The sequence below is a fragment of the Lissotriton vulgaris genome, chromosome 10 (genome assembly GCF_964263255.1).
Source record: "Lissotriton vulgaris chromosome 10, aLisVul1.2, whole genome shotgun sequence".
In the NCBI taxonomy this organism is placed as follows: Eukaryota; Metazoa; Chordata; class Amphibia; order Caudata; family Salamandridae; genus Lissotriton; species Lissotriton vulgaris.
In genome coordinates, this window is record NC_141698.1 from 504144868 (window position 1) to 505298300 (window position 1153433).

At 45.4% G+C, this 1153433-nt stretch overlaps 2 protein-coding genes across 3 annotated transcripts; one reads left to right on the forward strand and one right to left on the reverse strand.

Annotated features, from left to right (window-relative positions):
• The first annotated feature begins 49433 nt into the window (after window positions 1-49433).
• On the forward strand, window positions 49434-954474 carry TEKT5 (tektin 5). Its single transcript, XM_086939788.1, has 7 exons — window positions 49434-50303; window positions 206883-206966; window positions 321010-321080; window positions 435215-435358; window positions 577539-577761; window positions 940013-940167; window positions 954258-954474. The coding sequence occupies exons 1-7, from the start codon at window positions 49434-49436 to the stop codon at window positions 954472-954474; spliced, it is 1764 nt and encodes a 587-aa protein (XP_086795914.1).
• Window positions 954475-1137837: 183363 nt separating this feature from the next.
• Window positions 1137838-1141542, reverse strand: LOC147685463 (uncharacterized). 2 transcript variants are annotated; one of them, XR_015300488.1, is made up of 3 exons: window positions 1141444-1141542; window positions 1140564-1140689; window positions 1137838-1138768 (listed from the first exon to the last, which is right to left on the reverse strand). XR_015300488.1 is itself a non-coding variant. In XM_086939796.1 (2 exons), the coding sequence occupies exons 1-2, from the start codon at window positions 1140700-1140702 to the stop codon at window positions 1138371-1138373; spliced, it is 537 nt and encodes a 178-aa protein (XP_086795922.1). In that variant the 5' UTR covers window positions 1140703-1140718; the 3' UTR covers window positions 1137838-1138370. The 2 variants fall into 2 exon arrangements, 1 of the variants encoding a protein (XP_086795922.1); XM_086939796.1 differs by lacking the exon at window positions 1141444-1141542 and having other exon boundaries at window positions 1140564-1140718.
• Window positions 1141543-1153433: the final 11891 nt, after the last annotated feature.

Below are 1153433 nucleotides of genomic sequence, written 5' to 3' on the forward strand. Positions count from 1 at the left end.
TATGTTAATGCGTATTTGTGTGAATAATGACGCATCTGAACAAAGAAGGGATCATTTTCTACCCTGTTTTAATTATAATTACATCTTTAAGTCATGAATTTGCAGCGGAAGACAAAAGCGATTCTCTCAGTACACCCGTTTGGGATGTTTACAGTACCTTGGCAAAATGGCCACTCCCCTGTCCCCTTAAACGCCTAAATACAAAAATAAACAGTAAAATGTGGTCCATTCTATTTTGCTAATCCTTATGAGAAGTATTGTGGCATATGTGCATATTTTTTAATAACTTTCGATCCTTTTTGATCCATTTGTGATGGAAACGTTTTTTTAAATCTGAAAGTTAAGCAGCAGCTGGTGTGCATTATGTAGCAAGTGGGACACATTTTAAGTGGAAAAGCTGCAGCTGTAAATTGACATTTACTTACTATATCCAGTTTCTTAATAGTGCGAAAACTTTCAATCAATTTGCCATCTATCGATTTTCCTTTTAATCATCTGTAACCCACGTAGAACAGCCACTGCTCGTCCTACCGATTTTAATGTCAATTTACACTGGAGCAGCCTGGGAAAAAAGAACGAATTTACCTAATTTTCTCCCCTTATATTATCCTATCTTAAATATTCAAACTTCCATTCTTGAACTGGCATTGTCTCTGTGTTGCCAAAGTCAGTCACCGAAGGCAAATAAATACATTTAAAAACTCAAGTTGGCTGTGACAGGCAAGCCCCAGATAATTATTGTGTTATTGCTGTCCAGTACGAGAGACAACTCACTCAGTCACAGTGGTCGGGACTCGGGACAGGACGGCTCAAGGTGCCACGTGCCCTCCGCACTCCACAGGGCCGGCCCAGAGAGATCGATGAGATAAGGACTGCAGTGTCGGAACTTGGTGCACTGCAGACTGAGTGACTGACAGTACTGGTGGTGACCGAGGAGGGAACAAATGACCCAATGACTGCATGGCTTAACAATAAAGCCACACAGTGATTGGGCATTGCTAGTGGACGCTGGGCGCACAGAACGAATTTACGTAATTTTCTCCCCTTATATTATTCTACCTTGAATAATCGAACTCAGAACTTCCATTCTTGAACTGGCATTGTCTCTGTGTTGCCAAAGTCAGTCACCGAAGGCAAATAAATACATTTAAAAACTCAAGTTGGCCATGATAGGCAAGCCCCACAAAATTATTGAGTTATTGCTGTACAGTACGAGAGACAACTCAGAACTCACTCAGTCACAGTGGTCGGGACTCGGGACGGGACGGCTCAAGGTGCCACATGCCCTCCGCACTCCACAGGGCCCAGAGAGATCGATGAGATCACAGTGTCGGAACTTGGTGCACTGCAGACTGAGTGACTGTTACAGTACTGGTGGTGACTGAGGAGGGAAGAAATGACCCAATCACTGCATGGCTTAACAATAAAGCCATACAGTGATTGGGCATTGCTAGTGGACGCTGGGCGGGGCCTCCCACGCGTTGCCAAGTCAATCATGCCTGCTACTGAGTGCAGACTAGACTGACAACCGCGGAACCGCCGCCCTGCACTGCCATGACGCTGCAGCACTGCATCCAATCCTGGCGCAGCTCTATTACAGAGAGAGGCTCTCTCTTAAAGACAGCAGCACCAGGTTTGGGGTGTGCTGAAAAAGTTGCCGCCCATTTCTGAACATTGGGGTCTGTGGTTTGCGCAACGCCCCCAGTTACCAGTATCTTCCTCATTAAGTGCAACTTGTGCATATGAGGGGGCTCTAGGTCGCGAAAGGCAGCGCCCGGCCAAACCAACCCGCCATGCGTACAGTGTGCTTGTGCCGCACAGTGCGCATGTGCGGGCCGCGGTATGAAGTGGTGCGAAGTCTGTGTACATGGAAAGCAAGCCAAGCCGGTGTGACGTGACGCCGCCACGTGCAAGCATTATTATTTATATTTATTGACAATACACATAATGTATTTTGTGGAGGCGGCATTTTGTGGCGGCAGTAGCGGTGGCTGTGGGGCAATGCCCCACCAACCAAATGGACAAGCCGCCACTGCCTAGGGGGAATTGTGGCAAAAAGAAACATTGCAAAATTGTGGGGAGCACAGGAGACACCAACAGTAAGGGAATGGGTGGAGGATATGGATTGGTGTATGTTCCGAGAGAAAACAGTGTATATGTCCAGGGGATGCCCCAAAAAGTCGATGCAAATATATGGTATGTGGAACTCTTACAGAGGAGATATATGTGCTCCGCCCAAGTTACCAGCTTGCACCTCCTTGGGTGACGTGGAGATGTAGGTGGGTGGGCCTTACCAAAATATTGTCGACCTAATGATTGTAAAGAAAGTAATGAAACGCTACCAAAGCCCAAGAATGCAATGACGACAATGCATGTAAATATGTATTGTTCATTGTTTGTCTTCAATAAAAAGATTTTTTTTTAAAAAGGTAAACTGGACAGTTGGCTATCAAAAGACTTTTGACACCCTGGAAGAGGCAATGTGCTTAGCACCAATTCTCAAAGCTCCAGACTATACCAAGCAGTTCATTGTGCAGACTGATGCCTCTGAGTTAGGGATATGATCGGTCCTATCCCAGACCAATGATGAAAGCCAAGACCAACCTGTTGCTTTTTTCAACAGGAGGTTAATCCACAGGGGGCAGCGTTGGAGTGCCATTGAGAGGGAGTCCTTTGATGTGGTTTGGTCCCTGAAGAAGTTGAGGCCATACTTGTTTGGTACTCACTTCACAGTTCAAACTGACCACAGACCTCTCAAATTGCTAATGCAAATGAAAGGTGATAATACCAAACATTTGAGGTGGTCCATCTCCCTACAGGGAATGGACTTTACAGTGGAAAATAGACCTGGTACTGTCCATGCCAATGCAGATGGACTTTCCAGGTTCTTCTTTCACTTAGAGAAAGAAGACTCTTTAGGGAAAGGATAGTCTCACCCTCTTTGGTTTGGGGGGTTGTGTAGGAAAGTTACCCTTTTGCAGGGCTGCCCCCACTTTTTGCATATTGTTGATGTACTTTGACTGAATGTGCCCTGGGACCCTGCCAACCAGGTACCCAGGGTCTATGTTCTTTCCCTAAAACTGCACTATTGCAAAACCCAATTGGCAACTCTCCAGCCACAAGTAAGTCCCTTGCAAAAATTACCATAGGTACCAAGGGCATTGTGCCCAGGGATGACCTCAAAGGGCTGCAGCACTTTTTGTGCCACCCTTAGAGGCCCTGCACCTCTACACACACACACTGCCATTGCAGGTTGTGTGTTTTGGTGCAGAACAAAGTGAAGAGTCGACATGGCACACATCCCTGTGTGCCATGCCTACAATCCACTGCCCTGGCCTAGGTAAGCCAGCACTCTAGCTGGGTGCACTATACCAGTAGTGAGGGTACAGGTGCATGAGCACTGTGCCTCAACAGTGTCTAAGTCACATTTTAGACATTGTAAGTGCAGTATTGTATTGCCATAAAGAGTACATGGTCCAGAAGTCTGTCATTACGAACTGAACAGCACCATAATGGCTATACTGAAAACTGGTAAGTTTGGTATCAAACTCCTTAGCACATTAAACCCACACTGATGCCAGTGTGGGATTTAATTAAAAATACACTCATAGGTCATCTTAGAGAGGCCCCCTAAAAAACAACCTAACTCTAGTATTCTGGCTGAGTGGCTGCTCGGCAGCTGCTACCACCAGATATTTTTCTGAAGCCCTGGGTCGAGAGCCTGCCACTCTTGCGTTCTTGAAACAAAGCACTTCCTGGGGCGAGGTGCCAAACCTCCTCTCCAGGATGGGCAGGGTCCACGAAGGGGAAGCTTCAAAGGGTTGCCGCCTTTGTGAGCCTACCCCAGCCATTTGCTGCTCACTGCACCTGGCCCCACCGGTTCTGAGCCCCAATTTGGGCGGGAGAATCGGCGGGAAAACCAAGTTAGGAGGAGAGTTTGCCCAATTTTGCCAACCCCATCCTTCAGATGGGGAAGCGAGGTGAAGCTCAACTCTCAGTCCCCGCCATCTTGCAGTTGAGGGGACCCAGCCAACCAGATTGAGGCTTATGCCCCCCTCCGACTGGAGGGTGGCTTAATAGGGGGTGTAATCACACCAAGGAATGGACTCATTGGTCCCAACCTGTACCTACCGGTAAATGCCCCAAAATTTAGTATTTAGGGGCAACCCTGAACCTTGCCTCCTCAGATTAGAGCCGAAATAAGAAGAAGAAGGAACAAACAGCCGTGTGGAGAGAAGTAGAGGAGGACACCAACTGACTTGGCCTCAGCCCTACCGACCTGTCCCAACCTCAAACTCCTCCAACAGAATTTCGGTGTGTCCTGCAGCCAGCAGACCTCAAAAACCTGGAGAACCTGCCCTGCCATGTGACTCAAAAAGGACCTTGTCTCCAGTGAGCACCGGACTTGCTCAAACATAACCGACTCTGACTTTGGTAGACTCCGTGAGTCTCCATCACTCCAACTCTGGTGCCCGAGCCCGAGTGAGCCAACATCTCAAGGCAGTCCCTCCAATGATTCTGGCCTGGATCCCAGTGACCATTCAGCCTCCATAACTTACTAAAACGAAACTCCAGCCAAACAATTTGAAGGTCCCCTCAACCACGACCGAAGGCGACACCCTTACCGGCTCCGTAACCGAAGCAGTCCAGAAGAAACAACTGCGACCGTCTGACCTACTCCGTCACTAAACGCTTGTGGTCACAGGACGACGAATCCCAAAGACCACATTAGCCTCAACAGCAGCTGTCTGAATCCGAGGGAACCACAACCAAATCTGCAGCATCAGCTAAGACCGCATCCTACACCCGCCGCCTCTGTGTCGCTGTGTTCTTGTGATGGCCATTGGGCCCTTTAGTGCTGACCTCGACCCCAGGAGCTTTTGTCCCCCCCCATCCTGTTGAAGTGCTCGCTGCAGCCCCCAAGCCCACGACTGTGCTAAGTCCATTGGCTGACGTGTGGTCCCTGCATTCTTCACCCAGCCGTCTCTGTGTCGCAGGTAGTGTGACTCAAGTTCCCATTTGACAGAATCTTTCTCACCGACCTGTAAACTCAGTTCTACATCCTCAGGAGTTAATGTGGCTTGTGAGTAACACTATAAACCTGTAATAAGTTTGCAAAACACGCTGTATCAATTTTCCTTCCCCAGGAAGTGCACTAGCCCTGCATTTAGAGATACCTGGCTGCATAAAAAATGTAATTGCAAAGTAATTCTATCTGCAAATACAAAGTACTTATATTGTAACTAATTCACTGCATTCAAACTGTATTAATACTGCATATGCTTGCAAAGTACTCTTATACTTACCTGTACTAGGCCTGGGTTGGTTCTAGAAAATAAATATAACTGAACAATATTTTTAAACAAACCAATTGGTCAGAGTTCAGTCCTTGAGTGTGTGTAATCATTTTCTTGACTAAGTTGGACAATAAATGCTTAGCACTACCCTCGGATAAGGCCTTACTGCTCGCCCACATTACCACAAATAGAGTAAGGTACTGTCTACTTTAACCTCAGCCTACGTTTGGGGACCCACTGGACTCTGTGCACATTATACCTTACTTTGGTATAGTATACACAGAGCAAGCTTCCTCCAGCTGGGAACCCATATTTTGTGCTCTTTGATCACTGCCTGAATCTCCCCTCATAAGAATCTCGGAAGGAAGGATGACGGGGAAGGGAAAGGGGTTATTCTTTTGTTTTTCTGCCTTGTTTTATAAAAAGTATTTCAAAAGTCAGTCTTGTTCCACTTCGCCTACCTATACTGCTGGAAGCGTTCTACAACACTAAGTAAATGTGGCCAGCACTAATGGGTTGCAGGCAGGATGCTCTGTCATCCTATATGTTGACTGTGTTAATAAACAGAATTGATACTTAAGGTTCACAGGGCAGAGTGTATTGTATTTAAAATGTATGGTGTGTTCTTGAGTTTTACATGTTCTGGTAGTGGACAACTGCTAAATTATTTTTTTCACTAATGTAAAACTTATGTCTTGCATTGGATAACATTGGGTTATCTAATTACATTTAATAAGTGCTAATTTTTGATTGGGAGCAAATAGGGATATGCTGTTTAGAATCAAATAAATTAATTGTAATTTATAGGTGATTGGCAGAATCATTTGGGGTTCCAGCCCTGAGGAACAGCAGTGTTTCGGACCAGCAGTGTTTGGGACCTTGTGAGCAGTGTCTGGAGGACCAAGGAAGAGCGTACTTTCCCTGCAAAGGAGTGCAGTTGGAGCAGCGCATTCCGGCTGGTGAGCCGTACTGGCCGACACTCTCAGTGCGAGAACTGTGGAAGACTCTTCACGTCCCTCACCCCAGCCCTGCCAGTCGTTCGATTCGGGACTGTCCGCCCAGAACCGCGGGCCCCGTGTGGGAGGCTCTCCGACGTTACAACAACCTGGAGCCTAGACTTGCCTGTCAGTCCGGTCTCCTCCTCACCAACAGTGCCTGCATCAGGTCAACAAAGGGTCCACGCCGACGACGCGCGGGAATCACCTCCCTGACTTTGCTTCCTCACCTGCAACTAGGAACTTTTCTTTCCCGGCCCGTGGCAGTGTTTTGGTGATTATTTTCTATGGACCCGAGCAGTCCCAAGCTGATTACCCAGTGCTCCTCACCGGTGGGGAAATCGTCCTCCCTCGTAGAGACCCAGGAAGTATAGCGCGACCGTTGGTTCTTGTGGGCTAAATAGCCTGCATCGATTTTTTTGATCAAAGTACCGTAACAGGCCTCACAAAAGTACAAGGCGCTGTAGCCTGAGTTTTCATCGTGATACAACTCCTGTCTTTTTACACCATGAACTGGTGCATTACGTGTCCTGATTCTGCAAACCTAGCCATCCGAGGACCTCCACCAAAGCTCACCTGCGTTTGCTGTGGCTGGCTGGGGTGCAACTCAATCCCCCAGCACTCTGTACGTAAAGGTGCCTCTTCCGTTTGCGCCCGTCCGAGGCCAAGCCACCCCATTGGTCCTGTTGTTTGGTCTAGTTCATCGGCGGGAGGGGTACCAATTCTACACCGAAAAAGCACCAAGATGGGTAAGAGGAAATTAGATGGGGGACAGAATACAGTATAAACACCCTCCACGCCCACCTCACTGGATAGGATGCTACAGCGTGCTATGACAGTAATTCCCAATACGATTATTCATACAGAGAGAAGGAGGCTATCCCTTACTCGGTGAGCATGTCCAGCTTTTCTGGTATACATACATATAACCGTTTTGATGCCCTTGCAGATGTAGATTGACTTTCCAGGGGAGAGAATGGTCTTCCTCAGCATGATCCCAGAGCGGAGATTAATTGTGTGTTAATGATATAATAGGGAGGACGACTGGGGAAGGAGTACTCTTAAACACTACAAAAAGTAATTTGTCAATACTTAGTTGGAACATTGCAGTGTTAAGCTCATTATTAGGGGATAAACGAGGGGTGAACTAATGCAAAACATATGAGATAGTGTGTTTTCAAGAAACTTGGGACGTAGAAGGGATTTTGTTTTTGGATGGGTTTAGTGCCTTTCAGGCTAAAGCCGAGGCCTCCCTGAGGAAGAGCAAAAGGGGGCCTGGAAATGTTCATAAGTTTAAGATTAGATTGCACTACAGAACTAATAACATTTGATTATTAAATTATCTTGGGAGTGCTACTATCTTTCCCCGTAATATATAGGGGCTGATAATCAACATTTATAATTCACCATCTACAGAGACAGTGCTGGACCTAGAGCTTAGCAAATTCTGCAAAAAAAACATTGCTAGAGTGTTCCTTCTCACCAATAGTGATGCTTGTTGGGGATTTTAACTTACATCCTCGTGAGACATGTGTTGAGAAAAGGAGCGATCAGGAGCATATGGAGGGTGCAGAGCAGACTAATTTCAGGCACTCAGGTCAGGGTGATAATCTTAATCTTATGGTCTCAGAGTTAAACCTTATTAATCTTTTATCTAAAGAAGAGTGTGACTCCCCCATCGCACGAATATGCCATTCTAGACTAATTTTCGACTATTTGTACTGAAGTTTAATGAACCCGTACTAAACATAACACCAAGACAATTAGCCTAGGTCCTAAATGATTTGATAAGAATTGTACAAGGGCCTATAAAAATCTAAAGATAGCCCTCAAATCAAAACCAAGGAAGAAATGCGCTGTTAAAGGAGCTAGGAGGACATATGCGTTAGCTCGCTGGAACAGGTTAAGCGCCCTGAAGAGAGTAGCTTGGGATAAGTTTAAAGAGGCTTGTAATACAAGATATAGTGCAGCCTTCTGGAAAGTTGTTAACCAGACAGTATTTAATGAGGGAACAGCACCAGATCTGAGGGTAGCTTTACCTGCGCAAAAGTGGGTAGATCACTTTGGTCGTATATATGCGGGTGACAGTGATTCTAATCATATTGCACGTGCGGCCAAAGTAACCATTGTCTATTTTGAATTAGAAGAGGTGAGGGAAATCATAATGGAATTGTCACCAGGGAAGGCTCTGTGACCAGATCTGGTTCCAGATGACCTTTTTAAAAAAAAGTGCAGTTCTGTGGGCCCCATTAATTACCTAACATCTGAATCTGGTAGCACGAGGCCACATTCCCTTCTCAAGGAAGCAATCAGTTATAGTACCCATTTTCAAAAAAGGAAATCGAGCAGATACAGCATGCTACCGTCCATTCTCTTTGATAGATGTGGAAGTAAAAGTGTTTGGTAGGGTCTTGCTGAAGCGAATAACAGACTGGGTATGAGGAGGAGCCGGCCTTCAACCCTGTTGTGACCCCTGACTTCATCAGCCCAAGCAGCGGGTCGCACATTGAAAGGACACCTTTGGTTTCGCAAGGGTTAACTTACTCGGACTCCTCTCCCATACAGGACGAGGAACAGCCCAGGAAGATAGAGAGCCAATGGGAAGAGGCCCCAGTAAGGAGAGAGGCGGGGCCACCCCCTCAAAGGAGGAAGTCGGAAAACGTTGAGGCGAGCGGAGCAAGAGGACCGGAAGAAGGAAGCCTGGAGCAGACCAAGACAGCAGAAGGAACGCCTTGCCTAACGGAACGAACGGACAGCGGATCCGGGACCAGCATCGCATACGAAGAAGAAGCGGAGCCTGACACTTGGACGGAGGACTGGTGGACGCCCCAGGAGGACCCCTTCGCGTCGCCATAACTCTGGAGAGTTATGGCTCCCGCGGTACGTGGACCGGCATAGGGGAGTGAAGGGGATCGAGAGGGATTGATTAAAGAGTATTGGGTTCCTTTTTCTTTTGTGTTTTGTTACGGGTGGGCTTTGATGTATGCGGACAACCGGGGAACTGCCATAGTGAACTTGGTTTTGGTACTTGATAATAGTGGGGGGGGGGCTGGGGAGAGCATAGGAAGAGTTTGACCAGGATGCATTGCGGGGCGGACCAACAGTTATTTTGACTTAAGGGCTTTCTGATAATGTGTTGGCCATTATTTACAAGAGAAACCTCTGTTGCCTTAATTTAAGGGGCAGACGTGTGGGGAAGTCCCACGTATATGATTTTCAAGACTTTTGAATTTAGTTTAAATTGCACTTTTTTGTCTATTCAAGCACATGGTGGGTTCTACCTTTCCCTTATCCTAGGTGATGGTGATCTTTCCCCTTCATCAACCTTCCATATTGAACAATAACACTTACCACCTAACATCTCTTCTTTCCTTCGGTACCCGGGGACGTTACCAACACTGGTCCGGAGGAGGAAAACCGGAAGAAAGAATAAAGAAGAACACCAACCACCCCAGTCTCTACAAATTTACCTCTTGTTGATTCTTGCTAAATGAAAATACGCCATCATTGATCCATGCATAAGACCTCCTCGATTCTTTTTCCGCTCATCCCTCTCACATCTGGTGTCAGAAGTGGGATCGGGAAAATGGAGGCCACATTTCAGAAGATAGAGGAGGGACAAGAGAAACTGGGACGCATAATGGTGAAGTTCTTATCTGTCGCAGAGGAAGATAGGGAAAAACTGCACCGAGCGCTATCCACTCAAAGTCAAGCCCAAGAAACGGTCATTGGGAAATTGGCGGAAAACCTCAGCCAACCTAGGGGACACACAGGACACCCCTCAGTGGTCCTCCAAAAGTACGCAGAAGGAGAAGAACCTGATTTTTTCCCCTCTAATTTCGAGCGAATGGCAAGTGCAGAAGGATGGAGCCTAGATAAATGGGGACAGTATCTGGGTACACTCCTTTCAGGGGACCTGCAAGCTGCATACCAGTCCATCAACCCTCAGGGCCTCACTCCTTATGATGAAGTGAATAGGAATATATTAGAGAGATTGGGGATTGATGACGATTCTTATCGGATTAAGCTGAGACAAATCAAGGAAGGGCCCCAAGAGACCCCCAGGGCCCTCGCATATCGCATCAGAGACATGGCAGACAGATGGTTGAAACCCCAAACAGCAACCAAGGATGAGATCATGTAGAAAATATATCTGGAGCAGTATCCGTCCTCTTTATATCCCCATGTACAAAAGTGGGTTCGGCAACACACATGGTAAAATCTAGATAGGGCCATTGACATAGCCAGTGCCTTCAAAAGGGCACAAGAACTCCAAAAGCGAAGAGAAGATCATCATTGGAAGCGTCCTGGTAATAACCAAGTCCAACCAACAGGACAACCTTCCCCTTCTAAATCTGAGACTGTCACCTTCATGCCCAGCCCATTACCGGTACCCGTTAAGGCACCTCTTCAGCAGGGACCCCAATGTTACAACTGTGGGGCCTACGGGCACATAGCCCGGGGATGTCCCCAAAAGGGGGAGCCCATGGAGGTTGGTTTAATTCATAACTATTACTGCAACCCTTCTGGTTCCAGCCTTCCATATCACAAAGACGTGTTGGTCAATGGAGAGAAACGACAGGCCTTAGTAGACACTGGATATCTTCAAAGAGTAATGCGACCCCTGGAAGTCCCCGTAGGAGTCACCCAGCCTAATGGGTTTGTTAACATACAATGCGTACACGGAGATGAACGACAGTATCCCACCACAGATGTTCAAGTACAACATTATCCTTCGTTTGATGCCCTTCCTCTGCGAGTCGGCCTTATTCCACGACTACCAGAGCCCTTAGTGTTAGGAAATAACTACCCCCATATGCCCAGATTGGTGAGGGAAACATGGACCGAGGGGGAGGAATTGACTGGCCCCCTTGCACAAGAACCCGAATCAGAATATCCTGAAAGCAAACCCAAGAAAACGGGAAAACAGAAAAACGGGAAAAAAGAAGTTGGAATAGAGTGGCCATAACTAAACGCACAGAGGTGCCTATCTGGCAATATGATAGGGGTTTCTTTTCCACACAAAGAGAGGATCCCACTTCATGTGAAACCTGGAACAGAGCTACTGAAGAGGAAGATCCCAACCAAGTAGGTCCCCATTTCATCATTAAAAAGGGGTTGTTGTACCGGAAAGGTAGGAGGGATATGCCGATCCAACTCCTAGTTCCCCGACAGTATAGGGAAAAAGTATTGTTCCTGGCACACAGCCATCGTTTGGGTGGTCATTTCGGGGAAGAGACAACCGAAGACACAATACTAGAGAAGTTCTGTTGGCCAGGAATATACCAGCAGGTCCGTCAGTACTTCAGGGAATGCTTAATATGTAAAACAAAACAGCACAGTCTTACCCAGGAGAGTCCCTCTACAACCCTTACCTCTCATTCAAGAACCCTTCTCCAGAGTAGGGATGGACATAATTGGACCCTTGCTTTCCTCCCGTAGTGGGTGCCGATTTGTTCTAGTTTTAGTGGATTACGCCACTTGCTTTCCAGAAGCTGTGGCACTACGCCAGCCAAATGCAGTACAGATTGCTAAAGCAATGATCAATATATTCTCCTGGGTGGGGTTTCCCCGGGAAATCATTACTGATCAGGGGACTCCCTTCCTTTCTCGCCTGAGGAAACAAGTATGTATGTTGCTGAACATTAAGCAAATCCGCACCGCCACCAATCACCCCCAGACTGATGGGTTGGTGGAAAGGTACAATGCTACCCTAATAAAACTGCTGGACCTGGAAACCCGTAAATGGGAAGACATGTTACCTCTGGCCCTCTTTGCTATACGATGTAAGATACAGCGAAGTACAGGGTATTCCCCCTTTGAGTTGTTGTACGGTAGACAGCCCCGTACCCTGCTTGTTATGTTAAAAGAAGAGTGGGAAGAGGAACCCGAAGGGGCGAAACCCTTACCCGAATATGTCCTCAACTTAAAAACTAATTTGGGACAAATTCGTAATATAGTCACCTCTCATATGGAACAAGCCCAAGCAGCACACAAAGCCCAGTATGACAGAAAGGCAAAAGATCGCAGTCTAGAAGTAAACAATTTTGTTCTGATGATGCCTTCTTCGGATCACAAATTGTTAGGACAGTGGCAGGGTCCATTTCGAGTCTTGGAAAAGGTCACTCCTGTGACCTATCGCCTAGAATTAGACCCCAAGAACAAGACAAATACACAGATTTACCATATCAATTTATTAAAAAAGTGGGAGGGAACTGTTCCCGCATTTTTAGGGATCCCTCAAGAACCGACTCCCTTAATCCATCAAAGTATAGACAGTGATCTCCCCGAAAAATAGAGACAAGAACTAGGAGTCTGACTACAGCCCTTACAAAAGGTCTTTTCTAAAGAGCCTGGGAAAACCACCCTAATAAAGCATGTAATTTCCACTCCCCCAGGAAAACAAGTAAAACTACGCCTCTATCATATCCCTGAATCCAGGAGGCAGGCAATAGAACAGGAAGTGCAACAAATGTTGGGCATGGGTATAATTGAGCCGTCCACTAGCGAATGGAACTCACCCATAGTACTGGTGCCCAAACCTGATGGGTCCATCAGGTTTTGCATCGACTTTCGGGAGTTAAAAAAGATCTCCCAATTTGACACGTATCACCCCCCGAGAGTCGATGAGATGGTAGAACGGCTGGGCACAGCTCGTTACATTAGCACTTTCACATCTCTGCAAAGGATACTGTCAGGTGCCCGTAAGGCTACAAGACCGCAAGAAAACCGCCCTTTCCACTCCTAGTGGCCTGTACCACTTTACTGTTCTGCCATTTGGTCTTCATGGGGCTCCTGCCATGTTCCAACAATTGATGAATCAGGTTTTAAGACCTTGTGCCACTTGGACCATCTGACCAAGGTCATACAAGCCCTAAAAGATAGTGGGCTTACCATAAACCCAGCTAAAAGCAGACTAGCAGCCCTATCCGTGAAATATTTAGGTAACCTCCTGGGAGAAGGATATATAAAACCACAGGAAGAAAAGATAGTAGCCATCACTTCAATCCCGTTTCCGCGGACAAAGAAAGAGCTAAGAGCATTCCTTGGGGTCCTGGGGTACTACAGAAGATTTATTCCCAATTTTTCACAAATGGCTGCCCCCTTGATGGACTTCTTCCAAAAGAACGTGAAAACCGAGAATGAGCTAAGACACCTGTCACCGTTCCTTAGACATGCATTCCTCAAGCTAAAACAAGCTCTTACTTCCAGGCCGGTTCTTATGAGTCCTGACTATTCTCTGCCTTTTATTCTGAAGACGGATGCATCAGATGCCGACCTTGGTGCCGTATTGTCTCAGACCGAACCCCAAGGAAATGAAAGACCCATTCTTTTCATAAGCAGGAAACTATTTCCACGGGAGAAAAGATATGCAGTCATTGAAAAAGAGGCCCTCGCTATCAAGTGGGCGTATAGTCACTTAGGTACTGCCTAGAGGGGCGGGAATGCACATTGTACACAGATCACGCCCCTCTAGAGTGGCTATCCAGAAACAAATGGAATAATGACAGAATATTAAGATGGTTCCTGACCCTACAATCTTATTGATTTCATACTCATCACAGAAAAGGGAAAGAACAAGCAAATGCCGATTACCTACCCCGATATCCGCTTGACCTTTTTCTTGCCGGCAAGATAGTTAGGGAAGGGGGATGTGAGGAGGAGCCCGCCTTCAACCTCGTTGTGACCCCTGACTTCGGCATCCCAGGCAGCGGGATGCGCATTGAAAGGAAACCCTCGGGTTTGCAAGGGTTAACAAACCCAGACTCCTCTCCTACACAGGACGAGGAACAGCCCAGGAAGAGGGAGAGCCAATGGGAAGAGGCCCCAGTAAAGAGAGAGGCGGGGCCACCCCCTCAAAGGAGGAAGCCGGAAAGCGCTGAGGCGAGCTGAGCAAGAGGACTGGAAGAAGGAAGCCTGGAGCAGACCAAGACAGCGTCAGGAACGCCTAGCCTAACGGAACGAACGGACGGCAGATCCGGGACCAGCTTCCGGGAGCCTGACACTTGGACAGGGGACGCCCCCGGAGGATGCCTTCACGCCGCCCTAACTCCAGAGAGTTACGGCTCCTGCGGTATGTGGACCAGGAAAGGGGAGTGAAGGGGAAGGGGAGGGATTGATTAAAGAGTATTGGGTTCCTTTTTCTTTTGTGTTTTATTATGGGTGGGGGTGGGCTTTGATGTATGCGGAGAACCGGGGAACTGCCATAGTGAACTTGGTTGGCTATTATTTACGAGAGAAACCTCTGTTGCCTGAATTTAAGGGGCAGGCATGTGGGGAAGTCCCACGTATATTATTTTCAAGACTTCTGCATTTAGTTTCAATTGCACTTTTTTGTCTATTCCGAGCACACGGTGGGTTCTACCTTTCCCTTATCCTGGGTGACGGTGATCTTTCCCCTTCATCAACCTTCCACATTGAACAATTACACTTACCACCTACCATCGCTTCTTTCGTTCGGTACCCAGAACGTTACCACCACTCGCCCGGAGGAGGAAAACCGGAAGAAGAACACCAACCACCCCAGTCTCTACAAATTTACCTCTTGTTGATTCTTGCTAAATAAAACTATGCCATCATTGATCCATGCAGAAGACCTTCTCAATTTTTTTTCCGCCCATCCCTCTCACACTGGGCTAATAATAAGAATATCTTGTCAGTAATTCAATACGGGTTCAGGCCAGGTTGAGGCACTCTAGAACTAAATTTTAATTCATACCTTTTAGTCGATAAACACGCTGTGGTTAAAAGAGAAAGTATACATTTACCCTTCATGGACCTAAGCATAGCTTTTGGCACAATGGTGAGATCTAAGATGTGGCCTGTGCTGAGGAACATGGGGCTGGCTGAGGCCTTACTGACCTTTTTGCATGATTTGCAAGCGGGGCGCAAAGCCTCAGTAAGATACAGCCCATCGGGGGAATGTACTGTGCACTTTAACTTAGGGAAGGGGGTCTGGCTGGGTTGTAGTTTAGCGACTATGCTTTTTATCTTTTATATTGATATATATATATATATATATATACATATATGTATGGATTAGATCAGTCTTTAAGGGAACATTGTAAAGATGTCCCGAAGGTACGACAAAGAATGGTCCCCGCCTTGCCGTACGTAAATGATTCAGTTCTTATCTCCCACAGCTAAAGGCTTGCAATTTCTATTATGCCGATTTTATGGAAAATCTGGCCCTAAAAATGAATTACTCTAAATCATATACTATGACCATGGAACCCAGAAATACAGAGACTAAAACTAATGTAGTAAAGGATCATAGTACAGGCAAAGTGGACAAGTTCTGCTATTTAGGCATCTTGCTGGATGATAAGTTGTCTTGGGACCCTTTATTGAAATCATATATTCAATATTTTAATAGGGTCGCCTTTAGTATTGATGCTTTTCTAGACATCAAGTGAACAGTCAGATAAAGTCAGTATTACACCTCTATATTGCTAAGTGTGTTCTAACCAAAGTCTTTGGAGCGGAGATCTGGGGCTATAAATCCTCCACTACTATACAAATGTCAGAAAATCGTTTTTTGTTAGAAAACTGTTACAAATTCTGCAGAATGTCCCTGCAGAAATAGTACACAATGAGATAGATGCAGGCTTTTTGTTGACTACATACTTTTGCGCTCAATACTTTTGTGGTGTTCGATATGGGCCAAAAATGAGTTCAAATTCAACAGATTGATATTGAGAGATTGTCTGAATATGCTGCGCGTACCTTGGTTGAGATATATAAAAACAGCCTGAAAAATTTGGGTACACCACATCTTTTTAACTCACCAGAGCTAATTTCTAAATCAGATATTGTATGGGTTGAGAGAGCATTTAAGTTGTATAACCAAGAAGTTAGAAACTTAGACCCACAGCGCAAACATTGCTGTACACACAATGTCATGGCGAATTCTATGCAAAAATTCAATCTTACTTAACATTGGATATGCAGGTTATTTACAGAAGATTTTTAACGTACTTTTGTCTGAACAAGTTCCCCCAATTACTTGCAGGTTGGCCTAAGACATCAGACCCTCCCATTTGCACATGTGATGCGTTCTCCGCATTAGACACTTTACGCATTGTTTTGATTTTCCCTGAATGGGCCAATCTGCAACATAAATATATTTGCCCATTACTCGTGCCTTTACATTTTAAGCAAGCAAGACAAGCTCTTTTATATTTGCAATTTTTAGACAATTTTACTGTTTGCTGGTATTTATCTATTTTTTTTTACATGAGTGTATTATGCTTACGCATGACACTGTATTTTTATTGAATTTTATACTATGGACTTGAAATCTATTGATGTTTTTATTGTACTTTTATGATTGCGGATGCTAATCGATATAAAGTAAAAACTGGCTGACTTGTAATTTAAAATCCTCTTAAATGGTAAAGCCTGACTTAAAGCCACAATTCTGTAAATGCTACTTTTAGAAAGTTGCTGGTTCTTGTCCTAACCATTTGTGCCTTCTGCCAGCATCCTGGGTCACATGACTGTGAACTGCTCAACTTTAGAGGTTTGTGTATTGCTGCTAGACAGTGAGACAAAAGTAACTAGAGCAACTAGGTGTAGACAGGGTGGGCCATCCTACCAGGATGGCAGAGCTGTGCCTTGCCCCACTTACACTTCAAAGGGCTCGCCTCCAGCCCACACAAAGGAACCTGATACTAGCCTTTTGTCAACCAGTCTTCTTGGAGACTTGACAAGGGAAGGGAAAAACTTTCCAGAACCAGGTGTAGGGTGGTATAGGAAATCCCCCCACGTCAAAGGCCTCCAATAGGAAAAAATAGTGAATCCTCAGAACCACTCTACAGCAGCGGCGGCCGGCACAGGTTAACATGGAAGGGCGGGTGGGAAGTCGACAGACGACTGAATAGGTATACTTAAATAAATAAATAATACCTAATACGTCATCTGTCAGCTTCCCCGGCCCACCACGCTTACCTTAGCCAGTCACTGCTGCTCCTCGGTACACTGCTGGAGGACTTCATAAGAACTGCCAGAGACGCCCAGGGGACTGCCCATGCTGGTTGATGCCTGCCTTGTACCTCAGAGTACTGCCTTGTAGCTGCCAGAGGACTGCCATGCTGCTTGAGGTTTGCCTTGCTCCCCAGAAGACTACCTAGCTGCTTGAGGCCAGCCTTGCTGCTTGAACCCCAGACTACAAGAGTGACTCCAAATGCAAGTTGGCTGGTCTCCTGTGTGATTTAAATGTCCCAGCATTGTCGAAGTCTTCACTGAGACTTTCTCCTCGACCGCAACCTACTGCCTTACCCCAATAAACTCTACCTTCTCCTGGACTTTTTCTCAGAATTTCTTCTAAGTCCAAAGGTAAGCCGAGACCCGCCCAATTCACTTTGTGCAGTTAAACCGTGCTCCATGATGGTTGGCCTTAACTTTTGATCAAGAAGAGTTGGGAATGAGAAGAATCACGCAAACACAAGGAGGTGATGGACGGAGTGCTGATACTTTTCAGACACTCACCGCCAGTAACAGATCTGGGTTGAATCCATCATCGTTCTTTAGCTCACTTCACCACCCCAGTTTGGACCCAGCCATATGCAAATCAGTCTTGACCATGCACCTAATAGGAACAGTCCAGCCTTAAATGCCAGGCTAGGTCCTCCCTGGACCGGAAACAAGCATCCTGGGACCGGTTTCCGGGTAACACCCTCATCAGTGAGGCTAGATTGAATCCAGTGGCAAAGTGAGCAATGGACTCAAATCTGGGGACACCCTGCCAACTTAGGGCGCACAAAGCAAACACAAGGAGATGATGGACGGAGTGCTGAAACTTCTCAGACACTCATCCCCAGTCACGGATCTGGGCTGAATCCATCATCGTTCTTTAGCTCACTTCACCACCCCAGTTTGGACCCAGGCATATGCAAATCAATCTTGACCTTGTGCCTCGTGGCATCAGTCCAGCCGAACTGCCAGGCCAGGTCCTCCCTGGATCGGAAACAAGCATCCTGGGACCGGTTTTAGGGTAACACTCCTCATCACCCAGGCTAGCTGGTATGCAACTGTTACCACGGATTTTTTACAACGCATACCATTACAACGGATACTATTACAACGCAGGTCATTTTACAACGGATACCTTTACATTGCATTACACTACAACGCACATACTATTACAACGCATACCATTACATCGTAAGTATAATTATAGGTAAGTTTATCTTTTTTTATATACATTGGGTTTTGGGGTACAGGGGTATTTTTAGGTTTTAGGGCTGGGTTTGGGTTTTGGGGTACAGGGGTATTTTTAGGTTTTAGGGCTGGGTTTGGGTTTTGGGGTACAGGGGTATTTTTAGGTTTTAGGGCTGGGTTTGGGTTTTGGGGTACAGGGGTATTTTTAGGTTTTAGGGCTGGGTTTGGGTTTTGGGGTACAGGGGTATTTTTAGGTTTTAGGGCTGGGTTTGGGTTTTGCGGTACAGGTGTATTTTTAGGTTTTAGGGTTGGGTTTGGGTTTTGGGGTACAGGGGTATTTTTAGGTTTTAGGGTTGGGATTGGGTTTTGGGGTACAGGGGTATTTTTAGGTTTTAGGGTTGGGTTAGGGTTTTGGGGTACAGGGGTATTTTTAGGTTTTAGGGCTGGGTTTGGGTTTTGGGGTACAGGGGTATTTTTAGGTTTTAGGGTTGGGTTTGGGTTTTGGGGTACAGGGGTATTTTTAGGTTTTAGGGTTGGGTTTGGGTTTTGGGGTACAGGGGTATTTTTAGGTTTTAGGGCTGGGTTTGGGTTTTGGGGTACAGGGGTATTTTTAGGTTTTAGAGTTGGGTTTGGGTTTTGGGGTACAGGGGTATTTTTAGGTTTTAGGGTTGAGTTTGGGTTTTGGGGTACAGGGGTATTTTTAGGTTTTAGGGGTGGGTTTGGGTTTTGGGGTACAGGGGTATTTTTAACCTATTTTTACAAATAAAAAAATTAAAATTAATTTAATTATACATTTACTAAAAATAATATATTACAAATAATTAAATTAAATAACACATTAAGAAATATTTACAACATATTTTAAAATTATAAATTATTATTATATACTTACCTATACTTGCGTTGTAATGGTATGCGTTGTAATAGTATGTGCGTTGTAGTGTTTTGCGTTGTAATGGTATGCGTTGTAAAATGACTTGCGTTGTAAAAAATCCGTTGTAATGGTATGCGTGCTAAAAGTACGCGTTGTAACATCATATATCCAGGCTAGCTTGAATCCATTGACAAAGTGAGCACGGGACTCAAGTCTGGGCATATCTTGCCAACTTAGGGGGAACAAAACAAACACAAGGAAATGATGAATTGAGTGCTGCAACTTTTTAGACACTTACCCCCAGTCCAGGGCTCGACAAATGTACTCAACGGCTCGCAAATGCGAGTGAATTTCTTCAAGGGCGAGCCAGTTTTCAGGCCTACTTAACCAGCCTGACAAGTGAAATCTGCAGCTGCAGTGCCAGGTGCCAATTTGTGGGTCAAGTGCAATTGATGTAAGGTCGAGTAGAAAAGTCTACTTACTCGATCTGCAGGTCAAGTAAGATTTTTTTTAGATTTGTCGAGCCCTGCAGTCACAGATTTGGGTTCAACCCATCATCGTTTTTTTGCTCACTATGCCACCCCAGTTTGGCACAGCCATATGCAAATAAGTCTTGACCCTGTGCCTCATGGGAACAGTCCAGCCCAAACTGCCAGGACAGGTCCACCCTGGACTAGAAACAAGCATCCTGGGACAAGTTTCACAACTCAGGGTGAGTAAAGGTGTTAGATGCAAAGCTCAAGGATTTTCAGTAACAAAACTCAGGGTGAGACTTGGTGTTCATAGATGCAAAGCTCTTGACATTATCAGAATTCGATGTCTGGTATTAACTGATCTAGTCTCCTTAGGAGTCAGGATAGTAGCACTGAAGAGATCGGTCTCAGTCTGGTTTAAACAGATACAAAGCTCTGTTTATCAGCAGGTCAAGAGTTCAAACTGAAAGATTAATATCATAGCGTAAGAGTAATATTACAATTATAGTTCTGAATACATTATGTTATTACATACCTCTTAATTAACCCTTCAAAATAGCAAAATGCATCACACAAACGATCATCCACCCTGAAAACTTTGCTCACACTCCTAAAATTATCTCACTTACAATGTTATTTCTTTAAGCAGAGCCCTTTAAGCATGAACCATTATGAATTGTGCTGAATAGCTGTAGATAGGTATGGTTAGATGATGTCATTTTTAGGTCGAGCCTGAGCCAGCACGCAAGCCCTGCCTGCTCTGGCGATCTGTTGTAGTGGAGTACTGGAGAGAAGCCCCGCCCACTCCCACACCCATATTTTTCATTGGCTTGTGTCTTTGTCCTTCATCAATGCTGACTTCTTATTCCTAAATGGGCGTATTAGTCCCTCCTTAGTACCGCCGTATCGCCATTTGTAACCTCCCATGCCTACTGGCCCCTTTACTTGGTTGTTACACAGTACGTGTACTATTTTCATTATTGAGTTTCTCCCACATTAGGCACGACGACATGCTTTGCTTACATTCAGCGGACCATGCCCGCTTTCACTTCAGAAGCAGCCAGGACAAGGGCAGCCATTTGCAATGCTATAGGTCTCTCATTTTTTTTAAACTTTAAGCTACATGTTTTTGCTTTCTTTTTTCTTTACTTTAAAGATCAGCATGGCGTCTGGACTCTAAGCGTTATGTTGCAGCTTTTTTTAAACTTTAAAGCTTAAGCGAGACTGCGCTTTGATCCAGGTTTTTTAAGAAAAAACTTTCAAGCTCAGTGTGGCGCCCACTTCGGGGACATCGCATTTTGTTTCACTTTTTTTTTTAACTCTAAAGCTCAGTGCGGTGCCCGCTTCAGGGACATCGTGCTTTATGTTTCTGTTTTTAACTTTAAAGTTAAGAGCAGCGCCCGCTACAGGGACACCACACTTTATGTTTTAGCTCTTTTGGCTTTGCCAAGGCTTTTTTATTCTGACGCCCTGCCAGCTTTGCTTTGCCTATGCACACACAGCTGGGCTATCAGTGAGTATTCCGGATAAACAAATAAGGCCGGGCGATGAATCATGCTCACCTAACGAAACAAAGGTGCCTACCGTGGTGGCCAGTGATATCTTCAGCCTAAATATATAACGCACATCTATGGCATGAACAATTTTCTCCTTACACAGTTCCTCATTACTAACGGAATCTCTTGGGAGTTGAGGCGCCTTATGCATGGGGCAAACTAAATCAACAGCGCCACGTTTTTCCATTGATTCTCGGGCAGCCCGCAGTTCAGGGTTGAAGATCATAGCATATTCTTAAATGAAAACAAAATGATTGTGTTTACAACATTTCCTCCTCATGTCTACCTCCAGAGACAATGAAAGTCCTACCAGACACAAATTCATGCCCAAAAATATTCAAGTTTATTCACAGCATGAAAATATTTAAAGTCAGTCACTGTTTCTTTCCCGTCTGCACCTCCCCGAATTATTCTGTACAATATAATTTTTATGCATTACTTTCTGAACTACGAACCTGTTGTGTACGACTGAAGGCCTGGTGAATTAAATTTTGTAAGCTGTATGTGCATGTATTGTTAGTTTAATCATACAGCACATGAACATACAAAAATCATTGATGTTTTAAAAATATCATTCATAGTGCGTCTTTTGTATATTTGTTTGATAAACAATTTTATTGATTTTTGATATGGTAACAAAAACCAGCACATTACAAGAGGAGCAACAATTCCCAGTCGGTTGGTTGGTTAACCTTGTTTCACTTGACACTGTGAAATCGTATATGATACAGACATTTTGACAGGCGGTTCAAAATTTAAGCCACAGTACCCAGCCATTTGCCCCACACCCTGCAATATTTCTTCGGACATCCCGCGCACCATACATAGGTTTTTCCTGTGTAGCACACCAGTTTACCCCCTCCAGCATTTCGTGAGGCTAGGCGGAGCTGGATGGTACCAGTTGGCGGCTATGTCTCAATTTGCTACAACCATAGCTGTGTTAAAAAACAGCTTCTCGTTTCTGGACCCATGCAGCCCGTCTGTGATCCTCAGGAGCATGTGCTGTGGGTCGTGGGGAACCTCCCAACCCAAAACTCCAGTGAGTTCCTATTCAATGCCCCCCACCCCCCTAGAATCGCGCTAGTTGAGGACATGCCCAGACCATATGAAAGAGGTCCACCTGATCGTGACCGCAGCATGTACAGGAGGCGGTGCATATAGGCCAGCCCAGTGAAGGCATGCAGGGGTAAAGTAAGAGCCATGTGAGTAGTACAGTTGAAACAGGCAGAGTCTTGCCGAAGCCGAGACCATCTTAGGTGTCATTAGTGCATCCCTCCAGTCCTCCTCCTCCAGTGGACCCACCCATTCCTCCCATTGGCTTCTGAGCCGGTCTAGTGTGGTTGGGGTGTTGTTGATTAGTGTACGGTACATGCGAGAGATGCCCCCCTTCCCCAAATTTCCCATCATAATCTGTGCCTCAGGTGGGTTGTATTCTGGAACTGCTGTGCCAATAGATATGTGCGAATGGAGAGCGTGACGCAGCTGCTTGTATATGTAAAATTGTGACGGGTGTAGGGAATACCTGGATTGTAAGTTCTGGAAAGATCGCATGTGGCCGCTGGCCCACACATCCCTGAGTTGTGAGATCCCTATAAGGTCCCAAGACAGAAATCCCTTCAGCCCACTAACCTCCCCAAGCCAGGTACCGTGCCAGAGAGGTGTATATTGAGTTCATCTATGTGTCCATTGGGTGTGGCACAGAGATGCCCGCCATGCCAGAAGCACGGTACTTGTCACCTCTAGTAAAATGTAAGGTATGGACCCTCCGTATATTATAGATTGAATTCAAAGTAGGCCCAGCTCATTCAACTCGAGCCTGTAGGTCGGATCGGACCATCCCCCGTTGAACCAATCGTGTATGGTGAGGAGGCGGGTCGCCAAGTAATATAAATATAAATCGGTCATCCCCATGCCCCATCAAAGGGTCAACGCTATGCGAGGCCTCCGCCCCCCCAAAGGAATTTGGTGGCTATGCTATCTAGCTCCCGAAACCAAGCCCGCAGGATACAGAAGGGGGTGTTCTGGATGACGTAGAGGAATATGGGGAGAATCATCATTTTAAACCGGGCGAACCTCCCCAAAAGATTGAGGGGGAGCGTCTGCCACTTGAGAGGTCTTCGTTCGCCTTTTTCACCAACTGAGTTATGTTGAGGGACCAGGCGAGGTCCGGGAGCAGGGCAACCCAGATCCCTAGGTATCTGAATGATTTCATTGGAGGGGTATTGTGGTTTGCCAAACATAGCAGTCCCTCGCTAAATGTAGGGGAACAGGGCCGAGTTACTGGGGTTAAGTCGTAGGCCGGAGGCCTGCCCGAAGGAGTGTAACACCCAGAGACCGTGAGGGCCAGACAGAGCCGGTTTTGCGAGGAAAATTAAGACATCGTCAGCATACAGGGAAATTTTGTCCACATCCAAGTTGGGCCATTCCCATCCCCGTCCTCCGACCGAATCAAACCTGCCATCACCAAGGCTAAGAGGAGGGGTGAAAGGGGGCACCCCTGCCTTGTTCCTCTATGAATGGAGAAGGCCTCTGACAATGCCCCGTTGTCTAGCACCCTTGTCTGGGGTTGGGCGTATAGAACCTTCACCAGGTTGCGAAAGCGCGGGCCGAAACCCATCTCCGCCAGCATGTCGGCAGGTATTGCATGCCTACGGAATCAAAGGCCTTCTCAAAATCAATGAGAAGAAGTGCTAAGTAAAGGGTGAGCAAGTGGCGGTGTGCCAAGGCCAGGTAGAGACAACAGAGGCAATGTCTAGTCCCTCGCATGGGCATGAACCCACAATGGTCAGGGTGAACCAGCTTGGTGAGGTAGGGCCTCATCCGTTGGGCAAGAATTTTAGCGAATATTTTAACCTCTTTATGTATGAGAGAAAATGGATGGTAGTCCGCACAGCGGGGAGACGGAGGCTGTGTTTTAGGGAGAACGGCAATAGTGGCCATGTCTGTCTCTGGTGGGAACGAGCCCTTCTCTAGGGCCTCGTCGAAGAGAGCTGTGAGGTGCAGGATGAGTTTCCTAGTAAGCAGCGTAGTATTCCTGCGGGAGCCAGTCCAGGCCTCGGGTCTTGCCCGACGAAGTATGTGTTATCGCTTAATTAATTTCCTCACAGGTGATGGGGAGGTCTAGATCCGCAGACTCAGTAAAGCTTAGGCGGGGGAGACAGATTTGACCCGCATCAAACAGCTCGGCGAGGGAAGTTTCGGGGTTCTGTGCTGAGTAGATCTGACGATAGTAGGAGGCAAAAGCTCGAGCCATTGTCGAAGGGGATCGATGCATTAGACCGTCTAGGTCTACTATCTCCGGAATAATGCGGATGGCCCTTGGGTAGGTGGCTAATCTATGGAGAATCTTCCCGTTCTTGTCCCCCCATCCGTACACCCTAGCTATGGATGATATCCAGAGGAGCTTGGCGGCAACCAGGGAGAGTTGCCTGATTTCTGCCCGGAGGCGTACGAGTTGCCTCTCATGGGTGATGGGACGGTCATCGGAAGGGGATTGCTCAAGGAGCAGCACTTGTGCCTCTCGCCGGGTAAGTTGGCCCTTGTCGAAGCCTCAGATGGTGGCTTTGGCTGCTTCCCAGAGAGTACCTGGAGAGGGGACTGAGCCGGTGTTGGCGCGGAAGTACTGCTGAAGCTCCATCCCCACCGCCTTTTTTAATTCTTTCTCCTGGAGGAACCAGGCGTTCATCCACCAGGTTGGGCGCATCGAGGGGGGAGGGTCCCCTATACTGAGAAGTGATGGTGAGTGGTCGGAGATGCCCCTGGGAAGTATACAGATGTCTTGGATCGTTTGGCAATCCATTGAGGGGACGAATACGGCATCTATACGTGCTTGAGTGTGGTGTGCTGCTGATGTGTGAGTAAACTGTCTGGTGTGAGGGTGCCAGATTCTCCTGGCGTCGCATAGGCCCAGAGAGTCAGCCAACGTAGTTAATTGTTTAGCATGAGTGATTCTGGAGGCGGCTGGTGAGCCTGTAGTGTTGAGGTGTGGGTTAGGGACCGCATTAAAATCACCCCGACTATTGTGGCACCCAGGGGCAGGGAGGTGAAGAGGTCGACAGTGCAGTCCAAGGTCGCTGTGAGCATCGAAGGGGGTGCGTAGATGGAAACAAGATTGAGAGGACTGCCGCCCAACGTTCTACACAGAGCCACATATCCTCCCTGTGAGTCGTGATTGGCCGGTGCGGACACAAAGGGAAGATTACTCCTTACCAGGATGGCTACCCCCGAGAAAACCCTGAATGCCAAACTCTATCAAACCCGTAGCACGCCAAGAAGGGGCAGTGGTTTCCCACCAGATGAGTCTCCTGGAGCAGGAATGCATCAACACACAGGCGCTGGGCGTAGCGCAGGACAGCTGTTTGTTTGATTCTGTCCAAGAGCCCGTTAACATTCCAGGGCAGTGTCCGGAGGAAAGTTCCCGGAATGGTTGGCCATTAGCTGGAGTGAAGGTACGCCGCACCTTGGCTAGCAGTGGGTACGTATGGGCTCGTGCGTGAGCTGGGGGTAACAAGTGTAACTGCGCATCGCTGGCGATACGTGGTAATATTGTAGTGTGCATTAAAAAGGCTGGTGAGGTAGTACATCAAAATAACGTCAATAACGGGACAATGATCCCAACCCCCCCACCCTATACTTCGAGAACCGAAGCATCTGTCGTCCCAACTGCATCAAAAAATTGGAACCAAACAAAAACGGTTGTGTTGCGTGAAGGACCCCTCCTTTTAGACGGATGTACAGTATCCCGGCAGAGAGACAAGCGGAGTGGAGCAATAACTCTGCCATGGTGCCTTACTTATAGGTTTAGTGAAGATATTTCCCTTGATGGGGCTGTGGAAGCCCAATTTCATCAGGGCGCCGCCGGACTGCTCGTTGGGAACAGCCATGCTACAGTTCCGTGCAGCTCGAAGAGACGGATCGTAGCGGAATGCAAGTGGTGTTCTGGAGCGTGAGGCCTCACCGGGCAGGCAGAGTCTCCGCCAGCATTGACGCAGAAGGCGCTTGTTTGCACCCTGAGTCCAATGTATAATAATATACCAACTTTACGGCAAACTGGGAGGCGGCGCCAACCTCACGGACCATGGTTTCCTCTCTTTGGGTTTTCAGATTGTCTGCCTACGGGACAAGTCCGAATCCGCTGCTGCCAAGCCCTGGTTGTCCAGTGGGAGGGGCGCCATGGACGAGCCGCTGGTATAATTTCTGAGGTGCGATGTGGCTCCTGGAGGGGTAGGAGAGCCTCTGAGCCCACGGGCTGCCAGGCTCGACGATCTGGGTGTCCCTCCATTAGATTAACGCCTCCTGCTGGACTGTGTACGCCTCGGGCGCTGCTGCCTGGGGGATCGAGGCCGCGTGGTTTGGAGGCCTGGAGGTTTGGGAGACGATTCCGCTGGGACCCAAGGGGACGTTCTTCATCTTTTGTATATTTAAAATGTTAATTTATTTTCATCCAGTTGTGAGATTTTTGAGGAAAGGTATTTCATTTTCTATTTGTTTCTGCAATGACAGAAATGTGGGCAAAAGATTACATTTCTATTGGTTTGAAGATGCAGGCATTTCACCTGAGCAACACATTCTACCAGTGCGCTTTACCCTCTGTAGTTCACCTTTTAGAGGGCAAAAGCACTATCCACATGACGGCGCCTTATGGTGTTTTTTCAAGACGCTTAATGCATCATTTACATGCTGAATATTTTCATGGCTCAGCTCGTACTTTGCCTTATGGCTAGAGCTGCCGACTTTATAGCTGGGGAACCAGGTACCAGTCTGGGCTCAGCATCCTGCGACCCTGGGCAAATCACTTCATCTCCCTGTGCCTACCAAAAATGAATGTGTCCTTCTATAACGTAACTGGTGCTCATGTAGAGTGCTCCTGTTCCTTCAGGTCGCATTTCTGCTATATAAATCTGCAACAACAAAAAAACAGACCCCTGGCTTTGCTAGGCGCTTTTCGTAGTCTTTAAATTATTTTTGTATTTTATATATGACAATTATTTATGTATAATGTATGTGTCAATTGTTCTCGGTTAGTGTGTTATATACAATTTATGTCTTTCTCAGTTGGTATGAGTATGGTATGACTGACGGTTGTGTGGTGCCAAATTGTTTTTGTATATCTTTTGTATTGTTCTTGTTTTGGGGTCTCTCTGCTTTTGAATCAAGTATGTTATTCTTTCTTTTTAAATGATTTTACATATATTTAAAAAAAATTATATCCTTTGATACAATGATAATTTTTTTTAAAAAACCTTTATAAATAGTTGCTCTGTGGGTCAATGATAATGTTTTCCTTTTTAGGATCTATGACCTATGTATCAATTAATGTCTAGGGAGAGGTTTTTGTTTTTTGTTTTTGCTCGGCCTTGCTTCTTCCTAGAAATTCAACAGCCTGTCCCCCTCTATACCACCCTTTGTTGTTACTTTTTAACACAGTTTGTTTATCAAAAATGTTAGATTGTTTTACCAAAAATAATCACATACAACTAGTCCATAAAAACACACAGATTAAGAATTTCAGGGATTATTAATGTGTGTGGTTAAAGAAATGTGTAACAGTTCAGAATCATTAGGTATAATAAACAAGTATTTGAAATGCAATAGGTCTCTTGTTACTGAATGTTTGAGCTATTGGCGTTGCTAATAATAAAGCAATGCCAATAGCTCAAACTTTAAGTAATGCAAGACCTATTATATTGCAAATGCTTGTTTGATATGTTAGTTTCTCCAATTATTATTTGAAACTTAGAAAAAACGACCTCTTTTTCATCACATCATGTTGGCAAGAATGAGCAAAGAAAGGTCAAGTTTGGAAGTAAACGATCAATTCAAAGAGTCCCTTTCCAACACTTTGCTATTTCACTATCAAATGCTCAAAACACAAAAATTAACAAATAAGCCCTAATTCCGAGCTTGTCAGAGTATTCCAAACCCTGCAGTAACCTGTTTACCCAGTGTGCAGAGTTCCTAGTTACATGTTATTTAATGTGTGCATTAAATACCTCACTCACTCTTAGTTATATTTTGGAAGGGCAAACCTGCCATAATTTAACATGGGAAAACGAGACGGTATTTTGTGTGACATGCAGATTTTGGTGCATAAGTCCCAAAATCATACATGCCAACATTTTAGAGCAGGAAAAGGAGAGATAAAAAAAAAAAATAGGGAGAATGTATTTTCCCCATTGACTACTATGGAAGCAGGGGCTATTTTATGTGGGAAAGATCTCAAATAAAGCCATTCTTGACATCAAAAATCACGAGTCTCCTGCCTGAATTGGGTCTCTATGGATGTAAGTCAAATCTGCTTATTATTCCCAAAAAACGTGGTAAAGGTGCTATTAGGACTGATAAATTCTGAATCCAGGGGGGTCTGATTTTTTCGGCTGCCATAAATAGCACCTACTCCTCTGATCAAGGCACTCATTACAAGTAGCCTGAGAATTGGTATGATATTTATCACACCTGATAAAATCAGACTCCACAATGTCAGAATTTACCGGGTGCAATAAATACCTCCCAATTATGATTATCACAACAAAGTCCACGGTATTTCCCAAAATGTGTCTGCGTTTATTGCACCCTATAAATCACAGCTCAGTGTTGTACGATGTTATCAGGTACAATCAATACACACACAAATTACAGAGCCACTTGTAAATCAAATCAAATCAAAAGTAGCTTTATTCGGTTTCAATTTAAGAATCCATAAAAGCACAGAATCAATTAAAAACATTTCATTTCTTACATTAATACAAAACATCATGACCTTTTAAAATCAAGATCCAAACCGAAATTCAGCTAATTCCAATACTAGTTAATATTCAGTTAATCGTCAGTATGAATCTCATCATACTTTTTAAACACATTGATACAGTGTGCAAAGTTAACTCATCCTCTAGCATTTGCAATCTTAGTAGGGCTGGTCTACATTGTCTCAGTCCTCACTTTTTAACCCCTTGTATGCTCATGACGAGCTGAGCTTGTCATGGCATACAGTGCTCGGGTGCTCATGACGAGCTCAGCTCGTCATGAGCCCCACCCGCGGGGGGAGCGCCAGCGCTCCCCCCGCGGGTGCCCGATCTATTTAGTTTGTACGGGGAGGAAGGGGAAGACCTTCCGCTGCCTCCCCCGCCCCCCCGCCTGCGTCATCAATGACGTCGGCGCACGAGGCGCGCTGACGTCATTGGAGGTTCCCTTTCTCCTCCAACGCGCAAGGAAGCCATTTGCTTCCTGCGGGTCAGAGGAGAAAGAGGTGCGTTTTGGGGCTGGGGAGGGGGGGATTGAAACGAAAGAGGCATTGGGGAAAAGGAAAGGATTTTCCTTTCCCTCGAGGTCTCTTTCTGTATTCCTGCTGCACGATCGTGCGATCGTGCAGCAGGAATGCCCACTAGACACCAGGGAATTTTTTGTTTTTTGTGATGTAGCCAAGGATTGTTTGCTGGGGGAGTGGCTCCTGGGGCAAGGGTCGCTCCCCCTTTTGGGGGCACTTAATTTGGCTTTGTCTGCCCCACTGTAGGGGGAGCAGATTAATATTTTAAATTATTAGTAGTCCAATTTTGGCAATGCGTAGGAGAGTGGCCCCTTGGGCAAGGGTCACTCTCATTTGGGGGCCATTTTGCGAGCCCTGGTATGTTTTGTTTGTTTTGGGGAGCGACCCCTTGAACAAGGGTCGCTCCCCTTTAGGGGGCAAGTAAAAAGGCTTTGCCTGGCCCCCGGGGGCCAAATGTAATTTTATTTTAGGATGTGCTGGGGAGTGGCCCCTTTGGCAAGGGTCACTCCCCTTGGGGGCCATTTTAGGAAGCCCAAATTTTTAGTTTTTGTTTTGGGGAGTGACCCCTTGGACAAGGGTCGCTCCCCTTTTGGGGGCAAATAAAAAGGCTTTGGGGGCCAAATTTAATTTTATTTTAGGATGTGCTGGGGAGTGGCCCCTTTGGCAAGGGTCACTCCCCTTTGGGGCCATTTTAGGAAGCCCAAATGTTTTGATTTTTGCTTTAGGGAGTGACCCCTTGGACAAGGGTCGTTCTCCTTTTGGGGGCAATTATGAAGGCCTTGTCTGCCCCCCTGGGGGGGGGTCAAATGTATTTAAAATTTTAGGATATGCTGAGGAGTGGCCCCTTGGGCAAGGGTTTCTCCCCTTGGTGGCCATTTTAGGACACCCACATTTTTTGTTTTTTTGTTTTGGGTAGTGACACCTTAGGTAAGGGTTGCTACCCTTTTGGGGGCCATCCTTTTAGCTTTGTTTGCCCCCCTAGGGGGCAGATTTTAATTTTTTTTAAATGTATGTGGCAGACTGTGCCAATTGAGTAAATCTAGTGGGGAGTGGCCCCTTGGGCAAGGGTCACTCCCCTTTTTTGGTGCATATATTTTGCCCATGATGTTAGGTTTTAGCTGGTGTAGCTCACTCCAGCACCCCAGTTCAGACATGGCCATATGCAAATCATTCATCAACATAGTGAAGTAGTGTGGCTCACTGGTTAGAGGCGGCAGACCCGAGAGCAGAGGACGGCCCGGGACCAGGGTTCGATTCCCGACGCGGCAGGTTTCTGGACCAGGGTCAGTGGACTCGATAATTCTCTCGCCTCGGTGCCCACTCTAATCAGCGATCACACTCGGCAACTCTGGGCACTAGCATGCCTCATCTTCACTAACGGCCCCACCAGACCGCCGGGGATGCCTGGTCTCACCCTGGAGATACCCATTAAGGGACCATCTCTCAGGGAAGCCAGGAAGGGTTTCGCAGCGGTCGAAGCGCGGAGGTACCCCTTCGGGAGTGATTCCAGCGCTATATAAGCACACAATTAATTAATTAATTAATTAATTCTGACCCTATGCTTCATGGGAGCAGTCCAGCCCGAACTGCCAAGCCATATATTACCAGGCCCGGAATCATCCATAATGGGACTGGTTTCTGGCTAATCAGCCGTTATCAGCCAGTTTAGCTTGAGTCCAGTGGCAAAGTGAGCAAGGGACCCACCTCTGCCAACTTAGGGCAATCAAAGTGCAAAGGGTCAGTCTGATTTGCATTTGGCCATGTGGAACCTGGGTTGGTGAATTGAGCTAAATAATGATGATGGATTAAACCAAGATCAGTTGACTGGGGGTGAGTGTTAGATTTGCTCAAGGGCTCCGTCCATCATCCCCCTTTTGGTGTTGTCTTGAAGGGCAGTTTTGCTGTTTTTTTTATGGGTCACTAGGGCCTTTACCGCCTCTTTGAGTGGTAGAGTAGCAGAAGGTGTTTAATCCCATCTGTCCCCAAGGGGGGCAGAAGCCACTAGACACCAGCGTTTTTTTAATTTTTGTTTTGGTGGGGGGTGGCCTCATGGGCAAGGGTTGCTCCCCTTTTGATTTTATACTGTTAGGCCCACCTAACCCTTAGCTTGGCAGGTTGACTGGTGTTTTTTTTTTAATATGTGAATCTAATTTTATTTTTCTTCTTTTTAAATCTAGTGTAAAGCTTTTGCTTCCTGTTTGCGGTTTTGACAGTGGTTGTTCTGCAGTTTTGTGTAGTTGCATTTTTTAGGTAAGAATTTTTTTTTTGTATGTACTCCAAATGAGTTATATTGTAATGTATGTAATTTGTTTTGTAAGTGGTGTCATAGTGGCATTTAGTTACTGTTTTGAGCGTGAAATTCTTTGTGATGTGTTTTGCATTTTCATATGTGTATTTTTGTTTTCTCTTTCTTTTTTAGTGGGATATTGTTGATCCATACTGTGTCTGTGCAGAGTAGGTGGTGTTGAGTTTAGCTGCTTCAGGAAAGTGAGTGGTTTTGTTTTGCAGTGTAAAGGTATTTTTGATAAAGGTGAATTTTGTTGTTTTGTTTATTTTACATAGTGATTGTTGTTGTTGACTTGTGTGACAATTTACTTTTATTAGTAATCATTATGGCTAGCCGTAGAATGACTGCTCAGCAGGTAGTAGGTATGCTTCTTGAATCTTCCTCCTAGCCGGATTATGACACTGACAGTACGTCTGAGGGAGAGGAGGGAGGGGAAGATTCTGGCAGTGAGTTTTCTCTCCGCATGGAATCATCGGATGATGAAGGTACTCTCAAGCGCAGATGAAGGGCCTGTGTTAGAGGAGGACACTGCTGTGCCGATGGTGCAAGAGCCAGCTGGATTGCAGCCTGAGGCTGCTAGTCTTCCTACTGGAAGTGTTGGACTCTGGGCTGATCCTAAAATGGTGCAGCCGGTGTTGCCTGCCTTTAGTGGTGATGCAGGGTGTAGAGTGGATTGTGAAAACTTTTTGCCTATACAGTATTTACAGTTATTTATGGATAATGTGTTTTTGGGTGAGATTGTTGAGCAGACTAATTTGTATGCTGAACAGTTTTTGAGGGTCAACAGTGACAAGCTTAGGCCCCACTCTAGAGCTACCCGGTGGACTCCCACAAATTTGGAAGAGCTGAAGAAGTTTTTGGGATTGACTTTATTGATGGGTTTGTTAAAGAAGCCGAACCTGGCTTCATATTGGTCTTCCAGTCCTTTGATGGCAACAGCCATATTTCCAGCTGTTATGACGCGTTACCGGTATTTACTTTTGCTACGCATGTTGCATTTTGTGGATAATTCTGAGGCGTTTCCACGTAGTCACCCTGACTGTGACCGTCTTTTTAAGATTCGACCTGTTCTTGATCACTTTGTTGATCGTTTTTCAGAGATTTACATTCCTGGGAAAGAAATTTCTATTGATGAGTCTTTGGTTTTGTTCAAGGGTCATTTGGTTTTTAGGCAGTACATCCCTAGCAAGAGGGCACGCTATGGAATTAAACTGTATATTTTGTCTGAGAGTAAGACAGGGTATGTTTTTCATTTTCGTGTGTACACTGGTAGAGATTCCACTATTGACCCCCCTGGTTGTCCGTCCACTTTTGGAGTGTCAGAGAAAATTGTGTGGGATCTTGCTAGAAGATTGTTCAACAGAGGCCACCATTTGTACCTTGATAACTTCTACACTGCTGTGCAATTGTTTAAGAAATTGTTTAAAGTGGACACTTTTCCATGTGGCACAATCCGCTCTAACCGCAAAGATTTTCCAAAGGAGCTTGTTTGCAAGAAACTTCAGAGGGGTCAGTGCAGTTCCTTACGTTGTGGCGAACTACTAGCTATGAATTTGTGGACAGGAGGGATGTGTACATGCTGAGTACCATCCATGATGAGAGTACTTCATCTCTGCCAGTTTGGGGTCAGGTTGCTGAAGTGCTCAAACCTGTGTGCATTCAGGACTACAATAAGCACATGGGTGGTGTTGACAGAGTAGATCAGAGGTTGGAACCTTACACTGCTATTCGGAAGGCTTATGCTTGGTATAAGAAGTTGGCCATCCATTTTTTCAACTTAGCAACTTTCAATGCTTTTATTGTGTTCAAGGTGTGTTCTCCTGGGTCAAAGTTGACCTTTCTTAAGTTTCAGCACTCTGTGATATCTAGCCCTGTTGTTGTGGAGCTAGTAAGAGTTCCTAGATTTGAAGTGGTGGAGGATTCTGCTTGATTGAAAGATCGCCACTTTCCTGATTACATTCCTCCCACATCTACAAAAGACTTTCCCACTAGGAGATGTAGAGTCTGTTGGCGAGGAGGTTTGAGGAAGGAGACTCGTCTTTACTGCCCTGGGTGTCCTTCTAACACTGGGCTGTGTGTGCCTGCTTGTTATAGAGCTTACCACACACAAAATATTTTTTGGGAGTATCCATGAGTGGTAAAACGTACTGCCTGGTCTGTGTTTTTTAAATAATTTGTATTCTTTTTTAAGGTTTGCATTTGTGCAATGTTTTTAGTTACAGATTTTGTGTTACTAGATTTTTATCTATTTGCAATAATTTTGTTTGTTTTGTTTAAAAAAATTCAAAATGTGATGGTGGTGTGCTTGGCTGGCGGTGTGGGCAGAGTGGTGCTTGGCTGGCGGTGTGTGTGGCGTGGTGCTTGGCTGTCGGTGAGAGGTGAGGTATCATTTTACTCGGGGGAACAAGGGAAACGCTGGGTGGTACGACATTTGTGCCGGCACGGAGATCCCACGCAAAAAATGTATGGAAAAGTGTTTTTTTAACCTAATTTTAAGGTTTGCAAGGAATTGTGGGTAGGAAAACGTTAGGGGACCCACGCATGCCATACCTCCCTGGACTCCCCCGGGTGTCTAGTTTTCAGAACTGTTTGGGTTTGGTAGTTTCCAAAGTTTGCCGCCGAGCCTCGGGCCAAAACCTCAGGTGCCCCACCCCCCCCCCCCCCCCCGAAAAATTAGGTACTTTTGCTATAGGTTACTTTTTAAGTCTCCACCTTACGATTTGGGCCTTTTCCTGTTGCAGCACCTACACCTACCCACGCAAGTGAGGTACCATTTTTCTCGGGAGACCTGGGGGAACGCTGGGTGGGTGGAAATGTGTTGATCCACGCAGATTCCAGAACTTTCCACCACAGAAATGTGAGGAAATGAGTTTTTTTGTCAATCTTTTAGGTTTGCAAGGGATTCTGGGTAACAGAACCTGGTGGGAGGCAGTCGAGTCACCCCCTTCTGAATTCCCCTGGGTGTCTAGTTTTCAAAAATGTATAGGATTGCTAGGTTTCCCTTGGTGCCGGCAGAGCTAGGATTCAAAAACGAAAGGTAGGCTCTTTGCCAAAAAAGGGCACGTTTTCACTGCTAACTTGAGGTGCAACCACGTTGCGTTTTGCGCTGTTTCCTGTCGCAGGCACTAGGCAGACCCAGACAAGTGAGTTACCATTTTTCTCGGGAGACCTGGGGGAACGCTGGGTGGGTGGAAATTTGTTGATCCACGCAGATTCCAGAACTTTCCACCACAGAAATGTGAGGAAATGCGTTTTTTGTCAATCTTTTAGGTTTGCAAGGGATTCTGGGTAACAGAACCTGGGGGGAGGCAGTCGAGTCACCCCATCCTGAATTCCCCTGGGTGTCTAGTTTTCAAAAATGTATAGGTTTGCTAGGTTTCCCTAGGTGTCGGCAGAGCTAGGATTCAAAAACGAAAGGTAGGCTGTTTGCCAAAAAAGGGCATGTTTTCACTGCGAAATTGAGGAGCGACCACGTTGCGTTTTGCGCTGTTTCCTGTCGCAGGCACTAGGCAGACCCAGACAAGTGAGTTACCATTTTTCTCGGGAGACCTGGGGGAACGCTGGGTAGGTGGAAATTTGTTGATCCACGCAGATTCCAGAACTTTTCACCACAGAAATGTGAGGAAAATGCGTATTTTCCCCCAATTATTTAGGTTTGCAAGGGATTCTGGGTAACAGAACCTGGTGGGAGGCAGTCGAGCCACCCCATCCTGAATTCCCCTGGGTGTCTACTTTTCGAAAATGTATAGGTTTGCTAGGTTTCCCTAGGTGCCAGCAGAGCTAGGGTTCAAAAACTACAGGTAGGCACTTAGCCATAAAAGGGTCAATTTTTAACTGCAAAATTGAGGTGTGACCACGTTGCATTTTGCGCCGTTTCCTGTCGCAGGCACAAGGCCGACCCACACAAGTGAGGTACCGTTTTTATCGGGAGACTTAGGGTAATTCAGATTTGTAAATCAACTGTTATTACCTTCTGAGTTTACATGCGTTTCTCCTTTCCCAATGAAAAACATTGTGTAAAAATTTTTGGGGGAAAAATGACCAATAATTCTCATGCTAGTATGAGTATTCCCAATTTTGAAAATGTGCAAATATATGCTGTTTCTAAACTCTATAATTTGTACCCAATTCAGAAATACATAGGTGTCTTTCATACCGATTTTTCCATGTATACATTTCCCAAGAATAAGTGCTCTATACCCAGTAAATAATAAAATACCATTGCAAGTTGCTGCTCAGTTTTTGGCTCTGGGTTCATCAGGTTCTTGATGAAACTACAAGTCCTATATATCCCCACAACCAGGAAGGTCGAACGGATGTAACTGTATATTTCTTTCAAAGAGCTGTCAAAATACAAGAAGTTATAGGTGAAAACGTTGAGACAAAAGGCTGTTTTTTTCAACTAATTTTCAATTATTCCAATATTTAACTGTTACTTTCTATAAAGAAACCTTCATGGATTTAGACAAATGACCCCTTTCTGAATTCAGAATGTTGTCTACTTTTCGAAAATGTATAGCTTTCCAGGATCCATTATTGCTTTCAAACTCATTTCTACCATTAACTGGAAGGAGGTTGAAAGCTCTAAAAATAGCAAAAATAGGCTATGTCCCAGAAAAATGCCAACACTGTGTAAAAAATGTTGGTTCTCTGACAAAAAACTGTCATTCCCTAAAAGCTGAGAAAATGGAGATTTCAGCCCCACAAACCCTTTTTTGATAACATTTGCAGGGAAAAACCCAGAGGCTTTCATTTACAGCCGGTTTTTCAAATTTCTCTGAAAAAAATAAAATTTCACTGTATTTTGCTTAATTTTTGGGACCCCTCAAAGGGAATCCATAAACCTTGGGCACCTTTATAATCCACATGATGTTGGAAGAAAAGGACGCAAATTTGGCGTGGATACCTTATGTGGTCAAAAACTTACAGGGGCCTAAGCGTGCACTACCCCACATCGCCAAAAAAATGCTTAGCACAGGAGAGGAAAAGGCCTAGCAGCGAAGGGGTTAAATAAAACAACTAAATACTCTCTCCTGATCCAGGTATAGAATTTACAAAACAAGATACAATGAAGCATTGATTGATGGGATACATCCTCACAGGGGCACAGAATCAAAGACTTCGACCAGTTGTTAACATCGGGGAAGGTCAATAGTCTAAAGAAGCTGCCTCCCCTAAAACGGGTTAGCAGCATCCGAGTGAAGCTACTCTGTATGAATACTAGATATTGCTGTAAACCGTAGCCCTCTAACATTAGTTGATTTTGCATTACTGAGGACTTCTTGCCCTCCAGCTGCCATCTTGTGTTTTCTAGGAAAAGAAGACATATTTCCTTCAACTTTTTCCTGGAAATTGCTTTAATGCTAGATGGGTTATCAAAGAATTCCCGATGACCAATATCTTTTAAAAAACGTTTCACATACATGAACCACTCTATTTTTGAGTTACCCTGAAGTTTCAGACAATCCTGAATAATGTCCCTGTTCAATTCTGTCTCTTGGGAAGTCCATACCTTATGCCACAACAGAATTGGGCTCACCTTGATAAGATCTGATACATAGGGTAAGCCCAGCTCTTTGTGGCAGACATATATAGAAGTTGACTTGGGAACCGCCAATAAATAACGAAGGAAAGCGTTTTCGCATACCTGGATCTCATTAGTGTCCGCGATCCCCCAAATCCCTGCACCGTATATCACGGTGGACACGCACTTTGCTTTATAAATGTCCAGCAGGATTTTAACCGGTCGACCCCCGAGCTCAAAAGTGAAATTACGCACAGCTCCAATGGCACGTGAAAAAGCTAATTTCCTCGTCTTAGCGGCTGTAGTCCAAGTCCCTTTGCTATCAAAGTTTATCCCTAAATAGGAGAAAGTCTTAGTGGGATCAATCTTAGTGTTGGACAAGAAAATATTACGGTGCACCTTGGTCTTTTTAGAACAGCACATGCTAAAGGTTTTGCTAATATTAATTTTTAGGCCTCTCGCATTCATATAGTCTGAAAAGGACTTGAGACATCTCTGAAGGCCCAATTGGGTCCGTGCCATGATTACCGGATCGTCCGCGTACAGCAGGATTGGTGCCGGGTCTCCAGCAATTTGTGGACAATCCTGTCTAGGTTGCAGTAAATGGGATGCTATGCTGTTAATATATAGGTTAAATAAAAAAGGCGCAAGTATGCATCCCTGGCGGACTCCTTTGTTTATGGGAAATTTGGAGGTACACTCTCCCTTAATGCCAAAGCGAACCTTGGCGCCTGCCCCTCGGTATAATTCTTTGATAAAATTAAGTAGGTTCAAGTCTATTCCTAAGTGGGAAAGTGTTTCCCAAAAATTTTTGTGGTTTAAGCAGTTGAACGCTGAACTTAAGTCCACGAATGTTAGGAGTAACTTGTCCCCTTTCGCAACCATATATTTGCCAATAATAATGGCTACGTTTAGGCCTTGTTCTACTGTGCCTAGCCCCGCTTTAAAGCCATATTGATATTTTGAAATGGCACCTGTGTCTTGTGCCCATACTTGGAGTCTATTTAAAATAATCCTTCCGACTACTTTCATAGAAGAATCTAATAATGATATTGGCCTATAACATTTAGGGTCGTTATGGTCGCCTTTTTTAAAGATAGGGATCACAATGACATCCTGCCACGTTGAAATGAATCCTGTTTTATTGGAGCAATTTAAAACATTTGTCAGAAGAGGGGCCCATAATTTAACATTAGATTTATAAATATCAACAGGTACCCCATCTGGTCCTGGGACCTTACCTTCCGAGCTCTCAGAAATAGCCACATCAACCTCAGATAATTCGAAGGTAATATCCAAAGGGAATAATCCCAGTGTGTTATTTACCTCCTCTCCCCCTATCTCAACATGGGGACTCCCCGGTAAAATATCCTTCTTGTATAATCCGGTGAAATAATTAATCCAAGTTGCTTCCTCTATTGCCATTTCTATACTATCTGATTTCCTGTCTGCAAAAAAAGGGGCATTCACCGCCTTCAGAAACCTATATTATCTTTCTGGAGGCAGGCTTGATGTAGGGTATCCCATGCCTCCTGCTTATATCCTTCTTTTTTTCTTTATTGCAGCATAATATCTAATTCTAGCATTTTTTATCTCTATAATACTTTTCGGGTCTCTTTTAAGTGCCAATTTTAGAGCTGCATGCGCTTTGCTACATTCCGAATCGAACCATCCCTCAACTTTATCTCTTTGACGTTTCCTTTCTGGTACTTCCAAAGATTTGTTGATCTCCTCAGTAATGTTAGTGAAAGCCAACGTAACAGTGGCCAAATTACTTGTTTCTGAGAGGCAGATCATAAAGTTATTCAACTTGTTTTTTATAAGGTTTCTTGAGGAAGAGGACAGGCTCTATTTTATTCCATTGTATAGTGTAGCCGTTTTTTCCCGCTAAATTTATCCTGTGGGAATACAAATTAGTAACAACTCCATGATTACCATGCTTATGTTTCTTGAGTATTAAGGAAAAGCTCTTGGGATAGTGATCGCTGATTGCAATTTCACCTATTTTAAAATGAAATAAGTTGTGGTAAATACTATTTGAGGCCACAACAAAGTCTATTAGTGAGTTACATCCACTACCGTTATATGTGGGTTTGAAATCGACCTGTGGTGTTAACAATTCATTTCCAAAACCTAGATCCAACTCATACAACAAATTATTTGCAAGGTTCCCAGTTGGTGTATGTGAAAAATGGGTACAGGGTTTGCCATTGATGTTGACTAGACCACATATGCCTGTGTGGCTATTTGGGCAAAGAGAGCAGTTAAAATCGCCCATCCATAGTACATGATTCCTCAAAAAATAGTCTCCGTCAGATTTCTGCATTATATTTAAAAGGCCCTCGAAAACGCTAACTATTTCACATTTAGGAATGTTATTGTAAAAATGTACCACATTAATAGTCTCATTACCTTCCACAGTGAGCTCCAGCATCTGGTAATATTTTGAGCCAGCATAACATTTTTTAACCGTGGCATTTGAGGTGTTTGAGATGAAAAAACACAAACCCCCTTTATTTCTACCTCTTATGGACAGCTCCGCAGGGATATGAAAGGCACGGTATCCATTTATATGAACTGCTTCCCTCTCTCAGGTCTCCTGGAGACAAACGATGGAGAATTCTTTTACAAAGGTCAGAAAAGTTGGGTCATTTAACTTATTTGAAAGACCAGCAACAGTCCAAGATAAAAAGGATAAAGACTTTCCCATCTCTCCTGCCTCATGATCAGTAAAAATGAAAGGTTGATTACGAGCACCATCTATCCCGGTATGCAGTATATTACGAGAGATTAATAAGTTTGGCTCCAAGATATCCATACCCCCCATTTTGATCTCTTCGTCTGACAAATTATTGCTTAATTGGCTACCTACATATGCAGTTATCAGAATGTTTGCAGTAGGATGACGCTCCAAATCGCTTGAATTTCCTTGCGTACGCAGGTCTAAATAATTTTTCCTACGCCGGCCCACATCACTGCACTTGGTGTTAACTGCGTTAATTTTTTGTCAATCGACCATTTCTAAGGTGCTAAACCTGTTTTGTAAGAGCAGGTGATTCTGAGTATTTGAGGGACCATGTCGATAGCTTCCCACCATATTCTGTCGATGATGCGCTACAAGTGTCCAATCTCCTCCATTGTCTGGTTGATTAGATGGAGGGAAGAAGAACGAGAGTGGTCTGGTTTCAATCACCGTCTCTAAGTTTTGGTTATGGTTGTTCCAAGAACAAATATAGTCCACCGTACAGGGGTCTCTAAAATTAACCAATACGCAGTCCCCTTCTACAGTTTTTGCTGTAGTACCCACCCACGATAACCTACGGACCATCATGATTTCACTCCTTATGTGCGGGGGTAGCGGTCTATTTATGTTAAGCCAGTGGGCTACTTTTTTTAAAGACATAAATGGCTCTTGATTGGTGTTCTTTAATTCTGGCACACCCGTTAGCACGATCACATATGGACTCGATTGTGGAGGTAAATTTATACAACGAGCCCTCCTGGATGCTTCCCCTAAAACCCCCCCTTCACTATCTTTCTGTTTTAATGCAGGTGATATAGATCCTTTTCCCGGTGTAGAGGGGATTTTTGACAAATCTGGCAGGCTTGCTGCTGTCTGAGCATTTAGGAATTTTGAGCAAGCTCGCTCCGAGGTTTGTAGGCATTGTTGGTTTGGCTGTACCTCAGACGCTAGGGTTGATTTGGGTAAACCCCGAAGGCTGTTTTGGGGCTTCCCGGTAACCTTAGTGCCCTTTACTGCCGTCTCTAGCTTAACCAGCTGTTGTTCAATTCCATGAAGTCTTGCTTCCAAAGGAGCACGAATGGACCTTAACAAAGTCCCCAGGTTATTAAGTAGGGAATCCTCATCTATCTCTGATCTACATAAAGTAGTAAAGTCATTAATGTTAACGCCATCTCCGAATGCCTCAGCCTCACTAGAGGCCAGCGGGGGCGGACCAATAATACCACTTGATTGATAAAATTCATCCCCTTTTTGTGTAACAGATATCTCATGATTGCCATGTCCCTTGGTGGATTTAGATTTTTTACTTCCTGCGGCAGCACTCATTGGCCGCTTCCTTTTTGGTAGCGCACCTTCCCTCCTTTCGCGTGCCTGTCTAGTGTTTGGTCTCTTTTTCGAACTATCCTCGACTACTGCCTGTGCATCCTCTATGGCCACTAGTGGTTGTGTATTAGGCACTGGCAAGGAACAAAATGAGCCCTGAGAGCTAGAGGGGCTGTGTATAAGCACCTCAATGTCTGTAGTGTTTGCTCTATTAATAACTTCAGGTATACGTGCGTTCGCGAGGTGGCCCATAGAGGATCTTTTGGCCAATGCCAAATCCTGCGAGACCCGCCTTTCCATCAAAGATATCCCTTCATCTATAACTGAATTAGTTCTAATATTAAAGTTATCTAATGTACCCAAAAGCAAAGACCCCTCAGCAGCCTTATTTCTTCTGTCCCGGGCAGACATTTCATTGATTGGTAAATATAAAACAATAAGCACTTGCTCAGGTTTCAAAGTCCAGTTTTTACAGAAAACACAGAATACCAGGAGTTATAGGGGGGCCCAGTCCAGTCTCGTCCGGGCTCGAACGGGCTATAACGGGCCCGGGCTTCGCCAGGCGCGCGCCCGCGCGCATCCCGCAAAACGCGATAATGTTATGTTATGTTAAAAATAATTTGTTAAGCGCACTGCCACCGATTGGTTTCCTGGCGCTGATAATAGACAGAGAGCGAAGCCTGAGGTCATGAAATATGCTGGGATTACTGGTATGCTTGTCTGAAGAGCCAGGTATTTAGTGCTTTCCTAAATGACATGAGATCTGGAAAAGTACGGATCTCAAGGGGAAAGGTATTCCACAGACGGGGTGCCAAAATAGCAAATCTGCAGCCTCCAGCACTCTTGCGTTTGAAGGCAGGTATCTGGAGGAGGGCCAGATGGGCTGAGCGCAGATTGCGGGACGGAATATGCCTGGCGATGAGTTTATCAATAAATTTAGGGCTTTTGCAGTGGAGGGACTTGAAAATCATGCAGCCGGTTTTGAAGGAGCAACGTTGGGCCATGGGGAGCCAATGGAGGTTCCTAAGCAAAAGAGTTGCTGATTGCCATCTAGGTTGCGCTGTAATCAGTCTAGCCGCATAGTTCTGCACCATCTGAAGGCGCCTCAGCAGATAGAGAGGTACGCCTAGGTAGATGGAGTTTGCATAATCCAGGTGGGAGAGCACAGTGGCGATCACCACCTGGATGATGGCATCTGGGGTGAAGAAGCGTCGCACCTTCCGAATTTTCCTGAGCAGGAAAAAGCACTCGGAGACCACCTGACCCACTTGCGCTTTTAGTGAGAGATCACTATTCAGGGTGACTCCGAGTGTCTTTGCTGAGGAGGAGGGGATTGGGGCTTGTCCCATATCTGATGGCCAATAATGTGGGCCCCAGTGTTTAGCACTGTCTCCTGTAAGCACCAGCTCAGTTTTTCCAGGGTTTAATTTTAAATGATTTTGGTTCATCCATGCTTGGATGAACCTCATAGTGGACTGAAAATGGGAGATAGAGGATTCAGAGTTGTCGATGGTAAAGAGCAATTGCAGGTCGTCTGCATAGTTGAACACCGTCACCTGTTTATCTCTTAAGGCCTGGATTAGAGGAAGAATATAGAGATTAAACAGGTGGGGTGACAACGAGGAGCCCTGTGGAACTCCGCAAGTGATGGTCTGTTTAGTTCCGGCCAGATCTCCAAGACGAACCACCTGGAATCGGTTCTCTAAGAAGGACTTCAGCCAGCAGGCAGCTAAGCCCCAATGCCGGCCCGGTTGACACGGTCGATCAAGATGTTATGTAATGGGCGTAACTAATAGGTGGAGATGGGGGCGGGAAGAGGCCCAGCTGCGGCAGATGGCACGCCGCTAGGAGAGCTGGTCCTCGCAGTCCGGCTCACAAGCCCAAAAATGCAGGAATCAGCCCACTGTCGGCGAAGCTCCAAAGCGTCCCTATTCTATTAATTCTATTATTCTATTAAAATTATTTGTACCGCGCACTATCACCATAGGTTTCTTGGCGCTCAAAAACAGTGAACGGAGACCTAGGAAAGGGAGTTAGTCGAAAGCAGCTTGGAAAAGCAAGGTTTTTAAAGATTTCCGAAACACATCATATTTAGGGCAGAGACGAAGAGAAGGCGGTAGGGAGTTCCAGGTCGATGGGGCCAGGACCGAGAAACTCAGACCGCCATGTTTTTTTCTATTAAAACGGGGGACATCCAAGAGATTGAGTGACGCAGAGCGAAGAGCTCGAGAGGGGATGTGACGAGACAGAGTTGAGGATATAAACAACGGGGCTGCGTTCGAGAGTGCCTTAAATGTAGTGCATGCCAGTTTGAAAATGCAGCGCTTCAAGACAGGAAGCCAGTGCAGAGTGCGGAGAAGGGGGGTGACATGTTCATATCTGGGCTGACAGAAAATCAGCCGGACAGCCTGATTCTGCACCAGCTGAAGTCGGTGAAGGTGACAGGCGGGGATTCCCGCGTACAGAATGTTGGCATAATCAAGCCTGGAAGTTATAAGCGCGATGACCACTTGGATTAATGCTTCTTTCGTAAGGAACCTACTAATCTTACGAATTCGCCTAAGATGAAAAAAACAGGCGGATGTCACCGCGTTAATATGCGGTTTCATGGACAGATCATCGGAGATGATTACCCCCAGGCTTTTGACAGAGCTCACCGGTGTGGGTGCTAGCCCCAGAGAAGTGGGCCAGAAGGAGGTATTCCAAGGATGCGAGGGTCCTCCTACAAGGACGAGCTCTGTTTTTGTTGGATTTAACTTTAAATGACTGTGATACATCCACTCCGCAATGGACAGCATAGTGGACTGAAAATCTAAACGGGAAGACGGATGAGAAGTGATGGGGAAAATTAACTGAAGATCGTCAGCATAATTAAAAATTGTGACTGGGGCATTCCGAAGGGAGGCTAACAGTGGTTGGAGATACAAATTAAATAGGAGAGGAGACAGTGCAGAGCCCTGGGGTACGCCGCAGGGAAGGGAAGTGTAAGAGGCAAAAAAGGTGGAAAGATGAACAGATTGACTACGTTGATGAAGGAAAGATCTGAGCCAGTCAAGGGCCACTCCCTGTATGCCAGCGTTATGGACACGGTCGATCAAAATAGTATGATCGACCGTGTCAAATGCCGCTGAAAGATCCAATAGGACAAGGGCTTGAGAGATGTTGTTATCTGCCCCTTTCCTGAGGGTGTCCATGACCGCGACTATGACTGCCTCGGTGGAGTGGAGGGGTCTAAATCCTGCTTGTTGAGGATCTAAGAAAGAGGATTTCTCTACAAACGAGCTCAAGCAGCGGGTGACATAAGTCTCCAAGATCTTTCCTAAATAAGGGGGGAGGGAGATGGGTCTGTAATTACTGAGTAAAGCAGGGTCAGCATTTGGTTTTTTTAGGATAGGTAGGACTGCAGCTTGCTTGAAAGAAGATGGAACTTCCCCAGTAGCAAGAGAGTTATTTAATAGTGCTAATGGGGGACCTGGGCATGCTAGAAAAGCTTCTTTTAAGACCTGCGGAGGACAGCAGTCGCTGGGGGCACCATAGCTGACTTTATGGAGAAGAGAGACAAACTCTTGGTGTGATATGGGTGGAAACTCCGACAAAGTACTAACGTTGGTGGGGGGAAGAGGAGGTGGAATGGGAGAAGCCGGAGTTGGTATGTTGTTTTTAATTGTTATTATTTTTTCTGAAAAATAGGCATTGAGCGAGTCACAGAGTATTTGGGTGGGTAAAGGTTGAGGGGTGACTCTGTCTGGGCAGGAAAGCTCATTCACAATTGAGAAGATATCCTTCGATTTATTATTGGACTTCAAAATTTTTTGAGAGAAAAATGCCGTCTTGGCTGCTAGGATAGATAATTTATAGGCTTTTAGAGTCTCCATGTATGCGAGCTTGAGCTGAGGATCATAATAGCGCCGCCAGCGGCGCTCCGATTGCCGAAGAGCGAGTTTGGCTGCTTTAAGTTGGTCAGAAAACCAACATTGGGCATCATGGGGGCGCTTGGTTTTTGTTTTCTTGAAAGGGGCGACTTTATCGCTGGCCTGACGCAGCCAGTCGGTTAAATTATCAGCCTGGTTCTCAAGTGAAGTTTGCGACTCCGGCGCAGTAGAAACCAGTAATTCGTGGAAGTCAAGCAGATTGGCCCTTTTCCAATTGCGTGCCGAAAGGTTTTTGATGCGAGGTGGAAGACACACAGTGTGAAGGGGTAGATGAAAAGAAATGGAATAATGGTCTGACCAGGAACAAGGAGCAACTGCAGGAAGGGAGATGTCTAAGTTTGAGGTCCAGACTTGGTCAAGGATATGACCCATCCGATGAGTGGGGGTATTGATGTGTTGGGAAAGATTCATGGTTTTCAGAAGTTCAGTGAATTTAACTGATGTGTTGCTTTCATGGGCATCGGATGGCCAATAATTAAAATCCCCGATAACCAAGATGTTGGCGTGGTTAATGACAAGCGGAGCGATAGCATCGCTGAATAGTTGGGGGAACAAAGGCATAGGGTGGGGGGGCCTATAAACTAACACACAAATAAAGGACGATTTAGGGGAGATAAATTTTATTGCCAAGTAGTCTATTTTAGGAATAGGGATGACCGTGATCTCGGAAAAAGTATACTCGGAGCGGATAATTGCCGCTACCCCACCACCCATCTTCCCCGCAGGGCGGTTGGCGTGTATGATGTAATATCCCGTAGGGATAGCTGCCAAAATGTCGGGGGTAGAATCATCATTGATCCAGGTTTCGGTTAACAAAAGAACATCAATTGAACTCTGGTGCAGTAATTGAAAGAGCTCCAGCTGATGACGAATAAGGGAGCGGGTATTGAGGTAATAAATCGATAGGGTCGAGGATATCTGGGGGGCAAGGGGAGGAGGGTCAAGGGAGCAAGCCAATTCCAAAGACTCCGAAGGAGCCAAAATGTCACAAGCCCGAGCCGCTTTTACGGCACGGGCAGGAATGGGTCCGGATGATTTGAGGCTCATAAGGTCATCCGAGGAATAAGAGTAAAAATGGGCGTTACGACGGGGCCCAGGACCCAGTCGGCCGCGGACGGGCGCAGACGGGCTTGACTTAAGCGCGACTTCGGCGCGAAGTCGGCGCTCCCGCTGCGCTCGTCCGCTGCGCTCGTCCGCTGCGCTTCCTCCATTCCATTGTTAAATACTGGAGGGGGAGGGAGTACTAGACCGCTAACCTGCGGGGCTTCTGTGCAGGGCGGAAGTGATGTAATGAACACGAACTGAATACTCCTCGGACTGACCCTCCGCACAAACGGCACAAGCCGGGGCGGAACGGGGCCACGAGGGGAGTAGGAACAGGTAAGAGTGACTGTGGCAAGCTACTAATGCAATGTGCAAAATACAATTTTTAAAAAGAAAGTCTGCGTGCTGTTAAATCAGCAACAGAGTCAAGGTACAAATACAGTTTTAAAATGCTAAAATGCGTGCTATTAAGTCAGCAGCAAGATTTACGACTGCCTGCTACCACAGCCTAGGTCGCCGTGTATGTCAATGAGGCTGGGAGCAAAGAGGAAGTTAAATAAACAGTGAGCTCGGCAGCACTAGACCGCTAACCTGCGGGGCTTCTGTGCAGGGCGGAAGTGATGTAATGAACACGAACTGAATACTCCTCGGACTGACCCTCCGCACAAACGGCACAAGCGGGGGCGGAACGGGGCCACGAGGGGAGTAGGAACAGGTAAGAGTGACTGTGGCAAGCTACTAATGCAATGTGCAAAATACAATTTTTAAAAAGAAAGTCTGCGTGCTGTTAAATCAGCAACAGAGTCAAGGTACAAATACAGTTTTAAAATGCGTGCTATTAAGTCAGCAGCAAGATTTACGACTGCCTGCTACCACAGCCTAGGTCGCCGTGTATGTCAATGAGGCTGGGAGCAAAGAGGAAGTTAAATAAACAGTGAGCTCGGCAGCACTAGACCGCTAACCTGCGGGGCTTCTGTGCAGGGCGGAAGTGATGTAATGAACACGAACTGAAAACTCCTCGGACTGACCCTCCGCACAAACGGCACAAGCCGGGGCGGAACGGGGCCACGAGGGGAGTAGGAACAGGTAAGAGTGACTGTGGCAAGCTACTAATGCAATGTGCAAAATACAATTTTTAAAAAGAAAGTCTGCGTGCTGTTAAATCAGCAACAGAGCCAAGGTACAAATACAGTTTTAAAATGCTAAAATGCGTGCTATTAAGTCAGCAGCAAGATTTACGACTGCCTGCTACCACAGCCTAGGTCGCCGTGTATGTCAATGGTAAAAATAAGGCAGAGTTTCCACAACCCAGAGTCCACGACTACGAGCGGCTCCCGCGGAGTGGGGGCTGCGAGTAATTTTAAGATGCAGGGAGGTGGGGGAGGGAAGAGGCCCCAGCTGCGGCAGATGACACGCCGCTAGGAGAGCTGGTCCTCCCAGTCCCGCTCACAAGCCCAAAAATGCAGGAATCAGCCCACTGTCGGCGAAGCTCCAAAGCGTCCTTGGTAAAAATAAGGCAGAGTTTTCACAGCCCAGAGTCCACGACTACGAGGGGTGCCCGCGGAGCGGGGGCCGCGAGTCGTTTTAAGATGCAGGGAGGTGGGGGCGGGAAGAGGCCCCAGCTGCGGCAGATGACACGCCGCTAGGAGAGCTGGTCCTCGCAGTCCCGCTCACAAGCCCAAAAATGCAGGAATCAGCCCACTGTCGGCGAAGCTCCAAAGAGTCCCTGGTAAAAATAAGGCAGAGTTTCCACACCCCAGAGTCCACGACTACGAGCGACTCCTGCGGAGCGGGGGCCGCAAGTCGTTTTAAGATGCAGGGAGGTGGGGGCGGGAAGAGGCCCCAGCTGCGGCAGATGACACGCCGCTAGGAGAGCTGGTCCTCGCAGTCCCGCTCACAAGCCCAAAAATGCAGGAATCAGCCCACTGTCGGCGAAGCTCCAAAGCGTCCCTGGTAAAAATAAGGCAGAGTTTCCACAGCCCAGAGTCCACGACTACGAGCGACTCCCGCGGAGCGGGGGCCGCGAGTCGTTTTAAGATGCAGGGAGGTGGGGGCGGGAAGAGGCCCCAGCTGCGGCAGATGACACGCCGCTAGGAGAGCTGGTCCTCGCAGTCCCGCTCACAAGCCCAAAAATGCAGGAATCAGCCCACTGTCGGCGAAGCTCCAAAGCGTCACTGGAAAAATAAGGCAGAGTTTCCACAGCCCAGAGTCCACGACTACGAGCGGCACCACTTGTAATTTGGGGGTCCTACTAATCAAGGCCATGATATAGTGTAATTGCGTCAGAGAAATATGGCTGACAAAGGGGAACATTAAGTAAACATCTTATTCCATACATATAATAGAATGAATGAGACACTTGCAGCACCAGTTGGTTGCCACCTTCCCCAGAGAAAAAATGCCGGCCATGTTCACGTTTCAACAGTCTGCACAGGCCCGGACATGAGTATTAAGCAGCAGAACTTATACGAAATTGTCTGTCTTTCATTGTTAACATGGCCTCTCTGTCTTTGTTTACTTTAATAATCAGTCAGGGGTCATTAGACCTGCTGTAGAATACATCTTAAAGTGTTTTCTTTTCACATATATTGGTTAATGTATTTACTGGTTATGTGAAAAATCCGGCTTCGGTGGTTGTTTTTAATTTTTACAGCGAGTGCGACTGTTATGTTTATACTCGTGCGACATCAAAATATCGGTCATGCCAGTATAAAACCAGCAAGGTGTTAACCGTAAACTCCAGGGGACACATTCACACAAATATTACGGACCTAATAACGTTTAAATCGTTTAAATCACTTTGGAGGTACCAAAAACATGGATGGGCCTGTGTTGTGTGCGACCCGCAGTGATGTGCCCAAGCGGCCTTGTGACACGTCGTTTCGGTCACGGCCCACCAAGCTCAGTCGGCCCTCACGCACCCCGATTCCGGTGCACCGCTGTACACAAACTGAGCGGTCATGGAGATCCAGGGAACCACCCAAACCTCGGTGTACACCCGACCCCGACAGATGGGCGGGAGGCTACAAGAGCCGACGCCCATGATGACCACCTACCAGGACAGTTACCGGAGCTACGTGAAGGATGCCAGCCCCGTCGCAACGAGCAAGGGCCGCTCACAGTTCCGCCAACAGTCGGTAGGCCCAACTCCCAGCCAGGCCGACAAAGGCCCCACCTGCTCCCTAGACAAGGGTCCGACTTACCCCCACGACAAGGCCCCCACATGCCCCCATGACAAAAGTCCGACATGCCCCCGCGACAGAGGCCCCACCTGCCCCCACGACAGAGGCCCCACCTGCCCCCTGGACAGGGGCCCCACCTCCCACCATGACAAGGGTCCCCCCAGCCCTCATGACACGGGTCCTACCTGCCAGGTGGAGGAAGGGCCCATCTGCCCGCCACCGTGCCCTTGCCGGGTCGATGTAGGCCCCTTATGCCCCCCGCCGGGGGTCGAGCAGTTCTGCTGCCTGGAGATGCCGCGGCAGCCCACGATGCTGCCCCCCGTGCGCACGCCGCTCTACGCTCGCTATAACACCTGCGACTGGCGCGCCGCCACCGAGGCGCAGTTCAAGGGCTCCGAGTGCTCGCTCAACAGCGCCGTCAACTACCGCTCCGACCTGTCACGCATCATGCAGGACAAGGACCAGCTAACTCGGGCTATGCAGGCCGACTGCCGCCGAAATATCGATCACCGTCTGACTGACATCCACTACTGGTACTCAGAGCTGTGCCAGGAGCTCGAGCAGCTCATCGCCGAGAATTGTCGGCTGAAGTGCGCCCTTGAGCGGCTGCAGAGGGCGCTGGCGGAGACCACGGAGGCACCTCAACAGGTAAGGGCACAGAACTGTTGTGAGAAGGGCGGGATGACACACCAGCAAGGTTAAGATAGAAGTATTTATTATACTTGTAATAAGGCCCCACAAAGAGCCAGCAGATAAGATAACACTATCAGCCAGGGATTTCAGCGTCTGGCGATAGAACCAGGTGACGTCACATAAGTAATCTCCGAGCGTTCGGAGATGGCGTTATGTGACGAGCCAACAACAGATATAGAAAACACACTATACATGGTGAATGCGACTCTATTCACAACATCTCCATTTTTTCCCAACAAAAACACAAAATAGCAACCACGTAAAACATGCACTATTCAATTACAAACTCCTCAAAGCGTTTAGGCATTCTGATTTCTCTTCCTGACCTAGTTTTAGCATGGCATATGATTGGTTGATTCTGGGACAGTGACCGCTTGTAGACTCTTTAGCCTCACTGGGACCCCCTGGGCTACCTACGCTAAGGTCAGACTCTACACTGTATTTCTCCGCTACATTCTCTTTTCTCCTAACACCATTCCCCTTGACCATGCTATGATTACCATCAATTTCAGGGTGACTTCGATCCTCATGTACATTCTCCCATTCCAGTATGCTGTCATCAAGACTTCCTTCTTGATCATCCTTCCCTCTCATTATAATCTTTTCTTGACCTTTTTTGAGTTTGATTACATCATCCTTGCTCCTCCAACCTTTTCCTTCCATGCATACAGCCCCCCGGGACGTTCCACACACCTGAACTGGGTTGCTATACACATACTCTCTTTTTGACACCTTAACAGGCTTCCTGACCAATACCCAGTCACCTTGTTCTATCTCTTTCTCTCCCACTTTATTGGACAATGTTCTCATTTGTTTGTCAACAATCCGCTCCTTGACCCTGAGCACGTTATCATCTATCACGTCTTGAGTGACCTCATCCCTATACCAGTCGTTGAATTTAGGAGAGAGTATGCTGTTACATTTCCTCCCCCTCATTAGGAAAAATGGTGTATGTCCTGTCGTGACATTTGGTGTTTTGTTGTATGTGTTTATTTGTTCACGAACAAAATTCTTCACATTTAATTTAGAAGCTACAGCCAATTGGATGCCTTCTTTTATGAACCTGTTCACCCTCTCCACCTGTCCATTACTCTTAGGGCTATATAAGGGTGTTTTCTCTTGTTTGATCCCAACCTGTTGTAAAAATTCCATCATCTGCCTGGACACTAACTGTGTTTCATTGTCGGAGACAATGATCTTTGGCTGTCCCTCTAATGCAAACACTTTTTTAAAGAATTTTATCACAACATTTGTGGTCACTGCATTTACAAACTTATAGTGTACCCACTTCGAATAGTAATCAGGCAGTAAAATTATATGTCTACATTCTTCATCTAACACATTAAATGGCCCTGCAAAGTCTATTGCTATTTTAGTCCATGGACCACTTGGAATCTCTACCATTTGCAATTCTCCCTTTCTCAACTTCCAGTGTTTATCTGCTTTTAAGCACTGTTCACATCTGTCAATGTACTTCTTCACCTCAGAGTCCATTGCTGGCCACCAGTAATGAGATCTCAAAATGTTCCTAGTAGCACTGCTACCTGGGTGTCCTTTGTGGACCAACTCTATTATTTTCCTCCTCAGCCCTTCCGTCGGAATGAATAGCTCTCCTCTTTTCAAAAATCCACTTTCTATGGTCAGTTCACTTTCTACCTGTTGGTAACGTTTCAGCTCACTCTCCAGATTTCTTATTGGAGGCCACTTTGTTCTTATATAGCTCATTGCTTTCTCCATTACTTTGTCCTTTTCTTGGTTTGTCATCCACTCTTCCTCCGTTATTGATCCACTGCACATTGAAGTGGCATCAACCCAAGCCACCACACATTCTGTGTCATCAAGCGTGCATTCAGGTTGTTTGCTTACCGGCAGGCGAGACAGACAGTCCGCCCTGCAGTTTTTACCACCTTTAATGTGCCGTATACTAAATGTGTGCTCTTGCAGTTTAGAGAGCAGTCTTATTAACCGGGAACTGGCTTTGCCATTCCCTCGTCCTTCACCATCCATCATATAGACCAGTGGTTTGTGATCTGTAACTATAGTGAATTTTCTTCCCCATAGGTAGTCTTTCAATTTGTGCACTGCCCAAACACATGCGAGTGTCTCGCGCTCAATTGTGCTATAATTTCTCTCTGTTTCGCTTAGCCTCCTTGATATAAATGCTATGGTATTTTCGCCCTTGCCCTGAACTTGGCAGAATACGGCGCCAATACCCTTAGCGCTGGCATCCACTGTGATGATGTTCTCTAGTTCAGGGTTATAAGGTTTCAAAGTAGGTGCTTTTGTGATTTCATCTTTTATAATTGCAAAGGCTTGCTCTTGTTCGCTTGACCATTTGTAGCTCACATTCTTCCTTAGCAATTTCCTTAACGGTTCAATCTTGCCTGCATATCCCTGGATGAATCTTGAATAGTATTCACTGAGCCAGAGGAATGACTTTAAGGTCTCTTTATCTTTGGGTTCTGGAGCTTCATTTATGGCTTCCACCAGATCATCTTTGGGTGTTATACCATCAGGTGTCAAAACATGACCCAGATACTCAATTTTGTAATGTCACGTGTGTTAATGGGCACACTCACAGCTGTTTATATTACTAAAATATAAACATAGGGCGTGTTACAGCAAATGATGTTGGTACAAACCAGTGCACATGCCAATTCCAGGGCACACCTGTTGCATGCCCACTCAATGAACACTATTTACAGACACAGAACGCGGTAAGTCCACGTTCTTATCAATGGTTACCCGTCTCTCTCTCACTCAAATGTCTCTTCATGATGGGGCCTTCACAGACCCATCAACACCCCGCAATGCTGCACCAGCATGTAATTTTTGCATGTAAAGTTAGCCGGGGTATACAGAGATATATATAGTTTTTTGATCATACCCTTCTTCTTCTTTCTCCTACCTAGTTCTGGGAAGGGCTTTGACGAAGGATTGTCCTACGACACACATCAGGTCGTATACTTGATTCCTCTGATCACTGAGGGATCCCCAGCAATTATATGAGCACTGTTTTTGGTCCTGACGAATTGCCTGTGTGGCAAGAAACATGTTGACCATACGTTCACTAAGGGTTGAATGAGGCTCAACTACCTTGATTGTCCCGCCTCAATACCCCTTATCTTTCGTTTTAATAAAGCAGTGAGCCATGCCATTAAAATTTCACTATATGGACTCTACTGACTTTTTTTAAACTACACTCACGCTCACTATTGCACAACCAAACCCCCTCCCCTTTTTTTAGGCCCCTCACACCCACACACCCTTTGGCTAAGGAATAGAAGATCCCCGCCAAAGTGCAGCATCCGCTGTTGCCCGACAGGCATTGCACCGCCAGTCTGTCGCAGGGGCAGGATACCGATGATGACGCTGGACGATCACCGGGTGGGATTACAAGTGTCGTCCAACCGGTGACCTGTGTGAGGTATCCCTAAATTCCGAAAAGGGTTCACAACATTCACTTTTTCTGCTGAACTCGATGAGAGAGAGGTTAACGCCAGTCATTTAGTTGACTTTGTCCGGGGAACTCTGTATTTTTTGTTGTTGGTTACTCAATTTTGTCTACCATGAACTTGCACTTCTCTCTTGAGACAGTCATCCCTTTACCTTCTAGCGTACTCAATACTTTATCTAGAATTTCCAGGTGTTCTTGTTCTGTTTTTGAATGTATGAGGATGTCGTCCTGTAATGCCTCGACTCCTTTCAACTCCCTAAATAAGATGTCCATCAGTTTTTGAAATACACCTGGTGAAGAGGCCAGACCAAAGGGTAACCTGATGTACCTGTATGCCCCATATGGTGTCACAAATGTGGTCAACTTTTTCGACTTCTCTGTTAACTGAACCTGGTGATAGGCAGCTTTTAAGTCTATGAGAGTAAAATACCTAGAACCCGAGACAGACTGCAGGATTTCTTGTATCCATCTATCACGTCTATCTACCTTAACCTTGCTGGTGTGTCATCCCATCCTCGTCGCCAATTGTTGTGAGAAGGACGGGATGACACACCAGCAAGGTTAAGATAGAAGTATTTATTATACTTGTAATAAGGGCCCACAGAGAGCCAGCAGATAAGATAACGCTATCAGCCAGGGATTACAGCGTCTGACGATAGAACCAGGTGACATCACATAAGTAATCTCCGAGCGTTCGGAGATGACGTTATGTGACGTGCCAACAACAGATATAGAAAACACACTATACATGGTGAATGCGACTCTATTCACAACAAGAACATTCTAGAACAAGACTTGCATACATATCAACATTTTACAACAGGAGAGTTGGAGATTTTGGGGAAAAAAACAGGTGCTAGATATAAAATGAAAGTCTTTGTTGTTGTTTCATCCAGAGCTGCAACAAAGGCTCACTGTAAACTTGGAAATGTCATCCCAAGCCTTTAAAACGTGGCAGCAATGAAACTGCGCCAAAAGTCTGAGATTTTATATCTGTTTCTGATCCTGGCAAGCTCCACCTTAGTTAAGAACATTTAGGGTGATTTAGTGTGTATCAATTGTTGCATACCTTGAATTACATTAGAGCTTTCTCGTAACTAGAGTTTAGTGGTGCACATGGCCGCAGACTGGCAGAAGTCTCGGGAAGGTCGAGAAGACTCAGGTGGTACAGGATGGGATTTAGGATGTGGTGAAATGTTGGCCAGCACCAATTACAGTGCATGACAGAGGTGGAGTTCAACAGAATCCATTTAGTATCTCTATACCTCTGGGGCTGAACACTCATCACACAAGAATTTTTTACACCCTTTGATTGTGCCAGCGCTGGAACCCTTTTCCTCCAAAATGTAGCCAATGGTTTTTATGTGCAGTATGAGTGGTAAGGAAAATGACCACTCTCCCAATGTCCAAAGGAAAACAAATACTTGTTAAACTCAGGTCGACAACTAAACTTAAATTAGTCTTTTTATTGCAAATTCTGAAACAGATTAAAATCTATCAAACTCAACATAATAGTATAAAAATGCAAAGTAAATAGGATGGTGCCAAATCTCCGGAACCAATTCACCCTATATAGCAGAAAGTAGACAACAAGCTCAGTCACAGCCAATATGTTATAAGGAAGCAAACATTTTAATTCGATTGCATCAGGCTCCATTAAGAAACCCTTCAAGTACCTGACTGTCCCTACACTTCTCTAAACGGTTTAAGGAAAAAATCAGAAATGATGGGAGAAAAGGTGTCAGCTATCATAGTCTTCCAATGAAGAAACTCCAACATGTGTCAGTAGCATAAAGCTACAGTAAACAGTGAGGTCTGTACCTCAAGGCATCCTAAAGCATGTGTCAGCTGTCCCTAACTACATTAGAACATAAGCAATCACTGAATACAGGCACCTCCCACAGCTCTACTAATATTTTTCCATTATTCTAGCATTTTCCATCGACCTTTCTCCGACTTCTATTCCTCTCAACTAATGAAGCCTAGCCCGCCTACAATGTGAACACAAAATACATGCAACATTTCATGGTGCAAGCAGAAATGCAAACTAAATCTTAGCTGGGGAGTGAATCAGAAATACATTTCAGACCTACAGTTAGGCTAAATTAGCATCGCACAAGTTACAGTATGTGCGCCCTTCTACATGAAATTAGACCATACGTTCGAATTATATACCAACATTTACGGATAATAAATCCTCGTGTATTATTGTCGCAAGTACAATGTTAAATCATATTCAAAAACATGTCTAGCTAGTTATCCTTTCATTTAAGCATCAGTGCAAATCCAAAATTTGGTCAGTTACATTTCCAAAGTACATGGATGATTTGTGTTAATCATGGGGCTTCTTTTAGTATTAAATCTTTTTATTGGTGTTAACTGAGCACAAAAAAAACAGACATCTTGCGCCTACAACCCTGTGGGCCGGCTCAGCAAGGCAATACTGTGCATGCATATCAGAGATTGTGATGAGGAACCAAGCATTAAACACAACAAGCCGCCTACAACCCTGAAGGGCCGGCCGCGTCATAAAATCTCGTAGTGACCCAAAGGGGCAGGCGGCTGAGGAACCCGACCTTAGCGGGTGAAGGCTGCAAAACAGATAATTTGAGGAAAAAGAAGGCCCATCCCGCCCCAACCATACCCCTCCCCATGTCCCCTCCCTAAAGCTCTCTCCCCCCCCCACCCCGTTTCCAGGTCCGAATTTCCCACTCTCACAGGGCAACCCCCTTTCGATTTCAGCGAGCCTCCGTTTGGGACAAACATAATATACGTAAATACCTGGGACATGTGACCTCTTTGAATTCTGTGGCCAAAAGAGACAGAAATGGTTGCCATAATTCCGCGTATTTCGCGCCCTCCCCTGCTTTGATTAAGGATAGTTTCTCCATAACCAGAACCGCCCACAGTCTAAAGAGCCATTCCTGGATTGAAGGAATAGGTGTGGTGCGCCAGAGGGACAGTATGTTTTGTAGTGCAGATCCAATAGCGATGGCAATCAGTCTGCCCCTGCGCGACCGTAAAGGGTATGTGATGGGGTTCGGAAGGCCTAGGAGGATATAGGAAGGAAACCTAGGGAGTTCAGTGTCAAAGTGGGCATCGATCTCATCTAAGACAGACTTCCAATAACCCCGGATGTGTGCACAGTCCCAAAGTAGATGTGTTAAGTACCCTGTTTCCCCGCAGCCGCGCCAGCATGTTGCCTCCCTACTATGGTCCATCTCATGTAATCTCTCTGGGGTGTAGTACCAATATGTTACTATCTTGGTGAATGTGTCAGTCAAGCCCATGTGATAGGCTGAGTGCCGCGCGCGGTAGTATATCCCCTCCCAATCTTTAGAGCCGAGTGTGCGTCCCAACTCCCGTTCAGATCTGGCTCTGCCCGAGTTATATACATGTGTGTGTAGCGGTCTAGCAACAGGCGATAGAGATCCGAGATAAGATGTTTATCCGTCTTCCTCGTGAGTAACCAGTACTCATAGGGACACAGGGTGAATTGAACTGATCTGGGGTTTTAAGAAAATTCAGATATCAAGGGCGCACTGCCTCAATTTCTACGTTACAGTGTGTTGAATGAATGGTCGATGTGTAGTGCGTAAAGAGCAGGCGGAAAAACACCCTTAACCGTCTGAAAAAGTCAAAGACTATACATAATTACAAAGCTATGCTCTCGCAACTACAATAAGGTGTCACAACATATAGTACAATGACCAATGTGATACGATGAACAGAAGCAGAATCTTTTGTGTGTTTCTTATCACAGCAAGGTGATGGTTTATTGTATCCAGACTTGAGGAATGTCACAGTAAGCCGACATGTGTTTCGTCGTGTACAGTTGAGTCAACACGACTCTTCAGGGCTGGTGGTACAAAAATAACGTATACATGTTCATTTATGCGTCATATCACTGTAATATACTGCATATGGTGACAAGAGTGCATCATACATGCAGTAGTGACGTGCGTGTCCATTCGCACATAGTGGATGTGATTAGTGATGACGCTCGAGATATTGGAAGTGTGTCACTACAAGGATGTGAGTGGTTGACCTTGAGTGGTAGTGCAATGGTGGTGAAGTTTGGTGATATAACGTCCGAGTGTGTGACAAGTGTTCACAAGCACACAGTAGTCCTGCAATCCGAAGGTTTATAGAAGTGATGAACACGTCCAGAAGAAAGCAATCTAAGGTGAATAAAAGTATAAAGTTGTGGGTGATAAGTTCAAACGGGAGCGTGTGAGTGTGTGTAAGAGTTAATAAATCGGCGCTGTCTGAAGTGAGCTAACGAAAAAACAAACTCTCTCCAAACGGTAAAGTAATTACCTTTAAACTCAACTCCAAATGTCTGGGTTGAGAATAGTCTGGACCTTGTAGTTGTGTTCTATGTAGGTGGATTTGGAGAGAGACTAGAGAAAGGAATGAAAAAAAGGAATGAAAAAACTCATCAGGAAGGCATTAAAATGGGGAATGTCCGAGGACATTTATTTGAATCACAAAAGATCGGAATAGTGATTTATAAAAAGGACAGAGTGGAAAGTGTCCTTACCACTGAGTCTTAGAAAGAAGTTAGTGACTGAGTAGGAATGGTATATCCAGTAGAGTCACGTGCAAGATGCAATTCTTGCCGTTAGATTCCGCCCTATTAGGTGGGTCAAATTCTTCGAGTATTAGCACTATGGTAAAGAAGAAAGCATAAATTGCAAGTGTTATCAGGCTTGAAATGACGTATATTGTGGCGCTCTAAATGACCTTAGTTTAAAAATGGGCGGAATTCATAGGTGGGTCGTGAATAAAGCTTTACCTGGATACGGGTACGTATCAGGCAGTAACCGGGAGGGGATCCTTCTGTAGAAGTGCTTCGGAAAACGGGTTCGTTTCCTCCTTAGCGTTGTGCTGTAGAAATTGAAAAAATTGTATGCGCCCGCATTAGACACGCGAGAGCCTGGTCGTATGAGCTTTTTAAGTCAATTGAAAGGGAATTTAGTTGTCAGGGATAAAGCAAAACAACTTACCCTTGGTGCGGTATCCCTCCTCTTTTGGTTCCCGGTCGGCGTCTCTCGTGTACGGACACGTGACCTGAGGGGAGGTATCGCTATATAGGAGTGTTGGACATAGAAGATGTCGAGTCATTTGCTATCAATACATGGACGCCATGTTTGAGAGGGGAGCTGAAGTATCGCTATGTAGGAGTTAGGAACATAGAAGATGTCGTTTCATTAGCTGTCAAAAGCATGGACGCCATGTTTGAGAAGGAAGCTGATAATGCAAGATGCTTAGTATTCAAGTATATTGTGTGTAGTAAATGAATGGAGGTGTGCAAACGTGCCATAAGAGCTAGACGGAGATAATGATGAGTACCAAAAAAAAGGGATATGTTGGCAAAATAAATCCAATTGTTGGTGGAAAGAAAATTGGTTCTAGCGAAGGTCATGCTTCTTTATCTCCCTCTATTTAGTGTGTAGTGAAATACGTGTGAATGCCAGCGGCTGGTGTGGCCCGGTGCCCATAGACGTGGTGTGGTATATAGAGAGTGATTAGATGAAATAGCTATACAAGGGTGAAGGGGCACCATCATCACTACACATTCCTGAGTTCACTCCTCATGTTCTCAGCAGTAATTCATTACTATTTGCTTTGGTAAAAGGTGTGGTTGATTACACGTGATAGACCACAGATACAGGTAACATATTAGAATATACAGTACATCTTTAAATTTTGACATTATAGGGCATGCAGTTGGTAGCATTACCATCCTTCCAAAAGTTATAAACATGTCTAGCATTGTCTATGTTTGTTATTATGCCTCAATGATTGTTATTAAAAACACTAATGCAGTGGATATCACAAATAGAGGATCCCAATGGGTAACTGCTAGTCACCCAGAAAGTATTGAAGCTCAGGATCGTAGTTTAGCCCATGTTCCACGCTTCGTAGACGCATGATCCATGTGGCTTCTCTACGTCTGAGTGTCAATTCGCGGTTGCCCCCTCTGATGTTGAGGGGAATCATGTCAATCCCAAAGACACGTACTTTGATGTCATCCTCCTGAGGTTGACATTCAGCTATATGTAGGGCTACTGGGTACCTGGGATCTCTTTTCTGAACGGCTCTCATGTGTTCTGCGATTCTATCTTTAAGAGCCCTTATCGTGCTGCCTACATAAATCTTGCCACATTGGCATTCGATTATGTACACTACGAATTTGGTCAGCAAGTAATGTTATGTTTAATTTTGTACACTGTCCCTTCCGGACCCTTGAAGGTTGTGGTCCCATGTTTCCCCCAAATGCACATTGAACAGAAACCACACTTGTGGAATCCAAGGCCTCGTGTGGTTAGCCAGTCATGTGCTGTAGTGTTTGGGGGAACTGTGGGGCTCAATTTGTTTCTCAGAGTGAAGCCCTTTCTGTATGTGATGGAAGGTTTGTCAGGAAGAAATTCCTTAAGCACAGGATCATCTGTTAAGAGTTTCCAGTGTTTGTTGAAGCTCTTCTTGGTGGTGTGATTGAGTGCATTGAATTCTGTTATAAGTCTGATTTTCTGGCCAGAGGACTCTACCTCCGTACGTGTCTTTAAACAATCTGGTCTCGGGATGATTCTGGTCCTGTGTTCTGCTTTCTTTAGGGATGAATCAGAATATCCTCTTTTACGAAATCTGTCTTTCATGTTGGAGATGCATTTATCGAACTCGCTGGATTCGCTACAGTTACGTTTGGCTCTTAGGAATTCTCCATATGGGATGGAACGTAACTGGTGCTCAGGGTGAAAGCTAGAGGCATGGAGTATAGAGTTGCAGGAAGTAGGTTTCCTGAACAATTTAGAGTGTAGTTGGTTGTCCTTTACGTAAAATTCTAAATCTAAAAACTCCATATTAGTAAGGCTGTGACGCATGGTGATCATTGAAAACAATGGGGTAAACCCAAGAAATCAATAGGACCTGGGTAACTGTATATATATAAAGAAAATGGTCCTAGATACAAATTTTAAACACAATTAATGATGTGAATATTATTTCTTCACAGTCAACACAAAGTCAGACTAAATCTGAACATACAAACACATGGAGATGTATTGTTAGCTTAATTCAGCTCAAAAATACAGGAGACCCAACACAACAGTGTATACAACAATTACTACTGCAGTTTATTTACAAATTCATAAAATTTCAACAAAAAGAGAAAAGAAAGGAAAAGGAAATGGTGCTCAAGTGAAGGAGGGTGTAAATATAGATTTGGAAGTAATTTAGTGCAACAGAGAGATTATTTGTACATTGCACATGTAAAGCCTACCCATTCACAATCTATATACAATATTATACAAGGGGACAGGAAGGGGCAGGTGTAGGCTTTAAGGGAGTAACGGGGGGGATCGTCGACGTTTCGACCCTGGCGCAATAAGGGAAAGTCACGACCTCTGCTGCGGGTCTTCTTCAGGACGGTAGTAGGGACAGGGGGCGGGGAAGCACCTGTAATGGTAAGTATAAATATTTTAACGATTTTTAAACTGGGATTCCAATCTGAAGGAAGTTAAAAGGAAGTGTTGGGTACATTACCAAATAAAATTGGAAGGGTGTCGCAATTCCAGATCAGTTGGGCGATGCACCTATCGGAGGTAAAGACAGACCGGAAAAACTGGAGATGGGCTAACAGTTTTTCCGGTCTGTCTTTACCTCCGATAGGTGCATCGCCCAACTGATCTGGAATTGCGACACCCTTCCAATTTTATTTGGTAATGTACCCAACACTTCCTTTTAACTTCCTTCAGATTGGAATCCCAGTTTAAAAATCGTTAAAATATTTATACTTACCATTATAGGTGCTTCCCCGCCCCCTGTCCCTACTACCGTCCTGAAGAAGACCCGCAGCAGAGGTCGTGACTTTCCCTTATTGCGCCAGGGTCGAAACGTCGACGATCCCCCCCGTTACTCCCTTAAAGCCTACACCTGCCCCTTCCTGTCCCCTTGTATAATATTGTATATAGATTGTGAATGGGTAGGCTTTACATGTGCAATGTACAAATAATCTCTCTGTTGCACTAAATTACTTCCAAATCTATATTTACACCCTCCTTCACTTGAGCACCATTTCCTTTTCCTTTCTTTTCTCTTTTTGTTGAAATTTTATGAATTTGTAAATAAACTGCAGTAGTAATTGTTGTATACACTGTTGTGTTGGGTCTCCTGTATTTTTGAGCTGAATTAAGCTAACAATACATCTCCATGTGTTTGTATGTTCAGATTTAGTCTGACTTTGTGTTGACTGTGAAGAAATAATATTCACATCATTAATTGTGTTTAAAATTTGTACCTAGGACCATTTTCTTTATATATATAGTGACGCATGGTGAAGCTTATTTCCCACGTGTTAGTGTTCAAATATTCAAAAAAGGAAAGAAGAAGTTCCTCAGAGCCCGACCATAAGAGAAAACAATCGTCGATGTATCGACCCCAAAAGACTATGGAGTCGACGTATTGAATTCCTTTGGTGCCCCAAATAAGGTCAGCCTCCAGAGCCCCCATAAAGAGATTAGCAAAGGAGGGTGAGAATTTGGAGCCCATGGCTACTCCCTTTTTTGTCGATACCATTTTCGATCGAAAATGAAGAAGTTGTTCTCTAGGATGATTTTCATCATATGTAGTAGCATGTTGGTGTGTGCCCAAAGTGAAGCTGGTCTGTTGGATAGAAGTTTGGAAATGGCTGATAGGCCTAGTTCGGGATTAATACTGGTGTAGAGAGACACCACATCCATGGTTACTAACATGGTGTCTCGTTGCCATTCCATGTCTGACATGATACTCAGTATGTGTTTGGAGTCTTGTATGTAAGACGGAAGGTTCTTAACTAAGGGTCCCAAGAAAAGATCCACATACTCTGCGATTCTTTCGGTGGGAGCCCCAATCCCCGATACTATCGGTCTTCCCGGAGGAAACGGTAGATTCTTGTCAACTTTGGGTAAAGTATACAGCCAAGGATACGTAGGTCTGAAGACTTTGAGGTACAGGTACTCATTGTCATCCAGAAGACCGGATTGTTTCCAGTTAAGTAAGAGTCCGTTAAGTAAAAGAGTTAATGGACCCATGGGGTTATGGTTAAGTAACTCATAACCTGAGTCGTCATTAAGTTGGCCATGAATCTCCTGGTTGTAGTCGGTAAGATCCATGACTACTACATTACCCCCTTTGTCTGCCTCCCTGATGATGATGTTGGGGTTATTGCTTAAAGTGGAAAGTGCTAGCCGTTCCCCTTTAGTCAAGTTGTCTTTGTATTTAAATTTGGTGTTTAGGTTCTTGGTGTTAGTTCTGTTTAGATCCTCAAGAATGTGTCTGTGGAAATTGTCAATCACATTACCTCTCCAAATCCACCTACATAGAACACAACTACAAGGTCCAGACTATTATCAACCCAGACATTTGGAGTTGAGTTTAAAGGTAATTACTTTACCGTTTGGAGAGAGTTTGTTTTTTTCGTTAGCTCACTTCAGACAGCGCCGATTTATTAACTCTTACACACACTCACACGCTCCCGTTTGAACTTATCACCCACAACTTTATACTTTTATTCACCTTAGATTGCTTTCTTCTGGACGTGTTCATCACTTCTATAAACCTTCGGATTGCAGGACTACTGTGTGCTTGTGAACACTTGTCACACACTCGGACGTTATATCACCAAACTTCACCACCATTGCACTACCACTCAAGGTCAACCACTCACATCCTTGTAGTGGCACACTTCCAATATCTCGAGCGTCATCACTAATCACATCCACTATGTGCGAATGGACACGCACGTCACCACTGCATGTATGATGCACTCTTGTCACCATATGCAGTATATTACAGTGATATGACGCATAAATGAACATGTATACGTTATTTTTGTACCACCAGCCCTGAAGAGTCGTGTTGACTCAACTGTACACGACGAAACACGTGTCGGCTTACTGTGACATTCCTCAAGTCTGGATACAATAAACCATCACCTTGCTGTGATAAGAAACACACAAAAGATTCTGCTTCTGTTCATCGTATCACATTGGTCATTGTACTATATGTTGTGACACCTTATTGTAGTTGCGAGAGCATAGCTTTGTAAACATAGGGACACAGGGGCCTAGTCGCCGATTCCCGTACCTGATCGTTAAGAGCCCAGTGTCGTGTTTGTAAGTATCAGAGAAGTTCCGTCTCTGGCAAGCTGTAGGTCTGCTTGAATGTCTCAAAGGGGATGATCCCGTCGCCGTCGAACATATGGAAAACAGACCTACATCCCACCGGGTGCCATCTCGCGTATGCGGCGACGTCCTGTCCAGGGGTAAACTCTGGGTTATCCATTAGAGGTGTGAGCGGGGAAGGGAAGGTGGTCAGTTCGTGCATCAGACTGGTGCTATCCCATACTTCTAGGGGTACTCTTGTGATGTAGGAGGCGTAGAGGTTGGAAGGTCTATGCTGTCTGCGGAGAAATGGTACTTCCTGGAGTGGTCGGCCTGCTATGGCCTGATCTTGGAAGAGCCAGTGTTTCTCTGACTCCCATCTGCTCCACTCGACTAAAGTCCTAAGTTCGGTGGCATGATAATATAACAGTAGATCCGGCAGACCCACACCTCCACTCTCAGGCGGCAGCATAGCCATTCTAAGTTTCATTCTAGGCTTCCTTCCATTCCAAATGAATTGCGCCAATTCGGCTTGTGTCTGGCGGAGCCAACCATCCGGTGGGCGAAGGGGGATGGCTCGAAACAGATATAGAATCTGTGGCTGGATCGTCATTTTGACGGCTGCTACCTTACCTAACCAGGACAGTGGCAGATGTTTCCATCGACTGAGCTCCTTGCGAATTAAAGAGCTCAAGCAAGCATAATTGACCCGGACTGTGTCCTGCAATGTGGCGGCGAGGTGGATCCCCCAGTATGGGCCGGCGGCTTGCGTCCATCGGAATGGGAAGGTGCTCTGGAGGTGGGAGTGGGTGTGTTTTCCTAGAGAGAAATCCAGGGCCTCAGGTTTGGCCATGTTAACCTTGAAGCCCGACACCCTAGAAAATGCATCAAGACTTTCCACGCAGGCAGGCAAGGAGGTCGCCGGGGAAGATAGCGACAGAAGGACGTCGTCGGCATAAAGGCTGATAATGTGTGTATAGGCTCCGAGTTTAATGCCGCGTACCTTCAGATTCAGTCGCAGCCTTTGCGCCAGCGGTTCCATATATAAAGCAAAGAGCAAGGGAGACAGCGGGCACCCCTGCCTCGTGCCGCGTTCGATGGGGAAGCGCGGCAAGGAGTGGCCATTGACTTTGACCGTCGCCGTAGGGCAAAAGTAGCAATTGAGGGCCCATGTGCGGAAACTGTCGCCCAATCCCACCTTCAGCAGCACCCGCTCAAGATAAGGCCAATGAACCCTGTCGAATGCCTTCTCAGCGTCAATCGCTAAAAACATATATTCTCCCGTCGTCCTTGTGGCTTTCTCCAGAAGATGCAGCGCTCTCTTTGTATTGTCTACTGTTTGGCGCCCAGGAATAAAGCCTGCCTGATCAGGGTCAATCAGATCGGGCATGAGGGGTGTGAGTTGCGTCGCTAGTAGGCTAGTGTAGAGTTTGAGATCTACATTGAATAGAGAGATAGGGCGGTGGGCCTCACAGCGCGTGCGGTCCTTTCCCGGTTTGGGGATGACCGAGATGGGCGCATCCAGCAGGTCCCCTGGGATTGCTCCCGGTTCAGCAAAGGAGTTATAGAGAGCGGTCAAGAGTGGGGCCACCTGCACGCAGAATGTCTTGTAAAAAAACGCGGAGAAGCCATCCGGACCCGGGGCCTTTGCAAGTTTGAGGTGTGATATAGCCGCAATGACCTCCTCCGGTCGGATAGGCTGGTCTAGCGACTCCGCTTGCTCGGAGGTCAAGGAGGGGAGGGGGACGGACTCCAAAAATCTCTCTCCCTCCGCCGGGTCCCAAGAGGATCCCGCGTACAAGGCGGTGTAAAAGTCGCTAAAGGCTGCTGCAATATCCGCATCTTCTGTGACCACTCTTTCATCCCGTGCCACAATTTCCTCGACCGGGTGTCTTTGCTGCACTTCTCTCAATGCGCGCCCTAACAACCTCCCGCAACGATCCCCCCCAGTATAATAAAGGTGGCGTACCCGCAATGCTGCATATTCCGCTCGGTCCTGATCGAGTGCCGCCAATTGCTGCCGAGACTGCCGTAGCTGTCTCCATATTCTAGGCGCCCCGGTGCGTTGGTGCATGTGCTCAAGTTCACGTGTCTTCCGTGACAGTTCCTCCCGTTTGCGTGCGCGCTCCGCATTTTCCGCCGTCGAGAGTGCGATCAGCTCCCCTCGCAGGACTGCCTTAAGTGCTCCCCAGCGGGTGGCCAAAGAGGTGTCTGTGGTGTTATTATGCTCTAAGAAATCTCTAATAGTCCCCTGAAGCTTCTTAACCACCTCAGCCCGGTGCAAGAGCGAGCCGCACAACTTCCAGGAACACTGTCTGCGGGCCAGTGGGGGGAGCGAGAATACTCCCACCATAGGGGAGTGGTCAGACAATGAAGCAGCAGCAATTTCAACTTCCGCAGCAAGCGCTCGCATAGGGATAGAGGCTAAGAAATGGTCAAGGCGCGCATAGGTTTTGTGTGCGTGTGAGTAGTACGTGTATCCTGTCTCACCTGGATGCAAACTGCACCACAAGTCCACCATCCCCATGTTCCCCAGTCTGGCCAATCCCTCCACTGAGAGGGCACCTGCCTGAGAGGATCGCTGCCCTGATCTATCTTGCAGAGTGTCCATCACCAAGTTCCGATCTCCACCCACCAAGACATGGCGATCAGGCAGGGCGGCTACCTCCGTGAGGGCTATGTGTAAAAATTTCTCCTGACCTTCTTTCGGAGCATAGATAGTGCACACCGAAAAGGTGGACCCTCCTAAGGAGAATCTGTATGAGAGCAACCGCCTATTATCTCTGCCCCCTTCTGCAGCACCTTCCCCCTGAATCGCTGGGCTACCAGTATTGCCACCCCAGCCCTCTTGGTGGGAGATGAGGAGTAGTATTGATGTGGGAAGCTTCGGGACCGCATCCTGGAGCAGTCTTTCGGCTGAAGGTGGGTCTCCTGCAGCAGACATATGTCTGCCTTAGAGGCCTCTAGAAGGGAGAGTATCGCCCTCCGTTTCACCGGATTATTGAGGCCTCTCACATTCAGCGTGAGGACCTTCAATTCCGTCGGGGGCATGGGACCTCAAACGGGGAACCAAAGTCTCCAAATCGCAGTGTCTCCCACCAGCCCAAACCCTCGTACATAAGTTTGCCCGCCCAGTGGGAAGCTGCCCGATCTGCACACCCTGCCCATTCGAATAGAGCTATCGCTGAGTACTCACTGAAAGATCTCCCGGACCTGGAACCTGTCCCTCCCCCCCCCCCCCAACAGAACCCCAAAAAAGGAAAACACATATGAACGAACAATTTTTAACATTCAAATTGTCCATCACCCAAAGGTGATTGGTGAAGAAAGCAGGGGTAACACTGGTAGGAGATACAGGTGACTCTCACCCGGTCCCAACCGGCACCCAGCTAACAGAACCCTTCGTGTAGGCCCAGATAATGCCATAAGGATTCAAGCAACCCCTGGGGCCTCCGTCACTGATGCCACCGAGGCTACCGCCTCCCCCCGCTCTTTAAAGCTAATGGATCGGTCAGGGCCGGATCCCGTTGTTTGTTTCCCCACCAGATGCCATTCTGCGGAGCGTTTGCGGCGTCGCTGAGACGGAGCATTGCCCTCAGGCTGGTTGGTCGATTCGTCCAAACCCACTATGGAAAGGGCCTCCTCCAGAGACCGAACCTGTATCAGCTTGGAGTTCCATTTGAAGATGAGTCGGAATGGGTGTCCCCAAGAATAGGGAATGCCTTGTTCCTTTAGGTGCGACGTGACGGGTTTGAAGCTTCTCCACTTAGTGAGGGTGGAGGCCGCTAGGTCCTGAAAAAGCACCGGATTGTGATTTCGAAACTGGAGTGGGTATCCGTCCCGCGCCTGCCGCAGAATTCTTTCCTTGAGTTGGAAGTCCTGAACGCACACGAGGATGTCCGGGAGGGCCTTCTGACCCCGAGAAAGACCCACTCAGTGCACCCTGTCCATCTTGATCTCTATGGGTTCCTCCTCCTGCAGTATATGCTTAAAAAGAGCTTCCATGTATTCTCGTAAGTCCGTTCCCTCCCCCTTCCACGGGACTGCTCTGATACGTATATTTTTCTGCCGGGACCTGTTCTCCAAGTCCTCAGCGTGGGCCTGAAAGTCAAGGTTCTGCTCCGTGAGGCGGATCACATCCTGCTGTAGTCTATGTATGTCCTCCGCGGCCCCCAGATCGTGTTCCTCCAATTTCGCAACCCTTTCTCCCACCCCATCCACGTCTCTCCTCAGCTCTCTCATGTCCGATGCAAGTTGTGAACGCAGCTCCGTGATATCTTCCTTAATTGCCGTGAATAACTCAAGCATAAACGCCTTTGTCGCTGGGGCATCCCCATCCTCCTGGCGCAGAGGTTTGGCAGCTCCCGGGGAGGCCAAATGTGTGGGGGTTTTCTGCCCAGTGACCTTCGCAGGCTTGTCTTTCTTAGGCCTGGTCAACGCCATTTTGTCGTGCGCGATGGGTCTCTCCAATGGATGTGACGAGGTTATTCTGCTTGCAGGGCCTCAGGCTCCAGTACCATCCCGCCTGGTCTCCTGGCGCTGCTGCACCTTATCTCTCGCCCCCTCAATGGTTTCTGCTGCGCTGCTCCCCGACGGGCTCACCACCCCTCTAGGGCTTTTCGCGGCCTAGCCGTGCCGCCGCTGCGAATCGATGTGGTAGGTCAGAAGGCTGAATGGATCGTGCCCCGTTATGGGGGTAAGCAACCACTCCTCCGGCAGGCAGGCGGGGACCGTAGGGCCAGGGGACCGCTATAAACAGGGCTTCCGGATGTGGGGGATGCGTCAGGCCTCGGCCACCCCCGCTCAGGGCAGAACGGCACCACAAACCAGCCCCGCAGCCCCGGCTCCCCGCGGCTCCCCCAAGCCAGCACCGTCTGCCGATGTGCGAACCGAAGCCCGGAGCCCCCGGAGGGTCGCCCCCGTTGCGCTCATCTGTTCCCGCAGTCCACAGCACCGCGGGGCCACGAGGGAGCACTCACCCGGCAACAGATTTCTAACCAGGGGCGTCACCCAGCCACCAGGTGGCCCGAGGCCGAGGCACCTCTCTCTCACCGCAGCGGCAGGACGCCCCTCTTCGGTCTCTGACCCCCAGCGATCGGGATCCCGCCTCCTGGAGTCCACTCCGCAACGCAGGACTCGATGAGCTCTCTCGGCAGGGCACGTCCTCGCTTCTCTAGCCGCACTCTCGGGACTCACTCTCCGCTTCTCTCCAGCCACTTAGGGAGCTTCAGGGCAGCCGTAGTCAGCCCGCTCTCACCTCCCCGGCGCCAACCGCTGTGGGGGTCAGCTCTACTCCACCGTGTCGCTCCGTTCCCAGTGCTCCGGGCAACAAAAGGGGGGCAGCAATCCCCACTCGCCAGCCTCTAGGGAGGCCCTAACAGCTTTGAGAATGTCGATGGGCACCAAACAGGGAGATAATTAAAGCTTTAAATTAAGAGGCGCCGGAGGGACCGAGAAACGCGTCCTACTCCGCCGCCATCTTAGCCACACCCCCATGGGGCTTCTTTTAACATCTCAAACCCCTCATTCTTTAGTCCTACAATAGTCACACAAAATATATGCAAGTGCAGACTACATGTGGTTATGATGCACTCCTACTGTCATTTGAAAGTGGGGACAAACTACTCCCCTCCAATCCCCCCTCTGATGACGTATCAAGCCACCACTAAATCTTTATCATCTTATCAGAGGATCTTTCAGATAGACCAATCTAAACCGCTGTTGTTGTAAGTCTTTTCCTTTTGAAATCTTCCAATGATTTCAAATCATGATAGTGTTCATCTTGTGCCCTTTCTAACCCCATCTCTCCCTGTTTCCAACCCTTCCCTTTCCCAATAACTCTTCTATCCTTTTAGCAAAATCACCAGGCCTAGTATACAAATGCTGATTATAAACAAAGGTTTTAAGATGAAATCAACTATACAACTCTCCAGGTTTCCAAACCATCTACTTATAGTATTAAATCAATTTCCAATTGAATACCAAACACCTTCTGCAGCCAATTCACTTAAGTCCTTGTGAATGTCATTGATGCTCTTCATGTAATTTTGCAAGTTCCCACTCTTATCCGGAATATAGGTACAACACTGTTGGACTTTTAATGTCTGACATACTCCACCTTCCTTTGCGAGCATTACTTCTAAACAAGGCAATTTTTCCTAATGAAAGACAATTCTGTAAAACCATGGCTCTATAGCAACCATTTCAGTATTCACAAGCACGAAAGATCCAGCTGAACTTGTAGATAATCTTATCACCACTGTAGACAATTTTCTAATCTTGATGTCATTTAGCATCACACCGATATTTGGTTTCGTAGCTCCAAAAATGTCTCCCACAATTTCTCCAGCACTAAACCCACATCTATGTCTCAACTTCTCCTCTCAAATAGGATGATCAAAATCTTCCACATGATAAATCTTTGAAAACACTGCACCTATATAACAAGTGCCATACTATTTATTAGGTAGCTTAAGGTAGGCATTTTCCCCACAGACAAAATAAACTTCATGAATCACTGGATCTGCTCCATCCACAAACAACTTCCACGACCCTTTCACTTTGAATGTGTGCTCTCATTCACTTTTTCCTACAAAAATGGAACTGTAGTTACTCCGGCAGCGGTGTACACCCAATCTCCCCTTATTCTGAAAGTGTAAGGCTAATGCGCCCTGCTTCCCTGCTGTCCGATGATCCTTTTACCTCTTGTAACCACTCCTGAGCATGGATCCTGTCTCAGCATCAGCTACCACTGCTCCAAATCTATCTTCTATTTGATTAATAAATTTCTTTTCAATTGCAGTCAGCGCACATGTTAAATCATGTTTATGTGCATAGGCAGTGTCAATTGTTTGGGATGATACAGAATATTGACCAGCATCCTCAGCCGTCTTGGCATAAGAATGCTTATTCAGGTGCTTAAACATTGGCAACTTAGAAAAGACCAAATCATAATTGGAAAATAAATACTCAAAATCACCTTTACTATAAAATATACTAATAAGCAGACTACAGCTTATGTCATAGGCTAAAGGAATGTGATAATATGTGATACCCTTTGGCCAGCTGTCTTCCATCTCCTCTCGTGGGTTCACATCACTAGCTCCCTGGTTAGAAACAGGACCTGACTCATTCACCACTCCAACTACAGTTTCGTTCAAGTCAGTTCTTTCTTCCTGTTTCTCTGGCTTTCCTTCAGTTGGTCACAGTGCTGTTTCATATTGTCAGTGCTCCCTTACTGTTTGGCTGACCCTCTCCCGTGGCCTCTCAGTCACTGCTGTCATTTTTTCTAGAAGAGGAGCTGTTTCATCAAGGGGACACGGAACCCAACGGGTGTGTGATGCATTCACCCAGTCCGGAAGGCCACCACACTTTACAGCAGTTGTCGTGACTAAAATCACCTAGAATGGGCCATCCCAATGAGGTGGAAGACAGCTCTTCCTCAGATGTTTCTTCACGATCACCCAGTCACTGGGTTTAAGGTCATGGCATTGCTCTTGATGAGGCAGTACAGTTGCTGTTTTGACCTGGTGAGGCACAGAACGAACCCCACCAGCCAGTCTCTTACAGTAGTCGAGCACCAGATCATCCAATATATTAACAAGTATGTTGACAGGCACAGCAGGCAACCTCATTGCTCGCCCATAAGGATCTCGTGTGGCGAGAGTCCAGTCCTCCTGTCTGGGATGCTACAAAGACTTATTAACACCAGAGGAACAGCACCTGGCCACTTCAGAGACTTTGAGGCACATACTTTAGCTAACCTGAATGTCAAAGTACCATTAACCTTTTCCGTGATACTGGAAGCCTCCGGCTGATAACTACAATGTAGTCTCTGTTCCACTTGTAAAGCTCCACCTAGCAATTTCATGATCTCATTATTGAAATGAGACCCTCGTCTGAAATCCAAAGTAGTTAGAAATCCGAATCTTGGTATAAGCTCTTTCAACAGTAACTTCACCACTGTCAGACTATCAAATCTCCTAGTAGAGTAGGCCTTCATCTAACATGAAAATATGCACCCCACCACCAAAATGTATCTCAGTCCATTACAGACAAGTATCTCAACAAAGTACAACTGCATCCAATTAAATGGCCCTCCTGACCTTCCAATGTGACTCAGAGTAACTGTTGTTCTCTTTCCCACATTTATCTGCTGAAACGTCACTAACCTGTTGCACAATACTTCAGCAATCACTCGAAAATTGGGATTGAACCATATCTGTCTGAACAACCTTACCACTGCATCTTTTCCTACATGTGTTGGACGATGGATATGCCTCGCCATCAGAAGTAACAAGCTGTTTGACAACACTTGTCTTCAATCATCTGAAACCCAAATGTCATCTTCCCTTTTTACACATCCAGCCCTGACCCAGCCTTTTTATTTCATTTATTTAGAAAGTTTTATATAGCCCATGCAAGTATCAGAGTGCTTTAAATGTGACAGAGGCACTGGAACTAGATGAAGTTCTCCGATACAAATAGATGCAGAGATAACAGTATAAAACAATAATTAAAAAACATAAAACAAGGACAGCCTTCATGCGAATAGTAGAAGAGAACAAATGGGGTACGGGGGCAGAGATCCTAGGAACCAGGGCAAAAATGTGTTCAAGAGTTAAGACTTTACTTCTTTCTTGAAGGCGACCGTTGAAGGATTCAGTCTGGTTTCTGGGTGCAGTGTGTTCCAGATCCTCAGTGCGATCCCAGAAAAGGCTTGATTATATGTTTTCTTTTTGGGGACTCTCTGTGGTTTATGCAGTAGAGTGTTCGAACTTCTGGAAGATCTGTTGCCACCTGAAAGCAGCAACTTCTGAGCCATATATCTGGGGGTATTGAAGTGAAGGGCTTTATGGGTCATGCAAGCGTTTTCAATTGAATTCTTGCTTCTTAGGGGGAGCCAGTTGAGAGTTTTAAGGTGGAGGGGGAGATATTGCAGTTTCTTTTTGATCCTGTGATAAGTCTAGCAGCGGAATTTAAGGAGGCTCTTAGAGTATCAGGGCTCACCTGAGATTTCCGCAGGAGCGAGAGTCTAGACACCGAACTTAATTCCCAACTTCCAGCCACAACTAATTTGCCCAACTTAGTCAAAGCGAGATCAGTACGTGGGGGAAGAGGGGAGAGAAGGGGAGAGAAGGGGAAGAGAAAACAGAAGATAATCCCTCAGCGCGGTCCGGCATCTAGGATTCGTCACTGGAGACTTCTGTGATCCTGTGAACAAAAACTGGGTCAACACACTGATCTGCAATGTAATGAACTAAGACATTTTACACCAATACGTGAACTATGTAATAATCTACCTGTCTTACTCCCCTCTTCCGTTTGTGTCCAAAAACGGAGGTAAATGTTGCAGAGATTGATAATCGTCCTAGAGGAATACAGAACAGATAAATAGTCAATTTGGTGCAGATATTATAGTTTCTAAATGTATAGTGAACGTGAATATGCTTACCAATGGAGTATATAGCCAGAGAACAAATGTCCCTCAGGGATAGAACCAGCTAATCAGTGCTGCTTATAATGAAAACAACAAGTGGGGCACCAATGTTTGGTACATGTGTGTACATGTGTGTACAAATCAATAATTCATGAAGGACTGAAATAAAACAAATAAAAATGTGAGCACAAATAGCAGATAGCCTCGACTCCTTCCACTAGGAGAATACAAGGCTAAATGTAAAGAGGTGGCAAGGAAATTATTGGACAATAGAAAAATGCAGGTGCTCATGCGTAACGCCCATTAATTAGTATACATATCATAGAGATGGGTATAAACGTACAGCCCAACTCAAGCATGTAATGCCAAGGAATCAAGGGTATAAACGTACAGCCCAACTCGAGCATGTGATGCCAAGGAATCAAGATAAACACAGAAAATATGTCACCAGCGCGAGCACGTACTGCTCAAGGATCAGGTGAGAGGCAGTGACAGAGAAACAGCGCAAGCGCGTTTCCGCCTCAAAATCAGGAGAAACGGTGGTAGGAGCAGCCAGCGATCCACAACGCGGGTCCGATGAAGAGTGGAGGCAGGGACGAACCCGATATGGAGCCAGCAGGAGAATCACTCGATTAGGAGCGGCATAGCGGGACCCGGAAGCTCTCGAAATGAACCGGAAGTGAGGAAAACCCAGACTCAAACACTAGAACGTGAAGCAACACTAGGGATTTTTGAAGGAGCGGAGCCCCGCCCTCCATGTGTGCTACCGCGGGGATCAAGCAGCTGTGACATAGAGGAGCCTTTGTACACCTGGGTAGACTGAAAATTGTAGCACTACCATAATCAAGCCTAGGAATTACTAGGGCTTGTACTGCAAATTCAAAGTCATTGGGGGGAAGGAAGGGTTTTAGTTTCCTTGAATTGTTCATTTGTAGGTTCCCTCATTTGGTTACTGCACTGATATGCTTCTGCATGTTCAGGCTTTTATCGAGAGTTATTCCTGGAGATCTCACAGAGTCTATAACTTTAGGCCGGCAGTTGAGTGTTATTTGTTTTAGCCATTCCTCAATGATGGGTGACTAGTTAGGTGGAGCAATTAGTAAGAATTTGGTCTAGAGTGTGTTTAGTCTGAGGTGGTTTACTGCAAGCCAAGATTATTTTTTGTATAATTAAATTAAGGGATCTGATGTTCCTGATTGTTCTTCCTGAGAAACCTCACATTGCAATCTTTTCACTTCATCCCAAGTATCAGCAATTTTTAACAACGGGTTGAGATCCGTCCCATTAATGTGTGTATTCCCAATTGAAAGTACAAGCATTCACAGCACAGTAACGTGCAACTGTATTGGAATATCTGTTTCCGAAAGTAACAATCATGTACTTTATAATGAGAGGGACAATGCAGAACCCCTTTTAAACTGTACGTCTTAAGAACAGACTGACTAATAGGCATTATTTGAGTGACGAATTGAACAAGATCTACTGCTTTATGATGGTGATGTATAATAGATCTGCAAACTATTTAAGGCTGTTGACATGCAGACTTCTGATCAGGTGTTCTTCTGTACGCTTGTTGTTGTGGAAAATTTAATACAAATACATAGTTTTTTTAAATGAGAGCGACATATAACCACTGCAACCTCCAGAGGCAATTGCAGACCCTCTAACAGCTTTCTCACAATTTCCCTTATCCCGATGAGTGAACAAGACAAGGTCATAAAACCCCTTTGAGACCATAATCATGCACCACACCGAACCCATACTGGCTGTTGGTAAAGTTTATCACCCTCAGTTGGTCTGAAACACAGCATGTTAGTGTTAGGGTAATCAATTCAGCCACCTGTGCGGAGAATACTCCTTGAAGACAAGCAGCTTCCACCACCCCAATGACAGTACAGACTGCATTGGCAGCCCTCAGATTCCCCTCATGATCCCTAAAACATGAGCCATCTACAAACAGACTCGGGTAATGGCTCATCAACATTGTCAGGAGAGGCTGGATCTATGTTGATACAACGCATGTTATTACAACGCATGCTTTTACAACGCATTTTTTACAACGCAAAAACTTTTACAACGCATGTATTTACAACGAATGTTTTTACAACGCAGGTACCTTTACAACGCATACCATTACAACGTAAGTATTGGTAAATATATATTAATTTTATAATCGTAAATTAATTAAAAAAAATATAATTTAATGTAATTTAATTTAAATTTAATTTTAATTTATTTTTACCCTGTACCCCTGTACCCCCAAAACCCAAAACTGACCCTGAACCCCAAAAATACCCCTTTACCCAAAAACTAAAAACTGACCCTGAACCCTAAAAATACCCCTTTACCCAAAAACTAAAAACTGACCCTGAACCCCAAAAATACCCCTTTACCCAAAAACTAAAAACTGACCCTAAACCCCAAAAATACCCCTTTACCCAAAAACTAAAAACTGACCCTGAACCCCAAAAATACCCCTTTACCCAAAAACTAAAAACTGACCCTGAACCCCAAAAATACCCCTTTACCCAAAAACTAAAAACTGACCCTGAACCCCAAAAATACCCCTTTACCTAAAAACTAAAAACTGACCCTGAACCCCAAAAATACCCCTTTACCCAAAAACCCAAAACTGACCCTGAACCCTAAAAATACCCCTTTACCCAAAAACCCAAAGCTGACCCTGAACCCTAAAAATACCCCTTTACCCCAAACATATAACATTTAAAATATAATTATATACTTACCAATACTTACGTTGTAATGGTATGCGTTGTAAAGGTACCTGCGTTGTAAAAACATTTGTTGTAAATACATGCGTTGTAAACGTTTTTGCGATGTAAAAGTTGCGTTGTAATGGTATGTCGTTGTAAAAGTTGCGTTGTAAGTGATGTTTCCCGGAGAGGCTTGGTGCATAGGTTGGTGACATCGAGACAATCATGCTCTCTTCTGTTTTCATTCCCATCACTAACAGGCAGTGGTTATAAAGTCACAGGATTGAGTATAGAACAGCGCTTTAAGGTGATGTTCTCAGCGGCCAAGATGGCCTGCTCGTAATGGGTAAGCCTACTGTTTGTGAGGTGTTGGGCGCATGTCCTGGTAAGCAACAGTGCTAGAGAATGAGGAACGTAAACTGTAAGTGGAAGACCCATTGTTGGACTTGGCCCTTTTATGCAGGGTCATCCCTGAACTTTTTGCCTTCCTCCTGGTATTTTTTCTGACCTGGTGTTGGTGGTTTTAGGACTTTGGGCAATTTATCACTGCTGTTCAGGGTTAACGTGCATGTGCTCTCTATGGTAAACTTGGTAAGATTGGTCTACACTTGTTTTGGCATATTTAATTTACCCATCAGTCCCTTGTACAGTTGTATCTCATATACCCAGGGCCAGTAAATTAAATGCTACTGGTGGGCTTGCAGCACTGCTTGCGCCACCCACCAAAGTAGCCTTTAAAAACTGTCTCAAGGCGCCACTGCCATTGCAGGGCCTGCACGCACAGTTTACTGCCGCTGTGATGTGGCACATAAAGTGGTTGCCACGTCTGTGACTCCCCTTTTACTACAAATCAGTCACCCCTAAGGTAGGCCCTAGCTAGCCCTGTGGCAGGGTGCAATGTATGTAAAAGGAAGGACATGTGCCTTAACTGTGTGGCTTGTTCTGGTAGTGACAAACAGCCTATTTGGTTTCTCACTACTGTGATGCTGCCCACTCATAGGAATGCATTGGGGATTCCCTGATATGTGTTTCAGTGGTAGTTCCTCATACGAGGGGGATGGCGTGATCAAGTTTGGTATGTTTGGAATAGTGGTAGTAAATGCTGCATAATGGTGTTCGCCGATTTATTTTCACTATTTTAGAAATGCAATTTTAGAAGAGGGCATTTCTATGTGCTATGTGTCTTTGTGCCTTACTGTATTGTATTGCATGTCTGACTCTGGATGTCGGGCTAGGGAGGTGCAGTGACTCCAGGGGGGCTGGGTGAGTTAGCGCTAGGCTGAATAGGCTGATATGTATTTGGAGAAGTGGGAGGAGTAGCACCTGACCTGAATAGGTCTGTGCCTGCCTTCCACAATGCTGACTCCGCCCCGCTGTAGTGTGTCTGGGGCCAGAGCCTACACTAACAATGGGGACTGTTGTGCACTTGTTAAGTGCCCCCCAGAACAGGGCAGAACAAAGACTGAAAGGGGTATAAATATTGGGGCTGTGACCCCATGTGATGGTGCTTACTTGGAATTGAGTAGGACTGCTGGGCGCCAGAAGGAACCGCCACAAAGGTCTTCCCCTCTGCTGGAGGGCCCTGTGAGCTGGACTGCCTGGGCCCAGCTCTGCACTGTGTGGCTTGAAATCCAGCGCATGGTGAGCCCTTGATTTATTTCCCTGCTTCAGTTTCCTGCCTCTGTACTAGAGAGAGATAGCGCAAGGGTAGCGCTGTGCTATTGTCTCCCCTCACTGATCGCGGTGTAGTGGCACGCTTTGGCCGGACCCAAGAACCAAGGGTGAGGAGGGGGCTGCCAATTGCCCCACATTGCTGTGCCCCCACCCGAAGAGCGTAGCGTGCGCTGCACCCGCTGCTTGTTGAGTCTGAGGAGAGGGCTCATGCGATGAGAACGGCGAGAGCCGCCGCACCACAAAGCGGAAGACAGGCAGAGGACTCCTGGACGCGGGCGGGGCTCCAGTGAGAAAGTGGAGAGCCCCGCATGCTGCCTCAGCCTGGTGGTGGGAGGAACCTACCACCGTGAAACCAAAGACAGGTGGCAGCTGCCTGGTTGTGGGTGGAGCTGCCTTCCACAGACGACACCGTAGACTCCGCTCCAGGTCCTGCTCAGGTCTTGCAGGAAGCAGCGGCTTAATGATTGTCATTGGAGGTATGGTGCCTCCACCGGAACCTCCTGGGCCCTGTGAAAACGCTCCAGTAACAGCGGGTGAGTGCCTTGAGATGGGTGAGTTCCTTGGGAGACGGGGTGTCCCTTGTCCCGGGCTGCGCTGTGGTGTTCCGCCCCAAGGGGCCATTGGCAAGTTTTTACTGGGGTGCTTAGGGAGCACTGACTTTTTTCCTAACTTTTTGACGTTGCACAGCTGAGCCGCAAGGCCGCGGGCAGCTGCACATTTGAGTGATATCTGGGGCAATTTTGCATTAAGAGGGGATTGCGGGCGAGCCCAGGACTGGGCCCCTTCTCTGCAATACTGCCTGGGGGACAACAACACTGAGTGGTAATATTCCTATTGATGGGCTGAGGCTCCCAGTAGCTGCAGGTATGTTTAGGCCTAAGGTGGGCCTGATGTAATTATGATGTATGCATAATATGCTGATTATGATCCCAATGTTCATGCCTCATGCTAGGTGCTAAGTGTACCCTCACCAGTAGTTACTGGTTGTCCTCCCTAGCGGTAATATATGTACTGATCATAACAGTGGCCCAATTGGCCCTGTAGTGTATAAAACCCCTGTAAAATCATACCAAGTGCCAGGTGGCACAGTGTATATGGGTGATTACACTCTAATGTGTTGTATGACTAATACAAAGGTTATTTTTTACATAACCTTGTTTGGAGTTTCTTTTTTGGTGTGCCTAGTGTGTCGCTGCTGTGTGAGTGTGTTGCGCAAACGCTTTTACACATTGCCTCTGGGATAAGCCTGACTGCTCTGCCAAGCTACCAAGGGGGTGAGCAGGGTTATTTTCAGAGTGTAACTCCCTTGCCCTGACTAGAATCCAATTTCTAACACCCATCGCAATGCCTTCACATCTCTTTAGGCTGACACCTGTTGCAGCAACAGACTTAGGACACCCGGGCAACACAGATGCTGCTGAATCTGTATAGCAGAGAAGTAGGCGACGGGTCTACTGGCATCTCCATGATTTTGAAGCAAGCTTGGGAGAGCACAGCCCTCCTTTTCATTTAAATTTTTTTTAATTTTATTATCATTTTTCCACAACATATACATGTTTATGCAAGACCATCCCCAGCATTGCATTACTCTTACAAGCAGGATTTTCTAGACAGTGACTCTCAGTTCGTACATACAAGCTTAGGATGGCCACCATGTATTCTGGTGACTCTTTAGCCACAGTTCCAGATAGAACTGCAATATATGTGTCACTGCAGCAGAGGTAAAGTCCACAATGCTGTCATATTGCAAGTCTGGAGGCATATTATGCAGAGTGTTACAGATCATACATCTTGTGTGAATGCACAGATGTTATAGAGTAAACAAACAGTAACTAAGGAAAGAAATCAACCACAGCAGCTAAGTTCAACTTCTAATTACACCTTTTCAACTTTACATTTAACCTTTAGTCACCTCACCTCCCCATTATAACAACATCCGTCAGCCCCTCTCCTCTCCATCCCTCGCTCCCTGGCTTGCAGAACTCCACAGCGCTGCTTCGTCCACCAACACACGTAGTGTCATCTCTGCTAAGTCGGTGGACAGTATAGATGCGCCTGTGTGGCAGGATAAGAGTGTACCCGACATATCGCCCATCTCAAGTTGCAGGGGTGCCTCCCTCAACAAGCGGCCGCTGCTCTAGGGTGTCCTCCTTTATGAGCATAAGAATCTGGAGCAGACCCTCCCATTGCGCTGCCTTGGGCGTCCTACGTAAGCCCAGTGTTTCCTCCCGTGTGATAGCAATTCCTTCTGCTTTAGCCCATGCTATGAGGGAATACCTCCATGCCCTTATGTGTGGTGGGGATTGCGACTTCCATCTTTTAGTTAAAAGGCGCTTGGCAATGACTAGCGCCAGGTCAAGAAAACGAGAAGTGACTTTTGTAGTCGCCGCTCTACTATATTGGTGTAATAAGGAAGTGGGCCACTCGAAAGGTATGCTGCGGCTAGTACATGTGCCCAGTGTCTCACTGATAGCCCGCCAATAAATGTGCAGCGTGTGACAGCCCCACAGCATGTACACTAGTCCAGCACCCACCTCTGTACAGCGGGGACAGGCTGTGTCCACACAGTGAAAGTACCTATTGATCTTTTCAGGAGTGAGGTACGCCCTGTGGACTATAAATAATTGAATTTGACGGAACCGCATGTTTCTGGGGATTCTCTTAGGACTTTTCAATATCTTTTCCCACCCCCTATCCTCCAGTTGCCTCCCCAAGTCTTGTTCCCACCTGCGTCGAAGTGAGTCTAACTTTATCGCCGCATGTGTGCGGAGGGATGCCGCAAACCACTGGATTAAATATTGGCATCGACCCATTAAGTGGAGGTATTGTATGGTGAGGTGTTGACTCGGATCCTCCGTCTTGTCCCCCCATCTAGAGGCCAGTGTAGTGATCAAGGAGCGGTGTCTTAAAAAATGGCAGCCCCAGCTCTTCAGCAAGTGATTCAAATGGCAGAAGCATGCCATCTCGATACAGATCTTCCAGAGTCTGCACATCGGCGTCGTGCCACTCCAGAAGCTTCAGGGACGTGAGCTCCCTAGGCCCGCTGGGGGAGCCCACTAGCGGTTTGGCAGGCGCATAAGGAATTAGGTCTTTGGTGATGTACAGGCAGCGGCGGAAGCATTTGTAAGCCACCGCCAGGAGGAGGGGAACCAGTGTGGGTAACTTAGCAGCCGGATGAAAAAGCCCAGTAATGCAATGCAAAGAGAGGGGAGGAGCTGTAGTCGCTGTATCCTTTCGACCTCTGTCCACTAGCTATCGGGCTATCCACTGCAGATGAGCAGCTAAATAGTAGTGCTCAAAACAGGGGACAGCTAGACCGCCTTGGTCCGTGGGCAAGTATAACTTCGCTAGCGCAATCCTATGACGCACATTACCCCAGAGGAAGTCTGGCCACTGCCAAAGGCTCGAATGGCAGCGCGAATAGGAGGGGCGATAGTGGGCACCCCTGCCTGGTTCCCCGGCAGATCGGGATGCTATCAGAAATGTATGGCCCTAGCCGCACCCAGATTGTGGGGTTGTGGTATAACAGGCCCACCATTTGTAGAAATCCCCAGCCTAGATCATAGCGTGACAACACCGCAGCAAGATAACTCCACTCCAAGTAGTCAGGCTGGAGGCGCCAGGTGGGTATGGGAGGGCGGCCAGGGTCCCAGTTCAGTCGAAGCCGTAAAGGATTATCATCAGAGTGTGTCCTACCTAGGTATTCCGCTACCTCAACCAAGGGGACCAGAGCCTGCGAACCCACAACCCGATCCAACCTCACATGTAACCCGTGAGCTGCAGAAAAATAAGAATAAATGCGGTCTGTGGGGTGCAATATACACCATACATCCAGTATTGCCCAGTGTGACAACCAGTCCGCAAGCACCTGTGCATTGGAAGTTACAGTCGTTGCCCGAAGGGGTGGGAAGGATCTGTCCATGTGTACATCAAGGACCGCATTGAAGTCCCCACCCAACAGCCAGGGCAACCCCGCGTAGGGAGATAGCACTGCCGACAGTCGTGCCAAGAACAAGGGTTGGTCTGTGTTTGGGGCATATATAGATCCTAAAAAAAACGCTGGCCATTAAGCGTCCCTGACACTAAGGTGTATGGGCCATCAGGGTCTGTCACAATATCCTCGCACACAAATGGAGTACCTGCCCTCACCCAAATTACAGTGCCCATCGCATGCGCCGAGTATGTGGTGCCGTAAATGTGGCACCTCCAGCGCCTGCTCAGCCGATCTTGCTCTGGCTGAGTCATGTGCGTTTCATGCAGCAGCACGATGGCGGCCGAGTGTCGCTGTAAATATGCAAATATGGAGTAACGGCGCCCAGGTGTGTACATACCACGTATATTCCATGTGATAATATCAGCTCGCTCCATTTCTGTTTGTAATGATCAATAGGGAGACCAGTGGCAAGGCATTGGGAGGGGCATCTCGCGGGCGAGGAGACTCGTGGACTGCATGAGTGTGTTGAACTGCTGCATCTGAGAGAACAATAGAAAACTAACCATAACCAATTGAACATCTGGGGCAGTCATTTCGTGATGGCCGTCCAAACTTCTGAAACACGGACAAGTCCGAAACGAAGGCAATGTGTTACCTATCAGGTTGCGTGCTAGTGATGCTATGGTATAACCAATCCAATCCAAACAAGCTTTATTCGACAGAAGTCATAAAAGCATTACAGAAAGACAAAAACTTCATTAATAAATACAAAAAACAGCTCGACGGTGGAAGAATATGTTAAAAAGAAAACCAGGTTAAAAATAACACAGACAGCTTCATACAAAATTAATTAAAATTGTAATTGTAAAACATTGGACACAAGTACAAAATTCCCACAGACCTGTACAAGTTAATGAGGCCAAGACCATCATTCTAGGTGAAACGTTTGAAGATCAAGACCAAAAAGAAAAGAAACAAATTACCCAGATACACTGTTTCGTCTTAAACTCAACACCCATCCTAAAAACTTTGCAACTCCCACTACAATAATAGACATGGTACTAGTACACAAAATCCTTTCAGCATCTGTACTTCGCCTGGTGCCAAGTAATTTACATACTGGGCTCAACCAGACCCGTCTTGGAACTGCATAAGCCGGGCAGGCAAAGAACATATGGGCAATCGTTTCAGTGTGGTTCATATAAACAGGGCATATATTATCACTTTGTCGGGCCCACCGGGAGGTAAAAGATCTTAGAGGCAGCGATTCTGCCCTCAACTGAAAATACAACTTCCTATCTTGTACCTTAGTAATGGAATCCCAAAAGGGTTTGAAACTGGGGATAGGTTTCACATTCAAAAAAATACCTGTCAGGGAAAGATAATCAATACTTCTGAAACTTTGGTTGTAACCATCTCCCAGTACTTACTTCTCCTTCAAAACTTTTTTGGACGGGAAAGAAGCACCTGCAGGATTCTCCCAGAGTTCATACATTCCCAAATCCGCTAGGATTTTTCTAACTTCTTTAAACCACCCAATTTTGTGGAAACCATCAGATTTTTTTACGTCAAGGAAACCTTCATCGTGCAATGACAATTCAATAGTGGTCCACAGAATGTGCCAATAAAGAATAGGCAGCAGTTTAGCTATTTCCGCTATGGGGTTCCTACCCAGATCATACCTTAGGGGTACTAGGGGCGTGCTCTGGGGAAGAGAAGTAATAGCACGCAAAAACTTATTTTCAGAATAAGTTAAATCGGACAAGTTCCCAAACCCCCATAATTCCGCGCCATACAGGGCAGAACTATGGTATAACCTTGTCCTTTGATGTCAATATGCGTAGTGGGCCAACTATCTGAGCTTCAGACATATTTTGTGGTGCCAGCGGCTCGTTATCCCATGAACCCAGATATTTATGTACGGGAACTCTAGCGGGCCATGTGTGCTCGGCGATAGATATCCCCCCAAGGCATCGTCTCAATGTGTGGAACGTGTGACTCGCAACCCAAATGAGCCTACCCCCTCTCTCCCTCCCCCAAATTCTACCAGCCAGCCAGGTTATGCAGTACAGTGAATAGCATTCTACTTGCCTGACCAGTTCGCATTAAAGTACATCAGTCCGTCATTTCATGCGATAATGTTGTCAGCCGTTTGCGGGGTGACCACTGGCAGACCAAGTTCTTCCGAGATTTCGGTGGATGGTGACGAGGAGCCACTGGACTCCAACACAATTTGTCTGTAACAGTCGGACCGTTCACGAGGTTGTGGGGATCCAAGGGTCGCGACTTCCTCCAGCACGTCCCGTCGCTGCTTCATATTGTCTTGGCCAACTTCATTTCCTCCCTCCGTCGTCGTCGCCTCGGTCTCCTGCTCGACATAGTGGGCCGCACAACTGTCCACAATCCCTGCTCCTCTAGCCAGTCCCACGCCTCCTCAAGGGAGTCAAAGAAGCAGGCCCCATCCTTAGTGACCACTCGTAGCCAGGCAGGGAACAGTAGTAAATAAGGTAGCTCCAGGGCTCGGAGCTGACGTTTCACCGCTGTGTAGACGTTTCACTGCTGTGTAGTTGTTCCTACGCCTCTGTACGAGAGCGGTGTAGTCTGGAAAAAACATAACTGTACTTCCGTTCACCTGCAGAGGGTCCATTTTCCTTGTTTCACAAAGCACTGCGTACCTGTCCCTGTAGTTGAGTAGTTTGAAAATGAAGGGACGCGGACTGGCCCAGGCTGTGGCTTCTGCGCCGGGATATGGTGAGCCCGCTCCACCACGAACTGCACAGACAAGGAACCCTGGGGCAGCAGATCTCGCAACCAGCGTTCTGTGTATTGCTCCGAGTTCCTACCTTCCTCGCCTTCTGGCAGGCCCACCACACGGATGTTGTTGTTACGGCATGAGCGCCTTTCCGCATCATCTGCCCGATCTGATCCGAGGTGACTTTGTCGATTCTGGTCTCCAGAGAGGTCCTAGTATGGTCCAGTGCGGCACCCAATTCGCTCCACCGCTGCGAGGACAGAGTCCATCTTGGCCGCTAGGGCTGTGGGCACTGGTTCCGACATCTCTTACGTAGTTCCCTGCATAGGGTCAAGGCTGGCGACCCTCAGGTGTCCCTGCTGTGTCGTGGCGCATATCCGGCCCATCACCAGTTGCTGCGCTGTGGGCATTAGCCAACTACTCTCTGCGCCTCCGGTGCGCTGTGAATGAAGCACTAGTCCCTGGGGCGCATGTATCGCTGCTGCCAGATCATCCCACCAGCAGAAGAGCAGGTCACGCTTGCCGAAAGCAGCACAACAACAGCAGCTTCCTGGTAATTGAAGAGCAAAGCGCTACTACAGTCTCTTTCGGGCAATGCCTCGCACTTGCGCTACGTCGCTGAAGTACCGCCTGCTCGCTCTCAAAACCCCCCTCAGTCTGGGGCAGCTCCAGAAGCCCTCGAGCCTAACCGCTTCCGACTACCACTTCCTTGATCACACCGCCACACTACTGCAAAGTCAGCGGCCTCTCAGGTGTTCCCACCAGAGCCAACTGCTCCTCCTGCCACTCGTCTCTGCCCTGTTGTGCTCCCACAGGCACCCACGAGGCTGCCTTACATCTGCTCAGGGGACTGTCTCCAGGATAATCCCCATGTCCCTCCGCTCACAGGGCCAGTGCAGCCTCATTGGGAATGTTCCTCGTTGTCCTCTGGGACCCCCAAGTGATTCTAAACCCCTTCTCACCGCGGCCGCCGCAGTTCTGGGCAACTTTACTCACAGCACCTCTTCACAAGGCCACAGTGTTGGGGTCCATAATTGAGGTACCTGTAGCGATTTCTAGCACCTGCATAAGATGGGCGCAAACAGAGATGCAAGGTCCACAGCCACTGGACCCGTACCCTTGGGCGTTACACCCTCCAACACCAGGTCTGCACTCCTTCGTAAGCCCCCAACACAGCCAATTGCATGCTGTCTTCCATTCGTCTCCCCTCCACCACGCACCCGCTGTAGACACAGGGGACACCACAGCAGGGCACCAGCTCTTCAAAACATCAGGGGGGGGAAACTCCCTCTTGCTTGCAGGTCACGTCAGTAGCCACCTGGGCCTCGCAGGCCCTGACCATACCACAGGCCTCCCTTCGTACCGTCTCACGGGTCCCCAAGGGGACACCAAGTCTGTTCTGTAAGCAACACCCCAGCTCCTCACAATGTCCATGTCATATTTTCACGAGCCCCACACAGCCTGCAGCTCCAGGAATCGCAGGGGGCGCGCCCTTAAATAATAACAATTACCGGCGCTTTTGGATGGGGCAAGAGCCCGCTGCCGCCTCGGCTGTGCTCAAGCGCCGGGGAGCCCAAGCGCCAACTCGGGGGGTCTGTCCTGTCGCTCAGTCACCACTGCCCCACGCGAGCACCCTCACGCAGGCAGCTGCGTCCCCTCACCTGCTTCTGTGATCTCGAGGGGCTCTGCAGCAGGACACCAGGACTTCAGGGGTGAGGGATCTCTTCCGCTGCCAGGCCTCACCATTCCAGGATGAACAGCTCTCAGCACGGCGCCATGTCATTATTCAAAATGCCTGCGCGCAGGCCGATATTCATCAGGGCCGCTCGCTTGTCTGCTGCAGTACCACACAACCAGCCGGCCAAACAGCACGGTTTAGCTCCCTGTGGATTCAGCACATCCTCCGGAATCCGGGAGTGGGCATCAGCATCGCAGCCAGCACCGCCAGGAGAAGTATACCGGATTATAGGGGATCAAGGTACGGGAGCACTAATCAGTTGAGTGCGCCATGTCGCCTGGTCGGCCACCCACAGCCATTTTCATAACAGAAGAGCATATATGCTTTGTTGTAATCCGGCATTCCCAGCGCTGGAGCACAGCAAATGTTCTCGCTCAACTCTAGGAACGCATTCAAACAGTTGTTGCTCCAGGGCACTGGCTCAGACGCATACTTGTGTGTCAACCTCTATAGAAGTTTAGCCACTAGGGAAAAGCTGGGTATCCCCGCACAACAGTAGCCCACCATTCCCAGAAACATCCTGACTTCCTTCTGAGTTCCATATGTTCTGTCATGAGACACCTTTCTGACATCTTTTGCAACCCTATCTCCTGCTTATAGGACTTCTGTCAGACAGTACTGTAACTTGCTCGGCGACACCGTGTGTCCATTCTCAGCCAGATGGTTCAACAAAGCAATGGTATCGGTTTGGAACACATCCTGAGTATTCGATGCAACCAGGAGGTCATCGATTTATTGCACCAGGACCAAATTGCAGGCCATGGGCAGAGCCTCAAGATTTTTCTTTAGAATTAATTTAAAGATAGAGGGACTCTCTGTGTTCCTTTGTGAGACACGGCAGCAAGTTAAAACACGGACACCCAGCTAAACATGAACAAAAACAGTCTGGTTTCATACAATGGGACCGAAGGAAAGGCCTGACAAAGATCAGTAACAGTGAACCATTTGGCCTTGCATGGAATCTGAAACAGTTTCACAGATGGATTTGGTACCACTGAACAACAAGGGACTAAGACATTGTTGATTTTGTGGGGTTCCTGTACTATGCAGTATTTACAGCTAGGCTTCTGTAAGCCCAGAATGGAAGAGTTACATGGACTCCCCAGGATCTCCTTCAAGATACCTTGCTCAATCATGTACTCGGATTACAGGCTTGATCCCAGCAATTGTTTCTGGTGTCAAATTGTATTGTGGTGTTCTCAGATATTCAGCATTGGGCTTAATTTGTATACAGACTGGGTCGACTCCTCTTATGAGTCGATTATTCTTTCCTGTAAAATCCCAAAATTCACTTGGCACTGTCTCTCTGAGGTCCAGGGGCAAGTCCTCTACCATCAATGAGGGGTACAATGGAACTCCCAAATTTTGATTGCCAATTTAAATGCCACATCCTCATCCTTTGAATCTCAATGCCCATTGGAGTTCAATATGTCGTACAGTTTAACTTGCATAGCAAATCCTATCCAAATAGGCTCACGGGGCTCCAATCACACACAACGAACTGATGGTTATACTCAAAGGTCCCTATATTCACAGGGACCTCTTCCGTCAAGGGATTTGACACTCTCTTATTTGCGACGCCGACAACTTGGATTGTTTTTCCAGAGAGGGGTAGGTAGGGAGCCTCTGCTGTTCTCAAGTAGAGCGGGTAGCACTAGTATTGATCAAAAAGGTGACATTGCGACCATCTACATCAGCATAGACATATGGTCCGCTCTGGTCTACCTCCAAGACTGTGCCAAGTGTACAGTCTTCCTCCTCTCTCAGACACCATCATAAGGACCAATCAGTGCCGCAGTCATTGAGAGACTTAAACATGTGTAACTGTTGGAATGGGGTATTACTATAAGAACCATTCTGCAAAGCGTGCAGTGGCATCGGAGGCTGGGTGTTAGAACTGGGATCTCTGGTTGGCTAAGGCTTGCGCCAAAGCCAGGCAGAGACCACCACTCTAGTCAGGGCAAGGGAGTTACACGCCAAAGATAACCCCTGCTCACCCCCTTGGTAGCTTGGCATGAGCAGTCAGGCTTATCCCGGAGGCAATGTGTAAAGCATTTGCACACGCACACAGCAACAACATCCCAGGCACACTACAAAAGGAACTCCACACAAGATTATATAAAAATAACTTTTGTATTCTCAAAACATATCAGATAGTAATCACACAACATACATTGTGCCAACTGGCACGGGCAATATTCACAAGGGATTATTTACACAGGACAGGGCCACGTGGGCCACTGTCAGGATCCACACTTAGCAGGAGTTGGCAGAAGTAAAATAGATCAAAAACTTCCAACCAGTAACTACTGGTAATCACTGTACTCCACCTCAACCTGTAACATAAACTACATTATGTACTCTTCCCCCTAGTCTAAACATGTTAGACCCTACCTCCTAAGTACAACTCACATTAGGGGCGTAAATCACAGTGAAGTGCAATCTCACTAACATAAACCTCCATAGGTAAAACAACCTCCTAGGCCTAAACAATATCTAGAGGTATCAAACACAGGGTGCGTAAAACATACTAAATGCAATACATTTCCTAGCACCACATTTAGAGCACATAAACCACATTAGGGCCTTGCGCCCTATACACATACCAGCCCCCCTGACCAACAGGCCATCAAGAAGGGGCTCAAATGCCCTGTGTCCAGAATGTCAGGGCGCGCTGCAATTGCAGCGCCAGTCAAGGGTGTGCCATCTGCGCAAACCTAAACGTTGCAGCTGTCCACTACTTGCTGGGCAGCTGAGAACAAGAACAGGGTCTAAATGCTGTAGCTGGCACTAAGTGCTGCGCAGCTGTGGAAGGCCAAGGTGGGGGCGAAGGAGTGCATCCCACTCCTGAGTTTAAAAGCACAGGTCCCCAGAAAAGAAAGAACCTAAACGGTGCAGCTGCCCACTACTTTCTGGGCAGCTGGGGATCAGCAAAACTGCGGCATGGACTCTCACTGGCCCTAGGAACAAACTGCCACACGTAGGAGCCTTTCTAGGCTCTGAGATCAACTGTCCCTGGGAAGCACATTGGCTCCATCAATACTAAGGCCCTTTGAAGGGAAAGAACTGGTCCTTGGGCAATAAGGCATGTGCCCTTCTGAGCCCTCTAAACAACAATGTGCCCATGTCGGAGCCCTCTAGACTCTCGAGATAACTCGACCGTTGTGGCGGCCCACTACCATCCGGGGCCGCCCTAAATGCCCCCCTAGCACAAGCAAGCACCCACGGGGTGCTTCATGGGCCTCTTCACTCACAGGAATGCCCAATCGCTCGAGCGTTAAAGGGATGCCCCTAGGAGCCACTCGGGCTCTAGAAATAACTTTGCCCCCACACTGGGGCACGGAACATGGGACCACGGGCCGCTCTGCCCAATAAAAACCTGGGCCCCTCTGAGCCCTCCCAACAATAAGGGGCCCACGGTGGAGCGGCCCGTTGCCAAACGGGGCTGCTCGGGTACTGCCTCGCCCCTCCCCGAACTCCCTCGTGAAACTCAGAGGGGGGGGGGGCAGAGGCAGGACTCTGATCCTGGTCAGTGCGGCCTGCGCGGGGCTCCCCCTTCAACTTGGGAGCCCCGCCGACCGGCGACAGCGCTTCTCTCTCCCGGCTGGCAGCCCCGGGGCTCTCCACAACTCACGGGAGCCCCAGGCCGCGGGAAACTTTCACTCGGCCGGCTTCTCATCTTCTCCATTCGGGCCGGGCGCAAGCTCTCTGAGGCGGGGGCGGCGGTGTGCGCGGGACTGCCTCGAGAAACCGGAAGTCCCGCATGCCGCCAGGCACAATGCTGCCTGACTTCCGGTTTCGCCGGAATCCTCCTTCCCGGTGCTGCGGCGGTGAGACTCAGGCACAAATGAGGGGTAGGCTCCCTCGTAAGGAAAAGCACAATGCAGGGTGGGCTCCTGCGATGAAAATAGGCGAACACCACGCAGGGTGGGCACCTGCTTAAATTAAAGCCAAAAACAGGCAGAATAAGCGGGGTGGGCACCCGCAAAAGTCCTGGTAATCTCAGGGGAATCCCTACGCCGGGGATTCCTCCTCGGAAGCACAGCGCTGCAAAGCCTGTGCGCTCCCTCAGCTGGGCAAGTTCCAAAAAGCAAAAATAGAGCTCTCCTCAGGCGCTGGAAGGCTGTAGCAAGCCTGGGCAAAATCAGGAGCAAGTGAAAGGGGTCCCAGCAATCCTGCAGGCAGAAAGGTGGAGCAAGGAAATGGAGCAACCAGCTCCTTAATAAAAGGAAATCCTCCAGACATGCAGGGGCTAGGCAGGGCCCAGGGAGGCAAGCCTTCCCCTGGGCCCGAGCAGCGGCACACCCCTGGTTTTTTCAAGTTGAACATAAGAACCCTTTTCATGAGGTCACATACCCTTTTTATACGCAGGAATCCTTTGTCTACAAAGGTGCAGGCAAGGGGCGAACCAGATGCAACTGGTTCTTGAGCACTTTGTTTTGCTCAGCCCCTCTGCCTATTCACAGGATGGGTCAGGGACATCATACACACCACAGGGGGTGGAGTCAGCATTGTGGAGGGAAGGCCCAGCCCTATTCAGGTCCCAGGTGCAATCCTCCCTCCCATCAACATGCAGATCTCTCCATTCACCACCGGGGCAGACCCATCCTGACTCCTGGAGCCAGGCACACCAGCCAGCTCCAGCAAATCACAAGCCAGACAGTCAATTCACATTCACTGCACAGACATGCCAACTTCTAGAATTGGCACTTCCAAACTAGACACAAGAAATCCGCGCACATCACCGTGCAGCATTTAATCTCACATATTCGCACATACCAAACTGGACCCTACACTCCCCACCCATCAGGAACTACCATGGACACACATATCCCCATGCATTCCTATGGGAGGGCAGGCCACTCTCACCACACATATACAGAGAGCGCACGCACTTTACACTTGACCACAGTGAAAGAGGGCACAGAGGCCTAAAATCACCAACACCAGGTTACAGAAACAGGCTAGGCAAATGCAAAAAGTTTTGGGGTGAACCTGCCAAAAGGGCCAAGTCCAACACAACTCCCTTCCAGCCAAAACGCAGGGTAGACCAATCACTCCCTTGATGGGGTTCCTTGCTTTGGGCGATAGAACACAGACGTGGGCCCGCACGGCAGGGACACCCTCCGGTTCTGCGCCACTCTGAACCCACATGGTTTCCTCTAAACAAGAACTCTCTGGCCCAGCTAGGATACCCCACTGGTACTCTCTAGTTGTCCACAGCCAGGACCAGGCCCTAGGCCATCCAGATGTCACAGGTCCTATCCCATCCACAGTGTGGGGGGCAGTAACCCCTGGCACACAATAGCCATTCTCCACTCTCCCTCTCAGTGTAGCTACAACTACCACTGATCCTTCAACCTAGGGCCCGCACCCTCAGGCTGACCAGAGGTCACGGGCAAGAATGCCACACCCTACCTCTACTTCTGGGGTTTCACACCCTCCCAGGAAAGCACCCTCCAGAACACAACTCTCCCACCAGTTCAGGAACTCTCTCCATCACTGGTCTACCGCCTGGGATCTAGAGACTATTTCACTTCGGAGGTACAAGGCACACAGCACAGTCTCTCTTCAAGCAGATGGGGGGACACACCACACAGCAAAGTCCCCTTTCCTCTTCCTCAGTGGAAACAACAAACTGCAGGTGGGCCCCAGAACACACAGCAAGGGCAGCCTCCTCAGTCTCTTCAGCTGATCTACTTTGGCAGAGATTCCTTCTTGACCTGGAAGTTTCCTAGTCTCCCATCCGAGGGTCTAAACCCTCAGGTTGCACTAGGGTCAGAGGTGAGGACGCCCTCCCTCTGCACCCTCCCACCTTCGAGCGGTACCCCTGGAAGACAAACCAGTCAGGACGCTGATTACAGATGCCCTTCTCTCCAGGTCAGGCTGAACCTGGCCTTCCCCTCCTCGGGGAACTACCTCCAGAGGCCCCACAAATGGATCAAGCACTATGGGCGGTCAGATGCCCAGCGAACCAGGACTTCCCGGGGAGCACGCATGCCCCCCCCCTTGAGGGTGACACATCACTAATGTGTCGTGCGACAGTCTGCCTGTCTCTCAGAACAGAAGTGGCGTCACCATGGTCACTCATGGATGGCTCAGCCCTTCTGGCTGGCCCCTGACCCACTGGCTTTTCCACTGGGGTTTTTGTCCCCCTCTCACCCCTCAACCAGGACTTCTGCACCCTCCACTTAGGAGCGGTACTGCCCAACACCAGGACCGCCGGAGTTCTCGTTACAGTAACTCCCCGTCCTCTAGACACAGGAAGATCCTCCTCAAATGACCTGTAAGTACAGCCTAGGCCCCCAACCTTGCGCTCTATTAGGGAACCCTCCAGGCCCTGAGACAGGGTTTCGGACACATGGAGACACGCAGTCCCTCCCACTCCTTCTCCTCAGAGACAGGACGTGGGCCCCTACAACCCTTCCCATTCTACTGGGACCTAGCTGGGCTACACATGAACCTCTTCTGCCCCACAGGACTAGAAGATACACACGTCAATCCTGTTGGAACCACACCCCAATGCCTCTGCAAGACCTCTAGCACACTGCCAGAGGTCCACCTTCTGTGCAAGCTTCTTATCAGACATAGAACTCACACTCACTCGTCCAGGGCCTCTGCCTGACCTCCTGCACACCACCAGAGGTACACCTCCTGTGCAAACTCCTTTTATCACCAAAAGAACTCACACCAACTCCTCTATTTCAACACACCACTCATCCACACACGCCCCTTCCAGACTGGTGAGACTGCCCCTGACTCTCAACCTGTACCCCTCTTACTGAGCACCAGGAACCATACTCCGGGAACTGGGAATGGGAATTCACGCACTGGACACACTTTTGTTGCCACCACTGGATCCTACCATACTGGGGAATCCAGACACACCCACTACACTCAGGGGATAACCACCCTCCCGAGCTAGCCATTTCTCCTCCACACCCCCTCTCTCCTATCTACCCACACCTCTGGGGTAAGCATGGGCGGAAAATCCGTTTCGCTCGCGGATTTTGCGGATTCTCTGTAAATTCGCAATCCGCGAGATTCGCGAATCTCCCGCAAAATCCGCAAATCCGCGAGCAGCGGATTTTATGGCTTGCTCGCACTGTTCGCGTGAGTTCGCGGCTTCCCAGTACAACTTCGCGCCCCGCGAATAAGCGCTAAATTGCAGAAATACGATCTTAGCAAAACTGAAACTACTTACCAGGTTCAAAAGTTCAGGCTTATCATTAGTAGCCATTTCCTGTAGTGCTTCCTGAGGGGCCCCTCCAGAGTTCAGTTGCCAGTTGCAACTATTAGTGACCCTGCTCTGAACCTCAGAATAGTTACACATATGCCACAAAGGTCCTGAATTACAGCTAAGGGAGACAAGCAGGAGCCAGGCTGGAAGTTCAAATCCATTAATCAGCCCCTAATTCATTATTGTCAGTTGGGGCAGGGCAGGTGTTGTAACTAATTTTGCAACAATGAAAGCACTTAGCAAGTGCAAAAGATCACTAATCAGGAAGCACTAAGGAAGCAGGTGCCAGCTAAAAAAATATTCTGTGACACATTAATCAGCCCCAAATTAATTCAGGTCACTTGAGGCAGGGAAGGTGTGCTTTGCTTTGCCACAATAATGTACACTGACTGGACAACCAGAGGGTGCTGTGATGAAACAGAGGGTGGCATGGGTGGGCCAGAGGGTGGCATGAGTAGTCAGAGAGTGGCAGTGGTGACAGAGATTGGCAAACACAAAAAAAATCCGCAAATTCGCGAGAATTCGTGGATTTTGCGGATTGCGAGTTCGCGAATCCGCAAAATTCGTGAACGCGAGATTCGCAAAATTCGCCCATGCTTACTCTGGGGACAGGAACAGGGATTGGGCACTGGACCCAGCAAGGGACTCCCTATCTATTGGAACATCCCCACCTACTGGCGTCCCACCCTGTCATTTTCTCTCTTCTGCCACTAAACATATAAAGCGCAGGAACACCATTTTAAAAATGACACTCGAGGAGAACACAAAATCATAAACAATAATCCCCAACATGTGACTAAAATGCAGAGTTTTGTAATGTAGCCAGTTGTCGCTATGGTACTGTGCAAACACAAGCCCTAATCCTCACCGCTGATCACCAATGTTAGAACTGAGATCTCTGGTTGACTAAGGCTTGCGTCAAAGCCAGGCAGAGACCACCACTTTAGTCAGGGCAAGGGAGTTACACGCCAAAGATAACCCCTGCTCACCCCCTTGGTAGCTTGCCACGAGCAGTTAAGCTTATCCTGGAGGCAATGTGTAAAGCATTTGCGCACGCACACAGCAACAACATCCCAGGCACACTACAAAAGGAATTCCACACAAGGTTATATAAAAATAACTTTTGTATTCTCAAAACACATCAGATAGTAATCACACAATATACATTGTGTCAACTGGCACAGGCAATATTCACAAGGGATTATTTACACAGGACAGGGCCAAGTGGGCCACTGTCAGGATCAACACTTAGCAAGAGTTGGTACAAGTAAAAATAACTCATACACCTACAACCAGTAACTACTGGTAATCACTGTACTCCTCCTCAACCTGTAACATAAACTACATTATGTACTCTTCCCCCTAGTCTAAACATGTTAGACCCTACCGCCTAAGTACAACTCACATTAGGGGCGTAAATCACAGTGAAGTACAATCTCACTAACACAAACCTCCATAGGTAAAACAACCTCCTAGGCCTAAACAATATCTAGAGGTATCAAACACAGGGTGCGTAAAACATACTAAATGCATTACATTTCCTAGCACCACATTTAGAGCACATAAACCACATTAGGGCCTTGCGCCCTATACACATACCAGCCACCCTGACAACAGGCCATCAAGAAGGGGCTCAAATGCCCTGTGTCCAGAATGTCAGGGCGCGCTGCAAATGCAGCGCCAGTCAAGGGTGCGCCATCTGCGCAAACCTAAACGTTGCAGCTGTCCACTACTTGCTGGGCAGCTGAGAACAAGAACAAGGTCTAAATGCTGTAGCTGGCACTAAGTACTGCGCGGCTGTGGAAGGCCAAGGTGGGGGCGAAGGAGTGCATCCCACTCCTGAGTTCAAAAGCACAGGTCCCCGGAAAAGAAAGAACCTAAACGGTGCAGCTGCCCACTACTTTCTGGGCAGCTGGGGATCAGCAAAACTGCGGCATGGACTCTCACTGGCCCTAGGAACAAACTGCCACACGTGGGAGCCTTTCTAGGCTCTGAGATCACCTGTCCCTGGGAAGCACATTGGCTCCATCAATACTAAGGCCCTTTGAAGGGAAAGAACTGGCCCTTGGGCAATAAGGCATGTGCCCCTCTGGGCCCTCTAAACAACAATGTGCCCATGTCGGAGCCCTCTAGACTCTCGAGATAACTCGACCGTTGTGCCGGCCCACTACCATCCGGGGCCGCCCTAAATGCCCCCCTAGCACAAGCAAGCACCCACGGGATGCTTCATGGGCCTCTTCACTCACAGGAATGCCCAATCGCTGGAGCGTTAAAGGGATGCCCCTAGGAGCCACTCGGGCTTGAGAAATAACTTTGCCCCCACACTGGGGCACGGAACATGGGACCACGGGCCGCTCTGCCCAATAAAAACCTGGGCCCCTCTGAGCCCTCCAAACAATAAGGGGCCCACGGTGGAGCGGCCCGCTGCCAAACGGGGCCGCTCGGGTACTGCCTCTCCCCTCCCCGAACTCCCTCGTGAAACTCAGAGGGGGGGGAACAGAGGCAGGACTCTGATCCTGGTCAGTGCAGTCTGCGCGGGGCTCCCCCTTCAACTTGGGAGCCCCGCCGACCGGCGACAGCGCTTCTCTCTCCCCGCTGGCAGCCCCGGGGCTCTCCACAACTCACGGGAGCCCCAGGCCGCGGGAAACCTTCACTCGGCCGGCTTCTCATCTTCTCCATTCGGGCCGGGCGCAAGCTCTCTGAGGCTGGGGCAGCGGTGTGTGCGGGACTGCCTCGAGAAACCGGAAGTCCCACACGCCGCCAGGCACAATGCTGCCTGACTTCCGGTTTCGCCAGAATCCTCCTTCCCGGTGCTGCGGCTGTGAGACTCGGGCACAAATGAGGGGTAGGCTCTCTCGTAAGGAAAAGCACAATGCAGGGTGGGTTCCTGCGATGAAAATAGGCGAACACCACGCAGGGTGGGCACCTGCTTAAATTAAAGCCAAAAACAGGCAGAATAAGCGGGGTGGGCACCCGCAAAAGTCCTGGTAATCTCGGGGGAATCCCTACGCCGGGGATTCCTCCTCGGAAGCACAGCGCTGCAAATCCCACGCTCTCCCTCAGCTAGGCAAGTTCCAAAAAGCAAAAATAGAGCACTCCTTAGGCGCTGGAAGGCTGTAGCAAGCCTGGGCAAAATCAGGAGCAAGTGAAAGGGGTCCCAGCAATCCTGGAGGCAGAAAGGTGGAGCAAGGAAATGGAGCAACCAGCTCCTTAATAAAAGGAAATCCTCCAGACATGCAGGGGCTAGGCAGGGCCCAGGGAGGCAAGCCTTCCCCTGGGCCCCAGCAGCGGCACACCCCTGTTTTTTTCAAGTTGAACATAAGAACCCTTTTCATGGGGTAACATACCCTTTTTATACACAGGAATCCTTTGTCTACAAAGGTGCAGGCAAGGGGCGAACCAGATGCAGCTGGTTCTTGAGCACTTTGTTTTGCTCAGCCCTTCTGCCTATTCACAGGATGGGTCAGGGACATCAGACACACCACAGGGGGTGGAGTCAGCATTGTGGAGGGAAGGTCCAGCCCTATTCAGGTCCCAGGTGCACTCCTCCCTCCCATCAACATGCAGATCTCTCCATTCACCACCGGGGCAGACCCATCCTGACTCCTGGAGCCAGGCACACCAGCCAGCTCCAGCAAATCACAAGCCAGACAGTCAATTCACATTCACTGCACAGACATGCCAACTTCTAGAAGTGGCACTTCCAAACTAGACACAAGAAATCCGCGCACATCATCGTGCAGCATTTAATCTCACATATTCGCACATACCAAACTGGACCCTGCACTCCCCACCCATCAGGAACTACCATGGACACACATATCCCCATGCATTCCTATGGGAGGGCAGGCCACTCTCACCACCCATATACAGAGAGCGCACGGACTTTACACTTGACCACAGTGAAAGAGGGCACAGAGGCCTAAAATCACCAACACCAGGTTACAGAAACAGGCTAGGCAAATGCAAAAAGTTTTGGGGTGAACCTGCCAAAAGGGCCAAGTCCAACACAACTCCCTTCCAGCCAAAACGCAGGGTAGACCAATCACTCCCTTGATGGGGTTCCCTGCTTTGGGCGATAGAACACAGACGTGGGCCCGCACGGCAGGGACACCCTCCGGTTCTACGCCACTCTAAACCCACATGGTTTCCTCTAAACAAGAACTCTCTGGCCCAGCTAGGATACCCCACTGGTACTCTCTAGTTGTCCACAGCCAGGACCAGGCCCTAGGCCATCCAGATGTCACAGGTCCTAGCCCATCCACAGTGTGGGGGGCAGTAACCCCTGGCACACAATAGCCATTTTCCACTCTCCCTCTCAGTGTAGCTACAACTACCACTGATCCTTCAACCTAGGGCCCGCACCCTCAGGCTGACCAGAGGTCACGGGCAAGAATGCCACACCCTACCTCCACTTCTGGGGTTTCACACCCTCCAGAACACAACTCTCCCACCAGTTCAGGAACTCTCTCCATCATTGGTCTACCGCCTGGGATCTAGAGACTATTTCACTTCGGAGGTACAAGGCACACAGCACAGTCTCTCTTCAAGCAGATGGGGGGACACACCACACAGCAAAGTCCCCTTTCCTCTTCCTCAGTGGAAACAACAAACTGCAGGTGGGCCCCAGAACACACAGCAAGGGCAGCCTCCTCAGTCTCTTCAGCTGATCTACTTTGGCAGAGATTCCTTCTTGACCTGGAAGTTTCCTAGTCTCCCATCCGAGGGTCTAAACCCTCAGGTTGCACTGGGGTCAGAGGCGAGGACGCCCTCCCTCTGCACCCTCCCACCTTCGAGCGGTACCCCTGGAAGACAAACCAGTCAGGACGCTGATTACAGATGCCCTTCTCTCCAGGTCAGGCTGAACCTGGCCTTCCCCTCCTCGGGGAACTACCTCCAGAGGCCCCATAAATGGATCAAGCACTATGGGCGGTCAGATGCCCAGCGAACCAGGACTTCACGGGGAGCACGCATGCCCCCCCCCCTTGAGGGTGACACATCACTAATGTGTCGTGCGACAGTCTGCCTGTCTCTCAGAACAGAAGTGGCGTCACCATGGTCACTCATGGATGGCTCAGCCCTTCTGGCTGGCCCCTGACCCACTGGATTTTCCACTGGGGTTTTTTTCCCCCTCTCACCCCTCAACCAGGACTTCTGCACCCTCCACTTAGGAGCGGTACTGCCCAACACCAGGACCGCCGGAGTTCTCGTTACAGAAACTCCCCGTCCTCTAGACACAGGAAGATCCTCCTCAAATGACCTGTAAGTACAGCCTAGGCCCCCAACCTTGCGCTCCCTTAGGGAACCCTCCAGGCCCTGAGACAGGGTTTCGGACACATGGAGACACGCAGTCCCTCCCACTCCTTCTCCTCAGAGACAGGACGTGGGCCCCTACAACCCTTCCCATTCTACTGGGACCTAGCTGGGCTACACATGAACCTCTTCTCCCCCACAGGACCAGAAGATACACACGTCAATCCTGTTGGAACCACACCCCAATGCCTCTGCAAGACCTCTAGCACACCGCCAGAGGTCCACCTTCTGTGCAAGCTTCTTATCAGACAAAGAACTCACACTCACTTGTCCAGGGCCTCTGCCGGACCTCCTGCACACCACCAGAGGTACACCTCCTGTGCAAACTCCTTTTATCACCAAAAGAACTCACACCAACTCCTCTATTTCAACACACCACTCATCCACACACGCCCCTTCCAGACTGGTGAGACAGTTCGTCACTGCCCCTGACTCTCAACCTGTACCCCTCTTACTTAGCACCAGGAACCATACTCCGGGAACTGGGAATGGGAATTCACGCACTGGACACACTTTTGCTGCCACCACTGGATCCTACCATACTGGGGAATCCAGACACACCCACTACAATCAGGGGATAACCACCCTACCGAGCTAGCCATTTCTCCTCCACACCCCCTCTCTCCTATCTACCCACACCTCTGGGGACAGGAACAGGGAATGGGCACTGGACCCAGCAAGGCACTCCCTATCTATTGGAACATCCCCACCTACTGGCGTCCCGCCCTGTCATGTTCTCTCGTCTGCCACTAAACATAAAAGCGCAGGAATACCATTTTAAAAATGACACTCGAGGAGAACACAAAATCATAAACAATAATCCCCAACATGTGACTAAAATGCAGAGTTTTGTAATGTAGCCAGTTGTCGCTGTGGTACTGCGCAAACACAAGTCCTAATCCTCACCACTGATCACCAATGTTAGAACTGAGATCTCCTGTTGACTAAGGCTTGCGTCAAAGCCAGGCAGAGACCACCACTTTAGTCAGGGCAAGGGAGTTACACGCCAAAGATAACCCCTGCTCACCCCCTTGGTAGCTTGGCACGAGCAGTCAGGCTTATCCTGGAGGCAATGTGCAAAGCATTTGCGCACGCACACAGCAACAACATCCCAGGCACACTACAAAAGGAATTCCACACAAGGTTATATAAAAATAACTTTTATATTCTCAAAACACATCAGATAGTAATCACAGAATATACATTGTGTCAACTGGCACAGGCAATATTCACAAGGGATTATTTACACAGGACAGGGCCAAGTGGGCCACTGTCAGGATCAACACTTAGCAGGAGTTGGTACAAGTAAAAATAGATCATACACCTACAACCAGTAACTACTGGTAATCACTGTACTCCACCTCAACCTGTAACATAAACTACATTATGTACTCTTCTCCCTAGCCTAAACATGTTAGACCCTACCTCCTAAGTACAACTCACATTAGGGGCGTAAATCACAGTGAAGTACAATCTCACTAACACAAACCTCCATAGGTAAAACGACCTCCTAGTCCTAAACCATATCTAGAGGTATCAAGTATAGGGTGCATAAAACATACTAAATGCATTACATTTCCTAGCACCACATTTAGAGCACATAAATTTCAGTCACTGAAAGAATGCACACACTTGCAAATGAAACCACAACCAGCGGGAAATCACCTGAATCCATGCAGTTTCCCTTCTGTGCGAAAGATCCACCACACTTTTCACAACTGTCCCAGGTCATTTGGCTCAAGTGTATCAATCCCACTGTACTGTTGTTTAAAAGCCTGCAATTATCTCGCCTGCTAAGCATGCACTGCCTACCTAAGCTCCTAGGTAGTTCTGTCAATCTCAACCCAAACAACATCTTGCAAAGCCACTGTGGCCTTCAACCATGTAATCACTTGATCATATTTCTTCATCACCACTGGTGATGAACATGAGTCACTGGATCTCTTTCAGGTTCACCATTATGCCATTCTATAGCTATTTTAAATGCCAACCACAAGTCGCTTGGAACCACAATTTCAAATAGCATGTTAATATCGATCCATAATACCTTAGAGATATTCACAAAACGATCCACCTGTTTGTACTCCTCCACAGTTTTTCTCTCAGTTTTGGGAAATCATTTGTAAATGCAGCTAGATCACCCCTGTACCAAGACATATGTGCATATCCTCCGCTTGGCACTTCTCGTAAAGGGAAAGCTTGAACACTCCCTCCCTTCTATTAAGGTACCTCCCTTTTCACTCATCTATCTTCCCACTTATCCAATGCGCTCCAAACTCAAATGCATAGTACAACTTCCGAATAAGTGTTTTAAGTCCTGGTACTCTCAGATTCTGTATGTCTTGATCACTGAACCCAAGTTAGTGATTATCCTGCAAAGCCTTTCTTTGTTCAATGCCAGCTTCAGAATTACTAGCCAGTTCAGGTAGTTTTCCGTGCCCTTCTCTTGCCCTTCTAGTATCTTTACTCATGAACAGTAATTCATTCTGATTCTGTTGGTAAGGATTTATTCGATAAAGTTCTAAAGTTCCACATATCTTGGCATCTAACTTAGTCTTTAACGTAAGCACATCCACCATATCCACCTTTACAGCTGACTTAAGAGTCCCCTTACTCGATTCTGTACTCTAGCTCGCGTTAGTGTTGTTACGTTCTTTCAACCATTTCTTCAAATCCAGAACATCAAGTATATTTTGACTCTGTATATTAGTGGGTTCTCAGCGTGTGCTGTTACGCACTCTCAGAAGTGTCTCCCACACAGGTGAATCTAAGCTCATTAATTTAGAAAGGGGCCTAATGGGTCTCAGCCCAATGTGGACTGCAGACATATCAGCAGTCGCTGCACAAGAGGTAATCACATTCATCTGCGTTAAGGGAACCAATCTTGTGTGATGGCTCTCTACTCTTTTCTGTGATGCTCCCCCTCTGTAACTTTGGGCGTCCCCTGGCCCCTATTCACAATGGTTATTCGGATTGTATAGGGGCACGATAGGCCCATAAGTAACCGGTACTTCAAGAGCATCTGGAATCCTTGAAACAGGACTAGGATCACAACATCCAGAGGCTTCTGGGACACCTATCCGCATTTCCTCCCTCCTCACAGCTTGGGACTGCCCTGTTAAGAGGATCCCTACAACATTCGGTTGGTAGCCACTGGAGCTGAAGCACTCACAATAATATTGCACTCACAATATTATTAGTGGCATCCAAACTCTCCGGGGTATGATTGACCATACGGGTGGACATTCTGCTAACAACCCATCCAACAAACTATCGCTAATGTCATTGTCACTGTCCTCTCTTTCTTTACCCTTTCATTCTCTCTTGTCTTCTTCCCCCCATATTGTCTCCATCAGTCACTAATGCAGGGTACAGTCTTGCTCCCTCGACCATGTCTACTGTCCACCTCTTTTGTAGATCATCGCACATGGCATCTTCCTATGCTCGCATCACGTTTGTCAATTTTCATTTACTTTGGTACCTCAGTCTAACATGTGCTGCTCTTTCCCAAGCATTGAGCGCTTCAAACTGTGTCGCCTAGGTAATGGTTTCTTTGGAAACAAAATAACTCTCAAATGATCAACTGTTCTCAGATTGAATGTGTCATAGCTCAGAAATGTCTGTGTGCTCTTCTTCTCAGTGATCTTACGCCAGTTTTTGAGCCAAATGATAATGTGAAGCCCTACATTCGTCACATATAACGAGCTGGCGTATCCTCCGGAGGTGCTTTTTTACCCATTTTAGTAGGAACATTCACATCTCCGCTAAACATGTCTCTAATCGCTTTAAAACACTTCATTTTATGCCTCCCTTTCGTAATATACAATTCAACCTAAAATGTAGAGTTTTCGGAGTTACACAAGACAATATCAAATATTTGATCCAACTTATCCCAGCGGGACACACCCTGACGCTACTCTCACTGCTCTCAGCGGCTCCCCCTTCAAAATCTCTTCACACATGGGCACACACACCTGAACACTTTTCCTTCAAATAACAAGTGTCTGCGTCTGTAAAAGAATCGAAAGAATTTCAGTCACTCAAAGAATGCACACACTTGCAAATGAAACCGCAACCAGCGGGAAATCACCTGAATCCATGCGGTTTCCCTTCTGTGCGAAAGATCCACCACACTTTTCACAATTGTCCCATAAACTCAAATTTCCCTATTTCAATTTTGGCTGTTGACATCATCTCATGAGAAACCCTCCACAAAATTCAGCAGATAAGTACAACACGTTGTCTTCACCTTACTATATATCCCAGGATATTAGGCCAAGACGGACCCGATAACAACTTCGACAGCAACTTATCACCACATCCACACGACTCTTAGAACATCTCTGTCAGACCTTTCACAAACAAACCCTCACCGCAATTTAACATACTGCTACGCACATCACCCTATTAATACTCACTTCTCCTCTGCCACTGGTTTCTCTGTACATCACCAAAACACTTTTGGTCCTCCAATTTTTGTGTTTGAGCACTACGCTAGGGACACTGTGGTTGTGCTCTAGAACTATTCTAGATTTGGTTCCTTACTTCAAGAGCACAACCATCCTCTATAGCTACTATCTGCTAGCACTGGAACCCATCTCCTCCAAAAATTTGATCAATGGTCTTGTTGCGTGGCATGAGAGATGAGGAAAATGACGACTATTCCAATGTCCAAAGAAAAACTACTATTTTATAATCTCCGGTCGATGACTGAAGTCAGGTTAGTCATTTTATTGCAAATTTTTAAACAGATTAATATATACCATTTTCAACATAATAGTACACTAATACAAAGTAAATAGGATGAAGGTATATCTCCGGAATCAATTCACCCTATACAACGGAAAGAAGACAACAAGCTCAGTTATAGCTACTTATGTTATAAGGAGCCAAAATTTTACATACAAGTGCATCAGGCTCCCTTAAGAAACCCTTCAAGTCCCTGACTGTCCCTACACTACTCTAAAGGGTCGTCCTAGACTAAGGCAGAATTCAGAAATGATGGGAAAAAAGGTTTCAGCTGTCATAGTCTTCCAAAGAAGAAACTCCAACCTGGTACCTGTAGCATAAAGCCACAATAGCCAAAGCGAGGTTTGCACCTGAAGGTGTCCTAAAGCATTGTGCCAGCTGTCCCTAACTACATTAGAACATAAGCAATCACTGAATACAGACCCCTCCTACAGCTCTACTGGTATTTTTCCATTATTCAAGCATCTTCCAGCTCCATGTCTCCGCCTCCTTCACACCGGTGATATTCCGTACGTTCTTGGTGCCCTCTCCTTCTCCCACAAAAACTCATCTCTCCTCCGTTATCGCATTCCTTCCCATGCCTCTCTATTTACTAAGGCAAAAACTCTCTCTCTCGACTAGTAAAGCTTTGTCCACCTGCATTGGGAACACAAAATACATGCAATATTTCACTGTGCAAGCAGAAATGCAAACTTAAATGTTAGCCGGGGAGTGAATCAGAAATACATTTCAGGCATATTTAAGCTAAATTAATATCGCACAAATTACAGTATGGGCACCCTTCTACGTGGAATTAGACCATACGTTCGAATAATATATCAACATCTGCAGATTATAAATCCAGCTATATTATTGTTGCAAGTACAATGTTAAATCATATTCAAAAACGAAAATGTGTGTAGCTTGATATCCTTTCACGTATGTATAAGTGCAAGTCCTAAATCTTGTCAGTTACATTTCTGAAGTACATGGATAATTTGTGCTAATCATGGGGCTACTTTTAACATTTCGCCCCCCTTTCTTTAGTCCTACATTAGTCACACAAAATATATGCGTGTGCTGACTACCTGCGGTTATGATGCACTCCTACTGTCATTTCAAATTAGTATACATTGAAGGCATTTATCTTTATCTCTGGTGATCAATATTCCCAGTTTTTGAAAGCCCCACTCTGCCCTCCTTCCCCCAATATCAGAAGTGAGCACCCAGAATTTGGATCAGAGACCCAATACACACTGAGTCAAGTACTTGGGTTTTTGGATTTATTATGGAGCTTGAGGTGCAGTCTTCCCTGGGTAAGTTTTAGTATTAACACTGTGGTAGCCATACATAGTGTAGTGTCTTGTGAATTACATTTTTATTGGATTCTCCCCCCCGGGGTCAACGCAAAAACTGCAATACATCTGCGGCATTGCCATACATTAAGAAACAGCATCATACAAGTAGAACATATAGGAAGCAAAAACATAAAGCAATCGGAAATTATGGAAGAGAAACCCATACAATACAGAGATTTGGATTTGGTTATAACAGACTTGGGTTAGATCTATGAATTTCCTGTTAAGTTATTAAAAAGCCATTGTAGCCCCCTAAAACCAATGTAGGTGAGACAAGATCTTTTCTCCTTTTTTAACTGATTGGGATCTTATGACCTTAGCGACTGCCATTTCACCTTCATAGATTTGACGGAGCGTAGCTTAAAATTCTGTTATTCTATGTGGTGATGGATCGATCCAAGCCACAGCGATACATAATCGTGAACACACTATTATGATTGAAAATAGGAAACTAATGTAGTCCGACCCTATCTTATGGCCCAATAGTATTTCTTTGCTGTTAAAGCAGATTTCAAACCCAAGCTATGCTGAAACCAGTTGAAACATGTGCCAAAATTCTTTGAGCAGAGGGCAATCAATTAACATTTGGACTATGTCTGCTGCCAAGACGCGGCATTTAGGGCAATATAGCTGCTCTGATGTGCCAGACAGTGCCCATTTAGAAATGCGCTCCGGCGTGTGGTAAAGCATGTAGACTGTCCTAAACTGTTGCAGCTTAAGGACTGATGACTGGTCTAGTGTTGCAAAATCATCTTGTATTTCAGTAGCCATGACTGTAGTCAAGAGTCGCTGAGTCCACCTTAATGCCTACTGTGTAATATCATTAAAGGCGTTACGCATAAGCCCCTGATACATAGTGCTTATTTTGTGTAGCCTGTCTCCTTAGTTGGCTGATAGAGATATGTGAGAATCTCAGGTATTTCATAATCACTATTATAATCACATTTTACGTAAGAGATAATCCCTAATCTACAAGTACTTAAAGAAATATTGTTGCACACGCCCGTATGCCTCCTGTAGAGAAGAGAAAGTCCGGGCCCGTGAGTGTCATACAGTTGTTCTAAATTTTATTAGTCCATACTTCCCAGGAGTCCACCATTCTGTCATGGAATATGTCTGGGAGTAGTGGGTTGCCCCATAACGGAGTATAAAAATGTACCAGTGGTAAAGAATATTTAGAACATATTTCACGCCATATCCGAACAACGTCTCTAATTACCTTAAATCTGATCCGCTTACAATATTTGGGTCCCATAGTTTATGTAACAAGTACCTAATTTAATGGCCGAGTGCAAGTTGATAGTCAAATGCAGTCGCTCTAGGCTTTTGCCTGAGCAGTAAGCTTTGAATCCGCCCAATAAATGAAGCGCAAAAATATAACTTAAAATCAGGAAGCTTAAATCCTCCCAGTATATAGGATAATTTTGTGAGGCGAACGGCTCGTCTTGCCTTTCTATAGCCTCATTTAAAACTGCTGATGGCCCCTTCAAGTCGTTTAAAAAAATAGTCAGGGACCCGGAGTGGTATAGATTGAAACAGATAGAGAAATGTAGGTGTTATGTTTATTTTAACAATGTTACATCGTCCCAAGATATTTAGTGGGAGCCAATGCCATTGCTGTATTCTAGTTACAACTATTTTTAAGAGGTGGGTCATAATTCAGCCTGACTATCTTTTCCACATTACTATTCAGCCGTATGCCGAGGTATGTAGCTGTATCAGTAACTTATTTAGTAAAGAAACAATAGCAAGCTTTCAATTAGATATGAAGTTAAAAAATTCTATGCCTCATGACATATGACATAAAGTGTAACCACACAGAAAGCCATTAATACCAACTGACTGAAACAACAGATTTATTATTATAAAAATATATTTTAATTTTGTTATTAAATCTATTTTTTGGATATGTTTTTATATAAATATATATTCTTAGTCAATTGCATAACTATGCATAGTCACCAAAATCATACACAGATATAATATGTACATAAAAGAAAGAGATCATTTCAATTGAAGCATTCAATAATGGTTTCTTTCTGGAAGGAATTGATGAAGGCTAGCGGTAGATGACAACTATGCGCGTTTCGGAACTTCTGCCTTTGTCAGGAAACCGTCTATAGCAAAAACAATTCCAATATTAAATGAAAATGGGCGACTGGGATGGAAGCCCCAAACTGCAAAGGCAATGAAGGCTCATAGTGATAATACAATATTATGTAGACATGACGTGCTTTTTGATAATATTGTCGCAACAGGTCAAGGCACTGAATTAGACCAAAGGTGGCACAATTATATGAAAATCCAGAGAGACACGATGACTCAAGGTATCTGAGTTTTCATTAAGTTCAATTTATTGCCAGAGAATATACCAAATCGATCAGCCTCCTTAGTTATAAGATTAACAGAGTCACTTGGATTAGAAACAAAAACCACAATATCGTCAGTGTAAGCTGCTATTTTAAGCTCTATGCTATTCATTCTTACTGGTTGGATGCCCTTGTTTAATGTTAGATGCCTTAAGTAAGGTTCAATATAAATGGCAAACAGCAGAGTGGAAAGCGGGCACCTCTGACACGTACCCCTATATATTGAGAATGGAGCAGAGGACTTACCCCCTGTCAGTACTTTGGCCATCACGTTTTTATATAACGTCCGCCCTCCATCCCAAATATATCCATAGTCAGCCATAGTGATTCCCAACTAACCCTATGAAAAGCTTTCTCTGTGTCTAGCATTATCATACCAATCTGGGTGTTAGTTTTCTTAGCAACATCAAATGCTGCAATTGCTGGGTTAGTGTGAGCCGTAGTGTCTCTACCCGGGACGAAGCCATGCTGCTGCTCTGAGACTAGTTTGTGCATGGGGGCATGAAGCATAGCTAGTATTTTGGATAAGTTCTGAATTAATCAGAGATATAGGTCAGTAGTAGTTCCTTTCCTTCGGTGGTGTATCTTTTTTTAGGAAGTCAACTATGTCGGTGGCCCTCCATGAAGCTGGGACATCTCCTCCGTTGCTGATATATGTTACCAAGACTTTAAATTCTAGCACTAAGATTCCCTTAAACCCTTTATAAAGTTCCTGGGGAATTGTATCCTCTCCTGCAGCTTTCCCAGACGGTAAAGCACTTATGGCTTAATCGACCGCCCCAGCTCAATATTCCCTTGTAGACAGAAACTCTGTTGGGGGGTCCAGTCTAGGCATCCCACTCTCCATGAGATAGACAGCGACCAGCTGCCTATCAATATTGTCCGGCCTGTTATAGACCCCTTAATAAAAGGAGGCAAATTGCTCTGCTACCACCTGTGAATAGGTATGTCCCCGCCCCACCCCTTCATCCCCCAACATACACCTTATAGCGCAGCTGGTCTTTTTATCGGATATCTGATGTGCAAGGCGGCAGCCAACTTTTCTCACCATACTCATTCTGAAATGCTTTATGTTTATGGTAGCTGGCAGCCACCTTCTCAGTTACCTTTCAATTGAGCTATTGCTGTATCTCATTTAGCCTCAGGGGTATGGTCTGTGCCCGAAGCTATCCGGATAGAATTGCCTGTGCCTGCTGTAATTCTAAAGTCATGCAGTTCTGCCAATATTGAACCAGTTCGAGGTGCCTACGTTTATTTTGTTTAAGGACAAGCTGCAATGTAACCCTCCTCATGTAGGTATTCATACAGTACAACCAAGTAGTGACACAGAGAGCTCTCCGTGGATGAGGACAAGTACCCATCAGTCACCATTCGGATCCGCCCTTCATCATTTGGGATTTTTATCCGTACCACCCGTCAGAGATTTATCGGAACTCTCCTAGGAGGTGGGGTGAGGCCATCTTACCATACATGTCTAGTGTTCTGCACAGACTGTAAGGACACCCAGAACGTCCAGGTGACTGTCTGCACTTGCTGTGTGTTCTGAGGGTGTTACTTTCTTTCACTTGGTGTAGTAGCTTTTATTGGTATTATTGGTCCTGAAGAAAGCAATTGACAAAATAAGTCGCTGAATTGCTGAAACTAGTCGACCACACTGTCCTGAGGCTGTCCACATAATTGGTCAGTCAGCAGGCGTTTTGCTTTTAACATTGGTACGGTAAGCACAATTGGAATAAATCATTAATGGGTGCTTAGCCTTAACCAATTTTAAATCCACTTCCTTTGGTTTTTTTGTTCCCTCACATCTTCTTTTGCACTACACACCCCAGTCCCATCTTGTTTACCACTCACTTACATCGAGTGGTACACCACACTGTCGTCATCTTATTCTAGTGAGGCTACCCCCTACCACCGGGTTGACCTCCTAGGAGAGTTCCGATAAATCTCTGACGGGTGGTACGGATAAAAATCCCAAATGATGAAGGGCGGATCCGAATGGTGACTGATGAGTACTTGTTCTCATCCACGGAGAGCTCTCTGTGTCACTACTTGGTTGTAGGGGTGAGTCCAGGTTTGGTTTCTTGTATGTGGGCATACTTATCTTAGACCCTCTGGTACTTGTGGTGTATATTGGTTCTGTTGGGGATAGTACCCAGAGCTTGGTCTCTAAATCTCCCCTAGGTCCTCCTCTACCATTGTTTGTTTGGTATTCATACAGTCCCAGACAATGGCAGCGGTAGAAGTACCCTTATTAATTCATATGAACTTAATCAATAAACAGTTTAGGTACCCCCGGTGTTCCAGATGTTCAAGAAGATGAGGAAATTTAAACGGGTGGCGCCTCCCCCCCACCCCCCTTGCAGATTTTGTGTAGTCAGTATGACAGCATTGAAATCTGAAGTTACCTTAGGGCAAATCTCCACTTTCTCCCCTTCTAACATTTGCTTCGTGACAAGTATATCGATTCATGAGTATTGCCTGTGGGGGGGAGACTAATAAGTATACAGGAAATAGTGTTCTCCATGCATCCACTAGCCCAGTGAGCCTCATTAGTTCCATAATTGAAGCTCGAGTTCTAGTCATCCGAGCAGTTGCTTGGTGATTATTGTATCCCGTTACATAATGAAAGTCCCCCATAACAATAAGATCTCGGGCCAATCTAGCAGTTCCATATTTAAGTGAACCAAAATGGCTGGATCATCAATATTAGGGCCGTAGACTTCACAGATAGTCTATTTCTGGCCATTTATTATTAAGTTGGCTATGGCCCACCTCCCCATGCCATCTGCAATGGACTTAATGTTTCTAACTGCCAAGTTTCTGGCTTTCGTTTTATTCATTATATCCCCCCCACATATAGAGATTGTTTGTAATGAACAAAAAATACTATTATACCCTATTTGTTTTAAAAGTTGCTAATCCTTATGTGCCAAGTGCTTTTCAGTTATTCCCAATACGTGTGGTTTATAAACAAACAATTTCTCCTGCAATAGATGCCGCTTTCTTGTTTGGTTTAACCCACCAACATTCCAGAACATAATTCTAAAACTAACCATCATGTTTTTCTAAAATTGTCAGCTCCTTCCCTATCTTCATGACAACAATGCTTCCCTTGCTCTAATTCCGTGCCATCATTTGTACACTGTTTCCACACACTTTGGCTCTTATAACCCCCCCCAATCCCTACCCCATATAAGAAATGTTGGTGCAATCCCCATAGCTGTGAACCCTCCCCCCTCCCCGTACCTAGAAAAGGAATCCTCTACCGTATTCGCTGTCAGCTGGTTTGACAGCACCATAGGAGCATACCATATGACCGCCACTCACCCCATTACCCATCACCCACCTACCTAAGTGTAAATTATTAAACAGTCCCACATATTGTGTGATTGGTGTCCCATGCATTCTCCAGCCCAATATCTACCTTATCCGTCTTCAACATAGGCTAGGTGAATAAATATTATCTGAAATGAGCAGATGGAGCTAACAACTTTATTTTTGACACTGATTCAAGACTAAGGAGGCTTCCGCCTCCTTAGTGGTATACTTGTGTCCATCCATCCTTTACAACCTTAAGTCGTGCTGGTTCTTGCAGAAACACCTGGGCCCCAACTGCCTTAAACGGGTCTATTAACTGACGCAACTTCCAGCGTTTGCTCATTGTATCCTTGCATAAATTTGATCAAACAGAAATAGACATGGAGTCTACTATTACCGGTGCAGCAGGACAGGTTTTAATATAAATGGCCTCTCTCAACAAGAAATTACCCACAGAGGTAAGACTAGGAAGAGGATGCAGGTATTTTGCCTGGGTTGGTTGATTTATGACTATATGCAGTCTGAGGGCTCGCTGAATCTGGGAATCCAGATAGTTCTGGGAATCATTTCTGAAACAGGTTGACCACAAAGGCTGGGGGTCACTTTCTTCTTTCCCCTCTGTTTTGTCATAGAGGCTTAGATTGTTACACCTTTGTCTGTTCTCCAAGTCCTCAATTTTACTCTGGACAGAGGCCAGGAGGCTCCCCTGCTCCTTGATTGTTTGGACCGCTGCCGACTCCACTTCTTCTTTCACTGCTACTCGTTGCTGAAGCTCGCGATTTCAGATGACAGTAAGGCAACTTTGCTAGTACCGTTCGTTAAAGCTTGATGCATAGCTAGGTTTCTGCCTTGATTTGCACATAATGGTCCAATGTGTCTGTCTGTTGAACTTGCAGGAACTGAAGAATTATAATCAGTTAGGGCTCTCAGCTTGATATAATGGGATGATGAATCTCATCCAAGGCGATGCTATCAGCATTAGCGGTAGCTTCTGGGGTCACCCAGGTAGATGGATTACTGGGCGAATCAATGTCTCCGCGTGGACCACTACCTGGCTCTGGGCTTCGGAAGGCATTCTCATTGGGACTGCCACAGCTTTAGAGCTGGGTGACATCCCCTATAGCTGAAGAGCGGGATTGGGGGAGAGGTTCTCTATCTGAAAGCCATGAGATCAAAACCTTGACCTCCCCCTTGGAAGGAACCCATTTACGAAAAGGACTGTTCTTAGGCCCTCCCTTGGATCGTATTGAAGGCACAGCGGGTGAATTGTCACTGGAATAGCAGCCATGAGCTTTGTTAAATCCACCACAGCCCTTCATAGTTTTAGTTTGCTCACACCTACAGCTTCCAATTTCCTGGCAACACTATCCCCAAGGAATGGAGTAGCCTGAGGCATCCCATTCTTTAGCCCATAGTCGGCTGCCAGTGCGGGGTCATATGTAGCCTCAAAACTCTCAGAATGGATCTATGTTATGTCTGCGCCTTCATCCAATGGACCCATATACGGGGGGGCCTTGAAACAGTATCCCCCCGACTCTTCTGTATTTCCTTTCGCCTGCTCAGTTAGCTCAGCATTACTTGGGCCTATCTGTTCAGAATTCCCACTTTTTCCCATTGATCCAGAACCCGTACAAGGACCAGGACCACAAGGTCCAGGAGCCCCCTGATTAGGAGCGTTGCAGGGCTTTGTCATCAGAGCTAGGGTCCCCTTGGACTATACTAAGACATTTTCGTAAAGTCCTATGTTTGTTATATCTGTTTTTATTTTGAGTGAGTCAATCTGATTATGCCTGTTACCTTGTACTTGGCCCAAGCATTCTGCTGCATCCGCTGCACGAGGTGGATCTACACCTAGAGGTCCGTTATAGCCTTGCACCAGGCTTAGTAAAGCATCCGCCATTGTGGAGTCTGTCCCATCCTCGCTGTAGGCATGTATCAGCCCTGTTGCATTACCCGATTGAAGAAACTTGAGTATGGGTCATCCGACCCACGAGTTACTTACTTTTTCTTTGTTAAGTTGACAGCCATCTGATCCTCCAACTGCCACTGCTGCAGGAACTGTGGTGGACGGCTCGCAGCTTGCAGCCGCAGCTGCTGCTTGAGCGTGACCCCCCATCCTCCTTTCTGACTGTTCACCTATGGAGGTGCCATCCCAGATTTTTGATGCTGCTGATTTCCGAGTGGCCGACTTTGCCACAGAGCTACTCTTCCTTACAGCAAAACGCCATGTAGAGACCTAAAGAGCAGTCGCTGCATCAGGGGTGCAAGCAACAGAATGCCCCGACTCCTGGAGGCTCCGTCATTAATGAAACAGGTTCTCGCTAAGTACAAGAGCATAACTGTGCCGGTCTCTGTGCCACCAAGAGGTGAGTGAAAAGCTAAAGACACGGGATATCATGAGCGTGTGCTCCCTGTGGCAGGCTCAACCCGCCATCTTCCTTTTCCAGTGTCTTGCGAATTAGAAATGATGGAACCCTTTTGCCTCCTGATAGACTCCGTAGAACTGTGACGTAAATGTTAGAGCGGAATACAATGAAGACTGGTATAGAATGTTGGGTTCGCTGTTACACACAGGCTAATAAAGACGTGTAATACTAAGCTCCTTGTGTGACATAGTCAAAGGTTCAAAGAAACTTTATTTCAGCACTATTGGGATAGGCTATAAAAGCACATAGTGAAAACAATAAAAACTATACATCAAGAGACTTTTAGTTATTAAAATAAACAATTTAGATGCATTCAAATTAATAATACAAATCTAGTAATCTTAAGAAGCATTATTTACGTAATACAGATTACTTTACAAATAAACACTATGATACAATGCATCAGGAGAGAGTTAGGTATTCAAATGAGCACTCCAAGCACATACAGATACAGCCCTCTCAACACATTCTCTTCCTAATACAGATCGTTTTACAAATAAATGATGCAACACTAAAACAGATAGCTGGAAATTCCTAAGTATTCAAGAAACGCATAGCAGCTTTGTGGCCTCTAACGTTGTTTGCAAAAAAAATGGGTTTTTAAAATTGCTTCCTTAAAGGTATATAAAATTGACAAAAAATCATAAAGTGTAAGGTGCTCTGTTTAGATTTTTCATCACATGGGCACAAGTCTATCATTGGATCCATTGATTAATGTTAGGAAACTAGACAAGGTAGTGTGCATTACTCAACCATAGTCTAGTCAGAACAAAGCGGTGTTTTTGACTTGTCACACAGGCTAGATAGGGTTGGAAGCCTAAAGGTAAAGTATAAACCACCTTTTGTGTAATATCATTGCCAGTGGCACTCATTCTAACCTTGCAGCAATCAGGACGGCTTTCATTTCAACATTTTTCCAATGTTAAAATCTTAACCGGGCCTTCAATCCTGGAAAAACTAAACACTGTTCTAATAGCGTTATTAATAAAAGAAAGCTACAGGATTGTAAGGGCTTGACCTAAAGTAAGGCAATCCTGTATGATTAACTTTGATAGTTCCATCTCCGGTTTGGCCCATATAGAGCACCTCACCTAAATTGGAAATAGGATTAGATGACAAAGTGTCTTCTAGAGGGTTGAACCCTACTTTCCCAATGCATAATAGTGGATGATGCCAGGGGAGCGGTACACAGCAGGCGCCTTAAAAATTGTTTCCCTCAACCTGTAAGGAGTTACTAGTCGCATGGCCCCACACACTCCTGCCGTATGTTGCAGCAGATAAAACCTCTGTTTTATAGATAGTAACAATCTTTTAAATGGGTCGGCTGCCAAGTTTGCTTGCAAATCTTAACACTGCCTCGCAGACTTTTTTCATTTAAGCCGAGTATTATGAGTATGAGCAGCCCAAGTACCATTTCCAAAAAACAGTAAACCTAAGTAGCAAAAGGACTTAACCGTAGCTAGCTCGGTGCCCTCATAATAGAATGATTTTACTTTCTTGGGGGTATCACCACAGGACATTATAAATGTCTTTGACTTATTATTTTTTAGTTTTCTGCAGGCCGTGAAGTGTGCAAAGGAGTCCATTAATCTCTGCAGCCCGACCGCGGTTCTAGACAAAAAGACCGCCTCAGCAGCATAAAGGAGCACGGGTACTGAGTGGCAGGCTATGATTGGCTCATCGGCCTTCAGGGACCGTAAAGGGTCACTGACCCAGTTTATAAATAAATAAAATGAAAAAGGGGCCAATGTGCACCCCTGTCAGACACCGTGCCTAATTCTAAAGGATTGTAACAGTTCACCATTGGGGCCAAACCAGACTCTTGCTGAGAAATTCTCATAACGCTGTGCAGGTATGCATACAATATCTGTGGCAGCCCTGTTAGAGTGCAGGTGTGACACAGTATAGAGTGATCAACTAAGTCAAAAATGCTAGTGAGGTCTGCAAAGCACAGATGGAGCGAACCTGGTTTCGCTCTAGTATACTTCCCTGTCAAGAGTTTGTGATTTAGACATTGTTCTATCATCCCAAGTGCCTTCCTAAATCCATACTGAGCCTCAGTCAGAATGGAGTTATTAGTTGCCTAATCCTCTAATCTCTTTAGGATGACCCTACCCTGAAGTTTTGTAGATCAGTCCAGAAGGGAGATGGGATGGTAGCATTTCGATCTGCCTTGTCGATTTTCTTGTTTATAGGTACTTTGACCGGCTTAGCCCAGGAAGAAGGTAAAATACCCTTACCTGCTGCTTTAAAGTCGCATGTTAGTACTGGGGCCCTCGGTTCTCCCATACCTATGAAAGCATCGTCCTGAACCCTATTGGGTCCGGGGGCTTTCCCTTTAGCACACTTAAGCATCTTTTGGGACCTTTCACTTGTTGCTTTAGTCGCAAAAAAGGATATGCTGAATGCTCTGTACTCCTTATATAAGACCGAGCGTGAGGCAGTAGAGGTCAGTAAAACTACTGTGCGTAACTATATGGCCAGTGAACATTATAGGCACCCACTCCACATCTATTTGTTACTACCGATGACTCGCTGGGAGACATGTTTATTGTTCCATTTAAGGGCCGGCACAATTTGTTTTGTACTCTCCTTCCCACTTGGTTATTGTTTTAATTTAAACTCAATCCCGTGTCCTTGCGATGGGAGGAGTGAGCAATCTGTAAAGCATTTTATATTCTCCTGCAAATTTTATATCAAATATTTTAAACAGTTTTTATGCTCGTATTTTAATAAGAGAAGGCCAATTAGTTTAGAGGCAGCATTTGATTCCATGTTAACTTTAGATGATGAGGACCTTATTTTTTGCACTTGCACTTTCCTAAAAACGGCAGTAAGGGCACGCAGATCCATGGTTGAAGTCTGAGAGTAATGTAAATAGTTTTGTTCTGTGATGATCCTAAATTTTGCACTAAATCACTTATGTTCTGTATAATGAATGTATTTAGGCTATTTGACCGGTTAAAATTTTAATATTTATGTAATGCATTTTATATTGTGCTTTTATGGGTACTGCGGTACCCGAATAAAGATTGACTGACTGACTGACTGATTTATGCATTACATCCCAGATTTCATTTAACATGAATACCAGAGGCAAGGTACAATGAGGAAAAGAACTAGAATTCTCAGCCAAGTTATTTAGAGCCAGTAGTGGGGGCCCTGATCGTTAGGAGATAGAGTATGAAAAATCTCCTCAAAATGGTCAACTCACGCCTAGGAGGGGACAAAGGATGTTAAGACAGAGCCAAAATCTTTCTTCAGGAAAGAAGTATTTATCGTTTTCCAGAACAGCAGAATATCGTATGTTTCAGCTGCATTAGATTTAGCCATGCCTTTTCCATCAAACAACTCCTTCCTGGCTTAGCAGGGCTTTATTATACTCCTTCCTTAGAAGCTTAACAAAGGTATTGCCTCTTGAGGCCTGATGTGAAGCAATTTTCAATTTTTTACAAAAAAAACCTGAGTACATTCCTGAGTGGACGATCCCTGTCCATTAGACAGCCCTGTTTTTACCAGACAAATCAGAAGGGAGTTAAGGTCCACATTAATCTACTCAAAAGCTGGGACCAAGATGTCATTATCCACCTCAGGGGCTCGGCATGTATCAAACTAATTCAGCACTTAGGACAGAAACGTCCGGACAATGCCCTCGGGGTCAATTCCCATCCATTTGATACAGACTCCATTTGGCCTACTCTGAGCGTTATGTGAAATCTTGGTTGGGGCTGGTGGGCAGTTATTTTATAAATGGACAGATAAGACTAATGGGTTATGATTGCAAGCTACTGTTTGTTTGAATCTAATACTAGTGACCATCTGATCAAAGGTGGAGCTAATCCTAATGTGATCAATCAAGGAGTAGTTTGTTCCTCCTACAAAGGTATATGTCTGTACAACCCCCAAGATCTTGGTTTCTTCCAGCAACAGCATGCTATTCAGACAGTCCCCATACTCAGTATGTTGAAAATGCAATGTGCCCTCACCAGCCCCGGTAGTGAAGCCACACACCTGTCTTGCTGAATGACTGTATCTTTATATGTTAAAATCCCCTCCAAAGACAATTGGACAGACAGGTTTGAATTGAAAAATAAATGTATCAAGTTTGGTTTCCAGAACTGTTACTACCTCCCCATGTATAGAGTCAAATACATTATTATATTAGTTAATAATGATTGCATCAAACCCCCCCTTAAAAATTAAACCTCAAAAATTGATAATAGGGAGAGGACCTGACAGAGCTTCTTGTCGCGACAGGTGGTAACTTGGAGATTAGCACCTGTAACCTGCTCTGCTCTCAGCCGCTCGGGACATGGTGGCTGGAGTAAACAAAGACGAAATGCCTTCGATTTGCAGGGGGGTCACCTGCCATGTTTCTCAGATGCAGATTATATGTCTGGTAAGAGTAATATAAAGCCACTCATACACAGCTAATTTATTTTTCAACCCTGTAGTACTTCATGACACAATATCACATACCCCATTAAAACCTTCTTGAAAACGAGGGATTCGTTGTGTTGGCCTGGCTGAGACTCCTGTCCGAGGGCCTAGTACAGCCCTTGAGGTGGATAGGTGAAGCTGAGTCTTCAACAGCTACTGGGAGTCAATTTATATCCTGTAGATCGTTCAGGGGATCATATCTGTTTGAAAGTGTAAGTGGGGAACCTGTTTTTCCAGTGGAGGAAGGACAAGAGGGTGGGGAGCCAAGCCTGCGCAGAATTTCGAAAGGGTTAGAAGTTATATATTTGCACCCGGCACAAATCTAAAAGAGATATCATGTAGAATCTTCCCAGCAAACCTAGGATGCCTAGCGTTTATGATGACGCAATCTCCAGCAAGTTATGTTTTGGACGGACCAATCCAGCACACCCTCCGTGTCAGCAGAATTTGATCTGCGGCTGATATTGGAACTATTGTCCTCGAGTGAAGCCTGTGCAGGACTTTGTTTCTTAAGTTGAAGGGCGACTTAGTTAAGGCCTCGGGTAGTGTTGGAACGTTTGTCATGATTACGACATAGGGGCACCATGCAGAGGGTAAACCAATCATATGTTGTTGGGACACCCTGCCCCTCTGTTATGCAGCCCTCCAGCCCCTACACCCCTTGACGAATTCCCTGTAGCTGAAGTGGCTTTCAGAAGTCTGTCTGCCGGGTTACCTATATTAGCGGCATCTTCTGGGGAGTATGTGGTATATCCAGCCTATGGTCAGGAGGTCCACGAGTGCCTTGAAAACCCTCATGGTAATCAGGTCACCCTCTCTCCTCCCCTCTGGTACTTCACCATGTGAACCTAGGTGTTATTGAGTGGTCTGCTTGGCAAATTGTTGATTATGCTGGGGAACCCTGCCTGAATGGGATTTACAAGGTCCTGAGATCTGTTGATCGGGGGAGGGATAAATGGCAAACAATGGGTGGCAGCCCCCTCCACCTCTTGCTGATGAATGGAAAGTGATGTAGTGGAGAGAGTAGCCACGTTTTGTTTTAAGATCCTTTAAATACTCTTTGATTAGACCCAGCCTAGACTGTTAGGTATAAACAGATTACATATCACATTGCGGACATTCTCCAGCAAGGTTCTCTGAAACAGGTCTAATTTTTGGTCAATAAACAAAGTGCAGTCCGTTGCATTGGCTTTTTTGGGACTTGTTGACTTCTCACTCTTTGTGTCCCTGGGAAACATAGGACAGGGCCTATTGCCTATTGCCAATGAACCTGAGGGGCGACGTCCCACATGCTCAATTTCTTTGTTCGATGCTCGTTTAAAGACTCTAACTAGGTATGATGACGAAGAACCAGGTTTAGTTGAAGGGGTTATTTTATGCTTCCCAATATTGGCTGGTGATCAAATACTTCATAGAAGGAAACACGAAACACTAAAGCTAAAGCTTCTAGATTACCAGTGCTTCTCTGCCTGTATATGATTCAAGAACCTATAACCTTGTCAGAAAGTGACACAAAAACATAAAAAACAAGGCAGCAACAGATACTTCTTGGGTCCAAGCCCAGCTGTGCAAATACAGTGTAAATTCTCACAGTACCTGAGGGTGTGATGATGGAAAGGCGATAAATGGTCTTCTCTTAATGTAAAAAACAGAGACCTAGTAGAGTCCAAAATGTAATTAATCAGCAAACTGAGGGGCCAAGGATGGTGGCCCTGCCCTGCCTCTTACCGGCACTGACAGGCTCAGAACGGGTCAACCCATGGCCCGTTGCAGTCCGTGCAGTGGGACAACAGAATGCCCTTTATAGCGCGTTTGTGGGAAGCCACACCCCCTTCCCTTACGATACTGCAGTAGCGCCTCCTGGCACTAGGAGAGGTGGGACATGGAGTCCCTAGCAATTAGGTAGGTCAGTGGAGGTCTCTGACTCCCTCACTAGCAGCTTCTTGGTCCCAGGCAGCGGGACAACAGAATGTGATTTATAGTGAGTTTGTGGGAGCTCATGCCCCCTTACCTTACGAAACTGCAGTGGCACCTCCTGGCATTAGGAGAGGTGGGACATGGAGTTCCCAGCATTAGGTAGGTCGGTGGAGGCCTGTGAACCCCGTCACCAGCAGCTTGCTGGTCTGTGTGGCGCAGTCATTGGCGGTTACCCAGACTGGGGAGGACGCTACAACTTGCAACGAGTTAGGGGATTATTTACCTGGAGGTCAATAGTGCTTTCCCAGAGAGTTTGCCGTAGTCCAAGCAAACTGTATGTGCCATGTGTGTTGCAGTCGGAGAATGGAACCAATGCTTAACACATGTGGAGTCAAAGCACAACTCCATCCGCTGTAGAGAAGTTGAAAACAACAAAAGCATCCCAAAGAAATCTACATATTGGTGACCAAGAACCTTCTGGTCAGACCATACATAAAGGTACAGCGCTGCTATGCAAAATACATTGATATGTAATCAGGAGTGTTTGTGCTGATGACAGAGTCAACCAGGTTTTCAGAGAGCAGCTATTGATAATCACAAATTGCAAGATAACGCTAGTAAGAAAGTGGTGAAGACAAGGAGCGCGGAAAGAGATTCCAAAGAACAAAACAGTTTTTTACTCGCCACCACCTGAGTGAAGTGAGCCGGCAGGACCTCAGCTCCAGGCGCCGCTGCCCATGCCTAAACACCAGGGTTGTGCTTACCTAGTTAGTGACAATATGAAGCGACCCAAAATATCTCCGTAACTGGGCAAGGTTGAGAGAATGAAGACAAAGACTGATGCCATCTTTCTAAAGTCATCAAGGATGATCCAGTTACCTGCACATCTCAATGCCTTACAGATTGCTCACATGAACAGGTTCACAACAAATAGCTGAGGGAGCCGGGAAGAAGTCCACCCTTAGTTTCAGCCACTCCCATTAATGGCTACAATGCTACTGCTTTCCTGAAACCCCACCACCGCCATTCAATACCACTAGAAAAGCTGATTATAGACGATAGATGGGCTGCTTGCATAGAGACATTTGATGATGTTGTTAATCACTTGCAGAGACTGATAACAAAAAGATTACCAAGTGTTAGACCTGGCAACATTGGCGTGGGTCTCCCTTCCATTTTTGCTGTTGCCTCATGTGTTTTTGCTGGCATTAGATGCTTTGGGCACTGTGCCACTGCTATCCAGTGCCACAGTGCAAGTGCTCCCTATTGTAAATTGATTTATTAATCAGTCGTTCCAAGTTTGACTATTTGGTTTACTTGTCAGACCCTAGTGCACTGAGTGTGCCCAGGGTGTGTAAATCCAAATGCTGCTGGTGGGCCTGCAGCACTGGTTGTGCCACCCACAGAAGCAGCCTTGTAAAATATGTCTAAGGCCTACCATTGCAGAGCCTGCGTGCAGTCTGGTACTGTCATGCTGACTAGGCAAGTGCACCCACTTGCCAGTCCCTAAACCTTCCCTTTTCTTCATATCAGTCACCCCATGGTAGGCCCACGGGCAGGGTGCATTGTAAGTATAAGGTAGGACAAACCCTGATGTGTGTGGCATGTCCTAATAGTGAATTACAGCCATTTTCGTTTTTCACTATTGCAAGGCTACTTGTTCCCCATAGGCCAGAATGGGCTGTTAGAGTTATTACATTTTATAATCCCAACTGTCTCAGAGAACATGGTAGAAATTCGAGTTTAGTATGCCTGAACTCAGAATAATAAAACACATCTTTTAGTGAAGTTGGTTTTAATATTCTGTGTTTGCAAATACCACTTTTAGAAAGTAAGTATTTGCTTGTCTAACCATTCAAACCTGCCTCTGCTATGTTGTGTATTCCTATGTCCGGTTTTGTGAGTGACAGGGCTAGGGAATTCCAGAAGACAGGCTGAGTCACCCGGTGGTAAATAGAGAGATCTGAATCTAGATGGGAGGGAGGAGTTGCACCTGAACCTTGAATAGGGCTGTGCCTGCCTTCCACAATGCTGGCTCCACCCCTGGGGAGCGGCTGTTGTCTTTGCCCTGCACACTGAAAGAAGAGAAGGAGTCCTGTAAAGAAAGTGCTCCAGGACTATACTTGCCTTCCACAATGCTGGCTCCACCTCCTGTGGGGCGTCTGATGTGCATGCCCTGCACTGTGAAAGGAAAGGAGAAGTCTGGTAAACAGAGTGCTTCAGAACTGGTTTGGACTGGGCAAAGGCCCCTCTCCCCTCAGAGAAGAAAGGATTTTGGGGTATAAATATTGGGATCTTGATCCCATGAAATTAGATCACTTTGGACTACAAGAAGAAACCTTTACTGAGGAGAGGAACCTGAAGAAACTGAGGAGAGACTATTCTCAAGCTGAAGTGCTGCTTGGGGTATTGGCCTGCAGTGGTTGCCTTACTGCCAAAGGAAGGAGAAAGGAACTTTGTGTACTTTGCATTCAACTTGTGAAGGATCTCCAAGGGCTTGAAAAAAAGCTTGCCTCCTGCTGAAGTTTCAGGGACAACAGACATCGCCCCCCAGCTCCCCAGAGTTCTTTGGAAGTGCCTGCTGCTGTTTTGGGCCTTCTGAGGGACTGCGTGTCGCATGGAGCTGGGAGCGCGACGCAACGAGAAGAAGCGTGTCGCCGTCGCTGTGCCTGCCGTTGCAACTCCGAAGGAGGGTGTCGCCGCTGGAACTGTCGCACTACACCGCATCGGAAAGAAGCGTGCCGCAATGAAGAGGAAGCGTGTCCCAGTCGCTGCTGCTGCCGTCACAACTCCGAAGCTGGGTGTCGCCGCTGTAGTTGTCGCACCTCACCGCATCAGGAGAAGAATCTCACAACGAGGTCAGAGCGTGTCACCGTGGCTGTGCTTGCCGTCGCAACTCCAAAGGAGGGTGTCACCGCTGGAACTGTCGCATTGCACCACGTCGACCAAGAGCAACTCGCATCCCGAGAAATGCGCCGCCGTCTTATCAACTGCCGTCAAATCTTGGATGCTGCTGCTATAGTTGTCGCATCGAGCGGAAGCTTCACGCATCGTGGGAGAAGAGCTCGCCGCTGGAGCTGTTGCCGTCGCATCGTAAGGGTGTCGCCGCTGCAGTCCACGCGTCGAACCGAGGACTTCTCGCATCCCCAAGAAGTGTGCCGCATCTGGAAGATCTTCACGTCTTTCTTTCTTTATTTCCCATTGCTGCAAAATTACTTGTCGTGGAAGCGCCACGTAACCTAAGGTACATTGACGCAGAGTGTCGCATCTAAGAACTGACCTGAACTAAGCTTAAATCTACCATCTTAAAGTAATCATAGTGTGTATTTTTGACGTTTATGGTCTTGTGGTAACTCAATATAAAGTCTACTTATTTTTTATATAAAACCTCTGTGGTGTCCATTTGTAGTGTTGTCACTGGGTTACTGTATGTGATCACAACTGCTTAACTTACAACGCCTTTGAAGTAAAGCCCTTCTGCTCGTGCCAAGCTACCAAGGGGGTAAGCAGGGGTTATTTTAGGAGTTTAATCCCTCTATCCTGACTAGAGGAGAGGGTCCCTATTTGTCACAAGTACCTACCTGTGCCAACTAGAGACCCCCAAATCTAACATTCAAGTATCTCAGAAATCTTGCTGGTGATGGTGTAAAAGAAGTAAGAAAGAAAATAATGCGAACTGATGAAGTTGCATATCGTCAGATTAAAGAAGTGTTGTATCTCAAGTGTAATCTAATTTCCAGTGTTGATTACGAGCAATACATGTTCAACCAAGAACGTCAGAAAGTTAGTGAAACCATTGATGAATTCCTGTAGAGACTCAACTCACTCATTCAACATTGTAAGTTCAATGAATTTAATGATGAAGAAGCTATGTGTCTGAGAGTTATTGACAGACACTTGTCAGATTTATTCATAAGATGTATGCTAAGAGAGCATGGTCAGGAGCGAGTATTAATGGCTGGCAGAGCTGAGGAGCGTGCTGCTAGAGAAGCTGCTGACATGAAGGCCGGAGGCTCCCAGAATGAATCTGTCATGTGTGTGATAAGTAAGCCGAAACAGCAGCCTAAAGGACACAAAGTGATGTCTACATGTAGAAAGAAGTTAGGTCTTAGATGTGGATTTTTCACACAAAGGTAAATGTCCCACTATTGGACAGATATGTAAAGGCTGTGGGAAGGAGAACCATTTTGTGGCAGTTTGCAAAGCGAAGAAAAAGTAAGTGCGTCACAGCATGAAGGCAAAATGGCCGCCAGAACGTTCCAGAAGCAATGTTTGACGCACACCCACAAGACTAAGCGGCTACATCAGTTAAGACAAATCAACAATGACTGAAGTTGATCATCATCTAAATCATCAACATACAGTTCTTCTGCATCAGTATCAAGTGAAAGTAAAGAAAGTTATTGTGCCATGTCAATGTTTACCCCTGAAAAGCGTGCACATGTTGGTTTGGTCATTTGTGAAGAAAAGTGTCAGTCAAAGAAAGATCGACATGCCAAAGCACCAAAGTCATTCAAACATTGTCCGAATAGTACAATGAAAGTAAATGGTTGTTTGATACCTTTAAATATAGACGGTGGTGCTTCGATAAACATTATGCCTAAGGAGCAGTACAACAAATTATATCCACTGCTGCAACATACGCTATCGAAAACCAAACTGTACACAAGGGCTGCATCGATGCCCTTAAAAAGCCATGGTTCGGTGCGCTTAGACGCACAATTGAAAGGCTTTGAATGGGAGGCTGGCCCTTCAGATAGAATCGCGCTGTACGCAGATAATGTCCTGTTTTTCATCTCTAATGTTAATAGGTCAGGACCGCGCATATTGGAGATAATGCAAATCTTTGGTGAAACATCTGGACTCTACTTGAATCCGCATAAATCCACCCTGTGGGTGCTGGGAGATCGCACGGGACTTGGATCATGGGCATCCGCTTTGCAAGTAGCGGTGGGGGGCCTCCAGTATTTAGGAGTGTTCCTGTCTGAATCCCCCGCGATCTCCTGGGAGCGCAACATAGTGCCGGTCTGGGACCGGGTTCGAACAGAGATAAAGACGTGGTCCCGAATGCCCCTGACGATCTATGGCCGATCGGCGATCTTTAAGATGGTCGCCCTCCCATGCCTGCTATACCAAATGTAGAACCACCCTTACTCGATTATACCTCAAAGGTTTAGGCAGGTTAACTCGGTGCTGGGGCGCTTTCTTTGGGCGGGAGGTGCAGTGCGGATTGCGCTGCGCACCTGCTTTTTATCGACATACTGTGGTGGGCTGCAACGTCCGATATCCTGTCCTACTATCAGGCCTCCAATCTTTTGATCCTGAATGAATGGTGGTATGGCGATAGGGGGGACCCTGCTTATGCTCTTGAGCGCTACCTTATGGGATCAGACACGCTGCACACAATTTTATATTCAGCCCGGATGAGGAGACAGTTGCCGCAGGCTACCCAGACTGTCTTTCAGGTCTGGAGGCCGGCGCTGCGTCGCATGGGATGGTGGGGCACGTTAACAGAGGAGAACTCCCTATGGCGTAATGGCCGCTTGCCTGCACTGGTGTCCCTGCAGGGATTTAGGGGCTGGGACTGCATAGGTATTTCCACACTGGGTAATGTTATATCTGGCACGACCCTTAAGTCATTTGAGGACCTTAGCAAGAAATATGGCATGCCTCGAACCCAATTCTTTAAATATTTACAGTTCCGTCACGCCATTGCACCTAGTCTAGAGGGACTTGACTCATTACCCGAATTTAGCCCTCTAGAGGCAAAGGTTTTTATGGGGATCTAGAGTATAAGAAAATATCCAGCATTTACCAGACTCTAGTTACACACTGTTCCTCCTCCCTACACAAATTGAGGGAATCCTGGGAAAGGGATGTCGGAACGCTGGAAGAGGAAGATTGGCGGGAAGCTCTTGAAGCTCCCTGAGGTGCAGCCATTGCCATGCGCTTACAAATATCTTCACAGAGCTTATTACACTAGGGAGAGGCTGTGGCGGGCGGGTCTGATTGCGTCTACAAATTGCTTGAGGTGTGGTCGAGAGGTGGGCACCCTACTCCACACGGTGTGGAGCTGTAGTGTCTTGGTTAGGTTCTGGAAAGGGGTGTGGGACCGCTTGTCTGAGGTATTGGGATGGGAAATTCCGCGTACCCCACAATTAGGTCTTCTGCATGTTCTAGAGGGGGTGGGGGGTAACATATATAAAAGACGTCTGCTGCTGTTGGGCCTCACCGTAGCCAAGAGAGATGTGGCCCAAGCTTGGAAAGATCCACGGGCACCTCCAGTAGTGGTGTGGAAAAAGGGGCTGGATTTTGTATGGGGTTGGAGCGTCCTGTTTTTGAGGCCTGGGGCTGTCCTAAGAAACACTACAAAATATGGAAGAGGTGAGCGGAATATAGAGGTATATGGTTAGAACCACCGGCAGAACGTGAGAATTCTTCAGAGATAGCGGAAGGGGGCCGCAACTGAGGATCTGTGTACACGACTTTACATACAACACGATTGAGAAAAGAGGCGTTACCGTGCAGAGGGCTGGGGAGGGATCCGGGGAGGGGGGGAGTTAGCAGTGTGGGGGTTGGGGACAGGGGAGGGGGGAGAGGGAAGCCGAAAATGTATGGATTGCCAATCATTTGCTACTGTTGATTTGTTTGCAGTTTCTCCTGAATGTGGAGGGCTGCACCTTGTGTGCAATTGATCAATAAAATTTGATTAAAAAAAAAAGCCATGGTTCATTTGTAGCAACAATTAAACATAAAAAAAATGGTGCAATCACCCCTCCATGTGCTTCAAATCACGGCTTCAAGTGCCTGTCTACTCAGTTTTAGCACAACCGCTAATATGGAACTGATTTCTGTGAATTACAACATGAATGCTCACCACGAAATAGTAAGTCAATTCCCTTAATTATTTCATGGTTTAGGAAATCTTAAAACTCTGAAAGTAAAGTTGTATATTAATGAGGATGTCCGCCCTGTTGCCCACAGACATAGGTGAATCGCTATTCATCTGCAGGAAGCTGTTGAGAAAGAACTTGAATCGTTACTCTCGAATTATATTTTTGAGCGTTCTGCTGGTCCAGCGCTATGGGTTTCTTCCATAGTCGTAGAACCTAAATAGGACAGTGAAGGAGCTGTACGCATATGCATCAACATGCGTCAGGCAAACGAGGCAATTGAACGAGAACGACATCCAGGCCCACACTTTGCTGGCATGATAACGCAACTAAATGGTGCAAAGTTTTGGTGTGTCATTCACTGCGGGGTTGTTTCAAGACATCATCCGGCGTATCATACAGTCTGTCACAAATGCATTCAATAACAGTGATGGCATATTGGTTTTTGGAGCTACACAAAAGGAACACGATAAAGCTCTTACATAAGTATGTCGTTTACTTGCCAAAGCACGTTTGACTTTGCATGCAGATAAGTGTGAGTAAGCTAAAATTCTGTGTTCATAATTTTTCCAATGGGGATATGACACGAGATCCTGCTAAAGTACAGGCGCTGTCAACTGTTGATTCCCTCACAAGTTGTTTCTACGGTACGTACATTACGTGGCATGGCCAGTTACCGTGTCCAGCTATATACAAGACTTTTCTGCTATAAGTGCTTTTTTAACAGACTTGACGAAAAAGAATGTTTAATTTCATTGGTCACATGAATGTGAGAAAAATTTTAAGAAAACCAAACGAGCATTAGGAAAGCTTTAGAAAAGGCATACTTCAATCCAAAGCTTCATACAGGGCTTGCTGTTGACGCTAGCCCAGTCAGGTTAGGCATATCCTTGGACAGCCCAGCTGACATCCGAATGCTTGAAGGTATATTGTGTTAAGTAGAAGTTTGTCCCAAACAGACCGTGCTTACTCATAGCCAGAAACAGAACATTTAGCTGTGGTATGGACTTGTGAACATTTCCATGTATTCCTATATGGAAAATCTTTTACACCGGTAAATGATCATCAATCTTTACAGACTATATTTGTCAATTCAAAGGCCAAAATGCCTCCTCGCATTGAACAAACGATGTCTGAGGCCTATATTAACTTCATTGTAAATTCAAACACACCATCTACCATTTCGTTAGTCCAGATTATCACTGCCACAAGCCGTGATAGTGACATGTTAAAGTTGAAAGATATCATTGCACATCAGTCATGGAAACAACACACTCGACCGCTCACCAGTGATGGTGAATATCAAAATTACAGAAATGTCAAGGATGAATTGTTCGTAACTCAGGACAGAGTTATACCAGGGGAGTCAAGAATTCTAATATGGGAGAGTCTGAGACTCTCTGACAGAAGATAATTGGAGTGGCACATGAAGGACATCCTGGAATCATTGCCAAAAAATGAGCTCTCCGAGACCGAGTTTTGTTTTCTTATCTTGATGACAAGGTTGAAAGGGAATTAATCATCTATGCAACTACCTATCTAAGCACCACACCTTGAACATGTCAGAACTCCCAAAGCATGCATAGGAGAGAATACCCATTGACTTTTTCGGTCCACTTGACAGAGGACATCACCTGCTGGTGATTTTGGATGAATGCTCAAGATTTCCATTAACTGAAGATTGTTCATCTACTACTCAAGAGCAATCCATGGAAAGACTAGATGGCATCTTTGAGACATGGGGTGTTCCAGCCATAGTGAAGTCTGACACTGGCCGGCCTTTCAACAGTCGCGAGTTTTAGGATTTCTTGGAGCATTTGAATATAATGCATCAGAAGAGCATACCTTTGTGACCGCAAGCCAGTGGACTTGTTGAACATTTTATGAGTACCCTAAAGAAAGCTGTTCAGCATGCTATTCTTGAGAAGCTCGGTTTGAAACTGTGTTGAATTCTACCTTGAGAGCTTATCGTTCAACACCCCACTTGACCACAGTTGAAAGTCCTGCCACATTGATATTAGGGAGAGCAATGAACACCAAGTTACCTCAATGGACCAATCAGAGAAAGAATAATGAGACAGCGACTCATGAGAAGGACTTGATTAACAAACAAAAGATGAAAGCGCATGCTGACAAAGAAAACATGCAAAAAACATTGGGGGCAATTCACAGTCTGCCTATAATACATATAGAAATACCATTCTCACTTAGTAATCCATTTTCCTATATACCTGTAAAAGAAAATAAACACACGTCTGGCAGTGACTTGGAGTAGGATGATCATACTCTTCCTAGCTGCTAAGCCTTTACAGCAGGCTGCACTGTGAATATAAACCAAGGAATTAAACTGAGATCAAGAAACAACATTTAAATTTATAAGACGACTTTCTCTTTCCAAGACTACCCACCAATGTTAGTGCTCAGTTCCTTTTCACAAGGGAGGAAGGATGTTTTCTATTTTCATCCTCTCACTGTTCCCTTGCTACATAGGATGAACAAAAACACACAACATATAACATAAATTATAGTTCATAAGGTTCAGATGAATGATTGTCTGTTGTGCATTATTTGATTCATAATGCAATGCCTCTTGGCCATAGGAATACTTCAGTGTCAAATATGGTATAGAATAACGAACAAGTAATTTACCACCTGGTACTTTCAAAGGTCTTAAGGTTTGGAGGTTATACTGTGTTGAACCACACTCTCACTGTTCTGCCAAAGTTAGCAGTAACGTGGATGTGTAACAAAAAACCCCTTCCAGCGGTTTCAGAAGAGACTAACAGGGTGTGTGGTGTCACAGACACCCTTGCCGCACCAGGCGCTGCACCTCAGCAAATACTTGAAGCAACGGTAATTCGGGAACCAGTCTCGAGTCTTTGGCGTATCAGGAACAAATAATCTGCTCTGAGCTCCTTCAACGCCGGACTTTCATAGCCCTCGGCGTTGTGAAGTAACGTCACTTCCTGTGCAAGCATGTGCCACGCCGCACAGGATTCTGGGGATTGTGGTTCGGTTAATTTGTCTTCTGGCTCCCTGTGTCCGCTTCTTACTGTCCACCATGTTCGGAGCTCTCAGTACGCTGTGGCGTACCTGTCCCAGATCTTCTTATGGCGATCCAGCCGATTTGGAGTTGCACCCGCCTCCCTCTGTGGTGAGTGTGCAACACAGAACTAATCTGAGATAAAATCCTAAACGTACTCCTTTTCGTATACACAGAAGGCATTTAGAAGTAGTAAAGTTAGGACTCCTACCTTTACTACTACTAAACTGAGACAAAATCCTAAATTTACGACTTTCGGTATTCACAAAAGGCATTTAGTAGTAGTTAATACCGAAAGTCGTAAAGTTAGGATTGTGTCTCAGTTTAGTAGTAGTAAAGCTAGGAGTCCTAACTTTACTACTACTAAATGCCTTCTGTGTATACCAAAAGTAGTAAGTTTAGGATTTTATTTCAGATTAAGTCTGTGAATCGGCCCCATTGTCTTTAAGAAAGGTTTTTCATGCTTGCGCGACAAATGCAGAGAAGAAAATCGGATGCTCCATTTGATGCAGAACCTTTTCAAGCGGTGTCTACTAAAGCACACCTGGTGACTGCCCAGCGCCCTGGGAAGTCTATTATCAGACACTCTTCTCATTTCAGGTACTTTTTACAAAAATATATTTTTATTAGCATTTGTCACTGTAAACTGTGCAACACAACAACAATGTAAGCTAAACAAGGGAAGGGAGTCAGGGGTGAAATGGGAAGAAAGAAATTGAGGAGGTCATTGAATGTAAGTGCAAAGGGTAACACCATGTTTAAACACTCAGCACATAAAATTCATATTACATGTCATGTTAGAAGACTAGTATTGGACATGGTGGCAGTATTAAGCTGATATAGCACTATAAGAAGATTGTGAGAAGTAGAGTATAATAATCACAGTGATGGCCAGGCGATCTTTCCACAGGTCATGTGGGGGGATAGTCATGTGGGGGGATAGATAAAAGCTGAACAGGACCTGGAGTTTATGGCACTGAGGTGGGTGCAGGTGAGGCCGAGTCTCTTTGCCGGAGCCAAGAAGTGGGCAGTTCCCGTCTACAGGACAAGAACGAAGATGCATGAGTTACCAAAAGTTAATCAGCTGCTCTTGGCAATATGTGATATCATGTAACCAAGCCTTGATGGTGGGAGCGGGTTTCCTGCCCTACTGTATGGCCACTTGGCTAGTAGGAGAAACTTGTCAGTAAGACGACACGACAATGCGCCTTGGGGATGTCTTTGACATAGCCCAATAGACCAATCAAGGGAGAATGAGGGACCACGTGACCGGTAATCATTTGTATATTTGAAAACACCTCCCCTCAAGGATGTCACATCCGGACACTGCCATGCAAGATGGATGAAGGAAGGTTGCGGTGTTCTGCAACTCAAGCAGCATGAGTCAGCAACTAATCCTATTCTGAATAGATGTTGAGGGGTGCAGTAGACGCAATGTAAGAATTTGAAATGAATTAATCTTAATCAGTAGTTCGGGGAAAGAAGTTTTAATCGTCCGCAACAATAGAACCATTGGGCTTCCGTGATGGTTATGTCAGTGTCTGTCTCCAACAGTTTTCGAGCCTTTGGAGTTACAATCAGGGAGGAATTTTGCATAGAAATAAATAGGTGTGTTACTATTGTACGTGGGGAAGGATTGGTGAGGATGTGCTCCAACACTGGGAGGGTTGGGGGCATAGCAGGGAATGTTTCATATATTGCACGATATATAGTGCAGTTGGTAATATAGTTGCGTATTAAGGATAGTGGGGGGCAATAAACCAGTGGACTGGAATGGTGGGAGATATTGTTCATCCGGGTAAAGGTCAGAGAATATCTTGATCTTATGGTTATGCGCATTAAAGAACAGCTCCCCTATTCCAAGTGGCGGCATTTGAGGGTTATTGACCAGTGGGATAGAAGGGGCATAATGATGCGTCAGCTTCGCTTTCTTCTTCAAACCTTCCCACACCCAGCAGGTACACTTAATAATGTTAATATCTTTTCTGAGAGTTCTGTACGGGCAATAGAGCACTGTCGATTGCAGGTCTGGGGTGGCGTGGTCTGTCTCAAGGGCTACATGTGGTTGGAAAGGGCTTGGGTATAGCCTGAAGTTAAAGTATTAGGCTTTGGCACATTAAGCATATAATGTTAAGTCTGGTGCACCCATGCCTCCTTGTTTAAGTGGAAGAGTGAGGAGTTCCCAGGAGACCATTGGTTGTTTACCCGCCCATAATAAAGGGATCATGTTGGATTTCAATCGTCTGAAGAAATGAATGGGGAGCAGGAGTGGGATATTGGCAAAAATGTACAAAAATATAGGAAGAATAATCATCTTTGCTATCGAAATTTGCTCAGCTAGGGACAGAGGGAGTTCAGCACAGATGGCTATTCTGTCTTCTAGCCAGGTCATGGCTCAGCCATAGTTTGCCCACCATAGCTCCTTCATGTTGCGACTTAGCCATAGTCCTGGCGGCAGCCCATTGTAAAGGGTAATCTGTCAGAAGTTAATGCGTGTTATCGGTCAGAGAGGATAGTATAAATGTGTCTCACTTAATTTGTATGCCCAAGTAACCACCTACTCAAAACACCTCTCACATCAAGGGAGACAGATTGTCCTCCAGGCTACTGGCATAAGGAGTCAGATCGTCAGCGTACATAACGACCACCAGTCCCCTAGTAGTAAAACCAATGCCCCTATTTGCATGTTGTTGTCTAAGCCTGGACACCAGTAGCTCCATCGCAATAGCAAATAGGAGCAGAGACAGTGTGCACCCCTTCCGCATTCCTCAAGTAATTGGGAGGGAGTCAGAGATAAAGCAATTCAGGTGCACCCTTGTTGTGGGAAGAGAATAAAGAAGTTGCAGTTGTTTGAGAAAGCCTGGGCTAAGACTGAGTCGATCCAGAAGGGGAAAAAGTTAAGTCCACTTTAGTGAATCAAAGGCCTTGGTGACATCCAATAGGGCAGCCACCACAGAAAATCTGAGGGTCTAGAAGGTGTATGACCGCCAAGATAATGCAGAGATTGTGGGATGTTGAACGGCCAGAGACAAAGCCTGATTGGTCAGGCTTTACTATTATGTGCTAGGAGAGGGGTTAGCCTACTTGCAAGGAGCTTGGAGTAAATTTTGTTGTCTACATTTATTAATAAGAGGGATCGGTAAGAATCACAAGGGTTAGCGGGTATCCCTGGCTTAAGGAGTGCAATAATAGCTGCCTCTCAACGAAGGAGGTAAGGTGCCTTTGTTCAGGGAGTCTTGGTACATAGCTAATAGGTGGGGGCTAGTAGGGAGGCATACTCTTTATAAAAGGCAGTGGTGAACCCGTCGAGTCCAGACGCCATCTGTCAGGCCTTTAATAACTTGCTCAATTTCCTCAGTGTGATGGGTGAATCTATGTAGGTGTGGTGAGCCTCATTTCAGGCACTTAATTAATCTTCCATCAGATCTAACTTCTAAAAGGAGAGACTGGGTCTGAAACATTAGTGACTGATGTTGCTTCTAAACCATTAACGCAGATCCTGGACAGTGGTGTGACAGTTCCCAGTTTCCAAGAAACATATCAGGTCGAACAATTAAAGTGCCAAAAAGATTGATTGAAGAGATTTAATTGTACATCCTTATATATGTCTATTTTGTAGAATTTAAAAAAAAAACATTTTTTTGCAGAGGGAGCTATGTACAAGGCGGACTTGTGAAACCCTAAAATCTGAAGCTCTCGTTTTAGAATCTGAATCTCTAGTTTTTTAATTCAGCTGCGCCTCATCCATGCTCACCTTTGTCCTGTTTGGAACCTGGTTCAATCCTTGACACCACACCTGCATAAGCATTAGGCAATGAATCTAAATTGAGACATTGTAGGCTGCATAAACATGCAAAGTCAGCACAAAAGCACAGCTGATGTCTGCACTGTGGGTTTCGTGGGTTTTTTAAACAATGGTAAAGCCTTAGATAAAGTTTGTTCAGATAGCTTATCTTGTCATGCAGCTTCAGGACAAGACAGTTACACAAGGCACCAAGGTTGTTGATTCTTAGCGATTGCCTCATTTGTGTGTGTTTCCCTGAGCTCTATTTACCTCTGGGCGTTCCTTGTCCATGTAATTGTAGGCAAAACCCTATGCAGTCAAACGGCTCATCACAACAACAATATTATAGACACTCAGTGCAGTAGCAAATTGGTTGTATCAAACATATATAAATTGTATTTAAATTATTATTATTTAAAGGATAAGTAGCACATTATATATAAAATGAAGCATGATTTGAAAATGACATAGAAAATAAATAACAAAAGTCACAGAAGCTAGTGGTTGATACCAGACACACGCGATAATACAGACATAAATACATATATACACAATGAAATAAGCTGGCTATGAGATGGATCTTCTCAACGCGCATTTCGATGCTAAAAGCGCCTTCATCAGGAGGGTCAATTTTGTTTTTCTGTATATAGGAAATTGACTGAATCAAGTCTGAGAGCTGATGTCAAGAATGTACAACAAAGCAACGCTTTATATATATGCTCCTCAGTCTGCAGCAGTATCAGTAAATGTTCACGACCCCAAAAGCGCTTACTATTGATAATGCATGACTCTGACTGTTTGTTGTTTCCAAGTCAGATTGTAATGCGGTAACAGTGGCCAGGTAGCTTGGTCTGTCTGTGTATTTAAGGGATCACTGACAGAATATCGACAGTCAAAATATCGACTTGCCAAAATATTGAGGTAAAAATATAGAATGCCAGAATATTGACTTCCTATCTACAAACAGGTAAGTACAAAAATATTGACTCCAAAATATCGATATGAAAAAATATAGACAGTCAAAATACCCAATTTTTTAAATATCTTAAAAGTAATTTAAAACTAATATAATAATAAATATAATTCATTTAAACATACTTAAAATACTTAAATACATTTAAAATTAATAAATAATTAATGTAATTAAAACATTTTTTTTTTAAACATATACAATATTTTTTCCGTAGGATAGCGAGAGGGTTACATTTACTATTCACACTCCAGAGAGTGCAACAGTAGGGAAAGCGTTGGATAGCGTAGGGGTAAAAATTACTATTCCTGCTCCAGAGAGTGCAACAGTAGGGAAAGTGTTGGATAGCGTAGGGATAAAAATTACTATCCCAACTCCAGAGAGTGCAACAGTAGGGAAAGCGTTGGATAGCGTAGGGGTAAAAATTACTATTGCTACTCCAGTGAGTGCAACAGTAGGTAAAGCGTTGGATAGCGTAGGGGTAAAAATTTCTATTCCCACTCCAGTGAGTGCAATAGTAGAGAAAGTAAATACTTCATATATACATATAAATAACATTATTATTATTAACAATTACAAAATAATCAAACTATTTTACAATTTTATAAAATATATTAATTAATCAATTAAAATTACAAATAAAAATTAATAATAAAAATTACCTACTGATACTAATTATTTACCAATTGCCAATAAATTAATTTACAATATAAAAATAAATAAAAATTAGACACAATTTTTTTTTTAAAATGTAAATAATTACAATTAAATTACTTCCCAAGCTATTCCCCTATAAACACACAACCCACTACAGAAAATAATGTAATAAAAGTAACATATTTATCAATTAATCAATTACAATAAATTACAAATTATATTTAAATTAATTACCAATTAATAATTAATTAACAATTAATTCTAAATAAATAACATTAAAAAAATAACATATTTAATTAATTATAATTAAATTACTTCCCACCCTATTCCCCTATAAACCCACAACCCGCTACAGAAAATAAATTACTAAAATTAACATATTGATCAATTAATCAATTAAAATAATTACCAAATATATTTTAATTAATTACCAATTAATAATTAATTAACAATTAATTCTAAATAAATACCAATAAATAAAATAACATCTTTAATGAATTATAATTAAATTACTTCCCACCCTATTCCCCTATAAACCCACAACCCGCTACTGAAAATAAATTACAAAAATTAACATATTGATCAATTAATCAATTCAAATTAATTACGATTATATTTTAATTAATTACCAATTAATAATTAATTACCAATTAATTTTAAATACATATCAATAAATAAAATAACATATTTAATTATTTATAATTAAATTACTTCCCACCCTATTCCCCTATAAACCCACAACCCGCTACAGAAAATAAATTCCTAAAATTAAAATATTTATCAATTAATCAATTAAAAATAATTACCAATTATATTTTAATTAATTACAATTAATAATTAACAATGAATTCTAAATAAATACCAATAAATAAAATAACATATTTATTTAATTATAATTAAATGACTTCCCACCCTATTCCCCTATAAACCCACAACCCGCTACAGAAAATAAATTCCTAAAATGAACATATTGATCAATTAATTAAAATTAAGTACCAATTATATTTTAATGAATTACAAATTACTAATTAATTACCAATTAATTCTAAATTAATACCAATAAATAAAATAACATATTTAATTAATTAAATTACTTCCCACCCTATTCCCCTATAAACCCACAACCCGCTACAGAAAATACATTCCTAAAATTAACATATTGATCAATTAATTAATTAAAATTAATTACCAATTATATTTTAATTAATTACCAATTAATAATTAATTAACAATTAATTCTAAATAAATACCAATAAATAAAATAACATATTTATTTAATTATAATTAAATTACTTCCCACCCTATTCCCCTATAAACCCACAACCCGCTACAGAAAATAAATTCCTAAAATTAACATATTGATCAATTAATCAATTAAAATTAATTACCAATTATATTTTAATTAATTACCAATTAATAATTAATTAACAATTAATTCTAAATATATACCAATGAATAAAATAGCATATTTAATTAATTATAATTAAATTACTACCCACCCTATTCCCCTATAAACCCACAACCCGCTACAGAAAATAAATTACTAAAATTAACATATTGATCAATTAATCAATTAAAATTAATTACCAATTACATTGTAATTAATTACCAATTAATAATGATTTAACAATTAATTCTAAATAAATACCAATAAATAAAATAACATATTTAATTAATTATAATTAAATCACTTCCCACCCTATTCCCCTATAAACCCACAACCCGCTACAGAATTATATTACACAAAAATTTTAAATTAATATTAACTTACCTTAAATTCGATATTTTTGTTGTCTATATTCTGTCTAATCGATATTATGTCCATTCTATATTTTTGATTCGTTATTATGTCCATTCTATTCAATATTAATATTTCTAGTCGATATTTTGGTAGTCTATATAATGTCTAGTCGATATTATGTCTATTCTATATTTTTTACTCAATATTATGTCTAGTCGATAATAACAACTCGATATTTTGCCTCTATACCGTATTTAAGTATTAAAAGCGTCGCGTTGCACACAGCATCCTAATAAGGCTCAATGTGGTATGTAGCTTGCGCGCACAGGACTTCTCTTGATCCGCCATAAACCGTTCCTTTTCTGTGATCTTCCCATATAAACCCATGCAACTATCGTTGAGGGTGCTCTCTCAGGTTGAGAATCTCTACGGTGCTCAGTAAATGGATACCCATTCATGAATGCTTAATAAATGACCTATGGTTTGACTTCGCTCCAGTGTCGTTTCCCCCTTACTTGATAAGAACCCGTGGCAAAGTGGTGTGGCCCTGCACCAGCAGATTATTATTAATGTGCTCCACAAATTGGAGCCCAACGTGGGACACCATCAAAGGCCTGCAGTCGGACTGGGGAGGAGATCGGGTCGGTAAGAAGAACTTCGCTGAGGGGCGCCTCACCTGAAGAGACTAGTGTTGCTCATGGTTTAAGATGATTTTTCAGCTCTCCGTTTCTGATCTTCCTGGTTGCTGCTTACTTTGACTGGGGCCTTCGGTCGGTGATTTCTTTGGATCGGGGAGGATCGACAGGTGGGAGTCAAAGACTACATAGGATGTACATCTGTATTGAACTGGTTCATTTGTTAAGGATTTGTTTGATATTTGCTTGATTTGGTATTCGTCTTGACCTGGTATTCGTTTGACAATCTGTTCGGAATTGGTAAACCATTCGGAATTTGTTTGGTACTTTGAAACCAAGGCTCTGTTCTGGGCCTTGCTATTTGTTTTTGCTAATATTTTTTCTTGCAGGTAATGTGAGAATATTTTTTATTTCTCTGTTTATAAGTTTTTATATCTTTTGATTTCAAAAGTTTTTATTGGAAATTTCAGAATTGCAGATATTCAAATTAAATATTCAAATTAAATATCCTGTGTACACATTACAGATGTATATGGGCGTACCTTTGTATATAGATATGAACATGTATTCAGAAGTTATTATTCAAAGGTAATAGAGTGGTACTCATGAATATTTGTGTTACAATCAAGTGAGTCTGGGAGATATATGAGTACTACACTCATACCTGAGGCCTTATAGCGAGTCCTTAGAGAATATATAGAGAGCGGAGGAGGAAGAGAGGATAAACATAGATAGGAGAAAGAGGAAAGGAAACAGAGAGGAGAGAGAGTAGGATGAGCTAGATAGGCTAAGGAGAAGTTAAGGAGAAGTTGAGGAGAAGTTGTACCACGATGCGGCGGCTCAGTTCTGACTTAACCGGTTTAGTCCGAGGGTTACGTGTTATGTATGTTGGAACGGGAATCTGTGAATTGTTGGAGATTTGGGGAGTTGGTAGGTTCACGGAGGTTTGTGGGTGTTAAAGTATATATCAAGTGCATGCCATATTTTTCTTTGTGAGGGTCGCCATAGAGTGTTTTGGAGAGTGATGTTGTCTGCCCCTCGGAGGTTAATCACCCAGTTTAACCAGCAAGCATAGCTAGCTTTTTTGGTGTCCTTCTAATTGTTTAGGACGACCTTAACAGCCGCCGTGAGTAGAAGGTCTAGAAGGGCCCTGTCCAATTCAGATATTTGGGTTTCCTTAATAAAACCAAAAACGAGGTAGGGTAGCTCTTTGGTAGGTGTGATATTAAATACTTTGTGGATGCAGTCAAACACTTTGTCCCAATAGGTTGAGACGCAGTCGCATTGGAGGATGATATGGTCTAGATCTCCTTCTGCACGTTTGCAATTCCAGCAGAATGCGTCAGGGCAGAGTTTGTGGGCATAAAGACGAGCGGACGTCTAGAAGACTCTGTGCAGAGCCAGAACTTGGTTTGTGATAATGTAGGGCTTATTTTGTGGCTCATACAAGATCTCCATGACGTGGACCACTCCGGCTCAGAGATGGTGAATGAGGCGAGAGACGACCAAAACTGAGTAGCTTTCGTGTTCAGTTTGGAGGACTGTGGACTCAGTAGTTTATATAGTCTTGAGACCTGGTGGCCTATTTTAGTTAGGGTGGAAAGAAACATTGGAAAGGCCGGGGGTGTGGGGGATAATCCCGCCTTTGTTATGGCTGTTTTCATGTTCAAGAATATATAAAAATCAGAAGCATCAATCCCAAATTTTGATTGGATTTCTGAGAAGGGTAGAGGGTAAGCACCATTGTAAAGTTGGTGGGGTAAAAAAAATTCCCCTTTTTATCCAGGATAAGTTGTATAATGGCTTACCTTTGTATGTGATTATGGGGTTCCTCCAGATCGATTCCCATCTAGATTTCCTTATTGACTTGTCAAGCAATTTGTCTACTTTGAGTAAAGCTAGCTTGGTGTTTATATCTTATATAACATGCCTGTATTTAGCACCCTTTGGAAGTTTTGTTGTTGCTGCTGTGATAAGCAGAGCATTTTGGAAGCAAGTCAGCTGGCGCCACCAGAAGCTACATCAAATTTTTGAGAAGTACATAAAATATGGTATTTGTCCCATCATATATAATACATTGTGGAACAAATATACGAAAGGAGATCCCCAGTTACAATGTCCATTAGAGGAAACCATGGACCCTCACAAACTCGAGTATTTAGAGAAACGATTGTTTTTAAAGAAAGTTAGGCCAGCTATGTTTGACAGTTTGCGTATGTGGAGGAAAGAAGTAAAGGAGCGGCAGCTCAAGGCGGAGAAGTTACAAAGGAAACAGGAAAGTAAAACAGAGTACCCGAAATATAAGGAATTGAAGGATAAGGAAGTTCAGTAGAAAAAGGAATGTTTATATAGAGAGCATACATTACTTACATCTAAAGAATATATAGTTAGACCAACCGTAGCAGTTCAGGTCCACCAAGAAGATGTGGACTCAGATAGACCAGAGGATTAAATTCAAGGTTTTATGCCTTGCCTTTAAAATCCTCAAGGGTTCAGCCCCCCAAATTTTGGAGAATTTGGTGGTACCATATGTACCCTTACGAACCCTTAGATCTCTGGGCCAAAACCTGGCTGCTGTTCCGCGTTTCAGGCTGAGCAGAGCCGGTGGCCGCTCTTTTCGGGTGTTAGCGGCGAAATGGTGGAACTCTCATCCCCCTCACATCCGGGCTATGGAAGACTTGCTGCAATTTAGACGTGCCATTAAAACCATCTTATTCGTCTAGCCCTGATCTTCTGTATCCTGCTCTCCCCTCTTTCTGGTTTTATTTATGTTGTGTTTTGTGTCCCTTGTCTAGCGCCGGGACGCCCCTTTGCTAGGGCAGCTGTGCACGGTATAAGCTCGAATAACATAACATAACATAACATATTGATGGGTTGTGATAGAACGACCCCTGCCCCCATATGTACCCTTAACACCTCTTCCCCCTGGACCCCCAAATGTTGCCCCCCTTGTAGCCCTGGCTCCCCCTCCTTTGCCCGCGGTTGTCCAGCTCCCTATTATTCAACCAGTACTGGTACATTCCTTACCCCCTCCAACCCAGACTACTGCACGCTCATCCCAGGCCTCTGCGCCTTCACCTCAGGCCACTGCAACTCAAATGACTGATGATCCAGTACTTCCTGCATCTGTTCTGACCCCTTGAGTTCTTCGCTCTACTGTGCCTCAGTTTCATAAGATAAGATTGATGGTATTAAATTGGTTGAGTGATCTAGAAATGGAGGTAGGAGAATTGATCAATCAGATACAGAATTTTTCTGAAGTCAAGCTTCTTTGTCTCATAAATAAGCTTTCTCATCAATTTATGGTTCAATGGGAGATGACTACAGGACAGAATGGCCCAGATGATTTTAGAGCTATTAATCGACAATGCCAGATAGGGCCCTTCCCTGTGGGTAGAGTTAATGCTGCCACACCAACGATAATTGGATATCGTAATGAACTCTCTTCCTCTTCCCGAATAAGACCTATGAGGGGAGCTGCGCCACAGTTCATTCCTGGTAGAGAGAATGCAGATGATGATGACCGAAAAAGTGCTGATGCTAGAGCCCATTTTTGGTATAATTGAATATATAAGCCCTGGAAAAGAACGTATGTACTCAATTTAAAAGCCTCCCTACCAGACATATGGAAAAATCCTAGAGGATTTTATGATGATGTGCAGACAGCCATTGATTCTTGCATCATGACTTAAGCGGATATTGATATGTTTTTTGGTATGATCCTGCCACCAGATATTTGACGACTTACCCGGAAACAGGATCATGCTGTTGATTTGGGAGGATATTGGGCTGCCATAATAGCGACTGATAGAGATAGAAAACCTGGCCGGAAACCTTGTCAGCTTATACTGGATCTTCCTGGTAACATACTTACTTACATAACAACGATGGTTACAGCTAGGGAAATAGATTGGGCACTCCTTACTGCTTGTAAACAAAAACAGGGAGAGGCTGGCCCTGATTTCTTTGCTCACTTTGAGGAAGTGTTCCATTATTTTAGTGAGCAAGATACATCAACACCTACAGGGTGCACATTTATTTGTAGATAGATTTGTAGGAAATTTGCTTCCTGAGATATTAGTTTGCTTAAAGAACTCTGAGAGCACATGGGCTTCAGTGACTCTGAAAGCTATATCAGATATGGCTTAGTTTTACCAGAATCAGGTTACCACTGAGCAAGAACGAAAAGAAGGAAAACTAAAAGAATTGAAAACTAAGGTGATGATGGTTCAGGCCTATGGACCCCGGGGTTGTGGCCGTGGCAAAAATTATGGTCAGAATAGACAAGTGCCTCCAGTAGGGCCACCGCGTTGAAAAACTCCATTAGGACTGGATCAGTGTGCTTAATGCAAAGAGAAAGTACATTGGCGTTCTGAATGTCCTGTTTTAGCTGCTGGTGGGAGAGGAAGGGGAAAAGTGAATAGTAATCGAGGAACTTCAGTTCCTTGACAGCAGGCACAGCAGGTTCAAGCTCCGGAGAGGAATAGGTCCGGAAACTATTCTGACCAGCAAAATAATCAATATTCTATGGAAGATTGGGAATCACATTTTCCCTAGGACAGCATAGGACAAGGAGGACCAGTTGAGATACCTGTATATAGGTCAGGGCCCTATATAACAGCACTATATTTGGACAGGATCAGAAATTTTTAGTGGATACAGGGGCAACACGTAGTGCGATATCTCAGAAACTGGTCCCTGGAACACTCTTGTCTGGCCAAGTGATCACATCAATAGGGTTTGATGGAACACCAACTCCTAGCCCTGTGACCCAGAAATTACCTTTGCTTGTTGAGAATTTCATTTCTACAAGCCCCTTTCTACTTCCCCCACATGCTCCAGATAATCTGATGAGACTTGATCTTTTGAAATATTTCCATGCAACTATGCATTGTTCCCCAACTGGAGTACGTGTTATTTTTGGGGAAAAGACATTGACTAAGCAATATAATTTTTCTTTATGTTTGGATCTTGATTCTGTTTCTTCATGTGCTTGGGCTACTGCTGACACAGATGTGGGAAAAATGGACATTTCCCCAGTGCATATATTTATTTATTTATATAGCGCCAGAATCGTCTCCCGAAGGAGTATCTGCGCTTCGAACAGGTAACATAGATATAATGCGATTGCTACTAAGATCAGCAACAGAAAAGGGTGGTCTTGAGCAGCTTCCTAAATTGTAAATGATTAGAGCGCTGTCGTAAGTGCAGAGGGAGCCCATTTCAATAACGCGGGCCCAGGTAGGAGAGGGCCTTTGCCCCTAGTCTTGCCCTCCTAACTCGGGGAACCCCTAAAAGATGTTTGGAGCATGAGCGGAGAGATCTAGAAGGACTGTAGGGTATGAATTTTTCCGCGAGATAGATCGGACCAAGATTGGAAAGTGCCTTATGAATGGTGCAACAAATTTTGAATTTTGCCCTTTGGCGTACAGGAAGCCAATGGAACTGTAAGAGAAGAGGGTGAGAGGCAGTCCTAGGGGGCATATTAAGAACTAGCCGTGCCGCCGTGTTCTGGACCAACTGTAATCAGTTATTACAGGTTCGGAAAGATGCTTCTTTACCAAGGGTGCCACAATATAAAATATCAAAAGAAGGTGAAGATGCATTGATATCTATCATTGATGACATGATACGTACAGGAGTTGTTGAGGAAGTTTCCTCTAATGTATGCAGTAGCCCCATTCTTCCCATTCTAAAATGGCGCGATGGAACAGGAGGCGAGATTTACAGATTTGTGATCGATTTGAGAGAGGTCATTAAAATAGTCATCCCTCAATATCCTGTCGCCTGTTTAATCCCACCTACAGCCACTGTATTCTCTGTTATCGACCTCAAAAATGCCTTTATGCCTTTTTCGCTATTCCCATACATGAAGACAGTAGATATCTTTTTGGGTTTCATTACGAAGTCGCTCAATTAGATTTTTTAGGGCTCCACAAGGCTATACAGAAAGCCTTAGCATTTATAGTCAGGCACTTTATCAACAGTTGGATGAACTTCTTTTGCCACCAGGAGTTACACGTGTGCAATATGTTGATGACATTTTGCTAGCTGCAGACACAGTTGAGCATTGTAAAGAGACCACTCTGCTGTTAAGGGACATAAAGTCTCCAAGAATAAGATACAAAGGGGGGTGTGGCCAAGCAGCGATCCAGTATGGCCGCGTAGAGCAGAGCTCCGCCGCCCAAACTTCCCTAAACATCTATCCGTCACACATACGTGTACCGCCTGAAGGTGGGACTCCTCGTCTGAGAATTTGTGGACACCATCCCTCCCGCTCCGGCCCGCATCCGACACCCGGGGCCAGTGGTATGAAGACCTGCGCAGCGAGGCCTATCTTTTGGCCTGTAGCCGGGACGCACAGTGTGACTAAGAGCCGAGGCGCGGCTCCACAGGGTTGGACGTTCCCCATGCCGGTGCGGAGCCTCGATCCGCTCGCCGCTTCTGGAGACAGCACGCAGCCACAGGAGTAGTGGCACCCCGCAGAGGTTTCTCTGATACTCTGAGCGGAGACGGCGGTGACAGACCTGGTGAGGCCTGTCTTCCAGCCTGAAGCAGGGACCCACAGTGTGGCAGGGAGCCGGGGCGCGGCTCCGAAGTACCTGGCAATCACTGTGCCCACTCGGGGCTTGGTCTGACTCGCTGCCCTGGGAGCTTGTGAGCCCTAACGAATGCCCAGCAGTGCCTCGGCGGTGGAGGAGGCCCAGTGAAAACGCTCCCTGTGGTGGGAGGGGCCCAGATGCAGCGTTACACATGAGAGTGGGGCTGCGATCTGGTGAGCAGTGGGACATCACTGTGGGGACGAGCGACAATTACATTTGCTCCCTCCCCACCCGCTGCAGTAATTTGTGATAGCATGCACTGAGGGTGGTGGAGGAAAGTCTGCTGCCTCATAACTAACCAGGGACCGCTGGCAGACATCTGAGAGGCGTAGTGCCCGTGTAGGGGGTAGTTCGGACTGGGGCACGGGCTCGCCTGTGTTTTATCATCACTGGGACAAGCGGATGCGGTGCACTCCCCTTGCATACGCTGAGACCCTAGCGCTAAGGGCCAGTTGCGGCCCATGAGGGGAAGTGCTCTGGATCTTGTGAGACCTGTATCTTGACCCTGGAGCCTGGACGCTTTGCTATCTTGAATTGGCTCCCCGTGGGAGACCTGGAACTGCGTTGACCCCTCCTGCACCTGTGCCGTAGGGGTGGGTGAGACAGCTAGCTCACTGGCCGGTGCTGTGCGACTTGTGGCCTGTTCAGACGCCTTCCCTGAGATAGACCGGACCATCAAGGATCACAGCAGAGCCGACTATCCGGAGGGGCCTCCCAGGGGGGTATGGGAGAGGTAGAACAGGTACTATCCCTGAAGGAAGTCATGGAGGCGATCACTGGAGTCAAAACCACCCTTGAACATAAAATGGACACCATGGCTATTGATGTGAATCTTATCAAGGCGGACTTAGGGAAGTTAAACGAAAAAGGTCAAGCAGGTAGAGATCATCGCTGCGAGTCTAGTCGGTGACTTCGCCCAGCTCCAGGGAGAGGTTTGTGATCTATAGGACTCCCGTAAACGAATAGACTTAAAACTTGGCGATTACGAAGGCCTCCTGCGACGTAACAATCTTCACATCTTGGGTGTTCCAGAGAAAGCAGAAGGTCAGACCCCTGACCTGTTTGTTGAGAACCTCATCTTCAGCCAAAGGTCTCAGTAAGTTCTTTGTCAACGAGCGGGCACATAGGATCCCTGGCGGCGGTCCCAGACCGGGCGCTCCCCCGCGGCCTATTTTTGCCAGGGTTCTGAACTTTAGGGACAGAGAGGTCATTCTTCATAACTCCAGGGCGGGGGGCTCCACTCCGTTTTGAAAATGTGGCCATAACCTTTTTCCCAGACTTCACGCAGAGGAAGCGCCAGGCCCCGGATGTCGTATTGCTTCAAGAAACCCATCTCATTGGTAATGCATGCAAAGCCCTACATAGAGGGGGCTGCACAATGTTGGGTCATGCGGGGTTTACCTCCAGTTCGAGGGGGGTGGAAGTTGTGGTGAGGAAATCCCTTCCCCTGGTGGTGCGGTCAACCTGGATAGACGATCGGGGATGGTATGTTGGGGTCTCGGGCACGTGGGAGGGACACCACATCACACTCCTATCAGTTTATGTGCCGCCTGGCCTACATGCCACCACCTTTAGGGATTTAGGGACCATATTGCTTACCATTCCAGAGAGTTTGTTGATACTGGCAGGGGACCTCAACTCAGTAGTCTTGGGTGAGTTGGATCGGCATCCCCTCCGAGTTCTGAGCCCTGCGGCATGTTGGCTTCCTGAATTTCTTGAGACCTTGGGGCTGGTAGTTGGATGGCGGATTTAAGATCCAAACTCAGTGCAGCAAACCTTCCACTCAGGGGCACACGGGAGCCTCTTGCGTATAGATTATTTTTTGGTCCCCAAATCTCAGGTAGCCCATATCCATAAGATTAAGCACCTAGCTAGGGGTATCTCCGATCACTCCCCAGTCTGGCTTCACATGGTTCTTAACTATAAACAGGTGGGATGGGTGGCCCCCATCAACTCGTGGTACTTTAGAGACCCCAGAATTCGCAAAGTGCTCCTAGCGGCAATATATAACTACTTTATGGATAATGAGGAGTCCGTTGACTCCGCGCAGGTGATGTGGGAAGCCTTCAAAATGGTGATTCGGGGTCAAGCCCTTTCCCTGATTTCGGGTAAGAAGAAATATCGCAATAGAGAGATGGTGGCCATTGAGGCACAAATTAGCCAACTAGAAGCTGACCTGGAATCGGAGGTCACCCCGGACAAACTCCACTATTTAAAACTCCGACAGCAGGAATACAGAGCACTAGCAACTGACCAGGTGAAGGCCTTGGGAAGAGCTGTTCAGGGGAGGATATATGAAGTGGGTGACAAGGCCGGAAAATTACTAACATGGTTGGATAAGAAGGAATGGGCAAGCTGTCTAGTGCAGAAACTTCGCGGGGAGGGAGGTGGCCCTATTACAGACCCACAAACCATTGTGGACAAATTTGCTGCACATTATTGCACTGTTTACGCATCGGCAGCTCCCTATTCAGTAGAGGATTCCCGCCTGATGCTAGCGGACATTACATTGCCCAAACTCCTGGCAGAAGACCGCGACTTTTTGGACAGTGATATGTCCAATGATGAAATAGCAAAAGCAATAAGGTCCATCAGATCGGGTAAGGCCACCGGCCCTAATGGGCTCCCGGTTGAATTATACAAACTTAAACCAGATAGGCTGGCCCCTTATCTTAGGGGTATGTATGAGGACTTTAGGGAAAAGGGTTCCTACCAGTATACCAGAGGACGGCCACCATTATCACCATTCACAAGGAGGGGAAGCCTAGAAATGTGACTGTGGGTCGTACAGACCGATCTCCCTCTTGAATGCGGAGCCCAAGTTTTTGGCTGAACTATTGGCCAACCGTCTTATCACAGTCATCAAGACTCTAGTCCATTCGGATCAATCTGGTTTATTCTGCATCGTAATACGGCGCTTAATTTGTGAAGGGTCCATGAGGTACTGGGCAGAGCGGCTTCCATCTTAGAACCGGCTGTAATAGTCTCCCTAGATGCCACCATGGCTTCTGATACCATTGAATGGCCATATCTTTGGGCAGTACTGGAAAAGTTTGGGTTTGGCCCAAACTTCATTAGAAGGGTACAGCTCCTATATGCTAAACCACTAGCGCAAGTAGTGGTCAACAACAAGAAATCCGCCACCTTTGAGTTGGGCCGGGGGACCTGGTAAGGATGTCCATTGTCCCCCCTCCTGTTTGCCCTATCCTTGGAACCTTTGGCGACGTGGATACGCAGAGACCCGATGATTCGGGGCATGCGCTGGTCCCCAGATTGGGAGGACCAAATCTTGCTCTACACCGATGATATCCTGCTTTACTTGACTTCTCCAAGACGGTCCTTGATTGTGGTTCTAGATATTCTTGCCATTTTTGGTAGGTTCTCTGGGTACTCTTTTAATTGAGGTAAATCTCTGTGGTTTGTTTTGGGTGGGGAGCCGTCTGTCCCACAGAGGGGATGCCAAATACAACTTAAGGATATAAGCAACTGGAAATCACTTCTGCTTTCCCTACTGGGAAAAGCGGCACTTTTTAAGATAATGTCTTTGCCTCGGTTCTTATATGCCCTGCAGAATTCCCTAGACCCGGTCCCAGCGTCCTACTACGTGGAGGTGGAGGGTCTCCAGCGGGACTTGCTGTGGAGTGGAAAGCCACGCATTGCCCTTAAAAAGCTCCCTTTGAATTGGTATGATGGGGCAACAGCCTCCCCGGTATTAAGAAGTATTATTGGGCCGCCCATCTGGTGGCCATAAACCATAGCACTTACACTTGCCCCGGGAACTCAGGTTATTTTATGGATAGGTGCCTCCTACCGTGTGGGAACTATAATAGACCCTTTTATTCCAGGCAGCGCCGTTTTGCTCTCACCGGTCCCACCACACACTCAGTCCATGTTTGGCACACAGCCACCAAATGTCTCAGTTGGAGTCGCAGGCTTACTCTTGCGGCACCACTGTGGGACTCCGAACAACTGGGTAGCCTGTGGAAAAGCAAAGGGTTCGACAAGTGGAACCTTACAGGAATTTCGAAAATAGGTGATCTTTAGGATAAAACTGATGTTAAACCATTCACCACTTGACAGCAGCAATTCGAATTAACAAATTCGGAATTTTTCGGTTACATACTGGTCAGGGCATGCTTTGCGTTCCCACCTGCAGCGCGGTAGCTTCCTTCCTGAGTCCTCTCCATTAGAGGACAGAGTTTTAGATGGTCTTGTCCCCGAAAACACAATATCAATAATATATAAGAAGTTAATAAACAACATGCCAGACCCCCTCCAGTTGCTTCCGGAGAAGTGGTCCAGTGATGGAATTGAGATGGATGCCGAGGAATGGCAGGAGGCTGTGTCCTCGCCCAGAGTCGTGGCAATACCTGCACGCCTCCGACTTGTTCAACTCAAAATACTCCATAGGGTGTATGTGACTGGTTCCCAACTGGTACGGATGGGGAGAATGGATGAGGGGAACTGCAGACGTGGATGTGGCAAAACAGGTACCTTTATGCACATAATTTGGGACTGTGATAGTATTCAATCTTACTGGCGTAAAGTACATGATATTATTAACACTGTCCTGTCTACACGACTCAGCCTCGTAGATGTCTATTGAATATTTGGGAGCCAAGTGATGTGAATGATTGGTTGCTACAGTGGACCACTTTGGGGCTTATGCTTGCCAAGAGAAATATTGCTCAGAGGTGGGGAGCGTCTCAGCCTCCGGAGGTGGGCGACTGGTGTGAAAGACTTAGACTGGTCAAAGTTCAGAGAAAAAAAGGTATATGTGGCCCGTGGTTGCCTTAAGAAGTGGGCTCGTGTGTGTGGCATGTGGAATTCTTATTGTGCAGATATATGTCAGCCACCTCTCTCCCCCATTGGAGAGGATCCCCCCGTGCCCTAGACCTTCCCAATGACATTTTTGTACTGATTGATGTAACTTATTGACAACTTGTGATCCCCTTATTACTCCTCTGTAATGTGATTGATATGCTGGTGCTGATTAATAAAAAGTTCTATAAAAAAAAGAATAAGCTACAATATTGTCAATCTGAGGGGTTTTATTTAGGTCGCCTCTTGTCTAAGGAAGGTCGCACTCTGACTAGAGACAGGATTTAAACTATCCTAAAAAATCCTATTCCAAGCACCCAAAAAGATATCAGGGCACTTATTGGAATGACTTCCTACTGTAGACATTGGATCCCAAATTTCTCCCTTATCATCAAACCTCTTTTGTCTCTTGTCTCCTCTACCATGGACATCTGGATGTTAGGAAGCAAATCAGCAGCTTCATGCATCCCTTTGTTCTGCTCCAGTGTTAGGCACTCCAGACTATGCAAAGCCTTTCATATTATATGTACACGAGAGAGAAGGATGTGCATTGTCAGTTTTGACACAGCCATATGGTAATAAGCATTGTCGCTGTGCTTATTTCTCAGCTGTATTAGACCCAGTGGCCAGAGGACTTCCAGGCTGTCTAGGAGCAGTTGTCGCCACATCGATTTCTATACGACAACCTGGGGGAATAGTGTTGAGTAACAAGCTTATGGTCATGGTACCATATTCTGTGGATGCACTCCTGAATCAGACTAAGACATAACACTTGACTAGCGCTAGACTAGCTGCTTGACATTGAACCCTGGTACATTGTTACCTTTGCCAGCAGAACAAGCTCATGATTTGCATGACTGTATTTTTCTCACAGAAGAAAAAACTAAGGGAAGAATAGATCTAAAGGATACACCTTTGTTAGACCCTGAAGGAGAACTATAGGTGGACTGTTCTTGTTTAAGACTATCTGATGGCACAACCTCTTCATCCTATGCCATAACTACATTACAGACTGTGGTGGAAATAGCCTGTATCCCACAAAAATCTGCTCAAGCAGCTGAACTCATTGCGCTCTTGAGGGTTTGCAAACTTAGTCAGGGATTAAGAGTAAACATTTATACAGATAGTCAGTATGCATTTGGTGTGGCCACAACTTTGGCAAGCTCTGGAAGCAACGGGGATTCCTAACCTCCAATGGCTCTAAAATACAACATGGTGAATTGGTAAATAGTCTTCTTACTGCTTTGACATTGCCAAAGAGTGTAACTATTATCGAATGTAGTGCCCACAAGAAAATTATAGACAAAGTGGGACAAGGAAATGCTTTTGCTGCCGAATTTGCATGAGAAACTGCAAGTACACTCGCTAGTAAAATGTATGTACTACGATCCCGAGCTGAAAGATGGAAAAACATGTATACAGAGATTAAGGATATACAGCAACCAGCCACTGAATAAGAAAGGGCAGAATGGCAAAAGGAAGGAGAGTAAGATGATGAAGGAGGTTGGAGATCAAAATATATGTCGAAATGGAAATTGCTCTATGCCTATGTATTGCCTTTTGTATCTATGGCTCATGGACCTGCTCACGTTAGTGCCAAGAACATTATTTCCCAATTCGATCCAGTCTGGGATAGTCCGTTTATTCGTAAAATGGCTCAACACATGGTTAAAAATTGTATGATCTGTTTACAGCACAATCCTGGGAAGGGAGTATCAACCCCTACTGGTGGATTTTCTCCACCTCAGGTTCCCTTTGAAGCACTCCAAATGGACTACATCCAATTGGAGCGCTGTAACAATCTGAAGTGCGTATTAGTTGAAGTCTGTTCTTTCAGTAAGTGGGTAAAAGCCTATCCCATCAAAGACATCACAGCCTTGAAAACAGCTAAATTTCTGTTAAAATAATTCTTTCCTCGTTTTGGGGTTTGTAGAATTTTATGGAGTGACAATGGGCCCCACTTTACTATCCAGATAATAGAGTACCCAATGAAAGGTTTTGGGGTAATACAGCAGTTTCATGCCTCTAATTATCCTCAGGCAGCGGGTTTGGTAGAAAGATACAATGCCACCCTGAAACTCAAACTAGCTAAAATCCAAGCAACAACGGGCCTTAAATGGCCAGATGCTTTGCCCCTAGCGTTATTATCTGTATGTTCGATCCCAGATAGTAAGGTTGGACTTTCTCCCTATGAGATAGTCTTTGGTAGGCCTATGAATGTATGGGGACCCCCAAGATCAAATATGATTAAAGTAATACTGTACCCTGTTTTGAGTGATTTTCTTAGAAACTTGACTGAAAAACCATATCTGATTCATCAGCAGGTGCTTGAAGCTATTCCTCTGAATGTAACGTAAAAAATTGTCCTGAATGAAGAGTTTCTATAGAGGTGCAATTTTGGAGGTTATTCGTTTAGGTTATAGTGTAAGTTTTTGATGTATGCAAGGGAGTGAATGCGAATAGTGTGTTTGACTATAATTTTGAGGCAACCGACGAACGTTAAGACTAAAGACTATGACTGAACAAGACACTTTCGCATACACCGAAGAACACATCCGCAAACTTCTAAGTAACCCGCCATCATTCGGCTCAGCTGCTTTGAGCACAACTGCGAAGATCAGTAACGAATCAGAAGAATTATTAAGATTCAAAAAGAAACAGATCAGAACAGATCTCCATGGTCATTTCCCCCTTCAACATCTGAGAGAAGGCACTATTCCAGGAGGCTTGATAATTAGAAATATTCCAGTCATTTTCACTGAAGACCCACTGTACAGAAAAAGTTACAGCTGAATAGAGACCAAATGCAGCAGGGACCTAATGGTCCTAACAGTAGAAACAGCACAGAGATTGTCCAGACAACAATTAGAGGAAATAGAGAGAAGAGATAGCTTTTCTATGTCTTTTATTTCTTTCTCTTTTTCTCCTGTATTTATATTTTATTTTGCCTTTGGGTGAAGCACATGAATTAGACTGGACGTCTGATTTTGCTAGTCTTTTTTTCTTTTGATGAGCTGGGGACTTCTTTATATCAGTTTCCGAAATCTGCTATGGGATTAATGAAAAATTCCCGTTATTATCACCGTCCTCACCGGTTAGGAGGCTGTCCTCTTTTAATTAGGTTAATTCTTACCTCTGTATTTTAAGTTTCTTGTGTAACGAGGGATAATGTGGTCTGGCGTTATTCCTAGTTCCGTGGTCCCACTTTTCTTGAACTGGATATGCTCTGTGGGTTGATATTCGTGTTAATAACATTGAAGGTGCCGCTGATTCTGCTTTATTTACACTATGCTTTTTTTACCGTGCTTATGGCGAGTGCCAATTATTTTTCCCACGTCGTTGCCGTTTTTTAAGGATGCATTCCCCCTTATTCCGCCACCCCCTTGATTATGCGATTGAGTCATCATCCCACCACTCGAAGGGTACATTCGCATATAAAGAAATACTTCTAATTAAACAAACAAGAGGCATGGTCAACAATCAGACAACTGCTCAAAACTTGTTTACTTCAGCCTTGCATACTAACTTTTTTGCATGCAAGAGGACTTGCTTTTCCCTCCGTTACATTTTAGTGTTGGTCTGTTTGCCTAGTTTGCCCACCATTCACTACCAACATTCACGCTATTCCACTTACTCGCCTTATTCTGGAATGAGGGTGATTACTATCCCAACCTGGGAGTGAATTCTTCTCCTATGGAGGATATTCGAGGATATTCACTTTCTGGTTAAAAGATGGACCTGGGTAAACAAGTGAGGGTATTCAGGTGTTTTCCTCTTATTTTTCACCATTGTACAAGTTACCCTAGTTGACATTTTCTAAAATAAGTTTACCTTTAGGTCAGATGTGTAGCCCAGGTTGATGTTCCTGTCTCACTTTTCTTTTGATCTGGTCGTTTTTTAATAAAGGATGAACCTAGACATATAAATAATAGCTTTTCTATGTCTTTTATTTCTTTCTCTTTTTCTCCTGTATTTATATTTTAATTTACCTTTGGGTGAAGCACATGAATCAGACCGGACGTCTTATTTTGCTAGTCTTTTTTTCTTTTGATGAGAGCTAGGGACTTCTTTATATCAGTTCCCGAAATCCCGAAATCTGCTATGGGATTAATGAAATATTCCTGTTATTATCACCGTCCTCACCGGTTAGGAGGCTGTCCTCTTTTAATTAGGTTAATTCTTACCTCTGTATTTTAAGTTTCTTGTGTAACGAGGGATAATGTGGTCTGGCGTTATTCCCAGTTCCGTGGTCCCACTTTTCTTGAACTGGATATGCTCTGTGGGTTGATATTCGTGTTAATAACATTGAAGGTGCAGCTGATTCTGCTTTATTTACACTATGCTTTTTTTACCGTGCTTATGGCGAGTGCCAATTATTTTTCCCACATCGTTGCCGTTTTTTAAGGATGCATTCACCCTAATTCCGCCATGCCCTTGGCTTAGATTCAGGTTCGGCTGCGTGAAAAAGCAGTAGCTTATTTTCACGTTGGGATTACTCAGCCCTTGCTTCTTGGTATCCTTTCCCGCGGTGAGGTCCCGTTGCTCCCCCCGTTTTGTTTGCAATATGTCGCATTTTTTATCGTACTTTTGGGAAATGCACATTATTTATCCCCATGTGGTTGCCGTTTTTTTTTTAAAGGATGCGTTAACCATTCTTCCGCCACCCCGCTAACTTGGTTTCAGATTCGGCTGCGTAAAAAAGCAGTAGCTTTCTTTCACCCTGGGACTGCTCCGCCCTCACTTCTAAATTTCCTTCACCACAGAGAGGTCCCGTTGCTACCCCGTTACAGTTTGCCCGCCCACAGGGTGCACTAACCTGATTTCTCGTGGGTCCGTACTTCTGCCTCGTTATCTCCTTTTGATACAGCTCTCCCTTTGCTGGTTTATATCGGGTGACTAATTGTTCATAATTTTCTACAGCTGTTTAAGCTCTTGCGCACATACACATGCGCATAGCCTTCCTCTATCGTGTTTCCTAACGCCGCCATCTTAGAATGGGGTCTATGCTTCGTTTTTATCCCTGCCTTTAGTCTAATATAATTTAGCCTTTTGATGATTATTACACTCTTCGTGTTTCGAGCAGTTGTCTGATTGTTGACCATGCCTCTTGTTTGTTTAATTAGAAGTATTTCTTTATATGCGAGTGTACCCTTTGAGTGGTGGGATGATGACTCAATCGCATAACCTATTTGTGGTCCGTATTTAATATTGCCCCATAGCTTTGGGATAATAGAGGTGGTCATGATAGCTAACAACAAAGGTTTTCAGACAATTCATCTTCTTCTAGTGGCAGTGAAGGAGACAATCCCAACTTCCGTCCAGGATTTCAAAAAAGAGGACATTTCCAGAAAAACTACCAACGGAATTATCCACAACAACAGAACTATCCTCAACAGCAACCACCTTTTTTAGGGAGAGGTCAGGAAAGACCACGTGCAAAATCACGCTACAACGACCAACCATGGGAAATGTCCACCAGGAGACACAATTACAAGAATTAAATGAGTCTCCTGTATACAATCTGTCTAACAAAAATGTAACAGAAATTGAGATGAGTGTCTTGGAAAAGGGTTTAACTTTTGTTCTGAATAAACCTACAAATTTTGTGCAAATGAAGGCAGAATTTATCGAATTCTACCGAAAAATTCACCTTACCACTTTCTTTACAGGTCAAGTAATGGAAAACCATTCAGAAACAACAGGACTTAGAAAGAAATCTGGATTCTGTCCGCCTTCTAGTAAAATCTCGAAAGAGGTGCTCACATTCGAAAGAACTGTGCTGTCCGCAATTTCGGACAAAGAGAAATGTAGACAAAGTTTTTTTAAATGCAATTTGTCAAAGGATCAGAAATTGGCTTTACTTAATCTCAAAAATGATAACACCATAACAATAAAGCAGGCCGATAAAGGCGGATCAATTGTAGTTTGGGGTGTCCCCCAATATACAGCTGAAGTCAATAAACAACTTTCAAATATCGAGTGGTACCGTAAAATATCCAAAGACCCTACGTGGGATTTACAAAAGCAATTGTTTGAAGTACTGAAATCAGGTTACGATTAAGGTTTCCTTGGCAAAAAAGAATACGAATTTCTTCAAAATAATCACCCGAGAACACCAATTTTTTATGTGCTACCAAAAGTTCATAAGGATGAGAAGCAGCCCCCAGGAAGACCTATAGTCTCGGGCTGCGAGTCCTTATTCGAACCAATCTCGAAATTCGTGGATTATTTTCTCAAACCCTTCATGTCAGAAGTAAAATCATTCTTACAGGACACAACAGACTTTTTAAATAAAATTGATCAGATGCCTTTTGATGAAAATAAACATTGGCTAGTGAGTATGGATGAGGTTTCCCCTTATACTCAAGTCCCACAAGGTGAAGGACTAGCAGTGTTAAGAATGTTTTTGGACAGTAGACAACAACCGGTGACAATCCCTACCAATTTTATATTGGAATTGGCGAAAATGGCGCTTAAAAAGAATTTCTTTAAATTCAACGAAGATTTTTACTTCCAAATAAAGGGAGTAGCCATGGGCTGTCCTTTTGCCCCTGAGCTTGCGGTACTTTTTATGAGTGCTTTCAAAGAGAAATTCGTATACACAGACAACCCCTTCAAACATTGGATTTGTGGGTGGCTACGTTATATTGATGACGTGTTTCTGATTTGGAAAGGCAAAGAACAGCAACTCCACGAGTTTCACGAGTGGTTAAATTCCAGGACAACTGATATCTAGTTCACATTGGCACACTAAAGATATAAAATGGCCTTTTTGGACGTTGAAATTTATCCTTCTGAAGAAGGATTAGCCACCACTTTATATAAGAAAAAATCGGACAGAAACAAGGCACTTCACTACACAAGCAACCATCCACGCAGCCTGAAGGAGAACCTGCCCTACGGGCAGTTTCTCAGAATCAGAAGAAATTGCACTTTCAAAGACGAGTATATCATAATGCAAATAATTTGAAGGAGAAACTAACATCACAAGGGTACCCGAAAAAACTCGTTAAACGTGCCTTAAAAAGAGCATGGTGGACCCCCGCAAAACTCTGCTAACTAAAAATGAAAAGAATCCATTAGAACGGATTGTTTGCGTATCCACCTTCTGACCTACGTCCAATTGGCAAAGAAATTGATCAACCAAAACTGGCATTTAGAAAAAAATCTGGATCTAAAACTACTTGAAGCACCACTATTTTCGTTTAGAAAAGACAAAAGTATTGTGAACCAAATTGTGAGAGCTGCTTTACCAAAACAAAACATTACCACCATGAGGGATTATGATGGGCTGCCGCCCATTACAGGCCATCACAAATGTGGCACCTGCATTTGTTGTCCACTGACAATAGAAGGAGACGTGTTTTCACACAATGGGATCCATTGGAGACATGTGCAATTTACAAATTGTAAATCTAAATATGTGGTATACGGTATATTGTGCCTGTGTAACAAACTTTATATCGGAAAAACTAATTAGGAAATTCGCCAGCGAATTACACAACACAAGTCAAGAATCAGAAGGAACATACAGACTGCTCCCCTTGATTGGAGCACGCAGGCCCATTTAGAAAAGGATTTGAGATGGACTATAATCTCAACAGTTGACTATGATGCCAGAGGAGGTGACTTGGAGACAAAACTGACAAAAAGAGAAGCTACGCTAATTATAAAATTTAATAAACGGTTGAAGGCCTCAATGAGCTATCAGAAATCTTCCATTTGTAAAATCTGACATATGAAAGCTTAAACCAGTAGAGGGCACTGTGTACATCATGAGGATTCTATCACAAAATGTTGTTATTTAATTTCAACATATGCAATAGAAACATGTCTTAGATCACATGTTTCCACAGGTAATCACAGTGTAATGTGGCTATTAAAATACCATTGGTGCTCTGCCATTCAGCACGAGTATGTAGTTTCCAGTTCCCTTCAGGAAGGAGGCAAATATTTCCTGGAATATATATGTGATCATGCAGCTAGGAGCATTCGAACATGCCTGTAATAACTTCATCAATCTGTTATCCACTCGTGATATGCTGCATTAATAGACCAAAACGAACATATTAAGCCATGGATAATCAATAGATTACAAGTTCCATCATTCTCTGAGCACGCCGACACATCCATTAACGCGCCGCGCTGCAATTGACTCACGAGATTCTAGCTGCGCCAACATTCTGAACCGACAAGGACTGAGTCGGGAGCCCCTCGTCTTCAAATAAGGTGAGAAATTCAATAAATCTTTTCAAGTCTGGCAACCAGTTTTCCAAAGGAGCAACCAAATGCACTCCGGATGCATTTCCCGAGTGTTCCCGCCTATCGAGCGTTTTGGGCAATAGCCGTTTTAGAAGGTTCAATTCAGGAGGGTCATTTCCAGTAGAGAATAAGATAGCTACAAGACAAATGCAAACCTCATCTAGCCAAGTGAGCTCACGCAAATACATACTTTTTTGTTCTAGATTGTTACAAACAACCGAAGTGCAACGACCCGTCCTCAAAGGACATAATGCCAAAAACGAGAGGATAGATTCGGAAGACAGCAGATACACCCCTCCCCTTTTTTTCTAAACATAGATTTTCTGCTCGCTAGTATATTTTCCAGCCCCAGGAAGGATTTATTAACACGCATGTTCCATTGCTCAACAGAAACAGCAAGACAACAGTCTTTGAACATTACAACCGTGAATTCCCCACAAGCAATTCATAAGTAAGAATCTTTTTCTGTTTTTCACACATATTCATTCGCGTAAGAAATACAGCTTCACAAGCCTTCTCATGACATCCTTTCTTGCCCACAGACTTTGACAGTTTTTGGATGTATAACGAGGTAAGAAGCCATTGTGTGCTGAGTTAAGGATGGCTTTAGGTTACTTGTTAATATGCGAAGTAAGACATGTTTTCCATCGTTTTTGTCTTTCAGAAAAACTCTTGGTCCTGAGGAGAATCCCCGCATTAGAGGCGATTCGAAACGCCTAGACCGTTTTTTCAGTTTAGGCCAATCTGCTTTTCAAAAAAAAAATGTTTAAAGTTTTAAAACGCAGGAAATTGTTGTGATGGCCTTCTTTTCATGTACATAGGATTTTCCTTGACTAGGTTGAATTGTTATATGCCTTACCTATAAAAAAAAGTGGTTTCTAGAAAGGGAATCCAGGGTGGGCAGTGTATGAGTGTTGTGAGATTGAGTGCATGTATGGATGTGAAGATAAGAAGATTAGGTGAATGATTCTGTCACAGTATGTTTGATGATTTTCTATTATAGTGATTTTAGAAAGTGAATGTGCTTGCAGCGTATAAAGGGGCTCCCTTTAAACAAAAAGGAAATACGTTTTTTTGATTATTAAAACAAATTCCAAAAAACACAAAATCTCAAAGTATAAAGAAAACATAGAAATACAAATAAAGTTTTTGATTTTTGTACGAAACGGAACAAGAGGTTTCTTGAGGGCAATTGTTCAGTCATTGCTTGTCATTATTTGTTGAAACAATTTCGCAGCATTGGCGATCGTTTTGTTTATTGAGGCTTTTCCAGACACATCATAGGGTCTGGGCCATAGTCTCCAACCTGAAAAGTTTGTGGTCCTAAGAAACTTCCAGGGTTCTAACAATCTGAACCTCACTGGAAGAACGTCGAGCAAGTGTTGTTGGCAAGCCGAACTGCTCTTCGTTTCACCAACAGACATCACTGGATGCATGGGATCCACTGCAAAAGAATCCCGGCAACTGCTCTCCAGCCAGAAGGCAGAAACGATCTGAAAGATATCTTACAAACTCAGTAAAGTGTTGCTCCTCTGAATTAAGATACTTTGTTTACTGATCAAACTATGCCTTCAGTAGCAAGGTACGATCTACGACCAAGGAAGGGAAAGAGCAGATAGATATACCGGAGGACCGATTTCAATTAGTGGAACTGGTCGGCTGCGGGCCGGTGCGATCACAGAATCGGCTGAACTAGGTTCAGAGGGGGTTGTGATACGTGTTCAGTGTTGCCTGGATCTCTCTCCGACCTTTGGGTGTATTGATACTGAGAAGGAGAAATGCAGAAATTGGGATCTAAGTTGCAGCTGCGAAACAAAGACAAGACTCTGTGTATGGTGACTCTGATCATACTATTGATAATATTGGCAGCAGTTTTTTGGACAATGGAGAAAATGATTCCGGCTCAAACCCTATTGCCCACTACTACTCCAGTCCCCACAGAACATTTTTATTTTTCCCTTCCCCACCATGAACTGAAAAATCGGATGTCTTACCTCAATAACACTTTCATACAAATGCTACATCATACCCACAATGCTACGAACATTACCAACTGTTGGGTATGTGGAATGATGCTAGCTCATCAGTAAAAGGGTGGAACACCTTTTATTCCCTTGCCATTACCCTTAGCTAAGGGTAATGGGATTTTGTGTGAGCAGTATTGGCAGTATTCCTGTGGGAAAAAGTGACTGTACCACCGTTTTAAATATTACTGGAACAAACAATAGCAATTTTCTGTCTTCCCACAGCACTTACTTCATTTGTGGAAATAACCAATTACCCGTCAGTTGGTCTGGGATTTGCTATGTGTCCTTTTTGCTTCCCCCAGTGTTCTTAGCACCTTACTCCTATCACAAAGACCAGAAATTGTTTAATGACATCTCTTTAAATAGATTCAAAAGGACTATAAATAGTGATGAAGTAGATCAGACTGATACAGCTTTGCAGCTATACATTGATTTTATTCTGGGACATGTATTCTTTGTTGGTGCAGCCCTAAATAGTAGAAAGATTAGACGCCTAACCCGAGTAGTAGAAGCAGTAACTAATCAGACAGCAATGGCTCTAGGAAATATTACAGAAGAGCTCCAAATTACAAGGAATGTAACTCTTCATAATAGAATGGTGCTTGATGTAGTGCTCGCCGATCGTTGTAGAGCATGCCACATCATCAGTAGTCGCTGTTGCGTGTTCATACCTGACCACTCCCCTACTGTCTATAACGTCATTTCCAAGTTGCATAAAATAGCTGCAGAAATACATCAAGCCCGAGGAACATGGTCCTGGTCTGAGTGGTTACAGGGATTTATCTCCACTTGGGGTTGGAAGTTATTAATGGGAATAGTAAACATAGGAGCCATCTTTCTCACTTGCTGCTGCTACATTCATTGTGCCCCTATGATATGCACCACTTGTATAAATGTCTGTAGTAGTATTAAACCCTCCCCAGTCAACGTTCATGAATTAAATAGAGAAATGATTATGCATACCGAAGTTAATGAACTAATGAATACTAATGTACACAATTAACACATGTAACATGTACCTTCTAGAATGTATTCAGCACAGCTGAAAAGGAAGGACCATGAAACCCTAAAATCTTAAGCTCTTGATTTAGAATCTGAATCTTTTGTTTTTTAATTCAGCTGTGCCTCATCCATGCTCACCTTTGTCCTGTTTTCAGCCTGGCTCTATCCTTGACACCACACCTGCATAAGCATTAGGTAACAAATCTAAATTGGGTCCGTGGCCAAGATGGCGGACACACTTCCATAGCGTCCTGCTCAGCAGCCCTTGACATTGGAAATAAAAACAGCCCTAAACCGCTGAAAATGCCAGACGAGACAGGTGGGAATGCTGCTCGCGGTATTCCAGAAGGCAGACGCGAGCTCCCACAGAGCCTGACTCTCACGCGCATGAGACCAGGCCGAGGGGATTCAGCGCCTACGCCCAGGGGGACAAACATATTGCATCACGACAACAGCGTGCCCAAGCAAGGCATCTTCCCCTGGCAAGGCGCCGGGCCTGAACCAACACTCACCACCCATGTGCTCCACTGTGCAAGAGCGGCTAGGGGACCCCAAAAGTGGCAATTCGACCATCATACAGGCCTTCCAAGCCTCGCAAGAGCGAATCCCAATGACACAGACTCCTAACACTACCACGTAGAGAACCCAATAACGGCAACCTCCCCCTCGCTCGGCGCTGGGGCCCGTGGTTCACGGCGGGAGGCAGAGACACATCGGTGGCCTGGACGGCAGGGGTGGTCCCCACAGGCTCATCACCGAAGACACTTGGAGCCGGCCTAAGGCTGAGGAGCGGCTGAGTAAGGTGCAGATCAGAAGGACTCTACACTGCAACACTCCCAAGTGACGTCCACTGCTCCCCTTGGGCCTCTCGAGGCACAAACACACCATCTCTGCCGGAAGACCCTCCGGGTGGCGGCGAGATTGAAGACGGCGGCGATCGGTATGCTGCTGGGCCCTGACTCTTTGCGGTAACCAAATTGGACCCCTCCGTTCGCGCGAAAAACTCCTGAGTCCAACCACACAGATGCAAGGTCGCGGTGGTAGATGAAAGCAGACAGGGGAGCATCCCTACCCCATCATATCGAGGCCTCTCCCTCCTCCCCGCCGATTACTGTCAGAACTGGAGGCGCTGAAATAAGAAGAGGCACACAGGGAAAATCATACTCTCCTATTTGCATCTTGGGGACATCTCTAACTGACAGAGACACTGCCAATCCATTTGATGCGGTCCCCGGGCAGGACAAGAGGTACTCCACACCAGTGGCTGGGCAGCTACTGAGAGGACTCACCTGGACGAGAAGGTCACAACTGACCGCAGGTCATCGGATATATAGAGGAAGAGTAGGAGCCCACTGGTGAACATCGGCGAGGGACGCAACCAGCATGGGGCATCAACGCGCAACGGGCACATCACAGGCCCCAGGGCCCCTAAAAATTGCCTCCCCGGACTCTAAAAACGTGCAATCGGAGGGGGAGGCCTCACGCTCAGAGTCCCTGTTGAACAAACTGGACAAGGTTGTTGCGGCAATAGAGAATTGGAGAGTCACCATGGAAAATACGTTTAGAGAACTGGCCACAGACCTCAACCTACTGCGGGACGACCACAGGAAATTGGCAGACAAAGTTAAACAAGGTGAGGAAACGTTGCCCACTCTAGAACCACAAGTGCAGCAACAATAAGATACCTTAAAAGACCTGCAATCACAGGTGAATATCCTGGAAAATATAACCGATGATTAAGAAGGATGCTCCCGCAGGAGCAACATCCACATCCTAAATCTGCCAGAAGCGGTGGAAGGGAATAACCCTCTCAGATATATCACAACGTGGATCGCGACATTCACGCCAGTGGGGGAGCTGACCCCCTTCTATTCCATAGAGAGCACCCCGGGTCCCGGCCCACAGGCCACCACCAGGATCACCGCCCGACCATTCCTCTTAAAACTGCTGCATTTCCAAGATAGAGACACTATTCTCCGAGCAGCAAGACAACAGGGAACACTTCGTTTGGAGGACAAACAAGTCATGCTATTTCCAGACTATTCACGAGCCGTTCAGCAACAGAGAGCCACCTTCCTAGCAGTTAAGCGCATCCTGTGCCAAAAGAATGCACAATATGCTCTACTGTTTTCAGCCCATCTTAAAATCATATATGACGGAACCACCTACTTTTTCACAGACCCTTCAGAGGCTAGTTCCATGGTGAAAAAGCGGTTATCAAACCTGGAAATTCCCAAGAGCGTGCAGACCCATCGACCGTTAGGCCATCAGAGACGACAACATAAGAAAGTCAACATTTACACAACTGAGCTCACGATCGGACTCAACTAATAAGAACTCTCCAGATCTCGAACAAATCATAACGAAACGCTGGAGGGCACTACAAGCGGCCACAGAGATGAGACTGACAGAGGAAAGTTCAGACGGAGAGAGAAGCCCGCACCTGTTCACCTCGGAGGAAGAAGGCAGCGACACAAACATTCCCCGTGATGGCTCGCTAACACCCCCAATAGTAACCCCCAAACGGCAGACACATTGATCTGATGCCCCCGATGCGGCACAACGAACAATGAAGAAGGCATTCTCCAAGACCTCAATACCCATAAAAAGAGACATTGCTCAGCACCAAAGAGGCGCGCAAGTAAAAGGTCCTAAACTAGGCGCATTTTACGACTGATTTGACCCTCAGCGGGTAGCAGAGGGAGGAAAAGACACCCTCGGGTGCCACTAACACTCAGTCAACTGGCGGGCAGCCACAGCAGTAGAGTCTTGTGGAGACAGAGGACAACTTCTCCCAAGCAACAAATTAAAGTTAGCACATGAAGTGCAGTTTGCACGAATCGCCTCAAGTGATAGGTTCCATTAGTTGGGAACATTTCCCATTGGTTCACCTTATTCCCCCCCCTCCCAGTATTCCCAAGGGAGCATATGTTCGGAAATGAAAAATATAGTACACACACAAGTGGCAGGCAGTTTGACACGGGAGGAGCACGGGAGACGGATGGGGCACTATGCCAGGAGTAGCACCACCTAGACACTAGGCGAAATGACTACCAAGATCCCTAACACAGATTTAAAAGTAATTACATTAAATGTCAGGGATATGCACACAGCAAACAAATGATACACAATCTACGCATACATTAAAAGGCAGCAAGCGCAGATAGCTCTCCTACAGGAGACGCACCTGACAATGATAGAGGTGGATCACCTACGAAAAAAATGGTCGGATATTATTTGTGCACGTCATACTCTGCATTTGCCAGGGGTGCCCTGATTTGGATTAGACCTGGGAACCCCTTTCAGGGAGCAATCACGAGTAGATAACAAAGAAGGCTGACACTTCCTGATAGCAGGATACTAGAGGGTAGACCAATACTGTTCGGAAGCATATATGCCCCCAATGTGGAGCAGGATCCATATTGGAACACCTTACCTGAGTGCTAGCACAATACACATCGATACCATGGCTGTTAGGGGCATTATAACTATACCCTAGACATCTGCCTGTATAGGTCTCACCCCCCTTCAGCGCAATCCCTCGTGCCGAAACAGACAGAACAATTTCTAAATTGGGTGAACCACTGGGCACTAGTAGACGCCTGGCGAGAGAAGAATCAAAACATTAAATTATACTCCTTTTACTAATCTCCACATAATCTACTGTTGTGTTCGATTTTAGATTCCGTATGCATTTCCTGATTCATGCCCTTATATAGGTATAATTCACATTGTCCTTATATAGGCATAGAAATCCAGTCCTTATTTAGGCGTAGCCCATGCTACCCAAATACAGGCATGGCTACTTACATCCGTTCATCTACGTCACAACGACTTCTTGGAAAACCAGACTCTTAACCCGTTAGGGACTTCCCCTTGCTTGGATATTGATTTCTCCAAGAACTCATTTATTGGGCATGAACATCTATTCCTTAGGAGTTCATTCATGACGTTCATATGCCCGACTTTTACACCAATACATTCATTCCTAAACACCTTTAAGGTATAAATATACCTTCACTTGCTATGGCAAAGCACGGTGCGGTTCAGTGCAGTTCGACTACCTACTTGCACAACGCAGCTTGCTACAGCAAGTGCCGAAGGAAGCCAACTCCCCAGCTGACGCACTGACTAGAAGCTGTCATCCTCCTGCCGAGAATCCAGCTCCAGTGTTTCTGACTCCCCTTGCGGGGTGTTGGGAAATCGAGTCCTGGGAAGGAGATACCAACCTCTCTCATTCTAAGGTATAGAGCTGATTAGTACCTAGAGAAACCTTTGGCAATTCTTGGCAACACTAAACCTATCCTAAACCAGTACCTACTTCTTCCCTCATACTAGACCTAGGTTAGGTACACTGGGGTAGGCGGATTTTAGAAGCACCTGTTGAGTATTTTAGCCTATGTTATTTATGTATGTATTTTTATCTATGTCATAGCAACAGACAATGCTATTACAGTATTATTTTATATTACTGTTTGCGCTGTACACATTATACTTCGTATTCTGTCTAACAATTGTAGCAGTTCATATCTCTTGCAAGAGAAAGAAGACTGTTCAATAAACCCTTTTTATTAAAACGCCTGTCTCTCTAGTTCTGTGCAACTCTGTAGGAACGAAGCATGCATGATTGACTGAGTGAAATAGTTATCTATTGATTCCACAACTCTGAATATATTTTTTCGACTCTAAGGGAAACAAAGTTGTCATGTTTATGCGGTTGTCAGAGACTAATCCCTTCTTGTTTATTCAAGAAAGTTTCTAGTGACCTCTGAGTTAGCTGGCACACACACACTTAAGTTTAATGTACTCGATAGAGACATACTGACCTCAGTTCTATGTCAAATCTATAGTGTATATTATTCCAATGCGCAGAGCCTATTAGGGATATAAGAACTACACTACATGGCGCCCAACATTTGGTAAGGCACTAATTTAATGCTAGATACTGACGTAACTCAGTTGTGCTTTTCTCAGAGAACCCCTACTCATAATACTCCAATAGACGTCAGAAGAGGGTAAGGGATAATATCCGCCATAGCTGAGTAGGACGAAAAATCCTATGTATTAGTCTTTGGTTTGTTCAACGTTGAAGGATACAGTGTTCCAAAATATTGTGCACCTTATCTTTGTTTCCTTGGAACTTGCTCTGCAAACTTTCATTGAAATGGCTGAAGGCCTCGAAGGCAGCTGCAGGTGGAGACGCCGTACCAGTTTTTAACCTAACTGGTTTCCAAGAAACCGATGAGAATGCTATAATCATTCCTCCAAATTTACGGAAAGACACCACTATAAAACTTATAAAACATGGCCTATCATCAAGAGGTGGTAGGGCAGTTTTTGTGATAGAGGCACAGGAATATCACCAGACAGAGGTATTCTATTCATGGATAGTCTTCCCTGAAGCAAATCCAGTAACTAAAATGTTTCACTTCTACAAAGAAGATGATCCACCAAATGAATATATTCCTTTCGAGGATATTGAAATTCCACTCACATACCAGGAGCATGAGCTCTGGTTTAACAGCGCTCTAAAACATTTGAATCACATTACCAGGCTCGGTCCACTAGGTAGACCAGGAGCAACATGGCCGGTTTTAGCTGGCTATACACCACATCCTGACATGGAAGAAATGTCAGATATAGAGTTACTAACTCAACTCAAAGAGTTAATCAAAATCTACAGACAATTGGTACAATATGTCATGCGGACTCCTACAGTCCAAGCTACAATAGTTATTCCACAACAAACCTCTCACCAGGAGAATACACAAAAAATTACACCACAGACTTTACACGCAGTCATGGGTAAATTACCAACAAAACATGAACAAATTCCGTTCTGGATAGCTCAAAAAATTACTCAAATCGAAGCAGTATTTCCTAATACTAGCCCTAATGAAAAACACAGAATTTGAACAATCTGTTTACCAATGGGGATCACACCACATCTGGAGGACTGCACCACTTGGGGTACAGTCTTTGCTGCAATCTACACTAAAACACATGGTGTTCCATCCTTGGCGGTAATACCGGATGTCCTGAAACAGATTCAAAACGAATACGGGGCAGAGTCTGCTCTGAATTTAGGTATGAAATTACTGAAAAATGTTAACCAGGTCTCATCAATAATATTAAAGGAGAAGCAGCATCAGTAGCGATCGGCCAAAAATTAAGGGAATTTGATGTAACAGAGCAACCACAAGAACTAGCTAGAATAATTGGGTGGAAAACCAGTGAAACTAAAACCACAAAGGAGAAACGGCCGCCCTCATCCTTCTGGACCTATCAGCAGCCTTCGACACGGTCTGCCACCGCACCCTAACAGCACGCCTCCATGACGCCGGAATCCAAGAGAAGGCCCTGGCCTGGACCACATCCTTCCTCTCCGGCAGAACCCAGAGAGTCTGCCTCCCACCCTTCCGCTCCGAAACCACCGAGATCATCTGCGGCGTTCCACAGGGATCATCCCTCAGCCCGACGCTGTTCAATATCTACATGGTACCACTCGCCCACGTCGCACGACAACGTAGCCTCAACACCATCTCCTACGCCGACGACACCCAGCTGATCATATCCCTCACCGAAGACCCCCACACCGCCAAAGCCAACCTCCACAGAGGAATGAAGGCCGTCGCTGAATGGATGAAGGACAGCAGGCTGAAGCCAAATTCAAACAAGACGGAGGTCCTCATCCTCGACTCCGCCCTCTCCATGACCAAGCAGGTCAACGCTGTCTCTGCTTCCTGCTTCAACACCCTCCGAATGCTCCGCAGGATCTTCAAATAGATCCCCTCCGACACGAGAAAAACTGTCACCCAGGCCCTCGTCACCAGCAGGCTGGATTACGGGAACACCCTCTACACAGGAACAACAACCAAGCTCCTGAGACGGCTACTACGCATCCAGAACGCCAAGGCACGACTGATCCTCGACGTTCCCTGACACAGCCACATCACATCCCACCTGAGAGACCTGCATTGTCTCCCCGTCAACAACAGGATCACTTTTAAACTCCTCATCCATGCACACAAAGCCCTACACAGCGCCGGATCAGCATACCTCAACAACCGACTCAGCTTCTACACCCCCACCCGCAGCCTCTGCTCTGCCAACCTCGCACCGGTTCCGCACGTCCCGAAAACCAACGCCGGCGGCAGATCCTTCTCCTACCTCTCCGCCAAGACCTGGAACACTCTCCCTACCAGCTTACGACAGACCCAGGACCTGCTGGCCTTCAGAAGACTTCTTAAGACCTGGCTTTTCGATCAGTAGCAGCCCCCTCCAGCGCCTTGAGACCCTCACAGGTATGTAGCGCACTTTACAAATGAGATGATTGATTGATTGATTGATTGATTGAAAGTCCTGAAAAGGTCTTTACTAAAACCACTCTAACCTCTTCTAAAAAGAAGTGGGAGAATAGCAAACAAACTTCAAAAGAGAAGCGTTCTCAATCCCGAGGTAGGTCTCCTCAAAATGAGCCCTCTCAAAAGAGGTATAACCTCAGGAATAGGGATAATTCAAGAAAAACTGAAAGATATCAAGATACTGATACACGTACTTCTCGAACCTTTCAGACTTCGTCACAGAAATCCGAAAGAAGAGGAGTGTCAGAAAACAAGGAAGAACGCGTGAAGTCCAAAGACGATCAACACGTTCAGAAAAACAAAAAACCTCAATTCACCAAAAAGAAGGTAGCAGGTTCTAAAAATCATACATGCCTAGGATCTTGAGGACACAACTCAGCAGCAGAAGTAACAATAGCTCACCAGAACCTGAAGGGACTTATGGAGACAGTGGACTTGAAAGAAGACATTGAAGTTGAAACTGCAGACACCAGGGTTAGTTCTCCACATAGGTTATATGAAATAAAACTCCGGATGGAGTCATACCAAGAAAAGTGAAAGCACTCTTTTGGTAGCGACTTTCTAAGCGTTATGATATACTTCTAGCAGAAAAAGAATGGCCACCAGAATTTGTCAGAGAGTGCCCACATGGTGAAGACATCATTATGCCAACCCTCTCTAATCACATTCCAATTCATTTAAACTATACTTATGCCAGGAAATGGGCAGTGCCAAAACCCCAGCATTATACAAAAATCATGTAGGATGGGATGTGGACTCTCCTCTCCATAAAATCCAGTTGAAAAGTCAACCAACCACGCAAAGGCAGTACCCAGTTAAGCAAGAAGCTAAAAAACAGGTCAGGGAGATCTTAGATCAACTTGAATATCAAGGGGTGATTGAAACATGCACCTCATCAATGAACAATCCTTTGTTTCCTGTATCCAAACCAGACAATACATATTATCTAGTATTGGATTACAGACATCTAAACTCCTGTTGCAAAACATTTGCAGTGCAAAATGCACACAGTACAGCATTAATAAATAACATTGCGCGTAAAAAATAAAAAAACACATTCGATATTTCTAATGGTTTCTTTTGTCAAAATATTTCCACAGAAAGTAGGTATTTGACCGCTTTCTCAATAATGGGGACACAGCATCAATTCTGTTGTCTCCCTCAGGGATTCAAGAATAGTCTGGGGTTATTCTCAGCATGGGTAACAGAGTTACTACAAACTTATGACGACGAGACATTGTCATATGTCGATGATATCTACATTACAGACGATGACCTGGATAGGCACTTGAACAGAGTGAACACCATTATACTTGGCTTCGCCTAAGAAGGGTATAAATTCTATTTAAATAAATCGAGAATTGCCCATCTCAACGTCCTCTTTCTAGGATACAAACTATCAAATGAAGGCAAAAGCCTGCAGCCAACTTTCTAGAATAGTGTGTGCTGCTCCAATCTCCAAAAACGCTGAAAAACTTACAGTCGATTCTAGGTTTCCTGAATTTTGGAAGAACTTACAGTCTAAACTACGCAGAAAGAGTAAAACCTCTCTACGAATTGATCAAACCTGATTTTAAAATCACACATTGGAAAAAAGAACACACAGAAATTTTGAGTTCACTCTAAACAGACATGTTAGCAACCAAACATTTACAAACACGCGTAAACGTACGCAATCTAGTGATCCGAATCATTCCGGGTCAATGTGGATTCACCTACTTAACTTTTAACAAAGGTGAAAAAGTACCAATAGCATACAAATCACATTTGTACACACAAGCAGAAGTGAAATTCACTTCTACAGAAAAATTCTGACAGCTGTTCAAACTGCTGTAGCAAGAGAAAGAGCTCTAGCACAAGGGAAACGCATTATAGTTGTAACTCCCGTACCTGCATTAGAAGCAGTGACAAAAGCGAGCATTCCAAATGCAAGAGCTTTACATCCAAGATGGATACAATGGGTTAATTCTCTTACTGCAACTTATGTTGAATACATTTTTGATCCTTATTTGAAAACACAAGCATTTCTACAATACGAACAAGAATGTCCTCTGCCTACTGAAATTCTGCCCCTAGACCAGTATGAATGTATAATTTATACTGACGGATCAGCATAACCCGCTACTGGGGGTAAACAAGCTTATAGTGCTGCATGCGCGATCGTTAAAGGTCATATGAGCGATGGCAAATTCAGACTGATAGTCACAAAAACGCAATGTCTAGGAGATTGTACAGCTCAGCAAGCTGAACTACAAGCTTTCAAAATGGCACTTGAAAATACGGATCGCGAATTCCCCACACTCATAGTGTGCGATTCTTTCTATTGTGTCCAATCTTACAATGAATATTTACAGAATTGGCTTCAAAACAGTTTCAAAGATGCAAAAGGTGGCACAATAAAGCATAAAACATTTTGGGAACAAGTAGTTCAGTTACGAGAAGGACTACAAAACACTCACGTGATACACACGCTGAGTCATCAACGTGATGATGTTCACGCTGAAGGGAATTCATTGGCTGATGAAGCTGCAAAGGGGGCTTTGCAATCGGCTTGAGTAGCTGCAATCACTCGGCAAAAACTAAAATAGACAGTGAAATAATGCTGGCTGTCAATGCTACATGCAAAGGCAGCGGTGCAGTGATACCTAAAGGGTTTCCACTCAAATACTCATATGTAACTGATACAAATGTTCTGTTTGCTCGAATCCCTGGAGTGGGGGATAGGGCAATTCTAAACATGAAACATTGATTAGGACTAATCATAGCAGCACATGAAGGGCTCGCCTCTGCTCATGCAGGTGTTTCCACCACAGTATCATTATTAAAACAACGGTACCGGTGGCCAGGCATTAGGAAACAAACCCAGAACAATGTTTTGGATTGTGAAATATGTCAAAAGATGAAAGTCTCTACTTTGAAACGTCCTTTTCAGACTTCTCTGTTAATCTCAGATAAAGCATTACCATGTGTTTACCTGAACCACTGTGGTCCCTTAAAAAGGGATGGTAACTATAAATATATCATGGTCACAGTGGATTTGTGTTCAAGGTTCATTTGGATGTGGCCTCAGCGCTCGGCTGACGCTCGGACTGTTATAAAAGATTTACAAGTCTTTATCGACACATACCCAATTGGCACGCTACATTCTGACCAGGGTCCTGGGTTTAGGTCTCGAGCTTAAAAAGAAGCCATGGACAGTTTGGGCGTTGCATTGCGGTACTCTTCTCCATTCCATCCTGAGGGAAATTCGGTTGTGGAAGAAAAAATTGGGACCTAAAGCAGTCTATAACAGCTAGGGTATTAGGTTCAGGTGACGGGTGGGTTAAACATCTAAAACGTGTCCAATGTAGTCTTAACAACTTGCCAAAAAGTTCTCTAGGGGGTATCAGTCCATAAGAATGTCGGACCTTGATTGTCACACATCAGTGGTGGAACAAAAGCATTTTGATATCAAAGATCGTTTGGCTGTTTTACAGGACTTAAAGGAACTAAGAACTAAACAAAGCAAAGTGTTCCTGAAGTCAACCACCACTGGGGAAAAACTAACCCTCCCAGCAAGGCCTGTCTGGATCCCGAAGCTTGGGGATCTAGTCCGAGAGAAGATCCTGGACAAGAAGGAATTTGGGTCTTCTTACAGACAACCAGTACCTGTCCTAGCAAACCACGGATCAAGAACAGTTTTGCTGCCGCCCCTTGCTGGTAAAAAGGAGAACAGGTTTGTGTCTATCGACCTGATCAAACCACACTGTGTGGCCAAGATTAAGCAGTAGGCCAAATGGACTCCGACCAAGTAGCAGACTCACTTCTCTAGCTACTATCTAAGAGGTTCAAACTGGGAGACTCATCATCATTGAAGAATCTGCAGTGAGAAAAAAAGGACTAAGCAATAAAGTCATGAAACTCGTTCCTCTTGGGACCCAAATAACGGTTCATCCTGATACACCTGTCTACAGCGAAGTAACAAGTGGTTTCAGCGATTTCAACAAATCCTGATGCTATTCCAACCATTGACAGAACTGCCTCTGGCTATTTCATTAACTTTGATACGTTTTCTAAGGATCCTAGCGAACCTGAAACAAAGCCAGCAAAAAGAACTTTCAAAGACCAAGCAACTGACTTTTTTCATCACCTGGAAAAGACTTATCTTGTTTAACCATGGATTGAACTTTGGATTGTGTTGGGAATATTTTTTCTTCTACTTTGGTTAGCTCTGGTAATAACTTGGGTATGCTGATAAATGTAAGCTATGTCAAAATTGGACACAGCAAGTAAGAACGTCAACTTACTCCTCAGACCCCACAAATCATCTCATCGTGACCAAAGAGACTTGTCAGCACTGAACATCGCAGCCATTCCTATACCTGATGGTATAGCTTGGGACAAAACTAAATATAAAATGTTTGGCCCGTCGGAGCTGTTGAGGATTCCACACAAATTCAAGATTTCATTAAGTGACTTTGTTTCATCTAGTACCTTTTCTGATGATTGAGACTGTTAATAATATGATGTCAGACTTATAAATGTCTGCAGTATTCAAAAATCATGAATATTTAGAAGGTTCTTCAGATTATGAACAAATGTATTGTTATAACCATTATGGTCATCATTTCTTGCACAAATCTGCAAGTCCTAGAAATGTATTTATGTATAACCAATGGGAATATTGTCCTAAGCCACAAAAGGGTAGCTCAAAAACATTTGCTATGAAATGTCCATACTTCTCAGGGTTCAATGTATTCAATCCAAAAACGTTTTACTTTAGGAATGTGACCAGAACAGGAAGGAAAGGTATGTTGACCAATACCAACCAGATTTATTCTGCAGCCTTTTTTGCCCAACTTTCTAGACTAGGTTTCGACTTTTGGAAAGACAACATTGAGACTAAAACTGTCTGGGTTACAAAAGAATGGAAAGTGCAGGGGTTAGAAGCTATGTTTAGAGCGTGTATCATCCCTGAGCAAATTATGTTTTTGAATGACACTGTCCAACAGACGTCTTGCCTTGGGTTAGCCAAGATCAAAGACATGACCAATCCGTCCATACCCACACCTACACCTGAGAGTAATAAGACTTCAGAGGGGGATGTTGATGTACATACCATTTTGCTTCACAACAGAACAGATCCAGATTGGAAAAAATTGTGAATCAGGCCCACAGACACAAACAATTGTCAAGATAGATTCCTGAACAAAACACAAGGGTTCAAAATAAATAGGCCAGACCCAAGATATATTCAAAGACAGCATCCTGGAATAGTAACAATATACAGTGTAGGGAAGCTCTGCCTTGATTGGCTACAAAGATCTACACTTAAGGATGTAAAGCAACACTTAACCTTACTTAAAGAAGGCGAAGACCTTAGGGAATTCTTGCTAGGACCAAGAAAACCGCGTCAAAAACATGGTCATGCTGCAAAATGTTCAGACGCAACTATGTACTCTCATGCCATTAGGCTTCAATCAAGCTATGTGCCTTGGCTTTTAATCAATACAACATCACTGTTTTCAGAATTCAATCTTACTGATAAACAGATCAAATTGGCACAAAGGGCAGCAGACTATACAGTGCTGAGTCATGAAAAACTGGAAAGTTTGCCATTTGTGGTAGCAGAAAAACAGGCTACTGAATGGATGATTCATGGAACAATTACTCTGCCTGTTACAATTTTTCATTTTCAGTATTGCCTAAAACACATACCATCAGGCACATATGAAAGGTTGTGTAAAGAATACATCAATACATCCTGGGATTTACCATACACACACAGATGTTGTAGTGGGGGCGTGAAGTGTTTCTTAGCGGTTCAAACTCTGACAACGCACTGAGCAGTTCTCTCCTTTGTCAGGATATTAATTTACACGGAGCCTGCGATGGTTCCTCTAACACCTTATTCTGTCACCTGCAAGGTTCACCAGCTCCATTGATTGATCCAATTTTTTGCAACTCTCGAATGGGAGTTACCTCATGTTGAGCGATCACAGCTGCTGTGGCATGTTGCCAGGTATACTGTATCTAGTAACTGTGGACCCGATTCACAGAATGAACTTAAGACTCAATCCTAAATTTACTACTATTTTGGTATTCACAGAATGCACTTACTACTTTTGGCATTCACAGAAGTTAGGATTTTGTCATAAGTTTGTCTTAAGTCTGTCCTAAGTCTGTCTTAAGAAAAACTTAAGACCAAATCCTAACTTCTGTGAATACCAAAAGTAGCAAGTGCATTCTGTGAATGCCAAAAGTAGTAAGTACATTCTGTGAATACCAAAATAGTAGTAAGTGTAGGCTTGAGTCTTAAGTTCATTCTGTGAATCGGGCCCAGTGTCATCCAGGGTCACTTGCTGTATGCAAGTATTGTTTCCACAAACCAAGACAATCAGGGAGTCGCCTCTATGGCCTTCACCGAACATCTCTTCTATACGAATTGATACTCTAAGCAGAATGAAAGCCATTCTTTTTAAAAAAAACTGTGCCACTGACCTCGGCCAAAGACACCTATGATCTACAAGTCGCAAGGACTTCTGCCGAGATACATGCCCTTTTGACTACAAAGTGCCCTATACATTTTTCAGAAATGTTACGTGGGTAGGAGCCAAGATGGCGATCGGGGCAGACGTGTAAGCCCTCGGCTCCGCCAGCCCTTGAGCCCCGCATCGATATCCTGTTAATTCTCCTGGCGTTTTTTGGCGGTGGCGTGTTCCGGAGGTTGCGCTGAATCTACCCATGTTTTCCCGGGATCTCTATCTGCCCGGTGACCGGAGTTACCCACTAGTCCGTCCCGCGGCTATGGCCCCTGCTTGAGCCGCTGTGCACCGCCGGACCGGGAAGAACAAAGAACGGCTGCGCGGATGGTTTGGTGCCGGCGGCTTGGAAGAGCCGTTCCTGCCTAGAATCGGACCAGACTACATCATTCTGCCGTGGTTTTCTCGAACTTTGTGCCTGCTGACGGCGAGGAAGGGATGTGCGCTACGTTTGGCTTCTTTGAGTGGTGCCGGAGACGAGGTGCCTAGCCTCCATTGCAGTCTCTGCCCTTCACCGGCGAGCGGACCCTGGTGTGTCCCGACCTCACAACGGAGCAACGTAAGCTCCCAGCTAAAGACGACCGACTGCAGCTCGCCCTGCAGGCTCAGTGAATCGGACTGCAGCTCCTTCCTACCGCGCCAGCCCCAACTTCATCGTCGGATTACCGAATGGAGGTGCCCCGCGTCTCCCATTGTGATAATGATCGTCTACCCTCATCCCCCGACCGCCGAAATCGGCCTGAGATGGGGCACGGATTCCGGGAACCCTCTCATGATCCTGAGACGGAGGTTCCGCTTCTCACTCCTACCTATGGAACCGTCCTCGCTGCCCTCCAGGACCTGCGAGCTGCGATGGACCTTGGCTCCCGCACACTGGGTGAGAAACTAGACGCCATTTTGCTTAACCTGGGGCGGGCACGGAGGATCGATACTTGGCACCGTATGGACTTGCCTTCACTGCCGGCTGATGGGGCTACAATGTCTGCACATGTTTCAAGCGATGAGGGGGTGACTACTGGCGGTACTGGCGCACGCACTCTGCCTTCCACCGGCACTACTCTTGCTACTTTGTTTCCCCCTCCTCCAATGACTGCAACTTTGTTTAGGTTACCACTGCACCGTATTTGGGTGCCGTCTGTGTGGCCTCCATCTCCCATGTCTAACGCTTTTCGGAGACCTCCGTTTATTAAACGTTGCAAGATGTGCCACCGGACTATTCTGGATTCGCTCCTTATTGCAGATGACGGATTTCGAGGGGACTGGAGACGTCCATTTTGGAACAACGGACCCTCCTTCTTCTATCCGGAGCCATTTTGTATCGTCGTTCTAGAGGGGGGCGGCTTCCTTCATGTGTATCGTTTTGGGGGCCATCCTAAATCGGGCCAGGGCTAGACGTCTATCCTTGCAGTAATGTTTCATTGGCATACGGGGACTGGGACTAGACGGGATTGTATTTGATTTGGATGCACGATAAGTGATGACTCCCCTCGCTGGGACCTGTGATTATTTACATTTTCTGATACCAATAAGTGGGGTGATGTGGGTGTATGGGACCGAAGTGACCGAGACTGTATTGAGTTGACCCTCCTCCTGGTGGCTGCTGCTGTCTATCCTGGTACTCTCGCACGTAGGTGGAGTAGTGCATATCCCGTTGTTCACCCTCCTAGATGGTGTGGTCATTTGTGTACTGCTTCGGGCACCGGGGTGCATCTGATTCAACTCACCTCTGGTATTGCTCTTTTTGCTGGTATTGTTTCGTCGATGTAGGGGCTACAAGTGGCTGGGGGACCGGGAGATTAAGTTATTGATAGGGCTCCTCCCCGCCCCTTTCTTCTTTTGGGAGTGGTAGAATGGCTTGTTCTTTTCTTCCTCCCTATAACTCAAGAGTGAGAATCCTTATTTCTTTTCGTTTCCTTCTTTTCTCGTCTCTATATTTCGGGTTCTTTAAAGGGCGACAGGCACTTTACCGGGGGGGGGGGGTAGGCCGTAGCCTCCGGATTGTTGTAGGGTGGGGGGATAGATTTAGTTTTTCTTCTTAGTTTCTATGGGCCTTACTTTTCTAAAATTTCTGCGCTTTCTTGTTCTGTTTTCTGATCTGGGTCTGACATGGGATTAGTAGGGAGTGGGTGGCGCTGTAGGTGGTGCGTAACTGTGTACTGATACTCCTGCTGTTTTGCATTATACTGCCATACGGGTGGGGTGTTTATCGCTACTGTTGTTCTTAATTATGCTGCCTACTCATGTTGTGAAGCTAATGTATGGACTCAGTTCTCCTCGAATCTATTCTTCACTGACTTATATTTAGATCAAAAATTTTAAAAAAACTAAACCTTCATTGCTCCTTTCCTTGGCGACATATTCCCATACAGTGTAACTGCTACTAATTGATGCTATATTGCCTGATGCCGCTGGGGAACCGCATTGCTTGCATTTGTGCCTACAGTATCATGGCCGGCCTGATGGTTGTAGGCCCGTATTTGTTCTCCTTCTCATGCACAATAAAGGTTTTCAAAAAATTAAAAAAAAAAAAAAAAAGAAATGTTACGTTGTATCTTAAACAAGTCTGATACGAGCGGTACATCTATTTAAGAACGTATGTTCCGGACTGTTAGCACCTTTTCAAGCAGTCCTCTGAATATTTCCAAATTTCGTGCACTCTGTGTTTGGCAGACTGCCCCTCCTTTTAGGACTAATTGCAGGGATACTATTTTTGCTCCTTCTGCTATGATATGGCAAGCCAAATCACCAGCGCCACTTATAGCACCATAGAGAGAGTTCTATTGGAGATGAAGTGTCGTGAGTGCATCATCCAAATTTTGGGGTTACCTCATCTATGAGAATTAAATACCACATGGTTTCTGTCGTTCAGACCAATCTGGCAAGATTGCATCTTACCTGTTCTATGCTGCCTGCTATGCGGAGAAGAATGCGTGCTAGACATTTGTCTGACACTTCAATCAGTCATGCCAATGGATGTTGATACTTTGCTTGAATCTGTAACGGCCCATGCTCTGTGTTGTCCCCAGCGGCTACAAATTCTGATGACGGCATTCATTGAGATCTCACAGACGCAAAATGCTGATGCCTAGGTACGAGAGGAAACAACAGGTGCGCAGGGACCATCCAATTTGAACATTGCAGATGGGACCAATGCTGAAGGCGATGCTTCACATCTATGTGCGGTTAATCTTCTAAACGAGGTAATCCAACTTTCGCCTACAATGATAGACGATTTTGTGACTACAGACATAGAAGATTTTATGTTTTCTCCAAGCCCTAACACTGACTTTTGATTTTGGCACACAGTGTTCTGAGAGACTTTGAATTTGACCTTCCTTTTTACACAACAAATAACTTTTTCCTATGATTAATTTTTTTTCTCTAAATTTGTATTTTTCCTTTTTGTCACAAAGTAATCTGCTTATAGTAGAACTATTCATAGAGAACAAGAATTCTTTGAATACTTCCAGAGACAATATATGATCTTGTCCACAAACAAACAGTTTTATGTAATCTGACGTGAAATGGTTTAGGCCTTTTTTTCTGTATTTACGAGCCATTTCATCAATGTATATTTTTATGATTCATTCATTTGCATTTGAAAATGTCGAAACTGTGCTATGAATGAAGACTTGCTTTAATGTGTACAGCACCAATGCAATAGTTTTGATACTTTTTTTACAATGTGTTTGAAACATGCTTTTAGCACTTCATGTGTAGATACCTTTTAGATATGGTATAATGTTTAGAATTTAGTAATGTCGTTCATACAAAAGTGGAGTGGGTGTTGTGTTCGATTTTAGATTCTGTATGCATTTCCCGATTCATGCCCTTATATAGGTATAATTCACATTGCCCTTATATAGGCATAGAAATCCAGCCCTTATTTAGGCACAGCCCATGCTACACAAATACAGGCATGGCTACTTACATCCGTTCATGTACGTCACAACACTTCTTAGAAAACCAGACTCTTTAGCCGTTAGGGACTTCCCCTTGCTTGGATATTGATTTCTCCAAGAACTCATTTATTATGCATGAACATCTATTAATTAGGGGTTCAATCATGACGTTCATATGCCCGACTTTTAAGTCAATACTGACATTCCTAAACACCTTCTAGGTATAAATATACCTTCACTTGCTATGGCAAAGCACGGTGTGGTTCGGTGCAGTCGACTACCTACTTGCACGACACAGCTCTCTACAGCAGGTGCCGAAGGAAGCCAACTCCCTAGCTGACGCACTGACTAGAAGCTGTCATCCACCTGCCGAAAATCCAGCTCCAGTGTTTCTGTCTCCCCTTGGACAGTGTTGGGAAATCGAGTCCCGGGAAAGAGATATCAACTTCTCATTCTAAGGTATGGAGCTGTTTAGAACCTAGAGAAACCTCTGCAAATTCTAAACCTATGCTAAACCAGCACCTACTTCTTCCTTTGTACTAGACCTAGGTTAAGTACACTGGGGTTAGAAGCACCAGTTGAGTATTTTAGCCTGTGTTATTTATGTATGTATTTTTATATATGTCATAGCAACAGACTATGCTATTACAGTATTATTTTATATTACTGTTTGCGCTGTACTCATTATACTTCTCATTCTGTCTAACGATTGTAGCAATTCATATCTCTTGCATGAGAAAGAAGACTGTTCAATAAACCCTTTTTATTGAAACGCCCGTATCTCTATTTCTGTGCAACTCTGTAGAAACGAAACATGCACGATTGACGCAGTAAAATAGTTATCTATTGTTTCCACGACTCTGAAGATATTATTCCGCCTCTAAGGGAAACAAAGTTGTCATGTTTATGCGGTTGTCAGAGACTAATCCCTTCTTGTTTATTCGAGAAAGTTTCTAGTGACCTCTGAGTTAGCTGGCACACTCACAATTAAGTTTAATGTACTCGATAGAGACATACTGACCTCAGTCCTATGTTAAATCTATAGTGTATATTATTCCAATGCACAGAGCCTATTAGGGATATAGGAACTACACTACACTACGGCTGAGGCTAGATAGATTCCTCTGCTCAACAACACTACTCCTCCAAATACAACACACTGAATACTTGGGAAGAGTCTTGTCAGACCATGACGCACACACAGTGATCCTCAGATGGAGACCGCCCCACCCCCGTACCTACATGGAATCTACAGAGGGAGTGTCTCACTGATCAGGCGTTCTGTCACAGACATGGGGGACCACATTCAAGAACACTTTGCACTAAATGCCGGCACAGCGACATCTAGATTAATAGAATGGGATGCGTTTAAGGTCGACGCCAGGGGACACTGTATCCAACAAATAGTAGGTGTGCGTCAAACACTAGAGCTATACTTAGAAAATGCAGAAACCAAATTGGCAGGCTTAACAAAAAGCATGGACAAAGAGGAAGCTACCCCACAGCAAGCGGTGGAAGCCAAGACATCTCATTCGGAAGCAATGAGAGACCTTCGTAAATATAACTTCAGGGTTTACGCCGCCAAGATGCATTGAGAGGAAAAAAGGGCGGGAACACTCCTGGCCTGGCTTACTGTACAAGACACGGACACAAAACCAATCATCGAATTGATAGATGTGACAGGCACCCCATAACAGTCACAAGTAGATATATTTCACACCTTTTACGACTACTATACGGGGATCTATCGGGCCCGACACCACAATACGTGCTGACTCAGTTCCTCCATTTCCTACCTCTACCCAGCATCCCATCCGCGGACAGGCAGGCGTTGGAGGCAAAGAATAAACCCCCGGAAGTAACCCACGCAATCAGAGCACTGGCACAACATAAAGCGCCAGGAATGGATGGCTTTCCCCTTGCATACTATAGCACCTTTTCAGCCCAGTTGACCCCTCGGATTGTATCCATGTACGAGACGCGCTGAAAAGAAGCGAGCTCCCGGGTTCACTCAGGGAATCTACCCTGGTGACATTCCTCAAGCCACATAGAGACCCCACGGTCATGTCCTCATAAAGGCCAATAACCTTGCTCAACGCAGACTGTAAAATATTAAGTAAAATATTAGCGGATCGGTATATCCAAATTCTCCCACAACTGATCCACCGAACCAAAGCAGTTTTGTCCCAGGGCGTACCCTTTCACAGAATATACGCAGGTTTGTCCATATACAAGACAGAGCAAAAGATCAATTCTCACGCATAGCGTGTCTGATCCTGGTCCTTGAAAAGGCCTTTGATACACTGCTGTGGCCATACCTATTCACGGTCCTCCGTAAAATACGCGTCGGACCGACCCTACTGCCTACCCCTATGTGAAGGACTTCCCATCTAGGGTGAGAATAGTGAAGTACATCCTGGCACCATTTCGGTGGAGCGAGGGACCAGGCAGGGGTACCCTCTGTCCCCCCTCCTGTTTGCTCTGGCAGTGGAGCTCCTGGCCTTAATCTTGCGGCAGGGGGGCGGGGCATGGGGTATCCCAATAGCAGACACAGTACACTGCGTATCACTATACGCAGATGACCTTCTGATCTATGTTCCAGATGTCACGAGCGACCTTACACCGATATGGACAATATTACAAGACTTCGTAGAGGCCTCCGGCCTTAAAGTCAATTGGGACAAATCCACGATCTTTCCGCTTAGCCCTCACTTAGCTCCCTTAGACATATCAATAGGAACCCAGTGACTCATTTGGAGTGTTACGGCACCCCGGTACCTAGGGGTGAGATTATATCACTCACCCGAGGAACTCTATGAGGGGAACCATGCGGCTCCGTGCGGCAGTCACCTTTTGGAAGACCTTACCACTGGCCTTCATTGGGAGCATAGCCATAGCAAAGATGAATATGGTTCCCAGACTACTTTACTCTTTCACCAATCTCCCTGTAATACCACCATGCTCCTTTTTTCGGGAGCTAGATACATTGCTCACAATATTAATATGGGGGAGTGGTAGACACAGGGTAGCCCTAAACACACTGTACTTACCCATAGCTCAGGGAGGACTGGGAGCTCCTTCCTTCGAAGAATATTTCTTGGCAGCTCAACTTCAGTGGTTGTCCCACTGGACGGCCGAATGCCACATAGGGGAGACGTTCCCCGACGACGGCCCAGTACCTCTCCCAGCCATCCGGATAATACTAATGCCGGGTACCAAACCAATCCACACACATCCCCTTCAGGTATCAATAGCCCGCATGTGCGTAATGCAAATACATCCATGGGAAAGCCCCTGTACTCCCCACTACTTCCACTGGTAGGAATTCTCCAACGGGAGAAATATTACATGTCCGGGGCCCTCCAGGTATGGACCGATCATGCAGTGACAGAGGTCGAGTCCCTGTTTGAGGATGGGCAGCTGCGAACATATGCCCAAATGACGGAATGCTATGACCACCCACCTGACAGCTCCTGATGCATAGACAAATAGTGACCGACACTGCTGGGATCTTAATGCGGGGGACCCACTGACGCACCCGGTACTGCACACTGTCCTACGCATGGGTACGGGGAGACACTTAGTCTCCTGGCACTACAAAGCGATCCAGGAACTGCTCACCGCTTCATTGCACAGGTTACGACAGAAATGGGAAGACGAGGTGGGACGGGTGGTCCATGACAGAAAATGGGAAAAGGCGCTGGAGTATCCCAAAAAGGTTTCTAGGAATGCACGCTTCAAAAACATTCAATTCAATATCTTGCACCGCACATAATAACACCACACCCGTTCCACCGTTTTTATCCCGATATGCATTTTGCATGCCCCAGAGGCCAGACTTTTGAGGCAAATTTGAAACATATGTTTTGGGACTGTCCCACAATCCACCAGTATTGGGGTGGATCACTGACAAAATATAGAATACTAAAAATATCGAAGTAAAAATATAGAAAGCAAAAATATCGAAGTCCTATTTACAAGCAGGTAAGTACAAAAATATCGAAAAAAAATATATAGTTAGTCAAAATATCGAATGTTTTAAAACGTCTTAAAAGTAATTTAAAATTAATGAAATATTAACTATAATTAACTAAAACATACTTAAAAATACTTAAATAACTTTATAAGTATTAAATAATTAATTTAAGTTAAAAAAATAAACATACAATTTAATTTTTTAACACATATATATATTAACATAATATTAATTAATAATATACAATATTTTTACTGTAGGATAGTGGGAGGGTAAAATTTACTATTACCACTCCAGCAACTGCAACATTAGGGTAAACGTTGGATAGCGTAGGGGTAAAAATTACTATTCCCATTCCAGTGAGTGCAACAGTAGTGAAAGCGTTGGATAGCGTAGGGGTAACAATTACTATTCCCACTCCAGAGAGTGCAACAGTAGGGAAAGCGTTGGATAGCGTAGGGGTACAAATTACTATTCTCACTCCAGTGAGTGCAATAGTAGGGAAAGTAAACACTTCATATATTAATAAAAATAAATTAAATATTAATACTAATGAAAAATTAATTAGACGTTATTAACAATTTCATATAATATAATAATTAATCAATTAAAAATACTAATACAAAATAACTATTACAATTAATTACCTATTAATATAAATTAATTAGCAATTAACACATGATTAATTAGCAATTACAAATTTACAATTAATTCAAAATAAATACCAATAAATACATTACAATATTTAATTAATTACAATTAAATTACTTCCCACCCTATTCCCCTATAAACCCACAACCCGTTATGGGAAATAAATTAATAAGATTAACATAATTATCAATTAAGTAAAATTAATTGCCAATACAATTTTAACTAATTACCAATTAAAAATTAATTAACAATTAATTCAAAATAAATACCAATAAATAAATTTCAATAATTAATTATAATTAAATTACTTCCCACCCTATTCCCCTATAAACCCACAACCCGCTACAGAATTAAACTACGCAAAAAGTAAATAACATAAAATTCATTACTTAAAGTAAATTATAAAATAAATATACACTTTTCACACATATACTAACATACAAAACACTTTAAAAAATTTGATATTATTAAAAATTATATATATTTAATACCTATATTATATACTTCGGTATTTAGACTTTCTATATTTATGAAAATCGATATTCAATTACTTACCTTAAATTCGATATTTTTGTTGACTATATTCTGTCCATTCGATATTTTGTCCATTCTATATTTTGACTTCGATATTAGTGCTATTCTATATTTATGATTCAATATTTTGTCTGTATACCATTGGGGTAGGGTGCACCAGACACTCCGAGCGACGGTCAACCTCATGGCTGTATCTGCATGGGAGGCATGTGCCCTGGGGTCTTCCGCAGGCGGAAGACAGAAAAGGTACAGTGCCAGTTTGTATCCCTAGCCATTCTCTTAGCAAAACGAGGAATAGCCATGCATTGGAGGGCCCCAGCAGGACCCCCCAGAAGCAGCCTGGATAGGTGCCATGAAAAAAGGGGGGGCAGCAGTGGAAGAAGCACTAAGGGACAAGGAAGTGAGAGGAATACTTAAACATCCCATATCTATAGAATGGGCGCAACTACTATTTCAATTTATACAGGAGGCAGCACTGGAGGAATCTCCCATGGCCACTCAATCTCAATCCCAAACTCCACCCCTATCCCTTATAGAACAAACAATAACCAACACGAGGCAGCCGTGTGACACATAAGATCAGCGATACACTTAGGCACTACCAGACAAGCCCCCCGCCCCCGAGGGAGGTGCCCCCCTCCCCCTCCCTCCCCCACCACAACCACCACAGCATACTAAAAGCAAATTAGAATTAGCCACGTGACTGACAGTTACCAAGATCCAATCCGATGGCTCCCCCGCCCCACAGTTAACAGTTTTATGTTTTCCTCCAGCGACACCCCCAAAAACGACCTACCCTAAATGGTAACACAGTCATGGACCCTATACAAGAAGATTCACGGAGATAGAGATGGGGACTAAACACCAACCCACACCTCTGGGAAATCCATATAAGCAGTCACCAAGAAAAGCACAAGTATAAGTATAAGTCCAACTGAAGGGTAATCCCCATTTAATCTCACTATATCCTACACGTGATATATGATATATGATGGGATTGTTGGTCCACACTGAAATCGAACCATCCAAATGCCTGCAATTGTCTGTCAGTTATGATGGGTGTACTTGCCCATCTAATCACGCACTGTTCACTTGGTGCTCCGCACCTTATCCACGCTTATTTGCTTATACAATCTAATCACCACTCTTTGCTGTTGCTGCAGATTATTTTAATTCAACATATAATTTTCACCTTTTCTCAGGATATATTCAATATTCAAACAATATACATTTACAGCAATTTCATTTCAAATGAAACATTATTTCTCAGATACTCATTTCAGCGTTACAATATAATGTGACCATAAAGCTTTTTGTTGAGCCCAATGCATTTCGGCACCTTACTGGTACCTTCATCAGGGACCAATCTGTAAAAAAATAAAAATTTCAAAATGTAAGTGTTCGTGTGTTGTTGTCCATGGGAGCTGTTGTTAATGTGTTTTTGTGTTTGATCCATACCTGAATGAAACAACCTCTCAAAATGATGTAACCACGTCAATATCATAGTAACCGCTATTCTTCTGTCAAAAAAATGAAAAGAACTTATTTGTAACAATTCCTTTTTTAGATAAGTGATAACTTCTCGTTATAACTACTCACTGCCAGAAACACAATAGTAAAACATACCTTTCTCTGATTCCCGAAATTATACCACTGCAAAAACAAATTACACGTACTTAGTTAACGTTTCCTTCGCTGCTATGTTACCTCCGAAACACTGCTTACTTATGTGCATACCTCGTTCTCTTGTCTTGAATCTCATCTGTAAATACACCAGAGAGATTTGTGTCATTATCTCAGACCCCCGCACTGAATCAGTATCACCACTATATAACAAATCGCCACTTTCTGTACCTGTATCCACGACCGTTGCTCGTTAAAAGAAAAAAACGCTACTCAGAGTCAGACGTTACCGATCTCCGCCTTACGCCGCCATCAGTGCACGTATTATGAAAACCCGACGAGGTTGTGTGAAATAAACATAGGACTATGACCATAGATACCTCTGCTGATGATCTCCACTACATTGGGCGCCATCTTGGTGTGGTAAATTATTTTGAAAACTTGTTTACGATCCCGTATCACTTCGCTGTCTCCTTCGTAGGGTACCTCAAAAACATGTAAGTAAACCAGTCCTCTTAGAAACTAAGCCTCGGTTAACCCATCATGCTTGCAAAACATGCTAATTTATTCTGCTTAGCAGGTCACAATAGGAATATACAACCGACTTCTCCGAGTTCTAAACTCCTCTTACCAATGTCCACTGACGACACTACCCGGTTAAACTGCTTGAATTATGAAGTGCATTTGCTACTGTGTATCTGGTACTGTGTGCAATGTGATGTACTGTGGTAAGATGTTCATGACATTATTGTATAAACCATACTAATATAAAAATGTAAAAATGTAAATACTTCAGAGACATCATGTGATACAAATGTTGATACAATCCTTATTAGTAGATTCTTAAGGTATATATAACCCTACCTAATGCTGGCATCTTAAGTTCTACCAGACTGGTTCTAAGTAGTCCCTGTGAGTGCCCATGATGTTATTAACTAGCTGCTACTCTGATTATTCCTGCTTCCTCCTGAGTGTTTACAGGAAACATGGTAAGTCATATTTATCATTGAGCCCCTTGGGGACATCGTGTTAAGGTACTTGATCCAATATAATTCTGGTTGTAACAATTTTTGGTGATTGTCAATGCCTGGCCTGATTGGTACTTGTTCTATTATGAAAAAACGTAGCTGGGAAATAGTGTGTTTTGCATCTCTCCAGTGGTAAGCTAATGGTGATGTTAAATTCACATTTCGGATCCTGCTCTTATGCTCCGTTATTCTTGTTTTCTCCTTGCGCGCTGTTTTTCCAACATACATTCTGCCGCACGGGCATTTAATACCATATACAAAATTCTGTGTATTACAGTCACTGGTATGTCTCAAGTTTATATGTTTTCCAGTAGTTGGGTGGGTACATGTGTTTCCAACGATGACGTTATTACAGTTCGTACAATTGTGACATCTAATCGCCCCTTTGTGTGTCATTATTGGTAATGCTAATTTAGTCCGTTTTAGTCTCTCCCTTAGATTTGGTCCTCTTGTGTAAGCATGTAAGGGTAGTTCCTTGAATAGTTCTTTAAAGTCAGATTCCGATGATAACAACTCCCACCTTGTGTTAATGATTCTCTTAATTTTTTTCGATTGGGTTGTGTATTTGGTTACAAAAAACATTCTTTCTTTTGATGTTTTGCTTCTTGGTTTAAGTAATTCCAGTCTATTAATTTTCATGACCTTCTCTATGTGCTCTTCCAATTCCAATGGTGGATATCCTCTTTCCTCATATTTTTGTGCCTGTTTCCGGATTGTGTTTTGACACGTTTGTGAATCAGAACAGATGCGTTTTATCCTTATGAATTGTGAAGCTGGAAGATTTTTAATTAAGCTCTTGGGATGAAAACTGGTGTAACTAAGAGCATTGTTACGATCTGTTGGCTTGGAGTCTAATTCTGTGATGAATCCACTCGCTGTTTTGATGATCCTCACATCCAAAAAATCCATGTTGTATCTGTCTATTTTATGGGTAAATTGTATTCTCGAATCTATCTGATTCATCGACCTGATGAGCTGCTCCAGTAATTCAGGTGTGTCATCCCAGATGAGAAAAATATCATCAATAAATCGACAATACATTTTTACATGTTGCCAGTGTTCTGAATTCATCAATATTCAATATTTTGTCTGTATACCATTGGGGTAGGGTGCACCAGACACTCCGAGGGACGGTCAACCTCATGGCTGTATCTGCATGGGAGGCGGGGGGTCTTCCGCAGGCGGAAGACAGAAAAGGTACAGTGCCGGTTTGTATCCCTAGCCATTCTCTTAGCAAAACGAGGAATAGCCATGCATTGGAGGGCCACAGCAGGACCCCTCAGAAGCAGCCTGGATAGGTGCCATGAAAAAATGGGAGGGCGGCAGTGGAAGAAGCACTAAGGGACGAGGAAGTGAGAGGAATACTTAAACATCCCATATCTATAGAATGGGCGCAACTACTATTTCAATTTATACAGGAGGCAGCACTGGAGGAATCTCCCATGGCCACTCAATCTCAATCCCAAACTCCACCCCTATCCCTTATAGAACAAACAATAACCAACACGAGGCAGCCGTGTGACACATAAGATCAGCGATACACTTAGGAACTACCAGACAAGCTCCCCGCCCCGAGGGAGGTGCCCCCCTTCCCCTCCCTCCCCCACCACAACCACCACACCATACTAAAAGCAAATTAGAATTAGCCACGTGACTGACAGTTACCAAGATCCAATCCGACGGCTCCCCCGCCCCCCACAGTTAACAGTTTTATGTTTTCCCCCGGCGACTCCCCCAAAAACGACCTACCCCAAATGGGAACACAGTCATGGACCCTATACAAGAAGATTCACGGAGATAGAGATGGGGACTAAACACCAACCCACACCTCTGGGAAATCCATATAAGCAGTCACCAAGAAAAGCACAAGTATAAGTTGAAGTCCAACTGAAGGGTAATCCCCATTTAATCTCACTATATCCTACACGTGATATATGATATATGATGGGATTGTTGGTCCACACTGAAATCGAACCATCCAAATGCCTGCAATTGTCTGTCAACATGTGTTAATGATGATGTATTTCATTTTCCAATCTTTATTTCGGCCATTTGGCCATAAAAGATACACAATACACATATACAATCACAGATAATCATTTTGTAAAAGAATAAAAACCATTGGAATACATGTGCTAAAAAATGCTATACAAACTATGCATCTAAAAGGATTTTTTAAGAGGGACCCAACACCTTTAAAATATGGTTACGCGTATGCCAAACATTGGTTAGAAATTTTGTTAAAGCAAAAACAGTTGGGCCAGAAATATCAGATTTTAAAATCCTGTACATATGTGCGTATTCCCTGCAGCCTATATTCCTTATCAACGGGAGAAGCCAGTATTTTCTTGCTACCTTGTAGGCTGGGCAGAAAAAAGCCACATGCAAGTCGGTTTCCTCCGTTGCATCACATACCGGACACTGCTTTGTGGTGGGAGCCGATGACCAGGCGCTTGTAAAGGACCGGAAGGGCAGTGTGCCGTATCTCCATTGGAGAAACAGCTTTCTGGCAAGTACAGGGGAAATAGGATCCAGTACCCTCTCAAACCTATACAGATCCTTGCTTTGCAGAAATACAGAGGATAAGGACCCTTCTTCCTGGGTAGCTTGGGCCCTGGCAAATTTGTGTTCGTGATATACATTAGCCAGGGACCTTTTGGAGATGTTTAGTGCGGCATTCGCCGGCTCAGTCCATAAGTCAGAGAGCCCTAATTCCATGCAAGTGACTTGGATGTTTTTGATCCAGGGGATATTGAGCGCTTTTGGGTGATTCAAAAGTTCGACCAGTTCCGCCCTGTATTCTGCAAGGTCATTGCTGCTCCACAGCCTGCGCCAAAAGGCTATGGGTCTCAGGCTTATTTCATCTGCTAACGGTCGTAAACCCAAGTCAAGTCTCAAGGGGAGGAGCGGGGTGCTGGTCGGGAGTGCGGCTATCTGTCTTATAAACTTATTTTCCGTTAGTGACAGACTCCGGCAAGGTGTGTGACCCCACAGTTCCGCCCCATACATAATCGCTCCCCTAGCCTGGGCCTTATATATCTGGATTAGTGCCCCCAATGGACGGTATGTTGAACCGGTCATCATCCGGGCGATACCTCCAGTGGTTTGGATGATATTGATGTTAGCCCTACTCTGATGGGATCCCCAAGTCATGGTTTCGTTAAGAGTCACACCAAGGTATTCAAAGGTGGCTACTCTCTCGAGCCGTACAGCTCCCAATTGCGGATTTGGCCGCAATTTTTGGCTCGGATTCAAGACCATGAATTTGGTTTTTGCCGCATTAATTTCTAGCCCCCTATCAGTACAGAAGGCCACAAAGGAATCCAAAATCCTCTGTATACCCATGGGGGTTTTAGATAGCAGCAGGGTGTCGTCCGCAAACATAATTGCGGGCACCCTGCTGCCATTTAATTTGGGGGCGTCAGTATAGTCAGTGGCGTTCAGGTGGGCGATTACCCCGTTGACGAAGAGACAAAACAGGGTCGGTGCCAGCACACAACCCTGCCTTACCCCCCGGCCAACGGGGAATCTATCGGTCAGTTCCCCCGACCTCCCGCACCTCACTCGGGCGTAATTATTGTGGTGCAGCCTCTGTAAGATCAATAGGATGTCCGGGGGAATGCCCATCTCTGCCAGGACGCTCCAAAGTTTCCCCCTGGGCACCAGGTCGAAGGCGGCCCGTAAGTCCACAAAAATTGTGTGCAGACTACCGCCCTCGAATTTTGCTGCCCTCCAATAGTTTAGGTTTAATCTGAAAACCTGGTCCACTGTGGATACCCCCTTCCTGAATCCAGCCTGGTAAGGACTAAGGGCACCCACTTCCTCCATCCAGTCCTGGAGCCGGTTCAGCAGAACCCTACCAAACAGTTTCTGTGCCACGTCTATTAAACTGATTGGTCTGTAGTTGGCTGGGAGGAGAGGCGAGCTCTTTTTAAAGATGGGGACCACCTCTGCCCCCAGCCAAGTACTAGGGATTTCCATGCCGCCGAGCACTCCATTGAAAAGTGCGGCAAGGTAAGGGGCCCAGACAATGGGCTCCTGTTTAAACATGTCCCCTAGTAAACCATCCAGTCCTGGCGCCTTTCCGGAGGCCAGACTTGAAATGGCAGCAGTGACCTCGCCCAACGTTATTGGCTCCCCTTCATAACCCGGCCAGCCCACCTCAGTGTCAACAGGAGATTCTCCCGGCTCAGAGCTGTATAGGGACTGGAAGTGAGCTTGCCACACCCCTGGGGCAATGTTGGGCTCTAGTGCCGATTGTAGATTCCCCGATCCCCCGTTCACTATCCTCCAAAACAGGCGTTGGTTTTGGATCGCTAGGGCCTTGGTGAGTTCTTCCCACTGGTTTTCCTCCCATTCGGCCTTAGCATGGGCAACGAGTTTCTTGTAAGCTCGCCTGCTTTGCTTAAGGCTATCCCCCCCTGAGCCCTCCTTGATTAATCTGAGGAGTTCTGTTTTTGCCCGTCTGCATGCTGGGTTATACCATGATGTTTTGCCTTGCCGCCCCCCTCTTGGCTTCCGTGAACTACAGGTGAAATGAGGTGCTGCAGCTTTTATGATGTCCTCATGCGCCTTGTACAGTTTGTCCTGGGAGTCTTTGTTATTTGCCTCGGTATCCAAGCTCCCCACCGTTTCCAAGATGGGAGTTATCCCTTCATAGAGCATGGGGAGTTTATTCTTGCTTGTAACCAAGTGCTCCCACCTGATTCTTCTCCTGCTATTATCCAGGAGAAGCGCAGGATTATTCCCTTCCGCGTTGGTCACAGGAGCTTGGGGGCCAGGGTGAGCAAGGTCAAGCTCAAGTGCATTGTGGTCACTGTCGGTCCTTTCCCTCACCCTAAAGTCCTGGATTGTCGGCCACTTCACCATTTGGGCCAAGACATAGTCCAGACGGGACTCTCTTCCCGGCCTATTGTAGGTGTTTTTACTAGGTATGTCGGATTTCATTCGCCCGTTTCAAGCTCTGATTCCGAACTTTAAGGTGAGGGCTGTAATTTGTAGTGCTAGTGGGGTCCAAGCCTTCGGGGGTGGAGCTTCCACTAGGGGCACTGCCCATCTGGCCTCTTCTTCCGATGATAACCCGTCCAGAAGGCCGGGGAGTGGCTCGAAATGAGAATTAAAATCCCCTCCCACTACATAGAAAGAATCACTTGGTAGATCAGATATATAGTTGGAGAGCTCATCTATAGTCAGTGATTCCTTTGCAATTCCCGTTGGCCTAGAATAGATGTTAATGAACAAAAGTTTGACTTGGTTGGGCCATAATAATGAAACCACAAGGATATCTTCAGAGTTAGCCGACAACCGTGTGGCCACGCAGCCCAGGTGAGATGCATCCCAAGTCGTAAGCCCCCCTGACGGACGGCCTTTGCCTTCCCACCTCGCTGGAATGAAGAATGACATGTAGCCTTGGTGACCATAGTCCTCTCTGGCCCAGGTTTCCTGGAACATACATACATCTCCAGTCTCGATATAATTTGCCCAGTCCGGATCACCCAGTTTATTGGCCAGTCCAGCAACATTCCAGCAGATTAGCCTCAAATGTTCAGGGGTGTCAGTTGCCACGCCAGGAGGGTTGGAAGAGATGGTTCCAGACTCTACTGCAGTCGGAAGTTTTGACACATTACCAACAGTAGGGGCAGATGGCTCAGAAAGTCTACAGGAGCCGTTCTCCACAGGTATTGTCATATTCAGTATTTCAGAGGCGTTGTCAACATTGTGGGCAGATAGATCAGAAAGTCTGCTGGTGCCATTATCCAGAAACACTGGATCATTCAGTGGGCCAAGGGTTTTACCAACAATCGGGGTAGATGGCTCAAAAAATCTGCAGGAACCGAAATCCCGGGTCACTGGCTTGTGAGTGGAAAGTCAATCGACCCCATCCAAGCCATTCAGGCAATTGAAACGGTTGAAATGAGAATAGGGTGTGTCCGGCAAATGAAGATTTGGGCGTTGTACATAATCCTTGTATCTGCATCCACGTTCCACCCTTGTCCATTCATCATGCGGTGGAGCATAATGCATGCGAGTAGGGGGGAAAAAGAAGGATACTGGAAGGGTCTGAATGGTGGAGTCCAGTGATCTATTTATTCCTTCACAGATGTGCAGAACAGTGCCCGGATCTTTAAAAGTTACCAAAATACAATCCCCTATTATTGTTTTTCTGGTCTTCCCTAACCAAGGGACCCTTCTAACCATAATAATCTCATTATTAAAATGGGATGGTAGGGGTCGATTCCAGTTTAGCCATTTAATGACCTTTTTCTTTAGGGATTGGTAGTCTTCATTTTCCCCTGATTTTAGATGGGGGGCACCTGCTAGGACCACCGTTAGACTGTTAGCTTCTGGGGGGAGATCTGGTCTCCGTGGTCTTTGGGCTGGTCGGCCCGGGGAGAGTAAAGGGGCGCTGCGAGCTTCTTGATGGCCATCGTTAATCCCTAGCTGGGAGCTTTGAGGGACAGGGTCTATTGGTTGTGAAGGCCTATTGGTTGAGTTACTGCGCGGTGCCTGGACTGAAATAGCCATTAATGGCTGCAGGGGGGGGGCAGTAGGCACACTCTGTGGGGGGACTTTGTTGGCACCCTGTGGGGCTCCTATTTTAGGAGGGTTTCCTGTGGGGGGGGTGAGGACCCACATTTTTGGATTGCTTACTAACTAAGGTGTTCAAGGTAGTAAGAGATGTCTCTAATAGAGTGAGCCTAATCTCAACTTTTTTGAGGCTATCGCTAATAGGCTGCAAAAGGGAACAAAGTAGGAATTTTATACTCCCTATAGATGTGAGAGGGGTAGTTGTATTGGATGTATTGGCTACTAGGTCGTTGTTGGTATCAGCCTTGTTGGAACTTGGGGCCTTAGAGGGAAGAGCGATAGTCACAATCTCCTTGTCCTTCCCAGGTTGGAGTGCGTTTATATGTTTTTTGCCAAAATCTAGAAGGGATACTTTGGTTTTCTCCCGCCCCCCCATTGACTTCCTACTCCGTTTGCTAGGTGGAGGTCTATGCAACTCCACCACAACACTTTGTTTTGGCTTACTTTTCTTAGTTACATGCAAAGGGGGAGTTTGGGTAACCAAATTAACGGGGGTGACATAAGTCATGGGAGGAGTTGTATCAATAGACTTTCCGGGCACCAACCCAGGGTAGCTAGGAATTTCCCGAAGTAAGAGGGGGAAATCCTCAAGGGTCGGGGGATTTAAACTATTGGGGGGCGTACCTTCCTCTTGGGAAATAGGATACAGGATGATCTCAGTCAAGGGTCTGCTCTTCATAGACTCAATGGAGCGCCGCCGCTCCGCCCTGCGTCTCTCTAGAGAGTTTTCTTTACCCGCATCTCCCTTGGCAGATTTAAAGTAATTGTCCAATGTCCCTGTGTTGCTGCCCCCATCCCTTAGTGGAGTTTCGCGTGGTGTCGGCGAGGGCATAGCCTAATCAGAGTGGTAGTTGGAAGTAAAAGGTAAGGGATATGGCCCAGCCCGGCCTCCTTCGGCCCCTGACGGCCACAGACGGTCCCGCCCTTGTCCCGGGCTTCTCCCGGCGCTCCCGCGCGCTACCGTGCAGCGGCATAGGCAGTATCAATTTATTAAGCACAGGGGAAGGGGAGGAGCAGACAAGGAGAGCGGCCCAGGTGTTGAGAGTTGGGTCTGGCAAGCGCTCCTGGGAACTGTAGTCCCGGTCCAGCGCCTGCTCTCACTCGCAGCCCCGCCTGTCACTCGCCTTCTCAGGGACACCGTCGTACTTCCCAGCAGTTCCTGATGGATCGCCCCACACGAAGCGGGACCCGCGCAGCGGGTTCCGCGAGAGGTAGGCAAGTCTTCGCTGGGTTTTCAGATGCTCCTTCCAGCAGGCTCCAACAAATGGCAGACTAAGGGTCCCAAGTGCTTCACAAGCGCCAGAGTCTTTAAGCGCAGGGGAAGGGGAGGAGCAGACAAGGAGAGCGTCCCAGGTGTTGAGAGTTGGGTCTGGCAAGAGCTCCTGGGAACTGTAGTCCCGGTCCAGCGCCTGCTCTCGCTCGCAGCCCCGCCTGTCACTCGCCTTCTCAGGGACACCGTCGTACTTCCCAGCAGTTCCTGATGGATCGCCCCACACGAAGCGGGACCCGCGCAGCGGGTTCCGCGAGAGGTAGGCAAGTCTTCGCTGGGTTTTCAGATGCTCCTTCCAGCAGGCTCCAACAAATGGCAGAATAAGGGATGATGTATAACTATGTACCATGAAATGTAAAATCCCAATAAACAAATTATAGCAAGAACAGTAAAAAAAAAGGGAATGAATCTAAATTGAGACATTGTAGGCTGCGTAAACATGCAAAGGCAGCACAAAAGAACAGCTGATGTCTGCACTGTGGTTTTTGTGTGTTTTTTAAACAATGGTAAAGCCTTAGATAAAGTTTGCTCAGTTTGTCATGCAGCTTCAGGACGCGACAGTTACACAAGGCACCAAGGTTGTTGATTCTTACTGATTGTCTCATTTGTGTTTTTTTCCCAGAGCTCAATTTACCTCTGGGTGTTCCTTGTCTGTGAGCTTCCCTATAAAACCCCATGTAACCATCGCTCAAGAAGCTCTCTCTGGTTGAGTATTTCTATGGTGCTTGGTGAATGGAGACCCATTCATGAATGCTTAATAAAATGACCTATGGTTTGACCTCACTCCAGTGTTGTTTCCTCCTTACTTGATAAGAACCTGTGTCAAAGCGGTGTGGCCCTGCACCAGCAGATTATTAATAATTTGCTACACATTCTGGGAACGCAAACCAGCCCTAGCAATAGACTCGGATCAGCCACGAGAGGGGGTGGGGGATGGCAAAAACTGCAGTCTCGTTTTTACAGGGGGCCTATATTGCAGCTATGCTGCAAAACCAGCCCCCGGTAGCAAAAACTGACCCCCAGGGTTCCAAAACCAGGCCCCACCCTGACAGCCCATCATGGAAATGCCCGGGCCCTCTACAGACAGTCCGGTCCTGGCAATGTACTGTCTTGCGATTTAGATATGTTGCAACTCTTCTGGCTCCTGATAGACTCCGTAGAACTGTGATGTAAGTGTTAGAGCGGAATGCAGTGAAGACTGGTTTAGAATGTTGAGTTCGCTTTCACACGCAAGATGAATAAAGACATGTCATACTAAGCTCCTTGTGTGCTGTTGTAATTGAGGGGTACCCAGACTGGGGAGGATTCTACCCATAGGCCTATAGGTAAACATTGCACATCTCTGGTCTCTGTGTACATGCTCAAAATTTGATCAGTTACTGTACTAGACACCTGGCAGAAAAATAGTGTCAGTTGGCCATTGAGACTAGGGACCTTCCTGACCTTCAATACGGAAATTGCTGCTGTGCTCTTGTCCACCTCCAAGTCCCTGGTGCGTTAAGCTTTGTCAATTGGTTGTAGTATGTGCCTGCCCAGTACAGTGCCAAACTCTTCTACCTCAATATCACTCTGAGATAGTCTCAACTCATTGGACAAACACTACAGAATAAGATGTATAAAGAGATTGAACAATAGTGTCCTTTTCAATGCATATTTGTCACTGTGATAACTCCCTAAGTTCATGAGGCACAAACACTCATGGACAGTTGCGGGCTCCAACACAGTGGGCGATCTCTACGAGGATGGCCTTCCAATTCTTTGGCAATGTGAGAGAGATGTATGGAAATGCTGGTCGCTCATTCCTAACATATAATGAGCTCACTGGAGTTCCAAAACTGACCTGGGTGTGTGACTGGGCTGAAAGATGACTATATGCAGGTGTTATTACCATATGGGTATGGTAAAAAAGCATTATCCTTATTATATAATGCAATCCAATCCTTATATTACTTAGAAGATAAAAGTTTAAAAATGAAGTGGGAGGCTACTGTAACCATAGAGATACCAGATAACAAATGGGCACATTCTTTAGAATACACAAAGATCCGGGAACTTCAGACTGAAAAATACACAATTTAACTATCTACATAAAACGTATCTCTTTCTTAAACATATTGGCCTTGCTTTTGAAAGAGAAAACAAAAGCTGTCCCAGATGTAAGACAGTAAATGCAGATTTCCGTCACATGGTGTAGGAATGCCCTGAAATTATACCATACAGGGAAGCAGCTGCAAAAACAATCCCAGAAATTGTAGAAAGGCAAATTAAGGCAATTTCTTTAGCATGCTATTCAGAGAAAACCACATGACTAAAATATCAAAATACTCCAGCAAGTTTTTTGATCTGGGACTTGTACTGGGAAAAATAGGACTTGCTTTGCCATGGAAGACCTCCACAGCTCCTTTGGTAAAAGTTTCGTTGAGGGGTCTAGAAAAGTGGACCATATCCAAAACTGACACCCTAATTAAAATATAAAGGCAAAGGGGAACTAGAAGAACATTGATCACATGGAATACGATTCTAACAGTACACACGTTCAGGGAGGACCTCAAGACTTGGCTCTTCGATTGATCCGTAGCCGCCCACCTCCCGCCCCCAAGCCCCTTTAGACCTTCATGGGTGAGTAGCACGCTTTATAAACCCCTGATTGATTGTGGAATCAAAAACAGAAGAGTGTCCCCTTTAGACAACAAACAAGGTAGTTATTATCTTAGGAGTACACAGTAAAACCCAGATAGATCCATGAGTAATGATGCAAGTGTCACATTTGCAGCACCACAGGCAAAACGCGCTACTCGTAATAGTCTGAAAGGGGGCTGCACAGGTGAGATTAAGCACACAGACATTAGACTGACAATATGCTAGTTACTGTAACAGAACGCATACATGTAGGAACACATACAGGGACACCTCACAGAAAACATGAAAAATCTCCTTTGGGGCGTTTAAACAATCATAGACAGCGCTTAACCATTTAATAATAATATATCAAATACAAGTTAGATTTGTTTTTGTTTTAGGTTTATTTTGCTATCTGAAGAACTGCCTTTCCTGTGAAAGCTTGTGAATGTATAATCCCAAGAGGGGGAAAGAACAGCAAATTGCATAAAGTCATGTATAAAATGTTATTTGAAAATCAATAAAGAATAATGGAAATAAAAAAGACAGTCTGGCTCAAAAACATCTAACAGAATTCAGCACAGTTGTCTACCATTTCCTTAACTTCCATGGCAGTGCAAACCTGATTTTTTTTCCAATTTTGTGGACATATTTGATGCTGCTGTCTCACTTGTCATGGCAGTTTAGGAGCTAGCCATTCTCACTCCTGCTATCTTTAAAATGGTCTGTTCCCAGATTACCACTTTATATGCTTGTATAATGTAATGGATGGGCTAGCTTGTCTTAATTTTTCCTTCTGGTTATCAGGGGTGTCAGATAAGGAGACCATTATCTCTAGGTTATGCAGCCCCCAAGTATCAAGCTTCCATAATGCTTTTGCCGTTGTGTGGATTTCAGTGTCATTACCACTGGTGAGGGGGGAAAAATACCCCTTTTCAGGAGTAAATATATCCTTGAAGATAGAGAGACTAGAACAGGGTGTAAAAACAGTCTAGCTCCCAGAGGGAGTCATGCATATTTGAATATCTGAAAGAAACCGTTAGTTATAGCTACCTTAGAATTACCTCCAGGCTTCAGACTGGATCCAGAGAATATTTATATTTGAAGTACCCCTGGGCATCGGTAGGTGGCGTTGGTCGACTCTGCGTTGGTTGTCGGCCTTGTGGTCGCCCGGGTGACGTCACAGTGTCCACTTAGATGCCGCCCCTGTGCGCTGATGTCAGTTCTTTATTTTTCCGTGCCAGCCAGCGCAGATCCGGAGAGAGCGTGCCCCTTAGTCACTTTTTGACTAAACCGTTTTCAACTTTTGTCGAGATCTTTTTAGAGTTCTTCAACTCCTTTTGCACGTAGGGATGTCCCATCTTCGGACCGGCTTCAAATCTTGTGACTCCTGTCACCAGCTGATGTCTGTCACGGATCCGCACCTCATGTGCCTCTGTCTGTTGGGCCATGAACCTTAAGTCTTTGCGGGAGCAGTCCCAAAAGCTTCTGGAGGCCCGGCAGTTAGCTCTGCGCTGCTCGCGGTCTCGGTCGAGAGGAAGGTCTCGGGACCGGTCGTGGAGTCATCACCACTCGTAATCGAAGTCTTCGCACTCCTCTGGTAAGTTAAAGCACAAGAAGAAGGCAAAGAAGCATTGTCGCTCTTTGCCTTCTCCCCGTGCGTCGACTGACGCAATGCGGGAACCGGAGCGTCTTGTTCTCTGGCTCCACCTTCGGAGCCCGCTTTTGGGACAACTCCGCGCTTTTCTCCCTTTCTGGGAGCCGGAGCATCAACTTCCCAGCTTCAAGCTTTCTATAAAGCGCTGCATAGCATCTTTGGGCAGCCCAACTCCGCTGGCATACCTTCGGGCCCCCAACTCTGCTGGGGGCCCTAGGCCTTCGAGGCCATCTGCTTTGGCTCCGGCGCTTGAGGGCCCCCAAGGATCCAGGCCTAGATCCGGATCGATGCCGGTTGACCTCACAGTACATTCCCCCGCACCGATTACAGTGACGACGCCCCGACGACGGTTGTGCCCCGAACCGGCGTCGACACCAGCCTCACCCCTGACTTGGGCATGGAGCCGAACCAGCAGCGACTGACGCCAGTACCGGCACTGACCGGTACTTTTGTACCACTGTTCTTTTTTTTGCCATTCCCTACCGCCCTGACTGGCAGCCAGAGGAGGGTGAGGAGTACTGGGAGGAGTCTGGTGACCCTCTAACAGACCAACTTGAGGAACTTGACTGGCGGGAGGAGTTGGGTGAGGCCAGTGGTCTGGATACCTCACCCGTCCTTGGTATGCTCCCCCCCCCCACTGTGACTACGGAGGAGGGCACCTCCTACGCTGTGGTGTTGAGTAGGGCAGCTGAGGCCTTGGGCCTTGAGCTTCCTACGGTGGTAGTCATGACTAACGTCCTGACTGAGTTGCTTCAGCCGGCAGTAGCCTCTTTGGAGCCCCTGCTACCTTTTAATAAGGCACCGTCCGGCCCGGGCGACCCACTTTTCCTCTCCCAACACCCTACCCCCGAGAGCTTGGTGGTCTAAGCCTCAACATCAAAAGGGAATACAAGAAGCTGGACCATCTTGGGAAGAAGATGTTTTCTTCCGCCAGCTTAGGACTGCAGTCAGTGAACACTGCATGTCTCTTGGGCCGTTACACACACTCTGTGTGAGACACGGTTGCGCAAGTGCTGCCGCTGTTTTCGGAGGAGGCCCGTGCCATGCTCACCTGCACTGTCGCAGAGGGTAGAGACGCAGCAAAGTTTGCCATCCTGTGTGTGCTGGATACTGCTTACTCGCTGGGTAGAACCATTTCAACGTCAGTAGCGCCTGGCTGAGGTCCTCTGGCTTCTCTGTGGGGATGTTCCCTTTTGACCCTTTTGAACATGCCCCTTGATGGCCGTCGCCTGTTTGGCGACAAGGCAGACAATGCTCTCAAGTGTTTCAAGGACTCTAGGGCTATAGCCAGGTCCTTGGGCCTCACTGCCACCTTTCGTCCCATGCAGTCTGCCTTTCACCCCTTTGGTGGCTATGGAAGGGGTGCCCTACCATGCTTCACCCAGAGCCACAGGCCTGCGCAAGCTACCGAGCTTCTGTGCGGCCTGGGACGTGAGACCCAATGTCGTGGGTCTCTGAGCCAGCGGGCGGGCCAGTCCACCAATGCCCCCCCCTGCAGCAGCCTCCAAACCTTCTTAGTCCGACTTTTCAGGGCCATCACTTGCCAGTGGTTGGCAGGATCCGCCATCACCTCCCACACTGGCACAACATCACGTCGGACAGGTGGGTTTTTCAGATAGTCAGAAGGAGCTACTCCGTCCCCTTCGAGACTACCCCTCCCTCCTTACCACCTACACTCCATCCCATGTTGGAGGATCATTTGGCCCTTCTCAGCCAGGAAGTTACAGCTCTCTTGGCCAAGGGAGCTATAGAACGCGTCCCAGTGCCAGAAGTAGGTCGTGGTTGCTACTCCTACTACTTCCTGATGCAAAAAAAGGACAAAGGCCTGCGTGCTATCTTAGACCTCAGGGACATCAACCGCTTCCTCCTGAAGGAGAAGTTGAAGCTGTTAACTTTGGCTCACGTCTTGTCTGCCCTCGACTCTGGAGACTGGATGATAGCGTTGGACTTGCAGGACTCTTACTTTCACAACCCTGTCTTGCCTGCCCATCGGCCTTACCTACAGTTCAAGGTAGGACTCGAGCATTTTTAGTTTACCGTGCTCCCCTTTGGCCTTACCAGTGCCCCCTCGGGTGTTAACGAAAGTGATGGCGCTGGTCGCAGCTTATCTACGCAGATCATGCTGCTGAACGCGGGCTCACCCCAGGCTGTCATTTCCCACCTCCAGACTACGGCGGACCTCCTGCTTTTGCACCTGATTCCTTCTCAGAAGCTCCTTTTCATCGGAGCGATTCTGGATACTGCACAGTTTTATGTCTATCTATCCGAGCAGCGAGTCCGGTATATTCGGGCTATGATACCGATGTTTCAGCCTCTATATCGGATTTCTGTGAGAATGACCCTGAGGCTTCAGGGCCTCATGGCCTCCTGCAGCCTGCTGGTAGTTCAAGCTAGATGGCATTCTGCAGTGGGACTTGCAGTTCTAGTGAGCACAGCATCAGGGGAACCTTTCAGATGTTTGAACTCACAGACACAACTGTGCCTCATGCAGGAATGCACTGTTCAAACTTGCTCAGGTGCAACGCGTTTTTTAACTCTCTTTCAAATCACGTATCAAAATGTGAACATATACAATTAAATCTTCATGAATTCCACTTTCTCAAATGTCATTATAATAACAAGACAACAATTCAACATACTGTAAAATTCATTGTTATCTGTTTACTGTGATTTATAACAGTACATGATTGTTCAGGTCTTGTATCTTGCAAACTTATTAACAATTAATTCTCATTGCAAATATGGTTCAAATATTCCTGACGAATGTCTAGTTAATACGAAAACAAAACAGCAATTTCATCTGTGCTTGCGTTGGTTCCCAATGCATTTCGATGCATCTGCATCTTCGTCAGGGGAATTACTGTGTGAAAAAATAATGATTTCAAAATTGTAGCCATTTATCCTTATGTAATCACTTATCATTTTGAACATCTATCTCATGAACATAAAAACACAGTGTTCCTCTAGGGATAAAGGACATATTCTGCTGTATCCAAACATACCAGCTGCCCAAGCAATAATGTAACAATTCCTACTGTGGTATCCCCTATACATGCCATTAAGTTCAAACAAGTGCAATCAACGTATGTGTTACGTAAGTACTAGAGTTAAAAACTACATGACTGAAAAAATGAATAAATGGACGTACCCTCCAATCGGGCACTGATGCTTATATCCAATGTCATGAAATGAACGGCCTGTCCTGCAAACCAAAAGCGAAGCTGACATGAGTAAGTAAAAAAAATAGCCTCAGCCATCTGCCATCATCATGGCTACATTAACTATTCACTTACTTCCTGCTTTCCGGGTGTTTGGCTCGAGCCTCCTGTTTACACTGTTCGGTTTAATAAAAACAACAACGGAAACCCGCTTTACTAAATAGGTGAGCGTGTATCTATTACTCACAAAACATTGCAGTCTAGTCTCAGTGATCCGGTCTATTCTGACAATTACCTTCTGAGTTCCTCCGCTCCGCTAACACTAGTTTCCTCGCTCACTCCAACAATAGTAGAATCGCCGCGTTGTAGCGTGTCATGCCGGGATAAAATTAAACCCGTCATCAACAACGGACCGGTGTCCCCGCCCCCTGCTCGTCTCAAACTTACATCGCAAACCAGCTACGGTGCTTCTATTTGAATGCTATTTGCAAAATATATTTGCAAAATATAATATAGAGAGAGGTGTAAATTTATTTAAGAGGCAAACAGCGTTGTATAAGTAAACACAGCGCCCATCAATAATCATAGAAAGAGGACTCTCCTGTTAGCTACTCCAACCCAATGCGGACCGCTATAGTTTCAGATCTCCCTTGACCCTGTTATTACAATGACATTTGAGAAAGTGGAATTCATGAGGATTTAATTGTATATGTTCACATTTTGATACGTGATTTGAAAGAGAGTTAAAAAACGTGTTGCACCTGAGCAAGTTTGAACAGTGCATTCCTGCATGAGGCACAGTTGTGTCTATGAGTTCAGTTATTTCAGAGACCTGACAGGGGTTAGTCAGGGAGCAGGTCTGCACCAATTTGTCAAATAGGAAACCGAATATAGGCTTCATAAACTGTGGTGTGCAGGTTACACACATACCCTTAACCTTTCAGATGTTGTCATGGTACCCCGAGCTCCTGAGCATGACCATCAATCCTCTGATTAGACTGCCTCTTCGGGAGGAATTTCTGTCGCAGCAGCAGGGGATGGTCCTCCACCCGGACCTGTCGAGCCTCCACCTCCTTGCGGGGAGATACGCTGATAGTTGACAGCTTTCAACCTTCCTCCTGAAGTCTGCAATGTCATCTTGGCAGCCAGACATCCCTCCACCAAAACGGTATACACCTGTAGAGGGAACACATTTGTGGCATGGTGCACATCAAAAGCTGTGGATCGCATTTCTGCCCCTCTTTCAGAGGTTCTCCTCTTTATTCTTTCCTTGGCCCAGTAGGGCTCTGCTCTGGGCACTCTTAAGGGGTATCTTTTGGCCATTTCGGCCTTTCTCCGCCTTCCTGATCAGTTTTCTCTATTCAAGTCCCCGATTGTTAACAGATTCCTGAAGGGTATCACTCATCTCTTTCCTCCTTCACCTTTCGTAATACCCCAGAGGGACTTGAACCTTGTGCTCACTTATCTTATGTGTGCTCCATTTGAGCTACTACATAATTGTCCTCTTCTTCTACTTACTTTGAATACTGCTTTCTTGCTTGCCATCACCTCTGCTCGCAGGGTGAGCGAGCTATAGGCTTCATCTTCTAAACCTCCCTTTCCTGCTGTCCATCCAGACAAAGTAGTCCTCTGCACTAGGCACTCTGCCCAAAGTGGTTATTTCCTCCCACATAGGTCAGAACTTTATATTGCCCACCTTCTTTCCACCCGCACCCTTCCAAAGAGGAGGAGAGACTCCACCTCCTGGACCCAAGTATAAGCTGTCATTCTACTTTGACTGCACAAAAGACTTCCTGGTAGACGATGTGGGCACCTAGAAGGGTCGGGCAGTAAACAAGGGTACCATCTCTCGATGGGTTGTCCTATGCATCAAGATCTGTTTTCTTTGGCTAAAAAGGAACCTCCAGTAGGACTCCTCGCCCACTCTATCAGGGTGACGGTAGCCACTACTGCTTTGAGACGTGGAGTTCCGTTGAATGACATCTGCCAGGCAGCCACCTGGGCATCCCTGCACACGTTTACCAAACATTACTGTCTGGACAGCCAAGTCCGGAGAGACAGCTTCTTTCGGCCGTTCTGTTCTCCAGGACTTCCTGGTATGAACTTGGTTTGCAACCCCACCCTGGGGTTGGTATTGCTGCGGTATCTATTCTAAGGTAAGGAATCTATAACTAATGGTCTCCTTCATATGAACAAGTTACTTACCTTTGGTAACGATGTATATGTAAGAGACATACATTAGTTATAGATTCCTTACTGCAGCACCCATCCTCCCCGTTCTGCAAACTGACTTCTAGGGATAGGGACCTAGTTTTGTGCACCAGTGGTCAGTCTCTTGCATGGCTCTGCGCTACTGGTCTGGAAAGTCTTGTCTGAACCGACGTCAGCGCTTAGGGGCGGTGTCTAAGTAGACAAGGCGACCACACCGCTGACGACCAACAAGGAGTCAACCAACACCACCAACCGACACGCAGCAGTACTGCTAAGAAAAAATGGCTCCATATATATATATATATATATATATATATATATATATATATATATATATATATATATATATATATATATATATCTATATATATATATATATATATATATATATATCACGAAAATCCTGTCGACTCAGCCACCGCGTTGTCATTAACGCACTGCCGCCAGCAACACAGGACACGGACCCAGTTTTGGAGCCTCAATTATTTATTGACCAAAAGGTCAGAGACGCGTTTCGCGGCTTTTGCCGCTAGTTCACTCGACAATTGTTAGTGCAGTTGGGAAACAACTTAAAGTGGCAGTGCATTATTTCAGTGTATCACGTGATCGACATTTGCAATTACAGTGGAAGAAATACTATCACATGGTTTCTTCACCGTGTGTTGTGCAAAACTTTACAATATTTATGTGCAAAACTCCGCAATATATAAATAAATACATAAATACATTTATATATAACAGTAAAATACCCTTTGACATTTTAACAGTTGAACCTTTGAGTTTAAAATATCCTCAGCTCTGTTGACATTCGTTATGACATCATTGCATTTACGATCGAGGTTATATTATTACTCAGTAAAATACTGATCTTGAGCTTTCCCACATTTATAATATTAACAATCTGTCGGATTGCTTTTATATTTGAATAATAAACTGTGATTTGGGTAATACATTGTTAAAATAAGTCGTGTAGTTATTGCACATATGTTGTTTTCGTAAAATACCTTATTCATTGATGATGGTGATTAACATCTACCATTGTACTTGAACAATAATTATATATGTATATATTTTTTTTTACCATAAGGAATGTATACATTTTATAAGCAGAACTGAAGAATAAATGTTTTTGAACCATATGTAGTATATATTTCTGTACGAATACACATGCCTATATACATACTTATTTTTTTAAACTTTATTTTTATTTTGCGTACAACCTTAAATCCCGACAAACATTACAATAAGTGCAGCAGCATACAGAGAAAACTGGTAGCATCATGAAAAGTATCGCTTTGTTGACCATTTCACTTGACAATTAAGGAGACATTACCCGACCTATATACACATATATATATATATATATAATCTATTTATGCATATTTACATGCATAGGCATAGGCTGAACATTTGTGTTTCAATGTGGTGGTCATGTAGGAAAGATCCAACTCTTCAGTAGTCTTCTGAAGATAAGATAGTTTACGTTGCTTCTATGTTTGTGGGTAATAAATTCCATAGCTTGACTGGTTGAAGAGAGAAAGATATACCGCCCATGCTTTTTTTCATGCATGCTGGTATTTTGACCTGAGGTGCCAGTCTTGAGTAGAGGTTTCCTTTGTTGTATGTATTTAGTGATTTTATTCCTGATAAAAAGTGGTTCTGTTCCATGTATTGCTATGTGAGTGATACAAACCAGCTTGAAGGTGGATCTTCTGGCAACTGGTAACCAATATAGGGCCCTCAAGGCAGGGGAGACGTGGGCTTGTGGCTTTACATGTTGGAGTAGTCTGGCAGCATAGTTCTATATTCATTGTAGTTGTTTCATTGTTAATAAAGATGATCCATAGTAGAGGCCATTGGCGTAATCGAGTTTAGACAGTACAAAAGAGATTGGAGCTCGTGTGGTAATCTTAGGTGGGGAAAATACATCGCAGAGTTTTCATAGAAATAAAGCTTGCTTTTGCTAACTTGTCCACTTGGCCATTCATTGATATTTGGAGTCTGGAGTCCATGGTAATTCTAAGGTTTTTTACTTCCTTAGATACTTAACGAGGTGGTCCCTGATTGTCAGGCTAATGTACCCTTATGTATAATAACCCTGACACACAACCTTACAAACCACTACCCCGTTCCATTTTGTGACAGGCTTCCAACTCCCAATGCTCTGTATCCCAAACTTTAGAACCATCAAAGTTTCCAAAAATCACTGAATGACCACAGGATTTGACAGGCCCTTGCACTGACACACCATGACTCTTATCCCCTCAACGAAAACAATAGTAGTCATTGTTCAAAATAATCAGGGAGCTATCCTAAATACTATTCATGCTTCCATAAACCACCACTTCAGTAACGATGTACGCCAGCGTTGTAACTCTCTCTACACATGTTCTTCTTCTTAAAGTCAACTCTGTGTGGGGCTAAAACAGAGGAGGGCATCTCTTCATCAACTATTCACTTAGTTGAGCTTCCATTGAGTTTGAAATCTCTTCTGCTAACTGCTCCTCCACCTGATTATCTAATGTAGGTTGGTTGTCCAAGTTCCTCAGAGGGATCAACACTTCATGTTCCCCAAAACAGAGTATTGGCAATTCTTAGAGGCCTTACTATCACTGTTTGCAGCTGTTCTGTTACTGTTATTTCCCCTGCACCTTTTCTGCTTTCATCTGACACTTCTCCATTTCTTCTGTACAGTCTTCCACCAGACACCTAACCTTTCCCTTGCATTTTCAGGGGACAGAAAATGCCAGGCCCTGGTTTACTGCCAGTCTGTGGTGGGTTGGGAACAGCATCTTATATATAAAATATATGTCTGTGTTGGGTTTTCAAAATATAACAACATCTACATTTTAACTTTCTATAGCATCCTATAACATCTATGAGAATGAGGATATGCCTTATTCTCATACTTTTTTAGCTGTCTCATTACATAGCGTCTGATTACAAGTTTTGCAGTCTTCCTGTGGGCCGCCACACCAGCTCCCTGCAGGAAGACCACCAAACCTGTAGTCCGACCGCATGCCTGATTACTGGCTTAATCCTGACAGGTGGTCCCTGCTTCTTAGACATCCACTGCCTTGAGGCCGCTGCAGTCAGTTCCTGCACACTATGTAAATGTACAATGTTGTTCAATCCATACTGTGCAGGAACTGGTGGTGCAATTGTAAAGGGGGCACAACATGTGCCCCCTGCATGTATCCCCTGACTCAGGAGTGGCAGGGGTCTATGTTAGGGCCCTTTCATTTCTTCACCGCCACCCTTTTCACGGCAGGCTAACCTCCAGTTGGGGGACTCGTAATATGCTTGCATGTGCTGCAGCAGCACCACTAGCATATTACTTCCTCTGATCGGTGCGCCAACGCCGCAGGATTGCGCTTCCCCGGCGGTATCAGCAGTCCAGTGGTGGTCCAACCTCCAAAGTCGTAATACAGCAGGTGGACCACCAGTCTGGGGGTCCGAAGGCTGCCACTGCAACTACGGGCGTCTAATGGACTGCCATAGTTGTGATCAGGCCCATAGTATATGCAGTCGCTTCCACATATACATACGTTCTTCACTCAGGCAAATTGATGGGTTGCTTTTATGAATCAACCGAAAACATGAAATATTTATATAACACCAATCATCAACATTTTACCTTTATCACGAGGTTTAGCAAACACTGTACCATACTTGCTTACAATGTGTGATTTTTAGGACCAGGAGGCAGAGGAAAAGAAGGTCCATCATCTTTGCATTTGTGGACCACATTGTTCCAGTATTCAATTAATACCTTCCATGTATTATTATTATTATTATTATTATTATTATTATTATTATTATTATTATTATTATTATTATTATTATTATTAGTAGTAGTAGTAGTAGTAGTAGTAGTAGTAGTAGTAGCAGTAGTAGTATTCAAAGTTTTGTAAAGCCATGCATTTTATTTCAGTTTTTGTCCCTCAGAACTATATGCATAAAGTAGCATAGGAAAGGCAAGAAATCACACATATAACGTTTCTGAGAAAACATTTTTTTTTGTCTGTTTCAGATAGCACAAGAATGTCTATTTCATCGTGAGAAGCGAATGGGCATTGATTTAGTGCACGATACGGTGGAAATAAAACTCCTTGAGGTACAGTATGCTTGATCCAGATATCTGATAAATGAAACACACTGTATTTGACTATATTTCTGTCTTCAGCTCTTTCTCCTAAAATGCTACGCCTAGGTTACATATAAAATGGCTCATAAGAATGTAGGCCCTCAGTATGATGTCTCTGATAATCTCGATTTGGGTGGAAATAGTGTAATCATCACGTACTCTCAAGGATTTTCGCTGACACATTTTTCCAGTACAAGGTAAGCAGTATATGCCTGTGGAAAAGTATCCAGAACGGTGGAAACGTGATAAATGAATGCGGGATTGCTAATTTCTGCAGAAATCACCCTTCCCTAGGTTAAAACACATAATGATGCTAAAATTCAGCACCCTGGAATTACCTTACCCGAAGTAAAAGTAGTACTGGGTGCAAAATTCTGTATTGAAATTATCTACGACGTCGTAAAGAAGGCCGATTATGAAAAGGGGCTATATAAACCATAACAGTGAACTTGTTGGGAATAAAAAGGCAAGTTGCAGAATGCAAAGTATACCAGTGAACCCATATTCATTTTCATTAGTCTGTATTCATAAGGTTGCAGTGGTGTATGTGTTGTGGAGTGGTGTGGCTCACTGGTTAGAGGCGGCAAACCCGGAAGCAGAGAACGGCCCGGGACCAGGGTTCAATCCCTGATGCGGCAGGGTGGTGAACCAGGGTCAGTTCTCGCCTCGGTGCCTATTCTAACCAGGGATCACACTCGGCAACTCTGGGCATTAGCTTGCCTCATTTTCTCAAAGGCCCCCCACAAATGCCGGGGATGCCTGGTTTCACCTTGGAGATACCCAGGAGGGAACATCTCACAGGGAAAGCCAGGATGGGTTCCCCAGCGGTCTATAGCGGTGCGCTTTACAAGACACACACATTTACATTTATTTACATTTGCTGAGCCTGATTTGATAAGAAGCTACAATTTTTTTGCAGATGGGCTGGGAGGTAAAGGCCCTCAGATGAGGTGATATCAAGTAAAGTACTGGAATCTGAGCCTGAGGGTTAGATGGTAGTGAAGCAGTGCTGGGCTAAGGACCATAACGTGGTGTGGGTGGATATTGAGGTATATTTAAAAATGTAAAATTTCAGTTTTTGATGATTATTGCAGCGCCCATTAACTCTTTTTAACTTCATGTTTGTTGATGAATTGCAGCTTCTGGCTGTAACAGAGGGATATGTTGGAGATAGCACCAGTAGAGTTAGATGTAAGGACAGGGATCCGTGAGTAGAGAAGGAGGTATGTTCTTCTAGAGAGCTGCAGGCATTGTAGATGTATAGCTTCATGTTTCTGTTATGTTATTTTCCTTCAGAGAGGAAAAGCGAGAGCCAAAATGGACAGCATTGAAGGAAGTCTTGTACATATGGATCTCATTAACAAAATGAGGAGATCATGGGTAGCTTTATTTGTAGATCAGAGTTGGACAATTTGGTTTGGAAGAGTAGTGTCTGCAGTCAAGAGTAGGTGGAATGGAAGCATGGTCGTCATAGATGTGGATGTGTGGGTATCAGGAGTGAGACAAGTATAGATATTGCTGCATGAGTTTTGTTTTTCATGGGCATTTATCTAGTGTTTTGGACCCCTGATGAGACACATAAAGGCATTAGCAGAGAAGTAGCAGTGCTTGGTTGAAAGAGTGTTGTATTGCAGTGAGTGCTATTTGAAAAGCCTGTTGGTGTTGCACGTGATGGATACAAGTGGGGCTCTCTCCTGACACAGCTTTCTGCTCTTGAATTGGTAATGGCATGGGGATATATGATGTATAGAGTATGAGCTTTAGCGTACGAGTAGCATTTTATTATTATTCAGTTAATGCATAGGATCTGTTGAGTCCATCAAGGGGAAGGAACAGCAAGCCGCAGACATGCACTGATTTCAATGAGCCTGAAGAGATATGAGCTGTGACTACCTAGAGACAATGTAACCCAGCAAAGGGAACTTGTGTTTTCAAGGGACAAAGAAGAGCAAGGGGAAAAGACTATGAGTAGGGCGCATTTAATTTGAGTGAATGTGTGGGTCTTTTGTCTTGATAGTCAATTGCCAGTGACAGGTAAGCAGATGCTAAGAAGTGGCTGGCATATGCTTGGGAAGACAGAATGTGAATTGAGTTCATGTTTGTGCTTAAATGGAACGTTAAGACAGCTAACAAATGCTTTTGGTGCCTCATCATTGAGGGGGCTGGTGACTCCTTGTAATCTCATGAAGACTTATACATTAACAACATTGAAAGTAGACTTGGGGTATCAAGCAAATTTACCTTTTCTGCATGGTCACCTCAGATTTTTCACCATTTTATGGGCCCTCTTTTTGCTGGTACTAAGGATCTGTGCACGGTGACACTGCTATATAGTCCCACTGTGCATGTGCACTGGTCCTAAAATGGTATTGGTAACATTGGTTTTACCCAACCGATCTGTTTAACTGTCTTGTAAGACCATTGTAGATGGCACAGAAAAGTAATCTTTGAGAAGGAAGTTAAATGCCATGTGGGGTTCACTGTGTTTTTATACCACTCAAATATATGACGAATATATATGTCTGCCATGAGCACCCCTGTGCTCTGGGTTTGCTGCAGTTTAAATGAACTACGGTTACACTTGCAAGGGAAAAGTTAAGTTGTCTTAATTCACAAGTCAGCCCTAAAGTGTTCCTTGTAAGCCCATATGAGAGGTTTCTAATATATAAAAAAATGTCAGATTATGTATTGGGGTCAGAGTGCTCTTAAAGGGAAATAACACACAAAAGATATTTCACTGTGCAGCCCTCACTAGACTTATCGTGGAAGAGGCTCTGATGGGATAACATTCTTTATTTCCTATCTCCTCCTAGGGAAATGGTAGAAAAATGCTCCAGAGATAATTCTCGCGTACCTTTTAAAATCAGATTAAATTAATTTTTTGGAGAAACCAGATGTTTGTTTCCATAAGCGGAAAAGGAACGTTATAAAACTTACTTTGTGTTGCCTGAGTCAAAACGGTCCCTAAATCAGTTTTGCCACTCAACCCCTCTAGGACTGGAATCTGAGTCCTTCCCTGAGAGAGTTAACAAATTAGGAGGGATTAGCAATAAGGTACTAGGTAGGATCAGTTTGCACAATAACTGACCTCTTTAGCACTACCCTTTTTTGTCTTGGTGATGCCATGGATGATTTCCCTCATTCATTCCCAGGGCTGTCCCATAATGGCAGTATGCAGTCGCATCAGAGGGAGACAGACAGTTCTGACCCTGTCTGTTGGAATTAGAGCTCTTCTAAATAGGATATTTGTCAAGGAGCTGGCTACAGACATGCCTGGTGGCAGAAGGATTCTGATTTATTGAAACAGAACTCATGGGTAATTTTATAGAATGCAAACAGGAAGAGCTTCAAAGGGAGGTGGTAGGACTGCAAGAAAGTGGTTGGGATTGGGTTGCAGAATTTCCCGTATCCCTGTCTAGTGCATCCGCTAAATCAGGCACTTCAGACATCACCGCGTCAGAACATTCCTGCACTTGAGACAAAGAAGGAAGCCTTGCTGGAGGAAAACACCAGACTCCTTCTGAAAGAAGAGGACTCAATAAAGGACTTCTGAATCCTGCTGGCACTGAGGGACTGGAACTGCCAACTGTTAGGTGATTGCCATCCAGTTTGCCTGCTTCAGGGAAACAAAAAACAGAAAGACTCTTGGCCCCAAGAGGTCCAAACTGACCTTAGAGTACTGGATTCCGCAGTAACCCTAGCTGAAAAGATACATGGTGCCTATAAGTCTAGGATATAGAGCACTGACTATTAAGAACCTTTCCAGCCATTGAGGAAGTTTGGAACGGAGTCATTTTTCCAACATTGAAGGGCTGGGACAAGTGCTGAGGCTTGATAAGTGAGGTTGCATCCAAATCAGACAAGAACACCAGGTCCGCCCCTTTTCATTGAAACTTGCTCAGCAGGCCTTCATTGAGAACTTTGCCCAGATACAGCTTCTAGCCTAGTCTTTCTGAAGGATTGTGACTTCCAAAAACGTGACTAAATTTAAAGGAACAACCTTGGACTGCTTTGAGCTTTTGGTATCAAAGCCAATGAGTTCAATTAGAGCTTGACGAATCTGACTTGGGGGACCCTTGGGGCCACAGCCTTACCTTACCCCACTGGACGATTGTGACTTCCATTTAAAAGTCTCAGTCAGACAGTAAAATATTTGACCAAGATGACATGGTTGGTGTATCTGACCACCCTCCTGGATGATCAACCTGAATTTGGATTGCCACTTTACTTTTTCTTGCAGATATGGGCCTTAAGTCTTTTACATTTCATGACTTTGGTTCCCCTATACCATTTAGATGATCTTGGTGTTTTTTGCTCACTTAATTTTTCTCAATATTTCTAAGTTGGTTTGCAAATTTTATTGTGTTTTGTTCTTGACTTAAAAATTGTTGATACTGCTTGAACTTACCACACACTTCTTTGGAATATTGCCTCTGTCTGTGCCATATCTACTAGGAGTTGAGAAAATGGGCCTCATTACGATGGCAGTGGGGCCACCACCGTCAGGCCGTCGGTGGCGATCCAACTGCTGTTGGTCCGTGCATGATCACATGCTACATTATGATGGCGGATGGATGGAGGGCCTGCGGAGGGACTGACCACCACATATCCGACATGCTCAAGGACCCCGTTGGTGCGTTGGAGAGACTGCAATCCCTACAAGAGTGGCGTTGTCTGCTCAGGCACCGCCGTAGGGATTACAATATCCTTTTACTATGGCCGTTTCATGGCATTAAACCCGCCATGAAAAGGCAGGCGGAAAGTGACTTGGGGGCCCATAAGGGGCCCCCTTTCCCCCTGGCCCTCCTGTTGTATATGAATTTAGGACCCTAGTGTAATTTTCCCGATTCATGTCCATATATAGGTATAAATCACGTTATCCTTATATAGGCATCATAACCATATTTAGACTTAGCCTATGCAGTCCAAATAGGGCATGGCTACTTCCACTAGTTCCGAGAATCCACAACGATTTCTTGGAAAAACCCACCTTCAGCAGTCAGGGACTTCCCCTTGCTTGAATATTGATTTATTCAAGAACTCATGGAGTTTTCAAAGAACTGAGTATTTGATGACGTTATTATGTCCAACCTTCAAGGTATAAATATGCCCACATTCGCCCAGGCAAACACACAGGGGTTTGAAGTTCGACTATCTACCTACACGACACTGCTCGTTGCAGCAAGTGCCTGACGAAACCGACCCTCCGCAAGACGCACTGAGAGAGACGCTGTCTTTTCTCTTGCCAAGAAATCCAGCTCCAGTGTTTCCAGGCTACCCTTGCGGGTTGCTGGGAAATCGAGTCCTGAGAGAGAGATACAAGACCTCCTTCATTCTAAACCAAGGTACGGAGCTGATTAGACCCATAGAGAATTCTTGGAATAGATTCTTGGCAAAGAATACTAAAACGTAAGTACGTTCCTTACGAGGACATTGAAATGCAATTAACTTACCAAGAGTATCAGCTCTGGTTTAAAGACGCCCTACAAAATCAAAATCACAGTCACAGAGGAGTCCAGAAGAATCTTAGATCGGGGACACAGAGTCACAGAGGAGTCCAGGAGAATCTTAGATCGGGGAGGATCGGTGGCAATCATCCTCCTCGATCTGAACGCTGCATTCGATACCGTCAACCACGGTATCCTCCTGCAGCGTCTCCTGGACACCGGAATATCTGACAGAGCTCTGGAGTGGTTCAGGTCCTACCTGAGTGACAGATCTTTCCAGGTGTATGAGGGCAATGTCACCTCCTCTAGCAAGCCTCTGGGATGCGGAGTCCCGCAGGGATCATCATTAAGCCCGACGTTATTTAACGTCTAGATGAGGCCACTGGCTGAGATCGTCCGCCCGTATGGTATTAAGACCGTTACCTACGCGGACGATACTCAGCTGGTGGTCTCCTTGGCACAGGCAGGCGGACCTTCGGCGAATGTAGATCTTGCTGGTTGCCTGGAGAGGGTCAAGAGCTGGGTGACCAAGTCTTGTCTCAAACTTAATGGAAACAAGACCAAGCTCAGGCTCCTGGGTCACACCGCACCATCTGCCATAGACACTCTCTGGCCTTCCAGTTTAGGTCCTGCCCCTGTTCCCAAAGACGCCATTAAGAGCCTTGGTGTCTGGCTCAACAGGTCCCTGTCTTTCGATCAACAGGCAATAAAACTTTCTGCCATTTGTTTCGGCATCCTGAGAGTCATCAGGATGATCTTGCCTCTACTCCCCTTTGAAGCAAGAAAAACCGTAGTTCTGGGCCTGATCCAATCACGGCTGGACTATGGAAATGCATTGTATCTCGGAGCCCCTGGCTTCACCTTACGCAAACTGCAACTAATACAGAACTGCGCAGCCAGAACGCTTTTACAAATCCCCCGCAGATCCTCAGTAAAGTCCGAACTGAGGAAACTGCACTGGCTTCCCGTAAAGGAAAGAGTAAACTTCAAATCACTCTGCATTGCACACCAGACCTTCTGGTCTCTAGGCCCAGCAATTAATCTCCCTCTCATCACACCCTATCTTCCCTCCAGACAGCTGCGCTCCACCTCTGCAAATCTAGCCATTGTGCCGCAAATAAAGAAATCAAGGTCCGGAGGCCGCTCCTTCTCTTACAATGTAGCCAAGAGGTGGAACGCCCTGCCTCAGCATCTAAGATCTAATCCCGATATTCTCTCCTTCCACAAACAGCTGAAAACGCTCTTGTTTACTACATAAACTGTGGAGCTGACACTGCCTTTTCCTAACTCGAACTTCAGTTGGTATGCTCAGCGCTTGGCCGCCTCAGGGCAGCTATGTGCGCTCTTGAAATCTAAATTCATTCATTCATTCATCATTACCAGGCTTGGTCCACTAAGTAGACTAGGAGCAACATGGCCGGTACTAGCCAGCTATACACCACATCCTGACATTAAAAAACATGACAGGTCCAGTACTGTTAGCACAGCTAAAACATTTAATTAAAATACATTGACAATTGGTTCAATGTGTCATGCGGACCTTAACAGTCCAACCTGGGGGGAGGAGCCAAGATGGCCGCGGAGACGGACGTGTAGTCTCCCGGCTCCCGGAGCCTTTGTCTCCCGCATAGCCATCCTGTCCACTATCCTGCTATTGCGTACCAGCGGGATGTTTGGAAACGTTTCCTGACTCTACTGGTGTTCCTCCGATGTACCTGCCTGTTTGCTAACCTGAGGTTTCGTCGAGATACACGCCGACTCCTCTCCCTGCCCTGGACCCGGGATCCGAGATACAGCGCACCGCCTGTGTCAGCTGCGGCTACGGGGGCTGATCGATCTGGAGCGGCGCTGACACCCTGTGTTGGTCGGATGGCTCTGTGGTCGTTTACACCGGGCGCCTGTGTGGAGGGCACTGCTGGCCAGCTGGGAGTCTACTTTACCGCCTCATCTGTGGGACTCTGAAGGTGAGCCGCGCTTTGCTCTCTCCGGAGTCGGATGTGCCCCCGGCTACCGGGGCTCCTTCCTTGCCTCGCCTCTGCCTGTGCCGAGCGAAGAGGGACGCCTTAATATGTGCCGTCCACGATTGCGGACTTGTCCTGTTCCGAAGGGATTTATTACTGCACCATAGCGCTGACCTCACCGGTGATCCTTTGTTGTCCCTGGAGGCAGGATCAAGACGGCTGGCTCCCCAACAACTATGGCGGACGGCGCCTCAGCTCCTGCCCGGTGCACCCAGCTCGTACCCGATTGGGAAGCGGACCTGTCTACTGCGCCTCGTACCGCGGGGGTAACGAATGCTCAACAGACATTTACCCACGCATCTGTGCTTCATGCTCTTACTCGACTGCGGGATGAGTGGAGTGCAAACTCGGGACTGTTGAGGGAGAAACTGGATCAGTTTGTGACTGGATCGTGCTATACTTTGCCTGTTATCTCTCCTCGCTATGTCTATCAGCCACCGCTGATCCCTGTCAGTGATACATTGTTGCCGCGGGAGCGTGTGACTAAACGGCAACTTCGCGATGATACAGAGTGTGAGCTGCGATCTAACCGCCCTGGCGCTGCTACAGTGTTTCTCTCCCCGGTGCGACACTCAACCTCGCCCACGGAGTCCACGGGGCTGCTGCTACACCATCCGACTATCCTTTCATATTGTGCCTATTCAATGGAGACACTGACACCTTCCACAATGCAAAGAGTGATTATATTGAAAATGCAGCTCCTTCTATGTGTCGGCTCTGTTTGGGACTGGCGACTCCATTTTGTCCCTGGACATTTCTTCTTCATCGAGTGCGGCCATTTTGCCTCTTTGTTCTCACTGGGACGGACTTCCTCCTTTTCTCCGACGGCTGTGGCTTCCCACGGGGGGTGGATACGTGGGGTCACCCAAGATCGGGCCAGGGCTAGGTGATTTCTTTAGTGTGATGGACGCATTGACGGGCGGGGACTAGAATGGGACTGCTCTTTGTCTGCTTTATTCGCACATTTGGAAATGACTCTCCCCACCTGCAGTTCTGCTTGCTACTTCTGTCGTGCTGATGGTAATTGGGGTGGGGGATGCTTACGGGGCCGGTGGTGACCGGGAGTATGTTGAACTTACCTCCTCCCGCCTTTCCTGAGAGTTGGAGATTGGGATGGTCTTTTCTCACTCTCTATACTCTCTTTCCCACTTGGGGGTTCTCTTGGGGCGACAGGCATGCCTATTGGGGGGGGGGGGGGGGGGGGCCGTGGCCTTCCGCTGGTATGCAGGGTGGGGGGGATGGGATGTGTTTTATGTTTTCTCTTTGTTTCTATGGCCCTCTTTCTTTTTCTTCTCTTCTTTTGTTTCTTTTTCTTCCACACCTTTTCGCTTCCTTTGGGGTCGGGGTTCAGTGTTATTAGGGAGTTTATTGTATCGTATCAATATGTGACATAGCGGTTGGTCCTAGTTCTTTGATGGTGGTCAATTGCTTTCTGACAAATGCCTTCCTCTATCACGCCTACTTCCAGGTGCTCCTTTAATGATGATAGCTATCCTGGTCAGTGACTAGCTTCGACTTTCTTCGTAGTTTTATAATTGTACTCGACAAAATCATAAAATTAAACCTTTTTCTATCCTCATGCTATGGTTCTATGTTCCACACGATACTTTTCGCTCAGAGACAGCTCTAACGGCGTTCTGTCCTATTGGTTCATTTTTATCCTTTTCCCATATGTCATAGCGGCCGGCCCCGAGGGGTTGTAGGCAGATGCTGTGTATTGTACATTTTACAAATAAAGGTTTAAAAAAAAAAAAAAAACAGTCCAACATACTGTAAGGATTGCACAGCACACCCCTCACCAGGCGAACACAAACATAATCACACCGCAGACTATACAATCAGTCATTCGTACATTGCCCGCAAAAAGGGAACAAATTCCGTTTTGGTTAGACCAAAAATTTACTCAGATAGAGGTAGTATTTCCTGATAGTACACCTCATGAGAAACACAGAAATCTGACAATCTGTTTACCAATGGGGATAGCACCACATGTGGAGGACTGTGACACTCGGGGTACAGTCTTTGCTTCAATCTACACAAAAACACATGGTGTTCCGTCCATGGCGGTGATACCAGACATCCTAAGACAGATTCAAAATGAATACGTACCAGAACCTGCTTTAAATCTTGGTATGAAATTACTAAAAGATTTCAAACAGGTCTCAGCTATATTATTAGCTAACATTAAAGGTGAAGCAGCATCCGTGGCAATCCGCCAAAAATGAAAAGAAACAGATATAACAGAGCAGTCATATGAACTTGCAAGAATTATTGAAAAATCATATGAAGAACTAGGTAGAGATAGTTTGGGTGGGAAACAGTTAAAACCCCAACTAACAGAAAATCCTGAAAAAGTTTTTATTAAAAATAATCTCACTACTCCTAAAAAGAAGTGGAAAAACACTAAACAGACACTTCCTAAAGAGAAGCGTTCCCAGTCCAGAGGAAGGTCTCCTCAACAGGAGCCCTGTGAAAAGAGGTATAACCTCAGAGATAGAGATAATTCTCGTACCTTTCAGACTTCCTCGCCGAAATCCGAAAGAAGAGGACGATCAGAACAGAAAGAAGAGCGCGTGAAGTCCAAGGATGAACAGCACGTTCCTAAAAATAAGAAAACTCAATTCACCAAAAAGAAGGTAGCAAGTGTAAAGATCAGACATGCCGAGGATCTTGAGGACACAACTCAAGAACGGGGAGTGGGCCCAGACAATGCTAGACAGCGCAGCAGAAGTCACCATAGCTCGCAAGATCTTGAAGGATCATCTGGAGACAGTGGACTTGAATTAATGCATTCAAGTTGAAACTGCCGACACTAGGGTTAGTGTACCCCATAAGTTATATGAAGTAACACTCTGGATGGAGGGGGACATACCTAGGAAAATAAAGGCACTCTTTTGGGAGAAGCTATCTAAGGGTTATGACATTCTTCTAGCTGAACAAAACTGGCCACATGAATTTGTGAGGGAGTGCCCACATGGCAAAGAGATAATTATGCCAGCCTTCTCAAATCACATTCCAATTTATAAAAAATACACATATGCCAGAAAATGGGCGGTAGCCCAGGCTCCAGCTTTATATAAAAATCATGTAGGATGGGATGAGGACTCTCCTCACCATAAAATACAGTTAAAAAATCAACCTACTGCACAAAGGCAGTATCCAGTTAAGCAAGAAGCTAAAAAACAAGTCAGGGAGATTTTAAATCAACTTGAATACAAAGGGGTGATTGAAACATGCACCTCATCTATGAACAATCCTTTGTTTCCTGTCTCCAAACCAGACAATTCATATCGTCTAGTTTTGGACTACAGACATTTAAACTCTTTTTTTTTTTTTTTTGAAAAAAGACCTTTATTGCGAATGTTGCCAACTGTCAGAATACAAATGTCATTGCAGTTCGACTGTACAGTGCATCAAAGTTTACATAAGTTCCAAAAGCAGATTCGCTGCACCTAATACACAGCCTGTGTGCCGGCATCCCGGAGGCCCAGCGGCGTAACTCAATGTCATAACTCAATCAAGAACAATGTGATCTTGCACTGTTGGCCCTCAGCGTAGCTTCAAGACAGTCAATAGGCAATAAATGGAGGCATAATAGTACGGTCTTTCATGAACCAGGAAAGGGCAGGAAACCAAAAGTAGAAAAGGGAAAAACTAACCCAAACTACCCCCAAACCCCCCCCAGGCCCACCCCTTTTGCTATTGAGTACCGTGAAGGAGTCCTAGTGACGCTTCCTGCCTGCGTGATGTCGTGTACGTACCGTGTATATTCTGCACCTGTCCCCCGCTAGCCCTGTCCCCTGAGCTATGACACACCAATCCCCCCGTCCCCGTCCCTCACCTACACCTTCCCTGTACCCACCTCCCCCCAGAGGAACACTAAAGCCCCCCCTGCGGTAATTGCCTCCGTTCCATAGCAGTATCTAACCCCTCATCCTGAGGGTCCACTTCCTCCGACATGTCACTGTCGTCCACCTCCCCCTTTTGTTGGTACTCCTTGTAGAGCCCCCAAAAGGACTTCAGTCTACTCTTGGGCGGCAGCAGCTCGCTGTACAATTCCGTCTGTGTGCAACAGTATTGGAGATCCCTGAGCCACCTCGTCTTGGTGGGGAGAGGACCGCGCATCCAGCACGCAGCCACCACCCTTCTGGCCAGTAGCAACGCTACGTCTACTAATCTGCGCAGCGCAGGAGCCAACGGCTTGGAGAAGCCCAGTAGCGCAAGCGATGGGGATCTCAACAGCGGTTCCCCTATAATCTGTCCCAACTCCGCGAAGACCTCCTCCCAGAACGCACTCACTCCCGGGCACAGCCATGCCAAATGAAGGAAATCAGCGGACCCAGTCCCGCAGCGCTCACACTCCGGGGAGCCACGTAGGCCGTAGCGGTGTAGCCGCTCTGGTGTATAGTATACTCTCTGTAGAAATTTGAAGTGCACCAAGCGGTGTCTGCCATTAAGCGAGACCCTGCGAGTGTTAGCGCAGCAGTAGCGCCACATAGCATCGTCTATGGGGGTTTGGAGATCTGCTTCCCACGCCGCTCTAGGGGCCGAAGTAGCTAATGCCTGATAAGAAGGCCCAAGCCTATTAACCGCAGAGATCAATTTGGCCGGTGTTTTCGTTCTGATGATGTGCGTCAGTTCTGGGACCTCTTCAGGCTCCTGTAGCGCGGGGCCCAGTATTACTCTGCAGGCCGACCGTATCCTGTGATACTGGAACTTCTGCAGCAGCGATGGAGCCGGGGCAACAGGGGGAAGTTGTTCCCAGGTTTTCAGCGCTCCGTCCAAGAACAAGTCCTCCATTGTGTGCACTTCCAGGGCCTTCAAGGCCTCTATCACCCCCCTCTCATTGAGCGGATCCAACCACAGGGCCCAGGCTACCGGCATCTGCGGGGAGTACAGTAAGGGGCACCCCCTTTCTCTCAGCAATGCTTGCCACGCATGGTTCGTCGCCTTAAGCGAGTCCATTCGCCCGATTACTCGGTCTGTTGTGAGACAAATCGTGGCGGGTAAGGGAAGTGGGTCAGCGAATAGTTTCTCCAGTATGAGATGCGGAATGCGGGCATCTCCATGGATCCAGGAGTGTAAGTGGGTCGCCTGTGCCACCCGGTAGTAGCGCTCCAGGTCCGGCGCCCCCAGGCCCCCCATCTCACATGGGAGCATCAGTGTCGTCCACTTAACACGAGGTTGCTTTCCGCCCCAGGCGAGCTTAATCAGGACTTGGTTCAAGCGCTTAAAGAACGATTTCGACAAGACCACCGGAATATTAACAAAGAGGAAGAGAAACCGGGGGAGCACCACCATCTTCATAAGGGCAATCCTGCCCATCAAGGAGAGGGGGAGCTTAATCCAGGCATCCACATCCTCCTCAAGCTTGGTGAATGCAACCCCATAGTTATCGGGGACCAGGATCTCTGGGTCCGTGTGGAGACGGATACCCAGGTATCTCACGGAGTCATCCGTCCACTGTAGGGGATACTCCATCTCAAACGGCCGCGTGACTGGGGTCAGGGGGAAAGCAATGGACTTATCCCAGTTCACTTTGAGTCCCGACAGCGCCCCAAAGCGTACCACCTCCCTGAGTATCGGTGCTAGATTAGTGACCGGGTCCCGGACGTACAGTAAGGTGTCATCTGCATAAGTAGAGATGCCAATCTTGTATGTGGGGAAGCTGACACCCTCCAGGCTGTGATATTCTCGCATGGCGCACGCTAGTGGCTCAGCCACCAATGCATATAACAGGGGGGACAAGGGGCATCCCTGTCGGGTGCCTCTACCGACGTGTATCGGTGCCGAGACCCTGTCGCCGATACGCAGGCGGGCCGAAGGGTTATGATAAAGAGCCCCTATTCTCTGAAGAAACGGCTCTCCCAGCCCCAGTTTGCGCAGGAGCCTGATCATGAATGGCCATTCGACAGAGTCGAACGCCTTCTCCATGTCTAAGAATATCGCCAAGGCGGGGTTCTCCTGCTTCACATGCTGTATCGTCCCCAGCACCGTGCGGATATTATAGGTTAGGTTCCTGCTGGGTACAAAGCCCGATTGTTCCGGCGCCACTAAGTCCGGGACCAGCAGCGCGAGTCTGTTGGCCAGGACCTTCGCGTAGAGCTTCGCGTCCACGTTCAGCAAGCTGAGCGGGCGGTACGACCCACATTGGTCCAGGGGCTTCCCTGGTTTCGGGATCGTGACCAGCAACGCTTCCCGCATTGAGGTCGGCATTTCGCCCTCTTCGCAGATTGCATCAAAGAGGGCAAGCAAATGTGGGAGTAATAGGTCCTTGAAGGCTTTGTAAAAGCCTGCCGTGAGCCTGTCAGAGCCCGGGGCGCTCCCCGAGCGCATGCCACTCAGTGCATCCAGGATCTCCTCCTCATGAAAGGGGGCCATCAGGAATTCCCTGTCTGAATTCTTAAGGAACGGCATCGAGATGTAATCTAAGTAATCATCTATCTCAGCTTCCACACCCCCCGCCCTAGCACGGTACAGGTCCGAATAATATCGGCGGAACGTCTCCAATATTTGGTCCTCCTCAACCACTCGGGTGCCCTCCGGAGTCTGCAATTCATCTACCACCAATGGTTTACGGGACCCCTTGGCCATACGCGCCAGCAGAGCCCCCGGCCTCTCCCCCTCTCCATAAGCCCGAGCCGTGGCATACTTCCCCATATAGAGAACTTCCCTATCCGCAAGCACGTGATATTCCGCTAACATGGGCGCTAGGTCTTGTCCCGCCTCTCCCTCCGGGTCCGTCAGTCGTTCCCTCTCCAGGGCGGCAATCTTGTTTTCGAGCGTAGAGAGATCCCTTCTAATGGAGCGTAGGACACTGGAGTGTTTGGACATGGCCATCCCCCTAATATAGACCTTGAAGGCCTCCCACACGGTAAAGAAGCTATCTACGGAGTTAGTATTGGTGGCGAAAAACCTTTCTATGTCTTCCGCTAGTTCCCCGCGGAAGGCGTCATCAAGGAGCGCGTAGGGCGGGAAACGCCAAGTATATGGCGGTATCCCCTTCCTAGCAGTGGAGAGACTGAGCAATACTGGGGAGTGGTCCGATAACGTGCGTGGAAGAACTGTACACGAGCTGACGCCACCCAGTACCGAGGAGGAGGCGAGCCAGTAGTCTATCCTAGTATGTATGTTGTGGTATGCGGAGTAGTGCGTGTAACCGCCCTGTGTAGGGTGCTTTTCCCGCCAAACATCCACCAGGTCCAGCTTCGTCATTTCCGCTCTCATGTAGACAGCAGACGCAACTGGCCGCCTAACAGGGCCCGCCGAACGGTCCCTGTCGGGGTCAAACACAAAGTTGAAGTCTCCCCCCCATAACATTTTAGTGTGTGTGTGTGACCTACAGGTAGCTGACAGTGCTGTATAAAACTCCGGGCTATCGTGGTTAGGGCCATAAACATTTACCAGGAGCAGGTCCAACCCCCTCCCCGTGCACTTAGCCACTACATATCTGCCCTCAGTGTCCACAGATAGTGGGGTAAGTTTTAGTCTCGAGGCAGGGTTAACCCAGGTGATTACACCGCGGGCGTGTGAGGTGAAACCCGCTACTGCTATATTTCCTGCCAACCCTCTGACCTGTAACATCTTACTGTGGACAGGCAGGTGTGTTTCTTGCAACAGGGCTACATCCACCTGGTGCCTATTTAGGAAGCTCATCACCTTCCTTAGCTTCCGGTGGTCATTCAGCCCTCGCACGTTCCAGGTTAGCAGGGACAGCGCGCGCATCGGCTGCGGGTGCTCAGACACTACAGCAGCAGACATCTTGAATCATAGCACATCATATTGACTACACCGGGAGATATCGGACTACCAAGCAGTACATCATCACACAAGTCAGGCAGACAGTCACCCCGCTCACTCTCACACATCACTCGCCAGTTATCCATAGCAAACCACAGGCCCTTCAATTCCCGAACAACAAACCCCTCAACTTTCGACCATCCACCCTCCCCCCTGACCCCGCCCCACCCACAGCTGACCACCCCCAACCCGGCCAGACAGCACCCCTCACATTTCCCCATCAACACAACTGCCCCAAAGTAGCGGGCGATACTAGTCCCAACTCCCTGGGGAGTTCCTCAGCCAAAAGCACAGGGGCAAAGCGTGCCGAAACTGCGTAGTAACCACCAGTGGTGCAAAAGTTCTCTTATCTCCAGTTCCGTCCCCCCGCACAGCCCCCCGTGTTGTAATACCTCAAACTGGATTCACTTGGTTCCCCCCCTGCCCCCCCACCCGTTTCCAATCATAACATAGTGATCACCTCACCAGCATACGTGAATGGGACCATGAACAACAATGCGGCATGAGTCATTGTGACGCGTCTCCATCCGTCTCTCGGCCATTGCCTCTAGTTGAGTCCAGGCCACAGCCCATAACAGGGAGACTCCGAGTGCATCCACAGTATCTTACTCAACAACTACACCATTACAGGGAATAAAGCAGGCGTGATGCCTCAGTCTTGTTCCTCCATCGGTGACGCCTCCTCCAAGTCCTCTCCGTGCCGCTGTCGGTGTTCCTTGCGTTCTTTGGCCCAAGTTTTCAGTGATTTCTGCAGTTCCTTCGGGTCCGTAAAGAAGTACGATTTCCCGCCGGTGTTAATACTCAATTTGGCCGGGTACAGCATCGCATAGTCTAGGCCCAGCTCGCGCAGCTGCTTCTTGTGCGGTATGAACTGGCGGCGTTCCTCCTGTACTTTGGCCGTGAAGTCGGGGTACAATGATATCTTCATACCTTCCACCTGTAGTTGTCCTTTCTCCCGAGCCAGTCGCAGGGCCGTGTCTCTGTCCCTGTAGTTTAGGAGCTTGGCAATTATGGGTCGGGGTGGCAGACCAGGTTGGGGTTGAGGGCCCAAAGCGCGATGCGCTCTCTCCACTATGAACATTGGAGAGAAGGCCTCCTCCCCAAGTAGCGTTTTCAGCAGGCGTTCCACGTAGAGCTCCATCTTGCCCGTCTGCGTTGATTCCGCCACTCCCGTTATGCGAATGTTCGATCTGCGGGAGCGCGCTTCCAAGTCCTCTGCCTTATCACGGATCACTTGGAGCAACCTGCCGAATTGTCGACGGTCTTTGTCCCACTCGGTCTGTGCCTCCTCCGCTTCCGTGAGGCGCCGTTCTGCCATGTTGAGGCGCTCGGCATGTTTGTCCACACGTTCCGCCATGCGGTCCATGCGGTACGATAAATCGTCGATCTTGGAGCCCACCGCTTCTATGCTGTTCTGGATTCCTTTCTCCATCGCCGCTAGCAGCTCTCTAAGGTCCGCAGGGGTCGAGGACGCTGCGGCACCTTTCGGGGAGGCCTCTGCCGCCTGCGACTCCGGCCCCCTCGTTTTCCGGCGGTCAAACGAGAGTTTCGCTTGCGTTGCATCGTTTTTCCCCATGGTGGGGGCCCAGCACCAGAGCGGATCTCACCCTGGAAATGTCCAGCAAAAGCCGCAAGCGTAGAGTACCGCACACTCCACAGTCCCCGCTACGGTGGCACTGGCGAGCCTAAAAATGGCGGCTGCGTCGCAGGAGTAACCTCCGGAGTGCTCCTCGTGTCGGGGTGCGCCAACCACCCAGCACAGTGTCTGGCCTCGACTGGCGTACTAATGATAGAGTCCCTGCAGACGTATCTTCCCTGCGCCTGGTCTTCCAAATGAGCCTTGGCGGGCATGCGAATCGTGCTCCGCCCCAGTATCTGCGGGCTGCACTCTCCGGCTCCTCCGGGTGTCAGGGCCGCACGTCAGGTGACGTCGTGCAGCCAGCGCCACAGGGCAGGCCGCGGCTTCAGGCCTGGTCCGCGCCTCTCTCCGTCGCCAATCTTGTGCGGGCCGTTACTCACAGCCACCGGCGCTCCGGGCCACTCAACCGGGTCAGGGGGCCACCGGGGGTCACCAGGCACCGAACCCAGTCAATTCGGCATTTAGCAGGATAGTTTTGCAGGATTTTTAAGGGGCTTAAGCGAGGAGCCGAAAGCTCACATGTCCGCCATCGACGCCGGCTAGCTCCGCCCCCCAGACATTTAAACTCTTGTTGCAAATCTTTTGCAGTACAAAATGCACACAGTGCAGCACTGATGAATAACATTGTGCGGAAAAATATAAAACCACATTAGATATTTCAAATGGTTTCTTCTGTCAAAACATAGCACCAGAAAGCAGGCACTTGACAGCTTTCTCAATAATGGGGACACAACGCCAATTTTGCAGTCTCCCCCCAGGCATTCAAGAATAGTCCAGGGTTATTTTCAGCCAGAGTAACAGAGTTACTACAAACGTATGGTGATGAGGCATTATCCTATGCCGATGACATCTATCTTACGGTTGATGATTTGGATGTGCACTTGAAAAGAGTGAACACCATAATACTTGGGTTCACTTCTGAAGGGTACAAATTCAATTTTAAGAAATCACGAATTGCCCACCTCAACGTCCTATTTTTAGGCTACGAGTTATAAAGTGAAGGCAAAAACCTGGCAGCTAACTTTCTAGAAAAATGTGCGCTGCTCCAACCTCTAAAAACGCTGAAAAACTTACAGTCAATTCTAGGTTTCCTGAATTTTGGAAGAACTTATGTTCTAAGTTACGCAGAAAGGGTTAAACCTCTCTACGAATTACTCAAACCTGATTTCAAACCAACAAATTGGACCCAAAAACACAGAGACATTTTGCGTTCAGTGCAAACAGACATGCTAACAAAAACACAGTTACAGACACGCGACAATGTGCGCAATCTTGTAATCCGAATCATCCCAGGGAGATGCGGATTCCCATACCTGACCTTTAATGAAGGTGAAAAGGTACCAATAGCATACAAATCACACTTGTACACACAAGCTGAAATGAAGTTCACTTTTACAGAAAAAATTCTGACCGGTTCAAACTGCAGTAGCAAGAGAGCTCTCGCGCAGGGAAAATGCATAATGATCGTTACACCTGTACCTGCCCTGAAGGCAGTGACGAAAGCAAGCATTCCAAATGCTAAAGCCCTACATCCGAGATGGATACTATGGGTTAATTCTCTTGCTGCAACAGACGAATACGTTTTTGACCCCTATTTGAAAACACAAGAATTCCTACAATACAAACACGAATGTCCTCTGCCGACCGAGATTCTGCCTCTAGAACATCACAGCTGTGTAATTTATACAGATGGATCAGCACAGCCCGCAATTGGGGGTAAACCAAGCCTATAGTGCTGCATGTGCGATCGTTAAAGCTCGCTGGCACGAAGGTAAATTCAGACCTATGGTCACTAAAACGCAATCACTCGGAGACTGTACAACTCAGCGAGCTGAACTACAGGCTTTTAAGATGGCGCTTGAAAATACCGATCGCGAATTCCCCACACTCATAGTGTGCGATTCTTATTACTGCGTCCAGTCTTACAACGAATATCTGCAGAACTGGGTTCAAAACGGTTTCAAAGACGCAAAAGGTGGCACAATTAAGCATAAAATGCTTTGGGAACAAGTAGTTCTATTCCAGAAAGAACTACAAAAGACTCACGGGATTCATACTCTGAGTCATCAACGTGATGACGTTCACGTTGCAGGGAATTCATTGGCTGATGAGGCCGCAAAGGCAGCTGTGCAAACGGCTTCCGTAGCTGCAATCACTAGTTCAAAAACAAAAATAGACGGTGAAATAATGCAGGCTGTCACCGCTTCATTAAAAGACAGTGGTAAAACACTCCCGAAAGGCTTTCCAGTAAAGTACTCATTTATAACTGATGCAAATAATGTTCCTTTTGCTCGAATCTCTGGAGTGGGGGATAGGGCAATTCCAAACATGGAACATAGGTTATGACTAATCTTAGCAGCACATGAAGGGCTAGCCTCTGCACATGCAGGAGTTTCCGCCACGGTATCACTATTAAAACAGAGATATTGGTGGCCGCGCATGAGGAACCAACCTGCACAGACGTCCCTTTTGATTTCAGATAAACCATTAGCGTGTGTTTACCTGGATCACTGCGGTCCCTTACAAAGGGATGGCAATTATAAATATATCATGGTCGCAGTGGATTCCTGCACAAGATTCGTTTGGATGTGGCCTCAGCGCTCGGCTGACGCTCGAACTGTTATAAAAGATTGGCGAGTCTTTATCGGCACATACTCAATCGGCACGCTACATTCTGACCAGGGTCCTGCGTTTAGCTCTCGGGCTTACAAGGAGGCCATGGTCTGCTTGGGCGTTGCATTGCAGTACTCAAGTCCATTCCATCCTGAGGGAAATGCGGTAGTGGAAAGAAAAAACCGTGACATAAAGCAATCTATAACAGCTAGGGTATTAGGTTTGGGTGATGGGTGGGTCAAACATCTAATAAGTGTCCAACGTAGTCTTAATAATCTGCCAAGAAATTCTGTGGGTGGAATCACTCCATATGAATTACTGTTTGGTACTAGAATGATTATCGAAGACCTTGATTGTCAAACTTCAGTGGTAGAACAAAAACCCTTTGATATCAAAGATCGTTTGGCTGTTTTACAGGACTTAAATGAAACAAGAAGAAGTCTAAGTAACACAATACAGAAGCAAACGAAGACTGAAGAAAAACCACCTGTCCCAGCAAGACCTGTCTGGATTCCAAAGATTGGGGATCTAGTCAGGAAAAAAATTGCGGTGAAGAAGGAATTTGGGCCTCCTTACAGAAAAGCAGTACCTGTCTTAGCTATCCTCAGAACAAGATCAGTGTTACTACCGTCCCTTACTGGTAAAAGGGAGAACAGAGTTGTATCAATCGACCTGGTCAAACCACATCATGTGGCCGATAATAAGTAGTAGGCCCAGTGGACTTCCAAGATGTAGCAGACAACCACATCTTGCTACAATCCAAGAGGTTCAAACTGAAAGACTTATCACCTTTCATAAACCTGCAGTGAGAAAAGAAGGACTATGCAACAATGCCATGGAACTTGGGCCTCTTGAGTCCCAAATTACAGTTCGTCAAGAAACTCCTGTCTACAATGATATAGGCTCGGACTATACAAATATGACAAAGGAAGAAGCAGCTACAGCAATTTCAAACAATCCTGATGCAATTCCAACAATTGATAGAACTGCCTCTGGCTATTTCATCAACTTTGATACGTTTTCTGAGGATCCTAGTGAACTTGAAACAACGCCAGCAAATAAAAATTTCAAAGAAAAGATAACAGAACTCTTTCATCAACTTGAAAATACATATCTGGTTTCACCATGGGTTGAATTTTGGATTGTGTTAGGCGTACTTTTTCTCCTACTTTGGCTCATTCTTGTTTTAAGTTTGGGAACAATGATAGGTGGAAAACACAGTAAAATGGACACAGCAAATAAGAACATCAACTTGCTCCTGAAACCTCACAAATCATCTCATCGTGAGCGAAGAGACCTGTCATCAGTGAACATCACAGCCATTCCTATACCTGGTGGTATAGCATGGGACAAAGCTGATTATGACATTTATGGCCTGGCGGAACTGTTGAAGATTCCACACCAGTTTAAGGTCTCTTTGAGTGACTTTGTTTCACCCAGCACATTTTCTGATGATTGGGACTTTGAAACTGTTAATAACATGATGACAGATTTAGAAATGTCAGCTAAATTCACGGGACATGAATACTTAGAAGGTTCATCAGATTATGAACAAATGTATTGTTTTAATCATTATGGTCACAATTATTTACACAAATCCGCAAACACCAGAAATGTTTTTACTTACAATCAATGGGAACATTGTCCTAAGCCACCAAAAGGCAGCTAAAAAACATTTTATGAAAAGTTTCCATACTTCTCAGGGTTTAATATCACAAATCCAGAAACGTTTTATTTCAAAAATATGAATAAAACAGGAATAAAAAACATGATGACCAATACTAAGCAAATTTATTCTGCAAACTTATATGCTTAGCTGTCTACATTAGGGTTTAACTTTTGGAAAGACAACATTGAGACGAAAACTGTCTGTGGCACAAAAGAGGGGCAGGTACAAGGTTCAGAAGCCTTATTCAGAGCCTGCATTATCCCAGAACAAATATTGTTTTTAAATTACACTGTTCAACAAACATCTTGTCTTGGCTTAGGTAAGATAAAAGATGTAAACAAACCGTCCATACCTAAAGCCACACCTGACAGTAATGGCACTGTAGATGAGGAGGTAGACGTAAAACAGATTTTACAACAGAACAGAACTAATCCTGATTGGAAAAAATGGTTAATCTGGCCCACAGACACGCATAACTGTCAAGATAGATTCCTGAACAAAACACAAGGGTTCACAGTGAATAGCCCAGACCCAAGATACTCCCAAAGACAACATCCAGGGATAGTAACAACTTACAGTGTAGGAAAACTATGCCTTGAGTGGCTACAGAAATCCACACTTCCAGAAATTAAACAACACTTAACTTTACTTAAAGAAGGCGTTGATTTACGAGACTTCTTACTTGGACCTCGTAAACAACGTCAAAAATGTTTCATATACGCCGGTATATATGCTGCTTACAATGAAGCATGGAAAGTGACGCAAATGGTAACTGTGGAAAGAATACGAAAAATTGATCGTATTAATTTAGAGAAAGCTCTCTCTGTAGTGGACAATGGGTTAACGACTCTGTCCTCCAGAATTTATTCTTTGGACAGCATTGTATCCTCTGCCATTGACATAATAGAGCAGGACTTGCTAATGGTACAACATGGACAGTCTCAATTACGCTCTATAATGCTGCTAGGCTGGACGTTACAAAATCTCAGTTCAGGCAACGTGCCATGGCGTCTAATGAACACCACTTCATTGTTTACTGTCTTTAACCTTACAGATAAACAAATCTTTTTGACACAAAGAGGAGCGGACTATACAGTGCTGAGCATTGAAAAACTGGAAAGATTACCATTAACTGTTTCTGAGAAACCTGTCGTGGAATGGATAATACATGGCACCATCACAATACCAGTGACGATTTTCCAATTTCGGTATTGTCTAAAGCACATACTAGCAGGTATGTATGAAAGGTTGGGTAAAGAATACATTAAGTCGACCTGGAATTTACCATACACACACAAATGTTGGAGTGGGGGAAAGGAAGTATTTCTTAGTGGTACAAATTGTAAGAACTCACTAAGCGGTACACTTTTGTGTCAAGGTAATAATTTACACGGTGCCTGCGAAAGTTCTTCAAATAACCTTTCTTGCCACCTGCACGGTTCACCAGCAGCAGTGATAGAATCAATTTTCAGGCAGCTTTCCAATGGCAGCTATGTTATGCTCAATGATCACAGCTGCTGTGGCATGTTGCCAGGAAAAGCGTATCTAGTTAGTGTGTCAGCCAGGGTCACTTGTTGTATGCAAGTATTGTATCCAAAAAGCAAGACAGACAGGGAGTCGGCGTTATGGCCTTCACTGAATATCTCTTCTATACGAATTGATACTTTAAGCAGAATGAAAGCCATTCTTTTGCAAAAAACTGTGCCACTGAATTCATTTAGAGAAACGTATGATCTGCAAGTTGCAAGGACTTCTGCAGAGATACATGCATTATTATCAACAAATTGCCCAGTGCATTTCGCAGAAATGTTAGGTCAACTCTTAAACATGTCTGATACCAGCGGCATCGCACTTGTATTTAAGATGATTTTTTCGGGACCGTTAGCACCATTTGAAGCAGTCCTTGGCATTTTTCCAAATTTCGTGCACTCTGTGTTCGGCAGCCTGCCTCTCATTTTGGGACTCGTAGCAGGAATTCTATTTTTGTTTATTCTGCTCCGATATGGCAAGTCCAGTCACCAACGATACCCAGACTACCATGGAACAAGCTCTCCTAGCCATGCAGTATTGTGACAGGATTACACAGAATCTTGGCTTGGCTCGTTTAAGAGATCTGAATACCACATGGTTCCTTTTATTCAGACCAATCTGGCAAGATTGCATCCTACCTGTTCTACGATGCCTGCTTTGCGGAGAAGAATGCATGTTGGACATTTGTCTTACACTTCCATCAGTACTGCCATCGGATGTTGACGCCTTGCTAGGTCAGTTAACGACTCATGCATCGTGTTGCCCCCAACCGCTACCAATCCTGATTACCGCATTCATTGAGGTCTCACCAGCAAGTCTAACTGAGGGTGAGATACATGGAACAACAGTCACACAGGTACCACCTACTGAGAACATTGCTAATGCAACTAACGATGACCGCGATGTTTCTCATCTGTGCACATTTGATCTACTTTATTAAATAGTTCCACTTTCGACCTACTATGGTAGACGGTTTCTTTGCCAGCCTAGACGATCTGATGTTTTCTCCTGACACGAGAACAACTTTTGAATCTTGAACACAGCGTTCAATGAACTCTGAAATCCGACCTTCGCTTTTTCAAAACAAACATTGTAACTTGGGAACTTTTTCCAAAATAGAACTTTTTATGTACGGAGTATTCTGCTTAAAGTAGAACTATTCGTAGAGAACAAGAATTCTTTTGGAAAAACTTCCTAGAGACAATATTTGGCCTTGTCCTCAAAACCAAAAAAGTTTATATATTATGCTATGGGATGGTCTAAAACATTTTTTCTGTACTTAAGAGCCATTTCATGAATGTAATTTAGTGATTCATTAGGTTAGCATTAATAATTTTCATGCTATATATCATACTAGCAGCCCGCCCCGGCGTTGCCCGGGCCAGAAGGCGGCTGGGGGCAGCATTTCCGGCTTTTGGGCGACATTGCCTAGACCGCCTCCCGCCCGCCTCCCACCCGCCTCCCGCCTGCCTCCCACCTCTGCCTTACCTGAGCCGCGCTCCGGACTTCACCGCCACTCCCGGGGCCCCGCCCGCCCTGAAATCCAGCTCCAGTGTTTCCAGGCTACCCTTGCGGGTTACTGGGAAATAGAGTCCTGAGAGAGAGATACAAGACCTCCTTCATTCTAAACCAAGATACAGAACTGATTAGATCCTTAGATAATACTTGGAATAGATTCTTGGCAAAGAATACTAAAACTTAAGCTACTCCTCACTTACTTCTTCCCTTGTACTAGACCTAGGTTAGGTACACCGGGGTAGGCATATTTTAGCAGCACCATTTGAGTACTTTTAGTCATTATTTATTAATGTATACATGTTATGTTATTTTATATGGCTTAGAAACCATACCATGCTTTTACAGTATTATTTTATAATATTCTTCGTACTGTACGCATTATACTTTACAACCAGTATTACGATTGTAGCAGTTCATTTCCTATGCTTGAGAAAGAAGACTGTTCAATAAATACTTTTATTAAAAACGCCTGTCTCTCTATTTCTCTGCACCTCTGGTGAAACAAAGCATGCAGGATTGACTGCGTGAAATAGCTATCCATTGTTTCCGCAACTCTAGAGATACTTTCTTATTCTTGGTAAACAAAGTTGTCATGTTTATGCGGTTGTCAGAAACTAATCCCTTCTTGTGAATTCGAGAAAGTTTCTAGTGACCTCTGAGCTAGCTGGCACTCACAATTAAGTCTAATATATTCGATAGAGACCAAGTCGACCTCAGTCCTACGTCTAAACTATAGTATACGTTATTCAAATGCGCAGAGCCTATTGGGAATATAGGAACTACTCTACACTCTGATATGGGACATGGGGTCTTTTCTTTAGGGGCCTTATGAAGACGGAGTCTTCCTGTTGCTATTTAAACGACAACAACCTCATAAATGGAAATCTCGTATTGTTCGTTAGAATACCCAGCGTTGGTCCTTAAACTGCGTCCGTTTACGTCCAACCTACTATATCTCTGGTACTTCGATTCCTTTACTTCACTGATTCCCCGCAACATGAATTATTCACTGAAGAAGGGACCCCGTGTCCTGAAATGTATAGGGCAACATATGGATAGAGATGGAGTTATGCCAAAGATACACTGATTTTTACTTGTACTGTGTATTATGATTATTTTGTTGTATACTTTGAACAAGTGATAAAATGGAAAATTCACACGAGATGATGTATATATGAAAATACATATGTGTAATATAACAAGAATGAAAACAAATGGTCCAATTGGTCCAATTACTTATTTGTAATTTTTTTGGACAAAATGTAAAGTGGTTATTTGATATTGTTGATACACACACAGCTGTGCACACAGTTACTCAGGTACACGTTTACTTGAACACTAGTTGCATTTCCTCTATGGAGGATTGGCAACCTACAAATTCTGTGTAGCACGCATATACTTTTGTGTATAGCTAGGTTGAGTCATAGAGAACACAGATAGACTGCAGAGTGCTCCACTGCAATCTATTTTATTTTGTTACTGCATGGTGCCTGCCACATAGTGCAGGAGTATGTGAAATGTGTTTATATTGGACTGTGGCAGGTGCTACAGCCCGCAGCACACAACGCAATACAAAATATACAGATTGTGACCTCCTTGAAGGCGGTTGCATCCTAAGCTCGATGGCCGGACCGCTGACAGCTATTCGGCAGGTTCGATCTACGAAAGGATGGCGGTCGAACGTTCATCTAACCGCCATCATAATCAGGCCCCATGTTCTCATAGTAGTTTGTTTTGACATAAACAGAGTGGATTTAAAAAAAAAGTTGGTTGGGGTACCTTCTTCCTAAATTAATAACATCCTTCCTGGCAGGAAAATAACTGAAATCCTACTTAAAGGTCCCCAAATACAAATGTGCTCTATTTCGCCTAGAATTAGAAACATTTGAAACAGAAATCACTGAAAAAAGTGCATGGCATGTAATTTGCACTGCAAAGGTTACATATTCACGTATTATTAATCTAGTCATTTACTTATGTTACAGTAAAAATCTTAATATATGAAGATCAGCCTAAAAACTATTTAATTCAAAATTTCAGACTTGTTTTTAATTCTTACTCCTTTAGAATTAACATTTGACATTTGCATTTTTAATAAAACCAAATAAGTGTAAATAACACGTTAAACGAAAGCCCAAAAAAATACAGATTTTGTTCCAATGAATGGATGTTTTAACAATGTAATTATTATTTAGAAATAATCAACAAATATCAAGGACACATGATATTACCGTAACGTAAATAAAATATAAAGCCTATTTGTAGACTAATGCAACACATATTTCACGTTGCAGGAGAGCCCTAAACAGATCCTCTTCATAAAATGAAAATGACTTTAAAATGTATGCTCTGCTAGAAGAGCACCTCTCAGTAACGTAGGAAACATTTTGCATGTCAGAGGTATTCTCAATTACATAAAACAGGCAACATAGTTGACCCTGCAGTACTCACCTGCAAGTGCGGTGATTGCATTTAACAGGTTCACTGACAGAATTTCGGAAACAATGATATCGAGATAAAGAAATATTGTATCAAAAATATCTGTTACAAAAATATAGTTTCCCTATACTTAAAAAGGTAAGTTAAAAAAATTGGGAAAATAAGTCGTTTCACACTAATATTGTAAATAAATACTGTTTTTAATATGATATGCATATGTGTGTATGTTTATATATACATATATAGATATATATATATAATGTAACACTATTATTATAAATGATATTAATTGGGTTATTTCTTTTAAATTTACTACTATTAAAAGCACACACACTATATATATATATCATGTGATCAAGGTACGTCAGTACCGAAACGCGTAATGGCCGACTGAGTTACAGCTCAATAAACCAGCAAATTTTAAAAACTTACTTGGGTCTGTGCTCCACGTTTCTTTTCGAGAGGAAAGAGCGCCTGCATCTTGCTTGTGGAGTGGAGTGGCAAAGATATATATATATATATATATATATATATATATATATATATATATATATATATATATATATATATATATATATATATATATATATATATATATATGTATATATATATATATTGTACAACGCTAAAACCCCCAAATCCCGGGTTTTCCCAAATGAGAGCACTCCAAGCCAATACGGCGTAGGTTCGTCACGTTTTTTATTAAACAAAACCTTCAGCAAATCAATCCACAAACGCGTTTCGGCGTTGCCGCCTTCGTCAGTGTAGATTGACACTGTTTTTGGATTGCATTTAAAACAGAAACCGTGATTAACTTTAGGTCACGTGTTCTCAGAAAAAATAAACATTGACATAGAAAACGGTACATCAAGTAATTCATTCATTACTTTCACGGCGGCCATCTTTGAACGGCTAATCGGCTCATTCCAATGTATGCATTCAAAGCTACTCTAGGAGAGCCTATATGTCCTCTCAACATAATCATACATGAAAATTCTTTTTTATACGTTTTTCTAGTGTCCTATGCTTATCCTATATGTATAGATGACAACAATGCCGAAAGTACCTGGTATGTGATTTTCACAACCAACTCTTGGTGAAAATCACTAGGTGTTCACAGTATTGCAGGTCACCAAAAATCAGAAACACAGTTAAATAAGGTATTTACAATCTAGCCCTGAATGGGCAAAATGATATGCTTACAAATATTCAAGAAATCATTATTTCAGATTGTCACTGTGATTCGTTAATAAGAAAAAAATGTGATGATAATAAGTAATGGAAATTACATTTCTGGTGACAGGTCAGACTTCTCTGTCTACATGAAGGGGGCTATATACATGTCTGTTATTCCAGGTTGTTCAGAAAGAGCATTGGGGGACAGGAAGGGATTACTTAGATGTGAGTCCACATCTCTTCTTCATTATTCATCCCTCCCGGGATCTTGGTCTGTAACTGGATAATAAATCTTGATTCTAGTGTTCTTAGTTTCTTTATCCAGTTGCCCCCTCTTTCTGTCCTGACTAGTTGGTCCAAGATAAAATAAGTCAGTAAATTGCTATTGCTGTCATGTACCTGCTCGAAATGACGAGCTACTGGGTAGTTTGGATCCTTTGAGGAGATAGCCCTCATATGTTCTAGGACCCTGAGTTTAGTGGGTTTCACTGTACTCCCTATATATCTCTTCCCACAGGGACATGTCAGACAATAGACAGTGTAGTCCGAGTTACAATTCACCAGCTTGGTTATTTTGCCTTTCTTCTTCCTTCCTGGAATGTAGTATTCCTTGACCTTTTGGGAATTTTTACAGGCCTTGCACTTCATGCAAGGGAAGAAGCCTGAAACAGTTACTTTTCTCTTTCTTTTCTTTTCGTAGTGGCTATTTACAAGGTGATCTTTGAAAGAATTCCCCTTCCTATAGGTGATTAGAGGATAATCAGATATTGACTTCCCGATTACGGAATCTGATTTCAGAATCTTCCAGTTCTTACGCATTATATTGAAGACTTCTGGAGATTTTTCCGAAAAATCGGTAATTAGTCTAATCTTAGTGTCTGAGGGCCTGAGTTTATCAATTAGCATGTCTTTCCTTTCTACTAGATCACTTCTGATTTCTGCTTGTTTTAAAATTCCTCTTCCATAGCCTCTCTGAGAGAATCTCTTTTTAGACTGTTCCTTGGCTCGCTCAAACTCCTGTGAGGTTGAGCAATTGCGTTTTATTCGCAAAAACTCTCCCAGGGGGATATTGTTAATGACACTGCGGGGATGGTAACTGCGTGAGTGCAACATTGTGTTGCCCGCCGTAGGTTTTCTATAGACAGCGGTTTGTATTCTGTCATTTTCCACATAGACCCGAAGGTCCAAGTAGAATACCTCACTTCTACTTACATTGCTCGTGAAGCTGAGATTCAGATTATTTTTATTTAATTCAGAGATGTATTTCTCAGCCTCCTTCTGTGGTCCCCGCCACACCAAAAACAAGTCATCGATGTAGCGGGTCCACAGAACAATGTTGCCCATGCACCGCTCATTTGCCCCCGCCCAGGCCACGTGCTTTCCCACCAGCCCACGAAAAGGCTCGCGTAGCTGAGGGCGAAGCACGTGCCCATCGCGGTCCCCTGCAGTTGTAAATACAGTTTGCCTGCAAACAAAAAAATGTTATTTCTCAAACAAAAGTCTGTGAGTTCCAATAACATTGCATTATGGCTTCGGTACTTGATGGGTCTAAGTTCTAGGAAGCTTTTCATTGCCATAAGACCGTCTTCGTGTTTAATAGATGTGTATAAGCTGGCAATGTCCAATGTTATTAGGATCATATCTAGTCATGGGCGAATTTTGCGAACCTCGCGTTCGCGAATTTTGCGGATTTGCAAACTCGCAATTCGCAAAATCCGCGAATTCTCGCGAATTTGCGGATTTCTTTTTTTTTTTGTGTTCGCGCGTGTTTCTGCCAGTTCGTGAGGGTTTTGTACAATTTCGCAAACCGCGAACTTACCTGTCGGGTCGCAAGTTTTGCGAACTTGTTGTTTCTACGTGTCCGGCCTGTTTGGGACACTCTCTGTCACCACTGCCACTCTCTGACTACTCATGCCACCCTCTGGCCCACCCATGCCACCCTCTGTTTCATCACAGCACCCTCTGGTTGTCCAGTTTTACATTATTGTGGCAAAGCAAAGCACACCTTCCCTGCCTCAAGTGACCTGAATTAATTTGGGGCTGATTAATGTGTCACAGAATATTTTTTTAGCTGGCACCTGCTTCCTTAGTGCTTCCTGATTAGTGATCTTTTGCACTTGCTAAGTGCTTTCATTGTTGCAAAATTAGTTACAACACCTGCCCTGCCCCAACTGACAATAATGAATTAGGGGCTGATTAATGGATTTGAACTTCCAGCCTGGCTCCTGCTTGTCTCCCTTAGCTGTAATTCAGGACCTTTGTGGCATATGTGTAACTATTCTGAGGTTCAGAGCAGGGTCACATAATAGTTGCAACTGGCAACTGAACTCTGGAGGGGCCCCTCAGGAAGCACTACAGGAAATGGCTACTAATGATGAGCCTGAACTTTTGAACCTGGTAAGTAGTTTCAGTTTTGCTAAGATCGTATTTCTGCGATTTAGCGCTTATTCGCGGGGCGCGAAGTTGTACTGGGAAGCCGCGAACTCACGCGAACAGTGCGAGCAAGCCATAAAATCCGCTGCTCGCGGATTTGCGGATTTTGCGGGAGATTCGCGAATCTCGCGGATTGCGAATTTACCGAAAATCCGCAAAATCCGCGAGCGAAACGGATTTTCCGCCCATGCTTAATCATATCCTCTTCCCATTTCACATCCTGTATTATTCTCAAAAAGTCCTTCGTATCCTTAAGATACGAACTTAGGTCCTTCACGAATGGGGCAATGAAGCTATCGATATAGCTCGAAGTCTTCTCCAATAAGCTGTCTTTGGCGGACACGATAGGTCTCCCAGGTGGCCAAATTTTACTCTTGTGCACCTTTGGTAGGTGATAGAATGTTGCAATTTGAGGGAAATCGCACTTCAGGTTTTTCCAGTCTCTAAAATCAAGGATCCCTTTATCTTTCCATTTCTCAAACAGGTCATTGAAGGCTTTGATGCTTTCCGTATATTTAATCCTCTTTATCTCCATATAGTGTTCTTTGTTGTTTAATTGGGACAGGGCCTCATCCTCATATTGGCTGCGTTTAAGGATGACAATATTTCCCCCTTTGTCACTGGGTTTTATGATGATATTCTCATCTTCTTTTAGGTTTTGAATCACAGCCCATTCCTCCTTGCTCAAGTTTTTTCTCTCGTGATTGAAGCTTCCCATTTGGAGATGTTTCAATTCTTCAATGACTATTTCCTGGAAGGTATCTATTCCATCATGCGGTGTCCTTGGATTTGTTTTGGATTTAATGATCATTCCACTTTTACAACCCTGTTGCACAATTCCACATTCCTCCAAAGTCTGTGTGGGTCGAATATCCCAATCTTGCGAGTGGCTTGTTCCAATCATCGTTTGTGCCACCGCAATTGCCTGAAGATCTTTGCTTGTTATTATCGCTAAGGGATCAGTCCCTTCAGTGTTGGTTCCATCACATTTTTCAAAAAAAAAATATATATATATATATATATATTCACTGAAAAAAACATAGGTTATAGACCATATATAGTTAGGGATTAGCATTTAAAAAACCTTATTTTATTTGCACAAAACCATTGAAATTCCATATATAGTTAGTTGCACTAACTATATATCGCGGACCCGCAATCCACTGCTAATGATGTCACATATTACATCATTCATGACATGGTCAGTGACATCACTGATGACATCACTGATGACATCTCAAATGACATCACTGATGACATCACTGATGACATCACTGATGACAACACCCAGTGACTGTATGTTTCTGTAAAGTTAAAATATGTCTTACATATTGAAGAATGAGTGGATGTATAAGTGTCTGGATGAAGGATTTAGTAGGTGCATGACTGACTGTATGAGAGAATGATTAAATGTGTCTCACTGAGTGTATGGGTTAGTGATTAAAGTGTCTTAATTTGGCAATCATTATTTATGTTGTTCTGTAAACTGCTGCATGTTTAAATCAGTAGCTATATCAGTAACTATATGGGTTATTGAATGGTTGCCCAAGTATTTGTATGGGAGACTGAGTATGTGTGTGGGTGGCTGGGAGGTGTATAACTCTGTGCATAGATGTGTGAGCAGTTGATTCCCTAGGTGTATGGGTTCAAAAGTGCATGTAGAAACAGCTGTATGGACAGTTGACTGTGTGCATGAGTATATTGGTGAGTGAATGGATATCTCAGTGCTACATGTCAAAGTAAGTACATATGTAAAACACACTCCATGTGAGAGTTGACATATATAAATAACTGAACATAAGAGCCAGTGAATGTGTGAGTGGCTGTATGAATCATTGTGAACTTGTATCAAGGATTGTATAAGAGAGTAAATATGTGTTACTATATGTTTGAATAAGTAAGGTGTGTATAACTGTATAGTTGAGGAAATGGAGATGTGATTGATTCTTTCCATGACTGACTAGGTGTGTGAGTAACTCCATGGATGTGTGACAGTCTGTGAGTGCCTGTTTACACTGAGTGTATCTAAGGTTATATTAGAGTCTGAAGATGTATTATCACATAAATGATATCATCAGTGATGTAATCAGTAATGTCAAATGAGATGTCAGTGATGTCATCAGTGATGTCATTTGAGATGTCATCAGTGATGTCATCAGTGATGTCATTTGAGATGTCATCAGTGATGTCATCAGTGATGTCACTGACCATGTCATGAATGATGTAATATGTGACATCATTAGCAGTGGATTGCGGGTCCGCGATATATAGTTAGTGCAATGGTTTTGTGCAAATAAAATAAGGTTTTTTAAATGCTAATCCCTAACTATATATGGTCTATAACCTATGGTTTTTTCAGTGAATTTTCAAGGTTTTGTAAATGCAAATTCCTAACTATATATGGTCTATAACCTATGGTTTTTTCTGTGAATTTCATTGGTTTTTTAAAAGCTAATATCTATAGCTGTAAAATATATTCTTTATTAAGTGACGTATCACGTAGCCCGTGAGACGCCTCATGATGCATCGCATAACCGTGACGTATCGTCTCTGCAGCGCAAACCAAACCCAAAACGTAAGCGCGCCAGAACACGCTTAAAGATATATATATATTTTTTTAACCTTAATTAGACAAAATCCACACGTGCACATATCACAAACGTTCAAAAAACACAATATGTCGGACTCCCGTTACGCTGCCGGTTAGCTGCCCGGTTAACGTACCAGGAAGCACCTTTACCGCGAAAAATCGCAATATTTTTTTTCTTTTGCCCCGCAGGGAACTTTAATAGCCCCCTCATCAATCCTAGGAGTTCAGGAGGGGTCTGCCTTACCCCTTTCATTCATTTACACCTTTTTTTTTCCACCTCTTGTCTCTCGATCCCACAGAGAGACAAGATGGCGGCCGCTCCAGACTGTTTACAATGATAACAGCCAATCAGCTTCTCCTCAGACTCCTGTTACACTGCCGGTTAGCTTCCCGGTTAGCTGCCCGGTTAGCTGCCCGGTTCGCGTACCAAGACGCGTCTCTACGGCAAAAAAATCGTTTTTTTTTTTGTTTTTTTTTGGCCCCGCGTGGCTTTATAATATCCCCCTCATCAATCCTATGGGGTCAGAAGGGGTCTACCTTGCCCTCTTTCCTTAATTTCCCTCTTTATTTTGGTCTCCTCTTGTCTCTCGATCCTACCGAGAGACAAGATGGCGGCCGCTCCGGACTGTTTACAATGTTGACAGCCAATCAGCTACTCCTCAGACTCCCGTTACACTGCCGGTTAGCTTTCCGGTTAGCTGCCCGGTTAGCTGCCCGGTTCGCGTACCAAGACGCGTCTCTACGGCGAAAAAATCTGATTTTTTTTTTTTTTTGGGGCCCCGCGTGGCTCTATAATATCCCCCTCATCAATCCTAGGGGGTCAGAAGGGGTCTACCTTGCCCCCTTTCCTTCATTTCCCCCTTTGTTTTGGCCTCCTCTTGTCTCTCGATCCTACCGAGAGACAAGATGGCGGCCGCTCCGGACTGTTTAGAATGTTGACAGACACCGGAGAGCCAATCAGCTTCGCTTCGCAAAGTTCCGATACGCGAAAAGTTCGCGAACCGGAGCGCTACCCGGAGCGCTGTTACAGATATATATCTTGTTTTAAACGTTAATTTCTCAAAATCCACTGAAGCACATATATTGAGACCTAGCAAAGGCACATCGGGCTAACAGTCCCTACAATTTTGCCAAGTTTCGTGGAAATCCATTCAGCCGTTCGGGCTAAAAGTGAGGCCAACCGCCCTATGGAAATTAACATGGGAAAAACGCGTTTTGGGACCCCCCTTTTTTCTCGGCCCCCCCTTGACGAACCCCCCCCAAATTTCCAGGAGCTGCTCAGAAACAAAATGTGCCATTTTCCTGAAAATTTCAGCCAATTCCGTCCACAAATGCCAAAGTTATTAGGCATAGAATTTTCAAAAGTTCCATAGAGAAAAAATCCTAACTATATATACCTACTGGCTATCGCCAGTAGGTAATATATATATATATATATATATATATATATATATATATATATATATATTCACTGAAAAAACCATAGGTTATAGACCATATATAGTTAGGAATTTGCATTTACAAAACCTTGAAAATTCACTGAAAAAACCATAGGTTAGAGACCATATATAGTTAGCTGGACATTTTATTGACATAAAACCAATGAAATTCCATATATAGTTAGTTGCACTAACTATATATCGCGCACCCGCAATCCACTGCTGATGATGTCACATATTACATCATTCATGACATGGTCAGTGACATCACTGATGACATCACTGATGACATCTCAAATGACATCACTGATGACATCACTGATGACATCTCAAACGACATCACTGATGACATCATCTAGTGTCTGTGTGTTTTTGTAAAGTTTAAATATGTTTTACATATTGAAGAATGAGTGGATGTATGGAAGACTGAGTGTGTGTGTGGCTGGCTGGGAGGCGTGTGACTCTGTGCATATCAATGTGTACTTGTATCAGTGATTGTATAAGAGAGTAAGTATGTGTTAGTATATGTGTGAAAAGTATGGTGTTCTGTGTTTAACTGTATAGATGAGGAAATCGAAGTGTGATTGATTCTTCACAGGACTGACTAGGTGTATGAGTGCATATGATAGTGTTGTAATAATGAGTGACTGTATGTATGAGTGATTGTATGGGTGAATGAGTGAATGTGTGTGTAGACGTAGGAATCAGTGAGTGCGTATGTAGTAACTGGTATTGGTGTGTCATGATGTCATCAGTGATGTCATTTGAGATGTCATCAGTGATGTCATTTGAGATGTCATCAGTGATGTCATCAGTGATGTCACTGAAGTATGGTGTTCTGTGTTTAACTGAATAGATGAGGAAATGGAAGTGTGATTGATTCTTTACAGGACTGACTAGGTGTGTGAGTAACTCCATGGATGAGTGGCAGTGTGTGAGTGTCTGCATAGGTGTATGAGTGCATATGATAGTGTTGTAATAATGAGTGACTGTATGTATGAGTGATTGTATGGGTGAATGAGTGAATGTTGGTGTAGACGTAGGAATCAGTGAGTGCGTATGTAGTAACTGGTATTGGTGTGTCATGATGTCATCACTGATGTCATTTGAGATGTCATCAGTGATGTCATCAGTGATGTCATTTGAGATGTCATCAGTGATGTCATCAGTGATGTCACTGACCATGTCATGAATGATGTAATATGTGACATCATCAGCAGTGGATTGCGGGTGCGCGATATATAGTTAGTGCAACTAACTATATATGGAATTTCATTGGTTTTATGTCAATAAAATGTCCAGCTAACTATATATGGTCTCTAACCTATGGTTTTTTCAGTGAATTTTCAAGGTTTTGTAAATGCAAATTCCTAACTATATATGGTCTATAACCTATGGTTTTTTCAGTGAATTTCATTGGTTTTTTAAAAGCTAATATCTATAGCTGTAAAATATATTCTTTATTACGTGACGTATCACGTAGCCACTTGAGATGCCTCATGACGCGTCGCATAACCGTGACGTATCGGTTCTGCAGCGCAAACAAAACCCGTAACGTAAGCGTGCCGGAGCACGCTTACAGATATATATATTTTTTTTAACCTTAATTAGACAAAATCCACACGTGCACATATCTTGAGGCCTTGCAAAGGCACATCAAACAAACAGTCCCTTCAATTTTGCCAAGTTTGCTGGAAATCTATTCCCTTCATTTTTTTTTTACTGTTTCTCTTGGTTTTCCCCTTGTTACGCTTACCGGGACGCTACCCGGTACGCGAACCGGACGCTCCAAAAACACAAGATGGCGGACTCCCGTTATGCTGCCGGTTAGCTGCCCGGTTCGCGTACCGGGAAGCGCCTCTACCGCGAAAAATCGCGGGGGACTTTAATATCCCCCTCATCAATCCTAGGGGGTCAGGAGGGGTTTACCTTGCCCCCTTTCCTTCATTTCCCCCTTCTTTTTTCACCACATCTTGTCTCTCGAACCTACCGAGAGACAAGATGGCGGCCGCTCCGGACTGTTTACAATGTTGACAGCTACGCTGCCGGTTAGCTGTCCGGTTAGCTGCCCGGTGAGCTGCCCGGTTCGCGTACCGGGACGCACCTCTACGGCGTAAAATCGCTAAATTTTTTGCCCCGCGGGGCACTTTAATATCCCCCTCATCAATCCTAGGGGGTCAGGAGTGGTCTACCTTGCCCCCTTTCCTTCATTTCCCCCTTCGTTTTTCACCACATCTTGTCTCTCGATCGTACCGAGAGACAAGATGGCGGCCGCTCCGGTTTGTTTAGAATGTTCACAGACACCAGAGACCCAATCAGATTCGCTTCACGAAGTTCCGTTACGCGTCAGGTACGCGAACCGGGGCGCTAACCGGAGCGCTGTCACAGATATATATATTTTTTTAAACGTTAATTTCTCAAAATCCACTGGAGCACATATATTGAGACATAGCAAAGGCACGTCGGGCAAACCATATCTACAATTTTGCCAAGTTTCATGTAAATCTATTCAGCCGTTCGAGCTAAAAGTGAGTCCAACCGCCCTATGGAAAAATGAATGGGAAAAACACGTTTTGGGACCCCCCTTTGTTCTCAGCCCCCCCTTGACGAAACCCCACCAAATTTTTAGGGGCTGCTCAGAAAAAAATGTGCCATTTTCCTGAAAATTTCAGCCAATTCCGTCCACAAACGCCAAAGTTATTAGACATAGAATTTTCAGAAATCCCATAGAGAAAAAATCCTAACTATATATACCCACTGGCTATCGCCAGTAGGTAATATACATATATAAACATATGTAATTTGCATATCTATATAAATATAAATGCATGCATACATATACATATATGCATACATATGCATGTTATTTACATGAAAGTTTTAAAAACACTAATAAAAGCAAAGCTAAAAAGTCACCTCATTACAAACAGAATGGCTTTAACTTAAACGAGGGCGAGATCTATTGCATTTTCAATGCTTGTTTACTTTGGTTCTATCAAGAAGGCATTCAGATGTGTCACACATTTGCCATAAATTCTGAATGTTAGCACTCTAGTTGCTCATTAGATCACTGTAGTAAAGCTAGTGCTCACCAGGGAAGTCTGCTGCTAATCATGGTTTGCAGCCATTTTCCCGCATTTTTTATCCCGCAGACTTTCAGTCCGCATACCATTATCCCGCAAGGTCATTGAGCTCGCATACCATTATCCCGCATTTTTTCAAAACGCATGTGCATTTATCGCGCATGCCTTTACAAAGAATTACGTTTTAAAGGCATGTATGGTAAATGCATTTGCGTTGTGAAAACCACGATGACGAGAGAGGTAAGTGGGTTTGTGTTAATTTTTTCGTGGGTTAGTGATTGTGTAGTGTAGTGTAGTGTTGTGTAGTGTAGTGTTGTGTTAGTGTAGTGTAGAGTTGTGGTGGTTGTTTAGTGTAGGGTCATGCTGGGGTAGTGTTTTAGGGTTTAGGGTTGTGTTGTAGTGTTTGCGTAGTGTAGGGTCATGCTGGGGGTAGTGTTTTAGGGTTCAGGGTAGTGTTGTAGTGTTTGCGTAGTGTAGGGTCATGCTGGGGGTAGTGTTTTAGGGTTTAGGGTTGTGTTGTAGTGTTTGCGTAGTGTAGGGTCATGCTGGGGCTAGTGTTTTAGGGTTTAGGATAGTGTTGTAGTGTTTGCGTAGTGTAGGGTCATGCTGGGGGTAGTGTTTTAGGGTTTTGGGTAGTGTTGTAGTGTTTGCGTAGTGTAGGGTCATGCTGGGGTGTAGTATTTTAGGGTTTTGGGTAGTGTTGTAGTGTTTGCGTAGTGTAGGGTCATGCTGGGGTGTAGTGTTTTAGGGTTTTGGGTAGTGTTGTAGTGTTTGCGTAGTATAGGGTCATGCTGGGGTGTAGTGTTTTAGGGTTTTGGGTAGTGTTGTAGTGTTTGCGTAGTGTAGGGTCATGCTGGGGTGTAGTGTTTTAGGGTTTTGGGTAGTGTTGTAGTGTTTGCGTAGTGTAGGGTCATGCTGGGGTGTAGTGTTTTAGGGTTTTGGGTAGTGTTGTAGTGTTTGCGTAGTGTAGGGTCATGCTGGGGGTAGTGTTTTAGGGTTTTGGGTAGTGTTGTAGTGTTGGCGTAGTGTAGGGTCATGCTGGGGGTAGTGTTTTAGGGTTTTGGGTAGTGTTGTAGTGTTGGCGTAGTGTAGGGTCATGCTGGGGGGTAGTGTTTTAGGGTTTTGGGTAGTGTTGTAGTGTTTGCGTAGTGTAGGGTCATGCTGGGGGTAGTGTTTTAGGGTTTTGGGTAGTGTTGTAGTGTTTGCGTAGTGTAGGGTCATGCTGGGGGTAGTGTTTTAGGGTTTTGGGTAGTGTTGTAGTGTTTGCGTAGTGTAGGGTCATGCTGAGGGTAGTGTTTTAGGGTTTAGGGTAGTGTTGTAGTGTTTGCGTAGTGTAGGGTCATGCTGGGGGTAGTGTTTTAGGGTTTAGGGTAGTGTTGTAGTGTTTGCGTAGTGTAGGGTCATGCTGGGGGTAGTGTTTTAGGGTTTAGGGTAGTGTTGTAGTGTTTGCGTAGTGTAGGGTCATGCTGGGGGTAGTGTTTTAGGGTTTAGGGTAGTGTTGTAGTGTTTGCGTAGTGTAGGGTCATGCTGGGGGTAGTGTTTTAGGGTTTAGGGTAGTGTTGTAGTGTTTGCGTAGTGTAGGGCCATGCTGGGGTGTAGTGTTTTAGGGTTTTGGGTAGTGTTGTAGTGTTTGCGTAGTGTAGGGTCATGCTGGGGGTAGTGTTTTAGGGTTTAGGGTAGTGTTGTAGTGTTTGCGTAGTGTAGGGTCATGCTGGGGTGTAGTGTTTTAGGGTTTTGGGTAGTGTTGTAGTGTTTGCGTAGTGTAGGGTCATGCTGGGGGTTAGTGTTTTAGGGTTTTGGGTAGTGTTGTAGTGTTTGCGTAGTGTAGGGTCATGCTGAGGGTAGTGTTTTAGGGTTTTGGGTAGTGTTGTAGTGTTTGCGTAGTGTAGGGTCATGCTGGGGGTAGCGTTTTAGGGTTTAGGGTAGTGTTGTAGTGTTTGCGTAGTGTAGGGTCATGCTGGGGGTAGCGTTTTAGGGTTTAGGGTAGTGTTGTAGTGTTTGCGTAGTGTAGGGTCATGCTGGGGTGTAGTGTTTTAGGGTTTAGGGTAGTGTTGTAGTGTTTGCGTAGTGTAGGGTCATGCTGGGGGTAGTGTTTTAGGGTTTAGGGTAGTGTTGTAGTGTTTGCGTAGTGTAGGGTCATGCTGGGGGTAGTGTTTTAGGGTTTAGGGTAGTGTTGTAGTGTTTGCGTAGTGTAGGGTCATGCTGGGGTGTAGTGTTTTAGGGTTTAGGGTAGTGTTGTAGTGTTTGCGTAGTGTAGGGTCATGCTGGGGGTAGTGTTTTAGGATTTAGGTTAGTGTTGTAGTGTTTGCGTAGTGTAGGGTCATGCTGGGGGTAGTGTTTTAGGGTTTAGGGTTGTGTTGTAGTGTTTGCGTAGTGTAGGGTCATGCTGGGGGTAGTGTTTTAGGGTTTAGGGTTGTGTTGTAGTGTTTGCGTAGTGTAGGGTCATGCTGGGGGTAGTGTTTTAGGGTTTAGGGTAGTGTTGTAGTGTTTGCGTAGTGTAGGGTCATGCTGGGGGTAGTGTTTTAGGGTTTAGGGTAGTGTTGTAGTGTTTGCGTAGTGGTGGGTCATGCTGGGGGTAGTGTTTTAGGGTTTAGGGTAGTGTTGTAGTGTTTGCGTAGTGTAGGGTCATGCTGGGGGTAGTGTTTTAGGGTTTAGGGTAGTGTTGTAGTGTTTGTGTAGTGTAGGGTCATGCTGGGGGTAGTGTTTTAGGGTTTAGGGTAGTTTAGTTGTTTAGTGTATGCTAAAGGCATATTCGTTCTAAAAGTTTTCGTTAATCTAATTTGCGGCCTAATAGTACATGCGGGATTTTTTTTGCGGACTGATGGTATGCGGGATTTCGTCATATATTCGCTAATCATACTTTCTATGGCAAAATGAACCCCCTCATTTTGTTCCTTTTTAAATTAAATGTTTTAAGAGTTACCACTTTATTCCAATCAAGATGGCTTCAGGTGTGCCATACCTTTGTAATAAGTAGGACTGTTAGCACTCTAGTTGTTCTTTAGAACACTCTGGGACAATCTGTCATTGGGCTATAGTTGGGCTACATCTGGTGATATTTGGGCTACATTTGGTTTTTTTTGTCTCTGGCGGCCATCTTTGGGCTACATTGGGCTACATTGGGCTACATTGGGCTACATTTGGGCTCCAACATATATATAGCCCAATGTAGCCCAATATATATTTTTCAAAGTTAATTTTCGTAAAAACCACTGGAGCCTATATCTTGAGACATAGCAAAGGCACATCGGGCTACCAGTCCCTACAATTTTGCCAAGTTTGGTGTAAATCCATTCAGCCGTTCAGGCTAAAAGTGAGGCCAACCGCCCTATGGAAAATTGCATGGGAAAAACACGTTTTGGGACCCCCCTTTTTTCTCGGCCCCCCCTTGACGAAACCCCCCCAAATTTTCAGGGGCTGCTCAGAAACAAAATGTTCCATTTTCCTAAAAATTTTAGCCAATTCTGTCCTCATAAGCCAAAGTTATTCGACATAGAATTTTCAAAAATCCCATAGGAAAAAAATCCTAACTATATATACCTACTGGCTATCGCCAGTAGGTAATATATATATATATATATATATATATATATATATATATATATATATATTACCTACTCGCGGTCGCCAGTAGGTATATATAGTTAGGACCTAGTTACCATAGGAAATTCCGAACATTCTATTGGGAATAACTTTGGCGCCGATTGAGGGATCTGCCTGTAATTTTCCTTAAGTCTGCCTCGCTGCGCTCTTGGGGGATTCGTCAAGCGGGGGCCGAGAAAAAAGGGGGTCCCAAAACGTGTTTTCCCATGTTAATTTCCATAGGGACATTCTGACAAGGCTACAGCTCGAACGGCTGAACGGAATTACACCAGATTTGTCAAATGGTAGGGACTGGTATGCAGCAGTGCCTTTTGTATGTTTGGTGTAAATCCCTCTAGTAGTTCTTGAGAAAATTGAATTTGAAATTTTTCAAATGGCAATTTCTATGGGACCTTTAGACACGGCTACAGCCCGTACGGCTGTACGGAATTACACCAAACTTGGAAAAATGGTAGGGACAGGTATGCAGTAGTGCCTTTTCTATATTTGGTGAAAATCCCTCCAGTAGTTGTTGAGAAAATTCATTTGAGCAAATTTAACTATCAATATGCGCTCAACATTCTATTGGGAATAACTTTGGCGCTGATTGAGGAATCGGTGTGTAATTTTCCAGAATTTTGGCCATCTCCGCTCCGCTCCTTCCCTGAAAGTTTCGGGGAGGATACGTCAATTGGGGGCCGAAAGGGGGGTCCCAAAACCTGTTTTTCCCATGTTAATTTCCATAGGAACCTTTAGACACGGCTATAGCCCGAACGGCTGAACGGAATGACACCAAACTTGGCAAAATGGTAGGGACAGGTATACAGTAGTGCCTTTTCTATATTTGGTGAAAATCCCTCCAGTAGTTGTTGAGAAAATTGAATTTGAGCAAATTATATATCTATATGCGCTCACCGCACGCGCACCGTTCGCGTACGGTACGCGTACTGTATGCGTACGTGCGCGTACCCTTACGTGCGCGAGCGAGTTTCTGATTGGCTGGCAGTCGACTGTCAACATTCCAAACTGTCCAAACCAGGAAGTGTTTTTCAGGCGAACTGAGGCACAAGAGAGCCCAAAAGAAGAGTGGAAAACATGAAAAGGGGGCAGGGTAGAGACCCCCAACCCTCTAGCCCTTCTCAGGGGGTCCCAAAAGGACCCACAAGGGCAAAAAAATGTTTTAAAAAATCGAGGGGTACGCGCACCGTACGTGTACCCCGCGATTTAAAAAAAAATAAAAAAAATGTTTGCACTTGGTGGTCCTTCTGGGACCCCCTGAGAAGGGCTAGGGGGTCAGGGGGTATCAGCCCTGCCCCCTTTTTGTATTTTCCACTCTTGTTTTGTGCTCTCTTGTGCCTCACTTCTCCTGAGAAACAAGATGGCTGCTCAGGTGGTCCCAGAAGGATAATAACATATATAAACGTTCTCCGCTAATAGAATTAGCATTTACAAAACCTTTGAAATTTATTGAAAACAAATATAGGTTTCACGCCTGATATAGTTAGGAATTAGCATTTAAAAAACCTTGCAAATTCACTGAAAAAACCATAGGTTTCAGGCCTTATATAGTTAGGAATTAGCATTAAAAAACCTTGCAAATTCACTGAAAAAAACATAGGTTTCAGGCCTTATATAGTTAGGAATTAGCATATAAAAAACCTTTGAAATTCACTGAAAAAACCATAGGTTTCAGGCCTTATATAGTTAGGAATCAGAATTTAAAAAACCATTGAAATTGCTCCTATATAGTTAGTTGTACTAACTATATTTCGCGCACATATTACATCATTCATGACATGGTCAGTGACATCACTGATGACATCTCAAATGACATCAATGATGACATCACTGATGACACCATCCACGTGACAATCGCATACACCTTTTCATACACTAGTAAAATCTTTCATCACTCTTAGTAAAATACAGAGTATCATATTTGAATCCATTGACACAGCAATACAAGTATTTAAAAACCCACTCATTGATTCCTAGATGTATACACACATCTAATCACTCACCTGTAGATTCACTCATACATGCTGTCAATGAAAAATAGAACACTATCAAAAATAATTATACACCTATATCGACATTACACACCAGCACACAACCTATTCACATATGAAGTTATCCTACTCACTTATGTAAACAATGGATCATACTTACATACTTAGTTAGCTACACACTTCTACAAACACCACTTCATCTATTCATTTAGATAGTAAGTCATATTTAGTATATTATAAAATCATTATTACAAGTATACAGTTATCCATACAGTAACTCACACATTCATTGAGTCTTATGTATACTTATTTATATGCAACAACTGACACATACACTGCCTTTTATTTTTCTAGTTTGTTGGACATGTACCATTGAGAAATATATTTGCTCATCACCACGCCCATAAAGATATTCACTCACCCAAACAACTGTTAAACCATGTAGTTTCAATTTCATATATCTACTGAATCAACTATTCACACATCTTTGGGCAGTCACACACCCTCCACCGAACCACACACACATTCACTCTCCCACACAAAATACTCAATTAACTAATCAATAACTAATATAGACTTTCACATAGCTAGTAACCAACAGGAGAACCAGTTTACACAACAACTGACAAAGTGATACAGATATTCACACAGTTTAGTCACTATCCACTATATTTAGTGAGACACTATACATTGTTAAAGTCCTCCATCCAAATATTTATTTTTATATATCCACTCATACTTCAATGCAAATTGCTATATATATAATGCATATTTAAATAACGAAGCAAACCACATTCACTGGATGATGTCATCAGTGACGTCATCATTGATGTCATTTGAGATGTCATCAGTGATGTCACTGACCATGTCATGAATGATGTAATATGTGACATCATCAGCAGTGGATTGCGGGTGCGCGAAATATAGTTAGTACAACTAACTATATAGGAGCAATTTCAATGTTTTTTTAAATGCTAATTCCTAACTATATAAGGCCTGAAACCTATGTTTTTTTCAGTGATATAGATATATATATATATCCAATTACCACTCCGGTGCTAGTACAACCCTTAGGATAAGAACACGAACACGAAGATTTCTTTAATCACTGCTGGCCACAGTGACTTTTTATTTTGCCAGGTGCGGGATTTCTTTAGTCAGGATAACTATATAAAGCCTGAAACCTATGTTTTTTTCAGTGATATATATATATATATATATATATATATATATATATATATATATATATATATATATATATATATATATATATTGTTCACCAGACATTGGTAATGCATTGTTCTAACTTGGATGGTTTTGTTCATTTCAAATTCGCTTTGTATAAATCCAATGCCACACATGTGTTGTTTATATTTCTATTTCAGTTCTGTGTTGACTATTTGTCATTAATGTCATATATGACTAGTCAGTCTATCATCTATGTCAACTATATGCCAGCAATGCGGGAGTAACCTAGTCATTTGCATACGACTTACCGCAAACGGACTATGGCCCATGAGGGTCATGTCGGAAATGTGGCGTAAAAGACACTCTTTCTGTAAACCATGTGTAATAATATAGAGAAAACACTACTCTGCCTATAAATTCTGTCACTTACCTGCAGCACGCCAGGGGATCAAGACCGCAGTCCGGTGGCCGAAACGTGTCTTCTGGACATGATTGGTGTAGCTCTAGCTGCCGGTAGAGCAGAGCCGGCGTTACAGTCGTAGAACCAAGTTAAACAATACGCGCTCTCAAAGTCCCATGTCAGGGTGGTTTATTCAAGGTTACGCATTTTGGAAGAGAACTTCCTTGATCACACAAGAACCGGGTGAGAAAACAGTGAATACATAGTCTCTGTACTGGACATGGAAAGAGGACAACATATTACTGTTCACTTGCATAGAAACAGTGGCAGCCATCTTGAAGTACCTGGTATAAGTGGCACAGTATGTTTTCATATGTTTACATGTATAACACATTTGCATAATGTTACCCCACACTTCTACATTATTATCATCATAATATAGAGTTAATTGAAAACAGAGAAAAGGCAAAGTAAGATAAAAGTAAAGGTAAAAGTCAAAGTGAAACATGTCTGTACAGCACAGACAGTTGTGCTGCTGCAGTCTGTATGGCATAGTTTTGTTGAAAAGTCTGTATAGATGGTTTGCAATTACCAAGGTTACCATGCTTTCATACAGCGTATACTCATGCTGAAGTTGCACCGTAACTCATTCAGCGGGAAAAGGTTTAAATACAGAACAGCGCTGCCATGTGCTTTCTTGATATATGAGGCTTTTTCCAGGATACTTTTGAGACGCGCCTTCAGGCGCTTGCAAAGATAGATGTCGAGCTCCGAGTGCGATAGAAAATTATGAAAGAAAAAGAAAGCGTTTCCACTCGGCTTTTACAATCGCGTCTTAGCGCAAAAGATTTCTTTGATGCCAGCGCGGCAAATGCGCGTCAAAAAAGGCGTTCACCACAGGAAAGGTTGCAGCGATCCCGGTGCGGTAATGCGCGATCAGGAAGGGCGTTGCTACAAAAAAGCACATTAAATCTGAAGGGGTCCCGGACTGGGAAGGAAGAACAAGTTTAGAAAGAAAAATGATGTGAATAATCAAAAGAGAAAATAGATAGTACGATGTTTTTATTCACAAGGTACAAGGCAACCGTAAAGTAGGTTATGCAAAACAATTTTTTGATATTACAATATTTTTTTTTTTCTTATTGCATTTGTGTGCCCACATGCACAACGTGAAGGGAAAGGGGAGTGATAGTGCTGTGAAGGGATTTCAGTGAAAGGTGAAAAAAGTGTACTTATTCATAACAAACAATTAAATTCAATTCTTCAAGTTGAATAAAACGGTACTCCACGTGGTTCCCCATCGCGGGGCCACAGATACCAGCATTAAGTCCAACTATTTCCAAACACCAGGCTTCTATTTTAGCTGTATCAATCTTGCTTGGGGATAGAAGCTGGTACGGGTAGGGTAAGTAGTCTACGTTTCGACCCTGGGTTGGGTAGGGGAAGTTTCCCTTACATAGCGGGTCTTCCTCAGGACGGAAGGTTGGAGTGGGCAGACTGCCTCCAGGTCCCGTGAAACGGGTAAGCCTGGGACTTCGTGTAGACTGGCTTTATCTTTCATCTGTGCTTTACAACCGGTGTCACAAATCGCGATGAAGTAGGGCAGGTGACGGTAGTCTCATTACTGGGAAAACATCTTGTTAAAACACGGGACTCAGCAGAAACCTTAGAACGGCTCAGAGTTCACCCGGACGGCAAAACATCTCGTGATGGTTTGCACTATCACTCCCCATTCCCTTCACGTTGTGCATGTGGGCACACAAATGCAATAAAAAAAATAAAAATATTGTAATATCAAAAAATTGTTTTGCATAACCTACTTTACCGTTGCCTTGTACCTTGTGAATAAAAACATTGTACTATCTATTTTCTCTTTTGATTATTCACATCATTTTTCTTTCTAAACTTGTTCTTCCTTTCCAGTCCGGGACCCCTTCAGATTTAACATTCTACTACCCAGGTCCCTTTGACTTTGTTTGGGTTAACCCTTTTTCACAACGCTACAAAGAAGCAGGCAAAAAGGATCGTTTCTCCAGGGCTTGAGACAGCGTCTCAGCGGGTCAGCGAGCACAAGAAAAAAGAGTCAGGAACAGGTACTCCGAAATCAGGCGACAAGCACCTGATAGCAATTAAGGAGGAGTTTAAGTAATCAGGGAAAGAAAAGAAAGAGAGGACACCATTTCCTCTGCATTCTGGGCAATGTAGTCGTGACATTCATTCCTCAATCATCCTTCGTGTGCCTATCGCGCCTAGGGTGAAATGTGACACCACTGAACTTCAATTTGAAGGATTAGATATTTACAGTTTTTTCAAAAAGTGATCGCAATTATAGGTTGGTCACAATCCCCAAACAGGTATTAATTTTGTGTATGAGCACAGCAACACAATACAGCAGTTAATGGTTACCCCTCACTTCAGATGTGTAAGCGTACTGTTGTTGTGCGAATACATGTGAGTATGTGCATCAAGATGGATTGAGGCTTTAAATGGCGTTTGCCAAAATCTTGAGTTGGAAATAAAGTTTTTTAGAAATAGCTGAGAAAAAAATCGGGATACAACAAGTACCCACGACAGGCAAGGGCCCAAAACGTATTGAGGAAACATTAAAATGACCTATCACAAAACAACCTTGTTGTGCAAGGGGAGTCACATGGGTTTTGGCCCCGGGTACGGCGGCCATCTTGGGAAACCTCCCAACCCCACACATTTCTGATGGAGTCAAGGAAGGTATGGCTTGCGTGGGTCCCTTAAAGTTTTCCTACCCAGAATCCCCTGCAAACCTCAAAGTTAGATGAAAAAATCACCTTTTCTTCAAATTTCTGTGTGGGAAAGTTCTGGAATCTACGTGGATCCACAAATGTCCTACCACCCAGCGTTCCCCCAGGACTCCCAATGAAAATGGTACCTCTCTCGCCTGGCCGGGTCAAGTACCCGCGACAAGTAGGGGTCCAAAACATATTGAGGAGACATCAAAATGATCAATCACAAAACAACCTGGTTTTGCTAGGGGGGGGTCACCTGGGTTTTTGGCCCTGGGCTCGGCGCCCATCTTGGGAAACCTACCAAACCCACACATTTCTGAAAACTAGACACCCGGGGGAGTCCAGCGAGGTATGGTATGCGTAGGTTCCCCAACGTTTTCCTACCCAGAATGCCATGCTTTCAGATTTCAGAACTTTGCACCACAGAAATGTGAGTAAAATTTGTTTTTTTGACAAATGCTTAGGTTTGCAAGGGATTCTGGGTAACAGAACCTGGTGAGAGCCAGTCAAGTCACCCCATCATAGATTCCCCTGGGTGTCTAGTTTTCAAAAATATATAGGTTTGCTAGGTTTCCCTAGGTGCTGGCAGAGTTAGGGTTCAAAATCCACAGCTAGGCACTGTGCAAAAAAACAGGGTCAGTTTTCACTGTGAAAATGTGGTGTATCCACATTGCGTTTTGGGTTAGTTTCCTATCGTGGGCACTAGGCATACCCACACAAGTGAGGTACCATTTTTCTCAGAAGACTTTGGGAGACGCAGGGTGGGTATAATTTTGTGGATTCACGCAGATTGAAGAACTTTCCACCACAGAAATATGAGGAAAATGTGTTTTTTTGGAGAGATTTTGAGGTTTGCAAGGGGATTCTGGGTAACAGACCCTGGTGCGAGCAAGTCAAGTCACCTCATCCTGGATTTCTCTGGTTGTCTAGTTTTCAAAAATGTATAGGTTTGCTAGGTTTCCATAGGTGCCGGCAGAGCTAGGGTTCAAAATCTACAGCTAGGCACTTTGCAAAAAAAAGGTCAGTTTTCACTGTGAAAATGTGGTGTGTCCACGTTGAGTTTTGGTCCGTTTCATGTAGCGGGCACTAGGCCTACCCATACAAGTGAGGTACCAATTTTTCTTGGAAGACTTTGGGGAACGTGGGGTGGGTTGAATTTTGTGGATCCACGCAGATTCCAGAACTTTCTACCACAGAAATGTGAGTAAAATGTGTTTTTCATACAAATGTTTAGGTTTGCAAGGGATTCTGTTTAATAGAACCTGATGAGAGCCAGTTAGGTCACCCCATCCTGGAGTTCCCTGGGTGTCTAGCTTTCAAAAATGAATAGGTTTGCTAGGTTTCCCTAGGTGCCGGCAGAGCAAGGGTTCAAAATCTACAGCTAGGCACTTTGCAAAAAAAGGGTCCATTTTCACTGTGAAAATGTTGTGTGTCCACGATGCATTAAGGGCCGTTTCCTGTTGCGGGCATTAGCCCTACTCACACAAGTGATGTACCATTTTTCTCAGAAGACTTTGGTTAACGCGGGGTAAGTGAAATTTTGTGGATCCACGCAGATTCCAGAACTTTCCACCACAGAAATGTGAGGAAAATGTGTTTTTTTACAAATTTTTAGGTTTGCAAGGGATTCTGGGTAATAGAACGGGGTGAGAGCCAGCCAAGTCACCCCATCATAGATTCCCCTGGGTGTCTAGATTTCAAAAATGTATAGGTTTGCTAGGTTTCCCTAGGTGCTGGCAGAGTTAGGGTTCAAAATTCACAGCTAGGCACTGTGCAAAAAAACAGGGTCAGTTTTCACTGTGAAAATGTGGTGTATCCACATTGCGTTTTGGGTAGTTTCCTATCGTGGGCACTAGGCATACCCACACAAGTGAGGTACCATTTTTCTCAGAAGACTTTGGGAGACGCAGGGTGGGTAGAATTTTGTGGATTCACGCAGATTGAAGAACTTTCCACCACAGAAATATGAGGAAAATGTGTTTTTTTGGAGAGATTTTGAGGTTTGCAAGGGGATTCTGGGTAACAGACCCTTGTGCGAGCAAGTCAAGTCACCTCATCCTGGATTTCTCTGGTTGTCTAGTTTTCAAAAATGTTTAGGTTTGCTAGGTTTCCATAGGTGCCGGCAGAGCTAGGGTTCAAAATCTACAGCTAGGCACTTTGCAAAAAAAAGGTCAGTTTTCACTGTGAAAATGTGGTGTGTCCACGTTGAGTTTTGGTCCGTTTCATGTAGCGGGCACTAGGCCTACCCATACAAGTGAGGTACCAATTTTTCTTGGAAGACTCTGGGGAACGTGGGGTGGGTTGAATTTTGTGGATCCACGCAGATTCCAGAACTTTCTACCACAGAAATGTGAGTAAAATGTGTTTTTCATACAAATGTTTAGGTTTGCAAGGGATTCTGTTTAATAGAACCTGATGAGAGCCAGTCAGGTCACCCCATCCTGGAGTTCCCTGGGTGTCTAGCTTTCAAAAATGAATAGGTTTGCTAGGTTTCCCTAGGTGCCGGCAGAGCAAGGGTTCAAAATCTACAGCTAGGCACTTTGCAAAAAAAGGGTCCATTTTCACTGTGAAAATGTTGTGTGTCCACGATGCATTAAGGGCCGTTTCCTGTTGCGGGCATTAGCCCTACTCACACAAGTGACGTACCATTTTTCTCAGAAGACTTTGGTTAACGCGGGGTAAGTGAAATTTTGTGGATCCACGCAGATTCCAGAACTTTCCACCACAGAAATGTGAGGAAAATGTGTTTTTTTACAAATGTTTAGGTTTGCAAGGGATTCTGGGTAATAGAACCTGGTTAGAGCCAGTCAAGTCACCCCATCCTGTAGTTCCCTGGGTGTCTTGTTTTCAAAAAGGTATAGGTTTGCTAGGTTTCCCTAGGTGCCGACAGTCTAGGGTTCAAAACCTACATCTAGGCACTTTTAAAAAAATTTTTTTTTTGTCCTCATTAGCCATAGACTCGATCCAACTGTGCTCTACTCCGCACAGACACGAGGTCCGACCCCCCTGTAGCCCTAGGAAGCCCGATACTAAGCTCCAGGTGCCCAGAGGGACCGCCCCAATGTCGCCGGCTGAGCTTGGACAGATGTTCTCCCTTCGGACCAGTTCGGCCAGTTGCCCAATATCTTTACGGTACCACCCTTTTGGACAGAGAGATTTTAGGCCTAATCATCGGACCCGGGGAAGAAAAAAAAAAAAAAAAAAAACCCCGGGTTGGCTAACTATCCCTTCTCCAATTGATCAGTCCCAAAATCTCAGAGATCGAGAACTGCATGTTCTAGATAAATCCAGTTTTGATATTGCATATAATGAAGATAGCCACTCTGCATGTGTTGGGGGGTTTATGTTAACCCAGTTTTTGCAGATCTCTCTTCTTGTCAGCAAGATGGCGTAAAACAGAAAATCCCTTTCTAATCCCTTGATGTTGTCATTTAGTCCGAAAATGATTAAAGACCATGAACACGGGATAGATAATCCGAGAATGGATTCAAGAGTTGTTCTGGCTTCGTGCCAAAAGTTGACAATGTTCGGGCATTCACAAAACATGTGCAGATCTGAGGCTGCTGGAAAAGAGCATTTGCCACAACACTTCGTGGGTTGAAATTTCGACAAGCGTTTAGGAGAGTAATACGCTCTGTGAAGTGTGTAAAAATGATTGCGCCTCAGCCATGCTGGCTTAATGATTTTGTAGAGGAGGGTAAAAGATTCCTCCCAGATGTCCTCTATGTGTGGTTCCCCCTCCGCTCCCCAAAGTTTTTTCGGGAGGTTAAGATCTTGCTCTCCATCCTCTATGATATGCCAGTAAAAAAGTGCGACTTCCTTTTTTCCCGCGGGTCTTCCAACTAGGATATTTTCTAATGAACTCTCCTCTCCCATCATTCCTTTCTTCTTAGCTTGGGTCCGAATCCAGCTACCTAATTGTAAATATATCCAGGAGAATGATGATGTTACCTTGAACTTAAATATATCCCAGTCCATGATTGCTCTTTCCACCAACAGATCGCCCCACTTTGTGATACCTGCGTCTAGAAGGACTCTTTTAGCTGTGTTGGCTTCTTGTGATGCTAGCCCAGGTAAGTCCCAGATCGGGGCATGTTCAGATAGGTATCCTATCCCGGCCTTGGCTTTTTTTTGAGACCATTCTTTTAAAGTGCCCAGTAATGTCTTCAATCTAATTTTTTTGAAAAACTTCTGGTGGCCGAACTTGAAAAGAAAGCCGTTCACTGGAAGTTCCGAACCCAATAACATAGCCTTGTACATAAGCCCATTTGCATTTTCCCAGGGGGCCTTTAGTAACATCCTGGAGTGGGACAAACTACATCTAGGCACTTTACAAAAAAAGGGTCAGTTTTTACTGTAAAAATAAAGTGTGTCCACTTTGGGTTTTGAGCTGTTTCCATTCACGGGCACTAGGCCTACCCATACAAGTGAGGTACCATTTTTATCGGGAGACTTAGGGTAACTCAGAATAGCAGAGCAACTGTTATTACCTATTGACTTTCGATGCATTTCTGCCTTCCAAATGAAAGACAATATGTAAAAAAGAAGTCATTTAAAAAAATTACCCATAATCCTCATGCTAGTATGGGCAATTTTAGAAATGTGCAAATATCTACGGTTTCTAAACTCTATATTTTGTTCCAATTTCAGAAATACATAGGTGTCTTTCATACCGATTTTTCCATGTATATATTTTCCCAAATTATTTGCTATATACCCGGTGCATAATGAAAAACCATTGCAAGATGCTGCTCAGGTATTGGCTCTGGGTTAATCGGGTTCTTGGTGAACCTACAAGTCCTATATAACTCCACAACCAAAAAGGTCCAGCGGATGTAATAGTATTTTGCTTTCAAACAACTGTCATAATTAGAAGAAGTTACATGTGAAAACGTTGACACAAATGGCTGTTTTTGTCAACTAATTTAAAATTTTATCTATATTCAACTGTTAGTTTCCATAAAGAAACCTTGAAGGATTTACACAAAGGACCCCTTGCTGAATTCAGAATTGTGTCAACGTTTTTAAAATGTATAGCTTTCCAGGATCCAATATTGTTTTTATACCCATTTCTGCCATTAACTGGAAATAGGCTGAAAGTACAAAAAATAGGAAAAATAGGCTATGTCCCAGAAAAATGTCAAAACTGTGTAAAAAATGTAGGTTTTCTGACAAAAGTCTGCTTGTCCCTGAAAGCTAGGAAGATGATGATTTCAGCACCAGAACCCCTTTGTTAATACCATATACAGGGAAAAAACCATATGCTTTCCTCTGTAGCCCTTTTTTAATTTTTCTTAACCTCATAGCTGCGTCGAACGTTCAGCACCCAGTGCTGAACGTTCGAATAACGAGCGAGGGCCCGTCGGCCAACGGTCGTGAGCAGCACTGGCAAGTTAGTGCTCGCGACGACCGTTGGCCGACGGCAGCGCTTAAGGGGCTAAAAAAACAAAATGAAGCTGTATTTTGGCTAATGTCTGGGTCCCCTCCAGGGGAATCCACAAATCCTGGGTAACTTTAGAACCCCCATGATGTTGGAAGAAAAGGACGCAAATTTGACCTGGATACCTTATGTGGTCCAAAAGTTACAGGGGCCTAAGTGCGATCTACCCAAATAGCCAAAAAAGGCTTAGCACAGCGTGGGAAAAGACCTAGCAGTGAAGGGTTTAATTATCTTTATGAGTTTTAGTTTATATATTGATTTTTTGGGTTATTTATATTATTGTTTATAATATTTTTAACATATAGTTTGTAATGCTAAGTAATTTATCATTTTTACTTTAAATAAAAAAGTAATTTATATTGTCGGAGCGGGTTGCTAGTTTTGTAGGGATGAAGGGTGGAAAATTCATTAAGTATAATTAATTAATGTTCAATTATTAATGTATTATTTATTTAATTTATTATTAATTATCCAAATTCTGAATCGATTAGACTTTTTGAATTATTTGTTAGGTGCAGGTTGCTGGGTTTGTTGAAGAATAGGGCGGGACGTTAATTAAGTAATGATTAATTAGCAATTAATTTATTAATGAATATTTAATTGATTAGCAATTATGTGAATTTTGCAATAATTATATTTTTAAAGTTATTTGTTAGGTGCAGGTTGGTTGCTTTGTAAGGGTATAGGATGGGAAGTTAATTATTAATTGCTAAATAATAAATAATTATTAATTGATTATTTAATTAATTGATTACTTAATTATTATTATTATTTTTTGTCCTCATTTTGCCAAAGATCTTGATGGGTTTATACTCTGGTCTCTCCATGTCTCATCGTGAAGGACCTGACCTAAGACCATAGAACAAGACCCTTGTATATCAGCCCACAAGTATACAACTGTTTCCAATTCCTTCTCCACACACTAACTGGGCATACACGAGAAATAAGTATATAATATGGTCAACAGAGTTGATGGCATAATCATCGGACTCACGTTTCCTTTTCTCTCCACTTTATCAACGGAGCCCATACTTTCTCTCAGCTTTTCTGGTCACACGCCATATCAGATTCACTAATATATACAACGCTCTTCAAACGTTCAGAAAAAATTGGAGGGTTCCCGGATTTCCATAATTTACAAATTTCCCGTCTTGCTAGTAAAACAACATAGAACAAAAAAATTGATTCTACAGCAGAAATGTGCATTTCTTGATCCACGCTAAGTCCAAAAAAGATTAAACTAATTGTTACTTTTAGCTGTATTCCAATAATTTCTTCCAGGAAAACATTAATCGCGTTCCAAAAAGGGGCGATTTTTGAACATGACAAGAACATATGTATATCGTCAGGCTCCATCTGCATACACCTGAGACATGTATACACCTTGCCAGTAGCCTTCAAGAGTATTTCAGGAGATCAATTCACCCGGTATGTGCTAAAAAAGTAGTTTCGTTTCAGTGGTGCTGATTTTACTACTTTTCGCAATGTAGCATATGAATTACTCCACATTTGCATCAAGTCTTGATTTTCAAACTCCTTGCCCCACAATTTAAAAATGTCATTCTCAATATTTCCGTCTGTCTTCACAAAAGCTTAGTACCACAACGATGTTTCCTTACGCCACTGTCCGGTTCTCATTACTTGATCTGATTTATCATCTTCAACCTCTACCCAATCTTGCATTACTCACCAAGAGCTAAGTTGATAATATTTAAACCTTTTCAGCAAACCATTAGTGCAATTGCTTAAAGCTTCCCAGCTCATCAAGTTACTACCAACCTTAATGTCTGCCCAGCGACAAATACCTCCAATTATTAAACGTTGACTTAGTTGGTCCCTCAAGCACTCCAGTGTACTGGGAGAATCCTAAATTGGTGCCCATGGTGAAAAATATGGAATTCTTAAGGTTTTTCGAACATATATCCAAGTGTTCAGTGCGGACTTTAAGGGCCATATGTATCAAGCAAATTCGCATTCGCAAAGGCCGAAATTCGCAGAATTTTGGCCTTTGCAAATGCGAATTTGCTAAATGGAATGTATTAAGAAAAATTTGGTGCAAAATAAGGAATCGCAAAATTTGCGATTCCTTATTTCGCAATTGCATTTAAGGAATCACAAATTTTGCGATTCCTTAAATGCAATGTATGTAGCAAAAAAAAAAATGCAAAATGCCCTTAAGGAATCGCAAATTACCACCAACTTCTGGTTGGTGGTAAGTTGCGAATTCCTTGAAAAATGCAAATTTTTTGCATTTTTCAAAGTGCCATGTGACACACAAACATGCCCTTAGGGCATGTATGTGAGCCACATGTGCACCCATGTATATTTCAGGGGTGCAACAGGGTGTTCTTTGGACACCCCTGCACCCTTGAAATTATTCTCAATTTGCGATTAGCAAATTGCGAATCGCAAATTGAGAATAACTTTCCCATTCATTTCTATGGGCCTCCTGGCCCATAGAAATGAATGGGAGAGTATTCCTTAATTGCGATTCGCAATTTGCTAATCGCAATTAAGGAATTTTAAGGAATTGCAAAAAAAATGCAATTTTATACATATATACCCATTTGCAATTCTCAAATAGCGATTTTCGAAAAAAATCGCTATTTGAGAATCGCAAATGGGTATCTTGATACATATGGCCCTAAGATCTTAAGCTGCACTTTAAAACATTTTTTAGGGTCCCCGTACTTGAAAAGAAAACCAATTTGACCTTGAGGTACGTCAGTCAATAATGCCTCAAAAAGTGCGCCTATCGATGATTTGTCAACTTTTTTGGCCAGCATACAGACATTCTTAAACTGAAAAGCATAACAAAATACAAGAATATCTGGTAATGCCAGTACCCCATTATCTAATCTCCTACGTAATTTTTTCCAGGAAATCCTGGGACCTTTTGATACCCAAATAAAACTTGTTATTCTTCCCTGAAGTTTTGCTATGTCTTTCTTTTGGAAAGTCAATGGGATAGAATTAAACAGGAATGTCACTTTGGCAAAATAATAATTTTTATAAGGTTAACCCTTCCGTAAATATTAAGTACTAGATTGGCCCATTTAGAAAGTAAGCCTATAACATTGTGGCTAACATTTTTCCAATTTACTTTTATAATATCTTCAATATTCTGGGTTATTTGGACTCCTAGATATCTTATTTAATTCTTTGCCCGCTGCTTACCACCCCCTGGTTCCAATCCATAATTTCCGTTTTCCCTGGGTTCACTTTATACCCTGAAATGTGACCGAAAACCTCCGCCTTCCTCGTCAGGTTTGGGATTGCTTCTTGTGTATTGCTTGTATAAAGCAGAAATTCACCTGCATAGAGCCCTAACTTAACTCCAAAAGTATGGGATTTAAAAGGAGAGATAGCCATATCAGACCTAATCCAATTAGCTAAAGACTCAATATATATATTAAAGAGGAGATGGGAAAGGGGACAACCATGCCTTCTCCCTCTGAAGATTTCAAACCAATCTGACAACCTCCCATTTATTAAGACTCTAGTTGTAGGGCCATGAAATAGAGTCTGGGTCGCCGTTATCATATTTGTTGGAAAGCCAAAGCTTCGCAAAACCTCCATAGGTAGGGTCAGTGTACCTGTTCAAAGGCCTTGGCTGCGTCCACTGCCACTATTGTCAGAGGTAATTTCCGAGCCTCTGACAAATCAATAACTCCTAATAACTGGAAAGTCAACTCATTTATTTGCCACCCGGGAATAAAGCCTCTTTGGTTAGGGTGAATAACCGCATGTATTACTCTGGCCACCCGGCTGCAAGAATACCAGAAAAGATATTGTAATCCGTATTCAGTAACAAGATCGGCCTATATGAGTCTATCATCCGTGGATCCTTATTAGGTTTCTGAATCATGGTAACTGTAGCTTCTAACCAGGATTTAGGAACCTCTTTCCACCCATGTATACCTTATTAAATAAGATTTGTAGATCAGGAGTTACAATATCTATGATACAGAGAAATACTTCTACAGTAAGACCGTACGGCCCAGCGGCCTTTCCCTTAACCATTTTTTTGCACTGGGCCCTTATCTCACCCTCCTTGATCTCTCGTTCTAGGATTTTTGATTGCTCTGAAGATAATCGAGGGAGGGTTGTTAACCTAAGCCACTCCTTTATATCTACTTGGCTGGGTGCTATATCTTCTTTATACAAATCTTTCATATATCTACAAGCTTCCTCACACATATCTGAGTTAACGTTTAGGAGATCACCTGATTCACCACTAATCAGCTTCCGTATTATATTTCTGGCCCTATCTGCTGTTACTTTCCAGGCTAATAGTGATCCACACTTATCACCATAAGCAAAATGTTAGAGTTTGCTTGCCTTCCACATATCTAATGATTTTTGTATCTATTTTTGCCCTGAATGCGGCTTGTAGCCCCTCCAGCTCCTTACGTGAAACACCCACTCTGTTTGAATCTTCCATGGATACCTTCTGTAACTCACCCTCTTTATTCTTAATACCTTGAATAGCCCTTTCTCTATCTTGTTTCTCCGCTCGATGTTTCCCTACCATATTAGGTTTTAGGGTCCCCCTTAAATATGCTTTGAAAGCATCCCAAACGATATCCTCTTCTACTTAACCATTAATTATACTAAACAAACTCTCAGATTTTTCCCTTAAGTCTTCGATTACCCTCTCATCTAAGAGAATTACCCTATCCGGAGTCTTCCTTCGACACTCCTCAATTTGATGATACCTTAGAGATAGTTCTACCGCAGAATGGTCTGATATTATTTCCGGAATATGGGTCACCTCAATCACCTCTTCACATAGTTCCTGATCAACTAAAAAATAATCTATGCGAGAGTGATGTCTATATTTTTTACGATAAAAAGTAAATTCTCTCTTATCCTTCTGTATTATCCACCATATATCTACTAAGTTAAATTCTCTCATTATGCTTGTTAATCTAGAGAGAGTTTTTGCGGGCTATTATATTTGGCTTTCGATGTCCTATCTAATCCTTTGTTTATAACCAGGTTAAAATCTCCCCCTAAAACAATTTGGGGCTGTTGTCTCCACTAGACAGGACACCAGTTTTTCCAAAGAATCTGGGTTGTCGTTGGCTGGCCCATAATAAATGGCACATACCAGGGGCCTACCATAAACTCAAAAAGTTGCCACTAACCAACTTCCCGAACAGTCTAACTCATATTTAAGTAATCTTATTTCATAGTTAGTTTTAACAATTATAGCAACTCCCCTGGAGCTACCACTGTGATCAGAACATACTACCTCCTCTATCCATCTCATCTAAATTTTGCAAAACACAACTTACACTCTATTCTTTCTAAATGAGTTTCTTGTAGTATTATTATTTGAGTCACACTGTCCTTATAAAATTTAGTGACCCGTGACACTTTTTTCCTAGATCCTATCCGTTTAGTTCAAGTTTCAAGTTTAAAATTTGTATAGCGCACTACTCACCCAGAGGGTCTCAAGGCGCTTGAGGGAGGGGGGGTACTTTACTTATCGAATATCCAAGTTTTTAGTTGTTTTCTGAAGGAGAGGTGGTTCTGTGTAAGGCGGAGGTAGGTAGGGAGAGAATTCCAGGTCTTGGCCGCTAAGTACCCATGGTGGATCTTTGGATGCGTGGAATTGCGGCGAGGGCTTGATTGGACGATCGTAGTTGGCGGGTGGGGGTGTAAAAGGACAGGCGTGTGTTGAGGTATTCGGGTCCTAGTTCGTAGAGGGCTTTGTGTGCGTGGGTGAGGAGACGGAACGTTATTCTCTTGTTGACCGGGAGCCAGTGGAGGTCTTTCAGGTGACCGGAAATGTGAGCTTGGCGGGTGATGTCTAGGGTGAGTCTGGCTGAGGCGTTTTGGATGCGTTGGAGTTTTTTCTGTAGTTTGGCTGTGGTTCCGGCGTAAAGGGTGTTTCCGTAGTCCAGTCGGCTTGTGACCAGTGCATGGGTGACCGTCTTTCTTGTTTCGGTGGGGATCCAACTGAAGATTTTTTTGAGCATACGTAGGATGTTGAAGCATGATGATAAGACGGCGTTGATTTGTCTGGTCATCGAGAGGGAGGAGTCCAGGATGAAGCCCAGGTTGCGTGCGTGGTCCGTTGGTATGGGCGCGTTTCCCAGGGCCGGTGGCCACCATGAGTCGTCCCAGGCGGAGGGGGATGATCCTAAGATGAGGACTTCCGTTTTGTCCGAGTTTAGTTTTAAACGGCTGTTCTTCATCCACTCGGCTACTTCTTTCATCCCTTCGTGTAGGTTGGTTTTGGCGGTGTTTGGGTCTTTGGTGAGGGAGAGGATCAGCTGGGTGACGTCTGCGTAGGAGATGATGTTGAGGTTGTGTTGGCGCGCGATGGATGCGAGGGGACTCATGTATACGTTGAAGAGGGTGGGACTGAGTGATGATCCTTGTGGTACGCCGCAGATGACTTCGGTGGCCTCTGATCTAAAAGGGGGGAGGCGGACTCTCTGGGTTCTTCCGGCGAGGAACAAGATGATCCAGTCCAATGCTTTTCCTTGTATTCCGACGTTGCTGAGGCGTTGTATAAGGGTGCTATGACAGACTGTGTCGAAGGCTGCGGAGAGGTCAAGTAGGATGAGGGCAGCTGTTTCTCCGTTGTCCAGTAGAGTGCGAATGTCGTCTGTTGCTGCGATGAGGGCGGTCTCGGTCCTGTGTTTGGCTCGGAAGCCGGACTGTGAAGGGTCGAGGGATTTGTTGGATTCTAGGAAGGCGCGAGCTGACTGTTGACGGTTTTCTCAATGACTTTGGCAGGGAATGGGAGGAGCGAAATGGGGCGGTAGTTCTTAAGTTCAGTGGGGTCTGCTGTGGGTTTCTTCAGGAGGGCGCTGAGTTCAGCATGTTTCCAGCTTTCCGGGAAGGTTGCGGAGTTGAGGGAGCAGTTGATGACGTCTCGGAGATGGGGCGCGATAATGGAGTCTGCTTTGTTGAAAATGCGGTGGGGACATGGGTCGGTTGGCGATCCTGAGTGGATGCAGTTCATCAGGCGGATGGTGTCTTCAGTGGTGATTGGGTTCCAGGCGCAAAGGTTGTTGGAGGGGGTTTTTAGTTCGGAGGTGGGTGGGGTGGACTGGCTTCCAAAGCTGTTATGTATGTCAGCGATTTTGTTGTGGAAGAACGAGGCTAGAGAGTCGCAGAGGTCTTGGGAGGGAGTGATGTCGTTGGTGCCGGCGGTGGGGTTGGTGAACTCTTTGACGATGTTGAATAGTTCTTTGCTGTTGTGGGCGTTCCATGTTAGTATATTAATTATTTTTGCTTTGTCTATACTCATTTCCCCATATGAAATAGATCCTGAATCCCCTTTGCGTCGACAACCCCATCTGGTTCTTCCTGAAAGGAAAAATTAAAACTTACATCAATGAGGACAATTTTTTTTGATTTTTCCTCCCACTGCACCCCACACCCAGTGACCCTCCCCTCTCCCCCAGGAACCCCCCATTCTACCTCTTGGGCGATACAATCTGCCCTTCGTGAGCCCCCATCTCCAGGACAGAGTCAGAGGAGGCAAGCTCAAAAATAATACAAAGCCCAGCTACCCTCTACTCCTTATGCTTTTTACCAGGCATTCAATAACTCATTTATCCATCTGTTGTATGAATGTATCAACTTCCTCTGGGTGGCTAATGTTGTGCATTTTATTCCGCCCCACATTATTTTCAACATAGCTGGAAATTTTAATTGCACCTATGCTCCCTTTTCTCAAAGGTCACTCATCCTTGTACCTAGCTCCTACTGCCTCTGGGCTGCTCTCTTGCTTAAATCCGATCTTAGCTGATACATAAAACCTTCATGTTTTAGGGAGCCTTAGCTAATTTCAGCTCTTTCAGAGTAAAGTTCAAAAAATTAATCAAGATTTTTCTTGGAGTTTTCCTCTCTGGATTTAGCCTAAAGGGATCCCGATGTGCCCTCTGAATCTCTCTCTCCCACTCAATATCCAGCCTATCAGGCATAATCTCTCTTAGTAAGGTACAAATAAAAGTTTTAACATCTCCCTTTTTAGCCCCCTCTGGGATTTTTAGGACCCTCAAATTGTTGCAACGCGTTTGTGTTTCTAGTCTTTCTAGGTCATCTTGTAACACTCTATTCTGTTTCCTTAACCATACAATATCTTTGCAGTTTTCCGAGACAATTACTTACAAAGTTTTGACTTCCCCCTCAAAGATACAGGTGCGTGTCATAATGTCGTCCAATTTTTCCTCTAATGCTTCACATTTGTCATGGATCCCCCTTTGGTTGGACTCGATATTTCAAATTTATCAAAAAGATCTTACCTTAAGTTAAAAAAAATTCCATAGGTTTTTCGTCACCCCCACCTCTTCGACCAGTTATGCACTCCTCACAATTCTCTCCCTGTATTGAGTTATCTGTTCCTCTATGTGGTGATTCTGAGCTTATGTGTACCGTAATGGGGGGACTGAAGCTGGTACCCAGGTTGGGACTAGTATTAGGGCTACTCTTCGGGCCAGGTGATATACCGGGCCAGAATTGGGCTCAACAGTGCCACTAGTTAGCGCCCTAACTTTTTAAACCTGTTGCCCTTCGTCATTGGAAGACAGTCCAGCTAATGCAGAAAATCTATTCTCCACAGGGAGAGGAGCGGGGTTTGCTTGCATCAAGGTTTTCTTCCCCTTAATTTGCGCAGTTTGTGCGCTTGTGACATGTTTCATGATTTTAAAATATGACTTCAAAGAGGGCGGTGGTTTCACTAGAATTGGCACCGCCTTCTGCCCACACCACCGGGATTTTCCAATGTCTTTTGAAGTTTTCTTTTTAGGGGAAACTGGAACAACAATAGCTCCCAAGTCGCCCCTCCTTTTCCCCCTCTATCTTTCATTCTCCCTTTGGGGAGTGATCTCAGCTGGTACCGACTCCTCACTTGACCCTTCAATGCTACTGGTTGGCTTTCTATTGCGTACTCCAATGAACCTTGCACCGGTCCCTGTTCGCTTAGAGGGGTGATAGAGTGGAATTCATTTCCCCTCCTGCATTCTGTCCAATGTAAACAGAACCTCTCCGCCCACAACTAAAGTCGTGATCTGAAAGAGACACGTTAGTGATAGATTCCTTACCTTAGAATATCCCCAGGCGTCAGACTGGATCCAGAAACTTTTGCGTAGCTGTACCCTTGCGCGTCGGTAGGCGTCTTCTGCGGCTCCGCGTCCGTCGTCGGCGTCGTGGGCGCCGTGATGATGTCGTCGGAGTACTTAGACGCCGCCTCCGCGTGCTGACGTCAGTTCTTCTTTTTTCCAGGCCAGCAGCGCAGATCCGGAAAAAGTGGTACCTAGTCACTTTTTGACTAACTCTTTTTGATCTTTTTGATCATCCTTTTCGAGTCTTCGACTCCGATCGGTGCCGATAGGGAAATGCCTGGTTTCAAACCCTGTGAAGATTGGGATCGGCTGATGTCGGTCACGGATCCTCACCGTCGGTGTCTCCACTGTCTCGGCGTCGACCACGACGACAAGGCCTGCCTCGCCTGTTGGGCCCTTACTTCGAAAGGTAGACGAGAGCGGTCCCGTAAGCGACTCGAACTCCGGCAGTCGGCCCGCGCCGAAAGAGGTCGCGGTCCGGACGGAGGTCGAGGGACCGGTCGCAGGAGCGGAGCCATCATAGCTCCGGGAGTCGACATCACTCCTCAGGGTCGAAGTCGTCAGGTAAGCACAAGAAGTCGAAGAGACGTCATCGCTCTTCCGACTCCCCCCGATGCTCGCACGACGCGGCCGGAGGTTCAGGTGGCACTGCCCACGCGGCTCCGTCGGAGTCGCAGGCGTCGCGTCCGGCTTCATACCCTCCGGTCCCTGGGCCTAACGCGATGCCGGGGGAGATCGAGCGGTTCCTCATGGCCATGAGGTCCCTCTCTCCCCCGACGGGTTCCGCGGCGCCTTCGGGCCCAGCGGCCCCGTCTAGGGGTCCTAGCCGGTCGGGGGCTTCGGCCCGGCGCCGTAGGGCCCCACTGGATCCGGTTCCGGATCTGGGTCGTCACCGGTGGATTTAACGACCTCCCCGGCACTGACCCCACAGGTGTCACCTCCGGCGCCGTTCTTGGGCGGCGCCATCCCCGACGCCTTCCTCAACCCGGTTCTGGCGCCGATTCAGACGCCGTTTGGTGAGTTCACTTTCCATGAACCGGCCCCATCCTTTACTGACCCTGAATACCAGGTGATGAGTGATGAGGAGGATTGGGAGGGGTCTGAGGACCCTCTGACACGTGAGTGCCAGTCTTACCAGCACTGGGCAGGTGAACTTGGGGAAGCCAGTGGTTTAGACACTTCGCCTGACACTGGCTTTGTCTCCCCTACTAGCGTGGCTACGGAGGATTGGGCAACCTATAGTGTGGTGTTGATGAGGGTGTTGATGAGGGCAGCCAAGGCCTTGGGCCTTGAGCTCCCCGTCGCGGCTGTGAGGACTAACCTCCTCACTGAGGTCCTTAAGCCGCAGTCATGCTCAGCCGAGCCTCTACTGCCGTTTAACGAGGCCTTAACTGACGTTCTTTTGGGCACTTGGTCCAAGCCCGCTACGGGTTCGCCCAAAGATAGGAACGTGGCCAAACGCCACCGCCCGGCTCCGGGTGACCCATGTTTCCTGTCCACCCACCCCCCGAGAGCCTGGTCATCCAGGCCTCCAATTCCCAAACGGCATTCCCGTCGGCTCCGCCGGACAGGGAATCCAAGAGGTATGAGCAGTATGGCAAAAAGATCGTCTCATCCCTTAGTCTGGGACTGCGGTCTTCCAACACCGCATGCCTCTTGGGCCGCTACACCCACTCTCTGTGGGATACGGTCGCAGAAGTGCTGCCAGAGTGTCCGTTGGAGGTACGGGCCAAACTCGGCCAAGCCCTTGTGGAAGGTCGGGATGCAGCCAGATATTCTATCCGGTGTGGACTGGATACCACCGACTCACTGGGTAGGGCGATGGCAATGACAGTGGCGGTAAGGCGCCATGCCTGGTTGAGGTCAGCCAACTTCTCGGCCGATGTCCAGAACACACTTATGGACATGCCGTTCGAAGACCGTCGCCTTTTTGGCGACAAGGCAGACCATGCGTTTGAGCGTTTTAAGGACTCCAGGGCTATGGCCAAGTCCTTGGACCTCTCAGCCCCACGCCAGCAATCGGCTGCCTTTCACTCCTTTCGTGGCCACGGAAGGGGTGCACCCAAACGTGCTGCCAGCCAGGCTCCGCAGGGTAATACCCAACGCGGTGGCGGCCGTGGAAACCGCTGTGGCGGCGGTCGGGGACAACGGCGAGGTCAGTCCACACCTTCCCCCGCAGCATCCGCCTCAAAACCCTCCTAGTCCGTGCTTTCAGGCCCATGTGACGCCAGTGGGTGGCAGGGTTCGCCATCACCACTCCCACTGGCGCACTGTCATGTTGGACAGGTGGGTGCTGCAGATCGTCCGAAGGGGCTACTCCCTCCCCTTCGAGGCGACTCCTCCAGCCATGCCACCGCAGAACCACTGTGTATCGGGGGATCATTTGCGACTTCTGCAGGAGGAAGTTACGGCCCTCTTGGCCAAGGGGGCCATCGAGCGCGTTCCTGGGCCAGAAGTAGGGTGTGGTTGCTACTCCCACTACTTTCTGGTACCCAAGAAGGGCAAAGAGGGCCTACGCCCTATCTTGGACCTAAGGTACATCAACGGCTTCAAAATACTGATACTGGCTCAGGTCCTAGCTGCCCTGGACCCAGGAGACTGGATGGTAGCGTTGGACTTGCAGGACGCTTATTTCCACATCCCCGTCCTGCCGGCCCACTGGCGCTACCTGCGGTTCACGGTTGGCCAAGAGCACTTTCAGTTCACCGTGCTCCCCTTCGGCCTTACCAGCACCCCACGGGTCTTCACAAAGGTGATGGCGGTGGTCGCAGCTCATCTGTGCAGGTTAGGGGTTTCAGTCTTCCCCTACGTCGACGACTGGTTGTTGAAGGCGGGCTTGCCCCAGACAGTCGTCAGCCACCTCCAGACGACGGCAGACCTCCTGCACCAGCTGGGGTTCTCCATCAATGTGCCGAAGTCACACCTGTGCCCCTCTCAGAAGCTCCTCTTCATCGGAGCGGTTCTAGACTCGGCGCAGTTTTGGGTTTACCCGCCCGAACAGCGGGTCCAGGGTATTCAGGCTCTGATTTCCATCTTTCAGCCGTTATCCCGGGTCTCGGTCAGGTTGACGCTGCGGCTTCTGGGGCTGATGGCCTCCTGCATCCTACTGGTGCATCACGCCAGGTGGCGGATGCGGGCTCTGCAGTGGGACCTGAAGTTTCAGTGGGCCCAGCATCAGGGCAACCTATCCGACCACGTCCTGATCTCGGAGGGCACTGCGAGACAGCTGCAGTGGTGGCTCATGGACCGCGATTGGGTCTGCGGCAGATCCCTCGCCCTTCCCCAACCGGAGCATGTAGTCGTGACGGACGCGTCCCTCCAGGGCTGGGGAGGCCACATGGGAGAGGCGAAGATCAGAGGCCTCTGGTCTCCGACGGAGTCCCGGCTCCATATCAACCTTTTGGAGCTGCGTGCGATTCGTCTAGCACTGAAGGCATTCCTCCCGTTTGTCCGGGGGAGTGTAGTTCAGGTGTTCACGGAAAACAACACCGCCATGTGGTACTGCAACAAACACGGCGGGGTTGGGTTGTGGACCCTCTGCCAGGAGGCTCTGCGCCTCTGGCAATGGCTGGAACATCAGGGCGTGACTCTGATGGTTCAACACCTGGCAGGTTCTCTCAACGCCAGGGCGGACGAACTCAGCCGCCGGTGCATGATGGATCACGAATGGCGTCTGAACTCGGACGTGGCGCAAGGTCTCTTTCTGCAGTGGGGAGAGCCTTGGTTAGATCTATTCGCCACCGAAGAGAACGTGCAATGTCATCAGTTCTGCGTGTTGGAATTTCCAAGGCGGCACTCGCTTTGAGACGTTTTTCGTCTCGAGTGGAGTTGCGGTCTGTTGTACGCCTTTCCGCCTATACCACTTCTGCCAAGAGCGCTGAAGAAGATCAAGCGCGACTGGGCCCAAGTCATTCTTGTGGCTCCGGACTGGGCACGAAGGTACTAGTATCCAGAGCTACTCAGTATGTCAGTCGATCCCCCGGTTTGTCTGCCTCTTCAGGAGGACCTTCTGTCGCAGCAGCAGGGGACGGTCCTCCACCCGAACCTGTCCAGTCTCCACCTCTATGCTTGGAGATTGAGCGGTGACAGTTGAGGCCATTTGACTTGCCTCCTGAAGTCTGTAACTTCATTCTGGCAGCCAGGCGTCCCTCCACAAAGTCGGTATACGCCTGCAGGTGGAACAGATTTGTGGCATGGTGCACAGCAAAGGCTGTGGATCCTCTCTCTGCCCCTCTTTCTGAGGTTCTTCTCTTCCTTCTTTCTCTTGCCCAGCTGGGCTCTGCTCTGGGCACTATCAAGGGCTATCTTTCTGCCCTTTCAGCCTTCTTAAGGCTGCCTGATCAACCATCTTTGTTCAAGTCCCCTATTGTAAATCGATTCCTGAAGGGCATCACACACTCTTTTCCACCTGTTCCATTTGTGATGCCTCAGTGGGACTTGAACTTTGTACTTACATTTCTGATGTGCGCTCCCTTTGAGCCACTTCACAACTGTCCTCTCCGCCTTCTTACCCTGAAGACTGCTTTCCTGGTTCCCATCACCTCTGCCAGGAGAGTGAGTGAGCTCCAGGCTCTTTCTTGTACTCCTCCTTTCCTTTCTGTCCATCCGGACAAGGTTGTGTTGCGTACTAAGCCATCTTTCCTGCCCAAGGTTGTCACAGCCTTCCACATCGGGCAGTCCATCACTTTGCCAACCTTCTTTCCACCACCGCACCCCTCTAAAGAGGAAGAGCGCTCCACCCTCTGGACCCAAAACGTGCGCTCTCATTCTACTTGGATCGCACATGCCAGTTCCGGGTGGATGACCAACTCTTTGTTAGCTACGTGGGCGCTAAGAAGGGGAAGGCGGTACATAAGAGGACCATCTCCCGATGGATCATCTTGTGTATCCAGGTATGCTACTCCTTGGCTAGAAAGGAGCCCCCTGTTGGATTGCGGGCTCACTCCACCAGAGCCACGGCGACAACTACTGCCCTGGGCCGGGGAGTGCCCTTGCAGGACATTTGCAGGCAGCTACGTGGGCCTCGCTGCCCACGTTTGCAAGACACTATTGCCTGGACAGTCAAGTCCGGAGGGATGGCTTCTTTGGCCGTTCCGTCCTCCAGGACTTTCTGGTGTGATAATTGGTTCGCAGACCCACCACCGGGGTTGGTATTGCTGGGGTATCTATTCTAAGGTAAGGAATCTATCACTAACGTGTCTCTTTCAGATGCACAAGTTACTACTTGTGTAACGATATATCTGTAAGAGACATTAGTTAGTGATAGATTCCTTACCGACCCACCCATCCTCCCCATTCTGCGAACCGATATCTAGGGTTAAGGTCATCCCCTTTCAGGGCCCTAGTTTCAATGGCACCAGTGTTGGTTTTTAACATGGCTCAGCGCTTCTGGAGCGGAAAAGCTGTGTCTAAGAACTGAGGTCAGCACGCGGAGGCGGCGTCTAAATACTCCGACGACGTCATCACGGCGCCCACGACGCCGACGACGGATGCGGAGCCGCAGACGACGCCTACCGATGCGCAAGAGTACTGCTACGCAAAAGTTTCCGGATCCAGTCTGATGCCTGGGGATATTCTAAGGTAAGGAATCTATCACTAACTAATGTCTCTTACAGATATATCGTTACACAAGTAGTAACTTATGCGCCGGCTTCTAAAGCAATAGCAGAAAACTCTTCCATCGACCTCTGCACTCTCAAAGCCCCCTCTGGTGCCTGTATGGTCTTCTCCCCTCTTTTCCCTATAACTTGCCACCATTGGGAGGTCCCTTGCGCACTTTGTATACTTTGAAATACAAAAATGGACTTAGCTTCGTCTCTGATGCTTTCTCCGCTGTGCTCTGCCAATATAGTATGGCGTGGCCTTGCTGCATTTAAGCCAAACCCTTGGTGTTTTTTCCTGCCAATATCTCAGCGTCTTTCCCCTCTCCTCGTAGTTTCGCCGCGCTGCCTCTGTTAACCTGGAAGCCAAGCGCCAGAATCACCGCTGTAATCATTCTCCATATCGCGGCCACCCGACGCCAGGCTCTGTATCCTTTCTCCACTGCTGTATTCATATGACTGGAGCTCGCTACTGTACAGGAAAATTATACTTTAAATCCTCATGCTTTGTTGCGGCGCTTCACGCCTAATGCAATCTGCGCAATTTTATCTTTTTATGTGTTTATCTGCCTCCTCTCCTCTCCGCCCCGTCCGGGAGCACCCACGACCGGCGTCATCCCGCCACCATGTTTCCTCAATCTCTGCAACTGTCAAACTCCAGGTTTGTAGGGGTGTAGAGTGGAAAATTCATTAAGTATAATTAATAAATGTTCAATTATTAATGTGATATTTATGTAGTTTATTATTAATTATCTAAATTGTGTAATGATTAGATTTTTGGAATTATTTGTTAGGTGCAGCTTGCTGGGTTTGTGGAAGAATAAGGTGGGACGTTAATTAAGTATTGATTAATTAGCAAATAATTTATTAATAAATATTTAATTGATTAGCAATTATGTACATTTTGCAATAATTATATTTTTCAAGTTGTTAGGTGCATGTTGGTGGTTTTGTAGGGGAATAGGATGGGAAGTTAATTATTAATTGCTAAACTAATAAATAATTATTAACTGATTTTTTAATTAATTGATTACTTAATTAATGATTAATGATTCATTAATTAATACTTAATTCATTATTAATTATGTTAATTGTGTTATATGTATTTATTTTAAATATATTTTAAGTGTGGGCTGCTAGGTTTGTGGAGTTATAGTGTGGAAAGTTATAAATAGGCAATTTTCAAAAAGTTGATAATTACTAAATTGTTGATATATACATATAAACTCACACACATTTTTTGTGTGTTAATAACGTTTACATTAGGAGTATTATATTTTTTTATAAATTAATAGGGTTATGCTTCACGTATGTTATGTGTTTGAAGTGAAGTACTTTCCCTACTGTTGTATAGACTGGAGTGGGAATGGTAAATTCGCCCTCCAAAGTTCATTGCTTTGCTTAAGGTTAAATAGACTGGAGAGGGAATGGTAAACTTTACCCCTTTGGAGTCCAACACTTTCCCTACTGTTGCACAGACAGGAGTGGGAATAGTAAATGTTACCCCTTCTGAAGTCCAAGCGTTTCCTACTGTTGCACAGACTGGAGTAGGAATAGTAAATTCTTCCCTCCCATCTCCTACCTCAAAGTCCAATGCTTTCCTTATTGCTAAATAGACTGGAGTGGAAATGGTAAACTTTACCCCTTTGGAGTCCAACGCTTTACCTACTGTTGTAGAGAATGGAGTGGTAATAGTAAACGTTACTCCAGCCTTTTCCCTACTGTTGCACAGAGTGGAGTGGGAATAGTAGATTTCACACCTGCGGAGTCCAACACTTTACTTACTGTTGCACAGAGTGGAGTGGGAATAGTATTTGAAATCCCTCTGGAATCCAAAGTTTTCCCTACTTTTGCACGGACTAGAGGGGGAATAGTAAGTTTTACCCTCCGCATTCCAACGCTTTCCCTACATTTGCCCAGACTGGAGTGGGAATAGTAAATGTTACCTCTTTGAAGTGCAATACTTCCCCTACTGTTGCACAGACTGGAGTGGGAATAGAAAATGGCACTCCTCTAGAGTCCAACGCTTGCCCTACTGTTGCATAGACTGGAGTAGGAACAACACATTTTACCCCTCTGGAGTGCAACACTTTTCCTACTATTGCACAGATTGGAATGGGAATAGTAAATGTTACCTCTCCGAAGTCCAGCACTTTCCCAATGGTCACACAGACAGGAGTGCAAATATTAAATGAAAAATCCTTTGGAGTTGCTTTCCCTACTGTTGCACAGACAGGAGTAGAAATAGTAAATCTTACCACTCTGGAGTCCAACACTTTCCCTACTGTTGCACTGACTGGAGTGGAAATAGTAGATTTAACCCCTCTGAAGTCCTGTGCTTTCCCTACTATTGCAAATACTTGAGTTGGATTAGTACATTTTTTTTCTGAAGCTCAGTACTTTCCCTACTGATGTACAGACTGGAGTGGGAATAGTAAATGTTACCCCTCCGAACTCCAACGCTTTCCCTACTGTTGCATAGACTGGAGTAGTTCTATTATATTTTTTATTGTGAGACTACATTATTTATTTATATTTAGTATTATTATTTGTATATTTGCTTAATTTTATATTTGTTTACATATATGTACATTTTTTATATCATCTTAAAAAATATTTTTAGTAAATGTCTTTTTTTTTGTTTTGTAAATGTAATTGGATAATTTATTTTAGAAAATTATTATATAATGTAAATTATATATTTTTAATAACAGTGTTATATTATTTATATGTATATGTAAACCTAGACAGATATATATATTTATGTGTGTATGTTTATATAAGTTTATATGTAGTAGTAAATGTTATATATATGAGGGGCGTGGCCAAAGATTCCAACATCCGGACCAGACTACATCATCTCCCTACCTGATGGCGGGTAGGGATCGGCGGCGGCACAGTGCTGCTTCCTGGGACACGTGTCCGGCATTTTGGAGTGCGGCTGGAGGCCTCCCGGCCGCGTGAAGGGGGGGGCGGACGACGGCAGGATTGCCAACGATACGAGTGGAGCCTGTGAAAGCTTGTCTGGACACCGCGACCGGTCTGTACCTCCTCTAGCGACCTGACGGGGCTGTGGAATGTGCCTGGGGGACCCAATAGTGGAGATTCACCTGCCCTTGCTGAAGCCCAGTCCCTGTACCCAGGCCAACGACTGCAGGACTGCTCAAAGGCTGGGCAGAGCCCAAGAAAGATTGTCTGGGCGTTGCTGAGGCCCCATCCTAGAACACTGGGCTGCCTTGACGAATCACCGGATACGACTGTGGTCACTGGGGGCCCCCTTCTGTGCAGCTGAGAATCGGGGGGGCTAGTAGTGTACAGACTGACCCAGAGCGGCATGGACCTCTGTGTCTCTGTGCTACGTGCAGTAAAGGGAACTTGAAACGGCCTGGTGGAGGAGATCTGTCCCCTCCCTCCCTGCCTGGACGAACGCAGCTGAGGGAGGGGCCCAACAGATCCAAAAGAGGAGCATATTCACCAGAGCCAGAAGGGCCCAATATCAAGGTACTGTTGAGGTATATGCTTTGGGTGGAGAGGGGGCCTGCCTTGGGCCTGAATGCAGGGACAGAGCCCCTGATCCTGCGGTCTAACCGACCGACCGGGGGTCACCTGAGCTGCCTGGGGCGAGGACTAAGTGGGGGCCCACCCCCTGCTTGGCTGTCGGGAGCCTGGAGGCCCAAGAGCTTTTGGCTCATCTCCACTCTACACGGGGAGGATTGCGTGACCCGTGGTGGTTGGCCTTCCGGACCCAGGACTGTGACTGACCGAGGCGGAAACCTGGATCTCGTCTGCAGATAATGATATCTCCACTCTACAAAAACAAGTCTCCACCATGCTCACTAGAACTGCAGACCTCCATGTATGAGCAGTAGACGCAGAAAACTGCTCCCGGCAGAATAATAGCCGCCTTATAGTCATACCGGAATGGGCAGAGGTAGATGACTCCAGACAGGTGGTGGACCGAGTAGAGAGTTGGAGAAGTCGTGGATGCCAGCTGAACATCTGTCCTCATGGTTCGCTACTGAAAGGGCACATCTGGGGATGACCCCCCTAGACATCACTAAGATCACCAAGTAATGCTCCTGGGGGCCCAGTGAAGGGCACTCACCGGAGCACACCACTGCTTGCTTACGACACAGATCTTCACCTCCAGAGCATATGCCCTTTCAGGTTATGTCATGGAATGTTAACAGTCTGCTAGATTGTATAAAACGGGCAGCTGTCTTTGCCTTTGCACATCGGCATCACACGGATGCCCTCCTGCTACAAGAGACCCACCTTTTAGGGTAACTTTGCCCCTTCTTTGCACGGAGGGGCTATGATAGGGTCTATCATGCGGGGTTCTCTTGTGGGGCCAAGGGGAGGTGGCCATACTGCTACACCTCTCCTTTCCACTGCGGGTCTCTCAGCTCACACAAGACTCACAGGATCGCTATATCTCTCTTGAGGGCCAAGTGGTGCTATTAATCTGCATCTATATACCGTCTGCAGCTCCGGCCACCGGGCTCCAATATCTCTCGTCTTCTTACCGGTCTCCCGCTGGGCCTCACGTTGAAAGGTGGCGATTTTAATGCCGCCCCTGGCTCCGAAACAGACTGCTCTGGTCCCCCCATGACTTCTTGCGAGCTCAGCACTCGCCGTCTCACTAACTGGGCAATGGCTTGGGGGCTCTTTGATGCCTGGAGGTCCTGGCACCTCCGACACCGGCAATTCACTCATACCTCTGCAGCTCACCACACTCACTCCCAGGTAGACTTGGTCTTCTTGCCTGCCCCCAACTGCCTGAAGCTGACTCAGATCCAGATTCTGGCCTGAGGTATTTCGGACCACTCTCCCCTATTGATGTGTCAGGGGCACCCCGTGGGAGGCCAGTGGCCTATGTGGCACATGAATGCCTGGCACCTCCAGGACAAGGATTTTCTTAGCAGCCTCCAGTCTGCAATTCAATCTTTTTTTACAACCAATTTAGGCTCCGTGACGAAGGCTGGTAGGCTATGGTCCGCCAGTAAGGCAACGCTACGCAGTTTAGCTAAGAAATATATCAGTGGCAAAGACTGAAGGCTCAGGCTCTCGGGTTGGGGCAGAAGCTAGGAACAAGTCTGCAAGTGGTGATCCCCCACTGATTACATTTGGTCAGGAAGGATATCCATCTGCACTCCCTTGAGGCGGCCAAACACCTCGGAAGGGCTTCAACGCCAAGTATTTACGGTTGGGAAGACAAAAATGGTAAGTTAATTTACTGGCTGACCTTGCACTCACAGCCTAACATGATCGTTCCGGAGGTTTATTACTCCCAAGGCCACCCCCAGCGCTCTCTCACAGAAATAGCGCAGTCCTTCGTAACTTAGTAACAAAACCAATGGCTAGGAACGAGGCGGCAGCACAGGTCTTCCTTGACTTACTTCCACTACACAGGTGGTCCCTCTCGGACCATTGTGCTCTAGACGAACCCCTCACAGCAGAGGTCAGGAGGCACTGTTTGGGGCAGTGCCTGGCAAAACACCAGGTCCTGACGGGTTCCCGATGGATTATTACAGCACTTTCCATGAGATTCTTTTCCCTTATCTCCTGCGATTCTACCAGGAGGTTTTCAAGCAAGGGTCCTTCCCAGTGGAAAGGGACTTCACAACCATAGTAGTGATCCCCAAGACGCAGCCCCCCTCCTCCTCTTGTGCAGATTACTGCCCGATTTCGCTCCTCAATGGAGAAGTTAAAATGTTCGCAGCAAATCGACTCCAGCACATCATTACGACTCTGACGCACCTGGACCAGTGCAGCTTTATGCCATTTCGGAGCATGAGGCACTGCATCAGACGACTGCATGTGGCTTTAGAGCACCAACAATGCCTACCCCGATCTCGCCTTGCTTCTCCTTGATTTTGAAAAGGCCTTCGACTCGGTTGACTGGGGCTAATTGCATTTGGTGCTTGTCCGATCTGGTATTGGGCCCCGATTTCAAGGCATGGTGAGCTGTAGAGTCCTCTCTACAGCTTTCCCATTGAGCGGGGAACCAGGCAGGGATGTCCCTTGTCCTCCCTCTTCTTCGCCTTAGTGATAGAGCCTCCCGCTGCACTTAACTGCCTGGCCTGCACCTCGCTCATTGGAGGAGGGGGGCAGGCCACGAAGACCGCATTGTGCTTTATGTGGACGACGTCCTGATATACCTGGCACAACCAGCAGTGAGTGGACCACGCTGCCTTCAATTGCTTGGGCGGTTTGAAGCAGCATCCAGCCTGCGCCAGAAATCTGCCAAATCAGTATTGGGTTCCCTTGCTCCGTCCCAGACTGCTTCGACTGGCAGGAGATGATCCACTACGCAGACTCAGCTTCAAGTATCTAGGTATATGGGTTGCTCTGCCCCCAGAACTCTCATGGGCCCTTAACCTCCAGCCACTGGTGCAGAAACCCAAATAAGACCTCATCAAGCGTCGGTCTCTCCCCCCTCAGTGTCTTAGGCCACATTTTTCTATACAAGATGACGATCCTTCCACAATTCTTGTACGTCTTTCAGAATTTACCTCTACAACTACCCTGCACCTGGTTCTTGGCTCTAGACAGGGCAACAACATCCTTCTTGTGGAAAAGCGCCAGGCCACATATCACCCTCACACATTGCACCGGGAACCGTGCGATGGGGGCCTGGGAATGTCCAACCTCTATCTTTATTACCTGTGCGCCCAACTGCTTGTCATCCAACTGCTCGTCATCCATGACTGGTTCAAGGGAGGGTGGGTAGACCCTGCTTACAAAGTGGAACTCACACAATTGGATTTTTTCCAGATCCAGAATATCCTCTATGAAACCCTGATCCCCCACACATTGCCTTTGGTAACCCTGACGGTCTTTCTGGTATGATGATCGGCCATGCAACACATGCGTTGGGGGTCCAGGCTCACGCAGCAAACTCCACTTTGGCGTGGCACCTGGTTGAGCGAAATGGCATCCCTTAGTGGCTTTCGGCCCTGGGATTGTATTGGCATCTCAAGGTTGGGGGATGTCTGGTCAGGAACACCTATAAGGTCCTTCCATGTTGCAGCAGACATACAACCTCACACATTCTCAGTTTTACAGGTATCTCCAGCTCAAACATGCACTTGCCACCCACTCTCTTTCATCGGACCCCCTGCCGGAGTTCAGCCTGCTGGAAGCCAAGCTGCAGGTGGGGCACTTAGGTAGAGGGGGGATCTTGCAGATCTGCTTCACACTCATTTTTAACTCGCCTCGGACACTGGACCACCTCAGGAACCGATGGGAGAAATGGATGGGACCTATGGAGGATGAGGACTGGAGAGATTTACTAATGGCCCCATGGGAACTAACTACATCAGCCAGGCTGCACGTCATCCAAACGTCATCTTTATTTTGTTTATCATTCCCCTTATCGCCTGCATAGGGCTGGCATGCACCTCACCCCCACCTGCCCCCGATGAGGCGCAGTGCCCACTGACTTTTAACACGTTGTATGGACCTGTGATTTTCTGTCCACCTACTGGACAAGAGTGATTGGGGAACTATCCAGGGTTTGGGGACATGAGATTCCCATTTCTCCCACATTGATCTTACTTGGGGCACTGGAGGGGATAGGGGTACAAGGGCAGAAGGTCCTTCTTGAGGACGGCCCTCCTGGTGGCTAAGCGTGACGTTGCCTCACAATGGTTTACTTGTAAACCCCCCAACCTGGCCAAATGGAGGAGGGGTGGGTTGGTGCGCACAGCAGGAAACGGGTGGTCTATGAAGCCCGTGGATGTCCCCGGAAACACACCAAGGTATGGGGAAATGGCTTGGGCAGCTTGCTTAACAGGATACACTCTCTGCTCAGCTGGTACATACCACCCATGCAAATTGTTTTATAATATATATATATATATATATATATATATATATATATATATATATATATATATATATATATATATATATATATATATATATATATATATATATATATATATATATTACCTACTGGCGGTCGCAAGTAGGTAGTTATAGTTAGGATTATTTTGTATAGGGAAATTGCAACATTCTATTGGGAATAACTTTGGCGCCGGTTGATGAATCTGCCTGAAATTTTCCTCAAATTTGCCTCGCGGCGCTCCACTCCTTCCCTGAAAGTTTGGGGGGGATTCGTCAAGCGGGGGGCGAGATAAAAGAGGGGTCCCAAAACGTGTTTTCCCCATGTTAATTTCCATAGGGCGGTCGAACTCACTTTTAGCCCGAACGGCTAAATGGATTTCCACCAAACTTGGCAAAATTGTAGGGACTGGTAGCCCGATGTGCCTTTGCTATGTCTCAAGATATGTGCTCCAGTGGATTTTGAGTGATTTATGTTCAAAAAAATATATATATCTATAAGCACGCCCCGGTACGCGCACCGGGGCGCGAACCAGCGCGCTACGCGAGTTCGAGCGCAGAAAGCTGATTGGCTCTCGGGTGTCTGTCAACATTCCAAACAGTCCGGAGCGGCCGCCATCTTGTGTCTCGGTAGATTCGAGACACAAGAGGTGGCAAAAACAAAGGGGGTAATGACCAAAAGGGGGCAGAGTAGACCCCCCTGACCCCCTAGGTTTGATGTGGGTGCCATAAAAGGGCCCCGCGGGCCAAACGTTTTTTTTTTTTTCGATTTGTGCGGGGGGAGCGCCCGGTACGCGCACCGGGTAGCGTACCGGGGAGCGTACCATGGGGAAAAAAGAAAGACAGAGTTTTAAAAAAAGTAGCCTTTTTTTATAAATTGGAGGTAGTTCTAAAAAGAACTGTTTTTTTTCTTCTTTTTGATGTTTTATATTTTTTTTAATGCTTTTTTGAACATTTTGTACTTTTTTTGACTTTTATGAACAATTTTATATATTTTTTGTTATTTTTATGGGGAGAAACCAAAAACAGGGAATTGTAAACGGCTCAACTGGAGCAAAAAAAAATCAGGAAAAAAGTATGGTTTTTTGGGGTATTGTGGTTGTCACCAGCACGGTTGATGAGCTTTATGCTTTGCTCACCATAGGTGATGGTTTTACCACAAAAAATACAACTGATTTTGTATTCCCCAAACTGGGGTTGTATGTTTGGGACCATCTCCCTTGCCTCTGGTCCCGATGGAGTGGGTTGCTTTCTTTTGGAGGTGCTGGGTGAAGATTGGGGAGGGTTTCTGGCCAGTTCTCGGACCTCTGCCGCAGCATAGTTGTTAGGATGCCTGCGCTGCATGTGGCAAATCATGGTGTTATTGCCAAATGAGTATTTCTTGTTAGTGTTCCCCCTTGAAAGTTCAATGCAACAGATTAGGCAAGTAACCCTTGGCGCATTCACTTTTTTGAGGCCACTTGGGATGGAAAAAACTCCCGTATAATGTGCTGCTTTGGCCTATATGGGGTATTATGTTCTGGCAGGAATGTCCTCCTCCCCTCCTCCTCCTCCTCCTCCTCCTCCTCCTCCTCTTCTTCATCTCCACCACTGTGGTGTTGTGGTGGTCCTCTTGGTGGTGGTGGTGGTGGTGGTGGCTGAGATGCTCCTGCTGCTGCTACTGCTGAAGCCATTTTTCAGTCCAAAAAGGTACAGAGAGGTCTTTCAACAAGTCTTCTTCACTCAAAGTACAAAGTGAGAATGAGGAAAAAAGGTGGGGGCTTTCATCATTAGGAAAAAAAACTGTCCTGAACCAATGAAAAGTGTTATTTTCAGGTCACATGACCAGGGCTTTCATCATTTGGAAACCAAAACTGTCCTGAACCAATAAAAAGTGTTATTTTTAGGTCACATGACCCGACGCGCTTAAGCTACGCACCCCCGGGCACACCCCGGGGCGCGTCGGATGCTTACGTTGCGCGATCGTATGCGCTCGAGTGCTTCCGGGTGCGTTTACGCTGTGCGTATCATGCGGACGCGGCTACGGGATACGTCACGATGATGTTTTCGTTCGCGCCAAAAGCACTAACCGGACGCTCACCGGTACCCGCCGCAACACTGCGCTTACCGGTGCGCTCACCAGGACGCGCACCGGGAGCGCTCAGGGCAAAAAAATAAATAAAAAAAAAACATGAACAATATACATAAAAAAAATAGTATTACATAAATATACAATATAGGATTCATTATAAAAAATATTACATTTCATAGCTATGGAAATTTGCTATTAAAAAACCTTTGAAATTCACTGAAAAAACCAAAGGTTTCACACCAGTTATAGTTAGGAATTAGCATTTAAAAAACCTATGAAATTCACTGAAAAAACCATAGGTTTCACACCAGTTATAGTTAGGAATTAGCATTTAAAAAACCTATTAAATTCACTGAAAAAACCATAGGTTTCACACCAGTTATAGTTAGCTGGAAATTTTACTAACATAAAACCATTGAAATTCCCACGTTATAGTTAGTTGGACTCACTATAACTTGCGCGCCTGCAATGCACTGCTGATGACGTCACATATTACATCACTCATGACATGGTCAGTGACATCACTCATGACATCACTGATGACACCATTAGAATATAAAGTGAGATTTATAGTATACTGTGCAACTTTTTTGTGTTACATAGTAAGTTTGCTCATAGTTACTTCCTTTCTCCCACTATATTATCTCCAATGTGTGTTTTACATCTCTTTTTCATCATAAGGGAGCAGGATAGACTGCCCATGATCCCCTAGGACTTCTCAGGGAGTGCTTAAAGTATCTGTTTCTGCTTTCCTGACAGACTATGGTATGCATTCCATATACCACAATAACTTCTGTAACAACATGCAAGATATCTACAGAGGAGACGGTGTACATTAAATTTTAGTCTCTACATTGGTACCTACATGTAGGTACTTAAATAAATAAAATAAAAAAACAACAAAAAGAACATTTTTTTTTTAAACAGCACCTTTTTTTTAAAACTCTCATTCTTTTTCCCCATGGTACGCTCCCCGGTACGCTACCGGGCGCTCCCCCGCGAAAATCGAAAAAAAATAAAAATGTTTTGCCCCGTGGGGCTCTTTTATGGCCCCCACATCAAACCTAGGGGGTCAGGGGGTGTCATGAGTGATGTCACTGACCATGTCATGAGTGATGCAATATGTGACGTCATCAGCAGTGCATTGCGGGCGCGCGAGTTATAGTTAGCTGAACTAACTATAACGGGGTAATTTCAATGGTTTTATATGAGTGAAATGTCCAGCTACCTATAACATGTATGAAACCTATGGTTTTTTCAGTGACTTTCTTTTAAATGCTAATTCCTAACTATAACGTGGCTGAAACCTATGTTTTTTTCAGTGAATTTCAAAGGTTTTTTAAATGATAAATTTTAAATGTATTAATTGTCATATTTTTATACTGATCTACTACATTATTTTAAATTATTTATTTTTAGATATTTTATTTTTTAAATTACATTACATATTTTTTATATAAATTGAAAAATAAATGTTTTTAAAATATTGAAATTGTAATATATATATATATATATATATTTTTTAATTTATATATATTTTATATAGCAGGCAATGATATCCTACGGAAGGAAATTCAAGTTACTGTAACTACGATTAGAGTTACTTTTCAGGATCAGTAGTGGGCTGAAAGATGCAGCACTGAGGTCTTTCCTGATAACAGGTGAGTAAATCGGAATTCGTAGTTCGGCTGATTTTTGAGGATTTTTTTAAAGATCCAAAACTCCACACTTCGAAAAATTTCCAAGTGAAGCCAGTCAATGTTAGCCTATGGAAGGAAATTCAAGTTACTGTAAGTATAGTTAGAATTACTTTTCAGGCTCAGTAGTGGGCTGAAAGATGCAGCACTGAGGTCTCTCCTGATAACAGGTGAGTAAATCGGAATTCGTAGTTTGGCTGATTTTACAGGAATGTTTTGCTCAATAGTGAAGGACGGGGCGGGGCCTGAGGTAACATGTGTGCACGTTTTAGGTTGGGGAATTAATTCCTCTTCAATCCTGAGGTCCCCTGTGAGCCAACTAACCCACCAGGTACCTCCAGTATGTGCCAGGGAGCTGCGTTGCAGACAGGTGTTCAGAGGGCACGTCCCCTTTTTACAACACTCTACAACGCTGCTCCGTGGTGCTTACTGGAGGTACCTGTTGGACTAGTTGGCCCCTAGGGGGCCTCTGGATTGAAGAAGAATTAATTCCCCAACTTAAAACGCGCCACAGGGCATGTTTGCACACATATCACCTCTACCCCCGCCCCTACCTTCACCACTGTGCAAACACCCCCCCCCGTACCGCGTTCTAAGTTGGGGGATTAAGTTGCAGAGAGGTGTAAAAAGGGGCAAGGCCTCATTACACCTCTCTGTAACGCAGCACCCTGACGCGTTTGCAGAGGGCGAACTAATTCCCCTTGCATACTGGGGGTCCCTGGGAGCCAACTAGCCCACCGAAAACCTCCAATATGCGCCAGGGGGCTGCGTTGCTGAGAGGTGTAATGAGGCCACGACCCTTTTTACACCTCTCTGCAATGCAGCCCCCTGGCACGTTTGCAGAGGGGGAACTAATTCCCCTTGCATACTGGGGGTCCCTAGAGGCCAACTAGCCCACCAGGAATCTCCAGTATGCGCCAGGGGGCTGCGTTGCAGAGAGGTGTAATGAGGCCATGCCCCTTTTTACACCTCTCTGCAACACTGCCCCCTGGTGCTTTTTCAGAGGGGGAACTAATTCCCCTCGCATACTAGAGTCCCTGGTGGCCAACTAGCCGACCAGCAACCTCCAGTATGGGCCAGGGGGCTGCGTTGCAGAGAGGTGTAAAAAGGGGCGTGGCCTCATTACACCTCTCTGCAAGGGAACCCCCTGGCCCATACTGGAGGCTCCTGACAGGCTAGTTGGCCCCCAGGGACCCCCAGTATGCAAGTGGAATTAGTTCCACCTCTGCAAACGCGCCAGGGGGCGCGTTTGCAGAGAGGTGCAGGGAGGGGGCATGGCCTCCTCCTGATCCAGTTAAAAAAAAAAACTTTAAGAAGGTGGGCTTTGTAGCTCCCCTTCTTTTTCTCTTTTTTTTCGCCCTGGGAACCCCATCCCCCAGGGCCTGTCCCCAATTCTTTTTATTTTATTGTTTTACGGAAAGGGGGCCGCGTCGCTCCCCTCCCGTGGCCAATTCCGGCCCCGGGGACCCCATCCCCTGGGCCATGGCCAACATTTAAGTGCATTTTTTTGTGGATGGGAGCCCCCCTCCTATGCCCGCTTAAGGCCCCGGGGACCCCATCACCCGGGGCCTGCCTTTTTTTTTATATATCCATGGTGTAGGTGGGCTGCGTGGCGCCAGGGACCCCATCCCCCAGAGCCTGCCCTCTCCATTGCGGACCGCGGGGGTTCCCCAAGCCCCCCACGGTCCCTGCCGGCTCCCCGCATTCTGCGGGAGCCGGCATTGCTTTTCTGCTTGGGGTGCAGCTAACATGCTGTTCCTCATGCAGAAAAGCAATATGCTTTGATTTTTGAAAGAGAGAGCAGGTTTCCTGCTCTCTCTTTCAAAAATCAAAGCAGTTTGCCATGGTAGGGCGGGAGCCGCGAGGCTCCCGCCCTACCATAGCAAACAGCAGTGTCCCGGGGGTAGGCACCCTGGGACACTGCAGGAGCCGGCCCTGGGGGGGTGGCGGTCCCCAGGGCCATCGAGGGCTCCAAGAGGGGGGCCGCAAGGCCCCCCTCCCACCTGTTAAAAGCCCCGGGGGTGGTGGGATCCGGGGCTGGGGGGTCTGTCACGGACCCCCCTATTTTACATATTAGAGCCCCGGGGAGGTGGCGGTCCCCGGGCCGTGTGGGGGGCTTGAGCCCCCCCCACACAGTTAAAAAAAAAAACTTTATTACTAACGAAGCCCTGGGGGGTGGCGGTTCCCGGGGCTGTGGGGGCCCTGAGCCCACCGCATATTTAATAATAAAGCCCCGGGGTGGTGGTCCCCGGGGCTTGGTGTGCCTTAGAGGCCCCCCACCATACATATCGAAGCCCCGAAGGTGGCGTTCCCCCGGGCTGTGGGGTAGCCATGAGCCCCCCTGCATACTTAATAATAAAGGCCAGGGGGTGGCGGTCCCCGGGGCTGTAGAGGGCTGTGTGCCCCCGCTATTATAATTACTTTGCCCGGGGGGGCGCTCCCCGGGGCAGTGTGGGGGGGTTCAGGGCTCCCCCACACTTCTTTTTCACTATGCCCCCGGGATTTGGTCCCCCGGGGGCTAATTTGAAACAAAGCAGACCAGGTTTTTTTTTTTCACGGGGTTCGCGTCCTTGTGGGACCCCCTGAGCAGGCCTAGGGGGTCAGGGTGTTTCTACCCTGCCCCCTTTTCCGTTCGACACGTTTGTTTTTCTGCTTTCTTGTGCCTCGGTTCTACCGAGGCACAAGATGGCTGCCAACACTTCCTGGTTTAGAGTGTTGACAGCCAATTAGCATTCAGCTCGTGCTCGGGAAGGTACGCGTACTGTACTCGCCTATAGATATATCTATGATTTTACTTTTGATTTTCTCAGAAACTACTGAACGGATTTACACCATGTAACAAAAAGGGTAATCTGCAAACCAAACTCTACCCTTTTGCCAAATTTGGTGTAATTCCGTTCAACTGTTCGGGCTGTAGCCCTGGCTAAAGGTCCTATGGAAAATTGCATGGGGAAAACACGTTTTGGGACCCCCCTTTTTTCTCGGCCCCCGCTTGACGAATCAACCCCAAACTTTCAGGGAAGGAGCGGAGCAGGCCATTTTCTTGGAGAATTTCGCGAAGATTCGTCCACTGTCGCCAAAGTTATTCCAAATAGAATGTTGTGTATTTCCTATGGAAACTAGGTCCTAACTATAACTACCTACTGGCAACCGCCAGTAGGTAATATATATTAAAAAACTGCATTTTTGTATGTTTTTTAACGATATTATGTGAAATTGTATGTACCTTTATAAGTATAGAAAAACAACATCTGTGTAATAACTGTTTTGATACCATATTTATGTATCACAATAATGTTATCGTCGATATTATGTCGGTGATCACTTTGAATAGGTATATACCTGAATGCATGCACATATATGTATGTGAACAATGAAAAAAATTAAATAATATATATATTTGCAGAAAGGACTTACTTTTCACACCTTCTAGCCAGAGCAACAATACACAACCTAGTGACAGCAACCCCAGACTCATCCTCACATACAACAAACAGAAGGACTATATGATGCAAATTGTAAAAAAGAACCAGCATCTAGTCCTTAGTGATCCGGTCGTGGGGGATACTTTACTGTTGTTACCTACTATAACGTACAGAAAAGCATTTTCCACAAGTGACCTTTTAGTAAATAGTAGCCCTGAGGGGAGAACAGGTGCAAGCTGGCCTGCAGGTCAAAAAGGTTTTATGCATTGCTTGGCATGTAAAGCGTGCAAACATGGCTTGAATAAAACATCGTTCAAAGTGCCATTTGGAGATAAGCCCAAAACAATAAGTAAACTGATCACCTGCAAAACGGAATTCGACATCTATGTGCTGCAATATGTGGGAAGTACGAAGCTGTTGGTCCACAAGAGAATCCTCCAGCACTTGAGGGCTATAACTAACTCTGACCCAAATTACCCAGTAGCTCGCCATTTCAGTGAAACGCATGGCACTAACCTGCAACACCTTAAATATTGTCCATAGATTCGGTGCCACCGCTCAGACAGGGTGGAGATAGGGAGGCAATATTGAGGAAACTCAGAACTATATACATATTAGAACTAGATAGTAACTGCCCCCACAGGCTTAACACCACTGAGGATCTGTACACTTGGTTGTAATATCTAATTAATTATCTCTTCTTAAAGGCCGATCTGTGAACAGATAGCAATCACTTGCATTTAGGTACATCAATTTGGTTAAATACACTGCTATCTTAAACCCGGTATTTTTGCTTTCCTAGCAAAAAGGAATAGTATAGAGGACCTTATGCTATTGGTTCTTTATTTTTAACTGTATGTAATTATAGTCACTAGCACTTTACAAGCTTTTACGGTAATTTGTTGGAGTAAAAGCTGTCTCACTAGGTACACATTTTAGTTTTCGTACACGGTTTGTAGAACATCTTAGCAATTTATATGTGGCATTACAAACAGTTTATGAGCCCATTTTTGCAATATATGTCAAACACGACATGAATCAGTGCAATCTACATTGGAAACATAACTCTCCTCCATGTCCTAAATATATACTAATGTATTATACAGTAGTTTTGGTTTATGGACATTTTAGGTGATTACCAATTACTTGAAGATTGAGAACAATGTAAGGGCAATGAACATTTAACAACAAATGTTTTTTAAATGTTGAATATTTAATATTTATTATATTTATATTCAGTTTGCAAAACGTATTTATACAGATATTTTATAATGGCACACATGTGACACTGCAATGATATCAGTATTTCACATTGTGATTTTGATGATTTTATGCCATGTAATGCTATTTTTTTTTTAAACAAATTTTATTTGTCTAGTTTCACATAAGTAGCAGAGGTCTGCACTCCAGAAGCTACTGCACACATCAATCTCATGGTAATAATGACTTTGACTTTTATGAAGAGTAGCAAACCGCATTATAACAAACCCCCCCCCCCCCCGATTCCCCCCTCCCCCCAGATTGCGCCCATGTCACATTAGTCCATCCAATTCGTAGCTGCTCACCCGGGAATCACAGCCTCTCCGGGTCATCCCGCCCCGCCACCATTGAAACATAAAAACAGTAAATAGATCAGTCCGGCAATGGTGCCTCCACCTGCTGTGGCGGATCCAAGTCCAGGGCCTGGTAATCCGCCCACCTCTTCCATATCTTGTAGTGCTTACCCGGGCACCCCCTGGCCAGGAAGACAGGTTGTTCAAGCCCCATACAGAAATCTAGCCCATTTTTCCAGGCGGCCACTGAGGGGGCCCGGAGCGCCTTCCAGGCCCTGGCAATATCTCTTTTAGCTAGCGTGAGGCCTAATAGCAGAAGGTGCCACTTGTAGAGATTGCCCCCCACTCCTTCCATCACATGCAACAGGACCAAGTGCGGTGATATAATGCTATTTTTAGGTGGAAGTATGTCTTCTATGTTTATGGTATGCACTAGCACTTTAAATTTGGGATAGCCTTTACACAGGTTAATGCTTCTTCATATGATATTACATATATCTTAGGGTGTGTAAAGAAAGCACTCCAAGGAACTGCAATTTCCTTTTGCTTTGAGCATTTCTGCATATGGGATTCTCCATTTGAGCATTCCTAAATGGATGCTCAAAGTGTGAAACAGACTGTTACCTGCAGTAGGTTTAATATTCCAATTTTTCACCTATTTACTACTGTCTATCTTTACTGGTACAACTAAAAATACTGTGTCTGATCAACTTTTTTTAGTAATTTTATTACTTCAGAGACAACGCAGTCAAGGCGTAAAACTCCGCTCATAACAAGATGGTCCTGTCCTATCTTTTCATGTGCATAATTCTTCACCCTGACTGTGGAGTCTTCCCATTTGTAAACATTATATTAAGTTGTAGTTGTGAAAACCAAAAAACCTGTAAACTTACACGAAGGTGTAAGTTTACCTTTGTGAATTAAGGTCCACTGTTTTTAATTATGGTCTGGTGGGAGGAACAGGAGTGCATGGGTCCACAGTTTGTTGAAGTAATGTATTATTCTATGGCTAAGGTTTGTAGATGACCTGTATATCAGTTGGCAAGGATCAGAAATGTTATCTAGAAAATTTGCCAAGAAGGTAGACAATAACTATTTTAATCTTAGATTCATTAGCAACTCTGTTAGAAATGGGGTTTCTGGTTGATTACGGTATACACCCAGGCAGAACCCACAACTCTAGTCAGGGTAAACTAGATACACAACAGAGATAACCTGTGCTCAACCTGTTGCAGCTTGGTACAGAGCAGGCAGGCTTATCAAAAGAGGCAATGTGTAAAGTATTTGTGCAACACGTACACACACACCCACACACACACTACAAAAAGACTCCGCACAGGTTTATAAAAATAGTTTGTTATATTACAAACACACTGAGGCCAAAACGACAAAAATCATTAGTTATGAGTGTTCTACAATCATTAAAGTAAAGACAGTGCTAACCTCACTTACGATCGTATGGTTACTTTCAAGTTGTGCTCAATCAGAAACCATGCAGAAGCTTTTCAGGAGTCATTAGGGACCGGAGGACTTGGAGGACTTAGACACTCTTGTCCGCCCACGTCAGGCAGATCTGCAACTAGAACCTAGCATCACACAGTACCTGGGCTGGCGGGTTGGAGTCAGAACAGACTTGGTGGCCCGAGTGAAATAAAGAACCCCAAATGCGGCGATCTCGCTGTCGGCTGTGCCTTCCTTTCAGGGGTTGAGGTGAACGCTGACGTCAGAGTGCAACGCAGTCTCTTCTGACGAGGGTGGGCTTGAACTATATGACGTTATAATGGAATCTCTGGTCACCATGGCACCGCTGGGGGCATGCGCTAGAAGGCTTCCCCAGCACAGCGGCTCCAGATACTACATAGCTTGAAATTTCAGGTCAAAAGCAAGTGTTGGACCTTTGTAGAGCGAAGCGCTCAATCTTTTGAATTAAAGTCTTTGATGGCCCTGAGACTTCAAGAACAGAGGGCAAGCCAGAAAACCCTTGGAAAACGCTTTAGGTCAGTACACAGGTAGCAGGAGCAGGCCAGCACAACAAGGCAGTTAGCAAAGTAGCAGTCCCTCCTGCAGCTCAACTAGCAGCAGGCCAACACAGCAGATCAGAGTGGTTGTTCCTCCTGGCAGCATAGCAGTCCTTCCGGCAATGTGCAGATGTATAGCCAGTATTTTCTGGTCACAGGTCCAGAAAGTGCCTGATTTGAAGGTGTCAGAGCCCAGTAATTATACCCAAAAGCACCTTTGATGTAGGGGTGACTTCAAAGGAGTCCTCTGAAGTGCACAAGGATCCCTTTCAATCCAGTCCTGTCTGCCAGGGTATCTGTGGGGGGTGATCAGCACTTTGTGTGTGGGCAGGACACTACCTATTCAAGTGTAGTGTGAGCCCCTCCCACTCCTCATTGCCCAGGAAGGCCCATCAGAATGCAGATGCAGTTAAGTGTCCTGTGTTGTGGCAGTCTAGAGGGAATGCACAGAGGTAGCTGTCACCCAACCATCCCAGACGTGCATTGGAGGCAGGCTGTCAAGCACATAGATCAGTAAGTGCAGAGAAAAGTCCACTTTCTAAAAGTGGCATTTCTAAAACAGTAATGTCAAATCCAACTTCACCAGTAAGGATGATTTAGCATTACCAATCCAAAGATATAAAACATGTAAAAAGCTACTCCTTTCTGGTCAGGAATTCACACTTAAACAGGTGTAAGAGAATTCCCAATGTTAACTTATGAGAAGGAAATGTCACACAATAGTGAAAAACGATACAGGCTGTTCGTCACTACCAGAACATGCAAATCACAACAGTACATGTCCTGCCTTTTATGTGCATAGCACCCTGCCTTAGAGCTACCAGGGTAGACATATGTAATAAAAGAGGAGTTTAAGGCTTGGCAAGTAGTTTTAAATGCCAAGTCGAAGTGGCAGTAAACTGTACACCCAGGCAATGCAGTGGCAGGCCTACATGTTGCAGTGAAGAAGCAGACTGATCCTCTAGCCCAGTTTCGGCCTCTAATGTACCCCATATACATATCAGTTCTTCGACTGTGCCTCCCACTACTACGAAACGTGGACGAGAGAAGTTTTAAATAATTTGAATCTCACTCGCGCCTATCATTTAGATTCCTCTTTATACATGACTCATAGAGGGAGATGGCTGACAAATTCCTTCCACTACACACAGGAGATATTTCTTTCTTGAAGAAGTGAGCGGCTACATAACTGCTGAACTGACAATCATTTTTGTTATTAACCTCACAGGTTGCTGAGATTTTCCCATGCAGCCAAGTCTGCCAGATCTTTAACTGTGGCTCCCTGTATCCCAATTCTCTGCTACCTGAAAAAATATTGCTGAGGTTTTCACACGCAACTAAGACTGACACATCTGCAGTTGAGGGTCTTGGTACCCCAGTCCACTGTAGTAACTGTACTCTCCTTTTATTATTTGTTCTTGATGATGACCCTGTTCTAAGTATTTGTGCCAAGGATTCAAAACGTTGACAACAACATATGTGGACTGATTCTAATTTCTGATTGGGGTTTTTGACACTCATACTTTCGGTGCCATGTACAACAACATATCATCCCAATCAGTCACATGTACATGCATCTATGTTTAGCACACACACATTTTTGTATCACATTATTCTCTTTTCCCTGATTCGTTACCTTGTAGGAGCACCTTGTTTTTTGACTGATGTAAATAATGTGACATATTGTCACAACTGTCTCTGCAGTATTTGAATGTGATTGGCAAAAATAAATGCATTTACTGCATAACTAACAAAACTTGCGGGAAAGTTTCTTTACAATTCTATTGCAGTGAAAATATAGGGCTACACTTCCCCTTTTTTTTTTTTTAAAAAAATTTTTGAAAACCTTTATTGTGCTCATTAAACAATACAGATACGGGCCTACAACCATCCGGCCGGCCACGACACCTCATGTAGCACTAGTGCACGCAATACGGCGCCAGGGAAATGCAGCACAGCAACAATTACGATGAAATGATAATGTGTAAAGCATCATTATTCCCAGGCACAGGAGCAATGTAGGTTAAATTTAAGATTCTTTTTTTGTGCAAACAGTAAGAACAGGTCAAAGTATTCCGTACAGTGACTACGAAAAGAGAGGAACAAGGACCATGTAGGTGGGACTTGACAAGAAACATCAGTGCCTGGCTAAGCGCTTCACAACATGTAAGTCCCGACCAGAGGATGGCTACAAAATAGTCAATCACCAGAAAGCTGCCTAAACAACCCGTCTGCATGTACACCGCCACCCATCCCCCAGTACTCCTAACACGGGCCCAAAAGGAAGAGAAAAATCATAAAAGAACTAAGAAAGGCACCATAGAAATAAAAACTCGAACTAAAAGTAACCCCCCACCCTACACACATGCAGAGGCTATGGCCTGCCCCCCCCCCCCCTAGCAGAGTGTCTGTCGCCCCAAAATCCCGAAATATAGCGAGTGAAGAGAAAAGAAGAGAAGAGGGAGAGAAAGCAATAGGGAAAGCAAAAAAGAAGAAGAGGTGTAATCCGAGAACTCGGGGAGTAGGAACAGAAACCCGTCCCTGGACTCCCCAACGAGTAGATCCGGGAGGAGGGTCAATTAAGCATATAGGCGAGCTCCACCGGCCCATTAAGCAATACCCGCCCCAACAGCAACATCAGATAGAGCAACAGCAAGCAATCATGTGGGGCGAGTCATTGCACAGTACGTGATAAAACCGGCCAAATTCAAGATCCACCCTACCTCCTCCCACCCGCCCGGGTGTTATACAATGAAAGTCACCTATCCCTGGCCCGATCTGGGACGTTGTCTCTCGCCCCCTCCGCTCGGCAATCCCTTGAATTGCAGGAGAAGAAGAGAAGATGGCCGCCCGGGGGAGGGGGGAGGTGCAGAAACTAGGAGCAAATGGCGTCCGGTCCCAATAGAGGATTCCGCCTCAGCATCAGTTCCCCCTGGCATGGTCCAGCCACGATATGCACCAAGCAAAGCGATCAAAGTCCATGGCAAACATGTTGGGAACGAAGCAGGGGAACAAAGCACTGGTTGCCAAATCCACGACATCTCAAGTGACTGCACACCAGCAAGCACGGGGCGGGAGGGAAACCATGTATCAATGACCGTAGTAGTAAGTGGCAACAGACCTCCGCCCGCCACAACAAAGGTTACAGTATCGTCCTCAGCTGCTTCTCGAGACAATGTTGCGGCGGCAGACAGCGGCAATCCCCGTCCGGAGTGATGTGGGTAACCCTCCTCCTGCTTCTGGGTGGAATTCCGGGCACAGGCATCCAGTCTCGCTCCCAGCGCGCTACAGCTGCACTGTACCATCGAGCGCAACTCATCCAGGGCTGCCAACACCTCTGCCAGCATCACATCAGACTGTGGGATCCCCATTGTCGCAATTCCTTGGAATGAATGTGCTCCGATCACATACACACCGGAGTGGCCGTCGTTCCGTCGGAGTGCCCTTCAGTGGCCAGCCGCAGGTATCGCCATCTTGTCTCCCTCCCGAGGCTGGAGCGCCGGGGGAGGATAGGGAAAAAGTAGCAGGACGCGACCCGGCAGCAGTGAAGAAACCCCGGCCAGTCGTATTCCGCCCGATGCAGGCAGCTGCTCAGAGCCGACAAGTACGTGGCGAGGTTTGCAAATCCGGGCAGAGTGCACCGCCTCGGTACGGAGGGATCCACAGGACAAAGCAAGTATGGCGGCCAGCCACAAAGAACTCGCCGGTCAGGCGCCTCTGCCCGCCGTCATCGTGTTGTCCGGGGAGTGTACTGCGGTCTCCGTCAGCAGGCAGCCCTCAGGTCGCGTCCCAGCCAGGACGTGCCGCTCAGTTCCACCATCCCGGCACCACGGTAGCTGCAGGAAGGGACGAGAGGTCCACAGAGCGGCTCGGATCAGGCTGGGTCCCGGGCCAGGGCACTTTTCCCCATAACTTCAGAATCCGGGCGGGTGGAGAGGCCGGCGGAGCACCGATGACATCAGCTCCGTGTCCCGCACCTATCAGGTAAGAAACTGGCGGACATTGCAAGCAGGTTCCAGGTGCGGGATTCCGGGGCCGGCGGAGCCGAAGGTTGTGCGTCCGCTCAGGTCGCCATCTTGGCTCCTCCCCTACACTTCCCCTTTTTGTTTATAATTGTCCAGCCAGGTCCCTGGGTCACTACGTTCCACCACTGTTTAAATATTAACCCCATATGTTGGGCCCCCACCTCCTGATATAGTGGCAGTCTTGGTAAAAAAATGATATATCTCGGTTCCAGTCAGCACGTAATATTCCCTCATATTCTACAACTGTTGAGGGTTATGGAATCAGATCTTTCATACATATTTGTTAATAAATATTGATGTTAATGTAAGCAATGATATGTGTATGCACAAAAAAACAAAATCAAATCACTGCTGTCAAAATCTCCCAATTTGACCTCTCCTTTAACCCCAAGTCAGAAATACATGGTCAGGCAGGCCCTGCACCCTAGGACTGAGGCTACTGATTGACCGATCACAGATTTACAGGTGGGGTGACACGTAACCAGCAGGACATATGAGTGAATAGGAAAAGCCCAGATTAGTCCCACAGATAGGCTGCGACACCTCAATGGTCTGAGGAGATTGACCCCAATAAAATGCACATGACCGGAGGGGCTTGTGTGCCCTAAACACCATAAAGTTAGATGCCACATGAAGTTAGGAACACTGAGCCAATCAGGACACAGCATACACTACACGTGCAGTGATCACGCGCTCCCCATGCAGATATCTGGACACGTTACTCACTGGTCCTCATTGTCCTCAAGGTTAAGACCCACCTGCATTTGTCATCAGTTGGGAGTCATTTATGGCTTCATGACATGACCCACATTCCACTCCCGAAACAGGATCTTTGACTTGTTTTATGATGCTTCACAAAATGTATAAAAAGACATTCAAAACTACTGTACTTTGAGTCAGTCCTCAGACCAGTTTCTGTATGCTGCACTCCCGGTCGTGGTGTTTGATTAAACCAGATGTTCCTGTTTTGCCAAATGCCTCTTGTCTTTGTTTTTTCAAGGTAAATGAAAAAATTTCCAAGCTTTCATACGGAAAGTTTCAATTCTATTAAGGACTTGTGGCGAGGATTAGGCAATTCTTTCTTCCATTTATTTAAACAGCAGCCATTTTAATATTTCAACATTCCTAGAAAAAACTTAATTTCCCATAACCACAGGGAACATGGAGTGTAAAGTTGTAACAACAGTCCACCAATCTGGAGTCAGCGGTACTGATAACCAATGCTGTCCGTCGTCGGAATCCCTCTGTCTTCCTGCAACCATGCAGACAGTCGAAGATACTTACTCTGGTTTCGCGATCCTGAATCAGAGAGACTTTTGTTTGCCAGGAAAGTGAGGATAAAATCCCTGAAAGTAATCACATCAACAGTATTTGCCAATACAGAAGGAAAACCAACTTCAAACTCAGTTACTTACATTCATACGACGATCCAATAACCCGGGTGAGTCATTCTTGATCTCAGGGTGGGCTAATTCTCGCCTCCAAGTCTTTAATAGAATTTAAACTTTCTGTTACGAAAGCTAGGAAATTTTTTATTCTATGTCAGGACCTAGAGGCGAGGATTAGGCAAGTTCTAAGCTTGTACACTACCAGAGCCGCAATGGAGGAGACTGGTTTGAAGTAGAACCTTTTGAAGGTTGAGTCAGATGACCAGTCTGCCGCATTTAGTATGTCCTTCAAGCGAGCTCCCAAGGCAAATGCTTTTGAAGCCATTACACCCCTTGTCGAGTGCACCCCAAAGACCTTGGTATCAATACCAGCCTCCTACATCAGCCATCATACCCCCCTGGCGATAGTCGGGGATGACAAAGCTCTGAAAGGTTTTCTCAGAGCGATTAACAACCGGTGTTCCTCGTGGGGATGTAATAAGCCTTTATATATCACACTACACACAATTTAGGCACCTCCGGGATGGCTGGGTAGAAAATCACTTGAGATTGACATTCAGTCCTGTGTGAAACATGGAAGGTGACTCCATCAGGTGTAAAGGAACGACCTGTGACACCCAGAGGCGGAACTTCAGAAATTCGTCCTTGTTCATGTCCCAAAGGCCCAAATATCCTGGCTCCAGTGGAAGCGATAACCTACTCCCCCAGAGTTTTCTGACTATCGGACGCTCACCCACCGGAAGGTTCGCCACATTGACGCGCAGAAATAGTGGAGTGAACGGTATTGATCGACCGATATGCCAGGCCGATCCTAAGTCGGATACGCCAGAAAATTCAACATATAGACAACTTCTTCCCCCACTGGATCCAGGTTCCGTTGCAGACACCAACCCATCCATCAGGCCCAGGCTGAACAATATCTCTTGATCGTTCTGTCTGACCACGCCCGAGAAAGGAGGTCTGCAGCGTTTTTTGAAAGGCCAGGGACTTGCCACTGAGTCCGGTAACCCTCCACACCATGAGAGGCAGTGAACCAGGCATCACCAGTGGGTAAGGATTGCCTGCTGGATTGCTCAGGAGATGAGGCAGCTGGGGTAGTCAGATTGGAAAACCCCAGGAAAGTTCCATCAGAACTGGAAACCACACTTGTGACTTCCAAACTGGGTGACCACCACTAGTTCTTCCTTTTGCCTGCGCTGAGTCGTCAATCATATGGCCATGGCGAAGGGGGGAAAGGCATACCCCAGTTCTGTGAGAAGGTGGCCTGATATATGTTTTCCACTAATTAAAGTGGGCACCCTGTACCAGTCCACACGACCCTTATGATGTATGAGGTCAAAGATAAGCTTTAGAAAGCTATCCTAGTGGTAGCAGTCGATAGCAGCTGTCAGGCTTGATCTCGAAGGAATTTAAAGCAGCTTGTTTGACCAGAATATCACCTCCTGAATGACCAAATGAAAGGAGAACCACACAGTAGTGATATAAAAATATGTATTTATTAATATAACACTCTCTACTAATCTCTACACGAAATTAGAACATAAAGCACACAATACTGAGTCAATAGAACATTTGTAGCACTGTACACAGCTGGCTCCAGGGGGAGACCGAACCATATACTAAAAAAATTAAATTGTATAACAATAATGATTTGACTAGACACATTGCTTAGAGCACGTAGAATTGCTGGGACCCCAAGGAACCACCCAAGGCAGTGACACAGGAAACCCACGGAGGACGGGTACAGTGAGGAAACATGACTGCATGCTCCGTACAACTCTACGGGAAAGTCGAGTTTCAAAGTTACAGTTTAAGGACACTTCTACGAGGACTTCAAGCAAACACTTTGAAACATAGGAGGTCCTAGAGCCAACCCACCAGTGAGTACCAAAGTACCCGTGGTACCTATCCCAGAGGAGCCGGGTGCATAGGGGTCAAGTGGTTTCAGAAACCTTTGTTGTTTTCAATGGAGAGCTGCAAAGAAGTACTGCTGCCAGGAAGGCGAAGTGTAGGAATCCATGCTTGCATCCAAGCCTGGATTATAGGTGAAAGGAACCTGAAAGCAGAGGGGAGAGAGACTGGATCACTTTAGGTGACCAGGGGCTTAGTAGTCGAATGCCCACCAATGTCGGGTGCTTCAGGTGTGAAGAAGGGATGCTTGACTCTGCAGCCACAGAGACCAGGAGATGTCGATGACAACCAGCATCCGGAGGTGAGCTGTCCCACAAAGGATGTTGAGCGATGTCCGGCTGGAGCACCAACAAGCCTTGGCAAATGCAACCAACGCAGGAAGGACAAACAGGTTACGGTGTGGACCACCAATGTCCAGGGGACTCTCCAAGCAATGGGGAGTCAAAGCACGTCTGGACCAACCAGGCAAGCCCAAGAACACACAAGGTGACCCATGCTAGGACCCACAGGCCAACAGACCAGGAGTCACGAGGAGACCTCAAGCAAATTTAAAAAGCACCAGCCCACAGAGCACTCAGTGCGAGGAGGCCGGATTTCTTCAGTGCAAATACTTCTCGGGGTCAGGACTACATGGAGTCCAATGCACAAGCTCGGGAATCGCTAACAAGCATATTCACCTGCAAACGTACGCGGTGCACATGGGTTCGGGTCACACGGTCCACACAAGGGATACTGGTCTCAGAATCACTGAGAGGTCAGACCTACCTCAGGGACCTTTGGAAACCCACCTCCTGTGTTGCTGAAATCTTCGGAGTCCTCAGGAGCTCTGGTCAGATGCGCTTAGGTGCCTGCTACTGCGGTGGAGTAACTCCTTTACTCCAAGGGAGCTTCTTCAGTCGTGCAGCGTCGTCCAGGCAGTCAAAGTACTTGGTTTCTTCTTAGTAGAATCTTGTCCAGGTAAAATCTAAACTCCTGCAGCCAGGTAACCCACCTCTGGGGTACCTATGCCCTGGGTACATGGTGTACCATATACTAGGAACTGAATAAGGGTACCCCAGAATCCAATCTGGAGTGTACCAAAAGTACTTACATAGCAATTTAAGGGAGAAAGCAGATAGACTGGGGTTCTGGATAGCAGGATCCCAGTCAGACTAGTCCAAAAACAGTGAGAAATCAGTAAAAAGTGGAGGTTACCATAAGAAGAAGATCCTATTTTCCTACAAGTTCCGACGCCTAATTCTGGAGGAAGGCATCTTTGGCCGTTGCCCCTGGATCCGGTCTTCAACGGAAGTATGTGGGGAGTTGGTGGTCGAGTCAAGACGTAAAGAGGTTGATCGAGAAAGGGCCCCAAAGCGCCGACAGGGCCTGAAAAACCAGGGGAAACAGTTTCCACAGACTGGAGTACCGCAGGTGATGGGAGTGCCAATCTGCCACGTGATTGTCCAGACCCGGGAGGTGTTCCGTCGTCACCGAGATCTGGTGTTCGAGACGGTTCTCCCAGAAGTTCTTGGCCAATTCGGCCAGAGCTTAGAAGCGCGTGCCTCCCAGGTTGTTGATATAGCGCACCGCCGCTACATTGTCCATCTTGAGAAGAACTCAGGCCTGCACACGGTCTCTGGTCTAACAACGAACCGCAAAAGAGCCTGCCATTATTCAATTCAAAGTTTATTATGTTTTGGCTCTCAATGAGGGCCACATAAAATAAACAAACAATATACAAAGTTTACATTCCATAAAATCACACAGAAGAGTACCAGTAAAGTAACACATCTTATCATTGGTTGAGCAATCATCAAACATCTCCCTATGTAATATTAATAAATATCTAAAAAACCTTTAAAAAAATTAAAAATTCTGTAGCAAAACATTTCATTTGGCGGACAATAAAGTGCATGGAAAAAGGTTTTTACATTTAAAATTCCTAATTGTAGACAGATTGGTTTTAACCATTTTAGGTGTAATGGGCGTAGTGCAGTGCAAACAAACAAGACATGGTTACGATCCTGTACAGCATTATGACAGAGATTACACATAGGAGATACACCATACCACTTTGCAAAGAGACAATTTAATGGGAGCAAATCTTGTCTTAAGAGGTACCATAACCTACGGACTCTGTGGGGAATATTCCAAGTGAGGTATTGTTATGCCTGCTTTGGTATATATGTATTTAGCAGGGATTGTCTTTCTTTTTTCTTTGGTTGGGCAAGCATATCCAATTTATAACACAGTTCCCAGGATGCACATTTTAGTTTCACCTTGAGCTCAGCGGGATCAAGTAAGAACAAGGTATTTGCATCCAGCTCTAACAAACTTACAGCTTTTCTAAAGTTTTTTACTAATAAGGAGAGCTCATTGAAGTCGCCCAAGAGTTCCCTTTTAATAGCTTCTCGTAGGGAACCGGTTTTACCTCTAACCAGACAAGCCAACCATCTTACAAGGGCAATCAACCCCTGGACCCAACCACTTCGCAGTCCGAATTCCAGCCTACATGAAGAAACAGAGCAGGCTGTATTAAGAGAAGAGATTTTTCTTAGTACCTTTCCTTCTATTTTTTGCAGGAATCCCCAGTGTTTTAACTCTACTAATTCAATTCCATATAGTAGAGTTGCAGGTATCTTTGCTTTAAATATGTCTAGGAATAGAGTAAAGTGTCTCTTCCCTGTAGCATTGTACAAGGAACACAGTCCCATGCCATTGGCAAGTGCTTTACGAGAATTGTGCTCTATATGGGGGTTCTCACTTAAATTTGCTGCGATTATTTTTCCTACGAAGGTGTAGGTTTTAACCACCTCTAGTTTCTGTCCACCTATTGTCCAATTATAATTTTCAGACCTACATTTTTTCTTTCCAAATATGCACATAATTTTGCTTTTTGAGGCATTGATCTTCATATAATGTGCTTCTGCAAATTGGTTTAATGCATGCAGGCGGTTAGACAGGCCCTTCGGGATTAGATCTAAAACAAGTATATCGTCCGCATACATTCGGACCGATATAGGTAACCCTCCAATTATAGGGGCTAGTCCCCCACCAGCTGCTATGCAAGATGGTAGGTCTGCCGTATATAGAGAAAACAATATAGGGGCCAGGATACACCCTTGTTTTAACCCATTCGGGGAAGGGATGGATTGAGAAAGACCCCTTTCACCGCCTTGTAGCACCTTACACCATGTGTTCGAGTGAAGAGATTTTACCAATTCAAGTAACCGTATTGGCATGCCCAATGCAGCAAGCTTTCTCCACAGCGTTGGACGATCTACCTTGTCAAATGCCGTGGAGAAGTCGATAAATGCTACATATATCCCACCACCACGGACACGTACATATTTGTCTACAATCACCTGTAGTGATGTCAAATTATCAAGAGTACCATGCTCTTTACGAAATCCTGTTTGCTGCATGGGTAAAATACCATTTGATTCTATCCATTTAATGATTAACAATAAAATACACTTTGCGAAAATTTTTCCTATAGAATCCAAAAGAGCTATTAAACGATAATTTTTAGGTTTGTCCTGCTCTCCCTTTTTAAATATGGGAATCAATATACTTCCCCTCCAAGAATTGGGTACTGATCTAGAAATAAAGCATGCTTGAAACACTGGTAGTAGGATCTTGCTCCACGAGGTGACATCCTGCTTAATTATTGACATGGGCAATTCATCCGGGCCCATAGCTCCGGAAGAGCGCATACTCTTTATCACGGAAGCTATGGATTTCTCGGTCGGGAGTTCTATGTTACTCTCTCCATTCGGGGCTGGATCCCAGTTATTATCCTCCACTCCATTAGAAGCATATAGGCTAGATATAAATGTTATCCAGACTTCTTCCGCAATAGAGACTGGGATGGGAGAAGTTCTTGCTCCACATCCCTTCCCTGTTATAGACCAAAATTCTCTAGATTTGTTAAATGTTGAGGCCTCTCTTAACCTTATCCAGAGAGAGTCTTCTTTTTCTCTTTTTTTTTTTTTTTTTTAGTCTATTCCTCCTTCTTTTTAGTAAGGCTAACTTACGCTCATTTTCCCTAGATCTATTAAGGTACTGTTGCCTCACAAGTTTATTTATTTCCTTATTTAAGGGTAATAATATAGTTGGAGGAAGTAGGGGATTCTTAGGATTTCTGATTTTCTTTGCTGTCATGGTAAGCTTCTGCAAAAGGATTTCAAAGTGAGAAAAATCTGTACCCTGCCATTCATCTAGTTCAAGTAAAGTTTGGGCAAGGATACTTTGTACATCCTTCATGGTGGTAAAGTCCCAGAAGCATCTTCCAGACTTACGATTAATAGAAACTCCTTTATTAACTAGAGACCAGGACTCAGTATCAGGAGGTTGTAATGAGATGGTTATATTAACCATATTATGGTCACTCAAGGGGGAATGAGTGATCAGTATGTCCCGAATAGAAGAAAACGTATCATAGTCAGTAATTACGTAATCTAAGATGGATTCACCCCTAAATGACCCATGTGCAAAATTGGCTGGGGTGTCAGAAGGCATTCTGCCGTTTACTATGAGCCCCTCTAAGGAGCTAAGTTCCTCAAGTAGTATCTTTCCTCTTTTATTAGTTTTTATTTTATTGGGAAAGACTGATTGAGGTATATTATATGCTTCTTCAGTCTGCCATTAGTTCCAGGCAGTTTATGTGCAGGGATTGTTCCACAGCGGACCAAGCGCTTTCGGTGGTGAATTCTCCACAGCGGGCTCCCCAACCAGAGCTGCTGGCTTCTGACTCTCTCATGAAATCCGGCTGGCAACCTAAGATGGCACGACCAGTCCATGCCTCCATGTGGGCTAGCCACAAATTGAGTACCTCCTTGGCCTCCTACGACAACGGTATTTGCTGGGCGTACAAGAGACCCCTCCGCAAGTGAGATGCCTTGAGCCTCTGAAGTGCTCGAAAGTGAAGGGGTCCTGGGAATATAGCCTGAATCGAGGCAGACAAGAGGCCAACTACTCTGGCAATCCTGTGCAGGGAGGCTCGAGGTTTCATTAGCCGTTGTCGAACCTTGTGTCGAGTCTTCGTTACCTTCCTGGATGGGAGACTCAACGTTGCCCTTTCCAAGTCTATGACAAAACCCAGGAATGTGATTGTGGAGGAAGGGGAGAGACTGGACTTGGTCTGGTTCATCACGAATCCCAGCGATTGGAGAAGAGACACGGCGGAGTGCACTTGCCGGCAGAGAGCCTGAGGACATTGATTCATGAACAGCATATTGTCTACATAGACGATCATCCGAATTCCCTGCTCTCTGAGATGTTCTACCACTGGATGCAGAACCTTGGTGAAGTATCAAGGAGTCGAGAAGAGACCAAAGGGCAGAGAAGTAAACTCAAAAGTCTCGTCCTTCCTTGAAACTGCAGGAAGTGACGATGGGGGGGAAAGATCGGAATCGTCAGGTACGCGTCCTTGAGATACAACCTGACCATCCAATCGTTGAGGCGAAGGTAGTCTCACAAGAGATGGATACCCTCCATCTTGAAGTGGCGATAAACCAGCCCCTTGTTGAATTCCTGAAGGTCTGTAATTGGGCGGTAGCCTCCATCGTGCTTCTGAACCAGGAACAGATTGCTCAAAAAACCTGCTGGATGAGGGGAAGACCTGCAAACTGCTCCTTTCCTCAGCAACTCATCTACCTCCAGCTGAATCAGGCAAGCCTCCTGCTCTGAGAAGCGAAGTTGCTCGGGAGATACACGTTGAACAGGTGACTATGTGGAAGCCCTGTACTGACTGTAAGATCCATGCGTCAGTGGTAAGGGACCGCCAACTGTCAAGGAACTGAGCCAACTAACCCCCCCCCAAGCAAACACATAGGAGAATTAAAGAACTCATTGTGGGGAGAGTTGTTGTTGCCGCCCCCACGGGGGCCGTTCCGCTGTCTCCCCTGTCAACCACGTCCCCTGGTCGGATAGAAGCCTCTGAATCGTGTTGAGTCCTGCCATTGCCGTCTCTGAGATTGTTGTCCTCTGCCAGAGGCACCTTAAAAGGAACGGCCAGCCGAGCGCCCCATAATGTGGCAGGCCCGGAGGAAAAACGCCTGTTAAAAATGCGCTTGACCGACGATTGGTCCTTATTTAAGGAATTAAACGTGGACACAAATCTACTTAGCTCCTTAACAAAAGGATCTCCAAAAAGTCCCTCCTGAGCTACCTGGCCTGCCTCCAAAGTAGCTAATTCACCCAATTTTGGGTCCAACTTAATGAGCAAGGACCTGCGCCTTTCAGTTGAAATCACGCAATTGGCGTTTCTCTGGGCCCATCTGGATAGGATGTCAGGCTGAATCAGGGCACCAGAGGCCTTGGCGTCTTCAGCCATGTCAAATATCTTGACTAACGGGCCTGTAATGTAAAGGAGCTTGTCTTGGCAAGCTCGCCAAGACCGGTCAATACCCTTCTTGAGATCTTTGATGTATTTAGTCAAGAAGGTCGCCATCCGGGCATCGATTTCCAGTGTCACTGCCGCATTGCCCTCCAAAGAGGGACAAGGATACTCCGCCCTCAACCTAGAAGGCACTTCCTGGTCTCAAGGCTTGCGCAGCCTACTAGCCATGTACTTCGCCACCTTATCAAAAGGGACCCACTCTGAAGAGCGGGGGCGCAGAAGTTCTTCTGGATCCAGAAGATCCAATTGGCCCTCACGGGGTTCTGGGGGAGTGGTAGAGGGGCTGCATGACCGCTGGTGGTCAGACTCTCCGTCCAACCCCTGAGGGGAGTCGTCGGAAGGTTGGGGGGAGGTTCCCTAGTCTATATTATCCAAAACAGAAGGCTCTGCCTGTATGTCCACCTGAGGGGAGGAGGGGTTCTTGTGTCAAGATACGGTTCTTAAGTCTGGCGAATGCGTCCAGAACAAACCCTTTGGAATGGGCTCGCTTGCTGGGTTTCTCTGGGGGAGCATCACGTTTGTGCCAGCTCAATGAGCAGCTTCTCATGGAGGGACACTGCCTCCAAAACTGCCCTCACTATAGCGGCGTCTACCGCATCACAGAAGTCATCTGTGACGGGGAATTACTGGACATCCTCCTCCTCGTAATAACCCTCCTACTCCACAGGCAGGTTATGCATAACTAAGGAGGGTAAGGCAAGGGTTGATAGCCACCAAGTAAGAAGGAGTCAGTAAACACTGGGCGAAGCCCAGCCAGTATGGGCATCCCAAGGGGTGAAGAAGGCTTTGCTGCAGATAGTGCAAAGGGGAGGCCTGTAGAACAAGGAAAAACCCCCAGGCCAATATGAGTCAGCAGAAGCAGACTAGCACCCTCAAAGTTAAAACGGGGTAGGAAACCAGCCTGGGGTGTCAGCCAACTAATGCAGCTTCCTCGCTGCAGTTTTACCCCGCAGGGTGCTAACTTCCAGGCCGGCAGGGACTCAAGAGAGAACGCGGGTGGATGCGCTCAGCTGCAGGCCATAACTGATGCGCTCTCCGCCCGTGTCTCTGAGGAATTTTGACAGCACGAAGGAGCACCCTCTAACGGTCGGCGGACCACCGCGCCTCGTGGTCCCTTCACAGAAAACACAACAGAGACGGCCGCGAAGGGATGACAAAGCGTTCCTGCTTCCTTTAAAACTTAGCCGATACTTCAATCACCCAAAACATAATGTTTCAACAGGAAAAAACACTGATTAAACTATAGTCATGAAAGAAACACGAGGAGCGAGCTTCACACTTAACGGAAGGCTGCAGCAGCGAAGAAAGTGGGATTCCGACGAGGGACAGCATTGGTTATCGGCACGGCTGATTGCTGATTGGTGGACTGTTGTTATGACTTTACACTCCTTTTCCCTGTGGTTATGGGAAATTACGTTTTTTCTTGGAATGCTGAAATATTAAAATGGCTGCTGTTTAAATAAATGGAGGAAAGAATGACCTAATCCTCGCCTCTGGGTCCTAACATAGAATTCATATTCGAGCAACATATTCATTGCAGTAAGTCGTACATTTGTCTACTGCAGTGGGACCAGACATATAATGCATGGTAACATGAATTGGCATAGTGCTGTACAGTACACATACAGGTGTACCTTTAAAGGACTACCTCTACCCAGAATCATCCGTATTGGTCTGTCTTTCTGAGGAGGGAGTCACCCTATCCTTGTCCCTAAATAGGAGCTCATATTAACATTTTTGGCCGTCTTTCGCCTTTTCTCTTTTGCATATTCTCTTTTTGTTGGCTGAGACTGAGTCTCAGCATTGTGGTTCATACCTTATCCCATTTCCTTGCTGTCTGCGTGCTTTCTGCTGAGTGTCCATGATGCTGAATTCAGTGTTTGCATCCATTGCATTTTGGGGTTTGTTTTCAGGGGGGGTACATTTGATTGGCTTTGTAAGTGATGCAAGGTGGGTAGGTGCTTCTTGATGGGTAGCATACATGACTGCCATCTTCTTGCTGTGTCTCCTTTCTGTGATTGAGCAGATCTTTGCCTTTGTGTGAGGGTGTGCTTTTGTCACTGTGGGTTTCTTTTGCAGTGTTTCTCTGTTGTTCATCTCCCACTGGGATTAGTTGCCTCTATCCTCGCCATCCCTTGGATTGGGCCCTGTTCTGCTGCCTTGCAAGTGACTGTGGCCTTTACTCTTGGGGTTTCCCCTTCCTTATATGGTCCTTTGAAATGTAGCTTAGGCTTCTCTGCTTTTGAATCCATTATTTTGGCCATGGTTTGGTGCATGCTTGTGGTTCTACGTCTGTGTTACCAGGGGTTGGTTGGGCTGGGTTTGTTTGGAGGCCCTTAGTCTCATTTCTCCGCCTTTATCTCAGATTTCTCTTTTGTGTCTCTGTCCTTGTACCACCCTATTCCTCCTCCACCCCACCCACCAATTTTGCTGGGCTGTAAATGATAGCCTGGCTTCTTCTTGGGGCTTACTGGCTTTCTTTCCCCATCAAGCTGGCTGTAAATGATGGTTACTTTGGTTGATGGCTTGTCTTGGCTTCTTTACTCTCCTGCTGTCTTGTGGGTGGGGTCAGCTATTGCCATTTCCCACTCTCTGGGGCTGATATTCTGGGTGCAGTTTTGATTTCTGACTTTTGGGGTTCCAATGCTTGCTGTCTTGCTTTCGATCCAGTGCTGTGTTTGTTTGTTTTTTCAGAGTTTGTTGTTTCCTCCGTTCCTGCCCGCTTTGCCGTTTCAGTTTACATGCCTGGTAGATGATCAATGCTGGATCTGCCTGGGTTGGTAGATCCTCACAATGTAATCACTGGGAAATTAAAGTCAAGAGGAGTTAATTCTTTGATTTCTTACTAGTTTTCTAATTACTCAGATTCATCTACCTTATCACAGTGCTTCGAAGCACTGCCCTCCCTTCTGTGTGTCTTAACTTCAGGTGTAAGACAACAGTGGTCCCTAGCAGGGAGACAAATAAATGAAAATAAATATAGACTCAGTCAGTTCTATATTAGTGAAGACATACCCAGCCGGGCAGAGGTCTTCAAGGTATATATTTCAATCAAAACATACAAAACAAAATAACACCTTCAGCAATTCACGTGCGTGGGGCACAAGCCTGTACCCAACCACGACCAACCACAGACAAAGACATACAAAAAGGGCTTACAAGGCAAAAATCAACAGTCTCTGTAAAATTCCAATTTTTGGACAGAGAATTACTTATTGGTACCATTACATAGTTTTCAATATCGAATGCCACAGGTATATGGTACACAGTGGGTCGACGACGTTTCGGACCCCCTTGTTAAATAATGGGGTCCATCATCAGGACAAAGCAATGGTTGCCTTTAAGGTTATTAGCCTCTTTAGCCAGGCCAGCGGTCCGCAATCTCATATAAGAGCGCGAGGGCGGTTGACTAGAGCAGGAACAGTTGAATAACTTGGTCCAGGATTTAACGGTATTTCAAAAATAGAACTTATGAGGGTCCAGAGGCGGAGAGGGGATTAGCAACTCGTGTCCGCTTGTACCTTAGAAACCGGATAATACCGGGAGCGCCGTGTCGCGCTGGGATCCTGGAACCAGGGGGCCGGATCAGTCGGCAAAACTTGGGAACCAGGAACCCAAGTTTTGCCGACTGATCCGGCCCCCTGGTTCCAGGACCCCAGCGCGACACGGCGCTCCCGGTATTATCCGGTTTCTAAGGTACAAGCGGACACGAGTTGCTAATCCCCTCTCCGCCTCTGGACCCTCATAAGTTCTATTTTTGAAATACCGTTAAATCCTGGACCAAGTTATTCAACTGTTCCTGCTCTAGTCAACCGCCCTCGCGCTCTTATATGAGATTGCGGACCGCTGGCCTGGCTAAAGAGGCTAATAACCTTAAAGGCAACCATTGCTTTGTCCTGATGATGGACCCCATTATTTAACAAGGGGGTCCGAAACGTCGTCGACCCACTGTGTACCATATACCTGTGGCATTCGATATTGAAAACTATGTAATGGTACCAATAAGTAATTCTCTGTCCAAAAATTGGAATTTTACAGAGACTGTTGATTTTTGCCTTGTAAGCCCTTTTTGTATGTCTTTGTCTGTGGTTGGTCGTGGTTGGGTACAGGCTTGTGCCCCACGCACGTGAATTGCTGAAGGTGTTATTTTGTTTTGTATGTTTTGATTGAAATATATACCTTGAAGACCTCTGCCCGGCTGGGTATGTCTTCACTAATATAGAACTGACTGAGTCTATATTTATTTTCATTTATTTGTCTCCCTGCTAGGGACCACTGTTGTCTTTATATGATTAAGCTCCCCGAGGTCCCTCGCTGATACCAATTGGGGTCCCCTTGTTGTTCAAAATAGTTAACTTCAGGTGTGCCCAGTTGGGCCGCTCTGGTAGCCAACTTGGAAGCATTCTGGGGAGAAGTGATACTTGGCCATTTATAGGAACATCTGGGAATTAAATATTTAAATTTTTTGTTTTAGTTAGGGGGTTGGGTGACTTTTTATGTCTCTTGATTAAGGACGGGATGAGAAGTGAAATCCAATTATTGACATTACTGGTAACTAATCAAATTAAACTCAATAGGCTTCTTGACTGGCAATATCCATGCAAGTGAAAGGCAGTTGACTGATACAGGATTATGTCTTTATTGTTGTGCTATTTCTTGGTTCTAGCTCATTTACTCAGTATGCAGTAAGGCCTTAGGCCTAGAAACTATGCCCAACCCGCAGAAACGTATCTCTTACACCCAAGATACACTGCTTGCCTGGAACACTAAAAAACACCCCTAGTGCAAATTCATCCTCAAGGAAGACACCCCTTTTTCAGGATGTATCCTTTGTAACACATCCAAGGAAACGGAACGCGGCCGAGTACTTCGGCTTGGCCTCCTGAATTGCAGATCCCTAGTAAAACACGCCAACGAAATAAACATCCTCACCCAAAACTCGATGCTAGACGCATTGTTTCTGACCGAAACATGGCTGACCCCCCACAGTGACTTCGACATGGTCAACGCAACCCCTCCCGGTTACCAAATCTGCTGCTTGAATAGACCAGTCGGCAGAGGTGGCGGTCTAGCCGTACTCTACAAAGACCATCTTAATTGTAGAATCGAATGTGGAACCGTCAAAGACTGTGAAAACTGCAACTTCACCATCCAGATCTCACCATCTATCTCACTCTCAGGACTTTTAGTGTACCGTCCACCAGGCTCGCTAGGAGAATTCTCCAGCACCCTGATGGATCACATCTCACTAAAGACAATTTCAGCCTCCAATTTTCTCCTCCTAGGGGACCTTAACCTGCACTTCCTTGATCCCGCGGACAATGCCGCAGCTAACCTACTTGCTGATCTCACAACAGCCGACCTCCACCTCCTGAACTCCAAAGCCACCCGTGAGAAAGGACAACTCCTGGATCCTATTTTCACTAATATCAAGAACCTGAAAACCCAAGATCCTACCCCCCTACCATGGACTGACCATATGCTGGTCCCTATGCACTGGTCCCTCCAAATCACCCCAGCATTTAAACAGAAAACCAGGATACGAACCAGACGGTGGCACAAGCTAGCACCAGAGGAATGGGAAGTGAAATTACGGGAAACCGTCGGCCCTCTCTCCACGGACCCTGACACCGCGGACAGAGAATTTAACGATTGGCTCACCCACCCCCTAGACAGCCTTATCCCTCTTACCAGCACTCTAAAACATGTAAAAAGGATCAACCCCGCTCCCTGGTACACACCCGCCCTTAACGCCTTAAAGAAGGAGTGTAAAAAGACAGAATGCACTTGGAGGAAAAACAAATCGGTGTCGGAGAAAGACGCCTATCTATCATCCATGAAAGCATATAAACGAGCCCTCCACAACGCGAAAAGTGCCTTCTACGAGGAAAAAATAAAGAGTTCCTCCTGTTCAGCCAAGGAGACTTTCTCTATCCTCAAAGAGCTCCTCCATGTCCCAGACCCCCCTCAAAAACCTATGGACCCCAAAGCAGCAGAGGAAAAATGCGTCAAGCTAGCCACCTTTTTTGACGAAAAAATTTAAAAAATCCTCGCCTCCCTCCCTGCTGCTAACCCCGACACCACAGAGAGAGCTAAGGAATCGCCGCCCTCACCCGATAAGCCTTATCTAGCGTTGTTCGGCCCAGTTACCGAAGAGGAAGTGGCGGCAACTTTTACATCAACTAAGAGTGGAGCCCCCAGTGACCCAGTTCCCATACGGTACGTCAAAAACATCACCCAGACCATAGTGCCCCAATTGACTGCCCTCATCAACATCTCGTTGGCACAAGGAGAAGTCCCTTCAAACTGGAAGGAGGCTGTCGTAAAAGGGCTCCTCAAAAAACCATCGCTAGACCCTGCAGATCTATCCAATTATAGACCTATATCACTCATCCCCTGATAGTTAAGGTCGCCGAAAAACTAGCGAACAAAAAATTGTCACACTTCCTGGAATCAAACCAACTCCTCAACAATTCACAGACAGGCTTTAGACCAGGTCAGGGCACGGACACTGCTCTCCTCGCAGCAGTAGAGAAGACCAGGGAAATCATCGATACAGGAGGATCAGTGGCAGTGGTCCTCCTAGACCTGAGCGCGGCCTTCGACACGGTCAGCCACCAGGTCCTAATCCAACGTCTTGATAACATCGGAGTAAAAGACAGGGCGTTGAAATGGCTCACGTCCTTTCTCTCCCGACGCTCCTTCCAAGTATGGGAAGGTGAAAGCCGTTCCCCCTCCATTCCCCTCCAGTGTGGTGTGCCACAGGGCTCATCTCTAAGCCCCACGTTGTTTAACGTGTACATGGCCCCACTGGAGGAACTGGTTTCACCTTCTGGAGTTACTATCGTCAGCTACGCTGACGATACACAGCTGGTGGTAACGCTGTCCCACCCCAAGCTAGAGCCCTCCAATCTCCACGACTGCCTCTCCAACGTCCATCGGTGGATGAGTGATTCCGCCCTTAAATTGAACGGATCCAAAACAGAGATCCTGCTCCTAGGACACAACACCACGAACCTTCCCCCTAACATCTGGCCCGCCTGCATGGGTGATCCCCCCACCCCCAAGACGGAGGTCAAGAGTCTGGGAGTGTGACTGGAGACAGATCTCACCTTCAGGACACAGGCGAGAAAGACAGCCGGCATTTGCTACGGTCTACTCAGATCGTGCAGGAAAGTAATTCCCCTACTGCCATTCCAGTCGCGTCTCTTGCTGATCCAAGGCCTAATTTTATCCAGGCTGGACTACAGCAACGCCATTTATCTGGGAGCTCCGGAATCCACTTTCCAAACTTTGCAAAAAGCCCAAAATGCCGCAGCCCGACTTCTGACGAACACCCCAGCCAGAACATCAGCCAAGCCTGCACTGAGGAAGCTGCACTGGCTCCCAATCAGGGAAAGGGTAACTTTCAAGGCCCTCTGTCTGGCCCACAAGGTACTGAACAACAGAGGCCCCCCAATCCTCAACAACTGGATCACACCCTACAGACCCACGAGAGCGCTTCGATCCGAACATGGAAACTTCATCATAATCCCCAGGGTGAAGAAGGCCCGTGCAGGTGGCCGCCGTTTCTCAGTCAATACGGGAAAAAAATGGAACGCACTCCCCTCGAACCCCAGAGCAGAACCTAATCTCCTACGGTTCAGGAAGTCTCTTAAAACCTTACTCTTCCCTTGAGCCGTCTTCATTCCCGACCTTCATCCCTTGGGAGCACTAGGTTCAGCGCTGGGATACCCGCTGGGTGACTACGCGCTCTAGAAAAATCTAAAATAAATAAATAATAAATGCATGGGAGCCCTATGGCTGTTCTCTACTTCTGTGTGATTCTAATCAGCAGTGTCCTCAGGTTTTGTTTAGGAGCATAAAATAGGCCTACACAGCTACTATGCTCTCCCACCATAAGGGTGGACCCTCTAAAAATCAATTTTTTTTTATATCTGTGATTTGCCAGGGTGAGTAGCACCTTATCAGTGCAGTGGTTCTTAACCTGGGCTCCGCGAACCCCTGGGGGTCCTTTATACCTACTCAAGGGTTACGCAACTGGTAAGAACATAAAAAAATGTAATAATATTACCAGATTAATAAAGTATATATATATATACATAAAAAAGAAAAATGCAAAACTGATAAAACTAAAAAGTGTTGTAGATGTGAAAGAAATTAAAATTGGAGGTTATACATTACGCTCTCCTGTGAGCCTTTGAAAGCCAGCGCCGTGGGCCAACCACCGCAGGACCGCCTGCCCAGATTATGGTGAAGTTTGGCAGCGTGGGAGTAGGGCATTGGCATGCCGCCCCCTCCCACACTGTTAAACTCCTAATCAGGCCCTAAGTATCAGAGTCCTAGTGGATCATGATGTGTATTAGTTTAGTACAATAAGTGCAAGCCAGAACATGACTCAATAGTTGGTTTCAGATCCTCTTTGCTAGCATACTGAAAGCAGCAGAAGTAAGGCAAACAGTATCGAGAACAGATGAGTGGTAGCCTTAATTGACGCACTGGTATGCAACCACAAAAAGAAAGCATGTACTAGGATCAAAAAAGACAAAATCATGTTCTAGAGTCTAGCATATCGCTTCGTCTTTGAGAAATAAAACCAGATTTCGAAAAGCTTCAACCTTCCCGCCAAAATAAAAATTTCAGTTTTTGTATTTATTTTTTTAGTTTGTGAAATAAATAACATATCTCAGAATTTGTGTATTTGTTTCTGTGTATTTTCTATTGGTTTGAGGTTTAAATTAGTGAGATTGCTTAGGATTCTGCGCTATTGCTATAGCCTTAAGGGCCCATATAGGAAGATGTCTATACCACCACTGGGGATAACATGAACAAAAATATAGGACCCTCACCTTTCAAATCGCAAACAGAGATTTCGTATGTGTTCTGTCTTTTAGACCTTTTCTGTAAAATGTCATAAAAATAAGCTTTCCCACTATTATGTAGGAATGTGTAGAATTCAGGGATTTCAAACACTGGTTGATCAATTCATTTTCCCCAGAGAAAGTAGAGTCTATCCTCATCTTAATGCTTCACCTATCATAATACCCCATACGTGTTACTATGGTGTAACCTAGTGATACTTTGGGTGCTTTTCAATCAATTTATCAGGTTTTCATGATCTAAAAAAAAAAAAAAATACAGCTTTGTACTTTAATATATGTTACATATGTTTTTAAAAAGCCCAAGTGTGTAAAATCTTTTGCTTGCATATGTGGATAATGAAGAGGAAATACTCTAGGAGGAGGAAGCGGGAGGCCCGGAGGACAATGGGCCCAGGACTGGCAGCACCTAGCCCGGAGAAGATGATGCAAGAGCGGCAGGAGGCACTCGAGGCGGTGGCGACGCTGGGAGTGGCGGACGCTACTGAGAGCACGGACTATAGGCTGCCGACTGAAATGATCGCAAGCGGATCGTCCTCGCCATCCACTGTGCTGTCAGACGACGTTACTCTGCCTACGGTGACGCCACAGACGACTGATTACATAGCCTGACTGATAATGGACATCTGATGGACTATTGCCCTGCCTATATTTCTCAGAATGCTCGCTATATCCTTTACATGTTGGCTGCGGCACGCTGCTGGGGCTAGAGATAGACTTTGGTGCCTTGCGCAAGCCTAGAATGCATAATCGATAAGAAACCATAGCTATGTCGCGGCGCGCTGACTGGGGAGGTGGTTAGGCGCCCGCTGCGTAGAGAGGCCCTTAGAGGGTGGGCCGAGCAGCCATGGCACATCGTAGTTCTTCAGCTGTACCGAACACATCTCAGTCGCTCTAAGGGCCCCGGATAGGGGAATACATTGGAGTAATTGCTGGCCTCGGGCTTTTGGGTCGTTGACAGTGCACCCAGCTAGACAGCCGCTACGCTGACCTCCCACCTCTACTGAGGGTGGATCCTATTACAGTTTGGACGTATGCTCCTTCTGGGATGCGCCCTTTTGGTTAGTTACGAGTTTCTTTTTCATTGTTTCCTGTTTAGTATGCAGCACATTTACTTTCTCCCCAGTAGCTGTCCGTTGCTCCCCCTTGAGGCGCCCTCCTGGCGATGTGCGGGCAAGACAAGCGTGATCACATGGCACACACTAATGTATTGACATGGGATATCCGCTGCATGCATATGCCGACACAACGCTACTCAGTAATTTCTTATCTGCAGCGCCATGGGGTGAGGATTGCCCTCCTTTAGGAGACACACATGACGCAGGTCGAACTAGACAGGCTCCGGCAGCGCTGGCGGGGGCAAATACATGGTACCACCTTCTCGGCGCATGCCCGAGGCACACTAATATGGGTTAGAGCGGGTGTTCCGTTCAGTTGTATAGACACGACAATAGACCCGGAGGGTAGATATTGCCTAGTGCGGGCAGACTAAATGGTCAGGACATCCTGCTAGGCTCACTTTATGTCCCCAACACGAACCAGGCCACCTTCCTAGAGTCCCTGAACCAGATCCTTCATCCATATGCTGGCCTCCCCTGGTTGTTAGGCGGGGACTTCAACATGGAGCTGTATGTCGGACTAGAACGCTCCTTCCCCCGCTCCGAGCTACGACGGCGATGTCCAATGCGCAAGCGTTCGGGGATTGGCTCGAACATTGGGGGGTGCAAGACCTATGGCGGGTTCAACATCCGATGATAAAGTGTATTCATATTACTCCCCAGTGCATGGCTTGCATGTCCGGCTAGACCGGATACTTGGTGCCCAGTCCCTGCTCCCCTTGCTCGCCGAATCGGAATACTTGGAGAGGACATACTCTGACCACAACCCCCTGCGGTTTAAGCTTGACTGCGGGGCAGACCGCCCACCCATGCCTACGTGGAGGCTGCAACCGGCTGCGCTTGACGACCCTGAGTTCCGCTCTTCATTGGGCGCGGCTGTTTTAGACTACTTTGAAAACAATGTGGGTTCTGCGAGCAGCGGCACAGTGGAGTGGGACGCACACAAATCGGTCATGAGGGGGCATTGTATGGGAACCTCATGGAACATACACAAGCAATGTCCAATTCTCTCACGCACTTGGAGAATGAGCTGCTACAGTACGAGAGGGGGGCGAAGGGGCAGTGCCGCACACACAAACCCTGAGTGATATGCGTGCTACTCATGCAACCTTCATAGAGCAGTTGAGGTGCCATAATTTTGCGGCGCATACAGCTAGGACACATGCCAGGGCAGATAGGGCCGGGCGACTCCTAGTCTGGTTGATACAAAAGGAGAGCAGGGGAGCCCCAATTGGAGCGCTCCGCATGCCGGAGGGAAGGGTGCTATATACGCAGCACGAGATTCACCGTGCCCTGGTTGTGCACTACACGCAGTTATACCGGGCCCGGGGCACTGGCCCTAGACACGCGTTAGAAAGCTTTCTGGACTCAGTCACCCTGCCGGTGGTTCCTGAGGAACACCAAGACGCTCTCAATGCACCCCTCACACTAGAAGAGGTGGGAGATGCGATCCAGGCCCTGGTGACTGGAAAGACGCTGGGGCCTGACGGACTGCCAGCTGAGTATTATAAGGCCTACCATGACAGCCTGGCTCCCATACTCCTAGGCATGTACAACACAGCGATTGACGAGGGCTCGCTTCCTGCATCCATGCGAGAGGCGTTTCTGGTCTCCTTGCCCAAACCTGATAGGGATCTGACGGCGCTGGGCCCCTACAGGCCGCTGGCAATGCTTAATATTGACTACAATATCCTAGCTAAGCTGTTGGCTGAACGGCTGGCGCCAGTTGTCCGGCACCTCGTACATACTGACCAAAATGGGTTTGTGCCGGCGCGGTCCACGTCCTTGAACCTCAGGAGATTCTTTAGGGTAGCGGATGGGGCATTGGAGAGGTGGCCCAGGGCGGGATGCCTAATGTTTGACCTGGAAAAGGCTTTTGACAGCCTGGAGTGGGGGTATTTGGCCGAGGTGTTGACACGCATTGCGTTCGATGTGGACTTCCTGCAAATGGTTGACCTCCTCTATAAGCGACCTGTGGCGAAGGTGCGGTTGGGCCCTTACGTCTCGGAGGCAGTGACGGTGGGCAGGGGCACCCGGCAGGGTTGCCCCCCTGTCTCCCCTACTGTTTGCACTAGCAATGGAGCCTTTGGCGGCAGCGCTGCAGCAGACTTTAGACGTAGGGATTCCTCTAGGGGACACCACACACCAGCTCTCGCTATATGCCTACGACCTGCTCGTATTCATTAGAGACATGCACTGTATACCGGGGCAGCTGGCCCAACGGCTCGACGAGTTTGCTACAATCTCGGGACTTCGGGTAAATGTGGCCAAGTCCTGCTTATACGCGTTTGACAGCGGGGTAGAGGATCCAGAGTACTGCCTGCGGGGCACAAGAGTCCTATGGAGGGCTGATACCTTTAAATACCTGGGGATCCAGATCTATCGCCAACCAGCTGACCTGTTCGACGGGAACCTGGGGCGAGCGGTGGCAGCGCTTAAGTCCCAGATAAGCTTTTGGTCCACGCTCCTGCTAACAATTACAGGTAGGGAGGCACTGGCCAAAATTATCATGCTCCCTAGACTTCTATATTATTTTGTTAATCTGCCCCTGTTCATAACTAGCCCCTTCTTCTCTAAACTTAATGTGGTCCTCCGCGACTTCATCTGGGGCACATCCGGCATCAGCTAGCGCTGCCGAAACTGTTCCTGCCAACGGACAGGGGGGTGTTGGCTGCCCCTTGCTTCGAACACTACTACCTTTCCGCGCAGCTACAGTGGATTGCCCGCTGGTTGGCAGACAGAGGAAGGGAAGACACTGCCACGCTTGAACCACCGTACTCCCTGAGCCCTCTTTCACCCACTGGCGCCACCTGAGAAGCCCAGTCCGCCGTTGCTGGCGGTCGCATACAAATGCTTTTGTAGAGCCCTATTCCTCACTCGTAAGGTATTCCCATATGCGCCTGCTATACCCTTGGTGGGCTCCCCACGGAGCGGGAGGGCTATCGCTCACCCTCTACTAGATCAGTGGGGAGAGGCAGATGTTCAGAGACTGGGGGACTTATACAGAGACAGAGAGCTGGTGGCCTACGAAATGTTGATAGCTGAAAACGGGTTACCGCCGGGGGGGGGGGGGGGGGGGTTCCTGCTGCACCGCTCGCTTGTGGCGAAAATGGCGGCTCGCTGGGGTGACATGGCGACGGAGCCCACGCAACATCCCACTATGCAGTACCTGCACGTCATGGGGAGGGGTAGACACCTGGTCCGCTGGTTCACCGCATCGATACGGGCGCACACAGAGATCAGCCTAACCCCACTCAGAGGCAAGTGGGAACGAGACTTAGACAGGGTACTAACTGATAAGGAGTGGGAGAGGCTGCTTAAGAGCCCGGTTTGCATACCCCGTAACATGCGCCTTTGCCAGATACAGCTCTTTATTGTCCATAGGGCCTACCTCTCCCTTGAGCTCATTAATAGATACTTCCACAGATCTGACTCATCCTGCCCCAGGTGCGATGAGGTGGATGCAGGGCTGGTCCACCTCTTATGGAACTGTCCTAGGCTGGGCACTTATTGGCACGAGATCTGTGGAGCGCTTAGGGCGTGCACGGACCGTGTCATTCCCTATGGCTGGGGAACGTGTGCTTAGTGCCCTGCGCTTGCCGGAGGGGACGGATGCACTGGATGCTGGAGTAGCTTAGGTAGCTGCCCTTGGTGGTCGGACACGCCGCGGGTACTTCACTGTTGAGACCTGGTGTCATACAAAGCCTTACCGCCTCTAGGCGTGCAAGCCTGTGCTGCACACAGGCCTACACAAGATGATGCGCGTTGGGGGGGCGGGACAGGGGGGGAGGGAGTTGCATGCACATGTGTATGTGCTTTTGCCGCTATAGTTTGAATGTTTGCATACTTGTTAGTTCAATGTCATCTCTATTTGTGGCTACATAGTAGCGGGATTCACCCCGTAATTATGTCATTCTGCCAGATTGGACTATAGGGCAGCGGTACTATGCCTCAGGACGTTTCGGACTACATTTTGGATGGGCATGCCAGGCCATATTGCACGTATCCCCACATGTGTTCATAAGTGTGATTACATGATTGTACACCGCTCCATTTTGCGATACCATAATGCTGTACAGACATGTTTGGTTTGCCAAGTTATGCTGACTGACTCTTGCATTGTACCCTGAAATATAAAATATAAAATGCTAATAAAATAGATTTGACAACAAAAAAGGAAGAGGAAATACTCTGAATTGTATTTTTATATAGTTTTTCTTTAATTTAACAGGAGATTGCAATGATACAGTGCGTGAAAGAAAAAATGAAAAGACTTATAGTAAAAGTTGAAGCCCAACTTCAGTAAGTAACCCTTTTCAGCCGTTTCCTCTTCATATGGCAAAGTTGTATAATTATTTTTAATTCACTGGTGTATCTTGCTTGTGGCGTGCAGTAGTTTCTATGTTTCTTTAATCCAGGTTGCCACTTATTTTTTTGTTGCAATAGTCAATGTGTTTAGAGGCAATTACATTTGTATTTTGATCAAATAATGTTCCAGTCAAGCAATGCATTTTTATAATTCATGTTGTGCATCATGAAATAATTATACTAAATTAATTATTACAATTGTTAAGACTATTATGTTATGTATCATAGCTCTAAATTAATTGCGTATCTTTTATCGAAATGTGTGGGAGAGAGCAACGTTGAACTGCTGGGGCTTTTGTCATTTTAATTTTAGTCCCAGGTGTAACGAATCCGACTTCCCACCATAATATGCGGGCCAGCTTAACAAAACCCTATATCTTTCTTTCAAGGAATAAAACATCTTTGCACACCGCACTGGTCTCTTGCACCATTCTAGATCTCTTCAGTATTTCAATACCGGTTTGCTTTTTTCGTCAGGAATTTATTTTCTAACCTTCTTTTGCTCATTCTCTATTTGTATGATGCCTGACAAAGGGTTCAAGGGATCTGGGAGAGACCATCACTCCACTCGAATGCTGTTGCCCTTAAGTATGGTTGACGTTCCTGGCTGCTCAGCATCGGATGCTTTGTATGACAGATTTTATTTTCTGTGAAACCTGTCAGCTGGTTCAAGGGTAATATTTGTCTCAGGGCTTCAGCTTCAAAGGAATGTAGTGGATTCTTAGCTCAGACTGACTGTTGACCTCGTTTCACAGAGGTCCCATATGTGGTGTTTCTACCAATATGATACCTGAAATTGCTGCAAGGCACATTGAGAAAGTGCCCTCACTGCCTACCAATGTACTCAGTCCTGAGAAGCTTAGGTGTCTTTTTTCCAATGTTTTCGACAAGGAAACCTAAAGGACTTACACAGGGGATCTGTACCACAATAGTTTAGATGATTTAGCTTTCTTCCAGTGCCAGGAAGCATTTGTTTGCAACTATCTTTGTCTGCAGTATGAAGCAAGGTAGGATGCTTTCTCCAAGTGCCATGTGGGTGGGTCAAGACAGAGTCTTCAGACTATGGATTTACTGATTTTAGGACAGTGGACAGTTAGGAATCCCTAATAGAGAGAAACATTGACTTCAACTGATCAGTAATAGCCCAAGCACCTTGTATGCCACCCTAGGAGGACATCTGCTGTTTCTGTCTTGTTAGCTTCGTAGTAAATATGTTGCTAATGTGGGATGTATGACGGTACAACGCGTGCTTTTACAACGCATACTGTTACGGCGCAGGTTTTACAACGCAAGTCGTTACAACGACTTGCATTGGGGGCGCTGGATAGTGAATAATTTAATTTACTATTCCAACTCCCTTCCCCGTGGATAGTAGGGAAGGTGTTGGATAGTAAATTAAACTATTACCTATCCTAGAGCGCCCTCCAGTGAAAGTCGTTGTAATGACTTTTGTTGTTAAATCTGTGTCGTAACGGTACTTCGTTGTAAAAGTTCCGTTGTGAAGGACGTTCCCCGTTAATGTGGGATAGAAACCAGGGACTTGAGTTGAAAGGTCGCGTTCACTTTCTTCGCGGTGTCCATCTTCCAACTATTCCTGTGTTTAGATTAAGGGCCTGATAATGAGTGTGGCTGCCTGATGGGCCACCAAAGCCACAGTGGCGGTACGGCAACTCCGCACTGGCGGTCCGACTGCTGTTATATGACTTTGGCTGTTGGAATGCCATAGGACGCTGCTACCACCAAATATCCTCTATCCCTGGCAGTCTTGCAGCGATCTGAATCCTCAGTATTGTCGCTCTGCAGCTGCAGCACCGTCAAGCATATGAGTTTCTTTACTGCCCTCCTTTTTTATGATGGTAATCCCGCCATGAAAAGGGTTGTGGCGAGAAAACTAGGGGGGCCCTACAGTTCCCCCTGGTACCTCTGTGCATGGGGTGCAAGAACGGGGGCTCATGGTGTACACCCTGTATTTCTGCACCCCCAGTTCCAGCACAGCATGGACTTTGCGGTCCATGCCATGCTGGAACGCGCTGTGGCAGTCCTACTGCTCTGCCTTTCTAAGGCTCTCTAATTAACCTTTGAAAGGCAGGGCAGTGGGAGGTGGAGTTTGGCGGAGTGGGAGAAAGTCTATGGCATGCGGCCCCATTCAAACACTACCAAACTCATAATCAGGCCCTAAGTTTCGGAGACTTTGTGGATTGTGGTGTGTATTAGTTTAGTACAATAAGTGCAAGCCAGACCATGACTCAATAGTTGGTTTCAGATCCTCCCGTCCCAGTGTCATCCCAAACAACATACATTTGTTTCTTTAGGGCAGCACTTGTCCCTTAACGGAATGCAAGTGCAGGAACTGAAGTCTGTCGTCCCATGCTGGCTTCATCCATGCTTTCGCAGTCAATAACACGTTTTACAAATTATGACCTGCCTCATTAATACTCATTAGCATGTCATGGCATGTTTTTTTGTGACCCGTTGCAAATGAACATTTTGTAATAACATAACGTGTATTTGTAAAGCGCACATGCACCCATAGGTCTCTTGGCACTGAATAACAGATGTTTATTGTTACCCAACTCAATGGTACTCATTTTATCGACCTCAGATGGATGAAAGGCTGAGTGGACCCACTGGGATTTGAATCTGTGACCATGAGATCGAACACAGGCCCCTGCAGTGGATGCATTCGTCCACCGAGCCATCAGACCCGACTGAGCCACCTGACCCCTGTGACGTTTTAATACAAAGGTTGCAGCACAAATTGCACACCCATTTGCAAACTGGTCAATATGCAAATTTCAAATCGTGTTGGTGCTTAATTCAGTGCGGTGAACTTATTTTTTTTATTCATATGTTAAACACAAGTTGTTTCTCTGTAGGCCTGGGGGAATGGAAAAACCTTTCTCACTGCAGTTGCTTGCAAAACGTTTATTATGCTGTGTGCCTAAAAAAGAAAACTTAAATAGGCAGAATATATTCAAGGAAAGACACAAAGTGGCTTTTTTTGACATTGGGGGAAAGTTGTGATTCTGATCGCCTGATGTGGTGAACTCTCTGTAAAGGAGGATTTGTAAATATTTTGCCTCACTTTTTCACTCCGCCTTTTAGGCAGTCTTTAGGAGCACAGGTTGTCATCACATCATAACACAATAAAAATCTACTGTACCCAAAAAAAACATTCTAAATTCGGGGTTTTGTGTGCAGGGATGGGAAAGGAAAATTCCCTTCTACTATTTAGAATCAATCATTTTTATTGTGTGGTAGTAAAATCACAATTACACAGCTGAGCTGCCTATATCAAGGTGCCGGCAGAGCGAAGATCATGGGGCATTACACAGCGTTCAGGTCCTCATCCCGTGGGGTGACCTCGCGATGAGCTAAAACCTCAGAGAAATCGTAAGGCACTTTAGCGAAGATACCACTTTTAAACACAATAATAGACAAACGAAAAATATCGCCACTTCCCTCCACCCCACCCTCGACCCACCCTCCGCATCAGTTCAAAACCGCATTTCGATTACTCCCTGGTGGTAACCAATAGTTGATAACTGTCAATTCAGTCAGCAGATGAACCAGGTGGATCTAATGGTATGAGCTGCAAGATCTGTAGATATTTCGGACATGTTGCTTCCCTCATGTCTTTGGAAGGAGCTGCAAGAAAGGGGCCCATAATTTTGCATATTCCTTGCCCTTCCCTTCTACGCTAAGTGAAAGACGCTCCATTGCTAATAGGTGTCAGAGCCTCTGAATTCAATCTCGAAGGTCCGGGACTGTCGAAGACCCCCACTGCACTAAGAGCACCTGACTTGCCGCTAGCAGTGCAAATGCTATCTGCTTACCCCTTAGTGAGTTCAATGGGAAGGACCCAGAGTGAGGAAGACCCAGAAGTGTATGTTCAGGAGCTCGTGGCAATGTGATCTGAAATGCTGCATCAATGTCATTGAGAATTGCTGCCCAGTAGCGCACCAGCTTCGGACAATGCCACAGCAAGTGTACTAGAGTACCAGTAAGGCCACACCCCGCCAGAAGAGGTCTGACTTGGATTTGTCCCAAGAGTTAATGCGCTCTGGAGTATAATACCAGTAAATGACCACTTTATACGCCGACTCCGCACCCGCTGTATTAGAAGCAGTATGGCTCGCACTGTAAAAAATGTGTTCCTTTTCCTGGTGCGTTAAGGGCCTCCCCAACTCAGTCTCCCACCTGGTCTGTGCCTTTGTGCAGTGTTTCTTAGGGTGCGTAGTGATCATAGAATAGAGTCCAGATATGAGTTTACGGTCATCTTTCTTACACACCAGCAATTTTTCAAAGGCTGTCAAGGACGGGACATGAGAGCGAAGTTCTCAGAGCGTGTGACCCAATGGGCGAGCTGTGAATAGTGAAAGCCGTCTGAGGCCGGTAGATCGTAATCATTGCACAGCTGAGAAAAGGGAATAAGGCCGTCAAGATCAAAAAGGGAACTTACCCTCCTCTCTCCACCGTTGAAATGTCGGGGACGCACAGCCTGGTTGAAAGTCGGGGTTGTCCACGATAGGGGACACAGGGGAGGGAAACGAGGTCCATCCTTTCTGACGTGCCAATTGATCCCATGTTTTGAGGGTCTGGGATGTGACCAGAGAAGAGTATAGCCCCCATGCTCTATGTTTGCGTGGAAGCCACAGTTCCCGCCATATGTTTTGTCCCGCTACCGTCTGGTCCATAAAGCTCCAGTGTTTGCTGACGTGAGCCGTGGTTTCTTATTATCCCTCAAAAACTTATTAAGGAGTCTTTGCAGTTTCCGAAGGACGCCTGGTGGTGGAGTCACAGATAACATCTGAAAGAGGTATAGGATGCGTGGGAGCACTTTCATTTTTAGCGCTGCCAATCGCTTGAACCACGCCAGTTTAAGGCATGTCCAGTCGGATAGCGCCTTGACCGTTTGCTCCATCAACAACGCATAATTGAAGGCGGTTGTCTTAGTGATGGACAAGGTCAGCCAAATGCCCAGATACGTGATGTACGTGTGGACCCATTGAAAGGCGAAATCTTGCTGTAGATCTTGGACCTCTGTCCCCAGGATAGAGATATTAAGAATTTGTGACTTCATAAAGTTGACTTTGAACCCCGCGACGGCTCCAAAGGTAGTAAGTTCCCTGGACAGATGTCGTAAAGTTGGCCGAGTCTGCGTGAGGGAGAGGATGACATCATCGGCATGCATACTAATTTTATGCGTATCAGCTCCAAATTTGATGCCTGCTATATTAGGGTTGGACCGAATACGTTGGGCAAACGGCTCCATGTAGAGCGCAAATAAAAGTGGGGATAGGGGACAGCCTTGCCGCGTACCCAGGGCAATGGGGAAGAGGGTCGATTTACAACCATTAACCCGCACCGCGGCTGTGGGGCTGTTGGGATAAGAGTATAAGTAACGAACCCACCATATGAAGTTATGCCTGAAACCAAAGGCTCGTAGAACCGCAAAGAGATACTCCCACTCGACGCCAGGGCCGGACTGACTAGCGGGCAGTTTGGGAAGCTGTTGAGCTGGGGGCTGATTTCACTGCAGTGGGGGCTGATTTTGTTCATGGAGACCTGCGTGTGCTTCGAAATAATTAAAGCAAAACAAATTTTGTTTAGCACACACAGGTCTCCATGAACTAAATCAGCCCCCAGCTCAGCAGCATTCCACACTGCCCGGTAGCCAGTCCGGCTTGCTCGACGCGGTTAAAGGCCTTCTCCGCGTCAATCGAGAGCAAGAAGGCCTGAGTGCGAGATCGGTGTACCAAGTCTATGGGGTGTTGGAGCCGCTTCTTTCTTCTATTTAGGAGACCCTGACCCACTTGTGTGGCATGCTTCATCATTGGGTCACATGTTCATCCAGGGTGGGCTGAACCTCTAATGAGATAATGCTTAAGAATGTATGTAAGAATTAAAAAAAAATTAATTGTCTAGCAGAATAATCCTATAATTATTTGTTTAGGACTTTTGCATCCATTCATCTTCAACATGTTTCAGCCAAACTGATCTGCAGTGTAAGTCCATGACTATCGTTGGGATGTGAATCCCTACATAATGATATGCTATTCACAAACTTAAGTGGTGCAAATCATTCATCTCCTTAAACTTTACATGTGTCAAGCATACAAGATACTTGTTTATTTCGAGAGCAAATTGGTAATCTTGTTGGGATAGGCAAACAGTTGTCGAAAAATATAGTATGTCATATTAGAGTCTTCAGTGTTTGCACCACACAGCACCCAGTGATGCACAGCAAAAAGTGCCTCTATGAAGCACTCTCCATCACATCACTTATCTTTTTGATCTTCACGGAGCTTCTTTATCCCTATTGCTTCGCTTCAGGTTAATTTCACTTTGGGAAGTTGATTCCAGTCACCCTTTGTTCGGCTTTTTCTATGATTACACCTCTATTTTAATTAAGTTTTCTCAAGCTTTGTGTCGGTAATCTGCAAGAACAGCTTTGAGACCTGTATATGTTTTAGGAATGATGTCCAGTACCGGTCCAGAATGTATTTAACGTTTGATGTTGGATTATTTGTACCTATTTTGAGTGTAGTACTTAACTCCACTACTAATCTTTTTTTGTCTGTGGGCAAATAGTTGTCATGGTTACTTGCATGGCAGTAGGTTAAATCGACCCAGGAAGCCATGTAATCACGACACCTACATGTAAGGTCACTACTAAGTAAATGTGTGTGTATTGTTGCTGCACTGGACATCTATTCTGGAAATCTATGAAACCTCCATGTTGTTATCCTGCATCCTATGTTGATGAATGGAGGGAAGAGGAAATGCCTTTAATCACTGTTGAGTACTCCTTCTAAGATCAACCTGTACTGGACTGTGCCTAGTTACACGTGGGTTAAAGGAAGACTGGTGCTTTGTTATGCTTAGCCTCCCGGATAAAGATTACAGTAGATTTCATTGGCCACAGCATCTTTCTACACAAAGCACTGCTATCTTCAGGCAAAACCAAAACGCAGATCCAAGCATTGTGTACCTTTTACAGTAGTCCAGTGTATATTTCCCAGTTGCTGTGTGGACAAGTGGGAAATGCAGAAGGACAACAGCAAGTCTGGGGATTATGACACAATTGTTTGTGGCCTAATGAAGAATGCTTCTCCCAGAGCCTTATAGACAAATGACCCTGTGCCTCATGGGAACAGTCCAGCCTGAACTGCCAAGCCAGGTCTTCCCTGAACCGGAAACAAGCATCCTGGGACCGGTTTTGGGGTAACATTATTAAGACAATCAGGAAGCCGAAATGATAAATGCAATGTGGGGCATTCCATAACTTGCCATTTAATGGTTATTTGTTGTGTGCCAAAGTAAGATGGTTTGGGTGCGACAGACACATAAATATTTAAACTGCGGTTGGTTTTTGTATATCTTTTCACAGGAACACAGACAAATATTTGAAATAACAGGGGGAGTAGACTCGTTGTTTGCATGATATAAGATTAACGTCGTACCTCCTGACAGAAATAGACACAATACTGAATTATCTTTAAAATAATAATATAGATTCCGGGGCGTTAATTTCAGTGTTGATATCACATTTACTACACCAGTAATTATTGTAAAAGGACATTGACTCTTCTAATCTGTGTCTTAGATGACACACAGAGGAAGGGGACCTCTTCCAAGAAGTATGGATTGCAGAATTATCATGGTATTTTGTTTGGCAGTAGAAGGAATACTTTGGGAATTCCTGAATCTCCTAATCACCCTCAACTCCTTTATCGCTTTGTGAAATACCTTGGGTGATTAAGAGTTTAGTAGGTAAGAGAGGAGATTCCTTGGTCTGGGACTTGTGTAGAAGCCCCAAACATGGTCAAGTGGAAAGGTGTTTTGGACAATGGCAATTCATGTAGCCTGGCAATGCTCCCTAAAACATCAGAAGATATAGGGACAATGGGTACAATGTCGTGGGTAACACGGAGGAGAGGGACCATGCTAAGGACACTTATACAGCGATATCAAGATGGATTATTAAATGTGCACAGAATTCTTGGTAAAATATGCCGTGCATAATAGCAACATCACTCTTGTGGAAAGTGGTACTCTTGATTGCTTTCTAAATGTATATAGCAATAAAAACGTGTTATGAAAATAAAACAAAGAAACTCTTCCCCTGACAAAATGCTACACTTAACCAAAAAAATGTGCACTTGCTTTTATATTTTTTAAGGCAATAATTACATTGTTTAACCTTCTTCGTTCATGTACAACGGGTTACAGTTGCAATATGAAAGTGTGCCATTGTATTGCATGTGTCTGGTCGGTGCTCTTTCCCTCATTGTGTGATATCTCACTCAAAACTCAGAAATGTTTCACTTCTCCTTTCTGAGCAATATTATATAGCCAACACTGAATTTACCTTATGATTGCTGAACATTAAGAGGTAATGTCTGCAAAAACAGAGGTGATAAAAGCTCTTCTTAGACAAAATTAGTTTAGTACGATATTGAAATCCTTCCCTTTTTAGCCAATCCAGCATCCATCACAAACAGATTCCTCTTTTGCTAAACAGAAGGCAGGATGCCTACCAGCATTAATAGTAGAGTGAACAGAGATAGAGTTCAGGGAAAAAACAGGGTTATCTCCCCTATTGTCCAGGAAGCCTTTAAAGTTTGAGAGAAGCAAAGTCTTCCTTGGAGGGAGTCCTTTATGCATAGCTTTTCTTATTTCTCATCCAGCCTTACGATGTATATGACTTTGTCTGGATAAAGTAAAAATATTTGAGCCTTTCATAACTTTGACACCGATTACAAAACTTTAAATGTATTTTGTTTTAAATAAATATTATGACCTATACTATTACAGCTAAATTATTAAGCGCTATTTTTTTTTGTAATTTCCCATTTTAAGACTACTGACGTGACGAAAATTCAGGCTAGGACCATGGCAATAGACAGTTACTCCAAAAATATTTCCATGTATGGGAAGTCTGTATCTTTCCGACCAGGAATTGAGGTAGCTCTAGCTCGTGGTTACCATCTTAAAGCTAAAGGCGAAACAAAACATCAAAATCACGTATCATCAGAGTCCGCCGAGATCTCCCATGAACATAACCTTACCTCGGTCTGGGATCGTGCGCGTGAGGACATGAAGGTATGGTCCCGCATGCCGCTGACCATCCATGGCAGATCGGCCATCTTTAAGATGGTGGCGCTCCCGCGTCTCGTGTACTAGCTCCAAAATCATCCGTATTGGATTCTGCTGCGTTGGTTCCAACAAGTCAACTCGGCGCTGAGTGGGTTCTTGTGGGAGGGGGGGACTGCGCTTGTGGCCTTGCGGACCTGCTTCCGTTCTACCTACACTGGGGGTTTGGCCACTTCTGACGTCCTCTCGTATTACCAGATGGCCCATCTACTGGTCCTGAATGACTGGTGGTATGGGGACAGGGGAGACCCTGCCTACGCGGTAGAACGCTTTTCATGGGTTCGGCATCAGTCCACACGCTACAATATTCAGCTGCGCTTCGGCGCCGCCTTCCCTCGGCCACGCAGGTAGTGTTTTTTCTATGGAGACAGACGCTATGTAGAATGGGATGGTGGAACGTGCTTACTCGAGAGACCCCTCTATGGCACAATGGTCGCCTGCCCCACTTGTCCGCGCTCGTGGGATTTCGGGGATGGGACGCAATAGGTATCTCCTCGTTGGGGAATGTCATGACGGGCTGCTCCCTGAGGTTGTTCCAGGATGTCCGAGAGGAGTTCGGGATGCCCCACTCCCAATTCTTTAAATATCTTCAACTTCGTTATGCCCTAACGCCCCATCTGACGGCCCTGGAGCAGCTCCCTGACTTTAGTCCTCTTGAGGCCAAACTGTTTATGGGTGAGATGCCGGACAAGAAACTCTTGCGCATCTATCAGACACTGGTCCAGCATTGCTCATCCGTCTCAGTTAAACGCAAGGCTGCATGGGAGGGGAACATTGGGGTCCTGGTAGAGGAGGACTGGAATGAAGCCCCGGCAAGCCCACGGACTGCAGCGATCTCCACTCGCCTGCGCCTCATACAATTCAAATATCTACATCGCACATACTTTACGCGGCAGCGCCTGTGGCGGGCGGGCATGGTGGTCTCCCGGAATGCCTTACATGTGGCGCAGAAGTGGGTACGCTCTTACATACTGTCTGGGACTGTTCAGCGCTGCAAAGGTTCTGAGGGGGGGTATTTCGGGGGTTTGTCGGAGGTGTTGGCTTGGGTGCTTCCCCGTGATCCCAAACTAGCTTTGTTGCATGTCATGGAGGTTATCGGGGGCAACAGGTATAAGCGGCACCTGTTACTATTGGGCCTCGCGCTGGCCAAACAAGATATTGCTAAGGCCTGGAAGGCGCCCCAGCCATCGCCTCTGGCTGCCTGGAGGAATGGTATGGACGTTTGCAAGGGATTGGAGCAACCTATATTCCTAACCAGGGATTGTCCGGGCAAACATTTCAAGATTTGGAAGAGGTGGGCTGATTACCGTGGGCTGGACTTAGACCCTCCACCTGATGGGCCTGCAATCCCGTCGCCTTGACGTCCGGACATTTGACAACATTGTGCTGTGTCTTGGTATGCTTCTGCACATTGTCTTTACGCATGTGTTATTTGGGTTTAGAGCAGCTGTGCGGGTGGGGGGAGGGATGGGAGGGGGGATGGGGTTCTGTTCTCGCAAAAGTCTGTATCTTATATTTTTGATATGCTATTGCTTGCAGTAGTCTCCGGTGGCCGGAGCAGTGCATCATATTTGAGTCCAGACAAAATAAAATCTGTTTTTAAAAAAAAGTCACGTATCATAGCATTAGCCTGTTTTGCATTGTGTTTAGTCATTGCTAGAGTGGTCTCTTTTGTGAAACCCTGCATACGAGGTCACCCCCCAAAGGGTTGAACCGAATTGCCAGAGTAAAAGAAATGTATTTTCAATGAAAATATCATTATTCTTCCGTGCATGGACTGTACCTGCCGTGTGGGCATAGATTTTATGGAGGAGGCTTGTCTCCCTTCCCCAAGGCTTAAAATGTGCTAATAGGGCATGCTGTGATGGAGTACGGAGGAGGACATATGATGCTCTCCTTTCACTCAGGCCCAATATATCAGTAATGGCTGTGACTGTGACCCATCGTTTTCAGGTAGAGGTTTTTGGTGAAGGATCAAACAAATTCTTTGCTTTGAGTGGAAGGTAGAGAACCTTCTCTGAGCCTAAGGTCAAACGTCCACTGGATTCTGGCCTGCACACTGGAAAATCAAAGTTAATGGTTCTGGAGTGGTGTTAATGAAGACCCAGGACATCAGCAGTCCCCTTATTTTTTGGTTGGCTTTCAATATATTAGAAAGCATAAAGCAAATTATATGTATTGGCACTCAAACATCTGGAACATTGATTAGAGGTATTCTGATTTTGTTTGTGTAGAAATTCTGGATTATAGTGGAGGAGCAATTGAGTGAATAGTTGTGTCTTTTTAATTTGCCTCTCTCACAGCGTTGCTGGTATGTCGAGATACCCCCTTCCAATTTGCAAGATTCACACAATGGTCAATTTGATTTTCTTCCATTTATTTAACATTGTTAATTATTTGACCTTATATGCTATTGATATTAGACATATATCTAACCCATTGTTCAATACCTAAATATTTCAGTTAGTTAGAGGATACGTTTCTACAATGCCATTGAAATTTTCAAACTCATTAATTGGTAGATTGTGTAGCACTGCATTAATTTGCATGTAAGAAAATCTATACCACCTCTTCTGAGTTTCTATTTTGATACAAATTTGGACGTACCAAACAAGGCAACCTTTCAAAAACCATTTGCCAATTTTCTCCATGTCATAACGACTCCAATTGTTTGTTTCCCCTATACCAAAATTGTTACAGACATGTATAGGTGTTTCTTGCATGTACTTATACTGTGTATTCAAACACTTCAGTGTACGATAACAAACTCATTTTGGGTTATGCGGTTACATTTTAGAAACAGGCAGAATGTGATTTTTTACATGTCATTTGGTTTAAAAAATAGTTCACATAACTTGCCTCTGAGAATCAGGACAGATTTTTAATACTAGAAGCCATATAGTAGTTGGGAAAATCCATAAGTACTGATCCTTCCTTGTCAGATGGGAAGATAGTTTATTAGTGCTCATTCTTGGTTGTGTTTTTACTCCACAAAAAATAGTAATTAGACTCTAATTTTTCAAATAATATTTCTTAAAGGATACATGGCAGATTGGATAAATAAACAAACAACAAGGTAATATATTCATCTATATCAATGATAACCTTCCAATAAGAATAATTGGGAGCAAGTTCCAAGTCTCGAATAGGCCTTCAATTTGTTTTAGCAAAGGTACATAGTTCAGCTCAAAATAATGTCGATAATTTTCAGTTACATATACCAAAATGTACCTTTGGGTTTTAAATATAATTACTTTGTAAAGGGATGGGTGATACTTCCAATGAGCATGTAATATTAATACATCAGTTTGTGCTGGGTTTATTTTGTAGCCCGTGAATTTTGCTATTATATAGAATGCTTAGTTATATTATCCTGTTGAGCTTTGAACATCAGCAACATGTCATCTGCATATACCTCAAAAAGAATTGGAGTAGTGGAACAAGAGTAAAAGTTACATATTTCACTCTTTCCTTGTTAAGTAGCAGACGCCCTACAGAATCTTTATATACAGAGAAGCTATGAACCTTGTCATCTTGGACGATAATCCAATATTTTCTAGCACTTTAAGCAAAAATGTTCATGTGACAAAGTCAAAGGCCTTTTTAATAATATGATAGCAGCTGGAATATTTTTTGATGAAAGATAACCAATTTCCTCTACTAAAAAAGGCATATAAGTGGACAACTGCCTAGTAGGACATGAATTAGTGCCCGTGATATGAGGCATTGCTTGAGAATTGTGTTAAATATTTTATAATCACTACTTAAATATGTAATAAATTTATACAAATTTCCATCCGGGGTTATTTCCTTTTTTTCCAAAAACATATCAGAACACCCTTGTGAACAAAATTGGGACTCTTTCTACCTGCCAAAATATGTTTCGACAATTTGGTAAGTGGTTTATTACCCTTGTTAATAAAGAGAATATATCTCTCAGCAGGAAAGACATCAGCACCAAGACCAGTACAATTATAAAACTAGTCACTGCTGTTTCCACTTCCTCCTGTGTAATTGGTGCAGGAAACATTTAAACATTTCCAAAGTCTCCATAGTGGGCAAAGGAATTTTTAACTCTTGCAAATGTGCTTGTATTTTTGCAGAGGGAATGGTATGTGAGATTTGATATGTGTTTTTGGAATGAGCTAAAAAGATCTGACCTGTCTCTCTAATCACAAGTAATCCTTTTTTTAATTAGGTAGCATAATAATACATCAAATTAAGAAGAAAAATGGACACAATTCCTCTAGAATCTAGAATAAATAGCATTGATAAATAACATCAAGACATAACTTCCATATAAATAGTTTTGGAAAAAGAACACTGCTAAAAGATGAATCATTCATAATTCATAAAGCTACGCAAATTATTTTAAACCAATATATACATATAGGAATATGTCAAAAACAGATATTATTTCTGTCATTGGGAAAAATGGGCAAATTAGTTGAAATTTAGAAAATTGTTTATTTCTTCTGACATAATCGAGTTATAGCAATTTCACCCATTTTATTTTTGCCTGCAAGTGCATGAAAGATGGAACCTTTGCTGATTTATGAAATTGGAGCATTAGTGAAGGCGTAATAGAGATTGAAATAAGTATAAATGTGCACTCTGTCGTGCAGTTCCCACTAATCCATAGTACCTGCGCGTTTGTGGACAACATAAACTTTGAGTGAGGTCCCCAGACTGATTCAAAGCAGCCCTACAGGATATACAAAGAGACTTTCCTCCCTGAGCAACAAAAAAGTTAGTGTAAATAATCATTACTTGCAAAAAATTCACATTTAGAACTCAGATACAACTGGTAGATAAACTGAGTCAACACAAATCAAAAGTTTTCAAAATTTCAGTTAATCAGTCCATGGTTGGTGTTGTCCAAAAGTAAGAATCTTCCCATAAGTCTTGTCCAGAGCAGTCATTTATTTCAAATCAAATATTTATTACATCCAATCCGTAGCAGCACAGCTACGGATTGGATGTAATAAATATTTGATTTGAAATAAATGACTACTCTGGACAAGACTTATGGGAAGATTCTTACTTTTGGACAACACCAACCATGGACTGATTAACTGAAATTTTGAAAACTTTTGATTTGCGTTGACTCAGTTTATCTACCAGTTGTATCTGCGTTCTAAATGTGAATGTTTTACAATTAATGATTATTTACACTAACTGATACTTTTTTGTTGCTAAGGGAGGAAATTCTCTTTGTATATTGCTCACCCACACAGTGGGTATTGTGGGGTTTCCTGGTAGCCAACCTCTTTTCCACCCTTTTGAAGCACTGTATGAATATATTTACTTTATCACTAGACCTTGAATTATGGTAGTGCGCCCCCTCTAAACCTGATTACCAGAAGAGTTTGTGCAGCCCTACAGGATATTTTGGCCTAGAGACCATGTAGCTCACAGTGCCACCATAAGCTCCCCCTAACCGTACCAGGGAGCAAATGGTTTCTGGCAACCACTGAACATAACAACCCTGACCCCTCAGGGATCTTGGAAACAGATCAGAACCTTTCACTCAATTGCTCGTGCTTACTTGTCCTAAGAGAAATATACAGAGAATACACAGTGGGACATTTTCAATATATCTATTGACCCAACGTTATTGTGGCATATAATACTTGTGCTGCGACAATCAGTAGACATAAGCAGATGAAAGTGATTACCGGCACCAAAAGAGTAAATAGAAGATATAGTTCAACTGTGGTGCTAAAACAGTGTATATATGCAGGCATATAAACAACGCAGTAATCGGGCGTACTCCTCCTGTGCAAACCCTACTCAGCGTGTACCTAGAGTGTGTGTAGATGTGAAGCCAATTACCTGGCCGGAGAGAATGTAGGAGCCCGTCTTGAACATAAGCTGTACACCCCTCATAGAGATGTCAGACCGCTTTGTGGTGAAGTCTCAGCATGCAGGAACCCTCAGTGTCAGCTGATGTGCCTCCTCTGCTAATCTTTTGGGATGTTCATTATTTATAACAGAAAGCATCCTTGTGATGTATATATAGATTAGTAATGTTAGCCCTGTCGCACCATGGATGAAGATAGACCAACATTTGTACATTATGCATAAAAAAGGCCTTGTACATGGTGTTTGAGGCTCATGATAATGTTATGCAAAGCTAGATGTGTAAACAGAAGAAATTTCAGAGAAACTAATCCAGCATTGTCACACACGCAAATATGTGCAAAAGGTCACAGCAGAAATGTTATTGTGCAAAATTAGGACAATGTAAGAAAATGTGCAGCTTCTTCACTAGGGCCTAACCCAAGCCCATAACACCCACTCTTCATACTAAGGGTCGATATATAAAGCTATCTAAAAACAGGCAGCATGCCATAATGAAATGCAAACTAAAAAAGTTCTAAAACCACTTTTTTTAAAGAAATAATCTAAAAGCAAGCTGCTCTATAAAATATTCATAAAAAGCTGAGGGTGTGTGGCCATATCCACAACCAAGATGGCAGCACTATTTTGAAGCGCCGGCGGCCTGTACCTGACTGTAATCACCGCCATAATCGCCCACTGAACGAGATGTGTGCCCTGCTGTGCCTACTGGGGGCCTGACGGATTGAGAGAGCCACTTCTTTGGGTAGTGGGAGCCTGCATCGCACGGTTCGGGCTGTGGCAGTTCAGCATGGTCGACACTACCTTGGGTGCCCAGCGCTGACAGGTGCCGGGGGTTGGGCTTGAGGCTGGGATCATCCAATTCCGTTGGCGCTGTGTGTGAGCTGCAACCCCCTTCCCACTGTACATATCACCGAAGCGGTGACCAGATCCAGCAATTGAGAAAATTGGTCGCCTGGAGGCTTCTCTGGTGCGGACGACTACCGCCTGCGACATCCTGTAGGGGCCTACACAGCACGTGCGGCCGTGCCTGTCGGCTGGGTGTCGATCCCCGCCTGGCTGTGCTGTGGCCGTATCGTGGTCCTTTCTGGGGCTGCTAAGGTTCGTGGTAGGCATGTATGTGCCTGTCAGTGCGGCTGCTGTGACTGGAGACTCAGAGCCAGGCCTGGGACAAGGAGGTGGGTGTTGGCCCCCACATGGAATCCCTTTCCTGGCATTAATGTTGGACCCTCAGCATACGGGATGCCTGCCCTCACAACCCACTAGCATACAATGAACCTCACAGCGGAGACCTGTTGCCACTTGAGGGGCACCTACCAGAGCCTCCCTATTGACTGGAGATTCCTACAATCATGTAGGCATAATGCTAGGCTGCTATCTCACTAGATGGCCTCCCTGGGGACTATTCCGCCACCGGCCTGCTTCAGAACACTCTGCCTTGCTAGCTCTGCACTGACTAAGACCACAAGACTTTCCAACCCCCCTCTTGAGGTGCAGGGATTTTTTATGTACTGTTGAGCTGATCACCTTTTCCTCACAGACAAATGCAGAAGCCACACTACTGGCCCATGGAGGGCCAATCAGGACTGGTCTCCCCATATGGGTCAGTGGCCCCATTGCGCTGCCATCACTACAAGACTGGATACTTTGTCTCCTACTGCTCCCACCACTGTGCACCACTGTCGCAGTACAGGCTGCACTGACCCCAAGAAACGGCGCCTTACATTCAGCCGCACTTAAACGATTGGGGGCCGTAGCGCCCACTCAGACACAGATGAGCTGGATTGGACGCGGCTACCCCTAGTAATATGTCAACTATAATGACCAAACTCAGAGCGGGCTTCCACGCAATGGATGCACACATCTACGCCCTTGCAGGCCGTATGGATAAGCTGGGAGAGCGGCTGGATCGACAGGGGGCCAGGATAGAGGGCATAGAGGAGAAGATCTCCGGTTTGGAGAACACCACTACCACAATGCAGAAGCAACTGGACAAGCTAGAACATATACTACAAAAATAGGTAAGCATAAAAAATGAGGACCTCGAAGCTCAGTCCTGTAGGAATAATATACTCAAATCTGGAATAGCAGAGACTACCAACATGGGGCGCCCCGATGGGTGGGTGAAACAACTCCTGCCAGATCTTTTCCATCGCTCCAGCTTCTCTTCTACATTTTCTGTAGAGCGGGCACATCAGTCTCTAGGCCCTCAACCTCCGGAGAGTGCCCCTCCACGATACCTGATAGCTTTCCTCTTCAACTATAGGGACATAGATGTCGCTCTTTGCTCAAAACTTGAAAATTACCCACTTTAACACCAAGGTGCTAGCATCTCACTGTTCCCGGACTTTACTCCTAAGGTGCAGGTGGCCAGGAGGAAATTTAACGATGTTAAAAATACTCTTCGTAAGCTGGGCATCCAATACGCTATGCCCTATCCCGCCTGCCTGCGGGTAGAACATAATGGACATGCTACAGTTTTGGACACCCCTGCAAACATGGCTGCTTTCTGTAAAAATATGCGTGCAGTGTCACCCACATCTTGGCGGACATCAGCTGCTCATTCTGGGCCGGAGCATTTCGGGAAGTTGCCTTCACCTCCCCTTGATGATTCCACATGATGGTAATCTGCTTAAATGTTTAGGAATATTCCTGTCTGTATGGCCGGGACCTCTGCTGTTGTACACTAATGTTCACAGCCCCACATATAATTCCTGTTACTGTTTGTTATCTTCTTGCAGTTGAATAATATATGTATTACCTACTTGTTCTATTGATGGGCCGTGGGTGGCCGAGTTGTCATTACGCTCCCATAGTGATCACCAACTCTTACGTATTGGGGTTTTCTTTTTTTCTTGCTTTACTACCTGGGATCCGCTAGATGTTTTCTAATCTGGAGTGGTTGGGGGAGGGAGACTTGCAGGGTTGATTTTTGGTAATGTTAAATTGTCTTTTGCTGCTTTATACTACACCACACTTTAACACGTATTGTCATATAGTTACTGCTTACCTATATACCGTGTTAAGTTAGCATGAGCTTATTAAATGTTTAAACGCATTTTACCTTTTTTTTTTTTTGTTCCAAGACCTTTATTGTCGGTATGCGCATAGGGTACACAGCTTAGTGCCCACAACCTTAAATAGGCCCGCAGCGTGTTGTTACGTTCAAGAAAACAAGAAAAAAAGAACCAGTATTACAAACGACAGTTGTTGGAGTACACAGCAAGTCGCCTACAACCACTGTGGGCCGGCCGCGTTTACAATATTCTTTGGTCTCAGTTTTTACAGTTTTCTTTAAATTACATTTATATAACATAACCAGATCAGCCCACTACCGCATTCCACACCCAAACGCACAAATCAGTGCTGTGCTGTAGTCGAAACCTCTGCTCATCGACAAATATGTTATTTTACAATTTAAGTCATGTGTACCATGTGCCCCTCAATCCTCTAATTGTGCATTTAAATAATTCGTGAAATATGCCCAGTAGTCCCTGGGTCTACATCTAGTGGGAAGTGACTCCTGGTATGTCCTAAGGGTATCTTGGCAATATGACATGTCCGTCATCCACTGCTTGACCAGGGGTGTGTTTAGGCTGTCCCAGCATATAGAGCGTTTGGCTAATAATAATGCTATAACTCAGAATTTACGTTTTGCTGCTTTTACATTATGTAGTACTCCCAGGAGACAGTTTGTAACCGTGCATGCCAGTGGTACTCCTACCATTTTGGTTAGCCTCTCCACTACTTCCGCCCAATAGGCCTGTATCTTCGCACAGTTCCAGGCCAGGTGGATAAAATCCGCTTGGTCATGACCGCATCTTTTGCATCGTGTCTCCTCACGTAAGCCGTATCTATATAGCTGGGCTGGTGTGTAGTATACCTGGTGTAGGTATTTGAAGTGGATTATTCGTAGATTGCCATTTGGCGTGAGCATTTTCGTGAGTGTGCATGTTATTTCCCATTCTTTTTCCGTAAGAGGGGTGTCAAGTATTTCGTTCCACCTGTTGTGTGTCTTAGTCGCCCTATGGTCTAATTCCGCCTGTGCTTGAACATATAGACGTGAGACCAAATGTGATGTGTTCGGGGAGGTAATCAACAGTTGCAGGGTATCCATAGTTGGTGGTTTGTCTGGGAAGGTCGGGAAGTGCTGTTTTAACGCCCCCTTAAGTCTGTGGAATGTAAAGCGTAAAAGCATTGTCGGGTTTTGAATAAAGGCTAAGTCTTGTTCCGTAATAATGGCACCGTCTTTATAGATATCACCCATTGTACGTAGGCCTACCTGTTTTAAAATGTTCATGCCCACTTCTTCACTTGTGACAGACAGATTTGGGTGGTGGTGAAGGGGTAGTGCCGGAGCATAGAGTGGCAGTTTGTGCATCATTTGGCCCAGAGTTCTCCAAGCTGAGTTCGTAGTGTCAATTGTGTTTATGTCATTATTATGAAGTGGGGGTCTGATATGCGTGATTATGGCATCCAGTGGGACCGGAGCAGCGTCACCCTCCTCCACCGCCACATGGGTTAGATATGGAGTTCTGTGGTACCAGTGTGTGGCATATTGGGCTTGAGCGCATAGATAATATAACCAAAAGTCTGGCACGCCCCAACCCCCTTTGTGAATGGGCAGTGTTAATGTGTCTAATTTTATGCGCGCTTTCTTGCCTGCCCATATCAGCTTCAGGACCGTGGTTGTAATGCGTTTGAATACCTCTCTTGGAGGCTGGATCGGAATATTATTAAAAAGGTAGAGGAGTTTAGGGAGCATCACCATTTTTACGACCGCCATCCTATCAGCTAGTGACAGTGGGAGTTGGATCCATCTTTTGACTTTGTCTTCGAGAGCGTCATTCGCCCTGCCATAGTTGGTTCCGATAACCACCTCGGGTCGCAGTGAAACCAAATGCCCAGATATCTTATAGGGTCTGTCTGCCATTCTAGCAGATATTCAGTTGTGTGTTGTCGCGTGGAGTCAGTCAGTGGAAATATAGAGGACTTGTCCCAATTGATTTGTAGGCCCCAAAACCCCCCAAATTTGATGTATACTCTTAGGAGTGGGTCCAGGTTAACAGCTGGGTCTTTGACGTATAAGAGCATGTCATCTGCATACAGCGAGATGTGCAATGGTCTGCTTGGGAATTGAATTGCTAGGTGGTGATGTTTCTGTCTCACTATGCAGGCTAGAGGTTCCAGTGCCAGTGCGAACAGCAGAGGAGACAGGGGCAACCCTGCCTTGTCCCTCTTTCTATGTTAATGGCCTCTGACACGTACCCGTTTATTTTAATTCTAGCTAATGGTCTGGTGTAAAGTAATTGTACCCATTGAATAAATATCCTAGGAAAGCCCATTCTGTGCAGAATCGTTATCAAATATGACCATTCAATGGAGTCGAACGCTTTCGCAGCGTCTAGCATAATCGCTGCTGCTTTTGTGGTCGGTGTGAGATAATGCGCTGTGGCAAAGAGCGTTCTTGTATTGTGTGTGGTGTTTCTAGATGGGATGAATCCCGACTGGTCTGGAAGGACTAGTGAGGTCATGAGTGGTTGCAAACGTGTGGCAAGAACTTTAGCCAATATTTTTGAATCTACATTTATCAGAGATAAAGGGCGATAGGAGTTGCAGGCGTCAGGATCTTTACCTGGTTTAAGTAATGCTATTATCATCGCTTCTCGCAGTGTGGCTGGAAGTATCTGCGCTTCGAGCGCCTCCCCGAACATGTCAACCAGGCACGGCGATAGTGAGTCACTGAATGTTTTGTAGAATTCACACGTGAATCTATCTGGACCCGGCGCTTTACCGTTCGGCAGTGATTTTATGACTTCCGTTAATTCCTCTACCGTTAATGGCTGGGCTAGATACTGCCGCTGATTATCAGACAACCAGGCGATAGCAATATCATCTAAGTATTGTAGTGTTTCTTGTTGTGTGGCAACTGGGCGTGATGTGTATAAGTCCTGGTAGGTGTGCACAAAGCTTTTTAGTATGCCCGCCTGATCAGTGTGTGTTATTTCGTCTGCCCCAACAGTCTTTGTGATTATGTGTTGCTTGCGTCCAGTGCATATTTTAATAGCTAGAGCTCTGCCTGGTCGACCGCCCTCTCCGTATGATCTAGCCACATGTCTTTTGCTTAAATACTTGATTTCGTCTGTTGCAAATTTTTGATGTTCCGTGAGCGTGTTTCTAATGTCACTCAGTATGGCTGGAGTTGGGGTCAGTTCATATTGACGCTCAAAGGTGCGGAGTGAGGATTCGCAACGTGAGATTTGCGTTCTGATGTCTTTTAGAATACCAGCAGTTGTGCTTATGCAAACCCCCCGTATTGTTGCCTTGAATGCTTCCCATAGGAGCCCTGTGTCTTCCGTGGTTTCAGCATTAAGTCGGAAGTATTCTTTAATCGCTTTACCAATGGTGTCTACATATAGGGGGTCAGTGAGTGCAGTGGTATTGAAACGCCAACTGTATGGCGGAGGTATATAATCCGGGATGTTTAATGACAGTTTGACGGGGTTGTGGTCTGATAGTGTTTTGGGCATGTGTGTTATTGCGGGTGTCCATAGTAAAACGTCTTCTGACCCCAACCAGTAATCTATTCTTGACCAGCTACCGTGTTGCACAGATGTATGAGTTGCTTCTCTGATCCCCGGGTATCGTACTCTCCAGATATCTTTCAGGGACAAGTCACGCATGATATCTAGTAGTTTGGTTCTTGCACGCATGTGATGTTCTGTCGTGTTCCCTGATCTGACAACTGTGAGGTCCAGTGCAATATTAAAATCGCCTCCCCATAACAGTATTTGATCAGCACCAGTGCTTAGGTGTTGCCAGACGTCCTGGAAGAACTCTGGTGTATCTGTATTTGGTCCGTATATGTTCACCGTTGTTATCTGCCTGCCTCGGATTTTGCCCTTCACTATCACATATCTTCCATTAGTGTCCAGTGTTGTTGAGTCTACTCTGAAATTCGTACCCTTTTGAACCAATATAGAAACTCCCCTAGCATAGGATGAATATTTAGAACAATGCATCAATTCAGCCCACTGTCTCCCCACTTGTGCATATGAGTGTGGGGATTCATGTGTTTCCTGAAACATGACAATGTCAATGTGCCATCTGTCTAGACAAGCAGAAATGTGACACATTTTTTTAGGGTTTGTGAAACCTCTAATGTTCCATGACAGGACATTCAATGTTCGGTTTGGAAGTACAGGACTAGCCATAGATAGTGCCACAAACAGGTAGAAGTGTCACCACACCCAGACAGGGGAGGATCCACGGTACATTGCGGTAACAGTGCAGTAGGTTTCTGTTTACATTTTGATAGGAGTGTCTTGATTGGATGTAGGCAATGCATCTCAAGTAGTCTGATCTATAAATAACAGTAACAATCCCCGCTTCCCCCCACCCCACAACAGCAGCCCAATCCTGCTGATGCCATACCCTCAGTGAACCTCCCAGTTGCATTGAAACTGTGTCGGGGAACACCCATTACGGGGTCCGCCTGGACTGCACATCACCATCCGAACTAGTGGATGTGGACGGCCATATTGTCTTATACAGCTACTAAATTCCAGCCATGTATATTCCTTCTGTGTATAGTGATTGCACAAACTCTGAAGGACAGTGATGTCGTAGGACAAATTGTACTATACCCGCTCTCAACAGTGGTTTTGTTCGCAACTGTAACTTAAAACAGTAGACATGTGCCTGTGCAGACATTTATAATGAAATAACAATAGTGTGTAGTGCGCTTAACTCCACCCCCTGGGATATACATGTAAATCTTGAAGCAGACTCATTACTCAATAAGAAGAGGAGTATGCCCCTTCGAAAACTATAAGGTTGTAGTGTCCAACACACTGTGCCTCGGCTATAACACAAATAGTACAAGGAGCCGTTATTATGAAACAATCACCCGGGTGCATTGTTTAGAAACAGTCCGTAATGTTGATAGGTGTGTATCACAGTTAGTCTACATCAACCTTTTTCTCCCCTTTATCGACCATTGAGCATTGATTTTTGGCGATGTCTTATTAGGTAGGTAAATGCCATTGACCTTGATATATACTATTCGCATCACATATCATAACAGCTCACTTTAGAGTATTTGGACAATTTGCCCCTACTTTGCCAAAGGTCTGACATTGTGGTTGGATCTTAACATGAGCTTGATCCATAACAGGTTGCGTGTACTAGCTAGTTCGAGCATCCCATTTATCTCAGTAGTGGGGTTGTCCCGCTTAGTAATAGCCAATATGGAAAGACAGCCAAGACTTACCCACAGGGAAATTGTCCGTGTCTCTCCACGCAGAGTGGGAAGGGGTGTTGGCGATACCTAGTCAGTACCTTTCTTACCCCAGATGCCACTAGAGGTGGAATTTACATACCACCTATTGTTCGTCTTCCTCTCGGGCTTGCTGTTGACGTTGACAGTCTTTGCGATGATTTATAATTTTCTTTATGAAGTCGTTCGCTGCTTTAGGAGTGGTGAGTAGTGTGGATTTACCTTCCCAGGACACTTTCAGTCTTGCCGGGTAGAGCATGGCATACTCCACTTGCAGTTCTCGTAGTTTTGCCTTTGCTCCGTTGAATTCCCTACGAGCTTGCTGGACTGCTTGTGTGTAGTCGGGATAGAATTCAAGCTTGCTGTTCTGGAATTGAAGATCCTTCTGCTCCCTCGCCATTCGTAATATCGCATCTCTGTCTCTGTAATTTAATATGCGGCACCTATCGGTCTTGGTGGCGTTCCCGGTGGCGGACGTGGTGCTAGTGTTTTATGTGCTCTTTCCACAATGAATATGTGGGACAGTTTGTCTTTGCCAAATAGGGTGAGGCACATTTCCTCCACATATCCTTCCATGTTCCCTATGTTCGTCGACTCCGGTACGCCCGCTATGCGTACGTTGTTGCTTCGTGATCTCGCTTCCAAATCTTCAGACTTAGACTTTATTACCTCTAGAATCTTCTCGAAGCCCGTGCATTTAGATGTGCTTGCACGTGATTCATTTTCTACTGCAGATATCCGGGTCTCTGCCTCGTCTAGGCATTCGCCATGTCGATCCACTTTCACCGCCACGGTGTCCATGCGTGTCGTTAAATGGTCCATTTTGCCATGCATATCCTGCAGACTATCCTGTATTGCCTTCAGCATAGCTTCCATGCCTTTGGGTGGTGTATGCTCAGTCTCGGTTTCGGTATCCGAATGTGGGTGCAACCCTCTAGTTGGGCGTCTTTGCTCAAAGTTAGGTTTTGGTTGTTGCTTGTCAGGTTTCCCCATGTTGTTGGAGCTCTGCCTCTTACAGTGCTGTGTCGGTCGTGTCTGTTAGTACTCCCTGACTGCAATTTTGGTGTATATATCGTGCCTTGCGGGTATATAGTAGTGCTCGGTGTCCTGATAACCACAGGGTCTATGGCACCCAATGTTGTGATCGACCTGTGCGGTCAGTGCTTGGAAGACATTTCACAATTGTGACCGTTAGGTTGCGCCTCACATAGGTTGCATTCGTTACTATGGGGATTGGGTGTTTAGTGCGTGGGTTGTCACTGCAATGTATGTTCCTTTGATGAACTGATAGTGCACACAATAGTTGTTGTCACACGACTCTTCAGTGTCTTCCCCCTGTTACATGCATGATCCGTGCACATCAAAATGCCCGCCACTGCCTGTTGGCCGTGCAAGTTTCGAGTCACAGCAACGTCGTGCGCTATAGTGGCAGGATCCAATGACACAGTTCAGTCTCCTATTCCATGCTACAGCGATCCTCCAGGCATAGCATGTGCTCCTGTCATGGCAGAACGCTACTTGCATTAGTAGTGGCAAATAGATATTGCCGCCATACCCACGCGTAGTCGCAGGATATACGTTGTGCCGCGTGGTCTTGATCCAACACAGTCACAGTGGTGGAAGGGGTTGTATAGGTAATACTGCCTCGAGGTGGATGAGATATAGCCTTAAATGGTAGTGACACCGCATGGATACGTCTGTATCGCAGTTAGCTTGAATTTCGTCTAACAGACAACCTCCTGTGCCCATCCAGCGTTGATTTACAGCTCACAACAGACCCGCAATGGGAGTCGGGGGCGTCCAAAAAGCACATACCATTCCAGTTATCATCAGCAGGCACTTCTGTGGCGAGTTTGCATGTCTCGCACTCAGTTCGGTCTCACAGTCACTGATACGGCGCCAGCCAGGTACTGCACAGTTCTGAGCGCCACCATCTTAGTGACACTTCTTCGCGCCCTTATTCATATATTTTCGCTTTCAGCCAAAACTGTTCTGCGCCAGCACCGCCGCCAATATAGCTTCTCCAACACATTTTGTATGTCTAATCACCGTCTCACAGTGACCGCTAATCAATCACCTGGAAGCTCACGCCGAGGCAGGTCGTGCACAAACAAACCGCGAGGAAGCTGCCATTAACTTACTGCGCCCATGCGACTATCTCTCTCGGCGTAGTCCGGTCCGTTCCGTCTGTTTTGGCATTTGCTCTCGCATTGCAGCACCGCATTCACTTACAGGTCTGCGTCCGTGCATCTGGGTGTCTCTGTTGGGAGCCGTCAAGGATATCTAATCGCCTCCTACTCCGACAGGTCCCGGGTAGTCGCCATCTTGCCTGCTCTGGACGCGATCATCGGCAGTCGTTGCGAGTCAGAATTCCTCCGTTTCGCTTTACTGACGGTGCAGAGAATTATATAATTGTGTGCTGTTTACCTTCCGCTGCCGTAATTTCTGCTTTGGCATTAGAATCTGTAGCCGTATGTTCGTTAATTTGTGTAAATAAAGGAGCCGTCCAGCGGAGCTGCCTAGTTAGCCAGCCATTCCGCAGTGCGCCCTCTAGCGCCCCAGCCATTTTACCTTTTGCTGCTTCTGCACACGACACATAATTGTTGTTTTAGCTTTCAGCCCAGAAGAGCGTTGTGATTTACACGAGAATAATATGTTATTGCTCTGATATCAACTTTGCTTAGTAAACAGTGTCTGTACAGTGAGTGCTGAAGTCTTCAAGGATAACTAAACACAGTCTTGTTGTAAGGTCTGATCTTCGCACTTTCCTATACATAACATAAATGCAGCTTCTGCCAAATCTGTCTTTAGGCGCGTTTTATATTGCTTTGCTAAGAGCACACAAAAACACACTTGATGGTGCTTCGCATGCAGAGAGCTGGTGGAAGATGATGTGATCCCTATCCACTAGGATCTTGTGGTATGGGGACGCCCTGCTAAAAACCCAAAGAGACCTTCTTAGATATAATATAATATTCTAGTTAGGGAGGGGGAGATTTAGGTGTTGTTAACTCCTATTCATTTCAACATTATAGCATGTTGTCACCTTTTGCTTTTTATGGACTAGTAACTATGCTGATAACTTTGCTTTTTATAATATATTTGCTTGTATTATCTAAGATACTGCGTTTGAGAACCCTGCATTAGTAAATAAATATTTCAAATATGTACGCGTCCTCATTTACTCCACGTTCTGGTTTGAAGTGAAGTAGTGTGGCTCACTGGTTAGAGGCGGCAGACCCGAGAGCAGAGGACGGCCCGGGACCAGGGTTCGATTCCCGGCACGGCAGGTTTCTGGACCAGGGTCAGCGGACTTGATAATTCTCTCGCCTCTGTGCCCACTCTGATCAGCGATCACACTCGGCAACTCTGGGCATTAGCTTGCCTCATCTTCACTAACGGCCCCACCAGACCGCCGGGGATGCCTGGTCTCACCCTGGAGATACCCATTAAGGGACCATCTCTCAGGGAAGCCAGGAAGGGTTTCGCATCGGTCGAAGCGCCTTGGGACCCTACGGGTAAGTAGTGCGCTATATAAATGCCTATACAAATGATTGTATAACGAAAGAGTGTTCATGTGTCCCACGCGACCTGAGGTATTCTAAGATCATGTTCTGGTTTGTCTAAACATTGGGAGTTTGTTATGACCAATGAGACACTGTAGCTAGCTCGGTAAGGGGATTTTAGGTACTAAGGTGAGTTTTGGGCCATCCTAATTCACTGAGGTTCCAAATCTCTATGCACAGTTCTGTAGGAGAACGGAATCCCTGCTACATGGCGCCCAATCGTTGGTGGTCTTATATCATGACACTTGAGTAGTATATCATTCATGCCTTAACCCCTTCGCTGTCGTTTCCGGAAAACAGTGGTGTCGGAAATAACCTACCTATTTGTGAAATAGGTCTTTTCAAGCTTGAATCTTTCTAAACGGTTTCCTTGAATTACTACCCGGTTGTGCTACAAAGTTTACTTTGTCCTTTTACGTTTCTGTGTCGTCATGGCCGTTGCGGTGGACATTCTGCAGCATAGTCGCATTGCGGTGCGCAATCATTTGCAGAATTACAATGTCCCCGTAGAAGGCATGGCCGTGATAATGGTGGTGAGTGCGGAAACAGCTGACTCATACGAAATCTTTTATTCGTGGGTGACTTTGCTGGCTGTTGACGGGACTTCAGGTGTGTTCCACACTTACACGCCCTCTCCTGTACCGAATGAGTATACGCCGTACAGGGCACAGGAAGTTCCTATAGATGTTTGGCAGCATCATGTTTGGTTTGGTGGCGCCCTCCCACATACTTTACAAGCCCCGAGGTTAGGTCCTTTGTCCATTCCAGGCGCTAATTGGCCTGTTTTGGCTGGGTTTACCCCTCATCCTCTACACAGAAATTGCTCTGTGGTTGAACTACGTAGACTACACGTAGTCTCCATTAGCGTTATTCGAGCTTTGGTACAGTACATTACCCGTAATCTTCCGGTGGGCCCCCGGGTGGTGCGGCGCTTCAGGCTGGACAGGGCGGTATGAATCTCAGTCCCGTGATGGTCAATGCTGTAATGGGCAAGCGTCCCCAGGATAAGGATGACTTTCCTTTCTGGCTTGCCGAGAAATTTGACCAGCTGGAAGCTGTATTTCCCAACACGTCTCCCGGTGAAAAACACCGGATTTTGACGATTAGTATGCCTAAAGATTTGTCCCCTGAAATCGGTGACTGTGAGTCCTGGGGTAAAACATTTGCGGCGGTCTATGCGAGGTGTTACGACTGGGGTAAAACATTTGCGGCGGTCTATGCGAGGTGTTACGGCACTCCGTCAATGGCTGTCCTGCCCACGGTCCTTAAGCGTGTTCAAGATGAGCATGGACCTGAGGCTGCGGTTGAATTGGGTATGCGCCTGTGTGGCACCTTTGATGTGGTTTGCGATCTCATTCTTGCTAATGTCAAGGGGGATGCAGTGAACTTTCAGGTGGCTAATGCTTTGGCGGCAATTCCCAATGCCGAGAAACCCAGGCAGTTGGCGAGAATTATTGTGGCAGCTTATAAAACCGTAGGTCGCAATAGTAAGGGTCTTAAAACCTTTTGCTACTAAAGATAAAACGCAAGCCCAAGGGCAGAAGTCTGAAACGGACGTTCAGCCCAAGTCCAAGAAACAAAATTGGCCTAAGAAACAAAAGCAGGGGAAACAACAGCAACAGAAACAGGAGTCTCGTCCTGCGTCTCCGTTACCTGCGCCCACAGAACGTATTTATGACTTGCGCGATCGCGCACTGATTAAATCAGGTTTCTGATCAACGCTCTCCTCATTCCTTTCAGGACTCATCGGCCTCGGCGACCGGTGGTGGAGGTGGCGGAAGGGGTCGGGGTGGCCAGCAAGGAAGTGATCAGCCGGACGGCTCTATGCCGAAAAGACCTCAATTTCAAAAGAAGAGAGTCACCGCTTTAACAGCGAAATATGCCACAGATAGTGAGAACGCGGCTTCGGAATCTGGCTTGGGCTCTGACCTTGCTGGACAGCGCGGCGGAGATTACCATAGTGAGAGAGGCCCTGCGTCCACTACTGAAGGTGACAGCGACTGACCGTTATGTTGTAATAGAAACAGCTGATACTTGAGTTGCTCCCCCTGACAGACTTTATGAAATTGTCCTGTTAATTGAAGGTGACATGCAACGTACCATAAAAGGGGTATTTTGGGAGAATCTTTCATCTACGTATGACATTTTGCTTTCGGAGGCTGACTGGCCCCCACCTTTTGTTCTCGCAGCTCCACGAGGGGAGGAGGTGATCCTCCCCAGTTTCGCGCACACGGTCTCGAAAGAGCATGCGCTGAATTTTGCAGAAGAGTGGGCTAAGGCTTTAGCGCCGGCTCTGTACCGTACACATTGTGGTTGGGATAAATTTTCCCCGAACCACGAGATTCCTTTACGGTCTCAGCCTCAACCACAATATCCCATTCAACGAGAAGCCAAAGCTTCCGTCGTGGCGATTCTTGACCAATTGAAATATCAAGGTGCGATCGAAACATGTGTGTCACCTATGAATAACCCTCTTTTTACTGTGACAAAGCCAGACGGTTCTTATCGTTTGGTATTAGACTACCGGCATTTAAACTTGCATTGCCGTGCCTGTGCAGTACACAATACTCACGGCTCTGCCTTAGTGGATAGTCTTGTACGTAAGCATTTTAAGACCACGTTTGACATATCCAACGGTTTTTATGCCCATCGTTTGGATGGTCTGAGTTCCCAGTGGACTTCCTTTACTTGTGGCGGTGTCAAAAAACAATTTCGACGTTTACCTATGGGCTATAAGAATAGTCCGGGGATTTTCACTGCCCGCATAGCCTCTCTTCTGGAGAGAGTCGACCTGGATGCATGCTCGTCTGTGGATGACATTTATCTCACAGACGACGAACTTTGGGAGCATCTGTGTCGCGTTGACCGACTAATTTGTAGCTTTGCAGACATGGGTTACAAATTCAATTTTGCAAAATCGCACATTGCAGAATATACAGTGTTGTTCTTGGGCTACGAGCTCAACGATGAAGGTAGAGGTTTGGCTCCTCACTTCCTGGAGAAATGCGCACAACTGCGCGCTCCGACAACTCTGAAAAAATTACAATCTTTGCTGGGGTTTTTATATTTTGGGAGAACATACATTCCGGAATATGCCCAGCGGATCAAGCCTTTGTATGCTTTGATACAACCAACCTTTTCCAAATCATGCTAGCTGCCTGAGCACTCAGCTATTCTGCAATCTTTGCAGGCTGATTTGCTAGCTTCAAAGTTCTTACTGACTCGTGATAACCACACCAACCTGGTGATAAGAATCATCCCTGGGAGGGTGGGTTTCACGTACCTCTCTTTTAATGAAGGAGACACAGTACCTATTGCTTACAAGTCACACTTGTACACTTCGGCTGAAATGCGATTTTCCACTGTGGAGAAAGTTTTAACAGCTGTACAGATGGCGATTCTTAAGGAACGTGCTCTGTCACAGGGAAAACGCATGTTGGTGGTTACCCCGTGTCCTGCCTTGGAGGCAGTTACGAAAGCCAGTGTACCGAATTCGAAAGCTTTGCACCCTTGGTGGATACAATGGGCTGCTTCCTTGACGTCCCCGGATGTCACGTTTATTTTTGACACCTCATTACGGTCGCAGGAGTATTTACAGTATGAATTCGTTCATCCAGCTCCTTTAGCTATCCAGCCTTTGGAGGATTTCCATTGCATCATTTACACTGATGGTTCGGCGCAGGTTGCGCATGGCTCTAAACATGCCTACATTTCCGCATGCGCCATTGTGGTCGGTGACATGGTGAACGATGAGTTCAAGTCCAGAGTCGTACACACTTAGACTCTAGGGTACTGCACAGCACAATTGGAAGAACTTCGGGCTCTATTGCTTGCATTGGAGTACGCGGATCCTAGTGTGACGACTCTTATTGTGAGTGATTCCTATTACTGTGTCAAGTCTTACAATGAAAACTGGTTCTTTTGGATTCAAAATGTCTTTCGTGATTCCAAGGGTAGCACAATAAAACATAAAATGATCTGGGTTCGAGTGGCTGAGCTTAAAGAGCGGTTGCCACTGGTGTTTGTAATTCATACTCTTGGCCACCAGCGTGTTGGAGTTCACGCTGTGGGTAACTCGCTTGCTGATGAAGCAGCGAAATCAGCGGTATCTACATATTTAGTTGCAGCAGTTACACGGTCCAAAAGTAAGATAGATGATGACATCTTGGAGGCTGTTGCTGCCACTGAGAAGGGAGGTAAATCCTTCGAAGTACACATACCACTTAAGTCCCAATAAGGAAACTTCCTGGGGTGGGGATAGGTTGATTCCCACCTCGGACCGCAGGAATACATTGATTACAGCGGCGCATGAAGGTGTGACGTCTGCGCATGCGGGCGTCTTGGCCACTGTATCACAGTTACAACAACGTTTCTGGTGGCGGGGACTGTACAAACAGACACGCGATTATGTCCTTCAATGTGACATTTGCCAGCAGATTAAGCCTTCCACTGCTGCGCGTCTGCCACAGACACAGTTGTACATATCTAATAAACCACTAGGATGCGTTTATTTAGATCACTGCGGTCCTTTTTCTTCTGATACTGCGTATAAGTACATCTTAGTAGCAGTTGATTCATGCACACGCTTTGTGTGGGTCTGGCCCCATCCCAGCGCTGATTCACGGACTGTCATAAGAGATTTGCGTGTCTTTGTAGGGATTTTTGCCTGTGGTACCTTCCATTCGGATCAGGGTCTGGCTTTCGCCTCTAAGGCGTACAAGGATGCCATGATTTCAATGGGGGTCCAAGTCAAGTTTTCGTCTCCATACAGACCTGAGGGTAATAGTGTAGTGGAACGAATGAACCGTGACTTAAAGCAATCATTGACAGCTCGAGTATTAGGCACTGGCAGGAACTGGCTGGCCCATCTCAATGGCGTGCAGCGTGCTCTTAATAATCTCCCTAGAAGGTCTCTGGTTGGGCGGACCCCATACGAGATGCTCTTTGGTATCAAGATGTATGTCCAGGACCTTGGCGGTCTAGACTGCGTGGCCCAAGCCACAGCCTTTGACGTAGATGAACATTGCAATGTTTTACAGGATCTACAAAAGACGAGAGACAGTCTTGCAAAGGAACATTTGCCCTCCACATCGGATGATGCGTTGCAGATCCCGGTAGTTGGCTGGCTACCCCAAGTTGGAGAACTGGTTCGAGAAAAGATCGATAACAAGAAAGAATTTGGTCCTTCCTATCGAGCTCCGGTTCCTGTGCTTGGAGTGAAGGGCACAAGAACAGTCATTTTACCACCAATTCCAGGTCGTAAGGAAAACAGGTTAATCTCAATTGACAATGTCAAGATACACAGAGTGGCCAATTCTTCTTAGTATGACACCGGCGGTCTCCTGTCCTTCGATTGTGAGAAATTCTGTTTTGGCCACTGCTTCTAATCCTGAGCCAGAGGTGGCCATCGAGATGCCTACAATTTCCAGTCCTTTATTGAGTACTTTGCCTGGTACTACCGTTGACGGACTTGATTATACTAACCCAACTGACTTATCTATGCCTGATTTGCAAACACGTTTGGCCACAGAATCCAGATTTTCTTTTGACACTATATCGCATAACTCAAAAAAGACCTCACGTTTTGCAAATTATGCCAGTTTATTTCAAAAACATTTTTTGATACCTCCTTGGACATATATTTGGCTGGTACTTTTTTCAATTTACCTTTTTATGTCAATTGGTTTTGTATTTTATTTTTTTCGAATTGTCAATGGACACTATGTTGAGGAGAGAACATGCATTCGGCATCTAAATGGAACTTTGGCCCCCCTTTCCTCATCGCATTCAGCACACAGACTGAAGAGAGACTTAACTTTTGTTAACATCACTGCTTGGCCTGTCCTTGATGGGATTGTGTGGGATGCGGTTAAATTTCAAATCCATTTCCCAACTGAAGTTGTTAATGTTCCTAATGTGCTCAGAGTAAACATGGGGGATGTAGTGAAACAAAACATACGTTCTGATGATTGGGATATTCAGGCCGTAGAGGCATTGTTTTCTGATTTGAAATATTATGCTGCTTTTGATGCTGAAGATTTGTACTAAGAATCTACTAATTATGGTGATTTATTTTGCTTCCAACATTTTGGCAACCATTATTTGCATAAAACAAGTTCCCTAAGAGGTTCTGTTAATTATACACAGTGGGAGCATTGCCCGGCTCCTTTAAAAGGCAGTTCGGGTACTTTTTTGAAAAAGTACACTTATTTTACTGACTTTAATCAGTCCACTCCCGAGTCTTTTTATTTTAAAATGACACAGAAGTCCATGTCCAAGGTTAGACTTACCGATACTAAATTGTTGTATTCAAAGTCCTTTCTAGACAAGTTGGCTGTAGAAGGCTACGAGTTATGGAAGGAAACAATTGACCTTAAATCCGTTTGGTGTTCTAAAAGTTGGCAGGTACAAGGCACTGAGGCTTTGCACCGTACATGTCTCATCCCAAATCATATGTTGTTTTTAAATTCTACCATTTTTCAAACCACATGCTTTGGATTGGCTACTTCTAAAAAGTTAAATTCTCCTGCCCTACCTGATTTGGAAGAATATTCTGGTTGGAGTAATACTACCAACTTTTCAATTAGAGAGTTACAAACTTTTTTGCAAAATTCGTCATATAATATATCCACTTTAAATCCAAAGGGTTGGCTAGTGTGGCACAGAAGTGCAGATTCCTGCCAACGTCGTTTTCTGGGTTTAGCTGATAGCTTTTCTCAGGTTAGGCCCGATCCTCTTTTTGAAACTGACAATTCTGTCAACACTTATTCAGTAGGCAAATTATGTCAGAACTGGCTCAAACATTCTACTTTGGCATCAGTTAAACTGCATCTATCCAGGCTGACAGATGATGTAGATTTGAATGATTTCATAAAAGGTCCGGCTAGTGGTAGATCAAAAAGAGGGATATATGCGATTATAATGAAATCTGGAAAACTTCACAGATTGAGGAGGCAAAACGCCTTAGGGCCATTGTTATGTTATGTTATGTTACGTGAATTTGTACTGCGCACAGCTGCCCCAGCTAAGGGGCGTCCTGGCGCATGGCAAGGTAACACGCAACAGCCACAGGAAACACAACAGCTAAAGAAAAGGAACCAAGTTAAAATAAGAAGGTTTTAATAGCCTTACGGAAGGAGAAAAGATCCTCCAACAGCCGAATCTGCACCGGGAGGGAGTTCCACAGTTCGGCTGCTTTGACCCGGAAGGAACGACCACCAACACGGCACAACTTATATCGAGGGGTGATAGTAAGAGCTTGGCCCAAAGATCTCAAAGGCCGAGTGGGGACGTACCTGGACAGGAGGCCCGTAAGAATTTGAGGGGCCCTACCCTTTAGAATCTTAAAGGCCAGGCACAGTACCTTGAATTGAATTCTGGCCCTGACTGGCAGCCAGTGCAATGCTTTCAAAGTACTGGAAACGGGGCAGGATCTAGGAAGACCAACGATTGCTCTAGCGGCAGCATTCTGCACGCGTTGGAGGCGGGTGACTTCAGCCAGGTTAGCCCCCACCAGGAGAGAGCTGGCATAATCCAGGCGCGATATAACAGTCGCCTGTATTACCAACTGCCGGGTGCGGGGGTCGAAGAACTTCAGGACTGGTCGCAGAGCCCGGAGGATTCCAAAACAACAGGCAGCCGTTTTCTTCGTGTGCCCCACAAAACTGAGAGTGGGATCCATCCACACTCCCAGGTTTTTTAATTCCGTCACCGGAAGAGGGGACGACCCAAGCTCCGAAGGCCACCACCTGTCCCCCCAGAGATCCGCCCTTCTACCGACAATCATGATCTCGGTCTTCTTCGCGTTGAGCTGGAGACAGTTGGCCTTCATCCAGCTTGCCACAGCCCTAAGTCCACTCTGAAACCTGGGGGCATCCTGCTCCGCATCCCCGCTGATCGTAACCGCTAGCTGGGTGTCATCGGCATATGACACCATGGTCATGCCCCACTGCCTGACCACCTCAGCCAGCGGTCTCACATATAGATTGAACAACGTGGGACTCAGCGAGGATCCCTGCGGCACTCCCTGTTTCAGAGGATGGAACTTGGACTGGAACGGTGGCACCGCAACGCTGAAGAAGCGACCATCGAGGAAGGACCGGAACCACTGGAGGGCGGACCCACCCACCCCAATCTCCTCCAGGCGATGCAACAGGATGGGATGAGAGACAGTATCAAAGGCGGCGCTTAGATCTAATAATACAAGCGCCGCCGTCTGTCCTGCATCCATCACTGTGCGAAGGTGTTCAGCCATGGTGAGAAGGGCGGTGTCCGTGCTGTGACCAGCACAGAACCCGTTCTGGGTGGGGTCTAAGATGTTAGCTCGAGTGAGATGGTCGGAAAGAACCTTGTTCATATGGGCCTCCACGACTTTAGTCGGCCAGGGGAGCAGGGAAATAGGCCGATAATTTTCCGGCTTTTCCGGGTCCAGGGAGGGTTTCTTCAAAATAGGAGAAACCACAGCCCGCTTCCAACTGGCTGGAACCGTACCCGAAGCCAGCGAGATGTTAATCAGGGAGAGTACCGAGGTACGACCCACAAACAGCTGGTCTCTAAAAAAGGCTGGCTTAAGCGGATCAGCGGGCGACCCGGATTTCACCTGCTGAGCCAAGATGTCAAATCCCTCAGATGTCAACAGGGGCAACACATGAAGCAGAGAATCTCCATAGATGTTACATAGAGTACCTGCCGGTGGCCTAGTGACAGGGAATGTTAGGTACATGTTCTGAACTTTTTCTAAGAAGTACAGGGCAAGAGCCTCACAATGCGCCGTGGAGCTCGTTGTTATAGCCGAGGCCCGCTTTGCCACAAGGTCCTTCACCACTTTGAAGATGGTTTTTGATGGATTTGGGCTATTGCCGAACTCCGCAGCGTAAAAAGCTGCCCGGGCCCGGCATATAGTACGATGGTAAATTTTAACGGCAGCGAGGTAAACAACCTTCTTCCCGCTGTCGTACATCTTCCGCCACTCCCTCTCTGCTCGCCTACAACTGCCCTTGAGTGCGCGTAAAGCACTGTCATACCAAGGGCTTGACTCCCTGGAGCTGATTTTCCTAGCCGAGATGGGAATCAGGGAATCAAGTGCCTTAGTAACCCAAGAGCAGAACCGATCGTAACCTGCATCTACGTCCTCCAAAGGTCCCAACGGCTCTGCCGCGAGGACTCGATGAAGGTCCTCAAGTCTCAATTTACTCCAGTGCCGTGTGGAGACCATCCTTACGGGAGCAGAAGAAGAAATTCCCGGCAAGGGGACATAGATGGCCACCGAATAATGGTCCGTCCAGTCGAGCGGAGTAACGGCCGTAACTGTGGCCTCTGTCAAGTTCGTAAAAAACGGATCTAACGTATGGCCGCCTAAGTGTGTGGGGTGCAGCACTATTTGTTGGAGTTGAATAGCCTCCAGATCGGCTAGAAAACTGCACACCGTAGGGATATTCTGATTCTCAAAGTGCAAATTGAGGTCCCCCAAGATAGAAAAGTTAGCACACCCCAACGCCAGAGAACTTACAGCGTCAGGAAAGGCAGCCCTAAATGCCACATCGCTTCCCGGAGGGCGATAGACTACCATCCCTGAAAAGGAGAACTGAGGGTTAACCAAGATTTTAAAGACAGCACTCTTGCAGCCTGCGATGTTAAGGGCAGACCAACAGCAAGAGAGACTAGATCTCACTGCGAGAGCGATGCCCCCTCCCCTAGTCAATCGATTCAGGGTGAAAACCGAAAAATCAGAGGGGAATGCCAGATTAATAATGGCCGTATCGTCATCCTTCAGCCAAGTTTCCGTAATAGCCACAATTCCAGGGGCCTCATCTCGTATCAGGTCCCTAACGGCTTGGTGGTGTTGAACTAGAGACCTCACATTAAGGCTGAGGATGCGCAGAGCATGAGCCTGACGGCTGCTGCACGGAGCGACCGATGGAGCCTCCTGACAGACCTTAACCGGAGAGTCCACCGCCCACTGGCCACAGGCGCACTGATAAGGGCCACTGAGCGGGTGTATAGGTGCATGTATACATCTCGGGACAGAGCGTCTTAAGACCCGCAGCGTGGCGGCAGAATATACAATCATAGCCCAATCCCATGTAGCCGAACCTGAGGACGTGGAAATACTTAAAGGCCGCCGCGCCCGGCGCGTACTTGGCTCGGACAGGCGCAGACGGGCAGGACTCAGGCACGACTCCGGCTTACCGACGGCGTCCCACTGCGTGATCCCGTTGCACGGGAGAGGACGACTTTAAGTAGGCGAGGCGATTAGCATACCGAGCGTAGAGACGCTCCAAGATGGCGCCCGTGGAGGATCTGGACAGCCCAAGGCAAGATGGCGCCCACCGAACCAACCCCGGGACCCGGACCCGCCAAACGGCGGTGCGTTTTTCACTTTTATATGCAGGTGAGAGGGCAGGAGGATATTCCCAAGCAGAGCGCCTAAAAACAGGGGAAAACGAAAATCAAAATAACACAGATGTAAAACGGGCAGTTAAAATAGACAGCGCAGCAGCAGCGCGACCTGCAACAAAGCCAGTACCTTGACCAGGCTACTGGTGTCGAGTCCGCCTTAAGAAGGCGAGGCGATTAGCATACCGAGCGTAGAGACGCTCCAAGATGGCGCCCGTGGAAGATCTGGACAGCCCAAGGCAAGATGGCGCCCACCGAACCAACCCCGGGACCCGGACCCGCCAAACGACGGTGCGTTTTTCACTTTTATATGCAGGTGAGAGGGCAGGAGGATATTCCCAAGCAAAGCGCCTAAAAACAGGGGAAAACGAAAATCAAAATAACACAGATGTAAAACGGGCAGTTAAAATAGACAGCGCGCAGGAGGATATTCCCAAGCAAAGCGCCTAAAAACAGGGGAAAACGAAAATCAAAATAACACAGATGTAAAACGGGCAGTTAAAATAGACAGCCCAGCAGCAGCGCGACCTGCAACAAAGCCAGTACCTTGACCAGGCTACTGGTGTCGAGTCCGCCTTAAGTAGGCGAGGCGATTAGCATACCGAGCGTAGAGACGCTCCAAGATGGCGCCCGTGGAAGATCTGGACAGCCCAAGGCAAGATGGCGCCCACCGAACCAACCCCGGGACCCGGACCCGCCAAACGGCTGTGCGTTTTTCACTTTTATATGCAGGTGAGAGGGCAGGAGGATATTCCCAAGCAAAGCGCCTAATAACAGGGGAAAACGAAAATCAAAATAACACAGATGTAAAACGGGCAGTTAAAATAGACAGCGCAGCAGCAGCGCGACCTGCAACAAAGCCAGTACCTTGATTGATCAGGCTAATTTAGAAAAAGTGCTTGCAGTTGTAGATAATAGCATTAACATGCTTTCTTCCCGCATTTACACGTTAGATAATATTGTGTCTTCTGTTGTTAATTTTGTGCAAGATGAATTGTCTGTGTTATACTATGGTCAAAATCAATTGCGTTCCATTATGCAATTTGCGTGGACCCTGCAGACACTTAAGCCTGGAAAAGTGCCTTGGAATCACATGAACGTTTCCTCCCTCTTTGCCCCTTTTAATTTAACTGAAAAGCAACGCTTACTTTCAATGAGGGATGCATCTTTTTCTATGTTACACATTGAAAGGCTGGAGTCCTTATCGTTTTCTGTGGAAGAGCCACTGCAACAACGTGGCTTATCCACGGGTTAATCACACTACCATTTGCTTTATTTAAATTTACAAATTGTATGCGATATATTGCGACAGGCCGATACTAACCCCTTGGTAGTGCATTTCTGCACGAAGCCTGGTCGCTTCCCTTTATATACAGATGTCTAAAAGATGGGAAAGAAGTTTATCTTAAAGGTGAGGAGTGCACCGAAACACCAGATCACTCATTAATGTGTAGACATATCCAATTACATGGTTCCTGTAACCAAGAACGTCCAAATTTGGCCTGTGTTTTGAAAGGTACCCCAGTTCCCGCAATCGTCCCAACTTTCACATTACTGGCAAACGGTAGTCATTTACTTTTAAATAATGAAGATTGTTGTGGGTTAATTCGAGGCATTGCTTATGTGGTAACTGTATCTGAACGTGTGGTTTGTTGCAAAAACGTTCTGTATCCTCCTCCACATGGGAATTCAGATGTTTCCATCTGGCCGCAAATCCCAACCTTGAAGGCAGAGTTCAATGGAATGAGTAGAATAAGAGCCCTTTTGTCTCAAAAACAAGTGGCCCTGAGTTCGGCTCGTGAAACATTTGTCCTTCACGTCGCCAACACCCGCACAGAGGTGCAGGCACTATTAAACACCGACTTGCCATTGCATTTCAGCGAGTTGATTCATTCAATCTTTAATGCGTCCTCCACTTCTGGCCTCGCACACTTTTTAAAAATAGTCAGCAGTGGTCTTGTGACTTCATTTGAAAAGATATTTGGAGTCATTCCTGGTTTCTTTCATTCAATATTCTCAAGCTTATTTGGTGGATTTCCTGTTTTGCTGGCGCTGGCTGCAGGCGTTCTGGTTATATTTTGTTTTATTAAAAATGGATGCACGTCCTGTGTTACTCGCCGCACAGCCCCACCTGGCGCTGTTCCGCAACAGGATGCTTGAATACTATGGCACGCTGCCGCTTGCGACCTTAAGCACGGCATATGGATTATCTTTTCGATTTTCCTATTTCACATGTGTCCAGCCTGTGTTTCATTTCCTGAGCTGCGATTTCGACTGGGCCCTTGATTTGTGTCTCTGCAAGACGGTTTCTCCTGACGTCGATTTTAATCATCTGATGAGTCCCATAGTTACTCACGAGCTCGTTTGTTCTGGCGGAAGGATTATGGCCTTGGCAGCTATGCATGGACTAATGTGTCGTTGGAACATACTCGCAGCAGCGCAAGATTTCTTGGCACAGAGCTATATTGAGAACCCGCCGAGTTGTCCTCTGATGATGCTAGAGGCTCCGGTGCTGGAAGAGCACGTATGTTCTTTCCCACTATTGAATTGGATGGCTGAATTGTTTTCGGATGATGACAGTGACTTCATGCTGGAGGCGGTTGCTGCATATTTTGCATATTCAGTCCTGTCCTAAAGGCTTTCGACGCTTTTTGATAATAACCCGTTCTTAATTACATACATTTTTTTGTTTGAAATTATGCGTGAATTTTTCTCTACCCAGACCTATTGACTTGAGTAAACGTGAACAATGGATTGGCGAGTTGGATTTTTATAAATTAACTTACAAATACGTTTTTTCGACCAATTTTATAATTTGACTTGGCTCATCATTCTTGAACTCTGCTTTCATGATGTGCCCCGTGCCTTATCTTAGCTTATCTTAACCGTGCTCGGATCATGGGGGGATGTCATATAGTTACTGCTTACCTATATACTGTGTTAAGTTAGCATGAGCTTTTTAAATGTTTAAACGCCATTTTACCTTTTGCTGCTTCTGCACACAACACATAATTGTTGTTTTAGCTTTCAGCCCAGAAGAGCGTTGTGATTTACACGAGAATAATATGTTATTGCTCTGATATCAACTTTGCTTAGTAAACGGTGTCTGTATAGTGAGTGCTGAAGCCTTCAAGGATAACTAAACACAGTGTTGTTGTAAGGTCTGATCTTTGCACTTTCCTAGACATAACATAAATGCAGCCGCTGCCAAATCTGTCTTTAGGCGCGTTTTATATTGCTTTGCTAAGAGCACACAAAAACACACTTGATGGTGCTTCGCATGCAGAGAGCTGGTGGAAGATGATGTGATCCCTATCCACTGGGATCTTGAGGTATGGGGACGCCCTGCTAAAAACCCAAAGAGACCTTCTTAGATATATTATAATATTCTAGTTAGGGAGGGTGAGAATTAGGTGTTGTTAACTCCTATTCATTTCAACATTATAGCATGTTGTCACCTTTCGCTTTTTATGGACTAGTAACTATGCTGATAACTTTGCTTTTTATAATATGTTTGCTTGTATTATCTAAGATACTGCGTTTGAGAACCCTGCATTAGTAAATAAATATTTCAAATATGCATGCGCCCTCATTTGCTCTACGTTCTGGTTTGAAATGATTGTATAACGACAGAGTGTTCATGTGTCCCACGCGACCTGAGATATTCTAAGATCATGTTCTGGTTTGTCTAAACATTGGGAGTTTGTTATGACCAATGAGACACTGTAGCTAGCTCGATAAGGGGATTTTGGGTACTAAGGTGAGTTTTGGGCCATCCTAATTCACTAAGGTACCAAATCTCTATGCACAGTTCTGTAGGAGAACGGAATCCCTGCTACAGTATATTTCATCCCATGCTAACTGTCCTCCAGGAATGCATTTTTGCAGTATGTCCTCATTCTTCACTATGGTCAAAATGGTTGACCTCTCCACCATTTTGTGGAATATACGCTCTATTAACAATCTGAGGAAAGGGAAGCACGTGCTATCGTTCCCAAGTAGACATGATGTTAAAATCGCTTTCCTCAAGAGGCACACTTTTCCTCCTGCACTGACCATGCTTTTGCCAAGACCTGGGGCCAGCATCGCTATTTCTCGTGTTATAGCTCATATTCATGTGGCACCTGTATCTTGATTCATAAAAGTGTCCAGTTCCACTGTCGCACATGTCATTCTGTCCCGAATAGCCAATACATACTTCTCCATGGTTCCCTAGCAGACAAAAATATGTTATTAATAAACATATATGCTCCAAACATAGACAACCCTGACTTCTATCAGGACTTATACTCTCGCCTGGATGGCTTGAAGATAGACCATTTAATTCTAATAAAGTCCGGACATATTGCTCTATGCAAATTCAACAAATCTATATTAGCCACAGACACAAGCTACTGCTGCTACCTCTCCGCACTAGATATTGTCATATTCAGTCACACCAGATCTGATCGATGTATGAAGTGCCATGTTCCAAGGGTGGATTTTGCACACCTGACGTGGCCACCTACCGGGTAGCAGTGCTTGTGCACATATCTGCCTTGATTGAAGCAGAGCTGTCTCCTTACTCAGTAGTTGGCCTCTTGGGCTACACCCAAAACATACCCCGCCCTACCCGCTGCCTCCCCTCTCTGGCACTATTGTTGCAAAAGCAGGAAATTGCACTTCACGGGGGAAGCGCAGATCGCCTAGCCCCTCCTAGTGCAATTAATGCTGATCCAAACTCAGGCTCACTGTTCCCAATTCTGATGCAACTCTTGCGTCCCTCTTGGACCATTTTTTGGCTACATACGAGCCATTGTTCTCAAAAACATCCCTGAGATTCATCAACAAGAGGCATTCCAACAAGCCCTTCCGGAAACTTAGGCCCTAGGATGTAGAGAGCAAGTCCAGAGCTTCTCACTCCCAGGCTAGAAGCAGCAGGTCAGCACAGCAAAGCTGTTCAGCAAAATGGCAGTCCTTTTTTTCTGGTAGAATGTCCTCAGTTCCAGAAGTATTCTGAGATCACTGTGTCAAAGGTCTAGTACTTATACCTAGTTGAGCCTTTGAATTAGGGAGACTTCAAAGAGATTCTTTGAAATGCACAAGGCCCTGCCTTTTCTGCCCTGGCTCCAGACTCACTTCAGGGGGCTATGCAACCCTTTGTGTGGGGATAGGACACCATCCTTTCAGGTGCAGAGTTTCAGCTCCTCCCTCTCGTCCTGCTCGGGAAGACCCATCAACATGCAGATGACTCTTCAGTCACACCTATCATTCCTTTGTGTGTGGCTGTCTAAAGGGAATGCAGGAAGCCAAGCCATCTGTCACCAGAAGGCGTCAAATGGTTTAAGTAAGAAAATGCAAAATTTCTAAAAATGGCATTTTCAGAGCTGCAATCTAAAAACCAACTTCACTATCAACTGTGTTTTTAAATTGTGAGTTCAGCGACACCAAATTGGGTTTTCCTATCTTTTCCCAATGGAAACTACACTTATAAAATGTAATAAGGCAATACCTATGTTATCCTATGGGAGAGAATGGCCTTGCTGTAGTGAAAAACACATTAAAGAGTATTTCACTAACATGACATGTAAAACATAAAAGAATATGTCCTACTTTTTAAATACATTGCACCCTGCCCATGGGCTTTCCAGAGTCTTCCTTAGGGGTGGACTGTATGTATTAAAAGGAATGTTTTGGGCCTGGCAAGTAGGTTAACTTATAGATCCACCCCAAAAATGTTTTCCAAGAAGAGTGTACTCACAGGTCATGTGTGTTTCCTACAGTGGTTGGAAGCACATAGTGACAATAACGCCCACAACAGCAAGGAACTATTCAACATCGTCAAAGAATTCACCAACCCATCAGCCAACTCCAACAACATCACCCCTTCCCAAGCCCTATGCGACTCCCTAGCTTCCTTCTTCCACAACAAAATCGCAGACATCCACAACAGCTTCGACAATCGACCCGGAGACCAACCCACCCAACCTTCTGCAGGACCTTCACCCCCCCTGAACACCCTCAACGACTGGAACCCAATCTCCACTGAGTACACCATCCCCCTGATGAACTCCATCCACTCAGGATCCCCAACTGACCCATGCCCTCATCACATCTTCAACAAAGCAGACTCCATCATAGCACCACACCTCCGAGATGTCATCAACTGCTCCCTCAACTCCGCCACCTTCCCGGAAAGCTGGAAACACGCAGAACTCAGCGCCCTTCTGAAAAAACCCACAGCTGACCCCACCGAACTCAAAAACTACCGCCCCATCTCGCTTCTTCCATTCCCGGCCAAAGTCATCGAGAAAGCTGTCAACAACCAACTCGCCGCCTTCCTCGAAACCAACAAATCCCTTGACTCCTCACAGTCCGGCTTCCGAGCCAAACACAGCACTGAGACCGCACTCATCGCTGCAACTGACGACATTCGAACTCTACTGGACAACGGAGACACAGTCGCCCTCATCCTCCTCGACCTCTCCGCTGCCTTCGACACAGTCTGTCATAGCACCCTTCTACAGCGCCTCAGAAACGTCGGAATCCAAGGAAAAGCACTGGAATGGATCACTTCATTCCTCACCGGAAGAACCCAGAGAGTCCGCCTCCCACCATTCAAGTCAGAGGCCACTGAAGTCATTTGTGGCGTGCCACATGGATCTTCTCTCAGCCCCACCCTCTTCAACGTATACATGAGCCCCCTTGCGACCATCGCTCGCCAACACAACCTCAACATCATCTCCTACGGTGACGACACTCAACTGATCCTCTCACTCACCAAAGACCCTAACACCGCCAAAACCAACTTACACGAAGGAATGAAAGAAGTAGCCGAGTGGATGAAGCACAGCCGTCTGAAACTGAACTCCGACAAAACAGAAGTCCTCATCCTAGGCACCTCCCCCTCCGCCTGGGACGACTCTTGGTGGCCAGAGGCCCTTGGAAAGGCACCCATCCCGACAGACCACGCACGGAACCTGGGCGTCATCCTGGACTCCTCACTCTCGATGACCAAACAAGTCAACGCCGTTTCATCATCTTGTTTCAACATTCTTCGCATGCTCAAAAAAACATTTCGCTGGATCCCCACCGAAACTTGTAAAACGGTCACCCACGCACTGGTCACTAGCCGCCTGGACTACGGTAACACCCTCTACGCCGGTACCACCGCAAAACTCCAGAAAAAACTCCAACGCATCCAGAACGCTTCTGCCAGGCTCATACTAGACATCCCGCGTAAAGAACACATCTCTGGTCACCTGAAAAACCTACACTAGCTCCCCGTAAATAAGAGGATTACTTTCCGCCTCCTAACCCACGCACACAAAGCACTTTACGAACTTGGACCTGAATGCCTCAACACACGACTGTCCTTCTACACACACTCCCGTCAGCTACGATCCTCCAACCAAGCTCTTGCCACTGTACCTCGCATCAACAAAACCACCATGGGAGGCAGATCCTTCTCCTACCTGGCAGCTAAAACTTGGAACTCTCTTCCTACTCACCTCCGCCTTACTCAGAACCACCTAGCATTCAGAAAGCAACTTAAAACTTGGATATTCGACAAGTAACTCCTCACCCCTCCTCAAGCGCCTTGAGACCCTATGGGTTAGTAGCGCGCTATATAAATCTTTTGACTTGACTTGACTTGACTTGTTTAAATACCCCTCACACACCAAAAGGGCCCTGATGTCATGCTTCATCATGAGGGTCTTCCCGCCCCGCTGCAGGACGGGGCATGCCACTACCTAAGACTACGTGGGAGCACTGATGTTCAGTACTATGTGAGGTGTAGAGAATTGTGAGTGGAAGGGTAAGGGGTGAGTGAAAACTGTGTGTTAAAAGGTACCTGGCTCTTAAGGTCAAATTCTTTTGTAATATACCTTCGGAGCTGGTACTATTAAAAAGGTGGGTCGGAGGTGTCCTGCTTTAATGAGCGATCCCTCCTGTGTTTGTCAACATGTTTCGAAGCTCACAGGCTTCTTTTAATAACAAAAAACAGATCACTTATATTCTCACTACGCTATCGAGATAATGTCGGTATTGTAGGTAGGAAAATCTGTGAAGTGATAAATATATACAAGTGGTTATACTGAGTGAAAAAGGCACTAAATCATGCACAAGATACAGTACTCACTGGGTATTCTATGTGATCATTTGTTTTTGTGGAGACATTACCCCATGAGCCTTTAGAACGGGTGGGAAGGGTGCCTACAATCAGATTTAACACCAGGATATTCCCTCGCTTCGATATCACCATCCCGCAGCTCCGTCGATTGAAGGTACTATGTGCTTCCAACCACTGTAGGAAACGAGCATGACCTGTGAGTACACTCTTCTTGGAACATTTTTTGTGGGTGGATCTATATTTTTATGGAACAATTCTAGAGGAGGACGTATTCACCTCCAGTGCCCTCTACGGACACTACCTCTTCACTCCCTCCCTTGTTTATATAACTAAGTAGGTTAACTTGACAGGTCAACATGGCACTTTAAAACTGCACATACACACTGCAGTGGCCGGCCTGAGACATGTTTAAACGACTACTTAAGTGGGTGGCGCAATCAGTGCTGCAGTCCCACTAGTGTCATTTGATTTCTAGGCCCTGGGCACATGTAGTGCATTTAACTAGGGACTTATAAGTAAATCAAATATGCCAATTGTGTATAAGCCAATGTTACCATGTTTTAGTTAAAGAGCACAAGTACTTTAGGTCTGGTTAGCAGTGAAAAAGTGCAAAGAGTCCTAAAACCAGCAAAAAACAAAGTCAGCAAACACAGTCAAAAACATGAGGTCAGAAGGCAAAATGTTTGGGAAGTCATGGCAAGGACGCCATGTCTAACAATATACTGATTCTCCTATCTAATCCTACCTATACTATCGAGAGCATAGTGAGAATGCGTTCCACCAGATCGCTTGGAGCAAACCTAACTCCACATACCTGTGTGAAATTTATCAGTATGCCAATCAGGTATAGAACAGGCTGCCATCCTTTGCAGGATAGGGATTGGAGTCAGGAGGGCAGAATCTCAGTCACAGGCAAACCTTACAGGATAATCCATCAAAGTACTCCTCTGAGAAACTTGGATCAGAGGCTGTTTATATAATAAAAGCCTTTTTTCCATGTGCAGTGTGTCAGAGGTGCAACATGGATGTTGTTCTTTTTCTTTCCGATTCAGAGATATCTCCAACCGAAAAACAAAGTGCAAGGGCAGCGTGCTCCGTGTTCTTGTAGCCTTGAACAAAGTGCACAAGTGCTGTAATAAAATGCCTATGAAGAAATGTGCTTTCAAGCAGAACACTTCCTGAGTATGTTATCATGTACTTGCAAAGCATGTAAAAAGTCAGCATCTAAAAAGATGTCAAATTAAACGTGCATTTGGAAAACAGAAGCTTTTGTGCAGGGGCCCTGTTGAACCCTACAACAGGTCTATAGTGATTGAGAAAGACCATTTAAAAACACCTGTTTGATTGACAAGCAAGTTTGTATCTGGATCAAGAATTTCTATAATTACATTATTAGTGGATTTGACTTCAACAGAGCAAACTATTAGCTTGCTTTATGTTCATTTTTGTCATAAGATTTTTGTTGAAGGGATTTCTGATTTAAATGTTCCCCAACAGAACAAATTTAAGTTCTGCCTATCCTAGGCCAGTGTTTTACTTTCAGAAGGCAAGTTTGATATAAGGCTTATCTGGGTTGCTTTATCAAGAGCTTACTCCAACACTTACCTTCTGTTTACACCTTTTATTTATATCGTCTTATAGGCAATGACCTATCCCCTATAGCATTTTTAGGTTTTCCAAACTAGAAAGAGGGGAGCTGTATTAGGATTTATTTGGAAAAAATTGTCTTTAAAGATCTGGACAGCTTCTTTCCATCTTGGATCTAAAAGAAGAGTTCTATAGAAAATGCATCTGGAGGTTGGAATTGGAATATAGTCACCTTGTATTTCTTCTGTGATTAAAGAATGGTCTGTAACATCATTCACCACAATTGAAGAGATTTTTCTTTGGAAAGATGAAGAAATTAGAAAGAAATCTAGCCAGGGGCAGAACTAAATTGCCTGGAAATTAATGTATATTGTTCGGAGATGAGATTGTCAAACCACCAACTATCTAGAAGACCATAATCCTGTTTTAAAATGGAAATGAATGATGGTGGCCTGGTTTTGACTGTTTCTTCCTCTTGCGTGAAGCATCAAGCTCTGGGATTATACCAAATTAAAATCGCCACCCATTAATTGGACCTGTGGAATTCATGCTAAATTATGAATCTGCTAAAGCAGTATTATATGATCTTCGATAGGGCCATAGTAGTTGACAAAATTAAACTGTTATGTATCGACAGTAGTAGTAATTCTTTTTTTTTCTTTCTTTTTTGTTTTTTAGTTTTCAAAACCTTTATTGAGTATTGCAATTGGCATACATATCTGATACATTATAGTGCATAGCATTATAGGGCCATTCAGTATCGATCAAAGCAAAAATACTCCATAAACATACAACCAACAAATTCCCTCTTTCCAATCAACCCCTCCCCCCCCCCCCCCCCCCCCCCCCCCACCCCACCAAATACAAAAAGTGTGACTGGACAGAATTCTGCACATTTCGGAGCTTCGTGTGTTTATGGACTTTCCATCTGCCCCACCCTCTTAATATCAGAGCCCTCCTTCATGTCAAAAAAGGAATGCGCATGGCCCACTTCCATTTCCGAGGAACTGCCAGCAATGAACCCACCTAGCTTATTCTCACGCCACATCTCCCTGTGGTCTCCCAGTGCGATCAGTTCAGATGTCCTCCCCCTGCTCAGGGACCCCTTCGGTCCATCCTTCCTCCCCAGTCCCCCGTGTGACTTCATTGTTTATATGCTGTGCAAGGAGATATGACACCCCATATGTCTTTGGGGCGGGATTTGAGTGGTAGCTGTTCCGCATAGCTATGTAAGTGCTCCTGCCAAGTAGTCAAGTCTCTTACCCATTCTTTAAATTTAGGGGCTCTCCCTCGTCCCCACCTGCATGCCACCCTCCTTTTGGCTATCAGGAGTCCCATTGCAAGGAATTTCTTGTGTACAGTCTGTACCGTGTAAGTTAGCCCTAAGAGGCCTACAAGTGGGGTCGCCGCAATCCGTACCACCAACATCTCGGACATCCCCTCAAATACCTCTGTCCAATACGCTTCCACCCTGGGGAACTGCCACGCCAAGTGTATGAAGTCTGCTCCTTCCCTGCAGCATCTATCACATCGATCATGCTCCCATAATCTGAAGCGGTGGAGTTTAGCTGAGGTGTGATACAGACGATGGAGGAATTTGTAATGTATTAGCCGCAAGCGACTGTTGCCGGTTACCGCCACCGTTTACAGGCAGCTCGGCTCCCATTGGTCATCGGTCAATGCTACCTCCAAGTCCTTGTCCCATTCCGCCCTCGCACGCAGGGGGGCCCTAATGGGTGATCCTCTTTCACTTGCTTATACAGTAGGAAATTAACGTGTGTGGGTGCATCAACCTGCAATAGCGTGTGTAGTGGCATGAATATGTTAGGTTCTGCTGGGAATGTTAGGGTAACCGCTCTGATGTTTTGTCGAAGTCGAGTATACAAAAACATGTCCATGCTAGTGGGAGTGTGATCTCAGCGGTACGAAATTGGCCTCCTATGTATAGGTTGCCCCAGGTAGTATATTTCCGCGTGCGCAACAGTTTCCTGCCTAATCCTTCACACGTGACCTGCAACAGTGGGCTGCGCAGCAGCGGCAGTCTAGGGGAGTACATAAGGGAAGTCTCCATCTGACACGCTATCCATTTCCAGGCCGTCACAGTGCAATCCACCGTAGATGGGTCTCTACCCCGCTTCTTAACTTGTACATATAAGTACCCCTCAGGGGGGACCGGAGCAATATACCCATCTTCCACCGCCAGGTGCGCCATGAACGGAGGTGGGTGCAGCCAGTACACAGCAAAATGTGCCTGTGCACAGTAGTAGTACTGCTTAAAATTGGGGACTTCGTATCCACCCTGGTGGAAAGGCAGCATGAGAGTCGCTAGGATAAACCGAGCCTGCTTCCCTCCCCAGATAAGTCTAAGCAGCTGTGTTTTAAGGGTACAGAAAAAGAAACTGCCCGGATTATATGGTATATTGATGAATAAATAGAGAAATTTAGGTAGGATTGTCATTTTGATGAGAGATATCCGACCCGCCATCGAGAGGGGTAGCTTCAACCAATGGGTGATGCTGTCGGTGATCCTGTCGATGGCCCTACCATAGTTTACACGCATTAGCTTGTCCTTGTTTCTGGTTACATGTATGCCCAAATACTTAAAATCCTCCGCTTCCCACTGCAGCGGGAAATCTAGCTGATGTTGTTCCGTCTTACCGGTCAGTGGGAATATAGCTGATTTAGTCCAGTTGATCTGGACCCCCGAAATGGCATCAAACTTCGTAATTTCCCTCAGCACTGGGTTGAGATTTTCTTGAGGTTTGTGTATATACAACGTTATGTCATCCGCATAAAGGGATATTAACAATTGCCTAGCGGGATATACCAGAGCCCTATGCTTGTGGTGCTGTCTTATCTTCGCCACTAGGGGCTCGATCACCAGCGCAAAGAGGACAGGGGACAGAGGGCACCCCTGCCTCGTGCCTCTGGAGATGGGGAAGCTATCAGATCTGGTCCTGTTCAACAGCACTGAGGCCCGTGGATTTGAGTATAGCAGCTTCACCCAGTTAAGAAAGGAATACGGCATGCCCATATGACCGAGCGTGCCAATGAGATAATCCCATTCAAGGGAGTCAAAAGCTTTGGTGGTGTCAAGGAAGACTGCCACCGCAGCGCTGTTAGGGTCAATGTCTTGTATAACTGACAACAGACAGTAGTAGTAACTCAAAGCCATGTCCTTAAATTGTCTCTGTGGATTAACTTCTAATTAAATGCCCATGAAAAAAATAACTACACCCCTATAAGCAACGTGTGCTGATACAAAAACCGTGCGAAGAAGAATGAGAAATAAAAAACTTCAGACTATTTGGTTTGAGATGCACCTCTTGCCAGAAACTTACGTTAGGATTAAGAGTTTTCATCCAATTAAGGGCGGCACAGCATTTTTGCCTATTAGAGAAACCATTTGTATTGCACAACATGAATTTAAGGCCCGATTCAGAGTTTCACGGAGAAGGTACTCTGTCGAAATGGCAATAAGAGTACCCTCTCCGCCAAACTGAAGGTCTGCCCAGCTCATTTTGAGTCGGACGGACTTTCAGTATGTCAGTGATGGAGACTACTCTTTCACCTCCGATGGCTTGATAGATTAATGGCTGTCCAAGTTTTTGCCATTTGTCTGCCCTCTCCATTGTCCATCACAGCCAGGTAAAATCTGGCAGTAAGGGACAGTGATAGCTGCAAAATGACCACCACTGTATGGGAGAAAAGTCACATGGCGAGAGGGGTCATTGCTTTTTTTTCAAAAACAAAATTCTGCTTTAAGATATTGTTTTGGAAAAAAACAAAAGTTTAAATTTTGACGGGTGGCACTGTCTTGTTGGTGATGCCGTCTATCAAAATTTCAATGCATTTATAGAAACTGCCATGACAGCAGTTCCTGGAAATGCAAGAGATGTGTGCTGGGCCAGCAGACATCTCTAAAGTTAGTGGGTGAAGTACTCTCGCCATGGCTAAAGTCCTGGCAATGATGTTTACTCCGTCTAACAAAATATGAATGAGGCCATTAATTTCCCCAAATAGTAATGACAGATGCATCAGCCATTTCCAAAAACCAACTATAGAAAATGTTTAGTGAGAGACAACCTTTTTTGCATTAACACTTTGCGGCCATCCTACCCATTTTCCCTGAAAATTATCATCCCCTTTGCGTGTGGCTATTAGAATGGAATTACCCGTTATTACATTAGGCCACAATTAAAGCTCATATTAGAAGGTACCATGTACTAGCAGCTACAGTTTCTACCTCCAAAAAGGAGGAACTTCGACCCCTCATGAGCCCAGCGAACCGCGTAAGAACATTAGAATTTTATAAATGCGCATACAGAAATTAATACATCAACTAATGTATATGAAAAATAAATTATTTTTCTCCCCTAATTGGAGCAGTTCCTTACTGCATCTTTTTTAAAAAGTCCTGTGCTTTTCCTATAGATGTAATAGCCTGAAAGTTGCCTTTGTAAAGAACCTTTAACTCTTACTGCTCGCACAGAGATACCTGACTAGCACGAGCTACGCGGGGGTCACTCATTGCCCGATATTCGTTCCTCTGTCGGGCTGTGGCAATACACATATCAGAGTACATTTGAGACCTAAAATCTTAAGAAGAACCAAATGATTTTGTCTGATAGCTTTTGAAAGGATTTTTTCTTTAATCCGATAGTCATCAAAATTATTCATATTATTTTTTGGGGTCTTTTTTTTCGAAACCTTAATTGTTTATTTATTTATTTATTTGTTTTAGAGGTTTCTATAGCGCTAGCCAGACCCGAGGGTATCGGAGCGCTTTACAACATGTTGGAGAGGAGACAAAAATACAGGACAAAGGCATGGTAGGAAAAGAAAATACAGAAGAAGTGTAAAAAAAAGGAAGCTTTACAGTTCTGATGAGTGTCGGCGGTGTGCCGTTGAGGTAGAAAAAGTTCAAAAAGAAGCTTTGCAGTTCTGCTGAGTGCCAGAGGCGTGCCGTTGAGGTAGAGTGGTCGAGGAGGCCGAGGTGTGGCATTGAGGAAGAGGGGTCGAAAGGTAGTCTCAAATCCTAGGGAAAGGCAAGACTAATGCTGGAAAAGTTCTCTTCGCAGTGCTTACCCAGGGGATGAGAGTTCGGAGAGAGGGTAGGAGGTAGGTAGTGGTTATGCGATGACTGAAGGCTGCCCGTTGGGGGCGCGCTGTCAGGTGACAGCCTGGTGAGGTGAGAGCGTCACGTAATTGCGTTCGGGAAGGCGCGGTTGAGGTAGAGGGTTTTTAGGAGGCCTATGACTTTTGGAAAGGAGGGGGTGGTTCTGATGTTGACTGGGATGGCATTCCAGATTTTCGGAGCGTTTCCTGCAAAAGAGCGGGCAGCAGTCTTTTGTTTACGCGTTTTTAGGGGAATGAGTAGGAGGGAGTTGGAACTCCTGAGGCTTCTTGCTTTCTTGAGTTTGGAGGCTAAGTATTCCGGTTTCCCTGTGTGCAGGGCTTTGTGTGTGAGGCAGGCAGTTCTGAAACTGGCCCGCATTTCGACTGGGAGCCATTTTAGATCTCTGAGTGCAGGAGAAATGTGGTCAAATTTCTTGATTTCGGTGACCATTCTGGCTGCAGCATTGAGGGTAGTTTTGAGCAGGGATAGGTGAGAGCGAGCTGTGCCGGAGAGAATTGCGTTCCCATAGTCCGGTCTGGACAACACCAGGGATTGGGTGGCTTGCTTGAGGTCGGAGGGAGGGATGTGGGGTTTGATTTTTTTGAGGAGCTTCAGATGAGGAGTCGCTCTTGGCGGAATTCTTGATGTGATTGGACATGGATAGTTTGTGGTCAAGGGTGATTCCCAGTGATTTGACCGAGGTAGCCAGGGTGAGATTTCCGTTGAGGGCATCAATAGCTTTCAGCCATTCAACAATATGCGGGTTTTCCTCCTTGTTGGAGACGAGGAGGATCTCGGTTTTTCCCTGATTGAGTTTGAGGTGGCTCGTTGATAGCCGTTCTTGGACTTCTTTGAGGGTATTGTTGAGTCTTTGAATGTCGATAAAGGAGGAGGTTTTCAAGTAGATCTGTGTATCATCTGCTTATAGATGAAAGGGGATATTCACTTTTTTCAGAATGGAGTTGAGAGGTTCCATGTATATGTTGAACAGTTGATGGGAGAGAATGGAGCCTTGAGGGACGCCTCTGTTTACGGGGACAAGTTCGGAGGCAAAGGATTTGATTTTCACTCTTTGGAAGTGGTTTTGGAAGAAGGAGGAGAACCACTGGAGGACCACTTCATCTGCACCTACCCGCTCTTTGAGAGCTTTGATGAGAAGACTGTGGTCTACAGTGTCAAAAGCAGCTGACAAGTCTAGGAGGATGAGGAGACAGCAGTGGCCTGCGTCGAGGGAGTTGAAGTTTGCAGCAGGCGCCATAAAGGTGAGTCCTGCTCGCGCGCTTGTAAGGACTTCAGAGGTGATTACGACCTCTGTGCAACGCGCTGAGCGGGAGCCTTTACTTGTCCTGCCGGAACTCACTACAAGGACGCAGGCAGCATTCATCTGTGACTGTGATCACTTTTAAAAAAATCGCCGTATATTTGGAAATCAACGCTTTTTATCAGGCTCACATCCCCCACTTACCTGCACTGTACAATTTGATTTGGTACCCGCCGCTTGAGCGGGAACACTCACTCCCCCCACACAGCAGCTCCATCTTGGCTGGTGAGGCAGGCCTTACAACAGTGGCCGCCATAGGCTGGGAGGCGCTCTAGTCTTTGGGCCGGGTTTGCAGCAGGCGCCATAAAGGTGAGTCCTGCTTGCGCGCTTGTAAGGACTTTAGAGGTGATTACGACCTCTGTGCAACGCGCTGAGCGGGAGCCTTTACTTGTCCTGCTGGAACTCACTACAAGGACGCAGGCAGCATTCATCTGTGACTGTGATCACTTTAAAAAAATCGCCGTATATTTGGAAATCAACGCTTTTTATCAGGCTCACATCCCCCACTTACCTGCACTGTACAATTTGATTTGGGCACCCGCCGCTTGAGCGGGAACACTCACTCCCCCCACACAGCAGCTCCATCTTGGCTGGTGAGGCAGGCCTTACAACAGTGGCCGCCATAGGCTGGGAGGCGCTCTAGTCTTTGGGCCGGGTTTGCAGCAGGCGCCATAAAGGTGAGTCCTGCTTGCGCGCTTGTAAGGACTTCAGAGGTGATTACGACCTCTGTGCAACGCGCTGAGCGGGAGCCTTTACTTGTCCTGCTGGAACTCACTACAAGGACGCAGGCAGCATTCATCTGTGACTGTGATCACTTTTAAAAAAATCGCCGTATATTTGGAAATCAACGCTTTTTATCAGGCTCACATCCCCCACTTACCTGCACTGTACAATTTGATTTGGGCACCCGCCGCTTGAGCGGGAACACTCACTCCCCCCACACAGCAGCTCCATCTTGGCTGGTGAGGCAGGCCTTACAACAGTGGCCGCCATAGGCTGGGAGGCGCTCTAGTCTTTGGGCCGGGTTTGCAGCAGGCGCCATAAAGGTGATTCCTGCTTGCGCGCTTGTAAGGACGTCAGAGGTGATTACGACCTCTGTGCAACGCGCTGAGCGGGAGCCTTTACTTGTCCTGCTGGAACTCACTACAAGGACGCAGGCAGCATTCATCTGTGACTGTGATCACTTTTTAAAAAATCGCCGTATATTTGGAAATCAACGTTTTTTATCAGGCTCACATCCCCCACTTACCTGCACTGTACAATTTGATTTGGGCACCCGCCGCTTGAGCGGGAACACTCACTCCCCCCACACAGCAGCTCCATCTTGGCTGGTGAGGCAGGCCTTACAACAGCGGCCGCCATAGGCTGGGAGGCGCTCTAGTCTTTGGGCCGGGTTTGCAGCAGGCGCCATAAAGGTGAGTCCTGCTCGCGCGCTTGTAAGGACTTCAGAGGTGATTACGACCTCTGTGCAACGCGCTGAGCGGGAGCCTTTACTTATCCTGCCGGAACTCACTACAAGGACGCAGGCAGCATTCATCTGTGACTGTGAACACTTTTAGAAAAATCGCCGTATATTTGGAAATCGCCGCTTTTTATCAGGCTCACATCCCCCACTTACCTGCACTGTAAAATTTGATTTGGGCACCCGCCGCTTGAGCGGGAACACTCACTCCCCCCACACAGCAGCTCCATCTTGGCTGGTGAACCAGGCCTTACAACAGTGGCCGCCATAGGCTGGGAGGCGCTCTAGTCTTTGGGCCAGGTGTTCACCTCCTATATATTTTATTGGCCATGCTGGCGCGCAGCGGGCGCACCGATGGCGCACCGGAGGTGCGCCAGAGGTAAGCCCGTTTGCGCCCGTTAGCGCACGGTCGGGCCCAGGGACCAGGACCTCTGTCCCACTAACCGCCCCCCTACAAACATACTCCCGCTCGACACTTCTTGCCCTAAAGGGGGTAACTCCATCTGCTTGCAGCCATTCTGTGGACCTTGCGCTCCGCCGCTTCTCATGTCAACATTGTCCTTTTAGGGCGACGGAGGTGGTCGATAACACAAGGAAAATAGAGGTAGATCTGAAAATGGCATTGGTAAACTGCCGTTCATTACCGAAACATGCAATCGAAATCTCCCTTTTAATTCAAGATCTGGACCTTGACATCCTTTTTTTAACAGAAACGTGGCTTGGATCCAATTCTGACCCAGATATCATTCAGGCTCTCCCTCCTGGATACCTGATCCAACATAGGGACAGAGTGTCCAAGGTTGGAGGAGGGACCGCCATTCTTTATAGGGATCATCTAATCTGTCGTATGACTGGTAGTTCTACTCCAGATTGTGAGAGTGCGCAATTTTCTATCACATTATCTCCAGAACTGTCATTCTCAGGTCTTTTGATCTATCGTCCACCTGGCCCGATAGGACAATTTCAGGAAGGACTAATTGAAACTACTCTAGATTTAGCTAGTACGGTTTCTAATTTTATAGTGCTGGTAGACCTGAATCTCCATTTTAATAACCTTTCAGATCTCACCGCAATGGAACTGATCAAGGATTTTGCCTCTTGTGAATTGAGCTTAATAGTCTCACATCCCACTCACTCCAAAGGGAACCCTTTAGATCCCATATTTTCAAACATTGCTGAGTTAATTTCAGCTCAGCCATATTCGATCCCTTGGTCAGACCATATGGTTATTCCCTTCAGATGGAAGGCACACAGATCCAGTCCAACTATACCTTCCCACAAAGCCTTAGGTAGGCGTTGGACGAAATTAGAGCTAAATGATTGGCTAGAAATACTGCAGAAGAGCGAGCCTCTGGGTAATCAGGACATAGATAGGGCAAACAAAGACTTCAATCAATGGATTGAACAGTCGTTGGATACCGTGCTCCCAAAAAAATTTATTACAAACAAGAAAGGCCCTACTAAACAACCCTGGTTTAATTCAGACCTAAGGTCCCTTAAACAGGAATGTAAACAGGAAGAGAGGCAGTGGCGGAAACATTTTGATGAGGAGAAGAAAAATAAATACAGATCCACCATAAAGAAATATAAATCTGCCCTTAACATGGCCAAATCCACCTTTTATGCAGAAAAAATTGAGGCTTCCGCCAACGCCCCTAGAGAGATGTTTAAGATAGTCAAATCTTTGTTAAAAGCCCCGGACCCGCCATCATCATCATTATCTTCTGATGAATCTGGTGTTCGCTGCGACAAATTAGCAAATTTTTTTGCCGCCAAAATTCAAAAGATCCTCCTCTCCCTTCCCCCCCTACCCATGGCTGAATTAACTTCCCCTCTGGTAGGTGGCACTGACTCCATCTCGCCTCACCTTTCTCTCTTCTCCCCCCTCAGTGCAGAACTTTTCCCCCCTCTCATTAATTCCATAAAGAGCGGCTCCCCGCTCGATCCTGCCCCTATGACCATCTTAAACTGGGCTTTGCCCCACATCAGTACGCACATTATCAACTTCGTCAACACTTCGATTGAGTCAGGCACTGTGCCACGAGGTTGGAAGCTGGCCATGGTCAGGGCTTTGTTAAAAAAAACAGACCCTGACAATTTTTCCAACTATCGCCCCATTTCCCTCCTCCCTGGCATCAGTAAGCTGACCGAAAAATGGGTGAACAAACAGTTGGCGTCTTTTTTAGAGACCCACGACTTGCTCCACCCAACTCAAACAGGGTTCCGGAGAGGACAGGGAACTGAGACAGCACTGTTGAGGGTGGTCGAGGACTCCAGGAGGGTTCTGGACGCTGGTGGCAGCACGGCCATTATCCTCCTGGACCTCAGTGCCACCTTCGACACGGTTAACCACCGTGTCCTCCTATCTCACCTTGGAAAGATCGGAGTCACGGGCAAGACCCTTATGTGGCTCGAGTCTTTTCTTGGAGATAGATTTTTTAAGGTCTTTTCGGAGAACAGCTGTTCCCTTCCAGTACCATTACAGTGTGGGGTGCCACAGGACTCCTCCCTTATCCCCAAACTGTTCAATGTGTACATGGTGCCTCTGGCAGAGGTAGTGGCCCCCTTTGGAATCCAATTAGTAAGCTACGCTGATGACAGCCAGCTAGTTGTCTCCTTGAATCAGGTAGAGCCCCTTCCGACCAATCTTTGCAACTGCCTGGAGGCAGTTGCAAAATGGATGGACTCATCCCACCTTAAGTTGAATGGGGGAAAAACTGAGCTGATGCTATTGGGGAAACGAGCCACATTTAACAACTTGACACTTTGGCCTTCCTGCATGGGGCCTGGGCCCACTCCAAAGACCGAGATTAAGAGCCTTTGATTTTGGCTGGATGCGGAGTTGTCATTCAAAACCCAGGCAAGAAAGACAGTGGCTACTTGCTTTGGATTGAAGACAATCCGCAAAATCCTTCCTCAGCTACCCGATAAAGCCAAGAAAACCATAGTCCAGTCCCTTATTCTATCTAGGCTGGACTATGGAAACGCGCTTTATCTAGGAGCCCCTGTTTTGGTTATTCGGCAACTCCAGGTCGCCCAGAACTCTGCAGCGAGGCTACTTACGGGTCTTAGCTATCGCGCATCAGCTAGACCCGTGTTGAGCACTTTGCATTAGCTTCCGATAAGGCAGCGGGTTCATTTCAAGACCCTCTGTACGGTCCATAAAGTACTCTATGGGAGAGGCCCCCCCATCCTGGATGACATGATTAGGCCTTATAAACCATCTAGGAACCTTCGCTCCAATCAGCAAAATCTTTGAGCAATTCCCAGGATTAATAGGGCCCGCACAGGGGGCCGTCTTTTCTCGTATAATGCGGCTAAGTTATGGAAACCTTAGCACCATAGCGGTTGTGTTTGCTGTGGGTCGTGGACTTTGTTTGGACCCTTCTCTTCCCACTACCGGATTTACAACTTGCGGAACCCGCTTCGCGGGTCCCGCTGCGCATCAGCACGACAGGGGAGTCTTGCTGCACCAGTGCGTGAAGGTCCAGGGCTGCGAGCGTGCGGGGCAGGACTTCAAATCCCAGAAGTCCCTGCACACCACGCCTCCCGTCACCTGGCCGCTCTCCCTGGACACACGCCCCGCCTGTAACCATCAAAAGGCTTGTGAGGACAGCAGAAGGCGGGAAACCTTAGCACCATAGCGGTTGTGTTTGCTGTGGGTCGTGGACTTTGTTTGGACCCTTCTCTTCCCGCTACCGGATTTACAACTTGCGGAACCCGCTTCGCGGGTCCCGCTGCGCATCAGCACGACAGGGGAGTCTTGCTGCACCAGTGCGTGAAGGTCCAGGGCTGCGAGCGTGCGGGGCAGGACTTCAAATCCCAGAAGTCCCTGCACACCACGCCTCCCGTCACCTGGCCGCTCTCCCTGGACACACGCCCCGCCTGTAACCATCAAAAGGCTTGTGAGGACAGCAGAAGGCGGGAAACCTTAGCACCATAGCGGTTGTGTTTGCTGTGGGTCGTGGACTTTGTTTGGACCCTTCTCTTCCCGCTACCGGATTTACAACTTGCGGAACCCGCTTCGCGGGTCCCGCTGCGCATCAGCACGACAGGGGAGTCTTGCTGCACCAGTGCGTGAAGGTCCAGGGCTGCGAGCGTGCGGGGCAGGACTTCAAATCCCAGAAGTCCCTGCACACCACACCTCCCGTCACCTGGCCGCTCTCCCTGGACACACGCCCCGCCTGTAACCATCAAAAGGCTTGTGAGGACAGCAGAAGGCGGGAAACCTTAGCACCATAGCGGTTGTGTTTGCTGTGGGTCGTGGACTTTGTTTGGACCCTTCTCTTCCCGCTACCGGATTTACAACTTGCGGAACCCGCTTTGCGGGTCCCGCTGCGCATCAGCACGACAGGGGAGTCTTGCTGCACCAGTGCGTGAAGGTCCAGGGCTGCGAGCGTGCGGGGCAGGACTTCAAATCCCAGAAGTCCCTGCACACCACGCCTCCCGTCACCTGGCCGCTCTCCCTGGACACACGCCCCGCCTGTAACCATACGGACCACCTATATAAGGAAAGGCTAGTTCCCGCTAAGCGGGAGCGTGCGGGAGCGTCCCGGGAGAAGCCCGGGACAAGGGCGGGGCCGTCTGTGGCCGTCAGTGGACTGCAGTGGACGGGCGGGCCACCCCTCTAACAACTCTATTAAAGGTGAGCACTTATTACGGATACTAAAATGGGCGACAACGTGAATGATGATGTAGAAAACAAGACTGCTGACGCCTCTGTTTCCCTTATTACTTCCTTTGAGTCAATGATAGACTCCGCTTTTAACGAAATAGTGGAGACCGAGCGAAGGTTTTCTATGGTTTCTATCAATAGCAAAACAACTTCCACAAGTAGCTCCAGTGGCATCAATGGTAATGCACATATAAATCCAGAAATAACCGTGGTAAAACCATCATATCCCTGTGTTGATGTGCCCATAATTCAGGATGATGAAAATACTGTCATCTACACAGCACAAGTTTCTGCCTCGACATCACCAGTGGCAGCAACGCCAAAGCCAACACTGACAATGATATCCCCGGTACCCACTCAGACAGAGAGTGTCACTACAATTGTAACTGCCTCGCAGGATGATGTCATTAATGTGGACATCATCGACTCCTGTAGTAACAAGCCGGGCAGGGAGAAACGCAAAAGAGGCACATCCAAGTTAAGTGCGAATAAAAGAAAACAGTCTGTATTCCACAAAAACCAACCAACACCTCAAAGTCTGTGGAATAAAAACAAATCTTCGGGGGTACAAATCGTCTTGACAGAGGATAAAGTGGATAAAGAATCTGCGGACCTGGACAGCTTTTCTGATGTATCCATCACTAATTCTTGTGGGAACTCTAAAACTATATGGACCCAAACTACAATAATGGGTGATAATTTTAATCTATCAAGACAGAATGGAAATATGATAGAAACCATAGTTGAGACTATTTTTAATCGAATTGAAAAACAAATGATCAGCCAGTTTAATAATGTTTTTAAAAGACTTGATAGATTGGATAACCTGGTTAAAACTGGTGAAACAAAAAGGAAAGGGTCAATCATCTTGGATCAAGTTAGAGCAGATCGCCTTTTGAAGGAATTGGAAAATGCAAACAATATATTGTCATCAAAAAAACAGGTTAACATCAGTACCTCGGGTGGGGCACTAAGCAATTCTGTTTCTGCCTCTCCATTGACGGAACAATTAGCAGTAAAACCCACAACCACTAAAAAGGGGCCAGCTATGAGCAAGGTTAACACATCCACGAAACCAACTCCTATACCTGCCCCTAGGACAGTTGTCATTCCATCGACTTCTAATACCTCTGCTCCAAGCAACAATAGTGGCCCATCCATTTTAAGTGCAGCTCCAAAACCGACAGCGGTTAATAACTACGTGGGCACTGGCTCCCAAGGGTCTACTAAATCTTTTAAACATCAAGGACCAGCATTACATCTGCCACCGGATGCCTGTCCTTTTGTTCTGGTTCTAGCAGGTGTCCCGCCCTTGAGGGAGGATCAGGGGGAATCGTGGGTGCAATTGCGGAATAAGAGCATAGACTGGCTAACTAAACACAAAGGTGTTGGTTTCGATATCTCTAGAGAGATTATATCTGCGCGTAGGGTATCATGGGTCGGCCCTTTACTCAAGGACAAGGAAGGTGACTGCGTAGTCCTCAACTTTAATAATCCTGGGACAGTAAGAAACCTCCTAAACAGAAATTGCAATTATTCAACCATTCCAACTGTTGCAACTATGTTACCCTTGAGTTATTTCTACAGACAACCGGCCACTCAACTTCGCCCACCCCCTATGCAATTCACAGTGCCATTAACGCATTCACAACCAGCACCTTTTATGCATTTTCAACCACCACCTGTGCATTTTCGCCCACCTCCTATGCAATTCCACCAACCCTATTTCCCATTACAAATGTACAATAGATATGCACCACTTTCGGACCTGGATATGCAAGACTGACCATCTTCGACTACCTTTGTCGATTCTTCTCCGGTATCCGAACTCCTGATTGCCCCGGAAAACTCGCCTCAAAGAACCTTGAGCAAACAACATCAGACCATTGCTCATTTGCCTTTGGACTCAGTATTGTCTATTGTTAGCTGGAATATAGCTGGCCTAAATTCTAAATTGAAAATTTCAGAGTGGCTTAAGTGGGTTGATAATAATTTTGATATATTGTTGCTACAAGAAACATGGAGTACAATGTCACTAACAATTGAGGGCTTCTGCTGCCACAATCTTAAGGCTCTGCCGTCACCCGTGGGTCGACCTAGTGGGGGACTATCTATTTGGTCCAAGATAAAATACGGGGTGCATATTAAATTGATCCCTACACCAGGTATCTGTTGTTTTATGGCCATCAAGTACATTAACAGATTGAAATTATGTATTATAAACTTTTATAATAATGATTTTGTTAGTCGCCCAAATGGCAATTTTATATTATTGTTTAATTTTATCGATGAAATTATGGGGGGGAAAAAGCATGGATCTTTCGATGGTATCTGCATCGGAGGGGATTTTAATGCACACTTGTATCGCCATAGCCCAATATGTAAGAATGGGGCAGAATTGAAAGATTTTATAGTTTCCCATGACTTAGTTAATGCTATGGAATTTGCAGGTACAGGTATAAATAATGTAACAACCCCCACTTTCATAGGTCAGGGCTGTGCTTCTACGATTGATTATATTTTCACATGCCCTGAGTTAAGTGAAATAACCTTAAAAGCTGAAGTCGTCTGTTCTGCATACAGTGATCACTATCCGCTTAAAGTTAACATACACAATCCCCAGACCTCAAGGGCTGCAGCGAAACCAGATGTAGGTCCTTTAAACCTAGCTTTATCAACCGATAGATTGAGACTAGCATGGAAGGGAGCTGACAATAAAGGGATACTTTCCAGAGTAATTAAAAAACACCCTGGGACAGTTGAGACTTGCCTGTCGCATACAAGTCCTGGCAATGAGGTGGTTGGCGCTTTTGGTGATCTATGTAGGGCAATTAAAATTGAATCATCTAAACCTGATAGGCAGAACATCTCGCAGGGACCCGATGGTTTGATACCTCCTGCTCTAGGGCCAACAGGGATTTGAGGGCTGCACTTAACACCAGCCCGAGGGACCCTCAACTTGTGAGAACACTAAGATCACAATATAAAAGGGTCTTATACATTAGATCTGAAACCCTAGTAATTAAACATTGGGAATCACTCACGCGCACCGCCAAACTGAAGGACTCAATGGGATTCTGGAAAGAAGTCAAGTCGTTAAGATCGTTTGGCTCTAACATCAGCCAAATCAACAGTAACATAACGGGCGAGGCATGGGTAGAGCATTTCTCCCAAATTTATGCCGCATCAGCTACCCCTTCAGACACTGTCCATCCATCCCTTAGTGATGAACCCTTGACCTTTTCATTATTTGAGGTCGAGGACGCGATCACTGATAGTGCTAGCAATAAAGCTCCGGGCCCTGATGGTCTCTCCATCGACCAAATAAAATCAGAAATTAATTTCTGGGCTCCTCTTTTATGCAACCTATTTAATAACCTAATGACAGCTCAATCCCCAAATCCTGGTCGAATAGTGTCATCGTGCCTATTTTTAAGAAAGGCGATAGGTCGGATCCCGCTTGCTACCGCCCGATTTCACTAATCGACAATACGTTAAAAGTCTTGGGAAGAGTAATCTTCAGAAGGATAAGGGATTGGGCTGAAGAAAATAATATTCTTCACTGTAGTCAATTGGGTTTTAGAAGTAAGGTGGGCACCACAGAACAATGCTTAAATCTAAACGTGATTATGGCTAAATATATTATTGTTAAAAAATCCCCTCTTTATTTAGGTTTTATGGACTTGAGTTCTGCGTTTGATTTTGTTAACCGTTCTAGGTTGTGGTCAGTTTTGCTTGATTATGGTTTGGACGATTCACTGGTGTATTTCCTTTCTTATTTACATAGGGATCTAAAAGCACGAGTACGAATTAACAATGATGGTGATCTGTCTGACGACATCCCTATTAGTCGAGGTGTTAGACAGGGCTGCGTACTCGCCCCATTGCTTTTTATTTTATATATTAATAGGTTAAGCAACACTTTGAGTGAGATTGTTAAGGATGTCCCTATAATAAACGGCTCGCCCATCACTACTCTTCTCTATGCGGATGACGCTGTATTGATGGGGCGTACGCCGAATGCATTACGCACTTTAATCTCCGGCTTTGTTGCCTTCATGTCCGACCTTGGTTTAAACACCAATTTTAAAAAATCTTTTATAATGAATTGTGGACCAAAGAAGTATAACATTGCATCCATTAAATCGGGTAATAATATTTTAAAATGCACCAGCACTTTTCCTTATTTAGGGTTGACATTTTCTAACTCAGGCTCATGGCAGCAACATGTAGCCTTTGCAAGTAACAAAATTGGCAAGTCGATTAACTCGATCCTATCCCTTCGCCAACCGAAACTGGCTGATGTTGTTACCCCTCTTCTTTCCATCTACCGTACCCAATGTCGACCTACTGGGACTTACGGTGCAGAAGTATGGGGATATTGTAACAGCTCAGCCCTTCAGGTGGCAGAAAATAGATTCTGTAGGAGGGTGCTAGGGGGAGTCCCCTGTGCTCCCACTTTGATTTGTCATAATGAATTGAGGCTGCCATACATTGCTGATTTTATAAAGTCAAGGCCTGCCCTATTTTGGATTAAAATCTGGTTAAACCCAGCAGCAATATTGACTCGTAGTATTATATCTGACTGTTTGTCCAGTGATAGATCTCAACATATACCTTGGCTAAAAGCAGTCAAAACTAGCCTGCAACAGGTGGGACTAGGATCTTTATTTAGTTCCCCTGACTTAATTGTACCCGCCCATAAAAACAGCATTAAACGGGCACTTTTGGAGGTATATACTGAGGAAAGGATGAGATCAGAATCCAGTAAACCTGTGGTCATGAAATATTCACGTATTTGTGACCCAGATGCTGATAATCCTAACAGTTTTATTAGATATTTGACATTGCCAATAGGGAGATGGAACCGGAGTCTTTTATTTAGGTTCCGGGAGGGAAGCTTAGTTTATCTGCTTAGCTTCCCCATTGGCTACAATAAAAATTTAGAAGAATTGGATTGTCCCTGTTCTTTAGGTGGACGACAAAATCTACTGCATTATTTCTTCTTTTGTGGCCATTACAAATTGTACACATGTCAATATTTGAGACCAATCTTACGTAAATATAATCTACGGGAATCTATTCCTGCTCTACAATTTTTGCAAATGCTGCATATGGATGATGTCATTTACTCTGTTAGCTGTTTTATAAAAGCCTGTGTAAAATCTAGGGCAACCATGGAAATTGGATAATGGATAACAGAGTTATGTTGGTTCACGTATTTGAGTATCAGTTACTAAATGATTTTATGAGATATTTCGATATTGGGCAACTGTGGATATTGATGAATTAATACTCTTCAGTATTAGGCACTATGCACTTTACAAATTATATTATGCACTTTAAGTCATCTTGCTGATTAACCTAAAACCTAATTCGATTATTGTCTTATGCGTATGAATTGTTTTTTAATGTTTCTAAAGTATTCTCATTCTGTATGTACTTTTATGGATGTATTAATCCGAATAAAGATCATTTGAATTGAATTGAATTGAATGCTCTTCCTCCATCCCTCTGACAAGAGCCTAACTTACTTGCATTTCGAAAGAAGCTAAAAACTGTCCTATTTCCCAGGATGTAGAGTCTGGGCCTCCGCATCTTCTGCAATCCATTTCCCTTTGGTCAGTCCTAAGCGCTGGGATGCTCCCAAGTAGCCATGCGCTATAGAAGAGCCTTTACAATACATTACTCAATACAATACAAGATGTCGTCCATGATGTTGAGGATTGCAGTTTCGGTGCTGTAGCCTTTTCTGAAGCCTGATTGGTGGTGGTCAAGCAAATTTATGTTGTCAATATGTTTGTTCAGTTGATGGAGGACACATTTTTCGAGGACTTTGGCAAGGAAAGGGAGATTGGAGATAGGTCTGAAATTGTTCAGGTTGGTTGCGTCTAAGCCTGTTTTTTTCAGAAGAGGAGTGACTTGACCAACTTTAAGGTAGTCTGGAATGGTGCCAGATTTTAGTAAACTGTTTATGATTTCGCACCAAAGTAGATCCAGCGAGAGTTTCTGCTCTTTGACCATTTGAGAGGGAATGCGGTCGAGGTTGTGAGACAATGGCTTGGAGGAGGAGATAAATTTGACGATCTCCGCTTCTGAGATGGGGTCAAAGGAGGACCAGGTTGTTGCTGGTCGCCTTTTCATGGTGATTTTGCTTGTTGGAGAGCAGTCTTTGTCAGGGGGAAGGAGGTTAAGGTCCAGAGAAAGTTCGATCAAGTCGATTTTTTCGTTAAAGAAGTTGGCGAAGTTGGCGCATACGTTTTTTGAGGGCTGGACGAGGGATGTCGTTGGCTTGGACGTTTGTTTTTTAATGATGTCAAAGAGTTCTCTTGGCCTGTTTTTGGCCTTGTCCAGCGCGGAGCTGAAAAAGTTTTTTTTTTTTGTTATTGATATGTTGTTTGTACTTTCTTCTTGCTGCTCTGAGTTCCTCGAAATGGCTGGAGGAGGGGTCCTTTCTTCAGAGACGTTCAGAGGCTCTTGAGTTGCCTTCTTTCCTCATTAATGTCCTTGTTGAACCAGAATCTGGAGGGAATGTTCTTGGGTTTTTTCAGTTTCAAGGGGGCTAGTTCGTCAAGGATGGAGGACATGGTAACATTGTAGTGGGTTGTGAGTTCTTCGGTAGAGAGGCATTCGGGGGAGATGGGCAGGCGGGAGGATATTTTCTCTTCTAACTCATCTGTGTTGATCTGCGATAAGTTTCTCGATCATGATGGGTGGATTGAGATGGAGGGCAGAGGCAAGGTTTGATGAGGGAGGTGGAATAGGATAAGGTGATGGTCTGACCAGTCGACCGTCAGGATGTGATCTATCGTGATTGCGTCGTGATTGGCGATGATGGCATCCAGGATAGTTCCTTTGTTGTGGGTTTCTTGAGAACAGTGCTGAGTGAGGTTGTTGGAAAGGAGAAGGTCATTTAGGCTTTGTACAGGAGCACTGTTTTTATCATTCCAGTGGAGGTTAAGGTCGCCTAGAATGACGTTGTTGTTATCTCGGAGAGAGCAATGTGCGATTAGGTCTGATATGTGTTCTGTGAACATGACAGAGTTACCTGGGGGATGGTATAGGAGGTGGCAGTGCACTAGATTATTGTTGGTGGTTTTGATATTGGCGGTTAGGCATTCAAATGAGTTGTATTTGATGTTATCGGTTTCGGACACCGATAGGTTATTGTTGTGGATGTTTGCCATGCCTCGGCCTTTTTGGTCTATTCTATCTTTCTTGATGATAGAGATTATCCAGGATCGGAGGGGAGGAGTCATTGAGCCAGGTGTCGGTGATAAAGGCAATGTCAATGTCATGGCTGAGAATGGATTCGGCTAGTTCTGTGGCATGTTTCGTGGCAGACCTGCAATTTATGAGCATGCAGTTAGTGCGATGGGTCTCTTTCATAGGTTCCGTAGGGATGGTGATGAGGGAGGAGGGGGGTCTGAGGGGTTTCTGGACAGGTAGCTCAGTTCTGGTCCCGGTGATTACCTGGATTGCGGAGTGCAGGTCGAGGGTTGGAGGGGAGCAATAGGAAGAGGCCAGCTCGATCGCTTACTCCGGGGACAAGGCAATGTCAATGTCATGGCTGAGAATGGATTCGGCTAGTTCTGTGGCGTGTTTCGTGGCAGACCTGCAATTTATGAGCATGCAGTTAGTGCGGTGGGTCTCTTTCATAGGTTCCGTGGGGATGGTGATGAGGGAGGAGGGGGGTCTGAGGGGTTTCTGGACAGGTAGCTCAGTTCTGGTCCCGGTGATTAACTGGATTGCGGAGTGCAGGTCGAGGGTTGGAGGGGAGCAATAGGAAGAGGCCAGCTCAATCGCTTACTCCGGGGACAAGGCAATGTCAATGTCATGGCTGAGAATGGATTCGGCTAGTTCTGTGGCGTGTTTCGTGGCAGACCTGCAATTTATGAGCATGCAGTTAGTGCGGTGGGTCTCTTTCATAGGTTCCGTGGGGATGGTGATGAGGGAGGAGGGGGGTCTGAGGGGTTTCTGGACAGGTAGCTCATTTCTGGTCCTGGTGATTACCTGGATTGTGGAGTGCAGGTCGAGGGTAGGAGGGGAGCAATAGGAGGAGGCCAGCTCGATCGCTTCCTCTGGGGACATGGCTTCCATAGCCCTCCTTGGTCTCGGGGCCTGGGGATATGGGGGATGGACTGACTGCTTAGGGGGCAGGGGATTCGGAGGCCAAAGGGGGGTGGGTTGGGGGTCAGGGCTGGAGGTGTTGTGGAGGGGGAGTGACAAGATGTTGGTTAGGATGAGACTCATGCCCTGTAGTAAGGTGGAGAGTAGGCATTCAATACTGGCGATCCGTCTCTTCTTGACGGTGGTGGGTTGCAGCTGGGGGTGATCTCTTCGGTGAGGGGAAGCGCTGTCCGAGTTAGGATGACTTATATTGTTAGTGGATGTGACGGGTTGGGTTATAGGGAGTGACAAGGGATGCGAGGGATCAGGGAGAGATGGGCTATTTTTCTTGTTAGGGGGAGGATGATGGGGGGAGGCTTGCAGAGGGGGTTGTGGATACCCAGTACAGGATGTTGGGGGTTCCGCGCCGGAGCTTGCTCAGGATGAAGAGGTGGAGCGGAGGGGGGCCGCGACATTGGAGAGAGGAGGGTTTCCGATGGTCAGAGGGTGCGCTACGGTGGATGGGGTAGCTGGAGGCGGAGTGTGGTGAGAGTTCCTTTAGGGGGGATTGACTTTCCAGACGGCGGAGGGAGGGGCGGAAGTGTGGGGGTGCTGATCGTTAGTAGAGAGGGGAAGAGGAGGTCAAAGCTTCCAGGTTGGCATTGTTGGCTTGGATCAGGACTGTGCGGTTAGAGTAGATGGTCACCGAGGTGATCCCACAGAGTGGCAAGGGGAAGGGGGCGTACAAGGAGAGTTTGCAGCTGAGGGTCATCTTAGTCGTTTTGATGATTTGGCATCTGTCTCTCAGGACCGATATCCAATAGGTGGGTCGGGTTGTGTGGAATATGAGGTCCGTTTTTAATTGGCCTAAGGCGGAGGAGTGGTATAGGACGGCAAAGAGGGATTCCGGGAACTGTCTGATTAGTTTGTGTTTAAGTGTTTTTTTTCTTTCGGAGAGAGGATAGGTGGGAGGGTGATCGAGAAGGAGTTATGGCCGTGCTGTTTTATTTAGGAAGAGGAGAGGGGGTTTAGGGAGGGAGATAAGGTGGGAGGCATTCTAACTGGGCAGATGGTGAGGGATTTGTGAGAATGGTGTCTAATTGAGGAGGGGTAATTAGTAACCAGGGGAGCGCAGCGATTAGCCGCTGCGGAGCTGTTAGCAGAGGCCCGGGGCAGGTCAGAAATTAGGGGGAGGGAGCCCAGTCCAGAAGTAAGAGAGGGGGTAAAAGAGGAGAGGTCGTGAGGGACGGGGGGAAGGGAATGGAGGCTTCTACGCGGTTTTCCTGAGCCGGCTTTCGGGTGCCCCTAAGGAGGAGGCGGAGTACTGAGAGGTGCAAGGGTAGATGTGCAGCCCAAGTTGAGTCCGGGGTGAGGAGGCGAGAAAAACTAGTGGCTCCGGTTTCAGGAGCAGGCAGCAGGGCGAGAGGGCAGGGGCAAGAGGTAGTCTCTAGCGCTGCGTGGCTCGACTGAGCCACGCAGCGCTAGATGGCAGGGAAATCTAAAATGAGCAGTCCTGGTTGTGCCGCCCTGTTGAGGTCAGGCGGAATGGGGAGGGCAGATGAAGGGTTCAGGACAGTGAGTGAGTACCTGAGGCGAGCTGGCAGGGACCAATAGGCAGTCTCTAGGAGTGATCTGGCGCAATTTGCCTTGGCATTGAATCAGAATGCTCCCGGAGAGTTTGTGGCTGGCAGCCTAAGGTTGAAGACGTCTTTGTTAGGTTGCCATTTTCTGGTCAGGCGGGGCGCAGGGTTCGGGGTTATTGCTCCGGTTTGGAGCAGGAGCAGCTGGGGGAAAGATCGTAGGCAGGAGGAGGTCTCACGGGCAGGTGGGGACGCGATTCAGCCGCGCCTAGTCCCCAGAGAGAGAGTGGCCGGTAACTACTGGGCAAGTTGTCCTAGGAGGGCCGCCATTTTAGGATCAGGCGGGGTTCAGTGTCCGGGGGTGGGAGGAACAACAAGGTACGTTACAGGCAATTACTGCTTCAGTAGGCGTAAAGGTAGCTGCACCTACAGAGAAGGTCGACATTACATAGCAATTGGTGATTAGATGGGAACACAACACATTGCATACTGAACAATGCCATGGCGGAAGCATTATGAAGGGGGAATTAGAGGATTCAGGTCCGATGTGTGTGCTAAGTCCAAGGAGCGATGTCTGCGAGTGAGGTGTCAGCAGGGAGGGGGTCAGTTGCAGTATTGTCAGAGGCGGTTCGCTGTTGGAGGTAAGACGAGAGCGGGCCCCATATGTCAGGAGATCTACTGGCCACGTGCATCAAGTCCCAGAATTCCCCAAGGAGCATCTGACAGCGGGCAGCATCATCCAACCAACATTTGGCTTGGGGTGCCACCTTACGGCCCCAGTGGATGGCCACCTGTCGCTTAGCGAGCACCAGAAGCATCGCAATCAATTTACGATTGGCATCTGAAATATGCCCGACATAGCCCAGGAGGCACAGTAGGCGATCAGTAGCGATGCTCTCAAATGTAATGTCACTAATTACAGGGCACACTTCCGCCCAAAACGAGGAAACTTTGGGGCACAGCCAGACCAGGTGTGCGAAATCTGCGTAGGGGACTGAGCAACGCATGCGTCTGCCGGTGTCCCTTGAGCCCATCCTGTGCAGTGATGCAGGTGTTCAGTAGAGTCTGTGCAGGTACTTAAAGTGGACAAGGCGCAGCCTGTAGTTAGGGGAAGGGCGTTTAATTTGGCTGCAACAGTAGTTCCAGTGCTCAGGAGAGAGGTCGCTGCCCTAGTGCGGTGCAGGCGCGTTCCCTACTAATGGGGGAAGCAGCCCAAATGATAGCATAGAGTTTCATGACAAGCTTCCGTGGAGAGTTAGATGAGTGGATACCACTCAAGTGCTGCACTGGGCTGGGGGGCAAGAGGAAAAGTGGGGTTGTCACTTTTGCACTTTGTCCTGATCTGATAGTAGAGAAGCCTGTCAAGTAGGGCAGCATTTTCCGGGAGTGCGAAAAAGTTGTTGTCAGGGTAAATGTCGGTGTTGGTCTCGATGCCCATGTCCGGATCACCATGGGCCAGACCTGCTGTCTATAATGGAGGAAAGGACGGATTACTGGCGAGCCGCTTGGATGGTGCAAAGAGGACACCGGCGCCGGTGTTTTTGCGCAACCCATCCCAAGCCCAGTGCAGACACTCAACTGTGTCAACCTCGCCGCAAGGGATTTTGTGAGGCAGAAAGAGTGCAGTCTGCAGTGGACAAGGTGAGGCGAGATCCACCTCAACAGCCACATGGGGTTGAAAAGGTGTGGGGTGGATCCAAAAGTGGGGGAACTGTCTTGGGCGCAAAGCGCGTAAAGCTTGAAATCGGGGGCCCCCATACCGCCCGAACTAGGGGAAGTGTTAAAATGTCATATGCGATTCTGGGCTGACGTCTGGCCCAGATCAATGTTATGATGTCAGAGCGCAGTCTTGTAAAAAAATTGCGAAGTGAGAGGGAGAGGGATAGGGATATTTAAAAAGAGATATAGGAATTTTGGGAGCACCACCATTTTAGCTATGGCGATGCGCCCAGCGAGCGATATGGGGAGTTTTTGCCATGCGCTAATCTTGGCTTGGAGCCAGTCAATTGCCCTGCCGAAATTGGACTTCCATAACTCCTCAATGTTTCTACATAGCCAGATGCCCAAGTATCGAATAGGGCCCATTGCCCAGCCGAAAAGGTAGTCGGCTGTAAACGATGTAGTTGCATCTGTGAGTTGGAAGAGGACAGTTTTGGTCCAGTTATCCTGGATTCCAGAGAGGCCACCATACCGGACAACCTCTCTGGTCATGGGTGCGAGATTCTCCCGAGGCTCACGGATGTAGATTGTGACATTATCCGCATACATTGAGGAAACGAGAGCACAAGCCGAGAAGCCGATACCCAGGTGAGTATGGTGTTGCCGCAGCCAGGCCGCCAGAGACTCCATGGCTATGGCGAAGAGCACGGGGGTGAGAGGACACCCTTGCCTGGTGCTCCTCAAAATCATGATGGGATCAGTAACCTGTCCGTTTACCCAGATGCGCGCCGTGGGGAGTGTGCATACAGTTGTATCTTGCTGTCAAAGGCCGGACTGAAAGCTAAGTTAGGGAGAAGATAAAAAGAAGGGCCATTCCAGGGTATTAAAGGCCTTTATGGCATCCAATAAAGAGTGGCTAGGGCTGGCAGGGAGGTGTTAATCTGGTGAAGGACCGAGAAGATGGTGCGTAAATTGTGTGATGTAGCATGACCCGGTATAACGCCTGATTGGTCAGGCCAATCAGTGTCATGATCGGGAGGAGGCGATTAGCCAAATGTTTTGCGTAGATTTTGTTGTTGTATTGGTTAGGGATGGGGGTATAGGATTCGTCGCAGCTCTCGGGAGGGTAGTCTGGTTTCAATAGGAGAGTGCGCAGGGCCTCGCGAAGCGATGGGGGAAATCTACCCAGTTCAATAGAGTTGTTGTACATTTAGGACATCTGCGGGACCAGAAGGGGCGCGTATTGTTTATGAAATGCATGAGTAAGTACATCAGAGCCAGGGGCCTTGTCTCCAGGGAGCCCAGCAATAACTGTGGAAATCTCCTTGTTAGTGAATGGCTCGTCTAGGTATTCCCAGTGACTATTCCCAAGCCACAACAATTCAATAGTGTCGAAGTATTGATCCAGAATTTCCTGCGGGACACTGTTTCAGCCGTATATAGTTCGAAGTAGAAAGCAGAGATCCTAGTAAAGGAATTTGGTAGGGGAGGTAGTCCTACCCGCTGCATCCTCGCTCAAGGCACTAATATATGATGACGCAAACAGCTTCCGAAGGAGAGTCGCCAGAGTCTTGTCTGGGGAGTCGCCATTGCCATACCGTTGAGCGCGGGCTTCTTTATTAAGGAATGCAGCCTCTCTGTCAGCCTCCTTGTGAAATTCGGTGAGTTTGGCTCTGATCAGAGCGAGAGTGGCAGGGCTGGGGTCTTGAGCGTGTTGAAGATCCAAGGCCCTAAGGTCACTCTCCAACTGTTCAAGGGTACCCCTAATGCACTTCAGCACCCCAGATTGCCGGGAAATACATTCCCCCATGTTACAACCTTAAAGGCCTCCCAGAGGGTTGAGGGCGAATCGACGGATCCCACATTTTGTTCAAAATAAGCAATAATGTCACTGCGTATTTCCTCTTGAAAACAGCATCACGGAGGACATTAGGAGGGAGGCGTCACGCAAACGCACAACGAAGTGGGAGCCACAGGCATGGTCGGATAAAGTGCGAGCCTTGTGGCGCACAAATGTGGTCCAGGAAGCTATATCTCGGTTCGTGATCCAGAGATCGAGACGAGACCTAGGAGCCCTGCGAGCTCGTGACACAGGTCCCCTCATGTATACCGGGGTGAGCATGCCGTCAGGCATCCATCAAGGAGTGATCAGTCATAATGGAGTGGAGGAGAGTGGTGGCTTGTGGGTGCTGGGTACGGTCTCCAGAGCTGTCAAGCTCCTGCGAGGGAGCTATATTGAAGTCGCCCAGATCAGAGGATAGGGCCCCAGGGGAGATATCAGTTATCAGACACGTATGAGGAAATCAGAGTCGTTTAGGTTTGGGCCGTAAATCGCCGCTAGTATCAGCGGTTGATTGTAGAGCATGCCAGCTAGGATCACATAGCGACCCTCCGGGTCAATGTGAGAGTGAGTGTTGTGCCAGGATAGGCACTTTCTGAAAAGATTAGAGTCGCCGTGTGAGTAGTTAGAATAGAAGGAGGAGTAAGAGTTGCTCCAGTGACGAGATGATAGCCTGGAGGAGGTAGCAGGAAGGAGGTGTGTCTCCTGAAGGAAGCAAACGTCAACCTGATGTCTGAGAAGCTGTGCATGCATGAGGCATGCCTTACACTAGTCATTCAGACCCCTGATGTTCCATGTCCAAAACGTTATGTTAGTCATGTAGCAGTGGGAAGAGAGTGAGCATTGTAATGCTAACGGACCATTGAGTGAGGATCAAGTACAAGTGCAGCAATGTACAGAACACTGCAGAATACATAGCGCGTTAACATGCCAAACGTTAAGCAGAACATAGAACAATGCTTGCCTTTTGCAAAAGGCGCTGTGAACGGAGCCCTGCAAAACAAAACTCTACCCCACCCACCACCCACTCCAACCCCCCAAATAGGTTGAGCATCCAACCCCGCCCTCCCCCAGAGTCCCAAACTTGAAAAAGTAGGTGCAAGAATGGGAATTATCCCTGCGGTGTGCGTGGGCAGGGCCAATCCCCCCAAGCCGTGTAGGCAGGGTGTCCGAGCATGGTAGAGCTCAGCGGGAGGCAGGTTAATGGGTGTATGTTGCTCTCGTGAGAGCTTTTCGTAAGAGCCACCAGCTGGGGGCTGAATACCAAGTGACTCGTGGAGCCCAAACCCGGAAAGCCAAAATATGGCTGTCTTCTGTTTAACCACAAGGAGATGGATAGATTGCGGGTGCTTATCCACGCTACCGGAGAAGGTGGATCCGGACGCCCCGGAGGCAATTCATGATGTGAGTGGGACAGGCAAAGGTATGCATGCTGCCTAGGAGGCCCACAAAAACCAGAAGAACATTGTTCCTTCCCCTTTTCACCATTCATACCCATATCAGGTAAAGTATACAGAACCCAAATACCGTAATAGGCATGAGACTGACAGTCAGGCAGAGAACTTGTAAAACAACAACATGGGAGTGCTAAATATAAATGCTAAGGAGAATAGCCAGGCATGAATTAGGTCAGTCATTATCAATTGTGTAGCCTTCTTTGGAGTTGGCAAGGCGGTTGCGCTGGATGGATTTTTGCAGCTGCTTAGCAACAGCAAGAGCGGCCTTTGGTGCTGTGAAAAATGTTGGTTTCTCCCCAAAGTCGACACGAAGCATGGCGGGGTAGAGCATCACGTAGAAGATGTGGAGCTGTTGCAGGATATGCCTAGTGGGAAGAAAGTCCCTGTGGGCCGCCTTGGCCAAAAGAGTAAAGTCAGGATCGGAGAACAGCATGTTACCCTGATAGTTAACCTCGCCCATCTCCAGGGCCCTGAGTAGAATGGAGTCCCGATCCTAATAGTCCACAAACAGGCAACCATTTGCCGTGCTGGGGCTCCGGGGGGAGGCGGCGGGGGTAGTCGAGGGCCAAGCGACCTGTGCGCCCTCTCAACAATAAAGTAAGTGGAGAGAACCGGGCCGAAGAGGTCCCGAAGCAGGGATTCAAGAAAGTCCTTCATCTTCCTAGCTGCTGTTTGTTCCGGAAGACCCGCAACCCGAATGTTGTTCCTCCGAGAGTACACCTCCAAGTCCTCGTTTTGGTGCAGATGATTTCCAGGATTTTGTCCATTTTTAGAAGCGTCTGTGCTCCAGGGGGGCCGGCATCTTCAGCGTTCAAAACTCTCGCCTCAAGCTGGTCGAGACGCTTATCGTGTGAATCCATCCTTTATTTCACTTGGTCTAGGCGAGTAGATAGGTGGTCGAGCTTCGTGTCAATGTTCTTTAAGCTGGACTTCACATCTAGGAGGATGGCTCTTAGGCTGTTTTCGTCTTCCTCGTGAGGGTCAGTCCGAGTGGACTGCTCTCCCACATCAGGAGGGGCCTCACCACCCTTGCCCGTGCCACCCCTGCCCGCGCCACGCTCGGTGAAGGTAAGTTTGGGCTGCCTGGTGTCCGTCAAGCCTCTAATTGGCCTATCATGGGTTTTCCACAGCACCCGCCCTTTCAGAACCCTCAGTTTGAGGATCCACGTTATTAGAACCCCCAGTTTCAACTAGCCCAATTCCAAAATTTCCAGGTTTTTTTTTTAGGGAGGGGCCGGATCAAGGGCAGGGGCAAGCAGAGAGGACAACAGAGGGTTACCTGGGACGACCAAGACCAGGACATCAACCAACGGATCACGAGGAGCTTGGCGTCAAGCATGTTGCCAAGGACCAGTCGGTGACGTCACTAGTGGTGAATTTGTCATCAGTTACCTTGTCTGATACCCAGGAGAAACTCCTCAATAAATGTTATTTATTTATTTATTTATGCATTTTTATATAGCGCGGACTTTACCCGAAGGCGTCAGAGCGCTTCACATTAGGAACAGAAATGAAACATAATGAGAAACATTACAAAAGAACAGATTACAAAAGCATACGTTACTTACATAAGGTAATAGTGACAATTGTGAGCAAACAAAATACATGAGGTAGTAAAAATTGTGAGCAACAAAAAATACATGAGGTAGTAAAGGTAATAGTGACAATTGTGAGCAAACAAAATACTTGAGGTAGTAAGAATTGTGAGCAACCAAAAATACATGAGGTAGTAAAGGTAATAGTGACAATTGTGAGCAAACAAAATACTTGAGGTAGTAAAAATTGTGAGCAACCAAAAATACATGAGGTAGTCAAAAGTGCACAAGAGGAAAAGTGACAAGTGTGCAGTTATAAGAGAAAACAGAGTATAAGAGGTATAATACTGCAATAAGTGCTAGGCACAAGAACAAGCGTTACGTAGGCAAGGTGGCACTTGTGCAAGTATCAAAGGTAAAAACATGTGAGAGGTAGCAACCATGTGTTACAAGGGCAAAGTGGTGTGTGCATGTTACAAAAGGGCACCGAACAAAAGTATATGGAGAATACTGCAAAAAGGCAGACACTCCAACCACAGGAAAACACTGGGATGGCACTTCCATCGTCATGGAAAGTAGAAAATATCAGTAGTGGGAAGTCTTCCTCCAAATAGCAAGAGGACGTGAATTACTTTTGGAGGTGTCTCTGGAGGAGGAGAACTTTGAGGTCCCTTTTGAAGGCCTGGGAGGAGGCGGTGGTCCGGAGCTGAGGCGGAAACGAGTTCCAGATTCTCACTGCGTTGCCTGAAAAGGATTGGGCCATTGTTCTTTCCTTCTTGAAAGTGGGAGGTTCAAGCAGTAGATTCTCCGCATTCCGTGAAGGTCTAGAGCCTCCAGAGAGTTTCAGTTTATTCACCAGGTAGCGGGGAGAGGAGGAGTGCAAGGCTTTGTGGGTGATACAAGCGGTCTTGTAGATAGCTCTGGCCTCGAAGGGAAGCCAGCGGAGGGTGGATAACATCGGTGTGATGTGATCGCTTCTTTTGGCCCCATAAATGAAATGAGCTGCTGAATGGTAGACAGACTTAAGTGGGGACAGGTGAGATTTGGGGAAGCCAGTAAGAAGAGAATTGCAGTAGTCTAGTCTGGAGAGGACCAGCGACTGCACCAGGGTTATAAGGTCCTGCTCCGGGAAGAAGCGACGGATTCCCCAAAGAAGGCGCAGTTGGTAGCGAGCAGATTTTGCAATAGAATTGATGTGGGGAGTTAGATTGAGTTTTTTGTCTAGAATGACACCAAGGGATTTTGCGCTGTCGACAATGATGGGTTATTGTTTAGTAGATTCATCTGATCCATCCATGATTGAACCGGGGGAGGAGAGAGTGAGGAGGAGAAGAGGAGGAATTCAGTTTTGGAGGGATTCAGAATCAATTGATGAGTTGACATCCAGTTTTGAATTGAGTTAAGAGTAGATCTTAAGATGGAGAGATCATGAGTGAAGGCAACCTTGAGGTAGAGTTGAGTGTCATCTGCATAGAGATGATAGTGGATCCCGGATTTGCTTAGGAGGTTTCCCAGTGGTTCTAAGTAGAGATTGAACAATGTGGGTGCAAGTATAGAGCCTTGGGGAACACCTTGACCCACCGCCACAGGAGAAGAAAGACTGTTTGCTATTTTGATCATTTGAGATCTGTCAGAGAGGAAGGATGCAAACCATTTAAGCACAGTGCCCTCCATGCCCATTCTCTGTTGAAGAATATTGAGGAGGGTGTTGTGATTAACAGTGTCGAAGGCTGCGGAAAGGTCAAGGAGAATTAGCAGACAGGACCCCCCTGAGTCGAGTATCCTCAGCGCATCATCAACCACTTGCAGTAGGGCTGTTTCAGTGCTGCAGTTTTGGATGAAGCCAGACTGACAATTGTCAAGAAGATCATTGTCCTTGATATGACGAGAGAGTTGTTTTGCTACACATCTTTCTGTGATCTTCGCAAGAAAGGGAAGGTTAGTGATGGGGCGGAAGTTGTTGAGGTCATTCGCATCAGCAGTGGGCTTTTTAAGCAGAGGGGTGACCTGCCCAGTTTTGAAGGAGACAGGAAGGGAGCCTTGCCAGAGGGAGAGGTTGATCAGAGTGGTCCAATAGGAGAGGGAATGAGTATAGAAGTCAAAGGCAAAGGCACTGGGGATACGGTCAAGAGAACGGTTGGAGGGCTTTGTTTCGCGTATGCACCTGAGAAGGGCATCTTCAGATATGGGGTCAAAGCTCTGCCAAATGGCTAAGGATTTGCGCTCCTCTGGAGGTGTAGGATGAGCAACCTGATCCACAAGTGATTTCACCTTTCCATCGAAGAAAATAGCGAAATCCGCTGCTCTCTTTGTAGAATCCTCCACCTTGGAGGTTGGGGGAGAGCAGCTCGGAGTCTTGATGAGATCGAATAGTTTTTTGGGTCTATTTTTGGCGGAATCAAGGAGGGTTTTGAAGTGCGTCGCTTTCTCAAGGAAGATGTGCTTGTGGTATTTGGATCTTGCTGTGCGAAGCAAGGCTAAATTGTCAGTGGAAGGCAATTGCCTCCATTGCTTCTCCAGGAATCTTAGCTGCTTCCTTTCCATATAAAGGGATTTGTTGAACCAAGGTGCTGAGGGAGTGGGCCTTATCCTTTTGCTTTTGAGTGGAGCGATGTTATTAATTTCAGCTGCAAGAACTGTGAGGCATAGGGAGGTGAGATCGTCAACAGCTATGTTCGGGTCTAGCCTTGGAAGTGATGGCAAAGCTGATTCACAGAGGGGACCGACATCAATGTTTTTGGCATCACGGAACCAGGAGAAGGCCCTCTTGGGTTGGCCAAGAGTTATAGAGTGTGAAAGTTGAAGAGAGAATGGGATGAGGTGGTGGTCAGACCAATCTACATGAATAGGGGTAGTAGTAGAAAGCATGCCTGCTTTAGAAATAACAAGGTCCAGGATTGCGCCTTTGGAGTGTGTTGATTCAGTGCAGTGTTGGATAAGATCATTTGCAGAGAGGAAGGTGGCCAGTGAGTTCGCAGAGGAGTCTTGCGGTGCGCCCCAGTGGAGATTGAAGCCACTCACGATGGTCTGATTGTCACTTTGAGAGTATTGGTCGCTGATGAAGACTTTGAGATCTTCTATAAACGAAGAGCTACTACTACGAGGCGGGCGGTAAATGATATGGAATCTGAGCGGTGAACGGTGTTGCAATTGAAGTTCAAGAGAAAGGCATTCAAAGGTGTGGGAAGAGCTGATAGGAGACGCCTTACGTTGGAGGGCGTTTCTGAAGATGACTGCAACACCTCCCCCCGTGTTTTCAGTTCTGTCATTCCTAAATATGGAATAACCTGTGGGTAATAGGAGATCAAACATAGAGTGAGAGGTATCTTTGAACCAGGTCTCTGTGAGGAAGAGCATGTCAAGTTTGTGAAGGGTGATGGTGTCGGAGATTTCAAGTTTGTGTTTTACTGCAGATCTGCAGTTGTGAAGCATACAGCGCAGCTCTGTCAAGACTGTTTTGGTGACGGGGGCACTTGGGCTTTGAAGGGTGATCGGGATATTGTACATTTGCGGGGGTGCTCGGGAGGGTTTAGGTGGACGCTTTGTTCTGACAGAGGTGATGGTCGGAATAGTGTAGACAGTGGGGTTGCTAGGGTATGCCTGTTGAAGAAGGGTGGCGTTCAAGGGCTTGTGTAAGTTAACGACGTTTGCAAACGAAAGGTTGAGCTTGGCTGTATTGGGGTGAGGGGGCGAGGTGCATCTCTGGGGAAGTTGGGAGGGAGTAGAGGTGCATGGAGGGGTGGAGATCTTTAGAGCATAAGAGTGAAATGGCAGCTGTAAGCTGAGAGATGGAGGTGATCAGAGAGCCTAGCGTATTTTCCAGTGAGAAAGAGGCAGAGCACGGAAGGTTGGGTGGCTCGATTGAAATAAGGGGGGGTGGAATTGGTGGTGGACGGCAGGGAGAGGTGGGGGGACAGGAGGTGTGTTGGGGGGTGGGGTTCACAGGTGGGGAAAGGTGGAGGTTGGGAGCGGGAGTAAGTGAATTGGGGGTTAAGGGAGAGTTGTCATTATTGGTGTTGCAAGAGGGAGAGGAATTAAGGACAAATTTAGAGGGAGAAAGGTGTGGAACACGTCGGAAGGGAAGTAGGAGGGGGAGGCCTGTGTGGCGTCATGGGAATGTAGGAGGTTTGGGAGGAAAAGAGGTGTATTGGTTGCGGAGGTCCTGTCAGTTAGGAGAGGTAGCAGTGAGGGAACGGTCATCTGGCAGAGTGAGGGGGGTTGAGAGAAAGGGAAGTTGAGGAAGGGAAGTGGTTCTGCTGGGCCCGAGGGAGGGAGATGGAAGGGGTTACTAGGAGGGGAAAAGGGGTAGTGTGGCAGTACTGGAGGAGTAGGAGGGAGGAGAGAGATGCATTGGGAATGTGGCAAAAACGGGGTGAATGACGAGGGGATGAAGGGGTGGAGAGGAGGGATGGAAGGAGGGCTAAGGGGAGCATAGGGAAAGTTAATTGGGGGGGAGTGTTGGAGGAGAGGTGGACTAAAGAGGGGGGTGATGGGAAGAAGTATGGGGGAGGAGAGGAGATTGGAGTATCGTGATAGTGCAGATGGGACGAGGAGCGTGTTAGCTAGTGGTAAGGCTGAAATAATGTGGGAGGGGACATACTGTGGGGGGGAGGAATAGGAGATGAGGTAAGTTGGGGGGGAAGGGAAGAGGGCCGACCTGCGCTACTCGAGAGTGCAGCCAATTGGAGTGAGGTGGGGTCGGCGGAGGAGAAAGGGAGTAATGGGTGGAGCTGGAAGGAGAGTCAAGGGGAAACCTGGTTGCAGAGACGGGGAGTAAGGAGGGGAAGAGGTGGTCAAAGAGCGAGAGGCAGGAGTCTTTGCCTTGGATCATGACAGTACCGTTGTTATAGAGTGAGATAGTGAGGTAGCCATTGAAGCACCCAGAGGGGGAAATTTTTAGTTGTTTCCCATAAGGGATAGAGGAGGAGGAGGTGACGTTAAGGGAATTGTAAAAACTGTTGGACCAAGAGGGGGTGTCGCGAGTGAAGAAGATGAAATCATTTTTGAGCCTCCCAAGACAACCGTTGTAAAATTGATCCACAAAAAGGGAGTCCGGGAAACATTCAATAGTGTTATGCTTCAGTCGTTTTATTGTAGCTTTAGTCTGGTCGGGAGGATAAATGATTTTGTAGCAATTGGCTCCAGACTTAACTCGAGAGGTGGCCATGTTGGGAAGCTGAGGCGAAGGAGGGTGGGGGAGAGATGAGAGGGGTGTTGCTGGGAGAGCGGTAGTGAGGAGAAAAAAGAGGGCAAAAAGGGGGCGCATAATCCAGACGTTTATGGTTGAAAAACCGGGTTAATGAGCCGTCAGGCTGTGAAAAGGCCTAAACGATGCAGCTGGCACTACTTTCTGCGCAGCTGTAAAAAGGCCTAAACGGTGCAGCTGGCACTACTTGCTGCGCAGCTGTAAAAGGCCTAAATGGTGCAGCTGGCACTATTTGCTGCGCAGCTGTAAAAGAGTTCAAAATAAATACCACACAATTAAAGAGTTAAGCGGATGGCGATTTTGATGGAGGAATGCATTACTCGCAGACGCCCGCAGGGCTGTCCGATTGCTTGAAGGAAGCACTGGCCGTGAAGACGAAACATCTGGAAGACAGGCTGTGGACTCACTTAATACATCTCGGTAATTAGGCGTGCAGGTGCGCGCTGCGCGCGGCGTCGAGGTCTCAAATTTCGCCATTTTCAGGTCAGGCGGCATGAGCTGGTCGTGAAACAGCCGTACTGAGCCAATATGGGGACCGTTTGAGGCTGGGTTGAGCTAAAGCAGGCAGTTTCAGCAGTGCTGTGCTCGGAGTCGGGCGGCGCCATTTTGGAGCACCTTTCTCATAAATGTCTGTAGGTGGCGCTATTTTATAACCCACAGTGAATAATGATTCAGAAAAGGGGTGGTGATGAACAGAGTGTCTGAATTAAGCAGACCACTATTACCCAGTCCAAAGATCAGGGCTTGATCCATCACCGTTATTTATCTCACTGCACCATCCCAGCTCAGAACCTGGCTATATGCAAATCAGTCTGTCCCTGGCCCAGTGCATCATGGGAACAGGACAGACTAAACTACCAAGCCAATTCTTCACCAGAAAGGAGACAAGCTACCGGGGACCGGTTTCTGGCATTTCAGCCGTCTTCGGCCCGGCTTGCTTGAATCCTGATGGTGCAGTGAGAAAGGGACTCATGTCTGAGTATACCCTGCCACACCTATAGTGGCCAAAAACGATTCAGAAAAGGGGTGGTGATGAACAGAGTGTCTGAATTAAGCAGACCACTCTTACCCAGTCCAAAGATCAGGGCTTGATCCATCACCGTTATTTATCTCACTGCACCATCCCAGCTCAGAACCTGGCTATATGCAAATCAGTCTGTCCCTGGCTCAGTGCATCATGGGAACAGGGCAGACTAAACTACCAAGCCAATTCTTCACCAGAAAGGAGACAAGCTGTTCCCTGTTCCCATGATGCACTGGGCCAGGGTCAGACTAATTTGCATATGGCCAAGTTCTGAGCTGGGATGGTGCAGTGAGCTAAAAAACGGTGATGGATCAAGCCCTGATCTTTGGACTGGGTAAGAGTGGTCTGCTTAATTCAGACACTCTGTTCATCACCACCCCCTTTTCTGAATCATTTTTGTCCACCATAAGCGTGAAAGGGTATACTCAGATGTGAGTCCCTAGCTCATTGCACCATCTGGATTCAAGCAAGCCGGGCCGAAGACGGCTGAAATGCCAGAAACCGGTCCCCGGTAGCTTGTTTCCTTCCCAGTATAAGAATTGGCTTGGTAGTTTGGTCTGCCCTGTTCCCATGATGCACTGGGCCAGGGTCAGACTAATTTGCATATAGCCAAGTTCTGAGCTGGGATGGTGCAGTGAGCTAAAAAACGGTGATGGATCAAGCCCTGATCTTTGGACTGGGTAAGAGTGGTCTGCTTAATTCAGACACTCTGTTCATCACCACCCCCTTTTCTGAACCACAGTGAATAATGGCCCTTTAATTTCGAAAGATTGTTTTCCTATATCTTTGCAGTTTTATATAGCGCGACTCTGGCTCGGGAGCACTTCCGCGCTTTACAAGAGAACCAGACACCTTCCAGGCACGGGGAAGAGTGGTTTTCTCAGGTGCTGCCTTGGACGCTCTTTAGATCTCCTCGAGGCGCCCTGGGCCTGAGTCAATGTAAGGCCCCCTACTGCCTGCAGTGGAGAACTTGTAGGGCCCTCAATAGACGAATTTGTGCCAATTTTCAAATGGCGCCTGCCCTGTCCCGGGCGCCGCCATCTTAGGGACAGGCAGCCATGGTAAATTAGATCAGATGCAATTGTAGGGCCCCCGCCCGCCGCTATGGGACACCTCCTCACCACAGTCACAAGCGGGAGCAGCAGCCTTCCCTCCGGTCTCAGCAGCAGTGTTCTAGCGTCTCCGAAGCGGCCACCAGACTCGTCAGTCCCCCTCACTGCCTGGTGCCGGTCTCGCCGATCGCGGGCGCCATCTTGCCGCTTGAAAACATGCCGAGCAGGGAGGGAGGTATGCAATCTCGGCTTTCGGCCCCTTCTCGCCTCCGCCGACCACAGCAGAAGCACTCAATAGGGGCACTGGACCTTCATGGGCGGATTGTGGCGCCGGGTCACAGGATTGGTGTCCGTGATCGGTGTTTGTGGAGGGCAGCCGCGGTGGAGCTCCGGAGCTCTCCTCTGCCTACAGCGCCCCGGGATTCGTCCCCACCAATCATTTGGATCACTTTCAGTTACACCAGGATCTGGCAACTGCCGAACATCAGGTTGAAAATCTTTTTTCAAGATAAGGAGACTAGGGATCCTTTGAGAGGGGATACTGCATTACATCCTAAGTTCACTTTCACTCCCCAACTAGCTTTACTTCCTCTTGAGGTGGGGACCTTTGAACAGGCAGTGATCCACGATCTAGAGAATTTGAATGAGCAAAAGACATGTTTCTTTTCCAATCTGTCCAATGTGGAGAAAAGGGCTTTAAAAGAACTAGAGAATAATTTGGATATTGTTCTGAAGCCTGCGGATAAAGGCGGGGCCATTGTGATTCTGGACAGAACCACCTATGACAATGAGTGCACCCAGTTGTTATCTAATGACCGGAATTATCAGAAATTACTAAGGGACCCCACACAGGAGATCACTAGAGAAATTGGTCTAATGACTGGATTTCGGGTCATGACGCTGAATTTCTGGTAAATAAACAACCTAGAACTCCATTTTTTTATGTTCTCCCTAAAATTCATAAACCCACCAAACCACCTCCCGGAAGACCCATTGTCTCAGGGATAGATTCCCTGTTGGAACCTTTGTCATAATTTTGTGACTTTTATTTGAAACCTTTGGTTCAGAAGCTACCGGCTTATCTACGTGACACTCTGGACATCCTACACCACCTGAAAGATTTGACATTTCACCCTGGGACGGAGTTTCTCGTAGGCCTCGATATTGAGGCTTTGTATACGAACATCCCGCAGAGAGAAACCCTCAGGGTCCTTCGAGAACATCTTGTTTACTGAGGATTGGCCCTATCAAACACCTAGGGCCTTCATCCTTCATGTGGCAGAAATAGCCCTCACCAGGAACTTTTTTGAATATGAGGGGACCCTGTACCTGCAGACCCATGGTACCTCTATGGGCAGTGTTTTGCCCCTAGCTTGGCAGAGCTCTATGCGGGTTCCTTTGAGAAATCTGTGATTTATGACACTTCTTTCCCTTGGTTGACCAATATTAGACTTGTTATATTGATGATGTCTTGGTCATCTGGAGGGGAGATAAACCATCTTTATATCTCTTCCTGGAGTGGCTTAATCTGAAGAATCCTTTACTTCACATCTACTGTAACCAAGATAGGGTTACCCTTTCTGGATCTTATAATCGAGTCTAGAGAGGGGTTACTCCAAACAAGAGTCTTCCACAAACCAACGGATAAGAACTCATTACTAGCCTTTGACAGCTTCCACCCTAAATCCCTGAGGGAAAACTTGCCGGTGGGGCAATTTTTCCGGATACGACGGAACTGCTCTGATGAAATCAATTTTAAGGAGGAGGCTTGCCTTTTGTCTGACAAACTGTTGAGGAGGGGTTACCCAGAACAGGTGATCAAAAGGGCGAAGAAGAGAGTGACCAATGTTAACCGGGAACTCCTGTACAAACTATTAGACCAGTTATTAACAAACCTGTTTTTGTCTCCACATTTAACAGGGCATCTCAGCAGATCAAACACACTGTCCTCAAGAATTGGAGGATTCTTAATTCCAACAGGTTGAATTTGGAAAAGCCACTATTCTCATTCAAACGTAGTCAGAATTTGAAAGATCTACTGGTTCACACCAGACCTAGGGTCATGCAACATGGTGGAGCAAGTGTATCAACTATCTTGCCCCCAGTCAGTGGACACACACAATGTGGTTCATGCAGGGTGTGCCATTTGACCAGTAATGCGAAGTGCATTGACGGTGGGTTAGCATACCCCTGGGAGCAGAGAGCCCACACGAATTGTAACTCTGAAGGGGTAGTTTATCTGATCACTTGTCCATGCCAGAAACAATATGTCGGCATGACAAGCCGCAAAGTGAAGACTCGGATAGTGGAGCATCGCAGTACTATTAGATGTGAGAGATCTAATATGAAACTGACCGCACATTTCCTGGAACAACGGCATACCACGGAAGATCTTAGGTGGTCCGTTATCGATAAATTGCAGTTCAATTCCTACAGTGGGAATAAGAACAGAGCCCTCTTATTGAGGGAACAGAAGTGGGTATACCGTTTGAAGAGCCACGTTGTGGGGTTGAATGATGATTTTCCGTGGCATGCCCTAACAAAATACCTCTTTTACTTGTATCATTGGGGTTTATTTGGAGGACATGCATGGGGCGTGAAACGTTTATCAACTTGAATAACCACTGTGGCTCCTTTAATTGTGTGCCCACTCCTCCTTTGTTTTACATCATTAACGAGGGCGAGTTGATATTGGATCTAATGGGCAACGCTAGCCACAGTATGATTGACACTATGGTCTCACACGCTCTTTCCGGAGTGAGATCAAGGTGCTTGTATAATAAGGGGATGTCCCCGGAAATATGATCCGTTGAGTACTGGTGGGGGAGGAGTTATTAGGATCATACATTCTACAACACTGTATTCTTGATTGAAATATGGCACTTTTTCACCAGGCGCCAAGAATAAATATTCTTTTTTCCTTGATTTATTTATCAACAGTGTAGTGAGGGCTATCTGGAGCAGGACACATGTCGGGGATGGAATAGGTGTTTTTAGTGAGATCCCTGCTTATTTATAACAGAGGATTCCCCCGTTACAGCGATATGGGGATGTGTTGTGACGGGTGTACTATCACTTGCTTGTAACGCCCCTTCTAGTGTCGGCAGGATTGACGCATATGCGCCCCACTTGATCGTGGGGGCGTATGCGGAAACAGGATAGAAAATGCTCCGGCCGGCGTCCTGACTTCACACTACATGGTGGTGAGAGGAAAGCATTTCTGAGAGGACCACCTTCGAAGCAGTAAGGGAGATCTACTTGGGGGTTATGCGTTGTCTTGATTACGAATATGGGCATTGGATACAGCACGTTTCTGGTGCTTACGACTTCTTTGCTTCGCATTGTTTTTCCGTTGCAGATTGTGTTCTCAGGGGTCCTCCCTGCCCTCCGCCATTTCGAGTTCGAGATACTGATGAACTCGGTGAGTGTTTATCAGGAGTATGGTACTGGGTCACTCTCCTGGGAAGTAAATGCGAGGCAAATTTGAATATGAGTAGATGTTGAGAAATGTTTTTTTGTGTGTGGCAGCAGCTAAACGTACATGGATACCTGTGATTTACATGGACTTACCGGAGTAGTGTATGTCAGAAGGGGGCGATATATTAACACATATGGCCCCGGGAGGCTTTGAAACCATTGGGAAGAGTGACATACATGCGTACCCAATAGGAGGATATTTATAAATGGGGGGGGGGGGGGGGGGTGACAAAATGCAAAACAACAGTTGATGGACAGAATGCAGAACAATGTCATACATTCACCCCAGTACAGAGATCTGGGCCTAAATCCATCGTTTTCTTGCACTCCACACCACCCCAGTTCAGACATGGCCATATGCAAATCAGCCTTGACCCTGTGCCTCATGGGAACAGTCCAGCCCGAACTGCCAAGCCATGTCTTTCCTGGACCGGAATCAAGCATCCTAGGACCGGTTTCTGGCTATCAGCCGTCTTCAGCCAGGATAGCTTGACTCCAGTGGTGTGGAGAGCATGTGACTCACGTCTGAGCATACCCATCCCACTTGGGGTGACAAAATGCAAGACAACAGTTGATGGACAGAATGCAGAACAATGTCATACATTCACCCCAGTACAGAGATCTGGGCCTAAATCCATCGTTTTTTTGCACTCCACACCACCCCAGTTCAGACATGGCCATATGCAAATCAGCCTTGACCCTGTGCCTCATGGGAACAGTCCAGCCCGAACAGCCAAGCCATGTCTATCGTGGACCGGAATCAAGCTTCCTAGGACCGGTTTCTGGCTATCAGCCGTCTTCAGCCAGGATAGCTTGACTCCAGTGGTGTGGAGAGCATGGGACTCACGTCTGAGCATACCCATCCCACTCGGGGTGACATGGGGGGGTGTGACACCACATTATTGGGGGATAGGATGTAAACTACCATGTCTGTCTCATATCTCGTGAATTTTATGTTTTATCTTACAGTATTTGTATACCGTGTAAGGGGAACTGCCTCCACAAATTTGGATCTCTTTAGGCTTTGAGCCTTGGAAATTGACCAGATTAAGGTAACGGGTGATCGTGACTGAGATTGATAAAAGTCCTGAGGAAGACCGACTTGACCCTTTACTGTGGGCATATTAACACGGTCGAAATATGTTGACATCTTTGGCAGTTTAAGGAGGGGTGTTATGAGTACCTAGTTATCTCTAAAACACGCTCATCCTTCTCTATGTTAATCCTGGCAGGGGGATCCTGGAATAAAGGAGATTTATTGGTCACCCACGAGACAGTTTTAACCACCTGTTTCACTGCACTTGTTCTATCACTGTTCGCAGTCTTTTGTTGTAGCACGTATATACACCTTTTTAATTAATTTTTATGTTGTTTGTCTTCCCCCTCCCTATGCTCCATCCTGTATGTGGCTACGCCAGGGTGTATTGTAAGCATATCCGATGATGAAGCATGTCACACACATCTGTGTGTGAGCGAGGGCAGTTTTCAATAACACGATTTGTGCCACTGCACAGTAATCACTTATGTTCCCTCTCTACCCCTCTTGATGTTAGTATGTTGACCTAGGGGGTTTGGGGTAGATGAGTAGTTGACCCTCTCCCCTTCTTCTTTGTGCGAATTGGTGTCCATCTTCCTCATGGCAGCACGCAGCGCAGAGATGGGTGGCGCAGCGGGTGATGTAAACCGGGATGCAGCCCAGGTGGCTACCCCAGCAGAGAGGGCTGCAGTAAGTAGTAGCGGGAACGCCTTCCGGCGGGTATGTGTAGTCCTCTGAAAGTCCTGGGGGAGGTGTTACGCAAAAATGGTGGTGACAGAGATGAGGGTCAACTTCAAGGTGGGCAGCAGGTGTAGGTCAGGGGCACCACTCGCTGCGCCGTCAGGACGAGCTTGATGCCTATGCCCAGCCAGCCACAGTTAGTGTCCCCAGCTCAGGCCAACCGCCGCCGCCAGAGGCACACCGCAGGGGTTCAGAAGCGGGTTGAGGAGGGGGGGAGAGCTCGCAGTAACCAGCCTCCTACACAGGCAGACCATGAGGACGGGTGAAGGAGCGCCCGGTGCGAGTTACAGCAAGGCGGGCCCAAAGAGAAGAGGACAAGTGCAGCGCCCCAAACCCAGGATGCAAGCAAAAGGAAGCGGTGTCCTGCCTCCGCTGAAGCAGTTCGGGGAAGCCACCGATTGGGATATAAAGCGGTCTCCCACGCTCAGGGCAATCTTACTTGGTAAACGGAGGGTGTTGTAGAGCCTGGCGCCGTAGCTACTACTACCAGGCGGTCCCCGAAGCAAGTCCAGCAGCAGGACAGGCAGGTGAGCCAGCGCGGCTCCACGAATCGTCGGGGCCAAGGTCTCGTCAAGATCGCTGCTGGGCCGCGTCACTTCACCAGCAGGGAGGCCGGGTCTCGGGGACAAATCAGCTCCGCCATAGAGCAGGTGGTGGCAGTGGGACACCGGGCAGGTCTGGAATGGATCTCCACCCGGCCCGCCAGCCTCGCAGGCACAATCAAAGGAATCCTAGTCAGCAGGGTGGGCCTGTGCAGACCCCAGTGCCTCGTGGGGCAGACAGGCAGTCAGACCACAGCACTGAATGCGCTCCAGCATCAATTCTTTTTGGCCCTCAGGCACCCCAGCGGAGGCTCAGGATAGCACGAAGCTCTTATTTGTAGCAGATTAGCTTCCACTGATGTCAGATAATGCTGGATTGTATGGCTTGTCTGACAGAGCTCGCTCAGCGGGCAGCCATCTTGCCGCTTGTGATACCACCCAAATTGATCAAAAATATTAGTGGAAATCTGTCCAGAGAAATTTGATGACTGGGAACCCTATATGCTGGAATTATGGCAAGAGCATGAGGAAAATCAGGAAGAATATGTTTGATCGATTTCTCTACCAATATAATAGGGAAATCTGATGTTTCTTTCTGGATTTGAAACAGGCAGTCTTTAAGATCTGAAACTCTCCTCGATAATATCATGTATTTGAGTCAATTGAGAGCCCTCATTGATTTTGATCAAATGGTCCTGTTGTTAAGAAATTGCTTGAGCTTCAAAAGACCTAAAATCTCTAATTACAGACAGGATAACCTCAAATGATGAATAGAAATTGACAGAGCAGGAGCTGGTTGAACTGTAGGTGCTATTGAGGAAGTTGACTGAACCACTTCAGATGTCTCCATTTTGAAACCTAGAGTGGCAGTTTCTATTGGTGGATGGGTATATGGGGTACTAAGATATTGAAATTGTCACCTTGTCCTAATGCATATTGCTTGACAAAAGAGTGGTCTGCTTTGAAGAGCTTGTCAAGTGACAGCAAGACCTATGGTGTGAACTGGAAAACAAAGGATGTGGACCCTGCTAGAAAAGGCTAACCAGAATTAATACCTGGAATCAATTAAAGTAACATTGCTATTCGGAGCATGTATATGTAACTCAGGTTTATTAAATTGATTTCTGACACGGCTTGATTGAGAATTAATTTCCTCCACTACCCTATGTATTGTTTCTGTTGTTGAGGCTGTGACCCTGACTTGTTCACTAGAAGACAGAGCCCATAAAGGACTCTGTTTTCCAGGGGGAAGACGTTTGGGTAGTCAGGAGAAACCTTCTTTGCATGAGGATCAAGAGTACTTCTGGCCTTTCTAGGCTTCAATAAAGAGGATATGACTTAAAATGTTTGCTACAAACTGTTCCTCTGTTTCACACGTTATATCATTGTTCACTCCCTTTGACCACTTCTCTGTCACCTGCCCTATGCTCCATGCTGCTGCTGCTGCTGCACTGCTCTTTGCCTCTGTTGGTGCCTTTAAAGCATCATGTTTACTTTTGTTTTTGAGTATTGTGTCTTATCACAGTACCATTTCAAAACCCTCTGTATTGTCTTCAAGGCACTGCATGGTTTGGGCCCGGTGTTTCTTCAAGATCATTTCCAGTGGTACAGACCAGGGAGACAACTGAGGTCTGCCACTATGGGACTGATTAAAACAACTCGGATCAGGAAGGCACGCTGGGGGGGCAGGAGCTTTGTGGGGGGAGCAGCAAAGGCATGGAACTCCCTCTCTTTGACCCTCAAACTAAACACAAACTTGTTAGCCTTTAGGAAAAACCTTAAAACATGGCTTTTTACCCTCTAGCCCGGGAGTCTGAACCTCAGGGAATTACCACTTCAGCGCCAGGACACCGATCGGTATTTGCGCGCTCTATAAGTGTTAAAAATAAAAAAAAAAATAAATACATTTCTCAATGCAGTTTAAATGGCATATCAGATTCTGGGTGCCAGTGCCAAATGCCAGATCATCCCCTAAACTGCCACCCAGCTGCCTCCCAGCAAGCTGCACCTAGAGTGTGGTCTGACTGAAAGCAAAGAAACTGAGAGTGTTGGCCACCAGCCCAAACTCCTGGTGAAAGGGGGTGCACTTGTCTCCGAATCCTGATAAACAACCACCCATCTCCTGGGCTGCTTCCATCCAAAAAGGGCAAAGCAGGACAAGAGGGGTTTCTTAACCAAATAAAAAAACAGTCAACAAGGAAATTTAGAGGATCCAGGAGAGAAAGGGGAACGATGGCCTGTCACAACTCAATGTGGCCCAACAAGGAATGTAACCAGCACTGGAAACAGAATTAGGGGGAAGCGCCTCTGTCACTCAAAGCTATCACTGACTAAGGGGCACCACAAATATGCCTCTGCACGCAAAATGCTGAAGTCGCCAATATAACATCCATGGGCCCCAACAAGTGAACTGGCCAGAACTCAGTCTACTACTGGGACCCCAAACGCTCGTCTGGAACAAGTGTGGCATCACCTCTCCCCTGGAAATAGAAACTCACAGGTGGCACATATTGGGCTGCTGCCGCCTCCTGCTGCATGTTGATCATAAGCAATCATATCATTCATGTGTTCTTGAATTGAATTTTTTTTATTCTTGGTGCAAGTTACTTTCATACACCAAGCCAATATTTTACTCCGCTTCTTGATGGAGTTACTCTTTTGGAACTATTTTCAAATAGATAAACACATATCTCTCTTTTTTGCTTCTTCCTATTGAAAAAGTTGTAATGTGATGTTTTGTAAGCTTAATGAATGTTCTGCCTCTTTTCATTTGGCATTTAAAGTTTGATATTTTAAGTTACTCACCTTCTGTTTCTGTATTTGATGTGTAAAACATTTGCGTCTTACAGGTGCTTTAAATGTTTTCCACATGACTTCCAAGGCGACTTATCTTCAATTTTGCTAAACAAATTGGGTAATTCTATATTTTATTTGATTGGTAATTACATTATCTGTGAGAAGATGATCCAACTCTTCAAGTTATATGCTTTTCACATAAGTTATACACTTAAGCAAAGGTCTGTATAATATGAAAAACAGTTGAATACAAAACACACTTCTAAATGGTTTAGAGAAGGCGAAGTATGGGGATATTACATTTTCTGGCGCTGACTGACATGTTGGGATTAATGTTCATATTGTCTGGTATTAATATTTTGTATTTGCTGTGGATCTATGAGTTCATAATAGTAATTACTTTGTTGATCTTTGGTTTTCTCTGTGTCGCACCATAATTAGTAGCTTTTAAACTGAGCAGAGTAATTGAAGGTAATTAAAGTCCTTCTCTGTTAAAAATGGCTTTTAAAACAAGACCAAAGTATCCATTAACCCAGTAAGAGCAGTAGCTTCGGTCTTTACTGGTCCATAGTATGATACTAATTCGAAAGATTCATTACGGAGTTTGACCCTTAAAACAACATGCTGCCTCATTTGACTGACTGAATGATTATACCTGTTTAAAGATTTGGGCCAAAACATTTTCAGATTACTAAAATAATAACACCTGCATGAACTACTGAAGTAGAGGAGTAATATGCCTGTTTATAGCCTGGCTGTTAGAAATGGGATTTCTGGTTGGCTAAGGCTTGCGCCAAAGCCAGACAGAAACCACCACTCTAGTCAGGGCAAGGGAGTTACACGCTGAAGATAACCCCTGCTCACCCCCTTGGTAGCTTGGCACAAGCAGTCAAGCTTATCCCAGAGGCAATGTGTAATGTGTTTGCGCAATACACACACACAGCAGCAACACACTAGGCACACCACAAAAGGAACTCCACACAAGGTTATATAAAAAATAGCCTTTGTATTATCATAAACACATTAGAAACATAATCACACATTTACACTGTGCCAACTGGCACGAGCAATATTCATAGGGGATTGTATACAGGAGCAGGCCAATCAGGCCAGGGTCAGAACCATCAGATCAGGTCAATAAATCTAATTGGGAAAGTAACAAGGACCCCCTGAACCACTTATAGGTTGATTCCTAGGACAGGGAAAATTTCATTAATGTGTTAGCATTCCTAGGCAATCTACAATTTGTAAAAGTGTATAGACAACCAAGCTATAGGTCAGACAGCATTAAACCATATTATCTATGGTAGACAGTCAAAATATCGAGTTGTTAATGTCGATGTGACATAATATCGAGTTCAAAATATCAATGGTAAGAAATTTCGAAAACAAAAATATCGTCGTTGAAAATATCGATTTATGTGTGTGTCAAAAATATCGAAGACATGAATTTCGAAATCAGTAATATCGATGCTGAAAATATCGATTGTCAAAAATATCGATATGTAAAAGTGATGTTTTAAAGTATGTTAAGTAATTATTTATTTAAATGTTGTTTATATATAAGATAATTTTTATATTAAATTTTATTATTTTTAGTTAGAAGTCTAGGAGCGGGATGTAGAGTTTATAGGGGATAAGGGTGGGTAGTGTATTAAAAAAGTATAGTGCAAATATGGAATAATAAATTTCGCATTTGAAGTAAATTTATAAATTAGCGAAATTTTAATCCAAAAATTTATAAATGCGAAATTTTATAGAAAATTATTGATTATTGTTAAATGATTAGTTCTTTGATTTTGGATAATTATTATTAAATTGTGTCAATATATCAAAATAATAATATTTTAAATAAATTATTGTATATTAATGTTAGGAGCGGGATGTAGAGTTTATAGGGGATAAGGGTGGGTAGTGTTTTAAAAAAGTATATTGAAATTCTAAAATTTTAAATTTCGCATTTCCTTCAGATTTCAAAATTTCGAATTTTAAAAATTTTTTTAGGGAGTAGTCGAAATTAGATTGAAATTTAGGGAGTACATTAAACATTAACATTACATTTTTTGTATGTACAAAAAAATATTATAAATATTAAAATATTAAATTACATTTTTATAATATTTGTACTATAAATTTAGGAGCGGGATGTAGAGTTTATAGGGGATAAGGGTGGGTAGTGTTTCAAAATTTTTTAGGGTAATTATAAAAATTAAATTTTCGCAATGTAATAAACATTTGCGAAATTTATAAAATTAAAAATAATATTTCGATTTTAGCGAAATGATATCGATTTATTCGAATATAGTACTTATTTTTTAAGTTTGCAGTTGTTAATGTACTAAAATATATTTGTAATTATACTATTTTCATATAATTTCAAAACATATTTGACTATTTATGATATGAGTGGGATGTATATTTTCAAGGGGATAAGGGTGGGTAGTGTATAAACAAAGTATACTCTAATCATACAAGTACAAATTTCGCCTTTTATTTCATTTTATTTTTTAACCCAAATTTTAGATAAATATTATTAAAATACGAAATTATGAACAATATTAGGTTGTTGTTATACATTGAGGTATTTTGTGTATGTAGTAAAATGATTCACAAATATATAATGTAGTAGATATTAAATAAAATAATGTATCATATTTTTAGGAGTGGGATGTAGAGTTTATAGTAGATCAGGATGGGTAGTTTTATCAAAGGTACATTTTGTGCGTTCAGGGTCAGTTTTTCGTTTGTGGGTAAAGGTGTTTTGTGAGGTTTCAGAGTCAGTTTTCAGTTTGTGGGTAAAGGGGTATTTGTAGGTTTCTGGGTCAGTTTTTAGTTTGTGGGTAAAGGAGTTTTGTGAGGTTTCAGAGTCCGTTTTCAGTTTGTGAGTAAAGGGGTATTTTTAGGTTTCTGGGTCAGTTTTTAGTTTGTTGGTGAAGGGGTTTTGTCAGGTTTCAGGGTCAGTTTTTAGTTTGTGGGTAAAGGGGTATTTTTAGGTTTCAGGGTCAGTTTTTAGTTTGTGGGTAAAGGTGTTTTGTTAGGTTTCAGGGTCAGTTTTTAGTTTGTCGGTAAAGGGGTATTTTTAGGTTTCAGGGTCAGTTTTTAGTTTGTGGGTAAAGGTGTTTTGTAAGGTTTCAGGGTCAGTTTTTAGTTTGTGGGTAAAGGGGTATTTTTAGGTTTCTGGGTCAGTTTTTAGTTTGTTGGTGAAGGGGTTTTGTCAGGTTTCAGGGTCAGTTTTTAGTTTGTGGGTAAAGGAGTTTTGTGAGGTTTCAGAGTCAGTTTTCAGTTTGTGGGTAAAGGGGTATTTGTAGGTTTCTGGGTCAGTTTTTAGTTTGTGGGTAAAGGAGTTTTGTGAGGTTTCAGAGTCAGTTTTCAGTTTGTGAGTAAAGGGGTATTTTTAGGTTTCTGGGTCAGTTTTTAGTTTGTTGGTGAAGGGGTTTTGTCAGGTTTCAGGGTCAGTTTTTAGTTTGTTGGTGAAGGGGTTTTGTCAGGTTTCAGGGTCAGTTTTTAGTTTGTCGGTAAAGGTGTTTTGTTAGGTTTCAGGGTCAGTTTTTAGTTTGTCGGTAAAGGGGTATTTTTAGGTTTCAGGGTCAGTTTTTAGTTTGTGGGTAAAGGTGTTTTGTAAGGTTTCAGGGTCAGTTTTTAGTTTGTGGGTAAAGGGGTATTTTTAGGTTTCTGGGTCAGTTTTTAGTTTGTTGGTGAAGGGGTTTTGTCAGGTTTCAGGGTCAGTTTTTAGTTTGCGGGTAAAGGAGTTTTGTGAGGTTTCAGAGTCAGTTTTCAGTTTGTGGGTAAAGGGGTATTTGTAGGTTTCTGGGTCAGTTTTTAGTTTGTGGGTAAAGGAGTTTTGTGAGGTTTCAGAGTCAGTTTTCAGTTTGTGAGTAAAGGGGTATTTTTAGGTTTCTGGGTCAGTTTTTAGTTTGTTGGTGAAGGGGTTTTGTCAGGTTTCAGGGTCAGTTTTTAGTTTGTTGGTGAAGGGGTTTTGTCAGGTTTCAGGGTCAGTTTTTAGTTTGTCGGTAAAGGTGTTTTGTTAGGTTTCAGGGTCAGTTTTTAGTTTGTCGGTAAAGGGGTATTTTTAGGTTTCAGGGTCAGTTTTTAGTTTGTGGGTAAAGGTGTTTTGTAAGGTTTCAGGGTCAGTTTTTAGTTTGTGGGTAAAGGGGTATTTTTAGGTTTCTGGGTCAGTTTTTAGTTTGTTGGTGAAGGGGTTTTGTCAGGTTTCAGGGTCAGTTTTTAGTTTGTGGGTAAAGGAGTTTTGTGAGGTTTCAGAGTCAGTTTTCAGTTTGTGGGTTAAGGGGTATTTTTAGGTTTCAGGGTTAGTTTTTTATTATAGGGGTACAGGGAAAACATAAATTAAGATTCTATTTACATTACAATTATTATAATAAATTAAATTTAATGATATTACATTATTCATTTTTTGACATTTGATTTTTTATAGTAATTTATTATTATTTTATGTCCTGCAGTTATTTAAATTAATTGTTAATTGGAGTTGGAAGAGTAAATTTAATATGTTCTGTGTACTGCACTTACTCTAATTAAATGGTGATTGCATTTCGAATTGTAAATTAATCACGGTTTTTGAGAAGCAATTACCTAAAGTAAATGGTTATTGGAGTCGGAATATTTAAAAAATTCATTATGTGTTTTTCAAATATTGATATTATATGTATATGGGTGTATGAATAATAATTTTTATAACTTCAGTGTATAGTATGTTATTTATTTACATGTGGTATATAGAAATAGATAGAACATTACAGTTATAATACATTTGCAAAAATACATAAACATGATTTTGTTATAGGTAATACAAAATAATCACACCAGTTTTATTTCATGTTAATTTTTTTATTCAACACTTGAAATATACGAACAGATATACATTTTATTACGCTATCTTTGGTATACATATAAACACAAATGGAGGATAATGTCCTTTTTATAATCACATTTTACAAGAAATTTCGTGACAAGTACTTTTAATTTGTAGAGAAAAAATGGTTAGTTCACATAATGCAATGTATGATATTATACATACATTATACTATTATTGTTTCTTAATAAAACATCAAAATGTGTAATGAAAAACATAATTCACAAATTTTTAATACATATAGTGATATACTGATGATGATATTAACATATGAACACTTTTAAAATTATAATATAATATAAATATCCTAATTAGAACATGTACATCATCATCAATGATTCTTTTAACATTACAATATTGTTATGTATGATTATTATTATTAATAAATATGTTTTAGTAATAACAATTTTCACATATTAGTCATATTGTAAACAATTAAATCTGATAAACAAATACAATATTACACATTTTGTTATATAATAATTTTAATAAATATTACATTAAATATTTTTATATTTTCATACTTAATGTAATAAATATTAAAAGTATGTAATATATAATTAATATACAGGCAAAAACAATTTCTATTCACAATATAATATACAATTTTTTTAACATTACACATAATTTCGAGCCATATATATAACAATAATCGACATTTATAGTAGTACTTTTCACAGTTACATATAATTTGGATCGTTAATTTTGTAACCACTCTTTGTCTTTTTGCGTTATTTTGGTAAAGGGAAAGTCGCGGTTGGAAGCAGATTCACTTTTGAGTAGGTACCAATCTACTTTTATATTGTTAAAGTATTGTAAATTATAATTAAAGGTTATATTTTGTTATTTTGGGGTTGGAAATTAAAGTATGACTATTTACATATAATGGAGTAGAATTAATACGTATTTTCGGTCACGAATTTTTGAGCCATTTAAAATCGTTGGAGTTAATGAGTATGTGATATAATGTAATTAAATTATAAATAAATAGGAATGTTATGTTTATATATTCTGGAATACTCGTTAGTGTTATGTCGGTGGGATTGTTTAGCTGTTTTTTTTTCTCGTATTTTGAAACAGCTATTTCCGTTTCCGATATTTTTTTTTTAAGGGAAAGGAAGTGTGTTTCAGTTGTTAGAACGGAGATGATTTACATTCTTCCTTTATATTTTGAGTTCTGTGAAATATTTATCACACTTTAAGATAACAGTCGTTATTTTAAATGGCATTTACATAGTCGTTTACTTTGGATGATGGATAGTGTTTGCAGAGTTAAAGAAAACATAATTAATGATTTGTTGGATTAAGTCTTTGATATTTACACATTGTATTGTCGGTAAAGGATTATTTTTATGATGTTCTATTTAAAGGTAAGTTAGAATTTGTTTTATTTTATTTGGATGGAAGCAGTTTTTAAAAACAAATATTGTGATATAATAATATATTTATTTAGTCTTTTTAGAATAGTGTTAAAAAATAAATTAGACTAAATAAATATTTTTTTATTATATTAAAATATGTGTTTTTTTACATTAAGGATATTGTTTGATCTCTATCAATTAATTTAGTTATAGCAATTAGTTCAATGTTTTGGCTATCATTTTTAAATATTCCAGTCCTCTTGTTGTAGGATATAGTTGGACTTGCTGTTGAAGATATATATACATTTGAGCAGTTTGTCTAGAGAGTTTTGGTTTCAGTTGTATGACTGATTGCTGCATACGTAGTTCCTGAAAGCTTTGCTCTTTTTGTATAGCTGAGACTAGCTTGTGTAATGTGGGTGTTGTACGTCCAGTAGAAGAGAGGAAGGCATTGTGCCAACCTTCAACAGCATTGTTCGTTTTTGCTTCTTGGTTGAGTGTTGGTAGATAGACATTCCACCAGGGAATTGCAAATTTTGGCTGGCGTCTGTGGCCTGACCTATGTAGTCTTCCTACCCAGTTGTCCTCAAAGTAATCTAAAAGTGGGGCGAGTCTTTGCTCATTTTGGGTGTAGAAAGGACTTTCAATTAACAAATTGTAATGTTCGGCCACATCAGTTACTGGTACATATGCCAGAGCAATGAGATGTTTAATTTGGTATGCAAAAGTTATATTTGTTGCATACTCAACACTAAGGGCAGATTTTTGTAAATGTCTCCAGAGACATTGATTGAAATGAAAATAACATCCTTGAATGGATGTGTGTGGGTAAGTTTTCAAAATAGAATTAATCATAGCTTGCTCGAAGTCTATGATGATTTTCATTGGGAAGTAGTCAGAACTTTGTTCCTTTATTTTTTGTAAGATTTCTGAGTAAGTAGTGGCTTGTTTGTTTGGTAATAAACAATATATGAAGGGGATACAGGTATTATGATATTGCCCATGAATTGTGTATAACTGGTAGAAAGGTTTTGGGCATATAGAAAAAGTACCATCCATCATCCAAGTAGTACTTTCTGTTAATTTTTTAATATTGTTATTAGTTGCAAACATTATTATTCTTTTGTCCTTGCTATGATTATCATAAAATATAAATGGCTCGTCATTATGAGTAATTACAAGCTCTGGCGGTATTATGACTTCTTCAAAAGTTTTAGGCGTTGGTATATTGGGTCTACTTGCTTTTTTTGTTCTTGCTATTGTTCTTTTAATGGTAGCAATAGATGGTAGCTGACCTCTTGCTTCTTTGGGAACTTTAGGTAGTAATTCTTTCAGAATTACGTTGGTAGGTAGTTCTGATCTGGTACTTAATTCCTTGATATTTTCAAGAGTGGATCTCACTTCTATTTCCGAGATGTTTGGTGGGTGATTATGTTCAGTGGTATTTATAACACTAGTTTCCCTTGTTGTAGCACGGCCATAGCATTTATTGGAGTAATATTTTGTACACTTCCAATTCACTTTAAGGTCTTTTTGTTTCTCCTGAGTATAAATGTAGCCCATATAGCATAACAAAAATTTGCCTTTCTGAGATGTAATAAATCTTGCATTATCAGTCATTCTTGATTTCTGGTATCTAGAAAAGTTAATATACAAATATTATTATAATCTGACATGTATAAAAGATTTTAAATAAAGCTAGTATTCTTCTAGTAATTTACTTACCACCACTAATGTTCTATTTATCGAAAGTAGATGCTTGTTCAGTTAGATGTTGTTCTTCTATTGCCACGGTCTGTTGAGAAATAATTAAGTATGTTATAGGAAAAGTTACAATTTTTTTCTTGGTAACTTTTGTTTTACGTTATAACGTCTCTAAAAATTGTTTTGTTTATTTGAATTTAAAAAGAGACATTTCCAATATTATACTAACAGATGCATAAAAAGAGTCATTTTCATTTCTAGTACATTCTATAGAGTTTATAAAGACTAGTTATGTTTTATTTATGATCTTACCAAGAGTATTATAGTAGTAGCATAATGTGTGTTCTTTGATGTGAATTATCTGTTTTCTGTACCTTTGAGTTCTGTGTAGAGAGAAAGTTGATGAAAATTACTAATGCGTTTATATGTAATGTAAATAATACACATTTGTTATAAAGCATTGTTACTTAATTGCTAAAAAGAACCGGGGATGATACATGTATTATGAGTAAAAGCACTAAAAAACATATTTAAGAACAGGAAGATTATAGTAACAGATGCATAACAAGAGGCATTTTATTTTTATTACTTTTCATAGAGGTTATAAAGGCTAGTTATGTTTTATTTATGATCTTACCAAGAGAATTATAGTAGTAGCAGAATGTTTGTTCTTTGATGTGAATTATGTCTTTTCTGTACCTTTGAGTTCTGTTTAGAGAGAAAGTTGATGAAAATTACTAATGCGTTTATATGTTATATAAAAAAATACATTTCTTATAAAGCATTGTTACTTAATTGCTAAAAAGAACCAAGGATGACACATGTATTATGAGTAAAAGCACATTAAAACATATTTAAGAACAGGAAGAATATATTTTTTACACAGCATTGTAACGTTTATTCCTTAAAAAAATTTAGGCTTCACACTATGTATTAAGATTTACAGGCTAAGAAAGAAAGTATAGAGTTTTAAATTAGGCCAATAATTGGCAAAGAACGTTAAGTAAATGTTAAACATATGTAGATACCTTTTTTAAATTTAAAGTGTCCTGTATCTTGAAGTTGAAGTATAACTTGATTTGTTTGTAGAGTCTGTTTAAAGGTAAAGTACATAAAGAAACAACAAATTAGGTTACAAATCTTCGTCTATAATTAATAGACAAAAAATTTTGAGTTTATTAACAGGGCTATATGATTACTTACTTGTAGTTTTAGGACGAATTTTCTTGAAGAGAAGAATATAGATGGTGCTCCCAAAATTGGCAGTATGTGGTCACGAAGAATATTTCCTGCAACTTGTATGGCTGTTTGTGATTGGTTTATATAGTCTATGTGTAATTAAGTTTGCCATCTGATTGGTCAGATATGTAAAGACGAGTTACAATTGGTTAGTTTGAATTTTTTTTAAGTAAAACATTGAAGATATATCTTCTTAAATAGTTTATGTTGAGGAATTGAAATGATATATTTATGTAAAATAAAAGTCTTGTAATAAATAAAGATTATGTAAAATGAGTACTAAGTATTAAATAAGTATGTTTACAAAGAGTTTATATACAAATTTCGTTAGTTTGCGAAAACACAATATTGTACACTAAATGTGACTTAATAATTTCTAAAAACATTAGTGAAGTAATTAGAAATGTGTGTATTACTTAGACAATAGATTTATTGGTGTTATATATAAAAAAAAGAGTATCATTTAGCTATCGATATTTTGATATTGACGAAAATAGTGCTATCGAAATTTTTGTATTCGATATTATTGTAGTGTGGTATATGTAGTATTGAGTGTCGATATTATGGTATTCGAAAATAATGCTAACGATATTTCTGTAGACGATATTTTTGTGCATCGATATAGATTGCTCGATATTATTGTAGTTTTCATGTTAAGTATAGGGTGTCGATATTAGTGCTATCGATATTAGAGACTCGATGTTATAGTAGGTCGATTTTTTAGAAATCGATAATCTGTCAGTGATTCATTATCTATAACAATTGACAATTAATAAAAAATGCAAAAATAGAAAGTCAGAATGAAATGTTTTATTCTTATATAAAAAAAATTGATTAAAAAATCCTCACTTCAGGATTAAAAACAAGACGTACATGAACTCAATATATATATATCCTAATACTAAACAAAATAATACTTTGGGTCATAAAATCAATTTGTGGCAGAAATTGTTCTTTTCGACGCGCGTTTCGGCGTAGTGGAGACGCCTTCTTCAGGAAGCCACGTTTTTAAAATCTATTTAAACAGAATTATATAAAAAAGACCAACATTAACATTTTACATATTCAGTTAATTAACACAAGAGATTTAGTAAGCATAAAAATAAATAAAACAATAATACAGTAAGTACTGTCCATTTCTATTCTACCTAATTAAATGTATATAGATACAGTGATAGTCTGACCTATCTAAGTTGAACTATAAATAAGCAAATGTTCTTTATCCATAATAGTGGATAGTAACATGTTAAGACACTCGAAAATTTTCTAATACATTCATTATTTGATACATGGCTCCAGGTGGGGGAGGCAACATTGTACATGCTAGGCATAGGCCTATTTAGGGACCAGGGACTACTCCTCTCACTACTCCAAATGCATATGTCCCATTCAGCCTAGTGCTGGCTCACCCTGCCCCTTCTGGAGCCACACACACCTCACCAGTCCTGACTTCACCAGCCCCTCTCACTCAAAAGCCAGAAATTCAATTCACATCAGGCAAGCAGACACATAGAACACAGCCGTGGCAACTTCTAAAAGCGCCATTTCTAAAATAGTTCAAATAAATGCTACGCACACCATTGCGTAGCATTTATTATTACTATTTCAAGCATACCAAAGGTGACCACGCTGCTCCTCTCATATCAGGAATTACCACTGAAACACTTATCAGTGAATCCTCAATGCATTCCTATTGGAGGGCAGCCCCAAAGTAGTGAGAAACCAAAATGGCTGTTTGTCACTACCAGGACATGTCACACACTTACGGTACATGTCCTATCTTTTACCTACAATGCACCCTGCCCATAGGGCTAGCTAGGGCTTACTTTAGGGGTGACTGACATCTAGTAAAAGGGGGTCACGGACATGGCACACACTTTAGATGCCATGTCACAGCAGCAGTAAGACTGTGGGCACAGGCCCTGCAATGGCAGAGGCCTGAGATAGGTTTGAAGGGCTACTTTGCGCACCAGTAGCATTCAATTTACCAGCTCTGGGTTATGAGATACCACTTTACCAGGGACTGACAGCTAAATTAAATAGGCCAAACAGGTGTAGATCAATCTTGCCATATTTAACACAGAGAGCACACACACTTTACATTGGACAGCAGTGCTAAAGTGCCCAGAGTCCTAAAACCACCAACACCATGTCAGAAAAAGGCTAGGAGAAAGGCAAAAAGTTTAGGGATGACCCTGCAAAAAGGGCCAAGTCCAACACTGGCCACATATATGTTAATTGTAAACAAATGATCAAAGGTCTATGTGTGGAGCCTTGTTAAAATGTTCTTGTTCAATTATTTAGTCCATTCACATTTACTGAAATATATTTTAGCCTATAAATGATATTTTGGTAAATATTAATGATAAATGACCTACTATCATTTCCATAGAATCTTTGAAACCCCTGTTTTCTCTTTTTTTAACCACTATCCATTCTTCCCTTACTCCCCTCTCCGTACCCTCCCTGTCCTTTTCCCTGTCTGGCATCTTCCCCTGCTCACAATTTCCACAGTTATTGCGCCTGCACTCGCGGTTATCCACCATATTTAATTAAAATGGTGCTCTGATATTGCACCTAATTAAAACATCCCTGTCCTAGCTCCCTACCATGTACACATACCTCACCTTTTTTCCCTTTTCATTTACATTTCATTTCTTTTATGCTTTTTTCCTTTATTTTTTTTATGTTCATATATGTCATTTTTTTTCTCTGAGTAATTACGCTGAGTGATAGAAGCAGCTGGTCAGGAGGGTGTAGCACTGTGTCTCAACATCCTATGACACTTCTCTTCTTTCAACCTGGCTGATACTGTAACCGTTCGAGCATATAGAGTCCATTCTTTCCCACCTAGGCGTTGATCAAGATCCTTTTATGAATTTTGGAGACTTCGGGTGCTTCCAAAAGCAGTTTAGTAAAAATCCTTCAAGAAGAATGGCAATGAGTTTCAAATTTATTATGATATGCCACTTGAGACTATTAAACGTAGAAGGGAACAAAGAATAAGAGGGTTTAAAAAAATAGCAATGCTAATACATTCAGCAAAACAGGTGCTAGGAAGTTTTGCGATATTTTGTGATACACAGACAGCACAAGCTTTTGTCATTGAACTGATAAATTAAGTAAAGTTTTTGGAAAAAAGGATGCTCCCCTTACGATGGCGAATTCTGGCACTGGGTGGGGGGGGGGCTAGTGGTGTTCTTTCGTGATAGGAGTAATGAAATCAGATTTCTTACCACCTTTGTTGAACTGTGGCAAGGTGAGATAACTTTGAGAGCGACTACCAGCCAGTATTGTGTTTCTCTTTTATCTAGGTCTGAGAAAACAAAGTCCTGCACAGTGGGTCTAAGGGTATGGCGGAATTGAAGGCTTTCGTTTTAGGAGGAGAGGGGGAAGTTAGAAAGAATGAGTCAATTCTTGTCAGTTTCGAGATGAGATATTCTATGGAAATAATTTGGTCCTTGATGAATCTTAGGCATCTAGCATATGGTATGAGGATGGGTGATGTAGAGTCCCACCACAATAATACACAGACACTGGTGAGTATACTATCAACCCTTTATTTCTGTGTCCACTCCGTTCCCCGTCCCTACTCTAACTAACTCCTTTCCTGTCCTGTCCCCACCTCTTCCCCTCTGCCCACCTAGCTCCGCCCACCCCAGCTACTGGACTGCTAACCTTCACATTTCCCCCTTTCTTAATAAAGCAACAAATGAAATAGAGATTAGTCCATCTCTACAATCAGTCTCTTAGGAGGCCGCACGTGACGTCGGGGTCTTGTTGGTGTGGACACAATGCATTCAGCTGGTGATTCCTTTTCCGATGAGTGTCCAGTGTCGGGTGCGACAGACTCAGGATCATTTCGGCCCTCAGGCGTGAGGGTTCTGGTTGTGCTCTCATCGTCTTCAGGAGGACATTTCTTGAAGTGAGAGGCGTTGCGTGTGATTCGCCGATTTTCCGATTCTGCGGTCACCATGGTGCCCTTTTGCTGTACAATCGTGAGGGGCTCGTCCCTGAAGCAACAGTCAGTCTTTTGGTGCTGTTCTTGCTTGACAAGGACTCTGTCGCCTTCCTTCAGGGAGGGGGACCGGGCCCTTCGCTTGTGGTCAGCATATTCCTTCATTTTGTCCTTGCGGCGTTGATCTGTTGCAGTCATTTCTCTGTGCTGTTGGTCCGAGAGAGGCTTCCTCAGTGCTCCGTCCCATGTTGGGATCCGATTTCTCATTGTCCTCCCGAGCATGAGAGTGGCAGGGCACTGGCCCGTTGTAGAGTGTGGAGTGGTTCTATAAGCGCACAGGACCTCGTTCAGCGCTGATCTCAGATCTTTCTTCTCAGCGGTGGCTTGCTGGAATGTTCTCTTAATGGTGGACATGAATCTCTCCACAGTGCCGTTGGCCTGGGGCCAGAGGGGTGTGACTTTGCGATGTTGAAAGTCCATGTGCTTCGCAAAGTCGCTGAATTCGTGACTGTTGAACGGGGGCCCGTTGTCTGTCTTGATGACCTTGGGGACACCCCATGTCGCAAAGATGTCTTCAAGTACCTTGAGGGTGCAGGCGGCACTGGTGGATGATATGAACTGGGCCACTGGGAATCTGGAGTACTCATCCATGATGACAACTACGTACTTCCCCGATTGCAGGGGCCCATAAAAGTCCATGGCAACTTCCTGCCGCACCCCATCGGGCAATGGGGTCATCTGTAGAGGCGCGGGTGGATTACTGTGGCTGGTTAACTGACACGGGAGACAGTCTTTCAAGGTGTCCTCAACCATCTGGTCGAGAGCTGGAAACCAGACACGCTCTCTCAGTGCTCTTTTGGTGGATACGACCCCTCGATGGCCTTCGTGAGTTAGGTCGATTACTCCTTGTCTCAGTGCCACTGGGATGACTAGTCTGTGATCTCTCAGAAGGAGGCCATTGTCAGTTACAGAGAGTTCGTCCGAGACATGTCGGAAGGCCTGGAGTTCTTTCTTGATATTGGGGTCTTCTTCTTCCTCCTGCGGGTGGTATCTCCACCTGTTGGATAGGATGCGCTTCAGCACTGTCTGTAGGATGTTGTCTTGATTGGTCGCTTCTCGAATGGTGTGCATGGGGATAGCCGGTGGACGAGCATGCCCAGTCACAAAGTGAATGTATTCTTCTGCGATGGAAGGCGCAGTCTCTGAGGATTCTCGGGGGTGGCGGGACATATAGTCGGCTGGATTCTCCGCCTTTCCCCGGTTTGTGGACGATTGAGAAAGTGTATTCTTGTAGCCGTAGGCCCCACCTTTCGATCCTGGGGGGCATCTTGCACTTGGGGTTTCCATAGATCGTGACAAGTGCCTGGTGGTCGGTTATGAGTGTAAAATGCTTCCCGTATACAAAGATGTGGAAGTGCTCACATGCCCACACAACGGCCAGGCTCTCCTTCTCAGGTTGGGAATATTTCTTTTCGGGGTCGGTTAGGCTCCGACTGGCGTAGGCGATGATCCGTCTCTGGTCCGATTCATTGTCGTACTGAGCCAGAATGGCTCCTAAGCCCACGGGGCTTGCGTCCACGGTGATTTCTGTTTTCCTCCTGGGGTTGAAATAAGAGAGGCAATCGGCCGATTCCACGGCGTGTTTGATGTCTCTGAAGGCACGCTCACATTCCGGGGTCCAATCAAAAGGCTGGCCAGCTTTCGTGAGGAGCCTCAGCGGGTGACTCACGGTGGCATAATCACGAATGTAGCGGGCACAGTAGCTTGCCATTCCAAGAAAGGAGCGCAGATCATTGACGTCAGTCGGACTCTTGGTGTTATTGAGCATGGCGATCTTGTCGGGGTCCGGTTTCATGCCATTGGACGAGAAGATGTGACCGAAAAATTTCAAGGTGGATTGATGAAATTCGCATTTTCCTTTGTTGAGAGTCAAATTGGCGTCCATCAAGGCGTGGCAGACACGGTCAAGAGCGATGTCGTGCTCTCGCATGTCTGATCCGTAAACCAAGATATCATCACTGTAATTGAGGGCGTTAGGTATGTGTTGGATGACAAGACGTATCGCCTCTTGGAAAATTTCAGCAGCCGATGAGACGCCAAAACTGAGCCGTTTGTAGCGGAATAGACCAAGGTGCGTGGCAAAAGTAGTGATGGAGCGAGAGCTGTCGTCCAGTTCGAGCTGATGGTAGCCCTTGTTCAGGTCCAATTTAGAAAACACTTTCGCCCCATTGAGCGCTGTGATCATGTCGCTCAAATGTGGGCCGGGGTGTCTCTCCCTTTCGATGGCCGTGTTCGGCAGGCGCATGTCCACACAGAGACGGACCTTGTTGAGGGTCCCTTTCTTGGGGACAATGACCACTGGGGACACCCAGGGAGTGGGGCCCTCGGTGCGCTCGATGATGTCGGCGTCCAAGAGTTCCTGCAGTTCGTCTTCAACCGCAGATTGCAAGTGAAAAGGCACTTGCCGTGGATGCTGGGCCACTGGTTTGATTTGTTCATTTATGTGCAGATGTATTAGCCGGCCTTTCAATTTGCCCAGGCCCTGGAACAACGATGGAAATTTCACAACATAGTCTGAGCTGTCGTTCACATTGAAGAGAACATGCACCAAACGGAGGCGTTCAGCGGTGGGGAGGCTCAACAGACAGTCGGCATCAGGCCCTTTAATGACGTGGATGACTGCCGGGATGGAGATGTCTCCGTGCGTGAGGGTGGTGTCGAACTTGCCTAGACACAGGAGTGGTTTCCTCGACATCCAGGTGTACACACGGACAGGCGCAAAACGCAAGTGAGGTTTTGGGTCCATGCGTTCATGTTCAGCAACTGAGATGTAGTTGAGCGACGCGCCACTGTCCATCACAAATTTTGCTGCGTGGTTGCCCACCTTGATGTTGAGACGTGGGTAACGTTTGAACTGATCGTTGTCAGCGATGTTGACATATTCAGTGGTGTATGAAGACCGCCTGGACGAGGACGATCTTGATTCTCTTGACGGAGAGCGACGGTCCCATCTGGAGCGTCGCGACTCGCGGCTGGAGTGAGAGGACGCTGGAGATCGAGTGGATTCACCCTGGACTGCTCTGACGTGGTGACGTTTGGTCTCAGATCTCGAGGGCCTCTGCTGGCTGTCACGTCTGTCATTGTCACTGCGTCTTTCTCTGTGGTATTCGCCACACATGTAAATGTAAATGTATAGGCATTTATATAGCGCACTACTTACCCGGAGGGTCCCAAGGCGCTTCGACCGCTGCGAAACTCTTCCTGGCTTCCCTGAGAGATGGTCCCTTAATGGGTATCTCCAGGGTGAGACCAGGCATCCCCGGCGGTCTGGTGGGGCCGTTAGTGAAGATGAGGCAAGCTAATGCCCAGAGTTGCCGAGTGTGATCGCTGATCAGAGTGGGCACCGAGGCGAGAGAATTATCGAGTCCGCTGACCCTGGTCCAGAAACCTGCCGCGCCGGGAATCGAACCCTGGTCCCGAGCCGTCCTCTGCTCTCGGGTCTGCCGCCTCTAACCAGTGAGCCACACTACCTCACATGACCTCAAAGTGATTGGACCGTCCACATTTTCTGCAACGTTGGCCCATGGCAGGGCAGGAGTCGATGTGAGGGTAGTCGTATCCGCACCTGAAACAGCGCCTCGTGCGGTCGGGTCGTCGATCCCTCCTCTCAGGTTCTTTCCTTCTGTAGTCCGGGCGTCGCCTGGGCGAAAATCTGGAGCGACGCGACCTGTCACGCGGGTTGCGTCTACTGTTGTCACGATGGTCCTGTCTTCCATATCGTCGGTCGGAAACGCGGTTGGCATGTTCGCTGCTGGTACTGGGTGTTGTCTCGATGTCCGCTGCATTTTCTTCAGCCTGGTCGTACAACCGGGAGTTCTCCTCAATTTCCGCGGGTTCCTGCGGTTTTCTTAGCAGTCGTCGTCTCAGCGACTCTGAATGACATCCAGAGATTATTTGGGATTTATTGGCTGCATCAGGCGAGAAGTTTGTAAAATCACAGTATTGGGACTGTCGTCGCAGTCGATGTATGAAAGAGCTCAGTGGTTCCTCATTTCCTTGGCGCTGCTGGTGGAACTTGTGTCGCTCGTAGTCGACGTTTCTCTTGTGCAGAAAGCGGTTATTTAGCACGTCTCTCACTTTGACATAGGTGTCGCCGTCTGTGGTTGGGATTTCTCGCACAATCTTGCTTATCTCACGCCCCCCTAAATTGCGAAGGGCTATTATCTTGTCTTTGTCCGGCTCTATTTTGGACCCTTCAATATAGTCCTCGAAGTCCTCTAGCCATTCTTGCCATTTTAGGCCCATGCTGCTGCCAGTTGTGACTGTTAGTGGCTCTGGTGCTCGCAGGTGCGTTCCTCCCTTGACTTCCTTTTGCGCGGGAGGGTTAGACATCTTGGCGGTGGGTCTTCAGTGCTTGCTTCTGACTCTTATTTCAGTTACTGGTGTGCGTTTCCAGGAGTTGTTTATTTTAGCTACCAATGCTTGTTTGTTTCTTGCTGCCAGTGTTCACTTGTTAAGATTTGTTGGGTTCTAATGCCACGGCTTGTTAATTTTCACTACTAGTGCTTGTTTTTGGTTCTTGCTTGACTCAAAGATGGCCACCGTCCATTCATGTAGGGTTTGTCTTCCAAAGCTGCCTGACCTGAAGATGGCCGCCCCCTCTGCAGTACACGAGGTTCTCTCCCTCGCTCCAGACACACACACCGGGGGCCACTGGACTCACAGTTGCAGGCAGTTGCAGGCTTCTGCTCTTCAGGCACGGTTGAGGGGTTTTCCGCTGCTCGGCGTGGCCTTCAGGTCTCGCGCGCCGACCTGATGCTGAGTCTCACGCATCAGGCGGCAAGACTCCACTTTTCCGACGGTGTCGGTGCTGGCTGGGGGCGCTTTGCCGCTCGCTTGTGGGGGCGCTTCTCCCGCCCTCGCAGTGTCTCAGGAGGTGATGGGGCAATGTCGGAGTGGGCTCCCGACCTTCACTCACGTTTTCGCCGGGTCTTCGCGCCCATGGGTCTCGCGCGTCCGGCGCGATCAGCTCCTTTCCTCTGGCGCTTCGACGCTTTCACTCGACGCTCTTTCTTCTGGCGCTTCGGCGCTTTCCCTTTGCGCTTCCTTCTTCTCTCGCGTTTTCCGCTTCCTAGGGGTTGCCAGGTCACTCCTGGGGGGCCTCACTTTCGGCGCCGCAGGGTCACGGTCGCAGCGGAGCTCTGGACGCTCCACGCTGCGGGACGGGGCTCGCTCTGGTGGGTTTGCTTCTGTATCCCACCTTCGTCGCCAGTTGTAGTGTCCCACCACAATAATACACAGACACTGGTGAGTATACTATCAACCCTTTATTTCTGTGTCCACTCCGTTCCCCGTCCCTACTCTAACTAACTCCTTTCCTGTCCTGTCCCCACCTCTTCCCCTCTGCCCACCTAGCTCCGCCCACCCCAGCTACTGGACTGCTAACCTTTACAGGTGAGATGACTAGGCTCCATCAAATAGAATTTGGCCCGAGTTAGTAGTCCTTTTTTTTGAGTCAACCCAGGCACTTATTTAACAGATTGCATGGTGGCCAACTCCAAATGTCACCGAAGATGTGTTTTGAGCTATGAAAACCACTTTGCATTGAGTCACTATGAATTTTAATTCTTGTTATTTACAAGCGACCAATTCGGAAAAAGAGGCACGCACTATGTAAACATAGTGCTAAGTGCAGAGATAGCTTCCAAGACTGGGTGAATTCACGTTGTTTTCTGACTATTCACAATTTTTTGCACTTTGGTAAGACTGTCAGTTCACCACGCACACATCAATTATGAGCTGGGAATCACAGCGGTGTGTAATAAGCATATATTATTCACGATCACTTGACTTCCTATTCCTTTTGCGATTTTACGCAATCGCTATGCATGCTCATGCTCGATATCTTCTTGGGCACCAGCAATGGATTTTCTACTCTTTCCTACCCACTTTAAGCAATCTGATCATGTATATTGAATGCCAACGGTTTCTGTTTTTTATACAGACTCGAACTTTGTGCTTCTGAGCCACATATTCCACATATCTCAAAAAAAGGCACAGCCCGAAATGCATTTGGACAATTGAGTTTATTGATGGTGATGGATACAATGTTATAAATATATGGAATGTTTCAAGAATCATCTATCCAAAATGAGATTCAATGCATTCTTGTGATGAATTAAAACTTTGAATGACTACAGTTGAAGTATGTTTACTGTGTTAAGGAACTACTAAACAGAACGGTGAAGAGAGTGGATCACCAGCCCCATCCTGAGATTTACAATAGTGAGCAAAGGGGACGCTACTCTTGACACTGGAAAACTAATTCAGCTCATTGGTTATACGCCTACGTTCAGAAAGCGATACGCTCGTGTTACCACATACATTGACAAAATGGGATCACCCTTACTTACAATTTGGAGTGCATTGTCCACCAACCTGAATGACTAGGTTGGTGACAAATGTATGTGGAGGTAGAAGCAGTAGTCCTTTACGGCAAGCAAGGAGAGTGTAGATTGAGAAAGGTGTTAGGCAGGGTTACGCCCTTCAGGGCACGAAAAATCCACTCGCCCGCTTGCATTTGTGAGCCAGATTCAATTAGGGCAAGCTATTTTTAGGTCCTACTCACCCTTTCTGGAGAGTAGGACGACAAACTGAGTTTTGACCTCTGTCTCTGAAAGCAGAGAAAATGTGACAAGATAGCAAGATTTTAAGGTATCCTTATTGCTCACAACCTAAATGAGCAATCAAAATGCCTTTAAATCTTCTTAACTTGTTACATTTGCTCCGCTTCCAGATATTGAGGTCAAGTGCATTTCAATTAGGTCAAGTACATTTTTTATACTACTAGACCTGCAGGTCTAGTAAAAATTACATGCTTTTTCGAGCCCTGGTCCTTGCCCCATTCCTGTTCTATTTGTACTCTAACCACCTAAATAATGTTCGGATTGATAATAGCACTGACGTTCCTTATGCTGCCTCAATCTGTCTACCTATTTTGCTGTACGCGGACGATTCACGGTCCTGATGGCTAGAACGCCAAAGGCCCTTCAAAAATCTATATTGGTCTATTCGGCTTTTATGGCAATTCTGGAACTGCATGTAAATAGAACAAAGACCTTTAACTTGGCAATTGGAGGGACTTAGAAAAGACTGAAGAGGCTTTATATAGAGGATAATAGTATGGAGTGGGTTGAAAAATGTACTTATCTAGGCATCTTGTTCGACTCGAATCTGACATGGAAAGAAATGATCATAAATAGAGCTAGCCACATATCAAAGAGTATAGCTGCACTTTTTAAATTTGCAAAAAGCCTAGGCAATAAGCCAATTGAGGAGATGAATACAATCTATCTAGCAAAAACTGTTTCCATAGCTACTTTTGGGGCAGCAGTATGGGGATCACTGCAAGTGGAACAATTGCAAAATATAGAAGACAAGTTCGCTAAAAGGTTACTATGAATCCCTGAATCATGTTCCAATTTCATTGTACTCAAAAAATTAGGCCTCCTGTATATCAGTTACACCATTAAGATAGCCCCGTTATTGCTGTGGCTATCTAGTTGGAAAAGACAGGCGGAATTAATCAACACATTATAAGGGACATTTGGAAACTTGATCATGCTGCGTTAATTCCATGGTTTACCTATGTGAAACAATCTTTTGCTTCCATTGGTCTGGAAGTTCTCCCTGAAACCCCTCTTAGCTGGGCAGCTTTCCTTAAACCAAGATTAAAAGATCTTTTCTTGGTATAAACAAACCAGTTTAGATGGGAGAGGAATATATTAAAATGCACAGTAATTTTATATCAAGCTTCACCGCCTGTGTTGTCCAGATTGTCTTCTTACCTGTTCTTTGTGATGAAGCCCCATCATCGATATCTATTGGTTAGGTTTCGTCTAGGTTATATTCCCTTAATGCTGGGTTATCCATCAAACACTTACTCATTAAACCAACTTTCTGGGTGCCCATGCAATGCTACAGCAAACCAAACAACTTTGCATATTTTATTCTTTTGTGCGTTTTATCAAACAGAGCAGAGAAAGTACATTGTACCATTATTGTGTAAGTTTAAACTAACTGATTATGTTTTAGCTCTTTCAGCCCTTCAACAATTAGAAACGCCATTTGTATGTTTTGTGATTGCAGCATTTCTGAAAGCTGCTATAAAAAAATAGAAGGTTATCGGTTTTATGAAAATAAAAAACAAAACAAAGTGCAGCAGATATGAAAGTATTTGAATAATTAATGTGAAAGTGCTGTATTGTATAATTTTTTTATGGATTTCAAATGTGATTATATTTTATTGGAAAACGAAAAGAAGTAATTATTGTATTTACAGTTGTTTACAATGAATGTTATGTACTTTTATGCATTTTTTATATATGCGAATAAAGTTTGATGATGATGACATTTACTATCCGTCTGTGGGAAGGCGGTCTTGTGGTTCACTTGAAAAATGTAGGAAACTTGCACTATTTTGCAAGGTTTTTAATCAGCATGTTGTTAGTGGGAGAACACCAGCAAACCTTTCTGGGAAGTCGCCTACTCACCTGATACCAGGTGGCACTGGAGGGCATATATAAGAGGTTTCTATTGAAAATAAATGAGCTAATCTGAGCACAATTAGTTACAAGATTATGAATCTTGAAGATGGTTCTCGGAATACCATACAGTGCCCTGAGTGTGTTCATCAGGGGCTTGAAGGTGTTCTAACAGATGCCCCTTTCAGAGTATCCACTCTAATAAATGCTTCTGTTAATATGGGAACAAATTGGAAGAGGTAATGTTTATTATAGCTTACAGGTTTAACATCAAATATACTAGCTGCATTATCCAGACTCGTCCGCACACCTCCCTAGCCCCCTCACCCCCACTGACAGTAAGAGGTTGATGCCCATTCGTGGGCAGTGTTGTGAAATTTGTGTTATGGTGGCATATGCCAGTCTACAGTGTACTCTGGGGGATACCAATCTTCATGGAAAAGAAGTTTTCCATTCCAAGACTTATCTTTTAAAGGTTTTCTTTTCAGTTATATTACTTCAGTTAGTCCAACTGCATTCACCCGAGAGGACAATCACCTGAATGCACTTACTTGTTACATACAATCTTGTTAAATGAAATCCTAGCTACGCAGACATGGTCAATCATTAGGACATAATTTACAAACACTAAAACCAAGCCCAAAAATGTGTGATAATGCTGAACAGTGATTCCCATTCCTGTGTGCACTGTAGGGAAATGCTCTCACTCATTTGGTATATTTTGTTTTGTCCTGAAAAATACGTATCAGTTATTTTGGCCTAATCATTACAACCTAGTCAATGATTTTTGATGTCTTTGTAGGGCAAACAGAACTGCTCAGCATCAGCTGGAGATGGATCTTACTAACAAAAAGGTAGCACAGGAAATTGACAGAAAGTGCTTCAACTTAAGGAACACATCAGAAGATATTAGCTATTTCCTAGGAGTAGAAAATGTAGACGCCACGTAAGTGTAAAAGAAAGTGTACTGAATGTAATTATATGTTTCATACTTGCGCTTTATAGTATATTTTAATTTCAAATGTAGATGTAAGTTTCATCCAAAGTCGTCCTTTTGAAATTCTGCTCCTGAATCACTTAGCAGCACAATCCATGACTTGCCCCTAGCTCAGAAAGCAAAACTCATGTTAAAACTGCGATTTTTCATGTGTTATTAAAAACATCAGCAAATCAATGTCAACTTAAATGAAATGCTCAACTCATTGAATGGGGCAGTAGGCTCCAGTGGTCACTGCTTATGTAATTGATACTGTCAGACCTCATGCAGACGCCCAGCGGGCAGAAAGCAGCTTCTGGACCCCAACAGTGGGTGACAGGGAATTTGCCACTGGTGTCCTTTGGCCTGCCCTACTATGGCTGTGCAAACTTGGCCAAGAGCAACCCCTTCCGCACTTGACTCACAGGGTAGTGTCCTGCCCCTTGCTTATCTTTTCAAAGAACGACATTACATTTAATCACAAAGCTTTACTAAATACTCCTCAGTGCAGTGCATTATACCTGTTAGTGTCACAGGGTAGGATTCAAGTTTGTGGTCCTACAATTCCCCGCTTCCTCTCTAATTATTTTCTTGGTGGCCCCCATCCTCTGAGCCTTCGAGTCTGGGAAATCAGTATATGGAGTGAATCACGTGCAGACTTTTCTTGCTCATGGTCAAATAAGCACTCAGTATTCTATCTTCCCCCCTTGCAGTACTGGAAGGGCAAGTTGAAGACCTTGAGCTGCCTGTCCCTTGAAGGCTCAGGAGGCTCTTTTGCATCTCTCCTGTGGGGCTACGGTGAGCATCAAGTTTGATGGGCTGCAGGGAAACCCGGTTGCATTACACGTCCATCTGCCATGGCAGTCTCTGATGATTGCTGTGATGGGGCCCCACAGAGGCAGAGGACAGTTGCAGTCCGGATTTTGCCAACAGTGGTCACAGGAGTTGTGATCCCAAATGGTGTACAGGCATGTGAGGCCCCGGCCTAACCTACAACAATGTTGGAAGTTGCAGCCACAATCTTGGCCCATGATGATTATTTAGTTGCTGTCCTTGTCCAGGCATTTGGAGATCATGCAGTTGCAGCTCTGTCTGGGTCCCTTTGGTGCCTCTGAGCAGCCGTCTAAGCCTAAGTCCTCCTCACTTTTTTGCATGGAAAGAAAGGCAGGGGGTGCCAGCTTCGGCCTTCCTTTCTGAGCTTTAAACCGCATCCCATCTCAGAAATTAAGCCAGGGCTTTGGTCCCTGTTGGCTACTGAATCTATCCAAGCACCTCTGCAGCTTGGATGGCAATTTACTGGGAGCGGGTTTTATTATCGTCATCTCCTGAATGGTATCTACCAGAGAGTATATTCTCCTTGTTTGTTGCCTGGACCTGCCCCACGCAGTTTGCTGTTTTAATTTGTCTGACATAGGGGGAAAGTAATTCAGTCTTTACAGTAACATTTAAATCAGACAATGCACTTCTTTTTAATGGCGAGGCGAGCATTAATTGATCTTCTGTTATCCTTATACCACTAATACACTTTTTGCACCTTCAAATTTTGAGTTGTGAAAAAATAATGTTCAGGGTAGCACTGTACAACTTGAACTTGTTAACTAATAGACACTTTGGACTGATTAAGAGTCTGGCGGTGCTCAAGTGGACCGCCACATTGGCGGGCCGCTCTGCCAAACCCGTTGTCCCACTGCTCGCCAGATTACGAGTTTCCTCATGACTGGCGGGCTTTTCTATGGCGGTCCCAGGCGGTGCCTCTGAAAATGGGCACCGCAATCGGAACGCCAAAAATATTTCCTGCACGACATGGACTGTAAAGTCCATGCCGTGCAGGAACTTAGGTGCATGCACACAGGGGGTACATTTTTTGCCCCTCTGCATGCATCCCTATGCACATAGGCTTGTGTTTCCGGACCACCAGCCTTTTCGTGGAGGAAAGACCTCCAAGCCACCGCTAGCGGTCCTAAAATTTGCAATATGCATGAAGGCACCTTCACCATATTACTGTGGCCCAGACCGGAGTTCCACCGCCAGGGAATGGCGATTCCCTGGCGACTGCTGCATTGCAACTTTGCCTGTCAGACTGCAGGTGTGGCGGTGACTGGACCACCACTACTGTGCTCTCGTGAGCCTGGTGATCCTTAGACTGCCAAACTTGTAATTAGCCCCTTTGTGTTGAGAAATCTTGATATTAAAATATTTAAGCAGCAGAAAATAATGGCACGGTGTCAAGAAAAGGAAATGTTCGTTTTCAGCAAAATAATATTGTCAAATTGCTATAAAGAATAATTGTGTGGTCTGTGTGCTGTGCTTGTGGACATCTGTGTGTGTGTGTGTGTGCGTGTGTGCGTGTGTGCATGTGTTTAGGTGTGTGAGAGAGAAAGATCCCGAGGCATCTGAGCAGCTGGGCCGTCCCTGTCATTTTTTCTCTTTAATCCCAAGCATTCCCAGAATTTGTTCTTCTTTAAAAAGTACGTGGTACTCCTAATAAAAAGGTGCAACCTGAAACTCTTTAGCAGATGTATCTACCCTCAATTAGTCCTCCCTTTCCATAATCGCCTGTAGTCCCTGATGGCCTCTGCACAAGTTTTGGCTGGTGGCAGCATTTTATAGATTATTGTACAAGTTGCACACCTGTCTTTACGGTTACCCTTTTCTGATAGTGAATATAATTGTTTTAGGTTGATGGTTGTGAGATGGAGGTACAATGTTTTCTACAGAGGACAATATAGGAAGTCCTATCTCCCATTTTATCTTTATTCCTGTTCTTTGCATTCTTGGAACGTCTTGAAAGAATACACATGCTCTCCCACCAGAACTGGCCCTTGAAAGTACCTGATCATCTACATGTAGATATTGGCCACCACACTAGTTTCTGGAAAGAAGTCTCTTGCCCAGAATCACCCTTGAAGATTAAACATTGGCCTCAGCTGGATTTGTTGTATTTTTAACTTTGATGGAAAGTGATCTGCAGTGGGTTGTTGCTCAACTGCCTGGACTGGTAAATATAAACTGTGGTTTCAGCCTAGCTCACTGATCATAATTTTGAAACCATTCCTGTGTGGATCCTGTTACTGTTGGTGCTTTCAGAACATGGATCTGAACATGGAGTTGAGTGCTTCCTGTATCCTTTGGGTAGGAACTAGTCTGAAGTCCCTGCCGAATCCTGCTGGCTTGCCCTGCTGCTGGTTCTGACCTTCCCTGCACAGAAGTTACCAGCCAGACCAAAGAGCGTAAAGAAGGCAGCAAAACACCTTGAAGCTCTCAACTCCTAACCTGTAAACATACAGGATCAGGTGTACTGTACCTCTATTGAACTAATCCTTGAAACCCCATCCATGTCTACTAGGCCTCCCTCTTGGCTTTAGATACCTGGCCTTGGCTAACCTCAACCCTCCTTTGTATCGGGAATCTTCGTTTTGGGCATTATGTTTTCCTTTATTTTTGGGTGATTCCTTAAGCCCCACACTTCATTGTTTCCCTTACTCCACAGGGAGAGGGTCAGAGGCTTCTCTGTTGATATTCCCCCTCCCTTACAATGCCCCCATTGGGTCGACAATCAGGGTAGACTGATGCCTGCAAGGCTCGAGCAACGGGAGTGGACTATGCTTGGACTGGGGTTGGCCTGGAAGGGGCGCACCCTGTACCCTGTGATCCCTCTGGAGCAGGGGTAGATACTGGTAAGCCTCCGTCCCTTTAACCTCCCCTCTCCCTTGGGCCCCACCCCTCCTTCAAAGGTTGAGTGAACCCCCAGCTGGAGTCTCGCTTGTCATCACGCTGAGGTAGGGCGACCAGATTTTTAAATCTTAAAAATCTGGACATTTTCACAAAGACAGACTTTCAATTCTACATAGCAGAGGGGAGCAGAATACCTTGAAGACAGTGCTCACAAACAGAGCAAACACAGAATGCTAGGCACTACAGTGCATGGACAGTTTCACTGAACATAAGTGGCTCTCGATACAGAAAAGGATGGAGACCTCGATAGAGTACCTATGAGCTCATAAAAGCTAGTTCAATGGGGCCACTCAAAAACCTTGGCAAATCTGCCAGGACAAAAAAACAGGACTGTCCGAGCAAATCTAAGAAGTCTGGTCACTCTATACCAAGGCCTCCTAGGTTACTAACTCTTGTGTGTGGGGGTTGGGGAGTTTTATGGTCCCATCATCCCACGCGCAGGAAGACCATTGTTCCTGCCACAAAGGATGACTTCATTCTTAAAGGGAGGCATTCATGGATTCGGAGGCTTTTAAAGTATTTGGGGGCGCCGTCTGGACTACACGCCATGAAGGAATTGTTAAGCAAGGGCATGATGCCCGAACATTGGGACCTCTTGACTTAGTGATTGGAATGCGTTCCATTAGACTTTGGCTTTGGGACCTGGGTATTGGCTTTTTAACCAGTTTTCTTTCCCGCCGTCAGTCTGACCTACCTCTGGGGTGTATCCAGTAAACCCTGTCCTATGTGATCAACAGCAGAGTGGGGCCTAATTAATCTGTGCTCCCATTGAATCATCATTGATGCCAAACATGGTGTGGACACCTGATCGACACAGCCAACAGCAACCCAGAATACCTGGAAGCGAGTAAAAGCGCTCTGGACCCCCAATGCTGTCTGTAGTCCTTTCTGTTCCAATACAATTTTGGGGGGAAAGGGAGTAGGTGAGTGCTGGTTGTGATAAGTCATTGGGGTTATTACTGTCTGTCTTCATCTGCTGGGGAGTCTGTTTTACTATGGATGTTGGCTCTGTGGTTGTGTGAAGGTGCCAACTCCCCACACTGTCACCCATCCTTGCAGGGATTGTGGCCCCTGTACCTGTTGTGCTGAGTGGCCTGTCTGTGGTTGCTGCTGCCTTATGCTTTCCCAATTACTTTATCCCTGCTACGGTTGTGTGGCGGCTGGTGGACCTCCCTGCGTCTTAGTGTATGACAAGTTCTGATTACCCTGTGCTTGGTACTTAGGAGAGATGCTCATGGGGTTATGTGGTGGCTGGTGCTAGCTCTCTAACCTCTGCGGCTTTTGCTGCCTATGGAAGTCATTGTTACAGCATGCCTCTACCAGGTGACCCCGCATATGGCAATAGTAGCATTGTCTAATGTCTGGTTGCGACCACACTCCCTAGCCTCCACTACCATAATCTGTTCATGCTCCTGAACTACCTGTTTGGAACTCTCTAAAGTTTTCAGTTGGAGCCCCCATTGTGACTGGTGCCATTTGCACAGCTGCGGCCATCTTTGCCACCTCGAGGGCCGTTTTTTTCTACTTTTGCTGCACTCATTTTGTTGATTCTCTTTGGGTTTGCTCCTGCTTCTCTTTATCCTTATCTTACTTTTTCTTGTGGCAGTGTAGTATGTGAACTTGTATCTCCCACCAGGGTTTGGTATCTAAACCAACTACGCTATCCAGCCTGCTCTGTGTCTCGGTGGGTAACCCTTTCTTCAAAATGTTATAGAAAAATGTGACTTTTGGGCCTGTATTGGTCCACGGCTGTCCGATTTATCCCCATCTTTCCCTAATTCTATTTAGGAAATCTTTTATGTTTTCCTCTGGCTTCATAGTCTCTGCCATTAGCCCTCCTACATCTGAGCGGTCAGGGAATATTTCTCTTAGGGCGGTCCAGATCAGGTGCCTGTGCATTTTAAATGCAACACCGTCATGCTGGGTGTTTGTTAGCAAGATTGCTGGAATGTGAGTTTGGGTGAACACTGTGTTAGTCTGCTCCCTAATTAGACTGCTTAGCAGACTTTTAATGTTTCTTATCACTAGTCTTATAACTGCTGTATTTTTCTTGAAGCATGTAATCCATTCCCCTGCCCATCCAGCAATTACTGTTACTTTGATCTCAACCCTTCTTTGTCCATCTGGGCCCATGGCACGCACACAATCGATACCGCAACCTTCTGTAGTATCGGTCACACTTTCATTCTAGGTGACTCTGTGGGTTTCTCCTCAACATAGCTTTACCATTTTGTGTGGCATTTCTGCATGTACAGTAAGTACCGACTAGGGTTTCCTCCTTCATGCCTTATGCAATCTTCTGCTACTGCCATGTCCACTGGCTCAAATGATTCTTCCCTCGGCCAAGACCTGTCATATTGGTCCCTCTCCTTAGTTCAATCTGCTAATATGTTGCAAAAGGAGCATGCAAAAGTCTTGCCTTCTTTTTTAGCTATTATCTTCCTGGGGTTAGTTTATCATTGTCGTGCACCCGTGGGAAGCAGCACGTGTCCTTGTCACTGCTTCCCTTGCCTGCATGCACAGGTGCTTTTTAGTTTTTCCTGCTTTACAGGTGGGTAAGCACCAGGGTGCCTTTTTCCTTTATTTCTTGGTCAGACCCTCTAGTATGACTGGATGATGTGGCTCTGAGCCCTGCTAGTAGCCTTTAATCTACTTCTGACTCTTCTCAGCGTTATGCCCTGTAACTAGCCCCGCTTTCATCATGAAAAGAGTGCGTTGTCCTGTAATTTCACTCCATCTCCTGGTTGCAGTGCTTTCTCTCTCGAGCATCTGCTCATGCCTCTCTTCCTCGTGCCATCTGGCCTGTCTGTTTCACTCAGAGCTACGTGTTGTTTATGTTAGCCTGGTTTCTCTTTCAAATTTGTTCTCTGTTTCCTCCTTGGCTGCTTGGGCACCCTTTGTATACCAATCCTCGTCATCGGTTCCCGGGAGACTAGAGCTTACTTCATCTCTCAAGCTCGCGGAGTCACTATCGAGAACCACAACAAACTTCCCTGACACACGTTTACACTTGCCTGAGCCAGTGGGAATATGTAACTTGCTCGTGTGTTGAGTGTGGTGGTCGAGGAGTCAAGATTTTGGGGACCTTTCCTAGGAGTTTGGGCTGCACTTGTGGCTTCTGGTCTTGCTTGCTTTGGTTTTCTCAGGCTTAGACCTAACTGACCTTTTTCCTATGAGGAGCTCGTTGACTTTTACTTTTATTGGCTTTGAATATCCTAATGCTGGGGGAGCTGGTCTGAGTACATCCATTACTGCATATGATGGGGGAGGTGCCTTACTCGCTATCGGCATTGCAGGGTTAGCGGTTTTTACCTCCTAAAAGATGGCCCATAATTTGAAACACTGACTCGCTTTTGTCTGTCATCTATATTTGTGCGAAATCTCCCTTTAGGCCAGGGAAATGTGTGTGCCTTCGTGTGTAAATTCCACTCTTGGCAAATCTTATTAATTATTTTGATCTGTTTGGGGAACCTAGTTTCCATATACTTTAATGGGGAATTCATGGCAATTTTAGTTACTTTTGATAACTACAACTCACATGATGATAGGTTAGAATTGCATCTGCATGATCTCAATTTGTTTACGTAATACTTTTTTCAATAAATAATCAATGCAGCATCAGCACACACAAGAATACAATTTAATAATGGATTACAGAAAATTTACTTTGTCTAACAAAATTAGTACGTTCTCACCACATATTATTCTCTAGCAAAACAAGGCTAGCATTGAATACATTCCTGGGTGAGCTGAATAGTCTGCCAATATCCGCTCTAGACAAAGGTGGTATTCTTAGAAACCATATAGAAATAATTCAGGAATTAATGGCCCCTCTTGCCTACAAACAAGTTATGCCCAGTTTCCCGGGTCCAATTTTTTTCCTATATGAATTCCACCCTGGCCTAACATTTCAGTGCAAGGGCCTAACTGGCGAAGTAACACGTGGTGGTTGGTGCACTGCGTCCGGATTGATCCTGCTGTGGCCCCCTCCACCTGGTGACTGGTGGCATTCTCCTGACTCTTCGGCCCGTGGCAAACTGTTGGTCTCTTCACCTTGCTCATTAACCCCTTGGCTGCTGGGGTAATTCCCCCACGGTGCTGGGAGAGTGGGGGGTCTCGGCGCCACTTTGCTCATGACAAGCTCAGCTCGTCATGACTCACAGTGGAGCTGAGCTGAGCTCGTCACAGACCCGCCCACTGACTAATTCTCCCGCACAGGCGGGGAATTAGCCACGCGTGGGCGGGTCACGCCCGTTATGATGAGCTCAGCTCTTCATGAGCACCGCTCCAGCTCGTCATGAGCATGGAAGAGGTGTTAATGATGGATCGTCTGCTCTCAGCTGTACAAGACTCTCTGTGGTGACCATTGACGGCCCACTCCACGCCTCCTGGAAGCACCCTGACACTAGAATCTTCGGGCCATGCTGCATCACTGTAAGGCAAACTGGACTCTGGGGAAGCGGAGATTGAGGTGGCCAATGAGCGCTCTCACACATCGTTGGAGGATAAGATAGCCACAGTGGCCACCGACCTCGTGCTGCTGCATTCTGACCATCGATACCTGGTTGACAGAGTAGGTGTGGGGGAACAAGACCTTGCCTCCTTAAAACCACAGAAACAATGCACGCATTCCTCTGTGGAGTCACTTTTGGAATGCATTGATACCTTGGAGTGGAGGGCAGAGGACCCAGAGGGACGGTTGGGGAGAAACAATATTCGAGTGTTGGGCCTCTCTGAGGGGGCAGAGGGCAGAGATGCGGTACAATACATAGAACATTGGCTGAGAGGCCTGCTTCTCTCACTCACCTTTTCACAGTACTTTACTGTAGAAAGGGCACACTGGGTCCTGGCTAGGGGGCGTCTGCCTGGGACTGGTCCCTGCCCAGTGGTTCTTGGACTGCTGCACTTCCGTGAACATGACTCCATCCTGCGTGAATCCAGAAAAATTCCTGAGATCAAATTAGCAAATGTGAAGGTCTAGCGGTGAGGAAGGAGCAGGTGACAGATCGGGTTGTTTTAACTTGGGTTTTATTTTAACAAGTCTCTTCTTTTGAGACGCCAGAGTCAATACTCCAGGCCTTTAGTTCCCTTCCTGTTTGGTTCACAGGCTGGGATTCCGTCTTATTCGCTCCTGCTTCTGGTCTTGTCTCAGTCCTGGTGGGAGGCTCAGGAAACGAGAGAGAATATGGCAGACGTGAGGGCCGGTATTCAGGTTATCAATTGGGATGGGGAAGTGAGGGACCACCAGTGCTCTGCACACACGTGTGTGACGTGAGGGTTGGTGCTGGGGAACAGGTCTCACGCGGGATGTACGGGGCGACTCTAATCACTAGCATTTGCCTTCCTCCCCCCATCCCTTGACACAGTTCCGTACCTGATTAAGCCACGCTCCTCCTCTTTTCTTTAGCAGTAGAACCATTGGCGGCCCACTTATGTGCTCAGGGTGCGGGATGTGTCATCCCTCTAGGAGATTGAATACATTCGTTCTCTCTTTATACAGATGCCTTCCTCATTTATGTAAGAGACATCTCTTCAATCCCTGGTGACATCGCTGACACTCTCAGACAATCCGCTGAGTTTTTTGGTCTCAAGGTTAACTGGGCTGAGTTCTGTTTTTTCCCACTTGCTACGTCTACACTTGACTTGGAGACCAACGTGTTCCATGCTCCCATTTAATGGCAGCCTAACACATTTCTGTACCTGGGCACTCAGGTCTACCATACCTCTGCTGATGTTCTTGAGGGTAACTTGACGTGAGCTGCTGCCTTGCTGCGAGCCTAACGGACATTCTGCAGGGGTTTTCTCTCAGTCGTGGGCCGAGTCACCCTGCTAAAAATGGTTGTACTCCCCGACTCTTGTATTATTTTGTCAACTCCCAAGTCGACAATTTGTTTGGTGGCGTACCACTGTTTCCGACGTAGTCTGTAACTCACGCTTCGGACTGCACATTAACGTGCCAGCGCTGGTGCTTTTGGGTAAGCCAGTCGGTCGAAGACACATCACTGCATTGGAATTGACGGATTGGACTGCGGTGGGACTACAGATGCTGGGGAATCTCTACAGGGATAGCGGGTTTCGGACTTAATGAGCAATTGGTGGAGGAGGATTGCCTCCTCCTAGCCATTTTATTCTCCACACGTCAGTGGTTGGGGCAACGAGAGAGAAGTGGGGAGATATGACCCATGAACTACCTATGCACCTAAATGTACCATATCTACGTGTTATGGGGTGGGGCTGGCACCTGGTATAATGGTTTGCTACGGCTCTGCGCACCCAGGCATCTCCATCTTTGACTTCCCTGTGAACTCATTGAGAGGCGGGCTTGTCTCGCCCCTGCACGTGCAGGGAGTTGACCACTGTTCTGGATATATCCCTTGCAATGCCCATTTTTGCTTGATAGAACTGTTTGTAGTGTACAGGACCTACCTCACCTGGCCAACATCAATAAATACTTTCACTGTATGAATGCTGCCTGCCCTTCTGCCGACTGGTAGACACAGACATTGTGTACATGCTCTGGGCTTGCATACATTTTCAAAGTTACTGGTGCAGTGTTCATGCTCGCCTGGTGCATGGTACTGAAAGAGAACTCCTTTGTACATGGGAAGTGTGTGTACTTGGTCTATATAAGTGGGGTAAAAAGCATAAAGTCTTGTGTCGCTAAATAGATCTGGATATAACATGGATAAACAACTGATCAAGCGTAGGTGGAAGTCTCCTGATCCTCTTCATCTTGAGATCTGGAAGCGCTCAATCCCCAACTGGGCATAAGCAGAGAGTACTGCGCTGCAGAGGGAAGATGCCAAAGGCTTCAGTAAATATCCTTAAGCTAGCAGCTGGGATGTGATCATGGCTGAGCTCCATTGGGAAATCGCTACTGGTCCCCCATCACCGGAGACACAGATGCCCCAAAAGGGGAGACAAATGCAGCTCAGCCTTCAGTAGATACTCCTCTTTGATGAGCGCACCTTAGGCTGCATGCACGACTTGTCAGATAGTGGCTCTAGAGCTGAGACCTCTGAGGAGGAGCACGGATGCCTTATTCGACCAACAACTGGGGGGGTTTGGGGTGTTGCTGGTGGGAGATGGGGCTGACATGACGGTTGTTCTTAAGTTTCCTTTTCTTTCATTAGTGTTCCCACTATTGAATGGCTGCAGTTCTCAACTGCCTATTTTCAGGTCCAGCCTAGCGGCAGCGTGCATGCACTACTTGCTCTGCGAGACTGCTGTAGTAGAGTATGGAAGAGAAGCCACGCCCACTAACCCCTCCATATTTTTAATTGGCTTGTGTCACTGTCTTTCGTAAATGCTGCCTTCAGATTCATTAATAGGCTTGTTAGTCTCTCCTTAGTAGGGCCTTGTCTTCATTAGTAACTTCCTATGGCTACTGGCCCCTTTACTTCGGTTGTTACACAGGACCTGTTATTTAGTCTGTGAGCACTATTTACTTTATTAAGTTTCTTTAACTGCAGGCCGGACATGCACTGCTTCAACTGAAACCGCTTGTGTTTTTTTTGTGTAAAACGTATGTTTATTGGCATTTTGTTAGGTAAACATTAGTTGCTTTACAATAACAGGAGCATCAGTGTCATATACTATAGTACAACATAGTTCATGAAGTCAAGGCTGAGGACCACATTCTGTATGCCGCTGTGTCAAACTGTGGAAAGGGGACAATCTATAGTGATTTGTACAATTTCAAATAGTTCAGAGGCTTAGTGAGTCCTTCCCTCCACTATTCAGATTCACAGTCCCTAGCGTTGTGCCCTATTGGCGCTCTACCCTTCCAACCGGGAAGGTGTCCAAAGAAAAAACAGAAAAGACAAAACAATTAACCCAATAATCCCCATATGCCCTCCCCCCACCCCCCACTAACAAGGTGTGTGGTGACGACTCTACTGATGGGGGCTGGTGTTGGTGTTGAGTGACAGGTCTGTGACAAGTCGGACAATTCTAACTGACTGAGCCTACGTTAGTTATACTATTCTCAGTGTATACAAAATCCTGACACGGTGAGGGATTACTGTTTTGTTCTCAGTGAGAAAATTATGCAAATTAATATCACTTTATCCAATATTAAGTACAAGGTTTGACGCTCAACTTTCAGCAACCCACCGCAAAAGCTACCCACAAAGGAGCGTCAGTGTTGACCAGATTTCATGCTTCCAATGTATGCAATTCTTTAACCGTCCACACACAAAAGTTCACTGGCTGTAGCTGTGGAATTGTGACTTTGATGTTATTAGTTGGAATAGCCATAAGTGAAAAATCTGTTTTTGCTACATAATAAAAGAATTGAGGATCACTAAGAAGAACACAGCCTGTAGTGAACTTTTGTGTGTGGACGGTTAAAGAATTGCATTAATTGGATGCATGAAATCTGGTCAACACTGACACTCCTTTGGTTATTGGTTATTCTCAGTGCATGTACCTCCCTCCAGTGTTTCAATATTCGCGTATTCCCTTCATTCGATTGGTCAGTGGCATGGGGAGAGGTCATGACACTATACTAATATGAAGTAACATTCTTGCGTTTCATTATTCTAAGTTCACACCCTTAAATTTATTTCCCATGCTTTATTCCTCCCAGCAACATTCACGTTACTTTATGTACAATGTATATATTTGTGTCCAGTTGCTTGTTCCCCTCTCTGGGTCAAGAGGTGAGGTTCTCAAGCTTCTTGCTGATTAGAAAGTCCTTTGCTGTGGTTCAATGTTGTGGCACAGAGTTCAGAATGAGTCCAGTACGCATGTGCGAAATTAGACAAGATGGAGAATTCAGTCACCCTCTGTACCAAATACGAACTGATAATAAAGTCAAAGAAGAACATGTTAGAATATGAAAACAAACAAATGCACTGTATACCACTTATTCCTACTCTAATCCCATTATTTTATTTTAACTATTGCATTAGCAGATTAGCAAGACATGCAAAGTTTAGTTTAAGCATAGCCATATGCATTAGCATGTGAGGTTCAAGCGGCCATTTTAAAAACTACTGCGCAGCTGGAAAGAATTCCCACCAAAAGCAAAGGACGTCATACTACGCAGATGCAGTAGACGCATGCACCAAAGAGTTCCCGCGTTTTCGGCAGCCATATTAAGACACTCTGGTTATTGGTTAGTAAAGCACATATACAAGCTTCCCCTAGATGAAGAAAATGTTGTGTGGTGCAATTATTAGTAATAATAAACATGTTGGTTACATTTTTACATTTTATTTAGAAAGTGTTGAGCCCAAACAAGTTTCTTTACGTACGAAACCTTGCTCCATCAATACCACCACCAATAGCAATACCACCACCACCAATACCACCATCAACAATACCAATACCGCCAACACGGCCAATATCATCACCACCAATACCACCACCAATACCACCACTAATACCACCACCAACACCAATATCAAAACCATCAATACCATCACCACCAAACAATACCACCAACAACAATACCACCAACAACAATACCACGACCACCAAAACCACCACCAATACCAATACCACCACCCCAATACCACCAGAAAATACCACCACCACCAATACCACCAAAACCAATACAATGCCAATACCACTACCAATACCAATACCACCAATACCACCACCACCAATACCACCACCACCAATACCACCAGTATCAATACCGATACCACTACCACCTATACTACCACCAATAATACCACCACCACCAGTTCCAATTCCACCACCACCAATACCACTACCAATACCACCACCACCACCAATACTACCGCCACCACCAATACTACCAACACCACCAACACCACCACCACCACCATCAATACCACCACCAATGCCACCTCCAATATCAACAATACCACCACCACCAATACCATCACCACCACAAATAACAATACCACCAAAACCAGCACCACCAATCCCACCAATCCCACCACCACCACCACCAATACCACCACCACCAATACCACCACTACCACAACTACCAATACCACCACCACCAATACCACCAACACCAAATACAATACCACTGCCAATACCATCAATACCACTACCAATACTACCACCACCAATAACACCACCAATACCGCTACCAATACCACCACCAATACCACCACCCCCACCAATACCACCACCAATACCAACAATACCACCACCACCACCAATATCACCACCACCAATATAATAACCACTAATACCACCACCAGCAATACCAACACCACCAATACCACCACCACAAATACCACCACCAATACCACCGCCAATACCAAGACCACCGCCAATACTGCAATATCCCATATAATTACCGCAATATAGGCCTCTGTATCTTCATTTACCCTTCACCTATATTCTTCCCTACATTACACTTGTCACGGTTTACAGGGACTGACCGTCACATAGATACTACACTCCATTCAGAACGCAGTTTTCCCTAGCTGGAAATCTCATACATTATGCATGAGGATTCTTGGAAGCACAGCAGGACTACCATCTCCTGTATAAAATCTATGTACAAAGGTCATGCCCAACGTAATCCTTAGGGCGACACAGTAACACAGCAAGGTAGGACCCCTGAGAAGACCTATGGGTATATATATTTCACATTTGTCTAAGATAAGACAAAGGAGACCAAGACTTCCTGGCCAAAACACTGACCAGAGACGCTGAGGTTCCTGCATGCAGAGACTTCAGTTCGCAGTAGTCTAAAACATCCCTTGCAGGGTGTCCAACTCGAGACCAGGACGGGGTCCAACAGTCTCTCACTTCAGGTAGTGGGGTTGACTAAATCCTAGAGATTAGTGGCTTAACACCTACACACAGGCTAGGTACACTTAGGTACTTCTAGTTAGAGAGGCACCGTAGGAGTACGCATCTTTTTATCATGTGTTCTATATACTCAAATGTATTCATGATTATTGTAAGATGGTAGAACTATACCATCCATTTACCTTTATAGTACTGCTAATCATTTATATCTTATACTTCCTGTATTGTATACTTCCTAATGGTTGTTGCAGCTCATTTATTTTACACCAGAATAACAACTGTTGAATAAATGCTTATTAAAAACACCCAGCCTGTTTATTCTGTGTATTTCTCTGAGACAGACTTAGTAAGCATGAGTGACTGAGCGAAAGGTAGTATATTGTTTCCACGGTCCTGAGGGATCGGGGTTGTCATGTTCGTTGGTTGCCAGGAACTATTCTCTCCTTGGTAAAAGGAGATTCTAGTGGCACTGTGAGTTTGTTGGTACAAAAAGCCAACATACCTTGTGGGGGTGATCAGAGTTCGTCTGACACCAATCCTACAGTGTATGTTGTCTTAATGCTCAGATCCTGTATACTTCTTATAGGACCTACACAACAATACCAATATCACCACCACCAATACCAATACCAATACCACCACCACCACCAATACCAACAATACAACCACCACCACCATTATCACCACCACCAATACCATCACCACCACCAATACCACCACCACCAACACCACCATCAACACCACTAATACTGCCAACAATACCACCACTGCCAATACCAATACCTCCACTACCAATACCACCACCAATACCATTGCCAAAACCAATACCACCACCAATGCCAATACCACCACCAATACCACCATCACTACCAATACCACCACCACCAATATCAATTACACTACCACAAATTCCAATGCCACTAATGCCACCAATACCACCACCAATGCCACTACCACCACAAATGCCAACACCACTAATACCACCACCACCACCAATACAACCACCCCCAATACCAGCACCACAAATATCGCCACCACCACCAATACCACCACCAATACCACAACCACTACCAGCACCAATACTACCACCCCCACCAATACTACCATCACCACCAATACCACCACCACCAATACCATCACCACCAATACCAATACCACATTTACCAATGCCACCACCAATACCAATACCACCACCACCACCACCAGTACCCACCAAAACAAATTCCACCACCACCAATACCACCACCAATACCACCAATATCACCACCTGCATACCACCACCAATACCACCATTACCACCACCACCAATACCACAACCACTAATACCACCACCAATACCACCACCACCAATAACAGTAACACTACCACCCATACCAATACCACCACAAATACCAATATCACCACGAATACCAAAACCGCTACCACCAATACAGATACCGCCACCCATACCATCATCACCATCAATACCACCACCACCAATCTCACCATCAATACCACTAATACCAATACCACCACCGCAAATACCAGTATCACCACCCATACCAATACCACCACCAATTCCACCAGCACCAATACCACCAGCACCACCAATACCTCCAAAAACAATACCACCAGCACCACCACCAGTACCAATACTACCTCTACCAATGCCACCACCATCACCAATACCACCACCACCAATGCCCACCAAAATCAAGACCACCAATACCACCACCAGTACACCACCAATACCATCATCACCAATACCACGACCACCAATACCACCTCCACCACCAATAGCACCACCAATACCACCAATATCACCAACACCATCACCACCATACCATCACCAATACCACCACCATTACCACCACCACCAATACCACCACCACTACCACCATAAATACCATTAATATCAATACCACCACCACCAATACCAGTACCATCACCACCCATACCAATACCACCACAAATGCCAATACCACCGCCAATACCAATACTGCCACCACCAATACCGCCACCAATACCACCACCACCAATACCACCACCAATATCACCATCAATGCCAACTAATACCAATACCACCACCACCAATACCAGTACCCATACCAATACCACCATCAATACCACTACCACCAATACCACCAAAACCAATACCACCACCACCAATAACGACCAATACTACCACCACCAATACACCACCACCCCCACAGAGCCCACCAACACCACCAATACAACAACCACCAATACCAATACCAACACCATCAGTACCAATACCACCACCAATACCACTAATACCAATACCACCACCACCAACACCAATACCACCACCAATACCACTAATACCAATACCACCACCACCAATACTACCACAACCAAAACCAATACCACCACCACCAATACCACCACCACCACCAATACCACCATCACCAATGCCACCACCACCAATACCACCTCCACCACCAATACCACCACCACCATTACCACCAATATCACCACCACCATACACCACCACCAATACCACCATTACCACCACCACCACTTATACTCCTGAAAATACCACTAATACCAATACCACCTCCAATACCAATACCACCACCGCCAATACCAGTACCTCCATTACCACCTATACCAATACCACCAGTACCAATACCGCCACCAATACCACCACCACCACCACCACCACCAATATTATCATGAATACCACTAATACCAATATCACCACCACCACCGCCAATACCAGTACCACCACCCATACCAATACCACCACCAATACCACCAGCACCAATACCATCAGCACCAATACCACCAGCATCACCAATACCTCCAAAAACAATACTACCAACACCAATAGCACCACCACCAATACCAATACCACCTCTACCAATGCCACCACCACCAATACCCACCAATACCACCACCAATACCACCATCACCAATACCACCTCCACCAATACCACCTTCACCACCAATAGCACCACCACCACCAATATCTCCAATACCATCACCATTACCACCACCATCAATACCACCACCACTAATACCACCATAAATACCACTAATACAAATACCACCACCACCAATCCCACCACTGCCAATACCAGTACCACCACCACCCATACCAATACCACCACAAATACCAATATTGCCACCACCAAAACCAACAATACCACCACCAATACCACCACCATCAATACCACTAATACCAATATCACCACCAGTACCACCACCGCCAATACCAGTACCACCACCCATACCAATAGCACCACCAATACCACCAAAACGAATACCCCCACCACCAATACTACCACCAATAACCACCAATACTACCACCACCACCACCACCACAAAGCCCACCAACACCACCAATACCACCACCATCAGTACCAATACCATTACCAATGCCACCACCACCAATACCACTAATATCAATACCACCACCACCAATACCACCACCAACACCAATGCCACCACCACCAATACCACTGCCAACACCACCAATAACACCACCATCAATACCACCACCAATGTCCCCCACCACCTATACCACCCCCACCAATAACACCATGACCACGAATACCACCACCACCAATACCACCATCCCGAATATCACCACCACCAATAACACCGCCACCAATACAACTACCAAAACCACCAATACCACTCCTACCACCACCAGCAATACCATCACCACCACCAATACCATTACTACCACCAATACCACCATCGCCATTCCAATACCACCAGCAGCACCACCAATACTACCACCACCTCACAATACCACCATCACCACCACCAATACCACCACACCAATACCAGTATCACCACCACCAATACCACCTTCAATCCCACCGCCAATACCAATACCACCAATACCACCACCAATGCCACCACCTCCACAAATACCACCACCATCAATACCACCACCACCACCAATACCACCACCACCACCAATATCATCACCACCACCAATACCACCACCACTAATACCCACACTACCAATACCACCATCACAACCAATACCACCACCACCAATACCACCAGCACCACCACCAATACCACCACACCGCCAATACCAAGACCACTAATACCACCTCCACCAATACCACAACCAATACCGCCGCCAATATCAATACCAATACCACTGCCAATACCACTACCTCCAGTACCAATACGACCACCACTAACACCATCACTGTCAAGTATGCTCCACAGGATCCGGATGTTGATCATACAGCCCACCTCCAAACGTCACAAACCCTCTGATATATATATATCAACAGAGGATTTGGGCCATTAGGTGAGGGGTAAATACAAAATAATAAACAGGGAAGGGAAGGAAGGGGTCTGCTGGGAAAGGGAATATCTGAAACGACAAAACACACAAGGATAAGAACACCGTTCTTTTCGGCAATATGAAACACTAATATAATTTCCTTATAAACTGAATACCTGTGGAAAAAAGCAGGAATTCGGAAATATGTTTCTCTGATATCCCACTTTGCAGTTAGACTTGTCCTATATGAAATATAAACATAGTAAGACCAAAATCATAAATACAGCTGGAGAGAACAGACCTGATATACACTGTCTATCCTACCTTCTATATGTAATGGCTCTTTAGCATAAGGGGGTTCCTGGGATAGTTTCCCACCAATGACACAGAAGAGAAGGACTGAGGAGAACAAAGAGAGGCAGCGCTGAAGTAGAAACGCAGAACACGGCAATGCGTGGGAAGCAAGAACCACAGCACTCCGCTCTGCTGAATCCACTGGTTAAGAAACAAACAGTTTATCTTCCACAGTTAACAAACAAAGGTATCCCAAAAGAAAGAACGGAATGTTGTTAAATAGTATTATTTCAGGCTAATACTATAAGGACACAATACTCCATGTAACCATCGATAGCTCTCACGGAAACGCGTAGCTGCGACCGCCACCGCGCTCCGCTTGCTGGTTTGATCATATAACACACACTTATGTACACAAGCAGCTTGTTCTGGTGCCACGTAGCTGCGACCACCACCGTGCACCACCTACTTAACAGTAGTCAGGAAGTAGAGAAAGTGCAAAAGTAAGAACACCAAGTTCAGGAAGATACGGCGGCGGGTGGTAAATTACCACTCCGCTCCGCTCTTCTTATCTTGTCGCAAAAGCCAAAAAATACCACCCGATACTTCAGGCTTTGACATGGCAACGTGTGGCGGAATACCACCACGCTCCGCATCCCAAACAACCAAATCAAGGATAATGTGCTGCAGTTCCTTCACTGCACGCAAAGTAAAGACGGCAACGCGTGGCGGCCACCACAGCGCTCCGCTAAATGCCGGTAAACAATGGGGGCGGAAATCCGCTCCTACCTTCCACCGCGGGTCCAAACAGAAGTCCCCCAGAAGTATACTCGAAGCAGCGAGAGGCGACTCCTCTCTCTCTGAACCATAACACCGGAATAACACGCAACAGTAAGCGTGTCATGCAGCCTAAAGTAGCCTCAGCCGAGGCTTCTGGGAAACGTAGTTTTCCTTGCCATTTTCTGAATAACGTAATACAGTCCTCCCAGAAGTTCATGCAGGGGCTTAGTCAGACCCTGACAGTATGTCCCCCTTCTCAGCACCTACTAGGACCAGGCCACAAGGGGAACCTACGATAGAAAGACCGTATGGCCTCGGGAGCATGGATGTTAGACACAGGTTCCCAAGAGTCATCCTCAGCCGAATACCCTTTCCATGACACCAGGTACCACAGCACACCCCTACGAAACTTCGAATCCTTGATGCTCTGCACCACATATTCGAAGCCTCCATCACACAATACAGGGGGAGGAGCCCTACGCCTGGCCGAGAATGCTGGCTTCAGCAGGTTACAATGAAATACCGGATGTATGCGAAGAGAACCAGGCAGTTTCAGTTTGTAGGCCACAGGATTAATCTGTTTCACCACCATGTATGGCCCAATGAATCTGGGGTGAAAAATGCTGCGAAGTTTGAATCTGATATTTTTTGTTGAAAGCCACACCTTATCACCTACCGCATACGATGGACCTTGTCTCCTGTGTCTATCCTCGTATTTCTTATACTCTCTCTTTGCTTTTATCAAGTGGGACCTGATTGTCTTGTGTATGGCCTGAACCTTACGCATCTGTCCCAAAACGGTAGGCTGATTGGATACAACTTCTGGAATGGTAATGGGAAGGATTTTAGCGTCGTACCCATAGGTAGCACAAAATGGAGACACCCCCAAGGAACAGTGCCAAGCGTTGTTGTACGCTACTTCAGCCAACCACAGTAATGAAACCCAAGAGTCATGAGCCTCTGCAGCGTAACACCGAAGATATTTCTTCATGATTCAACCTTTCCATTTGTCCGTCTGTTTGCGGATGGAAACTGGTTGAAAGAGAGGAGCGAATGCCCAGAGCCTGACACCAAAACTTCCAAAACCTGGCTATGAACTGTGGTCCCCTATCAGAGACAATGACTTCGGGTACTCCATGTAGCCTAATGACGTGGGTCAACAGTAATTGCGCTGTCTGACCTGCCGTGGGCAGATTCAAGCAGGGTATAAAATGGCCCAATTTGAAGAGACTGTCGATCACCACTAGAATAGCGGTAACAAAGTTCAGGCTTATAGTCTGCCAAGGTCTTTTTGGAGTGGGTAACGGGATTAACAACCCTTTCTTTTTCCCGGTCTCATTTTTTGCCGTAGCACATTTACTGCACGATCTTACCCAAGCGACAACGTCTTTCTTGACCGTGTCCCACCAAAAGTATCTTTGCAGTAATTGCATAGTCTTACACACACCTTGGTGTCCCGCCAACTGAGAATCGTGACACCATTCAAAAGCAGTTTTTCTCATGGTATCGTCTGGAAGAAACAACTTGTTGTCTTGAAAAGGAAGATCTTTCTTTAACGTGCGACCACTACCCTGGGCTGCCCACTCTACCCAGTTCCCTGGAGTCTTGGCCTGGCAGATGCGTTCCAAGAACGAGTCGGCCTGTAACACACACACCACCTTTTTCGGATCCACAATGGCCTCAAGTCTAGGTAGTTCTGTGGATGCCTCCCCCTGATGTTGTCGGGATAGTGTATCCGCCTTTTTGTTGTCAGCCCCAGGACGAAAAGTGATAACAAAGTCATATTCCGAGAAAAACAGCATCCACCTCATTTGTCTCTGAGAGAGGTTGCGGGCGGTTTTCATGTACTGTAAATTTCAGTGATCAGAGAATACAGTAACTGGAAAAGCAGCCCCCCACAAGTGTTGGCGCCATTCTTGAAATGCCTTTTTAATCGCAAGCAGCTCTTTTTCTGCTATTGTGTAATTCTTTTCTGCCAGACTAAGCTTCTTTGACAAATAGGCCACCGGATGTAATTGTCCCGTGAGATGATTTCTTTGAGACAGGATAGCCCCTATTGCTTCGTCTGACACGTCAGCTTCAACAATGAAAGGATGTTCTGGTTTAGGGTGTGCCAAGATGGGAGCTGTTGTAAAAGCGGCTTTAAGGGTCTGAAAAGCTCCATCAGTAACTTCAGTCCACTGGAAAGGTATCCCTTTTTTCAACAATCTGGACAAAGGGGCTGCCACCTGAGAGAACTGTGCTATAAACCTGCGGTAATAGTTAGAAAACCCTAAAAAACTTTGCACTTCCTTGATGCTTTTAGGAACTGGCCACTCTTGCACCGCCTTCACCTTTCTTTCAGACATCTGCAACCCAGAGTGATTCAGCACTACCCCCAAGAATTCCACTTCAGGCACACTGAACTCACATTTGGAAAGCTTGCAAAACAGTTTGTTATCCCCCAGCTTCTGCAATACCTGAGATACATGAACATGGTGCTGTTTGGTGTTGTCTGAATAGATAAGGATGTCGTCTATGTAGACAACAGCACAAACATCCACAAACTCCTTCAGGACGTCATTAAGAAAATACTGAAACGCCGCAGGGGCTATACACAGCCCAAACGGCATGACAGTATACTCGTATAGGCCATAACGAGTCTTAAAGGCCGTCTTCCATTCGTCGCCCTCCCTAACCCGGACCAGGTGGTATGCTCCCCTTAAATCAAGTCGTATGTAAATCCTAGCATCCTTCACCTGATCTAGTAAGACAGAAATTAGGGGTCAAGGGTATCTGTTTCTTACTATGTTTTTATTTAACACTCTGTAATCGACACACACTCTCAACTCCCTGTTTGCCTTTTTGATAGAAAACAATGGGGAGGCAGCTGGGGATCTGGAGGGACGGATGAACCCAATGGCCACATAATGGTCAAGATATTCCCTCAAATGCGCTGTTTCAGGGACAGATAGGGCATACACCCTACAGGAAGGTAGTGTAGCCCCTTCCACCAAATCTATCCGACAATCGTAGGGTCTATGAGGAGGCAGTTGTTCAGCCATACTTTCACTGAAGACATCCTCATACACCTTATATTGTGAGGGCAGTACCACCATCTTTTCTGCAGCTGTGGCCACTACTAACGGCAGATAAGACACTGCAGCCTTTTCCACACATGATGCAATCACGTGTTCTCTACACTCCTCGGAAACAAACCGAACCTCCTTCGTTTTCCAATCAATCGTCGGATTGTGGTGGCTCAACCAGGGCATTCCCAGTATAACCTCGTATTGAGGTGCCTCAATGATATTCAGCTTCAGTTCCTCTCTATGGAGTCCTTCTGGTATTTTCACAGACAACACAAGGGTGTCTGTTTGTTCAGTGATCTTTCCTGACTTCAACGATTTCCCGTCCACAGCTAATACCTCTTCAGGGAAATCTCTTGGCACTCTTTCTAAAGATAAGGCAGATACCAACCCGCTATCAATAAAGTTCCCTGTGGCTCCAGAGTCAATCATGACTCTCACCTGGTGGGTCTGTAGCTGACTCTCCAAGACCATGGGAAGGAGTATGTGTGTCTCTGTTTCTAACAGTGTCAATACAGTTAAGGAAGGAATCTGATAAGGTGGGGAACCCTTTTCTAGTACAGACTCCACTTTTCTTCCTTTCTCCATGGTTCCCATCGATGTGATGGCCAGCTTTTTACTTCGATTCCATACACCACTTGCCTTTGGCTTAGTAGGGCTGTCCCTAACATAGTGACCTTTTTTTCCCACAGTAAAGGCACAGGCCCAAAGTTCGGCGATGTTCCTTTTCTTCTTTGGTCAGTGGGGCCTTGACTGTCCCTATCTCCATAGGTTCGGTACCCTGTTCTGTAGCCATCACTGCTCTCCTTGGTAATGTGTCGGACCCAAAGTTCCCACGATCCCATCGCCTCCTGTCGCTCCCTCTGTCACTTATCCTACCATCCAAACGTAGGGTCAGATTTATCATGTCAGCACAGGTAACTGGCTGGGGATCTATCTGTGCTATAACATCCTTGAGGCCATCTCTCAACCCTTGATAAAAAAGGGACATCCTTTTTTCCTCTGGCCAAGCTGTTTCAGCTATCAACCGGTTTTATTCTGTCAAATAGGATATCAAATCCCTCTTTCCCTGTCTAAGTGTCAGCAGCTCCCTGTCTGCGCTGAAAGAAGTAACTCATCGATCGAACACCCGCTCGAACTCAGCCCTAAACGCCGTCCAATTATTCAGCACCGGGTCATCATTGCGCACCAAAGGCACTGCCCAATTTGCCGCATCTGCAATCAAATAGGAAATAGCGAAAGCCACTCTCGAATGATTGGTCGGGAAGGAGGCCGGTTTGCACGAGAAGTGCATCATGATTTGTGTCAAGAAAAATTGGGTTTTAGAAGGATCCCAGAATATCTCTCCGGGCTAGCAAGAGGGATAGGAGGTGGAACAGTGACCTGGATTTGTGAGGGAGAGGCATCAAAGGGGTTCCTACTTAATCTGTCCACCTTTTCTTTTAAGGCAGTGGCCTCTGCCTTGGAAGCAACAAGCTCTTGTTGCACCAATACCAAGGCCTGAAGCACATCCTCTAAGGTAGCCATATAACCCCCACCCGGATCGGGTGTAGCTAAATTCGTGGGCGTGTTATTCTGTCAAGTACGCTCCACAGGATCCGGATGTTGATCATACAGCCCACCTCCAAACGTCACAAACCCTCTGATATATATATATCAACAGAGGATTTGGGCCATTAGGTGAGGGGTAAATACAAAATAATAAACAGGGAAGGGAAGGAAGGGGTCTGCTGGGAAAGGGAATATCTGAAACGACAAAACACACAAGGATAAGAACACCGTTCTTTTCGGCAATATGAAACACTAATATAATTTCCTTATAAACTGAATACCTGTGGAAAAAAGCAGGAATTCGGAAATATGTTTCTCTGATATCCCACTTTGCAGTTAGACTTGTCCTATATGAAATATAAACATAGTAAGACCAAAATCATAAATACAGCTGGAGAGAACAGACCTGATATACACTGTCTATCCTACCTTCTAAATGTAATGGCTCTTTAGCATAAGGGGGTTCCTGGGATAGTTTCCCACCAATGACACAGAAGAGAAGGACTGAGGAGAACAAAGAGAGGCAGCGCTGAAGTAGAAACGCAGAACACGGCAATGCGTGGGAAGCAAGAACCACAGCACTCCGCTCTGCTGAATCCACTGGTTAAGAAACAAACAGTTTATCTTCCACAGTTAACAAACAAAGGTATCCCAAAAGAAAGAACGGAATGTTGTTAAATAGTATTATTTCAGGCTAATACTATAAGGACACAATACTCCATGTAACCATCGATAGCTCTCACGGAAACGCGTAGCTGCGACCGCCACCGCGCTCCGCTTGCTGGTTTGATCATATAACACACACTTATGTACACAAGCAGCTTGTTCTGGTGCCACGTAGCTGCGACCACCACCGTGCACCACCTACTTAACAGTAGTCAGGAAGTAGAGAAAGTGCAAAAGTAAGAACACCAAGTTCAGGAAGATACGGCGGCGGGTGGTAAATTACCACTCCGCTCCGCTCTTCTTATCTTGTCGCAAAAGCCAAAAAATACCACCCGATACTTCAGGCTTTGACATGGCAACGTGTGGCGGAATACCACCACGCTCCGCATCCCAAACAACCAAATCAAGGATAATGTGCTGCAGTTCCTTCACTGCACGCAAAGTAAAGACGGCAACGCGTGGCGGCCACCACAGCGCTCCGCTAAATGCCGGTAAACAATGGGGGCGGAAATCCGCTCCTACCTTCCACCGCGGGTCCAAACAGAAGTCCCCCAGAAGTATACTCGAAGCAGCGAGAGGCGACTCCTCTCTCTCTGAACCATAACACCGGAATAACACGCAACAGTAAGCGTGTCATGCAGCCTAAAGTAGCCTCAGCCGAGGCTTCTGGGAAACGTAGTTTTCCTTGCCATTTTCTGAATAACGTAATACAGTCCTCCCAGAAGTTCATGCAGGGGCTTAGTCAGACCCTGACAGTATGTCCCCCTTCTCAGCACCTACTAGGACCAGGCCACAAGGGGAACCTACGATAGAAAGACCGTATGGCCTCGGGAGCATGGATGTTAGACACAGGTTCCCAAGAGTCATCCTCAGCCGAATACCCTTTCCATGACACCAGGTACCACAGCACACCCCTACGAAACTTCGAATCCTTGATGCTCTGCACCACATATTCGAAGCCTCCATCACACAATACAGGGGGAGGAGCCCTACGCCTGGCCGAGAATGCTGGCTTCAGCAGGTTACAATGAAATACCGGATGTATGCGAAGAGAACCAGGCAGTTTCAGTTTGTAGGCCACAGGATTAATCTGTTTCACCACCATGTATGGCCCAATGAATCTGGGGTGAAAAATGCTGCGAAGTTTGAATCTGATATTTTTTGTTGAAAGCCACACCTTATCACCTACCGCATACGATGGACCTTGTCTCCTGTGTCTATCCTCGTATTTCTTATACTCTCTCTTTGCTTTTATCAAGTGGGACCTGATTGTCTTGTGTATGGCCTGAACCTTACGCATCTGTCCCAAAACGGTAGGCTGATTGGATACAACTTCTGGAATGGTAATGGGAAGGATTTTAGCGTCGTACCCATAGGTAGCACAAAATGGAGACACCCCCAAGGAACAGTGCCAAGCGTTGTTGTACGCTACTTCAGCCAACCACAGTAATGAAACCCAAGAGTCATGAGCCTCTGCAGCGTAACACCGAAGATATTTCTTCATGATTCAACCTTTCCATTTGTCCGTCTGTTTGCGGATGGAAACTGGTTGAAAGAGAGGAGCGAATGCCCAGAGCCTGACACCAAAACTTCCAAAACCTGGCTATGAACTGTGGTCCCCTATCAGAGACAATGACTTCGGGTACTCCATGTAGCCTAATGACGTGGGTCAACAGTAATTGCGCTGTCTGACCTGCCGTGGGCAGATTCAAGCAGGGTATAAAATGGCCCAATTTGAAGAGACTGTCGATCACCACTAGAATAGCGGTAACAAAGTTCAGGCTTATAGTCTGCCAAGGTCTTTTTGGAGTGGGTAACGGGATTAACAACCCTTTCTTTTTCCCGGTCTCATTTTTTGCCGTAGCACATTTACTGCACGATCTTACCCAAGCGACAACGTCTTTCTTGACCGTGTCCCACCAAAAGTATCTTTGCAGTAATTGCATAGTCTTACACACACCTTGGTGTCCCGCCAACTGAGAATCGTGACACCATTCAAAAGCAGTTTTTCTCATGGTATCGTCTGGAAGAAACAACTTGTTGTCTTGAAAAGGAAGACCTTTCTTTAACGTGCGACCACTACCCTGGGCTGCCCACTCTACCCAGTTCCCTGGAGTCTTGGCCTGGCAGATGCGTTCCAAGAACGAGTCGGCCTGTAACACACACACCACCTTTTTCGGATCCACAATGGCCTCAAGTCTAGGTAGTTCTGTGGATGCCTCCCCCTGATGTTGTCGGGATAGTGTATCCGCCTTTTTGTTGTCAGCCCCAGGACGAAAAGTGATAACAAAGTCATATTCCGAGAAAAACAGCATCCACCTCATTTGTCTCTGAGAGAGGTTGCGGGCGGTTTTCATGTACTGTAAATTTCAGTGATCAGAGAATACAGTAACTGGAAAAGCAGCCCCCCACAAGTGTTGGCGCCATTCTTGAAATGCCTTTTTAATCGCAAGCAGCTCTTTTTCTGCTATTGTGTAATTCTTTTCTGCCAGACTAAGCTTCTTTGACAAATAGGCCACCGGATGTAATTGTCCCGTGAGATGATTTCTTTGAGACAGGATAGCCCCTATTGCTTCGTCTGACACGTCAGCTTCAACAATGAAAGGATGTTCTGGTTTAGGGTGTGCCAAGATGGGAGCTGTTGTAAAAGCGGCTTTAAGGGTCTGAAAAGCTCCATCAGTAACTTCAGTCCACTGGAAAGGTATCCCTTTTTTCAACAATCTGGACAAAGGGGCTGCCACCTGAGAGAACTGTGCTATAAACCTGCGGTAATAGTTAGAAAACCCTAAAAAACTTTGCACTTCCTTGATGCTTTTAGGAACTGGCCACTCTTGCACCGCCTTCACCTTTCTTTCAGACATCTGCAACCCAGAGTGATTCAGCACTACCCCCAAGAATTCCACTTCAGGCACACTGAACTCACATTTGGAAAGCTTGCAAAACAGTTTGTTATCCCCCAGCTTCTGCAATACCTGAGATACATGAACATGGTGCTGTTTGGTGTTGTCTGAATAGATAAGGATGTCGTCTATGTAGACAACAGCACAAACATCCACAAACTCCTTCAGGACGTCATTAAGAAAATACTGAAACGCCGCAGGGGCTATACACAGCCCAAACGGCATGACAGTATACTCGTATAGGCCATAACGAGTCTTAAAGGCCGTCTTCCATTCGTCGCCCTCCCTAACCCGGACCAGGTGGTATGCTCCCCTTAAATCAAGTCGTATGTAAATCCTAGCATCCTTCACCTGATCTAGTAAGACAGAAATTAGGGGTCAAGGGTATCTGTTTCTTACTATGTTTTTATTTAACACTCTGTAATCGACACACACTCTCAACTCCCTGTTTGCCTTTTTGATAGAAAACAATGGGGAGGCAGCTGGGGATCTGGAGGGACGGATGAACCCAATGGCCACATAATGGTCAAGATATTCCCTCAAATGCGCTGTTTCAGGGACAGATAGGGCATACACCCTACAGGAAGGTAGTGTAGCCCCTTCCACCAAATCTATCCGACAATCGTAGGGTCTATGAGGAGGCAGTTGTTCAGCCATACTTTCACTGAAGACATCCTCATACACCTTATATTGTGAGGGCAGTACCACCATCTTTTCTGCAGCTGTGGCCACTACTAACGGCAGATAAGACACTGCAGCCTTTTCCACACATGATGCAATCACGTGTTCTCTACACTCCTCGGAAACAAACCGAACCTCCTTCGTTTTCCAATCAATCGTCGGATTGTGGTGGCTCAACCAGGGCATTCCCAGTATAACCTCGTATTGAGGTGCCTCAATGATATTCAGCTTCAGTTCCTCTCTATGGAGTCCTTCTGGTATTTTCACAGACAACACAAGGGTGTCTGTTTGTTCAGTGATCTTTCCTGACTTCAACGATTTCCCGTCCACAGCTAATACCTCTTCAGGGAAATCTCTTGGCACTCTTTCTAAAGATAAGGCAGATACCAACCCGCTATCAATAAAGTTCCCTGTGGCTCCAGAGTCAATCATGACTCTCACCTGGTGGGTCTGTAGCTGACTCTCCAAGACCATGGGAAGGAGTATGTGTGTCTCTGTTTCTAACAGTGTCAATACAGTTAAGGAAGGAATCTGATAAGGTGGGGAACCCTTTTCTAGTACAGACTCCACTTTTCTTCCTTTCTCCATGGTTCCCATCGATGTGATGGCCAGCTTTTTACTTCGATTCCATACACCACTTGCCTTTGGCTTAGTAGGGCTGTCCCTAACATAGTGACCTTTTTTTCCCACAGTAAAGGCACAGGCCCAAAGTTCGGCGATGTTCCTTTTCTTCTTTGGTCAGTGGGGCCTTGACTGTCCCTATCTCCATAGGTTCGGTACCCTGTTCTGTAGCCATCACTGCTCTCCTTGGTAATGTGTCGGACCCAAAGTTCCCACGATCCCATCGCCTCCTGTCGCTCCCTCTGTCACTTATCCTACCATCCAAACGTAGGGTCAGATTTATCATGTCAGCACAGGTAACTGGCTGGGGATCTATCTGTGCTATAACATCCTTGAGGCCATCTCTCAACCCTTGATAAAAAAGGGACATCCTTTTTTCCTCTGGCCAAGCTGTTTCAGCTATCAACCGGTTTTATTCTGTCAAATAGGATATCAAATCCCTCTTTCCCTGTCTAAGTGTCAGCAGCTCCCTGTCTGCGCTGAAAGAAGTAACTCATCGATCGAACACCCGCTCGAACTCAGCCCTAAACGCCGTCCAATTATTCAGCACCGGGTCATCATTGCGCACCAAAGGCACTGCCCAATTTGCCGCATCTGCAATCAAATAGGAAATAGCGAAAGCCACTCTGGAATGATTGGTCGGGAAGGAGGCCGGTTTGCACGAGAAGTGCATCATGATTTGTGTCAAGAAAAATTGGGTTTTAGAAGGATCCCAGAATATCTCTCCGGGCTAGCAAGAGGGATAGGAGGTGGAACAGTGACCTGGATTTGTGAGGGAGAGGCATCAAAGGGGTTCCTACTTAATCTGTCCACCTTTTCTTTTAAGGCAGTGGCCTCTGCCTTGGAAGCAACAAGCTCTTGTTGCACCAATACCAAGGCCTGAAGCACATCCTCTAAGGTAGCCATATAACCCCCACCCGGATCGGGTGTAGCTAAATTCGTGGGCGTGTTATTCTGTCAAGTACGCTCCACAGGATCCGGATGTTGATCATACAGCCCACCTCCAAACGTCACAAACCCTCTGATATATATATATCAACAGAGGATTTGGGCCATTAGGTGAGGGGTAAATACAAAATAATAAACAGGGAAGGGAAGGAAGGGGTCTGATGGGAAAGGGAATATCTGAAACGACAAAACACACAAGGATAAGAACACCGTTCTTTTCGGCAATATGAAACACTAATATAATTTCCTTATAAACTGAATACCTGTGGAAAAAAGCAGGAATTCGGAAATATGTTTCTCTGATATCCCACTTTGCAGTTAGACTTGTCCTATATGAAATATAAACATAGTAAGACCAAAATCATAAATACAGCTGGAGAGAACAGACCTGATATACATTGTCTATCCTACCTTCTATATGTAATGGCTCTTTAGCATAAGGGGGTTCCTGGGATAGTTTCCCACCAATGACACAGAAGAGAAGGACTGAGGAGAACAAAGAGAGGCAGTGCTGAAGTAGAAACGCAGAACACGGCAATGCGTGGGAAGCAAGAACCACAGCACTCCGCTCTGCTGAATCCACTGGTTAAGAAACAAACAGTTTGTCTTCCACAGTTAACAAACGAAGGTATCCCAAAAGAAAGAACGGAATGTTGTTAAATAGTATTATTTCAGGCTAATACTATAAGGACACAATACTCCATGTAACCATCGATAGCTCTCACGAAAACGCGTAGCTGCGACCGCCACCGCGCTCCGCTTGCTGGTTTGATCATATAACACACACTTATGTACACAAGCAGCTTGTTCTGGTGCCACGTAGCTGCGACCACCACCGTGCACCACCTACTTAACAGTAGTCAGGAAGTAGAGAAAGTGCAAAAGTAAGAACACCAAGTTCAGGAAGATACGGCGGCGGGTGGTGCCTATTACCACTCCGCTCCGCTCTTCTTATCTTGTCTCAAAAGCCAAAAAATACCACCCGATACTTCAGGCTTTGACACGGCAACGTGTGGCGGAATACCACCACGCTCCGCATCCCAAACAACCAAATCAAGGATAATGCGCTGCAGTTCCTTCACTGCACGCAAAGTAAAGACGGCAACGCATGGCGGCCACCACAGCGCTCCGCTAAATGCCGGTAAACAATGGGGGTGGAAATCCGCTCCTACCTTCCAACGCGGGTCCAAACAGAAGTCCCCCAGAAGTATACTCGAAGCAGCGAGAGGCGACTCCTCTCTCTCTGAACCATAACACCGGAATAACACGCAACAGGAAGCGTGTCATGCAGCCTAAAGTAGCCTCAGCCGAGGCTTCTGGGAAACATAGTTTTCCTTGCCATTTTCTGAATAACGTAATACAGTCCTCCCAGAAGTTCATGCAGGCGCTTAGTCAGACCCTGACAATCACCAGCAACACCATCACCACCGATACCGCCACCATCACCGCTACCACCAATACCACCACCACCAATTACAATACCACCACCACCAATACCACCACCATCACTGCTACCACCAATACCACCACCACCACCACCAATACCTATACTACCTCCAACAATACCATCAATACCACCACCACCACCAATACCATCACCACCATCAATATCACCAATACTGCCACCAATACCACCACCACCAATACCAATACCGTCATCACCAATACCGCCACAGATGCAGCCGCCAATAACAAAACCACCACCACCAATACCACCGCCATCAATACCAATACCAACAATACAACCACCACCAATACCACCACCACCACCACCATCACCACCACCAATACAACTACCACTACCACCACCAATACCACCACCACCAATGCCACCAATGTCACCAATACCACCACCACCATACCACCACCTTCAATAGCACCAATACCAATATCACCACCAATACCAATACCACCACCACCACTAATACCACCACCTATACCACTAATACCAATACCACCAGCAATACCACCACCACCAATACCACCCCCCGTACCAATACCACCACAAATACTAAGGGAATTAATGGAATGGTGCACCAAAGACCGTAATTCATTCACTATGTCGTCCAGGTAATAAGTCCAGCCAAGTTTCCAATTTAGTCATCCTTTTTATTTAGTTGGTACAAAATAGCATTATCCAGCCAACGCGCTTTGTTCAGATCAGTTGATTGAACTTCATCAGGGCTGTGGATAATACATACATAAAAACATAAGTCTGAGACTTCTTCGCGTTCTTTGTACAATCCTTTTGCACAGCGAAAGTCACGGAACCACTACAGAGGTCATTATCCCAGAAATTATTTATTACCACACCGTAGAGCCAAAATGCGAACGAAACAGGACTGTTTACCCGATTCGGCTACCAATAGCCTTCTACTGGACCATAGAGTCCTCTGCGTCAAGACTGTATTTTTAAAGTGCTCAGTGCTTAACCCCTTGTTGCTTTCTACTAACATGGAACAACTAGACTGCTTGTCCTCTCGAACAAACATGGATAGTTCTATAGGCCATTGTTGTGGTTACTATCCCTTTAATGGAACCCTACCAACTGTACCTTCCTGACATCATTATTAGAATGTTATGTTTTCTTCTTGAGAGCCAGTTGCTGTGATCTGCTGTTGATGGTTGTACCAATAAAGCTCCTTCTGCAACTTATCCTGTTTATGAGCTTTTATCACTGGCGACGAGGGTCAAGGCTTGATGGGGAAAAGCATCTACAACCATCAACTCCCCTACCTTTGTATTTCGTTTTGGACTTTGGATTTGCTCAATTCTCGGTTTTTTTTAGTATTGGACTGGTATCGGCGCTCAACTGCTCCGCGCTTACTGTTACACTTTGTTTTTCTTTGAAGCTCCATAGTGAAGCATCGCGTGTGGCAAGCTGCGGGTGTCATCGCGCGTGTGTGGCAGCGCCTGTGTGCTCGCTCTCCTGCTCGCGTATTGTGGAACTCTGACCTCGCGTGCAGCGTCATCACGCAACGTCATCACGCAGCGTCACCACGCAAACAGCAGCCATCTTTAATAACAATAACAATTGGTTGCCATAGTTACGCCGATGCGCACGGCAGCACATTTTACTTAATTTTGCTTCGCTGATACATACGACAGTGTATCCTTGATAACTAAAACAACGTTAAGGTGCAGCAACGTACTTTATATATATTAACAATGCTGATATACACAGCAGTGTATTTTTGGACTACCACTTTGATGTGCTTGACAATGCATTGAAATTATTTATTTATTTATTTATTTATTTTTTTATTGTGAATTGAAAGGTGATTTTTTAGCCTTCTGTTTTCTTACTTACTCTGGTTATTTTCTTTTCTTGTGCAACATGACTTCTACTTCCAGTATGTCGCAACCTCCACCATTTCTTTCTGAGGAAGGGGAACCCATTCTTCCTTGGAAAAGGTGGCGGAATCTCTTTGATTCTTACTTGGTGGCAATTGGTGGAGAAAAGTTCTCGGCTGCCAGAAAACAAGCAATTTTATTGCATAATTTAGGAGTTGAGGGTAGGCACATCTATGATAGCATGGACACTATACCTGTGGGTGGTGCTGATGGTGAACCTTCTGACATTTTTGAAATGTCTATGTCCATGCTAGAAAATTATTTTGGTCCTGGGATTAATGTTACCTTGGAACGCCACAGATTTTTCACTCATGTACAAGGTCCAGTTGAACGTGTTGGCACATTTGTAGCTGTTTTAAAAATCCTCATGATCTAGTCATTTTCTTGGAAGATTTGATTTCTTCTTCTTCCCAGAATATTAGCACTGTTTCTGACCCTGACAACATTTTTTCTGAATTCCCTAAAGTTTTTTCAGACACATTAGGATGTTTAAAAGGATTTGAACACAAGATTGTTCTTAAGAAAACTGCTAAACCGTGTGTGCATAAGGTTCGGAAAGTCCCTAATATGATGGTTGAACCTTTGAGATTGGAGATTGAGAAACTGTTGAAATTAGGAGTGATTGAAGAGATTGAGTCCTCAGAATGGTTAAGTCCCATAGTTTTGGCACCCAAGGATGGTGGAAAAGCGGTGAGGATGTGTGTGGACTTGCGAGGTTTAAATGAGTGCATTTGGGTTGACCGACAACCTTTACCAAATATCTCTGAGTCTATCAGATTGTTTTACATCAGGAGTCTAGGCATCTAACATCCTTTGTCACACCCCTTGGTGCTTATGGGTTCTTGAGAATGCCTTTTCAATCAATCAATCAATCAATCAGTGACACTTGTAAAGCGCGCTACATACCCGTAGGGTCTCAAGGCGCTTGGGGGGGGGGTGCCGCTACTGCTCGAACAGCCAGGTCTTCAGCTTCTTCCTGAAGGAGAGGTGGTCTTGGGTCAGGCGCAGGTCGGACGGGAGGGAGTTCCAGGTCTTGGCGGCCAGGTAGGAGATGGACCTTCCTCCTGTAGTCGCTCTTCGGATGCGGGGGACGGCGGCGAGGGCGTGGTTGGCTGATCGGAGGTGGCGTTTGGGAGCGTAGAAGTTGACTCGGCTGTTGAGGTAGCTCGGGCCTTGGTCGTGTATGGCTTTGTGTGCGTGGGTGAGGAGGCGGAAGGTGATTCTCTTGTTGATGGGGAGCCAGTGAAGGTCTCTCAGATGTCCGGAGATGTGGCTGGATCGTGGGATGTCGAGGATGAGTCTGGCTGAGGCGTTTTGGATCCGCTGGAGTCTCTTCTGGAGCTTGGCGGTGGTCCCGGCGTAGAGGGCGTTGCCGTAGTCCAGTCGGCTGGTGACGAGGGCCTGGGTGACGGTCTTCCTGGTCTCTGTGGGGATCCACCAGAAGATCTTCCGTAGCATGCGTAGGATGTTGAAGCACGCCGAGGAGACGCTGTTGACTTGCCTGGTCATGGAGAGGGAGGAGTCCAGGATGAAGCCCAGGTTTCGTGCATGGTCTGTCGGTTTGGGTGCGGTGCCCAGGGCGGGAGGCCACCAGGAGTCGTCCCAGGCGGAGGGTGAGGAGCCCAGGATGAGGACCTCCGTCTTGTCCGAGTTCAGTTTCAGGCGGCTGGTCGTCATCCACTCGGCTACCTCTTTCATCCCTTCGTGCAGGTTGGCTCTGGCGGCGGCGGGGTCGTTGGTCAGGGAGAGGATCAGCTGGGTGTCGTCGGCGTAGGAGATGATGCTGAGGTGGTGTTTGCGTACGATGGCCGCGAGGGGGCTCATGTAGACGTTGAAGAGGGTGGGGCTCAGGGATGATCCTTGGGGGACGCCGCAGATGACTTCGGAGGCCTCTGACTTGTACGGTGGTAGGCGGACTCGCTGTGTTCTTCCGTCGAGGAAGGAGATGATCCATTCCAGCGCCTTGTCCTGGATTCCGATGTTGCTGAGGCGCCGTATTAGGGTGCGGTGGCAGACCGTGTCAAATGCCGCGGAGAGGTCTAGGAGGATGAGGGCCGCTGTTTCTCCATTGTCCATCAGGGCTCGGATGTCATCGGTGGCGGCGATGAGGGCGGTCTCGGTGCTGTGTTTGGCTCGGAAGCCGGACTGTGAGGGGTCGAGGGATCCGTTCGTCTCGAGGAAGGCGGCCATCTGCTTGTTGACGGTCTTCTCGATGACTTTGGCTGGAAACGGGAGAAGCGAGATGGGGCGGTAATTCTTGAGGTCGGTGGGGTCCGCTGTTGGTTTCTTGAGTAGAGCGCTGAGTTCGGCGTGTTTCCAGCTTTCAGGGAAGATGGCGGTGTCGAAGGATGTGTTGATGATGTCTCGCAGGTGGGGTGCGATGACATGACCATGACCAGGCTGCCGGGTCTGTTCTTTTGGCTTTGCCTCGGCTGCTGCCTGTTTTCAAAGAGTTATGAAGATGGTTCTTGGGGATCTTCATAACGTGATGTTCTTCCAGGATGATATTTTGATGTATGGAGTGGACGCCAAGGAGCATGATGTTGTTTTAAGATCGGTGTTAAACAGATTATCTGACAAGGGACTCACAGTTAAGAAAGAGAAATGCAAAATTGGTTTGGAGCCAGTTACTTATCTTGGCCATGTAATCTCTGGGAAGGGGATACAACCAAAGTTTGAATTAGCTGAGAGTATTGTCAAGGCACCAGCTCCTGAAGATAAGGACCAGGCCAAGTCTTTCTTAGGTATGGCGGAATTTTATTCCAAATTTGTTAAAGGTTTCGCTACCATTGTTGAACCCATTAGATCTCTCTTAAAGAAGGGTGTCCGATTCATTTGGTCTGATGATTGTGAGGAAGCTTTCCGTTTGATTAAGACTGAAATTGGTAAAATGCCCACTTTAGGTCATTTTGATGCTAAACTTAAAACTATTGTCACTACCGATGCCAGTCTGAAAGGTCTTGGTGCTGTACTTTCCCAAATTGTGAATGGTGAGGAGGTTGTGGTAGCTTTTGCTTCGAGAGCCTTGAAGGATGCAGAATTGAATTATACATACAATAGTGTAAAAGGGTATCAACGCGGCAATGTTCTTCTCTAAGGTTCTACTATTTACAAATGAATGTGAAGTTCTGCATCCAAATTATGTCTGTGTGGATGTTCAGTGCCAATTGCAAGGATGAGTCGAGATTCTGTTCTCCATAAGTTCAAGTTTCTGTCTCTGCCTTTTTCTCTCGGTTTTTCAATTTTCATCCATGAATATTTGAGTTGTTTGCAGTCACTTGAATGACTTTGCCATGGGATAACTGAAGTCCTTGTTCTTGATCTCACGTAAATGTTGTTGGATTCTGAGTTTTAGTTTATTTATTGTACTTCATACGTAATGTTTTTTACAGGGACATACTAATCTGTAGACCACATACTTTGATTCACATGTGATGAGGTCTAGGATGCTTTCTATTCGCCCATTCTGAAGTTGGAAGGTCGTTAAGTTTTCGCCATGCTCGCAGGCTCTACATTTAGAGCACTTCCAGAACCCCGGAGTGTTGAGCCATGAGGATGTTTTGGTTCATTTAGTTCCAAATTACTTTGTGTCAAGATATCCACCAAGGACGCTGTTTTCCTGTAGGTGATACTAGTGTGTGGCATCAATGCTCTTTTTAGAGTTTCATCCAGCATTAGGATTTCTCAGTTCCTTCGAATAGTCCTTTTGATCTATCCACTTTGGTTGTTAAAGTCCATGATGAGTCGAGATGTTGTATCCTCCTGGTCACGTTCCTCATGAGTTCCTCTTGATGGTTTCAAAAAGTTTCCTCTTGTTTTCAATTTTACTCTGGATCTTGCAGTGTCAACGACGCCCAACAGATAGCCCCTTTCTAAGAAGCGACTGCTCATTTCATCTATTTGGGAGTTTATGTCAGATACTTTTGAGCAGTTCTTTTTCTCTCGTAGCATCTCACCATTGCGTATGCTCCATTTCATATTTTGTGGATGCCCACTGTTCGCATGCAGAATGCTGTTGCAGGAGGTGGGTTTTCTATACATAAAAATACACGGAATGGACACATCTGCACATGACAAACAAAAAAACAGTTGTTCACACAATTTCAGAATGTCCAATCACAAAGATGCATTTAAAATATCACCACCTCACAACCTAAATACATTTGTAACAAACTTTCTAGAAGAAATGGCATATATAAATAGACATTATTAACGTAGGGAAGCAAATATTCTCTGGGTTTAATCCTTTAAAAAACGTGTATGCCATGGAACATAGAAGAAAAATCAATAACAACACATTAAAAAGATTTTTTGAAATGTAATGAGACTACACTTCAAAAGTGAATCTACTTGTTAGGCACTGTACAAAGACCAGATAAGGGAGCACAGATGTATGAAAAATAGATTATACATGAATACAAAAAACAACGAAAACAATGAAAAAATGTATAATATTGCGCGAAGATAAAGGTGTGAAAAGCAAACATATAGGGAAGTGCAAAAGGTGATGGGCTACATCACCATGGCAAAGTGGTAGGTAACAGGGGATCATGTATCCCACATAGCGGCGTCATGGTGGCAAAAGAGGTGATTACACATTGAAAAAGACACATACCTAATTATCAGTGATCCATAAATACATAATCCAGAGACGTCATATGCCTCTTACACCAAGAAGTCAAGCACCAGAAGAATGAACTCAAAGTTTGCAAAAAGTCAATAGAACATTTCTAGTAAGTCTAGGCAAGTGATCACATGATAATGCCACCGGTGTGATTGCTCAAGCGACAATTGCCTATAAAAAAGGAAATAAAAAGCATATGAGATACTGTCATGCTAAAAATTTATTGAACCTATTATCGCTGAAAATACAATGCCCATAAAGCACCTGGCCCCCTGGAGGAGCAACTATGGAATAGATAATGCAATGATTTATTAGGCAACATACAATGCGAGTGTGCGATACGTGATGATGTAAACTCACATGTATGGAAGCTTTTCCAGGACACATCATTCATATTAAATACAGCACCCCTTTGCCGCAGTAGCAGAGAGAGAATAAAATCAAAGAATGCAAGAATAGACCATAAAGCACATAAGCATGCACTGAGCCAATCATCATGCTACAATCATATATGTTACAACATATATTGTATCGCAGCGTCCCAGTAGTAGATAGAGGCACAAATACCTAGGCTGGTGACAGCACACAACTTTGCCCCCCAAACAGTTTAATCCCCATAAGGAAAAGCACAAACAAATCCAATGCACTGTGTCCAGCGTATAAGGTTGTTCAATATCAAACTCTTTTGCCACACTCGTCTAGTGTTATGAAGTTAATCACGTCACTTCTCACTTGAGTATACGGCGCATACAACAATATAAGCTACAACCTCCTCTGCTGCCCTCACCACTAAGCACTGATACATCAAATATACTATGCCGGCGTACAGAGTTGCTCAATACCAGACCCATTCGCCACCCTCTAATAGTGTAACAAAGTTACAATGTCACCTTTGCTAAAGTGTGCAGCACATATATCCATTGAATAAGCAGCCTCCTCCGTAAAAGCTGTCAGTCGGAGGAGAAATCTAAAAGCTCCCAGTTTCGGCGCCACTAAACATGTTAGTGCTGCCGGAAAATGCCATCAGCTGCCACGTCAATGACACAACTGGTGTACCTGCGTACAGGCCACACACCCCTATTCCCTGGGGTTTCAAAAACACAAAAGCTTTATTATGAGATGGTGACAAACGACCAAGTAAACAAACCAAATATTGGGAAAATATAATAAGGGACAAAAACAAGGCCAAAGATACTAATGCCCCCACCAATACCAATACCGCCACCAATACCACCACCACCAATACCAATACCACCACCACCACTAGTACCACCACCACCAATATCAGTACCACTACCACTACCCATACCAATACCACCACCAATACCAAACCACCAATACCACCACCACCAACACAACCACCACCAATACAAATACCATTACCAATACCACCACCACCACCAACAATACCGCAAATACTACCACCACCAATATCAGTACCACCACCCTCACCCATACCAATACCACCACTAATACCAAACCACTAATACCACCACCAATACCACCATAACCACCAATACCACCCCCAACAATACCACCAATACAACCACCACCAATACAAATACCACCACCACCAATACCACCACCACCAATACCACTAATACCATTACCACCAACACCAATACCGCCATCACCAATATCACCACCACCAATACCAGCAATACCAATACTACCACCACCAATACCACCAGAACCAATACCACCAATAACACCACCACCAATACACCCACCACCACCAATATCCCCTCCGCCACCAATACCACCACCAGTATCACCACCCCCAATACCACCACCACCACATCACCACAAATACCATCTACACCAATACCAATACCGCCACCACCAATACTACCACCACCATTACCACCACCACCACCAATATCACCTCTTCCAATGCCACCACCAGTACTAACACCACCACCAAAACCACCTCCACCAATACCACCTCCACCACCAATACCACCACCACCAATATCACCACTACCAATATCACCAATACCACCACCATACCAATGGCACCACCACTAATACCAATACCACTAATACCAATACCACCACCACCAAAACCAATACCACCACCACCAATACAACCAAAAGCATTACCACCAATACCACCACCTATAACCACCACCACCACCACCAATACCACCACCAATACCAGTACCACCACTAATACCACCACCGCCAATACCACCACCAGCAATACCACCACCAGCAATATCACCACCAATACCACTAAAACTAATACCACCACAACCAATTCCACCACCACCAGCACCGCCAGTACCAGCACCACCACCACTCATACCAATATCAACACCAATACCACAACCACAACCAATACTACCAATACCTTCACCACCAATACCACCAAAACCAATACAACCTCCAATAACCACCAATACCACCACCACCACAAATACATCACTGATGCCACCACCTCCACCAATACCCCCACCAATACCAACACCAATACATCCAATACCACCGCCATATCAATACCACAACCACCAAAACCAACACCACTACCAGTACCACCACCGCCGAAAGCAGTACCACCAATACCACCAATACCAGTACAACCAGCAATACCTCCCCCACAATACCACTACCACCAATACCACTACCACCAATGCCAGCCCCACCAATTCCACTGAGGAAATAGAAATTTCATGTGGCCAGTGTGTCCCCCCACTCGCACCCTATCCATGTACCTATGCCCCATGTATGACCATGTTATCATGTAATTCCCTTCCCATGCCTGTAATAATAATGCCCCTGCATTTCCGTCTAATGTTGGCATGTCAGTTATTAGGCCTTCCATGAATGAAACAATAATTCTGCACTGAAGCCTATGTTGCCAATGCATTTACATGGTACACGTTTAAAAGTCGAGAAGCATACGTTTTTGTGGCCCAGCCGAGCCAGGCCCTGAATTCAGGCTCCGAGCCTCTTCTGTCTCTGAAAGCTGCAGTTTAGGTATGCATCCCTGACCTCTCCCTTACTCCCTGCTCAGCCGAGAGGTGCCCGGCCTGGCCTGCCTGCCAAGACGGTATTTTGCCTACAGTTATCTGCTCAGCTCCGCAAAAACACATTCCAGTCTAGTGAAAGGGGTGAACATATTCCGCCTGCAGAGCATAGGGCCTAGCCTTCCTGTCTCCATGCAAGTGATTTACTGAACCCGTTGCTATAGAAGACCCATGGCCCCACGCAATGCACGAAGAAATATATGCACACACTAGCATTTAGTGATGAACAGCTTTTGCTCGAGAGACCTTTACTTCAGACAATACATCCTCCAAACACAAGATATCAGATAATGACAAAGGTGCAGGTCGTTCTGACATTCCAGACTCCAGACTCCTCTACTAGTGCTAAGGTCAGCTCCCCCCAGCTCTCCCCAGTTACACGTCATTTCTACGTCATGACCAGTTACGCGCACATGTAGGGTAAAGGTGTCTGCTGACCCTGCAGACCTCCTCCATGCATCCACCCACCTATGACACACCTATAACTCATCAAGTGAACACCCACGTGTACGCCTCCTTACACGCCTTCTTTCACGCCCATGTGTTCTTATCTCTCTTTCACTTGCTCCGCCTGGAGTGCCCCGCCTTCTCTCTTCATTTCAATTGTATGGCTTTACTATATATAATGTGTTATGTGAATAAAACGTTAGATATCCCTTCCTGAACCTTAGTGGTGATGGAACCCGATTCTCCACTGGCTCGAGTCATTGAAATAAAGCCCTTTTGACTCGGACACCACGGACTCTGCCTCTCATTTTTATGAGCTATCCTTATTCTTTATTAATGTATAGAAACTATGTCCGGGTAATTTTATTTACCACATAAATCTGGCCCACGAATAGGGACTAGTCCCCTTCCCCACGCGCCGGTGATGTAGGTGCAGCCCCCTGACCCCTTCTATAGCCGTGACGGACTTCCAGTGTGCACGTCTGCGGGATTTCCCGCCAACTCCCTCAGGTCCACGGAGGAGACGGAGACTGCGACCAGTCATCCACACGAGGCGGTGAGGATTGCGGACCATCCCGACCAGAGCCCAAGCCGAGAGAGCAAGGTCCGAGGTATCCCGAGGCCCACCTGTTCCGAGGCACATGAGCAGCAGTAGCAGCAAGCTGTACCAGTCCAGTATCGAGTTTCCGAGGCCTTCAGTCTTGCTTCCCGGTGAGTACCGTTGTTGGGAACGCATAGAGACGGGTTAATTTATTTGAGCCCGGTCAAGACGGGTCTGGGTACACAGATCCGGTACAGACGTGTCCATTTAGGTGGATGCGGTAAAGACGTGTCTCTTTATGAGACCGGTATGACTGTACTGTTCTAGCAGTGCATCAAGTAAACAAGGTTATTTTAGGATTGTGTTTTTCTATGTACTAGTTAGTATCTGTTTCTAATGTTTTAATGTCGTGGTATGGATGATTGTTTTCAGTCTATTATTGTGCTTATTGTGTTTTCGTTTCAAGCTAGTTTAAACATGCCACTGTTTCCGAAATTACGTCAGATAGGAACCAGGAAAGGGATACTCGAAGAGGCAGTTCCCGTCCCGCCTAAGGACACTCCTGGACATTTTATGTACCAGAAACATGGCCTAGATGCCATACTGTACTTAGATTTATGGGTAGATTACAAGAAGGATCTCGAAGAGAAATATAGATGGCCTGTCTCAGGGACATGGGATGCTGAATGCATCATGAGAGTAGAGGAAGCCCTGTGGAAAAAGAAAGCTAGACAATCCCAGAAAGATGCCATAGAGTTGTGGCGTAAAGAAGCACATAGAAGAACGGAGAAAGAAATCCACAAAGCAGAGAGAAGTAGAGAAGCATCAGAGAAAGCCAAAGAAAAAGAGCCAAAGGAAGAAGGTGAACGGGTTAAAGCAGAACAATTAGATAGACAAAGAAATGCCCTTATTAAAGGCATGAATCCTGTCCTTGCCGAGGGCCTACCTAAAGTGACCCCGGAAGTACCTAGTAACTTGCCGCCACCACTGATCCCGACCAAACTCCGTAGTCATAAACAGACAGCAGCGGACATTTTTCTTTCCTCCTATTTAGACGACGCTGCTCCAGATTATGTAGATGCAGGTTTTCCTCCTCCTCCCAACCCTACCAATCCGCCTGCCACCGTCCCTACCAATCCTTTCCGCCAACAACCCGTAGCACAAGATCAACCCGCATTACCAGTAGCAGCACAGGTAGTGAAAGACGACTCAAACCAAGACGACTCCAGTCAGGGGGCATCGGGAAGGGGGCCCTCTGGAGACATACCACACACACCGCACACCCCACCACCACCATCACGATCACTACGAGAATTAGCACTACAAAGCACACCGAAAACGATAACGACCCCAGCGTACCTTAGACAATCACTTTCCGATTGTGTATATGATCCAGTACCAGGTGTGGGCACAATGCTCGTTCACTCAGTACGTTTAAGACGGGTTGCAAACTATTTGGTCACTTTACCAGACATGAAGGAACATTTAGACAGAATATACCATTTCATTAGAACGGGGGAGGGACCAGAAAGTGTACACGAGGCCATGGCAAATAGAAAGGTGGAGATTCAAAGAATGCTTTTACAATTTTTGATTAATTGTTTGATCCGAGAACAAGACCAGCCAGATAAAGTAGTGACTAAAACTATGTTGACTTGGAGTGACAATATAGGTGTTGGTAAACATGATACACAGAACAGAATAGAATGCATGTACAGGAAAATTCGTAAAGAAATTCTAGATATACACAAGAAAGAACAGGCCGAGAAAGAGGACGACGAAGTCTCAGAAGACGATGATATAGAAACAGGGGAACCAAGTAAAATGAATTACATAGGTAGGGCAAGACCGTTTGACAGACCCATAGGCCTAGATTACAATAAACGTTCTCTCTCTCCAATACCAGAAAGATATTCCCTTGAACACCTATTCCAAGCTACTGAACAGGCACTGAAAAAACGAGTAGGTAGTAGTGAACTTAGTACTATACATGAACAGGAACTAGCCCGGTCAGCAGTTCAATGGGCTTGTAATTCTAACATATATAAAGATGACATAGTAGCACAAACATTTTTGAGTCTTCCTCCAGTAGAACAGCGTTTAGCTGGTATTTACATGATTCAACATCTCATCACATTGTACGAGAGTCAGCATTCTGATCCAGGTCCCTTGTATAAAATACTGGACGATTTACTCCTGGAAAGATGGAGAGGCCTAGGCACCGAATTAATTAATGTCATTCTAGATCAACGACACAAGTACTTGACTTTTCTGACCCCGCACGTGATTCCTGCCCGCACCGAGAAAGAAAGACCTTTCACATAGACAGACAGAATTCCCTACGAGAGGTTCATCCTGTTAAAACCCCGGGGGGTGCGCTTCAACGAGTATACGTTTACACACCCTTGACGAAAATGGAATTATTGGAAATGAAAAAATTACTGCCCTGTCATGATAAAGACCCAGGGGGGTTCCACCGTGAATTAAAAGACATGCTCCACATGGGGGAGTACATATACGCTGATACCATTAAATTATTGAAGGTACTGTTACCAGCAGGCATTTATGAAAAGCTTAAAGAAAAAGATTGGGAGGTGGGAGAGAAAAAGATCAACTGGACAGAATTAGAAGACGAAGATAAAACACGAGCCCCGGGTGTTGGTCTTGGGGACAAAGCTAAAGAATTACCCGAGCTATTAATACAGGTTTTGCCGAGATTGTTGACTACCAAAAAAGGAAGATTGGGATGCTATTTCAGCCTGCAAACAGAAACAAGATGAAGACACTAGTGATTTTTATTCTAGATTCGAAAAATGTTTTCTTATTAACAGTGGCCTGAAGACAAGTAGTGAATCGTACCCGCATCTTTTTGTGAGCAAATTAGTAGAGAATTCCTTACCCCAGATCAAAAATAGAGTATTGAAGGTTGAGAGTACCTGGGAAGCAAATAGCCCTTCCCAAATGTTACAAATGTTTTAGTATCACCAGAATCGAATTAGAGAAGAACAGGAACACGAAAAGAGACGCATGAAAGATAAGAAAATGAAAGTACTAGTTGCTCAATCAGTTCCAGCCGATGGCCAGAAAAAGGGCGCGGCACCTGTCAAAGGGAACTGCAACTACTGTAAACAGCCAGGTCACTATATAAATGAATGTGCTGTCCTGAAACACAATATAGCTACAGGCAAGACAAAAGAAAGACCGCGTCCTCCTAGACAGGATAACATCCCGCAGAACACGCAAACGCCACAGAACACGCAACAGACAGTAGCTGTACCCCAACCCATTGCTGCCACACAACATGTCACGCAACAAATGTACCAGTACGCACAGTCAGACTACCCAGATTATCAACAGTACTCATGAAACAGCCTAGAGAGGGAGGTTGGCTTGCCCCTTATTGAGGTTCCTGTAGATCAAGAGGGCCCCTATGTGCATAGTCATGTATTGGGGAAAGACAGAAAATTTCTGATTGACACAGGGGCGAGCAGAACTACCATCAGTCATGACGAGGTTCCAGGGGCACCCCCTCAGGCTCACAGAATATTTCCCTGGGATTTTCAGGAAAGCCTATTGTTAATGAAGTGTCAAAGCCAGTTTCCCTAGAAGTTGGTCCATTGTCCCGCACTACAGACCTGTTGCTTACGAAATCATGTCCAGAAAACTTGCTTGGTATAAAGACATTGAAAGAACTAGGAGCAGTGATTTGTTGTTCTCCGGACGGAGTGAGATTGTTTTTACGTGATTTTAAAGGACATTATGTGTTGAGAGATTTTGATCCCAGACTCCAGAATGTACCACAGCATTTATGGGCGCAAGGTCCGACTGATGTAGGTTACATGCACATTACGCCATATCGTGTCACACTCAAGCAAGGAGTTGTACTGCCACGAATCAGACAATACAAGTTTCCACCTGATGCTGTAATAGCATTACTGAAAATTGTTGACGAGCTCATTGCACAGGGAGTGGTTGTAGAAACTGACTCCAATATATGTAATTCTCCTATCATTCCGATTCTTAAACGCACTGACCCAAATGCACCACCGGTCTACAGACTAGTGATTGACCTCCGAGAACTGAACAAATGTATAATTCCCCAGTACCCAGTGGTCCCCGACATCTCTTCACTATTGACTGCAATTGATTCTGAAGCGACGTTCTTTACTGTAATTGATCTCAAGAACGCCTTCTTTAGTGTCCCAATCCATCCGGAGAGCCAATACCTCTTCGGATTCTGTTTAAATGGACGAAGCTTCAAATTTACGAGGGCTCATCAAGGGTTCACAGAGAGTCCTAGTATTTACAGCCAAGCATTGAAAAGACAACTAGACAGTATTCACATGCCTACTGGCACTGCACTGCTCCAATACGTTGATGATCTCCTGATCACAGCACGAACAGAACGAGACTGCGAACGTGCATCGCTGACAGTCTTATACTTCCTGGCAGAAAAGGGGCACAAAGTGTCCCCTTCAAAGCTACAATTCTGTGCCTAGCAAGTGGTGTACCTTGGACACTTGCTGTCCAAGAGGGGTAGAAAGTTGACACCTGACCGCATTCAGTTAATTGCACATCTTCCACAGCCCAAGACACAAAAGGAAGTACAGGCCTTCATTGGCCTCACTTCTTACTGCAGACAATGGATTCCCCAGTACGCATATCTAGCCAAACCACTCATACAGTTGACAACACAGGAGGCAGCGACTTTGACTGTCCTCCCTTGGACTCAGGAACATACACTTGCATTTGATGAATTGAAGAAAGCTCTATGTCAAGCATCTGTTTTAGCGACATCATGTTACAGCAAACCTTTTACACTTTTTGTCACTGAACGCGATGGCACAGCATTATCTGTTCTTACACAAGATCAGGCAGGAAAACACAAGCCTTGTGCTTACTTTTCTAGTACATGGGATCCAGTGGCCCAGGCTCTGCCTGCGTGCCTAAAATCAGTTGCAGCAACAGCTCTAGCAATCAGACAAAGCGATTCCATAGTGTTAGGACATCCTTTGACAGTACAGGTTCCACACTCGGTGGAAGTTCTCTTGAACAGGACACAGACACAGCACCTGACTATAGCAAGACTGACAGGATATGAACTGACATTGTTCCAGCCACACATAGAGATCAGACGATGCAATATTCTGAACCCTGCTACACTTTTACCCTCGAACACACTAGACTCTGCATCACATGACTGTGTGGAAGTAATTAATACATTGACGAAGCCAAGACAAGACTTGACGGACATTGCATTACCCGACCCAGACCTGACACTTTATGTAGATGGTTCATGCATGAGAACAAGCACAGGAGAGTTAGTGGCCGCATATGCAGTGACCACTGATACTGAAGTCATAGAGACACATCGAATTGACACCCTGTCTGCCCAAGCAGCAGAGCTCATCGCTCTGACCCAAGCCTGTATACGAGCCAAGAACTTGAAAGTAAACATATACACCGATTCACAGTATGCATTCGGAGTCGTACACGACTTTGGAGTCCTCTGGCAGGAGAGAGGTTTCCTGACCTCTCATGGGGCCAAAATACAGCATGGTCCCCTCATTCAAGCTCTGTTAGACGCAATACACTTGCCTACCGCCATAGCCATCATGAAGTGCAAAGCACATACGAAAGTTACTGACACCATTTCCCAGGGTAATGACCTGGCAGATCGAACAGCTAAACTCACAGCCCAGACTCAAACAGACATTCCAACTGACACGACAAAGACTGAAGTACCATCACAGACAAATTGCATTACAGTCAGGGATCCCTCACAAGATGTACTCGACATACAGACACATGCCACTCCAGATGAAATAAAGAAATGGACTGAACAAGGAGGGATCCAGACAGATCAGGGATGGATGACAAAAGGCAAAGGCACGTGGTTCCTCCCTGACTCCATGGTTCAAGCTATCATTAACACAGCACATAGTCCAGCACACTTAGGTGAAAAGGCCATGTTAGACAGTATACAGAACATCTGGTTCAACAAGCATTTACGTGCAGCAGCGAAACAGAAAGTGCGTACCTGCATGATCTGTTGTCAGTTCGATCCAGGCAAAGGCATTCCCGTGGAACAAGGTGGATTTCATCCTCCTGACCACCCTTTTGAAGTCCTCCAGATGGATTATATTCAGATGGACAGATGTCGAGGATTCAAGTATGTCCTCGTAGTTGTATGTGCCCTATCTAGATGGACAGAAGCGTATCCAGTCCCAGATTACACTGCTGTGACCACTGCCAAGCAGTTGGTCCGAGAATTCTTCCCGCGATACGGCTTGCCCCGTGTCGTGTACTCAGATAATGGGCAGCCGTTCTCTTCTGAACTGATGAAACAAGTATCTCTTCTGTTAGGGTACCAGTGGAAATTCCATTGTGTACGACACCCAGAGGCAGCAGGTCTCATTGAGAGACACAATCAGACTCTCAAAACAAAGTTAGCGAAGGTCTGTGCAGAAAAAGGCGTGGATTGGATGGTAGCCTTGCCGGTTGCCCTCTTTTACATGCGTATGGTAGCTCATTCCAGAACCGGACTATCCCCGTACGAGGTGGTTTTTGGTAAACCGCCGAATATGTGGGGTACGCCTATGCCAAGAAAAATTACAGATGTCGACAGTACTATGCTGACAGATTACCTGGCTTCCTTGATGTCTGCACTCCTTTTTTGTCGTTCACAGGTTGCAGCTGCCTTCCCGGACAACACCCAGGTGAAGACTCATACAATTGTTCCGGGAGACCTGGTGTTTGTCCGCAACTTTGACCGTTCGAGCCCTCTGGAGCCCCGCTGGCGTGCGCCCAAGTTGGTCCTGCTGACGACGAGAACCGCCGTCAAGGTCGAAGGGAGAAAAGGATGGCTCCACGCCCATCATGTGAAACGTTTCCATGGACTTGGTTCGGCAAAAGACTCTAAGGACTGTCCCAATAACAGTGACTCTAAACTCCCTTTGCTAGAAAAGACTCCGCAACAAGAATATAGACAAAAACTACGGTCTAGTAAGTCAGACAGCGTTTAATTGTTTAAGTCCCCCTCGGGTGAAGCGGTTAGACAGATTCCTGACATGTATAAGATTGTAGACCCAAATAGCCAGAGAGATAGGCAGAAAGAGATGAAACAAAAGTACTGCAAAACGTTACGCAGTAGATGCATAGTAACTCTGATCATTATGTTTTTTCTAAGTATATCGATTATATGTATAAGCTTGACGCTACATGTTTTCTTTCCTCCTCTTGGTTCACACATACATTCTTCCTTCAATGACACTGTAGAGCACGCATTCAGTGACCTGCCACCCCATGAATTGTCATATCGACTAGCACTGCGCAACAACACTTTTATTCGTATGTTACATCACTCTCACCAGGCCAGCAATGTTACGAATTGCTGGGTATGCGGCCGACTCCCACCTTATCAGAAAATGAAGGGAGTTCTGCCCCTCTTTCCTTATCTGTTTTCGCACAATGGTTCGTGCGGAGCTTGGTTTGCCTTAATGTCATCAACACAAGACGGACAGTTCACAAACTCCCAGAGTGAATGGATTTGGGGGGACCTGAATATAGTCATGAATAAGGCATGTTTTCCCGATAAAGATGGTTTTCCCCAAAGGAAAGGAACAGATCTAGAAAATGAAGTGTACGAATTAGGGAATGTTTCCCTTAGCCTCATGATTCTGAATGTCCAGTCCGAGATCAATACAGGCTCATCGTTTATAACCGTCTTACCAGTAAAAGGTGAATTATGCGTTAGAAAGAATGGTTCAGTGCACCTAGGACACAGTGATTGTAATACTGTGGTCGAATTTAATGATAAAGGAAAGTCTACTTTCAAAGCTTCCCGCCATTCCTATTTTATTTGCGGTCAGACAGCCTATGTACATCTGCCCTTAGACTGGGGTGGAACGTGTTATATTGCGTTCCTACTGCCACCTGTTTTTCTAGCCCCATCCCATTATCATCGAGATTCCCAACTCGTACATGTAAGACACAAGAGGGAGACCGAGTCCCCGGTTGTCGATCAGACTGAGACAGCGTGGGAGCAATATACAGATTTTAATAGAGGATTCTTTTTCTTCATAGGTCCCATCCAAAACAGCAAATTAATACGCAGGTTAACAAGAACTTTGGAAGCAGTAGTGAATGAGACTACTTCTGCCTTAGGTAACTTAACTGAGGAGCAGTCTGCTATGAGACTTGTTGTTCTTCAGAATCGCCTTGTTCTTGACGTAATTCTGGCACATAGGGGCGGGGCTTGTAGAGTGATCGGCTCCAGTTGTTGTGTGTTTATTCCAAATAACGCACCGTCAGTGTATGCAGCAATAACAAGGCTCCATAAGATAGCTCACGAGATACACCAGAATCCAGGCACCTGGACTTGGTCCTGTTGGCTCGAGAGCGTGATATCAGCCTGGGGATGGATAGTATTGTCATTCCTAGGGATAATACTGCTCGTAGTATTCAATTGCTGTCTCTGTCTGCAATGCGGCCCAGCGATTTGCGGCTTGTGTGCCATTGCCTGTATTCCCCGTCCACGTTCACGTTCCCGTGCACAAATAATAAAGGATGAACAAATGATGCTATATGAACAAATAGATGGTCTCATGAATATAGATGTATCCTAAAGGGCGCAGTAGGGGACAAGGAGGGAATGAGGAAATAGAAATTTCATGTGGCCAGTGTGTCCCCCCACTCGCACCCTATCCATGTACCTATGCCCCATGTATGACCATGTTATCATGTAATTCCCTTCCCATGCCTGTAATAATAATGCCCCTGCATTTCCGTCTAATGTTGGCATGTCAGTTATTAGGCCTTCCATGAATGAAACGTTAATTCTGCACTGAAGCCTACGTTGCCAATGCATTTACATGGTACACGTTTAAAAGTCGAGAAGCACACGTTTTTGTGGCCCAGCCGAGCCAGGCCCTGAATTCAGGCTCCGAGCCTCTTCTGTCTCTGAAAGCTGCAGCTTAGGTATGCATCCCTGACCTCTCCCTTACTCCCTGCTCAGCCGAGAGGTGCCCGGCCTGGCCTGCCTGCCAAGACGGTATTTTGCCTACAGTTATCTGCTCAGCTCCGCAAAAACACATTCCAGTCTAGTGAAAGGGGTAAACATATTCCGCCTGCAGAGCATAGGGCCTAGCCTTCCTGTCTCCATGCAAGTGATTTACTGAACCCGTTGCTATAGAAGACCCATGGCCCCACGCAATGCACGAAGAAATATATGCACACACTAGCATTTAGTGATGAACAGCTTTTGCTCGAGAGACCTTTACTTCAGACAATACATCCTCCAAACACAAGATATCAGATAATGACAAAGGTGCAGGTCGTTCTGACATTCCAGACTCGAGACTCCTCTACTAGTGCTAAGGTCAGCTACCCCCAGCTCTCCCCAGTTACACGTCATTTCTACGTCATGACCAGTTACGCGCACATGTAGGGTAAAGGTTTCTACTGACCCTGCAGACCTCCTCCATGCATCCACCCACCTATGACACACCTATAACTCATCAAGTGAACACCCACGTGTACGCCTCCTTACACGCCTTCTTTCACGCCCATGTGTTCTTATCTCTCTTTCACTTGCTCCGCCTGGAGCGCCCCGCCTTCTCTCTTCATTTCAATTGTATGGCTTTACTATATATAATGTGTTATGTGAATAAAACGTTAGATATCCCTTCCTGAACCTTAGTGGTGATGGAACCCGATTCTCCACTGGCTCGAGTCATTGAAATAAAGCCCTTTTGACTCGGACACCACGGACTCTGCCTCTCATTTTTATGAGCTATCCTTATTCTTTATTAACCCCTTCAGCGCGGCGCGAATTTTCGCGCTGTGCTGAGGGTTCTAAGGTTCTAACGGGCTCATGACGGAACGGTTCCGTCATCAGCACAGCTCACCCGTAGCTGATGACGGAACCGTTCTGTCATCAGCATGGAAGGGGTTAATGTATAGAAACTATGTCCGGGTAATTTTATTTACCACACCACCACCACCAATACCACCACTAATACCACCACCACCAATACCAATACCATCACCATCACCACCAATACCAATACCATCAGGGGCGTCACTAGGGGGGTGCGGGGGTGCGGACCGTACCGGGTGACACCCTCACATGGGGTGACACCGTGCAAGCTGCCAAGTATCACCACAGGGTGACGCCAACGCATTTCTTTCTGGCACATCTTACACCTGTGCTTGCACCCGGGCCGGCAGACTTCACTTGCCAGCGCAGGCTCAATAACAGTTACAAATCTCTCTGTGCCGGGCCGTGGTACAATCTTACAATATATCCTCTAAACCTGGAGACTCGGGCGGGGCCTGACCTCAGCAGAGTTGTTGCGTTGCAGGCTCTGTGGCGCTGTGGTGGAGGGATGTGACCTCACGTCAGTCAGAAGCGGCGGGCCGAAGCTGGGGTCGGACTCGACTGGCACAGACACTATCTGTGCACCTGCTGTGCCTCATGGTTCCAGGATGGCATTTGCTGCGGGAGTAGTTGCGGCCACGAGACAGACCTTTCGAATTGCCGCTGGCATCCTCAAAGTAGGTGAGTGCCTCCAAAGTTACAGGGAGCCCTACTGACGCTGCAACCTGTTGTGAGACAGGACCTCTGAGGTTCGAGCCTAACAGATGGTGGGAACTGTCTAAGTTTCCTTTCGAAGAACATGACTCTTGCAGAGGTAGCGCTGTGTGGGCAGCCGCAGTGGGTAACTCGGAGGGAACAACTTCCAGTGCACAGGTGACAACTGACAAGTTGGAGCATGAAACGTGAGATCGTCTGCGAGAAAACACATTCCGATGAGGTCTCCAACAACAGAGTCAAGTCTGGAAGAGCCTGAGCAGCGATTCTCGATATAATGTAAAGTTGCAGTCTCTCTCACCCCACTCTGCATCAAGGTAAACACCGACGCTCAAGCGGTTCTATAACTATCGTGACATTGGGTTTGTTTTAAAATTTGGCAGGAAGTATTATGCACTACAGTGCTTTACGTGTAGTTATCTAATGCTAAAGTTCAGACTGTATATTTATTAGCCTTCAAGATGGAATGGTTTTACTAAGCAGCAGGAGTAAACAAATACTAGCTTTTCCTAAAACATTGCATCTTTGTAATCAATGACAGGGTCGAGTGTATATTTTAAAGGGTGAGTCTTTTTTTGTCAGTGCATTCTGCGAGCAAACGGATTTAGCTCAGGCCCTGAATTTAGCACCTGTGAAAGGGAATGTATCGGAATCACAAACTAGTATTGTAGATAGTGCTCAGGACGCAGTTGGGGGTCAACATACTTGAGCAGGTGTGTATTTCGAACAGGCTGTATGTATGTATGTTCATTCAATCTTTGGCCTCTGTATGGAGTGTCATAAATATGACTCCAGTGATTTTGGTGGGAGCAAGACTTCAATAGGGCTTAATTACAAGCCCCTTGCGCCGCGCCAATTTTAATATGGGAAAAAGCGATGTACCAATGGCGCAAGGGGCTTGTAAACAAGCCCCAAGACTGTTAAATAAATGGTTTAAGTGGGTGGTCCCTCCGGGTCTCGGACCAGGTTGTAATTAAAAGTTAGCAGTGCAACTGGTGTCACTTTTGGGCCTAATAATCATGTCCCTAATTTGCAGTCAAAAGCACTGCTCAATTAATTTCTGACCAATGAATGTAATCCAAATCTGTGATTTAGCTTCTGTTTATGTTGCACGTGTTTTACTTAATCTTCCATTCCCAAAGAGCGTTTATTAATTCTTGGGTACTATGTTTCTGTACTTCGGCAGCTGAAAGGAAGGGCACAAATTGAAACTGTGCATGTCACATAAAGCTGTCCCTGGGCTGGCGCTCTGCACACCTGTCCCTTCTCTCCCGGTGCTTTTAGCATTCAGCCGGCGAAACGGGTCCAGCAATTAACACAAAGGCAGCGCCATTCCTGGTGACTGGAGGCCTCACGGGACTTAGGGTGGCGCGGGACTGCGCAGAGGAGGCCCTTTGCTGGGAACAGAAAGAAGTGTCACCACCGAGTAGGCCGCGATATGAAAAGCTATTAATAATTATGCGGGAGTGTCCCTTCCATCAGTCGTTTATTGAAAGGTGCTCAGCGCGGGAGCCCGCCTTCTAATTTATGAGAGCAATAAAGCTCCGAACTCTCTCACACTGGTGTACTCGGAGGAGGTCCATGGAGTAAGTCGTGAGGGGGTGACACCATGAGCTACCGCACTGGGTGACGCCAACCCTAGTGACGCCACTGAATACCATTACCACCAATACCAATACCACCAATACCAATACCACCACCTCAGCGCCTCTCGGTCACTAGTAATAGTAGGGGCACTGTACGAGGCCGGAGCTGCAGCCGAGACCATCCCTACCTCCCTCGCCTGCCATAAAGCACAGACCGCCCTGCACCAGGAGGTGAATCCAGGGCCCTGCAACAGCTGGAGTGTTTTGATTAGGCCTGAGATAGCAATGACATTACGAAATGCCACACTGCTCACTCAAATCACAGAGAGGGCAGGAAATAGCCCCCACTCTCGCTCTTCATCTTGTGCCGCGACGGTTTAATCACAGAGCTAAAGGTGTTGGAGTGCTTTGTTAGTGTTTAGTGTTTATAGCTCAGATCATATGTAAATCTCACTTTCAAGACGTCGCAGACCGTTCAATTACTCTGATATTTACAATATAATAAGCGGTCAAGAAGGCCCTATATTGCATGCAATAGGTTTCGCTTCTGCGAGAGTTTAACCTATTAGTATTGTAAATGACAATGCCTTTTATTTATGTTTTAAAACCGAAAACATAAATAAAAGGCATTGTCATTTACAATGCAAATAGCTCAAACTGAATGAATGAGAGACCTATTGAAAATGCTTGTTGCTAGTTTACTGTTGCTCGTGGGGCAGGTCTAACTAATGTTAGGAGAAATCAGCTGTAAAAACGCTTGTTATGGCTTGCATATGGCGTTTCTTTCCGCAGGGATCTTTTTGCCTCCGGTCAGTATCTTTGTTCATGCTATTGATGGCACTGTCAATATTATTGCAAGTTACTGCTATGCATGCACGCACTGAAGCAATGATGGTGTACTGCGCACCTGTCACCTTTCTTTTCTTGTAACTGTAACCCTACATAGGTGAAGTAAAATGTACAAAAAGCAATAAACAGATTTAAAAGCACTAGCACTCTCACCATCGATAAGGCTCGGCTGTCCCTGTGTCTGGAAGACCGTGGTAAAGTCTTGAGTATGCTTCGTTTATTCGTTTCTTCGATCCATCTTTCTATCTACTTTGTTGCCAAGAGGCCCAGTCATGGACTTAAAGATAATTCCTTTTTTATCCTATATAAATTTTCATTGTGGCGCTTGCTGTTTTCTTTATCCATTGTAAAAATGTACTTAAGATCATTTGAAATGCTTCCTGCCGAAGAACCCAGTACTGGCTGAAGGTACTGCACTATGACACGTGTAACATTAACTTTCTACTGTATGCCGCCATCTGCAAGCATTGTACATCAGACACCCCACAACCCCCTCCACTCATCATGTTGTGATGCATATAGCCCAGGGTCTCTGACCTGTACATGACCCAGTGCTCCCAAGAAGCAGGTCACACAAGCCCTCTCCGAAAAGCGTCACCGGGTGCACTGCTGCTTTCATGCGCTATACCAAAGCCCAACCTATTGTCTTTGTCAGTGCTTGACATTCTTAACGAACCTCGCTAATGAATCTCAGATTTAAAGGTGTAGAACCACTGAAGGGCTCCAGAGAGCAGCCTTTCATTGCACACAATCAAGTTTAAATTGTCGGTTTAGCAGTAAAGGGCATTTTCATAAGTGATGGTTTGATGGCAGTATTTTGCTTAAATGCATTCCTTTCCCTGTCTCGTAAATGCTCCTCCACAGTACTATTATCCCGGATTACAGACTGGGAAATGATCCGTCTGAAACCATCTTTCTCAAAAGTCTTTGGAGAGCTGCGTTTAAACTGATCAGGCTCTAATCCTGTTTTGGTTGACTCAAAAGGGTGTGAATGGTCTTAAATCATCAAGATTAGGCCAATGCAGTTTGGTGGCATGAGCATGAAGCTTAAAATGCACCGTGCCGTCTCATTTCTGTCTTTTAACAAATTATTGAAATTCCCTTGCTGGCCCGGGAAGTATCATATCTGCCGCAAACCCTATTCTAAGGAGTCATTTTCTCGAGAATGTTAGGGTGACATATAATAGCTTTGAAGACCTCCCATATCTCTTGTACACATATAAAATACCATGAGCTTTGAAGCCACGCTTCATGTGTCAAGTAGTCTCAAATTAAATCTCCAGTCTCCACACAACATACAGAAAGACCCATTGTAAACTGAAGTTTGATTCATCTTGTGGTATGGTTATTGCAGGTGTGCACCCTGACTATCGACCCCAGAATTTCGAGGGCAAACAATATCGTGGACAAAATATAAAAAAAGCAATATTGAATGATAAATAAGTCTAGATTTTCTATACCAAACTCAGCATATATGTACACATGCGGTACATATAACTTCAAGGTATGTAGGTGTGGAGTTATGAATAGTAATCTATACTTATCTACATACACTTACCTTTTGATAGTTTGTCCCTTGATATTCTGTCATCTATATTCTTGTATCAAGGTATTCTGGCTGTCGATAGTAGTACCAAGGTTATTGTATTCCGCACCATCTTTGGGAGCGTGATAGTGTCATGTCCAAATGTCTGCGTGAATGTGAATTTTGGTGAAGAGATCCGTTAGAGAGCTTTTACCAATTGCTTGCATTTTTTTTTGTACTGTAACATGCACCTTGTTTTCCGATTAGCACTAGCCCAAGCCTGGTGTTGCTGGATGTGTGACAACCTGGGGCTGTGTTGATCTATGCAAGATGTTCCATTCGATATGTTTTATTTGATTTGTGCTGACATAAAGTCCCTAAGCCACGATTCGATCTTGAACAGGGTGAGATTTTATTTTCTCTATTTTTTTTTTTTATAACTCTGTTTATTAACAATAAAATAAACATAAACAAACAAGGGAATAAAGGCAATACTGCTGGGTACATGCTCTAAGGGGGGAAAAAGCATGTTACAAATCCATACAAATTGTCAATGTCAAATGAAAAAAGGGGGGGGAGCAGGGGGGAAGCAGATTCACATGTTCTCAAGACTAGACAACACTAGGAATGTCCGGTTAGGGGGAAGGCGGCATTTCCGGAATATCAATGAGGGGAGGAGTGCACACATCGCCCCGGTACGAGTTCCACTGGCCCCAAATTTGACCCCACTTCCTCGGTTTGCTGAGGGCCACATACACCGTTTTCTCCCGAAACATGCACCAGTCCATATTTTCCTTCCATGCCGTGATAGTGGGTGTACTTTGGGACCCCCACAATTGTGCCATATCTCTCTTGGCTATCATATTTCCAAGGGTCGCCCATTGAGTCTGCGCAACATCATAATCAGTCGGTTCCCAGACATTCAGCAGACAGCGCCTGGCTTCAGGCAACAACGTAACTCCTGTGACTTCCTCCATAACTGCATGCACTCGATTCCAAAACACAACCACTTCCGGGCATTCCCAAAATATGTGGAGGAAAGTACCCGCTAAGCCGCATCCACGCTTACACAACCCATCCACAGAATAACCCATATGAATTAGGCGGGCCAGTTATATAAATCCGATGCAGGATTTTGAATTGCACCAGCCGGAGACGGGCTGGAATCGCGACCTCCTTAGGAGAGGATATCGCAGCTTGCCAGTCCTCGTCATCCAACTCCATCCCATCGCTGGTCCATACCTCACGGAGGCGCACCAGCAAATCTGTACGGTCGTTGATCAGTTTCTTATATATCAAAAAAATTGTGCTGTCCGGAACGTAGCCGTCTAGCACCCGACCTTCGAGAGGGGATGATTCCGGAATTGCGACCCCGGCTGGAAAAACTGAGCTCAGTGCGTAGCGGATCTGCATATAGCGGAAGAACTCCTTGTCACTGAGTTCGTATTCTACCTTCAACTCCTCAAAGGTCTTAATCCTATCTTTGTTCCAGAGATCGCCAACCTTAAAAATACCAATCATATCCCACTTCTCAAAGCCCTTCGTCCTCCACAAGCTACCCAATCTTTCAGACACGTAGAGCGGGATTGCCCAGGTCAATCGATCTGATCACCCCATTGCGGCATTCGCACTCTGCCACACTCGCACTGCAATCTTAGTGGGTCCTGAGAGTTTCCCTCTGACAGACTTGGAGTAAAGCGCCCTATTGTACTCTACACACGGCAGCTGCCACTTATCCATCTCAAACGCAGGGTTTGACGTGGGGCCATACATTGCATGATTAATTGCTCCCATCTGGGAGGCCCAGTAGTAGCGCTTGATATCCGGAAGTGCAATACCCCCGTCATACCAGGGAAGTGTCAATTTAGCAAGGGCGATATGCGGACGTCCGCCCCATATCAACCGCCTCTGTAAACTCTCCACCTCCCGGAAGTATCTCGCCGGTATGACATCGAGCGTGTTCTGAAGCGCTTACAAAAACCGTGGTAGAGACATCATCTTGAAAAGGGCTGCCCGTCCGAGAGGGGATAACGGCAGACCACACCAGGCTGCAACGTCAGACTTCAACCGCTGGAGCGGGGGAAGCAAATTATGCTCGTAACGGACAGCCGGGTCCAGTGAAATGAATACCCCCAGATATTTAAAACCTATCTGCGTTACCTGTATGGGGCGGATGCGTGGCAAAGGTGGAGCGTCTCCAGAGAGTACATAAACACAGGACTTAGTCCAGTTAATCACGAGACCGGAGTTCTTCCCGAACGAGTTCAGCACCTCAAACAGTACTATCAGCGACTTTCCGAGGCCACATGAGATAAAGCAAAATATCATCTGCGTGGAGTGATATTCGATCCTTAAAATCAGGGGTCCACCGAATACCCTTAAGCGATGGTTCCCACCTCAGCCAAGCGGCAAGGGGTTCCAAGGCGAGGGCGAAAAGCAGTGGGGACAACGGGCACCCCTGTCGCGTGCCCCTCCCCAGAACAAAGGACTTAGAGACCCTACCATTTACCACAGTTTGGGCCAGTGGTCCCTCATACAGGAGTTTTACCCAACAGATGAACCCAGGGCCGACACCAAACTTTGCAAGAGCAGCCCAAAGATATGGCCATTCCACTGTATCAAAGGCCATCGTAGCATCCAAGGAAACCAAGATGGCCGGTTCACGCAGCGACTCCGCTTTCGCCAGGACGCCATGAAGACGACGCAGGTTTAATGCGGTATTGCGATGTGGAATGAAACCAGACTGATCCGGATCAATCAGATCGCTGATCACCTTTATCAATCGGTTTGCCAACAATTTTGCAAGGATTTTGGGTTCTGCATTCAGGAGCGATATAGGCCTATAGGATGTGCAACGATCCCGCGGTTTCCCTTCCTTGTGAATCACCACAATGGTCGCAAGTCGCCGATCATGGGGAAGGGAACTGACATCTCGCGATTCCATGAACATTTCATGGAGATACGGTGCTATTTTGTCCGGACGCAGCTTGTAAAGCTCGACAGGGATACCATTTGGGCCCATAGCCTTTCCCGAGCGGATGGAACGAATAGCGATTGCTACCTCATCATCAGAAAACTCTGCATCCATCAGATCCCTATCAGGATCCGATAGGCGAGGCAACGTGATGTCTCTTAACAACAAATGCGAGTCTTCTTCTGGTCTGTCAGTGACTGGGGAATATACATTACGAAAGTGTTCAGCAACACTCCACTATCTCAACCGGGTCAGTAACACACACTCCATCCACTCTCTCAATCACGGGAACCACTTAACCCGCCCTCTCCTTTCTATCTAACCAGGCAATCAATTTCCCAGCTTTGTCTCCAACATCGTACAGCTGCTCTCAACTCATAGCTCTAGCAGCATCCGTTACCAGGGCCCTATAGTCAAGCTGTTTGAGACTGAGGACATGCAATTTATCATGATTAATGCCCACCTCCAATTCCCCCTGCTGCTCAGCTATCTCGGCTTCCAGCCGGACCACTGCCTAATTCTTGCTTTTCTTTGCGCTGGCAATTAACGACAGTGCCTGACCACGGATAACCGTCTTGAAAGCCTCCCACAGCGAAACCGAAGAAGACACTGACCCCACGTTTTCAGCAAAATAATGGTCTAAAGACTTAATCAACTCAGCCCGTGTTTTGGGGTTACGGAGATGCCAAGGATTGATCGGAGCCACTAGACCCTCAGAGCCCATATTCATGTGTATCAGAAGCCACAATGGGGAGTGGTCCGATATACCCCTAGCCAAGTGTCTGACTTCCCTTACAGAAGAGGCCTGTGCAGCTGGCATCAGGACATAGTCAAGCCTAGCGAGACTACCGTGGGCACCAGAGTGAAAAGTGTATTGTGTTTGTCCCGGGTGCATCAGCCTCCAACAATCTACTAGACCCAGCGTCTCCAAGAAGCCACTCAACCAAGACTGTGATCTCGTGAGGTCCCTGGGGGGGCTGCGGTCCTCCCTACCGGAAACAACAGAATTGAAATCCCCGCCCATGACCAGAATGCCCTCAGGGAGCCCCAACACTACTCTCCCCAAATCAGCGAAGGTCATAGTCTGTAAACCGAGTGGAACATACACAGAAAGTAATGAGATAGTCTTCCCCTCCCACCTACCCGTGATAACGGCATAGCGTCCCCTGTCATCAAGAATTGTATCATCTAACTCCAGGGGGAGGGAACTCCTGACTAGGATACCCGCCCCCCTAGATCCAGAAGTAAATCCAGAGTGTGCGATTAGACAATAACCTCGCCAATTCATGGCGTGGCACGTGTTGCCGATCAAATGTGTCTCCTGCAGTAATACTACATCAGGGGAAAGGCGTCTCAGCAGTTGTAATACCACTCCTCGTTTTACCCTGTCTCACAGTCCGTTAACATTCCAACATAGTACCTTCAACCCCCTACCCCCATCCCAAAAGTAAGGGCAGAATCCACCCCACAGCGAACACAACACCCAGATCAAAATGCAAAGTAATGCGTTGCCTTGAAACTAAATAAAACACATCCAAACCCTCCACCCCACCCCCCAACAAATCCCATGAACACATCCCCCCACCCTGCACCCCTGCGTTAGACTCAAGAGCCACCCCAACTTGCAGTGTGCCTGTTGCCCTAACATTAAACTAATCTACAAGAAGAAACCCCGGAGGAGGGAGAGTCCCATCCCCCTCGCCACCTCTGGGTACTACACCAGAAGCATTGCAAGTACAAAAGTCATCAAACCACAGCTGCCAGTTCTGTGTACTGTCCGGGAACCGGTTACCACTCCTCATTCTTGTTCCAACGGGCCACCTTCCGCACCTCCAGAATGTTCCGAGCAATCTCTCTGCGTAGGCAATGAATCAAGCCAGTCACTCACGCTCTCGGGGCGGTCAAAGAAGAACGTCTGATCGTTGTGTTCAACACGAAGCCGAGCTGGAAAAAGCATCGCGTATTTCATGCCCATGTCTCTCAGTCGCCACTTCACCCCCTGGAACCCCATCCTTTGTTTCTGAACGGACTGGGTGAAATCCGGGTAGAAGCTGACCGTGGTGTTCTCGAACTTAATAGGGCCACCTGCCTGTGATGCCTGCAGGATAGCGTCTCTATCCCAATAATTAAAAATTCTGGCGATTATAGGCCATGGAGAGGCACCCGGTTTCAGCTTCCCACCCGGTACTCTGTGTGCACGTTCCACTACAAAAAAGTTGCTCAGGCCTTTGGGGGCAAGGTGATTCAAAATAAGATCTTCCACGAGGAGATCTGTGGTCAACTCGGCCGACTTCTCAGGGACCCCAATGAAACGCACGTTGTTGCGTCTTGCCCGACTTTCAAAATCCTCCAGCCAGCGGGCAAAGAGGTCATTGGAGGACCGTAGATTATGAACCTCCGTTTGCAAGTCGGACACATCGGTCGTGAGGCTGGAGGTCTTCAAGTCTAGGGATTTGACCTTTTCGTTGGTCTTCAATAAGTATGTCCTGATCAGGTTGACATCGATCGCCACCGTGTCGAGCTTTAGGGCCAATGTCTCATACTGTTGGCCTATGGAGGTCTTCATGCTAGCAATGGCGCCCATGACATCATGTAGGGTCAAATCATCCAATGCAGCCGAGCCATCACCTGCCTCTTCCAGAGACCTACTTGCACCACCAGGGGACCCTTTAGGCTGGGTATAGCGATCCATAATGTTCCATTGGATGGTAACCCCTCGGTGAGTGGTTTTGGTATTCTGCTTTTCGCTGTCAGGTTTGCCCTCCATGTTAGATGTTGCGCCCCGGAGGGGCCTTTGGGACCTGGTAAAAATGACTCCTCACGATTCAGCCCCAGGGAAGTTCGAGTGTGAGTCTCGGCAGGAGACCACACGACCAGGAGCTCTAGACAGCCGGTGCCAGGAGCAGTTGCGGGGTCCAGATCGTGGGTTGCCAGAGTTGGGCGGAGATAGGCTGAGGTAGAAAAATCAAGAGCGAAACCAAAAGTCAACCCAGGGGCGCAAGCCAATTCCCGCAGGCCGTTGTTGTCCAACTACCACCTGGGCACCACGGTGACTCGAGTCCCAGGCGGTTCCATGGAGCAGGCCACTAAAGTTCGAAGTGGCGTAAGTTCGGTTCCCGGCGTCCAAATCGATTTCTGTAAACAGCTATTATATCAGCTGAGTTGTGTCTTCAATAACCCATCGTCGTAGTCAGGATTAGATGCAGGATATGTGCGGGAGGCGGCGAGGGTCTCGGGAGCCCTGTGCTCATGCGACCATCTTGGTTGCGCGCGAAGCTCCTCCGATATTTTCTCTATTTTTGAAGAATCATTGACATATCTGCCTTTGACGCTGATGTTGTATGCTCTTATCGTTCCAAGAACCTGTGAAAGTCCCATGTCATTCAGATAGTGACATCGATAAGACACCTCATATGCATACAATTACCATAGAAAACTTGGTGGAACATCAGTCTGGGACATTTACCCTGTTATCTATATCAAGGTCATATATAATAACAACATAAGCAAGTAGTCTGAATTAATGTGTTTTTACTTTATTTGCTTATAAGATTCCATTTAAGACTAGCATATTGATGCACACATGTTATATCAGACATTCCTACGGTTATGTCAGAAATTGCAATCGCAGATAAGATACAGTATAAAAGGCCTACCAATTTTTCACTTGGTAAGAGAGGCCCCTCACCCCCGATTTTCGTGCAAGATACTATCAGAAGATCTTCAGAGTGACTTGAAGCTCCTTCATCTTGTTCTGTGCTGAAAACTGATATCGAGCTAAGCTCAGTAGGAGAGAAGCTATAGCTGTGTTTTCCTCTTAAGGGAACATTGGCTCCCAACTGCTGGTAACTACAGTGTTTTGCTGTAAACAGGTATGTAGTGCGTTGAGTCTTCCTAAGAAAGTCTACATGCAATTTACACTACTCCATGCTCTCCTAGTATAGCGCATAGAAGTAGGTTTTAGGATTTTAGGTTGCTAGATGACATTTTAACTATGCCAAAAATGTTAATTTGATTCTTGTTCTTTGCAGCATACATTTGTGCTATTTTCATAATATTCCGTGTGATTATTTTAAATGTGTTAAGAAGCAGGATGTGATAAACAGTTTTTAGTTAAAGTATCTTTTTCCTAGTGCAGTTCTTGGGTGTGACATTGTAAAGAACTAAATTGAGCTTCTAGGCTATCACTTCATCCCCAGATCCTTCTTTACGGCCTGTTAGTAACCTATATCTCAGACGCCACTTTAGCTAAATATGGTAAGTAGACATAATATTGAGTTTTTTATTTTGACTAGACATAATATTGAGTTTTTAATTTCGACTAGACATAATATCGACTAGAACTTAATATAGACTACAAAAATATCGACTAGAAAAATGTAATATCGACTAGAATAGCAATAATATTGATTCAAAAATATAGAATGGACATATTATCGACTAGACAGAATATAGACAACAAAAATATCGAATTTAAGGTAAGTTAATATTAATGTTTAATTTTTGTGTGATATAATTCTGTAGCGGGTTGTGGCTTTATAGGGGAATAGGGTGGGAAGTAATTTAATTATAATTAATTAAATATGTTATTTAATTAATTGGTATTTATTTAAAATTAATTAATTAATTATTAATTGGTAATTAATTAAAATATAATTGGTAATTAATTTTAATTTATTAAGTGATATGTAAGGCCTAAATTGTTGCTGTGTCTCACAATATAAGGCCTCGTTTCAGCCATACATTGAATTTGGTGAAGATTAGGAAGGTTACTGAACCTGAAAGAAGCCTTCTGAGTGGGAAAAGAGGATAGAGAATAGTGCTGAAGGCACAAATTACCTGGCACAGATAGTATGCTGCTGGAAGCGAGGAGAGAAGAATGTGCATTTAGGTGGCACTGGCGCAGGACTCAAGAGCCAAACTTATGGTAACTCATCAGGCATTGAGCCATGTGTGAGCTTGCTGCCTTCTTCTCTTGCTCTAGGTCAATTTGGATGCTGCATGAATGTGAAAGAGACAGCACTCATCTTGTGGAAAGCATCTGAAAAGAAAAGAAAGGTAAATGATTTTTAAATTGCCAAAAGAGATTGAGGAAAAGAGAGTGCTATAGGTGCAGGAGAACATGCAAGGGTGAGAGGATACCAGTGTGAAGGAGTGTACACAAAAGGACAGAAAAAAGAAGGCTAATGTAGCAGGATAGTAGATTATTCTTCAAAGGTGGAGAACTGCCTTGAGAAAGCAGAAGATGACCCATACAAATTAATAACAGAAGAGGCAATTTAGTCAACTCATCTGTGGCCAAGAGTAGCAATTAAGAGGCCGGGGGCCGTGACTTCACAGTGTGTTCCGTGGTGGCCGGCATAGTTCGCAGGTGGGGAGTCGGGTCGGGCGTGGTGTGGGGGTTGCAATTGCGGGAGGGAGTGAGAAAAATAAAAAATAAATCACTTACCTTGCCGCCGCTGTGTCCCGCTTCTCTGCTTCTGCTCTCCTGCCTCTGACTTCAGGAGCAGGAAGCAGACAGCAAGGCTCCCTCCCCTAAGTCAATCCCAATGCTGCAATGTAGTGTTGTAATTGGTCTGAGTGCTGTGACAGGGCGCTCAGCCAGGGGCTCGAGGGGTGGGCATGTTGTCCATGCAGGCTGTAATGCAGCCTGCATGGAGAAGTGGGAAAGTGTGCATGACTGATTTGGGCGGGCCGAGAAGGCCGACCAAACAGTCATTGCGCATTTAGGAGTAGGCAAACAACCCCTCCGCTGCCCTGCTCGCAGAGTAGAGCATGCCCGCCCGCCCGCAGAGCTGCACAAACATAAAATGATAATAACTGAAAGTTATTATCATTTTATGTGTTTGCTTCTCGCACTGCTTGAAAGCAGTGAGGCGACGCTCCTCTGCTATAGCGGAGGAGCGGCCACTGAGTGTGTTTAGTCATATCTTAATTGATTGGGTTTGGAAATCAATAAATAATTATTTGAATGGTTTGCTGGCTTGTAGTTTTGCAATAAAAGGTAAATGAAGAATATATAACATTTGTTAGAGATGCATGCAAGGACCACTGTTCAGCAGTGGAAGGAAACACCGCAAGCCCTCTTTCCTCTTAAGTCTAGCTGAAGAAATAAGGGGTCAGAGGTCACACTAAATCAGAGGAATATAAAAAGCTTTTGTTATAGAGTTCCTATAGAGTTTGATTCCTGGCAAGGCTGATATAGCCTTTCATCTTCTGGAAGGTTGATATATTGAGTACCACGAGTGGCTAATACTAACATCTGAAATTTAGTGCGCTTAGAAGTGTCATAAGTGTGGTGAGAAGCTATGTCTACGTTACTCAAATTATTATTTTTTGATAAACAATTTTATTGATTTTCAATTAGCACATATGCAGTAATGAAAACCCCGCCAGTTTATCGCACAGTGAGCAGTACATAACGGTGACAGACAAAACGGGGGGAGAAAGCCTCCCACATACACAAGTCCTACTAGAATTAGCAATTCCCAATGTCCATAACCATGCCCATAAGGAAGTCTCCAGAAGTTCAGTCTTCAACCACCCCAACCCATTTACCCCACAACCTTCGAAACTTTTCAGGTCAGCCGCGGGCAACATACATGGGGCGCTCCTGCGCTGCACACCAATTTACCTCCATGCGCCACTGTGTCTTGGAAGGGGACAACAGGTCCATCCAAAGGGCTGCAATATCTCGTTTAGCTACCATCAAAGCCGTAGTGAGACAAAGCTTCTCTGCCCTGTTCCCATCCAGACCGTCCGTAACTCCCAAGAGTATGTTCATAGGGTTCAGCAGGACCCCCCATCCCAGGACCTCAGTAAGATCAGCGGTCATTGCTCCCAGTAATGAGTGATATCGGGACAGAGCCATACCATGTGATAGAAATCCGCTTGGAGGCAGTGACAGCGGGGACAGGAAGCATCAGGCCAGAGCCCATAGCGATGAAGGCACAGTGGCGTGAGGTAGGCCGCGTGTAAATAGTATACTTGAACTAATCGGAGCCGCGCAGAAGCTGTAACTATTTTAGGGGCCATCAGCGCATCTCTCCTATCAGCATCATCTAAAGGGCTAATCCAACCCTCCCATTTATTCCGGATAGAGGAAAGGGGATTGGGGGTGTTATTTGTGAGGGAACGATAGATGCAGGAAATCCACCCTTCCCCAAGTTACCAGTCATGACCTGTGCTTCAGGCAGGCTATATTTGGGCAAGGTGTCCCCTCCGAGATGTGCATATGTAGTGCATGGCGCAACTGAAGATAGCGATAGAACTGAGAGGCATGGAAGGAGAACCGGGTCTGTAGATCTGAGAATTCACAAATGTGGCTCCGGCGCCAGACATCTCCTAGCTGAGAAATTCCAATGAGGTCCCAGGATCTAAAACCAGAGAGGGAGGTGACGTCTTTGAGCTGCGTTCCGCACCACAAGGGGGTTAATTTGGTTAATTTGCCTGTCCAGCGGGTGTGGCGCAGGGCGGCTCGCCAGGCCAAGAAAACCTCACGAGTAACCTCTGGCAGATTGTGTGGATATCAGTTCCATAGAGCATCTCTTGAATACCAGAGAAACCCAGAGCATGTAGTTCCAGACGATAGGCCAAGTCGCCCAACCACCGTTGAACCAATCGTGCACGGTAAGAAGCCTGGTCGCCAGATAGTAGAGATGTAGGTTCGTCATTCCCAACCCCCGTCAAAGGGCGGAATCCTGCATTGATTGAGGGCCAACCTCGGCCTCCAGCCCCCCCACAGGAATTTAGTAACCAAGCCATCCATCTCGCGGAACCAGGACCTGGAGAAGGTGAGGGGTATGTTTTAGGGCGTATAGAGGAAACAGGGCAGGATCATCATCTTAAGAAGAGCAGTCCTGCCCATGAGGTTCAGTAGCAACGTTTGCCATCGGAGGAGATCAGCGCAAACCCGCTTCACCAGAGGGCTGATGTTGAGAGACCAGGCGAGATCAGGAAGGAGCGTCACCCAGATCCCCAAGTACTTAAATGTCTGCCGTCGGAGAGGGATCGGGGACTGCCAATCGAAACACTCTCTCGACAGATGAAGGGGGACCAGGACCTACTTGGCCTCATTCAATCTGATACCAGAAACACGTTCAAAGAAGCGCAGAACTCGGAGACATCGAGGCCCTGAGCGGGCTGGGTCCGACAGAAAGATCAAGACGTTGTCTGCATAGAGGGCAATCTTGTCCTCTGCCAGACCAGGCCATTGCCACCCCGTGAGGAGCGGGTCTGCGCGAACAAGAGAGGCAAAGGGCACCATCGCTAACGCAAAAAGGAGGGGTGAGAGGGGGCAACCTTGCCTCGTGCCCCTCCCAATGGGAAAGGGGCGCGAGAGGGCTCCATTAACCATCACCTGGGACGCGGCTTGCAGTAAAAGGGTCTTGACCAGGTTACGAAAGAGGGGCCCAAAGCCCAACTCCGACAACACCGCCTCCAGATACTGCCAATCCACGGAATCAAACGCTTTCTCGAAATCCACGAGGAGCAAGGAGAGATAGGGAGTCAGTTGTTGTCGGTGCGCAGAGCAAGGTGGAGCCATCTGAGGCAGTGCATGGTACCCTGGGCGGGCATAAAGCCGCATTGGTCCACGTGGACCAATATGCTCAGGTGAGGGCGTATGTATTGTGCCAAGACTGAAGCAAATATTTTGAGCTCCGAGTTGATAAGGGAAATAGGGCCGTAATCAGAGCAGTGGGCAGAGGGGGGCTGAGACTTAGGAATCACCACAATGGTGACAAGACCCGTTTCAGGGCGGAAGGAGCCGTGGTCTACTGCCTCGCGGTACATTGCCAGGAGATGGGGAACCAGCGTGTCCTGGTAAGATGCTTAAAACTTCTGTGGGAGGCCATCTGGTCCCGGCGTCTTGCCCGCCGCCATGCGGGAGATAGCATCCTTGATTTCTGCCGGAGTAATCAGGAGATCAATGCCCTCTGCTTCAGTGAGCCGTGGGAGGGGTAATCTTTCACTCTGGAGGAGTCCCGATAGGGCCAGATCTGGAGGTCGGGCAGAATAAAAGAAGCATAGTAAGAAGCAAAACATTCAGCCACCGCCACGGGGGCCTGATGGGCCTCCCCATAGGAATCCATCACCTCAGAAATAATACGGTTAGCCATTGGATAAGTGGCTAAGCGGTGGAGGAGATTTCCTTTGTATCTCCCCACCCATACATTCGCAACACGGAGGACCTCCACAAGAGCTTAGCGGATTCCATGGAGGCATGCCTTAGCTCATCCCTGAGAAATGATAGCTTCCGATCCTGGGCCTCCGCTCGCTCTCCAGGTGGATGGGCCTCTAGCCGAGCAGCCTGTGCCTCCAGGAGCGTGAGCCGGGTCTCCTGCTTCGTGCTTTGAGTTTTGAGTTGGCCTTTGGCAAAACCTCATATAGTTGCCTTTGCGGCCTCCCACAAGGTACCAGGGGACGAAACAGAGTCTTGGTAAGTGGCGAAGTAGTGACTCAGTTCGAGCCCTATGTGCTTCCGGAAATCTTTGTCCTGGAGAAACCAGGCTTTAAGACGCCAGACCGGGTGCGAAGAGGCAGAGAGATTACCCAGGCGCATAGAAACTGGTAAGTGGTCCGATATGCCTCTTGACAGGATAGTGATGTCTTGGATCGATCTACAGTCCAGGGCCGGAAGAAACATATAGTCTAACCTGGCCTCTGTCTGGTGGGCGACGTACTTGTGAGTGAACATATGAGTAGCCGGGTGCCAGAGTCGCCAGGCGTCTCCCAGACCCAGAGTCACGGCCCAGTTCAAAAGGAGTGTGGAGTGGGAAACCCGAGAGACAGAAGGGACTGTAGCAAAATAACGGTCGGAGTCCATAACCTCATTAAAGTCGCCCCCAACTACAGTGGTCCCGGGGGCAAGTCAGCTACCAGCGGAGCAAGGCGCAGAAGTGTGGACGACAGCAGGGAAGGTGGAGAGTACACAGTTTTCAAGTTCAATGATTGGGTCCCAATATTCCCCTCCAGAATAACAAAGCAGCCTCCCGGATCATGTATTACTTTATGCTCAACAAAGGGAAGGGCGCCGCGCAGCAGGACCGCCACCCGGCGTGATCCCCGGGTAATCCCAGAGTGCCAAACCCCAACATAACCATAACGCGCCAGAAAGGGGCAACGGTTGCCTACCAGTTGGGTCTCCTGAAGTAGCAATATGTCTACATTGTGGCGCTGGGCATATCGCAGGGATGCAGTGCGCTTAACCTTATCTAGGAAACTGTTTACATTCCATGACATAATACGAAGTGTGGTGAAACCAAATCGGTCGTCAGTCATGGGGAGGTTGGGGTGATGGTCGAGCACACAGCACGCGCAGAGAGCATAGTGGTGCAAGCCCGTGGGGTGTAAGACAAAGAAGGACAATGCCGGTCACTGTGTGGATGTTGCAGAATGAGGTAATAGTGCTGGCATAAAAGCAACAAAAAATAAACAATAAAACCCAGGACAATGGCCCCCCACCCAAACCCAACCCACACCCCCCACCCTATACTTTAGGAATGGAAGCATCTGTCGCCCTAACAGTGGAAACTAGCAAAACCAAACTAAAATGCTCGGGGCTGGGATACGTGGAGGACCCCTCCTCTTTGCAGGATGTGCATAGTCCAGTCCGTCTGGATTTGAAGCAGCGATGAGATGAGCCGCCATCTCCGGCCGAGGAGCAAAGCCCGGCAGGCAGAGACAGGTTCATGCCGAATCCCTGATGAGCATAGGGCTGCGCAACAGGTCAGTGTCGGCGAGGTCCAACGATGAAGGCCGGGGCGATGTGCTCCCAGGATCCAGGTGGCCTTAGGAGCCAGTACCCAGCGGGGAGTCCGAGCGGGCCACGGCGTCGTCGTGAGCAGTTGCAGTGGTGCCGGGAGCTAGGAGCCCCCTTGGAAGCCAGACCCCCCAATCCATGATGGTGTGATTTTCATACCGAAGACACTGCTGCTTCCGGACCTCGGTCAAGATGGAATCTCGGTCCTTGAAATTAAGAATTCGCATAATGATGGGCCTGGGTATGACCCCGCGGGCGGTCTAGGGGCAAGGGAGTGGTGTGCTCGCTCAATCGCGAACCACGGGGAGCGGGAGCCCTCGGTGACCCATGAGCGAAGCCACTTTTCCATAAAGTTGGCCGAGCTACCCTGCTCCACCCCCTCCCCAAACCCCACCAGGTAGAGATTGTTCCAGCTGGACCTATTTTCTGCGTCTTATGCCCTCTGATGCAGTTCTCGAGTGCGAGACTGAAGCTGGGTGACCTGCTCCCTGAGCTGCCGGACATCGTCCTCCACCGTGGAGATATGCAACTCTGTCTCCGTGATCCGGGCCACCACATTCCTCAGATCTTGCCGGATGAGGGTGATGTCCACCCGAACCTCTGCAATCTTGCCCTCCACAGAGAAATGTGAGGCATATATTGCCTGAGTATGGTAGTCAGATCTGAGGCCAGTGGGGATTCGTTGTCCATGGTTCCCCCGACAACCCCGGCATCCGTGGTGGTAATCGATCCATTTTGGTCTAAATGACCGGGGTCTTAGCTGCCCTGTCGCGACCCATGGTCGTCATGCAATGGTGTCTGAACCCTACCGCTTCTTAAAACAGTCTACGTGGCGGGGGCCAGCAACCAAGGTAAAAAAAAAACTAAAAAAAACCACTGTCAAAATGTGGGTTAGTTCAGCCACCCCCAGGGAAGTCCGAAAGCAGATGCACGATCTCCGCGCCTGAGGCCCCGGACCGCAATAGGCTCCCTCAGGCCAAAGCAAGACAGTGGGGTGGCAGAGGGAATGCCCAGCTGGGTCTCACGTTGCGCAATAGTTGCAGGCCAGTGGATCTCTTCTGGGTTGTTGTCGCGTCAGGGGGTGGCACAATGGAGGGCCAGCCCAGATCCAGCAGCTAGGGCCAGTGAGCGGAAGGAACTACAGACCCCAGCAGGTGTCACAGGACAGACAGGAGGTACCGAAGGGGGCCAACCTACACGGTCTCACACCTCTCGATGCGTGCGGTTGAACACCCACCTCATCCGCTTCGCAGCAATCAGAGGTGGGGCAGTGACAGCTGGGGTGCAAGCTGGCAGGGGGGATCCAGAGTTCACCAGGCTCAAGGACAGCACCAGGGAGGCAGGGAAAACCGGGGACCAGGGCGGTAGAGGCACCACGCTAGGAGCCCAGCAGTAGATGCAGGCGGTGCCTTCTCAGCAGGCCTCCACCAGGCAGGAGTAATGATGCAGTGCCAGCAGGTCAGTAAGAATAGTAGGGCCCAGGAGGTCAAACTCACGTCAGACGAGGCAGGAGGAGCAACAGGCCAACCACCTGCAGCACCCCTCCATGCACAAAGCGCACAGGCAGGCCAGGCGAATGGGGACTCGCTCACAACTGTCCCAGGACCCCCCTCACACCCGGACTCACCACTCTTCAATCCCACCACGTGCCTCCTCTAGACCGTCACTTAGCTTCTAGGGCCTCTCTCAACCACCAGGCTCAGCCCCCGCCGCCCGATGTGGCGGCCGGCACCCCCGCAGCGCTGCAGGGGGTCGGAATACAGCTGCAGGGGCCTCCATCACAGGGGGCCCCAGGATTAGCGCCTCACCGCAGTTGTGTCAATTGCGGCGGCAGGAAGCCAACCCCCACCGCAGCAGAAGCGGATCCCCGCGGCAAAAAAGAAGGAGGGTGCAAACAGAACCGAGGCCCTCCCACAGGCCACAACTCAACGTCCGGGGCTCAAACGCTGCCACCCCTAAGCCCTCGGCCCGCCGCGCTCCTGCCATCCGAGGTGACGCAAGATAGTGTGGCAGCGCTGCCAGGGAGTCTGGTACAACCACCATGGATGCCGCAGCGAAGGCCGGAAGGCTGCCTCGCGCCCGAGGTACTAATTACAAAAAACACAGTTGATGGACAGAATGCAGAACAATGTCTTACATTCACCCCAGTACAAAGATCTGGGCCTAAATCCATTTTTTTTGCACTCCACACCACCCTAGGTCAGACAATGGCTATATGCAAATCAGCCTTGACCCTGTGCCTCATGGGAACAGTCCAGCCCGAAGTACCAAGCCATGTCTTTCCTAGACCGGAATCAAGCATCTAAGGACCGGTTTCTGGCTATCAGCCTTCTTCAGCCTGGATAGCTTGACTCCAGTGATGTGGAGAGCCTGGGACTCACGTCTGAGCATACCCAGCCCACTCGGGGTGAACATTGCAAAAAAACACAGTTGATGGACAGAATGCAGAACAATGTCTTACATTCACCCCAGTACAAAGATCTGGGCCTAAATCCATCGTTTTTTTGCACTCCACACCACCCTAGGTCAGGCAATGGCTATATGCAAATCAGCCTTGACCCTGTGCCTCATGGGAACAGTCCAGCCCGAACTACCAAACCATGTCTTTCCTAGACCGGTATTAAGCATCCAAGGACCGGTTTCTGGCTATTAACCTTCTTCAGCCTGGATAGCTTGACTCCAGTGATGTGGAGAGCCTGGGACTCACGTCTGAGCATACCCAGCCCACTCGGGGTGAAAATTGCAAAAAGCACAGTTGATGGACAGAATGCAGAACAATGTCTTACATTCACCCAGTACAAAGATCTGGGCCTGAATCCATCGTTTTTTTGCACTCCACACCTCCCTAGGTCAGGCAATGGCTATATGCAAATCAGCCTCGACCCTGTGCCTCATGGTAACAGTCCAGCCCGAACTACCAAGCCATGTCTTTCCTAGACCGGAATCAAGCATCCAAGGACCGGTTTCTGGCTATTAGCCTTCTTCAGCCTGGATAGCTTGACTCCAGTGATGTGGAGAGACTGGGACTCACGTCTGAGCATACCCAGCCCACTCGGGGTGAAAATTGCAAAAAGCACAGTTGATGGACAGCATGCAGAACAATGTCTTACATTCACCCCAGTACAAAGATCTGGGCCTAAATCCATTTTTACCACTGGCAGATTGTGTGGATATCAGTTCCGTAGAGCATCTCTTGAATACCAGAGAAACCCAGAGCATGTAGTTCCAGACGATAGGCCCAGTCCGCCCAACCACCGTTGAACCAATCGTGCACGGTAAGAAGCCTGGTCGCCAGATAGTAGAGATGTAGGTTCGTCATTCCCAACCCCGTCAAAGAGCGGAATCCTGCATTGATTGAGGGCCAACCTCGGCCTCCAGCCCCCCCACAGGAATTTAGTAACCAAGCCATCCATCTCGCGGAACCAGGACCTGGAGAAGGTGAGGGGTATGTTTTAGGGCGTATAGAGGAAACAGGGCAGGATCATCATCTTAAGAAGAGCAATCCTGCCCATGAGGTTCAGTAGCAACGTTTGCCATCGGAGGAGATCAGCGCAAACCCGCTTCACCAGAGGGCTGATGTTGAGAGACCAGGCGAGATCAGGAAGGAGCGTCACCCAGATCCCCAAGTACTTAAATGTCTGCCGTCGGAGAGGGATCGAGGACTGCCAATCGAAACACTCTCTCGACAGATGAAGGGGGACCAGGACCTACTTGGCCTTATTCAATCTGATACCAGAAACACGTTCAAAGAAGCGCAGAACTCGGAGACATCGAGGCCCTGAGCGGGCTGGGTCCGACAGAAAGATCAACACGTTGTCTGCATAGAGGGCAATCTTGTCCTCTGCCAGACCAGGCCATTGCCACCCCGTGAGGAGCGGGTCTGCGCGAACAAGAGAGGCAAAGGGCACCATCGCTAACGCAAAAAGGAGGGGTGAGAGGGGGCAACCTTGCCTCGTGCCCCTCCCAATGGGAAAGGGGCGCGAGAGGGCTCCATTAACCATCACCTGGGACGCGGCTTGCAGTAAAAGGGTCTTGACCAGGTTACGAAAGAGGGGCCCAAAGCCCAACTCCGACAACACCGCCTCCAGATACTGCCAATCCACGGAATCAAACGCTTTCTCGAAATCCACGAGGAGCAAGGAGAGATAGGGAGTCAGTTGTTGTCGGTGCGCAGAGCAAGGTGGAGCCATCTGAGGCAGTGCATGGTACCCTGGGCGGGCATAAAGCCGCATTGGTCCACGTGGACCAATATGCTCAGGTGAGGGCGTATGTATTGTGCCAAGACTGAAGCAAATATTTTGAGCTCCGAGTTGATAAGGGAAATAGGGCCGTAATCAGAGCAGTGGGCAGAGGGGGGCTGAGACTTAGGAATCATCACAATGGTGGCAAGACCCGTTTCAGGGCGGAAGGAGCCGTGGTCTACTGCCTCGCGGTACATTGCCAGGAGATGGGGAACCAGCGTGTCCTGGTAAGATGCTTAAAACTTCTGTGGGAGGCCATCTGGTCCCGGCGTCTTGCCCGCCGCCATGCGGGAGATAGCATCCTTGATTTCTGCCGGAGTAATCAGGAGATCAATGCCCTCTGCTTCAGTGAGCCGTGGGAGGGGTAATCTTTCACTCTGGAGGAGTCCCGATAGGGCCAGATCTGGAGGTCGGGCAGAATAAAAGAAGCATAGTAAGAAGCAAAACATTCAGCCACCGCCACGGGGGCCTGATGGGCCTCCCCATAGGAATCCATCACCTCAGAAATAATACGGTTAGCCATTGGATAAGTGGCTAAGCGGTGGAGGAGATTTCCATTGTATCTCCCCACCCATACATTCGCAACACGGAGGACCTCCACAAGAGCTTAGCGGATTCCATGGAGGCATGCCTTAGCTCATCCCTGAGAAATGATAGCTTCCGATCCTGGGCCTCCGCTCGCTCTCCAGGTGGATGGGCCTCTAGCCGAGCAGCCTGTGCCTCCAGGAGCGTGAGCCGGGTCTCCTGCTTCGTGCTTTGAGTTTTGAGTTGGCCTTTGGCAAAACCTCATATAGTTGCCTTTGCGGCCTCCCACAAGGTACCAGGGGACGAAACAGAGTCTTGGTAAGTGGCGAAGTAGTGACTCAGTTCGAGCCCTATGTGCTTCCGGAAATCTTTGTCCTGGAGAAACCAGGCTTTAAGACGCCAGACCGGGTGCGAAGAGGCAGAGAGATTACCCAGGCGCATAGAAACTGGTAAGTGGTCCGATATGCCTCTTGGCAGGATAGTGATGTCTTGGATCGATCTACAGTCCAGGGCCGGAAGAAACATATAGTCTAACCTGGCCTGTGTGTGGTGGGCGACGTACTTGTGAGTGAACATATGAGTAGCCGGGTGCCAGAGTCGCCAGGCGTCTCCCAGACCCAGAGTCACGGCCCAGTTCAAAAGGAGTGTGGAGTGGGAAACCCGAGAGACAGAAGGGACTGTAGCAAAATAACGGTCGGAGTCCATAACCTCATTAAAGTCGCCCCCAACTACAGTGGTCCCGGGGGCAAGTCAGCTACCAGCGGAGCAAGGCGCAGAAGTGTGGACGACAGCAGGGAAGGTGGAGAGTACACAGTTTTCAAGTTCAATGATTGGGTCCCAATATTCCCCTCCAGAATAACAAAGCAGCCTCCCGGATCATGTATTACTTTATGCTCAACAAAGGGAAGGGCGCCGCGCAGCAGGACCGCCACCCGGCGTGATCCCCGGGTAATCCCAGAGTGCCAAACCCCAACATAACCATAACGCGCCAGAAAGGGGCAACGGTTGCCTACCAGTTGGGTCTCCTGAAGTAGCAATATGTCTACATTGTGGCGCTGGGCATATCGCAGGGATGCAGTGCGCTTAACCTTATCTAGGAAACTGTTTACATTCCATGACATAATACGAAGTGTGGTGAAACCAAATCGGTCGTCAGTCATGGGGAGGTTGGGGTGATGGTCGAGCACACAGCACGCGCAGAGAGCATAGTGGTGCAAGCCCGTGGGGTGTAAGACAAAGAAGGACAATGCCGGTCACTGTGTGGATGTTGCAGAATGAGGTAATAGTGCTGGCATAAAAGCAACAAAAAATAAACAATAAAACCCAGGACAATGGCCCCCCACCCAAACCCAACCCACACCCCCCACCCTATACTTTAGGAATGGAAGCATCTGTCGCCCTAACAGTGGAAACTAGCAAAACCAAACTAAAATGCTTGGGGCTGGGATACGTGGAGGACCCCTCCTCTTTGCAGGATGTGCATAGTCCAGTCCGTCTGGATTTGAAGCAGCGATGAGATGAGCCGCCATCTCCGGCCGAGGAGCAAAGCCCGGCAGGCAGAGACAGGTTCATGCCGAATCCCTGATGAGCATAGGGCTGCGCAACAGGTCAGTGTCGGCGAGGTCCAACGATGAAGGCCGGGGCGATGTGCTCCCAGGATCCAGGTGGCCTTAGGAGCCAGTACCCAGCGGGGAGTCCGAGCGGGCCACGGCGTCGTCGTGAGCAGTTGCAGTGGTGCCGGGAGCTAGGAGCCCCCTTGGAAGCCAGACCCCCCAATCCATGATGGTGTGATTTTCATACCGAAGACACTGCTGCTTCCGGACCTCGGTCAAGATGGAATCTCGGTCCTTGAAATTAAGAATTCGCATAATGATGGGCCTGGGTATGACCCCGCGGGCGGTCTAGGGGCAAGGGAGTGGTGTGCTCGCTCAATCGCGAACCACGGGGAGCGGGAGCCCTCGGTGACCCATGAGCGAAGCCACTTTTCCATAAAGTTGGCCGAGCTACCCTGCTCCACCCCCTCCCCAAACCCCACCAGGTAGAGATTGTTCCAGCTGGACCTATTTTCTGCGTCTTATGCCCTCTGATGCAGTTCTCGAGTGCGAGACTGAAGCTGGGTGACCTGCTCCCTGAGCTGCCGGACATCGTCCTCCACCGTGGAGATATGCAACTCTGTCTCCGTGATCCGGGCCACCACATTCCTCAGATCTTGCCGGATGAGGGTGATGTCCACCCGAACCTCTGCAATCTTGCCCTCCACAGAGAAATGTGAGGCATATATTGCCTGAGTATGGTAGTCAGATCTGAGGCCAGTGGGGATTCGTTGTCCATGGTTCCCCCGACAACCCCGGCATCCGTGGTGGTAATCGATCCATTTTGGTCTAAATGACCGGGGTCTTAGCTGCCCTGTCGCGACCCATGGTCGTCATGCAATGGTGTCTGAACCCTACCGCTTCTTAAAACAGTCTACGTGGCGGGGGCCAGCAACCAAGGTAAAAAAAAAACTAAAAAAAACCACTGTCAAAATGTGGGTTAGTTCAGCCACCCCCAGGGAAGTCCGAAAGCAGATGCACGATCTCCGCGCCTGAGGCCCCGGACCGCAATAGGCTCCCTCAGGCCAAAGCAAGACAGTGGGGTGGCAGAGGGAATGCCCAGCTGGGTCTCACGTTGCGCAATAGTTGCAGGCCAGTGGATCTCTTCTGGGTTGTTGTCGCGTCAGGGGGCGGCACAATGGAGGGCCAGCCCAGATCCAGCAGCTAGGGCCAGTGAGCGGAAGGAACTACAGACCCCAGCAGGTGTCACAGGACAGACAGGAGGTACCGAAGGGGGCCAACCTACACGGTCTCACACCTCTCGATGCGTGCGGTTGAACACCCACCTCATCCGCTTCGCAGCAATCAGAGGTGGGGCAGTGACAGCTGGGGTGCAAGCTGGCAGGGGGGATCCAGAGTTCACCAGGCTCAAGGACAGCACCAGGGAGGCAGGGAAAACCGGGGACCAGGGCGGTAGAGGCACCACGCTAGGAGCCCAGCAGTAGATGCAGGCGGTGCCTTCTCAGCAGGCCTCCACCAGGCAGGAGTAATGATGCAGTGCCAGCAGGTCAGTAAGAATAGTAGGGCCCAGGAGGTCAAACTCACGTCAGACGAGGCAGGAGGAGCAACAGGCCAACCACCTGCAGCACCCCTCCATGCACAAAGCGCACAGGCAGGCCAGGCGAATGGGGACTCGCTCACAACTGTCCCAGGACCCCCCTCACACCCGGACTCACCACTCTTCAATCCCACCACGTGCCTCCTCTAGACCGTCACTTAGCTTCTAGGGCCTCTCTCAACCACCAGGCTCAGCCCCCGCCGCCCGATGTGGCGGCCGGCACCCCCGCAGCGCTGCAGGGGGTCGGAATACAGCTGCAGGGGCCTCCATCACGGGGGGCCCCAGGATTAGCGCCTCACCGCAGTTGTGTCAATTGCGGCGGCAGGAAGCCAACCCCCACCGCAGCAGAAGCGGATCCCCGCGGCAAAAAAGAAGGAGGGTGCAAACAGAACCGAGGCCCTCCCACAGGCCACAACTCAACGTCCGGGGCTCAAACGCTGCCACCCCTAAGCCCTCGGCCCGCCGCGCTCCTGCCATCCGAGGTGACGCAAGATAGTGTGGCAGCGCTGCCAGGGAGTCTGGTACAACCACCATGGATGCCGCAGCGAAGGCCGGAAGGCTGCCTCGCGCCCGAGGTACTAATTACAAAAAACACAGTTGATGGACAGAATGCAGAACAATGTCTTACATTCACCCCAGTACAAAGATCTGGGCCTAAATCCATTTTTTTTGCACTCCACACCACCCTAGGTCAGACAATGGCTATATGCAAATCAGCCTTGACCCTGTGCCTCATGGGAACAGTCCAGCCCGAAGTACCAAGCCATGTCTTTCCTAGACCGGAATCAAGCATCTAAGGACCGGTTTCTGGCTATCAGCCTTCTTCAGCCTGGATAGCTTGACTCCAGTGATGTGGAGAGCCTGGGACTCACGTCTGAGCATACCCAGCCCACTCGGGGTGAACATTGCAAAAAAACACAGTTGATGGACAGAATGCAGAACAATGTCTTACATTCACCCCAGTACAAAGATCTGGGCCTAAATCCATCGTTTTTTTGCACTCCACACCACCCTAGGTCAGGCAATGGCTATATGCAAATCAGCCTTGACCCTGTGCCTCATGGGAACAGTCCAGCCCGAACTACCAAACCATGTCTTTCCTAGACCGGTATTAAGCATCCAAGGACCGGTTTCTGGCTATTAACCTTCTTCAGCCTGGATAGCTTGACTCCAGTGATGTGGAGAGCCTGGGACTCACGTCTGAGCATACCCAGCCCACTCGGGGTGAAAATTGCAAAAAGCACAGTTGATGGACAGAATGCAGAACAATGTCTTACATTCACCCAGTACAAAGATCTGGGCCTGAATCCATCGTTTTTTTGCACTCCACACCTCCCTAGGTCAGGCAATGGCTATATGCAAATCAGCCTCGACCCTGTGCCTCATGGTAACAGTCCAGCCCGAACTACCAAGCCATGTCTTTCCTAGACCGGAATCAAGCATCCAAGGACCGGTTTCTGGCTATTAGCCTTCTTCAGCCTGGATAGCTTGACTCCAGTGATGTGGAGAGACTGGGACTCACGTCTGAGCATACCCAGCCCACTCGGGGTGAAAATTGCAAAAAGCACAGTTGATGGACAGCATGCAGAACAATGTCTTACATTCACCCCAGTACAAAGATCTGGGCCTAAATCCATTTTTACCACTGGCAGATTGTGTGGATATCAGTTCCGTAGAGCATCTCTTGAATACCAGAGAAACCCAGAGCATGTAGTTCCAGACGATAGGCCCAGTCCGCCCAACCACCGTTGAACCAATCGTGCACGGTAAGAAGCCTGGTCGCCAGATAGTAGAGATGTAGGTTCGTCATTCCCAACCCCGTCAAAGAGCGGAATCCTGCATTGATTGAGGGCCAACCTCGGCCTCCAGCCCCCCCACAGGAATTTAGTAACCAAGCCATCCATCTCGCGGAACCAGGACCTGGAGAAGGTGAGGGGTATGTTTTAGGGCGTATAGAGGAAACAGGGCAGGATCATCATCTTAAGAAGAGCAATCCTGCCCATGAGGTTCAGTAGCAACGTTTGCCATCGGAGGAGATCAGCGCAAACCCGCTTCACCAGAGGGCTGATGTTGAGAGACCAGGCGAGATCAGGAAGGAGCGTCACCCAGATCCCCAAGTACTTAAATGTCTGCCGTCGGAGAGGGATCGAGGACTGCCAATCGAAACACTCTCTCGACAGATGAAGGGGGACCAGGACCTACTTGGCCTTATTCAATCTGATACCAGAAACACGTTCAAAGAAGCGCAGAACTCGGAGACATCGAGGCCCTGAGCGGGCTGGGTCCGACAGAAAGATCAACACGTTGTCTGCATAGAGGGCAATCTTGTCCTCTGCCAGACCAGGCCATTGCCACCCCGTGAGGAGCGGGTCTGCGCGAACAAGAGAGGCAAAGGGCACCATCGCTAACGCAAAAAGGAGGGGTGAGAGGGGGCAACCTTGCCTCGTGCCCCTCCCAATGGGAAAGGGGCGCGAGAGGGCTCCATTAACCATCACCTGGGACGCGGCTTGCAGTAAAAGGGTCTTGACCAGGTTACGAAAGAGGGGCCCAAAGCCCAACTCCGACAACACCGCCTCCAGATACTGCCAATCCACGGAATCAAACGCTTTCTCGAAATCCACGAGGAGCAAGGAGAGATAGGGAGTCAGTTGTTGTCGGTGCGCAGAGCAAGGTGGAGCCATCTGAGGCAGTGCATGGTACCCTGGGCGGGCATAAAGCCGCATTGGTCCACGTGGACCAATATGCTCAGGTGAGGGCGTATGTATTGTGCCAAGACTGAAGCAAATATTTTGAGCTCCGAGTTGATAAGGGAAATAGGGCCGTAATCAGAGCAGTGGGCAGAGGGGGGCTGAGACTTAGGAATCATCACAATGGTGGCAAGACCCGTTTCAGGGCGGAAGGAGCCGTGGTCTACTGCCTCGCGGTACATTGCCAGGAGATGGGGAACCAGCGTGTCCTGGTAAGATGCTTAAAACTTCTGTGGGAGGCCATCTGGTCCCGGCGTCTTGCCCGCCGCCATGCGGGAGATAGCATCCTTGATTTCTGCCGGAGTAATCAGGAGATCAATGCCCTCTGCTTCAGTGAGCCGTGGGAGGGGTAATCTTTCACTCTGGAGGAGTCCCGATAGGGCCAGATCTGGAGGTCGGGCAGAATAAAAGAAGCATAGTAAGAAGCAAAACATTCAGCCACCGCCACGGGGGCCTGATGGGCCTCCCCATAGGAATCCATCACCTCAGAAATAATACGGTTAGCCATTGGATAAGTGGCTAAGCGGTGGAGGAGATTTCCATTGTATCTCCCCACCCATACATTCGCAACACGGAGGACCTCCACAAGAGCTTAGCGGATTCCATGGAGGCATGCCTTAGCTCATCCCTGAGAAATGATAGCTTCCGATCCTGGGCCTCCGCTCGCTCTCCAGGTGGATGGGCCTCTAGCCGAGCAGCCTGTGCCTCCAGGAGCGTGAGCCGGGTCTCCTGCTTCGTGCTTTGAGTTTTGAGTTGGCCTTTGGCAAAACCTCATATAGTTGCCTTTGCGGCCTCCCACAAGGTACCAGGGGACGAAACAGAGTCTTGGTAAGTGGCGAAGTAGTGACTCAGTTCGAGCCCTATGTGCTTCCGGAAATCTTTGTCCTGGAGAAACCAGGCTTTAAGACGCCAGACCGGGTGCGAAGAGGCAGAGAGATTACCCAGGCGCATAGAAACTGGTAAGTGGTCCGATATGCCTCTTGGCAGGATAGTGATGTCTTGGATCGATCTACAGTCCAGGGCCGGAAGAAACATATAGTCTAACCTGGCCTGTGTGTGGTGGGCGACGTACTTGTGAGTGAACATATGAGTAGCCGGGTGCCAGAGTCGCCAGGCGTCTCCCAGACCCAGAGTCACGGCCCAGTTCAAAAGGAGTGTGGAGTGGGAAACCCGAGAGACAGAAGGGACTGTAGCAAAATAACGGTCGGAGTCCATAACCTCATTAAAGTCGCCCCCAACTACAGTGGTCCCGGGGGCAAATCAGCTACCAGCGGAGCAAGGCGCAGAAGTGTGGACGACAGCAGGGAAGGTGGAGAGTACACAGTTATCAAGTTCAATGATTGGGTCCCAATATTCCCCTCCAGAATAACAAAGCAGCCTCCCGGATCATGTATTACTTTATGCTCAACAAAGGGAAGGGCGCCGCGCAGCAGGACCGCCACCCGGCGTGATCCCCGGGTAATCCCAGAGTGCCAAACCCCAACATAACCATAACGCGCCAGAAAGGGGCAACGGTTGCCTACCCGTTGGGTCTCCTGAAGTAGCAATATGTCTACATTGTGGCGCTGGGCATATCGCAGGGATGCAGTGCGCTTAACCTTATCTAGGAAACTGTTTACATTCCATGACATAATACGAAGTGTGGTGAAACCAAATCGGTCGTCAGTCATGGGGAGGTTGGGGTGATGGTCGAGCACACAGCACGCGCAGAGAGCATAGTGGTGCAAGCCCGTGGGGTGTAAGACAAAGAAGGACAATGCCGGTCACTGTGTGGATGTTGCAGAATGAGGTAATAGTGCTGGCATAAAAGCAACAAAAAATAAACAATAAAACCCAGGACAAAGGGCCCCCACCCAAACCCAACCCACACCCCCCACCCTATACTTTAGGAATGGAAGCATCTGTCGCCCTAACAGTGGAAACTAGCAAAACCAAACTAAAATGCTCGGGGCTGGGATACGTGGAGGACCCCTCCTCTTTGCAGGATGTGCATAGTCCAGTCCGTCTGGATTTGAAGCAGCGATGAGATGAGCCGCCATCTCCGGCCGAGGAGGAAAGCCCGGCAGGCAGAGACAGGTTCATGCCGAATCCCTGATGAGCATAGGGCTGCGCGACAGGTCAGTGTCGGCGAGGTCCAACGATGAAGGCCGGGGCGATGTGCTCCCAGGATCCAGGTGGCCTTAGGAGCCAGTACCCAGCGGGGAGTCCGAGCGGGCCACGGCGTCGTCGTGAGCAGTTGCAGTGGTGCCGGGAGCTAGGAGCCCCCTTGGAAGCCAGACCCCCCAAACCATGATGGTGTGATTTTCATACCGAAGACACTGCTGCTTCCGGGCCTCGGTCAAGATGGAATCTCGGTCCTTGAAATTAAGAATTCGCATGATGATGGGCCTGGGTGTGACCCCGCGGGCGGTCTAGGGGCAAGGGAGTGGTGTGCTCGCTCAATCGCGAACCACGGGGAGCGGGAGCCCTCGGTGACCCATGAGCGAAGCCACTTTTCCATAAAGTTGGCCGAGCTACCCTGCTCCACCCCCTCCCCAAACCCCACCAGGTAGAGATTGTTCCAGCTGGACCTATTTTCTGCGTCTTATGCCCTCTGATGCAGTTCTCGAGTGCAAGACTGAAGCTGGGTGACCTGCTCCCTGAGCTGCCGGACATCGTCCTCCACCGTGGAGATATGCAACTCTGTCTCCGTGATCCGGGCCACCACATTCCTCAGGTCTTGCCGGATGAGGGTGATGTCCACCCGAACCTCTGCAATCTTGCCCTCCACAGAGAAATGTGAGGCATATATTGCCTGAGTATGGTAGTCAGATCCGAGGCCAGTGGGGATTCGTTGTCCATGGTTCCCCCGACAACCCCGGCATCCGTGGTGGTAATCGATCCATTTTGGTCTGAATGACCGGGGTCTTAGCTGCCCTGTCGCGACCCATGGTCGTCATGCAATGGTGTCTGAACCCTACCGCTTCTTAAAACAGTCTACGTGGCGGGGGCCAGCAACCAAGGTAAAAAAAAAACTAAACAAAACCACTGTCAAAATGTGGGTTAGTTCAGCCACCCCCAGGGAAGTCCGAAAGCAGATGCACGATCTCCGCGCCTGAGACCCCGGACCGCAATAGGCTCCCTCAGGGCAAAGCAAGACAGTGGGGTGGCAGAGGGAATGCCCAGCTGGGTCTCACGTTGCGCAATAGTTGCAGGCCAGTGGATCTCTTCTGGGTCGTTGTCGCGTCAGGGGGCGGCACAATGGAGGGCCAGCCCAGATCCAGCAGCTAGGGCCAGTGAGCGGAAGGAACTACAGACCCCAGCAGGTGTCACAGGACAGACAGGAGGTACCGAAGGGGGCCAACCTACACGGTCTCACACCTCTCGATGCGTGCGGTTGAACACCCACCTCGTCCGCTTCGCAGCAATCAGAGGTGGGGCAGTGACAGCTGGGGTGCAAGCTGGCAGGGGGGATCCAGAGTTCACCAGGCTCAAGGACAGCACCAGGGAGGCAGGGAAAACCGGGGACAAGGGCGGTAGAGGCACCACGCTAGGAGCCCAGCAGTAGATGCAGGCGGTGCCTTCTCAGCAGGCCTCCACCAGGCAGGAGTAATGATGCAGTGCCAGCAGGTCAGTAAGAATAGTAGGGCCCAGGAGGTCAAACTCACGTCAGACGAGGCAGGAGGAGCAACAGGCCAACCACCTGCAGCACCCCTCCATGCACAAAGCGCACAGGCAGGCCAGGCGAATGGGGACTCGCTCACAACTGTCCCAGGACCCCCCTCACACCCGGACTCACCACTCTTCAATCCCACCACGTGCCTCCTCTAGACCGTCACTTAGCTTCTAGGGCCTCTCTCAACCACCAGGCTCAGCCCCCGCCGCCCGATGTGGCGGCCGGCACCCCAGCAGCGCTGCAGGGGGTCGGAATACAGCTGCAGGGGCCTCCATCACAGGGGGCCCCAGGATTAGCGCCTCACCGCAGTTGTGTCAATTGCGGCGGCAGGAAGCCGACCCCCACCCCAGCAGAAGCGGATCCCCGCGGCAAAAAAGAAGGAGGGTGCAAACAGAACCGAGGCCCTCCCACAGGCCACAACTCAACGTCCGGGGCTCAAACGCTGCCACCCCTCAGCCCTCGGCCCGCCGCGCTCCTGCCATCCGAGGTGACGGAAGATAGTGTGGCAGCGCTGCCAGGGAGTCTGGTACAACCACCATGGATGCCGCAGCGAAGGCCGGAAGGCTGCCTCGCGCCCGAGGTACTAATTACAAAAAACACAGTTGATGGACAGAATGCAGAACAATGTCTTACATTCACCCCAGTACAAAGATCTGGGCCTAAATCCATTTTTTTTGCACTCCACACCACCCTAGGTCAGACAATGGCTATATGCAAATCAGCCTTGACCCTGTGCCTCATGGGAACAGTCCAGCCCGAAGTACCAAGCCATGTCTTTCCTAGACCGGAATCAGGCATCTAAGGACCGGTTTCTGGCTATCAGCCTTCTTCAGCCTGGATAGCTTGACTCCAGTGATGTGGAGAGCCTGGGACTCACGTCTGAGCATACCCAGCCCACTCGGGGTGAACATTGCAAAAAAACACAGTTGATGGACAGAATGCAGAACAATGTCTTACATTCACCCCAGTACAAAGATCTGGGCCTAAATCCATCGTTTTTTTTGCACTCCACACCACCCTAGGTCAGGCAATGGCTATATGCAAATCAGCCTTGACCCTGTGCCTCATGGGAACAGTCCAGCCCGAACTACCAAACCATGTCTTTCCTAGACCGGTATTAAGCATCCAAGGACCGGTTTCTGGCTATTAGCCTTCTTCAGCCTGGATAGCTTGACTCCAGTGATGTGGAGAGCCTGGGACTCACGTCTGAGCATACCCAGCCCACTCGGGTGAAAATTGCAAAAAGCACAGTTGATGGACAGAATGCAGAACAATGTCTTACATTCACCCCAGTACAAAGATCTGGGCCTGAATCCATCGTTTTTTTGCACTCCACACCTCCCTAGGTCAGGCAATGGCTATATGCAAATCAACCTCGACCCTGTGCCTCATGGTAACAGTCCAGCCCGAACTACCAAGCCATGTCTTTCCTAGACCGGAATCAAGCATCCAAGGACCGGTTTCTGGCTATTAGCCTTCTTCAGCCTGGATAGCTTGACTCCAGTGATGTGGAGAGACTGGGACTCACGTCTGAGCATACCCAGCCCACTCGGGGTCAAAATTGCAAAAAGCACAGTTGATGGACAGAATGCAGAACAATGTCTTACATTCACCCCAGTACAAAGATCTGGGCCTAAATCCATCGTTTTTTTGCACTCCACACCACCCTAGGTCAGGCAATGGCTATATGCAAATCAGCCTTGACCCTGTGCCTCATGGGAACAGTCCAGCCTGAACTACCAAGCCATGTCTTTCCTAGACCGGTATCAAGCATCCAAGGACCGGTTTCTGGCTATTTGCCTTCTTCAGCATGGATAGCTTGACTCCAGTGATGTGGTGAGCCTCGGACTCCCGTCTGAGCATACCCAGCCCACTCGGGGTGAAAATTGCAAAAAACACAGTTGATGGACAGAATGCAGAACAATGTCTTACATTCACCCCAGTACAAAGATCTGGGCCTAAATCCATCGTTTTTTTGCACTCCACACCACCCTAGGTCAGACAATGGCTATATGCAAATCACCTTGACCCTGTGCCTCATGGGAACAGTCCAGCCCAATCTACCAAGCCATGTCTTTCCTAGACTGGAATCAAGCATCCAAGGACCGATTTCTGGCTACCAGCCTTCTTCAGCCTGGATAGCTTGATTCCAGTGATGTGGAGAGCCTGGGACTCACGTCTAAGCATACCCATACGCGGTACTAATTACAGCAGGACGGGGGAGCGGCCGGAGTCCGCGTCCGAGCATGAAACACCTGAGAGGTCGGGTGGTCCCCAGGGGCTGTTCAGGCCGGCCTACAAGTCTCCGCCGCAGTCCAGGCAACTCAGTCCCCAGCAGCAGTCAGCGAGTGGCAAGAGGGGTGCAGCCGCCATCTCAGGATCGAGCTCCGACCAAACCATCATCGCAGAAAACGCCGGCACCCAGAGTCTCACCATCTTGAGTACCATCCGTTAAGTGGCAGGCTTGGGAGCGCCGAATTGCAGGGCTGAATGGCAACCTAGATGGGCAGATTGCGGCCGGATAGCGGAGGGGTCTGGGAGCACACTTAATGTGTGACCCCCATCTTCGCCCGTTGGCCAAGCCCCCCCTATTATAATTATTAATCCTACAGATCTGAAGAAACACCTGCCCAAATTCCTGGTCTTAACATATTTTCCCTATATTAAAATATGTCTTCTACAGGCAGATCACGCCATCCCTAATTAAGAATTTCAGGTTAAACCCAACCACATTCTGTTCAACACGAGGGGTAATACTGTTAGTATTAATTCAATGTGTGGCAAATTGTTCCTGTACAACTGACTTTAGTACTGGGTTGATAGTTCAGTACCTAGTCACCAAAGACATTGTGCCCCTTAAAGTCCCCTTGTATAGCTGTATATAGATAAAATCACAGCTGGCTGCACTCTGTGTTGCCTCTCCAAAGAATCTTTTAAAATATTTTAAAAATGTGATCAATACAGCATCCCAGCCACGAATATTGGGGCTCGATTACAATGATGGTTGTAAGTCCTCCGACCTTAGGTAGGAGGCCTTACAACCGACATTTTCGGTTTCCATTCCGAACGGTTGATTATGATAAAACCAGTGGGAATTGAAACCGGCCGATCCTTCCGGGCTGGCTTCCCATGGGCTCCAGGAGCCTGTCTGCCAGTCAGAGACCAGCCCCTAATCCAAATAGAAGGTGTTTCCACCTTCTGGATTACGACTAGACTGGAATCAAGCATCCAAGGACCAATTTCTGGCTATCAGCCTTCTTCAGCCTGGATAGCTTGATTCCAGTGATGTGGAGAGCCTGGGACTCACGTCTAAGCATACCCATACGCGGTACTAATTACAGCAGGACGGGGGAGCGGCCGGAGTCCGCGTCCGAGCATGAAACACCTGAGAGGTCGGGTGGTCCCCAGGGGCTGTTCAGGCCGGCCTACAAGTCTCCGCCGCAGTCCAGGCAACTCAGTCCCCAGCAGCAGTCAGCGAGTGGCAAGAGGGGTGCAGCCGCCATCTCAGGATCGAGCTCCGACCAAACCATCATCGCAGAAAACGCCGGCACCCAGAGTCTCACCATTTTGAGCACCATCCGTTAAGTGGCAGGCTTGGGAGCGCCGAATTGCAGGGTTGAATGGCAACCTAGATGGGCAGATTGCGGCCGGATAGCGGAGGGGTCCGGGAGCACACTTAATGTGTGACCCCCATCTTCGCCCGTTGGCTAAGCCCCCCCTATTATAATTATTAATCCTACAGATCTGAAGAAACACCTGCCCAAATTCCTGGTCTTAACATATTTTCCCTATATTAAAATATGTCTTCTACAGGCAGATCACGCCATCCCTAACTAAGAATTTCAGGTTAAACCCAACCACATTCTGTTCAAACACGAGGGGTAGTACTGTTATATTAATTCAATGTGTGGCAAATTGTTCCTGTACAACTGACTTTAGTACTGGGTTGATAGTTCAGTACCTAGTCACCATAGACATTGTGCCCCTTAAAGTCCCCTTGTATAGCTGTATATAGATAAAATCACAGCTGGCTGCACTCTGTGTTGCCTCTCCAAAGAATCTTTTAAAATATTTAAAAAATGTGATCAATACTGCATCCCAGCCACGAATATTTGGGCTTGATTACAATGTTGGTTGTAAGTCCTCCGACCTTAGGTAGGAGGCCTTACAACCGACATTTTCGGTTTCCATTCCGAACGGTTGATTATGATAAAACCAGTGGGAATTGAAACTGGCCGATCATTCCGGGCTGGCTTCCCATGGGCTCCAGGAGCCTGTCTGCCAGTCAGAGACCAGCCCCTAATCCAAATAGAAGGTGTTTCCACCTTCTGGATTACGATGCACTATTTCCGGCTGGGTTACCATGCCAGCCTTTCCGACATGGTAACCCTGTCGGAAAGTGTGTCGCGCAATAACCACTCCACGCATCAGTTAGCGTAAAAGGCGATTTATTAGGACAGGCATGACAGCCAAAATCAACATAACATCATTAACAATTAACAATCCCCCCAAACATCCTGCATCTCAACCATCATCCACTCACGTACTCCAATAGCCACTCCCAATTCACACCACGACCTCCTCACGTATACCATTCACTTCCCCCTTTCACTTCCAAACTCCTCCATCATCTCCATCCATCGCACTCCCGTGTACCACACCCCCATCCTGCACCTGTAACCCCCTCCCCGGAAGGGTGATTCTGCCCGTCATGGACTCCCCACCCCTCCCAGGTCCCGCCACCCAGGGAACCCCCGGAGGGCGGTTACCTGCCCCACCAATCGTGCACCTTTCGCACTCAGTCACGCCTACACCATATCGGCTCATTCCACAGAAAACTGATCAGGTCCCACAGTTCCATAAGATAGTACGCATTTCCCATGTGCGAAAGGTGCACGCCATCATCGCGAAAGAGAAGGGGCATTTGCCACGACCAACCTGGTCCGTCTTGGAATGTCCCAACCATATGCCCAGCCGGGCCCCATCCAACTGCACATCCGCAAACACCCGCCCCGGCGCCCCACGAGCCCCCAACAACTCTGACACCCGAAACTCTCCAAAAAGCATCCACACCATGCATAAACGGAACAACGCCACTTCATCCCTGTCATAACAGCAAAAAGGCAACTCCCCCAAAATTCTGTCCAACAATTCAAACGTAATCGCCTCGAGATGCAACTCCCCCCCTCCCCCTTCCGCCCTCACCCGTCCCCAACCTTTCAACATACGACCCAGCAGATCCGTCCTAGCCGGATCAAAACCCAAATAGACCATGCTGTAAAAGTAACGCCTGCCAGCCTGCCGGCAATCGTCGTCTGAGACAATCCCCTGTCCATGCAGTCCAGTACAAATCGCACCACCCCTTGCTCGCATGCGTCCCTGGGCATCCGGCAAGCACCTTTCTTCCAACCCAAAAAAGCTCCAAACTCAGACCACGCCAACCTGTACGACCACCTAGTGGACTCAGCTACAGAGTTTTCAACCAAACCCACCACTCTCACTCCCCCCATGCCCATATACCCTCCGGCACCTTGGTCTTGCAAGTCTCCGCTCCCGGCGCCAGTTTCCTGAAGCGCTGCCACTGCGAACGAGATAACGCATCCGCAATTTCATTACTTATGCCAGGCACATGTTGCGCGCGAAACAGCACATAGAAACGAAACACAGCAGCATGAAACTTCGCAGCAAGAGCAGCACTCGCAGATCCTTTGCTTTCTGATTGTTCACCAGGTCCACGACTGTCATGTTGTCAACGTGGAACAACACCGACCTGTTCTGGAATTCCGGGCCCCATACCAACAGCGCCACCAACAGCGGAAAGAATTCCAGGAACGCAATGCTTCTGCCCTGGCACAGCCAGTGAGCCGGCCACTGCTCCGCACACCAACGGCCGTCCCAGAAAACCCCGAAACCTTCCGCACCCGCCGCATCCGAGTAGAGTCGTACCTGCCACACCATCCTGTCCCACGCAAAATCCAAGGAGACACAAGTCTTCCAGAAACACCAACCAGACCCGCAAGTCAGACCGCACTCCCAGCGTGACCCTGACCCTGTGGTGAGGGAGAACCGCTCCCGACATGGCCATGCCGAGGTGCCTACAAAAAGTCCTCCCGGCCCTCACCACTCTGCATGCAAAGTTCAACAGACCCAGCAAACGCTGCACAGACCTCAACTCAATCTTGCGTGCCACGAGCACCTGTCTCAAAACCTCCTGCATCTCAGCCACCTTCTGCAACGGCAACCGCGCCTGCCAAGCCACCGAGTCCAATTCGATTCCCAAAAAGGTGAGACAGCAACTAGGCCCTTCCGTCTTCTCCGGTTCCAATGGCACCCCAAACTCCTGTGCCAACAGCTGAAACTGGCCCAAGGCCACACCACATTCTCCCGTTCGACCCACACCAACAAACAGAAAATCATCCAAATAGTGAGACACCAGCCGGTGCCCACTGCGGTCCACAAAGGCCCACTGCAAAAAGGAACTAAAGGTCTCGAAGAGCGCGCAGGAAATCGCACAACCCATCGGCAACACCATGTCAACAAAAATGGCCCCATCAAACTGCATGCCCAACAATGAAAAATCCGCCGGATGAATGGGGAGGAGGCGAAAAGCTGACTTGATATCACACTTGGCCAACTCCGCCCCCTCCCGTAGGCCCGCACCAAACCTATGGCATCATCCACCGACGCATACAAGACCCTGGAGTCCTCCTCCGCGATGGAGTCATTCACCGAACCTCCCTCCGGCCAAGACAGATGATGAATCAACCTGAACTGCCCCGGCTCCTTCTTGGGCACCACCCCCAGAGGAGAGACAATGAGATCCGACATCGGCCACTCCTCGAACGGACCTGCAATCCTGCCTTCAAAAACCTCCTTCTCCAATTTGCGCGCCACCACCTCCGGCACTTCTTTGGCGGACCGCAAGTTCTCAGCCCTGCGCCTCACCCTCGGCCCCTGATAGCCAATCCGAAAACCTTCCACAAACCCCCAGTACAGCCTCGACGCCGCCTCTCTATCAGGGTACCGGGAGAGCCATGGACCTATGGCCTCCACCCTAACCGGAGTATGGGCCCTTCGGCCCAGCCTGTCCCCTGCCTCTTGCAATCTTCCACTGATCTGAGGGTGTAGCCAGCGTGAGGCATTGCATGACTGCGTGACGTCCACGCACTTGGAACACTCATGCCTAAATTTACAGGAAGGCCGATTGCAGAATCCCTTGTTGAAACCCCAGCAGGCCCCAGTGGATCCCGGCTTGTACTGCTGTTCGGTTGCCCCTGTCCACACCGCCTGAGCTCCTTGCCCTCCGGTAACACCCTGACCACCCGCCCCAGACTGGGTGGGGCGCGAATGAAAAGACTGATAGGTAACCGGAAGACCACTGGCCGTATGTGTAGACGCCGCCTGCGTCGATGACATCCATTGGACCCAGAGTTCCTGGTCCACATCCCCCCTCCGCTTGTCCGGGTTAACACTAATCCTTACCCTGAACTCCTCGTCATAGCAGAACCAGGCAAAACCCCCGAAGTGCAACTGCGCCTTCCTGATCACATCTATATACTTAAACAGCGCAATCGCCCGATCCGCGTGCTTCTCGCAATAGATACTCGCATAGATCAAAAAGGCCGACATCCAATTCTCCATCGTCACCGGCACTCTCGGCCGCCTGGTCAACTCCCACTCCTCCTCCTTCGACCCCTTCTTCGCCTGAATCTCGCTGTGGAGGAGTTTAAACACATCAACGTACTCATGCCGCCAAATCCTTGCCCTCGTCTTTTCAGACAAATGCGACCCGAGAGGCATCGTCAAACCCATATACGGCAATTTCTTCCGCAATTTCTCCACACCATCCTCTTTACCCCCTTGGTCCTCAGTCTTGTCAATCTGCGCACGCACCGTCGGCAACTGCTACTTACCATCCAGCAGAACAGGCCCCGTCCCACCTGGGGACCCCATCTCCCTCATAGACCCTTCCCCCACAACCACCGACCGGCAGGCCTTCTTCCTCCCTCCTTTAGTCCCGTCCCCCCAGGCGTCCCACCAGGCGCCCTGACCTGATAAAGTCGCCGGGACGTCCCGCTCTGTCCGCCGCGTCTCCGCCGGCTTCACACTCCCTCTGATGGCCCGACCGGCGCCATCCCGTGCTTCCTGGAAAACACCAAACTTGCTCGTTGCCGCTCTGCCTTTCCCCCAACTCTCAACCTCACGCACTTCACACTCTTCCAACTCATCCTCCTCATCCTCATAATCCAACATCTCATCCTCCACATCCGGCGCCACCAACTCATGCACCTCAGTCACCACCCTCTTGGCACCTTTCCCTTTCACTCCAGGCACAAATTCACACTCCAACATCACCGGTGCCCGCTCCCTCGTTGGAGGGCAGGCCGCCGCGGACCCCCTGCTGCTTCGTCCTGGCGTTTGGAGGCTGTTTTGCGCCCCGCCGGCCCACCCCGGCCTCTGCCAGCTGTCCCTGCTGGCCTGTACCCACCCCCCAAGCCATATGCTCCCGGGGAGGCCCCAGTGCCACCTGGTCTCTGCGCCGCCAAGGTAGTCCCTGACTCCTCTACCCAGACCCACTCCCCTTGGGCCCCCGGAACGCCTCTACCTCGTCCACCAACTGCACCCCTGCCACACGCAGGTGCCAAGGCCCCTTTGCCCTGGGCACCCCACCCGCCTTCGCCTCCCTGGCCGCACATAGGTGCAGCCATTCCCCCTCCGACTCCTCAATAATGCAACGCTGGTCGCGGATCCTCTCCTCCTCCAACATGTGTTCCCACCTGGCATACCACGAACTCCTGCCCTCCAGTTCCCCCAGTGGACCCTTCTCAGGCGGGGGTGCCAAGTGGCTCCCGGCCGCAGGCCCCTCCCCCACCTGCTACCGTGCCTTCAGAGGGCCCTTGCCCTTGGAACCCTGTGCCCTGACCACATCCTTCCTGCACCCAGAAAGGTCCATCAGCTGTTCACTTAGGGGGGCCCCTTCCTCCCCCCCAGACTCCTCCCCCGACAGCATGAGGGCAAACTCATCCCCAGCAGCCCACCTCCCAATCACCCAGGTCCTCCCCCCCACTACCTTCGTCTTCGCTACTGTCCCCATAGGCCACCAAGGGCACCTCGCTGCCCGACTCACCAGCCGGTGGGGCTGAAGAAACCAGGCCATACCTGGGGTCCCCAGTAGGTTGCTGCATGTTCTTGGCCCCCTCCCCAAGGCCTCCCACCCCACCGGCACCTCAACCACATCATCTGCACGTGCAGGCAGGCTCAGTCATCTCCCGACGCGCTTGGGGGCTTCCTGTAGCTTTTTTCCTCTTCCCCGCCCTGACGTACCTCCTCGAGCCCCCAGGGGCTCGTCCAGACATGCGACTACGGCCGCAGCAACCCCCGCCGAAGCGGGCCTAGGCGTCCGGGTCATCCCGACCCACGCCTGTTCCAACACGCCGGGCTGAAGGAGGTCGGCCCTCCCAGCCCGGCCGAGCACCTGTAACGCCGCCCTCACCGCCGCTGCATCGGGCGTTGCCATGGCGACTCCGAAGCGCTCCTCTCACCACCTCGCTAACTCTGCCCTGTGACCTCCTGCCTGCGCCGTACACCGGGGCACCAGTGGCGACACCCTCCGTCAATAAATCACACCCCGCCTACATGAGCTGTAAGACACACAAACTAAACATATTCCCTGAGGCACTGGGGACAGGAAGAGGAAGTCCTTCCCCTCCTGTCCCCTTAAGTAACCTCCTAACCCCCCACCCCCTAATCCCACCCCCTAACCTAACTTCCTGCCCGCCCGTCCTATCGCGCGAACACCCTGGGGAAAAGACTGGTCTGCCGACCTGCTTTCCCCGGGGGCCGCATTGTATTCGGCCTCTGGTTGGGGGCCGAGGGGGCACCTATAGTAACCGCCTGTTGATCCCTGCCCTTGTGGCAGGCACCTTGAGGTGCGTTCTACGTGGTGCAGGCCTGAACAGATTCTCCCATTTCTCTATGGGAGCTTGTGCTACGGATGGTTTATGACAGTAACAATAGCTCCCATTGAGAAATGGGAGAATGCGACATTGGTCTTCATTTTTGGTCCAAAATCGGTAGCATGATAGGGTGTTTACTATTTACGTATACTTCTTTCGCTCGCTGACATGGGAGGCGGATTATTCTGCATCCCCAATTTCAAAGTGGCAGCCTTTACCAGGCTACGATGAGGTCCAAGCTGATTGATTTCTCATTTAAAGTTCTCGGTTGTCAGCGTCTGTTTTAAGAACACGAAACTTGCGTGTCATTAATTCTTTATAATTTACCAGTCCGAGTTAACAGAACATTCATGAGTATAATGAAGTTTGTTTATTATTGGTTAATAGTCGAGTTCTGCTAGTGGTAAAGTCACGTTTAATTTGTATTTGTATTTGTATTTTCTACCGCTTAGGGGGAAATAAGGGAGTCTTACCCGCACCATAATCGCCACATTCCCACATTTGTGGGCTAGAAGGGACTCGGGGGCTCTGCAGCATCATCGCGCCGGTTGTGAGCGCCATCTTGGAGTGGGGAGAAGTCCTTCCACTCTCAGCGCCATCTTGGTGAGGGAGAGACACTCGCCCTGCCAGGACCCACGCATTGGAGGAGGAGGTATTATTAGTAGGACCTCCTACCCCGTTCAGGCAGACCTTGACTTAGTGCTTAGTGCTAACGCTGCTCTAGCGCTGCGCGCATTCCCCTGTCTGTAGAATTTTAAAGCTTTACTTGCCTTGCATTTGTTTTATGTAAATTGCGCCGAGCGCTTCGCGCTTTTAATTTGTATTTTCTACCGCTTAGGGGGAAATAAGGGAGTCTTACCCGCACCATAATCGCCACATTCCCACATTTGTGGGCTAGAAGGGACTCGGGGGCTCTGCAGCATCATCGCGCCGGTTGTGAGCGCCATCTTGGAGTGGGGAGAAGTCCTTCCACTCTCAGCGCCATCTTGGTGAGGGAGAGACACTCGCCCTGCCAGGACCCACGTGACATCCAGTCGGCCATTTAAGATGGCTGCTAGACAAGTGCGCAGCGACGGTGCGCAGCGGGGGCGCCGTAGGGGCGCCGGAGGTAAGCCCGTTTGCGCCCGTTCGCGCAACGGGCGCGCATAGGGCCGCTACCTCTGGCCCCTCCGGTCCAAACCGCATAGCTTACACTCGGAGTGAGCTCTTCGACCTCAGACCTGGTCAGGACCCGGTCAGACCTTCCACCTCCAAGCCAATCACCTGTGGTTTGCTTAATGTCAGATCCCTCTGTAAGCACCACACGGAAATAGCCTTCCTCATTGAGTCTGAACAGCTCGATGTCCTCTTTCTCACAGAAACGTGGACTCGGGAGGACTGTGAGGTCGAGCTGGGCTTAGCCTGCCCTTCAGGTTATAAAATCAGCCACTCACCGCGCCCACTTAACCGAGGAGGGGGAATCGGATACATTCATAGAGACTCGCTTTCCCTCTCCCAGTTAAAGATTCGAGAGGTACCGGGATTTGAACTGATGGGTTTCTCAGTCAAACAGCAGGAGTCGATCTGCTGCTCGGGTGTCCTCTGTTATCGTCCCCCGGGACCAGCACCATCCATTTCTCTTCTCATTGACCTGATTTACGAACTTGCCAGCTCCCATTCCAGGTTATTAGTTCTTGGAGATTTCAATCTGTGGGCAGGCAGCTCGCTGGACAATGCATTTTTCTCTCTTAGCCAAGCTTGTACAGATATCAACTTAGTACAGCTGGTGAACGCCTCCACGCATCGGAAAGGCCACACTTTGGACTTGGTGTTTGCGGATCCTCAATGGGCATCATTCGTGGACATCAAGTGCCAATATTGGATGGACCACTTTCTGATTAGGTTTTCCCTTTGGTCGGAGGACCCTACTTCGCGTAAGGCTGGACTACCTCTAGCTAAGCTAGAGAGACCCTGGTCCCGCATCCTAAACACGGTTCCACTGCCGAACATCTTAGATGAGGACTTCAAACTTGGCAATACAGCCGAAGAAAGTTACACCCTCTTCTGTCAGTCTATAGCTAGCTCGCTGGATAAGTTAGCGCCCCTTCGGAAGTCGCGAGGGAGAGTGAACCGAGCTAGTCCTTGGTACACGAGCGAACTTCGCCAGCTCAAACTCGACTGTAAACGCGCGGAAAGGGTCTGGAGGAAACAGTACCTAGATTCTGAGAAAATTGCATTTAGGTCTGCTATGCATAAATATAAAGCTCAAATTAAGATAGCGAAAGCGACCTTTCTTGAACTCACTCTGAATCAGGCCCCAAACAAGGCTCAGGCCCTTTTTAAAATCGTTAAGGACCTGGCTCACCCTACGTGTGTGGCCAGTGCTGTTCCCTCGTCGCAAGCTCTTTGTGACTCTCTTGCGGATGCCTTTGAGGAAAAAATCCGTAAAATCCTAGCAGGTCTGCAGGACCCACGGAATTCCATCACTGAGGCGGGAGCTCCGGAGGAGATGGCCAGTCGACCCCTGCAGAGGGCTACTAATCTCTGTCAGGAAGCTCCGGTCACGCCCTCCAGTCGACCCCGACCAGATGAGCAGTCTCTCAGCTTGGGATGGTACAACGCACTACTTCTGGTCTGGCTTGCGCAGGGAGAAGAGGAAGGACCTTACGCAGCATGCAAATCAGCATCATACATGTTGAAGAGATCTTATTCACATGTAGATCCAGCTGCAGGTTAGGCCCGAAAGTGACGCCCAGATTGCGCGCTGATTGTGCCGCCGACACTGTCTCTGAGAAGGACGGCGGCCAGAAGTCCGCTGGAAGATCGCGAGGAACTCGATCAGAGGAACAGTGTAAGACCTCCGTCTTTGTTCCGTTGAACTGTAGCGAGTTCAACCGGAGCCATTCCGCTGTCGCCTGCATGCACCGGTGGAAGGTCTCCATTGAGACTGCATCCTGTCCCTCCAGAGAAAAGACCAGCTGGGTATCATCCGCATAATTAAATGCGGAGATACCGAAGGTTTTGATGAGCTGGACTAGGGGGCGGAGGTAGACATTAAAGAGTATGGGGCTGATGGCCGAGCCCTGAGGTACTCCTTGTCCCACTCTCCGCTCCTCTGAACTGAAGGGGAGTAACGAAACCCGTTGCTGACGGCAGTCCAAATAGGAGATTAACCAGTCCCTGGCCTTATCACTGACCCCGCACTCCTCCAGCCTAGAAATCAGGGTGGGATGGCTGACCGTGTCGAACGCGGCCGACATGTCGAGCAGCACCAAGAATGCTGCCCGACCACTGTCGACTCGCGCCCGCAGGTTGTCTAGCACGGTCACCAACGCGGATTCCGTCCCATGCGCTGGGCGAAAGCCGAATTGCGTCTCATCCAACCAGCTGTTCCCTTCTAGAAAACTGGACAGAGCGCGGGTGACCAACTTTTCCATAATTTTAACCGGAAAAGGAAGCAGGGAAATTGGCCGGTAGTTAGAGAGGCAAGCAGGGTCGAGCGTAGGTTTTTTTAAAAGCGGGGATACCACTGCCTTCTTCCAGCAGCTTGGAACAGTAGCTGTCTCAAATGACTGACAGCAGATAGCATGCAGGGGCTGGAAGAGGTCCTCTTGAAACACCTTCCATAGTCTTGGAGGGAGAGGATCCAAAGGTGAACCAGAAGAAATCGTCAGAGCTAAGTCGCCGAACTCCTTCAGGGATGGAAGGGGGAAACTACTCAGCTGGGGTCGACTGGCCTCGCTCGCCGGAGCTCCCAAACTGAGAGCCGGCTCCAAGGAAGGAGAGAAGGGACTCCTCTGCTGGGGTCGACTGGCTACGGTCTCCGGAGCTCCCAAGCAGAGAGCCTGATCCAAAGTGGGGACAGAGGGGCCACTCAGCTGGGGTCTCTTTGTAAATTGATTGTGGTATACCGTTTGGACCTGGTCCCCCTTCACGCCTACCTGATGATTTTTAAGGGGTCTGCTTTTTGGAATGTTAATTTGATCTACAGATCCACTGTGCCTCCTAGGCTGGACGGTGTATTCGGTCCTGCTGTAGATGTCTCTGGGTGTACCTCCTGAAATGGGAGGGTCTGAGGGCTGAGCCTACATTAAAAATGCGTTTTAGAAAAGATGTACCTTAAGTAAGATACCTAAGTGTGTTCCTGGATGTTGGAACTATTTATGGCATAGGTTGGTCGTGCGATCCCATTTACGATTTTCCAGAAATTTTTGAAATTATTATGTTTACAATTATGACGTATCCTGGCCCAATAGGCTTCTGATTGCAACTTTCTCGCCTTCCCTCTCTCTTTTTGATCCACCTTTTTTACTGCTTCGAACTGAGTCAATAATTGAACTGAGGGAGGCAGATTCCTAAGAGCTCGTAGTGCTTGGTTTAGTTTCTGTTTTGCCAGTCTGCAGACCGGAGTTTGGTAAGCTCTGCCTCAGAAATTGCCATCATGGTATTTGCCCTTACTACCTTCTTCCTTTTTATTCTACTGTGAGAGTAGCTTTTGTGTGAGTTCCGCCCACATTTTATTTTAAAAATATCTTAATTTTATTATGTCACAATATACAGCAAACTATGGTGCAAACCTGTGCCCTGAACAGTTGAACATCATCAGAGGGAAGCAGGATAGCACAAACATCTGCATACAGATTCAGATTCAGATTAGCTTTATTCGATTTTTGATTTAAAATCATAAAAGCAACAACAGAACATAAATAAATACAACAATATTTCATTACATATCAATTGTTTAAACACAATTAAATTGATAAAACGGGTCAGCTAATCAGTATGATACAGTATAAAACAATTCCCTGTCAGGTGGAGCACTTCTAAAAAAATAAGGAAGGATCGTGCATACAGTGCTATTTAGTGGAATAGGGATCAAGGGAGAATCATCAAGCAGGGCTCTGTCAGCAGTTTTCTGATTAGTTTGGATGATTATAGGTGGGCTTTTGTAAGTAGTGCTCAGGAAGTGCAGTTTTTGAACAGAGGTTCAAATCTGTTAGGAGCTAGGAAGCTAGGGGCATTAGGTGCACGGGGTCCCCCACCCCAGACGTTATATTCCTTTACTGATGTTCTTGGTGACTGAATAGGTGGAATGGTCGGATAGAAGTCGTGTAAGTCCCAGATGCGGATTGGGCCATCCCCCTCTTTGTGCTTGCAGGATCGTAAGTAGGGGACTATGTTCCTGTGCTTGAATTTACTTAGTACCAGGTCCCCAGGGATGGCTTTTGGCAGCGCGCCCAGCCACCCCACCCTCCTGACGCTTAAAATTCCACCATCTAAGTCAGGTGGCAGAGGTCTATTGGTCTGTAACCAGAACATAACCTTATTTAACAGGTCTTGACGTGTTTCATATTTTCCCTGATTTGATGGTGGAACCCCAGAGACAAAAGTCACATAAGGGGCGGCTTCAGGGGGCAAGTTAATTTGTGGCATTCTGACAGGTTTGGGTTTGGCCTCAGTATGGTTTATTAACGGTTGCTTTATGGCCGGTTTAAAGCCTGTTGCAAAAGGTAATGTTTGCGTATGGGCGTTCTTGCGGGAATTGAGCTAAGGTTTTTCCGGGATAGTGAGGGGAATAGGACAGTTGGATAATACCGGTTTAATACTTGATGGAATATGGGTTTTGATTATTAGTTCGATACTGGATAACCTGTCCCCCAGATCGTTAATTTTGGTCACCAGTGGTGATATGAGAGATGTTAATACATGCTCAAGCTGGGCCAATAAAGTTGGTTGGAGGGGTGATGCACGGTTTTCTATATTTCCATACGCCATATCCCCCAACGCTGTGATTGAGTTGGAGGGGGGATGAGAGGGACTGGTGCGTGATTTTTGAATTTTAGCTTGCTTCTCGTTTACAATATCGCCATCGTGCTTCCTCTTAATGTTGAGCCCCCCCGGAGGTGCATTGGCTAGGGATTTGTGTTTATTAGAGCGAAGGGGTGAATCCTGCAGGGTAGCGTTTACATCATCTGGATTGGTGGCCATGCTTATAGTAGGTAATATGTCCGGAACATATTTGGTTCCACACAGGGCGTTCAGCTCCTCCCAGATGGACATATTATAATGCGGTACGCCAAAGTTAGTCCATAGAAATGATAATGGGAGTCTCAGTACCTCTTAGAAGGAAATGTCAGGGGTGTGGCCCGTCCCGTCCTCCTTGGGCCTCTGAGGGCCACAGAGGGCCCGCCCTTTGCCCGGGCTTAGCCCCGCGCTTTGGCCCGCATGCGTCCTGCGGGACAGGATCAAGTTCAGTTGAAGTAGGACTATGACAAAGAGGCGGGGCCGGCCGGGGAAGAGTACCAGCTGCAGGTAGTTGTAGTGAATGCTGGTACTCGCAGTCCCTGGCCGCCGTACCCGCCGGTTCCCCATACGGAAAGCAAGTGAGGCAAAGTGGCTTGGCAGTGGGCGGAATGTTCTCCGGTCCTCCCGCAGTCCCAACTACGGCAACCTCGAGCCGCGAGCCGCTCCCGTGAAGCGGGGGCGGCGAGAGGTTTTCAAGAACAGCTAGCAGGAGGCGGGGCCGGCCGGGGAAGAGTACAAGCTGCAGGTAGTTGTAGGGAATGCTGGTACTCGCAGTCCCTGGCCGCCGCACCCGCCGGTTCCCCACACGGAAAGCAAGAGAGGCAAAGTGGCTTGGCAGTGGGCGGAATGTCCTCCGGTCCTCCCGCAGTCCCAACTACGGCAACCTCGAGCCGCGAGTCGCACCCACAAGTGCAGTACATGGCATCATGTAACAACGTCCGGGACTCATAACCTTTATGGGTAACCCAAATGACAGTACTGTACATGTTGGGAGTGGTGCCCATTCCATTACACTTTATTGATAGTTTGAGACATCAACCTCAACATCAGCAATACATAATAATCATTTAAAGCATATAAAAAGTTGAAACGTAAATAACAAACATTGTGAAGTGAAATCACATAAGTACATCATCTAACAGTTAAAATCACATGTGGGTCAGAGTTGTGCAAAAATCACATAGGCATATCTATTTGTACCAGGCCTAGTGCTTTAGCTCTTATTGCCCAGGATATGTGCAAGAATTTAGACATAGCTACAGCTACAATTGAGGAGGTATCTCTTTTACATATTCTATAGGAAGCAACTCAAGTTCGTAAGCTGAAGCATCAGCACAACGGGGTGATCCATTTACTCCTGGGATTGGTGCACAAGGGGCAAAAAAAACAACAAATCCTCATCACTTTCTTGTACAGATTTGCAGCAGTAAAAGCATCAATCAGATCCCTGTTTCCACTTGCCCCAGTTAGTAGTAAAAGTCGCTACTGGGAGTGTCATATTCCTGAATTCAAGAAAGAGGGACCGGGCACACCTCGAGCGAATGAAATCCAAGAACTCCTCCGCCTTAGTTACAGTTTTGTGAAATAGGAAGGCACTTGTTAGACTGACTAAAATGAGTGAGTGATCCCTGCTACTGTTAGCTTTCTCCTGGACCAGTTTCCTAACTTTAACAGCATCTCTTCGACAAATGAACTGGGGCTCGGTCAAGAATTTCACTAGACCCAGCTCGGTCCAGGCATTTTGGAGCCACCTCAGCCATCTTACTTTCCCCACCCTGTTGGCACTAATAAACTCCTGCAAACCCTCCCTGAGTTGGCACAATTCATTGGTACTCCAGATAAAAATCCAGAAGAATAATGGTCTCAGCGTCATCTGCGTTGATATCTCATTGATCCCTAAGTCAAAACGTAGAGGGACCAATAGCGTGACTTTCCCTATGCCCAATAGGCCCCAAAGAAAATTATTCTCAGATGTACTCAAGGCACTAGTATTACGGTTGCCCAATAATTCCTTCCCATATAGTGCTGCATCCCTTGCTTGGGCTTTATACATTTCAATTGCAGGATGGACAGGAGACCACACTGCTTTTTTGGCAAATGTAGAGATAGCTGCAGCTCGATGATTCACAATAAAAGTACTCTTGGTGATCTGCAAGTCCCAGTCTCTGGTATCATTTAGCCTGATATCCAAATAGTCAAACCCCTAGACTCTTTCCAGTATTTCAGGTCCCACCTTGATAAACCCTCTTGCTCTACCTCTTATAGTATAGCCCATATATTTGGTCTTGGATATATTAATTTCAAGACCAAATTCCCTACTTTACTGATTGAAACTATCAATCAAATTTTGTAATCTCCAACTTGTTTTGGACAACAGTGTGTCGTCCGCGAAGAGGAGTGCCGGCATTTTAACTTCCACCAGTTGTTGGGGAGTTGTTGCCTCAACTTAGAAGGAAGGCAATACAGTTGTTGATATATAGGATAAATAGGGTTGGGGCAAGTACACACCCCTGGTGCACACCTGGTTTACGGGAAAGGCTCAGTTAATTATCCCTTCACACCACATCTTACTTTTGCAAATTTCCGCTTGTGCAACAGTTCGAACAAATACAGAAGATCTGAGGGGATTTCCATCCTTTGGAGTACCCCCACAGTCTCACTCTGGGCACAAGGTCAAACACAGCAGGAAAGTTGAAAAATGCCATGTAAAGGTCACCCTTGGTCATATCCACCTTCTTCTATTTTACTAGGAGGAAACGGAAGGCTTGGTCCACCACACTAATCTTGTGCCTAAACCCTCCTTGTAATCCTGGCAATATCTGGTCCTCCACTCACCCCTCCAACAACCGCCCTAGCACCTGCTTGCAGAACGTTTTTTGCAAATTATCAATCAGACTGATAGGGCGTTAGTTGGAGGGCACACTAGGCTCCCCCTTTTTAAAGATAGGTACACTTTCCTCCCCTTTCCACGATGGAAGGAGCACCCCCTCCATAGCGATGGCATTAGAGGCCACTGTAATATAGGGGAGCTATTTATTTATTTATTTATGACATTTAATCAAGCGCGAACAATTGCCCTTGGGCGTCTCGGCGCTACGACTTCTGCAGAATTCTCCAGCTGGTTTTGAGGTTTTACTGATTAAACAGCCAGGTTTTTAGCTTTTTGCGAAAAGACCAGAGAGAGTGACTGGTCCTGATCGACTGGGGTAAGGTATTCCATAGTCTTGATGCCGTGACCATGAACCGGCGATCTCCCCAGGAGACGGTCTTAGTACGAGGCACCACTAGATCATTGAGAGTGGTGGATCGCAGTAATCTGGGGGGCAGTAGGGAGTCAACTGGTCTTTAGGAAACTGAGGTCCCTGTTTATGCAGTGCTTTATATACGATACATCTGGTCTTGAACTTGATCCGGCTTCTGATTGGGAGCCAGTGAAAGTTTCTGATTGTATCAGTAGCGGACTTATGTTTGGGAATTCTGGCAAGGAGTCTTGCTGCCGCATTTTGAATTGTCTGCATTTTGTTTATTACCCGGATCTGGGCATTGGCAAACAGGCCGTTGCAGTAATCCAACAAAGATAACACTAGGGAACTTATGAGGGTTTTGCCGGTACTGTCAGGAAGGAAGGGAATGATTTTCCTTACTAGTCACAGTTTATGGAAAGCTGTAGCCGCTATTTGGTTGGCATGACCAACGAAGTTGAGGTTTTCAATATAGGCAACTCCAAAATTCCTTACTTTGGGAACAGGTTTAGGCAGGGTTCTGAAAGACGCAGGCCACCAGGCAGGGGACCAACTTGGAGTTAGTTGTCCAAATATGACAACCTCCGTCTTTTCAGAATTGAGCTTTAAACAATTGGAGGCCATCCAGTCTCCAATTGCTTGCATACCTGTTTTAAAACTCTCGGCCACCTTTTCCCCATTGTTTTTGATGGCCAGGACTAACTGAGTATCATCTGCATATGAGGTGAGGCTCATCCCATGCGCTCTGATGATTTTGCTAGGTCCGACACATAGATATTAAAGAGTGTCGGACTCAGGGATGAGCATTGTGGGACCCCGCATGGCAGAGACAGGTTAGTCGATTGGAACATTCCCAGGGTGACAGCCTGAGTTCTTTCGGGCAAAAAGGAGGCCAATAGGTCTTTAGCCGCCTGTTAAATGCCCATTTTTTCTACACGGTCGACCAAGGTGAAATGGTCGACCGTGTCGAAAGCTGCAGATAGATCTAGTAGCACTAGTACTGCTGTTCCTCCTTGATCTCGAATGACTCTGATGTCATCAGCGGCTTTGATCAAGGTGGTTTCAGTGCCGTGGAACTTGCGGAACCCGAATTGGGTACTGTCCAGTTGGTGATGTTCCTCGATGAATTCTGATAACTGCGAATTCATCGCTTTTTCTGCAACTTTTGCCAAGAATGGGAGACTGGCTATCGATCGATAGTTTTTCAAATCATCCTTGTCTAAATGTGGTTTTTTTAAAAGTGGTTTTAGGAGAGTTTTTTTAAGAATGTTCGGATAGATCCCTGATCTGAACATAGAGTTGCAGATTTGAGTGATTACCGTTATCAAGGAGTTCATGACCAGGGGAAGAATTTTAAAAGGGCATGGGTCTAAGGCTGAACCAGATTTAATAGTAGTGATAATGTCCGCAGTTTGGGCCTCTGTAATATCTCTGAACTGGGTAAATAAGGAAACAGGAGGTGTAGAGTTAGTGATGTAAGTGGGGTTGTTGGTATTGGAAGAAAAAGCTGAATAGATATCGTTAACTTTTGTAAAGAAGAAATTTGCCAGTGCATCACAGAGGGATTGAGAGGGAAGAGGGTTTAAGTCTGGAGTATTCCCAACTAGCTGCTTAGTGATATCGTAGAGTTGTTTGGTGGAATTCTTGGCTTTTTCTATTTGTTCGCTGAAATACTTCCTTTTAGCATCGGTGATCATAGATTTGTATTTAGCGAGCATCTCCTTATAACGGGTTTTACTTTCTTCGTTATATGATTTCCGCCAATGCCTCTCCCTATTTCTACAAAGTTGTTTCTGATTCCTGAGATCCTCAGTAAACCAAGGTGCCGAAGGGGCCATCCTGTTTCTGGTCACTGTTTTGAGAGGAACCAGAGAATTAGTAGCAAAACCCAGCCAATCCTGGTATTGCTTAGTGGCTGTGTTGGGATCAGTGGATAGGATAGGCTGGGTACAGTCGAGTAGAGATTTTAGGCTTGAGGTATTATATTTCCAAGCCTTAAAAGGTTCGCAACTGAAAATTGATACGTTAGCAGTTGGGGCCTCGTTGGTTGTGATTGTGCCCAAAATTGCACGGTGGTCCGACCATGGGAGCTGGAGGAAATCGGTTATACGGATATCCTCTTGATTGGAAAAGATGCCGTCCAGGATGTGACCGCCATCAGGAGTGGGGGAATTAACTAATTGAGGAAGCCCCAGGGTTTCCATGTCTGATAAGAGAGAGGACGTATCCCTATCATCTGGTTTCTCTAAATAAAAATTAAAATCACCTAGTACCGTTAATGATTCTTCAATAGCTAGGGATTCCAGGATGGTACTTAGGTCGGAGAGAAAACCAGCGCGTGCTCCTGGTGGTCTATATAGGAGCATACCTCTGAAAATATGGGACGGGGACAGGTTGATGGCAAATTGCATGGCTTCACAGGTGCGTGAGGGAATAGAAAAAGTCCTAACTATGTAAATATCGCGAGCAATTATAGCTAGCCCGCCCCCTCTTTTGCCCTGTCTATCCTGTCGGTAAACCTTAAAGCCACTTGGGACCGCGATAACTAAGTCCGGGTCGGACGTACTATCCATGCACGTCTCAGTCATGAACAGTATATCTATATTCCTGTCCTTAACCAGATCCGCTATGTCCTCTCTGTGCTTTCCTAGTGAGCGAACATTGGTAAGCGCTATTGTGGTAATCTTTGGAATTTTCTTTTTGCTAGAATTGGTTGTTTTGTTTACCAAAGGAATAGTGGTCTTACAGTGGGGGCATATGTGCGTAGTTAATTCTAGAGCAATCTTAGGGTCATAATTTATGCAATTACTCACTGAAGGAGGGCGGAGGTTGTACTGCGTAGTGGTCGAATAGGGGATACTGTGGGCTGCGCCTTCCGGACCAGGGGTTACAGCCCTGGGCCCGGTCCAGGAGCAGACGGGCGCAGACGGGCTTGCCTTTGGCGCGCCCTCTGCGCCCGCCCGCTGCGCGGACGGTATGGCATTGTCTTTTTATACAGTGTATAGTAGGGTGGGAGGCGTCCTGCAGCTGGACCGCTACCCTTTCCTCCCACTAAGATGGCGGCTCCCCCCTTTGACTCGCGGCGTCAGCGCCTCAATCGGCTTTGCCGGTAATGAGATCGGGTGCAGGGAGCTTCGGTGTGATGCGAATCTTGCACACGAATGTCCGGTGTGCTTGGTAGGTAAAACAAAGAATTAAAATATTTACAGTTTTTAAAATGGTCTTACCAGCAAAATATATGTTAAATCTAGAGGGATAGATTGGAGAGCCCCCGGCTTCCGCCTCAGGGGAGAATAAGCAAATGTCTGACTGTTTACAAAGGTTGCCCCTTAAGTATCCTGGGAGGGCGGGAGGCGTCCTGCAGCTGGACCGCTACCCTTTCCTCCCACTAAGATGGCGGCTCCCCCCTTTGACTCACGGCGTCAGCGCCTCAATCGGCTGCGCCGGTAATGAGATCAGGTGCAGGGAGCTTCAGTGCGATGCAAATCTCGCACACGAATGTTCGGTGTGCTTGGTAGGTAAAACAAAGAATTAAAATATTTACAGTTTTTAAAATGGTCTTACCAGCAAAATATACGATAAATCTAGAGGGATAGATTGGAGAGCCCCCGGCTTCCGCCTCAGGGGAGAATAAGCAACACCCCAGGACTTTATTTAAGCACATCTCTAGGGATTTTATCAAGGCTCGGGGCTTTCCCAGGCCTAAATGTGGCCACAGCTTGCTCAGTTTCCTCCATAGTAGAAACTACTGGCGGTGTGGTTGTAGCCCTCTATTCTGGTGACTCCGACACTAGGAATTGGTCTTGGGTGTGAGGGTGGTAGAATACAAATTCCCGAAATGGGCAACCCAGTCTCAAGGTAGGATGGATGTTTCAGCAGGACTTCCTAGCCCCCGTCATTCTTAATAACCAAAGCCCAGAATTTCTTCAAGTCATTAGCAATAGTGGTGTCCAGGAGGTCAGACCAGATGCCATCCTCCCTGGCTTCTTTAGCTTCTCAATCAATCAGCATTTATGAAGCGCGGCTAACCACCAGATAGTGTATCCATGCGCTTGCTGGTCCTGGAGGCTTATTTGAACAACCAGGTCTTGAGGGCCATTCGGAATTTGGAATTCTCTTATACAAGTGGATTTCTCCTTTACAGGCTCAATAGATGGCCCTATGTGCCATTATATTCAGCACACCACCTCCCCTTTGGTTTACCTTTGCCTTTTTGCAATGGCCATTAAACCAGCCCTCTGCCTGCTGTATATTTGGGCTCCACCTTCACTCCTTGGTCCGTGGACATCCACGTCAGTCGGGATTCCTAATAGAATGTACTTAGGCTCGAGAGGAATATCTACTCCCATTATGTTGTGAAGTTCCCTTACTACCTTCGACCAACTCACCTGAATGGATGGGCAACTCTATAATGTGTGTGGAAATTAACCCCTTACAGTCTTACATCTCACACAGTCTGGAGATGCTGTTCTCCCTATGTTGTGTAGTCGTTCACAAACATAATATACTCAATGCAATATCTTCAGCAGTATTAGGCACAATCTGGACTTAATGGGCATCCCCCAGTCCGCATCTTTCATCTCTCCCATGTCTCTCACACACCTATTCCGCAGCTTACCCAGTTTGTCTGGCATGTTATTGAGGGTTTTATAGGTAAGGGAAATCACTCTTTCTTTAGCAACCTACCCTCCCAGGAGTGTATTCTGGTATGTTGAGTTCTTCCAACCCCTCTGCTCGCCAAGTCTGCCGCAGCTGAGCATATTTTAAATATTGGTTCAGGTTCATTTGTTTTTTCTTTGAGTTTCCCCAGTTCCTACATCCACGCTCCTTCCCATATGGGCGTTACTCAGGTTCGTTTTGCTCACTTTGCCACTGGATTCAAGCAAGCCGGTCTGAAGACGGCTGGAATGCCAGAAACCGGTCCTCGGAAGCTTGTTTCCGGTCCAGGGAAGACATGGCTTGGCAGTTCGGGCTGGACTGTTCCCATGAGGCACAGGGTCAGACTGATTTGCATATAGCCATGTCTGAACTGGGGTGGCAGAGTGGTCTAAAGAACAGTGATGGATTAAACCCAGATCTTTTGACTGGGTGTGAGTGTTTGATTGATTCAGATGCTCCGTCCATCACCACCCCCTTTTGTACTGCTTTTGGCCACCATAAGTGTGGCAGGGTATGCTCAGACGTGAGTCCCTTGCTCACTTTGCCACTTGATTCAAGCAAGCCAGCCTGAAGACGGCTGGAATGCCAGAAACCGGTCCTCCAAAGCTTGTTTCCGGTCCAGGGAAGACATGGCTTGGCAGTTCGGGCTGGACTGTTCCCATGAGGCACAGGGTCAGACTGATTTGCATATAGCCATGTCTGAACTGGGGTGGCAGAGTGGGCTAAAGAACGGTGATGGATTAGACCCAGATCTTTTGACTGGGTGTGAGTGCTTGATTGATTCAGATGCTCCGTCCATCACCACCCCCTTTTGTACCGCTTTTGGCCGCCATAAGTGTGGCAGGGTATGCTCAGACGTGAGTCCCTTGCTCACTTTGCCACTGGATTCAAGCAAGCCGGGCTGAAGACGGCTGGAATGCCAGAAACCGGTCCTCGGATGCTTGTTTCTGGTCCAGGGAAGACATGTTTTGGCAGTTCGGGCTGGACTGTTCCCATGAGGCACAGGGTCAGACTTATTTGCATATAGCCATGTCTGAACTGGGGTGGCAGAGTGGGCTAAAGAACGGTGATGGATTAAACCCAGATCTTTTGAGTGGGTGTGAGTGTTTGATTGATTCAGATGCTCCGTCCATCACCACCCCCTTTTGTACCGCTTTTGGCCCCCATAAGTGTGGCAGGGTATGCTCAGACGTGAGCCCCTTGCTCACTAGCCACTGGATTCAAGCAAGCCGGCCTGAAGACGGCTGGAATGCCAGAAACCGGTCCTCGGAAGCTTGTTTCCGGTCCAGGGAAGACATGGCTTGGCAGTTCGGGCTGGACTGTTCCCATGAGGCACAGGGTCAGACTGATTTGCATTTAGCCATGTCTGAACTGGGGTGGCAGATTGGGCTAAAGAACGGTGATGGATTAAACCCATATCATTTGACTGGGTGTGAGTGTTTGATTGATTCAGATGCTCCGTCCATCACCACCCCCTTTTGTACCGCTTTTAGCCGCCAAAAGTGTGGCAGGGTATGCTCAGACGTGAGTCCCTTGCTCACTTTGCCACTGGATTAAAGCAAGCCTGGCTGAAGACGGCTGGAATGCCAAAAACCGGTCCTCGGATGCTTGTTTCCGGTCCAGGGAAGACATGGCTTGGCAGTTCGGGCTGGACTGTTCCCATGAGGCACAGGGTCAGACTGATTTGCATATAGCCATGTCTGAACTGGGGTGGCAGAGTGGGCTAAAGAACGGTGATGGATTAAACCCAGATCTTTTGACTGGGTGTGAGTGTTTGATTGATTCAGATGCTCCGCCCATCACCACCCCCTTTTGTACCGTATTTGAAATAGCTGCCAAGGCTATGCTCTGTGCCACCTGACTGCAGTAGGTTAGCGGTCTAGTTGTTAGGTACCCAGCCACCCCAGCATTTGGAGGAAAAGCCTGGCACCCAGGGTGCTCTACTCCTCCCCCCGAGCCAGTTTGAACCAGTTCGCCAGAGAATTCCAGAAGCTGCTGGCACTGTCTGGCAGGTGGGGTGAGGAGGGTATAAATGAGGGGGATGTGCCACCATGTGCAGAGACAGAGCTGGAACAGGAACGTGAGGGTACCTGCTGCCAGTGGATGCCGCCACTTGGGCCTGTGTGCTGGACCCTGCCCCCATCTATCACCCCCCTACTGTCCCCAGGGCTAGTGGAAGCCCAACTTCAGGAGTTCAGGCTGCTGCTCAGGAGGAGGGCCACGCTACAGTGGGGATGGTGAAAGCCTACCGCCCTATTTTGATGAAGCCCCCACTAACTGCTGACCTGGCCCAGCAGTGCCTGATGCTCTGTTCCCTGGCCCCCTGAAGAAGGAGGGCCCCCCTAGGTCCCTGAAGTTGCCGGGACCCTGCACCACGCCAGAGCTGCACGCAGAAATGCCTGAAAGCAAAGGAGAGTGCCTTGGACTGGACCACCCACCACCCAGGAGGTGAGAAGAGGTACCCTGGGGCTTGCTGGTGGGACTGTCCGCCCTCTTGCTCTGTGCTGCAGAAGTGCTTCCTTGCCTGAAGGAACTGTTGTACTGCGAAGCGCTGCCGGGCCCACGAGAATGGCTGCCTGCTGAGCGCTATACTGCCCTGCTGTCGGTGTTGAAGCGCTGTGTCTGCTGAGCGCTGCGGGGCCAGGAAGAACTGTGGGATTAAAAGCTGCCCCTGGTGCTAATTCCAGATCGGCGGGAGCCTACCCCGCATGTTACTGCCTTAACGGGTGCCCACCCCGTATTGCCCATCAAAAGAAATTAGCCCGCAATCACCGCTGCGGCCCGGGGCGGCGAACATACCTGGAGCGGGTGTCTACCCCGCGTGGTGGTTCAAGATCGGAGGGAGCCTACCCCTCATTGCTGCCGTCATCATTGCCGCAGCCCGGAGCCGTGTGACAGAGGCCCGAGTCCCTGCCGCTGCTGGCGCCAAGCGTTGGGAATCACCACTGAGTCCCCGGAAGTGAAAGGAGGGCCGCCGCGAAGTTGAAGAAGGCCGCACCAGGCCTGAGGCGCGCCGGGAGGTGTTGCGTGGCAACCAGGGAACGGCCGCGTCACTGGCCGCACCCCCGAATTCCCACGCACCGATTGGTTCGCCGACCGGGAGACCGCCGAAAGACCTGCCCCGCCGTGGAGGAAGGCGGAGGAGGCCGACGAAAGCCCCAGGTCCCCGGAGGGAACCCGGGTGAAGTCTTGGGAGGTGCTCCTAGGGTGAAGAGGGAACCGCGTGATGACAAAAGGAGCCAGGTGGGAGCCTGCCCCGCCCTGCCAGAGTCCTTGATGTGCCCGCAGTTCCGGGGAAGCAGGGGGAGACGGCCAAGCGGAGAGCTCGCGAAGTAGTGTCTGCGGCTGGCAGGTGAGGGTGGAGGGGTGGCCTCGAGGCACACTGTTGGTGCCTGCCCCCCTCCGCTGTGAAGTCCCTGAGGACTTGCAAGCGAAGAGGAGCCCGGTGAGTGGGGCTCAGCTAGGGAGTGGAGAGGGCAATGGGGCACACTGTCGGTGCTCGTCCCCCCCCTTCTTTTGGGAAATGGTGATTGGGCCCTGTTGGCCCCCATTGCATTAAGGAAGAGGGAGCCCCGTGGCAGCCCCCGGAGGAGGAACTGTAGTTGGCCCTGTTTAACGCTGTGACGGCCCCCCTCGAGCTGAGGTGAGGGGGAAAAGTGTATCCAGGCTGGTTGAGCTGAGGTGAAGAACTGCCCCTGGAGCCTGTTGAACTGGGCCAGAACATTAATTAGGCCCACAGTAATTGATGGCTAGTAGGGTTAAACCCCTGACTGGGGGGGGGGACTGTTATTTCCACAACTGCCTTCCAGCAGGGGCGGAGGGGAGGTTATTGATATACCCTGCCTTTATAATGAATCGTTACCTGCTTCTGCTGCACTAGTGGTTTTACTTCTGTCCAAGGAAACGCTAATTGAGTTCCCCCTGAATGACTCACCTACCTCTGTTTTTTTGAGGAAATATTGCCTGGGTTGTAAGGGAATGTTGTTGCATATGCAAATGCCTTGCCCCAGCATGAAACGTTGAAATGGTTGTGCCCATAGTGAATTTTACGCCTAAGGTTTTATTTGATGGTGTATTTACCTGCCGCAGATTCACAGGTTTAGGTCTGGGGTGATATATGCTGGTCTAGTGTTTACACCGACAAGGTGACCTTGAGCTCATGGTGAGGCTCCCTGTTGTGGTTATACTTCTGGCCGTGCCCAGGTGCTCAGGTTGATGCCCCATGTTAAATGTGATTATGCCTGCCCAGGCCAGATGTTAGTATTGATTGCCTATATTTCCATTTTGCAGGAGGTGCTAATACAAGTCATGCTGTGTTTATGCCTAATGTTTTATTTTACGCTTACAGCCTGCTGCTAAGGTGATGCCAAGGATTAATGCCTGTGTTTGCCCTGCAATACTGACCCTGTGTTTCATGCCAAGTGATAACGTTCTTTTTATTTCAGCCTGGAAACTAATGGACTCACCTTTTTCTTGCTTTGCCCATTTTCCCTGTACATAATCCCCCTGGTATCCATTGCCCTGGCGCCCGTTGGCGCCCTATTGTGATTACAGTGCATTACTGCGTTTTACTTTTGCAGGTTGGACCTAATACAAAAGTTATTCTTTTTCCAACCAGAAGCAGTGTTGTGTCTCTTTTGTGGTATGCCTGGTGTGTCGTCTGTGGGTACTGCGTGGATGCTTCACACATGTCCTCAGGAGTTTGGCCTGCCCGCTCTGCTCCATGCGACCCCCCCGTAGAATTGGTAACCCCATTTCTAATACTAGGTAAAATAAAACTAAGCTGGAAAATGAAAATTGCCTTCCCATCCCTCCAGTCAGCAACCACACTTCTAATAGAACAGCAATGCCCCTGCACTACACAATAGTGTAACACTTTACAGTAATGACATTTGTGGCAAAAGATGATCAGTGAGTACACATCCACATTTTCAGAGTGACTGTAAAAGGATCAGTTACTCCAGGTTCAGGTACAAGAGTTCCGTAAAAGAAAGAGAAATGTTCAGTTCTTGGTGTAAAGTAATAGGTTTATTGTTCCTTTGTTAATGCCAACACGTGTTTCATCGCAGGGAACCTACTGCGAATCTTCAGGGCTGGACGGAAAACATAAAAAAGGTGCATTTGCAAACGGTTCTTATTGTAAAAGCAGATGGTTGGTGACATGCCAAAGTGAGAAAGTGGTCAAGCATGTAGTGACTCTGTGCATTTGTGACATGTTCGAAATCTTCCCTCCTACATACAGGACTCGAAACATATATTGAGCCTTTTGAGTGACCTGGAGTGGCAACCCAACACTACCTTAGTGACCATGGATGTTGTAGCACTCTACACTAGTATCAATCCAACTCTAGGCCTAAAAGAAATTACTCGCGTACTATCGAACAGACCGGCATCCTTATGGGCACATACTCAAATGCTTATCTCCATGATGACCTTAATCCTTGAAAACAACTACTTTATTTTCCATAAACAATGGTTCCAACAAAAACGTGGAGTAGCCATGGGTTCTAAATTCTCCCCCTCTTTCGCCAACCTCTTCATGGGTGCATTTGAAGCTGACCATATTTGGGGCACCCATGGAAGCAGATACACAGACTCTATTCTGTTTTGGGGTCGCTACATAGATGACTGTATTCTATTATGGACAGGAACAGATGACCTACTACAACAATTTGCCAACCACCTTAATCAAAACAACTGGGAACTCAGTTTTACCATGAAATCCAGCAAAACCAACATAGAATTCCTAGACCTGGAACTCTATGTAAAGAATGACAAGCTGGAAAGCAAACTCTACAGGAAACCAACATCCTGTAACGCTATACTCCGTGCAGACAGCTTCCATCCTCCTCACCAGATCAAGGCAATACCTTACGGAGAATTTCTGCGAGCAAGACGCAACTGCAGTGATGACACAGATCTTGAATCAACTGTCCTAGATATGGAGTCTAGATTTTTGAAACGTGGTTATCCTAAAACCACACTAACGTCAGCGAGCAAAAGACTCGCCAAAATCAAAAGACCAGATATTCTCAAAATGACGAACCCCAAACAACCTAAAGACTCTACTATTAGAATGATCACCGAGTACAATGGTTTACACCATTCAGTCAGAAGAAGCATCACCAAACATTGGGATCTGCTTAAGGAAGATACGATATTGAAAGAACTGATCCCCATCACTCCACAAATCACTATTCAGGGGGAACTGAACATTTCTCTTTCTTTTACGGAACTCTTGTACCTGAACCTGGAGTAACTGATCCTTTTACAGTCACTCTGAAAATGTGGATGTGTACTCACTGATCATCTTTTGCCACAAATGTCATTACTGTAAAGTGTTACACTATTGTGTAGTGCAGGGGCATTGCTGTTCTATTGTTTGTGTGGATCCCCTGGGTCCAACTTTGGGCGGTCTTGTGAGATTACCGCTCGCCCTTTTTGCCTACACCCATCACTTGATAGTGCTCTCTACCGTGCGGACACACTGGTGCGCGCCCAATTTCCCTGGTTAAAATTGAAAATCTCCTTGTTGTTTACAGCAACCACACTTCTTACCAAGTCTTCAGCAATGACCAATGGTCAGTGGAGCCTACAGAGTGCTGGATGTTCAGCCTCATTTCACCGGCAGCAAAGTGCTCCTCTACTTCCCATCAAGTGACCAACTCCCCCGCCACCCCCGTTGGGCAGTCATATGGTGGCATACTGCAATGACAGCGAGAGGTCGTCTGGTCCTCTGGCAGGTGGCCGGCAGCGGTGCAATGCTAACGCTCATACGTGAACATTAACAAGGCACGCAAACGGAATGCCATTGCACCTTCCTGCAGGGCATGGACTGTCAAGTCCAGCCCTGCAAGAACTGGAGGTGCATGCATACAGGGGTTAACACCATGTGCCCCCCTGTATGCATCTCCTGGCGCAGAGGTCCTATAAGGCCCCCTTAATTTCCTCACCGCCACACTTTTCATGGAGGGCTCATCTTCATGAAAACTGTGGCAGTGAGGAAACTCCTAATATACTTGGCAGAGGCACCACCAGCATATTAGGAGCCTCTGACCACAGCAAGACCTCAAGGGATCGCAGATCCCTGGCTGCTGCAGCGGTCTCATGTAGGTCTGACCACTCATCATGTTATAGGGCAGTCAGACCAACTGAGTGGGGGTAGCCTCACTGCTACTGTGGGTTTGGCTGTCCATCAACTCGCTAAACTCATAAGGCCCTGAGGCTTTGCTGTGCAGAAACCTTATTCGGTGCACCCACACTACAATTTTGTTTTCCAAAACAAAAACTGCCAAAGAGGGAATGTGTGTTTCCAAACAATAAATAAATGTCCCTGATATGATTGTTTTTTTCTCCCAGCATTTGGGGTTCATTTTATTTGTTTCCGGGACTGCCAGACTTTTCTTGATGGTCCCAAACAGGAAAACATGGTACAATGGAACTTCTTTCCAAAATAGGACAGATGATCTGAGTTACTTCTATTAACAATGCAATGGCATTCGGGTGTCAGTCGATGGTTTACACTGTGGAAGGCTTCACTGGTGAAAACATTGCAACCTCTCAATCTCTATATATAAAAAACGAATATATGTCTGTCTGTTTGTCCTTTTTGCATTACTACACCATTCATCCGATCGGCAGGAAACTTTGGGAAATTGTTGAGTACACTCCCGCAAAGGTTTCTGGCAAAAAATAAATAAATAATGAAATACATTTACACCAAAAACAAAACAAAAAAACATTTGTTAAAAGTTGTTGAGTACACTCCCGCGAAGGTTTCTGGCAAAAAAAAAGAAAAATGTGTTAAATATCGGCCCCCCAGGGCCCTCATAATCTTTCCAATACTGAACGTTTACAGTTTCCGGTGCGGCTTGCTTTTGCAATGACCATCAACAAAGCACAAGGACAATCGCTGCAAGTGTGTGGACTAGATTTGGAGAATACGTGCTTCGCACATGGACAACTGTATGTGGCCAGCTCACGCGTCGGAAAACATTCTGATTTATTTGTGTACGCACCAGACAGAAAAACAAAAAATACTGTGTATCCACAAGCACTCGAATAAATAAACAGAATTAAAACAACACTTTAAAATGTTTTCCATATTAAAATGAATGTTTCAATAAAAATTACACAATGTAAATTGAATGTAACAAGTTTCCTTAAATTTCCTTTCCTCTGAGATCGCAGCAACGCGCGATGGGGGAGCTAGTTTTAAATAAAGTAGACTAATCAGGCTTTTGTACTCTGGCGTCTTTGTTAGGTGGAGTAATCTCCCTCCCAAACTCGAAATAAGTCCCTTAACCGCATGCGCGCTAGCGGAATTCCGCTCCTGCGCTGGGATTTTTAAAAACGCATGTTACGTGACGAGCTGGGCTCGTCATCAGCGTGCGAGGAGGCTACGCCATGACGAGCCCAGCTCGTTATCAGCGTGGAAGGGGTTAAGTAAAAGCTAAGACTTTGCAAATTGGCTTACCCGACCCTTTCTCCACCATTTTAGGCTTGAAATCACGCTGTTGTGTCAGTCACCCGCAAACTTTCATATATCTGGTTCCTTTATTGTATTTTGATTGGTTTTGGTGCCCATAACGTAAACCTTTGTTTTTCAGAATAGGTTTATGAACTCCAATTTGATGTTTTATTGACTTTAAAACTGTTGGTACTGCTTGAACATAACACGATTTATCTGGGAAATTTTCTGCTGCTACTTCAACAGCAGAATTTCTTCAAGACCTCTAGTATGAGTATCCTCTTTCCAAGTCATGTCACACTTGAAATCATGACCTTGCAGATTGCACCAGTATTTGGAACTTTGTTATAATTTCTTCCAGTTCATCGTCAAGTGTCCAGCATTTTTTGAATCTGAGAAAATCATTTTCTCTTTTGGCTTTTCCTTAGATGCGTTTTGACTCTACACCATCTTTAACTGTGGTTCGCAGAGTAGTTGAAACGTATTTTATTTACCGCATCATCAAATACTAATGAGGCAGAGACAAACTCTTACTGCAAGATGAAATATTGGTATTAGTATTGAACCAAACTAGGGAGGAATAGAAACTGGGCACAAATGATGCACAAGGGGTAGGGCAGTAAGGAAGTAGGGAATTCTCATTTTACTCCGCCCCAGCGCTAATGGAGTAGAAATATTAAATATTTGGATATTGTGTGTATCCTGAAGAGGTTTGTGGGACTTTGTTGATTCTTTGCTATCTTTTAGCATGCTACATTCACTGCACACCAGAGGGGCTTTCTTGAGACACGTTTTTTGTAAGCTGTTTTTTGCATCGTATAAAGGAAGAAAATGCATACATTGATGGAAAAATGTGTGGGGCATATCATCAAGGCGCCGCGATAAAATTATAGCCGCTTTAGCGTCCATTTTCGGGCAAAAAGCGGCGATAATTTTTACACATGATCAGCAAGGTCACGCTGTCGCGTGAATCCATGCCTCAGCGTCTGTTTCCTTAACGCCCCGCATCTCAACGCTAATGAGATGCATAGTAGGCGTTCCTCACCAAAATAAAGTGAGAAATGTCGCTAACAGACATTTCTCCTATCAGTAAGCTGCTCGCTAACCCGCATAGCGATAAGAAAAGTAGCGCCAACCACGCTTATCACTCCTTTCCTTACGCCTCACCCTACCCTATTATCAACAGATCCCCTATCAATGTGCGATTATCACTGGATTTTTCAGCGATAATCGCACATTTTGCAACTATCACTGGATTATATATCTCATTGGAGATACGCGTTGCTGATAGCACGCTGTCTCGGCGATATAACCCAGCGATAATTATCCTCGTGCTAAGCGCTTAGCGATAATTATTGCTGACTGTTGCTGATATGCCCTGTGTATTTGTTATCTTTACGATTTGAAAAACAATAAGCGTTACCTTTTTAAGGCATCTCAGTTATTATACTTGTTCCCTTCGGTGAGAAAAGAGGAGTTAAACCATAGGGTGTATGCCTTCAGTAAAATGAATCTCAAGCTTTATAGAGATTAACTAACTGGTTTGCAATGGAGGAGTGTGTTGCATGTAACTCTTAGTAAAGAACTTAACAAGTTTTCATATTAAAAAGAGGTGCCTATACCAATGTGTAACAAATAAAAACTATAGGGTTCACAATTAGCAGGATAATCAGAACCACACAATTCAGAGTTGTCAAGGTTGTCAACTTTTTTAACTGTATGGTACTGTATTGATGTTATTAATTACTGATTTTATTGATTTGTAATAAATTGTGCAAACATTTTTTAACAAACAAATATATCTTTTATTCATTGAGTGAGAAATGTTTTTGTTTTTATTGTATGTCTTAATATGGCACACTTTTCTATTCTTTTGGCATTTTGAGTTATGAGGGTGATATACAAAAAGGCTCTTCAAGAGTTGACTACTGGGACTTGTTAAGTTCTTTACTTCTTCTCTCCTTGTCCCCCATCGGACTATTTAGGAGGCCTCCCTTTCTTTTACTTTGCATGTAACTCTTACTCAAGGATGTTTTATTATTGACATGCCATAGCTGTCTTTTTTAGTTTCTAGTCTTCACCTTATAGCGTGCAGTGCTTTGTTTCTGTTCTTTTATTTGTCTAGTAAACATAAAGTATCTTCCAGCCACACCCACCTGAATTCTGAGCCTTTGACTGCACTTGATTCATAGCTCCTATGTACTGAAAGAAAAAACTATGAATCACTCTGTTGGAATTGACTGCAAAAATATAAAAAAGTGTTTTAATCCCTCTGCAAATCAGTCTGTATGTGTATTGTGATAAACGTTTGAATGAAATTGCTTTGAGTGAAACATTTTTCAGGCAGCGAAGCAGTGCTTCATAGCAAAGCATTTTAGAATGGAAAACAAAATGGACTAGGAAGTCAACCTGATGGATTTGGTCTCGAGGCCTCTTAATTACATCGAGATTCCATAGGACTACATGCACAATACACAATATAAGCATAATACTTCACTTAATTTTAATAATCCACACAAAATTGAAATTCTGTGAACTAATTGAAGGATATTCCGGTTGTCATTTTTTCCTTGCTATAAAATGTGCAGTTATTACGGATAGTGCATCAGATTTAAAAAACAAAATTCTGATTCCACCTTCTCAATAAGAGGTGAGATATGGTGCTTCTTGTGGACATGTGAGGATTCTCTAAATGCATGCTACTGTTGTGGAATTGCCTATTGGTCTGGAGCCTTTAAAAGGTCAGTTCAGTTTCCTCAAACGCAGATCTTTGTCTCAATCAAGTCTGGGACAAGCAGGAATGTGTACGGTCTGTGAGTATGACTGGCTGTGTGCATGGTATATATATTTCATTGTACTCCACTTCCGATTGCATTTCAGAATTATTTCTTGCCTGGAGCAAGGCAGTCCAGAGTCCATTCAGGGCCTCGCAATTTGCATGTTTTTGCTTTTCTAATTTGCACGTTTTTGCTTTTTTCTCCCTCCTGCCGCAAGATAGTTATTTATAAGGGTGGAGGTAGGTGTCCTTTTAGCCTTTGTACTAACTGAAGTGCTTCCGCCAATCTTGCCAACCCTCCTACTCTTCGTTTCAAGATTTACTTACCTGAATCTGACCCTGTCTGGGAGTGATGCACATTACAGATGAGCTGCAAGTTCAAACTGCTTAAGAAGCAACAGTTCACCATGACCCCGCATGCCTTAATCATACTGAGTCAAAATGGTGTATAACCGCACAACCTTATTCTTAATTGAATGTTCATCAAGTATAAATGTGATTTTTAAGAATTAAAGGAATTTTAGGTTGCTCCCAGGGTGGCGTTTACCGTCAATAACGCCAAGGTTTAATCCAACAATGTGTGCTTCCAAGCGTGCTTAGTCGCAAATCCTTTTGTGGGGCACTCCTATAGGTCATTTGGCTCCAAAAAAGTTCATAAACACTTTACATACTTCAGTAAGTGATTTATTCATTCAATGCTTCATTCAAATTCCTGCATATTATGTAGCTTGTGTGATTTTTTGAATGAAACTTGCAAAATCATCAATTGAAATCTTTCAGTCTCCAATGCATTTCGAGCAACCCTGTGCTCTTCATCAGGGAGTCAAACTAGAAAGGTAAATAGATAATATAATGCTTAATCCCATAATGTTGAAACGTCACATATTAATAACACATAAATGACAGAATTCAAATCAAGATGGTCAGTGTGGTTAGTAAGCACACGTGATTCAAATGTATCCAGAAATGTCAGTACTCACTTATAACAGCATAGTCAATACCAATGTTCCAATGATTTTTGACCGAAAAACTGTTGAACAGATAAAAGAAACTCATAGTCGAAATTTGATATCGTGCCCTAATGTGGATGAAACTATAATACAGGTAGGTGTACCATATAAATGAAAGTATCAGTCATGCTACCATTCTTAACTAGTACTTGACAGTACACGTTTACACTAATAGCGTATCCGATAGTTACAAACCAACATGTTACATAACGGCGCGTAATGCGCTTTACAAGCTTGTCGTTATCTCAAATCTTACCGTTATATCTTCTTATAGCGGGATATAACTCGTCCCGTTCTACGCTAGTTCATGTTGTGAAGTTCCTGGCATGTGACATCATTATTAAGGGCGTGACTAATAACGCAAACTACTATAGTTAAAAACTAAAATAGGACTGGAGTGTAAATAGTGGCGGCCATCTTCTAAATGTCAGCGCTAGTTAATAATACCAGGCATCAAACCTAAAGAGGGAATAAGAGTTAATATTAAATCGTAATCAAGAATAAATAACGAATAATGAGTCTTTGATAATGTCATATTACTCCTACATCTCATTTGTTTATATTTCATTAGGACAGTCATTATTCGTTATTTATTCTTGATTACGATTTACTATTAACTCTTATTCACTAAAGAGTCTGGTGGGGAACAATATTGAGATCTCTGTTGAACATGTCAGTGAACATGTGAATGAGCCAAGCAAGTGATCTGGTCCTGATAAAAGAATCAAGATGTGTTGGTTCTGCACCACACATTTTGGAAAATAGAGTAAAATGGTATATTTTACAGAATAATTTAGAGGTAATCTGCCACAAAGTTTTGAAAAAAGGGATTAAAATGGTGCATGAAATTGTAAAGACTTTTTTGTCCTAATAGCAGAATTTCTCTCAAACACTAATGTCGTTGGTTTCTTTGTTAGATATTATAAAATGTAAATTTAATCTGAATATTAAACTTTCTTAAAGAGGTTTTATTTTTTTATTGATATATTTTGCTATTTTATAAGTATAAATTTAATGTAATTACATGACAAAAAATGCTTTATTTTATCAAATAAACCATTACATGTATATTGTGTAAATTATTTTTCTTCATTTCTCAATTTAAAAATGTTTCTACATGTTTCAATATTTTTTTTAAAAAGACTGTTAACCATTGTAAATTATATCAGTGTTAAAAACATTAATTCACGTTTGCACCAAAAATATAACAACAAACAACATAGGAGCCGATTACGATGTCGGGTGGAAATCCTCCTCCCAACGGTAAGATTGTCGTCGACCGTGTCAGAGTCCTCCCAACCGACTCGGTTGGTTTAAAATCCGCCTGACCGATTACTATGTTTGTGGTGGGAAGATAAACCGCGTAGTCATTCCAAATCGGTTCTGACCAGCTCTCAGAGGATTTGTGTTGGTCGGAACCGCAACATACATCCCTACGAACAGCGTTTCTGACCTCTGGATTACAATGTAGATTTCCAACAGCCTTTCAGCGTCTGCCTGTCCGACACGAAAAGGCTGTCAGAAAGTGACTTTGGGGGCCCCTGTCAGGCCCCCTTCATCCTGCGGCCTCCGGTTGGGGGCCGAGGGAGTACCTAAGGGACTCCCCTTTAAAACCCTGCACTGTGTGGCAGGCACCATGGGGTGTCAGCGAAAGTGTGCAAGGTTTTCCACACACACCCCATTTCCCCATAGGAGCCTTTGTTACGGCCAGTTGTTGGGCGAAACACAAGCTCCCATAGAAAATAATTTGAATTTGACCGAACAGTGTTTGGTCGCTTCGTAATCTGGCGGTCGGTCCCGATCCTGAGTCTGTGTCGGGCAGAAAGTTTCCGCCCTACATTGTAATCGGCCCAAAAATGTAAAAACTTACCTAAAATATAATTCGAAAAATTAATCTGGTCTTTTAATTCTAAACTAAACAATTTTGAAATCTATACAGATTGTTGTTCCCTTGCTCATTCAAATATTGTAGCCATCCTTCTGAAGCTCGCGAGTCACTACCTCTAGATGAGTGTAATGGGCATGTCTAATTGTTCTTAGGCATATTTGGCTCTTGTCCAAATTTGCTCAGCTTGTTCTTAAAACATATAATGTTAATGTTGGTTTTCAAAAAAATAAATTATGGTACTTTGCAATGCATTTGTCTCAGTATCATGTAGTCAAAGTATACACTGTGCAAGGCCTACATATGTTAGTGACAGTACAGGCTATAATAGCATCTAGCAGGCCAATCATATTAGTTAATTGGTATATATTTGGACCATTTTATAATCTACAACATTTTATTGGATTTTAATGATAAATTGAAGTAATAAATCTGGCTATGTTTTGCGAACCATATCAAACATGAATGTGAAGCAAAATCCTTTATTATAGTTCAGTGTTTAAAAGTGAATGTCCTTGCATGGTGTACAGTTGTCTCATTCTGTTCTGAGTCAATAACTGCAGTGATCTTGTATGTTGGTTTTTATTGTTTTCTCTACCCTCAGTGAAATACATGTGCATTCAGAGGCCTACCCTTGTTTTCGAAAGTGGCCTTTAACCTGCCCTTTGACATGGAAGGTCACACTTAGGCCCTAATTATGATGTCGGTCGAAGTAGCCTCCAACCAGTACCGTCTTGGTGTGGAAAGTGACCGACCTTAGGTCGGTGGTTCCGTAATACTGTATTACAATGCAACCACTCATGGTTTGGTAGCAAACTCCCATTTCCCTATGGGAGATTGTGCAGCTGTCGGAAACCATTCGCTGCGCATGATCCCATAGAGAAATTGGAGTTTCTGTAAATCCCTGCACTGCGTGGTAGGCACCACATGGTGCCTGCCGCACGGTGCAGGGGTTTACAGGGGGGCACCAGAGGTGACCCCCAGGCTCCTAACCGGAGTCTTCAGAGGCATGGGGGGTCCTGCTTGGGGCCCCAAAAGTCTTTTTCCGACAGGCTTTTCATGTTGGAAAGCCAAACATGAAAAGCCTGTTGGAAACCGTCATCAGAGATGATAGCACTAGGATCCATGTTAGTATGTGTCAGCATAACTTTACACAAGTGAGCCAGTAGGCTCCCTCCCTAGGTTGGTCACAACTATTGATTCAGAAAAACACAACATGCTGACAACACCACTCTACATGCTAACGTCTGACAGCGATAGTAGTGCAGTACTGCAATGAGAGCAGGCTTTGTGTGCCGTACTGACCCAGGTTACATTGTGAATTTCACACACTAGATTAACAGGCGTTTGGGGCTAACATAAAAAAAGCAATACCAGATACTTGCAGTTGGGCACTCGGGGCAGGGGACACGTTTCCACACCATTCATGGAAAATATTTCTCACAACATAGAGAAACAATAATCCAGCCTAAAAATGATCAAAAACAAAAAACAAAAACAAAAATTAAAAAACGGATGTTAGCTAACAAATGATGAAACAGTAGTACATACACAACTTGATACTTGACATAACTTACCCTGAGATTTGTTGGTGTCCTCAGTGCTGCCGACCACCTTCGGTCCTGTGATACTCCATGGGTGTAATTAAAGTCAATTTTGTAGTGAAGTGACTTAGCTCCGTCATTTTGCAAGATAATTCAGTGCATTCTCACAAGTCTTCTGGGGTAGCCTCATTGATGTATTTACTTTTATTGGTGCACTAACACCTGAGTCTCAGAAATCGGTTGTAGGGAATGCCATCTCTGAGGGATCTTGGGTGAAAACTGTCATAAGACAGAGTAGTTCTCACTGTAGATTTTCTATATAAGGAGTTGATGATTCTACCCTCATCATATTGAATCAGAAGATCAAGAACCGGGATCTGATGGTTTTCGCTTTGACATGTGAACCATAAATGAATCAGAAGATCAAGAACCGGGATCTGATGGTTTTCACTTTGACATGTGAACCATAAATGAATCAGAAGATCAAGAACCGGGATCTGATGGTTTTAGCTTTGACATGTGAACCATAAATGGAGCTACTTTCGTGTAAGATACTGAACAAACTCCTCAAGTTTCTTGGGTGACTCAGCCAGCCCACTTTATAGAAGCAAGATATGAGTTGTCATTAGTCTGAATAAATTGATGCTCAAATGCATCCACAAAAATATTAGCCAAGTTTGGTGCAAAAACAGCACCCATCGAAGTACCACAGCATTTCTAGCAATATTGATTGCCATATTTAAAATAGTTAGTTGTTACGGCTATTCTTAGAAGATCCATAATAAACTCGGTGGGTACTAGATGAGGTCTGGGGTAAGCATCTAAGATCTATTCAGTAAACGAGGTACTCTCCTGTTGCGGTATGTTAGTATATAGGGAGGTAATGTCCAAAGTAACCAGCAATTATCTGTGAGGATCAAATGGCACGTTTTCAATGAAATTAATCATGCATTTTCTGTCATGTACACCGGGCCAGCTTTAGGGCAGTGCACCAGGTGTTGACTTTGGGGGTGGGTGGGCGCTGTGTTTAAAAATACATTTTGTTTTTCAAAGCACATGCTGGAGAGTTCCATGTGTGTCCAGCAGCTGTCAGTCAGCCATACCAATGTCAAGTTAACTCGGGTGATTATTGTTCCTACTAGAGAGATCGGAATTTTGTCTAATGGCAATTTTAGCTCATCATAAAGTAGCGCAGAGAGTTAATGTTTCTGCTGTTTAGAGCGTGTACCATGTAGATCACATTACTGTAAGTGAGCTGTGAGTAGTAGTGCAATAAAAAAAATCAAATGTATGTCAGAGAGAGGCTATGGATAGATAAGGGACACTGTGTGATAGTGAGGGAATCCGTGGAGAAGGTCACTGTGGTGGATGTCAAAAAAAGATTGTCTCAACGAGCGCTCCAATGCTAAAGCCGGCCCTATAAGTACATATGTCTCCAGGGTGGCTACTATGTCTTTAATAAAAACAATAATGTATTTACTCAAATATTTCAATATTCAGACACAGCCTGACACAATCGGTCTACCCAGTGTATGTTTCAGGTTCTTGTTAACGTTGGGAAGAGTATTGAGTACAGGTGTCCTGGGGTGTTTATTGTTAAGAAATTAGAATTCCTTGGTAGTAAGGAACATTCATATTGACCTATAATATCTGATTCTTTATGCACTCAATGGGATTGTGGGTTAGTTGTAGATAATGGTTGTGATTGAATAGCTGTTTTTAGACTTTCATATTATAATCCTCTTTGCTATGGACTACTGTTCCACCCCAGTGTCGGTAAGCTTTATTACGATGGAAGTGTCTTTCTTAAGGTTGTAAAGTGAACACTTCTGTGTCAGTGTTATATTGAACAGGATAAATATCTTGTCATGCTTCTTATAGGCCATGTCCTGAAGAATTAATTTCTGAAAGGGTAAGGCGTTTCAGAGGCATTCCCACTGTAGCAGTATAAAAGGTAGAGGGAATTTGCAACTCAGAAGCTGTTTCAGTATGTGGTTGTTCCTTATTGGAATTAAAATGTTCAACTGGATTTTGCAGAAGAACATTCAGGATCACCTAGTAAATTCTGTAGACCCATAGGTCCAAGGAGACCCTACCGTGGATCAAATATGGGGTCACTCACCAGTAAAAGACCATTACAAATGTGGGGGCTGTGTTGTCTGTCAGTTCACAACTACTACAAAGTCCTTTTACACACAATACCAGTACTTTGGAATTGATGTTTTTTTTCTAATTGTAATACTGCAAATATGATTTATTGTGTGTGGTGTCCTTGCCCCCTGATCTATATTGGACAGTCTACCCAAAAGGTCAAGGCGTAAATTGATCAACATCGTAGGAAGATTTACTGTAGATTGTCACTGCCACCTTGGTCACACACTATATGGCGCAGGCTGGATCAATCAATCAATCAGGGGGTTTATATAGCGTGCTACTCACCTGTGAGGGTCTCTAGGCACTGTTGTGTCATGTTGTGTAACTCAATTTCTAATGGACTGAATTCTTTTGAACAATGGCGGAGGTTTGTCATTTTATTTACACTGACGACTTTTTGATAACGGATACATTATAGAATAATTTTTCCATGAGTTTTTGAATAAACATTTTTGCATCTGTATTACGTGGTGATGAATGACTGTACCTAAGGAATGTTCAGTTTGTTGTATTATGCTATTCTTTTTTCCTCTTCATTGCCTTTCCATTTCCCTCCATCCACCCTTCTGTGTATACCTTGCCTTTAGTATCGTATTTATATTTACATTTCTATTATGCATACATGTATTGGCAGGATCTGTACAGTGCTGACCATGCATTATGTACACAGTTTACATACGCTTTAATTCTGCTTTAATAGTTTGAACTTTTACCCAGGTATTGACCCCTTGCAGTGGTTGAACTTGTATGTTATTGGTCACTGTTGTGTTATGAGGCCTCACTAGGATACATCTTCCCCTATCTTTTTGTATGGGGGTGTGTGACTAGTCAAGCGTTCTCAATATTCTAGTGTCCATATAACCAATGTATGAAATGATAATACTGTTACACTAAAAGAAAGAAAAAAATACTAATATACTCTGAGCCTTCAGGTGGGTGCTTCGCATGGTCAGATAGATGGGTGGTTCTTCACAGGGTTGAGGTATAGGATTTCATGTTTGGTACTGGATCCCATATGGAGAACAGATCGCAAGCACTCACACTTTATATGTGACTATCATGGGTGGACTGTGTTTCTATGTGTCTATGTATTAACAGGTACTCTTGCAGTCGATATTGTCTCTCCATCCTCACCTTCATCTCCACTCGTTCGTGTTGGGAACTCCCAGGTATGTTTTAATTCTCTCCATTGGTCTGCTATGGGGCTTTGCCTAAGGCCCTTCGCTTCTTCCCTGGTCAGAGTGCGGCCCTCGGCCCCAGCCCTGTTTGTGAAATCTCTTCTTCAGTCTTCAATCTGTGGCCCTGCACTCGATTTCCATGTCATCTCCACTCGTCTCTTGGCTAGGGCCATGGCGAAATCTATAAATGTATTCTCTACTTTCCATTTTGGCGGGTGGGGGAACAGGCCTAGTGGTCACACTTCCATTCAGTTGTCAACTAATCTCTCCAAGGTTGTTCCTATCTGTGTCGTCACTGCACTCCAAAACGGATGCAGTACTGTACAGCTCCACACCATGTGTCTAACGTCTGCATCTGGGAGGGCACACCTCGGGCAGTTACAAATTTCCCCTCCATGAATAGTCCGAAGTCTGTGTGGGGTCATGTAAGTCATTTAGACATAGTTGAATTGGGTATATTTCAGTCTGGTGTTGTGGGAAACCGATTTAGGTGATCCCAATACCTTCCCCCAGTCTCTGTCAGTGAGTTCCTTGTTTAAGACTTGTTCCCACTTAGCTCTGATCTTAGTTAAGCGTGTCAGGGTGGCTTCAATTGGTGCCATATAGAACCATTTTACCTGATGTCCAGCTGTGCCTAAGGTGAGTAATGCATGCAATAGAGTGTGCGTCTCCGGTTCTACCTGACTGCTGGCCCACAACGCTCCAAAGGAGCGTGTCAGGGTTTTATATAGTATGAACTGGCCCGCAGTGAGGCCATGGTTTTCTACTAAGTCCTCAAAGGGAATCAGGGAGGACCTGGCCTGGCAGTTCGGGCTGGACTGTTCCCATTGGGCACAGGGTGAAGACTGATTTGCATATGGCTGGGTTCAAACTGGATTGGCATGGTGAGGACTTACAGGCCAGGTCCTCCGTGGACCAGAAACACGCATCCTTGGACCGGTTTCGGGGTATCACCCTTCATCAACCAGACTAGCTTGATTCCCGTGGCATGGAGAGCATGGGCCCAAACTGGGGGGGCATAGTGAGCAAAAGAACAATGGATTAAACCCATATCTCTGGACTGGGGGTGAGTGGTTGAAAGGTTTCAGCACTCCATTCATTATCTTGTTGTGTCTGCTAAGTTCACCCTAAGTGACCAAGGGTATGCCCAGACATGGGTCCCTTGCTTGCTGTGCCTGGCTGATGAGGGGCAGTCCCAGGACTCTTCTTTCCGGCCCAGGGAGGTCTTGCCTGATAGTTTGGGCTGGACGGTTCCCATGAGGAGCTTGGTCAAGACTGATTTGCATATGGCTGGGCCTGAACTTGAGTGGCATAGTGAGAAAAAGAACAATGGATTAAACCCACATCTCTTGACTGGGGGTGAGTGGTTGAAAAGTTTCAGCACTTCGTCCATCTTCTTATTGTGTTTGCACAAATATTGGTGACAAGAGTATCGATTTTATTTAGGTAAGTAATATCGTTTTAAAGAATATCTGTGTTGTTAATATCTTTTTCAATAATATATTTGTGACAAATATCGTATTTTAATTATCTTTAAGTGTTTTAGTTGATATATTAATTTTATATGTTAAACAATGTTTGTATATATGTTGACAATGGGCCTGGTTCTGATGTCAGGTGGTCGGGCTATTATGTTTTTATCTAGGAACCTGAATCAATATTACCATTTTATGCCCTTACACGGCTATAATCAATAATATCCCTATAATGGCATAAGAATCAGATCCATATTTCAGTAAATCGCCCTTGCAGTCCAAGGCACGGCAAAAGCTACTCCCTTAGATTCCTAGAAAGCACAACGAGTTCTTTCAACACACCAAACCTCCAGCAACCTGGGAAATCCCCGCTTGCTTTGTTTTGATTTGTAATAGAACTCCTGCGAGCACTGTAAGAACGGCCAGTTCTTAGTGACATCTTTATTGACATCTTATGTCTAAACCTTACGTCAAGTATAAATATACCAACGTTGCCTTAAGCAAACACACGGTGGTGGTTTTGGAGCAGAGCAGCTAATCTACTTGCAGAGAGCCCAGCAGATGCGAAGAGCCCAAGGACACTGCCCCTCCTCTTTGACGCGCTGAGAAAGACGCTGTCTTTTCTCCTGCCGAGAAAATCCAGCTCCAGCGTTTCCAGCCTACCCTTGCGGGTGACTGGAATATCGAGTCTTGAGAGAGAGATACCAGACCTCCTACATTCTATTCCCAAGGTACAGTGCTGACTAAAACCTTAGAGAGAATTATTGTATCAGATTCTTGGCAAAACCTACTTAACTCAAAAACTGCTACTTACTTACTCCTTCCCACGTATTAGGCTTAGGTCAGGTACACCGGGGTAGGCGTATTTTAGAAGCACCAGTTGAGCATGTTAGCCTATGTATATATGTATATATATTTTATCAATTTTAAAGTGTCTTATGGCTAAGAAACCATATCAATGCTTTTACAGTATTATTTCATAATACTCCTTTTACTGTACGTACTTTACTTTACATTAAGTATTGCAATTGTGGCAATTCATTTCTCTTGCATGAGAAGGAAGACTGCTCAATAAATAATATCTTTTATTGAAAACGCCTGTTTCTCCATTCTCTGCACTCTGGTGAAACTAAGAATGTATGTATGTATGTATTTGAACTTGTATAGCGCACAGCTACCCACAGTGGGTTTCCCGGCGCTTGCTTAGGGAACCCGTCCTGGTATTCCCCTGTGAGATAACCCCTGCAGGGTATCCACAAGGTGAAAGCCAGGCATCCCGCCGCGAGGGGCCGTTGTGGAGATTAAGCAAGCTATTGCCCAGAGTCGCAGAGTGTGAACCCATGAGTGGAGAAGACACCGGAGCGTGAATTATCGAGTCCATGGAATTTTTGAGCCCAAGACCCGCCGAGGCGGGGAATTGAACCCTGGTCCAGGGCCGATCTCAGCTTCCGGGTCTGCCGCCTCTAACCCCTGAGCCACACTTCTCCAGAATGCACATCTGACTGAGTGAAATAGCTGTCTATTGTTTTCACACGACTCTAGAGATTTACTCTTATTCTGAGGGAGCAAAGTTGTCATGTTTATGCGGTTGTCGGAAGCTGAATCCCTTCTTGTCTGAGCCAGGGAAGCTGATCCCTTCCTATTCATTCAATAAAGTTTCCAGTGACCTCTGAGCTAGCTGGCGCAAACCTAAATTAAGTCTAACATAGTCAGTAGAGACCTAGATGACCTCAGTCCTACGTCTACACTGCTGTTTATGTTATTCCAATGCGCAGGGCCTATAGGGAAAATAGTAACTACACTACAGGGCCGCTGACCTCTATAGCGGCAGTCAGGAGACCGCCGGCAAGCATTCGGGTGGTCCAACCGCCGTATTTTGACGTGTCCGCCAGATTGACGGTCGGTAGTTGGTGGTACCATAGTGAGGGCATACTGCAGCCATAGTAAAGGGCCAAAGCAGATGCTGCCGCTGTGGAGCTTCTCAGACACATCTGTGCATTGTGTGCCATGCACCATGTCGTGCATGGCACACAGTGCACACACAACAGTGCCAGGAGAGGGAGGTTATTACATGTGCCCCCCATATGCATTTAACTCTGGTCTGTGACACCCGGGGGCCCTTTTTAGGGCTCCCTGATCCCTTTCTGACAACGTTTTCATGGTGGGATTCATGCCATCAAAAGACTTTTGGAAAGGATATTGGAATTTCAGGGGTGGTGCCTGCCTTGGCACCACCGTCATTCTGGGACGCTTCTCCGACCACCTATCATTGGGATCTATGATCTTAACGGAGGTGGTTGTCTTGCATCCGACAGCTGTGAGTCCGACCGCCAGTATCAAAATACGATGCTCGGACCGAAGGGCTATCGGCGGCCGGACCGCCACCGACGGCCTGTTGTCAGTCCATCCGCCACTATCAGAATCAGGCCCTATATCTTCCAACAAAGTATGTCATATTGTTAATAGCAATGTATAGTGTTGTAGCGAGTTGTGAGATTTGTAGAGGGACAGGGTGGGAATTTAATTAAGCATAAATAATTATAATGTATTTCGAATGTATTATTAATTACTAATTATTTATGTAAAGTGTGTCATTATATTTTTTGAGTTATATTTTAGGTGCAGGTTGTTGAGTTTGTAGGAGTGGGAAGTCAATTAAGTAATAATTGATTAATAATGTATTATACATTATTTAATTGATTATTAATAATGTACATTGTTTAATTATATTTTGACATTATATATTAGGTGCATGATGTTGTGCTTGTAGGGACATTGGGTTGGAGGTTATTTAAGTAATAATTAATTACCAATTAAGTATTAATTTATTAATAATTATTTCATTGATCATTACATATGTTAATTGTGTTATACATCTTTATTTTAGTTATATTTTAAATGTGAACTGATAGGTTTGTGGGAGTAAAGTGGGGGAACGTTAATACATAATAAATTAATAACGTTGTTAAAAATTTTAAATTAATTATTAAAAGTTTAATAATCATGCATCGTGTGCAATTATTTATTTTATATATATATAATTTTTATATTAAGAGTATTATATTTCTGGTTAACTAATGGGATTATTAAAATATGTTATGTGTTTGAAGTGAAGTACTTTCCCTACTGTTGCACAGACTGGAGTGGGAATAGTAAATGTGACCTCTATGAAGTCCAACGCTATCCCTACTATTTCACAGACTGGAGTGGGAATGGTAAATATAGCCCCTCCAAAGTCCAACGCTTTTCCTACTGTTGCACAGACTGGAGTGGGAATAGTCAATTTAACACATCTAAAGTCTAATGTTTTCTCTACTGTTGCAACTTTACTCTTCCAAAGTCCAACGCTTTCCCTACTATCTCACAGACTGGAGTGGGAATATTATATGTTTTATTTTCTGCTTTAAATAATTATTTGTTAAATTGTATGCTCTCTATCTCTCTCTCTCTTTCTTTCCCTCTCTCTCTCTCTCTCTCTCTCTCTCTCTCTCTCTCTCTATATATATATATACATATATATATATATATATATATATATATATATATATATATATATATATATATATATACATACATATATATATATATATATATATATATATATACATATAGTTTTTATTTGTTTGTTTAATTTTATATTATTTGTTTATATATAGATATATTTTTTTATTTCTGTAGTTTGAATAAACAATGTATTTTTTATATTTAATGAATTTGGTAATTTAGTTTGATGTTTCGTACTTGTGTTTTCATATTTTTATTTTTATTGAAGTTTGTAAACATACATATATTTATATACTTACACTTTTTTATAATAGTGAATTAAAAAACAATAATTTAAAAAACTTAATATAAATTAAAAGAAATATTTTTATCAATAGTTTTACATTATAAATATATGTATGTATAAATATACATGTGTGTGTTTTATATGAGTATATATTTATATATGTATTTTAAATATTTTAAATAATGTATATTACTTCATATTAATGTTTTATATTAAAATTTAGTAGTTTTACTATTTTATACTATGTATACAATTAACATTTATATTTTTGTATTCTTTTTAACGATAATAGTGTCAACCATAGTTTTGTTACGCTATTTTTGTACTTACCGTTATAAGTATAGGTAGATGATATTTTTTGGCCGATTTTTAATCAGTATTTGTGCAGCACGATGTTCTATCAGATATTCCTTTACTTTAGGAGCTTGCAGGAGAATTTGCTGTTTCAATGTCTTTGTCCATTTGATACTAGGAATGTAGATTTGTGAAATTAGTGTGGGGAATAAACTGTTTTACTTAGTTTTATAGGTGCAATTGGAATGATGCAGCTTATGCCTGTTTCGAGATGGAGTGTATTATTGTGAGATTCAGTGATTTAGCAGAGTGGACCTATTTAGGAGTGATACTGAGGAGTTAAATTTGAGGAAGCCCTTATTGGACTGGATGTTTTTTTTCTCTGGAGTAGAGGAGAAGGAATTATGTTTTTGCTGAATTTAGTTTTAGGGTTAATTAACTCAAAGAAGCAACCAGTTTTCCGAGGAAGAATTTGAAGATTTTAATGTCAAATGGTTTAGATACTTCAAGAAAATGTTTTGTATATTCTGCATATTGATGTATATGAATCTCTTGTTCCTGTAGGAGCTGATCAAATGGTCCTCAAGGACCACTGGAGATGTAGAGATTAAATAGGGGGGAAGAAATGATAGAGCCTTGAGGGGCTTCATAGCGCATTGTAGTGATACGAGTTTTGAAAGGGCCTAATTTAATGAATTATAGTCTAAAAGAGAGGAAATATGCAATTCAATCCAATACATGGCCCTTTATACATGTTCTGGTCATATAGAGTAGTGCTTCAGGGTCAATGTAGTCAAATAAAGTGGGTATATTTAGTAGCAGCAGGGAGCATGCTTCACCGCTGTAGTAGTATGTGTATTTGCTTTACTAATTAGAGCTTAGCCATCTCAGTTGAGGGCTTGATTTTGCCATGGCCCTTTAGGTCTTACCTTACACACAGTATTTCATATTGTTGAAGTGGCATGGGAGCATGATAGGATCACAGAGTCACCAAAATAAATGTTGTTGTCCATACAGCCATGTACAGTGTGGAGTGCCAGTTTAAACAATGCAAATTTACCTCGGCACACTTCAAGTTTATATAACACTAACGTTGAATATTGTAGCTAGTCTGTATAGATAGCAATGTAACAGCTCATAGGCAAGTAATCCAACAAGTCAATTTAAGCAACAAAAAAATAATTTCAATGGTAGAGGCTATATGAACAAGACCTCCTTGAAATTATAAATGAAAACAAAACTTGTAACTGCTTGTTATATATACTTGGATTGTATTGTTAAATATGAGGTCACAACAATTGGAAATGGAATAATGTCAGCTAATTAAAAAAAATAAAATTGTGCTTATATTGACTTGTTGGATGACTTGCTTGTGAGCTGTTACATTGCTATCTATAGAGACTGGCTACACTATTCAACAGTAGTGTATATATAAACTTGAAGAGTGTTGAGGTAAATTTGCGTTGTTTAAACTAGCATAGGAGTCCTCTGGTACTTCTAAGGGGTCACATCCGTGGTAGCGGGTATTTCATATTACCTTGAGTGGCACCAACACTGGTACGTGACTAAAGAATAATCTCAGAAAGATACTGGGGTATATTGACAAGAACGTGTTATAACTACCGCAAGAGTAGCGTAGCGCAACTTTCATCATCGCAGCCTATCGTTGACAATAACCCTGGGCAACGTGGAATTCACAACACAGCGGTAGCATGCGATAGACAACAGATAACGCTGCAAATGTCACTGTGAAAATCAATGCCACGCCGCAGAAATGCCATACACAAACTTAAAAAAAAACATGCGATGAGGTCAAAAAGTAGCGAAAACCAGCCACAGGCCTGCAAATCCCACGCGTCTGGCGGGACAATGCCCCATAAAAGCCACAGAAATAATACACCAAGAACAAGCCAAAGCACGTAGCAACATGGATGCATACTGACCCAGCGCAGAGGTCAACTTGAACCCCACAACTCCCACAGACTACCTGCAAGGAACAACAGGGTCGGGGAATGCCAAGGTGAAGAGGGAGAGGAAGACGGGGTGGAGACCACAGGAAAACAAGACCAGCATCACTGAGGTGACAGAACACTACCAGCAACTGACCCACTAGCAGACCACCTGGATTGCACTTGGAGTGCCGAGAAGGCCAGTCCAGGAGGCCAATAGGCGCCGGCACGGCCAGCAGATTGGTATGGGGTGGGATGTTGGTGGTCCGCTGTGTTGGTGCCGTAGGCCTGTTAGGCGATGATGGCCAGGATACGTTGGATGGGTGTCCCTTTCAGCCTGTAGTGGACAGTGACATTGTCAGAATGGGTCTGTGAGGCAGGTGTGTTTCCCAGGTCGCCGCTGTCTTTGTCTGCGCTGCCTCAGTGTTGTTCCGAGGGGTGGGGTGTCAGGGGTGGTGGGGGTGGTCCTGGGGGTGGTGGCAGTAGGTGTTTTGGCCCTCCTGGGTGTCCGTCCCGCTTGTTCAGTGGCTCAATTGCATCTGTTGTTCTTCAGGTGTGGCTGTGGGCTGGGCTCCCTTTTGTGGTGCAGGCTGTGGTCCGACTTTACACCAGGTCAGAGCAGGTGTTAAGTTCCTGATGCTAATGCACCATATTGCATGTTTTGTGTTCATATCGGCGATCTGGCTGGTTGTTGTGAATGTTAAGGTGTCGTGTTATTGCGGCTTTTTGCACGGGAACACCTACTCTGCATCTCATTAACGATAGTTGCGGAGGTCTTCTGTGGCGAGGTTTTTACGCTGCTATCGCAGGAAAATGGATGCTCGGGGCTGTTAGCACCAGCTTGTGAATGGCGCAGTAAATTTATCATGACTTTGGCTGCGATAAAGTGTCGTTAATTCGGCGATGGCTCCTTGTGAATATGCCCCACTGTTTTATAATTGATGTGTACCCTGTATTCCACCGCTACCATTTTCTGTACTTTGCTACTGTGTAGAGTACCCACTGGGGCACACACGTTTTCTATCAGTGCACTTTAATAGGTTTTTAAGTTATTGACATGAAAGCAGATATGCCCTGGACACTGTAGTGAACTGTTGATCCCTGTAAATATCATGTCTCAAGGTAATGTTAAACATCTCAGAGCATCACTTTAAGGTGTAATTAAAGCTTTCCCTGCTCTTCCCAGTTTCCCAGTGTTTAAATAGAACACAACACTTGGATGCATGAATTATTTGTGAGTTATATACATATGTATTTATCTGTATTTAGAAACACTATTAAATTGGCTACCACTGCCAGTCCTGGCATGACTGCTATTTACTTAGCGGCTCAGATTTACTGTTATGATTGTCATGAGGCTCATGTGACGGTGACACTTTTCAGCCTAAAGTGTCGCAAATCGCAAACAGCAAGGCGAATCAGTTTTCATGCACACAAACATGTTTTCTTTTTTAAATAATACACTAGTTTCATCATCTAGTAAAACTTGTGGATTTATTCCAAGGCTGCTCCTTAAAGCAAGTGTGCATTTGCATGAGTATGTATGTGTGTGTCCCAAAAGCATAAACCGAGGGGTTTATTATATTAAACACAAAGGCTCCGGCCATCTACAATTACCCAGTTGAGGTGATCAGATCACCATCATTTCCATAAAATAACAAGTACCTTAGGAAAGCAAATAGGTTTCTCCACCTATTAAGCTTAAGGCTTGAGGTGTAAGGCGTAAGGCTAATGCTTAATCACATTTTACTTAACTCTGCTCATTGCCATTTCTGTGAGTTCATTTCTAGCATACTGTAGAAACTAAAGTAATCAAAATTACAAACGAATAGTGATGATCATCATATGAATCTAAGAACAAAAGGGAATAGGTCCATTAACACGTGGTGAGGGCTAGACCCTTTATAAATTCAATAACGCAAATTGCCCAAACCACAATTACTCCACAAATGTTTAGGGGGGAAGAAATCAATTTAATATGACCAACCTCGACATCTTACTCAATGTCAATTTTTTATCTTATTCAAATTATCACAAACTTTGTGACAGAAAACAAACAATACAGTAAATATTTACACACCTATATATACTTTGTACACACATAAAAAACAACAAATGTTTACACAATAAATAAAGTTTCTGCATCAAACATTACAAAACAATTATGAATACATCACAAACAACATTATAACAAACATTACAATCAAAAAATTAGAGAAACCAATTTTTGGGGGGAATTATAAGCAAATAAATGGCTCATAAACAGTTCAATACTGGACCAGCCGGTCCTAGTATCATAAAGATGACAATTTATTCCTCCCTAGAAAGTGCTGACGCGTTTCAAGACCAGGCACAGTGTCACTGGTCTCTCATCAGGGCTGTTTTATTCTTTGTATCTGAAAGATGCAAAGAAAGTATTTTACTCATCAATTTCGAAAAAGAACTCCTTTTTAGCCAGTGGGCTGAGAGGATAGATCGCTACATACCAGACTTATTTATGGAAAGAGCAGGGCTTTAAAGCGGCATAGATTTCATACAGACTGTTTCTTCACGTGGCCAGGCAGGAAAATCTAAAAGAGTTTGAGTGCATTGGTGAGTCAAACGGGCTCATGATTTACTTATTGCGATATCGCCTACTAATGAATAAGGCATACCTTGCTATTGTCCAGCTGCCACCAAAAGGCGTGTTCATATATGTTGCACCACCATGTGGAGGCACCCCCGGAACAATAATGACAACCGTTTTAGCCATGGGGCGTCAACGTACAAATTTATTACACCAAGTTGCATGCACTTCAAAAAGCGGGGAGGGAGGGAGGGCAGGAACCGTTTCGCCTACCTTTCCGATATTATCTGTGCTCTTTTAATTCAAAGTTGTGCTTTTGAATCGCAGTCCTGTTAAAACAAAACACGGGTGTAAGCGCTCATCGCTAAAACTAAAGCGTTCGAGTAAAACATGAACATGAAGGAAACTCAATTAGTTTACCTGCTCTCCAGTCACAGCATGCCACTATTGGAATTGGTGTTTTCTCAATAACGATGGCCGCGCATAGACTTCCTGTATTTAGTGCGTGACAGCAAACAGGGCATGATGGGACTTGTAGTGTCCTATAGATCGCACCAACATAAATTGATTTTTTGTTTGATAAGACGCGTGAACCATCAAAGTACGTCTAGTACATGATGTTGTTGTAATAAATCAAAAACGAAAATCATTATTTTAGCGCGTGCTGCGTTTTGAGGTCAAAAACGTAAAAACGTTATTGGCAAGTTGTCTGTAGGCGCTGTTGCGGAACCTGGGCCATGTCATTAGAATAATAAATGCCGGCTTAATTCGCATTTATTCTATGGTCACTTGGCCAACCAACAAAGAGAGAATCGTTATTCAACATCATGTTGTGATTGTAAATTGTAAAAGTCGAAGCTTTATTGACAATGCATATATAAGCTCTATTGATAACCCAGCGCTCAGTCTTTAGGGTTTTATGTTTCTACCTGCCAGGCATTGGCCACGTTTATTCTATGTCCCTAGTGTGTTAATGAAAAGAGGATGTAAGGCCACAGATAAAGCCAGGGATGTCTAACGGATGCCAGTTCGCTATACTGTATATCTTAAACAATTATATGTTGGCTATTTCAGACAAATTGTTCAGGCCAGTTTGAGTGCTATTATATTTCAAGATGAGGTAGGCCTCTTTTCGCAGTAAGGCATGCTCGATGTCGTGGCACTTTATCATTGAAATCACAGTGTATAACACAGACCATTTTAAGTCGTGTTCATTGTGAACTTTATCATAGAAATGCTCGACCATCGGAGCAGTCATTATTTTCTTCTTAATGCGCGATCGATGCTGGCTGATCCTTTGGTTGACCTGTTGGCTGGTCTTGCCTATGTTAATCAATGGGCACGGACAGAGTATCGCATAAACAACGTTTTTTGTTTTGCAATTGGAGAACTATGTATGTCTCTATTTGATTCCATGATGGACAAATTCATTGCCTTCAATTGTAGTGGTTTCCACAAATATGACCTAGACCAGAACGGCACCTAACAAATAATTATTTCAATAGTGTATCTTGTGTTGGAAAACCATACCAACTAACTCCCCTACTTTAATTGATGGGGTAGGAGATACACCTATGTTGTGCCACATTAAAAATAGCCCAATCCCTTTGAACAGACGTTGTGAGACACATTACACACACCCATGTGTAAGACTCAGACAAAGAAAAAAGTGTGTGTGAGCGAGATGGCACCTCACGAGCGAACCACCAACGGGAACCTGGCAGGTACTCACCAGGATAGCCCTGTTCTCATCATTGGCACCATCAAGCTCTAAAGAAAAAAGGGGTCCAAAAACAAATAATGTGTTTGTGAAAGTATGCAGTGTAGAAAACCACGAACAACACGTAAAGTGTCAAAACAACATATAAAACCACAAACAACACGGACCTCTAGCTTTATTCTGTCTCTTTCGTGTTGGTTATGGACTCTAAAAAAGTAGGTATGGCTCCTACTTATCCAATCATACTCTACTTGCTGCCGACATGTTTCATTGCCATATCAAAGTTTTAAGCAATTTTTTCAGGGCATCACCATTTCCAGCCACTGCATCGGACAAGCGTGTTTCCTCAATGAGGCTGATGAAACGCGGCATGCTCGTCGCCCTATCGTGAAAATTACCGAATGGAAACAGAAGCGACTTACATTGGGAGTCTCAAACAATCCCTAGAAGGGTCCCGTCCTCTCAGCCTGTACGAGTCAGTTTGGCTGATTGAGGTTGTGAAGACTACGCTTGTCCGATGCAGTGGCTGGAAATGGTGATGCACAATGGAACCTAAAGCCTGTTGAAGGCCATCACAAGTGCGGCAATTGTGTTGCTTGTTCCACTACAATTGAAGGCAATGAATTTGTCCATCATGAAATCAAGTGGAGACATACAGAGTTCTCCAATTGCAAAACAAAAAACGTTGTTTATGCGATACTCTGTCCGTGCCCATTGATTTACATAGGCAAGACCAGCCAACAGGTCAACCAAAGGATCAGCCAGCATCGATCGCGCATTAGGAAGAAAATAATGACTGCTCCGATGGTCGAGCATTTCTGTGATAAAGGTCACAATGAACACGACTTTAAATGGTCTGTGTTATACACTGTGAATTCAATGATAAAGTGCCACAACATCGAGCATGCCTTACTGCGAAAAGAGGCCTACCTCATCTTGAAATATAATAGCACTCAAACTGGCCTGAACAATTTGTCTGAAATAGCCAACATATAATTGTTTAAGACATACAGTATAGCGAACTGGCATCCGTTAGACATCCCTGGCTTTATCTGTGGCCTTACATCCTCTTTTCATTAACACACTAGGGACATAGAATAAACGTGGCCAATGCCTGGCAGGTAGAAACATAAAACCCTAAAGACTGAGCACTGGGTTATCAATAGAGCTTATATATGCATTGTCAATAAAGCTTCGACATTTACAATTTACAATCACAACATGACGTTGAATAACGATTCTCTCTTTGGTGGTTGGCCAAGTGACCATAGAATTAATGCGAATTAAGCAGGCATTTATTATTCTAATGACATGGCCCAGGTTCGGCAACAGCGCCTACAGACGACTTGCCAATAAAGTTTTTAAGTTTTTGACCTCCAAACGCAGCACGCGCTAAAATAATGATTTTCGTTTTTTATTTATTACAACAACATCTTGTAATAGACGTACTTTGATGGTTCACGAGTCTTATCAAACAAAAAATAAATTTATGTTGGTGCGATGTATAGGACACTACAAGTCCCATCATGCCCTGTTTGCTGTCGCGCTCTAAATACAGGAAGTCTATGCGCGGCCATCGTTATTGAGAAAACACCGATTCCAATAGCGGCGTGCTGTGACTGGGGAGCAGGTAAACTAAATGAGTTTCCTTCATGTTCATGTTTTACTCGAACTCTTTAGTTTTAGCGATGAGCGCTTACACCCGTGTTTTGTTTTAACAGGACTGCGATTCAAAAGCACAATTTTTAATTAAAAGAGCACAGATAATATCGGAAAGGTAGGTGAAACGGTTCCTGCCCCCCCTACCTCCCCGCTTTTTGAAGTGCATGCAACTTGGTGTAATACATTTATAAGTGGACACTCCGTGGCAAAAACGGTTGTCATTATTGTTCTAGGGGTGCATCCACATGGTGGTGCAACATATATGAACACGCCGTTTGGCGGCAGGTGGAAAATAGCAAGGTATGCCTTATTCATTAGTAGGCGATATCGCAATAATTCAATCATGAGCCCGTTTGACTAACCAATGCACTCCAACTCTTATAGATTTTCTTGCCTGGCCATGTGAAGAAACAGTCCGTATGAAATCTATGACGCTTTAAAGCCCTGCTCTTTCCATAAATAAGTCTGGTATGTAGCTATCTATCCTCTCAGCCCACTTGCCAAATAGGAGTTCTTTTTCGAAATTGATGAGTAAAATACTTTCTTTGCATCTTTCAGATACAAAGAATAAAACAGCCCTGATGAGAGACCAGTGACACTGTGCCTGGTTTGAAGCGTGTCGGCACTTTCTTGGGTGGAATAAATTGTCATCTTTATGATACTAGGACCGGCTGGTCCAGTATTGAACTGTTTATGAGCCATTTATTTGCTTATAATTCCCCCCAAAAATTGGTTTCTCTCATTTTTTGATTGTAATGTTTGTTATAATTTTGTTTGTGATGTATTCATAATTTTTTTGTAATGTTTGATGCAGAAACTTTCTTTATTGTGTAAACATTTGGTGTTTTTTATGTGTGTACAAAGTATATATAGGTGTGTAAATATTTAATGTATTGTTTGTTTTCTGTCACAAAGTTTGTGATAATTTGAATAAGATAAAAAATTGACATTGAGTAAGATGTCGAGGGTGGTCATAATAAATTGATTTCTTCCCTCTTAAAAGTTTGTGGAGTAATTGTGGTTTGGGCAATTTGTGTTATTGGATCATCATATGAAGGCATATCCACCTACATAAAGCCTGGAAATACCTGTGCTCTGAGAATAAATCTAACATTAATTCTGTTCTTTACTGGGGTGTTGCATCGTTTCTAAACTTCCCTCAAATTCTTCTGTTTTTTGTATTTGCAGTGTCTCTATTCCAGAAACCTGGGGAAAGTTTTCAGATAAGAATATTCTGTATTCTCAGTGTCAGCGAGCTGCCTCGTCCAAGTTACGAGAAGAGATAGAAAACCTGATGGAGATTTCATCCAGAGAAATGTGGGCCAAGTTTAATGAGGTCAATGTGGCTTTTACTAAACGCATTTCTGAAATAGCCGAAACCAAGAACAGAATACAAGTGCATTTGGCAAAGGTAAGAAGGCAGCCAGACTTCTTTGGGGCAACAGTGGTTAATACTTCATACATTTTCAAACAATGCATAACCATATATTCCTTGAAATCATTGTTCTGTTCTACTTCTCTCAACATTTTCCAATTAGAATATTAAAATGAAAAATATCCTAGCATCCTATATGGAAAGTTCAGATCGTGCAAAAGCCAATGAGGCATGGAGTTTGCTAATTCTTCAGTTGTCCGCTGTTAAAACCAAATAACAGTTAATACCTGCATTTCCCATCCACATGTGTGGGGTTTCTGGCCCACACCAAACGTGCTGGCTCTTCCCCTCTCAGTGTTTCTCCTTAACCATGGCCTGCGTTTGACTTGGCAGGCATCATCCATTGAGCCACCACCCCTAATTTCTTGTTTAGGAAGGACTAAGGATTGTGTTACCCTTGTCTCCTTGCTCATTTTTGTTGTTTCACCATGTGGCACTGGCTGGCAGTCATTTTATGCATCCAGTGTGCCTTTGCTATAGGGTTGCATGGATAGATGTGAGATATCAGTCTAATAATATGCTTGAGGATCTTTGTATTATGTATATTAAGAACAGTGCTTATATATTGCATGTATTTTTTGCATTTTTTTTATTTTGCATCCCCTTGCCTCACTATAGATTTCTTCTCATCCTCCCATATAAACATTGGCAATTAGTGTTTTATTTAATTATAATTTTTATTTTATCGTTTTCATTTTTGTAATTTACTGTTTTCCTTTTTATTTGAATATCTTTAATTTTTCTTTTTTAAATTTATTTTCATTTCACTTTTTTGCATTTTTGTTTTTTATTTAATATTTGAAATTGCATTTTTTAAAGTTTTTTCAAATATTTTTTTTTTCATTTTGCCTTGGTCCATCCACCATAGGTGCAGAGTCGTGCAACAATATTTAGTTTTTTTAGGTATATAATTCCATTTTCTCCTGGACATCCAGGCTTTGGTGCACTTCAGACACATCAGCATCATTAATTTCTGTAATGATTATTCCATTTTCCTGTGGACCACACTGCCTGCCATAGGCGCACACAATTATCTCAATTTCTTAAAAGATTACTATTACATTTACCCATGCAGTGTCAGAGTACCACAGGTGTCTCCTTTAGAAAATATGGAAATAAAGGAAAGAGATCTATCATTATGTATATTGTGTGTTATGCTGATGGAGAATTACATTTTATGGTAAGGTGGTGTGGTTTGACTTAAATTTTAAAGTGCTTTTTACCTAAGTAACCAACCACACTAATGTTGCCTTTGTCTGTACTAATTTAGACTACAACAATGCCATGTTCCACTAGATGTTTTTCTTGCTTGCTTGCTTTTAAGTGCACAAGAGAAGAAACATCACCCGCAGTAGTGCCAAGCAGAAGGCCTGTGCAGTGACATCACACATCATTCCTGAATCTCTTCCGCTTGTGCAGCTTAGTGCAACTACAGACTGAGAGCTTTAAGATTGCCCCAAAGAAAGATGCTGCCAAGAAAGTGGTCAGTGAGAAGAAGCAGCTTCCCACCAGTGGTGTGCCAACCTAAACCTTTTTCTGGACCATGTTGTATGCCTGCCATATCGGCCTCCGGGGGGGAGTAAGCTAAAAGCAGCGCTCCCACATCCACAGCAGAACACCAACCTAAGCCCAAGAACATGTCAGTCAGTGATATGGCCACTGCAAGCATCGTGACGCAGATGAGCAGTTGCACTGCATTTGATTTGTCTCTTTTGTAAAGTAGTACCCAATTGTTTCAGGAAACAGACCAAAGTGGACAGCAGCCACAGCCACTAATACTACATCTTACTGATGCTGGATCAAAACAGGAGTTCAAGCCTCCTCCTGAGCAAGAACCTCCTCTTTTAGAAACATTGGCTCCCAGATCTCCTACAAGGAAAAGGAGGTGTGCTACTCCACCATCTTCTCCAAGCACCACTTCTGATAAGGATGATAGGGACATGGAGTGGACCCCGGCAGAGTCCGGGAGACGCCAGAAGAGGCAAGGGAAAAGAAAAGTTCCTGAAAGCCTTGGAATTATGCAAGGGGATGATAAAGAGGAGGGTGACTACGACAAGCTAGTCATTGTGAAAGGTGACATAGGGGAGTCCGACATTGCTATTAAACCTGCTCCAAGGAATATGGCTGAGGGACAACTGCCAGCTTCCATATTTGCGAAGCCCTCACAAAAATCTGCACTAACCACTACCTCAGTAGAAGTTTCCACAGTAGAGAGGCAATCGGCGACACACCCACCTACCTCCAGTGCTTCTTCAGGCTTCATTAAGGACTTAGTAAAAAAGTACTGCTCCCCAGTTTGGGTCTTTTTTTCAGTTAGCAAAGAGGGGAGTACATTGAAGTATGCAGCATTTACCACATGAAGTTCGTTGAGGTAAACCTGGTACAAATTTTGGTACTAGAGGCCAAATCTACATATGAGAAAATCCCACGGTGGGAGCAGCACCTTAAAAATATTGCTGAATTTGGTTGTGGTGGTGAAGATGAGGAGAGCTGGGTAACATCAGGAACAAGTCCAATCACAATGGGAGCTGAAGATGAGGAAGAAGAGGGTGACATCCTCACGCAAAGCAGCCCTGTCCCCAGCAGTGCACCAGCAGATTCACCCACCTCAGTGACTTCACAATGGCATAAGACTCAGATTCAGAGTCAGATGGAGACATCACAGTATACCATGACTGCCCTCCTAGAACGGACACTGAGTCCATCACCACCTGCTTATCAAAAGTTTCCTCTGACAGTGGCCCCAGAAAGGAAAAAAAATACAGGCTACTATTATGGGCATTTTCAGGCAGGAGGGGGTCTTGTGATCACAACCACCCAGTGGCATGTTTGTACACTGGGAAGCTGGCAAAATTGTTACCGCTGGACCTCTTCCCTTTTTCTTTTGTGGAAGGAGTCAGATTCTTAGAATTTGTGGAAGTTATCTGGCCAACATGGAAAGATCCAAGTCTGACTTATTTTGCCAGAGTTCCTTTTCAAAAGCTGCATCATGGTGTGCTGCAATTGGTTGGCAAGATTTGCAGGAAAGGTGTGTTCGCACTATCGACTTGACAACAGACATGTTGACCAAATGCCAGGTGACTGATTACATGACCATTTGTGCATACTGAATGTCTTTGTGAGGGTAAAGCAAAAGATATTTACAGGTCTTGGCCCGTAAGAAACTTTTAAGTGTATTCAGTGGCATGCAACATTTGCCATGTTTGCCATGGACAAATCACATGCAGCTGTAAATGTCTTGGAAACATTTAACAGCAAGGTGTATGAATGACTGTGACTCACAGGTCTCAGAAGTAGATTTATTGCCGCAGACAATGGCAGTAACATAGTCAAGGCCATGTCAGAATGTGGCTATTTCAGGGTCCTGTATTTGGCCCATTGCATCAACCTGGTTGTGCAAGGTTTTCTGAAAAAAGAAGTCATGGTCAGCAAAATACTGACCAACTGCAGAAGAATCTGCACTAATTTCAGCCATTCTTTTAAAGCCGCGATGCAGTTGCAGAAAATTCAGCATGCTAATAGAGTACCAGTTAAAGCCCTGATACAGGAGGTACCAACCTGTTGAAACTCGACCTATTACATGTTGCAAAGTTGGTTTGAGCAGTAGAAACAGATCAATGACTATGTCATTCAAAGAGGATGTGATGCAGTTGTGAAAGCTATGACCATGGATGCAGAGAAATATGGCCTAGCCCAATGCCTGACACAGATGCTGCTCCCTTTTGAGACTTTCACACACCAAGTTAGGAAGGAAGGCAGTATGATAGGCCAAGTTATCCCAATGTTGCGTCTGCTATAGGACTAGCTAAAGAAGGTTTTTTTAAAGGTTCACCCCTGCCGGAGTGAACGAAAACATAGAAGCGCATGCCTTGGTTGAAGCTTACTCTTTTGATTGGCTTCCGATGCAAAGCTGAAAGACAACATCATCTCGTCCAAACAGTACATTTGTGCCACACTCCGTGATCCAGAGCACATAAAAATTGTGGGCACCTCATTCCTTTTTCTGAAGGGTATGTTTCAAAATCCAAGAGGTAGATTATTGAGCAAACCAGAGACCTGGAAAAAGACGGCTGAAACTTAGAGTCCTGCCCTGCAGTTCTGTGGTGCCACCTTCAGCTTCCAGAGAGGGCAGTTGTGTCTCCCAGCAGCCAACAGCACCATCAACGAGAACATCGGCAACAACAGCAACAGAAGAACTGGACAGAACCTCTGCATTGTATTGGTTTCAATCGGAGGGGTTTAAGTCCAGTGCAGAGGCTATGGCAAAAGAGGTCGAGCAAGCGACAGCACCAATGATACTCCAGAGGATGTTCCAGGGTTTTTGATCCAAAGAAGTCTATGTGGATCAAAACCCATTGATGTATTGGTATGAGAAGATGCAACAAAGGCCAGATCTCAACAGGCTGGCATTAAAGTGCCTGACTTGTCCTGTAAAGCAAACTCAAGGAGATGATGGACGGAGCGCTGATACTTTTCAGATGCTCACCCCCAGTCACAGATCTGGGTTGAATCTATCATCGTTCTTTAGCTCACTTCGCCATCCCAGTTCAGACCCAGCTATATGCAAATCAGTCTTGACCCTGTGCCTCATGGGAACAGTCCAGCCCGAATTGCCAAGCCAGGTCTTCCCTGAACCGGAAACAAGCATCCTGGGTCCGGTTTTGGGGTAACACCCTCATCAGCCAGGCTAGCTTGAATCCAGTGGCAAAGTGAGCAAGGGACCCACATCTGGGCATACCCTGCCAACTTAGGGCGAACAAAGCAAACACATGGATATGATGGACACAGCGCTGAAACTTTTCAGACACTCACCCCCAGTCACAGATCTGGGTTGAATCCATCATTGTTCTTTAGCTCACTTTGCCACCCCAGTTCAGACCCAGCTATATGCAAATCAGTCTTGACCCTGTGCCCTTACTCACTTTGCCAGTGGATTCAAGCTAGCCTGCCTGATGAGGAGTGTTACCCCGAAACTGGTCCCAGGATGCTTGTTTCCGGTCCAGGAAAGACCTGGCTTGGCAGATCGGGCTGGACTGTTCACATGAGGCACAGGGGCAAGACTGATTTGCATATAGCTGGGTCTGAACTGGGTTGGAAAGTGAGCTAAAGTCCCCATAATATTAAAGTCCCCACAAGGGCTCCAACAGTTACTAAATGATTATAAACTTTTCTGTGATGAGCACGGGCTGGATCTCTATGAGGGTAAAACAAAATATATGATAATTGTTAAGGGGATTTCTAAGCCTTCTAAGAGACGTATGTATGTAGGGGACCATACAATAGTACTAGTCTCTGTCTTTGACTTTTTGGGGATCCGTTTAACTCCAAACCTATTCTTGGTACCCCATATAGAGAAAACATGGTTGTCCCTAATCCATCAGACTGTCCACATAAGTAATATCCACACAAATACGGTGTCTAGCAAAGTGGCCCCAGCATTAGAATTATACAACTTGATAACCTCATGAGCAGTTTTTATGGAGCAGAACTATGGGGCAGTGGTACCACTGATTGTCTTACCTTCACCAAACATTGCTTTATAAGATGCCTTTTTAATCTACCAGCCAGCACTTCCTGACTCCAGTTTTCCTGGAACTGGTTCAAAGAAAATTGGCCCCCAAGCTGGACTATGAACATTTAACGTTCTGGCATTGCGTATGGTCAATGAAGGACCTTGCCCCCCTACCGAGCAGTGATTAGGGACCTTTTGTCACAGCCCAAGGTGAACACAAATTTCTGGTTTAGTACTCTGAGAGATCTGCTGAGGAAATTAGGAATGAAGGTCTATTGGTCAAGACCAGAGGAGTTGTGTTCAATTCCGAAGAGTAGCATCAACACCCTCTAATGGGAGTGCATTCTGGTGAAAGATGTGACAAATTATGTGGGTTCTTTGACCCAGTTGTTTATGAATTTTAAACCTCTTGAGCTGTTTGAGGAAACAATTGATGAAATTGTTCCACCCGTTGCACACAAACTATGTCTCCAATTCAGATATAAGACCCTTCCCACTAAATTGTTCTGTAATAATTGGCGAACTAATGATTCTTCAGATGATAAATGTCCGACTTGTAAAGGTAGCCCTGAATCCCTAGTCCACTTGATATTTTTCTGGCCCCATTACAAGAACTTGAGGGCACAGCGGATAATCCCTTTGTGTAGGTTTATTATCAATCAAATAAGTCTTTATTTCGACACATGTCATAAAAGATTGAACAATTTATAAATACGCATTTTAAAATGAACAGAGACACAACAAAGAACCCCCAAGAATATCTGGGACACAGAGTTCCTACCAAAAACCTACTGGTTTTTCTTTTAAAGTGCAATCAGAATTATATTTGTTTAAAAAAAAAGATAATATACAATTTAAAACCTAGACAATAATTTAATTTAAAAAAAAAGGGGGTTAGAGGGCGTTAGGCAGTTCGCAACACAGTAGTGGCAGTACTTTATGTTAGAGGGATTAGCCCAGGTTCAGTTAGAGCACAACTTTCTCCTCCTTATGGCCCACATCCAGTGCAAGAATTTAGAAACAGCAATGACAATACTTTCAGAACAATCTGTTTTAACAATTCTTAATGCCGCTGTCCCATTGGAGATGCCTTTCAACAAACATATAGACTTTAGCCACTTGTGTCATGGATATTTGTACTCTGGACAGATGAAAAAGATATGTGCTATGCTCTCCCGCTGAGTACAACAGAATGAACATGATACATTTTTTCCTGGAAGCCATTTGCCTGTAAAGGAATTAACTGGAAGAGTGTCCACCCTGTACTGGTGGAACCGTTTCCTAGCTTCAGGAATTGTGATGGTGTCCCAATAGCCTTCATAAGCTGGTTCCTGCTTGAGCTCTAAAAAGTCTCTTGTTAATGATGGGCCAATGCACGTTCGAAAGTTACGCATTGACACCATTGACCAGTAGTGCTCTTTTAGGACCTTGCGAGACGGGAAGGTGTTAGCAGCTGGATTCTCCCACAGTGTGCCCAGTCCCATGGCAATATAGACAGCCTTGACTTCTCTAAACCATGGGATTTTGTTAGCTGTATCAGTGCTCCGGCCTTCCAGGAGCGCCTGGGCATACTGGGAGAGTTCTGGTGTTACCCAGAGCCTCCTCCAGTATGCCACTGGTCGGTACCTCGCCACATCCTCCAGTCGTTGGCATCCCAGGTCGTAATATAGGGGTAGGAGAGGTGTGGAAGATGGTAGACCGACTAATCCCCTCACAAACTTATTTTGGGAATTGGCTAATGGAGTGATGTTACTGAACCCCCAAAGTTCGGCCCCATACAAGATGGAAGCACTTATTTTGGTGTTATAAATTTTAAGTGCTGGTGCGATGGGTTTTGTGGCTGAACGTCGCAATTCCTTTAATAATGCTCCTTCTAGCTGGGCATGTCTGGTGGTTAGATGGATGGTGTGCGGTTTCCATTCAAGCCTGGAACCCAGTGTAATTCCAAGGTAGGTAAAAGATTGGGTCTGTTCCAGCGGTTCACCGTTCATACTGACACACCCTTTCACAAACTTGTGTTTGTGCATGACCATGAATTTGGTTTTTGACACGTTAATGGTAAGACCATAGGCTTTGCAGAATATTTCAAAGCGCCCAATGGACTTCTGTAGCCCTTGTTGCGTCTTCAAAATTAAAAGAGTATCATCTGCAAACATTGACAGGGGTACCGACATTCCATTTAACTTGGGGGCATCCGTAGGATAGTCCTTGAAATAGTCAGTAACCCTGTTAATGTATAGCGAAAACAGCATTGGGGCCAGGACACACCCCTGTCTTACCCCTCTGAGAATCGGAAACCTATCTGTTACTTGGCCTTGTTCGCCCAACCGAACCTGAGCAAGGTTTTCATCATGTAGTCTAATTAAAAGAGAGAGAAACTCCGGTGGCATACCTTGTTCTTGGAAGACGCTCCACATCTTAAGACGCAGCACTAGGTTGAAAGCCAACTTAAGATCGACAAATGCCGCGTATAGAGTGCCGCCTCCAAGAACAACCCACCGCCCGTAGATCATAACAAGTCTTAGGACCTGGTCTACGGTGCTCGTGTGTGCACGGAACCCAGACTGGAGAGGAGACAAGACCTCAGCCTCATCAATCCAGTTCAGGATCTTTGACAACACGAGCGTTGCTACCACCTTCTGGACACAATCTATCAGGCTGATCGGCCTGGAGTTTTCAGGGTCGGAGCGGTCCCCCTTCTTAAAGATGGGAATTATCTTGGCTCCCCTTCCAGGTGTCAGGTATAGGGGAGCCTAAGGTGATGGCATTTACCAGAGACTGAATGTAAGGTGCCCACACAGTTTGAAAAAGGTCTATAGTCAAGTGAAAGTAAAAACAATTACATTTAAAGCACTATGTGTACTGACCACCATTAGTAAATATGGTAGTCATTGTCAAAAGTAAGTAAACTCACCACCCAAAAGGACAATTATATTAAATTATTTACTTTATTCATTCAAAAAGTAATTATTATATTGTTTTTTCTTTTTCCATAGAAAATTCCTTCTTTTTATGACAATAGTGTTATATACATATATATTTTTTTCATTGTATATATTCATTTATCATATAACTTGTTTGTAGTTCATAAGCATATACATTGTAAAACCATTTATAAACAAACATTAGACATGGAACAAGACAAGTGGTATAGGCAATACGGCAAGGTAGTTCACAACGCTCGTTTCGGCCAATTAGCCTTCCTCAGGTGGCCGTGTATTGCACTAAAAATATTAAGAACAATATGGGTGAGAGTTAGACAGACATAAATACTAAACACATGTAACACATGTAATTATGTACAGTGACAAACAACACTCTGTGTGCAATATACTAACAAGCCATTATTAACAGTCAATAGATATAATACATTTGGTTATAGTCGACATATGCAAGACACTTTCAAATGTATATCCTAATGTAACATATTCAATTTCATATTGATAAACATTTTAAGAAGATCCACAAAAAGCTGTTATTTTGGGTAACATATATGGGTATATCCAAATGTTATAACAGATCTATATCACATGTGAGCATTTTAATTTGACATTACAAAAGATGTTAAACCTTATTACCTCCATTTCACACATATATATATATATATATATACAGCAATAATATAGATTAGATGGTAGATGGTTATGTCAATAAGCTATAAACATTCACATTTTAAACAAAAGAGAAGGGAATGGGTCTTTCTTTGCTTTTAACCCGCTAACTTGACCCAGCTTACCATGCTGACAGCAATATATCACACTTATCATTTCATCATGTCAGTGAGCCATTTTTATTCGCATCTTAAAAGGCAGGGTCTCTCTTTGCTTTAGACCCACTGAATTGAGCCAGCTTATTATGTTGTCAGCAACATATTAAAAATTATCATTTCATCTTGTCAGTGAACCATTTTTATTCACATTATAAAGGATAAGGTCTCTCTTTACTTTAGGACCACCGCAGTAAATCAACTTACTATGCTGACAGCACTTTGTCACAATTATCGTTTCAAAGGAGTGGAGTCTCTCATTATAGAATAACACCATGTTTTGAAACCAACATATTGCATCACTTACTATGCAGGCACCAATTTGTCACAGATATTAGCAAAAGAACTCATGAAATGGTCTCTCGCGTCTTTATCAATGTGCCAAGGTATATACTTACGGGGAAAAAAATATATCCAAACCGTATATTAGCAGAGACGAGCTGCTAGATGTCACCTCTCATTTCTTGAAGATAAAGCTAAGAAAGGAAGAGGGAAAGACAGATAGACAAAGAGAAAAACAAGGATATATAACTGACTGGTTAAGTTATGTTTGCTAGTTTCAGACGGCAGTATTTTCAGGAAGATAACACATGACTAATGTACCTCAGTATGACATCCTAAGAAGAACAATTCTGAATAATTGAGCAATATATGGTTAGGGATACACATACACTATCATAATTCAGGCAGGTTATGGAGTAGTTTTTATAGGGATGCTTACCTAATTTAAATTGAAGTAAACCGTGGTAATCAGAGCCATATTTGGGCGATTTGTAAATCGTAATATCTATTCAATAGACAAATGAAATAATGTAAGTTGGTACTTGTACAATGCTACTGTGTGGGAAAAAAGATATACGAAACAAAAGATAAATACCGCAAGGAATGGATTTTTTTTGCAGCGTGATATCGTTCCTGATAGTAGATGCAGTGACTTGATAAAACAACTCGATAATATATCTTAAACGTCTAGGCTGAAACAAAACATACACAACTATAAATTAAAAGAATAATCGGAAATGCCAACATATAGTAATTGAGCCTAGCGGAAAAGCCATAGTATACCTAGACTGCGGGCTTGATGTTTATCCCGTATGACTCCAGATGACTTCCGGATATGGTGAGGGTTAGATATACGAGGGGTTCGGAACGCTGATGTACGACAATTACTGTATTATATAGTCCTATATCAAGCAAGCAAAACACACCGTTGTCACTGATAGAAATTTCAGGACTGTGCATATAATGCAAAATGAATTTACTCGTATTACCTAAATGTGCATTGATAGAGCACCGAGAGTCAGGATTCGGAGGTAATATTATGTCTCCTTGTTCTAGAAAAAATACAATGGAACGTGGGTAAATTCTTTTACATTAAATGTTCTCCTCTCATGAAGAGTTTATAGAACATCATAACGAGCGTGGGTGAGTTCTTTTGCTCTATTTCCTTGACAAATCTACAGAACATCATGACGAGCGGTTACCATAACGCAGCTGGATGTTTTCCGGCTATGACTCTCGAGGTCTTTGGAATATCACACAGGATCCCCAAATAACAACTGGCTGGATACAAACAGTTACCTGTTCTCTTTCGCCATTTTTATATAGGCAGATTCTAAACACGAAAAGAACTAGCCATAGAAAGAGGACTATAGTTGTAGCGCTGAATATAGATATAGAAACAAGACAGCGGATTTTTTAAAAAGGGACTACTTGTGATTTAGTATCTATCAAATTTGCTTTGGATTATACACTAGGTAATAAAGAAATTATATATGAACCAGGTCCAGAATTCATTCAAGGTCGATATAGGAACATTTTGCTGTCTAGATACCTTTGTAGATTAATGGCGATCAATTTTGGCCATAAAGAAAGGACTATAGATGGAGTATTAGTAAACTAGACATAAATACAAGATCACAGATGCCAAAAGAAAGGATTAGTGTAAATAAATACCCGACATATTCACTTTTTTGTTATGAGCCGATATGAAGACTTTATTTTGTGACTAAACAGCTGTATAAATCACACGTTGAAAGTACTTAATGATACCGGTAGCGTAACATTTCTAGAGAGGTATAAATGTTCTGGGCCGGTGTGAAAACTCATTTTTGACTAAGTAATTGTGTACATCACACAGTGAAAATATGTGGTAATATTGATAATACGACCGCTCTGGAATGATATAACCTCTTTTCAGATTCTCACTCGACACATATATGACGATGAATATGTATTTATCTCCATTTAGTACTTAACCAATATCGTTGAATTTAAGAGGAGAGGTACAATAATACAGTATTGGAGATATACCCTTAGTTTTAATATGCAAATGAACATCCAAGGCAATAACCATATATGAACATAAAATGTCATCATGATTAACTAATGAATGACCATATACATATATATTCACTAAGTATTTGCAGAGAACTTTACATAGATTCTTTCAACATACACAAAAGAGGCTGATTGCATAATAGCATGGTCCCATAAGATTTCTGAATTGAGACCATTCTTAACAGTATTAAACATGAAAATATAATAAACCTCGCATTTTTTCCTTACTTTTTCACAGCAGAGCCCTGCTGTGGGTATGATTTTCTCTAATATAAACCATCGTCCGGGGAGTGGTGATTTTCCACAAAGTGGGATACCAGTGGTGCTGTAAATTTTTGAGTACGTATTGCAGATCTATGTTCTGTTAGTCGAGTGTTCATAGGTCTAGAGGTTTCGCCGACATATGCTTTCTTGCAAGGGCACATCAAAAGGTATACCAGATTTTTTGATTTACAGTTACTGATACCCTTGCTTTCCACAGTTATGCCATTGTGGGATATTGATTTACCTTTAATGCATTGAGTACATGACTTGCACATTTGAAGTTTTCGTGGATAGGACGTGCGTCAACTATACCACGTTGTAGTGCTTGTTTTGGGAGGGGCATCCTGGATCGTACTACTATGTCCTTAATATTCTTATTTTTTCTGTAAGCAAACATTGGCTTTTGCAGTTGATCTGGTTGTGTCTTATTTATATTTAGCAAGTACCAGTGAGAACTGATGATTTGCCGGATTTGCTCTTTAAGGACAGAATGTCTTGTGACAAACCCAAATTATTTTCAGCAGACTGAGTGTTGCCAGATAGCAGATGTTGGCGGTCAAAAAATCGTGCCCGCCTATATGCCTCTCGAATAACTCGATGGGGATATCCTCGATTTTTAAATTTGATTTTCATATCCTCACTTCGGCGGTCATAGTCAGTAATTTTGGTACAGTTCCGACGTAGTCGTAAAAATTGACCGAATGGAATGGCATTTTTCTGTTTCAACGGGTGGAAGCTACTGTGATGCAGGATTGTGTTACGGGCTGTGGGCTTAATAAATAGATCAACATAGAGGGCATTATTTTCATGTTTAAGCATGATGTCTAGAAATTCAATTTCTACATTGCTGTGATGTTAGGTAAATACCAAATTATTATCACATAGATTAAGCCATTGAGTGAATTCTTATAAGGTGTCCTGGTCACTGTCCCATATAAAGACAATGTCGTCTATATAGCGTGACCATTGGAGTACTGTTTCAAAAAACGGAGCTTCTTCTTTGAAAATAAATTGATGTTCAAAGAAGGTAACGTTAATGTTTGCTATCGTAGGGGCACAAGATGTGCCCATACTGACGCCTTTTGTTTGTTTGTACATGGAGCCGTTGAATTCAAAGATGTTTTCAGTCAAGATGATAGATAGACAGTCAATTATGAATTTGCTATTGCAGTTCACTTGGTAGGTCTCAATAAACCAAGTGACAGCATGAAGGGCTCCTTCACAAGGAATGTTTGAATAAAGGCTTTCCACATCAAGAGTAACTAGCCATTGTGTATGTGGATTGAAAGGGGTCCCCTCAAAGGCATTGATTACTTGGGAGGTATCCTTAATGTTTCCCGGGTATCTTGAATAAGGACGCAAAATCGCATCCAGATATTTAGATATGGGTTCAATGACAGAACCAATGGTACTGACAATGGGCCTGAAGGGTGGGTTCACCACATCTTTGTGGACTTTAGGAGTCCCATAGATGCATGCAAGTTTCGGATTTTCCACATTGAGGTAGTCATATTCTTTTTGGCAGAGAATGTCGTTATTGAAGGCCTGAGTTGTTAAGCGAAGTATTTTTGATTTAGTAATACTCGTAGTGTTTCTATTTATTTTTTAGTAGAATCTAGTGTAACTTAACATCTCTTCCGTTTTGATGATATAGTTCTGTGTATCCATAAGGGCAATGCCTCCACCTTTGTCACAACTTTTTATCGTCACTTCTTGACAATTTTTAAGAGTATTCAAAGCTTGGTATTCCTCATAAGAGATGTTAAACGGAGTTCTGGGAATGTATTTCGTAGCTGTTACCAATTTGTTATATACAACCTTTTCAAAAATTGCTACCTCAGGGGCGATTTGGTCAAGTTTGGGTGTAAAAGTTGATTTCGGTCCGGATTTGTTCTCGGCCTGTGGTTCATGTACATTTTCAGAGAAGAAAAATGTAAGCCTGATTTTACGTAAAAAAGCCATAAGGTCTGAGAACAGTTCAAACTTATTTACACCGGAATGGGGAACAAATGATAGACCCTTAGATAGTAGGGACAGGGTCGATGTATCAAAAGTTGTTTTACTCAAATTGAAAATTGGAATAGTATCTACTGCCTCCAATATCGGGCATTCCTGGTTTCCAGAAATTGATTGGGGTTCATTATTGGAGGACCCTGGTATTGGTGTGGATATTGGGCAAGTGGTTGAAATTGAATGGGCTGCTGAAATTGCTGTGGTTGGTAATTGTGGTTCTGGTATCTCGGTCTCCAATTGCCTCTGTAGGAATTGCATTTGCCTAAAAAAGGCTGCCCGCTTTGATTGTATCTTGATCCTTGCCCTCGTTGGTCTGAGGTAAAGGACCCCCCATCACTATCCGAGTCAGATGAATTGGAGAAGGTAGTTACCTTTCTATTGAACGGTTTGCTAGATTCGTTAAAGGTAAGATCAGTGTTGGTATCATCCGATGAGGTATAGAATCCATCAGCCAGATATGGATACATTTGCTCTTTACTAAAGAATCTTATGTCTTTCTGCAATTTGTCAGCTTTACGTTTGGTTAAGTAATCATTGTATGAACTTAATTCGGACTCTATGTCTTTAAGTGCTTTTTTGGCATCGGTTACAGCTGGATATGATTTAATTTTACTTTCAAGTTCCTCAATCTCTTTTAGAAGCTGTAACATAAGATCTTTAGCTGTTTCTACAATTAGCATCATAAGATCTCTTGAACAACGGTTAGCTATTTGAGACCATTTTTCAAGAAAAGCTTTTATATGAGCAAAAATGCCAGGAATATTTTTAATTTGTAATTGTGGGATTATTCCTGCTCTAAGGTATTGTAGTGTAGTTCCTATTTTCCCTATAGGCCCTGCGCATTGGAATAACATAAACAGCAGTGTAGACGTAGAAGTGCGGTCTTCTAGGTCTCTACTGACTATGTTAGACTTAATTGGGTTTGTACCAGCTGGCTCAGAGGTGACTGGAAACTTTCTTGGCTAAATAGGAAGTGATCAGCTTCCCTGGCTCAGACAGGAAGGGATTTAGTTTTCCAACAACTGCATTAACATGACAACTTTGCTCCTCAGAATAAGAGTCAATCTCTAGAGTCGTGTGAAACAATAGACAGCTGTTTCACTCAGTCAGTTGTGCAGATTACTTTCACCAGTATGCAGAGAATAGAGAGACGGGCGTTTTCAATAAAAGGATTGATATGGTTTCTTAGCCATACGATAGTTAACCCCTTCGATGCGGCCGCGATTCCCCTGCTGTGCTGTAAACAGCACGAACAGGGGCGGGCCGTGACGAACCCCAGCCGTCATCAGCACACGGGCACCGTAGTGCATGACGGCTGGGGTTCGTCATGAGCATGGAAGGGGTTAAAATGAGTAAAATGTATGCATTCATATATACATTTGGCTAACGTCCTTAACTGGTGCTTCTAACTACGCCTACCCTGGTGTACCTGACTAATACCTGGGAGGGAGTAAGTAAGTAGCAGTTTAAGTTAAGTGGGTTTTGCCAAGGGTTTGCTTCAAGAATTCTCTCTAAGGGTTTAGTCAGCACCGTACCTCTGGAATAGAATATTGGAGGTCTGTTATCTCCTCTCAGGACTCGATATTCCTGTTACCCGCGAGGGTAGGCTGGAAACGCCGGAGCTGGATTTTCTCGGCAGGAGAAAAGACAGCGTCTTTCTCAGCGCATCAAGGAGGAGGAGGGGCAGCGTCCGTTGGCTTCTCGCATCTGCTGGGCTCTGCAAGGGACAGCTGTTCTGCTCCTGTATTCACCACCACCATCGCGTTTGCTTAAGGCAACATTGGTATTGTTTATACCTGAAAGGTGCCTTGTCTGACATACGTTTTTGGACATAAGACGTCAATAAAGATGTCACTAAGAACTGGTCGTTCTTACAGTGCTCGTTAGAGTTCTATTACTAATCAAAACAAAGCACGCGGGGCTTTCCCAGGTTGCTGGGGGTTTTATCTGTTGAAAGAACTCAGAGTGTTATCTAGGAATCTAAGGAAGTGGCTTCTGCTGTGTCATGTACGTTAATGAGCTGCAGAGACGAGTTACTGAAATATGGCTCTGATTGTTTATGCCATTATAGGGATATGAATTGATTATAGCCGTATAGGGGCATAAGGTCACAATATTGATCGGGGTCCTAGATAAAACACAACACCCACTCCACGAATTTATGTCCATCAAATTACTAAAATCGAAAGCAATAAGATGCGTGTGTAATACTTCCCACCCCAAAATACATATTGCATTTGAAATGGCGTATTTGAAATACATGAAAATATAGGTACTGTACATCTTTAAGCATAGGAATCATTCAAAAACTATTGCATATGTAATCAGTTGAACGATTTTGCGAAAAATTACACATGAAATGTCTCTTAATACAGAAAAGAAGGGCGAGACTATTTCATCACATATAAATGCAAGTGCTGTAAAATGTGCTAGAGGCTAAGGTAAAGATTTTTTTGTCTCTAGATTCACAAAAAATTGAAGTTCTGTTCTTTATGAATAGTTCTACTTTAAGCAAAAGTATTTGTGCCAGAAAAAGGTAAATACTTAAAAAAAAATTTCAATTCCCCCCAATTTTTTTTTTTTTCATGGTGAACAGGGGAATAGAGTTCCAAACGCTTTTCAGTAGTTTTTGTTGATCAAAACTGAAGGCCGAATTCAGAGTTCATGGGAACGCTGTGCGCCGGAATGTTTTCTAAAAATCATTGTTTCTGTTCAGGGGAGAACATCATATCAGACAAGCTCTCAAAGAATAGGTCTACATATTCAGGTGACAGTTCGACCAAGTTCGATAATGCTGTAACTTGGCAGGTGTGAGAATGATTGCTATCATCAATGTCTGGATCAGCAAAGCTCACAGAAGGCCGTACCTGGGTGATGTTGCTTTTATGTATTGCTTCACTGCCGCCACCTAGTCGTAGCGCAGGAGTCTCAACGAATGCCGCCATCAGGATTGGTAGCCTCTGGGGACAACACGATGCATGAGCCATTACAGGACTTAGCAAAGTATCGATATCCGTTGGTACTGCTGATGGTAGTGCAAGACAGGTGTCTAATACGCATTCTTCCCCGCATAGCATACATCGAAGCACAGGTAAGATGCAGGTCTGCCATATAGGTCTGAATGAAAGAAACCAGGTCATGTTCAGATCTCTTAGCCGGGCCAATCCAAGGACTCTAGTTATGCGGTCCCGGTAGCGTACTGCTAGGATCGTTTCTTCCATCCTTGCCGGAGTCATGTCTGTGTTTTGGCTTGCCATATCGGAGCAGGAAGGTCAAACATAAAATACCTGCTACAAGTCCCAAAATTAATGGTATGCCGCCAAAGACTGAATGGACAAAATTAGGAATAATTCCCAAGATTGCTTTGAATGGTGTTAACAGTCCCGAAAAAATGGTCTTAAATACGTTTGAGATACCAATGGCATCCGACATATTTAGGATTTGGCTTAGCATTTCTGTGAAATGCACGGGGAAATTTGTTGATAAAAGTTCATGTATCTCCTAAGCTGTCCTTGCAACTTGGAGATCATACGTCTCTTTTGATGACGTGATGGGCACTGTTGTCTGTAAAAGCACAGACTTCATTCTGCTTAAAGTATCAATTCGTATGGAAGAGACATTCAAAAGAGGCCAAATCGGTGCCTCGGAATCTCCTGGGCCGTTTGGAAACAATGCTTGCATACAGCAAGTGACCATGGAGTTCACGCTTATGAGATATGCTTTCCCTGGCACCAAGCCACAACAGCTATGATCCGTTATTATAATGGAACTCCCGTTAGAAAGCTGCCTAAAGAAGGGCTCTATTTGCGTTGCAGGTGTGACGTGTTGGTGGCATGAAAGGTTGTTTGAAGTTCCTTCACAGGCCCCGTGTAAATTAATACCCTGGCACAAAAGTATACCGCTTAGTGAATGTTTGCAATTTTCACCACTAAGAAATACTTTTTTGTTGTTGTCACTATAGCATGTGTGTGTTTATGGTAATTTCCATGATGACTTAATGTCCCCTTTACCCAATCGTTCATACTGGCCTGTCGGTATATACTCAAGGCAATTTATAAAAAGTTGTTATCGGAATTGTGATAATCCTGTGTATTATCCATTCAATGACAGGTCTTTCTGACATTGTCAATGGTAATCTCTCAAGTTTTTCGATGCTCAGGATTATATAGTCTGCTCCTTTCTGTGCCAAGCTGATTTGTTTATCAGTAAGGTTAAAGATGGAAAACAATGACGTGGTGTTGATTAAACGCCATGGCACATAGCCTGAACGAAGATTTTGCAGCGTCCAGCCTAGCTGTACAATAGAACGCAATTGCGACTGGCCATGTTGTAACATTAGCAAGACTTTATCTATTATATCGATGGCAGATGATACATTACTGTCCAGTGAATATATTCTGGAGGACAGTCATTAACCCATTGTCCACAACAGAAAGTGATTTTTCCAAATTAATACGATTAATTTCTCGTATTTTTTCTGCTGTTTCAATTTGCATTACTTTCCATGCCTAGTTGTATGCCGCATATACACTTGCCGCTATGAAACGTTTTTGATGCTGTTTGCGTGGTCCCATTATGAAATCGCGCAAGTCAGCACCATATTTAAGTAAAGATAAATGTTGCTTAATTTCTGCCAGTGTGGATGATTCTAGCCATTCAAGGCACAGTTTCCCTACACTGTATGTTGTTACTATCCCTGGATGTTGTCTCTGGGAGTCTCTAGGGTCTGGTCTGGTCATTTTTAACCCCTGTGTTTTGTTCAGGAATCTATCTTGACAGTTATTCGTGTCAGTAGGGCAGATTAACCACTTTTTCCAATCAGGATGTGTTCTGTTTAGGTGTAAAATTTTTGATACGTCTATTTCAATATCTGTGGTTGCATTATCAGGTATTGGCTTTGGAATAGACGGTTTGTTAAGGTCTTTAATCTTAGCTAGGCCAAGACAGTTTGTTTGGTGAATTGTGTCATTTAAGAACATTATTTGTTCTGGGATCATGCAGGCTCGAAATAATGCTTCTACAACTTGTACCTGCCAATCTTTTGTGAAAAGCAATACATCTGTTCATAATTAGACGAACCTTGTAAATAATCTATGTTCTTGAAATCTTGCTGACAACACTAAATCCGACATCATATTATTTATACTTTCAAAATCCCAATCATCAGAGAATGTACTTGGTTTTACAAAGTCACTTAATGAAACCTTGAACTGGTGAGGATATTTCAAGATCTCGACCGGGCCATATACTTCATAGTCAGTCTTGTCCCATACTACCCTGCCGGGTATTGGAATGGCTGTGACATTTACTGATGATAGTCCTCTTTTCTTGACGTGAGATGATTTGTGTGGTTTCAGGACTAAGTTGATGTTCTGACTTGCTGTGTCCATTGAACTGTATTTCCCCTCAATGAATTTTCCCAAACAAAGTACCATGATGAGCCAAAGCAAGAGGAAAAATACACCTAGCCCAAACCAAAACTCTAACCATGGAGAAATAAGGTAAGTTTCCTTGAGTTGATGAAAGAGTTCTGTTGCCTTTTCTTTAAAGGTCTTTGTTTCTGGCGTCACTTCAGGGTCGTTTTGATCTTCAGAAAAGTTATCGAAGTTGATGAAGTAGCCAGAGGCAGTTCTGTCAATTGTTGGTATTGTTTTCTCCATTTGCTTTTCATTAGCACATTCTGATGCCACATCATTGTAGACTGGAGTTTCATAATGAACTGTTTCAATCTGTGTTTCAAGATGCACGAGTTCCATGGCATTATTGCATAGTCCCTCTCTGTGCACTGCAGGTTTATCAAATGTGATTAGTCTTTCGGTTTGAACCTCTTGGATTGTTGCAAAGTTGGGTATTCTGTTATTTCTTGGGAGTCCACTTGGCCTACTGTTGATTATAGGCCACATGATTGTGGTTTTACCAGGTCGATTGATACAACTCGGTTCTCCTTTTTACCAGCAAGTGGCGGTAGTACTACTGATCTTGTTCCGTTGATTGCTAAGACAGGTACTGCTTTTCTGTAAGAAGGCCCAAATTCCTTCTTCACCGCTATTTTCTCTCTGACCAGATCCCCAATCTTTGGAATCCAGACAGATCTTGCTGGGACTGGTGGTGTGTATTCAGTGGTAGTTGGCTGTTGCTTTATTTTTATGTTGCTTAAGGATTTTCTTGTTTCATTCAAGTCCTGTAAAACAGCCAAACGATCTTTGATGTCAAAGTCTTTATTCTTATCTTTTACCACTGAAGCCTGACTATCAAGATCCTGAATATGCATTCTAGTTCCGAACAATAGTTCGTACGGGCTGAAACCTTTTAGAGAATTTCTTGGCATATTATTTAGACTACGTTGGTCACTTATTAAATGTTTGACCCACCCATCACCCGAAACTAATACCTTCGCCGTTATAGATTGCTTTATGTCTCGGTTTTTTCTTTCCACTACACTGTTCCCTTCAGGGTGGAATGGACAAGAGAACCGCAACCCAATTCCCATACTGTTCATGGCCTCCTTATAAGCTCGAGAGCTGAAAGCAGGACCCTGGTCAGAATGGAACGTGGCAATTGCGTATGTGCCGATAAAAACTCGCAGAACTTTTATAACAGTTTTGGCGTCAGCCGAGCGCTGGGGCCACATTTTTTAAGTGAATGTAATCTTAAACAATTAATAGGACGCTGGATTGCATATAGACAGCATTACGCTACCTACATACAAGGCCATGGCATTACTGCGCTTGACTCATTGCTGCGATCTCTGTCGCAGTCCGGACAGTTCTTTTCATATTTATAGTGGTGCAGGCTCATCCCTGGCCACCAGTACTCTGATTGTAATTCAGTCAGAGATTCCTTCATGTTTGTGCCTTGGACCTTCACCCATGTGTGCGTCTGCTATTAGTAACTTTCTCTGATTCGTGTTTGGAATTACCCTATCCCCCACTCCAGGGATTCGAGCAAAAGGAACGGAGTTTGCATCAATTACGTATGCATAATTGAGTTGATAGGTCACGGGTAGTGCTGCACAGTCGCCTTTTAAGGACGTTTTCACTGCCAGCATAGTTTCCCCGTCTATGTATTTTTCTGAACGCTTTTTTGTGGCTACGGAAGCCGGTTTAGTTGCTTCCGATATGGCTGTATTAGCCAATGAATTCCCTGCAAAGTGAACGCCATCACGTTGATGACTCAGAGTGTGTATCACGTGAGTCTTTTGTAGTTCTTTCTGTAAAAGAACTACCTGTTTCCAAAGCATTTTATGCTTGATTGTGGCACCTGTGTCATCTTTGTAATCATTTTGAACCCAGCTCTGCAACTCATTATTGTAAGAGTGGACGTAAAAATGCGAATCGCACACGATTAGTGTCGGGAATTCACGTTCTGCATTTTCAAGCGCCATCTATAAAGATCTGATTTCAGCTCGCTGAGCTGAACATTTTCTAAGTGATTAAGTTTTTTGTTATTTTCGGTCTGAATTTACCGCAGAGCCAGCGACCTTTAACAATCGCGCAGGCTGCATCGTAGGATTTATTTTCTACGTTGTAATGCTGTACAAATCTGTTTGTATAGATTATACAGGAGTACTGTTGTAGAGGAAGAATTTCGATTGGCAGAGGATATTCTTTTTCATAAGTTAAATCATTCAGTTTTTTCATGTGCGGGCAAAATAGTATTTCACGTCTTCTGCAGCAAGAGAATTTTCCCACTGTATCCATTTCGGATCCAGTGACACTGTAGGCAGGTTTACTGGGCTGAATAGTGCCTTGAAGGCAGATTCTGCTGTGAGAACAGTGATCCTTTTGCCGTGTGCTAGTTCTCGTTCATTCGCTATTGCAGTTTGCACTGCTTTCACAGTATTTTCTGTGAAACTGAATGTTTTTTCTGCTTGTGTGTACAAGTGAGATTTGTAAGCTATTGGTACCGTTTCTCCCTCATTAGAGGTCAGGTACGTGAATCCGCATCTTCCTAGGATGACTCGGATTACAAGGTTTCTTGTATTGTCACGTGTTTCTAATTTTGTTTTTGCTAACATGTCTGTTTGCAGTGATCTCAAAATTTCTGTGTGTTTTTGAGTCCAGTTGATTGGTTTAAAATCAGGTTTAATTAATTTGTAGAGAGGTTTAATCCTCTCCGCATAATTTAGGATGTAAGTTCTTCCGAAATTCAGGAAGCCTAGAATCGATTGTAAGTTCTTCAGCGTTTTAGGTGCTTGGAGTACAGCGCACTTCTCTAAGAAGTTGTCCACTAGGCTTTTCCCTTCACTTGATAATTTGTATCCTAAAAATAATACTGTCAGATGGGCAATTCTTGACTTTTTAAAGTTGAATTTGTAACCCTCTGCAGCGAACCCAAGTATTATGGTGTTCACCCTTTTCAAGTGAGTATCCAAGTCGTCGTCTGTTAGATAGATGTCATCGACATAAGAGAATGCCTCATCATGATATATTTGTAGTAACTCTGTTACTCTGGCTGAGAATAGTCCTGGGTTGTTCTTGAATCCCTGTGGGAGCCTACAGAAATTTTTCTGTGACCCCATTATTGAGAAAGCGGTCAAGTATCTGCTTTCTGGTGCACTATTTTGACAAAAGAAACCATTAGATATGTCTAATGTTGTTTTGTATTTTTTGCGAACTATGTTATTCATTAGTGCAGCACTATACGAATTTTGTACTGCAAATGTTTTCCAACATGAGGTAAGGTGTCTGTAGTCCAAGAGTAGACGATATGAACGTCCGGTTTGGAGACAGGAAACAAAGGATTGTTCATTTGAGAGGTGCATGTTTCAATCACCCCCTGGTATTCAAGTTGATCTAAAATCTCCCTGACCTGTTTCTTAGCTTCTTGCTTATCTGGGTACTGCCTTTGTACAGTCGGTCGACTTTTTAACTGGATTTTGTGAGGAGGAGAGTCCTCATCCCATCCTACATGATTTTTGTATAATGCTGGTGCCTGAGCTACTGCCCATTTCCTTGCATATATATATTTTGTGTGAATCGGAATGTGATTTGAGAAGGCAGGCATAATCATTTCTTCGCCATGAGGGCACTCCCTGACAAACTCCGGTGGCCACTCTTTCTCAGCTAACAGGATGTCATAGCCTTTTGAGAGGTTATCCCAAAATAGACCCCTTATTTTCCTAGTCTTATCACCCTCTATACGCAGTGTTATTTCGTATATCTTATGAGGTTCGCTAACTCTGGTGTCGGCAGTTTCTACTTGAATGTATATACCAAACAACAAAAGAGTGTTAATATAAACATCAGATGCAGTAGACAAGAAAAATTATTTTCAAAATACTTCTAAACCTTGGAAAAAACTGTTATTTCAGTAGGAAAAATAGAGTGCACGTGCTCAGAGATCTAGCTAAAAGGACCCTCAGGCCCCAGCTTAACGCTAGTAGCCAGTTGTCTTCATCGGGTCCTCCTTAGTTGCTAGGAAAAGTGAAAGTGCGTTAAAAAGAGTATGGACTACTCCTCAAGACTGTTTTAATGAGAGGGTAGCTCTAACTCTATTAAAAACAATGTTTGAAAAACGTGATTATTTTTCAGGACTACTGAGAGGTTGTGCAAATTTGAACCAATGAGTCCCTTGATTATGTGAAAGAAGATAAAGAAATGTGATAAAATACAGTCAACATGTTTCTGCTTAACGAGCAATGAATCAGCTCAGCATTCGTCAGGACCAAGAAGTAAAATACAGTACCGCTCAATGGTCGGAACACCCTAAAGCGCTCAGACCTAAAGAGTGGTTACAAGGAACAATACGACCTGCAGTTGTCGAAGCTCCTTTTAGGAAATTCTTCCCCAATTTCAATTAGCTCCTCATTATAGGAGAAACGGAAAAAAGCTGTAAGAATAAACAAATACACAAAGGCGTCCACATTACAAGCCCTTGAAAAGATACATCTACATTGGTAGTCTCTGATCATGTGCATGCGCCTACTGAGACCATGTTACGTACGCTTTGAAAATTTGTTTTCAAACTACAAGTAGGAAAAAACATGCTTGTAATATAGCTATTATACATACAGCATTTCAAACAACGTCTTGACTTTATCCGTTGCGCGTTGGATACCTACATAAAGTAAGTGATTACATAAAAACAGTGCTCGACGAACCATCCATATGGTATGAAAACTAAAGTGATAACACCAAAAAACACCTTTACAAAGAGCATCTTGGGCACAATACACTTCAAAAGAGGAAAAATCGGCCAGACACTTACATAATATCATGGATTAGTGAGCCCCATGGGCGTAGCGGCAGGAGGAAATCTTCACGTTTGGATCGAACGTGAAAACAACGGGAGTAAGTTTTTCTATCATCTCAGAACCGCTATTAAAACAATAATAAACTGTCGTTGCTAAAAGTAAAAAATAAACTTACTAGTTTCCAAACGGCTCCCCGCTGGAAAACCTACGACAGCCACATCCGCCGCCCGTATCAACAACCGCGGTACTGGAGCCGCAGGTGATTTAAAACACAGGAAATGCGGAATGCGTGTGAGGCGGTGCTGCCGATCACGTGTCCAACGTGATCACATCACAGTTTTAAAGGCGCCGGTTTGTTTATAGACGCGATGGAAAGAAATGTTCACAAATTAATGAACTTATGAAAGAATACCACAAGAAACGCAGCGGATGGGGGCTGGTTGTTGTTAGTCAGTCGGATTGTAATCACAAAACGAACTATTAATCTTATTATGGTGAGCCCACCTAAGAGGATATCTGGTCATAGTATGATCAATCCAACCCCTTACAAATATCAAAGGAGTTTGTCTAATCTTTTATTCTGTAGTCCTGAGCTAAAAAAACTGCGGGCAGTTTTTTTAGCTCAGGACTACAGAATAAAAGATTAGACAAACTCCTTTGATATTTGTAAGGGGTTGGATTGATCATACTATGACCAGATATCCTCTTAGGTGGGCTCACCATAATAAGATTAATAGTTCGTTTTGTGATTACAATCCGACTGACTAACAACAACCAGCCCCCATCCGCTGCGTTTCTTGTGGTATTCTTTCATAAGTTCATTAATTTGTGAACATTTCTTTCCATCGCGTCTATAAACAAACCGGCGCCTTTAAAACTGTGATGTGATCACGTTGGACACGTGATCGGCAGCACCGCCTCACACGCATTCCGCATTTCCTGTGTTTTAAATCACCTGCGGCTCCAGTAACGCGGTTGTTGATACGGGCGGCGGATGTGGCTGTCGTAGGTTTTCCAGTGGGGAGCCGTTTGGAAACTAGTAAGTTTATTTTTTACTTTTAGCAACGACAGTTTATTATTGTTTTAATAGCGGTTCTGAGATGATAGAAAAACTTACTCCCGTTGTTTTCACGTTCGATCCAAACGTGAAGATTTCCTCCTGCCGCTACGCCCATGGGGCTCACTAATCCATGATATTATGTAAGTGTCTGGCCGATTTTTCCTCTTTTGAAGTGTATTGTGCCCAAGATGCTCTTTGTAAAGGTGTTTTTTGGTGTTATCACTTTAGTTTTCATACCATATAGATGGTTCGTCGAGCACTGTTTTTATGTAATCACTTACTTTTTGTAGGTATCCAACGCGCAACGGATAAAGTCAAGACGTTGTTTGAAATGCTGCATGTATAATAGCTATATTACAAGCATGTTTTTTCCTACTTGTAGTTTGAAAACAAATTTTTTTTTTCAAAGCGTACGTAACATGGTCTCAGTAGGCGCATGCACATGATCAGAGACTACCAATGTAGATGTATCTTTTCAAGGGCTTGTAATGTGGACGCCTTTGTGTATTTGTTTATTCTTACAGCTTTTTTCCGTTTCTCCTATAATGAGGAGCTAATTGAAATTGGGGAAGAATTTCCTAAAAGGAGCTTCGACAACTGCAGGTTGTATTGTTCCTTGTAACCACTCTTTAGGTCTGAGCGCTTTAGGGTGTTCCGACCATTGAGCGGTATTGTATTTTACTTCTTGGTCCTGACGAATGCTGAGCTGATTCATTGCTCGTTAAGCAGAAACATGTTGACCGTATTTTATCACTTTTCTTTATCTTCTTTCACATAATCAAGGGACTCATTGGTTCAAATTTGCACAACCTCTCAGTAGTCCTGAAAAATAATCACGTTTTTCAAACATTGGTTTTAATAGAGTTAGAGCTACCCTCTCATTAAAACAGTCTTGAGGAGTAGTCCATACTCTTTTTAACGCACTTTCACTTTTCCTAGCAACTAAGGAGGACCCGATGAAGACAACTGGCTACCAGCGTTAAGCTGGGGCCTGAGGGTCCTTTTAGCTAGATCTCTGAGCATGTGCACTCTATTTTTCCTACTGAAATAACAGTTTTTTTCAAGGTTTAGAAGTATTTTGAAAATAATTTTTCTTGTCTACTGCATCTGATGTTTATATCAACACTCTTTTGTTGTTTGGTATATGGATTTATAAGGGGCATGAGAGTGTTTTTTCTGACCCTTTCTCTCTTGTTGTTGGAATTATTCTACTTGAATGTATTCATTCGTGTCCACTGTCTCCAGATGACTCATCAGGATCTTGCGAGCTATGGTGATTTCTGCTGCACTGTCTAGCATTGTCTGTGCCCACTCCCCGTTTTTCAGCTGTGTCCTCAGTATTCTCGGCATGTTCGATTACTCTAATACTGGCTACCTTCTTTCTTGGAAATTGTGATTTATTACTTTGAGCAGGTTCCTTGTCTTTGGACTTGGTGTGCTCTCCTGCGTCTGACCGTCCTCTTCTTTCCGATTTCTGTGAAAAAGATCGAGAGGGACGTGTATCAATACTTTGATATCTATCAGGTTTTTCAAGTTATCCCTATTTCTAAGGTTATATCTTTTCTCAGAGTGCTTCCTCTGGGGAGACTGGTGTTCTCGAGTCGGAGTTCTTTCCCTCCATCGAGGAGACCTTCCTCTGGGCTGGAAAACTTTTTCTTTGGGAGTGGATTGTGTATTTCCATCCCAGCTCTTTTAGGAGTGTTTAAATTATTTTTAATAAATAATTTTTCAGGATTTTCGAGTAGTTGGGGTTTTACTGGTTTCCCACCCAAGCTATCTCTACCTAATTCTTCATGGCATTTTTCTATAATTCTGGCAAGCTCAATTGGTTGATCTGTTATATCTGTTTCCTTCAATTTCTGGTGGATCGCCACAGATGCTGCTTCTCCTTTTATATTGGCTAGTAATATAGCTGAGACCTGCTTGAAGTCTTTCAGTAATTTCATACCAAGAGTTAAAGCAGGTTCTGGACCGTATTCATTCTGAATTTGTTTTAGCACATCCGGTATTACCCCCATTGACGGAACACCATGTGTTTTTGTGTAAATGGAAGCAAAAACTGTACCCCAAGTGTCACAATCCTCCACATGTGGTGCAACCCCCATTGGAAGGCAGATGGTCAGAATTCTGTGTTTCTCAATAGGGGTAGTATTCGGAAATACTGCCTCTATTTGAGTAATTTTCTGCGCTAACCAGAAAGGAATTTGTTCCCGTTTTATGGGTGTTTTACCAAGACATGATTGTATGTTCTGTGGTGTAATTTTGTTTGTGTTCCCCTGATGAGGGGTCAGCTGTGGAACATTAACAGCTGTTTGGACTGTTGCAGTCCGCAGTACATATTGGACTAATTGCCTATGTATTTTAATTAATGTTTTTAGCTGTGCTAAAAGTTCTTCTTTTGACATTTTTGCAATGTCCGGATGTGGTGTGTAGCTGGCTAGAACCGGCCACGTTGCTCCTGGTCTACCTAGTGGACCGAGCCTGGTAATATGATCATTGCGTTTTAGGGCGCCTTTAAACCAGAGCAGATGCTCTTGGTATTTTAATGGGATTTCTATCTCCTCGAAAGGAGCGTACTCATCCGGTGGATCCTCTATTTTGTAATAGTGGAATTCGTGTGTTGTAGCGTTTGCCGCTGTAAATTTTATCCAAGAATAGAATACCTCTGTCTGCCGAAATTCGTGTGCCTCTATCACGAGGACGACTGTGCCACCTTGTGTGGTCAGTCCGTTTTCCATAAGTTTTTACGTTATAGTTTTTCTTATGTTGACTGGGATGATAATCGCACCCGGTTCATTAATTCCTGTAACATCGGGACCCGGCTGATTCGCGTCTACTGCGACTTCAGCGGTTCCGTTGTTCCCGCCTTCTCCTGGCATTTTACTGTCAAGAAGGTCTTTTGTTGCAGATCAGGTTTCAAGGAAACAAAGATTAGGTGCACAATATTTTGAAAATCTGTATCCTTCAACGTTGAATAAACTAGAGCTTTACATAGGAATCTCTTCTTACTAAGTTTGGGCAGATTTTTAACCTTTCACCCACTCCAGACGTCTATTGAAGTATTTATGGGAGAAAGGGTCTTGTGAAAAAGCACGACTGAGTTACTCTAACGTCTTGCGTTAGTTTTATTGCCTTACCAAACCTTGGGCGCCATGTAGTGTAGTTCATATTTTCCCTATAGGCCCTGCGCATTGAAATAACATAAACAGCAGTGTAGACGTAGAAGTGCGGTCTTCTAGGTCTCTACTGACTATGTTAGACTTAATTGGGTTTGTACCAGCTAGCTCAGAGGTCACTGGAAACTTTCTTGACTGAATAGGAAGTGATCAGCTTCCCTGGCTCAGACAGGAAGGGATTCAGTTTTCCAACAACCGCATTAACATGACAACTTTGCTCCTCAGAATAAGAGTCAATCTCTAGAGTCGTGTGAAACTATAGACAGCTATTTCACTCAGTCAGTTGTGCAGATTACTTTCACCAATATGCAGAGAATAGAGAGACGGGCGTTTTCAATAAAAGGTATTATTTATTGAACAGTCTTTCTTCTCATGCAAGAGAAATGAATTGCCACAATTGCAAGACTTGTTATTATAAAAAGTGCGTACAGTAAAAGGAGTATTGCGAAATAATACTGTAAAAGCATTGATATGGTTTCTTAGTCATACAATAGTTAAAATGAGTAAAATATATACATTCATATATACATTTGGCTAACGTCCTCAACTGGTGCTTCTAACTACGCCTACCCCGGTGTACCTGACCTAAGCTTAATACCTGGGAGGGAGTAAGTAAGTAGCAGTTTAAGTTAAGTGGGTTTTGCCAAGGGTTTGCTTCAAGAATTCTCTCTAAGGGTTTAGTCAGCACCGTACCTCTGGAATAGAATGTTGGAGATCTGGTATCTCCTCTCAGGACTCGATATTCCAGTTACCCGCGAGGGTAGGCTGGAAACGCCGGAGCTGGATTTTCTCAGCAGGAGAAAAGACAGCGTCTTTCTCAGTGCGTCAAGGAGGAGGAGGGGCAGCGTCCGTGGGCTTCTCGCATCTGCTGGGCTCTGCAAGGGACAGCTGTTCTGCTCCTGTATTCACCACCACCATCGCGTTTGCTTAAGGCAACGTTGGTATTATTTATACCTGAAAGGTGCCTTGTCTGACGTAAGTTTTTGGACATAAGACGTCAATAAAGATGTCACTAAGAACTGGTCGTTCTTACAGTGCTCGTTAGAGTTCTATTACTAATCAAAACAAAGCACGCGGGGCTTTCCCAGGTTGCTGGGGGTTTTATCTGTTGAAAGAACTCGGAGTGTTATCTAGGAATCTAAGGAAGTGGCTTCTGCTGTGTCATGTACGTTAATGAGCTGCAGAGACGAGTTACTGAAATATGGCTCTGATCGTTTATGGCATTATAGGGATAGGAATTGATTATAGCCGTATAGGGGCATAAGGTCACAATATTGATCGGGGTCCTAGATAAAACACAACAGTATTTGAGCATAAATTCTCTGTGTAGCTCGATGTGCTTGGTTTTCTTTCTAAGAGCAAGAAGTTTAGTGAGTTCAGCATTATTACTTATATCATTAGATGCTCTATTATCAAAGGATGCCGATGTGCCAACCATGGATATAAAGTCAGCATCACTAAACCCAAACGTTTGGAGAGTGGCCATGGTAGTCACTAGCTATATCACAAAAGTATATAAATAAACTAGATCTTGATCAAGAATGGATGCTAGTAATGTATTTAGTATAAGATCAATCCTTATATCAAGAATGTGATATAACTTATGGTTAGAAACATGTGGCAGCAAATTATTTGTTTAAACAGGAACTCAATTGCAGTACATATGAACAACTGTGTCTTGCATATATCTATAAATTTGACTGTAACATAAATAAAACCATGAAATAACATAAACTCACCACCCAAAAGGACAATTATATTAAATTATTTACTTTATTCATTCAAAAAGTTATTACTATATTGTTTTTTCTTTTTTTCATAGAAAATTCCTTCTTTTTATGACAATAGTGTTATATACCTATATATCTTTTTTTCATTTTATATATTCATTTATCATATAACTTGTTTGTAGTTCATAAGCATATACATTTTAAAGCTATTTACAAACAAACATTAGACATGGAACAAGACAAGTGGTATAGGCAATACAGCAAGGTAGTTCACAACGCGCATTTCGTCCAATTAGCCTTCCTCAGGTGGCCGTGTATTGCACTAAAAATATTAAGAATAATATGGGTGAGAGTTAGACAGACATAAATACTAAACACATGTAACACATGTAATTATGTACAGTGACAAACAACCCTCTGTGTGCAATATACTAAAAAGCCATTATTAACAGTCAATAGATATAATACATTTGGTTATAGTCCACATATGCAAGAAACTTTCAAATGTATATCGTAATGTAACATATTCAATTTCATATTGATAAACATTTTAAGAAGACCCACAAAAAGCTGTTATTTTGGTTAACATATATGGGTATATCCAAATGTTATAACAGATCTATATCATATGTGAGCATTTTAATTTGCCATTACAATAGATGTTAAACCTTATTACCTCCATTTCACACATATATATATATACAGCAATAATATAGATTAGATGGTAGATGGTTATGTCAATAAGCTATAAACATTCACATTTTAAACAAACGAGAAGGGAATGGGTCTTTCTTTGCTTTGAAATCGCTAACTTGACCCAGCTTACCATGCTGACAGCAATATATCACACTTATCATGTCATCGTGTCAGAGAGCCATTTTCATTCGCATCTTAAAAGGGAGGGTCTCTCCTTGCTTTAGACCCACTGAATTGAGCCAGCTTATTATGTCGTCAGCAACATATTAAAAATTATCATTTCATCTTGTCAGTGAAACATTTTTATTCACATTACAAAGGATAAGGTCTCTCTTTACTTTAGGACCACCGCAGTAAATCAACTTACTATGCTGACAGCACTTTGTCACAATTATCTTTTCAAAGCAGTGGAGTCTCTCATTATAGAATAACACCATGTTTTGAAACCAACATATTGCATCACTTACTATGCAGGCACCAATTTGTCACAGATATTAGCAAAACAACTCATGAAATGGTCTCTCGTGTCTTTATCAATGTGCCAAGGTATATACTTACGGGGAAAAAAATAAATCCAAAGCGTATATTAGCAGAGACGAGCTGCTAGATGTCACCTCTCATTTCTTGAAGACAAAGCTAAGAAAGGAAGAGGGAAAGACAGATAGAAAAAGAGAAAAACAAGGATATATATAACTGACTGGTTAAGTTATGTTTGTTCGTTTCAGACGGCAGTGTTTTCAGGAAGATAACACATGACTAATGTACCTCAGTATGACATCCTAAGAGCAACAATTCTGAATAATTGAGCTATATATGGTTATGTATACACATACGCTCTCATAATTCAGGCAGGTTATGGAGTCGTTTTTATAGGGATGCTTACCTAATTTAAACTGAAGTAAACCGTGGTAATCAGAGCCATATTTGGGCGATTTGTAAATCGTAATATCTATTCAATAGACAAATGAAATAATGTAAGTTGGTACTTGTACAATGCTACAGTTTGTGAAAAAAGATATACGAAACAAAAGATAAATACCGCAAGGAATGGATTTTTTTGCAGCGTGATATCGTTCCTGATAGTAGATGCAGTGACTTGATAAAACGACTCGATAATAGATCTTAAACGTCTAGGCTCAAACAAAACATACACAACTATAAATTAAAAGAATAATCGGAAATGCCAACATATAGTAATTGAGCCGAGCGGAGAAGCCATAGTATACCTAGACTGCGGGCTTGATGTTTATCCCGTATGACTCCAGATGACTTCCGGATATGGTGAGGGTTAGATATACGAGGGGTTCGGAACGCTGATGTACGACAATTACTGTATTATAGTCCTATATCAAGCAAGCAAAACACACCGTTGTCACTGATAGAAATTTCAGGACTGTGCATATAATGAAAAATGAAATTACCTAAACGTGCACCGAGAGTCAGGATTCGGAGGTAATAGTATGTCTCCTTGTTCTAGAAAAAATACAATGGAATGTGGGTAAGTTCTTTTACATTAAATGTTCTCCTCCCATTAAGAGTTTATAGAACATCATAACGAGCGTGGGTGAGTTATTTTGCATAGAATGCTCTATTTCCTTGACAAATCTACAGAACATCATGACGAGCGCTTACCATAACGCAGATGGATGTTTTCCGGCTATGACTCTCGAGGTCTTTGGAATATCACACAGGATCCCCAAATAACAATTGGCTGGATACAAACAGTTGCCTGTTCTCTTTCGCCATTTTTATATAGGCGGATTCTAAACGCGAAAAGAACTAGCCATAGAAAGAGAACTATAGTTGTAGCGCGGAATATAGATATAAAAACAAGACAGCTGATTTTTTAAAAAGGGACTACTTGTGTTTTAGTATCTATCAAATTTGCTTTGGATTATACACTAGGTAATAAAGAAATTATACATGAACCAGGTCCAGAATTTATTCAAGGTCGATATAGGATATAGGGAAAGGTTTGCCCACACACCTTTCCCATATAAAAATAGGTTCGCCGGTACACTAGCCAGCCCTGGCGCTCTGCCCTTTGGGACAGAGTTAAGAGCGTGTTCGACATCCTTTAAACAAAAATTTATTGGCATGAAGTTTACAGCAGGGATGAAGCTATGAGGGCTCATCCCAAAGTCAAGGGGCGGGCAGGCAGGCAAACTGCGTCTTGAAATGCGAGACCCACGCGTCTGGTGGGACATGATTGTTTGGGTGATCCCTTGGGCGTCCCTTTCCCCATTTCACCAGGTCCCAGAATGCCACCATGTTCCTGGTTCTGCTCGCACTGTATGACTCTGACCAGTATTGGTCATCCCAAGTTCGCTTTGCTTCCCGTTGCACTTTCTTATACGTCCCCCTTGAAACTCAAATTCGATCCCTGTCTTTGGATCTAATTGCCGCAGCTAGTGATTTATATGCGTCCCTGCAGCTTCTGCTATACCATGAATATGCCTGGGTTTTAGATTTTAGTTTAGGACCACTAACCTCCTTAGTAAAAAAAATACTTAACCTGTTAAAAAGAGTTGTATGGATAGGAACAACCTTGGACAAAAAGTCTTGGTCCATTGTACACTCCTGGAGCTCGACTATCGCCTTTGCCGCTAGTACTCCCATTGTCGCTAAATGTTCCTCTTTGAGCAGATATTCCGCCCATTTTACCCTCCTGGTATCATTTGAGGGATATATATCAACAGAGGTGGGTCTTGGATCTACCGACATTCCACCGTACAACTCCGCTGTTAATATAAGTGGATTATGGTCACTTTCCACCCGTTTTTCAATGACCATGTCTTCAATCGATGACCAGAACTCTAGATTAAAAAGGATATATTCTATCCGACTACTACGGGCCCCGTTACGAAATGTAAAGTCGCCATCTCTATCAGATATAGTTCTACCATTGGCTGCCCTTAGCCCATGCTCGAGGCATAGAGTTTTTAGCTGCAATGCAGCTTGCGTCCATCTCTTTATGGGGGGAATAGTCAGTTGCGGGATATCCCATGTGTGGTCTTCCTCAGTTGCTAATTCGATGTCGTTGTTATCCAAGGGTTCGAAGCAGCGTTTGAGGTCTCCAGCTATCAACATATTCCCTTTACCATTATAGTAACTGAGAAGGGAATCCAACAAAGAAACAGTCTCTGATTGTTTTCCCCCGGTTTACCCCTTGCGTATATAGTAAATATATACAAATCCCTAGATTTCGGACTCTGTATTTTAATATTTAAAATGTAGCTGCTACTAGAAGCCAACTGAGATACTATATACCTGGCAACCTGTCTGACCCAGATCGTCAGTCAGGCCCCCCATGGGCCTTCCCCTTGTATGTGGCGTGGCTGGACTATGAAAGTTCAAGTAACCCTGTCTAAATTGGGGTTCTATCTGCCACATTTCCTGGAATAATATAACGTGATGGTTATCTATAAACGTTAGCCAATCTTGTGATGTTAGTTTATTCTTTAGACCTGCAATATTCCAGGATACCATAGATTATGCTATAGGCGAATAGCTAGCACAACCATCGGTCTGGGGAAGACAACCTTGAGAGACATTAGTGTTAGACAGCTGGCCTGTATCTGGGGCATCGTGAACTAGACTCCGAACACGGGGGGGCGACTAAGTTCCGTAGCAGCCTTCCCATTACAATAAACATCACTATGGTGCTCCAATGGGCCTGAGGTTGTGGGGGTGGTGTCTTCTTCTCTTATGGTATCAGCTTCGCCCTTGCCGTGTTGATTGACTGTTCCCCAGTTCTTACTGACTATGGAATTACACAGTCAATCATTTGCGTCAAGGGTGCTCAGAACCTCGTGCCTATTTGACACCCCGTTTACCATTGGGTTGCCACTTGGCATTTCACCAAATTGTCTGTGATGAATGGGTCTTCTATGCTCTTCAGGGTTATAGAAGAAGCCCAGCGGGAGGATATTAATACCATCCTGAGTAGATCTAAATTGTGCTCCCCTATCCAGTATATCCCTAACTAGAGCTGGTGATCTAAAACTAAGGACGATGCAGTCTCCTTCAAAACTCTTCTTGGTTTGGCTTACCCATGGGATCCTTCTAACCATCATAAACTGTTCAAATAGATGGTTGCCAAGCCCAGTTTTCTGGTTTAGGTAGTGTAAAGATTTGTGCTTTAAAGTAGACCAATGCTCCTTTTCACTGTTAACACAATTTGGGGCATTAGCAAGGATAATTGTATATGGAGTAGCCTCTGGTGGGAGATGTAGGGAGGGTCTACCTAGCAGCTCCTCCCCATCACTCCTGAGTTTGCCTCTGGGACCCTGTGGACCCGCCCTCCCCCTGCATGCCTGCTTAGCATAATGATTCTGTTGGGTTGCTGGGGGTGGGGCTGGAGCTAGAACTGTGGGGCACTGCACCTGTCTTTCTCCCTGCGAACTAGTTGGGAGTGGTAATGCCTTATCCCTTGTCCTAATGCTATCACTGGTTCCCTGGGTGATTCCTTGGTGGGAAGATGTATTTTCAGATAGGTGTTTCTCAATCCGGTTCAGTCTCTGGAAGATAGCCTCAAGTTTCGCCATAACGGGAGAAATTAATGATAGCAGCCTTCCTTAAACCATATCAACTATATCTAATGGTGAATATGAGCAATCTGACCCATTTGCAGCCACAGGTGTATTCATGTTGTTTATTTCTCCCCCTTGCCCCTCTAGGGGTTTATGTGTCACCACAAGGCTTCTTGGGCTGGGTGCATGATTCCTATTTTTTGGCTGTTTCGAAGTCTGAGTGCTCGTTTTAGGGCACTAACCACCTTCCTTTTCCTGGACTGGACTTTCCTTATGGTGCCATATGTTGATTTAGATTGCCCAGAACGTGTGAGTGGGGGAGAAGGGGCCATATTAGGGCAGAGGGGGACAGGAATATTTGAAGCCCCTGGCGTGTCCTGTTCGAATATGGTTGTAGAAGGGTTTTTTGGGCTAGAGCATGTTGCTACAGTTGTATTTTCCTCACTTGTGGAAGCCGGTGTTGTCATAGGCAGTGAAGGTCTTGGCTCTAACGATAGCCTCCGCTCCGTTAGCTGTATTTCATGTATTAGCAGACTCTCTGCCCTAACAAGGAAAGCATCCTGTGTGCCAATAACACCTGCCCCGTTTCCCCCCTTGCGAACCATCTTGCTCATGATCTTGGTTAGCACATTGAGAGAACTGCCAGCCTAGTTATTAATAAGATATATATTAAGTTACTACTGAGATTTAATATACACAGTATTAGGTTCCGTTGCTTGACCCCCTGAAAGCCCCACACCATTTCACGTTTGTAAAATGAGTCTTAATGTCATTTTCGTGTCCCCTTGTAAGCAATGTCACAGGTATTCGGTTTTGCTTACTTGAGATCCCGGAACAAAGCCAAGAGATGTTGCCCAGCCCGGCCTATTCCCGGCTTTGACGGGTGCGGATGGGCCCACCCTTGGCCCGAGCTTCGCCCGCGCGCGTCCCGCGCCGCGGGAGTGCCAGGCCGGTCTTATTGGCCTCCGCCGCCCTACCACCGCGTCAGAGGCTCTGCGCTCCATGAGGCTCCCTGGGAAATGGAGTCCTGGGCCTCTCGGGTGTCACAGCGTCCCAACTGCTCTCGGGTGTCTCGGCGTCCCAACTGCTCTGCTGCCACAAGCATTTACTGGCCGGTATTGCAAGGTCCTTCTCCTGCAAGTGAAAACAAAGGTCAGTTTCTGTTTAGGCGCATTCCGTGCCGCGGGAGGGCCAAGCCGGTCTTATTGGCCTCCGGCACCCTACCACTCGGCGTCCCAACTGCTCTACTGCCACAGCGATTACTGGGCGGTATTGCAAGGTCCTTCTCCCGCCAGTGAAAACAAAGGTCAGTTCCTGTTTAGGCGCTTGTAGGTTTATTGGTCCTGGCCACTATCTCGATGTGCTGAGAATTCTTTCTCCAGACACTCAAAGAGTAATAGTTTTTGGTCTAGCAAAATGTCTGTTAGCTTTATGGATCAAAGCTCAAAATGTATTGTATGATACATTTTTATTGCATTTTAATTCAGTTCAGTAGATCTTTATTTCGATGATAAAAAACCATCATAAAAATACAAATATACAGTTAAAAAATTAATTAAATAGCATATCTGAACTTTTATCTAAAAAATAAAGTGCACAGTTATAAAATACAGTATACACTCATTCCTTGATATTAACATTACCATTAACCTCTTGTAATTCTTAATCTTACTGCCACTTTAAAAAAATTCATGATGGAGCATAATGTTCGCATATCGTTTGCTCTTTGCAAAAAGAGTAAGGCAGTTTTGGCATGTCGAAACTTTGCCTCTTTCAAAATAGCCACCAGAAATTTACGTCGAGGCATTTGATAAAAAGAACACAAAAGTACAAAATGAAGGGTGTCCTGCAGAGACCTATTGTCGCAGCTGCAGGCACCCTTCTGCTCAATTGTTAAAGTAAAACCAGATGGATAAGACAGTATATTTGGTAACATATTGAGCCTAAAACGACACATTAAAAACCTGTCCTGCGAGTTATGCATTAAAAATAGATAGGGTTCCATACCCTCACTATTACTCACAAGACAATGAGCTGTGACTGATCTCTTCAACAATTCAGTACCTGTTCTGTGAAAAGCAAACTTTTCTAATAACAATTTTTTAATCTGTGATTTGCAAGAGGTAGAAATCACATTCGGGTTGGTAAAAAGGTCCTTCCGGCCTTTATCCAATAGCCTAACTTTGACATAATATAGCCACGGGATTAGCAAGCCCTTGTCTCTTTGTAAACAGTCTGCTACAATTGTTCTACTTAGTTCTGCCTCAGAATTTTCCCATTTTCTAAGCCATGCTACAACGGGGCTCAACTTTACCCTGTCTATAATGTACGGGCTTCCCAGTTCGCTGTGTGCAATTACAGCTGGGGTGCTTTGCGTGATTTTAAGAATCCTGCGGAGGAATTTGTCTTCCTCCAGCTGCAATTGTTTTACATCCCCAAAACCCCAAACATCTGCTCCATACAGGGCTTTTGCAGTGCTTATGGAGCCGTATAAATTCATCACCTGTTCTAGCACCAGCGGCCCAGCCTTCGGGCAAAATTTAGTATAGCACCATTTGAGGAGACCAGTTTTGCACAGCGTTCGTCTATCAGAGTCTTGAATTTTAGTGCCCCATCAAATAAAAGGCCCAGATAGGAGAAAGTCTTCACCGTTTCTAAAGTGTGATTCCCTACTTTGAATACAAAGTTCCTGCAGGGCTTTTTACCTGCCAGCATCACAAAGGACTTGCTTAAGTTCACCGATAGATCTAGGCTGTCCATGAATTTTACAAATCTGTCGATCAAGCACTGTAAACTCTGCGGGGTACGGGCAAGCAGGACTGCGTCATCCGCGTACAAAAGTACCGAAATTTGGCGCGTTCCGGCTTTTGGACAGTCTGTGTTCAGGGCAATAAGGGCTCTCTCAAGGTTATTAATATAAAGAGAGAACAAGAACGGAGCAAGGATACAACCTTGCCTCACTCCGCTAGTGCACGGAAAGGGTTCTGTACTCCCCCCCTCCGTACTGAAGCGGACACTGGCACTGGTGTTCCAATGCAGCTCTCTAAGAATGTTAATCAGTCCAGGGTCAATTCCAAAGTTGCTCATCATAGCCCATAGCTTGTTCCTATTTACATTGTCAAATGCCGCGGCCAAATCCATAAACCCCAGGTAAATAGTTTAGCTACTGGCTTTTGTATATTTGGCGACCAGTAAGTAAAGATTAAGACACTGGTCGCTAGTTGATTTTCCTGATCTAAAGCCGTACTGGGTGTCTACTATAGTGTGGTCCTCTTCTGTCCGATCCAGAAGTCGGTCTAGTACTACTCGGCCCAAAATTGTGGCAGAGACATCGATCAACGATATTGGTCTGTAACATTGAGGATTATCCCTACTTTCCTTCTTAAATATAGGGACAATAGTGGCTGTAGACCAAGAGCGGGGCAGCCCAGTTTTAACAGCTGCATTTAGGACCCTTGTCAAAATTGGGGCCCATAGGGCCACATTGCTCAAATACAAATCTGGTGGGGTGCCGTCCGGACCTGGGGCTTTATTGTGGGAGAGACCTTGAATTGCCTTAGTTAATTCTGCGAGGGAAAATTCTACTTCCGAACTCCGTGTGCCATCCCAACCCCCTTCTGGGACTGTTTCATGAGTGTGATTGTAAAGTTCCTCAAAATGTGTAACCCATTGTTCAGGGAGTAAGTTGGTTCCAATCACGGGGCACTACTGTCCTGGAAGCATGGCCTATTAACTATCCTCCAGAATTCCGTCAGGTCCCTTTTCTCCCCTGTCTCCCTCAAGTCGACCCACACTTCCGCGTGCAGGGCAACTTTTCTCTGTTTTAAAACAGATTTGTAGGTCTGTCTCAAGAGGGCCACTTTTAATTTATCCCTGGGAGTGGCTTTTAGACTAGATTTTAAATCTCTTAGTGCACGAGAGCAGTTAGCATCAAACCATCTTGGCTGGGTTATGATTTTCCTAGGGCCTTTTACCTTCATTAACTCGTCAACCAAATTGGTTATAGACCCAAACGCCATGACCAGGGGACTCCCCTCTATCAGTGGATCTAGGCACTCTTCAAAATATCTTTTGCCCTTTATTATTAATGATTTATAGAGTGCCTGAGCATCGATTTTCGACCACCTAAGCCGTCTCCCCTGATCAGTTGCCCTCAGGACGGTATCCTTTTGTATGCTCCTCTTCTGTCCCCCTCTGTACCTTAGTTCCAGAATTAAAGGGTTATGGTCACTGAAAGTGCTCCAATCAATCCTTACCCTAGTAATCCAGTTTTTTGCAAAACTGGATACTACAATAAAATCTATGATGGAGGACAACCAAAGCAATGGTGTGTCCTAGAGCATAGGTGTCTAATATTTTTCTGAGTGCTAACCCCTCAGCGTTGTGTTCAAAGTGCGGGCCAGACTCGACCGGACTGGTAGCAATTTTGGGCATAGATGACAATTTAAATCGCCCATCACTATAACAATTGGTTCTGCCCCACCTTTCCTATATTCTAGCTCCTGTTTGAGTCTAAACTCTAATTCCTGGAGAACAGTATTAGTTCCTTTTACTGGCCCGGTGTTTTAAATGTTAAGTATCAACAGCCTCAAACCATTCCCTGAGAATCTTGCCGCCTGGAGACTATGCGATGACCAGGGTGGGGGTGTCCAGACTCCTTCTAGGTTTAAGTCTACATGTAGTGCTAAGCATCCCATTGCCCTTCCAGATCTAGCTTCTTGAGCTGGTACAAAGAAACATTTGTAACCCGGAATTTGGAAAGGGGTACTATCCACCGCCCAGGTCTCCTGGAAGCGTATTATTTGGAGCCCACTTAATTGGTTGCGCCAGTCTTTGTTGTCAGATTTCCCCCCTAAGCCTGCTACGTTCAAGGACATTATCTTTAGCCCTCCCACAGCCCCTTGTGAAACCTGTTCTCACAGATTATCTAGGGTTGATCCATCCCTCCTTGCTGACATACCCCATTTTTTTTCCCTTGACATTGGATTGGTTGGGGTTCTTCGATCCCCCACTGCTGATATTACCCTAATATTCCCTGAGCGGTAGTTTCAACAGCCACCCCCTCCGCTATGTGATCTTGGGCATCCCCTGACCTATTTAGTCAGTCGTTTTCGTCGAGGGACAATAAGGGGCTGAATCTGTTTATACATTCTACCAGACCCCGATCTTTGCAAACTAGACCTTCCAGAGTGTGGTTCCTTGGCCTGGTCAAGTCCGGGGCCCTTCCCATTCTGCCAAAAGTGTACCTAGGATCGTGTGTGACACGTTGTATTGGGTAAAAATATCCTAGTGGCAATGGTTGTATGATGCTAGTCTGGTTCATATTACCATTTTCCAATATATATTCCACTAGGTAAGTGTTCCTAAAGTTCACTATAATACAGTTGCCCACTGTGTCTTTCCTTCTACTACCTATCCAGTTTACTCTTCTGACATGGAGAATCTCCCCGCTTTCCGTGCCGGGCAAAGGCGTGTTCATGTTTAACCACTTAATTATCTTATTTTTAACACCTTACGTGCTGCGCCTATTCCAACGGCCGACGGCACCACTACCTCGGGAGTGCTGCCGTCGGCCGTTAAACGTTCCAACTGCACCTGCGCAATGGAACGTTCAGCACTGGAGCTGGACGTTCCATAGCTGCTAAGGTGTTAAGTTCTGTATGCGACTCTTTCTGCTCTGGCTTGAGTTCTGGTACCCCCACTAGAACAACTACATAGGTGCACCCTTCAGGGGGTAAGTTTATGTTTGGTAGGGAGTTAGTCGCTCTTCCATTTGTCTCTCGACGTGTATACTGTGTTTCTGCCAATCTAAGGGTTGAAGGGTTCCTATTTTGTGTTTGCAACTTAGTTGTTTGGATTTGACCCTTATCTAAACGCTTGTCCCCTACTTTCTGCTTGTTACCCATCTCCGCCTGGTTTGAAAGATTTGGAGGGGCTTGAATTTGTTCAATCGTGCATTGTATATTGCTAACACAGTTGTTTTTAGTGGGGGACTGCCGGACTGGGGTGGTATTTGATAAAGCAGGGTTAGCGAGTGCGTTATTGTTTATAGTAGAGCCCTTAATCCTTCCCTGTTTATTCAGTTCATTTGTAATTTTGTCTAGCTGACTGACTAATGGTTTTATCTGGCTTACAATAAAAAGTTCCAGGTGTTTTTGAAGGTCTAATATTATTTGAGCCATCCATCCTCGGGGAGCTGGCTGGTAAGTTGCTTCTTCATCAGTAACTTCAGCCAATACATGCCAATACAATGTCTTTTGTTCTTGGCATGAATGCACTTGGTTTTGCTTTCCTCAAGTAACACTTTTTAGGCCCCGCTCTTCTAGTTCTAGTTCTCGTTCTACTATTAGGGATTTTATTGTGAAACAAGGCTGTTACCACCTCCTTGTCCACTGCTGGCTGAGCGCAAGGAATATCATCAGCCGAAATTTCCAAAGTGGCAAGTAGGGGAGCTGTTGATGTTTCAATGTCTGTAACCTCTGGGGGGGGGGGGGTGGATAAAACAGTGATTGGCGTTAGGGATAAGCGTCTCGCGGTGCGCTCAATCTCCCCTGAGACTACGCCAACGACTTTCCTCAACATGAGGTCAATTGCAGTAGGTCGAGCTTTTTGGGGTACTAATCCATTCGGCTCAAGCACTGTTATAGACGGTGTGAGGGGGATATGTGCTTTGCCCTTTGTCGAGCGAGTTTTTACTTTACTGGCCATCGTTAAAAATGAACAACCTGATGGACCTCACAATAACATTTCTGACCTTTGAGCTCACCCGCAAATTTCAAAGTATCTCCTCCCACAGTAGTTGTGAGCTTACAAAATAGCTCCCTCACAAGTAATTTACAAATCAGTGACCCACCGCCAATGTTCAGTGTCTAGTGTCCTCCCTATACTCGTACTGTCTGAATATCGCTAGATACCGGGAACGTGCTTGATGGAGAACCCAAGGGGGGTGGCCCAGCCCGGCCTCCTCGGGCCCCTGATGGCCACAGATGGTCCCGCCCTTGTCCCGGGCTTCTCCCGGCGCGTCCCGCGCGCGTTCCCGCGACGCGGCGGCTGTGCTGCGTCTTATGCGCCTCCAGGCGCGAGAAATGCGGGCGGCGGCGGCGGCTTCCGCCGCTGAGCAGTCTGGGGATTGTAGTATCTGGTCCAGGTCCCCCTCCACACAGCGGCCGCTCGAGATTGAAAGTGCAGCGGCGGGAGGGAGACAAGTAGGCAGCGGAACTGGTGGTCAGGAAGGGCAGAGTGCAGTGGCCCACAAGGTGAGCCCCCCAGGGAGAGAGATGTTGCCCGCTCCACCGGGGCTGTGCTGCGTCTTATGCGCCTCCAGGCGCAAGAAATGCGGGCAGCGGCGGCATTTTAATTGTATATATGGCAGAGATGTATCTTTTTTTACGACTTTTATGCTTTTATATTTTAACCGTCTTTTCCATATACTTTTTAAGTTCCTTGTGATCGAAATAAAGTTATGATGATGATCATCACCATAATGACTCTCATTGAAGCACAATCAAGGGGTGGAATTATGGTAGTTGAAAGACATATGCTGGTGGCTGGTAAATGCAATAGGACCTCATACTTTCCAGCCATGCTGTACTGTCATGGAAAGTGCTGGTATACTATATAAATCAATTGCACAGCACAACATTGGATGGAGGTAGTCCATGACCATGGCCACTTTCTCGTCAACTGTTAGAACATGAGCAAGGAAAAAAAGCCTTCTCAACAAACATACATGGTGAATGATATTTATAATACTTTCTTACTTGGTCTTACTTGGTCCTACAATCTTCTCAATAGACAGTAGAGTCCTAAAAATCTGTTCTTAGTCTTACAGTACCACAAGATATATTGGAGAGAGGGAAAGAGTACCACAAAGCAGAAGATAAGTGAACTAGAGAATAGTACAGACCTTAAAAAGGCAGCTACCAACAAAAAAAATGAAATAAGGAACAAAAAAGATAATGCCGGAATAAGAGGAATTAAACAAATTGAATAGGTGAGTTGGAAAAAATGAGACAGTGTAAAAAATAAACAATGCAAAAGTTAAAAGTAGCATAGTGGGCAGAGGAAAAAGAGCTTATCCATTGTGCTGTGCATGCTTTGGTTTGTATCCTCTCCTCATCACCAAATGAAAGGAAGATGGCAGGTAAGAGTGTCAGAGTAACTTTATTTCTCGCCAACAACACCAGGCTCCAGGTAGTAACTCCTGTCCTGGGACCCAGCACCAGCATTCCAATATCCCAAGATTCTACCCTAAGCCCACAACAATAAAAAAACAACATTAGGGAAATAATAATAATAAATACTAGGACTCACTAGTCTCTGCGCAGCGGAGCCCTCAGCAGTGCCGCTGGTGGTCGGCACCTCCTCCCCAGCTCTTCCCGGACCCTCCTCTGAATTGCCCCTTTTCTTGCCTTTGAGTGCTGATGTAAGAAATGAAAGAGAATAAAAAAATTAATTAGTCGCAGAGTTAATCTCCACAAAATGATTATGACAGGCAAACGCTAGCACATCTAAAACAGATCACCTATAGTACTAGATTTGAGTATATCGACTGTTGTTGAGTTGGCCATACTAATCCTAAAATCCCTATTCCAAAGTTCCTTAACAAAACCTACGTTTTGATCTAATGCATTACAATGAATGATCTTTGATTCTATTCTCGTTTCTCAACCCCTTGATGGACCAACTCAGTCTCCCTTTTTTGCAATGCATAGATTCATACTACACATCACTGTGAATTAGCTTGGGAGTGTACAAGCCACATAAAGAAAGTCGCAGAGAACGCTAACTCTCTGATATCACTGATTCACTATGGTGACAGGAGGAAAGAAGAGCTAAAGCAAGCGCCAATGAGTGTGATTGGGGGGGGCGAGCATCTACCTAGCTGAAACTGGATCACATAGTAATAATATTCAATTGTAAATTAACGTACCGTACCTCTGAGTGTGAGCAGCATGCTGCTCAGAAAAAAAAATTTGCATTGTACAAACACAAAAAAAATATTAATCACTGAGACCCGGGATCTGGACAGCGAGCAGGATCTGCTCCCAGTCAAGAAAATCCGCACAGTGGGGGCGTGGCTTAGCCTGCTGCATGATGACCGCACCTTGAGTGGACTCTGCCAGCCAAGCACAAAATCCAAAGGAATCCTGTAGACGGGGGGGTGGAAGGGGGGGGGGCGCCTCACGACCCCTAAATGTCGAGAGAGTTGCCTGCCTTCCCGAGGTGCAAAACGCTGATTTCATGGAGTCCGTCTGAGGCGGAGAACACCCTAAACATCACCCGGCGCGGCCTGCCGACGGCTGCACTCCTAAGCTGTGCGGGCCGCGTATGCCTGGAGGGGGCTGCCGTGCCTGTGTATCGGCGGCCCGAAGTAAATGACAATGCACTGATCGAGCCCACCTGACTGCTGGATGAGGTGCGAGAACTGGCCTAATGCACTGCATGTGGGGTGAACTTTAAATTAGAAAACAAGACTGTGCGACAAGGCAGGTGTTCAGTGAGAAGTAAGGATCACTGAAATAATATCGAGGGACAAAATATCGACTTGCAAAAATATCGTGGACAAAATATCGACAGTCAAAATATCGAGTTTGTATCTACAAACAGGTAAGTACAAAAATATCGAGTACAAAATATCGTTTACAATAATATAATTGTAAAAAATATTGACTTTATTAAAAACAGTGTTAAATTAAATTAATATTCAAAGGTAATTACTAAAATATACTTAAAAATACTTAAATTAACTTATAATAATTAAATAATAAATGAAAATAATAAAAATAATTTTTTTAAATCTTATTTGTTAAAACATATATATATAGTAACATACTATAATTAAATAAGATACTATTATATTACCGTACGATACCAGAAGAGTAAAAAATACTATTCCCACTCCAAAGAGTGCAAGCGTAGGGAAAGCATTGGATAGCGTAGGGGTTAAAATTACTATTCCAACTCCAGTGGGTGCAACAGTAGGGAAAACTGACCCTGAACCCAAAAAATACCCCTTTACCCAAGAACTGAAAACTGACCCTGAACCCTAAAAATACCCCTTTACCCAAAAACCCAAAACTGACCCTGAACCCTAAAAATACCCCTTTACCCAAAAACTGAAAACTGACCCTGGACCCTAAAAATACCCCTATACCCAAAAACTGAAAACTGACCCTGAACCTTAAAAATACCCCTTTACCCAAAAACTGAAAACTGACCCTGAACCCTAAAAATACCCCTTTACCCAAAAACTGAAAACTGACCCTGAACCCTAAAAATACCCCTATACCCAAAAACTGAAAACTGACCCTGAACCCTAAAAATACCCCTATACTCAAAAACTGAAAACTGACCCTGAACCCTAAAAATACCCCTATACCCAAAAACTGAAAACTGACCCTGAACCCTAAAAATACCCCTTTACCCAAAAACCGAAAACTGACCCTGAACCCTAAAAATACCCCTATACCCAAAAACTGAAAACTGACCCTGAACCCTAAAAATACCCCTTTACCCAAAAACTTAAAACTGACCCTGAACCCTAAAAATACCCCTTTACCCAAAAAACAAAAACTGACCCCGAATCCTAAAAATACCCCTTTACCCAAAAACCCAAAACTGACCCTGAACCCTAAAAATACTCCTTTACCTAAAATTAATTAATATTATTTAATTACCAATTAATTATTAATTAACAATAACAATAAAGTAAATATATTAGCACATTAGCTGTAATTAATTTAATTTAATAATTAATATGATTTTTTCCCAATTAATTAATTAACAATAACTAAAAATTATATATATAAATAAATTACTCTAATTAATGCAATTAACTAATTAATATTATTTAATTACCAATTAATTACTAATTAAAAATATGTACAAAATTATATTAATTAATCAACTAATTAAATTAATTATTAATTAAAAATATTTACAAACATATATTAATTAATTAATTATTATTAAATTACTCCCCACCCTTATCCCCTATTAACCCAACATCCCGCTCCTAAACATTAACTACAATTTATATTACTAATAATAAATTTTTTTTTTTACCTTTTTTCTACATATTATCTATATTTTTTACTTTGACTATTTATCGATATTTTCTCTTGTCAATTTTTTTGAGTCGATATTTTTGTACTCGATATTTTTTTATCATTATTTTATTCGATATTTTGACCAACGATATTTTTGTTATCGATATTTTATTATTGTCGATATTTTTAACTCGATATTTTGTCCATTCGATATTTTGGAGTCGATATTTTGTCTGTGCACCGAGAAGTAACTGGGGGACAGTGCCGCACAACGTTGGAGGCCTGAGATGTGAGGCCTACACACAGATTGAACTGGCCTAATACACCGCATCTGGGGTGAAATATAAAATTAGAAAACGAGACTGTGAGACAGGGCAGATGTAATGTGAAATGTGACTGGGGACACCACCATAAGCTCAAAGCCTGGGCACTGAAGAGACCTCCCCACAAAATCGGGTGAAGAAACAAGCGCGGAGTGATCGCTAACAAGGCACCTTTGCCTTTCTGGCTGCTACTCTGATAGCTTCAAACCCCCCACGTGCACTGGCACCAAGAGGGGTGACCCAACTGCAAAGTGCGCAAACCCCACAGCATGCCCTAACTGGGGGCCCACTACTACCTACCATGGGTAAAGCGGATGCTAAGCAATCCAAACTTCTGTTCAAGAGCAGGCGGCAAAATCGACAGGAGGAACCCCGCCCCCTAGGCGGGGGAACAAGCAACACAAACTGATGGGGATGCCTCTCATGACGATGACCTTCGCTTACTTCTCCTGGAAGTAAAAACCAGTTTGAATAGAATAGACTCAAAGCTTGACCAGTTATCAGTCCGTCTCGGCCAAATGAAAAATAGAGTGGACAATCACGATGCAAAAATCATGCAGTTGGAGGCGAGAGTCTCGGACAATGACGATGCCCCGGAGGATGGCAAACAATGGATGCTAAAATGGGTCAGGTACTTGAATTGATGAAGGCCAAGAGTGAGGACCTGGAATCGCGTTAAAGAAGGAATAACGGAATCTCCTGCAATCTCACGGATGGAAGCCTACGTGGAGGCATTGCTGTGCGAACTCTTTGGAACTGTCCTATCCTCGTATTCATCGTGAAGTGAGCTCACAGATCACTGGGTCCCAGCCCACCACCCGGAGCTCCAGCTCGCCCAATAGTAGCCAAAATACTCACTTACCGCGACCTGGACGCAGTCTTGCGCTCTGCATGAGAGATAGGAGAAGTGAGACACCAGGGGAATGTCCTATCCTTTTTCCCGGACTTCACACTTGCAGTTCAGGCTGCATGCCACAAATTCTTCCCTGCTAAGCGCATCTTCCAAAAAGAGGAAAAACCATACGCTCTGTTCTATACAGCCAAATTGTGCATAAGGAGGGGGACAAGACTCAGTTCTTCACAGATCCAAAGGCCGTATTGACATTTTCCAAGAAGCTGGAGAAAGCGCAGTGGTCATCATCAAAGAACCCCGGACCGGGAAGAAGGCACCCCCAGGGATAATGACTAATGAACCTCTGATCGGAATGTAAACTGTCTGGACTAGGAATCTAGGAATGTGTCAAAACGAGATCTGAATCACGTTTGCTGGATTGAAATGCCCCCCCCCCCCCCCCAGAGACAGGCAACCCACAGTATCAGATTGCATCCATAGACAACAAATCCACCTACCTGGACATGGCTTGGACACCCTGTCCTAGATGACAGGGGTAACCGCTGGGAGCCAAGGCCAATTCCCCACAGTATAATTCCCTAAGTACTTTACAGGACCTTGCAAGTTTGGGAGGGGGAGAAGGGAGGGAATATATCCCAATCTAATTGGGAGGTTGGTGTGGGAGGGTGGGGAGGAATGGGGAGTTTGAAGCATTTGGGGTGGTTGCTTGATGATAAATTGTTTTTGGGTAATGGGTGGGAGGGAGATAATCGCCTACAAGTGGAGGACAGGGACAAGTGGAGGACAGGGGTCACAGACCAGCTGGGTCACAAATACACTTGGTAACAAACTTGCAATATATGTGGAGTACACTATTACATACCCATGAAGCTTACTGGTTCCCATGGCTATAATGACTACCGGAAATCGAGACTGGTGCATGCCTACCTCACTAGACAATAAGTAGATGTGTGCTTCCGGCAAGAGATACACTTGACAGAGGCCACTGGGTCCATAAATCATGCCCGCTGGTGTGGGGAAACGTATTCATCAGTATACTCCAATTATGTAAGGAGTGTTGCTATGTTACTGATGGTTTATTACACACACACTCATAGATAAGGAGGGGAGATATATCATCCTTGCAGGGAAGCTCTTTTAGCAGCCCATAACACTGGCAGCACTCTATGGAATAAACCAGGACGACCCGGGTTTCCTACTGTGGGTCTGGAGACTAGTAGCGGGTCTTGTGCCGGGGACGGTGGTGTGGGGTGGAGATTTTATTATTGCACCAAATAGTCAGTTAGATCACTTGGGCCAGGCAACATATCCCGCAAGCAGCGAGCACTCTTAGGATCTTAGTTGAAGATAACATGTTGGTGGACATCTTGTGTCACACAGATGGTGAACAGAAAGTGGCACTTGTTACACTACGTATCACAGCTCCTTGGCGCACATTGATTTTTGGCTGGTGACCAAGGTTGTGGTTACCTGGACAGTGTTGGTGGATCACCTCCCCCAGATGCTCTCAGACCACGTCCCAGTACGCCTGATGTTGACTATACCGGAGTCTATCCCACGAGCCTTCTCCTGATGGCTGCCCCTCATGCCTACGTGACGCTGCGTTTTGGGAAGAAATATGCACGACTATCACAACTACTTCAGACACAACGTGGGTACTGTGGAGTCGCCATCCACATTAAGGGAGGCTTTTTAAGGTATTGGGAAGCAAGTAGGCGTTTTGAGAGCGATAAGAGGCACCTTGAGCTGGAGGCCTAGATTGGCAGACTAGAACTCGAGCAGGCTGCTAATCCTTGCCAAACTACGCTGGGAGATATCAGAGACAAGATATCGGAGTATAACAAAGAGGCAGAGAGGGTGGTGAAATACCTTGGGAGGGAGGCAGCAGCGCGATGATATGGGGAGGGAGATATAGTTAGTAAAACTCTGGTGGGACTGTTGCGTAAACCACATGCCTCGGCCTATGTGGCAGAACTCAAAGACTGCTATGACCGGTTGATCACCGCACCAACCTAACATACTACGATTATGTCTTCCTTCTACGCCAAATTATACATGGCAGGTGCGACCGGTGGCTTGCCGACATTGCAAGAATACCTTGACACTATTGAACTGCTCTGGCTGGCAACAGGCCACAGGGAATACCTGGACGCTCCGATAAACCCAGAAGATAGCTAGAGTCATAGCTGCCCTGCCGGCTGGCAAGGCTCCTGGATCGGATGGGCTTACGCCCGCCTTCTATAGGGAATATGCTGATTTACCAATACCACATCTCATTGAAGTGTACCGCGAGTAACTGACAATATGCCGGCTACCCCCATTCCTTCGCGGGACTGTCATAGTCACGATCCTCAAGCCGGACAAACCACCTTAGCAATGCGACTCGTATCACCTTCTCTCTTTAATAACTATTGATGTCAAAATCTATGCAAAGCTCTTGGCAAACTGCTTGCTGCTGCTCATGCCCTCGATTGCACGCCTGGCCAAATCCAGCTTTATGCCTGGGCACGGGACTTTGCACAATCTACGTACCCTATTCTCGGTCATGCATCATGTACACCCCTCGATACCGGCGGTGGCGGCTCTCCTCGATGCGACAAAGACATTTGAAATGCTAGAGTGGTTGTTTCTCTTCACACTGTTGGCTAGACTCGCGTTCAGCAATCTATTCATCCATTAGGTCCTGCTCTTTTTCACCCAGCCCACAGTTTGTGTGCGCTTAAACATGCATGTATCTGAATGATTTGATATAACCAGAGGTACCAGACAGGGCTTCCCCCTGTTCTTTTTGCCGTTGCCATGGGGCCACTGGCTGCTAGGCTGCAGCAGCCCCACGTGGATCGTGGAATCGGTTTTACCACCTGGGGACTGGTGGTGTCGATGTATGCGGACGATGTTACCCTTAATGTCTGTGACCCCAGTGTTAACCTTGCACCTCTGACGAGGGAGGTAATATTAATTTTGGAGGGCACTCGGGCATACAAATTGACTGGGGTAAATTGGTGCTCTTCCAACTTACTGAGTCAACTGCCCCCTGCACCTTAGACTATCCATACAAGTGGGCCACTGAGCCAGTCAAATACCTAGGAATCCCCCGAAGCTGAGATATGGACACTCTATGTAGGGCAAATTATGGATGTGCTTTGGAGTGGCTAGAGTCGCGCATACCGCTCTGGGCTAGACTGCCGCTGTCCCTCGCTGGACGCATTGCGATAGAAAAGATGGTGGTCCTCCCAAAATTTCTGCCTTTTCACAAATATCCCGATGCCCCTCACAGCGCTTTTCTTCAAAAGGCTAAGGTTCAATCTGATAACGCTCACTTGGGTAGATTGACAGCCCAAGGTATGATATGAGGTATTTACTTTGACGCTGGCGAACGGTGGGCTTGGAGCGCTGGATATGCAGATATATGCCCTTGGTTCGCAGGCGAGTTACCTACAACTCTGGCTGTACCCCGCTCCCTTTTGGCCCCAAATTGCAGTGGAAAGAGATAGGCAGCACCTTGACCGCTAACAACGGCCTTGTTTGGTAAGTACAAAGCACCCCAAGGAGAAATAGACCCAGTAGAATGTATGAGATGGGCGTGGGACGACACTTGTGTCAGGTTGGCATCCCAGTTCTGCATGGTCTTTCAGCTCAACTGTCAGAAAATCCACTAGTTCCCCTATGCGAGACAAGGGGGCGGCAAGAAGGATTGCTTAGCTGGGGTTAGAACCATTGCGAATCTGTTCCATGGTGGACAATTCCTAGAATCATTTTTCAACCCTACTGTGTGGGAGGCCACAGCCCTTGACACCTTGCTGTATTACCAGTTGCTCGCGACTTGCTGGGCGACCTATGGTACCTCCCTGAGCCCCACCCCACCCTTGCTGCGCTGTAATACCTATATGTCACGGCGTCTCTGTGGAAACTGGTCACTAGGATTTACTCTATCGCAATGACGTCCCCCCAAATGGTTGCGTCTCAGGGAAGGGAGGAGTACGAGTGGGAGCAGGCCAGCAAGATTCCAGAGGAAAGATGGATATACTGTTGTGGGCAGACAGAGTGACTATCCCCAGTTACAGACTGTGTCTGATCCACTTTAAATATCTCCACAAGATATATTGCACACCCCTGCAGTTGCACAAAATGGGCCTGCAGGATACTTCGAACTGCTGCTGCTCCGCAGAAGGGGCCACGTTTCTGCACTTGCCTGGGAATGCCCGAGGGTGGCAGAGTTCTGGGTGAGGGTTTGTGACACAATCAGCAATATAACAGAGGCTCACTTGCCGCCTCACCCTGTAACTTGTCTGCTAGGGGATGTCGAGAAGACAACAGTTACACACCGTTGGTTGGTTGGCGATGCTGCTACTGCTGATTGAGCACAGGTTAGCAATTTATTGGGGCCAGAGACCTGCACCCACACACATGGTTATCGGATGCTGCTCACTGCCAGGAGCAACTCAGCACATATTGTGAACTCATGCCAGTGCGATCCAGACCACTAGATATTTGGAAACCCTTTGCTACATACTTCAGGAACAGAGATGTTGACATACTTAATAGGCAGGAATAGGCTGCGCAAGATTGTATCCACTGGGAGGCGTGGGGGTGGACGGGGAAAAGGATGGCATTGCTAATTATTATTCTGTGCTGCAGTGTTCATAATAGATGGGACGGGGCGATGTTAGTGCTGTTCTTTTTTCATATTTACACATGAAGCAATGAGCAACTTTGAAAATGTATCTGTAGTGCAAGCTCTTCACTTGCATGCAATAAGTTGTTAAAATAAAATAAATAAATAAAAGAATATCCACACAGTAGTGCGTCAGCTGCTAGATGGTGCGCCGAACCTGACTGGTTTGCAGTACAAACCGGTGCGTCCTCCCCCAATGCAGTTGATGCTCCTGCAGAAGTGTACCCACTGCCGAGCTTGCTGCCCGCATGGATGGGAGATGGTGTTGCACATAAAAAAAACAGTGTTGCCATCTCCACCTCACTGAAGATAGCCTGGAGCTGCACACCGAGGCTTAACCAGCGTCCGCAGCAAAGACGGCTGGTCGAGGACCTGGCGCTGCCGTTCCCCTGTTCCGACATGACGCTTTGGGGGAGACAAAAACAGTGGAAGGAAGTAAGAAAATTAAACACAAAGGAAGTAAAGGAAAAATAAAATAAAAACAGTACAGGAAGTCGCAAAAAACACAAAAAAATTCAAACAAATCCTAAATGCGTTGGTGGTGGTCTGTGGTGTTAACTTGCACGCAATAAATCGTTTTAAAACAAAGCTCTGTTGGAGTGCGGTGCTTTCCCTAACAAGGAACCTTTGATGTATATATATATTTACAATGTTGTTGTAAAGTAGTTCATGGGTACGACATATTCATGGTTTTAAAGACTTTCATTGTAACGATGCATTTGTTGTTCAGGCGTTGTTGTAAAGGCATGTTGTTTTGGCGTCATTGTAAATGCTGTTCCCCCCTCAAAGGCCCTAGTTTAAGTCTTATGCACTTCTGTAGCACAGAAGTGTTTGGCATTACAGCGGGTGCCCCTGGCACGTGCACTCACAAGATCAGATCCTGCTTAGAGAAGTCGGGCTACTCACAGTCAACAGCTGTGTCAGGTGGGTGTAGGCTCAACTTCTGGAACAGCGCGGACACTCTCCCCAGCAACTGAAGCAGCTTCCAGCTGTCAGGGATGCGGTAAGTCAAGTCCTCCCGGGCGGGGGAGAATTCAGTCCTTCGGCTCCTGACTGGAGTCCCATGAGAGCACATCGTCCTCCTCTGCGTCCTCCTGGTCCATGGGGATCAGTCAGGGTGGACCATTAGTGCAGCTAGAGCGCACCGGTCACAGCCTCACTCCGGTCCTATGCGACAGCCTAAAGTCTTTGATGATTTGTTCCCGGCTGCCCATCCTGGCACACAGGGTTGGCATTGAACCTTTTGGAGGCAGTGTAGACCCCTCAGGTGTTATTGCCTACACCATGACAGACCCTCCTGGCATACGGGGTAGCTTCTCAGGTGTTCATGAGTCTTGGCATACTGGTCACACAACTTCTTCACCAGTGGCCCCCTGTGGCATTCGGGGTCACTGCAACTAGGCCGTGGGGGCGTGGTGCCCTCCTCACAGCGCACAATACTTGGCTCAGTCAATGGCTTCCCTCTCCTGGCATATGGGTGTCACTGAAAATAGTCTTGCACAGGGGCTATGGCCCGATCGGTGCACAGCTGAATCCTCACACCTTACACAGGGAGCCCTCATGGTACAGCTCTCCAGTGGACCTTGCTCACTCCAAAACTCTCCTCTTTCTCAGAGGGCACACTTATCTTGGCAATCAGGCAGGCATTGGTTCTCCAGGCTCCAGGAAGGGTGCTACTAGTTTCCCTGGGTAATACCCCCTCACCTAGCAGAGTAGGAAGACTAGCAGGCCTTGGCCCCCAGTTCTGCCTACATGCAGACTTCTTGCAAATCCTGTCTGGCTGCTTGGCTGATGCCAGATTTTTTGGGACTCATCCTCCCCTTCTTATAGTCCTTTTCCAGACAACAAATGTAATTTAAGATCTGGGTCTTTGAGGTTTTATTTTGGGGGTCTGCTTCTTTTGAAGTGGGAACTTCTCCATTTCATCTTCCTTCATGAAAGAGGTCTGCCAGAGTAGGCACGACTCACAATTCATGGGAGTGATCAGAGCTCCGATCTGGATGTCAGCCACAGTTATATGTGCATCAAAAGGTTATTCCCAGACCACAATCCTACTCCACTATGATTCTGTTATCAGCTCCATATGTCTTCCTGAGATGTGTCCAGGTGTCTTCCTTGTGATCTGTCACTGAAGCACACTCACTCTGCACTTTCATGGCACACTTTGGGTCCAGCATTCTATTCATTATACCCTTACATGTACATATACATTCAGCATACACACTCAATCTGCTTTTCTATCTTTAACCAGGGTGTGTTATTTACAAGCACACTCACTACAGGCACACACACTCACTATGTGTGCACTGCACAACACTTCACCCTTCATGTACTTTAATTCAGGTAGGCACATATACACCCAGCACATGGTTTATCCTCACACTGCATCTTTCATGTAATGTATCCCTCTCAACATACATACACCAATTATATGTACTGATCACACATACACTGCACAGTTCTTCTCTTTCCTTGTACCGTACCCTTCCCATGCATATATACAACTAACGCAGAGTCACTACTCTTGCGCTATGTAGTACTCTACAACTCCCCTGATGTAGGGCTAAGGTGAGTTAAGCATATAGCAACAGAACTTTTAGAAAGGTGAATGAGACTTTAGGCCTCACCTCAGTGACATAGGCTAAAAAGGTCCTGTTCACTACTACTGATCACTACACTGTATTCTGCCAGCACTGCGTTCTTGCTGATTAACTACTGGTGAAGAAAGTAGCCTTCCACCACTATGATGGTAGTGCGTTGGGCGCCCCTCCCTGTCCAACAAGTCTGCAATCCATGAGACAGGACTTCATCATGGCGCCCCACACGATCCGTGTTCATCTGTAACAAAAAAATCGCCATTAGAGATCCAGACGCAGTACAGTTGGCACTCAGGGCAGGGGTACACGTCTCTTGCCATTCCGTCCCAACAGGCAGTCACTGAATTGTTTTTAAGTATTTTGTTCCTCGCGGTCTTTGGAACCTGACTAGCCCTTGCTCACTGCACGGTCACTGATCACCCTCTTCAAATTGAATGTTTAAAATGTGTTTTTGCCTTCTCAGTAAATACCTGAATCATGGCTGGTCTACGTTTAATACTGATTTAACTCTGATTGGAATTCTATGTATATCTGGTCACTTGTTCCAAAAGGATTTTCTTTAAATAACTGCGAAAGAACCATTGTTATTTGAATTGCTTTTATTATTCCCAAGTTCTCAGAGATATTGAGGTGCCTCTGTTCTGTATAGTGTATTTCCTCCTTGGCCTATAAATTTATAACAGCCTTGTACTAACAAAGTGCACGTTTGTAGCTTGCTGTTATCATCTAGAACACAAATATCAACAGCGTGTCCCATCCGGGAGACGTCCTCTAGTCACAGCTCCTTCGCCCCGAAGGGGTATCACAATTTATAATGAGTTCCAATTGATAACAACGTTGTTTAGTTCACATTAGTTTATTTTTTCTTTTTTTCAAGAATTACTTAATTCTCTTGAATGTATCTCAATTTCAAATCCAAACGAGTTATGTTCAATAACATCCTTATAACATATCAATCCTCCAATGCATTTCGGCTGCTAATGAGCCTTCATCAGGGATATATGTCTACAATCAAAAGAGTATAATACATGAGGTGACAGAAACTACTCATCCAAAATTTATTAAATGACCGAAAAGGAAAACGAAGTGGTGAATAGGCCAACACCCCCAGAAAAAAGGTTACAAGATAGCCAAAACCTAAATAACAAAAAGTAAACCAAATCACCCGTGACATATTAAAAAAAACAGTAAATGAATGAATTTGTTAAAATCGAGCATGTTCACATATTCCTATACTATAGATGACAGTTAGGTGGCATAGAGTTAAATGACAACTTAGAATGTCATCGAGTTCTAGCAAATCAATTACGCGCTCGTCATATAACCATGAAGTAACTTAAGGAAGTCGATTACGCGTTGTTGCTGTTGCCACAAGAGTTTGAAAGTCCATAAAGAAATTAAAATAGCGTACACAATTTAAATTGGAACAAAATGTTCCTACAAACCTTGCGTTAAGTTAATAATCATGGACTTACATAAGTAAGAAGCAGCAAGGCTTCAAGTGTCCGCTCGATAAACTGCTTGCATCTAAAGTCAATCGACGTTTCTGCTCCCGATAAGATGTTACCCATAAACATAAAGAGAGGACTAACATATTCTAACCAAAAATATGAGTGCCATTTTGGTTAGGAGTTTAATACCTAAAAAGCCGTTCCAATATAGGAATAAGTAGGAAAATCATAAGATCAAACCAACAACAGATATTTCATCATAATAAAGCTACCATAAATCGTGATCATATTAAAATAAAAAAACATTAAAAAAATTGGAAAACAGTCTGATCGTGGTCAATCAGAGGCATGGGTAGCAAGAACATTGTCAATAAAGTTAATTGAAAGTTCTAATTCTATAAGTAACAACTATATTCGACCCTATCATTCATCCCATTAGGCTTTAAATTGTCTAATTTGTAAATCTAAAAGTTTTCGCGTTTCAAAAGTAGTTTGTTATTATCAACTCCTTTTCGTTTTGAAACTGTCTCCAAAATCAAAAACCTCAATTGACTGATATTATGTGCAGCTTCCTGAAAATGGCTAGCAACCGGGAATTTTGTGGATTTGTTGCGAATATTTGATTTGTGCTCATTTAAGCGAACCTTCATTTTACGCTCTGTTTTACCCACATATCCTTGTCCACAGGGACATTTCAGAAGATAAATGATGTTAGAACTGTCGCAGGTAGCGGTGACTCTCAACTTGATGTTATATCCTTTGCTTGGATGTGTCATAATGTTTCCTTTTATTACACAATTGCAGTGACTGCAATTATAGCAGGGCAATGTTCCACTAAAATTTTGAATTTCAGTTGATTCTTTAGCCTTAATTAAACTTCCTAAATTAGGAGCTCCTTGGTAGGCTGGATTAAAGCAAGCCGGGCTGAAGATGGCTGGAATGCCAGAAACTGGTCCTCGGAAGCTTGTTTCCGGTCCAGGGAAGACATAGCTTGGCAGTTCGGGCTGGACTGTTCCCATGAGGCATAGGGTCAGACTGATTTGCATATAGCCATGTCTGAACTAGGGTGGCAGAGTGGGCTAAAGAACGGTGATGGATTAAACCCAGATCTTTGACTGGGTGTGAGTGTTTGATTGGTTCAGATGCTCCGTCCATCACCAACCCCTTTTGTACCGCTTTTGGCCGCCATAAGTGTGGCGGGTATGCTCAGACGTGAGTCCCTTGCTCACTTTGCCACTGGATTCAAGCAAGCTGGGCAGAAGACGGCTGGAATGCCAGAAACCGGTCCTCGGAAGCTTGTTTCCGGTCCAGGGAAGGCATGGCTTGGCAGTTCGGGCTGGACTGTTCCCATGAGGCACAGGGTCAGACTGATTTGCATATAGCCATGTCTGAACTGGGGTGGCAGAGTGGGCTAAAGAACGGTGATGGATCAAACCCAGATCTTTTGACTGGGTGTGAGTGTTTGATTGGTTCAGATGCTCCGTCCATCACCAACCCCTTTTGTACCGGTTTTGGCCGCCATAAGTATGGCAGGGTATGCTCAGACGTGAGTCCCTTGCTCACTTTGCCACTGGATTCAAGCAAGCCGGGCTGAAGACGGCTGGAATGCCAGAAACCAGTCCTCGGAAGCTTGTTTTCGGTCCAGGGAAGGCATGGCTTGGCAGTTCGTGCTGGACTGTTCCCATGAGGCACAGGGTCAGACTGATTTGCATATAGCCATGTCTGAACTTGGGTGGCAGAGTGGGCTAAAGAACGGTGATGGATCAAACCCAGATCTTTTGACTGGGTGTGAGTGTTTGATTGGTTCAGATGCTCCGTCCATCACCAACCCCTTTTGTACCACTTTTGGCCGCCATAAGTGTGGAAGGGTATGCTCAGACGTGAGTCCCTTGCTTACTTTGCCACTGGATTCAAGCAAGCCGGGCTGATGACCGCTGGAATGCCAGAAACCGGTCCTCAGAAGCTTGTTTCCGGTCCAGGGAAGGCATGGCTAGACTCCGATTCGAGTTGAAAGAATGAACCATGGGCAGCACCACCGCAGTTGTATACATAAATGAAGTAAATAAAGTAACCGGCTGTAGCGCATGAGCAAGTATATTTGTAACATCTTAAAGAAAACGCTCGTAAACATGCACACTCAGATCTTACCTGCTGTGTAAGCGTTCAAAATATCAGCAGGGATCGCTAATTCAAAGCGCAGAGCTGGATTTAAAGAAAGATGGATGCCTGTAAATACAAAGAACGGCAATTCTACGTCTTACCAGAATCTTTATACGGAGTATATGCGGCGCCATTACCCGCGTGGAAGCTACAATCTAGCCTTGTGCTGACTCTGCCCCCGGTTTGCGGATGTTGCGTTACTGTTTCCTTTTTAATGGGCTGTGTCGCACTGGTTTAAAGGGACAGTAGGATATTTGTTTAAAACCAGAAAAGAGGATGTAAAAATGGTCTTTTTTTCTTGTGGTTTTCTGGTCAGGGTGCCCAATTGCTTTGCAAGGGAATTTCACTTCAGATTTTATCCGGGAGGCGCTAGAAGAGAATGATTTTATCTATATACATACAGTATGTTTAGGGTTGAGATAATGTTCAATGATCGTATTTTGCTCGTTCTGTTGATTCATTTAGCAAAGTGGTGCCATGAAATATTATCGTTCAGACCGTACTCGAATGTACGTAGACGGTCCACCCATCTTTGCTCTTTTTCATATAATATTTTTTCCACATTGCCGGATTTATTTGTCAGCATCTCAATGACTGTCCATTGTATGTCTTCTTGTGAATGATTCATTTCCAAAAAGTGGGAGCACAGTTTTGTAGTGTTCTTTTTTAGCCTGAGGTTACTTTTATGCTCGCCTATCCTGAGTTTAATTTTGCGGCAAGTCATCCCAATGTATTTCTTTTGACAAGGGCAGTTGATCATGTAAATAACGTGAGACGAATTACAATTCGTGAACTGCTTTTGTGTCCAAACGAAATTGTCCGTTAGTTGTAGAGTTTTGGTGGCTGTCGTTGTTTTACAGGCAACACATGTGCCACAAGGAAAATGTCCTGACAATGGGGTCATTGTAATGCTGTTTGTTACGGGCATCAGTAGATTTTTTCGAGGACGAGTATGTACAAGGGTATCTTTTAGATTTTTTGTCCTTCTATTGGCGAACCTTGGTTTAGGCCAATTGAATTGGCCTGTGTTCACTATATGCCAATTTTTGTTGATCAGTTTTTGAATGGCATAGGTAGCTGGATTGAAGGTTGTCACACAGGTAGTCAAATCTTTTATTGGTTCTTTGCGATATGTTTGGAGGAGGCATTCTCTTGGTTGATTATCAGCTCTTTTTTTACACTTATTGATGACTTTTTCTGTGTAATCTCTCCTCCTCAATCTTTCACTTAGGCCCTTTGCTTGTTCTTTATAATCACAATTCTTACTACAGTTTCTTTTAAGACGTAAGAATTGGCTATGAGGCAAGTTGTCTCTGAGGGGCTTCGGGTGATAGCTTCTGTATGATAACAGGCTATTTGTGGCTGTTGGTTTGGTATATGTTTTGGTTTGAAGAGTTCTGTTGTCATTGAAAATTGTCAGGTCTAGAAAGTCAAGTTGGTTATTGCTAGATGTATCTGTGAACTTCAACCAGGGGTCCAAGGTGTTGAGCCAGATCATGAATTCGGTGAGATCTTGCTCTATGTTCCAGATTAGGAAAATGTCATCAATATATCTCTTCCAGTATATAATACTGGAAGAGAAAGTGTTTGTTCCACTGAAGACAAATTGTGTTTCAAATTGGCTCACATAGAGTATTGCCACCGAAGGCGCGAAGGCACTGCCCATGGAGGTACAATGGGTTTGGAGATACAGCTTGTCATCATATTCGAAGAAATTTTCTTTGAGCGCCAACTTGCAGCATTCAAGAATGAAATGCCTAGGTGTGTTGTACTGCCAGTCCTCCATGTATAAAACATCCTCTAACATCTGTAATGTCTCATCTTGGGGTAGGCTTGTGAAAAGAGACTCCACATCCAAGCCTACTAGGAGCATTGTCTCTGGATCAAAAGGCATGTCTGAAATCTGCGTCAGGAGGTCTCTCGTATCTTTCAGGTACGTTTGGGTTTTTTGAACCAGGGGTTTCAGGTATTCATCTGCGAATTTGGAAAGTGGCTCAAGAACTGACCCAATTCCGGACACTATCGGACGTCCTGGTGGCGGTGTCCTGTTTTTGTGGGTTTTAGGGAGTGAATAAAAATATGGAATAATGGGCTCCCTCGTCATTAAGAATTCTGCTTCTTTTTTAGATATCCACCTTTTCGTTTCGGCCTTATATACCATGATGGATATGGTATTTTGAAGTCTCACAGTAGGATCTACTGTGATTCTCTGATAGAATCTAGTATCGGAAAGGAGGGCCAGGCATTGTTGATTATAACCTGTATTGTTCAGGATTATTGTGCCTCCCCCCTTATCCGCGGGTTTGATCACCAATTCGTAATTTTTACTTAGATCCTCAATTGCCAGACGTTCCTTTTTAGTCAAGTTCTGGAAGGTTTTAATCCCATTCTTGTCCATACTGTCTACTCCTTTCAGGAGAGCTTGCTCAAAAGTGTGGAGTTCAGGAGGGACACTAAATGATGGAGGATTGAAAGTAGACTTCCTGCGTAAGGTGGTATCTCCATCTTGCTGTTGGGTAGTGCTATTAGCAAAGTATGCTTTAAGTTTCAAAGTTCTGCAGAATTCGGCTAGTTCACTTTTTATTTTGAATGTGTCTGTTTTAGGGGTAGGGACATATCCCAATCTTTTGTTTAGGACAGCTATTTGGTCCTCATTAAGTTCAACATCTGAGAGGTTAACAATCAGTGATTGTTCTTGCTGGTAGAGGGTTGTGCTGCTGCCATGCTCCGGGTTTGGACATTCCTTTGCTGGTCTTGCCAGGTTAGAGACTTTCTTTTTCCTCGGGGTTGAGAACGGCCTCGGGATAAAAAAGGTTGCTCTTGTTGGTGTGTATTGTGTTGTCCCGGCATTTGTTGGTCCATCATTTGGGGTATCTGTCGCATCCCTTGCTGGTATGGGTCTGCCCATCCTCCGTAGTGTGGAACGAATGGTTGGTAGTATGGCATGTTGTAGCCAGAGTGGTATGGACGTTGCCATCTATTTCCCCTTCTTGGGCGTTGGAATCTGGAATTGTTGCGACCTCTATTGGGGGTATAGTCATCAGAACTGTTGAAAGAGTTGTTAGAGGAATTTTTTCCTGTGGATTCATTATCTGAGTCTACATCTGGAAGGGCATAATCTTCTTTTATGTATGGATGCATTTTTTCTTGGCTAAATTTCTTTAGATTTTTTCCAAGCTTTTGTAGTTTACTCTGCATGAGAAACTCTTGTGTTTCTTCCATTTCTTTTGTTATTTCATCCAATCTTTTTTTGTATATTTGTGGGTTAATGCCCTTATTCAACTCATTTTCACAGGCTTGTATTTCCAAAAGTAAGGCTTCTGAAAGTCGTCTTGCAGTCTTAATTATTAGTACCAAGTAGTCTAAGGTACATTTCCAAGAGATGGAGGACCAGTCCTTGCGGAATGCTAGATCATGAAGGAAAATTCGTGGTGCGTTTCCTACCCAAAGACCTCTAGGTGCTATTTTTGACCTTAGATATTCTGTCATTATGATTCCATGAATCGCAGTTCTTATTTGGTTTCTTTTTTTCTCTGTTAAGGTGTCCCAGTCATCTGTTTGGGATAGGGCTTCGGTAAGATCTGTATTATTTAAAAGTGGTTGCGCCGCCAACAGTTCATCAATATCACTGGCATCGTAGCTTTAATCCCACGATTCCTTCCATTTTGTATATTTGAAGTTTCTTGGAAATTGTTGTTCTTCTGTATCCCGCAGCTGTGCGCTGCTTTCATAACAATTAATCAACAGGGAGGGATGAGGAATTGGTGTGTCCGTTTCTTTCCCCAAGGTTATGTATGCTTTTAATCAACAAAAATGGACACTTGTAACACTGCTCGACCTTTGGTTCAGTGTAAATAAGGAAACCCTCAAAAAAATCAATGTTAGATGGAATGCGGTATATATGTTTCATCCGCCCCACATTGAAATTAAGGCAGTTATCATAGGGTGTTCCTATTTGTGTTGACTGCCAGCCTCATCCAGAGGCACCTCTAGTCTCGAGTGCAGTGTCCAGAGAAAAAAAGGATTTCCCCACAAAAGAGAAATAAAGCAAAAAAAAGTGATACTTATAAAAAATGGAAAAAATGCCTTATGTTTTTATTTCAGGGCAAGTTTCCATTGGTTAAAAATAATTGGTATACTATCTGAGGGCCAAGTTACTGGGCCATATAGTATTACATAGAAAAAGTTGTCGACATGTTTCAGCTCCCTGGGCCAAAAGGTCTATGGAGCTTTCGTCAGGACTTACAAACACAGATTGACACAAATTTTTACACAAAATTCTACTCACACCACTTGTGCGGTAATCCTTTTCACATAATGAATTTGTTATGGAAAGTACGCTCTTCACAATCTAGAAGAAATGTAAAATTAAGCATTTAACTGGTTTATGCAAACATTAAATTTTAAGTTTTCTGCGGGGTAGGGGGGGTGTGGGCGAGGGTAGTTTCAAAATCACAGGTAATCTTTTTTACACTGGATATTCTTAATGGAAGGTTGTAGGGAAGCTACATGTTGACCCTGATATTGTGTGGTAAGGCGCTAGGAATTAATTATCATATGCTCTCTCATCCATATGATCAAGTATTTGATTGATTGTGGAGTCAGAGTCGCATAGAGTAGGCATATTGCAGAGCATGAGGTTCTAGTACTCTAGATCTGGCAGGTATGATAGGTTGTGCAAATACATTGAAAATAGACTTAGTAAACATAGTAAACATACAATGGTATACTCGTGTTAAGTCAGCAAAAGTAGCATTGATGTGTTCGAATAAAATCACACAGGACAGACTCTTCATATTAGGGGTAAAGACACTAGCGAGTTGGTCTATATTGATAGATTTTGGAGCCGCATGTTATATGGCTACTCCTAGGGCTGTAGACAATTGTCAGTGTGATGAGACAAAACGTATTACTCACAAATGCGTATCCGTATTACTGGGGTTTGATGTAATGCCCAAGTACGTGTGCCTTTGGAGACTCCGATTCGAGTTGAAAGAATGAACCATGGGCAGCACCACCGCAGTTGTATACATAAATGAAGCAAATAAAGTAAGTAGCGCATGAGTAAGTATGTTTGTAACATCTTAAAGAAAACGCTCGTAAACATGCACACTCAGATCTTACCTGCTGTGTAAGCGTTCAAAATATCAGCGGGGATCGCTAATTCAAAGCGCAGAGCTGGATTTAAAGAAAGATGGATGCCTGTAAATACAAAGAACGGCAATTCTACGTCTTACCAGAATCTTTATACGGAGTATATGCGGCGCCATTACCCGCGTGGAAGCTACAATCTAGCCTTGTGCTGACTCTGCCCCCGGTTTGCGGATGTTGCGTTACTGTTTCCTTTTTAATGGGCTGTGTCGCACTGGTTTAAAGGGACAGTAGGATATTTGTTTAAAACCAGAAAAGAGGATGTAAAAATGGTCTTTTTTTCTTGTGGTTTTCTGGTCAGGGTGCCCAATTGCTTTGCAAGGGAATTTCACTTCAGATTTTATCCGGGAGGCGCTAGAAGAGAATGATTTTATCTATATACATACAGTATGTTTAGGGTTGAGATAATGTTCAATGATCATATTTTGCTCGTTCTGTTGATTCATTTAGCAAAGTGGTGCCATGAAATATTATCGTTCAGACCGTACTCGAATGTATATGCATATAGCCACGTCTGAACTGGGGTGGCAGTGTGGGCTAAAGAACGGTGATGGATCAAACCCAGATCTTTTGGCTGGGTGTGAGTGTTTGATTGGTTCAGATGCTCCGTCCATCACCAACCCCTTTTGTACTACTTTCAGAATCAGCAGTTTTAAGAGACTTCTTAGAGATAAGTTTAGAGAACATCACAGATTAGGTGAGGTGAAGCAATGTCTCAACATCTTGCAGGTGTAGGTTTAATATGCACACATTCCCATATTTTCTAGATGTATACTAGCCATTCTTATTCTGCGTTTGTCTTGTTTTGAAAAATATTGATAAAGCACATTTCTGGGATGTTTGATGGGATTGTCCTGTTAATTTGAACATTAGAGGATGTTGCCAAAGGCCTAGAAGAAGCCACCCCTGTCCACCCATATCACACGATTCATTTGCAGCACGCTTGTTGTGACTTTTCTGCGCTACCAAATAGCATGATGTGACCTTCTCCCTCTCCACTGGTATCCTGACAGTATCCTATGATGAGAGTTGCAGTTTTGGAGGCTGGTGCGAACAGAATAGCCATGCGTCTAGAAGCAAGCAATATTTCTTTCTGAGAATATGGATCTAAAAATATGCCTCATAGGCATAAGCACAGGGGGTTTTCTGCGTATAGCTGTTTGTTTGTTAATGCCATACTGGTAAAACATTGATACTGTATCAGTGTTGAAACTGGCACAACACTATGCCCTTTACATACTCTGCAAGTTATAAACTTGCCCAACACTGTGTATTTATATACTGGAGTAATGTGGAAGTATGCATTGAGGTGTGCTTTGCATACACCACAATGCGGAATTAGCACTGCACTGCAGGTGTTAGATATATGAACAATCTGAAATTCGGCATGGTAATGTACATTTTTGCAAGTATGGGAAATTGAAATACAGGCTTCACAATGTGTCTTTTTGGTACTTGGCCAATGAGTAGACTATATGAATAATTGAGTGTCACATACTAAGCAAATATAGAAACTGGGATGGCAACGTGTCCTTTAAAGATTATGGCAGTGTGTACACTGGTATCATGATAGTATGCGTTCACATACAATTCTACTGTCTGAGGCTTAAACCTGTAAGATCTTTAACTAGAGGGCAATAGGTTGAATGCATCAACTCTAGTACCTTAGCAGCCCTCTGCCACAGTTTACAGCTTAAGGCATGCCGAGCTTCCCGCATTGAAGTGAGCAGTCTTTTTCTTTTTAAAAAGCACTACTAGCATAGTTACCAGGCCTCATATATTTGAGGATTAATCATCTATGACAGGCTGACACACCAGCATACTCTCTGGCACACAGGTAATCGTGCAGCATTGTAAGGAGAGAAGCTCTTTGCATAGATTGTATAGGTTCATAAAATGGCTGCAACCCCAATAGTTTACTGGCAGAAAATGTACAGGTAACATATAGCGGAATTGCTTTCAAAAGCATCTAATAATGCACTGAACAGTGCCTCCCACGTTTTCATCATTGAAAAAGGTTTGGTTGTTGATCACTATTTTCTAATTATGATACTGTACCATCAGCCCATCCAAAACAGAGCTCCTCAGGGAACAGCCATCTTTAGCAGCCCTATGTGCAGAGTACTTTGACAAGATTCAATGACCTCTTCAAGGTAGAAAAATGCCTTGTAACCAAAATAGGAAAGAGGGAAAGTTGGTCTGAAATAGGAAAGCTATTGATTTGATTTAATTCAAATGCACCCTCCAAACCTACTTAAGACACTCTGCGCATCTCTATTTCTACAGCAGAGATAGGCTTAGATCCATAGCCTAAGATAGAACTAAAGTTAAGCATCTCTGAAAAAGTCAAACTTTTAGGTGAAAGTACTATTGAATCTACAGAGGTGGAAGATGAAAGAGTAAAAAGTCAGTCAGATTAGAAGATCTCACCCTACCCCACTTCTTTCCTTACCTGTAATTCTAATCGATTAAGCATATACTATGCACTGTTTTAATGACTCACCAGAGATGATGCACTAACATCAGAAATAAAAAAATCTTGCTTCATTGCCTCAACCACAAATTGTAAGAGTGGATTTTTTTTAATAAATCTTTTTATTAACAAACGACAAAGAAAAAAACATCAGGTGACATTAGCATCTTCTACAGTTCCATAAGTACATCTCCATACATTCAAAATAATAAATTCAAAATATTGGTAATGGAACAAGGGGACACATGCGCCTCCACTTCCTCTGGGCACGTCGGGGGCACACATACATCTCCTCGGTAAGGATTCCAAGCTTCCCAGACCTTCCCCCTTTTCCAAGGACACCCCCTCGCCATGTATACTGACCTCTCCCTGAACATGCACCAATCCAGGTCCTCCACCCACTTCTTGACTCGGGCAGCTGGCTGGCTCCCCACAACTGGGCAATATTACGCTTAGCTATCATACACGCTAAAGCAACCCATTTCTTCCTATAGACATTCAGATCTGTGTGCTCCAAGATGTTCAAGATGCACCTGCGTGCCTCCAGCAGCATCTCCACCCCCAGGACATCTCGTAGTGTATCGTGGATCTTCCCCCAATATGCCTGCACCCAGGTACAGTGCCACAATATATTCATAAACGTTCCAAGCTTCCCACACCCCCTCCTACATTCCCCACCCTCCGAGCGACCCATATGGACCAGACAGGGCTCCGTAACATACGACCTATGGAGAATCTTTAGTTGTACAAACCTAAGCCTCATCTGTATCGCTACCACCCATGGAGAGGAGACCGCCTCCCACCAGTCCTCATCATCCAATTCTATCCACTCCTCAATCCATTGTGTTCTTAGAAGTACCAGTGGGCTTCTGTATGGTTGATAAGCTTCTTATATATTAAGGAAATGGTCTTCTCAGGGAGGTGGCCGTCTAATACCCGTTCTTCAAGAGGAGAGGCGTCAGGAAGTAATGTGTCCTTGGGGATGTTTTCAAGCAGGGCATGCCTGATCTGGAGGTAACGGAAGTGTTCACTGTCGTGAAGGTGATACTGTTGCTTAAGTGAACTGAATGTGTGTACCGTGTCTTTCCCCCAAACATCTTTGATCTGTGTAATCCCGATGAGGTCCCACTTGTCAAACCCTTTAGACTTCCATAGACTCCCCAACTTCTCTGAGCTCCATAACGGGGTGGCAAACGTGAGCCTTCCCTCCCACTTGAGGTGTCTATTTGCCGCGTGCCACACCTGAACGGCATGCGCCGTTGGCCCCGTGAGGGGAAACCAGCAAGGTCTAGCATAAAGCGCCCTAGTGAAATCGCCGCCCGGTACTTGCCAGCGGTCCATAGCATACCCCGGGTCCCCTGGGGGTCTGTATATAGCATGATTCACCCCTGCTAGCTGGGAGGCCCAATAGTATTTCCTTAAGTCTGGTAGTTCTATCCCCCCGTCGTACCAGGGGAGAGTGAGTTTAGAGAACGCTATGCAAGGTTTACCATCCCTGAGAAGCTGCCTCTAGAGGGCCTCCACTTCCCTAAAGTAGGATGCGGGCACTGAGTCCATTGTGTTCTGGAGTGCGTCAAAAAACCGGGGTAAGGCCATCATCTTAAATAGCACCGCCCTACCCAGAAAGGAGAGCGGAAGCGCCTTCCAGCGCGCCACATCACCTTTAAATCGAGTCAGAGGGGGGCCAAGATTATTAGCATATCGTTGTTTTGGGTCAAGCGTGACATAAGTGCCGAGGTACCTACACCCTATCGGCTCAATTTGTATCCGGCAAGTCTGCGGAACAACCGGTGGGTTGCCTGTAAGGACGAAAAACACTGACTTCGACCAGTTTATTGCGAAACCAGAGTACCTCCCTAAGATGGCAAGCACTTCAAGAAAACAAATAAGGGATCCCCTCGGGTTGGTAGGGTAAAGCAGAATATCGTCAGCGTATAGTGAGATTTTGTCTTCACATTCCAACGTCCATAGCAGTCCTCGGATCCCGCAATCCCACCGAAACCACCCTGCCAAGGGCTCCAAGGCCAAGGCAAATAGGAGCGGGGACAGGGGACATCCCTGTCTTGTACCCCTGCCAAGGAGAAAGTCAGTAGACTTTTGATTATTCACCACTACTCTGGCCAAGGGCTGCGCATACAGGAGGCGCACCCAGTTCACAAACTCTGGACCGGATCACTGACATATTATCGATGACATAAATATCGACGTAGCAAAATATTGAGTAAAAAATATAGAATACCAAAATATCGACTTCCTATCTCCAAACAGGTAAGTACAAAAATATTGAATCAAAAATATAGTTGTAAAAAATAAAATTAGTAAAAATATCGAATTTTTATAATATCTTAAAAGTAATGGAAAAGTAATGAAATCATAAATATAATTAACTTAAACATACTTAAAATACTTAGATAACCTTAAAATTAATAAATAATTAATGTAAGTTAAATATAAATAAACATAAAATGTAATTGTTTAATACATATATATATATATATATATATATATATATATATATATAAACATAATAATAATAAAAAATATACAATATTTTTACCGTAGGATAGCAGGAGGCTAACATTTACTAATACCACTCCAGGGAGTCGAACAGTAGAGAAATCGTTGGATAGCCTAGAGGTAAAAATTACTATTCCCACTCCAGTGAATGCAACAGTAGGGAAAGCGTTGGATAGCGGGAGGGTAAAAATTACTATTCCCACTCCAGAAAGTGCAACAGTAGGGAAAGCATTGGATAGCGGGAGGGTAAAAATTACTATTCCCACTCCAGAGAGTGCAACAGTAGGGAAAGCGTTGGATAGCGTAGGGATAAAAATGACTATTCCCACTCCAGAGAGTGCAACAGTTGGGAAAGCGTTGGATAGCGTAGGGGTAAAAATTACTATTCCTTTTCCAGTGAGTGCAACAGTAGGGAAAGCGTTGGATAGCGGGAGGGTAAAAATTACTATTCCCGCTCCAGAGAGTGCAACAGTAGGGAAAGCCTTGGATAGCGTAGGGGTAAAAATTACTATTCCCACTCCAGAGAGTGCAACAGTAGGGAAAGCATTGGATAGCGGGAGGGTAACATTTACTATTCCCACTCCAGATAGTGCAACAGTAGGGAAAGCATTGTATAGCGTAGGGGTAAAAATTACTATTTCCACTCCAGTGAGTGCAACAGTAGGGAAAGCGTTGGATAGCGGGAGGGTTAAAATTACTATTCCCACTCCAGGGAGTGCAACAGTAGTGAAAGCGTTGGATAGCGTCGGGGTAAAAATTACTATTCCCACTCCAGAGAGTGCAATAGTAAGGAAAGCGTTGGATAGCGGGAGGGTAAAATTTAATATTCCCAATTAATTACTTAAAAATAATTTCCTATTAATACAAATTAATTTCCAATTAACAATTAATTAATTAACAATTGAAAAATAATTAACAATTAATTAAAAATAAATACCAATAATTTTTTTTTAAATTAATTACAATTAAATTATTTCCCACCCAATTCCCCTATAAACCCACAACCCGCTACAGAAAATAAATTAATACAATTACCATAATTATCAATTAATCAATTAATAAAAATAAATTACCAATTATATTTTAATTAATTACCAAATAAAAATTAATTAACAATTCAAAATAAATACCAATAAATAAATTAAAATATTTAATTAATTATAATTAAATTACTTCCCACCCTATTCCCCTATAAAGCCAAAATCCGCTACAGAATTATATTACGCAAAAATTAAATACCATAAAAGTAAATACTTTTAAAAAATTATAAAATTAATATACATTTTTCACACATATACTAACATGAAAACACACTTTAAAAAATTCGATATTATTAAAAAATCAATATTAACTTACCTCAAATTTGATATTTTTGTTGTCTATATTCTGTCCATTCGATATTGTGTCCATTCTTTATTTTGGATTCGATATCACTGCTATTCTGTTCGATATTTTTGTAGTCTATATTCTGTCCACTCAATATTTTGCCCATTCTATATTTTTTTCTTGATATTTTGCTCATTCTATATTTTTTACTCGATATTATGACTGTATGCCCTCTGGATCAAAACCCAGCTTCCCCAGTACTGCAAATAAGTATGGCCACTCAACCCTATTGAACGCCATAGTGGCATCCAAAGACGCAAATTAAGAGCCGTATTCCAGCACGGTATGAAGCCGGACTGATCCGGATGTATCAAGGTGGTGATGACCTTAGCCAGTCTCGTCGCCAGCAGCTTCGCCAGAACTTTAGGATCAGCGTTCAACAATGAGATAGGTCTGTACGACGAGCAGACCGTCCTGGGCTTACCCGCCTTATGGATAACTACTATGTTTGCCACCCGCTGGTCGTATGGAAGCTGTCCCTCTTCTCTGCATTCTACCAACATGGAACGGAGAAATGGGGCAAGCCTGTTGGCGCTCAATATATACAGTTCTATGGGAATTCCGTTCGGGCCCGTGGCCTTTCTGGGGTGTACTCCTCTGATGGCCTGCGCCACCTCATTGTCCGTGAGGGGGAATTCCAAATTCTCTATTCCTTCATCCGGCAACATGGGCATTTGGATGTCCTTTATCATTGCGCTGTTGTCCGCCTCCGTATACACCCCAGCCGAGGTACATACCACACTGTAGTACTCCGCGAACCTATCCGCCACAGTCTGCGGTTCCGTGAGTGTACTGGAGTTCACTTCCTGTATTTCTGGTATGAGCCGCAATGCCCGTTCTCCCTTTTCAAGCCACGCTATCAGTTTTCCGGCTTTATCTCCGTGCTCGTACACCCGACTTTGAGTCTCCTCACTGCGCGCTAGCCTTGTACCTAGCGAGGCCCTAATCCTGCCGCAGTTTGAACTGGTGTAAACCCTCCGGGGTTGCCGGCCTAGATACCTCCACTTCCAACCTCGTCACCTCCGCCTCCACCCTCTCCATTTCCACCTGCCATTCCTTTTTTTCCCCCGCAATCAGGGATAAAGCCTCACCCGAACGACGGTTTTGTACGCCTCCCACAAAGTCTGTGCCGAGTCCACAATACCTGCATTCTCCAGGAAGTATCTGTCAGAGATCTTAACAATTTCTTTCTTGGTGGTGGGGTCCCTCAGGTGCCATACACTAATAGGGGCAACCCTTCCTACATAAAACTGGTCAAACTCCAACCGGAGCCAAACTGGAGAGTGGTCTGAGATGCTCCTCCCCAAGTGTTGAGCCTCCCAGACCGCATTCGCCTGCGCAGCTGGCACCAGCACATAGTCTATCCTAGACAGGCTATGGTGTGCGAAGGACACATGCGTGTAGTGCACCTCCCTTGGATTTCGTACCCTCCAACCGTCCACTTGCCCCGTCATTTCTAAGAAATCGGGAAGCCACCTCTACATCGGTCTCAGGGCCCGGGCTGGGTGCTGGTCTACCTCTCCGTCCACCACTGCATTAAAATTCCCCCATCATAAGGAGGCCCAATGGTAAATTCAGGAATATAGAACCCAGGTCGTGAAAAGTATCGGATTGGAGGCTGGGCGGAACATAGATGGAAACGAAGGTAACTGCCCTCCCCTCCCACTGCCCCGATATGCCGACATACCGACCTTGCTGATCAGACCACGTGGCCTAACTTGTTAAGGGTAAGGATTTTTTCACCAAGACCCCAACCCCTCTTGACCCCGTGATAAATCCTGCATGTGCTGCCAATTTATAACCCCCTCTGTGCAGGGCCATGCAATGATTGCCAATGAGATGTGTCCCCTGTAGCAGCACCACGTCTGGGGCGTGTCGCCTGACCAACTGACTGACCATTCCCCTCTGTAAGAGTGGGTTTTAACGTATCGTTACTCCAGCTTTGAGACAATCTCTTGAAAACATACTTATGCATACTACCCTCCTGGGTTAAAGGACAACAACCAGAACTCTCCAGTCATTTCTGTCCTGGGCTTTTCTTTCAATCTGACTCCTTGCAGTCAGCCTTGAGGCCTTGGCGCCTGGTGTTTCTTGGCCTTTCTTTTTTAATTTTTTCTTTTTCTCTTGAGGATTCCAGGTCAGGGCTTGCCTGGTGGTGTTTGATACAGGATTGTAGAGGGTGTGACCTATCTTGTCCCAACGTCTTTTCATGATTTCTTCATGAGCAGGAAGTTGGAAAGTCTGCTGCCGTAGGTCGTTGTTGCTGATGATGCTTAGCCAGCAGATTTTTGGGATTTTCCTCAGCCAGGTATTGATGAAAGCGAGACTTTGTTGGTGGTGGTAACTATTGTCCTCCAAGTTTCAGCTCCATACAGAAGGACACATTTTGTGTTGGTGTTAAAAAGCCTGATCTTGGTTTGCAGCGTTAGGTTCTTGGAGCTTCCGATTTTCTTTAGCTGAATGAAGACAGCCCTTGTTTTGCCGATACTTGCCTTGAAATCAACATCGTCTGTGCTGCCCTGCTTGCCTATGACACTGCCCAGGTAGGTGAAGGCCTCAACCTTTTCCAATGCATTGCCTACAAGAGCAACTGCAGTTGCGCTGGCTGTGTTAGCCTTCAGGAGCTTGTTTTTCCCACATGGATTATGAAGCCAAATTGTGCTGATGTGGCTGACACATTGTTGGTCTTCTCTTGCATCTGCAGATGGGTATGGGAGACTAGAGCGAGGTCGTCTGCATGGTCAAGGTCGTTGAGCTATGTTCAAAATGTCCACTTGATCCCTTTTCTTCTCCTTGCTGTGGATGTGTTCATGATCCAGTCTATGGCCAGAAGGAAGAGAAAAGTCGAGAGCAACAACCCTGGTGGACTCGAGAGCCTCACTTTGAAGGCATTTGTGAGTTGTCCTCCATGGACTATCTTGTAGGTCATTGCCTTATAGGAGTTCCTGATAATTCTTATGAGTTTATCTGGCATAACGTAGTGGTGGAGTATTTTCCAGAGGGTCTCTCTGTCCAAGCTGTTAAATGCCTTCCCATAGTCTTCTGTTCATGAAATAGCATGGAGGTAGGCATTGAAGGCTTCATTTAAAGAAACTACATCAAGGGCTAGAGTAATAGACAAAATAAAAGAATAACCAATAAACACCATTATAACAGAAACATAGAAAACCACTTCTGGACGAGGAATTAATGAGAAGCAAAAATGCAAATCACATCTGCTGGATCGTTAGGAAGCATGAAAAAGTGTATCACCTTATCATAAGATCTTGAAATTATAAAAAAAAATCAAAAATTGCAGGTCATCTGACAATGGTGGTAACACTGCCGGGCTTCAGCCACAATGTTGTAAACAGGGTAAACAAATTGCAGTCTTCTGGAACACTATATGTGGCTAGAAACTCACAAAAAAACTGGGAAATTAGATATCCTCTTTGTGAACTCATTTGCTGAAATGCAAGATGAGATGAAAGAGGTTTTGGGGTCTTACCAAAACGTTTTTGCTGGCAGAATATTGTGGCTGAAATTCAAGCTTTTTTTTTAGCTAGACTGATCCAGAAAAAAATACATTGAAGTATACATTACTGCTACAGCGCAAAATAACTACCTCAGAAAACAAAAAATAAGCACTGCATTAACTAGTGACAGAGCAATGTCTCAAGTTAGCATTCAATTTTTTTTTTATAAAATCTTAGTGAACATTTAATCACTAATATTGTTCAAACTGTTTCACTACATTCAGTAAACCGTTGAGGCTACCTTTTCACAGACAGAAAGCAAATAATGTGGTATCCTGAAGAAGGGCAGGAGCAAGTTCAGTTATTACCACCCTATCTCTTTTAAAATCGAATTTCTTATGGCTAGTGTTAGCGATTGTCTGGCCAAAGTAATTACTCAGGTTGTTAGCAATTAACAATATGGGTTTATTCCTGAATGGAATGGGTTATGTACATAGGAATGCATTCAGTCTCATGCAAATACAAAATAATCCACTGGTCTTATTTCTCCAGACATTCCACACTTTCATCCTTCTCCAGAACGCTGGACCCAAACAAATCCATGTTGGTGCATAGTGAGTAATTTTTAGAGCCCCACTCTGACTTCAGGGATCGGAAGTCCACCAACAGGTCTGTGTTTACTTTGAGACATAGTTCAGCTTTGAAGGTCTCTTAACTGGTGATTGAGTCTTATCTTGTGAGGGTAATAGTGTCCATTGCTGCGTGTCCAGGAACACATCTGACGGTTTCCTAGTTGGTAGATCTTGTCTATTGCGGTTCAGATTGTCCTTAATATAATTAAACACCCCACTCTGAGACTACACGTGTTTCTTTGTAGGCATGAAAGCTGAGCTCCAGGGTTGGTGATGCTCCTGCTTGGGATATGGACCTTCCCTGCACCTAGTGCTGGGTTCTTTGCTAATTTGAGGTTAAATCCGTAGACTCAATCAGCCTCAAATTAGCATTGAAAATGTCTGTTGCATGATTAAATATTTCAAATTCACACAGTTAGATCTCACCTCTCCCTCATCATTTGTCAATCTGTCGTCGGAATGTCTCCAAGAGTTGGACAGTCTCAGGCATTACTAGACATACCAGCTCCGGTCGCTGTAATCTGAAAGCTTATATCGCGTCTGAAGGCAAGTGCCAGGCATGAGACCCTGCAGCGCAGGAATGCTCAGGGTGGAAGCACCCGGTCGGATGCTGCATTCTGATATAAGCCTTATTAACTTGACTATAAGCCTTAGATTTATAATGTCCTGTTAGTTCCTTGTAACCTGGTCCAACATTTTAATAAGTATAGCTAGATCTGTTGTATCAAATGCTCCTGTTGAGCATTTTAGCTACGGGCGAGCACGATAGGTCCATTGTTTTTGCAGCTAAATTACAGTAGTGGTTAGTGCAGACTATATAGAGTTTGGGAGATGAGGATGAAAATAGTTGGAAAATACAAAATTATATGTACAACAGTCCCCAGACCTAGTACCTTTTCAGAGGTACTGGTCAACTCCTCATGTTCATGTTGCCAGGTCAGTGTATGCAGGTGAATGAATTAGGCGAAGGTCTGTCATAACCAGAGTAGAGGACTGTGCTGAGTATCCCCCCAGCACCCCAATTTTCTAATACCCTCAACCCTGTTTGTAGTGCAGACTTTGGGAATGAAGAAGGAGAGGAAATAGCATTAGGGTAGGCACATTAAACGGCATTGGTCGAGCAGCTTGAGTAAGTTAGCAGTTCTTACGTTGAGTAGTTTTTAGGTTTTGCACTGCGGACCGATCGCGAACCGATCGTCGCTGCGAAACTCCATTGCAATTGTTTCTGCTTTCAAGGGAGACAGGAGACAAGTGATGTGCGCGCGCGCGTAAACGGATCAGGTCACGCGCGCTTCCTGTCTCCCATTGCTCCTTGGAAGCACACACACACGCATGCACACACACACATACAGACCCCCCCCGCCGCCGCGCATACACACACTCGCACAGAGAACCCCCCAAACCCCCGCGCATACACACACGCACGCACACACACACATAGAGAACCCCTCACACCCCCGCCGCCGCGCATACACACACGTACACACACACACACACACACATAGAGAACCCCCCTCCTCCCCCCCGCCGCCGCCGCGCATACACACACGCACACACACACACACATAGAGAACCCCCCCGCCGCCGCGCATACACACAAACACCCCCGCCCCCCGACTCACCTGGCTCTTTTGTCACGACTCCGGAGTGGAAGCGGACGCAGCGTCCCCAGCGCACCGCTTGCCTGTAGCAGCCGCCTCTGCTGACCCGGAAACGCTCCAGCCGGCTCCCCGCCCCAGTACCCGGATGTAGGAGGTAGCCATGGGTACGTCATTGTTTTTAATCCAAGAGAGACGTACATACAATACTGCACACATTCGTTAACATCGGTCTGTCAGGAGAGGTTTTGCTGCTTCCTGTGCGGTACTTTTCTCCTCATGTGCCAGATAAGCTTGCACTGCTTCTGCCTGTTTTCCCTGGGTGCGATGGAACCTTGCACTACTGCTGCCTATACTGTACTGTATCTGCCGTCTGTGAGGAAGTCTGTGCTTAAACGTCTGGTGTAGTAAGCGAATAGAGTACTTCTCTTGCCCATAGTGAGCCTCTTGTGCAAGTAAAACATGTGATGTCGATGTGTTAGCGGCACTGGCTGTAAGGGAATCTTGGACTCTGACTGCAATTTTCTGTAAGGGGGGGATTGGGCGGCGGATGGATGGATGGATGAAGGCACCGGTGGGTGGGTGGATGGAAATGCAGAAGTGTGGATGAATGTAAGGATGAACGGGTGACTGGTTGGATGGTTCCACATCCCTCTCAGTCCTACGCTGGAATCCATGCATAAGCTCTGCTCATGTTCCCATCAACAAAGTAAGTACAGTCCCTGCAGCACAAATACAACACAAAAACACTTGCCTGCCACACCCCCCACACGCAGACCTTCAAGTGGCTTATAATCATAAGTTTCCTATCTGTCTCTCATTTCACATCACTATAGACACAGTGCAGTACAACAAACATAGTCCAAACACAACTGGTCACTACACATGACATTTGAACATTCCTCAGCAGAAATACACACTGTTCCATTCAAGCGCTCCCAGAGAGTAGCATGCTACCTAACTGCAAATAAGCTTTGGCACCTTGTAAGGAGTATGAAGCGCTATGTGCAGATGTATGTGTTGGGGAATTCATTTTCCAGTTTATAAATATGCAATTGATGGCAAGTGGACAGATTTTCTCATGGGTGTAATACGATGGGTGTGCTGATAGATGAATGGGTGGATCGACAGATGCATGTGCTAGTGGATGGATGAGTATATGGTTGCTGAATTGATGAACTTTTATAGTTGAAATCTGGTAAACAATCTGTGAATGTTTGTGATGGGATTTTTATTGTGCAAACCTAGTTGGGGAACAGACCGACGCCAAGTTAGTAATCCTAATACTGTTGGAGGTATAGTGCTTTCACTTTATTTAATTTTTAATAAAACTGCACGTATTGCCTTTTTGTCCTTGAACTTGCCAGAATCTGCCTCCTTCAGAGTTGCAGTGTGTGCTAGTGACGTCAGTAGGCTTGATTGGAGAAGCACGGGGATTGCCCGGGGAGGCAGTGCTGTATTATGTGTTTTGGCATGTTGACGAAAGGCGAAAGTGGATAATGTGTCCTTTGAGTGGCAGTCCTACTGCTACTGCTGGTCTTCTGAGAGGATAAAGTGAAGGATGCCTCCAAGTGCAGAGTGTTGATGTACTGACTCCTATCCAACATGGGCATCCAGCGTTTCTTCTTGGGTTGAGGGTGATCCTCAGACGCCTTGTGTACGGAGCGTGACAACTGGCCAAAATGACACGTGCCAGTGGGGTGGTCGGTGTGGCTTTTCCATCCCAGTGCACAGGTTGTTCCTGGAGCATGTTTCAAGAGGCTCATGCCAGTGGGTGATTCAGCAGCAGGCAGGAAGGTTTCTTGGCGCTTGAACTAGTTTCTGTGGTTGTTGATGCTCAGATTGAATACATTGTCATTCTGGATGCATGCTAGAATATCGGTGTCTGAAATGTCATCTCAACATTGTGCCCTAAATATCATCTAAAACATTATCATCCCATTGGGTGCAGGCTCTTATAGTTAACTCCCATTGGGAGATAATTTTACAAACAATATTTCGGACAATAATTTGACGACGATCTCCTCGCATGATGTCAGTCTTGCACATTCACTGCCGAGGGGGTAATAGTCACCATCAGTGCTTGCGGTGGGGGTGGAGTAGATAATGTAGAGACGCTTCATCTGAGCGGAGTCTGACAGGAAGGACATAGTCTCCTCAGCCAATGTGATTGGTTACATCAGAAGTAGATGAGCAAGGGCCAATAAGAGTGCGAAACTCTCGAGTTTCTAACCTTATGGATGATCTTGAGTGGTTTCTGTGGTATTTTGTTTGCGCTGGGGAGTTTTGTGTTGTGTTTAACCTTATATTTTGAAGATGGATTAGTGCTAGTCTTATATAGTTTAGTACTGTTTCAGGCTGGTTTAAGTTGGCGATCTTTCTCAGGCTGAATCACTTATCTGCATTTTTGTTGGTCAGAGTAGAGGGTGTGTGTCGAACTGCATGTTTCTCTATAGTATGGGTCTTTTGAAGAAAGGGGGAATAAATGCAGTACAATATCTTTATAGGCGGGACAAGTCGGACAGGTTATGTTACGTTGATTTGGAGAACGCGCTAACCACCCGTGAGGGTATCCACATGCTTGAGCAGATATGCAGTCCCCGAATTGTTACTCGAATAGCCAAGTCTTCAGCTTCTGGCGGAAATCAAGAGGTGAGGAGGAGGCGGCTCTGAAGTGCTGTGAGAGTTCATTTGAAGTTTTTGACGTGATGTATGAGAACCAGTTCCCATTTAATTACTTTAATATTACATTTTGTACAATAGTGGTTGTTTTAGTTTCCAGGATTTTTTGAAGCTCATTTTATTCACAATGTCTAATTTTTTTTTGTGTGTGACATGCATAGACCTGTTTCACTGCCCGCTCGGCTTGCTGAACACAGGGCAGTAGTTGTTTTTAGGTTTCGCACTGCGAACCGAACCCCAGCGTATGAATAGAAATGAAACTGGCTAATATGGAACTATAATGGTTATATATCTTTTAAGAGATTTCTACTGACTTTTAATACCATCTCTAGACTACTGCAAAAAGAAAAATAGATGGACAGAATGCTTAACAATGTCAAACATTCACCCCCAGTACTGAGATCTGGGCTTAAATCCATTTTTTTGTTGCTTACCACGTCATTTCACTTTGGACCAAGACTTATGCAAATAAGTCTTGACCCTGCTCCCCATGGGAGCAGTCCAGCCCGAAATGCCAGGCCTGGTCCTCCATGGACCGGAAGCAAGCATCCTGGGACTGTATTCAGGGTATCACCCCTCATTAGCCAGGCTAGCTTGACGCCAGTGGCATGGTAAGCACAGGACCCACGTCTAGGCATACCTGTCCCACTCGGGGTGACAAATGCAAACAAGCATTTGCAATGCAATAGGTCTCGCATTATTAAAGATTGAGCTATTGGTATTGCTAAATAATGCAACACCAATAGCTCCAACTTTAATAATGCAAAACCTATTGCATTGCAAATGCTTGTTTACATTTCACTCATCAGACTTCGACCTAAAGCAATGATGAAAAAGGCAGAAAAGGGGAAAAAGAGGAATGGGGAATGATGGAAAACAAGGCGGAAAGGTGTATGCATGGGTGAAAAAAACACGCAGGAGTAAGATAAAGATGCAGGGCATGTGAATGAAGATGTAATCAAGGTTAAACAGCCTTGGTATTTTGCAACCTCAGCATTTAGCAGCTTCGTCGTCTGGCTTCTGAGAAACACTTTGGCGACAGGCCCTTATTATTTCACACATTTAGCACTGTAAGTAGGTCAGGGGGACACCAATTTCATAAATTAAGAAATTAATTATTACCATGATAAACACTTGACAGCATTTAAGGTAATCCAAAAGCAGAAATTCTTGCCACCATTAGTCTTGAGGGCAGCTTGGACCTGGCAGCAGTGAGAAACTAGCTCCTAGTGGTAAGCCTGCGAGAAAAATTGGAGAGAGTTAAATTGGAAACAGTTTCACAATAACACACAGGGGGACCTGAAAACAAAACAAAATGCACATGAAAAAAGGGAACTGGATGAACATGTTAGTCGGGTGCAGAGGAATCCATCAACTGTATTAGAAGGCAGTGCTGGCCTAAATGCTTCCAGATCCCCTTTTAACTCAGAAGTGAAGGTTTGGCAACCTGGAAGTCAGTGACAGCTATATTGGATTGGGAAGTAAGCCATTAAGGAAAGAGAGTTCAGAAGAAGGTGGTGGCCATTTCAAATCAGGCAGGACTCTTACCATGTATATCCTGTGTTTATCTCCCCTGACTCAAATATGTAGAAGCAGGCTGCAACTATATGAACGTCACCCTTGTCCAAACACATTCCAACTTATTTTGTTTTATCATGGTGCTAGTGACAGGGTTAATGGCTAATTAAGAGAGAGGGATTTGATAGATGGTAAGTCACTGTGAGGAGAAGTAGATGGGATTATCCCGAGTTTGCCATGAGACGTTTTCAGTGACTGAGTAGATGTGTCAATGATGTGGGTAGTTGACTTGTATGCACCTAACTTTTAAAATCGAAAGTGAAGAAGCAAGCACTTGAAGTAGGAGTCAAGGCAAGAGACATTGCTGCATTAGAAGTCTCTAAATCTGTCAGTTGAAAAACTTGGAGGAAATGTGTACAGAGGAGCTTGTTATGTGCCGAATGCTTATGACTGGCATGAACCACAGTGTAGTTACCTTTTTGTATTGAACAGCATTGTGTTACATTCGGCAACAGGAAAGAACTCTGAGCTGTGATTGTGGCTATGTCTCCCAACTCACTCTCTCGTTAAGGCTGAGGTCCAACCCAGAATGTCCATTCTATTGGCTCCTTACGCAAAGTACTTAGTCTTGGATATGTGGGAAGCTTCCCTTTGTATGACTATGAAGTGTAAGAGTAGCTTGTCATACGGCCAATGTTTGAAGGTGCACAAAGATGGTCCAGGGGAATTGTAGGCATGAACAGTTAGAGCTGCCAAATACAGTTTTATTTATGGGCATTTGTTTGTTTATTTATTGGCCATTTGTTAAGCACAACTTACACTCCCATGAAGTCTCTTAGTGCTGTATGGACAAGCCACAGGTCAGAAGCAGAGAAGCAATATAGGCAGACTAGTTTACTGAGAGAACAGCCAATGTGTTTTCTGAATTTTATCAGGGTAATGGTGAAATTGAGACAATGCAATTTACTGTTAACACTGAGAGACCAGAAGTACACTATCTACACTTCAAGTTAAATTTCAGCTTGACTTATCTGTAACAGGAGTGTGCAAACAAATCTATAAATTGAATACACTGGTGCAACTGACAAGATTCCATCCTAAACGTCTAATAAAGAATTGCTGTACATCCAAGTCTCACAAATAAAATGCATCAGGTAAACTGGTCATATCAGAGATTAAGTTGTTAAGTAGAGATCAGTTGTTAAGTAGAAGTTATATGGAGGCTACTCTACAAACAACTGAAACTAAACAAATGTAAAAATGAGATAGACATCATAAGACACAGACATAATTACAACACAAAATACAAAAATGGAAAATGACATCAGCAGATATCCTACAATGTCTCTCCAGCCTTTGAAGAAGATAGCTGTAAAACATTGGAAATTGATAGAATCGTGTCAAGAACCACCAGTTTTTGCATATATTAAGCTTATAGTGTAATTAATATGTTGGTAAAACCAAAGGCACTAACTTCTCGATGAGCTCCCTAGAATCTGCTCCCTAGAACCTGTTCTACATCGGGTGCCTTGTGGCGCCTTCACTGGCTACCTGTTCCTAAGAGGATCGAATTCAAGGCTCTTTGTCTGACTTTAAAAATTCAAAAACTCTTGTCCCCTGAGATTCTATCTAATCTGTTGGTCCCCTATGTCCCCACACACCAGCTCCGCTCCTCTGAGCAATCTCTGGCTACGGTCCCCTGGGTGAAACGCCTCAGAGCTGGGGGCCTGTCCTTTCGCTGTCTTGCCGCTAAATTGTGTAATTCTCTTCCTGTTAAGACTTGTCTTAGATTGCCTGCTACCCTTCTGCAAGGCCATCAAAACGCATTTGTTTCCGACATGCTAGCCCTGCTTTCTTCTGACACTGCTACCAGCTCCGGGACGCCCCTTCGCTGGGCAGCTGTGCGCTATACAAGTTTACCTAACAATAACAATAACATTACATTAAATACTGAAAAAAGTTTAAAGTAAAGTCTCCAAGCTTTAATTGCACAAACTGCAGCTTTGCTAGTTATTGAGAAAAGACACCATCCATTCAGCAGCAAAACTATACAGGTAAAATTATCATACAACATATGTAATTTGTGATAATAATATAAAAATATTAAGTTAAGTGCAATGACCAAAATGAAATATTAGGACTTATAATTAAACATTAGCTAAGCCAAGATATTTCAGTGAACAAAAGCATAGCATATTCTATCAAAGTTAAATTTCAAGTAGTCTGCCATGTACCAAAGCTTTCAAGATGAGGTAACTAGAATAAATATTAAGTCAAAAGTAAATTGGTGGTTTAGCACTTTTGATATTTTAAAACCAAGGGAAATGAATGAATAACATGATTTATATTTATTCTATAAATAGAGAAATTGCAGACAAACACACACATTTGTTAAAGATTTCAGTTATTATTAAAATAATTGAAACATTTAACGTACATTTAGCACTTAAAGTATACCCTTCAACATATTGATTTACTCATTGACACATGGTGCTAATTTGAAAATAATTTGATTTATATTTCGCAAGATATATATATATATGTATATATGACCCAAAATCGAATCTTAATTAAAATGTGGGTATTATTTTCACAACAAATGTAAATGAAAAAAATAAGACAGATGTTTTAAAAATGACTTTACGTATCTCAATTTAAACAAAAAAATAATAAAGTATGCCTGGTGGAATTGGATGCATTCAATTTATAAACATGAGGACGATAGGAACCATGCAATTGTGGTGGGGGTGGACTGGACATATATGTGTCTTGACATGGTGGTAGATGCTAACTTCTGTAGAACTGTAGCCCAGTTTGAGGAGCCTGGACTCTGAGATGGCACCTCTGATTATTCTCAACATGAAAGAAATCAGATGCATACTAACTTTGATCCCAGTAACAATTTAACAAGTAATCTAATAGGAGCAATATTGTCTAGTTGTGGTATTAAGATGTACAAGACTACGAGAAGCTCCTAGTCTGTGCTTTAAAGAATTACAGCAATTCTCTGCGTAACCACAGTTATTTTAATCGAAAGGAAGTGAATAAGTAATTTTCAGCTGGAGTGCACTAATCCTTGTCAGTAAAGAGATTGGGACATTAGGCACAACATTGTGAGACAGTAGTCACAGTGCAGGAGGGTCTGACCATTGGACTGCAGGGGATCAGAGAGATTTTGTCATGTAAATGAAGGATTGAGGGGTTTTGGGTATTGGGTAGGAAGATTTCACTGGGGGCAGAGAGCAACTTATTTGAAAAGAATAGAAAGGCAGGAGCAAGCAAGGAAGGAATGAAAGGAGTCAAGATACTAGAGGATAGAATAACTAACACCCTCAATACATTTTGGGGTATTTCACACGGGGTGATTGTTCTAGATGAAATACCCCATGTTGTTGTCTAGAGTCTCTGGTCTGGAATTATCTGGTCTGAAAGCTCTGAAGCCTAAAGTTCTAGGCTCAGAGCTCCAGGCCTTTCACTTTAGTAGTATGGGAGCTGATGGTAGCAGCATTGCTTCACCTAGCCCACTCTCTCCTGCAGCAGTCGGGGGCGGACAGTACTACCCCAGACAGACAGGAACAAGCATGACCTGCAACCCAACACACACCCCAAACCACACAGGCACCCCTGATGCCACTGTGATGACATTTTACACCTGCTCAAAGCAGGTAGAAAATGTCAGCTTTTTTTATTTTTTTGCTGAGATCGGGAACTACACTGGTTCCATGCTGTTATTCGCCATTTCAGGGGAATATGCGTGTTTACTCTGATATTGGTTGCTTGGTCTGTTTTTATAATTTTTATTTGAATTTTAATGTTTGGAAAGTCAGTTTAGCACTAATGAGGCCACAACAACTGCTTCCTGTGCTCCATTTCGGAGTGAATGGTCTGGGTAGTAGTTTGGCCAGCATAGAGAGTACTGATTGTAGTGTGAAAGTATCAGAGACGATCTGCAATCATGGGAGGGGGGGCAAACCGGGTGCTGTGTCTGAGCATGAGGTGTTACATATTTTTAATTTCTTAAAGAGAATGTAAAGAGCTAGGTTGTCTATGATGTCTGAAATTCAAGATGGGCTGCTAATTTTTTAATAGTGCTGACTGTTTTATGTTGACTCGTTTATAAATCAAATTATAGTACTGCATCTCATTCATAAGATGCATTTTTCCTGGCTTCTTGTTTTTCAACAAATTTGACAGTAGTAGATAGTGGGGAATTGTAATCTGTCTTATCGATTACCTTTGACTCAGTATGAAAGTGGAGCTGTCATGTACACTCAGGGCTTTAAAACTATAAAAGAACAGTTATTTAGCTGTCAACATTGCTCATGGAGCTTATCACTTGTCACCGACATGTGGCATTTTGTATCTGGCATGATTAAGAGTCCTCACAAGGCCAACTGAGCCATCCATCTTTTTTAGCTTAAGAAATCTAGTAACATTAAATACATTAGGTAATAGCAGTTATTTACAGTGAGTTGAGAGTCATCATAGATATAAATTCTGCTCTACCCATTGTTGTGAAGCTAGAGGCTTATCATTGTTATCATGCAACTGGTGCTATGTAAAGTGCTGTGATACCCGATTCGGGTCAAGTTAGCACTATATAAAACTCAAAAATACAAAAAGGACATGTATTTTTTTTGTTTGCTTAGTATTGATATTTACCTCTTGTGGGCTGCAAGTGTTCCACAGTCAATTAATGGATGTATTTTCTTTTTGTGCCTTGAGTTTCATAAAAATATTTAAATTGTATTAGAAACATACAGATTATTTCAAATATTCTGTATAATGTAACTTGTAATTTTTCTCATAAACCTAATCTTAAAACACTTGTTTGGAACAAAACCTTTTCTTCTTGAAGCAATTACATCTAGTATATAGTGGCTTCATAGTACTTTACATGCCAAATGTCAGTATTTCCCAGCTTAAGACCTCAATACAAGTTGACAGTGGTGTTATTCACTGGGGAAAAGTCGGGTGGGAGCGGGTAAGTTACTGTTCCAGACAACTATGAGTTTCTCAGTACCTTTGCCCTGGGAATTATCAGACCTACAAACTCAGGATCTGATAATTCCCGCCCTGAAGACAAGCAACATAGATTTCTGGTGAAGTTGCGGGAAACAAAAAACTCTGCCTCCTAGCTGTAGTGTAAATGACACTGCTCCCCTACCACTCCGACTATGGTGGAGTGAAATGGCCCTCCACCCATTTATCACCTTACTGAAGCAGGTGGTGCATTTGGTCATGTAATTTCCACCAAATGAGAGAACAACACACAGGTTTGGACCTGATAGTACCGGGTTGACATCTTCTTCATTCACTGGGAAATAGCTTGTGATCCTCAGGTATAGATGAAGGGATGCAGGCTGGAATACAAAATTCCAGCCACCAGTATCCCTGCATCTAAATTGAGGAAAATTTCAGTAAGGCCCCCGGTCGCGATCAGTTTCCCCTGCTGAGATTTGAAAAGGCTGTTTGCAATACGTCGGTCCGAAATGCGGTCCATTGAGCGGTCGAAGTCTCCAAATGCCCGTTAGAACCGAGTTGGACAGACCGACGGTTACCTTCCTTCGTAATCAGTTGGTCGGAAATATTCCGAGCCTGTCAGAAACATAGCTTCCGACTTGTGTTAGGAAAATCCGAATGCCGTTCAGAGCCTTTCCGACCGCAATGAGGCCCTTAATTGTCGACAAAGAGAAGTAAGATGCGGTCATCTACATCAGTCCAATAACATTTTAAATCTTAAATTACTTTTAGTCCAGTCAATAAAGAGAATTAATATGAGTTAAAAAAATCAATTCTTTTAGTTTGTAATCATTTATTAATTATGTATTAATCTTTAGATCTCAGAATTTAAAGTTAATATAATCCATCAATCAATATTTGATTATAAAATAGAATACAATGTTTATTAAAATCACAGTTAATATTGTAATAATACAGCAGGAGTGTTCCAAAAAGGAAAATTCACTAATCTACGTATATTGGAATCATGAAAGAAAATAAGGTGTCAGTTCAGATACTCAATAAAGAGTTCGGATGAGAGAATCAATGTGCAATCACAAAGACTTTGCATATTAAGCTGGAAAGTATTCTTAGTCCCAGAATCAGCAGACAATTAACAAAATCTAAGTGAGGCAATCTTTCATGAAAGAAGGCATCAGAAACTCAAAGGGGAGCCTCCAGTCAGAGAGTCGGGGAAGGATTCCTACTCCAGGAACACGCACTAATATAAACACACAATAATCTATGTTGCAGCATTATTTTCTTTCCTCTCCTGGGTCCTCCAATTGGAATTCAGCAAACTCCTGCAATAAGCAAACACCCCGTTTTCATGTACTGACACAATGGACTTTCAGACATTAGACCTTAAAAAGTTACATCATTGGTTTAGTTGTCTAATACTAAACAAATACCTATTCACTAGCTACTAGAAGGCCTCTGAAAAAATATAACTTCTGCAACAGAAAGAAAAACATCATGCACAAATAACTATTCATTGTGAAAACAGGCCTTTCAATGTTAATACATTATTCATGTTTAGACCTATAATTTAAGTATGGTTACCTACTACAAAATTTTGCATTTAGTATATATTTTACATAAAAATAAAATTGCTCATTATTAATGTAAGCATTTTGTTATGAATAAAATGTGCTCCAACAGTCTCCCCCCTCTGATGGTTGGAAAACCATCACAATTTCTTCTTCACAATTGAATCTTTAGAGTGCACTTTCATTTTTGGCTGTCATCCTTTTGATTTTTCAGGGTTTTAATTTCATTCAACTCCATATATTTTCTGTTCTTTCTTTAATTGTATTTTTTCTCTAATTTGCCTTTCCATTTCTTTATTCTTCTTCCTCGTTATATAACATCTGAATTCTTTATATATAGCATATAAGCATGTCAAGCAAATACCAATGATAGTGCAAGTCTCAATATAACTCTAAAAAGTCCTTCACTCACTGTTGCAAACCAGTTGCCAATGACAGAAGCTCCTTTCCCTAGAGTCCGTAATAAATTAGTTGTTTCTGAAGGTTCTATTTCACGTTTCAAGTCTGAAATGTTATTTGCAAAGTCTTCTATCTTTCTACTCTTGTCAGGGATGTAGGGGCAGCTATGTTGAGCTTTCAACATTTTGCAGACTCTGCCTTTCACAGTTAATATATCTAAAGCTAATCAGTCTTGCAAGACCATTGATCTAATAGTCACTAATTCTGTGTTAACTGCCGGCAAGGCACCAGATACAATAGTAGCCAGTTTATCTACTACTGTTGTTAGCTTTCTATTTTTATTTCATTAGTTAAAACTACTCCTACTGGTGGTACGATAGCTCCAAAGATGTCTCGCAATTATTGTGTCCCATCGTTAGTGCTACCTGCTTGTCCATGGGATGTTGTTATTGCTAAAGCATCTATGCTATTCACATGATGCATTTTCGGAAACAGTGAAGCTAAATAGCAAACACCCTCCCAATCAGCAGGTCACAAAAAATACGCATCCTGTCCCCACGCATAAAATAGACTCCAGAAATAACTGCTTCTTCCCCTCTAAAAATGTGTACAGGTCCTCCCAAAATGTTAAATGTGTGTTCAAAGTTACTTGTCCCAATGTGTCTCTTTCTAGACTGGTTTCTCCTTCTGTAAACACATAATTTCTCTTTTTGTCATATATTTAATTTTAATTTAGGAAAAAACATTTTCTTGTTGTATTCATCTTCTTTCTTCCAAACGTTTCTTAAAACATCTCTTTATTTTCAGGTCCAAAAACTTTAGCTCTTCTTCTGTATACCTCAACAGTGTCTATAACTATGGGAGATTTAAAACAAATCATGCAATTTTCATGTATTTTGCTTGTGAATGAGGAGTCATTCTTTTCTGAAGAGGAACTTTTGAGGTAGTTATGTCATAGTCAGAAAAATTATATTCGAAATGCTTCAGTCTATAAAATAAATGTAATTGCATATGAAAGTGGGATAGGATGATACGTTACTTCTTCTGTAGCTGAAGAAGGAAATATTTACAGGCATAACAGTCCTTAATGTCTAAAGCTTGAGTGTATTCCTTAACTAATCGAGAATGAGCAGTAGTCAGAAAATCTTCTTTTGAATGATCTACAAATGAAGCTTTCAAGTTTTTCTCATCTAGTGTATTTGTCAGTATTGTAGGTAAAGTTGTAGATTGAAGTCGTTATATCTCCGATGTAAAACTCATTCCAACTAAAAGAACTGTAATCGCTAATACAACAACTATTAGTGTAATAATAATCATTATCATACACTTAGCCTTGGTAGGGATACACATGTTTATCTACAGTCAGACCTTAAGTAGACCATAGCAGCAAGCATATTCAATATTCTGCATTAACTTCTACTTGTACAAATGTGCAAAACATTAGATGATCCATTGCCCTACTCCATCTTCTTTTAATTGTATTATCTGTAATCTTCTACTGCAACCATGGCCCTTTGGAAACCTTCAAAATTCTTTTTATTCACTTTTATTAATTATTTATTATCAATTTCATCAATTTCAATATTTTATTTTTCAGCTTTTATCACAGTTCATCATTTGTTGTTTCTGTTAATTTGGTTTTGAATTAACTAAATAGTGATTCTAAAGTTCTTAATTGTAATAAATACTTCACATATGTTATTTCATCAGTTCTGTTTTAGTGTGTCATATCATGGATGTTCAAATGCCTCTGATCTCAGTACATTAGGATTTTGACCTGATGCTTTTGGCATCCACTTGATTCTGTTTCTTCGATGATGGTTTGTGGTATACGTTCAACTGGCACACTTGATCTCAATTGCCTCCTACTATTTGGCCATTCTGATCTCCAGAGGGGTCTTTCTCTTCTCACACTTGTATTCTTCGCCTGGATCATTTGATTGCTCTGATGGTACTTCAACAGTTCCTTCATCCACAGTCCTCAATCCTCCTTCTTCAGGAAGTAGTTCACTCTACATTGTGAGATTACAGGAAATTGAACCTGTGTCAGATGTTTCTATATTTCACCCCCCTCTGGTCTTTCTGAACGTACTGATACAGTAGATCTCAGACTCGGCTCAAAGATCACTACTGGAGAAGTGTGGCTCAATGGTTAGAGCGGCAGACCCTGATGCAGAGGTCTAACCCGGGACCAGGGTTCAATTCCCCGCCTCGGCGGGTCTTGGGCTCAAAATTCCACGGACCTGATAATTCTCGCCTCGGTGCCTATTCCAATCATGGATATTTACAACAAGGGGTGGTGAGGGACAGAGTCTCTGAATTAAACAGAATACTCTCACCCAGTCAAGAGATCAGGGCTAGATCCAACACCGTTTTTTAGCTCACTGCACCATTCCAGTTTCAGAACCTGGCTGTATGCAAATTAGTCTGTTCCTGTCCCAGTGCATGATGGGAACAGGGCAAACCAAACTACAAAAGCCAATTCTTACACTGGGAAGGAAACAAGCTACCAGGGACCGGTTTCTGGCATTTCAGCCTCTTCGGCCCGGCTTGCTTGAATCCTGATGGTGCAATGAGCAAGGGACTCACATCTGAGTATACCCTTCCACGCTTAGGGTGGACAAAAATATTTACAACAAGGGGTGGTGAGGGACAGAGTCTCTGAATTAAACAGAATACTCTCACCCAGTCAAGAGATCAGGGCTAGATCCAACACCGTTTTTTAGCTCACTGCACCATCCCAGTTTCAGAACCTGGCTGTATGCAAATTAGTCTGTTCCTGTCCCAGTGCATGATGGGAACAGGGCAAACCAAACTACAAAAGCCAATTCTTACACTGGGAAGGAAACAAGCTACCGGGGACCGGTTTCTGGCATTTCAGCCTCTTCGGCCCGGCTTGCTTGAATCCTGATGGTGCAATGAGCAAGGGACTCACATCTGAGTATACCCTTCCACGCTTAGGGTGGACAAAAATATTTACAACAAGGGGTGGTGAGGGACAGAGTCTCTGAATTAAACAGAATACTCTCACCCAGTCAAGAGATCAGGGCTAGATCCAACACCGTTTTTTTAGCTCACTGCACCATCCCAGTTTCAGAACCTGGCTGTATGCAAATTAGTCTGTTCCTGTCCCAGTGCATGATGGGAACAGGGCAAACCAAACTACAAAAGCCAATTCTTACACTGGGAAGGAAACAAGCTACCGGGGACCGGTTTCTGGCATTTCAGCCTCTTCGGCCCGGCTTGCTTGAATCCTGATGGTGCAATGAGCAAGGGACTCACATCTGAGTATACCCTTCCACGCTTAGGGTGGACAAAAATATTTACAACAAGGGGTGGTGAGGGACAGAGTCTCTGAATTAAACAGAATACTCTCACCCAGTCAAGAGATCAGGGCTAGATCCAACACCGGGACGGACTGATTTGCATATAGCCAGGTTCTGAGCTGGGATGGGGCAGTGAGATAAATAACGGTGATGGATCAAGCCCTGATCTTTGGACTGGGTAAGAGTGGTCTGCTCAATTCAGACACTCTGTTCATCACCACCCCCTTTTGTAAATCGATTTTGGCCACTATAGGTGTGGCAGGGTATACTCAGACATGAGTCCCTTTCTCACTGCTCCATCAGGATTCAAGCAAGCCGGGCCGAAGAGGCTGAAATGCCAGAAACCGGTCCCCGGTAGCTTGTCTCCTTTCTGGTAAAGAATTGGCTTGGTAGTTTAGTCTGCCCTGTTCCCATGATGCACTGGGCCAGGGACGGACTGATTTGCATATAGCCAGGTTCTGAGCTGGGATGGGGCAGTGAGATAAATAACGGTGATGGATCAAGCCCTGATCTTTGGACTGGGTAAGAGTGGTCTGCTCAATTCAGACACTCTGTTCATCACCACCCCCTTTTGTAAATCGATTTTGGCCACTATAGGTGTGGCAGGGTATACTCAGACATGAGTCCCTTTCTCACTGCTCCATCAGGATTCAAGCAAGCCGGGCCGAAGAGGCTGAAATGCCAGAAACCGGTCCCCGGTAGCTTGTCTCCTTTCTGGTAAAGAATTGGCTTGGTAGTTTATTCTGCCCTGTTCCCATGATGCACTGGGCCAGGGACGGACTGATTTGCATATAGCCAGGTTCTGAGCTGGGATGGGGCAGTGAGATAAATAACGGTGATGGATCAAGCCCTGATCTTTGGACTGGGTAAGAGTGGTCTGCTCAATTCAGACACTCTGTTCATCACCACCCCCTTTTGTAAATCGATTTTGGCCACTATAGGTGTGGCAGGGTATACTCAGACATGAGTCCCTTTCTCACTGCTCCATCAGGATTCAAGCAAGCCGGGCCGAAGAGGCTGAAATGCCAGAAACCGGTCCCCGGTAGCTTGTCTCCTTTCTGGTAAAGAATTGGCTTGGTAGTTTAGTCTGCCCTGTTCCCATGATGCACTGGGCCAGGGACGGACTGATTTGCATATAGCCAGGTTCTGAGCTGGGATGGGGCAGTGAGATAAATAACGGTGATGGATCAAGCCCTGATCTTTGGACTGGGTAAGAGTGGTCTGCTCAATTCAGACACTCTGTTCATCACCACCCCCTTTTGTAAATCGATTTTGGCCACTATAGGTGTGGCAGGGTATACTCAGACATGAGTCCCTTTCTCACTGCTCCATCAGGATTCAAGCAAGCCGGGCCGAAGAGGCTGAAATGCCAGAAACCGGTCCCCGGTAGCTTGTCTCCTTTCTGGTAAAGAATTGGCTTGGTAGTTTAGTCTGCCCTGTTCCCATGATGCACTGGGCCAGGGACGGACTGATTTGCATATAGCCAGGTTCTGAGCTGGGATGGGGCAGTGAGATAAATAACGGTGATGGATCAAGCCCTGATCTTTGGACTGGGTAAGAGTGGTCTGCTCAATTCAGACACTCTGTTCATCACCACCCCCTTTTGTAAATCGATTTTGGCCACTATAGGTGTGGCAGGGTATACTCAGACATAAGTCCCTTTCTCACTGCTCCATCAGGATTCAAGCAAGCCGGGCCGAAGAGGCTGAAATGCCAGAAACCGGTCCCCGGTAGCTTGTCTCCTTTCTGGTAAAGAATTGGCTTGGTAGTTTAGTCTGCCCTGTTCCCATGATGCACTGGGCCAGGGACGGACTGATTTGCATATAGCCAGGTTCTGAGCTGGGATGGGGCAGTGAGATAAATAACGGTGATGGATCAAGCCCTGATCTTTGGACTGGGTAAGAGTGGTCTGCTCAATTCAGACACTCTGTTCATCACCACCCCCTTTTGTAAATCGATTTTGGCCACTATAGGTGTGGCAGGGTATACTCAGACATGAGTCCCTTTCTCACTGCTCCATCAGGATTCAAGCAAGCCGGGCCGAAGAGGCTGAAATGCCAGAAACCGGTCCCCGGTAGCTTGTCTCCTTTCTGGTAAAGAATTGGCTTGGTAGTTTAGTCTGCCCTGTTCCCATGATGCACTGGGCCAGGGACGGACTGATTTGCATATAGCCAGGTTCTGAGCTGGGATGGGGCAGTGAGATAAATAACGGTGATGGATCAAGCCCTGATCTTTGGACTGGGTAAGAGTGGTCTGCTCAATTCAGACACTCTGTTCATCACCACCCCCTTTTGTAAATCGATTTTGGCCACTATAGGTGTGGCAGGGTATACTCAGACATGAGTCCCTTTCTCACTGCTCCATCAGGATTCAAGCAAGCCGGGCCGAAGAGGCTGAAATGCCAGAAACCGGTCCCCGGTAGCTTGTCTCCTTTCTGGTAAAGAATTGGCTTGGTAGTTTAGTCTGCCCTGTTCCCATGATGCACTGGGCCAGGGACGGACTGATTTGCATATAGCCAGGTTCTGAGCTGGGATGGGGCAGTGAGATAAATAACGGTGATGGATCAAGCCCTGATCTTTGGACTGGGTAAGAGTGGTCTGCTCAATTCAGACACTCTGTTCATCACCACCCCCTTTTGTAAATCGATTTTGGCCACTATAGGTGTGGCAGGGTATACTCAGACATGAGTCCCTTTCTCACTGCTCCATCAGGATTCAAGCAAGCCGGGCCGAAGAGGCTGAAATGCCAGAAACCGGTCCCCGGTAGCTTGTCTCCTTTCTGGTAAAGAATTGGCTTGGTAGTTTAGTCTGCCCTGTTCCCATGATGCACTGGGCCAGGGACGGACTGATTTGCATATAGCCAGGTTCTGAGCTGGGATGGGGCAGTGAGATAAATAACGGTGATGGATCAAGCCCTGATCTTTGGACTGGGTAAGAGTGGTCTGCTCAATTCAGACACTCTGTTCATCACCACCCCCTTTTGTAAATCGATTTTGGCCACTATAGGTGTGGCAGGGTATACTCAGACATGAGTCCCTTTCTCACTGCTCCATCAGGATTCAAGCAAGCCGGGCCGAAGAGGCTGAAATGCCAGAAACCGGTCCCCGGTAGCTTGTCTCCTTTCTGGTAAAGAATTGGCTTGGTAGTTTAGTCTGCCCTGTTCCCATGATGCACTGGGCCAGGGACGGACTGATTTGCATATAGCCAGGTTCTGAGCTGGGATGGGGCAGTGAGATAAATAACGGTGATGGATCAAGCCCTGATCTTTGGACTGGGTAAGAGTGGTCTGCTCAATTCAGACACTCTGTTCATCACCACCCCCTTTTGTAAATCGATTTTGGCCACTATAGGTGTGGCAGGGTATACTCAGACATGAGTCCCTTTCTCACTGCTCCATCAGGATTCAAGCAAGCCGGGCCGAAGAGGCTGAAATGCCAGAAACCGGTCCCCGGTAGCTTGTCTCCTTTCTGGTAAAGAATTGGCTTGGTAGTTTAGTCTGCCCTGTTCCCATGATGCACTGGGCCAGGGACGGACTGATTTGCATATAGCCAGGTTCTGAGCTGGGATGGGGCAGTGAGATAAATAACGGTGATGGATCAAGCCCTGATCTTTGGACTGGGTAAGAGTGGTCTGCTCAATTTAGACACTCTGTTCATCACCACCCCCTTTTGTAAATCGATTTTGGCCACTATAGGTGTGGCAGGGTATACTCAGACATGAGTCCCTTTCTCACTGCTCCATCAGGATTCAAGCAAGCCGGGCCGAAGAGGCTGAAATGCCAGAAACCGGTCCCCGGTAGCTTGTCTCCTTTCTGGTAAAGAATTGGCTTGGTAGTTTAGTCTGCCCTGTTCCCATGATGCACTGGGCCAGGGACGGACTGATTTGCATATAGCCAGGTTCTGAGCTGGGATGGGGCAGTGAGATAAATAACGGTGATGGATCAAGCCCTGATCTTTGGACTGGGTAAGAGTGGTCTGCTCAATTCAGACACTCTGTTCATCACCACCCCCTTTTGTAAATCGATTTTGGCCACTATAGGTGTGGCAGGGTATACTCAGACATGAGTCCCTTTCTCACTGCTCCATCAGGATTCAAGCAAGCCGGGCCGAAGAGGCTGAAATGCCAGAAACCGGTCCCCGGTAGCTTGTCTCCTTTCTGGTAAAGAATTGGCTTGGTAGTTTAGTCTGCCCTGTTCCCATGATGCACTGGGCCAGGGACGGACTGATTTGCATATAGCCAGGTTCTGAGCTGGGATGGGGCAGTGAGATAAATAACGGTGATGGATCAAGCCCTGATCTTTGGACTGGGTAAGAGTGGTCTGCTCAATTCAGACACTCTGTTCATCACCACCCCCTTTTGTAAATCGATTTTGGCCACTATAGGTGTGGCAGGGTATACTCAGACATGAGTCCCTTTCTCACTGCTCCATCAGGATTCAAGCAAGCCGGGCCGAAGAGGCTGAAATGCCAGAAACCGGTCCCCGGTAGCTTGTCTCCTTTCTGGTAAAGAATTGGCTTGGTAGTTTAGTCTGCCCTGTTCCCATGATGCACTGGGCCAGGGACGGACTGATTTGCATATAGCCAGGTTCTGAGCTGGGATGGGGCAGTGAGATAAATAACGGTGATGGATCAAGCCCTGATCTTTGGACTGGGTAAGAGTGGTCTGCTCAATTCAGACACTCTGTTCATCACCACCCCCTTTTGTAAATCGATTTTGGCCACTATAGGTGTGGCAGGGTATACTCAGACATGAGTCCCTTTCTCACTGCTCCATCAGGATTCAAGCAAGCCGGGCCGAAGAGGCTGAAATGCCAGAAACCGGTCCCCGGTAGCTTGTCTCCTTTCTGGTAAAGAATTGGCTTGGTAGTTTAGTCTGCCCTGTTCCCATGATGCACTGGGCCAGGGACGGACTGATTTGCATATAGCCAGGTTCTGAGCTGGGATGGGGCAGTGAGATAAATAACGGTGATGGATCAAGCCCTGATCTTTGGACTGGGTAAGAGTGGTCTGCTCAATTCAGACACTCTGTTCATCACCACCCCCTTTTGTAAATCGATTTTGGCCACTATAGGTGTGGCAGGGTATACTCAGACATGAGTCCCTTTCTCACTGCTCCATCAGGATTCAAGCAAGCCGGGCCGAAGAGGCTGAAATGCCAGAAACCGGTCCCCGGTAGCTTGTCTCCTTTCTGGTAAAGAATTGGCTTGGTAGTTTAGTCTGCCCTGTTCCCATGATGCACTGGGCCAGGGACGGACTGATTTGCATATAGCCAGGTTCTGAGCTGGGATGGGGCAGTGAGATAAATAACGGTGATGGATCAAGCCCTGATCTTTGGACTGGGTAAGAGTGGTCTGCTCAATTCAGACACTCTGTTCATCACCACCCCCTTTTGTAAATCGATTTTGGCCACTATAGGTGTGGCAGGGTATACTCAGACATGAGTCCCTTTCTCACTGCTCCATCAGGATTCAAGCAAGCCGGGCCGAAGAGGCTGAAATGCCAGAAACCGGTCCCCGGTAGCTTGTCTCCTTTCTGGTAAAGAATTGGCTTGGTAGTTTAGTCTGCCCTGTTCCCATGATGCACTGGGCCAGGGACGGACTGATTTGCATATAGCCAGGTTCTGAGCTGGGATGGGGCAGTGAGATAAATAACGGTGATGGATCAAGCCCTGATCTTTGGACTGGGTAAGAGTGGTCTGCTCAATTCAGACACTCTGTTCATCACCACCCCCTTTTGTAAATCGTATTCCAATCATGGAGTCCCACTCTGCAACTCTGGGCAATAGCTTGCTTAATCTCCACAATGGCCCCCACAATGCTAAGGATGCCTGGCCTTCACCTTGGGGGTGCCCAGGAGTGGGCGCCTCACAGGGAAAGCCAGGATGAGTTCCATAGCGGTATTCGTACAAGCGCCTTGAGACCCTTGCGGGTGAGTAGTGCGCTATACAAGTATCAATTTACAATTTACATTTTTACTTCTTTATGCAGACACCTCACTCCCTTTCTGTGTGAAGCATACACTCAAGAAGGTATCCGGGTATATGTGACAGCACTGTTGGTTATCATGATGACCTGCTAGGGACTTTTCCACCTCAGCTCCAGTCAGGATTTTCACATGTCACTGAAACCCAGTCTCCTGGCTTAAGGTCATGACACTGATTCTGATGTGATTCACAGTGGCATCGCCAACCTGGTGATTCACAGAATGCACCACATCAGCTAATCCATTGCAGTTATTGAGTTTCATGTCATCTGAGATGTTTACATACACATTTGCAGGCTCAGCAGGCTGTCTCATGGCACAACCCATTGCCACGACCCTTGATTTCATGTGGGAATAATCCAGTCTCATCTATACCAATGGTAAAGCATCTGGCAAATTTCAAAGAAGTGGATGCCAGAATTTGGTCAAGTGAGACTTCAAGGTCTCATTAAATTGTTCCACTATTCCAAAAAGGGAATCAAATCAATTCTGTCTAAACAGTCTACCCATTGCATTTCTTCCAATGTGGGCAGGACCATAGAACTGTTGTGTCAGGGGAAACAACAGGCTATCTGCCAACACTGGTCTTCCATCAGCTGAAACCCAAATGTCGTTAGCATTTTAACACATCTTGCTCTGATCCATCCTGGTAGTTCTGCCTCCCTCTGAAACTTCTTCTTGCAGTCTTTTTATTTGCTTCCAAGTATCAGCCACTGACAACAACATCGAAAAGGTAGTGCCCTCATCAGATTCATTTTGATATTCTCAGTTAAATGTGCATGTCCCAAGTGGGCAATATCGTGTGACTTCATTATCGGATAAGGCCTCCAATCTGATCCAACCCAGATTTAAGTTAAAATCTAAAGGGGTCAGGGCTCTTTCTGTACTTCTCCCGCAACTGTGGAACGAGCTTCCGGCCAGCCTGAAGGAAGATTCGCAGCTACTGTCCTTCAGGAAGAACTTGAAGACGCATCTGTTTAAAAAGTCAACATATTCGCCCTAACTGGGGCGGACCGCAGAGTGATTTAGGAGACAGCAGGATATGTTCCTTTTCTGTGTGAGCGCTTAGAGACCGGCGGTGATAGGCGCTATACAAAAACCATTATAACATAACATAACATATCAATTTCCAACTGTGACGTAGTCATTGCCACTTCAGTAAGCTGCACATTTACTTCAAGGAATCTCTTGGGACAACTGCAAAGCCTCTAACATTTTCATTCCATGTTCCCCATTTCTAATAGGGGACCCAGATCACATCATAAATCCTCTCTGTGACCATAACTTCACAAAATCATAGAGCAACCAAAGCCATATTGACTATCTGTAAATATAGTCACTCTCAATTGACCTGAAAGACAGCAAGCTCTTATAAGGGCAATTCATTCTTCCACATTTGCAGAGGTAATACCTTGAAGCCAGGAGGCATCTACCACTTCCAAAAATGTGCAGAGAGCATACGCTGCTCACAAAGTTCCTTCATTGTCTCTTAGATATGAGCTGTCCACAAAGATATGTAGTCGGGTTCATCAAGAGGTTCACCCTTATTGTCTTGCCTTGGCTTGATGCATAAATCCATTATATCCATGCAGACATGCTCAACCTCATTTCCATCAATTTCACTTTCAGGCAACTGTAAAAATGAAGCTGGATTGAGTGTTTTGACTTCTTTTCAAAACAACGTTATCAGCAGCAAGTATTTGTTCATGCTTTGTAAGTCTGTTGTTTGTCAAATACTGTGTTTTTGTGAATGTTGCAGTATTTCCACTGAGTGAAGGGCCATCACTGTAAGAGGGTGTCCCATCACTATACTCTCACATCTCTTAATAATGTCACCAACCACCGCAATTGCATTAAGGCAGCCGGGCAACAGGGTCAAGTGTAGTTAAAAAATATGCCATAGGAGTTTCCATGCAATTGAGTAAGCACTGAGAGCGTGCAGCCCTTCCTCTCACTGCAAACAACATGGACATTTTACTGTAATCATGCATTGCAGGCACCGGGGCACAACAAAGGCTTTCTCTCAACTCGAAAAAAGCTATCAAGCAATTGCTGTCCCATGGAAGTGGATCAGGCACATTTTTTTTGGGTAAGCCTCAGTAAAGGCATGGCAACTAGGAAAAGATTATTATCTACTGTCTACTGCAGCCCATTCCCAGGAACATCCTGACTTCTCTCTTAAGTTCCTTAGTGGGCTCATCTATAGAAATTGTCTCTATTCTCTCCTGTGGAACCTTTCTTATTCCCTGCTCAATGAGATATCCTAAATATGGGACTTCTTTTTGACAGAATTGTAATTTGCTCTGGACAACTTGTGTCTATTTTCAGCCAAACTATTTAAAAGAGCAATTGTGTCCTGTTTACAGGCTTCTTGCGTACTTGATGCCACAAGCAGGTAATAAATGCACTGCCCAAGAAATGAATTACATAGTATCTGCAGAGTCCCAATATTCTTTTTTCAAGATCTGAATAAAGATTAAAGGACTCTCTCTATACCCTGTGGAACTCAGCACCATGCCAAAACTCGATCTCTGAACACGAATACGAACAGGAATTTACTGTCCTCGTGCAACAAAATAGAGAAAAAGGCCTCGCAGAGATCCACAACAGTAAACTCTGCAGTACAGGGAATTTGAAATAATATTGTTGTTGGATTCAGTACCATGGGACAATATAGGACAGCTATGTTGTTAATTTTTTGAAGCTCCTGTATAATTCAATTTTGGCTGACAGCGCGTGTCCTTCAAAATCTCTTGTTTTTAGCATGTTTTCTAGCACAGGGATCATTCCAGCCATTGTTTCTGGTGTTGGATTATAAGGTGGTGTTCTCTGGAACACTGCATTTGATTTTATTGTGATTGGGACTGGTTCTACACGTTTGATTAGTCTGCTGTCTTTCCCTGAATTGTCCCTTACGTCTGATTTTATAGTACCTCTCAAATGAAGCGGTAAATCCTGTACTGTCCTTACAGGATACAATCCTACATCTGTTCATTGTCATGCCATTTTAAATTCAACATCTTCATTGTGCAATTGAAATTCAACACTAGCAGGTGTGCAGTAAATAGTGCAATTTAATTTGCACAAAGTATCTTTCCCCATAGATTTACAGGACTTGAATCACATACCACAAACTGATGGTCTTCCTCAAATGAATCTATTTTTACAGGCACTTTCTTTGAAACATGATAAGTTTCTTGTTTACTTGGGACACCTACAACTTGGCTCTTCTTTACTGAAAGGGTTTGGTCTGGGACTTCCACTGTTCTAACAGTGGAATGTGTAGATCCTGTGTCAAAGAAAAGGACACTTGGTGGCCATTAACCTTTCCTTCTGCAAATGGTCCACTTTGGTCTATCTCTAATACTGCACCAAGTACGCAGTCTTCCTAACCCCTCAGGCGCCATCACTGAAAATAGTCAGAATAAAAACTCTTGTTTTTCAACTAGGGAAACTATAGAAATGATTCTGATTTTGGAAGGGATTTGAATTTGCTCTCGATACTTGATTCATATTGAATCTGGGATTACCCATATTCTGTGGGGACATCACAGCTTCTGGGACCTGCATCATAGGAAGTCGTGATGGCGTTGGCATCTGCATTTGTTGTAATGGAACCTGAACTGGAACATTTCACATTTGCTTTTAATTTACCCCCTTCATTTGCCCCATCACTGCTTACTTGATTTGGATTTTCTCTACACTCCCTCTTCCAATGCACGAGCCTGTTACAATAGTGACAAGAAATTGATTTCTTTAATGTTCCAAAATCTATTTCTAGATTTTGATCAGCCAAAACACCTCAACCTCTGCCTTGTAAAACACCAGCTGCACCCTGTGCAATTTGACTTCCAACCTGAAAACCAACATCTTGCATTCCCCCAACATTTACTCCATGTGATTGATTCTGAAATCCCATTTGAGCCAGATTAGTTTTTGCTATCATAAACTTTTATTTAAGTCTCTTCTGCTTCATTCCTTGCTCATCACTACTGTATTTGCATTACTCAGGATCTCATCTAAAGGTTTTGTCTGCCACACATCATATTCTGTTGCATGTGCATAATGATCTCGGGTCTCAATCCAAGAATGAACTGTGACACAAAACTCCCCAATTCTCCCTTTTCAGGATCTTCTTGTTTGCTGTTCAAACACATGCAGCAATTGTTCATAGTAAGCATACACTGATTAATTAGCTTCTTGGGTGGTTCTATCGATCTTTAAGCAATCAATGTCTCTCACTGGAACTTTTAGGTAATCACCTCATCTTACTTGGTCTTTACCAAAGGTGAAGATGCACAAGTATGCATATCTCTTAGGGGCTCAGTATGTGGCCATTGCACAGCTGTCTTACATACAGCCCCTAGATCACTTGGTACCTCAATATCAAAAAAAGTGATCAAGTCTGTCCACAAAACCTTTAAAATCTTTACATATCTGTCAACTTTTGTATACCACTAAGCGGGACTCTCTCTCAGCTGTAGAAAGTTGTTTGTAAATGTTTCAAGATCACCTCTACTCCATGATACATGAACATACCCTCCAACTAGTATTTCCCTCATAGGAAAAGTTAAAGCCTTATCTTCATCTGGGGATACTGGTGTTGGCTTAACATTTGCTTCTATAGCATCTGATTCTTTATTTTTCTTTCCCTGTTTCTTTGTCCACTTACCCTCTAATCTGTCAAAATCGCTCCATTTGCGGATGCACTTTATTGATTCTGCATTGTGTAACCTCATCTCTGAAGACCGCATTGTCACAATAACTTCATCATCTAACTCTATAAAGGAACACTCTTGGAGAGATCCACCTCTTATTTTCCTGACAATTTAGTTAATTTGCCATGGGTGGTAGCTGCATGTCTTGTGATTTCTTTATTTAGATATATCAATTTATTTTCCTGATATTGATTCAAATGAGATATGTTTAGATATCCTGTAAGGATTTCTTCTAATACCACTTCCAATTTTGGTTGACAGATTAGAAGATGGTCTCTCTTTTTCTCCTACTCTTTGGTGGTTTCTTTAAACCATGGGGGAAATCCCATTGTTAAACAGGCCTGTCTCTCACTGTGCAATTGGTTACATAAATATAATTATTATCCATTCTTTCAATGGTTGAACATTTTGTGTTGGTGTCCTGGTAACAATTTTCAAAATGTGTTATGTTGAGAAGAACCCTACTGCAGCCACTCCTCAAGTAGCATCTTGAACAGTAGGATTACTTATTGATGCCAGTTGTAACAGGCACTGTCAATGTCTGAGCTGATACAGCTTGTGGCAATTGGGCGGGAACAGTCACAATTGAAACAGTAACATCCAGAACAGTTACTGTTAGGGCTGTTTCAACAGGTGCAGGTGCAATCTGAAGTGTTGGAAGCAGTTTTTCAATCAGAAGTGTATTTGTATCAACAGGGGCTGTAGCCACTGTAGCACTAGCTGTTGTAACACCCTCTGTGTTTATTGGGGGAGCCACATACAGTGGTGGACATCAGGATAACAAGGCAGCTAAAATGTCATCCCCTGAATCACTATCAATCAATCAATAAACTCTGATTTGTAGAGCGCGGCTTATCAACTGCAACGGTATCCAGGCACTAGGTGCTTGCTGGGATCAATCGAAAAGCCAAGTCTATCAGTGTCTGTTTTCCATGGGGCTTCCTCATCATCATTCTCCTGTTTCCAATTCTTTTTTGACTTTTCAGTAGTTATGAATGGGTAAATTCTAGCTCCTCTACTTCTGCTGCCCGTCATCCCATTGAGCATCTGCATAATTGTGCCCTGTTTTCTTTGCTCTATCCTGATTAAAAAAAAATCTCTTTGGCATGAGCTGCTAACTCCCAAGATTTTAATGCTTCATATTGTGTAGGTCTAAGAGGTGGCTTCATTTCTATATAATTGTTAAATAGTCTTTAAATCAACAGGACCATATTTTGGAAATTTGAAGAGTCCTTCATGTTCAGTGATCTTCCACCATTGATAAATCCACAAACATTTATGAAGCCCTACATTTGTTGCCATCTAGTGGTGTCTCTTCACCTCCCCTCCTCCTCAAATCCTCAAGGGCTTTGAAACATTTCATAAATTCAGTACTTGGACAATATATGATCAGTAATCAAATAAAAAATGTCAGTATTTTTGTTCAGTTTACAATTCCTGTGTGTCGTCAATATTTTCCTCCAATCCTGTTCTAATTTTCTTTCACAAGCCTATCACAACTTAATGCTTTTTGACTTGTCACCCATCACCCAATCTCAGGGCAACATTTCACACCAACTGACCTGGAAACAGCCTTAATAACACAGGCTCAGCCATGCATTCCATTTCCCTGCAAGCCGAACCAAGTTTGCCTTAATCACGCATATGCCTTCACAACGCATATGCATGTATAGATGCTGAGCGGATGGACTGGCACAGGAAGACAGGAAAAGGAAGGATCAGGAGAGTATGCTGTGAGGTAAGTGGGGCTGAAACCTGGTCTTGGGGGGTTGGGATCGTTTTCTAAGGTGGAGGGTAGTTTTAGGGCTCAGGGGGTCGGGTTTACAGGGCAGTTAGCAGTTTTCTGGCTCAGATCAGGGGGCAGGGTCAGAGTGCTTTACAGGTTTAGGGGACAGTTTTTAGGGCTCAGGGTGGAGGAGGCTGGGGTCAGGGTTGTTTTTAGGTTGTGGGGTCAGTTTTTTGGGCTCAGGTCGGGTTGAAGGGGCAGTTTTGAGGACTGGGTCAGTTTTAGGCCCTAGGGTGGGGGGCTGTGTTGGGGTAGTTTGTAGGGCATGGGGGCAGTTTTTTGCCTGGGTCAGGGATGTTTTTAGGACGTTGGGACCGTTTTTAGGGCTCTTGGTGGGGGAAGGAGACAGTTTTAAGAGCTGGTGTCAATTTTAGGCCTCAGGGCGGGGGGGGGGTGCTGGGTTGGTGTATTTTACGGATATAGGGGACAGATTTTAGGGTTCAGGGCGGGGGGCTGGGGTCGGGGTAGATTTTAGGGGGTGGGGTTAAATTTTAGGGCCTAGGGCTTGGCGAGGCAAAGGGACAGTTTTCAGGGCTGGGGGCAGGGGTATGATCTTTAGCACAAATGTCCCTTTAAAAATCATGTCTTTACAAAGAAATTGCGGGGTAAAGAATGCATGGAAAAGGCATCTATGGTAAAGACTTGGCCGTGGTTAAGACCGCGAGGTTCAGGCATGCATTGTTCAGGCATGCTTTGTTCCATCATACAATCCAAATGACCAATCCCGGCATTGTACACTTGATGTAATTCTTCACTCCTTGCAGTTGTCCACTGCCCTTTACAATTTCCTTGTAGGGAATGGAAAGGGACGTTTTTTGCTAAGATAGAGAAGCACTGTATGGAAAAAAGAGCGGAATGTAACTTGCCTGTAGCTGCAGCCAATGACCGCAGTGCCATATTTTCGCTTCCTCATGATGTCACCCATTTTTGAGAACTCTTATTCTGACATGACTTCCACTTAATTGCAAGACTTCAGTCAAGGCACCTGAAAGATGTTAAATGTGGTACAGTACAAATTACTGCGCACAATATCGCTGTTCTATTAAAGTAACAAAATGTCAGTTGTAACAGAATTCGCACTTTTACTCTACCTGATTACTACTGATTAGGTTTTTCTGCACCCAGTTTCACCAGGAATGATAGAACCTAATCTGGCTGGCCTATTCTCACGAGACTTTGGCTGCTGCAGGCAAGTCACATTCTGCTTTTCTTCTATATAGTGCTTCCCCATGTTAGCAAAAAAGTTTCCCTTCCATCCCCTACTCCCCCATACCTCTCCCTCACCTCTGCTTCATGCACCTGTCCCCACATATATTAATCATCTAGTCAGAGTAAGTGGTAAATTTTGAGGCACATCCGCATGGACTGGCAAGTTCCATGTGCTTTTCCAACCAGAAAAATCGATCCCACATGGTAGTTTCCATTTTATGGGTCTGAACCCATGATTGGTAATTCCACCCCAGTACCATGCAACCAGTAACTGGCCAGCGTGTTTTATTCATGGCCCTTGTGGACTTTAGGGTGTATGAATTACTCAGCTTATCGCTTTTTTATTTCTCATCTGACTTTATCAGAGCCTACCCCAATCAATAGTATATTGTGATATTAAGTAATATTTAACAACTCCTGGGATTGCTGTTTTTAATACAACATGATTCAGAATACGCCTATTTACATTGTTTACGTATATCCACATTTAGAGTACGCTTGCATAGTTAACTGACTACGTAAGAGAAGCCATTCTCAGGACAAATGACTTGCAATTAGAGTGCAGCTGGAACATTTCTTTGAATTATTTCTCTGATTTAATAACTTCTCTAGCTGATCCACTTCCTTCATTGTCTGGTAAGTCCATCCTCCAGCCCTAACAGGGCCATTTTTGCTTCCTGGTCCTCCAGCTGCCTGCACAGTAGCCACAAATTGTCTGAGACTCCACACCTGTCGCCAAGGATATTTTCTTTTCAACTTACATTCCTCGTGCCTTTATTTCGTTTTAAGCCTCTTCTTTCTGCAGCTGAGTTGCTTTCACAAACACAGACAATTGCATTTGCAGACTTCCTGGCGTATTTGTGGGTATGGAATGACTGTAGCTTGCATTTGATTGTCTGCCTTGGCTCCTATAGACAGAGTGGAAAAAAATACTCCATGCAAGTTCTCCAAACAAATTGGAGTGTGGTAGAAAACAGGCGCTTTTCAAAATTCACCTCGTAACTCGCCCTTCCTATGCGTTTTGCATATCTTTTCCTTCATCTTTGCATGTATTTGTTTTGGCACAGTCTCCTCCTCGTGACACCTGTTGGATGTGTTTGCGTTTGTTGGGAGTGCAACCTTGGATTTAAATACAGCGGTGCTAGCTTATGATGAATCAGGTTTGACTTGACTGCCTCCTACACCCAGGTACTGACTAATGTTTGAAAGGCAACGCAGAAGCACAGCCTAACCGGGTCCCACCCTAGCCGTGTTTGTTCATTTTTAGGGCACTGAGACGTATAGGCGTATCTCTAGCATATAGACTACACTGTTTTTCTTTTCTTTCCACTAGTCTATGTTTCAATTTCTTTGTTATCCGTTCTCTCCAGCCATTGAGTCTTCTCTTTTTTCTTAACTCATTCTGAGATTGCGCTCTTTATTTCTGCTAGCTCCTTAACAATACATGTTCCCTGGTGTCTCACTCCTGCTTTCTTCACTCACATATTTTCTTCCACTGCCGTCGTGCTTACTGCATAGCTTAATCACTCTTTTACCTTCTCCTTAGTCATGAGGTATTTATTTTAAAGTCCTGTTTCACATTTTTCAAAAGCTTCTTTGTATTTATTCAAAAAGACCTTTTCAGAGAAACATTCATTTGCCTCTGTGGCCCTTGTTTCCTTTGCAGGCCTAGGTTTCTCCTAATACGATCTTCGTGGATGATTATCAATTCAGTCTTGCTCTGGTATTCCAGTGAAGCTTTACATACTAGTCCTCATTGTTCTGTAGTAAAATATTCCTCGGATAGTACTAAGCTAGTGCTTTTACTCAGACTTACTTTGTTAAGTACCGGGCCAATGCCAAACTAACACTTCTACTGTTCACTTGACCATTGGCTTCGACAATGTTCTCTCAGTAGTCTTTCCTTTCTATATTTGCATATTTTGTTTCTTGTGAAGTTGTCATGGTAGCCACTCTGTTTTCTGGATGTCAGTTTATTCTTTGTAATATGGAGTTCTTGCATGTTTTAGGCAATGGCTTCCAGAGACATTTCATTGTAGCTAAACTATTTGTCATTGGTCATTTCCTTCTTGGTAGCTGGCATGATAATCCTTTTTTTACCTTTCCTGGAAGGTAACCACACCCTAGTCTGTGTTTGTTTTGCTTTTTGGTTTTGACTTGTCGATAATAGGAGGGCTATCCTATTTATCTATGTATACTTATGCTCCCTAGGAGTTGCCCCCTAGTCATGCTGTTTCATTAAATGAAGTAAATTCTCAGGAAACCTGTATAATAATCGTCTCTGTGTATTACTGTGACTTCCTGGATATCAGATCCACTAGTTTTTTCTTCTATTGCTTTGTCTGAGAACTGATACATTTGCCGAAATGCATTCCATTCCAGTTAGTCTAAGCCTTCCCATGACTTTGGTTGTACGTGGGAAATTAGCAAGCTGCCTATTGTAGTTCTTATGTATGAGTGATGGATTTTTATAGGGATAGAAGGAGTGACTAGTGCTGAGTTTTCCATCATAATCTACTTGTTATTTCTGTCCGTACAGTCTTTTTGGTCATCCTTCACGTTCTGTATCAGATGGACCCTAAATATATTACAATAGTCTTATTTTCTTTCTCTAGCTATTGCTTCTAAACGCATTTCCTGAGTGATATTTACATGGGGATAAATCCTAGTCACTTGCGATTTGTAATTCTTCTATTATGTGTCTAACATGTCGTAGGGAACTCTTATCCTAGTTCTTTTTTTGTTTCTTTGATTGAGCGCTCTCAGGGTGCATTCTATTTGAAACCTTATTTTTTGGGAATAGAACAACAAGTAAGCTTGCTCTGAATGTTTGTGGTTCCATTTATATTTATTTTGCAACGTTAGTCTTACTTAATTCTCAATTTATATGGCTATGGGTTTAAGGTAAGCTATCATACTGTCTGTGTTTATGAAATAGAATGCCCAAAATAGTATTTTGGCCACTTCTGTCACTTGGCTCTGCTAGTGAGTTAACATTCTAGAAATTTTCAAATATCTATTAACATTTACATTTCATTTTATGTAGCCCTTAAAAACGTAGATTTCTAAATTATTTAAATGGAGCCATGCAGAGGTGCTAATGATGGAATGCTGAGCAACATGAACCTAATTCACAAAGGTAGATTTACATGTGTTACTCTACACCTTACAGCTATGCACCATTTCCACACCTAAGTATAGACTTACCTGTCTCCATTCCCCTGTGGAGCCTTCTACTTTTATTTCTTGCTTCCCTATTTTTCTTTGTTTTTTTTCTCTGTTTTATACTTTAAGCCACCTTCCACTCATATATTCACTTTTTCTTTTTTTGCTTTATTTCCATAATTTTTCTTATCATCCTTCAACGTTTATTTCTGTCTTCCTGATTCTTTTTTCCTTCATTCTTTTTTTTGTTCTTCCTCTTTGTTTTGTTTTATTCTGCAAACTATTTTTTATTTTATAACAGTATTACATTTTATATGATGAGTTTATGATAAAAAAAACTGCCCTTATCTAAATGATAATACCTCAAACTTGCCGGCACAGCAGGAATAAATATTGCAGCACTATTAAATATTCAGAATTTTGGTAGTGCATGTTTGATATAAATTCTACAGTAAGCTTTAAACAGCATCATGTGAAAAATACAGCCCTACTGCTCTGGTATTATGATTTCTTGAAGATAATATTGTTACAAAAAAAGATAAATTTCTGATGGATTCTTCTAACTGCATCTTCCTCACCTTTAGAATATTCTCCAGACGTCAGGCTGGATCCAATAATTTTCAGTACAGAGATCTTCCTCCCCACTAGGAGGCATCTCTACCTTAGTCTCATTCCGCCATGGAAGTCACAGAGCAGAGCCACATTAACTTCAGTTCTCTTTTGTATGCACCTTTGAACGTGAATCCAGAGCTCCACTCTTTTTTTTTGTCAATTGACCAATTCTTCTTTCAATGTGTAAGGGGACAATGTCTCCACCGAAGACTACAGGATTCAAACCATGCTGTGACACTTGATTACAGATGTTGGTGACAGACCTGCATGAGGTATGCTTCTAATGTTTTGGTTTCAGACACAACGCCAAGATGTCCGAGGAATATACCTTCATGCACCTGAAGTGTTTGGCCAAAACATTAAATAAAAAGATCGTGGTACAAAATTATTGTGTCAAGAATATTGGGATGTCAAAAATATCATTAACATTAACATTACATTTAAATTTTAATATTTGCTTTTAGAAAAACTCCCTACCCTTATCCCGTAAAACCCCAACATTTTACAAAATTCATACAACTGAAGATTCAAATAAAAAAATCATAATTAATAATTTGTCTTTCTAAATATATCAATACAAAATAATTAAACATATAGAATGTTGGATGTTTGGATGTGTAGATTCCCCCGAAAGTATTACAGATAAGAAGGCAAGGCTGCTGTTCTATTCTATGTTGTTGGCACTCAGAGAAATTTGAAAACAGTGTTCAACTGCATCTCCTCCCAGGTTCTTTGATTGGTTAAATCAAGTATGTTGCTAGTTTAGGAAAGAACGATTCAGAAAAGGGGGTGGTGATGAACAGAGTATCTGAATTAAGCAGACCACTCTTACCCAGTCCAAAGATCAGGGCTTGATCCATCACCGTTATTTAGCTCACTGCACCATCCCAGCTCAGAACCTGGCTATATGCAAATTAGTCTGTCCCTGGCCCAGTGCATCATGGGAACAGGGCAGACCAAACTACAGAGCCAATTCTTCACCAGAAAGGAGACAAGCTACCAGGGACCGGTTTCTGGCATTCCAGCCGTCGTTGGCCCGGGTTTGCTGAATCCTAATGGTGCAGTGAGCAAGGGACTCATGTCTGAGTATACCCTGCCACACCTATAGTGGCCAAAAACGATTCAGAAAAGGGGGTGGTGATGAACAGAGTGTCTGAATTAAGCAGACCACTCTTACCCAGTCCAAAGATCAGGGCTTGATCCATCACCGTTATTTAGCTCACTGCACCATCCCAGCTCAGAACCTGGCTATATGCAAATTAGTCTGTCCCTAGCCCAGTGCATCATGGGAACAGGGCAGACCAAAGTACCAAGTCAATCCTTCACCAGAAAGGAGACAAGCTACCGGGGACCGGTTTCTGGCATTCCAGCCGTCGTCGGCCCGGGTTGCTTGAATCCTGATGGTGCAGTGAGCAAGGGACTCATGTCTGAGTATACCCTGCCACACCTATAGTGGTCAAAAACGATTCAGAAAAGGGGGTGGTGATGAACAGAGTGTCTGAATTAAGCAGACCACTCTTACCCAGTCCAAAGATCAGGGCTTGATCCATCACCGTTATTTAGCTCACTGCACCATCCCAGCTCAGAACCTGGCTATATGCAAATTAGTCTGTCCTTGGCCCAGTGCATCATGGGAACAGGGCAGACCAAACTACCAAGCCAATTCTTCACCAGAAAGGAGACAAGCTACCGGGGACCGGTTTCTGGCATTCCAGCCGTCGTCGGCCCGGGTTGCTTGAATCCTGATGGTGCAGTGAGCAAGGGACTCATGTCTGAGTATACCCTGCCACACCTATAGTGGCCAAAAACGATTCAGAAAAGGGGGTGGTGATGAACAGAGTGTCTGAATTAAGCAGACCACTCTTACCCAGTCCAAAGATCAGGGCTTGATCCATCACCGTTATTTAGCTCACTTCACCATCCCAGCTCAGAACCTGGCTATATGCAAATTAGTCTGTCCCTGGCCCAGTGTATCATGGGAACAGGGCAGACCAAACTACCAAGACAAATCTTCACCAGAAAGGAGACAAGCTACCGGGGACCGGTTTCTGGCATTCCAGCTGTCGTCGGCCCGGGTTGCTTGAATCCTGATGGTGCAGTGAGCAAGGGACTCATGTCTGAGTATACCCTGCCACACCTATAGTGGCCAAAAACGATTCAGAAAAGGGCTGGGACAGGAACAGACTAATTTGCATATAGCCAGGTTCTGATCTGGGATGGTGCAGTGAGCTAAAAAAACGGTGTTGGATCTAGCCCTGATCTCTTGACTGGGTGAGAGTATTCTGCTTAATTCAGAGACTCTGTCCATCACCACCCCTTGTTGTTAAATATTTTGTCCACCATAAGCGTGGAAGGGTATACTCAGAGGTGAGTCCCTTGCTCATTGCACCATCAGGATTCAATCAAGCCGGGCCGACGACGGCTGAAATGCCAGAAACCGGTCCCCGGAAGCTTGTTTCATTCCCAGTGTAAGAATTGGCTTGGTAGTTTGGTTTGCCCTGTTCCCATCATGCACTGGGACAGGAACAGACTAATTTGCATATAGCCAGGTTCTGAGCTGGGATGGTGCAGTGAGCTAAAAAAACAGTGTTGGATCTAGCCCTGATCTCTTGACTGGGTGAGAGTATTCTGCTTAATTCAGAGACTCTGTCCATCACCACCCCTTGTTGTTAAATATTTTGTCCACCATAAGCGTGGAAGGGTATACTCAGATGTGAGTCCCTTGCTCATTGCACCATCAGGATTCAAGCAAGCCGGGCCGACGACGGCTGAAATGCCAGAAACCGGTCCCCGGAAGCTTGTTTCCTTCCCAGTGTAAGAATTGGCTTGGTAGTTTGGTTTGCCCTGTTCCCATCATGCACTGGGATAGGAACAGACTAATTTGCATATAGCCAGGTTCTGAGCTGGGATGGTGCAGTGAGCTAAAAAACGGTGTTGGATCTAGCCCTGATCTCTTGACTGGGTGAGAGTATTCTGCTTAATTCAGAGACTCTGTCCATCACCACCCCTTGTTGTTAAATATTTTGTCCACCATAAGCGTGGAAGGGTATACTCAGATGTGAGTCCCTTGCTCATTGCACCATCAGGATTCAAGCAAGCCGGGCCGACGACGGCTGAAATGCCAGAAACCGGTCCCCGGAAGCTTGTTTCCTTCCCAGTGTAAGAATTGGCTTGGTAGTTTGGTTTGCCCTGTTCCCATCATGCACTGGGACAGGAACAGACTAATTTGCATATAGCCAGGTTCTGAGCTGGGATGGTGCAGTGAGCTAAAAAACGGTGTTGGATCTAGCCCTGATCTCTTGACTGGGTGAGAGTATTCCTCTTAATTCAGAGATCCTGTCCATCACCACCCCTTGTTGTTAAATATTTTGTCCACCATAAGCGTGGAAGGGTATACTCAGATGTGAGTGCCTTGCTCATTGCACCATCAGGATTCAAGCAAGCCGGGCCGACGACGGCTGAAATGCCAGAAACTGGTCCCCGGAAGCTTGTTTCCTTCCCAGTGTAAGAATTGGCTTGGTAGTTTGGTTTGCCCTGTTCCCATCATGCACTGGGACAGGAACAGACTAATTTGCATATAGCCAGGTTCTGAGCTGGGATGGTGCAGTGAGCTAAAAAACGGTGTTGGATCTAGCCCTGATCTCTTGACTGGGTGAGAGTATTCTGCTTAATTCAGAGACTCTGTCCATCACCACCCCTTGTTGTTAAATATTTTGTCCACCATAAGCGTGGAAGGGTATACTCAGATGTGAGTCCCCCGCTCATTGCACCATCAGGATTCAAGCAAGCCGGGCCGACGACGGCTGAAATGCCAGAAACCGGTCCCCGGAAGCTTGTTTCCTTCCCAGTGTAAGAATTGGCTTGGTAGTTTGGTTTGCCCTGTTCCCATCATGCACTGGGATAGGAACAGACTAATTTGCATATAGCCAGGTTCTGAGCTGGGATGGTGCAGTGAGCTAAAAAACAGTGTTGGATCTAGCCCTGATCTCTTGACTGGGTGAGAGTATTCTGCTTAATTCAGAGACTCTGTCCATCACCACCCCTTGTTGTTAAATATTTTGTCCACCATAAGCGTGGAAGGGTATACTCAGATGTGAGTCCCTTGCTCATTGCACCATCAGGATTCAAGCAAGCCGGGCCGACGACGGCTGAAATGCCAGAAACCGGTCCCCGGAAGCTTGTTTCCTTCCCAGTGTAAGAATTGGCTTGGTAGTTTGGTTTGCCCTGTTCCCATCATGCACTGGGACAGGAACAGACTAATTTGCATATAGCCAGGTTCTGAGCTGGGATGGTGCAGTGAGCTAAAAAACGGTGTTGGATCTAGCCCTGATCTCTTGACTGGGTGAGAGTATTCTGCTTAATTCAGAGATCCTGTCCATCACCACCCCTTGTTGTTAAATATTTTGTCCACCATAAGCGTGGAAGGGTATACCCAGATGTGAGTCCCTTGCTCATTGCACCATCAGGATTCAAGCAAGCCGGGCCGACAACGGCTGAAATGCCAGAAACCGGTCCACGGAGGCTTGTTTCCTTCCCAGTGTAAGAATTGGCTTGGTAGTTTGGTTTGCCCTGTTCCCATCATGCACTGGGACACGAACAGACTAATTTGCATATAGCCAGGTTCTGAGCTCGGATGGCGCAGTGAGCTAAAAAACGGTGTTGGATCTAGCCCTGATCTCTTGACTGGGTGAGAGTATTCTTCTTAATTCAGAGACTCTGTCCATCACCACCCCTTGTTGTTAAATATTTTGTCCACCATAAGCGTGGAAGGGTATACTCAGATGTGAGTCCCTTGCTCATTGCACCATCAGGATTCAAGCAAGCCGGGCCGACGACGGCTGAAATGCCAGAAACCGGTCCCCGGAAGCTTGTTTCCTTCCCAGTGTAAGAATTGGCTTGGTAGTTTGGTTTGCCCTGTTCCCATCATGCACTGGGACAGGAATAGACTAATTTGCATATAGCCAGGTTCTGAGCTGGGATGGTGCAGTGAGCTAAAAAACGGTGTTGGATCTAGCCCTGATCTCTTGACTGGGTGAGAGTATTCTGCTTAATTCAAAGACTCTGTCCATCACCACCCCTTGTTGTTAAATATTTTGTCCACCAAAAGCGTGGAAGGGTTTACTCAGATGTGAGTCCCTTGCTCATTGCACCATCAGGATTCAAGCAAGCCGGACCGACGATGGCTGAAATGCCCGAAACCGGTCCCCGGAAGCTTGTTTCCTTCCCAGTGTAAGAATTGGCTTGGTAGTTTGGTTTGTCCTGCTCCCATCATGCACTGGGACAGGAACAGACTAATTTGCATATAGCCAGGTTCTGAGCTGGGATGGTGCAGTGAGCTAAAAAACGGTGTTGGATCTAGCCCTGATCTCTTGACTGGGTGAGAGTATTCTGCTTAATTCAGAGACTCGGTCCATCACCACCCCTTGTTGTTAAATATTTTATCCACCATAAGCGTGGAAGGGTATACTCAGATGTGAGTCCCTTGGTCATTGCACCATCAGGATTCAAGCAAGCCGGGCCGACGACGGCTGAAATGCCAGAAACCGGTCCCCGGAAGCTTGTTTCCTTCCCAGTGTAAGAATTGGCTTGGTAGTTTGGTTTGCCCTGTTCCCATCATGCACTGGGACAGGAACAGACTGATTTGCATATATCCAGGTTCTGAGCTGGGTTGGTGCAGTGAGCTAAAAAACGGTGTTGGATCTAGCCCTGATCTCTTGACTGGGTGAGAGTATTCTGCTTAATTCAGAGACTCTGTCCATCACCACCCCTTGTTGTTAAATATTTTGTCCACCATAAGCGTGGAAGGGTATACTCAGATGTGAGTCCCTTGCTCATTGCACCATCAGGATTCAAGCTAGCCGGGCCGACGACGGCTGAAATGCCAGAAACTGGTCCCCGGAAGCTTGTTTCCTTCCCAGTGTAAGAATTGGCTTGGTAGTTTGGTTTGCCCTGTTCCCATCATGCACTGGGACAGGAACAGACTAATTTGCATATAGCCAGGTTCTGAGCTGGGATGGTGCAGTGAGCTAAAAAACGGTGTTGGATCTAGCCCTGATCTCTTGACTGGGTGAGAGTATTCTGCTTAATTCAGAGACTCTGTCCATCACCACCCCTTGTTGTTAAATATTTTGTCCACCATAAGCTTGGAAGGGTATACTCAGATGTGAGTCCCTTGCTCATTGCACCATCAGGATTCAAGCAAGCCGGGCCGACGACGGCTGAAATGCCAGAAACCGGTCCCCGGAAGCTTGTTTCCTTCCCAGTGTAAGAATTGGCTTGGTAGTTTGGTTTGCCCTGTTCCCATCATGCACTGGGACAGGAACAGACTAATTTGCATATAGCCAGGATCTGAGCTGGAATAGTGCAGTGAGCTAAAAAACGGTGTTGGATCTAGCCCTGATCTCTTGACTGGGTGAGAGTATTCTGCTTAATTCAGAGACTCTGTCCATCACCACCCCTTGTTGTTAAATATTTTGTCCACCATAAGCGTGGAAGGGTATACTCAGATGTGAGTCCCTTGCTCATTGCACCATCAGGATTCAAGCAAGCCGGGCCGACGACGGCTTAAATGCCAGAAACTGGTCCCCGGAAGCTTGTTTCCTTCCCAGTGTAAGAATTGGCTTGGTTGTTTGGTTTGCCCTGTTCCCATCATGCACTGGGACAGGAACAGACTAATTTGCATATAGCCAGGCTCTGAGCTGGGATGGTGCAGTGAGCTAAAAAACGGTGTTGGATCTAGCCCTGATCTCTTGACTGGGTGAGAGTATTCTGCTTAATTCAGAGACTCTGTCCATCACCACCCTTTGTTGTTAAATATTTTGTCCACCATAAGCGTGGAAGGGTATACTCAGATGTGAGTCCCCTGCTCATTGCACCATCAGGATTCAAGCAAGCCGGGCCGACGGCGGCTGAAATGCCAGAAACCGGTCCCCGGAAGCTTGTTTCCTTCCCAGTGTAAGAATTGGCTTGGTAGTTTGGTTTGCCCTGTTCCCATCATGCACTGGGACAGGAACAGACTAATTTGCATATAGCCAGGTTCTGAGCTGGGATGGTGCAGTGAGCTCAAAAACGGTGTTGGATTTAGCCCTGATCTCTTGACTGGGTGAGAGTATTCTGCTTAATTCAGAGACTCTGTCCATCACCACCCCTTGTTGTTAAATATTTTGCCCACCATAAGCGTGGAAGGGTATACTCAGATGTGAGTCCTTTGCTCACTGCACCATCAGGATTCAAGCAAGCCGGGCCGACGACGGCTGAAATGCCAGAAACCGGTCCCCGGAAGCTTGTTTCCTTCCATGTGTAAGAATTGGCTTGGTAGTTTGGTTTTCCCTGTTCCCATCATGCACTGGGACAGGAACAGACTAATTTGCATATAGCCAGATTCTGAGCTGGGATGGTGCAGTGAGCTAAAAAACGGTGTTGGATCTAGCCCTGATCTCTTGACTGGGTGAGAGTATTCTGCTTAAATCAGAGACTCTGTCCATCACCACCCCTTGTTGTTAAATATTTTGTCCACCATAAGCGTGGAAGGGTATACTCAGATGTGAGTCCCTTGCTCATTGCACCATCAGGATTCAAGCAAGCCGGACCGACGACGGCTGAAATGCCCGAAACCGGTCCCCGGAAGCTTGTTTCCTTCCCAGTGTAAGAATTGGCTTGGTAGTTTGGTTTGTCCTGCTCCCATCATGCACTGGGACAGGAACAGACTAATTTGCATATAGCCAGGTTCTGAGCTGGGATGGTGCAGTGAGCTAAAAAACGGTGTTGGATCTAGCCCTGATCTCTTGACTGGGTGAGAGTATTCTGCTTAATTCAGAGACTCGGTCCATCACCACCCCTTGTTGTTAAATATTTTATCCACCATAAGCGTGGAAGGGTATACTCAGATGTGAGTCCCTTGGTCATTGCACCATCAGGATTCAAGCAAGCCGGGCCGACGACGGCTGAAATGCCAGAAACCGGTCCCCGGAAGCTTGTTTCCTTCCCAGTGTAAGAATTGGCTTGGTAGTTTGGTTTGCCCTGTTCCCATCATGCACTGGGACAGGAACAGACTGATTTGCATATATCCAGGTTCTGAGCTGGGTTGGTGCAGTGAGCTAAAAAACGGTGTTGGATCTAGCCCTGATCTCTTGACTGGGTGAGAGTATTCTGCTTAATTCAGAGACTCTGTCCATCACCACCCCTTGTTGTTAAATATTTTGTCCACCATAAGCGTGGAAGGGTATACTCAGATGTGAGTCCCTTGCTCATTGCACCATCAGGATTCAAGCTAGCCGGGCCGACGACGGCTGAAATGCCAGAAACTGGTCCCCGGAAGCTTGTTTCCTTCCCAGTGTAAGAATTGGCTTGGTAGTTTGGTTTGCCCTGTTCCCATCATGCACTGGGACAGGAACAGACTAATTTGCATATAGCCAGGTTCTGAGCTGGGATGGTGCAGTGAGCTAAAAAACGGTGTTGGATCTAGCCCTGATCTCTTGACTGGGTGAGAGTATTCTGCTTAATTCAGAGACTCTGTCCATCACCACCCCTTGTTGTTAAATATTTTGTCCACCATAAGCTTGGAAGGGTATACTCAGATGTGAGTCCCTTGCTCATTGCACCATCAGGATTCAAGCAAGCCGGGCCGACGACGGCTGAAATGCCAGAAACCGGTCCCCGGAAGCTTGTTTCCTTCCCAGTGTAAGAATTGGCTTGGTAGTTTGGTTTGCCCTGTTCCCATCATGCACTGGGACAGGAACGGACTAATTTGCATATAGCCAGGATCTGAGCTGGAATGGTGCAGTGAGCTAAAAAACGGTGTTGGATCTAGCCCTGATCCCTTGACTGGGTGAGAGTATTCTGCTTAATTCAGAGACTCTGTCCATCACCACCCCTTGTTGTTAAATATTTTGTCCACCATAAGCGTGGAAGGGTATACTCAGATGTGAGTCCCTTGCTCATTGCACCATCAGGATTCAAGCAAGCCGGGCCGACGACGGCTTAAATGCCAGAAACTGGTCCCCGGAAGCTTGTTTCCTTCCCAGTGTAAGAATTGGCTTGGTAGTTTGGTTTGCCCTGTTCCCATCATGCACTGGGACAGGAACAGACTAATTTGCATATAGCCAGGCTCTGAGCTGGGATGGTGCAGTGAGCTAAAAAACGGTGTTGGATCTAGCCCTGATCTCTTGACTGGGTGAGAGTATTCTGCTTAATTCAGAGACTCTGTCCATCACCACCCTTTGTTGTTAAATATTTTGTCCACCATAAGCGTGGAAGGGTATACTCAGATGTGAGTCCCCTGCTCATTGCACCATCAGGATTCAAGCAAGCCGGGCCGACGGCGGCTGAAATGCCAGAAACCGGTCCCCGGAAGCTTGTTTCCTTCCCAGTGTAAGAATTGGCTTGGTAGTTTGGTTTGCCCTGTTCCCATCATGCACTGGGACAGGAACAGACTAATTTGCATATAGCCAGGTTCTGAGCTGGGATGGTGCAGTGAGCTCAAAAACGGTGTTGGATTTAGCCCTGATCTCTTGACTGGGTGAGAGTATTCTGCTTAATTCAGAGACTCTGTCCATCACCACCCCTTGTTGTTAAATATTTTGCCCACCATAAGCGTGGAAGGGTATACTCAGATGTGAGTCCTTTGCTCACTGCACCATCAGGATTCAAGCAAGCCGGGCCGACGACGGCTGAAATGCCAGAAACCGGTCCCCGGAAGCTTGTTTCCTTCCATGTGTAAGAATTGGCTTGGTAGTTTGGTTTTCCCTGTTCCCATCATGCACTGGGACAGGAACAGACTAATTTGCATATAGCCAGATTCTGAGCTGGGATGGTGCAGTGAGCTAAAAAACGGTGTTGGATCTAGCCCTGATCTCTTGACTGGGTGAGAGTATTCTGCTTAAATCAGAGACTCTGTCCATCACCACCCCTTGTTGTTAAATATTTTGTCCACCATAAGCGTGGAAGGGTATACTCAGATGTGAGTCCCTTGCTCATTGCACCATCAGGATTCAAGCAAGCCGGGCTGACGACGGCTGAAATGCCAGAAACCGGTCCCCGGAAGCTTGTTTCCTTCCCAGTGTAAGAATTGGCTTGGTAGTTTGGTTTGCCCTGTTCCCATCATGCACTGGGACAGGAACAGACTAATTTGCATATAGCCAGGTTCTGAGCTGGGATGGTGCAGTGAGCTAAAAAACGGTGTTGGATCTAGCCCTGATCTCTTGACTGGTTGAGAGTATTCTGCTTAATTCAGAGACTCTGTCCATCACCAACCCTTGTTGTTAAATAGTTTAGGAAAGAAGGCTTTTAAAAAGCATGATTTTTGGTCTCCCTTAATGGAGTGGTGCGAGCAACAAATAAACAACGAAGTCCAATGATTATGCCTTCTCTGCCTCATCTTGCTATCTGGTCTCCCTCTGTTTCCCATTCTGTGCTTCGGCTCATGGGGGTGATCAGGGGAGGGATAGCGAGGGAACGTAAGACGGAAGACAGCGCTTCAAACAATCGAGGGCGGTAAAGGACGAAGCTAGTGTCTCTCCTTCTTTCTCACTCCTTGCTTCCAGCACAAAAGTGCATGATACTCCATTCACAGATGCAAATAGAATGGTGTTTTTAGAGGCAAATGAGAATTTAAAAATAACATATAAAATCAAACACACTACAATAAAATACATACAAAATAACACTTACAAATGATGTATACAATATTTTCAAAATTTATATTTTTATTTCTATGTGACTCTTAGAGTATATCCATTTGTATCCCTTCCCTATGTTTATAGAGATAACTCAAATCACTAGTATATGCAGTAGACTTTTGTACTCTACCATTACTATGTGACTCTTAGAGTATATCCATTTGTATCACTTCCCTATGTATATAGAGATAACTCTAATCACTAGTATATGCAGTAGACCTTTGTACTCTCTACCATTCCTGTGTGACTCTTAGAGTATAACCATTCGTATCCCTTCCCTATGTATATAGAGATAACTCTTATCACTAGTATATGCAGTAGACCTTTGTACTCTCTACCATTCCTATGTGACTCTTAGAGTATATCCATTCATATCTCTTCCTTTAGTGACTTTACTATTCGTACATTTGCAATTCTATGGCAGGACTGGAGGCTTCGGATTATGCTTTTCTTCATTCGCTTATTTATTATCAATACAAATACAGCAGCCTTAGAAAAGCTTCAACAAATGCTTATGTTGCAGAAAAAACGAAGAAGCATCCAGAATAAAACATGTAATGCCAAATGACAAAACTACAACTCCCATGAGTCCTCTAACACAGTCCCTAATGTAGTCCTTCCACCATATCCATTGAAGGTAGATAACCAGTCCTTCCTCAATCTTCCTCCTCTTTCTTCGCTGCTCACGCAGCCAGATAAGTGCTTGATTATTCTTCTTCTTTGTTCTTGTTCTGGTGCTGTTCTCGCCGTCTATTTAGGGGACGGGGGTACGGGGGGACGGGGGCTCGATTGTGATTGCTATTCCTTTTCAGAGCCCTCAGTCGCAGGAGCGTTTTTCGCTCCTTACGTGGCTTTTCACCCGGATTTGGTGCGGTGCATAAACACCCACTAGGGGGCGCCCACACGGTTCGTTGCTCCTCCGCGCGCTCTCCTCACTCTGAGGAGCCACGCTGAGGAGACGGTCTGTGCTGGAGTCTTGCCCTCGCTGCCCCGCAAAACGCCCGGTTCCCCGGTCTGTATTTGGCCCTGATTTCTACTGTTTACGCCCTGCGGGGTCTGTATTGCGGCTCGGACCGCGAAAAACGCCGACAGGCAGATTTGCACCCTTACAGTTTTTTGTTTTGTGTGGTACGACGCGCGGTGGGGCGGCAAGGCCTGGTCCTTGTGAGGAGGGTCAGCGCGTTGGGGGTTGGTGCAGCCCTGATAGCCAGTGTTTTGGCCCAAAAGCATATCGCAGTCTACCCATACTTGATACTGACACCCTCTGGTGAGGGTTGTGTTTAGGGGAACACTTGGGTCCCATTCCTCACCAACCAGCTATGGATAACCAGGATGGTTATTATGAGGAGGAGTCAAACACATATTTAAATGACGACGAGTTTTACAAGGCGGTAGATAGCTCAATATACTGTTGCATGACTTAAGTGGTGGGGCCCATGGAGGACCACCTTTCGGCGCGCATTGTAGAGGAGTGCGCACAAATTGAGCAATCCCAGTCTGGAGTACCTACTTGTCTCCCGGGCCCATCTGGTGAGGGCCCGCCTGACCCGTAGAGGCCCTGCAGGGAGGGGACGCAGGAGGGGCGGCAGGGGGTGAACAGAGGCACCTTTGAGCGTCTCAGGGATACTTTTTTAGCTAAGGCGACTGCTGTCCCCTCCGCACCGCTTCCTGCGCCTCATTCCTCGGTGGCCTCAGGGACAGCTCCTCCGTCTCCAGGTTTAGACTCACCGGACACGGATAATGATGATGAGGAGTCGTTGCGCTCTTGGCGCCCCTCGGGCTCGGCCGCAGAGTTGCCCCGGGACGGTTCGGGCATGTTGGACCCGGATGAAATTATGCATCCGCGGTCCGCGGCCTGGACGCCAGGGGACAGGGTGGCAAAGTTTGTGGCGAACCGCCTGCGTAAACCGTTGGAGAAGGAGGCTAGGGGATGCCTGAATGGGGAGTGCCCGAGGCCCACGCTGGAAGGTAAGGTGGCCTTGACACCCGAGTTAGATGCGAAAATGGCCACCTTCCTTGCGAAATTTATTAAAGACCTGCGCAAGGGCATTGACCGCTCTTGGCGGTCATGGCAAGACAAGCTGTTGGACACGGTTGGGCCCGCCACAAAGATCCTCGACATGGCGGAAGAGGCGAAGGCCACAGGGGCTGTTATCTCGCCTGAGGTCTTGTTGAACCGGGCACAGCGAGTAATAATTTTCTTGGGTAATGCCAATTGCGCTCTGTCGACAGAACGCAGAAGGTCACTACTAATCAAGCTGGACCCAAAGTTAGGGGATTTAGCTTCCTCGGAAGCGGGCGCGGTTGCCCAAGGTGGTCTCTTTGGAGAACCGTTTATTAAGGAACTAGTGAAATTTGTGTCCACTTTTACATCATTGGACAAAGCCCAATCCAGCATCAAACGTGTTTTTCAGCAGCGCTTCTCCCAAGGGGCCGGTCGTGGTAGGAGCCGCTCGACCGGCCGTGGCGGGCAGAAGGGCAGCAATAGAGGGCAAGGCTCCGGAAGAGGCCAGTATCAAACCTCAGCCAACTTCACCAATTTTTACCCCACAAGAGGTCAACGCTTCTGCGGTCGGGGTTTCCGGAAGAATTCTGGATCCAACAATTCCAACGGTGAGTGTTATACTTACAGAACAGGTGCTTATTGGGGGTCGACTGGCAGCCTTTTACGAGGAATGGCGTTGCTTACTTCAGACGCTTGGGTCTTGCAAACCGTACGCATTTTTCACATAGAGTTTTACGATCGACCCGTTCAGGTGGAATCCCCACATCCCATGGTTTTTTCAGAGTCCGACGCGCAGTTGATAGACGAGGAGGTCTTCGATTTGCTTCACAAAGGTGCCATTCGTCAATCAACGCGCCACCCCTCTGGTTTCCTTAGCAATGCGTTCCTGGTGGACAAGACGGATGGGGGCAATCGTCCGGTAATCAACTTCAAAGAGTTCAATGGGTGGTTGGTTTACCGGCATTTCAAGATGGAGGGGATTCACCTCCTGAGGGACGTGCTCCTTTCCCGGGATTGGATGGCATGTCTGGACCTCAAGGATGCTTACCTGGTGGTCCCGATACACCCCCCTCACCGTTGTTTCCTGCAATTTTGCTGGAAGGACAGGGTGTTCGAGTTCACCGCCCTTCCATTCGGTCTTTCCTCTGCCCCGTGGTACTTCACGAAGGTGCTGCATCCGGTGGTGGAATTCCTGAGGGGTCGAGGTATTCGAATGATTGTCTATTTGGACGACATTCTTCTGATAGCCCGGTGCCCAGTAACCTTAGGCTCTCAACTCCAACAGGCGGTCTCGCTTTTTCAAAAGCTGGGTTTTGTCATCAACGGTGCCAATTTGTTTCTGGTCCCGTGTCAAAAACGTACCTTTCTGGGTTATGTCATAGATTCAGTCGAGGCCTCGCTCAGCCTTCCCTCGTGGAAGATGGCCAAGATCCGGCACACGTTACGGCAGACGATTGCGAAAGACCGGACTTCCCTGAGACAAGTGGCCAGGGTGGTGGGACTCTTGTCGTCCTCCATCCAAGCGATTTTTCTGGGGCCGTTGCATTACCGGGCACTTCAGCGGCTCAAGGCCCAGCATCTTCGGAGGGGCATGTCCTACGATCAAATGGTGCCCCTCTCGACGGAAGTCAAGGAAGAAATGTCATGGTGGCTCTCACACATGGACGCGTGGAATGGTCGGGCGATCTTCGGGTTGGTCCCAGATCTGATCATAGAATCCGACGCCAGCAGGTTAGGTTGGGGTGCCCGATGCAGAGAGTTTTCCACGGGCGGCGCTTGGTCCTCCGAGGAACAGCAGTTGCACATCAACTGTTTGGAGCTTCTGGCGGGAAATTTCGCGGTGCGCTGCTGGACCAAGGATGCAGTGAAGTCCTGTGTACTCTTGAAGATGGACAACGTATCTGCAGTTCGCTACGTCAACCATCTGGGAGGGCTCCGTTCTCGGGCTCTGGCGGATTTAGCAAAAGAATTCTGGGACTACTGCCTACAACATCACATATCTGTGACGGCAGAGTACTTACCGGGTCAAGCCAATCAGGTGGCAGATTGGCATCCAGGTATCTACGAGATTCCAGTCAGTGGAGGTTAGACACTCAGGTTTTTCAGTGGCTGAACGAGCAGTGGGGTCCATTCTCGGTGGATCGGTTGGATCATCAGCTTCCACGGTTCTTCCGTTGGAGACCGGATCCTCTGGCGGAGGCCACGGACGCGCTTCTACAGGACTGGAGTCAGGAGAGGCCTTTTGCGTTTCCTCCTTTCTCGATGGTGGTGCGGACGGCGGCCCAGGTTCGCCGTCAGGAGGTGGAGTTGATGTTGGTAACGCTGCTCTGGAGGTCTCAAGTCTGGTTTCCGGGTCTTCTGGAACTTTCTTGGGATTCTCCAATCCTACTCCCCCGATTTCCTCACCTCCTGCTCAGTCCGGATCAGGAGCCGCATCCTCTCATCGTTTAGGGTTCTCTCCGCCTCATGGCATGGAGGCTTTCCGGCGACGTTGGTCGCTCCCAGGCCTTTCGAAGTCAGCTGAGGGCCTGCTCTTCAAAGCCTGGGCAAACAGTATGGCGAAGCGCTACAAATCCGCTTGGGCTAAGTGGATGCGTTGGTGCCTTCAAAGGGGCTTGGATCCCCTGGTCGCAGGGGTCGTTCCCATCTTGAATTTTTTGGCTGAATTGGCGTCCAGGGGCCTAGCATATCGAACGATTAACGCTATGCGTTCTGCATTTCAGCGGGCCATCATCCTGTAGAAGGATCACCGGTGGGAACGCATCCTTTTGTTTGTAGGCTCATGCAAGGTATTCGTCTCTCATTACCTCCGGAGCCACGGTATTCGGTCCTTTGGGGTGTCAATGTGGTTTTGAACCTCTTCTTGTCCTGGCAACCTAATGCGTATTTATCTCTGAAGGAGCTTTCGGCCAAGTTGGCTATGCTTTTGTGTCTGGTGTCTTGCAGAAGAGTGTCGGATGTCCGTGCGTTGGATGTGTCAGCACACGTTTTTTCCCCGGAGGGGATTACTTTTACGGTGGGACGCCGCACAAAATCAGCATCACAGGTTATTTCATACCCGGCCTTTGTGGACGTTCCCAAGCTGTGTGTCGTTCAGTCCTAAAAGGCCTACGAGGACATGACTTTAGATATTCGTCCTCCGGGCGAACAACAACTACTAATTGCCTTGCGGAAACCACACAAAGCTGTCTCCTCCCCCACTATTGCCAGGTGGGTGCGATGGGTCATGCAAGAAGCAGGGATTGATACTAAGCATTTTGGAGCTCACTCTGCCAGGGGAGCCATGGCTTCTAAGGCTTTCTGTGTAGGGGCTCGTTTGGAGGATTTAATGCGAGCAGCGGATTGGTCCTCAGATTCCACGTTTAAGAGGTTTATTTTAAACCAGTATTGGATCTCGCTCAGTTAGTGGTGAGTAAGCTTTAAACTAGCATAATCCGAAGCCTCCGGTCCTGCCATAGAATCGAAATTTGCCTAGCTATCGTAACTGTAAGTTTCAATTCTATTAAGGATACGGAGGCGAGGATTATCCCACCCAGGAGTTCTCTGATTAAGAACCCACCCATATGGCAGTAAGTAACTGGTTTTACATTCTGTTCGGGTATCATGACAGTTTTGTTAATGTTCCTCTGCTTGTTTGAAAGTAAATCCGGTTGTTGTACAACGCTTACGCTGTCATTTTTTTCTGCTAGGAAATGACGGTTCCAAACAAGACCAATGAGAAGGGAGCGTAATCTGCGCGAAGAAAGCGGAGGAAGATTGAGGAAGGACTGGTTATCTACCTTCAATGGAAATGGTGGAAGGACTACATTATGGACTGTGTTAGAGGACTCATGGGAGTTGTAGTTTTGTCGTTTGGCATTACATGTTTTATTCTGGATGCATCTGAGGCTGCTGTGTTTGTATTGATAATAAATAAGCAAAGGAATAAAAGCATAATCCTCGCCTCCGTGTCCTTAATAGAATTAAAACTTACCGTTACAATAGCTAGGCAAATTTCGATTTTTCTTCCTGTTTATATCTCTTCTTTGTGTGACTTTACATCTAGTACATTTGCAATTTTTTCTGTTTGTATCTTTTATGTAACGCATGTAATCCTTATGTTTTGCAACTGGTTCTTATGTAAAGCGCTCTGACACCTTCGGGTAAAGTTTGCGCCATAAAAAATCGCATTAAATAAATAAAATAAAATAAATAAATTGAGCCATCCCCCATGCTTGCTTGCTGGTCAATGTTGCTGATGTATAGGGCTACTACCGCAGAATTACAGCCATCACCCTGTTGTTGGCTAAGAGAGAAATTGCGATACACTGTGGCATTCGGGCCTTCCCACTAAGGCGGCATGGCTGCGTAGCATGACATACTGCGAAACACAGAACGAGATATACTCCACACTCCAACCTCCTAACTTATGCCCGAAGGACATCTTGCAGTCACTCCATGACTACCTTCTCTTCATACAACCCAATTTCCAGTTGACATCCTCCCCACAAGCTGCCACTGGATACCACTTCTGGCACCCCCCCGCTACTGAAAGTTAACACCATGCGCGCTACGCGTTTTCCCGCTGTGCGCTGACTTTTGCGATAACCCGCGGTTCATGATGAGCTCAGCTCGTCATGAGCGTACGACAGGCGTAACTCATGACGAGCTGAGCTCGTCATGAGTGTCGAAGGGGTTAAGTAAACACCAGTGTGCAACACAGCCCTGTCTACGGCCTCCCATCTGCTGTGGGTGGCCGTGGACATCCCACTGCTACTGTACACGAACACCGTCTCTAACCATCGCACTAGACTCTGTGCCTTCCCTGAAGTGGCCCTCCCCTTCAACCACACCCCTTAATGTTTCTGGTAGGAGTTTGCTTTTCATATATTTCTTTATTGCTCCATGTAGTATCACATTCAATAGAATATAAGACAACTGCGTATGGCAGGAGTATATACGTAACCCACAAAGGTGCAATGTTACCTAATCAGAGAAATTTACAATAACTGTGTTATAATGGGTATTGTCAGCTACATGTATGTTATTGGCTTTCTAATAAAAATTTACAAAAAATAAATAAATGAATGTAGATTTTATGCTACATAGCCATGGTGCCGCATGCTGCGTTGCGCCAGATATTTTCTTGTCTGCAGTTCACTACAGTAATAAACAACACAACAATTCCAGGCGGGGAAATGTGAGAGGAATGGGGTAGGCGCCAGAAGTAAGATGCTGTGGTACAGTGGGCAGCCCCAATAAAAAAAAAGTCAGGTAGATTTGCACATTTCCAAAAACAATACATAAAAAACTATGTTTACATTTTCACGTCATAGCCTACTGAATGGCATCGGTAGAAAATATGAACAATAGTCCTTAAATTGTCAACTTTTTTCATTGCCAAAGAGAAGTTGTCTGCTGTTTAAGTCCAAATCATGTAGTATACACACATTAATTTAATAAACCATTTTCTTTCTTTCTCAGCAGTTGTTCTCCATTTTCCCATCCAGGGTCAGAAGTATTTGGGAGAACCCCCAAACATAAAACCATATAAATTCCTGTTTTCTTTTATATGCATTGTTTTGGTACCAAGATTGTGAATCCTTTAGATAGGGGTCTTCAAACTGTGGGGCGCGACCCCCAGGGGGGCCGTGGAGCGATCCAAAGGGGGTCGCGCTCCCAGTCACACTTCTGCTCAGGCCCAAGGGCTTCTGCCCCCCTCTTCCTCTGTGTCTCAGCCCGGGCTGCTGTAGTGTAACTCGAGTTGCTGGGGACTCAACTGGGCAGTGTCAGGAGTCTTATCTCCAGCACACCCATCAGAGTTTTTCACAGGTCTTTAAAGACCATTTACATATTTACATGCCTTTGTAAACTGGTTACAGAGGCTAAGTGTTTTTTTCCTGATTCCAGTACCCCCTGGGTCCCACTCTGCCTATTCCTTACCTTCTGTGCTTCAATTTTCTTTTGCTACTTAAAGCATATTGAAGATGTCAATCGTATTCTAGTGTATATGCCACGCAGTCTCTCAAAGAGTTAATGACGTTTTTTATCTCATACTTTCATCTCATGGAGTTTATAAAGTTGTATATCTCATACTTCTAGTTCCAGATTACAAGCCCACCATATACTTTTACTGGAATGCCTCCAGCTGGTCTCCTATAATTCAGAATGCAGTTTCATAGTTTTACTAGTGTGGCCAGTTGGTAAGATTTTTACTATAGCTTTTCGCATTTTTTGTTTTACAAATCTATTCTTTAGTGTCTTGAATAATTAATAGCAAGACAAAATCAAAAAATCATTCAAACATTACTGTCATGGGCCGTCACCCAGGAACTAGAAATAGATGTTGATCACAGGGTGCAAGACTGATTTCTGCTCTACTATTTACAAGCATGCTTTTCATGTAAAAACTGCACACACTACTCTCATCAATTGTTTATCTGAAATGTTTAATAGCAATGAAACTGCCTCTCAGTGTGGTCAGATGTTTTCTTTGTGCAAACATCAACTGACTGAGATGGGTATATTGGTGCCTAGATTTGTGAATAATCCAAACCAAAACCATGTATCTATCGAGAAGAATAGCTCCCGGGTTTACATTTTACTTTTAGAATTGGTTAACACTGTTTTAAGAGATTGACATAAGGGGAGACATGGGGTGTTTCAAAGTATACTGTTATGCTCAGCCCAAAGGTATTTTGAATGGATTTGGTCGTGCAAACAAGCTGTTTCTGAAATATTTTGCGGTGTGTTTCCCGGTTGGCGGAAGGAAAGGGAACAGACGATTATTTTATCTGGGATTTTGGACAAGGGATTTCTCACAGGGAAACATTTTCCCAGAGTTGTGAAAATCTAGTTTTACAAGTGTAAAATGTACTGTAAACCCATTCCCCAAAACTAGTTTAGTTAAGGTGGCTGAGGGATCCATGTCTAAATGCCCAAGAAAGTCTTAGATTTATTAGTATAGAACTCTAGAATTCTTTGAAATCCCCCAAATAGAGTACATTTATTCTTCACCTATACGTAAAGTCTACGCACCTACACTTTTTTTAATGAGCACAATTTGGAGAATGTATTCAATTATTTTGCTTTTGACCTTTGCCCTGGCAATCAGATTCGAATATTATCACACATTAAACTATCTAATCCATTTACCAAACTAGTTAAGTATTTTTAACCAATATTAACGCATTGAAACAAATTAGCAACTGCAAAGAATGTGGATGCTGGCCACCCAATTAGGATGATCCCTTAGTGGGCCATTATTACCATTATAGGTATGCTCATGCATTACTCCTTGGGTGTCAACTCCCAACCTGCTGCTTGAACTCTTTCTGCGAGGGACTGTGCAGAAGATGGCATTTTCTTCTGAGCAGCTTCTGTTTCTCTCCTCTCTCCAGGTGCAGCTACTGAATAAAAAGCCACTCGTCCTTCCCTGCTATGGAATGCCGGTTGCACCCGTTGCCTTGCTGAAAGCAAATGTGATCAACCACAGAAGCAGAAAAAGTAAAGAAACCTTTTTCTCTACTTTACTGGTTGATTAGACTTGCTTTCAGCAAGACAGCGGGTGGTTCCGGCATCTCTTACCAGATTATATGAATTCTGGGGGTGTCCACCAGAGGTGTAGGGTTTCGTTTTTTTAATCCTCTGGTTCAAGGACCTAGTTCAATACACCAACATTAAATAAGAAACACCAGTCAGATCACAGCCATAAGCCCTGACACAGTCCCACTGAGAAAGTTTGCTCAGAAAATATTTTCAGGTTACTATCGGTCCCATTCAAATTTCAGGTACGCAGTGGCAATCAAAACAGTCTTGTTTGTGAACACCATAGTTAAAAATAGCACCAGGAAACTGGGACATGTAGATTATGATGTTGGTTTTAAAATCCTCAGTCTAATATGTATGATATGAACAGTAACCACACAGAATATGAAAACAAGAATAGATAGGCATGTTATGATCAGCAAACTCAAGCAGAATATTTCTAGCATTTTAGCGAGCTGTTTCTAACATCCTGAAATTCTAAGGCTATTCCTAAGATCTATGTTAAATTGAAGCTACAGCATTGAATAGAAAACCTGCCTTTGAAATTTCTCAAGATGGATCGCACATTGTACTTGGAACAGCTCGTTCAACTGTTCCTTATCAGAGGTCAGCGGGCGAGCGAGATTGTGTGTGTTCAGTCAGGGAATCCTTCATCAGAGCATAGGAGTCTGAAATCAGTTTGTTTATGCAGTATTTCATATAGCGCAAACGTGACCCAATTGGGTATCAGAGCTCTTCACAATTCAATAGCATTAAACTTCCGACATATAGTTTGACAAGTCCTTTAAGCAATCTACCAAGCATATACATTCATTTTTAAGTTGAAAGCATTGGTACTTAAAAATAATACTTGTCCTAATGATTACTAGAGATCAGCTGGTATTACAATAGTACCTCACCTAAATATTACACCATGTGATTTTTTTTAACTACATGTCCTTAGACTACGTCGTATCATTTAGTGTAGGGACTGTATGTAGCAAACAGACTAGTTATAGCATGTAGGGCTAAATCTAGGAGTATGATCTGGGATGTGCTATCAGAAAGTTTCAATCCTATAAATTGGAGGGTCTGTTTGTTTATTTATATTTTATTGGCATTTGCATGACAACAACTTTGCCTGTAAACAGGTAGATCACATCAATTACATTGTTCTCAGTGAGAGATAATCAGAATATACGAACAATCGACATAGAGTGTTAACAGTATTTTACATGTTGCTAACCCCAGGCCCCGCATTTTCACTGTCATCACTTCTTTTTAAATTGGAGGGTCTGTTATCCTGTATTTATGTAATCTACTGGAACGAGCAGATCGTAGAAGATCAAGAGATTGTCTGTTAGTCTCAAATTATACCATAGATGTGTTTGGTCTGTTGTTAGCTATGAGAGGAATTTGCTCATTAGAAAGGTCTTAACTTCCTTTTTTCAAACTGAAGTGGTCGGGATTCTTCTGATGTTCGAGGGGAATGAAATCTAAATTCTTGGTGTAGCTCGAGAGCGATCTATCATATGTTCTATTCTTACAGAAGAATGTGGGTTTCAAGTAAAAGATTTCCGGTGCTCCGAGAGAATCTGTTGCGTCCAAATATCGTAATTTTCTGGGCTAGGTATAGTGGGGTTTTGTAGTGCATCGCTTTGTGATACAGACCATCTTTAGTTGGATTCTTGCATCGTATGGCAGCCCTTTGAGATGTGGAGTGAGGTGATCAAACTTTCTAGTGCTTGTTAGTTCTGGAACTGAGAGTAGCAGGGTCGGCAAACTAGTGGGACCTTTGGTGGTAGTTCTAGCTTGAAGACCTCTCTTAATCAATAGCCAAATCCTCGAATTTTATTAGGGTCTTCCGCTGATTCTGTCTCATGTTTTGAACATAAAACAGAGCTCGTAAACCAGACTAAACTACCAAGGTGAAAAGTATGTCCTATCCATACACATGTTTAACTTTAATTGTGATGCCATGTTGCTAATTACTAAATTGAACAAACATGTTAGCTTAGACAGTGGGCAGGCATGATGAACTCAGCAGTTATTTGTGGTTAGGAACTTCACACTTTCTTTTATTTTTTATTTTATTTCAGTAATTTTTTATTGAAAGAAAAGAGTTTTATATATCCAAGGTTCAGTATACGACAGTCCTATTACAGATAATAGACTGAAGGCAGGCCATGAAGCAGACATAAGCTAACTAAAATTAAGCCTATCATGATGTTCACAGCATCCCCAGATTGTGGGATTGATATAACATATCGTATTAGAAAATTATGCATTTCATAAAACACAGAGAGAATTATGAATGCATTAATGAGCAGACATCTAAGAGGATTGTATGATTACTTCTAAATAAAAGATGTGTTATTATGAATAACATTAATGAAATAATGAATAAAATGTATAAAGCCAATATATTAAATAATTGCGTATAATAGTATAACTCATTGTATAAAACACTTTGATAAAATATCTGTGTTCTAAAAAAAAGCAAACCAGGTAATATATTTGGCTTCTAACTAATGCAGCTGAGTGCAATAGATAAAAAAGATATAGAACAAGGTATAAATTGTCCAAATATATGTCTTACCATTCTGTTTAAGAGAAAGAGGATATTTATTTTTCCTTTTAGTGCTGAAACATATATATATATATATTTTAATTTAGTAAACTTTTATCGAGCATATAGTATTCATACAATAGATGTACATCTATTCGACACGTAATATCAGTGCAGCGCTCATTGAACTACAAACAAAAACAATGCCAAAGGTCACAGTGTTTAGTGTGGTAGTATTTGCGCCACATGTGAAGCAAACTGAAATGGGCTATTGCGTATTGCAAGGAGTCCACACCTCCAACACACCAGGGCGTAACCACATCGTCCAGTTTCAGGAGGATTTCTGACATCAAAAGTTCTGAGCAGACAGTGTCATTCAGAATTTAAATCAGTACAAGACAGTAAGTATTCCCGCAGAGGAGCCCAGATATCCGTGGGTCGTGATGGCCTTGGCAGTTCTTCTGCATAAGTCTCTAGTTGGTCTCGACAGAACACCATGTCCTTTAGCCAGCTATCTACTTTGGGGTGCAGTCGACTGTCCCATGTGAACAGGGTGCGCCTCTTCGCCAATAGCAAGGCCGGTTGTACAAATTTCCCAACTTTCCCCTGAAGTTTTGGACCATGGCCCAGCAGGCATTGCGATGGATTGTTGCTCAATGTCAGTCCCGTCATGTCATTAATGAGAGCTATTACCTTCCCCCAATATTTAAAGACCTGCTGGAACTGCCACGCCATGTGTATAAAGCCAGCCCCCCGACCCACACCGTTTACACTCATCAGTCGCCCTGAGGCCGATTCTCCATAATCTGTGAGGGGTGTGATATGTTTGATAGAGGAATTTAAGGTGTATGATGCGGAGATTACTGTTGGATGTTAGTCACCCCGTTATCGAGCATATTTTCATCCATTCCTTCTCTGTTATGGAGGGGTCCAACTCAGTATTCCAACGTGTCAGGCATGTGGCAGTGTTATGTGGCGTGTCTTTCTTTACGGCCCTGTATAGCTTGGTGACCAGCTTTCTTTTCGTTGGAGTCGTGAGTGTCAGTTGTAACGCTGATAAAGTCACTGGTTCATCCGGGAAGCACGGGTAATGTTCCTTGATCGCTCGTCGTAACCTATAGCATGTAAATTTAAAAAGTAGTGTAGGGTTGTGGATGTAGGATAAGTCGTTCCCTGTTAAGTATGTACCCTCCGGAAATAAATCACTCATTTGTGTGATGCCCGCCTCGCTAAGTGCCATGACGGACCCCTGGTCTTGGGCTACCGACAATGCTGCATGCCCCTCTATTGGCAGTGCAGGTGTGTATAGGTGAAGCTTTTGTGTTCGATGACCAATCGCCTGCCAGGCCGCTACTGTGATGTCCAGTGTGTTAATCTCCACCTTGAGAGTATGTCTGCGTGTGTTTGTGATGATACCACGCAAAGGGACAGGATATGCGTCTCCCTCTTCCACCGCGACGTGTGGTATGAAGTCGTGTGGTTTGTACCAGTAGTAGGCATAGTGGGCTTGGCAGCACAGGTAGTATACATAACAATCCGGTGCATTGAACCCACCTCACTCGTATGTAAGTGACAATGTGTGCCAACTGATCCTCGGTTGTTTTGTGCCCCAAACGAGTCTCAGCAGCTGAGTTTGCAGAGTTTTGAAAAATTGCTTGGTAAGCGGGACCGGTACATTGCAAAATAGGTATAAAAATTTGGGCAGCACCACCATTTTTATAATTGAGATTCGGTCCGCCAGTGACAATGGGAGACACAGCCATTTGTCGATCTGTGTGACTAGTGCTGTGTACTCTACGCCATAATTTTCAGCAATAACTGTCCAAGGGTCCCTATGTATCCATGCGCCTAAATATTTAACAGGGTCTGCTGACCAGACCAGCGGGTATTCAACTGAGGGGGGTGGTTGCGGCTGTCAGGGGGATAATGACGGATTTGTCCCAGTTTATATTAAGACCGGAAAACAGGCCAAATTTGACATATTCGCGAAGCACAGGGGACAAGTGTTGGTGGGGTTCGCGGATATAGAGGACCATATCGTCGGCGTACATTGAAATCCCCACTGGTCGGTTATGGAAATTGAGAGCTGCTGCTCTATGTACCTTCCGGATTTTACAGGCCAGAGGCTCTAGCACAATGGCAAATATGGTGGGGAGAGGTGGCACCCCTGACGTGTGCCTTGACCAACTGCAAACGGTTCAGAATTGTCTCCCCCACTCGAACCCTCGCAGACGGTTCCGTATAAAGTATCTGGATCCAGCGTAAACAAATTGGGGGGAAACCCATTCTGCGCAGTATGTACATCATGTACATGGAGTTGAATGCCTTAGCGGCATCTAATAGGACGGCAACAGCTGGCAAGTCTGGATTCAGGACATGAAGCATGGAGAAGATGGTGCGCAAGTTGAGGGATGTAGAGAGGTCGGGAATGAACCCGGTCTGGTCGGGAAGCACCAGCAGTGGCATGAGAGGCTGCAGCTTTGTGGTGAGAATTTTCGCCAGTATCTTAGCATCTAAGTTGATGAGAGATAGAGAAAGGTAAGATTCACAGTAGTCAGGGGATTTGTCTGTTTTCAAAAGGGTAATGATCATCGTCTGCCGCAGAGAAGGTGGGAGTCTGCCGGACTCATACGCTCCTGCGTACATTTCTAAGAGATGGGGAGCTAAAATGTCAGCGTGCGCTTTGTAAAATTCGGCAGTCAGCCCGTCAGGTCCGGGGGCTTTTCCGTTTGGGAGCAATCTAATGGCGTCTTCTACGTCCTCTACATCTAGTGGGAGGCTAAGGTATTTCCAATGTACATCGGATAACCACGCACAGACGATGTCATCTAGATAGTCGTTCATGGCTTGTTCGTCCAGCCCTCCCTTGGATGTATGTAGCGTGGCATAGAATTGGCGGAATTGCTCCACTATGGCAATGGAAGAGAAGTGGGCTTGTCCATCTGCGTCTACAATGCGCTCTACTGGGGGGTGACAGGCTCTGCTCTGCAGTCGCCCAGCCAATGTCCTTCCCGGTCGTTCCCCTTCTCCATACCGCCTAGCTACGTGTCGCTTGGAGAGATATTTTACCTCTGTCTCTGCTAGAGTGTTATATTCATCAATGTGTTCGTGTATACTGGTAAGGATGTCTGTCGAGGGTGTGTGGTCATATTGGGCTTCTAGCTCACGCAGCTGTCTCTCTATTGTAGATAGTCTACCCCTTATGTCCCTTAGAATCCCCGCTGATGTGCCAAGGCATGTGCCCGGAATTGTGACCTTGAAGGCCTCCCACAATGTTTCCTGGCTGTCCACTGTCCCAACATTGACTTCGAAGTATTGTATTATGGCAGTTTGTATGGTGTCAGCGTAAGTCGGGTCGAGGAGTGACTCTGCTCGAAACGCCACGTGAACGGCTTGTGTGGATTGTGGGGGATTTGTAAAGAGAGGAACACTGGATTGTGGTCCGACAGCGTTCTCGGGAGGTTATGGACATCTGTGACCCAGGCGTGTGCCCCTTCGCTTAAGAGCCAGTAGTCCAGTCTAGACCAGCCGTTTGTTGCAGGTGTAATGTGCGTTCCTGCTAGTACCCCTGTGTTTCTTTGCCGCCATGTATCTACCAATCCAAACTCAGCATACCATCCTTCACACATTTGGCGACTTTAACCATGCTGGCACCCTGCGGGTTAGATTTGTCTATTGTGTGGGATCTAAGTGGGTGTTAAGACCTCCCCCTATTATGATCTCTGTTTCAGGCCATGTGCGTAACACCCTGAACATATTAAGGTAGGTGGTCGTGTCATCTACTACCGGGCCGTATATGCTGACGATTGTCACTAGGACATTGCCCAGTTTCTCCATCACCATTGCCCAGCGACCTTCTTGGTCTGTGCTAGACTGGATAGCCGTAAAGCCCACTCCCTTTTTAATTAATATTAGGACTCCCCTTGCGTAGGATGAATAAGAGGACGCTAGCCTATATGATGCCCATCGTCTGGCTACTCTATCCTCTGTCGTAGTAGTTAGGTGTGTTTATTGCAGCAGCGTGATTTTTACATTGTGCCTGTCTAACTGTGCCAACACTTGCCTGATTTTTTGCGGTGTATTAAGCCCTCGGACGTTCCATGTGACATAATTATACGTGTCACCTGTCATGTGTTGTGTGGCAGTACCATGCAACATTGTGTGTCATACCAACATATGGGCGCTTCCAACAGGGGCAATAGCATAGTGCAGCGCTTCTGAGATTGAATACGTTTGGCATGCAATAAACAAACTCGACCCCCCCCCTCCCTCCTCCCACTTCAGCATTCCCAACCTGCTAAAGACATTACCCTCATATAACTCCCACAGTAACCCCAACGAAAGTAAACATAAATCCCATCGGGGATCACCCATCGGGGGCCGTGGCGGCTGCAACCCCTCCCAGGTAGAATAGGGAGAAGAGCCACCGGTAATTCGACATCCCCGCCAGCCCTGTGTAATCAGGTATCTCGCAAAACATGACTAACAATGTAAGAGACTGCATCAAATATTCCAGATGAATTGCCCTTACAACATTGCTACCTGGCCACACCCTCCGGCTATTAGTATTACTTTCCTCTTAGAAGTCTGATATGTACCCCCCTTACTGTTCATTCATCGATGTCTGATGTAGGGGAGGTAGGTGAACTCTGTCTCTGGCGCCGTAGGGTCCGCGCATGTTCCATTGCATGCTTGGGATTCATAAAGATTTTTCTGTTCTCCATGGTGCCAACTCGCAAACGTGCAGGGTATAGCATTGCATATGGGATCTGCTCCTTTTGTAATAGCTTCTTGACGGTCTGGAATTCCTTGCGGGCCGCTTGCACATTGGCTGTAAAATCCGGATAAAAGGACAGCGCATTTCCTTGATAATTAATTGAACCTTTCAGTCTGGTAATGCGGAGGACCGTATCACGATCTCTGAAGTTGAGCAGGCGAGCTATGATGGGCCTTGGTGGGGTTCCCGGTGGAGGGCGCGCGGCGAGTGATCAGTGCGCTCCTTCGATTGCAAATAGGGGAGAGAGTTCGTCCTTCCCACATACTTCCTGAAACATTGCCTCGACATAATCCTCCAGTCGCCCCACATTTGTAGATTCCGGCAGACCCTGAATGCGTATATTATTTCGGCGCGATCGCGTTTCAATGTCCTCATTTTTGGCCTGTATAACTGCCAGCAGTTTAGTGATGTCGGACGTCTTCTCTGCCACCTGTTGTAGTCCATCTTATGCGTCCGTGATGCGCTGCTTAGCTTCTCCGATGCGAGCCGCTTGCTTGTCCAGTTTTGTCTAGAAATTATCCATTCTGCCATTCAATGCCTTAATCTTCCCGTCTATGGCTTGTAGACCCGCCTGAATGGCGGACAGTGATTTCTCTAGTGCCGTGGGTGGAGGTGTTGGTGCGTCAAGCTCAGAGTCTGAAGTCATGGTGTGTCCTGGCTTGTCCCCCTTTCGCAGTTCGAATGTCAGGCGGGGTTGGTTCCTCTCAGGTTTCCCAATGGCGCTATATTGCAGGTGCTGTCTCTGAAGCGCTGCGTCGTGCGCCTCACCCAGTAGGCCGTTTTGGCAGCGTGTAGTTTCCTCGTGTGAATCGGTGGGGGGCCCAGGGGTAGTAGTTGCGATTGAAGCCCACATTGTTGTCTACGGGTGTGGCTGCCCCTGAGTCGCGTGTGTTCCAATCCGTTTTCTGTATGTCTGCTCTAGTGAGTGTCACTAGGTGCCCAGACAATGCGGGAATGTGTCTTTTCCACTGCAGATAGGCACGGTGACAGTAATGCAGTAAGTCTCATTGAGGGACGCGCAGGTGTCCAGAGAAGGCCCCCACAGCCTGCGTGTGTGACGTTTGCGGCTATTTTTGAACCCTCACTAGTAATCTTGAGGCGCCAAAAGGATTGATCACTGCCACAGTTCGCGTGCTATGAGCCTGCACTTCGACCCGAAAAGTATTGTCCCAGTAGACTGTGTTTGAGCGGGCTCAGGAATCGCTTGGGCTCCAGAGGTGGTGTGAGTGAGCTGGAGGACAGAGAGGGGGATGGGGAGGGCGGTGGGAGTCAAAGCGCTGTTAGGCCGCTCGCCGCCACGCCGCGCCGTGGCCTGCTCCGCACGCCGGGCACTTGCGTAGTTCCACTCCCCCGCCGCGTCCCCCGCCCTCAACTCGCGGCCGTGTGCTAGCTCAGCGCCGGGACCTCAATGGGATCCCGTTTTGTCTGCTCCGGTCTGCGGTAGGCTGGTCCGCCAGTTTCACGGTCCAGAAGGGCGCTCACAGTGTCCATTGGTGGCAGCAGTTTAGAGGCGAGCTGCCATTTCCGATAGTCCCCCGGCAGCCACGTGGTCTCTGGAAGTCCGGATTCCTAGCTCAGATCGGCTGCTGTCGGGTATCAGCAGACAGTGCCAGAGATCAGCAAATCAGTCCCATGTAGGAGTTAACGAAATTACAGGGCTGGGGAGAGGATAATTGCAGGATGTCCGACGATGGCTGGCGGACCTACACTACAGTGCGGCCATCTTGCCGAGCTCCAAGCCACGCCCCCTTAGTGCTGAAACATGATTGAGTATTCAACTCATTTTTTCCTAATTACTAATGGTGTCATATAGTCTCCATAGTATTCTGAGAGCCTTTGCCTTAGAATGTTGAGTATTTGCATACACATGCTCTGAATGTTCAATGTGACGACTTTTCCCTTTTGTCTTGGTGCCAACTGCTTGTGAAGATGATGGGCAGATGCACTGGAACACATCCTATATTTCTGAAGCACTCAAGAATGGTGGCATAGCTTGTGCATGAATTCCTGTGATAACAAGCTGTTGAAGCAATATAGCTGTTGATGGTTCGAGCGTTGATATCTGTCCATCATATTGAATATACTTCACGATTGAGACGTGCAGTACTTTGCAATATGCATGGTACAACTTTAGTGATCTTGGAAGTTGTTTCATGTTAATGGAGGCCATAGTGGGTACCTCCATGGGCAATAACAGGGTAATTTCTTGCATTCAGTTTATGCACCAGAATGTCTGGTCTCACTTATTTCGCAGAAGGATAGAGGCCAGTACTCAATTAGGACTGACAGCCATTCAAAGCCAAGGTAAAATGCCAGTGTTTCTCTGCATTTCTTCTCCAATGGATAATTGAATTCCATGTTGTTGTTGGACTGCTTTAGAGAAAGGAATGAAAGATTGAAGGAATTAGTCAAAAACAGTCAATGTTTTGAAAAAGCGCACTATGCCAGTGATGTTTGATGAGTGGAAGATGGTGTACACAAGGTCTACAAAATGAGTAAGGTACTGCGTCTCGAGGAACTTTTAAATGTCTGATGCAGAACAAGCCGTCAAATGTTTCTGGTGCTGAGGTCAAAGGAGCCTCTTTTTGTATAAAATTACAACTGTCAGCAGCCTGATGGTAAAGATTGTATGTCATATATCCTAGGAGCTGACTGCGCCCTTTCGTTACAGCAGCGTTTGCTACCAGAGAACCAAATGGGAAGTCAGACAAAACAGGGTGCGACAGGAATTCCAATTGACCTGTGTGTGCACCGACTCAGGGGGCAGGGCTAAGAACCCAGAAGAAAAAGGGTCCGAAAGAGAATTGATGGGAGAGGATCCTTTTGAGGGATGAGGAAAGAAAAGAAGCTGCCCTTGATTTTCAGTAGGACACATCGAGAGATGCGTTGACAACCCAGCTGCTGCAACAAGGAATTCCAGCCATTCACTGGCTGCGAGAAGCAGAGATGGCAGGAGAGGAACCCATTCTCAGTCCTGTACGCATGGCAGAACCTTTCATCCCACCACACTCTAGAAAAAGTGTGCCGTCACCCAGGCACGGCCCGTGCCGGGCGTTATACTGGGGCGGTGACATCAGGCAGGCGAGGGTCAGGGTGGGGGTTGTAAAATGCGGGATATGGACCATTAGAGGTAAGTACCAAAAAAAAAAAATTCTTTGCCCACGCTGCATTGCCAAATGTGATGCAACGTGGGCAACAATTTTTTTTTTTTTTGGTACTTACCTCTAATGGTCCGTATCCCGCATTTTACAACCCCCCCCCCCTGAGCCTCCCCTGCCTGACGTCACCTCCTCAGTATAACGCCCGGCATGGGCCGTGCCTGCCGTCACCAGGTTTATGGACGACTCCTGAGCAGGGCTGATAAGCGGGACGGTAAACGCCTAGGAGGGTGGAAGGAAGCAGTGACAACAGACATAGAGAAATAAGCTCAAGATTACTTGTTAGGAGCGTGATAACCTAAACCTATTTAATTTTTGAGGCTATACTCCATTCTTTCTTTGAAGCCCTAACCGTTTGAGATTTTGCATGTCTACATTTTATTTGTTAGGGTGATCTTTCTTATTATATTCTTTTACTAAAACTTGAGATAAAGAGCCTCTTACCTCATAAGAAATTTGGGAATTCACTCATACATTTTCACCAAAATACCGACACCTTATGTACAGAAGGAAAACAGAAAATCTCACAATACTAACCTCGCAAGAAGAGACTTTCACTCAAAATCACTAAGACTTATCTGTTTTTTTAGGTCTCGCGTGGCGTCGACCTCACGAGATTTAATGACTTTGAGTAGCGAGGTTAACCCCGCCCCTCTTCTCCATTGGCTGGCCTCCTAAACGGTGGCCAGCCATTGGGGAAGAGGTCCCAGTGACCTTCTTCTTTGGATCGAAGCCCAGCCCTTTTCGGATTGGGGGGCGTGTTTTTGACATTATTTCTAGGCTGCAAACAACAGTCAAAAACCCGCCCCTCAGTTTGAAAAGGACGGGGCTTAGATAAAAAGAAGAACCATTTGTCTGTAAGCCCCGTCCTTTTCAGTTGTTCAAACTCTCGCTCAAGCAGGGTTTCGAACTGAATATATGACATGTCGACAGACTAATAACAGTCTTAAACAGTAACATCATCAGTATATCAAAACTTGAAACTACAGGCAACAATGCCTGATCTCTTTGAGAACAACCGTTTATTTGTTGAGAATGTTGCTCACTACACCGTTGGACAATATGTAGATCGAGGAGCCACAGCTTTGACTCATTTTTTTTTATCTTCTAAGGAAAAATATGCCATTTTGAATCTGTCTGTTCACTGCTGCTGTGCTTTCTGTCCCAGCCAGAACATTGCGAGTTTAAAATCGGTAGAAGGGTCCCTCAAATGAGCCATTTTCCCCTGCACTTCTGCCAGAGAACAGCATTCCCGAACCCTTCACTCCACGGGAGGTTGTAAATGTCATCAAATCCTTGGTACCCTTGAAGGCAGCAGGTCCTGATGGCCTTCCAGGGGACTTACTCCGGGCCTACCTGACCGAATGGGGCAAATTGGTGACCGCTGTTCTGAATGTCATCTTGGAGGGAGGACCTGTCCCTGAATCTTGGAAAGGGGCAGAGGTTGTTCCCATATTTAAAAAGGGCTGTCGGGACAATCCGGGGAACTACAGGCCGATAAGCCTGATTGACTCGACACAAAAGGTGGCGGGGAAGGCGATTCTGGGGAGGATCCTCCAATGGGTGGACGATAACTCCATCCTGTCATATCTTCAGGCGGGATTCCGCTCTGGAACGTGGACCATTGAACAGGTTTTCAGACTGATGCTATTGCGCTGGAAGGTGGTGGAGCTGGGCAAAGGCAGTCTTTACCTGGCCTTTATTGACTTGAAGACTGCCTTTGACCTGTTCCTAGGGAGGAACTTTGGAGGGTTCTGCAGGGTCTTGGGTTGCCCCCCTACATTTTGTCGCTCCTGACCAAACTCCATACAGGTAACTATGCCCAGGTGCGTTGGGGCCAGAATGGGGAAAAGACTGACAGGATCCCGGTCTGCAGGGGCGTCCGACAGGGATGTGTACTAGCTCCCACACTATTTTCTTTGTACGTAAATGGTGTGGTGGAGCACCTGCTTCAAGAACCAGCAGACGTACCCTCCCTGGGGGCGTACGGATCCCCACCCTGCTGTTTGCAGACGACATCCTCCTTATTGCCAAGACTCCCCAGGGTCTCCAGAAGCTTCTGAATCGTTTTCACGAATTTTGCTCAGCAAGGGGCCTGGTGATCAACGTGGAAAAGACAAACTACTTGATCATGCACCCACCACGGAAACTAGGACTGTTCCAGCCCTGAACTCTGTCCCTCTCGAGAAAGTCTCTGAGTTTGACTATTTGGGAATACGGGTGAGCGATTCTATGAGCTGGACACCACACATTAATAAGATGATCCTTAGTCACAAAAGGGTGGGGGGTGCGCTGTTAAGGGAGTACTGCGCCTCATCTAAACAGTCTGTGGCACCTGTAATTGATACTTATAAAGAAAGAGGAGTCACAGCAGCGCTATACGGGGCGGAGCTTTGGGGCCTCTGCAATCTGGAGGCTCTATCCAAGTCAGAGAGCAAATTTTTGAAAGACCTTCTGGCCCTCCCCCTGAGCACCCCCACTGTTCCGGTGCTCCTGGATGTGGGCTGCAAATTGATTAAAGACCAGGCTCGCCTCCGGCCACTGCTTCTATGGGCCCGCCTATGGAGGGTCCCAGAACTGAAATCATATGCTGATGGGCTGTCTGAGGTGATGGACATGGGGGGTTGGCACAAGATTCAATGGTTAAGGGATGTGAAAAACCTCTTGGGGGAATTGGGTCTGGGGGCTCATTGGGCTTCAAAATCTGCACCACCTAAAGCTTTCCTGAAAAAACTTTACTGGGAATGGGTCTCCTCTCAACTTATCGGAAATCCCCGTCACTGCAAATCCACCACAGCCTTTTTAAGAATCAAGGACGTGGTGGCCTACGAACCCTATCTGGACTTGATAACCATGCCAATTGATGGGGCTCTGTACTTTAAGTTCAGAGTGGGTACTCTTCCGACAGGGGATCTTGTTTCCAGATGGAAAATGTCCGTGCAGTTGTCGCCTTTTTGTGCCCTTTGCTCCTCAAGGCCCGAGACGGTGGCACACATTCTTTTTGAGTGCCCTGATTATTCCCGTCCAAGGAGATGCTGGCTCATACCCGTATTCAGACTATTAGGGACACACCAGCATATGGTGGCGCTACGAATTCTACTAACTGACACTTCCCCCCCTATAGTCTGTGGTGTCTCTACATTTTTTAAATGGGCATGGTTGATCCGCTCTAAAAGATTGTCTATATCAATTTAATTCACTTTTAATCAATTTATTGTATCCATTGATGGTATTCTTTTATTGTTTTAAACCTTGAATGTAATTTTTTATCTGCAGTTTTTTTTTACTTGTATGTAATGCTTTTAAGATATATCTGCATATCGAAATAAAGCTATCAACCAAAACTTGAAACTACAGGCAACGATGCCTGATCTCTTTGAGAACAACCGTTTATTTGTTGAGAATGTTGCTCACTACACCGTTGGACAATATGTAGATCGAGGAGCCACAGCTTTGACTCGTTTTTTTTTATCTTCAAAGGAAAAATATGCCATTTTGAATCTGTCTGTTCACTGCTGCTGTGCTTTCTGTCCCAGCCAGAACATTGCGAGTTTAAAATCCAAACAAAATACATTTTAAGCCGATTTCACTTTAACTATTTCTGCTGTAATGTCTTCATCATATGTGCCGTGCTTTGGTGCCACTGCTGTAGTGGTGTTCAAACTTCGTAAGGCTGAGTCCCTGCACAAGATATTTTTGCAAGTGAACCCTCTTAAAAATAAGCGGATGTGTGTTTGTGTGGTGGGGGGGGGGGGGGGGGTGGTAGATGACCATATGGTGATGAATATGGTGTTGTAGCCTTGCGATCGTTGTACTTTTAGGTGCTTTACACCCAAATATCTGTTTTAACTGCTTCCAGAGAGAGCTTTGCACCAATTTTGGTGTCATATTGTAGTAATCCCGCACCTGTCGCAGTCCCTCGCATCTGGTCTGTCATGCCTCGTTTCATTGTTGCATTGTTCATCGGCGGTGGTCGGGAGGAGGGGAGGCTTTGGTAACTTTAGTGCATCCGTTGTAGTTCCGAATTTCTAAGCCGGAGACTGTAACATGGGAGCCTGAGCAGGCAGGAGGCGCTCGAAGGGGTGTGACTTTTCAAATCTACACACACACACACATTTATGTCTTTCTCCTTAATCCTGGTCATATACATTTTCGCTTTCTCTCTCTGTTTCTACTCTTGCTCACTTCCCTCCTCTCTCAGAGCACCCTTTGTGCCCCTCTCTTTAGAACGCGTCCTTCCCTTTCACCACCCAGTCTCTTCTTCCTTTCTACGGCATACCCTGCCTTCCCCATTCCCCTGCACTTCCTCTCCCTTCTTTGTTCTCCCGTCTCTGTCCTTCACTTTTCCCATTTTGCTTCTTATCTTTCTTCACGCAGAGCATCTCCTACTTTCTGTTCCAAATGTTAGCTCTGCCGTTTGTTGGTTGTTCAATTCTGCTCTGCTCTCTGCTGGTCTTCACTGTTTTCATGTTCAGCTCTACCCTGTTCTGTTCTGATCTCACCAGTTCTGTGCTGCCCTGTTCCATTCTGCCGTGTTCTGTTGGGCTAAGTTCTGTTGGCCCTCTTCTTGGCTGCACTGCCCTGTTCAGCTATGCACTGTTCTGCCCTGTTTTGTTTTGCAATGTTCTGTTCTGTCCAGGTATGTGCTGCCCTGTTCTGTTGTGCACTGTTCTGTGCTGCCCTGCTCTATTTTGCATTGTTCTGTGCTGCCCTGTTCTGCCCACTTCTATGCTGCGTGTTTGTGTTGGGCACTGCTTCCTCCTGCTCAAATGTTCTGCCCACTTCTGACTAGTGAGATGAAGAAACTGGGGGGAGGTCTCTTAGAGGGGTGTGGCACCACCACATCCTCCACCACATCCACTACATCCACCACCACTACATTCACCACCACATCCACCACCACCACATCCACCACCCCATCCACCCCCACCACATCCACCACCACCATATCCACCACATCCACCACCACCACCACATCCACCACCATATCCACCACATCCACCACCACCACATCCACCACCACCACATCCACCAGATCCACCACCAACACATCCACCACCACCACCACACCCACCACCACATCCACCACCACCACATCCACCACCAACACATCCACCACCACCACATTCACCACCACCACATCCACCACAACATCCACCACCACATCCACCACCACCACATCCACAACCACCACATCCACCACATCATCCACCACCACCACCACATCCAACACCACCACATCCACAACATCCACCACCACCACATCCACCACATCTATGTGTGTGTGTGTGGCTCTGTGTCTGTGTGTGGCTCTCTGTGTGTTTGTGTGTGTGGGTGCATTTGCGAGAAATTAAGCTATTGGCATTGTAACTGACAATGCCATTTATGTATCTGTTTTCAAAACCAATACATAAATAAAAGATTTGTCATTTACAATGCCAATAGCTCTAACTTTTGCAAAAGCGAGACCGTTGCATTGTAAATGCTTGTTCTTTTACTTTGTCAAGGGTGCCGGCGAACGAGAGTTCGAAAGGACCGAAATGAGAAAAAGAAGAACAAGTACTTCACTTAAATAAACTGACATTTTTTTAAATAAATCATATCAGTTAATTTGAGAAACTGTCTCTAGTCTTGCATTGTTGCGCCAAGTGACACTAATGTTTTTAAAATGCATAACATCTGCCCCAATTAGAGGCTAATGGATATTTTAAAGTACCCTTTGAGGGGTGAAACATGTTTATTTTACAACATTTCACCATCTCTGATACAGCTAACAAATATGGTTGGCCTTGGGTCATTGTTCAGGAGTGTATTATGGGTTGAAAAGTATTATACAGGTGCAACTGATAATGTGCAGTTCACACCTGACTTCAAATATTATAGGCTCCATGCAAAAATATGGAATAGCATAGGAGAAAATTACCTAGGGAATGTATGCTTTTGAATGCGGTTTTCGCTTGAACAAGGCAGGAGAATTCAAACGGTAACCCCCAGACATGGTGCAGAAAAGTATTATGTATCTTTTCATACCAGCCCAAGGATTTTTGTTTCTGGCACTCTTGGAAGTGTAAATCAGCAATAGGAAGGGAAATTACTCCATGTAGGAGCCAAGTGATACGAGGATTTCTGGAAAACAAGGCTTTTATTTGTTCTATGCTTAATACGGTGCCAGGAGTTTTGGAAAGAAATCTATGCATGCATATATCAACATCAATGGGCCACAGAGCTATGCCTTTAGTGTGCAACCTAGTCAAATTGTAAGTTCCATTTTGGGCCATATCATTCAGTTCATTATCAGTAGTATTATCTTTCTCCTGCCAATGTGGAAATTGTATAAAATCTACTTTTTAAATTGAATCTGTCAGCATTTGGTTACCAAAATACATTTCTCGTCAATATTTTCGTTCTTATGTTTATAGTCTTGTGTAGCAAAATTTTTCATAAATTTACAGGAATAGAAGTTACTAGTAATGATTCAACTAGAGCTGTTCATAGATTTTTCTTGGGTGGTTCTATTTTCTGTGAGTAATAGAAAGCTGAAAGGTCTTATCTCTCACCACTGTTGAAGTAAGGAAATTTCTTTAAGATGTTTGTGTGGTCATTTAAGGGTGGTGTCTAGCAGTTTTCTTAGTGTGTATAATTGTTTATATCTGTCAGGGATAACTAGTTTTTTGTATGTAGTGATAGCCAAAATGGTGGTAAAAATACATTTCTTTATAGCTATCAGCTTTTAATTAAGGATCCTCATTGTCAGATGTTACATATGACTGTAATTTCAATATTATGAGTTAAACAGATTTAACGTCCAATTAATTTCAAAAAGAACCAGGGATTGTTACATAGTTTAAATCAATCTTCGACAACGTCTCTGTTGGTCCCATGACTTGATAAGAAACCTTTTCCTAGACCATGTTGTCTAGTATAGGATAACAGTTACTTTTACATCAGGATTATCACGTCGTGCTCTGTGTGAAGAAGAATGCGTTTGTAGGTCTAGACCCTTGGGTAGGTGCTGAAGTTTTATCAGGAATGTAATGTCCATTCAGTAATAGGAAAAAAACAAATAACATGATGAGCCACATAAGAAGGAAAAACACTACTGTAGCGATCCAAAAATAGGACACACAGTATTTGATGACAGTGACAAAACCAATGTTAACCAAAAAGCTGTTGGTGGTCTTGAGTGGCTGCGGAGTGTGTTGGTAAGTCATCTGTTTTAAAGTTAGAGTCATTTTCATAAAGTGTTATTTCATGCAAAGGCATAATTTGGATTGATTTAGGCACAGTCGGGGGTCGTAGTAAACCGCGCATTGATTGGGACTGTTTAAATTGTAGAAATTTAAGCAGGTTCTTCCATTGATGACGAAATTGAATGTAAAGCTGGCAACAAAGAAAACATGGTAGTCCCTGGTTTGGGCCTCAAGATATCATCATTGCTGTATTCTTCACAGGGTAGCTCCTTAAGGACACGGCATGGTTGAGAGGCTCTACTCTGATATCTCCTTGGTGTCTGAGGGGTCTGCTGAACAGAATCAGACACATAATACTTTATACATGATTGATAGACACCTTTCTGTTTGACATGGAACCAGGCTGAGAACTGGAATGCGTGGTCTGTAGGATGGCCCAAATATTTGTTTGTTGGGGATTTTCTCTTGGCCTAGATCAGCTACTATGGAACTCCACTGATCAGCAGCTTCAAAAACTATTTTTCACTGGTAGCAGAGTCAAAATGCTTCAGATTAAATAGTTTATCTCTGACCTCTTGGGTGCTCTGCAAAACATTTAAACATTGGCCTGTGTCATTTTTATCTCTTCTGCCACATTTCAATGATTATCTAGGGCAGGTACATACATAGATACTACAAAGAGCATCTTGTATGGAGTATGACCACCTAATCCTCCTCTAGGCAAATAATGTAATGCTCAATGGACCCCATATAGATTTTGGTACCAATTCAGTCCTGAACTTAACACCCTTGCGGTTAAGGCTTGCTTAAGTGTACATTTGGCACACTTTATTACGTCTTTGTTCTCCACACAAAATGGGTGTGAGTATTGCAGATATACTCCCAGAGCAGTCATGGCATCCCCGAAAGCCTGTGCGATGAACGTAGGACCATTGAATGAAATGTATGAACTGGGGCCAAGGCTACTAAGCACTGTAAATCTTTTATGACTGCTCGAGCATCAGTATTAATCTGTGTCCATACTCATTGAAATCGGGAGCATGAACCATCCCCAACCAATATATACTGATATACTGATTTTAATTGGCAGATTTGATTTGCTCGATATTATCAAGATAAGTTACGACAGATAGACAATTAGAGACTCTGCACTCATCTTTTTAGGCTGGTGTGCTTAATTTGTTTCTAACTATTACATTATCACACATAGGGGCAGATGTATCAAACGATAGCAGCGTTTGCGACAAAAAAATCGGAAAATGCGATGTATTATTGAAATTGCATTGCAAAATTAAGGAATCGCAAAATTTGCGATTCCTTAACTTTGCTTCAGCATTTAAGGAATCGCAAATTACGATTCCTTAAATGCTATGTATGAAGCACCCAAGTTGTGCGATTCCTAATTAAGAAATCGCAAATTACCAACAACTTGAGGTTGGTGGTAATTTGCGATTTCTTTCACAAATGCACTTTTTGCTATTTGTGAAGGTGCCATGTGGCGCACATACATGCCCTTAGGGTGTCCTTATGACACTCTTGCACCCTTGAAATTACTCTCAATTTGCGATTCTCAAATTGCCAATCTCAAATTGAGAATAACTTGACATTCATTCCTATGGGCCTCTTGGCCCGTAGAAATGAATGGGAAATTATTCCTTAATTGCGATTAGCAATTTGCTAATCGCAATTATGGAATTTTAAGAAATCGCAAAAAAATTGTGAATTTTTTTTATACATACCATTTTGCAATTCTCAAACAGCGATTCTCAAAAAATCGCTATTTGAGAATCGCAAATAGGTATTTTGATACATCTGCCCCCTTGTTCTTTGCTTGTTTAGGTAAGCATGGCAGCCAGTATTTCTGCTATTGCATGGCAGCTGTGGCACTCATGGCAGTGAGAGCTGAGGAATAAGGGCTGCAGAGACAAGAAAAAACGATGCTTCCTTAACCATGCTGTTTTGTATTAGAGAGGTGCTAACAGTTTTATTCCCTGAACCTACATGGCAATAATGGCTGTAAATGACTCTTCCCTTATTATGATTTAGAAAAGGGGGTGGTGATGAACAGAGTGTCTGAGTTAAACAGACCACTCTTACCCAGTCCAAAGATCAGGGCTTGATCCATCACCGTTATTTATCTCACTGCCCCATCCCAGCTCAGAACCTGGCTATATGCAAATCAGTCTGTCCCTGGCCCAGTGCATCATGGGAACAGAGCAGACTAAACTACCAAGCCAATTCTTCACCAGAAAGGAGACAAGCTACCGGGGACCGGTTTCTGGCATTTCAGCCTTCTTCGGCCCGGCTTGCTTGAATCCTGATGGAGCAGTGAGAAAGGGACTCATGTCTGAGTATACCCTGCCACACCTATAGTGGCCAAAAACGATTTAGAAAAGGGGGTGGTGATGAACAGAGTGTCTGAGTTAAACAGACCACTCTTACCCAGTCCAAAGATCAGGGCTTGATCCATCACTGTTATTTATCTCACTGCCCCATCCCAGCTCAGAACCTGGCTATATGCAAATCAGTCTGTCCCTGGCCCAGTGCATCATGGGAACAGGGCAGACTAAACTACCAAGCCAATTCTTCACCAGAAAGGAGACAAGCTACCGGGGACCGGTTTCTGGCATTTCAGCCTTCTTCGGCCCGGCTTGCTTGAATCCTGATGGAGCAGTGAGAAAGGGACTCATGTCTGAGTATACCCTGCCACACCTATAGTGGCCAAAAACGATTTAGAAAAGGGGGTGGTGATGAACAGAGTGTCTGAGTTAAACAGACCACTCTTACCCAGTCCAAAGATCAGGGCTTGATCCATCACCGTTATTTATCTCACTGCCCCATCCCAGCTCAGAACCTGGCTATATGCAAATCAGTCTGTCCCTGGCCCAGTGCATCATGGGAACAGGGCAGACTAAACTACCAAGCCAATTCTTCACCAGAAAGGAGACAAGCTACCGGGGACCGGTTTCTGGCATTTCAGCCTTCTTCGGCCCGGCTTGCTTGAATCCTGATGGAGCAGTGAGAAAGGGACTCATGTCTGAGTATACCCTGCCACACCTATAGTGGCGAAAAACAATTTAGAAAAGGGGGTGGTGATGAACAGAGTGTCTGAGTTAAACAGACCACTCTTACCCAGTCCAAAGATCAGGGCTTGATCCATCACCGTTATTTATCTCACTGCCCCATCCCAGCTCAGAACCTGGCTATATGCAAATCAGTCTGTCCCTGGCCCAGTGCATCATGGGAACAGGGCAGACTAAACTACCAAGCCAATTCTTCACCAGAAAGGAGACAAGCTACCGGGGACCGGTTTCTGGCATTTCAGCCTTCTTCGGCCCGGCTTGCTTGAATCCTGATGGAGCAGTGAGAAAGGGACTCATGTCTGAGTATACCCTGCCACACCTATAGTGGCCAAAAACGATTTAGAAAAGGGGGTGGTGATGAACAGAGTGTCTGAGTTAAACAGACCACTCTTACCCAGTCCAAAGATCAGGGCTTGATCCATCACCGTTATTTATCTCACTGCCCCATCCCAGCTCAGAACCTGGCTATATGCAAATCAGTCTGTCCCTGGCCCAGTGCATCATGGGAACAGGGCAGACTAAACTACCAAGCCAACTCTTCACCAGAAAGGAGACAAGCTACCGGGGACCGGTTTCTGGCATTTCAGCCTTCTTCGGCCCGGCTTGCTTGAATCCTGATGGAGCAGTGAGAAAGGGACTCATGTCTGAGTATACCCTGCCACACCTATAGTGGCCAAAAACGATTTAGAAAAGGGGGTGGTGATGAACAGAGTGTCTGAGTTAAACAGACCACTCTTACCCAGTCCAAAGATCAGGGCTTGATCCATCACCGTTATTTATCTCACTGCCCCATCCCAGCTCAGAACCTGGCTATATGCAAATCAGTCTGTCCCTGGCCCAGTGCATCATGGGAACAGGGCAGACTAAACTACCAAGCCAATTCTTCACCAGAAAGGAGACAAGCTACCGGGGACCGGTTTCTGGCATTTCAGCCTTCTTCGGCCCGGCTTTCTTGAATCCTGATGGAGCAGTGAGAAAGGGACTCATGTCTGAGTATACCCTGCCACACCTATAGTGGCCAAAAACGATTTAGAAAAGGGGGTGGTGATGAACAGAGTGTCTGAGTTAAACAGACCACTCTTACCCAGTCCAAAGATCAGGGCTTGATCCATCACCGTTATTTATCTCACTGCCCCATCCCAGCTCAGAACCTGGCTATATGCAAATCAGTCTGTCCCTGGCCCAGTGCATCATGGGAACAGGGCAGACTAAACTACCAAGCCAATTCTTCACCAGAAAGGAGACAAGCTACCGGGGACCGGTTTCTGGCATTTCAGCCTTCTTCGGCCCGGCTTGCTTGAATCCTGATGGAGCAGTGAGAAAGGGACTCATGTCTGAGTATACCCTGCCACACCTATAGTGGCCAAAAACGATTTAGAAAAGGGGGTGGTGATGAACAGAGTGTCTGAGTTAAACAGACCACTCTTTCCCAGTCCAAAGAGCAGGGCTTGATCCATCACCGTTATTTATCTCACTGCCCCATCCCAGCTCAGAACCTGGCTATATGCAAATCAGTCTGTCCCTGGCCCAGTGCATCATGGGAACAGGGCAGACTAAACTACCAAGCCAATTCTTCACCAGAAAGGAGACAAGCTACCGGGGACCGGTTTCTGGCATTTCAGCCTTCTTCGGCCCGGCTTGCTTGAATCCTGATGGAGCAGTGAGAAAGGGACTCATGTCTGAGTATACCCTGCCACACCTATAATGGCCAAAAACGATTTAGAAAAGGGGGTGGTGGTGATGAACAGAGTGTCTGAGTTAAACAGACCACTCTTACCCAGTCCAAAGATCAGGGCTTGATCCATCACCGTTATTTATCTCACTGCCCCATCCCAGCTCAGAACCTGGCTATATGCAAATCAGTCTGTCCCTGGCCCAGTGCATCATGGGAACAGGGCAGACTAAACTACCAAGCCAATTCTTCACCAGAAAGGAGACAAGCTACCGGGGACCGGTTTCTGGCATTTCAGCCTTCTTCGGCCCGGCTTGCTTGAATCCTGATGGAGCAGTGAGAAAGGGACTCATGTCTGAGTATACCCTGCCACACCTATAGTGGCCAAAAACGATTTAGAAAAGGGGGTGGTGATGAACAGAGTGTCTGAGTTAAAGAGACCACTCTTACCCAGTCCAAAGATCAGGGCTTGATCCATCACCGTTATTTATCTCACTGCCCCATCCCAGCTCAGAACCTGGCTATATGCAAATCAGTCTGTCCCTGGCCCAGTGCATCATGGGAACAGGGCAGACTAAACTACCAAGCCAATTCTTCACCAGAAAGGAGACAAGCTACCGGGGACCGGTTTCTGGCATTTCAGCCTTCTTCGGCCCGGCTTGCTTGAATCCTGATGGAGCAGTGAGAAAGGGACTCATGTCTGAGTATACCCTGCCACACCTATAGTGGCCAAAAACGATTTAGAAAAGGGGGTGGTGATGAACAGAGTGTCTGAGTTAAACAGACCACTCTTACCCAGTCCAAAGATCAGGGCTTGATCCATCACCGTTATTTATCTCACTGCCCCATCCCAGCTCAGAACCTGGCTATATGCAAATCAGTCTGTCCCTGGCCCAGTGCATCATGGGAACAGGGCAGACTAAACTACCAAGCCAATTCTTCACCAGAAAGGAGACAAGCTACCGGGGACCGGTTTCTGGCATTTCAGCCTTCTTCGGCCCGGCTTGCTTGAATCCTGATGGAGCAGTGAGAAAGGGACTCATGTCTGAGTATACCCTGCCACACCTATAGTGGCCAAAAACGATTTAGAAAAGGGGGTGGTGATGAACAGAGTGTCTGAGTTAAACAGACCACTCTTACCCAGTCCAAAGATCAGGGCTTGATCCATCACCGTTATTTATCTCACTGCCCCATCCCAGCTCAGAACCTGGCTATATGCAAATCAGTCTGTCCCTGGCCCAGTGCATCATGGGAACAGGGCAGACTAAACTACCAAGCCAATTCTTCACCAGAAAGGAGACAAGCTACCGGGGACCGGTTTCTGGCATTTCAGCCTTCTTCGGCCCGGCTTGCTTGAATCCTGATGGAGCAGTGAGAAAGGGACTCATGTCTGAGTATACCCTGCCACACCTATAGTGGCCAAAAACGATTTAGAAAAGGGGGTGGTGATGAACAGAGTGTCTGAGTTAAACAGACCACTCTTACCCAGTCCAAAGATCAGGGCTTGATCCATCACCGTTATTTATCTCACTGCCCCATCCCAGCTCAGAACCTGGCTATATGCAAATCAGTCTGTCCCTGGCCCAGTGCATCATGGGAACAGGGCAGACTAAACTACCAAGCCAATTCTTCACCAGAAAGGAGACAAGCTACCGGGGACCGGTTTCTGGCATTTCAGCCTTCTTCGGCCCGGCTTGCTTGAATCCTGATGGAGCAGTGAGAAAGGGACTCATGTCTGAGTATACCCTGCCACACCTATAGTGGCCAAAAACGATTTAGAAAAGGGGGTGGTGATGAACAGAGTGTCTGAGTTAAACAGACCACTCTTACCCAGTCCAAAGATCAGGGCTTGATCCATCACCGTTATTTATCTCACTGCCCCATCCCAGCTCAGAACCTGGCTATATGCAAATCAGTCTGTCCCTGGCCCAGTGCATCATGGGAACAGGGCAGACTAAACTACCAAGCCAATTCTTCACCAGAAAGGAGACAAGCTACCGGGGACCGGTTTCTGGCATTTCAGCCTTCTTCGGCCCGGCTTGCTTGAATCCTGATGGAGTTTGGTTTGCCCTGTTCCCATCATGCACTGGGACAGGAACAGACTAATTTGCATACAGCCAGGTTCTGAAACTGGGATGGTGCAGTGAGCTAAAAAACGGTGTTGGATCTAGCCCTGATCTCTTGACTGGGTGAGAGTATTCTGTTTAATTCAGAGACTCTGTCCCTCACCACCCCTTGTTGTAAATATTTTTGTCCACCCTAAGCGTGGAAGGGTATACTCAGATGTGAGTCCCTTGCTCATTGCACCATCAGGATTCAAGCAAGCCAGGCCGAAGACGGCTGAAATGCCAGAAACCGGTCCCCGGTAGCTTGTTTCCTTCCCAGTGTAAGAATTGGCTTTTGTAGTTTGGTTTGCCCTGTTCCCATCATGCACTGGGACAGGAACAGACTAATTTGCATACAGCCAGGTTCTGAAACTGGGATGGTGCAGTGAGCTAAAAAACGGTGTTGGATCTAGCCCTGATCTCTTGACTGGGTGAGAGTATTCTGTTTAATTCAGAGACTCTGTCCCTCACCACCCCTTGTTGTAAATATTTCTGTCCATCTTAAGCGTGGAAGGGTATACTCAGATGTGAGTCCCTTGCTCATTGCACCATCAGGATTCAAGCAAGCCGGGCCGAAGACGGCTGAAATGCCAGAAACCGGTCCCCGGTAGCTTGTTTCCTTCCCAGTGTAAGAATTGGCTTTTGTAGTTTGGTTTGCCCTGTTCCCATCATGCACTGGGACAGGAACAGACTAATTTGCATACAGCCAGGTTCTGAAACTGGGATGGTGCAGTGAGCTAAAAAACGGTGTTGGATCTAGCCCTGATCTCTTGACTGGGTGAGAGTATTCTGTTTAATTCAGAGACTCTGTCCCTCACCACCCCTTGTTGTAAATATTTTTGTCCACCCTAAGCGTGGAAGGGTATACTCAGATGTGAGTCCCTTGCTCATTGCACCATCAGGATTCAAGCAAGCCGGGCCGAAGACGGCTGAAATGCCAGAAACCGGTCCCCGGTAGCTTGTTTCCTTCCCAGTGTAAGAATTGGCTTTTGTAGTTTGGTTTGCCCTGTTCCCATCATGCACTGGGACAGGAACAGACTAATTTGCATACAGCCAGGTTCTGAAACTGGGATGGTGCAGTGAGCTAAAAAACGGTGTTGGATCTAGCCCTGATCTCTTGACTGGGTGAGAGTATTCTGTTTAATTCAGAGACTCTGTCCCTCACCACCCCTTGTTGTAAATATTTTTGTCCACCCTAAGCGTGGAAGGGTATACTCAGATGTGAGTCCCTTGCTCATTGCACCATCAGGATTCAAGCAAGCCGGGCCGAAGACGGCTGAAATGCCAGAAACCGTTCCCCGGTAGCTTGTTTCCTTCCCAGTGTAAGAATTGGCTTTTGTAGTTTGGTTTGCCCTGTTCCCATCATGCACTGGGACAGGAACAGACTAATTTGCATACAGCCAGGTTCTGAAACTGGGATGGTGCAGTGAGCTAAAAAACGGTGTTGGATCTAGCCCTGATCTCTTTACTGGGTGAGAGTATTCTGTTTAATTCAGAGACTTTGTCCCTCACCACCCCTTGTTGTAAATATTTTTGTCCACCCTAAGCGTGGAAGGGTATACTCAGATGTGAGTCCCTTGCTCATTGCACCATCAGGATTCAAGCAAGCCGGGCCGAAGACGGCTGAAATGCCAGAAACCGGTCCCCGGTAGCTTGTTTCCTTCCCAGTGTAAGAATTGGCTTTTGTAGTTTGGTTTGCCCTGTTCCCATCATGCACTGGGACAGGAACAGACTAATTTGCATACAGCCAGGTTCTGAAACTGAGATGGTGCAGTGAGCTAAAAAACGGTGTTGGATCTAGCCCTGATCTCTTGACTGGGTGAGAGTATTCTGTTTAATTCAGAGACTCTGTCCCTCACCACCCCTTGTTGTAAATATTTCTGTCCACCCTAAGCGTGGAAGGGTATACTCAGATGTGAGTCCCTTGCTCATTGCACCATCAGGATTCAAGCAAGCCGGGCCGAAGACGGCTGAAATGCCAGAAACCGGTCCCCGGTAGCTTGTTTCCTTCCCAGTGTAAGAATTGGCTTTTGTAGTTTGGTTTGCCCTGTTCCCATCATGCACTGGGACAGGAACAGACTAATTTGCATACAGCCAGGTTCTGAAACTGGGATGGTGCAGTGAGCTAAAAAACGGTGTTGGATCTAGCCCTGATCTCTTGACTGGGTGAGAGTATTCTGTTTAATTCAGAGACTCTGTCCTTCACCACCCCTTGTTGTAAATATTTTTGTCCACCCTAAGCGTGGAAGGGTATACTCAGATGTGAGTCCCTTGCTCATTGCACCATCAAGATTCAAGCAAGCCGGGCCGAAGACGGCTGAAATGCCAGAAACCGGTCCCCGGTAGCTTGTTTCCTTCCCAGTGTAAGAATTGGCTTTTGTAGTTTGGTTTGCCCTGTTCCCATCATGCACTGGGACAGGAACAGACTAATTTGCATACAGCCAGGTTCTGAAACTGGGATGGTGCAGTGAGCTAAAAAACGGTGTTGGATCGAGCCCTGATCTCTTGACTGGGTGAGAGTATTCTGTTTAATTCAGAGACTCTGTCCCTCACCACCCCTTGTTGTAAATATTTTTGTCCACCCTAAGCGTGGAAGGGTATACTCAGATGTGAGTCCCTTGCTCATTGCACCATCAGGATTCAAGCAAGCCGGGCCGAAGACGGCTGAAATGCCAGAAACCGGTCCCCGGTAGCTTGTTTCCTTCCCAGTGTAAGAATTGGCTTTTGTAGTTTGGTTTGCCCTGTTCCCATCATGCACTGGGACAGGAACAGACTAATTTGCATACAGCCAGGTTCTGAAACTGGGATGGTGCAGTGAGCTAAAAAACGGTGTTGGATCTAGCCCTGATCTCTTGACTGGGTGAGAGTATTCTGTTTAATTCAGAGACTCTGTCCCTCACCACCCCTTGTTGTAAATATTTTTGTCCACCCTAAGCGTGGAAGGGTATACTCAGATGTGAGTCCCTTGTCATTGCACCATCAGGATTCAAGCAAGCCGGGCCGAAGACGGCTGAAATGCCAGAAACCGGTCCCCGGTAGCTTGTTTCCTTCCCAGTGTAAGAATTGGCTTTTGTAGTTTGGTTTGCCCTGTTCCCATCATGCACTGGGACAGGAACAGACTAATTTGCATACAGCCAAGTTCTGAAACTGGGATGGTGCAGTGAGCTAAAAAACGGTGTTGGATCTAGCCCTGATCTCTTGACTGGGTGAGAGTATTCTGTTTAATTCAGAGACTCTGTTCCTCACCACCCCTTGTTGTAAATATTTTTGTCCACCCTAAGCATGGAAGGGTATACTCAGATGTGAGTCCCTTGCTCATTGCACCATCAGGATTCAAGCAAGCCGGGCCGAAGACGGCTGAAATGCCAGAAACCGGTCCCCGGTAGCTTGTTTCCTTCCCAGTGTAAGAATTGGCTTTTGTAGTTTGGTTTGCCCTGTTCCCATCATGCACTGGGACAGGAACAGACTAATTTGCATACAGCCAGGTTCTGAAACTGGGATGGTGCAGTGAGCTAAAAAACGGTGTTGGATCTAGCCCTGATCTCTTGACTGGGTGAGAGTATTCTGTTTAATTCAGAGACTCTGTCCCTCACCACCCCTTGTTGTAAATATTTTTGTCCACCCTAAGCGTGGAAGGGTATACTCAGATGTGAGTCCCTTGCTCATTGCACCATCAGGATTCAAGCAAGCCGGGCCGAAGACGGCTGAAATGCCAGAAACCGGTCCCCGGTAGCTTGTTTCCTTCCCAGTGTAAGAATTGGCTTTTTTAGTTTGGTTTGCCCTGTTCCCATCATGCACTGGGACAGGAACAGACTAATTTGCATACAGCCAGGTTCTAAAACTGGGATGGTGCAGTGAGCTAAAAAACGGTGTTGGATCTAGCCCTGATCTCTTGACTGGGTGAGAGTATTCTGTTTAATTCAGAGACTCTGTCCCTCACCACCCCTTGTTGTAAATATTTTTGTCCACCCTAAGCGTGGAAGGGTATACTCAGATGTGAGTCCCTTGCTCATTGCACCATCAGGATTCAAGCAAGCCGGGCCGAAGACGGCTGAAATGCCAGAAACCGGTCCCCGGTAGCTTGTTTCCTTCCCAGTGTAAGAATTGGCTTTTGTAGTTTGGTTTGCCCTGTTCCCATCATGCACTGGGACAGGAACAGACTAATTTGCATACAGCCAGGTTCTGAAACTGGGATGGTGCAGTGAGCTAAAAAACGGTGTTGGATCTAGCCCTGATCTCTTGACTGGGTGAGAGTATTCTGTTTAATTCAGAGACTCTGTCCCTCACCACCCCTTGTTGTAAATATTTTTGTCCACCCTAAGCGTGGAAGGGTATACTCAGATGTGAGTCCCTTGCTCATTGCACCATCAGGATTCAAGCAAGCCGGGCCGAAGACGGCTGAAATGCCAGAAACCGGTCCCCGGTAGCTTGTTTCCTTCCCAGTGTAAGAATTGGCTTTTGTAGTTTGGTTTGCCCTGTTCCCATCATGCACTGGGACAGGAACAGACTAATTTGCATACAGCCAGGTTCTGAAACTGGGATGGTGCAGTGAGCTAAAAAACGGTGTTGGATATAGCCCTGATCTCTTGACTGGGTGAGAGTATTCTGTTTAATTCAGAGACTCTGTCCCTCACCACCCCTTGTTGTAAATATTTTTGTCCACCCTAAGCGTGGAAGGGTATACTCAGATGTGAGTCCCTTGCTCATTGCACCATCAGGATTCAAGCAAGCCGGGCCGAAGACGGCTGAAATGCCAGAAACCGGTCCCCGGTAGCTTGTTTCCTTCCCAGTGTAAGAATTGGCTTTTGTAGTTTGGTTTGCCCTGTTCCCATCATGCACTGGGACAGGAACAGACTAATTTGCATACAGCCAGGTTCTGAAACTGGGATGGTGCAGTGAGCTAAAAAACGGTGTTGGATCTAGCCCTGATCTCTTGACTGGGTGAGAGTATTCTGTTTAATTCAGAGACTCTGTCCCTCACCACCCCTTGTTGTAAATATTTTTGTCCACCCTAAGGGTGGAAGGGTATACTCAGATGTGAGTCCCTTGCTCATTGCACCATCAGGATTCAAGCAAGCCGGGCCGAAGACGGCTGAAATGCCAGAAACCGGTCCCCGGTAGCTTGTTTCCTTCCCAGTGTAAGAATTGGCTTTTGTAGTTTGGTTTGCCCTGTTCCCATCATGCACTGGGACAGGAACAGACTAATTTGCATACAGCCAGGTTCTGAAACTGGGATGGTGCAGTGAGCTAAAAAACGGTGTTGGATCTAGCCCTGATCTCTTGACTGGGTGAGAGTATTCTGTTTAATTCAGAGACTCTGTCCCTCACCACCCCTTGTTGTAAATATTTTTGTCCACCCTAAGCGTGGAAGGGTATACTCAGATGTGAGTCCCTTGCTCATTGCACCATCAGGATTCAAGCAAGCCGGGCCGAAGACGGCTGAAATGCCAGAAACCGTTCCCCGGTAGCTTGTTTCCTTCCCAGTGTAAGAATTGGCTTTTGTAGTTTGGTTTGCCCTGTTCCCATCATGCACTGGGACAGGAACAGACTAATTTGCATACAGCCAGGTTCTGAAACTGGGATGGTGCAGTGAGCTAAAAAACGGTGTTGGATCTAGCCCTGATCTCTTGACTGGGTGAGAGTATTCTGTTTAATTCAGAGACTCTGTCCCTCACCACCCCTTGTTGTAAATATTTTTGTCCACCCTAAGCGTGGAAGGGTATACTCAGATGTGAGTCCCTTGCTCATTGCACCATCAGGATTCAAGCAAGCCGGGCCGAAGACGGCTGAAATGCCAGAAACCGGTCCCCGGTAGCTTGTTTCCTTCCCAGTGTAAGAATTGGCTTTTGTAGTTTGGTTTGCCCTGTTCCCATCATGCACTGGGACAGGAACAGACTAATTTGCATACAGCCAGGTTCTGAAACTGGGATGGTGCAGTGAGCTAAAAAACGGTGTTGGATCTAGCCCTGATCTCTTGACTGGGTGAGAGTATTCTGTTTAATTCAGAGACTCTGTCCCTCACCACCCCTTGTTGTAAATTTCTTCCCTTATTATGGACACTCTTGCATGGCTTCGAACCTTAATGGCAGATGCAGGTAATGAACAGCCACTTTTGCCCGAAGCTGCTGTCAATAATGCTTTATTTTCCTTATAACAATAATGTGGCTGGGCAACTCTCTAATACCACAAATGAAGTTTATTGTAATTAGAACTTATGTAGTGATCTATTAGTACCTGGCCTTGCATCATATGAGACTTAAATATTCAGTTCTCAGCTTGCTACAAGACTAAATTATGGTAGATGGTACATTTGTCAGCACATTTTTTCAAATACATTTGCTAAATGCCATAGAATTTATAGATAGGCCTAAATGTAAATTAATATGTTATTCAAATACTTCATACTGCTTGACTGCGTTGATTTAACATAGTCAAAATCAATTATTTTAAACCTTGAGGCCCTCAACTTCTAATAATGAGACCCACGCATGCGACTGTGCACACTCAAACGATTCATCCTTCCTTGACTTGCAGAGGTAAAGGGAAACATCCCCATAATCTGGAACAACCAGCAAATCAAATATGTAACATAAATCTCCCAGTGCAAAAACAAAATCAACAAAAATAGCACAGAACAGCAGGTGAAATTTTCAAGGAAACTAGATCTCCAAGCATTATATTTGGCCCAAAAATATCTTCACTAAGCAACTGACTAATGGAAGTAGCTTAATACTTCAACTGATTACCAATAGTCTGGACAGACAGATTCTAGGAAAGAATTTCACAAGAAACAAACCCAAGAAAATGGAAAAAAACTAAGGAGCAAAAGACTTAACCGGAGTATTAGAATACAAATGGAGAAATTCTAATGGCAAGACAGGTAAAATCCTCCTTTGTTGCCACAACAGTGTGTACGAATCGACAATCAAAACTGCTAAGAGAATACAATACTCAAAAGGTGTTAACAACATAGTATGCACTTCAAAGAAGTGCACAGGATACTTAAAAATGTTGCAATCCACAGTGCACCTCCTCTGCCATACCTCACTCAAAGGATTTTGACAACTCAGTCTACATTAGCTTTAACTTCAAGATAAAATTGCTGCAACATCATCTCAGGAACAAAAAAAACAAAATACCAAAGTCAGAAGCAACAGAGCAAAAGCCAAGAATCGCCAACAATTTCTAACTACTTCAAACAGATATCTGATCCCTAAGTTAACAATACAATCAAATAAATTACCCGATTAGATCTCCAATCTAAATTCTTCAAAAGCATTCTATTTACTTGCATTGGATCCATGGCTAGAAATATTGTTAAAGACTCCTGATATACTCTATATTTCCCTTTTAAACTGAAAGCATCCTACATTAGACCATTCCTCAAAAACAAATCTTGACCCTGTAAATCGAGCAAACTACAGACGGATTTCCAAAACACCTATTCCGGCAAAACTAATAGAAAGAGTGTCTGTCTCCCTGAAGTACGTAACCCATTTAGGGCCATCTGGGTCACTAATGACCACCTCTCAGCCTTTCGTGCTAAATGAAGAGTCGGTCAGACAGTAGAGAATACAAACCAATAACTGTTTATTCATGTAGACTCAGAGCGGCGCTCCATCTGCCCAGTCGCTAGGCGTGCTGCAGAGTGAACTAAAATCGACAAGCATAAAGATACATTATGTACGTTTGGTAACCGGGCGAAAACACACCCACTGTGGAATTGTCCAAGCAGGTGCAATTAAACAGCAAAATACAGAAAAAAATGGTTTCAGCGCTCATATGTTACACAAAGTAACATAGTCCAAGGTCGTCAATCCGGAGCCCACCACCAGACAAGGGGGAGAGGGCCTCTATCTAGTGAGAAAGCTATGTGCTAACATGAACAGTGTTCTCATTTCTGAAACAAAACCCAAAGTGAAGAAACAAAACTCAGAGAGGAGCATTTCTCAGAATTGAACTAGATCGGTTTCGAACAGCCTAAAATGGCGCCCAAGTAGGAAATGGTGCAGTGAATGCTAACCTACATGGAGCACTGCGTAAGCATAAACAATTTCTATTCTAACATCCCAGATATCCACTATACAGACTATTGTTCAAGGTTCCTCCCAGGCAGAGCCACAGAGATAACGTTGATAAATAGCCTTCTTGAATGAGCTGAAACTAACTGAACAGAAATGGTGTGATGCAGCACAAATATTTTTGCACCTATCTACTACTTTTGATATCATGCCTCATTGGACCCTGCTTTAGAGTCTTAATTTAAAGAGATTGACATAGACGGAACAAAAACTAAACTGGATGCCCTCTTATCTGAAAGATAGACAATGTATGGTGACAATGCCACCATTCATCTCTGAATCCTGCATACCACAAATTTCTCCCCTACTTACCAATCTTCATCTGAACACCCATACTGAATTTTATCAGTGCCTCAGTCCCACTTAGTTAAATTGCACAGGAGGCACACAAATCATCCTCAAACTGGAGCTTCCATGAACCTTACCTCATGTGAACTTAATGAATTCCATTGCGCTATCCACAATTGGATGATGATCAACTATCATAAGCTCTTCTCCTCAAAACTGAAATCATGACCCGTGAACAATGGAATAACCACACGTCCACCACAATATGGCCCAAGAACTTGCGGCTCCACCCGCAACATCTAGGGAAATAATAAACCTTGGAGTGATCATATTCAAAACTATCCCCAACATCTTGTCACAAGGAGCACCTTTTACACAATATGGATAAAAAGAAGCATCCTCCCCTACCTGGGGTACCACAAAACATTAAAGGCCAATTTTGTATTTGCTGTCTTGTCTGCTCTAAAAAAAATGGTGGGAAAAGCTGGTCATGATATGCTGTATTGTTTTTTTATTTGATTGATTTCACACAAAGAAATAATGTACATGGCGTTTCAGTGCCTTGTTTATTATTACAATTAAGAAACATAGATAGGCACATGTTCCAGGTACAGTTGTACTTTGACCAGTTTAACAGTATGTGCAGTAATTCTCTTCTGCTTAGGGCCAGGTATAATATTCAGCAACAAACACTACTAACTCTGCAATGATACAGCAACTCCAGGTGTTTCCCTATCTACTTCGACCCACATGGTCTTGTGTTGAGGCTGCATAGAGGTGTCATTTGTATCTCATGTTGTCTGCAGGTAGGATTGAAATGGTTGCCAGATATCCATGGGCCTAGCCGCTGGCGGCTGCAATTGTGCATATATGTCACTATTAGTATGTAATACTACATAGCCACGCGTGCAATGTGGGGGCGTGTTTACTACCCCAGTTGATGGCTACTTCAAGCTTAGCAATGAGGAGTGCAATAGCGACAAATCGTCGTTTGGATTTGGGAAGGTCCTGTGTGTACCCAAGTAATGACATCAGCGGCGTGGGCGCAATCTCCATCACAATCATACAGGAAATTTCCTCAAAGTGTACCCTCCAATAGCCTTCTATCTTGGTACAACTCCAGGTGATGTGTGCAAAGTCTGTCTCTGGGGAGCAACATCTCAGGCATGCTTGTGGGCAAGAGGGATCTATACGATACATTTTGCTGGGTGTCATATACGCTCTCCACAGGAATATAAAGTGCAGTAGCTTGTGCCTATGGTTAGGGGAGATACGACGTATCTGTGTACAGCACCAACCCCACTGCACATCCGTGATCGGGTGACCAAGGTCGCGCTCCCACGCCGCCCACACACCAGTATCCCCGCAAGGAAGCATCGCCACTGTGGCCTTATACATTCTAGGCATAAGATGACTACCATACCCGTCCTTGATAACCCCTGTCAATATTGGGAATTCAGCAGGATCTAGTGGGTAACTGAACACACTCACCCACAGCTGCCTCTGAAGCCTCTGCAGCACAAATTGATTCTTTACTGTGGCATTGCGGAAGCAGGTGTCTTCCGTGCGTGAAAATATGACCCTTGAGGAACAAGTCACCAAATGTCACCAGATGGAATTTAGCCAATGTACTCTTTACAAAAGCCTCCTGCAATAAGGGGATCCAGCCATTACCCGCTAGTGGCAATGTGGGCGAGTATAATATGCGGGATCCAGTCACCGTTAGTTGTTTATGCTATGCCCAGCTAGTTGTGGACAGTGATTGGATATCATGCAGTCCTCATGGAAACCCAACCGGTAACAGAGTGTTAAGTGGCGCCGGAAGTGCCAGATCAGCTTCTGGTCTGTGATGCGGGATCCTGATATCCGTATGATACCAGTATCGAGCAAAACTCGCCTGCGCTACCAAATAGTAAATCTGAAAGGTTGGTACCCCGAACCCTCCTTTCTTGTATGCCAACATTAAAGTATCCCAGCCAATGCGGGCTGCTTTCCCCTCCCCACACCAGTCGTATCAACAGCATTCGGAGGTCTGAGAGAAAGCTATTATACAATGGGATAGAGATGTTTGAAAGAGATACAAGAATTGCGGGAGAACCACCATCTTGATAATGACTATTCTACCTGCCATTGACAAAGGCAAAGTCAACCAGCTCTCTACATTACGCCCCAGCTTCTCCATAATTGGGCGGTAATTCAACTGAAGGATACAGTCCTTCTCTCTGTGGACGTGGATTCCAAGATATTTCACAGATTCATCACACCACGCCAGTGGAAACTTCACTGTTCCATCACTAGGCGCCACCAATAGAGGGAAAACTTCAGATTTCTCCCAATTGATACGTAAACGTTACTGGGTACCATACCTAGTCACTACACAGAGGAGCTTGTTGTTGAGAAGTTGTTGTCCGGGTGCCCTACATACAAAAAAATATCATATGCTTATAATGTGAGAAATAGGGGTGCTGTACTGAATTGCAGCCCCCGATGGCTGTGCCTCTCCTGCAAATGCCGCACCAGTGGGTCCAGTGGCACCACAAACAGCAGAGGGTAGAGTGGACACCCCTGCCATGTCCCCCGTGTGAGCTGAAACTCACCTGTCAATGTTCCATTGAGGCAGATGCGCGCAGTGGGCAGTGTGTACAGCAATTTAACCACCGCTAAGAACTGTTCCGGCACCCCCAGTCGCCCCATTGTAGCATACAGAAAGGGCCACTCAAGCAAATCAAAAGCTTTTTCCGCATCGAGTAGCACAGCGGCTGCTGGGACCATTGGTGATATTCTGTGCAGTGTGGTAAACAACGTGCGGAGATTAAGAGCTGTGGACTTGTGGGGCATGAAACCCGACTGTGCTGGCGATATCAGTTGCTCAACAATTTATGCAAGCCTAGTTGCCAATATTTTAGCTAGAATCTTATTATCAAAATTTAAAAGTGACAGCAGTCGATATGAGCTGGTGTTCTGCATATCCTTCCCAGGCTTCGGAAGCAGAATTAAGGCTGCCTTCTCAGAGTAGGTGGGAGAAACCGTGCCTCCACCGCCTATTGATACATGTCAATAAGATAGGGTGTGATCAGAGTCTTATATTTCTTATAAAAGCAACCTGTAAACCCATCAAGCCCTGGTGCTTTAGAGCCATCCACCGCATTGATGGTCTCAATGACTTTGTCTTCCAAACCAGCGAGATCTCATCTAGCTAGTCACTGCAGGGTGCCTAGTGGCCCTGGAGGTGTTCAATGTTGTATAGCACGTAAGCACCTCCTCGAGGATTGCCACATTGCCACTTTTCCGTGACTCCCCATGACCTGCTAGGTCGGCTATATAGGTCGGCCTACAAGACTTTTGCATTTGTTTAGCTATGGTTCTACCCGGCCTGTCGCCCTCCCCATACCGCATGGCAATTGCATACTTTCCAAGATAGTGCGCCTCATGCTCTGCTGTCTCCCACAATTCTTCCAGCAGCGTTGCACGGCGTTGCAAATCGGGAGGACCAGTGGAACTTGCCTCAATACAATCTAGTTCTGTCAACTGTGCTAATGTATGTCGTAGATCCCTAAGTACCCCAGCGTTTTTGGAGATACACACTCCTCTTATGTATGACTTAAAGGCCTCCCACAGTGTGGCCTTGGATTCCACTGATCCCTTGTTCAGCGAAAAATACTTGGTGACCGCCTCCTCCAATTTAGTTGTGAAAACAGTGTCTCTCAGTGCCACATCAGGAAATCTCCATAGACGCTTTACCTTCCCCCCTGCTCTAGAGATTCTCATTTGTACCATGACAGGGGAGTGGTCAGACAGTGTGCCCGAGAGGTGGCTAACTGTGTCTATCCATAGTGCCACCCCAGCGGAAAGACACCAGTAATCGAATCGTGTCCATGTGTTATGGGGTGCAGAATAGTGTGTTTAGCCATCCTGATCCGTGCAGTGATATCTCCAGGCGTTCACCAACCTAAACCTATCTATGGTGTCTAGCAGTGATCGCCTTGCCCTGGGCGTTGTGTCTATCGTATGTGCTGTACTAACAGAGTGTTCAAGCATATATCCCTTAACCAACAAATATCGCCCCCTTGTGTCCCGGCCAACCTCCACCTCCCTAAACGGCACCCTGCTATGTATCAATACTGCAACTCCTCTGGCATACGAACTATAACCTGCAAAATATCTATGTGCCCCCAATTTGAGATCAGGGGCGTCTTAACAGAGTATGCCAATGTGTCTCTTGTAGAAAAGCAATGTTCACCTGATCTACTCTAAATTTAATCTAGGATACCATTGTTGATATCCATATATCAAACGATACCCTGGCACCCTTTTACAGATCCTTACCAGTGAGGAAGGATTGGCTGTCTCACGGAGCACTACTCTAAAGTCTATCAACATTATGAAGTTTCTTGCCTCAAGCCAGATCTTATTGATCTGTACAAAGTGGTATTTTTGTATTCTGTTGGAGTATATCCTCAGGAACAGGGTATGGAAGTAAATGAAACGTTAATTCCGAGATATTTGTGACCCTCTTTACTCTGATGCTCCCTTCCTCATTCCAATCTTTACAAACCATTATTTCACTTGGAGCTTCCTTTCGCTCATAGACTATGTTAGTCACATAAAAGAGTGGAGAATGTGGGTCTTCTTTATGGATCCCTCCCAGGGGAATAGATTCTTCTTGGGGAAACTTTTTTAGTTAAAGGGGTAGAGTAGAAATCTTGACAATTACATGTTTCTCGGTAGATGATAGCAATTAGGTGATGAGTATGAGATGAGGAGTATAGAATTGGAGTAATGTATCAGTAAGTAAACTGAGCATTTAGACCATGGGGCCATTTCACAAACTGCATTTTGTGATAAATAAAGTAGTACCACAGAAGTACTACTTATGTACTACAAAATGCTGTTCACAAACCTAAAGGCAGGGACTTCTGCCTCTCATATGTTTTTTAGTGTGGAGATCTCGACCAAAGTGGCGGAGATATCCACACAAGTAGGTATTCTTTCAATGTTAAATGTGGGAGGGACTAGAGGGAGTGGCTGGAAAATTAGGAATGCCTGCTAATATTAGGTTGAGTTTAGGGATATTTCAGGATAGGGTTAAGAATGGGCATGGCAATACAAACACGCACCGACAAAAAACCATTGTATTTACAAACCTCGCTTATGACGTTGCAATAGCCCTAAAGATGTCAAAACAGCTGCAAATGTACTCCCTCCAGCCTAGCCTTAGATTAAGTCAAGCACCACACATGGGAACTCACAGATACTGTAAAACACTCTCATAGAAAATATTGGAGCTAGGGAAATAAAATGACACCCATAGGCACTCGTTTTTAATTAATTAATTATTTTGACAATTTGTTTATATATATATATATATATATATATATATATATATATATATATATATATATATATGTATATATATATATATCCAAGCACCTCTTCGTGAAAAGAGACGAGGTCACAACAGGGGAACCATTCGGAGCAAACTTTTATTGAAGAACATCATTCCTGGCGAATGCATTTCGGCTACAGTCCGCCTTCCTCAGCACCCAGGGTGCTGTCAGGATGTAGGCGTTAATAGTGGATTTAGATACCCCGCCCCATCCTTGATACTTGATCGTTTCTCCGCCCCCTGCAGGTGAAGTCCATTTGCGTGTGCTTGCCATTGGACGCCCTGTCCCGAGCGCCTACAGGTTCCAAAATGCAATGTAACTTGTTGGCAGGCATCGCGGGGGTGGAAGTAAGTATGAGCAAAGAAATATACTCAACGCCCAAAGTCACAATCAATGTCCCACAAAGTTCGTTTAGCTCCTCTGGCCTCCAGACCGCAGCAACCTCCAAGTTGCGGGGAAGGTAACAACGGGGACGAGGCAGGAAATCCGCTGAGCCCAAAGTGCAATCAATGACTGCCACACCGCTCTCTTTTCTCCCCAATCTGAAGGTGAGTCTTGCACTATCCAGAATCCTGGAAACAAAAAAGGGGTTTTCCGCCGAGGCAGAGTCCAGTAAATGCAAGACCAGCTTGATGCTGCGGGGGCCTCGTGATCGCAACACTGGGAGTTGCGCAATATATCCAAGCACCTCTTCGTGAAAAGAGACGAGGTCACAACAGGGGAACCATTCGGAGCAAACTTTTATTGAAGAACATCATTCCTGGCGAATGCATTTCAGCTACAGTCCGCCTTCCTCAGCGCCCAGGGTGTTGTCAGGATGTAGACGTTAATAGTGGATTTAGATAACCCGCCCCATCCTTAATACTTGATCGTTTCTCCGCCCCCTGCAGGTTAAGTCCATTTGCGTGTGCTTGCCATTGGACGCCCGGTCCCGAGTGCCTACAGGTTCCAAAATGCAATGTAACTTGTTGGCAGGCATCGCGGGGTGGAAGTAAGTATGAGCAAAGAAATATACTCAACGCCCAAAGTCACAATCAATGTTCCACAAAGTTTGTTTAGCTCCTCAGGCCCCCAGACCGCAGCAACCTCCAAGTTGCGGGGAAGGTAACAACGGGGACGAGGCAGGAAATCCGCCGAGCCCAAAGTGCAATCAATGACTGCCACACCGCTCTCTTTTCTCCCCAATCTGAAGGTGAGTCTTGCACTATCCAGAATCCTGGAAACAAAAAAGGGGTTTTCCGCCGAGGCAGAGTCCAGTAAATGCAAGACCAGCTTGATGCTGCGGGGGCCTCGTGAACGCAACACTGGAAGTTGATCAATATATCCAAGCACCTCTTCGTGAAAAGAGACGAGGTCACAACAGGGGAACCATTCGGAGCAAACTTTTATTGAAGAACATAATTCCTGGCGAATGCATTTCGGCTACAGTCCGCCTTCCTCAGCGCCCAGGGTGTTGTCAGGATGTAGGCGTTAATAGTGGATTTAGATACCCCGCCCCATCCTTGATACTTGATCGTTTCTCCGCCCCCTGCAGGTGAAGTCCATTTGCGTGTGCTTGCCATTGGACGCCCAGTCCCGAGCGCCTACAGGTTCCAAAATGCAATGTAACTTGTTGGCAGGCATCGCGGGGGTGGAAGTAAGTATGAGCAAAGAAATATACTCAACGCCCAAAGTCATGATGTCCCACGAAGTTCGTTTAGCTCCTCAGGCCTCCAGACCGCAGCAACCTCCAAGTTGCGGGGAAGGTAACAACGGGGACGAGGCAGTGGAATTTTGATGGTTTTGTATGAGTGAAAGGTCCAGCTAACTATAACGTCCCTGAAACCTATGGTTTTTTCAGTGAATATCTAAGGTTTTTTAAATGCTAATTTCTAACTAGAATGTTGTAAAACCTATGGTTTTTTCAGTGAATATATATATATATATATATATATATATATATATATATATATATATATATATATATATCAGTCAATTCAGGAAGCACACAAAGCGAGGAAATCCACAAGAAGCCTCTAATGAAGGTACACTGTTTAATTTGTAATCTTGCCAGAAGTCACCCCATAAGAACCAGCATTCTTTTCTGTAGCCAGGCGCGTTTCAGGACCAAATGTCCTTTCATCAGTGGCAGCAAAAGAAAAAGAGTTTGCGCTGCACACGCTCAATTATAAGTTCCGCCCCGGCTTGCGAATCGAGCTGGGAACATCGGGAGGAAGGTGTGCACGCTCCATTTCAGGGCTGGAGTCTGCACAGGTACTTTTTGTTTTCTACAAAGCGGGGCAGCTACAACATGAGAAGCAGGCATTAACCCACATGGGAAACATTGAATATGCACGAACTAAAAGGAGTTAGAGCGCACCTATGTGGTAATACCTTGCACACGAACTACGAGCACCAGAAGGCCGCAGGAGCGCCACGCCCACTTGGGGAAGGTGTTTGGAACTTAAATTGTGCGTGTGCAGCGCAAATTCTTTTTTCTTCTGCTGCCACTGATGAAAGGACATCTGGTCCTGAAACGCGTCTGGCCACATTAAGGAATGCCGGTTCTTGTGGGGTGACTGCTGGCAAGATTACAAAATAAAAGAGTGTACCCTCATTCAAGGCTTCTTGTGGATTTCCTCGCTTTGTGTGCTTCCTGAACCGACTGATATATATATATTACCTACTGGCGTTCGCCAGTAGGTATATATAGTTAGGATTTTTTCTCTATGGGATTTTTGAAAATTCTATGTCTAATAACTTTGGCGTTTGTGGACGGAATTGGCTGAAATTTTCAGGAAAATGGAACATTTTGTTTCTGAGCAGCCCCTGACAATTTGGGGGGGTTTCATCAAGGGGGGGCCGAGAAAAAAGGGGGGTCCCAAAACGCGTTTTTCCCATGTTAATTTCCATAGGGCGGTTGGCCTCACTTTTAGCTCGAACGGCTGAATGGATTTGCACGAAACTTGGCAAAATTGTAGGGACTGTTAGCCCGATGTGCCTTTGCTCGGTCTCAATATATGTGCTCCAGTGGATTTTGAGTAATTTAGGTTCAAAAAAAGATATATATCTGGGCGGAGCCTAACCACACATCTGATCTGATTGGCTGTCAGCACTTCATCCAAGAAGTGTTGGCAGCCATCTTGGGACCAATATACATGATAGCACCTCATTAAAAAGCATTGTAGTTAATAGAGGGTTTTATGACTTTAGTTACATTATAAATCATTTGTTGATGGTACCATACTCGTTTTAGGAATTGTGGTGGGTTCTAAGGTGATTTTACCATGTGAAAAAACCTTCTGCTGTGATATCATGAATATTGTTTGAAAGAAAACTAATATCTCATGATTTTCCCACAGTGGTTTGGAAGGGGATCTATAAGCTAAACTGAAAGCATATTTTCTGTAAATTCACATTATCTTTCTCAGTCATGTGAAAATGAAGTCTGACATTCTCAGTAAAACATGAACATCCAACAAGGACAGAGACTGTCAGTTGATTCCTTTGTGTTCTACTGCAGCCTCCTAGAGTGTTCTAAAGAACAACTAGAGCGCTAACAGTCCTACTTATTACAAAGGTATGGCACACCTGAAGCCATCTTGATTGGAATAAAGTGGTAACTCTTAAAACATTTAATTTAAAAAGAAACAACATGAGGGGGTATATTTTGCCATAGAAAGTATGATTAGTGCTGCAGAATGAAAAATTAGGGCACATTTTGAGTGACTTCTCAAATCCTTTTCTATTTCATTAAAACATTCTGACATGCAGTCTCCCAAAATGGCCACCAGAGACAAAAGAGCCCAAATGTAGCCCAAATATCACCCAGTTGTAGCCCAAGTATAGCCCAATGACAGAATGTCCCAGAGTGTTCTAAAGAACAACTAGAGCGCTAACAGTCCTACTTATTACAAAGGTATGGCACACCTGAAGCCATCTTGATTGGAATAAAGTGGTAACTCTTAAAACATTTAATTTAAAAAGAAACAACATGAGGGGGTATATTTTGCCATAGAAAGTATGATTAGTGCTGCAGAATGAAAAATTAGGGCACATTTTGAGTGACTTCTCAAATCCTTTTCTATTTCATTAAAACATTCTGACATGCAGTCTCCCAAAATGGCCACCAGAGACCAAAGAGCCCAAATGTAGCCCAAATATCACCCAGATGTAGCCCAAGTATAGCCAAATGACAGAATGTCCCAGAGTGTTCTAAAGAACAACTAGAGCGCTAACAGTCCTACTTATTACAAAGGTATAGCACACCTGGAGCCATCGTGATGGGAATAAAGTGGTAACTCTTAAAACATTTAATTTAAAAAGGAACAAAATGAGGGGGTATATTATGCAATAAAAGGTATTATTAGTGCTGCAGAAAGAAAAATTAGGGCACATTTTGAGTGACTTTTCAAATCCTCTTCTATTTCATTAAAAAATTCTGACATGCAGTCTCCCAAAATGGCCACCAGAGACAAAAGAGCCCAAATGTAGCCCAAATATCACCCAGATGTAGCCCAAGTATAGCCCAATGACAGAATGTCCCAGAGTGTTCTAAAGAACAACTAGAGCGCTAACAGTCCTACTTATTACAAAGGTATGGCACACCTGAAGCCATCTTGATTGGAATAAAGTGGTAACTCTTAAAACATTTAATTTAAAAAGGAACAAAATGAGGGGGTATATTTTGCCATATGAATTATGATTAGTGCTGCAGAAAGAAAAATTAGGGCACATTTTGAGTGACTTCTCAAACCCTCTTCAATTTCATTAAAAAATTCTGACATACAGTCTCCCAAGATGGCCACCAGAGACAAAAGAGCCTAAATGTAGCCCAAATATCACCCAGATGTACCCCAAGTATAGCCCAATGACAGAATGTCCCAGAGTGTTCTAAAGAACAACTAGAGCGCTAACAGTCTTACTTATGACAAAAGTATGGCACACCAGAAGCCATCTTGATTGGAATGAAGTGGTAAGTCTGAAAACACTCAATTTAAAAAGGAACAACATGAGGGGGTTAATTTTGCCATAGAAAGTATGATTAGTGCTTCAGAAAGAAAAATTAGGGATCATTTTGAGTGACTTCTCAAATCCTCTTCTATTTCATTAAAAAAATTGTGACATGCAGACTGAACCATGCACTTTGAATACCAGCAGCAGACGTCCCTGGTGAGCAGTAGCTTTACTACAGTGATCTAATGTGCAACTAGAGTGCTAACATTCAGAATTTATGGCAAATGTGTGACACATCTGAATGCCTTCTTGATGGAACCAAAGTAAACAAGCATTGAAAATGCAATAGATCTCGCCCTCGTTTAAGTTAAAGCCATTCTGTTTGTAATGAGGTGGCTTTTTAGCTTTGCTTTTATTAGTGTTTTTTCAACTTTCATGTAAATAACATGCATCTGTATGCATATAAGTATATGTATGCATGCATTTATGTTTGTATTCATATAGATATACAGATGATATATGTTTATATATGTATGTATATATATATATATTCACTGAAAAAACCATAGGCTATAGACCACATATAGTTAGGAATTAGCATTTACAAAACCTTGAAAATTCACTGAAAAAACCATAGGTTATAGACCATATATAGTTAGGAATTAGCATTTACAAAACCTTGAAAATTCACTGAAAAAACCATAGGTTATAGACCATATATAGTTAGGAATTCGCATTTACAAAACCTTATTTTACTCACACAAAACCATTGAAATTCCATATATAGTTAGTTGCACTAACTATATATCGCGCACCCGCAATCCACTGCTGATGATGTCACATATTACATCATTCATGACATGGTCAGTGACATCACTGATGACATCACTGATGACATCTCAAATGACATCACTGATGACATCACTGATGACAACATCCAGTGACTGTATGTTTCTGTAAAGTTAAAATATGTCTTACATATTGAAGAATGAGTGGATGTATAAGTGTCTGGATGAAGGATTTAGTAGGTGCATGACTGACTGTATGAGTGAGTGATTAAATGTGTCTCACTGAGTGCATGGGTTAGTGACTAAACTGTCTTAATTTGTGCATCATTATGTCTGTTGTTCTGTAAACTGTTGCATGTGTTGATAAGTAGCTATATGAGTAACTATATGGGTTATTGATTGGTTGCCCAAGTATTTGTATGGGAGACTGAGTGTGTGTGTGGGTGGCTGGGAGGTGTATGACTCTGTGCATAGATGTGTGAGCAGTTGATTCACTAGATGTATGGTTTCAAAAGTGCATGTGGAAACAGCTGTATGGGCGGTTGACTGTGTGCATGAGTGTATTGGTGAGTGATTGGATATCTCAGTGCTACATGTCAAAGTAAGTACATATGTAAAACACAGTACATGTGAGAGTTGACATATATAAATAACTGTGCATAAGAGCCAGTGAATGTGTGAGTGGCTGTATGGATCATTGTGAACTTGTATCAGGGATTGTATAAGAGATTAAATATGTGTTAGTATATGTTTGAATAAGTAAAGTTTGTATAACTGTATAGTTGAGGAAATGGAGGTGTGATTGATTCTTTGCATGACTGACTAGGTGTGTGAGTAACTCCATGGATGAGTGACAGTCGGTGAGTGTCTGTTTACACTGATTGTATCTAAGGTTATATTAGAGTCTGAAGAGGTTCATCGTATTATCACATGAATGATATCATCAGTGATGTGATCAGTAATGTCAAATGAGATGTCATCAGTGATGTCATCAGTGATGTCATTTGAGATGTCATCAGTGATGTCATTTGAGATGTCATCAGTGATGTCACAAGTGATGTCACTGACCATGTCATGAATGATGTAATATGTGACATCATCAGCAGTGGATTGCGGGTGCGCGATATATAGTTAGTGCAACTAACTATATATGGAATTTCAATGGTTTTGTGTGAGTAAAATAAGGTTTTGTAAATGCGAATTCCTAACTATATATGGTCTATAACCTATGGTTTTTCAGTGAATATATATATATATATATATTGTAAACAATGGCCTTGCAGCTTGGGAGATCACTCGACGGTGCTCATGTGTGATGCAGCCTCCCTCCTTACTTCACATCATTTTTCGTTTTTGCCCAACGCGTTTCAAGGTAGAAACCTCTTCTGTGTTTTTTCACACATGAGCGCCGTCGAGTGATCTCCCAAGCTGCAAGGCCATTGTTTACAATATTTTTCACGGTGCCTGAGCGTGGGGAGATGCACCATCGTTAGCTGGCAGAGACAAGGAAAGCCAGCTAAGTGAGGCTTCAGGATTAAACCCTTTAAACCTGCTGAGCACGGCGCTGAATATGCTAATTAAGCCTGCCTGAATGAAAAACAACCTACTAAGGTAACAATATGAACTAAAAAGGTGAAAAAAACATGGAATTACTATCTGACTCTCGCACTGAGAACTAAATGTCCCATCATGCACCATAATACCTTGAACTGTGCCATACATCATTGGAGGGAGGTGCATCACACATGAGCGCCGTCGAGTGATCTCCCAAGCTGCAATAAAACCGGAAATGGTATGCAAGACTCAGATGTTTTTTCATTCACAGCCCCAGGCCCCAGAGGAAGAGGTTTCTACCTTGAAACGCGTTGGGCAAAAACGAAAAATGATGTGAAGTAAGGAGGGAGGCTGCATCACACATGAGCGCCGTCGAGTGATCTCCCAAGCTGCAAGGCCATTGTTTACAATATATATATATATATATATATATATATATATATATATATATATATATATATATATATATATATATATATATATATATATATATATATATATATATATATTCACAGAAAAAACCATAGGTTATAGGCCATATATAGTTAGGAATTAGCATTTACAAAACCTTGAAAATTCACTGAAAAAACCATTGGTTATAGACCATATATAGTTAGGGATAAGCCTTTTCAAAACCTTATTTTACTCACACAAAACCATTGAAATTTCATATATAGTTAGTTGCACTAACTATATATCGCGCACCCGCAATCCACTGCTGATGATGTCACATATTACATCATTCATGACATGGTTAGTGACATCACTGATGACATCACTGATGACATCTCAAATGACATCACTGATGACATCACTGATGACAACATCCAGTGACTGTATGTTTCTGTAAAGTTAAAATATGTCTTACATATTGAAGAATGAGTGGATGTATAAGTGTCTGGATGAAGGATTTAGTAGGTGCATGACTGACTGTATGAGTGAGTGATTAAATGTGTCTCACTGAGTGCATGGGTTAGTGACTAAACTGTTTTAATTTGTGCATCATTATATCTGTTGTTCTACAAACTGCTGCATATGTTGATCAGTAGCTATATGAGTAACTGTATGGGTTATTCATTGGTTGTCCAAGTATTTGTATGGGAAACTGAGTGTGTGTGTATGGGTGGCTGGGAGGTGTGTGACTCTGTACATAGATGTGTGAGTAGTTGATTCACTATATGTATGGGTTCAAAAGTGCATGTGGAAACAGCTGTATGGGCGGTTGACTGTGCATGAGTGTATTAGTGAGTGAATGGATATCTCAGTGCTACATGTCAAAGTAAGTACATATGTAAAACACAGTACATGTGAGAGTTGACATATATAAATAACTGTGCATAAGAGCCAGTGAATGTGTGAGTGGCTGTATGGATCATTGTGAACATGTATCAGGGATTGTATAAGAGAGTAAAGTAAATATGTGTTAGTATATGTTTGAATAAGTAAGGTGTGTATAACTGTATAGTTGAGAAAATGGAGGTGTGATTGATTTTTTGCATAACTGACTAGGTGTGTGAGTAACTCCATGGATGAGTGACAGTCTGTGACTGTCTGTTTACACTGATTGTATTTAAGGTTATATTAGAGTCTGAAGAGGTTCATGGTATTATCACATGAATGATATCATCAGTGATGTGATCAGTCATGTCAAATGAGATGTTATCAGTGATTTTATCAGTGATGTCATTTAAGATGTCATCAGTGATGTCATTTGAGATGTCATCAGTGATGCCATTTGAGATGTCATCAGTGATGTCATCAGTGATGTCACTAACCATGTCATGAATGATGTAATATGTGACATCATCAGCAGTGGATTGCGGGTGCACGATATATAGTTAGTGCAACTAACTATATATGAAATTTCAATGGTTTTGTGTGAGTAAAATAAGGTTTTGAAAAGGCTTATCCCTAACTATATATGGTCTATAACCAATGGTTTTTTCAGTGAATTTTCAAGGTTTTGTAAATGCTAATTCCTAACTATATATGGCCTATAACCTATGGTTTTTTCTGTGAATTTCATTGGTTTTTTAATAGCAAATATCAAAAGCTGTCAAATGTCAAGTACGTGATAGGTAAAAACTTTTTCGTGTTTATGCACGCTGATGTGCTTTGAACGCTGCCCCCCTCCCCTCTTTTCTCTTAGTAGTACTCTCTCTTTGCAGATAGTGAAGAGTAGTTAACGCAGGCCTTTACCCCCGTTGTAATCCGTCGTGCCTGCTTCTCTCTCCGTTTGATTGATTGTTATCCAAGCATTTACTGTTTTACAATTGATTCTCTTTGGTTCATTCTCTATTTACAAACAAGCACAAAGTCGCAATACTCTGTTTAGTCTTTGCAGATAGTGAAAAATCGTGAAAAATCGTGTAAAAAAATAAAATTAATCGAGCAAAATCAGTAGGCCACTAATTGGATCTCTTTTTGACCTCGCTAAAATAGAAATAATAGGAACAACCCTTCATGAGAAATACGAAAATAGTGAGATGAACTGAGCTCCACACCATGAGGGCTGCAAGACAGCTCGGCTCCGTCACCCACCCCGCCCAAAATAACGACAAACCCTATGCAAATATTAAAAATATATACAACACACCAGCAAAGAAACAGGGTAAAACATTTTATTAAATAACTATTTACATAACTATTTTATACTTTTTATTGCCCGATCCGGCTAGCTCAATCGATCGAGCATGAAACTCATGCACTCTGATAGCAAGCGTTGCTGCTGATGCTATGCAGACCAAAACTGGTTTTCAGTTTGTACATTTTTCTAGATTTTTCCATCCAAGGTTGGTTGAGTTTGTAGAACGATGGCTTCAGATTTTCAACATACGGTGTGGTGGCGCGGACTGGGAGGGGGCGCTTCGCTCCTGCCCCCTCCCCAAGTAAGATTTTCATACGTGAAAGTACGTTAATGGTTTTGGTCCCTGAGTTGCTTCGATGTCACTGCCATTCTCAAATGGCATAAGTTCTGGATGTTGTGTGCCATAGTTCAGAGTTCTGAGCAGCGCTTGTAACACTGTCTGATGCTTATTTCCACCTACTGCAGCTTCACTATTCTCAAAGTAAGTGAGGGTCGTTTGTGGACCTGACTGCATTTGAAAACAATGTGATATGGTACCTCCCTAAACCGCTTGACGGAGGCCCCCGAGGGGCGGTCTGATGCCACGGACTCGGAGAAGACGCTTGGCTCCGACCCCCTCCCCAAGTCTTATAGCACCGGTTTAGCCTGAGATCGCCCCCGACATAGGCGGCCGGCTCCCGGGGTCCGGCGGAACTTTTTGCCTTTTGATGACTCTTCTATTCTGGACCTTGTCCCACAATCCGTTTGACCTGAAGACACGCTGTAGTGGGGCGCCCCTTTACCGTTTTAGTTGCCATTCCGCCCGCTTTTGCTACACTGTGCCTCTTCCGCCATTCAGCTGTTTATCGCCCACTCTTGCGGCTACAGCGTCTCGCTCACCATGTAGTTGAGTTGCTCCCGCTCTTGCGATGCAACGATAAGCGACTGCCACAGGACTCTCAAAATGGCGGCCGGATCTTCAGATTTGGGCGTGGTCCACTAAAATGGCCCTGGGACACCTTGGAACTCGGACGCTTCCCTGATAGGGCTTGGGTCCCATTCTCGAAAGCGTCCCCTCAGCCGTGAAGATTCTACAAAAGTCTTGGGGGCCCCCGACTCCCGCAGGCTTCTGGTGGGGAGCGGCTGCCATGTTTGCTCGTGGAATGGACACGACGGACCTACGAGATGGTAGTGCTCTCATGCTGACGCCAGCTTTAGTCTGAAACATCCAGAAACACTGTAGACTACCAATTCGATCAGTTCCGGTAGCGCCCCAACATGACCCGGTAGAGAAGAACTTGCCCTCCCCTCTTTGACTGATGGTTCTTGTTGCCTGTCCTCTCTGTTGTCATTTTACAGAACTTTTTGGACTGCTGAAAGGGGTTGTGTTCCGAACGCTGGTTGGTGGAGACATTGTGACTATATTCTTGACCTACGTTGTCGCGTAATGAGTTATATGACACGCCGCGTTAGCGCACCCGGAAGTGATCCGGGGCGCAGCGCGCAGCGCGTAACGTAAGCATAACAGGTCATGTGACTTGTTAATAAAACTTTTTATTGGTTCATTTTACTTTTGTTATTTTAATAATGAAAAGCTTGGTCATATGACCTAAAAAATACGCTTTTTATTGATTTCGAACTTTTTTTTTTAAAACATATATGTTATAATATTCCAGGCTAATGTACTTTCCCGGAAAATTTACAACTGTCCTGCAAGTAAAATATATTCCTTTTTCGAGAAAAAGGGCGTTTCTTCGTCCCATGACGGAGCCGTTGAGTAAAAGAGACTCGGCCTGCTGTCTTAGTCGCCGATACGCCTGATTATCAGATTCTTATCGATCACTTTATGTTGCAGGAGTGGAAAACACAACTGCCCTTGACCATTTATCTTTACTGCGTTCCTACGTATTATACCTTTTATCCGTCATGTAATTGGACTGCTTTATTTCACTTGCCTTTTACTGATTCGAAAACAGTGACTAAAAGTAAAAACTTTACCAATGTAAATACTACTACCATGTTTTGTTTTAAAAACCTTTATTGTGAAAATGTCAGCATACAAATACGGGCCTATAACCACGTGGGCCGGCCACGGAGCAAACTGAAATCGTATATGATGAGGAGACATTTACATTATAGAGGAACGTAACGAGCGGGCCATTAGGTTGCAAGAACTAAGGTGTCTAACAGTTGCGGAATCGGTGGACGTACATTTTGTAATTAAAATACGACAGGGCCACTTACAAAAAAGTTATCTAGATATACATTTGCGGGCAAGTACCATGAGTGACGTTAATTCGAACTTTCAATAGTACAGTAATCAATAACACATCAGAACTTAATATCAATAGGGATGTCGAAATATTCAATCAATTCTCGTCCCCGCCCGCCATGAGCATCAAAACTGCATTCATATCTCGTGATATCAAGGTTGTTCAACCAGTACACAACAAGGAGTTACGAGTCCCATTTATACCGGCGCCATTTTGGGCGAGGCCGGGCAGGTCCAAGATATAGTCAAAATGTCTCCACCAACCATCGGCCAGACCAGAACCCCTTTCGGCCCTTTATGCTACAAGATGGTGTCTTCCATTCAGAAAATATTGTTGGCAGCATTTTGAAAGGAAAGATAAACAGCCGTTCTCCTAGTGAGTCTCACATTGTTACATTTAGGAAGAATGTTGAAGAGTAATATGTGGAAAATCTGAAGCCATTTTTCTACAAACTCTCAATCAGCCTTGGATGGAAAAAAAAATCCTGAAGAATGTACAAACTGAAAACCAATTTTTGTCTGTATAGCATCAACAGCAACGCTTGAGTCACCTTTGTGTCAAGCCGCCATTTTCATTCAATCAATAGCGTCCCCCTGCACACATTCAGGGACCTGGTCGTGTCTTCAGGTGAAACGGATTGTGGGACAAGAAGCAGAAAGGAAAAGAAAAAAGTTCCGCCGGACCTCGGGAGCCGGCCGCCTATGTCATGGGCGATCTTTGGCCACACCAGGGCAATAGTGAAGCTGCAGCAGGTGCAAATAAGCTTCAGACAGTCTTACAAGCACTGCTTTTCTAAACATTTTTTTGTATTTTTGCACAGTTTTATATATTTTTTTTGTTTTTGATGGAGGGGAAACAACAAAAAACAGGCATTGAAAAAGGCTCAACAGTGCAGGGCGCCTTGTGCTGGTTCCGACCTATTCACAAATCGGTCCACTACTGACATCACTTCATAAACCAACGGGGCACCTCACGCCGACTTTCGGCGCAGCATTGTAGGATGGCCACACCAGTGCGGCAACTTGCTGGACACCACCTCGGTGCCATCCGGATCTCGGCGCGTTCGAGTCACTGTACCGCAAGAGTGACCGGAACTCAGCTGGACACGCCGTCTTTCGGCGCAGCATTGTAGGATGACCACACCAGTGCGGCAATTTGCTGGACACCACCTCGGTGCCATCCGGATCTCGGCGCGTTCGAGTCACTGTACCGCAAGAGTGACCGCAACTCAGCTGGACACGCCGTCTTTCGGCGCAGCATTGTAGGATGGCCACACCAGTGCGGCAACTTGCTGGACACCACCTCGGTGCCATCCGGATCTCAGCGCGTTGTGCTGCCTTCGGCCTATTGTAGCCGCAAGTGCGGACGCAACTCAGTTGGACGGCGAGTGAAACGCTAAGGGGCGCCCCACTGCAGCCGAGGAGCCTCCATCTTGGGGGAGACGCACAGCCCCCACTGACTGACGCGACCTCACAGGCCAACGGGGCGCCCCACGCCGACTTTCGGCGCAGCATTGTAGGATAGCCACACCAGTGCAGCAACTTGCTGGACACTAACTCGGTGCCATCCGGATCTCGGCGCGTTGTGCTGCCTTCGGCCTATTCGCACATCGGTCCGCTACTGACGCCGCCTCACGTGCCAACGGATTTCCTACGCTTTTTGTAGCCCTATGCCGCATAACAGGTCATGTGACTTGTTTATAAAACTTTTCATTGGTTCATTTTACTTTTGGTTTCCTAAAGATGGAAGGCTTGGTCATATGACCTAAAAATAACACTTTTCATTGGTTTAGAACATTTTTTTTTTCCCAAACGATGAAAGCCCCACCTTGTTTCTGGATGATTCAGACTGAAGCTGGCGTCAGCATGAGAGCACCACCATCTCGTGGCTCCGTCGTGGTCATTCCGCGAGCAATCATGGCAGCCGCTCCCCACCGGGAGCCTGCAGGAGTCGAGGGCCCCCAAGACTTTTGTAGAATCTTCACGGCTGAGGGGACGCTTTCGAGAATGGAGCCCAGGCCCTAGCAGGCAAGCGTCCGAGTTCCAAGGTGTCCCAGGGCCATTTTAGTGGACCAGGCCCAAAACCGAAGAGCCGTCCGCCATTTTAAGAGTCCTGTGGCAGCCGCCTATCGCTGCACTGCAAGAGTGGGCGGAAGTCAACTACATGGTGAGCGAGACGCTGTAGCCGCAAGAGCGGGCGCAACTCAGCTGGATGGCCGCCACCTGGGGAGGCCCGTTCACGCCGCCTCCCCCACGCCCCCCCCGGGCCGCCCCACGCCAATTTTCGGAGCAGCATTGTAGGATACCAAAACCAGTGCGGCAGTTTACTGGACATCACCTGGGTGCCATCCACATCTCAGCGCGTTCTGCTGCCTTGGGACTATTCGCACAACAGACCGCTACTGACAAGGCCTCCCCCCGCACCACCCGGGACGCCCCACGCTGTTTTTCTCAGCTGCATTGTAGGATCCCAAAAACCAGTGCGGCACCCAGGTGAAATCACCTGGGTGCCGTCCAGAACTCAGCACGTTGTGCTGCCTTGGGACTATTCGCACAAAAGACAGCTTCTGACCATTGTTGCTTTTTTTTGTCAAAAATGTTTAAATGTTTTTACAGTTTTTGTTCCGTTCGTTATATTTAAAAGTTAATAAAGTTTTATAATCCTACTTTGTTGGAGTGCTATATATTTTTAAAAAATCGGGTGAATGGGGCCTTGAATCGGGTTATTGTCATGTGTGGGCTTTGCAAGTGTACTGCTACAGGATCGGACATTTCAAACTCAAATGCACGTTCTTTTTCTTACCTTTCCGAAGCATGGAGCGCAATAGCAGGCAGAGAAAGGGTGATGCAAGTGTTGAACACTGCCTGGCCTGGCAAGTTGCTGGCAGTGCCTCCCCCCCCCCGCCCGCTCCTGAAAGAGGACACACACACACCGCCGCCCCGAGTACTTCACAGATCTTTAAAAGACCATGCGCTTGTTCATCAGGCTTAAATGGTTTATCACCCCTTCTAGAACCCCTGCATCGACCCTCTGACGTTTCCTGGAACAATTACCACGTAACACAATACCAAGCCTTGTCAGCTGAAACCCCCGAGGAATCGTGGGGCATATTATCAAGGGGGTTTATCTCCGCTTTTTTGGCTTTAAAAGCCAAGAAAGCGGAGATAAAATTATCTCCCTATTACCAAGCTGTCGCTAACACCAGTTAGTGACAGCTAAAAGGAGATAGCGACCATCTTGGGCCCCGCTTTGCATGTCAGTGATATTTATCACTAATGACATGCAAAGTGGGCGTGCCAAGATGTTAGCGACTGGAAACAGTCCCTAACATCGCTATCTCCTATTACCAACTTTTGGAGATATTCGCGCTAAGCGCGAATATCTCCAAAAGCTAACACCTGCCCTGAGCAGTTCTTAGCCATGTTATCCAATGGGAGGTGGATAACATGGCTAAGAGCATTTGCTCGATAATGCATGAATATCGCTGACTTTTCAGCGATATTCATGCATTGCGGCCGTTTTTTATCGCATTTGCGATAAACCTTGCTAATAGCAAGGTTTATCTGCGATAAAAATCGCCGATGTGCGGCGATAATTTTTGTCTCTAAACAAGTTAGAGACAAAAATTATCGCTAGTTGTTGGTAATATGCCCCCGGGTTTTTGCTTGCAGAAATCGGGAGGCGGGAGACTAGCACTGAAATCAGTAGTCTCACGCCTGAATCGGGAGGGTTGGCATATCTGGATTCTCTACAGCTGGGGCCATAAACTACATCCGCAGGGCTAGGTGATAGCCTGGGACCGGCCTGGCATCTAAAATGGCTGCCGTGCACGACAAAATTGTGGCATTGGAAAAAAGGCAAGATGGCGCAGACAATGTTTATCAATAAGGATTCATTTATAACAAAATATTTTATCGCACTGACAAATTGGCGGTCAACACTTCCTGATTTCCATCGAATCAAACGTTAACAGACGTCACGCAGCAAAAAAAAAAAAAAAAGCTCACGCACAGCCGCTGGAAGACATGTATCAACATATATGAGCCTCCTCAGCCACCCTCAGAAAACATAAGGGATTAGGATACGTCTCCCGCACCCCCTTATACCTAGTAATTTAATTAAAACGAAACACAAAATGGCGAATTCCCGTTTCGCTACCAGTTTGCGGCCCAGTTCGCGGCCCGGGGAGCGCTTCTACCGTGAAAAAATTTTTTTTTTTTATTTTCCCCACGGGACCCTTTAATAACCCCAACAACATTCCTAGGGGGTCAAGAGGGGTATACCTTGCCCCCTTTCATTAAATTCCCCCTTCGTTTTTCACCTCTTCTTCTCTCTCGATCCTACCGAGAGATAAGATGGCGGCCGCTCCGGACTGTTTAGAATGTTGACAGACACCGGGGAGCCAATCAGCTTCGCATCGCAAAGTTCCGTTTCGCGAAAAGTAAGCGGACCGGAGCGCAGCCCGGAGCGCTGTTACAGATATATATCTTGTTTTGAACGTTAATTTCTCAAAATCCACTGGAGCACATATATTGAGACCTAGCAAAGGCACATCGGGCTAACAGTCCCTACAATTTTGCCAAGTTTCGTGCAAATCCATTCAGCCGTTCGAGCTAAAAGTGAGGCCAAAGGCCCTATGGAAATTAACATGGGAAAAACGCGTTTTGGGACCCCCCTTTTTTCTCGGCCCCCCCTTGACGAAACCCCCCCCCAAATTTTCAGGGGCTACTCAGAAACAAAATGTGCCATTTTCCTGAAAATTTCAGCCGATTCCGTCCACAAACGCCAAAGTTATTAGACATAGAATTTTCAAAAGTTCCATAGACAAATAATCCTAACTATATATACCTACTGGCGAACGCCAGTAGGTAATATGTATGTATGTATATATATATATATATATATATATATATATATGTATATGTACTAACCCTGAATGGAGTAGACGTACTGAGCAAACAGGTGACAACAAGGGAAAATTTAGAGTAATAACTCCGTATTCGTCAGGGGCAAAAGATTTAAGAGTGATGCTAAAGAAAAACTGGCACATTCTCCTGACGGACAACGTGCTTAGGGAAGACCTACCAACCTATCCTCTCCTAACGTTCAGTAAAGCCAGATCAGTAGGCGACATGCTAGTGACCAGCCATTTCGATAAATTACCCCAGAGAATCAACACCTTAAGGGAACAAAAAGGCTTTTACCCCTGCGGCCGCTGCAAATCGTGCGCAGGTAGTAAACGGGTCCTGTCGTACGTAATAGCAGATACAGGGAGAAAAGTAAGCATAAACAAATTCATCACCTGTAGTACGCAGTATGCCGTCTACTGTTTACAGTGCCCATGTGGCCTTCGCTACATCGGGAGCACTATTAAGGAGCTCAAGTTACGAATACTTGAGCACCTAAGAGCCATTGATAAAGTGGATCAGGTGTATCCAGTAGCCCGCCACTTCGCGGAGGTTCACAAGCAGGACCGTAATAAACTTCAATATTTCGGTCTGGACATTGTGCCTCCTAATACACGAGGTGGTGATCGGCTACGGAGACTAAGGAGGCTGGAATCTAGATACATTATAGATCTTTCAACAAAACATCCAAAAGGCCTCAACAGTGGGGAAGAGATGGCATTTCATCTGGGGAAATGAAACATACCAACCCCCACATAGTTATGAGACCTGGAAGAGTTACATTGCTATATGCTATATTATATTGCTGTTATAAGATCTTGTTTGACCGGTAATGTATCTTTTAAAACTAGGCCTTATACCATTATACGAGAAAGTCCCACGCATAACAGAATATTTGAAATTTGTAAGGTGAATGGTATTGTTACACAGAAATTTTACTCAGATTCATATAATTTACCTTGTCTTTCATGATGATACCTTGAGATTATGAACTCGGCTTGGGATCAAATGGTATATGGAATTTTCTGTATTTAAAAGAAGTTTTTGTGCACAGGGTAAATTTTTTAAATTAAGAGCATTGTTAACTTTTAAAATAATAACCTTATTAATAAATACATTTAATGTTTTACCACACCCACACACACACACAAGCCCCTGTAAAATCGTTAATTGGTCTACGTGGGACAGGAACTAGACTTCTCAGTTTCGGTGTTCCGGAAGAGACGTCTGTGTATCGAACCCAGGTAGGCGCATGGATTCTACAGTGGGGAGTGTGCGCGACATCGGGCAGGACATTCAATCCCAATTGCCCAGATAGTCGTTTTTCGAGTGCATATTTAAAAACATTTGCCGCATATTAAAGCGCATCGCAATATGTCCGCCGACAGACTGCGCAGCCGAGCTGAGGCAGCGGATTCCATGTTTTTGGATTCCCCGGCTGGGGGATCATTGAGCACCACACCCTTAAACCAGGAAACCGGCAATAACACCACAAGAGACCTTTTAAAAAAATTAGAGCGCTATATGCGCGCAGAACAATCAAAGTGGTGGGAACACCGGTCTTTATCTCGCTACTTAGAGGTGGGTCGTGTCCCGAGGGGATTAAGGATCACCATTGCGCCCAGCTATGAGGACCCGGATCCCGCTATGCTGACAGAGTGGGCAGAGGCATACCGTAATTCTTCGAGCAAACTATTGCACATTCTGGTGAAATAAGCAGGTAGCGACCGTAACAAACTGCAAAAGGAAATTGACATTCTGGAACTGGAAATTTCCAAAATAGAAGTCACAGATGAAGTAACTAAAATGAGGACGGACATGATCAATCGATTAAGTAAAGAAGAGGAAACCATAAAAAAAGAAAGGCTTTTAAGTTTGAAAGAGATCGGGTGGATTATCTCAATGGCCAAGTTTTTACATTTGCCCGCAGATATGAAGCAGTAAAAGCCAAAGTAAGAACCAATAAAACGACTCAGCAGGCATCTGGCACCACAATGTTACCAGCTACTTCATTTTCGAGCCTGAGTTCTGCAGCAGAAAGCGATCCCGAGTCAGACCTCACTAGAGATGCAAACTTGGGGTTTACAAAATTATCCCTGGCTCAGGAGTCAACTGCCTATGCCAGGACCGTTGAGAAACACTGAGGTCCACAAGTCTTATGGAGCAAAAGGCAGCGGTCAAACCGCAAACGCTGGGAACCCAGGAAATGCCTTGCCCGGAACTTCAGGCGGAAGCAACCCAGGAAAACAGGGTCATTGGAAACCATTTCAGAAAAAAAACAACAAAGAAACCGAATCCAAATCCGTAATTAATCTCCCTAACTTAAAACTAACTACCGGGGAAACTGCTGTCCTAAATTTAGGGCTATCATACTGCCCACCTTGCAACATGAATTATGCTGACACACGGATGGACATTTACAGATTCACCCGCAAGTTAAAATTGAACAAGTTTTTTGACCAACATCCAAAAAAGAATATCCTTTCAGACACCATGCCAAGTCCAGCTATGGACAATAGCCAAAGCCAGGCCACATTTGAAACAATTTGGGAATTTCAAAATGAAGGGTCCATCGAAAATGTGACGATAGCAGCACAAGCCTCAATCAGCCAACAAGTTACACCGTTCAAAGCAAAATCCACATTTCAGCCAGTCATGGTTCACGACAACTTGGATACCTTCCAAGAAATAGTGGTGCAAGACATTAAAAAATTATATACTGCTACAAACAAGAAAAAGTTTTGCATTTCTAAACAAAATAGATGTTATAAACAACTAATCAATGAGTTGCAAACTAACCATAACATCATCGTGAAACAAGCAGACAAGGGCGGTAATGTGGTCCTTTGGCCCTGAGAAATGTATTTGAAAGAAGCGGAAAAACAACTGGGTGATTCCACCTGCTATCGCAGAAGCAACATCCAAATAGTGAAAGCGACATGGGTGGACCAATACCATAAGTTACAGGCATGGAGGAGTGCGGGCCTTTTATCTCACGATGAGTTCCGTTACCTGAGAAAAGAACATCCAGTCATTCCATCTTTTTATTTAATTCCCAAAATCCACAAAAATATGGACATACCACCAGTCCGGCCTATAATTTCTGCTATTGACAGTTCAATGGAGCATGTTTCCAAATACATCGACTTCTTTCTTCAAGATCACGTCAAGTCTTTGAACTCTTATGTAAAAGATTCTTTTGATTTCCTGATCAAGATTGAGCGTTTTGCTTGGGATGCTGATATGTTACTGATGACTTTGGATGTTTCATCCTTGCATACCTCCATAAGAAATTGTGATGGACTCAAGGCTTTGGAATACTATCTTAACAAATGTCCTCCAAATTCGATGGCCCATAACAGAATGTTATTGGACATGACTAAGATGTGTTTAGAACAAAATTTCTTCATCTTCAATGGGGTCATCTACCAGCAGGTCAGAGGTGTGGCAATGGGGGCCTGTTTCTCCCCCAGCTACGCATGTTTACATGTGGGGCTGTGGGAGGAACAGGTCCTTTTTGGCCAACACCAGGATTTTATTTCCAGCAATATTTTACTGTACCTGCGATACATTGATGATGTATTTCTTGTTTGGAGGGGCAGTCTTGAAAGTGCAAATGCCTCTGTAGAAGTAATTAATAAGAATAACATCAATTTAAACTTTACTTCTAACATTAGTTCCATTTCTATATGCTTTTTGGATGTTGAGGTATTTGTGGAAGGCAGTAAATTGTGAACTAGGCTATATAGGAAGCCTAGCGCCGGCAATACAATCTTACACGCCAGCAGTTACCATCCAGCTCATCTGATCCGGAGCATTCCCTTCGGGGAAATGCTTCGGATCAGAAGAATCTGCAGTACAGAAGCCGAATGCGCAGCTGCACAGGAGGCTTGCAGATTGCGCTTCCTTGCCAGGGGATATTCCAATACCAGTTTGGTAAAAGCTATTCAACGGTCTAACTCCGTTAGCAGGCTAGAAGCTTTGGTCCCTAGGGATAGAACCAGCATGAAGGCTGACCAACAGCATGTGGGGACCCAAGAAATCTCCCTGTGGGTCATTTTGACCTATAATCGCCAACATGGAGATCTTAGAAAGATCATATACAAGAACTGGAATCTGGTACAAAGTGACCCTGTCATTGGTCACAAAGTGAGCAAAAAGCCCTTGCTCACATTTCGTAAATCTCCCTCCATGTCAAAGGCTTTGGTCAGCAATACCATTGAGCCAAAAGCTTCGAATACTTGGTTGACACTCAAAAAGGGCTTTAAGACCTGTACTCAATGTAAAGCCTGCCGTTACGGCAGCAATAGGACACACTATATAAGCCCTTTCCGACAGGAACCCATTGCTATCACCAAGTGGCTAACATGCAAAACGGAATATGCTATCTATGTGTTGGAGTGTCCGTGTGGGCTACAATATGTGGGCAGCACCAAGCTGCCCGCTCACAAACGGATACTTCAACACATACGTGCAATTTCGGGACATGACCAAAACTATCCGGTTGCCAGGCATTTTGAAGCCAAACATCTAGGCATTCCTGATCAGCTCCAGTACTTTGTTATAGATGCAGTGGAGGTATCAAGGAGAGGAGGTGACCGTGAGGCCAAACTCCGTCTCCTTGAGACCAGGTATATACTGGAGCTCAATACAAAGAATTCTAATGGATTGAATGATAGGGAAGATCTATATACCTGCATTTAGGATTCACTGGAGTGCCTATTAGACCTGTCCGGATATTGTAAATAATGAACTGTTTTTTAACTAATTCTCTCTTTTTTTAATTGAGATATGTGGTGACTCTTTTGGATGAATTGTTTGCAATTTTTTAGACAATTTTGTAGGTAACAGGAATTTGTACTGTTTTATATATTTTTGCACTTTATAATAGTTTTGCACATCACTTAAAATGCACTTTATATGATCAAGCAGACAACTTTGTGTGGCAGGCCCACTTGGGCTTCACTTTTTCAGTTACGTAGGATACAGTAAACAATATCAGTTTTGCTAACGTGCAGATTTACGCTTAAATTTTTGACTGTTGCAACTGCCTTGTTAAAGAAGGGATGATATTATTAATTATCCACCCAAGTATGTGCAACATATGGTCACATCATGAATCCTATCAATTTCCTTACATAGACAAATTACTCGCCATGTATATTTAGGAAATTACATTACCTGCTGCTAATTAAGAGGATTGTTGTACCACATTTTTTACTGTAAATAACTTAACTATTTAAGTTTATATATGTACAGGCAGTTTTAACTCGATTTCAAAATATTTTAGCATTGTCTAAAGATACTATTTTGATCATTGTGTTTTTTGCACAGTATTTTTACTATGTTTATCGATAACAATTCTGCACTGCCACTTTAAATTGTTTGCTCGAAGGCTGGTAGTTTGTCATGTGATCAAGCCTCCTTGGAGGCGAAACGCGTCATGGCGGCAGCGCTGGCATCTATGAAATAAAATCACTTATTTGCACCAGCAACTACTGGGTCCACTCTTCGTCATTTTGGATTTGGGCAGTGTGAGTCTGCAGCGTGACGATCTTCCAAAATATATATATATATAGTAATTGAGATATGATGGAATTTTGGGTGATCATTCCACTGTGGTCACTTGCTAGGTTTACGGATGTTGATTAATTATCAAATTTTGATTTCCATGCCACCTATTATCTGCCGCCACATGAACAGCATTTAGCCTCACTAACTTCTTGGGTTTATTTATAAGTAACTTCAAAATGCATGCTATTGAATGTGAAGTCTTATAATATGATGGACAGTATTGACTTGTATGACAAGGGACATTAGCCGATCCACGGCTTAATCATTATCCATTTTATGGACTATGTATACTAACTGTACCACAACCTTGCTGGGGCCACTGCTCATCCATGGGCTGAATTTTTATTGAACGCGTAATAACGATTTGCATTTATAATATATACAATACTGAGAGATGGCCGCCCCTACTCTGTTTGTGGCGAAAGTCGCCTGTTTATGTCAATGTCCAAAATGAGGTGTGTTTGGCTTTAAAGAACATGTCGACACGAATCTCAGTGTAACACACACTGACGAAGGCAGCACGCCGAAACGCGTCTGTGTGTGCCCCTTCCGCGCAATAAAATCTAGCGTGTTTGACATAATTTGCTCTCCGAGTGCTGTTTTATCCTTTCGCTGAAGATTGAGAGGAATTGGAGCGTTATATATATATATATATATATTGCCAAAGAAGCTTTAGTTTCCCAAAGCAGAGAGGGTCGCACTCACCAAGGATGTTCAGTTTCAAAAAATTTTTTTTTTTTTATTTCATGTAGTATTCCATTGTTATGCTCCAAACCAGACAGCAAAACAAAGCGCCGACGCGTTTCGCAGCAGCCGCTGCTTGATCACGGCAATACCAATACTTTTCAGTTACTTGCATATAACATGTTTGAAAAAACCAAAAACATTACATCACTTCCTGACATGTGATCCACACACCCCTTGGGCTTATGGGACTTGTAGTCAAAATTATTTTCATAGTCTGTTATGTATTACACCATACACTTTAGGGGATTTTTTCTGTGATTGGCAACAAACCCATCCGACACATAACTATTTCTGATATCTCAGTGTATTACATCGTGCATTATCTTATTATATCCTATTAATACATATTTTTAATTTATGCAATTGTTGTTTATCATGCTCTTATATGTCTCTATTTGAGTCTTGGATTATTTGATATGCACATATAATTCTTCGGACTGATTCAGCCCAAACGGGGTCATAGTCCTGAAATTTAAAATGTGTCGGGATTCTTTTTGACGAAGTATTCTCTCCAGATTTCCTCCTCGTTTGTTCTCTGATACCTGGTCAATGCCATAGAACTTTAATAGTTTCCAGTCCCCGTTGTGGCTTGTTTCCATATGTTTGGCAATGGCATTATTTTTGTCTTTATTAGTGGTTGCACGTGTATGTTCAAGGATCCTTTTCTTTAATTCACATGTTGTGCTCCCTATGTATTTTTTCTTACAGGGGCATTCAACCACGTACACCACATATCTGCTCTTGCATGTGATTAATTTCTCAATTTTCCACATTTTATTGTTTGCCATTTGGACCTCAGATGTTGGCTTTGCTATTTGGCACGTCTTGCAATTATAGCATTTTACAAATCCCTTTGTTTTCAACCAGTCACTGTTTTTATTTTCAGGATTGAAATGGCTTTGTATGAGCCGGTCTTTTAGGTTTGTAGCACGACGATATGTTATTGTGGGGTGATCCCCCACTAAAGTACCAATGCTGCAATCTAATTTTAGGATTTTCCAATTCTTTTTCAGGATTGAGTTTATTTCTTGATAATTTTGAGTGTAGTCTGTTATGAATCTTATTTCCTGTGGGTGCGTTATTTCTTTTTCTTTCACCATTAGACAGTCTTTTCTGGCTTTTTCATTCGCTCTTTTCCAGCAATTGCCCACAGTGCTGGCACTATATTTTCGATTTTGGAGTCTTTGTATTGAATCTTTGCTGTTTTTCAACCATTCATTTTCTTCGCTGCATATTCTGCGTATCCGCAGGAATTCCCCATACGGGATACTCTCAATCAGCGATTTTTGATGGAAACTGTCAGCTTGCAGAGTGGCGTTTGTAGATGTTGATTTACGATGTAAAGTGGTCTCCAGTTTGTTGTCCTTCACGTATATTCTTAGATCCAGAAAAATAGCTTCACTTTTGTTCATCTGATAAGTGAATTTGATGGTTTCCATACTTGTATTCAGTATGTTGAAATATTCCTGGAATTCCGATGAAGTACCTTTCCATATGATGAATAAATCATCAATAAACCTTGTCCATTGGACTATTTTGGTCACATATTTTTTGTTCGTTGTCTTCCACGCCACTTCTCTTTCCCACCATCCCATGGTGAGGCAGGCATAGCTAGGGCTACAAGAAAAGCCCATTGCAGTTCCATTGCATTGTTTATATATTTCGTCTCCAAATAGAAAAATGTTGCCAGTCAAACATATTTCCAACATTTCAATTATCATGCGATTGTGATTGCATAGATGAATGTCTCTCTCCTGTAAAAAGTATTTGCATGCATTTATTCCTACATCATTAGCTATGGTCGTGTACAATGAAATCACATCCATTGTGATTAAGGAATAGGAGTCATCCCATGCAATTGATTCAATTTTGCGTAGCATATCGCTGGTATCTTTGATGTAAGAATCGAGTTTTTCCACAAAGGGTTGCAAGAAGTGATCCACATAGTTTGCCATTGGTTCTAACAATGATCCATTTGCGGAAACAATGGGTCTTCCCGGGGGGTGCACCGCATCTTTGTGCACTTTTGGGAGGAAATATATTGTGGCCATTGTTGGATGATCCACCACCAAATATTTCCTTTCGTCTTCATCTATTAGTTTTTGTGCTGTCCATTGATTTATTTTACGATCAACCTCTTGTTTTAGTTTATTTGTAGGATTTGTTTGCAATTTTTCATAGTAAGAGGTATCTCTTAACTGTCGGTGAGCTTCTTCAACATATGCTTGTTTGTCTAAAATGACGATATTGCCGCCTTTATCGGCCATTTTTATTATTATGTCTTTGTCATTAGATAAGTTTTGAAGTGCCACTTTTTCCTCTTTAGTCAGATTATCTTTCAGTCTTTGTTGTTTCATTTTATATAGATCGTGTATGACAGCCTCTTGAAAAAGGTCTATTTTATTCCCCGGTGGTAATTGGGGATAAAATCTTGAAGTTGGGTGTTTTTTACTTAGGCCTGCTCCTATTTGATCAAAAGCATCTTGGAGCCTTATTTCTTCATCTTCCAATGCGTTGAGATTCAACAATGTCAGGTAAGCAGTTTCGTCTTTTGCTTGTAAGTTAGATTGGGGGATTGGGTTTTCTTTGCATTCTTTTTTTGGATGTTCAATAAAGAATTTTGAGAGTTTTAATTTCCTTACATAAAGATACAAATCTATCCTTGTTTGTGCGATATCTATAGATTTGGTTGGGCAGAAATTGATGCCTTTTTTGAGGAGATTTATTTCTGATTCATTTAGTTGTCTTTTTGATAAGTTGACTATTTGTAGTTCCGTTGTTGTTGGCATCTCATTTGAGTTAGTATTTAAATTGTTTTCATCCATATTGATATTTATTCTCGTTCCTTCCGTGTTTGACATAATTTGCTCTCCGAGTGCTGTTTTATCCTTTCGCTGAAGATTGAGAGGAATTGGAGCGTTATATATATATATATATATATATATATATATATTCACGAAGATCGTCACCTTTTACACAGAGAGCATCTGTCAGTTCCAAAATGACGAGGAGTCGACCCAAGAAAGTGCTGGTGCAAGAAAAATGTATTCAAATAGAGCCAGCGCTGCCGCCATGACTCATTTCGCCTTCGAGAAGGCTTGATCACATGACAAACTGCTAGTCACAGAGCAAGGCTTTTAAAGTGACAGTGCAGCTAATTCATTCAGAGACAAGGAAAAAATACTACTGCATAATTTAACAGCGTCGTTTTCGTGCCCATGGTACTTTACCAGGAAATATTAATGACCTGCTTAAAAAATCCATATATTTACACAATCATAGAATAATAAAGTTGATACTAAACATGAACTAATACATGACAATTGATTGTGTCTATGTAAAAAACGTATCAAAAAGATTATATAATTACGTATGAATAACCATGCTGTGCCTATAAACAGTTCCATATTTATTGGCACTAGAATACAACGCTGAAAAAGGATGTTAAAAAGAATTAAAGTGCAAAGTGCTAAATCCTTTTTGTCATACTGAAAGACAATGTCAATTGGTCTAAATAGAGCCCAAGTGGGCCTGCCACAATGCCTGCTGAATCATATCTGGTGCAAAACAAGTTATAGTGCAAAGTTCACAATATAAAGTGCAATTGTGTAAACAGCCAATTCTTAGTGGAACAATTTTTTTTAAAAATGATCAATTTTAGATTATTTAAAAAAATATGAAACAAAAGAGACACCACAATCTCCAAAATGTTTAAGATTCATTTAACAATCCCAATGTTCTGGTAAAATTCTGTGACTATCCGGACAGGTTACAGGGGCATACCAAAGAGAGTATTCAAATACAGGTGTAAAGATCCTCCCTGTCATTTAACCCATTAGGGTTCTTCGTATTGAGCTCCAGTATATATCTGGTCTCAAGCAAACGGAGTTTGGCCTCACGGTCCCCTCCCCTTCTTGAAACCTCTACAGAATCAATTAAAAAATACTGGAGCTGATCAGGTATGCCTTGATGTTTCTCCTGAAAATGCCTGGCAACCGGATAGTTTTGGTCGTGGCCCGAAATTGCACGTATGTGTTGGAGTATCCGTTTGTGGGCGGGCAGTTTTGTATGCCCACATACTGTAATCCACACGGACACTCCAACACATAAATGACGTATTCAGTTTTGCAGGTAAGCCACTTGGTAATGGCAATGGGGTGTTCACGAAAAGGGCTTTTGAAATGGGTCCTGCTGCTGCTGAAGCGGCAGGCTTTACATTGTGGACAGATCTTGAAGCCCTTTTTCAGTGCCATCCAGGTGGTGGACGCTATAGGTTCCAAGGTATTGCTGACTAATGCCTTAGCCTTGGAGGGAGATCTGCGGAAAGTAAGTTCTGGTTTGCTATCAATTTTGTGTCCAATTACTGGATCACTTTGAACCAGATTCCAGTTCTTATATATTATTTTCCGTAGGGCCCCATGTTGACGATTGAATGTTAGAATGACTCGAGGGCAAGTTATTGTATCCTCTCCTCCTATGCGGCTATCTGCAATGATGTTTCTTACTTTGGGAACCAAAGCTTCTTGTCTACTTACTGAATTAGATCGCTGAATAGCTTTGATAAGACTGGCATTGGAATAACCTCTGTCAAGGAAACGTAATCTGCAAGCCTCCTGTGCAGCCGCACATTCAGCGTCAGTACTGCAGATTCTTTTGATTCGAAGCATTTCCCCAAAGGGAATGCTTCGAATCAAATGAGCAGGGTGCTGGCTATTTGAATGTAATATTGTATTGCCGGCACTCGGTTTTCTATACAGTCTTGTACCTAAGGTGTTATTAATTACAAATATTTCCACATCCAAAAAACGTATAGAGACGGAACTCATATTTGAAGTGAAATTAAGGTTAACAGAATTTACATTAATCAAATCCACAAAGGCCCTGGCACTATCAACATTCCCCCTCCAAATTAGAAAAATATCATCAATGTAACGTAAATATAAAGCAATGTTGTTAGAAAAGATATTGTGGTGCTGGCCGACTAGAACCTGTTCCTCCCATAGCCCAACATGTAAACACGCGTAGCTAGGTGAGAAACAGGCCCCCATCGCCACACCTCTTACTTGATGGTAATGCACGCCATTGAAGATAAAGAAGTTTTGCTCAAGGCACATTTCTAACTAGAATGTCTGTAAAACCTATGTTTTTTTCAGTGAATATATATATATATATATATATATATATATATATATATATATATATATATATATATATATATACATATATATATATATATATATATATATATATATATATATATATATATATATATATGTATATGTATATATATATATATATGTATATATATATGTATATATTACCTACTGGCGATAGCCAGTAGGTATATATAGTTAGGATTTTTTCCCTATGGAACTTTTGAAAATTCTATGTCTAATAACTTTGGTGTTTGTGGACGGAATCGGCTGAAATTTTCAGGAAAATGGCACATTTTGTTTCTGAGCAGCCCCTGAAAATTTGGGGGGGGTTCGTCAAGGGGGGGCCGAGAAAAAAGGGGGGTCCCAAAACGCGTTTTTCCCATTCATTTTTCCATAGGGTGTTTGGCCTCACTTTTAGCTCGAACGGCTGAATGGATTTACACGAAACTTGGCAAAATTGTAGGGACTGTTAGCCCGATGTGCCTTTGCTGGGTCTCAATATATGTGCTCCAGTGGATTTTGAGAAATTAACGTTTTAAAAAACATATATCTGTGACAGCGTCCTAGATAGCGTACTAGTTCGCGTACTTTTCGCGTATCGGTGCTTTGCGAAGCGAAGCTGATTGGCTCTCCGGTGTCTGTCAACATTCTAAACAGTCTGGAGCGGCCGCCATCTTGTCTCTCGGTAGGATCGAGAGACAAGAGGAGGCCAAAACGAAGGGGGAAATGAAGGAAAGGGGGCAAGTTAGACCTCTTCTGACCCCCTAGGATTGATGAGCGGGATATTAAAGTGCCCCGCGGGGCCAAAAAAAAAAAGCGATTTTTTGTCGTAGAGGCGCAAATCGGTACGTGAACCGGGCAGCTAACCGGGCAGCTAACCGGCAGCGTAACGGGAGTCTGAGGAGAAGCTGATTGGCTGTCAACATTGTAAACAGTCTGGAGCGGCTGCCATCTTGTCTCTCGGTAGGATCGAGAGACAAGAGGTGGTGAAAAACGAAGGGGGAAATGAAGGCAAGGGGGCAAGGTAGACCCCTCCTGACCCCCTAGGATTGATGAGGGGGATATTAAAGTGGCCCGCGGGGCAAAAAAAAAAAAAAAAAAATTGCGATTTTTCCCCGTAGAGGCGCGTCCCGGTACGCGAACCGGGCAGCTAACTGGGCAGCTAACCGGCAGCGTAACAGGAGTCTGAGGAGAAGCTGATTGGCTGTCAACATTGTAAACAGTCCGGAGCGGCCGCCATCTTGTCTCTCGGTAGGATCGAGTGACAAGAGGTGGTGAAAAACGAAGGGGGAAATGAAGGAAAGGGAGCAAGGTAGACCCCTCCTGACTCCCTAGGATTGATGATGGGGTTATTAAAGTGCCCCGCGGGGCAAAAGAAAAAAAAAGAAAATTGCGATTTTTCGCGGTAGAGGCGCTTCCTGGTACGCCAACCGGGCAGCTAACCGGCAGCGTAACGGGAGTCCGACATCTTGTGTTTTTGGAGCGTCCGGTTTGCGTACCGGGTAGCGTTCCGGTAAGCGTAACAAGGGGAAAACCAAGAGAAACAGTAAAATAAAATTTAAAGGAATAGATTTCCACCAAACTTGGCAAAATTGTAGGGACTGTTTGTTTGTTGTGCCTTTGCAAGGCCTCAAGATATGTGCACGTGTGGATTTTGTCTAATTAAGGTTAAAAAAATATATATATATCTGTAAGCGTGCTCTGGCGCGCTTACGTTACGGGTTTTGTTTGCGCTGCAGAGACGATACGTCACGTTTATGCGACGCGTCATGAGGCGTCTCTCGTGGCTACGTGATACGTCACATAATAAAGAATATATTTTACAGCTATAGATATTAGCTTTTAAAAAACCAATGAAATTCACTGAAAAAACCATAGGTTATAGACCATATATAGTTAGGAATTTGCATTTACAAAACCATGAAAATTCACTGAAAAAACCATTGGTTATAGACCATATATAGTTAGGGATTAGCATTTACAAAACCTTAATTTACTCGCACAAAACCATAGAAATTCACATATATAGTTAGTTGCAATAACTATATATCGCGCACCCGCAATCCACTGCTGATGATGTCACATATTACATCATTCATGACATGGTCAGTGACATCACTGATGACATCACTGATAACATCTCAAATGACATCACTGATGACATCTCAAATGACATCACTGATGACATCTCAAATGACATCACTGATGAAATCACTGATAACATCTCATTTGACATTACTGATCACATCATTGATGATATCATTCATGTGATAATACGATGAACCTCTTCAGACTCTAATGTAACCTTAGATACAATCAGTGTAAACAGACACTCACAGACTGTCACTCATCCATGGAGTTACTCACACACCTAGTCAGTCATGCAAAGAATCAATCACACCTCCATTTCCTCAACTATACAGTTATACACACCTTACTTAATCAAACATATACTAACACATATTTACTCTCTTATACAATCACTGATACAAGTTCACAATGACCCATACAGCCACTCACACATTCACTGGCTCTTATGCACAGTTATTTATATATGTCAACTCTTACATGTACTGTGTTTTACATATGTACTTACTTTGACATGTAGCACTGAGAAATCCAATCACTCACCAATACACTCATGCAGATAGTCAACCGCCCATACAGCTGTTTCCACATGCTCTTTTGAACCCATACATCTACTGAATCAACTGCTCACACATCTATGCACAGAGTCACACACACACTCACTCTCTCATACAAATATTTGGGCAACCAATCAATAACCCATATAGTTATTCATATAGCTACTGATCAACACATGCAGCAGTTTACAGAACTACAGAAATAATGATGCACAAATTAAGACAGTTTAGTCACTAACCCATGCACTCAGTGAGACACATTTAATCATTCTCTCATACAGTCAGTCATGCACCTACTAAATCCTTCATCCAAACACTTATACATCCACTCATTCTTCAATATGTAAGACATATTTTAACTTTACAGAAACATACAGTCACTGGATGTTGTCATCAGGGATGTCATCAGTGACGTCATTTGAGATGTCATCAGTGATGTCATTTGAGATGTTATCAGTGATGTCGTAAGTGATGTCACTGACCATGTCATGAATGATGTAATATGTGACATCATCAGCAGTGGATTGCGGGTGCGCGATATATAGTTATTGCAACTAACTATATATGCGAATTTCTATGGTTTTGTGCGAGTAAATTAAGGTTTTGTAAATGCTAATCCCTAACTATATATGGTCTATAACCAATGGTTTTTTTAGTGAATATATATATATATACTAGCAGCCCATCCCAACCTTGTCCGGGAGCATTCAGGCTTCCCCTACCCCCGCCTGGCCCTACATTGCCCAGCAGCCAATGCCCTCGCCCACCCCGACCCCCGGCTGCCCCAGTGTAAGGTGCGTTCACCTGTCTTCGTGGTGGGGTCTACTACCAAGTAGATTCTGACAGTGAATGGGAAGACAGATGAGGTGGTGATTGTTATGCCCCCGAGACTCTGACTTTCGCCTCTGTGCTCCATAAAGACACACATGCATCTATTCATTATTAAAGCGTGTTGCAGTAACCCCAAATGGTAGCAGGAGTATCTGTGCATCCCAACATCTCATCCCCCTCCTGGCCCGACAAACTACAGCGTGTTGCAGTAACCCCAAATGGTAGCAGGAGTATCTGTGCATTTTCTGGACTTTCCTCATCCGATCCCCGTCCCCCGCCTGGCCCGACACCCGCCTGCCCCGACATTGTCCCCAGAGGCTTAACTGATCCGCCGCTCCTCAGTTTACCGCTCCTCGCCTCTCTGCTCCTCACCGCGGCCCGACACCCGCCTGCCCCGACATTGTCCCCGGAGGCTTACCTAGTCCGCCGCTCCTCAGTTTACCGCTCCTCGCCTCTCTGCTCCTCACCGCCTGTCCGCCGCCGCTCCTTCCCCGTGCCATGTCCGCCTCTCTGCTGCTCGCACTGCCGCTGGCCTGTCCGCTGCTCCTCAGGTCACCGCTCCTCCCCCGCGCCATATCCGTCGCTCCTCGGACGCCGCTCCTCTCAGTGCTCCTGACGTGAGCATGCACGTCGCGGCCAGCGCTACTTTGGAGGGACTACTTTTTTTTAATATAAATTTTCTAAATAACGTTTATTTTTTAAATTTATATAGCCTATGTCCTTCTGCTTGCCCTGAATTTTCAAACATGTATTGGGTGTTTGGATTGGTGGTGTACTTTTCGAGTTTACCTGGCTCAAAGGACACAGTTCTCTCTTTATAATAGTAGTATATATATATATATATATATATATATATATATATATATATATATATATATATATATATATATATATATATATATATATATATATATATATATATATATATATATATATATATATATATTACCTACTGGCGGTCGCCAGTAGGTATATATAGTTAGGATTTTTTCTCTATGGGATTTTTGAAAATTCTATGTCTAATAACTTTGGCGTTTGTGGACGGAATTGGCTGAAATTTTCAGGAAAATGGAACATTTTGTTTCTGAGCAGCCCCCGACAATTTGGGGGGGTTTCATCAAGGGGGGGCCGAGAAAAAAGGGGGGTCCCAAAACGCGTTTTTCCCATGTTAATTTCCATAGGGCGGTTGGCCTCACTTTTAGCTCGAACGGCTGAATGGATTTGCACGAAACTTGGCAAAATTTTAGGGACTGTTAGCCCGATGTGCCTTTGCTAGGTCTCAATATATGTGCTCCAGTGGATTTTGAGTAATTTAGGTTCAAAAAAAGATATATATCTGGGCGGAGCCTAACCACACATCTGATCTGATTGGCTGTCAGCACTTCATCCAAGAAGTGTTGGCAGCCATCTTGGGACCAATATACATGATAGCACCTCATTAAAAAGCATTGTAGTTAATAGAGGGTTTTAGGACTTTAGTTACATTATAAATCATTTGTTGATGGTACCATACTCGTTTTAGGAATTGTGGTGGGTTCTAAGGTGATTTTACCATGTGAAAAACCTTCTGCTGTGATATCATGAATATTGTTTGAAAGAAAACTAATATCTCATGATTTTCCCACAGTGGTTTGGAAGGGGATCTATAAGCTAAACTGAAAGCATATTTTCTGTAAATTCACATTATCTTTCTCAGTCATGTGAAAATGAAGTCTGACATTCTCAGTAAAACATGTACATCCAACAAGGACAGAGACTGTCAGTTGATTCCTTGGTGTTCTACTGCAGCCTCATAGAGTGTTCTAAAGAACAACTAGAGCACTAACAGTCCTACTTATTACAAAGGTATGGCACACCTGAAGCCATCTTGATTGGAATCAAGTGGTAACTCTTAAAACATTTAATTTAAAAAGAAACAACATGAGGGGGTATATTTTGCCATAGAAAGTATGATTAGTGCTGCAGAATGAAAAATTAGGGCACATTTTGAGTGACTTCTCAAATCCTTTTCTATTTCATTAAAACATTCTGACATGCAGTCTCCCAAAATGGCCACCAGAGACAAAAGAGCCCAAATGTAGCCCAAATATCACCCAGATGTAGCCCAAGTGTAGCCCAATGACAGAATGTCCCAGAGTGTTCTAAAGAACAACTAGAGCGCTAACAGTCCTACTTATTACAAAGGTATAGCACACCTGGAGCCATCGTGATGGGAATAAAGTAGTAACTCTTAAAACATTTAATTTAAAAAGGAACAAAATGAGGGGGTATATTATGCAATAGAAAGTATTATTAATGCTGCAGAAAGAAAAATTAGGGCACATTTTGAGTGACTTTTCAAATCCTCTTCTATTTCATTAAAAAATTCTGACATGCAGTCTCCCAAAATGGCCACCAGAGACAAAAGAGCCCAAATGTAGCCCAAATATCACCCAGATGTAGCCCAAGTATAGCCCAATGACAGAATGTCCCAGAGTGTTCTAAAGAACAACTAGAGCGCTAACAGTCCTACTTATTACAAAGGTATGGCACACCTGAAGCCATCTTGATTGGAATAAAGTGGTAACTCTTAAAACATTTAATTTAAAAAGGAACAAAATGAGGGGGTATATTTTGCCATATGAATTATGATTAGTGCTGCAGAAAGAAAAATTAGGGCACATTTTGAGTGACTTCTCAAACCCTCTTCAATTTCATTAAAAAATTCTGACATACAGTCTCCCAAGATGGCCACCAGAGACAAAAGAGCCTAAATGTAGCCCAAATATCACCCAGATGTACCCCAAGTATAGCCCAATGACAGAATGTCCCAGAGTGTTCTAAAGAACAACTAGAGCGCTAACAGTCTTACTTATGACAAACGTATGGCACACCAGAAGCCATCTTGATTGGAATGAAGTGGTAAGTCTGAAAACACTCAATTTAAAAAGGAACAACATGAGGGGGTTAATTTTGCCATAGAAAGTATGATTAGTGCTTCAGAAAGAAAAATTAGGGATCATTTTGAGTGACTTCTCAAATCCTCTTCTATTTCATTAAAAAAATTCTGACATGCAGACTGAAACATGCACTTTGAATACCAGCAGCAGACGTCCCTGGTGAGCAGTAGCTTTACTACAGTGATCTAATGTGCAACTAGAGTGCTAACATTCAGAATTTATGGCAAATGTGTGACACATCTGAATGCCTTCTTGATGGAACCAAAGTAAACAAGCATTGAAAATGCAATAGATCTCGCCCTCATTTAAGTTAAAGCCATTGTGTTTGTAATGAGGTGGCTTTTTAGCTTTGCTTTTATTAGTGTTTTTTCAACTTTCATGTAAATAACATGCATCTGTATGCATATAAGTATATGTATGCATGCATTTATGTTTGTTTTTATATAGATATACAGATGATATATGTTTATATATGTATGTATATATATATATTCACTGAAAGAACCATAGGCTATAGACCATATAGAGTTAGGAATTAGCATTTACAAAACCTTGAAAATTCACTGAAAAAACCATAGGTTATAGACCATATATAGTTAGGAATTAGCATTTACAAAACCTTGAAAATTCACTGAAAAAACCATAGGTTATAGACCATATATAGTTAGGAATTCGCATTTACAAAACCTTATTTTACTCACACAAAACCATTGAAATTCCATATATAGTTAGTTGCACTAACTATATATCGCGCACCCGCAATCCACTGCTGATGATGTCACATATTACATCATTCATGACATGGTCAGTGACATCACTGATGACATCACTGATGACATCAGTGATGTAATATGTGACATCATCAGCAGTGGATTGCGGGTGCGCGATATATAGTTAGTGCAACTAACTATATATGGAATTTCAATGGTTTTGTGTGAGTAAAATAAGGTTTTGTAAATGCGAATTCCTAACTATATATGGTCTATAACCTATGGTTTTTTCAGTGAATATATATATATATATATATATATATATATTCACTGAAAAAAACATAGGTTTTACAGACATTCTAGTTAGAAATTAGCATTTAAAAAACCTTAGATATTCACTGAAAAAACCATAGGTTTCAGGGACGTTATAGTTAGCTGGACCTTTCACTCATACAAAACCATCAAATTCCACTGTTATAGTTAGATCAGCGAACTATAACTCGCGCCCCAGCAATGCACTGGTCATGACATCACATATTACATCATTCATGGCATGGTCAGTGACATCACTGATGACATCACAAATGACATCACTAATGACATCATCCAGTGACTGTGTGTTTCTGTAAAGTTTAAGTTTGTTTTATATATATGCCAAGATGTATTGAAGAATGTATAAGTGTCTGGATGGAGGATTTAGGAGGAGTGTGACTGATTGTACAAGTGACTGGTTAAACGTGTATTACTGATTGCATGGGTTAGTGACTAAACTGTGTGAATGTCTGTATCAGTCTGTCTGTTGTTGTGTAACCTGGTACATGGGTTGGTCAGTAGCTACATGAGTGTCTATATGGGTTATTGATTGTTTACCTGAGTATTTGTATGGGTGCCTGAGTGTGTGTGTGTGGGGGTTGGAGGTGTGTGACTGTGCATTGATGTGTGAGTAGTTGATTCACTGGGTGTATGGGTTCAAGAGTGCATGTGGAAACAGCTCTATGAGTGTGTGAGTGTGTGTATGGGTGTGTTGGTGAGTGAATGAATGTCTCAGTGGTACATGTGAGTACCTACATATGTAAAAGGCAGTATATGTGAGTGATGGTGTACATACATAACTATATGTGAGAGTGGCTGTATGGATGAGTGTGTACTTGTATCAGTGATTATATAGGAGAGTAAGTATGCGTTACTATCTGTATGAATTAATGAGGTGGTGTGTGTATAACTGCATAGGTGAGTAAATGGGAGTGTGATTCTTTACATGACTGACTAGGTGTGTGAGTAACTCCGTGGATGAGTGGCGGTGTGTGAGTGTCTGAATAGGTGTATGAGTACATAGGATAGTGTTGTATTGATGAGTGACTGCATGTATAAGTGATTGTATGGGTCAATGAGTGGATGTGTGTGTAGACCTAGGAATCAGTGGACCAAGGCCTTTCTCCCTACCAAATTTGGCATAATTCCGTTCAGCAGTTTGACCTGTAGCCTTGCTAAAGTATCCTATGGCAATTGCATGGAGAAAACACTTTTTGGGATCTCCCTTTTTTCTCAGCCCCCCCCCCCCCCCCCCCTACCCCCTTGACCAATCACCCCCAAACTTTGAAGATAGGAGCTGATATAAAAAGAGAAACCTTTTTGGAAAATTTCGTAAAGATTCGTCAAACGACGCCAAAGTAATAAGCCCATGAAAAAATGCTTTTCCTATGGAAACGTGGTCCTAACTACAACTACCTACTGGTGACCGCCAGTAGGTAATATATATATATATATATATATATATATATATATATATATATATATATATATATATATATTTTGGAAGATCGTCACGCTGCAGACTCACACTGCCCAAATCCAAAATGACGAAGAGTGGACCCAGTAGTTGCTGGTGCAAATAAGTGATTTTATTTCATAGATGCCAGCGCTGCCGCCATGACGCGTTTCGCCTCTAAGGAGGCTTGATCACATGACAAACTACCAGCCTTCGAGCAAACAATTTAAAGTGGCAGTGCAGAATTGTTATCGATAAACATAGTAAAAAATACTGTGCAAAAAACACAATGATCAAAATAGTATCTTTAGACAATGCTAAAATATTTTGAAATCGAGTTAAAACTGCCTGTACATATATAAACTTAAATAGTTAAGTTATTTACAGTAAAAAATGTGGTACAACAATCCTCTTAATTAGCAGCAGGTAATGTAATTTCCTAAATATACATGGCGAGTAATTCGTCTATGTAAGGAAATTGATAGGATTCATGATGTGACCATATGTTGCACATATTTGGGTGGATAATTAATAATATCATCCCTTCTTTAACAAGGCAGTTGCAACAGTCAAAAATGTAAGCGTAAATCTGCACGTTAGCAAAACTGATATTGTTTACTGTATCCTACGTAACTGAAAAAGTGAAGCCCAAGTGGGCCTGCCACACAAAGTTGTCTGCTTGATCATATAAAGTGCATTTTAAGTGATGTGCAAAACTATTATAAAGTGCAAAAATATATAAAACAGTACAGATTCCTGTTACCTACAAAATTGTCTAAAAAATTGCAAACAATTCATCCAAAAGACTCACCACATATCTCAATTAAAAAAAGAGAGAATTAGTTAAAAAACAGTTCATTATTTACAATATCCGGACAGGTCTAATAGGCACTCCAGTGAATCCTAAATGCAGGTATATAGATCTTCCCTATCATTCAATCCATTACGATTCTTTGTATTGAGCTCCAGTATATACCTGGTCTCAAGGAGACGGAGTTTGGCCTCACGGTCACCTCCTCTCCTTGATACCTCCACTGCATCTATAACAAAGTACTGGAGCTGATCAGGAATGCCTAGATGTTTGGCTTCAAAATGCCTGGCAACCGGATAGTTTTGGTCATGTCCCGAAATTGCACGTATGTGTTGAAGTATCCGTTTGTGAGCGGGCAGCTTGGTGCTGCCCACATATTGTAGCCCACACGGACACTCCAACACATAGATAGCATATTCCGTTTTGCATGTTAGCCACTTGGTGATAGCAATGGGTTCCTGTCGGAAAGGGCTTATATAGTGTGTCCTATTGCTGCCGTAACGGCAGGCTTTACATTGAGTACAGGTCTTAAAGCCCTTTTTGAGTGTCAACCAAGTATTCGAAGCTTTTGGCTCAATGGTATTGCTGACCAAAGCCTTTGACATGGAGGGAGATTTACGAAATGTGAGCAAGGGCTTTTTGCTCACTTTGTGACCAATGACAAGGTCACTTTGTACCAGATTCCAGTTCTTGTATATGATCTTTCTAAGATCTCCATGTTGGCGATTATAGGTCAAAATGACCCACAGGGAGATTTCTTGGGTCCCCACATGCTGTTGGTCAGCCTTCATGCTGGTTCTATCCCTAGGGACCAAAGCTTCTAGCCTGCTAACGGAGTTAGACCATTGAATAGCTTTTACCAAACTGGTATTGGAATATCCCCTGGCAAGGAAGCGCAATCTGCAAGCCTCCTGTGCAGCTGCGCATTCGGCTTCTGTACTGCAGATTCTTCTGATCCGAAGCATTTCCCCGAAGGGAATGCTCCGGATCAGATGAGCTGGATGGTAACTGCTGGCGTGTAAGATTGTATTGCCGGCGCTAGGCTTCCTATATAGCCTAGTTCACAATTTACTGCCTTCCACAAATACCTCAACATCCAAAAAGCATATAGAAATGAAACTAATGTTAGAAGTAAAGTTTAAATTGATGTTATTCTTATTAATTACTTCTACAGAGGCATTTGCACTTTCAAGACTGCCCCTCCAAACAAGAAATACATCATCAATGTATCGCAGGTACAGTAAAATATTGCTGGAAATAAAATCCTGGTGTTGGCCAAAAAGGACCTGTTCCTCCCACAGCCCCACGTGTAAACATGCGTAGCTGGGGGAGAAACAGGCCCCCATTGCCACACCTCTGACCTGCTGGTAGATGACCCCATTGAAGATGAAGAAATTTTGTTCTAAACACATCTTGGTCATGTCCAATAACATTCTGTTATGGGCCATCGAATTTGGAGGACATTTGTTAAGATAGTATTCCAAAGCCTTGAGTCCATCACAATTTCTTATGGAGGTATGCAAGGATGAAACATCCAAAGTCATCAGTAACATATCAGCATCCCAAGCAAAACGCTCAATCTTGATCAGGAAATCAAAAGAATCTTTTACATAAGAGTTCAAAGACTTGACGTGATCTTGAAGAAAGAAGTCGATGTATTTGGAAACATGCTCCATTGAACTGTCAATAGCAGAAATTATAGGCCGGACTGGTGGTATGTCCATATTTTTGTGGATTTTGGGAATTAAATAAAAAGATGGAATGACTGGATGTTCTTTTCTCAGGTAACGGAACTCATCGTGAGATAAAAGGCCCGCACTCCTCCATGCCTGTAACTTATGGTATTGGTCCACCCATGTCGCTTTCACTATTTGGATGTTGCTTCTGCGATAGCAGGTGGAATCACCCAGTTGTTTTTCCGCTTCTTTCAAATACATTTCTCTGGGCCAAAGGACCACATTACCGGCCTTGTCTGCTTGTTTCACGATGATGTTATGGTTAGTTTGCAACTTATTGATTAGTTGTTTATAACATCTATTTTGTTTAGAAATGCAAAACTTTTTCTTGTTTGTAGCAGTATATAATTTTTTAATGTCTTGCACCACTATTTCTTGGAAGGTATCCAAGTTGTCGTGAACCATGACTGGCTGAAATGTGGATTTTGCTTTGAACGGTGTAACTTGTTGGCTGATTGAGGCTTGTGCTGCTATCGTCACATTTTCGATGGACCCTTCATTTTGTAATTCCCAAATTGTTTCAAATGTGGCCTGGCTTTGGCTATTGTCCATAGCTGGACTTGGCATGGTGTCTGAAAGGATATTCTTTTTTGGATGTTGGTCAAAAAACTTGTTCAATTTTAACTTGTGGGTGAATCTGTAAATGTCCATCCGTGTGTCAGCATAATTCATGTTGCAAGGTGGGCAGTATGATAGCCCTAAATTTAGGACAGCAGTTTCCCCGGTAGTTAGTTTTAAGTTAGGGCGATTAATTACGGATTTGGATTCGGTTTCTTTGTTGTTTTTTTCTGAAATCGTTTCCAATGACCCTGTTTTCCTGGGTTGCTTCCGCCTGAAGTTCCGGGCAAGGCATTTCCTGGGTTCCCAGCGTTTGCGGTTTGACCGCTGCCTTTTGCTCCATAAGACTTGTGGACCTCAGTGTTTCTCGACGGTCCTGGCATAGGCAGTTGACTCCTGAGCCAGGGATAATTTTGTAAACCCCAAGTTTGCATCTCTAGTGAGGTTTGACTCGGGATCGCTTTCTGCTGCAGAACTCAGGCTCGAAAATGAAGTAGCTGGTAACATTGTGGTGCCAGATGCCTGCTGAGTCGTTTTATTGGTTCTTACTTTGGCTTTTACTGCTTCATATCTGCGGGCAAATGTAAAAACTTGACCATTGAGATAATCCACCCGATCTCTTTCAAACTTAAAAGCCTTTCTTTTTTTTACGGTTTCCTCTTCTTTACTTAATCGATTGATCATGTCCGTCCTCATTTTAGTTACTTGATCTGTGACTTCTATTTTGGAAATTTCCAGTTCCAGAATGTCAATTTCCTTTTGCAGTTTGTTACGGTCGCTAGATGCATATTTCACCAGAATGTGCAATAGTTTGCTCGAAGAATTAAGGTTTGCCTCTGCCCACTCTGTCAGCATAGCGGGATCCAGGTCCTCATAGCTGGGCGCAATGGTGATCCTTAATCCCCTCGGGACACGCCCCACCTCTAAGTAGCAAGATAAAGACCAGTGTTCCCACCACTTTGATTGTTCTGCGCGCATATAGCGCTCTAATTTTTTAAAAAGGTCTCTTGTGGTGTTATTGCCGGTTTCCTGGTTTAAGGTGTGGTGCTCAATGATCCCCCAGCCGGGGAATCCAAAAACATGGAATCCGCTGCCTCAGCTCGGCTGCGCAGTCTGTCGGCGGACATATTGCGATGCGCTTTAATATACGGCAAATGTTTTTAAATATGCACTCGATAAACGACTATCTGGGCAATTGGGATTGAATGTCCTGCCTGATGTCGCGCACACTCCCCACTGTAGAATCCGTGCGCCTACCTGGGTTCGATACACAGACGTCTGTTCCGGAACACCGAAACGGAGAAGTCTGGTTGCTGTCCCACGTAGACCAATTAACGGCTGCCTCCTTTGATTTGAGGGAGTGAAGATACGTAAGTCTACAGTTTGGTGGATGTGCACTTGGAAATGTTAAATAGCGAAAAAGTGCATTTATACCTAGGTGTAGGATAAATATTTGCATGAGTAAATGTACAAATGTATATTTACCTTTGTGAATAGGCACCAATGTGTCTATCTGGAAGGTGAACAACCTTCACCACGAAACCGTCACCCGGCAAGTTGATACGACGCTGTCGTTACCACGACTGCGTTGTTGCAAAAACGCATACCATTACCCCGCAAGTCGTAACAACGACTTGCGGAGGGGGGAGAAGGTGTTGGATTTAAAATCCAACACCTTCCCTACTGTCCGCACAGACTGGAGTTGGAATTGTAAATTATACTATTCCAACATCCAGCAGCCCCCCCCCCGCAAGTCGTTGTTACGACTTGCGGGGTAATGGTATGCATTGTTACAAACCTTGTCTTGTTTGGGGTGAAAGGTATATTCGTCAAGAAGAGTGCCATTATGGGTAAGTATGTGACTCAGGCATAACACTTTCCCTTCAAAGACTTACAATGAAGGTATCAACTGCTTAGCTGGCTGTAACTCGGGTTTAGTTTGCGGTATATAAAACAAAAAATATATATCTAATAATAAGAATCATAAGAATATTAATCTGTTTGTTATAGAGTGCTTAATATCACAGTTCTATTGTTTCTCTGTGGGCTATTCAGCTGAAATTGCGGAGACTTCAGTTTCTACCACCCCGCTGCAGGCCACCCACCCTAAGGATCTGTAATGGCTGACTTTTTCTGGCTCCTTCAAGAGGGAGAATGATGGAGAGTGACTCCAGCCTATCACCCTTATAGCATAGGGATTAGGACTATAAGTAGGATCCCTGCCTTTTATATAGTAGAGTATTTTTGTGTCCCTTTCTGTAGAATAGGGCTTATGAATTCAAGCTAGGGGATAGATACATAAGTATTAATCATGATTTGCCTATTTGCTAACGTGTTAGGATATTTTCCATGGAGTTATATATATTGCGGGCCCTGTAGGCCTTAAACGAGACAGACTCCATTTTGCCCTCTGCCTGGTAGCTCGAGAGGCCTTCTAGGTCAAGTGTAATGTTTTAGTTTCAAGCTGTTGTTCGCTTGGAGAGAACCGGCTCAGGCTGGCCCTTATCGAAGGAATGTATTTTTCTCTACTCCGAAGACACAACTTCAGGCCGGCCGGCTGGGAACGTGTCCTTGGTACGGGGAGGTACAAGAATTTGGTGGGCGGCAGGTTACTGGCCGTAGCTTTCCATGAAGGAACAGGCTTTGATATTAGCGAAGGAGTTAGTTAGTCGACAGTCAGTTCGTAGGCGGCATCTAGCCGTTAGCATCTCTGCTATTAACTATTTCATGGCAGACAGTCGCCATCTTTGAAGTCCGAGAAAGATTTAAGACCGAGACTCTCTGAGAAAGACTGAAGGAGAATTCGCGCGGAGCACACTGAAACAGAGAGAGAGAGAGACACGGTAGCTAATAACCAGCAAGGTTCCAGTGGCTTGGAGGGAAGCAGACGAGGCTGAGCCTAGCGGTGCAGACGTGTGCTTGTGACGGCTGGGGTGTGACTACAAGACGAGCCAAGACACAGAGACGAGAAGGGAACCTAGATGACTGCCGAGTCCCGACTTCATATTAATAAGGTGATATCTGCCCCTTCCATAATAAGTGCACGTTCTAATCTTTACCTTTCCTTTGCATAATTCATGTTGCATAGTATTGTGTTATATGTGTTTATTGACAATAAATACCCTAGTTCTTAGTGAACGGATGTGTGCCGAGTATTCTTGTTCAATCTTGGTAAACGTGGCTTCTAGGTGGTTATTGTTTGTTTGAATGGATGAGTAACCCCAATCAGGTAAGTGGTGATCACATAAATAGGGGGCGAAGTGGACCTTCGATGCCAAGGATAAGAGGCACATCATACTATTTGGAAACCGTACCAAATTCTATTATAGTTTTATCCCAAGTAGACAAAGGAGAAACTGTTCTGATAGGTGTTCATAGGAATGTGGTCGTCGTTGATATGCAGCGTTAGTGAGAGCGTTGGGGTGGATTACCAACGCGTATACCCACAGGATTGTGGCTTGTGTAAGTGAGAGCGCCAGGGGGGATTACTGGCGTGTAGGTTTGCCGGATTGTAAACCGTTTGGAAAAGAGAGCATTGGGTTCTGCAGGCCCATGTGTAGACGCACCGGATTGTGTGTCATATCTGCCCTGGGGTAGATCAGTCTGGGTCGGAGCGGCCGCGAGACTAACTGATGTGAATAAGATATGGTAGAAAACCTATGCATGTTTATTGCTATTTCCCCATCCTTAGGTACGACTTATATATATATATATATATATCTATGTCCATTGTAAATACGCTCTAAGGAGGGAGGTGAGTACGTTCTGGCTGGGTTATAGGGGCCCCTAGAGGCTGATCCCATCTAAGCGGAAAATCCGGCCATTACATCTGGCGTCACGAACTGTTTACGAAGCCTGTGTGCGCTGTATTGTTTTGATCTTGTTGGTTTGCGCTCGGCTCGTACGTATAATATTTTGTGTATAATTGTGTATATAATTTTTGTGTGTCAATATGTTTGCGAAAAAATCGCCGTCTGTTTTTAAGTTACCTATTCAGATTCCCGGCTGGGAGTCTACGCCTTACGAGGCTTTGGCCCGTGAGTGGGCCGATTCTACTGGTTTGAGCGAAAATTGGTCTTCGTGTTTGGAGCAGGCGGAGCCTGCCGATGTGGTGTCGTGCTTACAGAAAGCGCCAGTAGTGAAGGGTGATGAGCTTCCTATTTTAGGACGCAGAGGTTGGATTGTTCTTAATGCATACAGAATTCTTCACGAGAGGTTTGTTCAGTTGCAGAAGCAGTTTAAAGACATGGAAGGACAATGTGTTGAGTTGCAAAATGCGCATACTCTTTTGCGCTGTCAAAATAAATTGCTTGCTGATAAACTTGAGACATATCAGACCATTGCCGAAAGAGCTGCGGTCCGCATTGCACGATACAAGTATAAACATCGTCGTGGTCGTGTATCTACGCGAAAAGTGCGTCTGGTCGTAGCAAAGGCCGGAATGGATTGGAACCCTGATGAGTGGGATGGTAATATCTGGGATTCGAATGCTTCAGACTCCTCCGCTGAGGAGGGGGATAAGCGCGAATCTTCTCGCTCCGGACGTGATTGTAAATTTGCTTCTTATACTGATACTGTTGCTCACGGCGACCGCGCTCGCTCTTCCCATTCAGGTGACGTATCGTGCCCCGATTGTTCTGTTAAATCTAAGATGCGGGCTTCCTCGGAGGCCCTTCCTGAGGTTTCTGCTCATCCTGTATTTCGTCGCAAATTACAACAAGCCCCTGGTAATCCAGGTGGTATTGCTTTAGATTGTATTGAAGATTTTACTCAACAGGAGGTTAGTGACATTTTACAACGATTTCGACAACGGCCTGGTGAGGCCTTGCTTACTTGGATGGTGCGCCTTTATGAACTCGGCGCTGCCGGTATTATGCTTGATGCTGTTGATTGTTTACGGTTTTGCTCTTTGAGCTCTGATTCCACTATTCAAGATCATTTTCGGAACTATAATGGTGCTGGTCAAATTACTTTGCTCCAGCTTGCGTCTGACGGCTGTAATCACAAATATCCTACTGAATCTGATTGGCCTGTTAATGACAAGCCATGGTACACTTTGCGCGATGCGTCGCAACGTTTGAAGGAGGAAGTCATGAAAACTGCTATCTTTCTTAGTACTTCTGACAGATTGCTAGATGGTCTTTTAACATCTTCTGTGCGTAATCGCATTATCCGTTCTTCGCCTGTTGCCTACAAGCAGGTCATGATGACTTTATTGATTAATCAAACTGGCAATCCTTTGTCTGCTGTGCTTGAATCTGTTCGTCAGCTGGGTGAGCTGGGTGAGTGGTTTAAACCTGAAAGACAATCTCGACCTGAGGGTCGTACTGCTGGGGACTATAAGTTCTCTAGACGTGACATGTTTCTTGCTCTCATTGCTGATGGTGTCAAAAGGGAGGACATTGACGGGGAGCCTAACAATCGCTTATGGGATATGTTTCGTAAGCGTGGTTTGGATCGAAAGGAGGGTGCCCGTCGTGTCCGAAAGAATGAGTATGATCGTGGTTCTGATGATAGTGGTGATGAGAGACGACGTGTGGATTCTGAACGCCGTGATGATCGGCGTTATGATCGTGATGTGTCCCCTCATCGTGATTACGAGAGAGGGAGAGAGGGGGAAAAAGAAAGGGGGAGAGATGATCGTGTTTCCAACCGATATAGAGAGGAGAGAAGTTATTCCCCTGAAATGAAAAGAAGGGAGGATCGTAATAGATTTTCTGATCGTAATTCACAGTATTTTGAAAATGACAAAAATCCGTTTCGTAATGGAGACGGATATGAACAGGACATTTTGATACCAAAGAAAACAGAGAGTATTTACCCTGACTTGTCTTGGTTGACGGAACGCAGGAAAAATGACTAGGAAATAGGTCAAGCTCCAGTACACAAGTGGGCTCACAGAGACAACAGACCCTATGTAGATATTGAGATTTTTTGGAAACATCGTAATATCCAAAGGGCCCGAGCACTAGTTGATACAGGAGCGGAGGCCACTTTAATCCACGGAAAATCAAAGAAATTTAAAGGACAGTTTTTCACAATTACTGGTTTAGGTGGTAAAGAGACCCCCGCAGTGCAAACTACACTTGAAATTAAAATTGGCAGGATTCCTCGTAGAGAATACTCTGTGTTAGTTGTACCACTTTTGGAGTATATAATTGGAATTGACATTTTAAAAGGAATGACTTTGCATCTGGATGATGGTTGTTATCAATTTGGAACTAGACAGTACATTTCGACCAGACCCGTACGGGTTGGCCGTTTGCGAATGCCCCCCATTAAGATTCCTCTAGCCACGAAAGTGGTTTCTCAGAAGCAATATCGTATCCCAGGAGGTCATGAAGAAATTAATGCTACAATTCAGGATTTGGTTGACGCGGGAGTTATCACACCGGTCACGTCTGCTTGGAATAATCCCGTTTGGCCCGTGCGCAAAAGTGATAATTCTTGGCGCATGACTGTTGATTATCGAGAACTGAATAAACATACACCTAAATTGACTGTTGCGGTACCAGACATTGTCACTTTGATTCAGAGAATTCAAAAGCATCCAGGTACATGGTATGCTTCTATTGATATTGCTAATGCTTTCTTTTCAATTCCGATTGCCCCCGAGTGCCAGGAACAATTCAGTTTTACATGGAATGGACGTCAAATGACGTTCCGGAGTCTTCCTCAAGGTTATGTACACAGTCCCACGATCTGTCACCGGCTGGTGGCGGAGCATTTGTCTGAGGTTCCCGCTAATTCACAGGTGCAGGTGTGTCATTATATTGATGACATTTTGATTCAAGGTGAGACGCAAGATCAGGTACAGTCCCATTCGGATCAGATCCTTGATTGTTTGCGAGCAAAAGGTTGGGAAATTAACCCTGATAAACTACAAGGTCCATCCCAAAATGTGAAATTTTTAGGAATTAATTGGCATGAAGGTCATAGAGAAGTGATCCCACAGGTGAAGCGAAAAATTCTAGATTTCGCAGTCCCAAAGAACAGGAAAGAGGCTCGGAGTTTCATTGGTTTGTTTGGCTTTTGGCGTCAGCATATTCCCCATTTGAGCCAGATTTTAGCTCCGTTATATCGAGTCACTCGTAAGAAGAATGCGTTTGAATGGGGTGAATCACAACAGAATGCTTTTGATTTGGCGAAAGAAGCAATTCAGTATGCTCTGGATTTGTGGCCAGTGGGTGAAGGCGATGTGGATTTGAATGTGTCCGTGGAAGGTCCGTATGCAAATTGGAGTCTGTGGCAAAAGCAGGGCAGACAAAAAGTGCCATTAGGTTTTTGGACTAAAAAGTTACCTGAAGCTGGCGAGCGTTATTCACCTTTTGAAAAACAATTGCTTGCATGTTACTGGGCTCTGGTGGATACCGAGCAATTGACCCTAGGCCATGCTGTGGTTTTGAGACCTGAAATTCCCATTATGCAGTGGGTTTTGAGTTCGCCGAAATCTCATCGAATTGGACATGCTCAAGAGGCGAGTGTGATTAAATGGAAATGGTACATTCAGGACAGGGCACGTGTGGGTCCGAAAGGTGTGGCAGTCTTGCATGAACGAGTGGCGCAGGCGCCCTCAAATGAGACTGGAAGTGATTGTTCCGTACCCGTAGTGCAGGAATCTCCCGTCAAGTGGGGTAAATCATTTGATGATCTGTCCGCGGAGGATAGAAAACATGTGTGGTTTACGGATGGTTCAGCGAGGTTCATTGGTGAGAAACGACATTGGAAAGCAGTGTCTTACAATCCGATCACGCAGAAATTATTGAGTACAACTGGTGATGGTAAGAGTAGCCAATATGCTGAGCTCTATGCAGTTTACCAAGTTTTGAAACAAGAATTGCCTGGCACATGTCATATTTTCACTGATTCCTGGTCCACTGCTAATGGACTGGCGGTGTGGTTACCAACATGGCATTCTCATAATTGGGAATTGCATTCAAAAGAATTGTGGGGAAAAGAATTATGGCAAGAAATTTGGGAGTTGCTCCCACAGAGTACTGTAACAATCTTTCACGTGGATGCTCACACTCCAATAGACTCCCTTGATAAATTCTTTCATAATATTGCAGATGAGAAATCTAAAATTGCTGAGGCAGTGGTGGACATGCAAGATTCTGATTTGGCGGGATTGGCGAAATGGGCCCACCAGAAAGCAGGACATTTTGGAGAGAAAGCCACTAGCAGGTGGGCTGCCGATCGAGGGATTCATATTCCTTTTTCTCTGATTAAAGATGTAATTCTGCATTGTCCCATTTGCCAACATTCTAGAAAGAAGCAGGTGCCTCAAATTGTTCGAGGCCAGTTACATCGAGGAGAATTGCCGGCCCAAATTTGGCAGATTGACTACATTGGCCCACTCCCTATGAGCAAAAATTGTCAGTATGTCTGCACAGTTGTTGACACTTATAGTGGCCTTCTGGTCGCTTTTCCCTGCAAGAACGCTACCCAAGTGAATACCATTAAAACCCTGGAGCTGCTTATTTTGTACTATGGTGTCCCATTCCAAATTCAATCTGATAATGCATCCCATTTTCGTGGAAGATTGGTACAGGAATTTTGTGTGGAGAATAACATTGAATGGGTGTTTCACATTCCATATTATCCACAGGCTTCGGGACTGATTGAGAGAATGAATGGTTTGCTAAAAGATCAATTACGTAAATTAACGGATGACCACTACAAGAACTGGAGGGATTTTTTGTTTCAGGCATTATTAATTTTGAATAATCGTCCTTTGTTACATGCTGAATCGCCTTTGATGCGTTTGTTTCCTCCAAATGTTGATGTAAAGCCTAATTCCCTATCCAACACTGTCATGTATTGGGAAATTACCCCCGGTGCTCTGGCTCCGAGTAGAGCGACCCCAGGTTCTGCAGGCCTAGACCTGCATGCTTTAAATGATGCAAATTTAAAAGGAAAAGATCGAATCATTGTTGAAACTGGCATTGGTGTCTGTATACCTGCCGGTAGTTTTGGATTAATTGCCCCCAGATCAGGCCTTGCCCTGAAAGGTATTCAAGTGCTCGGGGGAGTAATTGACAGTGACTATCAGGGAGAGATTAAGGTTCTCTTGCTTAATAGCAGTGAGACTGACTTATTGATCAAAAAGTCTGACCGTGTTGCTCAGTTATTGATTATGCCTGTTTTCAGTGGTGAGATCAAGAAAGGCTCTGCCCCAACGTTACTAACTGTACGAGGACAAAAAGGCTTCGGATCGTCTGATCTTCCTGGAGCTAAAATATGGGTGCAATCGCCTAAAAATCCCCCTGAACAGGCTGATATTATTGCGACCGGTCGTGACAACACCGTTTTGGTGATGAAGACAGGGAAAGATAGCTGGGAAGCTGTCCCAGCTGATAAATGTTACTTACGAGAATGATTAAGGCCTGTGTTTGTATTTTTTCAGATCATTCCCTGGACTGCTGCTGCAGGATGTGTCGTCGTTGGACTCCTTTTGGTCTGCTACGCCGGGAGAGGAGAGGATCCACCGACTTCGGTTGATTGGAAATCCCGAGTTCCGCGTTCGACATGGACTACTTCTTCCAACTTCTGGATTACTTTGGCTAAGAGAGTGACAAACTCTCCACATTTTTGCCTTACTCCCATGAGGTCTGTGACTGACATTTTGGCGACCTGCCTGGTTGCCGTCCCAGCATCTATTGTGACTTTACGGCATGTCTTTAATATTTCGAATGCCCGACCAAATGTTATTCTGGGCGATTTCGCGGCCCATGAATTTTGCCCCTTATGTACTGTTCTTCCTGATCTCGATACCCCTGTTCTTTCCCGAATTACCACTTTCAATATTACTCCCGGTGACCTGTGTTTTATGATGACATGTGACCCCAAAGCTATCACCGAATGTCTTAGGTTGAAGATACAGGCCGCAACTTCTTTTTCAGCTCATCAACGATTACTGTGTTTAAAGAGACTTCCAAGTTCGTGTTTTTCTGTTAAGAACAATATGACATGTAAACGTTTATTGGTTGCCCCTAGTTATTATCGTTCCATGTTGTTACCATCTGGCTGGCTCTTTTCCTGCGGGAATTCGTCTTGGCCATATATTCCCGCCAACATTTCCGGTGGTCCATGTGCTATTACTAGATTGAGTTTATTAATGTTTTCTTCGCATCCTAGTTCACATTCCCGTATGATACGAGATTCAATGTCACTACATGAGGACTGTGATTCCTCTGTTCACCTTTTCTCCAAGTCGGAATACCTTGGTTTAGCTTTTTCTATTATTGGAGTCCCTGCATTGGCCGTTTATAATGCAAAAACCATTGGCAAGATGGCCTGTTGGATGGTTAAATCCATCAATCAAACATCTACTGTTTTATCTGACCTGTTATTAGATGCCCAGGGTGAACGTAGAGCGATTTTACAGAATCGCGCAGCAATTGATTACCTTTTGTTAAAACATGGCCATGGCTGTTCTGATTTTGAGGGCCTATGCTGTTTTAATTTGTCCGACCATTCTAAAACGATCCAGGCCCATATTGACAAACTCCACGACTTGACTGCAGAAATTAGACAACATATTGATCAGGGTTTATTTGACTGGCTCTTTAATTGGTTACCCGACTTGCATTCTCTACGACAGATTTTAGGGGGAGTTATCGTTGCCATTTGTATTTTAATAGCTGTTTGTTGCTTTATTCAGTGCATTCCTTCCCTGCTCCAGTTTTGTAGACTTAGCAAGAGGCATAGGTCAGTTAACTTTGTTTCTTATTATTCTTCTACTGATGTGAGTTCTATATAATTTGTGGTTAATAGACTGGAGTCAAGGGGTGTAATGTAATGGCTGACTTTTTCTGGCTCCTTCAAGAGGGAGAATGATGGAGAGTGACTCCAGCCTATCACCCTTATAGCATAGGGATTAGGACTATAAGTAGGATCCCTGCCTTTTATATAGTAGAGTATTTTTGTGTCCCTTTCTGTAGAATAGGGCTTATGAATTCAAGCTAGGGGATAGATACATAAGTATTAATCATGATTTGCCTATTTTCTAACGTGTTAGGATATTTTCCATGGAGTTATATATATTGCGGGCCCTGTAGGCCTTAAACGAGACAGACTCCATTTTGCCCTCTGCCTGGTAGCTCGAGAGGCCTTCTAGGTCAAGTGTAATGTTTTAGTTTCAAGCTGTTGTTCGCTTGGAGAGAACCGGCTCAGGCTGGCCCTTATCGAAGGAATGTATTTTTCTCCACTCCGAAGACACAACTTCAGGCCGGCCGGCTGGGAACGTGTCCTTGGTACGGGGAGGTACAAGAATTTGGTGGGCGGCAGGTTACTGGCCGTAGCTTTCCATGAAGGAACAGGCTTTGATATTAGCGAAGGAGTTAGTTAGTCGACAGTCAGTTCGTAGGCGGCATCTAGCCGTTAGCATCTCTGCTATTAACTATTTCATGGCAGACAGTCGCCATCTTTGAAGTCCGAGAAAGATTTAAGACCGAGACTCTCTGAGAAAGTCTGAAGGAGAATTAGCGCGGAGCACACTGAAACAGAGAGAGAGAGAGACACGGTAGCTAATAACCAGCAAGGTTCCAGTGGCTTGGAGGGAAGCAGACGAGGCTGAGCCTAGCGGTGCAGACGTGTGCTTGTGACGGCTGGGGTGTGACTACAAGACGAGCCAAGACACAGAGACGAGAAGGGAACCTAGATGACTGCCGAGTCCCGACTTCATATTAATAAGGTGATATCTGCCCCTTCCATAATAAGTGCACGTTCTAATCTTTACCTTTCCTTTGCATAATTCATGTTGCATAGTATTGTGTTATATGTGTTTATTGACAATAAATACCCTAGTTCTTAGTGAACGGATGTGTGCCGAGTATTCTTGTTCAATCTTGGTAAACGTGGCTTCTAGGTGGTTATTGTTTGTTTGAATGGATGAGTAACCCCAATCAGGTAAGTGGTGATCACATAAATAGGGGGCGAAGTGGACCTTCGATGCCAAGGATAAGAGGCACATCATACTATTTGGAAACCGTACCAAATTCTATTATAGTTTTATCCCAAGTAGACAAAGCAGAAACTGTTCCGATAGGTGTTCATAGGAATGTGGTCGTCGTTGATATGCGGCGTTAGTGAGAGCGTTGGGGTGGATTACCAACGCGTATACCCACAGGATTGTGGCTTGTGTAAGTGAGAGCGCCAGGGGGGATTACTGGCGTGTAGGTTTGCCGGATTGTAAACCGTTTGGAAAGAGAGCATTGGGTTCTGCAGGCCCATGTGTAGACGCACCGGATTGTGTGTCATATCTGCCCTGGGGTAGATCAGTCTGGGTCGGAGCGGCCGCGAGACTAACTGATGTGAATAAGATATGGTAGAAAACCTATGCATGTTTATTGCTATTTCCCCATCCTTAGGTACGAATTTTATATATATATATATATATATATATGTCCATTGTGAATACGCTCTAAGGAGGGAGGTGAGTACGTTCTGGCTGGGTTATAGGGGCCCCTAGAGGCTGATCCCATCTAAGCGGAAAATCCGGCCATTACAGGATCTCCGCCTGAGTGCGAACATAAAGATAGTACTCTTACATGTCCTTTTTAAATTCACAGAGCTATAAACATTTGGTGTATGTTTAGACCAAATGTCTAAGTTTACCTTTGTGAATCGGGCCCTAAGTGTCTGGTTAGGGTTTGATTGAGCCAAACGTCGCATCGCTGGTTCCTAGTAGGTCTGGTTGGCTCTAGTTTTTCCTCTGCCTCTGCCCAAGTAGCCCGTCCGGCCCTAGGTTCGTTAGTGGGGAATCAGTGGCTCTGTGATGACTCTCTAGTTGGCCCGATTGGGAGATACCTTGACCGGCTGATACTACAGCAATCTTAGGACCAGGTTCTGAGTAGAGTTCTTCGACTGGGATCTCGATCCTTTTGTACCAGGACCTATTTCTGATGGATGTATGACGTTACAACGCATACTTTTACTCCGCATACCATTACAACGCGGTATTCACAACGCATACCACTACAATGCATAGCGCTTTGGGGTGCTGGATAGTGGTAAGTATAATTTACTATTCTAACTCCAGTCCCCGTGGACCCTAGGGAAGGTGTTGGATAGTAAATTAAACTTACCTCTTATCCTAGAGCGCCCCCCAGCGCTATGTGTTGTAATGGTATGCGTTGTAATGCCTGCGTTGTAGTGGTAGTGCGTTGTGAAAAATGCGTTGTAACAGGTGAATACCATTTCTGATGGCTGTCTCCTCATTCCGGCGGACAGTCACCATGGTGCCATTTACTGCTGTGACTACCCAGGGCCCTGGATAAGGAGTACGGAACTTTTACCCAGGGTGATGGTCACTCAGCAATACTCTGTCCCCCTGAGTTGAGACGACAGTAGCAACCCGTTCTCCGGCTTGCCCTGTCATTGTTTCACTTCCTCCTCTCTTGGGTGTTGTCTGGGTCGTACTCATGGGGCTGTACACCCAGGGTGAGTCGATACAGTGTTGGCATCTACTTTTTAGCATGAGTGTCCATGGAGAATAGCGTGGGGTGTAATACTGAATGCCACAATGTCCCCCAAGGAATTTGTGGAGGACAATGTCGAGGCTTGATCTTTACTGTCCGACTATCACCAGCACCTTGTTCAACATATAAGTAAATCATGCTACTGAGGGGTTATCTTACTGTGCTTTATTTCTAGGCAGTGTAGAATATCTTAAATTTCTGACTTTTGGAATGGCCGCCCTTGGTCTGTCCTGATTTCCTCGGGGATGCCAAAAGCCCAAATTAACTTTTTCCATGCCAGGTCTACACTGGAGATTGCCGTCAACTCCATCAGCTCTACAGCAAGTTGTCTGTTTTTTTCTCTGATCAATATTGGGGAACACACATGGAGTAGATCTGGAGACCAGTTCACTGACAATGAATTTTTCTAGATCCAGTTTGATGAGGGGTCGTAAGTGAAATGACATTCGGCGGTACCGCAGGTCCACTGTTTTCACTGTCCTGTTGATGTATGTATTTATGGATGGCTCTCTCCGGCATTCTGGTCAGTTTTCTTGGCTAGGCGTAGAAGTTGTGGATTGACGCCCCTTCGCGCTGGCATGCATGCACGCTCTATAAAGCTCAAACCGGGTTGAGCTGTGGGTCAAAGTGGGCATTCAGGGCTCTGGCATTGGCTTCGTAGTCATCCTCTGCACCATTCCCTGTGAGGCGTTCAAGCAGTTTGTATATTTCTTCACCAGCGTAGTGCAACAGTAGCGACTTCTTGACTACTCCATCCATGTTCCTGGTAGCATGGAAATTGTTAAGGCAACCTACCCAGGTCATCCACCTCGATGTCGCCGTGGCTGGGTGGGGGAGTTCAATGAAAGGCTGGAGTGTGTTCACAGAGGAATGTGTGTGACCCACAGGTGCCTGTGGCATTGTAGGGTCTTGTGCAGGTCCTTGCACAGCGTGTGCACCGTCTGCCATACTGTCAGATTTGAGGATTCTTGTAGCAGAGGTCAGGGAATGCAGTGCTCATGATGTTCCGCGCCAATGTGCAGTACCTTGATGTCATAAAGTGGCCTCGGCTGCCGGGTTGTGGAGCATGACTGGTTGCTGGGGGCCGCCTCCTGGGGCTGATGCTGGTATCTCCTCTGGAGTTGCCTCCTGAATGGGGCCCGTGTGCTTGCAACACAAGCTCGTGGCAAGCTCTGGAGTGCCCTCTGTGGCTTTTGTGCGATGTGCAGTATCGCTGAACAGGCAGGTATGGTGGTGCAAGGTGCCAATTCGTCCTCTGTATGGCGAATGAGTGCAGCAGCATGCAGGTTCCAAATGCAACCGCTGGAAAGCGTGGTCCGCTGAGCAGGGTTGCAGCCATGTAGGCTGCCAGCTGAAGTCTTAGGAATGGTGCTGTCTGTGCTCTGCTGAGGGGCTCTGCATTTTAGTAGTCCCGTAGCAGGGACCCGGGCTGCAGGCACTCATGAGTTTGGTTAGATCGAAGCTGAAGGGTGTGGCCAAGAGTATTGTTGTCGCCAGTGTGGAGTGCTCAGCAGCGCAAGTGGGCCTGACGTGCAGTGCATAAATGAAGCACAGTCAAAGTTCGCAAGTATGGGCCGAGCCTTGAGTTGTCTTGCACCCATTTATTTATATCCCTGGCCGTGCCTGCCCATCAAGGTTGTGTGCGTGCCGTTCAAGGGTAAAGGGTCACAAACATGGGCTGGGAGGCTCACCATGTTGTGACTGGCTGCTTGTCGTTCTACATTGTTTCTCAGAAGTAAACATCTAACGTGGGGGTGGATTCTACGAAGAATAATGGCTGTGATGTACAGGAGGTTTATATCCTTCATGGATTTGTCGCTGTGAATGTTCTTTTAGCAGAAACGTGATGGGGCCCTGTGAGAAATGGCAAACACAAGGAGATGATGGACAGAGTGCTGAAACTTTTCAGACACTCACCCCCAGTCACAGATCAGGGTTCAATCCATCATTGTTCTTTAGCTCACTTCGCCACCCCAGTTCAGACCCAGCCATACGCAAATCAATCTTTACCCTGTTCCTCATGGGAACAGTCCAGCCCGAACTGCCATGCCAGACCTTCCCTGGAACGGAAACAAGCACCTGTGAACAGTTTAGGGGGAACACCCATCACCAACAAGTTAGCTTGAATACAGTGGCAAAGTGAGCAAGGGACTCACATCTGAGCATAGCCTGCCAATTTAGGGCGAACAAACCAAACACAAGGCAGTGCATAACTTGAGCCGGTGGGTCCCAGTGCTCGGCACTTGAGTGTTGACTTCGGCTCTTATGACAGTCTGCCACACAGTGGCGCTGTGCTTCTAGTTTAGAGATCAGCACAACAACAGTTGTATACTAATTCAATATACATTAAAAATGGCTGGTACATGTCGCACAAGCAATTTTTATAGCATTGTGGACTGGATCAGTCTAAAATGTCATACTGGTAGGTTAGTAGTAGTGTCGATACTGTCATTAGCAGCACTAGCATAAGAAATGGGTGGTGCAAGCTGCTGTGGCTTCCTGACCAGGACCCTGACATTTATTTACAAATTAAGCACTGACTCAAGGAGACTATTGACGGAGTGTTGAAACTTTTCAGACACTCACCCCTAGTCACAGATCTGGGTTGAATCATTCTTTACCTCACTTCGCTACACCAGTGAGAAATGGGTTCAGTGGAGCGGGTTGTTGCGGAAAGGAAGCTCTGCTGTATTAGTGCGAGGCTGCCATTACTCTATGCTCTAACTGACCCCTTTAGTGTTGTAAATAACAGGTGGTACTATGGCATTTAAACTGATTATGGTAGATGTCTGCGGCGTGTTTAACCCACCAAGACATCTTGTTGCATATTCATGACTGGCACAGGAGCCCCTCCTCCTACGGTCCAGTTATTATTCTTTCCTTTATTGAATGCTTCGAAATTCCATCGAGAGTTAGCAAAATCCCTATTTTATTCCCTTTATTTTCAAAACGTTATAGAAGCTTCCAAAATTTCCCAATTCCGCACAGAACTAATTCACAACTGCGTGGTACCAAAGGAGAGGGTTAACCCAATATAGTCACTGGGACCTGGGTATATAGCGTTAAGAAAGAGGGGTCCCAGTGGGGAAGGCGTTTTGGTAAAAACAATTTAGATATACTAAATGAAACGAAAAATGCAACTATAATGTTTAATTCACATTATAGGGGAAAGTAATCAATAACACAAATTACAGTTGTAACAGTGCCCCTGGGGGTAAGGGGGACGTGCAGTCGTGAGGGTGGTGTAGGAAGGGATAGTGACAATAAAAACACGTATTATTCAAACATATATATGAATTCAAATGTCAAAAAAAAGACAGTAGGAAGAACATAAATCAACTCAAAGTTCAAAGTACACATGCCCCATTGTCCATACAATGGAAGAATTATGGGTAGACGGGGGCTGTGTGTCGAGGTGAGGAAGTCGACCTTTCGACCCAGGTAGAGCAGGAATTAGTAAAATCCTTGCAAGTGGGTCTTCATCAGGACGAGATAAGGGTAGGGGGCGGACAACCTGATTGTATCAGTGTTGGTAAGTACTCATTTCAGAGACTATGGAATGTTCAATCTTGAAAAATAAAGTCCAATATCCCAAAGGGGTATGGCGAAGCGATCCGGGTGCTGGACTAGGGAGGAAGCCGAGAGAGACGCCGAATCTACACTGAGCCGCAGTAAACCGGATACGGATCCCGATTAAAACGGACGTTTTCCTTTCCTGCACTGGGGACCAGACACACCTTACTAAATAATCGAGTGGCCCCCCCCAGTCCAGCACCCGGATCGCTTCGCCATACCCCTTTGGGATATTGGACTTTATTTTTCAAGATTGAACATTCCATAGTCTCTGAAATGAGTACTTACCAACACTGATACAATCAGGTTGTCCGCCCCCTACCCTTATCTCGTCCTGATGAAGACCCACTTGCAAGGACTTTACTAATTCCTGCTCTACCTGGGTCGAAACGTCGACTTCCTCACCTCGACACACAGCCCCCGTCTACCCATAATTCTTCCATTGTATGGACAATGGGGCATGTGTACTTTGAACTTTGAGTTGATTTATGTTCTTCCTACTGTCTTTTTTTGACATTTGAATTCATATATATGTTTGAATAATACGTGTTTTTATTGTCACTATCCCTTCCTACACCACCCTCACGACTGCACGTCCCCCTTACCCCCAGGGGCACTGTTACAACTGTAATTTGTGTTATTGATTACTTTCCCCTATAATGTGAATTAAACATTATAGTTGCATTTTTCGTTTCATTTAGTATACCTAAATTATTTTACCAAAACGCCTTCCCCACTGGGACCCCTCTTTCTTAATTCACAACTGCAGCATATTTTGATGTTGTCTGCCTATTAGTGTGCCGTAATGCAACATTAGAAATGACTGGAACACAATAGTTCACGTACCACGTTTTGGGTCCAATTTCGAAGAGTATCAAGGCTTTGGGAGGAGAATAAAAGGTCGCATCGAGTTAATGGTTTCCTGCGGTTCAACACACAAAACGGTAAAGCCTCAGTGCAAAATAAATATTGATGCAAAGCTGGTGTTTGTTCAGAGCAGGAAGTCTTGATTTTTAGGGCAAATGTTCATTCAGAAAGGTAAATGAAACAAAATGCTGATCGAAACAATAGCCATTATTATCCCAGCTTTGACTGAAATGGAGTCGAGGCTGTTTGTTGTGTTTTGTGGTCGGACTAGGCATGATTTCATCCACGTGTATTAAAGACAAAGTGGTATAAAAAAATCAGCCCTGGAAAGTAGAACTATTGCATTTGATTAACTAACCCAGTAAATAGTTTCAGTTAGTAGTTAATGCTTTTATGATTCCTTAATTCGCCAGCTTTCTATGAAGGTAATAACTACTGTATGTGCCTGGAAAAGACAAAGCTTGCTTTAGAGAAGTTCAGCAATTTTGCTAAAAATCACTGGGCCTTTACTGTGACCTGTTCATTAAATTTGGGATAACACCAAAATTGATAAATGTGCTACCAATACCGGCATTTAGCTTGAAGAGTGGAATTGGATTAACGTGTTTAAATCTGGGTACTTTTCCAAATTTAATGGTGCTGAGTTAGAATTGGCTCTTCCCCACATAAGCACCATACGCAGACATATACAGCATATCCCTCTGTATATAAGCATTTATTTCTACAATAGATATGTACCTATATATGTGTATTGGTTTGTATAAACATGTAGAATAATTATGTTTAAAAAAATAAAAAAATAAAAATTAGTACTACACTTGAAAAACCGAAATGTATTGAATGCATCTTTAATCTACTTATAATTACTTCCTTTATGCATCTATATACCTTCCATGTACTTGAATATATATATTTTATATATTTATTATTTTCCTAAAAAAAAGTATATTTAATGCACTACCCTATTTCTCACCCTATACCTCTATCAATATCTTTAGTCTACATATACTTACTTCCTTCATGCATCTATGAACTTTCCATGTACTTATGGATCTATATATTTATTACCTCTCTCAATATATCTTCTACCTCAACTCTCTAACTCATCTCAAACCTCTTTCTACTATTCTTTCCCATGCACTACCCTACTTCTCACCCTATACCTCTATCAATATATTCATTACCTCCACTTTCTCATTCATCCCAAACCCCAAAGCACTACTATGATCCCCAAGGACTCACCCCTACTCTACCCCTCCTTGAACCATCTGACACCTCTTTTACTATACTGATCACCCAAAACAAGCCTATCTAAACTCTTCCTTCCGACTTTTCCCCTCCACATCCCTTTTTACTCATCCCAAGCCTCCCATTACTGCTATGACCTCCCCAAAAAAAGCCTAAATCGTTCACTCTTCTATCCCTCCACTATCCTTTTCAATCAAAATAACATACTAACATGTCCACTTCTCAAATTTAATATTTCACTATACTTATTCACCACTAATACATTATGGGTCCGAGCCTAGCGTGCTACTCGCTGAAAAAAGTGCTGCAACACCTCATTAGGGGTAGCAAGCACTATATAAATGCAAACCTTTTTTCCCCCTTCCAAATAACTAATATCCACCACTCAAATTACTTTCCTATTTCACTATACTAATTCACCACTAATCCTTATGGGTTCCGGAGTAGCGTACTGCTCGCCAAGAAAGTGCTTCATCACCCCATTAGGGGTAACAAGCACTGTATAAATTCAAACCTTTTTTCCCTCTTTTAGTCCTCCGCTATCCTACTCAATCCAAATAATTGACTAATAGCCACCACTCGAATTACTTTCATATTTCACTATACTAATTCACCACTAATCCTTAATTTGTTCTGGAGGAGCGTGCTACTCACCGAAAAAGCTCTTCAACACCGCATCAGGGGTAGCAAGCGCTATATAAATGCAAACCTTTTTCCCTCTTCTATCCCTCCGCTATCCTTCTGAATCCAAATAACTGACTAACCTATCCACCAATCAAATTACTTTCATATTTCACTATACTAATTCAACACTAATCCTTTATGGGTTCTGGAGTAGCGTGCTACTCACCCAAAAGCGATTCAACGCCTCGTCAGGGAGAGTAAGCACTATATATATGCAATTACAATACAATACTATACAATATTTCCTCATTTCTAAGCGTAAATAATATATTAATGGGCAGCATTTCTGAAAAGGTAGTTCCCGGTTCAAAATGTTTGAAAATATTACAAGAAACCTTCACAACAAATCTTTAAAGACCCAGTTCTCTTGGACAAAAGTTGCTGGAGAGTTCTTTCACTGGAACCAGGTTCTCATTATTTCAATTAGTACATCACTAAACTGCGAATATTTTCCCAGTGGTCATAGTAGTCTTCTTTTTTGGATATTGAAACTACAGCACCACATGCCTTAAGAGATCAAATCCTACAGTAGGACTTAGCAGTACAAAGGAGACACGTTATCCCACAAAACGTGTTCTGAAAAACTTATGAGATAATTGTGGCCTTATATTTGCTTTGAGGCATATAACACTAGGAACTTAGTATTCTGCGGTCTGGATTCAGACCGCAGAATACTGTTGACAGAAACGCTTAGCATGGTGTCCTATTTGGGGCTTGGGGATGCCCCTTGGAATTCATAGTTGCTGGTGAAATAGGCTGGAGCGGTGATGTCGCACACATTTGGTAAATTCATGACCACAATAAGATATTAAGCCCTGATGAACCTCCGTATGCTTCATCAAAAAGCAATAGGTGTTGGGTGGGAACGCCCACAGCAACACCCATTGCACGCCTCTTTGCCGCAGAAAACTGCGTTGAGGAGGACCATATTTACAAGGAGACATTAAGCCACGCAAAATGGCATAGCTTCACCTTGTAAACATGGAGCTGGGCACGGCGCCACCGGAGCATTGCAAAAAGTGATGCTCCGGTGGCTCAATGCCCTTGTAAATAGGCCCTCTTGTTTTTATCTTGTCACATTTGCTCTGTGTTCAGTGACTGTGGTCAGAAGTCAGTTTACAATTACTTTTCCTTCTCTGACTGCAGCGTGCCAGGATGTTGTAAAGTTAACTGTCTGTCTTTCTGTAGGGAGTGTGAAATGAAAGGCTGTTGGGTATCAGGTTTTTCCTGACACACATTTAAATAGCTATTAAATCAACTATATAGACAGTTCAAAATATATTTCAGTAGTTGTGAAAGCCCATTTTTTGTACTTCTATGAGATGAACAAAATATTTTAATAGGATGAAAAACACATCAGAACGCTTTATTTGGTGATGTACAAAGATAAATATGTTTTCTGATACCCAATTTTCACAGATTATTGTTCATACACTATAATGTTTTATCAGAAAAGCTGCATGGTAGTGGGAAGGTTTTTGGCCATTTCTTGGAAATGTACTGTCTGTAAGTGACAGTGCGCTACCAAATCATGCCTTAGTTATTATGTATATTAAAAGTGAATGTTTAAACATACACTGAGAAAACTCCTGCACCTACTCTAATGGCAATGCTATTAGTAAACCGGGAGACAAGTCAAGGATTATGTGTAAGCTATATGTGGGCTGTATTTTTATTACACATGAAGCAAACATGTAGTCTATCTAATCAAAACAAAAATTTCGTGTTATACAGCAGAAATGCAGAACTCACATATTTGAAGGTATACTAATGGAGAATGAAGAAAAAGGCAACTCTGTAAAATAAAATCTTTGCCAATGATCACACACTTCAGTTAGGTCGTATAGATTATTGAAGTTACTTGATCTGCCGGCCTAGTAGCATTTTTATGATTTTTCAAAGCCTGACACACACACTCACTAGATATTTAAATGCTCTGCTCCATTGTTCTTTCCATGTTTTCTGACACTCCTCTCACCTATGTGCTCTCCACAGTCAGCGTCTCTTTAACTGTGCACATATTTGTAGTACTCTTGTGTTTCTCTATACTCTTGCTTTATATGTGCTCTCAAAGTTCCTCCTCAGCCAGTCTTTTTAATATTTTCACCTCACCTCTTGACACTCGCTAAGGTACAATGTTGCGTACTGAATTGCCATCATTTGATCAATCTTTTACCCACATCTGATGACGTTCTTATCCATAAAGCCTTAGACATGTCAATGCGACCCCATAGACTAGAGTAGCAAGCTCAGTAGAAAAGGTCTGCACAGCAGGAGAAATCAAATACTGAATACACAGGTATTACAATAATGAAAACAGCGGTATAAGTAGCATATTGTGATGGCATCAGACATGCCTCTGGTAATATCTTAATGTCCTGTGTCTTGTTATTAGTAATACCAGTTGTCAAGCCATTAGCTGTATGTTGGGCAGTGGCAAGACTGTTTATGTAGCTGCTGTGTTCTGTGACTCATTAACTCAAACCCTTCACACACACTGATTGTAATTTGTAAACTTTTTAACATAGAATGAGTCATCTGCTTGGTTGGTACCCATATTATCCCTTCAACAAGAGCTCCCTTCACTTGAATGTAATGGATTTTGTAATTATATACTATGACAAATCCTATGAAAATCTCCAGGTAACATGAATAGATGCCTTGACCAGGCTTTGTTTAGGTCTTACTGCTCTGCACCAATGGCCGGGCTGGGCCACCCCCCTTTAAAGCAGCATCGAAAGACGGCTATAATACGGGTCAGTGTTCCATCTACCCTGATAAAAGCCTGCAATTGATACTGTGCTGCCATCTCTTAGTAGTTACTATTGGGAAATGTGCTATACCACAACCAACATGTCCAATAACTGCCAGTATTGACAGCATGTTCGAAAGGGCTGTCAGCATTGTTTCAAACTAAATTGAGCTCACAGAGCGGTGCTTGTCTGTGGGAATTGAGGCGCAGACTGACATTACAATCTTTAGAGGCACATTATCAGATCACGCTGAAGACCTGCCTCCACCGCACCGTAACAAATGCAGAAGTATACAAATATCACTAATCATTGTCTCAGATGGATTAAAGAGAGGACATGGGTTCATGTGAGTTGGAACTGTTCTAGGTTAAAGGAATTTTGGTGTGAGGTTATAGCTTTTGTTAAGAACTCGCTAAGAATCAACATAATACCTAATGCTTGATCAATGTATTTAGGAAGTTCTAGAAATCTACAGAGCAGACAGAGCGGAGCAGACATGTGGTATCGGGTTCTCCAGACCTACATATTCTGTGAAACTGCTTGACACCATAAAACAGAAGTTGGCACGGAAACTAGAAATGCAAAAGACAAGTTTATTAGGACCCCATGGGGTGGTGGTACATTCCTACAGCACCCTTCGGCAATGCAAGAAGTATCACACCGAACATCGGTGCGAGACCTCTTTTATACAGTTTTACAGTAATAAAAAGAGTAGGCGGAACACATTTGCTCAGTTTAGGTACATATAAGGACATTTTTGGAACACAGCCAACTCATGGGAGGAGTTATAACACTACTGGTCAGTTTTGGGGAACATTCCTAAGTAATGACTGTCCACTAGTACAGAGGGTTTAACTACGCATGTGCAAGCTTGACCAGTACTAAAAATAGCCTGTTGCTGGGCAAGTTAGGTGGTCAGTGGTACAGAGAAAGGACAAAAAGGCATGCTGACCACGAGGCAGCGCGTTCATGTAAAATGGACGCCAGTGTTCTCAAAATGGCCCCCGAACATCATGGTCAAGATAAGGGGAAATTTGTGTAGCAAAGCTGAACGCTAACCTGATCACTGTCAAATTACGACAGACGACCCTTTTAGCAGTTAGCTGAAGCTACCTCATAATGGACGTAATCAGGGTATTCATCGTCAATATTGATTGACATAATATTCAATATTTCTTTATTGATCATTCTTGACAATAGCTCGTTTGGGTGGAATACAAGCAGAAATGCACATAGAACATAACATAGGGCCACACTGAATACATAGGCATAGAAAGAAGAGTATCCCAATTATTATACATAGAATTGTCAACAGCTTCCAACCCCAAGTACTGAGCAACGTCCAAAACCAACCCGAAAGTGTCCAGGTACCATTATCAGGATGTATTTCAGCAGCTATTTTGTGCAATTTAGAAATAGCATCATATACAGAAGGTGAATTATCAGGTACATACACGCAGCAACTACTTCCGATAATGCGACATGCACCCCCACGATCAGCTAACACTACGTCTAGAACCATTCTGTTCTGGAGCATTACAATTCTAGTAATTTGAAGTTCCTCAGTCAAATTCCCTAAAGCAAAAACGGTCTCATTAGCAACGGCTTCCACAACACGTGTCAGTCGTCTGATCTTTCTGCTATTTAGAGCAGCACCAACAAATGAGAAGAGGCCTAAATTGAAATCAACATATTGCTGCAGGGAGGTATCCATCTGGTCAATTTTGTCAATTGCTAATGTTCTCTTCACTCTATTTAGTATAAATTCATGGTATAACACAAAATCGTTATGGTACATAGGCGGGGCAATAAACACAGGAGGTAATAGAAAAGATACATAGCATGTTCCTAACCATCCTAAAGGGAGACGGTGATAACCTTTATTTCCACAAATAAAATAAGTGTTTCGTGAAGCCACAAAGGTAATACCATTTGGAGTGTCAAAGCTGAGAGTAGTATTACATTCACTTCTTCCTACTGGGATTGTACCTTTATTTCGGACACATAAATCAGCTCTAGTATCAATAACTGTGATCACGTGCAGACTAGACATGTTTACATTTCTCTGATTCGTATAAACTCGAGGCGATGATACATTATCTGGTCGATATTCTTCCCATTCAAATTTAGTTCCTTCTGCTTGCGGGTAACCATCTCGATCATTATAACAAACTTTATTGAGCCGAAAAAGTAATCCACCTTTTGTCGGCCATCTCAAAGTGAACAGAAGAGTGTACCAAGCATTACAAGAACCATTGTGAGAGAACGGAAGAGGAATAAGCGGAGTGCCTCCTTTCTTTTGATGTCCAGGCAACATTCCACATACCCAACAGTTCGAAGTGTTCGTCATATTATGGGTGTGATGTAAAATTTGAATGAAACTGTTATTTAGATAAGTCTGTCTATGTCGTTCTTCATGATAGGGCAAAGTGAAATGAAAATGTTCTGATGGAATTGGGGTAGTAGGCAATAAATATTCTCTTGCCGGAACCAGTCGTTCTACCACCCAAGCTATTACCGCTATCACCACTATGGTCATAACGAAAAGTACTCCACCAAGGATTCTCTTATTCCTTACCGTAGAAAGTGCCATAGTTCAAAGTACAAATGCCTCAAAAAGAAAACAACTAAAAAATAAAAATATGAGTGCTGAGCTTATAGGTAGCCGTTGGTTTCTTCTCCGAGAGTCAAGGCGGGTGTAGCTACACTTGGCAGAACTGAACCACCCCCCTTGATATTCCCGGCTTCCGTTTCACAAACCTGGAGCGGTAACTCAACCAGTCTTGCACAAAACAACTGCTTTTCTTGGCCGTAGATTATATCTCTCTCCACCAGAGACAGTGTGGTCCGGGAAGGCTCCCTCCGATTCAGTAAACGTAACAGCCGGGCTCTTCTCTTCGTCCAAGATGTCTCGATAATAAGACAGCACAGTGGGGTTCACCAGATCCGGAGAGACACGACGACAATGAGTAGAATGCACCCAGCGCTTCTTGTTTGTGACTCGCACAGCCGTTCGAGTCACCAGCAACACCTGCTCAGGGCCACGCCACCTCGGCTCCAAGCTGCTGGTTCTCTCAAAGGACCGAATCATAACGTGGTCGCCAGGACGAAGATTGCGAGCCTCTCCAATAGAATTATTGGGGAGCGCTTCTCGAACCTGTTGATGAATAGAAAGTAAATTATTTGTTAATCGTGCCAAATAATCGTTCATCATTATACAAGGCACATCATGTAACAACCGAGGCTTAGGAACTCCCCATATATTCATAGGCCTCCCAAACACCACTTCATAAGGTGTGAGGCCAGTTCGGAAGTGGGGCACTGATCTAATAGATAGCAATGCTATAGGCAGAGCATCCGGCCATTTCAAAGACGTAGATGCCACGATCTTTGCTAGCTTCAGTTTCAGAGTAGCATTATACCTTTCCACCAGACCTGCTGACTGCGGATGGAATACAGCATGAAACTTTTGCTGAATTCCCAATCCCTTCATGACGTATTCCACAATTTTCCCAACAAAATGAGGACCATTATCACTCCACAGAAATTTACAAACACCATAGCGTGGGAAGTACTCTTTGAGCAAAACCTTAGCTGTTGTCAGCGCTGTATTATCCTTCGTGGGGAAGGCCTCAATCCACTTACTGAAAGCACACACCACCACTAAGACATACTTAAGGTTGTTGCAACGCTCAAGCTGGATGTAATCCATTTGTAGTACTTCGAATGGTGCAGTAGGTGGAACAAACCCTCCTTTTGGAGTATACGTCCCTTTAGCAGGATTGTACTGCAAGCATATCAGACAGGTCTGCACTACTCTTTTGGCCGTATTGGCAATCTCAGGATGCTCCCAGACTCGCGTAAGCAATTTAGTAATTGCGAGAGCTCCAACATGTGCCATCCAATTTCCATCTCTCCATATCTTTACTTCTCCAACAACCCTCATCGTCCAACACTCCCTCTGTTGCCCAGGTTGCAAGTTCTGCTTCAGACGCTGATTTCTGAATGTCTAGTATCTCCTCTCTAGCATCATGCCATCGCTCAGCCTGCGATTTCACCACATACATCGGCGAGGCATTTTGTAACATAGCAGTTTACCTCGCTATGCGATCTGCAAAAGCATTTCCTTGTCCTACTTTGTCTGTCACTTTCTTATGTGCACTGCATTTAATTATCGCCACTTTCTGTGGACATAGTAGCGCATTCAGGAGATCACGCACTAGTTCTCCATGCATAATGTGCACTCCGTGTGAAGTCAAAAACCCTCGCTCTCTCCAGAGTAGGCCAAAATCATGCGCTACTCCAAAGGCGTACCGGCTATCAGTGTAGATGTTCACACATAAACCAGCACTTAATTCACATGCTCTTGTTAAGGCTATCAATTCCGCTGCTTGGGCCGATTTCTGTGGTATTCGTGCTGTTTCTACCACTGTCTTAAGTGTCATGATCGCATATGTTGCAGAAGTTGTACCATCTGGCAACCTTAAACACGATCCATCAACCCACAGTTCTCCATCTACATCTGGAAGTGGCGTATCCTGTAAGTCAATACGACCCTTTGTTTGTTTTTCAGTCAGGAAAACACAATCATGTTGTTCTTCCTCCTGGCCCTCAGCAACTGGATACGGCAATAAAGTAGCAGGGTTCAAAGTAGCACATCTCTTCAGTGTGATATGTGGCGCCAAGAGTGTTAGCTCATATCCTGTTAAACGTGCACTCGTTAAGTACTGGGTCTTTGTTTGATTTAACAGAGCATCTACCGCATGGGGAACTAACACCAACAATTTATGTGACAAAACTATTCCCTCACTCTGTCGTATAGCCACTGCTGTTGCTGCGACTGCTCGAAAACACCCAGGTAATCCTCTTGCTACAGGGTCAAGTACTGCCGAGAAATACGCACATGGTCTCTGTTTATCCCCGTGTGTCTGCACTAGGACTGACAATGCACACCCGTCCTTCTCGTGTACATATAATGTAAAAATCTTCATATAGTCTGGAGTACCTAGTACTAGTGCAGAACAAAGGGCTTGTCTCAATTGTTCAAAAGCATTCTGACATTCATCTGTCCATTCAAGGGGAATCGGTGTAGTTTTGGACAATAATGCTAACAAAGGTTTTATAATGTGTGAAAACCCCTTATCCACTGCCTACAAAAAGACGTTAAACCTATGAAAGCACGAACATCTCTCTGAGTGCCGGGGACTGGTGTATCTAAAATCGCTTGGATTCGATCAGATGTCAATGCACGTCCCTCCTTAGACAAAAGATGACCGAGGTAGGTCACCTTTGGTCTACAATATTGGAGCTTTTTCCTTGAAACCTTGTGATTATTGTGGGCAAGAAAAGAAAGCAAAGCAAGACTACTCTCCTCACATTGCTCCTGCGTGTCTGCTGCAAGTAAAATATCATCAACATATTGAATGAGAGCCACTCCGGACTGTAAATCGAAAGAATCAAGCTGTCTTTTTAGAGCCTGGCTATAAATGCTAGGACTTTCAGTATAACCTTGAGGAACTCGACAAAATCTATACGATTTATTATTTAATGTGAAGCCAAACAGATATCGGCTATCAGGATGGATGGGAATAGAAAAGAAAGCATTTTTCAGGTCAATGACGGTGAAGGTAGTGGATGTGGGCGGAATCAAAGTAAGTAGGGTGGTAATATCAGACACCACCGGGTATTGGGGCACTACTATCTTGTTAATTTCTCTCAAATCAATAATAAACCAATAGATTTTGTCATCAGTATCTTTCTTTAAAATCGGAAGAATAGGGCTATTACAGACATTATAGGGAACTTCCTCTACCACGCCTGCAATAATCAAATCATGTACAATATGCGTTAAGGCTACTTCACCTTCCCTGGAAATACTATACTGCGGTACACGAGGCAGAGGCGCTCCCTCCTTTACAGTGATGTGAATAGGAGGGATAATCATCTGTCCCACATCTGTGTCCGAAGTAGCCCATAACGTTTTTGGGAGAGAGGCTAACGCCTCGATCTCTTGCATGGGGCACAATCTCTCTACATCTGGGTAATTGTCATTCAAAATAACCCGCACTCCTTCAGGAGCGCAGCGTATGGTTGCTCGAAAATATTTAAGCATATCTATTCCCATAATATTGTCTGGGGTGTTTGGGGACAACAAAAACGGGCACGGAGCAAGAAATTTGTCAATGTGAAATGTAAGAGGTTGTGACAATGGGCTAAGAGAAGGTGTTCCATCAAACCCTATTGATGTAATCATTTCGCCAGACAGGGGAGCCCTTGGAACCAAGTGTTTAGACAGAGCACTACGAGTAGCTCCTGTATCAACCAGGAACTGATCAGTAGAACCCAAAATGCCCGCTGATACATATGGACCTCTTTGATCTACTGGTACTTCAACCGATTCCACACCCCATCCTACGCAATCCTATGCATGTACATAATCCTGAGACTCTGCAATTTCACTCTCCGCTATCTGATACTGATTCCGTCGATCAAAAGTATTATGATCAGCCTGACCACAACCCCTCGCTTCAAACCTACCACGATCACTCGCTCCACCCCTCGCTCCTGAATAACTATTCCGTGTCCTTCCACCTCCTCGACCACGCTGATTACGTTGTTCTCGAAGCCCCGGACAGTCTGAGGCCCAAAGTCCAAACTGTTTACAGTATGCACACTGATCCTCAGAAATGTCGGTACGAACAGAAGACGTACCGTACGATCCACGCCTACCTCTATCATTCCCTCTCGGCTGTGTAGCATAAACCTGAGCCAACATCACTTTCGTCTTTAATTCCTTCGCTTTCTTATCAGTACTTTCTTTAGCCTCCAATTCCTGTCGCTCATAATACTGAGCCATAGTCAATAAAGAAGCAGGGGTCGCCGTGGTCCAGGAACTTTCACTAGTCTTTAAAGGTTTTGCAATCTCCGGTAGGAGGTTCGCTACATACTTGTCAACAAATAAATGCCTACCCGTGTCCTCCGTTGCTAATTGCCCACTGTAATCATGAAATGCTTCCTCAAAACGTGAGAAGAAGTCAGAAACCGACTCATCCGCCTTCTGCTTACAAGAGGCTAACATGGTCCAATCAATCTTTTTAGGAGGAACAAGCGTTTTTAACTTATTCAAAATAGCCGCCGGGAGATCTAAAATTAATTGACATGGCTTACATGCGGGCTCCCTATCCAAATCAGCTTGGGCTAAAGTTTTCCAATCCGCCCCCAGGATCGTTTGATCATCGAACTTACGAATCGCCCTCCACATATCAGGAGGCAAAATTAACCCAAAGAAAAGGTCAATATCAACTAATGTCATAACACACGAAGAAATAGCCCCTTCCACTCCTTCATAGAAAGCTGCCGGATTCTAACGGGGGTCAGGCAGAGCAGCTTTAAGTGCCATAACATCTGTTCTGTTCCACGGTGTGTAAACCCAATTATATATAAAATAACCCTTTGCATCCACAGACAATTTGTCATTATCTGTACCTTGCCCTTTAGGAGGGACATATAAAGGTGCAGCTTCACGCATAGGCATAACATGGACTGTCGAACTCTTATCTGTTCCAAAGATAGGACACTCTTTGGATTTCTCCGTCGATCCCGGCGCAGGCTCATCTGATGCCTTTTTCGCCTCCCGTAGTCTTGACGCCTCATCCCGTAGCTGGACCAACCGTTGAAAAAACAGATCCGCATCTGTAAGAATAAAAAGACCTTTACACATATTCTCACGACCAACTGATACATCCTTAGGCTCCAAATCAGTTGAATACTTTCTAAATCTTTCTACAACTTCATCTCCAAAATGGCTCAAGAAATACAACCGTTCTTGCTCAGACCACTTACGCATGTGGTCATCAATCTCTGAAATAGTTATCGACTTAAGATTAAGTTTTCGAGCAAAGCTACGCAATTCCGCAGCTCGGCCAGCACTTAGCCTAGTACGACTACCCCCTTGATCGTCTCCGTCCGAATCCTCAGTCGGGGCCGTAGGTGGAACGTATGGAGGCGGGCAACGGTCTAATAATGAAAAATCATCAGATTCATTAGTAAGGACAGGATAAAGAGGACGTCGATTAGGGAATTGACCATTCATTTGCAAATTACGTTCCCGTGCCTCCCTCTCTTTCTTTTCCTGCAACTCTTTTTCCTCCAGCTGTAAAGCTTTATCACGAGCAGCCTTTCGCTGCTCTATGTCTGCCAAGGCTTGTTCACGCTTCATTCGCTCACGCACCGCTTTCTCCCACATTCTTACACAATCAAACATATCCTGTCTAGACCTGCGCTGAAACAAACATTGCTCCACATACTGAACCTTTCGTAAATCAAACGACCCATGTAGTGGCCATTGCAATTCGTGATCAGATTTGGTATACTTGTGCCACAATGTACTGTACATAATAGGGGAAAGCCAAATTTAACGTACATTTCACGATTAGGTGTCCCCTCTGGGGGAGCCGGCTGAGATTCATTTAATCGATAACTGGTACCTCCTCCAAGGCAGCACATTCCTCGAAGTGTGCTTAAAACAGGCATGTCAAAATATCACGGAAGCGCGATATTACAAAAATGGCACTTAATATACTTCAAACAAGGTGTGCCGTTCAAACAAATACAAAATTAGAGAAATATCTCTACATTGCCTGCCCATGTGAAGTGCACTGCACATATAACTCAAATCATAGAACCAAATGTTAGCTAACTCAAAACAAATCCAAAAAGCCACAGTAAGCGTCCGTAGACTATCTTACCAATCACAAGCTTACCAAATTCTCAAGTATCCAAGTTCCAACTGCCAAGTTCCTTAATCGAATCAGCCAAACGGGCACTGTACGACAACTCGAACGATCAGGATCTCAGTCGAGGACCGGCGCCACCTGGAAGTTCAGATCAGAAGGAAAGGAAGAAAACACTGTGGGTGCCAAGACTCGGGTCACTCAGTGGCAGCGTACGTGTCCATGGCGAGTTTCCAATCCTTCGTCAAGACCTCTCCTTCGGGCATCCGAGTCGCCGATGAGTCCCTTCGTGGTCGCCAATTTGTGGTTTCGGGTTCTCCAGACCTACATATTCTGTGAAACTGCTTGACACCATAAAACAGAAGTTGGCACGGAAACTAGAAATGCAAAAGACAAGTTTATTAGGACCCCATGGGGTGGTGGTACATTCCTACAGCACCCTTCGGCAATGCAAGAAGTATCACACCGATCATCGGTGCGAGACCTCTTTTATACAGTTTTACAGTAATAAGAAGAGTAGGCGGAACACATTTGCTCAGTTTAGGTACATATAAGGACATTTTTGGAACACAGCCAACTCATGGGAGGAGTTATAACACTACTGGTCAGTTTTGGGGAACATTCCTAAGTAATGACTGTCCACTAGTACAGAGGGGTTAACTACGCATGTGCAAGCTTGAGTAGTACTAAAAATAGCCTGTTGCTGGGCAAGTTAGGTGGTCAGTGGTACAGAGAAAGGACAAGAAGGCATGCTGACCACGAGGCAACGCGTTCATGTAAAATGGACGCCAGTGTTCTCAAAATGGCCCCCGAACATCATGGTCAAGATAAGGGGAAATTCGTGTAGCAAAGCTGAACGCTAACCTGATCACTGTCAAATTACGATAGACAGAGCACTGAAAACTGGAGTTGGTATAGCATATATCTTCAAAAACAGGCTACAATGCAGATTTGACCCTCTGGACATTCCTAACTGCGAAGCCGGCCTTTTTAAATTAACACTCAATCCAAATTTTACGTTTTCTGGTCTTCTTGTTTACCGACCTCCTGGGAACCCGACACCTTGGGCCACCACCTTTCCCAGCTACATCACCCCTATACACTTGAGCTCCAAAAACTTTTCTCTTATTGGGGACCTAAATTTACATCTAGACGATCTTTCTAACACAACGTGTAGCAACTTCATTTCCGATCTAGCTGCCCTAAATATCAACCTACTTAATTCGGGACCCACACATATAGCAGGCCACTTGTTGGACCCCATTTTTTCCAATCTTTCCGAAATCAGTTACAATCCGGCAATCCCTATTTGCTGGTCAGACCACTTTCTCTCTAAATTTAGTCTTACTCTGTCAAACTCTGCTGCTCCTCCTTTTTCTCCTCGAAGGACCCCAAATAGGAACAGAAAAAAACTTGACCGGACTGCCCTTAATTTCGCTTTATGTTCTGACGTCCCTTCCGCTGATCAACAAGTAGACGCTCTTGCTTTGCAGACACATAACTGGCTCTTCAATGCCATTGATCGTTGTCTTCCTTTATCCCATAAAAAACTTAACAACCATCAACCCCCAGCACCATGGTTTAATGACTCCCTGAAAATAGAAAAATCCAAATGCAAAGCTTTAGAACGTAAATGGTGTAGAAACTTTGCACCTGATTTGAAACTCAGTTATAACAAGGCAAGAAATAATTACCATAAACTATGTAACACGGCTAAGGCCACTTTTATTTCTAAAACCATTAAAGAAGCCACCAATCGCCCAAAAACTCTCTTTGGAGCAGTGAAAGAATTGGCAGGCTCTAAAACAGTCGCAAACCCTCTGCCTCTTAATCACCAACAGTGTGATAATCTTGCCCAATTTTTCACAGAAAAAATTGAAAAAATTCAGCTGGATATGGCTAAATTTAATTTAAGTAGTCCTCCACAGGCCCTTATTTTAACTTCAACCCGGAACTCACCCCCACCTGTCACCACCACTCCCTCACTCCATGAGGGCACCCCAAAGTACCCTACTCCTACAGCCCACTTAGACCGCTGGCCACTTTTAAATATTGACGAATTCAAAACCATCTTAGATAAAGTTAAATCTGGCTCGTCCAGAGATCCCCTTCCTATCACCATTATAAATCAACTAGATATCCACCATTTACAGGTGATTCTTAACACTCTGAATGCATCATTGCTAAATTCCTCCGTACCGGCACACTGGAAACTTGCAATGGTCACTCCCCTTCTGAAAAAAACCAACGGCTGACCCTGAAGTGTTGGCCAATTATAGACCCATTTCTCTCTTGCCTGTCTTTTCCAAAATACTGGAAAGACATATCCATTCTCTTCTCTCAAAATTCACTGAAACTAATAACTCTCTCCATCCTTCACAGTCATGTTTTCGTGCCGGTTTCTCCACAGAGACAGCACTATTAGGAGTCACCGAGAGGTTACGTCAATACCTCGATGCTGGACAGACAGTCGCACTCATTTTGCTGGACCTTAGTGCGGCTTTTGATACCATCTCTCATGAAGTATTAATTCACACTTTAAAATCGTCTGGCATCTGTGGTGGTACCCTGGACTGGATTATTTCCATAATTCCATAATTCCATAATTCCATAATTCCATAATAATAACCGCACTTTTCAAATCATTTCGACACAGCATGTTCCAAAATACGCACCGCACCTCATGGGGTGCCTCAGGGCTCGATCCTTAGCCCACTGCTGTTTAACCTGTACGTCAGACCTTTAGCGGACATTGCGGAACAGGCTGGTCTAACACTTTTCAGTTATGCTGTTGACTCACTGATTATTTTTTCCCTCTCTAACTCCGACCCTCTGTCACCCCCCTGTCTCAAACAAGGCCTCAGTAGCATTTCTAACTGGATGACTCAAAATCACCTGAAGCTGAACGGAGAGAAGACAAAGGTTCTCATCCTGGGTAAACAGAAAGACCTTTGGTGCTCTTCTCACTGGCCGGCTGAGATGGGCAACCTCCCGAAACCTTCTAGCCATGTTCGGAACCTGGGCGTCATTGTCGACGACTCACTGTCCATGCACTAACAAACTGTTAAAGTAACAGCAATTTGCTTCACCATCTTGAAATGGCTCAAGAAAATAATATGGATGCTGCCTGTTTCCACTCAAAAAACAGTGGTCCATGCCCTCGTCATGTCACGGCTTGACTACGGCAACATTCTTTACCTGGGCCCAAACAAAGCCGTGACCCGCAGACTTCAGTTAGTCCCGAATTCTGCAGCTAGACTCCTCTGCAGAATCCCCAGGGCCTCCCCTATATCTGGACATCTTTGGAACTTACATTGGCTCAGGGTGGAGAACCGTATCAAGTTCAAAGCCCTGAGCTATATGTTCAAAATCAAGGCAGGGACTGCCCCCCAATACCTCCAAGCACTTGTCCGCCCCTTGTTCCTTCCCGCCACCTACGATCTAGAAACCAGGGCAACTTTGTTGTAACCAGGGTTAAACTCTCCAGAATGGGGGGGGAGATCTTTTTCCTTCCTAGGCCCTTCCCTCTGGAATAATCTGCCTTTGAACATTCGTAATGAAACTGACTATATCCACTTTCGCCAAACCCTTAAGACCTGGCTTTTTGATCAATAACTCCATCTCCTGCCTCACGTTTTTTCTCCCTGTCCGTTACGGCGCCAGGAAACCCTTTTTGGGTAGCTGAGCGCCTTACAAATCCAATAAATAAACTCCAGAGACGTCAGTGGCTGGTGGTTCATAGCTACTCTAGTAGCCTTCTCCTTACTAACAAGAAATATAAATATATAAAAACAAATAATAAACATTTGATTCTGCGAAGTTCCAAATGTGGCTTCCTAAGCTACACAAGTTATGTGTAAAAGAAATCTATAGGCACTAAGGGTGTATCAGAGAAAATAATTCCTGAAGACATGGAGGTATTTTACAGATGCGGCTAATCGAACCAGTAATTGACTATGTAATAAATTGTATTCTTTTTTTAATGTTAGCCTGATCCAATATGAGATGTGTTCTTTTGCCTGAAAATTGATGAATTGATTTTGTAAGTATCAGGAAATCAAATACATTAATATACAATAAAAACCTCTAAAGCACAGGTCAGAAGGACCTTTAGAGACATCAGTGAGTCAGACCGAACTCAGAGGTGAAAGATTTCTAAGAAACAGGAGAAAAGAGGAGGCCATAGAAATACAAAGGTAGGAATGACACCTTGAAGACTCATTGAATTGTAATTGACAGTGGGTAAAATAGCAGAGACTAAGCAGGTAGAACAGATCACTTTCAGGTATAGAGCAGGCAGCTGTGGTACAAGCGGGGAGCACAGCAGTGAACAGGTTAAAGGAAGAGGGACACTGCTGGGAAAAGATGTTACAGTGTGGAGCACAGCCGTGAGCAAAGAATGGGTCAAGGAAAAGATAGAGAGAAATGGAAGGATGTGGTCAGAGGGTTACCAGTAATAGGATAGGGGTTACTGTGCAAAGATGTAAGCACATACATAAATAGTCAAAACATATTAAAGCAGGACCTCACTCAAAATATTTATTCCGTGGTGTGTGGGAAGTGGTAAATTAGTGTGTGAGATGATTTACGCCTTTCCTCTAACATATACTCTTCAAAAAAATAAAATGTGGGCACAGAATTCACTTTCTAAATATGTATCAGGTGTTGCTCAAGTTGGCTATTTAAAAGTAAAAAGAAAATAGTGGTTTCTTGTTGGTTATTTCATGGAAAGATTTAGCAACTATATAAAGGTTAGGAAGGAATTTTTAACATAAGTAGCCCTGTTTGGGCTGAACTATATTATAAGAAAACGTTCCTTGAAGAAAAGCCAGGTGTGTTTGAAAAAAGAAAATGAAAAGTGTTTATTTTTCATTTTTTAAGAGTAAGCAGTGGTCGATGGAACTGCTCCTTACTCTTCATAAATGTTTTTGTCAACAATCACAATGGGGAACAGGTCTCTTGAGGTTCCCTTCTCGTTTGCCAATGGGTTACCACCTCCTTTGAGTAGATGGTAAAAGGTTAATGTTTGCAACCGAAATTCTATTTGGTATCTGGAAGGGACGCCCTAACAAGGGCCTTCCAAATATCCAATCGGTATTTGGTCCAAACCCAAATTAGAATTCGGTAACAGGTTAGCGAATCACAATTTAGTGTTATACATAAGAAAAGGCCTTAAAGGGGTCGCAAATGGCCCAATTCTGAGAATCGGGCCCTTTGCCACCACAAAATAACTTCGTACATCTGTTCCCTAGTTTTCTTGCAATGTTCTCAGGTGACTATACACTGAAATACATCACTCACTAACTCATTTTGTGAGCATCTGAACTGCAGTTTGTATGCAGGTTGATACTTGTTTGGTCTATAGACTTGTTTAGACTGAAAGGAATATATTCATATGAAGACCCATCTAACTCATTGGCATGTCTATGTACAAGGCAGGTAGAGGAAAATTGTAATCTGATGAGAGAACTCTCAATAGAAAACTTGAAAACAACATTTAGTTTGAAGTTTCCAGGCCATCTAGTTAGGAGGATGGTCTGGCAACCCCCTGACAGGCTGCTCCAAAGAAACAAAATCCTAAAATGTAGTTTTACTGCCTTTTGCTGTCGTTTTTTGTTTCTTTCATGTACGGAATGGAACTATGAATGAGATAGAATGCTAATATATTATTACAAATAGGCATGTATTATATGGAGGTGGCTGCAAAATCCCTTTGAAACCTACACGTTTGGTAGTGTGCTACACTCAGCAGCAAAAGAGGGATTAAAGTCTAGACCCACTTACCCATTTACCCTCCTGGTTAGGGTTAATGTATTTGCTCCTACACCATTCATGCCAATATATATTACATACTGTACACAACAAAAAGGGACTTTTGCACTGGTCTATAGAATTGCGTTAGTTAAGAGAGAGAAATATGCAAGAGGCACAGTTTGAGAATAAAGTTTATGTCTATGGCATGCTTATACATTATCTGTTGTTTTCTTTAGTAGGCTATTGTAGAAATAAAGTTAATGTATACTAAGAGAACTTTCCTTCAGGCATGTCTTAAGATAGCTTTGTGGCCCATATAAATGTGTGGCTTGCTGATAGTAGCATTTTTTCAAAGTTGAGGTCTCCTTCCAATACAGTGTTTTATCACATGGAAGCAGTTTTTTGCAAGTAACCTAAAACAATGCAAATAGGTGGGCCTTGTTAGACTTGGCATTCTTGGCGTAGTTTCCCCTGCCTTTTTGCCTCTACCTCCTGTATTTTTCATGGTGTGCTGGGCTTAGTTTTTGCTGTTTTTTGTTCTCAGGGCACTTTACTACTTCTGATCAGTGATAACGTGCAATTGCTCCTTCTGTAAATTTTGATTCTGATTAGTTACCCATAATTGACATATTTGATTTACTAGTAGTTACTGTATGTGCCCTGGGCCTGTAAATCAAATGTTCCTAGTAGACCTGCAGCACTGATTGTGCCACCCACATGGGTAGCCCTGTAAACTTGTCTCAGGCCTGTCAATGCAGTGTCTGTGAGTGCAGTTTTAAACTGCCATGTCAGCCTGGCAAGTGCACCCACGTGCCAGACCCTAACCTTCCCTTTTTCTACATGTAAGGCATGCTTAAGTTAGGCCCAAGGTACCCCATAGGCAGGGTGCAGTGTATGTGAAAGGTAGGACATGTACTGGTGTAGTTTACATGTCCTGATAGTGAAGTACTGCCAATTTAGTTTTTTCACTATTGCAAGGCCTGTCTCTCCCGTAAGTTATCAGTGGAGCTGCCTTATAACATTTTACAAGGGTAACTTTCATTTGGGAGCAGATAGAGATTTGGAGTTTGGGCTCCCTGAACTCATAATGTCAAAAAAGACATCTTGTAGCAAAGTTGGTTTTTAAATTGTGTGTTTGAAAATGCCACTTTTAGAAAGTTGGCATTTTCTTGTTTAACTATCCTTTGCCTCTGCCTCTCTGTGGAATCAATGTCTGGTTTAGACTGACAGGTGCCTGTTTGTGAATTCCCTCTAGACAGTCACAAAAAGGAGCTGAGTTCTGCCCTGCATATCCTGATGGCCCATCACCATGCCAGTGGGTCTTCCTGAGCTAGAGTGGTGAGAGGAGTTGTCACTGACACCTGTATAAGGCCGTGCCTGTCCTCTCACAATGCTGTCTCCACCCCACTGGAGTGTGTCTGGAGCAAAGCAGGAACTTGTGAACTACAAAGACTTTTCTTTGAAGTATGCCTACTTCAAAGGCCAAAAAGAGTATAAGGCTGGACCTAAAACCCCCGAATATAGAGCACTTCTGGATGAAGAAGAGACTGCCAAGGAAAAGAGTGCTACTGCCCCGCTCCTGTGTGTTGCTTTGCTGGGTTGGCTTGCATTTGCTGCTTCCGCTTTGGAGAGTTAAAGGAGTGGATTTTGCTGTGGATCCTGCTCGAGAAGTCTCTCCAAGGGCTTGTGTGTGCTTGCCTCCTGTTAAATCTCAGGGCCATTAAAGACTTCACCTACAGCATCCCTGAACTCCACTGCTGGGAGTTCTTACCTGCCAAGAGGTGCCAATTCCAGTTCAGGGGCATTGGAGGTGGTCCCTTCTCTAAAAAGCTACAAATAACTTGAAAATCGACACATCGCCCGTTTGCTGGAGATGCTTCTACACATCGTCACTGTGTAGCCGCAAAAATTGAAGCCTCGCCTACCCGCAGCCACAGAAACTGCTGCAGCCCAAGTTCAGCAAACCATGTCTCCAAAGTCCGTAGACCAGTGCACTGACTCCCATGCAGGCCCTGCTGTGCGGCTGAAAGAATTGATGCTTTGTTGGATCGTGGCTGAAGAAATCAATGCAGCGCCTGTTTTCCACCTCCGCATCGACCTCCAATGCATCAGGAGTTCCGCGTATTGCACCTGTGCGCCAAGTTTTCTACCCCCTCATCCGCAGACCTGAACCATCTCGTATTTTGACGCCTTGCTTCCTCTTACAGTCCGGATTCGACTCAACACTTCGCCTGCGTGCAGCAGACCTGACGCATCACCTCCCCAGGGATTCAGGAACCAACACATCGCAGTGTTTTCTCACACTTCTCTCTGCAGCTGTTTTTCCTTGGGGATTTTGACACATCTTAAGGTACTTTGTGTAACATCACCGCAGCCATAGAGTTCTATGGACAGAATTACTAAAAACTTCTAAAAGTGATATTTTAAGTTGTGTATGCTGGATTTTTTGTTGTTTTTGGTCTTGCTTGGTTTAGATAAAGATACTTTATTTTTTCTAAAGTGGTGTTCAGTTGTAGTGCTTTCACTGCGTTACTGTGTGTATTATGTTTCACATTGCCTCTGAGATAGGCCTGACTGCTCATGCCAAGCTACCAAGGGGGTGAGCAGGGGTTATTTTAGCTGTGTAATCCCCTTACCCTGACTAGAAGAAAGGGTCCCTACCTAGACAGGATGCATACTACTGCCAACTAGAGACCCCCATTTCTAACACTGATGGAAAAAAAGGAAAATGGTAACAACATTTAACTTTTGTGAAAGAAGACACACGACAAAAAGGTATCATAAACACCTAGTACTTGATTAGCACAGTCAGAGGCCAAAAATGAATGTGTGAAATTTTCTTTTCTTTTTGATCTTACAATGAGCAACTGAAATGTCACTAAAGTATGTACATTTTAGCTGGCTTTCTTCATCTATGTGAGCCCCATGTTCTTGGTTCTGGTCTTTCATTTTGCACTGTATTGTGGATGTAGGCTTTGCTGAAATTTTAAGTACACTAGCGAAATTCAGAAAAATTCTGAATTTCATGTAATGTGAAATTAAGGAATGTATTGAAATTTCGCAATACACAATACGCCACTTTTTTATGCTAGTGAACACTTTGCATAAAAAGGTCTTACAAAATACCGGCAGGAGATTTTTCAAAGAAGTCTCATGCCAAGAAACATTTTCTGCTCAAACTGGCCGCCTGCCAGTATCTTGCAAGACATTTTACGTGAGGTGTCTGCGTGCTTAAAAAGTCACATGAGATACTGACAAACCACATGTGAGAAGTTGGCCTGATATGTGGTGTTTCCAATTCTGGAACCACCTTGTATCAGTCCAAACAATCCCTTATGGTGTCTGGTTGTAAGTCAACCTTGTTAGACAAGCTATCCTAGGGGTAGCATGGACTAAGCAGCCTTAAAGGCTTAACTTAAGAGGTCGTGTTAAGCGAGCTGTTTTACCACATACAATCCTGTAATATCAAATGAAAGGACACCACACAAGTATATATTATAAAAATATATGTGTTTATTTCTAAAATAATCCCCAGTACTCTTTATGAGCAAAGGGGCACAAGCGTTAAATCAAAAGCACAGTATAACATACAAAGTAGCACAATTATGGATGAGGGCGGGTGGCCACTCAAACCATATATTAAAAAAGTGGTATAAGAGATACCAATCGAACAGTGGTTAGGCCTAGGGCCTAGAGAATCGCTGGGAGCAGTCAGGACTAGCAATGCTGAAGTCGGGAGAAGCCCGCGGGATTCGGGTGCTGCACGTAAAGTGCGGCTTGCACCAATGCAATGTCAATGGTGCGTAAAAGTTACACAAAGTTAGTTTAAAGATACTTCTGCTGAACCTAGAGGAACAAAACGTAAGACACAGACCCTAGAGGGGTGTACCAACGTGGACACACCGGCGTTGCAATGTTACCTCACCCACAGGAAGTGGGTGCACAGGGTCGAAGTGGCGTCGGGTTTTGACACGCAGGCTCTTGGTGCTTGGAGCTGAAGATGCTGCAGGCGATGGGAAGCAGAAGTGTCCGGTGTGATCCAAGGGTGGATCGAAGTCGAGAAGAATCTGAAAGCAGAGGAGACAATGTTCAAAGTCACTGACCAGTGACCACCGTGGAACCAGATTGGAGCCAGGCAAAGTCAGGTGCAAACAGGTGATGAGGTATTGCTTCTCTCTGCAGCCACGTGGACACGAAGAGGTCACGGATGTCCAGGAGTCGATCACGAGCTGTCCCGTAAAGGTTCTAGCTGATGGCGGTGTCGGCAACTCGATTGAAGTAAACAAGCCTTGGCTAATGTAAGCCACGCAGAAAGTGAAAAAGGCTTATTACTCGGACCAGCAAGGTCAGAGCGGGTACTCCTTTCTACCGGAGCGAGGGCAGGTCTAGAGCAACCAGACCCACAGTATAAATTGTAAGTTTTGTCGCCAAGATGGCCGCTGACCACGTGGCAAGTGGCCGGGATGGCGAGTCAAGTGGCACAAAGCAAAAGGGCCCCACGCAGATCGTGGAGATGCTGGAGGGCTGATCTTTGGTGCAAATGCTGCTCGGTTATTGGGCTTCTCAAACCCCAAAGCACAGAGTCGAGGGTGCCTCGGGTGCTGCGCAGTCAGCGTCTCGGGGGTCTTCCAAGATGTCCGGTCCCACATCTCTCGGTGCCTCCACGGGTCCCTTCTTTGCAGGGACTGTGGATCGCGCTGTGAGAAGTCTGGGAGGCTGGGTCTTGTCAGGGTCTGCACTCGGGCTCTGGCGGGAGGCGGCGGCAAAGCAGACGTTGAGGTGCTGGGTGGTGCCTGTGTTCACAGGGTGGCCCCTCCTAGGCCACAAGGGAGATGCTCTTCAGTCTTCTATTCATCAGAAAGTCGAAGTCTAGTCGTCTTCTTAGTTTAAAGTTGATTTCAGGATGATCTGAGTTGCATTGGCACTGCTCCCACTCTTATTCCAATCTGAGGGGTGGATCTCCTGCTAGGTCCCTCCCTATGGGTGGGACCAGGAAGGGGGCGGTTACACCCCCTTTCCTTTGTCCAGGTCACACTGGAGCTGGGGCTGGTGTGCCCCAGAACCGGTTTGACCGGATTATGCAAGGGGAAGCCTTGTGCTTCCCAGGCACTGTCTGGTTTCTTTCAAACCTCCTTGCTACAATCCACTATCTCCTGTCTGGGGTGGTGTGACACCTCCCTGCGACAGGAAAGCCTTTGTCCAGGCCTCCTCTGCTGAATTTCGGTCAGCTGCAGGAGGTCAGACATGTGTCTGTGGCAGAAGCATCCATTTTGTGGATCTGAGGCTCTTTTAAAAATCTACCGCGTTTTAGCAAAAGTAACATGTCGTCCCCTCTAGAGGGGTGGAATGCTACCCCCGTCGCCAGGACTGGCGAGGGGGTAGTATTCCAATTTGTATGACACCTTACACGACATGTTTTGATAAAGCCAAACCAAAGTTGACATATAACTGCGAGGATTATAATGCGCTTAATGGTATATGGTTTGGCATTATCCGGGAACAGCTAAGGGAATTGGTCCCGACAGCTGCAGACAGGCTCAGCTTATGCTAGAGCACCCGCTCACATTAAACCACGCACTCTGCCTTCAGGATTGTAAAGGCCTGCCATAGGAGTGGCTCACAGGTTTATATGTGTCCAGATAGGTTTAGATATAGGCACACTATATCTAAGCAAGGGGTGATTACACCACCTTGCCCCAGCTGAGTGATCAGCCAGTTGTGTCAATTTTAGATAGCCAGCCAGGGAATGCAAAAGATATGCTGCGGCCCCTGGTAGGCCTTGGATGCACCTATGCCCTGGGCACCTATAGTGCTCTGTACAGGGGCTGATAAGGTGACCCAAGCCAATCTAGTTATGCACCTAGGGTACATGGAATCCATTTTACAAAGAGAGCAGATGGCCTGGGGCCCTGATTAGCAGGGAACCAGGCCAACTAAGTCGAAAACTAGCTAAACACAAGGCAAAAAATCTGGGGTAACCATAGTCAGGTAGCCACCTTCCTACACAACCCCCCCCCCCCCCCCCCCCCAAAAAAAAAAAACGAAAGGAGATAAGGCTATCCTTGGCCAGGTAAGCCTATATTGCCTGAGTGGCCATATAAGAAAGTACCTGCACTAGCATGGGTACCCCCTGTCTCATGGTCCACTAAGCAGTCCCTCACCCTTGGGGTATCAGAGGGTCTCCACCATAGGGAATCACTACCTTGGGTGTGTCTTTGCAAGTTAGAAGGCTGGTTTGGATATGGAGTTTTGAAGTGAGGGTCCACTAATTTAGGACTCAGCTTTCTCCAATTATCTTCCACCATGTGTGCCCTTCTCTCTTCAACTGAGTTGCACTGTGCTCTCAGGGTCAGCCTCTGGCTACCTAAAGCTGGAGGCTAGGTCCCTCTGTTTGGCTTGCTGGAGGGACAGTTCAGGTTTGGGCCCTTTGGGTCCCAGGTTTGGCTGTGCCCAACAGAATCCATCTATGGGAGGTCCCTAACTACTTTTAAGGGGGCTCCCTCAGGAGTTTTTAAAGTTTTCACCTCACTAGGGCTACTAGTTCTGGTGCCCCTAATCTGTTGATGGGGTGCTTTATTTGACAGGGGGCCCTCTGGGTCTCACTGTCCTTCTTGTCCTCTGCAGCCCTGGGTTGACTAAGGCAAGGTAGAGAGGGGCAGGTTACCTGCTCCAGACTGGGTCCCACCTGAGAAGGGTCCACTGCCATCAGAGGCTCTGTCAGGCCAGGCCTAACAACCTCTGGGGCAGTTCCTTCATCAGGGGTAAGATCAGTTCCCTGTGGATGCTGATCCTGTCCTAATGTCTGGTGAGGGGAAGATTTCTCTTCCTCCTCCATGCTCTCAGTTTGGGTGGAGTGATCCATCATTTCAGGCTTCACAACAACCGTATCTGTTTGAGTTTGGGCTGTGGCCATCACAGCCCCACCAACCTTTTCAGGAGGAGACTCAGTTTGGGTTTCTGCTGTTATCATAACAGCTTTGCTATTCTGTTTTGGAAGAGCTTCTGTTAAAGATGGGGCAGAGAGTTGATCAGCCCTACCAACCTTTTCAGGAAGGACATCTTGGGTTGGGGCTATAGCCAGTACAGCCCCACTAACCTTTCCGTTGGAGTTTACCATTCTAGAATGGAATTCCTGTTCAACCTCAGCCCAGGCTGAGATTTCTAAATAATTACCAAGTAGGCAGTCTACAGGCAAGTTTGGTGACACTGCCACTCTCTTTGGGCCAGTGACACCTCCCCAGCTGAGACTTACTACTGCCATGGGATGATTTGTTTGTATTCCATCAATGTTTGTTACCTGGTATGTGGCACCAGGTAAAAGTTGCTTAGAGGGGACTATACAGTCAGCCACCATGGCGATGCTAGCCCCTGTGTCTCTAAAGGCTTCAACTTTCAAACCATTGATGATGGGTTCTTGTCTATATTTGCTCAAGGTATTTGGGCAATCAGAGTAGTTGGCAAACCCCATGCCAGTCTCATGAACAAGATCATTTGGTGAGGGGGACCTGGATAGGCCAGGGTCCACCTGGGCTCCAAAAGTAAACCCACTCAGATTCCTAGGTGTGCTCCCACTTCCTGGGGGATTACTGCTGACAGTAACAGGAGGTGTTGGAGCTGGTTTTGGAGGTATGTTTTCTTTATTGCCATTCTTGGGACAACAGCTGTCTGTTTTGTAATGCCCAACCTGTTTGCAGGCATGACAATAAGGCTTTTTCTCAGTTGATGAAGTGCCTTGGGACCCACCCCCATTCTTGGAGTTTTGGGGCCCTGGGGGAGTCTTTTCCTTACTTTTATCCCCACCCTTATCTTGAGGCTTTGTAGACTCCTTCTTCTGGTTACTGTCCTGATTCTTAGGCCTAATCCTGGTTCTGACCCATTTATCTGCCCTCTTTCCCAATTCTTGGGGAGAGGTCAAATCTGAGTCCACCAGGTGCTGGTGTAAGAGCTGGTTCTGACAATTACTTAGGATCTGCTCCCTCATAATCACATTATACAATCCTGTGAAGTCATGTACTTTGCTGCCATTTAGCCAACCCTCCAGAGCCTTAGTTGCACAATCAACAAAATCAGTCCAGTCCTGAGTCTGTGTCTTCTGGGTGTCTCTGAACTTTAACCTGTATTGCTCAGTGGTTAAGCCAAACCCATCTATTAGAACACTCTTCAGGACTTTGTAATTGTTGGCATCCTCATGTCTGACAGTGAGGAGCCTATCTCTCCCTTTCTCTGAAAAGGAGTACCATAAGATTGCTGCCCACTGTTCCTCAGGAACCTGCTGTACCATGCCGGCTCTCTCCAGAGCAGTCATCCATTTGTGGATGTCATCCCCTTCCTTGTAAGGGGGCACAATCTTTGTCAGGTTTCTACTATCATAGGACCTGGGTTTCTCTTTAGGAATATTGCTACCACCAGTGGAATCTAATCCACAAATCTTTCTTTCTCTTGCTAAAGCAAGTTTAGCTTGAGCCAAGGCTATCTCTTCCCTCTCTATCAGGAGTTGGACAGCCCTCATCCTGGCCCTATGCTCTTTCCTCTGGGGGGAAGTCATTCCCCTTTGAGATTCTCTTGAGACACTAGAAACATGAGAGTCCACTGATGGAGATCTCACCCTTCTGTTGCCTGGGAGAATTAGGTTATGGGATCTGGGGAGGTGCTGGCCCTCACCACTCCCTAGTATGTCCAAGTTGGCTTGGCTAAGCCTCCCCACTGGGACCTGGTTACCCCTCTGACTCTGAGCAGGCTCATCTACTTCTGAGCCTTCTTCCTCCTCTTCCTCCTCTCCTTCTTCCTCTTCTGGAGTTATCTCATGCTCAAGGGGGTTCACTCCATCTCCTAAATCTAAGGGAGCCTGACTCGCCTTATCTAAGTCATCCTTTTCCAGGATGGCTATCAGGGAAGGAATGGTAGGGCCTCTGCCCTTCTTTAGCCCTCTTGCAGTGCACAAGGCACACAAGTCTTTGTGGCTAAGGTTGTCATATCTGGAAGTTGCCTTGGTGGGGTCAACTATCACAGGGGCAGAGCCTGAAGCTCTTCCTGTGTCAGACATGGCTGCTAGTGAGGTGTAAGTGGTGCACTTACCTACACTAAGTGTTTTCCTACTGTACCTTGCTAGTGAGTTATAGTCAGGGTGTGCTAATCCCTTTAATCTACAACTACTAAGTTCAGTAGAACTTAATATGCTAAGCTTTTGATTTATATGTACCTAAGGTACTTGATGTGATCTTTCAATTTGATAAAAAAGATTGCAATGGTAAAACAACAGCAAGCTCAAATCCGCACCGCTGCGCACCAATGTGAGACGTTGGCCTGATATGTGGTGTTTCCAATTCTGGAACCACCTTGTATCAGTCCAAACAATCCCTTATGGTGTCTGGTTGTAAGTCAACCTTGTTAGACAAGCTATCCTAGGGGTAGCATGGACTAAGCAGCCTTAAAGGCTTAACTTAAGAGGTCGTGTTAAGCGAGCTGTTTTACCACATACAATCCTGTAATATCAAATGAAAGGACACCACACAAGTATATATTATAAAAATATATGTGTTTATTTCTAAAATAATCCCCAGTACTCTTTATGAGCAAAGGGGCACAAGCGTTAAATCAAAAGCACAGTATAACATACAAAGTAGCACAATTATGGATGAGGGCGGGTGGCCACTCAAACCATATATTAAAAAAGTGGTATAAGAGATACCAATCGAACAGTGGTTAGGCCTAGGGCCCAGAGAATCGCTGGGAGCAGTCAGGACTAGCAATGCTGAAGTCGGGAGAAGCCCGCGGGATTCGGGTGCTGCACGTAAAGTGCGGCTTGCACCAATGCAATGTCAATGGTGCGTAAAAGTTACACAAAGTTAGTTTAAAGATACTTCCGCTTAACCTAGAGGAACAAAACGTAAGACACAGACCCTAGAGGGGTGTACCAATGTGGGCACACCGGGGTTGCAATGTTACCTCACCCACAGGAAGTGGGTGCACAGGGTCGAAGTGGCGTCGGGTTATGACACGCAGGCTCTTGGTGCTTGGAGCTGAAGATGCTGCAGGCGATGGGAAGCAGAAGTGTCCGGTGTGATCCAAGGGTGGATCGAAGTCGAGAAGAATCTGAAAGCAGAGGGGACAATGTTCAAAGTCACTGACCAGTGACCACCGTGGAACCAGATTGGAACCAGGCAAAGTCGGGTGCAAACAGGTGATGAGGTGTTGCTTCTCTCTGCAGCCACGTGGACACGAAGAGGTCAAGGACGTCCAGGAGTCGATCACGATTTGTCGCACAAAGGTTCTAGCTGATGGCGGTGTCGGCAACTCGATTGAAGCAAACAAGCCTTGGCTAATGCAAGCCACGCAGAAAGTGAAAAAGGCTTATTACTCGGACCAGCAAGGTCAGAGGGGGTACTCCTTTCTACCGGAGCGAGGGCAGGTCTGGAGCAACCAGACCCACAGTGTAAATTGTATGTTTCGTTGCCAAGGTGGCCGCTGACCACGTGGCAAGTGGCCGGGATGGCGAGTCAAGTGGCACAAAGCAAAAGGGCCCCACGCAGATTTTGGAGATGCTGGAGGGCTGATCTTTGGTGCAAATGCTGCTCGGTTATGGGGCTTCTCAAACCCCAAAGCACAGAGTCGAGGGTGCCTCGAGTGCTGCGCAGTCAGCGTCTTGGGGGTCTTCCAAGATGTCCGGTCCCACGTCTCTCGGTGCCTCCACGGGTCCCTTCTTTGCAGGGACTGTGGATCAGGCTGTGAGAAATCTGGGAGGCTGGGTCTTGTCAGGGTCTGCACTCGGGCTCCGGCGGGAGGCGGCGGCAAAGCAGACGTTGAGGTGCTGGGTGGTGCCTGTGTTCACAGGGTGGCCCCTACTAGGCCACAAGGGAGATGCTCTTTAGTCTTCTATTCATCAGAAAGTCGAAGTCCAGTCGTCTTCTTAGTTTAAAGTTGATTTCAGGATGATCTGAGTTGCATTGGCACTGCTCCCACTCTTATTCCAATCTGAGGGGTGGATCTCCTGCTAGGTCCCTCCCTATGGGTGGGACCAGGAAGGGGGGCGGTTACACCCCCTTTCCTTTGTCCAGGTCACACTGGAGCTGGGGCTGGTGTGCCCCAGAACCGGTTTGACCGGATTATGCAAGGGGAAGCCCTGTGCTCCCCAGGCACTGTCTGGTTTCTTTCAAACCTCCCTGCTACAATCCACTATCTCCTGTCTGGGGTGGTGTGACACCTCCCTGCGACAGGAAAGCCTTTGTCCAGGCCTCCTCTGCTGAGTTTCGGTCAGCAGCAGGAGGTCAGACATGTGTCTGTGGCAGAAGCATCCATTTTGTGGATCTGAGGCTCTTTTAAAAATCAACCGCGTTTTAGCAAAAGTAACATGTCGTCCCCTCTAGTGGGGTGGAATGCTACCCCCGTCGCCAGGAATGGCGAGGGGGTAGTATTCCAATTCGTATGACACCTTACACAACATGTTTTGATAAAGCCAAACCAAAGTTGACATATAACCGCGAGGATTATAATGCACTTAATAGTATATGGTTTGGCATTATCCCGGAACAGCTAAGGGAATTGGTCCCGACAGCTGCAGACAGGCTCAGCTCATGCTAGAGCACCATCTCACATTAAACCACCCACTCTGCCTTCAGGATTGTTAAGGCCTGCCATAGGAGTGGCTCACAGGTTTATATGTGTCCAGATAGGTTTAGATATAGGCTTACTATATCTAAGCAAGGGGTGATTACACCACCTTGCCCCAGCTGAGTGATCAGCCAGTTGTGTCAATTTTAGATAGCCAGCCAGGGGTGGCAAAAGATATGCTGCGGCCCCTGGTAGTCCTTGGATGCACCTATGCCCTGGGCACCTATAGTGCTCTGTACAGGGGCTGATAAGATGACCCAAGCCAATCTAGTTATGCACCTAGGGTACATGGAATCCATTTTACAGAGAGAGCAGATATCCTGGGGCCCTGATTAGCAGGGAACCAGGCCAACTAAGTCGAAAACCAGCTAAACACAAGGCAAAAAATCTGGGGTAACCATAGTCTGGTAGCCACCTTCCTACACCACAATTGACTATCTCAGCGTAATTTCTCGAACTTACAAAAGAAAAACATGCACAATGGTGCACTTCTTTATCTGTGAGTTACAGTCTTCATTTGCTTCATTGAACCAACAAATTTATAACAGTTATTTGTAAAGGAAAATTGCAGGACCGACTACACCATGTTTTATGTATATGTTGCGATCTTGTATACCTATGTGTGTTATTTTGTGTTAAAGAAATGAAGGCTGATTTGCCGTTCTACATATGGATGATTATAGCGAAGAGACAAATCATGGAATGCAGGGAGCACTGCATTGTTGCTGACATGATTATTCCAGAGAGATCCTTAAACAAATGCCCTTGAAGAATGAAGTATTCTATCACCAGATAAAGCGATTTCTCTAAGTAGAGGCAAAGGATTTATTTGGCACTGGAACCAATCTTTCCCCCACCTCAAATATGATTTCCTTATCAAAGGCCCAAAATATTAAGTGGGTAAGAAACATGCTTCCAAACCTCTATTGTTCCTTCTTTTTTGCCGGTCTATCACCATATCCCTATGTGTGCCTGCTTATATGCTACTTCAGAGTATCTGTGCTGCACTGAGTGTGTGGTTTATGTTCTCTAGGTCACTGACTCTTACTGGCTTGACCTGGCATTTGTCAAATAGTCTTACATTCCTAATTCTGCATCAAGCCTCAATTCCTACTTTAGTGTGACCATCCCTTTTGATTTACACCTCCTACCCTCTTGTGCTCTATTCTTCATTCTTGTACAGTCTTTTTTCCTCTCCGGCATTTTCCTTGCTAGCCAGACTCCTAAGGTTCTCTACCACTCCCACTCTGTTTTGGAGAAGATCTTTGCATTACCAATTGTTTTTTCTCCTTCCCTCTCATTAGTTACCACATTTCAATTCTTCTGTCAGATTTACGTCGTTGTGATGATGCTACAGCTTTGTACAGAGCTATTAATGCAACCAGCACTATACTTGTCTCTTGGTCTAGGTGTATGGGTGACTGCAAGTCAGGTGATGTATGTGGACAGAGGCCTGTGAATCTAAGCATATGGATGCCTGTTTTTCTGCTCACATATTGTTGTCGATGGCTGTAGGTGTGAGGGTCATTGTATGCATGGATATATGTAGATGTGTTGCTGTGTTATAATAGATGGGTTTATGTTCATTTAGGGCCATGCTTAGGTGTATATTTTGTGGTCTGTATGTGTAAATGCACTATACAAAAGATACACTTATTAGCATTTTCTATTAGAATTCCCTACACTTAGAAGAGACAGGTATGTAGCCATTTGGGCACATATGCCACCTTACATGTCCCTGTTTGAGTTGGCATGGCATCATTGCATGAAAACAACATTACTTCCCCTTTAATGAAACAATAATACCCCCTCAGGTAAATAGAAAACAGGTTACATTCATATTTATAACTTACTTAGCAAGTGTGTCTGACTTTTTTTTATCTGGAGTCCGTTCCAAGAAACTCTTATAAGTAGGCAACTTGACAACATCATCATGGTTGTGCTGCGGTGGTGCAGGTTAATTTTGAACAGAATTATAGGCTGGAATATAATTTTCCTAATTTCCCACAGCAGAATCAAAATGGCAAGGGGTCGCAACACAGCCTGTCTTGTAAATATTAATTTGGCAGGTCACTCTTTTCCATCCACAGTGATTGGCTACAAACACAGTTAATGTGGCCTGCAAGAAACAACAGAACACCATCCTTTCATTCACTCTCAAAAGGGAAACTTTTTTTTATAGCAGCTTGTGTTTCTTAAAGGTACATGTGTTTTTTAAAAAATATTTCCTGTTTGGGAGGACAAGCGAGCGGGAAGGCAGACAATGGCCCTCCGCACTACTGCCTCCGTGCCCTAAAGCAGCCTGCCAGGATACCTATCCCAAAATGGAATTTGTCCTCTTCAGTAGTGAAGTAGTGTGGCTCACTGGTTAGAGGCGGCAGACCCGAGAGCAGAGGACGGCCCGGGACCAGGGTTCGATTCCCGGCGCGGCAGGTTTCTGGACCAGGGACAGCGGACTCGATAATTCTCTCGCCTCGGTGCCCACTCTGATCAGCGATCACACTCGGCAACTCTGGGCATTAGCTTGCCTCATCTTCACTAACGGCCCCACCAGACCGCCGGGGATGCCTGGTCTCACCCTGGAGATACCCATTAAGGGACCATCTCTCAGGGAAGCCAGGAAGGGTTTCGCAGCAGTCGAAGCGCCTTGGGACCCTACGGGTAAGTAGTGCGCTATATAAATGCCTATACATTTACATTTACATTCACCAATCAGTTAGCACCTTCTTTGGGAAGGTTGCAGTTGCAGGCACAAACCATTATTACATCTTGAATCACAATTTTGAAGGGTTCACTCTCCAGGTTCCTCCTAATTGTGGTTCAGAATGAGTTGCAAAATCCTATTGCGATTCGGAAAAGTTTTTCTGAATTGCAAAAGGTGATTAGAACATTTAAAAATACAAATTTGGATTGGTAAACTCTGTGATTTGCGTTTGCGGCGTTTGCAACTCCAACCCAAAATGCTTTTGTGCGTATTATAGACAATGCCCAATTTCTACAACCTTAGGGCATTTTGTGCTACAAAAGAGGACACATATACTTGTGCAGCCCTTTCTGTACTACATATCATGCTGGCAGACATGTAGCACCAGCTCCAGGGTGCATCCCTACACTTGTATGGGGGTGTAGCCCCATGCACATCAGGAACATTTGCTTCTGCGTCTTCACCGTTTCATACATGCGGGCTCAGAGCCAAAGGCGCTATTAGAGGGTGCATTGACTGTGTGCCACAAAGAGGTGTGGCACAGTCTGTGTGCCCAAAGTGTGTCCCTTTAAATCATGCAAAGAGGGTCCCAGGGACCTCTCTAGACCCCCCCCTACAGGGTGGCACAGTCACTCACTACACACTCTTTTCCTGGTGGAAGGAGCATGAAAGATCGCGTCCCACTAAAGGTGTCTGAATATCCTTTACTATCTGGAATATTTACCTTCTCGTGTTCAACTTACCACAGTGAACATCTTAGCGTCGCATTGGATATATGAGTGATCGACTTTAAGGGGAAACAACCTTTACAACGCAACTTTTACAACGCACTACCATTACAACAAAACTTTTACAACGAAACATCCATTACAACGCATGCCATTACAACGCAACCATTATTTATTTATTTATTTATTTATTGAGTTTATAGAGCGCGACAGCTAGCCAAAAGGGTTTCCCGGCGCTAAAAGAGGCGGTGAGCCGAAGAGGCCAGCAGGAGAACTAATGAGATAGGGAATTACTGATTGAACAGCCAGGTCTTTATCGCTCTACGGAAGCGAACATAGCTGGTCTCTGAACGAATGGTGAGAGGGAGAGAGTTCCAAAGTTTGGGACCTAAAAAGGAAAAGGATCTGCCACCCATTCTTGCCAGTCTGTATTTGGGTACGCAGAAAAAGCCTTATGATGAGGAACGGAGACAACGTTCAGGTATATAGAATTTGACAAGCGATTGTAGGTAACTGGGTGCGTTACCGGTTTTTATTTTATGCATGTAGCTCAAGGTTTTAAATTTTACTCGCCTCTCTACTTTAAGCCAGTGAAGGTCATGTAGGCGTCCCGTGATGTGATCAGTTTTGTGACTGCCGCAGAGCAAACGTGCAGCAGCATTTTGAACAAGTTGGAGACGTCTTCTGACTGCCTTGTTTGCCCCTAGATAAAGTACGTTTCCGTAATCCAGCCGGGAGGTTATCAAGGCATTTATTGCGGACTTCTGAGTGTCAGGTGGCATCATACAAAAAATTTTCTTCAACCAACGCAGAATGGTGAAACAGATGGCTGCCACTTTGTTTACCTGGCATTGCATTGTTAAGCCATTATCCACGATCACTCCCAGATTACGGACGTGTTCAGATGGTGATGGAAGGGTGCCCATCTCTGAAGGCCAGTGCGTAGAACTCCAGAGGTCTTGTTTGTGACCGAGAACCAAGACTTCGGTCATCTCTCCATTCAGTTTGAGTAAGTTAAGGTTCATCCAATTGGATATTTCCTTAAGGCCTGACTGAAGGAGGGAGGTGGAGGCCTGGTCTGATTGAGATAGGGAAAAAACGATCTGAGAGTCGTCGGCGTAGGTAAACAAAGTAAGCCCAATATCTTGCATGATGAGGGCCAGGGGCGTAACATATAAATTAAAGAAAAGGGGACTCAGGATCGAGCCCTGGGGGACTCCGTACGGGGACACGTGGATTTTGGAGGTGGCCGTGTTGGAGAAAATCTGGAATGTCCGGTCCGTCAAAAAGGATAGAAGCCAGTCAAGGGCCTGGCCACCGATGCCCATAGAGGCAAGGGATCTGAGGAGTATGTTGTGAGAGATGGTGTCGAACGCTGCACTGAGGTCTAGTAGGATCAGTGCAGCGGTATCACCTCTATCTAAAAGATGCCTAAGATTTTCAGTGACGCCGAGAAGGGTACTTTTGGTAGAAAACCCGGGGCGAAAGCCAGATTGGGTGAAATGGAGTATATCATGTGTCATAATAAACTGGGCTAGGTGAGAATGAATATGTCTTTCCAAGACTTTGGAAAAAGCTGGGAGCAAAGAAATAGGGCGAAAATTTGAAAGAACTTTAGGGTCAGCAGTGGGCTTTTTTTAACAGGGGCGTCACCATAGCATGTTTCCAGCAAGACGGGACTGTGGCTTCTTTTAACGAAAGATTGAGAATATAACAGATTGTGGAGAGCTGTGTGAAGTCCAGTAATTTGATTATGGGAATGGGAAGAGGGTCTGCAGGTAAGCCCGATTTTACTTTGCTCAGAATCTCGAAGAGTGTTTCTGGATTAAGGTCAGGCCATGAGAGCAAAGGAGCATGGATGGGGATAGGGAGGTGACTTGTATCTTTCAGGCCAGTAGCCTGCAATGATGGAAAGCTGCTACTGCTCTGGTCCGATATATCCTGGTAGATATTATCCATTTTCGTGGTGAATATCTGCGCTAGCTCTTCACATTGATTACTATTAAGGGGTGTGAGTTTGGCAGTAGTATGAGAGCCCGCAAGTTTTTTAACAAGACCAAAGAGTATTTTAGATTTGTTGGACGCTTCTGAAATAGTCCTTGCTACATAACTGGCCCTGGTCAGGGCACATGCCTTATGGTAAAGTTTCAGTTCTCTTTTGTAGGCAGAGCCTGTTGTAAAGGAATAATCTTTTCTCCAAATACGTTCTAATTTTTTGCATTTGGACTTGTCTGCTTTTAGCTGGTCATTGAACCAAAGTGCGGGAGATTTATGAGGTTTTGGTTTTTTGTGGGAGAGGGGAAGGCAGACGTTAATGGCCTCGGAGAGCCAGGTGTTTGTTTTAGTAGATGCGACTTCCACATCGTCCGACTTGGTCAAATCGGTGGGGCGATCTGCGTCTAAAACATTCTTGAGGGCGGCAATATGTAGCTTTTTCCAGTCTCTTTTTCTGGTAATTAATGGCACACTAGGATGGAGTAAGACATCAGCAAGGGTGAGCTTGAATTTAATTAAAAAGTGGTCGGACCAGTGAAGGGGCAGAGCGGCCGAGCAGTGTAAGTGAGGAATGTTAGAGAATGTACTGTAATATTCATGGCTGCAAGATCGGCCATTAGATTTTTACCTGCAGTATTATTAGGGTCGTCTAGATGTATATTAAGATCACCTACAAATAAAAAATTGCTGGAGTTCACATGTATAGAGGCCACATATTCTGATAAATGGGACGTCCAAGTGTTTGCAGGGCCAGGGGGGCGATAGACCAATAGGCCTGAGAGGGTGAACTTAGGGTGAAGAGCAAGTTTAAAAAGTGCTACTTCACAATTACTCATGGTAATGGGTTCGAGCAGGCATTGAAAGTTGTTCTTATAAATTATTGCGATGCCTCCCCCAAATCTGTCAGCCCTGACAATGGCATAATTGGAAGGCAGAGCTTCGGCGATGTCCGGGCCAGAACTGTCGTGAAGCCATGTCTCGGTGATGAATAAGGCGTCAGGATGCTCGTCAACAAGGAGATCAAAGATCTCTCTTTTGTGTTTGGGTAGCGACCGACAGTGTAAGCTGAGAAACGTGAAAGTGGACTTTGGGGAGGATATGCAGCAAGACGCAAAGCGTCGACATAGAAGGGTAGTCTCCAGGGAAAATGTGCAGTGGGATCAAGACCTGGGGTGTTGTGCCTCCATGTCAAAAATGCTACAGACCTGGTTCTCAATGGGTCTGAGCTTATGGAGTTGAGCAGCGGAGTAGGTAGGATGCACTGTGGCTTTTTGAACAGAGGGTATGGCCCCTGGCCCCAGTTGGGCGCGGATGGGCGCAGAAGGGCTTGCCTTTGGCGCGCCCACTGCGCGCGTCCGCTGCACGGTCGTGTCAGCCCCATTTTTTAAGTGCTGGGGGGGAAAAGACTAGAGAGCTCACCTTGGCCCACTCAAGATGGCGGCCATCCGGGTGAGCTTCGAGTCGCGTTTCCCTCCCTTCTAGCGCTTCGCTAAAAGGATGAAAGTGCACCAAGGGTTCCCAAATTAATAAAACCTGAAGATCCTTTATTCCCCCACCTCCTGACGAAAATGTATACAAACATGTAGTCGATTGTGAAACGATTTAAAAATGATTTAAAATCCTGCAAATAGCAGCAAAGTAGAACTGTGCAAAATAGAGCGAGAATAAGGGCAGCTTAATGAAGTTATCAGCAGGCTCCCGGCTCACGCCTCAGGAGCAATCAAACGCATGGCACTACAACGCATACCACTACAACGCATGTCATTACAACGCAGTCATTACAACACATACCATTACAACGCATAGCATTACAACACATAGTACCCATACACTATCCAACACTTACCCTACTGTTGCACCCACTGGAGTTAGAATAGTAATTTTTACCCCTACACTATCCAATACTTACCTTAAATGCAATGTAATGTTATGGGTTGTAATGGTATGCGTTGTAAAGGTAGTATGCGATGTAATGGAATGCGTTGTAAAGGTAGTTTTTAAAAATTCGTTGTAATGGAATGCCTTGTAATGGATGTTGTGTTGTAAAAAATGCGTTGTAAAGGTATGCGTTGTAAAAGTATGCGTTGTAACGTCATACATCTGACTTTAAGTACATCTCGAACTTCATTAATTTGAGGTTTTTACGGTTCTCTTCACCATCTGTGCAGCTGAAGTATACATTCAATTTCAGTACAGTTGTTTATTGCCCTGAGGAAGCCCTATACAGGGTGAAACGCGTTGGCTGCATTGGCGCATCGTTATTTTGAACAAAGCAACTATTAAAAAATTCTGACCAACACCTCTGAAGAGTCCGGAGAGATCTTGTCCTTTTTAGTATTTATGCTGTTTTACTTTTGTGTTGCGTCTCTGTGCTTTCTTCTTTGCATTAATTTTGATAGGTCTATAGGCAGTGGACCTTGGAGGTGGGCAACAAAAAATTTGTACAATAGGTTCGTTCAGCGTTAATTATCCTGTGCTGCCTTTCTTTCTCCTTTTTTAGCACTATCTGTTGTAAAAAATAAAAGTGCCACAACCTGACAAAATATTATCTTGGAAAAACAACACACAGACTCAGGTCTCACATGGGTAGTATTAGAGATTATCCACCCTCGACCCTTTGCTAATGTAACCAAGAATACTATATTCCCTGGCTCCAACTGAAATAATGAGTTCCAGTGATAAAAGAAACAAGGGACACGCTTCTTAACCTGGGGAGTGACTTTGCTGTTGTCAGCTCCACTTTCCTGTCCTGCCTGACCGAGGAGACCGGGCACTTTTTCCTGCAATTACCTTCATCAAGCTCGCTGCTCCCGTGGACCGCTACTGCCGGGGCACTACATCCCCCAGGAGGCAGTGCGGTCTCGCGAGAGGGGCCGCGAGAACCAGAGCCAGCGTCAGCACATAAATCTACACGGGAGCCCCCGCTGCAAAGCCCGGGCCAAGGGCGGGCGAGTCCTTGCCCTTCATAGCCTGGAAGAGGCTGGGCTGGGCCCTGGCTCTTGTATCCTTCATCTGGACTTGCACACTGGGACTCTAATCAAGTAAGAACACTAGTACTGATAGAACTGTTAGAAGTCGCCATCGTTAGCTGACATAGCATTACTAGCTGTATGTGAGAAAGGAGTATTGCATTAACGATGGGGAAAAGAAAGCTAAATAAATCTAATATTGTTCTACCATCAGATAAGAGGAAACTGAATAATATGTCGCTTATGAAATATCTGACGGGCGTTGTAGGAGCCATTGAAAAACAAATATCCAGTGTTGAAGTCGCTTTGATTAAAGATAAGGAAGCACTGTCTACTGGAGATCTGAGTACAAATGATAGCAATCAAGGGTCAGGGGGAGTACAGAACACTATCAAAAGTCCAAATGAGTTAATTAATGGCTGCATCACTAGAGGAGGGGACAAGATTTTATCTGACGATCAGGACACTGCTATACTGCCCCCACCTAAGCGAACGTGCACAAAGGAAAAGAAAGTTCCATCTATTAGTTTACCTCCCGTGATACATACTTTCCCTGAGACATTAGCTAACAAGTACCATCTGTAACTAAGGCAAAAAGTAAGCATAAACGGGCAACCCAGAGTAAAAACAATACCAAAAACCAAACTAGCAATCGGCCCTCTGACCTTAAGCCTCTTCTTGTGGACCTGATCTCTACTATCCAAACACTTATTAGCCCACTAGAGAAAAGATTGGCTCTGCTAAAAGATGGACAAATTTCCATTCATAATAAACTAAATAAACTAATTGAACTAGCTTCTAAGTCTTGCAGAGAGCCCTCTGGTATCCAGAGACAGGGAGTCTACAGCCTTAGTAATACGGATAAAAATGACAAAGAAGGTTCTATAATAAGGCATAATAATAATCATGATGGGAAAGAGGGAGCAGGAGGTATGGACAATTTAATCAAAGGGAGAATACCTCCTAATAATGCGCACCTACAGGGAAATGTATTAAAGACTCCTATACGAATAGCGCACCAAGAATCCATCACGCTAAACCTTCCGCCTGCCGTAGCTCCCTACACCATAGTTCTGGCAAATGTCCCGCTGATAGATGCCCCAGATAAAGAATGCTGGGCTACTCTACGGAACAAGTCCATTCATTACTTGGGCCTAAAGATAGGTCTAGCTAAGGATATGTTTGAGGCTTTTAAAATGGTGAGACGTGTCGCTTGGGTGTGCCAGGAGAGGAAGCCCTGGACTGGGGATTGCGTGGTTCTGACCTTGAGTTTCGCGGCTTTAGTAAACTAAATTTTTAAACGCGCAGGGTAAGTCGAGTTAAGAACTGATGCAATAAAAATCCTCCCACTTGGCTTCTTTTATCACCATCGTCAGTTAAAGAGGGGAAACCCCATGATGAGACATTGCTTCGATGATGCTAACCTGATCTATAATATAGGGGTTAATAATAGATTTGAATCCTTGAGACAGCTCGATGAGGTGGATTGACTCCATGACAGTACCTATACAATGGGTAGCCCAGGCAAGAAAGTAGATATGCCCCCGGTGCAGCATACAAATAAGGTGTCTCTAGTGTCCCGGAAAGAGGTTGATATGCTGCTAGTTGTTGTCTACACGAACATTGAAGATGTGATTTTTAATGATGACGCAGATCCTGATAGAAATAAGGCTCAACATGGTAGTTCAGGAACCCCCTGTAGTGATCAAGATAGATCTGAAGTAGGAAATTCAGTGGCTAGTAAGGCTGGAGAACAGGGGGAAGCTGACATTGAGATAGGAGTACCAAAGATTACTTAAGAGGATGATTGCGATACAGCTGCCAGGTCTTCATTAATCTCTGGGCTTGCTAGGATAGCCTCCTGGAATGCCTGTGGGCTTGAGAGTAAAGTTTCAAATAACGCCTGGAAAGAGTTCATTCAGAACTTTGAAATAATTTGTATTCAAGAAACTTGGCTCATAAATGAAAAGCATCTTGGTGGTTATAAAACTTTGCATACCCCAGCGGTGCCGTCCTTACATGGAAGACATAAAGGGGGGATCTGTGTTTACGTATCTATATGCTTAGGGTGCAGAGTGCTCTAATGTTAAAAAGCACAGCTTATTATCAAATGGTGTCCATTGATTTATACTCACCTATAAAGTTACTGGTGGTAAACTTCTATAATAACATTGACAATGTTAATTTTATGGATGTGACAAAAATGTATAAAGAAGATTTAAAGGTTCAATCCACTGCAAAAGGAAGAGATGTAATTCTGTTGTGGGTAGGGGATTTTAATATAAATGTCTGTAATTTGAACTTATGTGGCTTTGGGGAAAATGAACTTGAAGAAAGTGGTTGCCTGAAACCCTTTGTCCACACAGAAAGAGGGGAAAAAATCAATGATATAATGGCCATGTTCGATCTTGGTTTTGTGAATATGATTTGCTCCCCAAAGGTAAATTTCAGTCCCACTTATATAGGCCGAGGATTTAACTCTGTGATTGATTTTATTATTCTCTCAAATCGATACTCTAATCGGGTGGAAAGATTTATGATCTGCCCAAATGGCCTAAGTGATCATCTGCCCCTTAGTCTATATCTAAAATTACCTGACATTACTGATTCCTCCACCATAGAGTGTTTGGCATGGTCGCAAGAAGTTGTATTGGCGAGACAGAACGGTTTCACCTTAAAGTGGGGCAGAAAATCACCATCGTCAGTTAAAGAGGGGAAACCCCATGATGAGACATTGCTTCAATGATGCTAACCTGATCTATAATATAGGGGTTAATAATAGATTTGAATCCTTGAGACAGCTCGATGAGGTGGATTGACTCCATGACAGTACCTATAAAATGGGTAGCCCAGGCAAGAAAGTAGATATGCCCCCGGTGCAGCATACAAATTAAGTGTCTCTAGTGACCCGGAAAGAGGTTGATTTGCTGCTAGTTCTTGTCTCCACGAACATTGAAGATGTGATTTTTAATGATGACGCAGATCCTGATAGAAATAAGATAGTTAGTGATCAAGATAGATCTGAAGTAGGAAATTCAGTGGCTAGTAAGGCTGGAGAACAGGGGGAGGCTGATATTGAGATAGGAGTACCAAAGATTACTTAAGAGGATGATTGCGATGCAGCTGCCAGGTCTTCATTAATCTCTGGGCTTGCTAGGATAGCCTCCTGGAATGCCTGTGGGCTTGAGAGTAAAGTTTCAAATAACGCCTGGAAAGAGTTCATTCAGAACTTTGAAATAATTTGTATTCAAGAAACTTGGCTCATAAGTGAAAAGCATCTGGATGGTTATAAAACTTTGCATACCCCAGCGGTGCGGTCCTTACATGGAAGACATAAAGGGGGGATCTGTGTTTACGTATCTAATATGCTTAGGGTGCATAGTGCTAAAATGTTAAAGTGCACAGCTTATTATCAAATGGTGTCCATTGATTTATACTCACCTATAAAGTTACTGGTGGTAAACTTCTATAATAACATTGACAATGTTAATTTTATGGATGTGGCAAAAATGTATAAAGAAGATTTAAAGGTTCAATCCACTGCAAAAGGAAGAGATGTAATTCTGTTGTGGGTAGGGGATTTTAATATAAATGTCTGTAATTAGAACTTATGTGGCTTTGGGGAAAATGAACTTGAAGAAAGTGGTTGCCTGAAACTCTTTGTCCACACAGAAAGAGGGGAAAAAAATCAATGATATAATGGCCATGTTCGAACTTGGTTTTGTGAATATGATTTGCTCCCAAAGGTAAATTTCAGTCCCACTTATATAGGCCGAGGATTTAACTCTGTGATTGATTTTATTATTCTCTCAAATCGATACTCTAATCGGGTGGAAAAATTTATGATCTGCCCAAATGGCCTAAGTGATCATCTGCCCCTTAGTCTATATCTAAAATTACCTGACATTACTGATCCCTCCACCATAGAGTGTTTGGCATGGTCGCAAGAAGTTGTATTGGCGAGACAGAACGGTTTCACCTTAAAGTGGGGCAGAAAAGACCCTATAAAAACAAATGCCGATATTATTTCAAAGGCGTTAACTCCTATTCTTGTTTGCTAGATGAAGATACCTCTCATGCTGATGTTTTGGTAGCTTTCTCGCAGGTTACCAGTGTTATTCAAAATTCCCTCACTATATCAAACAAAAAGATGCAACCAAAGAACAATGGGTGGTTTGACACCCATTGCACTAAAACACACTCCCTTCTTAAGGCTGCACTATGCACACAAAAAAGGGATTATGACCTAATTAGATCATGCAGAAAGGCATGTAACACAGCCCTAAAACAACGTAAAAAAGAAATAAAAGAACAGGCTTGGCAAAACCTGTATGAGGCTGCCCAACTTAGAGATTCCTGTTTGTTCTGTCAGGCAGTGCATGCCCCTTTCTTCTCTAAAGAGGATACCCCGAGAATAGAAATCGCAATAGATAAACATACCTGGATCGATTTCTTCTCGAAGGTATATAACAACGAGGCCGGCAATTCAGTAAGGCCCATAGAGATTAATGTGCTGGATGGAGATGAGCAGGATTATTTTCCAATACCCATAGAGTTTTCGTATGAGGAAGTATTATCGGCAATTAATAATAGCAAAGGAAGTAAAGCCCCGGGTCCTGATGGGATTCCGAACGACATATTTAAACTAACTATTGATCTTTTTGCCCCACTTTTAACTCATGTTTTAACGGCCTGCTGTTTTAAAGGATTCATAAAAACCTGGTCCGAATTGATAATAATACCTATTTATAAAAAAGGGGACAGAGAGAATACAGCTATCTACAGGCCCATATCACTCCTAAACTCACTAATGAAGATAGCAGGAAGGGTGGTATTAAACAAATTACAAACTTGGGCTGATGATAATAACATCTTGAGCCGGGTCCAGTACGGTTTTAGGGAGGGGATGGGCACTGTGGAGCAGATTTTGAATGTTGTGTTATTTCAAGGGAAATATACGCAGGCAAAGAGAGGGTGCTTATGCGCCATATTCGTTGACCTCACAGCCGCTTTCGACTGTGTTGACCATAATAAGCTCCGGGGGTTCTGGAAGATTTACGGGTGGAACCTGCGATTGTGCAATTTCTTCGACAATTATATGCAGGAGCCACCGCAAAGGTGAGACACGGCCTTAAGGGAGAATGCAACAAACCCTTTCCCGTAGAGAGGGGAGTCAGACAGGGCTGCGTCCTGGCCCCATTTTCTTTCTCCATATATATGAACGCTTTGGAGGAGGAGATGGAGGCCGGGGTAGTGGATTCACCAAGATACAGCAACAAGCAGGCCGTCACCCTTCTCTATGAGGACGACGCAGTGCTAATGGCCAGAACAAAAACAGGCGCCCAGAAGGCACTTTTCAAATACATCGAGTTCATGGATACAAGGGGCTTAAAATTAAACGCCAAGAAATCATTTGTGATGATGTTTGGGAAAGGACGGGCTAAATGTAAATCTATCAAGGTGGGTGATGTTACTATTGAACATACCAAAACATTCTTCTACCTGGGGGTGCTCTTTGATGGGTCGGGCTCTTGGGGTCCTGCGGTTAGGAGCAGGACCTTAATATTTAAACGCTCAATTGCAGCACTGATGAACTTTGCCCAAAAATTAGGAACAAGGCCACCGGAGATTCTTCTAAAAATATATGCAGCCAAACGCCGAAGTATAGCACTTTACGGGGCGGGCATTTGGGGCTTCCAGAACGTGGCGTCCATTCAAATCTTAGAAAATTGTTTTTTAAGATATCTTTTAGCGTTACCTCAGGGCTCCTCAGTTTTTAACTGCCACGCAGTGTTAGGAATGGAATTAATAACAGACCTCATAAAATTATAACCTATTCTACTCTGGCAGAGAGTTTGGTCTGCAGATGCGTTGGGCCTTAATCGAGAAATTATAAAGGACGTAATGGCATTGGATAACTCTAGACATATTCCATGGTTAGATTATGTCAGGAAAAAGTTAACGGATCTCCATAGACCCGATCTGTACAATAATCCTGAACTAATCTGCATGATATCCAGAAAGGAGTTGAAAATCTTATGTATGAGCCATTTCGAACTGCTTAGATCAACGGGCGGAATTACTAAAATATCTGTGATTAAACACCAAATGACCTTGGCTTGTAATACTATTCAACATTATTTGCGCCACTGCATAAAGGGTTTTGATAGATTTATTTTGGCCAGGTTTAGATTCGAAACATTCCATCGCTTGGTAACATTTCCATCCAAAAATTACTGGTCACAGAACCTGGAGTTTTGTCTGTGTGATAATTTATCATTGCAATCCACATTCCACGTGGTTTTATTTTGTAAATATTATGAGAATTAACGTAAAAGGTGGATTAAGCAATTTTTGAAGCAGGGCACATGGAGACAATGCCGGCCAGCATATTTATTCCTACAACTGGAAAATGAAGTTTATATAGCAACTATGTCTGGTTTTTTAAAAAGTATCCTGAGGAAACTGAATTTTTTAACTCATTAACTGTAGTATTGAAAGGATTCAGCCTGTTACTGTATATGTATAATCATACTTTTAATGTATTTTTATGACATTTGTATGAAATGGTTTATTGTGATTGTTGCTTATATGATTTTATGTTTGCTCTAAAATCGAATAAAGCATTTCTGACTGACTGACACTCGCTACACTCAACTGAAGGCGGTATCTCTGTACCCCTTCGAGAGGCAGGCTGTGTTTCCATCTGCTTCTAGCAGCCAGTCCGCCTTTCCGTAATACAATGTGAGTGTGTGGCTGCACTCCAGTGCACAAGTCCAAAAAAAAGAAGTGGGGGGCTAACCTAGTGACATCATGGCGAACAACATCATGGCGCACAACATCACGGCGCAAAACCTCACGGCGCACAACATCACACATGGTATCACAGTAATTGACATCATAGGAAGTGGCATCACAAGCCAAGATTTTACAGAAAGTGGCATCACCAGAAGTGACATCAGATCTTAAGCCCTCACATATAAGTTTAGCAGGTCTATCATTTGAGCACAATTCGAATATACATGCAAACCCTCCTGATTTAGGCAGAAGATTCACAATTTTGTAAGTTATACACAAAACAATGTTGCCTTTTGTCAGCGTAAAGCTTTCTTTATCAAAGCATTGAACAAACTAACTCTACCGCCAGCTTCCTCAAGCAGGCATAATATTCCATATGCAGCACATTTCCATGTAGCTGTAATAGCTTTAGTTGCCTGAGCACTCCAGACGTGTGACCACTCTACTTTGCAAAGTATTCTTACTCAACCTTACCCACCTGCAATCATTTTAGGAGATTGGGGCTCGTTTTCCACCAACAGACCAAGACTCAAAGCAAGAGAGAAAGACAGAAAGGGATGATAGGAAAGAGATAAGAAAACAATAATGAATGCACAAAAGGGACTGAAAAAGAGAACCTGCAAGAATAAGCAATGTTAGGGTAGTGAAAGAAAAAGTTTATTGCAACCTTGGCATTCAGCAATAGGACCCTATGAAAAAGTTTGCTTATTTTTGTTTTCCCAAAGCCATGCAAAAACTATTCTATAAGGCTGTTTCCTCTTTGAATGTGTGCTGCAGAACGCAGCATACACGCAAAGAGGAAATAACAAGGAGAAATTGATATATTTCTTCTTTCTACGCCAGCCTCAGATAGACTCACCAGTTTGGTGCAAACCCGTATTTACAAGTCTTTGTAAATATGGTTCTGCATTAAAATACATTGATGGATGCACAGGGACGCCCTAGCACCCCCATATAATGCCTAACTGACGCAAGGAAATGCAAAGCAGGGCAATGTGTGCTACTTTAAATTCCCAAACTCATTTTACATCAGGGTTGTGCCAGAAAAGTGACAACCCTGATGCAAAATCTGGACCTCAACTTATACATTTATGTTTATTTAAGCTCTGCCACAAAGAAAGTGGTACAATAAGAAGAAAACTGACAGTAAATCTGTGCTAGTTAATTGGTTGCAAATATTTTATTTAAAAATATCTTATGAGGTTAAGGCACCTGTTGCCGAGATCTGTGTGTTCCAGTAAATCTGAATGAATAATAATTGTAAGGTAACTCTGGATGGAGCTTAAGTGCTTGTTGGAAATATCTGTGTTTCGTCTAGCCTCAGTTTTGACTCAAAGTAGCATAGAGGGTTAATGCTAAGCACATCATGTAACATGCAAATGACAGATTTTATTTTATGTAGCTAGGTAAGTGGGTTACTGCTTTGAACACAGAGATCCTTATGTTGCTTGCAGTTGCATTGTAAACCATTTAATATAGCACCGTGAGCTATGGAAGAAGATATGTGACTTCTACATCTTCGAATCCCCACTGTTTTATGTAACACATCCTGTACAATCATTTACAAATGCATATGATTTATTGTAAATGTAATATGTAAGTGTTTTGTAATGCTTTCCGACACCCTGCATTAGGATGAGTGGCGCTATACAGGAAAACATAGTGGTACTTAAATTGCTTCCTCTGTGGTAGTAAACGCTAAATAAATTACATTCAGTTTGTGTAAATACTGGGAAAGGCCAACACATCTGACATTCTTACAGTGCATGCATATCTTGTAAACAGAGCTTGGACAAAGTTAAAAGCTGCCTCCTTAAACTATGTGAGAAGTGTTAACAAGGTGTGAGCCTTTGTTTCATCTCTGCTGCAGTTGGTTCTAGGTGTGAGGCTCCTGACTGCTACCAGCCAGGAGACTTGAACAAAAGGAAGCCTGATGACCCTTCAAATTAGGCCTTTGTTACAGGCCCAGCAGGAGTCTGAAATAAGAAGGCCAAACCCCCACCTGCACGTTGTTGCTTTTCGAAAGCAGACAACGTGCAGGCGCTGCTGAATGTGTCCCAGTGTTTGAAAATTACACCGGGACGAATTAAGCACATTATTCAGTGGGGCCCAACTTCTCTGCAGGGTGTACGGCGTCCATCCTGTGAAAATAGTGGGTGGACGCCGTCCACAAACGTGTATTTATTTATTTATTTTAAATCTTTTTATTAACACATTCCACAAAGAAAATAAAACGAAAAAAGCATCAGGGGACAATCTTGACTATCACATAAAACAATTACACATGTTCAAATATCAGAATCAGTAATCGGATAAGGTATTAGGGATCATTGAGGCTCCGACACCAATATCTCCTGTCTCGCCACCGGAGGTGTGCATATATCCCCTCTGTATCCATTCCACGCCCCCATACCTTACCCCACTTCCCGGGGAAACCCCTGGCAATATAGAGGGACCTTTCCCTGAACATGCACCAATCTAGATCTTCCATCCATTTCCCTATTTAGGGTGCCTGACTGGCACCCCACAACTGAGCAATGTTACGTTTAGCGATCATGCATGCCAGCGTTACCCACACTTTCCCAAAAATAGTCAGGTCAGTGGGTTCCCAAACATTTAGGATACATCTATGGGTCTCCAGCGCCAACTCTACCCCCATGACCTCTTGGATGCTCTCGTTAATTTGACCCCAGTAGTCCTGTATTACGGGGCAGTGCCATAGAATATGCATAAACATACCAATCTCCCTGCCCCCTCTCCGACATTCCTAACTATTCACCAGACCCATCCGTGCCAACCGGGGCCCCGTGATATAGGAGCGGTGTAGGATGTTTAACTGGACCAACCGGAGTCTCATGGGTACTGCTACTACCTTTGGGGAGGAAACTGCTTCCTCCAGTCCTCGTCATCTAACACTAGTCCGTCCACTCCCCACCGCTCTCTAAGTGTTGCCAACGGATCCCCCATATGGTTTATTCGTTTTTTGTAGATTAATGAAATAGTTAAAAAGGGGAGGCCTCCGGGAGCACTGTTCCTCTGGGGACATTTGTTAATATGGCATGTCTAACGTGAATGTAGCGATACCGCTCACTCTCCTGTAAATGATATTTTTCCCGTAGGGCGTTGAATGTGAGGATACCCTCTTTCCCCCAGACATCTTTAATTTGCGAGATCCCGATGAGGTCCCATTTGTCAAAGCCCTTCGTTTTCCACAAGCTACCTAATCTCTCCGAATTCCACAACGGTGTAGCCAGGGTTAATTTCCCTTCCCACTGGAGGTTCCGAGTGGCAGCGTGCCACACTTGTACTTGCTGGGCCGGGGGTCCAACCAGGGGAAACTGACCGTTTCTGGCTTACAGGGCTCTCGTAATATTTCCTCCTCGTATCTGACCACGGTCCATCGCAAATCCAGGGTCCAGAGGAGACCCATACACTGCGTGGTTCATCGCTGCCAGCTGTGAGGGCCGATAGTACTTTCGAAGATCTGGCAGACCAATTCCTCCGTCATACCATCGAAGTGTGAGCTTGGAGAAGGCAATGCGCGGCCTGCCCTCCCAAAGAAGCTGCCTGTTGAGGGACTCTATGTCTTTGAAATATGATGGGGGTACCGGGTCCATCGAGTTCTGTAACGCATATAAAAAGCTAGGGAGGGCCATCATTTTGAACAATACAGCTCTACCTATAAGGCAAGGTGGCAACTGTTTCCATTTCTCCACGTCTATATGAAATCTAGCCAGGGGGAGCCCCAAGTTATTATCAAATCTCTATTTCGGGTCCAAGGTGGCATATATTCCCAAATAACGAAATCCTACTGCTTCAATCTGTAGTGGGCAGGACTTCCGGACCACGGGGGGATCACCAGTGATGACGAAGAGTACCGACTTCGTCCAATTAATGGCAAGTCCAGAATATCTCCCAAAGATTGCCAGGGCATCCAGAAAATTGACCAAGGACTCCCCAGGAGTAGTGAGTTATAACAAAATATCATCTGCGTACAGTGAAATCTTATCCTCCCACTCCGAGGTCCAACGCAACCCTCTAATCGATTGGTCCCATCGGACCCAAGCCGCCAACGGCTCAAGGGCCAATGCAAATAGCAGTGGAGACAGTGGGCACCCCTGTCGCGTGCCTCTATGTAGAGCAAAATCAGCTGACCTGTGGTTATTCACCACTACTCTGGCCAGGGGACTCGTGTACAAAAGACGGACCCATCCGATAAAATCCTGCCTGATACCGAACTTCCCTAACACGGTGAATACATAGGGCCACTCGACTCTGTCAAATGCCATGGTCGCATCCAGGGACAACAGTGCCGCTGGTTCGTGGATCTTTGATGCCCTCCCTAGGATCCCGTGCAACCATCGTAAGTTGAGGGCCGCATTTCGGCACAGAATGAATCCTGATTGATCTGGGAGTATCAGATTTGAAATAACTTTAACAAGCCTGGTCGCCAGCAGTTTTGCTAACCCCTTAGGTTCAGCATTTAATAATGAGATTGGCTGATAGGAAGAGCATTTCGTCTTAGGCTTACCGGCCTTATTGATGGCCACAATGTTTGCCACTCGTTGGTCGTAGGGGAGTTGGCCCTTTTCCCTGCTCTCCACGAACATTGCACGAAGAATCGGCGCCACCTTATTCGCGTTAAGTTTGTATAATTCAATGGGAACACCGTTCGGGCCCGAAGCCTTCCCGGAGTGAACATCCCTAATAGCCTGCGCCACTTCATCATTGGTGAGGGGGGAGTCTAGGTATTTCCTGTCCTCCTCTGACAATGTAGGCAATTGGATGTCGTATATCATTACCCTGTTTTCATCCTCTGTATAGTCACTTGCAGACTTATACACCGCACGATAATAGTCCGCAAACTCCTCAACTGTCACTTGTGGATCTGTCACTTTGCCCGATTCTCCTGTGTTTAATTCTGGCACCAATCTTGATGCCCTCTCCCCTTTTTCTAACCATGCTATAAGTTTCCCTGCTTTGTCGCCATGTTCATACACCCTACTCTGGGCATCTGCATGCTGTACTTTGGCTCTATCTCTTGCCAGCGTTTTATATTCATCTTGGAGTAGCCGCAAACGGTGCGCTCCCTCAGAAGTGGGATCCCTCGACTCCTCCTTCTCCAGAGTTGCTAAGTCTGCCTCAATTTTGGCCACCCCGCTCTTCCTTTCTTCCGTTTTTCTGAGACCAGAGTTAGCAACTCACCTCTGATAACCGTCTTAAAGACATCCCACAATGACTGAGCCGACTCCACTGTTCCCACATTCTCCTTGAAATATTGTTCCACGGCTTGTAGCAACTCCTTTTTAATGTCAGGATCTCTCAATTGCCATGCATTAATGGGTGTGGCGCTTCCCGTATACCGCTGCCCCACCTCTACTCTGAGCCAGACCGGTGAGTGGTCTGATATCCCCCTACCTATATGACGTGCCTCCTGCACCCAAGCTGCATGTGATGCCGGCACCAGGACATAATCAATTCTCGATAGGGAGTTGTGTGCAGCAGAGGCGTGTGTGTAATGCACTCAATCGGGATTTCTTAATCTCCACCCATCTATAAGGCCTGTTGTGGCCACGAAATCCAGCAGCCACCTCTGAGATGGTGTCAGAGTTGTAGCCGGGCATCCATCCGCTTCACCGTCCATCACCCCATTAAAGTCTCCACCCACAATCAATATCCCAACAGGTAGTGTCAAGAAGATCGCACTGAGGTCGCGATATGTATCTGTCAGGAGACCCGGTGGAACATAGACTGACAAAAACGTGACAACTCTTACCTCCCACAGCCCGAGACACCAACATATCTGCCTTGATTATCCACACACGTGGCCTGTACAGCCAGTGGAAAGGAGTTTTTTGTTAATATTCCCACTCCCCTAGACCCGGTGGTGAAGCCGGTATGTGCCACCAGTTTGTAGCCGCCCCTATGGAGGGTCATACAACGATTACCTCCCAAGTGCGTCTCTTGTAGCAACACCACGTCTGGGGAGTGTCTCCTTATCAACTGGCTCACCATGCCCCTTTTAATCTTGTCTCCCAGGCAATTAACATTCCAACTAAGTGTGGATACACCCAATCCCTTACTACCAATAGACATTGCAACGATAGATCCTGTCTAGGTCACCTGATGCTATACCAAAAGAAACACAAATCGACAATACTTCTTCGTCAAATCGAATCTGAAATAGAAAAAAACCCCAACACTCAAACTCCCTCCCCCCATCCTGTACCCCTGCATGCAGCTTACGCTCATCCCCAACTAGCAGTGTGCCTGTCGCCCCCACACCAATCTACAACTAACTAAAGGTAGAAAATAGAGGGAGGGCCCGGACCGTCCCGCCAACCCCCTCCTTCCCCACCTCATCGCCCCTGCCCCTGATCTCTACTTCAACAGTAATAATGGTCCAATGGTCCTTGGCAGGGAAAAACATTACCTAACCCCCCTCCCCCCATCCCTCCGTACACAAAATAGCCCAATTTAAACCCTTTTCCTTTTCTGGTCAGTTCACGATATGTTATTGTTTGTCCACCTCGCTCCGGGATCCGGTTTCCGTCTCAGCATTGTACATGGTTTCCAACCAGTCCGCCGCCACTTCTGGATTGTCGAAGAACCAGGTCTTTCCATTAAGTTCCCCTCGAAGGCGGGCCGGATACATATTTATATTATTTTATTTTATTTTCTTATTTTATTTAATGCGATTTTATATAGCGCAAACTTTACCCGAAGGTGTCAGAGTGCTTTACATAAGAACCAGTTGCAAAACACAAGGACTAAGGATTACATGTGTTACATAAAAGATGCAAATGTACAAGATGTAAAGTCACACAAGGAAGAGATAAACACAGAAAGAAAAATTGCGAATGTACAAATAGTAAAGTCACTCAAGGAAGACAAATGAATGGATATACTCTAAGAGTCACATAGGAATGGTAGAGAGTACAAAGGTCTACTGCATATACTAGTGATTAGAGGTATCTCTATATACATAAGGAAGGGATACAAATGGATATACTCTAAGATTCACATAGGAATGGTAGAGAGTACAAAGGTCTGCTTCATATACTAGTGATTAGAGTTATCTCTATATACATAGGGATGGGATACGAATGGATATACTCTAAGAGTCACACAGGAATGGTAGAGAGTACAAACGTCTACTGCATATACTAGTGATTAGAGTTATCTCTATATACATAGGGAAGGGAAACAAATGGATATACTCTAAGAGTCACATAGGAATGGTAGAGAGTACAAAGGTCTACTGCATATACTAGTGATTAGAGTAATCTCTATATACAGAAAAGCAGAGTTCCATTAAGTGGGGTCGGAGGGGGGATGCAGTCACAGCACCAAGGGAGGGTGGGAGGGATACACGGGTATGGAGAAAAGGCTAATTAGAAAAGGGAAGAAACATTTGACGATCGTCAAGGGGGAAACGAGAGAAAAGGGTTAAAGGACGAGGGAATGGGCAAGATGGTGGGTCAGGGTCCAGAGAAAAGCGGCAGAGAACAGCAACAATATGGCGGCCAGGACAAAAGAAAAAGTAAAGAAGTCCAGGAGAGTCCATGGCGTAGTTTCTTTCCTTCGAATGTGGCTGCAGGGCTGCTGCCTGCATCTGGTGTTTTCACGGCCCCACTCCTTTGTTTCACGGACCGCATGGTCCCTCTCTACTGGCCCAGAATTGCGGGGGCTGCTGCAGACGTGGTGTTGTGAACGTATCTAGGACCCTAATTAAATATTCCCAATTTATGCCCTTATGTGGTTATAATAAATCAGATCCTTATAAAGGCATAAGAATTATATCCATATTTAGTAATAGCCAATGCGGTCCAAATATGGCAAGGCTACTTCCTTGGACTCCTAGAAAGTACAACGACTTCTTTAAACCAACCAAACCACCAGCAACCTGGGAATTCCCCATGCTTTTGTTTTGATTTTTCGTAGAACTCCTGCGAGTCCGAAAGAACGGCCAGTTCTTAGTGACATCTTTTATTGACGTCTTATGTCCAACCTTACGTCAAACACGGCACCTTCCAGGTATAAATATACCAGCGTTTGCCTTAAGCAACACACAGTGTTTTTGGAGCAGAGCGGCTATCTACTTATCCGAAGCCCAGCTGATGTGAGTGCCGAAGGAAGCCGTCCCTCCCATTTGACACACTGAGAAAGACGCTGTCTTTTTCTCCTGCCGAGAAAATCCAGCTCCAGTGTTTCTAGTCACCCTTGCGGGTTACTGGGAGATCGAGTCCTGAGAACGAGATACAAGACCTCCTTCATTCTAAAACCAAGGTACGAAGCTGATTAGACCCTTAGAGAATTCTTGGGTCAGATTCTTGGCAAAAGTAACTTAACTTAAACTGCAACTCCCTTACTCCTTCCCACGTACTAGGCTTAGGTTAGGTACACTGGGATAGGCTTATTTAGAAGCACCAGTTGAGTACGTTTAGTCAACTTTTATCATTGTATGTAATTGTATATATTTGATCAGTTTTTAATATCATATGGCTCAGAAATCATATCAATGCTTTTACAGTATTATCTTATAGTACTCCTTTTACTGTACTTTACTTTATAACAAATATTGCAATTGTGGCAATTCATTTCTCTTGCATGAGAAAGAAGACTGCTCAATAAATAACACCTTTTATTGAAAACGCCCGTCTCTCTATTTCTCTGCACTCTGATGAAACTAAGTATGCACGGTTGACTGAGTGAAATAGCTATCTATTGCTTTCACACGACTCTGGAGATATACTCCTTATTCTGGGGGAGCAAAGTTGTCATGTTTATGCGGTTGTCAGAAACTAATCCCTTCTTGTCTAAATCAGGGAAGTTAACTCCTCCCTGTTCATTCGAGAAAGTTTCTAGTGACCTCTGAGCTAGCTGGCATACCTAATTAAGTCTAACATATTAATTAGAGGCCTAGTCGACCTCAGTCCTACGTCTAAACTGCTGTTTATGTTATTCCAATGCGCAGAGCCTATTGGGAATATAGGAACTACACTACAGTGGGGCGGCCGGGGAGTGCAGCCAGGGCTCACCTTTCTCGGCGGGGGCTGCATGGTGATCCTGCAGGTCCGGGAGAACCATAAATCCCTGGTGTGGAGAGGAGCTTCCGGCGCTGCTCTGGCCCCCGGGGGCACGGGGAGCCTGGGCTCCTCTTCAGAGCAGGACGGGGAGCCGCTGTTGTTGGGTGGCGGGTTGGGGAGCTGCTCTGGCTGGTGCTGAGATCTGTGGTTTAAAGAGTCGCCCCCCGCCTGCAGAGCGCTCGCCGCGGTGAGAGGTGAAGCGGTCTTGGCTGCCGCTGTGGGTCGCTCCTCTTGTCCGGCTCTTACCCCGCTCTCCAGAGTTCTTGCATCGGATCCCGGGGGCCGCGACTCTCCGGTGGCCCTGCGCGGTCAGACCATCATCATTGCCCGGCTCGGGGGCGTGATCATGGGGCCAGCCACAGGGCTTCCATTTCCATTTCATGCCTTGCCGCCACTTGGCGAACTAGAGCGTTGACCTCCCTACGAGGGTGGCCCTGCCCCGGGTTGCACCCGGGGCTCCTTCCATCCTCCATGGGCAGCGCTTGTCCTTTCGGCCCCGGAGTGGATCCCTCGGCTCTACCCGATGTGACAATGATGCCTGTGGACGTGAGTCTCGCTGTGCTGTACCTTCTACATAGAGAAGCCTGTGGAAACGTGCCTGCCACATAATTCAAACCATCTTCGACATGTGCCCTGCTGCACTTGAGCTGCGCATTATCTGTAGAAGAGCCCCTCACCCGGGGCGCCCATTTAAAGGCGCACTGTGACACCAACTGGGGCAGTCCCAAGTCAAAAAGGAAGATCATCCTAGAGTCATTCTCCCAAGCCATCCTGAAGTATGCCTATAGGGTATAATTTTTTTAATGAAATGAGTCTAAGAGTTATCACAAAAACTACTCCAGATTTTGGCTGCGACGTAGGAGAAGGCTCTTTCCCCAGCTCTGGTTCTGCGAATGTGAGGGGCCGCTATCAGGGTGTCTTGAGGTTAACTGAATTCTGGCTTCCCCGCTTTACCACATTGTGTGGTCTTCAGCACATTGCTGTGTATTTCACAATTGAAACGCACATTGACCAGTTACTAATAGAAAAACCTTGACGATTGAGTACCATTTTATTGAACCATTGTGAGCAGCAAGAAGAGAGATTTTAATCTCCATCCATGGTCTCTCACCTTTAAAAGACTCTGATGTGGTGACCAGCTGTGTGCAGCGCTTGTGGTCACCATCTGTGTGCAGTGCTTTATAAACAAAACATAAATACAGCATCTAGAGGAAGTGCAAAAGGAATGGATTGGTTACGCCAGACTTTCTACACCGAGGTTTGAGGGAAAGTCATCCACTGTATACTCTAGTGTTAACTGTCAACAAAATACTGTATGAGACATACAAAGAACAGACCATGGTTGTATGAGAGTGCGATAACAAAGGCAAGCAAGCTGGGTGATGAGATAAATGGCCATACCACTGTTGAAAGTTAACATTGTGCGCTGACTAATAAACTGGTTGTGACACATGCCTGATTCATCAAAACTAAGGGTAGTTTGCCTGAGGTGGGAAAAAAAAGCATATATTCAACTTTATATGTGTTCTTTGTGTACCCATTTATGACAGGAGACATTGATGCGATTCAGAACACTGAAAGGAAGATTACACTACAATCATGCCTTCCTCACTTCCAAACTACAAATTATATTATCTCTTTCTGCCTCTGTCCCTTACCTGCAAAAGCCTGAGGCAAATACTCGTATTTAACATGAAATATTTTAAAATATCTTTACTATGAAGATGATGAGTCAGAATGTTATTCTGGTAAAGACTTAGGGGCCGATTAGGATTGCAGTGATTCCGCATCCTCCGGGCCCGCGGAAGCCACCTCCGGCCCGGAGGATGCGGAATCACCGCAGCAGTGCCTCCAAAGACCCCCCGCCAGATTAGGATGGTTGGGGGGTCATCGGCGGACGGGAAAACCGTCCGCCGCTTTTCCGACGCGGTTGCCTTCCGACTGTGGCGGAAAAGCTCTAATATGGTGGCGGTGTCTATCAGACACCGCCAGCCATATTAGGAACGGGGCAGGAAACATGCTTTTCCACAGCGACTTTTCCGCCGTGGAAAAGCATGTGGTCTTTTCAGTTTGGGGGCCCGTTGCGGGCACCCAGGGTGTCAGGGGGTGGGGAGTGCACATGGGGGGGGTACCCCCTGCATTTACGTGAACAAAGCGTCAGGCACCGCGCGGTGCCTGCCGCTTTGTGCATGTAAATGCAATACATGCATTTTTAACCTGCTTCAAGCAGCACCCGCCGCAAGGTTAAAGATACGGGATGTGACCACCAGGGTGGCGGTCACATCCTAATTTGCATGGAGGAACAGCCGCTGCCCATGCGGACGGTCCCTCTACCTCGCCGTACGCCATCCTAATGATCCCCTATGTTTGGAACTGAGGTAAAGACATTCAAAAGTTGCAGCCTTAACAAATCACAACTCCAGACAATTAACAAGACTGTTAATTGGAGTCTGGCTGGCCATTCAAGAAAAGTGGGAAGGTGCTGTCCCACCTCCCACATACTCGGGCACCTCAGCCTTGCAGACCTCCCACTGAACGATTCCTAAATGCAAAACAGCAGAATGACAACCCCATTATACAAAGGTCTTTCCTAGCCTAGCCCCCACACCAAACAAAAGGCCTTGCGGTTGATGTAACTTCCCTCACCACTGGAAGTACATGAGAAGTACATGAGAATCACGCTTTCTGACCAGCTCTCATTTTTGTAGTCGAATTGATTCAAATAAAAGTGAAAACAAAGGCATCCAGTACAAAGAAAATGCTAAGGGGGAAAGATCCAACATCTGAATGTCTGATTGGTGGAGTAAATTAGATGTTTCCTTGGAAGCACCTTCAACAGCCTTTCTTTCCTATCACACACTGCATTCTGGAACATGTTTTTGTATAGTTTAGATTTACTCTCAACATCAAAATCCATGGGGAACAAAAGCACGGAGTAAAATAATTACTGCCTTACCTAATAGTTTTTAAATCTGCATAGCACAGAGGCCTTGGTAGCCTTTTCAGCGTATGCACTATTTTATAGAAACATAATTCCTTCAACAACATTCGCATATCCCTTTTGTAAAAGTATTTACATAGCTCTATCGTTAGCCACATCTTTGGTCCAGAAGTGGGTCAAAAACGCAAATTACAATTCAATTGAAACAGCCTTACTGCAAACATATAGCAAAACATTACTTAATAAGTGGCAGATTAGAACAGAGAAAATATTGATCTACAATAACAAGTAGAACTTCAGAAAATTAAAATGTTTTCAATCATTTTTGAAGTTCCTCATCAACATGTGCTAATACACCTTGTATTAGAAACCTGTGCAATATTTATTAAAGTATAAATGTACATGCCCTCAAATGACTCAGAGGCACAGTTTCAAAGGCCACACTCACTTGAACCAATGAGAATTAAATATAGGTGTAATAAAACAGCACTGCCAAGTACCATACAACATTGGTTAGACTAAAGCATTTTAGTGCTGGTGTCTGCAAAACTGCACTGAGGGCCTGATTACGATGGCGGTGGGACTGCCACCATCAGGCCGTCGGTGGTGGTCCCACTGGCGTCCAGCCCATTGGATCTGACCACTGCATTAGGCTGCTGGCTGTCGGATCTCGGCTGACTGGGGAAAAGAGAGGATCAAGGATCCCATCACTGTGGTGGTCGGACTCCTATTCCGTACAACAGCTGTAAGAATTAAGATGTCCCTTTCGGCAACCCGCCATAAAAAGTCAGGTGGACAGTGACTTTGGGGGCCCCTAGCAGGGCCCCATGCTCCCTGGCCTTCCGCAATTAGCCACAAGGAGCATCTATTGTGCCCCCTAAACATCCCTGCACCATGTGGCAGGCACCGCTTAGTTGTTTAAAATGTGTACATTTTGCACTGCAACGTGTGCTGCAGCCCACAGCACATGCCGCGATGCAAAGTATACACATTGCGACCACCGTAAACGCGGTTGCATCGTAATGTGGGCAGCGCACCACAGACTTCTAGTCGGGCAGTCCTGCTTCTGCCCTGGGACTGGTATCGTGATCAGGCCCTAAGATGCATAAGTCACACAATTATAGCGCCTCAGGCACCACCCCAAGGCACACTCTATGGGGGAGGCCGAAACGCATGTAAAGCAGCGAGCTTGCTCAGCTTCCCCGCTCCATGCTCTGTTCTCATTGCAGTAACAGCCGCAATATTAATGTACTCATTTTGAGTAGATTGTATTAATTTATGTACCGCGCAGTGGGCCAGGAAACTAATTATCTTCCATTTACAAGGCAGCTGCCCCGCCCAGTTGAGTTCCCCATAATTTCATACTCCATTGCTGCCTAATTCCATTTGCCCTCTCTACAACTGATCAATTGGAGTCAAAATTAACATGTATTGAATATTGTCTCACAATGTATTTGTTAATACTGATTATTATAAATAAAAATGATATAAAACTACTTTTATTTTTACCCGTGGCTGTTATTACATATCTTATGAATCACACTCTATGCTAATCTGCATTTAAAGAAAACTCATGTAATACCTAAATAGTGTTCACTGAGTAGTAATCAGCAAATAATTCTAAAATCACACAGCAAGTTGGACCTTGCTGACAAAAAATGGAACCAAAATAGTAGGAGTATTGTTGGGGTAATCAACACATCATTCTCAAAACATCAGGAGCAATTTCATCATGTTTAAAAGAAATGACGCTTGTGGAGTTTTGGATGCTTATTTTCAAATCATTAAGAACAATTGGATCTTATGAAACAATCATATACTCCTTCTTAAATCCTCCTGAGGTCATCAGGAATTGTCACACCTTGTGAAGTCAACAGATACTCATTGTGAAATCCTCCCGAAGTCATCAGGAAAGGCACACCTTGTGAAGTAATCAGAAAATCCTTCTTAAATCCTCCTGAGGTCATCAGGAATTGTCACACCTTGTTAAGTCAGCAGATACTCATTGTGAAATCCTCCCGAAGTCATCAGGAAAGGCATATCTTGTGAAGTAATCAGATACTCATTCTTAAATCATCCTGAAGTTATCAGGAATAGTCCCACCTTGTGAAATCAGATACTCACACCTTGTGAAGTCATCAGATACTCATTTTCAAGTCATCCTCAAATCATCTGGCACATTCACGCTTTGCTGGTGACTCCAAGAGCTTGAAGATGTCTGATGACATGAAAATGACTTCTACACTAGTTGGATGATCATCGAATGACTCTGGGATGGCTTCTAAAGTAATCGTGTTTGACCTGGGGTGTGTCCTTTCTACAAAACGGCCTTTGGCTCCAATAAGTTTTGAAAAAGATTCCCGGCCCCATTATAGGATGGGTGGTGTTTTTCACTGGTTTAACCAGCTTTAGCTTTCAAAGAAATAAGAATGCACACAGGAAAGGAAAGTGAATGATAGTGTAACCCGAGCTGCCATGCTCCCTCATCACAGACGGATGAACTAAAGGACACCCCTGCTGGCAAGAGGATAACTAATTCGTGCGATGAGGCACCTTAGTGGGCAGCAAGAGGATCCCATTTGTTAGACTCTCCCATTTGTGTTGTCGGTTGCTTTCCCCACCCACCTTTTTTACAGTAATGACATGTCGGTGCCTTATAATTCATACACAACAAAGCTCGCTTATAGATGTCAAGACTGTGCAGGCAACTCCAATAGCCAGCCTTAGACGGCAGTGTGTTTTTTTCAGGTTAAAGTAAATTGATGTTGCATTAAATCGGAAATTTGCATTAAAGAAGTTCTGTTTGGGAGCATTGGGGGTGCATGTTATGATCAACTCCCCTTTCAGAGTGCGCATTCTTAAAGCATACAATTGAACTAATCCGCCGAGAAAGCATTAGCTGTAATCAAAGACAGCTGCGTTTCTAAAGAGTATCTTTGGTGTGTTGCAGGCGGTTTCCCTCCAGGCGCTTTCTTTGTGCTCTCTCAATGGCATGCTGTGAATCCGAGACGTCAGCCAGCAGCACTGTATGCGACCCTACCTAACAAAATCCACGCAGGGCTTCACCTGCAGGCCGCCAGGGCGGGCTGGAGTTCAAACAGAAGTAAAGAAAACACAGTCTTGGCGAGCGTCAGTGCGCCCTATTCAGAAGCATAATCTCTGTGTTACTAAAGTAATACAACCCTTGTACCTGTATGTGCGGAAAACCAGTTCGATGTAGCAGGAAGTTTCCCACAGGAAGGACAGAAGGAACATTCAGCCCACCACACATAATACATTTCCACTTGTTGTCTTTATTATAATATAAAATAGTGTAATAGCTGCGTATGAAATCGTATGCAGCTCGTTCCAATTTAGGGCCTCAATATGAGGTCCTCGGATGAATGACCGTTAATTCTGCCCCCAACAGCCCCATACCCCACCGATAAACCGATACCTGGGGCAAAGGGGCAAGGCGTAACAGTTCGATTACAAGTGGGACCCAACAGGCCCTTAAAGATGTGTCAATTCGTGTCCGATTCGCCAATAATTCGTAATTTTCCCACGGACTCCCCCGCAGAGATTTAATGAACACAAATCTTCTTTTTAAATGCAACATGTCTGCAGTACATTTTTACAATCTTGTAATCCTCACTGTGACTTTATAAATATTAACCGTCCCAGCAGAAATAACTTATTATGGGCCCTTGGGCATTTCCAGCGAGTTCAGCGGTTGCATTATTTGAGCCTGGCCGAGTCGGTTGAATTATAGTGCCTAATTTGAACAGGTGGTGAATACTAACACTTAATTTTAGGGAAAGGCATTTATGGGCTCATGCAGTTCAGCGCTGGTTCGATTGATGGTGTAGGTTGGGAACTGGGGGCAAAAGAAACGTGTGGGTGGTGCGGGTGGGTGGCGGAGAAGGCGACAGAGCAACATAGAGGGGGTGAGGGAGAGAACCACATGTGTGCAGCCAGTGGGGAGGGAGTACTGGGGTGGGAAGGGAGTGGGTGGGGTAAAGCAACATGAAGGGCTGAAAATTGAGGGGGGCTCCCTGCATGGTAAGAAGGGGCGCCCCCTCCAGGCCCAAACAGGAGCTCTCTGGCCAGAGTGCAGGGCCGAGGGCGTTAATCACATAATAAAAATAGCAAGCATTTATTTTCTATTTAGTTTCAAATACATTGGAAAAAAGTACATTTAATTGAACAAAATAAATAATTCAAACATGGTTAACTGTTTTAATGTAGTTTAATGTAGTTTAAGGAAAATTAATCGCTTTTGGGACGGAAAAGTCCTTTGCACAGTAATGGATGCGCACCTGCACTGATGCCTGGATCCCAAATGCTGATTTTTCTTATCATAAGCACACACGGATCATGTGTGTTTGCCATGACATAGACCTGTCTCACGGATTGCTGTCTTGTTGGACATGAAAGGGTAGCCAAAGCACTGCCCACATAGTGGTTGAAGGCAGCTGCCTTCACCTAGAGTTAAGCATCAGGTGTGGCGGTAGCAGCATACTGTGCAGTGATCAGTAGGAGTGAACAAGCCCTTTTTAACTGGTGTCACTGGAGAGAGGACTACCAACTCACTCGGTCAAATAGTCAACTAAACTTTATTCTCATTTCTAAAGTTCAGCTGCTGTATGCTTAACTCACTCTTGGCCTACATCGGTTTGGTTTGAAGTGCTGTGTAGCTCAGGAGTGGTGTATCTGCACTGGGTGTATGTGTGCACAGGAAGGGTACAATACAGGGAAAATGCAGGACTGCACAGTGCATCCATGGTAAATGCATGCACTGGATTTATGAATGCCTATGAGTGGTCCAATACATGAAGGATTTAGTGCTTGCAGCTTAAATACATGTGCTGGATGTAGGGGTGCCTATAAGTGGTACAGTACATGAAAGATGCAGTCCTTTGCAGTGGGCATGTTAAATGTATGTGATGGATGTATGTGTGGCTATGAGTGGTACAGTACATGAAGGATGCAGTACTGTGCAGTGTGTGCATGCTGTACACATGTACTGGTGTGTACCTGTGAATGGTACAATGGATGGAGGTTCCTGGGTTCTATTATGGGAGTCCATTTCCTACATGGTGAAACATGGAGAAGATGCAGAACAGTTCCCCCAGACAGGTTTGTGTATTGCTGCATTCTCTCAAGCTGAGAGGGACACACAATGGAGAGGGGGGTGCAGGGTTCTCCTGTATACTTCAAAGTGTGCAATTTGATTCAGTGAGAGGTTACAAGGAAAGGGGCCGGTCACATCTCAGTAAGGAAATGGAGCTGACAGGAGAATCATAAAGAGTAGGTTTGGAGGCCCAGTGCTAACCTTTTTAATGCACATATGACTGTGGCTGACATCTGAATGTGAACTCTAGTCACCCCCATGAACTGTTTTGTGGGACTTTCACCTGCTGTGACAGACTGCTTGTCAGGAGGAAGAGAGAGCGGAGGAATAGACTCTTCAAATGAAGCAGAACTCCAACATAAACCTTCATAGACTCAGACCCTAAATCAAATTTGGTGTCTGTAAAGGACTCTAAGATGGGGAGTTTCAGACCCCAAAGAATGTACCAAGCAGCCAGACGGGCTGTGTGAGGAGGGGAAGCTCTGCAAGACGGATGCCTGTGACTAAAACTGGGGAGGAAGGCCGGTTAGTCTCCCTGCTGTGTTTGGAGACATCACCCATGGAATGAAAGACCACCTTCCCTGGAGTCTTGAGCTCCAGTGCCTACCTGTTTGCCAAGACCCCTGTACTCTGTGAGAAAGGGGAGAGGGTTAGAGGGAGCAAGGTCCTGTGGGGAGCCCTGTTGAGTGGACTTCCTGTGCGAGGTGTAAGGGAACGACTACTGCACTGCTCGGATCATTGCCCTTGTGTAGGATAGAGTCAATGATCCCAGGAGAAGGCCCCTATGAATTTGCTGTGCCGATTGGTATGGGGCCCATGCGTAGTGCTGAGTCGGTGACCCTGTATGCCAGGGGGGTCTCTTTATAAATGCAGCAAGGGCGTATCCTTGTGCGATAGTGGGAGGTGACCACATATGCCAAGAAGGGCCACCGTGAAAGATTTCACCTTTCTGATCAGGCAGGAACCCATGTACTGTGAGATACTGCCAACCCGTAAGCCAGAGGGGTTTTTCAGGAGCATAAAGAACTTTGACCTGATCTGCCACCTCCGCCTGGAGAAATGAGCATGCTGTGGGAGCACCTGTGCACCTTCACTCAGGTGAGGAACCCAAGACAGGATCATCACAGCCAGCACCCCCTGTAACCGAGTGAGGAACCGGATACCTATCCTGCAGGAGGAGCAGCGGAGAGCCTCCAGTTGCTTCAGGAGTGTGAATGTGAGTGAGAGAATTTGCCCTCGCTGAGTGTAGCCACGTGACACGTGTAGCAGACTCACTTGAACTCAGCTGCAGCCGCTGAAAACACCTGCAGACAGGGTGCACTCAGGAAGTCTAGACACTTCACACCTGCTGAGGCAGGTAAGACTGGTTTTTGACCCGTCAGCCCTGGGGGAACTTGTTTACTACCGGGGCGTGGTCCGATAGGGCAGCCACTAGAATGTCAGAAGAGAGTGTGTGGTCTCTAATCATCTTCGTGCCCATAAAGTAATCAACCGGGCGTAGGTCTTATGAGCACTTGAGTAATAGGAGTTTTTCTATCCCTCGGATGGAGGTCCCTCCATAGATCTATTAAGCCGATATCTCCCAGCCTAGCCAGGCCAGCGCGAAAAAGAGCGCCCACCTGTCTGAAGCGCTGTTCCGACCTGTCAAGTTCATTATTAAGGACGAGATTGAGATCCCCACCCAGTAGCAACCTGCGTTCAGGTGTAGCTGTAGCCTCAGTGAGCGCCTCATGGAGAAACCGTATCTGTCGCTCGTTAGGAGCGTAGATGGACCCCAGGATCAGTGTCTGGCCCCCAATAGTGAGTTGGTATGTGAGAAGACTGCACTTAATTTCAGTCTCTTTTTGCACCACTTTCCCCTTAAAGGACCTAGATATCAAAATCGCTACCCCAGCAGATTTCGAGGGACCCGAGGAGAAGAATTGAAGTGGAAAATCTTGGGACCGAAGGCGATAGCAATCCTTGGCCAGCAAGTGCGTTTCTTGGAGCAAACCGACATCAGCCCCAGATCTCTCCAAATAAGCCAATATCGCAGGGCGTTTAACGGGGTTGTTAAGCCCCCTCACATTTAGCGTGAGGATTTTCAGGCTCTGGGGAGGTAGCTACCTCAGGGGGGAATCATGCGTTGTAAAAGTGCGCAGCCTGGGGCAGGGCCGAGCACGTAGTCGCAGTGGCCTAAGAAGAGTGCAAGGTTCATTTGGAACTTAAAAGTCCGTCATCTCAGGATGAATCGGGAAAGTTCAATAAGGGGTTCGTAGTGTGGCCAAGTGTACCCACCTCCCCGCCTCCCGCAGTAGCTAGACAAAGAGCATATAGACCAGTTTATAGTCATGAGGGCTGAGACTTTGCTGGTTCTTCTGGTAGGGACTCCAGGGCAGCCTTTTGATTCAGTGCTACTTCAGCAGGGTCAGGTCGCCTGGAGCATCATCGGCGTCTTTGCCTCTGCCAACCCGATGATGAGGTCTCTGTAACATCGCCGGGGCCATGGCTCCGCCGCCTCCTTCTCCAGGAGGGTAACCTGAAGGACCCTGCCAGCCTCCGACAGGGAGCGAAGCTGATATTGCTTTCCATCCATGCAAAAGAGCAAACGGAAAGGGTGTCCCCAGGAGTAGGGAATGTCTCATTGGCGGAGATGGGATGTGATAGGGCGGAAGAGTCTGCGTTTCTGGAGCGTGATCGCTGCAAGGTCCTGATAAAGGGTGGGGCAGTGGTCCTGGTAAGCGATCGGGTGCATTAACCTGGCTTTGCAGAGAATTTCCTCTTTAGTGCGAAAAACTTGAATGGAGGCCCCACCCGATGAGCCCTGTTGAGCTTAATTTCAGAGTCTGGTGCATTACCCAAGACATGGTTGAACAGTCCCCTCACCATGGCGAAAATATCACCCCTTCCATGTTAATGGCAATCCCTTGGATCCTTATGTTGTGGCACCGGAAGCGGTTTTCCAAGTCCTCGAGGTGTGTCTGGAGGTCTACCTGTTGTTCATGGTAAACGTTTACCACAAATCTTTCCCCGCAGGGAATCACAATGCAGTTTTTGCAAAGACGGCGTTGTGATTCCGCATACCATTACTCCGCAAGTCGGAACAACGACTTGAGGGGGGGGGGGGGGGGGGGTGTTGGATTTAAAATCCAACACCTTCCCTATTGTCCACACAGACTGGAGTTGGAATAGTAAATTATACTATTCCAACATCCAGTGCCCCTCTCCTCAAGTCGTTGTTCCGACTGGCTGAGAAAGGGTATGCGGAATCACAACGCGTCGTTGTAATGACCGCGTTGTGATTCCCTGTGGGGAAAAAGACTGCGGGAAAACAAGGTACATTCTCATGCATGCGGATGACCTGCTGAAGTGCGGACAGTTCCATGTCCCTGTCATCCTCTCTGTCCTTGAGCGTGGCGACCCGCTCCCCGATGGCATCAATGTCTTTGCAGATATCTTTAATCTCAGAGGTGAGATCACGCTTCACAGTTTGTAGATCCTCCCGAATGGTCGTGAACAGAGTTTCTAGGAAAGCCCGCGTCACCGGCTCCTCTCGGGCAGCTCCCGGTGTGTGGGAAGATTCGATCACCTGCAACGAGTGGGCCATTTTGACGGGGCCCGCCTGGCACGGGAGAAGAGATTGTTCACTGTGAGGTCGGGCTTGGCGTCCTTTAGAGCTTTATCTCTCTTGGCACAGGTGGAGGTCATATCCAGTTCAGTGCCTCCGCGGGCAGTGGGAGTGGGTCTCCCCCTGTCTCACCCTAGCAGGGCCACGCAGGCGGGGGAGCCACCAGCAATTCAGTCCAGCCGGGACCGAGGCGCAGGGTTGAGAGGAGGTAAACCGGGTAGTAGCGAAGAGGGCACCTGAGGGTGCCAGAAACCAGTGGAGATGGCTCACTCCAGGTCCTGGGCTTCGCCCCCGGAAGGCTCAGTGGTGGATCCCCAATGTGACCGCTGCTCTCGGCTCGCCATGGTCGAGGCCGCATGTCAGCGCACCATGTGGAGCCAGGGTCCCTGACGAACCCCCCTCGGGTCTCTCACAGGGTCAAGGCCACCAGACCCAACAGGCAATAGCGCAGGTCTGTCTGGCATATCTAGGACGATCCGACAGAGCTGCCCCCTCACCACAGATTAGGTTGAGGGGTATGCAAAGGGGCAGGGCTCCAGGCCCCCTCTCAATGACCACCCCAGGTGTGTCCGCGCCAGGTGACCCCCTCACCTCAAGCCGGCAGGCGTGGAGTCCAGGTCTGGTCCTTAGCGCAGCTCAAGCTAATCCAGGCTCGGCCGCTCAGCAGTCTCCCCAGGGCCAGCGGTGGAGTGCAGCGTTCGCTGTCTCCGGAGCCAGCCCCGCGCAGCTGGGACGGGGTATGGCCAACAGGGCAGAGCAACCTAAATGTTGTCGGGCAAGGCCGCGCCACAACCAGTGTCGGTCACCGCCCAGCTCCAGGCCCGTGGCCTTGATGTTGCGTGCAGGGATCAGCGGGGGCAGAGTGGCAGAATGTCCTCCAGGGTATATACCCCCTACGTGAGCAAAGCAGCCAAATCAAATCTAGATCCGCTGCCCAGGCTGCCGTGGACACCACCACAGCGAAGGCTGCACCGCCGTCTCTCTGCCGTGCACCGCGGCCTCCCAGTCCATCGGCCTCACTGCCGTAGAAGAGCACAGGCGGCAGGCCGGTCGCCGCTCAGCCGCCCATCGCACCAGACAGCTCCAACAAAGGCGCGGGGTCGTCAAAGCCGGGCACCAGGGCAGCGTCTCTACCACAGTGCATATGCTGAGCCAGGCGCCTCGGCGTAGGCGTGAGCACCAGGCACCGGGACTCGCCAGTGGCGTCACACAGGTGGCAAAAAATCACCTCTCAGGGGGCTCCGGTGTGGCGGCACGGGGGGGAACTGCTACCCCCTCCAGCACGGCTCCAGAAGGCTGGGGGTCTGTACTGAATGTCTGCGGTCTGTGGAGAGGCGGCGAAGTACATCTTACTTCGCCGCCATCTTAGCCACGCCCGAGTATTGACTTTAAATTGGAATTAAAGGGGACTCTTGAGGCTTGAACAGCTAGTGGGCATACTCTGGATGTTACCAGTAGTGAATGGGGAATAACCACTGCCACTAACATGAGGAGGGAGTGCTACAGGGAATCACCAAATAAATACTAGAGCCCCGAATTCTAAGGGGACTGTGTAATTGTTTGTGAATATCGTATGTTTCCTTTGTGTGGTAAGCAGTAGTAATAAAATACTTCTCTTTTTATAAAAGTGAGTATTTGGCTGGACAAGCAATTGTTTGGCTGTGGCATTTTGAGTTGTGAGCCTGGGTTCAATATCCTGTATCCACATCAACGCTCCCCCCACTCCACCGAAAGAGCCTTGGGTTGCCTGGACCAATCATCCATGACAGTCAATTGCACAAGGGGTACTTGGTCCAGATATTCGGGATCCACAGTAACTCAGGCCCCAGAACATAAGTATTAAAACCCCCATGTTTGGGCCAGGAATACCTACTTGCCCAGTGGCCCTTTCAAAGGGGGTCTGACAATCATCAAACTAATATTGATATATGAATCAATCAATCATAGTACTTGTAAAGCGCGCTACTTACCCGTGAGGGTCTCAAGGCGCTATGGGGGGGAGGGGGGGGGGGGGTTTGGTGCTGCTACTGCTCGAAGAGCCAGGTCTTGAGGAGTCTTCTGAAGGCGAGTAGGTCTTGGGTCTGTCGTTGTGGGTAGGGAGGGTGTTCCAGGTCTTGGCGGCGAGGTAGGAGAAGGATCTGCCGCCGGATGTCGTTCATTGGATGCGGGGGACAGCGGCGAGGGCAAGGCCGGCGGAGCGGAGCTGGCGAGTGGGGGTGTAGAAGCTGAGTTTGCTGTTCAGGTAGGCTGGTCCGGCGTTGTTGAGTGCTTTGCGTGCGTGGGTGAGGAGCTTGAAGGTGATCCTCCTGTCGACGGGGAGCCAGTGTAGGTCTCTCAGGTGGGGGATGATGTGGCTGCGGTGGGGGACATCTACGATCAGTCGGGCGGAGGCGTTTTGGATGCGTTGTAGTCGTCGTAGGTGTTTGGCTGGGATTCCTGCGTAGAGTGCGTTGCTGTAGTCCAGTCTTGTGCTGACAAAGGCCTGTGTCACTGTTCTTCTTGTTTCGGTCTGGATCCACTTGTAGATCCTGCGGAGCATGCGGAGGGTGTTGTAGCAGGAGGAGGAAACAGCGTTGACCTGCTTAGACATGGAGAGGGAGGAGTCGAGGATGAATCCTAGGTTGCGTGCATGGTCAGTGGGTGTTGGTGCTGTTCCCAGTGTGGTCGGCCACCAGGAGTCATCCCAGGCTGAGGGGGTGGGTCCGAGGATGAGGATCTCCGTCTTATCTGCTCCTCATCCAGTCGGCGACGGCCTTCATTCCCTCGTGGAGGGTGGTTTTGGTGGTGTGTGGGTCCTTGGTGAGAGAGAGGATGAGCTGGGTGTCGTCGGCGTAGGAGATGATGTTGAGGTTGTGATGGCGGGCCACTTGTGCGAGGGGGGCCATGTAGACGTTGAACAGCGTCGGGCTGAGATATGAGCCCCGGGGGACGCCGCAGATGATGTCGGTGGCTTCGGATCGGAAGGGTGGGAGGCGGATGCTCTGGGTTCTGCCGGAGAGGAAGGACGTGGTCCAGTCAAGGGCCTTCTCTTGGATTCCGGCTTCTAGGAAGCGTGTCTTTAGAGTGCAATGGCAGACTGTGTCGAAGGCGGCTGACAGGTCCAGGAGGATGAGGGCTGATGTCTCGCTATTGTCTAGTTGGCGCCTGATGTCGTCTGTGGCGGCGATGAGGGCTGTCTCGGTGCTGTGGTTTCGTCTGAATCCGGACTGTGACGGGCCCAAAATGTTGTTGTCTTCCAGGTGGCGGGCCAATCGCATGTTGATGATTTTCTCGATGACCTTTGCCGGGAACGGGAGCAGGGAGATGGGCCGGAAGTTCTTGAGGTCCTTGGGGTCCGCCTTGGGCTTCTCGAGGAGGGCGTTAATTTCAGCGTGCTTCCAGCTTTTCCGGGAATGTCGCTCTTTCGAAGGAGATGAGGAGATGAGGAAAAGCGAGTTGGAGGTTTCTCACCCCCAAAATTATTTTATTTAAACTCCCCAAAAAATACTGAGGAAGGATAATTATTTGTTTTGATATAAAAGTGGGTAAGTAACCTAAAGCACTTGACAATAAAAAAAAGGGTTGGTTTGGGGGTGGGTTTCCTTCCAAAAATATAAGTCAATTAAGTTACCAAAAGAGAACAAGGCTAGATTTAGGGAATCAAAGATTACTATAGCACAAATAACATTAATTATACAATAATAAACAACAAGGGGTTTGGCTGGTTCCAACAAAATAAAGTATTTAAATTTTTACAGTTATTAAATCTATCAGTAAAAACAACATTTTAAACAACATTTTTAGGTTAGGACATACAATTAGGGCAAGGTAATTCAAAATTATAAAACAGCATAGAATTCACTCAGAATTAACGAAAGAAATACTACTATATCAATTACAATAAAAAAACTGTGTAAATTCAATCTTCCAAGGAAGATCAGTCCCCACAGCCCCCTCAATCTTATCTTCTTCAACAGCACAACATCATCCCTCGGGCTCGGTCTATTGACCCCCTTATCACTTCAGCAGAATCACTGAGGAAGAGCTCACGACTAAACCCCCAACCGAGGGTCACTAACAGAGACTGCCGGGCTGACCTACTTAGCATTAGACCTCACAATTTGACCCTGCCCCCCTCGCCACGAGATGTCCTTACCCAAACCTGCACGCCCCCAGCCCCGGACAATATGGCGCGCCGGCTGCCCTATTAGAAAGTCTGTTAGAAATTATATTCAGTGGCCTTGATGAAATCCCAACTAACCCAGACAAGGCTCATAAGCCCCAACATTCCCAACCCAGGGCTTCCTATCCGACTGATTCTACACCTCTAAAACCCAAATTCCAAACCTCACCCGCCCTCGAGAACCGGCTGCTGAGCCCCCTAAAATCTACACTGTGATCCGACTACAGTCTCTCACAAAAATCAAAACCCCTGTGTCTGGGGCTCAGAGTCCCACTAGTAAAGATGTGGAGATTCAAACACAAAGATCTTCCAGATCTAAAGCAGCAATGTCTGCCGAAGAAGATATGGGCCTAACCTCCACTTATGACTCTCCTCTCACAGCTTTCACTAACCCCAATATTCAAGTGATCACAGGCTTTGGAAGAAACTCCCCCCTGTGAAAACCACAGGACCCCCTCCCTCCCTCACCTCTATACCGAGGGCCCCATTAGGAAAGCATCCGAGCAAAAAAAATCTATCCACTAACTGCATGCTCATTAACTGTAGATCAGCCCCCAAGCATGCAATGGAATTAGCTGAAGCCATACTCTCTCAGGATTTAGACATTGCGTTCATCACAGAGACATGGCTAAATGAGATCTCCCCACCTTGTTTAGACATGTTGGTGCACCCAGGTTTCACCATCATCCACAAAGGTAGAAAAGATCAACGAGGGGGAGGTGTAACCATCATCCATAAGGATGACATTGACATCGCTGTTATGAACTCTTGCAAATATAACTCCTTTGAATGTCTATCTGTCATCATCAAGACTAAGGATAACAGCCCTGTAGTTGGTCACCTTCTCTATCACCCACCAGGCAACACCCCCACTTTTGGTGAACACTTATCCGACTTGATTGCCCACTGCGCACTCAAAGACACTAACTACATAATCCTGGGTGATCTCAACTTACGCTGGAACGAGGCCAACAACACACTAATTCAATCTCTCAATTCTCTCCTTTGTGACAATAACCTTTCCCAACACTGCTCTGAAGAAATTCACAACAAAGGAGCGACCTTGGATGCCATCATTGCCCGCCAAGACGCAATTACGATCGACAACATCCTTCCAGTGGACCACATCAACCAAAGAGTTCTATCCCTGCCTCCTGTTGAAGACCCCCCAAATGGTCCAGAAATCTCACCAGGGAAGATAGGCTAAAGTTGCTCCTACCCAGCAACAAAGATCTCTCCACAACTGACCTCACCTCGCTCTATAACACGAATATGGTAATCCTTCTTGACCAACTAGCACCCTTGAAACTAAGAAAAAATTGAGCCATTCCGTACAGATCTTGGTTCGACTCTGACATTAACGAGGAAAGGAGACAACTAAGAAACGCAGAAAGACGCTGGAAGAGCTTGCCCACTACCTTCCATCGCGACAACCTCAGAACTATCCGGAAGAAAAACAACAATCATATCAAGAACAAAAAAATCTATGTATTTCCGCTCTGCACTGGATAGCGCAAATAACAGACCCAAAGAGCTCTTCAGTATCATCAGACAACAAACCTCCAAACCTGATACTTCCCTGGGGCAAGCTTCCAAAGAACGGTGCGCCAACTTCGCCAACTTCTTCAATGATAAGATCTCCAAGATCGAGCGCTCTCTGGACATCAACTGCTCCTCCCCTCCCCATAGCAGCCTGGGTGGGTGCTTGGTAGCGTTCCCCCTCCCATCATTAAACCCTAGTCACTCTTCCAGCCCATTCCAGAAGAAGAGATAGTCAAACTTATCTCCACCTCTAAACCTTCATCTCACACCCTAGACCCTCTTCCTGCTAAACTCACCAAAAAATTTAAACTCTCCCTAGCCCCACTATGGTGCAGGATTATAAACAGCTCCCTAAAAAACAGAATCGTTCCAGACTGCCTGAAAGTGGGACAAGTCACCCCACTGCTGAAAAAACCAGGCCTTGACATAAATGACTTTAACAACTTCAGACCCGTTTCCAACCTTCCTCTTCTTTCCAAAATCCTAGAAAGATGTGTACTCCAACAATCAACTCAGCACTTGAACAATACCAACCTCCCTGACTCACATCAGTCGGGATTCAGGAGAGGGTCCAGCACGGAAACCGCAATCCTCAACATAATTGATGACATACACAAATCACTGGACTCAAACAAATGTTGCCTCCTCATTCTCCTAGACCTATTAGCAGCATTCAAAACAGTTGATCACAAACTTCTCCTCAAAGCTCTTGAAGAAAGGGCCAGGCTAGACTAGGTGATCCTCAACTGGTTCTCCTCATTCTTGCACAACTGCTCCCAGAGAATCAAAATCAGAAGCTGTGAATCTGACCTTCACTCAGTCAAGAAGAGAGTGCCCCAAGGATCAGTGCTCTCCCCTCAACTCTTCAACATTTACATGGAACCAATCACAACCCTACTCAGAAAAGCTAACATCCCCTTCCACGTCTATGCTGATGATACCCAAATCTACTTGGAAATCTCCTCTGCTAAAGACATTCATAGACTCAATGAAACACTAAAGGAAGTGCAATGCTGGCTGTCAAGCAATCACTTAAAGCTGAACCCGGACAAAATCGAACTACTCCTCATCTCGAACAAAGAAGAGAACCCACATATGGTCGAGTGGTAGAAAGATATCGATGCGCTCAATGAGAACCTCACCCTGGCTGACTCCGTTAAATCATTAGGCATCACGCTAGATTCCAAACTAGACATGACCAAACACATTAAGATCTCGGCTAGGAACGCTTTCCTTAACCTGAAGCTACTAAACAAAATAAAACCTTTCATTCCATCCATAGATCTCAAACAAGCCACCCAAGCATTGGTGCTGTCTAGACTGGACTATGAAAACGCAGTCCTCTCCGGAATAGCCAAAACTCATCTTGCTCCCTCAAAGCGGCTGCCAGAATGGTCACTGGAATAAAGAAATTTGATCACATCTCTCCTGCACTAAAAGAACTCAAATGGCTTCCAATAGAAATGCGGGTGAACTTCAGAACAGCCTGCCTCACCCACAAAGCCCTTCACACAGGCAAACCCGAATATCTGGCGTCCAAACTCAAAAAAGCAGTTCAGAACAGGAACCTCAGAATCTCTAATACCCTACTTCTTATCCCACTAAAAGCTCAAAAACAAAAAAATGCGGGCTAGTCCTTTGCGGGAAATGTGCCCAAGATATGGAACTCTATCCCCCCCCCCCACATCAGAACTATTCCTTCCTTCCCTAAATTCAAAAGTCAGCTCAACATCCTTTTCCTCGACCGTTCCCTAACTAACAGATGGGAGCAGTCGGAGTGTTTAAAGTGACTTTGCCCCTCTATCGGATGCTTATTATCAAGACCCTGTATTGGAACTCGTCAACATTTTCTTTACTATGATTCATATCCTGAATGTCTCGCTTTATTGTATTATGTTTCGCTTTCATTTGCGCTGCTCTGTAATTGTTGTGAAGCGCTCCGATACCCGCCGGTCAGGCTAGCGCTATATAAAACTTCCTAAATAAATAAAAATAGATAAATAATGCTGGCTGATATGGTAACATACTACCAACTAAACATAATGCAGCGATACCAAAGGCTCTCTACTAGGAAATCACTAAATTGTTGACATATTATAATTCTACAGCACTGGCACAAATAGAGAAGGGTCTTATAAAGTCCCTTCACTAGGACATCACTACGGGCCGATTCCAATCTCGGTTGGAAAGCACTCTGACCAGGCCAGGACATGCAATCCAGAGCTATCTGCTGTCTGTGCTTTGCTTCCTCCTAGAATAGAAAGAATGTGAAGGCCTTCCAGTGCAATGTCATGAGGCGATGTGTATGTTGTGCCAGGGGGAGAGCCTGGGGTTGGGTGGGTGATACTTTTTGTTAACTGGTCTAAGACATGAACTCCCAGGTCTGCTCAACACATTAGGGTTGGGGTGGAGGACAGGAAGCTTTGAAGGGACTTTATAAGACCCTTCTCTATTTGTGCCAGTTCTGTATCATTACAATTTGTTCACAATTTAGGGGCCGATTCCGATCCCACACCCCCCGCGAAGATCCCTTCGCGGGGGGGCGTGACGGCGCTCCCCGACCTCTGGTGGTGTCAGGGACCATGGTGGGCTCCTGCCACCCCCTTTGGGATAATTTAACGGAGAGCGCGACGGCGCTCCCCAACTTTACTTTTTTTGGGGGCAGCCCCCAGGACCTGACACACCCAGGGGGGCACATCTAAGACTGGCGGCATAGCCCCACGCACTTTGTCATCGGTCCCATCAGAGGTTAAAGGTCGCCTACCTTCTGAGAGGCATATCTCAGCCCCCAGGTGGCCGATTTTCACAATTTTGGTTTCTTCTAACTCCTGGTGGGCAGCCCTAGCCATTTGGAGCCCTTTCTGCCACTCACCTGGTCTCAAAGAGGTTGAACTCAGCAGGGAGCTGTCTTCACTGGCTCCTGCGCTAGCCTTTCACCTGGTTCTACTCTGGGCCTCTTTTCTCCTTGCGCAGAGGCCCTTGTTCCTCCTCACTGGCCCTGGACTCCCTCCAAGGCGCAGACTAGGGTTCTGGGGCAGTCAAGGGCTTCCTCCTTCCAACTGCCTATTGCGCCAGGCTCAAGCACCAGTCTCCCTCAGCAAGACCACACCCCATAGTGAGCTCTTCTTTCTGTGCAAGACCTTTCAAAAGAATTTGGAGGGAGCCTGCAGGAAGGCTCTTCTGCCCTATCCTGCAGAGACATATCACCTCTCTTCCCCTGCTCCCTCCTTCCTGCACAGGCCTCTGGGATAGTTCAAAATGGCGTTGGTCAGTAGGAGCAGCATGACAAGCCCCCTTGTTGTTGAGACAAGGAGGAGCAGCAGGCGCCATGGTGAGCCAACAGCCCAAGCGCACAGTGAAGAGAGCCAGCCACTTACATCTGGCACTGGTAGGCGTGGTAGGCGTGGGCGGAAATGACTTGTTCAGTAAATGGGGAAGTGACCCAGGACTACCATTATTAGATGGATGACATTTGTTTTGCACATTTGTGCTTTTGAATACCTGCGTAGTGCCAAACATTAAACTACGTTGGGTGCGAACTCCACCTGTCTGTGTCTCTTTACTTACTTAAAAGTAGTTGTGTGTGATCTCTGCCCATCTGTGTCTGCCATCTGTTGGTGTCGCAAATCCTGCTGTGTTGGGTTCAGGCAGTGCATATTTATCATCATGGTCCTCATAGTCGCTCAATTCCACCTCAGTGCCCTTCTTAGTGGCAAGGTTGTGCAACATTGCACAAGTTGCAATCATCTTACAGCAGGTGATTGGTGTATACTGGCGTGCCCCTCCACTTTTGTGTAGGCAGAGGAACCTGCTTTTTAGCAGCCCAAAGGTGCGCTCCACAATGTTCCTAGTAGATTTGTGTGCCTTGTTGTATCGCCTCTGGCTGGGGGTTGAAGGGTTGAGGTAGGGTGTCAGGATAAAAGAGCGGACGGCATATGCACTATTCCCCATTTGAAAATGAGAAAGACATTACTCACATGCACACATACACATACATCTGCAATATCTATCAAGGGAGTGTCACAAAGTGTTTTACCTAGCAGGTACCCTTCGCCAAATTCCCCAGCTCTCAGGCGTGTGTAGATCCCACTGTTCTGAAAGATGTAGGAGTCGTGGGTACTTCCTTGGAACTTGGCCACTTTGTCCGTGATAATGTAGTTTGCATCACAGATTACCTGTACATTGATTGTGTGGGTTGACTTCCTGTTTCTGTAAATGTACTTTGTGGCAGCAAGTGGGCATATTGGGATGTGGGTGCCATGAATACAGCCGATGACATGTGAGAAATGTGCAATTTGATAAAAGTCTGTCTTGGTCTTGAGCAGTTTTGCGTGAACTTCAGGGAAGCTGATGTAAAGATGCATTCTCTGCATCTTGGCCTCTAGGAACTTCCTGAAGAAACGGGACAGGCAGCTCTGGGGCACCCAACCTATCACAGCAATCACACTCTGGTAGCTCCCAGAGGCAAGCAGGTGTAGGCTACACAGAACCTGCAAATGGGGTGGGATGGCGTGCGCCCTTGGGGTTGGGTGCTCCAAAAGTGGGTGGAGGTCCCTGATCAAGTCCAGGATGGTGCGGGGGTGTAGCCTGTACCTTTGCAGGATCTCTGCCTCAGTTAGTTGAAATAGCGTGATCCTCTACCTGTACAGCCTCCAGACAGGAGAGAGGGAGGGAGAGAGGGAGAAAGAGCTATAGAGAGGGAGGGAGACCGAGAGAGAAAGAGAGAGAGATGTGTGTATGCTGGGTCTGGTGGCTCAGTGGGCGAAGGCGTCCGCTGCAGGGACCTGTGATCAACCTCATGGTCAGTTGTTTTTGTTGCTCTAGCCCCCCCCCCCCCTCCCCCACTGACCCCGCCCCCACCGGTGCGGCCCTTGGACACAAACCAAACTGTAAATTTGGCCCCCGAGAGAAAGTTTGTGAGTACCCATGCCCTACCTCAACCCTTCAACCCCCAGCCAGAGGCGATACAACAAGGCACACAAATCTACTAGGAACATTGTGGAGCACACCTTTGGGCTGTTAAAAAGCAGGTTCCACTGCCAACACAAAAGTGAAGGGGCATGCCAGTATACACCAATCACCTGCTGTAAGATGATTGCAACTTGTGCAATGTTGCACAACCTTGCCACTAAGAAGGGCACCGAGGTGGAATTTAGCGACTATGAGGACCATGATGATGAACATGCACTGCCTGAACCCAACACAGCAGGAGTTGCAACACAAACAGATGGCAGACACAGACGGGCAGAGATCACACGCAACTACTTTTAAGTAAGTAAAGGGACACAGACAGGTGGAGTTTGCACCCAACGTACTTTAATATTTGGCACTACGCAGGTATTCAAAAGCACAAATGTGCAAAACAAATGTGATCCATCTAATAATGGTAGTCCTGGGTCACTTCCCCATTTTCTGAACAAGTCATTTCCGCCCACGCCTACCAGTGCCAGAAGTAAGTGGCTGGCTCTCTTCACTGTGCATTTGGGCTGTTGGCTCACTATGGCGCCTGCTGCTCCTCCGTGTCTCAACAACAAGGGGGCTTGTCATGCTGCTCCTACTGGTGCTTTCCTAACTTTCTGGTACATCCAGAGCAGCAGTTTGTGCTGTCTGTGCATTTATCAGCACCTCTACAGCACTGGTCATCCTAGCAATGCCCCAAGACACCTCATTGCTGTTGTGTGTAAGTCCCTCTTGCATTTTAATGCATCGTCTGCATAGCAGGGAAGTGGCTATGGCCAGGCTGTTTATTGCTTTACTTTGCTGCTGCGCACGCTGCCTCTCCTTGCGCCTTGCTAACATGTCCTGGTCAAGTTTGCTGCACAGAAGCTGCACCGATTGTCTCATGTCCTGCATCCCTGCAGCCATCTCCTTGTTCACATCAACCAGTTCTCTGATGCCCTTCCCTACATCTTCCATATTTGTGTTTAGGTTACTCATCTGGCATTGCACAGACTGGATGGCCTTCCCCTGCATCCTTTGGATTTTCACCATGCTACCCTCAAGCCCACGGAAGACACTGGGACCCTCCACACGTGCTGCTACAATGCTTTCTCTGTGCCTGCGGCATCTGGTACCTGTACGGCCAACCTCTGAACTGGACTGCTGTGTGGCAGGGCTACCTTCCCCAGCCAAGGTTTGTGTGTCATCCCCCTCCATGTCACCTGCTGATGACTCCATTTGGACTAGTGGGGCAACTACATGCCTCCTGCTCTTTTGTGATGCAGGTGTTTTTAAAGGCAGTGATGCAGGCAGTTCAGGTGAGGACAGTAGCAGAGGGGATCCTGGTGGCTGTATAGGTGGGGCACCTGTGTCCACTGTGACATTTTCTGCACTTGGGCCTGGCTCCTGGCTGTCATCCCTCTCTGGTGCTGTGCCTTCCGTCTCCCTGGTACGCCTGCGAGATGTCTCGCCTGTGGACATATAAGCGTACATTAGCTCGGTGCTACTGCCTAACAGCCACTTCAATTAAATAATTCTCACTCAAACACTGTACATGTTGCCTGTGCATGATTATGTCTGACATGATTTGCCTAACTTGTTGCTTGCTGTGCTGTATGACATGGTCTTTCATTTACTTACTACATGTTCCATAATGCATTAGTCTTGTATAGTGCTACCTCTACTGGACTGGGGTTAATTTGCCACATAGGGAAAAGGGAAGGCTGATGGGGTGGGGGTGATTGCTGAGCATGCGTCTTACCTTTTCTGGTGGCAGCTCTGGCTGAGCTCTCTGCATCTCCCAGTCCACAGGCGCTCTCTGGTTCAATGGTGGACCCCACCAGCTCCTCCAGGTCAGTCGGGGGGTGCACGGTTTTTCCCTCCTCCAGTTTTGTTTGCCTGTTTGTGTTGCTCAGCAATTTCTTTCTTGGTCAGGCTCCTGAGGTCATACCACCTCTTTTTCAGGTCATCTATGTCCCTTGGAGTCACTCCTACAGCATTCACCTTTACTTGAATGTCCAGCCAAATCTTCCTTTTGGCAGATTCAGCCACAGTTAGGGACAGCTTGCCAAACAATTTCCGAAGGGATCTCTGGGGCCCAGGATACCAAACTAGGGGCCTCAGCGCCTGCGGCAGGAAGCAGGGGAAGTGCTTTTGCACTTTCACCTCTGAGGGGAGAAGACAAGCTGTCGCGCTCCCCTCTATGATGTCCGTGGGGAGGGGCCCGGGATCCCCAACTCCAGGCCCCGGTGTGATGAAGGAGGAGAGGGTAGTGCGCCGCACTCCCCTGCAGCAGCGGGATTGCAGGGGGAGTGTTGCCGCACTCCCCCGAGGACCCACCGGGCCGGAGATAGCCTTGGTGTCTGCCCGCAGGAGTGGGCAGACCAAAATGGATGCACCGGCTCCCACAGCCGCACAACAGGGTGCGGGCCGGATGGGGAGCTGGCAGGAGAAGCCGGGGGTGGGCTCCCTGAGCTGCAACACCTCACCTGTGGATGTAAGGGGTCTGGGTGGGACCGGGCCACCAACAGAAGAGATGGTGTGGTGCGCAGCCGCCCACGATGGCCACGCGGCTCTCCCCATGCAGCAGTTAAGCCGATGTTCTGTTATGCACAGGCAGGAGCAAATCGCCCAATAATGCCTTGCAGGCCCAGACCGGCCTGCAAGAAAAAGCGGCTTGTTCTCAGTGCGTGGTGACCCCAGGAGAATGGGGTCACCACTAAGCGGTTGTAAAGGTGTAGGGGGAGCTGCAGGAGCAACACAGACTCCCCCAGCACAAAAGATGAAAGTCCCTCCCTAAGTCTCTGGGGGACTTACAAGAGACAACCCCTCCAGGATACAGCCATCATTCTTAATCAACCTTCGGCTGGAACTTTTGTTCTACAGCTGAGCGTAAGCATTTGAGACTGCACCAAGGTGTGAAGGGCTGATCTGGGGAGACCTGGAGAAAAGGCATTCCCTAGAGGTGAAGAGGTGAATTGCACACGAGGTGCATATACAGGATGTTGTTTCTAGTGAGGGACTGGAAGTCACATGTGTAATGTGAAATCATAAACAAAATGGGTTAGGTTGCTAGGCATTCCTCCTAGGGTGGTATATGCTTAATCCTATGATAATAACTGTGATGTCTCCTAGGGGCTATAATTGCTATGCATTATAATTGTTATCAGATATGATAAGTACTGTCATTCTAACAGATGCCTAAACATGTATTCTTGCTACTGCGTTAGGTGAAGAACAACCCAGAATGTGAGCTACTAAGATGTAGAGGGGTATACTGTATGTTCAGTATGAGATGCTCAGTCAGGGTTATGTGTCACCATGGCAGGTGTGCCCATTTTAAATGCTTGTTGAAATAATAAATTGGGTCGCCACTGGGATGGTGCCAATGGGCAGGGCCCTCACTCCAGGTCAAGATGATGTGCACATATGGGAGTGGTATTACTAGACCCCACCCCCCCTGCGGGAGGGGTGGGAATACTTATTGAATGTCACAAAGTAATTCCAACAACTTATGTACATTTGTAAATTGATGCATAGTATTGAGTAGTGTGTGTGTGTAATAAATATAATCTTCCTTTTTATAAAGAAAAGTATAGAGTGGACAATTAATTATTGAGTGTAATTTCTGCGTACTGATAAATTGCGATTACTAGCCCACACCCCCATCCTAGAGTAAGCCTTACAATGCTCTGCAAGGCTACCCTCTGAGAGTCAAGCGCTACAATGGGGTCTTTGATTCCCAGTGAAGGACAAATGTAGACATGTTGTTTGTGCGGGCCTCACAGATACTGCCTTGTTTTCCAACAATGGCGCAATCCTGCTGTCTACCTGCGCTGGTGCACAAACTACTGCCTAGCATCAACTCAGGCACCCTTGCAGTATGGTGCAAGGGTTGCTGCATTGTAGGCAGGATTGTTTTTGTGCAGGAAGGGGCTCCTTCCTGCACAAAAACAATCCTCATAGGCATTTTCCTCATTGTAAGTGTGCTGCAGAATGCTGCACACTTAGAAAGAGGAAACATTGAGAAGAAATAAAGACATTTCTCCTCGTTTTGCCTCTGGTGGCGTGGCATAGAATTCTGATGCCAGGTCTACCAGTTTTGGTAAATCTGGGAATGTGTTTGAGTGCATGGGTGGACTCGTGGGCCACAAAGTAACACAAGGCACACCCTTGGGCAACCGCGACAAATATGGGGAAGGACCGGCCTCTACGAGGAGCCCAGACTAATAAGATTGTGCAGTACACAGTCCCAGGCCCAACGTCGGCAGAACGCCCCAGAATGGACTGGGAAATGGAGACCCACCAAGATGCAGCAGCCGGAGACAAAGCGGATATCCTAGCGGCGATCCGTGACTCCAGGGTGGCGCTGGAAACAAAAATGGACTGGATGGCGATGGATATCAACCATCTGCACCTGGACCTCAGGAAGGTAGCAGACAGGGTTACGACCACAGAGGGGGATCTGAGCACTTTGCAATCTGAGGTCCGACAGCTGAAGGAGACGGTCACAGCTCTCTGAGATCACAAGGCCCGCCTGAAGGATCGGGCAGAAGATGCGGAAGGGCGGTCCAAAAGGAATAATCTTTTTTTTCTGGGATTTCCGGAATGGGCTGAAGGGCCGGCGGTGGACCTTTTCCTTGAGGAATGGATTGGCAAGGTTTTCCCGTCCCTACGACTCTCCAAAATGTTTGCGGTGGAGAGGGCCCACCGGACTCTGGGTCCGCTGCCGAAGCCGGGGTCCCCGCCTTGGGCCATAATTGCTCAACTCTTTCAATTTTAGGCACCGGGACACGATCCTGCAACACATCCGCAAAACAGGCCCGCCTAGATTTGACAATCACAACATCTATATCTTCCCAGACTATAAGAGGAAGGTGCAAGATCTGCCGAACAATTTTCTAAGGGTGAAGAGATGGATGCGGAGCCAGAACATTAAATACAGCTTGCTTCTCCAGGTCAGGCTCAGGGTACAACATGGCGACAGGACCCTTTTTTTTGATAACCCATCGGACGAGGAAGGCTGGATGGACTCGCTGGGCCTGGCGGACCATGACCACACACAGGGCTGGCAGGAGCAACGACGATGAACTGGGCGTCATCGGAACCAACGACGTGAGGAGGGGGATCAGCATCCAAGAGGCCATGATCTTACAGAGGGAGGACGTATCATGTTGGGTCCGAACGGCACTCTCCGGGCAGAAATGGAGGCGATCCCAACTCAGAACCAGTTTTCCCCTTCATGCCTGGTACTTGAAGCGCAATCGGAGTCGGGAGGTGCCCCCAGCGCGGTGGTTGAATCCTCGAATGGCAAATGACTGATGGACCCAGTGGTAAGAGAGCGAAACGTGGGGTCATGGACACTGTGAGTACTTCTATATTAAAAAAATAAATAAAATGTTGACCCCTGGGGCACTGCTCAGGCCCAACGGACTTGTAAAAGGGGCCGTTCGCCCGGAGACTCCGGGGACTGAAAAGGTGGGGGCTCAAAACCTGTGGCTTTCAGGAGGGTACACTATTGCGCAATTTTTTTGCCACTACCTGGCTGGATGTAGAGTGCAGTGGAGGCCGGGTTGGACCATTGGTCAAGCCGGGGTACACGGTACCAGTCTGAACATCGACTCAGGGGGAGAGGGATTTCCCTGGACTCTGGAACGTATCTTTTTTTCATTTATTGATTACAAGTTGAGGGGGGGTCTAAGGGGTGGGTGGAGCTTTGGGGCAGGGTACTGAGTCCTCTGACCGGGACCGGCTTAGGAGAATGCAGGGCTACCGCCTGTGGGAGTGGGGTAGGGGTTTCTTGTTCTGTTTGTGTGGGGGTCGCTGCCGGGTCTAAATGTAGTAACTTTAGGGGACACGCACGGAGTCTGCTTTTTGGAGGGTCGGTTTGTAGTGCTGTGGGGGGTCCCTTATGTGATAGTGGGGTGCTGGGAGATCACGGATTGTTAACACATGGTGGGTGATTCACTGCGATATAAGCTGATAACATGGAATGTGAGGGGGCTAAATAACATGACTAAGCGGATCCGGGTGGCGACCTACCTCCGGCGTTATGGGGTGAGCAGAGCCTTGCTACAGGAGACACACTTATGGGGAGACTGTCTCAAGTATGTCCAACGTAGATGGCGGGGGCAGTTTTTTGCAACATCTTACTCGGGGTTTGCCAGGGGTGCACTGATCTGGGAGGCATCGGAAGTCCCCTTCAAGGCCATACATACTAAACAGGACCCAGAGGGGAGGTTTGTGTTGGTAGTGGGGACCCTAGATGGGTATAGTGTATGCCTGGTAAATGTTTACGCTCCAAACAGTGATGATGGGGAATTTCTAGGCCGGGTGCTAGGGCAGTTGGACCTTGACCCAGAAACGGAGCTTCTTACTGCAGGAGACTTTAATTGTGCCCTTAATGGAAAATCAGATAGGTACACCCCAAAATTAGAGGCCAAACCCAAGACGAGAGAAGTGATGGGCCAGATGCTCCAGAGGTATGGCTTACTGGATGCATGGAGGCATCGCAACCCCGCTCGTCGGGTGTATTCGTGCCACATGCCTGCTGCCAATACCCATAGTAGACTGGACTACTTTTTTCTCCAGGGAACGGCAATGCACTGCGTAGCGGAGATTCAATATTTGGCTCGGTACCTGTCCGACCACTCCCCGCTCCTGCTAACAGATTTGTTGAACAGACCACGGCCTAGGGTCCCACTCTGTAGGCTCAACTCGGAGGCTTTGGGCGACCCAACCTACAAAGATGCCATCCTACAGGGGCTCGAGGCGTATATGGAGGTTAACTGCGGCTCAGCTAGCTCAAGGGCGACTGAATGGGACGCAATAAAGGTGGTGGTTCGAGGGATCTGTCTATCCACGGAGGTGGGGGTAAGGAAGGTGTTGGAGTGGGATCTCCGCCTGAATGAAGAACGTCTGGAGGCACTGGAAAACAACTTCCCCACTGATAAGGAGAGGCGGCCGGAATGGACTGCCACGCCCCAGCAGCTGGGGGACACATGGGCCTCGCTTGGCAAATTTAATAGAACTGCCAGCAGGCGGAAATGGTACACAGAGGGTGACAAGGCGGGACGGTTACTGGCGCATCTGATTCGGGCAGAAACTCAACCCCACCCGATTCTGGCGCTGAAGAACGAAATGGGCCAGATGGTATACACTCAGCAGGAGATAAATGACGTCTTTCGTTTCCCATTTATGTAAAACATACTCTGAACCTCAACCCCCCCCCCCCCCGGGCCGAGAGGGCGTAGAAATTTATCTTGAGGGGTTGCTACTACCCTGCGTTGACGAAGACAGTCAGGAGGAATTGGGAGGCCCCCTACGGGGGGAAGAAAGACGAGCGGCGATAGCCCACTTGAAGTACGCAAATTCCTCCGGGATGGATGGATTAACAGCCGAATTATATAAGGAGTACAAGGGGGTCCTTGTCCTGAAACTCCTTGAAATTATGACGGAGGCCCATGACCGCGGCTCGCTCCCAGATTCCATGAGGGCGGCAATGATAGTTATGATCCCCAAGCCGGGTAAGGATCCCTTTTTCCTGGTTCCTATAGGCCCATATTCATGTTGAATGTGGTTCTCCGACGGCTGGCCCATGATGACCAGTCTGGATTTATTCCAGGCAGGAACACACTGCGGAATATCCGTTGCCTAGCACACGTAATGCAGGCACAGGGAGGACGCGCGCAGCAGAAGACCCTAGTATTCCTTGACGTCGAACAAGAGTTCGACTCGATCCGTTGGGCCTATCCCTGGAAGGTACTGCTGAATAATGGGGTTAGGGGAGGGGTTTGTTCGGTGGATAAAACTGCTGTATACTCAGCCAGTAGCTAGGGTCCGCACGGGGCAATGCGTATCGGATATAATACCTATAACGAGGGGGACGCGCCAGGGGAGTCCGCTTTCCCCCCTACTATTTGCCCTGGCAATGGAACCGCTGGTGTGCCATCTCCGCACAGTGCTGAAGGGCCAGGGCGTACAAGTGGGGGACATGGAGCACGTAGTGTCCCTATACGCTGATGATGCGCTGGTTTACTTGAATCGGCTGACGCAGTCATTGCCAACCCTGATGGCCGTACTGTCGTAGTACACAGAAGTTTCCGGGCTTGCTGTGAACAAAACTAAATCACAGCTTTACGCTATTAGAGAACGGACCGACTGGGAAGGGGTTCGACGCCCAGAGATGGGTCTCCCATGGGTAGACGGCACGCTTCGCTATCTGGGGATATGGCTTGGACGGAATGCGGCAATCTTCTTCCAGCATAATATGGGGAGGATAATCTGAGCCCTGCAGGGAAGCATTGCCTTCTGGAACACCCTTAAGCTCTCACTGATGGGGAAGATCGCCCTAATAAAAATGGTGGTCCTCCCGCGCTGTCTGTACACAATGCAAGGGTCTTTTATGAACTGCTGCACGAGTCTTTCGGGAACTGGATTCCCTGCTGGTCCTCTTACTGTGGAACGGGCGGAGCTGTAGGGTGAGTCTAGAGGTTCTGAAACGGAGGTGGGGCAAGGGGGTTAGAAGTCCCAGACCTTGAACTTTGCTACTTTGCGACGCAACTACAACATGCTGTCGCTAGGCTAGATACGGATCCCTCCTGGGAGAGGTCCCTGCTGGCAGGCACGTATGGAAGTGAGCAGTTGGGAGCGTTACTTTGGCAGGAAGGGGGGCGACGGGATCGCAGCCCCCCTCTGGTGCGGCTGGGGGCCACAATTTGGAACTGAGTGGTACGACGTCTGATCCAAGACAGGCCTTTCGCCCCTGACATGGACCTCTGGATACTGCCACCCTTTGCCCGGATAGAACAGATCATGTTAACGGACAAATGGAAGGAGGGGGGCTGTCTGATGCTGGCAGACCTTTATCCGGACGATAAATTCATCTCTTATCGGGAGGCTGTGACCTCCTTTGAGCTGGGACCGGGGCAATTTCTCCAATATGCAAAAATAGCGGCGACAGCGCAGCTGCTGTGGCCCTTGTTTCCGGAGGCTCTGGTGCACACTCACACACTGGTTACCATGTTAGCGATTAATTTGTAAAAAAAGAAGTGCAGGTGCTGAAAATTTTGCCAAGGAGGCCACAGCTCACGTCTTCCTCCGGTGAGCCCCACTTTCAACACTCTCACTGCCTCAGTCGCTATCTTCTAACCTTGTTCTGTTGTCTATCCCCTAAGTCTTTGCTCTAAGAGTCTATCCTCTCACCTCTCTAATTGTTTTCTATCACCTTTGTCACACCCTGTATTTCTGATTTGCCCTCTATTCATTTTAGCCCTGTCCTTTTTTCTCTTCACTTTTATCCATGCTCTGCTCTCTCTCCTCTCGATCTTGGCTCTTTACTATCACTCTCTAGCAGTGATTAGCTGTGTCTCCATTTTATCATTTGTCTGCTTTTTTTCCTCTGTCCTGTACTCCACATCCATTCATTCTATCTTCTCTCTTCTCAATGATCTCTTCTTCACATCATGGCTGCTTTCTCTTTGTATCTGATTTGCTCTCCCCCTTGTCTTCTACTTTGCACCGTTTTATCTCTCTCATCTCGTTGTTTCTTCTCCTCTTTACTCTTGCTGTCTTTCATCTATAACACTGCTGCTGCCTGTGACCCCTGTCGTCAGCCTGTACATGTCCCTTCTATTTTGAACTCTGCGTTTCCTGTTGTCATTCCTAATGAAGCGAAATATGACGTGTTTTGCTTACTTACCTACACTGAGTGCAAAAACAAAATGAGAATGCTTTTTTGCATATATTAATCAGTGTGGTATGACTGGGTTTTTGCGGAACAGGCAGCTGCTTGAGCACAGCAGGTCATGTCACTGCTAGTGCTGCCTGTAATTAGTAGGTCTAGGGATGGCGATGGCATCGGCATCCACTGCTCAGCTTGCTGTGATCCTGTCTGCTACAGCACAGGCATTGTCCCCAGCAGTAATGCTGCCAATGCCGGTAAGTAGGGCTGTGGTGTCTACTGGACTCACTCACGCTCAGCAATTACCAAGCTGGGGTGCAGCACACATAGATTCTACTGGTGACGCCATGGCGCACAAAAGTTGTGTTGGGCTACAGCTGCATCAAGCACATTGAGGATAGCAGCAATGTAGGACTGCCGGATATGCTACTCTGGCTACGCAACAAGTTGAAAGTCCACACTTACTTTAATTTATTCTTCCTCAAGAGCCCTCACTCCCAAGTTCCAAATTCGCTCTTGCAGCTTCCTTGCCTCCGTCATTAGCCAGCCCCCAGCTACAATTATTCAATGGGAGGTTTAGGCTCAGGCAGTGGCAGGGTGCAGCAGACTAGGGGAATAGAATGCAAACCATAGTTTGTCAATGACTTCTTGCATTTGTGGTCAGCGTGATGACATCATCACTAACGTGGTGATACATAATCATGCCTACCTGGACAGGCGTATGCCGGACTGCCTAGGACCATTTACCAGGCAGTCACCATTTAATGTATGTTATTCTTTTTATTTTTAATTGAACAATTAATATTGAGACAACCACCTGCAGGTTCAGAAATTGTAGCCCCGGCCCTGTGAAAGAAGTGCAGGTGCTGAGCACCTGAAAGCACCTGTTCAAATTAATCACTGCTTATCACTAAACTTCAGGCTTACTTTGATACAAATGAAGGCACAGTGGCATCTGTGCGTACATTATGCATTTCATGTAAGGTCACCATGAAGGACTAGCGAAGAGTTATACTAGATGTAGGGAGAAAGATAAGCTACACCAAGAAACCATTATTGAGGCTCAACTCCTGTGCCGGAAAGACAATGACTGGGAGAGACATCAGATGTCCTTAGCCACCAACTTCACCTTGCCAGAGCCTCGCTGCGCAAATCTCCCTGGACAAGGCCCATCATGGCATGGACGAGGCGTATATATAATTATGGAGAAAAAAATGGGAAGTTACTCTACCAGCTGGCCACCAGAGATGGGCTTCAAGGGATCTCAGACCCCAACGGGAGATCCGTGGAAACCGCTGCAGTCTTTGCTGAGTATTATCGACACTGCACTACCAACATCCGCCGCCCAAGAAAGAACATGAAATTTCAATTCTGACTGATATAACCCTTCCAATCCTCTCGCCCTCTTATAGTGAAGATCTGGAAGACCCTTCACACTAGAGGAGATAGATGAAGCACTGCAAGGTATGAAACCGGCAAAACTCCTGGGCTTGATGGCTTCCCCCTGGAATATTTCTGAAGATTTTGTGAAATCCTCAACCCCCAACTCCTTGAGCTGTACATTGGCAATTTTCAAGGGAGCCTTCCCAACGGAACCCAATATGCCCTCAATTGTGGTTCGCTTAAAAGGCGGGCCACCCACCCATCTGTTGCTTCTCATATCAACCGATCTCCTTGATTTACAAGGCGTCAATATATTTGCCAAGATCTTATAGTGAAGATCTGGAAGACCCTTCACACTAGAGGAGATAGATGAAGCACTGCAAGGTATGAAACCGGCAAAACTCCTGGGCCTGATGGCTTCCCCCTGGAATATTTCTGAAGATTTTGTGAAATCCTCAACCCCCAACTCCTTGAGCTGTACATTGGCAATTTTCAAGGGAGCCTTCCCAACGGAACCCAATATGCCCTCAATTGTGGTTCGCTTTAAAGGCGGGCCAACCACCCATCTGTTGCTTCTCATATCAAACCGATCTCCTTGATTTACAAGGCGTCAATATATTTGCCAAGATCCTTGCTAACAGACTTCAGCAAGCACTGAGTATCTTGGTCCACCCAGACCAAGGTGGTTTTATACCTGGCCACAGTACCCACGACTGTATCCAACACATGCATGTGGCACTTACCCATCTTCAATATATACAAGACCCTTGTGCCCTCCTGTTTATAGACTTAGAAAAGGCGTTTGACTCAGTGGGCTGGAGCTTCTTAACTAAAGTCCTTGAGCATGTGGGTTTCATCCCACGTTTTCAGGTTAAATTAAGCTTCTGTATTCAGGGCTGTCTGCTTGGGTGCAAATTAACGAAGTGGTCTCCAGCCCGTTTGCTATCCACAGAGGTATCAGACAAGGTTGTCGCTTGTCCCTGCTTCTCTTCGCCCCTGCCATAGAGTCTCTAGCTAGGCTCATCAGATGTGATGCTCGAATGCAGGGTTGGAACTGGGACAGGGAAAGGGAAGAAAGGATTTTGCTTTATGCTGACAATGCCTTCTTTTGCTCGTTAATTCACACACTTCTCGGACTACTGTACTTGGAAATCCGAGCACTATATGACCAGGGCTCTGGTCTCTGGGTGAACTGGAACAAATCTCTGCTGGTCCCACCCCAAGGTGTTTGCACAACCACCTCCTGGCAAATCGGTATTCCTATTAAAAGACTAAGCTTTCACTATCATCTGAGGATTTATATTTCTCGAGACACTGACCTGTCATCGAACCTCCATCTCCCCTGTCTTACCCCTATTTTCCAAAATTAAAAAGGACTTCCACAAATGGGAACGACTCCTATGTCAGTTACTCTTCAGAATGTCCCTTTTAATTATGAAATTCCCATGTTTCCTATACACCCTCCAAACATTCCTTTCTGGATCCTAAATCACTGGTTCCATAAACTCATCTCCATGATCCACACCTTTTTATGGGTCACGTGGGACACCCATCTTGCAGAGCCCTAGCCAAATGTTTTTTTAGACATAATGGGGCAATGGGGGATGTCCTACATCTGTCTAGTTGAGTGGAGGCTGGGACGCACCAGAACACTGAATAGAACTCTCCCTCCTAGATTTCAACAATGTAATGGGGTGACTCTACTGTATGGGTATTTGCAAACATTTTCCCAGGGGCCAAACAGTTTGGTCAGTTATGTGTCTAAGGGCCACATTGATGACAGCCAGGGTGGTGATCATTGGTTTGTGGTGGGAGGGGGAGTTGGCGGTAAGGTGGATGTATGGGAAGCGAAGCATATACATCTAGTGGCTCAATTGCACAATGTGAAACCAGAAAACCTGTGATTAATCCTGGCTTCCCCAATTAGCCAAATTGTGTGATCATAGGCAATTGTTTTAGTTCATCTTCCCTCCTTTTCTTTCATTATCATGCATAAGAAGATAAGAAAATGCAGTATTTGTGGTAAACAAAACGTTCTCCTATGTTTAATTTAATAGAATATAATGTTGTTCACATACAATAGGAACCCAGGTGACCCAAAGAGTGCACATAACAACTGGATTGACTCTTTGTTGACTATTGGCATTGCTGTCTAGGTGAGAGGAAGAATTAATGTTTCTAAGTTCATATTTTAAAACCGCTTTAAAACAAATACTTCTCAATGCTCTGATATAATCTGATGCACTAAGGTGAAAAGATTCTGCTTGTTAATGAAACACACGTTTTGAATTTTGAAGAGACGTTATCATATTTTTACTCTGTAGCTGCAAGATGCCTTTAAAAATGAGTGTTCTAAAGTTAAGCGGTGATGGACACCCTAGTTACTTCCTTTCTTTAACTTCAATTGCCCTTTAAATAAATGCTTGCCTATTTACTTAACATCGCGTTGATGTTAGTGCTGAGTCGAGTAAACAGCAGCCTAGTGTTGCTGTTGGGGTGGGGGCTGCATGTAAAGGTCTGGAGGGCCACTTGCGGCCCCTGGGTTGTACTTTGAGCATCACTGCTCTACAGCAACCCAATCCCTCATCAGCTCACTAATGTAGTCTTCACAAACTGGCGCTTGGCCCTGCGTTTTCTTGGTTTGAACAGCAAATGAACACAACTCACTCTATCAGGGAAGTGGAAGTGCATACACCACACTGCTCAACTAGAGGGCTTCACGAAATGGGACAGAATGTGCATCACAACTCCAGGAGAAGCATGGCAGGGAGGACACGTGCTCTTTTCAAGACCTTCAAAATCTCTTCTCCCTGTCCTAAACACAATTTCATAAATACCTTTAAATTTGACATGCCCTTACTACCCACCTGACCGGAATAACAGAACCGCCTGATTATAACCCAGTTTATGCCAAACTCTTGGTGAGTCAGTTGGGTAGGGGAGCACTATCCCAAATATACTGTGCGCTTGTAATTAACCCCTGACACATTTATGTTCCTTAAGCGGAAGAGAGTGAAAGGCGTTGTCCCCTTGATGATGCTGATTGGTGAGATACCTGTATTGCCCTCAGGGAAATTGCCGTCTCTTCTCAGCTCTGATTGATCCAGGTGAATTATTTACACACCACGTATGTTGCTGGCATGCTTTTAAGTTTACCACCCCACCTACTTTTGATGTGTGATGCAGATATTTTTAGCTCAAAATATTTTTAATTTCAAATCCTTTTTTTATTGAGAATACAAATGATACGAATAATACAAATAATACAAATACAGATAATACACAAGAATACCCAACAAGAAATACAACAGCAAATATACAATAAGATCCGTTACCGATACACAATAAGGCGTAGAAGCAAATGATGGGCGTATGGATGGCATAACGTATAATGGGAGACAAAAAATAATGTGTGGTTATACATATACGAGATTGAAGACAGAAGATATTATGTTTAACATACCATAATGTTAAAAAGGCGCGTGCAGTGGTTCTGTATGGGCACTAGGGAAAGGAGAAGGAAATATTATTTTGCCATCCATCCATTTTGTATTTGAACCGTACAGTAATGGAAGGGAAGGGGGGATGGGGGGGAAGGAGTCAGGCAGCAAAACCTGATATTGAGCGGCGTGTATATAAGAAGAAGAAGAAGACTGCGAACTCACAGAGCAGGTACAGATATTAGTATGCTGTCACAAGTTTAATGTGAGACAGAATGTCTAAGGCGGATCATAACGAAGTTCCAGTGAGTCAAGTAGACTCCACAGTTTAACATGGTGCTTTTGCCATGGGGATGAATGGAGGACGTCATTGTCAGCTCCCCTCAGGGACGTGAACCATTCCTGCCAAATTTTGAAAGAGACTTCGGAAGCACTCTTCCACTTACTGAGTACAACCATACATGCCAGTGTTATCATGAGGTCTAACAGGTGCCTGTCGTGGTCTCTCGCTATTGTCGGGTCAATCGCCCCCAGTAGAACATACGCAAATTCCCTAGGTGGTTTATAATGGAAGGTGTGCTGGATGTAGTCATAAAACTCATCCCAACATTTTTTCAGTAGCGGTCAGTGAAAGAGCATATGTGCGAAGTCCCCTATGTCTGATTTGCAGTTCCAACAGAGGGGGTTCTCTATGAGTTTGAGTTTGAAGAGTTTTTCTGGTGTCCAAAATGACCGGTTTATCAGCATAAATTTAGTCTGTGACATAATTGGGGATATTTTATTACAGAAAGGTGTGAGGTGGATTTTATCCCAGTCAAAAGCCACTATAGAGGAGTTAGGTTCCTTCTCCCAGTCACATTCTCATTTTCTATGTGTTTTCTGAGGCATAGGAGACAGGATTTTATACATTCTCGAGACCATATGGCCCATGGACATAAGCTGTGTGAGTTTGTGGCAAAGTGTAGGGTTCTGTGGTTGAATGGCTCTGGCAGATACAAGCGCTTTGAGGCATAGGAGTTTGTAAACGTCAAAGGGTTGGAGACTAAATTTAGTTTGCAAGGTGGCAAAAGTTAGAGGTGTGGGCCCTTCGTAATATATCCTGTATTAAATTCACTCCCATCCCAGACCAGTGCTCCCATAAGAGGAGTTGGCCATCATCTTTTAAAGCCGGGTTAAACCAGAACGATGTTAATTTGGATTTTGAGAACTTTATTTTTGCTTTACAGTGTCTCTCTAGATTGAGGAGAGCCCTTTTAGTATTAAGAAACACGTATCTAGAATGGGGGAAGGCTGTGGCGTCCATAGTCATTATAGCGGGTAGCGGAAGGTTATTAATTATAGATTTTTCGACCTGCAACCATACAGGAGTGTAGTCCTGAGAGTTTTGAAACCAATTTGCTCCCTGCTTGCATAGATAGGCCGTCTGATAGCATCTGAAGTTTGGTAAACCTACGCCTCCTCTGTCTTTTGGCAGTTGGAGTTTACGCAAGGAGATTCTTGGCTTCTTATTTTGCCAAAGAAATACATTAAATATCTTGTGTATTTTGGAGAGGAAGTCCTCCGACAGTAGCATGGGTAACATGCTTATTAAATAATTTATGAGTGGCGTGATCATCATCTTTAAAGTTTCCACTCTGCACCACCCGGATAAGAATTTCGGAGACCACCCGTCTAGCAGTGAGGAGATCTTTTTATATAAGGCAAGTTCGTTAACTCTAAGAATACTGATTAAGTCTTTTTCGAATTTAATGCCAAGATATTTAAAACTTTTTGATTGCCAGCACAGTCCGGAATTACCTAGGATGTCCTTTCCGCCTATGTTGTTAAGCAGTTTTACCTCCGTCTTATCTTTATTATGTTTATATCCTGACACTTCAGCAAACTCTGCAATAGAGGACATCAGGGCCGGGATCGCTAGTTCCGCATCCTCTGAGACCACCAGAACGTCGTCTGCGTAGGCCGAGATTTTAACTGTGACTCCTCCAAAATCTATTCCTTTAATTAGATCATTGTTTCTTAGAGAGTACAAGAAGGGCTCAATAGCCAGGAGCAATAACGAGGGAGAGAGGGGACAGCCTTGTCTTGTGCCTTGTTTCAACTCAAATGATTCTGAAAGGCATCCACCCACCCTCACTCTTGCAGACGGTTTAGCATATAAGGCCATTACCATACGTATAAAATCAGTTCCCAAGTCAAATTTATGCAGTGTGGCTTCTAGATAGTCCGAGTCGACCTTGTCAAAGGCCTTCTCGGCGTCTAGGGTCACGGCTACCATGGGGGAATTAGTCAGTTTTGCCTTTTCTAGAATGTGCACAAGGGTTCTCGTATTGTCGCTGGATAATCTGTTCTTAAGGAACCCTACCTGCGATGGATGGATCAGTAGGGGTAGCACTTTTTGGATTCTTTTGGCCAGGATCATGGCATATATCTTGCAGTCAAGATTGATAAGGCTTATCGGCCTATAGTTTTTTGGAGACGTGGAGTCTTTCCCATCTTTTGGTAGAACCGCAATAATGGCTTCTGCAGGGGTGCCATGGATTTGTCCACTAGTGGCAAACTGCTCATACAAATCCTGTAGTCGTTCTGTCAGGGCTTCTGAAAAGTTTTTCTAGAACATAGCACTAAATCCATCAGGACCTGGGGCTTTCCCAGTTTTGAGGGATTTGATAGCCTGATGTATGTCCTCCTTGGATATTGGGCGATTCAATTTGTTATGCTCGTTTGACGAGAGGGATGGGAGTTTACATTTTTCTAGGAAGCAACCCAACTTAGATCCATCGATGTTTTTATTTTTGCTGTATAGATCATTATAGAAATCCTTGAAGATTTCAGCAATTTTGTTGGGGTCTGAGTATGGTGTCCCTGATTTGTCCACAATACTCTTGATGGTGTTCTGTTGCAATTTGAATTTCAGGTAAGAAGCAAGACTTTTACCTGCTTTGTTGTTGTGACACAGTCTGAAGTTTTTCTGGTGTTGGAGCCAGACCCCTGCTTTTTCGCTGATTAGCTTGTTGTATTCGTATTTCTTGTTCATTAGGTCATTGAGGACCAGGGCGTCTTTAGAGATTATATGCCGTTGTTCTAAATCTGCTATTTCTTTTTCAAGTCGTGTTAGAATGAAATTAGTATCCCTATTCATGGCTGATCTTATCTTTATTAACACACCTCTGACTTTGGTTTTCAGGGCTTCCCATCTTGTAAGGTCTGTGGTGTCCCCTTTTTTGTTATGAGTAAGGTAGTCCTTGATGGCCGTATCTATCGCAGCCCTGTTGTCAGCCTTTTTTAATACTGCATTATTGAATCTCCATAGAGTTGACCTTTTGACTCCGCTTTGTATCGCCAGAGACATTGTGATGCATGAATGGTCAGAGACTACATGGGGTTCAATGGAGGTGACCTCAATGTCTGCAGTGGCGTGAGCTGATGCAAGTAAATAATCTATGCGTGAATATGAGCCGTGCGGTGGGGAGTAAAATGTATAGTCTCTACCTGTTGGGTTCATCAATCTCCACGAATCTACCAGATTAAAGCGCTTGCAGAGATTGAGGAGTGCTTTGTGTGAGTCCCTGTCGAGGATAGGGTCCATTGGGAGGTTCAAGTCTCCGCCTAAGATGTATGTTGCGTTGTCAGGTATTGTGTTGATATGTGTGCAGAGTTCCCTCCAGAAATCTTGCTCATCTTTATTGGGCGCATAAACATTGGTAACATAAAACTCCCTCCCGCCTTTTGAGAGTTTGGTCGAAACCCACCTGCCTTTGGTGTCAGCAACGCTTAGCAGGACATCAATGTTAGCTCTTTTAGCAATGAGTGTGAGAACTCCGTTCTTTTTCTCCAAGGCGTCAGACCCAATAGCCTCACTATACCATTTATTTTTCATTGAGTTAAATTGTGGCGAGTCAATTTTAGTCTCTTGTAATAATATGATATCTCCCTTTTGCTTGTGGAGATAATCTAGAATTTTTCTCTTTTTGATGGGATGGTTGATTCCCTTAACATTAAGGGATAGTATTTTAATATTCTGCTTATTTGTTGTCATGAAGGAGGAGTGGGAATGATGTGCCGAGCTCCATTGTATACATATTGTGACAAATGCTCGGTGTTATACTCCTAGCAAAGGTAGAGTCAAGATCCCAGAACATGAGTGTATAGTTGTACAAGTACTTGCACATGCACCTGTTGTGCACGTCTTCTATAATGTCTAGTTGTCGAGCTTTGCTGCCGGGGTACGGAGACAAAGGGGAAAATAAAGGCAAAAATAGAGCTGAAGACAATGAAAAATTAAAAATACTATTGTAATCAAGAATCCCATCCAGCCCACCCTCAACCCCAACCCGCCCTCCCCACCCAAAAAGTACATTAAGGACATGGCAACCTAGGAGAAGTAGCAACACTAGCCTCCCTCCTCCGTGGCGACTGACTATAATAACCTGCTTTCACAAGTAAATGAAGCAACTCAAACTTAACCATATAATATGATCCAGGAATATTTGGACATCATGACTATGCTGTAGGCACATATTAACGGCACATCGCCTCAAGGTAACTTGCTTATCTAGTTGACCTTATTTAACAATTCCAATACGTATATCAAGCGTGCAAAGTAATATCATCAAACCTAGACATCACCCAGATGAGAAGAAGTAGTAACATAGGACTAGTAACCTAGTAAAGAGAAGGCTTTATATACAAGACAGTAAACCATCCTTATAACAAGTTTAACAGGTTTTGCAACCAACTTTGGTGGCACCAACTATCGTTACCAGAACTGCTACTTATCAGTACCTATTGTCGCCATAGCCAATACATTCTGTGCGAGCATAACAAGTTCTTGTATTACTTAGGCACGCAATGCTTTGAAACACTGTGCTTAACAAGGGGTAATAAGGAAAAGTACGTCCTACCACCTCATCAGCCATGGTTGTCACTTAAGATAATAACAATACCAGAGATGCGCACACATCTTGGATTATGGGCTGCAACCATATCGTGTGAGTATCGATCCGGATAGCATTGGTCAGAAGGGCTAGGTGCCGCCTGGCCGGGTGTTTGCTCCGTGACAGTGTCCATTTTTGAATCCTCAGGGCCATCTAGATATTTTTTTAGGTGAACTGGGTCCGTGAAGATTTGTGGTACTCCTTGAATCACTACTCGAAATCGCGCAGGGCCAACAAAACCATATTGATATTCCAATGAACGTAGTCGTGGTCGGAGTGCAAGGAAGTTCTTTCTCAGATTGACCGTCTCTTTGCAATATTCTTGGGAGATGTAAACTTTGTTGGTCTTCCAGAGGATGTGATTATGTTTGCGCATGAACATCAGAATTTGTTCCACATGCTGATATCTCAAAGGCTTACAGACAATCGGCCTAGGACCCCTTTGTTGGTGTGTGATGCGCGCAGGGACCCTGTGAGCCCAATCAAACTCCAGCGGAGTATTGAAAGAGAGATTTGCCGCTTGGGGAAACCAAGATTCCAAGAATGATATACATGAACCATCTCTATCTTCTGCTCCTTCCGGAATTCTGAATTCCAAAAATACGGAGGTTCCCTCTTCGATTCCTTTCCTTCAATTCCGAGATGCGCTGTGATATGGATGATGTAGAAATAGTGAGGTCTTTAAGAGATTTGTTCACCTTCACCTCCGAATCCTCAAGTTGGCTGATCCTGCATTCAGTCTCGGGCAGCCTGACATTAGTGTCTTTAATATCTTGTCTTATGGCCGCGATTTCTTCCCTGGTAGTTTTTTTGATTTCATGGACTTCAGCCAGTTTGAGGAGTATCGTGTCCAGCGTCGCGTTTATGTCACGTGCACCCTTTGTTGGCGAGACCGGATTCGGTGGGACGGCGTTCAACCTTTTAAGGTTTTTACCTTCCTTTCTCCCATGGTTAATGCTTGATCTGATCTGAGTACACAGTAGTTGTGTCAGGTATCAGTAGTGTATAGCTTATTTGGGGTGTCTTGCTTGTATAGCGCGAATGTGTTCTCCATGGCGCGGTTAGTGATAGGCTGCGTGTTGTCTTCCTGAGTATAGATAATGGATATAACTTACCCACATCAACCTTGTGGATCCTAATCAATGTTTAGGCACTATATTTTGCATATAGCAGCAGTCTTGTGCTTCTTACTTGTGGCTTAATATAGCTTAATATAGCTTGATGTTGATACGTGGATTATGTTTGGTAAAGAACTCTTTCCCTTCAATGAGATGATGGATTAGAATACAGCACTTGTCCCTCCATCATATATTAGCACAAAGAACTGTCCCATTTGTCGGCCATTTTAAAGTCAGGCAAGCCCAGGGGTGAACATCTTCCCTTTTCCTATTGGCACATATATTAGGCACCAACCACATTCAGGATAGCTTGCCAGTCGCAGAAACAGGTCATAAGCGGGCCCCCAGCGCTGTTAATTATACTTGATTTAGGTGGAGAAGTACTGTGGTAGCATTACTGCAGTCGGGTAGTAACAAATTCCGACCATGGTGTTGTTCAGATCCACAACGTAGTTCTGCTAATGTGCTTCCCCCTCTTTATTCAGCATCATTTTGCAGCCTGCTCTTAATATTAAAGCACTAGTGATCTCTCTGTTTGCAATATCGGGCCGTTGTTACGCTATGCAGCCGCCATTTTGTCTGCATCAGAGCGCGGTACCTGTCTTGTCCATGAAATCCAGTTTCCATTTTTCAAATTGTTTGGACGATTTTAAATTCTGGGACAGCCTCTATTCAAACTTTGCCCAGCCTCGGAAGGCCCTGCTTGCAGCAGCCTCATATTCACTTTCAGAGCCGCATCTAGGTGAAACAGCGGCGCGGGCAGTCTTGTTCTGGGGTATACAGCCTCTGCATGGCAGACTTGGTGTTCAGGGACCACCATCAGGTTCTGGATACATTCCAACACCACACCTTACCATTGGGGATGTCGAAGCTTGCAGGAAAGCGCTGATAATTGCTCCGAGAATCGGCGCCACGGGAGGAGAGAAAGGCTTAGGCGGCCATCTTCCCCGGCGTTCAAACCACGCCCCCGTGATACAGATATTTTTAATTTGGTATGGGCCTGTCCCAGAATAGCCCAGTTCTAGTGAGGAATCAAGGGGTCACTGTCCAAAGTCCTTAAAAGGCAGGTAGATTTAACACCTGATGTGGTCCATTTGCCATATTTGAGGACCTCAGTGTGCACCAATGCGAACAAACCAGGTGGCAACAGTGATTGCTAAGTGAGAAGCTGCATGCAAATGGAAGTTCCCACACCACCCTAACCCGGCAGAGTGGCAGGCGAGGTGGACTAGTGTGCCAAGCTAGAGCAACCAATTTATCAAGTTAAGGGTTGCCCCCAGAAGCACTCTAGGATTTGTGGTAAAAGGTGGACATACTATGGACTGGAGGTGGAATGAAAGCATATTTGTGGTATAAGGTGCAGATTCATGATGCAAGTTGTAAACTGATGCTGGAATTCCAAAAGTAACTGTTTGTTTACTTGTAAACAAAAATCAATAACGCTGATTTATCACACAAAAAACCACCAAACCATTGTGGCCGTAGTGAAATGAACTAACTAGTAATTCTGACTAATTGCCTCTCTGCCATTCGGCCTTCTTGGCCTAACAGCAATGCGTGCACCACCATCAGCTGTAATTTAGCAGCCGACCAATCACCACACTGATGGGCTTTTAGTCACACCTCTTTTCCTGCCCTTCACTACCTTGTGCTTCTTGTACCAGGTGGGTTGGAATTGTTAGCAGGGGTGGCCAGTTAAAGGCTTCTGTAATACCGAGTTTTTTAAAACTAAAAGAGCGCCATGCTCGAAGTGTTTATATGTAGAAAGAAATGTAAGCCGGTAATGGTATAATTCCATAGTGATGCGTTCTTTGAATCTGGTGTGACTTAGGTGACCCTTAGAAACCATATTGATGAACAGACTTTGACCTCATCAGCATGGGAATTTCAATGAGTGCAAAGTATAGGTATTTGTTACAGGTTTTTCATATCTGTGATTTTCACCTCAGTAAAGCTGTACAGATTTATCATTAAAATATTGTTAATATATACAATACCTGTCCTTGAATGACAGACTATTGATGCATTGGATTGTACTTAAATGCTTTTGTCAGGACTTGGTTCCCACAGGCAGCAGTTCTTAACGCCCTGTAATGCAGAGCCCTCATGTTTATTAGTTTTCTTTAATCACTCATCTGGCCTATGTATCAGTTTTGATAGCCAGTGACAACTCTCAAAAGTATAAGAAAGCCATGCCTTTTGTGCACATAATATGCCTCTGCTGGAGGTTTATTCCAAATATATTGAAAGTGATTCAGTAAAATAGACCAAACACAAGGAGATGATAGACAGAGCGCTGACACTTTTCCGACACTAACCCCCAATCACATATCTGGGTTGAATCCATCATCGATTTTTATCTCACTTCGCCACCCAGTTCAGACCCAGCTATATGCAAATCTGCCTTGACCCTCTGCCTCATGGAAACAGTCTAGCCTGAACTCCAAACCAGGTCTTCCCTAGACCGGAAACAAGCATCCTGGTACCAGTTTCAGGGTAACACCCCTCATCAGCCAGGCTAGCTTGAATCCAGTGGCAAAGTGAGCAAGTGACCCACATCTGGGCATACTCTGACAACTTAGGGCAAACAAAGCAAACACAAGTAGATGATGGACGGAGCGCTGAAACTTTTCAGACACTCACCCCGTCACAGATCTGGGTTGAATCAATCATCGTTCTTTACCTCACTTCCCCACCCCAGTTCAGACATTTCAATAAAATAGATACCATAGTCTACAGACTTGTGGCAGAATTCTAAAAGGTTGAGAACAAAATATAACTGAATGTTCAAAAGGAGCAGGGCATTGGCACACATTCATTTTTAGACTATCTGTTCAAAATAGCAAGAATGACATATAGTGAAAGATCTATTTGAACATAGATCTTTAGGTCCTCTGATAACTTTCCTTACGGCTTAGATGAGCAGTGAGTCAAGCTCTACTGAAATATTGTACATGTGCAAAACCGAATTGTTTTAAAATCTTTTTCCTGCACTGCACAATGAGGATCCAAAAGACAGGACAATCCTTCATGTTTTGCACACCATTTTAAAACTACACAAGGTCAAGCTTGAAAAAGGTCTATAACTAGTACACACAACACATTGATGAATAGTGATATAAGAACCCACTATATATAAATGATCTTGGACCACTTAGTTGTATTTTTATTCAAAATGTATTATTTTTGTTTAATTTTATAAATATGTACTTTTTTTTAAAAATTGAATTTTTTTAGAAGATAGCTGATAAATAATTTTAAAGAAGCCTTTTATACATTTCTAAATCAATACTGGTTTATCATTAAAGGTGCAAAAGTACACATTTGACAAGACATAAAATCAGACAAAGGAAGATGAATGAACATGATGTAGGCAAAGCGGTAGATACACACTACGCGCGTTTCGACTTGTTAGCCTTCATCAGGTGACCCGTCTTTGACTAAAAACAGCTAAAGATGAGTAGAGAAGCTAGTCAGAAATTCTAGCTATTTGTTGGTTCACTCTTGTAGACCTAACATAATAGTAGGGGAAGTGCAGATACAGGATTGATATGTAAACGTGTGATCTCCTTGAATGTATTTTGATCGCAACGTAGAGGATTTCAATAATTCGAGAAAAGGGTATGCATCTGGTGATACTAATAACTCGCTTCAAATATCTCAGCGCTGTGGATAATTGCTCTTAGGATGTGAGCATCTAGAAAAGGGGCCAGATCGATTTTCTTATGGACATATTGGGCTGATTTTCATGAAGATAGAGTGTGTTCGGTCGTCTGGCTACCCCAACGTCTCGAAGAGAGTGGATCCCACAAGCTACAGAATAACTTCCTTACATTTGTGCCAGGTATTGTTTGAGCCTTCGGTGTACACCTTTGTGTAAATAATATGTGGAGTAGTGCGTGCAAAACATGTTTGCACTCAATTTCCGAAAGTTACCAACCCTCAGTTATTTTTATTTTTTTAATGTGCTGTTTCCAATAATTTGAAAAGAGGTGGTGATTGCACAGAAAAGTGATGGGCAAGTACAGAAACTGGCAAAAAAAACTTTTTGCATTTAAAGTATCCCTGAAACATACTGTTAAGAAAAGCACACATAACAGGAGTTTTCGTAGCAAAGTTATGTATCATAAAAATATGAAGAGGGTGTAGTGTGTGAAACAATGTAGATTCAGATCAAGTAGTTACAATGAAAAATGTCCTAGCTAACATAAAGGAAAGTTTCAATTCTATTAAGGACACGGAGGCGAGGATTAGGCTTGTCTCTCTTCACTTTATTACAGGTAAAACATTCCGGTAGCCATTTTTGAAGACCATAGAGTCCATAAAAAAACTAAATTTCCCATTTAAACTAGAAACTAGGGAATAACATTAACAGAGTTCATCCAATCATGTCCCAGTCTCTTGTATAAAGTCCTGCGCAGCCCTTCTAGCTCCCACTTTCTTCCTGCGATGGCTGTAAATCACCACTTTTACTACTCCTGTTTGTTAGAGTCTGTCCCTGTAAACAAAAGGATACACAATTCTACCCACAGTAAAGGTAACTTTAAGTACAATAAACACAACATGAGTTGACCTTATGACGACAGTTCCAGCAAGTCAAACACATATCTTTAATCAATAAGTCATCAAATAGGAACTCAACCTGATTTCAATATTGGGAAAGGGAGAATTTTGTCAAGAATTTATAGGGCGGCTATTCCTCGCCTCCATGTCCTTAATAGAATTGAATCCACCACCATGCTTGCCAGAGAGGAAACCGGTCTAAAATAAAAGGTCTTAAAGGTGGAATCATTTGACCAGTTTGCCGCGCTGAGAATATCCTCAAGGCGAGCTCCTAGACAAAATGCTTTTGAGGCCTTGCCCCCTCTCTCTGAGTGGGCTCCAAAACAGGATGTGTCAATCCCTGCTTCTTGCATGATCCATCTGACCCATCTGTAAATCGTATGGGGCAAAACCACTTTGTGAGGTTGTGTGAGTGCAATCAGCAATTTTTTCTCCCCGTGTGGGCGCAGTTCTTCAGTCATAATTTCATAAGCATTAATTGTGCGAACTATATATAATTTAGGATTTTTTCATAATGCATGATAAGAAATATTTGTAGAATTACACTTTGTCCTGCGAGAAATATGAAACAAGACCCCTTCTAGGGTAAACACTCTACTTGTTATATCCAGGGCGTGGACATCAGAAACCCTGCGACAGTATAACAAGCACAGAAGCATTGCCAAATTTGCTAACAGTTGTTTTCTGAATAGATATTTATTATGAGGCCAAGATTGAAATAAGGATAGGACCTTGTTAACCTCCCATAGCGATGTGTATTTGGGTTCAGGAGGGATTGAGAGTCTGCTACCCCTTAACAGTTTCCTGACCAGCGGGTGCTTCCCGGCTGGGTGACCATCCACTGGCAAGTGTCCCGCCGAAATCGCTGATCTACAGGTATTAATTGTCCGATATGCGAAGCCCTGGGAAGCCAGGCTCGCTAGAAAATGTACCACATGGCCAACGTCCACCCTCAGGGATCAATTTGGCATTGATGACACCAACACAACCATCGTGACCAGACGGAATTCTATTGTTTGTATTGTCTGCCCAGGCTTTAGCGAGCAAGGAGGAAGCTTCTGCCGAAAACGCCTGGGACTTGCCAACTTCACCTGTAACCCTCCAGGCCATGAGACGAAGAGATCCAGCTTGGATCAGTGGGTCAGGATTGTCCTGGGGATCCCGGAGAAGATCTGGGAACAGAGGTAGAGGGATTGGAAAATCCCAAGAAAGTTCCATCATCACTGGAAACCAGGCTTAGGATCTCCAGATCGGGGTTATCACCACCACTTCCGCCCTCTGCCTCCGTACGTATGCCATCAATCTGGTTATCATGGCAAAGGGGGGGGAAGCATACGGTTACTCTTTGCTCCAATCCTGTAGGAAGGCATCCAGGACAGTTGCCTGTGGATCTGGTCTCCAGCTGCAATACCTGTGGAGCTGGAAGTCCAGTCGAGATGCTAAAAGGTCCATGGAGAAGAGACCCCACCTGGTATAGATTTGACGAAAGTTCTATAGGTTCAATTTCCACAGGCTGACATCCCTCCAAAGGCAAGAGTGCCAATCGGCTACCTGATTGGAGCTCCCAGAGAGATGCTCTGCTGACAAGGAGATCTGATTGGATAGACAGTATTCCCAAAGGGTTCGGGCTAGGTCCGACAATGTCTTTGACCTTGCCCCGCCTAGATGATTGATGTACGGTGCTGCTGCCACATTGTCCTTCTTGAGAAGGACGTAGCACTTCACCTTCTGCTTGGCTGCTTGGTCCAACTGCGAATTGCGAAAGATCCAGCCATCAACTCCATACAGTTGACGTGCAGAGATCGTACAATGGCGGCCCATTTTCCACTGGTGGGGAATTCCCCCAACGAGAGCCCCATACGGAACCGCTGGTGTCTGACTTAATTATGAGGTTGGGTTGAGAGGCGAAAATTGCCCTGCCAGTCAAGGCTTCCATGTGGCTTAACCACCGACTCATATCTTCTTTCACTTGGTTTTTTTTTTTTTTTTTTTTATTGAGCATGATCTGTAGTATAAAACATTTTCTTTACAAAATAAAGAATACATTTTTAATAAAGCAATAATACATCCGTAAAATTATTAGGAACAAGATACATACGGAAAAAGAAAAGCAAGAAAGTAACACAGAAAAGAAAGAAAAAGAAAGAGAAAAAAGGAAGAAGAACAATTATAATAATTTACACAGTTTACCTCTTCTTAACATGTCGGCCCATGTCGGCCCTTCTCATATCAGGGGGAGGATCTTATATTGGAGTACCAGTTAGAAATTGGGGCCCAGATCTGAGTGCCCCGGGCTCTAGTTTTCCTACCCCTTGTGCGATATATAGCTATCTCCTGCTTATAAATGGCAAGAAATCGACAAAGCCACATCTGAAAGGTGGGTACATTGGGATCTTTCCAGCATGCCGCCAGAATAATACGAAAGACGGCAGTACCCAAAAAGACAATCCTCTGTTCCTCTAAACTGTAACCTAAGGATTCATCGTGACCTAGAAGATATAGGGTGGCGGAGGATCTAAGATTCCTCCCGAAAACTTGAGTCCAAAATCCTCCAATCATTGTTTGTAGGTTATTTAGTTTCGGACATTCGGCAAACATATGAATTAAATTTGCTTGTCCCTGTCTACATCTGGGGCAGCAGTCGTCTACTCGCATACCCCAGGTGAAGAGTTTAGCTGGAGTAAAATAGAGGTTGTAGATGGTTTTAAAGTATTGTGCTTTAAGGTTCGGTGCTAAAAATAATGTTGTGTAGAGAGTTATAGAATAATTAATATCCACATCTGGGTTACCAAGTTTTTGTGCCCAGGATCTCTCCACACTATCTAAATCATCATTAAGGGATTGAGAAAATAAATCATATAGAGTACCTATTCTAGTAGCTCGTTTCCCTATAATAGAAAAAAAATAAAAGCTATCTAAATTAATAATAGATTTAAAGTTACGAATGTTGGTATATACTTGAAGATATTTTAAATAATCTGTAGTTGGTATATCAAATCTCTGTTGTAATCCCTCAAAACACTCTGCCCGAAAAATTGACCAAGTGTATATATACCTGAGTTCTCCCATCTCCTGGAGACAGTATCTATTAGAGATGATGATATGATCTTGCTATGCCAGAGAGAGGTATACCTTGTTATTTTTGGTATGCCTAATTGTTTGGAGGCAAGTTTCCAAACTTTCCATGCATCTTCGATTACCTTGAACTTGGTCTTTTTATAATAAGATGCTTCGAGCTGTTTCAACAATATCCCTCGGCATTTATCTCCTAGACCAAGTTCAAAAATAGAAGGGATGTAAGAATCTATGATGGGTAAGTTGGAAGGTTTTACTTTAAAGAGCAGGCCCATTTGTTGGAGTAATGTCGCCCAGAGATAGAATGTCAAGTTCGGGATACCTAGGCCGCCTCTATGTAGGGGAAGAGTTAAAGCTGGTAATGCTCTCCTTATTTTACCATAATTCCAAATAAATGTAGAAATTATTGAGTCAAAGATTTTAACAGTGGTACCGTCAACCATCAATGGAATAGCCCGGAATAGATAGAGTATTCTAGGAAATATACTCATTTTAATATAATTTGCTCTCCCTATTATTGAAAGGTGTAAGTTATCTACCCTCTTCGGATCTGTTTTTATTGAGTTGATCAGAGGATCATAATTAAGCCGGTTAATTTCTTTTATCTCAGGAGAGATATTTACGCCTAGATATATTGCGTTTTTAACATTATAGGGACTGTCATATATGATATTGTTTGTACATAAAACCATAGTTTTATCTCTGTTGAGTGAATAGCCAGAGTGGAGTCCGAAATTTTGAGTTATTTGCTCTATTTCAACTACTGCGTCTGCTGGTTTGGTTGTGAGCACAGCAATATCATCGGCGTATGCCAATATTTTAGTAGAATACGGACCCACCTTAACCGGTTGAATTTGAGGGGAGTTAAGAAGCTTTAAAATTAAAGGATTAATTACTAGGGCAAATAATATTGGGGAACAAGGACAGCCCTGCCTAGTACCTCTTTGTACCTCTACAAACTCTGACTCAAAACCCTCAATAGATAATTTAGCCCTAGGATTGATATATAGAGCTTTCAGGGCTTTAATAAAGCCAGGGCCGAAGTTGTTAAATTTCATAATTTCCCATAAAAACCGCCAAGACACTCGATCGAATGCCTTTTCGGCGTCGAGTAGGACCATCGACATTTCTCCCCCCGTGGCACCCATGATGTCGAATAGGGCAATGACTCTACGAGTATGATCAGTCGTTCCCCTCCCTGGGATAAAGCCGTGTTGCCACGGGGATACAAGGTGTTCGATGACCCCCCTTAGACGGTTTGCAAGTATCTTCGAGTAAAGCTTTGAGTCAGAGTTTATAAGTGATATGGGTCTATATGAAGAGGGGAGTTGGGGGGGTTTTCCTTTTTTAGGAAATATTGCTATATTGGTATGCTTCCATGAATCTGGTGTGGCTGAATGATGTTGTACCCCTAGAAATAGATCTAATAAGTAGGGTAGTATCTGTTTACCCAACAATTTATATAGCTCTAATGGGATCTTGTCGGGCCCAGCCGCCTTCCCGTTAGCTAGATCTGATAGTGCATTTTTTAATTCTTCCATTGTGATTCTCCAGTTCTTCTCTATCAACTTGATCGAGTATTCTAGACATCCCTGGTTCCGGTAACCACTCTCTAAGAAAGATTTTCATATCTCTTGTAGATAGATGTTCATTCTCATTTTGATATAATTTTTGGTAGTATTTTCGAAACACTTCTACAATATCTTGAGGGGAGGTATACTGTTGACCCTCATATTCGATGTTCTTTATCCTATTATATGTTTGCTTTTGTCTGGTTTTGAGAGCTAATTGCTTCCCTACTTTTTCCCCTGCTTCATAGATTCTAGCTCTATTCGCTTGATATATTTCTGCTGCTTTTTGAGTTAGCGAGCTATTAATTTCTGTTTTTAAAATCAGTAATTTTTGTAATGTATCGAAGGTTGATATTCCTTGCTGGATTTGTTTGGCATGTACTATTTCCAGATTGGTGAGTTCTATGTTTAGTTGTTTATTAATACTGTCTTGAGTTTTCTTGTGGTTTGCTACAAACGCTATCGTCTTTCCCCTGATTGCTGCCTTAAAGCAGTCCCATACACTGAATCTTGGTGCGCTGTATTGGTTATTATCAAAAAAGGATTGAGCGTATAATGTAATATAATTAATATAGTCTGGGTTGGTAAGTAGTTTTCGGTCAAATGACCATTGGATATTAGGTCTATTAAAACTATCCAGTTCAAAAGTTAGTGTTAGTGAATTGTGGTCGGAGATGGTTTTGGGGGATTTTATGATATTTATTAAGGCTGTCTTGTGTAATGATGTCATAATATAGTCTAATCGAACATATTTGTTGTGGGGATAAGAATAATAGGTAAAGCCATTTGCATTATGCTTCAACATATCCCAAACGTCAAATAAATCGTGACTGTCCATCAGATGGGATAATGCTTTATAAACTTTGGGTTTACGGCCTCTATAATTCTGTGGGAGTCGATTATTTACTAATTTTTCGATATTTATATTAAAATCCCCACACAAAATTAGTGGACCGACCCAGGAGGCCAATTCTAGTTCTAGTTCAATAAAGAGTTGTGGGTCATCCAAATTAGAACCATAAAGTGAGCAAATGGTTATTTCTGACTCTAGTTGAACCACAACCCATCTGCCATGTTTATCAACAAGTTGGCGTCTAGGACTCCCCAATCCAGGTCTTGCTAGAATGGCGACCCCCCGTGTTTTAGACGTTTGTGATGTTGCTGCTAACAGGTTAAACCCAGGAATTTTTAACAAGTTTTTATCACAGCCTGCTATGTGGGTCTCCTGGATACAGAGGATGTCTACAGGGTCTTGACGTAACAATGGAAAGAGTTGGGCCCTTTTTCTCCCATCATTAAGACCTGCTATATTCCAACATCGCAATTTTACTCTCCCCATTCAGAATTATTTCCTATTGAACCAGTACCATCTCTGTAATATATTTTGTGCCACCACCATCCTACTTTACATTCATTATATAGATTGACATTCCTCTCCCGGTTTAGGTTAATCAAAATACAAGGTAAAATACTCCAGTTATTTAAAGAAATTAGAATAGCCAAAACTCCTTTAAGATTTCTTATATCACAGATCACACTCATTTTTGTAATTTTTTCTCCCCCCCTTTTACCCTCCCCCTCCCCCTCCCACTCCCTCCAAACCCCTGTAACCCACCCCCCGCCCTTCCCCACCCGCAATGTGAGGCAATTAGACTCTATGAGAGTCTTTAGTGATGGAGAGACACTCCCAAGCCAGGCCCAGACTGAAAATGAACACAGTGAAAAAAAAAGAGAAAGAAGGAGAGATGGGGTGAAAAGAAAGAATAATGAGAAAAAATTTAGGAAAAAATAGAGAGACATAAAGAGGCGAATTAATCTAGTATGTTCATATGGAGTTTCAGTACTGTCCAATACGCTCTCTATATTCTATATTCTATTTTCTCAGTTTCCTCTTTTTCTCATTCAACGGTTAATCAAAAAGTCATCTATTCTAGTTTTATCATTAGTGAATCATTAAGTGAGACTGTCTAGAAATTCTTTAGCTTTGATTTCGGAAGTAAAAAATTTCGTCTGGCCATTGTATATAACTTTCAGTTTGGCAGGATTATTTAAGTAGACTTGTGCTTTCTTCTCCATAAAGGGTTTAATAAGTTGCCGCAAACGCCACCTCCTTTCCACCGTCGTGTGGCAGAAATCAGGTCTTACAAAATAGGAAATGGAGTCTCTGGTCCTACGTGCTTCTGGCCTGGCTTTTTCTGAGATGGCTTGCCGGAGAAGAAAATTCCCAAAAAATACAAGGACTGCTCGTGGATAGTTCCCCTGCTTCCCAGTGGGTTTCAAAGTGATTGGAGTTCTATGGACTCGTTGTACTTCAAGCTCCCAATTCCATGAAGAGAGTTCTGGAAGAGTGTCTTTAAAGAGTTGGATGATAAAGGCTCGGATATCGGAGCCTTCAATATTTTCTGGTATTCCAAGGATGCGCAGGTTGTTACACCGTAGGCGATTTTCCATGTCCTCGAGCTTCCATCTGACATCGCTTAATTCTGCTTCATGTAATTCTACTTTTTCCCGTGTGGCTGTTGCCTCCGCCTCATTGGTGACTATTCGCTCTTCCATCTCTGTCATTCTGGTGTTGAAGGAATTAACTGATTTTGACAATTTATGCACTACACCCTGAACCTTATGTAGCGCTAATTGTGCTTTGCGTCCATCCCTTGATGTCTCTTCTCGGTGCGAGGCGATAGCCTGGAGGACTGTATCCATTACCGTGGAGAGCGTAGCATCCTGTTGGTGTATAGAGCTCCGTTGAGCTGGACGAGGGCCGGTGGTGGTGGCATGTTCTTGAGACCCCAATGCGATCGAAGGGGAGTAATCCCACGTCAGCCCCTGGGCCCTTTTTTTCCGTATAATAGTCCTTTTATTTTCCCTGGATTCTGCCGTTCTCGTCTCTTGATCACTCTCCGTCTCGGAGCCAGTGTTAGTTTCGATTTCCAGTTCTGAGTCATCTGACCATCTTGCATCTTCTATCCCTTCTGATAGTGAGTAAAAGTCTGATGGATCCCTATCAGTGTCGGTGGGGTCAGGAGTTAGCGCGTCTCTGTCACTCCTCTCCTTGCCATCAGTGACCTCCAGCAACTCCCCCAGATTTCTTGTAATATCACCAAAGTCTGATGTCCCAAGATCACTCTCTAGGGCATTGCATGGTGGTTGATTTTGCAGTATTTCCTGCGCAGCTACAGTCTTTGGGGCTTCATGGACTGTTGGTGTAGTTTCCAGTCCTGTTTCTGTTACTGGCGCTGATGTTATTACGCCTGCTGGACTGGTCTGTACCACAGAAGTTAAAGAGGTTAACGTGATAGTGGAAAAAACAGGAGTTTCACACAAGGAAAGATTCTCCATACCTTGTATTCCTGGGTCTGAGTCCGCCCCAACCTTGGGATCTAATATTCCTGCCACCACAGCTGTAGGCTCCATACATTTCACTGAGGGACCCTCTCCTGTAGTTGATGGAGTATTTACACTGATATTCCTATTCTCATTTTCCATGGTTTTGCCATTTTCTCTTAGCCCACTAGATGTCACTGTAGACCTTGAATTGCCTCTCAGGATAGCATTGGTTACCGGCAGAACTGCTGGGTTTTGTGGTGTAGGAGCCAGAATCAGGACTGGAGCAGACGTTGGAGCTGGAGTTTTCCGAAGCAATTCAATCACGGAAGGACCAGCAATAGGGGTGCTCGGCTGTTGTTTCGAAGCTTTTCTAGGTTTGCCAGCTCCTGCTCCCACATCGAGGTCGGTAAAGTCACTGATGCCCTCCAGACGTATGCCGCCTCGTTTTGTTGCTAGTTCCTTGTCCCGAAGAAGAGCCTGCTTTGCTGCCCTCGTCTTGGCTGCAGCAGCGGCTACAGCAGCGGCGTTTTTCGGCGCCATACCGCTGGAGATGCTGGAAAGACTCAGTATAGGTGAATCTGTGACCATAAACCGAGCCGGCTGTTTAGACTCCGGGGGTCCGTCCCGCCTTACTCGGGCAGCTCCTCCATTGGTCTGCAGGCGGACTATGAACCGTAGAACAAGCACACCGATCAAGGAAGTGCAGAACGAGAAACGCTGCTGCAATACACTCGGGTCCAGCTGGTCCTCCGTCCCGATCCTGGACATCACGCCAGTTTCACCATCTGGGCATATACAACCTCAATTGCAGCAAGAAATGGGGGTAAGTGTCTCACTTTCAGTTGTTACTAATTTTAGTGGGGCATTTTTTCGATTTCCCTTCTCTATTCTGCTTCTTTTCAAAATGCTGGCTTGGAGGCTGCCTCACAGCGGTCTAGCCAGCCGCCGCCATCTTGCCCTACTGTTCTTTCACTTCGAGCGAGAGAGGAATCATCTGTGAATATGACAGGCCTTTCCGAAGATGCTCGATTTTTAGACATTCCAGGGTCCTGTAATGGAGAGGACCTAGAAAAATCGCCTGAATAGAGGACGACAGGAGTCCCAATATACTTGCTAAGTCCCGAAGTGGCACGTGGGATTTAGGGATAGTCCTTTGCAATTCGTGTCGGATTTTGGACAGTTTCCTCACTGGTAGACTAAGAGTCGCCTCAGTTGAACTCACCACTAAACCCAAAAATTCCATCGACTGTGATGGGATCAGAGCTGAATTGACTTAGTTTATTATGAACCCTAAGGATTCTAGCAGTTTCATTGCTGTCTGTAAATACGTGGAAAGTCGTGCCAGGCATTGATCCATAAGAAGGATATCGTCAGCGATCCGCCCACCATCAGTGCCTGATTGACCTCCCGCCATATTAGTATGGCTGGGGGGTCCGCGGCGGACGGAAAGACCGTCTACCACTGTTCCGCCAGTCGACTTGTCGACCGGACGGAAACGTGTATTATATGGTGGCGGTGTCTGCAAGACACCTCCATCCCTATTATGATTATGGCGAGAGCAGCCTTTCCATGGTGGCGTTGCCACCATGGAAAGGCATGCAGTTTCTGCATTTGAGGGTCCGCCGCGGGCCCCCTGGGTTTTGGGGGTGCACATGGGGGGTACCTATGGTACCCCCTGCATTTACATGCTCAAGGTGGCAGGCACCCCGCGGTGCCTGTCACGTTGTGCATGCAAATGCACAACATGCATTTTTTACATTGCGGCGGGTGCTGCTTACAGCACCGCACACCACAATGTGGGATGCGTCCAACAGTGTGGCGGGCGCATCCTAATTTGAATGGCGGGACCGCCGCACCTATGGGGGGTGGTCTCTTTTGCTGTTGCGGTTGCGGGCAGATTTTGTCCGCCCGCCATTGTATTAGACCCCTAAGTCTTATCCCTCTAGCCCGTAAATGTTCGATGACCGGCCTCATCAGCTTGGTGAAACACCATGGAGCTGATGAGGGGCAGAACGTAAGGGCGATGAACTTGAACACCTGAGTATCCCAGCAGAACTGTACAAAGCATCTGTGTGGGGGAAAAATAGATACTGCCAGATAGGCGGTCTTCAGTTCCAGACGCACCATCCAATCGGATATCTGGAGTAGGTCTCGCAGGAGGTGAATACCCTCCATTTTGAAATGACGATAGAGTAGCCAAGTGTTGAAATCTTTGAGGTTGATGACCTTTAGTTGTCCGACATCCCTCTTTTCCACTAGGAAAATATTGCTGATGAAGCCACGGGGTGAATCTCTGACCTAACTATTGCCGCTTTCTGCAATAGGCTGTCTATTTCCTGGCTCACCAGTGCCCTCTGCTCAGGTGGAAAGGTCAAAGGAGTGGGCGGGTGGGGTTGAGTCGGGGTTCCATAAAACTCAATGTGGAAACCCCCACCGTCTGCAGTACCCATGCATCTGAGGACAGCTTTCCCCAATTTGATTGAAAAAGGTCCAACCGCCCCCCCAATAGAAATACCCGCTGGGTTTTGTACTCTCACCTTGATTATTGTTGAGGTTGCTTCTTTGGCCTCCCCTGCCTCCACGACAAGAGGGGTAGGACTTGGTTTGGAAGAACTTGCCAAATTTGCTGGTATCTTGCCATTGGCCATGTCTTGAGTTGCTACCTTTGGAGGCTGCCCGTAAAGGACAGCCGGACGAGCGCCCCCTACCTTGACCGGCTGCGGCAAAAACACAGGGTTAAAAATTATCTAAATGGGTCTGCGGACAAATTCCCTTGGGCTATTGTCCCTGCCTCTGATGTAGAGAGATCTCTCAATTTGGGATCAATTTTAATGAGGAGTGATCTGCACCGCTCTGTAGAGATCACACAGTGTGTGTTCCCTAGAAATATGATGGCTCGTTGAAGCCAGTTGGAAAGTAAATATGGAGATATGAGGGAGCCGGGGGCCTTGGCGTCCTCCGCCATATCCATGATCTTTGCCAGGGGGCTGGCGACATCCAGGAGTTTATCCTGGCATAAACGCCAGGAATGGTCAATGCCTTTTTTGGGGTCACGGACAAACTTGGCGGGAAAAGTGGCCATTTTGGGGTCTATTTCCGGTGTGGTGGCCACTTTCCCCTCCAAGGTCCAAGGCGGGCCAATGACACTGCCTTAAGACAACCCTTCACCTCCTTATCTAGGGGCTCCCTAAGTCGACTGGCCATGTAGGCCGCCATTTTGTGGGCAGGACACCATTCCACGGATCTAGGGTGTAGAAGATCATCTTGGTTCAACAAATCCCCATGTGAGGTGAAACTGGTGTCGGCAGGGACGTCTGACCCTTTCAGGATGCTGGCCGTCGGGCGCCATGGTCTAGAACCATCCCCAACCCCATCCGAAGTGTTGGGTTAGTCATCCCCTTCCCCTAGGTCCACTTGTGGCAGTGTGAGCGGGATTACCCCAGAGGGACCTGGTGTCTGGGCATCTAAGATCGGTTGGGCATCTAGAAAGGCCTTCTTAAGGTGAGAGAAAGTGTCTAAATCAACTGCAGGGTCATCTGTGCGCTTGTGCTTCTCCACACTCTGGGGTGATACACTAGGTGGATTAGACTCCTGCCCAGGAGGTAGGGGGGCCAGGGGCCCATTGGAACCTTCCCTCCCTTTGAGGTTTTGCTGGCACTGTGCATGGAGTGCCGCCAATCTCTTCTCCAGCAGGGCTACCACCTGCGTCACAGCCCTGAAGATGGATGCTTCCATCACCTCACAAAATTGATAATCTATGGGGAGGTAGGTAACTTCCTCCTTCTCCATATAATCCCCAGTTTCCTCATACTCCATGGGGTCCGACTAGCTGAGCGAAATATTTCCCACCGAAACCTGAGGTAGTAGTACTTGGAAAGCCAATAAATCAATGTGGGACAGCCCCCCTGAAAATCTGTGGGGTAGATAAGTGCCTGGGGTGTCCCTTGATAGAGTCTCCTTACCCCGTAGGGTGTTATCACTTCAGGCCCTGGCTTGCTTTAAAACTGTCAAATGCGAGTGGAGAATCTGTTTACAGAAATCTGCCAACTCGCGTACAAACAAAGCCAAACAAATTCTCCCGCTGGAGCGGTAATAAAACCTTCCCCTGTGTATGGAGCTGCAGCCAGAACAATATGTCAATGTCAGTGAGAGAAACTGACGTGTTCCGGCTGCTCGGGGGGAGGGGACATGCAGCGTGTGTAATTCAGTGTATGCAGGCCGTCTGCTGGTCGGAAGGCCAAACCGTGTTCTACGCACCATCCAATCGGATATCTGGAGTAGGTCTCGCAGGAGGTGAATACCCTCCATTTTGAAATGACGATAGAGTAGCCAAGTGTTGAAATCTTTGAGGTTGATGACCTTTAGTTGTCCGACATCCCTCTTTTCCACTAGGAAAATATTGCTGATGAAGCCACGGGGTGAATCTCTGACCTAACTATTGCCGCTTTCTGTAATAGGCTGTCTATTTCCTGGCTCACCAGTGCCCTCTGCTCAGGTGGAAAGGTCAAAGGAGTGGGCGGGTGGGGTTGAGTCGGGGTTCCATAAAACTCAATGTGGAAACCCCCGCCGTCTGCAGTACCCATGCATCTGAGGACAGCTTTCCCCAATTTGATTGAAAAAGGTCCAACCGCCCCCCCAATAGAAATACCCGCTGGGTTTTGTACTCTCACCTTGATTATTGTTGAGGTTGCCTCTTTGGCCTCCCCTGCCTCCACGATAAGAGGGGTAGGACTTGGTTTGGAAGAAATTGCCAAATTTGCTGGTATCTTGCCATTGGCCATGTCTTGAGTTGCCACCTTTGGAGGCTGCCCGTAAAGGACAGCCGGACGAGCGCCCCCTACCTCGACCGGCTGCGGCAAAAACACAGGGTTAAAAATTATCTAAATGGGTCTGCGGACAAATTCCCTTGGGCTATTGTCCCTGCCTCTGATGTAGAGAGATCTCTCAATTTGGGATCAATTTTAATGAGGAGTGATCTGCACCGCTCTGTAGAGATCACACAGTGTGTGTTCCCTAGAAATATGATGGCTCGTTGAAGCCAGTTGGAAAGTAAATATGGAGATATGAGGGAGCCGGGGGCCTTGGCGTCCTCCGCCATATCCATGATCTTTGCCAGGGGGCTGGCGACATCCAGGAGTTTATCCTGGCATAAACGCCAGGAATGGTCAATGCCTTTTTTGCGGTCACGGACAAACTTGGCGGGAAAAGTGGCCATTTTGGGGTCTATTTCCGGTGTGGTGGCCACTTTCCCCTCCAAGGTCCAAGGCGGGCCAATGACACTGCCTTAAGACAACCCTTCACCTCCTTATCTAGGGGCTCCCTAAGTCGACTGGCCATGTAGGCCGCCATTTTGTGGGCAGGACACCATTCCACGGATCTAGGGTGTAGAAGATCATCTTGGTTCAACAAATCCCCATGTGAGGTGAAACTGGTGTCGGCAGGGACGTCTGACCCTTTCAGGATGCTGGCCGTCGGGCGCCATGGTCTAGAACCATCCCCAACCCCATCCGAAGTGTTGGGTTAGTCATCCCCTTCCCCTAGGTCCACTTGTGGCAGTGTGAGCGGGATTACCCCAGAGGGACCTGGTGTCTGGGCATCTAAGATCGGTTGGGCATCTAGAAAGGCCTTCTTAAGGTGAGAGAAAGTGTCTAAATCAACTGCAGGGTCATCTGTGCGCTTGTGCTTCTCCACACTCTGGGGTGATACACTAGGTGGATTAGACTCCTGCCCAGGAGGTAGGGGGGCCAGGGGCCCATTGGAACCTTCCCTCCCTTTGAGGTTTTGCTGGCACTGTGCATGGAGTGCCGCCAATCTCTTCTCCAGCAGGGCTACCACCTGCGTCACAGCCCTGAAGATGGATGCTTCCATCACCTCACAAAATTGATAATCTATGGGGAGGTAGGTAACTTCCTCCTTCTCCATATAATCCCCAGTTTCCTCATACTCCATGGGGTCCGACTAGCTGAGCGAAATATTTCCCACCGAAACCTGAGGTAGTAGTACTTGGAAAGCCAATAAATCAATGTGGGACAGCCCCCCTGAAAATCTGTGGGGTAGATAAGTGCCTGGGGTGTCCCTTGATAGAGTCTCCTTACCCCGTAGGGTGTTATCACTTCAGGCCCTGGCTTGCTTTAAAACTGTCAAATGCGAGTGGAGAATCTGTTTACAGAAATCTGCCAACTCGCGTACAAACAAAGCCAAACAAATTCTCCCGCTGGAGCGGTAATAAAACCTTCCCCTGTGTATGGAGCTGCAGCCAGAACAATATGTCAATGTCAGTGAGAGAAACTGACGTGTTCCGGCTGCTCGGGGGGAGGGGACATGCAGCGTGTGTAATTCAGTGTATGCAGGCCGTCTGCTGGTCGGAAGGCCAAACCGTGTTCTACGCACCATCCAATCGGATATCTGGAGTAGGTCTCGCAGGAGGTGAATACCCTCCATTTTGAAATGACGATAGAGTAGCCAAGTGTTGAAATCTTTGAGGTTGATGACCTTTAGTTGTCCGACATCCCTCTTTTCCACTAGGAAAATATTGCTGATGAAGCCACGGGGTGAATCTCTGACCTAACTATTGCCGCTTTCTGTAATAGGCTGTCTATTTCCTGGCTCACCAGTGCCCTCTGCTCAGGTGGAAAGGTCAAAGGAGTGGGCGGGTGGGGTTGAGTCGGGGTTCCATAAAACTCAATGTGGAAACCCCCGCCGTCTGCAGTACCCATGCATCTGAGGACAGCTTTCCCCAATTTGATTGAAAAAGGTCCAACCGCCCCCCCAATAGAAATACCCGCTGGGTTTTGTACTCTCACCTTGATTATTGTTGAGGTTGCCTCTTTGGCCTCCCCTGCCTCCACGATAAGAGGGGTAGGACTTGGTTTGGAAGAAATTGCCAAATTTGCTGGTATCTTGCCATTGGCCATGTCTTGAGTTGCCACCTTTGGAGGCTGCCCGTAAAGGACAGCCGGACGAGCGCCCCCTACCTCGACCGGCTGCGGCAAAAACACAGGGTTAAAAATTATCTAAATGGGTCTGCGGACAAATTCCCTTGGGCTATTGTCCCTGCCTCTGATGTAGAGAGATCTCTCAATTTGGGATCAATTTTAATGAGGAGTGATCTGCACCGCTCTGTAGAGATCACACAGTGTGTGTTCCCTAGAAATATGATGGCTCGTTGAAGCCAGTTGGAAAGTAAATATGGAGATATGAGGGAGCCGGGGGCCTTGGCGTCCTCCGCCATATCCATGATCTTTGCCAGGGGGCTGGCGACATCCAGGAGTTTATCCTGGCATAAACGCCAGGAATGGTCAATGCCTTTTTTGCGGTCACGGACAAACTTGGCGGGAAAAGTGGCCATTTTGGGGTCTATTTCCGGTGTGGTGGCCACTTTCCCCTCCAAGGTCCAAGGCGGGCCAATGACACTGCCTTAAGACAACCCTTCACCTCCTTATCTAGGGGCTCCCTAAGTCGACTGGCCATGTAGGCCGCCATTTTGTGGGCAGGACACCATTCCACGGATCTAGGGTGTAGAAGATCATCTTGGTTCAACAAATCCCCATGTGAGGTGAAACTGGTGTCGGCAGGGACGTCTGACCCTTTCAGGATGCTGGCCGTCGGGCGCCATGGTCTAGAACCATCCCCAACCCCATCCGAAGTGTTGGGTTAGTCATCCCCTTCCCCTAGGTCCACTTGTGGCAGTGTGAGCGGGATTACCCCAGAGGGACCTGGTGTCTGGGCATCTAAGATCGGTTGGGCATCTAGAAAGGCCTTCTTAAGGTGAGAGAAAGTGTCTAAATCAACCGCAGGGTCATCTGTGCGCTTGTGCTTCTCCACACTCTGGGGTGATACACTAGGTGGATTAGACTCCTGCCCAGGAGGTAGGGGGGCCAGGGGCCCATTGGAACCTTCCCTCCCTTTGAGGTTTTGCTGGCACTGTGCATGGAGTGCCGCCAATCTCTTCTCCAGCAGGGCTACCACCTGCGTCACAGCCCTGAAGATGGATGCTTCCATCACCTCACAAAATTGATAATCTATGGGGAGGTAGGTAACTTCCTCCTTCTCCATATAATCCCCAATTTCCTCATACTCCATGGGGTCCGACTAGCTGAGCGAAATATTTCCCACCGAAACCTGAGGTAGTAGTACTTGGAAAGCCAATAAATCAATGTGGGACTGCCCCCCTGAAAATCTGTGGGGTAGATAAGTGCCTGGGGTGTCCCTTGATAGAGTCTCCTTACCCCGTAGGGTGTTATCACTTCAGGCCCTGGCTTGCTTTAAAACTGTCAAATGCGAGTGGAGAATCTCTTTACAGAAATCTGTCAACTCGCGTACAAACAAAGCCAAACAAATTCTCCCGCTGGAGCGGTAATAAAACCTTCCCCTGTGTATGGAGCTGCAGCCAGAACAATATGTCAATGTCAGTGAGAGAAACTGACGTGTTCCGGCTGCTTGGGGGGAGGGGACATGCAGCGTGTGTAATTCAGTGTATGCAGGCCGTCTGCTGGTCGGAAGGTCAAACCGTGTTCTGCGAACTTCTAAATCAAACTGCTGCGTTCGAGCGAGGGCTCCCGCAGCGATAATTACATATAATACAGTCAACAAGGGAGGCCGCCGAGTGGAAATCTCCCATGGTGCTTGCAAATAGAAAACAATAAAGGACTCTAGAAAAAACACTTATCCTCTTTGCTGCTGGAGCAGCAAAGAAAGAGGGAGCGAGAAGAGCTGCGCTGGACATTATACAAGAGACTGTGACATGATTGGAGGAGCTCTGTTAATGTTGTTCCATAGTTTTCATGGCTAATGTAGTTTTTTTATGGTCTTCTGAAATGGCTCCTTGAGTGTTTTACCTGTAGTAAAGTGAAGAGAGAGACAAGCCTAACCCTCGCCTCCGGGTCCTGACATAGAATAGAATTTCTTTGTTAATTTTACATTTTTAGGTTGAGCATCAGCACACATGCGCTGCCTGCAAGGCTTGTTGCAATCATTCCACACAGAATATAATCCCACCTTCTGCTGCCTTCTGCTTCGGTTGGGTCTCTCTTCCATTGCTTACATTTCCTGGCTCCTAACAGGTGGGCTCCTGATACTTCAATTCTGTTTTTTGAGTTGAGGAGCACCGGCCAACTACAGTTTCCTTACACTGTAGTTGTTATGTGTTCCTGTTGGGGACTACTTGTTTAAAATTGGGACTTGGGTGCCACGCATCATGTTTTAGCACGGCGCCCCTCTCATCTTTTTTGCACAGGCATAAAAGGTTCAGGTGCGCCATGCTTCATATTTACCCCGGCGCCTACTTTTATGGGGTTTTTTTATGCACTGTCCAAAGAACCAGATCGGGCTGGTCTTCGCCAATCCTCGGCAGAACCAAAATGCGTTTTTTAGCAGCTTTATTTAGCTCAAAGTAGACTCAGGTGTATTGGGGCGCTTTACATAAAAACCAGTTGCAGAACACATTGGGGTCTATTAGGATGTATGGCGGATCGCCACCGCCCGCATGGTGGTGTCGATCAACCCTACATTCTACCCCTCCCGCCACCCATTTCCCCCCACCATATTAGTATGGCGGGGAACAGTCCGCCAGTTTTCTGCAGGTCGACCAGACAACCGGGCGGAAAAGGGACTATATATGGTGGCTGTGTCTGCTAGACACCACCATCCATATTAACATGAGAGCACGAAGCAGCCTTTCCGTGGCAAGGGAATGCTGATTTTGCTTTTGGGGGCCTGTTGCAGGCCCCCGGGGTATGGGCGGGGGGTACCTATGGTACCCCCCTGCATTGTCATGGACATGGTGGCAGGCACCTTGCGGTGCCTGTCACCTTGTGCATGACAATGCACACAGTGCATTCCCAGCAGTGTGGCGGGCGGTGCTGTGAACACCGCCCGCCACAATGCTGGGAATGGAGGATGCCACTGCCACCGTGGCGGTGACATCCTAATCGCCGGTGTGGAACCGCCACACCATTGGCGGCTGGTCCCAGCACCGCTAGGGTGGCGGGCGGACTTATTCCACACTGTTACATTTCTAGGTAGGAGAGCCGTCAAAGGCACCCGCTGCCTTTTATACAGCAAAGCAGAGCCTCCTAGTGCTTCCCTGTCACCATACAATCAGGGGCCGGCCAAGCTTGTGAGGCTCCAGTCATCGGCCACACCCCTAGATCTGCTGGACCTGGAAAGGACTGGTGTGAGCACTCCCCCTTTCTTTTTTTAAAAAAGTTTTTATTCAGTCAACACATCGGCAATGATGATACATAAGTAAAGTATGAGCAATATAGTAAGGTGACACATTCCTGAGATCATTACCATTATCAAACAAGAATAATCAGTATTTACCAGAGGAACGTTTTTCGGCAGTCCATTCCCTCCTATACCCTTCTACCCTCAAATCTTCATCTGAGCTATCCAATTCCAATTCTGTTATCGGGTCACAAATATTCCCTCTGTAGGTGTTCCAAGCCGCCCAGATTTTAGTCCACTTCCGGGGGCTTTTCCGAGTTGTGTGCACTGTCCTTTCCATTACCATAATGAGATCCATATCTCTGGACCAAATCTCTAGTGATGGTAAGTCCACTGCACCCCCTTTCTGTGCAGTATTCCTTTTTGCCACCATGAGCCCCATCATGACCCACGTTTGACCATGGCGCGTGAGATCATTGAGTTCCCATATGTTGAGTAAACATCTGCGTGGCTCTGGCAGTAACGACACCTCCATCACCTGTGATATTGTTCTTAGTACTTGTCGCCAATAGTCCGCTACCGCTGAACATTTCTATATTGTGTGTATGAAAGATCCCTCCTCTCTGCACCCCCTTATGCAGTATGGGTGTTGTGCCCTTGATATTTTAAATAACATGGTTCTGGTGTAATATCCCCTATGTAGGATTTTAAGCTGCACTAACTGCAGCCTTGCAGGGATTCCCACCTCTTTGGGTGATGCCAGGGCTTCTTGCCAATTCAGGTCTTCTACGTCGCCCACATCTGTCACCCATTTGTCCCTTAGTGAGACTGTCGGGTCTGGCAAGTTGTTAATCAGCTTCCTGTATGTGAAGAACGTGGCGCGCTTTTGCATATGGTCAGTCAGTAGCCGGTCTTCTAATGGGGAGGCCTCAGGGACATCGGTGCCAGGTGTGATTGCTGTGAGCAATGCATACCGTATTTGCGTATACCTGTAGGTCTCAGTCGGGCCCAATTCATATTGTTGTTGGAGTTGGGCGAAAGGAACTACTGTCCCCTTGTCCCATAGATCTGCGACCGTGGAAATACCAATATTATCCCATTGGTCAAACCCCTTGCTGTTTCTCAGCTGTTCTAGTTTTTTGGTGTCCCACAGCGGGGTAAGTTTAGTAATAACCCCTCTCCATCTCAGCCGTGCCAACGCCATGTGCCATATTGAGGCCGTATGCTTTGTAGGGCCTAGTAGTTTCAGTGCTAGTCCCTTGTCGTATAGGATTGTGAGCATCTTATGAGTTCCTAGTTGAGCTCTATCCGCTGTGCGTGTAACCACTGATTAACGACCTTGAGGTGCACTGCCCAATAATATAGTTTCACGTCCGGAAGTGCTATTCCGCCATCGTACCAAATTTTATGTAGCTTTGCCCACGCTATGCGGGCTGGGCAGCTGCCCCAGAGAAGTAGTGATCCCTGTGCAGCTATCTGTGTAAAGTACCTGGGTGGAACTGGAAACGGTGTATTGTCAAGGGCGTAAAGGAACCGGGATAGGGCCATCATTTTGTACAGTGCCGCTCTACCCAGGAGAGTGAGGGGCAGAGTCGCCCAGTGCATCACGTCTCTTCGCAACCTCTCCAATTGGGGTACCAAATTCTTGGAGAAGAATTCCTTTTCATCCGGGGTGATATGTATACCTAAGTACTTAAAAGAGTCCCTCGCCACTATCAAGGGGCAGTCCGGAGGAAGTTGCGGCGCCGGACCCCGCAATATATATAAGATCGACTTGGACCAGTTTATCGTATATACTGACACCTTCTCGAAGGCTTCGCAGATGGCGAGGAGTATATGGATAGACTGCTCCGGGTGTGTGAGGTATACCAATATATCGTCTGCGTAGAGAGAGAGGCGATACTCCCATCCCTCACGCCATTGAATACCCTTCAGCAATGGGGCTTTCCTTATCAGTGTCGCTAGAGGTTCCAGCACCAGTGCAAACAGAAGTGGCGATAGGGGGCAGCCCTGCTGCGTCCCTCTTGCCAACGGTATCTCACTTGACATGTGTCCGTTAGCTGTAATATGGGCCAACGGATACGTGTATAAGAGGCGCACCCAAGTGCAAAATTTCGGACCGAATCCCAGATGTGGGAGGACCGCGAATAGGTACGCCATTCTACCATATCGAAGGCCATCTTCGCATCTAGAGACAAAATCACTGCAGGTTCCGACAAAGACGGCACCCTTGCCATCACGCCATGTAATCGCCTGAAGTTGAGTGCCGTGTTCCTGTTAGGCATGAAGCCTGACTAATCTGGGTGTATTAAGTGTGGTAAATATGTCATCAATCTATTGGCTAGTAGCTCAGCCAGAATTTTGGCATCAGCATTTAGCAAAGATATGGGGCGGTATGAAGTGCACTCAGTTGCGGGCTTACCAGGCTTTGGAATTGCCACTATTGTTGCTATTCTTTGGTCTAATGGAAGTTTGCCCTTCTGTAGGCTGTTGTTGTACATTGCTCTCATATGTGGGCAGACAGTTTCTGCCATTTGTTTATACATTCCACCGGGATCCCATTGGGTCCCGGTGCCTTGCCAGACTGCAGTGACCTGACTGCCAATTGCAACTCCTCGTCCGTGAGATCAGCCTCAAGTTTTATAGTATCCTCCTGAGTTAACCTTGGCTTCTCTACTTGTAGTAAAGACTCTGCTACCTCTGTGTCCGTTACGTCCGAGGTTGGTGTGTATACTTTACGAAAATAGTCAGCTAAAATGTTCACTATTGTCTCTGGGTCCGACACTAGTCGTCCTCCTGCATTTCGTATCTGCTGTATCCCTTTAGAACTTGTCTCTCTCCTGTCTAGCCATGCCAGCAGTTTCCCAGCTTTGTCTCCTACATCGTAGATTTTGTGTCTTGTTCTTGCTAGGTTAGCTATCGTTCTTTCGTGCAAGTAACCCCTATGTTGTTGCTGTCTGAGGTGCAGTGTGTGTGCCGTTTCTGGTGTAGGATCTGCTGAATGCCGTGTGTCAGCTGCCTGCAGTGCCAGTTCTAAGTCCAAGAGTTCCTTCTGCTTCTCCCGCTTATGCCCCCAAGATGGATGCTATTGCGTGTTCTCTAAGTATGGTCTTGTATGCCTCCCAAACTATTGAAGGTGAGCGAACCGAACTAGTGTTTTCCTGAAAAAAATGCTTTGTGACTTTACGGAGGTCCTTCTTTATATGAGGGACGTGTAAGTATCTAGTCCGAATGGGGTATATTCTCCGCCGAGTTTTTTGGCAGTAAGTGAAAGTTAACAGCACAGGGGAATGATCAGAGATACCCCTCGGTTTAATTTCCACTCCTTTGATGTTATGTAGGGTGGCCTCAGTCATCATAAAGTAATCCAATCTAGTTAGGCTATTATGTACAGTTGAATGGTATGTGTATTGTCGTTCTGTTCGGTGTGAGTGCCTCCATACATCTATAAGCCCTATTGCGTCAGTGAAACTTCGTTAATGTGAGGTCGCTTGTGTTGGTGGCCTAGCCGGGTATTTGTCGACAGTGGCGTCCATCATTGCATTAAAGTCTCCTCCAATGATAAGGTCCCCCTCCGGCAGTGCCAGCAAGAAGTCGCTAAGCGCTGAGAGCGCCAACTTGTGAAGTGCGGGATGGTACGTATACTGATACTACATTAAGGAGTCTTCCCTCCCACTGACCCTGAACTGCTGCAAACCTTCCCTGGTCGTCTGCCTTGGTCTGTAGAACCAAGCAGGGAGAATTTTTCCGCACCAGGATGCCCGTCCCCCTGGAGCCAGACGAGAACTCGGAGTGTATTACCATTTTATATCCCCCTCTATCCAATGCCTTACACATCGTCCCTATGAGATGTGTTTCTTGCAGGAGAGCCAGCGCGGGGCCATGCCACTTGAGGGCCTGCAGTACCAGACCCCTCTTGGTCCTGTCCACCAGGCCTCGGACGTTCCACGTTACCGGCTTCAGAGGGGTTATCAGTGTTTCTTGGGACATTTTCGGGGTGCTATCAGCCTGTGAACCTATCGCCATGAGTAAATGCGTGCCCCACTGTCACAGTTAAGGATCTGCCATTCGATCGGTGTTCTGCCCTATCAACATTGCCATCAAAAAATAAAACAACATTAAACAAACTACAAACTTCCTCACCCTGGGTCCCTCCCACCCTCCCTGCCTCCCTGCCTAACAGACTTACAACCACCCGCCACTCCAACTTAGCAGAGTGCTTCTTCCCAACCCAAACCATGTTACTTGCTTGTTTGGGGTAAAGGGTCCAATAGGAGCAGCAGCCCTTCCTGCCCTCCAAGGCCCGCCTTAGTCCAGTATCCATAGCAGGTCCGACGGTGTTCGTCCATGTATTTATTGAATTTACCGGGAGTCATATGAGTATTGGTGTTATCCATGGTTATCAACTTCTGCTTCCAGATCTGGCGAATGTTCCGAATCTAGGCGTCTTGATGCTTGACTTCCTGAATCTTTCTCTCCATCTCGGCGGCGGTGAGTCCTGTTCCCACGACTGGTGTTATCCACTGGCCTCCAACCTTCGAGCCAATCGTGTGCCGCTTCTGGCGTCTCAAAGAACCATGTCTTTCCTTCAGTTACCAGTCTGAGCCTTGCGGGAAATAGCATGGAGTAAGTCAATTCCTGTGTTCGCAATGCTTTTTTAACCTCCAGAAAACTTAGCCTACGTCGAGAGACCGCTGCCGTGTAGTCCGGGAAGAAGGTCATTGTGGAATTATGAATCCGTATTGGCGGGGAGACTCTCGTCGTCTGCAGGATTACATCTCTGTCTCTAAAATTGAATAGTCTGGTGAGTACTGGTCTTGGGGCGCTCCCGGTTTGGGCCTGCCACCGGGAACCCTATGGGCTCTTTCCACCGAAAAGAAGCTGGAGAGTCCCTTGGGTTGCAGTCTTGTCTTCACCAGCTCTTCCACATAAAGGTCCATTGATTGAGCGCCTTCACTCTCCGGAGTACCGAGAATGCGTACGTTGTTCTGTCGCGAGCGTCCTTCTTGGTCGTCGAGTTTCTCTGTGAGTAGCTTGTTTTCCGTATCCAGGTGGGAAATGGCTGTCTGTAGCTCTGATGTATCCGCCACTAGTGATTTGGTGACTATTTCCACTTCCTTGACTCTGTCCGGCATTTTGTGAAAGTTCGCACGTAGCAGGGAGATGTCTGTGGAGATCGTCCCCACTGTGGTTTGAACATTCGACAAGGCCTTCATAATGTCCTCAAGTGTAACCTTCTTCGCCCCTTCACTATTCGCCCCTTTGCCTGTGTATGTGCGCCCCTCTGGCTGTGGCTGAGAACCTTTATCATAGGCATATTTGTCTAGCTTGGCTTGTGTCATTTGATTCCGTGCGCCCCTTCCCGACATGGTGCCAACAAAGGTGGGCTGGGCAACTCACTATGCAGTGGCAGTCTCTCTCTTGGTTATGGTCCTTATAAGTTGTTGTGTGTCGGGCGTTATATTGGCCCCGGCTCAACAAGTAATTGGTTAAGGATGCGTGCACGCCACTGTCCCAAAGTTTATGGTGTTCACTAGTTCGTCGCTATATTAGGCGCTTGTTCCTTTCTTTGGCTGGCTTCACCCGTCCAGCCGGGGTTGTCTCTCTCGCTCTCACCACGTGCACCGCCTACAGGTTCGTCTTGCGTTCAGATTGTCACCCCTCATGTGGAGGGGGGGACCTTAACTCTCCCACCGGCTTACAGATCACCCCTGTAATCGTAGGGAGTCTTGTGCCTCAGTACCCCTGATGTGGGCGATTGCTATAGTCCTCCGGGGCTCGGGTTCCCGGTTGTTGTACTCTGGGCCTCACTGCGTCTGTATCCTTTCCCACGCCGCCGTCCCTTCTCCACTGATTGCCTCGGGGCTCCCGTGATGTGCCTTCCTCTAGTCGTGTTCCGCCATACCCATGCCTTTTTTTTGGGTCTTGGGCCACCTATGCCCCGGTCTCTGCAAGCGTGGGCAGGTCGCCACTGGTTGCCCTCCGAACCTCACAGGCAAATTTCCAACCATTCGGGGAGGTGGTGGGTGAGGTTGCGGCAAATTGTACCTCCTCACTGGCGGTATGAGTGCAGTGCCAGGTTTCCAAAAGTCACTTGCCTTAGGTCCCAGCAGATCGGCCCGCACGGCGGCCCAACGGGACTCTATCTTCTCGCCGTTAAGTTGTCTCTGGGCCCCACCGCATCTGTGTCAGGTTTCTCGTTGCTTTGCCCGCAGCACCGGTCGCTGCCGAATCCCCGCAATGTGTTCTGTCCGCAGTTTTGCGGCGTGTGTCCTCCGCCACCGGCCTGTTGCTCGCCGCACTCCACCTCACCCACGCCTTGCCTCCAGGCCTCTTTCTACTTTACGTCCCGGTCTCAACACCCTGAGCAGGCCGCCTCTGGTCGCGCACTGTTTCTGCCGTCTCCCGGCTTCGGTTTCTTTCTGGAGTTTTTCCGGTCATGGCCGCTCTGTCCCGGACCTCGGTCCAAGCCGCTGGAGCCTTGTAAAATCCCAGATTGACGTGAAGGGCTATACTGTCCCCGGAGCACTTCAGCTACGCAGCCATCTTGCTTGGCTGTTAGCCACGCCCCCCGCCCCCAGCACTCCCCCTTTCAATAAGTTGTTGCGGACCAGCAGCTCTCCGTTTTCAGAGCATCTGTTTCTGGCCAGGACAGCCGCGGTGAAGCGTTTGCCGCCACCCAGAGAACCAGATCAGGGCGGGCTTCCCGAATCCTCGGAAGAACCAGCATTTCTTTTGTTTTTGTAGACTTACGTAGTGTTAAGTAGACACAAGGGTATTGGGGTGCTTTGTATAAGCTCCAGTTGCATAACATAATGATATGTTTGTAGGCAGGAGTGCCATCGAGGTACAAGCTGCCTTTCATACAGCAAAGCAGAGCCTCCAAGCATGGCCCTGTCACCATACAATCAGAGGCCACCCAAGCCTATGAGGCTCCAGTCATCGGCCAAGCCCCTAGATCTGCTGGACCTGGAAAGGACTGGTGTGAGCACTCCCCCTTTCAATAAGTTGTTGCGGACCAGCTGCTTTCCGTTTTCAGAGCATCTGTTTCTGGCCAGGACAGCCGCAGTGAAGCGCTTGCCGCCGCCCAGAGAACCAGATCAGGTCGGGCTTCCCGAATCCTAGAAAGAACCAGCATTTCTTTTGTTTTTGTAGACTTACATAGCGTGAAGTAGACACAAGGGTATTGGGGTGCTTTGTATAAGCACCAGTTGCATAACATAATGATATGTTTGTAGGCAGGATTGCCAGGTACACAGTCTAAGTATCGATTCCTAATTGTCGACCTACACAAATATCGAGTTGGAAATATCGAAGGTACAGAATTTCGATGTCAAGAATATCGTTGGACAGAATATCGGCCCTAAGGTAAGTAATATGGAATTTATTTATATCGATGTAAGTAATATCGAAGTTAGTAATATCGATAGCATATATATCGATGTAACTAATTTCGATGTTACTAATATCGATATTTGTATTATTTTTATGTATTTAATTATGTCTGTGTAATATGTTTTTGTTAAGTATTTAAATTTTTTTTAATTATATGTATATTATTAGTATATATTAATAATGTTATTTTTAAGTTAATTTTATGTTTTGGTACCGGAGAGGGTTGTGGGTTTATAGGGGAATAGGGTGGGAAGTAATTTAAATATAGTAAATTATTTAGTAATTTTTAGGAATTATAAATTAATTTTAGTTTTTATTTCTGTAGCGGGTTGCGGGTTTATAGTTGAATTGGGTGGGAAGTAATTTATTTGCAATTAATTAATGATTTATAATTTTTTTGTTATGGATAAATATTTTATTTATAATTAATTATTAATTGGCAATTCATTATTTAAATTGATAATTTATTTTTGTAATTGGTAATTAATGTTGTTAATTGTTATTTCATTTTTTTAATTGGTAATTCATGTTTGTAATTGGGAAATCATTTTTGTGATTGGTAATTAATTATTTAATTGGTTAATAATTTATTTTGATTATTGGCAATTAATATTTTTAATTGGTAATTATTTTTATTAATTGGAAAATATTTGTAATTAATTGGTAATCAATGTTTTATAAAAAGTATTATTTGGTATAAAAAATAATTTTGTTGTTTAATAATTTTTACATGTGAATTAATTTTAAATAATATTTTTTTGTAATGAAAAATATTTTATTGTTTAATATTTATTATTTGGTGAGTAATATTTATTAATGAATATGTATTGGTATTTGTTGTTAATTTATTGTTAATTAATTATTCAAATGTAATTGCTTTGAATAATTAATAATTGTTTGTAAATGATGTAGATTTATTTTAAAATTTAATTATACATTATTTTAAATATAAAAATTATTTATAAGTATGTTATATTTAAATTCTACACTGTCCAACGCTTTCCCTACTGTTCCACTTTCTGGAGTGAGAATAGTAATTTTTACCCCTACGCTATCCAACGCTTTCCCTACTGTTGTACCCTCTGGAGTTGGAATAGTAATTTTTACCCACCCGCTATCCATCGCCTTCCCTACTGCTGCACTCTCTAGAGTGGGAATAGTAATTTTTACCCCTACGCTATCCAACGCTTTCCCTACTGTTGCACCCTCTGGAGTTGGAATAGTAATTTTTACCCCTACGCTATCCAACGCTTTCCCTACTGTTGCACTCTCTGGAGTTGGAATAGTAATTTTTACCCCCACGCTATCCAATGCTTTTCCTACTGTTTCACTCTATGGAGTTGGAATAGTAATTTGTACCCACCCGCTATCCAATGCTTTCCCTACTGTTGCACTCTCTGGAGTGGGAAAAGTAATTTTTACCCCTACGCTATCCAATGTTTTCCCTACTGTTTCTCTCTATGGAGTGGGAATAGTAATTTTTACCCCTACGCTATCCAACGTTTTCCCTACTGTTTCACTCTATGGAGATGGAATAGTAATTTGTACCCACCCGCTATCCAACGCTTTCCCTACTGTTGCACTCTCTTGAGTGGGAATAGTAATGTTTACCCTTACGCTAGCCAACGCTTTCCCTGCTGTTGCACTCTCGGGAGTGGGAATAGTAATTTTTACCCCTACGCTATCCAACGCTTTCCCTACTGTTGCACTCTGTGGAGTGGGAAAAGTAATTTTACATTCTACGCTATCCAATGTTTTCATTACTGTCGTTTTTTTTGGACTTTAAATGGTAGTTTTATTTATTTATGTATTTAATATTTTTTGTATTATTTTAGATAATGTTGTATTTAATTAAGTTTAAAAATATTGAAAGTATATTTAATTGTTTTAATTTATTAAATATAATTGTTTATTTTTATTTGTTAATATTTTATGTGTGTAGCTATTTTTGTAATTTATAGTATATTTTAATAATTTATAAGTAATTAAAATCATTAATAAAATGTATTATTAAGTAACATATATATTATATGCTATGTTTATTTTTAATTAACGTTGTATTATTTAATAATTTTAAACATAATAGTAATTTTTACCCCTACGCTATCCAGCGCTTTCCCTACTGTTGCACTCTCTGGAGTTGGAATAGTAATTTTTACCCCTAGGCTATCCAACGTTTTCCGTACTGTTTCACTCTATGGAGTTGGAATAGTAATTTTCCCCCACCCGCTATCCAACGGTTTCCCTATTGTTGCACTCTCTGGAGTGGGAATAGTAATTTTTACCCTTACGCTATCCAACGCTTTCCCTGCTGTTGCACTCTCTGGAGTGGGAATAGTAATTTTTACCCCTACGCTATCCAACGCTTTCCCTACTGTTGCACTCTGTGGAGTGGGAATAGTAATTTTACATTCTACGCTATCCAATGTTTTCATTACTGTAGTTTTTTTTGGACTTTAAATAGTAGTTTTATTTATTTATGTATTTAATATTTTTTGTATTATTTTAGATAATGTTGTATTTAATTAGGTTTAAAAATATTGAAAGTATATTTATTTGTTTTAATTTATTAAATATAATTGTTTATTTTTATTTATGTTATTATTTTATGTGTGTAGCTATTTTTGTAATTTATAGTATATTTTAATAATTTATAAGTAATTAAAATCCTCAATAAAATGGATTATTAAGTAAGTATATATTATATGTTATGTTTATTTTTAATTAAAGTTTTATTATTCAATATATATTATTTATTAATTTTAAACATTATTAAATATGTTTAAATATGTTTATTTTATTTATAAGTATTATTTACTTTATTTTACTTTTTTTTAAAGAATAAAACAATATTTTTAATTACGATATTTTTAACATCTATATTTTGGTTTCGATATTTTTGTACTTACCATGTTGTAGATAGGGTGTCGATATACTTGCCTTCGATATTCCAGCGTCGATGTTTTGTAGGTCGATATTATGTCCGTCGATATTCTGTCAGAGATTCGGAGTGCCATTGAGGTACAAGCTGCCTTTCATACAGCAAAGCAGAGCCTCCAAACAAGGCCCTGTCACCATACAATCAGGGGCAGGCCAAACCTGTGAGGCTCCGGTCATCGGCCACGCCCCTAGATCTGGTGCATTTGACAGGCTGGTGTTTGTATGTGCCCCTACATCGCAGCCGTACTCCTTTCATGCCCTGAGTGAGTTTCATGTTTGTGATGCATACTTCAAATCTCCGAGGCTCCAGCCATCGGCCATGCCCTGGATCTGGTGCAGTGGATCTGCCGGTTGCCCAGTGCTGCGTCTAAGGCCACTGGCCCCCTTCCATGCCTCAAGAGAGCCGTTGTGAACCACCCTCCCCTCCCCAAAGGTGGCCCAAGCCCCTATGCCCTGCAAAACGTCCCTGCCTCCACATTCTTTAGGTATATCTTTAGGGCAGACCCCGAGAGGAGGTGGAGACTTTGTATTGCATTGCTAATTGAAATGGTGAATTTGTGACTTAAACTTCTTTTTTATGTGTCTTATTGCTACCCTTACTTTAACTGTGTGTTTTAACCGTAACCTTGAAATTATCTAGTCTGCACTAGAGTGTGATCTTTACTATAGGTAAATACAGATTGAGCTTTCCAATGTTTGAGAGTGTTTCGATGAGTAAAGCAACCTCCTTTTTTTTAAGTGGGACTTAGTGTTCTTGTGCAGCCCTCACTATTAATATATTATGATATAGTTATAGTTATAGTTATGATATACCAATGTTTCATTAGATGGAGAAGCCTTTACACAGCTGTGGTGTATTGCCATACTGCTCAACCACCCTGTAATTGTGGTACACAGTTTGATGATGATATTCTGCAATTGGTTGCTGAAACGGAGGTTGTGGGTCTGAAAGATGTCTACTTCCAATCTTAATTGAGTATAATATGGTGAGGAAAGGTCCGGGGTGATGGGACTGAGGCCACGTTATTTTGTGCTTCAGAAAGTGGAAAACGCTCAACAGCATGGCCCTTTATTCTGCCTAGGCGTTCCATCCCCTTTCACTCCTCAAATCTACTCATTAATTAGGGGTATATTCCAAACCAAGGGGCCGATTATGATCGCGGACGGACTTGCGTCCGTCCGCGATCATTGAGGAGGAGGGGACGTCCGCATGGGCTGCGGAGTCCCCTCCTGTGCGATTAGGATGTGACCGCCAGGGTGGCGGTCACATCCTCTATTTTTAACATTGCGGCGGGTATGGCTTCAAGCTGCACCCGCGGCAATGTTAAAAATGCACACATTGCATTTGCATGCAGAAAGAGGCAGGCACCGCGCGGTGCCTGCCGCTTTCTGCATACAAATGCAGGGGTGTACCATAGGTACCCCCCATGTGCAACCCCCACCCCCCCCTTCAGCTAGGGGGCCCGCAACGGGCCCCCGCAGTAAAGTTACACATGCTTTTCCATGGCAGAAAAGCCGCCGCGGAAAAGCATGTTTGCAGGCACATACTAATCTGGCGGACGGTGTCTGAGAGACTCCGTCACCAGATTAGTGCTTTTCCTCCGCGGTTGTAAGCCAACCGCGGAGGAAAAGCTGCGGACGGAAACCAGGACCCACCAGCCATCCTAATGTGGCGGTGGGTCTTTGGTGGGTCCGCTGCGGATTTTCCGCATCCTCCGGGCCGGCGGTGGCTTCCGCCGGCCCGGAGGATGCGGAAAATCCGCAATCATAATGAGCCCCTAAATGTAACCATTAATTAGGGGTATCTTCCAACTTCCATCCCCCTCCCCCTCCCCCACCACTAGTACTCTCCGTTCCATAAGAGGCTTCCAGTCAGACAGTGGTGGATCATTATGTGTCTGTTAGGAGCCTAAGATTATTTGTCCACTCAGTACTGTTCCTTTTAGAGACAAATATATGGTGCGTTCACTGACCTAGTGTTTGAATCTGAATTATCCATAGACTCCCAGTTGGAGCTCCTTATCGTCTGAACTATATTGTCAAAAAACAATGGTGAAACTAGTTACTCCTTATCTGTGGACCCTGTGTGCCTTCTCCTTTGCTCTCCCACAGGGACTGTTCTGACTGGTCGGTGTGTTAGCCATATTTTGACTGTGGGCCTGTTTTCTGCTCTGCCGGGCCAGGGTTCACTGGTAATTAAAATGATATTCCCACAAACATAGACTGCATCAAGCTCATGTCGATGCAGTCTTCCACACCTTGGAAAACACTTATACAACTGGTGCTCATATAAAGCGCTCTGTGACCAATGCTACTGTTCTTACTCGCCTTCCTGGTGCCTCACGCTGCTGTTCTCCTCACTCTCCTTCCTTCTGCATCATACTGCTCTGATCACTCTCCTTCCTTCTGCCTCACGCTGCTCTTCTCACTCTCCGTCCTTGTGTCTCAAGCTGCTCTACTCACTCTGCTTCCTTCTGTCACACTCTGCACTCTGCTATTCTCATTCTCCTTCCTGCTGCCTCACGCTGCTCTTCTCCTGCTCTCTGTCCTTGTGCCTCATGTTGCTATTCTCCTCACTCTCATTCCTTATACCTCATGCCGCACTCCTCCTCACTCTCCTTCCTTCTGCCTCATGCTGCACTTCTCGCTGTCCTTCCTTGTGTCTCACACTTCTCTTCTCCTCACTCTCTTTCCTTATTCCTCACGCTGCTCTTTAACTCCTCACACTTCTTCCTTGTGCCGCATGGTGCTCTTTTCACTCTCGTTCCTTATGCCTCATTATGCTTATTTCACTTCCTTTCTTGTGCCTCACATTGCTCTTGTTACTCTCCTTCCGCAAGCCTCACTTTGCTCTTCTCACCCTCCTTCCTTGCGCCTCTCACTGCTCTTTTCACGCTCCTTTGTGCGTCGCGCTGCTCTTCTCACTGTCTGTCCTTGTGCCTCACTCTGCTCTTCCCACTCTCTTCCCTTGTTCCGCACTCTACTTCTTCTTCTCCTACCTTGTGCCTCATGCTTTTCTTCTTCCCTCTCCTTCCTTGTGCCTCATGCTGCTCTTCTCCTCTTCACTCTCTTTCCTTGTACCTCACGCTGCTCTTCTTCTTTTCACTCTCCTTCCTTGTGCCTCACTCTGCTCTCCTCCTCGTGCCCCTGTTCTCAATCTCATGCTGCTGTTCTGACTCTCTGTACTTCTTTGTGTCTCACACTGCTCTTCTCACTTCCCTTCCTTGTGCATCACGCTGCTCTCCTCCTTGCGCCCCTGTTCTCAATCTCCTCCCTTGTGCCTCATGCTGCTCTCCACCTCACTCTCCTTCCTTGTGCCTCATGCTGCACTTATCGCTCTCCTTCCATGTAACTCACGCTTCTCTTCTCCTCACTTTCTTTCCTTATTCCTCATGCTGCTCTTTGACTCTTCACACTCCTTTTCACTCTGCTTCCTTATTAATCACACTTCTCTTCTCATTCTCCTTCCTTATGCCTCATAATGCTTTTTTTACTCCCTTCCTTGTGCCTCACACTACTCTTTTTACTCTCCTTCCACAGGCCTCACTCTGCTCTTCTCACTCTCCTTCCTGGTGCCTCACACTGCTCTTTTCACTCTTCTTCCTTATACCTCTCGCTGCTTTTCTCACTTTCTGTCCTTGTACCTCACTCTAATCTTCTCACTCTCTTTCCTTGTTCCTCACACTGCTCCTCACTCTCCTTCCTTGTACCTCATGCTGCTCTTCTCCTTACTCTCTGTCCTTGTGCCAAACGCTGCTCTACTTCTCCCTCTCCTTCCTTGTGCCTCATGCTTCTCTTCCTCCCTCTCCTTCCTTGTGCCTAACGGTGCTCTTCTCACTGTCCTTCCTTCTACCTCATGCTGCTATTCTCCTCTTTACTTTCCTTCCTTGTACCTCAGACTGCTCTTCTCCTCTTCACTCTCCTTTCTTGTGCCTCATGCTGCTCTCCTCCTAACTCTTCTTCCTTGTGCCTCATGCCCCTATTCTCACTCTCCGTACTTGTGCCTCATACTGCTCTTTTCCTCACTCTCCTTCCTTGTGCCTCACACTGCTCTTCTAACTTTCCTTCCTTGTGCCTCACGCTATTCTTCTCCTCACTCTCCTTCCTTTTGCCTCATGCTGCTGTCCTGACTCTGTCCTTTCTTGTGTCTCACACTGCTCTTCTCACTCTCCTTCCTTGGGCATCACAATGCTCCTCTCATTTGTTGTGCCTCATGCTGCTCTCCTCCTCACTCTCCTTCCTTATGCCACATGCTGCACTTCTCGCTCTCCTTCCTTGTGTCTCACACTTCTATTCTCCTCACTCTCTTTACTTATTCCTCATGCTGCTCCTTGACTCCTCACACTTCTTCCTTGTGCCTCACACTGCTCTTTTCACTCTCCTTATTAATCACACTTCTCTTCTCATTCTCCTTCCTTATGCCCCATAATGCTTTTTGTACTCCCTTCCTTGTGCCTCACACTGCTCTTTTCGCTCTCCGTCCTTGTACCTCAAGCTGCTCTTCTCACTCTCTGTCCTTGTACCTCACTCTGCTCTTCTCACTTTCTTTCCTTGTTCCTCATGCTGCTCCTCTCTCTCCTTCCTTGTTTCTCATGCTGCTCTTCTCCTTACTCTCTGTCCTTGTGCCTCATGCTTCTCTTCCTCCCTCTCCTTCCTTGTGCCTAACGGTGCTCTTCTCACTGTCCTTCCTTCTACCTCATGCTGCTATTCTCCTCTTTACTTTCCTTCCTTGTACCTCAGACTGCTCTTCTCCTCTTCACTCTCCTTTCTTGTGCCTCACACTGCTCTCCTCACTCTTCTTCCTTGTGCCTCATGCCCCTATTCTCACTCTCCGTACTTGTGCCTCATACTGCTCTTCTCCTCACTCTCCTTTCTTGTGCCTCACGCTGCTCTCCTCCCTCTTCTTCCTTGTGCCTCATGCCCCTATTCTCACTCTCCGTACTTGTGCCTCATACTGCTCTTCTCCTCACTCTCCTTCCTTGTGCCTCACGCTGCTCTTCTCACTTTCCTTCCTTGTGTCTCACACTGCTCTTCTCACTCTCCTTCCTTGTGCATCACAATGCTCTTCTCATTCGTTGTGCCTCATGCTGTTCTCGTCCTCACTCTCCTTCCTTGTGCCCCATGCTGCACTTCTCGCTCTCCTTCCTTGTGTCTCACGCTTCTAGTCTCCTCACTCTCTTTACTTATTCCTCATGCTGTTCTTTGACTCCTCACACTTATTCCTTGTGCCTCACGCAGCTCTTTTCATTCTCCTTCCTTATTAATCACACTCTCCCTTCTCATTCTCCTTCCTTATGCCTCATAATGCTTTTTTTACTCCCTTCCTTGTGCCTCACACTGCTCTTTTTACTCTCCTTATGCAGGCCTCACTCTCCTCTTCTCACTCTCCTTCCTGGTGCCTCACACTGCTCTTTTCACTCTCCTTCCTTGTACCTCACACTGCTCTCCTCACTCTCTATCCTTGTGCCTCACTCTGCTCTTCTCACTCTCTTTCCGTGTTCCTCACGCTGCTCCTCACTCTCCTTCCTTGTTCCTCATGCTGCTCTTCTCCTTACTCTCTTTCCTTGTGCCTCATGCTTCTCTCCCTCCCTCTTCTTCCTTGTGCCACACGCTGCTGTTCTCGCTGTCCTTTCTTGTGCCTCACGCAGCTCTCTTCCTCACTCTTCTTCCTTGTGCCTCATGCCCCTATTCTCACTCTCCGTCCCTGTGCCTCATACTGCTCTTCTCACTCTCCTTCCTTGTGTCTCACGCTGCTCTTCTCATTCTCCTTCCTTGTGCCTCACGCTTCTCTTCACCTCACTCTCCTTCCTTGTGCCTCATGCTGCTGTTCTGACTCTCTGTCCTTTCTTGTGTCTCACACTGCTCTTCTCACTCTCCTTCCTTGTGCATCACGATGCTCTTCTCATTCGTTATGCCTCATGCTGCTCTCCTCCTCACTCTCCTTCCTTGTGCTTCATGCAGCATTTCTCGCTCTCCTTCCTTGTGTCTCACGCTTCTCTTCTCCTCACTCTCTTGACTTATTCCTCATGCTGCTCTTTCTCTCCTCACACTTCTTCCTTGTGCCTTACGCTGCTCTTTTCATTCCCCTTCCTTGTGCCTCATAATGCTTTTTTCACTTCCTTCCTTGTGCCTCACGCTGCCCTTTTTACTCTCCTTCCGCAGGCCTCACTCTGCTCTTCTCACTCTCCTTCTTGGTGCCTCACACTGCTCTTTTCACTCTCCTTTCTTGTGCCTTACGCTGCTCTTCTCACTCTGTCCTTGTTCCTCATACTTCTCCTCACTCTCCTTCCTTGTTCCTCACACTGCTCTTCTCCTTACTCTCTGTCCTTGTGCCTCACGATGCTCTACTTCTAACTCTCCTTCTTTGTGCCTCATGCTAAAATACATTGTCATTTACTTTACAACACCAAAAGCTCCAACTCAAACAAATGCAAGACCTATTGCATTTCCAATGCTTGTTTGCCTTTATTTGTACCCTTAACCCCGTAGCCTACAGATCAGGCAACCTGCTTCTGACAAATGCAAGGAGAATTCTATGAAAATCTTGTTAGACAGAGGCAACATAAGGCAGGGGGAATGGTTCATTTCCGTTTTTCTTTCCTTTGTAGCTAATCATTTTTTAATAATTTTTTTTAAAAAGTGCTGTTGCGGAATTTTTATGTTTATGTTTGAACTAATATAATATTTCGACCAAACGTTTCAAACTTAAGTAAAATGGGGGAAAACATTGCAAAGGCATTGCTTGGAATTGTAGATTAAGATACATAGAAGTATTAAAATCACCCATGCTGTCCTTTCAGACACTACAGGAGACCTGCGAGACCGAAAATGCAGTGCTGATGTTGCAGCAAGCAATAAAGGAGAAAGAACTTCCCAAAAAAGTTGCGCAGACCTGCCTTGAAGAAAGAACAAAGCGTCCAAATGTAGAGCTGTGTCGGGATGTTCCCCAGCTTAAGTAAGTGCATGCCGAGTTTACTATGCGTTCCTTAGGCAGTATGTGACTGACGGCGTCCAGATTGAGAAACCTTTCCCATGCCTATTGACTTTAGGAAGGCGTCTAACTCGTGAGTAAAGTTATTAAAAAGTATATTTTCAGACAAGTGGTGGTTCTTTCATAATGGGCGTTTGGGCTGCGCCATCTGTGTTATGAACTTACCAGCCTTCTATTTTTAGATCTTTTTTTAAATCTTTTTATTTTGTAGGTGATAAATTGTAGGAAGGTAGGACCCTTCTGCATGGTTAACCCCACTTTTTGCTGGTGGCATTATGTTTTTCCTACTAGCCTGACTGGGATCCTGCTAATCAGGACACACGTCTCTGTGCCTTCTTCCTAAATTAAACATAGTGCGTACTTAAATACACTCCAGATTGGCTACTGGTGTACCCTTGTAAATCCCTCGTATGAGGTAACAAGGTACCCAGGGCATAGGTACATCAGGGGTCTTCCATGGGCTGAAGGATGTATCATGCCACCCATGAGAGACCACTCAAGTTGTGACTACAGGCCTGCCACTGCAGCATGTGCAAGCTGGGGCTAGCACCACTTATGACAGATATAGGTTTCCCTATATCTGAGGTCACTACACTTAAAACCTATAAGACACCCCTAAGGCAGGCCTTTCAATCCTGAAGACAGGGTGCTGGGTCCTACGTCTGAGGGTGCCCCTGCATTAGCGGGGCACCCCTACAACCTTCATAGCCTATTCTCCCGGGTTGTAAGTGCATCTGCCATTACAACATACAGAGTGGCCATGTGTCATTACGCGATGGCCATCTCTTAACTGGCTGTAACGAACCCTGTCATTTTTGGTATCAAACATGTTGGAAATATACCCCCACACCGAATCTTAGCCCCACACTGGAAACAGTGTGGGAGGTATGATTCCATGCACTGTAAAGCTCGTCCAGAATGCCCTCAGTGCTCCCGGTACCATTCTTCTGGAACCGGACAGCAAGCTAGGGCAGCTGCCGACTAGAAACACTTTTCTGCCCACCTACTGCTGAGCTAAGCACAAGCAGGGGAAGGCAGAAGAATATATATCCTGCCACTGGGAGGTGTGACCACCTCCCAAACAGAGTTTAGTGTATTGTGGCAGTGCCGTTGCAACTGCTTGAAGGGCACATTTGGTGGTGCCCTCCTTGTATACTCCAGTTCAAACCAGTTCAGGGAGCCGTTAGCTCTCGCTCTGGTGTGAAACTGGATGCAGGATATGGGAGTATCCTCCCAACTCAGGGCTTAAAAAATCATTTAATTTTCACTAGACCTGCAAGTCTAGTAACCTAAAATAAAATACTCAACCTAACTGAAATGCACTTGACCTCAGTTTCTGTAAGCGGAGCAAATGAGACAAGTTATCAAGATTTAAAGGCATTTTTCTTGCTTATTCACTTTGTGAGCGATAAAGATGCCTTTAAGTCTTTCTATCTTGTCACATTTCCTCTGTTTTCAGAGACTGAGGTCAAAAGTCAGTTTGTCTTCCTACTCGCCAGAAAGGGCGAGTAGGACCTAAAAATAGCTCGCCCTAATTGAATCTGGCTCACAGATGCGAGCAGGCGAGTGGATTTTTCGAGCCATGCAACTGTCCAGGCCCTCCTCTGGGAGGGACCCCTGCATCGTCCCAACCCTTTCCTAAGGGTACTTAAGGGCTTACCTGTGGATGGGTCCCTAGATTAGTCATGGGACAAGATTCAGATTACATACCAATTAAACTTTTACCATCTGGTCCCTCTGGGCTACGCTGGACTTTGCTTTGGGAACCAAGACTGCACCTGGAAAGATTCCTGCTGTTTCAGGTCTCATCGTCCTGCTGGACTTCTGCAATGTCTGTGCCCGTGCTCCATACAGGTCCTTCACCAGGCCAGTGAACATCCAAGAAACCAGAAGGAATCTCCCTTGGGGTGAAGGAGTCACTCCCCTGCATCTGCAGGCACTGCAACACAGCTGACCAGTCTGCTGATCCTGGGCTCCCACCGACTCCTAAAGGCTCAGCAACACAGGTGGTGGTTCTGCAACTCCCTCAGGGCTTGCACTGTTTTCATACCGAGTTTGAGGCCAGTATCCCTCGTCGGAACCGCTAGAATAGAACCCCTGTGCACCGCATCGACTTGCAGTTGCAAAGGCTTGTTGTCTCTCTCCTCCAGAGATCTCAGGGCTCCAAGAAGCTCCATCGTCAAGCAACTCCTACAGCCAAGATCTTTGCCCTCACCGCTTCCTCTGCATTGTGGACCTTCTTCGTTGGTGAGCTGCTCGTGGTCCTCTTGCGGCCCGTGGGTCCTCTTGAGGGTCTTCATTGGCTCCAGGTGGCTCCCCTGCTTGCTCGGAGCCTGCTCCGACTTACCTGGACGTGGTGAGTCGCTTGGACCTTGTTGGTCCCAAAACTGCACTACTTTGTTTGCTGCTGCCAAGGCTTGTTGGTGCCCCTGCCGGACTCTGACCCCTTGGCTCTCGACATCCAATGTGGGACTTCTCGTTAACAGCTCCTGGTCTTCTACAGCGTCGCCTGATCTGCACAGCTGCAACCCAAAGGGCACCGTCAACCTCTCCTGCATCTCTGACCTTGGTGGGCATACATCATCCGTGCCTCCTGGTCACTCCTGAGTGGCATAGACTCTGTCCCCTCTGCTTGCAGGTTCTTCCCACCTTGCATCCACCTTTGGGTTCCAAAGGACTCCTTCGTCTTGTTCTCCAGAGGCATCTTTCTTGAAGTCCTCCATTGTGGTCTACTGCAGTTTCGGATGTCGGTTGACACTTATGCACCCAGCTTTCCTGGTGTAGGTATCCATGTTCCTGGGGTATCCGCGGGTGGGGTGACTCTCCAGCCTTCCATCTTCCACTGGGTTTCTTCAGGGTCCACTGGAAAGGGTCCTTTTTCTTTAAAATTGCAACTGTGACTTACCCATAGACTTCCATTGAGTACGCTGCTGTGCTCCCACTTTATACACGGCCTCCATGGGGTTCCTAGTTATTCACCTTGGGTGGTTCCTTGGGTCCCCGACTCTTCTACATCTACTGGGTCCATTCTTGACTTGAGGTGTGGTTCGCGTGCCACTATTTTAGTATATGGTTTGGTCTCCCCTTGGAGACCCCTGTGTATTTGTGCTACTTACGTTCTCTATTTCCTAGGTATTGCGTTTGTATCTCCGGGAAGGAGATAATACAATGCGTTAGTGAGTGTTTGTGATAAAATACATATTTGTATATACACTGTGTGATTCTTTTTCACTTAACCCATGCCATAGGAGTAAGTACTGGTAAAACAAGCAGCTTTACACTCTTTCTGTACTAAGCCTGAAGGCTGGACTCCACAGCTACCACTTAAAGAGCTTTCTAAGGTTGTCTAAGACAACTAAAATCCCCATAAGGGTTGTCTGGATTGGTGCAGGGTGCTACACTTACACAAGTGAGCACCATATACCAGCCCAGCTTCTCACACAAGTACATACATATATTTAAACCATAACTTCAGTCTCATAAAACAAAGTCACCAATGACAGAATCCAAACATCCCCGGTGTACCGTATTGGAGTTCATAAATAATGTTGATGCTCCATGAAACCTATCATCACCTCAGATCCCAGAAACAAGGACAACATAGTATATTCCCGTCTAGGGAAGACCCCTGTTCTCAAAAGTGTCAACATCACCGACGGACATTGGTGTGGAGTCATGTGCAGTGTCCCAGATATCTAACCAATAGTATCGTTTCTAGGGACATCAGACTTTATAGAATTTTCTGGGGCAGCCCCTGCTCAGATACATACGTTCAGCGGCCATATAAAGATGCATCCCCTTGTCCATTCCTGTATCATGGGATTCTTCCCCACTCCCCATTGTTTGGCCACATCTCGCTTTGCCAGAGCCATACCCAGTGAGGCGAAAAGTTATTGGGCCCTATTAATGTCAACCTTGCTCGGTATCCCCAGGAGGATAAAGCCAGTGTTCAATGGCAGTGACACCCCCAGTATCGTCCCCAACACTCTAATTATAGCCTCCCAATAGGCTTGTATAGTGGGGCAAGCCCATATAGTGTGATCGAAATTGCCATTAATCTTTATAGTTAGGACAGTATGGTGTCTTCGACCTTCCCATCTTATGTAGTTTCTCCCTGTCATAGTATAGTATGTGTAGGATTTTATATTAGTGTAAAAACACGAGAGCGACCCCTGGTTACCAAGAGTTAGGGTACTGTAATCAATCTTAAAAAAAGACAACTACTTTTGGCAATAGTCTAATACATTCCTATATATACTCGATAGACATAAACAATCATACTATAGCACTTCACCAGTCTGGAAAAGGAAAGGCAGAAATGTGCATATATATAAAAACCAATTTTTTAAATAATTAAAACATCATCAGAATATACATTACATAGTTATTCACAATAGTAAAAAAATATATAAAACAATAATATACAATTTTAAAAAGACATCAGAGAGAGATAAAATTGTGGACTTTATGTTGTATTCTAGGTTTCATGTTATGTATCTTTAAAACACTTGCTTGCAGCTGCCACTGTATTTATGATGTCACTGCATCTAGTCTATTGTAGAATGTTATGTTTCAACGCTGTGAGCCAACTGATTTTGGGACAGATGTGACCTGCAGGTGATGAGCTGTGTAGTGTTTATTCCATTAAAACTCAAATTGATGAAGTATCCAGTCTCCTGAGATTACTACAAAATGTGGCGACGAGGACCTACACAGCTGAACCCACGCATCAATCTCTTTTTCATTTCAAGAAGAATACTAGAAGATTTATCATCTGCATCAACTGTCACTTCCACTTCTACCACCTATTTCATCAATGAGCTCAATCTTTACTTGTGGATTTTAGCATCGGATGGCAACTGATTCAAAGAACATTTTGTGACAGCTCTTCAACATTGAGATAAGTCTATTTTTTTTCTATTACCATTATTTTCAAGTAATGGTAATATTACCCACTCTTACTGTCGCTGTTTATGAAGCCATTTCTTCTTCAAAACCGACATGAGTTAAGAGCAATTATCTTTAATGGCATGTATCTACTTGTGGTTATTGTCCTCTGAATCAGCGCGTGTTTTATGGATTTCTTTTTCCTGATACTGCGACTGTTGAGGCTTCCACAACGCGCTTCGTAAACTGCTTACAACCTGGCTCGCATCAATTTATTTATGGAACACGCATCAATTTAATTAGTTTTTAAATATAAACTCACTTAACTGTGGCTGTTGCTGTTGCTCCTCGCGCGTCAGCTTGGTATTATTCTATCTTATTGGCTCGAGACTTCAGCGTGATCTCGCGCAGTACCACAAGCTTTGAACACTTCCTCTTTGATTGTATTTTGCCAACCACAACGTTGCCAATCACGTATTCCTGCGGATGTAGAACGTCATCCAGCGCTGTTGCCAACCACGTTTTTATTCTTTTACGTTGCCAACCACGTTCTGCCTGGAATTCTAAAGTTTGTTCTGCATTGTGTCTTCTTGACATTCACAACGTCATAATAACCTTTAGCTCTGCGCTCTCGTCAACATTCTTTTCTACGAGTGTCACAATGCTGCCTCAGCAAACAAAGGATTGCTCAGTTTGCTGAACTAATGATGTCATAAAACTTTCCTGGAATCATCTACTAATCTTTCTATTGTCTTCAGGGACATCATCACAAAGCATTTTTTTTCTCTCAATTCATTTTCCTCACAAATTTATTTACATCTGGAAAGAATTTTGTTGGATATTTTTTTTTGTTTTCAATTTTAACAGTGTTGTTACTCAAGACAGTATTTTGCTACAAGGTACAAAGAAGTTACTTATTCTTCGGTGATTCACACACCTAGATTTTCACTATTGTGGATCTCAATCTACGGTGATTCACACACCTAGATTTTCACTGTTGTGTATCTTTATATTTTATTTATTCAAGTGGATTTGTACATTTCATTACTACTGTGAATTTCAAGTGTTTTTGTCTATTCATATCCTGATCACTTTCACCACCATTCTCCATTATTTTTTCTTTACAATCTATCAATGCCCCTCCTTCTTTCCTGGATACCCCAGGAGATCCTCCAGTGAAGTGTGATGTCTGGTTCAATGCCTTTGAGACATATCTTGGTGCCATAGGAGCTCTGAGATACCGTCCAGAGAGGATACCGTCCGCTTCTAGAGGATGCCGTTCGGCCTAGCCTCTGCTGCGTCAGTCTTCCAAAGGGTTATGCAAAACATGTTGAGGAATGTAGAAGGTAGCCTTGTTTTCCAGGATGATGTGGTGATCTATGCTAAAGATGAGGAGACACATGATGACATTATTAGAAAGGTTTTGGTGTTATTTAAAGAAAATGGAGTTGTACTAAAGACCGAGAAGTGCAAGTTCGCATGTAATGAGATAGAGTATCTTGGTCATTTGTTATCTCAAGAGGGTATCAAGCCAAGGCAGGGCCTGGTTGATGCTATCTTGAATGCACCTGTACCTAAAGACAAGACTGGAGTTAAATCACTATTAGGGCTGTTGGAATACTATTCAAGATTTGTGCCTAACTATGCATCCATGGTTAGACCAATTAGCAATCTCCTTAAGAACTCTAATAAATTGTCATGGTCACCAGACTGTGATCGAGCTTTTGTGGAAGTGAAGGATGCTCTAAAAAAAAGTGACGCGCTTGCACCATTTGATCCACCATGTTTCATAACTGTAGATGCCAGCAAGGTTGGTTTAGGAGCAATTCTCACACAAAGGTCTGGTAATAACAAGTACACAGTTGCGTTTGCATCTAGGGTTCTTAGAAGTGCTGAAACTCAATACTCTGTAATTGAAAAAGAATTGTTAGCCTGTCTCTGGGCTATCGATAAGTATCTCCCTTATGTTTGGGGAAGACACTTCAATTTAGTGACAGATCACAAGCCACTTGTCTCAATTTTGTCTTCTGGTCCAAGCAAATGTTGTACACCTAGAATTACTAGGATGGTCAGTAAGCTACTTTAATATCAAAATTGAAATCTCACACATTGCTGGTGGTAAGAACACAAGGGCCGAAATTTTATCACGTTTTCCTCAAAGTGGTGACCTTAGTGATGGAACAAGCTTTCAGGACTTAAATGAAGAGGATGAAGAAGATTGTTTTGTGGCATCTGTAGATATTCCTATTTTAGCGGTTGGGTCTGCAGAAGATAGGAGAGCATCTTTGGCGAAAGGCAGAGTTTTACAGGAAGTTTACATGTTTGTCAAAAATGGGTGGCCCAAAGAAAAGTCTTTGTCTTCTGAAATACAACCGTACTGGAAGGTTGAATCAGAGATTTCGATTGAGGAAGGTTTGATTATGAGATGTGAGAAGTTAAATCCACCTCATTCTCTTAGACCTATTATTGTCAAGGAAGCCCATGAGGGGCATTTAGGGACTTCCCTTACCACACGGCGAGTTAATCAAGATTTTTGGTGGCCCAGTATGGACAATGAGATCAAGACAATTATAGAAAATTGTCTGGTGTGTAGTTCTTCGGAGAAAACACTTTTAGGTTGTTGTTCCGCCTTTGTCTCCTATAGAGTGTCCATCTAGCCCATGGGTCAAAGTAGGTGTTGATATCATGGGTCCATATGAGGTTTTACCACGGGAATGACGTTTGTTTTAGTTTTGATGGACTACACATCCAAGTGGCCTGAAGTTAAGGTTGTCAGAGAAGCCAGTACTTCTAGTGTTATCAAATTTCTTAAAGAAGTGTTCTTGAGGGAACGGTTTCCACAGTTTCTTGTCTCAGACAATGGGAGTTTTGAGCAAGGAATTTCAAACCTTTCTTAAGTCCAGTGGTGTCAAACATCTTAGAAGCTCACTTTATTATCCACAGACCAATGGTCTCGTGGAGAGTATGAACAGGGTCATAGGTGATTGTGTTAAATGGGCTGTCAAAGGCAGGCATGATGTTTTTGCATCTCTTGAGAGCATGTTGTGGTTCTATAGAACTACCCCACATTCATCCACTAAGGTGTCTCCATTCGTAGTTTTGAGGGGGAGAAAAGCAAATACAGTTTTCGACCAGGATGGATGTGCAAGTGGGTTGACTCCACTGGTTAATGTTGAATCACTTTTAGAGACGGTTAAAATGAATTCAGAAGTCACACGAGAGAAAGAGAAAAAATGGTTTGACAAAAAAAAGGTGCCAAAATGGTTTCTCTGAGTGTTGGTGATTTTGTTAAAATTAGAAGTTCTGTACATACGAAGAAAGGAAAAGGTAAATTTAGTGAACCTATTGAGGTCACAAGAATTGGTAATAACCCTGTACAAGTAGAAGGCGGTTGTTGGTGGAATCTTTCCAAGGTGGTTAAAACAAAATGTTGTTCTTCCTTTGGTAATCAAAGTCCAAGTGGACAGGATGCTAACATTAATCCATCTGTTTTACAAAGGAGGAAAAGTACTAGAATTACAATTACCCCTCAAAGATTTTGTGATTAAACATTGTGTTACCTATGGAAACCTTGTTTTTTTTTAATGGAAGGAAAGTAAATATTACTTTACTTCTACTTCATCGTTATCTCTATACTGTGTTTTCATTTTGTATCTGGTTCTATTTCAGTTTTGTTAATAATTTTCATGCTATGTTTATATGTTCTTGGTTTTATTGTTTTTTGAAGAAAGGGAGGTATGTTGTATTCTAGGTTTCATGTTATGTGTCTTTAAAACACTTGCTTGCGTGTATTTATGATGTCACTGCATCTAGTCTATTGTAGAATGTTATATTTCAATGCTGTGAGCCAACTGACTTGGGGACAGATGTGACCTGCAGATGATGAGCTGAGTAGTGTTATTCAATTAAACTCAAATTGATGAATTTTCCAGTTTCCTGAAATTACTACACATACAAATTGATCATCAGCACTGGTTAGTCCAAGAGAGTCAATAGCAGTATTGGCACCATTTTGCTTTTTCCAATCAATACTATTTGATCTTTGGATGTAACCCCACAAGGATAAGCGTTGATGTGTTTCAGTGGTACCAAAGTCGAGTAAAACCACCTTCTTCAGGACAATGTGTATTTTACCCCTCTTTCTTACGAACAACCTCTAGTTGTAAGGTGACCTTCACGTGGTGAACTCCGATGGTATAAGGATACTTGACGAATCGGTTTTGCCCAGTGGAGTTCTGTACTTCAATATATTTTGCAGTATTTCGGTATACCACGTATATTAGCCATAGGCATGATTTAAGTATAAAAAGCTATTTTTTGATACTCGAATTTTTGTATTTAAACAGTATAAAAAATCCAGTTGGATCAAGATAATCCCAGAAATGAAAAATGGTTGAGATCAAGTATTTATACAGTTATGAATTTCGTCTTTTATAAAGTAGTTATTTATGCTTTAATGAATTAATGAATTTTAATTATGCCTTGTATTTATACAATGATAATGTGGCCTATTTATACAATGCAAACGATGTATATCGCAACCTAAATATTTATTTTATGTTTATGTTCACATGACCTTATCACATGGGGTTTGTAAGTGTGCAGCGAGCAAACATTTAAAATGGTACATTTTTCCCTGTATCCGATGTGTGATCAAGGGCTGCCTAGCCTGAAACGCGTCATTGCTGAAAAACTTGGATGAATAATTAAGAAACTTGCCTCATTGGAGTGGTCCGTTCTCCTTCTTCGCCGGCATACATGCCGGAAGTGGTTTTGGAGTGTTACTTTGATACACCTTATGCACTAAGTTTAAGCTGTATTAGAGTGTGCAATGGTGTTTAAAAGTTGATATATGTCTGTGTAAACTGAGTACAAGTCTACAGACCCATTTTGGCTTGCCTTTTGGCCAATCCCTTTCGTTGTTCTGTCTTGTGTTTTGTGGGTCACGGCTGTGGTCACTTGTTATTGATTGTTTCTTAAACGCTACTTATTGAAAAATATTATGAAAATAAATTCTTGTCCGGCTGGACAAAAGTCATACTTTCTATCTAGTGTATGATTATCTCCCCTTGTTTATTCTTTTATGATAGGGACCACTGTTCTCTATAATCTGATAACAAGGGTAGCATTATGTTTTTTCTTTACAAAAAGAAAATCCTGTTTTGGGATTTTCTTTTTGTAAAGGAACAAATTCTCTCTGTTATAGGGTTGTGTCCTGCTTACTCAGCCCTTTACCACAGAGTACAATACGTTGATAGGAACCGGCATGACAGCGGTTCCTTACAATGCTTTTATGAATGACCGCCTGCTTGGCAGTCATTTATAAATTAGGCAGGCAGCCCCTCCATCATAGGGACAGAGTATTTTACTCTCTCCTCATGGCGGATCGGCCACCTGTCCTCCTATATATAAATCACCACCTAAGTTCTTTCCTTCCCAATTCAACACAGGAGTACACATCTAAAGCCAGCCAGGACCTCAAGGAAGACACTTAGAGACTCATTGTGGGGCTGGTAGAGGCAAACAGAAGGGTCCAGTCCAGGTCCAGTTGCTACTGGGCAGTTGCTTCTCTGTATTTTTAACAGGAGGTTAGCCTTATGACCTTTGCAGTCCTCTACTTTGTACTGGCTGCACAAAGTACAGCACCAGTCTTCTAGGCTCTTCTCAAGTTTCAAACAGTAGATTCAGTTCTCTTCTGAACTTCCGCAGGTCCAGGAGTGTTCTGAAGTGGGTGTCTGGAGCGGGCCATCCGCCCAAATATGAATCACCCCTTAAGTCCTTCACGTCCCAATCCACAACTGGAGTACACTTTTAAAGCCCACCACAACCTCTCGGTAAGCACTTGGAAACTCACAGGGTGGCAGATAGAGGTGAACAGGAGAATCCTGTCTAGGTCCCATTGCCAGTGGGCAGTTAGAGGTCACTTGTAGCTTGTTGTGTCTCTGTAACAGTAACTGAAGGTCAGCCTCCTGATCCTTGGAGTCCTATTCTTTGTCCTGGGTGCATGAAGGAGAACAGCACCAGTCTTCTAGGCTCTTCTCAGGTTTCAGACAGTAGATTCAGTATACTTCTGATTTTCCACAAGTCCAGAAGTGTTCTGAAGTGGTTGCCTGGAGCGGGCTGTCCGCCAGAATTATAAATCACCCCATAAGTCCTTTAAGTCCATATCCACAATGGGAGTAGACTTCTAAAACCAGTCAGGACCTCAGAGGAAGCACTTAGAGTCTCACAGGGTGGCAGATTGCGGTGAACTGGAGGTCCAGTCAATGTCCAGTTGCCACTGGGCAGTGTTAGGAAAAGGCCTCTTGTAATTTTTTGTGTCTCTGTAGCTTCAGCAGGAGAGCATTCTTATGACCCTTGGAGTCCTTTTCTTTGTCCTGGGTATACGAAGGAGAACAGGACAAAACCTCTAGGCTCTTCTCATTACTCTTCTGATCTTCCATAAGTCTTTACATGTAAACTCTTATCACAACCTGCTATCTCTGGCCCTTGAAAACCAATAACCTACTCCAATTGAAATGACAAGATAGGTCACTGGAGTGGATGCCTAGAGATGCCACATTTATGTTTGATACAAGCTAGTGAGTTAGAATGAACCCTGGGATGCCCTAACCAATGGAGCAAAGTTTCTCAGGGCTAACTCTACCCACTTTGGGTATTTTCAAGATTGGAGAAATTATTCAGCCACACTAAGGGCCAGATGTAGGTCGCCCAATACCGGTCGGTAACGGCCGAAATGATCGAATTTCAGCCGTTACCGACCGGTATTTGGCTTTTGAGAAGTAGGTGGTATGATTCCTGGATTCGGTATTTTACCGAATCGGTAATTTAAGGAATCAGTAAATTACCGAATTCTTAACATACCGATTCGGTAAATTACCGAATCCGTAACGTAGGGAGCACTCAAGTTACTGAATTCCTGAGTTAAGGATTTGTTATTTACCACCAACTACAACTTGTGGTAAATATCGAAAACCTTTGAAAAAGCAATTATTTTGCTTTTACAACAGTGCGATGTGGCAGACATACTTGACCTTAGGGCATGTATGTGTGCCACATGTCGCCCATGCACTATTCAGGGGTGCAACAGGGTGTCAATGTGACTCCCTGCCACCCTTGAAAATGTTCCCCCTATTACTGATTCGGTATTTAACGAATCGGTAATACTGAATGGCTTCCCATTCATTCCTATGGGCCTCCAGGCCCATAGGAATGAATGGGAATTACCGAATCAGTAAATACCGATTCTTAATTACCGAATCCTACAGATTCTGTAAAATTGACCAGATTATTATCTACATCCCATTTACCTATTATTAAATACTGAATCGGTAAAATTCGGTATTTAAGAATAGGTAAATTGAGATTACCTACTTATAGCCCTGAAACTGGTATCTGAGGGCATATGTAGGAGTTTACTATTGTAATCCTAGTGTCCTCTGACATCTAATACTAAAATCCAGCTTTAGCCAGTCCCTGTACCCCCAACAAACTCAGACAGAAGTATGGTTCTGGTAGAACAAAGCAATCAGACAATGGATACACACAAATTGGTTTGGAATTTTGTTTCCATCCTTTGAAACGAGCCGCAGATGTTATACTTAAAGCCAGCAGACCTGTCAAGGACGCTTTAACACTCTAATGTCACCGCCAAACTTATTGCCTTCCTCCTACTACTTTTTGCTCAGTTTGTTTTAGTTGGCTTTAGGACTTTTTGCAATTTACCACTGCTAACCAGTGCTAAAGTGCTTTTGCTCTCTCCCTGAAACATGATAGAATTAAATTATACCCAATTACCATATATCATTTACTTATAAGTCCCTAGTAAACTACATGTGCCCTGACCTGTAAATTAAAAGCTACTAGTGGGTCTGCAGCTCTGATTGTGCTACCCACTTAAGTAGCCATTTAAACATGTCTCATGCCTACCATTGCAGAGCCTGTGTGTGCAGTTTAACATGTCATTTCGACATGGTAAAAGAAACCTTTTGACAGTCCCATACCTTCCTTTTAAGTACATATATGTCACCCTTAGGGTAGGCCATGAACATCCCAGAGGGACACGGTGCAATGCATGTAAAACGTTGGACATGTACCTTTAAGTTTTACATGTTCTGGAAGTGAAAAACTCTTAAATCCATTGTTTTAACTAATGCAAGTCCTACCTCTCCCATAGCATAACATTAGGATTGCCTTATTACATTTAATAAGTGTAATTCCCAAATAGGAAGGAATAACTGGTTCAAGTTTGTTGTCTCTGGAATCCTAATTTAAAGTCGGATTTTGAATAACAATTCTGAAAATGCCACTTTTAGAAAGTTGCAATTTTCTTGCCTTAGCCATTTGGCGCCTGGTAATATGACTGGATGTAGTTGGCAGTTGGGCTTGATGTATTCCTCCTAGACAGCCACACACAATGGGAGCTTAGGTGTGGCTGAATGGGATATCACTGGCAGCATGGAAAGGAGGAGTTGGACTTACTTACATGTGAATGGGCTGTGTCTTGTCACCACACAAAGGGCTGCATACCCCCTGTAGTTAGTCCTTAGCTACGGCAGGGAAGCAGGGTTTATGTGCACTTCAAAGGCATGACTCTAGAAACTTCTCCTCCCTTTCAATAGCATAACTGTGTATAAAAGAAGGACCGCAGACACCACCACTTCAGTACACTTCTGGACCTGTGGTTACTCTGCCAGGAAGAAGGACCACTGTGCTCCCGAAGGACTGCCACTTTACTGGACTCCTGTTTGCTAGGCTGACCTGCTTCCATCTTGCCTAGATGAGAAGGACTGGACCTGCATCTCTTGCACCCAGAACCCAAGGTGACTTCAAGGGCTAGTAGAGCTCCAGAGAATTTGTCATAATGAGTATTATCATTAGTAATGGTGATTCAATCTTCCTTCTGTACTTCACTCCCTGCCCACACTTGTTGTGATGTATGTAACCCGAGTAGTCTAAATATTTTAAAACTTTGATGCCAAGTATTTCTTGAAATCATACTCTCTAAGAAAAACATCACAGTGGTTGGTCTTTTAAGAGAACAATATGGAGAGTTTGTTTTCTAGCAGTAGCTGTGTTTTTTGTAGACTCGAACATGTGATCACATCTTTGAACTAAAGGTGCAAAATGGTATGCTCTAAAAGACTTAACATGTTATTTTTTCATAGGCTTGTACATGAAGTTCACACCATCGATGAATCAATTCAGACATTGAAGGTTCGCTTAAATGAAGCACAGTCTACTCTTCAGCTGCTTGCAATCAACAGATCAAGGCTTCAGCAAGAGCTTATTGTGAAGACAAATTCCCTATACATCGACAAGGAACAATGTATGGGATTGCGTAAGACCTTCCCAAGTACTCCACGACTCATTGGCTACAACTAAAATATCAGATGCTGGTTCCAACATGCAACAGAAACATGCAACAGAGGAAGAGGAGATTATGCTTCACTTTTTTTTTTTATCAAATAAATGTACCAGAAAAAAAATTACCATGGAGTTTCTTAGAATACTATATTTGGGAAGGTTCTCTGAAATGTTTTTCCAGTTCTTAAAACAGCTTTTACTCCTACATTTGGTCTCCTTCCGACTCTCAAAATGTTTGTACACTGCCACATAATTGTGGGATGGGAAAACTTTCTTTACCTATCACAATAGAGCTTTAGGCGCATGGTGCCACATCTCTGTCCTATTCAGCCATTCTGCCTATCCCTAGGGGTATACATGCAGGTAGTTCCCTTTTACCCTACAGTGTTGAAGGATTTCTCCTCTCATGCTCAGCAACTTCCTTTGTGGATCCTCACCAATTTCTTTTTCTGATTGTTTTCAGTTGTACTTCCTTTTAACTTCAGTTCGTGTAACTAATGGCACAATCATGCACTTTACATCATTCATGCCTAGCCAATGGACAGTTTGTAGCAGCTGACCTGCATAACCTCTGCATCTCTTGTATGTGAAGCAGGCATCCAATGCAATGCACACCTGTGCTGCATGTCCTGCTTATGATTTGAGGTCCTTCTCGAGTTGTCTGGCTTACAGGCAGAAAACAGATACAAAGATATAGCAGGAGATGCTGGATTTCATCGTGTGTATGTGGAGTCAGAGAATGAGCACAGCATCTTAGCCACTGGGAGTAGTCTTGAGCAGGATGGTAGCAAGACACCATAGCCAGCGACCCCTCGAGGGAAGGCCTCTTTCATTCAGCCAATGTAAGTTGGGTGTTTGATCATGGGAAAGAAAGGTGAAGTCACTGGGTTGCAAGAACATTTCTCTGGCACACCAACGGACATGTGTCAGCCAGATCTCTTGACAATGTTCAGGGAAGAGCAGCAAATCCTTAAGGAGCCTATCACACTTCAGTATCCAAACCCTTTATGGCTCTGCAGACAAAAATGATGTTCCCTCAAAAATATTCTGACATGCAACTCTTGCAAGACGTAGGGATATTCTCCACCACCATTAAATTACATCTAACATGCATCATGCACCCGTTCCATACAGTCAGTTCCCCATAGTCTCTTGAAGGCTCAATCTTGGTTTTAGCCAAATTGATGGACAGACCCCTTAAGCCTATTACCTCGTGGGATTTGATACTTAAGCCATAGCATAAGCTAGGTGCATTACTGGACTGAACTTAATCCTTATGTATTCAGTCCTGTACTCGAACGTGAGATGGAGTTACTAAAGGCTGCTGCCCCTACCCATTCGACAAAGTGTGCAGAAAATAATTTCATACTTTGAATGATTATATTATTCGCCCCACCTTTTTACACTTATATGCCTCCTTGATAGAACTGGGCAATGCCTTCTACTGAGCAAATTTGTAATGTGGAGGCATCTATACCTGTCCGGACGGTGATGCCTTCCTGTGTCTTTTACTTCTTTTTTCTTCTACTGTTGCACTCGAAATGGGACTGCTTCTCCACTCAGGGCACAACCAGCAATCTTTGCAGGAGTGACACATGCCCGGAATCGAGAGGCCATATGATGATCAAAAGGTTGGAGTTGGATGGCTGAGCTGGCTCTAACATTGGTGGTTCATTAGGCCGAACGGGACGCCTCCAAATTGTTGCCATCAGACTAGGTCTTCTTAGGTGTGCTCGGAGGGTTGGGTCTTTTGTAGGCCCCGTCCAGTCAGCAGAAACAACCTTAAACAAGCGCAAGAAGCCCCCAGCCAACAACTTCTCAGTTCCTGATTGGAAAGGGGAAGCATAACAGACATTAATCATGTTTATTAGGAGGATTGTGGTGTCTTCTTGGGACAATAATCTGGTGTAACTTGTCTGCTCTTTGCTAGTGTCCAGACCATGTGGGGGAAATCCTAGGGGGGAAATCCCCAAAAGCGCACTCCTCACAGAATAAAGCAATGACAGTTAAGACTTCAAGGGGTTCAGCCTCTTTGGATGGCTCTGAAAAACCCAAGGATGAAGAGTGCCAATATTTCCTCTTCTTGGACCTTGTTGAAGGCAGAGGTGAAGAACACCTAAACCTTGCATCCAGTGTTGTTGAATCCATTCTATAGTCTGTGGGAAAGAGAACAGTGAAGTTAGAGGCATCAGAGACTTGTAACAAGGAGAGATTAGAAAAGATGGACAGTTTTGAAACTAGTTGTGTCACTTTCATCTCCTCTTTTAAAAATTCAAAGAGAGCTGCCAAACTTAGTCTGATCAGATGGAAATCCTTGGATGTTGGCAAGGATTTAAAGACTGCAAATGAGGAATTCCTGGGGGAAAATGGACTCAGAAGGCAACTATCAATCGATCTACATTGAATGAGCCATACGGTTACCTATAAAGAGATAGCGTAACAACAATGAAGTGATAAACACTATGTTAGTGACATAACATAAAGAGGAATATCAAAACTGAGTTCTGCAGTCGGCTTCAAAGAAAAGGGTCCTTTGACATTTGGGCCACCATGCCCTCTTGTTCCCCAATATTAGTCATGTTGCTGTTGAAAAATGAAAAATTTTGCAGGGGTTTCAGAATACGTCCGTGAGTCCTGGAGTACAGGTCAGCACACTTTTCCCAGCTTAATTTAAAGTGGTTGTTGGTGACAAAGTCTCCCTGTTCAGGTGCGCTTATGCTGCCTTGTATCTAGAAGAGATGACCCCTGATCTACACTTTCCTACATGTAATTTAGGCTTATTTTTTGGGGTGGTAACTTCCGTGATAGAGCCATTTTGTTCTTTGCTCTAATTAAGTAATGTTCATTGGCTGCTTCCCCTGTCTGTTATGAGTGAATTATTGCATAAAACGTCCATTCCTTTTCCTCTACGCTGTGTCATTCCTTTTACTCTTATGAGGGTTAACCATGGTGCTTTATAAGTTATGGGCTGTGCTTGGATCGCTTTGCCTAATTCAAGATCATGTGTGATGATTTCTATCGCTTTCACGATAGTTGAATGTATATGAGTTGACTGCTTATCCGCTTTATACCCTTGCAAATAAAGGCTTTCAAAAAAGTTCTTATTATCGAATGCTATCCCCAAGAAACTTATAATTTGCATGTACACTGTAGCACTAAAACCTCAATCAGCTGGAAACACGTACACATGCCAAATCCCTTTAGGCATTGTAATTTCTGAGAATCAATGGCCCTACTGCTGCTCACAAACCAAAGACGTATCCTTTAATGGGAAATATAGATTAATTCACTACAAATACCTGCACAGAGTCTACCATACAGCTATGAGTATGGTTAAACATGGTATATCAAATTATTCCAGCTGCCATAAATGCTTGGCTCTGTGCATTAACCTTTTACATCTGGCATGGGGTAGCCCGGCAGTGGCCAAGTTCTTGACACAGGTGATCTAAGCTATTGATATGCTTGACCGGCCATTGCCTATTTCTCTGGTGGTTGTTTTGCTCTAATATGTGCTAGATGCCCCAAAAAATTATAGAACGTTGTTCTCATTGGCAACTCTGATGGGGCTTCGTATAGCGTCAATGACATGGGGAGGCAATGGAACACCCCACTTTAAATATTTCCTAAAAAACATGATAATTTGTGGAGAAATGGCAGAATTTTATGTGGACATTCTTTCACATCTTTAGACCAGAGACTTCTGGTGACCCGTCCAGGAATATGTAGCCAATATAGAATCTGAATGAATAGCCTACATTGGGGAGGGAGTATCTAACTCTCAGAGAAGAAATGGGATAGTGAAATTGCTAGCTCTGTGGACTTAACCTGACAAGTGCATATACTACGAGGATGCCAATCTATGAGCCAACATTGTGAAATGAGTAACTGTTAGCCGGGATGCCATGTATAGACCAACTCATTAGCTGATATAGTATTGGTGCATACCTCTGTACACTTTGACTGTTTTACGAATACTTTGGTCAAATGGAATATGTAATAAATAAAATCTTTAAAAAGTGTGGTTTATCAGTTATCTGGTGGAGTGGCTTACCATTAATATGGGTGGAGGTGTTGTGACTGCTGGTGGGTGACTTTAATTCACGTGTAGAAGTGCTATCGCACACCCTTCACCCATTAAGGGAAGTGATAATGCTATGAGCAGATCAGAACCCTGTATTGAAAATGTTGCTACAATTGTACAAGGTAGGTAGTCTGTTGTTTTCCCCTGTTTTTAGCGGGACTAGGCTGGGTATTCCCCCTCCCTCTCACCGCATATAAAACATACCAATTCACCGCCGCTTTGGTGGGTCCGGGTCCCGGGGGTGGTCCTGTTTGGGCGCCATCTTGCTTTGGGCTCTGCTCATCCCGGCGGGCGCCATCTTTGAGCGTCCTTGCGCTCGCACTGTTCCTCGGCGCGCCTATTTAAAGTCGTCCTCTCCCGCGCAGCGGGGACGCGCAGTCGGGGCGCCGTCGAGTAGCCTGAGTCGTGCCAGAGTCCTGCCCGTCTGCGCCCGTCAGCGACGAGGAAGCGCGAGTCGCGTCAGGGCTCTGGTCACTAGGCTCGATTACCAGCATGCAGGCACCACCGATATTTAGCTATACTCGGGCTGAACTGTTGACCATTGGGTATAGGGTCGATGTCTGTCCATGTGATCCTGTGGACCCCTTATCCGGCCCATATGTTTGTGCCTGTATGGGTTGGTCCCTAGACAGGCCGGCTAGGATTCGATCTCTGGAAGGGATTGTTCCGACCACGCGCAATAACACCGCGGGCCGTGTGCTTCGGATCTGGAACCTTAACGTGAGGTCATTGGTCAAACATCACCAGTTTATATATGACCTCATTGAAAAGGATCCCCCCGATTTACTCTTCTTTACCGAAACCTGGCTCCAGGACTCAGATACCGCTATCCTTAATCTTACCTTTCCATCGGAATATACGGTGTTCACATTGAATCACGCCACGAGAGGAGGTGGCATCGCCATGGCAGTAAAATCGTGCTTCCCCTCAGAATGGAAAGCCCTCGGTTTGCCAGCCATTGAGAGTGCCCTTTTTAAAGTGGCCTTCAGTCATCATTTCAGGCTTAGCGGTATCCTTATTTACCGCCCTCCAGGCAATGACACCGTCTTCAAGGCCGCTCTTGCCGATATGGTAAGTTCTCTAGCGCCCAGCTGTGCGAATTTTAACATCATTGGCGACCTCAACATTCATTTTGATTGCAGGTCGTCCACAGCCATAGACACCTTGCTTGCGGACCTTGAAGCACTGCAACTTGTCCAACTTGTCACACTCCCCACTCATACTGGGGGACACATCCTTGATCCCTTCTTCACCACTCTTGAGAGGGCGAAGGTGTCCAACCCGATCCCGGTTGGCTGGACTGACCATTTGCTGGTGGAAGTTTTCTGTCCCATTGACGATCCGCCATTCAAATCTGTGGATAGGCTGATTCTAAAAAGACACTGGCACAAGCTTAAACTTGAGGAGTTTTACAGGTTACTGGAGAAGAAACCCCTGAGCACCATTCTGAATGTGGAACGAGGTTACGAACTGTTTTGCAAATGGATTTCGGATGCCCTTGACTCCCTCATACCTATGTGCTGGTCGAAATGCCACTCTAAGGTACCTAGCCCGTGGTACAACGACTCTCTTGCCAAGCTTAAGAAAATCTGCCGGAAAGCTGAGAAGGAATGGAGGAAGTCCTACGATCTCAGCCTAAAATCCTCTTATTTTGCCAAACTTAAGACCTATCATAGGGCTATCTGCAGAACTCGTGCCGCATTCTATGCCCAGGAATTCCAAACCAGTACTAACCCCTCAAAATTAATTTTTACGGTCCTTAAAGACCTTATGAATAAAAGGGCCACTTCGGCAGAAATCTGCACTGACTCTCATTGTGAAAGTCTGGCATCCTTCTTTCTAGAGAAAGTGCAGGCTATCTACAGAGGATTTGACTGGTCTCTGCTCGATCCAGAGCCAGCTGGTCCTACTCCCTGGCTTGTGAGACTCTGACCTCCTTGCCTGACCTGTCTATGGAGGCTTTTGACATGCTGAGCCTCAGGATCAAATCAGGCTCCCCTCTGGATCCGCTGAAGCCAGCTCAAATCAGGATCCTTTCCCCCTGTGTCGTGTCCCGATACTTTCCTTGATCAACCTGTCGCTTTCATCCGGAATGGTCCCCTCCTCGTGGAAGCAGGCGGTAGTCACCCCAGTTTTGAAGAAGGCAAATTTAGACCCGCTCCTGCCTGAGAACTACGGCCCCATATCTCTTCTCCCCTGGACCGCCAAAGTCACTGAGGCTCATGTAAATTCCATTCTGTCTGATCATCTTTCCCGTAACCATATACTGGACCCGAGTCAGAATGGCTTCCGGGCGGGACACAGCACGAGACCGCTTTGCTCTACATGATCGAGTACCTGCGCTTGGTGCTCGACTCCGGGCGGACGGCGGCGCTCCTTTTACTAGATCTGAGCGCCGCATTCGATACTGTGTCCCACCGTGTCTTAATTCAGCGCCTAGAGGAAGCTGGAGTAGCGGGGACTGCTCTTCAGTGGTTCCGCTCTTTCCTCTCTGATCGGTCCTTTAAGGTGGCTATACCACCCTGCCAGTCCACCTTCCATCCTTTGGATCTGGGGGTTCCACAGGGCTCCTCGTTGAGCCCGACCCTGTTCAACCTCTACGTGAAACCGCTAGCTGCGATCGTCAAACAGTGGGGTTTGACGATGACCTCATATGCAGATGATACGCAGCTGGCGGTGACACTGAGTGGAGACCCTGAAATGGATGCCCCCAGATTCCGAGCTGGACTTGTGGCAGTAGCAAATTGGTTAAGAACCAATTGCTTACAACTGAACGCCAAAAATACCGAAGTCATGGTTTTGGGGAAACATGCGGAGCTTTGGGGAGAGCAGTGGTGGCCTCCAGAATTGGGCGTCACCCCCGTTCCAGCTTCCGAAGTAAAGAACCTAGGTGTATGGCTGGATCCGGCGCTTACCTTCATGGGCCATACGAAGAAGGTTGCAGCCACCTGCTACAGCATCTTGCGAGGCTTAAGACCGATCCTTACGTTTTTTGATCCCTCCACCCGGCAGCTCGTGGTCCAGGCCTCGGTTCTATCTCGGCTGGACTAAAGCAGCGCGCTGCTGCTGGGGATAAACCAGGCTGAGGCATCTAGGCTACAAAGGGTGCAGAATGCTGCGGCGCGGGCCATTGTTGGCCTTCCCAGGCATTGTTCTGTTTCCAGCACTATTTCCGCCCTTCACTGGCTGCCGGTCAGACAAAGAATTAAGTTTAAGTCGCTTTGTCTGGCCTTTAAAATCATGAAGCTCTCTTCGCCGCCTGCACTCGCTAACTTGCTTCTCCCCTATGTCCCTTCGAGGTCCCTGAGATCGGAGGCTCTTCATCTCGCGGCCTGCCCCAGTTTTAAACTCAGCAGGATGGGTGGCCGCTCCTACCGAGTGCTTGCCGCTGGTTTGTGGAACTCACTCCCGGTGCACATTCGAGCTCTGGATAATCTGACCGCTTTTAGGTGTGCTATCAAAACCTTCTTGTTCTCTGTACCTGGTTAGCCGTCTTTTTCCTCTTCCTGCGTGTTATGTTTTAGTACCTGTTCAAGCGCCTGGACGCCCCTTTGCTGGGGCAGCTGTGCGCTGTATAAATATTATTAACATAACATAACATAACATTTAACCTGTTAGTTAGAAATGGTTGGAGGGCTACAAATAGAAGACTCTGCAGATATGAGGGTAAGTATGAATTTAAAAGAGGGCTATTGAAAAGCCATGGAGACCCAGGCATAAAGTTGTCTAAAAAGAGGGAATGATAATATCAAAAATTATTGGAGCGAGTGGAAATTGGTTTCTGATGATCAATTAACAAGGTAGCCCTATACAGTTTTTGGAGGTATTTTTCCGAAAATGGAATAATAGGATTTCGATTCAAGGTGAGTAGGCGGGTCTCCCCAAAAGTGTGTCATTTTGTCAGTGTAGAAAGAACTCCTGGTGCTAATCCAGAGTCTCCCGAGGTAAAATAGAAGGTGACTGTGTTTATACTGGTGACTTTCTTTAGAAGTTTGACAATATTTTTGTCCACTAGAGAGGTAAAATACCTCTTTTTGGCTTGTACAGGGGCGCTCCTGTCAGTCAATCTTAGTATATTAATGACTACTTTATCTTGTTCAAGGCCTGTTTTTTGCTTTCTTTATGTGGCAAAACGAGCTTTGCTTTCAGCCTCTTTAGTTCACTAGTGAACTACTTCGGAGTAGAGATAGTGTATTCCCTTACTAGAAATTATTTAAGTTGTATGAATGAATTCAATAGTTTATGAAGGGTGACGTTGTAATACTTTACAAGCTGTTTGGTAGGGGCATCTAATTGGTGACATTCAACACTCCAAGAAAGGTTCAACATCCCCAGAGTAGAAATTCTAAAGGTCACTTGCCCTCCTGTCTTGACATACCGTTGGATTATAGACGGTTGTGGGAAAATGGATTGTTCATTAAGAGAGGTATCAGCCCTCCTTAAGCAACAGCCACAATCCTTGTCAGGGTAAACCACAAAAGTCAATGAATTGACCTGTGCTTAACTCTCTGGCAGCTTGGCAGAAAAGCAGTCAGGCTTAACGTTCAGGTAATGTGTTAAAAGTAATAATACAGTACACAACCAGCAATAAAGTGAAAACACAACACAAGAAAAAGCCCTCATGAATGAAAAATAGAGTTGAATTTTAATAAAGTATTTGACACCAGAATGACAAAAATCCAGTCAGTAGAACCAGAAATTGCAATTTCAAAGATTTACGGTAAGAATAGTACCAAGAAGCACAATGCGCCACTCGTGGTTATCTGGTCGTGCGACACCGCTTATAAGTCACAGTTTCAGGCTGACCGCAATGGTGTGTGGGATGGATACGGGAATTTAGTTAGTCCGGCTGAAAGAGTGACCTTTTAACTCCAGTGCGAAGAGTTCCGTTCACGGTAGTGGATGCTGCGAGAAGCAGGAAGAGTGTCATGTATGGTTGCTGCTGTTGCACGAAGAACAGGCTAGGCATCACAGTTTGCCGTCCCTGTAGCATGCAGATCCTGTTGGGCGTTGTGGACGACTGTTGCTGTAGATTCATGGTAGCGGTCACCGCTGGCTATCGATTCTTTAGCGTGAAGTGTAGATCTCACGTTGCCCTCATTACTGGCAGTCGCTGTAGAACAAATAGTCGGATTAATTGAAGCTTAGGTAGGTGGCACAAGTGGCAAGATCATGGCACAAACGGCTCAGTTTGTGGTCACAAAGATCCCAAAACTTCTGGATTCCTCCTTATCTTCCAGGAGGCGCTCAGCTGATGCCACCAAGGTTCCAGGATCTGGAGGCACCTCTTGGGGATCAGAAACCCACTCCAGCAGAGGACAGCAGGGCTCAGGTTGGTCCAGTTGCAGGTCTAGTGCAGCCGGTCAGCTGGGCAGTTCCAAGGAGACCTCTGCAGCTTGTAGTGTCTCTGTAGCTTAGAACAACTCAGTCAGTTGACCCTTGGAGTAACTGCAGCCTGGGATGAAGGGTGAAGGTCCAGTTTTCCTTCTCAGACAGGAGGGCAGGCCTCAAGCAGCAGGGCAGTTCTTCTGTAGTATCCACTTTGAAGTGGAAGACCCTTCTGGAGTCTTCCCCTACAGAGGTGTTTAGAATTTCCTGCTTCACTGCCTTGGTCCCAGTCTGTCTGCAGGGACAATAGGCTAGTGTGAGGTCCTTTGTGTGCGAGCTAAGGCAGTGTCTTTGAAGTGCATGCAGGACTAATGACAGCTCCACCTATTGTGTGGCTGTCTGGGAGGAATACACAAAGGCGAACTACACCTAGTCATGTTCAGAAAATAGTCTGAAGGCACCAAATGGTTAGGACAAGTAAATGCTAACTTTCCAAAAGTGGTATTTTCCGAATTGTGGTTTAAAATCCAGCTGTGCCATTAAAGAGGGTTCTGAATTACAAGTCCTCAGACACCAAACAATGTGTGTTGCAAGCTGACCAGTCGAATTTAATTTACAGTTCCTGGGTGCATGTAGTACCACCTTACTAGAGACTTACAAGTAAAATAAATGTGACAATTGGGTGTAAGTCAATTGATCATGTTTAACAGATAGAGCACAAGCACTTTAACACTGGCTAGCTAACAGTAAGATAGCATACCATAACGTTCTTAGATACCAACTGTTAAAATCAGATAGAGAACAGTAATGACAGGTGTACACAAGATAATAAAATAGGAGAAAAAGAGTCAGAATAAGCATGTGGGAGGATGTTATTCAGTTGTGACCTATGGTGTTGTGGGTTTCTGTCTGGTCCAAGACAAAGACTGTACTCAACAGAGCAATTTTTGAGGACTTTTTCCCAAACTTCGGTGGCATATTTATGAAGTAGTGAATTAATGTTGGACAGTAAGAATAAGGCACTGTTGCTGGTACTTGTTTACGTTTGTCAACCACAATTTATTTTAGAAGACCACTGCTTTGTGCCAAAAACTGTGGATATTTAAATCCCCTGATGCTGAACGTAACTCTGTTGGTTTGTTGTTTATTGTGGTCAAAGCGCCATGAACGGCCAGAAACCCAAGAGTGACAAAAAATATTTTAATAATCAAAGAAGAGAACCAGATTACCTCAAATGGAGTAAGATGATTAGTATTATATTGCACTTATTACTTTTATATTTAATTTTTATTTTTTATATTTTTAGTATATTTAGATTGCAAATAATTAGTTGAGAGGGGGGTATGCTGGTTAGGACGGGTAAACTTCTTTCGATTTAAGTGTGCTGGGTAATTGAATTTATCTTTAACATTTTACCTTTAAATAGTTTTAAAAGGCACTGATATGACAAAGGAGATGCGACTGGTACATGTGAACTCTGTAAGCTTGAGATTCAAGACTTTAAGCACGTTCTTTTTGCCTATCCTAGTTAGTGGCGGAAGCTAAGAATCATTGTCTAAAATCTTTGTGTTTTAAATATAATATATTTAAAATCAATGTTCTGATTACCTTAGCAAAGACACATCCTGATAAATGTGTTTGCTACAATTTGCACAAGTTTTTTGAATCGGTTTTACCTATGTATTGATAGCAAGCTTTGTATTGAGACTGTCACGTCTTTTTCCTGTCCTTTCTCTTAATCATATTATTTATAAAAGTACATATTGTTGATCTCTGATGACATCCATAGCAATTAAAACAAGCATTTGCAATGCAAAAGGTCTCGCATTTACGCAACTTTGAGCTATTAACATTGCAAATAACAATGCCTTTTATTTTTGTTTTTAAAACATAAATAAAAGGCAGTGCCATTTACAATGCCAATAGCTTAAACTTGCGTAAATGAGAGACCTATTGCAATGCAAATTGTGTTCTCCTACTCGGAAAGAAACCTTACCAACAGGGCCGCCCTTTAAGACCAGATCCCCACGAGGGCTGGGGGGAGAGATGACAGCTCTAACAGTGCTCCAAGCGGGCAGTATAAGTGTTCCTCTGTGAATACGGGGTAAACATTAAACAAAGGGTGTTGTATGTTGCATCATGGCAAGTGACATCACGGCGTGTGACATCACAGGAAGTGGCATCTTAAAAAGTGACAGCAGATCTTGAGCCCTCACATATATTTTTAGCAGGTCTATCATGAGAACATTGAAGCACATTTCGAGTATACATGCAAACCTTCCTGATTTAGGCAGAAGATTCACACTTTTGAAAGATATGCATTAAACAATGTTGTCTGTTGTCAGCGCAAATTTCCTCTACCCATAGTGCTTTACAAGAAAAAATAGTGGTACTTAAATTATTTCAACGCCTCCTCAGGGATAGTAAGCACTATATAAATTATGTTTATTTTGAGTGAATACAGGGAAAGGCCAACGCATCTGACATTCTTACAGCTCATGCATATCTTGTAAACAGGGACTGAACAAAGTGAAAAGCTGCCTCTCAAGTATGTGTGTAGTGCTACCAAGGTGTGAGCCTTTGTTTCATCTCTGCTGCATTTGCTTCTAAGTGTGAGGCTCCTGGCTGCTGCCAACTAGGAGACTTTAACAGAAGGAGGCCTGATGACCCCTTTAAATTGGGCCTTTGTTCTGGGCCCAGCAGGAGTCTGAACTAAGAAAGCCCCCTCCTGCCTGCATGCTGCTGCAATCGAAAAAGACAACGTGCAGGCGCTGCTGAAAGTGTCCCGGTGTTTGCAAATTTCACCGGTATGAATTCAGCATTTTTTTTGTGGGGCCCAACTTCTTGGCAGGGTGGACGGCGTCCCCCTGTGAAAATAGTGAGCGGACGCCGTCCACCCGCGTGTACTCTCGACTTGAGCCCTGCTTTTAATGAAGAGAATTCTAATGCAAACTTTAGTGCAGTTGTTACATTTTATACCCACTTTCTGAAAAAGTGTCTGACAGTTGCACAAAGATTTGTAAATATGAGGCTGAAGTTTTAATGAATGAAAATATTTTTATTAAGGCCCTTTCTCAATGATTTTAGAAAGTTCTCATAAATTGAATTAACTCAATTAAGCTGTATTATTTCCCATCAGTTCGTAGCAGAGACACTATGCTTTTGGAATCCTGAGGCAATCCAGACATTGTGTTAATTTTGATATATTTCCTAACGAGAAGGGTCTAGTGCCAACCCTCGCAAGTGTCCTCATAAATTGCGCTTTTTGGGGAAGGCTCAATATTTACAGGAATGTTTAGATTTTGTTGCTGTAAGCACAGCCGTGGCCTGTGCAGGTAAGAGCGGTGGGGCTTGGTGGGGGAATTTCGATGGACAATGACCAGGGAAAATGAAATAAATAATTATTTTGCCCTGGTCATCGTCCGTTGAAATCCCTCACCTGGCCCCACGCCCACCGCTCTTACCTGCCGGGCCGCGGCTATGTAAGCACCAAAACTCACTTGTTATTCCCCAAAAACTTGCCACAAGCAATATTTACCACACACTATAAATTTCAAATATCTTGGTGTCGGATTTTTATTGGATGTGATAATTATCACATCTGACAGAGACAATTAGAAATAAAGGTCTAAAAGAGTAAAGTTTTGTCCACCAAGAGTTTTACCAGGGATCAGCGGCTGCTTCTCCATTTCGGTGGAGGAGAGTCGCCCCCCTGCTGTAGGCACAGCAAAAGTGAAAAATAAAATGGTAATAAAGTGACTTTATTACCAATTTATTTTTTGCTCTGCTAGCCGCCACAGGGAGGACCTGGCTTGGCAGTTCGGGCTGGACTGTTCCCATAAGGCACAGGGTCAAGACTGATTTGCATATGGCCAGGTCTAAACTGGGGTGGCATGGTGAGTAAAAGAATGATGGATTTAACTCAGATCTCTTGACTGGGGGTGAATGCTCTGATTTGTTCTGCATTCAGTCCATCAACTGTGTGTCTTTTGCTTTCTCGACCGAAGTGCGCCGGGTATACACAGAAGTGGGTCCCGGGCTCACTGTACCACTGGATTCAAGCTATCCTGGCTGATGAGGGGTGAAACCCCGAAACCGGTCCTAGGATTCTTGTTTCCGGTCCAGGGAGGACTTGGCTTGACAGTTTGGGCTGGACTGTTCCCATGAGGCACAGGGTCAAGACTGATATGCATAAGGCCAGGTCTAAACTGGGGTGAGAAAAAGAATGATGAATTTAACCCAGATCTCTTGACTGGGGGTGAATGTTTTGATTTGTTCTGCATTCCGTCCATCAACTGTGTGCTTTTACAGCTGAGTGTGAGGGCATTGCAGGCTGGACCATTGCTGCAGTGTAGACTGGGAATAGTGGTGCCTGCTACACCAGTTTGAACTGTGCATATCACTTTGGCCGGATGACTTGTGACTGCCAGCCTGACATGTGCAATTTAAACTTCTCCAACTCGAGCTGTGTTAGACAGCCAGGTGGATAGAGGGCACAGGCCCTTAGTGCCAGTGTGAGCGCTGAGCCACCCTGCTGCAACCAATCCTAGCACTGCTTTAATGCTGGTTAACAGCATGAGAGCAGCGAATGTATTGGTTAGGGTAGTTGGCACTTGGGTCCTCACCCAGGCCATGTAAGAAGGACTGGAGAAAGCACCAGAACACTAGTGCTTGACCCTCGTGCCTCATGTGCTCTACAATTTCCCAGCTCGAGCCTAACCAGAGCCCTGACTCAGCCAGAGGCTTCCTCGCCACGCTCCTGGGCTCTTGTGCACGCTCCCTTCAGCAGCACCGACTCGCCATTCATCCTCACTTGGGGCCTTATTTATGAAGGCCTTGCGCCGCCGGTGCGCCACTTTTAACATTGGAAAAAATGACGCACCGGTGGCGCAAGGCCTTCATAAATAAGGCCCCTGGTTTATAGAAAAACAAATAGCGCCACCAAAGACATGGGGTATGTACTGTGCACTAAACCACTAGGCCTAGATCATATATAGCGCTTTTTAGACCAGTATAAACTGTGCAAGACAGAAGCATGCTGCGCACTCGTGCTTTTCTCGATGAATAAACCACAGAGCGCTGGATATAAACTGTGATTGGGAGGTGCATGTTGGCTTCTGTGCTTTGCGGGTTCCATAAACCGCTCAGTCGAGATGGGATCACCCGTTTTATAGATTTGGACTAAACAATAAATGGCAGGCGCCACCAGGCACTCTCTGAGTGAATGTTTGCTCTCATCACCACTTTGAAATGTCGCCGGCCGCCACTGCCAGAGATACGTTTTCTAGAGTATGAACGTTTATGTAGGTAACTGGCTAATGTCTAGAGAACAGATGCACTTTAGTGCTAGAAGAGTAGCTCGAAACTTCAAAGCAGTACTTTAAATTTGAAGAGAGAATTAAGTATAACTATTACCAACGATTTTTCTGAGAGCCGGAACAGCTCATAGCTGTATGCAGGCAACTCCAGGGGACCTTTACTGGAGGTGCTGTTTAACAGAAAATGAATAATAAACTTCCACTAAAAATGAGTCGATGAAAAGCGTGTCTGCAAAATGCAATCTGATATGCAATGATTTCTTATTTCTGAAATACAGGCAACATTTTAGAGATGTATTTACCGCTCTTTAGGCACTCATTACAAGTTACCCGTGATTTAAGGTGCCAGTTGCGCACCTGGTAAGTAACGATACCGGGTTCATAATGGAGCTTCCATTAAATGTTTTGCGGTAATCTGCATCGTTAATCTTGTACTCGGTATAAATGATACACCTTTCAGTAGTTTCAGGAAGCGAAATTACCTACCAATTACAAGTGCCACCCTGATGGTGCTCTGAGAAATGGGAAATTACCCAGGAATCAGGATAGCCCCCCCAGTTCACCAGGTAATTCCTCATTTTTTGCCATTTTGTCACCAAAAATTCTGTTTCTGACCGAATCTTGAATTACACACTTTCAAAATGAGGGACACTACTGGGTGTGTTTTTTTTTGTGTGCACAGTTTGCACATCATTCCAAGCTTACACCCAACCCCGCTTTCAGTCAGACCTAAGCAAACTCCCAGGGCATGCATTTTTCCCCACACAGTGCGAACCTGGTTTTACACTGCTTTGCACAATTGCTACTGATTATAATCATGATATTGTTGCAAGCAGGAGCTTGAGTCTGAAGCGTGATTCACATGAATCTTGCAATGAGGACCTTTACTTTAGTCACTATCACTATACTTCAGGGGGACCTTCACAGCTTTTTCACCTCTGTCTTGACGTTTTCTTGTCTTCCAGTTTCTCTTTTGCCAAATCCATTTTCAAGATGGAAGCTCAAGTCAGCAGCTCATCCAGTTTCTCCAACTATTTCTCTCTCTTTCTCTCACTTTCGTGTTATCTCTCTCTCTTGTTCTATCTCGTGCAGTTTTACCCTCTCTCTCTCATTCTTTCTATCTCCCGCTTTTCCTCTTTCTCTTTCTCTTGTTATCCCTCGTTGTGACTAGCGCTATCTTTCTCCCACTCTCTCTATTTCTCTTCATTTTTTGACTGTCTCTATTTCCCTAGGTTTCTTAACTCACTCTCGCACTGCTCTCTGTCACTCTGTCTTTTATCTACACACACCTTTCTAAGTGTCAATGGCTCACATCTCCTTCACCCTTGTCGCATCTTGATTTTTCATCTTCTCCTCGCCAAAACCAGTGATCACATCTCCTCTCTCTTTTCCTAATAAATAATTCCAATGCCTAAATATAAAAATGCTCATTTTTTTAAAAAAAGTTTTATATAGCGCTGGCTAGACCCAGAGGTATCAGAGCGCTTTACATGATTAGGATAGTATAAGGCAAACATGGTATGGAAGCATAAAAATAAAAAAAATAAAAAGGTAAGGAAAAAGCAGTGAGTGTTTTCCCAAAAATCACCCCAGTTCATCTTTATTGGGAATCCACTTATAAGTAAGGCAGTGCTGATGTCTAGGGCTGGTGGCGTTGAGGGGTCTCTAAACTGGCCCAGGCCCAAAGGTTATATTCCGCAAACTTCTGATATGTTCAAGAGAGCATATGCGTGCTCCCTGTATTACAAGAATTAGTGAATAAGAGGAGTGCTACAATAAAATAACATATAAGAAAATAAAGCAACTTATCGCACTACAGTGTTTTAAACCCTTTCAAGTATGCAGTGTTATAAGGCTCGTATAATAAATTATATTCATACTGACAATTCTAGCCTGATACTCGCAAGAAACAATACGATTATCTGATAAGGCATCCTCTAGCAGAGACACACAATTGGCATTCCATGCTATTTAAAGCCCTAGCCTGGAAATATAAGTCTTGTTCGGCACAGTGCCCAACAAGTCCTCATATGCCTTAAACCAAAAGGAATTGTCTTGATAAATGCCCTAGTTTCGTATTACTTTATATTTTCGAATACTAAAAGAATATATAAAATCACTTACACCTCTACTCTGCTAGCAATTTTGTTCTTGACTCCTTTCTCCATAATATGAGCAGCTGGAAAAATGATTTCCCTCAATAGGTCTTTAAGTTCAAGGCCCAGCTTCACTTTCTCATCTGTGTCCTCTTGTTCCTGTCCTTCAGGAACACCTTAACAAATGACATCACATTCTTGTCTGTTCATTAGCCAAGTCAGATATGTGCCAAGAATTAATTCAGTTTTCAGCGCACGTATTGCAATCAAGATAAATGAATAGCTTAATAATGACATGTCTATCTAGAAATCACAGATCAAATGCATATGAATGGTAAAATAATTGTTTCATGTTCAATAATGAATTTGATGTACATATCTCCTTAATTCGACCTTTACGTAATACTTGATGTTTATCAGTGATCCTCATTGTCTTCAGTTCTCAATATATAAAAGAGTGAAACGTCTTGTCATTAGGGTTTAATTAATCTCGATGATAATAGAAAAGCCTTCTTTTGATCACTGTGATTTTAAGTGTGTCCTTAAGCCCTTTGATCATGTATAGAAAAGCAATAAAGTAATACTCTTATTCCTTCAAAGATTATTTAATTTGCCTGAAAAAGCAAATTCCAAAAATCATAGGTAGGCTTTCCTGATGTCAGTTTCTATTTATGGTAAATTCTGGGTGTTTTTTCCAGTGTTTTCAAGTGAATTCAATATCTTTAAAAAATCAATGGTTTAACATTTTCGCTCCATTAAAAACAACAGAAACAGTGTTTTTCTGGTGTTTTTGGAACATTTTGCTTTTAATATTGCTCACTTTCTGCACTGTTAGTGCATGGTGTATAGACAGTGTACATACAATGTATATGAGGTCCAAATACATTTCTACAAACCGCACTTATTGTAGTACACCATACAATACTTCAGTGATTCTTTGGTCATGCGCACTCGCTCTTTCCTTCCGGATATAAACTCTTATCTGTGAAAAGGCTCTCTCAACATTGGCACTTGAGATGGGCAATGCCAAAAAGGCCAATACTCAATATGCTAACTCTGGCTACTGACATAGCGCTCCATGCCAATACTGGTGCACTAGAAGATTGCGATTCTCTGGAACAGGTTCTGCAACAAATGCATTCAACTGGGCGCATATGCCCTTAGAATTATTGAAGTGGTCACAAATGAAGCAGCACTTTTGAAAGTCAGGAGAAAATTCTACTGTATGGAAGGGATCTATAACTTGTGCAGAGTACCACAATGAGGTTTCATTGACTTCAAATGCCATGGTTGGTGAAGGGACATTTCTATCCATCATTGCAAGCCATTTCTCATACATTGTAAAATAGAATTTCCTGAATTGCTCCTCAACATTTCTTTGCTTACCAATTGACAAGCACTCTAACATGGAAGATGTTGCAATGCCAAAGTCACTAAAAGTGTCGCCCAGCCTACTCTCACGGAGATGTTTCAAATCAACACCAATTATGCTGAACACTTGATATGGTGTTTTTAGACTCCAGTTTTTTTTCATTATGTCCACTACAGCAGTCATGTTTTTCTGTAAAAATCTATGAATGAAGTAGAATGTACTTTTTTCACATCACTATCAATGTGCGACAGAAGAGCCTGACAGTTCTTGCCTTTGGCATCATCACTCAGCAAAAATTCTCTAAATGGTTGCCACATGGATAATATAGCGTTCACGGCCCCTAGGACTGAGTGCCACCAGCTAAATGACACAGTTGGGATGACTCTTTCTTAGATACGAATTGAAGGTCCGTTGGTGCACTTGTTTGATTCCCAAGTATTCTGTTTATCTTGGTAGTTTCGGTGCTACTTCATCCTAGTGCTTTGTCTTGAAGCACTCTAATACTAACTTGACTAGGTGGGACGGGTGACTCCGTCGTGATGGATGCGTGCACTTTTACATAACTTTCAAGTTTTATCCATTATTCTCTGTAATAATCAATACATTAGATGCTTATTTCTTTTTTCAGGAAAAATATATATTTCATATTTCCTTTCATGTTATATTCCATAATCCATTCATTTGTATTTTTATTGTTTCTTTATATTTTTCCTTTTAACCCAATGCATTTCAGGTCTGGAATGTGACCCTTCATCAGGGGTCTAAAAAGGAGAGAAATGGAAACCTAATGAGCTAGTCTCAAACAAAAATTCATCATAGGCTAACATTCGATATCATCTCATTGCATTCTCATAAAAGTTAACTTTCAGGTATATACATATATAGACAACGTTATTACGCAATCTTTGTGTTTGTCATATGATTTCGAGTGGCAATTTAATGAGATGGGGTAGTAGGGTGGTTGTATGGGTTAATGCAAATCAGGGAAAGTTAGGGGAAGTTAGTGATCAAAGAAAACAGATCATTTTATATGCAAAAACGGTCGCGGTGTGCGCATAACAAAAGACTTAGATTCTACAAGGTGGGGAGCCCCTATTCAATTATTAAAGTGCGCGCTATAGGAATTCGTGAACAAACTTCTAAAGCGAGTTTGTGACTTACTTCAGATAAAAACTATGGCAAGTTCGGCGTTCTCCGGTCGTTCAGAATCTCAAAAAGCAGCTAACCAATAGCGGTCATTATGTAATTTGTTCGCATCCGTTGACTTGTAACAAGGTTTACTATTGGATGATGGTATGTCACGTGGAATATAACATGAAAGGAAATATGAAATAAATATTTTTCCTAAAAAAAGAAATAAGCATCTAATGTATTGATTATTACAGAGAATAACAGATAAAACTTGAAAGTTATGTAAAATTGCACGCATCCATCACAACAGAGTCTTTCTTAGATGCCACACAAAGCACAAAATGGGAAATATTTGCGTTTATAGTTCCCGGGCATAACAAAACAGTGCACCAGAATGGACTAAAAAGGCACTAGCATTCTTCATTAACTCTGAGGATTGTAAAGATGATTTCAGTATACCATCTAGCAAGAGGCAAGGATCTCTTACAGGGAAGCACTTCAGCTCAGGTATGTATTTTGATAGGTCATCACAAAACATTTTCATCTATGTAGCTGAATCACTGCATATACAAACAATATCACTCCAATCTTTGTTGAACTTGATAAGAACTTTTTTGCAGTAGCATTCCAAGTGACACCATGTTCCATGTTTTCCAAAAGTCGGTTGTCATGTTTTCATCACTATCCCAGATGCTTGGTAACAGCACTCTTTTCACATATACCGATCACTACACCTTGTATTTATTTTTAAAGCCTGGGTTGTTTGACAATTCACCTACTATCAATACTGAGTCTCTAGAAAAGGGGGCTGGTGTATCAAGGGGATATACCTATTCTCTGTGGGTAAATATGATGGTACATATTGGGAAGATTCTTATGAAACCAGCCATTTTACCTATCTGTGAAAGAATCAAACGTTGCCAAAATATCAAATATGATTTTGATACTACTTTATTCTCTACAGTTAATAAAATAATTAAAAAATACCTAATACATGCTTCTAAACTCTGCATCTTTAGACCAAAAACCACAAAACTGAAAAAAAGTAAAAGGGAGAAGAAACAATATTTTTGTGACATCCCTAAACAACAAATCTCAAGCAGAGTAATGTTAGCCCAGTTTTTCTTGCCGCTACCTTTTATAAAAAAAGTTACATTGTATTGGCCCTTTCAGGAAGAAATAAAATGACTCTTTCACTCTCCTTTTCCTTTCTTTGAATGGCATTTAGTTTGTGGTTGTGCAGGTGTTTTTTCAGTGTTTATATGTTTACACCGGTGAGGGCTATTTCCCTTTTGGTGGGGTTTTTGTTAGTTGTTATAGGTTTAAACCTAAAACAGGATAGCCTAATCATAAGTTAGGGACATCACTTATTAGGCATCCCCATTTCCATCTTTAATTTCTGTGGGCATCATGAGAGTAACAGCAAGACCACATACTCAGCTTTTATATATTTATATTTTATTCCTGAATTCTAGATTGGCCGTTTAGAAACTCTTTTTCTGTCAGTAGTTTGAATTACTTTGAATTTCCAGGTTTGAAGACAGATTTACAGGATTACTCCTAAAACCCAAAATTTACTTTATGCATGATCATTATTAGTACATCATGCAGAAACATGCATTGGAACTTTTTACTTTTTCTGCATAAAGAAAATATTTTCCTGTGGGAAACCCCTTACTGGGGCTGTATTACAGATAGTGCCCTAGGGGTGCAACATGCGTTTGTGCCCGCTTTGCGCGCCCGGGCACTTTGGTATTATAGATGGGATGCAGACACTTGTGCGTCCCGTTCTATAATACTGATAGCGCTGGCACACTTAAAGCGCCAGCGCTATCAACAGAGGGTGTTCCCTCATTTGCATAGGGGCGTGTCCTATGCAAATGAGGGAATTCCTTTGACTCTTCGCCAGCGCCATATTACAGACGCAGGCGCAGAGTCAAAGAAGCCCTCAGGAGGCGCACTGACTGTGCGCCATTTAAAAGGTGGCGCACTGTCATTGCACCTCTTGACAGCAGCCCTCTGCAGGGGTTAAAGGGGGTCCCATGGACCCCAAGACATCCCCTTGCAGGTGGGTGCAGTCACTAACTGCACCTGCCTGCAAGGGGATCTCTAAACCCCGTTGAAATGGCAGGCCGGTGCCGCCTTCACTGTAAAAACACAGAGCAGCTGCTCCGTGTTTTCACAAGAATGCGCTGTGCTGGGGGTAGCACATGTTTGCGGCTTCCCTGGGGACAGTGCATTCGCCATAATGGGCCTCATTATCACTGTTTGTGCCCGGCGCACCTTTTGAAAGGTGCGCCGGGCACAAACAGTGATAATGTGTAATACTGCCCCAGCGGTCCCAATAAAATAGGGCAGTGTTCCTTTACCTTCCCCACCAACTGCCAGTATAAGAATGTGCTAACCTGTATTCTGTATCCAATGGGGGCGATGACATTTTGTGCACTTCTCCGAATCCACAGCCAACCATACACAATAGGATTATGTTTCTTAGCAGTATAGATGGGGATATCGAAATTGGGATAAGATAGAAAACAGAGACAATGAACCCCACTCTGGCTCTTCACTCTTCTTGGCACTGGCCTCTTCTGAATCTTAGCAGGTACCTAAAGGCAAGATAAATATTTTTAGTATCTTATCAAGGTATTGTAGCATCAAACACTTATTATAAAAATGATATACCTTCTGAATATCTCTATAACTCATACTCTGTGTTCTAGTGGAACTCTGACATTTATGGAACTGCAACACAAATAATTTCTATATAGTCAAGGTCATAGAGTTTTGGAATCATCTCACTCCCTTCTCTGATAAAGGGAACTACTCTGTTTGTGAGAACGCACTCTCTAGTTTGAATGAACATTTGAGGTTGTTTTCTTAAACTGTAAACATTTATCAGAATTATATAGACCACACTGATACCAAATAATTACTCCCCTAATCTCACATAACTACTATATTGCAATATATGCGCCTAGAGAAAAGTATCAACAGCCCTTTAAAGAGATAAAGATCATTCCAATTCCTCACGTAGATTAGCACAAAAAATCAAAAGAAAATATAAGTTTATAATTCTTAAAGGTTATCACTGAAACAGTACTTCAACAATGGCAGTTTGTTTCTGCAATATAACTGGATTCCTAGGAACCTTCAAACGTGCCTTCAAAATGTTAAACATCCTCAAGATTTTCTATATATTCTGCTGAAAAGGTCCTGGCTGCAGCAAAAATGTATCTCCATTGCTTATCAAGGATGCTCTGGACCACAAGGAACTTATATCTGATACTTTCAAACTGGTTGCCGCCATTCTATACCTTGTGAGAGTTCCATGGCTTCAGGGGCAAATGTATTTTCCTGATTTACCTTCAGATGCCTTGCATAGTGCATCACATAGAAAAAAGATGGCAGTGGTAATAAAAGAATAGTCAGCACCTCCGTTCTGTTTGCAATTATTAATTCACTAATGTAACAGCATGCTCAATGTAAACACTGGACCACCAAGCAGTGATACTCATTAAATGTAGAAAAAATTCTCCAAATCCTTATTAAATTGCATTAGATAACAAAGCACAGCACCAAAGTACAATTCAAACTGACTTTGTTGTCAGTAAAATTTCATTTCGAAACTGCAGCACAAAGCAAACAATGTGATAGAGTCCAAGTAAAAGTACATAAATGGATCAATTCTTGATTTGGTGACACATAGGGGGTCCATTAGGATGGCGGGCGGTGGCACCACCGCGGTGGTGGCGGGCGGAAAACCAGCTTTTTCCGCCCGCGAGCTGCGGAACTCAGGTCCGCAACATTATAATAGGTAAACACAGGTCATTTCCCGTCCGCCGCGGCGCGCCGCGCCGCGCACCGCCATCAAACATCGCCCGCCAGCGCGGCGGCGGGAGCCAATCGAAAGCCTCCGCCGTGCCCGATGACGTCCGGCCCGTCCGACAAATTACGATAGGCCAAACAAGCAGACGCACTGCAGCGGGGACACCGCACAGCTGAAGCAGGCGGAAAGTCGACATCGGAGCACGAACGCCGAGACCCAACATGAATCCCATGGACCCAGCCCTCCACATGCATCCGGTCATGTACCTGCTGCAACACTATCGCCAGATGGGCCGCCGCGGACGCTGCCGCAGGTACGCCACTACACATATGCACCGCACAACACACATGCCGACACAGGGTCCCAGCACCACACTGGCATCCTGCTAGGGGACACAACACATCCACATGGGCACCCACACATCACCTACCTCACTACAAGGCAATCCACACCATCCGGAACACAGAACGTCCGCCAACCAGCAGGAACGCCCCGGTCACGGTCACGTCACCGCCGCGGTCAACACATGCGCACAATGCAGAAGGCAGGGCCACACCAAGGCATGGGCAGGGCACCTACATCACAGAAACACACCACCCCAAACCACACTGCACACCACCCGAGCTAGCCACAGGCCAGGTACTAATCCTGTGCACCCCCATGCACACCAACAAGCACAGCAACAAGATGCACAATACACACACACTGCAACACACAACACACAACCAGGGACACAGGCAATGCAGGAGTGGCTGAGAATTAACACACAACACCACTGCACTCCCCATAGCCCACACAAGTGCAAACAATCATCCACACAGGGCAAGACAAAACCAAAAACAGGCATATAACTCCTGGATCACACATGTGTGTCTCACACCATACAGGGGCACACATACATACACCACAAACCAAGACCCTTCACACTGCACACCTCTGCCACACCCAACACCACACATGCCATGTAAGCCATGCCACCTGGACTAAGGGCCAACACAAGATGACCATACACATACACGCCTGGGCACACAGAAAGGAAAACACACACATACCCCATGACAACACACACAGATACAAAACCAATGAACAGCTGCACACCCTGTGCTGACAGTGTTCTCCCAAGGTGACCTGTGAACAGTGTATGCAGCAATAGCAAATCCCCAACAGGAAAAAAGCATTGTCTGTGAAATAGCCATTACAGAGTACAACATCAGCTGGGCCAGAATGGACTGAAGATCCCGTCACCCCTGTATAAAAATAAGATGGCCCCAAACAGCCTAGCAATGTTGAACAGAAAAATAGAGCATGGTAAACAGTCAAGCAAATGCAAACAAGAAAAGGATTTCACACAGCAACGAGACTGAGAAAACACACACCAGAAGTTTCAGAATGTATTCATATATTGCACAGATGCAGCAATACAACATTAGTAGACAACAGCAAGCCACACAACCATCTACAAATGGCAGAGACTATGCAGAGGTCATACATTAACAGGAACGGCAGAGTCCATGGCAGGGGAGACAGCAAGTACATGAGAGGCTGCACAGGGGAGAGCACAGCACATCAGAGCAACAGGCCCAGAGTCCTTGGCAGGGGAGAGCACAGCACATCAGAGCAACAGGCCCAGAGTCCTTGGCAGGGGAGAGTACAGCACATCAGAGCAACAGGCCCAGAGTCCTTGGCAGGGGAGAGCACAGCACATCAGAGCAACAGGCCCAGAGTCCTTGGCAGGGGAGACAGCAAGTACATGAGAGGCTGCACAGGGGAGAGTACAGCACATCAGAGCAACAGGCCCAGAGTCCTTGGCAGGGGAGAGTACAGCACATCAGAGCAACAGGCCCAGAGTCCTTGGCAGGGGAGAGTACAGCACATCATAGCAACAGGCCCAGAGTCCTTGGCAGGGGAGACAGCAAGTACATGAGAGGCTGCACAGGGGAGAACACAGCACATCAGAGCAACAGGCCCAGAGTCCTTGGCAGGGGAGACAGCAAGCACATGAGAGGCTGCACAGGGGAGAGTACTGCACATCAGAGCAACAGGCCCAGAGTCCTTGGCAGGGGAGAGCACAGCACATCAGAGCAACAGGCCCAGAGTCCTTGGCAGGGGAGACAGCAAGTACATGAGAGGCTGCACAGGGGAGAGTACAGCACATCAGAGCAACAGGCCCAGAGTCCTTGGCAGGGGAGAGTACAGCACATCAGAGCAACAGGCCCAGAGTCCTTGGCAGGGGAGAGTACAGCACATCAGAGCAACAGGCCCAGAGTACTTGGCAGGGGAGACAGCAAGTACATGAGAGGCTGCACAGGGGAGAGTACAGCACATCAGAGCAACAGGCCCAGAGTCCTTGGCAGGGGAGAGTACAGCACATCAGAGCAACAGGCCCAGAGTCCTTGGCAGGGGAGACAGCAAGTACATGAGAGGCTGCACAGGGGAGAGCGCAGAACATCAGAGCAACAGGCCCAGAGTCCTTGGCAGGGGAGACAGCAAGTACATGAGAGGCTGCACAGGGGAGAGTACAGCACATCAGAGCAACAGGCCCAGAGTCCTTGGCAGGGGAGAGCACAGCACATCAGAGCAACAGGCCCAGAGTCCTTGGCAGGGGAGACAGCAAGTACATGAGAGGCTGCACAGAGGAGAGTACAGCACATCAGAGCAACAGGCCCAGAGTCCTTGGCAGGGGAGACAGCAAGTACATGAGAGGCTGCACAGGGGAGAGCACAGCACATCAGAGCAACAGGCCCAGAGTCCTTGGCAGGGGAGACAGCAAGTACATGAGAGGCTGCACAGGGGAGAGCACAGCACATCAGAGCAACAGGCCCAGAGTCCTTGGCAGGGGAGACAGCAAGTACATGAGAGGCTGCACAGGGGAGAGTACAGCACATCAGAGCAACAGGCCCAGAGTCCTTGGCAGGGGAGAGCACAGCACATCAGAGCAACAGGCCCAGAGTCCTTGGCAGGGGAGACAGCAAGTACATGAGAGGCTGCACAGGGGAGAGTACAGCACATTAGAGCAACAGGCCCAGAGTCCTTGGCAGGGGAGAGTACAGCACATCAGAGCAACAGGCCCAGAGTCCTTGGCAGGGGAGAGTACAGCACATCAGAGCAACAGGCCCAGAGTCCTTGGCAGGGGAGACAGCAAGTTCATGAGAGGCTGCACAGTGGAGAGTACAGCACATCAGAGCAACAGGCCCAGAGTCCTTGGCAGGGGAGAGTACAGCACATCAGAGCAACAGGCCCAGAGTCCTTGGCAGGGGAGACAGCAAGTACATGAGAGGCTGCACAGGGGAGAGCACAGCACATCAGAGCAACAGGCCCAGAGTCCTTGGCAGGGGAGACAGCAAGTACATGAGAGGCTGCACAGGGGAGAATACAGCCCATCAGAGCAACAGGCCCAGAGTCCTTGGCAGGGGAGAGTACAGCACATCAGAGCAACAGGCCCAGAGTCCTTGGCAGGGGAGACAGCAAGTACATGAGAGGCTGCACAGGGGAGAGTACAGCACATCAGAGCAACAGGCCCAGAGTCCTTGGCAGGTGAGAGTACAGCACATCAGAGCAACAGGGTTGGCAACACACCCAGGTTGCAAACAGTGGTCCTGACTAGCACACCTGTGTGTGGCACAAGCGTATGAGGGTGTTGTCAACTCACTCCAGGCTGTCATGCGGACTGTGACCTGGCTGCGTTTCATGTACAGCAGGACTACTTGACTGGTGTGACAGAGGGCCATGTGATGTGGCAATAACAGGGGGCCTGCAAGGTGGAGGGCTGTGTGGACCAGGTGGCACCGTGGCACATGGAGGTGGTCATGCACACCCTTGACACAGTGTGGGTGGGAGAGGTTGGAGGGGTGCCCTTCCACTTTTCTGGTACATGAAATGGCTTGCCTGTCTTGGGGTTGATGGGAAGTGGAGATGGCAGAATAGGCACACACACCAACTGTCCCACATCAGGGGCAGACACTGGCACTCCCTCAGGTGATGTGCTTGATCCTGCATCACGCTTTGGCTGGCTACGCCTCCGGACCACCCTACCCTCTCCGGAAGGTGTACCCCTCACAGTGACTACCTTACCACTACCCCCAGGGGTGGTGTCCACAGTGCCCTCCTGTCCCTCCTTGCCAGGGCTGGTCACAACACTGGGCTTCCCTGCCTTAACCATTGGGCTGGTCACAACAGGGCTCTCCTCTGCCCCAATGATTGGGCTGGTCCCAACAGGGCCCTCCTCCACATGCCTCGATGTACTTTTTTTTGGTGTCGATGTGGTGGGTGGTTGTGTCCCTGTGCTCTCCCCAGGTGTAGCCATGACATGCCACACATCCTCTGTGGTCATCGCTGAGTCATAATCTGGTGATGCCTCTGCAGCATGTGAGCCTGATGTTTTGGACAATGATCTTGTGGGCTTACTTTTCTGTGACTTCCCCATGTCCGTGCATATTGGGGGGGCCTTGCTCTTCTTCGGGGATGGAGACTGTGGACGGGATTGTTTGCTTTGTGTCTGACCTGTGCTCCTAGTGTTGTACCGTTTAGTAGACGTAGGTCCCAAGTGGACAATGTCATCTGATGTGTCTCCTGAATGTGTGTACGTCACTGGCACCTGAGCTGCAATGGGACCATGTGCCTGTTGGAGGCCTGTTGTGACTGTGGTTGACAATGACTGGACTGTGCGGTGTAGCCCACCCACGTCAGAGTGTATGCCCTCCATGAAAGCTAGAACCTGGCCTAATTTGTTATCGTGGGCACTGAAGGCATTGAGCAGGGCGGACTGGCCCACGCAAATTTGGCACAGGAGCTCTACGCACTCTGCACTGAGGGCAGCAGAGGGGACAGGTGCAGGGGCAGCGGTGCCATGTGTGAATGTCACACGTCCCCTCTTAGTAACACGGATACGGGCAGCACCAGAGGAAGTGGATGGGAGGCTGGGCACTGGCCGCTGGGTGTCAGATGTCGTGGCACACTCCTCATCCCCTGTGCCTGCAAACAGGGATGCATCCCCGCCGGCATCAGATGAAGTGGTACTTTGGGTCTTAGCTACAGATTCCTCATGCATACTCCTGTCACCCTCAGGAGCGCTGGTGTTCTCAGTGTCACTTGGCTCAGTCTCACTTGCCTCCGCTGCCGCTGTCGTGCTGGTCTCGCTAACACTTGTCTCAGGATCATGTACCGCTGTGTTGTCTTGCAAATCTGCATTAGTGAGACAAACAGGTTTGTGTAAGTGTCATCATCTGTACACACCATAGCAGATCAATTCTGCACAGTAGAGGCCTACAGCTACAAGAGAACCAACACACCCTGCAAACACTGTGCATCTTCACACGATATAGACCACAACAGTGCCTGTCATGCAGACAAACTTCCTGGAGTGAGGCATGTCGATGCCACACAGCACCACACCCTGCCCATGGATGGTCTTCCCCCAGCCCACATTGACCATCCCCATGGACATGATGTAGCCACAACACACATCACCACTTACACCCCTACAGGGAATCAGAGGGGACCACACACACCTGTATTGACTACACATGCCACAATGCGGCGTCTCAGAAGTAAGTTTTGTGTGTTTCGTTTCTGATTCTACAGGCGGAACTTTGAGTAAGAACTTAGCGCATTCTAATGGCTAATCTTTCCCCTTACAGCTCATTGTTTGAAATAGTACCGTTTAAACTACGACACGTAAGTGCCGACCGGCATGATTTGTTAATGTTTATGTACCTCATCACGGTCACTTGGGTTTCTGTCACGTTTTACCACACTATTGCATTTGATTTTCAATGGTATGTTTGTAGAGATATAAGCTAAGGATGACTCCACGAATTCAGTGAACTGATTACATTCTATATGTATCTTGTTTTCAGCCTCTGGTCCCCGATGAAGGGCACTAATGCCCGAAATGCATTGGACTAATTAAACGTCGGTTTATATGAAGAGTAATAGAATATAAACCTTGAAAAGAAACAAAAGATGAATAAAAGAAATTTGTGAATTCAGATAATTGTGATAAATATGGAATTCTGGAATGCCAGGAGATGAATGAGTGGAGCGCCAGGGGATGCTTCTAATGTCCATTGGAAGCACAACTTGTGTATGTCTACTAAAGGTCGCCGACGACAAGCGACGCCACCCAGGCAGCACCCTCAACCTATGAGAGACATTTAAAAATTCACGCAATAAGTAAAACGCTGTGCACCTTCCACCATTTCTTTAGACAATGCCAACTAGGCCATAGCAAACACCATGTGGCAATCAGGCTACACATTATCGTCGGATGAGTGGGCCTCAAACATCATGGATGCATGCAAAGTACACAGACATGGTGTGACACTCATCAAATGGACACTGCAGTTCGGCACAATATGGACTGCCCACACCATCACAGAGCAGAGAGACCATGTGGACACATAAAATCTGTCAAGGACTGAGAACTGCATGCATGGGCAGAACAGTAAGGCCATGGTGGCGCAATGCCTCATACAGGCACACATCACAGTCGCCACTCACATCACATGACACAGCATGGCAACACACGCACAACACATGTGTCACCGCTGGCACCGGCCCTGTACACATGCATCCACTCCCAGACAAACTCTCCCTCCCCAGATACTCACCTTCTCTGTCTTGCTGCTGATGCACCTTCAGACGTGCATCCAGGTCTGTATTGGTCACTGCCAGTATGCGTGCCATCAGCGGAGTCATGGTGCGACGTTCCAAACGTCCTGTGCGTGGTACCATACCCAAGGTCATCTCTGCCACTTGCTTAGCCAGTCGGCTGATGTCGTCCCACCTCTTGTGACAGTGTGTGTGTCGTCTGTTTGATACCCCCAGGGCTCGCACCTTTGCTGCAATGGCCCTCCACACGGCCTTACGTTGGTGTACCTTGAGCTGCAGGCATGAGAGTAAAGAAGGGCAAAACAACATTTACACAATGTAAGATGCCAGCATCTATCATTACACCAGCCAGACACAGACTCTGGACTCACAGTAACCTCCCTCCCTCCAGAACTGGGCGTACCCTCTGCATGGCATAAATATTAGTGTATGCATGCACACATTGTGGTCCCTAGTCTCCATGATATGCACACAAAGGCATAATGCCTCAACACAAATGCATCGACAGCAGTGTGTAAATCGGAAATTGCACAGGCCACCGATGGGGTATATCCACTAATGAGTGTGAAGCAACTGTAGCATGTAAGTTTGCTGATGTTCAACGTTTGGGTATGCTGCCACTGAACCCACTCTGTGGCTCACACTGACTATTACTACAGGGGCACCCTTAGATTTCCTCACAAGTGTTCACTGTCCCGGCATCTAAAAGGCTAACAACCGTTGGTTCTGTATGGCCGGCAATGTAACACCCCCCACTCACACATACGAATACAGGCCTAGGAAAGACTCACAGTGCAACACACACACTACCTCGAGCAGGAAACAGCCTGTCTGTCAGTGTAAGTCATCACCCCACATCCCCAAGCATGTACTGCAGCATCACGACTACACGTCTGACACAACCCTGCCCTGCAGCTCCCTTCATGGCGACTTACCACAACATTGGGACCACCAAACAGCCGTGGGTACTGTGCCAGCACCCCGTCCACAAGGACATCCAGCTCCTAACTCGTGAATGGACTGGCACGGATCTTCTCTGTTTTTGACATCACTGAGGATATGGCAGACCTGTGGCGGAAGTGAGTTGTGAGGGGTCCCAGGCAGCAGGACAGGGTCTCAGGCAGCAGGACAGGGTTCCAGGCAGCAGGACAGGGTCTCAGGCAGCAGGACAGGGTCCCAGGCAGCAGGACAGGGTCTCAGGCAGCAGAACAGGGTCCCAGGCAGCAGGACAGGGTCCCGGGCAGCAGGACAGGGTCTCAGGCAGCAGGACAGGGTCCCAGGCAGCTGGACAGGGTCCCAGGCAGCAGGACAGGGTCTCAGGCAGCAGGAGATAGTCGCAGGCAGCAGGCTCTTGGAGCAGTGGGAATGTGAGGCTCACTCCCACAGATTTATAGCCCCCTGTGGTCGTTAGGAAGCTTGAAAGCTGCTTCAATTGGTTGTCCGGGTCTGCCTCATTCAAAAGCATCCAAAGACCGCCTCCGCGGTAGCGGAGCACACCTCCCGCGACTTTCAAATCTGCATCATGCCAACGCCATCATCGATGCCATTGGCTGGATGCAATGCTCCATGGCGGTCACGCTCCGCGGGCGCCTGGAATGCGCTTCCGCGATGGTGCATCATTTAGAAGTATCCAATGACCACTTCCGCGGTAGCGGAGCACACCTCCCGCGACTTTCAAATCTGCATCATGCCAACGCCATCATCGATGCCATTGGCTGGATGCAATGCTCCACGGCGGTGATGCACCGCCGGGGCCCGGCGGTAGGTACCGCGATTCATGCTGCGGAGCATGCCAGCGCCATATTCACATGTCCATATGCCAATGGCTAACACACTCCTGAAGGGGGTAGTGCTGGGGTCACACCGCCGGGGCCCGGCGGTAGGTACCGCGATTCATGCTGCAGAGCATGCCAGCGCCATATTCACATGTCCATATGCCAATGGCTAACACACTCCTGAAGGGGGTGGTGCTGGGGTCACACCGCCGGGGCCCGGCGGTAGGTACCGCCATGTTCGTACACATTGCTGTGTATTACAATCAGGGCCACTGTATCAGCACCCTGCAGCAACATGGTGAAGGGCACATCATTGTACACACGATGCCACACAGCCAGGTCATCCACAGGTGGACGCACGTTCAGTGTGAGACACTTTGGCCTGTTGTTCATCCATATTAGTGTGGAATTTGATGGATGTTGATGATTGACAGACTCCAGCTGGTGTAAATGGTGAAGTGACGTGTAATGTGTTGTGGCTCATTTCAGACCTTCACCTGGATGTTGTCACTGCATTGTATCGGACAAGACTTCTGCTTTCACAACTGCTCATGCACACAACCGGATGTGTCCCTGCTACTGTGATCATTGTGTTGAAGAATGTGTACCGACGTCACATGATGCTTTGAGGTGTGGCAGGTACACCAGATGGATATGATAGACATGGCGAATCAACAAAAATTGGCGGGTCTTGCTGCACCTTGTATGCACATGTGAATTGTTCTTCCATTGTTTCAACTTCCACTGTCCCAGATGTGTTTGTGGCACTTGTGTATTGTCACTGGAGAGGCGTGCCCTCTGTGTGTAGCTATTGGCCAGCCAAGTCACCTGAAGTGCCATGCATCTCTCTGGTACTCCTTTGTTTCACATTACATCATTTATGCTCTGTGCCATGCTCATCACATGTTGCTTATCACTGACATTTTCATTTCACTCCATGACTAGGAGGAGGCCGATTCTACTCTGTCACCTGTCAATGCTGCAGGACATGGAGGATGAGGCAATCATCAGAAAATTCAGGCTGGACAGAGATACACTGAAGATCCTGTGTGATCTATTGGAGCCCCACCTGCAGCCTCGCCGTCACTATCCTACGGCATTCACACCCACCTACAAGGTGATGGCGGCACTCCACTTTTTTGCGACTGGTTCCTTCCAGGAGACCATGGCCAACGCTGGGGGGATGTCGCAGCCCATGTTCAGCATGGTGCTGAGAGATGTTCTTGCGGCTATGATGCAATATTGCAATCGATACATACATTTCCCCACGGGACGTGAATTGGCTGCTGTGAAGGGTGACTTCTATGCCCTTGGGGGCATCCCACATGTGGTCGGTGCCATCGATTGCACACATGTAGCTCTGTTGCCACCGCATGCGACGGAGCACATTTATCGTAATCGAAAACACTACCACTCCATGAATGTGCAGGTGGTGTGCCTTGCAGACATGACAATTTCACATGTGTGTGCTAAGTTTCCCGGTTCGGCACATGATTCGTACATCATGAGGAACAGCATGGTGCCACGGATGATGGAGAATCTGCATCCCGAACGTGCCTGGATTGTGGGTGAGTTTCACTACTGCAATGGCGTGCTGTGTGTGACTTGCTGCACTCTGGCTTTACATTGCAATGTGTGTTTTCCATTCACAGGTGACTCAGCATATCCCAGTCGCCCATGGCTGTTGAGCCCACTACGGAATCCCCGGACACCAGCAGACATCCGCTACAATGATGCCCATGGCAGGACCCGACGGGTGATCGGGCGGACTTTCGGACTGCTTAAGTCAAGGTTCCGGTGCCTTGTCAAGACCGGAGGCGCACTGGCATATTCGCCTGGGAAGGTGTGCCAGATCTTCGTGGCATGCAGTATGCTGCACAACCTGGCCATCCACAGGAGGGTCCCCTGCTCCTGGATGTTGGTGATGACCCAAGGCCACAACCTGCTCAGGGACCAGAATCCAGTGATGAGGACAGTGGAGAGGAGGAAGGAGTTGATCAGTGCCAACAGCTCATCGACCGCTACTTCACTTGAAGGTGGGTGACTAGGTACAATGTGAACATTGTCTGATGTTGTTGTTCTTGTTCTGAATGGCTATGCGTGGCAGTAACCAATGGCCACATGTACTGTCACCCATGTGTGTAGTTTGTGAAATGGAAGTTCAGTGCCGAGATGTGTATAGGACTGTATTTGTGCACATGTGCTAGACATTGTGTAATATGGCTGTGAAGTTTAGGTTATTTTGTGTGCTGTGATCTGTGTGTTGCCACAATGACACCAGTGACTGTTGTTCTGTTGTGTCTCCCTAGGTGCTACAGAGGGTTCCTGGCCTGCATACTGTACATCATTGGTACACATCATGGACATCTGCAAATATGTAAATACTGCACTATAAAAATCACAACACAAAATATTGTGCATCAGGTATTTTATTTTTGGAGTGTACATGTGATTGGTGCGGTGATATTTACAGGAAGGTGTGGAATGAGCAGTGAGTTGACAGTCCAGTTCAATGAGTTGTAAGAGTAGAGACCACATGGATGTGGTGACCCAGTCCAACAGTGAGGTGCCATTGCCAGGGCAATGTGGGGAAGGATAGTCCAAACTGTGAATGCAGTTGGGAAGAGGGTTGTCTTCACGGCTGGCTCCGTGACTGGTGTGTGGTAGGTGCATTGCCTCCAGAGACTCCCAGGCTCTTCTTAGGACGCCCCCTAGATCTTTTTTGGGGGGGTCCTGCTGATTGGCCAGCGACGTCAGGGGACTCGTCCCTCTCTGTTGGCGCAGGGGAGGATGGAGCACTGTCATCCTGCGGCACAACAGGAGGGGACGGAGGTGATGGTTGGGACACAGGCCTGTCCCTCTGCAACGCCACTTGCTGGCCCATGAGGTCCACCATCTGTCCCAGACGGTTATCGATGGACCTCAGCAGCAGGATGAGCTCCCTCATGAATTCATCAGACCGGCCACTTTGTCCCTGAACCTCTTGGTAGGCCTCCACAACTCTGGTGAAGTGGTCCAGGGATGGTGTCCACTCCTCCCGAGGTCTGGTGGTGACCCTGGCCCTCCCACTTGTTCTGGCGCCACGGACCTCTTCCCTCGCCACTGGGGGACCACGCACTCTCTCCCTGCCCTCCACAGCTGTTGTTGTGGGTTGGTGGTCCCTGGGGACAGGGAGGTTGCTGCAGGTGGTACTGGTGGTCCTGGTGGTGTTGGTGGCAGTGGCGGTGGTGGCCGTGGTGGTTGCAGTGGTAGAGGCCGTGGCTGAAGGGGTCTGCTGCGTTGTAGTGGCAGCAGAGGTGGTGGTGGGGAGGATGGGGTCATGGGACCTCTGGATCTGTGACACACCTGATGGGCCGGCCAGGAGCTCATCATCCATACTGTCCTGGGAGTCCACTTCTGAGAGTCCATGGGCCGGGGGTGGAGACTGGCGCTGCAGGTCGTTGGTGTTGTCCTCAGCAGTGAGTTCTTCATCACCTGTGGAGTAGATGGGGAGTGGTCAGTGTTAGTGTCATCTGCGTATCATCATCTGTCTGTACACTACTTACATGTGCAGTCATCAGTTGTAGTTATAATGGCAACACCGTCTAACATTTAATAGTGCTCGGGGACATCATGGAGTCATACATATTGATTGTCAATGCTTTGGGTTAGATTGTTGTAGGTTTACTGGATGCAGGTCACACACACACACTTCATGCGGATTTACTGTAGATACGTACCTGTTAAGTCGCTGTGCAGGAGGCAATGGCTGACACATGCTGCTGGGTGGGGGAGGCCTCCATGATGCTGGGGTGTGGAACAGGGGGATGGTGGGAGTAGTAGTGCAGGCCTCCCTCCCTTCCACACACTCCCAGTGAAGATGGCTACCAACCTGTAAGTCTGTTTGTCTAACAGTGCAAAGGCTGACACATGCTGGTGGGTGGGGGAGGCCTCCATGATGTTGGGGTGTGGAACAGGGGGATGGTGGGATTAGTAGTGCAGGCCTCCCTCCCTTCCACACACTCCCAGTGAAGATGGCTACCAACCTGTAAGTCTGTTTGTCTAACAGTGCAATGGCTGACACATGCTGCTGGGTGGGGGAGGCCTCCATGATGCTGGGGTGTGGAAGAGGGGGATGGTGGGAGTAGTAGTGCAGGCCTCCCTCCCTTCCACACACTCCCAGTGAAGATGGCTACCAACCTGTAAGTCTGTTTGTCTAACAGTGCAATGGCTGACACATGCTGCTGGGTGGGGGAGGCCTCCATGATGCTGGGGTGTGGAACAGGGGGATGGTGGGAGTAGTAGTGCAGGCCTCCCTCCCTTCCACACACTCCCAGTGAAGATGGCTACCAACCTGTAAGTCTGTTTGTCTAACAGTGCAATGGCTGACACATGCTGCTGGGTGGGGGAGGCCTCCATGATGCTGGGGTGTGGAACAGGGGGATGGTTGGAGTAGTAGTGCAGGCCTCCCTCCCTTCCACACACTCCCAGTGAAGATGGCTACCAACCTGTAAGTCTGTTTGTCTAACAATGCAATGGCTGACACATGCTGCTGGGTGGGGGAGGCCTCCATGATGCTGGGGTGTGGAACAGGGGGATGGTGGGAGTAGTAGTGCAGGCCTCCCTCCCTTCCACACACTCCCAGTGAAGATGGCTACCAACCTGTAAGTCTGTTTGTCTAACAGTGCAATGGCTGACACATGCTGCTGGGTGGGGGAGGCCTCCATGATGCTGGGATGTGGTACAGGGGGGATGCTGGGAGTTGTGATACAACCCTCCCACCCGAAAACAGTGCTCCAATACAAGATGGATACCAACCTGTAAGTCTGTTTGTCTAACAGTGCAATGGCTGACACATGCTGCTGGGTGGGGGAGGCCTCCATGATGCTGGGGTGTGGATCAGGGGGATGGTGGGAGTAGTAGTGCAGGACTCCCTCCCTTCCACACACTCCCAGTGAAGATGGCTACCAACCTGTAAGTCTGTTTGTCTAACAGTGCAATGGCTGACAAATGCTGCTGGGTGGGGGAGGCCTCCATGATGCTGGGGTGTGGTACAGGGGGGATGCTGGGAGTTGTGATACAACCCTCCCACCCGAAAACAGTGCTCCAATACAAGATGGATACCAACCTGTAAGTCTGTTTGTCTAACAGTGCAATGGCTGACACATGCTGCTGGGTGGGGGAGGCCTCCATGAGGCTGGGGTGTGGAACAGGGGGATGGTGGGAGTAGTAGTGCAGGCCTCCCTCCCTTCCACACACTCCCAGTGAAGATGGCTACCAACCTGTAAGTCTGTTTGTCTAACAGTGCAATGGCTGACACATGCTGCTGGGTGGGGGAGGCCTCCATGATGCTGGGGTGTGGTACAGGGGGGATGTTGGGAGTTGTGATACAACCCGCCCACCCGAAAACAGTGCTCCAATACAGGATGGATACCAACCTGTAAGTCTGTTTGTCTAACAGTGCAATGGCTGACACATGCTGCTGGGTGGTGGAGGCCTACATGATGCTGGGGTGTGGTACAGGGGGGATGCTGGGTGTTGTGATACAACCCTCCCACCCGAAAACAGTGCTCCAATACAAGATGGCTACCAACATGTAAGTCTGTTTGTCAAACAGTGCAATGGCTGACACATGCTCCTGGGTGGGGGAGGCCTCCATACTGATCAGCTTTCATATAGGGGGTATGGTGTGAGTTGTTGTACAGACCTCCCTCGGCCATAAAGGCCTCCTAAGCAGGGTGGCTGGCTACATGTTGGGTGGGGATGGACATTAAAATGGTGTTTGGGTATTGCAAGGAGGTACTTGTCATTGTGGTGTAGGACATTTGTCTGTACTTACCAGCCTCCGCTCCCCCGGCTACTCCTGTGAGACTCTCAGGTAGAAGGATGGCAAGCACCTTAGCCTCCCATGGTGTGAATGTCTTTTGTGGGACGGGAGGGCCACTGACAGTCACGTTTGCCAGCGTCCAGTTCTTGCTCCTCTTCTCCTTGACCACCCTCTTGAGATCATGCCACCGCTTCTGGATCTCCTTCTTGGATCTTGGGGTGGCCCCTACTGCATTCACCCTTTGGACTATCCTTTCCCACATTTGTGTCCTGGTGGCTAATGGTGTCTGTTGGACCAGGCTACCAAATAGTTGTGGCTCTACTCTTACAATCTCGTCAACCATGACTGTCAACTCACTCTCAGTGAATTTTGGCATTTTTTGTGCTGTCATGGTGTGGGGGGGTTGAGGTGTGTGTGGGTGCAGGGGTGTGGTGATGATGTGTGTGGGGTGTTGTGTGGTGGGGGTTTGTTTGTGATGGTGTGATGGTGGTTGTGGTGGTGGTTGGTGGATGGGTGTGCTGTGCTCTTTTGCCTCTCCTGTCAGATGTGGTGTATGGCCTTGTCTTCTGGAGTGATGCAAAGGATTGTGGTCAGTGCAGGGGGTGGCTTTATACTCAGCTGTGTGGGTGTGTCCAATTGGATTTAGGTGGTCAGGTGTGTTGTGGGAGTGGTTCTGTGTAATATTTTTGTAATTTATATTTCTGTGTATGTGTGTTGTATGTTTTGGGTGCAGGGCTACTTTGTTTATGCAGTGTTAGGCATCACTGCGGTCTTTTCACATCGTCCACCATGTTTATCATGTTCGTCCGGAGCGGTGGCTTTGCTGCTGCTTGTCCGCCATTTCTCCGATTCACTCCTGGGTGCGTCTGCGGCGGTTGGTGTGGGCGGTTCCGCCCGCAACACCCTCGGCATTATCCTAATTTCCCGTGCGGTGTCTCTGATGGACCTGTGGACGGTTTTGTATTATCCACTGCTTTTCCGGCCGCCGCGGTCGGAGTTTTGCCATCACCGCACGCGTCGGGCGGTTTTATTTTGGCAGCTACCGCCGCGGTCGGTTTTTCATGGCCGGTGATCCTAATTCGCATGCCGGTTTTTCAGCGGTCATGGCGGGCGGTTGATTTCCGCCTCCATGGCGGTCGGGGTGGTTTTCCGCACGCTATCCTAATGGGCCCCCTAGTTCGAGCGTATATTCAGACAGCCAACACGTGTTTCCTCGTGTAGACGACTTTCTCAAGGCCCAAAATTGTAAAAGTTGTATCTGTATGTTTTTTTAGATACACGATCGATTCAGGATTCCCATCAGGTGCTCAGAAATTCGAAATATCACAAGATTTAAAATTGTCCAAGATGCAATCGATAACGTCACAAATGCAGATGTTGTCTCTCTAAGTAAAAATAACACTACTACAGCATGAGACTGAAATACTTGTTACGGTTGACGAGATCAGGCAATCCTTAGAATTCTTTTAAAAGACGTACACAGTCCGTAGCAGTGACGGGGCAGTCTATATGTAAGCTGCACCCTGCTTCCTTCGGCGAAGTCCTTGAAGTTGCAAAGCCTCTTTCCAAAAGGCACCTATGCTTCACATGCACTGCCGGCCTCTTTTATCTCTGAAATCGAGCAGGGCCTTCAAGTTTGGATTATAGCACTGGTATGCCGGCTAAGCACAGAAAGGTAAGAGCATACCACAGGTCAGCCTTTAACAAGAGTATTATATGTGTTTTCAGCTGACAAACTACCTTCAACATTTTGGTGAGTTCTTACAAATGTGTGTGTTGTGACTGGTCATTACATTTTGCCATGATCCCCTTAAACCCCTCTCTACTTTCCCTACCCTTCAACTTGTGGTGCTGTAAATTCAACTATACTGGCTGATTTTCCAGCATCATAAGTGCTTGTTGGGGTTTGAAACAATAATTACTCCCGGGGGAGGAGCTTCGCGGGCAAGCAAGATGGCCGCGTAAGCTCGGAGCTCCGCAGACCCTCCAACCCTCCGCATATATCCTGTAAGAAATCCTGATCCACGGTTGTGGATTCCATTTGGCGAGTGGTCGTAGACACGGGACCCGCTTTCCGTTTCCAAATCCGACATTTCTTGGCGGAGTTATGTCGTGTTGAACTCTGTGCCAGGGATGCACCATTGTCCCGGAGACGGCCGACGGTCAAGACGACGCATGGCATGATTGATATGCTGATTGAGCGCCTCCAGCTTCTGTTGGCGGAGTGAACGTAGCGGCGGAGTTACCTACTGTGGACTTGCATTCTGTGAGGCTGCGCTCCGCGCCCATCTGAGGGCTCACAGCGACATTGCCCCGCTGCCCTTCGTTCTGCCCGGACCCAACATGGCTGGCAGGGGTGATCCCGACAGGACGGCGAACCGGGTCAGTAGGAAGACGATCCAGCCCCAGACCAACAAAATCGACCGATACGCCCAGCAAAGGACCTCACCCACTGTGGTCGCTCAATCTAAGGACTCCCTACGGCGGGCTCACCCGAGGGGTCGAAACCCACTCTTCGCGACATCATGGGGGCGATCGCAGGCATCAGAACTGAGATGCATAAACAACATGAGGTCCTGACACACAAGGTGGACACCCTGGATATCGATCTCAACTTGATCAGGGCCGACCTGGGCAAAACGTATGATCGAGTGAAATCTCTCGATATCAAAACCTCCAGCCTCACTACCGATGTCTCGGACCTGCAAGCGGAGGTCCGTACCTTGCGGTCGGTTAATGACCTGTTTTCGAGGCGGCTGGAGGATTTCGAAGGTCGTGCCAGGCGGCAGAATGTTCGCATTATTGGGGTGCCGGAGGGAGCGGAGGAAGCGGCCGTTGACCTCTTTGTCGAGGACTTGGTTAAGACCCATCTCGCTCCAGCAGGCCTTAGTCACTTCTTCTCGGTTGAGCGGGCCCATAGGATACCGGGCGGCCCTCCGAAGACGGGCGTCGCACCGAGACCCATCATCGCCCGATTATTCAACTTCAGAGATCGAGATGCGATCCTCCAGGCCTCGAGGCGACATGGGCCTCTCAAGTTTCAAAATGCAGACGAGGAACTTTTACCCGGACTTCACCAGGGCTGTTCAGAGACAGCGTCAAAGTTTTGCGGGGGTGAAGCGGCGCCTCAGGGACTTGGGGCTGAAATACTCTATGTTGTTCCCCGCTAAACTGCGCATCGAACGTGATGGCCGCGCCCTGTTTTTTGATATGCCTGAGTCTGCGAGCGACTGGCTGGACACTTTGCCGCATCGGCGGGAGGAGCAGGAGGAACCTTCTGAAGGCGCATCTGGTGGCCCTGATCCTCAGGAATAGTACTTCTCGTACTACCTTTGTCGGTTGGTGTGCCCGTTGACTATGACCGATAAAGCCAATGCTGTTGCACTTTAATGGGACTATCCTCTTCTCACATGGAGGGTGGCAGGGGGGACTGCGGGGGTTCCTTACTCCTCTAGGGTCTTTCTGTAGCTTAGTTTATGGGGCGACAGGCACACTGCTGGTTGGGGGGGCTTTTTAGTCTGCTGCAGGGGTGCAGGGTGGGGGGTGGTGTTGGGGTTGGTTTTGTGTGCTTTCTTTGTTTCTTTCTTCTTTCTCTTAGGCAATGGTTCGTATGCTATGCTTTGTTTCATGTATCGGTGGGGCCTCTGAGGGCTGGTGAAGGCTTGGGACACGACGATGGGGGGTAGGACATTGAAAGTTCTTTGTTGGAATGTCAATGGCTTGGGTGATCGTATTAAGAGGGGGGTGGTATTGCAGCTGTTTAAAAGACATATGCCTGATGTTGTTCTTTTGCAGGAGACACACTTGGTGGGGAACACATGCCGAGCGCTCAACAGAAAGGGTTACAAGAGGGTGGCTCATTCGGGGTTCTCTTCGGGGTCCAGGGGGGCGGGAGTTATGGTGCGCACGTCCCTTCCTTTCGAGATTGAGTCCACTATTGTGGACGAGAGGGGGCGGTACGCAGCCGTCGCAGGGAGGTGGAAAGGGCGTGTCTTGACACTGGTTTCTGTTTATGTTCCTTCGGGTTTGCAAAATAACACCTTTCAGGACCTTGGAAGCGCCATTTTGAATCTGCCAGCTGGGCTGCTTATTGTGGGGGGTGACTTTAATTCTGTATGTTCTGGATCCTTGGACAGGCACCCGCCTAGAGACCTCCGTAGCTCGCAACTGTGGCTGCCCACTTTCCTAGATACTATAGAGTTGGTCGACTGCTGGAGACTCCTCCATCCCACCCAAAGCCAATACTCCTTTCATTCTGGCGCACACGGTAGCCTCTCAAGGATTGATTATGTTCTCGCCTTGGCTGCTCACGCTCCGGCGATCTCTGAGGCCCGATTTTTGGCGAGAGGTATATCGGATCATTCCCCGTTGTGGGTCTCATTCGATTTTAATATTGTTGTAACGGAGCGACCGGTGGTGGTCAATCCGTGGTACTTCCGGAACCCAAAGACGCGTGGTCGTTTGGCCAAGGCGATCGAGCTCTACTTTGCCGAGAATGTGGGATCGGTTGCATCGGCTGCCACCTTATGGGAGGCGTTTAAAACGGTCTTGCGGAGTGAGGCATTTGCCCTCATAGCGGAAGCTCGTAGGAACAGGGACGCCGACATGGTGCACATTGAGGCAGAGATTATGGAGTTAGACTCTCGATTGGAGGAGGGCCCTGAGCCCGAGCTGCTGCATGATCTCTCCCTTAAGCAATTGGAGTATCGAGACCTGGCCACCGACGCTGCTCTTGTCATGGGCAGGGAACAACAGGGCCAGATTTACGACGTGGGTGACAAGGCGGGCAAGCTACTAGCTTGGCTCGATAAGAAAGAGAGGGCCAGCCGCGTCGTCCCGGAGATATTGGGTGATGACGGTTTGTTGGTCACTGACCCGAGCGCAATCGCTCAGTCCTTCTCGGATTACTTTCGGGGCGTTTACTCCTCGGTCTCGGACCGATCTTAGGCCGACTCGGGCACTCTCCTGTCGGACATTGACCTCCCATGCCTGTCGGAAGCGGATCGAGACGATCTAGACAGGGACATAACCGCAGACGAGGGTGCACTCGCAATTCGCTCCCTGAGATCTGGCAAGGCGCCTGGCCCTAACGGTATTCCGGTAGAGCTTTATAAAATCAAGCCGGATGTGGTTTCCCCGCACTTGCGGAACATGTTCCTTGAGGCGCGGGAGACTGGTTTACTTCCCCACGACCAGAGGTTGGCCACCATTGTGGTTATCCATAAGGAAGGGAAGCCAAGAGATTTGTGCCGATCAAATCGCCCCATCTCTCTGTTGAACGCGGAGCCTAAGATTCTAGCCAAGATGCTCGCCAACCGTTTGATTGGCGTCATCGGCGACTTAGTGCACCCGGACCAGTCGGGCTTTATTCCACACCGCAACACTGCTCTTAACCTACGTAGACTTCATGGCGCCCTGGCTAGGGCCCATACGCTCGAGGAGCCGGCTGTCCTGGCATCGTTGGATGCCACGATGGCTTTGACTCCCTTGAGTGGAATTACCTGTGGGCAGTGTTGGCGAAGCTCGGTTTTGGCCCAGAATTTGTAGGATGGGTCAAACTCTTATACGCTGATCCGCTGGCTAATGTAGCGGTCAACGGTCGAGTTTCAGCATCCTTTGTTCTTCAGAGGGGCACCAGGCAGGGCTGTCCTTTGTCACCCCTCCTGTTCGCTCTTGCACTCGAGCCATTGGCGGCCTGGTTACGCAGCCACCCCGACCTGCATGGTATTCGGTGGTCCCCAGACTTTGAGGACCGAGTATCACTGTATGCAGATGATATTCTTCTGTACCTTACTTCCCCCTGCAAGTCCCTCATTGTGGCCTGTGACGTATTGCGACTTTTTGGTCAGTACTCCGGTTTAGTTATTAACTGGTCTAAATCACATTTGTACGTCCTGAAAGGGGGAACGCCTCGCCTCCCGAGAGGTTGCGGCATACAGGTGGCGAGCCAGGGCTTTAAATATCTAGGGATCTACATCTCCACTAACTCCAAAGCGCGCTATGAGCATAACTTGCTTCCCCCTCTGCTCCGCCTTCGGCGAGACGTGGAGGGGTGGCGTAAACTGCCGCTCTCTCTGCTTGGGCGCGCGGCGTTGTTTAAAATGATGTCCTTGCCCAGGTTCCTTTACGCCCTCCAAAACACTCAAGATCCGGTCCCAGCCCGTTACTTCAGTGAGATCGAGAGCCTACAACGCGCCCTGCTTTGGGATGGTCGCCCTCGCATCGCTATCACGAAGCTCACGCTACCGTGGTACGATGGGGGGATAGCTTTGCCTGATGTGCGGAGGTACTATTGGGCCTCCCAGCTAGCGGCCATTAATCATGGTTTATATGGTCCAGTGGACAATCCGGGGTATGCCAAGGATCGGTGGTTGCTGGGTGGAGGGAAGTACCATAGGGCACTCTACTCGAGGTCTCTTGACAGGCGGATGTCTGGTCCAATGAAAACCGCCGTCCATATCTGGAGGGTGGTTACAAAGGCACAGGGATGGAAAGACAGGCTAACAAAGATGACCCCACTCTATGACTCGGACATACTGGGTAGACTGTGGCATACCAAGGGCTTTGATAAGTGGGATCTGATTGGCATCTCCAGGGTGGAGGACATGTTGTTGCGTGGCGAGGTAAAATCTTTTGCTCAGTTACAGGCAGAGTATCAGCTGGGTGAAACGGAATTTTTCCTGTATGCTCAGCTGCGACATGCACTACTGGGAAAAGACTGTGTATGTTGCCAGGGGTAAACCAAAAAAGTGGCAGAAAATATGGGGGGCTTGGAACGAGTACAGAGGGGACATTTGCATACCTCCGGAGTCCACTCCACAGGAAGAACACCTATCACCGTAGCCTATGACTCCAACTGGAGATTTACTATTCTGCTATCCTGTGTTTCCCTCCCCCCACATTCCTAGTGTTTCTACCACACTGATTATTACTGTGTTCACTGTGCTTCCCGGCCCTTCCACTACGCCTCACTGTACTTTGAATTTCATTGCCTTCTTCTCTGCGCCAGTTTCGGCGCTTCTTCTTCTCTCTCCCGCTCTTTCTCTTTCTTACATCTGTTTTAAAAGTTTAAAAAATTAACCTTTACTCGTTCTGGTGTAATGATTCTTGCACTTTGATTTACTTTGCTCCGTTCTGCTGCCTCGCCTCAGGGATGTCAGGCTGAATAGCTGTGTGCACTGCTTTGAAATAAAGGTTTTAAATTTTTAAAAAAAAAATAAATAAAAATGACTTCCGATTCAGGGAATCAGGATATGGAATTTTGAACCCCAAATATCTTTTTTGCACACCTAAGTTACATGTCAGTATGCAAAGGTCTGTGAACAGGGCTCTATGTATTTGACTGTTTCATAGACAATACATTATACAAGCTTGACGACTGCTACTGACTTTGACGTATTGTTTAAGGCCTTTAGTAGGAGTTGGTAAAATAAATGAAATTATTGTTTGCAAATATATTTATTGCATCGACTGGTTAGATCATGTTCTGATGTAACTCAGGGTCTGGCTTGTTGGCTTGTTTGATATAATGATTCATGTTCTATTCAAGCAATGTTTCCTGGAGCTAGTGTACTTCAAAAAACCATTGGACCACAGATAATTCCTTAATGGTGTAAAGGGACAGTTTTTTAGATCATTGGACCAGACACATCAGAAACCAATCCTAAATTCTCAATATGCATTCTTACTTGTCTAAAGAGGGAAAATCTAAAGTAAACTTATCATTACCCCCAGGTCCCTCCTTTCCTTCTCCCATTCATTACAAAGTGGAGATAACCTTCTCCCGACAGAAAAAGAGCAGAGGAATACTGGGGACCCTAACCCTGCCCCTCCCACTGGGAGTACATAAGCAGTACTTACCCAGCATTCTGCCTGTTCTTTTTTAGGGCGAGCAAAGCGAAAAGCCCTCTTGCAGGGATTTGAAAACTGGACCTGCAAATTCCTCACATTCCTCACGCTTGTGCGTGTGAGTGTCCATTTGCGGCCTGCTATTGGCCTTTCAGTGCTTGCTGTTCTGTAAAATAGACAGCAATAGGCCAGAGGCGAGAGCATAGCTCCGCCCCTGGCCCATTGGTGTCTATTACAAGCATTTGATCGTGAAAGCGATCGCTTTCAGTGCCTGCCTTCGGGTGATGCTTGTTTCACTTTATTAAAGACTGCTGCTCGTTCCAACTTTTCTTCCCATTTCCTGTCTGCTCTTGATACACGGACGCCGCATGGGCTTGAGCGTGTGTGCCTTTTCATTACTATTCTTTGACATGGAAGTCTTCTCGATGTGAACTATCCTCTTTATCAACACCCAGGCCCTGGTGATCACTTTCTCACATTTACCGTAGCGCAGACTGCTTCCTCAGGGCTAAGGGCTCTCAATAATAAAACAGTTTCAGTTGTGTCCCAGCGAAGCAAATTGCATTTTCCTGCAGATCTGCCTTTGGAGCCTGTCCAAGGACTAATAGTAACTCTGCCCACATGGAATTTCATTTCAGAGAGCAGTTATGAGATGATAATACAACCCCAGAGTGCCCCTCTCTTGCCCCTGCAATCCATAGTGGCGATCATGCTGGAAGGGTCCCCCTGCTTCAAGGAGTCTATGTGCAGTAGGCAAAATTCATCACCAGACTTACGGACAGATTCTGCTCTACACTGAGGAAAGGTAGGGTGTGTGTGTGTGTGTGTGCAAGCACCATCCCTATAGGAACTTGGGAGTGACTACATTGAAACACAATTTTAATATAATCGCGCTCTATCTCTGCAGTGGCTTAAAAATTATTATCATCGCATACTCTTTCTGTCAGCTGTAGAACATTACTATAATAACATACCATATATTTTGGGGCTTACATGGTAAGGTTGATGAAAAGGCCCTAGGGAATCTCAACTTGCCTTTCCTTACAGACCACATTGCCGGATGTGTGGCCTCTAAATCATCTTAACCGTGTGTTGTTTCCTTATTCCTGAATGTTTGTGAGCAATCAGAAATAGGCAAAATATTTGTAAATCCATTTCCAGGGACTTCATATGCAATAGGCTTCTGCTGAGAAATCCATTATCATCACAGTTCTTGTGCTCCTAGGACACAATGAGCTATTTATATATGACTAAACTATCATGTAATTTAAGTACAGCATTGAAAAATAACATTTAGCATTCAATCACAAATGACAATTATTGAGTAAGTCCCCACAAGGATGTTAACACATGTTCAAGTCCCTACAATGATGGTTCTGTGCGCGCGATTAAAAAACAATATATTTGCAAATTTGAAGCAGGATCCTTTTTTATGAATATTTTCTTAACATATTTCTGTTATTGCCATATTTTTAAACCATGGGGAAAGGTGAGTCCCCACTAGGCAGGTGTTCACACATAGTCCCCACAAGGATTACAAAACAGTGATCTCCAGTCTGATTCACGTTTATGGAGAGAGTTGCTCGGAGCTGTCTAAAACTGCCTTACCTTTTGTGCTTTTTGCTTTCTAATGTAAGAAGTTGATTCGGTGTTCGGATGTGTGGGCAGTGCAAAATGTTTTGTTTGTTCGTTTTTTCCCCTCAAAGCACATTTCTGTAACGGGGAGGCTAGTGTTGGTAGCAGGTTTAAGGGAAATTCTGGTGCTCAGAAAATGCACGGCAGGACCTTTTAGTATCAGTTTTCAAACGACTTGAAAACATAGCGTCTGAATTTGTCCTCACTTTTTTTTTACTCCAGAGGCTGCCTCCCCCAGTGCGAGTGTTGCCCGCTTCCCTCGCTGCTGTGCTAAATTTACATCCTCCTTTGAAGCAGGTCTCTCTGGGGATTTCTCAGGTGACTGTCTTTTGGCCAGTCTTAGATGGTAAAGCTATTGGAACTTGTGCATTCTGTTTTTATTCACGTTTAACATGCCTGTTTTTCAGATCTCCTGGTCCTCTCGTTGTTTTCCAAGTCTTACTGAAATGTTATTTTTATGTGCAGCACTTAGATGCGTTTGTAATCAAACCAGACTTTCAAAATTCCCATGCGTGGGCATTTTCTTGCCTTACTTGTATGGAATTGTATACAGAAACGTGCAAGAAACTGGTATGAATTTTAAGGCCCGGTGTCCCTTATTCTGGTGTTTTTGAAGTGTGCACTGCCTAGGTTTAATACTATGTGCTGCCCTGTGTTCTCACCGTAGCACGAGCCTCGGGGTGTAAACAGGCGGTCACAGGAGGAAGAAATACTGCTGGGTAGGTGCTCCGGACTCCTTTAAATAGAAATGAATCTCCCCCAACCCTGGTGTCCGGTGTAAATACGTTCTCTTAAAGTGCCTGGTAGGTTCACGAGATTCATGTGGATGAACCAAAACTTGGGGATACATGTAACATGGTATGAAAAAATGTATCGTGATATTCTGTCAATGCAAGTAGGAGGGCGGAGGTGGTACTGTTTATCAAGTAATGAGCGTGGGCGGGAGGTTTTTAGGTTTCGCCTGTGTGTGTGTGTGACTGCTCCTGGGTGTGTGTGTGTGTGACTGCTCCTGGGTGTGTGTGTGTGACTGCTCCTGGGGTGTGTGTGTGTGTGACTGCTCCTGGGTGTGTGTGTGTGTGTGTGTGACTGCTCCTGGGGGTGTGTGTGTGTGACTGCTCCTGGGTGTGTGTGTATGTGACTGCTCCAGAGTATGTGCGTGTGTATGTGACTGCTCCAGTGTGTGTGCGTGTGTGTGTGACTGCTCCAGTGTGTGTGTGTGTGTGTGTGTGTGTGACTGCTCCAGTGCGTGTGTGTGCGTGTGTGTGTGTGTGTACATACACTCAAACAGGTGAAAATGAAAGTACATCCTCTTAGTATTTTGTGTTTTTACGTATCTGCCCTTCATCTAGTCCTCATCAAGGTCTACCCGTAGACAAGTCTAAACTCTTATTACATGTAACACACCCATTTCACCTTCTCATTATTTATTAAAACAATCAGGAGCCTTCTGTGCCAAACATGCACCCAGTGATGATTAAGTAAAGTGTGCAACCCCCCCTTAGCAGCATAACTTGAAGTGAGAAATTCCTGTAAGAGTTCCTCCAAAACTCACATCGCCTCAGAGAAATTCAGCTCCATTCCTCCTTCCAAAACGGCTTTAAGCTTAGTGATGCTTGATGGTGTTTGTTTCGGTACAGCTTCCGTTAAAAAAATATTTATTGTATTTTATCAGACTACATGCATGAAGTTGTCTAAAAGACATTGCAATATCACAGCACTTTAACAAAATGGTCGTTTTCATTCATACATAGTAATTTAAAACGAAGTTTATGGCGCGTGGTAAAGCCAGGTTAGTACAGACGTGCTTCTGAACTGTCACCTGGACTGGCTAATAGTGTGAGTAAAATGGTGTTTAATGGGCCTGGGGTGGTCATTGTTTGATGACTAGCTTATTAACAACTTGTCCCAGGACAGTGTTTGTTCTCGGTTTCCTGTTCTATCACTGATATACCTTAGAGTGCTCATTTCAGCCTCTGTCCAGGTGACCACATCAGCAGTTCCCTGTTTTATTGCAGGGGCGCTGCTGTATTTGCAGGACATTGCTGTATTGCGTTTGGCTAGCACCATTGCTATGTCTGCAATTTGCAGTGTTACTTTTTCATCTACCAAATTGTCATTTATTACAGCCAAACAACTCCACTTGATTTCAGAAGTCCTGAGGTTTATTCAAGTACTGTTTGCAGACTTAAGTTGTCCAGTGGTGATGTTTTTGGACAGGAATTGTTTATCATGTCTACTCTCCCACGAAAGGCACACCTGTTTATATTTTTCGTAATAGCAGAATCATCAACTCAAATGTTTACCTCATTGCCAGAGGTCTGAAGATCACCAAGTGTCGTTTTGGGGTTCTTTGCTATCCCTAGTTTTTATTGCTGTCAGACGAATCAGGTTTTCATACCTGTTGTGTTGTTCCATCAATTTGGCAAATTATTGCTAATATGTTCTGAAACAAAAGACATGTTTTATTGGTTTCCCTTTCAGTTGTTTTTTTTTACCTCATCTCATGCTTGCTTGTAAAGTTAACCCAGACAGATATTGTCTGCTCGGCGTCATGGAATTGGACCTTCAATAATGTTGACTAGTGGTTCAATGCTCAGTTTATTTTTTTCTTGAAAACTCTACCACCCTCACTCTACCGCTCTACCGCCCTCACTTTACCACTCTACCGCCCTCACTCTATCACGCTCTCACCCTACCGCCCTCACTCTACCACTCTACCGCCCTCGCTCTACTGCCCTCACCCCCTCACTCTACTGCCCTCACTCTACCACTCCACTGCCCTCACTCTACCACCCTCACGACCTCACTCTACCGCCCATACTCTACTGCCCTCATGCCCTTACTCTACTGCCCTCATGCCCTCACTCTACCACCCTCACTCTACCGCCCCCATGCCCTCAATCTACCGCCCTCCCTCTACCACTCTACCGCCCTCACTCTACCGCCCTCACTCTACCACTCCAGCTCTCTCATGCCCTCACTCTACCACCCTCAAACTACCACTCAACTGCCCTCACGCCCTCACTCTACCGCCCTCACTCTACCGCCCTCATGCCTTCACTCTACCGTACTCACTCTACCACTCTACCGCCCTTACTCTACTGCACTCACTCTACCACTCTACCACCCTCACTGTACTGCCCTCATGCCCTCTGCTACCGCCCTCACGCTACCGCCCTCACGCTACCCCCTCATGCTACCGCCCTCACTCTACCGGCCACACTCTACTGCCCTCACTCTACCACTCTACCGCCCTCACTCTACTGCCCTAACTCTACCGCCCTAACTCTTCCACTCTACCGCCCTCACTCTACCGCCTTCACACACTCACTCTACCACTCTACCGCCCTCACTCTACCACTCTATTGCCCTCACACCCTCACTCTACCGCCCTCACTCTACCACTCTACTGCTCTCACTCTACCGCCCTCACTCTACCGGCCTCACTCTACCACTCTACTGCCCGCACGCCCTCACTCTACCACTCTACTGCCCTCACGCCCTCACTCTACCGCCCTCACTCTACCACTCTACCGCCCTCATGCCCTCACTCTACCGCCCTCACTCTACCGCCCTCACTCTACCACTCTACCGCCCTCACACCCTCACTCTACCGCCCTCACTCTAATACTCTACCGCCCTCACGCACTCACTCTACCACTCTACTGCCCTCACTCTACCACTCTACTGCCCTCACACCCTCACTCTACCACCCTCACTCTACCACTCTACTGCCCTCACTCTACCGCCCTCACTCTACCGCCCTCACGCCCTCACTTTACCGCCCTCACTCTACCACTCTACCACTCTACCACCCTCACTCTACCACCCTCACTCTACCGCCCTCACTCTACCACTCTATCGCCCTCACTCACTCTATCGCCCTCCCTCACTCTATCGATCTATTGCCCTCCCTCACTCTATCTATCTATTGCCCTCCCTCACTCTATCTATTGCCCTCCCTCTAGCTATCTATCTACCTCCCTCTGTCTTTCTATCCCCCTCCCTCTGTCTATCTATCGCCCTCCCTCTATCTATCGTCCTCCCTCTCTCTATCGTCCTCACTCTATCGCCCTCCCTACCTCTATATATCACCCTCCCTCTCTTCCACCCACCTCCTTCTCTAACTCCCTGTTCTCTTCTCTTCTCCTGTGCTGATCTGCTGCTCTCTTCCACCCCGACTCCTTCTTTAACACCCTGTTTTCTTCTCCTGTGCCAATCAGCTGTTCTCTTCCACCCGCCTCTTTCTCTAACTCCCTGTTCTCGTCTCCTGGGCTGATCTGCTGCTCTCTTCCACCCGCCTCCTTCTTTAACTCCATGTTCTCTTCTGCTGTGCTGTTATGCTGCTCTCTTCCACCCACCTCCTTCTCCAACTCCCTGTTCACTTCTCTTCTCCAGAGCTGATCTGCTGCTCTCTTAAACCCACCTCCTTCTCTACCTCCCTGTTCTCTTCTCCCGTGCTGTTCTGCTGCTCTCTTCCACACCACCCCCTTCTTTAACTCCCTGTTCTCTTCTGCTGTGCTGATCTGCTGCTCTCTTCCACCCACCTCCTTCTCTAGCTCCCTGTTCTCTTCTTTTCTCCCTCTGCTGATCTGCTGCTCTCTCCCATCCCACCTCCTTTAACTCCCTGTTCTCTTCTGCTGATCTGCTGCTCTCTTTCACCTTGCCTCCTTCTCTAACTCCCTGTTCTCTTCTCCTGTGCTTATCTGCTGCTCTCTTCCACCCCACCTCCTTCTTTAACTCCCTGTTCTCTTCTGTTGTGCTGATCAGCTCCTCTCTTCCACACACCTCCTTCTCTAACTCCCTGTTCTCTTCTCTTCTCCCGTGTTGATCTGCTGCTCTCTTCCACTATGCCTCCTTCTCTAACTACCTGTTCTCTTCTCTTCTCCTGTGCTGATCTGCTGCTCTCTTCCACCTGCCTCCTTCTTTCACTACCTGTTTTCTTCTCCTGTGCTAATCTGCTGTTCTCTTCCACCTGCCTCTTTCTCTAACTCCCTGTTCTCTACTCCTCGGCCGATCTGCTGTTCTCTTCCACCGCCTCCTTTTTAACTCCCTGTTCTCTTCTCCTGTGCTGATCTGCTGCTCTCTTCCACCCCACCTCCTTCTTCAACTCCCTGTTCTCTTCTCCTGTGCTAATCTGCTGCTCTCTTCCACCCGCCTCCTTCTTTATCTCCATGTTTTCTTCTCCTGTGCTAATCTGCTGCTCTCTTCCACCCACCTCCTTCTCCAACTCCCTGTTCTCTTCTCTCCTCCTGAGCTGATTGGCTGCTCTCTTTCACCCGCCTTCTTTTCTAGCTCCCTGTTCTCTTCTCTTCTCCTGTGCTGAACTGCTGCTCTCTTCCACTCTGCCTCCTTCTCTAACTCCCTGTTCTCTTCTCTTCTCCCGTGCTGATCTGCTGCTCTCTTCCACTCTGCTTCCTTCTCTAACTCACTGTTCTCTTCTCTTCCCCTGTGCTCATCTGCTGCCCTCTTCCACCCCGCCTCCTTCTTTAACTCCCTGTTCTGTTCTCCTGTGCTGATCTGCTGCTCTCTTCCACCCGCCTGCTTCTTTAACTCCCTGGTTTCTTCTCCTGTGCTAATCTTCTTCTCCTGTGCTAATCTGCTGTTCTCTTCCACCCGCCTCTTTCTTTAACTCCCTGTTCTCTTCTCCTGTGCCGATCTGCTGTTCTCTTCCTCCCCACCCCCTTCTTTAACTCCATGTTCTCATCTCCTGTGCTGACCTGCTGCTCTCTTCCACCCCACCTCCTTCTTTAACTCCCTGTTCTTTTCTCCTGTGCTGATCTGCTGCTCTCTTCCACCGCCTCCTACTTTAACTCCATGTTCTCTTCTGCTGTGCTGTTATGCTGCTCTCTTCCACCCACCTCCTTCTCCAACTCCCTGTTCTCTTCTCTTCTCCCAAGCTCATATGCTGCTCTCTTCCACGTGCCTTTCTCTAACTCGCTGCTCTCTTCTCTTTTCCTGTGCTGATCTGCTGCCCTCTTCCACCCGCCTCCTTCTTTAACTCCCTGTTCTCTTTTGCTGTGCTGACCTGCTGCTCTCTTCCACCCCACCTCCTTATTTAACTCCCTGTTCTTTTCTCCTGTGCTGATCTGCTGCTCTCTTCCACCGCCTCCTACTTTAACTCCATGTTCTCTTCTGCTGTGCTGTTATGCTGCTCTCTTCCACCCACCTCCTTCTCCAACTCCCTGTTCTCTTCTCTTCTCCCAAGCTCATATGCTGCTCTCTTCCACGTGCCTTTCTCTAACTCGCTGCTCTCTTCTCTTTTCCTGTGCTGATCTGCTGCCCTCTTCCACCCACCTCCTTCTTTAACTCCCTGGTCTCTTCTCCTGTGCTGATCTGCTGCTCTCATCCACCCCACCTCCTTCTTTAACTCCCTGGTCTCTTTTCTTCTCCTGTGCTGAACTTCTGTTCTCTTCCACCCGCCTCCTTCTTTAACTCCCTGTTATTTTCTCCTGTGCTGATCTGCTGCTCTTGTCCACCGCAACTCCTTCTTTAACTCCCTGTTCACTTCTCTTCTCCTGTGATGATCTGCTGTTCTCTTTCCCCCACCTCCTTCTTGAACTCCATGTTCTCTTCACCTATTCTGATCTGCTGCTCTCTTCCACCCGCCTCCTTCATTAACTCTGTTTTTTTCTCCTGTGCTGATCTGCTGTTGCCTTCCACCACCTCCTTCTCTAACTCCCTTTTCTCTACTCCCATGCTGATCTGCTGTTCTCTTCCTCCCGCCTCATTCTCTAACTACCTGTTCTCTTCTCCTGTGATGATCTTTCTGCTATCTTCCATCTTCCTTCTTCTCTAACTCCCTGTTCTCTTCTCCTGTGCTGATCTGCTGTTCTCTTTCACCCGCCTCCTTCTCTAACTCCCTTTTGTCTTCTCCTCTGCTGATCTGTTGTTTTTTCACCCTGCCTCCTTCTCTAACTCCCTGTTGTCTTCTCCTGTGATAATATGCTGTTCTCTTCCACCCACTTCCTTCCTTAGCTCCCTGTTCTCTTCTCCTGTGCTGATCTGTTGCTCTTTTCCACCACACCTCCTTCTTTAACTCCATGTTCTCTTCACCTGTGCTGATCTGCTGCTCTCTTCCACCCTGCCTCCTTCTTTAACTCCATGTTCTCTTCTCCCGTGCTGATCTGCTGCTCTCTTCCACCCCTCCCCCTTCTTAAACTCCCTGTTCTCTTCTCCTGTGCTGATCTGCTGCTCTCTTCCACCCACCTCCTTCTCCAACTCCTTGTTCTCTTCTCTTCTCCCGAGCTGATATGCTGCTCTCTTCCACCCGCCTTCTTCTCTAGCTTGCTTTTCTCTTCTCTTCTCCTTTGCTGATCTGCTGCTTTCTTCCACTCTGCCTCCTTCTCTAACTCCCTGCTCTCTTCTCTTTTCCTGTGCCGATCTGCTGCTCTCTTCCATCCGCCTCTTTTTCCAACTCCCTCTTCTCTTCTCCTGTGCCGATCTGCTGTTCTCTTCCACCCGCCTCCTTCTTTAACTCCCTGTTCTCTTCTCCTGTGCTGATCTACTGCTCTCTTCCACCCCGCCTCCTTCTTTAACTCCCTGTTCTTTTCTCCCGTGCTGATCTGCTGCTCTCTTCCACCCCGCCCCCTTCTCCAACTCCCTGTTCTCTTCTCCTGTGCTGATCTGCTGTTCCCTTCCACCGCCTCCTTCTATAACTCCCTGTTTTCTTCTCCTGTGCTGATCTGCTGCTCTCTTCCACCCACCTCTTTCTCTAACTCCCTTTTCTCTTCTCCCATGCTGATCTGCTGCTCTCTTCCACCCGTCTCCTTCTTTAACTCCCTGGTCTCTTCTGCTGTGCTGATTTGCTGCTCTCTTCGACATACATCATTCTCTAACCGCATACACACAACCACACACACACACACACATACAACCACACACACACAACCACATGAACACACACAACCACACCACACACAATAGCACACAGATACAACCACACACACACAACCACACACACAACCACACACACACAACCACACACACACAACCACACACACAACCACACACACAACCACACACAATCACACACATTTATCGCCCTCGCTCTATCTATCTATCTATCTGTCACCCTCACTCTATCTATCTGTCTATCTATCGCCCTCTATCTATCTATCTATCTATCTATCTATCTATCTATCTATCTATCTATCTATCTATCTATCTATCTATCTATCTATCTATCTATCTATCTATCTATCTATCTATCTATCTATCTATCTATCTACCTATCTATCTATCACCCTCACTCTATCTATCTATCAACCTCACTCTTCTATCTATTGCCCTCACTCTATCTATCTATCGCCCTCACTCACTCTCTATCTATTTATCTATCTATCTATCTATCTATCTATCTATCTATCTATCTATCTATCTAATCTATCTATCTATCTATCTATCTATCTATCTATCGACCTCACTCTATCTATCTGTCGCCCTCACTCTGTCTATCTGTCTATCTATCGCCCTCACTCTATCTATCTATCCATCTATCTATCTATCTATCTATCTATCTATCTATCTATCTATCTATCTATCTATCTATCTATCTATCTATCTATCTATCTATCTATCTATCTATCTATCTATCTATCTATCTATCTATCTATCTATCTATCTATCTATCTATCGCCCTCACTCTATCTATCACCCTCACTCTTATCTATCTACCTATCTATCTATCTATCTATCTATCTATCTATCTATCTATTTATCTATCTATCTATCTATCTATCTATCTATCTATCTATCTATCTATCTATCTATCTATCTATCTATCTATCTATCGCCCTCACTCTATCTATCGCCCTCACTCTTATCTATCTACCTATCTATCTATCTATCTATCTATCTATCTATCTATCTATCTATCTATCTATCTATCTATCTATCTATCTATCTATTGCCCTCACTCTATCTATCGCCCTCTATCTATCTATCGCCCTCTATCTATCTATCGCCCTCACTCTATCTATTGCCCTCACTCTATCTATCTATTGCCATCACTCTATCGCCCTCACTCTATCTATCGCCCTCACTCTATCTATCGCATCACCACAGCATCACTCAGCACCACCACAGCATCACTCAGGGGCACCACAACATCACTATGTGCTACCACAGCATCACTGAACGCCATAGCATCACTCGTTGCCCCCACAACATCACTCAGCGCCACCACAGCATCAATCTCTGCAACCATTCAACAACAACTGGTTCAAATAAGTTCTCTCAATGTTTCAAGCTTTATTACAAATGTCACAAAAAGATGTTAATATTTCACTTCTGTTCTTGGATTTTCGTCACAATAAAATACACTGAACATAATCTTCACAAAAGTTATTTACAAAAGTTTAAGCTATTGCCATTATAAATTACAATAACTTTTATTTAAGTATTAATTATTAAAAAAATTAAAAACCATTGTTATTTGTAATATCAATTCATCTAAGTCACGTAAATACAACACATATTGCATTACAAATGCTATAGGTGTGACATTTGCGAAAGTTAAAACTATGGCCATTGTAAATGACAAAGCTATTAATTTCGCTATTTTCAAAACCAACACATAAATAAAAAATGTGTCATTGACAATACCAATAGCTCAAACTTTCCTAATGCGAGACCTATTGCATTGCAAATGCTTGTTTCTATCTGTCGACAGAAGTGGAACGAGGTGCTGGTGCTGCTCCTGCTGGGCCTAAGTGGCTTTCTTCCTTGGAACTCCCCGTCTGGCTGCCTGGCTGTTTGGTCGGCTGTCTGCTGTCCTGCCTCCCGGCCTGCCCGGCTTGCTGTAAGGCTGGCCTGTTCTCAGCTGGCTCTTGTGTGCCGGCAGGCCCTTTGCGGCTGGTGCATCAGCCTCCAGGCCTCTTCTGGGTTGAAGGGTGCGTATTCCTGGGTCCTGGCAGGGTGGAAGATGCGCCATGGACACTAGTTTCTCCCTGGATGTTTGCCTGGTCCTGGCGGGGCTCCTGGTGGTGCGCCTTGGGCTGGATGTGGGGAGGCCTTGTTTGTGTCTCCTGCCACCACCCCCCGGGTGAGTTACGCATAGCGGTACCGGTTTTCCCCTTCTTTGCAGGGGATCTTGCCACCTCTGTATGGGGTTTCTCTTGTGAAACAGTGACTGAGGAGCGTGATGACCCATTAAACGCTGCACATTCTCACCTGCATGAGCTATGTAGCAACACATTTCCCTTGCAGCTCTTTTACCTTTCTTACGATGGCTGGCTGGCCTTCTGGGTTACATGTGGTGTAGCCTGGGGATGCCGGGGATTGCCCTGGGGCCTCATGCCTGTGTGCTGCATGCGCTCTGCCTCTGGGCTGCTACATGTCACCTTTCTTGCTTCAGCTGGCTGGTTGGCGCAATGCCCTGATAATTGCCACTTACTTACGTGCTTCTGGCTGTTGTACTTTGTTGCGTTGTGTTTTCTCCTTCCACTTTTCCCATTTCAATGAGGATTCCCCTTTTCCCATTTCAATGAGGATGTAGCATTACGGCTGGAGCAGTGGGTCTCTAAGCAGGGGCTACCCGGTTTGTGTCTTGGCGTCGACGCTCACCATCCTGTGATTTTGGCCGTATCACATACTCTCCCCGTGCCTGACACAACTGACTGTGTCCCTCTATTTCCAAACTGGTGCTCCTGTGGTGCGCTCGGATGCCTGACGACCTAGGGTCTGGTTCACACTGTATGAGCAGCTCTGTTTTGTTGCTGGTGTGTGTTGGGCTCCTGCTCTTCTCTGTTCTTTGGGGTGCGGAGCAGCTGGGGGTCTGTCTCTGGGTGTCCGTTGGAGACCTTGATGCCCAATTCCCCTCACGGATTGGTTGTGGGTTGGTCTTTGCTTCCCCCGGTGTGCCTGGCGCCCGGGCTGGTTGCTCCACCTGCCCTGGCTTGGTGGCTGGTGGTGCGCCTTGGGCTGGCTGGGGGGAGCCTTGTTCATGTCGCCCACCCCCCCCGGGTGAGTTCCTTGTGGTGGCGGCCTGTTTTGCTTCCTCAGTACGTTGCTGGCATTGGGGCTCTGTGTGGTGCTAGTCCCTGGGTGTCCGGGGTTCGTGCCCCTGCTGTGTGGGCCGGGCTGTCTTTTCGCTGGTGCTGTGTCCTGGTCGTTGGCACCTGGTCTCCTCTCTTCTCTACAGTTCTCCCTGTTGGGGGTCCACTTAGGAGACTGGTGCGCTTGCTTTGCCTTGCACCTGTTTTAAAGCCTCCGGCCTTTCGCTCTGGGGCACCTGGTTTCGTCTGCTCTCTGGATTTGGGTAGGGTTGGGCCTGGTTGGTGCCTGATCTGGTGGCCGCTGGTTCCTTTCTGTGATGGGCCTACTCTGCTTGTCATTGCTCGCCTGTTCACGCTCCTGGGGTGGTCGCTTCCTCCCTCACGTGCTCTCTTGTGTCAACTCCTGGGCCTGCTCTTGCCCGCTGTTCTCTTCATGGGATTGGTTTGCCCCTTGTTGGGTGCCTGTGTTTTCCTGCCTGGTTCTGCTGGGTTTCTTTGGCAGATTCGGGCTCCGGTTTTTTGTTGTCTTCCCCCATTGCCCCGGTGTCCCTCCTTCATTTGCCTAACTTGAGGCCGGTGGCCTTTCCGCCCTGTTTGCCCCTGGGCTGCATCTGGCCTTGTTCATGCCTGTATGGGGACCCTGGTGTTGTGTGCTTCTGGGTCGTTTTCCATTTTTATTCTTTGTCTACCTGGGTCTGTTGCTCTCTGGCACAGTCATGTGGCTCTTGGGGTCCCAGGCCCCTCCTTTGAATAGTTCACTCTGCGTTGTGCTGCTGTGGGTGTTCTTCTTTCTTTTCCCCTTCTGTGGTTGGCGGTCTGGGTTTGTCTCCGGTCGCTCTTGGACTGCCGTCTTGTGGCTGGTTCGGCTTGGCATCCGGAGGTGCCTCTTTGGTGTCACTGCCTACTCTTCTGCCTGCGGCTTCGCCTGGTTCGGGTTGCCGCCTGGTGGGGTGTCTGCGTGTGTTTCCGGGGGGCTGTGTGCTCTGTGTTGCCTGGGCGTTTGCTTGCAGCCATCCTGGGCTGTCTGGTGGGCCTGTATTTGGGGCTGACTGTGCTGTTGGGTTTGAGTCGGCTCTGGGGTGTGTTTGGCCTGGCATCCCCCTGCCCATTTTCCTGTTGTTGGTATCCTGGCTTGTGTACTCTCCGCCTGTTGGGTGGTTGGTCCCTCTGCTGTCAGGTCCTGGGTCATGCTGTTGTGGGGTATTCCTGCCTTTGTGGCCTCGTGGTTCGGGCTGGGCCTTTCATTGCCTGACCTCCCGCTCATGTCTTCCCTGGGTGGCCCCGGGTTTTCGCTCCCGGTGTGGGTGTCTGTCAGTCGGGGTGTATGAGAAAGTGGCTCTATATATACTGGACCAGAATGAGGCACATTGTGTATTGAGTCCACAAACCCCAGAGGTATAACAGAGGTTAAAGTCAAGACTGACCTTACTCTCAAAAAGGGTAGCTTGGTCGAGCAGTGAGGCAGTACTAGAGGACAGTGTAAAGCATTAGTTGTACACACTCAGTCAGCAAAGGATTTCACACACTCAAGGACTGAACTCCAGGCCAATTGTTTTTATATCAAAAAGATATAGTTGTTTTATTTTGAGATCCAACAGGCATAAAAATATACTTTTCTCGATATGAGTACTCTCATGTAATTACTTTGTAAAGAGGCAATGAACTTTGTGAACACAATAGGTACAGGGGTTGCAGTAGGCAACACAATTCTTAACACACTATAGTATTGAATTCAATGGGTTTTCAACATATAAATAAAGTTGATTACTTTGTCGGTTACTTTGGTAGTTCCAGGACTGGAGTTTAGATTCAGTCCTGGGGTCTAAGCTGAAACCAATTTAGTAAAAACGTTTTAGGTATTGCAGTGATTTTTTAGAAATATAAAGCTGTTTTAAAAGTTCACATTTAGAAACTTTTCAATGAAAATCTGGCAATGTTATCCAATGGGAGAAAATTCAGGTTGCAGGTAAAGTACGAACTTGTTACTTTTGTAATCTAGTACTGGGTTCTTAGGTCCAGCACTGGGGTCTCAACTTAAACAGGTAGGTAATTGCGTTTCAGTATTTCGTATGATTTTTAAAGAATATTTCAAGTTTTCAAAAGTAGACACTTAGAAGAAATTTCATAGAAAAACAGACAACGTATTCCTATGGAGAAAATGCAGATTGCTAGTACACCCGGCAAGGATTACTTTTACGATTCAGTACTGGGCTACAAGGTACAGTACTGGCTTCTCTCCTGATCACAGGTGCGTGCTTCGTAATTCGTAATTCGGGTGATTTTATTTGAATATTGTTAGTTTCCAAAACTTCACACGTAGAAGATTTTTCGAGTCAAGCCTGTCAATGTTATTCAATTTTATTCAATGGCAGGTAAGTGAGTTACCGGTTTCCAGGTGAGTACTCCTCAAGGGCAGGTAGGTACAGTTGGTTCACCCACAGCGGCACAGGGGCGGCCGGGTGCAGAGGTAGTTAGGCCCAATGATATCCAATGCGGGTCAGGGGGCCTCCGGTTGGTGACTGCTGGCTAGCAGACCACGCGGCTGTGGGAGCTGGGCTCCTGGTCACTAGCTCAGAGCAAAGGGGGAAGTAGGATTAGGGCAAAGGTGGCACAGCCAGCGACACTTGGGCAGCTGGGTGCAGTGTGCTTTTGAGCTGATGGTCGGTCAATGTTATCCAATGGGAAAGGTCAGAAAGGAACAAAGGTTGCAGGCTCGGGGACGGAGACTCTCCAATTGGGCAACCAGCACTTCAAGAGGTAAGTTGGGATCTTGGAGCACAGGTAGGTACCCCAAAGGGAGGCACAGGGAGCTGTAAGGCGCCGGGTGCAGGGGTGTCTTTGGGTCTCAGAAAAGCTTACCCTCAGCTTGTTGCGGTTCTGGTGGCCCCTGGTTCTGAGTCTGCAGGCGTTATCTGGTTCGTCGAGGAGGGTCTTTGGGCACTGGACTTTGGGTCTCAGTCGCCGGGGGGACGTCCTCGTGGTCTTGGTTCACTCGGGCACGGGCCGGGCTCGGCGGGTGCAGAGTGGGATGGTTCGGAGCTTCCTGGCTGGCACCAGGGGGGTTGTTGCAGCAGAGCCTCTGCTGATGGGAGTCCCAATCTTGAGGAGGGTCAAGGCAGGCAGGTCCTCTGGGTATCCCAAGGTTGCTGTCTGCAGGAGTCACCAGGGATAGGCAGAAGCAGGTTTCAGGGTCGATAGGCCGGTGGGGCTGGGGCCAAGTCCATTTTTGTCGTCCTGTTGTTAGCAACTGCGCGGCAAGTCCTCTTCCTCTTGATCTTCTTCCTTCTTTTCTTATTGGGATCTGAGGAAGGAAGGTTCAGGGAGCCCCTAAATACTAAATCTAGGGGCGTTACAGGTAGGGCGAGGACAGGGACCAATAGGTCCCTGTCCTCGGGTGGGTACACTTCCTAACCTGCTCCTCTCCTGTGGGAGGGGGGCAGGAGCCTAGCTGTGATTGGGCAGGGCTCCCCATCTTCAAGATGACCGGAGCCTGGGGTTGTGCTTCACCTCGTCTCCCCCACCTGAGGGGTGGGGTTGACACAGGTTGGCACACCCCCCTTTCTGAAGTAGTTTTCCTGCCAGTCTTCCCGCCAGAGTGGGGTCAGGACTGGTGGGGGCCAGTTGCTGGGTACAGCAAATGGCCTGGAGAAACTTACAGAGGCGGCATGCCTTTGAAGCTTCCCCCTGCCCATCCTGGGGGAGACCTAGCACCTCGCACAGGAGGTGCATTGTTGCAGGCCCAGGAGAGCAGGGGGCTCTCCACCCAGGGGTCCAGCAACATGTCTGCTGTGTGGCAGCCTCTGCAGCCACTCAGCCCAGACGTGGATTGTAGGTTAGGTTTTCAGAGGGCATCTCTAAGATGCCCTCAGGTGCATTTTACATTAAATCTCACTCTAGCATCAGTGTGGATTTAATGTGCTGAGAAGTTTGGTACCAAACTTGTCAGTCTTCCGTGTAGCCATTATGGTGCTGTGGAGTTCGTAATGACAACCTACCAGCACCATAGTCTCTTAATGGCATCACTGCACTTACAGTGCCCAGGAATGGCCCTGGGTACTGTAGAGGCACAGGGCTCATGCACCTGTGCCCACACCTCTGGCATAGGGCACCCAGCTGAAGTATGTGTGCCATGTTGACTCCTTGTTTAGTTCTGTACTTAAACACTCAGCCTGCAAAGGCAGTCTGTGGGTGTCAGGGTACAGGGCCTCTGAGGGTGGCACAATCAGTGCTGCAGTCCTCAGGGGTCTTCTCTGGTCACCATGCCCTGGGTACCTAGGGTACCATTTACTAGGGCCAGAGATGCCAATTGGGTTTTAGTATCAACACAGTTTTAGGGAAGGAACACAGGCCCTTGGTACCTGGTTGGCAGGAACGGAACCCAGGGCACACTCAGTCAAAGCACATCAGCAGTTCAGAAAAAAGTGGGGGCATACCAATGCAAGAAAGATGGCACTTTCTCACAGCGTGTCCACACCACCCCCCCCCTGTTGGGGTGCGGTCCCGTGGTGTTTTGTCTTGCCACTTTTGGGGCCTGCCGTCTTGCTGCTGGTTGTCCGGAGTCTGGTGCTGGGGTTCGGGCGGGGTCTCGTGCCTCTGACTTCTTTGCTCCCTCCGTTTCCTGGTCTGTTGTCTCTGTTTATGCGGTTCTGTTTTTCTCTGGCTTTGGCCTCTGTCTTGTTGTTGTCCGACTGCTGCGCTGTCTGGCAGTTCTGTGTTGGGGGTCTCTGTCGACCTTCCTGCCCTTTGCTTTGGCTGTTACTCTGCGTTGGCTTCTCCCAGGTGCAGGTTGGGTCTCTGGGTCCTCCTGCCTGGTTGGGTTGCTTTACTTTGGCCCTGGCTTCCTGGTTGCTTTTTGCGCTCTGTAGCGCTGGTTGTGGGTTTCTTACCCTCTGCCCTGGTTTTTTTTTCCCTACCCCTGCCTGCCCTTGGTGCGTGCTGGGCCTTGGAGTTTGCATGCCTGTACAGTCTGTTTGGCTTCCGCCCTGGCTTCTGTTGCCTCTCTGGCTTGGCTGGTTTGGGGGTTTGTTTACCCTCCCCTCGGGGTTGGGTGTTTCGGGACTGTGGCTGTTGGCCCTATCCCGCACCTTCCGCTCCTGTGCGGGTTCCGGTGGTTGGTCCCCAGCCTGCTTGTTGGTGGTCTGGCTGTCTTCCTGGTCTCTTTGTGGGCATCTCTGGCTTGTTCTTCTACTGTTTCTGTTTGCTCTGGTCTTGGTGGCCTTGGGGGTTGGCATCACCTGCCCCTGCTGCTCTGGTGTTTCGTGTCGGGCCCTGGTTGTGTTGGTGGCCTTGTTTTGTGTGGGGTGTTTGGCCTCTTGGAGTTCTGGTATCTGGCTCTTCCCCTGTCCTTTTCGGTTTGGTTGGGGTCTGGGTGTCTGGCTCCCCTGGTTGGTCTTTCGGTCTTTCGGAGGCTGGCTCTATTGGGTTCTCTGGCCTGCTCCCTTCTGGCTCTATGGACCTTGTGGGGCGGCCTTTCAGGGGGACAATCTGTTTCCCTCGCTTTCTTCTGTGTGCCTTGGCCTTTACTGGCTCTTGCTCGCTTTGGTTCCCCTCCCGGGCTGGGTGGTTGGTGGTTGTTGTATGGTGGTTGGTGCTGGCCGGTCGTTCCTGGTACTTGGTCCTCCTCTGTAGGGGTTCGGGGGCTCTTCCCTCTGGGGGCCAGGTCGTTCTGGTTGGGGGGGGCTGGTGCTTGACCTGTGCTTCCCTCCTTCCTGGTTTGGTCTGGGTGGTCATGCCTTTGGTTGGTCCTTTGGGTTTGTGCCTGTGCCCTGTTGACTGGCACTGGCCTTCCTGGTGGTGCTGGGCTTGTTGGCCTTTTTGTCCGGTGGGCGCACTTGGCCTTGTCCTGTTGGGGCTTTGATTTCTCTGGTCCACTGCAGTCCAGGGTGTTGGTTGCTCTGGCGCCTGTGTTCCTTCTGGGGCTGTGCCTTTGGGGTCTTTTTGGGGGGCCTCCTTTTCGGCTTAGTTTTGGCTGGGTCGCCTTTTGGCATGTTCTCCTCCGCCTGGTGGATTTGGGTTTCCCTTTGGTTGGCCTGGGTGCTCTGTTTCCGGTTTCTTTGGTGGCCTGCATCCTTGCTTTTGCCTTCTGTTTTCCTTGGTCCCGGTTTCCGTGCCTTGGTTGTGTCCCTGCTGGCCTGTTCTGGCTTGCTGGCAGGTTGTGCCTCTGGGGGATTTCTTTTTTGCTTGGCCTCCTCGCTGTCCTTTGGTTGTGGGCGGCCTCTGTCGTTTTTTTTTTTTGGCGTGTTCTCACCCTTTCTCGCTCATGGAGGTGGGGGGGCTCCTGGTGTGTGCTTGTTGCCCTCTGCAGGTTGTCCTCTTCTTCTGCTTGGTCATCTCCCGTTTGTGTTGGTGGTTGCATCCCTGCTTTAATTAGGTGCTTTCCTGTCTAAGTGCTCTGCCTGTTCTTTCTTGCAGCTCTCCCTTTCCTTCCCTTGGGTTGCTGCCTTTGGGGTGGTTTTCGGGGAGTGTTTGTGGGTTTTAGAAAGTCGGGTTTCTGCTTTTGGTATTCTCCACTTTGTAATGAATGGGATGAGGACAGAAGGGACCTGGGGGTAATTCTCTATTACTTACTGGTAATCTTCATTACTCCGGGTCCTGTTGTCCTCTTCCCATTCATACGCCCCACCCTCCCTCCCGGACAGCAGGCCTTCCTGTTGGGGGCTTGGCAGTTCAGGCGAAATGTTGGGTAAGTACTGCTTGGCAGGGTTAGGGTCCCCAGCATTCCTCTGCTCTTTTTTTCTTCTTGGTGATGGTTATCTCCACTTTGTAATGAATGGGACGAGGACAACAGGACCCGGAGTAATTAAAATTACTGGTAAGTAATAGAGCAATACGTTTCAAATTTTCGGGTTGATGTACATTTATTTTGGCTTAAATGTTGACAATGTTCTTACTCAGATGAACCACTGACAGGTTATTAGCTATATTGTTCTGAACATGTTATTGTTTTCCAAACATATTCTCTTCAGTAATCAAATTCTTGCAATGTGCAGGTGCTCTGGTTCCCTCAATATATAGAGCAGCAACTTCTGACTGGACACTGCAGGCCTTCTGAGTGATGTTCTGCTTTTATCGCCTTTTGGCCCCAAAATATTGGGCATATGTGTGCATTGCGCCACCGTGGCGTCACTTTTTGCGACGCTCCTGTGGCACTGTGTCCTGCTCCATATTTACTAGGCAACGCTAAGCCACTTTGCATTGCTTAGTGCCCCTTGTAACAAGCATTTGCAATGGGATAGGTCTCACATTTGAGAGAGTTTAAGCTATTGGCATTGTAAATGACAATGCCTTTTATTTATCTGTTTTGATAATTAACTCATAAATAAAAGGTATTGTCATTTACAATGTCTATTGCTCAAACTTGTATCAATGCAAGACCTATTTAATTTTAAAGAAGCGGCTGCCATTGTCCCAGGCTGCTTGGAAAGTGACAGCATGCATGGCGCGCTGAATGTTGCAGGAAAGCATATCATGCCTGCAGTAGGAGAAACTCATTAAAGAAAACAGTGCTTAGAGACTAAATAACACATACCGTGTAACAACAGAAGTAAAAGGGCCAGTCCTCATGGGAGGTTACCAATGAAGACAATGAGGTACTAACGAGGGACTAACAAGCCTGTTAACCAATCAGAAGCTAGCATTTATGAAGGACACTGACACAAGCTAATGACAAATATGGGCGGAGAGTGGGCGGGGCTTTAAGTCCATACTCGAATACAGCATATCTTCAGCGCACTCGCTGCCCAGGCACGACCTAAAAATGGTTCTCCTTGACTCAGTTTTCTGCTGCAAAGTGGCGTGCAGTGGGTGTTGCTGTGGGCGTTCCCACTCAACACCAATTGCTTTTTGACACTGCTCCAGATTTACAAGGATCTGTAAATCTGAGGCAGCGACAAAACTTGCGCCTCTCTAGGGAAGGTGTAAGAATGGCGCAACAAGGAGAAATACTTTTATTTCCTTGTTTTGTTTTTTGCTCTTTCTATGTGTACTACATTCTTCAGCACACATAGAAGGAGCAAAACACCATTTATAATTGTTTTTGTGAAGGAAGGTGTCCTTTCCTGCACAGCAATCATCCCTGGAACCCAGGCCCCTATGCATCATGGTGCAAGGGTGCCTGAGTTGGCGCTAGGCTGCTTTTTTTTGCATCTGTACAGGGGTGAGTACATGAATGTACAGTACTGTTGTAAATACGGCACATTCCTGCATTTAGAAATTGACGCAGTTTGCTGCAGCAGAATTTGTTTGCGACACCGCGCAATTTTCTTTTAAATATGCCCCATTGTCTTTTAGACTTATACCTGCTATAACTTACCTTTCCTCAGCTCCTCAGATCTTTTTATTATCAGCAGCTTTCATTTAGCTCTAGCGAAGTACCACAGGCATCATAATCTGTAACCAGTATCTACAACCCACCCTTTCAATGGAACATCGGGTACATTGTGTGCTTAGCTCAGCTGATAAGAGTCTAAAATCGTTTGCAAGTCCAGGCTTTTTACATCAACAAGATTTTGTGGCTGTCACCAAAGCCATTCCGTGCTCCAAGATTGATGATTTTTCAACCCACATTAAACAGATTTTACTCAACAGCTGTTTCATTGTCTGTAAATACTTCGAAATATTGCAGCCTGAATTGCAGCAAGTTTCCTCTAATAAAATCTACACCTAAACATCGACAATCTGTACTTAGATTGATTCTAAAACAGCTGATTTTCTGATAAAGTTTTCTTCATTAAAATAAATATGAATATAGTCCAGTATCATTTTCCCATCAGTCTTGGTGTGCATTTCAATTCAAATGTTCGATTTTTTCATGCAATTTCCCATGTTCCAATTTGCTTAATCTGTGTAATTTTGCGGAAATTACACACATCAATGGAAAAAGCCTCCTTTTTTCCTTTCACCCATTATTTGCAACAGTTTTCTTTTACTGCTTTATTCCTTAAGGCTTTGCACTGATCCTGTCCAGTTTCGCCCACTTTATGTGAATTATTATAGGGTGTTTGGCGCTACACGAAACAAAATCCACTTAGCGCAGCTCTTGTAACAATTTTATATGAAAAAAAAAATGCTTTTGCTCGTCCAAAATGACTGATGCTGTTTGTACTGCTTCGCATATTGCGAGCGCCCTAGTCCAAGTTTCATCCCAAACATACGTATTATAATTATTAATAAGATATCAGAGCAAGATAAACTTCTAGGTGCTACATGCCTGTGGAAACCGACAGACCTGACGAGCTCTGTGGTCTTTTTCTGCTTTATTTATCGACTGAGATATTGTCACGTTAATCTACCATGCAGCCAAGTACTTGCTTTAGATAATAAATTATTCATACAATTTGTAGTATTGCAAATGATTTTTGAAGTGTCATAAATCATTAGCTGAATGAGATAAGTGCATTACAGTGCCTAATAAAACCACTCACTATAAATGTTGACGGTAATTTGGACTTGGTTTTCCCGAAAGGGATAAAACGCAGAACTGAGGTTCTATTTTGAACATTTTTTAGTGATGAGGGCGTTTTTAACTATTGTTTGGGCTCATGGCTGGCAGTGTTACAATTCCTGCACAAAGGGCTCAGCTCAGGCCACTTGTGGGCTTGAATCTACTGTACAAGTCCCCGCTGCCAAGAACATGGCATTTCTTGTTAGAGCAGGAAATCATTTTATCTGGGTTTTTTTTCAACTGTATACAAAGGCCATTAATCTGTGTCTCTGGAACTGAGAATTACAGTGTTGAAATAATCGTAAAAGTGCCAAAGGGTTTCTATTCCGGAGCCTTCCATTTCTCGGTGGGTGTTAGCGCCCTGTCTGGGGGGTAGCTATCAATAGTGCAACAGGCGCAGTTCTACCGGTGATTAGGCGTGTAGGGGCCCCTATCCATTCTAACCATGGTTACGTTTTGCCCCTATCCAGGGTCAGTTGTCCATTCCGCCTCAAAAACTGTCAACAACCCCCCTCGTCAGCTACTACTCTTAGGGGCATATTATCTAGATGTGCGTTATATAACGCACATCGCACATTTACATATCGCCGGATTTTTTCGCCATGTTCGCACGTAATTATCAATACGCAACACGTAGGCGAAATTAAATCCGGCGATAGTCGGCGATATGGAACATTAGCGCATGAAAAAAAACGTTTTCTCGCGCTTATGTGTGCCTTGATAATATGGAGGGGGGGTGGATTCAGCGTTATGATCCACACCCCCATGTTTTCAATGCCTTAACACCTGGTCAGAGCAGGCGTTGGGAGACCTGCGATAAACGAGTTTATCGCAGGTCTTCTTCTCCCAACGTCTGCCTTGGTAATAGGTAACATTTTACATGTAGTTGGACGTGGGAACGCCCACTTTGCATGTCATTAGCGATGTTTCTCGCTGACATTCAAAGTGGGCTTGAAGCAGGCGTTAGCATGCCCTTGTTAATAGGGCGCTGGAAGTATCGCCGCTTTCTCGGCACAATTCGCCGAAAAAGCGGCGATACTTCAGCTTGCTAATATGCCCCACAGTTCCGAGCTATTGCAAAGACAAGTGAAAACTTGTCACAGGTATTTGTAACTTCATCAGGCTTGGGCACGAAACACAGCAGGTCATGCAAGCAAAGCTATCAGTCAAACAGGTTCAGAAGAATGGATACTACACTGCTTGGAAATGTTCCAAGTCAACATTTTATTTCTCTTTCTGGGATTTCACCCTCTGTCCCAGTAGGCTCGCTCTGGACCCTGTCATTCTGACAGATTCGATGGGTGGGGTGAAGCAAAAAGAGGGAGCCCCCTGTAGAATGTCGTGAGGGGCCCCATAGTTTTAGTGGAAACATTTTTAGGAATTCCTGGTAGTCACTCCTTAGTTGGCTCCGACTGTATCAAGCAGAGCCGTTAACCACTGGTGACCAGTGCTTAACCTTATTCCTGGATCCAAAACTGATCACCAGATACAGGCCTTTAGCACTTAACTTTGACAGTAGCGAAGTTGAGCAGTTCAAGACTTCTTCTTGGCGGGGGTATGGGGTTAGAGACCTAGCACTCACTAGGCCTCATATAGCAGTCAATAAACGACTTTCTAGTCAGTACTTAAAGTTCAGTCAACTTTAATACTTGAATACTACACACACTGGGAAAATGCAGTGTACCTAAGACAAACAGGGCGCCATTGCAAATTGCATGGAGTGGTATCGCGGGGGGTTCGCGCAAGGTGTGTACGGGCCCGAAATTAAAAGGACAACAAACTGCAGACCATATAATTCGGGGCCAGAAACATCAAGCGCTGACTCCCCAACAGAGCTGCCCTGGGAGCTCCTGCTCCCAGCCCCCGCCTGCCTCCACCCTTCAGCTAGAGGGAGCAGGAGAAGATCCACCCCACCTGAAGTAAAAAGGGATCTACCTTCCTCTGGCCCCCTATGCAACACCCCATATGCAAAGGAAAAACGCCTCATAATATTAAGTGTAAATGCATCTTTGTGTATGTTATTTCTCCTAGAAAGGAAAAAATGCAAAAGAGGCCCTTGTATTCTCCATTAGGGGGCAGAAATAACTTGTAATTCTCATTATCTCACGGGGAGATCCTGACCAGTATCATTAATTCTGGTCCTGGGCCTTACTTGGGCCCAACCTCAAAACCTCCTTCCCGAAGAAGTAAGCACCCACCCAGGGATGCAGCAAGACACTCATCTTGTGGATCTTGATTTCTCAAGGTACTGGAACTCTTTATTGGAAGTCTAACTGTATTCAGTGGTTGAGTCAGTCTTAGCACTGCAGCACTTTTCAATCCTAGGTCGCAATTATGAAGCCTCACGGCGGCTTACCGGGCATCCTGAGCACGTGTTCATTTGTCATCTACTGGGTAGACAGGTCCAGGCATCTGGAACTACTTGCAGGTTCTTGATGATTTACACCTCATGTCACAGAAGTGCATTACCTTTCTGAGCCCCTTCACAGACTTGACTTCTCAGCAGCATCCTCTTAAAGCACAGGACACAGGTTAGTGGTCCCAAATTTGGCATGAGGATCTGCGCCTTCAAGCACCTCAACCCTGTGGCTCAAAGTAATCTCCTGTTGTCCACTGGTGTGGGACCCAAGTCTTCTGGTCAGGAAATCTTGGCACATGGACTTCTTTACACTATGCCTCATCTTTATACTCAAGCTGCAAACAGTCCATTCCATTTCAGCAGTTCAGTTCTATGTCAGGTTCTGGGGAGTTCTGCATTTTGTTATGATGTCAATGAAGATTGGTCCAAGCATGGTGGCAAGTGTAAGTAGGAAGGCAGGGGGAGCTGGGAGTCTCTCCTTAAGAGCAACTCAAATATCCTAAGGTCAACACAACAAATGAAGCTCTGACATCTCTAGATCGAAAGCAAAGGAGAGCAAAAAAGAGAAGAACAGAAAACAAATATTTTTGTGTTATGCATCAAAATATGGAATGCCATCCTCTCAAACATTAGGCTTGCTCCTTCATGTTTCTATTTCAGAGGTTACTGGAAACATATTTTGAGAAGCAGCTCATTATCAATCAATAAATATCTCGAACAGTGCTTAATTTGTGCAGGACCTTTCAGGTGCTTAGGACCGGCACTGTTTTAACAGGGCCGGGGCTATTGAATTTTTCTCCACAGTGAGATGAGCTCAATAATTATTACAAAGAAATGTACATATGTGTCCTGTGTCCTCCACCTTCTGTTCGGATTCATGTCATGTCTGGTATGTCTTCAAAGGATGACCCACCCAGAACAAGGAATGATGACTGCACCACGTTAGTGATGTCAGTTTTTCACTCCTGCCTTTCAACAAGCATTTTATTTTGCATTGGTTAATTATTACGGTTGAGGGCGGGCTGATGGGTGGGCTGCGGGCAAGACCGGCTGTTTCCTGAAAAGTTCCGGCCTCGGTAGTAAACTTAATGCGACATCGTCGAAGGAATTAAAAAATGCGTAGCAGTTTTCTGTTAACAACTCACACGCACTTAAATGAAAACCCAGCAGAAGCAAGCAATAAATGATTCCTTTTGACTTGTCGTTTGCATTGCATGATGATGCTCTTGGCCTGGGCCAGGGGCGCACAAAAAAACATTATTTGACAGCGATCTAATGGAGCCAGTGCCACAGAGACTGCAGGTTGCAGGTGAGAGAGCAGTAGATAGTACTCCAACAAATTGCTATTAAGTGATCTTGAACAGATTTACCATTGTGTGTCCTCTCCACCAATTTCTTTGCAGCAAATAAATGTATAAGTTAACTCTCAACGCTGCTTTTTCAAGCTCAGCGCCTCGTGACTCCACGGCCCCTTTCCTCTGCCACACCTGACCTCCCGATTTATGGGTTCTCAGAGTAAATTGCCAGTGCCAATGCTTTTCCACATATGTAAATCAGCATGTTTTTCTTTTTGCAGAATCTGCAAATGAAAATGGGCAGGTTACATCCCTTGTCTGCAGCTGCAGTACAAGTTTTAGGCAGAACCCAGTGACACATGTATGGACAGGAGTTCCTGCAGGTTATCTATGTTCTTGTTTCTAGCGCAAATCAGTCCACTGTAGGACCCCTGCCTTTAGCATCTCCATTTTTGTAGTAACCTTAGATGTAAATCATGCAGTTGAATGATTATCAGACAGGCCTTATGCGTAAAAACTCACAGATAATTTAAATTTGCACATTCATCTCAAAGGCCTGGTCTGGGTCACGTTTCACGTGGGACTTTCCATCTGCACTGCTTCCCCGCCAACGCAATGCAACATCAAATGAATACTACACTCTTCAGGCAAGCTGCTTGGAGAACCTCCAGGCTCCAGCGCTCATGGCTACTGATGGAGTTAAAATGAGAATGACTTTTTCCAAAAACAAGGGGTAGTTTCATATTGAAAAATTGTTCTTTTGATCTTGAAACTAATTTAAACAGCAGAATGTAAACAATTCATGCTATATTACTTGTGTTTTGGCCAAATAAAAGAATACCACTGTGAGAAGTTGGCCTGATATGTGATGTCCACTATTCTAGTGGGCACCCTGTATCAGTCCAAACAAACCCTTATGGTGATGGTTGTAAAGTCAACCTTATAGACCAGCTATGCTAGAGGTAGCATGGACAAAGCAGTCTTAGGCTAAAACTTCAGAGGGCATGTAAAGCCAGCTGTTTTACCATATGTAACCCCTTGAATACCAAATGAAAGGACACCACACAGGATATATATAAAATATATATGTATTTATTTCTAAACAACCCCTCTGAGCTCTTTATGCGGTCAGAGGCACAAGCACATAACAAGATACTTAATTATCATACAATAAGTTTCACAAAATACAGTAGAGCCCTAGGGGCACTTCAAACCATATATTAAAATAGTGGTATAAGAACCACATCACTAACAAAGGATAGGCCTAGGGAATTGCTGGGGCTACACTGTACTACCAAAGGATAGGAAGTAGGAGGCCCACGGAAGGCGTGTGCAGTGTCTTTACACACACGCAGTTACCATAGAGTTATAATGGGAACGAAAGAATTGGAAACTAGTTCTTTTAGGTCACTTCCAGATGGACTAGGAGAAAGCTACATGAAAGTTAGACACTAGAAGAGTTAATACCCACAGGAGCACCGGAGTACTCGCGTTACCTCACCCACAGGAAGCGGGTGCATAGGTGTCAAAGTGTGTCTGGTTTCGTCGCTGAATCCTAGGGAGCCTTGAAGAAAGATGCTGCAGACGACCAGGAGAGAAGTGTTCGGTTGGATCCAAGGGCGGATCGAGGATGAAGAGTACCTGAAAGCAGAGGGGACAGAGTCTGGGTCACTAGCCAGTGACCAGGAAGGAACCAGGAAGGAAAAAGGTGATGTCGTGACGCAATCAGTTGATGTCGTGAAGCTTGTCTCTGCAGCCACGTGGACCAGGAGGCGTGGACGATGACCAAGAGTCAGGCACAGACTGTCCCATGAAGGCTCTCGCTGTTAGCGGTGTCGGCTTCCTAATTGGAGTCAACAAGCCTTGGCTAAGGCAACCCACGCAGGAATCAAAGATGGCTTCTTAATCAGACCAGCAAGGTCTAATGGGCTGCTTCTTTTCAGGGGAGCAAGGGCCAGTCTGGAGCAACCAGACCAGCGGTGTAGATTCAAGATTTCGTTGTCGCAGAGGCCACTAGCCAATGGGCAAGTGACCGGACAGACGCATCGAGCAGGAAAATGCAAAAGGGCCCCACGCAGCACTCGAGGAGTGTGGAGGGATGATCTTTGGTGCAGATGATGCTCAGGCTGGGGGTTCTCAATCCCCAATGCACAACTTCAAGGGTGCCTCAGAAGTTGCACGGAAAGCAATTCGCTGGCTTTCCAAGATGGCCGGTCCCACGTCTCGCATTGCCTCCACGGGTCTCAGCTTTGCTGTGGCTGTGGATCGGGCTGAAGGAAGTCTGGAAGTCTGGGTCTTGTCAGGCTCTGTGTTCGGGCTCCGGCGGGAACGACGACAAAGCAAACTGTTGATTGCTTGATGGTGCCTGCTCGTGCAGTGTGGTCACTCCTTGACCACAAGGGAGATTCTTCAGTCTTCTATCTTCAAGTAGAACGTCGAAGGTCCAGAGTTTCATTTCAAGTTTCAGTCAGGATTAATCTAAAGTCTTGGGACTCAGTTCCTACCTATATACCATATCTAGGGGCTGGATTACCTGCTAGGTCCCTCCTATGGGTAGGACCAGGGAAGGGGGTGGTTACACCCCTTTCCCTTTGTCCAGTTTCACGCCAGAGCTGGGGCTGGAGTGCCCCAACACCGGTTTGAACTGGACTATGCATGGGACACCTTGTGTGCCCCAGGCAGTGTCTCATTTCATTCAGCCCTCCCTACCCCAATACACTAAAGCCTGTCTGGGGTGGTGCTAGCACCTCCCAAGACAGGAAACCAATTGTCCAAGCCTCCCTCGCTGGAAGGACTCCCAGCAGCAGGAGGTCAGGCTTGTGTCTGTGGCAGCGGCATCCATTTTGTGATGCTGAGGCTCTAGTTAACTTTACCCGGGATTAGTAGGAACGACATGTCTTCTCCCTCTAGAAGGGTGGAATGCTACCCCCGTCGCCAGAACTGGCGAGGGGGAAGAATTCCAAAGCGTATGACACCTTACACAACATGTTTTGATAAAGCCAAACCAGAGTTAGCATTTAACCGCGAGGTTCATAATGCACTTAAGAGTATATGGTATGGCTATATCCTAGAACAGCTATAAGTACATGGTTCCTAAAGCTGCAGACAGGGTCAGCTCATGCTAGAGCCTCATCTCACATAAAACCAAGCACTCTGCCTCCAGGATTGTTAAGGCCTGCCATAGGAGTGACTTATAGGTGTATATGTGTCTAGATATAAGGTTAGATATAGGAATACTATATCTAAACAAGGGGTGATTACACAACCTTGCCCCAGCTGAGTGATCAGCCAGTTGTGTCCGTTTGGATAGCCTGCCAGGGGTGGCAAAAGATAAGCTGCAGCCCCTGGTAGGCCTTGGATGCACCTATGCCCTTTGTACCTATAGTACACTGTACAGGGGCTCATAAGGTGACCCAATTCCCAATTGGTAATGTACCTAAAGTACATGGTATTGAATTTAGAGAGAGCACAGCTGGGCTGTGGGTCTGATTTGCAGGCCCACAGCCACATTAAGTCGAAAACCAGTGAAGCAAAAAGCAAAAAGTGGGGTGACCATAGGAAAGCAGATCCTACTCTCCTACAACCACTATCACTCTCATACGGGTATTTGTCACAAACACTTTGTGCCCCTTTCATGTAATTCACACTAGCGCACCCACAGCTATCTTCTGGCTGCCTGGCCACTTCATTGTTCCGCAAAGTGATGAATTAGAACTGTTTCTGTTTGAAGTAATTTGTAGCTGCATAACTTGGGAATTTCTCAGGAGGCTGGAAGGGAGAGGGTTGGTTTGCTGTTACCTTGAACATTTGTCACCACTTTTTCTCAAAGTTTTTCCGATTTGAAGCTTGGGATAGTTAGAGGAGACTGGAATGTTTAGTTTATGTCCATATGGAGTAATACTAAACAAAACCGGACATTGCGTGGCAATGAACAACTCAGAGGACCTTATTAAGCAGGAAATTAGATATGAGCAGCAATTGCAAATAGAGCTCAACTGCAACTTTTGTCAATGAAGTATTGGTGCGGCTCACCTAAAAACCATAGATTGTATAAATATTATATATAATATCACAAAGAATCACGTCTTCTTCTCTGTGGTGGGGCAGAGTCTGCTGCTGTATTTAGGGAGCAGGGGTTGCAAGACATTACGTTATGATCGGATATTGTGACTCCGAGCCTCCGTTCCTGCAAGTGCATTGCATTGATTGATGCTTCTTTTTTGAAGGGTCCGGTCCGATTGCAGCAAGGGAGAAGGGGTTGGGAAGTCAGGTGTGAGTAATTGACATTCAAGAATAAGCATCATCAGAAAGAAACAGCAAGACTTTAATTTCAGAGTTTATCCAGGTCTGCTTGCTGCCAGCACTGGACTCGAGACAGAAGCTCTGTCTTCAGATGGCTCTCTCCCCACTGCCGGGCACCTGCAGGGGTTCTGCAAGTCAGATCCTGACAGCCTGTGTATACAGGAGCTAATGGGTCCATGATGGTCTTACTGCGGGCCAAGGATGTGGAGGTGAGATATCATGGGTGTGTGGTGCTCAGTCTTCCACCTCTCTGGGTTGATGTGTGGTGTTTTCAGATTTACACCCATGTGGGTGACAGGCACCTCCTCAGGATCTTGCTGTGCCACAGCTTGGCCCATCTCTGCTTTGATGACACGCAGCCAGTGACTGACCCTCAGCCACAGGTGCACAGTACAGGGTATAGACTGTTGTGTCGTGCATCCTTATGGCCATGCACATGGCTCATTTCCTGACCTTTCAACCTGAAGATTTTGGTTCTAGCTAACCTTGGGCGGAACTGGTGGAGCGGCACAACGCGGAGGTCCACGGAGTTAGGGGCCAACTCCATGGAAACTCCGCTCTGCCGCCCACCTCCACCCTCCCTAGGCTGAATTACATTAAATATACAGTAAAGGTAAAAAAATAAACACTTACCTTGACTGCAGCGTCCCCGGGCTGTCGTTCTCCTCTTCCGTGGTGGTCAACTCCGCTTGCGGAACGCGGAGTAGGCACAACTCTGCACACTCCCCGGGCGGAGCGGAGTTCTCCGCCCACGGTTAGTTCTAACCCTTGTTATGGCACGTTCAGCAATTCTAGTTCTGGATGTGGGTGGGTGGGTGGGGCCAATAGAGGAAGTGGGTGGAACCAGTGGAGTGAATGGGTGGAGTCGGGTGTGTGGGTGTGGCCTCCCTTAAAAATGTGAGCACCTGCACTTAATATTTTACAAATTAAGCACTGATCCCGAAGCTCCTTCCGCCTTCTGAGTCTGCCTATAAGAATGCCGTCCTTACGTGCATGTGATGTCAAATGAATATGTGTTGAAATCCCGCAGCTTTTTCCCCCGCAGGGAATTAAAACGCAGTTGTTACAACAACCGTGTTTTGATTCCGCATACCATTACTCTGCAAGTTGGAACAACGACTTGCAGAGGGGGGCGCTGGATGTTGGATTAGTATAATTTACTATTCCAACTCCAGTCTGTGCAGACACTAGGGAAGGTCTTGGATTTTAAATCCAAAACCCCCCCCCCCCTCCACAAGTTGTTGTTCCGACTTGCAGAGTAATGGTATGCGGATTCACAACGCGGTCATTGTAATGACCGCGTTGTGAATCCCTGCGGGGAAAAGGTTTCGGGGTAAACGTTGTTTACCTGTCAAATCATCCCTTTGCCTCTGCCATGTAGAGAGCCCAATGACTTCCTAGTTATGTTCACGCTTAATAAATCCCAATACATGCATGCATTGACACACAGTAGGAGGAGAGCTCAGCTGTAGGCAACCTGCGAATAGCAGTGTTCCGCTCTCAGGTAAGGGCTTCATACTGTATCACTGCCATTGCTTGTGGCAGGCCCTTTCCCTAAACTCTGTTCGGATGATCGATGTGGAGCTAATGCACACCATGTTAGTTGCTGCTAAGGCTTGGAAAAGCCTGTTCTTACCTCATGTTCCTCTTAGCAGAGTCAAGCAAGAGGGTAAGAAGGCAGATTCATGCCATTTGGTTATACATTTCCCCGTGTCAATAAGGAAGTGGATTTGCATATGTCTCCTTCCTATGGACTTGTCTAGCTCGAGTTTAGCTGTGTGGAATAGGCTTAGCCTTGGAGGATTTGCCAGACAAGGTTCTGTTGACCTTGCCTTCAGAGACAGAAAACAGTTTCTTAGCAGTAGTGTCAAATGCTTCTCACAACAAGCCAATGGTCCCCTCAGAATTGATCCTGACCTTTAAAAAGAATGCCAAACCCAGGGGCATATATGCAAGCCCGTATCGCCACCATAACGTCACTTTTTGCGACTTTGAGGTGGCGATAGGGGCATTACCTTATTTACAAGGCAACGTTAAGCCACTTAACGTGGCTTAACGCTCCCTTGTAAATAAGACCCCCTTTCATGCTATGCTTAACATGAAAGGGTTGGGCAGTGGGTGTTGCAATGGGTGTTCCACCGCAATACCCATTAATTTTGGCGATGCCCCTTATTTACAAGGGCAGCGTAAATAGGAGGAAGAGCCAAAATTAAGACCAGGAAAACCCGGACTTAAGCTGGCGAAAGGAGGAGAAATGTATTATTTCTCCTCATTTTTGTTTTTTCCATGTGTGTTGCCTTGTGCAGTACACATGAAAAACGCTAAATGCCTTGGATTATTCATGTACAGGAAGGTCCCCCATTCTGCACATAAACAATCTTTAAAGAAAATCCATTTTTTGTGTGCTGCATTAAGCAGCACACTTAGAAGTGACAAAATGGCATTTAAAGATTGTTTATGTACAGGAAGGGAGACCTTCCTGTACATAAACAATCTTTCCCCTCCACATATACACCCTTGCACTAAGGTGCACGGGTGCCTGCGTTGGCACTACACTGCTAAGTGTAGGGCCAGCACAGTGGGAAACGCAAGACTGCACCATGTTGTTATAAATATGGTGCAGCCTTGCGTTTCTGAAGTGGCAGAGTGAGGCGTTAAGCTATGACGGCTATCACCTCACTCCGCCACTTCCTTGAACATATGCCACTCATTGTCATGAAGAGCTGAGGGATGTAACAACAGAAATATCCAATAGAACGAGAATACAGTAAAACACACTAATGTGCTATACAGATTATCAGAGGGAACGACTGTATGGTGTTATGCTAGGCAATGTGGAAAAAAGATTACTTGCTTAGGTAAGTAAAAACGCCATGACTGTGTCAACTTCTTTTTTTTTTTTTAAACATCTGTTTATTGAATAAACAAAACCTGGCGGCATGTCTGAAAGTAAGTACATTCTGGGCAAATGCATCATTACAAATTCCATTTGGTACATAGCGCAAAAAATCCTTGTAACTAGGCAGGGTCCAGAGTACATATTCATACATTGCAGTACATAATGTACCCCAATTCTCACACATAGTTAATTAACCAGCAATTAAAGTCCCCTATATTGTACGCAGCTTCCACATATCTTGTCCCATTTCTTTGGGCACCTCCTCCCTTTGTATACCTCTTTCTCAGCATTGCAGCACCAGTCTAGATCTTCCTGAGGAGTCTATCCTCCAGTGGGGCATATTCTGCTATTTGGTCTCCATCTAGTACATGTTTCATTAGCGTATGTCTCAACTGCAGGTATATTAAAAATTCCTTGTCCGAGATCTGATATTCCGTTTTTAGATTCTCAAAACTTATTAGTTTACCCCTAATCCAAATATCTCCCAGGAATTCAATCCCTATAGTTTGCCTTTGCCGGAATCCTAATAATTGGCCCACTACCTTTAGGTGATTGCTGACCCATAATGGCGTACGTTCAGTCAGCTTATCTTTCCATCCCTGGAATGTGGTAGCCTCCATCCAGATCTGTACCGTCACTGTAGTATGCGTGGGTAGCGCACCAATCGCTCTATGCCCATACAGCGCCGCTAAGTAGCCTCCCTCTCCCATCCCGTGCCGATCCAGTCTGTAGGCAGGTTCCTCTCTTCCCGCGAACACCCACTCATTGATGGTCATCAATTGTGCTGCCCAGTAGTACTTTTTAATATCCGGAATCGTCAGCTCTCCTTCGTTGACACTACGCTGCAATTTGCGTGACACAATTCTGGCCTGGCCTCCATCCCACAAAAAGGAGCCTCAACTCAGAATCTATCTGCTTAAAGAAGCTAGGTGGTACTTTACATGGGGTGTTCTGTAAAACATACAAGAATCATGGCAGGGTCATCATTTCAAATAAGGTGGCACGTCCCATTAGGGACAGTGGGAGTTTCCTCCAGCGCACAATGTCCCTTCGCACTCTTTCCTGCTGGGGGAACAAGTTATCTTCCAGGAACTGGGTGTTCCCTTTAGATATTATTATACCCAGGTATTTGAATGTCTCCTTTATCTCCAAAGAGCGAGCACCAGTGGGCAACCTTGGTGTTGCGCCTGCCAATACATATAATAGAGATTTGCTCCAATTTATTCTATATCCAGAGTAGGTTCCGAACAGGTGAAATATATGCAAGATTTGGCCAACAGAAGACACAGGGTTGGTGACATATAATAGTATGTCATCTGCATACAGAGATATCTTTTCAACCCAGTCCCCATCTCCGCTTATTCCTTGGATAAAAGGGTCCATCCTAACCCATGCTGCCAAGGGCTCCAGCGCCAGCGCAAACAACGTGGGTGAGAGCTGACAGCCCTGCCTTGTACCTTTATGCAACTGTATGACCCTCGAGGTGACTCCATTCACCCGCACCCTCGTTGGAGGACCCTCATATAGCAACCGCACTCATGCACAGTAACTAGGACCAAAGCCAAACCACTCCAACACCACCTGCAAATATGGCCTTTCTATGTTGTCAAATGCCATACAAGCATCTAGTGACAGCAGGGTAAACATCGTTTACAACGATGTTTTCACAACGCAGTACCTTTAGCACGCATCCCTTACAACGCAAGTCGTTACCACGACTTGCGCTGGAGGGCGCTAAAGGTTTAAAAATAGTTAATTTACTATCCCAACACCTTCCCTAGGGTCCACGGGGACTGGTGTTAGAATAGTAAATTAAACTATTCGAAATCCGCTCCCCCAACGCAAGTCGTGGTAATGACTTGCGTTGTAAGGGATGCGTGCTAAAGGAATGCGTTGTGACGGTACGCGTTGTACCATCATACATCCGACAGCAGCAATGCATCTTCCCTAAATTCGACCCCGTAGCTTGTAGCACCCTGTATAGTATTCTCAAATTAGCCTAGTACTTCTGTGGGGCATAAACCCAGAATGGTCTAGGTGTATTACTGTGGAGATGACCGCTACCAACCTATTTGCCAACACCTTAGACAATAGCTTCACTTCTACGTTGAGCAAAGATATTGGGTGGTAAGACCCAGTCATCCGGCAGCTTACCTTGCTTTGGCATCACCACAATTGTGGCCAATCTCTGGTCTGTTGGTAAAATGCCATCCTTGAGAGCTGCTTTATATATGGCTAGCTTGTGCAGGCCACTTTCAAAGCTACTCACTTGCAGAATTCTGTGGGTATTCTGTTAGGGCCAGCAGCCTTACCCGACTTCAAGTCTCCCATATCCCCTATTATGTCTCCCGACTTGAGTTCTTTGTCCAACGCCTCCCTGTGTTCATCAGAGAGTTTCAGAATGGGGAGGTCCCTAAGGAGTTCTACGCAGTCTTCCCCCGTTCTGGTTGATGCCGATTTATATAGAGCCTCATAATGGTCAGCAAATGCCGAGGCTATTCCCGCTCCCGTCGTTTTGGTCTCAACTTGTGGAGTCGTTATCCCTAAAACCCAGCTTCTCTCTTTGTCCCTCTTTTCTAACCATGCCAGCAGTTTGTTAGCCTTATCTCGACCTCGTATAACTGCCTTTGGGTCACTCTAGCATGTTTCTTATCTGCCTCTTCTACTATGTCTTTTAGCTCTTTTTGTTTGAGCCGAATCCGATGTCTAGCCTGCCGTGATGTACCACCGTCTCTCGTGGCTTCCCCCTCCAGTTGCAGGATATCTGTTTCTAATGTGTCCTGTTGGATACTTTGTTCCTTCTTTCTCCCACCCACAAGGCCCTGCACATACCCTCTCATCACCACCTTGTAGGCCTCCCACAATGTGCAAGCGGTTTCATCTGTCCCAACATTGTATTCAAAGTATTCTGTCGTCTGTTCTCCTATCTTATATCTTATATCTAATCTGCTTATCTTTGAAAAGCTAGGGGTTCATTCTGGGAGACAAGTGTAGTTCCTCACAGCTCCTTTCAAATGGGTTTCTTCGGGTGAGTGGTCAGAGATTCCCCTTGCCCGGTGCACCATCCCGGTAATCACTGTGCATGTACTTCCTGTGTCATCAGATAGTCTAAACGTGAGTAACCCCTGTGGGAGGCAGAGTGAAATGTGTATAGCCTGTCCTCTGGGTTGTGTAGGTGCCAAAGGTCAGCTAGTCCCATCGCGCCTGCAAAGTCCCTTAAGGGGTCTTGTGCCCTTTCTCGGCTCGCCATTGGCATTCTATCCAACCCTGGATCCATTGTGGCATTCATGTCCCCACCCATTATTTAAAAAAAACTCTGGTAGGTCCAATAGCAGGTTCCCTAACTCCTTCAATGTGCAGAGTGTAATCGTGATGGTACATATATCGAGCAAATATTTAACACCTTACCATCCCACTTCTCTGTGAGGGCTATGTATCTGCCAAGAGAGACATGCCATAAGTCACCAGGAATGAAGGGCAAAGTCATGCAAAGCAAAATCCCAACTTCTCTCGACCCAGTGGTGAAACCTGCATGAGCCACTAACTTGTACCCAAACCTGTCAAGTACCCTACAGGTCATGCCTTTAAGATGGGTTTCTTGGATCAGGACTATATTAGGACTCTGCCTACAGAGATACTGGAGCACCACAGTCCGCACCACAGTCCGCACCACAGTCCGCTTAATCTTGTGTCCCAGCCCATTGACATTCGGGGTCAGTATCCTCAGTCCTGACCCTGGCCCTGTGAAGCCCTGCAATCAGCCGGTTCATTCCCTGGCATGAGTATATGCTTGATCACCGGGATTGTGTACCGGATGTCCGATGTGCGTGAGGGATCTATTCTAAAACATGTCTCGTCTTCTATCTACCCCCAGCCAGGTTATCAACAAATAAAACATTAGAACTGTGCCAAATCTGTGCTGGCCACACCAACATTGTGTCCCTAGCCAATACCCCCCCACTCCCTGCTGCACTGCACAGTGGGTTAAAAACCACCCAACCCCACAACTCGCAGAGTGCCTGTCGCTCCATAGTAACAAACCCAATTGGGGTCAGCCCAACGGCGGAGTGCCAGCTGTTCTCCCCAATCCTCCATCAGTATACTTGTCTTAGGTGTTAAAACATTCTATAACTAGGCGGGTACATCAATATTGCATCATTTTAAGTCATAAAGAAGAAACCCAAATCTTATCTGCACACAGGGTCTTCATTTGGCAAGCTAGCATTTGTCTCAGTTCACTTTCGCCAGGCCGGGCCAGGTGTAGTTCAATCTGTCCCTTCCGTTTTGCACTGGTATATAGAGTCTCTCACTTCAGCAGTGCTCTGTCAGCAGCAGGGCTGTCTCTGTTCCCATTTAGGATGTTTATCCAGACCCATCCCCGTGCTCTTCTGCATCTTCCCTCAGAGTGTCCTGCTATCGGCACCGTAACTTTCCAACCGTCCTCCAGCTGCCTAGCCAATCTTGAGCATCACTGGGAGGGTCAAATCGCCAAACCTTGCCTTCTGCCATCATTCTAAGAGTTGCCGAAAAACGTATGGAGAACTTAGGGCCTCATTTATGAAAAGTGACGCATCGCTGCCTGAAAACAGCGATGCGTCACTTTTCACTGTGCCCTCCTTGCGACACCAATGATGCGTCATATTTACAGTATGACGCATCATGGCACAAGGAGTTACAAATACGTCAGTATTTCTGACGTATCTGTAAGCGCAAAAGTGACGCATTGCTGGAGTGTGTCACAAAAGTGACGCAACTCCAGCAATGCATCCTTTCACATGGAGCAAGCCCCATGTGAAAGGGCCCGCGTCAGTCTTACACCTGCTGTGAGGCAAGCGCAAGATTTTGACGCAACCGCGTCCTAAAAGTGAAGCAGTGAAATCTCATAGATTTCCCAGCGTCACTTCTACGACCCTTCCTTGCGTCAATACGCCCCCCTTGCATACATAATACCTGGCGCAGGTATAATGTGGCGCAGGGGTTTACAAAGTGACGCATCTACCTAGATGCATCACTTTGTAAATATGGCGCAACAAGGCGCATTTTTTACACCACTGGTGCGTCACAAAAAGTGACGCACCGGCGGCGTAAAAGTGACGCACAGCCTCATAAATGAGGCCCACAATGTCTTGCACACAGAGGTTCTTTTTAATTTCCAGAAAAGATTGTCGCTTCTGCTGCACATTCTGCGTAAAGTCTGGTTAGAAGGTAATGAGGGCATTTTCGTATTTCAGTTTTGGAGCGCTCCTGGATGCTTGGAGGATCACGTCCCTATCAAAAAGTGACGTTCCCGTGGCGATAGGGGCTTGTACATATGCCCCCCAGTTCAGTACAGCTCAAAAGTTCAGTACATGGTTTGGAGCTGTGCAACCATATTTTGGTCCAATTTGTAGTACAAGTTGCCCTCCATGGGCCACCTCTTCTTGACAAAGGAACTTTTTCTAGTAAAGGTTGACTTGTACAGGCAGATGTCCGGTATGGTGGGATTCCTGTAATATTCCTGCCTCAAACTTGTGTTGGAATGTTCCCCTCCCCCACTGTTCAACCTCCAGGGTTTTGCTGACACATTGGACCTGAATAGGGCCATTGGCCACAGGCCTGCACACGGGTCAAGGGACGAGAAATGTTTGTGCCTGGGAGTGATACAGTGCCTCCTTAATTTGAGCCGTGTACACCCGGTGCTCGGGGGCTTCCTGCAAGCCACTGCCACGAGGGCTCTTGAGCTCGATGCCTCAGCGCGGCCATAGGGGCGAGGCTCTCAGGACCGTTGCCCTCAAGTCCGCATAACACACCTCTCGAGCCAAAACTGATGCGGTGACCTCTCCTGCCCGACTTCGAACGCTAATATGATTTTGGGAAAACTAGAGGTTTTGCTGTATGTATGTTGTACTTTAAAAAGCTCTGTATTTCACATACACAAAGAAAGAGGTACGCATCTTCGCTGTGTTGAAAAAGATGTGTAGTGTGGCTTAAGCGAGAGTAAAAAAGAGGCAATCCTGGAATGAATCAGGGGCCCTGAAGAGCCGAACATATTTGTCTTCCGCTGCTTGTTAAGCTGTCTCTGTGCGGCCAGAGGCCTTGTTTCATGAAGTAGAAAGATGTAAACACAAGGCCTTTCCTTGTTCCACTAGACAGCATTATTTCACTTTAGGCTTTAAATTAGCCTTTCACATTGGTCGGGAGTATCTCCAGGCTTAATTTCCTGGAGATCACAAGGCCTAGTTTTCGCTCACCACAGCCTGCATGCCATCTGTTCTCTTCTGGACGCGGGCCAAGAATGTAAGGATTGCTGCTTAAAAACCTGGCTAAACTGGGAATTAACAGTAGTTTATAGCCGTGGCCGTGTCATGTGCGTCAGGCCCATGTTCTACGAAAGAGGTATATATCATATGATCCAATGCGTTAGTGCTTTATTGTACATCGTGGTAAATCTATCTATCTATCTGTCCGTCCGCCCGTCCGTCCGTCTCTATCTATCTATCTATCTATCTATCTACCTATCTATCCATCTATCTATCTATCTATTCATTTAATTAAATCAAAGGTTCCACGAAAGAGGTATATATCATATCATCCAATGCTTTAGTGCTTTATTGTACATCTTGTTAAATCTATCTATCCCTCTGTCCATCCGCCCGAGCACCCGTCCGCCCGCGCATCCTTCTGTCCGTCTGTCCATCCTTCTGTCTCTCTGTCTGTCTATCTATTCACTTAATTAAATCAAAGTTTCTACGAAAGCGTTATATATCATATGATCATATGATCCAATGCTTTAGTGCTTTATTGTACATCTATCTATCTATCTATCTATCTATCTATCTATCTATCTATCTATCTATCTATCTATCTATCTATCTATCTATCTATCTATCTATCTATCTATCTATCTATCTATCTATCTATCCATCTATCTATCCATCTATTCACTTAATTAAGTCAAAGGTTCTAAGAAAGAGGTATATATCATATGATCAAATGCTTTACTGCTTTATTGTACATTTTATTACATCTATCTATCTATCTATCTATCTATCTATCTATCTATCTATCTATCTATCTATCTATCTATCTATCTATCTATCCATCTATCTATCTATCTATCTATCTATCTATCTATCTATCTATCTCTATATATATATACGTTCACTGAATTAAATCAAAGTTTAAAGTGATGTTATATTTAGGTGAATATGTCAGTGACAACATTAATGTTTTGAACTAAAAAAAATAAAACATTTACCAGTAATAGTTTGCAGAGCTACCTATAACTTGACTCCCCGCCATGCACTGCTAATGACCTCATATATTACATCACTCAAGACATGTTCAATTCATCATTTATGACATCACTGATGACCGCTCAAATGACATAATTGATGACATCACTGATGACATAATCTGATGAGTGTGCTAGTTTGTTTTATAGTTTACATAGTGACAGGTAAGTACCATATTATCCTTCTACCTCATTTTGTACAGCCTGTGTCCAGCTAATGGGTGTAATTGTTTACAAAACGCATGAGCTTCTAATGCATCATCGGTGTGTAGAGGTATTGAATATGTTATAAATCTTTGTGTTGACTGTGTGTAGGTGACAGTTAACGATTTGTGTTAATTATGTTCCACACACATTTTTTGGTACTGCAGAAAAATTCTCGGCCGGGCAAAGATTCTACATACTAAGTATTGAAGTAGCCTTGAGTTATTAGATTGAATCGTCTCAGCATGACTATTTCTACTTAACACAGAATACTGTGCCCACCAGTGTTAGACTTGGCTTTTTCAGCAAGTTTACCCCCAGACTTTTTGCTTTTTGGCCTCCTGTTTTTGACCTGTTTTTCAATGGTTTTATGACTCTAGGCTCTTTACCATTGCTAATCAGGTATGTATGACATCACAACGCATGCTTTTACATCGCATGCTTTTACATCGCAAGTTTTACAATGCATGCCTTTACAACGCATAGTGTTGAGGGGTGCTGGATAGTGAATAGTTTAATTTACTATTCCAACTCCAGTCCCCGTGGATAGTAGGGAAGGTGTTGGATAGTAAATTAAATCTATTCCCTATCCTAGAGCGCCCCCAGCGCAATGCGTTGTAATGGTTTGCGTTGTAAAAGTTGCGATGTAAAAGCACTGCGTGGTAAAAGTTGTGTTGTAAAAGATGTTTCCCGCTAATCAGTGCTAAAGTGCATATGCTCTCCATGTAAATTGTGTATGGATTGGTGTTTCCATAATTGACTTATTTGATTTACTACTAAGTCCCTAGTAATGTGCACATGTGTGCCCACGGCCTGTAAACCAAATGCTACTAGTGGGCCTGCAGCACTGATTGTGCCACCCACACCAGTAGCCTTTCAAAACCTCCTCAAACCTGCCACTGCAGTGTCTGAGCTCCGTTTTTAACTGCAATGACGACCTGGCAAGTGCACCCACTTGCCAGTTCTTAACCTTCCCTATTCTTACATGTAAGACACCCCTCAGGTAGGCCCAAGATACCCCCATGGGCAGGGTGCTGTGTATGTGAAAGGTAGGGCGTGTACTGGTGTGTGTTACATGTCCTGATAGTAAAATACTGGGCAGTTCATTTTTCACTATTGCAAGGCTATCTGTCTCATAGGTTAACATGGGAGTTGCTTTGTAACATATTACAAGCTTAACTTTCCATGGGAAAACAATATAGAAATGGAGTTTAGGCTTCCTGAACTCAGAATCTAAAGACATCTTTTAGTAAATATGATTTTTATATTGTGTGTTTGAAAATGCAACTTTTAGAAAGTGGGCATTTCTGGCTTAACAATCCGGAGAGCCTCTGCCTGATGTGTATTCCCTGTCTGGGTTTAGAGTAACAGGAGGAACAGGGGATATGCATTTGCACTAGACAGACACGGAGGGGTTTGAGGTCTGTCCAGCCTTTTCCTGGTTGACTCATATCCAGGCTGGATAGACCTGGCTGCATTTAGAGTAGTGGGAGGAGTTGTTGCTTCCACCTGAATAGACTGTGGCTACCTCTCACAAAATTGTCTCCACCTCTTGTGGTGAACCTCGCTGAGCCAGGCTGCACTGGTTTATGTGTGCTAGAGGAACTTTGTTTGTAGCAACTTCAAAGGAAAATTTGGTATAATTATTGGGGTCCTGACCACAGAACTTTAAATTACTGCTGGACTAAGAAACCTGCCGAGAAGAGCTCTGAGGAGAGACTACCACTTTGCTGTGTGCTTTGCTGGGTTGGCCTGCAGTTGCTGCTTCTGTCTTGGGCAGGGAAAGGACTGGACTGTTCTCTCTGCATTCTAAGTATCTCCAAGGGCTTAATGTAGAGCAGGCCTCCAGTTGGAAGTCTCAGGGAAATTAAAGACTTCCGGCCCTTGCTTTGTAGCGCAATTACCGGCGGAATTGCACATGGCCACTGAACTTCCGTGAACCGCCACTATTGGTTAGGACCCCACCATTGATTTGGACTCCTCTTCCTGCAAATCATGGCGGGTATGTGACTTGGCCCTATACCTATCCAAGGTGCCACACCCTGTCCTGAAGAAGACCGCAAGGCTTCGGCACGATCCACCCTCATGGCCACAAGAAGGGTCAAAACATCAACGCCCCTATAAATAGCCTGAACCTCTCACACACTTCTAAAATTGCCACACAAGAATGTATGTCTATGTAAACTGAAATTGTAACCAAATTGTGACCTTTACTGTAAACGTGGCCAGACTCGATTGGACGGTGAATTATTACCAGTCCAGCTGTTTAAAATATTAAGTGTGCCTCCTTATGTCACTAATATGAAGTCTCTCCTTCCCCCCTTACACTTGAACACCCTTCTTCTATGCACGTTCCCCCTGGAGCAACCTTCTACACTCAATGATAAACGTACAGTCTGTACACCATCTGGCATATAAAAAATAAATGCATGGTAACTTAGATTATGGTTTGTTGCACTTCTTGGTTTAAATTCTGAATAATGTATCTAATACTATGAGCAGGTACATTTTGCCCCTCATGACATTTGTTACTGAAATACACCAAATAGGAAATTGATTCATGTCTTTCTAAATGAAGGTCTAGGACCACTGTTTTTTGTATTATACTGTACCCAGGTCCATGACCATTTTTGGGTTACCCCATTTTTTGCAATGGCCGTCCCACACCACAGCCTTTACCCACTGATGACAGCAACATCGACTCCAGTTCCTCAACTGCTGCCTGCACCGCAAACTGTGGAACCCGCACACTGCATTGCACAGTCTCGCACCAAAGCCTTGGGTCTACAGACGCCGCTGGACTACAGTCACCAAGCCGCTGCCTGCCCTGTGACCTGAGGGAACTGCACGTTGCACCGGTTCACTTCACACAGCAGCCCTGATGCCTGCTGATGCCAGCGCTGCTGACTTCAAACTCAAAGAGTTCGACCTGGGGGAGGAGCTTCGCACGCAACCAAGATGGCCGCGTGAGCACAGGGCTCCCGAAACCCTCGCAACCTCCCACATCTATCCTGAAAATTATCCTGATTACATTGACGGGTTATTGAAGACGAGCCATAGCTGAGGCGAACACCGTTGTCCAAATTTGAATCGGACTTCGGGAACCGGAATGACAACGATTCGAATATTGCGGCCTGCCCCTCAGAGAGGCCCGGAGCTCGAATTGGTACAGTGCCCGGTAAGTAGTTGAACAACAGCGGCATGAGGAGACACTGACTTGTACTTTCACTTCCGTTTTCGAGGCTCCAGTCTGATCCTATCTGAGAAAGGACCTGCAACTAACAGAAGCTATTTGATGGCTTAACGATCATAAGGTGATATCCTGACTGCGCACATTGGGCCTAGACTGACTGTGCCCTCTGGTTTCCGCTGATGCTTTGATCGCAGCTCCTGGTGCGGCCACTTTCTCTCGAGATACGCCACTTTAGGGCCTCCTTGTCTGTGATGGCGACCAGACCTGATGGCGACAAGCAAAAATCCAAGACCACTAGGCGAGGTGGCTACACCCAAGCAAATAATATGGATCGATATGCTCAATCTAAAGGATCCCCCGGTGGTCTGAGCAGATCACTAGATGGTACTAAAGAGGGCCCGGCCTCGACGGCAGAACTGACTTTACAAGACGTCAGGTGCGCCCTAGATGGGATGAAGGCGTCCATCAGCCAACAATTTGAGACTCTCGCCCACAATCTGGACACGGTTTCGATCGATGTCAATTTGATCCATACGGATTTATCAAAATCTAATGAAAAGGTCAAATCTTTAGATCTGAAAACTTCCAGCCTAACGGGTTATGTGTCCGACTTGCAGACAGAGGTCCGCAAGCTGCGGACGTCGAACGATCTTTTTGCCCGCCGGTTGGAGGACTTTGAAGGTAGGGCCCAGCGTAACAATGTACGCATTATTGGGGTCCCGGAAAAATCAGAGGATCCGGCAGCCGATTTGTTTGTGGAAGATCTCATCACCAAACACCTCGCTCCTAAGGGTCTGAGCAAGTTTTTCGCAGTTGAATGAGCCCACAGAGTACCGGGTGGTAAACCGAAGTTGGGTGCCCCGCCGAGACCTCTCATCGCCAGAATCTTCAATTTCCGAGATAGAGACGCTATCCTGCAGGCCTCACGGATGAGTGGACCCACTAAATTCGAAAATACCACTGTAAGTTTCTACCCGGACTTTACACAGGCTGTCCAAAAGCAAAGACTTGGATTTATGGGCGTGAAACGATGACTGAGGGAGATGGAACTGAAATACGCAATGTTATTTCCAGCCAGGCTGCGCGTGGAGTATATGGAACGAACATATTTTTTTGACCGTCCGGAGATGGCCTGGAGAATTGCTCGATACTTTGCCACACCAACGTGGCAAGGAGGAACATTCTGGAGGAGCCAAAGGCGGCCCGATGGAGCAGGAATAGGAGTATGGTTTCCGGCCCCTGAACTTTACTGATAACCCTGACTATGGGTTCGATAACTTTTACAGTATGATTTGAAGTGTCGTACTCTGGAGTGGCGGGGTGATGGGTTGACTCTCTTCCTCCTCGGGGGTTTCTTTTTGTAGACTAGTTTGATATAAGGGTGACAGGCACACTGCAAGTTGGGGTGGATATTTAGTCTTATGCATGGGTGCAGGGTGGGGGGAGTTGTAATGGGCTTCAGGTTTGAGGGTGGGGGGGTGTTCAAGTGGGTGTGTTTTGGTTCTATGCAAGGCAACGTATAATATTATCATTTGATTGGGATGTTGAGTTCCGAAGGGGGGGATCTGCTTTCACCTCTGGGATGGGGGGTAGGGGATTGAGACTAATGAGTTGGAATGTGAATGGGCTGGGGGATAAGATAAAATGAGGGGTTGTATTGCAGTTGTTTAAGCGACTTTCCCCTGATGTGGTGTTGTTGCAGGAAACGCATTTGATTGGTAACACTTGCCACGCCATGAACCGGAGAGGGTATCACCTGGTTGCTCATGCGGGGTTCACCTCTGGATCCAGAGGGGTGAGTATCCTGATTAGGAATTCTCTCCCATTAGAAACAGATGCTACGGTCATGGACAATAGGGGGCGTTATGTAGCTCTTACTGGATGGTGGGAGGGTAGAACTATATCTTTGATCTCTGTTTACGTCCCCCCGGGTCTGCAGTCAACAACTTTTGCTGACCTGGGGCAAATAGTATTGGGACTTCCTGAGGGAACTCTGGTTATGGGCGGAGATTTGAACTCAGTTGTCTCTGGTAGAGAGGATCGTCACCCACCCAGGGACCTCACAGGGACACAGAATTGGCTTAGTGGCTTTGTAGACACGCTGGGGTTGGTGGATTGTTGGAGACTGCTGCACCCGGCCCAGAATCAATACACTTTCCACTCGGGTGCACACGGTAGCCTTTCTAGGATTGATTACATTTTGATGCCAGCTGCTCAGGCCACCTCCGTAACTGACGTTTGTCATTTAGCACGGGGAATATCCGACCACTCTCCACTGTGGCTTCGGATAGACACGCGTGTAGGTTCGGAGGGGCGAAGAAAAAAAAAAGAGTTCGACCTGCATCAAGATTGGTTTTCCGATCGAAACGTGTCATGGCAGACAGTTGTCTGTTATGATTTGAGGTGATGCATTAGAAATAAAGAACAGTTTTTGAACGGCAAACTGTGGACGTTGTGGCAATCTGTGTGGTCTGTACCTGAGGTATCCCATCAAGTTGAGAAGCTGGGCCTGGATATTTTGGACTATATATATATATATATATATATATATATATATATATATATTTAAGAAATGTTTACCTCGGAATGCATATGCAGATTTTCAAGTGAATAAAACCGGAAGGTTTACATCCATCGCTGAGTGCGTCCTTGAAGCTCTCGGGCAATTTGTTTGACATTTGACTACACGGCTGCCCTGCCGTGAAGGTTTGCACCATCTTTGACTGTGTAAGAGGCTGTACGGTGGAACTTTGTCAAATACCGACGAAACAGCACAGTAGATGTGATACTACCAATCTGCATGAACAATCTGGGGGCACTGGGGGCTATAAAACATGCATTCAATTGTGTAATTGGAATTCTTGCGCTGCATTTCAGAAACTGCCTATGAAGAAGAGGACGAGACCTCGAAACGCGTCAGGCTAAAGAAATGTTTACCTCGGAATGCATATGCAGATTTTCAAGTGAATAAAACCGGAAGGTTTACATCCATCGCTGAGTGCGTCCTTGAATCTCTCGGGTAATTTGTTTGATATATATATATATATATATATATATATATATATATATATATATATATATATATATATATATATATATATATATATATATATGTGATCAAGGCTATCTCTAGCCGAACCGCGTCATGGCGGACTGGTGCTGGGCTGAATACTAAATAAAATCAAATTTGCACCATTTGGGTCTCGCTGGTTCCTGTCTGTTGGTGTGGCTGACTGCGCTGTGCTACTTTCGTTGGGAACTGGACATACCTCATATATATATATATATATATATATATATATATATATATATATATACTAGCAGCCCGTCCCGACGTTGTCCGGGAGCAAAAGGCTGCTTCAGGGCCCCCGCCCGCCCCGCAGAAGACTTGTCTGTGCAAGTCCTGGCCCTGTTCAACTGATTTGGCCCTCTTGTGTTGTTTTTTTAATTCGTATGTATTGTTTTCCGTGCTTTATGTTGTCTGCAAGATGTGAGGAAAGTGTTGTGTCACCTGTTTAATGTTTTTTTTCTTTCTAAGGCTCTTTCCGTGTGTTCGTTTTTGTATCCCTTCAAAGAAGTTTCCCTTTCGTTTTGTCAATTGTGTGGTGAAGTCCTGGCAGTGCTGAGTGATTATGGGCAGTTGTGTTATTTTCGTTATTCGTATGTCTTATTGTAAGCGTTTTATCTTGTCTGCAAGATGTGAGGAAAGTCTCGTGAATGCGCAGTTGATTGTGTTTCTCCGTTAAGAAATGTCGGCTTTTTTTGTTCGTGTTTACCCCCTGTGACGTCGTTGGTCAATGGCCAATGGTTAAAGACTTTTTTTTTTGTAAGCCGAAGTCGTGTGTGTTTCTTTAGTGCATTGTGATTGGTGTAGTATGTGATTATTCCTGCCCCCTGTGTGGCGTCATTTGACACTCCTCGTCGATGGAAGGCCCGCCCGGGTTTTATTGCGAAGGCGTCAATGTTGTCTGGGTAACTGCAACAAATGTGTGTATATTTCTTATAGCGCGCACCTCTGCTGTTTTTGTATATTGGTGTTACCGCTCTGTATGTGTGAATTTAAATTCATTGAAAGCGCATTTCCGCTGTATGTGTTGGGATTTGCAAATGTTTGTTAGAAAATCATTGAAAGCGCATTTCCGCTCTGTCTGCATATTGTGTGTTCTAAATTCAGTGAAAGCGCATTTCCGCTCTGTGTGCATATGTAAGTGTGTTGTGAAGTCGCTTGGCCTATGTTTGTTATTTGCACTTGGCACGGCCCTGTAAACGCCCACATTTGTTGTTTGAGACGCCCACGACCACGCCCCCAATGGACTACTTTACCACTTTTGGTGTTTTTGCTTTTTTAATGTATATGGTGTACATATCGATAGCCTATGTCCTTCTGCCACATCTCCCCTTTCAAATGGTGTATTGGGTGTAGTGATTGGTGCATTAGTTTTGTAGTTTACCTGGCTCAAAGGTTTGTGTTCTCTCTTTATAATAGTAGTATAGATATATATGTGTGTGTTTTCACCTCATTTTGCTGTGGCTCTCTCTGATGAAGGTCGGGGGTGACCGAAATGCATTCGAATCACATGCCACTTTGGAAATAAAAGCTAAAACCAACCGGAATGTGTGCGGCTCCATCACCTTTTTCTTGCAAAGAGGTTTGTCGGATATGAAGGGTTTGGTCCAGCCCGGAGTGACGCACCGTTTAAAGAGCGCCTGGAACCACCCGAAATAATGGACCAACTGGTGGAAGTGGAAACACGTAGGGTGATTGGTGCCGCCTAGGAATGAACCTTGGTTACAAACGCCCGGATCAATGTTGAAAGTGCATCGGTCTGGGGATTACGGCGTGGTATAACAGAGCACGTAAATCAAAGCAGCACCCACTGGAGGGTTGAAAATAGGAGGTGAGAGCGCACTACATGGACCTGCATGCCAATTAACTTGCCGAATGAGGCGCCCACTAGGGGGCAGAACACTAAAATTATAATAGGCAATCGTCGTGTGAGTGTGTGTTTTCACCTCGTTTTGCTGTGGCTCTCTCTAATGAAGGTCGGGGGACAAACGAAATGCATTAGAATCACATGCCACTTTGGAAATAAAAGCTAAAACCAACCGGAATGTGTGCGGCTCCATCTCCTTTTTCTTGCAAAGAGGTTTGTCGGATATATATATATATATATATATATATATATATATATATATATATATATATATATATATATTTATATATATATATATATATATATATATATATATATATATATATATATATACGGTGATCAAGAGTACTGTGATACTCAAAACGCATCGCTTGAAAGGTACTTAATAAAATTGCCTTGCCTGAAGCCGTGGGGTCCGTCTCTTCTTTCGCCACAAGTGGAGGTTTGAAGATTTGTTCGATATATATAAACGTGGGATGTCAGTATCCGATATATACATGTATGTATATCTATCTCTATCTATCTATCTATCTATCTATCTATCTATCTATCTATCTATCTATCTATCTATCTATCTATCTATCTATCTATCTATCTATCTATCTATCTATCTATCTATCTATCTATCTATCTATCTATCTATCTATCTATCTCTATTTATATATATATATGTATATATACCAATTACTGCCCAAGACGTTGTATGCCTGCCTTTATATGCCGGTGCCAGGGTGGCGGCAGGAGCCTCCTGAAATCAAACACAAATCCCGTCACCCATGACCAGGAAACGCCACACCGATTATATCCACAGTGTTTTTTATTCGTGCAAGAACAACTTGTTTCGGCGGGAACGGCCTTTGTCAAGTTGACATAACATCCCAGAATGGCGTATAAATACATATTGCATCATCAATAGACATACACGAGTTCTCTTCTTTCTTTGTCAAAAGAAACGATCAATGTTCAAATAAATATTCTAAATGAGAATTCATATTTAAATACATGAAAACAAAACTAATGTACATGGATATTGCAATTAGAACTCATTACAACCATATAATAATTTTTCATGAGTATGGAAGAAAAGTTTTACTTCCTAGTGCAGATCATTACTTTTCAATCGTTATAACAATTTATGGGAGATAAATGAATAAAATAATTTAATTTATTCAAGTTAGCTAGATAGTGCCCTAAGTGACAAAATTACAACCACACATTTTTTTATGATCCTAAGATCTTATACTTGAGTAGTGTTATGACTATTACCATATCTCAATCGATTAATCTGATTCAATTATTACACTGAATGTTATCAAAGTATATGTATATATATATATGATTCCTTTGGCTTTCTCCTCACGAGCACTACACCCAGTGGCACACAGTCGAGAGATTACAACACTTCTTCAGGTAAGGGTTTCAATACTTTATTTCATTTTCTATATTCTTGTATTCTCCATATTCAGGGTATTACATAATCCTTGCTCCATATCAAAAATTGGCGACGCGTTTCAGCGGATTCCCTTCTACTGAGTCACTATGGATATATATATTACCTATTGGCAGTCGCCAGTAGGTGGTTTTAGCTAGGACTTAGTTTCCATAGGAAAAGCATTTTTTGTATTGCCAATAACTTTAGCGCTATTTGACGAATTCTCGCAAAATGTACACAACTAGTTTGCCAGTTACTTCAGCTGCTGTCTTGAAAGTTTCGAAGTGATCTGTAAAACGGTGGCCGAGAAGAAGGGAAAGTCCCAAAACGTGCTTTCCCCAATGCAATTTCCCATAGGGATTTTAGACACAGCTACAGCCCACACCACTGAATGGAATTACACGAAATTTAGCAGAAAGGTAGCTGTTGGTTTAGAAAGTACCTTTTTTTTAAATTGGTGTAAATCCGTTCAGTAGTTTTGGATATATTAAGGGAAATCCAAATTCATACATATAGGGATGCGGGTCCTCTAAGGATCTCACAGTCCCCGTGCTGAAATCTGATTGGCTGCCAACACTTCAAACAGGAAGTGTTGGCAGCCATCTTGAGACTTGGTTTCAGCTTAGAGCCACAAAAAGCATTTTAAAAAAAGAAAAGGGGGCAGAGTAGGATTACCCTCACCCACTAACTGTGATCCTCCCTGTAACCCAGCCAGAGCATAAAATCATTTTTAATAAAAGTGTTTGCTATGGAAACGCAATGGAGTAGTGAATCTGCGGCGAGAATTAAAAAAAAAAATCATGGGCTTCTACGCTTGTTTGTAGAAACACTGCCTCTTACTCCTCTTAAATTCTCTCTAAATGATCCCTCAACATGTGTGCTTCTTTGTGTTCCTCTGTATCAGAGTTGATGTGGTTAAACACCCTTTGCAGTGAGTTTGGAATGTATTTCATGCGTTTGTCCCATGGCATAGAATATGCCAAATTCTCAATGGAGGGTTCCTGTCTCCCTCAGTCACCAGCAGCCCCTAGGAGTGCGGTCTATATACACTTGGAACCCCAAGCATCCTTGAAGTGCAAGGCCACTCTCACCCATCCACCTCAACAGGCCTGAACCCCCACCCCGTGGGGATGTGTTGAATAGCATTCGAAGATCTCCTCTGGGTAAACAGAAGTTCCAAGAGAAGATTCATATTGTTTGGCCGTAGCAGACCAGCACCAGGCGCTCTCTGGCAGACCAGCCCCGTTAATCAGGAGCGATCCATGCAGGACGCTCATAGTGGGGTTTTATTGGGGCTTTATTGGGGTTGAGGAGGCAACAAAATGAATGGAAGGTTCCCCTGGTTACTTTAAACACAGGTAGGGGGAGAGTGCTGCAATTCAAAGGAGAGACCTGTGGTTTTTGTGGTAGACTCTATAAGGTCAGAAATGCTGACTAGAACAAACCAGTATTAAGGCAAAACTTATTGACTAGAGGGTCCTTGAGTAATCACAACACAAAAAACATTAGTGATCTAAATGTCAAGCACTATCCCAGGTTGAACAATATTTACTAATTAAAATTATAAAAATATATAAACATGTAAACACACCAGTGGAATGAAAAGTATAAACACAATTTATTAAAATACCTCCCTGTGAGGGTTACATTCTAGGTAGAAATATTTTAAAAAATCACTGAAAGTGAAACAATGTTAAAAAAAGGGGGTCAAAGTACAAAGGTCGACTCTGCATTTCGGTGTGAGTTTCTAATATTAACACCTTCTTCAGGACACTTTGACAGTTCTCAAGTAATCTAAAAATATTAAAAACATAATTTTAGAGATTTTTTCTTACAACACATGATCATGATTCTACATAACATTTTTACTATCCTAACTGGTGTACATAATGTCAAATCGCTTTTTCTACCTGTTATCCTAGGGATGTGCATAATAAGAACCTCTGTTCGTGCTCTGGCTTTACAATCAACAATAAAAACCTTTTAGTTAATATCTTACACATGAAAATCTGGAAGTACCCTACATTGTAAGGAAATTACATACAAGATAGTGAGAGTTAATACCTGATATTGTCGAAGTTTCTCTTTTGACCATTAAGAAAACTCCTAGAGCAACATGATATCTGTGAATCGTCTGTGCCTCCACTTTGCACAATGGCCTTCATGGGGGAAAAAGATATTGAGATATTTTTTATATTTGATACTGTTGTTTAGTATACTGATGAGGCGCAAGCATGTGCCACAGTGTGTGTGTCTGTGTGTATATATAATGCTTGAGTGGTGTGCGTGTGTATGCAGTGTACGGCAGTGTGTAAAGGTAAAGGAATATGCAGGTTGTGTGAGCATATATGTATGTGCAGAGGTTTCTAGAGCAATGATTGTGATTGTGTGTAGTGTGTTGTGAATGAGGCGCAGTTGTTTCCATAGTTGGTGTGCCTGTGAGTATTAGGAACGTGTGTCTAAGATGCATGTATTGTGTCTAGTATTTGTGTGTCTATTTGTGTACGTGTGTGTGTGTTTATTTGTGCATGCACAGTGTGTGTGTGTGTGTGTGTGCGCAAGCATTGTAAAACAGGGAGGGCTGGGGTGGGCTGGAGTCTTGGGAACCCGTACAACTGTGATACAGCGCTGCAGTGCATAAATGTGCAACTGTGCAGTGCAGAATTCCCAGGACTGCATGTTTAGGTTGGAGGTTGCTGATGATGAGAACCTGAGGTAGTAGGCGAGTACCTTCCTACTTACCCCCATGGTGTTACTTCCGTGAGGCACCACCAACAGCTCCACACATTTTTTCTTTTCTTTTTGTATCTCCTTGTCACACTTTAGAAGCATTTTTCTCACATTAGGAAATGAAATGAAATGAAGAAGGTTCTTAATAAAGCGCACTGTGACCAAGCGGCTTCCTGGCGCTAGAGGTAAGAGCTGAGGGAGATGGGAGAAGCCAAAAGCTATTTAGCAGGAATATGCAATAGAAAACAAATGGGTTTTTAGGGCCTTACGGAATTGGGAGTAAATGGTGATTGATCTGATCGACAGAGGGAGACTGTTCCAGAAAGAGGGACCCAAAACAGAGAATCTGGTGCCTCCAGTTTTGGATCTACGAAACCGAGGTACATTGGAAAGGAACTGATTAGAGGAACGGAGGGAACGATTAGGGGTATAGGGTGTAATGAGAGAGTTAATAAAGGCTGGGCCAATGCGGGCCCGAGCCATAAAGACCAGACAGCCCATCTTAAAGAGGGATCTCTGAGAGATGGGGAGCCAGTGAAGTGCTTTCAGAATGGGGGTAATGTGGGAAGACTTTGGGAGGTGGAGGATAAGGCGGGCGGCCTGGTTCTGAACAGCCTGTAGGCGGCGAAGTTCGTATGCTTGAATGCCCACATACAGGCTGTTCCCGTAATCGAGACGGGAAAGAATCATTGCCAGGATAATAAGCTTAAGGGCGTCAGAGGAAAAGAAACGGGACACTTTTCGGATGATTCGGAGAGAAAGAAAACAGGAGGAAACAACCGAGCTGATCTGGGCATGCATAGAGAGGTCCCGGCTGACTTTAATGCCCAGGGTCTTTGCCGAGGTCGCTGGCAAAGGAGGGGGGCCAGAGATGGAAGGCCAAAAGGCGGTCGACCAAGGGGAAGAGGAAGGGCCAGTCAGGACCAACTCCGTCTTATCCAGATTGAGCTTCAGTTGATTCCGATTCATCCAGTCTGAAATAAAGACCAAAGTGGAGTGGAATTTGGGTAGGGAGTGCAAGGGAGAAGAAAGATCAAAAACAAGCTGGAGGTCATCCGCGTAGTTATACACGGAGACCCCCATATCGAGAAGGGAAAGAATAAGGGGACGGATATAAAGGTTGAAAAGGAGAGGGGACAGGGAGGAGCCTTGGGGAACTCCACAGGGGACCAAGCGGGTGGGAGCGGAGTAGCAAGAAAGATGTACCGCCTGAGTCCGGTCTTTAAGAAAGGAGGCGAGCCAAGAGAGGGCAGTGCCCCGAACGCCCGCTGCGCAGACACGGTCGAGAAGGATGGAATGGTCGACCGTGTCGAACGCAGCGGACAGATCGAGAAGCACCAAGGCTTGGGGCAAGTTAGAATCTGCCTTACTCTTTAGCTCGTCTAAGACGGACAGAACAACTGACTCGGTGGAGTGAGCCGGTCGAAAGCCCGCTTGGTGGGAGGCCAGGAGGTGGTTGTCCTCGATGTAAGAAGAGAGACAAGAAGTGATATAGCTCTCCAGAATCTTTCCGAGGTAGGGGAGAAGGGAAATAGGCCTAAAGTTAGAGGGGAGGGAAGGGTCTAGGCCAGGTTTTTTTAAAATAGGACGAACTATAGCAGATTTGAAATGATTGGGGACTGAACCAGAGGAGATAGAGGTATTAAGAAGAGAGAGAGGAAGATCAGGGCAATGGGTGAAGAGTACTTTCAGAATGCGAGCTGGCGCACAGTCGGCTGGGGAACCGGACTTCACTTTCTGGAGTAGAGCCAAGAAAACGTCCAGGGAGATGGGGGGAAACTGATTAAGAGGAAGAGAGGACAAAGAGGGGGCAGGAGGATGGGGAGACGGAGAGACTGAAGGAATATTAGATTTGATCTTGGCAATCTTCTCCAGGAAGAAGTCATTAAGAGAAAGGCAGAGGTCTTGGGAAGGAATAATGTTTGAGTTGGCTCTGTCAGATGCAACTAGGCTGCGAACTATAGCGAAGATCTCCTTAGGCTTATTAGCTGAGAGGGATATTCTCTCCGAGAAGTAGATGGTTTTGGCTCGCAGAATGGCTTTTTTATAGCTCGCCAAAAGCATTTTGTATTTAGCTCGCAAAACTGGACAGTATTTGCGCCTCCAAAGGCGTTCAGAACGTCTAAGGTCCAATTTGAGGATTTTTAGCTCGTCCGAAAACCATTTTTGGAGATTTTAGGAGATGGAGAGTGTGGGGGCCACATCAGTTGGAAGCAACACAACAACTTGTAGAGTGCAGAATTCACAGGACTGCAGGGTAAAATTTGTATCAATGTAATGCAGAGCCTGCAGATCTGTAGCACTGGCAGAAGAATCTCCAGGGTTACTGAGTGTGCAGTTGCATTAAAGTAAATATGTATCTACAGTTCAGAACATGCCATGCTGAAGTGCAGTGACATGCAGAGCTGCAGCATATTAATGTCCAGAGCAGGGGTTGCAGAAATGTTTAGAGTGGACAAGAGACACGTCCACAACTCCAGTGTGAAAAGTAAGAGATTGCGGCTGAAGCTGTCTTGAAATGGGGAGCAGGTCCGAGTCTCGGAGTCAGCTCCACATCATGAGGTTCTGTGCAAATGAGAATGTCCCTTGACTGAAAAACTGTAAATAGTGATAGTGCTCATGTAAAGCACTCTGATATATTCGGCACACGAGTCCGCGCTATATAAAACTGCAAAAAGTCAAAATAAAAAAATTTGCAGAGCGGCAGTTCAGTACATACAGCACCGCGGTACAGGTTCGTGAATATATGCACTGTGTGTGTATGCACTGATGCTATTGGTGCATATCTGTAGCTGAATATACACACAGAGCAGAAATATGCAAAGCTGTAGTGTAAAAGCCAGGAGCTCACAGTATGTGCAAGCACTATGTTCTAAATGCATAATGTATTTCGTAAGTATAGACATCAAAAAATAATATTTGCACAAAAATAGTTAACTTTATGATCTATCCCTGAAAAGGGATTTCCACATGTGATGAGATTTGTGCAGCTGACCATAGGCTTAAACAACAGCCCCAGGGGTCCAGGCCCGGACTGTTCAGTGAACCCAATCGTGTGTAAGGTTCTGTAAGCACAGTGTAGTTAGTTCCACATGCTGGCACATTAGCTCCCTTGCTCTACTGTGACGTCGCTCAGCATCTCACAATGAGAAGTGTCAGGCTGCCATAGAGGCGCTAGCCACACAAATAGTGCATATATAATAGAACGTGTGCACCCTTCATTCAGATATTCAGAAGAGTATAGTGCCTTGTGCCCGGCGGACTCACTCTATTGTGCACATACCGTAGTGTCATTTGGGCCTAGCTGTCCTTCAGAGAACATGATATGTCCCAGAAGAAACAGAGCTTTTCAGACAGAGGTAGGTGACAGGCTGTATTCATGTCTGGGATCACAGACATCAGGGCACTTTTTAATCAGGGCACTTTTTAACTTAAAGTTGTCGCGAAGGTTCGCTTGAAACAGCTGAGGTCTGGCTGAGCATGGGTCTTCCACCTTGGAGAAACCCATTTAAAGGTGAAAGAGACGGACTGAGGAGGAAAAAATAGGACAGGCACAGTGGGAGGGGGGCTGCATTTGCAGGTTTGCATTTAGCTTACATGGTCCCAGTAAGCGTTTTGAAATTACCTTATATTGTTTATTATTTTTGTGGGTGGGGGCATGGACTGCCACAGTTTCCAACGCACACACATGCACACCAACGCCCACACCATTCTTTCTCTCTGTCATGGTCTGCATATCTCTATAAGTGTGAGCATCTCTTCAGTACATGATAAAAATGCCGCTATTTTTCACATCTGATACCCTGAAGTCTTGAGCTGTTTACATTTGTTAAGAGATAATACTTGGCGCAGTTGTGTCCACCGAGCATTCAAATCTATTGTTTATAACCTCGGTCAGAAACTTGCAGAAAGAGGCAAAATAAAGGTCATAAATGAGAAGAAAGAGGGAAGATAATGATTATGCTAAGTTTACTCCTTGCCTTCCCTACTGAATTCAATACCAATGGTTTTTTATTTGCCTGCTAAAAATGGTAGAGGGGAACAAAACAATTAAAGATTATACTTACAAATTAGGCATGCTTTAAAGGACCACAGACTCTGCACCTCGTTTTGATGGATTTATTATGAGGCCAAAAATAATTGAATATAAAGACACCTTAATATCAGAGTGTATAAGTACATAAAAAGCGATACTGAGCCGAGTCTTCGAATATAATTCTTTCAACAGAAAAGGCATAATATGATGAACTTTAAAATCAAAATAGAAGCTGAGTCCAATTCTCTTTTCATTGAGAAGTAAACAAAAAGTATCTTTCCCTACACTGTTCTAAATGAGGGACCTGCCTATCTCCTTTATATCATATCCCAAAGGTGTCAGCACGTGTTGACTTCCTGAGAAGTACTCACGGCAAATGGGGCTGATAGCTTAAGGCTGTGGAGCTCGCTCTATGATGCTCCTTCTCCTCTGAAAAAACAGAAGTCTCTTGAATATGTCCCTGTTCATCGTACAAAAAGAAATGTTCAACCCACAATACGTCACATGATGAACTTTTTCATTTGCAACATTTTCAGTAAGTTTCCACAGGAGCCTTAATTGTTCAGCTCCTCTCCAGTGGCCTTGATTCCCAGATAGGCCAGACACAAAAGGCGTCATCCCATTTCGCCTTCCAATCTTCTTCAAAGACATTCTGGGTATCTCCTTAAATCTAAGAATAACAAGGTCGAATTCCTTCGCCTGCAGTATGATGAAAACTTTCTGTCTTCGAATACAAGAAGGATTCATTTAATTATTTCTTTAGCAACCAAGGAGAAACGAAACTCAAAACAACCTGCCGTTTGGGCCTACATTGCAGGCAACCTAACCTACACACGGTTACGTTGTACAAATATAATTTCATCCTGCACATTATATATACAGGAATAATAAACTTTTCTAATACATACAAAGTCCTACTTAAATGTGCATACTACATTACAAATGCTTATGTGACTTGAATGAATGAATTTCAATAATCATGAAACACTGCAAATGACAAAAATATATGTCAGTGCGTTTGTACAATGAGTATAATGCACCGATACAATTTAGACTGCTGCAAGCGCTCTTTCAGTTCCCCCCTCTTATGACTAGTGTCATAACACCAACATTCTACCCTTTCACAGTTTCTCCTTGTAGAAAAGACCAACCTAAATAGAAGTTCTAGCTTGCCGTCCCTGTCTAAAACTTTCTAACCCTTTAAAGTGCAGATAATGACTGTCCTTCGGTCGTTCTAACTGCTGCTCTCGTTTCTTCATAGAATTTTCATTATGACGTGCCTTTTGCCATTTGTACAATTATACAAATTATAGCTATTATGATAGGTTTCAAGATGTATCCCATTATTCCTTGTCCCAGACTTCCAAACCAGCTTCCAATTTTTCCAAATCCCTTGCCAATTTGTTCCCAAAGTCCATCTGCGGCCAGATCACGTAAATCTTGATGTACCTCTGAGATGTTACTAATATATTTTCGTATATCCCGACTATTGTCAGGAATATACGTACAGCACTGTTGAACTTTCAATAATTTACAGACTCCTCCAGCTTTTGCAAATAACACATCTAAAGCAAGATGAATTTGAAGAACCATAGCCCTTATCGAAACCATCACCCCATCGACAAGTAATAAGATTTAGGCTGTATTCACAGAGAGCTTATCCACTATTGTTGTCAACTTTCTAATTTTCACATCATTCAGAATCACACCCACACTAGGTATCATGGCTCCAAACACATCTCCAACAATTTCTCCAGCACTTGCACCACGTTTTCCTCTGTGAGATCTTTTTCCTTCCAAAGGCCATAGATCATCTGCATGAAAGATTTTGGGAAATACTACAGCTAAATAACATGTACCATACCAATTCTTAGGCAATTTCACATAAGCACTTTTTTCCACACACAAAATACACATTTGGCACTATGGTTAATTTATCCAACAGCGCTTTTCTTATTGACTCCTCAATTGAGAAAATATGTTTACAATCACTCTCACCCACAAATATTTTGTCATAATATGTTGATGGTTGTCTAATGCACAATTTCCCTTTTTGCTGAAAGTCCAAAGCTATTGGACCAGAACTTCCCTTTGCCTTATGATCGAATTCTTCCTGTGTCCAGGGAATAACCTTATGCCTTGGATCTCGTCTAAATTAAGTCTGCCTATGCCGATCTTCTATCTGATCCACAAACTTCTTTTCGATGTCAGACAACATGCAAGTCAGATTGTGTGTATGGGCATTTGATGTATAAAAATTAATAGCTGGCACAAAATACTTAGACATCCTCTCTACCTCCTTATAGTAATCATATTTATTCATGTACTTAAGAACTGGAACTTCTGAGAGCACCACATCATAATTTGAGAAGGAGTACTCAAAATGAGCCTTACTATAAAACATGCTTAACAACACACTACATGTGATGCCACACGTCAAAGGTAAGTGATGATATTGAATGCCTTCTTCTACTGATGCTGGCAGTTGCGTATGCACATAGCAGTCTTTTGCTTCCATTGTATACTCATACAACAAAAGAGCATATGCATTCAGCGTGAAATCACCTTTTGACAAATCTACATGTAACATCCTACTATTTTCCCTGATCATATCTCTATCCTTTGTAGATGCAACCTCTTCTCTATCTGAGACTGGTGGGGTATGTGTTGCCTGTTCCCCACTCTTTTCAGCATCGTGAGGCCCAACCAAAGATGTAACAATCACCAGAGTTACGACAATAAGCACCACAACAATAAGGGTACCAATGATGCACTTCTGCCTGCGCCCTGACTTTTCAGACTCCATTTTGAACCACTGTTAGGATTTCTTGAGGCGCAAACGAAATCAACAAAGTCTCTTTTCTTCTTTTCTTTGCCTTATCCGGTTATTTACAATGTCTTTTTATTTTCTGTTTTCCATTCGATTATTGCAATTTTCAGACCAATAATACTAAACCTTTTGAAGAGATGTCGTCAGACCTAGTCCTCAGTTCTTCTTCTATTGAAAGTCCCTACTTTAAATCTTCTTCCACTTGGGCCTGTGGATCTTCTTTCTAAGGCTAATAAGCTCTTCTTTCAGAGATCAAGCTTCATCGTTTATGATATTAGATCCAAGTATGGTAAGAACAAGCTGCAGAATCTCTGCACAAATCTCTCCTAGTTCCTGTGCAGTGGGTGTCGACCAAAGGTAGGAGAAGCAACCTGATTAAGGATCAGAAATCGTAAACCACTTAGCCTTGGTGGATCGGGGGCTGTCAGAGTTAGGGTTCCGAAGGCTTCAACTCCAGGGACCAGTAACTGAATATCAATTGTCAGAGTGTTCCCTCCGTAACTCACTGTACCAGTCCCCAACCTCCCAGATCTCCCCAGGCTCTGCACCTGGAGCCAGGTACATCCACTCAGGAGATGCGTACTTTTGAGATGGTACCCTCTAGCTTCTGGATTGTCTTAGACCATCCGGTCTTTCTTCGGTTTCACTTTCATCTGATTCCGATGTTTCAGGAATGTTATGTTATGTTACGTGGGGTTTTATAAAGCGCTCAGCTACTCAGGTAGAGTGTCCCGGTGCTGTCAGACCCAGCAGGCACAGAGCAAGAGGATTAGATGAAATTATTGTACAAACAGCCATGTTTTAAGATCTTTCCGGAAGGCAAGAAGGTTGTCTAACCTCCGCAAAGACAAAGGCAATGCATTCCAAAGTTGGGGCGCCAAATGTTTGAAAGAGCGACCCCTGGTGCCGGCTCGCCTAATTGCCGGGACCGTCGCCAGAGCTAGCGATGTAGAACGTAACGATCTAGATGGGAGGTAAAAGCCTATTCTTTTCCTAAGGTAGTGGGCGCCAGTACCGTGGAGAGCCTTGAATGCCATGGTTAGAGTTTTGAAGATGATGCGTTTGCGTACAGGCAGCCAATGGAGAGATTTAAGAAGAGCTGCCGTGTTGGATCTACGGCTAAGGCCGAAAATCGCTCGTTCGGCGGAGTTTTGCACCAATTGAAGGCGTGAAAGAAGATATTCGGGAAGGCCCAAATATAGCACATTAGCATAGTCCAGCCGAGACTCTATCAGGGCCTGAACTGGGGTCCTCCTGTGGGCAAGAGACAAAAGAGGGAGAAATTTCCTCAGCATTTTTAAAAGACCAAAACACTGTCCCACTAAGCCCAGAATCTGTGGTTTGAAAGTAAGATCATTGTCCACTTTTACTCCTAGATTCTTGGCCACAGAAGTGGCAGCAGAGGGAGGAAACATAGCCGCTGGCCACCCGGACTTCCAGCAAGGGTCTGGAGGGCAGCCAAAAAAAAGAACCTTCGATTTGTCCGAGTTACATTTAAGATGATTCAGTTGGAACCAAGAGAAAACGGCCCATAAATAGCTCTTAATACTCTATACAGTAAAATCAGTGTTCTCTTCACATGTGAAGAGAAGCTGTGTATCGTCGGCGTACGATACAATCCGGGCGCCATAAGACTCCGCCAGTGCCGCCAGAGGGGCCATGTAAATATTTTAAAAAGTGGAGCTCAGGATCGACCCCTGAGGAACTCCCACCTCCAGTGGCGGCACTAAGGCTGAGTATGGGGGGGGCCCAAATTGTCTGTTGGCGGTCAGATAGAAAAGACTCAAACCAACTAAAAGCCGTCCCCCTCAAACCAATCTCATAGAGTCTTAAAAGGAGATGGTTGTGGGGGACGGTATCAAAAGCCGCCGAAAGATCTAACAACACCAGCATTGCCTTTCCTCCAGCATCCAGAACCTCCTTCATGGCTTCTGTAACCTCCAACAGTGCTGTTTTCATGCTCATGTTAGCACGGAACCCGGACTGGGTATGGTGGAAGACGTCATGTGTCTCTAGAAAATTGGAGAGGGAAGAATGAACATGCTTTTCCACTACCTTAGCAAATGCCGGGAGAAGGGAAATAGGTCTGTAATTGGCATGAATGCAGGGATCAAGGTTAGGTTTTTTTTAGGAGAGGAAGGATAAGAGCCTGCTTCCATGCATAAGAAACAACACCAGTAACCAGGGATTCATGTAGAACGGGTTAATTATAGAGTTAATAACTTGTGCTACTTTGGCAAGGACCTTGGCAGGACAAGGATCCATCGGGGAACCCGATTTTAGTTTGGAAAAAATATCCAGCTAGGCCATTGGGGAGAGGGCCGGAAAGTTCGAAAATAAAGGTCGCTCAGAGACGGGAGAGGGTGGAAGGAGAATAGAGTTGGGATCCACAACCGGTTCTGACGGCAGAAAAGATGCCTGAATGTTTTTGATTTTACTGGAAAAAAAGTCTGCTAATTGAATAACCCACGGTTCAGAATGGGAGCACTTGGATGTAATAGATGAAGGCGATGTAAATGCCTTCACTATCGCAAAGATTTCCTTGCTAGTATTGGTGGCCGCTTCAATTCTCCTGGCAAAATAAGATTTTTTCTCCCGAATAATATCTTTATGATAGTTCTTAATGCACTCCCTGTAGGCTTCTTTTAATAAACCATCATAATTTTGGCGCCAGACCCTTTCTGCCTTCTTACAAAACCTTCGACCTTGAGTGCAGGCGTGAACCAGGGTGCCGAGGCACACATGGAGTTTTTGCGAGCGGCCTGGGGAGGTGCCAACTCATCAAGGCGCTGCACAAGCCAAGTCTGAAAGAGATTAAAATCAGCCTCTAGATCGCCTGTGAACAAGCAAGGATACACTGTCAGTGCCTGTGCTAGCATGTCAGATGACACGCGATGAAAAGCACGCGAAGCTAGAGACTGACGACTAGGGCCACTGTTTATTGACCTGGTTACATGTGAAATATCAAAATTCACCAAAAAGTGGTCAGACTACAACACTGGTACAGGTGCGGCAATGGCGATAGGAGTGGTGGAGAAGATTTGGTCCAATGTGTGGCCTTTATTATGAGTGGGAACAGTAAGATAGGGAATCAGACCCAATGGATTGGTGGTATCTAGGATCTTAATAGTATCAGCAGCATCTGCCACATCCATATGGATGTTAAAATCACCCAAAAGCAGGCAATGCTTAAACTTCATGCTAAAAGATGAAATAACGGTGTGAAGCTCCTCATGAAATAGACCAATCGGACCCGGGGGCCTATAAACCAGCAGCCCCCGCACAAGATTGGTGAGGTGAAAGTGACAGGCAGAAGCCGAGGGCCTCCGCCCCATGGATATCTTCCGTAGGGACAATAGAACAAGTATAACGTTTGTCCTCCACCAGTGCAACCCCGCCTCCCTTGCCAATTACCCGATCCTTTCTTAACATGAAATAGTTCTGGGGAAGGGCATTGGCAATATCAGGGCCTGAAAGCTCCCCGAGCCAAGTTTCGGTTCGAAAAAGACAGGCGGACATGGACTCGGATAGTAAATTAAAAAGATCCAGAGCATGTTTACTTAGTGATCGAGTGTTGAGCAGTGAGCAAGTGATATAGTTTTGCAAATTCCCATTGCCTGACATCTGATTACAATGGATCACCAACTCCGGAAAAGCCCTTATAATATGATCATTAGCCAATGTCCATTCACAATAGGGGCAGCAATTGTTGCTCTTAGAGATATAGGAAGAAATTAAGCAGCAGTTACTAACTTTTCCCTTTATTGCAGTGAGCTGTGCTGATGTATATTTGAACACCTTACCCGAGGAAAGAGAAGATAAATGCCTATGGGAGCAAGATTCTTCTCAGAAGCAACCCTTTGTTCAACCCTTCTTTCTTTGTTGGCCACTTTGCTGCTGCAGCATCTGCTCTCCTCTCTTCCTCTCGATCTGATCCTTCTGCACCAGGCTGTTCACTCGTCTCTGGTTCAAAGTTCACTTCTGCAATCTCGTCTATCTCAGAATCTGAATTCAACTCCGGAGCAGTTTGATCTATTCTTTCTTGCTCAGTTGATTGTTCAGCCTCATCAAGAATTCTCACAATCTGACCTGTTCCTTCAGTTTCTGTTGCATTCTCAGTTGCACTTCTCGGAACAAGGGGAGTCATTTCCTCAACAGGCTTAGGATCTCTACGAGTATACGAAGCGTGAATCCAGTTTGGCAATCCTCCACACTTTATAGCTGAACTTGTAACCAAAATCACCTGGTATGGTCCTCGCCAGCGAGCATCAAGACAGCTCTTCCTCACATGCTTACGGACAAGCACCCAGTCACCAGGGTTAAGATCATGCAGCAGGTCTCTCGAGGTGGATGCAGTTGCAGACTCGACCTGGTGGGACACAGAATTAACCACATCAGCCAGTCCCCTACAATAATCCATAACCAACTCATCTGTGATGTGGCATAGCTCTTCCCATCAGTATCTTGTGGGAAGAGAGCCCTGTCCTCCAATCAGGAGTACTACTCAGACTCATCAATACCAATGGCAACGCATCTGGTCATTTCAATGAAGTTGATGAACAAAGCTTTGACACCCTCATCTTGATTGTGCCATTTATCTGCTTCACAAGACCAGAAGCCTCAGGCCTGTAGCCACAGTGCAATCTCTGATGAATCTCCAGAGCTGTACACAACAATTTCATGATTTCATTATGGAAGTGTTTTCCTCTATCTGTCTCCACTGAGGTCGGAAATCCAACACGCAGTATCAGTTTCCTTAAGAATAGTTTTGCCACTGTGATACTGTCACATCATCTAGTTGGATATGCCTCAACCCAACGTGAAAAGATATACACCACCACCAAAACATATCTCAGCCTATTGCACCTCGGCATCTCAATAACATCTAATTGTATCCTGTTGAAAGGACCTCCTGATCTTCCAATGTGGCTCATTGCAACCACAGTTCTATTTCCAACATTCATTTATTGACACGTAATCTACCTGTGGCACACTGATTCAGCATACACACGAAATTGGGGGTTAAACCAAGTTTGCCTAAACACTCGCACCATGGCATCTCTCCCAAGATGAACTGCTCCATGAATCTGCCTTGCCATTGGGCTCAAGAAACAGTTAGGTATTACTGCTTTGCCATCTGTTGACTCCCAAATGCCATCTTCCCTCTTTTCACAGCCTGCTCTAACCCATGTTGCAGCTTCCTCCTCTGAGACATAATCCTGCAGCCGCTTCACTTCATCCCAAGTATCGGCTACAGCTAACATCATGCTGAGCTCAGTGTCTTCTGTGCGCTCTCCTACATATTTGCCATTGAACACACAAGCATGTATAGCACAAAAACGAGCTACTTCGTCAGCGTAGTTATTTCCTTTAGTAACAAAGTCCTCTACCATTCCATGGGCTGCACATTTTACTACTGCTATCTCTTTAGGTTTCTGAAAAGCATCCAGCAATTGCCTCACTAATTCTCCATTATGGATCGGGGATCCTGAGGACGTCAAAAATCCCCTCTGTGACCATAACTGTCCATAGTGATGAACCACTCCAAACCCATATTGGCTGTCCGTATAGATAGTCACTTGGACTCCATTTGAGATTGTACAGGCACATGTCAGAGCAATAATCTTGGCTACCTGAGCAGAGTATACTCTTTTCAAACAGGCAGCTTCCACCAACCCAAAGATGGTGCACACAGCAAACGATGCTCTCAAACACCCTTCATTGTCTCTTAAGCATGAACCATCAACCAAAAGGATCAAATCTGATTCGGGCAGTGGTTCATCAGCAATGCCAAGTCTGGGCTTGGTAGATAGCTCAGTAACATCTAGACAGTCATGCTCTTCACAATCCTCTCCTTTTTCTTGCAGAAGAGGCAACAAGGTGGTACAGCATTTCAAAGTGACATTTTCTGAAGCCACTATAACCTGCTCATAATTTGTAAGTCTGTTATTCGTTAAATACTGTGTCTTAGTTCTTGTGATTAACAGTTCTACTGAATGTGGCCCATAACCAATAAGTGGATGACCCATCACTATGCTTTCAAATCTCTCAATGCTGAAACCTGTTGCAGCAACAGATTTGAGACATCTGGGCAACGCATAAGCTACTGGATCTAACGTTGTGGAAAAATAAGCCACTGGTCTACGGGCACCTCCATGTGTCTGCACAAGGACCGCTAATGCACATCCCTCCTTCTCACAGCAGAAGATCAAAAACGCTTTGTTGTAATCTGGCATTCCCAGAGCTGGAGCGCGACATAAGCTCTCTCACAGCTTGTGGAAGGCTCTGAAGCAGTCGTTATCCCATGGTACCGGATCACTAATGTCCTTTTGAGTCAACCTCAATAGTGGCTTTGCTTGCAAGGAAAAATTTGGGATCCACTGCAGATAATAGCCGACCATTCCCAAAAACATGCAGACTTCTTTCTGTGTTTTAGGAGTTCCCATTTGCAGAATCGTCTCTATGCAATCTGGTGACACTCTCTGTTTTCCCTTCTCATTCCAGTGACCTAGACACTGTACTTCTGTTTGACAATACTGAAGTTTGTTTGGGGACACCTTGTGTCCATTATCTGCCAAATGATTCAGCAAAGCCACTGTGTTGATCCTGCAAGCATCCTCAGTCTCTGAAGCGACCCAAAAGGTCATCAATATACTGAACAAGGACTGAGCTCTGGGGCATCACCAGCCCTTCAAAATTCTTTTTCAAACATTGGCTAAAGATAGAGTGGCTTTCTGTATACCCTTGAGGGATACAACACCATGTTAACACACAGTCATCCATTATAAATGCAAATAAATATTGACTATCTTCGTGGAGTGGTATGGAGAAAAATGCCTGCCATAAATCAATGACGGTAAACCATTCTGCCTCACATGGTATTTGAAAAAATATAACAGCTGGATTTGGTACCACAGGACAACATTTGGGACCATTTCTGTCCTTACTGTGGAGTGCGCAGCTCCTGTGTATAACAAAAAGGTAACAGGATATCCATTCATCTCTGCATCTACAAATGGTCCACTCTGATCTACTTCCAGAGCAGCACCCAAAGTGCACTCTCCCTGCACCCCCCACTGACACTCATGAGGACCTTGAGTTTGGTCAAATCTGTCTTGTATTTCAAAATAAGGCATCTGATGATATACCTCATTACTTATGTGTATTCTTGGAGGCTGAGGTATTTGCATTTGTGACTCACAACCTCCCCCATACATGAATCTAGGTCTTGTCACGGTGTTCAAACCCTCAGACATCTGTCCCTCTCCCTCATATTGCTTTTATTTGCTGGATTTAATTGACACTCATGCTTCCAATGCCCAATTTTGTGACAATAATGACAAGCAGTGACCTTCTTTTGTTTCGCCACCAAATCACCTCCCATACCTGCATCCATACCCCTTCCTCTTCCCTGTCCAGGGTGAGATACCGTCTGTTGATTCAGTCCTCTACCACTTCCTCTTCCTCGACCCATCGCTCCTCCAACCCTTTGCTTCCAATTGGGCCTTTCGGCATTCCTCAACTGTACCAACATCAATTTATCTTTCATTTTCTTTTGTACTGCCTCTACTGGCTCACTGCAGTATTTTGCAAAACGCAGAATTTCATCCACTGACTTATTCTGCCAAAATATCAAGTGATGCTGTATCATTAAACTAATATCAAAATTCAATCCCAAAACAAACTTCGAGGCAAATTGTCCCATGTCTTTCTGCTCAATGGTGTCCAATCTACTATGTTGTTTAAAAGCCACTAAAAGTCTATCATAATAGACATGTACCGACACCTTAGGATCTTGAGTAGTACGATCGATTTTAAGCCAATGAACAGTCTGAGGAGCTACTTTGGATTGTAACCATGTAATCACTTGTTTATATTTCTTCATTACCTCGGGTGAAGGACCATGATTCACCGCATCTCTAGCTGGTTCTGCAGTGGGCCAATCAATGGCAACCTTACATGCCGTCCACAAATCACCCAGGACCACTATATCAAACAAGGTATTCAAATCAATTTATAACACCTTTGAAATCTTAACCAACCGGTCAATCTGTTTATGCCAGTCAGCAGGGTTTTCCCTCAGCCGAGGAAAATCATTAGTGAATACTGCCAAATCACCCCAGCTCCATGGCACATGTACATACCCCCCATTTGGTACTTCTCTCATAGGGAAACTTCCTGCCATTCCCATTCCTCCACTCAGAGGCGGAGTATCTCCTATCACTTTTTTGGCACTTTTCTTTTTAGACCACCTTTCTTCCCATTTGTCTAATTCTCTCCACGGTCACATCCCTATCACCAAGTCTCTAATTTGTGCCTTTAATCCTGTTGTTCGCTTTTCTTCCAAATCTTTATCAGTATAATTCAATCTGCAGCTCTCCTGCATCAATTTTGTCTTGGTCAAATCCACCTCATACCTTCGTCCCAACTGTATCAATGCTTCGTGAGCTCTCTTTGCCATTTTAGTAACATCCTTAGCTACAAATAGCAACTCGCTTGGATCATATGTTTCAATTCTGTCCAATGGCAGATTTCCTTCAATCACCTCATCTATTTCTGCTTTTAATCTTACTACATTTAACAATGATACCTTCATTGCAACTTGTATAATTCTCTGACCTCTTTCATTTCCTGATTCCTCCCAGGCATAACTTTGTGCTCTCCTTGGACCTACACTCGCCTCCATTCTCAACACCGGGCAACTTTCTCTCTCACAACTTCGACTTCTCCAATGGTTACCCTCACACAAATTATGTGGTTCGAACAGTACTCTAGGTGTTTCTCCTCTCATCTCATTTCCTCTCTCTGTATCATTGACTCCCTCACAGATGGAACCCACATTCTGATGGCTGACTTATAATTAGACAAAACTCCTGTTCGTCTTTGTTCCGACCCACTGTCCATTCTTGATGGATCGTCCGTAGCTGGCAGTGGAGTACTAGCTTCCACTGGCAATTGAGCTATACCTGTCTTTGAAAACAAAATGGATTCCTTTAATTAGTTGTTGAGCAACCTAGGAGAAACGAATCTCAAAACAACCTGCAGTTTGGGCCTACCATGCAGGGAACTTAACCTATACACAGTTGCATTGTACAAATATAATTTCATCCTGCACATAATATATTCAGGAATAATAAACTTTATTAATACATACAAAGCCCTACTTAAATGTGCATAATACATTGCAAATGCTTATGTGACTTGAATAAATGCATTTTAATAATCACGACAAAAATATATGTAAGTGTGTTTGCACCATGAGTATAATGCACCCATACAATTTAGAGTGCTGTAAATGCTCTAATAATGAGCAGAAAGAGCAGAGAAAAGGCAGAAAAACTAGCGGAAAGAGGCAAAATGTGGGTCAGAAACGAGCAGAAAGGCAAAAAAAGGTCAGAACTGAAAAGAAAAGGCAAACTAACGCACAGAAAGAGCAGAGAAGCAGAAAACCTAGCAGAAAGAGGCAAGATAAGGGTAAGAAATGAGCAGAAAGAAGCAAAATGAAGGCCAAAATCGAGCAGAATGAGGCCAAATAATGAGCAGAGACAAGGCAGAAAAGGGGGCTGAAAGAGGCAAGATAAGGGTTAGAAAGGCAAAAGAATGAGCAGAAAGAGCAGAGATGAGGCAGAAAAATGGGCAGAAAGAAGCAAGATAAGGGTCCGCAACAAGCAGAAAGAGGCAAAATAAAGTTCAGAAATAAGCAGAAAGAGGCAAAATAAAAGTCAGAAACAAGCAGAAAGAGGCTAAATAATGAGCATAAAGAGCACACAAGCAGACACATTTGTAGAAAAAGGCAAGATAAGGGTCAGAAACAAGCAGAAAGAGAAAAAATGAAGTTCAGAAACAGGCAAAATAAAGGTCAGAAACAAGCGGAAAGAGGCAAAATAATGGGCAGAACGAGCAGAAAGAGGCGGAGTAGAGGGCAGGAGTGAGCAGCGAGGAGGTAGATAAACAGGCATAAAACAAGCAGAGGAGGCACCCCGAGTGCCCCCTCCTTTTTTAAAGTGCACACACAACAAACCCACTCATACAGATCTCACCCCTTCATAGATCCACTCATACATGCATGCACTTACTCACAGAGCCAGTCATACATTTGAGTACCCGCTCACAGACTCACTCACCTCAGAGTCTCGTACCAACTCACAGACCCACTCAGATACTTAAGCACCCACTCACAGATCTATTAAAGCACTCATTCACCTTCTCACAGACCTATTGAAAGACTCACACACACACATACTCACAGACCCACTCAGAGACTCACACACCCACTCAGACACTAATGCACCCACTCACAGACCTACTCAGAAACATACATCCCCACTCACAGACCCAGAGACTCACACACCAACTCACACATCCTCGCAGACACTCACACACCCACTCACAGACCCACTCAGAGATTCATGGACATTCACACAGCCCACTGAGAGACCCATGCACCCACTCACAGATCCACTCAGGCACTCATTATCCTATTCACAAAGCCACTCAGACACTCACCAACTCACAGTCCTACTCAGAGACTCATAAAACCATCACAGAGCCACTCAGAAATGTATTTACCCACTCACTCACCCACTCAGAGACTCGTTCATCCACTCACAGACACTCATGCACCCACTCACAGACCCACTCAGAGATTCGTGCACCAACTCACAGGCCCCCTCAAACACTCTGACACATACTCAGAAACACACAGACCCACTCACACAGGAACTCACACAACCACATACACTCCCATACAACCATTCAAACACCTACTCACAGACATAAATAGCCACTTACATACCCACAAACACACATACACACCCATTCAGTGACCCATACAGCAATTCACTCACCCATTCACCTATCTATGCAGCCACTCAGACACAGACTGCCAAAGGTTACAGGTTACAGTTAGAAAATAAAATTTAAACAAACATAGAAATTCACTGAAAAAATAAAGGTTACAGGAATGTTATAGTTAAGAAATCAGTTTAAAATCCCATAGAAATTCACTGAAAAAAACAGGTTACAGGGTCGTCATAGTTAGAAAATAGGATTAAAAAAACCTAGAATTCACAGAAAAAAAACAAAGGTTAGAGGGATATTATAGTTAGGCACAGATTTACTCATGCAAAACCAGTGAAATTCAGCAGTTATAGTTACCTGAGATAATTGTAACTCACACACCCATAAAGTGCTGCTTATGACCTCACACATTACATCCCTGATGACAAAGTCAGTGACATCACTGAAGACATCTCAAATGACATCACTGATGATATAATCCAAAATCAACTCACTCCCTGCACAACCTCTCACATACCCACTGACATACCCATACAACCACTCATATACCCACATACTCAATTACAGAGCCTCTTCACACACAAAGCCAATCACTTACCAAAACACTTCTCACGCAGGCACTCACTCACCCAAATAGTCACTCACACAGCCACTCACTCCTCTAGCCACTCTCACTCACCCATACAACTTCTCAACAGAGCCACTCACATATCCACACAAACACTTATTATCCATTCACACATCCATATAATCCCTCACACATCTACTCACCCATACAGTCCTCTCCAATTCACCCACTCCCACTCAGGTAATCCAACATCCACTCAAACAGCCATTTGCTCACCCATACAACCACTCACACACCCAGTCATTCACCCATAGCGCCACTCAACACAGTCACTCACACACCCATACGTCCACTCACACAGCTACTCACTCACCAATATAGATACTAAATAGCCATTCACTCACCCATACAGTGACTCACACACCCACTTATTGACCCATACAGCTACTCAGACACCCATTTATTCAACCATACAGCCACTCACACACCCACTCACACACTCATACAGGTACTCAGACACCCACTCATACTTGGATACAGCCACACAGCCACTCACATACTATATGTTAAACAGTTGAATGATTCATTAGTAGTACATAAAGTATACTAATTTAACTTTTATAGTACCTTAGCAAATATGTTTAACACTCTGAAGCCTTTATAAAACAATCACAAACACTGGAGGATGTCAGCATTGATGTCATTTGAGATGCCATCAGGGATGTCATTAGTGATGTCACTGACCATGTCATGAGTGATGTAATATGTGATGTCATAATCAGTGCATTGCGGGCGCATAAGTTATAGTTAGCTCAGGGAACTATAACTTATAACTGCTGAGTGTCGCTGGTTTTGTATGAGTGAAATCTGAACCTAACTGTAACATCCCTTTTAACTGACTATATATATATATATATATATTTTTGGGAAAGTTTCTTGGTGATTCATTGAATGATGCAATGGTTAATAAGAAAACAAAAATATGCTTTTTCAATGGAAAGGCTGACCTAACCTCATATATATGTATATATATATTCACTGAAAAAACATAGGTTTTAAGCAGGTTATAGTTAGGAATTATCATTTTAAAAAACCATAGAAATTCACTGAAAAAAACATAGGTTTCAGGGGTGTTATAGTTAGCTGGACATTTCACTCATTCAAAACTATTGAAATTCCTCTGTTATAGTCAGTTGTACTAACTGTACCTCTCGCGCCCACAATCCACTGGTGATGATGTCACATATTACATCATTCATGACATGGTCAGTGACATCACTGATGACATCACTGATGAAATCACTGATGGCATAACTGATGACATCATCCAGTGAATGTGGTTTGGTTCATTATTTAAAAATGTATTATATATACACACCAATCTGCATTGAAGAATCAGTGGATATATACATATCTGGATGGAGGATTTAGTAGCAGTGTGATTGCTGTTTACTTGACTAATTTATAGTGTCTCACTAAATATATTAGATAGTGACTAAACTGTATGAATATCTATATTACTTGGTCAGTTGTTGTGTAAACTCCTGCACCAGTTGGTTACTAGCTACGTGAAAGACTAGATTAGTTATTGATTAGTTAACTGACTATTTGTATGGGAGAGTGAATGTGTGTGTGAATCGGTGGGGGATCTGTGATTGCCCAAAGATATGTGAATAGTTAATTCAGTAGGTATATGATGTTTAAGACTACATGTTACAATAGTTGTTTGGGTGAGTGAATATCTTTATGGGAGTGGTGATGTGCAAATATATTTCTCAATGGTACATGTCCAACAAAGTAGAAAAAATGAAAGCAGTGTATGTGATAGTTGTATATAAATAAGTATATGTAAAACTCATTGATTGCATGAGTGACTATATAGATAACTGTATACTTGTAATAGTGATTTTATAGCACACTAATTATGAGTTACTATCTATATGAATAAATGAAGTGATGTTTGTATAAGTGTGTAGCTGAGTAAATGTAAGTATGATCCATTGTTTGCATAAGTGAGTAGGATGATTGCATAAGTGAATAGGATGTGTGCTGGTGTATAATGTCGATATAGGTGTATATGTATATTTGAATATTTGATAGTGTTCTATTGATCATTGACAGCATGTAAGAGTGAATCTATAGGTAAGTGATAAGATGTGTGTAGATCTAGGAATCACTAAGTAAGTTTTTAGATACTTGCATTGCTGTGTTAATGGATGTGTTTTACAGTGAGTGATGAAAGGTTATACTAGTGTATGATGAGGTGTATCTGATTGTCACGTGGATGATGTCATTGGTGATGTCCTCAGTTATGTCATCTGAGTGAATTGCGGGTGCGAGAGTTACAGTTAGTACAACTAACTATAACAGAGAAATTTAAATGGTTTTGTATCAGTGAAATGTCCAGCTAACTATAACACCCCTGGAACCTATGTTTTTTTTAGTGAATTGCTAAGGTTTTTTTACATGATAATTCCTAACTATAACCTGCTTGAAACCTATGGTTGTTTTCAGTGAATTTCAAAGGTTTTTTTAAATGATAGTTCCTAACTATAACCTACCTGAAACCTATGTTTTGTTCAGTGAATTTCAAAGGTTTTTTAAATGACATTTCCTAATTATAATGTTGACCACTTCCCCATATCTTCAACAAGAAACCAAATCTGCAATGCTACCTAAAATAACAGGCAATAGTTCCACTTACCACTAACCAATTAACATCAACATTTAACTAGTGTAAGGACGTCGACTATGTACTGCGTGAATTACATCCAACTCACACCTATATTTAAAGAGCAATATGTGATAGAGGTACTAATTATACACTTCAGACACCCAACAAAATCACAATACCCAGCGCCGCCACAACTACAACCACCCCTCCTGACCCCTCCCCCTCTACTACCTCAGAGGCAGCGCAAAACAGGACAACGGACCTTCCCAAAATAATATATCCCCTCAAAAGCACACTAGCTCAATGTTCAGAGATGTGGCAACCAACTATGTTTAAGGAAACGAACTCGCACATCAACAATAATTAACACATTGCCAAGACTACTGGTGAAATGCTATACACAACTCACTATAGAAACCAAAAACGTTTCAGTGTAGATATACTATTGATATGTGTAGTGTACTGCATAGTGGATGCAACCATATTATCTCAGACACTGGGGAATATTTTGGTGATGTAGCTGTGTTCCTCCCCCCCTTGAAACAGAAGCGGAGTGGGCTGGTCCAACATACGCAACGTCAGCGTAAGACTATAAATAATTAGGCTACGCCTTGGCTGTGGTTCACTTCTGCAAAGAGAAGAGACTCCACCACAGCGAAGGTCCTCACCCTGCCACGTGGCTGCCGCCATGACCACGTGCCTCCTAGATACAGGCCCATTGCTAACTCAGTGCCACAGCCCCGCAGAGTTATATTTGTATCGATTACTGCCTTCGATCTACAGTGCGGACAGCAGGGTTCACAACTTAAATTCAGCTTTAGATATACACTACATACAGCATTGAAGTTAGCCTTGATTTACGTAAGGCAGAAACAATTGTACTGTATGCCCTCAGACTTTATTAAAATAAGTGACAAAAATTCTTCGTCAATATCTGTGCTGACTACTGCCTTCGATCTACAGTGTGGTCAGTAGAGTTTACAACTTGATATCAGTTGCGGATATGCACTACAGACAACATTGAATTCAGTCTCGATTTATTTAAGGCAGAGACAATTGTACTATGTCGTCAGAGTTTGTTAAAGTATGTGACAACAAAGCATTCCTCGATATCTGTGTCAACTACTGCCTTCGATCTACACTGCGGACAGCAGGGTTCACAACTTGAATTCAGCTTTCCATGTACACTACGGACAGCATTGACGTTAGCCTTAATTTATGTAAAGCAGTGACAATTTTGTTAAATGATGCAACAAAAAACATTCCTCAATGTTTGTACTGAGTACTGCCTTCAAATGTACACTGCGATCAACTGTGTTCACTACTTGATACCAGAAGCGCATCAGCTCTACAGACAATATTTTCGTGTCGACTACTGCCTTCGAGGTACACTGTGGACAGCAGGGTTCACAACTTGAATTCAACTTTGCATCAACACTACAGACAGTAGGGAATTCACCCTTCGTTTATTTAATGCAGAGACAATTGTAATGTATGTGTTCTGCTTTTGTTAAAATAAGAGACAAAAATCATTCGTCCATATCTGTGCTCAGTACTGCCTTCGATCTACAGTGTGGACAGCAGGGTTCACAACTACAATTGAGCTTTGAATCTATACTACCGACAGCATGACATTTAGCCTTGATTTATTTAAGATAGAGATAATTGTACTTTATGTCTACAGATTTTGTTAAAGGATATGACAAAAAGAATTTCTTGATCTTTGTGATGACTACTGCCTTCGATCTACATTGTGAGGGCTCACGATTCAGGTGGAATGGCGATTGAACATGGCGCATTCCAGTAGGCAAGAGACATTGTACCAGTGCGACACGCCCGAACTACGAATTATCGCAGGGTGCGCACACGCTGAGTTCTTCAGGTACCACTAACTAACTACACCACAAGTCGTCTCCCTGTGGCCTTATTAAGGCAGAATTCACTAAGCAAAAAACATTGCTCCTAGTGCGGCTTGCCCGGACCTCACAACTTCTCAGGTTACGTACACGCTCAGTGCCAAAGCTAGTACTAACTCAGTGCACCATAATTCATCGCCACGTGACCATATTGAGTCAGATGTCTTATTTTGAAGAAAACATATTGTGGTTTTTGGACATCTACTGCAACTTACTCCCATAAAAGGACAACCAGTATTTATAAAAAAACTTGATTTTAAAGAGTTTGCTACCAGTGCGTCCTGCTCAGACCATGCATCATCGCAGACTCCACAGAACCTTTTTGCTTCAGGTGCCACTAACTCTGTGCACCACTTATTATCGCTGGCTGCACACACACTAAGTTACCAATACTGTGCAGCTCTACTCAACCCCACATGGCCGTGGGCTCTTGATAACCGCTGCCTCCTGCCTACACTGCGGTCATCAGAGCTCACAATTAATTAGACTGTTGATTCATTATTTGCAGAGTACAATACCAACCTAAGTATAACATTTATCAAACTCTATACAATATCCCTTTAGTATGCTTCCTTTAAGAACTTCTTTTATATCACTTATAGATGTAGTTGAATAATAAAATTCATGCTGCAAGTGCAAAGGCACACTTAATGAAAGTCTACACTGTGGACAGCATACGTCACAATTTAAACCTCACTTTTTCTTCATTGGAAACCTGAATTTCTTTTTTGGAGACAAAAATGGCTACACCACTGGAAGAATCATCTGAATCTAATCATTTTGTTGCTGAAGAATTGATAACCATCCATGGTATTTCTTTTTCCTCTCAAAGTACATGCAGTCCAGTATGCAACAGTCAATACTGTGAGTGCAGCCCGCTCAGACCACGCATCATCGCAGGGTGAGCACATGCTAAACACCAGACGTACCACTAACTCAGTACTCCATAAATAATCACCACAAGGCTTTTTATAGTCAAAAAACAGTATCCCCAGTGCAGCCTGCCTGGACCACGCATCATCACAGGTTATGTACACACTCAGTCCCAAAGTTAATACTAACTCAGTGCACCATGATTCATCGCCACATGGCCATATTCAGTCAGAATTCAACTGATTCTTCATTCATTATTTAACTGCAGTACCAAACAAAGTATAACGTCCCTCAAACTTACACAATATCCCTTTAGTAGCCTTCCTTTAAAAACTTCTTTTACATCAGTTCTAGGTTTAGTTGAAAAACTAAATTCACGCTGCAAGTGCAAAGGCACACTCAACTATAATATCTCTAAAACATACATATTTCAATAATGTATTCCATACATGTTTCATCTTTTATTTCAATTGTGATTACAGATCATGCAGTCCAGTAGGCAACGCGCTGAGTACCATACGTACCACTAACTCAGTGCATCATAAATAATCACCACGTGGCCTTGTTAAGGCAAAATTCAGAAGCCAAAGACATTCTTACCAGTGCGGTCTGCCTGAACCACGCATCATCGCAGGCTCCACACAAACCGACCCTACCTTAGTGCCCCACAACTCATGAAGCCTTTATGATAGAATCTTCTATGTATTATTTCACATGTAGTGCTCCTACCTTTGTACAGCAGAAGTCATAAACCGTTTACGATTGAATATCTATGTATGATATTATGATTACTATTCAACTTGTTACCAAAAGCAACATTGTAAAATGGAGTCGAGCACACATGCCCGTACGCATTTCAACTATCTATCTGTGTCTGTGTATTTATTATGTTTGTAAAATGCTGCTCCTGCGCCCTACCACATTATATTGTGCTATAAATAGCGTATACAACTATCTTACCTCTGACAGTAAGTGTGGGCTATTCCTCCTTTTTTTATCTATTTATATAGCGCAAAGTCAACCCAAAACGATATCAGCAATTTACATGAGCACCGTATTTACAGTACATTTTCAGGCACGCGTAGATTACGTCATTACTCTACAGTAACAGGATGTGAACGCAGCTCCGAGCCTCGAACACTGATTTCCAGCACCAAGTTGGACAGTATACCTGAATGACCACATACATATATATACGTATATATATTATTTGCCTTTCATGTGCCAAAAACTGCAACTTAAACCTTTCACAGCCATGTATTACTACAGCTACAACACTCCAGTGAATGTACAACAAACATTCATATTCGCAGAAATATGTCATGTCCACCATCTTTTATGTGTGCAACTATGAATGAATATAGGGTTTTTGATACCCTGTACCATCCATATTAGCCAAATTGTGGAACTTTACAGACATATTGACACATTTGCGTGTAAGACCCGGGTGACGGCAGCACTACAACACGGACACTAGAATCAGTTGATTGCGCATATAGTTCACAACGGAACCACACACATAGCTCCAGAGTCATCGTTCACAGCCTTGTGGAGTACTGGAATACGACAGACCAGCCCACTCCGCTTACACTACCAGGAAAACACAACAACGGTACGTACATGGCCCAGATTTCCATTGTAGTGATTTCTTACTTCCAGGTCTAGTTGTCACAATGGCACACACACACTCCCTCCTGGCTGGTATACACCCACACCACACTCATCCACACATACGTCACTACACATGTGATCCTACCAATAAAAAATACGGGACGCACGTGCTCTACGCCATTTTAGAGTTGCTCCCATCGCAAGCTCTGTGATGGCCCGTCCTATTGGTTCGGACGCCTCATGTAGGCCTGAACCACAGAGCGGGGGGGCCCGCCACTACGTGCGTGGCCTCTTTGGTCACTGAGTTAGTTGTACCACAAACACTGACCGGTTGAGGAACCTGCGATGAAGATGGGTGCACAAGTATGTCCTTAGCCATAGCGATATTAAGACTCGGCACCATATGTGAGACATCTTGGTGGCAGAGCGGGACTGCATGATGTAGAAGGTGCCCTGTCCACGAAAAGGTGAGCAGTGAGGACTGGGTGCGCAGCAGAGGGAGTACATGGGGTGCCGCAGACTGGATACAAAAAGGCGACACAGCAATTTAGGCGTACGCAGTCCTATATACTGTGTCTTATGGCATTTGTATTTTTTTTTTCCAATAGCAGGAACGTTTTTATAATTGGTCAAATGTCCGACGCTCATGATGATCGAAATCACGTGCATCACTGCGCACCACTTGCTTTCACAACCGGAAAAAAACATTATTACTATAGTAATTTTTTCAAAAATCGAAGCCTATTAAACAAGTTGGAACTGTACAAATAGTTGTTTTTTAAATGCGTGAGGGAAGGTGTGTGAAATGGCGATGTAATTCTACTCCACATTAAGATAGTAACAATTACCAATCTTAACATCTTTCTTTTACTATCTTTTAGATGTAGAGCTTCTGGGTGCATTTCGTCCTGGCACGTGGTGAAAGACACACCGGTGACAGAAAGGTGAGCTGCAAACATTCTTTTCAGTCACTCTCTCACTTCCTCTCTCTTTTGGTAAAGAAATGACGCACAATGTTAACTTCCTTTTTAGGTCTCGGAACTGCGAACAGATTGCGAAGCAATCTGTCGTTCCGAGACTCTATTGCAATCATTCTGGCTTTCAAGGAGTCAAGGGAGACAGACAAGTGAGGTGCACGCGCAACCTTGGAACTGGGATCAGGTTGCGCGCGCTTCCTGTCTCCCATGGCTCCTTGGAAGCAGACTCACACGCACGCACACACATACAGACCCCCCCCTCGCCGCACATACACACACTCACACACACACATACAGAACATCCCCCCCTCGCCGCAGCGCATGCGCACGCACACCCAGAGACACCCCCCCCCTTCCTACCTCGTCTCGGCGTGTCTTTGCGCTCCATGGTGACGTTCACCAAATGAGGGTGAGCACTGGACAGACTGTCTTGCACAAGGACGGGCAGGTGCACAGTCGTCAACAGGCCCCCAACAAGTCACCGAGCACCTAAGGAGGGGCACCCTCTTTCAACAGGACACACCGGCTTGCCCCAGTCGTGTGCCGTCCCAGCCTCTCAGATTGCGTGCCAGTGCTCGCGCGCAGCCGCCGTTCACGGCTGCGCGCACCCCCCGCAGCTGAAGCAGCAGGCCTAAGGTCGCCCGTACGTAGGGAGAAGTGGGTTGCTTTGCTAATTGTGCCGGTGCTTTCTGGTGCTTAGCACCGGCACTTACCTATCAGGGCCGGGTCTACGTGTCTGCTGCATGTCACATTTATTCACATGTTATTTATTACCTCACTGACTGTTGTTCTGGATGTCTCCCGACTCCTGGTGAAGAAGAGTGACGCCTGAGCGCCGGCTCTGCTGCTCCCGTGGCGCTGCTGCTTAGTGCTACAATATTTACTCTTTTTACCCCTGCTGGCTGCATTAATTGAAATACCGCACCCTCGTGGCGTGGATGTCATGTCCTTGGCATAAGGCTCAGGAACGCGGTTTGGGGGGGATCAGGGGGCTGGGGGGCACAAGAAGGTATAACAAGCCTCAGGGTTGAAATATATACAACTATTAATAACTTTATCATGCCTAAGACTCTTTGGTTTGTTGACTGGAACAGTCTAGGATTTAAAGCGCTGAGTGCTATATTCGGGCTGATGCTCTGGGGCTGACTCACCCTGGTTGTACTGGGTGTCACTAGCCTGGGCATGGCCCGACAAAACAGCCAATAAAGCTATGGGCGGGAGAATGGGCTCTAGGTCACAACGGGAGGGTCGCTCTACTTGATGATGCAATGGGAACTTTAAACAAGGTTACTGACCAGCATAACAGCGGGCGTCAGGCTGTTTAAATAGTAGTACAGACCCCTGTACAGATGCACGTTTGGCAGTATTGGAAAACAGACAATAGCGCTTCCCTCGCGTTGCAACGAGGCGAGGGGCACACGCGCTGTTAGTGCGCCCTCTGTCGGCTCCCAGCCGCTACAGCGTTGATACCACCCGAGACGATTACTAAGTCCTGCTGGAGCGATGAAGAAATGCTCCAGCGGTGTCACTTAACCACCAGAATCAAACAGAGCTGAAACACGGGTGACTTAACTGCTGATGAGTGGGAAAAGAAAGATGAACCCTGACTCACTGCCCAATAGTATGGAGACCCGGGCAGTGGTTATGTGGGTCGTGGCTGTGACCTCGCATCCTCCTCTGGAAGGAGGTGAGGTCGGATATTCAAAAAGTTGCTGGACCCGACTCAAGTGAGTGGTGTGCTCTTCACGTCCTAGCATCCGGCAGCATTACCGGCAGCAGTAACGAGGCATTCTGGTGACAACCAACACGTCTGATTGCAAGTAGGTTCCATGCACACGTACACCACCACTGCCATGCACACACAGACACCACCACTGCCATGCACACACAGACACCACCACTGCCATGCACACACAGACACCACCACTGCCATGCACACACGCACACCACCACTGCCATGCACACACGAACACCACCACTGCCATGCACACACGCACACCACCACTGCCATGCACACGTACACCACCACTGCCATGCACACGCAGACACCACCACTGCCATGCACACAGACACCACCACTGCCATGCACACAGACACCACCACTGCCATGCACACACGCACACCACCACCGCCATGCACACACAGACACCACCACTGCCATGCACACACAGACACCACCACTGCCATGCACACACGGACACCACCACTGCCATGCACACACGGACACCACAACTGCCATGCACACACGGACACCACCACTGCCATGCACACACGGACACCACCACTGCCATGCACACACGGACACCACCACTGCCATGCACACACAGACACCACCACTGCCATGCACACACGCACACCACCACTGCCATGCACTCACGCACACCACCACTGCCATGCAAACACGCACACCACCACTGCCATGCACACACGCACACCACCACTGCCATGCACACACAGACACCACCAGCTGAGTGCAGAGTGCTGAGTAGTGAGTAGAGAGTTTCCAGAGTTCAGAGTAGTGAGTGCAGAGTAGTGAGTGCAGAGTAGTGAGTAGTGAGTTCAGAGTAGTGAGTGCAGAGTAGTGAGTAGTGAGTGCAGAGTAGTGAGTAGTGAGTGCAGAGTAGTGAGTGCAGAGTAGTGAGTAGTGAGTGCACAGTAGTGAATGCAGAGTAGTGAGTAGTGAGTGCACAGTAGTGAGTAGTGAGTGCACAGTAGTGAGTAGTGAGTGCACAGTAGTGAGTGCACAGTAGTGAGTAGTGAGTGCAGAGTAGTGAGTAGTGAGTGCAGAGTAGTGAGTAGTGAGTGCAGAGTAGTGAGTAGTGAGTGCAGAGTAGTGAGTGCAGAGTAGTGAGTGCAGAGTAGTGAGTAGTGAATGCACAGTAGTGAGTGCAGAGTAGTGAGTAGTGAGTGCACAGTAGTGAGTGCAGAGTAGTGAGTAGTGAGTGCAGAGTAGTGAGTAGTGAGTGCACAGTAGTGAGTGCAGAGTAGTGAGTAGTGAGTGCACAGTAGTGAGTGCAGAGTAGTGAGTAGTGAGTGCACAGTAGTGAGTAGTGAGTGCAGAGTAGTGAGTGCAGAGTAGTGAGTGCAGAGTAGTGAGTAGTGAGTAGTGAGTGGTGAGTGCAGAGTAGTGAGTGCAGAGTAGTGAGTAGTGAGTGGTGAGTGCAGAGTAGTGAGTGCAGAGTAGTGAGTAGTGAGTGCAGAGTAGTGAGTGCAGAGTAGTGAGTGCAGAGTAGTGAGTGCAGAGTAGTGAGTGCAGAGTAGTGAGTAGTGAGTGCAGAGTAGTGAGTGCAGAGTAGTGAGTGCAGAGTAGTGAGTGCAGAGTAGTGAGTGCAGAGTAGTGAGTGGTGAGTAGTGAGTGCAGAGTAGTGAGTGCAGAGTAGTGAGTGGTGAGTAGTGAGTGCAGAGTAGTGAGTGCCGAGTAGTGAGTAGTGAGTGCAGAGTAGTGAGTACAGAGTAGTGAATAGTGAGTGCAGAGTAGTGAGTAGTGAGTCCAGAGTAGTGAGTGCAGAGTAGTGAGTAGTGAGTGCAGAGTAGTGAGTAGTGAGTGCTGAGTAGTGAGTGCAGAGTAGTAAGTGCACAGTAGTGAGTAGTGAGTGCAGACTAGTGAGTAGTGAGTGCAGAGTAGTGAGTGCAGAGTAGTGAGTAGTGAGTGCAGAATCGTGAGTGCAGAGTAGTGAGTGCAGAGTAGTGAGTAGTGAGTGCAGAGAAGTGAGTGCAGAGTAGTGAGTGCAGAGTAGTGAGTGCAGAGTAGTGAGTAGTGAGTGCAGTGAGTAGTGAGTGCACAGTAGTGAGTAGTGAGTGCACAGTAGTGAGTAGTGAGTGCAGAGTAGTGAGTGCAGAGTAGTGAGGGAAGAGTAGTGAGTAGTGAGTGCAGAGTAGTGAGTGCAGAGTAGTGAGTAGTGAGTGCAGAGTAGTGAGTAGTGATTCCAGAGTAGTGAGTGCAGAGTAGTGAGTAGTTAGTGCAGAGTAGTGAGTAGTGAGTGCTGAGTAGTGAGTGCAGAGTAGTGAGTGCACAGTAGTGAGCAGTGAGTGCAGGCTAGTGAGTGCAGAGTAGTGAGTGCAGAGTAGTGAGTAGTGAGTGCAGAATCGTGAGTGCAGAGTAGTGAGTGCAGAGTAGTGAGTGCAGAGTAGTGAGTGCAGAGTAGTGAGTAGTGAGTGCAGAGTAGTGAGTAGTGAGTGCAGAGTAGTGAATAGTGAGTGCACAGTAGTGAGTAGTGAGTGCAGAGTAGTGAGTAGTGAGTGCAGAGTAGTGAGTAGTGAGTGCAGAGTAGTGAGTAGTGAGTGCAGAGTAGTGAGTGCAGAGTAGTGAGTGCACAGTAGTGAGTAGTTAGTGCACAGTATTGAGTGCACAGTAGTGAGTAGTGAGTGCAGATTAGTGAGTAGTGAGTGCAGAGTAGTAAGTAGTGAGTGCAGAGTAGTGAGTAGTGAGTGCAGAGTAGTGAGTACAGAGTAGTGAGTGCAGAGTAGTGAGTAGTGAGTGCAGAGTAGTGAGTAGTGAGTGCAGAGTAGTGAATAATGAGTGCACAGTAGTGAGCGCAGAGTAGTGAGTAGTGAGTGCAGAGTAGTGAGTAGTGAGTGCAGAGTAGTGAGTAGTGAGTGCACAGTAGTGAGTGCAGAGTAGTGAGTAGTGAGTGCACAGTAGTGAGTGCAGACTAGTGAGTAGTGAGTGCAGAGTAGTGAGTGCAGAGTAGTGAGTAGTGAGTGCAGAATCGTGAGTGCACAGTAGTGAGTGTAGAGTAGTGAGTGCAGAGTAGTGAGTAGTGAGTGCAGAGTAGTGAGTAGTTAGTGCACAGTAGTGAGTAGTGAGGGCAGAGTAGTGAGAAGTGAGGGCAGAGTAGTGAGTAGTGAGTGCAGAGTAGTGAGTGCAGAGTAGTGAGTGCAGAGTAGTGAGTGCAGAGTAGTGAGTAGTGAGTGCAGAGTAGTGAGTGCAGAGTAGTGAGTGCAGAGTGCAGAGAAGTGAGTAGTGAGTGCAGAGTACTGAGTAGTGAGTGCAGAGTAGTGAGTGCAGAGTAGTGAGTGCAGAGTAGTGAGTGCAGAGTAGTGAGTAGTGAGTGCAGAGTAGTGAGTAGTGGGTGCAGAGTAGCAAGTAGTGAGTGCAGAGTAGTGAGTAGTGAGTGCAGAGTAGTGAGTAGTGAGTGCAGAATCGTGAGTGCAGAGTAGTGAGTAGTGAGTGCAGAGTAGTGAGTGCAGAGTTGTGAGTAGTGAGTGCAGAGTAGTGAGTAGTGAGTGCAGAGTAGTGAGTAGTGAGTAGTGAGTGCAGAGTAGTGAGTAGTGAGTGCAGAGTAGTGAGTGCAGAGTAGTGAGTAGTTAGTGCACAGTAGTGAGTGCACAGTAGTGAGTAGTGAGTGCAGATTAGTGAGCAGTGAGTGCAGAGTAGTGAGTGCAGAGTAGTGAGTAGTGAGTGCAGAATTGTGAGTGCAGAGTAGTGAGTGCAGAATAGTGAGTAGTGAGTGCAGAGTAGTGAGTGCACAGTAGTGAGTAGTGAGTGCAGAGTAGTGAGTGCAGAGTAGTGAGTAGTGAGTGCAGAGTAGTGAGTGCAGAGTAGTGACTAGTGAGTGCAGAGTAGTGAGTGCAGAGTAGTGAGTAGTGAGTGCAGAGTAGTGAGTGCAGAGTAGTGAGTAGTGAGTGCACAGTAGTGAGTGCAGAGTAGTGAGTAGTGAGTGCAGAGTAGTGAGTGCAGAGTAGTGAGTAGTGAGTGCAGAGTAGTGAGTACTGAGTGCAGAGTAGTGAGTGCAGAGTAGTGAGTGCAGAGTAGTGAGTAGTGAGTGCACAGTAGTGAGTAGTGAGTGCAGAGTACTGAGTGCACAGTAGTGAGTAGTGAGTGCACAGTAGTGGGTAGTGAGTGCAGAGTACTGAGTGCAGAGTAGTGAATAGTGAGTGCAGAGTAGTGAGTAGTGAGTGCAGAATAGTGAGTAGTGAGTGCAAAGTAGTGAGTAGTGAGTGCAGAGTAGTGAGTAGTGATTGCTGAGTAGTGAGTAGTGAGTAGTGAGTGCAGAGTAGTGAGTAGTGAGTGCAGAGTAGTGAGTAGTGAGTGCAGAGTAGTGAGTGCAGAGTAGTGAGTGCAGAGTAGTGAGTGCAGAGTAGTGAGTGCAGTGAGTAGTGAGTGCAAAGTAGTGAGTAGTGAGTGCACAGTAGTGGGTAGTGAGTGCACAGTAGTGAGTGCAGAGTAGTGAGTGCAGAGTAGTGAGTAGTGAGTGCAGAGTAGTGAGTGCAGAGTAGTGAGTGCAGAGTAGTGAGTAGTGAGTGCACAGTAGTGAGTGCACAGTAGTGAGTGCAGAGGAGTGAGTGCAGAGTAGTGAGTGCAGAGTAGTGAGTACAGAGTAGTGAGTGCAGAGTAGTGAGTAGTGAGTGCAGAGTAGTGAGTGCAGAGTAGTGAGTAGGGAGTGCAGAGTAGTGAGTGCAGAGTAGTGAGTAGTGAGTGCAGAGTGAGTAGTGAATGCGGAGTAGTGAGTAGTGAGTGCAGAGTAGTGAGTGCAGAGTAGTGAGTAGTGAGTGCAGAGTAGTGAGTAGTGAGTGCAGAGTAGTGAGTAGTGAGTGCAGAGTAGTGAGTGCAGAGTAGTGAGTAGTGAGTGCAGAGTAGTGAGTAGTGAGTGCAGAGTAGTGAGTAGTGAGTGCAGAGTAGTGAGTAGTGAGTGCACAGTAGTGAGTAGTGAGTGCAGAGTAGTGAGTAGTGAGTGCTAGTGAGTGCAGAGTAGTGAGTAGTGAGTGCAGAGTAGTGAGTAGTGAGTGCACAGTTGTGAGTAGTGAGTGCAGAGTAGTGAGTAGTGAGTGCAGAGTAGTGAGTAGTGAGTGCAGAGCAGTGAGTGCAGAGTAGTGAGTGCAGAGTAGTGAGTTCAGAGTAGTGAGTGCAGAGTAGTGAGTTCAGAGTAGTGAGTTCAGAGTAGTGAGTTCAGAGTAGTGAGTTCTGAGTAGCGAGTGCAGAGTAGTGAGTAGCGAGTGCAGAGTAGTGAGTAGCGAGTGCAGAGTAGTGAGTAGCAAGTGCAGAGTAGTGAGTAGCGAGTGCAGAGTAGTGAGTGCAGAGTAGTGAGTAGTGAGTGCAGAGTAGTGAGTAGTGAGTGCAGAGTTGTGAGTGCAGAGTAGTGAGTGCAGAGTAGTGAGTGAGTGCACAGTAGTGAGTGAGTGCACAGTAGTGAGTGCACAGTAGTGAGTAATGAGTACACAGTAGTGAGTATTGAGTGCAGAGTAGTGAGTAGTGAGTGCAGAGTAGTGAGTAGTGAGTGCAGAGTAGTGAGTAGTGAGTGCAGAGTAGTGAGTAGTGAGTGCAAAGTAGTGAGTGCACAGTAGTGAGTGCAGAGTAGTGAGTGCAGAGTAGTGAGTAGTGAGTAGTGAGTGCAGAGCAGTGAGTGCAGAGCAGTGAGTGCAGAGCAGTGAGTGCAGAGCAGTGAGTGTGCAGGGTGAACAATTCCAATGCATACCACATAATTCCATTATACACCACATGCATACACTCCATAACACATGGCTAAAAGACATTGCCATTTACAATGCCATTAGCTCTAACTCAAATAAATCCGAGACCTATTGCATTTCCAATGCTTGTTATATTACAGGTTGTGTTTCACAAATTCGCGCCCCCCCCCAACACCTTCAAAGCTCAACCTTCGAGGATTCTGCAATGATGCGTGGCCATTGTAACAACGTCTGAGAAGGCTGCTTCGACACCTGGTGCACCCTCTTTGAATCACACCAATGGTACAAGGTAAGCAAAGAAGCTTGTTTCCGAATCAACGACAAGTCACCTGTGAGCGGAGAGAGTGGGTAGTGTGCAGCAGCTTGAATGCGTAGGAATATACAGTTACCTCCGGCAGTGAGAATAGATAGGTTGCAACAATCTGGAGAGAGAGAGGAGGGCAATTTCCACTAGTCAGGAGTGGGAGGTCCAGCATCAGCGTGTGCCCCAAAAGAGTAATAAAGACAAAGAATGCTGAGCTGTTCCTCAGAGGGATGATGTACGAGTCACACTACTGTCTGTATGCCATTGGTCTCACTGATACCTACAGTTGGGCATCCATTTTGTTGGATGTAATGCCCTCACACACCCTTTCAGGTGTCAGGCTTCATCATCTGGGCTGCTCCTCATTGGGTCGGCGGTGCAATACCCAATGGGCTCACCTCAAAGAGGGGCACTTTGCCGGAAATCTTTTATCCAACAGCCGTTTTGTGAAGTGCGGGTGTGGGGGCAAAGGTGTGTAGACGTGATAGTGGGTTTAAAATAGGGCTGGGAGTACCAGTACCAAGTTTTATTCTGGGGGTCTCCTGCTCTTGTTAAAAATAGGAAGCTAACCGGTACTCCATGGAATACAATGTTTCCTACTTGAGTATCAGTGTGTGCTTGTGATGGTCGACATGTTTCTCGCGCTTCTGTTCAATAACTCGCGATTCTTCAGGACCTTGGAAACATTTTTATGGAAACTGTCTACACTAAAGGATCTGCATAAGTATCCTGTAGGCTAATCTGAATGTCACAAAAAGAAAACGTGTTTAATGTGTCAATGTACCTGTGATGAACTGGATCTACCTGTAACAAGGAAACACAAAGGTATGTAAAAACAGGTACAGTTTATAGACAATAGTGATGGTGACATTGTACATTGCTTGAAACACGCTAGTTAGTGTGCAACTGGCGTCTTGATTAAAAACTATATAAAACCGATGTGGAAATAGATCCTCAGTGAGCAAAGGTGGACAGCATGCCCCTGTGGATAAAACAGCACAAATCCTAGTGGTCGATGTTAATTACAGGACTCATCTATTATGTCTAGTTCCCAGGCATCAACAGTACCCGGTGGTCTGCGGAACAGGTTTAGGCTTCCATAAAGTATGGCTGTGTATGGAAGGATAGTTTGAATCATTTGAGAGGTGGTGGAGTCATGGACCTCTCTTACATTATTCTTTTTTGAATGATGGTGGAGTCATGGTCCTCTCTTCCCTTTGTCTCATCAAATTAAATTTCAATGTTATAAAAGGCTCCTGTCCTGTGAAATGAGGGCGTGGGAACTGCTATGCGGTTGAAATGTTTGGTACAACAATTAGGGGATGAGGTCATGTCTGATACAAAACTAATATAGCTGTAGGTTGCAGTGTATCTGATATGCCGCTGGGGGGCATGGTTGCCATTTTGGTCGCGTTTAAGCTAAGTGCTCGTCACTAATGTCCACCGTCATGGGACATTTTAAGTTATGAGGGGGCCCTCCACAAAGGCGCAGTGGCCGTGGTTCCACTTGGGGGGCGGCATGGTGTTGTTAAAAGTCGCCGCGTCCTGCCTGCAAATTGTGGCATGGCGTATTGCTCCCGATCGGTGTGGTTCTGTTTTATGGATGTGGTTTTACTTAAAGGGCGGCATAGTGTTTCTATACAGTTGCCGCGTATTGCCTACATATAGTGGCATGGTGCATCCCCATTAACAAACCCCCATTACTTTAAGATATAAGGGAGCCCCTACAATGGAGCGGTGGTTATGGTTTTACTTAGGGGGTGGCATAGAGTTATTAAAGGTTGCCGCCTCCTGTCTGCATATTCTGGCATGAAACGTCTCCATTAAAAACCCAGTAATCAGTGATGTCATCAGTGATGTAATTTGAGATGTCATCAGTGATGTCATGAGTGATGTCACTGACCATGTCATGAGTGATGTAATATGTGACGTCATCAGAAGTGGATTGCGGGCGCACGAGTTATAGTTAGCTGAACTAACTATAACGGGTGAATTTCAATGGTTTTGTATGAGTGAAATGTCCAGCTAACTATAACATGTGTGAAACCTATGTTTTTTTCAGTGAATTTCTATGGTTTTTTAAATGCTAATTCCTAACTATAACATGTGTGAAACCTATGGTTTTTTTCAGTGAATTTGGAAGGTTTTTTAAATGCTAATTCCTAATTATAACGTGGCTGAAACTAAGCATGGGCGAATTTTGCGAATCTGGCGTTCGCGAATTTGCATATTTGCGAACTCGCAATCCGCAAAATCCGCGAATTCTCGCGAATTTGCGGATTTTTTTTTGTGTGCTCGCAAGGGTTTCTGCCAGTTCGCGAGGGTTTTGTTCCAGTTCGCAATTGCGAACTAACTTGTCGGCTGGCAACGGTCGCGACTATGTTGTTTCTACGTCTGGTTCATCATCACAGGTTCCCAGCACCCTCTGTTTCACCACTGCCACCCTCTGTTTTACCCATGCCACCCTCTGGTACAAAAATGCCACCCTCTGGTTAATCATCACTGTAGATTATGGGGGGGAAAGCAAGCACACCTGCCCTGCTTCAACTGACATGAATTAATTTGGGGTTGATTTATTAATGTGTCACTGTTTTAAAATTCCAGTCTGGCACCTGCTTCCTTATCTGTAATTTGCTTTCTGTTGGAGTGCAATTTTTTTTCCCAGGACCTTTGTGGCCTACTTGTAGCTATTCTATGAGCCTGCTGTGAGGGTCAGAGCAGGGTCGTAGAATTGTTGCAACTAGCAACTGAACTCTGGAGGGGCCCCAGTCAGGAAGCACTACAGGGAATGGTTACTATTACTAATGATGAGTTTGAACTTTTGCACCTGCTGAGTGCTTTCAGTTTTGAAAAATTCATTTTTCTGCAGAACAGCAACTGTAATGCCCCAAACAAACATAGGCAACTGAACACTGGAGGGGCCCCTCAGGAAGTACTATAGGGAATGGTTACTAATGATGAGTGAACTTTTGCACCTGCTGAGTGCTTTCAGTTTTGCAAAACTCGTTTTTCTGCAGAACAGCAACTGTAATGCCCCAAACAAACTTACTTGTGAAAGTTGATTTCTAATCCAAAAGTGATCCAAAGAAAGTCAAAAGGCCTCAAATCCAAAAAAGTGCAGGCAAATGTCAACCTGAGGAGTTATTCTGATAAAAATCATCATTTTCAGAGGGTCTATGCTGCTTGCTACGGTAGACGGTAAGTGAACGCCGCACGCCGCAATATTGTATCACCAAGAAAAAAAATCCGCTGCGTGCGAATTTGCGGATTTTCGGTAAATTTGCGAGAGTTCGCGGATTGCGAATTTACCGAAAATCCGCAAAATCCGCGAGCGGACAGATTTTCCACCATGCTTGGCTGAAACCTATGGTTTTTTCAGTGAATTTCAAAGGTTTTGTAGATGATAATTTTTAAATGTATTAATTGTTATTTTTTTCATACTGATTTACTACATTGTTTTAAAGTATTTATTTTTAGATATTTTATTTTTTAAATTATGTTACATTTTTCTAATATAAATTTAAAAAAAGTTTTTAAAAATATTGAAATTGTAATATATATATATTTTTTTATTTTATATTTTTTTTAATGTATATATATTTTATATAGCAGGCAATGATATCCTTTAGAAAGAAATTGAAGTTACTGTAAGTATGGTTAGAATTACTTTTCAGGATCAGTAGTGGGCTGAAAATTGCAGCACTGAGGTCTGTCTTGATACCAGGTGAGTAAATCAGAATTCATAGTTCGGCTGATTTTAGAGGAATTTTTTAAAGTTTCAAAACTCCACACTTAGAAGAATTTCCAAGTGAAATCAGTCAATGTTAGCCTATGGAAGGAAATTCAAGTTACTGTAAGTATGGTTCGAATTACTTTTTAGGATCAGTAGTGAGCTGAAAGATGCAGCACTGAGGTCTCTCCTGATAACAGGTGAGCAAATCGGAATTAGTAGTTTGGGTGATTTTAGAGGAATATTTGTAAGTTTCAAAACTAAACACTTAGGGCCTGATGTAGGTGCCCTAATATCGGTCGGAAACGGCCGAATTCGGCCGTTTCCGACCGGTATTAGGGTTTTTAGATGTAGGGCATGCATTTACAGAATCAGTATTTTACCGATTCTGTATTTACCGATTCGGTAAAATTACCGAATCGGTAAATACAGACTCTGTCAAATACCGATTCTGTAAATGCAGATGTCGCTGGCACATGTCAGAGTGCCACAGGGATTTAAGATTCGGTATTTTACCACCCAATCCAATTGGGTGGTAAAATACCGAATACAGGTGTGCGCCTGTGCAATGTGACACACAGATATGCCCTTAGGGCATATCTGTGTGCCACATGGCACACAAGTCCGGAATTGGGGTGCTAGAGGGTGTCAAAGTGACACCCCCTGCACCCTTGCAAAAATCGGTAATTACCGAATCAGTAAATACCGATTCGGTAATGACCATTGATTCCTATGGGCTTCAATGCCCATAGGAATCAATGGGCTTTACCGATTCGGTATTTACAGAATCGGTAAATACCGAATCTTAACAATTCGGTATTTACCGAATCTGAAATACCTACACCCCCCCCCCTCCATTTTACCACTTCTTAAATACCGAATCGGTATGATTCGGTATTTAAGAAGTGGTAAAATGAACTTACCTTCATCAGGCCCTTAGAAACTTTTCTTTTGAAAACCACACAATAGATTCCTTTGGAAGGAAATACAAGTTACTGGTAAGTACGCTTAGATTTACTTTTCAGGATCCGTACTGGGCTCAAAGATGCAGCGCTGACGTCTATCGTGATAACAGGTGAGTAAATTGGAATTCGTAGTCTGGCTGATTTTAGAGGAATATTTTGCTCAATAGTGAAGGAAGGAAGGCGGGTCCTGAGGTGACATGTGTGCAAACACGCCCTGTGGCGCGTTTTAGGTTGGGGAATTAATTCCTCTTCAATCCTGAGGTTCCCAGTGAGCCAACTAGCCCACAAGGTACCTCCAGTATGCGCCAGGGAGCTGTGTTGCAGAGAGGTGTTCAGAGGCCACACACCCTTTTTACAACACTCTGCAACTCAGCTCCGTGGCGCTTACTAGAGGTACCTGTAAATGTAAAAATGTAAATTGATACTTGTATAGTGCACTACTCACCCGCAAGGGTCTCAAGGCGCTTGTACGAATACCGCTGTGGAACCCATCCTATATTTACAACAAGGGGTGGTGAGGGACAGAGTCTCTGAATTAAGCAGAAAGCTCTCACCCAGTCAAGAGATCAGGGCTAGATCCAACACCGTTTTTTAGCTCACTGCACCATCCCAGTTTCAGAACCTGGCTGTATGCAAATTAGTCTGTTCCTGTCCCAGTGCATGATGGGAACAGGGCAAACCAAACTACAAAAGCCAATTCTTACACTGGGAAGGAAACAAGCTCCCGGGGACCGGTTTCTGGCATTACAGCCGTCTTCGGCCCGGTTTGCTTGAATCCTGATGGTGCAATGAGCAAGGGTCTCACATCTGAGAATACCCTTCCACGCTTAGGGTGGACAAAAATATTTACAACAAGGGGTGGTGAGGGACAGAGTCTCTGAATTAAGCAGAAAGCTCTCACCCAGTCAAGAGATCAGGGCTAGATCCAACACCGTTTTTTAGCTCACTGCACCATCCCAGTTTCAGAACCTGGCTGTATGCAAATTCTGTTCATCACCACCCCCTTTTCTGTATCGTTTTTGGCCCCTATAGGTGTGGCAGGGTATACTCAGACATGAGTCCCTTTCTCACTGCTCCATCAGGATTCAAGCAAGCCGGGCCGAAGAGGCTGAAATGCCAGAAACCGGTCCCCGGTAGCTTGTCTCCTTTCTGGTGAAGAATTGGCTTGGTAGTTTGGTCTGCCCTGTTCCCATGATGCACTGGGCCAGGGACAGACTAATTTGCATATAGCCAGGTTCTGAGTTGGGATGGGGCAGTGAGATAAATAACGGTGATGGATCAAGCCCTGATCTTTGGACTGGGTAAGAGTGGTCTGCTTAATTCAGACACTCTGTTCATCACCACCCCCTTTTCTGTATCGTTTTTGGCCACTATAGGTGTGGCAGGGTATACTCAGACATGAGTCCCTTTCTCACTGCTCCATCAGGATTCAAGCAAGCCGGGCCGAAGAGGCTGAAATGCCAGAAACCGGTCCCCGGTAGCTTGTCTCCTTTCTGGTGAAGAATTGGCTTGGTAGTTTGGTCTGCCCTGTTCCCATGATGCACTGGGCCAGGGACAGACTAATTTGCATATAGCCAGGTTCTGAGCTGGGATGGGGCAGTGAGATAAATAACGGTGATGGATCAAGCCCTGATCTTTGGACTGGGTAAGAGTGGTCTGCCTAATTCAGACACTCTGTTCATCACCACCCCCTTTTCTGTATCGTTTTTGGCCACTATAGGTGTGGCAGGGTATACTCAGACATGAGTCCCTTTCTCACTGCTCCATCAGGATTCAAGCAAGCCGGGCCGAAGAGGCTGAAATGCCAGAAACCGGTCCCCGGTAGCTTGTCTCCTTTCTGGTGAAGAATTGGCTTGGTAGTTTGGTCTGCCCTGTTCCCATGATGCACTGGGCCAGGGACAGACTAATTTGCATATAGCCAGGTTCTGAGCTGGGATGGGGCAGTGAGATAAATAACGGTGATGGATCAAGCCCTGATCTTTGGACTGGGTAAGAGTGGTCTGCTTAATTCAGACACTCTGTTCATCACCACCCCCTTTTCTGTATCGTTTTTGGCCACTATAGGTGTGGCAGGGTATACTCAGACATGAGTCCCTTTCTCACTGCTCCATCAGGATTCAAGCAAGCCGGGCCGAAGAGGCTGAAATGCCAGAAACCGGTCCCCGGTAGCTTGTCTCCTTTCTGGTGAAGAATTGGCTTGGTAGTTTGGTCTGCCCTGTTCCCATGATGCACTGGGCCAGGGACAGACTAATTTGCATATAGCCAGGTTCTGAGCTGGGATGGGGCAGTGAGATAAATAACGGTGATGGATCAAGCCCTGATCTTTGGACTGGGTAAGAGTGGTCTGCTTAATTCAGACACTCTGTTCATCACCACCCCCTTTTCTGTATCGTTTTTGGCCACTATAGGTGTGGCAGGGTATACTCAGACATGAGTCCCTTTCTCACTGCTCCATCAGGATTCAAGCAAGCCGGGCCGAAGAGGCTGAAATGCCAGAAACCGGTCCCCGGTAGCTTGTCTCCTTTCTGGTGAAGAATTGGCTTGGTAGTTTGGTCTGCCCTGTTCCCATGATGCACTGGGCCAGGGACAGACTAATTTGCATATAGCCAGGTTCTGAGCTGGGATGGGGCAGTGAGATAAATAACGGTGATGGATCAAGCCCTGATCTTTGGACTGGGTAAGAGTGGTCTGCTTAATTCAGACACTCTGTTCATCACCACCCCCTTTTCTGTATCGTTTTTGGCCACTATAGGTGTGGCAGGGTATACTCAGACATGAGTCCCTTTCTCACTGCTCCATCAGGATTCAAGCAAGCCGGGCCGAAGAGGCTGAAATGCCAGAAACCGGTCCCCGGTAGCTTGTCTCCTTTCTGGTGAAGAATTGGCTTGGTAGTTTGGTCTGCCCTGTTCCCATGATGCACTGGGCCAGGGACAGACTAATTTGCATATAGCCAGGTTCTGAGCTGGGATGGGGCAGTGAGATAAATAACGGTGATGGATCAAGCCCTGATCTTTGGACTGGGTAAGAGTGGTCTGCTTAATTCAGACACTCTGTTCATCACCACCCCCTTTTCTGTATCGTTTTTGGCCACTATAGGTGTGGCAGGGTATACTCAGACATGAGTCCCTTTCTCACTGCTCCATCAGGATTCAAGCAAGCCGGGCCGAAGAGGCTGAAATGCCAGAAACCGGTCCCCGGTAGCTTGTCTCCTTTCTGGTGAAGAATTGGCTTGGTAGTTTGGTCTGCCCTGTTCCCATGATGCACTGGGCCAGGGACAGACTAATTTGCATATAGCCAGGTTCTGAGCTGGGATGGGGCAGTGAGATAAATAACGGTGATGGATCAAGCCCTGATCTTTGGACTGGGTAAGAGTGGTCTGCTTAATTCAGACACTCTGTTCATCACCACCCCCTTTTCTGTATCGTTTTTGGCCACTATAGGTGTGGCAGGGTATACTCAGACATGAGTCCCTTTCTCACTGCTCCATCAGGATTCAAGCAAGCCGGGCCGAAGAGGCTGAAATGCCAGAAACCGGTCCCCGGTAGCTTGTCTCCTTTCTGGTGAAGAATTGGCTTGGTAGTTTGGTCTGCCCTGTTCCCATGATGCACTGGGCCAGGGACAGACTAATTTGCATATAGCCAGGTTCTGAGCTGGGATGGGGCAGTGAGATAAATAATGGTGATGGATCAAGCCCTGATCTTTGGACTGGGTAAGAGTGGTCTGCTTAATTCAGACACTCTGTTCATCACCACCCCCTTTTCTGTATCGTGGAACCCATCCTGGCTTTCCCTGTGAGGCGTCCACTCCTGGGCACCCCCAAGGTGGAGGCCAGGCATCCTTAGCGTTGTGGGGGCCGTTGTGGAGATTATGCAAGCTATTGCCCAGAGTTGCAGAGTGCGACTCCATGATTGGAATAGGCACCGAGGCGAGAATTATCAGGTCCGTGGAATTTTTGAGCCCAAGACCCGCCGAGGCGGGGAATTGAACCCTGGTCCCGGGCTAGACCTCTGCATCAGGGTCTACCGCTCTGACTAGTTGGCCCCTAGGGGCTCTCTGGATTGAAGAGGAATTAATTCCCCAACTTAAAACGCGCCACAGGGCATGTTTGCACACATATCACATCAAGCCCAGCCCCCTACCTTCACCACTGTGCAAACGCACCCCGTAGCGCGTTCTAAGTTGGGGGATTAAAAAGGGGCATGGCCTCATTACACCTCTCTGCAACGCAGCCCCCTGGTGGATTTGCAGAGGGGGAACTAATTCCCCTTGCATACTGGGGGTCCCTGGGGCCAACTAGCCCACCAGGAACCTCCACTATGCGCCAGGGGGCTGCGTTGCAGAGAAATTTAATGAGGCCACGCCCCTTTTTTACACCTCTCTGCAATGCAGCCCCCTGGCACGTTTGCAGAGGGGGAACTAAGTCCCCTTGCATACTGGGGGTCCCTGGGGGCCAAAGGGCCCACCAGGAACCTCCAGTATGCGCCAGGGGACAACGTTGCAGAGAGGTGTTCTGACACCACACCCCTTTTTACACCTCTCTGCAACGCAGCCCCCTGGTGCATACTGGAGGCTCCTGGTGGGCTAGTTGCCCCCCCAGGGACCCCCAGTATGCAAGGGGAATTAGTTCCCCCTCTGCCAAAGCGCCAGGGGGCACATTTGTAGAGAGGTGTAAAAAGGGGCATGGTGTCAGAACACCTCTCTGCTTCAACCTTGGAAACCAAACAATGGGCCGGAACTCACCACCCTGCTCAACACCTCTGTCACCAGCGCAACAATTCCTGATACCTGGAAACACACCAAAGTCAGACCACTCCTCATAAAAACCTCCTCTGACACCCAGCAAACTCAAAACTACTGGCCAATATCCCTGCTTCCATTTCCAGTGAAGGTACTGGAAAAGATCATTAACAAGCAACTCATGGCACACCTGGACAGAACCAGCTACTCTACGCCTCCCAATCCAGCTTCTGCAGCAATCACAGCACTGAAACCTTCCTGATCGCAGCCAATGACACCAGCCAAAACGTCCTCAACAGTGGAGAAAAAGCAGCTCTGATCTTCCTCGACCTCTCAGCAGCCTTTGACACCATATTCCACCACACGCTGATGAAAAGACTCCACCACATCAGCATCCAAGAGGACACGTTCAAATGGATCCCTTCCTTCCTCATGGGATGAACCCAGATGATCCACCCCCCACTTTCACCTCCAAACCCAAGGATATCACCTGCGGTCTCCTTCAGTGCTTATCCCTCAGCCCATGCTCTTTAATGTATATAGGACCCCACTGGCCAACATCATCAGATCCCACAGTTTCAACATAATTTCCTACTCAGATGAAACCCAACTCATCCTCTCACTCATTGAAGACCTCATCACCACCACAACCAACTTCCACAGGTGCTTGAGACAGGCACACATCAACAGCCAACTGGTCAACAGCAACGCCCTCTACGTAGGACTCACCACATATTTCCTACAGAGAGTTCAAACCATACAGAACGCCTCAGCCGGACTCATCCTTGGCCTTCTCCTATGAACCTACGTCACACCCCACTTCAGGCAACTCCACTGGCTCCTCGTACAGAAGAGATGCCAATGCAAGCTGCTGACTGTTAGACGGACCGGGAGGGTCGGCCGAGAATAAGGGGAGAGGTCTCCGGGGAGAGCCGTCTCCAGCGATCGTACAGACAAGTAACTCCCCCCCCCACAGATGTACACCACACAAGGATAAGGTTTAACGTTCTTTATAAGCAATTCTCTAAGTACGGTGGAATGGTACAAGGAGGTCTGGACTCAGGGGTCCCCTCGGTTCTAGTCTCTTGGTTGGGAAAGGGGGTAGCGGGACAGTCTTGTTACCACTCGGGTAGATATGGTGATAGATGGATAGCTCACAATCCTCGAGCTCGGCGTTCTAGATGATCGGGCCGCGGCGGAGCCAGCAGGTCCCGAGATGATTGAAGGTAGCGACGGTCCGCGGCGGAGCCAGCAGGTCCCGATGAAGGTGGTAGTTACAAACGGTCCGCGGCCACGCCAGCAGGTCCCGACGACGATGAAGGTTTCAGAAGGTTTGCGGCAGCGCCAGCAGGCAGGACGATAGTTCGCAAGGCAGGGCTACGGCAGCGCCCTTTGATGTCCGGGCCCTCGCACTTGGAGGTCGGGAGGTCCGGGATGAGGGAGTCCAGACACCCAGCAGGGGGGTGGAGCCAGCGCCTGGGGGAGCTGGGGGCGATCGGCACCTGGTGGGGGAGAGCCATCGACGCCTCTTTCTCCCATTGACCTGCCAAGTAGTCCGCTCACCTCCTGGGTGGATGGTGGTGCCGGGATGTCGGGGCCTGGGTTAGGGTCGATCGGAGGCCACGCGGCCTGGTGTTGCTGTGTCCAAGATGGCGCCCAGGCCGGGCGCGGGGGCCGGTAGTGATTCGGGCCCATGATGTGGAGAGGCCATGGGGCAGGGGTCCCATATGAGACAGGAAACGGGTGGTTGTTGCATGTAACACCTGGAGAGCCAGGCTCGGGCCTGGTCGTGCGGGGAGGGAGCAAGCCTGTCGTGTGGCCTGTCCAACACTGACCCACACACACAATGCTCTGCACAACCAAGACCAGCCAAAATTAACCAGTGCCTGAACTTCCACCATCTGTCGAAAAGACTACGCTCCGCCTCCCTCTTACCAGCCCATACTCTCTGCATCTCCCAAAGCAGAAGTGGGGGGCGCTCCTTCTCCCACATCGCAGCAAAGACCTGAACATCCACCCCACGCAACTCTGGACCATCACCTTAATTCCAGAATTCCAAATGCCCTCAAGACCTGTCTGCTTGAATAAGCCACCGGGACCTGCATGCGCCTGAATACCCTATCGGGTGATTAGCCATGCTTTATAAATTCTTATTGATTGAATGATAGCTCCTGTCGCGCATTGTTTATTGCCAAATCTGGCTGTGAATTCATGAATCTGATTGGCTGGCAGTCACAGAAAAAAAATCTATTGCAGCAGCCATTACCAAGCAGTGTGCACAATGTTGGGGATTGTTTTTTTTTTTTAAAGTGCCCATACCCTGACTTCAAGGCCCATGTGGGTAGAGCCAAGAGTGCCTGCCATTGGCAATAAAATAACTATCAAAAAATTACTTGTCATAGGACTCACAAATCCTGTGATGGATTACAAATCCTGGATCCTGTGGATTTACCTGGACCTAGGGATTTGTGAATCCAGCATAGGGTTTGTGAATCCTGCATACAATTTGGGAAAAAAGTACTTAGTGCAGGACTGCTGCCATAAGGGGGCTCGCCGCATGAAGTGGGGATGGAGCAGAACCTGGGGCAGTGCAAGCTCTGCAGCAGCCTCCTGCTGCGCATGGCCTAGGGTAGTGTAGGGTCTGACCAGAAGTCAGGAATTGAGGCCTGCTCAATCTGTACACTAGAAAGGGCCATGTGCTGTGGGTGTTGGCCTCCAACAGAAAGCTCGGTGCAGGCTTTGCATGCCCGAACGACGTGCTCAGTTGAGGTTGATCAACTGTGGAGGATTGGGCAAGGTGTGGTCAACCCTATGTTCAAATAAACAGAACACTTCTTGAAGAAACAAGGATTAAATTGAAGTTCTGGTTAGATTTGGTAATAAACACCTACACAAAAGTTTATAAACACTCAGAAATGTACCTAACGTCCACATCTAATGTGCTGAGCACAATCCATAACTCAAACAACAGCCACGTAAACCAGAACTAGCACACCACAAATAGTCTGACTTCATTGCATGAAATTAACCCCTTGCATCCTGTTTGTAGGTTAAATAACTTTTTATAAACAAATTCACATGAAAAAAAACGGCATGGACTAAACCATTCTATCTAATATATATTAAAGTACAGCAAAGGGTTTTTGGTCATAAAAACTAATAAAATAATAATCCAGATTATATAGGTGATTTTTTCGAGTTGAGCGGTGTACACCTATGAACAATACAAACCAAACCAGCAAATTAGCCTTTTAAAAATCACCACACATGTGCAGATCCTAGCACAATAATAAAGTCACCCTGCCTGACATTTTGTTATTCTGGCATGCTCTTCTACTAAACACCCACCCAAACATAGTTTGCTGGATGCCTGGTTTCTGAGGGCGGAGTCTGTCAGCTTTGTTCAATAGAGCAGTGAATCACGCAGGCTGACATTTCGAGCACAGTACATGGCAGTAAGTGTTCAGAAAAACTGCACACAAGGCAAATTTAATCATGACCCTCGTGTTGTGACTGACAAAGAACAGTTAAGAAGAATATCTACTAGTAGAATAAAACAAAACTATGAAATTGGTAGCGGCTCTCTGTGAGTGTAACGCGGGAGATCTGTTTTGCCCTTGTCGCTCAAAATGGCATTCAAATTAAACCTTTGTTAACATCTTGGGGCATATTACCAAGCAATAGCGATAATTATCGCTATTGCTTGGTTAGAGACAAAAATTTACCGCTGAGCTGCGGCGATTTTTATGGCAGATAAACCTTGGTATTACCAAGGTTTATCGCAAATGCTCTAAAAATCGGCCGCAATGCATGAATATCGCTGAAAAGTTAGCGCTATTCATGCATTACCGAGCTAATGCTCTTAGCCATGTTATCCACCTCCCATTGGATAACATGGCTAAGAACTGCTCAGGGCAGGTGTTAGCTTTTGGAGATATTCGCGCTTAGCGCGAATATCTCCAAAAGTTGTTAATAGGAGATAGCGATGTTAGCGACTGTTTTCAGTCGCTAACATCTTGGCACGCCCACTTTGCATGTCATTAGTGATAAATATCACTGACATGCAAAGCGGGGCCCAAGATGGTCGCTATCTCCTACTAGCTGTCGCTAACTGGTGTTAGCGACAGCTAGGTAATAGGGATATAATTTTATCTCCGCTTTCTTGACTTTTAAAGCCAAAAAAGCGGAGATAAACCCCCTTGATAATATGCCCCCTTGTTCTTTGGTTTTCCAGTTTAATGTGCACATTAAGGGTGTTTAGTTCACGAGCCAATCTATTTCCAGAACAGAATTATTTACGCACTCCATTCCTTTATGTTGTTTGTCAGTCTGTCAGAAATAATTATTGAGTCGCTGTTCTAACAACAAATATAAATATACATTAAAAAACAAACAAAAATAAACTCATTATTTAAAGAACATTAGCAAAGTCAGTGCATTTGACTATTGTGTACTAACACCTTTGATGTTTTGCTAAACCCACTTTAGTTTTCTGTTATAGACACTTTGCAAGGCATCAATATGAGGCAGAAGCCAAACTTTAACTGGAAGTGGTCAGTGAACAATACACAACAAAACTGTAAACTAACAAAAAGTCACAGCGATTATAGAACAATCATACACACTCACAACACTGTGTTGCTAGCCAGCAGGGTCGCACTTTAGAAGCACTAGAACAAAAATACATACATGCACATGAATACAATCTCCAGAGTCGGTTATCCAACAGCATACCACAAATTGGCATGGGTGCAGAGCAGAGTCTGACTGGCCTATAGGGCAACTGACTGTGCCAGAAGGGCCTTCCTGACAGGTCATTGCAAATCTGACCCCTCCAAAGTCCAGCACTCTTTCACTACTTTTGCACAGATTGGATTGGGAATAGTAGAACACTTTCCCTACTGTTGCTTAATGGGAATAGTAAATCTACTCCTCTAAAATACAACACTTTCCCTATTTGGCTTAACTGGAGTGGGAATATGAAATTTGGCACCTCAGAAGTCCAACAGTTTCCATACTTTTGCGTACATTGGAGTGGTAATAGTAAATCTAACCCCTCCAGAGTCCCTACTGTTGATTAGCTTGGAACGGATCAAGCCGAGGTCAATAGGAGTCCGCTTGCAAGGGCTCCCATTGACATTGGTTGATTCATTCCTGTCACAGGAACTAGGCCGAGCCACACAAGTGAGGCAGTGCTTTTATTCGCACAAAAGGGTAATTCTGGGGTGTAGGTATTTCGTGGATTTCTGCGATTCCGGAAGTTTCCATCACAGAAATGTAAAGAAAATGTGTGATTTGGGGCAAAGTTTGAGGTTTGCATGGCACTGTGGGTGGAAAGACCAAATGGGATCCACACAAGGCACACCACCCTCGACTACCCTACTTGTCCAGTTTTCAAAAATGTATATGTTTGCTAGGGTTCCCTGGGTGCTGCCTGAGTCATGGCCCAAAATCCACAGCTACCCACGTTCTAAAAATTAAATTGTGTCAACCTTGAGTGGAAAAATGTGATGTATCCATGTTACATTTTGGGCTGTTTCCTATCGCGGGCACTAGGCCTACCCACACAAGTGAGGTACTGTTTTTATAAGAAGACTTATGGGAATGCTGGGTGGAATGAGGTTTGTGGCTCCCCGCAGATGCCAGAATTTTCCATCACAGATTTGTGAGGAACATTTGTTTTTTAGTCAAAGTTTGAAAAAGGTATTCTGAGTGCAACAACCTTGTGAAAGCCATGCAAGTCACCCCATCCTGGATTCTCCAAGGTGGCTAGTTTTAAGAAATGTTCATGTTTGCTAGGGTTCCCTATGTGCCAGTTGAGCGAGGGTCCAAAATCCACAGCTACTCATTTTGCAAAAAAATAGTCTGTTTTGCGCGAAAAAATGTAATGTATCCATGTTGTGTTTTGGGCCGTTTTGTATCACAGTCCTATCCACACAAGTTGTTGTGATGTTCCACAGGGCCCCTGCTCAGTCTCCATTTAGTTTCACGTTTAAGCTTGACATTGTTTTCTCATTATGGCATTTAACATGCTTTACATTCTTTACACTTACACAGTAATGTATTGAGAAATGATTACATGTGCAGTTCATCTCGTAGCATGCATTATTATTATTTTATTTGTACACTCTCTCTAAGGCTAGGCACATGGAACCAATGCTGGTATCTGGTTTTCTAGTTGGAGACAGATCTACAACTCCAGCCTAAACATTGCATCAATTCTGCACCTTTGACACAGTGCGATTAGAACAGTGCTTTTATTATATAAACAGCCTCTGCATTACATTCGTCAGAGGAGCACTTCTGCTGGAATTATCCTGGAACGTGACGCACTGTGACTGAGATGCAGTCCTGCTGACTCTGACCTCTATCCTCCAGAGGATGATTGTCTGTTCTGCACAGGCCAGCTATAATATTGACTGGGGGGTGAGTGTCTGAAAGGTTTCAGCGCTCCATCTATCATCTACGTGTGTTTGCTTTGTTCGCCCTTGGTTGGTGGGGTATGCCCAGACGTGGGTCCCTTGCTCTTTTTGCCACTGGACTGAAGCTTGCCTGGCTGGTGAGAGGTGTTCCCCATAACCGGTCCCAGGATGTTTGTTTCCAGTTCAGGGAAGACCTGGCTTGGGAGTTTGGGCTGGACTGTTCCCATGAGGAACGGGTTCAAGACTGATTTGCATATTGCTGGGTCTGATCTAGTGTTGCGAAGTGAGCTAAAGAACGATGATAAATTCATTGCAGATCCAATAGTGATTGGTAGTGAGTATCTGAAAGGTTTTAGCACTCTGTTGATCATCTCCTTGTGTTTGTTTCCTGATATATCATTCTCTGATATGGGGGCTTAGGCTATCCCAAGGGATCTGGCGGAGGATACTCCCATTATGCTCTCAATACTATAGGTAGTGTTAGGTAGAAGTATAATCATAGTAATGTCATAATGGTTGAACTGTTTATCTTTTTCACCTTTTTTGTCATGCTGGTTACAAAGCTTTGTTTCTTCTGCCTAATAATTGAATCAGACTCTTTCTATACCACAATACAATTGTTTCAATAAATGTTTGAAAAGTATATCTGTATGCTTCTTCTGATTACTTTGGGCATGCAAAAGTAAACAATGAAAGGATAGATCTGTTTCCGCATTTTCCTTGGGGAATAAAAGATTGGTCATGTTTGAAGTTGCTAATACTGTCTGGTATCCTGGTACGGTTAGGGGTTCAGATGGAACACAGTGAGCTAGCTAGGAACTAGCCCAACATTCTCTGATGGTATGTGTGAACTTATTTCCCATATTCTGAAGCTTATGTTGTCCTGATACATAGTATTACTTAATTCGCAGGAATTGTATAACAAAGTGAGGTACCATTTTTACCAGATGACTTAGGGGAAATCTAGGAAGTTGTGGCTCTCCACAGATTCCAGAACCTTCCATCACAGAAATGTGAGGAAAATGTGTTTTTTAGTCAAAGTTTATTTATTTATTTTTATTTATTTATTTTTTGCATTTGTAATGCGCGCAGATACCCACAAAGGGTTTTCTGGCGCCAGGACTAAGAATCCAACAGCACAGAAAGCAAAACGGCCAGAGACCACAATTATTTATTGAAGAGCCAGGTTTTAACGCTTTTCTTAAAACTGGCAAAGTTTTCCTCCTTTCGTAAAGCTGGGGGAAGGGAGTTCCAGAGGACTGGTCCCAGATAGGAAAAGGATCTCCCTCCCATTCTGGCCAGATTAAATCTGGGTACCACAAAATTTGCTGCATTTGAAGAATGGAGATTACGTGCAGGAGAATAGGGCCTAACTAATTTTTCCAAATACTTTGGTGCGGTTCCTGCCTTTATTTTAAACATATAGCTCAGGGCTTTGAACCGAACCCGGTTCTCCACCCTGAGCCAATGCAGGTCCTTAAGGTGCTTAGAAATCCTCGCTGTCCTGGGGATTTTACACAGCAACCTGGCTGCGGAGTTCTGGACAAGCTTAAGCCGCCTGATCACGGCTAAGTTGGAACCCAGGTAAAGGATGTTACCGTAGTCAAGCCGTGATGTAATAAGGGCATTGACTACGGTCTTCTGGGTATCAACAGGCAACATCCAGATAATCTTCCGCAGCCATTTGAGGATAGTAAAGCAAGTACCAGCCACTTTGTTGACCTGCTGTTTCATCGATAGTGTGTCATCGATGTGCACCCCTAAGTTTCTGACATGGGTAGCTGGAATAGGAGAAACGCCCAGGGATGGCGGCCAGTGAGTATCCTGCCAAAGGTCTCTGTTTTTACCTAAGAGAAGGATCTCCGTCTTCTCCCCATTGAGCTTCAGCTGGTTTGTTGACATCCAGCTGAAGACTTCATGAAGACCTAGTTTCAGCACAGAGGGGGATGAAGGATCCGAGTTGGTGAGAGAAAATATAATCTGCGAATCATCCGCATAGGTCATTAGTTCTAAACCAACTCGCTCCGCTAGATCGGCGAGAGGGCGGAGATACAGATTAAAAAATAGCGGACTCAAGATTGAGCCCTGAGGCACGCCGTGGGGCGAAAAAAAGGTGTCTGACTGGGCCTGTGAAGACGAGATCTGAAACGTCCGGTTGCACAAATAGGATTCAATCCAATCCAGCGCTGCCCCTCCGACACCATCCTCACTCAGTCTGGTAAGCAGTCTGTCGTGTGAGATGGTGTCGAAGGCTGCACTTAGATCGAGCAGGACAAGTGCAACCGTTTGCCCATCGTCCAAGAGCCCCCTGATCTTCTCGGTGACTCCCAGGAGGGCGGACTCGGTGGAATGAAAAGCCCTGAAACCTGACTGGGAGAAGTGGAGCAGGTTGTTATTCTCCGCAAATGTGGTAAGTACACCGTGAATGTGTTTCTCCAAAATTTTAGAGAAAGCAGGCAGCAGGGAGATGGGGCGATAATTGGCCAACACCTCAGGATCAGCAGAAGGCTTCTTCAGCAAAGGGCTGACCATGGCGTGCTTCCAGGACGCTGGAACTTTTGCCAGATGAATAGAGGCATTTAATGTCTCAGAAATGACCTTCAGAGCAGAGTCATCCAGTTGCCTCAGAATGCTAATAGGGAGAGGGTCACAAGGAGAGCCTGACTTAATAGAGATAGCTAAGGATTTCAAGGTTTCCAAAGTAATAGGTGGCCAAGAGTCAAGCCGGCATCCTACTGACCTAACTGGAGGCGGAGCTTCTCTGCCGTCCCTCAAAGGAGGGTTGATATTGGCAATAATGGTCTCAATCTTTTCCACAAAATAAGTGGCAAGGTCTTGACATTTTTGGGTGGTAAGGGGGCATACAGCAGCCATAGAATTTGCACCAGCTAGTTCTTTGACTGTATTAAAAAGAGTCCGTGCTTTATTAGCAGCAGTGTTAATGGTCTCTGTTACATAGCAGGCTTTGGCTCTCGTACAAGCCGAGTGATAAAGGTTTCTGGCCTTACGGTAAATCTCTTTTTTTAGAGGGTCGTAATGTTTGCGCCATTTCCGTTCAAGTGCCTTACACTTAGTTTTTTCTAATTTAAGGTCCTCAGTGTACCAGGGAGCCGGTAGGCGATGTACATTCCCTCTACACCTAGCAATAGGTAGACAATTGTCAACTGCCCTCTCCAACCATGTATGGGTTTCCAACGCATTTTTATCCATATCACAACCCAAGACAGGGGGGGATTTTTTCAGTACGTTCTGCAGCTCGGTCAGGTCCAGTCTTTTCCAATTTCTCATGTGGATCGGAGGCCGGGTGGAGCATAGCTGCGTGGGTTCTCTAAGGGTAATACTAAAGAGAGTTAGGAAATGGTCAGACCAACAAATGGGGTCGGTTTTAAGCCATTTTAACTCCTGTGTGTTTGATATAATGGGGTCCAACAAATGTCCTGCTTTGTGAGTAGGGCCCTCATTTCGCAGTGTCATATTCAGAGCAGTAAAATCCTCCAGGAGGTTCATAGCTATACTATTTGACCTGTCCTCCAAGTGGAGATTTAAATCACCCAGTATAGTTAGGTTTTGGGCATTAAGAAAATAGGGCGAAATGATATTAGCCAAGTTCGCAGCCCAGACATTACTATTTCCAGGTGGGCAATAAATTAAGAAACCCGAGAACATAAAATTTGGATTAAGTGAAATTTAAAAAAATGCTGCTTCGCATCCAGGAATATTAACCACTTCAAGGTCACATTTAAACTCCCTGTTGAAAATCACGGCAATACCGCCTCCAACATGTCTCACTCTATCTACTCTGGCAATAGCATAGGTAGAGGGCAAGGCGGCGGCTACATCGGGACCTGCACTTTCATGCAGCCAGGTCTCCGTTAAAAACACCGCACATGGTTTTTCTTCGACTAAGAGATGGAAAATATCTGATTTATGCTGGGGTAAGGATCTACAATTAACAGTATAAAAAGTGAAAACACAGGGGTTTTGATCAGAGGGTTGAGTAGGTAACTTACGAATATGTGTAACCTCTGGATAGGGCTGAACATTAGATAGGGAAAAATCACATTGGGGACATGCTTGTGTACCCGTTAAGGAAGGTTTGAGGTTTGTAAGGGATTGCGGGAAAACAACCTGGTGAGGGCCATGCAAGTCACCCCATCCTGGATTACCCTAAGTACCTAGTTTTCAAAAATGTACAAGTTTGCTAGGTGTTCCTAGGTGCCGACACAGCTGGGGCCCCATTTCGTCAGCTGCCCACTTTGCAAAAACACGTCAGGTTTGAGTAGAAAATGTATGTGTCCATGTTCCATTTTGGGCCCTTTACTCTCGTAGGCATTAGACCCACCAACAAGAGTGAACTACCATTTTTATTAGAAAACATGTGAGAGCATAGAATAGTCGGACATTTGTTATTACCATTGAATTGAACTGCATTTGTGCCTTCCAAATGTAAGCCAGTCTTTCAGAAAGAAAACATTTTGAAAAATACCCTCTAAATCATATGCTTTTACAGGTACCCACAAATTCAGAGATGTACAAATAACCACTGCTTCTTAACTACATATCTTGTGCCCATTTCAGAAATGCATAGGTTACTTTGATGCCTATTTTTCATTCTACATATGTCACCATATGAATTGGTCTATACTCAGTACACAATGAAAAACCATTGTAGCAGTGCACCTTAGTTGTTGGCTCCGGGTACCTTGGGTTCTTGAAGAACCTACAAACCTGATATATCCCCACAACCAAAAGCATCTAGTGAACTTAATGGTACATTGCTTTTGTAAACCGGACACTGTGACAAAGAGTTTCAGATGAAAACTGTGGCAAATGGCTATTTTTTCCTACTCGTTTTCAATATTTCTTTATTTCAACGATTAGATTCTTTGCGGCAACCTTGAGAGATCTACACATATGACCCCTCTGATGAATTTGGAATTGTGTTTCATTTTCAGAAATATATAGCTTTCCTGGATCACCCATGGGTTTCACACTTGTTGCTAGTACAAACTGAAAGTCGGTTGAAAGCACAAAAATAGAAAATATCTGCTACCTCTTTGAAAAATACTAAAATTGTGGTAAAAAAGAATTTGGTATTTTTAATGCAGCTGTGCATGTTCCTGGAAGCTGGGAAGATGGTGACTTTAGCACATCAAACCGTTTGTGGATACCTATTTATGAAAAGACAGACATTTACCTATTTTCTTCAAAACCTCAAAATGTAGGTATATTCTGACCATTTTCCTGGTCCCCTCCTCTGGAATCCATAAACATTGGGTACCTGTAGAATCCCCCGGATGTTAGAGGAAAAGGACACCAATTTTGCATGGAAAGCTTATGTGCACCAAAAGTTATGGTGGCCTAAGCACAAACTACCCCGAAAAGAGCCAACAGGGCTTAGTACTGGGGGTGGGAGGGTTGTTGGCAGGGGCGGCTCTAGGCTCATGGTGGCCCTGGGCAGGGAGTGTAGGTAGGGGACCCCCGAGGAACGCAGGCGCAGAGGCCAGTGAAGAGGGGGGTTCAGGGTGTTTGGAAGTGGAACAGAGCCGGAGGCCACCAAATCCCTGCCAGGGGCCGCCACGCAAATATGTATCCATCCTCAGAGGATTATTATATTAGGGATATATATTGGCGTGGCGGCCCCTGGGGTTTGGTGGCCCTGTGCAGGCGCACAGCTTGCACATGCCTAAGGCCGCCCCTGTTGTTGGGGGGGGTAGAGGGTGTATGAGCGGCCCAGTAGTTAAAGGGTTAAACTCCCCACTAAGCCTTTGATTCAGTACCCCATCTATCTACTTAGAATGAACACTTAGGCCGAAATATACCAGGATTTATGCAATGCATCTCTGCCCACTCATCTGCAATTTTGCATTGTGTAAATAGTAAAATACTGTGCATCATCACTCATCGATAATGTCATCAGTCATGTTCATACTAAAAAGCCTTATTTGTGGTATGCTGAACATAATTTCAAGTTGCTTGTAAAAGGCAAGTGAATGGTGTCTTCCAAGAGTTTTGTACTTGAGGCACACCATCCAGTGCAAATCCCAATGTGCAGTCAGGTCCCCAGTGGAAAATGGTGTGATATGTGTATAAATGTCACACAAGTTACCTTTTGTCCATTGTTTGTGCCAGCTTTCATCCAGTGATAGAATTCAACTCGAAACTAGGTGGCGCTAATTTGTGTGACTTTAATTAATATGGCTTTGTGTGTAATCCTAAGGATGTTTGGATTGGTTCTGCCCCCGTTATGACTATTGCTCATAGATTTCCAGGGGTTAATGGATTGTGCTAATTTTCACCTTGCACTACACTTTTGCACTCTATAGTTTAATAAATCTGGGCCTATGCAGTCTATGGAGTAAATATAAAAACTACTGGGAACTTTTGACGTCTCTGCCTGTTATATGCCCACCTGTCTCTTATAAAACATCTCTCATGTAGCCTCATACTTCCCGATCTGTCAGCAGCATTTGATACTGTAGATCCTCCTGTCTTACTTTCCTCTCACCGCCACACTGGTATCATGGGACCAGCAGTACAAAGGTCTCTTCATACACCTCTGTCCACTTCTTCTATTTAGTCTAAGACTAGGACTCAAATCTTTCCCGGGCATCCTTTCTATCAGTCTGTGCCCCCAAAGGCTCAGTCATCGGCCTACTCATACTTTCATTCTCCACTACCTCGTTTTGTGATGGGGCTCGTTTGACTTTTCCTACCATCCCTTAGCTGGCAGCACTAATATTCTTCTTTCCCACTCCTTTATCCACCATTAGTTATGTATGTCAGATTGCCTCACTGCCCTTCTCCACTGGATGACTTTACAGTCTCCCATGCTCAACTCTTATAAAACTCTTATAAAACGGATGTCTTTTACTTTCTTGCCTTGCCTGCACCTACCCCCTCACCCAACCCCATCTATACCCCTCCCTGACACCTTCTTTTCCTTTGCTGGAAATCTCTTGAGTACTTTCAGCCTCCGAATGTGTATGTTTGGCTATCGGATTTATTATAATTCTTTTGTTTAAATTTCCGTCTGTGTTTGTCCTTATCAGTGGCGGCTGGTGACATTTGAAAGTGGTGAGGCGTAACATTACCACCGAACAACCTACGGGGGGGGCGGTTTGGGGGTGTTCTCCCCACAAGAACATTTGAAAGAAGAGTGGAAGAACTGTGCATTGTCATGCAAATTTGAGGAAGCAGGAAGGGTAATAAAGCAATTAGTGCTGGGCCTAATACACATAGATCCATCACTGCATAAGAAAAGCTACTGGAGGCTGTGCAGTTGGCGAGCAATCATTGCAGGTGGCTAAAATGGCAATGTGTAACTACAAATTCCAAGAGCAGCTTTTGCAAATCCCCATGTCTTATCTCTCGCAAATTCAGTCCCCCTCACACTTTTTTATCCATACATTTGCTGCAACAAAACAACCTGTCAACCGAGAGAAGAGTAAGTTTAGCAGCAGCGCAGTAGAACGGACCCCGTTAGTATGCATGGCCATATCACCTGAATGCAGAATACCGACCACAGATTGCATGCAGGGAAAAAAGGTCACTTTTACAACCATAAATGCTCATTCAGAGACTAACTTGAGGCAGTGTTTGTTGGTGCTCGGCATCCGGCACTTAATTATCAACACTGTCACTTAAGTCAATCCCCCGCAAGGTGGTGATATTAAAATATATGTGAGGTAAGCACTTTAGCAGTGAATTAGGCACTTCAAAATACATTAACAACACCAACAGGTGCAGGCCATTCTTACAGCTTTGAGCGTAGTACTGTAGCGTACCCTCCGGAACAGTGTTAGCACCTGCACTAACAGGCCTTAAACTGCTTTGATGAGCCTTGAACACCACATCAACGAGGCGCTTTGTGCATTTGTCCATCGCACGTCTGTCATTGTTTTGAAATAATGGGACTGAAGCGCTCAGGGTGGCGTACATCACCGTGCGACCTTTGACTATGGCACATCCTGACCAGTAGGATTTAGAGGCAATCGGGCAGAAAGAATCACAATGTTACCCAGGGCCGTCTACTGCCTTTGTCAAGTGCCATTAGTCACATCTATTGCCTCCTTTGTGTAACCCACTCGTGTGCATTCTATATGCAAATTACTTGGACCTTTCACATTATTCAACATTTGCATTATCGAGTCTAGTTTAAAGTAATACATTTGACAAAATGTTCATTCAAAATTAACAAAGTCAGTAATCTCTAAACTGCATTCCTCTTAATGAGCATGTAATTATCGCAGTCGGCATAGCCTTCTGTAATTACAGCTCATTCGACAATTACATATGTGAAAACAAGACTGCATCAGCATAATTAATTAGTCTACTATGTAAGGACCGAAGCGCTGCGCAAGAAATTCCAAATTGTCAGCCACTATAGAAAATGAAAGACAAAATTACTCCAAATGATCGGATGGTCGCTAAAAATAAAGGGGCATATTATCAAGCCTGTGCGCTAAAATTATCGCCGCTTTATCGGCCGAAAACGGCCGATAAAGCGGCGATAATGGGCTTGATAATATGCTCTATGGAATTCCAATCGAAGCACATGTTAGATGTGAAGGCATCTAACATGGGCTTCGATTGGAATTCCACAGAGCATATTATCAAGCCCATTATCGCCGCTTTATCGGCCGTTTTCGGCCGATAAAGCGGCGATAATTTTAGCGCACAGGCTTGATAATATGCCCCTCAGTTCTCTAAAACAGGGATGCTAATTTGAAAGTTACTGGGGTATATACACAAAATACGCTAGACTGCTTCTAAAGCAACATAGGAAAAGTAGCATATCCTCCAGCCCTGGTCTGTCAACAAATTATCTAACTGCACAGCCTGCAGCACTGCCGGCCAGGGCCGACCAGTAACATGACGCAGTTCTGCCCTGGCATTATTACATTATTATGGTGGGCCATGATGACTGTGTAATATGTGCTGCGTCACGTGACACAGCAGCACTGCACATACAGTCTGTGTGTAATGTGCAGTGCTGCTACGTCACGCAACACATATTAAACCGTCATCAAAATGATATCATCATGTCCTGCAGTAACAATGCCAGGGCAGAACTGCGTCATGTTACTGGTAGGCCCTGGTAGTGACACAGTGAGTCACTGCAGTACTGGCCCACCGTAATATTCCAGGGGCCAGTGGCACATCATGACATGTCATGCATAATGGCCGGTCTAAAATAAACACGCACGACAATAGTGAGTAGCTGCCAACTGTAGTGGACTCCGGCGTTTGCAAATGTGGACCATCCCCAAAGACTTTCAAGGGCTCCTAGCCCATGTGCTGTCAGTGCCTTCAAAATCGCTACCACATAGAGCATAGGAAGTGAAGAGGCTTTGTCTCACTTTTGGCAGTGTGCAGGCCTAGCGTCTTATTTAAAGGAAGGCATTACTGTTCAAATTTTCCTGTTTCTGAAGAAAATGCTCGAACTCAGTCGCAGCCAGCATTACGGGTGGAGGGGGGTGGAAATGGGGTCGTGGGGCCATTGCGCTGCGGAAGGGATGGTGGGGAGGCGGGAGGGGTTTAATGGAAAAAATTTAAATAAAATAAAGTAAACTTAACTTACCGTTCCGAGACTCCCTCCGTCCTGCATTTGAATTTGTCTGTGCTTGTTGTCGTCGACAGTTAGGAAGGCTGCAGCCTACAGGCAGCCTCCCTCCCTCTCCACCTCAGCAGCGCTGTGATTGGTGCGGCCGCTGCCCCACCAGCGTCATTTTCTCTCTGTATGCTGCAGCATACAGGAACTTCTGCTTTCTCGCCGTGCGAGAAGACAGAAACAAATGGTAGTTATTGCAGCAAAAGAGTGTCCGTGGATACCGCGGCGTCTATGAGAAGACGTGAAAGAATGAGGGACACATACCGCTGATCTCCAGCGTGACTGTTTCGAAGGGAGACCCGAGAGGCGGAGTGGCGGAGAACGTGGTGAGTGTGATTCCCGATTTTCTATGAAGCACCGACAAGTTACGATAAAGCTATTGAACAGGGGGTGTCAAGCATTATAGTAAAGTGCTTCTGCAAAATAGAGTATGTTTTCGGACACAGAAAGGGAAGCAGCAGCAGAGGATTTGTTTGCACATAAAGGAGAATCTGGACAGAGAAACGAGCCGGAGAAAACAAAGGCTCCAACAACACTTAAAAGTCTGTTCACAGCGTTAGAGAAAGCGTATGAGAAAGAAATACGCAAATGGTGGGAAGCAACTAGCCTGCAGAAATATTTAGATGTAGGCAGAGTACGACGTGGCCTTAGGATCTATACCGTACCCTCTTACGAGACCCCCAACCCGGCCCTACTCAAGGAATGGGCAGAATACACAACAGAAGTGACCAGTGTGATGCTGAAAATCCTAATCAAGTATGCATGGATAGACCGTGCTGACTTACAAGAAAAAATCAAAGATATTAAAAAGAAAACTTCGGCAATCGATGAAAAAGAGATTGCTAGACTATGAGGCTACAATAAAAACAAGGAAACAAACAAAATTCCTAAGAGACGAGAAGGATTACAGCAATGGGCGCATTTTGACATTCACGAAAAAATACGACGCCCCTAGGAAAGAACTATCGAAAGCCCAGTTTAAACAAAGCACACCGCCAAGCACTTCCGAATCAGAAATATCGGGGGATGAACAAGCTGGAAGAGGAGGGGAGGAAATATCCGCAGGTCAAATTCCCACAACTTCAAATCAATCAATTGCCCCGACACCTCCTTTTTTTCAGGAGTAAGAATTAATGAGAGGGCTGAGACAACGACTAGCCTAACGAGTACCCCCAGAAGGAAGAGGAGGCCAACAAGGAGGGGCAAAAAAAGCTGTTACAGGGCGATCCACCCCAGTAGTCACTCGGAGCAAACGGGGCAAACAATGGAAGTAAACAATGAACAGACAGTAATTAATCTATCAAACAGAACACTGACTGAAATAGAAAGGACTGTTCTCAAATTAGGACTTACATTTTGTCCTACAGCCGCATACAACTATACACAAATGCGGATAGATCTCTATCTGTTCATAAGAAAAATCAAATTGTTGAAAATACATATTTTACACCCTAGGAAAAATGTGAATGTGACAACAGGACAACAAGGGTCTTTTGACGCACTTATAAGATCGGATTTGGAAACCATACAAATTCTAAATGAATTAGACGCTGAGGAAGAACAGATGCAAAGTAATGCCACACAATTATTGGAATACACTGGAATCAATCAAAAATGATGTAAAAGCACTATACACAAAAAATCGAATATAATCCCTAGGACACCTCATGATGCAATAGATACATTTCAAGAACTGGTGATTGAGGAACTTAAACAGCTACAAGTAAAAAAGTTCAAAGAAAAGAAAAGGAACATGACCAAGAATCAGTGGGAGGGGGTAAAGAGACTCAAGGAAGACAATATCATCATCATCAAACCCTCTGATAAGGGGGGGAATGTAGTGGTCCTCAGCAAAGATCAATATGAGGATGAAGCCTTTTTACAGTTGAAAAATATAGAACATTATACTCCAATAAAACGTCAGGACTATCTGGACAGTATCACCAAGTTCAATGAACTGATATTGTAGCAGGGTTTCCGTTCTCCCACAGAACTGTGCACAGAGATCTAGAACCTGGGTGAGTTAGGGTGACCCAAAATTCACCTTAGTTTCAGAAATCCCCTTACCAAGCTAGCTACAGTGTCTCATCGGTAGTAATAGCTTCCCAATGACTTAGACAATCCAGAACATGAACTTAGGGTACCTCAGGTATCGTGGAACACATGAACACTCTTTCGCTATATAATCATTACAAACCGAAACTGGGAGGCAAAGAACACACGTGCAAGTTTGAAATGTTTATTTTTCAATGCAAAGTTCTCAAACGCAGTATCTTATATAATATCAACATACATATTATAAAAACAAGAGTTAGCAGCATAGTCACTAGTCCATAATAAGCGAACGGTGATAGCATATTATAATGCAAAATCTATAGAAATCTGTATCACCTATATTTCGCGCACCCTATTTAGCATATTATATTATATCTAAGAAGGTCTCATTTGGGTTCTAGCAGGGCGGGCCCATACCTCTAAATTTCAGTAGGAGTAGATCACATCAACAGCTACCAGCTCTCTGCATGCGAAGCATCAAGTGTGTTGATTCATTCCCTGTAACTCTATCTTAAACCCGCGTAGAGCCCAATGTTGGCAGCAGCATTATTTATGTTATGTCTAATGTAGTACGAGGATCAGGCTTTCAGCAACCTTGTGTTAGGTTATTCTTAGAGGGTGCAGGTCTCAGTGTGCAGACAGTTGTACCAAGCACGACTGATATCAGAGCAATAACATATTATTCTCAAATAAATCACATCTTTCGTCTAGGTTGAAAGCTACAATAACAATTAGGTGTCGTGTGCAAACTGAAGCCGAAGGAAAATATGTTGTTTAAACATTTAATAAACTCATGCTAACTTAACACAATATATAGAAACGCAGTAACCATATGACACCCCCTAATGATCCGAGGACGGTTAAAAAAGGAAGAAAATATAAGCCAATACTATATGAGAGGCAAAACATGAAAGCAGAGTTCAACAATATTGAGCCAAGCTAAATGTATGTAAATGTATATATGTTTTCAATAATAAAAAAAATGTATGAATGCCTATAATGGTCACACAAAAATATTAAAATTCGAACTTAAGGCCTACTACAAGTCCACAGGCCTAGAACAAATGGAAGTTGAATGTTCGTAATAAAAAAGGCACCATTCAGAATTACTAAAAAGTCAGGTGCCAAAATAATGAAAGTTTTCAAAGTCACTCATGGGTTGAATGAATATGCAAAATAGGTAGCTACAGCTTCCAACATGAAATCACTGTCATCATCCGAAAACAGTTCAGCCATCCAATTAAGCAATGGGAAAGAACATACGTGCTCTTCCAGCACTGAATCCTCTAGCAACATCAGAGGACAACTCAGTGGGTTCTCGAGAATGCCATGCGCCAGAAAGTCATGCACCGCTGCGGATGTGTCCCACTGACCCATTAGTCCATGCATCGCTGCCACGGCCATAACCCTTTCGCCAGAACAAACCAACTCGTGAGCAACTACGGGGCTCATTAGCTGATCAAAATCGACGTCAGGAGAAGTCGGTAAGCAGAGACACAAATCAATGGCCCAGTCGAAATCACAGCTCAGGCAATGAAACACAGGCTGGACACATGTGAAATAGGAAAATCGGAACGATAATCCAAAAGCCGTGCTTAAAGTCGCAAGCGGCAAGGAGCCATAGTAATCAAGCATCCGGTTGCGAAACTGCATCAGTAGGGGCTGAGCGTTCCCTTGCGCCGGATGGGCATCCATGTTTTATAAAGCAAAATATCACCAGAACGCCTGCAGCCAAAGCCAGCAAAACAGGGAATCCGCCAAACAAGCTTGCGAATATAGAATGAAAGAACGCAGGGATAATACCAAATACTTTTTCAAACGTAGTCACGAGACCACTGCTAACCAATTTAAAAAAATGTGCTAGGCCGGTAGTGGAGGAGGCATTGAAGATTTGATGAACCAGCTCGCAGAAATGAAACGGCAAATCAGTATTTAAAAGTGCCTGCACCTCTGTGCGTGTGTTAGCTATGTGAAGGACATAAGTTTCGCGGGCCGAGCTCAGGGCCACTTCTTTCTGAGACAATAAGGCTCTTATTCGGCTCAAACCATTGAACTCGGCTCTCAAGGTTGGTATTCGTGGCCAAATGGAAACATCTGAATTCCCATGCGTGGGTGGATATAACACATTCTTGCAACACACCACACGTTCTGATACAGTAACCACATAGGCGATACCGACCATTAACCCACAACACATTTCGTTATTCAAAAGTAAATAACTACCGTTAGACAATAAAGTGAAGTTGGGAACTATTGCAGGAACCGGTGTCCCTTTCAAAACACAGGCTAAATTAGGCTTGTCCTGATTACAAGAACCATGCAACTGGATGTGTCTGCATATTAGTGAGCGGTCAGGCGACTGTGTACATTCTTCACCATTCAGATTCACTTCATTCCCCTCCTTTAGACATCTGTATGTGTATGGTAAAGACCATGTCTCATGGAGGAAAGCACTGCCTAATGGTTCATATCGCCCTATAGCAATATATCTCATACAATTTGTACATTTATACAGAGCAAAAGGTAAGGTAATAATACCATGGATAAGCCATGTAGCAGCAGTTACCTCAGCCACAGAAAAGGGCAAGGATTCTAATTTTTCAATGTGTAACATAGAAAATGATGCATCTCGCATGGAAAGCATGCGCTGTTTTTCAGTCAAATTAAATGGGGCAAATAGTGATGAGACGTTCATATAACTCCAAGGCACTCGACCAGCCTTCAGAGTCTGTAGTGTCCAAGCAAACTGCATTACAGAACGCAATTGATTTTGACCATGATATAACACGGACACTTCATCATGTACAATGTCAACAACAGAAGGCACAATATTGTTCAACGTGTAAATTCGGGAAGAAAGCGTGTTAATACTGTTATCGACAACTGCAAGCACTTTTTCTAAATTTGCTTGATCAATTGCTCTCAGGCGCTTAGCAGCCTCAATTTGAGAAACTTTCCAAATTTCATTGTAAATCGCATAAATCCACCGTTTAGATCTACCTTTAGCTGGGCCTTTTATAAAATCGTTCAAATCCACATTATCAGTTAATTGAGACAGATGTAGTTTAACTGCAGCTAATGTGGAATGTTGTAACCAATTCTGACACAGCTTCCCCACAGAATAAGTTGTGACAGTATAATCTTCTTCAAAACGGGGATCAGGTCTGACTTCTGTGAACCCTTCAGCCAAACCCAGAAAACGACGTTGGCAAGAATCAGCACTCCTATGCCACATCAGCCAACCCTTGGAATCCAAACTGGAAACGTTAAAGGATGAATTGTGCAATAGAGCTTGCAACTCATGAATGGACAATTCAGTATAATTACCCCAACCTGAATATTCCTCTAAATCTGGGATGGTTGGTGTATTTAATTTTTTTGAAGTAGCCAATCCAAAGCATGTTGTTTGGAAAATGGATGAATTTAGACACAACATGTGATTTGGGATGAGACATGCACGGTGCAAAGCCTCAGTGCCTTGTACCTGCCAATCTTTGGTACCCCTAACCGATTTAAGGTCAATTGTTCCTTTCCAAAACTCGTAGCCATCTACAGCCAACCTGTCTAGAAAGGACTTCGAATACAGCAATTTTGTATCGGTAAGTCTAACTTTAAACATGGACTTTTGTGTCATTTTGAAATAAAATGACTCAGGATTTGATTGATTAAAATCTGTGAAATAAGTGTATTTTTTCAGAAGCGTATTGGAGCTGCCTCCTAATGGAGCAGGGCAATGTTCCCATTGTGTATAATTTACAGCAACCCTCCTGGAATTTGTCTTATGCAAAAAATGATTACCATAATGTTGAAAACAAAACAAATCACCATAATTAATAGAATCTAAATACAGATCCTCAGCATTGAAGGCAGCATAGTATTTCAAATCAGAGAAAAATGCTTCTACGGCCTGAATATCCCAATCATCAGAACGTATATTTTGTTTAATCACATCTCCCATGTTTACTCTAAGCACATTCGGAACATTAATCACTTCAGTGGGCCCATGTATTTGAAATCTAACCGCATCCCACACAATCCCATCAAGGACAGGCCAAGCAGTAATGTTGACTGTATTCAAGTTTCGTTTCAGTCTGTGTGCTGAATGTGAAGAGGAAAGAGGGGCCAATGTTCCATTTAGGTACCGAATCCCTGTTCTTTCTTTAACGTAGTGACCATCGATCAGGCGGAAAAATTAAAACACAAAACCAATTGACATAAAAAGGTAAAATGAAAATAGGATCAACCAAATGTATGTCCAAGGGGGAATTAAAAAATGTTTTTTAAACAACGTGGCATATTTTGCAATACTTGAGGGTTTCTTTGAAAGTCCCGAAACAGAGTCAAAAGAAAATCTGGACTGGTCGGCCAAACGGGTCTGTAAATCAGGCATCGATAAATCAGCAGGATAGGTGTAGTTCAGCTCATCAATGTTAGTAACAGGAATAGTATTTAATAAAGGACTGGATATGGCAGGCATCTCAAGGGACACCTCCTGTTCTGCACCAGAAGTTATTGCCAGCACAGAGTGCCTCACCATGGAAGGACAGGATACAGCCGGTGTCATGCTATGAAGAATCGGCCACCCTGTGTGTCTTGACATTGTCAATAGAAATAAATCTGTTTTCCTTACGACCTGGAAGTGGTGGTAAAATGACTGTTCTTGTGCCCTTCACTCCAAGAACTCGAACCGGTGCTCGATATGAGGGACCAAACTCTTTCTTGTTGTCGATCTTCTCTCGAACCAGTTCTCCAACTTGGGGTAGCCAGCCAACTACCGGGATCTGCAACGCATCATCCGATGTGGAAGGCAAACGTTCCTTTGCTAGACTGTCTCTGGTCTTTTGTAGATCCTGTAAAACATTGCAATGTTCATCTACGTCAAAGGCCGAGGCCTGGGCCTTGCAGTCTAAACCATCGAGGTCAGGGACGTACATCTTGATACCAAAGAGCATTTCGTACGGGGTCCGCCCACCCAGAGACCTTCTAGGGAGATTATTAAGCGCACGCTGCACGCCATTTAGGTGGGCTAACCAGTTTCTGCCAGTGCCTATAACTCGGGCTGTCAAAGATTGCTTTAAGTCACGGTTCATTCGTTCCACTACACTATTACCCTCGGGTCTTTTCGGACTTGAAAACTTGACTTGGACCCCCAACGAAACCATAGCATCCTTATACGCCTTAGAGGCGAAAGCCGGACCCTTATCCGAATGGAAGGTACCACAGGCAAAAATCCCTATAAAGACACGCAAATCTTTGATGACAGTCCGTGAATCAGCGCTCCGATGTGGCCATACCCACACAAAGCGTGTGCATGAATCAACTGCTACTAAGATGTACTTGTATGCAGTATCAGAAGAAAATGGACCGCAGTGATCCAAATAAACGCAACCAAGCGGTTTATTTGAGATGTACAACTGTGTCTGAGGCGGACGCGCAGCAGTTGAAGGTTTAATTTGCTGGCAAATGTCACATTGAAGGACATAATCGCACGTCTGTTTGTACAGTCCCCGCCACCAGAATCTCTGTTGTAGCTGAGTTACAGTGGCTGAGACGCCCGCATGCGCAGACGCCACACCTTCATGAGCCGCTGTAATCAAAGCAGCTCTGCGATCCGAGTTGGGAACTAGACGTTCGCCAATATCAGGAATTTTCACATAAGGAACCTTATCGGTACTTAAGTGGTATGTGTATTTAGAAGGGAACCCCGCAGGATATTTACCTCCCTTCTCGGTTGCAGCAACAGCTCCCAAGATGTCATCATCTATTTTGCTTTTGGACCTCGTGACTGCTGCAACTAAGTATTTCGATACCGCTGACTTCGCTGCTTCATCAGCAAGCGAATTACCAACAGCGTGGACCCCCACGCGCTGATGGCCGAGAGTATGAATCACAAACACGAGTGGCAACTTCTCTTTAAGTTCCGCCACTCGGACCCAGATCATTTTATGTTTTATTGTGCTACCTTTGGAATCACGAAATTCATTCTGAATCCAAAAGAACAAGTTCTCATTGTAAGAATGGACACAGTAGTAAGAATCACTTACGATCAAAGTCGTCACACTAGGATCTGCGTACTCCAATGCAAGCATCAGAGCACGGAGCTCTGCTAATTGTGCGGTGCAGTCCCCAAGCGTCTGCGTGTGCACGACACTGGACTTGAACTCATCGTTCACCATGGCACCGACCACAATGGCGCAAGCGGAAACGTAGGCATGTTTAGAGCCATGCGCAACCTGCGCCGAACCATCAGTGTAAATGATGCAATGGAAATCCTCCAACGACCGCATTGCTAAAGGAGCAGGATGAACAAATTCATACTGTAAGTACTCCTGCGACCGTAAAGTGGCGTCAAAAATAAACGTGACATCCTGGGATGTCAAGGATGCAGCCCACTGAATCCACCTAGGGTGCAAAGCTTTGGAATTAGGCACACTGGCTTTCGTAACCGCCTCCAAGGCAGGACACGGGGTAACAACCAACATGCGTTTTCCTTGTGACAGGGCACGTTCTTTAAGAATTGCCATCTGTACTGCAGTTAAAACTTTCTCCACAGTGGAAAAACGCAATTCAGCCGAAGTGTACAAGTGTGACTTGTAAGCAATAGGTACTATATCTCCCTCATTAAAAGTCAGGTACGTGAAACCCACCGCCCCAGGGATAATTCTTATCACCAGGTTGGTCTGGTTATCACGAGTCTGTAAGTATTCAGAAGCGAGCAAATCAGCCTGCAAAGACTGCAGAATGGCTGAATGCTCAGGCAGCCAGCATGATTTGGAGAAAGATGGTTGTATCAAAGCATACAAAGGCTTGATACGCTGGGCATATTCCGGAATGTAAGTTCTCCCGAAATGTAAAAAACCCAGTAAAGATTGTAATTTTTTCAGTGTTGTCGGAGAGCGCAGCTGTGCGCATTTCTCCAGGAAATGAGGTGCCAAACCCTTTCCCTCGTTGTTAAGCTCGTAGCCGAGAAACAACACCGTGTACTCTGCAGTGTGCGACTTTGCAAAGTTAAACTTGTAACCAATGTCTGCAAAGTTACAAATTATGCTATTTACTCGACACAGATGCTCCTAAAGATCGTCGTCTGTGAGATAAATGTCATCCACATACAAACAAGCAACTGGGTCGATGCCCTCAAGAAGAGAGACAATGCGGGCGGAGAATACCCCAGGACTATTCTTATAGCCCATTGGGAGACGCCGAAACATTTTTTGCACACCACAGCATGTAAAACTGGTCCATTGGGAACTTAGACCATCTAATCTATGGGCATAAAAACCATTGGAAATGTCAAGCGTGGTTTTGAACCTTTTACGCTCAAGACTATTCACTAAAGCAGAGCCATGAGTATTCTGTACTGCGCAGTTACGGCAATGCGAGTTTAAATGCCTATAATCCAAAACCAAACGATATGACCCGTCCGGCTTGTTTACAGTAAAAAGGGGGTTATTCATCGGTGACACACACGTTTCAATTACACCTTGATATTCCAATTGTTCAAGGATAGCCGCGGCTGAAGCTTTGGCTTCACGCCGTATGGGATATTGAGGTTGAGGCTGCGGCTGAGACCGCAACGGAATCTCGTGGCTTGGAGACAATTTATCCCAGCCACACTGATTGCGATACACAGCCGGCGCAAGCGCCAGAGCCCACTCTTCTGCAAAATGCAGCGCTTCCACTCTCGATACAGTGTGCGCGAAACTGGGGAGGATCACCTCCTTCCCTCGCGGAGCTGCGAGAACAAAAGGTGGGGGCCAGTCAGCCTCCGAAAGCAAAATGTCATACGTAGACGAGAGGTTTTCCCAAAATACCCCTTTTACAGTTCGCTGCATGTCACCTTCTATTAACAGGACAATTTCAAAAAGGACGTTCAGGGGGAGCAACATGCGTATCAGCAGTCTCAATTACAACATAAGTGTCAGTCACTGTCACCTTCAACAGTGGACGGAGGGCCTCTCTCACTATGGTAATCTCTGCTGCGCTGTCCAGCAAGGTCAGAGCCCACGTCAGATTCCGAAGCCGCGTTCTCACTATCTGGGGCATATCGATGCGCTGTCAGGGCGGCGACTTTCTTCGTGGCAAACTGTGGTCTCTTGGGTGTAGCGCCTTCCTGCTGATCTCCACCGTTACGCGGGCGGGGCTGACCACGTCCTTGCTGGCCACCCCGGCCCCTGCCGCCCCCTCCACCACCGGTTGACGGAGCCGATGAGTCCTGAAAGGAACGAGGAGAGCGTTGGTCAGAAGCCTGAAACCGTTCAGGTGACTTAATCATCGCGCAATCGCGCAAAACATAAACCCGATCTGACTGCGCAGGCAACGGAGACGCAGGAGCAGAAACCTGTATTTGTTGTTGTTGTTCCTTACCCTGATTCTGCTTTTTAGGCCAATTTTGTTTTTTGGGCTTAGGTTGACCACTAGTATCCGAAGTCTGACCCTGGGGCTGCTTTTTCTCTTTATCAGGAAAAGCTTTAAGCCCCTTCGCATTGCGGCCAACCGTTTTATAAGCAGCCACAATAATCCTTGCCAACCGACAGGGTCTCTCGGCCTCGGGAACCAACGCTAATGCGTTAGCAACCTGAAAGTTCACTGCATCCCCCTTGAACTTCGCAAGGATCAGATCGCAAACTACATCAAAGGTGCCACACAGGCGCATACCCAATTCAACCGACGACTCCGGTCCGTGTTCGTCCTGAACACGTTTAAGGACCGCACCCAGATTGGTCACAGACGGGGTACCATAGCACCTCGAATAGACCGCTGCAAAAGTCTTACCCCAGGTCTCACAGTCAACAAGTTCAGGTGCCAAATCTTTCGGTAAACTTAGTGTAAGAATCCTGTGTTTATCACCAGAACTCGTGTTGGGAAACACAGGTTCCAGCTGGCCGAATTTCTCAGCAAGCCAGAACGGAAAATCATCCTTGTCCTGGGGCTTTTTGCCCATCACGGAATTCACCATGACAGGATTGATTTTCAAACCAGCCTGTTCTGCACGAAGCTGCGCACCCCTAGGGGCTATGTCCTGAACATTACGGCTAGTGTAATGAACAAGCGCTCTAACCACTTCCACTGCGACTTCATGAAGCCGCCGCAGATCAGCCACGTTACAAGTGGCGAGATTAGGGTGAGGAGTGAATCCATCCAAAGCGGGCCAAGGAGTCCCCGGAATGGACAAAGGACCTAACCTCGGAGCAGTTAAAGCGTGTGGTAGGGCGCCACCAAACCAAACTCCATGCTGCCAAGCATCAATAGGAACTTCCAGTGCCCTGTACGGAGCATACGCAACCGGTACAGCTGAAGCAGTGTATGAATGGAACACTCCAGAATTAGCGTCCACCGCCGGAAATGTCACCCACGAATAAAACAGTTCGTACGGGTAAGCATGTTCCGCACTCACCACCAGAACCACAGCCAAGCCATCCACAGGGACATTATAAGCCCGCAAGTGGTCTCGCACCGCAATGCGACTATGCTGCGGGATGTCCACGGCTTGTGCCATGATAGCACCGGAAGATGAAAAAACAAAGACTACTTTGTAGCACAACTGGGTAGTAATTCAAAGAAACCGTTTCAGTAAGATTCAAGCTTGAAAAGACCTATTATAAAAATAGGTAGGTTTGTCCAACACCACCGTTTTCCGGAAACGGGAATGAAGGGGTTAGGGTTTGAATGATATACTACTCGAGTGTCATGATATAAGGCCAACAACGTATGGGCGCCATGTAGCAGGGTTTCCGTTTTCCCACAGAACTGTGCACAGAGATCTAGAACCTGGGTGAGTTAGGGTGACCCAAAACTCACCTTAGTTTCAGAAATCCCCTTACCAAGCTAGCTACAGTGTCTCATCGGTAGTAATAACTTCCCAATGACTTAGACAATCCGGAACATGAACTTAAGGTACCTCAGGTATCGTGGAACACATGAACACTCTTTCGTTATATAATCATTACAAACCGAAACTGGGAGGCAAAGAACACACGTGCAAGTTTGAAATGTTTATTTTTCAATGCAAAGTTCTCAAACGCAGTATCTTATATAATATCAACATACATATTATAAAAACAAGAGTTAGCAGCATAGTCACTAGTCCATAATAAGCGAACGGTGATAGCATATTATAATGCAAAATCTATAGAAATCTGTATCACCTATATTTCGCGCACCCTATTTAGCATATTATATTATATCTAAGAAGGTCTCATTTGGGTTCTAGCAGGGCGGGCCCATACCTCTAAATTTCAGTAGGAGTAGATCACATCAACAGCTACCAGCTCTCTGCATGCGAAGCATCAAGTGTGTTGATTCATTCCCTGTAACTCTATCTTAAACCCGCGTAGAGCCCAATGTTGGCAGCAGCATTATTTATGTTATGTCTAATGTAGTACGAGGATCAGGCTTTCAGCAACCTTGTGTTAGGTTATTCTTAGAGGGTGCAGGTCTCAGTGTGCAGACAGTTGTACCAAGCACGACTGATATCAGAGCAATAACATATTATTCTCAAATAAATCACATCTTTCGTCTAGGTTGAAAGCTACAATAACAATTAGGTGTCGTGTGCAAACTGAAGCCGAAGGAAAATATGTTGTTTAAACATTTAATAAACTCATGCTAACTTAACACAATATATAGAAACGCAGTAACCATATGACACCCCCTAATGATCCGAGGACGGTTAAAAAAGGAAGAAAATATAAGCCAATACTATATGAGAGGCAAAACATGAAAGCAGAGTTCAACAATATTGAGCCAAGCTAAATGTATGTAAATGTATATATGTTTTCAATAATAAAAAAAATGTATGAATGCCTATAATGGTCACACAAAAATATTAAAATTCGAACTTAAGGCCTACTACAAGTCCACAGGCCTAGAACAAATGGAAGTTGAATGTTCGTAATAAAAAAGGCACCATTCAGAATTACTAAAAAGTCAGGTGCCAAAATAATGAAAGTTTTCAAAGTCACTCATGGGTTGAATGAATATGCAAAATAGGTAGCTACAGCTTCCAACATGAAATCACTGTCATCATTAGGCGTGGGCGGAAAATCCGTTCCGCTCGCGGATTTTGCGGATTTTCGGGAAATCCGCAATCCGCGAGATTTGCGGATTTCCCGCAAAATCCGCAAATTCGCACGCAGCGGATTTTTTTGGCGGCGCGCGGCGTTGGTGATACAATTTTTGCGGCGCGCGGCGTTTATCATCGTTTGCCGAGTTGTTTTTTTCGATAGTTTGCGAGTGCTGCGCCATTTTGGATCTTGCTGTGTGATCCCGCGGGAATTGGCGAGCGCGATTACGTCATCGCGGCTTGCCAGCGAGAGTTTGTCAACGCGAGTACGGCGAGATCACGTCTCGCGGTACTTCGCAAATTGCGAGATTTGAGATGCGGCGCGCGAAAATATAAATTTGCAATTCTGCACAAGAAATCCACCAGCAAGCAGCATAAACCTTCTAGAAATGATGATTTTTATGTGAATAACTCCTTAGTTTGACATTTGCCTGCACTTTTTTAGCGAGGAGTCCATTTTGGGGAGGGGGGCAGGGGGGTGGGAGGAAGGAAGTGCCCCATAGTCTTCAACTTCCTGTTCCTGTTCAGCAGGCTCCTCCCAGTGCTTTGTCCATCTCCTGGTCACTTTTCATTCGGATGTGGACCTGGAAGGATTACCTTTTGTGGATGCTGCTGGATCTTTGGATTTGAGGCCTTTTTGACTTTCTTTGGATCACTGTTGGATTAGAAATTTTACAAGTAAGTTTGTTTGGGGCATTACAGTTGCTGCAACTAAAATTTTGGGATTTTCGATTTTTTTGCTGTTTTGGGGCCTTTTCCCAGGGGTACTCAGTGGTGGGTGGACTGATTCTTTCTGTGGGTTGTCTTGAATTTAAACATCATGGAGGCCATAGATGAATTGGGATTGTGCTGATTTTTCTGTGTTTTTCGATTTTTTTTTTTTGTAAAATTTTGTGTTTTTCGATTTTTGACCTGTTGTTGGGGCCTTGACCAGGGGTAGTGAGTGGTGCATGGGGCCTAGTCTTTCTGTGGGCTGTCTTGAATTTAAACATCATGGATGGAATGGGATTGTGCAGATTTTGCAGTGTTTTTCGATTTTTGGGGGTGTTCATGGGGAGGGACATGCCATGTGGCTGGTGGCCATTTTGAGTGCAGCTACAGGCACTGGCCATGTGCTGGCAGGCAAGTGGCCATTTTGAATGCAGGCTTTGTTGTTAGGCCTCCAACCATTTTGCCTATTTTTCAACCTTTATTTATGCCAGGGGTAGTGAGTCTTGCATGGGCCTAGTATTTCTGTGGGTTGTCTTGAATTTAAACATCATGGAGGCCATAGATGAATTGGGATTGTGCTGATTTTTCTGTGTTTTTCGATTTTTTTTTTTTGTAAAATTTTGTGTTTTTCGATTTTTGACCTGTTGTTGGGGCCTTGACCAGGGGTAGTGAGTGGTGCATGGGGCCTAGTCTTTCTGTGGGCTGTCTTGAATTTAAACATCATGGATGGAATGGGATTGTGCTGATTTTGCAGTGTTTTTCGATTTTTGGGGGTGTTCATGGGGAGGGACATGCCATGTGGCTGGTGGCCATTTTGAGTGCAGCTACAGGCACTTGCCATGTGCTGGCAGGCAAGTGGCCATTTTGAATGCAGGCTTTGTTGTTAGGCCTCCAACCATTTTGCCTACTTTTCAACCTTTATTTATGCCAGGGGTAGTGAGTCTTGCATGGGCCTAGTATTTCTGTGGGTTGTCTTGAATTTAAACATCATGGAGGCCATAGATGAATTGGGATTGTGCTGATTTTTCTGTGTTTTTCGATTTTTTTTTTTTGTAAAATTTTGTGTTTTTCGATTTTTGACCTGTTGTTGGGGCCTTGACCAGGGGTAGTGAGTGGTGCATGGGGCCTAGTCTTTCTGTGGGCTGTCTTGAATTTAAACATCATGGATGGAATGGGATTGTGCTGATTTTGCAGTGTTTTTCGATTTTTGGGGGTGTTCATGGGGAGGGACATGCCATGTGGCTGGTGGCCATTTTGAGTGCAGCTACAGGCACTTGCCATGTGCTGGCAGGCAAGTGGCCATTTTGAATGCAGGCTTTGTTGTTAGGCCTCCAACCATTTTGCCTACTTTTCAACCTTTATTTATGCCAGGGGTAGTGAGTCTTGCATGGGCCTAGTATTTCTGTGGGTTGTCTTGAATTTAAACATCATGGAGGCCATAGATGAATTGGGATTGTGCTGATTTTTCTGTGTTTTTCGATTTTTTTTTTTTGTAAAATTTTGTGTTTTTCGATTTTTGACCTGTTGTTGGGGCCTTGACCAGGGGTAGTGAGTGGTGCATGGGGCCTAGTCTTTCTGTGGGCTGTCTTGAATTTAAACATCATGGATGGAATGGGATTGTGCTGATTTTGCAGTGTTTTTCGATTTTTGGGGGTGTTCATGGGGAGGGACATGCCATGTGGCTGGTGGCCATTTTGAGTGCAGCTACAGGCACTGGCCATGTGCTGGCAGGCAAGTGGCCATTTTGAATGCAGGCTTTGTTGTTAGGCCTCCAACCATTTTGCCTACTTTTCAACCTTTATTTATGCCAGGGGTAGTGAGTCTTGCATGGGCCTAGTATTTCTGTGGGTTGTCTTGAATTTAAACATCATGGAGGCCATAGATGAATTGGGATTGTGCTGATTTTTCTGTGTTTTTCGATTTTTTTTTTTGTAAAATTTTGTGTTTTTCGATTTTTGACCTGTTGTTGGGGCCTTGACCAGGGGTAGTGAGTGGTGCATGGGGCCTAGTCTTTCTGTGGGCTGTCTTGAATTTAAACATCATGGATGGAATGGGATTGTGCTGATTTTGCAGTGTTTTTCGATTTTTGGGGGTGTTCATGGGGAGGGACATGCCATGTGGCTGGTGGCCATTTTGAGTGCAGCTACAGGCACTGGCCATGTGCTGGCAGGCAAGTGGCCATTTTGAATGCAGGCTTTGTTGTTAGGCCTCCAACCATTTTGCCTACTTTTCAACCTTTATTTATGCCAGGGGTAGTGAGTCTTGCATGGGCCTAGTATTTCTGTGGGTTGTCTTGAATTTAAACATCATGGAGGCCATAGATGAATTGGGATTGTGCTGATTTTTCTGTGTTTTTCGATTTTTTTTTTTTGTACAATTTTGTGTTTTTCGATTTTTGACCTGTTGTTGGGGCCTTGACCAGGGGTAGTGAGTGGTGCATGGGGCCTAGTCTTTCTGTGGGCTGTCTTGAATTTAAACATCATGGATGGAATGGGATTGTGCTGATTTTGCAGTGTTTTTCGATTTTTGGGGGTGTTCATGGGGAGGGACATGCCATGTGGCTGGTGGCCATTTTGAGTGCAGCTACAGGCACTGGCCATGTGCTGGCAGGCAAGTGGCCATTTTGAATGCAGGCTTTGTTGTTAGGCCTCCAACCATTTTGCCTACTTTTCAACCTTTATTTATGCCAGGGGTAGTGAGTCTTGCATGGGCCTAGTATTTCTGTGGGTTGTCTTGAATTTAAACATCATGGAGGCCATAGATGAATTGGGATTGTGCTGATTTTTCTGTGTTTTTCGATTTTTTTTTGTGTAAAATTTTGTGTTTTTCGATTTTTGACCTGTTGTTGGGGCCTTGACCAGGGGTAGTGAGTGGTGCATGGGGCCTAGTCTTTCTGTGGGCTGTCTTGAATTTAAACATCATGGATGGAATGGGATTGTGCTGATTTTGCAGTGTTTTTCGATTTTTGGGGGTGTTCATGGGGAGGGACATGCCATGTGGCTGGTGGCCATTTTGAGTGCAGCTACAGGCACTGGCCATGTGCTGGCAGGCAAGTGGCCATTTTGAATGCAGGCTTTGTTGTTAGGCCTCCAACCATTTTGCCTACTTTTCAACCTTTATTTATGCCAGGGGTAGTGAGTCTTGCATGGGCCTAGTATTTCTGTGGGTTGTCTTGAATTTAAACATCATGGAGGCCATAGATGAATTGGGATTGTGCTGATTTTTCTGTGTTTTTCGATTTTTTTTTTTTGTACAATTTTGTGTTTTTCGATTTTTGACCTGTTGTTGGGGCCTTTTCACCAGGGGTATTTGAGTCTAGCATGGGCCTAGTCTTTCTGTGGGCTGTCTTGAATTTAAACATCATGGAGGCCATGGATGGAATAGGATTGTGCTGATTTTGCAGTGTTTTTCGATTTTTGGGGGTGTTCATGGGGAGGGACATGCCATGTGGCTGGTGGCCATTTTGAGTGCAGCTACAGGCACTGGCCATGTGCTTGGCAGGCAAGTGGCCATTTTGAATGCAGGCTTTGTTGTTAGGCCTCCAACCATTTTGCCTACTTTTCAACCTTTATTTATGCCCAGGGGTAGTGAGTCTTGCATGGGCCTAGTCTTTCTGTGGGTTGTCTTGAATTTAAACATTATGGAGGGCATGGATGGATTGGGATTGTGCTGATTTTGCAGTGTTTTTCGATTTTTTTGTGCTCTATAACTGAACTGATGTTCCTCTGTCTTCCATTTTTTTTAGGTGCACAAGACTCAAGAGAACCACCAGTGCCAGGAAGAAGTCCTGCAGCGGTGTGTGTGTGCAGCATAACGTCACGCGACGTCACGTCTGGCCTCAGACAACTCTACAATTCGTGCAACTGCGGCCTGCTGTCTGACCTGCTCTGAAGAAGATGGCCCCAAAGAAAGTTCTCCGTAGCTCCTCTAGCAAGAAAGTTGCTAGTAAGGAGCAGAAGAAGCAAGTTACCAAGGAGGCTGGTGTGTCACCCGCCACTTTTTTTGGGAGCAAAAGAAAAAGTACGCCTGCAGCAGCAGGATCTGCTGGGGACCAACCTGAGAGCAGCACCCCTGCTCCATTGGGTTCAGTGCCTCCACCACCACGCCAACTTAAGTCAAAGCCCTTGAGTGCTTCAGAGGCAGTCAGTGTACTTCTCCAATCACCATCGACCAGTGATGTTGGCTCATCGCAAGAAAGTAGCAGCAATGTCCCTGAATCAACACAGGTTGTTGTAACTCATCTGACAAGTGTTGAACAACCACAGCCGCAACAACAACACCATGTGCAAGTACACGCCCAAGTACATGTGGAAGGAGAGGCAGCAAAAGGAGATGCGCAAGCAAAGGTGCATGGACGTTCACAAGTGCCCACAATAGTTGTTCCTCCCGAAGTAGGGGCACATTTGGAAATCGACAATGAAGCTGAGGTATCATTGGAAGCCACTCCTCCTGATGATCATTCATTGTCTTCCACATCCCTAGCAAGGAAAAGATCAAGGGGGGTGTCTACATCTTCTTCAAGCCCACCTCGTTCTGGTGCAAGTGATCTGTCTTGGGAACCACGACAACTGCGGTCTGACAGTGAGGCAGAGGCACACCATGATCTGCCACCGGTACCTAAGCGTAAAAGGAAGGTCGTCCAAAAACTCAAACCTATGGAGTGTGATGAGGCTCAACAAGAAGTGACAGATACTGCTGGTGATGAAGCCTCTCACGATGACGACGAGGCAGTCATCACAAAGGTCACTGCAGCCCCACCGGGCATGCAGCAAAGAGACATTTTGACCCTATCCCGAGAAGCTGCTGAGCGTGATGATGATGTCGGCGAGGAGGCAATGGAAATGGAATCATTAGATTTGGAGTTAAGTAGTACACCAAAACCTACCGCTTCCATATTTCTTCCTCGCAAGAAGGTACCCACCTCGTCCTCGACCTCAATTCGTGGTGGTGAAAGTGCAAAACGTACTGAAGTTCGGCAATCCACATCCTCCACTTCATCTGTCATTAGCAGCAGGACCACCACCACCAGTATCGACGCCTCCTCCGGCGGCGGCCCCCGAAGACATTTCAAGTCTCCAGTTTGGGACTTCTTTAGTGTTTGCCCAAAAAAGGAAAACGTAGCCATTTGTAGCCTTTGTAAGCTTCGATATAGTCGTGGTAAGCTTGGTTCTAACTATGGTACCGGAGGCCAGAGAGGTCATCTTGAGAGAAGGCACCCTGTCGAATGGTTTCCGCACCTAGAGGCGGTCAAGAAAGCCGGAATTGCACGTAATGAAAACGTTGATTTGTCATCTGCTGATGACGAGGAGGTAGAAGAAGACGATCCAAACACTTCACTTACACCCAGTTCCCATGTCAGCAGCACACCCCATGGGAGCCACACTAAGAGTGTGGGAGAGAGTGAGACATCAATGCGGAAAAGTTCATCAGCGAGCGTAACTGGGTCGAAGAGATCATCATCCCGTAAATCATTGGTCCAGGGCAACATTAAAAAGATGTTGTTTACAGAAGCGCAATATGAACGCAACCACCCAATGACCCGTCTGTATAACACTAAGCTGGCTAAAATGCTAGCTCTGGACCTTCTCCCTTTTTCTTTTGTCGAAGGGGTTGGTTTTCTAGAATTAGTGGCAGCGCTCTGCCCTAAATGGAAGGTTCCTAGCCGGTTCTATTTTGCCCGAGTTGCGGTTCCAGCACTACATGAAGATGTTCTGAAGGCGATTGGGGCAGCTTTGCAGAAGAGTGCTGTTCACACTATACATCTGACAACAGACATGTGGAGCAGTGGCGCAGGCGCTGATTACATGTGCATCACTGCACACTGGGTCTCTTTTTCAGGGGCTAAAGCAAAGCTAAACTCAGGTGTTGACACTAACATTGTTTTTAAAGGTGCTCGGAAACATGCAACACTAGCCATGTTTGGTTTGGAGAAACGTCACACAGCAGAAAACATTTTGGATGTCTTTAACACAAAGGTCCTTAACTGTCTGTCCCCACTAAAACGCAAGGTTGGTTATGTTTCCACGGACAATGGCTCCAATATAGTTAAGGCCATGAGGGACGGTTACTATTTCAGAGTGCCGTGTTTGGCGCACTGTATAAACCTGGTTGTCCAAAAATTCTTGGGTAATAAACTCAGTGCAGCGTCCAGTGTATTGGAGAACTGCCGAAAAATTTGCAAGCATTTCAGGCATTCTTTTAAGGCCCGCAAGCAGCTGAGGAGCATGCTATATCAATGTCAAATGCCAGTGAAAGCACTCATCCAGGAGGTGGTAACACGTTGGAACTCAACCTTCTACATGCTTGAGCGTCTGTATGAGCAGTATACGCAACTCGATCAATATTTCTTGAAAGAGGGTATAGAGGAGCTGAGGATGGGTGGGCCGCAATGGAACATAGTTGAAAGCCTAACACGCATGCTTCGTCCTTTTGAGGTCTTCACGCGTGCAGTCAGCAAGGAGGACTCTAATTTGGGAAAAGCTATCCCATTGTTGTACATGCTGGAGGACCAACTGAAGGAGGTGTGTTCTGTGTTTCGAAAAGATGACAAAAAGAAAGGCTCTTCTTTGCTTCTGGCTGAGCAATTATTAGAGCTCCTACAAGGTGATGAACGTCTTCAAAAGATCCACTCAGAACAGCATTACATTTGTGCTACTATTCTGGATCCACGCTACAAAAAGGCGCTGGCAGGCAGAGCATTCTTTTCTTTTGCTGATGAAGATGTTACAAAGTACAAACGTTGGCTAGCCTTGTCAGCCAAGAAGTTTGAAACAGAACGGCTGGAAATTGAAGGAAATGGCAGTACATCAGCAGGCCATCCCCAGTCAAAACAATCCACTTCTGCACCTGTGGCTGTGGCACAAGTGACCTCTCAGCCGTTAAAGACACCGGCAACCGCATCATCTGCACGAAAGACAGCAGAAACATTGGAGGCTGAAGAGGATTGGCTAGCTCTGCGTGGGTTTGGTTCTCAAAAGGCCAGAGGCACAGCAAGAGCTACGCAAAGTGGAGGAACCTTGGAGGAGGACCTTGAGTCGATGGTGAAGGACTATCTGAATGACTCCACAGAGGTCTATGTTAATTCTGACCCATTGGCGTATTGGCATGGGAAAAAAGAATTGTGGCCACAGCTCACCAACCTGGCTTTAAACTACTTGTCTTGCCCACTCGCAAGTGTGTCTTCTGAACGGGTTTTCAGTGCGGCTGGTGGGATTGTAACTCCCAAACGGAGCCGCCTCTCGCCCAAAAATGTGGAGAGGTTAACAATGATCAAGATGAATCAGCACCTCATACCACCAGATATAAGAGTACGAGAGAGCGTGCCGGATGAAGAGGAGGTGGCCAGCACCATAGATGAGGGAATTTCTACTCTGTCAGGTGGCACTGACCTCACCCGGGCTGAATTCGCAGAGTATGATGACGAAGCCTTATTCTTATTCCTGGACCGTGATTCCGACTTCGAGCCCTGAAAATGAGACAACGAATCAATAACTTTCTTTTTCATCCTTATTCACTTTTATTCCTGTGTGTCTGTCTTTCTTTGTTGTGCACAGTTAATATAATTCAAACTTTAATCAGATTATCACAAAGACAAGCCCATCAGCAGAACTGTCTTCACTTGTTTGCTAATTTATTTGAAGGTGCCGCAGTCTGCATTCCTCAGGTTCACAAGTTCAGAAGAACATGCTCCTCTATCCTCCTCCTCCAGACTCCTATTTCCATCAAAGCAGAGGGCTGGTTTACGCCCAATGAAGAAAGACTCAGCACTTGTGGGGGTGTTGTTCTACCTCTTTGCAGGTGAGTTGACGGGTCTGGGGCCATTGCTGGGAAGCACTAAAAGTGGTTTGTGCCAAATCCGAGGCGGAAATTTTTTTGTGTTTTTGATGACTTGCTTGCCTTTGAGGTGCTCTTAGGGGGGGTTCCGTCTGTTTGTGGGTGAGTTTCATGGTCTGAGAGCACTGCTGGGACACTCTAATCTTGATTGCATTTGCTTTTCAGGAAATCCGTCGTGCCAACCCCGACTTATGGCCTAGCTACGCAGCGCGTTTGGACCGAAGGCCCAGAAATATTGCAAGTATGAGATTTTGCTTTTGGCCTGTTTGGGGGTGTTATGCTTCTTGGCGGGTGGGTTGCCGGGTCTTGGGGCATTCCTGGGAAGGTCTAATACCGGGTAGAAGTGGTTGGGACAAAATCCAGGCCGATTTTTTTTGGGCTATTTCAGACATTTTGCTCTATGTAGCGTTTTCGGGGGCCTGTTTGGGGGGCTTGCTGGTGTTTGCGGGTGAGTTTCGTGGTCTGGGAGCACTGCTGGGACACTCTAATCTTGATTGCATTTGCTTTTCAGGAAATCCGTCGTGCCAACCCCGACTTATGGCCTAGCTACGCAGCGCGTTTGGACCGAAGGCCCAGAAATATTGCAAGTATGAGATTTTGCTTTTGGCCTGTTTGGGGGTGTTATGCTTCTTGGCGGGTGGGTTGCCGGGTCTTGGGGCATTCCTGGGAAGGTCTAATACCGGGTAGAAGTGGTTGGGACAAAATCCAGGCCGATTTTTTTTGGGCTATTTCAGACATTTTGCTCTATGTAGCGTTTTCGGGGGCCTGTTTGGGGGGCTTGCTGGTGTTTGCGGGTGAGTTTCGTGGTCTGGGAGCACTGCTGGGACACTCTAATCTTGATTGCATTTGCTTTTCAGGAAATCCGTCGTGCCAACCCCGACTTATGGCCTAGCTACGCAGCGCGTTTGGACCGAAGGCCCAGAAATATTGCAAGTATGAGATTTTGCTTTTGGCCTGTTTGGGGGTGTTATGCTTCTTGGCGGGTGGGTTGCCGGGTCTTGGGGCATTCCTGGGAAGGTCTAATACCGGGTAGAAGTGGTTGGGACAAAATCCAGGCCGATTTTTTTTGGGCTATTTCAGACATTTTGCTCTATGTAGCGTTTTCGGGGGCCTGTTTGGGGGGCTTGCTGGTGTTTGCGGGTGAGTTTCGTGGTCTGGGAGCACTGCTGGGACACTCTAATCTTGATTGCATTTGCTTTTCAGGAAATCCGTCGTGCCAACCCCGACTTATGGCCTAGCTACGCAGCGCGTTTGGACCGAAGGCCCAGAAATATTGCAAGTATGAGATTTTGCTTTTGGCCTGTTTGGGGGTGTTATGCTTCTTGGCGGGTGGGTTGCCGGGTCTTGGGGCATTCCTGGGAAGGTCTAATACCGGGTAGAAGTGGTTGGGACAAAATCCAGGCCGATTTTTTTTGGGCTATTTCAGACATTTTGCTCTATGTAGCGTTTTCGGGGGCCTGTTTGGGGGGCTTGCTGGTGTTTGCGGGTGAGTTTCGTGGTCTGGGAGCACTGCTGGGACACTCTAATCTTGATTGCATTTGCTTTTCAGGAAATCCGTCGTGCCAACCCCGACTTATGGCCTAGCTACGCAGCGCGTTTGGACCGAAGGCCCAGAAATATTGCAAGTATGAGATTTTGCTTTTGGCCTGTTTGGGGGTGTTATGCTTCTTGGCGGGTGGGTTGCCGGGTCTTGGGGCATTCCTGGGAAGGTCTAATACCGGGTAGAAGTGGTTGGGACAAAATCCAGGCCGATTTTTTTTTGGGCTATTTCTGACATTTTGCTCTATGTAGCGTTTTCGGGGGCCTGTTTGGGGGGCTTGCTGGTGTTTGCGGGTGAGTTTCGTGGTGTGGGAGCACTGCTGGCTATATATACTTTACTTTGCAAGAGGTTTGAAGCAAATCCATGGTGGCTGAGGGGACTTAGGGCCTAGCTGCAGAGCGCGCGCGGAGTGATTTGGGAAATTTGTGAAAAAGTGACTAAGTCCCCATTTTTGTACTTTTGCTCTTTGGCTGTTTGGGGGTCTTCTACTCGTTTTCTCCTGGGTTGACGGCTCTGGGGCCATTGCTGGGAAGCTCTAATACCGGATAAAAGTGTTTTGGACCAAATCCCAGGCGGAATTTTTTTTGTGTTTTTGATGACTTGCTTGCCTTTGAGGTGCTCTTAGGGGGGGTTCCGTCTGTTTGCGGGTGAGTTTCGTGGTCTGGGAGCACTGCTGGGACACTCTAATCTTGATTGCATTTGCTTTTCAGGAAATCCGTCGTGCCAACCCCGACTTATGGCCTAGCTACGCAGCGCGTTTGGACCGAAGGCCCAGAAATATTGCAAGTATGAGATTTTGCTTTTGGCCTGTTTGGGGGTGTTATGCTTCTTGGCGGGTGGGTTGCCGGGTCTTGGGGCATTCCTGGGAAGGTCTAATACCGGGTAGAAGTGGTTGGGACAAAATCCGCGCGGAAAAGCCTTTAGTTTTGGCACTTTTTGTAACTTAGGGTTCGTTAGGGTTAGCCCTAGCAGCAGGATTGCATGTGTATCGGGGTGTTCTAGATTTTTCAAACTGAGTTCTGGGGTCTTAGAGCACTCGTGAGAATGTGTAATTTTGGTTGCAAGTCATTTGAAGAAAATCCATGGTGGGAAAGGGGGGATTTGGCATAGTTAAAGAAAGCCTTTGCCACTATTCTTAACTTAGGGTTCGTTAGGGTTAGCAGTATTTCTATTGCATGTGTTTGAGTGGGGGGGATTTCGAGTCTTGGAGCGATGCTGGCTATGGCTACTTTTGCTTGGTTGCTTGCAAGTGGTTTGAATACAATCCACGGGGGGTAATGGGTAATTAGGGTACTTCGGCCTACTTTTACTTTCAAAGTAAGTTTTGTCTCCAGTTTTCTGCTAGGCCTCGTTTTTTGGGTGGGAGCACTGCTAGGAAGATCTATTTTTGTTCTAAAACACAGTTTACAGTACACCTAGCTTGAGGGGCAAGATCCGCTACATTAATTTGCCCATACTTACTTATCCTTCAAAAGGTGACTCAGAGTACGCACTTTCAAAAACATTGTACTGTCTGTCTACTAGGAAAAACAAATTGTGACTTTTTGCACTCCACAGCCTACATACCTTATATTTATTTATCAGTGGTGTTGTAATATTATATCACTTCCTGTTTTTCGTTGAATAATTACAGGCCGGGTTTCAGTCTCTGCAATGGGGAAAAAAGGATGGAGTCAGGCTTCACAGTAGCGAGCCACAATTCAGCATCAGGCAGGCAGTGGACAGGGTGTCTTCTGGTGACCAACATCGGTGGACGAAGCGTCGGCTGCAATGGAGGAGTGCCGCTAATAGGAGGATTTTTTTTCTGCGGGCAACTTACTTACCACTTCCAACAGGACCACTACAACCACATAGATACAGTATCCCTTGCCTTTTTCTCTGACTGTGACTGCATTTCTTTGCTCTCTCTCGGCTTCTACATTGATCCCTTAACACATCACTTAGTCCACTCCACTATCTGCACCACACATAGTCATTTGTAAGTGCTCCTACGTAATTCGCAAGTCGCAGCACGCCCCAGGCCGTAGAGGACTGGGATGGCCCCAATGATGAAGCATGTCACCAAGGGGCAACCCTGGTGAGTGAGGGGACACCTAGAAAAAAAGCAATTTCTCCTTTTCTATCTACTATACCTTCTGTCAGGTTACGCAGCCCCTAAGCGCCTACCGTACTATGAAACTACATTTACCATGAGTAGGCGGGAGACTTGCAGACTATTTAGTGAGACTATATGAGAGTACCCTTGTATGTTAGGACATCACTTCACTGATGCCTGTCTTGTCTTCTCTTACAGGTATCCTTTCCCTGCTGACCCTACCTTTACCCATCCCACATTTTTTATTTTAGTTTGTTATTTTTCTCCCTCGCCTAATGCCTCGAACACCCTGTGTTTACACTTCTGGGTGTTGGTGACATTTGGAGGTGGAACCATATTTGCATCGACTGGATCACGGGGAGTAAACGTGACACCTTCCAGACCAACCCCATTGAGTGTTGTTGTGAATGGATTTATAGTGACCAGCAAGGCTCTCGGGTATCTGGCTACAGAGACCTTATGTTGAATATAGTTATCAATAATTCCACACAGGCCCTGTACTGTCGCATTCTTTCTTTCCACAGTTGTCGATGATATATTCTTACTCTGCTTGACAAAGAACCATTGCTAATGTGAAAGAACTTCAACCGAATTAGTAGTTATACTTTACCATTTGTTAGGCTACAATGTGGCACTGCTCTACTGTACTTCTGTCACCTGCTATATTCTCAGTTGTACCGTTGAATTGCTCAGGAGGACAAACCAGATTTCATTTTCTTTTTTTTCATAGGCATGCAACTGCCACTGTGTCACACCACTACTACCACCGCTATGAGGAAATTTTATCCGACCAAGATTGCCAACGTTATTCGGTGTTTCCCGTGGAGCCAGCCCTGGGCCTAGCCCTACTTTCAAACACAAATTACAGGTAAGATAAGCGTTTGGTGGTTTGGGGGTATAATGGAGTATTAGTACGAGAGACGAGAGCCTGAAGGTAGTACTACTAAAGTCCTAGGACTCTTGGATTCACTTCACTTAGTCTGTGAGAGGCACTTAGTGTTGAAAACATTTGGGCATTTACACTTAAAGGAAGAAAATGGAACTAAACTTTCAGGAAAACAGTCAACGTTAAACCCCCACCCACCAGGCAAGCAGTAAAAAACAGGTATGCTCAGATAAAGTTTGAAAAAGTATATTTATATCCCTAACAAAATAATCTCCCGCAAGACCCTCCCTAACCCCAACGATTGTCCTTCAAAAGTCCCCAAAAACCCAACTCCCAATTCCCACCCCCCAAAAGTCTCTAAAAAAGGGGCAAGGGACACTATGGGTGGATGCTGTTCACTTTTTGGGCCAGGGCATCATGCTCCTCGCGGAGCAAGGCGAGCTCCTGCTGAAGGCGGGACACCATCAGGGTGGTGCGGCGCAGGCGTGCCTTCACTGCCTTGCAGGTGCAAGGCCTGTGAGAAGCAGCTGTTGGCCTTGCTGCTCGGCGGTGGCGTTTGCCTTTGGCAGCCCGGCTCAGTCTCGGTGGACCACTGTGCTGGGTCACGGTGGCAGCCGGTGAGGCCACGGAGGACGACGTTGTCGTTGTTGTCGACCGCACACTTTCCACGTCCTCCAGGGCCACCAGCCGCCGATATTCCGCAACAGTGGCCTCGATTCTCCGTTGCCGGGCCGCTCTAGCCAGCTCCTTCCTCCTTGTTCGTTTGGAAGGAGAACCTATATGAAGAAAGAAAGACATAGTCTGTAACCAATGCTCTTTAAGATTAACTCAATCATTCAGCAGAAATGTGTGCTGCAGTACAACTAGCAACTTGCAAGCGCATTACATAACTATTGAGGCCAGTATCTATCTAACCTCACACTTCTTCATCCTTGCTCTAACATTAGTGGGAGTTTAAGGAACAAATTCTATGAGCACTGTGGACTTCCATTGGAGTCGACTATGAAAGTACACCAGTCTTATTCTTCTTCTTGTCTCTTGTTTTGGAAAATTGGTACGTTATTTTCTGCAAGCCGGCATAATGCCAGCGCGGTAAACTTGCACCCGAGAAAAAGAGACGCACGCCATGAGGAGTGACCTAGACTTGCGTTGCCGTTGCGTTACTGTACCCGTCCAGTACATGCAGGTGGTGAATCTCTTACTTTTCTATTACGGGTGGCACTGAGAATACTCTGTTACAACTCAAGGGCTACTGCTTAATTAATTTAACTTTCACCCTACAGTGGAAATGAGTACTAGAAATGGAAAATTGAAGAAGATAAATAATCTGATTATCTATCACTTCACATGGGATGTTTTTGCTTATATATGGGATGACTTTAGGTGCTTTGCTTTTTATTGAGTGACAGGCAGTGATACATCCACACATGAATGACTGAGTACTACTAAACTTATTAAGAGAGGTAGGGAGTGGCCACCATAATAACCGGATCTATGCAGTGCTTGCAATACAAACTACTGCTACTATTTATGGTAGTATTTGGACAAAATTAAAAGTTCTTTTCCTTGCCTTTCCTACACTGGAACGGACGTGCGGGTGCAGTGTTAGTGTTACATGCTCTTCAAAGTTACACTTAGTTCATCCACTGACCGTCTACTCTCTCTAGATCATGGGTACTCACAAACTTTCTCTCAGGGGCTACATTTACAGTGTAGTTTGGGGCCGAGGGCCGCACTGGTGGGGGCGGAGTCAGAGGGGGCGGGGCTAAAGCAAAACGATAACTTGTGACCATGAGGTTGCACACAGGTCCCTGCAGCAGATGCCCTCATCCACTGAGCCACCAGACCCAGCATTTACATACATCTCTCTCCCTCCTGCTGTCCCTCCTGCCCTCCCTCCATCTCTCTCTCCCTCCTGCCCTCCCTCTCCCTCTGTCATCTCACTGTGTGTGTGTCTATCTGTGTCAGCCTTCAGCCCGGGTTGAGACCGCTTCCTCAACGCGCACACACAGACAACAACACCAAAGTACTTAACAGGTCTTTAAAAGACCATTAACATATTATTGAGGCTTTGTTTGTTTTAGCGCCCCTGCTTCTCCACCCTGACAATCACTGCTTGCCCGGCCCCACAGAGCAGAGGCTTAGTTCTATTTCACCTCTTTGTGGCCTTGCATCTCCACTCTGCTCTGTGGGGGCCGGGGGAGCAGTGATTGTCAGAGTGGAGATGCAGGGGCGCTAACAGGTGAAATACAAAAAAGCCTCTGCTCTGTGGGGGCCGGGGGAGCAGTGATTGTCTGCAAGGTCAGCGCACCGCCAACGAAGGCTTGCCGGGCCACCACCGGCCCGCGGGCCGTACTAGGAGTACCCCTGCTCTAGATACACATATGCTATCTAAGAGTCAGATAGTAGCATGATCCAGGTATATGGACACATACAGTTTCTGTGTCACCCACCCAGGCTGTTGTCCTTCCACCCATCATTGCTTCATCATTCACCCAGCCATGCATCTCATATTCTTGCCTTCCCAGCTAGTCTTCAATCTCAATAAGTAAGGAATATATAAGAGCTTACCTCTGGCCGCCACCACCGTCTCAACTCTCACATCCGGCGCCGCCGCCTCCTCCCCTGATGATGAATTGCCCTCCGCCTCCGTGTCGAGCACCACCACCACACTGGCCCCGCCACCAGATGTTCCACCTACAAAGTACATTTAAGAATCTTAGAATAAAGCACTCACTAGTCACTAGTATTTGGTCTAGGAATGAAGACATGTGAAAACAATGTAATTTGTGACTGTCTACGTTAAAGTTAAAAAAAATGTCCCTTTTTCCAGGGAAGGTTGTCTTGCTGCACTTTTTGGCACAACTGATGAAGGCTGATTTTTTAACACGCACCATTTTTCTCCACACAGACAGAAGATGGACTTCTAACAACAAGATCAAGTTGAAACCAGGTGAGAGCTCGGCTCGACCACAAGAAATGTCTTCAATTAATCGTCAGCACTAACCACTTTTCCATTATCAGTTAAACGTTTAGTTTTATTATGACTTCATTTTAATAAATGTGTTTACTTTTAATAAAGCTTTTAAATTTAAATACAATCTGTGTTTTTTGGTCCTCCAGACTAGAGTGACTGAACGAAAGGTTTTGCAATTTTTGCAAGCATGAGTCCAGATAGAACACTTCAAAAGACATTATGGACAATCCCAGAGGACTGCACTAAGTTGATAGAGCTATTGCTGACTAGAATCATGGGAGTTTCGCCAACCGTGCAATCTTAGTTAGCTACACAGACAGACTAATAAGAATAATCTAGTAATACCACAGGGAGTCATAGTAGAGGCAGGATAAGAATTTAGATACAGTCTACAAGAAGAGCAAAGACAATTTTGAAAAAATTCAAATGAGGAACGCTAGGAAAAATAGGTACTAGTCTAAAATGAAAACTTACTGGGGCCAGCAGAGGAGCCCTCGCCTGCCCGATCCTGGCCCTGTTGATGAACAGCATCCGCCGCCTGCTGCTCCTGTGTCCTCCTCTCGCCCCTGGGGGGAGCTGACGTACAACATGAAAGAAAGAACAGAAAACATGGATGATTGTTGCTTGTCAATGTCAACCAAATCAAACATTTCAAAAGAACAATAACAAAATATTTCCGCGAAATTATATTGATTATGGTTACTTTTTATTTATTTGCGGACCTGTGACTTCGAAAGTCACGTAACTCACTAAACAAAGTACTGAAACGTTCACCTAGGACTGGCAGGCAGCAGTCCGCAGGCAAGACGCAAAGTGACAGACAAACTCCATTGTGATTTCAGTCAGATCAGTGACAACACTAACAGTTGCCTGCTACATTACCAGTCATTTAAATAGTCAAACTATCAATCCACCGCCACTATTTTTCTTATTGTCAGGGTTACAAAGGAAGGGGCAGATTTAAGCCCTTGCGGCTCTTTTGCGCCGTTCTTGCGTGACTTTTGTGACGCAGCAGCTAAACAAAAAAGGGCGCCATGGTGCGGCGTATAATATTATAACAACGTGACGCATTTGGGAGATGCATCCCGTTATAAAGCCCTGCGCCATCAGGGGGCGTTCCGGCGCAAGGGAGGGCATTCCTGCGCTGGAACACATCCTAATAGTGGCTGAGGGAAATCTACAAAATATCAATCAGTCACCTTTAGGACAATGATGCGTCACACAAACCCTGCACCTGCTTGAAGCAGACGTACGGCTTGACCCAGCATTGGGGAGATAGGGTACCCCAGAGCATTGATGGAGCTGCGCCATCGTTGCGACGCAACTCCAGCAGTAAAGCTTCGGTGACGTTTTGGGCCCATGGGGAGCCGCATTGCAAATACGGCGCACCATGTTTGGTGGTGGTAGCGGGCCGCACAATTAATGGCGCATCCCTGCTACTTTGCAGGGATGCGACGGTAATTGCAATTCTGCCCCTTAGGGGCATACTTACTTACGCGTTCTGGCGCATCTCCAGAGATGCGCCAGATCAAATGCGTCACGCAAAACTACCCTTGCGACACGGCAGATGTGCCTCATTTACAATGCGGCGCGCCCTGGCGCAAGGGTAGGCACTTGCGTGACGCATCTCGTCACGTAAGAGCGGCGCATCGCTGGAGTCACGTCGCCAACGCAATGCAACTCCAGTAATGCTCAGGGCCACCCAATACTTTACATGCTGTGTCAGTCCTTTCGCCTGCTTCGAGCAGACATAAGGAATTGAATTGACGTAGCAGCGTCGCAGAAGTGCCTGCGTTAAATCTTGTAGATTTCACGCAGGCAATTTTGCGAGGCGCACAGCCGCTGGACCGCCCACCCTGCGTACTAGGAACGCACCCATTGTGGTGCAGGCCCATGGCTTTATAACGTGACGCATCTCCCTAGATGCGTCATGCTGTAAATGACTTGCAGGGATGCGGCACGTTTACGCCGCTGTTGCGTCACGCAAGGCAACGTAAACGTGGCGCAAGGGGCTTGTAAATGTAATCTGCCCCCTAGTGTCTAGCATTACGCAGTTCTGTTAAGTACACTCATACATAATAGTTACTCAGGCCAATGAGACCACGAAATAGAAAACAAATAAGCATAGTAGCAACCCCACTGAGAAGGAGAGCAGTGCACCTGAAATGCACAGAAGATTTTGAAATATAATTTAACTACAATGTAATCGTCATCAGCGGCATTATTGGCTTGCTCCATGTAAAAAACAAATATTTGCAATACAACAACACAGAGCAGGAGAAAACATCATAGTAGTGAGTGATTAAATGCCAATGGCTACTACTACTCACCAAGCCCGGGGATCTCCAAGCCGAGCTGGTCCAGCAGGTCGCGCTCGCGGTCAAGGAGGTCCGTCCAGCGATGGGTGACCTGGCTGTAGGTGCGCTGGACCCCGTAGAGGTGGGATATGGCCCAGCACACCTTCTCCCACCGCTTCCGGCGCTCCCGCATGTTATAGCCGCCGGCCGCGATCCTGCCGCCTCCCGCGATGGTCCTGGGCAGGCGGCGCTGGACGAAGTAGACCAGCGCGCCCACTTCCTCCGGGCTGAATATCTCCCGGCGCGTCACCTGCTCCCCCCTCGATCTCACGCCTGCTGTCCTGCCACTGGGTCCAGCACTACTCCCCGCCGCCGCTGCGGCCCTCAAGTGCCTGGGCAGCTTCACGGCGCCTGGCTTGACCATGGTCTGGGCAGGTAAGGTAGGAAGAAGTAGAAAATTAAGAAAGAATAGGATAGGGAAGAAGAAAAGAAAAGAGTTTACAAAAGTAGTTTAAAAGTAAAGAAAAATAGCAGAAAAGACAAAAATATACAGCTAGGAAAAGAGAGGGATAGATAAGAAGCAAAATCGTAAAAAAAAAACTGAAAACAAGCAAAGGATGGGAAAGATATCAAGAGGATTAAACACCATGCCCAGACACAGGAAATGAATGAAAAACAAGATGGCCGGCGCCCGTTTCCGAGCGCGAAAGTCAGTTCGCGCGAGATTTTCCTCGCGATCTCGTGCGAACCTCTAGATTTCCCGCGCGATCTCGTGCGAACCTCTACTCGCAATGCGCTTACTGCGCGAGATTATACATAGCGGGCGGAAACGGAAATACGTCACGCAAACAAAATGGCCGCGCCCGTACTCGACCTTGGGGTAAATTCGCGTGTTGCGCTGCAAGCGGCTCGCGAATACTGCAAAAAAACTCGCGAAACAACAAGCCGCAAAAAAATAAAATGCTCATTCGCACGAATTGGCGGCTTCCGCGGTCGGTTTCGCACGACGCCGCGCCCCGCGAATAGCGCGAAAAAAACGGCAAAACGATTTCAGCAAAAGCAAAAGCAATGAGCAGGTGCAAAAGGTCAACCTCATGATTTGTAACGATTCTTTGTATTGCTTCCTGAGGGGGCCCTCCAGAATTCGGTTGCCTGCTTGCAACTATTGTGTGACCCTGCTCTGACCTTAACTGTATGCCACAAAGGTCCTGATTTACAGCTAAAGGAGCAGACAAGCAGGTGCCAGGCTGGAACTTTAAATTCTTTCAGTGACACATTAATTAGCCCCTAATTCATTATTGTCAGTTGGGGCAGGGCAGGTGTTGTAACTAATTTTGCAACAATGAAAGCACTTAGCAAGTGCAAAAGATCACTAATCAGGGCGCACTAAGGAAGCAGGTGCCAGCTAAAAAAATATTCTGTGACACATTAATCAGCCCCAAATTAATTCAGGTCACTTGAGGCAGGGAAGGTGTGCTTTGCTTTGCCGAAAATAATGTACACTGGACAACCAGAGGGTGTGGTGATGAAACAGAGGGTGGCATGGGTGGGCCAGAGGGTGGCATGAGTAGTCAGAGAGTGGCAGTGGTGACAGAGAGTGGCAGTGATGAAGAAGAGTGTCCCAAACAGGCTGGACATGTAGAAACAACAAGTTCGCAAAACTTGCGACCCGACAGGTAAGTTCGCAAATTGCGAAATTGTAAAAACCCTCGCGAACTGGCAGAAACACGGGCGAACACAAAAAAAAAAAAAAATCCGCAAATTCGCGGGAATTCGCGGATTTTGCGGATTGCGAATCCGCAAATCCGCAAAATTCGCGAACGCGAGATCCGCAAAATTCGCCCATGCTTAGTCATCATCCGAAAACAGTTCAGCCATCCAATTAAGCAATGGGAAAGAACATACGTGCTCTTCCAGCACTGAATCCTCTAGCAACATCAGAGGACAACTCAGTGGGTTCTCGAGAATGCCATGCGCCAGAAAGTCATGCACCGCTGCGGATGTGTCCCACTGACCCATTAGTCCATGCATCGCTGCCACGGCCATAACCCTTTCGCCAGAACAAACCAACTCGTGAGCAACTACGGGGCTCATTAGCTGATCAAAATCGACGTCAGGAGAAGTCGGTAAGCAGAGACACAAATCAATGGCCCAGTCGAAATCACAGCTCAGGCAATGAAACACAGGCTGGACACATGTGAAATAGGAAAATCGGAACGATAATCCAAAAGCCGTGCTTAAAGTCGCAAGCGGCAAGGAGCCATAGTAATCAAGCATCCGGTTGCGAAACTGCATCAGTAGGGGCTGAGCGTTCCCTTGCGCCGGATGGGCATCCATGTTTTATAAAGCAAAATATCACCAGAACGCCTGCAGCCAAAGCCAGCAAAACAGGGAATCCGCCAAACAAGCTTGCGAATATAGAATGAAAGAACGCAGGGATAATACCAAATACTTTTTCAAACGTAGTCACGAGACCACTGCTAACCAATTTAAAAAAATGTGCTAGGCCGGTAGTGGAGGAGGCATTGAAGATTTGATGAACCAGCTCGCAGAAATGAAACGGCAAATCAGTATTTAAAAGTGCCTGCACCTCTGTGCGTGTGTTAGCTATGTGAAGGACATAAGTTTCGCGGGCCGAGCTCAGGGCCACTTCTTTCTGAGACAATAAGGCTCTTATTCGGCTCAAACCATTGAACTCGGCTCTCAAGGTTGGTATTCGTGGCCAAATGGAAACATCTGAATTCCCATGCGTGGGTGGATATAACACATTCTTGCAACACACCACACGTTCTGATACAGTAACCACATAGGCGATACCGACCATTAACCCACAACACATTTCGTTATTCAAAAGTAAATAACTACCGTTAGACAATAAAGTGAAGTTGGGAACTATTGCAGGAACCGGTGTCCCTTTCAAAACACAGGCTAAATTAGGCTTGTCCTGATTACAAGAACCATGCAACTGGATGTGTCTGCATATTAGTGAGCGGTCAGGCGACTGTGTACATTCTTCACCATTCAGATTCACTTCATTCCCCTCCTTTAGACATCTGTATGTGTATGGTAAAGACCATGTCTCATGGAGGAAAGCACTGCCTAATGGTTCATATCGCCCTATAGCAATATATCTCATACAATTTGTACATTTATACAGAGCAAAAGGTAAGGTAATAATACCATGGATAAGCCATGTAGCAGCAGTTACCTCAGCCACAGAAAAGGGCAAGGATTCTAATTTTTCAATGTGTAACATAGAAAATGATGCATCTCGCATGGAAAGCATGCGCTGTTTTTCAGTCAAATTAAATGGGGCAAATAGTGATGAGACGTTCATATAACTCCAAGGCACTCGACCAGCCTTCAGAGTCTGTAGTGTCCAAGCAAACTGCATTACAGAACGCAATTGATTTTGACCATGATATAACACGGACACTTCATCATGTACAATGTCAACAACAGAAGGCACAATATTGTTCAACGTGTAAATTCGGGAAGAAAGCGTGTTAATACTGTTATCGACAACTGCAAGCACTTTTTCTAAATTTGCTTGATCAATTGCTCTCAGGCGCTTAGCAGCCTCAATTTGAGAAACTTTCCAAATTTCATTGTAAATCGCATAAATCCACCGTTTAGATCTACCTTTAGCTGGGCCTTTTATAAAATCGTTCAAATCCACATTATCAGTTAATTGAGACAGATGTAGTTTAACTGCAGCTAATGTGGAATGTTGTAACCAATTCTGACACAGCTTCCCCACAGAATAAGTTGTGACAGTATAATCTTCTTCAAAACGGGGATCAGGTCTGACTTCTGTGAACCCTTCAGCCAAACCCAGAAAACGACGTTGGCAAGAATCAGCACTCCTATGCCACATCAGCCAACCCTTGGAATCCAAACTGGAAACGTTAAAGGATGAATTGTGCAATAGAGCTTGCAACTCATGAATGGACAATTCAGTATAATTACCCCAACCTGAATATTCCTCTAAATCTGGGATGGTTGGTGTATTTAATTTTTTTGAAGTAGCCAATCCAAAGCATGTTGTTTGGAAAATGGATGAATTTAGACACAACATGTGATTTGGGATGAGACATGCACGGTGCAAAGCCTCAGTGCCTTGTACCTGCCAATCTTTGGTACCCCTAACCGATTTAAGGTCAATTGTTCCTTTCCAAAACTCGTAGCCATCTACAGCCAACCTGTCTAGAAAGGACTTCGAATACAGCAATTTTGTATCGGTAAGTCTAACTTTAAACATGGACTTTTGTGTCATTTTGAAATAAAATGACTCAGGATTTGATTGATTAAAATCTGTGAAATAAGTGTATTTTTTCAGAAGCGTATTGGAGCTGCCTCCTAATGGAGCAGGGCAATGTTCCCATTGTGTATAATTTACAGCAACCCTCCTGGAATTTGTCTTATGCAAAAAATGATTACCATAATGTTGAAAACAAAACAAATCACCATAATTAATAGAATCTAAATACAGATCCTCAGCATTGAAGGCAGCATAGTATTTCAAATCAGAGAAAAATGCTTCTACGGCCTGAATATCCCAATCATCAGAACGTATATTTTGTTTAATCACATCTCCCATGTTTACTCTAAGCACATTCGGAACATTAATCACTTCAGTGGGCCCATGTATTTGAAATCTAACCGCATCCCACACAATCCCATCAAGGACAGGCCAAGCAGTAATGTTGACTGTATTCAAGTTTCGTTTCAGTCTGTGTGCTGAATGTGAAGAGGAAAGAGGGGCCAATGTTCCATTTAGGTACCGAATCCCTGTTCTTTCTTTAACGTAGTGACCATCGATCAGGCGGAAAAATTAAAACACAAAACCAATTGACATAAAAAGGTAAAATGAAAATAGGATCAACCAAATGTATGTCCAAGGGGGAATTAAAAAATGTTTTTTAAACAACGTGGCATATTTTGCAATACTTGAGGGTTTCTTTGAAAGTCCAGAAACAGAGTCAAAAGAAAATCTGGACTGGTCGGCCAAACGGGTCTGTAAATCAGGCATCGATAAATCAGCAGGATAGGTGTAGTTCAGCTCATCAATGTTAGTAACAGGAATAGTATTTAATAAAGGACTGGATATGGCAGGCATCTCAAGGGACACCTCCTGTTCTGCACCAGAAGTTATTGCCAGCACAGAGTGCCTCACCATGGAAGGACAGGATACAGCCGGTGTCATGCTATGAAGAATCGGCCACCCTGTGTGTCTTGACATTGTCAATAGAAATAAATCTGTTTTCCTTACGACCTGGAAGTGGTGGTAAAATGACTGTTCTTGTGCCCTTCACTCCAAGAACTCGAACCGGTGCTCGATATGAGGGACCAAACTCTTTCTTGTTGTCGATCTTCTCTCGAACCAGTTCTCCAACTTGGGGTAGCCAGCCAACTACCGGGATCTGCAACGCATCATCCGATGTGGAAGGCAAATGTTCCTTTGCTAGACTGTCTCTGGTCTTTTGTAGATCCTGTAAAACATTGCAATGTTCATCTACGTCAAAGGCCGAGGCCTGGGCCTTGCAGTCTAAACCATCGAGGTCAGGGACGTACATCTTGATACCAAAGAGCATTTCGTACGGGGTCCGCCCACCCAGAGACCTTCTAGGGAGATTATTAAGCGCACGCTGCACGCCATTTAGGTGGGCTAACCAGTTTCTGCCAGTGCCTATAACTCGGGCTGTCAAAGATTGCTTTAAGTCACGGTTCATTCGTTCCACTACACTATTACCCTCGGGTCTTTTCGGACTTGAAAACTTGACTTGGACCCCCAACGAAACCATAGCATCCTTATACGCCTTAGAGGCGAAAGCCGGACCCTTATCCGAATGGAAGGTACCACAGGCAAAAATCCCTATAAAGACACGCAAATCTTTGATGACAGTCCGTGAATCAGCGCTCCGATGTGGCCATACCCACACAAAGCGTGTGCATGAATCAACTGCTACTAAGATGTACTTGTATGCAGTATCAGAAGAAAATGGACCGCAGTGATCCAAATAAACGCAACCAAGCGGTTTATTTGAGATGTACAACTGTGTCTGAGGCGGACGCGCAGCAGTTGAAGGTTTAATTTGCTGGCAAATGTCACATTGAAGGACATAATCGCACGTCTGTTTGTACAGTCCCCGCCACCAGAATCTCTGTTGTAGCTGAGTTACAGTGGCTGAGACGCCCGCATGCGCAGACGCCACACCTTCATGAGCCGCTGTAATCAAAGCAGCTCTGCGATCCGAGTTGGGAACTAGACGTTCGCCAATATCAGGAATTTTCACATAAGGAACCTTATCGGTACTTAAGTGGTATGTGTATTTAGAAGGGAACCCCGCAGGATATTTACCTCCCTTCTCGGTTGCAGCAACAGCTGCCAAGATGTCATCATCTATTTTGCTTTTGGACCTCGTGACTGCTGCAACTAAGTATTTCGATACCGCTGACTTCGCTGCTTCATCAGCAAGCGAATTACCAACAGCGTGGACCCCCACGCGCTGATGGCCGAGAGTATGAATCACAAACACGAGTGGCAACTTCTCTTTAAGTTCCGCCACTCGGACCCAGATCATTTTATGTTTTATTGTGCTACCTTTGGAATCACGAAATTCATTCTGAATCCAAAAGAACAAGTTCTCATTGTAAGAATGGACACAGTAGTAAGAATCACTTACGATCAAAGTCGTCACACTAGGATCTGCGTACTCCAATGCAAGCATCAGAGCACGGAGCTCTGCTAATTGTGCGGTGCAGTCCCCAAGCGTCTGCGTGTGCACGACACTGGACTTGAACTCATCGTTCACCATGGCACCGACCACAATGGCGCAAGCGGAAACGTAGGCATGTTTAGAGCCATGCGCAACCTGCGCCGAACCATCAGTGTAAATGATGCAATGGAAATCCTCCAACGACCGCATTGCTAAAGGAGCAGGATGAACAAATTCATACTGTAAGTACTCCTGCGACCGTAAAGTGGCGTCAAAAATAAACGTGACATCCTGGGATGTCAAGGATGCAGCCCACTGAATCCACCTAGGGTGCAAAGCTTTGGAATTAGGCACACTGGCTTTCGTAACCGCCTCCAAGGCAGGACACGGGGTAACAACCAACATGCGTTTTCCTTGTGACAGGGCACGTTCTTTAAGAATTGCCATCTGTACTGCAGTTAAAACTTTCTCCACAGTGGAAAAACGCAATTCAGCCGAAGTGTACAAGTGTGACTTGTAAGCAATAGGTACTATATCTCCCTCATTAAAAGTCAGGTACGTGAAACCCACCGCCCCAGGGATAATTCTTATCACCAGGTTGGTCTGGTTATCACGAGTCTGTAAGTATTCAGAAGCGAGCAAATCAGCCTGCAAAGACTGCAGAATGGCTGAATGCTCAGGCAGCCAGCATGATTTGGAGAAAGATGGTTGTATCAAAGCATACAAAGGCTTGATACGCTGGGCATATTCCGGAATGTAAGTTCTCCCGAAATGTAAAAAACCCAGTAAAGATTGTAATTTTTTCAGTGTTGTCGGAGAGCGCAGCTGTGCGCATTTCTCCAGGAAATGAGGTGCCAAACCCTTTCCCTCGTTGTTAAGCTCGTAGCCGAGAAACAACACCGTGTACTCTGCAGTGTGCGACTTTGCAAAGTTAAACTTGTAACCAATGTCTGCAAAGTTACAAATTATGCTATTTACTCGACACAGATGCTCCTAAAGATCGTCGTCTGTGAGATAAATGTCATCCACATACAAACAAGCAACTGGGTCGATGCCCTCAAGAAGAGAGACAATGCGGGCGGAGAATACCCCAGGACTATTCTTATAGCCCATTGGGAGACGCCGAAACATTTTTTGCACACCACAGCATGTAAAACTGGTCCATTGGGAACTTAGACCATCTAATCTATGGGCATAAAAACCATTGGAAATGTCAAGCGTGGTTTTGAACCTTTTACGCTCAAGACTATTCACTAAAGCAGAGCCATGAGTATTCTGTACTGCGCAGTTACGGCAATGCGAGTTTAAATGCCTATAATCCAAAACCAAACGATATGACCCGTCCGGCTTGTTTACAGTAAAAAGGGGGTTATTCATCGGTGACACACACGTTTCAATTACACCTTGATATTCCAATTGTTCAAGGATAGCCGCGGCTGAAGCTTTGGCTTCACGCCGTATGGGATATTGAGGTTGAGGCTGCGGCTGAGACCGCAACGGAATCTCGTGGCTTGGAGACAATTTATCCCAGCCACACTGATTGCGATACACAGCCGGCGCAAGCGCCAGAGCCCACTCTTCTGCAAAATGCAGCGCTTCCACTCTCGATACAGTGTGCGCGAAACTGGGGAGGATCACCTCCTTCCCTCGCGGAGCTGCGAGAACAAAAGGTGGGGGCCAGTCAGCCTCCGAAAGCAAAATGTCATACGTAGACGAGAGGTTTTCCCAAAATACCCCTTTTACAGTTCGCTGCATGTCACCTTCTATTAACAGGACAATTTCAAAAAGGACGTTCAGGGGGAGCAACATGCGTATCAGCAGTCTCAATTACAACATAAGTGTCAGTCACTGTCACCTTCAACAGTGGACGGAGGGCCTCTCTCACTATGGTAATCTCTGCTGCGCTGTCCAGCAAGGTCAGAGCCCACGTCAGATTCCGAAGCCGCGTTCTCACTATCTGGGGCATATCGATGCGCTGTCAGGGCGGCGACTTTCTTCGTGGCAAACTGTGGTCTCTTGGGTGTAGCGCCTTCCTGCTGATCTCCACCGTTACGCGGGCGGGGCTGACCACGTCCTTGCTGGCCACCCCGGCCCCTGCCGCCCCCTCCACCACCGGTTGACGGAGCCGATGAGTCCTGAAAGGAACGAGGAGAGCGTTGGTCAGAAGCCTGAAACCGTTCAGGTGACTTAATCATCGCGCAATCGCGCAAAACATAAACCCGATCTGACTGCGCAGGCAACGGAGACGCAGGAGCAGAAACCTGTATTTGTTGTTGTTGTTCCTTACCCTGATTCTGCTTTTTAGGCCAATTTTGTTTTTTGGGCTTAGGTTGACCACTAGTATCCGAAGTCTGACCCTGGGGCTGCTTTTTCTCTTTATCAGGAAAAGCTTTAAGCCCCTTCGCATTGCGGCCAACCGTTTTATAAGCAGCCACAATAATCCTTGCCAACCGACAGGGTCTCTCGGCCTCGGGAACCAACGCTAATGCGTTAGCAACCTGAAAGTTCACTGCATCCCCCTTGAACTTCGCAAGGATCAGATCGCAAACTACATCAAAGGTGCCACACAGGCGCATACCCAATTCAACCGACGACTCCGGTCCGTGTTCGTCCTGAACACGTTTAAGGACCGCACCCAGATTGGTCACAGACGGGGTACCATAGTACCTCGAATAGACCGCTGCAAAAGTCTTACCCCAGGTCTCACAGTCAACAAGTTCAGGTGCCAAATCTTTCGGTAAACTTAGTGTAAGAATCCTGTGTTTATCACCAGAACTCGTGTTGGGAAACACAGGTTCCAGCTGGCCGAATTTCTCAGCAAGCCAGAACGGAAAATCATCCTTGTCCTGGGGCTTTTTGCCCATCACGGAATTCACCATGACAGGATTGATTTTCAAACCAGCCTGTTCTGCACGAAGCTGCGCACCCCTAGGGGCTATGTCCTGAACATTACGGCTAGTGTAATGAACAAGCGCTCTAACCACTTCCACTGCGACTTCATGAAGCCGCCGCAGATCAGCCACGTTACAAGTGGCGAGATTAGGGTGAGGAGTGAATCCATCCAAAGCGGGCCAAGGAGTCCCCGGAATGGACAAAGGACCTAACCTCGGAGCAGTTAAAGCGTGTGGTAGGGCGCCACCAAACCAAACTCCATGCTGCCAAGCATCAATAGGAACTTCCAGTGCCCTGTACGGAGCATACGCAACCGGTACAGCTGAAGCAGTGTATGAATGGAACACTCCAGAATTAGCGTCCACCGCCGGAAATGTCACCCACGAATAAAACAGTTCGTACGGGTAAGCATGTTCCGCACTCACCACCAGAACCACAGCCAAGCCATCCACAGGGACATTATAAGCCCGCAAGTGGTCTCGCACCGCAATGCGACTATGCTGCGGGATGTCCACGGCTTGTGCCATGATAGCACCGGAAGATGAAAAAACAAAGA

Coding starts and splice junctions, on each gene's coding strand:
- LOC147685463 (XM_086939796.1), bottom strand. CDS start 1,140,702: ATGTACTTTGTAGGTGGAACATCTGGTGGCGGGGCCAGTGTGGTGGTG. Junction 1,138,769..1,140,563: donor GACGGTGGTGGCGGCCAGAG/GTAAGCTCTTAT, acceptor TTCTTCATATAG/GTTCTCCTTCCAAACGAACA.
- TEKT5 (XM_086939788.1), top strand. CDS start 49,434: ATGGAGATCCAGGGAACCACCCAAACCTCGGTGTACACCCGACCCCGA. Junction 321,081..435,214: donor AAAGTTGAAGCCCAACTTCA/GTAAGTAACCCT, acceptor ATGTCTTTGTAG/GGCAAACAGAACTGCTCAGC. Junction 435,359..577,538: donor GTAGAAAATGTAGACGCCAC/GTAAGTGTAAAA, acceptor TTGTATTTGCAG/TGTCTCTATTCCAGAAACCT.